Source organism: Halichoeres trimaculatus, unplaced genomic scaffold (genome assembly GCF_033239565.1).
Source record: "Halichoeres trimaculatus isolate MK-OKI-2021-1 unplaced genomic scaffold, fHalTri1.1 fHalTri1_scaffold_5, whole genome shotgun sequence".
Classification (NCBI taxonomy): domain Eukaryota; kingdom Metazoa; phylum Chordata; class Actinopteri; order Labriformes; family Labridae; genus Halichoeres; species Halichoeres trimaculatus.
Genome location: NW_027437183.1, coordinates 19374561 through 20527993, shown reverse-complemented (window position 1 = coordinate 20527993; position 1153433 = coordinate 19374561). Strand labels below are relative to the sequence as shown.

Below are 1153433 nucleotides of genomic sequence, written 5' to 3'. Positions count from 1 at the left end.
AGAAAAAGGGCACGAGAGGAGACCAGCATGTGTCTCACTGCTGCCAATAACGGGCTAACCTTGATTCTTAGACTGCAAAAACTGAAATCCAAGTAAATGTTCATTTCTTGCAATAAGACATCACTCTCATGTCAAGGAGCTTGACAAGCAGAGTTTTCTTACCATGTTGGCAGATTCTTTAAGAAATTAAGGCCTCATTTTTGTCTTTTAATATCTTAAAATAAGACATTTTCTGGGCTTTTCAGGTGAACATGGCTTTATCCCTAAAGAGACAATTTTAATAAAAATAAAACATGAACATTTTATTGCTTTAGATTCTAGTTTTTGCAGTGTAAAAGGTAAATCCAGCCTACGCTGACATTATGCTTTAGTTCCTCCTAAAGGTAAACGGTCTGAACGACCAGACCATGTCAACTTCTTTCAGAACTTTGTCCTTTGTGCTCTAAATTGTTTTGTGACTTTGTGCATTCACCCAGCCTACAAGCCATTTCTAAATGTCAGTGCTGCCACATTGAGTTCAGTGTTTTTTTTTTTCGGTGGATGGTTTCCCAAAAGTCTTCATACAGATCCCTAATAATGTTTCCAATCAGCTGAGAATGCTGTTCAGAGTACGCGTCACGGAGCCACTGATCCTTGACTTCAGACAAATGTTTCACCTTTAGGAGTCAGACAGTGCTGATGCAATGACTCCTCGCTGCCTTGTTGTTGTTGTGTAAGAGCGTATGCATGGATGGATACGGGCATTGTAAAGCACTTTGCACTGCTCTCAGGTAAAAGCTCTTTATATAAGAAGTGCTGTTTCTAGATGTACTTCAGGGAAAGTTTGCCTGAAATAAACTTCTCTTTCTTTCCGCAGCACATAGGTCATCACTTTAGTCAGTCTGCTGTTAAAGTAAGAAACGTTCTTTTCAGCTTTGCTCTATGCTGGCTGATGTATTCAGATAGTGGCCTTTTTGAAGTACTTTCTTTGAACTTTGTGTTTGTAGAAGCGCTGTATACAAATCACCATGTCTTGTCGTGCTGTTTTCACCCTCAAAGTTACCCATGCCTCAAATAGTTTTTCCACACAGCAGAAAAAAAGACTAACACACTGGAAATATGATTCAATACACACCCTGTTGTTGCTGTAATTGTTTTTTTATCCACAGGCTTTTCGCCCTCCATTTTTGTCTGAAGACTGTAAGGCTGAGAAGCAATTGATCTTTGAGGTTGAGCAAGTGCATTTTCCAAAGCAGATACAGAAGAGAATCAATTTGAAGCAAGAGCAACCAGCACCGCAATTGTTTGTGGGTATCAAAGGCTATCCTTTCCTGTCTCATACAACAAACAAACCATAAATCACCGCTGATTGGACAGAGTGGACGGCGCCGGGTTGACCACAGATACAGCTACAAACCAAATCTCCCATTAGTGAGGCAAATCTACAAGTAAATATGTAAATGTCAAGAGTGAAGCTGATTTATTAAAGCCAGACATTAAGTGAGTGTTTTGGATTATCCATAAAGGTCTCTGTTATAAGAAGGGATTACTCTGAATGAATGAACTTTGTCAAGTTAAAGCAAATTCAGCTGTTTGAGAATATTAGGTTGTAAGTTAAATCATTCTGTTTAGTACAGATCTTTTAATACCTTTGATCCTTTACCACTGGTTCCTTGAGTACAAGTGATAATGGGTAATTTCTGCTACATATTAAAAAAACCCCACAGGGTTTCACATGATGTGAAGTAGAGATGCTGGATGCTGATAAAGAAATACGCAGATTTTCAAAACTCAACCTGTTTAAGTGTAGAAATCCCTTAAACTGTCTGTACACTGCTTAAAAATATCTTTTTTCTTTTTTCTTTTCTTTTTCTTTTTCTTTGTTTTTTTTTCTTTTTTTAAAGAAAAAAAACAAGGTCTTCACAAGACTTCCTGAAATGATGAGCTCTGCCCCTGACAGGCCTCCAGAGGGCTGACCAATCAGAGTGAAGGGGGTTTGTGAAGCAGGAACCCTTAAAAAGACATTAGCTTAAATGAAGCATTTCAGAAAGGATGAAATAAGAGTTTACTAAAACACCAGTGTGAGGAAAAATAGAGATTTTTCATGTGATGTAAAGCTATGATGAATTAGCTATAATTCCTTCAAAAAAAAACAAAAACAAACAAACAAAAAAAAAAACATCTTATTTTTATGATTATGAAATGTTTTATATTACGGTAGATTATAAAATGCACCCAAAGTTGGTGTGGAGTGATGCTGGTGAGTCTGCCATGTTTTTTTTTTTTCTATCCTGCAAACTGTGTATTATTTGTGCGACTTGTGACCAGTTCCAGCTTTTAGAGTGATGCTAGTTTGTCCCAAAGCTTGCAGCTGTGCCTTATCACTCCAGCTTCAACCAGCTCTATATGATTAAAATATCTGTAAAAATGTCACTATTTGTGGAGCAAAGCGGTAAACTTGGACATAAATGTTTCATTAGGCAGCAGACTGCCCACCGTGGAGCCTTGTGATTGTCCAGGAACGATGTGTCCTTGAAATTATTTCCCCCCACAGAGTTCAGGTAATGAATTGGTGTGTCTCCGTCCTCAGCTCGGCTCAGATGGCGATACACTTCCCATTGATGATAATCATCTGAAGCAGAGCCCAGCAACAGCGATTAATTGGTGATTGTCTATCAGAGAGGTAGCAAGTGATGTGTTTTTACCCCGCCGTTCCAGATTACAGAGATTCACCGCCTGATTGCAAAGGTTATCAGAGAGGACGATCAAAGCTTCTCTTTCTCCTGGAAACAACCTTTCACAGACTCCCCCTCAATTTGCAATACTTCTTTCTTATGTGTCGTTTTCAAGACTCAAGCAGAGTTTGTTTTCGACTTTGGTCTGAATGTCCTCTACAGAGGTAGGGACTGCTGTTGTCACCTGTGTTTGTTGTGCAAATGTCCCCTTTAAGAACTACATCAAGGGCATCAGCAGCTGCCTGGGTTTTAGCTCACAGAGCTGATTATTTAGACAGATAAAAGGGTGCTCATTTGTATGCAGAGGTGAGTAAAGAAGGAGAAGTTAGTGCTTCACGACCGAGTTGACCGATACTCGAAAATGAGAGTAACCCCACAGGTCAAATCATTAAGATGTCAGCGGTAATACTGTAAGAGGCAAACTAAGCCCATTTGTGTCTTTAATAACATTTACCAGTTTAACAAGACGACGAACGACCACATCAAAGACACCACAAAGCACAAACAGCAACTCATCGATCTCCTGCTCATCTCTGGCATAAAAGGTAAAACAATCATAACGGGAGCCTGAAAGAATAAACACTCTAATAAATATTCTACCTTCATGTCTGTTTTGTGTCATGTCTGCTGAGAATTGCTCTCTAAGCTTTCATTTCCATTTCCTCCTCAGCCAATCTCTGAATGGCATTTAAACAAAGCTTCAAGGAGTCCAGGGAGGATTGACATTTGCGTTGCTATGTTTTTTTCTTTCCTTCCCTCCCTCCTCTGCAATTTGGAGTGACACACCAGCCCTGCTGTCAATGAACTCAACACCTCCACAGCTTGCCTTCTTTATAACATGAACAGACCTGTGAGGAAAGTCAAACCTTTTCAAATATCTGTTCAGTATATGAGACTGTTCTGTTGGCTCTGTGAATAACTCTGTACAGCCTTTAGAGACATACACTGAAACTAGCACCAGCATTCACTATCTAATGCTGGTTTGTACTGTTGGACAGTTTTGAAGGACGCTGTTAAATGTTGTCTTGTTGTGTACATGTGTGCTTGAACCTTGTTGTGTTACAGCTTGCATGCTTTCTGCATGTTTGTACTGTGACCCATTTAACGCTGTATAATGAGGTGATGCATGCTGCTCTTTATGAATCATATACTTTTGTACAGTCCTTTGTTGATGTTGTTTGAAGCTGCTTCTTCTTTGCCTTCCCTGCCGTGCACTATTTTGTTTGTGTCTTTTTATTTGCGTTCCCTGCATCACTCATGTTTTCCTTTCCTGCCATTGAATTTCATGGTATGATTTTATTTTATTTTTGTTGTATCAATCACTTTGTGTCTCTGGTGACTAAGCTACCTGCTAATGCTGTCACGCTAATTCTTTGTGCAGCTTTTTTTGGTTATTTTTAATTGCAATGTATCTGTATGAATGTTTTTTTTTTTTTTTTTTTTCGCCAAAACAAAAGTTCTTAAATAAACACAAAAGGCCAAGGCCAAAAGGGGCAAAAACACGTTGTTGCAACCAAAATACAGTCCAAACAGGCAAAAGTATAAAATCAGAAGGGAAACTCAATTCTGGTAACAGGTAGCATTCAAAAATCTAGAAATAAGTTCAAACTAGTCAGAAGTACCAAGACAGCAAGCACAAATCTGAAACAGGTTCCAACTCCAGTCTGAAGTTTAACAAAGAGTGGAACAAAGCACATGTAGATGATTAATATTAACAGATAATATTATCTAAAGTCCACGTATATATGTATATCTGTATATATACAGATATACATATACAAATGGACTTTGATGACCTTTATAGTAATGTATAGCTTTCTGTAAGATCATCTCCGTAACAACAGGAAGGGACATGATTCACTTGTGTTTCATACTCATTACTCTACTGTAAATGTAACAGACCATCCAACAGTACTGTCATAGAATTTGGACTGGTTACGCAGCCCAGTAGGTGGCAGTAATAGTCCTAAAACTGAGTGCCACCCACCAAAAATGAAGAAGAAGAACAACAATGGGGAAGTGTAATGTGGAGAACAGTATAGGTGATAAACTAGTCCACTGCATAGTGAGTATTTTTCCGACCCTTTGCAACTTTTGGGCACTTTTAAAAGAACTTGATCTTGTTCAAAGCTCTGTAAGGACTATCCAGAAAAGCTAGTGTTTTCTGGGTTAAAGACTTTGTTTTCCATGAACACTCACACTCACACTCACTGTGTGGATAGACATGACTCCGACCGGCGTGCATTTGCTTTGAAGAAAAAAAAAAATGGTGAGTAGACCTTCTTTTTAACACTGCTGTTCTTTGTTCAAGACAACTTTTCCCAGGATGCAAAGTGACAAGACTCCTCTTTTGAGAAAACAAAAGGGAAATAGAAGAAGTGACAGACTTTCTGTGAATTGTTAGGTCTGAGTGTAGGTCTTGGTTTGGCTCAACTGTTGTTGTTGCTATGAGGTTGAGAAGATCAGATGGTGATTCAAGAGCCACACATTGACATCGAAATTGCACATTGCTGAATGCAACAGAAGAGTTGACACAGGAATAGGGTTCAAACCTTTTCCCCTCTTGGCGCCTCCCAAACAGTCTGCATTGTCTATGATTTACATATCCTATATTCTACTTTTAATTCTGGTTGTGTGTCGTCACAGCCAGAATTAAATCCTCCCTGTGTCTGGCCTTTGAGCTGAGCTATACTGATTATTGTTCTGTACAAAGTTATACATGTCTCTTCTTTAGCATAGAGGTGAGTAAGCTGAGTGTTACCGACAGAAACTATGCTAATGAGGTACTAATGCACACAGTGAGGTCCAAGGTAAGACCAAAGATGAGGAGATGAAAGACGCCAAAAGTTCACCATGGAGCAAAATCAGTGATTGTTCTCAGTGGTTTCATCACTACAAGGACCCCTTTCATTTTGGAAAAGTCTGTTTTTCACTGAAGAGAAAAGAATCTGGAGTGTGAAGAACTTCAAACAAAGTGTGATGAAGGCGCTCTTTGGTGGGAAACACAAAAGTTCAAAAAGAGAAAAAAAGACGAAGGCACACCTCCGGCATGAAGTAAAAAGGCTTCTACGCCCAGACAGGGGCTGTGTGGGCTGCTTCTCAGCTTGTTTTTACCATGTTTTAGTATTTCACGATGAAAGACATTTTTTTTTTTGCCAGGAGATTGCCTTGGTTTTATTTTCTTTCAGCTTTTATCTGTGGTGAAGCTTTTGTAACATAGACAAAAAGATCGACAGAAGATAATGAGCCAAAAGCTAATTTGCAAAAGTAGTGACCCATATACAGTTAATCAGTGCATTAGGAGGAGATAGGACACATCATGTCTTTAATTTCAGAGGTACAACCAACGTCTAACTAAGTCTTTATCTCACTGCCTGGTCCTCTCACAGTGAGAATCATCAGAGAGCCTCTGGAGGAGGTTAGGTCAGGTAAGAAGCCATTCTTTGAGACCTCTGTGATAGAAAATGAAGCACAGCGATAATTCAGGTAGGCCATGAAGTCAAGCTCAGCTCATCTGATCCCTTCTATGCATCCAATTAGCAAATAACAAAACAGCTTTTCAACCCACCTCAGCTACTCCCTTTTTGCTGTGTCTGATTTTCACCAGTGTCACATTTGTTTCTGATGCTCACTTTGTTCTGTCCCCTGGGGTCTTTGCTGCTGCTCTCCCTGCCCTGGCTTTTTATGTATGCACATGAAAGTGTGCTTGCTCCATGTCAGTCTTTTCTTTCTAAGTAGACATGTGAAAGGGCAGGCAGGCAGGGAGCTCCCAGAACAGAGCCAAATATAGTGTATTGCATGCAAACATTAAAAGTGGTCCTGAGTCACTGGGTGCAATATTTTGGAAAGTGCAGGAGGAGTCAGGTAACCTTCTTTCACTCTTTCAAAGCCAGATGGATGCAAACCCTGTAGACAGGTGTAACTCTGTATGTGTTTGCATCATGCTTGTCTCTGCAGACTCACTCCTGTTACCAAGGATCTAGATGAAAAAGCAAGTGTATGCTGAAAATCTGAGGTTCAGGAAAGACAGAGTGTGTTTGGATGTGTGATAAAGGACAATGGCAGAGATCACCTGGTTGCTGCGTTCACTTTACTGGTTGGCTTTGACTCCTCTTGATCACTGCGCACATGAATGTCTGAATGTCCCATTACTACTTTACTGTACAGAGAGATGGATTTCATTCATCCGTGTTATTAGAGGCCTGGAGGGCCGCCAGAGAGGAGAGTACAGTATAGCACAGCAGAACTACGCTGACAATTCAATTAGCCACCTCCATCTTTGCACCACCTTCACGCGACCTGCATCAGTAGTTTTTGCTGACGATCAACCGAGGTAAAGTGAAGGCATCCTTTTGTTGAACTGCAACCAGCATGCTGATTGGCTGAGAGGACTGCGGGTTAATGTGATGCATGCAGGGGGCTCCTCTTTTCTATTTTCAGCTCAGAGATTGGCTTCAGCATGTTAAATGCAGAAAATCAGCCATGGCTCTTTGTCAGGATGCACAAAAGCTCATTGAAATTACAACTCTGACTTCCATTCTCTCAGAATCCAGTCAGTATGCTATCAGTGAACGTACTCATTTATCCAGCAGCTGCAGCGCTTCCATTTAACCTGCAATTTTATTCCTCCATTTGTGTGTTATGGGATTAGTTTGTGGCTCATTTCTGCTGACTGCTGTAAACCACCTCAGTGTGCCTCTGTAAGGTTGGATCACTGACCTCAGATCCACTGTGTATTCACACTAACTTATTTTACTCCCACTGTATTAACTTACAAACTTAGCCACAGCCAATATAATAATAGCACCCTTTAATAATGCTGCAATTAATTTGCATCATTCAATTCCCACCATGAAACAGGATTTGGTGCAACTCGATTGACAGACAATATGCCAGTTTATTCTGTGTCTTGAAGCAGGATTTGAGTAAAGGGTTCTGGCACAACTTCTCTGGCTTCCAAAGTGCACAGAGAGGAATGAGAAGTCAAAAAAGGTCAAAACTGCAGCAACACTTAGAGTAAAGAGAAAATAATATTTTTTCTATACCAACGCGTTTTGGCTACTGGCTTTCAATTGGGTCATAGCAGAGCATACAACTCAGAAATTATGAATAGCGCATGGTTTAGTACATTTATCATACAAATTCAAGGGACTACGAGGACTTTCTAAGTGATCTTGAAAAAGTCACACTTCTAGATATGCCTGATCTTAATCCATAATTTAAGATTAAATTATTAGCGCTAAAATAGGTTATTTCCAAATAATATCTCTCAGCTTCCCTCTCGGGCCCCACAGGACTGGACTGAGTTACAGTGAAGTCTCTATGACAACACCACATTGGTTGATGAAGTTTAGTAGTAAGAAGAGAGATCTGTGTTTTTCTCTGCTGAAAACAGTTTCTTGGATAAATTTTGTAGCGATGGTGGACATTGAAACTGGACAGTCTCATACAAAAATGACAGAAGAGCAGAAGAAAGCTAGACAGGAGTTTGAGCTAAAGGCTAAAACACGGGTTAAGCTGTTTGTGATAATGTTCCTTCCAACCCACGTGCAGCAGTTATTCTGCAATGGTCTATTTGAAACTGAAGAGCCAGGTTACACTAGCTCTGCTAGTGAGATAAGTACTGGCAGGTATCACTAAAATTACACATTATGAACAGTAACAAGTAATGAGTGACACTAAACAGATAGCAACATAGCCGGCTACAAACTTCCTAAGTTGGCTTATTCTCCCATTTCAAACTGCTGGGCTACCCAACTGTTGAGAAATACATTACCTTGTCATGCTGTGTCCAGTAAAAAGTTCCCTTGAACAAAGACAGAAGTGTTAAACAAACATGCCTTGCTAAAAGTTATGTCATCACTTCGGGCCAAAGATGTCTCTGCCATCCGTTTTAAACAGATACTCCTTACAGGTCTTTCAAATATGAAAAACAAACAACATGCCTGCCTGCCCTCTTGGGGGCCAAAACACATACACTAAAGTGCCTTCTGTGTATTAATCTATCTAAAGCAGGGTGGAGATCTACTGATGTTAAAAGCCCTTTATGCTCAACATTAAATACGGATACAGTACTGATATGAGCCTCTGCCCGAGCTCTGCGGTCAATTCATTCGCATTCCTGCACGTTTCCATAAATACGAGCCAAACAGAGCAGTACATCAGAAACCATGGGAGCAGTGTTGCTGTTACTACCTGATGTGTAGCTTTAGTGAGATACGAAGAAGAAATAACAATGGCAGAACTTTTGCAATGTACTTAACAGCCTCACCAACCACTGCCTCCTACAACGCTGCCCCTGCTTTTGTCTTGTTTTTCAAGCAGTGAATTAGCAATACCCCCTCCACAGTTGCCATATTTGTTTTTGATTTTTTGTTGTCATAAACTTTGGACTTTGGGCTGTCCCTCCTGGTGGATGTATTGGTTTACAGCAATTGCCAACGTAAAGGACACATGGAAGTATCTTCCTTCCCCAAAGTGTTCCCCTCAGGTACACATTAGAGCCCGTAGCTGTCAGAGTAACTGTTCACTACCATCTACACCTGACTCACACTTACCAGAATTAGACATATACTTTTCTTTTTCTTTTGCACATTTTTATCTCCTGCTTTTAAGCTTAACTGGATCTGTATTGGTAGTTTCCAGTGTGGTGTGTTTTGTTTGTTGTAAAGTTACATCTACTTGCACTGAGCTCTATGACTCAAAGTCTCCTCAGGGACATTTGAGTGTATCCTCAGGGCTCCAGGCACCACCAGCATGTGTGCTCACTCACTCAATTGCTCACATGCTGTCTTATTCAGCAACAATTCCTTCCAGGATGACAAAGAAAAAAGTGTGAGTTCCTCTTTACAAGATGTTACAGCAAATGCAAACAAGAGCAGTGCAAAATATTCAGTACGAAGAAACACCACAGAGGTGAAGAAAAGGACAAACTCAAACTTTACAGATGCCTGCAGTGCACCCAGCACTGCAAAATCTGGAATCAGAGCAAATGTTTGTCTCTTATTTATCGTAAAAAATCTAATTAGATACATTCACCTGACAGGTCCAGAAAAATGTCTCAATTCAAGATTTGAAACAGGTCACTTTTTCCTTTTTTCCTTTAGCAGATTCTTTCACTCTTTATAAGCAAACCCAGGTGTCATTTTTGCCTTTTACTATCTCAAATGACGACATATTTTGGACCCTTTCTGTTGAATGTGGCTCATATTAAGTCTAATAAGTTTTTTTCTTAAGTAAAAAAAGACACACTTAAATTCTTTTTTTTTTGTTGACACTAGCAGCTAGCTAACAGTGATGTTAGCCTCCAAGGTGACTCAACCACTGAGTCCAAAATGTCAAGGTTGGTTAAAAATCTGAGGAAAAGCAGGTGGGTTGAAGGTATTTTTAAGCGACCTGTATCAATCAATCAATTAGTCTTGGTTTGAATAGCACCAATTCATAACTGAGGTCATCTCAAGACACTTTCCAAAAACATTAACAGGTCTAGACCCATTCATGTTAATAAAATTTTATTAACAAAAACCCAACATCAAGACAACACAAGGAGTCCTCATAGTCTTAATCCACCATGAGTACAGGACTTTGCAGCATTTAGCAAGTTACAATGGCAAGGAAAAATTTCCCTTTAAAGGGCAGAAATCTCGCTGCTGCTGAATTGATGAGTTAGTCTCCACAAGAAGAGAGACTTAAGTTATATCGCTCGCTGTGCACAGTGCTATAACTTCACAGAGAATCAGAATCAGAATCAGAATCTGGTTTTATTGCCAAGTATGCAACACATACAAGGAATTTGACTCCAGCAGTTGTTTTCTCTAGTACAAGGAGGTAGACACAAACATGACATATAAACATGACACAATACAAAAAGATAAAATAGATGTAGGTGTAAAAAGGGCTGGGATAAAATGTAAATTAGGAATATTTACAACATACTGGGATATTTACATTTGAAGGTAGAAGCTATATCTTCAGAATAAAATAAAAAATTTTAGGAAGACAATGATTTGGAGAGAGAGGACTGTTGGTTTGATTTCTCAAGTCATGAGGCCTTGACCTGAACCTTAAACCTGTTGACTCCTGGCCTGGCTGAGCTTAGTAAAGTAAAATACAATTTGGTTATGAAATTCATGCGTCATAGCTCAAACATTTGGCAAGAAGAGATTAGACTTTCAAAAGATAAAATCAAAATTACTTTTGCCACCCAGCGCCACTCGGATTCTCTCAGAGTCTCTAATAGTTTCTTCTGCACAGACTCTGGCTTCACAATGGCGACACTTCTGACAGACCTAGGCTTCAAACCATACAATGGTAAAAGGCAGAGCCACAGTGTCCACTCTATTTACATACTATGGTCAAAACACTGACTTGAATTGAAACCTGTAAGATCTTGAGCCATGACCAGTCTCTAAGCAGTGACTGATTTGGTTGTGAATGCCTGGAACTCTGGACCTGATTCAGACCCAAGGTGTGATGGCTCGACTTTGGCGTCTCTAATTGGTATAGTATTCTCCACAGGGTGACCAAAAAACAACACATTAGTAAAGCTGCAGAAAAATTCTTTAAATAAAGCTGGAAGACCCATCTGTTACCATCGATACCAGCTGTTGGATCGGTCATTAAATACATAATGGTTTGCCTGTGTGGTTTTTCCCAACCAATGAAATAACCAGCTTCACAGATATTTAACAATGCTTCAGTTAAGATTAAATCTGGAGCAGATTTAAGCAGAGAAACTATGTCTAAGAAGAAAAAGAAACCCTGGAGGTGTAGAAATAACATAAATTAATATGGCAGCAGAAAATGAGCTCAGGAGTTGATGCTAATGTAGGATCCAGTTCATTTCAGTGATACAAGGCAAAGAGCCAAACAAGGTAACAGTGGGCCGCAGGAGGAGTCTGTTAGACTTCTAAAGAGGACGTCATCGCCTGCATGAGTTCTGCTTCTACTCTGGATCATTTTCACTTGATCACGACCTCTACCACTAGAGTCACACTGATTCCTGCTTGACAGAAATGATAGCCCAGCAAAATTGACCAATCTCCACAGAAAGTCTCATTTTTGGAAAAAGGATTTGTTTGTGGGCCAAGCACAGAGCACCACTCTGCCCCCTGCCATGTGTCTCTGAGAGGGTTTTAGGCAAGTGACATTAACACCAGTCCCAATAATCCCTGACACTGAAGTTTGACTCTGTTCTTTGATCATGGCTGGCTCCTGCTGTGCTTTTCCTCCCACATCACTGCAGAGTTCACAGCAAAAACCCCGCACTTGAGGAGAATGTATCATATTATACATGACTTCACACTATCCCAAGCTTGTCTAAACTTACAAACAGAATTTCAACTTTGATCATGCAGTGACTGAATGAACCCACAGTTTGGAAACTCACTTTGCGTAGTTAGAGCAGGCTTGCTGTAGCTTATCTCACTAGATATAACTTTAGGATGCTGCAATGTGAGAGCAATTTTTCTGTAGGAGGGCTGCTGTGAAAAGTATGTAGCGTATGAAACACACTGAGAGAGATCTCTGATGGTATTAAGCTGCAGAAAGAGTTCAGGGGCTGAGGGAACCTTGCTGTGGCAAATAACCCCAAATGTTGCTGTGGGTAATGCTTTCCCCCTCAAGTCATTGTGCTGCTCTGGGAAATAGTGCCATTAAAGTCATCACTGTCTGCCATGTGGAAAGAACACAGGGGTGTGGGTGCAGCAAAAAGACTGGGCTGACCTTGATGGAGCTCATTAGCATAAAGCAGTCTGATGGGCCTGGTGTGGTGGTGCTGGTTAAGTGTGTGTGTGTGTGTGTGTGTGTGTGTGTGTGTGTGTGTGTGTGTGTGTGTGTGTGTGTGTGTGTGTGTGTGTGTGTGTGTCAAGTCTAGTCAGCTCTGCTGACTGCTCTCATAACCTTGTGGGATACAAGTCTTTAAAAATACAGGGAAAGTGATACGACTTTCCTTTCACCGCTTTTCTAAAATGGAGTTAAATAATCGTATCTGACTGGTTTTATGTAATCTGAGGACAAGATTAATGAAAAGCCTGATAAAAGAGAATGAGCAGTCTTGTTAATACCTTTGGATCATCACTGATGTGAGTTGAACTTTGAAGCCAGTTGTGAAGCAGTGTGCATAAAGTGCAGAACCTTAACGACTTGTTTAAACATGTTTTACAGAGTCCTATCGTTGGTGTCATGGTTTGGTCAAACATCTTTGAAGGACGGACTTCTCTTCTCTATCCTAATATCGTTTGTCCAGTCAGCTGATTGGAGGGTCAGAGCCTTACGGCCTTTGCACACTGAGTGAGTTATTGTCAGATGCAATGTGAAATGCATGGGGCTCAACAGGAGGAAGAATCAGTACAACCCTCTAAAGGTAGTTTAATTTATTATTGACAAGCTGGAAGGGCACTGAGGGCTCTATAGATACAAGCTGTACTTGTCCAGTGGTGCAAAAAACTACACGTAATAACATTGCAACTCAGTGTCATAAAACAAATTCAGAATTCAGAATCACGATTTAAGGTGATATATCTGTATCATGAAATAATGTGATAGACTGGTATCTTGAAATAATGAAATGATTTTTTTCTCTTTCTTTTTTTCCCCCCACCTTATACATTTTTGCTTTTCATCTTAATTTTTTTTTTTTTTCATTGGCTCTATTTAATTAATGTATTTCTTATAATTATATTCTTCTCACTCATTTAATCTGTGATTGATGGATCCAGAGTGCTTTTTAAAACATGTTTTCGTGTCATAATAGTTTGTTGGCTCTTGACTTTTCTATGTGGTTTCATGTTTGTGCTGTTTTCTAATTGAGTTTCTATCATCTTGCTGCAAATTAAAGCTACCTACAGGTAATAAATAAAGTGCCCTGAACCTGAACGGAGTGTTAAATGTAAATGTTTGGTTATACTTGATGCTTTTAAAAGGAATGAGATGGAGATACTGTACTGATAGTCAATTTATAGAATGTCTGTAAGGTTAACCTAGAGCATTTCTACATAGCTTTGTGTCCAGAGTGATCCAGCAGTAATGAGTTCCCTGCTTGATTTGCTGCTCTGATTTTGGTACCTATAGCACTCTTATTGATTTTTGGGCCACTTGACAAACATTAACCAATTATTATTCACACCTCCAGCAGAATAAAATCTCATTTGCATTCATTCAGAGTCATATTTTTTCCATCTTACTAATTCAAGTAAAGAATGTACTCACCAGCATCTAATGAAGCCACTTAATCCTGAGCTTCGTGAAAAAGTTACCTGCTACCTTAGTTTCTTTGAGCCGGAGGATTAATGGAAAGAGGACAATCTTCCAATTTTTTGAATGAAGAAAACACTCTCTTTGTACAACTTAAGCTGTCGGCTACAAAATCCCAAACAATTAGCTGACAGATGCTAGAACAGTTATGTAACGCTGTTAATTTGCCTTCATTATCAACAGTCTTAAATGAACCCAACTTGCTTTTATTGTCATGAAACTGCATCGTTGTTTAATTTTTATGGAACGAGAAAAAAACTCCTCATAGGTAGAGCTGTAAAGACTCAAACTTTAATACCCTGAAAATATTTTAAAGTTACAAGTCTGAAATCTTCCAGCTCCAGGCCTTAACTATGGAAAACTTTCCTCTCAACTTTTTCTTTTTCTTTTTTTGGAGTGAGTTTTCTCGTATTTGTGTTTCTGCCTCACGCAGGGTGAAGCAGAAACCCGGATAAAGTTTGAGCTACCTGTGCTGAGAATGTGTTGCGCTGTGAGTTTGTTGGTGTTGATGTTTGCATCAGGGAAGAGTAACCGATCTTACAGGAGACTCATTAATAATTCTAGCAGATGCTTCAAACTTTCCAGCATGGAGTTACGGGGGAATAAAAAAACTCCCTCCACATCAGACTTGCATGCCAAGGTTCTGTGCAGGAGAAGCCAAGTTCTATTAATGTTGATGTAACTTCTCCTGGCCTTGTAAAGGTCAGAGAGTATTTCTGTGGTTGGTTGGCCCTGAACTTAACTTTAACTCTATTTATAGCCCTATTAAAACCTGGAGTTACTTCATGTTTGAATAACATCCATTTTATAAGCCACAGAGGCATCCTCCTGTTCGATTTTTTTTCTCTGCGGACGACTTTTTGTACGCTGTCTTGTTAAATGTTAAACTTGTTTTTTATTCATTTTCTAAATCACAGCCTCAAGGAAAATACAAACTTTATTGGTTTACAGCAGTTATTTTGAACCCTGGAGCTCTTTCTGCCCTTGGTTGGTTTACACAGCATTAGGGACAAACCAGAGACCTCTATGTGGGGGCTGGCTTTTCGTAAGGTTTTCAAACCAGCCTGGAGTTTCTCCTGCAGGGAGAATGTGATCAGACTAATGGATAGTAAACAGATAAAAAGCAAATTTGTTACAAAATCATACAAAAACTGAAAGCAAACATAAATGTGGTGCGAAATGAAACACAGGAAATAAGATGGACCCACTGTTTGGTCTATTCACAGGAGATAAGTCATCGTCACGTGCTAGAGGTATCCCACAAAACTGTCAATTATTTATTGAGTTGCATAACAAACATACTACTCTATGCACACACACACACACACACACACACACACACACACACACACACACACACACACACACACACACACACACACACACACACACACAAATCTCCTCTGTGCTGCCTATACGGCGCTGTCTTGGAGGCAGAGCAGCACTGGGCCTAATTGTGTCTTGGAGCTACAGTGCAGCTCTTCTCTGGAGATCTCATTATAAGATCCACAAGCTGTTCAGGCACGTACCCGAGCTCTTCACTCTCTCATCCTTCAGCTTGTTCATCATAACTGTCTGAAATCTCCACCGCCTCCTTTGTGGTATCGACAGGGTGGAACAATTATTGTTGATTAGGAAATTGAACTATGCACCTAAAGAGAAAGGCATAGAGAAAAACAGATAAACTGCTCTGCGAGGTTTTTGATCTTGCCGTTAGCCGTCCATAGCGAGAGCCTCGTTAAAAGCTGTGATCCGAGCGGAGAGCACAGCGTGGGTTTCAAAGTCTTCACAAAGTTTTGTCCATTTGACAGCAGATCTGGCTGATGAGGTGCCCAAAGCAGGACTATTTTCAGGAAGCTGATCTGGTGCCAAGTTGTCTGTCTGTTTTCATTCCTTCAGCCCTTACAGTTTTCTCTTTCCCAGGTACATCTCCTCAACACTTTCAACAAATAATTCATTATATGCAGAATTATCAAGTGAACATGCAGCGTGATGACAATCAAGCTAATCTGTCATAAGCAGTTTTTTTCCATGACCTCAGAGGAGCTAATGCTGTGAATCTTAAAGGTTAATGTCAGTAAATTTAGATAGCCTAGGTCAGCAGCTCATCAGTTATTCAGTACAGCTTTATAAAGATATATTTCATTAAAATAAGTTTTGTGAAATATCACTCTTAGCCAATAAACCTTTAAAATCATGATAATAGCTCTGAATGTTGGTAGAAAAAAAGGATCCTGTTTCCACAAAACAATGCAATTACAGATAAGGTCAGGAAAAAGTAGCGATTTAGGAACAAGGTGCATTTGACTTTTCAGGGCCCAAGTACCAAAACACAGTAAAGGCCCTTTTCTGGAATCCTTATTTTTTTATTAGTTTATATCACACCAAGTTTTGGCAAAACTCCAGGAAAACTGGTAATATAGCACCCCCTTGAGGTCAAAATTCAAACTTTCAGCTCTTCTGTATGCATGAAAGTCACCAAGCACATGTACCATACCAAGACCCACAAGAAACCTTCTTTGTTCATACCCCAAACCAGGGGTGGCCAACCAGTCAGAGACCAAGGGACACAAAAATGACCGTGGTACTACAGAGAGCCACGTCACACACAGGGTCTTACAAACACACTTCCTCTCACACAAAAACAAAATGACATAAAATGAAAATCGGTACATTTCCAATTTACAAAGCAAGATTTATTGTGTTTGTAAGTGTGTTTAAGTTCGTAGAGAAGATAAATTGAAACTTAAGTATCAATCTGTACACTCAAACATTGATCAGCACTGATCCCAACGTTGGCATCAGTATATCAATGTTTTAGATTGCCCCAAACTGACAGGAATGCTGATTTATAGGGTGCATATTTGAACATTTAACAGGTTGCCTCCATAACACAGGAAGTTGTTCTCACTCTTTCATACAGTGATCTATCAGCTCTAAATTTCATATACATAATAAAGGTCCCCTCCAGACATATTTTTATGGTTGCTTTTCAACTGCAGTGATAGTGCCTTGGGGTGGCGAGACAAAGTACTAACTTATATAAACAAATCACAACCTGCTCCAAATTTCCCAGGTTTGGGTCAAGACCGAACTCATTTTCATCATCAGTTTGGTCAGAGTGTTAATATCTCATATACACTAACAGCTGTAGAACAACCAGATTTCTGTTTGTTGGTGAAAGGAACCAAAAACTGGTGCAGCAAAATTAACAGATTTTCCATACCTTGCATGGACCCCATTTATCACCACATTTTGCTTTATAGCACAGTTTCAGAAGCTGGACCAAACCTTTACTTCTTTACTTAACACCTTAACTCTTTACACCTTACAGCCTGTTTTTTTTTTTTTTTCAATTCAATGGGTGTGTTTTAGGTTTCCCTGCATGACTTCTTGACACAGCTCAGGCAAATTTAGAAGAATGGGGACACAGGTGGACCACAACAGAGTGAATCCACTGTGAGGTGACACAGTGACTTGAAAAGAAACCTATCTGCTTGGTGCTGTGACGGAGCAGAGCTTGATAGGAGACACATCTGGTGTATTTTGGCTGTTATGATTTCAAACCAAACCTACCCCTCTCCTCCCCCTTTCATTTTGAATTCCTTTCATTCCGCACCCCTTCCTCCCTTTCTTCCTGTTCCTCTGTATTTCTATACGTAGGGCTGTGAAAAGGGATTTTGTCATGCATGGGAGCCACGGCTAATCCCCTAAGCTTCCCAAACAAGTGAAAGTAAGAAATTCAAAATCATATTCAGAGTCATTATTTCAATTAAATCAATAATTCTTTTTCAAATTACGTCTTGTTCATGGTGTGATCTTTGCCAATTATTTGCAGTCTAAAGTTATTGTTTTACTTGCTGTTGTCATTAAAGGCTCTTACTGAAGAAAAAAAAAAGAAAGTGAAATGAGACAAAAATTAGGCGTCATGGCCAAGCTGCCTTTTTACCATAATATATATATATATATATATATATATATATATATATATATATATATATATATATATATATATATATATATTTTTTTTTACAAAAGAAACAAAGTTTAAACTCAATCCCAAATCACAAATTTATACAACTATTACTTTACATTTATAAACAAAAATTCAGGACTTGTAGAAGTGCCTGTCACACCGACTTCTATTTTAACGTTTCTAAGTTGGCTCCTCAAAATATGAGATGAGATGAGCAAAGACAAAAAAAAGCCAAGCCAAGAAAAATATCAAAAAAATATTTCCTTGGTTCAAACACGTCTTAGTTAAATATTCATTTGGTGTTTTATTGGAGGCATCAGATGAGACAAGGACGCAGGAGGACATTCAGTCCTTTTTCAAGGACACAAGCATGTCTACGAATCACTGACCAGCATTTCTCTCCTTAACTTTATACCCAACACAGACAAAGCCACACTGGATGGCACTTTGATATTATAGTTTTATATGAGTGCTGTTTTATATTCCTGTTTTATGTGTGTGTAAACAGCCCACAATAAAACAGGGGAAAATATAACCAGAAGAAATGTTTCCTGTTAGGATGAGAACCAACATTGGTCGTGGACCAGAAGTATTAAAGTGGTGAAATATAGTAAATAGAAATGATCATTTTATCTGGAGAAAGGCTCATAAACAGTGGATGACATTAGTTTGTGCTGAAATGACCCCCTTACAGGCCTATAAACTTCACTGGTACCCAGACCACAGGAAAATGTGACTTTGTTCTCATAACCCTGGCTGATGGATTTGGTTTTGACTCTATTGTGTACGAAATCAGAGTGGATTTTCTTTTTTCCTTCCTGCTTTGATGGATTTATTTGTGTTTGTTCCACAAAAGATAATCTGCATTTCACACGGCTCCAAACACATTTTTAAATGAAGACTCTTCTTCCATGTCTAATATCAAATAATTAATGGCGCGTTTGTACTGGCTCCAACTTAGCTTGTTAAAACTTTGGTATTCGTTTTGCTCTTTTTTATCTTGCTATCCGTCCACATCTCTGCGCTTTCCTATGCAACAGTAATTGCCGACAGTTTCTCAGCAGATAAACAAACCTGCGTTTTCTCTCCTGGCTCCCTCCCAGTTATGAATATATGTGCAAACAGTATCCGTTCCTCTGGGTCCAGGGTATTAGCATCAGTTTGGCCTCACAATGGAAATGCTGCCTTTTGCAACACTTCAATCAGATACTGTTGAAAGCAAAGCCACAATCCCCAGCACCCCCCACCTCCTCATCCCACCCTCCTCTGGCTTGGCCCACAGCTGTCTGAATAATGAAGTCACCTCTTCCTCTTGGCTGCAGCCCAGGCGTAAAAACAGTACCACAATGAAAATGAATGAGGGTCCCCGGCTTGTTAGACGGATGTGGTGTCCTTGTCTATCCAACCCGCCTCCAGCTCCCTGTCACACGCATCTCACCCACACCCCTCCCAACCCCAACCAGCCCATCACTCACTGTCAGCATGTCATCCAATCAGAGGGAAAATGAAACCTTTGATGCAGACTAACCTTCCCTTTCACCTGCTGCAGTGAGCTGATGGCCTATTGTCTGCAGCACTTTCACACACACATGCACAGCTATACTATACGTGACGCACACACTAACCTTAATCTCTAATCCATAAACCAAACTTCAAATGATATCTCACCTAAAATGCACTCTTCTGGTATTAAACTGTCACTCATGCTTTGCTTCTTCACACAGAGCTCAGGCATGGATTCAACGACTTATTGGGACTTTTGTGTATCCAGGATGATCACAGCCTCAAGGCTCTGTAAACATGCAAAGTACTGAATTTAAATCCACAAAGGCTGAGCTTTTCCATTTTCACTCGTGAAATAGACTGACTCTAACCATATATTCAAATAATAATCGAAGGAGATTCAAACCTCTGCATCCAAGCCAAGATAAATTTGGGCTGCACACAAGATGGCTCATTCAAAGGAGCATGCAGAGTGAACACATGGCTGAGCTGAACATTATGATTTAAATGATGGCAATGACACAAGTTTTTCAATTTTTAGCAGATCCAGCAAAAGAAAATTTTGACAATAGGTTTTAGTTTCCTTTTTCTAAAAAAAAAAAAAAAAAATTACAAGTGCATCTCAAATTATTACTTTTTGCAGTAGTTTAATTTAAAAAGTGAAGCTCATGTATTATAGACCTGTTCAGAGTTTATAAACAGTTACGACTGCATGCACATTTTGACAATAGAAGTGCTGGAGTGTGCAACCTTTGGTCAAAAACGTGAGGGTGTTACCCACCAAAAAATATACATAAATAACACCAATTTAACGGATGGAAAACAACTCACAGGCTCATGAGAAGTCAGTGAGAGGATGGAGAACATCAACAAGTGGACAAGCACTAAGTGGACAGAGTTTTTTTTAGAGGAGAAGTTTAAACACGCGAGTCACTCAAAAATTGTGACTGCATTATGTGTTGAATCTTACTAGACTGTGAAATATCAAGACATGGACTTTTGACGATAAACCAGAAACCCTCCCTGAAATTGTAAAATGTTATGGTAATTATATCAGACTATTAATGGTTCTTATTTTAAGGTTACTTACAAGACTGGTCAATGGTTTGATAAAATATCCATTTTTACATTGAACTTAAAATCTGTTTCTTAATCTTAACCATAACTTTTTGGTACACTTATTCTTTCCTCTCCATGGTAAGCCTATATTTGGTCACAACCTTGGCCAAACTTTTTTTTTTCAATATATTCACAAAGTAAATTGGATGTAGAATATCAGCAGTTGGAGCGCAGATAGTCTAGCGCAATCATTACCAAAGTCTGGGTCCTGACCCAAAAGTGGGATGCCAGAGATTTTTAAGGGTCATAAAATTAGTTTTCAAAATGTTTACACAAAATTCATGCTTTCCTTAACCAGAAAAAGACTCCCCTCACCAGTTTGTTTACAGATTGGCTTCTCACACTGTCATAGCTGGTTATATTTTCATTGTAAAGGGTCATTGCCACAGTGTTTATTGTGACTGCTTTTCAAAAGTCTGAAGCTACTCAAACAACCACAGCCAAACCACCATATGTTTCCTGCTGTTTTACAACACTCAGAGGAAAACGCTGTCACTGTGTCACCACCACATATGAAAGAGCTGACCCATCAATTACTTTGATCACTAGTTCCCCCCCCAAAAAAAAAAGATTTGAAGTCAGATTCAAAACCCCTTTAAGTTTGAAAGTCCAATGTCACTGCTGGATCTTGGACAGGCACCAGCTGCAGAAACAGGGCTGTTACAGCTTGTTACAGCTGTGCAGTGATGTCACCCTGAAAAAGAAGCATGGACAGATGCTGTTACCTTTAATCTGGATGAACATCGCAACTTAATATCTTGTCCTGAATATCACATGACTGGGATACAATTCTGTAAAGCAAGCAGGCTAACCTGTCACAGTATAAAATGCAAGCATTTTTAGAGTGTAAGCCTGACAGAGCTGTAATGCATTTTTTAAATATGTTAGGCCAGTTAGCAGAAGATGATGCAGAAACACGATAAAAGAACCCTTTTTTATCCCGTCAATTGATTCACAGATGACTTATTTTGGGTGGGTCGCCATGGCTTGTTTCCCCAAAAATGTGTGTCACCTGAAAAAAAAAGTTTGGGAAACACTGGTCTAGCAGTCTAGGCCACGCTCCATGAGGTTTGCCCTTGCGCAGACCAGTTAGCACAGTCACTCTTTGCATCAGTCAGAACTGGATAGGACCTGACTCCTGCTATAGTATTGTTTCGGACAACTGACCACAGAGCAACGGGACATTTTTATGCTGCTTACAGTTTTAAACTGGTGTTTAAAGAACAATAACTTGTCTAAATGAGGGGAGCTAAATACTGCTTCTGTTGCCAAATTACTTATGCATCTTTATGATGACGACTGTGAATGGGTCCATACAGATTGAGTTCATTCAGAGTGAAATACTTCAGCTTTTACTTCTTTTGTTTTTGTTTATACTCACCCAATACTTGTACGAGGCTCTTATTGGGTCTGGGTTTTTCATCTTCTTTCTGATAATTCCCTTACAGATTCTCTCTGGGTGCAGGTCCAGAGAGGTGCTTACCAATAGAGCATAGTAATTTGGTCATTTAACCAGTTTTTGGTCCTTTTGGCACTGTGAGCAGGGACCCAGTCTTGCTGGAGAATAAAATCAGCATCTCCATAAAGCTTGTCAGCAGAAGGAAGCATGGAGTGCTCTGAAGTTTTCTTGTAAATGTCTGCATTGATTCTGGACTTCAGAAAACCCAGTGGACCAACAGCAGTAGATGACATGATGCCCCAAATCATCACTGACTGTGGAGACTTTACTCTGGACATCAAGCAGCTTGGATTCTGAGTCTCTCCACTCTTTCTACTGGATGCAGTCTGTACGACGCCAGCTGTCTGTTCCTGATACCATGAAATGAAACCAATTCACAGACGCTACCACATGACGCAGGCTTGGAGCTTCCTTTTGAACTGCTACAAGGTGCTTGTTGGTCACATGAGCTGAGCTGTGTCTCTGATTGATGAAAAGATCATAATATCTTCTAAATCAGCCTCCGTACAGTGTGAGCCAGTAGTGAAATCAAGGTTTCAGACCCAAGCTACTTTTTTTTTTTTAACCAGGCTGTAAAAGTCTGTTTTTTGGCTGAGTGTAAATGTGACTTCTGGTGTTTACAGCCAGCCTCAAACAGATCCTGGATGAACAGTAACTTACTTCCACATAGACTTCATCTTTCTAAACCAGATGTTGCCTGCTTGCCTTGGCTTTGGCACAAGGATTGAGAAAGTTGAAGTCAAGTTTTTACATCATTCTATGTTCCATCAGCTATGTTTTCTGTCAATTATCTTATCTATTTATATATCTATATTTATTTTTTATCAATTACATCAGGCCTTCAATTGTTTTACCTCATTCATACATGACTGTGTACTTTTCTGTATGTTTGGATCATCCATTTGTTTGTCTTTTATGTATCATTTTCTCTTGTCATCTTATCGCACCTAAAAAAAGGTATGCCATTTAAAAATACGACAACAAACCCAAACACAGTTAGGTCAGACACAATATGTGGTTTTTATGAGCTCTGCACTTTGTATTATCTGAAAATTGACCTGACAGGTGAGTCTGAGTGGCAGAGAGCTGTCCCAGCTGAATTCAGGCTTTCTTTCAGGTAAGCTAACATTTTCTGCAGAGGTTGAGATGAGGGAAACCCATATTGCTAGCATAATAATTTCCAGCTTCCTGACATTGAGGCCGTGAGACATTGCCCTAGCGGTGTGTTTGTAAACCTTGCCGGGAACCAGAATAAGATATTACCTTGTGGGGGCTGAGGCGGTCCTGGTTTAGAGGACACACAGATGATTCATTGCTTATGTGAAATGATTAGAGGCAAAGAGGCATGACATGAAGGCAAGTGCAGGCAATATCTCAGAGTAAACCAGCTGGAAACCAAATTAAAAAGAGCCTTTGGAACATGCAGGCTGGATAGCATGGCTAACCACAGGAGAAAGGACTTTCATATCCCGCTGCGTCCTAAAATACTCACTATATCTGGGCTTTAGGATAGTGGGGGAATATATTGGACACACGAGGAAGCCTCTTGTGAGAGCTACAAATCAGTGCTTTCAGGTTAGACAGCACTTTTAGCTCATTCTCTGCTGCTGATGTCTGTGTTAGAGGAGACTGTAACACAGACTCTAACACTCACTCAAACAGAAAAATATAATCAATCCTCTAAGTAGAGAATAGCAAAGAGGCACAAACATAATCAGTAAAGCCAGAGAGCCTGATTTTAGGAGCTGCATGCCTTTTTGATTTGTAGGACCTGCACAAGTGAGCAAAAACACAATGAATCTACAAGGGTAGCTGTGCTGCAGGGCAAATAGCATCAGTATGCAAGAGTGTTTTTACATATATTTAAATGTGCCATTATGCACCAATTTAGGGATAAGTAGGCTCATTTCTGTGCAATGAGCCTCTTATTCCAGGCACAGTTAGGGAGACATGATTACCATCTGCTGGGAGTATTAATACGATATGTTACGCTCAGACTTCCCAATGATCATGAAAACAGGATCAGCTCTGGATACCATAATGATCATTTACCTTCACGTTTCACCTGGTAATAATGATATGATAACGCTAAAAGGCACTGTGCGGACCTTACAGGTCATCTTGAAATAGTCTCACTTTTATTTGCCTGTTCAAAATCCACAGTTTTAAGAGAAGCTTATCAGCACCAAAATTGGTTATTTCTAAATGCTATTCTTCAGTATCTTGGGTCAGTCAGTGAACACAAAATCGTACCAAAAATCCCTGTGACAACACTATGCAGGCTGGCAAAGTTCAGCAATGAGAACAGAGTTCTGTGGTTTCTCTGCTGAAAGTATTTTTTCATGGTGGACACTGGGGCTCAACTGCCAAGAAGAATAAGGACAGAAGACCAGAAGAAAGCTGAACAGGAGAGTGATAGAGCAGGGACTAAAACATGGGTTAACCGGTTTGTGATAATGGTCATTCCAACCCACAGTCAGCACTTATTCTGCAGTGGTCTGTTCAAACTTGAGAGTCTATGAATAAAATGAAGAGTGAGGTTACGTTAGCTCTGCTTGGTGAGGTTGGAGCTGGTAGATGAGCACTGGTAGGACATAACCAGAATTCACTAACACTACACATGACAGACGTCTCAGAGCACCAGGCTGTGATAAGGCTGCCAGGAATACACCAGATGAATCTCATGTATGCCTCCACCCTGTTACGTGATGACTGCATTTGTCAACTCACATTTGTCAAAGAACTTTGCAGGACGGCCAGACAGCTTAAGTCATGAGACCAAGGAGTTCCTGAGCTTCCCAATCCATTGACACTCTACTTGTTCAAGCTTGGCTGTAGAATCTTAAACCTGCTGGCTCTGCTCATTATTTCAGTTTGTTGTTGTCCTCAAACTACAATCTGTGACAGGGCGTCCGATTAAAGTTCAGATTGGGTTCCGTCTTGTCCCCACAGAGTCTTGATGTCATTATAATTAAGGGATCATTCACGCTGTTTAACACACAAGAGCTCTTTTTACACATGAAAGAGAGTTTATTTTTCTTTGCACAAGCTGCTTTATGATAGCTCAGTCCAGGCAGTGAGCTGGACAAACTGAAATCTGTATTAGGTGTCATGAACAGACATAAATCCGCCACACACAGATGAGAAGTGTCCTTCCTCACAGTCCGCTCTTCATCTGTAAAAGTGAGCAGAATTGAGCTGTGTCAGGATGATTGTGCACCGCGCAGCTCCTCACAGCAGGGGTTGGAGAAACAGATATGGGGGACAAAGGTGCACACTTCAGGGTGCTGTTAGAGGTTTCAGTCCTTTCTCAGTGAATACTCCCAATCCATTTTTTACCTGTGATCAATTCACTTATCTATGTTGCTTCTGCTTTGATTTGTGGATATTGCTCTGGTCTTCACCACTGCAGCACACATTAAACCTTGTTTCATACTTCACATCCTCCAAGAGCTTTTGTGTTTCTTGTCAACACGAAACACACAAGCGTCAAACATTGCTTCTAAATCCAGAGCTTGTAAAGCAGGAGAACAGAGCAGAAAATGCCAGAGTTGTTATTAAATTTCATATAATGGCTGTCATTCAAAGAAATGTGTTACATAAAAGAAGAAGCGTGTGGGCGTCTTTCAAACAAGTTTGATATTTAAGTTTGAAAAGGTGTCAAAAGAAACTTTCGTGACTTTCTTTTCCAAACTGACACATTTTTGGCTGGACTTGAAGAGAAAGAGAGAGAGAGTGGATGAGGTTGTTTTTTCTTTTCTTTTGGGAGGAATAACTGGAGAGCTCTCAGGTTCTTTCTGCAGACCTGTTAGTGGGCGGGCTGGAACAGTCACAGCACACGGGGCCACGGACCTGACGGAGGCTCAGGGTGGTTGAGAGTGCAAGCAAAACAAAAGGCAGAGAAAGACTTGGGTCTTAATTCTTCATAAAGCAGCAGAGGTGACGAGAAAGAAAAGGCAGAAAAGTGGCTCATCATAAAAATGATTTTATTATCCTAATTGTTATCAGAGGACAGATATCAATTCTTCACTTTTTACAATATATTACTATCATTAGACTGATTTATACATTGTTTTATATATTAATAACTTTCAAATAATTTTGTACATGCTTCTGGGACATTCCCTGGTCAGAATGAGCAGAAAAAATGAGGAAAAAGGCACATGATTGCTCCCGTCCACAGTGAGCAATACAGTCCAAAGAAACAAAGAGCTGTAGGTCTGTGAGCACAGCTTGATCCTCTCAGGTGATGAGCAGCCCTCTCCCACGATGATCGCACATCCTGTCAGGGCAGCGCAATAAGTCCAAAGCCGTTTGAGCCCAAAATAATCGCTCTGATGTTGCAACTGACAGCAATCATTTTCTTTTGATTTGTTCAAATGCACTCTGGAAAAAAACCCACACACACTTGCTCACACGCACACTTTGTCATGTCTTGAAAGGTCTGAGTTTTACAGTAAAAAGAAAAGAATTACGAGGATCTCGAGCGGCCTTCGGGGGCTACAGTCGAGTTTCATGTTTCTCTGTTTTATACATGTAGCTGAATGTCAGGAATGTCCGTCGTTTCAGAGCTGCTCGTTTTAAGGTCTCTGTGAATGCACGGCTCAGTCGAACATGTGAGTTGATCTCATTCAGCATTAGAAATCTCTGCGGCCTGAGAGGGAGCTGTGTGTGTGTGTGTGTTTGTGTGTGTGTGTGTGTGTGTCGCAGTCTGATGTGTGAAATACCACACACTAACACCACTGCTCCACGCTCCTCTCTGAGCCGTCCACAGTTAGAGATCCAACTGCGACTTGAAGCTCTGCCCAAATTGTCTCAGTGGTTGTTTTCTGGCTTCAGTGCCTCGGATGCTTAATCCAGTTTCGTATCATCCACTTCTGACCCGAGCACCTTTGGACCACCAGGCGCAGGCCAAAGTTGGCATCTTTGGACATTTCAACCTCCAAGCATCGACCTGTGTCCCTGCTGATGATTGGACCATTCTGCATCAAAAGCACAAAGAAAACAAACAGTTGGCAATCATCCTCAGAATAACTCATATATTTGAATCGCATCACAGCGTTGTTTACCTGTGTGAAGTCCCACAGTCTCTGAGAAACCCTCGAAACTGCTTCACATTTTTTTAGCCTGGGAGTTCGTCCCCTGCCATCATCCACCAGGCATTTTGTGTCAGGCAGGAAGGTGGTTGACCCCAGAGGTCCCAGCTGAAGCAGACCCTCTGTGGAGTAGCGAGCAAGCTGCAAAACGGGAACACAAATGTACAACAGGTGTTAGCAGGCAGCAAGCGTAACATCAGAGACCACTTGACTTCTTAACAAGCAGCTCAGCATCAGCAAAACAAAAAATGTAAAACAGGATATGTTAATGTGCTTCAAGGGAGGAAACAAATGTTTCCAGAGAAACAGTTCAACAGTTTTGTCCTTCACACACAGCAGAATGCAAGAGGTGGAATTAAATATGCATTTCTGTGTTTCTTCAGCTTGATTGGTCCTTTAAAGGGTTTTCTGCTTCTTCATATTCTAAAAATGGATTTAAAGTATCAATGCTGTTTGTTCAAGCTAAATGTGCAAATTTAAAACCTCTACAAACATGCATTTGTACAACATATACATGTTGTGGAAATTCCTGAATCTATAAATTGATCAAAATGCTCCATTCTAAAAATACCATGAGATCTTCACCAGATCAAGACTTGCTGAAACAATGAGATCAACGCATAGGGATCTTCTGATTGGTTCATGACACATTGGAAGGGCAGGCAGCCAACGCCAAGGTCTGGCCATTGCCCCACCACCTACAGGCCCCCAGAAGGCTTGTCAATCAAGGAGAAAGGGGTTTGTGGAGTCAGGAGACTGAGGGTCCATTCACACAACAACGGTTTTAAGGTGAAACACAAAAGTTGTTGTGTTTCAGCCTCATGTTTACACGGAAACGGCATTTCGCTGACCTAAAACACAAACTTTTGAAAGCGGCCTCTAGAGTGAGATATTTCTGAAATGCTGCCGACACCATCGCCGTGTAAACAGTAAGCTGGCGTTTTCAGTGGAAACGCTGACGTCACACTCCGCTTCGCTCTGGCACATACAGCAGTGTAACAGTACCGTTGCAAACTACCATGTTGTGCTTGTGCTGCTCCATCTGCTGACTGCCTTCATACAAAATGTGCATCTGTTGCTTTACTTTTGCTCTTAGTATTCCCCAATACACCAGATGACTGGCCTAACTCTACTTTGGTGGAGATCTCCCAAAAGAGGCTTCCGTAAAAGACAGTTATAGCGCCGACCATAGGCCTGGCATGTTTACTACAGTGTTTTAAGTCCCTTGGTGTTTCTGTGTAAAAACAGATTTTTTTCTCTTTGTTTAAGTGTTTTAGCGTTGTCGTGTAAACAGGGCCTTAAAGAGACAGCAGCTAAGACGTATTGTTTCAGACAGAGGCTGAAATAAGGGTTTTCTAAAATAAACAGTGAGAAGCTGTAAGTAATGTATAAGTACCACAGGGATACCAGGGGGACAGTATGAAGCCTAAAAAAGATAATGCCTCTTTAATAGGGAGAGGAAGAATTAAATTTGTTTCTCATTTTCTTTCACGTTTCACTGTGTTTTTGTGGTTTAGATTTGTGTTTTGATTTGCTTGAGTGGAAAATACTGCTATTCTTTTACTGTTCAATTGAGGCTGACTGTTGCCCAACTTTTTAGGAAAACTGAAAATACTGACAGCCTGGTATGAAAGATGTCAGTCTTCATTGCTCATGTATTTCCAGATGACAACGAAATATACTATAAGAAAGGCAGTGGCAGCACACAGTGGAGCTGTGTACCAGGCAGCACAGTTATGCCTTCAACCCACAAATTGTAATGTGGTTAAAGTCTCTGTGACATCATCCATTTGTTTCTGATACACAGTTTTGATGCCTATCATCGGAGGCCACTTTGGAAATGCTGACCTTGACTAAACTTTGGATGATGAGGATGAGGATGAGGTAAAAAGTCGGCCTCTTGCCTCTATGTTGGTAGCTACAGGGTGCTTGTCTGTCAATTAAGTCAGACATGATTTTGAATTGGCCCAAAATGTCCTTTTTTTTACCTGCTGTATGTTTGTGGTTTCTGGTGTTTCTGAAACCAGCCTTACAAAGAACTTAAGTTTTTCAAACATTTACATAGGCTTCATTCTTTAGGTACAAAGATGAATTTTAGAAGAAGTTTTGCAAGATTTTGGTCTCAACTCATTTAAATGACTTGTCACTTCTTTCTGACTTCCTACATTTAAAGATGCCAGACTGTCTTTTCTTATTCCACGTCACTTTAAGAACTCTTCTCACAGCCTTCCATGGAAACCACAGTGAGCAGCTCATTAAGGCTACAACATTCCCCCAAACCAAAACCTGATCCCTCACTGTTTAATCCTGCACATGAAAGACTCCGTCAGATAAGTATCTATTACGCAAGGATACAGTAGAGATAGCATTTATTATTTATAGGAGTGATCCTCACTGAAAAATGAGATGCCAGAGATAGGGGGTCTTTAGTACGACAGCGGCCCTGCTTTGAGGGACACACTCACACACACACACACATGCACGCACACACAGTCTCCTGTTAAAGCAGAGAGGAGGCAGCTTTGTTATGTTACTCACAGATCTGGGAGAATCAATGTAACAGAAAGCCTCAGTTTCCAGACGGCTGAAAATGCTCTATTGATGCAAAAACATGCTACATCCTCTTCGGTTTGCTCCGTCAGAAAATCTTTAACAATAGATTTTTTTCAGGGAACGTGATCCTATCTGTCTCAAATGTTCAGGAGACCTTTAACAATGAATTCTCTGAGGGTTTGACTCCGAGCAGAAGATGAAGTAACGACTTTGAACTGCATTACATGAGAAGATCCTCCTGACAACAAAGATGTAGACACTTGCTAATAAAGCATGATGGGAAACATAGTTCCAGCTAAAGAAGTGTTCGTTATCCTTCCATCTGGATCAAACTTTGTCAGAAACCCCTTTTCCACCCAACTGGTGCTGATGTCAGTCCCAGGCCAGTGCCTGACTAAGCACTGGTTCTTTGTGTTTCCACAGACAAAGAACTATCTCCAGGTGCTCAGAACTGGTGCTTAGCAAGCACCAACTCTTTGCTGGGCCAGAGCTAAGCACTGACTACGTGGGGGCCAGGAAATACAGTGATCAACAATCAGCATGACAAACAGAAATTTTAAAAAGAAATGCTGCTGCTGCTGGGCGAGTCGTCCATTGTTTTGTTAGGGTTTACTCATTCATAATTTGGCTAAATTAAAGCATGAGTGTCTTGCCTAGATCAGGTCTATACCCTGTTAATTTATTTAACAGACTAAATTGCCTTATGTTATTTATCATTCTTAAAAAGAAAAGCTGCTGAGTGGGTCGTCTGTTTTGTTTGCATTCATAACTTGAACTGGAGGAGAAATTAAAGCAGCAATGCACAGTCTTTTATAGATCAGGTCTATACCTTATTTTGAATAAACAGACTAAACAGCCATGTGTTTTCTTATTTACATGACCGGGTGTTACATTTCCTTCATGTTCATGCGTTCATATTTCTCCCCTGCTCTGTGTTGCACACAGCAGAGATCTGCTTCGATTACAGACATACAAACACATTTGCGCACACACACACACACACACACACACACACACACACACACACACACACACACACACACACACACACACACACACACACACACACACACACACACACACACACACACACACACACACACACACACACACACAAAGAGAAAGAGAGGGATGAGCATACTCCGCGTAGCAGACAGTTGGAAACAAGTAATGTTACACAAATCTCTTCCTAGCTCACAACTAGGCCGCCAACACCGTCTTCCCCCAGTGGTTACCTATGCAGTGGCGTACTGATGTTTTACATTGGCTGAATGATGTGGGTCCGACTTGGCTCTTTGCCCATGAAAAACCAAACCAGTTCCTAAAAAGAACATGATTTGAACAAACTAAGCACTAGCACCAGCACTAGCACTGAATGGAGCACTGGTGGAAAAGGGGTAACAGAGAACTTCTGAGCCTGTGATGAGAAAGCAGAGCTGCAGGAGGCCTGCGTGGGTGTAGCTCCTGGGTAGAGAAGTGAAAGCAGGTGTTTTTTTAGTGCAATGTTCTGCCCCAAAGAGCCGCTCATAACTAATAGACAAAAAATGATGCACCACCTGCTGTGTCACTCAAAGTTCACAGGAGCTGGCTGATGATCATCTAGTGTCAGACAAAACTTCAGAAATTTCAAACTTTACTGTAAACAATGACTTCACACTTCTTCCTTGCTCTCAAGGTGGCAGCCTAAAGGTTGCTTCTACAAGCTGTCTAAGTGAGAATTAAATTCTGTTTCTCTGTTTTTGTTTCTGTGCAGGGTTGAAACACTCTAAGCAGATTTATCCACGGTGTAAACTATGACTGGGCAGAAGAAAGCGCTGAAATAATCCCCACTAATACCTGTTTACCGCTCAGTCTGGCAGCCTTTTATAGACTAATACTTTCAAAATGGGACCATAACAAATAATTAACGCAAGGAAATGATTCTGCCAAGCCAATTAACCTGCGCCTCATGAAGCAGCATGAGACGCTCCATTGCTTTCCTGGCGTGGAGAAAGTTTTGCAGTAACTGTCTGGAGGTCAAGCTAATCACAAGTTTTTTAACTGGCTCATTAGCCGTGCAGCGTTGTGACCATGTCAGTGTAAGATGGAGTGCTTGTAAATTGTCTTGGATTGTAATCTCTACATTTCTACCTTTGCTGTACCTCCCTCCACAAAGAACTTTAGAGAAATACTTAAAGAGGGCCTCAGCTCTGGAAGCAGCTCCATCAGCACCATCTCCTTATGGAACAGAGGACTCTGAGTAAACACAAAGGAGGGGACTTAGGAGGAGACTTTAGAGGCCCTCAAGAGGCGTGTGCTATGCTGAGGAGTCCATCGGCACCATGCACACTCCAGAGCAACACATAGCTGGGATTCCTTATAAGAGGTAAACAAGAATGTTCAGTTAATAGACCCAGACTGAAGTCATGCATTAGGATTTGAAGGAAATCTGCAGACAGACCACAGGAGCAAGAGCAGCACTTGGTCTGATGTTACTTTTTTAAACTATTTTAATACTTGAAATAGGGAAGAAAGAAGAAAAACTTCATATTTGGAGGCATTCTTAAAAATTTAAGCCGTCATATCGACAGTGAAATGATCCTCCACTGAGCAATGAGACTAAAGATGAGATCCATGGCTCTTTGAAGGAGCCAGATATTGAGGAGCCACTTCTTTCAGAGAGCCGTTCAAAAGACTGACTTCTTGTTATCAAGTGGCAACCTCCAGTCTAACAGTATGGAAACAATGCAGAAAAGCTGAATTTTTTTTTTTTTGGGGGGGGGGCTCTAACTAAGCAGTTTAGAAGATATTAAGAACGTGAGTTTGAGGTACAGCTCGGCTGATTGACAGGCATGCTTCTGCACTCACACTCACTATTTTTGAGTGCAAAAGTGCGTTCACACTGACAGTATGGAAAAACGCAGTGCACTTTGATTTCTCAGCTTCTCAGCTTCTCAGTTAGTGCACTCAAAATAATCGAAAAGTTGAGTGTTTCAAACAGCAAGCCTCTGAAAACTCAGGCTTGGTGTTTACATGGCAACAGTGGCGGCGGAGTTTCAGAAAAATTCCACTCTGGAGGCTGTTTTTTAAAGTTTCTGTTTTAGGTTAACTACAATGCCATTCCTGTGTAAATAAGAGGCTGAATTGCAACACTTCTTTTGCGTTCCATCCTAAAACTATTGTCGTGTAAACAGCCCCTCTAATGGATTTCATTAATTGCTCACATGAAGACAGCGTGGGCAATTTGCATATAAGGACGGCTCACGAAGGAACCTCTCACAACTCCTGTTCTCATTGCTCATTTAAAAGTCATTCAAATGACTTACACCTTCCTTGCATCACACCTCTCAAGCAGACTTCCCCTTTACAACAGGCAGCATTACAAAAACTGAAATCTAATAAAGTGTTTATGTCCTATTTCAAGTAAAAAAAATGTCTATGAGGCTTAATATGAGCCACATTCACTTGTTAAGTTCAGAAAATGTCTATTAATTGTTTAGTAAGCCTAGTACGACAACTTTTATCTTAAAAAAGACATACACATTTAAAGGCTCCCCTTACGATCAAAGCCAGCAAATGCCCGATTATCTGATGACATCATGTATGATTTTCCTGGTGTGTTCAGAGTGATTTCTGTTGGTATTGGTCTGGCCGCTTGGAAGGCCTCCAATTCAGTGATCGTAGATAATGAACATGTTTAATGTTTGTGACTAAAAATCCTGAAGTGTGTGGGGCCCTCTGAGAGGAGCCGAGCAGGTACAGCATGTAAGGTCACCACACACCGGTACCGGAGCAAAGCCAATCAAGACATGAGCTGACTCGGCTAACTGACTGAAGAGGAAGGAACTCTATCTGTAATACTTAAAACGACTTTACTCACCTCCAACTCGCATTGTTATTCATACAGCCCATAGCCCTGCCATCTCCACAACCTTTTCTATAAGCCCTTTTCTTTCGTGTGTGTTTTTTTTAAATTCTAGAGTCCGAAAACAAACATCTTTGCTTTTTCCCATATGTCTGTCATGTTTGTTTACACAGAAGTCACGTTTTACTACCTGTGATTTGGGATACTGAGCGTGAAGAAGCTGAAGCCCTGCTGAAGAATCTGTTAGTGTGTGATGTCCTCCAAGAGCAGAATACACACTGTAAGATCAGGAGAGAGAAATCTTGTGCGATCTGTCTTTTGTTATCATCAAGTGTGTGGTCTCTAAATGTGTAAAGTTTTGGAGAATCCTGTAATGTGTACCAGCCTTAAGTTGAGTAAAAAAGTCAAAATAAATTGAATGCACAGTAGCATAGCCTTGTACTTATATACTTATATTTAGCCAACAGATAAAAAAGGTAGACTACTTATGAGCACATATTGCTGCTTCCTAACTGTGCACCATCACAGGTACCTTTGTAACCCTGACTTAGCCATCTGGGAATCTAGCAACAACAACAACAACAACAAAAGTGGAAAACAGATCAAACATTTTCTATCTGCATGGTTTTATATTTAAATTTAACCACTTTTTGCATATTCTTTGACAATAATACATTAAATGGATAACCCCCACTTTGGGGACTTAGAAAAAAATCTTGAATGGACCAGATTTTGGGACAGTATTTGTTCATTTTTCAGGTTGCAGGTTGCAGGCTCCAGTCTCGTCAGTTTACAAGAGGTTAAAACCTCACTGTCGGTGATTTCAAGTTACTGTCTGTATCTCTTGGCAAATCCAAGTAAATATGACAGGAAACAATATTTTTCTGCATTTATTCTACCAACGCCTACACAAACATCAGACTGGGCAGTGCTCTGGACATATTTGATGGAAATTACAGATAGTGGTTGTGCATTCTTTATTAAATTGAGCTTAGATGATACCTCTCACTGCATGAGAGCATCAAGCAGAGGAGAAACATGCCAGAGATGCAGAGCCAGCAGAGATTTATCATTCATTTATCAAAAGCTCCACTCAGACTTATTCTGGCTAGTTAAATGTTGACATATGCAAAAGGAGCAACAGTTTAAATGCAAAAGTAAAATTGCACTATCCCTGCAAATTAAAACGTGTTTCTGCTTACATTAATGTGGGCCATCAAAATGAAGCAAAGCTTCAAACTCATCTTCGTTTGTTTGTTTCCCCCCTGGGGTCCAGGATTAAAAGAGGCAGTGGAGCTTTACATTACTGGACCCCTGTGAGGAGAATGAAGCTGAAATGCTGCAGAGCTGCCGGCCTCCCTCATGTCACAAATAATGAACGTGTCACTCACCAGCAAGAGGAGCCGCTATGAAAGCAGGGGTATGTAAGAGAAGTGATGCGGGAAGAGCATTTGCATGATTTGTTTTCAGGGTAACGTATTAGTTTCACAGCATGAGGAGGAATTAGAAACACAAAAACAGGACTGCGTCTCTTCCACCCACAGCACCATTTATTTCACTGTTCAAATAAATAAAGCAAATTGTTGTTTCGAGCATGCTTTTTATTTTTGTCTGTTTTTCAACAATCTTCCAACATTTAAATGTAACAACACGCTTTATCACCTGAGTGGCCCTGTGGCCCAGTGTTTCCATTTGAACAGCTTTAAATGTGGATGTGACAATGTCTACTAAGTGAAACAGGATTGTCCTCAGACTGACTGAGAGATTTGCTGGGTGATACTTAAAGAGGACAACTCTGCTGAAATTGGTGGATTTTTGTTATTTAGTTCAATGTTGGCAATTAAAGTGAGCATTTGGAACAAAATATCACCAATTATGAGCGCTTTGGTTAGGCTGTGAAGTCTGTTTTGCTTTTTGTTATTTGGCAGAAAGACAAACTTAAAAAGACCTTGTAGAGAATGCACTCACTTACACACGAATGAGTATCAGTAAAGACTGCTGTGATGATACATACTGGCTGGTGTTTCATTTTGTTTGACTGACTGATCTTTGTGATAATTAAATGAGACGGGAGGAGAGAAGCAGCTCCGTAATGTTCTCTCAGAGGGAAAAAATGACACATTTCCAGAACCTGCAGCGTCAAGCTTTATTACACGAGTGGACGTAGGTATATACAACATTTATTATTAAAATAACACTCTCACTAAACATTATCAAAATTATTATATTTTCACTTAAGGAGACTGTGCTTTTTGTAGGCTTCGTACTGTCTCTCTTGTGCCCCCGAAGTAGCTTAACATGATTTACATCTCAAATAATTCTCTAAATTTTCTCCCACTGTGGTTTTAGAAAACCCCAATTTCAGCCTCTGTCTAAAACATGTCGTTTTAGCTGCTGTCTCTTTAAGGCTCCGCTCCACAAACCCCATTCCTCTGATTGGCCAGCCCTCTGGAGGCTTGTTGGGGGCAGACTTAGGCAGACCTAGGTGTTTAAGGCCCTCCCCCTTCAAAGCATCATGAAAAAGGTACAACTTCCTCATGTCATGACATCATTATTGCACCATGTTGGTGAAGATCTCATACTACTTTAAAAAAGGACTGTTTGGAGCCATTTACAGATAGATTTGGGGACTTCCACACTGTGAACATGTAAAGGTGTAAAATTCTGCTTGCGATAAGTATGAACACACAGCATTGTTACTTTAGCATGTTAAAGTACAGTTAAGCACAAAACTCCCCCTTTAATGCTGGTTTAATGTACAATGGTTTTGTCCACCCAACCCTGCTTCAAGACTTACCTTTTTTAGCTGAACTCATGTTGTTCCCAAATGTAGATTTCACAGTTTTTTTATGACCATCTCATGCAGCTGCTGTTAGGTAACATATTGAAACCAGCCCTCAGTGTGTCTTACTTCTTTACTCTTCAGCTGGGATGTGTTTATTTTTATTAGCCATATAGTTTTATGAAATGAGATATATTCAGCTCTGTTTCTTCCACCACTTAATGTTTATAATTCAAGGATGGAGGAGAGAGAGAGAGGATTACTTTTAGCAAATTAAGTCGAGGAGAGTCCTCTGATGTTAAAATGCAATATGTGATGGTTTTCAAACTCAAGTATAAGGATTCATATCTACAAAAAACTAATTCAGAAACGGAACTTTGGCGTAAACATAATTTACTGGCTGACCCAAAGTTCAACCGACTCAACTGCATGACTGCAAGATGAAAATGATTACATCATGAACAAAGCTGAAACCTGAGTTAATAAGTCTGCTCTGACCTGAGAGGACATGCCGTGACAGGGGTACAGGATGGCTTTGTCGTCGTCCTCTGAGCCCTGGTCCAAGCAGTACCCACTGGCTTTACTGTTCCTCACCTGGAAAGAAACACACAAGATTAATAAAGATAATACAAAACCAAGCAGACAGGATAAAGGGTCCTTGCATCTAATGGAGGGGGTCTACCACTCTGCCAGGTTTATAGCTCGGTGGGGACTGAGGTCTTTGTTTGGGACATCAGCATCAAAAAGATCTACTAGTGAGTTTAGGAAGTTGGAGACCCCATGTTAAGGCCTTGTGCACATTTAGCCGGGTATTTTCAAAGACAAATTCACCGCCTCATTCGTTTTTGAAATACTTTCATTCGCACGCACCAGGAAAATCTGCCGATGAGTGCTGCTCCAAGCCCGCCAAACCCACATTTGTCGATATTTTGCAGATGTGAAACCTGTGCCAGCTGGTAAAAGGAACCCCCATCCAGTTGTGATGTTTGAGAACCAAAAACCCCAGTGTTTCCCAGTGTCTACACAAACCATGAAACCAGAGTTTTCCAAAATCTTCACTTTGGACGGGGTTTCCAGAAAAAAAGATTTTAGAGACGTAAAACTACGGTTTGGTGTGGATGACAGGCCTAAGCATACAAAAATACATGCAGTTTCCCAGATACTTGGCTATGTTTGAACATGGTCTAACATGGACTTAGGTGGGTGCATGGGAGTTGTGGCTCATGTGTGCCTGGAACAGTGACTGTACAAGAGCTTAACTACAAAAACTTATGATATAGAAGGCAGACGACCTAGTGATACAAGCCTTCAGGTTTTGTTGGCCCTACCTCGTCTAATGCACCAAATAATAAGGGGAAAATGTCATCACTGGTTATGGAAACAGAATCATAAATGAGGGAGAAGTACAGGGGCCAGTGGTCTGCGGGGCCACGATCAGACTGCAGAAGCCTCAGCGTTGGCAGGCGTCTTCAAGGTTGTCAAAGAACTTCCAAGTGGCAAGGAGAGGGTTGGAGTTTTTACAAAATGCCTCTCCAGCACCATATCAAGGCTGTGGAGAGACGGCGATGTGGCAGACCAGAGCAGTTTCCATGCCGAAAGAAAGTCTGTCTAACTCACATTTCTCAGCCTTAAAACAGCTCCAGTCAAACTCTTAGTATTTCAGGATTACTTGGGAACACAGGAGTTTCTCTCCCCTCTTCAGAGAGTCAAACATAGTTCCAGTTGGTTTCAACACCTTCAGGGCTGTGCGTTGCCACTGAGTCCATTTGTTGTATTCACAGGCAGGATCTCAAAAGAGGCCTTCCGTCTGGGAAATCTATCTCTGGTTATTGCAGATAATGGGATTCTGGCTACATCTAAACCTGACCCCCAGCTGCAGCTGAGTGTGGAGGGGTCTGGAATGAGTCATCAGAAAGGCCATGCTTATTTGCTGTGAACACGGTGGCTTGTCCCCACCTGGGACGCAGTGCGAACAGACAAACTGCCTCAGCATAGGCAATAGAGCGAAAATGTACCAGTGTGATATGATGAAGAGGGAGCCAGAAGGCAAAGCTTTTGATTTTGGTAAGAAGATCCCATCTGAGACTTAACATTTGCTGGGGGGATTTATTGATCTTCTCTGGCCTGGGAAAACCTCTGGATCTCTGGAGAGACTCGAAAACCCAGCAGGGTGGAGGAACGCCTCGCTTCAAACCTCCAAGAAAACTGGAAGAAAATGAATGGCAAGAGTTGCCTGTGCAATAACAAACGGAAGATGCTTAATTATTTATTTGGACACATATTTATCTGTTTAATAAGAAGATCTAGATGAATTTCCCATCTGTTCATTGAGGGTAGGTCCACTCCGAAGCCTATAAACATGCTGAATTTGGGCTTGAATAGTTTTTAGCATCAACCCTTAAAAATAAAGTTGTTACTGAAGAAGTTTCCATCAGTGAATACCTGAATACAAATCAGTCCCTGTCATCATGTCGCGTTGTCCCCTGTCTTGTAAATTCATGCAGTCTTGTTTCTCCATACAGAGACCGGTCCCTGTTCTACCCGTCCTCTGCCTCCAGGCCTCCAGACCGTGGTGTGCATAGAACTTTACTTCTATGTGATTTGAATGCATACAGCTTTATTTCCAGGTTGTGACATATCTATCATGTGCTGTTGTCAGGGAAGGTTCCACTCGGCTGGTCTGGTCAGCACGGCCGAGCGCGGCGCTGATGCTCGGTGACAGATGAGACTCACTCCTCCTGCGGCAGCTCTGTGGCAACACAAGGCTTGTCGACAGATCTGAAATAGTGCCACTTAAGCGGCTGCCGCTCCAAGGAATCCATTAGCTGGGTGCCGGAGCCAAAGCAGGCGGCAGGGGAAACAAAGGGCAGAGGAAATTCATGCAGCTTTGATGAATCTGGAGTTTAATTTTGATGTATTCTGACACGGCGTTTGCAGAGCATATTGATTCTCCTCTGTTTTCCTTTGTTGAAATTGATAAGACAAAAAGTGGTGTGTTTCAGCAAACCTCTGAATAGTGTCTGAGTCCTGAGTGTGTTCAATTCTTCAACCTGTCATAATCCTGTTTTCTTCCCCCACTGTGCCAAGAGCAGAGCCAGGCCCAGAACAATCAAGTCAGAATGGAAAACTAATAAGTGTTTAATTAAAACTCATTCTGAGGAAATTACAGCTAATCCTGTGTGGTGATGCTGCATCGCTATAGAGACGAGGTACCTTTACCTCAGATGGCTGTTGCTGCCAAGGTATTCTGATTTGTTTAGGTGGTAATGAGTGTGGCGCAGTAACACTCTGAAGTTTAGCTGCAGTTATCAGCTTTTTATTGGACCCCTACTTAGTTTCAAAATGTATTAATTTTTTTCCCAAAACTTGTAGCGCTCCCCAAGTATATTGCATCACAAATACATCATGACTGTGGACGCAGATGTTTTGAGCTATACTGCAGCCAGCCACCAGGGGGAACAGTTTTGTGTTGACCTCACTTCTGACGCGGCAAATTGATGTCCAATTTTTTTTTGTCTATGATCACCACTCATTGGATCAGCCAACTGTTGGCTCATTTCACTCACACTGACATTAAAGACACATCTCTAACAGTACCCAGAAATCCAGCCATTCATAGATCCTATAATGTGCCATACCAAGGGAGAGAAGAGAGGTGTCTTTACAGCAGCAGGAGGAGGAATCTTTGTCCCCAGAGTTTTGGTCAGTTGTTTTTTTGTTTGTTTGTTTTTTTTAAACCCATAAAGTCTGCGGTGTGTTTGCAACCATGGGGGGAATGATATTTCTGTTCCAGACTGACTTGAATGACTGAATGAGACAAAAAATTGTGAGCACTGACAGATTCTATGACTGTATTTCTTTCTTTCTGTCTTTTTTTTTTTCATATCTCTTTTAGTGTTGATTTATGATCGATGCTGAGTTATGTTGGACTAATAAATATGCATTTATCTAAGGAGTTTAAGTTATTTGTGGATTGTTGAATTGAAAACTCAGACTGGATTTGGGGAACTTCTGGAGTAAATACATTTGTTTGTGCTTCTGTTTCCCTATGTTTGAATAAATGAAGCATTTTGATTTAATTTAATGAGTTTGGTTTAATTGTTAAATACTTTCTGTGGTTAGTTATGTCTTGTTTGTGTTCTGAAAAATGTTTGGTCTTAAATCTAGAATCTTTGTATGATTGACTGACAACCCTGACCTCAGTGTTGTTAGATTTAACCCTTAGTGTCACCTAGGGGAATGGTCAACCATTGTCACGATGTAAACAAGCAGAGGAGAAATGTACCAGATTCCTTCACACAGGTTAATTTTATATGATGTTATATTCCATATTTGAAATTTGGATTGTCCTTTGCTTGATTTTTAGGATTTCCTTGACAACTTACATCATCATAAAGGTGCCCAAGAATTTTAGCAACAGAAGCAGAGTTTAGCTCCATTCATTTAGACAAGTTAGCATTCATTTAAACTCTGAATTAAAACACAAAGAAGCATTGAAATATCTGGTTTGTTTGTGGATCGTGGACAAAAACAATACTTTATAGTCAACTTTTACTGAGTTCTGACTGTAACAAATTGAGACCTTCAGCCAAACGTCACTGATTGTCTGCTCAGTCACCAGTTCACAGGGTCACACTTTACACTGGAATGCCAGAGTCGTCTGTGGCTGTGAGCTATGAAATGTTTTCAAGGTTATGATCAAAAACAACACTTGAGAATTAATATGGAGAATCAGTGTTAATTAAAACAAGTTATATGTTTAAAGTAAGACTATGGGCTAATTAGCGATCCCAAAATGTAAATCATAATCATCAGATCTGGTGCAGTTCTCTGTGCAGACATAGTTGTTTATCTCCTCTCAGAGTTTTCTTCTCTGCTGTTTGTGAGCTGGTCTTGGACTGTGGTGGGCTTTGGTTTTATAAACACAAGTTTAAATCTTGATATTTCACAGCTGGATTTCTCCACTAAATACTTCTGTCACTGAATTCCTGTCTACTTGCTGATGTCTTTCATCCACTTAGTTATTTCAGATGAAGCTGGGAGTTGTTCACCATTCTACAAAGTGAGTCTTTTTCAATTAAAACAAGTTTTGCTTTCCTTTTTTTTTTTTTTTTTTTTTTTTTTGTGAACCCTCTAACAGTACTTCCAATGCTGTAATGAATGTGCAGTCCTAGCTGTTTGTGAACATAGAGGGGATTAGTTGAGGATTAGTTACCATTATTATGGCATTTAGACCAATCAGAATGAAGTATTTAACAAAGGTGTGTAAAATGAAAATATAGGTGATCTGTCTTGAGGTAAATAATACTGAATGGCTCCTAAAATGTTTAAGACATTTTCTGAACTTTTCACCTAAGGAATCAAAAAAAGCTGTCATCCTGAAACGCAGCACTGTGATTAAATCAAAAGATGCTGATCCAAAAAGAGTCCAAACACTAATCCTGTTGGCAGGAATATCTCTCACCTCGCCGTATGTGATGGTGTTGTTGTAGATCCTCATCTCCGGGTAGACATGTTCAAGGTACCATCGGAAACTCCGACATTGCAGCCTCTTCCTCAAGGCCAAACGCTCCGAGACATCCCCGAAATCTACCCCCGGGTTCTGTCAACATTTAGCACAAAAACAAAGACGAGGAAAAAAAACTCTTAGCCAGCGGGCACTACACCAAAGAGGCAAGTGAAAGCATAAGTGCTGAAGAAAAGGGAGATGTAAGAGTGTTGATGGGCTGTGAGGACACAACAAGCATTTAGTTAAGAGATGGATTGATCTGCCTGTCATGTGGGACCCTCATTGTTCTTTCATTAGACATGATCTGTGCTGAGCAAATCCTAATCAGCTGCTTAATTATGAGCCCTCACGGCCCGCCTGCAGTACAGAGGTGGCTTCCTAGATTGATAGGGGGGATGCCTGATAGCTGCACTGCCTGGCACTGAGGCCTGATCCTGATACACACAAAACACACACAAGCATACACACGCATACATCCCAAATCAGTATGTGCATATAGAGGACACTGCTTTAGTGTGCATGAATATGCAAATAAACAGATTCTATGCAGCAATGGAAGATTTAAACTACATGCATACGTATGAATGGGCTTCTTGTGGAAATCAATACACACTCACACACACACACACACACAGGCACATTACACAGGCAGATGATATTTCACGGCATATTTCCTTATCGTTTCCCCTCACAGTTGGAGTTACAGCCAGCTGCTGACTTTAATTCAAACATCTGTTAAAAATAAATTCTAGTGGAAAGTTTTCATTCCTTTTGTTCCGTAAAGCAACAAAAACAAATGTTTTTAATAACAGAGCGGTGCTGTTTTGTATTTTTGACTTGGGGCTTGCCATTGTTGTGAGTCATGCGGCCCTCCCCCACTAAAGTAATTGTGCTCTCAGTGGGAACCTCACAACAAGGCTCTGTGATTCTGTGTATGGGTGGGTTCGGAGGGAGGGGGGTAAAGGAGAGGTAGATAGAATAATGGCGGCGTTCGGTTTTTGTACTGTACACAAAATAACTCTGCGCCACAGGACAGCCGGGGTAATAACGTGCCATACTGCTGTGTTTGTAATTACACTGGAGAGGTGATGTGGTCTGATTGGCTACTTTGTCAAAGTTACCCCCCTCCTCCTCCACATCACGCCCTCCACACTGCACGCACACAACAGTTAGAACATTTCCCCAGTCGGCACTTCCTACCTGTTCTCTCTGAGTTTTCATGTAATGATGTCTTCGCCAGGTTTCTAGGAGCCAGGCAGGCTTCAGCCACGTACCAGACCTTAGTGTGATGCTACAGAGGGTTATTATTTTGTTTTGAGCTGCAGTGGGAATGTGTGAGTTGATTTGGGCAGAGTTGAAAGGCCTTCGCTGATGTCCTTCACTGACAATCATCCCATTCTGCATGGCTGAAGAGGCAATTAGGATTGAATATTAAACTCTTTATTAATGAAAGGAGCTGTTTATTATTTTGCAGCCCATCTTGAAAGACCCCTGAAAGCAATTAAGCTAAAGTGATGTGTATGAAAATAGACTGATTAGATATGGAGCTCCTCTCTCATCTATTTGGAGCCAGACTCCTCTGCTCCCTTGCTCTGCCTTTCCTCCGCTGCCAGTGTGAAGGTCAACCGGGATGAAATCTGAATTTTGAATTTCTATTGACTCATGTCTCTTGAGAGCGAGGCTGCATGTCTGAATGAACAAGTGAGAGGGGAAGAGAGAGGCGGGCATGGGGAGCTGAGGGATCCAGGGCGGGGAGAGCGCTCCAAGACAGAGAAAAACTTACATTCATGGGAATGTTCCAGGCCATGTAGACGTGGGATTTGTATTCATCCATCCACACCTCAGCCGCCCGCAGGGCATTGCGCTTAGCGTAGTAATCTATGTCATTGTTGTAGGGCTTCTTGGTGCGCTCGATGTGGGCCACTCTGGCACACGGCAGGACTTCCATACTCCCTCCGCACTGCCAAACCTAGACAGCAGAAGGAGAGAGGAAGCATGTTTCAATCAAATGTGGATTTATACAAGAACGCCTTCTCTTAGCTCCTCTTTAGCAGCAGAGGGGAAAAAAGGATGTAGGTGCCACTGAAACAACCTCTTTTATTTGAGGCCTCATCTTGGTGTTGGTCTCTGGGGGGCTGTTTGCATGATAATGGTTCGAGGATAAAACCCCAAAGTATTGTGAGTGTTTCAGCCGACCTGAAATGGAAACTTTTGAAAGCGGCCTCCAGAGTAGAACTTCTGAAACGCCACAGCCACTGTTGCCGTAAAAACAGCAAGCCAGTGTTTTCAGAGGAAACCATAGACTGTAGTCATGTGAGCTGAGCTCAGTCACTGATTGAACAATCAGGTGATCCTAATATCTTCAAAACCGCTGAGTGAAATTCATCCCTCGTACAGTGTGTGCCGATAGTGAGCCACTTTTTGAACCAGGTTGTAAATATTCTTTTTAAAGCTGTAGAAGTAAATTTTTTTGCTGATAACCTGATGCCGCCACTTGGTAACAACGTGGCAACCAGATGGTAACAACAGTAACATTCCCGAAACACTGTTTTGTGCTTGTTCTGTTGCATCTGCTGCCTACCTTGTAACAAAATGTGCATCTGGTGCACAACTTCTGCAATAAGCAAAGACACATTCAATGTATAAGCCAGATGATCAGCCCACCTCTTTTTCAGCAGAGGGCAACCATAACACTATCCCCACCTACAGGCCTGGCATGCATACTGCAGCATTTTCAGTGCCTCAGCGTTTCAGACTTTTTTCACTGTGCATTTCCAGATGAAACCTTGTGTAAACAGGGCCTAAAGTATGGGAGCATGAAGCCTTATTTCACACTGCTCCTTCATGAATTTTTCCGCAGGAAAGGTTGAAGCGCTATGCTTAATTGCTGCTTTTAGATTACCACCACAGGTCTTAACTTTCACAGTTCTACATTCACAAGAATTTCTCCAGAGCTTCTGGACATAAATAAGTTTTGGAGAAGCCAAAAGTTTGACTTAATTCTGGAGTCAAACCAAAAGTTGATGTTAAATAAATAAGGGTGGTCCTTGCTGAAAAACACTGTGCTGCAAGTGCTGAAGGTCAGTGTTTACTCCAGCGCTGCTCAGTGAAATGTGAAGGATGTTGGTGATGGTTAATGTGTCCTGGGAGTCTGATTGCCTCACCGCTCGTGTTTCTTGCAACATCTGACTTCTTTTGGAGGAACAGAAAAAGAGTCCAGTGAAAGTCTTTGTAACCCTGCAGCACGACTCACGCCTCTGTTTGTTTTGTACAGTTTGTTCAGAGCTGTGATGTTTTTCCATATTTTCAAGGAGAAAAGAGCCTCCATTAACTCACTGTTCTGTTACCCAGTGAAACTCATATTTGACATGCACAGAGACTCATGCCTGAGCCTGAGGCAATTAAAATCTGAACACCTACATAGGTGCACATTATTTATCTTTTCACATTATAAAACCTAAGGAAGCTGAATGTTCTCCCTCGACTGAGAGAGAAGAACAGACTAAATGTACATTTTTTATCCCTTAGAGGCATCATTTCCATAACTGCCACCTGCTTTCTGCTTCACCTAGGGATGGAAACACAAATCTCAATACTGCAGCTCAGGAAAGAGACAAAATCACTCAAAACAGAGTGAATCCAATCTACGCAGCAGGACCACTACACAAAAATCTTTCATTCTGCAGATGTTCCTGTTGCTCATTTATCTGCAGAGGTAAATGAAAGAGTGTGCTTTAAGAGGCTCAGTGAGTCAACTGTCTGCTCATAAAAGAGAAGTCCTTAGAGATTTCATATGACATCTAGAAGCCTCCCATAGCATGCGTGCTGTGCGCGTGGCAGAGAGTGATGCACGCAGCCAGACGGTGAATACATATCTTCTTGAAGAAGCATCAGTCAAGCCTGAGGTATTGATTGATTGTATACTCGGAGATGTCTCAGGGAGAGTCTCTGGGTGAGTAAACGGTGGCAGGCCAGTCACATGTTGGTAAAAGTCATTTCTTACAGTGCAGAAAATATCATGAGTCATAAAAGTCTGTGTGAAAAACATCTTTCAGCGTGTAAATGTGCTAATCTGTGCCATGCTGTGGGGAAGTGGCCCAGGAGTTACACTGCCATCACAATGCCACAGCATATGGTAATGTCCTTCCAGCCGTACAAACTGCTGATCCTCCACCACCCACAGGCTCTTAATGATGATCGCCACAATGCGTAACAGATGCTCTGATCCATTAACTTCTCACTGAACCCACAACGACACCCCCTGCAAGGTGTTGGAGGAGGAGACGTCTGCACAAGTCTTTTCTCCTCAAGTCCGGAGCAGGAGAACTGTATTGAATGCCCCTTTTTATTTCTGTATGTTGTTTATAATTTCAAAGCTATCAGGATGTGTTGTTTCTATCAGTCTTCTATTTTTGTGAACTCTGCTCTAACCTGAAGGGGGCTACTTGTGAAAATAAGCCTTAAGGCTAACTGACGTACTTACAGGGATGCTGCAGTGGGATACTAAATAAATAAATAAATAAATAAAGCCTGTTTTCTTGTTAGACTGGAGCAAGGACACTGACAATAACAACACAACACAACCTCTAATGTTCAAACACTCTCCTCCTTCAGTGCAGTTCTTTCATAACAAGTATTTAAGCAGGAGAGAATGGAAACACGGAGGCTTTTGAAGCTTTTTTGAAGATATACACTCCGCTCTGTTGTGGAGGAATAAACGTGAGTCCCAGGGAAACACACCCAAGGTTGTTGGCAGTTTTGTGTAATGATGCTTGTTCCAGTAATTCTCAGTGTTCTTATTTGTGTTGCTACTGATTCAAGTTTCACTAGAAAAAATCTAGTTGATCAGAGCTTGGTTATTAAAATCTATACAGCTTTATCACAGTAAAAGAAAAATAAATCAATAAATTAAAAGAAATAATTTCAGTACTGAGTACTGATTCACGTAAAATCAAATGGTACTGTGTTTTGGTGCCTAAACACATCCTTGTGACTGTGAAGGAAAAGAAGTGTACGTGATTTTCCATGCTGAACATGAACACACCGTTGCAGGTTTATATAATGAGAAGTAAATATGCCAAATTAAAAATCTTTGAGATTTTATTATTTAAAAAAATTCATATTTATTACAACATAAAAATACACAAAAGTATGGAAAATTGGTACCACTGATTACTGATACTGATTGCCAGACACTGGGCATCGGCACGGTATTGTTTCAAATGTGAAAGGTACCCATCCCTAACTGGAGCTAAGTGTTTTTGTCATATTTTTTGTAATTATCATCTTATTAGATCTAATATTAGCCACATTCACCTGACAAGATCAGAAAAAAAATATTTCAACATGTTAACATGTTGTTAGACAATCTGCATGTCAAGATTCTTGCAGTGTACTCCAGTGTGAGGCAGAAGTGGTGAAAATGACTTCTTCTCAAGACTTACTTTTTCATGCCGGGTTTTTTAATCATCCTGTGTAAGAACCACCATGACACCCTGAGGTTGAGGTCTGAACTGTCTATTAGAAGTCCCATGGTGGCCACATATACTGCTGCAAATTATAGACAGCTAAATTAAAAACAAATGATTTCATAAGGGTTTAGGATAGTATGTTGCCCTGTGACATATAAAATGATAATCCGTAGCAGGGAAACTGTTTTCCAATGTAATGAGAGCAATTTCTTGACTTCTCTCACCAATTTATGATCAGAAATTTCCCTTTAATGAGCTTTGTGTCCCAAAAAACATAGTCTTACCTCAGGCACCAGAACGGCCTGAGCCCTTTGTAGGTAAATACAGCATTTTCTGGAGACTATCCCTCCGCCAAAGTTGGTGCTGTGGTGGACACTTTTGACAATTTCAGTAGAACTGTCTGAAAATAATCACTTTGTTTTTGAAGCACTTTAAATTTCCCTGTTGTGGGATGAATATCTCTTAAAAAAGTGATGGGAAAAGGGAAAGTCACGGAATGTGTCACTCATGAAACAATGGTAGGAATCAGCGAATCATGTTTTGGATAACTGAAAAGCTACAAGTTCTAGCTACAAATACAGTTCTCCCTGAAAGGATGGATTAATTGTTGGATTTTGTCACTTCAAAGACTTTCGAAGTCAAACGACTAAGTTTTATGGTTGTTGCTTTGGTGACTTTTTTTTTCATTTTTATACCTCAATTTGCTTTTTAGTCCCCTTTGGCAGTGATGGTATCAAAGTAAATTTACTTTAGTGCTGTATTTTAGCATATTATTAGAGTATCTGTTATTGAGTCCCATTTATTGTGGAAAAAAAAGACTTTTGACACCATTACATTTCTGTCAATGCTCTTATTTTTCACAATTGTGAATCTAAAGCCTGCTGATCAATTTTCTTCGCTATTCTGACATTTCATCCCCAAAACAGCAAACTGTATTTGTTTAATTCAGTATAAGACTTTTTTAAGTTGTCAAAATGAAGAATGAATTGCATTGTGTTCAATGTTCACTGTGTTTAGCACTCAAAAAACTTTATCACTGCTACAAAAATACACTGCCTATGTACAAAATATGGAAGTAGTCTCGGTATCGTCACCCATCTGTTTCTGGTAGGGCTCTCTGAGGGCCGGGTTTGAGCTGCCCCATTAACGGCTACCATTATGCCAGTCAGCTCAGCTGCGCCTCTTACTGGGTAAACTCATGATCATAACATCTTCTGAACTGCAGGGTAATAATAAAACCCGATGAAGCATGTGAAGGCATGATGCTTAACATTTGATTTATTGCAGACAAAAAATTCATGATAAGTTATTTGCTTCTAGATTATGCCTCTGACATGAAATAATATAGCAGATATTGTACCAATGTATTTATGACAGCACTTGTGTATTTTGAAAATACAGCACTCAGATTTAAAACAAAAAAAGTCATTTGAATACAGAAGCTTTGAAAAAAAAAAAAAAAAAAACAACCAAGCACTCCAGACTTCAATTAAATTAATAATTTGAGAAACTTTTACTTTTACTGAAGTAATATTTGAATAATCTATACTGTGACCTGAGTAATGAAGCTGTGTACTTTGTCTACCACTGCCTTTCAGTAACTACTCTTCATTTTGTGGTGTTGTTGCCAAGTCCTGTCCCTCAGCTTGATCTAAATAGGGAATAATAATAATAAGACAGCATTTAAATAGACCTAACATTTGTCAGCTAATCAGAGTGAGCTGCACACACAGCATTTTTACAGCAGGGAATGTTCGAGTACAAAAGCCTTTTATGAAAACGAGGGACATTCAAACAATCCCCAAAGTCCCATTTGCCCCCAATTTCCATGTTAGTGTGAGGCTTCAGAGCAGATGAAAGCTTGTGTTTAATTGTATGTTAATAAAAGCATCACTTCTCTTTCATTCTCTCTCATGTTGAGACACTTAATTGCCCCGGCTGTATCGTTGGTGGAGTAGTTCTCTGGGGCTGACCCCGGCTTAAACGCCTCCATTGACTGGCTGACCCTTCATCATCACTGCTGATGATCCACAGTGACCTGGGCCTAAAAAATCCATTACTGCTTTGGAGTGGGCTTTGCCTGCTTTGCTGCTGCCCATGACAAGTGCTGCTTTTCCACAATAGCCTTCATGGTTGGTGTGTTTCTGTGGCTAGAAGTGCAAAACCTATTTAAGGGTAAGTCTTTAGTCCTTGCTGAGTCCACCCATCACCTTTTGTGCCATGTTAAGCTCTGTGTAATGCCGCCTTTCTTTGGTTTCTTTATCCTGGTTTCCTGTTTTAAAATCGATAGTATGTGTGTGTATGTATGACTGGGAGAGGATGTCTGTGTTAAGTGCTTTTGCAGCACTCATGGATAATTGAAAATGTGTATATGTGTAATTGCAGTTAGCAGTCTGCCCAGCACTAAAAGCAAATTTAAGATCAATAGTTCCTCAACCACCATTTCTAGAAGGTCAGACACCTCACAGCTAACTACGCTTATGAAACAGCTTTTTGTTTCTTTGTATCACACCAGGATTCAAGTGTCATTAGTTAGAAGAAACTTTTTTTTTCCTTTTACATGCATGTTATGTTAAAAACTCACACTGAGGCTTTGAAGAAGGTTGCAAAGGAGTCAAATATCTATATTTAAGTCATTTTTATTCTTTAATATGCCAGAAGTTCACTGCACATTGCTTTCACTTCACACCCACAGAGCTGATAAAAGCACTGTGAGGCTGTAATCATCTCAAACTACATAATTTCTCATAATTATACTCACAGTATGGTGTTATATAAATCTTACACTAAGTAAACTGCATGAAACCACTAAATGCTATATCCAGGGAGTAAAACACCATATTAAGCCAGTTTTGGTGACTGTGGGTGTTAGGAAGTGAGAATAAAAGCTGCGTGACTGAATAAATTGAGCTGTCGTAGCTTCTTACATACACGTTGAGCTCTGGGAGCTACCTCTGGGAGTCCTGGAGAGACTGTCTTTGAGCCAACTGTAAGAGTTTTATCATCACTGTCATTATCCTGCAGTACGATGACTCTGATTATGTGTTTGTATAATAAGCATGTATGCATGATGGAGACCAAACAGTTTAATTTTACATTTTATAAAGTGAAGTGTACAACTTTCACGTACAACTTGCTGGATGTAACATAGAGCGCAGCGTCCTGGGCAGTTGTGGTGGAGTTGCAAACTTTTAAATGCTAAGAGCTGGTGGTTTTTTTTGGACCTCTCAGACTACTATTTTAATGTAGCCTAGTGTTCCTGTGGACACAATCACAAAGAAATCCTGAACCAGCCTGCATGTGCTGAACAAAACAAGCAGGTACACTTGGAGTTAGTAAGGTCAAAATATTACCAGCTGGCAAAAGCGACAACATGCCCACCATTTATGAACAACTCAGTGCCTTTACATCATGTTAAAAAACAACCTTCCTCCTCCCATGCAGTATGTCAAACTAAAATCACGCTGCAAGTTTATGCTGTAATGTCTGGCACTTTGACATGGGACCTGGTGAGGATTCTTAAGGATGGCTCAGTCCACTGGGACTTGGCTTGGCAAGTAGAAGGTTGCGAGTTCAAGTCTCAGCATGGAAAAAAAAAAAAAAAGAAAGAAATTGAGCTGGTAGCTGGAGAAGTGTCAGCATAGTTTCCTGGCACTGTCGAGGTGCCCTTGAACAAGGCACCGTACCCCCAACTACTCAGGGTGGGGGCTGATAGTACACCTCCTTCACACTGCACTCTTCATCAGTGCATGTTTCTGTGTGAAAAGTGCTGTGTAAGTGTGTGTGTGTATGGTATGATTCATTCAGTGAAACAATTTGGATTTCCCCTAGGGGGATCAGTAAATTATATCTTCTTCTTTTGTTGTTGTTTACACACTGCCTTAATTGGACGCTGAAGGAACTGCACTGTTTCCCCTCCTCTGTATCGGCTTCATTTTTTCAGGATGTTTCACTTAAGCGTCAACCTCTGGTCTAAAAATATGAAGTTCCTCGAGTGTCAACTTAAAGCTGGATGCAGAAAGACCAGAAACCACATACTTGCTCTTTCAAAAATCCTGCGGCAAAAATAAACATTTTATGGTCCAGTTCAAAAACTATCACTATCTGTACTGAGTGGAGGTTGAATTTTTCAGAACTTGTCATTTTGAAGTTATAAACTTAAGAGTTTTGCCCATATAAGGGCATGTCCACATTGACTAACAGGTGGGCACCCTGTACCTGTCTGCAAAGAGGATAAAGCCTCTTTACCTCACCCAAACTGGGACAAAGGTAGGCCGAGTTCAGCATCTCAATGGGCTATGGGCTGCAAAGATCTGCATCAGAAAGAAATGGGTGACATTACAAACATGTCCCTGTATTGTTCAGTCTAAGGTTTCACCATGACTTTTAGAGCTCCCCAAAGGCAAAACCATAGACAAAACTATAACATGAAAATGATGCTCTTTTGCAGATGACTCCATGGTTTCTCTCCCATTTCATGGTGGATCAAGATCTAACTAACACTTTGGACTTGATATGGAGGATAAGTAATTTGTAAATGTAGAAACATTGTTAACTTAAACCAAATCCTACCTGAGACCTTTTGGTCTTTAATTCCAGCTGCCCCTTATTCCAATAGATGAGAAGGGGCTAAGGCCAATTAACTGATATAGACCTCAGACCTGCTACTACAAAATTACCTCACCCCAGTAATTTATCCACAGCTTGTTTGAATTTTAGCAATCTCAAACAAAGTAGAAAGACATAACACAACAGAGAATATTTTATTCCTGCCTAACCGTTATTTATTTCATTTAAGAGTATGTGTTATGAAGAAGTACTAATTATACAAAAAGGGAAAGGAAGGAGAGGCTTCGCCAGCTACATTACTTTTTTTGATTTAACAACAAGAGACATCAGCGAGAAATCAACTCTGCCTTTGACGATCATCAGTGCTGATACAACATTCTTTGATGAGAGAGAATCCAAAAAAATCTGATGATATGGAGGAAAAACAGGACAGCAGGCTGCTAGCTAGAACAATCAAGTCAGGTCGAGTAAAAATCCTATTTGTGCAGTCCACCATCCCCAATCAAAGAGTTCCTCAAGGGGCTTCAGAGACCATGCACCATAAAATATCCTGTAACCAAAAAAGGGATTTTAACAGGGTCATCATGGAAAGGCATGGTGAGTCTGACATGCACACACCAGCCTAATGCATAAAGGTCACAACAACATAAGGGAGGCTGGGTTACAAAACACTGATGCATGTTAACAAAGCGTTGCATCTTATTAATAACGCTAGATTAAGTGAATAATTTAGCAAAACTGTGCACACTGTAACATTTTTCCTTTAAAGTAAAATACATAACACAGATAATTCAGTAAACAACAGCAATGCTGAGGAAGTCTTTTCTAATGACAAATCCCATTTTACGCTCTGGTTGTGAAATCATTGTACCAACATTGAATTTAAGGACACTGAAACTCTGCTCCATTAAAAGCTAAATGTGTTTCTGCCGCTTTATTTTTTTAGTTATCAAAATGTAAATGAGAGCCTTCTTAAGCCGAGCTGTGAGGCCTTCTACAGTTAGGGAATGTGCCTTTATGTATTCTCATATTATAGGAAGTCAATAAAATCTAAATACCAAATAAGATTGTTTTAATCTTTCTCTTCTTATTCACCCCCTCACATACACACAGGCCCTCAGGGCTGCGTTTTGTGAAGTCCATTTGTCCCTGACCTTTTATAAAGCTGCAGTCTGCATTATTAAGAGAGAGCACTTAACACAGCGCTCTTTGATGTAGTGGTAATGTAATTGCTAATTTAATTTAATTGTCTCTGTACACGCAGTTAGTTAATTGCAGCTGGACCATTTGTGTGATAAGCTTCACAGGGCTGCAGAAAACATGAACCATAAAAAGCATAAAAGCTATTAACAGCAGTAAACAGGTTTCCATCAGCGCCATTACACATTACAATCTATAAACTGTGAGGATGCTGCTGCAGCTGATGCTAATGACAGACAGGGGCTGGTTCGGGCTTTAAACCAACTGTACTTGGCAATTTTCCTGACAAAAACTGAAACCAAGAAAGAATGGGCTTTCTCAGATTATTACTGTGTGTGTGATTGAATCAATGTTTAGGAAACGTTACCAGTCAAGGCTCATCAAAGGCTAATTCTCCAAATGAAACCTGTGGAAATGCAGATAAATCCAGGACTTCCTGGACTCTGTGAGGACGTATTATCTGGTCCCTGGTGTATCAACCCTGAAGGCTAGCTATGCTGGTAGAAGCTAGTGGTAATGTCATGTAAGGTGTTGAAAAAAGTCAGGCTGGGTTGGCTGATATGTTTGAAGAAGAAGAAGAAGGAGGAGAAGAAGAAGAAGAAGAAGAAGAAGAAGAAGAAGGGGTGTGTTCATACTTCTGACGCTGATAACCAGGTCTTTTAGGGACAATTCCCCCCTTCAGACAAAAGTTTTCTAAAGATCATTTTGCCAGATTGTTCACAGTTAGAGGGTTAATAACCCTAAAACACTAACATCAGGTGATTTGCACCCACCAGATTGTGGCCATGTGATTTTCATGTGTTGCTGTGGTATGAGTTGCGTGGGTCCTTGGTTAGCTACAGGCTGCTCACTGTTGTTAACGAAGGTAGGTGTGTTTCCCTGCTCCTGTCTATGTTTTTTTTTTAGCAGGTCAGGAGAAAATTACCTGACATTAGTGATTAAGGAGGAAAATATTTTTTATCATTTTTTATTATTAACATTATTACCATTATCATTTTTATTGTTGTTGTTATTGTTATAGCCTTTACTGGACAAAACTCATGTATACAAGGAATGGATGGACTGGAGAAAAAGTTCCCATCTCCATTTTTTGTCTTTTTGGGATTTTTCATGCTGATTTTTGACTAATTTTAAAACCCTTTCAAAGGGTCTGCCAATAACACATTTTTGTCTTGTTTTATGAGACGTTGTATACAGAAGAATAAAAGAAGAGTGCTTCACTTTGCCTTGTGTTATTGTACTTCAGTAAATTGTGATGAGAAGTATTTTACTGGGTATGTGTGATAGTGTTACTAATTGTTACATTAGTGTAAGTGTTTTTAGTACCCCGATCAGATTAGGTGAGGGTCATCTGGACTGCCCTCATATAAATTCATGTATTTATGATCTGATGCCCTGCGATGTGGAAGGAACTCCAAGCAAAGCTAGAAATGTGCTCTGTAGATTATCATGTGACATGAATGACAGCCAATCAGGAAACAAGCTGACCAAGGGAGGAAGCCCAATAGCCATGGTGACAATTGTGAACACAACACAAAAAATTTTATGGAGGTCAGAATCACAGAAACAACTTGCCTTGGTAACAACACAAGTGTTGATGCAACATGTTCTGTAAAATAATTCACAAACACAGAGGAGTTGAACAGGAAATGCAACCAGAGGATGCACCAGGTAGCTAAGTAGTTGGCGACATCTAGCATCTACCATCCATAGGTCCTCCATGTTTGTGGACGCCAAAGTCGTGTTTGATGTTAAGGAATTTCAGGAGATATCCTGTTTTGTGAGTCAAGACTCCTGTTTAATGGATTTGTCAGTGATGTGATGGTTGAATCACTGCACTCCAACTACTACAAGAGCACAATTGTTACACAAGAGCTACAGCCAGACAACTGCAACACAGTCAACAAAACTTTGTCTGAACTGAAGTCTCACCTCTGATCAGACAAAAAGCCAATCATTTTTGAATCAGGACCAGTTTGGGATTTATGGGATAGCAAACCAAATTTAAGGGAAGGTCCAGACCACACAGGCCAACCCCTGAACACAACCCTGACAGGGAACCAGGCTGTGGCACATTGACCATTACAGAGATGCACAGACCCAATGCTACTTGTGACAGGAAAACGTAGGGGGTTCAAGGTCCTGTTTGTGCTTTGTGCAGCTTGTGTTGGGAGTTTACTCGACGCAGACTCAATCACACATCCCCTGATTTCATCCCACTGGAAGACCCTTGACATGAATTGAAGAACGGTTTTGTCATAAGGCAGAGGAGATGAAGCACTAGAGGAAAGAACCCCACACAGAAATGATGAAAGGTAGCACTGTGGTCACACAGATTCAATACCATGCTGCAAACTGTCAGACAGCTGACGTATCTGACAGACGGAGAAGAAAGTCATCCTGCAGCGACATATAGACACCCTAGATGAGAGCAGCAGTGGCAGTCTGAGGTCAAACAGAGTTCATCTCCACTGTTCTCAGCTTTTCACTGTGCATGATGAAAACAGCCTGGCCGCAAACAGATAGCAGTAGATGTGAAACTGTGCTGGGGTATAATTTTGAACATAACTGAAAGAGCTTTGCACCGTGTGCTGAAGGAACAGCTCATTCATGAGGTGTATTGATCTTTTGGAAAAGCTGGAGACACAGCAGTTTGCTGCATTCTAAAACACAAATGTACAAAATTGCGTCCTGATGTTTCTGCTCAGACTCTCACCTGAATAGATAACTCTCTCTGTTGCTTTCAGGCTCTTACATTTGCATAAAGTTTTGCAAGGGGTACAAAATGTGTTGTTTTACTTAAAGGAAGTGCATCATTCATTCATTTTCACCAGCATTCAATGTCTAAATTTATGCCCAGAGTGGTAAGTTTAATTTCTCCTTTTTTTTACTCTCCATGCTGTTTTTGTGTTATTCCATGAAACATTTCAGACACACTGCTAGCTATAATTTTTTTCTCTTCTAAAAAGCGGGCTGCATTCTTCACACCGTTGTGACCAGTATACCAATGTAAAAACACAAAGAGGGGTGGTACGTTGTGTCACACTGAACTGTGTCCATTCTGCCTGTGTTTCATTAAACTTTCACTGCCTGTGCTCTCATCCATCAGCTCACACTTTGTGTCTTCAGCCTGGTACGTAGCAGGACTGCCAGGAATCTGGAGTCGCGAGTCAGAGGAGTTCCCACACTTACCATACATCATTTATGCTGTGCTGTTAATACATGAGCACAGTCTCCATGACATCACCCACTGGTTTCTTAAGTCGTGATCAGAAGCCTACAACAGGAGTCACCATATTGGAAAAGGTGGCTCAGCCTATCAGGAGGAAAAGAGGTGGTGTAATGTGGGTTGTTAGCCACACCCCTGATTAGCTAAAATATCATAAACTGCAGTTTTTAGCTCCTTAGCAATGGTTTTGAATTCTAAGATCAGAGGTTAGCAGATGGTGCTGATGTAACCGGTGGATTAGCTGGTTATGCCCCAATCAACCCTCGCCTGTTGAGTACTTCTAGGTGGAGCCAGATGTGCTAACAGTACGTGGTTTGAGGGTGTCAACCTTAAAGTAATTCTGCTGTAGGGGTTTCTTTTTTCTGTTTTAGCATATCATATCATCTTATCATATTGTTTTTATTACAGCCTGCCATTGTTGCCTTGTCTTTTTCTTGTTCCTTTTGTAATTTTTCAATTCATTTATTTTTATGTCACCTTGGTTGAGCTTTACATTTGTTATCGTTTGGGTCTTCTATTACAACAGTGTTTCTTTTTGACCCTTAGTTTTGGTTAAAGCTACTTTTTTGTTCTCATTATGTGAGGGTTCGCTCAGTAACAATTTGTGTAGGGTGACGCTGCTATCGCTGCACAGGTTACAGGTCAGGTCTTTTCTTGTTTTCCTCGTGTGCATTTCTATTATCTTGTTTAAAGGTCTGACCAAATAAACCAATGTCAAGTTTGGGGCAGGGTCCTGCTTGCATTGTGCAACCCCTAGAGTGTTACTGTTTGCATATTTATATTCATTGATGAATTAAATTAAAAAGATGTTCCATTTTTAAGTTTTTGTTTGCCAATAAAAATAAAGATTGTATTTATATTTCTAACATGACTTGGTAGATGTATGGTGTTCTTCTTAACGGTGAAACCTTCTCTTAAGCAGCGAGGAACTAACAAGGATATTTAGCGCTATTTGGGTAAAAGTCCCAAGGTGGTGTTGTTGATCTGTGTTTTCTTATAACAGGAGTCCTTCATCAGTCTGGGCTTGGATACACTAAGATACACTTTTGATTGTATTGTGTTATACAAACATTACCTGCCCACATTGCAGAAGAAAATGTCAAAACTCAGCAGTTAAATGCTCCCTACCTGTGGTCTGGTGGTTTCTATTTCATTATAAACTAAGCTTTTTTATTGGGGTAACTTGCTAATGCCTTAATTGATGTATCTCACAACCTTTACAGAGGGTAGCTTTAGCCATGAGAGACTTTAGAGACTACTAAGTTGATCAAATATTAAGTTTTAACATGGTGTTCCTCTGGATTCTCTGACAGTGATAATGATTTGTCAGATCTGTTACATCTAATAGACCCAAATGCATTTTAGCACCCCACCCTGAACATGATTTCAAGGAAAAATTGTGAGAGCAACCTGTACTATTCATGACATGTGCCATGCAGCTCAAAAAATCAATGCCTAACTAATAGTTCTTTCTGTTGGACTATCACACACATTGGATTATTGACATTTTGGAGCCGTGCTGTTTGAGACACAGGAGAGATCAATCTTTGCTGTGGAAACATCTATGGAGGTTTATTTCTGTGCGAGTTCACTTACTTTACACCTGGTACCTCTAAGTGTTCTGAGTGTTGATTAGTTTAATACACTGACTGTAGTTACTGTGACTGAGGCTGCTTGTAACTCAAAAACTAATGTGAAACTTTCCTTTTTCAGTCTAAAACTTTGACAGCCATTTGCATCTCAACAAAAGAGAAAAGTTTAATTAATATATAAGTGAAGCTGTGCAGCCTCTCAGCTTCTCAGGGGGACGGTAATTGACTGCCAGTCTACCTGCCTGCTTGAAGTTTCTTCATAAAATGTCATAAAAATGCATTTATTCCTCCTGTCATTTGTTCTCCTCCATATGGAGCACACGATAATTACGACAGAGTCATTACTGCACTGCTGGCAGAACACTGGGAATAACTTTATATAACTCATCTCTACTTCATTTATTCAGCAGTTCTCTCAGAGCTCAGTGCTGACTGTGATTATGAAAACTTAAGGCAGCTCCGCGTGCTCTTTGTTTCTCTCTAATCAGAACACATTATGAATCATTCCTCATCAATCTTAATATCTGTTCCTTTTAGACTGAGACAAAGTTTGCAGGAAATCAACATCTTCAAACCACCACCATACTGATCAGAAACATGTAGCACTCCAAGTACTCAAGGCCACATCCAATCCTCTATCCAGTATTTTGTCAAGTCCCAGAGTTAGACTGAGCTTTAACAGAACCACTGAAGGGGTTGTTTTACTCGGGGATTAAGTTTGTGAGCAAATAAATAAGCATGGATGACCAAAAGTTTGCACAGTTTAGCGCCAGGGCTACAATTTACGAATTTATTTTTGATTAGCTTCAGATTTAAAACCAGAGAACACAGATGGATCATTCTCTTTTGAATTTAAGATCTGGGGAGTTACACCAGCATTTCACAGATTCACCATTTCTTAGAGTACTTTTTCATTGCAGTGAAGAGTTTGTAAAAAATACACAATAGAGCGTACAACAAAAATCTTTTTTTAAAGACTGCTGGTATTGGTAGCATTTCCATGATACACATCATCACATTGCCATTTGTGTTCCTCCATTTTGAAGTTCAAATTTTGCAAAAATGATTATTTTTTTATTTTTATCTACAATTTTTATGGACGACGATAGATTTGTTCACGAAAAAATGTATGTGTGTTCAGAAATCACACTAGAAATTTGATTGTACAATTATATATATATATATATATATATATATATATATATATATATATATATTGGCTGAAGATGCTGCCTTCTCTCTGAAAAACAGACAATAAGACTGAACCTAAACATCAAAGTAATGCCAAAAATAGGAGCTTTGGCAGGTTAAAACACTCAAGGAAGCTGAGACTGGAAGACCTTAGGGATTTGGGGACTGTGATTAGGAAGTAAGGCTGCTGGTGGTCTTACCCTGTCAATATTTTATAGTGTTTTTATTTATTTTTTCTTAAAGCTGAAATGGAGCGATGCTCCAGAGCTAGTTCAAGCAGACAACCCGAGATGCTCTACATTCACATTTGCCTCACTCTCACCATCACTTGAAAGGTATCCTTCAGTTAGACGTTCTGTCTATCTATGAGAATCAGGACGAATCTGGTTTCTGCCTTTCACTGCTGCCCTGCACCTGAGCTGCACTCAGACTTTCAGCCCCACCACCTCCCAAAATCCACCTGCAGGCTCTTACTTTCATTCCTTAAATCCCTAAACCTTCAATCAACACTGTATTGGGGTAAATGCCTTAATAAATATCTAGGGCAGCCCCTCATTTTAACACACACTGAACTGGCTGCTGTACATGCAGTGTCTGCTTCTGTGGGTCAGGACAGAGTGTCAAACAGTGTGTTCATGCTTGGAAGTGCTGTAAAAATCAGACGACTTAGTTTGTTTTATAAAGTAATGCATAACACCAACCTGCACTTTCTCCTCTTGCCTCACTTCTTTTTCATGTGGTTACAAAAGTTTCAAGGTTACCTTTCAGAGGGCTGAACTTAGCAGGTTGAAAGTAGGAGGTTGGCGGTTTGAATTTGAAAGCAGAAAAGCTACTCAAAGATCCAAAAATATTAAGTTATAAATGTTTTAATTGCTTACAATTTCTATATAAACACATTTTCTAGGTGGTATACATCCATGTTTCTTTCCATGTAGCAGTAAATTTTGAAGAAGGGAAAATTAATTCAGAGTTTGGCTTTTTGTTTTTCCAAATATTGCACAGCATGTTGGAAACGAGCAACAACTGATGTCCCTACACATGGAGTGGGTGTTTCAGTCGTCAGACTGCTGAACCTTATGTTTAGGCTCTTTACCTAAAACCTCTAATAAACTGATCTGAATTAAAGTCAAATTACCTCTTAGCTGTATGTTTCTCAACAAGAAGCCTCCTTAGATTAACAGTCTTTCAGGCAATCCTTGGTTCTTTATACGGTCAGTGGAACAAAACAATCAGATTTGGCTGATCACCACAGTGGCACAGAGAACAGAGGGACCTGAATGTTACCAAGCTGTCAGGTTTTAGCAAAAGAACTAACAACAGGACCCTTTTCTGCTAATTCTCGAGAATGAGAGGGAACTTAGCTGAACTTTGACTTTCAACAGAAAAAAAAATGATTAAAAGCCAACAGTAGAGCTGCGCGTGTTCATACAATTAAACTCAATCAGCAACCAGTTGATGTGGATGGAAGCTGAAGAAATGTAAGCACTGGTGAGTGACAGGGGAACTCTTGTCCTAGCTGGATTAACAGGAACCCCATCTTTGCTGGGTAAAGGTTGGAACTTCTCTCAAATCAAAGGGTGAGTTTGCAGAGGGACACAAATAAAATCCTGGGGTACCCATACAAGTTTTACTGTAAGAGACTCTTGGCAAGCTCCCCGCTGAAGAGGTGTTCAACAGCTGCTGACAAAGCTGTAGCAAGCATTTGATCTCATTTGTGTATTTGCTTCGGTTGCGATGTATCTGGCAAGTCTGCAGAAATGTGTTTTTAAAGAGGAGCGAAGCTGCTGTGATTTACAGAGGTGACAAACATCCTGAACTTTGTTTTTGGTTTGTTCGCCGTCTCCAGCTGAGACTAAAAATACATCTGCAAACTGCACCTGAGACGCTTCGGTGACACAATGATCCACTCAGGATGGCACTGTTTGCAAAGTATTCCATTTTTAAAGCAAACAGCCTAACAAAAGCTTACCGACGAGTCAAAAGGACAAGAGGTCAAGCTTATGTTGATGTTTTACAGCCTCACTCGCTGAATCACGCAGCGAACTACTTCAAACAGTCTGCAGCTTTTATACAACTCCTCAAACATGAACTCTTTCTCCCCTGTTTGAACCGTGATTGGAATTTCAAATGAAAAGCGACAGCCCAAGCTGTCGCCACGCTGCATCGCCACTAGCCTGTCTATTTTTAGTGGAGCTACGCGGACTCAAATACAGACCTGTGCTACAGGACTTCCTTCAAGTTCACTCAGAAATTTACTCAATTAGTTTTGGAAGACAGCCATCCAGAGACCTGCTGTACCCACTTGAGATAATGAGTGGTGCATGCTGGGTTCGGCCGTCTGGGGAATTTTGCACGTCCCTGCTTTTAATTGAAATGCTCTCCTATCTGCAATCTTTACACCCACAGGAAGTCTTTCTGCAGGGGGATATAAAAGCCTCACCCTTTCCAGAGGAATGCAAGGAAATGCATATTAATGATGCAGGCGAACCACACTGTGTGTTTACATCTCCTCTCATCTTTTTTGCAACATTATCACAAGCAATTAACACATCACCAAAAACATAAAGGTACTTCATGGGACATAGCAGACTTTATCTTCCCCTGATTCCTCGTAACGTGTTGAAGCACATCTTTGCTTATTGAACACAGAGGAAGCAGAATAAATTAAAACCTCTCTACTTATTTTAAATGAGCTCTGGCGCTACGATCTATGCAATGTTTATTCACACATATACTCATTTACAGATGAGAAAGCTGTGATATCACATAGTAACAAGTGCTTTTTTAAAGCTGCTGTGAGTGACAAGAATATCAACAGGGAAGCAGACACGACATTATAATGTGAGGAACAACAAACGACCTGATTTAATAACTGAATCTATTAGATCAGCATCCCAACACACACACACACACACACACACACACACACACACACACACACACACACACACACACACACACACACACACACACACACACACACACACACACACACACACACACATACAGGCACACAGGCACACAGGTTCTCACTCACACATACACACAGTGCTCTTCTAAGAGGGGTATACCTTTAATGTATTTTTAATCTAATGAATAAAAGCTCTCAGATATTCTCAGAGATGCTTTCATGTCACATTGGCATTTCCAGAGTTAAATGTGCACTCAGACATCCATGACTCATCGACCTCCTTCAGCAAAGCAGGCAACGCAGCATTGACAGCTTCCTGGCGTGGCTAAGAGTGACCTTTAATTACCATGAATAATAAATTCATGTTTTATAAAAGCACTAACAAGTTGCTAATTAAGACGCCGCTCCAAGAAAATAACATCAAGTTAAGAGGTGAGGTTAGACTGAAAAGAGCAGTGGGTGAAAGAGTGTTTCTAAAGGAGGAAAGAAAAGGTATAAATCTGAGCACAAGGCCAAGAGTAACCTGAAGTGTAACCTGAGTCACTGAGTGTTCAGAAACACAAGGTCTTATTTATTGCACTTAGCATTTGACTGATGTCTAGGAACTTACGCTGTCACTTATAAGAACATTTTTATCACAGTCAGAGGCTGGATGTTTAATGCTCATATTTACTGTTTTTTCTTTGAGGAAACTCACTTCATCACTGAACCAGCATGTAAGCTCAACTTTGTTCATCTTTAAACTTCCATCTTGAAGAGTTTTGACACAAAACTGACCATTCAGTTCACCAGGTCAGATTATAGGATCATTAGATCAGGTTATCAGAAGTTGACAAATACAATGTACTTACCTTTGAGAGCTTCATGCACCTCTCGTTCCTAAAATTAGTTTTTAAATAGCTTAATAATATGGTCCTTGGACCTCTATCCAAATTTGTTCAAAGGCAGAGCTGCAGCATGCACAGTAAATGGACAAAAACGTAAGTCAGCATTAGGTAAAAAGAAAGTCAGGCTTCTCTGTAAAAAGCTGTAAACTCAGGGAATTCATTACCAACTGAAATCAAATGTAACACAAATTTGCAATCATTCACTGCAAAGCTCAAGTGCTGGCTGAAAGCAAACCAGAGCTGTAACCATTCTTAGTCTGCCTTATTTTAATTTTCCTATTTGTACTGGTTTATGGAAAATGTTAGTTTTTACTTTACTGTAATTCTGTGAGCACTTTTGCCATTCTATTGTTTGTAAATGCACATTTTATGATCTCAAAGGCCTGACGAGGGACAAGAGTGGGAAACTGGCAATATGCAATCAACCCTTTGTGCAGCACATCAGATTCATGCCTTATGAAACTATGGCAAACTGCATTGCCTTGATCTAATAAACGAATTTCAATTCAAAACATGGCCATCAGTAAAACTAGGTCACTGTATGCACCAAAATACATTAATGAGTCATCTGTAGAGATGTCTATATCCTGGGGCAGGTTTTAACTCGTGGGGGGTATTGTGCTTTTTTTCCCTACTTTATTCTGTCCTACTGGCACCCTTATAGTATCTTAACATGTTTTAAAGATCATAAAAACCCCTCATATGTTTTAGAAAACTCTTATTTCAGCCTCTGTCTCGCTTTGTTTTCGCTGCTGTCTCTTTAAGGCTTCATGCTCTACAACCTCCCTTCCTTCTGATTGGTCAGCCCTCTAGAACTGTGCCAAAGGCGGAGCTATGAGTGGATCTTGGTGTTCAAGGCCTACCCTTCCAACATTTCACGAACCATGTAGATCATTATGCCATGACCTCATCATTTCGGAGTCTCATTAGAATCTCATAAAGATCTCGTGCTATTTTCAGAACTGACCATTGTGATCAGTTTACGAACATATTCAGGGATTTCCACAACATATGAAAATATAGAGGTTTAAAAATCTGCACAAGTTTCGGCTGAACATCCTGCATTGTTACTTTATATCTATGTTTAAAATATAAAAAGCAGACTACTCCTTCTTTAATCAGTTTTGAGGATAAACCTCGCAAACACAAAAACTGTCTCTGCTTAAAATCTGTCTCCAGGTTTCTTGTTTTAACACATTAACAGAAAGTAAAATGTTCCTGCATGCAGCCAGGCAAAAAACCAAGTGTGATATTTTCAAACTTAAATGTCAAACAAATGTCAAAATCTTTGAGAAGCTTTGTGATTTGTTTTTCTAACATCATCTTTTCCCTGTTTCTGCTCTTTACGCAAAGCTAAATGGGGAGGCATAAAGTGTTTTAATGTTCTTGTGCTAAAAAGAACAACACCTGTCCCTCTACGCATAAAGAGTGTGGATCTGAGCCTCCTCCTCCTCCTCACCATGTTGCTGCTGTTGGAGAGAGCGATAGACAGATGCAGAGGACCTTCTAACTGCGTCAGTCAGAGGCTAACTCAGTCCAGTTTCTGCTCTTTGTCTTTGATATTTCAGCTGATTTGCTGGCTCGGCCAATTCAGTGTGTTTGTATTCTTCGAAATACTCCGGCCTCGTCAGATGGTTTTCAAGTTTTCAGGCTGAGTCCGAGACACCTCTCGGAGACAATTACGTGAGCAGATTATCCAACACTTGGATAATGATGAGACGAGCCAGGCAGTGCCGTAAAGTGTTACTGTACTTCCTGGTGATGCCGCAGTCTAATAAGACAGCTTTGAATGAGAGCTGATCCATAATTCAGCCATCTTGGATGGCAAAAAGAAGCAAGACACACAATTTGTGTGAGCTCGTCTTAATTATCTTGTCAGGATGTGTTCAGACTGATGTGGGATGCTCTGCAGTCACTCTTAAAAAGATGTTTTTAATGAAGTTTATGATTCACACGAACCAGAGGCGAGCTAACAAGGTCTGTCTAATAACTCATCCCTCTGGCCCTGAAGCGGTGTCTCTCCAAGGTAATCTGATGCTCAGGAAGCTATGTCATGCTTCCAAAAGTGTTTCACGATGAGCAGAAAGCCACATGTCACTGCCAAACAGGAAATATGAAGTGTGCTTTTCAAACATGCCATCTCTTCGGGTACAAATCACAAGTATTGTCTGGATGAGCAGGACCTGAAGCAACAGCGAGACAGTGTCGCTCTTGAATTATGAATGCATAATGCAAATCAAGAATATGTTTCTAGCAACTCCATGCAAAGTAAGTTCCTCAACATAAAACACATGTAGAGGAGCTCCATATGCCAGCAGCGGCAGTGTTTTCTCTTACTGAACACCTGACTGAGTCTTGCACACAGCTGAATCTACTCTCTGTCCTCTCTGCAGACTGCTTCATACAGTAATGAACCATGCAGTAAGTAAACCTGAGTCCATTAGGCCCTATAGAATTGATTCAGCCACTGAATAATGCAGGCATTGAAAAAGACAAATGCATGATCAATAACTGATGCTATTGTTACGCTTACAGGGGGTGTATCGATGGGAGTGGATGGGTCCTCCCATGTTGTTTCCTCTCTGTGTTGTTAAAGAACATTGAACCCTCAAGGGAGAGGAGAAGCAGGGATGTAGTCAAGGTGAGACAAAGAGCACAGCAGAGACAACACCAGGTAAGCTCTGGACCAGGTAAAGACCAGCTGTTACCAGACTGCCAAGTCCTCAAAAACTCTGAGTGTGAACTCAGTTTCTTTTTAAAAAAGAAAACATGTCCTACAGAAATGAAATGAGACTTAAGTATCAGATCCTGGTTGAATCCCCTCAGACGGTACGTATGCAGGAGTCAACAAAGCGTGCTGTTCTGCACTGTGTAGATTTGCCATATTGTTTGCTTAATGCTGCTTTTTCCACAGACTCCTACAGCATTCCTCATCATGGCCCTCATCCAGTCACTCTCCTCCATTTGATGAAGTGTAATATCCCTCAGACGCCTCAGATTTGTCTCGTTTTGCGGTGACTCACTTTGCAGGACGGGCCTCACATATGGTCAGCGCCCACTGTCATTTGCTGCTTGATGGACACGAGCACGCTGGTGATTTTGAGGCTGCCAGAATGGCGGGTGTCCACAGATGGCCGGAGTTTAATGCGTCCTCGTAATGATGTTTCTGCCCTTTTCAAGGTGACTGCTGTCAAAGTGGAGAGGCTGCAGACAGGAGGAATCCACAGCGTGCTCTGCAGAGGTCTGCTGAGTTGGTCTGATTGTGTGTATGTAATAAATGCCAAAGTATAATCTGTATGACCTGAATACTGCTGTACATGAGACGACCCTGATGCAGTGAGAGAAAACACACATCTCTGCTGCTCCCTGAAGGAACCAGGCTCATAAGGAGGTAACTTGCCCGAGGCTTATCGCAGCCGCCCCTGATAACTTGTGGTAGCCTGCAGATAATGTTCATATTTACTCTGATAGTCCAGGAAAATATCAGTGCTGAGCCCTGCATTACCTTCATGTCAGACCACAAACACACACAAATCAGACCATCACTACTTAAATATCATGATTCGTGACTGAACTTCTGTCTTATTTGATTTCACACTGAACAGCTGAAGTTCTACTGAACGGTGACTAACAGCATAAACATCAGTTATTTATTCATTTATTTTGATTCTCACTGAAAAAAACTTGTGTGAATTCAGTGGTGCTTAATGCAAGATCACATCAATTTTCAATTAAATCTGTATTCGTAAACCATGCTATGCTTAATTAACCATCAAAGTTAGATACTTCAAAAACAACATGCATAGTAGATTGATGCCCAAAACAACATGCAGTTTCTTATTTTTGTCAAACTTTGTAAGGTTAGTGGTTCACAAGGACCTTATGTTGCAATAGGAATCAGGGTACATGGGGCGCAACACGATGCAAAAGTTACAGAAAAATTAATAATGAAATGGAAAAAAAGATTAAAAAAGGAAGGCCGATAAAACTTAATTTGATGCTGAGTCATAACTATATTATTCAAACTATCGATTCTGATATATTGATGGCGACATGTCAAACTTTTTTTCAATCATCTAACACATTCCTTGTGTCTAAATCTGGAGAGTCCCGAATGTTTTAGCAAGTGAACCCCCAAAATAGGGGTACTGGAGACTGGCGAGCTTCATTTCAACACACTCCTCTTGGGTCTTGTGGCAAACAAGAAATTTGGAAACAGAATCAAACCTTTCACAGTTTGCATGGTTTTATAACAAACTTGAACCTATATTTTTGTTCATATCTTTAAAATACTGGATGGAATCTGCAACTAGCTACCCCCTGAATCAGCATGGGTCACACTTGTCTAAAAGAAACATCCTCACCTTGTTTCAGCCAAAGCCAAAAAAGGTGATTTTTACAGCAGACGTTAACACGTTTACAACCTGGTTAAAAAAAGACTTCAGAGTGAAGAGCTAATTTTCCATCTACCTTTTCTAACTCCACAGTTTAAAGGAAATCAAGTTGAGGAGTTTGCCCAGTCAGAGGCAGAGCTCAGTTGAGTGACAGGGAGGTGTCCTACAGCTATTAGTGAGGAGGCTCAAAGCCCCATTTCCAGTATGGCTTCCATTGATGCTCTGTATCAGAAAGAGACGGGTGATGTCTCAGTGACTAAGACATTCTATTAAACAGTCCATGGTGCCAACATGAAAAGAGCTTCCTACTGGAAAAGCAAAAATGCTGTAAAGCACACCCAGCTGCAGTGTGTGTGTAAACTAGAGATCAATTAAAGCAAATCCATGACAGGTTTTTATCTATTTAGTTTTTTTTGTGTGTGCGTGAGTGTGTGTTTTCAAAAACACTAAAAAGTTGAAAAGTCCTCTTTTAAAGGGGACATATTATGCTTGTTTCTCCTTTTCACTATGCCAGACTAGGATGCCTGTAAAGCATTTCAGCCCTCAGTACAAGTCTTTACATACATTTAGTTACATTTAGTTCCTTCATTGCCCCACAATAGCGTTCTCAATATCCTCATTTTAGGCCATTCTGAAGATCTTGTTGAAACGCTCCATTTCGAGAATGACCTCCAGTAACCTCGCAACGTCACAGCCCTTTGTGCTCTGATTGGTCAGTTCTATCAGAGGGGCGGAGGGGGTAGAGCCAGGGGACTATTTTTGCAGCATGGCAGTATTTTACAAAATTGCCATATTGAATGAAACAGACCGAGCAAGTTTACTGTTTGCCAAAACTTCACCGCAAGGCATTGATAGCACTAATAAAATGGCAGAGTGTAGGATATGTCCTTTTGTATTGGACCCCGAGTCAGACCCGGACGGTTCTGCAGCTCAGGAGGAAGAAAATCCACCTCGACACAGATCATCTCAGGACGCTTCAGTGTGGTGAGTCAAACAGGTACCGTAACATGTATAGTTTATACGTTTATACTCGGCTCTTGGTGGGTGTATCCCTTGGTGGCGGTTGTGTGACTAACTGACATCACAGAGAAGGAGCTGCTTTATCAGATTACTCCAATAAAAAGAAAGGATCCTCGTGTCGTCATGACGGTCGAAATCTCGCGGCCAACTGGCAATGACCTATTTTCAGAGGCATCAAATCTCGTTCTAGGATATCAGAAAAAATGCAATATCTAATTTTTTGAAAATTCAGGGGGTGAAAGGTCTTGTTTTCAAATTTATTATATTATATGTAAGTATTAAATCAGGGATCAGCATTATATGTCCCCTTTAAACAGAGTTTTCACAATACCAGAATTTTAAGCTTCATGATACTACCACCTAACATTAACACCTGTTTCAATATCAAGGCACCTACATTATCAGTCCGAGTCACCCACCCCCGGATTCTTCCTTGTTATTTTATGTAAAATACTTTTAACAGCAACATGAGCAAAAGCAACATGAAAAGCATTTCCCCCAAACATAAAGCAAAGATTACGTAATGTTTTAAAATATAAAGCAAGGGGCACCGGTCTTTCTTCTTTTCTCTTTGTCAGTCTGTAGCAGACACAGATGTGACTTTTGTATCTTAATGAGGCCCCAAACTGACTCTGCTAAATGTTGTGTTTGAATGCTCTGTCTGCAGAGCAGGCACACAGCGGGCAGTATGAGGAGCAGCTGCATACAGATAAAATTTAGCTTCTTATTGCTCTTTGCTGTGGAGCTGTGGACATGTTTATTAGCTCTTTGCAACGGCTGTGAATTCCAAAAAACACCTCTATTATCTTTCTGTCAGCAGTTTATTTTTTGTGAGTGGTGCTCGATGTCCAGGTTACTCAACCACGACTGCTCTCTCCCTTTCTCTCCTTGCTGCAGGCAGCTTTGGGAAGGCAACATAGCACAGCCCTAAAAACAAACAAACAAAAAAACTGAACAGTGTTTTTTTTTTCTTACTTAACTATTAATCCTCTTGTATTGTGTTGATTATATTCCAGTAAATTTTTACTTGTGGTCAAATTATTTGGTAAAGGGTTGCAAAGGCCACTTATGCTACCATGGGAGCAAAAGGTATCAATCACCTCTGAGCAACCTTCAGTAAAATCAGTGAATCCCAAAACTTAGAGCTCAAAAGGAAGTATGGCAGTGTGAGTTGGAATAAACTGTGTCATCATCCAGAAATAAAGAGTTGGTACAGTGCACCATGTTGCCATCATACCTAATAAAGCGACACATCTGGAGTGCAGCGGCTCACTTTGAACGTATTTGTAACTACAAATCCAGATGGCTTGTGAGGTTAATTAAGCGTGTTAAAACGTCCAGGTTTCACGCTCATATCAGTGGGCAGATGTTCTCTGAATAAAGTAAAAGCGACATCTGACTGTATCCAACGACTGCTTTGAAGCAGCACCTGTTATTGTTCTGCCATGAATAATGCTTACCAGCACTTCTGGAGCTTATATTTATTTATTTCACTGAAGCAAAGTTACCATCTGGAGACAGAGATGGACTGTGATATGAGTGGTGGGTGGTGTAAGATGAGCTGCAGGGTTTTACTGTCCGGTTGACAGATTATTAATTCAGACTACTTAACACATAATTAATCTTTTGGCTCATTATGTCCAAATTAATTACCAACAATACCCAAAAAGAAAGTATGTGTATTTGTTAAATAAATAAGAACTGTATATCAAAAATGTTTATTAAAGTCCTAATGACTGAAAAAAAAATCTTAAGATAAATGCTGAGTAATAAATTTCAACATCAGTGTGATGAGCAATTTCTCATTGTCACAAGTTTAATATAATTTCAACAGCTGATCATTACTGTTGCTCACCACAGATCTGTAGTTCATCTGTAATTTGTTCCATAAGGAGACACTGTTCTCTTTTGTTTGGTTTATAAATGTTCATTCATCACACACCATCAAAACTAAAGAAAAAATGAAAAGTCAATACCCGCTGAGCAGAGCTGAGCTGAGACTACTTCTCTGAAGACCAGAGTGTCAGGGCTGGTTGCCGTGGTAATGTTGCTCCACTATTTGAAGTATACAGTCAACAGTTTTCAATGTGAGAGCCTTTCATTGTCTTAGCTACTTTTTATTGAACAAATGCACCAGTATCCAGTAAACTTGTACAGTTTGAAAAAAAAAAAAATAATGATTAAGTTTTTGCTTTTTGCTGTGTTGAATTAGACAGAAAGCTTGGGTTAGAGGGCAGGGCACACTCAAAGAGCTTTGGAGTCTGATGATAGTATGTTTCACCCTCTGATATAAGAATCATTAAAGCCTGTGTCAAGGTTTTTTTCCTCTTGTATTGATTTTTCTTCGCAATTAAATTTTTTAAAATGTTTTTACAGATTCATATTTCAAAACATCCCCAACAAGGAAAAATAATGATTGTGAGTCTTCATAGCTCTTTAAGGATACAGGACTGGTGTAACAATACTCACATTTTGATTATTTCATAAAGTTACAGACACGTCATCTCCACTGGACTACATATGCCTGGGTTGCTTAGATGGCGCCTAGGGTTCTTTTGGAATAAAAGTAATGGCAGAATATACCAGCAGGGGTCCATAAGTGTGGCTGTCTGGTGGTCATTTTGGAGTCAAAGAAAATTTACCTGCAGTTACACCAATTGACCACTGAATGAACCTCAAAGTAGTGGAGCACCAGAGAGCACTCTAGAGGGTGGTATGCAGATCCACCACAGAGGCTATTCAATTGCTGTCCACTGCAGTCACCACTATGCACCTGAGGATTAACTAAAGTGCAGTGGGTGAAAGTTATTAGTGTTAAAAAACAAACAGTTTTTTAATCCAAATCTGCTCTGACTGGGTTTGTTTACCGACAGCTGGTTCAGTTTCCAACAAATTCTAATTCTCCAATACTGGAGTGGAGTGGATTCAGTGAGACATATATATTTCAGCCATGCTTGTTGGTTTCAGGCAGTGACATACTAATTTTTTAAGGGTTACACCCCAGTGAGAATTCTGCAGTTCAGGTTGGGTTTTTCTTATCTACCAGGACTTGCTGTGTTACATTACAATGCGTCACATGTGGCGTAACATGCCAGCAAAGTCACAAAACAAGGGTTATTTGTACCGCAACAAAGAATCCATGATCAAGCTAAGCTTTAGAGACATTAGAGGAGGGGAAGCATGCCAGTTATGACACCAATTTCAACCGAAAATTGAGGTGAGAGCTCCTGCTGCAGCTGTGCCGTTACACTTAGGTACAAAACACACACACACACCGCATCACATTTTGAAATATTTCACATTTATTCTTTGTCAGATGAGAGTTCAGAGAGCTCTGGTTCCTATGAAGAATCCATGTGGTGATAAAAAATGTTCACTTAGGAGATGAGTGAGGAGAAAGTGCAGGAAAGTCTCTGTGCAGTGAATAGATTAGTGGTGATGGGATCACACTGATTTGCCAGTATTGGGTCACCAGCATTTAGGTGTGCCAAATGCAGTGTGTATGTTGGTTTTGTTTTATATTCTAGTGTGTTAAAGTTTTTTTTTTTTTTTTTTTACTATTTGAAAAATTCCTGTTTGCAGTTTACACAAATGGTACCCAACCCTAGCTTTGACTAATGTGCAGAATTGTGTTTCTGTAAACACCCTTAACATCCAAAGACATGTGCTGGTGATGCAGAGAGGACAAAGTAAAGTGTGATTATGTCCCACTCCTGCTAGCTGCTGCTTGTGTTAGACTTTAATTAGCTCCATTTTCCTCACTACAGAGAGATTACGACCAGATGCCTCAGGCCCAGCCCAGGTGGTTATGGAGACGAGACTTCAAAGAAGTAAAAAAATAGAATAATTTTGTGGCTCATTACTTGTGGAAAGAATTCCTGGTGAGTTTAATAAATGTCAGTGAGACATGCCGGCCACCCTGTGAGATCACACTTCAGTTTCCTGGATTGGGAAGTGACTGATTGATTGCACTGTTATGGAAATGAGACAGTTTCATAAAGCAGCTTGGATGGTTTCCTGGTGGCAAAGTGAGCCTGTTGGCATATTGTGTGTGCTAAGCCCAGCCAGACTAAGATTGGCCTTTTTTTGGCAGTGAAAAGGTTATCATCATGTTGACTGAACAAAGTATTCACCAGTAGTTCACATCACACAAAGGGAGAGAGGTTTTGCTGAATGGAAGCGGTGTAACTCAATGCTGTGATTTTAGTTTAGGTGACGTGTTGTTTAGTTTGTTCAGTTGTACAAGGTCGTGTTGTGTGCCTCAGTTTCTGTGTGAAACCCAACTCGCAGCAAACAGAATCAAAACCCAGCAGAGCTTGTTTCCTCCGCTCACTGCTTCCTTTTCAAAGCTGGCTCAGACCTCACTGCTAAGTACCCAGCTCTTCTTTTAATGCAGTGCTTATTATCCTCCAATATAATTGTGTTTCATGCTTTCCTAAGATGTAATTATCCAACCTTTTCAATAGAAGGTGTCTACTGAAACAGGCAGGTCAAAGATAATCTCTAAGTTTGAACCTCAACTCAGGGAGAAAACAATCCTTCTTTTCACTTTCTTTGTGTCCTAAACGGTTTTTAAACTCAATTCAGCATCCAAGAGAGTTCAAAGTGAAGGTCGTCTGCACTTTGGAGCATAATACACAGTTACTACAGCTTTGTAAGTATAATAAAAAGCATAAAAAATATAATTATACACAACTTTTCAAGTACACAAAGAAGTTTCCGGTTAAATACATATGAAGTAAAAGTGTGACCAAATTACTTCTGTGGAGAAATGAACTTTAATAATCTTTTCTGAATCTTTCATACTTATTATTCTTTACCTTAACCACCACAACTCAACAAACCTGAAGAGTAAGAGGAAGAAAAGAATGGAGGCAATGAATAAAAACTGTAAGTAGCATGCCCATGACCTTCTGTATTTACAGTACAGGATTTCAGAGGCATACTAGCAGACACGGGAGCAGAACAGTTGCCAAATGCTGAACAAAAACCTCTCACAGCAAAATCTAAAAGACTGAGAGGCTGAAGAAGCACTGGAAAAAAAGAGTAGGTAAAAGGCAACGATAACATCAACACACGCTGACTTGACAAAGTGATGTGATGTTGAAGCAGCAGCATGCCACCAGTTTTTAACTGAGGCGGCCTGCTGACTCTGATCCTCATCAGGTCTGCTCTGAGACCGAGCAGGAGTCCACAGATCTGAAAGTGTGTTACATCATGGCATCCTGCTAATATGCTAACAGCCACTGAGGCCTGGCACACACTCTGAGGATGTTGTGATGGACACTTACACTGTGGGTCTGGATCGTTTGCAATGCACAACCCAGGTTCATCTTTTTTTTAAGTTTGTCACACTGTACAAGTCAAATCTGGACATATACTGAGTGGTGTCCTTTAGAAACTAACACAGACAAGAGTTGAGAATAAAAACACAGCTTTAAGTTTGGAAGACAGTTACATCATAAAAACTGAAATCCAAGCAAGTATCTTTGTCTGTTAAAAAAAAAAAATCTTATTAGACTTAATGAACCACAGTCACCTGGCAAGTACAGACATATGTCCTCTTTAAAGGACAAAATAACACCTAAATTGCTTTGATTGAGTAAAAATCTTCTGCCAATTGGATAAAATAAAAAAAAAGTTTGACATAAAAAAGTCTTAATTCTCAACCTTTTTTATCATTATTTTTTACATCATTCGATTCAGGTGAAGTTTTTTTTGTTTCTCTTTATCTTGAAACAAGACATTTTCTGGATTTGTTAGGAGAATGTGGCTCATATTACGTCCGATAACATGCCTTTACATGAAATATGACATTAACAATGGTGTAGATTTCAGTTTTTGGAGTGTGTTCTCTTTCTAGCGTGTCAACCAAGCAGCAACCTCCGGTCTAAAAATATGAGACAATGCTGAAGTGCTGAAATCTGCTCTTTCTCCAGTGTCTGCTTGAGGCTTACACGCCATGGCATAAGAAGCTGTTTTCACAGCAGAAATAAACATATTTACAGCCTGGTACAAAACATGTCTCCCATGTAGATTGCTATTTCACTAGTTTCCCCAATCAGACACACAGCTTAGCTCACGTGACTGAGGGGCGCCCTACAGCTGTTAGTGTAGAGACTGGCAGCCTGTGTCACTTTAAATATGGCCGCGCCAGTGGATTTGCTTCGAAAATCCGATACTACGTCCATGGTGTCAACATTAGCTGAAAGTGCTGGATTCGGTTAGACAGCACAGGCAGACAGTGCATATCTATGTGTATGAAATCTATCTCTGAAACAAGACATGTGGACATGGAGCTTTTAGATGCTGTCACTCATTTTGCACAGTCACAGTCAGGAAGAAGTGACCTGGAGTTGAGGAATTAGCTTGTGTCCCACTTTTACTGCATGAGAAATGCAGGAGGATGGGCCCTTTGTATGGGGCCATTGCTGTAGAAAACTATTTGCAAATGTGTGTGGGGGGTTCGGCATAGGGATGGGTACTGAATTGCATAGTTTTAAAGGTACTGACCTAATACTGTCTGTAGTACCGAGTATCGATTCACATAAAATCAAACTGTAACATATACATGTACCCACCACATCCTTATCACAGTGAGGGAATGGAAGAGTAGGTGATTTTCAATCCTGGACATGAACACACCAGTGAAAGTTTATATACTGATAAATAAATATATTAAATTTAAAAAATTTAGATTTTATTGTTAAACAAACTAATGTTCATTAACATATTAACACATAAAACAAAAGAAATTGGCACTGGCATTGAGTACCATTACTGACTGCTTGGTACCAGGCATCGTTACTATATTGTTTCAAATGTGAAAGGTACCCATCCCTAGTTGCGCGACTGCATCTCAATCCTTTACTTTTGTGCATAATTTACAGATGTGTGAGATAATTGGTGAATACAGCTTTTAATTTATGATCAATAAGAAAAATATGGTGGCGCAACAGTTAGTGCTGCAGCCGCACAGCAAGAAGGTCACCGGTTCTATTCCCAGCTTGGCTGGTGGGCCTTTCTGTGAGGAGTTTGCGTGTTCTCCCCGTGCATGCATAGGTTCTTTCTGGGTACTCTGGCTTCATCCCACAGTCCCAAAAACATGCTCATCAGTTTAATTGAACACTCTAAATTGTCCGTAGGTGTGAATGTGTGAGTGAATGGTTGTCTGTCTCTGTCAGCCCTGTGATTGACTGGCGACCAGTCCAGGGTGTACCCCGCCTCTCGCCCAATGACAGCTGGGATAGGCTCCAGCCACCCGCGACCCTCAACATGATAAGCAGTCCAGAAAATGAATGAATGAATGAAGAAAAATCTGACCTGTGGAAATGCAGTAACTAACTGTTATCTTAATGTGCAGTATTTTATTGTTGATAAAATGTTTTTATGTCACCAGTGGAATTCAATCCAAACTACTGCAGTGTTCTGCTGGGGACCAGTGCCCACAGTATCCTGGCGGTTACATTCTGTATGGTACTAAATTCTTGTATTTTTGAACTGTCATACTGGTTTGTTTTTTTTTAACCATGAAGAGCACTGACTGTCTATGATGGGAAGCACACAAAGCCTGTACCACCTGCACAGCTTTCTAATGCACAGCAGGGCCTCATATCAATTGCTTTCCCTCCTTGCTTATGGTGACAATAAGTGTTAGGTTATGATTCACAGTGGTGTTCTGGGTATTTGTTCATACCCCAAAGGTATTTTGGGTATGGTATTCTTTGCAAGCTGTAGCTCTGGTAAACAGCTGTGAGGGGCTAAGGTGTGCGGAAAATACAATAATCTTCCATGAGTGCAGGTGAAGCAGGGCAGAAAACGTTGGAGGAGGCATTTGCTCCGAGTATGATAAGAAAAGTAAGCAAATGCCGCCGCAATCGTTTCCTGCTCCTTCCGCCCTGCTTACACTCACAGAAGAAGGCACCACTCCCCTCCTGGTCACACGTTCTTCTCATGCATCAGTGGTCACTCTTTTTTAACCTCCATCACTTTTTCCTCTTTCTCAGCACACCTTAACCCCTCACAGCTCAGAAAAACCTTTGTAGTTTTTGCACGAGTGAGGAGGGAGCGTGGCGAAGCAGCAGACCTCTGACAGTGATCCTCTGCTGTGAACTCTAAATTCCTCTAATTGGGATTATTTCCCTGTTGGTACCACAGGCAAGAGTAAATATTCCCAGAATGCATTGTTTACGGTAGTGTCATGTTGTTATACCAAAATGCATTACTAGGGCTGGGGCAACATGCTTTTCTCTGGATGCGGTTCTTTTACAATTTCTAGAGTGCTGATTCGATGTTAACTGGGATTCATTGATATTTCTGATTTTTGCAAATTTTTGTTTGATATTAGCACCGGAAAAAGTGAAAACATTGAGGGATGATGATCATGACGATGAGGATGTGTACAGACAATCAGGAGCCATATTTTCCCCAAAAATGCACATCACATGTGAGTAACTTTTTAGGATTTATTGAGATGAATGGACATATCAACTTTTCCCCAACCCAAGTTATGAAAAAAGACTAAAATGAAGGACTTAAATTTGAAAAGAAAAAAAAGGAATAAATGAAAAATGATTTTAAAAAAGTACATTTTTGAACAGAAAATCTTGATACTTTGATACATTATTTTTTTTCTCCCTCTACTATACATTAGCCATTGTAAAGCCACTGTAAATTTACATTAAAGTCTTATGGTGTACATTTTAAAAAGAAGTTTAGATAAATCTTACAATGAATCCAAATTTTCAAGTGTAGGGGAATGTTTAAATAAATATTAATGGCTGAAAAGTCTAAGTGTTTTGTTCTTACAGCTAGAGATACAGTCTTTACATTTTTTTTCAAACATACAAACTGTGGTTAGAATTCAGGCGGGCCTCTCTATTTGTTTTCCTTTTTTCAAGTGTGATTTTTTTTTTCTACACTTCTGCCGTGGCAAAGATTTACGAATGTGCCTGTGTTGGTGTCTCTGAAAAGCTTATTTAAATAATGAATTGTTCACTTTGAAAATGTTCCTTTTGTTCTTTCCGAAACCAGAAGTCAGAGGATATTAAATAAAGTACAGAAACAGCCCCCGGCAAACTCAGAAGAATATTAATGTTTTCTCTCTGTGTTTAAAAAACACATCAGTCAAACCCCAGTAGACAATAGTTACTCATCAACAAATTATTTCAAATTCTTCTCTTGCCTGAAAGTTTTTGAGCCGTGCACTGAGGTGATGAGGATAAAAATCGCTGTGGATCGTCAGGTTTCAGTAGAAGCAGCAGGAGCAGCGTCTTCAGGTGACCCCTGATAGATTTGATGTTGTATTATATTTGCTGACAGAGTTACCGCGGTATAATACGAGTGCCCACAAGAACCTTGAAATGAAAGCAATGTCCCAGTCTCCTGAGATGCTATATCAGCAAAGACTCAGCAATGCAGGAGGGGGATGGGAGACACATTACAAGATAAACTCATATTGACACTCCTGGCAGAATTCATCATTTCTGTCCCCGACCATTTTTCTCTGTTTGCGAGCGAAGCCTTGTGGCAGGCAGGATGTTCCGCCTCAGACACGCCTTTCACAATTATTTAAGGATGGAAGAAAGTCTCAGATTGCTCATGGCGAAAATGAAACTGTATTACAGCGTTAAGCAGCATTACTGTGGATTTAATAACAGCAGAAAGAAGTTCAGGTGATTCTGGTTGAATCTGCAATAAATTAAACTTTAAATCTTTTAAACTGAATGAGAATGTATTAGTTTTGCGGCTGTGAGCTGCATCTTTCCTTCAATAAATCATCCTCTGAGCATCATTTTTACATCCATTTCTCTGTCTCTGTAGTATTTCTCTCTGGTTTCTTGTATTTACAGCTCCTATAGCCTGTAAATTATTTCACTGCCAAACCAACAAACAGGAAACTTCACTGGAATCCATGATTTATTTTCTCACCTTCTTGTGCTTTTATTTTATTCTCCACCCCCCCCCCCCCCCCCCCCCCCCCGGAATCAACACCACATGCAGCGATTTGTGCCGTATAGTCAACCTCTGTTTCTGCTTGCAAAGAGGCCAGCCCTTTGAATCCAGGAAGCAGAGTGAGCTGCAGAATCTGGAACTCACAGTAAATTATAAATACGCCATAACCTTTCAGCGTGAACCCTGCCTTTCATCAGCCCCCTGCAGTCAGATGGTCTCGGGCAGGCCCTGCTATTGTGAGCTGGCCCGGCTAATTGTTAAACATGTTCTTGTCAATCACGCCGATCCCAAATGGCAACTCCTCAGCCGGCGCTACAATGAGCTGCCTGAGCTGCCGTAGCCTTCGAGGAGTAATTGCCGCCCACTCGCCAGAAGCCCATCTCCATTCCATTAGCGGTTGTACGATATGAATGGTTGAAGCCTGCTTGTTGACTGCAGACCTATTCAAGCCTGCACATGTGCTGAACGGCCTCCCTTTTCTTCCTGTGCCATGCGTTTCATTTCCACATAGACGGACCAAACAGGAGGAGAGGTAATTGCATTTGTGAGAGTATTGTTCCCGTAGACGGAGCTGCATATCCTCCGCTCAATGTCATAAATGTAAAAACACTCAGTAAAAACACACATTGTCCACACGAACCCTCAGTGTTACACCTAATGGCACACTTCAACAGAGATGTTGCAGCTTTATTCAGATGCTGCGGCCGGATTGATCCCCCCCTCCCTCCCCATGAACACCATCTAACTCAGCTGCATGGTTTGTTAGCTCCACATAAGCAGCCCGCTGAATGAGAAAACACAGCGTAACCTTGGGGAGGCCATTAGCTGTTGGCACATTATAAATATTTCTGAGCTATCACTTTGTAAAAATGCCAAAACAGCCATCAGATGAGAGCGTGCTTAAACAACACGCTACTGTTGTCGAGGAGAAGCAGCTGGATGTGGAGTGACCCGAGGCGCCGAAACAGTCTCTAACGTCTGCAGAGATGTACGGTTTTCTGAGATCTCTGTTCAAGAGCTTTTAAAAGGCACTTCAGAGGTGTTGACGGCAGCTGAAGATTTTAAAACGGGGTGTGGGTGTGTGACGTTAAATGAAGGAGTAGGATCTTTCGAGCATATCTCATTCCAATAAGCTTTAGGAGAGCGTTTAGATTCACAATGGTTCCACTCGGCTGGAGAGAAACATTTTCTGAATTTAAACGCTCACCAATTCTTCAGAAAGCCCTGCGCTCACATGAAGCGTTAAATTCAACTCAAAGCAGCAGCAAAGAGATTTACATTTCCCATATACAGGCTTTAGAGCCTTTGGTTTGGCTGAAGATTTGCATTAAGGGGATCTTTTTTTCTCTGCTTCACTCTCATTTAAGAAACTTTGCAAAGTTTAATCATGGCTTCTGTTGACGCCCCTGGGCGTTGTATCGTAAGCTGTATCCCCGCAGCTGGGAAACATGAAAACTTCATCATCATCTGCTCCAAACTCTGAATATAGATTTCTCATATCATTCCAGCCATGACTGTACATCTAAATATTACCCTCTCAAATATTGGATTTGTAATTACGTCTCTTTGTGTGGCCTTCCTCGTGTAAGACTGCACTCATAAACCCTCCAGCTTTGAAGGGAAGCCTCATTAAAAAACAACTTTTCCTTCAGCATTCCTCCAAGCAATTTCATCTTCTGCCGAACAAAATGCCTTTTCATTCTGGTTCAAAGAAAAAGCATCCACATTTCAAGCTCTTTATCAAAGTCTGTGGTCCTTACCCGCATGCCCAGCTCGATGTTCTCGCCCCCGTAGACCTCCATGCCTGGATCCAGCAGACCGATCTCACCAAAGTATTCCCGATCAACCACAAAGGAGCAGCCGATCATAGCCGGAGTTCTGCATGGGGAAAAAGAGACGTAACATTATTTTAAATACAGTTACCCAGCTACAACAGAGGATGCTGAAATTGTCAATGCAATTACAGCAGACAGGGTCTAAGACTCTGGAAGACGTTCTTTAATGAGCCTGGGAAATCCATGCAGGGTTTGGCATTTTTAGCTTCTCAGAGTAAAGATGCAGCACAGACGTAGCACAGATCAAAACGGCTGTATGTAAATGTCCAGCTACGAGGCAGCTTTGGTTCTGCGCCTGATTAAAAACATGTCAGAGTGTGTTTGTGCACAGGGCAAGCTTTAACCATCTTGAAGATGCTATGAGGAGGATCTGTTTTAATTGGACTGCCTGACCATTTTCTGGCCCGGACTCTCACAAACACCGTGGTAATGACTTTTAGCGAGGTACGTGTTTGTTTTGGAATTAAATGGAGCTCAGTTGGAAACAAATTTTCTTTGTTCAAGACAACTTTTTAACTGGATACAATGCGCCAAGGTAAGGGACTTATAAGTACAGTTACATAGCAATATGTTTTGGAACATGATATCAAGCAAATGTTGTCGTAGTCCACTATATGTAGCGCTATCATCAGCCCCTACGTATCTGTAGGCTTACCAGGCGCTCTAAAACAAGTCGGTAATGGGTAATGTTTGTAAATCCAGGTTAGATGTGTCCTGCCAGTCATCTACCAAGCAGAGCTAACATAACCTCACTCTTCATTTAATTCATAGACTCTCAAGTTTGAACAGACCATTGCAGAAGAACTGCTGCATGTGGGTTGGAATGAACATTATTATAAACAGCTTAGCCCCTGTTTTCGCCATTAGCTTGTGTCTTAGCAAAGTGCTTTATCACTTCCCTGTTTATCTTTCTTCTGCTCTTCTGTCTCTTTTCTGTCTGAAAGTTAGGCTCCTGTGTCCACCATTACTATCACCATTAAAACAATCGTTTTCAGCAGAGAAAATCACAGATCTTTCTTCTCACTACTAAACTTCATCAGCTGGTGTGGTGTCTTCACAGTGACCTAGGTGTGCCTTAGATCAATCCAGTCCTGGATGACCTGAACTGGAAGCTAAGAAGTAGCATTTTGAAATAACCTGTTACCTTTAACATTGGCACTGATAATCTCATTTAAAAGTGTGGATTACGATCAGGGATATACCTAGAAGGGAGATTTTTCAAGATCACTTTCAAATTCCTCACAGCCCCTTTTACCAAGAGACGTCTTCACTGGAGAACAAAAAAAAAAACTACAAATGACGAAAATTTAGATAATACATGTGTGAAACAGGATGAAGCTGTCTTCTCTAGACTGAGCTGCACAGTTTTACATAAAGCAAAGAAAGGATGAAGAAAAAAAAAAGGTAACCACCTGTTTCTGCAGAGATTTTCTTTGACTGTAGTTGCTGTGAATACCCTGAAATTGTGTAAATGCCAACAGGAATTCTAAATCTATTTAAATGTCATCTTTCCTGTCAAGCCTGATTTAAGTTTAAGTCAGCCACCAGGATTGAAACAGAAAAGCCTCCTTTAACGACATTATGTGAGAAAGGTTATCAGGTTTCACTTTCTTCAAGCCTGTCAAGCTTCTGTCATTTTTTTAGTGTAATATTGTGATATAGGCATCTTTAAAGCTACATCTATGGAACAAATATCTATAAAATTGTTTGGTTGAAGACAAGGGGACATTATACCTTAGTGACATAAACCAAACATTTACTCTGGGGTAAACTAACAAAGGAGGAATTGCGGCAGAAGCAGCACCATCCGTGTATCATACGCTGCTCCCTGTTTTGTCTCAGATCCAGTTCACAAAGGATGCTGCGGCGACAATATTCAATCACAAAGACACTTGTAATGTTTTGCAGCTCTGTGCAGTTTGGTCATATCTTCTCAGCCAATTTACCCAGTTATTCAGCTCTATATTTTAGGGCAGCTGTATGTCAGTGTCACCTCAAACAGAGGGTCAGGGGGTTTATCACAGCTCCTACAGTCAAGTGCTCTTTAGCAAGATATTGACCCCCAAGTTGCTCCCGCAACAGGTACACTGCTCCAAGAAGAGTTTCTACCCAGCCACTAGGGCAGGGGTCATCCACTACATTTTTCCAAGGGCCATTTTTTCAGCAGAAGGAATGAGGGCCAGACGCTCTTGCAAAATGAATAATTGCTAGGTGTCACCTTGTTGGCTACGGCTGCCTTTTGCAGCAGCTCTCTTTTCTTTGTCTGTTTCTTGTAACTTGTTTGTCTCTTTTTCGTAATCTTTGTATTTGGAGTGGATCATTACTTTGTATGTCCCATTTGTTGGTCATGGACACCAAACTTTTTTTTACTACTTTTTCTCCTGTGTTTGTCTGGAGATCCTACATGCAACCATGGCTGCATTGATTACATGTGAACTCAGCTGTTTGCAGCCTATAGCATGTCAATGCTGACTGGTGTCAGGCCTAATGTCTTCCCACAAGGTGAGTGGAAGGAGGTGAGGACAATATGCTGGTTCTCAGGTGTGAGCTAAGAAGTGACGACATGGACCTGTCCTTCCATCCATCGTTATTGGGAACGTAAGATCTATCTTCAACAAGATGGACCAGCTAGCTGTGCTAACCAGCAACAGAGGGAATACCAGAGGGCAGAGTTGCATCATGCTATTCACACATATGGCTAACAGAGCTAACATCATACACCAACGCCACACTGGAAGAGCTTCACCTGCTGTGAGCAGACAGGATCTAGGAGACAGAGATGGAGCATGACTGAAGAAGCTCAGTCCTGGACCCTGTGGAGGTGGAGGCTGGCTGAACTGGAGAATAATGGGCAAGCTGTCATCGTCTGTTTTCTTATGAACCTTTTCACACTTTCTATACACTTTCTTGCTTTTGTTTACTTGATTGCTGCTGTGACTTAAATTTTGTTGTACTTGTTACAATGACAAATTTCTATTCTATTCTATACAATCAATATTGTTTCCTCAGTAATATATTTTCATTTGATATATAAAGTGCCATTCCAAATTGATGTTTTTGTTTAGTAGTTGTCAGTGTTAACAGACTCCTTTGATCTGTTCTCTAGTGAGCCAACAGGGGGCGATTGAAATATTTTAGGTTTCATATATCTGAGGCTGTCAAGCTGTCCATCAGGTGTGGAGGTTGTGGAGCACAGCAGCGCGAGAAAGGACTTCTGAATATATTAAATGCTTGAAAAATGTCTCTCTCAAAGAGCCTGAAGAATAAAGCTGATGCATGAAAGCTCAAACTAAATGAAGAATGGACTAATGAGTATGTATTTGTCGTGCTAACTTTCAGAAATGCTGTACCTGTGTGCCTCATCTGAAACCAAACTGTCTCTGCTGCTAAAGAAAATAGTCTGAGGCGTCACCACAGCACATAGCAAGCAAGCTTCAAGGAGCCATATCCTGAAAAGTCAGAGGCCCTTCAGCCAGAGAAAAGTTTCTACTTTGAAACCTCAACACTCCACTGAAGAGGGGTTATTAACCTGACTTCAACTTAACACGAGAGGGCAACAAGTGCATCTCTGAATTCAGCCAGTTTGTGTTTTTTCTTTGACTGAACTCAGGCTACGGCACAAGCTACTTTCTAGAGGACTGACAGAAAAAATACAGTATTTTATTTTCCTAACCCTATTATTTTCCAATAATATTCTGGGGGCTGGGTGGAAAGCTCTGGTGGCTCAGTCAACATTAGGAGTTCCCAAACCAGTGTTCTCATTGGGGCTGGTCAGTCTTCAGCCCAAGTATACAGGGAGGTTTGTGTCAGGAAGGGCATGTGTTGTTAAAGCTGTGCCTAATTGTTGTTGTTGCTCTCCTGTTTTATTTTAAAAAAAGGCGATTCAAATCATTCAAAAGAAAAAAAAAAGCTTAAGATATGAAATATATCAAACATTACACCAGTCTGACTCGCCAAACTAATGTAATATACCAGAATTGCATGCTGACTATATTGTGAGTTTAAGCTTCCTATTGCTACAGGAAAAAAATACATTAATAACTTAAATAATCCAAATAAACTCAAAAACTAAAACCAAAGTATTTCCATATTCAGCTCATGGAGGGAGACATAGAGCACAAAGATCATCTGTACAGAGAAGAGGTTAATTTTTTCTCTTTCCTAAAAGAAATGGTCCCTCTCCAGCTCCTTCCCCTGGAGGCTGCTTTTCTCTGCTATTATCTGTCAGATCTTAAGTGCTTGGGGACAAAGCTCCACAGAAAGCATTACATTCATACAGAGAACCAAGTACAACACCGCCTCGTGTTTTACTCCAAAGTAACCAATGAGTGGCTTTATTCTTCTTCCTGGAATAGTGCCTTGGGTAAGTTCACCATACATTATCACACACTCACATACACACACTCACACACACACACACCACACACAAAAGAGGCAAATGTGAGTCTGCCAATTCAGTTTGAGAAGCATGACAGAGAAAGGGCCGGAAGGAGAAAGCTACATTATGATTCATTGAGTCTGTAAAAAGCGGAGCTAAAGAGTGTGTGAGGAAAAAAGAATGATGCTTTTAGGTTTAGGGTCTGTGAAAAAAAGTGGGTCCAGATCATCACTGTGGAGCTTTATTTTCCAAATCCATTACAGGTCCGTAAATCTCTGATGCTGGGATGGTTTTAACCCACCTGGACCCACACTTTTTTTGTGTTTTTAAGAAAAGGTTTTGGAGATTTTTGCTAGAGTAGCTTTATGACTTGACATTTATGATATGAGTTTATATGGGCCATGTCAAACCAATGTCAGGTGCTTGATATAATGTGCTCTTTAAGAAAGAAAGAGCAAAAGTTGAACAGATTTCATCCTTGGTGTGAACTTCTTAGTGAAAGAAAGTATTCCTTTGACACTCTGACAAAGAAAATCACAAGAATAGAATAAAATTGCAGCCAAAGCCAATTATTTTTAATGAAGCTTAACTCAAGTTAAAGCTGGACGGCTGTTTTTATGCCTCAGTTTTCTATTCATATGACGTTCTTTCTCCCTCCTTCCTCTGTCTGTGTATTTTTCTCTCCTTCCCCCCGCCAGCGTTTGGACCTTCATTCTCTTTAGTATTTACCAACCAGACACTGTCACAAGCTCCATCTCCTGATCAATTTCATGCTGTCAAACTTTTAATCCGTCATTTGTCAGCTGTCATTTCAGCCCAGATTTATGTGACCCCTCAGTCCTTTCTCTTTCATCACCACCAGAGTCAAACTCATCCAGGGGGGGACGTTAAGACTCAGAAACTGGGTTAATTGCCAGAGGTTTTTCTCATTTCTTGTCCTTATCAAGTACTTTAAATGAAACCTGCTCGCACATAATGAAGTCTCCACCTCGATGCCAACATTTCAACATTAAACATTCTTTCTAACGCACACAGTTCCTCTCATCTTGCCTGACGTTTCCTCTGCAGAGCCTTTGTTTGAATTACATGGCGGTGACAGTGAGGCTTTCAGGTTCCATTATTTGCTCTCACCGTGCAGATAAAAAGACAGACACAGCACACACTCAGCCCCCGTTCACCTCATCCTTCCTCCTCTCTTGACAAGTGACCTACCTCTCCTGTCTGCAGCGTGCAAACTCAGAGCAGCTCCCTTTGAGTGCTCTCTTTAGAATAAGCTTCCCGGTAGTGCAAACACTGCACACTCCAGTGTTCAAAGTGCTGACTCAGCACCTACAGACTGATGCTCGAGGTGATAGAGTGAAAACCCGGCTGACAAAATCCTTCTGTTTGTGATGCCTTTCATAACCAAATAAAGGGTTTTGTTGAGGAAACATTAATTGTTTAACCTTAAAATGTAAATAAATGAGGATTTGATGATGTTTGATAGTTGCCAGGAGAATAAACAAGTTTGGTGTCTCTTGTTTGACCAAACGTGCAGTGTTAAGGCCTGAAAGAAGTAATTCCTCCTCTCAGGTTCGTTAACTCGTGAGTGATTACAGACAGCTGATTCCCCCTGCAACAGAAAACTGAGAGGCACGATGCCATAAATGTGAGGAATGTCACAACCTTTGATAAAACATGAGCATCAGTTATTTTCATAAGTCTTTTTGCTTTGATGAATCCTCACTGACTGTTGCTGAAAAGTGTCACACCTCTGGCTTAAGTTAATTTTTCCTTCAGGCTTCATGTCTTGTGTCTCCTGTCTCACCTGTGTCTTCTGTTTCCTGGTGTATGACCTGTTTCCAGTGTGTCTGACTCACTCTGTTGCCATTTTTTTTTTAGATACCCCTGCCTGTGTTCATAGATCTCCTGTGTACCGACCTCCTCTTGGAATAAACAGACTGAATTTTAGATTGAGTGAGCCTCACATTTGGGTTCATTCCTGTGGTTTGTTCTGACTCAAAGTCTAAAAATGTACCCCCTATGTCTTTGTCCAACCACTTTACTTGACCTAAACAGACAGCATCACGGATCGAGGAAAGGTGGAGAAAGAGGAAGAGGAAATGACAACATTAAAAGATTTTTTTTTCCTGCAACAAATGTGGCTAATTTGACCTTTACTTTTGACCCCTGACCCTCAGCCTCCAGACAGACCGAACACAATAAATATGCCAACACTTTCCCTTTCTGCCTTAACATTTATTTTGTTCCTGGCACTGTTATATCAGCATGTGTGCTGATGTCATATTTCCCGCTGTGATCTTTGCTGAAGTCTGATTAACACACCTTTTAAAACGTAATACAGCTAGCAGCAAGACTGAGAAATGACTCACACCAAACACAGTTAAAGAGGGGGTGACCAGCTTTCTGTTAGGCTTCATACTGTCTCTCTGGTACCCCTGTTGTAGATTTACATATTTTAGTTCTCAAAAAATAAAAAGCCCTTCTTTTCTCTCGTCTAGTTCTATGAAAAACACAAAAATGGAGGACTGAAGTACACTTAAATTAAGTTGGTTATTGAAAAAAAAAATCAAACAAGGGCCCAAACTCTGTTTACTAAAAAAACACAAGAATCACACAAAAAATACACAGAATTACAAGGAAAGCATGGCTTGGTAATTAGACAAAACCAGGAGGTGAGACCAACTCACAAACAACTGAAGAACTGAAATAACACAGATGTGTGACGAGTCATTGGTAGAACTCATGAGAGCAATAAACAGGAAGGAAACACAAAGGCAGAAGGTTAAACTAAACAAGACGCAAAGGGAGCAAGAACTACAAAATTAAACAGGAAACACAAGGTAAAACACAAGACAATCCACAAGCTAGGAAGACTAAGAAAGGAACAAAAAGACCAACACATGACACCCTGCTTCATGAACCCCCTTTTTTCTGATTGGCCAGTCCAGGTAGCCCTTGGTGTTTGAAGACCTCACCTCATCATTTGGAAGAGCTCTTATTATGGCTGACTCTCCAACATGTCTTAGCAACAAAACCACAGAGGGGAAACTTGCCCTGGTCTCCATTAAGTATGATTCTTTCATGAAATCCAGTAAAGGCCCTGTGCTCCACCAGGTGCTGCTGATATGGGATGTAATGGTTTTAAATTTTGTAATATTGTTGTACACCAAAGAAAGTATGATCAAATCTGATTAAATACGTATTTTGTGCAGTAATTAAACATTTCATGGACCAAATATCTGAATATTCTGTCAAACATAAACATTGTTGGCATCACTGTGGTTTTATCCCAGTATTTAAAGCTGTGCTTTAATGCAGACAGTCTGTCAGCCCATTGGGGATGTTCCTTTATCAGTGAAATTTCTTTGTTTCAGTGTTTTTGGACGATTTCGATGATGAGCGAAAGCAAAAGTCTGAGCCAACTTCTCCAACTGCTCTGATTTTGTTTTCCATCCTCCAAATCTCCCAGATCTGCTGGATAATATCCTGCTTAACTGACTTTTCAAATCCATATCTGAGCAGTCCTCTGTTGGTTTTAAGAATCAGGCAGCCCACACTTTTCTCTGACGTGTGGTTTTTGCAGCTATCAAGCTCAACAAAAATCAATCATGAAAGAAGCCGAAGCAGAAAAAAATGTTCTGTAGTTATTGTTGCAACACCACTCTGTCACTCCTCTACGTGACCCTCTCATCACTTGTTTGTGAAGTACAGCACAGTCCCCAATGGCTTTTTGTCGTATTTTGTAAGTGGCTCTGACATACGGAGCCATTGTTCTCTCTGTCACTGCTTTCTTTCTACACCTGCTCTGTTGTTCTGACTCTCTGTACCTCCACCTTCACAGAGACTCCGCTCTCTGAAATTTACCCGACAGCTACTTGAGAGAAAGTTTGTTCATGGGGAAACTAGATGAAATTGTTCAAGTTTGCCACAAACTAAGTCGTGTCTGTGTTACATAATGGGCTGGATTTCTCCTTTAATGTCGTTAGGTGTGATTATATTTGGAGTACAGATGGTCAGCCTGCAGGGCTCATCCGCCCTTCACACCTCAGAAACTCACTCCCAAAAACCGCTTGCTTGCAGAAGGAGCATCAGATGCATGATCACGTCTGCAACATGTTGAAATGGAGATGATCATAGAGGACCGCCTGCCTCAGCCACTGCTGCTGAAGCTGCCTTTTGAACCCTGACAGCTTGCCTTTAAAATTATATAACAGCCCCTGTGCTGTAAGTGGAGTACGAGACAGAAACACAGACACATTTCAGACATGTCCAGGAATTATATAAGTCTGTTTCACTGTAATTGGATTAATTTAATATCTGAAGAGATTTAAATGAATATGGCCATCAAAGCACAACATAAATGCATAAAAATGTGTTATGTAATAAAACCCTCTTTGCTATAGAGCTGTGTCATTTGATTGAATTGGGTCAGATATGCTAAAGGTAAAATAAAGTGCATCTTTTTATTTTTTGTTCCTTCTGCTGCAGATAACAGTTTGATTCTCCTAAATTCAATTCTTGATCCAAAGCCTGAGAGCTCATTTTGATCTTTTGTGCATCATTTAACTGTAACACCTGCTTAAAACAGATCTGTGTCTGCAGTTTGTTATGTGTTTCCAACCACAAATTAAGCCTCCCTTCTCTTGGGAAAACTAAAATATTTCAAGTTGTTAGATTTTTTTGGAAACAGCCACATGAGTAAGATACCATTTTTAAAATCCCTGAAGCAATACCAAATAGCAGGACGTACCCACATGAAGTCTGAACACAGAGGAACTGGTCTTTCTATGTGGTTTCAGTTGAATTCCAAACCACTCTGCGATTTTTTCAGGGACCTTCCTGCGCTGCCCTGTCGATGATCCCTGCACTAGCCTCTCTTTCACCTTGATTTTCAGAGCTCAGCAATGGCAGCACTCCTCTGTGCTCTCACAATGTGGCAGCTTCTCGTCCTCCTTGTCCCTCTTTTTACTCTCTGTTGTTGAATGTGTCCAAACTGCCAGAAAAGGCTTTGAGTCTGAACCCTGAATGGCCATGAAGCGTCTGTTGTTGATGGGCACAAACCTTCGGGAAACAAGTGGGAGAATGATTTCCAATAGAAATCCTCACAGCCGACACACTTCAGCTGCGCCTCGAGGCGATCTGTCCATTTGCAGCAAAGTGTCGATAGAGAATCACGAAGCAGCGCTGCAGTCTGAGGCTTTTCTCCCATCTCCCTACTATCTCCACTCCAGCGCTCAAAGCTCAATAATACATGAGCTCTATACAGCAGCGATAAGACATCTAGTATTAAAGGTCCAGGCTGTACATTTTTATCATATTGTTTGTTTGTATGAGACCAGCTGTACCGTATGAAAGTGCTATTGCTTCACCTTCAGAGAGCTGCAGCAAGAGAGGTAATAAAAGTGCTCCTCAGCTCAGTGTGTGTTGCTCTTGGTCCAAATCTGACTATCTGTAAATGTTTGGCTTATAATGTTTGAGACACGAGAACACATCTCTGAAGTAAACCTTAGTGTGTGTTTGGAAAAAACTGCACAAACCTGACCTTAGAAATACTGTTATAGCTTTGTTTTATTTTTCATTATAGTGACTCCAGTAATTTGATAATAGGATTTTTAAAGCATGAACCCTTTTAGGCTCTGCAAAATCTGCACAAAGCTGTGATAAATAAGAATCATGATGACTTATTAATGAATTAACTACAATAATTCTAGTAATTGCGGCTTTCAGTGATATTAATGAGTCTTTCATTTCTCTTAATCATGTCTGTTGTTGTCTTGATGGATAATAACCCAACGGTGCTCTTGAATGTCATATCACACTTTAAATCATAAGTAATGTGTTCATTGTTCGTTTTCATTCATTTCCCTGAGCAGGGTCTACCCCAGCTGTCTAAGGACAGACCATGATCACCACCTGATCACCAGGTATTCACAAGGTAGACAACCTTTCTCTCACCTACTCACACTTACGGACAGTTTAGAGTGACCAATTAACCTGATGAGCATGTTTTTGGGCTGTGGGAGGAAGCTGGAGTATCTGTGGAGAACCATAGCCTGTAAAAAAAAAAAAAAAAGGACATCCACTTGCTCAGCTCGAAGTGAGGTCTCCACAAAAACTGCTCCCCCTGGTGGCTGGCTGCAATATAGGTTAAAAAATCTGGCTTTCCAGCCATTCCAGATGGGCTGTGGTCAAACTCAAAAAAATTGATACTCCTCATAGAAATGTTTCTCCATCCAATTGTTGTGGTGATTTGAAGCTATCATTTGGTTGTTTTGTATTCAAGTCCTTTTTTTTTTTTTGAAAAGTCTCGTTTTCATTAGTTATACGAGGTTAAAAACGAGGCTTCAGGTATCGTTTAACAATGATTGACAGCTGCCGTTCTTGTGTATTTTTCTGGGGATAGTAAAATGTGTTGGGAGGTAGAGTCAAGAAATGATTATTTTTGTCACCCACCTCCACTCAGTTTCTCCCAGAATCCTTCATCATCTCTACTGCGCTGACTCTGGGTGCAATTGCTGCCAATGGCTGCGCCTGTGTCGGGGGAATTTTGGCTTCAAAACCGTACAATGGTAAATGGCGGAGCCACGCTGTCCACTCTATATACGGTCTATGTGGAGAACCCACATGCACAGAGACAACATGCAAACTCCACGCAGGGAGATCAACAAATGGTGACCCACTTGCTGTGAGGCAGCAGCGCTAACCATTGGGCCACTATGCAATGTGTTCATTGTGCCAAAGCTAATTAAAGAATCATCAAAGTGCTTTAACTTTGGGATAGTAACTATCAGTAATGATGGACACTGCTGCAGATATTCGGACTGGGAACAAGGGAATTGCATCAGACCTGTGGATGAAACTACATTGAAGAACTAAACAGAGCTGTCCAAAAGAGTGGCAACTGCCCGCAGGCCAGTGGGAGACTCAGATCTGAGGGACTGCCTTGGTTGGCATGTTGAGACCAGTTATATAACTGGCTCTTTCCAGGAACTTTGTTTCATTCATATGGGATCTACATGTATGAATCAGAGACAGAAAAAAAAAACAGGAGCTCCTGAAAAGTGTAAATGCTGCATTAACCAAGAGGACAATGGTGAATGAATGTCATACATGCATTTTAAAAATAAAAAAAGCATATTTTAAAGAACAATTAAGGTCCCCTCCCTTTAAATCCCAGTTCACACAGGAGGGCCCTCATTGTGCACAGCTCACAGCTCAGTCTGCTGAATTTATGCGAAGAGACAGGGAGCTTCTGGAGCACATTAGGATTAACAGAGAAGAACAACCTGGACAGAAAGTCAGGGGCACAAATATGGTGCAAATTATTGGGTCAATAACAAAATTGGACATGCCCATGCTTAATGTTTTCCAAAACGCCTACTACACACTACATCAGACCTGGGCAAACTACGGCCCGCGGGCCACATCCGGCCCTTTGTACGTCCCTGTCCGGCCCGCGTGAGGCCAATCATAAACATAAACATAAAACTCGTGCGGGTGCATATGTCTTAAAACTCCATCTATCACAAGCACTGAACAAGACATTTTGGATTGAATTCTCCCTCTCTTTCACTGGCTCAGTCAGTCTCCTCCACCTGAACTCTGCTGTTCTGAAGAGAGTGCTGTCACGTACACGCGCAGCGCATGTACGCGACGGCACTCTCTTCAGTACAACGATGCGCGTTTCACTATTTTAGAGTCAGCCTTCTCACTATAAAATTCACGCTGCTCTTTCCTGATTGGAGAGGATGCTGCGTTAGAGCAGAGCTACGTTAGTCTAACTCACGACATGTCATGTCAAAGTTCTCCAAAAAAGAAAGGAAACAGCTAAGGCTCTGATAAAGTCTTCATCAACAAGTTCTGCACCGTTATCTGTCTCTGTCTCTGAGGTCTCCTGCAGCGTCTCTGGATCAAACCAACTAAGAGAGAGGGGGTGGATGGTTTCTGAGTTTTCGATATAACGCCCAAGTACGGGACTTGATTTGACTTAGCAAAATATTAGAGCTCACAGAAGCATACTTAAATTTTGGGGACTATCAGGAGAAATCACAAGCCAGGAGAACAGCAGGAGAAAGGGTTGGAAAAAATGGGAGATTCCCTCCATATTCAGGAGTGTTGGCAGTCTGCCAGCACTCTCGATCGGTAAAAGTGAGTTCATGTATGACAGATATTGACAAAGACGAAAACTTAAGACATTTTCTCTTTCATTTTAGGATTCAATAATTGTTTTTTTTTTTCTACTTGACCTATACACCACAATTTTACATCACCTAATATAAACATTTACAGAGTGCTTTATTCTTCTGATAATCAGTTCCGACTATTCAAAATATTTAATTTAGAGCATTTTACGATGGAAGAAAGTTGGTGGCCCTCTGACACAATTCAGGTTCCTCATGTGGCCCCTGGTAAAAAATAATTGCCCACCCCTGCACTACATGAATGTAGTCGTTAGTATGACTGTTCTGAGGTGTTTGTGTTATATGCTTTGCTGGTTTTCAATATCAGAAAGCTGAGGTACAGCCCGTTATTTCTTTTTTTTTCTTTATTATAAATATATATAACAATTATGGGCCCATCTTAATATTTCAGTCATTATTATGCAAAGAGACTGCCAGATAAAACATTTGACATAAATCAACCAGTGGTAAAGATACAAGAATGTTTTTTTTATTTTTTAAGTTTTTTTTTCCTTACATTATTATTGCAACAATTTAATTGATAATAACTCTGGAACAGACCTTTTATTTTTACAGCTGATGAAAAAACCACTTCCGTGTAACCCAAGCAATAAGTGGTTTGAATGAACTTCAATAAATCTTGTAGAAGCAAACACCTCTTTTATAACAAGACTGGTGATTATTTAATATAACTTTACTTCTATCTCAGGGACCATCTCACATTGTGGTTGAAATGCTGACTCATTGCAGTAGGTGGCATAAATTCACTTTAACCTGAGTGCCATCTGCAAAGACAAACAGTATCATCAGCGTGAATTCTGGGAAATAGTATGTGAAGTAGACTGGTCTGTTGCATGCTGAGAAATTTTCCCAGATCAGGTTATCCAAGAATTCTTTGCATATTGTAGTTAGTAGGCGCTGTTTGTATTGTATAGCATAGGCAGTTTGGAGAGTAGCCCAAGATTTTTAGCTGATAACAGCACAAGATCACAGAACAGATCCTTTGATATTAAAACCTGCTAAAACTAAACAGCTATGCAGCATACTCGTTAATGACAAGAGCAACACATTCACAGGACATCTAAAAGAGCAGCAATTAAACCACAGAGAGCCTGTGTAACCTGGTGTTTGTGTGCTATTCTCTCTATACAGATTCCTGCGACAGTGGGGACTGAAACAAAAGCTCACCCCCACACTACTGTGAAAATGTAAACACTGCTGGTGAAACCACCAAGTTAACGATTCTCAGCACATTCCCTCTGTGATTGGTCCACATATGTGCACAGCTTTAACCTGAGCAGGGACGAGACGCTGCTACTAACTGGAAGAATCAGACACTTGAAAGTCTTCCCACGTAACTGAAAACCTGCCTCAATCATCCAGCTGGCATTAAGTGTGACAGCAGCAGCTTCACACGCATGTTTACAGGCAGATGATACTCGGTCTCTGCGTGCACAGCAGACATTTCTCTCTGCTGATGGCTGCACCTCCGATGAACATGTAGATTAATCCCAGGAAAGCTCAGACTTTGGTTTTCCTTTGACATGAGTGACATGTTTCACTTCATTTGCCTGACATTTCTTGGGGGATGCTGAAACTTGCAGATCTGCACCTCAGTGTAGTCTCAGACTCTCAGCATGCTGCTTTAAATCTTTGCTACTTCTGATCTTCATACTAAAGTTGATCAGGATTTTGGCTTCAGAGCAGCCTGGCAGAGAAACTAACAGCTCACTTTCACTCCATCTCTTTATGATCTCTATGCATGCCCTTGATCTCGAGGTACCTTTTTGCTCTAATTAATGCACAGAGCTCACAGTGAACCAGGGAACTCCTGCTGGTTTTGGGCAGGAGTCCTTTTGGCACGTTTTACATCTCATTAGTTTCAAATCTCTGTGTTTCTTTCCTCAGGTTTAACTGCTTTTCAAAAGTCAGTGTTTGTTGTCTTTTCCAAAACACCCTGGTGCGTAGACACTCACTTTTCCCGTGTAAAAATAGCGCCTGAAGAGAGCGAATACCTGACTGAGAACAGCCAGGTGGCCGCAGACACGACTCCATTTAGCAGAAATTGAAAATTGAAATTCTTCAAAACACAACACAAAATGTTTCTGAACAGGTGATTTGTTTTTAAGCCTCACACTGAGGTTGTGTTTTGAAATACTTTCATTTTCAGTCGTGTGCTCTCAAGAAACTGGAGGTTCAGCTGCTCAAAGTGTTGAAATTCCGATCTATTATGTGTTTCCTTTCCACTACAAAAACATCCACAGTAAAGAAATTCATAGTATGTGTCGATTTTTGATGAAGCCGAAAGTTGAATCACTATAGGCACACAGAAGCATTTACGAGGAAGGAATTGAATCAATATGAAAAAGATTTTTTTTTAAAGAAAAAGGGTGAGATTCTTCAGTCCGACCTGGCCCTGAGCTCTCACTCTGAGCTTTTGTTCCCGAGATTCTAGTTACAGCTTTCTGAAACAAAGCAGAACGTTCAATGTTTCATTTAGGAGTAATAAAAGAAAATCCCAGCATGTTCATCTCAAGGTTAGTCTCTTATTTGATTCTTCTGAGTCCTACTGCAACATTTTCTCACTCTCCACTCATCAAATAAAACAGCTGGATCAGTAGACCTATGCTTCAAATCTTAAATTCGGCTCCCTTTACAGCCTCAGTTATGCACGACATGTTGAGTTAGACTTGAGAATGACGAGGTCAACTTGGTGATAATAAATAAGCCAAGCACCGTTGGACTTTGAAATAAATCTGCTGAAAACACTTCACTTCTTGTTTTGCTCAAAGGCCCTGTGAGGAGTATTCATAAGGTGTCGATTGCAGTAACACCTTCTTCTGCTCCTCTGTCCTTGTTCCTTTGTCAGTTCAGCTCCAGTGTCAGACATTTCTACGAAATAAATCCAAGAAATCGGTTTCACAGCACAGAAAAAGAAAACAGGGATGTACTGTTAATATACTCATGACATGACCATAGACTTTACAATTAATGGACTTAGTCTCCCCACTGTCACCCATTTGTTTCTGAAACGGACTTTAGAAGCAAAGGTTGCCACTTGGACATGAATCTTAACAAGGAGTGTGTTTGTCATTAAAAGTGAACAGAGATTGCATCTTCATTTTAATTCCACTCTTCTTTGTTCAAGACAACTTTTTACTGGCTACAACGCAACGAGTCAAGGTATTGATCAAAAGTTATGTAGCACTACGGTTTGAAATGTGACAACAAGCACATTTTGTATGTTTGTACCATGATCTAGTAGCTAGCTATATTTAGCCCTACTCACAGTGTGGTGCTCTGAGACATCTCTTTGTAATGCTCGTGAATCCTGTTTATGTTCTACCAGTGCTCATCTCCCAACTCCAACCTCACCAAGCAGAGCTAACGTAACCTCACTCTTCATTTTATTGATAGACTCTCAAGTTTGAACAGACCACTGCAGAATAACTGATGACTGAGGGTTGAAATGAACATTATCACTAAAAGCTTAGCCCATGTTTTAGCCTTAAGCCTTTAGCTTTTTTTAGCCTTTAGCTTGTGTTTTAGCCTTTAGCTCATATTTAAGTCTTTAGCTCATGTTTTAGCATTTAGCTCATGTTTAGCCCTTAGGCCATGTTTAAGCCTTTAGCTCGTGCTTTAGCTTTTAGCTCATGTTTTAACCTTTATCCCAATTTTTAGCATTTAAATCACATTTTAGCATTTAGCTCATGTTTTAGCCTTTAGCTTGTGTTTTACCCTTAAGACCAGGCTCTGTCGCTCTCCTGTATAACTTTCTTCTGCTCTGACATCCTTTTGACAGCCTGGTTAGTGTCCACCATCACTACAAAATCTAGTCAAGAATTTCTTTTCAGCAGAGAAAAACACAGATCTTTTTTCTCACTACCAAACTTCGTCAGCCGGTGTGGTGTTGTCATAGAGACCTACACGTGTCATAAAACAATACAGTCCTGTCCAACTCAATCAGGAAGCTAAGACGTAGCATTTAAGAATAACTAAATAAGTGTTGATTACGACCAGGCATATATCTGGAGGTGAGACTTTTTCAAGACTCCTCACAGCTCCTTTAACATCTAACGTGTAGTACAGAGTATCTCAGCTGGTGTATGAATCTTACTGGTTTACAAAAGCTGCATTAAAAAGTGAATGATATCCTCTCTCAGGGTGTCAGCCTGACCTCTGAACTTATCAGGCTTTAAAACCTGGTGTCGTGGTTGAGGATCATCAACATGTGAACTCTACATCAGTATCAAACTTTGACTCCAGTCCAAAGCATTTAGCACGTCTAACATTAGGTTAGAGGAGATATTTTAAAGATGGAGCCGAGCTCAGCTGCAGTATTTGATGAGTGAGGAGAGAGAGCGGGCTGCCCACTGCGAGACATGAATTTATGCATTTCATCAGAGAGATGAGAGGGGCGAGCAGGAGTGTTGACCCTGCACCTGAGCGGCCGCTTTGGAGCAGAACAGTAAAGTTTAATCACTTCGTAACAGGCATGAAGACATTTTCTATGTGCACACTTTTAGATCTCTGTGCAACCTATTCTCTTTCTCACACATTTTTATCTTGTTCTATCTGGACTGGAGCCTGAGCAGGTATCAATGAAAGACATCACACTCTGACATCACACACCGCTTTGAAAACTGTCCATTCACTGCTGACTTCTTCTCATTGCTCCTTTATGTTCATGCAGGAACATGAAGCTCCCATAGTCACAAAATCACACTAATTACTACTTTCAGATCATGTAAGATTTTCTTATTGTCACGGCACTGTTGGCTGCTCTAACCTCAGCATTCACTGAGAAAAGGTGTGTCAGCTACAGAGGTCGGGATACTGTTCCTGCAAGAAACCTGTCAGCCTGGATACAGATGAAACACATCGAAAAGACAAACAAAAAGACTTTTGCAGCTCACACATTGAAATTGAAAATCTTTGGACCTGTGGGGTCTCTTCTTATTGCTTGACTATCAAGGAGGGGTGCAACAGTTCCTCAGCAAGATGGTTTAAATGTGTAAATGAAGATTTCAGAGTTCAGGATGCACCACCTAACCCACATAATGCATTATAAGACCATCTTGTTTTTCATATTGTCTGCTATTATAAGACACAAGAAAACAACTGTTTACTCAGGCGCTCTTGCACATGCTCCCTCTCTCTCTTGCATGAGATCTTTATGAACATCACATTGACAGATGTGCTCCACCAGTCAGACACCGCACCAAGCGCAACACATTGAGCACTCACACATATCAGCACCTTTTTAATTAAATATTCAATATTCACTTCTCGACACAAGATTTGCTGTAACCACACTTCAAGTAACTGCTCCTTTACATTTTAAGGCAAGGATTTCAGCAAGTTAAATTTTAGTGTGACAGTGAGGAGGCAACGCAGTGGATATGCATCACTGTTTTTTCGTTCACTCATTCAACTGACAATCTGTGCACCGCAGCACAAACCTGTTGTCTGTGTTCTGCAGCATGGTTGTCAGAGCTTTATTAAATATGTTTAAAATGAAATCAGACTGGATCAATCTTTTTTCATTTGTGTGTTGGTTAATTTAACCAAGTGTTTGAGAGGATCACTGAACAAATAGAGTTGAAACAACCCTGAATTGTAATTAATTTGACCCAGAATTCAGGTAGAATATTAAACTCATCTGTCGGGTTAAAATGAACCAATTCATCCTGCTGGGTCAAATTAACTACTGCTGGGCTGGTGCTTTAACGACCCAGCAGTTGGGCTATAAAACAGCCCAAATTGGGTTATTTTTAACCCAACCGCTTTGAGTGTGTAAGGATCTCCTAACTGGTTCATGAAACATTGGAGGAGTGGGCCTCAAACACCAAGGTGTTTGCCCATAGCTTAGACCCTGACAGTCTTCCAGAGGGGAGCCTTAAAGAGACAGCAGCAAAAACAAAGGGTTTTAGTTTAACAAAACACCAGTGTGAGAAAATTACTTTTAGGGCTGTAAATCATGCAAAGGTACAACAAGGGTGCCAGAGAGACGGTTTAAAGCCTAAAGGGAGCACATAGCCCTCTTTGGGGGAGCACTGGAAAGGAGAAGCGTTGACTGTACTCTGCAATCTGTCCACAATTAGCTCAGGTTGTGGAGGACATTAGGTGTCATGTGGTAGGCTACATAATTTATCAGTGGAGACTATAGATATAAGGGAGACAGAATGAGTTTTTTTTTTTTCACTGGGCATTAATCCTTTCAACAAACCATAAATACTTTTTCTTCATTTCAATACATATAGAAACTATAAAACCTGACAAATAGATGTCACCTACATGAACGAATTGATGAAAAGCTGCAAAAAAGTGATAAAATATGTATATTACATAAAAGCATAAACAGTATATCCATGATGTATTTCCAATAATATATGTTTTATATTTCATATGCTTTGTGACCAAACTTGTTATAACTATATGTTTATTTTTTCTCATCCAGTGGCTTTGTTATGGACAGATTAATACACGTTAACAGTGACAGAAGCTGACAGAAGTCAGAAAGCTCAGACATATTTTCAGTTTGAGTCAGAGTCTGAAATCAGTTTTTCTCTCTGGAGCACTGTTAAAGGTGAGAGGATAAGCTAGTTATCAGTAAGCTAGTTTCTGCTCATGAATCAGTCAGTGTGACGCCGATGCCTGTGCTACTGTAGCTGCTCTTGATCCTAACAGATGATTATAAATATAACAGACCATATCTGTGCAACAAAATACTCCCATACACTTCCTCAGTGTATTAAAATTCAACGTGGCGTGACCTCAGACGCTCATAATCAATTCTAGGATTATACAGAAACATGATACAAGGCAGCACTGTGCTCCAATCAGCATCAGGATAATGGAATGACCTGCTCATATTCAACACACAATTACACTAATGACACTGCGACTCTCCGGCCTCGTGATCCTGCATCAGAATGAAGAAATTCATCATGGTAATTAGACAGCTTCCTGTGGGTGGGGGTTATTTGTGTGTTTAGGCGGCACATCCGACTCCAGAGCACCTGAGCTAGATGGTCCCACGTATGAATAAGTCATAACCTGAGGCCATCCATATTTCATCAAACACCCTCATCTATAATGGAGGCTGTTCCCTAGCTCTGGTCCTCACCTGATGGGTGCAGTCTCATCGCCCTTGTCCAGCCATTCCTGCGGGGGGATGATGTACATGCACCACAGCCCCCAGTTGTAGCCATGGGCAGCGTTGGCATACTGCTGCACCTCGAATGTGTTATACTTGATGTTGTCAATGGCAGGCAGGATGATGCGGGTGTGATCCTCCTTCATCCGGGTCAGGATGGGTTCAGACCTTTGGATCGGAAAGAGAGACAGAAGTTTAGAGAAGAGAGAAGTCTGCTACAGGGAGGATGATGAAGTGGTGCACATTCTTATTGTGCCCTGTGGGGGTTTAAAGTTTTAATACTGCAAAAATGTTGGAATAAATCTGGTCAGGATATGAGTGAATTTAAATCTGGAGGGAAAGCAGAGAAAATATGAGTTATCAACATGGAAATGTTTGTGAACATATGAAAATACAGAATGTGTTACTGTAGGACTTGATTTTATTCAAAATAAAAGATTGCAGGAGCTCCCATGGATGACTGCAGATGTCATCTCAACTTAGAGTCCAGCTCCACATTTACACGGTTTCTCAGTCTGTGAAATCAGCATTTATTCAACGTTCAGAAAGGATTGCCAGGATCCACTTTCTTCTGCGCTCTATGATGTGAAGGTCTCGCAAAATGAATTTCCCTTCAAACGACAAATAACATCATATCATATTCTCTATCTCCCTCTCATGAAAACGAAGTGTCAAAAAGTGACACTCATCCAACGAGAGACCTGATAAGAGGTAAAACCTGATAAAGCAAAACACATTAAGGGAAGAGAAAAGGCTTAGTCTGCTGCTGGGAAAACTATCAGCACGTCTGCTTTTTTTCTGTTCTGAGCGAAGGGATGCAAGTCAGTCCCAGAAAGAGGCCTCGCTCTGAGCGCGGCATCATGATCTCTATCACATGGCTGCTGCTGGGAGAGATCTCAGTCTGTCGCACATTCCTCGAGAGCACACAGAACAGGGAGCATATTCAGAAAAAAACGCTCACAGGCTGAGGTAACTATTAACAGCCAATTAGGTGAAACATCCCAAAAAGATGGGACTGTCAGTCTACATGGCAGTACCCTCAGAAAGGCTCATGTCATGGTTAATGGAGTATTTTAACGCAGGGTTTTGAGTCTATGCAAAGAGAAGTCACGAGGAGTCATAAGGAACAGCTCACAGAAATGAAACTGCCAAAGAAATAGTCAGTGTTAAAGGCATTCAAGTAAAGAGTTAAATATATTTTAAGAGTTGAAATGTTGGGAAAGGTGTTTAATGATTTTTTTCAGAGTTATGAGAAGACTTATCCCACTCCAGTGGTCTCATCTATCATTATAAGCTTTTTTATAGTTCAATATACCTTGGTTTTTAATCTGTAAACAAGAAGACGTGTCGTTAATCATCACAGCGCTCACACTTCTCCAAAGTGCATCTCAGTTCAAGATGAAATGAAAACATCCCCAGCAGGGAGCTAATGCTTCAAATGTTCACACAAGAAATGAAACATCTGTTACTGCAAAATAATAAACTTATAGAAGAGCCTGTTAAAAACAGTGTTTACTGAAGCACCAGTTTGGCCGAGCAGTTCAGGTGAGGGTCTAGAGATGATAATTCACTTCAAAGAGGTTGCTGGTTTGATTTTGACAACAACCCTCTTGCAAGATTTCCTCCTGTCTCTCCACAGATGTTACGACTGTGTGTTTCCTGTGTGTGTTCCCTGTACCTCTTCTTGTTTCCAGGTGAGACTGGTGATGATCAACAAGGCTCACCTGGGCCCTGTTCTACGAAGCAGGATTACTGCCTAGCCAGGTAGCTTTGAGGATAGGTTTCGGATTCCCTGTTCTACGACACGGGATCACTCCTCAGCGAGGCGAGTCTCCATGGCAACATACGCTGAACAGCTAACCTGCTCCGGGACAGGTTAGGTTCCAGATTGAACTCGTGGACTATAAAAACCCCGCCCAATGACCAATGAGCCCTCACGAAAAAATGGCTTGTCCGTTCCTAGAGGATCCCGTGGACATAGGAGCTCGCATTGTCTGTTTTCCAGGGAGGGGTTGGTAGTATATGACACTTTCTATAGGTAGTTAAAGGGAATGAAGAACTCTCATTGCCGTAATAAGATCTTCAATGCCAACACTTCTGTTCCATGACAATATTTTATTGCCCGTCTTACAATTGTGACAGGAATTCATGTAGGGCTCATGTGGGCTACATATCACACAAAAAATGCAAACACGATTGGAATGAACAAATGAATAGATTCATCTATGAAATGAATTAAGTATGTTGCATGTTACAGTAAAAGTGCATGGTGAACAGTGCAATTTCAGGATGATAATGGCACAAAAGATTTTTTTTTTGCACTACACTTGTGCATTTAGACTGTTAGCAATTTTCTGCCAGTACTCCTTCCGTGCTTTAGTAGCAGCGACGGTGTTGCTTTTAACGTTAATTACATGTTTCACCTCGTCAAACTTCCTCATGATCACCTCCTGCTCCTCCTGTATGAAGTATGCGGTCCTTCTCTCTCTGGCCTGCTCTGACACTCCAGACTGCTCCATGTTCGCGATTGGTCAGATGCAGCGGGCTCCGCCTTAAATGCGTGCACGCGCTCATTGCCTAGCTGGATCCTCTTATGAGGTTGATAACCAGCGTCGTCAAACCGTTTAGCGAGACTGCCTGCTACCGCGCTCAGTTCAGCGAGGTAGCTCCAAGGCTATCTCGCTAGGCTGAACTTGCTTCGTAGAACAGGGCCCAGGTCTCAGCCTTTAAAAAAAACTGACTGCTGCTTGCAGCAGAGGAGACGCATGTAAGCTGGGGATTGGTGCCCTGCTGCCTCTCCTCTGGGATTTTGGTGTCTTGTTTGTTTAGTGTTTTTCAATGTTTGATTCTCTGTTGTTTTTTTTATAATAAGACCCTTTTTTGCAACTAATTACGGTGCTTTTAAGTATTTTTATGTGGGTCATCTATGATTTGTTGTTAGCCCCATAGGGCCACTCTTTAGGGTTTACTCTAAAGATAAATTGCACAGATAGTAAGAGGATTATTTTATCATTACATGACATTCTTTGGTTTGAACCAAGTAGCAACCTCCTGCAGTGAGAAATAGAGATGATGCAGAAGTGCTAGAACCAATAGCGCAGGGATCTCCAACTCCTACCCTGGAGGGCCGAGAGGCTGCAGGTTTTCTTTCCAACCAGAAACTCCACCAACTGATTTCAGTGATTAGTCCATGCTCTCTACTTGAAGGTGGTAACCAGTGAAATCAGCTGGTGGTTTTTGGTTGGAAAGAAAACCTGCAGCTTCTCAGCCCTCCAGGGTAGGAGTTGGAGAACCCTGCTGTAGTGCCTGCTTGAGCCTTGCTCCGGAATAATCAAATAAATATATATAATAACTAAAATAATAAATGTGTTTACAGCATGGTACAAAATGACTTCAGTCTGAATAGCTCATTTCTTTAACGGAACACAACTTAGCAGTTTTAGATTATAAATTTGCCTAAATGGAGGCGCAGCTGACCTTACTGACAGGCCGACGCCCTGTCAAATATAGTAATAATAATAACAACAATAATAATAATAATAAAGTTGACAAAACTGGCCACAAAAGTCTTATAATCTAGATAAAATCCTTTTGTAATTGTGATCCCAGTCTGTATTGTTATTGGGTCTCCTCCTGTTCCTTGACAGATCACTGTTCCCATCTACCAAGTGTGTTTTTGACATTTTGAGTTTTGATTACTAGTTAGATGCAGTTTTTTTCTGTTATTACTCTACTCATTTATTTTCTTCCAGCAAACCTGCGATTTTCTGTTGTTGCTCAGTTTCTAGTTTCCAGCTTGGTTTGACACTTTGTTTATCCACTCTGGGAAAAAAAAAGATAATTTGGATTCTACATCCAGAAAGTTGTGTGTTTGGGTCTTTCTTACAAATCCTTGTCACGAGCGGGTGAAAATAACCTCAGTTTTTACTTCAAGACACAACCTACTTACCTGTCACTGTCATGACAGTCAATCTCAGAATAATTATAAAGAGTATGAGAGGAAGCGCGCAGTAGGGCGACGACAACGAAAGTGGAAAAAGGTGAAAAAAGGTCAAGGAAGGGGAAAAAACACAAAAAAGGAGAAGAAAGAAGAGGGAAAAGAAAAAGAACATGAAGAGATAAACATGGAGAAAGTAGAGCAAGATGAAAAGGAAATGAAAAGAAACACAAGGTCAACTAGAATGAAATTAAATAACAGGACTGGAAGTTATGAACCAGCCAGATCTGTACGTGCTGTTCAAACAATAAAGCACCATGGTTGAGAATTAAAGAAGCTTAATGATGATAATAAGGCTATTAGAATATTGTTAGGAGACAATGTCACATCAGAGGAAATGAAAGAGATGAAAGATTCATTACAGTAAGATGAAAATGAGATAAATAAAAGCAGTAAAGGATGGAAAGCAGAGAAAGGGGGCACAGGGACAGATGAGAAGATTAAAAGTAGCAATAAGCAGCAAATGAAAGGGAATTTTAAAATGTATTTAAAAGGAGAAACACTTCTTTAAAACAAATTCTGCATGTGTCATTTCCCCAGACCACAGAAGTTGAGTTTATTATTGTACGGAGAGTCAAATTAAGATGTAGGATTGGTGGCCAGGTCACCCAGTCACGTTTTCCTTCTCTCACTCATAGACTGTTAACAGAGTGGACAGTGTGGCTCTGCCATTTACCATTACACAGTTTAAAGCCAGAATACCCCCATCAGAGGTGCTGCTATTGGCAGCCATTGTGCAGCCAGAGCCTATGCAGTAGAAGCTATGAGGGACTCAGAGAGAATCTGAGTGGAGCCAGGTAACATTTTTTTTTTTCCTTTGGAGAGTCTGATCTCTTCTTGAGATTAGACTCTCTCCTGACATATTTCACAATCTCCCCAAAAAAATACACAGGAACGTCAGCTGTCAATCGTTGTTAAACGTGACATAAAGCCTCGTTTTTAACCTCTAATAAGTAATGAAAATAAAACTTTGCAGAAAAAAGAGGACTTGAATACAAGGCAGCCTAATAGCAAGTGAAATCCCATCAAATCACCACAACAATCAGACAGGAGAAACATTTATACGTATTCTATGGTGTATTAATGTTTTAGAGTTTAACTACAGCCCATCTGGAATGACAGGGGAGACCGATTTTTTTTAACCTATACTAAAGCCAGCCACCAGGGGGAGCAGTTTTTGTGGCGACCTCACTTCAAGCCAAGCAAGATGGCGCCCATTTTTTTACAGTCTATGGTCTCACTCTGCTCTTCAAAGCCTCACTGGAGAGGATCCATACGCTTCAGATGTATGCTGGAGTGCTACAGGCAGAGGGTTCATTTATATAATCCACTCATGGTGAGAGATGATCTCCGTGAAATCTTCAAAGCAACTCCTCTTACGCTCCATTCTACAAACTACACTTTGACATAAAAAAGAGCAGTTTTCAGATTGGTGAATGTGTCTCAAAAATACTCCCGCGACACCTTCTCTCTTTCTTTCTCCTCCTGCCCGTCTCTCCATCTGCTCCTCCTCAAAAGTGAAAGCCATTTATCATCCAATCACAAGATTACTGCTTATCAAATGAAGTGAAGGGGTAGAAAGTACAGAGCTGTATAGACTGAACCTTGTCAATAAAACATGGAGCAGTAGTTATGGAAACAGCCCTTCTCCATGTGAGAGTGTTTGGTGAAAGTCCAGTGGCCGCTTTCTCTGGGGCAGATGGCTTGTTTTGTCTCCACTCCAAAGCTCTTAAAGAAACACGTTTGAGGGTTTTTTCTTATTCCGGGCTGAACTGATGGCCAAAGCTGTGGGGTAAAAAACTGATAAGAATCTTCAACGTCCACTCAACAATCTTTTACTTTGAGCAACCGACAGAAATAACCTTCTCTAAACACAGAGGTTCCTTTATTTTGGGACAGATTTGTGATGTAAAGAGGTTGTTTAAAAAGTCATTGTTAGGACTTAAGAATTGGTCTGATTAACTATTTCTATTGACCACTTTCAGTTTTGTTTCTATGATATTACTTGGACAGAAGGGGTGTGAAAAAATATCAATACAGCAACATATCACAATACTTTGACCTCTAATACAATATTGATATTTCAACTCTTAATTTTTTATTTATTTATTTTTTTTAATAAAAAATCTTATTTTAGCTGAGTTGGAAGTGAAATCCAACTTCTGTGGTATATGGTGCCGAAGAGCTACTCTACTGTATGTTGCCCCTTGACTGTATGATAAATATAATCTCAAAGTGTATTCAAAGTATTTCATTTCTAAACCTGATGATATGGGTTCATGATTTACTGAGCAAGTCACTATGGTGTAGACATCAATGGTTTTCTTCATTATTTCAATTTTGAGTAATATTGTGTGATTTATATAAACATCATCTCTATTCTTTCTTAGTCAACTGTGTAGCAATATAAAGGGATTATCAGTCAACGTCATCATAAAGTTGTACATGCATCTAGACCGCAGAAGCAGTGTTTAGCTACATTCATTCAGATGAGTTAGCTCAAGTTAGTGTTTTTTAAACACTAAATTTAACCTGTTATCAGCATAGAAATGCACGGTTGTTCTGTGGTCAGTTTTTAGAAATGATGCTATAAAACAGAGGCAGCGTCTATCAAGATTTGACCGTCGCAGAGCAACCGGTGTTATGGAGTTAATAGCGACCATGGTAACTGGTGACTCTCGGTGGACAGTGTTAGTGATTGACGATACTGCGATCCAGTTCCCTGGACGTAGTTTTCTGGATCTTTTATTATGAACCGGGTCTCAGACTCAGCAGTCTGTGTTCCCCTTTGGGGTTTGGGAAAAATTCTGATTGATTGTCACATGTTTACATCCTGGTATGTCACAGTCCTATAAGTGTTCTCGGATAATGCAGTCATGAGCAATGAAAGACAGTTGTGTGTTTAAATTGCTCTGTGGGTACACGGCGGATTTCTCAGTTAAAAACATCTGTCCACCTAGTATCTGTCCACTTCCTGATCTCTTCTGTCCACTCACTGCTATTTCACAAACCTGGGAGCCGTTTACCATCCGTAAAAGTGATGATATGTAGTTTAAAAATCTGTTTTTTTGGTGGTTAGCCACATCAGTCGACAAACCATTATACCCTGCAGTGCTTCTGCACCCAAGTTGTGAGCGCATCCGGCGTTGTTAATAAACAAATAATCCCTCTATGGCACAACATTGGGATACTGTGATGCATCGTTATGCGAATTGTATCCTGAGGTTCTTGCCTATTCTCACTAGTGGACAACAGAAGAAACAGAGACATCAGGCTACCCTGCATTTTAGTGTTATGTATTTGAAATGATGTATGTATTAAAACAATGCTTTCAGGGTCTGCTCTAGATTTTTTTTCCCCTTTCCCTCCAATTTCCTGGGGCCCCCAGTTTGAAAAACCACTGACGTGGAAAAAAAAAAAAAAATTAAGTCAGATTTTCCCTTTTAAAACATGTACAGTGGCCACTTCACTGAATGACCTCTTCATTGGGATGTAATGATTCAGTCACACCTCTGCCAATATTTCCACTTTCAGAGGAAAATAATGAACAGTTTGAGCCAAGACAATCAGAAATGTAAAGGTTCAGGAAGCCCGAAGCATCCTTGCACAAGTAGGGGATAATGTATGGTGAACAGATGAGGATTTTTCTCTTCAGGGCAAGTCAAGATCCCCATGCTTCACTTCAACCAAGTAGCTCCTCAGGCTGCCCTCACATCTGTGCCTCGGTAACATCATGTCCTAACTCTCAAGATCATCCTGAGGTGGAAACATCTTTGCCTCACGTTTCTGAATGCTCATTAAAACCTAGTTTATCTGCCACGGTGTCACGGTGTGATAAAATATGCTGTGCCCCTTTCTGCAGATTGATTTCATGATGTTGCCCCCTGTATTACTTTGGCTGTTGTGAGGTTTTGACCAATCAAACATCACATTCATGGAAAAACACATTTTATAGTGCTTGTGTGTGAGGAAAACACTCTCATGGCGGCAGATTTTTAACAGCTGCACATCAACTGGTCAGTGGAAGCACATAATTTCCTCATCATATATAACTGATTACACTCACTGCCATATTCTTTTCTTCTAATCTCACACTCCTGGTTTCAAGCTGAACAGCGTCCACACAGACAGAAAACAGAAGATTCATACTGTAGAGCTCAAAACCCAGGCTGTTAGTGTGTATAAGAAGACGGATGAAGAGATGTATGTATGCAAATGTCAGTCAGAGTCAGTCTTTGCTGGTAGTAAAGTGGATCCAACAGGTGAACTTCAAAAGCAGCTTTCTGAGGATAAAAGGAGTGAATTATTCCTTTGTGTTTTCACTGCAGCGACTCTTTCTGAAATCTTTGATGTTTGGCAAACACTTTTTTTACTCAGTGACTCATCCATTGTTTGAAGAGACTGAAGGCCAACATATGTACCGTGTATGTGAGTTTGCGCTGGAATTAGGACTTCACTTTGAATCTTAAGCTGCTTTAAAGCGCGGGTGTCCCTGCTGTCAGTGCGAGGAGGTTTGATCTCTTTCTAAACTCTCCAACCTTGAGGAGCTCTTTCTGCCATCTCAGCCTCCTCCATTCATCCTTCTCCGTCCTTGAGAAACTCCCGTCCACTAACCATCCCCTCCCACTCAGCACGCCGGCAGCTCCTGTAGATAGAGACGCTGTGGAAACGAGGACACATCTGGGTTTGACAGCTGAGCCCGTGTCATTCCTCTTCCCGTTTCTGCCGTTTCATTTGCATAACACCGAGAGGGTTATTCACCCACATCGGCACAAATTATACTCAGTTTCATCTTACAATAGCATCTTTCTCCTTCCTACAATGACTCATCCTATGTGGAGAATACATGTTGACAACCTCTTATGCGGCCCGCTCGCTCCACCATGCCTTTTTTTTTTTTCCATCTCTAAATCAGGAGCTCTAAAGATTTACTTTCTATTCCAGTCAGACTGTTTTTCTCTGAACGTATCCAGCGCTTTTGTGCAGCTAGACAAACATTTTGCAGAGCTAATCATGGAGAGCTGGGTGTATTAAGCCAGGATGAATACCACCACACGCTCCCAGTTATTATCTGCATGACTCAGTCAAAGATTTCTCTGCCATCTGTCCTTCCTCTGTCCTGCACTGACGTAAAAACCCTGCGGCTCTCACCTTTGAGTTAAATGTTTTATGTGAAGCTTCCAGATTAACAGATCTCTAACTGTTAATGATTCAGAAGCGAGGAATTATCAGATAATGGAGTATAACTGCTCCCAGATTTATGCCCCCAGAGCAGCAGGGCCCTCAGTGCCTAAAATAAGATCTCCTTTTATTTTCTGCATTGGACTCAGCACGGCAGAACGTGCGAGCCACTCGAGCAGGAAGCCTGTAGCAGTTTCGTGCTGTGGTTTTTATGGAGGACACTGAGGAGTTATTTTGTGCAATAGAAGAGTGTCTTACTTTATAAAAAAGTTGATTTCATTCTGGTTTGAGAGATTTCTGTTTTGTTAGGCTTACTGTCAGCGTGTTCAAACTGTCAGAACTGAGCTGTGACAATGTAATGATGTTAACTCCACCAGCAGTGACATTTACAGGTTTTCTATGCCGTCAATCCTCTTTGTCTCTCTTCATGTGATTTGGAACAGGTTGAAAGATAAAAAAATCTAACTTTCCTCTGAATTTTATTTGAGTTCTGCTGGATCTTCCACATTTTGCACATCTCAGATTTCTCTTTTCAAAACACGGTGCATGTTTCTCTCCTTATGGCGACATGTACTTTTGTGTGATCATGCAATCAGAACACCAGCTGCCTCTCTCCGTACGGGGTGGACTCACTAAGAATGGATAACAGCCGCTTATTACACAAAGACTTGTGCATCATCTGCTCCCTCTATCTGCTTCATCTCAAGGACTGATTTACCAAGCACAAATTGCTCTGATGATATTCAAGCACAGTGCTCACAAAGTCCTGTACACGTGATGCACTGTCTCATTGTGGCAGTCCTAAATCAGTATATCAAGGTTGATGAAAAGAACAAGTCCTCACCAGCGTTTTTTAAATCATAAAAAATGTGACTCAAATTTTACAGTTTATGTCCAACTCACATCCAGGAGCAAGCAAGCAAAACAGTCTTAGGACAAAATGCTTTTTTCACCTGATCTTAGCAGAATTTTTTTTACTCTAACTGTGTAGGGCTGTTAGCACAAGTGCTTGTGAGTTAGCTGACATTTAACTAATAGCTGTTATTAAAAAGAGCATGTTGTGCTTAAAATAAATGACTTATTTAAATTAATGCAAAAAAAACACTGTTACACCAAGGTGTTGTTTGCCCTGCAGCCCAGTTTTTGAAGCATTTCACTTTTCATATCTTAATCCTTCCCAGTATGTTTTGGGTCACCTAGAAATCCCTAATTGTAAGTTTTTCTACCAAATTTTCAACTACAGACCAATTTAGAATGTTTAAATAGCTCATATCAGATTCATAAGTGTAAAATTAATCCATAAAAATGATTCAGAGTGCAGGGAGAGTGTATTTTTTAAGTTGTTCAACATTCAATTTTTGAGCAAAATGTCTTCTATTAAACGGTATCAAATCCTGTTTTTAGACAAAAACACCATAATTCTTTAAATATTTCTTACTGAATCTAAAAAAGGCATTGACATCTGAAATTATATGGAAATTATAATATTACCATGTGTAACCACAACAACCACTGACCACTGTCCTCACTGATACATCATAAGACATCATAATTATCAATTTCAATTTAACATTCACCACCCAATATTGGACTATCTAACAAATATTGGATAGTAGTGTTGATTATAAACTAGTCGCTGCATTCAAAGTTATAAAATGTTCTTGTGATCAGAGTTTTCCCCCAAGTTGTCTTCCTGCCCTGGCACATCCTCCTCCAAGACACTGTCCCACTCCTTATCTGTGTAGATCAGCTCAGGGGCCTGCTGTACACCATGTCTTTCTGCCATGATGTTGGTCACTTAAATGTCAGCTCAGGAACCTTTATAATCTTATGACCAACCATTTTCCTTGACTCAACCAACAAATGTAAATCTAAAATTCAAGTCCAATTTGACCCAAAACAGCCTCAGTGTACAAAAATTTGTAGCATCTGAACAAAAGTATAGAATACTAAAATATTTTTTGGATCATGTTGGAAAAAGTCATTGGATTTCTGGCTAAAAGAATGACATTTAGGGTATTTTCACTGCTGTCAAACTTTGAAACAGGTCAATTACCTGACCCTAATGGTATTTAATGGTTAAATCACCTGTCTTCTCCATTCTGATGTTTGGTTCAACCTTCAGCAGCTCATCTTCACCATGTCTTCATGCCAAAATACTCTGAGTTGCTGTCATGTGATTGAATGATTAGATATTAGCGTTCACAAGCTGTTGAACAGTTGTACCTCATTAAGTGGCTGAGTTTATATCAGTGGCTATGTTTAGATGCAGTCAACATTGGGGTTAAGGTCAATATTACAATTTCTGAGATGTTCATAATTATATTAATAACTGTTTACATGTGTCAGCAAACGGGGAAATCTCTGTTTACATGATATCCTGATCAAAACAGCGAAGCACAGGCATTGTGACGTAATGTGCATCATTTCCGCTTCTTCTTCCTGTATCCATAGCAACAGTAGCAGCATGGCCAACTTCCTGTACTCAAAAGACCAAGATTCTTTGTGAACAGAACATGGGCAGAACACAAATCAGTGTTCCTTTGGATGGCGATATCCCGATAGGCTTAAATATGACCAAATATTGGGGTTAGAAAAGGGGTAATTTTTTTTTTTTTTTTTTTTTTTTTTTTTAAAGGGTTATTGGTGTATACATGGCCGTGTGCAACCGGGTAATTGCTAATATTCCAAATATGAAAGGGTTAATGACTGCATGCAAATGTAGCCAGTGACTGATGATGATGAGTGATGTGCTCTCTATTAAATTCATTTCCAGATGTTTTCAGAGAGTAAACAGAGCTTTGCTATAAACCATGATTTAGTTAACTGTAGACTTTCACACCTTTACACCCTCAAAGGCAGCACCTGAAGCGTTAACAGACGGGCATCAAGACGTTTCTTTTCTGAATGCAGACACCTGCTGGGAGCAGCTCACACTGAATAACTCTTTAGATGTGTTAACCCTGAAAAATGACTGCTGCAACAAAAACAACACAAATAAGCTAACATAAAACCCAAATATGTATTTTTTAAATGCCAAATTAAACCCTAAGAGTGTTCATTTATGTTTCCTGTGTGTGTGAATCATGTGAGTCAGTGGCTGTGTGTGTGTGTGTGTGCGTGATGTGTCTTTGAGGAGAATCTAAGCCTGCAGAGCCTCCAGCCATTTTTAAGCGCATTAAATCCCTTAATGTGAGACCGTCCACAGTCCCCCTGCCTGGCGGCTTCACAGAGCGGCTCAGATGTGTGTATGTTCAGCTCATATTAATTGTGGCCGGTCCTCTTCCTGCTATAAAAAATGCAGGATCTAAAGAAAGTAAAGGTATCCGTTCAGAATTTTAATTCACTTTGGCGTTCGGGGCTTTTTGAAGTAGATAGCAGCATGCAGGCGCATGAGCGGGGAGAAAGGCTCCTATGATATTAGATTGCACACTACTTCCAAATGCATTAGCTCAGGACTGGGTTGATAAGATACAAATGTAAAGGGGTCTAAATATGCGTCTTTTCTGTGGTGTTGGAGTTGTGCCTGGCCTGTGCTCAGCATGGTTGCAGCCCTTTCTGTCGTCTCCAGACTGATATCTGGTCTGAGCCACCGCCAGACACAGGGAGCAAGTGTAAAAAAATGATTTACTTTTGCTAAAAAAAATATTTCCACAGCCTTCAAGAGCTCTGAAATCTGTCTACCATTGAATTTAATATAACACGGCTGCACCTGTGTGGAATAATAAGCAGATTGGGCCCCATGACATTAACAAAGGAGCTGATATCAAATATAAATGTGACAAATATTACATTTTTCATTAATACAGCCGGAGAAGCAGGTTTTTTTTTTTTTAATCTGTTCCCTGCTCTTATGAATTCCAGCAGTTTGTCTGATTCTTAGAAGAACTTACCAGGTCACACAGCAGCAGCGAAGCATTCAAAATTCATCAAAGTGTTGCTTTGCAAGGCATGTATTTCATTACAAGCTCCTCACTATGACAATCTTATCTCCAGCTCACACTCAGTGGGGAGCGGCTGCTCACACTCCTAATCATTAATGGTTAATAACCTGAGATTGCAACTGTGCAGGGGCTTCAAAAACCAAATAAATATCAATTTCCCCGTGCCGCCCCTCTGCAGCTGCCAGATTCATCCGAGGCATACAGTCGGTCCTAATTACAACATGCTCCCTTTCCTGCCGTTTATTCTCTTTATTAACAGCAGAGGCAGAGGAACTGGTCCTGTTTGCCGCAAAAAGGGCAGCTATTGTCTCAACTATGGAGATAAATTGCTCAAGAAGACAGATTGAGAACATTTAGCTGATGCAATACCACAATAATGATAGGCAACAATTTCATATCTTCATATTAAGCCCGAGAGAACCCGTGGAAATCAGATTCTATCGCCTCTCCTCCCTCTTAACTCCTCGTAAACCAACACTGTGAGGGAATGGGAAACAGATGTCAGCTGAACCGTGCAGTATGATACAATTATGCTTCCTTACAGTAATGTGAACCAGCAATAGATTTCAGCTGCGAATGTACAGCACCCCAGGGGGAACGCCATGCCAATGAATCACGCAAGTGCTGCTGAGGGCTGGCAGCATTGTCTGCAGCTCAGTATGCAGGCAGTGTGTGTACATCTGAGTGTGTGTGTGTGTGTGTGTGTGTGTGTGTGTGTGTGTGTGTGTGTGTGTGTGTGTGTGTGTGTGTGTGTGTGTGTGTGTGTGTGTGTGAGTGTGCAAGGTCATTGAGGGGGACTCACCACAGCATCCAGAGGAACCATCCATCTCACTTATCACTGTATGTGCCACGGTGAATAATCATATTATGATAAATAGGAGGGCTTCTTCCATTGGAACAAACAGATAGTGCAGATACCACCAGTGAATCTATCTGAATAAAAGAGCAGCACTGAATGTTTGCACGCATGCAGCAGATAAAAAATGCATGCACACATACACACACATACACACACACACAAGTACGCGAAAACAGGAGCTTCCAGAAGATGCCTCTCATCCCCTCCGCTGCTACATCCCTTTATCCAGCGAATGCTTGGAAAAATATCACAGGGATTCTGCTCTACTTTTTATTGACTTCAGTAAATAAAACCTTACGCAAAAAAAGCAAATCTCAAACAGCAGGAAAAAAAGGAAGCAGCTGGTTATCAAAGGGAGAAGCTGGTGGGTACATGGATGGGGGTGGGCGCTTGTGTGTGTGAGACAGACGAACAAGAGAAAGGTGTGTAAAATTCAAAGAATGGAGGCAGGTGAATTCAAAGGAAAATCTGCCGACACAGCTTCTGTATGTAGAGCAGAGGGGGGTGATGGGAAGTGACTAGGAGGGAAACAAACAGGCAGGTGAACAGGTTATACAGGGGCATGACAAAGACGTGTCTATTTTGGAGTGAGAACAGATGGGGGAACAGACGAGGGAGCCACCAGGGTATCAGTCGTCGTAGGTAAAGTACCCAGGAGCTAGGCCGTTTGCTGGCTGAGTGGCTCGTCTTTCGCAGCCTGCGGGCCTGATGCTTGGAAGCAAAAGAGTGTGCCAACAGGAAGCGATCAAGGTGAATTATATCACTGCTTTGCAAGGGGCATAAGGTCAGCGTTCAGGTTAAATCTCTGACTCATACATGGCAGCCGCTGAATGTGTGTTCTTTATACGTGATGCTCACCCTGACCTTTGGTGCTTTCACATCTTTTAAAGAAACCATAGGAGAGGCGCTGACCTTCAGGAGAACAACAGCAGTAAACAAAATGGAAATAAAAACCTGTCTCAGCTACTATATCCATGAGCTGAGAGATGTTATTAGGAGGTTTTAATCCAATATTTGTATCTCTGTCAGTTTATTCCATCAAAATTCCTGATTCTGTATTCTGTTTATTTGAGCGATCAAATCCAGCTCCAGACCTACTTAGAAATAATCCAGAGTGTGTCATTTATTATGTTCCTTTGCTTTCTACCACCATTTCTACTCCTCATGCATATATGTATTGAGCTGCTCACAAAAGATTCATAAAGAAGGAAATGAATAAGTAATCTTGGGTTTCTTTAAAATTTAACTTCGAAAAACACAAAATAAATCAAAACTGTTCTTGGATCCACTGGAAAAATAATCTTACTGTGTTAAGCAGAAGACAGGCTACAAGATAGTCTGGACAATTCTGGGCATGAAAGAAATCAGCGAAGTGTAATTTTTTATGCTTCTGAAGATTATTTTTCCTGATTTCTGTGGTGAAGCATGTCAGGAGTGATTTATTTTCTCCGATCTGCTCAGAGGACAATCAGGTTGCTCTGATTTGAGAGTCTGAATAATAAAAAAATCAATATCTATGGTCAAGTTTTTAAGAATTTTTATTTGTCAGATGCTAATGTGGACAGGGACTTAAACTGCTCAATATGGCTGTACAATTATACAACCAATCACATAGAAGGTGTAGAAATCTGGAAATGCAAGATGAATATAAGGGAATAAAAGCTACAAAGTGTGTGTGTGTGTGTGTGTGTGTGTGTGTGTGTGTGTGTGTGTGTGTGTGTGTGTGTGTGTGTGTGTGTGTGTGTGTGTGTGTGTGTGTGTGTGTGTGTGATGTCTTTGTTAACACTCACACTCAGTCATGTGGATGAGGTGCAAGAGTTTGACCTTCACAGTCCTGACAGCCAAGTGCAGAAACTCTTTTTCTGTGTCTCTGTGTCTCTGTGATTGTCAAGCTGTTACAAAGGCTTTAACAGAACACAGACCCTCAAAAAATCAGTTTCTGGGGTTATGGGGGTCATTGGTGATCCTGTAGTGTGGGGGTAACCCTGAAAACAGGGAAAAGAATGAGCATCACAGCTGTTCATCACCTGCCACCTTTGTTTCCTCTCATGGTTCGTTGACACCACAAGATTTTATTACCCTTTTTCTTTGTGTTTTGACAGTGGTTCTTAGTTCTTGGTTCTTGATGAAAGGTTTATTTTCAGTGTGTGGTGCTCTGCGTCAAACAAAAGCTGTTGAACTTGTCATCATGTTAGGAGTCACTCACATTCAAACTACATTTGCCCTACAAACATGCTATTTCAAAACGTATGATCCAAAGCAAAATATAAAGACTGAATTTTTGGTAATGTTTCGGTAAACTGTGTGATTTTTGTAGAAATGAGACCCAAAATCTTAATCCATGAAACTCCTCTGTATCCTGTACTAGAGATGGGTACCTTTAACATTTGAAATGATACCATACTACATGGTACTAATTTTTGGTACTTTTGTGTGTTTTTGTCACAATAAATGTTAATTTGTTTGACAATATAATCTTACAGTTTTTCAATTTAATATCTATTTCTCAACATATTAACTTGTAATGCTGTGTTCATGTCCAGGAGGAAAAACGCCTAATCTTCCACTCCCTCACAGTCACATGGATGCCTACAGGTACCAAAGTATGGTACCGTTTGATTTTGCATGAACTGTTACTTGATACTGCAGATGAAATTTACTTAGTACCTATAAAATACCTAATTCGGTACCCCTAGTACCACTAGTGCCCCTGTAGTAAATTTACATGATTGCAGGGCTTGAAGCAGGAAAAAATCCTGTGCCTGAAAGCGGGGGGGGGGTTACTGCGTTTAATATTGTTTTTATTAATAATAATAATAATAATAATAATAATAATAATAATAATAAAAACAACATTAAACACAGTAACACTAATTTTTTGTTCACACAAACGGTCAGTCAGCGATACAGCATAAGTACCTGTGGCCATCGCTTCTGGTAGGGTCCACAATTTTGTTGTTGGATAATTATGTTTGATATGATCAAGGCAAATGATGAAATGCTAAAGTTTACCTGAAATAGATTTAAAACCTTTTTAAATATAAATCACCCCTGTGCACACTCAAATAAAGACTACCTAAATCAGGTATTCAGCTCTGAAATGGTTGTGCTCCTTAAATATGAAAATATGCAGACTATTGAAACAAAGTAATTAAAGGAGGAGCATAATATTGCATTCAATGAAAGTTGTGAAGGTTGAAGATTAATTGAAAAAATAAAAACTAAACTGAAAAAGCTTTCTAGAAACACTGTCTACTTTAATATTTATTCACTACGGTAATTTTTCACTAATAAACTAGTACCATACTTTCTGTACTACAAGTCACTTCGTAGTACTACCATATATTTTTTGAGGTCGTATCAGTCAAAAAAATGCGTCATGAAGACGAAAATAACGTAGGCCTACATAAGTCACACTGGACCATAAGTTTCATTTATTTAGAATGATTTGGTTTGTTTACAGTATTTCCAGAGTGAACTTTTTACATATAACTTTTAAAATGTTTGTTTATTAGGAGGTTTAGATACTGTTCCTACGGCTTCTCATATCTATGATCAGTTTCACTTCTCTTCGTGTGCTCCTGTCTTCTCCTCCTCCCCTGCTCTAGGTGAGTGTTACTGGTGAGAACGGTGCACTGTGAGCTTAAATGAGCTCCATCTGATAAATGTCCTCACTTTTAACAAGTTACGGAATATTTGGCGCTAGATTGTGACTTAAATCCCGGAATCCGTTTACCATAGAGAGCAAATAAGACGCGAGTGAAGTTTTAAAACACGTTATCAGGCGCTAAACACCGGGAGCTGTAACAGTGTCCGAGACGAAGGCTGAAGACCAGCGCGTCTGGGGCGCCTCTCAGTAGAAGACTTTGCTAAGGGACCAATGAGCAAACACTGTGTGCAGGCAGTGCTCGTGGGAGTTGTGGTGTCATAGTCTCATACTGCAATGGGTTTAGTATTTCAGATGCCGTTTCAGAAAACTACAATTAAATAATTCAACCCGCCGAAGTCGCTAGTAGGAGGGACGGTTTTACTGAAATTCACATGGATGAAAAATACATCCATGCGCGCCCGATTGCGTGATTACAGACTCGCTGGCGGCGCAGTTTTCGAGCGGGTATCCCGATTACGTGGTAAACTTGCTCTCTGAAGCCAAGCTTCTTTGTTGTCCAAAAACATCTCTCAATATCACTGCTTCATTATAAGGGGTTGCTACTCCGCTTCTGCTCTCCGCCTCCGTCATTAATTACTCTCTTCACGAAGCACATTTATCTGACAAATTAGACGGACAGTGCCATATTGGACGATCGTTCTGCCAGTCACACTCATCATAGACCAATACGCATCAAGCCACGGTATGACGTAGCGGATTTGGGCCGCTGCTGCTTGTTTGTGAAAGAGAGGCGGGAGCTGCTCTCTGCAGCTCCCGCCTCTCTTTCCTGACTGGTGCAGTCGGAACTCGATCGAGTGAAATCAACGGAGGGCAGCCAGACCGACCTGCAGGATTTCACAATCTGGCAGGTTTGTCTACGCCGGATTTCCGGCACTATGCCGGAGGTCTTCAAGCCCTGTGATTGATGGCTAAAAAAAAAAAATCTATATTTTTCTTATATGTTGCTTCGTCTGTTTGGTAATTGTCAGTCTGATGAAGCATTCCACTTACCCAGAGCTTCCAGCTGTTTCCAGCTGTTTTCTGACTGGAGTGTGTCATGGTTTTGACACACTCCACATACTGTTGGTTGGAGTGGACTGAAACACTTCGATGGGCACAAAACTCCCAAATGTTTTCCCACTGGTGTTTTAGAAAATCCTATTCCAGCTTTTGTCTGAAACACTTCACTCAAGCTCCTGTCGCTTTAAGACCCCCTGTTCCCTAAACCCCCTTCTCTCTGATTGGCTTGCCCTTTGGAAGCATGTGTGGGCGGAGCTATGGGCAGGTCTTGGTGTTAGAACTCCACCAAGGCCTGCACATGCATCCTTATATTCAGGGGATCAATGTGATGACATCACCATTTAAGCAAGTCCCATGAAGCCCCCATGCTACTTTTAAAAGCCGTTTACAGACAGATTCAGGAGTTTATACAATAAATGAACACACAAAAGTTTGAAAATCTGCAGGTTTGGTTTGAACATCTAGCATTTGTACTTTGCATGCATGTTTGAAATATGGGTAAGCAGAATAGCCCCTCTTTAATGACTTAATTTGCTGCAAAGGTGCCTGTCTTCGGTGATTAAAGAGAATTTCAGACAGTCCAGTTTGGGCATGCCAGATCAGAAGCTGAATTGTATTTGCAAAAAAAAGGTGCACATTGTTAAATATTTTGATGTTTGCAGAAAGATTTGTGTATCCGGGTTTGAAGAGTACACAGCAACCAGCTGGATTTCTTGGATTCTGAGGGGACACTTTAAATCAGGTGATTGTGAGCTGTGATTTTAGGGCCTGGTGGCCACTTTATCAACATGTGTTTTCACTTGATTGACTCTAAGATGAAACAGTGTGACATTTGTGGCATATTAATTAAGAGGTGACATTACAGGAAGCAGTCTTCTGTTAAGCTTCTTTGTGTTTGTATGAAAGGTATTTTGTGTTTATAGCATTGAGTTAGCCAAACAAATTGGACAGCACCCAGAGAAATGAAAGGTTACCTCTGCTATTCCTCCTCCTCCTCCATCCTTTCCTTCATCCCTCCATGTCCCAGGAAACAAAAGCTACATTTCATCCTCCAACAGTGACAGTATGACAGGCTCAAATTAGGTGCCAATTACATCCATTGAGTGACTTGTTTTCTGGTAAACTTAAGCAGCACACAGACATTGGACTGAGACCCCCTGAAGTAATTTCATATTGCAAAATAAGCCCTGAGCCCGCTGGTAAAATAATGGGGATATGCTCAACATTCAAGGTCCCTCTGTAATTATACTGGCTGTCGTCTCTCACAGTGTTTGGCTCTCCAACTCATCATGAGACTGTATTTGTTGGTTTGGTGGTGTGGATGGAAAGAGTTTTTTAATTCAGCTCTGAACCCATTACTCCTGATTTCAAAGGTGATGCAAGAGAGAGAAGCTTATTGATGACAAACTCTTTTTTAATAATGAGGGTCATGCTGCTGAAAAGTGCTGTCTTAGTCAGAAATGATCTGGCCCTGTGTCAAAACGCTCAAGGCAAACTACGCTGCATATTTCATCGATAATAATCCAACACGACATCCCTCTGTACCCAGAACATAAAACACAAACCACAGAGGCAAAGGTGAGGGGAACGCAGGAACAGCTCAGTGATCTCATGTTAAACGTGACCTTTTCTTACCAGCCAGTGTTGAACTCCACGTGGGCATCAAAGAAGCCGACGACAGGAGCAGTGGCGGCGTTCCAGCCGTGTATCCTGGCTCGGATCAGGCCCTCCCGCTTGCTGTTTCGTACAATCTTCACCAGGCCGGGGTAACGTTTGTTCACATACTGGTCCAGGTTAAATTTCAGCTCCACTGAAAAAGAGAAGAGGAGGGGGACAGCTCCTTTAACGATGTCTGAATCAGCGTCAGAATATTAACCAAGCAGCTTAAGCGTACAATAATGTATCTAACATCTCTCAGGGTTGAATACTATTGGCCTGATTTGCCTGAAAGGTAAAGTCTGCAGAGAATGTAAGTGAGTGTTTTTATTTCTTAGTTTTTTTTACATGCCAAATCTAAAAGCAGATTTGTGACGGGTGCTTGTAAATTGTAAATTTATAAACAAAAGGCATCAATGAAATTGGTTGTAACTCCACTTTTGTTGCCTGGATCAACTTTGAAATCTCTGCACAATTTTTCCAGGGCCAATATGAATATTTGTAGTTTAAAAGACCATAACCAATAACTGATAAGCACTAACAGAAAAAAATAAATTTCTGTCAAAATTCAGACTTTGACTGTTAGTTTTTTAAAAATAAAAAGAGAATGTAATATTTGAATGTCTGTGTAACAGAAATAAAGTTAAGATTTCATTTCTGACAACTTTTCCTCTTTAACGGTTTATGTGACAATCAGTGACTGAAGTGCTTAGATGTTTACTCAAGTAATAGAAATAGTAGGTTTTGGCAGGACAGTGGAATTAAGTGCACACATGTATGCTCAGTTGTGTTTGGCTTGGCATGCTACCACAGTGTGTGCCATTAGTAAAACTCAAATAATGCAGAACGCATAGAGACTACAAAGTCCACATCTTGAGGTACAAAAATAACACTGATTGTTTCCGTGCACAAATCACTCACTGGTAAATATGTGATATGCTGCTTTTGTTTGTCACCTGTTCTCTGCTGCCATGCTCGGTTTCCACCTCCAAAATCAGGAACTGTCAAACAGATCTGCAGCCTCATTGGCTCATTAGGAGGTGTTCAAAGTGGAAGAAACCATGTTTGAATGAGAGGGAGGGGGGACTTACCAATGAATCAGGAAATACTCTTTTAATTCACTTTGAACAGGAACTTTATGAAAATGTATCTTGATAACAATTTTGTAACCTCCATAAGTGCAGATAAGGGTTGGAGGTGTATCCCTGGCAACAGATTATCAATCCCTTACTCTTGGTAGGAGCCAACATATAAGAAAATGCTGGGATTCTCTGGGTTTACTGGCATGTGTTGGCTCTGCTTGAGAATGTGGCTTTCAGTCTTTCCTGTTTTCACTCATCCATTTATAACCTCTGGTTATTTTGTTTTATTTTATTTTGTTTTAACTTTATTTTCTGTATCTGTATTTAATTGGCTGTTTCATTGTTTTAAATTTTTACTGTAAAATACTTTGGTCAGCATTTTGTGATTCTGGTCAAACCCTTTTTTTTTAACAATTTTAGATTTAATTTTTTTTCTTTTATTTTTTTCCAAGTGTTTTCTTTACAATTCTCTGACTGCTGGGTAGGCATTCTACATAAAGCTGCACATGGGTTTCTACCAAATTGGAAGTAAATATACTTGGTCTTCTGATGAAATTTTTGCCTCCTTTTTGAGCCACTGTTATGAGACCAGCCTTACAAGAACTATGGGGTAAGGACACATACACCTGCAGCAGGGTGAAATTTGCACACTTTTTTTACACACACTTCCCCCTGCCAAATAATTGGCCAGGCCAAGAACAGATGACCCGACTCTTACAGAGACAAAGTTGTTTAAGATTAAGCCAGTGGGTGAATGTGAAGAACTGCCAAGGTTGTGTCCAGAGCGTGGTGCAGGGCAGTGTGGGAAAAGATGTTTATGACAGTATTTTTCAACAATGTGGCAGTGTCACCCTATATCACAGTATTTCTCTTGTTTAGCACAGCACACTGAATGGGATTTATAACAGTGCGTCTCTTATTCATTATGCACACAGGTGATCTCTAGCATAGGCTGTCAGGGGTGTGTCGCTGTGTCACGTTCCCTTCTCAATCACAGCTGCAATGTTTGTAACACCACTCCTCTCCTTTCTTTATCCTCCGTCATTTATTTCTTGAGTCTCAGTGCACCTTAGTTCCTCCCAGCTGTTTAGCAGAGCTATAACTTTCGAGCTTTACCCAGAATACCTTTGTAAATTGTAGCCTAACAGTTATTGTAACCATGGATGAGGAGGGAACGCATTTGATATTAGGGTGGTGCAGCGCCACAGTCAACCTGTACCCTTCATGATTAAAGCATACAAGCAGACAGGACCAACACTAGTGTGAGGGAAACTTTATAGCAGTAGGGAAAATAACGGACAGTATACCAGCACAGCACTTCCATAGAGGTGGTACTTGCTCTTCTTGGCTTACAGGACTTATATTGAAAAAAACTGTTTCCATCTAAATCCCTCACACGGTACTTTGGACAAAAAATTGTTTGTTTCTTTTTCATATCCAAGAAAAATACCCCAGCTACCCCTGCTTGTGTCAGAGCCCCCTGCTGGGCCAACGCAGTAAAAAGAGTTTGAACACACCCTGGCACTGCCTCTTCTCAATGTAAACCTTTGGCATCACACTGCTATAGCAACATATAGACACTTCTTACCCTCTTCTGTCTGTTCGTGACACAATGTGTCTTAATGATCCCATAACACCACGTAAAACACACCACCCACTGTGACACTCTCTCAGTCCTGTTGCTGGTGTTATTCACTGCCTTCTACTCTTTCGCTGGAAAATAACGTTACATTCACACAAATCTACAAGTGTCTAGATTGGAAATTGGAAAAATTGGACAGAAGCATAGTGAAGCAGAGATGGAGAGGTTGGTATCTTTTGAACCATTATTAACTTTAGAAACTGAGAACATAATTCTATTGATTTACTGACACTGATGGCACAATACACTTGCCAACAAGTGAATAAGGGGAGAGCTGGCACATAAAGCACGGATCCATCCTTTATCCATCCTGCTTGTCTGAATCCAGATCACGTATATGATACATATCAAATATGCAAATGCTCTAAAGAGGGATCATGTGTTATATTGAATTGTTTTGTTTGTTAGTACTTTAGATTGTCTCAAAAAGCCCAGTCCTGCTGAATCCAGAGAAGCAGCATCCATCTTTTCTTCATCAGGGTGAGATAATCCTCAAGGTTATTTTCCAGGTTTCTGTGCAGGGAGGCTGTCTAATGCTGACATCTTTATTCCAGCTGGATTATAACATCTCTCCACCTGCTCCTGCTCACACAGATGATGTTGACTGTCATCACCAGAAACAAAGTTTGCTGGGTAAACAGCCACTTGCACAAATTGCTGTCTGTGTTTTGGGCTGAGGATGGATTGCTGTTTGAGCTTCTCCTCTGGGTTACTGCTGAGCGCTCCACTTTCTGAGGGAGAGATTAATAAGGACGCTTGTGGCACACTGGCTCTGAATTGCATCCACACCTAGCTCCTGACTTTGCCTCACATCATAAATCAGCTGGTGAAAGTTAGAGAAAAGGCAGGCTAATCCCCCGCCTGTGTGACGGAGGAGACATGGCGAGGAGAGAGGGATGTCAGGAAATTTTTTAAGCTGAAGGTCTGAACATAAAGTGGAGGCTGCAGAAGAGAGGGAGGCTGAATTCAGACGCAGTGACCCTTGAAGAAAACAGGCCTTGGCACTTGACACCAAATTAAAGTGAGCTCTGAGTCATGGGAACTTCTGTCTGTGGATGTGTGCTCCATTTCAATGCTGCTCTAATGTCTAACCTGATTCAGTGAGTTCCTTTACCATTGCTCACCTTTCCAAACTATCCATCCAAGTTTGAAAACTTTTTATTTCACCACTGCCTAAAGTAAGCTGATTTCCCAATCTCTGCAGACAGCATAGCCCCCACTGGAGACTTTTCAGGACTACCTTTTTTTTTTACAGACCGCAACAGGGTGCTTACATGTCAGTCAAGTCTACAGTCATGCCCTCATATAGGCAAACTCATGAGTAAACTGATGGAAATGGTAGTGACACACATTTTAACCTCAGTGAGAATTCTACAGCACATGCAAAGTTTTTTTTTCTTATTTGTCAGGACCTGAGCTGTTGTGTTAAATTACGTCATATTTAGGGCACAGATGGGCTTGTGGTCTAGGTCGCGCCCCATGAGGTTCACCCTCCAGCGGGTGGCCTGGGTGTGAATCTAGCCTGCGGCCTGTTTCCTGCATGTCACTCGGCACTATCACCCAATTTCCTGCTCCGTTCACTGCCCTCTCCTATCCCATTAAAGGCCCCAAAAATAACTGGAAAAAATACATGGCATATATGATGCAGCATGTCAACAAAAATGATCAAAACAATGCTTTAGTAGTGATTCCCAACCTGTGGACCGCAGGACAACCACCTGGTGTTGCAACATTTTAAAGATGCTGTGTTAGCTATACTTTGGAGCTTCCAACACATTTCTCCTGTGTTTATTTCAGTTCTTTATGTTCTATCTTTATTAAAACAAAAACACATTACATGGCCTCAATATTCATGAGGTTGGAGGTGGGCAGCAATTTTTTTTTTAAACTTATAAGTGGGCCCTGAGTTGGAAAAGGTTGAGAACCACAGCTCTGAAGTTTGGCTAAATTTTGTTCAAACTGACACTGACACTTCAAGAAAAGAAGCCCATCTGTTATGACATTTACTTCAACAAAGTCAGTATGTTTACATGCAGACAGCTGTTTGACTAAGGTCATAGCTAGATCATAAAGCTGCAGCTGTGGATCGAGTCTTGTCTTTGTATACATGCAGAAAGTAGAACCAGATTTCAGGCCGAGGATGTCTTGCTCCACTTCCACAGGTGATGCTGTGTCCTTTTTTGATAAGTGAAGCAGCATGTGTATAGAACTAATTCCGCTTCAACCAGAGAGTAAGCAACATTTTAATGGCTGTGGCAGAGATGGATGCAGCTTAACTCTTTATATTTCATACATAATGAAATACCAGGTCCTGCCAAATCCAGCCGCAGTCAGAATGAGCATATGCATCCACGTTTCAATCGGACAGCAATCACATTACCTGTGTGGTGACAGAGCCGGTCAGTCTGATCTCATGCTGACTAAACTCATATATCTGATTTCTTGGGCTGCACACACTGAGTGTGAGTTTTAGTGAGTACTCTGTCTTTTATGAGCTTTAGCAACGTCTCATCTCTAGCTGCACCTTCCTCTCTACCTGTTTCAAGTTTAGATATATTTGCCAAGAATGTTAAGCTAGCTTCCTTCCACCTCAGGAATCTCTGTGGTTCAGAAAGTCTTTACACTTTGAAGAAAAATTGTGAGATGAATGAGGTGAAAAAAGCGGAAAGATTTGTTGGGTCAACAGCATTTAGGTTGGCATAATGTAGTTTGTTGATATTGTTTTTTTTTTATTCTACTGTGTTTTTGTTATATGCCTCTTTCATATTTTTAAATGATTTAGGTTTGTTATTTCCCTTGATCACTCCAAGAAGAAAAAATGATGTAACTATTGAACCTTTACTTTAAAGGTCTTGATATCCAAACAAAAACAGCAGGCTAACTGTCCTCCCAGTAATATTGATTATCTTTTTCTTTTCTTTTTTTTACCTACCTTAAGTCATGGACTCAGAATCAGGACTTAATAAGAACCAGAACCAAGCAGAACCAGAAACTAAACCAAGACAGATAAATTTGAAACAGCGCCCAACCCTGACTGGGAGTTGTTAAGCGCTAGCCTGGTCAAGTAAGATTTTCTGAAGGAGAAGAAGCGACTGCCCCCAGAAGCAAATATCTGTCACACCATCCACAGATGATGATTAGGATTTGGTGAATAAGTCCTTTTTTTGGAGTCTGATTTTTAGAGTCTATGGTTAAAATCTAATTTAAAGATTTTTACAAAAACACTAAAAGATCAAAACAGAGAAAGTCTTCTGACTGAAAATAAGAAAAAAGCTGAATTAATTAGAGACAAACCTTTTCTCCTTGTTACGCGGTGAAAGTCTCCAGCAGTTTGCTTCTGTCTCTTCAAGGTTCTGAACTTGTGCTTCTAGTCTCCTTCATCATTATCCCACCCTGCAGCTACAATATGATAAAAGCTATTAGAGTGTAATAATTACTGGGCTTTGCAGGGAAGGAGAAAAGTTATGGGCCTCCCTCTGAACCTGGCAAATAAAACATTGGACTGCATCCACGGGAGCAGAGTTATGGAGCAGGGAATACATTTTAAAGGACTCGCAGTGCAACGTAGCCGAGGATAAACAACTATCCATCATACTATGAATATAAAATGAATGCAGAGTAGACTGCAGCAGAGCTCCTCTGCAGACGTGGAAGATTATGGGCACTGCTGTGTTAAGGGTAGATGTTAGAGGGGTTTCCAAGATGCTTTTGATTATTTAAACCGTGGAAAAGCCTCAGAATTAACTTACATGCTGCAAAGCTTGGATCTCATCCTACCACATGCTGTCTCCCATGTGCTCCCTAACTAGCAGCATACCTGTTATTAAAAATAAGCTGCAGGATTTTCTTTGTTCCCATCCAGTCGGAGCAGCTTAAGAACACCTGTCAGTGTTGTTTTGTTGTCTGGTGGAGAGAAATGATCTCCCTCGGATAACAGAGATTTACTTCTGCAGCACTAACCACAGGCCACATTCTTCTAAAGCAGGATTTATGGACTTGTCTCAGACAGTGATACAGAAACAGGTCTGAAATTGATCGCTTTGATCGATCCCCAGCAGACTAGTGAAGTTACCTAACGGGTGAACTGCCTCGCCACAAGTAATGTGTTCATTAAATATTCAGAAAAGTTCGATGGGAGAGTAAACTGATGCTGCCTGTCTGGGCAAGAAGGAATCTCAGGACTCATTTCAAACAAGGTGCTACAGTGGACCCACAGTTTTCAGAAATTCACCTCCAACGTGTGTTTAAACAGCACTTATCCACTTTTGATGTTTTAATCTTCATAAGAAATTTATTTGAAATGATGCTTGATCTTGATTTTTACAACCAATGTACAAAAACAGTATTTGGGCTGCACTCTTGACGCAGGACTTGAGTCTTTGATCTGCTCTCAATAGTTTTTATTGTATTTCTTTACATTTATCATTGAAACATAGTGGGAAAAAAAGAAATATTGTGTCTTTGAAGGCCTTGAAGGCAAACTTAAGAAAAACAGTAGTTATTTGAAGACAGGAGTGTTAACTTGCCACACAGAGAAAAAGGCTGGAATCAAAAAGGGGTCAAGCTGGAAGGACTGTGCTTTCCTTCATTGAACGCAAGTTTTTATTTTGTTGATAAAAATTATGACCATAAATATTTAATAACCCATTTTTCCATGAAGAAGACTGACCATGAAGAGTTGTAATAATTTTCTGATAATAAAAACTATTTCGAATTTGTGTTTTGTTTTCGATGGTGAGATGTTGACAAGATGAAAGTGTTAGTGATAATCTGTCAAATTTTCAAAATCAATGATATTTTGCCCTCTCTGTGTCTACTCTGTCAAAAAAAACAGTCAGCTAAGGGGTGCAGGATTAGCTTTGATATGAACCTGCATCAAGTGTGCTGTGGGTAGAAGTTCTCAACACCCCAATGCATTTTTCTCCCGTTCATGGATGTCTTCAACCCTCAGTGCATCAGTGACGAAACCACAACCAGCTACTGGGCTGACGTCTGTTTAGTTTTTAATGTTTGCTTCTTTTGTTGTTTGTTTGTTTTGCTGCTATTAACCTTAACAGCTTCAGCTCTTTGAGTTATCCTCATTTAGGAGCTTCACCCAGGACCTTTTGAGGAACTAGGTGTATCAAGCAACTTGCCTCAGAGAAGAGGATGCCCTTGGCTTGCATGGTCCCGGGGCTGCACCGCAAACTTTCAGGCATGTCCCATGATGGGGCATGGGACCCAAGCCCAGGTTTGATCAACCCGTAGCTGGCCATCTTTGATGAGGGTGTCTAGTGTTAAAAGACCAAAACACCCTGTGGCTCAAAGGTCAAAGGGTGATGATGTGTCCCCAAAATTTAATCCCCTTTATGTCTGAGATACAGCTCCTATCTCTCTCAAAATGAAGGCAAAATTCATGTTCATAGCATCAATCAGCATGATGGACAGGTGAGCATCATGTCCCCTGGTTCATGATGGGGTTTAGATTTAGTTCTGGGGTAATCCTTCTACACCTTTAAACACCAGTGCATGAGGGGTAGAAGTTTGCTAAAGTCCAGAAACATTGGGCAGCGAGGCCTGCAAGCTGAACATCTCTGATTGGTGGCGCATACGCCATGTTTTTATTTCCCCCTCTACCCAGGCCGGTGATTCACAAGGTTTAGTTTCTTAAATGATGGTCTTCTTTGAGCTGAGTGTAAATGAACAAATGATCCTCATCAGAAAAGTACTATCAAAAGCTGTTAGAGAAAGATCAATCAACAGTCACTCTATAAGTACTAACACCGGTTGATCTCTGTCATTTTTGCACTGAAGTGGACTTTCAAAGAGCTGCAGCTTTTAACATAAGGCTTCATACATCAAAACCAGGGGTTGTCACCAGGTATCAACACCAACTCAAACATTCGGTGCAGGATTTTCAGGTTGTACAGTAACTTTTGTCTGAGCTATTTTCCTTCCCTGGCTGAATTTCAGCTCAATGTGCTGAAACTGAGAGTCACTCACTGATTTGGAGGGGAAACAACATAAAGTAGAATAACTTTACTGACTTCACAAACCTCATTGAGCCATATAAACACGATATGAAGATCAGTGTTGTATAAATAGAGCTGACTTTCTCAAAAGGTCACGATGGATCGGACAAACTCCCCACAGTATGATAATGAGTCTATTGTCAGCTCACAGGCTTTAAAATGATACAATGTATGCTTGAAGACATTCAGAGCCACTTTAAATTAATATTACGAGCTGATCCTCAGTTTATATCCTGTTTTCATTCTATGGATCATTATGTAATCAATTTGGTTGGTGGTATTTACTGCAATTGAATCCTATAGGGCTCATTAAGCCTCCCCTTGCTGCTAATATAGCTAATAACAATGAATTCCTGCCTGGCCCGACACACACAGCCAAAGCTCATCGATGGAAATGTGAATTTAGTTTCACTGGAACCGGGCTGCTGATGAACCCCTCTGCCACCAATAAATGTCAGCGTCTCTCCCAGCAAAGGGAAATGTGTGGCAGCCACCAGACAAACATGCTTCCTGTGTGTGATTCATTACACCAGGAGCGAGTGTGTCTGTGGCTTCACTCATCTCTCTGAGCCCTGTTTAAACAGGCGGGGACAGACAGAGCCATCCAGAGAAGGTCAAGCAGCCCAGTCTGCATGTTAATCATCCAACGTCCCTGCAGAGCGGCGCCCGACAAACATCTGCACAAATTACCAACACTTTTGTGAAAACAACACCTTCAAATGTTTTTAATTTGGATGTATAGCCAACATGCACAGACTAGAAACATCGCCACCTTTCTGTGTGGTGGAGTGGAGAGCTCACATCATGTCAACGATGCTTTAAAGTGAAGAAGTGACAGAGTCAGAAGTTCAATTTGTGACATCCTCTGGGTGGAGATAGCCTTATTTAAACAGCTCTGATGAGTTTCTTTGCCTGAAGTGTTACAGATTGAATCTCATGGGTTCAATTATCTGGAATGGGATGCTTGTTTTGTGGTTTAAACATCAGGAAATCAGATGGCTGTGTAATTAGTTGATAAGGGTGATGACTAATCAGAAAAATAACTTCAAAAATATAAAATTTAACTCACTTTAATAATTATTAGTCAATGCATAGCCATGCTTTTTCCCACTTTGTCGATCCTGAGCTACCCCTCATTCACTCTCTGTCAGCGCGTAAAGTTCAGATGGTGGATGTGGCAGCAGATAGCAGCGAACAGATCCAGCACAGACGGAGCATTTATTTGGAGCCATGGTTCAGGCAGCTCCGTGAATTCCTCAGGGAAATATCTAGCTGCTAAATGCTCCTCTGTTTCTGTTTTTTTTTTCAGCTACTCGTAAACTTCATCTGTCTTCTCTTCTTTGGGTTTTTAAAGAGTCTTTGCAGTACACAGCTCCCTGCTACTTCTGGAAATGATACTCATAATGGGACCTGAGAGACTGAACTGAAAGAGGAAAGCTGCAGGCAAAGAAACAAGACAATGGATTTAATGATTGTAAAACAGTGTGAGGAGCAGCAGAGGGCAGCTGCACTCAGATGATAATTGTCTGCTGGTGTATCACCATGAGCAACACCTTTGCCATTTGAGAAGTCATTAAATCGTCCGTTTATATCAAAATATTCATTATGATACCTTTAAGTACTCCATATTTATGTAATGAACAAACACCTGTGGATAAGCACTGACTTTTTTTTATAAACAATCTCTATTTCTAGACTGTTTGTGGGGGTTTTTTTTTCACTAAACATTAAACGGCTGAGCAGCTTGATCATAAATCTCACCAGTAATGACCATACCATCTTCTGTTATTGGGAATCAGGGATAACGAAAGACACCAACTTTTTGTCTTCTTGTTCCCCAGATATTCCCCCTGTTATGATTGCGAATGGCAGAACAACATGCTTAGTCTAAATTGTTAAAACATGATTTCTTCCTGAGACACTCTAATTCAATGGAAGGTAACACCAGTTTCCCACAAGTCTACTTGTGGGTCGAAGATAAGACATCAGCCGGCTTATTCTTTATAATTCACTTTAAACTTAACATTTGCTTTAGAAATAACAACAGACAAATAAAACTGGAACATCTGCTATTTAAGATATTTCTGTAGTATTCTCCTACACTCAGAGCTTTACAGCTGACTCATTTTTAAATAGAAACAAGGCAAATGTCAAAACTTTCATGATATCATCGCTTTCGACTATAAACTTTGTAATATACAGACGTACTCTTTGTGATGTCACCAATTTATTTGTGATACAGAGTTTTTGAGCCCTGCTTTGTTCAAGTTTGGATTAGGTAAAAGCTTCAGCCTCTTTATAGAGAGCAACATGGTGCTCACTTGTCAGTCAAGACAGCCATGCCCTTATATGGACAAAACTCTTGAAGTCCTTGTAAGGAGTTCCCAGGTGATCTTGAGAAAGTCTCCTTTCTAGATATATGTCTGATCATAGTCCACGACTTTAAATGAGATTATCAGCGCTAAAATAGGTGATTTCTCAGAGATGTTTCTCAGTTTCCTCATCAGGTCAGACAGCACCGGATCAATTTATGACACGTCAAAGGACCTTAAAACAACACCACGCCAGCCAGCCAAGTTTAGCATTAACTGTCAGGTAAGGATGTTGCTCGATATCCATGATTTAGTAGCTGGTCAGGCTGGTCAGTATATCTATGGCTGCTGTTATTGTATTCACACACTGAAGATCATCCTGAGATGGGCTCTGACTGCTTTTGTTACAATGTTTACCTGTTAATTACTATTTGTGAAAATACTCTGGTTGTGTATGCAGCAGTTATTGTAGCTCCTGTTTTTTTTCCTCCTGTTATTTTATAAGATCTTATTTCAGTCTAAACTTTTTATATTTTCTCTGGTGGTTCCTTAAAGCTAATGGTAAGACAGACACCTTAATGCAGATTGATTTAGCATGTGTGATCAGGTCCTTTCTTGCCCTGGCTTTGCTGTGAAGAGTTACTCACTGCTGTCACAGGCATGTGATCGATCAAAATGAAGTATTTTACACAGCAAGGTTATAACTTATAATGAAGATGTCCAGAGTTGCTCCAAGTTTCGAAAGAACTTGATTTTTAGTGAGAGTTTTTGTCGAGATGAATTTTTTAAAATCTTTAAAACCTTTGAGACTATAAATCTCTATTTGATAGAGGAGAGGTAAAATCAAACTTAATAGAATGATGTCAGAAATGATGTCGGTCTCTTCAGTGAGACACAGACTCTGTCTTCAAAAATCCATGGAAGGAATAAACTTTTGAAAGTGAAACAATGTGAAGCAGACTGATGTGATGAGGGGAGGGTTCAGTCTCCGTCCCTTTAGCTGTGTTTTTAACAGCAGGCAGTTACAGACTCAGCAGGGAGCGGTGCTGAGCCAGTGGTGACTCCTGCTCGGCCTTCTCTCAGTATGTTATTCATGCGTCCTCCTCCTCTGCCAGCCTGCAGGAGGGAGGCCTGCGTCTGCGTGCCAAGTGAAGGAGGGCCAAGTGTCTCCTGAAATCTAGCTCATTGTCCCTCCCTCCCTCTCTAAAGAGGAAAGCTTTTAGGACGTGGAGCTGTGTGTCGTCAGCTGCTGTGGGCGTCGTGGTGTAAAGGAAACTGAAGCATCTCCTCACATTGCCATGGACACAGTTGTACACAGCAGTCTAAAAACAGACAAGACAAATCCCCTCCTCTCCTCTTTTTGAAAGCTATTTTTAAACCTGGTGTTTAAGAGTCCACCCTCAGGGGCTTCCTATATCCCTTCAACTGCAACTCACAAAAGCAAACACACACAGAAACATCAGAAAAGTGTGTCGAAGCACAAAAGCACACAGACACCAGGATATGGACATCATCCACTGCTTACAAAGACTGACTCCTATGGCAGCGGTCCAACAACATCCCACTTATTCATTTGCAGATGACTCCTTAGTTAACATCCCACCAGAGGAGACAAAGAATGATTAATAGGACAACTGTCTGAGATGAATAAGCAAACCTACAGCATCAGACAATGATTTACTCTAGCTCCTGCAGGTCTCATGATTCAAAGCCTGAGAAATGTACCATCATGTAGCAGGAAGGGAACACCCAGGAGAAAGAGTGATCAGCCTTCTACAGTGATCTCAGTCACGTCTGATGTCAAAGGGAGCCTCTACACTGACAGAAGTGATTTTGGGCCCTTATCATTATTAGGCATTCTTTTAGAGTAGACTATACCTACATTTAATTCAACGTAAAGTTTATTCATAATAGCCAGTAAACACAAAGTAAACAGTCTGTGTATAAACTTGTTAAAAATAGACTGAGTTAACTGCGTGATCGGACTGGATTTGCTGTAGCTTTCACTGAAAACAGGATATGCGCATGTGTCACTGAACGTCATCTAACATCTGAGGCAAGTTAGAATTGATGCTGCACCTCCACAGAGACAGAGGATAGATGTGACCTCACAGCCAGTGAAATGTTTTTGATAAATCTTTTACCGTTTAGTATAAACATCAGTTTTTATGCTGGTGCTAAGCTATTCCCAGAATGCATTTCAGTCATGTAATAACTAAGTGTATCTAAAGTTAAAAATAGTTCGTTTTGCAAATGTTTTGTCTCACGGTTGGTCTTGTGCCACTGACTCACTAATAAATAAAATTGGGTAAGAATATCAGTTATGTGTGTGAAGGACAGCAGTCCAATGTTTTACTGTGCACAGTATTATCCTGCCAAATACTTCTAGTGATTATTTACTCCAAGGGATCTAACAACTAATGAAACATTAATCTTAGTTTTATCAGTGGGCTTTATGTGAAAGATCTAGCAAAGATTACATGTATACAATACTTTGACCTTATGTGATAAAACCACATTATTTCATCACTTAAAGCTGAGTTTTAGCATGATTATTTGTGTCAGTGTACTGAATGACACAGTGGATAAAAACAGTCTAAAAACACCAAGAGAGTAACACTGTCATCCTGTTCAAGGTCTTACCACTGTCACTGTTGTCGTCCACCAGGATGATCTCCTTCAGCAGGTGCCCCGGTGTGTGGTTGACCACGCTGTGGACGGAGCGCAGGATCACAGACAGAGCCTCGTTCACAAAGATGAAGACCACGGAGATCTGAGGAAGGTCCTCTGGGTACGTCAGCTGCTTACACCTGTGAAGAGATTTTCAGCCTGTGTTAAAACTGACGTATTTGTTTGTATAAGTAGATGTCTTTTCATGCATACAAGCCAAATGGACTGACTAGATGTTTACACTTTTCATCCTGCTTGCCAAGAAATGGATTTAAAGACTGAAGCTACTTTTATACAGTCTGATAAAAATCTAAAACAAGGAAGCAGTGTTTGTCCGTGTTTCCTCGCTGCTGTTGCCAAATGTTGTTTGTTGTTTGTTCATGCTGGGTGACTATAAAAAGAATGAAGAGTACGGTCTGACCTGCTCTTTTTATTAGTGCCAAAGATATCTATTGATACACTTTGTTTCAGCAAGAAATAAAAACTGACCCACTAACATATTTCATTCTTTTCTTTGCGATGATGACTCTCACAGACAGCACATAACCTATTGGCTAACAAAGCCTACACAAGTTTGGCTTTTACTACTGCTCTGAGGGTTACAGCAACACCACCCAGATGCATTTCTCCTTCTCTCTTCAGTCACAGAGTTTATTTTGGACTGCCATATACTGAACAGACCTATGAATAATCCATATTTAAACATGGTGGTCGACAGCATTGAGAAAGTTACTTCATGGGTGTATCCGTTAAAAACATAAGCCTTTTTAATGCAATTCCCAGACATCAATACATCAAGCCATTTACTGATTGTCACCTACACTCCTGTTTTGAGCTCTCACCTTTTTGCCTCTCTGTCTGCCTCAAGCAATAATTATGAAATGAACATTAAAGGAATCATACTACACTCTGACAGTGCTGAAAAGGGAGAATGGGACAGACCAACAAAACAAAAGTGGATAAGGGTCTAGACTAAGTTAAGGAGGAAAATAAGACACTGGACAGTAGACCATGTTGATACTCTGTATAACTATGAGATCTACCAGTGTGTTGGATAAAGTGCAGTCTGAAGTCTGTTAGCAGAAAAAAAAAGTGACAGTTTGTCATTTTGGTTTGTTTTTTTTTTTTTGTTGCTGTTTGTTGTTTGTTTTTTCTTCTTTAGCTGTTTTTGACTTTGCCACTGAACTTAACTCCTTTTTGGTAAAATGTGGTCCCCGTCTTATTATGCAGCATCGTTTGGGTTAAAAATCCATGCAGTGGTCACTTTGTTTTGAAGTTTTTGACAAACAACACACAGGCCTTAAAAAACGGGTCGTAGTGCAGTTTTTTGAAACATGGTGAATAATAAAAGGGGTTAATCCTGACGTCCCTGTTGCTGGCAGATAGAAGCTATCATGGGTAACATCAATGCTTTTCCTAGCTACATGCTAATTACTCCTTATTACGGCAGGAAGCCTGAGGCAAGGGTATTTCCCAGACTTACGTTAGTGCGACATCAGTCCAAATATTAAGCTAACTCAGCTTAACACTTAAGTTAGCTTAGCATTTCACCTGAATGTAGGGGCTAACATCAGCTCTGGCTCTGAAAAAAGGAAACAAAGAGCAATGACAATCCACCTGGCTGTGAACAGCAGGAACTATTAGCACAGGTTCAAGATGTAGGAGGTGAAAGAGGGAGTTTTTAAACAACATGCAGGCCATCAGGTCATTAGAGCACTGGGTTACCTTCCAGGCTTACAAGCAGTGTGAGTAAGTTGGAGGTTCAGGCAGCGGGACCAAGAAGTGACTCTGACACCCATTAACCGTTGGCACATGGACCTGTTGGCCCTCAAGTGTAGAAGTAAATGAAAAGCTCATTGCTCTTTCTGCTTTAGCCTCAGGAAAGAGGACAAACTTCTTACTGAAAGCGCAGCAGGGTTGAAGACCCTTGACCATAAGAACTTCAAGTTAAAGGTAATCCCCATTCCCTTGTTGTAATATTTCCCCTTGGGTCGCCATGTTCATATAGTTGCCCTGATTTTCTGTCTTTATGCTAAACTAAACTAGGCTGCAGCCTCAATGTCTTCAGAAAAATCACTTGTTTTTGAGAGCAACTGGCCCCTTAAAGGTCACAATGTTAAACCCCAAAAGGTAAAGCGGTAACATGTTGTCCTAAACTTCCTTACACTGGAGTTTTGTCTTCTGTGAAATTTGAATAAAAACATTCAACATCACATTTCAACTGTGCATGCCTTATATCCCTTTCCAAAAAACAACTAGATGTACCCTGAATAACTTTTTCTTTACTTCAAAAATCCAAGACAAAAAAATCTCCCTTCTAAGAAATCATAGACAGGATCACATCTGTTTGAAGATGAAGATCCAGCTCCCAGACCTGGAATCCTGCTGCTGTATAGCCTCCATACTTAAACTGTATGTAGAGCTAAAAGTAGGCTCCATCTCTCAGAGGCACAGCTCTAAGTATTCATTCATGACTCAGTTTGACGGGTTCATGACCAGGTAACAGCTGCTCACACACACTGTACTCTTCGCTGTGAGGTTTAGTCTTTTATGAATGTTCATGACTCTCATGAGTACTCCAGTCATGTGTTTACAGATTTAAACCTGGAGGTAAAATCATATCCAGGTGGATCAGGTACCTGGATGTGCTAGCTAAAGTAGTGTTGTTTGTAGAAACTTGGATTTGGGCCATGAAGACGTCTTTTCTAAGTTTGTGATCTTTGCCTGCTGTGTTTTCAGCTGGGGATGGGTCGATGTCAGGCTCACAGCGTCTGTGATGCTGTACACCTGCTTCAGGCTGAATGCTAAGTGCTTGAGTATCACAATGCTTCTTTCATGTCATATCTTACATGTTCACATTCTAGGTACACAGTGTTAGATATTTACTGGTTACAGTACAGCTGAGACTGAGGAAGTTATGTATTTGACACTATCTGAGATTTTGAGGCAATACTAAAGCCAGGAGATTGTTCATATCATTTAAAGCAAGGAAAACCAACAAGAAGTGTTGTAATTCTCAGCTGGTAGGCAGGAACACGGACTGTATATGCATGCAAATTTGTTTCTGATACAGAGTTTTGAAGCCTATCAACTACATGGTGTCCACCTGTCAGTCAAATCAGACATTTCCTTACATGGGCAAAACTTGTAAGTTTAATTTCTTCAAAAATGACAAGTTAAAAAGAAGTCCACCCCCCCTACAGCATGAGTCTTTAGAGGAATGAGCTATTCAGACCCAAACCGTTTCTGAACCAGGCTGGAAATGTGTTTATTTTGCTGGAAAGATCAGCGTTGTGCTGCCAGCCTTAAGGGGACACTTCATGAACTGGTTTTTCACACTTCTACATTGCTTCATACTTTTTGACCAGAGGCTGCAGCTTGGTCAGAGCGTCAAAGTGTTTTCAATTTAACTCTCTAGCTACATACAAGGAGGGCAGGTATTATTATATTTGTGACAGCACAATAGCCCTCATATCTCAATCTTGCTTGGGAACCGGTGCAGATTTGGGTGTAGAAGAGAGCTTACCATAACGTTCACGTGAGATTTATAAAATTTGCATCCCTGGACCAATCATGGTGTAAGTCTGATAAGGTATTACTGAATCTACTTGCTAAAAACAACCCAAATTTAACACACTCCTAAATATTCATGGTTACGCTGGCCTAACCCATGGAATTCAGACAAAGCAGGACACATCAGGAAAGAAAAGAGACTTCTCTGTCCTTGAGATTGACACCATCATAGCAAAAGAGGTAGAGAGAAATGAAGCTATGATGTTTGCCAGTGTTACATTGGTCATGCCAGTTACACCAAGCAGTGTAGATCAGATCAGTACAGCTGGCTCAGAAGGGGTTGGCTTTATAAAGTTTGAGCCTGTTTAAATTTTTTGCATATTAGGACCTTTTTTTAAAAAAGGATAAAAATAAATAAAATCAAAACTTTGATTGTGTCCATTTCCAAAATTAGCCAAAAAACTTTTTTTTCTGTCTGATTTCTTGACACTCAGACCACCCTTATCTTCAACTGAGAGCACCCCACTATGTGTCGCTTGTGTGGAATCACGCATGGGTGGACTGGAGGGTTGTGGTCATTTATTCCATGAACAGATATAAGTGGAACAGAAATCTTGGTGGTAAATCCTGTGATCAATACAGCTTCCTTATACAGTGGTCGGTAGGTGCAAGATGATTTGCAAACGCCACAACACAGTGGAAGTTAAAACAGGTCAACTTTGGCGGATCCTCAACAGACCATTATCTAAACAGACACAGAAAAGTCGTAAAAGTAGTAAAACATTTTTTTGTTTGTTTGTTTGTTTTTACTTCAGCTATGATTATTATAGTTATAAAGCTAACGTTATGGCAAAACTGATTAATATAGACACATTTTACATAAATATTCTAGAAATATAAATACCACAAAGGAAAAATAATTTAGTATTATAATCTCATAATTCTCTGCCACAGATGGGTTTCCCTAGCAGCACTGTGCTCCCCTCTGACACGAAACTTGCATACATGAACTCAGATCTGACGTGGGATTTGAGTGCATCCTCCACCCACTATCAGATATATAAATGTCAATCTGTGAGTAGATATGAGCATACACCGATTTTAGGGTTGTATGCTTGTTGAGTAATGAGGACCAAAGTAAGCAGATTCTGAACAGAGCATCAGGCTGAGTGTTATCAGACAGAGGTGAATTACAAAGACTGGGTGGTCTTATTTCACATTGAGAAGATACAGGGATACTCTGGACAGTCAAGTATATGGACAAAAATACTACAAAAGTGTTTTTATATATATATGTGTATATATATATATGTCCCCTTTAAACAGATCTCTTCAGTCCCCTGAAGGTAGAGACAGCTAAAATACAGAAAACAAGAACACTAGTCCTCCTCTTTTATCTCCATCTCTCAGCATATTGCGCTTCCTCCAACCACCTCATCTCACAACTCTTCACTTCCTCTTGATCTCGTACAAATTCCCATGGTAATGGCAACAACGACTGTCTCCTGATGTTACCTCTGACACCCAGTTTTTCACTACCATGCCATTTAAAAATAAATAAATAAATAATAAAAATAACTGCAACATGCAAAGAAATAGGAAGAATAATAAGAACATTTCCTTGGTCTGTTTTCTCTCACACACTCTGCTTTAACGACTCCGTAATCAGAAGTCAGTCAAACTTTGGCTGTCATTTCCAGAAAAGTGCAGAGCTTCTCTCAGACATGCTGTTGCTTTCAAGTCAACAAAAACAGAGGGACTTAAGTAGAAAGTAGCACTTGCAGCTCTAACCACACACGCTCACACACTCTCACACACACATGGAGGGCTGAAATCATGTGCATCTTTCCACGCTGCTCCAATTATGCTCCGCAGGCAACAGCTGACAAACACTTTTCACTCTCCTCTGCTTTGTTTCTGCGTGTTTTCACATTTCTTATTCAGCAGTGCTGACTCATTATGTCGGGATAATGAGGAGGCTATTGTAATTGTTGTGGCTGAATTATTTACAACACATTTGGGCTGTTACGAAACACTTGTAGTGTTGTTCTGAGCGAGAATATCAAATTGACATGAATCAGCTGGAGTGTAAACAAATCTATGCGCTTCAGAAAGTGCTGCCGAGCCCCTGAAGTCTTTTACTCAACATCAAAGCAAATTAGTGATGAAGACGGCGAGGACACTGATTGAATTTGCAAGGTGAAATGCCCTTAATGCTACAAGTATTCATGAGACAATATATGGATTTGTCAGATCGTATCAGTCTCACTTGCTATCACAGATTATGCGATGTGAAGGAGGCAACAGAGAGGCTGAGACTCTTTCTAACACTTGGCGAGGGTGTTATTTAAAGATCCGTCTCATTATCCTGAATCACAAACCAAAGAGGATGAAAAGAGCAGCCTCATCCAGAGACAAAGTGTTACATTGGTCATGACACGGCTGCTAACTCCTACAATGAGTAGTTTTAATTTTAGATTTCAAAAGGTGTTTCATGCTGAAGTCAAAATCATGGTGTGTCAGAGCTCCAAAGTCTTGTTCAAAGGCAGCAGCTTCGCACCTCTTCCATCATGCTGTGACCCATCTGAACTCTGCAAGCGTCTGATGCCCCGGTGAACCAGGTGTCAGCTGGAGTCAGCGGCATCCACGAGGTCAGGCCGCAGGGAGACGGCCACACAGCAGATGGAGCCCAGCATGAAGCTACAGTTACATCCTCCGCTCACCATCCCATAGATCCCTCCTCTTCATCACAGACACCGCTCTGTGCGTGAGTGCTTGTGCGAGTGTGTGTGTGTGTGTGTGTGTGTGTGTGTGTGTGTGTGTGTGTGTGTGTGTGTGTGTGTGTGTGTGTGTGTGTGTGTGTGTGTGTGTGTGTGTGTGTGTGTTTGCAGGTTCTCTCCTCTCAACAATACGAATTGGCTGGAGAGAAACTGGCAATTATGTGGGATGGCACAGCAGATGGTATCTTATTTGCTTGGGAAATGATATAGTAAATGTTTTGCATATCATTACATTAAAAGTGAGTAAAATAACTTTTTTCACATCTGTTGAGGAACACTTCTTATACCAGCTTCTAAACTTTAACCAATTCTCTGCAAATTCAGCTGATTGTTTTTAATTATGGATAACCTCCCGCTCCCAGTGATAAGCAGGTCCAATTCCACTGTCCCAAATAATTAAAACAGTTTAGCTGAATGGTCAATTTTTGCTTCACCTCTTCATGATTCAGACCCTCTCAGTCCATCCCTTTAAAGTCTGGTTTATACTTCTGAACTGAATTGACAGTTCACCCTACTCCGAGCTCTGTGTAACCCTTTTTTCCACATACAGAAGCCTAGACATGTTGTCTGGTGTGCACCTCCTCCCATATGTAACTACCTTAAAATACCAAATAAACACCGGGTTCCAATTAAACGCCCGTTCCAAATAAACGCTGGGGGTATGGTAAGTTACTCGGCGCAGCCTACGAGCCGCAGTCAATTTCTTTTGGGGTTTTTTTCATTCCACGGTCGTAGTTACAGAACACACATGCAAACGCTGAGCTCACAATTGACAGTTGACTCTTGAAAACTGATTTTTGTGAAAGAAACATAATCAGACTGTACCTTATTAGTAGCGGTGCAACGGATCATGATTGATCTGTGATCCGTTAGGATCGACGTAATCGGTTTGGCACACACATGACCCTACAGCAGTGTTTTTTGTGCAGCAGAAGCCCAGAGTGCTCGCACCAAACACCCCCTCCCTGCTCGACTGCTCACCTGCTCGTCTGCCGTCTGCTCGTATGCCCCGTCTGAGTGCAGACTCAGATGGGCCCATATTTTACTTGACCCAACACACAAATAAACGGACTCCCACCAAAAAAAATCTGATATCGGTCTGCATTCACGCTTTATTCAGAGAATTTTCAGCGCCTTACTTTCACACAAAAACACAGCTAAATAAGGCTCTAGTTCTCATCGTGTCGTAAAACGGCACTACCTCTGCTGCAGAGCCACAGCTGGGTACGAGGCGCTCGCGGCTTAGTGTATCAGTCCATGCGCACGGCGTGCCAGACTGCGGGGTTTCTGGCTCCACCTTTCGAGGTCGGATTGGTATGACTGGCACCCCAACAGAGGGTACCAAAAAGTGGGACAGTACGGGTCAGTAATTTGGGGATCTGTCCAGGTTTTAGCCAAAGAAAACACCACAAAATGCGTGCCATACTGAGATGAACTTGGTAGAAACAGGGCTCAAGTGTCTGAACAGCTGGACATGCTGAGGATAACAGAGATGGCATAAACCTGTTTCCCACCTCCTTCTCATAGCTCTTTGGACGCTCTCTCTCTCTGTAGATATTTATCTGTTCTTTTAAAGCTCAGAAACCAAAGAGCAGCCTTTCCTCTGTTAGTGAACAACGATGCATGTTGTTCTAGGATATTTTGGTCGTATTGAACGCCTCATGAACAGGTGGTAGTGTATAAGTGTATTCACGTGTGGCTGTTAGACTGTTTTCACATTCTAGTTTTATATATTTCCACACTTCTGGAGCCACGTAGTTGCTAATTCTAAGCTTACAGACTGTCCCATGCTTGTTTGTTTTCGCCTTTTGAACCTTATGTCCCTGTAGAGTTACCGTAGAGTGCTGTAAAGCAGATGTCATTGCTGTAATGTGTCTGGTTGTGCTGATGTGTTCTGTAATAAAGCCAAGTGTGGCTGCTGTTCCACAACAATGTACTAAACTTTATTTTATTATTTTATCAACTTTTCAAGGTTGGATGAGCTTAGAGTGCTCAGTTATAGATGCATTCACATTCAGCAACAATTTGTGCACAATGGCAACTAACATGAATGATTGGAAGAGAAAATCAACTCCAATGCAGATCACTGGTAGATCAGAAATTGCCAAAATCAGCTCCGTTCCTTTACTAGGGATCAAGATTTGAACAGCCCTAGTTTGTACAATTATCATCTTCACAACTTTTGTATACAACTCTTAATTAAAGACAAAAGTTGACATTGCTTTGTAAGGGTCTAACTCTCTTTTCGCCCTAAAATCAAGAAACCTTCAATTTTTAGAGCTTTCTTTAGCGTTTTTACTTTAACTCTTTGGATTCTCGCACAGTGCTGGATTTAGGACTGCTGTAATGTGATACTGTCTTTATTACTGCCTGAGGAGCTCTCTTTATCCCTGACATGACACCTTTATTTATTATGGCATTGATTCCTGCACAGGAGTGACAACCCGCTCCTTAAAGTCCCCTTATAGCCCCACTGTCTAAGCAGGCTGGTACTTGCTGCTTGGGACTGTGAGAGCTTAATTTCAAGCACTGTTATCCATCACTTCCATTACTGCAGCCCACATGCATGTGACAGCAGAGGTAATAAAAGGAAAACCAAAGCACAGAGTGTTTATGATGGAGCACGCTGCGTTCGTCTATCTATACGTTAAGCCCTGCTCTCACACTCCACTCATGAGAGTAAAAGGCACAAGTGTTTTGATTGATAACCCTTCCACTGTATCATTTCAGTCCTTCCCCATGCATTTATGCTCTCCCTCAGTAACTCCTTTGTTCCCTCTCACAGCTCTCTCTATTGCCTCTCTCATTCAACCTTGCCAGGTCTATAAATACAATGACAAATCTGGCAGTGAGTTTGAGGGGGGGACTTTTTGCGGCGCTGCGCTCCATTTGCAGAAACATCGGCACAACATGGAAACTGTGCAAAACAGAGTAATGTATATTCCTCTCCCGCTCCGTGCTGCGGCCGGCAGAAAGGCCGAGCTTAATGAATGAAACCAGAGTAATATGTTGGAAATGTCAGAGGAGGCGAAGCAGCCTAGTTGAGATGTGGCGTGAGGCTGGATATCAGTGTCCAGATCCTAAAGTGATATTGTAGTTCCATTGCCCTAGTTACTGGATCCAATTTAGGGCATCGCTCAGCCTTAAATTTGTACCTGTCTGCAGCAGCAGGGAAGCCTGGTAAAGCCGTAACAAGATGAGCGATCGACTCATCTGTTTGTAATGGGCCTGAGCTTGCCGGACAGCGCTCATAATTTGACCCGGAACCAGCTCTGACAGAAACAGAGCGCCAGATTAAGATGTATTCCCATCACACCTCCCCCTCTTCCTCTTCTTCCTCCTCCTCCTTTGCCTGCAGCCTGCTCCCTCTGCCTTTCCCCTCACCAGACGCTCTTATTTGCTGTGAAATTTTACATTAACCTCCCGTAACCTGCCCACCAAAAGCAACTTTCCAATCCAAGCAAGCACTCCTCTCAGAAAGATAATCGTTTTCCTTGTCATTTCTTCGTCCAGCCCCCTTCCATCCAAGAGATAAACTCTACCACTGGAAAGAGCAACAATTTGCTGCAGGAGCTCCTGCACCGCAGAGACCTTATGATCCCATTCTGCAGTATCAGACATTTAGGAGATGAGGTAAGCCTGTTTCTTCTGGCTCGGTCTCTGGTTATCACCCCCAGACAGACACAAACATAAAGACCAAGACTCTTCGGTAACACACATCAGCTGTGCTTCGATGTAGTTTTTGGGGTCTAACAATGGTTTTAACAGGAAATAAATCACATCATCACAAAGTGAAAGCACAGATAGAGGAGCAATTAGGTGCAACTGAATAAGAATCCTCTCGAAGGACAAGAAAAGGAACTAAGAACGAAGCTTTTTTGTTTCCTCAAAGTGGCACAACTTTCATCATTTGTTCGCTTTAAGGACGTTGGTTAATTTAGCAGATTGCACGTCTGTCCTGTTCTTCACCCGCTGCTGTTGTCACACCTAAACTTTCCAAGGACAGTAAATGGCAAACTCCAAAGAGCCTGCAAAAGTCACTCAGTATCTCAGCTAGGAAGGTCACCGCAGAAATGAAGAGCACGGAGAGAGACAGATACAAGCCAGCAGGCAGTAAAAGGGGATTACAGGTTTTTGTGTGAGAGACAATCCCGTCTGTAATTATTATGAATCAGTTTTGCAGCAGACAGGCAGCTTTGCAAGGAGACAAAAAAAAGTGGTGAGACTGTGCAGATCGTTCAGTCATGGCGGACAGACTTTGCTCGCCCGTAGTCATCAAAGTCCTCGGCTCAATGACTTCTGTTCAATTAAAAGCCCATTAGAGAAGAGGTGCCTGGTTCCGATGTTTAACCTCACTTCTGCATTGCTGCAGTCACCTTTTGCCTGCAGGACATCATTACAGAGAGAGAATTAGAAATCAGAAGATTGAAACTTTCTTTTACGCTGTTTCAGGAAAAAGAACTGCAGCGGACCAAAGCAAAGGAATGAGACGCTTCAATGGTTCATTTGGTGAGGACAAATAGAAAAACATTTTTCTGTGACTCTGAGTTCATGGTCACGCTGAGGTTTTATTACGAATCTCTGGCTGACATTGAACTCAACAATTCAACATGTTTAGCAACTGAGTGTGTAATGAAACTGTAACGTGAAGATTGCGTGAGGTACTTTATGTCTCATTAACATCAAACAATCATGTAACTCGTGTGTACACAACCAAAGGTTTGAGAATGCCCAAAGACTTCAAACCTCGACCTGCAGCGGTGAGTATTGGCAACAACTCCAAGACACAATACACACGATAATTTGGTCGTATTATTATGCTAGGATCACAATGTATCACGATATCACAATATTGTGATATATTGGGATATTTTAGACGGTTAACTAAGAAAAAATAGAGATATTATATATGAAAATCGCAGTGTTACTTAAAATTGAAAGGACAAATTGATTTGATTGAAAACAACTTTTATATTTAATTGTTTTTTTGTTTTGTTTTTTAATACTGAAAGTCAAATACAATGTCACATACACACAAACATAAAGTGTATTAAGTCTGTCACTTAAATGACTGTGACATTAAACTAATGTTGCAAAGAAATCATTGGGTTAAAGGCGCGGTCAGTTAGTGTCATCAATGTTTCTCAAAACAAATCTGATATTGTGTAAAAAAGGTACTATGATTCTGATCTTAGCAGTCTGTTGCACTGTAAAAAAATGAAATTTAAATGATCTTAAACCAAATTATCCAAAAATAGAGAGAAAACATCAATACCATGGCATCAAAAAACCACATCATCAGGACTCAAATATTTTAAATATACTTTGAGATTTCATTTATAATACAGTCTATGGGTAACATACAGCGGAGTAGCTCTTCAGTGCTATCTGCTGCAGTGGAGGTGCGCAAGTCGTATTTTACTTGAAACTCCACTAAAATATTTTTTGTTTTGTTTTGTTTTTTACAAAACTATTGACATCAAGAGTTTATACCAGAGGTCAAATTATCGCAGTATATTGCTGTATCAATATTTTTTTTACTTTTCTAGTTCAGTCATAGGCCAACAGAGGATTTCCATGCTGACTGGTTATCGAGGCAAGTATAACATGGGGTAGTTCCAATTTTTCAGCTCTCATTCAAAATAATAATAACAAGAACAAGCATCTTATTTATCTTTGTGTTGATATTTCAAGTAATTTACTGGAAGGATTAATTCTATTCAAATTTGGTCTGAACCCCACATTCGTTTGGTTTCTTCTTCCTCTTTATCATTTTTTCATGTACGCCCACAACTAGCCTCTCACATCACATCCATCCCCAATCTGTCTCGTTATCAGATCTGATGGGTTTTAATTCAGGTATATGTGTGTCTTGTGTCATTATTAGTGTTTAGTTTGCATGTTTTAGTTCAGTCTGGCTATAAGTTTATCCTGTACCATTTTATTTTGTTGTTATGTCTCTCCTCTCATTTCAGAGACTTCACTTTCTGCCCTGATGTGTTTCCCGCCTTTGTGATTGTTGTCCCCACTGTCATTGTTTCCACCTGTGCCCCATTATCCCTGAATAAGTAGTTTGTGTTCTTTTGTTGTACTGTTTTTAAAATCCAGGTTACTGAGATTTTTGCTGCCTTTGAGTCTAAGGTTTTCCAGCTGAGGTTTTGTTTGTTGCTTTCTTGCCAAAACTTTTCTGTTTCTTAGTTTTTTTCCCCTTTTTGAATAAAGCCATTTTATGTTGCAACATAGAGGGTCCTTAAAGGTTCTTGTCATTCTGTCACTTCAGTTGCCACTCAATTTTTCCATTGTTCCCTATTAAAGACTTCTACTAGTACAAATTATTTGTGCATAACAGCCCTCTGGGTTTTCTCACTTCTTTGCACTTTGCACCACCTCAAAAACATGTCACTGGTTTGTCTGTTTGAAACTGGTGTTGCATGACAGCAGCTTTTGTTTGCTCTTACATATATATAAGTGTAATCTAAGTTACTCAAACGGGACAATTTTAAAATTGAGGTCATTATTCACTAGTCAAAAAAACATATAAACTTTCAATGAATAAATACTGCTTACTGCACCTTTGAGGTTTTGTGCCTGGTTTCAAGTGAGCTTCAGCACATTATGCATCCATACTTCAACTACTCAACCTGTCACACCAGTGCTGATGATCACAAAGAATTTAGACAAAAAAAAAGAGAAGGCTTTTACCGTGGTGCATTAAAAGGACGGTTTCTATGTTTTCATAACACTTCACTCCTTAAAATAGGAATACAAAAACCAAATAGAAGGGCGAACAAACATCACACTCTGTTTTAGCACCTCCTTACACTCTGATCAGGGAGTATCACCACGCTCACAATCTAAAGTTACCATGGTTACAGAGGGATTTTCATGGATCTATGTGTTGATTTCAGCACACAGACACACAGAGGTTCCTTCAATTCCTGCCGGTCTCTCCTCATAACAGCCATCCGACTCCAGCAGAGCTCCTTTAGAAGTAACGCACCTTTTCAGGGAGTCTCTGACCAGCTGTTGGGTCCACATCCGAGTACCCCTGACGGCTCCTATACCAGCTTTAATGAAGCAAACCTCCCACACAAACACAGCAGAGTTCATTAGACACAAAACAACCCTAAAAGTCCTCTATAGAGCCAAAACACTGCTGGCAGTGAAAGCGTTTGGAAACCACTTTTCTTTCAGGGAACACTTTCTAAACCACAGGGCTTTGATGTTTCTCCTGGTCTTCAAAGCGTTGGTGACGTAACACAGAGAAAGCAAAGGGCTCTGTGTTTAAAGGTGGTGGGGCTGTATTGATTTAAACAGAGCTACACAACAAATTTACAAACCCCGAACAGACAGCTTTACCACGGCTGGCTGTCAAAGGTCTTGTTTGACATGACAGGTGTTGTTTAGGTGTGGAGGAAGAGTGAGCACGAAAACATTCAGTATGGAGAAAATGTTGTGTAAAGGATTAAGATGAGGAAAAAAAAAGGAAAATCAGCAGACCCAACCCAGGAAACTCCTCCATCCGTACAGAAACACAGAAAAAAGCGAAAAACACTTCCTGATCCTGCAGCGCTCTCTCTCCTCTTGTGTCTTTTTGTTCCCATGTTTTGTTGAACCCGTTGATTAAAAAGAGGAAATTCCTGAAACCCTTCCCTTCCAGAGGCGCTCTGTGCTGACTTTATTAATTAGTGAGCTCCTATTCTCCCCCTCCTCCTCCTCCGTCTCCTCCTCCCTCGCTCCTCTCTTGTCTAATTTTTTGGGGTGTGAAAAAGAGCTCAGAACAAAGCAGGGCGGATGAAATGAATTGTTATCCCCGCTAAAGCCCTCAGAAACTTCTCTTGGCCGTCAGATTTGCTCTCGGTGCCTCCGCCTGTCGCCATTGTTCTTTGACATTGTGTGATATGAACGCCACTGGCGGCGCTGATTACCCCTCCTCCCCAATCCCTCTCTGACTGCCTCGCAGCTGTGGTTCAATTTCTAAATATAAAAGTTATTTGAAAAGGACCATCACGGCCGCTCGCTGCGTGTCCACTGGGGCTCTTTCATTGAAAATAAAGTAATTCAAGATTTCTTTTGTTGTAACATTATTACAAAGCTCTTCAGCTGTCAACGTGGTCTTATACGTGTCCTCTCAAGCCAAGGGATTAGGCGTGTCTAAAGTCATTTTCTTTTGTGTGACTCCCCACAGCAGAGGCCCTGAGATGCTCTGAGACTAGAGTGACTGTAATACGTTGACTAAAGTGTGAAGGAAAGATTAAGCAGAGTTTGGAGAGAAGACAGAAGAAGAAGATGACACATATTAAACAGGAAGAATGTGTGAGGAGAGGGAGACTCTGGGGTAACCGTTAATCAGAAAGCTGACAGTTTCCTGACAGCTGACGGTGTCAGGGCTGCCGGCTGCTTTCTGCCAGCCATATTGCCTGTCTTCTTGTGAGCCGACATTTAACAAAACTCATGTTGGAAAACCGATAAAACTCTGCAGGAAAAATCAGTACGATTGCCTCACACCAGTTACTTTCAGTCCAGTTACTATAGTTATAATTTTTTGTTGAATTGGGCTTTTGAGAATAGTCTTTAAATCCAGTACTTTCACTTCTACTTGAGTAGTTTCTGTGTGAGGTGTTTTACTTTTCATTTTTTTACATTTTATCAGTTACCCACTTTTTAATCTGATCTCCTGCTCTACTCCAGATTTTTTATTTCTCCTATCAAGTTAATTCTAATCAAAGGCTTGATCATAAGTACTGTGTAAGATATGTATTGTCAGGCCTGGCAACCACAACTTGGCAGTGACAATCATGGGCAAATCACTACCTGGCGCACACATGCATGTCCTCACTGAAGCGACTCTCTACTCAGCTTAACTCGATAACACTCTCTTACTGTCAAAGATGGACAAATCAGGTCCAAAACAGAAGAGATGTGCCCCCAAATTCAACTCAACTTGGTGCAAAACATTTCCTTTTCTTGCTCCGAGCCATGAAGATACTAAAACACACATTTTGTAGGTTTGTAGGTCAGATTTCAGCATAGAACACAGGGGTAACAGAGATCTCCTGCTTCGTCAAATTCTAATGTTGGCAGGTATGAACAAGCAGAAAGAATTTTATCTGTTTGTCAACCACGTGCCTGCAGCTGATTGGCTGACCTCTCTGGTCAGTCCAGTGATCAGGTGAACTAACGTAGAGGAGAAGAACATGCTCATCCTGACATCACAACAAATCATTTCACTGGTTCGTCCATCAGGTCAGTAACTACTCTGGTTTAGTTGGAGCTGTTTTAGCTCCAATGTTTCACAAAATAAAAGGATGAAGGACAAAGGGTGTCAAATCATTTTGACACGCAGGTGATCAAAAATCTGTAATGTTTATCACCTGTTACATTAAGACTGAGTCTTTTATTGTGAAGGCCTGTCTGATCTGATGAGAAATAGTCTCTGAGGTTAACGGTTATTTGTTGTCACTATGTTTCCGCTTTAAATAGAATTTGTCCTCAGGCCCAGCAGGTGGCAGAAATACTAAATATTATTATATCTAAGACTAAATAACTCAGAATAACTTACTATACACAAGTTATAACTAACTACAATCCAAGTCGTTTAAGACCACTGAAGCTTTGTCGGTTATCTTGCTCTTTGGAAAGATCAGCGTATGACCACAGGGATAAATTAAAATGTACTTTCGTAGCACCAGTTTTCAGCAAATAAAAAAGATTTAAGCAGCATTTTAACAGCACTTTATCAAATGCTTTTAATGTAAAAGAAAAAAAACAAGAAGACCAAGTATGGAGCCAGGGGGAACTCCGGCAGATGCTTTTTCATTCTTACATGGAAAAAATACTGCAAAGAAACAGAGATTGAATAAAGCTGACACCTCTTTCCAACCATAGTCAGCTCAATGTGAGCCTAAACCTGATCCTGATAAGAACAAGCCATCCTGCAATCTGGACACACTTCACAGTAAACTCTTTGAACTCACAGCAGGCTGCGTCTTGATGTAGGGAGTGTCTACAAATTACTAAAAGAAAATACACAAAGGAAAGTCAAATATTCAGGAGCTTCAATCTCAACGTGTTGTTCTCACATTAAAGCTCTCCTGTTGGTTGGACTTCTGACAGTGTTCTGACTGCATTTGGAGCTTTTATATCTGACTGGAATTTTAAAGATTTTAAAGAAAGCACTTCTACTTTAAGCTACTTTTACTTAATTGGATTTGCAGACTGCTATTTTTACCTCTATAAGGTTTAATCAATGCAGCTGTAGTTGTACTTGAATAGCATATTTCAGCACTCTCTCCACCCCTGGCATCGAGTGAAATAAACACAAAGAGAAGATGAAAGGCGTTTTCTCACCTGAATTATGATTTCACCATAATTTATTCACTCTTCTCAAAGTCACTGCTATATGACTCATGTCATGTTGGGTTGGTGTAAGTTTACAACGTGCCATGTGCCGCTGGGAGCCGGGCGCAGTGAGTGCAAAATTAGTGTCATAAACCACCAGGTGTAGAGAAACATCCCCCGCTGCATGCTGTTAAGTTTACAAGAGTGACATTTGCATTTTTCTGTTTAAAATGGAAATCAGTGAGAAGCAGATTCTTCTCATCAGCACCTCAACAACAGGTTCAGGGGCTTGTGTGTTAAACAGTAGCTCTTTATGAAAAGTGAAGACATTAAAAATACTGACTTAAAACTGAAGCAGGAACTATTTTGAGCGATCCATCCACTGACCTGCACCTGACCTGCTCCTTCTTTATTGAATCAAATCACTCTGCTGCTGCATGTATTAAAGTTATACATATCAGATTTTCTCACAGTCATCATAATGGGATTTAAATCCACACGGTGTTGTTGAACTGTTGAACTGAAGAGTGTCGGACTAAAAATAGCGTCATGTGTGCAGTGTGCACTTTTGACCCAGCATCAGCTAGCAGAGAAATCTAGTGAATCCCAATAATCCTCAGCACTGTGAATTAACTGCAAGGCTTTATCATTTCTGCCTCACCTTGTCCTACAACTCAACTATTTTGGCAGAGTAAATGTCCTGAAAAGCCACCTCAATAAAACAGAAAAGAGGGAGGAAAACACTGTGTTCCTGATGAAAACGCCTGGCAGAGAGCTGTCCGTACATTTTGTGCCGTCATAAAAATAGAGCCCATCAACTGCAGCAGGGACTGAACTGGGAAACCTTCCCGTTACAAGTCTCTCAAACATCATACAACCCCGCCAGAGGGGGAAACAGGTGTAGAGCTGTAGATGGAAGGAGCATGTACAAGACAGGAAATGAGGGGAAACAGGAGGTGGATTTACTTTTTAGGCCTGTAGTCTGGGATGCTTCTGTCCAAGGAGATTCGATCGCTAAGCTGAGCGTTGTAGCCGTACTCCTCGTATTTCCCCTCGGCATCTCGACTGTCCTCTCCCAGAGTGGCAGCAGCTCCCCCCTGGCCAAGGCCTCCGGGGCCCTCAACTAGCCCCATGGGCTTCGCCAAACCTGCAGAGGAAACGACACAGCAGAGAGAAAGTCAAACAGATGAGCAGGCTGCAGGAGCAGACACGCAGAAGGCGAACAGGGAGAGACGGGTGAGGAGAGAGGCCAAAGCAGAGATGCAGGTGATTGACATTTGTACAGAATCTGAGGAGATTGGTGTTTGGCAGATCCGAGACACAGCCGGGCTCATCCAGAGGGCATCATTACGCTGTCTCTCTGTCTGTGTGAGGAAAAAGCTGCAGAGCACCCACATGGACACAGATGTTACATCAGAGGAGAGCCGAGCAGAGGCTGAGACACAGCGATACAAGAGCAACAGAGAAATACAACAGAGTACAGTCTCAGCTGGATGGGCACATCAGTCAGGAAGCTGGAAACAACAGTATGTGAACACACAATGCACGCCACTTAGTGAAAACTACAGACAACACTCATTTACCAGGTGAAATGTGTTGCGTGGACATCATCCTGGTTAAGATGGTTATTTTGACTCCTGACAGGGTAGGAGCTGAGTGGACTTTGAATAAGACGTTACACAAACAGCTGGTTCCTGCTAAGTAATCTGATTGGCCAAATGGTGAACCATGAGTGCTGTATTACTCCACCTCAGCCAGGTGTTTTAAATGCTGTTAATTAACATCACAGCTGGAGGTCTTTATCCCAATCAATGAAGCCAGTACCTCCTGATTGTACAGGCTGCCAAAGCAGATGTCAGGAGTATTAATTCACTGGTTACATGATCAGTTAATACATTACACCAGGTTACTGGTCTGGAGACATACAGGGGACACAGGCCAGTTCAAGTCAAGTTCCTCATTACAAGCAACATGAGTAATGGATGAAACAGAACTGTAGCATGTTTTGTTCAACTTGTATCGTCTGTTCGATTGTTTTACAGTTTGGAAATCTGTTTGTTGTTCCTCAAATTAACAAGTGTGTTCTTTATTCTGCTGCCCTTGGAGTTTATTGTTCTCACCATGATGGTTGTTTGTTTGGAGAGTATATTTTCTTTGTAACACTACTTTTCCTTGTTCAATACAACTTTTTCCCAGGATGCAAAGGGACAAGGCCATATATTTGTTTGTAGTTGCGTTGTGCAAACCCAGATCATTGCAGAATAACTGCTGCATGTGGGTCAGAATGAACATTATCACAAACAGATTAACCCGTGTTTTGGCCCGTGCTCTATCATTTTCCTGTTTAGCTTTCTTCGGCTCTTTAACAAAAAGTCCAGCTCTTTCTTCCCACTGCTTAACAACCAGTTAATGTGGTGTCATCACAGGGACTTTGCGTCTGAATGGGGTAAATGGATTCATTTTCTCCTGGGAAAAATATGAGCCATGAATACAAAGAACTAGAATTTAGAAATAACAAATTTGGTTCTGATAATCTCATTTTAAATCCTGAATTATGAACAAGAAAATATATAAAAGTCTGACTAGTCCAAGACATCTTGAAAAGTCTTCACGGGGGTTTTAAATGTAAACACAGTTTCAAGCTGGGGCCGCCCCAATTTTCTTCTTGCAGATAGAGGAAGATAAATTTATTAGTAATACACCTCTTACCACCGGAAAATCTGTTCATCATCATGTACTGACCTAGGCCAGAAGAGGATAATCACACAGAGTGGGCTCAACTATCCCATGGACCCTGTTTTGGTGGTCCAGCTCATCTCTCCATTGAATGTTTATACTGGAGTGTCCTTGGGCAAGAAGCTGAACCCTAAACTGCTCCAGGTGGCATAGCCAGCGGTGTGTGAATAGCATAAATTAAAACTGAAGCATCCTCTACCATCAGTGTCTGAATATGATCAGGAAATGTTTCTAATTTTCATCAGGAAGCTTTATTTTTTCAAATGACCATGAAGATATTCAAAAGCACTTTTTAAGGTTATTTTACAAAAATTGACTTTCAGCATGAAGTAGAAAGAGTGAAGAAGATTTGGTTGAGGTGTCATAAAGAGATTAAACGGAGTGACAACAAACCATCTGAATCACCAATCATCTCAGAGATATTTTTTGACCTGACTGTTTTAGACTTAAGATAAGAGCTTAAGTGCATGTCGTATCAGTTGCTTAATTGTTTTGTTGCTTCTTAAAAAAGAGAACAGATTTGCACAGAGACCTTCAGTCCAACAAGGACTCTTCACCTGCGTTTACTGACCTTTAAAGGGTCTGTGCGCCCTCATTAGAAACATTAAAGAGGTTGTGGTTATTTCTCCACAGTGCTGTGAACACACAGGTCCTCTCATCTGAAGTAAAGAGGCCAGACTGCGTCTCTGAGAGCTCAGTGGTGACTCAGAGCCTGGTCCCGGCCTCCTCATGTTCAGCTGCTTTGGTCTAACACAACCTCATCCAGCACCAGATTTAATGTGTCCGGCTTTAAATACCCCTCTGCTCTCATTAAAATGACTCATTGCTGATTTAACAGACCGTCACTTTGGCGCTCTGATGGTGACATTTTCAAAAGAGGAGGAGAGAAACGGGGCACAGAGTCAGAAACGAGATGTCGGGTGGTGAAAGACATATGTCTGCTCTCTGAGTCAGACTCTAGAGGAAGTGTGTGTAGTTTTTTGGATTGAGAAGAGTCCTCGACAGAATGTTTGATGCCAATATATCCTGTCATTCAGCGGGTAATCAATATTTGGTTGGTTTCTTTTAAAACCTAAATATAATCTCAATCTTTGGCAAACATCCTCCTACACTTTGTTAATGAAAACAGCGACACACTGGCAGACATGATGCAATGTATGCTTTGTTTACCAAGTATCTGCTTCTCAAAGATACTAAATGAATAGTCAGCGTGGATGTATAAATACAGAAACACTGGCAGCAGCTCTTAAATATTTTCATCAGCATTCATAGGGAAAATAACTTTAGTTTGCTATATATTTATAAGAGACACTACAATGATGTATGGATGGGTCAAAAAAGGTATCAAGTTATAAAAGGACAATCTTCAATTTTTCAAAACTTCTGAACATCAAATTTTTCTGTCTAATGACTGATAAATCATCCTTCTGATGCCCTTGCTCCTATCAGTTTCAAGAGTCATCCTCAGGTTATTACTTTATATAAAACACTGCTACTGTGGTTGAAACTGTAACTACAGGTCTATGTATCCTCTGCTATTGATGTCTGTCTGTTCAGGATGCTTTCTGTAAGTGCTGTGGTTGAACCCAAACATGACCTCAGTCTGAAGGCGCTCGCCAGGCCGTGCTGGAACTCTGCCCAAAGCAGCTACAACTATGTGTATAGACCATAGACAAAGTAAGGAGTCAACAGTCCTGTTGTGATTGACGCTAATCAGATTTGTTGCTGTTGCTTAATTGTTTACTATATTCCTCACTGATTACTCTATCTCAAGAAACTAATACAACCCCTAACTGATGGTTCATTCTGAAAGAGATATGATGCTCCATGTCATTCTTGAATCTGTCCTTCCTCAAAGCAAGGGATCTGAGCATTTTCCCACAAGGGCCACATTTGATTTTGTAAAAATTACCAAGGATCAGCAGCTCCTACTGACATATTCATTAACCATGAAAGCAACATATTAACGCTTCATTTGTTAACTATTTCTTTTAGTGATTTCTGTAACTGAGTGTGGTCAAACATACTTGTGCCATCATTACAGACATCGCCTGTCCCTTAATTGTCTCTTGATACCTGATGTTAAGTGGTCAGTTTTCTGCAGTGTTACATGCTCGTAAACATAAGCAAACTCTGCTTATGACCAGGTAAATTTTCTCCATTAGAGGAAGATATTGGGTGGAAAAGTCAGGATGTTTTTATAGCATGATCAGGATCTGGATTTTATCAGGAACATTTTTCATATTCAGACTTTTTTGACCTGAAAACAACATTTCAGACCTGAATATTTCTTATCCTGCATTCTGTGCTATTTTAATCAAACAGTTTTTGTCTTTTTTGCCCCATTTCATAACTTTAATATAGTCTTGTGTCCTCCGATGTGGTTTTTGAGCTCTCTCATTTTTCACATCATGATAAATCTATTAATTTAAAGACATCAGCTGTAAGGGTTGTTTAGTTTCTGCCGAATGTACAAAGTTTAGCTTTACATAAGTAATATATGCAAGGTTCAGATGTAGTTTAGTGAGACGTAGTTCTATGGTTTGGTTTGGCTTGTGCACCTAAAAGAAAATGTACATAATTTGGAACATGATTAATGTCAGTGACATGATAAAGCTGGGGGCCGTGTGAAAATAAACCTCAGGCCTGATTTTGGTCATGCCTGACCTGGGGTGATAAGCAGGTGGCTGTTTCTTTCAGTTTGGCTCTACACAGCAGTTGTGAGCTAGGGTTTCGAACCCCAGGGATTATACATACTCCCTCATTGTAAAACTATAAACAAAAACAGGAATTGCTTTTCATATAGAACCATGCAAACAGAAAATTTTTGATCTGTTTTTTTTTTTTTTGTTCAAGACCCCTGAGGTGACTAGACAGTTGTCTGATTTTCAGAAGAACTAAATTCATTATCTGAGGCCTTTTTCTTTGTTTTTTTGTGTTTTTTTAATTAATTTTTATTTATTTATTTACTTATGTTTATGTTTATTTAATTTTATTTATTTATTTATTTTATTTTATTTTATTTATTTATTTATTTATTTATTTATTTATTTATTTATTTATTTATTTATTTATTTATTTATTTATTTATGTATTTATTTATTTATTTATTTTTTATTTTTTATTTTTTATTTTTTTTTTGGGGGGGGGGGGGGGGGGGGGCTGTTAGGGTTTCCCTATTGCAGGGGGGCATTGGTCTCTATCCTTAAGGGTTGTGGGCTGATCAGTCATGGATTCCCTGCATGGCTTTAAATGGAGTTTTGCCCTTTCCTCTTTCTAAACATTAGTATTAAGACTCCTCGTAATAAAGCACATAGAGGAGGGTTTATACCTGCTTTTCGTCAACTGTCCTATGATAACTTTTGCTACAGTTACACTGCATAGATACAGATTCAGAAATCAGGGATGCTGGTTTAGCTCATTTGGCAGAGCAGGTGTCACAGAGCAAAATCACAGCTGGTATCAGCCACTTGTGCATTATCACTTCTTTTTTTCCCTACTCTCTTTGCAGCTATCCAATGAAGGATCAGAAAGACAGAAAAAGATTGATTTCTTTCAAAAAGTAAACCAGATACTAATGCACACACAGGCTTTTGTCTGTATTCTGATTAATTGCTAAGCGTTTCTTTTACAGTAGAAATTGGAAGAGAGGACTAATGAAATACACAAATATGGGATATGGAGGAGGATAAAGGGCTTTCCCTTCAGAAAGATGTATAAATTTAAATGCACATTGCACATAAAAGGCCTTTAGTTGATTAAGCTTGTTATTAACAAAAGCATGCTGTCAGCTTTCTTCCTATCTGTCTCTGCTGACTTTGACTGGTTAAAATTCCATGAAACTGCAGGATAATATCAGATAATTGCTATGCCAGCCAAGCTTTCAGTGTGGCCTCCACAGAAACATCGAGCTGTGTCTCTGTTCTCCACATCAACAGATGGACACACAGACAGTAAGTAAACAGTGCATACCAATGAAGAGCTCAGCTCTCAGCCTCAGCCCTCCAGGAGCTGCCGAGTAATCACCATATTTGGATGGCCTCGAATCCTCGGGTGCTACTGAAGATTTGTAATTGGAGCTGAATGGCTGCAAACTGGCTTCTCCCACGAGAGGGATTTAGCATGCCCTGCACCAGCCAGTGTGGTGGCATTTTGACAAGCATGGGTGGGGTTCACGTCACGGACAAGCCATCTGGCATCGCAGCAAAGTGTCACACTATAACACAGATACCCTCCAGGGCCGGAGACTCGAGTCTGGAGGGCCTTGACGTCTCTGTGTGAGTCTTGGAAGCAGGACAATATAGCTGCCAGCTTTGTTTTCTGCCTTATTTTGCCTCCCCCAGCTTCCACTTCCTCCACTGATGGAAGAAAACTCCATTACGGGATGAGAGGCCTGAAAATCTGATACACTGCCTTCTGTCTGACTGAAGCATTTCAGCAGAAGTTTTCGAATGTGACAGAAACTATAACACTGCGGAGCATTTGTTTCTGTGGCATTCAGCACACATTTGAGGCCTTATCTGAAAACTTTTGTGAATCTTTCAGCTGCTTCAACGTGGCACCTTGTAGGTAGTACATATCAGGATCCCATGAGATAAAGGGGTAATCTGTTTTGTGGTAGTGCCCCTATGGGGCAAGCCTTTGAGCAAGCAAGCCAGGTTTATCTGTTTATCTACCTGCCTTTCCCCCAGAGGAACACCCAGTTTGGAAGACAAACTTTCATCCCATAAATGTTGAGGTAAGTCAGTAACAAACTCCAGTGTTCAATACGACAGTGGACTGTGGTTGGTGAATATCACAGACTGCAGCTGTTTGTGAAAGTCTGGTTTATTTTAATTACCCAAGGTTCAATGGTACTGATGCTACCCATTTTCACTCATGATGGAGGGTACTCCTCTCTGTTTGAGGGCTTGAGCTCGGTAGAGTGAACACTCAAACTGAGATGAATGTTTGGGTCAAAGTTTCTTACAATGTGCTAAATAACGTTGCAGTAGTGGCCCCATCTACAGGGAACTGTAGCCTAGCTGGTGTGCAGGTTCTTATTGAAGGGGTTGAGCATCTGTAATCACCACTGCAATTACTAAAAGTATGTTACTCATACAACCCTACTTCAAAAACTTAAATATCCCTTGATGAGTTGGCCATCTTATACAAGTTATTATCATTATTATTATTTTTTATTGGAGGGGGCGGCCCACCAGATTCATACATTTGAAAAAATTAAAACACTAGTTCATTCATGGGCCTTTCATGAAGTGCAGTCTGAGTAGTGGCATCACACTGTCATATCGGCATCTATATTGATCTAAATACATACAGTGGATAAAAAAACACAAGGTTTTTGTGATGTAAGAAAAGGAAGACTAAAAAGGATAGTTTCAGAACTTTTTCCACTTTTAATGTATTTGTAGGTTGGTGTCTACCAGCATGGCACATCTTGACTTGGCGATGTTTGACCACTCTTCTTTGTTAAAACACTCCAAATTTATCAGATGGCATAGGAGGCCACCTCCTGCCCACTAGCTTCTCTCTTCAGCTCAGCCCACAGAATTTCAATGGGGTTCAGGTTTGGGCTCTAGCTGGGCCATTCTGAAACTTGAATCTTCTTCTGGTGAAGCCGTTATTGTGTTTATCGGTATGTATGCTTTTGGTTGTTGTCATACTAAAACATGATCTTCACCTTCAGCTTTCAGAAGCAGAAGCCTGAAGTTTTTGTGCCAACACTGATTGGTACTTGGGACTGATCATAGTTCCCTTCACCTTGACTAAGGCCCAGTTCCAGCTGAAGAAAAACAGCCGCAGAGCATGATGCTGTACATTGCCACTATGCTTCACTGTGGGCATGCTGCTCGTTTTCCGATGGCCAAATAGTTCAACCTTGGTTTCACTTTTGGGAGACTTCGTTTTTTTTGTTGTTGTTGTTGTTGTTGTTGTTGTTGTTGTTGTTTTTGTTCATTTCTTCTTCTTTTTTTTTCTTTTTTTTGTAAAATTTACGGGGTTTAATTGTTTTCTTTGTAAGAAAAATCTTCCTTTCATCATGCCACCCTAGCAAATAGACAGACATGAGAAGAAAATGAAAGATTGTTGTCACATGGACTACACAGTCAGAAGTTCCTTCCAGACACTCCAGCAGCTCCTTTAATGTTGCTGTTGGCCTCTGGGTAGCCAACCTGACCAGTGCCCTTCTTGTCTTTTAACCAGTTTTGGAATGATGTCCACTTCTTGGTAATACAGTCACTATTGCCATGCCATACTGTCTGCACTTGATGATGACTGTCTACATAGTGTTCATGATATACTTCATGGTACATCCAATGCTTTGAAAATTCTTTGATAGCCTGAGTGATACCCGATGTTGAGGGAGCTCTCTGCAGACCACTGACTTTTGCTGTAAGACACGACTAAGACAATGTTAAGAGGAGCTAAACAGTTTTATTTGGGGTAAATGAGAGGTGCCCTAAATGATGGCAGGTGTGGACCGACTCCTATTCAACATGATTTTGAATGTGACTAGTTAATTCTGAACACTTGTTCAAGTTTCTTTAATTTATCTTACATCACAAAAATCTTGCAGTTAACAGAGCTGTGTAGACTTTTTATGTCTACTGTAGATGCTGCCACAGACTGCTGTTTATAGGAGCAATACATAAATACAGCTCCCTCAAAAACAACTTCTCTGCATGGACAGGTTTTAATAGCCTGCATCCTACTCTCAGCACTGAAATAAACAATTCAAGAAATTTAAAGACAAATCTATCGTAAAAAAAAAAAAAAACACTTCAATGTATTAAAAATTTGCAAATGCCTGATTTAAACCCCAAAGCTGCTCTTACACGGCATCATTATCCTAATCCACAAATAGGTTGTTTTCAAACACAAGCCTTCAGAGAAAGAATCGGACAGTGTGTACGTGGGCTGAGCATCGTGATAACTCAGTGAGGATTAAGAGCTATTCCCCTGACGACTACAGGAGTTAAAAATGTATGTGCACTGATCCTGTGAGGCACTTTGTATAAAAGCATCAAGCAAGTGGGCTGTTATGTTCTGGTCAAAAAAAATGATGACAAAGAATACAAGCCATACTCTTATGTGCTGCACCCCGCATAAGTATGAATGCAGAGATGCTGCACTGTAAGCTGCAACAAATGAGCTTCATGATAATGGATATGTTGACTGTCAAGTAGTTTACTTCTTCAACTCAGACAAGAACATCAGCTGAATATGTTTTCCTCAAAAACCTGACACCTGCTTAATATCACCATCATGTCTGAATATTCCTCTGTCTCTGTGCTTGCGCCTAAAATCCTTTGTCCAACCTGCTCTGCCTTACTACATTAAACCGATAACCGTCGTAAATTATACAGCAACCTTCAGGAAGTGTTTGATTTGGCCTTTATAAGATGGAGCCCCACACTCAGGGTTGACCCCACTTTTAATGAATGATTTAAAGGTAAGAGTGGATTTGTGCATGTCCAAAAGTAATGCAGTCGACTTCTAAATATTGATGGTGAGGGGATTGAGCAATTGCCTGAAGAAGAGGAAAATAACAGCTTGGAGAGAGGTTTAAAGCTTCAAAGGCCAAAACAAATCCATGAAACATTGAGAGCTGGAGGAAGAGCTGCATTAATTCTAGCGCTGCCAATCATGACAGCAGCTGGCACGTCAGGAGGATAAACACTCTGATTTAGAAATTGGTAGCACCGGACCCCCAAATTATCTCTAAACAATGGATTGTTTGGTGACTTACGTAACACTGACAGAACACAAAATACACAACATCTGTGCAACAACTGCAGAGGCAGGACACTCAACATCCATCTACGATCTTTAACTTCAGCTGACACACAGAGAGGTGAAGAGATATAAAAGTCACGGGGGGGGGGGGGCAGAGAGAGGAAAGAAAGAAAGAAAGAAAGAAAGAAAGAAAGAAAGAAAGAAAGAAAGAAAGAAAGAAAGAAAGAAAGAAAACATCGCACTAAGACAAGAGGTCAGCTGGAGGCAATCTTTGTTCTACTAAGTGAACTTAAAGGTAGGGTCTGCAGGTTTTTCCTGAAAAATTAAATGTCAACTTTTACAGGAATAATCCTGCTCAATCATCTTCTATGGGCCTCTTTACATGTGTGTGTCAGGGTCTGTGTCTGCCTCAACCCCCTTCTCTGCCTAAATGTTGATGTTTTGGCTGTGGCAGGATATTTCTGGGTAGAGAGTAAGCGTGGTTTCCTCAGCCAATCACAGAGTGCCCAGCAAGAAAGAAAAACGAAACACCAAACAGATAAAGCTTTTTACCAAACGAAAGTGAAGCATGGCTCAACTTTCACTCTTTTTTAGGAGCGTGGAAAGCACAACAGGACAAAGAGCAACACAAGTTGGCTTTCTGCTTACCAGGTAAGTTCTGGATACCTGTGATTAGCTTGTGCTAACATGTTAAGTCAGGTGCACGGCTCTTGAGTTTCTCCCACGTAGCATGGTGCTACAGGTGGTTGCTGGGGTAGTGAATGTACTCACATAGTCATGGTCGGAGGCAGTGGGTGTGTGTTGCCACTGGAAATGAGCCAAGGAGGAAAAGGCAAGTTTGAATGTTTTGTTTCTAACAAGTAACAAATTCCAGCAGACCCTACCTTTAAGTCTGTGGATTCATGTAATAACAGTCGTTTCAAAATAATGCAGGAAATGTATTCTTAAGTGCATCGCACCCAATGAAATGTGAACATGTTAGAAAACAAAAGTCCTGGCAGCTTTTCCTGTACCTGATAGACATGTGTCCAATCCAAGGTGGTGATGAAAAAAGTTATATAAGTATCAAGGTGTGTGTGTGTGTGTGTGTGTGTGTGTGTGTGGGGGGGGGGGGGGGGTCGTCTTAGAAATAACTAAACTAGTTGAGGTTTGTTTAAGTGGCAGGCACACATTTCCTGAGTTGTTAGGTAAGAAAAAAGATTGTGGTTTCAGTCAGCACTTTACTTATTTCCTGTTTAATTCAGAAAATGAAACTCGTGTATTAAACTGATTCAGTACACAGAGTGATATATTTCAAGCATTTATTCATTTTAATTGTGATGATTATGGCTTATAGTTAATGAAAACCCCAATTTCAGTATTTCATAAAAAATGAGAACATTACATAAAACTAATGAAAATGATTTTTCATACAGAAATGTTGTCCTTCTGAAGAGCACATTCATTTATATTCACTCCATACTTGGTTGGGGATCTTTTTTGCATGAATTACTGCATTAATGCAGTGTGTCATAGAGGAGATCAGCCTGAAGCTCTGCTGAGGTGTTGTGAATGTCCAGGTTGCTTTGATTGGCTTAAGCTCATCTGTGTTACTGAGCCTCATGTCTCACAGCTTCCTCTCCATGATGCCTCATGGATTCTCTATGTGGTTCAGGTCTGAAGAGTTTGCTGACCAATCATTGGACATTCTATAAATAATACTCTTAAACACATGTTACTGGATTTTAACTGTTTTGTTTGACTTCAATTGTTGACTAATCATGGTAGTTATTTTGGTTTGTAAATAATTTCAAGTTTATATATTTCATGCTAATTGTCTGTACTCATTTCATTTCTGTGATGGCCTTAACTCTTTTTTTTAACTCACGTTGTTTTTCAATGTTATATGTATTCTCAGCATCATTGTAAATGATGGTCATCTTCGATAATCCCTCTGAGATCTTTAAATAAGGATGATGATAAAATTAAGCACGGTAATACCATGGTCAGCTAACCAGCTGTTAGTCTGGTAGTTCTGGCGCTGTGGACAAGAGCCAAGTCTTGCTGGAAAAAGCTTGACAACAGAAGGAAGCTTGTACTGCTCTAAAATTTCCTGGGAAACGTCTCCATTGACTGTGTACTTCAGAAAACACAGTGGACCAACAGCAGATTAATGACTATGGAAACTTCACCCAGGACTTCAAAGTACTTGGATTCTGTGCCTCTCCTCTCTTCCTCCAGACTCAGAGTCCTTTATTCACAAATGTAGTAAAAAAGACTTTTGTCTGAAACATGGAATTTGGACCGCCTGTATGTTTGTGGGACATGCAAGACCGAAAGTCAAAGTTTGTCAATCCTTTCCGTTTCAGTCTCCTTTCATCAACACCCCTGCAGACTTTTTGCTCCAAAATGCTGCATTATTGAACGTTTTTCAGAATAAATCAGCAACATCCCCTCCAGCTACTTTCCCAGCAAATAACTGAGACCATCAGAAAGCCAAAGAACAAACAATGCAGCATTATTTAGTCATACACATTAAAGCACTGTCAAGGTCATCCTACATACCGACCTGGGCAGATCATAGCAACCCCAAACCCACAGGCATCAACGTCTTTCTCCTTTAGATATGAGTTATACATTTATATAGGCAGGAATCTAAACTGTAATGTGCTTTCGATGAAGACGGTCAAACAGTTGAGGCACACTTGAGAATAAGAAATTGAACAGATAAAAAGGAAACAGATAAATAAAAAGCATCTATCTTAGCTATGAATGCACTTTACAACATACAGTGTGAGTTCACTGTCAAGTTGCACAAAGTGTAGAATGAACTGCACCCCATAACTTCTACCAAAGAGCTTAAGAATCAACTTTTTGTCCTTTTCTTCCTGTAGAACTGCACCATGTCAAATCTAGTTGTTTATCTTCTAACTGGATAAACCAAACTATTGCTGAAGGACACAGGTCTGCAGTATTTGTTAAGTGTGTTATCTGGTCAGATGTAAGCATTTCTGACTTGGTTTGGATCCCCAGTATGGGCTGAGATATGAGCAAAGAGAAAGTAATTTTGGGTCATATTGAATCTAAAAAGCATGACCTGAAATTTAATGTTAAGTTTCAAAATTGAATGTATTTGCTTTGATTTTTTTTAACCCACACAGGAACCCAACTCTCTATATTCCTTAAATTAATAAGTAAAAAAAAAAAACAAATCTAATTTCAATTTGCACAAGTAGGGATGGGTTCCAAATTAGGTCCTTTTGTAGGCACTGACAGAATTCTGTCTGTAGAACTGGTTCTCATTAAATCAAACGGTACCATGTTTAGGTAGTTGAATGCATTCATGTGACTGTGAGGGAGGGGAAGAGTTGGAGATTTTCCTACTGAACACAGCATTGCAAGTTTATATATTGAGAAATAAATATGTTCAATAAAAAAACTTTTATTATTAAACAAATTAAAACTAATACCACATAAACACACAAAAAAGTACTTAAATTGATATTGAGTGCCAATACTGATTGCCAGGTACCAGGCATTGGTACTGTATCATTTCAAATGCTAAAGGTACCCATTCCAATACATTAGGAAGAGTAATGGAGCACAGGTTCACAAAAATCCTCTTCACATTTGCAAAAACGTCTTTATGGTCTTTGGCTGATGGCGCTATTTCAATGATGAACACCAGTGAATGAAGAACCAGGTTTGCTTGAAACTAAAAACTATATTTATAGGTTGCAGCAATAGCTACAGCAGTGCAAACGTTTAAATTGTGTTTTGAGGGGGGTTTTCTGATACATGACTCTAAATGTAAAAAATTATAAATTCTGAGCAAACTTGACAAGGGGTACAGCCAAAGACTGTTAAGACCTTTTCATGGATGTGAAGAGAATTTTGTGCTTCCGTGCTAAATGAAGCTTCCCAACAGATGTAGATAGCATTGTAGCTGTGACATGCTGAACTGAAATTGAATAGTGAAACTGAATCTGAATTGTAAAAACTGAAGGACTAAGGAGAGTTGAATTTTCAGGTAGGTAAAATACAATTTCAAATCAAACAAATCAGTTCCAAAACAGTAAATTCAATTTTAGATCATCCTTTTCTAACTCAATATAACACTTGAAATTCAGTTTCTAGTGGAATAAATCTCAGCCCACAGCCCAGGTATATAGTGAGAGCATTCAAAATCAATTCAGGGAAATTTCTTCCAAATTCTCAGAAACACACTGTCAACAATCTAATAGCAGGGAGCAAAAGAAAATCCATTTTAACATTTATTACCCTGCCAGAAATACTGGCCTCTATGTTCCTCCTTTATTAATATCATCATTGAAGTCTGGTAATAAAATTACTCATGACTCTGGGTATACAAAGTAAATACGCAGAAATCTGGCTCCATCTGAGAGAGCTGTTATTTTCTGCTGCTGGGAGCTGATTGTCAGGTTAGTTGCAGAATTCATTAACACGATTCCTCAAGGCTGGGCAGAATTGATTCTTATCTGTTTTTGAAGCTGTTTTGTCGACCAGACTAGAGCCTCATCTCCTCGTCATTATTGGAATATATTTTGTATCACGAGGATTCATATCACTGTGATGTGGTGTCCCTGCAGCTGCCATTACACCCTGCATGACAACATAGAGTCACACTGCGATGCCTATCATAAGGACACAGTCTGAGCATCAAGTGTGTGAGTGTGACATTTTTCACTTCCCATCATGTCTTTGGTCCCTCAGGTTTCGCACATAACCAGCACTGGTTTCTGTTCCATAATTGGGCATCACAGATAAGAGGCATATCTGGTGCTGCAGCTGGGCCTTCAAGGCTGCCATCCCATCAGCACCTACGCATCAGGAGGAGGCCAGGAGTGACACGCATGGCTGATGACAAAAGCTGCGATGCGAGCGAAGCTGGGCTAAAACAATGACACACAGAGCAGTGGTCAGAGGAGTGCAGTGAACAGTAGCTCATTTAATAAAAGCTAGACCAATACCTTGTTTTAGAAGAAGCTTATTGTTGGAAGACTGCCCTGAATGACAAAACAGTAGAGGGGAGGGAGGCATAAAAAAACATTAGATCCACCTGAAAATGTATAAAAATGAAATTGTTTATCTATTAAAGCCTTTAAATGCTTTTGTACACAATTTAGACTCACAGTAAAACATCTGCTATAGTACTGGCCTTTGTGAATTTTATTTTAATGGCACATTTTTCTCTCACTCTTTAAAATCAAAAATGAGTAAAACCTGCATGAATTCCCAGACTTCGAAAAAGGTTTTAAAAATGATTCATAACATAAATGAATTATCCAACCCCTGTTCTAATCTTTCCTAAAGCCTGAAACATGAGTCACAAATACAAGCATGCTTTTATAAAACCTTGTACACCTAAAAATGTCTGAAAATTACCATGTTGCTAGCTGGGTATCCCATTCACTACATAGCTACTTACCAGTGAATCTTTTTTCTTTTTTTTCTTTTTCAAATTAATACTAATTCGAGAATGGGTTTTAAAAATGGGTGCATGTCCGTCATTGGGCTGTGCACTTTGTGGCCCTATGACTCAACCTGTCTGTTATTAGTCAGATTGAATGGAACATTTTACTGTGAATTAAAACAAGGTTCACAAGTCCAACTTAAATGACCCAGCACTGAACCAAAGTGAGCTTTTCTACTTCTTCAATGACATTATCTTTTCATGATTTTCCACTGTTGTTGCCCAACTGTATTTTATTTATCATCACTCAATCTTCAAAGAAAGGGTGTTTTTCTTTTCAATTCTTTATACTAGTACCCCCAAAGTAACTTTATATGATGAACTTCTTCGATTAACTTCTCCTCCTCTTTGGAGGAGCAGAGCTATGGGCAGACCTTGGTGTTTGAGGCCTGCCCGTCCGACAGTCATGAACCAGTCATGGCCTCATCATTTTGGGGATAGCTTAAAAAAATCTGAACATGTTTAGTAAAAACATCAAACATTAATACTGTTTATCCATGTTTAAAATAAGGGAAAGCAGAATACCCCCTCTTTAATGTTGTAGATTTCCTTGCTGTTGCCTAACCTACCCTTGGTTTTACCACAGCGGATAAACAGCGCTTTCGTACTTAGGGTCTAAGATTCTGACTCAAGACCAACAAAGTTTCTGGTTTTCAGGATTTATAGCTCTTCTTGGACTTCAACACAGATGGCTCGGACTTTGACTCAAACTTACTGACTTAACTTTTAATTGCAATTTATTAAAAGATAAAAGATTTAGCATCACATGTTCCAGATCCCAGCTGACTCGGATTTGGACTCTCATGAAGACTAGGACACTTGGACTGAACTTGGTTTTCAGAATTATTAACTCAACTGGAACACTAAAACGAACTTCTTTTGTTGGAGTGATATGACTGCTGTTAATCTGCTGAGAGGCAGGCTAACAGTGTGCTACTGAGAAATTACAGGTAGCTGCTACAGCATGTTGACCAATCAGAATCAAGCGTTTCAAACAGCAGAGTAATTTGCAAAATATGAAAACACAGGGAAGAGAAATGTTCTTCAAAAACTGATGCAGTTTTGTTAAACAGACATCAAGAGTCATCTTCAAAATTCCCACATGAACACTGAACTTCAACTATGCGTCAGATAAACTTTACTGCTCTGCGTATCCCCGTCTGTCTCTTTCCTAATAACGGCGGCTAATCTTATTTGTGTCTGGTGTTCATTAAGTCAGACTACAGGGCTTCAGCAGGTAAGTACCACATGGAGGTATTTGTTGCTTCTAATGCAGTACTTAAGGTCAAACAGCTGCTTTATAAGCCTGTTAACAAGCTTAAAACCTCCTCATCTGATTACCCGACGACGGTGGCCTCCGCTGCAGAGCCGTGCTGCTGATAACCCTCATGTTGCTCGTTTGTGCGCTGAATGGACGGCTGATAAAGCTTGACCGCTGTTTTCTTGTTGGGAGTCTGGTGACCATCCATCAGACTACCATAAAAGAAGAATTCTGCGACTTGTTTATGTCCTTCAAATCTAATTGGGCCTCACTGCAGCTCCCACGATATGCCATTGGTAGGCAATAAACAACGGAGGGAATGGGCAATTACTTCATATCGCTGCTGGACATGGTAATAGTTATTGGCGCACTGAGTCCCCCTCTCACCATAGTTATTCCCAGTGGCCATAGAACACAATTTGTGGTCTGTGCAGGATTCAGGAAAAGAAGAGCAGTGACCTGGGATATGAGGATATGATTAAATGTGCCATTAAAGAGCTCAAGACAAATCATGGAGGGACTGTGACAGCAAGAGAATGATTGTGGACTGTGTGTAACCTTTGGGACACACTCGTACTGTCAAAGAAAAATACACAACTGGAACTGATTCCATTTTCTGTCTCAGACTTTGTTTGCACAGAAGTAGATTTAAGTGTGTGTAAGGAGGATTATCCTTACAATGAACATCTTGACCGTTAAGATTAATAAAATGAGCACCTTGACTTATGTGAAGCCCAATCTGGGCTCAGTGTAACAGTCTGACACTTTTCAAATCATTAGTGGATATGTCTTAAATGGCTTAAAATCTGCCAATACCGAGTCCTGATTTGATACTTGGGTTTGCTGAGATAAACTTAAACAGCCTCACTAAACTAAAGTGAGGCTGCACATTTTTTTGTTTTGTGTTTAACAACATTGACAAGTAAAAAATAATAGTTAAAATGAAGAGAGTCCTGAAAAAGATGCTTGAAACAGCAGTGGCTGTATGTATTCTAGATACCATAAGCTATGATTAGTTTTCTTTTCCTTAAGCAAGGGGTCACCAGCTGCTATTTTTCAGGTCATGGGCTGAAATGTTTGAGATCTCTGGGCTAAAGAAGTATACATGGAGGATTCTGTTTCTGTATTTAAATGATTTTATCCTGAACAACGTGTGTTTGTGTGTGTGTGTGTGTGTGTGTGTGTGTGTGTGTGTGTGTGTGTGTGTGTGTGTGTGTGTGTGTGTGTGTGTGTGTGTGTGTGTGTGTGTGTGTGTGTGTGTGTGTGTGTGTGTGTGTGTGAGAAACCCTGCTCCAGTTGGCAAGAGCGCATCCGTCTTCATCTCCTCCTCCAGCTACACATTACAAAAAGATTTTGTGGCAAGACAGAAAGTCAGGCCAGACCAGCTCCATAATAATGCTTTTATGCAAAAGGAAGTTCCTTCGTTAAAAATAAAGTCCTCTGAATTTCAATGAAGGAAAAATTGACTCAAAGTGCATCTTGCAAATTGTCTGATATTTCTCATTCAGCCTCTCACGGTGGCTCTGCAAAATTCTCTCAAAACACACAGTTTCACGCCAAGTAACGGCAACATGTGGAAGAAGGACAAATCTAAGACAGGTAGACACATCGAATCTGACACCTGAGGATGGCAGGATCAACGTGGCTACCAACTTAAACAACAGACAAACATGATTTTTATCCGATGCATGGGACTCTAGCTGGTGATGATCACCTGAATGAAGCTAAAAACACATTTTATCCATGAAAGATTTTATAAACAAAGACCCTTTTCTCCTGCCTCTGTATCCTGAGTCTGGAAGGGGATGGATGCCCAAATTCATGTTTTAAAAATACTCTGATTAAAGATTGCATGAGACAAATATGGGCATGGAAAGCCCCGTTGTGTGATCTCAGTGATAAAAAGAAGAAGTATTTCTTTGTCTGTCTGTCCTTACATAAGTCTGCAGACACAAAGAGTTTCTGTCCCTCTGCAGTGATACTGAGACTGAACGGCTCAGTTGCATTCTATCTATATAAAGTGAAGTGACTGAGAGGATGCATTGTATTTCTTTCTTTTTTTCTTTTTTTTGTGCTGCATGCTTGTTGGCTTAGCGCCACATGCCAAGCATAACTCAAAGTGACAGAATGACCCTCAAATAGTCACCACAGCTTGGGCATAGTAACAAGATCCTGCAGACACAGCCTGCAGTCGCTCTGTTTCTGCCGCGAGCTGTGAAACATCCTTAACTACTTGAGAAAACAGTTAAATGGACTGTCAAGACATTTTTTACTGCTCCCTTCCAACAGAGGAATCAGCTCAAATGAGATAAAAGAAAAGTGGAGATCTTATTTTCTTTCTTCTGTGCTCTTGAAGTCAGGGTTTATTTTTCCAGGCTTCCGGGAGGATGAAGTGAGGTTTCATAAATGGTGTTTAAATATCTGTGACCTCTGCTGGTGACCGGTGTGAAATACAACAACACAAACAGAGCCTGCCTCCTGCTTCACGATCTCCACTCTCCCCTGGAGCCCTTTCAGCCTGAGCTAAAGCATCCTGTAATTTACACACATGATGAAGTCACAGATCCCCATGAGAACAGGAGCTGGTGTGAACAGAAATAGACTTTACTGATGGATTAGAAACAATCAGGAGCACCTTACTGGGAAGAAACGCTCTGCTGTGATGCTGATTTCTCATTACTTGAGTATATAACAAGATGTAGTACTTGGTTTAGTAGCAGCAACACTCTCGACGTGTCAAATGCTCTCTATCAGCGCTGCTGGAATGTTTCAGATTACAGATACATTTGAGGGTGTGTTTTTCATAAGAGGAGAAATGTAGCAGTGCTTTTAATTTTCCTCTTCATATATCACAGTAATTATGGCGTTTTCTTGGTTTAGAAACACTGCTCAGAATATTTAGTCCATTAAAGGAATGAATTTAATATTCAAGAGAAAATGGCAGCCAATTTCTCTCCCGTTTGTTATTTGGCACTCTGAATTATGAACATTTTATTAGGAGCACCGTTTTATGTGCCTGGTATTCACTCAATAAAGCCCATTTACTCTGTCTTATTAATGTAATAATTGAGTACATTCACCTGACATGATGACTGAATATTAAAACGTAAAGTGGAGGAGGGTGTTGATTTTAAAATGCATCTTAAGACATAAAAAGATGTCTGCGCATCATAGATTTTATAAGCTTTTCAAAAACTTGCATCCTCAGATCAACTCCTTAACCATCCCTCTGAACAATGACGTATAAATCCTTATTTTCTCTGTTATCAGTTGTGATTGTGCAGATTTCCCACAGGAAAGCCTGACTTTAAGTAAGAGTCATGTGTAACCTAACCTGATTTTAAAGACCTCTGAGATCCAACCTGCTCCCTCAGACTAATGACCACGTGAGGACACCCCACTCTGTCATTCTGCTATAAAGCCACTACATCTGACTCTCCTTCAAAACTCAGACAGCTTGTTAAATCTGATCTGTTTCACCAGCTGAGCCTCCGGTGGAATGAACCGCCGCTGACACAGAGACGGACTCCCTCTGAGTGGGTTCCTATAGCGACCTGCATGCATCAGTACTCCAAGCATAAGTTTATGTGAAGTTTACAACAAGTCAATTATGGGTGAGGGGTGTCACAGTGTGAAGGGCTGTTAAAGTAACAGCCCAGTAAAGGCTGTCAATGCACATGCAGCAAGTGTTGCACTGTGATACATCAGCCCGCTTCATTAGCTCCCTAACAAGCTGCAGACCCTCACTCAGTGACACATGACATGGTTTCATGTGCAGATAAAACCAGACATGTGGCTATCAAATCAATATGTTTGTGTATGCACACCAGTTGGGAAAATGTGATCTGAAGTGTGCAAGAGAGCAGAATAACTTTCAGTGTGGGGTTTTGTTTGGAGTTGTTTGGACTTATTTTATTTTAATGATCATTCATTTTCAGCTCAGTAAGTTTCCTACCGTTCAGCTGGTTGTAGACCACATCCTCCAGCCTCTCCAGCCTCTGCAGAATAGACTGCCTGTCCACCAAGTTGGAAACTTTGCCATTCCTGGCTCGCAGCCTCTGGTCAGAAATACGCCCAATCTGGATGAGTTCCTCGGACCGGTCCTGGATCCTGCAGTACACCGAGAACAGAATAATCCCCACGAACACCAAAATGTTGACGGTCAGCAAAGTTTTGATTTTGCGTGCCACAGCCATGAAAGAGCAGATTGTCCGGCTGACTTCAGTCAAGCCCGGCAGCTGTCCGCATGTGTGGTGGTGGCCTGTGAACGCTTTGCTTTGCCACCTTACTGAGTGATGCAGGAGGCTTGGTTTTCCGCTCGGGAGGAGAAGGTCAACTCCGTTCAGCACCGCGGACAGCTCCGGAGGCTACGCTCACTTCAGCAGCCGGGCATCACGGCCGTCACGCGGACACTCAAGGTTGGAGAGGATGCTGTGGGCTCCGTGTTCGGCTTTGCGTCTCTATTCGGGCTTCGGGAGCCGAGAAACAGCTTGCACACGCTTTGCCGTCGCTTGTGCTACATATTACGAGCGAGACATGACGCCAGGGAAGGCATTCATCCTCTCTTACAGCCTACGGCAACTGCAAAAAACATCCCCCTCTCCGACGAATCTTTAGCCCCGAAACGTCTCGTCCATCTTACCGGAGATGCACTGCAATGGTCTCTCGCGTGGCAGCATCCTCATGCAATCCTTGCTCTGCTGTGACATCCCTCTCCTCAAAGGCGTTATGGTCACTCAATCCGTCCCGAAACCCGAGCAGCGTCTGTCCAGACTAATATGTGCATGCTTCAAAAACAAGGCGGCGTTTCTCTTTCTCTCCCCCCCTCTCGCTCCTTCTCTCTCTTTCTCCCGCGCGCGCTCTCGCTTCTCTTTGCTAACTCCCTCCGTGTCTCGCGCTGGGCTTGTGCTCCGTCAGTCCATTGTTGTTCCTCGTGAAGGTGGTGTGAGGGAGTCGGGTGAGTTGAGAGCAGATTTGCCCTCAAATGCGGTTGAGGATACACAGCCGGACTCTGGCATGCTGTCTCTCTCTGTGCTCCTCCTCCTCCTCCTCCTCCTCCTCTCTGTCAGGGAGGAAGAGCCTCTTTCGCTGCTACGTCCTGACGTTTAGCGGCATAATCATGAATATGCACGAGCAGTGTTTGTCTCGCAGGAACACACAAACAGCAGGAATATGAGAGCATCGAATAGTTCCACTTGGACGAACAGCCGTTTCCGAGTGTCACCCAATGAAGTGTGAAAGACGGGTTAACATTTTTCATATTGCTCCCTAATACGAAGGTTAGTTTCCATCTCACCTCTGCCATCGCCTGAAGCACAAGAAAAGCTCAAGTGCTCTCCATGTTTCATACATCCTATGTTTTAATTTGCATGTTATGTAACTGTCCCTGTCTATATGCATGATCAACCTCAGGAATGTAATCATCATATCATCAATCACATGCATGGACGGAGTTTGAGCTGTGTTAAATTAGAACTAACATGCCCTGCACACTGAACAAACAGCATCTTTCAAGTTGGGAAAACAATGGAGCTGTTAAGCATTTTTTTTTTTCAACCAACTATTGATTTCTCAGTATAACCCATAGTTAGACAGTTCGACCCTGAAGCAGAAGACCAGCTAAAGTCCTTGTGAGGACTTTATATGTGATCTTGAAGTAGTCTCACCCTTATATATTTGCCTGTTTACAATCTACCACACTAAACAGCAAAGTTAAGCAATGAGAAGTGAGATTTATTTTGTAATTATGATGGACACTAAATAGGCTGAAGAGCATAAGAAAGTTAAGCACAACGACAGAGAATGTACAATGGGTTAGACTGTTTTTAATAATGTTCATTTCAACCCACATGCAGCAGTTATTCTGCAGTGGTCTGTTCAAACTTGAGAATCCATCAATAAGATGAAGAGTGAGGTTACGTTAGCTCTGCTTGGTGAGGTTAGAGTTGGTAGATGAGCACTGGTAGGACATAACCAGGATTCACTCATGGTAAAAGCTACGTCTCAGAGCACCTGGCTGTAAATAACATCAAACAGCCTACAAACTGAGTTTACAAAGCTTGCTTGATGTCACGTTCAGAACTTCATTTTAGAAACAGCCTGCTGACATCATGCAGACTAAGGTCACCCCACATGGGCATGTCTTTGTGTTTGAGGCCCACCACCCAATGTGTCATGAGCCAGTTTTGTGATAGCTTTATCATTTCAACAAATCTCATTTAGAGTTGAATGTCTTGATCAATTTACAGACAGATTCAGGAATTTCTACATATGAATATGTTGGGGTCTGAAAATCTGCACACATTTAGTCTGAACATCCAGTGTTGTTACTTTATACCCATGTTCAAATATAAGTAAGCAGAATACTCTCTCTTTAGTATTACAGACATTGCAAGAATATCTAGTCCGATAAGATTTGTTGCTAGCTTACTCCTGGCACTAACATTTGAACTAACTATTTGAGCCAGCTTTGGATTGCTGTTAAATGTGGATCAAATATGGGTTTATGTATTTCTGATCAGGTTAGTGTCTGGCATACTTGCCCCTTTAAGTGCCTGATACAGAAAGTGGTTTTGGGGCAACTCTATGTGACTCTAACCATAACTTCCCCTTCACAGCTCAATATACTTCAACAACCATCCTGCCATTGCCAGCTCCTCATCTCCAATTCCAAATGAATTATAGCTCCAGTAAATCACACTCGAAAAACTGTCTCACTGTGTACTTTTCCTGATTAGTCAAACCCAGACATGGCACAGACTTCCCAAAGCACTTTGATCCAGTTTCGCACCCGGCAGAGAACCTCAGATTTATGCTCTTAAGTTTGTTTGCTGTCTCACTTCTGTAAAAGCTTTGCAGACTGCACGGCTCTTTGTCAGAGGACGTCTGCTACCAACAATCTCATTTCGCTTTAAATTTTTTGATGATATACATATCTTTAAGATGAAATCTGCTGTCACTTACTGAGAGGAGTATCAAGAGCATTTATCTTCATTCTTCCTCTGGAGTCGTTTTGAGTACATCGTCAATCTGTTTCTGTTATAACAAGCTGAAGGGCATCAAGACGGAAGTTTTTGTGCTTTGGTACATTTTTTTTTTTTTTTTTAGGATAGAAAGGTGACAAATATTCTGTTAAGGCAGACAAGGCAGCTGATTTGGATGCTCTGGTTTTCATGCTCTTTTTCTCCTGCATTCCTCATGTCTGTGTGACATACATTTAAAGAAACTGGCTTTGTATGCAGTGAGTCCTACATCAAAAGGCACTGTTATAACTCAAGCTATGCAGAAAAAAGACACTGTGGGGGAATCAGCATTACAGCCACCATGCAGGCCTCAGCACGGCTGCTTATACAGCAGCTGCAGTCTCACTGCTCCCCTGAGCTCCTCTGCAGGACTCTCTGAAGACTTCTGCTCTCTCTGCATTCAGCACTCTGCCTGCCGCTGTGACTGCAGACACGAGCACTCGAGTGGTTTAACCATATTAACCTGGGTCACTTCCAGCTGCACTGTAGTCGTCCTACTCGGTGTTTCTATACAGACTCTTAAACATATGCAGTGGGAGGACAGGGGCTGTATAGAAATATGTGTTTAGTGGGTCACAGGAAGAGAGCCATGGATTTGTCTCTGTTCACAAAAGTATAAAGGAGTTGCTTCTGCACAAATTTCTCCACCAAGAATTAATACGTTCCAGCTTCCCAATGAATTAACTTAGAGGGTAAGTGTTTACTTGGTCACATTTCCAATCTATGAATGAGGTTTAGTGCCACATTAAAGAAAAAAAGTAATTTTTAGAGATCAACTGCATACGTTTACGAGAATAAATTCATAAATTAATGGGAATAATCTTGTCACTTTAGTCTATAGCCAGGCTACTAGAAGGGCAGCAGCCGCCTGTACAAAAATGAGGAACGTGGAGCATCCTGTAATATTATACTTTGAATTAGGTTTTACAGATAAGGAAAATTTTCATCTTTTGGCACACCAGCATAAGGAACCTAAAAAGATAGAAAGGAAACTGGGGCTTTGTTAAGAACTTTGTTAGAGTTAGAAAAGGTATTCACAAATTTTGCTTTCCCTGATCAATAACTCATCAGTGGAACATTGTTTTTACTGAATCGACACCTCTCTGCAATCACAGCTAGGTAGTCTGCGAGCGACAAATGTATTTTCCTAGAAATGAGCCGTCCTCAGTGCTGGGGAAACTTGCATTGACCTCTATGCAAAGTCTGCTGTTGCTAGAATGAAACGTCTACAAATTGCAACTCCGTAACTCCGTGTACGTGGTACAGAAATATTGAAAAACTTCACCCGGGAGAGGTGTAGCATCATCAAAATCGTTTTACACATGCAATCTCACATTTTTTTAAACTGCATTTCTTAGATCCTCTGATAGCCTAACTATAGACAAACAAGTTTACTCTTGTAAATGTATGACTTCATTTTTGTAAATTCATGAGATTGTTCTCCCAAATGAACTTTTTTTAATGGGGCCTTAATCCTCCATACCAATTCACTGACAAGTGTCATTGATAAAAAAAGAAGAAAGAGGTATTAACTTCAACTGTCAGTGCTCATAATATACTTCATATAAGTCTTTAAGAGTTTCTCTTAATCCAGCCAAAGCTTGAAAAAACAATACCTCAGCAGCACTTAGCTGCTGAGTGCTCCCAGCAGCTAAGTGCTGCTTTATGTGCAGATATGAAAGAGGTGCAATCAATGGAAAAGGTGAGACTAATCAGAAAAGTTTCATCAGGACTGGAAACGAGCTGAAAAAGGCCGGAAAGATTCAGTGACAGCACATTTAGATGATTCTCTACGTCTTCTCCAGTAGAAGTGGTGATTTCACAGCACACGTCCTTGTTACTGGTTGTAAAAATAAACATGTTAAAGCTTTGGAGTGAAATGTATGACAGGCTCATGCAGTGAGTACAGGTATGGAGGGCTCAGGGGAAATCATGTCCCCAAAGACGAGAATAAAGTAAAAGTGAAGCTGGCAAGTGCTTTGTTTGGGACCATTTACTCCTCTACACTCTACTGGTTTTATCGCTCTGAACCTTCTCCTCAGCTCAAGCTGTTCTTCACTGTTTACTTCACGAAACATGACCGAGCAGGGTGAAAGTTTCCAGACAAGATGAAATTAAGGAAGGACAGCCGTGGACAGATCAAACACATCCGTGGTGTTACAGGACCGAGTCTGACAGCAGAGTGAGGGATCAAAATAACTTTTCATTAGCTCTTTGGTAGAAGTGTGTTTATTTAAAATTTCATCCAGGTTTCATCTCACCACTTGCCAACACTGTGTCCTTGCCTGTCTAACAGAATAAAAGATGGGCTCCTGGGCATGTTGGTAGAATTTAATGAAAGAAAGACCTTGTGGTTTCTTTGAGAGTAGAGTAGTTTGTACAAAGTCTAATAAAAACTGAGAATTATTAAAAATTTCAGTGAGTTCACAAGCACGAAGCAGGTAAAATATGCAACCTTGAAAAAAAAATTCCAAAAGTGGTCTTACATTTAGCAATTTCATCAAAACATACAAGGTTGTTATACCTTGGAGAGAAGTGTGTCCTCCATTTGTATTCACTGTGCTTAATATGCATGACATTCTGGCATAAACACAAATGATCTAATTCAACATCATCAAGGTCGTCATGACCATTGTTAACAGGAAAACAAGGAAGCTGAAGAATCTAATGCAGAAGGAACAGCCACGCACTCATGTAGCCGAGCAAACAGCTCATGTTTGGCCCTGATCAGCTGGCACGCAGACGCACTGTGTCACTTTCAGAATAAAGCAGCTACTCTGAGACACTCGTTGGTCACTAATGTAGCGCTGTCTGCTCGCCTGCCACAGCTAAGTTCATGCATTATCACTTTGACCCTCGGGCTAACAGCTAAGCCCCAGTTCTGTCTGCCTTAACTTAGCTCATTCACATTCCACCTCCAGCCACTTCTCCCCTCTGCTCTGCTGTTGCAGGAGCTGTTGATTTGCCTAATGCCTTAACTCAATTAGAATAATAACCCACAGGACTGGAATACGGCTGCTCTGCTCCAGGAAAATTTTTTACATGTTTTCCTTTTTTTTTCTTTTTACAACATTGATGACACAAAACTGACAGGCAGCAGCTGAATGTTTATCAGAGCTGCAGCCTCATTAAAGCACAACGTGCTTCTCGACCTTGGCACACAACTGTAGATGTACCCATAATGCATCACCCAGAGGCATCCAAATTAAAGTTGAATTTTAAAAAATGAATTTCTGATAAAATAAATAAATAAATAGATAAAAACACCTGAGATTGTTTCTTTGCCAATAAAAAGCAGTAACATGATTTCTGAGAAGAAAAAAAAAAGATGTGTATGTATCCTTCAAATGCCTTGGCCTGTAACTAAAGAAATACACTTTGTTGCAAGAGTGTTGCTTTAACTGAATCTGAAGCTCTATATAAATGAACATTGTTGTCTCTCATTTTGTTTTTGTTGCGTAAAATGTTGCAAGGTCACAGACATTCTCTGTAGAGAAAGCCTTGCTTCTTACTACAAAAGCTGACTGATAACCAATCTGGTTTTGTGCATATCCCTTCAAGAGGGCCCATTATGCTTTTTCCATATGTTAAACATGGATATGAAGTAACAATGCTGGATGTTCATACCACATGTGTGCAGATTTTCAAACTGCTATTTATTCATGAATTGTAGAAATCCCTAATCTGTCTGTAAACTTATTGAAACTGTCCATACTAAGAAATAAGAGAAGATCTTCACGAGATTTGCTAAAGCAATAAGGTCATCACACAAGGATCCCTAAACTGGTTCCATAACACGTAAAAAGGACGGGCCTCAAACACTAAGGGCCAGATCTACAAAGATCCCAAATAAGCAGCCCTAAATTTTGTGTGCAAACTAAAACATTGCATGTGCTGATAGTGGGCGTGTTGCTAGTGATTTACTATGATTACGTGCACAATAGATAACAGATGCAAAAGTGGTATGGACCACTCTATTTAAACAAGGATTTTGCATGTGCTAACCAGATGTAACCATGGAGATTCGGGGGAAGAAAGTGGCCGTAAACTAAAAACGACGACGTGAAGTTTAATAATCTGCATGCATCTGAAAATTCATAAAGGCAAACACACTAGATTGATGGCATGTGTTTCTCTAACAGATGCTCTCCTCAGTGCACCTGGTTAGAAAATCCCTTTTTGCGTGCGCTTTCAATGCAAACCTTTAGTAGATCAGGTCCCAAGTCTGCCCATAGCTCCGCCCCCAACAGGCCTCCAGGGTCCTGGCCAATCAGATGGAAGGGGGTTTATGGAGTGTGGAGCCTTAAAGAGAGCAGCCAAAGTAAAGTCTTTCAGACAGAGGCTAAAGTTAAGGTTTTCTAAAACACCAGTGTAAGAAAAATAGAGATTTTTTTTGAGCTTGCAAAAGTTTCTCACTCAACACTAACCACCAGTATGTGGTCCAGCAGGACCTGTGAGCCACATGAGTGTGTCAGAACATTTCAAGAAATATGAAAAGTGCCTGTCTGTGAAACCAGACATTCCCCCCGAGGTCACTCTGGAGAGAAAAAGCTGAAACCATGCAGGATGCCTACACCAGGTGGAAACTCTGCCAAACAGGAATGTTCAAACAGACCAGAAATAACCAAAAAGATTGAACAATATCTCCCTATCAGACTTTAGTCCAATTAATAAAAGTCCTACTAATACAGATCTTTATCTAAAGCATGGAGAAAACCAAAAGAGATGATTTTTTAAAAACATAAACTACATACTAAAACAATAAATGGATAAACAAACAAATGAATTAATCACAGTTCAGAAAAAAAGGAAAATCAGCTAGGTTAATGTTACCGCTGTAGTGTGACCCATTGGTTTTAGATACAGAGTTTTAAAGCCAACATTGCCAGGAACCTTATTGTAAAAGCTTGACTTAACCTAGCCTTTAGCCTCTTTAGGGGCACAGGGTGCTCGCTTGTCAGACACGTCAGTCATGACCTTATATAGGCAAAACTATTGGACCAAAACCAATTTTTTAACCGGGCTATAAAATGTTTTTAATTCCAAGATTGGCTTCCTTAGCTTGGTGTGTGTGTGGCTTCGTAGATGGACTTACAGCAGTATTTCAAGAGTCAAATCCAGAGAGGAGTCGGCATTGATTTTACACTCATTGTCAAACACAAGGAATTATTAGTGGAGGAACTTTGGCCACATTAATCAGCCGGGTGAGCTCATCAAATGTCCACACGTCAAAATGAATGATTGGATTTATCAATGTGAACATAAGTCTGCCCTCTCACTGTGTTTGTATTAATGGAGGAGAAGCTCCTGAGACGCCCCCAAATGTTTCCTGATTTATGGCAGAAGCAATTACGTCTTGCCAGTGTACCGATGCTTGATGGGCGAATCGGTGCAGGTAATTAGAAAGAATAATGAAACAGGGAGCCCAGGGAACAAATCCCTGCATCAAAAAATCTAATCAAAGATAAATGGACTATCCATATTACCCCGTCATTATGCTGGAAACATTATTGTTTTAAATCCCTCTGTGCACCGGCTATACACTCTTCTTCAAACAAAAGCCATTACTCTGCTGACATCTCCGACTTGTTTGCACACTGATTGATATTCCATGGCTTGTAAGCAGTCCTCCACTTTGTGTTTTCTATTTCAAGCTGAGAAAATTGGTGGGGGGGATTTCATACAGAGAAAATCAGCTACTGATGGATTTAGAAAGGAATACCGGAGTTTTATTAAAATGCAACCAGCAGCATATATTGAAGCTCAAACAAAAGGCAACACACACGGAGCACCGTGAGTCTCTTTGTCTGTGGCCACGTCATTTCTATTGACAATTGAAACAGCAGCAATGAGCTTGTTGATAGATTTTAGGCCTGCATGCTAAATTGTTGAAACATAGGTAATTTTCAAACAAACTTTTAAAAACTTTTTTTATATTTTTTTTAAATAAATGGACTAAAAAAAAATCTTACCATAACATTTTTTGCAGGAGTAATGAGGAGGGGTCTTTGTTCCTCTTGTCAAGGCAGTGAACAAGACCTCAGTTTCAAAGTGTTTTTCACTAACCCTAGGTACAGAAAGTTGCATTGGGATAATCCAACTTTCTTGAACCCAAAGTGTGTTCTGAAATGTCCTGTATGCCTGAAACCTACTTCAAGAAAATTTTCAAAGAGTAAAACATTGAGAAAGAACAACACTCTACCTTTTAAAATATTGATTAACTGATCTCCACGGTTGTTGTTGACTGATATTTGAAGCCCCTCTCTTCACAGGTGTTAAAAAGTTTGCCTGTTCTCCCCATGCACTTGTGGGTCCTCTCTTGGGTTCTGTGCTTCATCAGGTTGACCAGTCACTCTAAATTGCCCGAAGGTGTGAGAGAAAGAGTGTGTGTGAATGGTTTTCTGTCTATATGTGTCAGCCTTGTGATAGACTGTGGACCTGTCCAGAGTGTACCTTGCCTCTGGCTCCATGACAGCTGGGACAGGCTGTGGCCCCCCTATGACCCTGAAAGGACAACAGCAGTAAAGAATGGATGAAGGGTACAGCCTCAACATCTGTATTTAGACATGTGCTATAAAATGCATTTTAACAATATGTTGAAGAAAAATGGCTTTTTTGAGACTGCCTTGAAATGTTTTATTTTAAAGAGGGGGTATTTTGCTGCCTCGTATTTTAAACATGGATGTGTGCAGATTTTAAAACTGCACCGTATTCATGTGTTGTAGAAATCCCTGAATCTGTTTGTAGACTGATCAAAACAATCCATTCTACGGTCCATCAGCCAATCAGAGAGAAGGGGGGCCTGTGGCTTGGAGAGCCTTAAAGCAGGGGCTCTTAAACTTTTTCTGTTGGGCTCCCCTTTGGAGAAAGACATCCCCCACACACACAGACGCACACACACCCACTCCAACAAAATTTAAAAATGTCTCAAGAATAACATTTATTATTGAAGAAAAAGAAAAAACATTAATGTAAGAACTGATGTTTTACTTTTCTTTTAAAAGTTTACTTTTGCTTTTGCTTTAACAATACAAATAACCTCAACAGTATTGCTTCTTGAGAAAGCACTTTTTCAAATGAATACAGAAATATGCAATTATCTTGTTAGAGCAAACAGTAAAGTTATTTTTTAACAATAAATGAATTTTGATAAAGAATATCTTAACATATTCTTTAATGATTATTAAAAAAAAAAAAAATTGTCAAAGGTAACAGACACCATACATGAACTCCTTGGTGGTTGTGGGCTGTTTTCTTGACCCTTCCATTCTGTTTCAATCCTTGGAGGAAGCCAGCTGTGTTTTGTTATTTACACAGACCATTTTCCTGCTTTCAGAATTCAAAAAGTTTCCTCTTGTAAAAACTCTGGTGGCTTACCGGCATGACTCAGGTGAACGGTCTCCAAGTGTCTCTTCAATTTGTTATGTTCCATACTGTCCCATGCCAGAGTTTTGAGACACAACACACAGAGAGGTCTTTCTTCATCTCCTACCACATTCACTCTGAACCCAAGACAAACATGTGCATTGTCATATTTTCTCGTCTTGGGTTTTGGTAGTGAATCACTGATTGGCTTGTTGTTTGTAACCAAGACATCACACAGCTTTGCCTCAGTCAGAAACTTCTCCATTATCCAAACCAGTACTTGTCACCAGTGTGGTTTCTATGAGGCACAACGCTAAAATAAGTCCTCATTACTGTGAGACCAAAACTTTAGTTCCAACTTGAAGAAAAAACAGCAAGTCCCAAGGGGGGCGTACTCAGTTTGAGAAATGCTACCTTAAAGAGACAGAAGCTAAAACGACGACTGTTTCAGACAGAGGCTGAAATAAGACTTTTCTAAAAAGTCATGTTTTTGTCCAGTGACAGATTCAAGTTCAGACCCTGTCCATTTTGTGGATGAAATAGCAATAAAAAGCACAGATATTCACATATTCAGTATACCATGGAGAACTTTCACAGCTTCACTAGACTGAAAAAGTGTGATGTGTTTTGGAGTGATATCAGCAGGGTCCCATTTCCTGGAAAAGACTCCCATAATAGCTATAGATGACAAACAGGGTCTCAACATTCATTTTTGGTTGCTTTATTTACACAACAAAGTGTTTTCTGGAATAACTTCGGGGAATCAGGGACCGACTCACTCGCTACAAGGTAGCAGAGTCAGAGCTGCTGATTTAGTCCAGTTTCTTGTCTGTTTGTGGCCAAAAAGAAGCAGCAGCGGCCAACATCTCAGCCAACACTCTAATCACAGACTCACAGCAGCAATCAGGCTGAGACGCTAATCAGTCAACAGAAACACGCACACACAAACAAGACTGTATGCATGTGCATATAAAAAAGCGTCTGCACTCAAAAACACACGCACACACACACACACACACACACACACACACACACACACACACATAGAGGATGAATCTGTGCGGTGACTCATTTTACAGTCTGCTTTTCAGAAATGTTGTCTAACTGCTGTTTCATATGCTAACAGGAAGACATTCAAAGAAAAAACACGGAATATTTGTAAGTATGTTGCATGAAAGTGCTCGAATTTCAAGCTCCTGTAATGAGTTTAAAACAGATTATCTCAATTTCCTTAACATGACCTACAAAATTGTGTGTGTGTGTGTGTGTGTGTGTGTGTGTGTGTGTGTGTGTGTGTGTGTGTGTGTGTGTGTGTGTGTGTGTGTGTGTGTGTGTGTTGTGTGTGTGTGTGTGTGTGTGTGTGTGTGTGTGTGTGTGTGTGTGTGTGTGTGTGTATACATACTACATGTGCCTGAACATAAGACAGTATATCTTAATGTAAAAATAAATTGAACTCTTTGTTTTTGTTATTGTTATGAATTTCTATAAATAATTATTTCTTCTTGATGCTTTGAAAAACATTTTACCATTATTTCTCACATTTAAACTGTATATATTCCACAGTTGATAAGCTTTTAACGCTTAGATTTTTAACCCACTAAAAGAAAATTATATATTTGGGGGAAAAAATACTTTTTTTTTTCATGCTCTAAAAAGTAAAAAAAAACCTAAGGAAATATCTTGACATTGCAGTAATGCAGTTCCACCATTGCTTTCAGGAGAAAATTACTTTTGAGGTCACACTGGCTCTCTTAACTGTACTGTACTTAAACACGAATGCCCTCCTCCAGCACCTTGCTCTGCTGCAGCCCACTGTCACTCATGGTCCACTTCATTGACAAACATCTGTTTACAAGAAGCACATTCACATCCAGTCAGCTTATTGGGAAACACAGAAAACACTGCTACAACTTTAGTAGCTTTTTAACTTATGTTCAGTCATTTTCATCCAACATAACCCTTTAACGCTCTCGCTATTGTTTAAGACAACTGAGGAACGGTTGCAACAATCATAGGTCCTAGATTTCACATCATGTCTCTGTTGCGTATGAGTACTTGTGCTCGTGCATGAAGTGTACCGCACCAAAGCAGAGAAGTGTACTGGGCTTACACTTTTGGTACACCTGCAGTCCCACATGCCAAATGAACTGGACTTTATGGTTGAAGTGTGCTTGGGCATGGTACGAATGGCCAGTGTAGTGCCCTTGAATAGCTGTCCACTGCAGCCAGCACTGTGCACCAGAGGGTTAAAAGTTTCCAAACATCATTTTTTGCTTTGTGCACTTTGAATCATGCATATCGTCTAAATTCATCCATGAAATACCTGAAACTTAACACTGCAGCATCTGGCACCTATATGGGCTGAAAGTATGCATGGATTATATAAGTGTAAGCATATAGTGATGCTCACGCTCTCCTCACACACATACTGCTGCCTGTGTTTCCTCCAGAAGAACAAAGTGGTAGTTGGCAGAAGAGATCAAAGCTTGCAGATGGCCGGACTGGATTCTACTTACAAAGAAGAACAACACACTGACCATTGTGAAGCTATTGCACTGCCTGAGAAACAACCCACGGATGCAAGCTTTTATGCAATCTGCTTTGTACAAAGACACCATACATCGCATCCCTGCCAGGGGGTATATAATGCTGTGGTCAGATGGAGCTTTGACATGTATGCATCCTTTCTTTTACAGCAGGGAGGGCCGGGCACGGACATCAAAGCAGCACTGCTGGTCCCTCCTGTTACAGGCTGCGTTTGCTCATTGTAATTAAATATAGAGAAGCATACGAGCGCTGCGTCTCCCAGTGAAAATAATTATGTGGCTTTGGCAGTGAGGAGGGCATGTGGGTGGGTGGGTGGGTGTGAAGAGGAGGGGAGGGTGGTGGTGTCGTGGATGGATGTAACACTGTTGCAGAAGCTGAGGTATGCGTGTGTGTGTGTGTGTGTGTGTGTGTGTGTGTGTGTGTGTGTGTGTGTGTGTGTGTGTGTGTGTGTGTGTGTGGAGGCAAGGGAGGAGAAAGCCACTGGGGGATTGCAGCAGTTGAGGTCGAAGCTGGTGCAGAAGAGAGCAGGTCATTGCTTGTCTTTGCAGAGCTCTTCATTCAGAATCTCCCAACACACACACACACACACACACACACACACACACACACACACACACACACACACACACACACACACACACACACACTAATGCACAAGCACACACTCCCTGATGACTGATTAGAGGGCAGAAAAAGAGAAAAAGATAGGGAGAAATGGAGGTTGGGGGTTGGATGTGTGTCTCTTAAACAGCTCTCCCTAGAGGCCTGAAGGAGTGAGGTGTTGGAAAGAGGAGTTATGAGAATATTCCTCACCAGTTGAAGCTATATTTAATAGCACACACACTACAAATGTGAATCAGACCCAATTTCCCGTACGCGACGTCAGAAAGCAGGGAATCACACGTTTGGAATGGCACCAATGCTACATAAACATCACGCAAAAACACAACCCACGCTGCAGCTAATTTCATGTGTTTGTGGCTTTGAATTGTCATTGATGTGTTTGCTGCATAACGAGATAGTGGTCCATGACAGTACCCATAATGAGACTGCAGCCACATACTGATCCATGATGGGAACCAGTGAGGCAGCAAGGCAGGATGGTGATCCATCAAACAGACATCATCCAGGCAGCATCAGCAGAGATTAGAGCTTCTGCATCACATGTAGCATCCTGCAAATGAAAGTTAGACGAAGGAAACGCACATCAACGGAAAAAAAAAAATCTTCTACATCTGTTTTTAATCTGTTGTTATTATTCACAGAGGCATTAGGGAATTAGGCTCTGTAGTGTAAGATTATGTGTAATATTTTGATGTCAGTAAGATTACTGTCTTCCAATGGAGGTTTATTTATTTGACCGTAATACAGGCAGAATAAATAATCTGTGTGTGAGAATTGAAAAAACACATTTGTTTTTGTAGAAAAACTTACATGAGGAGATTATTTTCCCATTTCCTGTCTGGTTGATGAAAATGAAGCCACAGCTAGCATCCTTTTTAGCATAGCTTTGCAGAAAACAGGATCAAACAACCAGTACATTTAATCTTTTTAGTTTAATCGAAAAATAAATGAAGTGCAAGGTCCAAGTCATAGAAGCATTTACATACAAGTATCCAAATGTAATCACAAAAGCAATACATTGAAGTCAAACTTTAAAATTATAGGATTAGCTCTGTTGAGTGGAAAGCTTTAAAGTGGTGTGCACACACTTATACCTCTGTAAAGCTGAACATTTACTCCTTTGGATGTTTGTGAATCAGCTTGCTGTGGAAGCTTGTTTCCAAATTAAATAAATAACTAAAAAGAAACTTTTAGAGGGAAGGAAAATAAAAAAAGAAGCTGAAATTATGGGAAACAAAGTTGAAAGTTATAACTGTTTTGTACACATGCCTTTCAGTGACAGTGACTCCCTTTTTTAATTAAGTCAAGTTTGAATTTTTCTTTTTTGTTTTGCAGATACAGGCTTCCTTAGCTCACTCAACTTTCAGTCTGCAAAATCTCACAAACAGCCAATTAAACAGCATATTCATGAAAAAGTCAAAAAAAGTTTTAAATGTGGTGTTATATTCACCCTATTCAGTGTCCAGAGTAAAGCAGCTTCTTTTATTTATTTATTTTTTATTTATTTTTTGTAGAACAGACGTTTCACAGACTGTTTTGAGAAGTGACACAAATGCATCTCTTCAATTAACTGTTCTGTTTTCTTCCGTGTGAGCTAACAAGCATGCTAATTACCAGCCTTTTCTTTCTTACTCTGTAATTCAACTCTCTTGGTTTAATTAAATGATGTAAAACCACCAAAACAAACTGCCAGATTACAGAAAAATGAAGCTCAGTTCTGGACTCGCACTGGTTTATCCCTGTTGGGTTGAAACAGCTGTCTACTGTCAGAGCCTACCGACTGCAACATAGCTTCCTGCACATCCCTTAAAGAGAGGGTATTCTGCTTCTCTATAGTCTGAACACTGGTGTAAGAAAAGTATGTTAATGTGTGATTTATATTTTGTGGAAACTTGATGTTCTCAATAACTAAATAAGACTTATTTTGAGGAGTGGGTCTCAATGTTCACCTGCCACATGGTGAATCAATGTGTTGCTCCACATCACAGTAAATGTGTATATATATATATATATATATATATATATATATATATATATATATATATATATATATATATATATATATATATATATATATATGTGTGTGTGTGTGTGTGTGTGTGTACATGTGTGTGTACATGTGTGTGTGTGTGTGTGTACATGTGTGTGTACATGTGTGTGTGTGTGTGTGTCATAGATGAATAAAATGTATTATTATTATTATTATTATTATTATTATTATTATTATTATTATCATAGACTGATTTCAGGGTGATGGTCTCAGACCTTGTCTTTGAGTGTCTGACACAAATGAAGTAAAACGTCTGGTTGCCCCCTAGGTCTCTGAATCCACAAAATGCTCGACCAATCAGAGGGATAGGGGTTTGTTGCGTGGGGAGTCTTAAAGAGACAGCAGCTAATTCACAGAGGCTGAAACAAGGATTTCCCAAAACACCAGTAAGAGAAAAATAGGTTTTCTTTTGAGCTATAAACCCTTGTTAAGCTTCTACAGGGCACCAGCGGGACAGTATAAAGACTCAAAAAGAGCACAATACCCCATCTTTAAACTGTAAAGCTTGCAAAGCAGGTATAAAACTCTCTTTACCATTTTCTGCTGTGATTAAATCTTAGTTATGACAAGTCTTAGTCAAAGTTGGTCAGTATTCGGCACGGTTTCTTGCCCAAGAGGGGAGACTTCATGACTTTCTCTGGTTGCCTGATTATCTCAGAGAAGGAGCAGACCAATGATGAGCATGTTTAATGACAAAGAAGACAGGATAGTCAGTTCCCCTGTGAGCATCCCCATTCCCCTGTACCACCAAGCCCTGACCGTAACAACAAAGATATAAAGACACTTAATTATACACAACAACATACTCTTAGGGACATTCTTCTTACCAAATGCTCTATCTGTACTTCACAATTACTACTTTTACTCTGCTACACTTCAAAGGAGAAAAAACACAAAATAGTTAATGTATAAAGTACACACTCATGATTAGGAGGTGTTCATGGACTGAAACATGGGGAATTTAACTCGCTGTGAGAATGATAGAGGGATGATTTATCCTCCTCACCTCTTCACCTTCGGTGGGGATGTACAGTTTCCTTTTGTGCGTAATAACCATTAATTAAACTCATCTTTTTCCAATAGGCTCAGCTCAGACTGCGAGTGTATCATTTAACACACAAAAAAGGATCATTTATGATCAATAATTGCCATTCAATGCTTTGTGTCAGGGTTTCATTCAGTTGTAAAGACCCACTCACTGTACATAACCCCTCAGCCTGCCCTGTGCTAACTGGCTGCTGGCTGAAACCATGTATTTACTGAAGACTGATATTGATCTCTGTATTTAACTCTGAGCAGGAAAGCAATTGAGTGTATTTCCCCAAATGTCTGACCGTTGCTGTAATGCCTCCCTGGGCGGCAACAAGAATGAAATGACTGCTGAAGGCAGTAAGAGAGGGACAGAAGTGGAGCACATCTGCAGATGTGTTAATCTGACAGAATCAATAAGACCATCCTGATATGAACACCTGAGCTAAAAATGCTCTTTGTAAATCAATGCAGATTAAAGCCAGTCAAGGCTTTTGAGACACGATGATTTCTCTAATGCTTTAGAGATATTAAGTCTACATGGGCTTAAATAAAAGAAAAGAGCGTAATGGATCTTAAGTACAAAGAAAACCACAAATCATGTTCCCTGGTATCGAGTCGTTTTATGTGCTCTCCTTTGTTATAGAAAATCCGTACGAACCAAAGCTCTCCTGAGGCTTCAGATTGAGTCTCATTACTTTGAAATCCAAATGAAATCTAAAGCTCCACTGTTGTTACATTTTTCGACCAGCACGACAAACCATGTTTGAATCACAGATTGCTCGCTTACCCCATTTTTCAGCGGTGGCATCTTTTTCATTCAGAGGGGTGAGGGAGTCAATTGAAAGTTAATTCCGATGTGTTTGATTAATGGGCACCGGAGGATGCTCTCTAATCTGAGCGCTGGGGGACTCTTCCATTTCAAGTCACACACAGATAATTATTCCCCGCCTTTTACTGGAGTAAATGTTTTTGTTGCGCTCATCCAGTCCTGTGACTCTGGTCGTGTTGTTACCATGCGTCTTTAGGGAGTGATCTGCTTCTGGTTGTGTGGGCTGTTTGTTTAATCAACATTTTAAAGGCAGAGGAAGCTCATCAACACAGGTGCTGGTATTACTGAAGTCTTGCTCGAAGCATAGGCGATGAAACTGAATCCTCCAGTAAATTGTGATGAATTAAATTGTTTAGGCTCGATTCGTTTGAATACATTTGCATACACAATATGTGAGACGTGGAACAATGGAAAGAGGCTGCTTATGTAACACAGAGGTTAAAGGGATTGTTGTGTTTTTTTGAAGAGGGGTTATATGAGGTACTCATCAGCCGAGCGGGAATGCACAGTAGATAATGGTAAGCACAGCTCATGTTTGCTAACTGAGGTGATATCCTCAGTATCCCTCAGCATGCAGCACATGGTATCAGGAAAGCTGTTTTTACAGCAGTAAGTAGAAAACAAAACAACTGGTTTAGGAGATAAGATCTCTTAAAATATTTCATAGATTCTCACTCTCTGCCAAATGTAACGATTCCGACTATCTGTAGTGAAATACTGCAAGCTGGAAAACAAATGGGTTAAAGGTCCATATTATGCAAAAATCACTTTATTAAGTCTTTTAGTGAAATTTGTGGGTCTTTAGCTTTCCTCCCAGCTCACAAAATGGGACAAAACCTGTACTTAGTTGTGCTTGTGAATGTAAAATTCTGACCTATAACAAGCTGTTTGGATTTTGGGGATTTGCCGACATTAGCGATTCCCTTTTTTGACCAATCAGGCGCAAGTCTCACCTAATTGGTACACCAGGGCAGTTACCCCCGAACCTCTTCCCCGCCAACTCCCCTTCTCACTGCTGGAGAGAAATCCCTCCAGCAGTGAGGAGGAGAATGTCGAAGTTGAAGAGCCATCACTGCTCTGTTTTTGGCTGTAAACAGCAACATAGTTCCATCACGCCCAAGCTTCCCATCTTCCCACCTTCCCAGCGAAGCTTGGGTATATCACCTTTGGTTTGCAGCCAGCTTTGTTGACATGTGCGCACATGTGCGCCTGTCCGCTTTGCACCGAGGATAGACCAGGTTAGAGCTGGCAAGCTTTCAGCGCACTTTTTGGCATGAAATTGTCACTGCACCAACATGAATCTGCTAACACCTCCCCCCCCTGGTGCGCCGTCAACTCCTCCTGGCGCGCAGTCACACCCATCTCTGCGCAGACGGTCTACCAAATTGTCAGCGCACAGTGGTGCGCCGCACGAAATTGGCACTGCGCCAGGCTTGATGCTTGCGCCCCTGCGCTGCGCCACAAAATTAGAGTCCATTGTCTCTAAAAAATCAGGAGGGGAATAAACAGAATGTTGATTCCATAGATTTATATCAAATACATTTTGTCCAAGGATTCACTTTGAAGAGATGAGTAACTTCAAACACTTTGATTCAATGGTTTGATAAAGACCTTTGTCTTTTATCCAGAGATCAAACCACAAACACAGGATTAACCCACATATTAATCCTATGTTTGGTCTGTTGCACCCTCCGTCTGCCAAGATTCAGCTGATCAGAAGCAGCTGTTCTTTCAGAGACATAAAGGATGGTACTCTCTCAGTTTTTTACTCTGTTTTTTTTTGGACACCTATAGTTAGTTATAGTAGCTACTTCATCTGAAGCACAGACACTGCAGCTTTGACTTTTAATGTAATGAAAGATTCATGAAAGACCTCTGGTTTGAGTGATAACCTTTTGATCAGTAAATGCGGAAAGAATCTTGACTTAGATTACAGTTTAGCACCATCAAACAAGCTCAGTCATGGCCTCTGACCTCATGTTTAACATAAAAGTTAAATTTAAAAATGTCAGAAAAACACAGACTGTTGAAGTAGTTTTCTTTATTTTGTGTGTTCCCTGGTTTTATATTGTACACACTCAAGTCAAACAGAGACACATGAACTGTAAGTCTGAAGGGTGTTAAAACTGCAGAGGCGATGGATTTCAATCCGTGCCTGGTGTGTAAATGTGACTTTAATGTTGTCAAAGATGAGTTCAGTTCAGTTCACATCCTCCAGGGTGTCCTGTCTCAGCTCTCCATGTCTTCTCCACCAGTTCGCTAATCCTGTCTGCATCCCTGCCCTTGATGTTTCCACCCCAGCACTCCACTGCAAAGAGCAGACTGCTGGCCAACACCGATTTGTGCAGCACATCGAAACGTGTGTTCATGAGCCTCCTGAAGGAGGGTCTGAGAAGAGAGGAGGCCTGCACCAGCTGGGCGGTCATCACAGTCACTGACCTGAAATTTATCTGATTATTTACAGAGTTTCTTCAAATTTGCTCTGATACATCTCATCTCCTTCCTGCTTGGGCTTGCTTTTGTGTTTCGTGAAAAAAGAAAATCTCTGTATCTGAAAAACATTTGTTCCACTGCTTTTGTCTGATCCACTCTGCTTTGGTTCCTGGCTTTCCTCTTTGAGCCCACAGTCTGCTTTCACTGCTCACACTTAAGTGCCCAAACAAGGCTTTAATACAGAGTGTAAGAATGAATGACCTAATAAACCCAGTAAAACAAGGCTGTCATTTTCATTCGCCATTATGAGAGTTCATTAACCATTTGGCCAAAATCATACAGCGCTATCAACCCAGCTACAAGACATTTACAGCTCTCCACTAACTCCATTTCCCTGAGTTGTTACCCTTTAAAACAAGCTGCTCCACTGTGTGTTGATACAACTCCTACTGTGTTTGCACACCAGGACGTGTCGGCATCAAAAACACATTTATATTAAGCTTACTCTCTCATAATAAGTAACATAGATCACTGTGATGCATGCCTTGAACATGACATCAAGAGGATTCATTAGCAGCAGTGTGGTCTATATTTTATGCACACTCTTTCATGTTTTATTACACCATGCACATACTGAAAAGCTGTGGAAAACCTCAAATGACCTCCTGGCATGAAGGATGGATCACCGCCTCCGTGCTGCTACCTCTCTGTGCAGGAGAGCAGCATGTTGGGAGGGTAATTGTTTGCTGCCTTCAGCGTGTGCAAACAGAATATTTAAAAGCAGTGCCGTAAATAATGTAGATCCAAAAGGGCTGTTTTCTAATCTGTCTTACTTTTTCACCATTTGGAAAACATATTCCTGCATGAATGGCTTGGTTAGAATTAGATTACCTGAAAATGAGAGTTGAAGCCTGATTACTTTTAGTGTGTAGCAGTCTGGAGTAGAGTCCTGTGTATCATAGAGAGACAACAGCCTTTTGGGAAAAGAGTTGGATGTACTCTTGGAATGATTCCTCACATGAGTAAGCCGAGGCAGAGCCGGAGGTGAGACACAAAATGACTATCAACGATGCTGCCACGTCTCTCTTTCTCTGTCTGTCTGCATGTGGGAGGAGCAGGGAGCCTTTTACATGTCTGTGTGCAGAGGCTTACTGTCTGGCTTTGCACCAAAAGCTGAGATGACTAAAGGGAGCCTGTGATTGACTCATTACGATATTAAACATGTTTTTATTTTGCATTCATCTTTACTCTAAAAAATTATTCTCTTTAGTGAATCATCTGCAAGAACCCAACACTGGTCCTAAAACCTAGTCTTTAAACTGCCCCAATACTGATAGGAGCTTAGCAGAATGTTGAAGCAGAGGATAATTCCTGGAGATTGGATCTTTATGAAGGATTTGAGATAGCAAGATTCAAACGCTACAGATATCAAGTATGGTAGAAATAAGGTGAGGTGCAAAGTATAGTGAGTGGTTGGTTGAATCCTTAAAGAAGTTTGGCTTCAACCAAAGGGATTCTTACCTTGGAGTCCCAGGGGTCCCCAAGGGACTGCCACCTGTGATTCGAGTGACTTTGCAGAGATCGGCAGCTAAGAGTTTCTCTTTTCAGAGTGGGGTGTTGATCTACTTTTCTCAATCAGAGAAGTTTGGAGTCTGGTAGCTCCTCAGGTTGCTCTCACACCTGTGCCCACTAACGCTCATCTTCAATCCTGACTCTCATGTCTGGCCTGAAATGGAAAGGAAGTAGTGACCTGCTCCATGCTCTTTTATTGACACCAATACCTGATTTGACAACTCTGTGTTAAGGTTGGCTCTGTGTTGCTTTAGCTTTAAAGATTTTCCCAACAATGTAATTGGATTCTGACCAATCAGAATCAAGTACAGATTAGTAAGGTTTAGTGGCTAACCAGCTGTCAAAAGACAAGATTATCCCATCAATATCTCCTGAACAAATGACATAGGTTATGTGAGCTGTTCTATAGATGTAATGAAAAGATAAACAAATGGGCGACGTGGCAGTTCCCCCAAAAGAAAGTGAGGCCAAAATACCCCATACATCCACAGGTATTTGTCTGCAGTATGTTAACAAACATGGCATGAGCCACTCAAAAAAATGAAATTGATATGAATTTGAATTGTATGGTTTGAATTTGATATAATAATAATAATAATAATAATAATAATAATAATAATAATAATAATAATAATAATAATAATAATAATAATAATAATAATAATAATAATAATTAGAAGAAGAAGAAGAATATAGAGAACAAAACAGAAATGATAGTTTATGATGGTATGGTCCAGGTCTTGTAAGATGTCTTGACATGGCACTTTTTGAGTTGATTTTTGAAAGAGTAGAGGGAATAGTGAAGTTTTGGAGGGAGTGAGGCTAAAAGGGTTGAGGCACCAGAGGAAAAGGCTCCGTCACCAATACTGCACTTGGTCCTGGTGGTGGGGGTCAGGTGGTTGGTGTCAGAGGATCTGAGGTGGCTGGTGAGGGAAGTAATGTTAGAGGAGGTCTGTATGGTATAAGAGCTTTGTAGCTGATGTGCAGAATTTTTGAGGAAGATTTGGTTCTGGAGAAGGAGCCAGTAGAGGTGCTGAAGGATGGGTGTGATGTGTTCCTGGGGGGGGGGAAGTGGGGGAGTCAGGCAGCTAAATTTTGGACAAACTGTAGTTTTTGAGGATCGGTGATGGGAAGACCATAAAGAATGTCGATGAAAGTAATTAAAGCATGAATAAGTGTTTCAGCAGCGAAGAAGGTGAGGGTAGGATGAAGACGTGTTGGGATGTTATGGTTCCAGGTCGGACTCACTTTGGCATGAGGCCTGTAATAAATAATGCGAGGAGGAGACTGTCTGTGAGAATTTCATCCACTGTGTCAAAAACCGTTCGTCTTTTCCATCAGTGAAATCTCCACGGCTGTGGAAAGCACCATCAAGATTTGTTGTCTTCAAATAACAAATGACAACATGAAAAACATCCCTCTGTAGTTTACAGATGCTATAAAGAAAAAGGGGTTTTGCCCAACTGTCAACATCACACAAATGTGTCTTACTTGATCACTGAGTTGGTTCGATGTGACGTTTGTGATCTAGTCGTCCTTTACACACTCTAATCTGAAGTTAATTTACACCTTTTAGCCAATCAGAGTTTAGAATAAATTTGGGTCAAAGATGAAATAATAGGCGAGTCATTTATAAACCAGTGACTAAGTGTAGCTCAAATTAAAGTTGACAAAAACAAATGACTGAGGGTGTCGTGCTTTTGCCACTTCCTATTGAGAACAGGTCAAATGTGTACACTTTGGTGCTTCTGTACAGCTCTATTTTTGCCGCCTTGCCAACCCATGAAGCATGAACAATTCCACTTTCATAGAAACCCCTGGCGTGGAAGATCCACTGAGCCTGAAACATCATACATGCTTTATTTACGGATAGTTGTGACTGTGCATTGATTGAGAGGTCTGTAACTGTCAGAGATGGTGGGTGTTTCCTGTTCCTGTGGTCTGCAGCCAGCTGGCTCATCACTTTATATCATTAAATCTTTTCATCCTTTGGTCAGTGGTCACATAAAGAAGGTCACATTATGTGTTATCTCCCTCCGAGCTCAGATACGCTGCTGTGTGGTGACGCTGCACCTCCCACACAAGGACATCAGCTTCTTCATTTCGGGGAGCTTTTGTGACACATCGTCACTTCTCTGTAAAGAAATTGTCAGAACACTGTGATTCGGGGACATTTTGAAGGGTATTGTATTTTTCTTTACTATTCCTGTGCTCCCACTCTGTGCACAGCAGAGTTTTGCAGCAAACTGAGAGCTGCTGCTGCTGCTGCTGGCATTTACAGCCTGTTCCTGTTCGTGGATTCAGGATCATGTCATTTCAAATTGGCACTTAGTTTTTTTTTTTTTTTGCCAGATGTTAATAAGCTCATTCCTCTGCTCTCATACATCATACATAGAGAAGCCTAATCCTAATGTTTAAAATGTGCCTTTTCATGAATGTGTTTCGCACCGCAAACTGCAAGAGAAAAAAATAGCAGCGCATGTGGAGCTAAAACGAATTACCCCCCGAGCGGTTCTGTGTTACGAAATCAGAATAAGCAATACAGAATCAACAAGAGCTGAGCCAACTGCTTTTAAATCCTTTGTAAATGCATTTTTCTTTGGGTTACCAACAAAAATCAGTGTTAACATTTATATTTTAAGACTCTCTGCTAAAGTGCTTATCAAAAGCAGATTACTCATGATTCTGCCATCACTAAAGAAATGACGCAAAGGTCAAAGTGTTGCAGCTTGTGGTGGCTGTGACGAATAATCCTGAATGAGACAGGCCTGAAAAAAAGAACAGAAAGGGCTTACAGGATTGACCTTTATGGGTAATTTGCTAAAATCTAAAGCAGCAATGACTGCAAGAAAATTTTAAATATGTGACATAAGACTTGGTTTACATTCTCTGATTCATTCTGAATCAACAGCTGCTTCACCCTACCTGTTATTTCTCTGTAGGTACAAAAGTGAAGCCAAAATAGCTCCTACAATAGGTGCGAACATCTTGAACTGGGCCTGCCCCCTTTGAGAACCAGACCACACATTTAATTTAGCAATAAAGCAGCACGGATCCCTGAGGTCGGCACAGTTTACAGCAGAACAGACTCTTGAGTTGGTCTGAAGCAGACACTCACAGTTACTAAAAGTTCAGTGGCTCTTGTGAGTCACTTGTGAGTTACTGAAGCCTACCCTCCTCTGCTTTTCTATTCCTGTCCACACCGGGCCGCAGGAGGCTCATTTGTCAACAGAGCCGTCAGTCATGGTATGGTACACTATTTTCACAGAGTGAGGAGCTTTTTGAGACGGAACTTCTCAGAGAAATAAATATTTTGGCTAAAATATATCTGCAAAAGCAGCAACTGTAACGTAAAAAAAAACATGTTTGGGAAACATTTATTCAAGATGTGTGTCACCCTTAGTGCTCTGACAAGTCAGCTTTACTACTGAATGAAAGCCATCGAGGATGTTTCCTTCCAAGCTGTTGGAAGTTCTGTTTGAGGGAGCAGAAAAAGTAGATAATGTTTTAATTGTACCTTTTAACATGATAGCTTTTTTTTTTTTTTTCTTTGTAAAACAATGAATATTCCTCTCTGCTGTGTCAGGTTATAACTGTGGTCGGACTTGCCAAAAAGTTTTCTATATCAACTGAGATTTGCTTTGGTGATGAATTTTAAGTAACTACCCTTTGATATAAATAAATAAATAAATAAATAAATAAATAAATAAATAAATAAATAAATAAATAAATGGAGGCATTTTCTTCTTATTTCTTGTGAGTGACACTTGACTTGGGCATGGTGTCCTCACTTTTATTCTGCCTCCAAACACTTGCATTCTAAACTACGACGCTTACACTAACAAGCCGTTATAGCTTTATGTAAATCCTCAAAGAGAAAGACATTAATTAACCACACAGAATGTAATTCAATTGTTATTCATTTCCAATAAAAGACTTGACGAATAACCCCACTCACAAAACACAGAAACAACATTTACTTCCTGATTGAATCACCTGGTAAATTACAAATTATTTTTGCTGTAGCATTAGGGAATCAAATTCAACATAATGTCATTAACTCTAAATAGATTAGCATGTTGTAATGAATTTTATGCACCTAATGGTTATTATCACCACTAATATGATACATCACACAGGGATCTACACACAAAGCAGCCTTAAAATGTGTCATATAAAGTTCACATGCCTTTAGATCACTAATCCAACATTTACAGAACCTCTGGAGCAGCTTATTCACTGTTTGGATGGTGGAGATGAATATGACATTAAAGTAACAGGTGCTGACTACAGACACATAAATGTATGGCTTGTTGATTCCTTTGGCAACCAATCTTCCTTACAGGACGCTGTCTTAGAGTCACAGTAAAGAGCATGCCGACTGTATTAATGACACTGAAATTTAAGCATCATTTTTGCCATTGTTCTCCTTTTTTTAACTCAATCATTCTGCATTTTAAAACAGTTTTTGAGTCCATTTGAGCAATATGAAGCAGTTCTTACCACTGATTTGATTAGAACATCAAATGCCTGATGTAAAATCTACATTTAGATTTGACCTGACAAACTAATGCTGCTCTGTCATATTGGTATGGTCTGAAACCATGGCTCAGAGTTCAGAGCAGCTCTAGAGAACTGCTGCAGTATTTATCTTGAAGTTAGTTGCCACTAATTTACCAAGCGCTGTAGTGAACTCATTTAATGTACTCTCATCCACAGGTCTGTGGTGAATCTTGGACTTTGGAACAGTTCTCTGCTGGCTCTTCTAGATGTGGTCTCCCACTGAGATCACTCTGACTGGCCGCACCTGTATGCTTCGACGCTTATGGGTAACTGAAAAAAATAAGCATATGCCTTTTGATCAAACTAACTAGGATTTTTATTTCCCTCATGGTGCAGGACACTGCAGAAGCTGGACTACAGTGTCCTGAGGAGGACAAAACATGCTGCTATGAATGTACAGTCAGATTTAGCATATTGGCTCATTATAACTGTAGTAAAATATGTTTCACTAATAACAAACATACACTATAGGCAGTGACAGCGCTCTGCATGCCTGCAACATTATTCCCCTTCAGGCCCTGAAAACCCACGGCAGCAGCATTTAAACAGCAGTTGGATCCACTCTCAGGCTGATTAAGTAAAGCTCATTATCTTCAGCTGTCACAAAGAATCCATTTCATCAGCACACACACGCTTTCTCTATCAACTGTCCCAACTCATCTCATCCAATTGAATTTCACCCGGCCCTTTTTATCACTGACAACCTTGATATCGCGGGCGTCTCCTTTAAGCAGATTAACTTAACGTTCTCATGAAAACTGTGATGTGGTCCCAGCTGTGCCCAATCAGCATGAGCTCTGAGTGAGTGATACACAGGATTCATAGAACACATGAGTTAAAAACATAACAGTGGACAGCTACAACAGTGAGGACTTACTCCTAGCTGATGTCATATGTTACGCCCTCAGTGTGTTTTGGTCATCCCCCTGTTATCATGCCTGGTGTATGAAGTGCTGAAACTGGCTTTACATGTGGCAGCAGGAGGAAACTTTTAGAGTAAAACATTCATGAAGTCAGAACTTCTTTGTCTGAGTACAGCTAAAGCCTGCTACAAGGTGAGATGTTACTCACTCCCACCTTTTCACGCTCTGCTTCCCTCTTTCTCCTCTTTGAATCCAGATATATTCATAAAACCCATTTAAAAACAACTCACATCCACTGAAGAGTTGTGCAACCAAGGCCAGCAGAAAAAAAAAAAGAAATAAAACCACAATAATAAAAGACTCAAAGCACCAACAAAAGAAAGAAAAGAAGGAGATACATGGCAGGAGAGTTTAAAAATTTGAACAGAAGAATAATAAAACAAACGCCAGTGATTCAGTTAATCACTGAAGTTTGCTTCTGTTCTTCATACAAGAGGAGAAAAAATGTAAGGACTTCTCTTTTCTTGGTTTTAGAGGTTTGACATTGTTGTGATGGACCCCCCTAGCTGCACAACACAGCATACCTCTGTAATAAATGCAACAAAGAGGAAAATCACATCACAGTTAACAAGGCAACAATGAAAGACATCCAGCAATCTGTCTTCTTTGTGATTGGAATGTGACTCAAGCACAATCAATTAAGTACAATTTTTGTTGCAGTGTGAACTAGGAAGACATCGACCTGTCCTTCCATCTATTGTTATGGTGAAGGTAAGATCTATTTCCTATGAGATGGGCAAGTTAGCCATGCTAACCTAGCAACAGAGGGAATACCAGTGGGCAGGTTTTGCTGCTGTGACTCAGAATTTTCCTACATTCTATACTATTCTATTCTATTCGATTCTATTCTATTCTATTCTATTCTATTCTAAAAGCTGCAGTTCTCTCAGTGTTAACTTGAGACTGGCTTCAGAAGTACTTGAAACCTCACACCAATCCAAAAAAAGAAGGTTTTTTATCGCAAACATGTTTACATCCTAGTTCAAAAAATGTTATTGATCTGAATAGCTCATTTCTCTATAAGCGCACACTATATAAGACAGAAATTGTATAGAATCCAACAGTTTAGAATTTATTAAGATTAAGAGTTTGCCCAATCAGAGGCACAGCTCAGCTGAACAACTGGTCAGGAACCCTGGGGCTCAGTGAGGAGGCTTGTGCTCAAAGCCTGCCCCTTTACCTCACAATACTTCAACAGAAGCTAGGATGAGTTCATCATTTTCTGATTAAGACAGGCTTTAAACTCTGTACCAGAAACGAATGGGTGACATCATAGAGATTACGGCCATATATCAGTCTATGGTGGGAATACATACAAGGAAGACAACACAAACCAAGCATCACTAATAAACAAGAAAGACACGAAGAATAATTCTGTACACAAATAAACAAGCCAAGAAACATTTATGAAGAGAACCAGCTATTCAAAGACAGATCAAAGAAAGAACAAAACAAAAGCAACTCGTGACAGTTTCTCCCACATCTGATGCCTGTCTCTTGGCAATCTGCAGAAGAACAGGCCTCTTTTTCACTGTCAGGGACGAGTTAGTCAAAGTGGATGGTTTAACAGAGCTCAGAAACTTTAATAACCTTTTAGACTCCAGGGGTCTCCCTCCTCTGAAGACATCTGTGAAAATTTTCATCTCAAAAATTCACTAAACTTTGAGTCAACGTGATGGACGTGCCTGCGAGGGATTATTCCACTCATCACATCGATGCCACTGAACTAAATTGACTTTGCTGCAAAATTGTGACATTTAAAGAAGTGGAGTGACGGTCCTTCAGCTCTCTTTGAAGTGCTCTCACTGTGAACACAAACAGGTACCAGGAGGAACTCAGCCCTCTTTACCATCACAGTTATTGCACTGGTAAATCTGAGGAATGAGAGCTTTGAGGACGCTCTGACTTAAAACCTTTATCATTATTATTTAAAAAAACAAACAGTAATTGAACATCCAGGAGATGGCACACCTGTAATTTGATTTGTATTAGTGGATATAAGTGTTTAAAAGGATGAACTGTGTCCTTGGCCACAGGAACCACAAAGCTGAGATGTTATTTTCATAGCATCATAAACAGATAAATATCGATCTGCGGAGGAGAGTGCCCCCAAAATAATAACAGGGCAGTGTTGTCCTTCATTGATTTCCACAGCCTATCACTTTGCCTTCTCTCACTGTGACTTTGTCCTGAAAGGAATGTCTGGGTGCTGCTTTCAAAGACGTTTGTCAGCGTGAATCAAAGATTTGATCATGCTTTGATACAGATGAACCCCTGCAGGGCCCAGGATGGTACAGAGACAGCTCAGGTCTCTGTGAAATCTATGCAGGAGGTAAGAAGTAGGCGAATGCAATCCTTGTTTCAAGCAAAAGAAATCCCCAGAAATAGATCATTAGGGACTTAAAAGTCGTTGATCCATCATTTAAGCAGTGGCAGCCTGTGACCAAAATTACAGAGGAAGCCAGAATGACAAACAATGCATTTGATTCAGTGTTAAACTGTTATGTCAAATCACTGCTACTGACAGGAAAACACAAGACATCATACTAGTTACTGACTTCTAATCAATTTTAGTAAATGTGTTAAAAAAAGAGGGCAGTGTTTGTGAGAGGGAGTGGGCCTGAGAGTCACATCAGGCGTCAATATGAAGAGTGTATGCGTAATGACATCCCTGTGATTAGGTTAGGTGGCCTATCACCATGGCACACAGTAGTCTGTGTTGAGTTGGAGAAAGCCCTTGCTCAGCTGGTTAACATTTTGTAGCTTCATTACAGCAGAACACTAAACACATAATGGGGCTCATACGGCAAGTATTATTTAGATATTATTATTTACTATTTAGATATTAGAGAAATACTTTGATCATTACTTAAGTGCACATTCACCCAAGCTTTTCCCTTAGCCCTTCCAAATTAAACAGAGCCTTGGAGTCAGCTTCCTGCCCTGTTTGACTTTTAGTTGATCCTCAAAAGTAAGTTTTGTAAAGTCATTTTGTATTAGACACTCAAGGCCCCTGTCTCCATTCATTCTCTGACTTGCTAGCTACGCTATTATGTGGTTCAGCTTGTCACAGCGAGCCAGTTGTATAGAGCAGTTGTATAAAGAGGGGACCGCCAGGGAGCACAATGAGGGCCTCAGAAAACTGGAGAAAGGTAGAATCTAACTATTTATTTATTCATTTATTTTTCATTTATTTTCATATTGTGTTTTTTTGTAACCATTTGTCCTGAACTTACAAAACTTAAAGGACTGGATTCACATGTCCCCGATTGTACCTATCTGCACCTCGTGTGACAGCTGCAACTTCAGCATGACAATGTCATTATCTGTGTCGACCCGGCCGTTTGCACCTATTATTAAGCCATGCAAAAAACTAAACTGAACTGTGTGGCTCTTCCCCTGTAGAACTGCCTACATATATGGAAGGAGTATCCCACCTTGGCTAACAGAGCCCCAACATGCATTCTCCCTTTTGCAACGGCTTACTCGTGTGAGTCTGGATTTTGTTTGTTAATAGTTTCCTGTTCTGAACAAATGTAGTAATGACTGAAAAGTGAATAAAAGTTAGAAAATACATTCTTAAAGATGACATTTCTTTACATATTTTGAAGCATTGTCTGTTGGTTTTCAAAGGGGATCCTGAACCAGAAGCAAATGCTATTTGGGGGGCCTTGGCATAGAATAGAATAGAATAGAATAGAATAGAATAGAATAGAATAGAATAGAATAGATAGAAAATACTTTATTTATCCCCGAGGGGAAATTCAGGAGTCACAGCAGCATTTAAGAAAACAAAAGTAAGAAAATGTATAGAAAGTGCAAAAAGGTCCACAAGAAAATAGATGACGACATCCCGTCCACCACTCTCCAGCCCAGCCAGTCTCCACCTCCACAGGGTCCAGGACTGAGCCTCCCCAGCAGTCCGTTCAGTCTCTGTCTCCTGGATCCTGTCTGCTCACAGCAGGCGAAGCTCCTCCAATGTGGCGCCGGCGTCCGATGTCAGCTCCGTCAGCCACGTCTGTGAACACCACAATGCCGCTGGGCTAGCACAGTTAGCTAGTCCATCCCACCAGAGATATATCCCACGCTCCCAAAAACGATGGATGGAAGGACAGGTCCACGTCGTCACCTCCCAGCTCACACCCGAGAACCAGCACGTCGTCCTCATCCCTTTCTCCTCACCTTGAGGGAAATCATTAAGCCTTACACCAGTTAGCTTTGACATGCTACATGCTGCTAACAGCTAGTTTCACATGTAAACAATGCAGCCATGGTTACATGTAGGATCTCCAGACAAACACAGGAGAAAAGTAGTAAAAATATCGCTGAAGCCACAAAAAGTTTGGTGTCCATGACCAACAATGAGCCATACAAAGTGATGATCCACTCCAAATACAAAGATGACGAAAAAGAGACGAAAAAAATTACAAGAAACGGACAAAGAAGAGAGAGCTGCTGCAACAGGCAGCTACTTGGGCAGCACCTAGCAACGAAAAAGAAAAATAGTGGCATAGTGGTAGCAGTATGTGATTGGTTGGACGCCAGGTGTGATCTGGTCTCCCTCAAGTTTTTTTTAACCATTAAATGATGAGTGTTGCTTCAATCTGATTGGCTGATATGGGCTGTTTTTTTCCACTGGGGAGGCAGAAGGGCAGAAAGCACAAGATGGCGTCATACACAATGAGAGCTTGACAAGCAGGGCTCTGTTTTGCTCCTCACACTCCAACAAAGTTGTTTTAACGGGGAAATGACTAAAGTGAAAATGATATATTGTGGTGAAGCTTATAATCATTTTTTTCTGTTTTACGATATTTTACTGGGAAGCCATGCTTCCCTTGGCAGCCACTGTAATTAAGAATCAGTCATTTAATAACAGTGATATAACAGAGAGAGGAGAATAGATCGATGTGTACTGGATTTCAAAACAGTTCCTTTTTTAATAAAAACACATGTTGAGGACATAATTTGACAACAATAAAGAGCTGGTTTCCAGGTTTTTGGAGTGAAAACTGTTCTCAAACAGTCTTTAATTACCGAATACTCTTAATAGATGGGTCTTTACACAGACTTCCTCGTAGTCCAAACCCTTGCAGCGGGCAGCTCAGAGGCAGTGTTAGTAGTTAAACGCTTTGCATCCAACCAAACACACAGAGAGCATTAGAGGAGCATGTATAATGAATTGCAGCCGAGGACTCCTTGATAGCTGTGGAACAAATGCCCCTGCTGGGCTTGCTAATGAGTTTAACTTGAGTGCTCAGCCATTTTCCTCCCGTCCACATATTAATTTCATGCAAATGGGCGTTTGCTGTGGAGGACCCATGTGAATAAGAGCACAACGCGCTTTCTAGGATTTCCAATTTGCTGTTATCACATGGAAACATCCGGAGCGTGTTTATTGCCTGTCCGTATATGTCACTTAGCATGCGGCGCTGTAAACCCAGGAGGCATAAAGCTGAAGATGGACAGCCGGCTGATTTTCATACCCCTCTCTGCAGGCTGAATCTTCACCTGTGCCAGTGACATGTTCTGACTGACAGCCAGGTTTCATTTCCTCAGCGTTTAAGGTCTGAGGCTGTGCAATTCAGAGCTGCAGGCCTCGTCATGGGCTAATAATCACCAGGTAATTTATGCTTCTAAAGAGGGAAGCAGCTCCGTTCAAATCAATGTCATTTTTTACCAGCATGGACGCGCCTCTATCTCTCTCGTAAAGCCTCAGAGCGATAGAAAGGCCTTCACTCTAGAGGGTGAGATCAATAGCCCAGGAAAGCCATGGATTTCTCTAAGCCTCAGTGTTGTGCAGAGCTTTTGATTGGTTTGTTTATGGGTTTAGCTGGATGAAGGGTTGTAAACTAAAAGCTCCAAGCAGCTAAATATTACAGGGAAAGGCAGAGATAAAGAGGCGTCGAAGCTCCAGAGTGCAGATTCAGCTGTGGATGGCCGGTGTCCACTCAGCACACCAGGGGGTAAGCAGTGCCAGTCACAGATGGGAGAAATGGACGCCATCGGCAACAGACTCAAGAAAATTATATCCATGGAAACTCATGAAGCTGATTACCTAGGGTTGTTTCACCACGGACTCACAGACATTAGAGAGCTGCCTCGGATGTAAAAACACTAGTACAGCTGTGGAAAATAACAACTTTCAGACGACATTCAGGAGATTGTAACTAGAAACATTAGGAGATGGATCCAATTACAACACAGAAGATTGGAGATGAGAGTGTTTTTCATTTTGGTGACACTTTCCACTGGTTGAAATTCTCTGTCTTTTTTCTTTAAATGTAGTGTGAGAGTAGGATCTGTCATTGTAGGAAAGCTAACCCAGGAGAGATGTGCTCTCTTTTCCTCTCTCATTCTCCTCCAGCTGCAGTGTTTTGGACCGGCTAAAGACTCTGTGGAGACTTATTAAAACAGCCTGAAAAATGACAAGAGGCATGTCTTAAATAATTCCCTCCACACCAAAACATGTTGTGAGTTATTTCCCTTCTCTAAGTGACTGCAGCTGCACTTTCTGCTGGAAAAAAGACTAAAGAAGTCATTTGTTCAGCTTATCATAGGCAGCTATCACAGATCATCTATTTATCGTCGCAGCCGGTGGTGCAAGAGAATCAACAAAAAATAAAATGGTATTTCTGCTAACCACAATTTAGCATCCTCATTTAAAACTTTCAGCAAGGTGACAGTGATGGGTTAAAACAATTCCTCAAACTCAACTTCAACTGGATAACTTGACCATAAAAGACAAGTAAATGTTCTTTTTAAAGAAGAATGCTTAGAAAGAGAGTAAAAGAACAAGTTAGTCACATTTTCCCCTATCAGTTGAAAAGAGTGAAAGCTTAAAGAGGGGGTATCATGTTTTCACATATTTTCAACATAGATATAAAGTAATATTTCTGGGTGTTCTTACTAAATGTGCAGATTTTCTGACTGCTTCATATTCAATTATTGTAGAAATTCCCTGAATCTGTCTGTTAAAATGAAGAAAACAGTCTGCTCTTAAGTCATAGCAGGAGATCTTCACAATACTTGCTGACATGATAAGGTCATCACAGGTTCATGACCTCTGACATCAAGGGCTTTTTCCAAAAGCCCAAGTACCTTGCCTTGCCTTGGTCTGATGTGGGCGTGGGCAGGCATCCACATCATCAGTTGCTGCCCAAGTGCTGTTCCAATGTTCATGTCCTCCAGAAGCATATGTCCTCCGTTTGGTTAGCATGTGGCTAATTGACCAAGGATATACAGGTGTATCCTCTGCTGCCTTGCCATGGCTATAAACACCCAAAACGCAACGCATGAATCTATGAAAAAGGAAAAAAAGGAAGGAAAAGACGCACCAAAGAGAGACGCTCCAGCGGAGGCGCCCAGTAAATTCCAATTCAAATGTAAGTAACAAAATACACTTCTGAAAATAAAAACTTATACCATGTCCAACACTTAGCTCTTATGTGTGTCACTCATGTAACTATAATTTCTGAGAAGCCGCACCTGCAGAGTGTCTATGATGTGAAAATAAAAAAGCAAAAAGCATACAAAAGTGGCAAGCCATGACAATATTTGTAGCCGCTTGAGCATACGGTCTACTCCCACATTTGTATCAACTTTCCAAGCACAGTGCAACACATGCGATGTGAGACAATGTAACTCCAATTACATATGTATTTGTGACAGGAATCTGATGGTAAAAAAATATGCCTTTGTAGGCTGTTCCATTAGCATCTCCTTTTGAGCAGAGGCAGGACACTTGCCTTGGATTGGAAGGAAGTGGCTTAGGAGGCACTGCCTTCCAAGGCAAGGCAAGGAAAGGTACCCGGGCTTTGGGAAACAGCCAATGTCTGCCCCCGGCTCAGCTCATGAGGGTTTTCTAAAACACCAGGGAGAGAAAAATAGGGACTTTTTTTTTTTTTAACTGTAAATCATGTGATGATACTATTTAAATTTTAACTTGATGTATCTTTGTTTTTATCATGTTATTATTATTTTGATTTTTTTCTGTGTTGTCATTATTATTAATAATGCCTTTTATTTAGTAGCGCCTTTCGAGACACTCAAAGAAGCTGAATAAGATTAAAACTATTATTATTATTATTATTATTATTATTATTATTATTATTATTATTATCATTATTATTATTATTATTATCATCATTATTTTTATTATTATTATTATTATTATTATTATTATTATTATTATTATTATTATTATTATTATTATTATTATTATTATTCCTCATTTGTATTAAGGGGTTTTCATCAATCTCCCTCTCTTTTTTAAGCTATGTTATTGTTGGGGTGGAGAGGCAGAGGGTGGGATTAGGGAGGTGGATGTTACTGTGTTATGTTTGAAACCTAAAAAAAAAAATGAGATAGATAGAATATGAATAGAATATGTTTATTTAAAAAAAGATACAATGGGGGGCACCAGAGAGAATAAAACCTAAGAAAAAAGCACCATGCCTCCTCTTTAAGCTGTGGACTTAACATATCTGATTTGCAATATCAGGTCTTGATGCAGCTGAGATGACCTTTGTATCCCACTACTGCTTATTGATTCATATTACACATACCAAGGATCGTATTGAGTTTAGTGTCAAAGGGAAGTGTTTTATCCACAGGAAGTCTGTGCCAGCTCTGCTGCTTCTGACCCAGCTGATGATTGGGTCTGCTATCAGCTGCTGCAGATGGAGTCAACCCTTATATGTGAATTAGGTTTTTTTTTTAGAACTAAATCAAACTTCCGGCTAATTTGAGAGACTACCATGTCTCTGGGTTATTTCCTCCCTTATCGTGACTCGTGTTTCCTGTTTTATCAATTTCTCAGTTAGGTAAAGTGACTTCCTGCCCCTCTGTGTTTCCCTGATGTTCCTCACCTGTGTCTTCTTATTCCCTCTCTTTGTGTGTATTTAAGCCCAGTCTTCCTCCACTGTTGGGCCAGTTCATCTCATACTCTTCACCAGACGTTCAGCCTTGTCCTTTGTGTTTGCTCTTGTGTGTTTTTAACCTGAGCTAGTGTTTCTTTGACTGACCTCTTTGTCTTTTACCAACTTCTTTTGGATACTTTTTGCCTCTCTCCTAAGTTCTACCCTCTGGGTCTTTGAGTCTACCTTTAGAGTTTTTGGTACAGTATCACAGACAGACAGTTCCTTGGTGATCCAGGTGTGTAAGCTGTGAGTACATGCCCCGGTACCAAAACATTTGCTGCCGTCACAAGCCAGACTCAAAAAACCTTTCCTTACCATTATCACTCATCATCCAGAGTTCTCTGCCTCATTGAACACTGCTGTTTGATTTCATTTCATTTCATGCTTTTTTTTAATTTTCTGGAGTTAAATCAGAGAACCTCACTGATGTATGAAACTGTGTGCTGAGAAGAAGTATCATCCTCTTCTATTGCATAGTGTTCCTGCATGTGGTCTGCATATATTTACCTCATCAAGTACACTGCTTAAGCTGTTAAAGAGGTAAAGCTGAAATATCAAAGAAATTTAGTACCTTAAAGATGCAATGAGGAAGATCAGTTTTAATGGGCCACTTCACCACCTTCTGGCCCAGACTCTCATGCACACTGTTGTACAAATGTCAGCATGTTTTTGTTTTGGTACTAATTTTCTGTGTTCAAGTCTACTTTTTACCAGATACATTGCAATGAGTTAAGGCATTTATTAGTACAGTTATGTAGCTCCGTTGTTTGAAGCGTGACAATAAGCAAATGTAAGTTTGTACCATACGTCAGTAGCCAGCTCTATGCAGCGCTAATAGCAGCCCGTTGCTAAAACATATCCAAAGACTAACATGTCAACAAGCAAACTGTCAGTTCACACAGTAGTTTAGTAGCAGTCCATATGCAGAGCTGACAGCCTGATGCTGTAAGACGTGGCAGTAATGTGTAATGTTAGTAAATCCTAGTTATGTCCTGCCAGTTATTTAGCAAGCAGAGCTAACATAGCCTCACTCTTTATTTTATTGATAGACTTTCAAGTTTGAACAGACCACTGCAGAGTAACTGCTGCATGTGGGTTGGAATGGACATTATCACAAACAATTTAGCCCTTTTAGCCCTTTAAGCTCAGGCTGTATCACTTTCCCGTTTATCTTTCTTCTGCCCCTCTGTCCTTTTTCTGTCTGACAGTTAGACTCCAGTGTCCACCATCACTACAAAATTAATCACATTTTACGTGTGGATTACGATCAGGCATATATCTAGAAGGAACACTTTTTCAAGACCACTTTCAAACTCCTCACAGCCCCTTTAAAAAATGACAAATTATACCCTTAACCAATCAAACAGCACCTTTTGTGTTTGCAAGTTGCACATTTTAATGTCTCAAAGAAGTCTCAAGACTCCAGGCAGCTCATGCTTGGCTATAAACAGTGTTGGTGGGAGTACTTTCTAACGTGGACTCAACCAGACTGCTCATTAACTCTCCTTTTGCTAATCTTATACTTACTTTAAGCCCTGTCTCGATAATCCCAGTAAAAAAACGCTGTGCAAGCTTGCATACACCCACTGAATACAGCATGACTAAACTGACCTCAAAAACAAATGGAGCAAATAAAGTAATGATATCAGAGAAGCCTGTGAGTCAGCAGATGAGCAGAAGTACAGGCTGATCTACATTAAATATCCTGTTATTTGTCACTATGTCCTTGTTTGATCGCCTCAGTGCCTTTTAAAACTTGCTCTTTTATAACTTACATTTCTTTATCTTCATAATGATGTTTACTTTACATTTACAGCATGGAGAGTGATTTAAGCCTTTAAGAAATGTGATTAAAGAGAGTTTAGCTCTGAGTCCCTCCTCTGCAGCCCTGTAGATGACGGACAGATAGTAGACCATCCATATCCCTCTCCAAATAAACCCCTGCAGGATAAATGGGCAGCCTTGGAGCTGCTTGTGGACTTTGCTCAGTGGTGCGAGAATTCATTTTTGCAGCTTAGCATCAGGACGTGTTGATCGATTTCAGATGCCAATGTTGTCGAGGGCCGAGCTGTGGAGCAGCTTGACAAATACAAATACCTGGACATGTTTATTGATGACAGATTGAGCTTTGACCACAAGACAGCAGATCCGCAGGAAGGGACAGCGCATATTGTTTGTATTACATAAAGTCAGACTCTCTACGGTCGATGGGAGCTTTATGGCTTATCTTTTGCACATCTCTTATTGAGTGCAGCCCGTCCCTGTGAGGTGTGAATGTAAACACAAAGAGTGTAAACCAGATCATCCAAAGCCATGGTAAGATGTGTTTGACACACTTAATCCGGTCACTTTAATGTGTTTGTAATGCAGAGCCACTTCTTTGGACCCTCTGCATCAATAATGATAATAACAAGAGGACGCGACCATTGATTTGATTCTTACCTGAAGACAGATTCAAAGACCTCAAGTTTAAATTAGTGGTTTCCTAAAATGAGGGTCTTTCAAAAAAAAAAATTGGGGAAAAAATACACATTTCATCTACTTTTGTAAAATATCAACAAAAAAGAGGTCACATTTTTCAATAAAACCATCCATCCATCCATTTTCTATACCCCTCATCCTGTTCAGGGTCGTGGGTGGCTGGAGCCTATCCCAGCTGTCATTGGGCAGCCCCTAGACTGGTTGCCAGTCAATGGAAGGGCTGTCATATAGAGACAGACAACCATTCACTCACACCTTGGGACATATATAGATATATAAATAAAACACCTCTCACCTGTGTGTCTGCAATCTCTCACTCAATCCCTACTCCAGTGGTTCTCAAAGGGGGTACATGTACCCCTGGGGGCACGCGAGTGCACTCCAGGGGGTACGCGAGATTCAAAGATGTATATACAAGAAATAGCAACCTTGTGAAATAAAATTTAACAAATTTTATTTTGTCAGTGTTTGAATCAAATACAATTTTAAGTTTATAACCTGAGTAATGTATCCAATAGACACAGCGCTGTGTTTTACTTCTTCTTTTTTCCAAACAGAATGGCTTTGCGCTTGTTAGGGGGTACTTGGCAGAAAAAAAATAGGGGGTTCAACAATCTAGAATGCCAATCCAGGCAACCAGCTCTAAGCTTTTTTCTTATTGGTGCTCTTTGCTTTTTGATTTGAAATGTTGCCTCGGATGCACTTTCTTTGTTTTTTTGCTGCATCAATGGACAGGATTTAAATGTTTATAATTAAATAGAACTTGTGTACATCCAGAAGCATTGTTTTTCTTGTAAACATTTAAATATTTCATAATTCAAATAAATATTAATTACAGTAATTCCATATATCGGCATCAGTCAATTCCCAAAGCCCAGGTATTGGTATTGGTATTGGTATTGGTATTGGTATCAGAAAAGTTGGATCAACGCATCCCTATCATGGACATATTGCATATGCATATTGGGATACATTGAGTGGACTTGATACCTAGCACTAAAAATGGCAATGTAGTGCACTATATAATTGAATAGGGGGTGAGCTCTGATCCCTGTTCATTGAATTTCCATACCACAGTTTGAGGGACAACCACCTGTGGTGGCGAGATATAATGAGTGTGACAGCCAGCTTGTGTAACAACTTACCCCATTTTTCCCTATATTAGGTCTTGTTTGTTTGATTTTATCTGTTTCTGGATAAGCCCATCAATGTGTTCCCACAGTTGGATGCTGGTCTGTCTTCAGCGCTGCTATTTTGGGGATTAGGGTCTGACTATGCACAATGCATCACACAGAAAAAGTATTAGAAACTTTGTGTTTTTTGTTTTGCGGGGTTGTATAATTGTGATCACAGTAACATATTTTTAAATCATTTTGTTGTTTCATTCACAGGATTTATTCTAAAAATGCCACTGTGTCACCTCTTCTCTCACCGTTTTCTTACTCTATCAGCCATCCTGTCCTCTTTGAGTAAAGGCTTAAGAAGCCTGAAAATCAACTTTAAAAAATATCACAAATACCATGACCACAGACATAGTTCAACAGACATAGCTGCTCATACAAAGCAATATTTCATCACACACACATGAAATAATGTTTGCTCTCTGCGGGGAATAAATCACTTTTATATGAGCAAAATGAATCACTGCAACAGTTACTCTTCTTCATCCTGTGCACATCATGACTCGTGACCATCGTTCATCCCACCAGAAGACAGAGTGCTGTGAGAGTGTGTGAGCACAAGATGAATGAAGGAGGATGTGAAGAAAAAATCTGTGTTAGTTATAAATAAAACTTCTGATTAGTGGTAATGCAGAAGCCGGAAGAAGCACAGGATACAACATTTAAGTATTAAGCTCTGACCTGAGTCCACAATAAGTAAAAAACTTCACAATAAAACAGGAAACACTGAAACTTAACAAACTCAAGGAAAACAAATCAAGACTTATGAGCAATGAAGACAGTGTGATGCAAGAAAGAAAGCCATCAAACACAAGATAAATCTACAAAGACACACAGGAAACCAAAAGCAGACATTAAAACTCAGAGGGATATAAAATAGCTGCTCATGACATCCTCTTCCTCAGTTTTACATGTTTTTCTTCAGGCTGCTTTTTCAGGTTTGTGTAGGTTACATTTGAACACCATCAACTCCACTCATGAGTAATTTCCATCATATTTATAGCTTCATCCTCTAGTCCACACATTTCAACTCTGAGGAAAATTATACCACAGGGGATGGCAGGGGAAAACATCAGGGTAAATTCAGCTGTTTACATTCACACATGCAGACCATCTTTGAAATGTAGTATCTATAAGAAGAGGAGGATTAAGGTGGTCATGGGCCCGTAAGATATTCTTTTTGTGGGCTTTTTTTATAGCTCATACTGTCCCACAGGGACACACTCTGGGCAGTGTTGCCAGATTTTGCACAAGCGACCATCTCCGAGGAAACAAACCCAAAACAAGCCCAACAGGTGACTTATCACACTGAGTAAATTATAGACCTTTTCATAACAGTACAACAGTGGACACAGCGTTTATTTTTGTTTGCAGTACATTGATAGTAAACGCAGTCACCATAAAAACATTGAATAACTTTTTTTTTTAACTTTAAGAGAAAGTAGATATGCATTGTGCATAAATAAAAGAATATTCACAAGAAACGGAAAAAAAAACTTTAAGTGATATGATTTTTCTTTGATTAAAAATAATGATAAAATTGAGATAATTTAAACAAATGAATAAATAATGATAAATGTTTCTAGTTGTGTAGAACTGAGAGAGAATCAGGAAGGACACATAGGAAACAAATCAAGTCCAAATGAGCAACTACACTTCAGAAATCAAGCACAAGAGCCCACAGGCTACAACAGACAAAATTAGCAATTTACAGAAAACAAGCTCAAAGTCACTTATAATTAGCAGACTTGGCAACCATGATGACAGCACCAATGGCTGGCAGTGACACAAGTAAACAAACTGTGGAGTGTGACCATGTGGGCACCTGTTGATTGGATAGGTAGCATATTTAAATTTCCAAAAAATAGTCTGACCAACATTCTCAATTGTCTGTAGATGTGAGTATGTGTGTGGAAGGTTTTCTGTTTCTATGTGTAAGCCCTGCAATTGACTGGCAACCTGTCCAGGGTGTACACCACATCTCGCCCCAAGACAGCTGGGATCATTGACTGTATATGGAGTGGACAGCATAGCAGCCAGAGTCTGCGCAGTAAAGACTGTGAGGGACTCTGAGATAATCTGAGTGGAGCTGGGTGACAAAAAATAATAATTATTTTTTCTTTTTCAAGATTCTAATCTCTTCTTGACTCTCCCTCCCGACCTATTTTACAATATACACAACAATGGCAGCTATCATTCATTGTTAAACATGATGTAAGGCCTCGTTTTTAACCTCTTATAACTATTGAAAACAAAACTTTCCAGAAAAAAAGGACTTGAATACAAGGCAGCAGAATAATTACTTCAAATCACCATAAAAATCTGGTGTGAGAAACATTTCTATGAGGTGCATTAATTTTCTAAAGTTTGACCACAGCCCATCTGGAAAGACTGGGGAGCCAGATTTTTATGATCTATACTGCAGCCAGCCACCAGGGGGAGCAGTTTTTGTGGCAACCTCACTTCAAGCCAAGCAAGATAATGTCCATTTTTATTTTACAGTCTATCACTGGGTTAGGTTCCAGCCACTCAAAACCCTGAACAGGAGAAGTCTGGAAAATGGATGGATGGATGGACTGACCAATCAGAGGGCGCCCTCACACATGAGGCCCCTAGGCTGCAGGTGAGCTGGTCATTAATCCACACCTGCCTACAAGTCGTGGAAAGGCTGCTGTGTCCCTGAGCTTTCAGTGTTTTTAGTTTCATTGCTGATCAGTGCAGTCTGTACTGTTGACCAACACAGATGCTGTGGCTTTTTGCATAAAATTTGTAACTTTCAAATCAACAACAACAAAAAAAAAAATCCAGTTTGATCAGTTTTCTTCCTCTTGAAACAGGTTATCCTGTCCACTATGTCAAATTGTGATTCCACCCTCACCTTCCCCTTGTTTCTCTCTCCCTCTGTTGTGCAGACCAGTTTCCCCATTCCTCTTTCAAGGTGTTCCAGTCACTCAAACACCCTGACATGCTCTGACACCATAAATCACCAAGGTAATCACAGAAAGTGATGAAATGGGAAAATCCAGGCACATCTAATCGATACCAAGTCCAAAGCATGATTTTCTTGCTTTTGCTTTTGGGGGGAAACACATCATCATGGTTCATGAGATCTATTATATGTGTGACATGAAAAATAGACGTTGTTTACCCCCTGTGGCCTCTGCAGGCCTGTTATTAATGGCAGCGCGCAATTTGGTTTGTGCGGAGATGTGAATATGTGAAAGCATGCAGGGGCAAAAAAAGAGCAGTTGGACCATTATCATTTATCTCAATGTCAGGATTTAAACAGCGGAGCTTTATTATTCTGCTGAGCAATATAAAAATAAACTTACATTATATTTAAATGGGTGTTTGCATGCTGAGTGTGTGCATGTAAAGCTAACTTCTGTCCTGCTGTTTCCTCCCTTTTCATCTTGTTTTATTACATAAAGCTGCAAGTTTGCATTTAACAGTGACCAGAGCTCAAGTCTTCATTTAAGGGGAAATACTGAGAATTCACCACCCTTTATTTCCAGTAATCAAAGCTTTTTTTTTGGTCAAATAAGAATTATGAGATCTCTTCTCCCTGATTCGCATTCCTTTTTGGTTTCTGCTTTCTCCTTTTGATCAAAGTCTCATGATGTGAAACAATGTGTCGATGTGTTTTTCACACAAAGTTCTTAGTGTGTCTCAGTCTTGAGGAGATTCTTCAGCAGCTGTAGGTGTGAGATCTGGGGTGTGAATGGTCACCTCACTGGCTGTCGCTGTGTCACAGAAGACCGGGGAGTCTAAAAACAGGTTGCAATTTTCTCAAAATTTTTCAGTGAGGTGCACACACACACACACACACACACACACACACACACACACACACACACACACACACACACACACACACACACACACACACACACACACATAGAGTCCTGATGGGGTCTAAGACAACATGTCTGACAGGTGAAGACGGATGGTGACAAACAAAATGGACCTTTCGCAGCAGCCTGGCAGAAGCAGACAAGATGTTTGGCCACTGGGACGGAGCTTGGAAAAGAAACAGGAAGCAAAGTTGACATTTCAGCCTTATTTTTTCCCTGGAAACCCAAGGCTTCACTGAAAATTTGAAAATAAATGTCACACTATGTTTTTGCAGCCAACATTTTCTTACTCACCTCCAGCTTTTGCTGCAAAATGTATAAACTGTGCTGATTTGGACTGGGTCATTTTGTCAACGACTCTCTTTTTTTTTTTCTTTCTATGTTTTCAGGTGCAAACACAGCATTCAAATGTAAAACCTGCTGACAACAACTTTTTTCACGGTTCTGAAGTTGGAGAGTAAGCTGCAGCAGAACAAAACAAACGGTGTTAAAAAATAACTATTTTCTTCTCATACCCACAGTCTTGTTCTCTATATGCAAAACAGAATACGGCACTTTCTCTCAGTTGAACAACTGAGAGAAAGTGACGTAGATCCATTCCATAGATCAACCTCAGAAACCACACCTCTAATTCTGCATCACTTCATGATATGATAAGGTTGACTTTGAAAAAAAAAAAAAAAAACTCATTGCTAGTTGCCATGAATTGAGATGTCATAGAAAGCGAACTATTTCTTGTTCCTGGGTGTGAACATAGCTGCAACATCTATTGTTAGGAACTGAAGCCTCTGGTGAAATTCAAGATATTGCAGTACATACTAATGCTGGGGTCTTCAGGAATTTTTGTTACTTGTTCGTAAACTCAGCATTCAAACTGGGGTCCTCGTCCTTGGATCAGTGCCAGCGCACACCCACAGTATCCAACCATGACAACGTAACACACTCACTAGCCCAACAACCACCCGTAGCATCGCATTTCTATGTGGGGGAAACTATAGAGCCTGACTTGGCATGTTTGCACAAGCTAATCACTGGGTAAATTGACACATACCTGCTCAGTAGAAATTCTACTCGCATCGCTCTTACTTGCTCGATCCAAGCTTTACCCTCATCCTGGAAAAAACCTTTATCTGTTTGGTGTGTTGTTTTACTTTGGTTGTTTTTCTCGCTCCGTGCTACACCCACTATTGTAGCACCTCAGTAAAGCTTCTTCCACTTGGTGATCACCACACACTTGCGAACTGGGCGTGCTGTGATAAGCTGAGGCAACCAAACTTACTTAATACAACCATACAGGCAGAGGAGAGGGTTGAGGCAGACACAGACACTGACACACATGTGTACAGGCCCCAAAGAGATGACTGACAGTGACCAGTATTATTGCTGTAAAAAGTTGGTGTTTATTTTATTTTTTGAAAGCTCTGCAGACTCTACCTTTAAATACAGACCGAGTCTTAAAGATAAAAAGCTGCAAAAAGTATTTAATTTAGTCACTTAACATTTCAGTAGTAGGCCTACATTTTATGCTTTAAAGTAAAATAAATAAATAAATAAATAAATGATGAAAAGTTGCTATTTTCATAGCAGACTTATAGGTTTTGGGTCACTTTTTTTTATTTATTAAGCTTCTCAGAGTCTAAGATTTAACTAAATAAAACCATAAATAAACAAACATATAAACAGGTAATCAATATTAAAAAAGAAAGAAAGAAAGAAAGAAAGAAAGAAAGAAAGAAAGAAAGAAAGAAAGAAAAAACCAATAGGTCGATAATCCGAAAACCGGATGTCACTGAAGCTGCGTTATCGACTTCCTCTCAGTCACACTTTCTATGTACTTGACGGGAGGTGCGCACCTGCTGTAACGCGTGAAAGTTTCTCGTCCTGGAGCTACTTTTTACACCAGTTTCTCTGCACTTACAGCTGGTTCCACAGCCACTGAATATGTGTCCTTCCACGGACCAGGTAAGTTTGTGCTATTTCTGTTCACGTGTCCAAAGTTTTATTGTGTTGTTTGGTGTTCGCGTGCGTGCGCACATGCTCATGCGTGACTTAAGCTAGTTTGGAGATCTCCGCTGTCCTTTGGGGCGTTGCCTTTGCGCATGTCTTGGTATTCGTTGTCTTTTACTTTACTTCGACCTTTATTCATTTTACAGTATGTACTATATCCTGCTGTTACGTTTATATTTCTGTGAGGCTCCAGCCTCAAGCCATTCGTTGATATATTGATCTTTTAGTCTTCATGATGTAAATAGTCTGAGTCTGAGCTAATTATTGCTCACATGCAATATTTGAGTCTGGTGCTTTTCTGACACAAGAAACCAGCAAAGCTCTTTTTCAATCACTGTTTTAGAAATCAAACATACCGCAAGGTTGTGTAAAATTAATCTGCTGTAAAATTAATTTCTCATTCATAAAGCAAACAGCTGAATTAAATTGAATTTAATTAGTCACCATCTGTTTGACTGTTTTATGGGTGAGCTTTTGTTGATTCTGGCCTCAGTTACATGAATTGAATTATTAATAATTCAATATTTTCTTTGTGGAAACTGTCGTGTAATACATTTCCTAAACATCTAAACGTTTGTTCAAAATGTAGTTAATTCCAAGGCATAGACAAACTGTTATCAAAATATGCCAGACGCTCTGTTGAACAGCTGTTTGCACCTGTTTGCGGTTTAGCGGCTGTGTTGTGGGTATGTGATGCTTTCTATGGTTGTTAGGTCAGAGACTTTGCATTGATCATAACAAAAGCAGAGGTCAAGTTGAGGCTTTTGAGCAGTGAGTACCAGAACTTTTTTGTGAGACTTGAGGTATATTTCCTAACACCTGACCAGGCTTTTTGTGTTAATAATGCTTATCTATCATTGCAGTTTTATCAACAGTTCCTCAAGCTACAGTATGTTAAAGAGGGAATTGTTTCTTGAGTGTGGGGATAACTAGTGGCACCTGTTGGGAAGGTGTTAAAGAGGCTGGTGTGGCAGAAGGTGGGAAGACCTCTCCACAGCCTAGGTCTGGAGAGGTGAGTCAAGAAGGTGTCTCTGTGAGGGGCTCTTTATTAGGAAGATAACTGTGCCAACTGTGAAAGCCTGATTTCAGAACAACAGTGATATTTTTGCTCCAACATGGTCTGTCTTGATGCGCTCTGTGAGAGGAAGGTTTTCAAAGTGAACTGATATTGTTGCAGTATTTTCATTTCAGAGTTGAATCACTGTTTTCCCTTCCAACTTTGTTGCTTCAAATTTAGATATAACTTGCATCAGCGCAACAGGTTTGCTTTCTCTGAGGACGCATTGCTAAGCAACCAGAAGCAGATTGGTTTAGTATTGAGATAACATGCACAGCAGGTTATAGTGCCTTTCTATGGCAGGTATGTCTTCTTTGAATCTGTCAGAGAGTATTTCTCATCTAAACAGTTTGATTTTTGAACAGACAGAAGTCCTTATATTGTGTTTGATTTTTAAATTGACCAGACAACCTGTACCATTTGCACACCTGATTTCCTGTCAGGTAGATCTTCTCTGTTCAGATTGTTGAGTCCTGAGAGCGCACTCTGTCAACCAGAAAAGCACTCATAGAGCATAGACCTCCACCAAGCATATTGTGATTATCGTGCAACACTCTAGTCCTACTTTAGTGTTGTACTCGCTTTCAGCAGACTGTCTGCTACAATTTGGTGTTAGTTGCAGGTTTGTACAGTAATTTGTTACTTGACAGTGTTGAAAATTATGATGACCCAGTACATATTTCATATTCCAGATCTTAGTATCCAGAATATTGGCAAGACCTGGATCGTACTTTTACATTTGTCAGGAATTATCGTGACCTTGTCTTGTCTTTTGCAAAGCAAGCCGACCATTTATCATGGAGTTATACACACAAATGGTGAAAACGTCCCTATTTCACAATGATATAGAATCCTTTAAAAAAGTCCTGGATCCAGTCTGTGATCTGGATCACCCCAAAAATTTAATCACTTCTTCCGTATCCCATTTTGAGCATTTCCTAAAAATTTCATCTAGATCCATTCGTTACTTTTTGAGTTAAGTTGTTCACAAACAGACGGATAAACTCCCAAGAACATAACCTCCTCGGCGGAGGTAATAATAGATTCTGCGGTATCTTTAGAAACAGCCGGACCCAAAACTGGCACCTGTGTGAATTTCAACATTTCTTTGTGTGGAATGGATTGGCAACACAGTCAGCGGCGTTGGCCCTCTGCGGCAGAGCACTAGCTGTGTAAACATGGTCAATAATACGGGTTGGATTTGTGGGGTCTTTTGTTTCCTATAGTTCTTTAGATATTTATACTCTTTTACTGATTGACTCGATAAGGTTATTTCTTTTTTATGCTGTGATTTATGGCATAACAAACTTCAGCTTGTGCAGTATGTCACCTTCTGTTTATGGGGGATCCAGAAATGTGACAGGAAATCCTTCAAATTAAAAGTTCCCAAGCATACAACCCCCAAAGTTAACCTTTGCTTGAAAGACAGGATATTATTTATTTATGGCTTTACTTGGATAAATTTGAACAAGATATATCTTCTCTGCTGCAGTAATGATCTGTTGTCTCTCTTGCCCACACGGTGACGTCTATGGTCTGGTCTCGGATCGCCTCACTGTCCCTTCATTCTAATAATAAAGCTCAGTCATCAGCAGGCAGGCAGCCAGTCCACACAGACCACCATGCAGCTGAATAAACCCACTTATTGATGTGGTGGGGAAATTGCGTTTTTCTGGGCCTGTTGGGGGGGCTGACTGTGGAAAGCGCCACTGGATTAGAAGTGGCAGAGGGCTCTGCGAGTGAGAAATGAAATCCGATTTCCTGCTCTGTTTGAGGCTGACTATCAGGAATATTTTATGCTGGAAGAAACAATCTGTCTGCCCAGTGTGTGTGAGGAGCTCCACGCCGGATTCTCTTTTCTCAGGAAGAAAACGAGGTGTTCTCTCCTGATTTCCTGCCTATCAGTGGAATGATTCAAGGTTCAAGCCGGGCTGGCTCGGGGTTAAGAAATCAATTTGTGTAAGGGTTAAGATTATATTTGAGTTGAAATCTCAAGGGCATGCTACAGGGCTTGTTCCATCTCTTCTGTATATTACCCAGGGTGCCTCAGCGAGTCATCCCCCTGCTGATAGGAAAAGGAAAAGGGGAAAAAAAAACATCTGAATGAAATGAAGAGGGAGAAAACAGGCAGGAGAAAGATGGAAAAGGGTCTCATCATGAAAAAAGGATGGAGTTGTAAATCTGTTTGTGTAGACATTTGTTTCTCAGCAAGTCTAGACCTGTTTCTTTTCTCTAAAGCGGCTTTAGATGACATTTGTTGTTATTTGGTGCGATACAAACAAGGATTGATTGATTGAGAAATTCAATCACCTCAAAACTCTGTTCTCGCACAGGAGGAGAGAGATTCGTTTTCCATCTTCATCTCTGTGTCACTGGACCATTAAAATAACTCTGCAGGTTTTTCTCTGATCTCAGGCTCAGCCTCAGGTGTGCAGACTTGAAGGGCAGCTGGGGTCACAGAGGGAGGGAGTGGGAGGTTGGCGGGTGGTGGTGTGGGTGACCCAGGGCAGAGGTGAAGGCAGAGGTTTAGGGACGGCTGGTTGGGTCACAGAAAAATCCTGTTACACCTGACTGCTTCTCCCTCCCCCCACCTTGACCCCTTCCCTCCTCCCTGAGTCCTTCATGGCCCTATGCCTCGCTGAGTGGTGCACTATGGGAAGCAGAGGCATCCATCTCCTCTGTCTCCTCGTAGTCAGCAAAACCAGGAGGCACACAACACATAATGCAGCACACCAGGCTCACACGACCTCTGTACGATTCATCTGAGGACAGTCCAGTTTATAAAACAATAGGATTTTATTGATCCCCTTCGTTTTACTCTGAAGCTTAAAGAGTATTTATCACATCTCTGGATCTTGTTTCAGCAGGTTTCTGATAATCTTTTCAGTTTTGCTAAATTTCTGCTGCTGCTGCTGCTGTCCTGTGCATTTATGGACTTAAGCTGCTAACTATAGCAGATGCTGTCATCAGAATCCGTTAAAAAAATGGGTTTTTGAGTCAAGGTGAAGCATTTTTCTGTGAGGTGCAAACTGTTAATTTAGATAATCGGAAAAATATGTTTGAAAACATATTCATGGTAGTATTTCAAAGGGATATTTTACTTTTCATAAGTGGAGTATTATGAGTTGCACGCCACTATTTATTGTATCAGTTACTTTATTAACAGAGAGCCAGATGCTTTCACACTTTTTGCGGGCACAGCTTAGACAGGCTCTTGCCCCTGCAGCAAACTGATCAGCTAATCAGATTTATGATGTTTGTGACACTAAGATATTACGAATTTGACATTTTTGCGATGTGACCATGGTTAATCATAGGAACCCTGGACACGCAAACAAACAAAAAACAGTGAAAACAAAATGCAACAGTAAAAAATTTTTGTCCACGGCCAACAAATGAGTAATTAAAGTAATAACAAGTTCTAGATACACAAAAAAAAAAAAAGTAGGACAAAGAAGAAAGCTACTAGAAAAAAGCTGCTACTTAATTCATTTACTTAATTTAGACATAATTTGCTTTCCTCTAGAGCATACAAAACTAGAAGTTAAAAACCTGTGAACACAGTAATGTCTGTAGATTTCATTAATTAATTAATTAATTTATTTTCTAAATTTAAGTCCTTTATTTTAGTCTTTGGATTGGGAAAAGTTGAGATGTAAGATCCAACTCCGTAAATAAATCCCAAAAACTGACTCATATGTGATGTGCATGTTTTGGGGAAAATTAAGGCTCCTGGTATGGCCTGTAGACATACTTTTTATCATTCAACTTTTTCACATAGTCTGTTTCTTTTTTATTTATTTTTAAAAAAGGAAACCAAAAATTGCAAAAATCAAAAATATAAAAAAAATTGCATTTTATATCGAATTCCTTTTTTTAATCGAATTGACACCCCAAAAATCGTGTAAATAATCGAGTTAGGAGAAAAGCACATCATCCCAGCCTAAGAAAAAAAAGAGTATGTCGACCAGGCAAACTGTGGTCAATGTGTGAACAATGGATTCTGTCACTATTTATTAATCAACAAGGACCAAACATTGACTTTGAAGATGAACATCCATTCTGCTTTTCTGATTTCCAGATTTAACTCCTGAAAAGAAACATTTAACTGACTGTGGCGTACAGTACGCCAGTGAACTGCAGTCTGTAAACTGCTGGTTTGTTTTGATTCCTCAAGGCCCCAAAAATACTGATGTTACCAATCTTCACTTGTGGCAGTGAGTAGTCCTCTAAGTTCTAGGGCATTAGCTTCAAGTTTGCACACCTCCACCACCATGGTATCTGAGATCCCTCTGTTAGCAAAGATGCGTCTTGATTTTTTCCTCCGGTTCATTGAGTTGCCTTTGACTCTGACAAGTCTCACAGGTATCCCTGTGTGTCATCTCTGAGCGGCTCATCACCAGAGCTGTTCAAATCACTCATTGTTTAGTTTGGTTGTATTTTTGTCACTTTGAGGCCCACAAATCCAAACAACTGATCAATGTGCTGCATTCAGAACAGCACGTCTCTGTTGTGTCTACAAATTATGCATTAGTGCAATAGTGCAAACAGGCTTTCTAATGGCAACATGCTGAAAAAGACAATCGAAGTAGTGTTCAAGCTTCAACTGAGATGAGTGATGGAGTCAGTCAAAATTACTTTAACCTTGTGACTGAATTCATCCCATGTGCAGAAAACTGGAGCTTGAGTTAAATTTCTCTGGAAAGAGGCAGAGAAGACAGATAACTTGTTGCTGATACAATAATTAGTGACATATAAACATGCGACCCCACTTAGATAAAAAAGGAAATATCCCTTTAATTGGATGCAGGCCACCTTGATATTAACCTGACACGCCAGACAGACAGTTTCATATATCTGCCACGGAATTATTTCACAAGTCCATCTGGGTAGCAGCTCTTCTGATTTGTTTTCAGAGGCGGGACTTAAAAAAAAATCTGCAGCTGGTGATTGGACGACCGTTCTGATTAACACACTCACCACAAACCAATTCACATCAAGCCACGGTATGACGTAGCCTATGTGAGCCGATGCTTCTAAAAAACATCAGATGAACAACTACTGAATCATGAGAAACAGCTGTGAAAAAGGCGTTAGACGACAGCTTCCGTTTTTATAATTTTAACTTAAGAATCAAAGGAACGCTGACAAGTATGAAAGTCTGCTGACGTCATGTCTGCTCCCACAGCTCCCGCCTCTCTTCCCTGATTGGGCCGGTCAGAATTTAGTAGAGCCCAACCGATATGGGACTTTTGGGGCCGATGCTGGGGGCAAAAAAAAGCCGATATCCGATGTATCGGCCGATATCCAATATATCGGGCAATAACCGATATATCGACCAATATCCAATATATCGGCTGATATATATAATAAATTCATTGATATACACGGGATATATACTGAATATGAACACAAATCATTATAATACCCACATGATTCAAGACAGAGACAGAACACACTTAAATTAAAACAAGGAACTTTAATTATAAAACTGTCAACATAAGAACTGTAGTGTAACCCAATGATAAATAAGAACAAGCTGTTAACTCAATAATAAATAAAGAAGTCAAACTTTAAACCCACTAAGTATAAAAAAAAAATAAAAATGTAAACACACAATGAGCAACTTAAACGACGTTAAAACGCCAAATTATAGCCTTACATTAGATAATGGTGGACGTGTGAATTAACAGTAGCATTTTTCACTGTTTATCTCACAAAAAAGCAACTAACACAACGTTAAAATGTCCTTCTATAGTCTTACATTAGATAATGGTGGACAGAGGGGGTGGGCACTCAGGCAGTGTGCAGTCCAACACACAGACACACAGGAGCAGGAGCGACAGAATCTCCGCGAAGCAAAAATTTTTATAATCGGCTACATTTTGGCTGATGTCGATTAATCGGTGATAGGCATAATCGGCCCGATTAATCGGCCCGGCCGATCAATCGGTCGGGCTCTAGAATTTAGCCGAGTGAAATCGTTGGTCATTGGAGCCTGGCAAGATGGACCTGCAGGAGTTCAGAAACTGAATCAGGCAGGTTCGTCTGCTCTGCGAGGTTACCTTGATATGACAATGGGGTGAAAACCTAAGAACGAATGAAGAAAAGACAAAGAAAGGCTGTAATTTGTGATTTGATCATTCATTTTTTGACCCTATCATATGATCTGTAGGGGATCAAGTACAATGAGCAGGAGTGGATTAGAAACAAATAACAACAAACAAAAACAACGTGAAGTGAAAGGATCTTTTTCCCCCTAAAGGAGAAAGTCTGAGTAAAGTCTGTGCAGTTTGTGTTCACACCCCATCCAGACAAAAGCAGGAAGTTTTCAGGAGTGCAGGGCTTGAAAGGGCTAAGTAGAGTCTTGAGTAGACTGGTCAGAGGTGAAAGAACAGCTGAGTGGACTGGGTAAATTGGGCTTCAGTGGCTGAGTGGACTGGTTGTTGTGGGAGGAAGATGTTGAACAGACTTGTTGAAGTGGGACAAAGAGGCTGTGTTCACTGTTCATAGTTCAAAAGAGAGGCTAAGTGGACTGGTTATACTGGGAAACAGCTACAGGATGAATCAGTTACACGGATACACAGATGACTGTAAAATGTTACAGAGAAGGGTGCATCAGAAAGCTCACAGACAGGAGTAAACAACTCTGTGGTTGTTGTTGCTAACCCCAGATAAGAGTACGAGTGCAGTGAGCTACACTGCCGTGCCCTTTTTCTGTAATATGACTAAGAACAGTGTGTTTGAGTTTATATTCTTCTGTGTCATAGTATCAAATTCATGTGACTTAAAGCTTCTATGACCTGAACTTTACACTTGGTTTAGACCGTTTCTTAAGATTGTGTGGGTGTGGCAGTTACGGCCTTGATTCGCAGCAGTTTTAACACAATGCACAGAGAAAAATCTCAGCAAGAGGACAAAGAGGTTTGTTTGATCCAAAGACGCTGCATGAGACCTCTGACTGTGGTCACAGAGACACACACAGACAGGTAGCTGTGTTGTTAATGAGGAGTTTATCAGAGATGTTTTTTGAAATGTGATATGTCATGAGTTAAACTCTTGCATTGGTTAAAAATTTGATTCATCCTGTGGTCAGCCCTGATTTCGCTAACATAAGCTCAAACATGAGTGAAATGCTTGTTGTCGTGAAGTTCTGCCTTTCTTTGGTGTATGATTAGCATATGCCCTGCTGGTGTACGCAGCAGCGCTCTCTCCTTAGAACAGGAGCGAGTGCAGGTGGAGGAGACTGACTGAGCCAGTGGAAAAGAGAGCGGCTTTCAATCACATTGTCTAATACCGTGCCAGCAATAAAGGAAGCATTAAAACATATGCACAAACATGACCAGACGAAATTCTTAGTTGCACATGCTGAAAAAAAGGTTGCATATTCAACCATTCTGGTCAAGGTGAAGTACAGGAAGGCAGGGCACCAAACTGTCCAGCTAAAACTCTGAGCTTTCTGGATAAAGTTGGTGAACTGGTCCTGGAGGAAATAAACAAGACTACTTCAGCATGACCTCACCAGGACTCACCAGAAACTCAACCCACTGTTTTTCCAAACCCATCTGTCGTTTTTACTGGTGGGTGAGGAGCCAAAGGACAGAGCAGAGAGACTGCTTGCTAGCTGTACAGATAGATAGATAGATAGATAGATAGATAGATAGATAGATAGATAGATAGATAGATAGATAGATAGATAGATAGATAGATAGAAAGCAAGATGGGGGCTTTCATGATATGTTTTTTGCACTCTGACTGAAACTTTCCTTCTTTTTAAATAGTTTATCTTAACTTTTGTGAGATTTAGATTTGTCCTATTTGTTGAACTTCATTCAGTACCTCAGAAGAAAGCACATTTTGATAAAACATTGACACAAAACACATGAACCAGTTAAAACTGGAGAAGATGCAAAAGGAGGACGATCCGCATGGCCTACATTGTGTTTCTGTTATGTAGTTTAGTGCAGTGTAGTGTTTTCTTGTGATGGTTTCTTTGTCCGTCTGCTCTTTTCACTCAGTGTGCCATTGGAAAAATATCTCAGTTGCATTATCTTTCTTTTGAGTGCATTTAGTCATTTTCCTCCAATTTTCTGTTGAAGTCTCTTTGTAATGCAGTGTGCTTCAAGGTTCTGTCTTGGGGTCCTTACTTTTCTGCACTTATTCACTTTCCTTTGGAGAAATCATAGAATAAATATTCCTTATCACTTTTAGGTTTTCGACATGCAACTGTATTTGGCTTTTTAACCCACTAAGGACAGCAGGTCAAAGCTCCTGGACTGATTAAGCTTAGTTAAATTCTGATCCACAAACAATGATGTAATAAAGCCAAGGTGATGCAAGTGTGGAAGAAACCGAAGCAGAGTACCAAAAAGTTTTAAAAAGTCTGTTCGTCAAAAGTGTGTTTATTTTTACATCAAATTCTGATTTAGTCTTAGTCTTTTGAATAACACAATATTTAGTTTTGGTCATATTTTAGTCATCTGAAACCTTTTAGTCTTGGTCTAGTTTTAGTTGACTAAATATAAGAGTTTTAATATTAGTTTATTCTCAGGTCTTTCAGTGTTAGTCTAGTTTTAGTCTACCAAATATTAGCAGATTTCAGACAGGTACAATGAAAACAACCAAACTGTTGTGAAAATGTCCTGCAAGCTGTGCAAAGTTCTGCAAAGTCATATTAGTTCTCCTGTGCAACTGCTTACAAATCAGCGTCATCCCTGCAGTGTCAGAGCGGACGTTATGATACTATTGTAGATAATTTAGCGTTATGTTGTAACGATACATAAACTTGGACAATGGTTTGTGGGCAGTGTAGTATTTTCTCTTACATCTTGCCTTACCTGTTTCACCCCCTTCATCTGGAGTTTCTTTTTCATCCCACAGCTCGCCTTGATGAAAAAGTGACTAAGTTTGGCTCATGTGGTGGCGTCAGAAGCTTTTTTTCTGTTATGTCTCACCTTTTAAGCCACTGTTGCTCTTCTTATTGTCCATATTCTTGTGTTTGTACCAGAGACTGTGTAATGATAAAGGTTTGTACTTGATCTCATGATCCTCTGACAAGCACTGCCGCACATGTGCATGCTTGGACATGTTGTAGGTAACGGGCGGGTGTTCATGAGAAAAAAAAGAGCAGCCCATGTGGGCGGCCTAGGGACAGCGATATCAGCTTCTGTGATTCATTCAAACCCGGTGCCACTCCAGATATTTGTCCCACCCAAACATTTTAGTCTGGTCATTTTTTGTTGAGAAAAGTGTTGGTTATATTTTATCACAGCCTTGGTCATCATGCCTGACTTTTTGTGCGTCAACGAATATTTTTCTTCAGAGTCTTCGTTGACGAAATTAAAACTGATCCAAAGAAGGTAAAAAAATGATGTAGTTCTTGAGCTGCAGAAATGTAAATTTGATCAAATAAAACTTGGACGGTTTTCTTTTTACTTTTTTTTCAGGCTGTCAGAAATGTTAACAGCTTTGAGCGTAGCTGAACATTAATATTCAGCTTAATGTTTCCCCACGTTCATCTCATGACGTTGTTTTTTCTGTCTTTCTGTCACTCTTCAGATAATATTATTCACTAAAGGGTAAAAGGTAAACATGCTCAGGAGAAGCCATTCTAGTTTTTGAAATTTCTGACACTTTATTATTTCGAAGTCATAATGCCAACACCAAGTGTGGCACTTGAGTTAATATTACGCTTCTTATGTAACACAAGAGTGAAGGACTCACATTTACTACAGTATCAAGGCTCTGCAGAGATTAGCTTCGTCTTCCTGTCCTCTTGTTCATGGACACTCGTCTTTAATCTCAGCACTGGTTATTATCCCGTCACTGCTTATCTGCTCTGTAAATTATATCCTGCACACTCTCAGGACCCCTCATCTGTGCTACACAACACAACATTAAATGTCTCACATCTTTTAAAATTGTCAACCTTTGTTACAGAATCTTTTTTTTTCTTTGTGCAAATCAGGATGCAACTCCAAAAAAAATTGCTTGTCCTACTTGGGAGCTGGAGCCTTTAACACCTTGGACAGGTTGACAGCCTGTCACAGGGCTAACATGCAGACGGACAACCAGACACGAACACTCACACGCCTACGGATAATCAAAGCTGACAAACTGACCGACAGAGCACAAGTGAATGTATTTGTCTAACCTAACTGAGTGTTCACTATTAACCTTAAAGTTATTCACGTGTTTCTAATTTGTGGCAGATTGTGCTCAGAAACAGCTGATGCAAACACCCTGCGTGAGTCCATTGGCTTAAATTTCAGAGTGAAATGTCCAGATTGGCTCTGAGATCAGGATATCATCGTCTTTCCACCAAATGATGGAAAAGACTCTAACGATATCATTAGACTTAAAATGTTCAAAAGCCTCCACAATAGTAATAATGCTTGTAACTAGTGCTCCCCAGGTCACTGTGGTGCTGGCATGTTGTTGTGTTGTTGCTTTGGGCTTTGTCTACACATTGAGGCTTTCACGTGCACATAACTGTAACAGACTGATGGTTGCTGCAGTGTTGGTGAGGTGGGTGCTGCTGCATTTCAGACCTTCCCAGGAGTTACTGTTGCTAGCAGAAACAGTGAGCAACATTGTTCTATCAGCTCATGATGCTAAGACATTGCTTTGATAAAAATGTTTTACAACTCTTTCTTCTTTGTCTCTTAAAGTCTACTCATAAAGCACGCTGGGGGTTAAGATCAGGTGGTGATCAGCAGGGTACCTGTGTGGTCTTAACTTAAAAAAAAACAAAAGAAAACAGGTTAATTAGGACAAAACTTTGGCATGTTAAGTACCTCATTTTGCTCACAAAGTGATATACTTAATTTTCAAAGGTCCTTTTTCACTCGGTACCAGCAGAAACAAACTGCATAGTCTCTTAAACACAGCCCAAAGTGTTAAATGTTTGATATTGTTAAGTTTTGAGGTGTGTGACTTGTCTTTTCCATCAGTATAGGCGTAGATTATAGAGGGCGCTGCATTCATTTGTCCAGGCAAGTGAAACAGGCACAAACTTAAAAAAAAAAAAAAAGAAAACTCAATCCTCAATCTTTTTTAAACTTGGCTTTAAAAACTGCTTTAACTGACGCTGCCCACATGGACTTATCTAGCTCTGATCAGGGGCTGTGATCAGAGCTCTAAAAGGATCACATTTTCACCTTTTCAGACATGCTCTAAGTTCTCACTTCCTAAAACTTTCTCATTTCTGACTCACCACTTTCCTCTTGGTCTGCGTTTTCAGCCCTCAGGGGCAGCTCACTCCTCTTAAGCCTCCTACTCCACGGACATGAAATCCTCAAGCTTTCCAGCAGATGTCTTTGGACTTCTCCTTCTTTATGTTAAACCCATTTACACACCTGTTCCCTGTTCTGTTCAGGCCGACAGTCATCTGAATTACATCTTCTGAAATGTCATCCTCCAATTCTTTTCCCTTTTCCCTTCATTGTTTGACATAGTATTATCAAGGGTCTCTTGTTTAACTTTTCATAAAGACGATTATTAACCTTTTCTTTTGACTCATAGCTGCTGAGCCAACCCATAATCACCACCACCTCCATCCCCATGCAAACATAAACGAACAAAAACAAAGTCAGTTCTGTATTACTGCAGGCTTTCTTGTCTTTTTGCTTTATTACAAAACTGAACTGTAGCTGGGTTGAACCTTCTGAAAACAGTGATTTATTCAACACATGTGCCTCAGGCGTGGACACCAGCAGTGTACTCTCCAGAGGGTCTGTCCTGTTGACCGTCTGATAATGTGGCTGCGTCATAACCAGCACCAGGACAGGGTGCTGGAGGAGCATAATGAGCATCTGTCTCCAGCTTCATGCCAGTGTCTGTGGTGCAGCAGCACGGCGTGTGTGGTAACATTTTACAGTCATTTAAACTGCACATGCTCAGTTCACTGCTTTTAGAACTGTTTTTTTACCCCACAGCTTGACATTTATATTTCTAACAACTGTCACTAATATTTTCTTTCTCTTTAATTGCCATGTTCAATGTTGTTGGCCTTCTTGTTTTGTTTTTTTAATGGGGTCAGTAAATGTCTTTTAGCTGTGCCACAACCACCGCCTGGGGGGGGAGTACTGCAGGGCAAAGAGACCCTGGTAAAATATTGAAAAGGTTTATATTAAAATGAGATAATATCTGCATGATCTGTATGGATTTTTGGAATAAATGAACATCTAAAAGTAAAATATCCATTCATTCAGAGTTCAATCCAGACGTGTCATTTATTTGTGTTTTGTTAAACAAAATTAGACTCTAATTTTCTTCATGATTATAATCTAAAATGTCGCTAACACCCCTCCCCCCCCCACACACACACGGAATTGGTGTTTTTCACACCTGCTCCCCCTCCCCTCTCTTCCAGACCCACCGGCTCAGTGTAAGCCCCTCTCCAGCGTGGAGCCAAAGAGTTCAGTGGTGCCAAGCTGAGTCCCTTAATAACACCACAGCTCTCTTGCCTGTTCCCAGTGCCAGCCTTGCTGCGAATGACAACTCGTATGACAGTGGGCCCCACCGAGACATGTGATTCGCTTCCTATATGACCAGAGGTGGGGGAGACTAGTCAGATGTGAGCTATCGGTTGTACCTGTGGTGAGGAAAGTCACATGAAGACACATTGAAGGCTATGAAAGCAGGGGCAGTAGATCTCTGTACATGACTACTGTGAACTAAGAAATGCTTTACTCACATACTTCTGGAACATACTGGAACATACAGGGCTGCTGGCATTACAAACAAAAACATGGTTCCTGCAAGTCTGGTACTCATTACTCTGTAAAATTTGCTGGCAAAAGTTTATGGTAAAATAAGCAGTTGCTTAGTCCCAACATGTTAGGGCCTGTGGGATTGTAGTTGCTAGATGTTAAGTTTAGCGTGAAACAGAAAAGGGCTGAAATAGAGACATGTCCTTTTGTTTGTCATTGGACTGATCTTTAGTTAAAGCTTTTACCACTTTCTAAACACACTCCTGGGAAGGGTGCATTTGAAAAATTGTTCCCAGTCAACATCATTTTTGGAGAGCTCTAAATGAGGCTTTCACTAGATAAAATCATCAAACTCAATATTGCTGTATGTTTTGGGTAAAGTACTGAAAATATGTTACATACATAGACTGTATATAGAGTGGACAGTAATAATCACTTCTTGACTCTACATCCCGACATATTTTACAATCTCTAAAAAAAATACGAGGACGGCATCTGTCAATCGTCGTTAAATGTTAAGTAAAGTCTCGTCTTTAACCTCTTATAACTAATGAAAACGAAACTTTTCAGAAAAAAGAGGACTTGAATACAAGACAGCCAAATGATATCTCTGAATCACCACAACAAACGGAAAAACCTAGGAATAATATGATAAAATATTGGAATGTTGATTTGATTTTTTTTTTTATGTGGAGCAGTGTTTTCATTTCTGAACTTGACCCCTGACCCTTAATTCTGCTGCGAAGCGCTGGGTTTGTGCATGCGCCAGTTCATTCTGAATGCATCTCTGGAGCGCTGCACCATCCAGCGAAATATAGGGCAGCACCCATTGCAGCTGGATACCCAAGATCCCAAGATCACAGGAGAACCATAAGTTCCTCCAAGATCCCACCCATGACAATGAACTTGCATAGTAATTAGTATAAAAACTGACCTGGTCCTCCCAAAAACTTTAGGAATTTCAGTCCATGCCTTCTCTTTCCTGTTAGTTCCCCTATAGGTATGATGTGTTGTGATGAATAAAATTTGATTAAGATAAACTTTTTCCTGTCCAAAATGTCGGATCTCCTCTGGATCTGACCTACTGATGACTTCTGGCCATGTGTCAGTGATGTAGTTTTGATAAACAAAAATGAGATTTATGTTTTGGAGCCTGAACATGGTGCTTTATTTTTTCGGTGAGGTGATTGGTGATTGTTGTGTGAATTAGGGGTCATTTACACATAAAGCCTGTGAATGACGCACTGCGCCACGCACTGCGCCACGCACTGCGCCACGCACTGCGCCACGCACTGCGCCACGCACTGCGCCACGCACTGAGAAACCACTTCAGTCAATCATTGCATTTACACAGCACACACTGCGGTCCGCTGGTACTGCTGTTACACTGAGTCTATTTTTGCTGGAGGTGACCTTAAGCTTTCTCTGTGTCTCTGTCTTTCCTTGACCGGGCCATTGCATGAATGCTTTTAACTTGTCTTTGTGCAATCACAGGTGTTGACACCTGAGACAACTAGTGGTGTTAACACCCAATGTTGCACCTTCAGCTTTGTGCTTTGTGTTGAAAGCTGCAGTATCTGAATCCAAAATATTTCCATGTGGAAGTGCTCCACTTCAGCATCTACTTGCAAGGATGCTCATATTTGTTGGTGTTGATGTTGGTCACTCTGTGCTCTTGGTGCTGATAAGTCTTGTGGCAGTTGTTGACAAAGTGACAAAAGAAAACATGCTACATTGTCTTGTTGAAAAACAGAAATTACAAATGCCTTTTTTATGTGAAAAAAGTGTCGGAGTTTGTCCAAAATCATTAGTAAATCATGTTCAAGAGACCAAAAACTCATTTACAGCAAATAAACTGTTATCTTTCTGATGAAATAACAGAAAAAATGAAGAAAAAAAAAAAAGATAAAAAGGAACTTTTTGCTTCCAGTGACTAACCCAGAAACACCAGAGACACAGCACTGATCAATTGCACCAAAATAGAAATAGGTATAAAGTTAAAGTTCAACCCTTCAGAAATCACATCGACTCATCAGCACAGTACACCTCTGGTATGATAGCAGTTTCTCCTTCACCTCAGCCAGAAGATCTGCTTCTTATTTTTACCGCCTGCTCAGTGTGTGACTGTGGTGTGGGAGGATTTTACTCATCAGCTCCGGGGTCAGGTTCAGTCTGTAAAACCTGGAATATAACCTGCCTTCAGATGCCTCGGGGGCTTGAAGCACACCTGAAAGAGTGTTAGTTGTGTGTCTTCATGGAGAGACTTCCTGTCTCATTGGGGTCGACATGTGAAGTCTGATTGTCCTGACTAGAAAGAACCTCTGACTTATTTTTATGTTTTTGTTGTTTTGAGTATGTCTAATATTAAAATCATCATCCTAAGGCTGTAGATTGTAGGAGTGAGGCCATGCCTTTGTCCTCCATGCCCTCCGCCTCTCTCCTCCTCCCCTCTCTTCTCCCAGAACAGCAGCAGGGCTGTGTGGTGATGGATCTGCGGGGGCTGATGAATTCACCTCTCCTCCTCTGAGTGTGATCTGACCCCAGGCTCAGCGTGAACTCCTGCATCTCAACAGCAAAGAGAGCTACAGCCCTGCACACAGCAGCACCAGGCCCTGTGGCCTCCTGCAGCATGAGGAAACATGAGCCATGTTTTCAAACCTTCACTTAACCTTCACACAGTTTTCATGAAATAAAAACTTTAGTTTTCAACTCACGCAAAACGTCAAAAACAATGAACAGTTCTCTTCACATTTGATTTGAACTTTGGTGGTTGAGCAGTGAGATTTTGCTTTGAACTTTTCTCTTGCTTTTGATTCAGATCTCTGAGATAAATATAACTCCCAGATTCTGACAAAAACTATCAACACATACTTCAAAAAGCACAACTTAATTTACTTTTTTTTTTTTTCCAAAGCTGTCTGTATTGGCTCTCTTTAGAAGCTGTATATGATGTATAGCCTGAAATATTCCCTGCTGTTTCTTTAAGGCTCCACACTCTACAAACACTCATCACTCTGATTGGCCAGCCATTTCGAGACCTTGGTGTTTGAGGTCCACCCTTCCAACATGTCATGAACCAGTTTTTAGATCTCTATGCAATGGCCTCATCATTTCAGCAAGTCTCGTGAAAGTCTCTGTAAGATCTTTACTACTTTTTAGAACAGATTTGTTTACAGACAGATTCAGGAATTTCTATAACATAGGTTTATGTAGAGGTTTGAAAATCTACACAGACTATGAACATCCAGCATTGCTACTTTATATTCATGTTAAATACATAAGAAAGTTTGATTCCCCCTTTTCAAATGACTTTCAACATGAAAACAGACATCGAAAGGCAAAATAAGCTTGTAGCAAGCTGTTCATACACAATAAAAATAGTTCATTTTAATAATCCCCATCTAAACCCTGTAAAGCATAAATAGTAATAGTTGTCTCAAAGATGCTATGAGGCAGATCTGTTTTTACTGGACTGCAACGTTACCTTCCAGCCTGTACACTATCATAAAGATGTCACTTTCAACAAGGTGTGTGTTTGTTTTAGAATTAAAAGGAGATTGGATTGAAACAAATTTTCTTTGTCGAAGACAACTTTTTACTGGATCCAACGGGAAGAGGCAAGGCATTTATCAGTACAGTTACGTAGCACTGTTGTTTGAAACTTGACAACAAGCAAACGTAAGTTTGTACTGTAGTTTAGCAGCCATCTATATTTAGCCCTACTCACAGCCTCTAAGAGATGTCCATGATGTTAGAGAATTTTGGTTAGCCTGCCAGCATTTGTCTACGTCCCGTCCCGTTTAGCTTTCTTCTGCTCTTCTGTCCTTTTTCTGACAGTGTTTTATCTCTTCTCACTGCTAAACTTTGTCAGCTGGCGTGGTGTTGTTGAGACTTAAATGTGCTGTTAAGCAATCCAGTCCTGCTTGACCCAGATCACTTAGGAACTTCTCGAAGCCCCTTTGAAGGACTCTTTATTGTTGACATGCTGACGTTGTAAACTGTACTTTTAGCTTTGGAGCGTTTAATGAATTAATTCTTTAATTACACAGTTTCTACGTAACACCAAAATCCTTTAGCATCCCCTAAGGAGACTGTAAACTCCTCCTGTCTTTAGGGCCTCAGAGCAGTCTCGCTGGTTTTATAGGTGTCTTTTAATTAGCTGCTAATGAAGACAGAGCGGAAATGGTTTCACTGATCAGTTGTGCACATAATTAGATCAGGGATTTTATAGTGAGAAGTGGGAGGGAGGAAGGAGGAAAGAGAACCACATACATCAGTCATGTTAGGAGTTGATCAGTTGTCCCATGGTGCATTCAGGTGCTGTTCAGATCTTTGGGTGTCAAGGTTCAGAAATAAAAATTTTGGGGGGAATAAATATTTGTGTGATAAAAGCTTTTTAGCTGCTGGCCCGTTTCTTGAGCTCAGTACAACTTAAAAGTAATGTTTTAGTCAGGCACATATGATAAGAGCTGCAGGTTTTCATTCCTACCTACAGTTCTACAGTTTTATTTAGCAGACACTTGTCCAAAGCAACGTACAACACAAGCAAGAATTTAGACAGAAGGAAAACCTAGTTAGTGCGAAAACAGTGCTTCAAGTTATTCGGCTGCGGGTGCTGCCATTACGTGCAAGTTTTTTTTATATTTATATTTATATATTTTATATACCTGGTTGAGTAATTCAAAGTCACATCAACTTTTTATACCCATATTTCAGACTGAGCCTGAAAGCAGCAGAGCCGAGCAGTCTGCTCTTTACAGCAGATGGAGGCAGAGCTCAGACAACAGCAGAGAATAAATGGACACACAAGATGGATTAATACTGCCCCCTGCTGACCCTAGGTGATTTATCTTTCCTCACCATGAAAAGATTGACATGTATAGCATCAAAAACACCATTAGTTTTTATCAGTCCTGTCTGAGGCTGATGGGAAATAACCATCACAGTTTGATAAAATTAAATTGAGGCTATGTACCCATTGTTTTTGCTTTCTCTCTGTCACCACAGCTCTGCTTCCACCTGAGACCTGTAGAGAAATGTAAATGAATCAGTGTCTCTGCATTGCAAAACCACCGTTCAAGTGATCCAGACTTTGTATGTTGCTCTGTAAATTTACCAGTCATGTTTCTGAGCCAAAATGAGATCATATCGGAGGTGAAAATATAATTTAAAATCTGAAATGACCAAGGAAGGATCCCTAACTTTAAAGCTCACACTGAATTGTTTTTATACCCTTAGTGGCTAAAGGCCTTGAAAGACCTTGTTTTGTCTTTTCATATAATACAGTGCTGGTAAATTTTAACCAAGCAAATTTTGTTTAATAGCAAGCCACATTGTTTTCTCATATCTGAGCAATATTTCACATAACTGTAATAGTTTTGTCGTTTTTTTCATTCATTTGCTCGCGGTAATTTCTAACTGCAAATGTCCCAGCATTGTCAGTGATATCAGTGTTAATGCTTTGCTTTTTTCATTTGCTCCCTGTTTTTTATTTTTTTTTTATTTTTATTTTTTACATCATTAGTATCATCATTTTGTTTAATATAGAAGAAACTTAGCTAGGAGCATAAGTCAAAAGTTATAACCATAAATGTACATCAACCTATTTTTTTTCCATAGAAAAGATGAGCTAAAATAACTCCATGACAATCAAACCTCTGAACATGTTTTGTTCTCATTAAGAAGACGATGACAAGACATAGACAGGATGAAAATGCTCTTGGCAGGCAGTTGGACGTTCAAAATCCAAGATATTTCCCTCATTGTGTTTCTAATAAAGCAAATTACGTGTATTGCTTCCTGCAACAGGCTATCTTAGCTGAGAGGTACAGTGTTCGCTTGGTCTCCCATGCATTGTCAACTGATTGATTGAGAATATATTTAAGGACTTAAGGACTTAAAAGTGCAATACAGTCCTTGTACTGCTTCTGTATCACTTTTATTCGAAGCCAGAGATTAAAAACAGAGCCATAGTGACCAGAGAGAGAATACTCTAACTCTCGACTTTTATACATGTGTAATGACCTTTAGTTACTTGAGTAGACCAGCAGGGACGGCACAGCAGCTCTACATAAGGAGAAAGTTTTTATCTTATTTTCCTTGACTGGTTGTTTCCTCAGTGTTTTGGCTAAAAGAAGGGGAGGCTGTGCTTTGGATGTTCTCCTCTCTATGTTCCCAATTAAAAAAATTTCAAAACATCCCAATCAGATGTTTTTGTCAAAAAGAGCTCAAACTGTGAGAGTTTGTGTGTTACATGTTGTGTTTCAAAACTACCACTTGAGGTCAGCGTTTCCCAGGTAGTTACCTGACATGTTGAGAGATCAGCAGTGTATTTATCTCCTCTAGTATATTCACTAGTTGAATAAAGGAACATTTTTTGACTTTAGAAACTCAGCTGGAAGAAACCTTTAAGGTTGGCATATTTCATTGATATACATTGGTTAAAAACTAGTTCTGAATACTGTAAATTAGCTCAAATCATTACTACACTGCAAAAATGTTTTTACAAGACTTTAACCCATTTAGACTAGATCAAACATTTAAGGCCAGATGCAATGTGTTGGTTATTTCAGACAATCTCAACATTTTCAGGACATGTAACTCATGAAACACACATGGGGGGGGGGAGTATGTGTTAATTTTTATTTCTTTTTAAAAGCTAAGATGAAACCGTTACAAATGATCTACATGTTGCATTGGGCCTTGAAGTAAATACCTGTAAATGCTGCATCACGTCTAGGTAGGTTAAAAGACAAAAATAAGCCTGAATGGCTCACAGGAATCTTCCACTGAGGTAGGGTTAGGGTTTACTTGTTAAGTTTCTTCTTTTAGGACATTCTTCTCATTTCAAGAAAGTTGACAAATTTTCCAAGCCTTATTAGAAGATTTTTTTGAGCAATTCAGGCTCATTTTTATCCTTTAATATCCTAAACAAGACATTTTTATGAGCCTCTTGCATATGTGTCAATATTAATATTATGACGAGTGTGAGTGTTTGCAAGGTTCCTCCAACTGTTGTTGTCTTTTTTGGTCCAGGCAGGTCCAGACTAAGAAAAGAACTAAACCTGTCATGTAATTCTGGACTATGCCAGGGATATATAAGTTGTAACTGTGATCAAAGAGCTGAGCTGAGCTGAGCAGAATCACTAAATGTCACAAACCGTTTTTGTTTGTCTGCATGACAGACTACCCGATAGCAGACAGCAGGATGGAGGATAACGATGTTTATTTCTGACATCGAAATCAACCGGAATGTATCTACAGCACCCATCCACTACACCTCCACCTCCCAGCACAGTCTGCGGCAGCAGGGATGTTTTATTCAGTGTCATATACAGGGGCAGAAAATCTGTGATTTGAATACATTTGACACTTGGATGTAAATGATTCTGGTTGGAACAGAATTAGTTGGTAGCTTTGTGTGTCTCTGTTATATTGAACAGCTTTTTGTCTGAAAGCTTAAATAAAACAATGAGAGCATACATCTTTAATTGATTTCCCGTCAGGGTGTGAGAATTTTTTGAATAAAGAGGGCTCAGTCTGGTTCATGGTGCAAACAAGACTGCCCTCATCCTTGGCTTCAGCCGACGGGTTCATCTGCTTCTGTGGAGCTTTGTGCTGGATATGTTGTGTATGCACCAACACAAGCTTAGATGAATGTTTGGGGATGGTGGAGATTTCCTCTTGTGCATTTCATTTTCTGCTTTGGCTGAACATGCATGCCTGCAGAAAAGCACACTTGCACAGAATTAAAGTCCAAAAGCTGAAAATTCTTTGCAGCATATTGTAGCTGCAAAGGGACCATCTGGTGTGTAGAGGCCTCCTCTAGATGCTTCAAATTACAGGGCTGTAGCAACATCGCTGTGGCACCAAAGTGTAGTTTGTGACTTCAGTGTGTCCTCACATGCAGGCTTCATGTCTGGCTCATATCGGCCTCTCATAACACACATACGTAGGATTGGCAACTGCACAAACATGGGGACAGGCTCACTCAGCCACAGGATGTCGTCCTTTCCAGTAAGTGATGATTTCCTGGAAGCCTGAGTGGCTGTGCAGCATCTGTGCGCTGTGACAAAACTTTAAAGCACATCAAAGAGAGGAGGAGGAGGGGGGAGACATGCTCCACTTGTTCTTCCTGACGCCACTTTTGCTGCGGTTCAAATGCAATCACTAGCGTGGAGAGATGGCACGAAAACACAAACAAGCGGCCACTCATGATTTGCTGGCATGATGGGGTTTATCTCACAGAGCAGCCAGCAGCTGTGGTCCTTCTTGGGTGGTGAAATGGATGTGTGGAAGTGTTACAAGCAGACATAGTGGATTCAGTAGGTGGGGAACTAAAAGGAGAGACCAAGAGCTGTGCTCAAGTGTTTGTTTAACGCTCTGAAGAGGCAAAAGTTAACAAAAAGAAAAAAACATCAATCTGCAACATGATGACACAACCTGAAAGTTCCTCGAATAACTCATCCTTCCAGCATCACGCCTTGATCAACACTATATTTGCACATACCAATATCACAGTGGACTCTTCTGCACTCGATAGTTGTCTTTTTTCATGACCTCTTAACAGTTTCTCCACCAGCAGACACGTATTCACAGTGTCAGTGTCACACTGGAAACCACATTCATCACACAGTCAGGAAGTGGAAAGCAGCTCCCAGCATCCATCTCTGTCTCAGAGAGGAAGTGGGTCAGACATACGGTTCAATACCACCAAAGACTGTTTGTGGCTGCTGCCTTCGATTCTCTCTGCTCACAGCATTTCTCAGCCTCTGTGTTCTCTTCTGTTTGGACTGAAAAGGTTGTTGGGCCTTTTGCTTTGATCAAGTCAGACTGCCTGGTTTCATCTAAATGTTCCTTTACTGTAAAAACTGAAATCTGAGCAAATGTTTGTCTTATTTTTAGTAAAAAAAAAAAAAAAATCTCATTAGACTGAACATGAGCCACATACACATGGCAAGACTAAACATGTTTTTTTCAAGATATTCAAAGACAAAAATGATGTCTGAGTTGCTTGTAAAGAGTAAAAAAAACTACCAATGGGGTGTAAAAAAAATGTACTTGTTCCATTCTTCTTGCAAAAAACATGACAAGTTAATTTTTTTAACCCATTGACAGATTTGTTCTGAGAGTTTTTTTTTTTTTTTAACTATCCCTCTGAATATCAAAACATTTCTGCCCTTTTGTTTCTGTTAAAAGTATCTGAAACAAGTCTTAGCACAGCTTATCAGTGGGATTTTCTGATCTGGAGGGTAAGCTGTGGAGAAGAAACTTAACATGCTGGAAAAAAACTGACTTCAATTTTGGAATCAACAATTTTTGTTTAGATCAGCATAAAAATCAAACTCAGATTTTTCTCAAATGGTTCCCCAGTACTATGTATGTAAAAAAAAATCAAGTCAATATCTATAGGCAGCATATCCTTCTCATTCAAATTGCACTAAGCATGATTTTCTTCACACTTCGTGCATCTCAGTTTTTCCGTGCCCACACTGTTGATATAGTAGGTTAACAGGGCAGTTCAATAACCAAGAGGGTCTGGTTAACATTGTTCATGTTGTACATCATTGTAGTTGTTGTGTTGTACATTGCCGTGTTTACAATGAGCAAGGTCATTCTCTGAACTAATATAGTCCCAAACCACACTTCCCTGTGCTCTCTTCATTTTTCATTTGGAGCAAATTGAGATAATGCATCGAGCTGTTCAAGTATTCCTCCTGTTTGCCCTCTCCCTCGCTCCTTAAGTTAATATGCCCCCTGGTGGGTACCGTGTCTCATTGCTTTTGTAAAATCAGCTCACAATGTCGTGACCATGGACTCACCAGGCTCGAAGTGAGGTCGCTACAAAGCTGCTCCCCCAGGTGGCTGGCTGCAGTATAGGTCAAAAACTCTGTCTCCCTACTCATTCCAAATGGGCTGTGGTCAAACTTTGAAAAAATAATCACATCTGTTTGCTGAGGTGATTGGGCTGCTTTGTGTTCAGGTCCTCTTTTGTTCGAAAAATAAAAACAGGGTTTTACATCATGTTTCACAAGGATTGACAGCTGCCGTTCTTGCATATTTTATTTATTTTTTATTTTATTTTTTGGGGGGAGAATAGTAAGATATGTCGAGAAGGAGAGCTTTGAAGAGATTGTACACGGTTCCACTCAAAGTCTTACCACACGGACTCTGGCTGCACAATGGCGGCGCCTGTGATAGGATATTTTGGCTTCAAAACCGAGCAATGGTAAAATGTGGCGCCATGCTGTCCACTCTGTACACAGTCAGTGGTAATGAGGTTGGGGTACAGTGCAGAGTGAGATGTGTCTAGTCTTTTTATTAAACATAAATATCAGATTGATTAAAATTCCCTGTGACTGACCACATTCTTAACGGTTGATTATTTGATCATGGATTAATTGTTCCCACAGTGACTCCGTCTCAGCGTTGAAGATGTTCAGGGCATCAAAAACAAGAAATTGACTTCAGTTTTTGTTGTTGTTGTGGTTGTTAAATAAGCATTAGAATCATTTGTTTCTTAAATTCTGGTCTCTTGATGCTCCAAATTGTGCTCTGTTTTAGTATTTTATCCCATCATTTATTTCTTCTAGTTTTAAATTCATTGGATTCTGTTCTCTCAGTGTTTATTTGCCTGAGCAGAATGTTTCTCTTCTTTCCTTTCTGCGTCTTTGTCATTGGGCAAAGAGAAAGGAACAGCAGCCATGTGAGTTAAGAGCCTCCACAGCCAAGCAGACCGTATAGAGCCATCACCGTCCCAATGAATCTGTGCTCAGCTGGCCCCTGCTATCATGGAGTGGCAGAGTGGAAAGGACAGCTCTTTTTCTCAGCGGCTGGGACTTACCACTGCGCAGCCAGATGCATGGTCTCCCACAACCTGATACAGCTCCATTACTTAGCCCAGAGTTAGCCGGGACTCGACGTCTCCACACGGCATGTAGACACTCTCATTCCAGCCCTATAACCCTACAGAGAGGAGTCATCAGCACACAGAGAGATTTACAACAGCCTGGCCCCAGGCCCCAGACAGTTATAGATCCCTTTACCTTTCAAGAGCAATTTCACCACAAATAGGATTAAAACTAATGGCGTTTGACACCACCAGGTCCAGCACATTGAATCCATCGGGTTTTATCGCGCTGACATTTCAAAAGGTTGGCCTGTGTGTGCGGCAGGCAGGGTGGCTGAGAGCTGGGTGACATATAGAGGGCTCCTGGGACGGAGGCTTTTACAACCAGCCCCCCTCCCTCCTCGTCACCCCAACACTTCCATTACAGCAACTTTTACGGACATTAAAACCCAAAGACTGCAAATCATAACAGTCCAGTGCACATTTTCCACCAGTTTACAGATGTTGTTGTCCATCTTTGTTCCAAGGGCCGGGGCCCTACGGGGTAACCACCCGCTGAATATGTAAGAGGCCTGTCGGAGCAGTAACGCTCATTATTCCAGTTGTAGGCAGAGTAATATTCTCCCTGTGTGATCTGTTTACTTCATGACGGTAAATTAAGCCAGGGAATGATTTTCTTCCTCTTTGCCGTTTAATTTCAATTTGTATAAACAAGACTTTTCAAGGTCAGTAAATGAAGCCGCCGTGTTTAGAATGTGAATGGAGTTTGTAGCCTCGGGGATGCCGCGCTATTAAAATGTGCTCATTCAGTAGCATAGTACAGAACTTGACCTGAATAATAATTTTGAGCATCCTCGCGCCGTGCAAGGACTGAGTGTTCTCTCCTCTGAACTCGTCTGTCTGTACTTTTAGTTTGTTTGTTTTTTAAACCACAGGGCTGCAAACTAACAACTCTTACTGTGATGTTGCATCAGATATTTAAATGCAGTTTATATTCACATAATCCCTGTCTTTGCAAATACAAGCTCATTTAAATCATCCTCTTAGATTATAATACGATAAATCCATAGATAGGCAGAGGAAGTAGACATACACTGTATACGAGGTGTGGAGGACTTGCGAGCTACACTCATACAAATGGTTTCCCTAATCTGTGGCCTTGTTCTCTGCGAAACATGAATCACATTGCAGTCGTCTTTATTAGGATGTCCAGGCTGAAAAAGGGGGCCAAAATCACCAGCTGAGACTGAAAACCTAATTAAATTTGCATACCGCTTCAAGGCCTCCCTCACTCCGCTTCCCCTGCTCCTGTTCAAGCCTGTAAACACCACTTTTCAGAAATCATTACTTTGGCACACTAAACACTTTGCAGCCAGGGAACAAAGCGAGTCGGAGAAACGGGAATACATTAGCAACCGAAATGAGATCATAAGCAGCCTTTGCGAGGTGGCTGTGAAATCACAAAGCAAGGATGAAATATCTGTGCCTGTGGAGTGTTCAGAGCCGGTAGAGCTGGCAGTTAGCCGCTGTGAATGATTGAACTAATATTTGGAGTTATTAGTTCTGCTACATTTTCTCTGAGAATGAGCACTGTGCAGGACCAGGATGACATAGTTTATCCTGCTGCTGGGATCTCTCAACCAGCGACTGCTTCAAAAAATGTAAAAGTGATGAAAATCACTTCAAAACCACTCTTGTGTATTCAAGAGACGATTTTGCTTTAATGTCCCAGACAGGGCTCAGTGCAGGGCTGTGGAGCAAATGAATATAAAATGTTATCCTCCCTAAGTGTAGCTGCAGGTTTATTGCCGCCAGCATGTCTGCTCTCAGACGAACATTATCATTACAGGAGCCCGGCTCTCTGCTGTCATGTCATTATGTTTAGCTTAATTGTTGGTACAGCAAATTAGGAAAAAAACAATCTAACGTGATTTTTTTTTTTCCCTCTGATTTAGCACCCTGAGGGAAGCTCTCTGTTTGAATTGATTGTGATCAGGGATGCAACAAAAAACTTTCAAAGTCCAGTTACCAACAGCCTTTGTTTCCCTCTGTATATGCTGTGTTTACAGGCCCATTGTTATGACCACAAAACGGGGAGAGCAGAGCCTTCTCTATAGCCGCCTCCTCCCTCAGGAATTAATTTCTCACTCATATCCAAATCTGCTCTGTCCTGTCATCATTCTGCTCTGTTAAAAACTCACCTTCTTAAGTTAGCTAGTAATACCTCTTTTGTTCGATTAATGTGTAATGTGTCTATGCTCCTTGTTTGGTATTGATTTCAACAATGGTACAGTGTCTTTGATTTTTGAAAAATAATCTATAGATAAATGTATAATGATTATTATTAATGTTATGATCAAAAGTGTCTTAACAGAAGAAGTCTCATGTACAGTGACACCCTTAATATAGACAAACCCTCCTATTTCTTTTTGTCAATATTTGTTTTCATTAGCTGCCTTCGCTGTCTTCACTTCCTCTCAGTGTCAGTCCATACGAGGTCAGCGCCCACCTGATCTGGACTCTCAAACATCAAATATGTTTGATATTTATGACTTGGGCCGCTCAGTTCTAGATTCCTCCCAAGATCAGGGATTTGATTCCAGCTCCTGCAGTCACATCCTGAAGTGTCCTTGGGCAAGACACTGAACCCTGCATTGCTCCCACTGGTGCTTAGTGATTTGTGAATGAGTATGAATGGTTAGGTACAACTCATGGTTCTCAAGAACTCCCCCCCTCTACTATCAGTGTGTGAATTTGGTGGGATTGGGTGAATCAGACTAGCAGTGTAAAGTGCTTTGAATGGTCAAAAAGACTAGAAAAGCACTCTATAAGTAGTAAGAGTGCGCCAATCTAACTTTTACAGTCTGGATACTGATTCTGGTCTGAAAACAGCATTAATTCAACTCTCTTTTCCTTGATTTGAGAAAGAGACTGAGAATTATGTTTTGGTGCCTCTTCCAGCTTTGTAAACCAATTATTTTATGGGATTACAGGAAATACAGTTTAACTGTAAACCTCAGCAGTGGATAAATGAGGAATTAAACCTGCACATATTGTAAGTTGTTGTCAGAGCTGCTGGAGAAACAAATTGCTCAGTCGCTGTAGTTTTCTCCCTTTATGATATTTTCACTCTGCCTGGCAAGAATTCAAAGACCTATTAGTGTTGATGATGTAAAACAAACGCGTGGTTGATGTAAACACAGAGGAGCATAGAAGTGAGTCGAGTAGATCAGCCCAATGAATTTGCCCGTTGTTACTGATTTCCAGTCTAACTTTTGGGGTTTGCTTCTGATGGATACCAGAATTGGATCGGATTGTTGTTTCCTTGTTTCTGGTGTGTTCTGTGGGCAAAGCAATGCTACTTAGTTTCACTGAGTTTATCCCGTATATGTCTGAGTCATGTTTTATTGTGTGAAAGTGCAAAATAACCTACTTTATAGCATGCTGTTGATAAACTAAAACTTACCTCCCCCTGGTTTTAATCTTTATAAATAACTGAAATAGTCTTATAGTTTATTACCAAGTTCAGTCTGTTGTAAAAACTCCTCACAGTAGCTGTAACACAATTCTTGGAAATAGTTCTCATGTCAAGGTTTAGGATTATGTACCTCATGTAAAACTTATATCTGAACCTCAAAACTTTTACTGTAATTAATCACATCATAAAGTAATATCTCATCCAGACATTACTGTAAGTTAGTTCAATCATTTCTTCACGTTTTCCCCTTCCCTTTATCATCCCTTACAGCTCTGTAATCTATGAATTACCCTCAGGGATCAATGAACTCACCTTATCTAATCTTATCTTTCGGTAAATGTGATGGAATTTCACGGTGCCCAAAGCATCAAAGAATAAAATCTAAAAACAATCAACAGAACACCCTTCAGTCTGACCGCCACTCTGGATGATCTTCACACCTCAATGTCAGCAGTTTTCACAAGGACTGTTTCATCAGCATTCACTGCTGACCCTGGCGTTTGAGGAGGATGACTTCTGAGGGTTGAAAAAGTACTGAAAACAGATTTTTCCGTACAGTAGTATCTATCTGCATTATTCAAAACTACTTCTGTATTGTTTTGCGTGACCCTTTTAAGATAATGGCTCAAATACACAAGATGCGTCCTCAAACGTTCCCGCTCCAGTGCATGTTGTTTGTCAACTCACACTGGCAGTGTGATTAGTCCAGCACGTTGCAGGACTTCCAGACAGCTGGACTCATGAGACTGAGGAGTTCCCACTCTATCGATAAGCCTCTCCTGATTCATGTTGGGCTGTAAAACCTCAAACCTGTTGCCTCCTGGCCTGGCTCTGCTCATTATGTCCATTTGTTGTTGTAGTCAAGCTAAATACAGTCTGGTTTTGACAAGTTTGTTTCATTTTGAACGCTGCTGGGCGCTTTTAGGTAGTTTCCATTCACAACTTCCTGTCTGACTCGATCTGCCCTACGCTGAATTGATGCATCGTTGCTTCAGCATCTGGCAAAAATAGGATTGTTACATACATGCTTTGGAGCTGGAGCAGGGACACAGTTGGACCGCAATGGAGTGAATCCGGTGTTGTATGACACGTTGACTTGAATGGAAACCTACTTGAGCTGGACCGGAGACACATCTGGTGTAATTTGGTCGTTACTTTTCTGCGTGTTTTTGCCTTGATATTTCAGCAGCTGGTGCACTTGTTGATTCCTGGATGCTAACTTTCAAGCTGTATGGCGGAGCCAAAGAGACGAGTTAAAGCAGGGCTCAGGGAGAAGATCATGCCCAACAAAATATCAGTTTATCCTTAGTCTATGGTGATCAATAATGTATCGTCATTACTTTGTAAATTATGTTTAATGTTTAATGGACCCAGTAAGTCATGTTTTTATTCACAGTATGACATTGAAGTTTGAATCACCAGAAGAGCCATCTGATAAGTTTTTAAGAGAAGTAATCAGGTGTCGTGTTGTCGTGTTGGAGTGCCTCTTGCTGAGGTACCAGTGGAGGCTTTAAGCCTTTTGCTATTAGTTTGTAAGTGTCTTTAAGAGACTCTTGTGAGATTTGCTCTTGGCTGCAAACACGCACACACAAACACTCACTCACTTTGCTGAGAATATGTGAAAACATGTTTCCAACTCATCGCCTCACAAAGCCTGAAGGCTCCCTTGTGGCTGCACGCAGCAGGCTCCTGAGAGATGTGTTAAGAGTGGAGTCCTAAACCCACAGTAATGATGAGCACTAAACGCTGGCCTCTGTGTCATTATGCTGCAGCTCTGCAAACACCACACAGCTGTCTAATGGCATGTTGGCAGCAGCAACCGCTCAGCCAGAGCCAGGATGTATGGATGCAGGGCAAGCAGCGTTTAAAATGCTTTCAAATGGAAAAGTATGGCTGCTCCCCCCATCCCCCGTGTACGGACACTTTCCTGTCTCATGTAGCAGAGAGAAAGCTGCTGCTGCTAATTCATGCAGCACTTCTGGGAAAACAAATGCTCTCATTCGGCAGCACCCACAGGGAGCTATGTTTCAACACTGGTGGTTTCACATCAGAGGAGGAGGCAGTTTCTGACACCGACACCAGGTGGCAGTCCAAGTCTTCTCTCTCTGTCCCCCCACCTACATTTCAAACGATGATGTAATCCTTTTCAGACCATTATATCACATGGCACAAACAGGCTCTCTGCTGCTCTCCATGTGGAAACACTTGATTCCCAGCGATTGCTAATACCATTGTTGCGGTTATCAGCTGCTCCTACATGGTTATCTGCTATGCATAAGAGGCCTCACAGTGTCTCTTTAATGAAATCAAAGTCAGAGCTGATTCTGCAGCGCCGCACTGAGACGGGCTCTCCCATCTGGCTGCAGATCCACCGACGCTGCTCTCATGGATTTTAAATATGGCTGTGACCTTAACAGTAATAAAAAGCAATTCTCACAGCACTAATCCTCTCCTCCGGTCTCACTAGCTCTTAACCTTTTCTGCCACCGAATAAGTGAACTGAGCTGTGAAGATGTGAATATGCAGCCCCCCCATCCCTGCCTCCACCACCCCCTCCACCACCATGCCTGTAAAAAATCAGTGCTTAATAATATTGGCTCAGCGGCAGACAGATTACGGCAGGAGGAGAGCATCTGCTGGAGGGAGAAACAATATGACGGCTTCCACTCCAGGGAGCAGTGGCTGTAAAAGACAATCAGAGAGAGACAGACGGATGGAAACAACCAGGCTTTACTGAAGAAACATGTAAGCATCATAACCACAAGTCCCACGGGGGGAGAGGGGAGAGTGACGGGAGGGATATTTCTCCTCTGCAGGACTGTCAGTCTGTGTTCTCATTTCATATGCACACAGCTTATTTACCTCACACAGAAGAGGAACAATATTGTTTTAGTCTCTGCAAATTTGATATGAGAGAGATGAGACACGGGAGAAGTAAAAACAACAGGGGTTTGACAAAAGCAATGTGTAGTTCTGGAAAAATATCATTGATCAGGACCGCAGAAAACCTGAATATTGCATCATATTGTATGATCATTATCTTGAGACTGCAGTGGCTATTTTTTTTTACCAAACAGGACGAAGGAGTGTCCAGCTCCTCAATTATAGGTCAAAGGTCAGAATGAAACAAGTTTCTTTTTAATTGGCCCGTTGTTTGGATGTCGGGGCTCATTGGCAACTAGAGCAATGCACATCCTTCCACTACTATTGTTTGAGCTGAGAGATATGTTTAGTTTGAACTTATCTAAATTTGCATGTATTTGCATGAATTCATTTACATCACATAGACTAAAAGTCTGACACTTTGACACTCTGCCGGCTTGAAAAATTTAGCAGTGAAAAATATTATTTGGCATTTCTCTTCCCAATACCGCAGTGGTCTATTCAAGCTTGAGTCTATCAATAAAATGAAGAGTGAGGTTATGTTAGCTTTGATTGGTGAGGTTGGAGTTGGTAGATGAGCACTGGTAGGACATAACCAGGATTAACTAACATTACATGGACACGTCTCAAAACACTGGTCTGTGAGTGACACTACACAGGCTGCTTCCCTTCTGTACACTAAACAATAGCGCTGTGTTAAATAGGTTTGCTCTCCATTCATTTGCTTCAGAACAAATGCACACCTTGGCAAAAGTCAGGTCTTCACAACAGTGGGTTATAGTGCTCATGGGAAACTGAGTCTTTATCTCAGAAAAACATTACAGACTCCAGCCAGGGTGTTACTGCAATCTACACCAGATGGAGAGTTCTCATGGTGCCCTTTAAAACACCAAGAGAAGACACATTTTTGGGATTATTCCTGTAACATAATGTCTCAAGTAGTGGACTGAATTCAGAACAACCTGAAATTGTGGAGAAGCATGTACTTGACTTGTAATAAGAACGTCTCTGTCTTTTTGTGGGTTAGGGATTCAGAATGTTTTTTTTTTTTTCACAGTCTCTCTATTGATTAACAGATAATGTTCTCTAGAGGCAGACATACCCTATCTTCCCCTTTTTACTTAACCAACTATGCTGAGGTATTTTATCTTGTAATAGATACTGTTCTCAGCTCTCTTGGCAACACACAGGGACCGTAGATGGGGTTATCATGGCTGAAATTACACCAACCAAAATTGTGTTGCTAAAAACTACCTTAATTGAAAATCTAGGCAAACCAAAGTGTTTCTAGACATTTAGGCTTATCTAGCTGTCTAAAAATTTCATTCTAGGTTTTTTTTTTTATTCTTTGTAGTGCAGACCCTATTTTCACTTTTAGATCAGTATGCTTGTCCATGTTGGTTTACAAGTGTTTTCTGAAGCATTTGAGTTAAAAGAGACATATTCAGTGTTTTTTTTTTTGGTTTGTGGTCTTTGCCTGTTCAAAGGAAGCTTGTTCTTACTAAAGTTCAACCAACTCTGATCTATCATCAGGGTCACATGTGAGAAAAAGGGGTATATGAGAGCCACAGCTGGTAGATTGTTGAGCTGCCGAGTGTATTCCTTTTTTGGGTGCCAACATTATGTGGCTACATTATAGCAGGTGATCCTAAAAAACATCACAAATCTGTCCCTTTATTGGACCAAAACTTTGTTTGAGGAAAAGGTAAAACAGATCTGGTCTCAACCTCATAGAGCTTATTTTATATCATTTAGCTAGCTAGCCATGCAGATCTATAAATGAAAGTTTCAGTCTGCAAAGTTGACTCTCCTGGCTAGAAATAACCAACAGGTTTTTTTTTTTTTTTCTAAGTTATTTTTTTTTTTGGCTTTTATCACAGAGAACAGCACAGTGGATATATTTTTACTTCTGTCTGAACTCTAGGACCTGTTTTCAGAAACATGTCTTTTTGTTTATTTGTGCCTCCATATCACTGTAAAATCTGTGTGCTGTACTAAAATACCTGGTAAAGAACTGAAGGGGGAGGGGCTTAGTTAAAGGTCAGAGGTGGCAGTTTACAGTTTTCCATTAGCTGGTGTTTGTTTTATACTGTTAAACATTTTCAGTTAAACCCCGAGAGTCTTTGTTTAACACAAGCTGAAGTAATACAATAATTATACAGTGTTACGGTTTCATATTCATGTTTAATTAACACGTGCTGAAGCATTTCTAAACCTCTTCATGCTAAGAGGCATGAAATATTCAGACCCCTGTATTCTGAAACTGTCAGGTATTTTTAAGTTGAATTTGCAGAGTGCTAATAAGTTTAAACTAATGTGTTTGAAGTGTAAAAAACCTGCCTCTTTATATCTCTGTCTGTGTATCAATGGCTTTCCCTCTCTGTGGGACTCGCCACCCACAAAGGTTAATGAGCTTAAACACAGCTCAGAGTGAGCTCATTAAACAGACCACAGAGACTGGAGAGCCGCGAGGAGAGGGAGGACAGCTGAGCGGGGAATAGGAATAAGCAGGAAGGTGGATTGTTGCTGCCACAGTGGGTGACTGGGGAGGTGTCATTTTGTAGGAAGAAGTGATCTATAGTCCACTTTGTTCTTCACAAAGTATGTCTTGTTTTTTACACCTTTCAAACAATAAAGTGATTTTTCTTTGAGCATAAATCAAGATAAAATCTGAGGAGGAATAATTCATAAGAAGGCCAGTTGGAGCATCACAGGCATGGAGAGTGACTCAGACTAACTGGATAGCGTCCTTCCTTTCTCCTCCAGCTCTGCTGTCACTGGAACTAAGTTTGATGCAGGAAATCTCGGAGGAAGCTGACTTTGTCCTTTTGTATTTAGTTAACATGTGCGACAAACACATAGGATGTGAGTTAAGATTCAGTATGAAGCATGAGAGAGATAAATATGTGTAAACAGCCTGTTGTGATTACAGAAGTCTTGTTTATTATCTTTTCTTGTTCTTCGATGCTGATCTGCTGTTGAAGCGCTCAGCAGATGTGCTCTCACAGTGGATTCTTTGATTCAGGTCGTGGCACACATCCCACTAACAGACAGATTTCAAGCAATTAGCAGTGAAAGAGTCTGCAGCCTATTTTAAACAGACACACTATAAATCTCCTTCAACCACTTACTGAGCTGCAACCTGAAGAGACTTGGGATCTAATGATTGTTCCACTGTAGGGGAGGCTTTGTCAATAACTAAGGAGTGCTGCAAATCTACACAGAAGACTAGCTTGCTCATTCAATAGAAGCTTGCCACTTCTGTTCACACAGTCAACACCACTTTGTTATTTTAGATTAAATTGTTTAATCAGTCCATAGAAGCTGACAAAGATTTGACAGCTGTGCACTGCAGTGTTTGATATCACTGGGAACTTTTTAAAAACCAAATGTTGAACACACGTTTTACAACATCAATAAACGAAAAATCATCTGGATTCTGAGGAGTAGAAGCACGTCCAGAGGTGTGGTCAGGGATAGCATTGGCCACCCTTGAAATCCACCTCAGGTGCTTCCCTCAACTTAAACATTGATAAAGACCAAACGACTGTGCAGGGGTTTGCTCCAATTTTTGAGTACTTAACTGAAAATTTTGTCTTTAGGTTAAAAAAAGTAGTGCTTTTGTGCTATACTTTTAAAAAGAGGGTATTGTGCTCTTTTTAAAGATCCATAGCGTCACTCGGGTACCCCTATGGTAACTAGTCACGAGATACTTATGTGAATGCTTCATTAACCTGCAAGTCTAATATCCTATATTTTGTGCTATTTTTTAGAATGGACTGTTTTGATCAGTTTTCAGAAAAATCCAGAAATTTCTACAGCAAATGAATATGTAAAGGTTTGAAAACCTACACATTTAGTCTGAATATCCAGCATTGTTACTTGATATTCATGTTTAAACCATTAACCAGTGGAGTCTCACCTGTGGTTGTTTTCACATAGATGTGAACACAGAGCCCTGTAGATTCTGTGTTTCAGATATCAATACTATAGTGTCATCATTGTAGTGGAGACTCTTACATTTTGACTGACACCTCATTTGACCAACTAGAATCCACTATGTTCTCCAGATCAAATAATGTCCACCCAGCATGATGTGAATGTGGCTTTTTTTTTCTTCACAATTGTCATGATCAATGGATATTATCATAAAAAAAGGGGGGGGGGGGGGGGGGGGGGGGGGGGGGGGGGCTGCACTATCATGTTTTACACTGTAGTGTCAAACTACATCAAACTGTAAACAGGTTAAAATATGAGAAAGCATGATACCCCTCTTTAACCATATTTCACATTTTGTAAGCAGTTTAAAGTGATTGTGATTATGGATGATGGGCTAGTAGAAGAATAAACTGTATTGTCATTGGATAAGATACACAACAAAACTTAGTTGGTGCATTCCTATACAGCAATGAAAAATAAATACAAAGAAAAAATGACAGGATTTTTATCACTCTGTTGTGTTAACTGTTTGAAAAACATAGGACCCTGGAGTATTACATACCACAAGCCACCCCAGTGAAACTCAGTGGCCCCTTAGTCCAGTAATTTTTGTTCTTTGAGTTTACAATCATGACATTCAGTGATTTCTACTACTACAACATAGAGATGTGTTGTGTTTAAAGTATAGGACAGCATAACACCCTGTCTTTAATGTCAGTTTGAAGTAGACAGAAGGGTGGACTGACAGTAAATATGGCAACCCCAGTCTGAGGGGTCGCCATAGGAAGTCAGAACATACCTCTGATATGCAGGTGTAATAATCACTTGAATTTGCAACCTTTAATGCAGCTTTACAGTGAGATGAGGTATAATCTATCAGCTTTCTACAAGCATGACTCCAAATGCATAAAATTGTTCCACCTGGAGCTTCTTTAACTAACTCTTCCAGCACACAGCTTTACAAAACCAGCAGCATTTTGATGTCAACAAGTGTAAATTCTCTCATCTTAAATGTATTGAAAGACTACTTCTCTTGAGGTATTTCTCTTCCAACATGTTCTTTATGGTGAAATGTGAGATGAAGAGGCACAAGCAACGGAAAACTGAGAGGCAGGGAGGCAGCCTTTCAGTATCTCTCTGTGTTTTACCTGAGTTAGAATAAAAGTCCCTGAACTAAGATAAATGGAAGGTTTTCTTTTACATTTAGCTGTAAATCTCACCTCTTTACTCCTGCAGCATCAGCACTGTTGTATAGGTCTTACTAAAAAAGAAGGTAATTAAGGGATTTAGTCAAGAGTTCCTTTGTTCTAAAACAGCTATCTTTTCCATGAGCAAGGTAACTCCAGAGAGGTTTCTCAGGGCAGCAGTATACGGTGCCTCTCTCAGGTGTATCAATGAAAAGCTGTATGGATGGAAGCCAAGGTTTAGCTTGAAAACAACATGCAGCCTCAGCTTGTTCTGTCTCACTAAATGAAGGTCCCTGATGGCAATTAGCCTGATGACCCCTGTGAGGCATTACAGAGAAACACACACTAATCCTCCCTCTTGACTGACCCACATGATCAGCTGCTATGACCAGTCCTGTCCTCCAAATAAACACAGTTAATGAGTTTGAGATGAATCTGTTGAGCTATGGGGGGAGATAGAACATCCAGGGAAAGATCTTCCTCATTAAAAGATTTCTTTTCAGTGTCGTGCAGAGCTGTAAAGGAGATAAATTCTGCCTGATTCTTTGACAGGATGAATGTAATTAATTGGATCATTGCTGCCTTAATTTCAATTCTTTGATAGTGTGGTTTAAACTAAAGGAGTTTGTTGCTGTAGACCTAAATGTTCAGGAGGAAACGTAGAGTTTCTGTGCCCTGACCAGAGAAGTAGTTCTGGGTAAACAATAACCACACAAACATATGCACACACTGTGACAGGCAGTGACCTTCCAAGTGGGTGAAACACGCTGCAGCAGGTGAAGAAGAGCTCGCGGGCGGCCGTCTGCCAGGGGTCAAAGGGTCGCAGTGTTTACTAGTCACAGAGATAACCTGTGATGTGATGGCAGCTGGAGGGCCCCTCGCTGACACGACAGTAACAAAGAAAAACACTAATGGCATGTGTCAAGTACTTTCCACTTGTCTGAATGTTCACTGAGGTGTAGAGATTTGTTACTGGAGGCCTCCCAATGTCAAAACGCACAGTTTTTTGGCCTCTTGAAGGCAAAATGACATAATCACAACATATAAAAAATGTTTTCATTCTGTTTTAGCGTAAACATCAGGTCGGCTCAGAGACATATTTTTTTTCCACTGACAGCACATGCAGGGGAGTTCTGGATCTGTGCAGTTTGACTCACTCTGAGATATCATGTGGAGTTTCATAAACACAAAATGCTTTGGTTAGCTAAAATCAGCCTTTATTTTGAAGGTTGATGTGATGCAGGTTTTATTTTAAAGGTGTCAGACTTTTTTTAATAACAATTTGAATGCAAGCAGTTTTGGAGTGCAATTCAATCCTCATCCATCAGTGAATCCCAGTCCTAGATTTACTTTTTTTCTGGCCTCTTACTTTGCTCTGCTGTCACAGTAAAAGTCCTTCTTAGTCTTTGCACTGATGTCCGTTATCAACCAAACCCTGCACTTCTCCTCCAGTGAGATCATTCCTGGTAGGCCCAAGCTACGCTGTTCAAAAACAGACATCTGAGAGAATCAACAAAGCATTCAAATGTCGCTCCCAAATGCAAGTGATGAATGGTGCTGATGTTTGTGGATTGGGTGTTTTGTTTGTTTGTAAGTTTGTTTGCGATGAGGCTCACTTTGCATGCACAAGAGCTCTTGTATAAACTGTATGTCTTGTATCTAACATGAGTCTGGTTCTGCTCAAGGTTTCTGACCTTGCTGAAAATACCAATTATTATGTTATTTCAGGTGCACAGTTGCATATTGACAGGTACCTTTCATCTTTTGCATACCTATATGTCTCATTAACAGGTTAAGCAGGCACAAAACCTACACAATCCCCTGAATCAGGCTCACGGCTTCAAAATGATTTGGTTGGGTTTTTCTGCAAAATTCAACTTGATCAAAATCTAATTGGAACAAATTTTCAGTTTACTCAGCAGACCTAAATTATTTTAGTTTCTATACAGTCGATAAAAACTGACATAGACTGATTAATTCCTGTGATGAAGATTGCATAAGACGGCTTTGAGCCATTTGTACGGTTCTTCTTGACTGAATGAAAACATACGGGCAGCTATACTAACCCAGGAGAACGTGGCAGGTTGTGACTTTCATGTACTGCTCTCTTCTGCAGAATGTGAGACAGCAGCTGCCATTCATCAATCTGTGATGACAGTTTTACATTAATCAGTTTCCTGGGCAGTTATTACAGTGAGCTGATCTCAAACTTTCCTCAAATGGCTCTCCTTGTTTAAAAATCCTGGAGAAGTCCACCCTGTTGGTTTAACTGCAGAGTCCTTCAGTTAATCTAAATATGCATCTTTATCTGTTTCAGCTTTTTATGATCATCATCTGTGCTGACTGAGCAGCAGCCCCCAGTATAAAGATGTAAAGCCTTTATGGAAGTGCTAAAAACTGCAGTTCTTTAAAAGTTCACTCGAGGCTGCCTTAAGAAACACTGGAAATCACAAACGCACCAACCAGAAAAAGACAATATTTACGGCAAGAATAAACATGATTACAACCTGGTTCGACAAAGAGTACAAAACAAAATTTAAGGCATTTTTACTGTTAAAAGATTTTGTCGTCTGACTTTGCTCTTTGGGGTAAATGTGTGATTTTGTGAAATGTTCAGAGGAGAAACTCCTCCGAGATCAAACCCTTGATGCTGCTGGCCACGGCACAATGTTCTTAAGACAATCCATCGTGTTAAACTCTTGCTCCTCTTCCATCTTTTATGATCCTCCTGTCTGTGCAACAGCTCATGCAGGTACAACATCAAAGAGGGAGTAGAGATGACAAGCGGGAATATTCAGGTGAAAAAACCTTTAGTTGAACTGACGGGAAGTCTAAAAGAAAAAAGTAAAACCTTGCACATGTATTAGTGATCAGTCCAACAAGTCCAGCACAAAGAGCTTTTCATGACTTCATATTCCAGGCATGCTCCTGTGGGCGGAAAACAAGCAGGAATCCAACCAGGGTGCAATCAATACCGGAGCTTTTATATATGTTGCTGTGTTTTTGTAGGAGACTAATCTCTTTATGGATTCATCAGCTGTTGCCGCAAAAACGATCTCCTGTCGGTCTGCTGTCCACACTTCAGCCACAGCGCCTCAGAGACAAAGGGGAGCTGATGAGGAAGAGAGGACGAAAGAAGAAGAACAAAAGAGGATTCAATGATCGAACAAAAAGGTGCAGCAGTCCCCAGCTGCAGCACAAACATCAGCACTTACTCCGGGTTCAACTCGTAGGTGGTCCAAGGAGAGCCATATTTCACGTCTCCTCCGACAGACTTACGATGTCGACAGTGGAGGTATTTCACTCTCAGACTGAAGCGGGATGTTGACTTTGCAATAGAGGGAGCCGTTAACAACCATCGACATAAGGAGCACAGACTCCAGGAATCGCTCCCTGGAAAGCCACACTTAGCTCCACGCGCACATTTTTCAGCCGACTGAATTCTGTCATCTATAAATTTACCCATAAAGCAGCTGTTGTGTGTGTGTTCATGCGTGTGTTCTGGCATTTGCAGCAACTGCCCACAGCTTGCCTTTAACATACAGGATAATATATTCATAGGTCTGTTTTACTCTCATGCATAACACAGTACAGATCCTCAGGGCCTCCATTAATTAAGACCTGCTGAGCACACACGTTTATACACACACATGCTAGCATGTTGTGTAAACTGCCAGGAGAGCTTCACCAGCATTCATTCATGTACAGAGCAAAGAAACGTCGTGCTTTTGTTACTGTTAGCCTGTTAAATCTGCAGGGAGAAGGGGGTTCAAAGTTCCCCAGGCTCCGTGGGGATGAAAGAGGCTGTCATGAAAGCACAGAGAGGACCTCATCCATAATGAATGCAGGCGGGAGGTGAATCGTCAATGCTAGAAAGGTTCCATCTGTAAGCAGAACTTCAATACGTCTGCACCTTGACCTGATTTTACTTTCTTCTTCTACACTCAGTGATTGAGTCTTGGAGCCAGGCTGTGCAACTTTTCAATACAGCTAGACTGAAGCCAGCATCCACTCTATACCAATACTTACTCTGCTGTGTCTACTATACAATTATCACCTTTTGCATGATCATAGTGCTTATAATGTGCTCTGATGTTTACACAGGGGAGGCACGCTGGAAACTTAAACATACTCCAGGGAGTGGTGAGAGAATAAAGTGTCTCATTACAGAGCGAGTAAATGATTAGAGTTTATTAGAGATCTCACAAAGGAGTGGTTTGTGACTCCTTACAAGTCTATTCCTGTTGTCCTGATGACCTTAAAGGGCAGGACTAAACCTTGTTTACCCTTAATAATTTGTTATAGGGGCTGTGAGTAGTTTGAAAGTGATCTTGAAAAAGTCTCCCTTCTAGTTATCAACACTTTAAAATGAGATTATTAGTGCAAATATTGCTCGTTACAGGTTTTTTTTCAATTGCTACTTCTTAGCTCCCAGGTCAGGTCGAGCAGGACTGGATTGATTTACGGCATGTCTAGGTCTCTATGACAACACCACATAGGCTGATGAAACTACCAAAAATCACCTGGTCACTGCCAATGAGGCTGTCCCTGTTGCGCAAACACCAACCTGCAGCCCCCGTCCAATGCATCATTCCCCTCTCTCACCTCGTTTCCTGCTGAGCTGAAAAATATGCAAGAGGAATGTGTTACATGTTGGATGTCAAGAATGACAGAAAAAACTATAATCTACATTTCAATCATGATATCCTCCCAGCGTTTAGTTAATTGTACTGAAAGAAAAGTTAACACTTAACTTCAGAGGTCTGCAAATGTCATCGCACTCGGGTGATAATTAGGCAAGAGTTTTTTCTTATTTCTTTGAAATAACACCTGAAAATTCATGAGAATTTGGTAAAAATTAGCACATAACTTCTGGCCAGATTCTGTTTTGCAGTGTGACTGTACTTGCAGTGTCTATCGTAATCCGCTAAGGCCAATTTAAAAATCCCACTCTTGGTGAAAATCAAATCTGAAGCCTTCAGTTGTATCATGTAAAACATTGCAGGCCTAATCATAAAGGTATGTCCTTTGGCGTGTGATCTCAATTATGCAAATCAACAAACTCAGCACTAAATAACTTGGAGAAATTAGATAACAAATAGCTAACCATCAACTGATTATTGGGAAATTGAGTTATACACTGAACATTTCAGGTTTATTATCAGAGGAAACAATGAACCTAACTTCTGTATTCAAGAACTAAGCAGCTATTTATCACCTGCTTCTCTGGAAATGTCAGAAACGTTGGGATACTTCTAAAAACATTTTGTGGTGAGTTGTGATTTAATTTCAAATAAAATGTTTACTAATCATCACCCTTTTCCTTTGCAATTTCAAGTAAATTTCAAAGAAACTGGAAAAAAAACAGTAGCCTACCAATTGTGACTAGTGACAAACTTGGACATAATTTTAAAGAAGTTATGTGCTAATTTTAAAGACGTTATGTGCTTATTTCAAAGAAATAAGAAAAAACTTTGTCTAATTATTACCTAAGTGTGATGAAATTTGAGGACTTTTAAAGTAGAGTGTTACTAAAGAAAAAGCAAGGCTAATAATCCTTAATAGTATGCTAGAAGAAGAATGAAGCTAGGATCCCAGAGACAGATGACTAGCCTTGCTGTCAGCCACAAAAACCATTACGATATATAATCTGGTTAATGGAGAAACCAACAGGGCCGTATGAACAGGGCAACGATACAGGTCATTGCAGGCTTCTCTACAAACATTTGGTTTGTGGGCGCCCTCATCACCTGGTAACAAAGTTTCTTACTTCTGTTTTAGGTGGGCTCGCTCTGTTCTGCCACTTTTATGACTCCCAAATACACCTTTACTGTAACCTCTGATCTGACACCAGTGTAATTAATATTTCTTCTTGTGAAGATGAGATGTCTGAAACAACACCAGCGTTTTCTGACTCTGTTCAACAAAATGAATAAATGATTATGTATAAATAAAGTTTAGTGATTGTTACCACCATCTGTCCCACAGTCTGTCTTTAACTTGTTGCAGCATCACTCACATTCTGGGGTGACATTAATCCTCTGTGATTACAAACTGATGTGGAAAGCAGCTCAACATTCAAACTCCCCTCTCGACCATGGCTGCATGATGTTACAGTCATCTCTGGTGAAACAACACACGCTTTAGCCAGAGGGAAATCCCACTGATCAATCATTTCTCTGTTGACAGTAAAAATTAAGTCACTGTTGTTTCATCTGGAGAAGTATCAGCTCATATCACGTCACTGCGCAATGAGTCACGAATAACTAACAAGTGTTCTGTTAAATGTGACAACAGGAGGAGAGACATCTGCAGTGGAGCTCATCACTGTAACATCTCTACTGACTGTGTTCTCACGTCATGAAGAGTTTAATAAAAACAAAATACTTTATTGATCCCCAGGGTAGAATTGGTTGACATTCAATGATGGTAATCTTGGTATTCTGTTTCTTATGTTAACACAGGCAGCAGAATCACTTGTTTTCCACAGCTTGCAGGGAAGGTTGTTCAAAGCAATGATGTGTAATCTAAGAACATGGCATTTGAAAATATGACGTTTCTTAAAGTGTTTCCAGTCAACATTTGCACAATGTTATTACTACTCTAGCAACAGTTTTTGAGTTGTTTAGACTTTATTTTAAAGCTTATAGGGGAAAACATGTACAAATCAAAGATTGTAAGAAAGATGGACATCCGCTTGCTCGGCTCGAAGTGAGGTCTCCACAAAAACTGCTCCCCCTGGAGGCTGGCTGCAGTATAGGTTAAAAAATCCAGCTTTCCAGCCATTCCAGATGGGCTGTGGTCAAACTGGAAAAAAATAATTCTCCTCGTAGAAATGTTTCTTACGTCTGATTGCTGTGGTGATTTGAAGATATCATTTGGCTGCATTGTATTGAAGTCCTCTTTTTTTCTGAAAAGTCTCGTTTTCATTAGTTATACAAGGTTAAAATTGAGGCTTTACGTAACGTGTAACGATGATTGACAGATGCCGTTCACGTGTATTTTTTCAGGGACTGTAAACTGTGACGGGATGTAGAGTCAACAAGTGATTAGACTCTTGAAAGAAAAAAAATAATTATTACTTGTTTCACCCGGCTCCACTCAGATTCTCCCAGAATCCCTCACTGTCTCTACTGCACAGACTCTGGCTGCGCCTGTAACGGGGGAATTTTGGCTTCAAAACCGTATAATGGCAAATGGCGACGCCACACTGTCTACTCTATATACAGTCTATGGTACAAATATGCATTAGCGTTTTGAAACCATGTAGATAGTATAATGCATTATTGAGGAACAATATGTAGTTGGGTGTAAAATATTGATAATAACAAAAAAGTAAATACACAGCCACTTTACATCACGAAATTATGTATTTCTTGAAAAGACAAACTTTTTGATATACTTAAAAAGTTCATTTTAAACTGTTTTAATTGATCTTTAGAAATATATTTGACTCAACCCCGAAGGTCAAAATATTTGAAAATGCAACATTTATTTTGCACAGGAACCAAAACATGAACCTATCCTCAGTGTCTGACACAGCCGTCTCCCCTGAATTTTACGACAAGACCTTCAGGACTTCAATGCTATGACACCTGACTACAACGGCACCTCTGCAAGGTAAGCTACAGCTCACTGCCGGATAACAGCTCAAAAACACCAGATGCATCTCTGGTCCTGCTCCGCCCCATTGGGTGTTGACTGCAAACAGCAACAAACTGGCTTCTTGGTAGTGTCACGAGACTGAGGAGTTCCTGTCCTTCCCACTCCACTCTCTTTATGCATGTTGGGCTGTAAAACCTTAAATCTGTTGACTCTCTGTCTGGCTCTGCTCATTAAGTCCGTTTGTTGTTGTAGTCGAGTTAAATACGATCTGGTTTTCACAGTTTGGCCATTTTGAAAGGCAGTTGCTGTTTTTAGGTACTTTTTGTGCACAACTTCTTGTCTGGCTTAAACTGCCCTTCAGTGAATTGAAGCATCACTGCTCCAGCATCCAGCAAAAATTGGATGGTTGCATTCAAGCCGCAACCTGCCGCAGCATGTATGCAATGGAGTGGATCCAGTGTGGGTTGACTCATTAACTTTGAAATGAATGAAAACCTATTAGATGTGGTGCTGTGACAGAACAGAGCTGCACCAGAGATGCATCCGGTGTATTTTGGCTGTATGACTGCTGAGAGGTGACTTAAGCTGTGTTCACACTTAACGCGAACAATCACTCATCTCACATGTTAACATTTGTGCATGTTTTTTTATTTTTTCTCAACCCTTGCATAGGGACAACTAATGCAAGTAGAGAGTTAATTTCTTTCAGGCTTTGCACTAAACATGTAATAAGCGTCGATCAGTTCACCCCCAACAAGTCATGCTTTGCTGCAAATATTCTGTTCAGGTTTGTGTGAACGCAACACAAGTCTCCATCTTCTGACACACTTGGCCTTTGCTCGAGCCTCCATTGATGAAAAGGAGAGAGATGGGTTGTGTCAGTGATGACAGTAACCTCAGTTCTGTTCAGCTCAAACTCCCCAAACACAATTTTACTGCTTTTTCAAGTCAATATGTACCCTGAACTCAGTCTTCCTATCATCACTTCAATGAATAGTGGTGCCACAGTGTTTAGTGGCGAGCAGCCTCCCCGGAGGACAGCCTCTGCTAGCCTAATAAGAGTTATTATGTGAGATAATAAATTGTTCCTTTTTAGTGAGCTGGAAGAAAGTAAATTGCTACTTCACACAACAAATATAATCTCCAGACAAGATGTGTAGGGATAAGTCTGACAGTAAAAACCAGAGAACCTTGTAAAGCACTTCTCCCTCATGGAAACATTACATTTGTGGCTTCATCAAGCTGTTAACGTGACTTCAGAGGCTTCAGTGTTCCTGCCTTTTTCAGACATGGCAGGGAATAAATTCAAAGAGCCGCAGGAGTTGTGCAATATTTTGCTTCAATGGGAACAGTGAGAGACATTATTATTAAGAAACATAAAAATGTTATCACAGCTGGTAAAAGCACTGTTTGTTGTTCTCTTCCTGATGGAATGACAACTTATGTAGTTTAAAGTTAAGCAAATTATTAAATCTGGGTTTTTTTTATATAACATTTTCTTTCTTTCTTAAACTATCTAAAATGGCAGTGTCCAAACTTTTTCAAAGAGGGCAGCATTTAATTTGGTGAGAATGACCGAGGACCAGCAGCTCTTACTGTCATATTTGTTAATCCTGAAAGTAACATGAATGTTCTATGTGTTCATTCATTTTCTGTTAAAAAAAAAAACAGTCACTAAGTTTGCTCAAACATCCTTGTGACATCATTACAGACTGATGAAATTAAATCTCACCTGTCCCTCAATTGTCTCTTGATACCAGATGATAAGTGGTCAGTTTTCTACTGTGTTACCTGCTGTGTAAACATCAGCAAACTCTGCTTTTGAGCAAGGAAAGGGTTCTCCATTAGGGGGCACTATGAGGAAAATATGGCAGAACGTTTTATGTCAGGATCAGGATCTGTATTTCATAAGGATTGTTTTTCATATTCAGACTATTTCAGATTACACAACATTTTTAGCCCCAAATATTTCTTATTTATTCTTTCTGAACTATTTATGTGCTCCATTCTATTACTTGATCTATTCTTGAGTCCTCCCTTGTGTAGTTTTTTCTTTCATTTTTCTTTTTTTTTGTTTTAACTAGGGATGCTCATGAAGCACATTTTCAAATCTTGATAAATACATTTATTTGAAGACGTCAGCTGTAAAGAGTTGTTGAGTTTCTGCAGAATGTACAGAGCTTTAACTTTATACAAGCAGCCTATGAACACTGTCCAAATGTAGTTTTTAGTGAGACTTGGTTTTGTTTTGTTGTTTGTTTGGTTTGTGACCTTTACAGAAAATGTTAATGTACACATCATTTCGAACATGATTCATTTCAGTGCCATAACTAAAACAATGGAGCCATTTGAAAATGCACCTAAGCTCACATTGGCCCCCCACCCCTGACTTTGGATATTAAGCTCAAACTGTTCACTCCTATGTATAACATACATATTACATCCTGTATAAGAAGTTTTATGTTAGGAATCCATTCATTCAGTCATTTTTTAAGTCTTTCCAATACTTGACTCCAAGTTTCCCTCTGTGTATTTCCACCTGTTTGCATGATTAACCCTGAGCCTCTGCATTCTTTACGCTTGCTTCATGGCATTAAGTTTAGACACGACTGTGTAGAAAGTTGTTCAGAAATATTGATGTGTTCATCCCAGCCCTGACTCAAACAAAAAAAGATAAAATGCTGCTTGTTAGATCTGATCTAAAGCACAAGACAATATGTAAGGGGTTATTTGACTGGTTTTAGACTTTGTTTTGTGTTTCAACATGAGCAGGTCTATATTGGTTTGACTAAAAAATGGATCAGAAAGAAAAAGTCAGTGTCCACACTAGTGCTGCACGATTTGGGGAAAAGGTGCGATTTGGTGCACAATATTGCGATTGCGATCGTGCTTGCGATTTAATAAAAAAAGTTGTGTCATGATGAGTCTACAGACTTGCTTGGTTATCATAGAGAAAAATCTAAATTGCATGTGCTGACATTGCGATTGCGATTGCGATTGCGATTGCGATTGCGATTGCGATTGCGATAATCGTGCAGCTCTAGTCCACACTGTACGGCCACCTGGTCTCTAAAAGGAACATTTTGTTTTTCAGTCACCGAAGTTCAGCTCCCAGTGTGCCCTTCAGGTCCTGAGAGTATTGTTGAATACAAAAAAACACGTTGAGGATGATTTGTTAAACAGCTTGCAGCCTGTTTTTTCAATCCAATGTTTTCATGTTCAACTTGAAGGCCTCTTTCTGTTAGGCTCCCCCTGCAGAGGAGCTGAGGTGTATTTGCTCCCTCATTACTCCCCCCAAAAGGTTATTATTAGCCTGAAGACGGATGATTATGAAAATATGTTATTGTAGGGCAGGAACGCCCTTGGGTCCTGTCAGTCAGTAGCAGGAGTGATGCTGTGCTGTTTAGAGCGCAGCTCTGGGCTCACAGCTGTGGCTTGTCTGTTGGCAGGATGTGTGTGTATTTTCCTGTGTATGTGTGTGCTCATTGAGTGTGTGAGTGTGTTAACAGTTTCCCTTGATAACATCCTCAGTATTTTTGTGTGTGTTCATGTGTTGGTTTGTGTGTGTGTGGCTCCCAAACACTTTGCTTGTGAATGTGAAAACCAGGTTGTGGGAGTGTGTCCAAGCTCAGGAACGGGATAGAGTTATTACAGAGAGGAACCAGCTGATTGGCTGCATCTGCTGTGACATCATCAAGGCTCTAAGGAGCATCAGGCTTGCCAAGATTTATCAGTGACTCACGTTTAGACTACAATCTGTAATTTGCCCGTTTACACACACACACACAAACAACAGGCTTATGCTACATGGCACAATGAAGGAACTCAAGAAGGAGGCAGCGCAGAGCCTCTGCGTCCTTCTGCACACCTGATTCTATACTACAAATGTTTCTCATGTCTGGTTTTTAGATTGAGAGGGTGAAAAAGAAGAAGTCTGACTCTGGGTCCAAATAAAGAAAAACAACATGCTTTGACCATCTACCGATGCTACAGATGCTTCCCTGTTGCTGCCCTATTCCAGTAGTTTTCAATTATAGCCAGCAATATTTTTTTTTCTCTGCATCAGTCAAAAGATCAGAAAAACTTAGAAACCAGCCAAAATCAAGCACAAGTTATTTTACTTGGCCAGACTCAAGATCACTGGGTCTGTGGGTTGACCGTCCAAAATGGGATTGTTGAGTTTAGCTGACTCGCCTCCACTTCCAGGTTTTGTCCCATTGTCTGGACCGGTCAGCATCGCTCCAGATGAAGTGATTCTATGCTGGTTTAACCAGACCAGGGTTCCTGCAGATCCTTGAAAAGTCTTCAAAGGTTGTAAATCTAAAATTTTCAGGATTGAAGATTTTAAAGTATCTCAAAAGTAGTTGTAATTTTAGGAGGCACATTGATAAGATTATAAGACGTCTTCAATTTTTTTTTTTTTTTTTTTTTTGACTCCTTTCCTTTTCCCAGTTTCCCAGTATGACAGTATGGCCTTTCACTTGTTTTGTACCAAACTTTAATCCCGGAAGCAAACATCAGTATGGTTTGACCGCATCATGTCTGTAGTTGTCACAGTTGTATGGAACTTTATTTACTACAGCCAAAGTAAAGTATGGGTAACTGTTATCCATAATCTGAGGAAATTAAGCCTAGATGCAGACGGGTTGTGAGTGTGAGAAGGGTGAGTATGTATGTTACTGTTGGCGATGGGTTGTATGGTTGTGTGGGCAAAGGGTGGTAAGGTTAAAGGGCATGATAATTGTTTTTAATTTGACTATGGGGCACTTTGTGTTAAATCTTTTTGTATGAAAAGCACTTGATAAATAGAATTTGGTTTTATTAAGAACTGCCGTTCCTTGAGAGTCCACATGAGGCTGGCTGCAAAAAGACCAGAAACAACACACACACACACACACACACACACACACACACACACACACACACACACACACACACACACACACACACACACACACACACACACACACACACACACACACACCACATCAAAAAAGCAGGTTTTTATAGCAGAAATAGAGATTGATTTATAGCTTACTTCATGTCTGACTTGACTGACAGGTTCTCACATGTAGCTGAATGCAAAGAGGTCAAAGGCCCGCCTCTTTACCTCATCGTGACTTTAACCAAGCTGGGTGGAGTTCAGCATCTCCAAAAGTTCCCCATCAACAATGGGCTTTTAAACTCTGTATCAGAAGCAGATGGGTGATGTCATAGAGACATATCTTATGCAGTCTATTCTTTTAGAAAACGTAAAATAAAAAGCTTCCTGAATGTTTAATGCCATATCTTTAAGTATTCAATGATTGGATTTGTTTTTAAAGTTGTGTGTGGTTGTGTTGAAGACATACCGTAAAATACCAAATAGTAGCCGGGGCGTTTATTTGTTTCAATCACTGAGCAGACCAGGCGTTTATTTGGGACCGGGCGTTTATTTGGAACAGGCGTTTATTTCTTTCCCAGGAAATAACATTCAGCGGAAGTGGTAACGTCTTCTTTGACTCTTCAAAGCCTCCTCATCTTTACGTTGTTATTGCATAATTCATCCTGGCAGACTACCTGCGTTTGTTTATATCTGGCACGCTGCGCGTGGACTGATGCACTAAGCGGCAAGTGCCTTGTACCCAGCTGTGGCTCTGCAGCAGAGGTAGCGCTGTTTTATGACACGATGAGAACTAGAGCCTTATTTAGCGGTGTTTTTGTGTGAAAGCAACGCGCTGAAAATTCTCTAAATAAAGCGTGAATGCAGACCGATATCAGATTTTTTCGGTGGGAGTCCGTTTATTTGTGTTTTGGGTCAAGTAAAATATGGGCTCATCCGAGTCTGCACTCAGATGGGGCAGACGAGCAGACGAGCAGGGAGGGGGTGTTTGGTGCGAGCTCCGGGCTTCTGCTGCACAAAAACACTGCTGTAGGGTCATGTGTGTGCCGAACCGATTACGTCGATCCTAACGGATCACGGATCAATCATGATCCGTTACACCACTACTAATAAAGTACAGTCTGATTATGTTTCTTTTACAAAACTCACTTTTCAAGAGTCAACTGTCAGTTGTGAGCTCAGCGTTTGCATGTGTGTACTGTAACTACGACCTGCGGCTCGTAGGCTGCGCCGAGTAACTTACCATACCCCCGGCGTTTATTTGGAACGGGCGTCTATTTTGCTAGACGTGCTGCTACACCCGGCGTTTATTTGGAACCCGGCGTTTAACTGGAACCCGGCGTTTATTTGGTATTTCACGGTATTCTGACATTCCTTTTCTCCTAAAATTACACTTCAAGCCAACTAAGATGAATTTTCTTATTGCTCTTAGTAAAACATGGGCAGAGTATCAGAAATAATTCAGAAAAACATTTTTTTTCTCCAAATGATTTTCATGCTGTTCACTTTAGCTCAGAGAACATGTTTTATCATTAACACCTTGCTGGATGTATTGCACCATCTGTTTGTGTTATAGTCGACATGTTGTCACTTACACATCAGTCGTTGTATTTGTATAGAGACAGGTTCCCACACGTTTGTTTTTCAGGAGAGATTAAAGCAGAAATCTGAATGGATCCAAACAATGAGCAATAACTGTAAGAGTGTTTTTTTTTTTTTCTAGATGAGACTAATACGACTCTTGGTGTTAAACTGGTAGTGACAAGCTGTTAATTAAGATGTATCTTCCCTATTCCCCAAATGGAAAAAGAAAAACTGTGTTTCATGACTAGGACTCCAAAGCCTGAATCACTTCCATGCAGAAACTAGTTCTGATGATGTTTTGGCTGCAGAGGATGTAAACAGGGGGGGGAAAACATGATGAAATAAAACCTCAGATGCTCTAAAATAATTTGCACAGATGGTTTGAGAGCGTTTTAACTGAATGTCAAGGCTCATAGCTCGTTCTAATTTGCTCCATAAGTAATCTGCCTCTGTGCTTCAGTGCCAAGTCAGATGATTGAGCGGCTGTAATGATTTGTTCACATTCTGCTGGTGGAAATCAAAAGCTGCAAAGGCTTGTTGAGTAACAGCGGTAAAAACAGAGCCTGTGTGACGGAGAGCAGATTAAGCTGTTTGGCTTTTCAGAACAATAGCTTCATTTTCCACTTCTTGGGTTGTTTCTGCCGTCCCTCATCGCTGATTTCTGTTGAATGATGTCCAGTGTGTTTGTTAAATCCGTCAGTTAAAGTCTTGGTGTCAGTGTGCCTGATGGATAAGTGAATGTTGATGTTTTTTACTATTTATTTTAGGTTCCAAATCCTTTTCAAATGATCCTCCATATTTGTCCATGGTCCTGTTTTTTTGCCACATCCTGCCCCGCCAGACTACAGAAGAGGCTCTTGCTCATGGAGTGCTTACAGATGGGTTTGTGTTGTGTGTGGTCGGCTGCTCGCAGCTGTCTGGAGGCTCCATGACTGTTGTTGTTGCTGCCGCTGTTGCTGTGGCTTCTGCTTGATAATGAGCCTCTGGCGCTGAGCTGCCTGTCAGTCTGGCAGACAGACAGGCCTCTGCCCTGGTCACTGCTGCCTCATGCCATCTGGGTCCCTGCATTGAGAGGGGGGGACAGGGACTCACCAATGGGAGGACATGGGGTAAGGTCATGCACACACTGGCCTACTGACTGACTGACTTGGTTTCTGCTCTGACTCTGAATTGGTTTGGACAGCTCCAGTCATATCAAAGTGTTCAACCAAAACGTGTCAGTGTATATGAAGCCAGATATTTGTAGAGCAAATAAGATCAGAATGGGAAACAGTCTGTCTTTGCAGCTTTACATATGAACTCTGAAAGAAACACTTATTCATGGATTTAGCATGCTGCATTGCAAATACTGAAAATGAATTAAGTGTTAATGTCCAATTTAAAAAAAAATGTCCCAGACTTAATTAGTGCCATGTTTACCTGACAGACCCAGAACATTTTTGATTACAAGATATTGAAAGACAAAATAAAATAAGAATCGTGTCTCAGTAGAAGAATCTTAACAGGCAAAATCTTCCATCATTGGCAGATTAATTTTTTCTCTACAAGCAATTCAGGCTTCTTTTTGCCTTTTATTTTGAATTAAGATATTTTTCTGGTGAATGTGGCTCATTTTGAGTCTCACAGGACATTTTTTTACTGAAATAAGACATAAACACTTGCATAGACTTCACTTTTTGCAGTTTGATATTTGCTAATAAGCAAAAAACCAAACACACTGAGCCTGAGGCAACGCCATCTGTTTATCAATTTTTTTTATTAAACTGAGAAGACTGGACTTGGGATTAATTTGTTGGTAGCGGTCTTAACTTTACATCATGGTTATGCCTGGTGAATGGCTGATTCCATGTTCATCACTTTTTAGGACCAGAATTACCGACCAGTCCAACAATTTCAGCATATTAGCATTATTGTAGGCTCAAAATGCCAGTTGTTACTGGGGCTGTAATGTGGCTGTGCTCAGTGGTGACTGACTTAATGCTGTGAAGCTTTACTCTCAGATGTTGACAAGAATATGTAAAGGTTGGCATCTTTTTGCAATTTGTCAGTATTTTGATCTAGAAAATGGAGATGAAAAAATTTAACGTTTCTTGTTGAAAAGAACAAACAAATTTGACAGAAGCTGGATTTCCGTTACACCTAGAATTGCGCAGAACCTAAATATGGCAATAAAGAAACGGTAATGGAAACACCACATTTTCGAAAAACCTCTCAAATTTCCCTAAAAAGTTTTTACGCTTTCATGAGGTGTTTTTTCAGACATTTTGATGCTGAACTTTGTCGCAAAAGTGCAATGGAAACACCTTTTCCGCACATTGTCATAACGCTCCTCCCTCACCTCCTCCTACGTGTCCACTGCCACACAAACAGACTCCAGTGTTTGTCTTTCAGTGTTTTGTCCCTGCCTTTTATGAGTTAGCGTGATCACGGCTGGCAGTTTGAGCAGTGAATAAAAACACTAATGTTCAAGAATCGGCATCATCATGAGTGCAGCATCTGGAAGGACGTTACATTTTAATTCACTTAAGTTGTGCCCAGTTCTGGTTGTAATGGAAACACTGGCATGGCGAAATTGTTCTTTATTGAAACCTTAGAAATATCGCTTTTATTTTCCGAAAAAGTCTAATGGAAACCCAGCTAGAGATAACCTGCAGAAGCTGTGGTCTGAAGCCTGTATTGTTTTCATGAATGTTTTCTTTTCTCAACACCTATGAAACCAAACCAAACCACCAAACCACTGGAGAATCTTCTAGAAATCTGGATATTTAACCCCTTAATACCTATTGTTGTAAATTTGCAACATACCCTTTCAGGACTTAGTGCAGCTGAGATTACCTTTGTATCCCACAAATGCCTGTTGATTCATACTCTACACATACCTAAAATCCAATCAAATGCATCATGTCCCAATTTATTGGTCCAAGGGTGAACTTGTTGTATCTATATACATTCCATATAACTAATTTGCAGCTGTTGGTTGTGTTATACTTAAAATCGCCACTCAATTAAGTATGTATAAGAATTAAGGCTGTCACTTCAACACATTAATTAGATAAATTAATTACACCCCAAATTAAAGCAAGATTAACTCATTGGCTGCCAGCCATTTTCAGCGCATCTTAAACAATCTCTCAAGAGCCAAATAATGTTGTTTTCTATCAGTATAAACACCAAAACTAGAACTAGAAGAGTGGACTCTCTTCTTTTATGCCTCTCATCCTGTTCTTGATCCAAAATGAAAGAAAAAATGCTTTTTTAGATCAATCCATCCTTTGATCCTCTCCATGATCTCTGTCGTCTTTTCCCAAGATCGCGCTGCTCTTTCTCCCTGAACCACCACAACACATCCTCAGTTCGTGTATGAGCTACCTGAACTTTTCTGACTTGCAGCGTCACTGAAAAAGCATGCTTTACTTCCATAGATGCAGTAAATGGTTGACTATGACTTTTGATGTGACGTGGCGGTAGCATGTCAACAAAAACACGGTTCTTTGTAGCTTATGTAAAAAAGAATTTCTGTATCACCGAAGCCGCTGGCCTCATGTATCATTATAGAGTATAGACTTTTTTGGACAAGATGCCCTGACTTGGGTTTTATTCAGTCACCAATAAAATGTGGATTTACAGATCTTCTCTTCTCCATAGGGATGGTAATCAAAAACTGGTCCTGTTGAGAATCAATTAAAAAATGTTTCAATCCATGGATATTGTTAGCCTTTGTGCTTATCAATTCTTTACATTGTGCTGGAGCCACCGGGCCTTACGTCGACTAGTCTGCTGCAGCTATCTTAGCTTAGGAGTTAGATAATGTTTCCCAGGACAACTCTGATCTAGGACTTTCAGCTTGAAGTTTTACTAAAGAACTGACTTTCAAAGAAATGTTCATCACTCTCTCTCAGGAGATTCATATTCAGTACATTTGAAATGGTGAAAATCACCTTATTTACCAAAACAACAAAATAGCGCAAGCTTGATGCTAAGGTATATGGGAAACTGCATTGATATGCTAGCAGTTGGCATACATCAGTATAACTTCAGCTTCAGAATATAATTTCAACTTTCATCACAGAAACATATCACATCAACTCTTTGTAAAAAATACGGAGAATTTCAAATGTCAAAAGCTAACAGGCTAATGAAAGGCTCATGGCTGACTTTATAACTAAGGAAAGCTACCAAACAACTTAAACCATTGCTATAACCACTTTGAGACACTAGATGGCCTACTTGAATTATTAATATATTACAACGCAGTACATTAACGTCACATTGTGTGCATTTTTTATCTGTTTCTGTATAATTATGTCCAGAAATATCCAGACTCTGGAACAATTACATTTTATTCACTTACGGTATAAGCTCAATTAAATGTTATTGACACAGAAAACCTGTAAAGCTACTTTTGGTACAGAGAATTTCACAACAGGAATTGATAAGGGAATCGATAAAGAATCAGATCAATAAGCAGAATCGTTAAGGGCATGGGTATTGACAAAATGTTATCAATTCCCATCCCTACTTCTTTATGTATTCATTGGTTAGTCAAGCTCTGCATTTTTTAATGTCATAGAATTCAGATTCTTTATTTGGGGACCTTAAGCAGATATGAGATTAAAATGTGATTAATTAGATTAATTGATTACAAATTCTGTAATTAGTTACAATTTTCTTAATTGCCTGACATCACTAGTAAAGATACAAAAAAAAAAACGTAAAAAAAAAAAAAATATGATTGTGAATTAATTCAGGCAGTAAGGGGCTAAGATGCACATGGGGTGGAAGAGAAGGCACAAACTATGAAGGAAGAGAGCCGGTGGAAGATGACAGATGGTTTGGGACAGGAGATATAAGCCGTGTCTCCCCTCTGTCATTAAGGTCAACGTGAGAGCTCTTGTGAAGACGGCATATGAGCTAACAGGACAAGCCACGTGGAGGTTGGAGAATGTGGTCAGGTGTGTCATACAAAATGTGACTATATCAGGTGACCACACCATCACCACCCGTGGCTTCCAGACCATCCAGGCTGACTGGGATTGGACTGAGATTAACTATAATTGCCTATTACTTGAAGGTGTATAAGGTTAATTATAGTGACTCAACTCCCCTGGGGCTAAATAAAGTATTTCTGATTCTGATTGATAACTCAGTCAGAATTCAAACAACCGTTGAAATAAATGGTAAATTAGTCAGGACTTTAATTTGTAGCTCAACCTGTCTCGACTGTGACATTTCACTGCGTGAGGACATTAACAGCGGGACAATTTATTCTTTAGTGTAAAGCATTTAAATTTAAATTTCTGCGTTAACAAATGTTCCCGTCTTTGTTTGCTTTCTCAGACCCTCAGTGCCTTTGCTCCATAGTCCTGTAGCTATGAGAGTGTTTCTGCCACAGCTGTTCACTTTTCCTCCTCTTTACAGGGAACTCACACTGCTGCAGGAGTTCAAGAGTCAGAGCACGCTAACAGTATCACAAGGGAACCAGGATGTTTGTAGGCCTGCGCCAGCTCAGCCTCATCTGCATGGAACAGAGTGGGATGTGTGATGTGGATTCAGGCCTTGGGTGTATGGTTAATGTCTGACCTGGGGGTCATCTGCATGAAACTTTCATGGTGGGATTTCAACACGTCTGACAGAAGGTTTCAGGAAAGTTACGATTCTCCACCTGAGAATCTGTGCTGCTGAAAATGTAGCTGGTCTGTGTAGTCTACTGTGAGCGAGAGGAGCATTAAATTGCAAAAGGAAAGCAGAGGGACCAATACAGTAATCCATGTCCCATTGACTAATAAGGCTTTAAACAACTCCATCTGTGATAATCTACTAAATTTGCTCTAATGCGAACCATATGGAGCCATAAATCCTGCCTGAGATACTCAGACTTATTTTGGACCCTGTGTTTGCTGACAGCATACCGCAGCCGTGATAAGACACTCCACAGAGCAGACCCTCCACATCCACACTTCTCAGATCATTATGCAGCTGCTCATGTAAACAGACTCGTCCAAGTAGAAATACTGCGCAAGCACCAACAAGCTGACCTCAGATCTGTCATTAAACGAGCCTCCCTCCCAAAGCAGAACCCCCACCTCTGCTTAATTATGCATGTGGGCCGAGCAGCCGGTCTCCCTGTACGCTACTGTACACTCCATCGTGCTGCTTCCTTGAGCTCGCAAGCTGATTATGGAGCTTTGGCAGTCCAAGCACTTTGAATTATTTAAATCTCTGTTAAGCTTGCCGTACGTATATCAATGGAAGAAATGGATTAGGCGTTGACATGTTTTCCTCTGCTTTCGCCCCCCACTTGCCTCGTCCTTCGGATCTGACAAACACTCGACACAAATCACAGCACGGCGCCTTTCAAGGAAACGGCCATTTCTCTAACTCCCTAATGAAGCCGGTTTCACAGTCCATGTTGCATTTAGCCCCATTCGAGTTGAGATTACACTGCTGGATTAAGGATTGTTGTTTTTTTTTGTCTCAGTCCGGTGAGAGTCATGAAGAGGGTCTTTTGTGCTCCCAAAAGGGCCCACCCTGAGAGGACAAGTCTCGTCCAAGGGGGAGACTTCACGTGGGTGGGCTCCTGGAGAGGTGATGGATCCTTTTTTTACACAAACCCTTGGAGGAAAGCACACAATCAATATCCTGCTGTCTGCCTCCAGTGCCAATAAATGAAAACACGGCAGTGTGAAGAGATGAATAAATAAAGTGGGGCACTCTTTTTTACATTAGAGGCAGGATCGTACACAAAGCAGAGCAGATACCGCATTTAGACCGACTATAATAGACATTCTCCGTCTCTCAGCGGGACGTTTGCTGCAAATTTATGTTTGCAGCTAACCGATTTGTTCACAGGGCAGAAAACAAGCAGTATTTATTCAGTGAAGTGCACAGCGGCTCAGATTTGTGTAAATGTTTCAATTAAGTGTTGTGGAAACACACACACACACACACACACACACACACACACACACACACACACACACACCGCAAACATGCTCATCTTATTTAGTTTCTGTCGCCTCCATTATAAGTCCCAATTCCAGCATACGAAATGAAGTCATTTCTCCGCCGCCGTTTGGCAGACTGCCCAAAGCCGCTGACGCTTTTCTGTCCTTTTGTGCCACCAAGCTCTGACAAGTGACAGGTGATCTATGGCGGCTTGAAGGCTAGGATCTAAATCTGAAACGAGCTTATCCACCGCACGCGAAATGAGAATTGATAATCGAATGATGCTGAATGAGGGGGCCTGTCAGTACATTGTAAGGGAGCTGACGGGTTTAGTTAAGGGAGAAGGAAGGCATGGCGGATGAATTTTGGCAGGATAAAGGATTGCTCAGCGCAGAGAGAGGAGCTGATCCCCCTACAGCTATTTCTGATTTTCTTTCAGTATTTACATGTTGGTAGTGTTCAGACAGCAGCCCTGAAGGGGATACTGAGCATATTATGATCAGGTCTTTATTAGACACTACAGCGAAGGTTAATCCTGTGTTAACCTGACCTCCAGGCCTGTCTGGTGTATTATCTGAAAAAGTGTTGAGTGACAGTGAAGATGAGAGGAGGAGAGGCGGAGGGTGAGGAGATCTGATGGAACAGAGGTCATGATCTGGGCTCAGACTGATGTTCTTAAACATGAGTGGTTGGTGTGTTTCAGCCTTTGATGCCAGATACATGAGGCAGCTTTTCAGTGTGTGCGTTCATATTGTTGACTTTATTCTGTTGCTGGTCTGTGATGACATTTTTTTAAATTGCAGATGTTGCAGAAATTGTCTTTTTTTCTTTTGTGGTTACATCTAGAGTTTGTGTACGGTGTTCGTTGACATATTGGTGTTTCAATTCCAAAGGCTCTGTCTTTGTAGCTAAACATACACTTTTATCACTATTAAGAATACAGGCTAGACTCAGTCGTTTTACAGTCTCCTGAGATTACTTTTTTTTTTTTTTTTTGGAATATATGAAAAAATATATAAATTTGATAAGATATCTGCAAGAGCTGATTGTTTTGTTTTTCTCCTTGCAGTAGCAACACACAAGTTTATTTGCAAGTTAATGAAATGTGGCTCCACCTCCACAGGTGGCTTCACCTGTTGTCTTAAGAACCTTCTGATTAGGGATGAGTATTGGCAAAAACCTCACAATACGATACTCATCACAATACTTGGGCCACGATACGATTATATCACAATATATCACAATATCACAATATTGTGATATATATATATGTGTGTGTGTGTGTGTGTGTGTGTGTGTGTGTGTGTGTGTGTGTGTGTGTGTGTGTGTGTGTGTGTGTGTGTGTGTGTGTGTGTGTGTGTATAGGAAGCACGTCATAGCAATTTGCAGTAAAAAAGAAAGCCTGGAAGTCAAACCTTCTGTAGCCTGGAGTTCTTCCAGGTTACCACCAGCGTCAAATAATGTTTTTTTTTTTGCAGGAGAAACAACATAATTTGGAGTTCTACAGAGAGATGCCCCAGAAATAAAGAGAATACCTGCAATGCTTACAGGCACTAACCAGATTCAATAAGGTTACTCTCAGATTTCACCAGAGTAACACCATACTGTTTGAAATGTGCAAGAAAAGATTTTCCTCCTTTGTTAAAGATAGTGTTCATGCCGGAATTAATGAAAATACATTCCCTTAAAAAGGTGAAGATTGCTTTTTAAAAGAGTTTTTATTTGAAGAACAGTTAACCTTGCTTTTTTTTCAGGCAATTAGTGTCAACAGTCAGTGTATTCTCTTGCCACAGCAGAAGAGATTGAATTGAAACACAATTCAAGTGTACTGCTTCTTCATATGTCAGTATTTGATTACATCTGTCTGAAGTGTGAGCTGATCCTTAAGCAAGTAGGAGTCCAGCAAGTAAGCTTTGTGAGCCACAATGCGTCCAGGCGACCACATAGCAAACATCAACTTATTGTAGGATTTAGTTTAAAGAAGCTGGTCGCAGTAGGTAAGCTGGACGTGAACTCTACTTTGATCACATCTGTACACAGTGATAAATAGTTTCTCCTCTCCATTCAGCTCATCTTACAACTGTAAATTTAGAAATCAGAATGAGAGCCTGAATAGTAATTGTACCACACGAGGGAGGATCTTCAATGCCGTCTGCTCAAGACATATTTTTTTCTTCAAATAGAGCCTCCTCTCTGTCTCAGTCACTCTCCACTTTTATGAATGAAGTATAACATAAGGATTTGTGTGATCATGTGCAACATAAAGAATTAGAAATAGAATGTGTCACCAATTTGGGCCCTGAGCATTAGGGTTGGGTACCATCTCTCTGAACTCATACCCTGCAGAATTTTATCAAAAATGATTTACCTCAGTGTTAGCATAAATGTGAGCTCAGCTTTTTTGTGCTAGAGTGTGACAAGACATAGCTATAGCTGCGGCAATGGTGCTTTTCTTAACAGGAGTATACAGAACATAGAAGACTCAGATTCATGCCCTGTTGAAGTAAATGTCATAACAGAAGTTTTGTTTTTCTTGCTGTGTCATGTCCTGCACAGTTTAGCCAAACTTTGGAGAGCGGTTGTTGCAGTCCATCATGAACATTTTCTTGATGAAATGCTGCATCACATGTAATTAGACTGACACAGCAGATCTTGGCAGATGAGGACAACTTTCTGTGGATTGCAGAACTCTCACTGAGTTTTAATCCTGAAAGATTTATGTCACTGTCAGGAACAGATAAGCTGAAGCAAAATGCATGCTCCTTGTGGTATCCACAAATGTCAGAAATTTGGAACTAGTTCTTGGTACTAGAGCCTGCTCAGCAGGTCCTTTAGAAACAGACTGAGACACTCACCATACAAGAAGGAGCACTAATACAGGTCTCTCAAATCATTTGCAGACAGACTTTAAACACCTCACAGCATGGCTGCCACTCTGCATCCTATTCTTCACTTTACATCAATCAAAAGCTCAAAAATTATGTTTCACAAATTAGTTACAATCACCATCATTATAACCGTGGCTCTGCTAATCCACTGTGGCATATGAATTACTTTCTAGTGTAATCACATTTTCTTATTCTTAATTTTTCTTAAAGTGTAACTGACGAATCCTTTAATCTACACCATGCACTCCATATAGTGTCACCAAATTCAGGGGCTGCCCAGCTTCTCAGACCATGACCCCTAAAATTACATTCCCAAAGATTAGTCATGTCTTCACACTCACCTATCCCTGCTACTCCTATCCCTAACCACACTATGCTGCTGTTTTGAAGCATTGCCTCAACCACCACAGACTCCTTCTGTTAATTCTCTTTGTTTGTGTTTTTTAAGCCTGTATGTGTATATTTTATGTAACCCATGGGGGATTCTGTAATGCGCCCCTGAAGTATGACCGAGGTGTTCCTGACTGATATTTAAAGGCATTTTTGACCTCTCTCTCACAGATCATAACCCTGAAGGGTTCCTGACCCCACTTTGGGACCACTTACCAAAGGTACAGTGATACTGTCATTGTATCTGTTTCTGTATGTGAATCATTTATCCTGGAGTATTTCCCCCTATGCCTACAATCTATACACTAAGTGTGCTTAGACAAACAATCATGAGTAAAATAATCACCAACAACAACAAAAAAAAACTGTATTTGTTCATCAAAAAATGTAACTTAAAAAATAAATACTAATAGCAAGAAAAATCTTATCAATTAATGTGACTACAAGCCATTAGCACTTAGAAAGATTCCCCTGACAGCTTTTATTAAACCTTCACAGCCAGTTCAACCTTGTCTTTGAGCTCTGAGACAATGGCACAGTACTCAATACAGCATTGGGCTCTGAAGGGTCCTTCAGCAGAGTGCATAGGTAATAAATCTCCTGATGCATGTAAACAGCTTCACTGATAACTTTATCCAGTATATCACTGGGTGATACTACCCAGTAGAGGATCATTAAGGGTGATATAAATATATATAGATAGATAGATTTTTTTTTTTTTTTCATTTGACCGATTCTGAGTGATTAATCAATTTGTTTTTTAGGACCTACAACAGTTTCTGAAGTGTGATCTCAAATGACTAGCGATGAATCAAATAAGTAGAATATGACAGAGTGACACACAGATTCATCACAGTCTAAAAATAAATCAGTATCAGGTGTTAAATTTAACTTGGACTGCTAATCTGTCATTTGTCACAGCAATAAATGTTTGTCCTCCTTTTTGTTTCCTGCTGGTTGTAATGCTCGTGTTCCTGGTTGAAGACACCCATAACCGTCTCATGTTGCATTACAGCACTCAGAAGACACTCATGACTCACGACACACTGTGGATATTATGACTTGCAGGGTGATACAACATGACAGCTTGCACCGCTACAGATATTTTGCTTTCCTTGGCGCAAGTCTCACAGAGCCTTGCCTTTTAGTGTCATACGAGCTGCTCTGTAGAAAGTTTTGCAGCAGCCAGGGATTTGATTGGAAGTTGTGTGCGCAGCTTTTGTTGAAATCACATTTGAGCCTCGTAAAACCTCTCAAACTCGAGCTGAGTATGGAAACTCTGGTGAAATATTGTTCCTGATTGTTGTGGGGGGTTTTCTCCCAAATCTGTCATAGATCTGACTCCTCAGTGTCGGTTTACTGATTCCCAAACCTTTTTTTTTTTTCTTTTGGCAGGGAATCCTCGCTGAGGTCAGAAAATTCCCCATGAAAAGTGTGTTTATACTGTGTTTGGAAGTTTACGACGGTTTATAGGGTAATAATGCTGTGCCTCAATCTTTTCAGCAGAGAGGAAGTCATGGTTTGCTTTGAGTGTTTTTTAAGATATTTCATGTAGACACTAATAACATAGCACAGTAAATTGTGCTGTCCAAAAGCTGCTGGAAGCACTCAACCGTTTCACAATATCAGTCAGATAGAGTTACATGTATTTTGTTTTAATTGGCCTTTTCAGTGCTTTAGGTTTTGAAGGAGCTTTGTTTGTTTTCCTCCAGGCATCGCATGAATCAAGGTTTTGACAATGATTTTGTTTTCAATGCCGATGTTTCGTGGGAACATAAATTGTTCTGCTTGTCATTGTTCTTTTCTTAATTCAGTAAAACAGAAACCCTCGGTGACACAGGTCTTCTTAATTGGCATTTTAAACTTGCATTGCTTGGATGCACGTGGTTCACCCCTGCTGTACACTGCTGACTGTCTCCTCTGGGGGCTATCCTCAATGTCACATCACCATTTAGAATAAGTGCTGTTCAATTTTTAAAACTATGGGAATGCAACCAAACAAAATGCAATGTGATGCTGGCTTCACAATCTGATTATTCCACATTTTTGTTAATGAGTGTAAATAACCAAGCTTAGAGGACAGATAGCTTGGTAAAACTGCTTTTCTGATTACTTTGATTTCACTTTGTTGATGCCAAATGTACTTCTACTAGATGAAAAAGCTGCGGGAAAAGAAAAAAACAAAACAAAAGAATGTCCAGCACTCAGCTCTTTGATGTATTAGCACCATGGACTATGTAGTACATGGATGAACTCTCTGTGACATCACCCATTTGTTTCTGATACAGAGTTTTGAAGCCTGCCACCTGCAACACCATGTTGGTCACAGCCTCTTTGCAGATAGCTACAGAGTAACCATCTAACAGTCAAGACAGTTATGCCTTCATATGGTCAAGACTACAGACTGTACAATTTATGGAAGTAGTCTACCTGATGTCATCTGTTCCTAATAAGGAATAATGGAGCCAATCGTTGGAAGGGACCATATTGAGCTTGGCTGCACCCCTCAGTGTGTGTTAACAGAAATACTAGCAATTCAGACCAAAGCTGTTTTTTTTTAGCCAGGCCTAATATATGTTTGTTAGTAATGTAAAAGTAACATATTTTTCCTTCTTTTTTTTCTCGGTGTGTATGTGGTTTTGGGTGTTCCTGGTCTTTTTCTTCTGAAAATGTTTCATTTTTCAAACCACAAACTGCCCCTTGGTCAAAACCCATCCGCTTAATAACTTACAAAGTAAGCACCTCCATTAAAAAAAAATATCCTTTTATGGGACATATTCACCTGACAAGTTGATAAAATAACTTATTTTAAGATAACAAAAGAAGAACTAATGACTGAATTGTTTATAAGGAGTAAAAAAATCTTGTTTAGTTTCTTGAAATAAGAAAAATGTCTTTGTATAAGAAATTAAAAACAATCTGGATTTTACAGATAAATGTGAGTTATATTAGGTCTAATAAAAAAATTAGTATTGAAGATATGACAATCACTCAGATTTTATTTTTGAAGTGAAATAAACTGCTTGAGAGTTTACTCTAGAATGCACAATGAATCCTGATATGCTTGAAAAGATGCGTCTTTGGTGGCTCTAGAATAATATTACCCAGTTTCCAGTTTCACGTTAAGGCGCCTTCAGAGCGGGAAAGCGTACAACACACCACTGAGATGCGATCTGTCGGGAAAAGCTCTCTACAGAGGACACTACCTCTGCAATCTCCTCTTTGCTGAATGTACACGAGGAGTGGAGAGAGATATCATCCACTAGGACGCTGCTAGTGAACACTGGCTTATTCACACTTCATGTAAATGTTTGTGTCTATTTGAAACTCTGCACACAAAGACAGCACTTTCCTTGGAGTTGGAATTTTCTTTATTTTACCCTAAGATATTTTCAGCTCAAACTACAGAAATACCTGCCCAATGAAAACGGCTGCAGAGACCTTTCAAGCAGAGCTCAGGGCTCTCTTGTGTTATCTCTTGTTTTATTGCTGCACAAAGTCTTATGAGTGTGTGAGGCTGTTTCAAACAAAACAGAAATTACAGCTATTTGAATCTCTAGCTCCCAAGTGTGATGGTAGCGATTCAAAGCAGAGAAAACCGGCAGTGGTAGTGCCAAACCTCTTCCTGAGTAGATAAAGGTAGAATGATAAGAGAAGCTTTTATTAATGTCTGTAAAGTGAGGCCATGGATTCTTATTATAGATGTAATCTTCATATGAAGTGTTACCTAAGATAGTTCTAATGTTCACTGCAGTGATGTTCAGAGCCATTATCTCTGCCATCGTTCCCCTTCCCTGAAGTACCTGCCCTTATCAGGCGGCTGGATACGCTCCTGTCCTCCTCTGCAGTGTCGCTTAACAGCACCCCTGTGAACACCCGATCAATCCGGCAGGGCTGGAAGGCTATCCGTGCTAATGGCTAATGAAAGGTGTAATTACAGCAGGTCAGCGGAGGCATTCACACACAGAGGAGAGAGACAGTGACGAGTTCATTTAGATCATTAGAGCTGAAATGTGTCTGCCTCGTTAGACCGCAAGTCAGCAGCATTATCCCCGTGATCTACTTTTGTTTCTATTAGACTGAGTGGGAGGCATCTGATGGTGCAGCAGATTGTAGAATTATGAGTGGAGAAAGGTGAGTTGATTTAATTAAAGGGGCTTTAGAGTGAGACGGCCATGAAAAGAGGAGAGTTTGAATATAAAACATTTCAGTGTCATAACTTTAACCAAGACAGGTTTTACTTTGGTAGAATATACCTTTTCTTTTACAACAGCTTGAAAAAATCCAATTAACATTCCTCCACCACACATCTCTGACTCTATTTTTTACAAAAATACTCATTTTGTCTCTTCAGATTATCTCTTCAAGAGTTGTACTTTCTAGTTGCAGTTTTCGAACACGGCTAATAGCAGGAACACCTCGCCTCAGAGGGCCCCTGGAAATAGACCTGCAGCTGTATTTTTAGATGGCTATTAATACCTCCAGCTAATTCATTTCAACTCTCCAGGCACCTAGCATGGCCTCTCAATTATGGATGAGGGGAAAGTCATTGGATTCTCGGCGCTGAGAGGAAGCTGACGGTGGTGACAGGACGCTCTCTGCAGACACATGACAAACAGGCAGACAGCTGAAGGACGAGCAGGAGGAGGAGAGGAGATGTGTTGCAATTTAAAGAGCTGAAAAACTACTGAATAGGAAATTTACACTCATACTAAAGTAGGTAGGCTTTTTGAAATGGTGACAGCATGAAGAAGAGAGAGACAGAAAATTCACACCTGACATTTAAAACTAAACACATCAGATGTAAACTAATGTCAGCCAATGAGATGTGGTTTTAAAGTCAAACTACATAAACTCTTGTTAACATGAAAGAGTTCAGAATCAGAAATACTTTATTGATCCTGAGGGGAAATAACACTTCATTTCAATTTCATCCCTTCCTAGAGACATAAAAGACAGAGACATGGGGAGGAGTGGGAGAACTGTTCAACAGTCAGTGTCACATCTGAAGGATAATGTATGGTGAGTGGGTTGTTGGAGGAATTGAACCCCAACAGGGTGAGCAGAACACCAAGTGGAGGAATCTTGTCTCCCCCAAGCAGCAACCCTTGATCTGACAATATGAGGCAGGGCAGAAGTGTTAAAACTGCAGTTCATTGAGTGTCCGCTGGATGCAGAACGGCCAGAAACCACATACACACCACAACAAAAGTGGATTTCTACAGCATTAAAAAAAAAACATATTTACAGCCTGGTTCACACTGTACAGGGGTGACATTTGTCCAACTCGCCAGTTTAAAATATATTAAGATCACAAATTTGTCCAATCAGAGGCGCAGCTCATGTGACTGACAGGTGGGCACTCTGGAGTAAGCGAGGAGGCTTAAAGCCCACCTCTAGAGTAAGTACTTCCAATATGGCCTTGGCCAATCAGCTTCATTATTCTGTATCAGGAACAGAAGCGTAATACAGTATACAGTCTGCGTTCTTCACCCGAAGAGGTTTCTGATACAAAATCTCACTCATCATCCAAATGATTGCATTTTCAGACCGCATATTTATTGTACCAAGTACGTCAGCTCTGCCAGAGGTTTCCCTCCTTTCGTTGCCAGCTCCCCTCGTAGTTTTCCCTCTGTCATTAAATGTGTGCCATATTTTGTGGACTTCTGCACATCAGCATGATAACATTCTAGAGTTGAGTGGAGCTCATTCACCACTTTTAAGGGTGTTTGTCAAAGCAGACTAGCATTTCATCAAACAGACACAATCCTGAATCACTCATCATCATGGCTTCTTTTTGGACACTTCACCTGGGACAATTGGCCTAAATCCCAACAGTGGATGCAGATGTGGAGATGTCCTTTTACTTTATTTTTTTCAAACCCACTTTATTTAAATGTTGTCTTTTGTGAGCTTTACTCCAGCCTTGATGGTGACGAGTCCAAATGTGTTGATCTAAAAGTGTTGCTGGAGCTTTTATGTCTTACAAATGGGAAAGTGGGCAACAGTGACAACATTTCAAGCCTTTTTTTTTTTTTGACTTTGACTTCAAGTAATGTATAATAAAAATATGTTTTTATCTCTGCCAAACAGTTGAGCACCAAGTTAGGAAAAAAAAATCTTCAGTTTGTGCTAGAGGCCGACATCCCCTGGTCATGGGATTCCTGTGGGATTCCAGGAGTCAACTGTACTATTAATAATGTGATTGGGATGGTACAGGATAAAAACTTACTGGGAGCAGATGGGAGCAGGTACCGATCAGGAAGATAGAATTGAATATGTGACATGTGCTGCCATTTTGTAGTTTATTTCTAATATGCCTACACTATAACGCAAGTGAAAAGAACTACACTTCCCAGAAGCCAACAGTAATGTAAAGAACCATGGGAAGAAAATCAAATAAAATTCAATGCATTGCCTAAAAACTAGAAGAGGGGAAAAAAATGGGTGGAAGTCATTTTACCATGAGTGGGATGGCACAGGGGTTTTTTTTTTTTCACTCTGGCCTGGGTTTGGGACAGGAAAAGAGTTAAATTCCTCTCCTGTGCCACTCTGTAGTTTGTACATCTTGAAGATCTCAGTAGTAACACTGATGGATCACATCAGATTTATCATGAGTTAATACAGATGGACAAACCCTGTTAGTGGAACAAAAAAGTGTAGTGTGAGTGATTGAGTTGAAGCGCTCAGTTCAACACCTGACACTAAAAGGACCCTCTTTAAATGTTTGTAGACTGTTTTAAGCTGTTAGCAGTGATCTGCAGTCAGGCTGTAACTGTATACAAGCTTACTACCAGACTAAAGGGAATCTTACTCTTGTACCGAGACCAGCTGCTGGGTGTTTTTAAAACCTTAAATTATATGTACAGTTAGACGTCGGTGTCACTCACGCTTCTTTCTTTTCCTGATATCGTGTAACAACAAAGCGTGCAGCTTGTTGCATTCTGTCTGCTTTTGATGAATATTTAAGCCTCTAGACTTCACAGAGCAGTTTTATATTTCTGTAACTTCACACCAAATCAGTCAGGGGATTATGTTTACTCTTTATTCACTTTGATCTCCTCCGCTTTATGAGGAATACAAAGGCAAAGGAAAATCGTATGGAAAGCTAACCATAGAATTACACTGCCTCTCTTCCCGCGGGGATCTCGGGGCTGCAGATGAACCATGTTCCATTTTTCACAAAGACTAAATCCCTGTGAACAGCTCCTCAGCTGGCCTCATCCTGCTCCGCCACCAACATATTCATTACTCTTGTGAGCGACAAGGAGAGCATGCGGGTAAATTGGGTTTAGCTCCTGACCTTTGGGGTTTGATTAATGGGCCCTCTGTTCTGAAGCTCTATAGCAGCAGTCCGGGGAGCTGCTGGGTGCTGAACGGGTGAAGTGACAGGCCAAGAAACCCGCTGCAAACCAATACATCCTCCGTCCTGTTATTCATCTCGAACTGAAAGGGCCGGACCTAGTCAAGGGCTACCGACCAAATCTGAACGATTGCCTCTGCCTTTGGAATTCATCAAACCAGCCAACAAGGCATCAGTAGTGTTTTTATACACCTATCTCACCCTCTGATCTATGACAGCATGTTTCACAAGGACTATTTCCTCCACACTCGAGTTTCTCTGGAGACAAATGGAACATCAGACCTCAGTGGCAGCTCACACATTTTGACGGACACACTAATTACCCTTATTGTAAGTTTTCTTGCCTTGATCACCATCTAAAATGCAGTTTTCTGCTGATGTATTGTCCTCGTGTTGTTCAGGGACATGTACTCATCAGAGTTTGACTGGTGTAAAAATGTGATTAGCTCTGGTGCAATTTCCAAATTGAATTCACCTGACAGCATAAACCAGCAAAAGGCAGCAGTCCTCCTCAGATAACCCTCAGCTTTAAATCGTATCCAGCACACCCGGAATCAGACCGAGAGCCAGATAATCAGGTTTGCTTCCCCTGCCCTCCTGTTATGACAAATTAAAGAGGTCTGGAAGCCACATTTTTCCCGGGCAGCTGGTTCTTAGCTCGTCATTAGCTAACAGACTGACAAATTGATTAGTATTGATCGCAGCCAAAGTCTTGCAGCAGCCTGCCTGTTCTGTGGTATTCTACAAGGACCTACGGGAAAGGTCATTACATATCTGCAGCAGACTAAAGATTTCATGTTGCTCTGGGATCGAGGAGGAAATCTGAGTGAAGCTGTCATGGACTAATGCCTGAAGTAAGAGAAGAAGTTAAAGACAATTAAATGCACACACAAAAACAAATACTTTTCAAATTTTTATGCTGCCTACGCTGTCTCTTGAAAAGACTAAAAAATAAACAGACAGGGGAAGCTGTGGCTCAATGGCTGAGTTGGTAATCTCTTGTTTGAAAGGTTAGTAATTTAGTTTCAGCTCCCCTGGATCCAGACTAAATAGTCCTTGTACGAGACAATGTACAAAAATTGATCTGTGACACAAGGGACGGGCACCAAATCAGCTCCTTTTATAGGTACCAACCGATTTCTGTCTGTAGTACTGAGTACTGATTCATGTAAAATCAAACTGTATCTTGTTTAAGTACCTAAGCACATCCTCATAACAGTGAGGAAGTGAAGAAGGAGGCAGTTTTCCATACTGGAAAAGAAAGAATGATGGTGGAGGAACAACAAAAAGAAAATACAGATTGCAAGTTTTTATTAATTTATATTGAGAAATTAACATGTTAAATTGAATAACTTTGAGATTTTAATGATAAACAAATTAAAATTTATTAACACATTTAATCACACAAAATTACAAAAAGTGGTACCGTTGAGTACCAATACCAATTGCCAAGTACCGGGCATCAGTACTATATTGTATAAAATGTGAAGGGTACCCATCCCTAAGCATAACTAGTAATTTGTGAATAGGATAACTCGTTTTTTATTATTTTAGACAACTAATGTCAAAGTTGGTCTAACAGCAATCCAAATTCAAATGAGTTGGCCAATCTTACGATTTATTGAACAGTGCACCATATGGACTGAGAGAGATCTCAGTGTGTCAGGGTTTGATGTGGCTAACATTTGCAGAGCTAGCGCCCTCAGTCTCCCCAGGAGATTACTGTTCAAGGAGATTTTAGAGGCACAAGTTTAGGTTTACAGTTGAGTTGCTCACCCCATGTGCAAAGGCTGTAGTCCACTAAACAAGAGGGTGTGATTACAGCTTATGCCACACTCCACATTTTTTCTCCCAATATCCTTCTTAATCCCCAGTTATCCTCTGAATAAAGAAACAAAAGCCCAAAAATAAACCAACAAAATAAACCAATAAAAGCCACAAACACCTCACAGAAAACCAGTTTCTTAAGCCATCTGTGTGTGTAGTGGTGGCATTGACCTGCTTCAGAGCGAGGTATTGCTGATAGCAGAGGCAGACTCGACTGAGAATCAGTCTAAAACTTTATGCAGGCGTCTCTGTGCCACAGCTGTGGGGCATGCATACATGCCACAGTCGTGTAGACTGCACATGCAATGTCTCCAATGTTTTCTCCAGGTCTCACAGGTTCAAACCCACATTCCCAACAACCCTTTGTATTTTCTTTCTTTGCTTTTTATTGCAGTGTGCATTCTTCTTCTCTCTTGTGTAATGCATTTAAAAAAAAAAAATCTGGCACTTGATGGCAGCATCGGCAGCCAACTGACCTGAAGCACTTTGTTGCACCAGCCAAGGTTTTCCCTTCTGTGTAAACTCTCACTTGTATTGTACATCACTTTGGACAGTGTCTACTAAATGAAACAGTAGAATTATAGATTTGTAGAAAACAGCTTTCAGATGTATTTCATCTCCCAGGAGCACCACATTTCAATCAGACAAACTATGGAAAGATGTATTTACACAGGGCTGCCATCTCTTGGGTAAGGTTAGTATACTGGCTGTCCTAGGAGTCACTAAATGTCATCATTACCTAATTTAAATGATTGACCATATGCATTTAATTGCCAGTGATGGTGTAGGAGAAAGGAATGGCATGGGAGGGACAAAAACTGTGTAAAAAGAAAATGTAGATTTTGAGAACTGTTGATTTTTTTTTCTGTCTCTCTTTTTAATGTAAAAATATCAACCCTCCTTTAGTCAGGCTTGTCACTGGCAAAAGTGACCCAAAAAAGACCCACCTTCGTGCTTTTCATTTGTATGCAGTCGCCTGCTCTGGCAGCAGCTGGGAGGGACCTTTGCAAACAGGAAGGACTCGTCTGCCTGTGAGTAGTTTGGAACAAGAGAGGGCTCCACATCAGCATCCACTGCTCATTTGAGAAGACTGTTATCGATATGTGCAGAACATGCAGAAAGGCGCTAGTCACTTTTTTTAAAAGTCTTTAGAGGGTGTGAAAACATGCTTAATGGTTGTTGGTGCCAGATGAGCTGGAGATTAGATCTACTGGGATTTTCACGCACAACATCTCATGGGTTTACAGTGAATATTTGCAATGTACCCATCTTCTGATGGAGACTTCCAGGAGGATAACGCTCCATGTCACAAAGCTCAAATCAACTCAAACTGGTTTCTTGAACATGCCCGTGAGGTTACTGTACTCCAAAAGCCTCCACCGTCACCAGATCTCAGTCCAATAGAGCACCTTTAGGATGCGGTGCAGAGTCTCATCATGGATGTTCAGACGACAAATTTGCAGCAACTGTGTAATGCTTTAATATCGATATAGAGGAAAAGCTTCAAGGAAGGCTTCAAGCACCTTGTTGAGTCTAAGACACCAAGAATTAAGACAGTTCTGTAAGAAGAGTGGTTCCAACCTGGTACTAGCAAGTTATTTAACTGAGTGGCTGGTGAGCGTTTGCTTAATACAGTTTGACTAAATAATCGATCTCTGTCATCTAGATCAAATTACCACCAGACCATGCAAAAAGTGCTTCAATTCACTAAATCAAGTACTTAGAAATTCAAGTAATAATGGTGAAGAAATTGAGTTGTTTAACAAATTGCGGACAACTTGAGTTCATATTCATAGGAACTTTTATCAGTAACCCCCAGCACCAACATGTGTGAGTATGGTGAGTGGGTATGGATGGATGACATGTAATGTAAAAGCACTTTACGTGGTGAGAGGGCTAAAAAAAAAAAAAAGGAAAAGGAAAAGAAAGAGTTAGAACAGTCCATTTACCACACAGGGACAGTTTTTCAGTGAGTTATGTCATGTCTATTTCACTTATCCAAAAGAAAGCTGTGGTATTGAATCATTTCTGTGAACTCTGTCCTCAGTAGCAGTATCTCCTCATGAAATCATCTCTACTCTGGATTGCAGTTCCGGAGTGGATGGTCCAGTGAATAGTTTCACTTCATGCAGATGGGAGTTTTTGTTAACTGTTGGATTGTTTTACATGAAACACTTCTTGCAAGACAGAGGAACAAGAGTGCTTAATAAGAAGCGACTGTGTGGTCTGGTGTACGCATCTGATTTGCACATGAGCAAATGTCTTATCTTTTCAGCCAACACCCTCGACACTGACTGCACAGTTTCTACTGTTATGAATCCTAAAACTGTGCTTTACATGAATCATCTATATAATCTGTTTCCAAAGAGACGGATGCTTCGTTTCCTGTTTTGCTGCTTGCAGCGTTGTCAGCCATGCTCACTCTGGATGTGTTGCCATTTCAGAGCTGGCCTGTCACTTTGTCCCTGGAAATGCATCTTCCAGTGTTTTGAAGAGCTGCATCATGGCTGCCCACAGCGTTCTCTAGAGCTATTCATTCACAGAGATCCTTACTCTATCGCCAGATTGAGACGTTTGATCATATCATGTTCTCCAATCACAAATCCTAACAAACTAAACTGTCCTACAAATACATGCAGTTTAATTCTGAAACGTGTTGACATAGAAGGCACAAACATGCTCAGTGGGTGTTTAATGTTTTAGACAGTTGACAGATAATTCATGTAACAGCATTCCTCCTAGATTGAATTTGCATCATACCCATTTCATTTTTATACAGGACTTTATAAGTGGTCTTGAGATCTCATGATGCTTGCTGAAATGATGGAGTCGTCACATATGGATCTCATAACTGGTTCATGGCGCATTGGAAGGGAGGGCCTCAAACACCGAGGTCTGCCCGTAGCCCTGCCCCCCAACAGACCTTCAGAAGGATGGCCAATCAGAGGGAGTTTGTGCAATGGGGAGCATTAAACGAAGTGTCTGCAGGAATTCTTGTAGCGTGTTAGTAAACACAAATTCAAACTTGTCTCCTTCTCTTTGGCTCAGTGCCAGCTGCAGCACCCACACCCACAGCCCTCAACCTCAGTGAATACACTCACTAGCCTGGCAACTATCTGCGGCGTTGCAGAGACTCGAGAGCTGTCCACCAGGCTTAGCATGTTAGCACAAGCTAATCATGGGTATCCGACACATACCTGGTTAGCAGAAAGACAACTCGCATCACTCTTCATCCCATGCTGCATTCCAAGTGTTTGAAATCAGCTGGTTTAGTAAAAAGCTTTATCTGTTTGGCATTTTGTTTCACTTTGGTTGTATTTTTCCTCCTCTATGCTACATCCATTACCAAAGCCACTCAGTATAGCTTCTTCCACTCAATATTTTTTTTTCAAATGATCAAACTAGAGATTTCATGGTTTAGATAAGCCATATATCAAGCTAGGGCTGGGCGATTATGGTAAAAATAAGAATCCCGATTATTTTAAGTGATATTGAAATCACGATTAATATACACAATTATTCATTTATTCAAAAACTTCAGTACTGATTTAAACACAACTTTAAAGAACCAGCAAGTGGCACATACAGTATTATTGATCCACATAAGTCACACACACTCGCTGTGGCTGCACATGGAACACAAAAGAGCTATGAAGCACAGGAACTTGCATACATCTACACTGTGTGGCATATTAATTGTTTTTCTTCGATTATATTGTTTTTATGATTGCCAGATGGCAAAATTGAAATCACGATTCAAATCTGATCAATTGTCCAGCCCTATATCAAGCTCAAATCCATTACTAATATCAGGCTCTTGAAGGTGTACAGACTGAGTTTCTAAAAGAACCAGTTCTCCAAACCTGTTCCATAAGCACTTCTGTTCACATTAATGTGTTTTAATTCACAAAATATTAACTATCATTTAGGCACTGCCCTGATGTTCCTACATTTCTATTTTTTTCCTCAAAATCTGGTTTGGTTTATTTATTAGGGAAATAAAATCGAGGGTTTAGTATCTATAAGCTCTGCTTCTACTGAAACCTTTTCAATCAGCCTATGACCATGATGGTGACAGTTTACTGGCTTTGGGAAGTTAGAGCCAAATTGTTCGTGGGATACAAAAAAAAAGTCTCAGAAATGTGGGAACATCGGGCTGATGTGGTGCTATTGTTTGTATACTAATAGACACAGTGATTTAATAGTACATCTAAGAGGTTACAGTTTTTTTATTGAATTGACTTTTAAATTACCCATAAAATTAGTGAAATACAGATAAAGTCAACAAGATGCTCAATAAACACCATGGAATAGTGCCAAGACCTCTACACCAACAAGTAAACTAAGGGTGTATTTTAAAATAAACTGGACAGATCTGTTGAACATTCAAAGCCTTTGGCTTGTTTCAGAATGCATGGGAGAACATTAGTGTTGAAGTTCTCCTGAAATATATTGACACTATGCCAGAGCTACAGAAACTTCTGCAAAAGGCTAACAAAGAAAGTATTAAAGTTCAGAGTAGATAAAAACAGTAGGATCCACTTCATCTGATTCGTGTCGTGCTCGAAGCAACCATCTGCATGTTTTATGATTGTGCTTTGGCAGCAAAAGAAAGGTCAATATTTTTACCTGCACGTCTTTCTCTTCTCTTTGTACCTGTGTGGCCGTCAGGATTTCTTTAAACCTGTTGGTAGTACTGATTCAAGGACAGTTTCCCAGATTGACTGAAGTCGACTGAAAGTCACCCCTGAACTCTATTTAACCCTGTTAGAAAAATAAACAATTATCGAAATGTACACATCCTTTACTGGCAGGATTAGAGGAGAGAGGTGTTGTCTCCTTAAAGTCTTCCTCAGATTGAACACTTGACTTTGTTGTTTGCACTCTTCACATGTTTGTTACACATTCTCCAGCACGCACCAAAAATAGAAGTGTCTGCTTGTTGCAGGTGCAGCTTTCATTGAGGTGATGATGAGGTTCGCTGGGCAGGTTAGAAAAACAAGCGAGGCATTTTGGACCGGGTTGGGCTCTGTTCTTCCCATGTTGTCATGGTAACAGCAGCAGGGCATTTTAGGACGCCGTCTCTGGCCAGAAAAGCATCTCCAGGGCTCAGTGTAATATAAGAGCCCTGGATGAGAATTTTCAGACATAGAGATAGAAGAGGGGGGTCTCTGAGTGGAGTGAGGCTGAACTATGTGTGAGTGTCTATTTTCTGTCACCGTAACGTTTACAAGACACAAAGTGACTTTATGATCGGGCCATCACAGCGTGTGCTGCACTGTTTGTGCCTCTCTCTAACACACACACAAAGAGAGCAAGACAAGAGGAAATAACAAGACATTAGATCATTATGCTCCACATCAGATTGATATCTAATGCTATTAAACTGTAATTGCAGTAATGAAAACCTCAAAAATATGTTTACCAATGATGACCAGAAAATGATTTCATTTGTTGGATCAGTTCCTGTGTATTTATTCAATTAAATTTCAATTTATTTTGAGAAAACACATCCAGCCAAGTACTCCGAGTCCCTCAGAACTGGATACAGCCAGATGGCTCGTCTGCAGCGAGACAGTAGGAGAGGAAGTGAGAGAAGAAGAAACCGGCAGAGACGAGAGAGAGGAAACTCCTGGCTTATTTCTTAATTGAAGATTTGGATTCTGAAGTACAAAGTGGCAGCTGCATTCATTTCCCGTTTGCTCTTTGACTCAAATCAGTCAAAAGTTTCTGATGTTTTCCTGGATCACTCTGAGGGCTGCATTAAACCATAACTTTGCTTTGCATCATTACTCTTTTTAACACCCTGCTTCTTGTCTCACTGTATTTCCCTCATGAGTTGATTCAGTTAAAATAGAAAGCATGTCCTCAACAACATACCTGACATCAGTCTGTTTGGTCCCCCCTGGCTTACAGATCGTGGAGCTGGCGGTGATTTGAAATTCTTGGCTGTTTGGTTGGAGTGGCTCCTTCGTCTGCCAAGCTAACACGAGCTGCTCCTGGGTCAGCGGTGTTTACAGCCATTTGGCAACATGCAGTGTAGAAGTGTTGTTTTGTTGGGTGCTTTCTGAGATCAGAATTACTACAAAGTTGCTGTCTTATGGCCTAAATGCACCAGCTGTGTCAAGCTCCACTCTGTTGTGTGTCGACTGCGAGCGTCCATTGATGAGCCTCTTCTGGTCGATGCTGGTCTGTAAAACCTCAAACCTGTTGACCTCTGGCCTGGCCTCATTATGTCAGTTTGATGCTAATGTCAAGTTTAATTCAATCAGGGTTGGACACAGTTTTATTTTGAAAGTCACTGGCTGTTTTTTGGTACTTTCTGTGCATGACTTCCTGTCCTGCTCGATCTGCCTGATGGTGAATTGATGCATCACAGCTCCAGCATCAGGCAAAAATAAGATTATTACAAATCTGCTGTGATTTGCTGGGGTGGACAGAGTTGCTCTTCCTGTACATGGAGCTACAGCTTCCCACCATATTCTTGTTGTTAACCTCAAGGAGGAAAAAATTATGCTGGTATTTCCACAACAGAGAGCTCAGTCTTGAAGGCTCATCCAGTTTTCTGTATGTTTACATAAGGGTTAATGTATGGTGAGCCAGTGGTTGTGGAAATAGAGCCTGAACAAGGGGTGATAAGAGCCCAACGCTCAGGGTGGTATGTGCAATGACCCACTGACCTTATATTTTTCTCCTTTTTACCTAACTAATAACTTAGGATACAAACACATTGGTTAAAAAAAACATTAATTGTCATTAATCATTTTATTGATTTAAAATGATTTATGCATACAGAAACTCACCATTATCTTTACTGCTCCAACTGTTTGGGATCACAGGGCCCCAGTCACAGCAGTCACTGGGCACAAGGTGGGGCACAACCTAAACAGGTTTGTAGAAAAAGACAGTTACACATGCACATACTCACACCTACAGGTAATCTAGAATGATCAATTGACCTAATGAGCATTTTGAAGGAAGACGAAGTGCCCAGAGAGACCTCCGAAATCCACAGGGAGAACATGCACTCTCTACACAGAAAGCTCCTGCCCAGCCAGGGATTCAAACCAGGAACCTTTTTGCAACAGCTGTATAACCCCACTCCTTAATGACTATATGTGAAAAGGAATCCATTTACAATTTGGTTGAATTGATTGCTGTTTCATTTTTTATGTCTGTTTTGAACAGAAAACAAAGAATAAACTGTCACAACAAAAAGAAGCTTAACTGAGGAGACTTGGTGTTCTTGACAATGAAAAGAAAAGTGTATATAAATTTGTATCAGTATCAACTGATAACATCTGAAATCCACTGACATTCATCCGATAAAAAAAAGGAGAAAAAAAGTATCTAAAAAGCCTTTTTGTTGGTGCAGTTTTGGTGAGTTAGATTTAATGCAGTCCCCTGTAGCAAACACCTGATGAAGTACGAAGCTTTAAGCAGAAGGGTCTTCCTCGCTACTTTGATAACATAAATAAATTCATTTCCTAGAGCTTAAAGAAACTCTATAGAAACATGTTGATTCAGCTTTACTTTCTATTTACTTTTCCATTTTTTTCTGCCTGGAATATAAACAAGTTAGTTGTGCTTTCATTGATAGTCAGCCAAGTAGAAAGCTCACAGAGAAGTTCATATCCTCTTGAGGCGTCTGAAACTGGCTTCTCCTTATTATCTCAGGGATTTACTGCCAAATTGTGTTTGGCTCCCACTCAAGTATTACTGAACATTTCCTACATTTAGTAACTGTTCTCTTTGCATCAGAGTAGATCGGTTCAAAAAGAGTAATCGCTCTCTTTTAGAAATCAGGAGAAAATGATTTGGTTGGTCGTGACTGAGGTCAGGACTTCATCTCTCTGCTTTCATGTTTTAGCTCCTCTTCTGATTTCTGAACAGCACACAACCACACCAGAACAGAAATAAAATAGATTCCAACCTAAAAGGATAAAATGACCACTAATAGAGAAAGATTTCCCAAATGACTCCAAAAACAAGCATCAACACTTCTGTCAGAGTCCAAACACAATTGCAGTCTTGGCTGTGAAACATGTTTTTCCAAACCCTTTAAGTCAAGCATTTCATTATGACTCCAAAGTGGTCATCCAGTGATCATCTGCATCCGTGGTGTCTGAAGTTTGGGATTCCTTCTATAGGCTTTAATGAAGCGGGATAAAGAGATAAGTCACTCTACAAATTGTTGTTAAACCCTCAGAGGAGATTACCCTTGCAAATCTGTCTGCTGTAATACCATCAGTGTTTAAGGCGTGTTCTCAAACCACACCACAATAGCAAACACAAGTAATCCCAAATCAGAGAGGAAGAGTCAGTTAATCCTTGTAATCACAATATTTACTGAGAAATTATAGCATGCTTACGTTACAGATCTGAAGTATGCTACTTTCATCAAATAGATTTCACTGCCTGTTTAACTTATCATGTTGCTACTTCATTGCTTTATGTGGACAGGGGGGGATAAACGGCTGATTGTATTTCAAAGACAAATCCGTCTCCTGTTTTTTAGCATCATTTCACTGTCAAACACATAAGTATTGAAAAATTAAGAAACAGGATTGACATTTCTTTGTCAATCCCCGGCTGTTTTTCCCTCAGGCTCCAGATCAAAATATTTCATCTCACTTCATCATGAGTGCGTCTCTGTCAGATGACAGCGCTCTCTGAATAAGCAATATCACCCAATCTGTTTGTAGAATATATTTGATACCCAGGACTGAGGCGACTAAATATATCAAAATAAATGAGTCAGTGTACAGAGCTGGTATTAATTTTATTGACTTAGATTGTGTTTACATTTCTGTATTGGCTTCTCTCTTTAATCCTGTGAGACTTGTGTTTGTGCACACAGTGTCATGCCCATATGTGGGCGTTAAAGGGGGTGTTTACCCACAGTCCATGCTAATTAATGAAGAACATGGACTGTGAACTTTGGAGGACCTGATACACTGCAGATAAAAAAAAATCTAAGCGGTTGATATCTTATCTTATTTAAGTTAAAAAAAAATAGTCTTATTAGATTTTATATGATGTGCATTCACCTAAAATGTTCAGAAAAAAAAGTTTTGTTTCAAGATATCTATAGACTAAACTAGTATCTGAATTGCTTAATTAATTTAAAAAATATATCTGAATGTGGTATGATAAATATAGGCATTTAGTATCACTATCATCTGCTAACATGATGACGACACATTTTCTTACCCCAGTGACATTTTTTTTATTCTTAAAATCTTGAAAAAAGACATTTTTCCAGACTTGTCAGATGAATTTGGCTCTTATAAGTTGGTAAAACTAAACCTTAAAGCCAAAATATGTGCCTTTCCTCAAGATTAAACCTCACAGAAGGCTCAGACCCATCAGGGCCTTCTGTCTTCTCACAGGTTAAAGTGGTAACTGAGGCTAAAAGATTGATGTCTACTGTGATGAAACTAATAGAACAAGTGCAAATCCAAAAAAAGAAACAAAAAAGTCCAGATCAGCAGAAAAAACTCTGGGTGAAGGTTTAAGGAATGACTGGACAACAACAAAAACAAGACAAAAATGAATGAATTCAGTTTGAGCTGTCTACTATAATACAGACTTATCATGTGAGGCAAAGGTGAAAAAGGTGAAAAACTTTGAGCAGTAGTTCTGTCTTTGCTGAGTGGGATTTTCTGGTTTGATGCTAAATGTCTGATGTTTAAATGAAACCTTTAATACTCCAACAAAAATTTAATAAGTTCACTGAGTCGGTCCCTTATTCAGGGTCTGCAGACTGACCACAGGAGATGACATCTTGTGACATTATTAATCCCCCAGTCCATATCCAAAAACTAATTTGACTTTATAGCCTCACTGAAGCGGAGCAATGTGAGGTTCATGATGGTATCATAACATTTGATTTGCCTTTGTTGGTTCATTGGTTCTATCCCATGAACTGAGTGTGTTTGTTGCAGTCTGCCATGACCCTCTTTGCGAAGCTTTGTCAACATGCTGTGCCACATGTGATATAATGTTACAGCTGACACCGAATAAACTGGCAAAAAAAAGTCAAACTGTCTGTGGACTTCAAGTTTTTCAGTCAGGTTTTATCCTGAAAAATCCTGCCTTATCAGTTCATAAATCTCAGAAATGTGAAACTTGGAACCAGCTGTGTTTACCCAAGTCTAATTTAATGCAAAGGCAGGGCTAACAGTGTATAAAGGAGGATGGATGGGTCATAATTACATGAAATGTTGTGCTGGTGTCCTCCGGTGGATACCAGCAGAGGAAACAGATGTCCAGTTAAAGAAGAAGACCTTTTGCCCAGTGTCTCCTGAAGCTAAAATGACTAAAAGTTGAAAGTGTCAAAGTTTCCTGAAGATCTGGTACGCAACATTCATGGTCAGGGCTTCAAGGCAGAGTAGGGTCTGAAAGCCGTCTGTTGGTCTTTGGGAATCCAAAGTGACAGAAATTCAATCAGAACTTCTATCACCAACGGCTGCTGGTTATATGCATGCAGTAAGTTGTATTTGGTTTGGGAGCTCCTTGCCCTTTCACATTCAAAAGCCAAGGCAGGGAGAGCATCGGTAGCAAAGATGTTGTGTTAGCACAATGCTTATCTTGCTGGCTACTAGTTGCGTGTATATCTGTAATAAGCTGATTGTGGCTGGCCTCAAAAGAAGCTGATGTGTCATGGGTCGAGCTGACTTTGTAGCCTGTCTGAACTAATACTGTGCTCAGCACCACTAGCAGCTCTACACTTTGAAACTGTCTTTAAAAACTAGGTTAGCAAACTTCTCCTCTGGACAGTCATTTCCTGTTGACAGGGTTGATATCAAGAGGAACCGGCCGAGGACTCAAGCATCTGATTAGTATGACTTCTGGGTGCGTCTCTTAGAAGGCTTCACAGCTGTGTCTGAATGGTGGGAGTCCCTGGGGTAGACCTAGATCTTGATGGAGGGATTATATATCTCATCAGGCCTTGAGATCCCAAAAGACGGAGTCAGAGGTGTCGCTGCAAAGAGAGCTGTCTGGAACATTTTGCTTAGCTGCTGCAAACACAACCTGTTTTAAATTCTGCTGCTAAAGCCTTCTGAAGAAAACAAATCTAAAGGTATCAAGGCTAACAGAATAACAAATAAACACCTGTTTCCCCGTGTTTGAAGAGGTAAAAAGAAGCCAATGGAAAATAAAAAAAGACAAACTTCAGTTGAATCTATGACTGAAATGATGGAGGAAAAGGTCCCTGAACAGCTGCTTGATCATCCTGCAGATAAACAGCAATTACTCCTCACTCTTTATGTTTTGTAGCAAGTTGTTAAAAGGTGCTAACACAAGCAAACAGTTTACCTGCTGTTTTCAGTACATGAGATTTCACCACCATGACCTTTCCTGTCTTCAGGACAGAAAGCCAGCATGGACTTCATGGCAGTGTGAGCTGAGCACTGTGACACCTTGCTTCCTTTTCCTGGGGTTACAGAGCTGTCAGTCAAGTGGACGGATGTGGCGACATTGACTGTATGCACTTGACAGACAAGCTGGCATTCTGCAACAGTGTGAGTCAATCACACCTGCCTTCACTTCTCTATATACACTCAAACTGAAAGACAGGCAGAGCAAGCGGCGGCAGCCTGCCGAGAGGCAGGTAAAAGTTACATCAACACACTGACAAACACGCTGTCAGGTACAGATTAGAGCATTTTCCAGTGTTACCGTTGTCTGAACAGAACCACTGGTGTATGAATGGTGTAATGTATTTTCTGAATTACATAACTGATTATAATGTTATGTCTATAAAAAGCCCTTAATCTGGATTGAAGTAAGTAGTGTTTGCTTACCATTCGTCTTCAGTGAGCTTGCCTTCCTATAGGCTATTGTTTTATTCCATGACTCTATCTATCTATCTATCTATCTATCTATCTATCTATCTATCTATCTATCTATCTATCTATCTATCTATCTATCTATCTATCTATCTATCTATCTATCTATCTATCTATCTAATCCATCTATCTATCTGTCTGTCTAAGATTGATTGATCTACAATCAGTAACTTTAATGAGAAAGTAAGATTTAAAAGTTAGTGACAGACAGAAAGGAGAGAGGAAGACAGGAGCTTGGTTTGTCAGTCTATGTCTATAGCAGCATGACTAGGAACTGGTCCAGGCCAGATCCAGCTCTAACTATAAGCTTTTATCAAAAAGGAAAGTTTTAAGCCTGCTCTTAAAAGTAGAGAATGTCTGCCGCTTGTGACTGGTAGATGATTTCGAAGAGGGGAGTCTGATAACTGAAGTCTCCACCTCCCGTACTAGTTTGAGAGACTGTAAGTACCATGGTCTGGCCTTCATGCTGGGAGCTCAGTGATATAGAGGGGTAAGATAGAATTGGTCATTACCATTAGGAGTTTTGTGAGAAGAAAGATTTTGAATCAATCTTGATTTCATGGAGAGCGACTTTAGAGGAGCTAACACTGGTGGGATGTGCTCTCTACTCCTGGTCCTAGAAGTACTTGAGCTGCAGTGTTTTCCAGCATATTCTCTTGGCTGTCCCCCATACAGCTTGGTTTATCATTAAAAAAAGTGGAAGATGTTTATTAGTGGTGATGATAGAGCTATGCAAGATGCTTCTTAGGACCATTAGAAAATGGAGATTTGGCTTGATTTTGTTGAAAGGAACAATAAGCAGCTAGCTTTTTCTTGAAGTGTGTGCCCTGCTTTGGAGAAATGGAAATGGTTTTGCAGGTGCTTCTGCAGAGAGATGTATACATTTTCAAGCAACATGAGAAAACACAGGAAGAGTCTCTCACTTCCTCTCATGGTGAGATAATGAGTCAGCACAGAGCCCTGGGTACATATAAGCTGTCCACACCTTGTCTGGGATCAAGGAATATCACAAACAAACACCTGACCCTGTTCTGCTGTGATTGCCTTGGCAAACTCAGTGAGCAAAGAGTGAGTGACCCTTACACACCCTGACACATTTTTAGGCTGTTGTGAGTTCAAACATTGCAGACAGTTTTTGGAGGAGACAGTTTCTCTGTGCAACAATAAATGGAGTGTTTGTTCTGAGAAGAAATGAAAGGGCCACAGATTTGGGGGAGCAGGGAAACAATCATGAGAACATACGGTGCATCTCATCCATAAGTTAATATTTGGCGTTGGTGCCTTTGGTTTTCACACCAGGTTTTATTTATTTATAGCTAGTTTAAACTTAGGAGGGCACCAAGAACTTAAATGACAACAACTATTGAGTATAGAAATAGATAAAGATCATTACTTAAGACCAAAAAGTGATGACAGAGCTACATGAAAGGTCAGCTAGTCACTGAGAATTGTCGTATTAGTTATAAATGCTGTGATGTTATTACATTTTCATGATAATCTGAATAGACTTTTTGCAAGAATCTTGATTTTGATAAAATAAAAGGAAATAGCTGATTCTGGCAGTGTTCACTAGCAACCAATGATCATCAGTCTATCCATCCATCTGATAGTCAGTTGACATTGATTTGGGCAGGATAAGCAGTTCAACAAGAATGAATGATTTGGAGCTTGTGTTACCATTTTAAAGCCCTGAATAGACTCTCACATATCATATCTTCTCCCAGCCAAACCCAAGCTCATTCCTGCAGCAGTGTTTAGTGTGGTTTGTAGATTAGACTCCACTAGCTGGGATAAAGCCATGTCAGTATGGTGTAACCAAAGAAATAAAAAATAGCTGACTACCAACTAATTCATGCAGCAGTTTGAGGTGTTGCTTGAAACCAATAAGGTTCCTGGTTTGAATCCCAGTCCTTTGTGTGGATTCAGTTCCGACACTTGCCTCCCTCCCATAGGTGGTGACCTGCCTTGGGTGTACCCCACCTCTCATCCCCTTCTAGGTGGGATAGATTCCAGTCCTGAGTGGACGAAGCAGTTTTTACTTGATGATGAATGGATGGTTTAAATATGTTTACTGTTCAGCATGTACTTTGCACCCTACTCCAATAGGCATCTGTGCTTCCCCTGTGGAGGCTTGGACCAGCCCCCTCGACCACATCTGCCTCCTCTTTGGTTTTAACTCATACTACAAAACTAACTTTTATGTGTTAAAATTCGAGTCCTATTATCCTGCATCAGTCATTTGATCTTTGTATTCTTGGTATTCTATTATATTTTGGTTGTTCCGTCTCTTTTTCCATGCTGTTGCTTGTATTTTGTGGTAGGCAGTTTAGTTTTAAAAGTTTACATAGACAGCGTCTTAAATCACTTTTCTTCACTTGTCATGAACTGTATGATAACATGTCAAATTAGAAAAGCGCTCACAGAGCGCAGACCTCTGCCAAGAATTTTGTGATTGTCACTCAACACTTTAGTCCTACTTTGTTGTTATACTCCCTTTTAGCAGATTGTCTGCCACAATTTGGAGTTAGTTGCAGGTTTGTTCGATAATTTGTTACCTGACAGTGTTGAAAATTATGATGAGCCAGTACATATTGCATATTTCAGATCTTAGTATTCAGAATATTGCCAGAATCTGGATTGTACTTTTACATCTGTCAGAAATTATTGTGACCTTGTCTTGTATTGTTTCATAAAGCAATCCAAGCATTTATCGGGGAGTTATATACACAAATGGTGAAAACGGCCCTATCTCACAATGATAAAGAATCCTTTAAAAAAGTCCTGGATCCAGACGGTGATCTGGATCACCGCCAAAATTTAATCAGTTCTTCCTTATCCTGTTTTGAACATTTTCTGACAATTTAATCAAGATCTGTTGGTTACTTTTTGAGTTATGTTGTTCACAGACAAACAGACAAACTTTCCCAAAAACACAACTTCCTTGGCGGGGGTAATCCCCAAGTTGCAATTAAATAGATTTAATGACAGGTCACTAAAGAGCTCCACATTTTTTTTCTCTCAGTTGTTCAGTATAGTTACTGAATCCATCACTTATTTCTGACTTTTTTTTTTTTATCATTTCTCATCTCCCTTGGCCCATATATCACATTCATATGGATGTATTGCTAAATACAAATAAACAAACATTGGTCAGTCATGTGACAGTGTGCCACCAGGTACATGTTCACGTCCCAGCAGAGGAAATCGGCCTTTCTGTATAAAGATAAGATATAAATAAGTAAAAGTCCTCAGAGACTTCTCAAGGTGACCCGCAGAGCTCAGTTTGTGGCAGAGCTTTAAACCGAGACCAGCTGCTGCTTCTTGAGTCATATCTGGACCAAACATTGCCTACAAAACAAGCTGCCAACCAGGCAAAATGTGCCTGTGTGTGTGTGTGTGTGTGTGTGTGTGTGTGTGTGTGTGTGTGTGTGTGTGTGTGTGTGTGTGTGTGTGTGTGTGTGTGTGTGTGTGTGTGTGTGTGTGTGTGTGTGTGTGTGTGTGTGTGTATGTGTATGTGTATGTGTATTTGTGTGTGTGTGTGTGTGTGTTTCTCTTTTTTCCACAGCTAAATAAACAAATCTGTGGAGTCAGTTCCCGGACTCATTACCTCCAGTCCTCCTGGTCTCCATGGGTCAGCAGCTATAATCTGAGCGGCTCGTTGCTAACATATTTTTTATAGCACATGCTGTTTATGCCCAGTTTGAGAAATCAGGGCACAGAATGAGTCTCACGCATACTTGCAAATTATTAATAAACACTGAGGCAGCATTTTGCAAGTCATGTTCGAATGCCTGTAAATACTGAGTCAGCATGGCTCTTTGTGTTTTTACAGTAGCTGGATGTGTGTGAGTGAAAGATAAACCGGACACTGTACAGCTTGTTTTCTTTCACTCATTGTTATTACATCTGCTGGATTAATTTGTAAGGAAACAAATCATTGATGATTGACGGATTAATCAGCAGTGATTTAGACGCAGCTAATGTTTTCATACCTCACTTATCTTTTCCTCCGCAAACCTCTGCTTGTGAATTTCCGAATGCTTGGAAAAGTAAACACTGCATCATTTTTGCTCAGTTAACCTTTATTGTTCACTCCAATCAAATTAGCCCAACAGGCTTTTTTTTCCATAATTAGCCCTCATTTCCATACGAGCCAGAGGCTGATCTCATGCTAAACGAACGCTCCAGCAGACACTCAGGGAGGGGAAGTACAAAGAAAGGGAGGCTTTGCGGCCTCTGGCAATTAGCAAGGACCCTTCTGCTGCTCAGGATGGGAGTGTTGTGACAGCATTTGATGAGACTTTGCCACCACACAGAGCTATTCAGCAGTGTGATGTGTCCCCGTGGGCATGTACACCACCAAGACAATCAACTGGGGGCTAATTTTCCTTATTTATCATCAACACAAAAGTAGCAGGTCTGAGCTGGCTGTCGTCCTCAGGGGAATAATGGCTGCAACTGAAGTAATACAAAAGCATCAGCATCAATTAGTCCCAGTCTCCTCTCTGATCTGTGGCAGCAAAACGGAGCAGGTGATCCTCTCTGTGTGTATCTGTGAGTGTGGCTGTGTGTGTGTGTGTGATTGTATGCATGCTTAAGTGTCCACCTGCCTCCAAACGAGGCTCTCGCTCTGCAAGGCCACACTAAGGGGCACACACACTGTGTCTGCTTTAATCCAAAACGGCACATCGACCCAAATGGTCGTGTTTTTGTTTCCCCGCGGCCCTCTTTGATGTTAATGTCCCTGTAAATTATTTATCTGTGTGTTCTCTTCGCCTTCTCCTCGTGCTCTCTGAAGGAATAAATCAAGTGAGCGAAGCACACACGGAGCAGAGACAGGAGGATTTATCACGGGGAGTATTGTTTACCGCACTGACCTCCAGGCCCTGCTATATACACATATCTGTGCTCTGCAATCAAACAAGCTCCTCTTCTCACAGGGCTGAAACTGACACACACAGCACACACACATACACACTCTCACACATACTGAGCTGTTTCTGCATGATTTAAAAAGAAAAGGATTTCTTTTGTTTTCGCCTTTGGTTCTTATTTTTCCATACAAGATCATTCAGAGGACAAGAGTGTGGCTGCTGTGTAATGATTGTGGATTATTTATGGTGGGGCTACTTTACTTTGTCTTTTATCAATGCAATTTACTCTACAAATTATTTATGGTTGATACCCAGAGGGCAGAGATGGCCATTAAAAGCCCTTCTATTATTCATTTAACACAAGGTGATTTATACAAATACCTGATCATGGAAAAAAAAAAAAACACACCTTATCCTCATCTGACCTTTTACATTTATGATACTCAGGGACTTATATTGCAGAGAAGTGATGTTATGAAATAATCACTTTATTTAGAATTTGTCCTAATGTTCCTGTGGACTACTTAGTTAACAGTTTTGGGCTTTAAAGACAATCTCATATCTGGCTTTTTTAGGGCGAGGTTTGACATTGATGTACTGATCAAACATATCATCAGGATATCAGTAAAGCACAGGCATGGGTACACTATTTGTATGGTAATTGTAACAAATTTTGTAGGATAACAGGGCAAAAGAAACAGATTTAAAATATTTCTACTTTAATCAACATGTTATCCCAGCAGATCAAATCTAAATCCATCAAAATGTTTATGTTTTTGTTTATTTTGTTTTTGTTCCACGCACACCAAGCAGCAACCCCTGGACTTAAAAACTATGGAGCTAATGCAGAAGTCCTAAAACTCAAGCTCATCAAGTTTCCGCTGGAGGCTGGCTTTAGAAACACCAGAATCCACATATACATCAATATCAAATCCTAATTTCATTTTATTTATCTTTTTTTTTTTTTAAAGATAGATTATCTATGACTTTTACAGCTTGAACAAGATATATTGTAAAAAAAAAAAAAGAAAGAAAGAAAAACAAGAAAAAGAAAGAAAGAAAAAGGTTTGTTTTAATTTGTTGACATTGCTTCCAGGGGAATAAGTTCCACTGTGCTCTCTAACCAGTGTAAGACTATTTATTTGTTATTTATTTGATTATTTAATGCTTACAATCTGGAGCTCTTTGGTCACAGAGGCATTGTTTGTTTTTGAAGAAAGAAGGGGGAGGCCTATAACTCAAAGAGCTCCCTTCCCCTAAGAAAAGAAAATCCTCTTTACATTTTCCACAATATTCACAAATGCGAGAGTAAGGATAAGATCTGTGATAGTCCACTTTGTGACCTTTAAAAGGCACATTGAAAATATCATCATAAATCAAGTCAACACTCACTGAATCATTTCATTTAGGTATATTTTTAAAAGAAAGCATTAGAAAATAAATATTCTCTCCACAGATTTGACCCCAAAGTCCTCTGATCAGCATCCACTGAGGTGATGAAAGTGACGAAAGGCTGTAACAGTGTTTTCCTAACCAGCTCTTTTATTTAGTCCAGGAATTAAATGTTGCTGTCCAAACAATAAACATATTTTTAGACGTCTGAACATAAATCCACACTGACACTTCATGCTGCTTTCTTTTTGTAAAACACAAGCGAGTTGTTATTTCTCATTAAGTCCGCAGCCATCACTGACAGCTCAATTGCAGCAGCCAATTTTTTTTTTTCCTCTCCACATTTGGCAGATTGTGAGGTTGTAATTTCAAACTCTGGCAGCACTCGTGCTCTTTTGTTTTGTTCACAATGGAGATTGTTTGTTTGAGAGAAGATGAAGTAGCTCTGATGGGCAGAATTACGGTTTGGACTTTTCCGTTTTATACTCCGTGTTAAGAGTCTGCAGAGAAAACAGGCTGTAAAGGTTATACAACCTCTGTCACTCCTGACTGGCAGCTTGAGGAAATAGCAGTGACACTAATGGCATCAGTGTTCTCTTACCGTGCCCAGACCCACATTCATATCATTTAACTCTTTAAAGGCCTACAAACACATAGATGTAAAGCTTGTTAAGCTAATATTACCCTCACAGATGGTTGGGGAGCAGTTGACATTTTATATTGATCTGACTCATTTCAAATCCTGTAAATGGAACGTTAAAGGTGCACTATTGGTACAATATTGTGCTAACAGACTGACAGTAAAGCTCTACATGCCAGGGAAAAAAATCCTGCCTTGATGGTAATCTGTGTCGATGACTAATTCACCGAAATGCCAGTTTAGAATTGTTTCTTCTGGTGAATTAAGCGTGAGAGGGAAATTCGAGATGTGTTTGTAATTCATGACTAACTCTGAGGGAGCTGGTTATTTTCACATCCAGACTTCTTAGATGAAATATGAGCCACATTCACCTGACAAGTCCAGGAAAAAATGTCCTACTCATAGATATTAATAGAGCCCAGCGTAGGGGCAGTGCCACAATTTGCATATTCAGTTTCAATTCATAGTAGATTTAAAACCGGATGAGACAGATCGATCATTCTTTTTGTACATGAAAAGTGGAGAGTTGCACTTTCATGATGTGTTTTCAACATGTCCCAGAGCACAGTTTCCTTACAGTAATGTGTTTGCAGAAATCCAGTATAATCAACAAAAACATTTGGATTTGACAAGCAAATTTCTCTCACCCCATTGGCAGATTTATTTTGTCTTGAAAAGCAATTCAGGCTTCGTTTTTGTCTTTAAATTTCCTAAATTAAGACTTTTTTTTCTGGACTTGTAGGGTGAATGTGGTAACAGTAAGTCTGTCAATACAGTTTTAACAAAAAGTAAAAACCTTCTGCTGCAAAAGCGGTACATGGTTTTATTTTAATGTTTTTAAGGAAGTGTAACTTTATCAGTAATGTTTTAACACTGTACTGGCTTATGGCTAAAATACACCATCTGCAGTGCGTCTGCGTTCCATTACAGCAAATGTATCGAATAGGTTTCATTCAAATCAATCTGCCAACTTACACAGGATCCGTTTCGTTGCAGTTTGTCTGTGTGGCTGGTCCATCGTGTTGCATGTAATAAGCAACCATCCTACTTTCAACGGATGGGGAGCTGTGATGCATAAAATTAGCATAGAGAAGATCGAACCAGACAGGAAGTGGTGACTGGAAACTACCTAAAAACACCCAGGGACTTTCAAAATAAAACAAACCGCGTCAAAATCCGTTTGTACAACAAATGGACGTAGTGAGCGTAATGACCTCAAACCTGTTGACTCCTGGTCAACAGTTATGAGGTTTTACAGCTCAACATGAATGAAGATAGAATTATCAATGTAGTAGTAAACATGGGAACTTGTAGGTCTCGTGACATCAACTGTCTGTTGGTTGTGCAGCTTGTCGGACTGAAGTTGGCCGGTGTGAGTTGGCAAATGCAGTCAAGACAACGGGGTCGCACTGCAGGCGTATCCGGTGTGTTTCAGACATTATGATAACCAAGGTGTCTTCAGTTCAGTCAAGAGAGACTTATACACCAGAAAGAGTTCTGAACAGATTTAAAGAAGAAATGCAAAATAAATTTTGGCGGTTAGACCCCAGCAAGCATTAAGCATAATCAACAATGTGGAGGGCACAATGATGTAATGAATTATGAATATCCCCCAATGGAGTCTAGACACTGGTGGTGGCAGGAGTCTTGGGAAGGCTTGATCTTGAAGATTCAGTGAGGGCCAAAAAGCAGAGAACTGAAGGATGGAGACTGAAGGTACACGGGAAGGAGGAGGGTCGTGACGTGAGCCTGAAAGACAGCTGACAAGCAAAAGAGACAGCATTCAAAGTTTGACAGCTATGTAACGATTGGCTTACGGTTGAAGCGGAGCTGCTGTGATTGGATAGAGAGAAAAAGCTGACGCGCTTCTGGTCAGCTGATAATGAAAAGCAGGAAGAGTGAGTGAAAGAACAGAAGAGTGTGAGCACAGTCTTCCTGACTGAACATTCGCAAACCTTCATTTTTAACTTTCCAAAACTCCATCAAACAGAGCTGCTAATACAACATTGAACAGTGATAGCATCCAGGACCTGCTTCCTCACAGTGTGGTGAGGAAATACTCCACAGTGTACAGTCATGACATGAACTTTGGGACGAAAACTCTGATACTATTTTACTAGCATGTTGTTCAAAAGATAACCCTTCATCTTCAATACTCATTTTATATTTTGCACAGGGGGAAAAGGGGATGGAAAGAGTGAAAGGGGAGTTAACAAACCAGAGGTAACAAATAAAGGAGGTCAAAATGTAGCTGGAGAGTAGAGTAGAAATAAAGAAAAACAAAAAGTTTAAGGTTACTTAACTTAAGACACACTTGATATATTTTTCCCTATAGCCCATAAATACCTTCCTTTGTTTTCTTTTCCTTATTGCTGTTAGGAACATTAGCCTGACTAAGCTCTACCAGATTACTTTTACCTCACATATAGAATATTTTGTTAGATTTTGAGGAAGTAAACTGATGGCAAATTTAGGACAAATCCAAGAAAGAAGAAGTTGATGATGTGTAACTTGGCTGATAACTGGTAAATGGATAGCACTTTGTCTGCCGCTTTGTTGGCTTTTTTTCCATCCTTGCTGTCATATAAAGAGCTCACTTCTTCTCTTATCACTGAGCGGGGCTTGAATTGTGAAATGATACTCGACATAATTGAGGTCTGAGAGCTCCAAGTCTCAGCACAGAGGGAACACTGAAGTAAAATCGTTGCTATTGATCAGTGGCCCTTCCCTCTACAGATCTCTAACAGCCAGCCTGTGTCATACAGAGATAGGAAACAATAACTCTCCTTCAGGGGACCTCACAGGCTCTGCACATTATTAAATGATAGATCTAGATCAGCACTCGTGGGTTGGTTGAAACTTCCAGGTCTGTGCATGTGAAGATACGAATGTGCCAGGCAGGCTATGCTAGCTAGAGTGGAGTAGCTGCTCATCTCCTGTCCTGGCCTCCTTTTCCACAGCTCTCTGGCAGACCAGCCAATCCCCACAGTCTAATTGGCCTACTTTAACACTTACCTCACAGTGATGGTAGCCACGGTGCTGCTGTGTGTGCAGTTCAGCTCCTCAGGGCCAAAGCTCAATGATCCCAAAATGAGAAGTCTTGACTCTACTTTTAAGCAGCGCGCCTCACTTCTTTATCTCCAGGAGCTCTTTTCTGTTTACGAATGTATTTGGCTGCTTGATAGAGTAATCTGCTTCTCACAGTTACTCACTGCTGTGTGCATCTATCATGAGCTATTTCCAAAAAAATCTCTGGTTCATGGCTGCCTTTAGCATCCTTCCAAATTCTCATAAGAGCTGAACTCTGCATTTATGAATGAACTTTAGCTGTAGGAGAGACACAGAAAAACGATTCCTCCCCGAGGCGACGTGCAGTGTGTGCATGTGCGGATGTGTGTGTGTGCATATATGCCAGCCTGCCAGCTGCTGCTCAAGATCAGCTAGATCGCAGTAATTGGTTGGGTCCTGTTTGATTTGTGCTTGTAGTATTTTTAGTCATGTATCAGGCTCGTCTCCTGACATCACAGACTACATCTGCAGCTCTGCTTTGACATTCCTGCTGCTCCAAAACATCTCCGTCTGAAGACGGGAGAGAAATCATCCCTGCTACAGAGACCTTCTGTTAGATAAATGTAAAATTATTCAAAAGTAACTAAGTTTGAATCTGTATAACAGTAAATGTAGACTTCACATTTAATTAGGTACATCTTAGTAAATAAGGATCTACTGTTTTATTAGTGCAGTTGAAAAAAACAAAACTCATGTTACATGGATTCAGCACACACAGCACATTATTAGTTTATTTTAAATGTGATGATTATGGCAGTAACACTTGACTTTAGACGTCAGCATATTTCATCACACTTAGGTAATAATTAGACAAAATTTTTTCTTTTTCTTTTTCTTTTTTTTAAACTTCTCTGACGATTGGCAAATAATTTTTTGAAATTAAGTCGCAACCCACCACAAATTTCTTTTTTGAAGTATCCCGTTTCTGCTGTTTCTAGAGAAGCAGGTGATAAATAACTGTTTAGTTCGTGGACACAGAAGTTGGATTCATTGTTTCCTCTAAAAAAATGCAATTTCCCAATAAGCAGTTTGTAGTTAGCTATTTTTTATCGAAATTCACCAAGTTCTTTAGTACTGAGTTTGTTGATATGCATAATTGAGATCACATGCAAAATGATATACCTTTATCATTTGGCCTATAATGTTTTACATAATACAACTGAAGACTTCAGATGTGATATTCACCAAGAGTGGGGTTGTTAATTGGCCTTACCTGATTGTGATAGACACTTCGAGTACAGGCGCACTGCAAAACAGAATCGGGCCAGAAGCTATCTGCTAATTTTCACCAAATTCTCGTGAAATTTCGGGGGGTTATTTTAAAGAAATAAGAAAAAACTTTGTCTAATTATTACCTAACTGTGATGAAATATGCGGACCCCTAAAGTAAAGTGATACCATCATGGCCAACAGTTAATGAAAACCCAAAATTAAGGCCCCATTTACACGGAGACTACCGCAACGATTCTTCCTTTGCGTTTTCAAAAGCCACCCGCGTTTACATGAGGACGGTGAGAAAACGATCATACGACTCCAGGGCTGTTTCCCAAAGCCAAGGTACCTTGCCTTGCCTTGGTCTGATGTGGGCGTGGGCAGGCATCCACATCATCAGTCGCTGCCCAAGTGCTGTTCCAATGTTCATGTCCTCCGGAGGCATATGTCCTCCGTTTGGTTAGCATGTGGTTAATTGACCAAGGATACACAGGTGTATCCTTCGCTGCCTTGCCGTGGCTATAAATACCCAACATGCAACGGGTGAATCTACAAAAAAGGAAAAAAATGAGGAAAAGACGCACCAGAGAGAGACGCTCCAGCGGAGGTGTGCGGTAAATTCCAATGTAAATGTTAGTAACAAAATACACCTCTGAAAATAAAAACTTATACCATGTCCAACACTTGACTCTTTTGTGTGTCACTCATGTAACTATAATTACTGAGAAGCTGCACCTGCAGAGTTTCAATAATGTGACAATTAAAAAGCAAAAAGCGTACAAAAGTGGCAAGTCATGAAAACATTTTTAGCCGCTTCAGCTCCTCCTATGTTTGTATAAACTTTCCAAGCACTGTCCACAGTGCAACACGTTATGTGAGACAATGTAACTCCAATTACCTATACATTTGTGACAAGAATCTGATGGTAAAAAGTATGCCTTTGTAGGCTGTTCCATTAGCATCTCCTTTTGAGCAGAGGCAGGACACTTGCCTTGGATTGGAAGGAAGTGGCTTCGGAGGCACTGCCTTCCAAGGCAAGGCAAGGCAAGGTACCTGGGCTTTGGGAAACAGCCCAGGAGGACAAGTCTCCTCTTCTGTTCTTTCTTTTTCTGCCGTTTTGTTGTGTGAGACGGTCGGCAATCCAACCATAGCACGCATTACCGCCATCTACTGGCTCAACTGGAAATGTGGCTGAGCGCGGAGCCTTCACCTGAAACTGCGAGTGCGCATGCAGTGACGTCAGCGTTTCACCCCGAGACGCTCCGCTCTGTGTTTACACGAAGCTGGATGGAGGAGCGGATTCAGATCTTTCCACTCTGGGGGGCGTTTTCAAAAGTTTGCGTTTTCACTGAAAACGCAACGTGGTCTCGTCTAAACGGAAGGCCAAAACGCAAAGAAATGTTTGCGGAATCGACCGTTTTCGGCGTCATGTAAACGGGGCCTTAGTGTCCCAATTTTTAAAATCCTACATCAAACCAGTAAAAAATGATTATTAACACATAAATGTTTGTTTATACACCCTCAGTACTTGTTTGGTTTCTCTGTTTGTACAAATTACTGCATCAGTGTTGTGTTGAACAGAGGAGATGTAGTCTGTAGCTTTGCTGAAGTCCTGTGGAAGATCAGGTTGATGGGTCTGGTGTCTCTCATCTTCCTTCCAATAATGGTTCAGGTCAACAGAAACAGTATCATCATGGTTGTTTAACCTGCTTTACAGCATGTTGGTGCTGTGGGCAGGAGCCAAGTTGTGCCTGAAAATGAAGCAGAAGGAAGCATGGGGACCTCTAAAGTTTCCTGGTTAATGTCTGTGTTGAGACTAAATTTCTGGATCTTCTTTTTTTGTGTGCCGTTTTTGCACATTTTCCCCATACAACCTCTCCTAATGTTTTTTTTAATTCTTTTGACTTTCATTCAGGAACCCCACAAGGCTAAAATTTGCAGCTTTCAATAAAATTCATCAGCTTGAGTTTTATGGGTGAATAAATCAAGGTTTGTCACAGAATTTATTCTTGCCTCAGATACATTTTGAACATGTTGGTTATCCCTTGTCTTTTCATTTAGTGAAGTCATCAGGTGAACTATTTTAAATGCTCTAGTATGGATTAAATGTTTATCAACATCTTTACTAATTTGAAGTTCAAACAATGCCTTAAATACATAGAGTGACCTGGTCTGTTGAACAGCTGGCCTTGAGGCTTTGTTTTGATCCAAACGACCCATAGTCCCAGTTTTATAATACAGATGTCAGATGCATAGCCATAGAATGCAAATAATCAACATTTTTGAGCAATTGGACACAAAAAACAAGCAGCACAACCCAACAGATTGCATTAAAATGTTTTAATATTAGTTTTGTCATGCAATTTGTGAACACCCATCAATACAAGCCTGCTTCCTGTTCATATGATCACTTAGCGTACATGTCAGGGTTAAAGAGATATCAAAATATTTCAAAGCCCATTTTATTGGTTGTTAAAATACACTTAAACATCTTGTCATTTAAGTGAGGGAGAACAGAAGTTGGTGTTCACTGCTGTTTCAACATTCATTTATTCATTTTAATATCCAGTATTTATTGCCAGCAGAAGCAGCGGAGTCCTCTCTGTTCCTCCTGTCACTCAGTGTGCTGTAAATTTCTCCACGCCTCATCCTGCTGCAGCAAGTGGCTGTTAACCTTTGTCAGTGTGAGAAGACGTCTTTCTCAGAGAGATGCTGAAGTCAGCTGTGTTTCCTCTCAGTCTTTTAAAATCAATAAAAATTGGAAGGCTGTGGTTGTTGAGCAAGCTGACAGCTGGGGATCATTTAGGTTTTTCTGTGCTTTGTCAGTAAACACGAGATGTGGTGTTTTAGTAAAAGTAAAAAAGATTTTCTTCTCTTCATTTTTGTGAACACAGGTTATGCTGGCAAAAGTTTGGAAGAGATATTTCGAGACGAAAAACAACTTTTAGATCATTGTGGTAAATCTGGCATTTTGCAACCTGAAAGTTTAGCTCATAATATATTAAGGAGGAAGTATTGGGCTCTTCTTTAGTCTTCTTTGTCCTTCTGGTTACCCTGGGATAGTTTTACATGATTTTTAGATGTGTGGTATTTATGCATTTATCTCTGGGGGCTGTCAGGGTGGATCTATTGGCAGACCTCTGTGTTTGAGGTCCACCTTCATGAACCAGTTAGGGTACAACAATGCTATGAGATCCTTTAGTGAAGACCACATTATTTCAGCGAGTGTCATGAAGATCTTGTGAAGATCTCATGAAGATTCAATAAGTTTACAGACATTGAGGGATTTCTACAACAAATCAGTATGTAGAGGCCTAAAAATCTGTGCACGTTAAGTTTGAAAATTCATCATTGTTACTTTATACCTACAGTATGTTTACAAAATGAGAAAGCATGGGGCCCCCTCTTTAATCTAACAGACATTGTGAACTCTGTCTCTTACACACCCACTCTTACACAGACCCACACACAGTGTAAAATACACTAACCCATTATAGCAGGTTAACTTCTAATTGACAGTAGTGTGTAAGGTGAGAGTCACAAGTTTTTGCTTGTGTGTTAAGCTGTTTTGTATCAAATTATGAAGTAATTAAAAGGGGTGGATAGAGAAAAGAAACACAGCAGACAGACATGAAATGAAAATGAAGTGAGGTGTCACTCTCTGTAACTCTCAGCTAAGGTGTACATAACCCTTTAGTCTCTGTTGGCGGTGACAAAGTGATCTGTCCTTTTCAGGTTAAAAGTTGGTCTTCATGATATGTTCTAACCATCAGAGACAGAGGATGGTATGGATACCCTCACAGGTTGCTTGAGATGCAGGCAAAACCTTTTTCACACTACTGTGTAAAAACGGTGATGATAAGCATCCTGATGGTAGCATTTAGCTAACAGAACCACTAAGAGCAATATCACAGACACACTCTTTAAAATTGAGCTGAATTAATAAAACTCCATATTCCTCCCAGCAACCACTTTAACTGTAAGATCCAAACAAATTATTAAATTGCTTTTATTGATATGTTTTGTGACTTCCCCATATGGGTGAGCACTCTGGCTTTAGTGGCTTTAAGTACAAGTTAAATACCTAATGTTCAATAAAACATCAAGGGTTCTTTTTTTTTTTCCTTTTCAAACACTCATGAGGCCCTTTTCTCACCCTGCCTCACCCTTTGTCCCCATGGAGGAGCACACTGGAGTTGGGTCAAAGACCAGTCCTAGTGCCCGGGGCCAAATTGAATTACTATGATTGCTGAGTCTTTTATAATTAATTTGCAGAGGGCTTAAGGGCCTTAATAGCTGTGAGGAGCACAGGCTTGAAGGACAAACACTAATTAAAAAGTTGCCAAGGATCAGGAGTAGGCTACGGTGCGGGACGACTTTTCTATGAGAAAGAGCTGATTATAATTCTGCTCTGAGCCTGCGCTGGCTCTGCTATCATGAGAGCTCACACTCCTCTCCATAGAAAACAAGGATTGTATTAAAAGTCAGGCTTTAAAGACAGATCACAAATGAAAGCCGTGCAGGTTTCATCCAGTAACGCTGGTGGGGGAAGTGCTCCAGTTTGGGCCCTGATGTCCTTGTTGAAAGCACTGTTTAGCAACACGTTAGCTTAAAGAAGTGTTAGTCAATTCTCTTGTGCCGCTGCAATGATCCCAGCAGAAGAATTAGCATAAATTCCTGAATGCAATTGAAGCCAAAAGGGATGAGTGTTAAACCAGAGGTAGTCTCTCAGGATCCGTCATGTCCTGAACAATCGAGTATGATAGCTTGATGTTTGACTGCAAAACTTGCAAAGACAAATGAAACATGAACAGGTCAAACCAAGTGACAACCAACTGTGCTTATATATTCCCCAATCTGTTTCCCTGGGAGGCTTCAGTATTTCTCTTCAAAGGCAGGAGGCTGTTAAGGTTTAGGCGAGCTGTTGGTCCGCTGAAATGTTCCCATATTTATTCTCTGTGTGACTCAGACTCTCACGGCTCACAGTTATAAAATATAACTTAGCTTACATCTTCACCGCAGGAACAGATTGCCAAGCTAATGAAAAACTCCCACAGCAGTCTAGATTAACTTCTTCCAGGGTTTTGTGGAAGTCAAGTCCTCAATTGCTTTTCCGCCGCTGGCACTCTATCTCTTTTCTTCCTCTCTCCATTTCCTCCTCTCCCCGTTTTTCCCTGCTTTCACCTGTAGAGCAGCGGCTGCTGTCTCTGAGGGGGGAAAGAAAAAAAATGCTTATTGAGTCAATTGAAGCAAGGAGGAAATTAACAACTACTGGCTGGCTGGTTTTATTGTTTTGTTTGGAGACAAATGTGGCTATATCCCTGCTGCAGCAGAGGGGGGCTGCTCTCCCCGAGCTCTCTCTGAATTGCATTTTGTGTGTTTTTATGTGTGTGATGCTTCCCTTGTTCAGCTTTTTCTCTACACTTAGAGCAAATTTAGTAATGAGGTGCAAACCAGAGGTGAGAGCTTCTTCTACACACAGTAAACTGTAACATTTGGAGTTTATTTGACCCCACACTAAACCTGGCTGTAGCTCCAATCATTTAGTGGTTTGAGGTAAAGCTGGGCAATTCATCAAATTTTAATCACGAGCTTCCAGCAGTCGTAAAAACAAGATAATGGAGATCATACTATTACAGTGCCTCCTGCATTCTTCTTGTGCTAGTCATGTCCTATGAGGCGTTCATTGTCTGTCTCCCCCACAGCAGAGCGTGCTCTATCCCTGCCCCCCACTTCACTTCAACTTACACTGAAGGTAAGAAGCAGAGGACGCACTGTCATGGGCTGGAATGGCAATCTGTGTGTTTTCCTGACTGGTCAACACACCTAGGGGACGGCTGCTCAAGAGCTCAATCATTAGAGGCTCAGATCAATTTGAAGTAAAGTTTTGTAGCACAAAAAGCTGTGGATTCTGCAACATGTGTCAGATTAGTACTGCTGTATTTTCAAGCAGCATAAACTGTGGAAAGAGATGATGTTATAATGATAAATGTCCCCCAACGTCCCATTTTTCTGCCACAGAGACAAAACAGTGATGAGCTAAAAGAATTTGCTGATGGTACAAATTTTCAGATTTCTTTCATAAGACAATGACAAAACAAAACCATTTTCCCCTAGTGGTTGTCATATGTTACTGCATTCTTGTAACGCGCTCAATTAATTCAATGATTTAGCTATGTTAGCTTGGTCACTCAGCAGCAATAAGATTCACTTTTATTGATGATTGTAATCCTTTGTGTGTGTTACTATTTTTTGAAGTCAGAGCTGTAGTGTCCACAGAAATAGCACTTTCTTCTTATATGGCAGTGCAGCTTGTCCCTGTGGTTAAGGATAAAGCAGGAAAAGTGGGTTCCTCAGATAATTATAGACCTATTGCTCTATCTAATATATTGTCGAAAGTAGTTTAACAAATTCTCCTGGAGAGGATCAATGATCTAATTATCTCTACAGAAAATCAATTTGGTTTTAAATCAAAGTATGGTGGAGATATGTGCATATGTGTCAAAGGAATTGCTGAGTAATAATAAGAGAAAAAACTCATCTGTCTTTGTGTGCTTCTTAGATGCCTCTAAGTCATTTGATCGAGTGAATCATGGGAAATTATTCCAAACATTGGATGCCGCAGGTGTCCCTAAGTATATAGTTAGAATCCTGCATTATTGGTATGACCAACAGACCATGCAGGTTAGATGGGACAACTGCAAGTCTGCTCCATTTCATGTTGTCAATGGGGTAAGACAAGGGAGCACCCTATTTCCTATTTTGTTTAATTTCTACATGAATGATTTATCAAATAGGCTAAGTTTGTGTAAAACTGGCTGTATGGTTGGCAGTACAGTGATGAATCATCTTTTGTACACTGATGATCTGAATTCTGCTGGCCTGCAGCAGCTCCTTAATGCATGCTCCATGTATGGGGATCAACATGGTGTGAAATACAGTGACCTAAAAAGTGTGACTATGATTTGCAGAACAATAGAAGATAGACATATGACATTCCTGACTTTAAACGTCCTTAATATCAGCAGTGAACTGAAATATCTTGGTCATGTGATCTCCGACCAACTGACAAGGACATGTTTTGTCACTGTCGTATGTTGTATATGCGAGCTAATATATTGTCTTGTGTATTTGGTCATTGCACTGGTGATGTGAAGCTGACTTTGTTTAAAATGTATCGTTCACCTTTGTACTCCACACATCTGTGGCTGAACTATAAAAAAGCTAGCCTTCAGAAATTGCAAGTGGCATTTAATGATGCTTTGAGGATACTTTTCAAAGAGGCCCAGATGGACTAGTGCGAGTGTGCTGTTTGTGTGTGAGAGTGAGCGCACTGCAAGCAAATCTGGGAAACTTAATGCACAGGTTCATCTGTTGATTAAATGATTTGGATCTATCTATCTATCTATCTATCTATCTATCTATCTATCTATCTATCTATCTATCTATCTATCTATCTATCTATCTATCTATCTTATATGACATGTAGTAAGAGTCATTCTTCTTTTAACCCACTTTATCTGTGATTATCTTTCTTTACACCATAAATCAGCAGGGACAGCACAGCAACTTTACGATAGGAGGAAAGTCCAGGCTAAAGTGATGAACCAAGATATTCCATTTGAAGAAGTGTTTAGAGAGTGAAATGTTGAGATTCAAACACCTGGCACAAACTTGATACTGAATACTGAATGGTGATGTGAATTAATTGGAAGAGAAAACTTTTGGACTTAGAGGGCAAGATAAAGCATGGTCAAAATTTGGCTGAAAAGACCAACATGTAAAGAAAACTACCAGGTATTTTCACCAACAGATTACACCAAAAATAGGTGCCAGGGTGAGGAGCAGAGAGAGTTAGCACCAGGTGAGAGCGGCAGTAAGTGACATCTGCATGTTTATAATAAAACATCAGCTTATGTCTCATAAAATGTTACCTGCCGGCTGGACAAGGTCAGGTGTGTCACTTTTTAATAACAGTGTAGAAATATTTAACTACATGAAAAAAGTTATTTTATCATTTTAAGGTTATAATTAAAGTTAAAGTTCCCAAATTAAAGCCAGATAATGATGCAGCAAAATGTTCCTGTTCCTAATATAAATGTTTTCCTGCAGCTCATCTGACAGGTGAGTTAAAAATAAAAGATAAATTAATAAATTAATAAATACATGTTTTCACCTAGAAGGTTTTCTTTAAGTGTCTAAATAATCCTGGCAATGATCTGCAATAATCCAGGAGCCCTTGTTTGAGGAGGGAGGAGGTTTGGGAACCATTATATAAACCACTTATCACTGGTTGTATGCTTGACTTAACATTGTTGTTGTAGCAGCTGGAACAGGAGCTTCAAGTTGTGGTCGTCCATCCAGTTATATCTGGAAAGCGCCCAAAGTGTTGGCAGCAGTTTAGCACCTGTTCTCATGAGTCAAACTGATTAAGTTTCTGTCTTACATGCTTTCACGCCCTTCAAATGATACAGCAATGACACTTTGCACATCTGTAGCTGCATTTCCATTACACCTAGAATTGCGCAAAACGTAAATATCACATTAAAGAAATAATGATGGAGACACCACATTTTCAAAAAAAAATCTCTCATTTGTGATAAAAAGTTTTTACAGTCTCTCGTGTGGTGACTTTCAGAAGTTTGGATATTAAACTTTATCACGAAAGTGCAATGGAAACATCTTTTTCACAAAGACACGTCATGGTGTCGCTACAACACACCTCCTCATACATGTTCACTGTCACACATATGGGCTCCAGCGTTCATATTTTAACAGCTCTGCTGTTATTTATTTGTTGAGTGCAGATGTTTGTGTTTTTGACCAATATTTGTGAAGGCATCAGGACAGCTGTGAGTGGGTCAGAGTGCAGAATTGACTGCGGAAAGGCAGAGGTCTGTGTGCGCGCCGGAGATGATGATTTTTTATCCAGTGTTCAGTCCCTGCTTGTTTGGAGTTGGCGTAATCATGGCCAACAGTTTGACCAGCAAATAAAAGCACTAATGTTCATGAATCTGCATCATTATGGGTGCAGCTTCCAGAATTCCAGCATTACTTTTGTTTTGTATATAATAATATAATAATATCAGTTGATTTGTTTAATGAATCGTTGCTTCTTCCTGTGACAGCTCCTTCTCGATTAATTCTATCATCAATCTATGCTTGAAAAGTTAGTTGCTTTAGCTGTATGAAACTTTATCTGTACTAAGAAACACTATCACAAAGTTCAGATTTTAATCAAGGGCACAGAACTTTGATTTGTGACCATGAATCATTTCTACCCCAGAGCCCCTGTGAGGACTCTCAGGCTGCTTTTGAAACATATTAATGCTGATGGCTTTTTACGACCTGCAAAAGCAAACAAGACCATCAGCGACAAGACTGATAATGTCTTTATCATTTGTAGAGCTCCTGACCTCTACAAGGAGGGAGGTGTCAGAAGAGATGATTTACAGTGTTCTGAAGAAACAGCACAATGTTCTCAGTGAGTCATACAGTTACTTAGAAAAGAAAGCAGGCTGAGGATTTTTATCAGGTTTTTCAAACTTACTCCAGACCAAACAGGATCCTTGGAGAAGAGTTGTGTAAGGATATTTTCAGTTGTTGTACCCTATTATGTGGCTCTGTCTTTTTTGTGTCTCAACATCTCAAACTGTTGCATTAGCGCTTTTATCAGCAGGTGCTCATCAGCCTGCCCAGCAAAAAAAGAAAAAGAAATCTCCATGGAGAATATTGTCAGGTGTATTCAAAGTGAAGAGTTTACCAATAATTTACAAAAGAATTCAACGTCTGACTAACCAGCTAGTTGAAATTTTAAAATTAGAAACAAAGTTAGAAACAGCCAATAAAGCTTAACAAGAGGTCATAGAGAAATCAGAAATTAGCAAATTGGTTTTGCTTATGTCCCAACTTGCACAGGGAGAACTGCACAAAGGAAGTGTGTTTGGGGTGTAACACAGCTGAGAGCTGTGGTTGAATTTTTGCTCATTGGGATATTACTCTGAGACTTCTATCCTTAGCACTGCTGAGTACAGTGCATAACGATAAAGTTTATTATCATCAGGTTCAGATTTGTTTAGTATGTCATGTTTTTTTACCTTCCGACCAAGTTATTAGCTTAAAGTCTTGCTGTGCTCAACATGTATCACAGATATGTCTGTGTTGTTGCCATTAACAAATATGTCCACAAACAAAGAATATTTCTCATACAAAACAACGTTGAGGAGAGCCTGTATGTGGTTTTCTATTCTGAAATTGATTGGACGACAATGCCTTTCTCATGCCTGGTCCTCTGTTCGGGGATGTTCTTGGTTCAGGTTGATGCTTGCTGGTAGTATACCTGGCACATACCTTTAGTGGAGAGTAGGAGGGACACATTCTGCGGTTCGGTACCCCTGAGTGAATTAAGCATTAATTCACTCAGTGCTCTGCAGCACTGGCAGTGCTGCAGAGCTAGCACTGCCAGTTCTGTGGTTAATCTTTATTGGTATTATTCTACATAAAAGCAATAGCAGAACCTGATCAGCAGCAATTCAGCATCATCAGACAATGCTGAAAAGGCCTTAACAATGAACTCGAAAAACCTTGAAAAGTTAACTTCAGCTTCCAGTGACTGCTTGGTACAAAGTGAGCCAACAGGTTTTGTATCTGTTCAGACTGTGTTGAAACTACTTGGTTCTTAAAGTCTCTGTTATACTGTTTGTATTCAGTAAAAATAGTTGTCTTCAACAAAGCAGTTTAAAAAAAAAAAGATCTGCTCCCCATTCATTTGCTTCAAAACAAAGGCACGCCACCTTAAGCTAAGGTATTTGCTTGACACATCTGCAAATACCGCTTTTCAAGCGGAAAATTTCTGCGTCACACACCTCAGAAAGTTTCTAACTTCTGCCTGGAGATGCGGGGACAAACTAGAGCTCCTCTGGTCCGAAGTATGGCGAATACTGGCATTTATACGATTCATCACAGAGATCACCGTGATAACCATGTGATGAACAATTCCTGGCTTGTGCAACCACAAAAAAAAAAAAAAAATGTTGTAACCAATGTAAGCAAAGTTCTTCTACTTTTGTTTAGTGCAGTGGCTGATGTGCATTTGCCATACACTGCCCCCTGCAGTTTCGGAACGGACACTACATATGTTAAAGAGAATACCAGCCACACCCATTCTGTCATGCTGATTCTACGCATCTCTTTTAGTAAGAGTCATGTTTTCACAACAGTTGGTGCAAGTGCTTCTGTGAAATGGAGTCAATATTTTGGAAACACTAGCTTTTTTGGATAGTCCTCATAGCCCCTTTTAGATGCTAAGAACTACAGCATATTTGTTATTTGGAGGCCTGATTCCTATCTTATTTAAAGAGATGTGGTTAAACATTTTCACTTTTTTTTACCCAATCAGTCTCCCACCAGACCTGCTTTTAGACACATCCTTACTCCACTAATTGCACGTTATATTCTCATCATGTGCTGCAGTTTCAGCTGTGCAGGTAGAAAAATCTAATTGTGCTTCTGCTTTTCTCACAATAGACTCCTGCTGCAGAGAACCACCAACAAACAGAGACATTTATCATTTACCAGCCTGCTGCTGACATATTAATCAACATGTTTTTCATCAATATCCCTTATTCAGTGTCCCCTGTCATCACTGTCATCTTAACAAGAAGAGGCGTCAGCTGCAGGAAGGCTTATTCACCGCCTAATTGACTGAAGCCAGCTGAGATCATTTCAGGCTAACCACACTCTCACACAATGAGCTTTTGATGAGCTCAAATCAATGATGGGACAGGGGAGAGTGTTGCATGTAGAGCTCATTAATTCAATCTTCATACATCCAGATGCTTGAGTAAGAATAAGCGGAACAGGAAGGCTATTGATCTTTCTCTGGCGTTCAGCCAGACAGCCCAGCCAGTCTGCCTTTTCAGCATTAAAGACGCACAAAAACACATAATGACCCTCTCTAAATGCTCCATCTCCACAGGATAATACAGTTTTATTATCCGCAGGCTTATTGGCTCTAACTACCAGCTACAAACCACAAACTTCGCCTCGTGCATTGACATGATTTGTATAACTCGAGGGGAAAGAAGCATTCGCATCAGGAAATACGAGGTTTATACATTGGGAAAGGCCATAATTTAGATGTTGTTTTTGTTTTTAAAATAGCAGATGGTTTTGCAAACAAAGGGAGGCAGAGAGACGTCTCTGCAAACAGAGAACAATTAGACTGAACTAGACAGCACTACATTTTTGCTTTAGGAGAAAAAATACTTGAAGTTCATGATTTTTTTAAGTGTGTTAAGGAATTATCTCAGTCTTACATTGTATGTCTACAATAAAAGGGAATCTTCTGTCTGTCCTCACTCCTGTTGTACAATAATCAGGCTCCTGGAGGCTTTTCTTTCTGGCTCTTCGCACATCTGCACCAGGCTATGCCAGCGAGTGGAACTGTTTAATTTACCGAGGGCCTTATGATAATATTTACACAAGCAGTGTTGAAAAGAAACCTTGCAAGCCCTCAGGTTATTAACGGTAATTATGCTTCATAAACCAATGCCCTTCCCTTGCCAAACACACTTACGGGCCCTGCGGCTCTTATTTGAAGTTTGCGAGCTTGATCACAGAGAAGGGAACCATGTACATATCCAGATTGCGAGTCAGCAACATCCACCCACTTAACGGCTTAAAAGAGACAGCGTTACTGGGTGTATTCAGGCACATCAAAGCCTGGATGTGCTATGAATGGAGTGATACATTGTCTGAGCGATGGGATGTGACAGCCCAGATACAGACTGTCGCAGACATGCCTTCCATCTTGGATTAGCAGTGAGTCAGGCACTGAGGAGTTTGCTGCTTTGCTGTGCCTCTGGAACCAGGCCAAGCTAAAATAACTTAGCTCACCACGCACACTTACCGCCCCCTACAACATACTTCACTCCGTGTTTATTTACACTGGAAGTCATGGCTGGGAGAAGGCTCTTTTCCCCAAACAGTTGAGGTTTTGTAAATAAGATGGTTTCTTGGAAAGCTTAAATTTGAGAGCCAGGGCTCCTGAAATGGATGATGTCCTTCCTCCTCTCTTCTGTTATGAAGAAAAAAACCCTCTAATTCTGTGATATATTTAACCCCCTAAAAAGACTAAACAAGCTCAAGAGTAACATAGTGCTTGAGTGGCCCTCTGTGCATACTATGTGACCAGGAATGCTCACTTGAAACGCTAATATATCAGTATGTAGATGGTTATACTTACTTGTCTCACTAAATTCAGTCTGCCAGAATGTTGGCTTTTTAATTAGATCTGTAGTCCATGGATATGTCATTAAATATGGAGGAATGTGATCTGAGAACCTGAGTTCCCATGCACCCTCAAACAAAGACTGGTATTTAATTTGCAGCCAGTGCTCTTATCACAGCTTGGATTACATCCTACAACTCTGTGCCTGTTAGGTCAATTCAAAGTTAGGTTGGTGACGGATGCATCATAGAAGTTGTTTTTCTGGAGTAGTGATCAGCAAATGATATGATATACCCGTGGGATCACAACAGAGAAAAACCTCAGGGATCATCAAAGTCAACAGTGATCATCATCATGTGACCTCTATTGTTGTAAATTACTATCAATATTCAAGTTTTTGCTAATCAATAAGAAAAAAAATTGAATGTGCATCTAGCAGAGGAACTGCTAGCTTGTCGTCATTAAAAGAGGGGGTATTGTGTAGGGATGCACCAACCTGGATCTTAGGATCCTAGTATTTTGTATTGGTCCAATCCAGCTCCCCAAAGCTGGAGGGTTTTAGAAAACCCTTATTTCAGTCTCTGTCTGGAAAAACTTGTTTTGTCTCTTTGGACATGGTGATCCAAACCATGCCGTGCTCTCGCATGATTGCCCCCCCCAAGTTTCCCAAGCTGGAGAGTACGGCCAGCTGTCACACTACTCCAATATGAACCAGACTTTAGCGGGTATCACACACGTGCATGGCCCGTCCACGTCATCATGAAGCATCTGTTTACATGAAGCGCAATCTCATCAGAGTCAGCACAATGAGACACAGAGAGCACTGCTACAACTTTAGAGACTTTTTGACATATGGTAAGTTGGTTTGGCCTGACACAGCACTCTAAAACCCCCACTTTGTTTAAAATCATTGTTGAGAGATGCACTCGTGGCGATCATACATCATGGATCACACCCACTGTCCAAGTGCTTGTGCTCGTGCATGAAGTAAGTGTGCCAAAGCAGAGATGTGAATCGTGCTCAAGCACGTCATGGTTGCGGTCACACTGGCCAATTAAAACGCGTTTTAGGGCTGAAGCGTGCTCAAGCACGGCACAGTTTGCCAGTGTGACTGCATCCTTGAAAGCTCCCTGCTCCACGAACCCCTTTCCTCTGATTGGCTAGCCCTCTGCAGGCCTTCGGGCCCACCCCTACAATGTGTCATGAACCAGTTATGAGATCCTTATGTAACAACCTCATCCTTTCAGCAAGTCTTGTGAACATCTTGTATAGATCTTGGGCTATTTTTAGTACAGAGCATAATGATCAGTGAGTCTGAACATCCAGCATAGTTATTTTATATATATGTTTTAGATAGCATAACAGACCCTCTTTAAGGTCGAAAGGTGTAAAAGTTGAACGATTCTCAAAAGTAAAGCATCATTATCTTATCTTCTGGGGACACTGGGCATCTGCCCTGAATATTGTGTCCTACTTTTCACTGTAAACTAAAACTATCTTCCTGTCAATGTTTTAGTGAATTTAGAATTTAGAAGATGAGCAAGATTCAAATTCATGGGTGTGAACAACTTTTTTGTACCAAATGTCACAAAAATCCATCCAGTAGTTAAAGACATCAGATAACCACAGACGTGAACTTTCTGATTTATCCAATCATGGTTAAGGACATTGAGCCTCTTGGAGTTTTATTTATGATAGTGTGAGATACACAGTTAAAGATTTGTGATTTACTGCAACATTAAATAAAACACTGTAACCTTCATGAGATAATTGGCTGCTTTGAGTGTCCGGTGCATGGTTAGTTTCACATTATATTAAAAAATCCATAAAATAAAGTCATAAAATAGTCGTACACTGGTGTAAAATAATAATGCAGCCAGAGACAAATGTGTTCTTCCGTCTGTGAGTGTGTGTGTGTGTTCCTGCCAACATGTTGCTGGAACTGATCGACCCCCTGTCGGAGAACGGCGCTTGTAGTGGATGTGGTGGTTTCCTTTCTCTTGATAGCCCTCCATGACTCACCAACACTGCTACTGTAGATCTTTCTGTGCTGCTGCTGTAAAGCTTTGAATTGAGAGCTGATGAATAGGCAGGGAAGGCTCTTATCAGGGGCAGCTGTGAGAGTCATTTATCAGCGCAGAATAATGGAAGCAAAGGGAGGATGAGTGGAGCAGTCAGCCTATTGCTCCGTGGTATAATAGGCCTACATATTCTCAGTGTCCTGGAATAACTCCGTATCTCCGTCTTTGTCACTGTGAGCATTGTGCAGCCGATGCAGAACAGGTATCGAGAGCCAAGAATCTGACATGTGAAAAAATGCTTCACAACTCAAGGGAGTGTGTGAAAAGGGTAATTACACACTTCACGCTGCTATTGTTGACAGAACAATGAACATCATTGAAATTCTTCACAAGTCAGAGGCAGAGTCAGAATTACAATCAGGTCATTTCATTTAAAGGAATTTATCTTGATGGTACATTTATGATTTGGCAGAACAACCGCACAAGTAATGATTAGTGTTCAACAACATGAGGAACTGGAGCAGACGTTTCAGATGTCGTATTATGAAGAGAACCAGATGATGTCATTAGTTAAACTTGCAGAGGGAGACTTAAAAACGTTTCGATGTAAGAGCAGACCAGATTTCCTCAAACTTTGATGAACACCCACAAACATGATTTATAGCTGACTCAGCAGTGACTCAGAGCTTTCCTTGTGGTAAACTCAGAGCCTGACAAGGTCCTGGCCCTGCAGCTCAGTGAGTAAACTGCACTGAGGGAGATTTCTCTGAGTGCTCTCAGAGCAGAGCTGCAAACACATCTACAGCAGGATGCTCTGCAGAGGACTGATGGTATGCAGTACATGGCCAATGGTAATAACACAACATGATTCAATGATACTGTGAAATTAGATCAAGTGGAAAACAACCGTGTAACAAAACATCACAATGTTGTCTTTGAGATCAAATAATGAAGCATTTCTGGAGTGTTACCATGACTTACAGAAGTACAGAAAAGTATTTTTAAAGAACATTAGATTTCAGTTACATTTCTGCCCCCTGCAAAGAGTGGATAACAACACCTCAGCCATTTGTAGTTCAACTTCTGGCCTCGACCATTTGCTGCATTTCTCCCATCATTCTCTGCTCTTCACGTGTCCTGTCACTATATACGTATATATATATATATATATATATATATATATATATATATATATATATATATATATATATATATATATATATATATATATATATATATATATATATATATATATATATATATATATATATATATATATAGATGGATTGTGTGTGTGTGTGTGTGTGTGTGTGTGTGTGTGTGTGTGTGTGTGTGTGTGTGTGTGTGTGTGTGTGTGTGTCTACCTACATATGTGCATATGTAAATGGTTTTGAAGTAACTGACTCAAGAATAGAGACAAAACATTGAAGTGTACAGCATCAAAAACCACATCATCAAGTTCACCACCGGTTCAATTCCCAGCTTGGCTGTGGGCCTTTCTGCGTGGAGTTTGCACTTTCTCCCCGTGCATGCGTAGGTTCTCTCTGGGTCCTCCGACTTCCTCCCAGAGTCCAAAAACATGCCAATTAGGTTAATTGAACACTCTTAATTGTCCGTAGGTGTGAGCGTGTGCCTGAAAGGTTGTCTGTCTTTGTGTCAGCCTGTGATTGACGGGCGACCAGTCCAGGGTGTACCCCGCCTCTCACCCAATAACAGCTGGGAAAGGCTCCAGCCTCCTGCGACCCTGCTCAGGTTAAGCGGTTCAGAAATTGAATGAATGAATGAATGAACAGTCTATGGGCAAAATAAAGTGGACTAGCCCTTTGGTGATCTACCACAGTGACATAGAGAAGTTGTAACTTTCTTCCAATTCTGCTAAAACAGGAATTCTTATTTTGACAAAAATGTCTATATTAAGAGTTGTACCATATTGTTTCAGAGGTCAGCTTGTCAGATATACTGTTGTATCACAATTCTTTTATACCTCTATTATATTGACAGGAATAATTAACTGAAGAGCCAATGTCTAAACTCTCAAATAAGCAAATGTAGTGAGCAGAGCATTGGATAACTCATAGGTTTGCGTCATTCACGTATATGACTAGCCCCATTTACAGAGTTCATGCTGCGTCATTTACATCACCAGTCAGATTTTTCTTTTCTTTTTTTGGTGTTGAATGTGGTGGGAGCATCTCTAAACTTAATTTCTGTGCCGGGAGTAACCCACTTTTTGTCCTGCCGTGCTTCTGCTTCTGATCATTGTATCACACAAATCAGGACAAAATCTTGCCATGTAGATGTTTTGTTTCTTAAACGTTCCCTGTAGTACAGGATATTGTCTGCAGCTGCTCCCTCAATGGTACTTTATTAACCTGCTATATTTTATTACACCTCATAATGTTTGTTCAAGATGTTTAGGGTCCATTGGAAGCACTTAATATTCATGGATGACTGTAATCCAGAAACACTTTTTAAAACGTGAAAATCATGATTTTTATCCATAACCAAAGGATTATGGTGTCGAATGAAATACTCCGTTTTTAATGTGCAGATTTTATTTCAGGAGGAACTTTTTAAGTGATCTATTTCTGTCCTACTGAGAATTGTATTCCGAGCTTGGTGTTTTTGCTGCTCAGTTTGAACGGTTCAGCAGCGCACCATCACAGAATTGTCCTCTTATGAACTCCCTCTGAACTGTTTTATTCCTGCAGAGCAAACCAACGCTGCAGCCCAAAGCCTCTTATCACTGAACTCTGCCAGTCATGAGTTATTGCCTCAGTGAAGAGCACACACTTTTGCTGCAATATAATGGACGCAGCTCAATTCACATGAGATTGCTGGAGACTATAACTTCTAATGAAGTCTAACTGATAGTAAAATCATCTGCTCATACTCTTTCTTAGATACGACTTACAACTATTTCAAGCATTGACTTTAAGAGGTAAAGATGATCATACTTTTGGTTTGCCTCACTTCAAGAAGTTGTTAGATGACCATAGCATACAGATGTGAGAAACACTTCTGCGAGGTGTGTTTCTTTCAAGTTAGACCACAGCTGATCTGGATTGATTGGGGGGACAGAGATTTTAACCTATACTGCAGCCAGTCACTAGGGGGAGCCAAGCAAGATGAGATCCAATTTTTTTTTAAAGTCTGGTTTAATCTAATTTATTTCAGTCACATGTCGAAATGACCTTGGACTCTGAACCTGAAAATGGTCAGCAGTGTGTGATTGAGTATGAATGGGTTAGCTAACACTGGTTGTCTCTTACTTTAGCAGTCTTTCACATCAGGATGTGAATGTGACTAGCAGCATTGAAGCACTTTCAGTGGTTGAAAAGACCAGAAAAGGGCTATATATGTACAAGTCCATTTACCATCCATAATATTTACATCTGTGTAGATGTTAGTTGCTACCAAATAGAGCTACAGCTCATTGTAACTGAGTTAGACATAACATCTTCTCTCATAATACTGAAGTCTCCCTAACCCATCTCACGGACTAATGATTTTAGAGACACTGATTAGGGGGGATGCCCCCCCAAATCAAAACTTTTTCCAAATACGTATTTTGTCAATTATTTTGAAAATATAAACAAAAATAGGAGTTTAATAAAAAGCATGTAACTGAAAATACTCAATCTCTTTTCCACATTTCTTTGTTGAAGACCCTTGAGGTGACTAAACCAGGATGATGACTGTATCAGTAGCAGCAGATTAATTTAGGAAGCTGAGCAACATGTGAAAAAAAGTACCCAATTTTCCAACCATTAAGTGAATTAAGGCAATGTGAGGGCTTTTTGTGTGATCTAGAAATAGTCTCAATTTTACGTATTTGCCTGTGTACAATGAAGGATTTGCTGAAAGCTAAACAGGAGATTGATAGCGCACGGGCTGAAACATGGGCTAAACTGTTTGGGATTATGTTCATTCCAACCACATGCACCAGTTATTAGTAAGTGAAGTAAGTTAGTGAGTTTGCTTGATGTCATGTTTCAGATACTAGCTGAAAGAAAAAAAAAATCTCTGTCAGAACTAGAAGGAGATACACCACGAGATGTAACACACCAGTTCAGTTTGTAAAAGATTTTACTTCTTTCTTGCAAGAATGAAACACAAACATGCACCTCAGGGGAAACAGGAGTTTTCCTCTCAGGGGGAGACACTGAAGTGTTCCCCTGAAGGGAGACACAGAAGTATTTCCCCGACGTAGAGGAAGCCTTCTTGGCTTCTTCACTGGTTGCTAAACCTGTCTCTCCCCTTCATTGGTTTCCAGGACTGTGACAGGACTTGACCTATGCACTACTATGCTCTGCTTCTTTTTGAATAATAAACTCTGGGCCCATTCTGAGAAATATATCACACAGTTTTTCTCAAGAATGCAAGTGTGTCTACCCTTGCTCTTTTCTTTATAACCTTCTTTCAATTCCTCCCCAAGAATGCATCTTTCTGACTAATCTAATTTATATTTTTACAACAACAGCACTTCTTAAATACTTATAAAAAACATTACCTCATCAATTTGCATCCTGGGAATAGTTGTCTTAACCTCTTAAGACATGAACTTTTGTCTGAAGTGAATTTTTTTTTCAACTTGGTAATAGGGATAAGTAAGACCTAATAAGTATAACAGCTTAACTTGGTCATTGTACAGGAAGTTTGATGATTTGTGTTATGAGTTCCCTATAAGTTGTTTGTTAGTAGTGTTACTTTGCTTAAACATGTTTTTTTTTTTACTACAGTTGGTGTGATAATTTGATTGCATCAAAAGGTGGTGTGGACAGTGTCCCCAAATGTGGCTAATCGGTCAAAGTTTAAAGAAATGAAGTATTACTGGTCTGAGAGGCAGAAATGTAATGTCCACATAGGTGGACGCTGGTTCTTAAGAGGTTAAAGAAAAGTAGAGTTAGAAAGAAGAGCTGTTCTCTGTTCTCACAACAGTGAGTGAAAGTGCTCATGGGAAACAGAGTCTTCATCTTGGAAAAACTACTGATTTCAGCCAAAGGTGTCACTGGAATCAAACTGATATTCCTCACAGCGTCTTTAAGCAAGACAAAGGTTTTACATTAGCTTGACTGATATACAAAGTGACTGCACCAGTGATAGCTTTCCAACTTCCTTCTTGTCATGTGGGATGCTTATGCTGACAGGTTTCGAGAAGGTGTTGAGATCTTGCAGATTTCACAGTAAAACACATTGCTCCCTGTTTGCTGCCTGGCTTACAATGCTACAAGTGAATTGGTGTGCTGCTTCCTTTAGCTGTAACATCTTTTGAACAAACTTTGCTGCAGATTGAGTTCCCTCAAGGTCTGATGCTGTAAAACCAAATCAGTTCCAAACAAATGACAGCTTCTCTTGTAAGAAAAAAAAAAAAAAAAAAAATGCCCACAACTACAACTATTAGTCATTTTTTTCGCATTAAAATGACTAAAAGGAACAGAGTGAAGAAATTAAAACCTACTCTAGACAATCTGAATCAACATATTCCAATTAAACTTTGTGTTTTGGTGCAGCTTGATACTAGAAACCACATTGTTCCGGCCAATAACCTGTTTTCCACGAGTTTGCCGAATACACCCTCCTCTGCAGTATGATTTAGTGGAGCAAACCCACCTAGGCAGTCTATCTAAACACCATTTATCAAGCCCCTTTGCACTAGCATGGCAGCTATAAGTGCTCACTTAAGTTTTTTCTGTTAGGGGTGAAAAAGGCCAGGAGCTCTTCTTTTGTGTGGAGAACACACAATGATCAGCTGTAGACCGCAAATAGACACACAGTCACACAGGGACACAGCAACACGAACAAAGAGTTCTGCACATTAAACCTCTTTTCATTTCTTCTTTCAAAGACAGAAACCGGCACATGGAAAGATACACTCCCATACACACCCAACACATGGACCCTCTTTCTGGACACTCACAATACACCAAGTTAATGGCCATCGGGGGGGCTGCTGCTCCCTTGTTGCAGCCTCAGCAGCTTGAGCACTGGGCCCCTCAGAGGGACAGCCTGTCAGGAGGAGGCTGATCTGAGAGGAGCAGCAGCGACAGTCAGAGAGTGGCTTGCCCTCACAGCCAGGGAGACCATGTTCTTACTTTGTGCTCCAACAGGAGTCATTTGTAGTGAACAGTTGGCATCACAGGGAGATGAGGACCAGCTCTTAGGCTGCTGGGACTCCTCAAATAGATATCCAGAGGCCTCTGATTGGAGCCACGCTTTAAACTTAAAGAGAGGCTATTATGTGTTTTTCATGTTTCAAACATAGATATAGAGGAACAATGCTGGATGTTCGTACTTTACATGTGCAGATTTACAAACCTCTACATGATCAATCTGCCTGAGACTTGCTAAGATAAGGTTATCACATAAGGATCTCCTAACTAGTTGGTGACTTGTTAGAGGGATGGGCCTTAAACACCAAAGTCTGCTCATATCTCTGCTCCCTACAGGCCCTCAGAGGGCTGGCCAATCACAGAGAAGGGGTTTTGTGGAGTGCGGAGCCTTAAAGAGACAGCAGCAAAAAAAAAAAGTGATTCAGACAGAGACTGAAGTAAGGATTTTCTGAAACACCAGTGGGAGATAAAATAGGGATTTTCTTTGCTGTAAATCATGGAAAGCTACCAAAGGGCACCAAAGACAAAACTTCTAAAAAATGGAGCATGGTACCCCTCTTTGATATTTAGGAAGTATCCACAAGCTCATACATTAAAAATGCAAGAAACTGAGTTTTTGTAGGATCAGGAGCAAAAAACACATATACACACTATAACTTTAACCCCAAACACTTAAACTGTGCCCCGACATGGATCCATAATGAATGTAAATATATATATAGCTTCATGTATCTTCAAAACCCTCTTCTGATAAAAGATGTGCACTTCTTTAAAGGCTGCAGTGTCCTGATTATTAATCTCTGATAACACAGATCAGACTGCAGCCTCTTAATATCAAAACCTTTATCAAGGCAGAGCAAGGACATCCTCTCTTCAAACACATTTCAGAACAGCGGAAGCAGAACTGACTACAAACTAATTCAGCGGCTCCTGCTGTTTGTTATTCTCCACATGCACTGTCTGCAGATATCAGCTGTTTGCTGGCAGGCACAGACGAACTGAACAAAGTTTAATCTGTACTCTGTTCCCGTCAATTGCAATGGCTTCACCTCTTGTTTTTTTTTATGCAGGCCTCTTCTAAAAGCAGAGCTCAGAGTAATGTGTGAGGTCTTTTTCAGTCTCTCTCCTGTGACTTTGGTAGATTTGGAAGAGGAAAATCAGAGCAAACAGGTGACCTTGAGTCAGAGTGGTGTGTTGGAATGGTGGTACTCAAGGTGGTTTCTGTAGCAGTGATCGTTTATGTCACTTTTTAAGTCTAAGGCTGCCAGAAAACTTGGTTTTCAAACTCTTGCTGTTATACTTCCTGGGAATTTCTTCTTGTGCATAATAAGTGGTGACTCACTGATCGAGTCAAGGCTTTAAAATAATGCAGTGTATTTAAATTGTATAAGTAAAGCTCAAGAGGATGTTTTAAACCAGCTCCAAACAGTCTTTCTCTATACAAGTATTTTTTGTTGTGTCTTTCACAGGATGTGCCAACATGAATAAAGAGAGGCGTCTCCATGGGTGTGCCCAAAAACTCAGATCCAGGAGATGGCACAGTACAGTTATATGTCTGAGCTGGAGTCAGCCGTAGATGAAAGAGAACCTGTGGAAGAAGAAAATCAACTGAGTATGCAACAAGATGGTTCTGAAAGGTCAGTTATTCCATTTAAATCATTTTAACTCTGGTTTCAGATGACAACTTTTCATGCTTACAAAGTTGGAGATGGACCTTATTTTTTAAGGCCTATTTCATGTGTTTATATTTTGCTACCTTGGATTATATTCTAGGACAGACCTGGGCAAACTACGGCCCACGGGCCACATCCGGCCCTTTGTACGTCCCTGTCCGGCCCGCGTGACGCCAATCATAAACATAAACATAAAACTTGTGCGGGTGCATATGCCTTAATACTCCATCTATCACAGGCACTGAACAAGACATTGTGGATTGAATTCTCCCTCTCCTTCACTGGCACAGTCTGTCTCCTCCACCTGAACTCTCTACTGTTCTGAAGACAGAGTGCCGTCGCGTACACGCGCAGCGCGTATGCGCATCACATACCAGAGACGGACAGAACTTTACCATACGCGTTTCACTATTTTAGAGTCAGCCTCCTCACTATAAACTTCACGCTGCTCTAAACTTTCCTGATTGAAGAGGATGCTACGTTAGAGCAGAGCTACGTTAGTTTAACTCACGACATGTCATGTCAACTCCAAACAAGAAAGAAAGGAAACAGCTAAGGCTCTGATCAACTCTTCATCAATAAGTGCTGCACCGTTATCTGTCTCCGTCTCTGAGGTCTCCTGCAGCGTCTCTGGATCAAACCAACTAAGAGAGAGGGGGTGGATGGTTTTTGAGTTTTCGATATAACGCCCAAGTACGAGACTTGATTTGACTTAGTAAAATATTAGAGCTCACAGAAGCATACTTAAATTTTGGGGACTATCAGGAGAAATCACAAGCCAGGAGAACAACAGGAGAAAGAGTTTAAAAAAATGGGAGATTCCCTCCATGTTCAGGAGTGTTGGCAGTCTGCCAGCACTCTCGATCGGTAAAAGTGAGTTCATGTATGACACATATTGACAAAGACGAAAACTTAAGACATTTTCTCTTTCATTTTAGGATTCAAGAATTGTTTTTTTTTCTACTTGACCTATACACCACAATTTTACATAACCTAATATTAACATTTACAGAGTGCTTTATTATTCTGATAATCAGTTCCAGCTACTGAAAATATTTAATTTAGAGCATTTTACGATGGAAGAAAGTTGGTGGCCCTCTGACACAATTCAGGTTCCTCATGTGGCCCCTGGTAAAAATTAATTGCCCACCCCTGTTCTAGGAGGTTATACTCCAGCAACGGGAACTTTTTGTTTGCACATGAGACAAATGTAATTCCTCCCTAAAACTCGACAGAAATGATTATTCTCCCACCACTCCTGAAACACTGTGAGCTGAACAGCATTTCTTCCGGCCTTTGGCAGAGAAATTTTGCAATATAAGTAGGGTCTTCAGGTTTGTCCTGAAAAATAAAATGTCAACCTTTGCAGGAATGTTCATGCGAAATCGCTCCTATGAGCCTATTGCGTCAGAGTCTGTGTCTGTCTCAACCCCCTCCTATGTCTGCATGTTGATGTTTTGGCTGTTTCTAGGCATAGAGTAAGTGTGGTTACATCAGTGAATCACAGCACACCCAGTGCTCAAGTGACTTTGGATGTGGATGATCGTGAGCGGAAGCTAATCAGAGCAGCTATCATACTGGACGTAGCACAGAAATAACTTTTTTTTTCTAATCAAGGGTGAAGCTTGGCTTGACTTTAACTCTGGCACTTAGAAAACAGCATGGGATGAAGAGCAACACGAGTTGGATGTATCAAATACCTGTGATGAGCTTGTGCTGAAAAGCCGAGTCAGGTGCATGGCTCTTGAGTGTCTCCCACAAAGAAACGGGAAACTACAGGTGGTTGCTAGGTTAATGAATGTGTTCACGTAGATTTAGTTGGCAGCAGCAGTTGTGCGTTGCTGCTGCCACTGAGCCAAGGAGGAGGAGCCAAGTTTAAATGTTGTGTTTACTAACAAGTAACAAGAATTCCTGTGGACCCTACCTTTAAGAAGACTTTGAGAAGTTTGGCAGCTACCAAATGTTTACCCTTTTCCACTTGCTGTGTTCAGGCTCAACTCAGAAAATAGCACATTTCCTCCATGTACACTATCAATAAGTATCAAGAGTAGATCCTTGACTGGCTCATAGCTCTGAAGGTGAGGGTGGAAATACCAAGTGATGGGGCAGGTATCTCATCTTGTGACATCACAAGGTGAGCAGCTTCTGAACAAAGCGTCACACTTACGAAGGGGGATTACAGATAAAGGACTGGTTCAGCTTTTTTCACATTCAGTGAGAAAGTAAATACTCTGAATACCCAAGTGCATGAGTACAATAATGGAAAAAGCAGCATTTTTTATGCCATGTCCTTGAGACACTACTTAAACGGTGTAGCTTACTAGATACCCAGCATGCTTTGTATGGTTAAGTGGCCACTTAGTCCAATGAGCGACATCTACTGGGTAAAAGTCCCCTTCTTTGTATTTCATGTTGCAGTATGTGTTTCACTGGTGTATAGGGTACAGACAACCTTTAAAATGACAAAAAAGGGTGCAATGAGAGAGTCTTTTACATCACTATTTATAGTATTGATGGATAGATGTCACATCAAAATTGTAAACTTAAGATTTAGAAAAGTGTCCATGTCTGTCACTTGGATGTTATGTTAGGTATGGTGAGGGACAAGTGCTTGCCAAATGTGCACGTCAGTGTTCTTTTTACACACATACAAGATTTTTTTTCAGCTGAGCATTTCGTCTCTTTTAGAAATTAGGTTAGATTTTATTTTCTGCCGTATGGCACAGAGAGGAGCAGATTGAAGAAACTATGATCGCACATGTTTGCATTAACACCTCTCAGGTGTAATATAGCTCAGGGAAGTCAGTAAATATCTGTAAACACTGAGCTCTTGTTGAGAAACAGTGTGAGTCATTTTCTGTAAATCCAGAATGTGTGAGCTGTTACATGAGTTGTAATAAAATGACTTCTGATTGGTGAATTATTAATACAGTTTGTTATACATATTGGGTGGTTGATTGACAGCAACATGTATTTAGCAACTCATCCAACACTGTTAAATGTGTTCATTGGATGTCTGAACAGCTTCGGGGAGTCACAAACCAGCATGTGGTCTGCTTGAGCTAAAAACATGAAAGCCAAATTTGGGTCTGTGTTTTTGTAAAGCAGGAAAACAAGTTCTTTTTTTCTTTCTTTTTTTTTAATCACAGGCTGACAAGATGATTAATATGTGATCATGAGGAAAGTGCTTGTTATATGGAGATAACAAGATAATTAAGTTGTGATTGTGAGATAACAAGGTTCAGAAAATGTGTTTGACCGTGAAAGCTCTAAGGCTCTGCTGCTTGGAGAGCTTTCCTTTGATTGTGCTGCTCAAAAAAGGAGCAAACCTCTGGAGAAAAGCAGGTTTAGTTCAGGGTTTTTCAGTTTACAGAGACCATTACACCTTAGCCTATGTATAACCTTTACTATCTGAGTGTGTGAGCTAACATTTATTCACGACACCCCAGCAGAATGTATAAGTGGCTGCTTAAAAGCCAAAACACTTCAGCAGGTGTGTGTGTGTATGTGTGTGTGAACACCGCCTGCAGCACTCAGGTTAAGTATTCTTCTGTTGCGTGTTTAGTCTCTGAGGAGGTCAGGCAGATTTTTTTGTGTTTATTGTTTTGTTCTCTTCAGCCGTGCATTTCAACAAGGCAGGTCAGCCATCCTGCTGCGTCAATTATTTATCATTGAGGGAAATAAGTGTCTGGATGAAGGGCAGCTCTGCAGTTGTTGAGGCAGAAGCAACATTATTATTTTTGGTTGAAGCCTGAAGAATCAAAGTAATAACCCTCTTATCGGGATTTTCTATATTTAACAAGGTGTCAAGAAAAGAACAAGCAGGGATTGCTCAGCCTTTAAAAAGGAGATGAAATTGGTTCAAATCTGTGCCACTCAGCCACAATTCAATCTCATCTCAACAGCCTGAACCAAGTAGACAGTACAAACAAACAACAATGAAAAGTATCTTTATCAGTTCATCTTCTGAAAAGGAAACTAAGTGTGGAAAGTCTTTCACTATTTTTACTATTAGTCGATGATGACAGGACAATGCAGAAACTAGAGTCCAACATAACCCAGGAACTGATGACCCAGGGCCAGTCATGGTTGATCCATGGCATGTTGATTGGTGTATCTCTGTCCCACCCAGGCCAGTGACAGCCAATCAGAGTCCAAGTCCCATAAGCATTCTATAACATGTCTGCACAGTCGGGACATGTGATTAACAAACCGTACCATGATTAGTTGAAATGCACATGGGGAAGGCAGCTGAAATGTTGTGACTGTACTCGAGCTGTAGCTCTTCTACTTTAAGAGGGAAAAGGTGTCTTCAACCGATGACTCAGTGTGGGCCGGTATGAGTACTGTGGTTGGGAGACTTCATTAGTTTCAAAGACACTAAAAAGTTCTGTCAAACTGTTCTTGTAATACAAGCTGTCCCCCCATTAGACATTTAATATAAAAGACAAAACTTTGAACTAATGATTAAAGAAGGGCTATAATGTTTTTTTGTTTTTTTTTGTTAGTTGTTTTTTTTTATCTTGTCCATTTGGTACCACCATAATAGCTTTTCATGATTTTCAACTAAAAAGAAATCCCTATTTTCCCCAACTATGTGTATAACCATTGGTGTGCTTTGAAGACATAAGCAGTTATAAATGAAACAATAAGTTGATATGTCCTAATTGTTAAAGAGGGGGTATTTTTCCTTTTTTTTTAGGCTTTACACTGCCCCTCTGGTGCCAGTGTAGCAGCTTTACATGCTTTACAGCTGAAAAAAACCATTGTTCTCACACTGGTGTTTAAAAAAACCCTCATTTAAGCTTTGTCTGAAACACTTCTTTTTAGCTGCTTTCTCTTTAAGATTCCATGCTCCACAAACCCCCTTTCCTCTGATTGGCCAGTCCTCTGGAGGCCTGTCCGGGGGTGGAGCTATGGGCAGATCTTGGTGTTTGAGGCCTTTCCCTCACCAGTGTGTCATGAACCAGTTTGCAGATCCCGAAATGATGACCTCATCATTTCAGGAAGTCCCATGAAGATCTTGTGCTGTTTATAGAGCATTTTGATCAGTTTACAGACATTTGGGGATTTGTACAACATATAAATACATAGAGGTTAGAAAACACCTTAAGTAGGAATATCCAGCATTATTACTTTATATAAATGGTTATAAGAAAAAGAAATCAGCCTCTGTATCAGGGCAAAGCCAATGAGGCTGAATGAATTTAATGACAGCTGTAAGTTATCTTTTAAACTCATTTGCTTGGATACAGTTGTTTAACCATTCAAGCTGGAAAAATCCCAGCTCATATTTAGTCTTTAGAATTATAAGCGTCTTTATAAGCGTCAAGCATCTTTGAGATCTTGAAAAGCGCTCTATAAATAAAATGTATTATTATTATTATAAGTAATTCTCCAAATTGAGCATCAAACATGAGCTAAAATGACCCAGGCTGGCTTAAAACAATGATAGCTAAATGCTAAACATGGTACATTTCAGATTGCCAACACCTAGTCCTGATCTACACAACTGGTTTCTTAGGCTTATTTGACTACAGTTTGGCCCTCCTGACTATCAGCAGAGAAATCTGGTCTAGGTCTATGGTTGGCCCCAATGTTGTGTCATTATTTTTAAATCTTGTAGCATGCAGCTGTTACAGATTTAAGAGAAGATCATCTGTGAATATTCTTCTTATGTGTGTGATACAACCTTATTTCAGAATCTTTAAAGATTTCTAAAACCTTGTAGCTTAAGACAGGCTTTGGTGTAGCTTAAACAACAGCAAAAGAATTTAAGCAAATCTATGTATGCACTATAATTGAACCCAAGCTGATTGTTACATTGCTGGTAGCTATGAGAAAATATTTCGCTGAATGATGAATAAGGTGGAAGTTCACCTGATTACTGAGGGAGGAAGGTCTGCTCTCAACAGGTTAATAATACATTATTCCACAGACCAGATATCAGACGAATGATTCAGGCTTTTGTCAGAGCACCAGGTTTTAGTTCCTGTGTTTTGAGGCCTCTATGTTTTAACTTATTGCATTCTTCTGTTTTCTTTTTGGTATTTTCAAGTTGTTGCTGATTTCTTTCCAAATTAAAATAGTTTTCTGCTTCTATGAACTTGCTGTCTGATTTTGTCTCAGCAGTAGAAAGCTGATGCACACCAGCGTCTCTGACATCCCTCCCACATCACTGTGTCATAACAACAAGGTAGAGATACTTCTGTACCTTTCAAAGTGCATCACAGTAAAGTGCTTTACAAACAACACTTCGAGAGAAATTCAATAAGACGTCAAGTGCAGACAAAGGAGAATAAAAATAGAGGCGGAGAGGCCACAGAAGAAAATGTGATGGAAGAGAAATGGTATGGAAATGATGGTATTCAAACACATCACAAGGCATTAAGGGGACAAGAACTAATGCAATAAGCCACAGCGTGAGTCAGACCTAGAGGGGCTATTGTCTCGTGGAGCTGTCTGCTGAAAGTTGTCAAACTGCTGCTGTTTACAGAAAGCTTTTAGGGCAAACACAACATGTTCACCACGACTTCTACATGCCAACTAGTCCATTAGGCACACCGCTAGCTCCGCGCTCCTGAAGGACAGGCCGTGTGCTTTGGTTCCTCTGCCTTGTAATGTGGAGCTGTGACACCAGGGCTGATGTTTATGATGTTTGGTGCTGTCTGCTTATCTGCTTTGTGAAGTTGCTTTTGTTGCACTGCTTTAGTTTCCAGCTCCTTGAACTGACTTGCATTATTGATTGCGAATTAATGAAGTATATTTGACTCATCCTACTCTGACATTTTATTTCTCTGCGATTTTTCTGTTGTTTGCTGGATGAATCATAATGATCTGACGTTATTACAGGAGAAACTGAACTGCTTTTCATGGCAAATGATTCTCAACCTGCAGTTGTGTCGATTAATCAGCTGAAAGGATAATTTTCTCCTCATATCTCATGTTCTGCCAAACAGAAAAGATAAAGTAAGGTGCTTTCTTTTCCTCATTATTGATTTAAACAAAACATCATGTCAGACTGATGGGTTGTTTGCGTATTGAGTGGTGATTAAGCTGCTTGATAATACTTCACCACGCCATTTAAAGTGAAATCATGAATCACTTTGTCTTCCTTTAAAAACATGACTGCAAATAATACCATACAAGAATGAAACATTCATGAATTTTTATTAAACCCTCAGAAAAATTGTATCAAACAGTCGCCTGTTTAGTTTTCAGTTTTTAAAGAGCACATACAGAAACTGGATGAGAGGCAGAGGGAGGAAGAAACTCGCCACATTTTCAGCAGGAGGAGAAGAAGAGTCGTGATTCTGGTTTCCAGAAATAATAGATGTGCTTCTCCTCGCCGTCACTTTGGCTCTTGAAGCGCTCTGATTCATCATCTCAATCATCATAATTATCGCTATCATCACCGCTCTGCTCTGACTGAGCCCAGGAACATTCCTCATGCTTCTCTCCCTCTTTCTTTCTCTCTGCCAGGACTCAGTAGTCTTGATTTCTCCATCTGAAAACCAGGTTTGGACTCTGCATGAGCTGCTGTTTAGTGCCCAGGCTGTGGCACCACAAAGAGATTCAGAAATGAAGGCTTTCCTTTCTTCCCAACAGCAGAAAAAAGTCACATCCTGATTATTCTGACTGATATCGAGATCATGATGATTACTCTCTGATTTGACAGCAACCTTGTATCTTACATTTATTAGACTTCACAGTCTGAACGCTTTGAAAAGCACTTTATAAAAACCTTCATCCTACTTAACTCACTTGCTTGTCAAACTAACACAGCACCAATATTGATACAAAAACCTCATGTAACAGTTTTAACAGGGACCGTTCATTGCATCAATCTTCCACTTGAGATGTTAAAAGTAATTTCCTGCATAATAGTCACTACGTTGAATAAAACACTTTAACTTTTGGTGATTTTTTACTCTGTTTTTAAAAAGTAAAGATCTGAGCTCTTCCATCACTTACATTTTAGCACAGGCTTTCATTTTCACTCAGCCTTTTCAAGCCTTCATCATTATGACATTAACATTGCTGCCGATATGTTCTTATGATACAGATGCTGCTCACTATTTGTCTGTCGGTTCCAGTTTGTTACTTCTACAACCTCTCCTCATGCTCACACCATCCCTCTGCTTTACGTACACACACTTTCTCCTCTGCATTTGTTGTATTATACATTCCTCACCTACTTTATGAGGCACACCTTGCTGGTACTGGGTTCGGCCCCCTTTTTCCTTCAGAGCTGCCTTAAATCTTGGTGTCATAGATTCAACAAACATTTATCAGAGATGTCGCTCCATGTTGCCAAGAGCCTCTCGATATGTTTCATGATACTTGGGTCACAATAGTATCACAATGTATCACAGTATTTTGATATATTGCAATATTCTGCACGGTTAGCTGAGAAAAAATAGAGATGGCATATTTATAAATTACACAATATTGCTCAAAATTGAAAAAAAAAAGAAAACAGGTCTACGCCTCCCGACTTGCTCAGTGCAACAAAAACCCATGTTATCACGTCTAGGAATGAAATATCTTCATCAGGAGATGGGTACTCTGTGCTTATAAAGGGATGGACATGGTCAGCTTCAATAGAGGGCTGTGCACTTAAACCATGATCAGTTGGTCCTGAGGCCCCATTTCCAACAAGTGGTGTGTTATGGATCAGTACAGTTTGGTACGGGTTGTATCGGTGAAGCCTCATCCTGTTAGCATTTCCACAGCCAACCGTGCCCCCTCTTGGTAGGTGGCGTACAAGCCCTATACCACTAGCTGCATCAGCTAGGTAATAGCATGACGACATAGCAGAGCAACACATTGTACCCCGCAGATAAACCCAGTGAAAAAGAAAAATGTGACAACTTAAACAGAGAGCAACGATGTAAAACATCCATCAATTCTTTGTTCATTTGTTACAAAGTGCAGTCAAGCTTTGTTTCAGAGAAGTGTCTTGAAGAGAACTACAGCAACCAATGTCAGACAGGACGTGACGATTTTTTGACCATTTGAAACACTGCAGTGTTTCTGGCTCCACCCTCTGGGGTCAGATCAGTATGTCTGGTACCCAAACAGAAGGGTACCTAAAAGTGGAACAGTACAGGTCAATAATTTGGGGACTTGTCCTGGTTTTAGTCAAAGATAATGCCACAAAATGTGTGTCGTACCGAGACAATCCAAACTGAACCACTTGGTGGAAACAGGATTTACAATGTGCCACAAAAATCACCCCTACACCATCACACCAGCAGCAGCTTATGGTGCTGATCCAAGGCAGGATGGATCTGTGCTTTCATGTTGTTCACTCCAAATCCTGAGCCTACCATCTGAATGTGGAGCCGAAATCCAGACTCATCAGATCTGGCAACATTTTTTGATCTCCTATGGTTCAGTTGTGGTGAGCCCGTGTGAACTGTAGCTTCAGTTTCCTGTTCTTAGCTGACAGGAGTGGCACCCGGTGTGGTCTTCTGCTGCTGTAGCCCAGAAAATCCCAGTAGATCAGCAATTTGTCAAATAATTGGACCAACAACCATGCCATGTTTAAAGTCTCTTAAATCACCTTTCTTCTTCATTCTGACACTCGGTTTGGACTTCAGCTGCTTGTCTTCACCATTTCTTCATGACTAAATGCATTAAGTTGCTGCCGTGATTAACAGATGGATGTAACAAAGTGGCTGGTGAGGAGTATAAGAGGTCAAAATTATTGCAATGTGCATATTTCATCAATTGAGAAAGAGCTGGTTGTGTTTATTTTTACAACATGCATTAGTAATATTGGTTGCTAGAGCTGCTGAGCCATAAAGGTCAATGTATTGATAAGACAGGACTCAAAAGTTTAACAGACACGTTTGCAGAGGAAGAAAAATAACTCCTGACCTCCTCAGTTTCTCCTCTCAGTGTCTGACAAGTGGCGTTTCAAAGTCACCCATTTCCCTCTGCAGTCTCAGCTTGTCTGTGTGAGGAGCTGCGGGTACACAGCAGTGTATGAATAAAAGAGTGGAAGATAAGGGACAGGCCTTTCTCCGACACTCTGAGGGCTTATCTGCAAACTACAAAACTCCAGCCAACTCTCACTCAGTTCTGCTGCTTCTGAAACTCTCCATCCCACTAATATTCTCCAAATCTGTGAGCTGGAATGAAAGCTTTATTATCCATTAAACCCAATAAAGTACTCCAGAACACTTTATGTGTCAGAGTTTTAAAGTGAAACCCTTTTATCCGCTGCCTCCTGGAACGGACTTCATCACATAAATGTGTTTGTTGCTCTTTAAATACACAAGTTAAAGAGAGGAAAAGCCACACAGAGTAGGTATAATGAGCGCAGTGGGATGAGATGTGTGTGTGTGCAAGTTTGTGCATGTGTAGGAGGGTCTCTGCCTCATAATAATTTAAGACTACAATAGATAAATGCCTGCACACTCTATTCTGTGGGACATTTACAGACGTGCTCACAAAGATAAAAACAGTCATATTTACATCCTATTTCTTCATGTATGTGCAGACGTCCTGAATTAGCATACTGACAAACACACTGTCAGCTATTTCATTGTGATAAATATTCACGTCACTAAACGCTGACTTTATGGTCTGCTTTCCCGTGTGTATGCCACAGGATTCATTACATGTGCACTTAGCCCTCTGAAGTGGAACCGTTTGATTTGGAGTTGTAATAAATATGTATCCACATAACTAATAATTCAGTGGAAGAGCTGAAAAACTGCATCCCCTGGCTTAAATCCTCCGTCTCCATAATTTAACATCATAACCAGAGCAGCCACCGGTCTGGTAACCGGTGTGTGTTTTGCAAAAGTCATCATTTAGTGTGACTGGCACGGCTTTCAGCAGGAGCACCTCGTTGTGCTCAGCACTTAATAACTCCTCTCAGGTCTCATTTCAGTGGTTTCACGCTCTGAGGCCAGGACGACAGCACCGGGTGTTATTGTGGTTTTTAATTGAGATCACATGACCATGGAACGACAAGGACTTCATGTACCACCCGCCAAAGAAGTGATGACGGAGTGATCAGGGTCAGAAACTCCAGGACTGAGAGAGGTTAAAAGAGAAAATGGTGAAGGAGGTGTACTGGATGTTTAAGATGAAGATCATTTTTCACAGTAAATTAGGAGCTGCTTGGTCAGCCTGGGTTTATGGTTCTTGAACTGACGTTTTATACAGCTCACACACAATGGGCCCAGTGTGGCTGTAATACGCCCACAGTGAGCTATTTTTCAGCACCAGCGGTGTTCAGCACTGCGTACATTTGGGCACTGAGAAATGAAAATAAGGAGTATTCTGGTCTGTGGTCAGCCCTGCTGCAGTTCTATATGTTATGCCCTGTTCCCACTGTAACAGAAAAAAAGCCCACAGTGGGATGTTATTCGACCGCAGCAGCAAACTGCAGGATGTGAAGTTGCTGGGCTGCGGTAGCCCTTATTTAAGCAATCAAGTTTTCTGTAAATTATTGCTGATAAATCGACTAATTTAATTAGAAATTTTGCAGTTTTATTCCATTAAATGTATCTTTGCTAATTCTGTTTTTAAAAATTCTTTGCTGTAGTAATATAAAGATAAGACTGAGTGAACCTTTATTCATCCCACAGTGGGCAAATTTACAAAATATCCCCGTTGTGGGGTGGTGAAGTAAAAATGGAAGTGACTCAGCCCTTAATGACCTACCACATCAAGTCTTCCAGAGCATGTCTTTACATTTGTCATGCTGTAGTTTCATGTTTTTCAATAAACTTGTTTCTATACATCAACACAAGCCTTATATCTCACTCTTTAATAAAATGTGTAGACTTGTATCCCGACTAACTACATACATTGCTTTAAAAAAGAGAACATTTTATACATATTTTCTCAATACATAAATGTCATGGCTGTAACTTTCAACAAGCTCATGCAAAAAAATGTGATGACCTGGATCCACAACAACCATGGTCTGGATTGTAACATTTATGTTGTTTTCCGCAAACACAAGAGTGGAAGAAAACCGCTCTGGGACATGTTGAAAACATTAAAATGTTACACCCAAATGGGCTCTATAGAGTTAACTTAAGTAACTGTGTTTATATCCTGTGTTTTGAACATCCAAGTATAGCCATAGATCTGAATAAATCTACCAGTAAAAGGTCGAATGGAGCTGTGTTTCCTCTATAGTGTCTTTTCTTAGTTGTACCTAGATGTTGTACTATATTCATACACATTAAAACAATGTATATACATCTTTCACTCAGCAAGAGTTTTTGTCTTATTGCAAGTAAAACTGTCTTGACTGTCTCAAGCAAAATTCACCAAACAAGTACAGTAAAATATTTTAATTCATTATATCGCAAGTGAAAGGGGGGCCTGAATTGCTTTGATTAAGTAAAAAAAAAAAAAAACAGCCCTGTTGTAGTTTTTGAGTTTGGAATGTAGATTTTATTTCAGGAAACTAGACATGTCGGTTTTCTTAATCCATTAGCATATTTGTTTCAAATCTTTTCAATCAATCAGGCCTTATTTCTGACTTCTTATAGCATAAAATATGACATTTTTTCTGCACTTTTCATGTGAATGTAACATATATTATGTGTAGTAAGACCTTTTTTTTTAATTAGAAAAAAAAAAACATTTTCTAGGTTTTGAGTTTTTTTCCTTTGCACATCTCTGTGCAGCATTTCTGACACTTGATTTTCACATTTGTGGAGCTCTCAGCATCAGTTACATGACCCAAACAAACTGAGGCATTTTTATGTCAAACATATAAAATTAATGCCTTTTCCCAACAAACAGAAGTTGTGGAAGATTGCATAAGAGTAAAAGAAATTTGCCAGTGGTCTAAGAAACATTAGATGCGAGTACTTAAATACTATTCATGTTATGAGAAACCTAACAAAGAAACTTTCCAGAAATCATAGGTTGTTTTTTCTTATTTTTTAACTGTGCAAAATTTTCAGGCATCATTTTTGTCTTTTTAAAATGTGATATTAAGCTGTTTTTCCTAAAATTTTCAAATTTCCAAAAATCCAAATTTGACTTGTATTGAGTCTAATGTGACAATTTTAGTTAAAGTAAGACCTAAACACTTGCTTTGATGTTGTTGTTTTTTATCAGTTTTTTTTATTTTTATATAGAGCAGGGGTCAGCAACCTGTGGCTATAACCTGGACTGGACATTAATTATCATCAGAGACAAAATAGAAAAAAATGAATAAATAAAAATAAGAGCCAGAATTTGGAGGCTGAATATTTGTGCTATTCATGTATAAATGTGTGCTAGTATGACATTAAGCTCCCTTTTTTCTTGAATTTGACAAGTTAAAAATGTCTTTATTTAAGATGTTTACTGACAAAAGTGATGTCTGAAGTGCTTGCAAAACTCTGCCAATAGCGTACAAAAAGCTTTTCAGGTGTCTTAAAATTAAAATAATGCCTTGATACTAGAAAAAAACATTTGCCACATTAATCCTGACTTGCTAGGTGAATGTGGCTCATATTGGGTCTAATAAGACAATTTATACCTAATATAAGACACAAACACTTGCACAGCTTTTAGCTTTTGCTGTATATGTTGTTTTTCCTGGACACAAAGAGCTCCTTGCAAGCTGGTGACACTTTTCTTAGTATTTGTTTGTTGCAGACGTAAAGATGGATTAGCATAGAACTGAATTTAGGCGACTGGGTCATGGAAACTGATACCTGATCCAGCTTTTAGAGGCATTATCAGGCTGAAACACTATTTCAGGATCAAACTGTTGTATCCATTCAGATTATACAACAGTTTCGACAGAAACTTATGGTCTTCAATAGATAACGCACACTGCCTCTTCAGTTTCTGCCTTTACCAGCATGTGGCAACCTGTTGTCACTTCCTGAAAATTTTGAAAAAAAAAAACAAAAAAACATCAAAACTGCCTTTCCTTGTAATAATTTTTTTTAGTTTCCAGACTTACTTTTCATTTCTACAGACAAAATAGTTTTTGTGGTACCTAAAATCTAATGAAGTACTCTTTAGACTGAGCTTGAGCATATGTAGTTTGTAATGCCAAATACAATGGTCAACATAGGCATTGAGATGAAAGAAACATTACACCGTCTAAATGTCACCATGTTGGCATTGAGGCGTGTTAACATGTTGACATATAGACTGCAACACACAAGCGCCGCCTCACAGTCGTCTCACAGTTGTCTCACACACCTCCTGGACCCTCGTGTTAACTTTTAATGTGTTAAGCAGCAGAGCGGAGTAAAACTGCAGAAGGGAACACTTTTTGTCACAACTGGTTGGATTTTTCTGCCACTTAAAACAAAGCTCCACAGTGTGAACTCCACATTAGCCGCTGCTATGAACAGGAGTGCTTTTTGAACGCAGCTGCAGCCGTTTTTTCGCCAGCTTGGAGAGTTGGGTGCTCCATGTAATGACTTTACAGACTCTGATAATGTACCATAGAGTCTCATAAAAGAGTTATTAGATTTGTCAATGTGTTGATTCCAAAAGCGTTTACTGACAAATCCCTGCAGCAGCCCACTTCACATTCTGTGTGTGTGCCGTGGAGCTGCCCAGATGTCTGTGCACAGAGAATATCTCATCATTAGGCTGCACATTATGTCAGTATGCAGAGAGAGGGTGGCGATAAAGAATGAATGATGGCTAAAGAGGGCCTGTGTTTTCTTTAACATCCCTCAGAAATCATTATGTCTTTCCCTTTTACTTACTGCATATGTTTACACTTCTCTTTCTCAGGCTGAAATCTAATGAGGTCGTTTCACAGTAACAACACCTGTTATCTCTTTCCTCTCTCGTCTATGCTTCTACCAACAGCTGAACTTTGTACCAAAGCAGCTACAAAACAAAGCCTCTGATCTGATCACAGCAGAATCCACCCAGAGCAGTATTTGCGTGAATCCAGGCCGGGTGCAGGCTGGGATGTGATCTGTGCCCTGAGAATAGCCCAGGGGTGTCATGCTTGTTCCTGGCAGTCGGGATCGCAGAGCAGCTGCCAAGAGCTCTGCATTGGCCTCATTGTAAATATTAAGAGTTAATTCCCTGGGTAAAAGGCAGCTGTAAACCATCTGCACTGCTGTTAATCACAGAGAAGTCACCCCGCCAAGAATCCCTGCTCGGGTTATTCAAATTGCAGTGCGCAAGCTGCAAATATTCACAGGTTGAGAGCGCATATGGACACACACAAAGTTTAGATTCACTGCTCAATCTCTTTGGCAGGCAGCAATGAGAATCCCTACTGCTCCCAGATAAACATACCTACACACAAACACACAGAAGCACAGAAGTCAGGAGTGTTGTGTTTATGATGTGTGATTAAACTATCGGGCTGTAAAAGTGAGAAGAGATACAGAAGGTTGGACGGGGAGAGGGAGACACACAGGAGGAAAGACAGAGAGAAAAAGAGATCCTCTGGGGGTGTGGGAGTCTATTGTGTCAGCATTTTATCACAGCTGAGTAGCTGCAGGTTCAGAGGTCAATCCCATTCTGCTTTCAGCCACAGTCACCTTGCCGTACTGACAGAGCTATCTAAAGCTACATTGACTGAATCAGACATCAGCCAACACCGCAGAAGCTCTTAAATGGCTAATGGAGCTGCCAGAGCAGCTGGGAATACAAACCCATGGATTTATTGAACATTCAGCATACAGCTCTGCCAGAAGTACAAACTTTACACACCGCACACTGTGAGTTTTATCCAGCTGGTTAGCATTTTGAATACATTACATTTGTTCTGGTAGAAAACACTCCTTTAAGTCTGTTTTAAACTCAAGTAACAGGAGCCTGGAGAGCAGCATGTACAGATGTAAACATATAAATACAAGTAAGACCGTCAGTAAGTGATCAAACTATCTATTCTAATGTGTATAATGAAAAAAATTGAGCAGCAATTTCCAGCCCAAAAATAAAAGGCAATGCTGAAGTGCTAAAATCTGCTGTTCATCTAGTGTCCACTTGAGGCTGGCTCTGAAAGTATCACAATCCACATACACACCAAGCGCCCCCCCCCCCCCCCCCCCCCCCCCCCAAAAAAAAAAAAAAAAAAAATTCATAGCAGAAATAAATGTTTACAGTCTGGTACATAAAATGTCTCCATCTGAATCATTAATTTCTTTACTGGCATACACTGTACAGGGAGTGATTTTTTTCTCTTACTCAGCAGTTTCGAAGGTATTTTGATGGAAAGTTTGCCAATCAGAGGCAGAGCTCAGCTGATTGACAGGCAGTCACCCTATAGCTTTTAGTGTTGAGGCTTAGAGCCTGCCTCATTTACAATATGGCCCCTGTCATAGATTGCTTCAAAACTCTGTTTCATAAACAGATGGATGGCATCACAGAGACTACATCCATTTATCATACAGTCAGTGGATACAATTGACCTATGGCTAAGATACGCCCCCTTGGTGACAAGCGCTATGGCAGGCAACACAGTGGGAAACGTTTCATAAGATGCTATTGACGACTTTTGGAGTGTTGTAAAACGGTGCTACCTCCGCTGCAGAGCCACAGCTGGCTATGAGGCGCTCGCCGCTTAGTGTATCAGTCCGCGCGCAGCGTGCCATATATAAACAAACGCAGGTAGTCTGCCAGGACGAAGAGACACAATGAGAACTAGAGCCTTATTTAGCAGTGTTTTTGTGTAAAAGTAACCCGCTGAAAATTCTCTAAATAAAGCATGAATGCAGACCGATATCAGATTTTTTCAGTGGGAGTCTGTTTATTTGTGTTTTTGGTCAAGTAAAATATGGCCCCGTCTGAGTGCAGAGGAAACCGGCAGAGGAGCAGGGAGGGGGTGTTCGGTGCAAGCGCCCTGGGCTTCTGCTGCACAAAAACACTGCTGTAGGGGTAATTTCGGCCCTAAACCTTGTGATAGGACCCAATTTGTTCCATCCCGGAGTATCACTTTAAGTTACAGGCCAAAATTTGCAGATCCCAACAATATCAAACATGATAAACAGCATCTCGTTGCCATCACCATCTTAGACAACAAGGTAGAGGATAAGCATTGGTCAAGAGGAAACTATAACGGCTTATTTTACCATCTTTTCCTAGAGTGTGTCTCTCTTAATTTGGTGCTACAGTATTTACAGTGAACCATTCAGCATAACGTTTCCCAACTTTTGTTATCTCAGATATTACAGATTAATTAATGCAGCTCAGCTCCAGAGGCTAATGTTGGTTTAACTAGAGTCCTTTGAACAACAGCTAACAATAACGTACGATCGCCAAAGAACCAAAACTAGAACAAAACAGGCCAATGAACTCCCAACAAACAAAGAGACATGATGAACAACGCAGCTAGGAGCTAAGGTTAGGCTAACTTTAGCTAAAATTAGAGAGAATCCCAAACAGTCCATTGGACTGCAGTGGTGGTTATAATGTTAAAGATAACTATTTCTTTCTGGCAGAGTGACAATTTGTCAACTTACCTTAGAACAGATGTGGACATCCTTTTTAATTATACTCATGCTGAGTTGATGTTGTGGTCTACTGCACAACTTTATTCAAAGAAGACACTTTTCTCTGTTGAGATGTGGCTTATAGATAAATAGATAGAAGATATATAGAAAATACTTTATTTATCCCCAAGGGGAAATTCAGGAGTCACAGCAGCAATCAATAAAACAAAAGTAAGAAAGTGTATAGAAAGTGCAAAAAGGTCCATAAGAAAATAGATGACGACAGCCTGTCCACCACTCTCCAGCCCAGCCAGTCTCCACCTCCACAGGGTCCAGGACTGAGCCTCCACAGCAGTCTGTTCAGTCTCTGTCTCCTGGATGCTGCCTGAAAGGGTAAAAAAGTACATCCCAAAAGTACATCACCCAGTCTCTCAGGATACTTTGTGTCAGAATTGCATGTACCTCATGAATACAGTTCAACCATTTTTGATCTTAAAAATCTCAGAAAAACCTTATAAAACCGAATGAAAACTGACTTTCTGCAATGTTTTTTAATGGATGTAAGGGCGGAGAATGTCCTAGTGTATTGGAAGGCTATACCCACTGTGATTGGCTCATCACATTTGTGGGTGGGACTTAGCCATAGGTCAATTAGGGTTGCAAAGAGGTGGCAAATTACCAGTGAATTTCCAGAAATTTTCCTGAAACTTTCCATGGAAAGTCAAGCTTGAACATTTTTGAAATATTCTGACATGTTTTATTCAAACTTACTTGACTTCATGTCGTCCTCAAGTGGTGCTTTTAATGGTCTTGTGCTGTGGGTATCATGCACAATGCATGAAGGGAGTGTGGCCTCAATAGCCCTGCATTCACCAAAGCGCTGCTGTGTGGTCAAGGAACAGAACAGCTATTCAAATTGAACTTGAATTAAATGTGGTTGTTTTAGCTTAAATGATGCTACAGTGTATGTACCCTTGCGATATTTAAATTCCTCATTAAAAATTCCCATAAACTCCCATGGAAAGTTCCCGACTTGGAAAATTCCCAGGATTTTGCAACTCTCGATATAACCAGACATCATACAAAATAACAATACTGCAGATCTTCCTCTGTTCATAGCCTCTTTGCACTGACACTTCCACTCTGGGAGCATCTTATAGAGCATTACTCTGACACTGTGTACATTTTAAGCTTTATAGCACAGAAAATATCACTGCACTTGCTCCATAATGGCCTCTGAGCCTGATGTTTGAACAGCTTTCTTCTCAGGGTGTATAGGTGTCTGAGCTGTCTTTTGCAGGACGCTCCCTCTGATATCCCTACAGACCCACTATCCTGCACAAGGAGGAAGTTATCACAGCAGCTGAGCTGAGACAGAAGAGCGCACATTATTATACTGAAGAGAGACAGAGAGGGAGAGAAATGGAGTCAGTGACATTATGCTGCAACCAGAGCTGATCTGAGCTTTATCCCACAGCAAGAAGCAAATTCAGAATTTAAGTGTAAATGTGAGCAAAAAGAAATCAGGAAAAGCTGGAAACACAGCTGAATTAATTTGTAGGTTTTATTTATTTTCTGTTTTTGCTCATCATCCGGTAATGTTTCTCTGGTAGCAGGAGTTCCTGCTCAAATATGCGGCAGTGGAAGCATCCTTAAATAGTGCGTACATTAAATGAACTGAAGAGAACTGAGTGGAAAAGAGGGAGAGAGAGACGTGTGAGCACACTGAGGAGTCTGTTATACTGAGGGCTTGTGCAGGGGAGGGCCCAGGCTGTGAATGCAGAGGAATGACAGGCAGGGATTAGAGGGGAGGTGGTGCCATTGAAAAGCGAGCTGATCCAGGGAGCCGAGCTGACACTTGAACACAGCCAGCTGACAAGACCAGCCAGCCCTGCTGCAGCTCTGCAGAGGCTTCTCCACCTCGCCAGCCCCCTCCCCCTCTCCAGGGAACTGTGAAGGCTGAACCGGTTCATTAACCGACAGTGTGGAGACAAATGATGCAACGAAACATGAGTAACGGTCCGTGTACATATTTAAAGTTAAGGATTAAGACTAAGAACACAAATTAAAATACAGAGATTCTGATGCTTTCCTCTGGGATCTCAGTGGGAAAATTCACAGGAAGAGATAAGGTCAGGTTGGAGATTTTTAGGAATCTCAATCCTTTTATGTTTTCATGTTGGATAGCATTAAATGTGCAAAGATTTCATCGCTTTGTTAGTTCGTGCATTTGTTTGCATGCCTCATCCTGCATACTGTGATTATCTGCTACACCTCTCAGAAAGCTCAAACTCAACACAGACTGTTCTTATTTACACTCCAATAACATCACCAAACAAAATATTTAAACATTGTTAGTTGCTCATAATGTTCATGTCTGTGGCAGGAAAGCCGAGAATAGAGACAGGGATGACACCTGACCTACAGACTGGTGATAAGCTTTACAATTTATAAGACTGACATTATAAGGTTTAGGTCAAATTATTTTTTTTTTAATGAAAATCATATTATGCCTTTCTTTACTGTAACAATATTTTGGGTCCTTTCTCAATTAGAACTTTTCCTCTACTGCTGCTGTTCAATTTTTCATTTGAGTAGCTTTGTTGTGTAGTTGTCCACTCAAGTTAAATTTTATTAAAGTAACAGAGCTTGGTCTTCAGTAAAATAATTTAGCACTCTTTCCTCACCTATGTAGTTATCATATCAAAGTTGAAAGGTCATTGGACTCCAAAATGCTGGGTTGTGTCTTTTTACTAAAATAAAACTGACCTCTATTATATTGCACAGCTGTTCATCAGTTATAGTTATTAATATGTCTGTCTCAGCGTGTCTGGCTGATATCTCTTCATATATGAAGTTACACCACCTTCAGCTGAATCTGTCCAAAACTCAGCTCATTGTCCTGCAGCATGTCCCTCAGTTCAACCACAGATCAGTGTCCTTCTTGATTACAATCATATTTTGCCACAAACTCTGCCAGAAATCTGAGTGTCCTGACTGATGACCAGCTGATCTTTAAGGTTCCTGTGGCCTTGATTGCTCGATCTTGTGGATATGCCCTCTATAACATTAGGAGGCTCAGACCCTACCTTACACAACAGGCCACACAGCTTCTGGCACAGCCTCTTGTGATTTCACCCATCAAAGACTGCAATTCCCTCTCAGCAGGTCTCCCTGCGTGTGCATTTAAACCTCTGCAGATGATCCAGAATGCAGCAGCACATCTGGTCTTGAACCAGCCCAAAACAGCACATCACCCCACTGTTAATCTCTCACTGGCTTCCAGTGGCAGCCCCAATCAAATTTAGGGCTATTTTTCTGGCTTACTAAACATTGAAAAGAACGGCTCCTGCCTACCTGGGGTCCCTCATCCAGGCCTACAATCTTTGTGGCCCACTACGCTCTGCTTGTAACAAACACCTGATGCCCCCAGTCCAGCGCAGCTCTAAATCTCAAGCCAGACTCTTCTCCTCTGTTGTCCCCAAATGGTGGAATGAATTACCTAACTCTCGATGATCTGCAGAGTCCCTTTCTACTTTTAAGAGATGTCTGAAAAGTCATCTGTTGAAGGAACACAGGCACTAAATCTGACCCTTCTCCTCTTTGTCCTCAGGGGTAGAATGAGTCAGAAGGTCTCAGACCCAGCTCTTAGTGAATATTTAGCACTGTTTATTAAATGTTGTTGAAGGTTTAATTATATTGTTGCAGCGATTTATTGTGGTCAGTTCTGGAAACATTCTTGCATGAGGAAAAATCAATTAAAAAAAAAAAAAACACAGACGGAAAAAAAACTTCTTCCACTTAATGGCAGCACCTGCAGCCAAATAACTTGCAGGACTTTGTTGCACTAACTAAGGTTTTCCTTCTGTCAAAATTCTTCACTGTGGCCCAAGCGTCTGCTTAATTAAACTGTGCAACTGTAATATTTAGCTAATTGGATAAAGAACTGTGCAATTACTAAATAGCTCCCATGGAGCTTTCCACTCTAAATGTATTGTAACTTAAAGGGCCAATCAAAATCAATATTCCTGCCATGGCATTTAAACAGTGCTGTCAGGGTTTTTTGTGTTTTGATTTGTTTTGTTTTGACATCATTGATTGCTTGTTTTTATTGTTTTGCATTTTAAAACATTTATTAAATCAGTACTCAAAAGTGATGGTGTCATTCTCTAGCAAGGCAGCAGCAGAAAGACTCAGGCTGGGTGCTGACAGGATCAAAACAAAATGTGACTACAAAGAAGTTTTGCATTAATTCTTAACCTTAATTGTTGTTCAAGGAAGACATCTAACTGTATCGCCTTTTCAATGGAAACCTAAGTAAATAGATGTTGAAGAAAAGAGAGAAAAGATGTTCTGAATGAGAGAGGTTTTAATGTTAGGGACCATTAATACAATAGAAATCTCACTGAGTAGCTCTGACATTCGACTGTTATGTTGGGAGTCAAAACTGATCTTAAAAAGAGAGTTTTGGGGACAGTGGCATATGGGCCACCTCCGTTTTGCTGTTTTTTTTATTGCTGTTACTCTGTCTTCTTGATGACTGTTTGCATTCACAACTCTCAGCAGAGATAAAAGGATGCAAGATGACTCACCTCTCAGACGCTCTTCTCTGGAAAATGACGTTATGTCTGCACACGGCCTGGAAGGATGCAGGATGATGTACACCACAAGTTGTCATCAATTGAGTTTGTTAGCAGCTTGTTTAGTCATTGATTTTTGTTGACAAGGTCGACTGATCGATCGATCCCAGCTCTGTCTTTTATCTCAATACTGATTTGGTATTTTCCAATGAGCAACAGACTGCACTGGATTTATTTACACACATTAGAATGTGACTGGACAATTTGAAGTGCGTTTGGAATGAATTCATAAACATCAAAATTAAGGTTTTAAAAAATCCAGATTCATGGAAGATTTAAAATAGGCATACGACAGCCTCTGTTTCCTGACAGAGACACAGACACAAAGATAATATCTTGATGTGGTTTCTGAGTTTACTGCTCACACCGGATGTTGAGGTTTAACGTTATCAAGACAATGAAGACACAAACATAGATCTGAGTTTCTTTTTTGTCAGTATAACTTTTCATATATCCTTTTTTAATATGTTGTTTATGCGAGAATGTCTTGAGTCTTTTGACGTGACCTTTACAATCATCTCTGTATGTGCTCTGAACAAAGGCGGGGTAAATGTGTATCTAGAATCAAAAGGTGTTTTTAGAGTACAGCATCATGAGTACAAGTACTAAAATAACCCCATGTGAGGGGGCGAGTCATTCACTAAACAGGATGTTGAAAAAAAAAAAAAAAGCAACCTGGTGCCTGAGGCAAACACATCTCCATATCTGTACCTCCCTGCGTGAGCATCGCTCTATTTTCTGATTTATATGCAGAAGAATCACTCAACATGCATGTACTCTGTAAGGAATCTGGGAGGATGCAATGCAGCGTGCTTATTTTTCTAGCTGTGTTATTTATGACACCAAGAGCCGAGCAGTTTATGCAAATTAAATATATAAATAACTGTGGACTGAAGCCGTACCACAAAAGGGATTCCCAACTCTTGCAGCATATTTAACAGGTGCCCTTTGATTCATTTACCAAGCAGTAAACAATTTCCCAGAATTCATCAGGATAGATATTAAAGGTAATTTACACCACACTGAGTGGTGCCACTAAGGGGATAGTTACAGTATGATGTGAATTATAACTACGCTTAAAGCATACAGTGATTACACATCACTGTAAACACTGCTAAATGATTACATTAAGGTTTCTTATGCCCTCACCGTCCATGCAGTACATTGACACTCTCAGTTTTTTATCTTTTAAAGTAATTAATATTTTACTTCAGCGATTCAATTTTAATTTGTTGGCAAGTGATAAGTGTTTTTTCAACTCAAGATGCAGAGAAACTCATCCACGCCTTTGTCTCCTCCAGGCTGGATTACTGCAGCCCACTTCTCACCAGGATCCTAAAGCAAGAGCCTTCAAAGGCTCCAATATGTCAAAAACAGCACAGCCAGGAACCTGATGAGATAGTGGAAATATGAACACATCACACCAATTCTTCAACCCCTACACTGGCTTCCCATCCATTACAGAATTCAGCACAAAATCTCCTTCCTCACCCACTAGTGCATTTACAGTGGGGAACATAAGTATCGAACGCATCAACTTTTTTCTCATTACATTTATTTCCAAATCTGTAATTCAAACAAAATTTCTACCAGACATTGGTATTAACTCAAATAATCCACACATGAAAAGAAATCATGACATCCAGGTCCATAAACAATGATTAAGTGGAATTAAGTGTGATAACACAGAAAAAAAGTAATGAACACACCATGGAAAGGCTGTGTACTTTGGCAAGGAGGTGCACCATACCACCTGAAATCCATCAGTAATTATAACTTGAACTTCCAATTAGTGCAAACCAACATTAGCTGGGCTAGAGCAAATTGATGGTCCTATAAAAAAGGTTGTTTTTTCACCAAGCAGTTAAATATGACACACCTCATGATGGGTAAAGGCAAAGAGCTCTCTGAAGACATTCACGGCCTGATTGTTGCTCAGCATCAGAATGGAACTGGTTACAGACTTATATCAAAGCGCCTGAATATTACAGTCAGCACCATTGGGGCCATTATTCGCAAGTGGAAGAAGCACCACCTTACCATCAACAGGCCATGCACAGGAGCTCCTTGCAAGGTTTCTGATCAGAGAGTCAGAAAGATAGTCAGAAGCGTACTCAACGAGCCAAGGACCACCCTGAAAGTGCTCCAGAAAGACTTGGAGGCAGCTGGTACAATTGTTACAGAGAAAACAATAGGCAATGCACCACCATGGCCTCTTTGGACGCTCAGCCTGCAAGACTCTATTCCTCAAGAAAAGGCATGTTGGAAATTATTGATATGAATCTGCTGCCATCCACCAAGATGATGAAGATGAGACATGGCTGGGTTGCAGCAAAAATAACCATATTTACAGAACTGTGGGGGGGAGACACTTGTTAGAATTAAAGTTATTGAAATAACAAGTTTTAAGGGCATGGCTGACTTTACTGACAGGTGTACTTCCTGTGGCTGTCTGCAAATAGGTTAAAAGGCTGCCTCTTTACCTCATCTTCTGTGTATAAATATTATACAGCCTGTGGCATTTACCTATAGTTACAGGACAGCCTCTATTGTGCTTTGCTGTCATTTCGAAAAATACATGTGACGCATTTCAGCTAAATTCAGCACCACGAGATGATCTTCTCTTACCCCATTCATCTCTTTACAAAGCAAAGCTGCAGCAGGCGACATGAGAGGTTCGTAAATAGAGGGTAAGCAAGCTGTTCTGGATAAGTGAGGTCAATGGCTGACTGTGCTGACGTCCATCATGCTCAAAGAGTGAACAGCTGGAACATGCACCAGTCTCACCATCACTTCTCAGTGTTCATGCGGGCATAATTGCTAAACTATCTGATCTCAGGGGCCTGGCTCATAATGCCAGCAGTGTTTTAATCAAATGTGTGTCTCTTGAATGCGCGACTCCCCACATGTCTCGCAGAAGCCTCCGCTGCCCGGGTGTTCCTTTGATTAATAATCCTGACAAGTCAGCCTATTATTATGAATTAAAGCAGCACAACTGTATGTGTCATATTTATTATCTCCAGAAGCAGAGGGGACATGAGACAAAGCCGGGAGCTTTTTGTGCAGGAGGCTGATTAGGAAGCGTAAACACCTCTCGCCTCCTGCTGCGCTGCGCTGGGGTTTGACACTTTGAGCTTTTTTTTAGACACAGACACATTAATACACTCTGCACACACAGATGTAAACACGCGTCGACATGAGCACCTTTGTGGCTGGCGAGGTTTCACTGGAATCAAAGCGGTGTTGATTTAAAACACAAACACTAACCACAGACATGCAAGCATAACTGTGTTATTAGCAATTACAACGTATGGCTGTGCAGGAGTCACACTGCACACACACCCATACTACACACTAACCACAGCTTCACATCACATAAAAGAAGTGCAACACACGGGAAGAAAAGAGCACCTCCAATGATCCATCAATTCCCATTGGTTTGGTAAGAGGGGGATTTATTGACTGGCAGAGTAAATTCAAGGCTTACTCACTGTCAACACAGCCCAAGAGGCAGTCTGCTGGAAAATCTAGTGCTGTGGTGCCAGGTCGCTCCACATAATTCCCCTGTAGGGCTGCTGTCTGTGATGAGCCATGCTCAGTGTGGTTGTGTGGCTGCTGAAAGGCCTGTCATTACAGCTGCACCCTGTGGCCAGGCAGCCGCATCCAATCCAAATACCATCTCATCTGACAACTGGCCGCTCCACCTAGACTCACTTATCACTGCAGGATTTAGTTAATAACTCGGACTGGATGTGTCTGTTGTGTGTGAGGGAGCATCAGCCTGGATAACATATGTTTAAAGAGGTATCAGCTGTCTGAACAGCCTTTATGAAAACTACAGAGTAACCACTTTGGTAAAATTTCTTATCAGCTAGGAGATCTACAAATATTTACAAATATGTTTTAGATTTACCTTATCAGTTATACATGGTTTTGTGATGAAAAGTGTCATGAAGCATTTACATATTACCTAACTGAGTTAAAGACTTGATTGTGATTGGTCAAAACTCCATAACAACTTTAAATCTCAGTAACACCTGGCAAAAGCTAATCACACAAATCAGTCTATGGAAATAATTTTTAACACATTCTTCACCTCCCGTTGACAAAAGCATTATTAAGATACTGAATAGACAAACAGAAGCAAAAAATGTTAGTTCTGCATCTCAGGTCATATGTGTCACAGAATGATGAGAGTTACTGAGCAACCATGAGAGCTACTGGTCCCCAAACCGTCTTAGAGTGCAACATCCTGACCTTCAGTCTAGACAACGGGTGCAGAGCTGGTGAGAGCTCCTTTAACTTTAAAACTGGTGCAGAGTAAATTGAACTATAAGCGGTGGCAAACGAAGCAGCAATGTTTTTAAAAACATCACCAGGTCTAGACCCTTCATGAGCAGAGACCTTCACAGCATTTAGAAAGTTACAATTGTAAGGAAAAACTTTTTTTAACAGGCAGAAAGTTTGAGCAGATACTTGACTTGAATCTCTGCTGACTGAGGTTGTGACATTTTCCTTATTAATGTCTATACTATAACAACTGCGAAGCCCAGAGGAAGAAGTGCGAAATAAGGAAAGAAGTGTCAGCATAAATATTCCTTCAGAAGATCTGCCCCCTTAATCGCATTCGGTGACATTTTTAGCTTAATGTAAATTACAGTTGTTTATAGGTGTAACATGGTGCACTGGTTAGCTCTGCTGCTTCACAGCAAGAATGTTTCTAGTTCAATTCCTTGACTCAGGTGTCTGTGTGAAGTTTGCATGTTCTTCTCTGTGCATGCATGGAATCTAACAGACTGTTCCTGCTTCATCCCACAGTTCAAAACATGCTCCACAGGTTGATGGTCACTGTGAAGCTTGGTTTATGCATGACGCATTTGCGTCAGACATCTTTTCGCGTTCTGTTCATCACGTTTCCACGTTTCTTGTTTTAGTGTGTCACATTAGTGTGGAAAGCATAAATGTAGCCTTTAAATGCTTGTAGGTGTGAGTGTATGTGTGAATGGTTTTCTGTCACTGTATGGCTAGCCCTGTGATAGGCTGGCTATCTGTCCGTGTTGTAATTGTATTACACTGTTGTGTGTCTAGACATGTTTGAATTTCTGTGCATGCAGATTCGCCTGTTTGAGTCTGAAGGTCAACAGGTTCACTGTAACCATGTGATTGCCGTAGAGGGGGAGAAATGCCTGTTTAATGACTTGAGCCACGTCCCATCTGTTAGCATATTGTACAGTCAAACATGTTGTGTTTGCATGCTGCATTACATAACTTCGTTGGTCATGCAGCATTTCACGGGCTGCAGCTTGCCTTTTATCTCATTTTGTGGCGTTTACATGTGATCCTGTTCTTCCTCTTTAGAGTTTCAGCTTTTACAACCTGGAGCTGAGGTTTGTGAACAATAACACTAATGCATGATGGCACTGCTGGTAAACAAAGTGTGCAGAGCTGGACTGGGCTTTTAGGACTGCTGACTCAGACCACTGAGGAGATGTGACTCATGTAAATAATCCTGGACACTTTCTGTTGTCTCTCTTTCTCTTTGCCTCTTTCCGTTACTCTTTCTCTCTTTGAAATCAATCAGCGCTGGTCTCTCCACCCCCCACTGATGGATCTATTATTAATGAGGGCCCTTAGCACTAAACTAAATTTAGTGCATAAACTCCACTTGCAGAGCCAGAGAGAGGGATCAATAGGATGGCAGAGGCCACAGCGAGAGTCTCATTTAGCTCTGTGGAAATGCAGGATGTGGGGAGGCTGACCCTGAGTGCAAATGTGCCTCCTTCTAAAAGAGAGCTTGAGAGAGCCAGCAGTAAAAGGAGCAGAGAGGTTTTGAAAATACAAGGCAAATTGCAGTGGGTCATTACTCTCCAATTGTTACCTTGTAGCTAATCCATAAATGAGATGGGGAATCATTGATGGGGTGACGTTTGGTGTAATTAGGTTTATACAAGCTCAGGGTTATTGCCTATTCAGCAGGCCTCTTGTGCTGCATGAATCACATCTGATTTGTCAGTCCCCGTGACATTGATACCACTTGTCTCCTGTCAGGGCTGTGATTACTCCCTTTCAATATCACAGCACGGTTCAATATTTAATCACAGGCCCATTTGTATGGAAACAATCAATTACTCATGCATAATTTTCTCCCCGAGATGCTGGATGAGAATCCATGCATTTGATGTCTTTACATCGTCTAAGAAAGGTCAATATGCTGCTCTTAAAATAGATCTCCATTACAGAAATCAATGAGGATTAAAAGAGTAAAACTATATTACCCTCATTAAATGTTTAAGGAGCCATCTCAAGCGTCCTTGTTATATGCAAGTCAATGAATACAACCCTTACTGTGACCCAAATGAAAATCAGTGCTTTAGAATAAAAACACAAAATGAACCTTTTCTAAAAGGGAGGTCAGACAGGATCCTGTAATCCATCAGTTCTCAGCTGAGATCCATCTGAGACAGACCTGTAGTGGAGGCTTTACAAAAACTGATCTTAGTTTATTTGGGTGTATGATAATTCCAGGGAAAAGAGATGCAACATTAAACTCTCATGCTGGACTTTTGAGATCAACAGGACAATCATCTGACACAGGAGAGGCGGCTCATACATCAACTTAAATAAAGGAACAAGCTCCACACTGCTCCTATGACAGAACACATCTACCTGGTGTGAGACGCTGTCTTGAATGGCGTCTGCCATTCAAGGATGGAGAAATGAAATAACTGCAGTTCATGGTAATTACTGATTTTGATATTGATTAAATACTATTATTTTTATTTTTATTGTTGTTTTATTTTATTGTTATTTATAAACCATTTCCCTTAAAAATTTAAAGTTTCAGTGATCTGTTTTGATTGCACTCCCTTGCCACCTTCTGGCCCGTGGTCTTTGCACACTGTCGTAAATCATGTTTAGCGAGGCGTGTGTTTGTTTTTGCATTATATGCAGATCAGATCAAAACAAATTTTCTTTGTTTAGGATAACTTTTTACTAGATACAATGCACCGAGGTAAAGGACTAATCAGTACAGTTACGTAGCGCTATGGTTTGAAATGTGGCATCAAGCAAACATTTTAGTAGTCTGCTATGTGTTAGCTACAGCAGCAGACAGGTACTTGGATGTATCTGTAGGCTAATGCGACAACAAGTAAACACTGTCAGTTTGTAAGTAGTTTAGTAGCCGTTTACATTTAGTGCAGCTGGCAGCCCAGTCGTAATAGACGTATCGAAATGTATAACATTGATAAATCCTGGTTAGCTATGTCTTGTCGGTCATCTACCAAGCAGAGCTAACATAACCTCACTCTTCATTTTATTAATAGACTCTCAAGTTTGAACGGACCACTGCAGAATAACTGCTGCATGTGAGTTGGAATGAACATTATCACTAACAGTTTAACACATGTGTTATGGAGTAATGCAGCCTAAGCTAAAGGCTAATTAGCCTTTAGCTCAGGGTGTATCACTCTCCTGTTAAGCTTTCTTCTGCTCTTCTGTGCTTTTTCTGTCTGACAGTGTCCACCATCACTACAAAATTAGTCATAGAAATCTTTTTTAGCAGAAAAAACACAGATCTTTGTGTTTTATCTCTTCTCTCTAACAAACTTCATCAGCCAGTGTGGTGTTGTCATAAAGACCTAGACGTGCCTTAAATAAAGCCCAGTCTTTGTCGACTCAAACTGGAACTAGAAAGTAGCAATTAAAAATAACATGTAACCAGCAATGTTGACGCTGATAATTTCATTTAAAAGTGTGGATTACGATTCGGCATTTATCTAGAAGGGAGGGTCAGAGGTCATGACCTACCCCCATTAAGCTCATCTTCTCTTTGTGCTGGAAAGGTTTGCCAACCCACATGGTTGAAGAGTTATACGTTACCATGGTAACAGCATGTATCAATTATTGACTGTGATTGAAATGTTGCAAGGAAAGTCATATGCAGTAAAATAGTACCCCAAATATCACCTTATAGCTTGTCTTTCTTCTTTAAGAGCAGTTTAAATTTTCTTCATTTAGCTCAAATAATTAGGGATTCACAGTAACTTAAGGAAGGCTTACAAAATAGGAGCGCCGGCACTCAGATAAGTTTTAAAGTGTTAAGATATTTATCTTTTGTCCATCGCCACAAAATGCGTGCCAATCATAGATGATCCAGCTTATAACAGTACGGTAAGAGTTTCAGATTTATACAGTGTGTGATTGTCTCATTACAGATAAGTGAATAGACGTATCATGTGTGGAAATCAATGTATCCCAGCATGCATCTCTTTTTGTACCTACAGCTACAGTTGTTGTTGTCTTTATACAGTAACTTTTATATATTTTTGTCACCACTACTCATATTTCAGTAACTGAACTAATTGTGATTTTGCCTTGATGTGCAGATAGAGACATGTCTGCTTAGGGTGTGAGCAGTGTATAAAAAAGAGTTAATTAAGTTTGGACCAAATGCTTACTCGTAATCTTATTTGGCCGGAGAGCATGCAAAGGTTGTAAAAACATGAACACTTTTCCTTTTAATGAAAAATCACCCTCCAACTTAGGTACAAGCTCAGAGAAACTCAATCAAAGCTTGATTTCTCGCTGGCACTCTGGCCTGGCTCTGGCTCAGTCTGTTGGGACAGCAGGGAGTTAAAAGCTCATTGATGTAATCCAGCACCTGGCCGTGTAAAGCCTTGTATGTAGTAACTAAGAGGATGAAATAGATTCGACAAAAATTGGCAACTGGTCCCGAGAATCAGGGTGTTAAAGGAGAAGTGTTTGTTTTAAGTGGTCTGGCTTCAATTTCCGGCACAGTTTGAAGCTGAGCTGCAGCTCCAACATATGGTGAGCTGTTACATTAGATATGAACAATGGTGGCATTATTTTCTCCATATTGCTGAGAGACAACATTCATCTGTTCTCTTTAATGTTTGGAGTTTAAAAATACATTTGTGGATGATATCTTTATTTGTATCTTGACTTGTATAACACTCTGTTTATCTGCGCAGATGACAAGATTTGACATTGTACATTGGACTGTAGTATGAAGACAGATACTTTACACTAAATCCCACACCAAATATCTTCATTTCAACACTCTGCCGCCCTCAAAATCCAATGAAAATAAGAGCTCCCGACCAAAACAAGCATGAAACTTGGACCAGTGCCTGCGGTGGTTTCTCCTTTTTCTGTGGTGCTTTGCTCCAGTTGGCTCCTGCCACTCAGACTTATGTTCTGTTGATCTTCAGTTGGACTTTACATTTCCTTCAATATATAGTGTAAAATGAACAGATTTAAAAAAAAAAAAAAATGAAGGCATGTTTTTACCCTAGATTTGAATATATATTCAACTTAACATCTAAATCGTCACTCTTGCTTATCTGCACCAGAGCTACTTTGACCAATTTTCAATACGTGGATATTGTAGATTGACAGTCTTATGTCCTGTCTTTAGCTTGGTTTATTCTGACCTTCCTGACCTTTGTAGCGACCGACACCGGCATGATGACTGTCAGATCGCCTGTTTCTGGTCTGCTTGCTGTTTCACTGAGATTTCGAACATATTATATTAAATTAAAGCTGAAACATGTCGCCACTTATTAAACAGCTATTATAAAAGAGAAATATCGCAGGGAAAAGTCAGGGGAGATGCATTGTAAAGTCAAGATACTGCAATTCTGGGGATGTTGTAAATACAAGAAACACAAACCCACTCAGTGGACCAATCACAGGGCTTTTTATGAAGTAACATTTGAGAGGAGGGCACATCAGGCTGCATGTATGGGCTTCATTGGTGGAAAAGGGTCACCCACACCTACTTGTTTTCAGAATTGGGGGAAGTACGACAGTTGAGGACCAAGGAGGTCTCTAAAAGTAACCTCAATGGGATAATCAACAAGATCACAAATAGATGAAAAAAGGCAAAACAACACATAGCAGAGCCATTAGTGCTCCTTGAACAGAATTAAAGTTAAGAAAATGCTAAACAAAAACACGACAGCCAGCAGTTGAATTCACAGGAGACGTTCCTTAAACAAAACTGCGATGCCCAATACAAAGAGCTGGGGTGAAAAAGAGAGTCTACTTAGACTTTCGAGAAGATGCTTAGAAAAAGTGTTGTGCTTAGAAGGAAGCTGACCTTAGAGACACTTATTAATGAAATTATATATTTGTTTTTGTCTGCAATACAACAGTGAAGCCCACTCTACATCAGAATACTGTAAGTGGCAGTGACTGATTGATTCAAACCTCCATGATGTACAGTATCCAGAGCATGCAAGCTGGAGGCAGAGGCATGTTTAAGCATTTAGGGAAGAGACACTGGACTTAAACACAGTAACAACTTGTCACTTCCTCTAATGGTGAGATAATGAGTCAGGACTGGTAACTGGAGCTTAGGGGTTTATAGAAGCTTCCCCTTCCTACTCCAAATCACCTGACCCTGCTCTGTGATGGTCACTTCACCTGAGTAACCAAACTCAATCCCCCTGAAAACAGAATTGATTCAACACAAAATATCAAAACAAGGCTTAAGTTGTTGTGCTGCAACTCAGCACTTGCTGATGGCTTCTGCCATAATTCCATAACACTCTGCGACACATATGACACAAGCTCAAGTGGCCTGATGGTTTCATGGTACCTTGTGGTCAAAAATGGAGACAAAGTATATCCACTGTGTTTGGTTGAATTGGGTTATTATTAACCACTGGACACACTGAAAATGCTTAGGTTAATAATAACCCAATTTGGACTGTTTTATAACCCCAACTACTGGGCCATTATAGCACCAGCAGTAGTAAATTTGACCCAACAGGATGGGTTGGTCCATGTTAACCAAATAGATGAGTTTAATATTCTACCCAAATTCTGGGTCAAATCAAATACAATTCCAAGTTGTTTCAACCACATGTATTTGTTCTGTGATCTACCCAGATGTTTGGTTAAATTCGCAAATATACACATAAAATAAAGGTTGGTCTAATTTAAGTTTGTTTTAAACATATTTCAAGCCACGAAGCATAGACAGTCAGTCCATGCTGTGAAACATAGACAACCAGTATGCACCATGGTATACAGGTAGTCGGCTCATTGCAACATCATTGTGGTATTCAGCAAGGTCTTATATCCACTGTGGTCCCTCCTCACTCACGGTTACAAAGCGCAGTCACAACAAAACTACTTGGCTAAAACCCTTGTCTTAAAATGTTATTTGGGGTTTGGTTACAGAGAATATTGTATTGCGTATGGTATATTAAGCATTGAATATGCATGAGCAGTCAGTGTATAGAGCCTGGCTTGATGTCTGGTTGATGGAGCCCATCTGTCGATGTGATGACGTGATGTTCAAATCACAAACAAACCAGGTGCTGAGTCAACAGATGTATGTTGGGTTGAAGACAACTTGAAGAATTTTAACTCAGCACTTGAGTCCAACAAAAACAACCCAAATCTGAGCCAATAAAATAACATAGCTGTTTTTAGTGTGCAGGGTCGATGTGTGACCACCACAGGTACGTGCACTTTAACCTGGAAGAAAGACCAAAGGCTCGTGGTGCTAGCTCTGCTTGTGTCAGCCACATTGTTTATCCACAGATTCTATGATCACGTTTGGCCATGTTGGTTATGTTTTGTTCAGTCTTGACTGGTTGAGTGTTTCCTCATCTTTCTAGTTGCTGTAACTCAAATCCCATTTTACTGGCAGGAAACAGAAGACCCTAAAGTCTTGACGAGGATCAAAGTCCTGTACTGTATCTCTCACTTGGAGCGATGAAGTACGTGCTTGTCACAACAAGCTAGCCTCAGTGGGGAACAGAGTGGGAAGGAGTGAGTGGGATCAATGACGTCTCTTCTTCCTCACATTCTGACTGTCTTACATAAAATAACTACAAGCCAACGTCGTCATCTGCCCACAGAAATGACTGTGATTACCAAAGGTAAATGCATCATTCACCTTTTGCTAACGCCAGTGTGTGGTATGCAGCAAGTTTTCCTGTTAGTCAGCCCTGTGAGGGGAAAGGAAGAAACTGGATGCAAGGGACGGCTATGGAGGCAGATGAGGATGTGAGGGAGGAGGGAGCAGCATGATGGAGGAGGAATAAGTAGAGGAGAGAGGACCAAAGGAGAGATTCATTTACCCGGCAGTGTCTAAAACAGACAGAACGCAGGGACTGATAGTGACGGAAATATCAAAGCGTGGAGTCTGCTGGGTAGGCTGGGAAGTGGCTGCCGCTGCTGTTTGATCCATCGCGCAGCCGCTTGTTTTTTTACTAAAAGCTTTGGAGAAGCCTCTGGGTGCCAGAGAAAAGTGAAACAAGGTGGAGAATACATCCAATCTCTCTCTGTCAGTTTGTCTCCATTTTTCCCCTCTTCTGCTTCTCATCTTGTAAAAATTGTGAGAACTCCTTCAGGCACAGCGGGATGAGAAAGTATGCATTGCTGGGACAGCATGCGTGAAAGCATTTGCTCTCTCTATGAATGTCTCCACCTGTTTTTCGCGCTCGGGTAAAAGTTTGATCTTCATCTCAGTCGCTGTATCACAGACAAACAGGTGCTTCTTTTGAGAAGAGGAGAAAAAGCGGAAGAAAGTGGAGAAAACGATTCCTTCGTCTTCTCTGTGGCAGATCTCTCGTGCTCGGAGGTGAACTGCATCTCAGGAGAGAGGAGATCAGTGAGTGCAGCCTGCAGCAGAACAGCCCGGCACTGTCAGCCTGCTTGCCACCTGGAAGCTCACCAAATGGAGGCATCAGCAGAAACAAAGCTGTGTCCTCAATCTGCTGGGCTCCACTTGTTGACTGTCTTTGAGGATTTCTTCGTTTGACAGCCTCAACACTACGGAAGCTGTGTGTATTTTTTCAGTATGAGCAGCCTGAACCATCCTTCTATGAAACACTCACTAAAAGCTGACCTATCATTGATTTTTCTGTCTCAGTCAACTTTAATCATGAAGACACGACAGACAGAAAAAGAGTCTTGTAAGAGGCACTAAACTTTAAGCCCTGAGGAAACTGGAACATGGATTTGGCAACAGGCTAAAATTCCTCAAATTTTGTAGATTTCATTGCTAATGCTTTAATCGGTGCGATTTAATGAAACCCTGCAGCTCTGTGGGTACTATCAGTCTGCCAGATATCAGGCCTGACATATCTGGAGCTTGGAGTATATTTCAGTCTGTAAGTAAACATAGAACATGAGCCTGCACGCATAAACACACACTGTAACCATAATCACTTGAGTCTGAAGTTTTTCCAGGGTTTTGGACATATGAGCACTCCCTGGGGAGCCCTAGCTTAGGGAGGCTCATTGGGCTACAGCAGAGAGTAACTCCATTTCTCTGTCTCTCCTTTCCTCCCCTCATCATTTCCTCCCACCGGGGACCTCTTAGAGATTAACTACAGATCAGCTGGGACACAGTACTGCAGAGGCAGTGACTCACTAAACATTAACAGAGAGAGGCACGCTGTGTTACATGTATGCTTGTATGTTTTATGGGCTTGGTTCTACAGAACAAACAGCTTTAAGACTCACACTAAAACATCTTTGTTGGGTTTAGAGGAACATAAAATTGATGACTTGCTTTTAGGGACAGAGACAAAATGCTATTTTATATTTAGAGAGAAAATCATGTACAGCATATTTCAGGTCATTCTGACCACTCAAAGGGTTTTTCCACTCGTGGTCACATTCACCCATTCACACACTGATGGCAGAGTCTGCTCCAGTAAGGGACCACCAGCTAATCTCATTCACACACGTCGACACACTGCTAACCAACAGTGGATGCAATTTAGATTGATTGAAACATAGACTGTTAATATAAGGTTGTAGTCTCAGTGACATCGCCAATTGTTTCTTACACAGTTTTGAAGCCTATTGTCAGCAGAGACCATATTGAAAAAGTTTGAATGACCTTCGTTTTAGTCAAGTCAGGATGAGGTAAAGAGGCGGGTCTTTTGATGTGTTCCATTTTTACTGGCAAGAGGAGAGTAAGAATGACGTAATCTCAAAGCATTCCAGTTGACAAGTAAAAACTACAACATGTCTGGTGCCGATCTACAAGGCTATTGGCAGTTGTTGGCTCTTGTTAGCACCCCCGCTTTGTAGTTAGTGCATATGACATGAAGAGTGTATATAACACTGAAGCAAAATTCCCATATTTAAACATCAAACAGTTTTATGTAAATGGCTGATTCAGTGGCTAAGTTCAACAAACACTCATCAGAAATGCTAAAATAAATGGAATGTTACTGTTTACATACAGGGCAGCCATCTTTGGCTGTAAACTCAGGAGAGGTATGGATTCGCTGACCTCCGAGTCAGAAATTTCAACCTCAAAGGGCATTTCAGTAGGAATTTTGTCGTAAATCCCAGCTTCTGGGAAATGACAAATAGAACGCACCTTTAAGCCTCTTTGCAGATAGCTACAGGATGCCTGCCATTCAGCCAAGTCGGCCATGCCCTCACATGGCCAAAACTCACAGGTTTCATAACTCAATAATGAGTTTAGCATACAGTGTATACTGATAGAGAAACAAGCTAATCAGAACAGAACTGTTCTTGAATAAGGTTTATATTTGCTGTAAAATGTGTCTTTTTTGTCTTGGTGTCTTTGCGGTTTCTGGGTTTTTTTTCAGCTTTCTGCCTCAAGCAGACTTCATATTTACACCTGTAGACCAGAGGTTTTCTATTGGGACTGAACATCAACCTTATAGCCCCATGGCTGGTCAATTAGGCAACATGAAGCTTGTTGAATTAAGGGAGCACACTATACACCTGGTTAGATTTAGAGTCAGAACACGAAGACATTTTGTCATGTTTGTGGAAACACATAAGGAGAGGACTCAGTTGCAGAAAAAAGGAAAACCTAAAGTATTAATTGACCCATCAACCAAAATACCAAAACACTAGCAAAAAAACACTGGAATTATTTGGGAACATGGCATGATGTGAAAGAGGAGACAAACTGGCTGAGAAGTGACGAAACACAGAGACTGGCTGATTCTCCCCCTAAGCCCTGAGGCCATACGAACTGAATTGACATCTTCTGGAAAGTGGTTGAGTGCATGAGTCTGCAAAGACTCAAAATGGTACAAGTAGTTATGGGACAAGACTTACCACAATAGGACTTATTACAGAACAATGTTTAGTTGGGAAATAAGTAAAATTTGTACCAGTACACTCCTTTTAGTCAAAACAACCAACTACAAAACTGAAAGAAATATGCTCCATCAGTATAAAAATCTGACTGTGTGTATTAAACCGCACATACACGTGTGTAAAGGTATTTGGATTTAGGTGAATTGAGGCTGTTTTATACATTTATTCTCAAAGGCAGACAGAAACGTCAAGATTCAACCAATCAATCAATTAGTCTTTGTTAATATAGAGCCAAATCTTAAAAAAATGTTATCTCAGGACACTTTCAAAAAACATTAACAGGATTTTGGGGATTCTTATCCCTTGTTTGGAACACAGCGTGTGACCTCACAGACTTAGCGAGGACTCACCTCAAAAGCAGTGAGTCTGTGAGTGGACATTGAGATTGGGACAGAGATTGAATTAACACAGGGTAAATTAACACAAGTGTGAGAGAGAAGACGCGGGTTTAACTACTGCGTACAGTTGAAGAGGAAGAAAACATGAACCAGACACACAAAGAGCAAGAACAACAAAATAAAACAGGAAACGTAGAAGATATGGAAGCACTCACAAGGAATTGAAGAGGCATGAATTGTGACTAAAAGGAAATAGAAGACTGATCAGAACACAAGACAGAACAACCAAGGAAACACACGACACTTTTGTTTGTATACGGTGAAAAGTATGAATGGTTGCTTATGCAAACTAGACTCCTAACAAGGTTAGCAAGACCATGATGCCTAGTGGAAGAGTTTTGTCTCAGTCTGAGAAAAAGAATACACTGACATCTATGTACGCCAGGTTATATATATATATATATATATATATATATATATATATATATGGACATGCAGCATTAAACATTACTATATGCCTGCATTACAGAAAGGAGTAGCATAATAAGTCTCCTGGTCAGCTGGACTCAGAGGGAACATTTTCATAACACCCTGATGGATTCAAGATAGCATAGCTTCATGAGGCTGCAGTAGATTTAGGTAACAGACTTTTTGTATTCAGGAGACACAAGCACGATAGATGTGGAGAAAAATAAAACACTGAAATCCCATTTTCTTCTACAGAAAACACAAGTGTCACACCTGGTTAGCTTTTTATAGCACACTAAATGATCCCGAACAATAAATGAAATTGGCGAGAACAGTTTGTATTTCCAGGTTTCCTGCTGTAATTGATACTCGGCTTATTACGAGATAAAGCTTATCTGATCAACACAGAATTAACATGGAAATTGACTGCACAGGATGTTTGATTCAGTCAGACTCATAAGGATATTATCTGCTGTTGTAAATGTCTGTTTCAAAGGACACTTTTGTGATACAGAAATTAGATTCAGTATAATCATAAGTGCTGTCATAAGCAGTCTGTGTGTCGCGTCTGGATCACATCAGAGTGCTAATATAGGACATGTATTGTGCACACTGATTATTTTTCCCTCCACAATCCAATACACGTCTTCACCAGCCTTTTTTTTTCTGAAAGGCTGCAGCAGCTGAGGCTGTGATTCACTGCAGGATGTATCATTCATTCAGTCACTTTGTTCACCAGGAGATGAGGTACATTGCCACTTCAGCAGGTTGCCCACCGCTCAGCCAATACATATTTAACAAGCTGTCTGCACCAATCTGGAGCGCAGGCAGCTCAAAAAGTGTGGGGAAAATGGATTCAGGGTGGTGTGTAGGAAAAGTTAAACAAGCATGAAGAATGGATGAAAGCTCTGACCGTATCCTTTCTTGTATTAGGTGTTATTAGAGGATGACTCTACTTTGCTTCAGGCTTCAGTTTATTCATTAAAAAAAACAAGATCCAATCATTTTAGAAGAAGTGGCTTTTACTCTGAAAAATGAAGGTTGAATAAAATCAGCTTAGCTTCTATAGACTGGATCGTCTACATTTTCAAGGGATTAAATGATGGCCTAAAAGTAATGATTTCTAATGGATGCATGCAGAGGGAAATCCCTCAGTTATACAATCAAGCAGGGGGATAAACACTTTTCCACATTTGCTTTAATACTTATGTATCAATTTTCAAAAGAAAGCTGCTTAGCATAAAGCCGCTGTTAAAACCTCCCTCTATCTGTAACGATGAAAATCTGCTGTCACACATAATCAGAGATATTACATTTCAGGCCTACATTATTAATCAGTAAGTCAGTGAATAACTTATGATCCAAGTCATAAATTATATTTAGCCAAGTCATTACAAGAGCCGAGTTTAAGAAGCGTCTGCTTTTCTCACATGGAAATAATAGGCTGGATTGCATCTGCATGTCTTCATTTATGAACTGAATTATCCATATATTCCCTCACAGGGTCTTCACAGTTTATGCAAATCTTCCCGAGCTACTTCTTAATCATCTCATCTGTTATATTACAAACATCTTGTCTGGGTGCAGAAAGCAGTGGAGGCTTTGGAGAGGAGTTAATGCGTGCAGCTGCAGCACGGTGTTTGTTTGCCTTGTGCGCCATGTCCTGTTGTTCTGGTTTGCCTCACACCTGTGAGAGCGCTGAGCTTTGCATGTGGCTGTCAAGGAATTACATTGCATGTGAATGTGGCTCCCAGTCTGAGCAAATATTAATCTACAAGCTCGCTAATGCACTGCATATTGAACAAACTATAAGATGCACGGATCACTTGCGCGTTGAATTCATGTGTTATCAAATATGACCTGATTTTTAAGAAGAGAACAAGCTATTAGTAACTGTAACAAGCATGCGAATGAAACCACTTCTTCACAATGGAGTGCAAAGACAAGCTGAGATGTTGCTAAAAATAAAAGCAAAAAGGAGGGAAAACTTGACCCACAAGGAAACGAAATGAGAGAAGGAATCAAGAGGCCTTCTTGCAAGAAGGAGCAGCATCTAAAGCATCATGTTCTCTCATTTGCTTGGAGTAGATGCATGCATGAAAAGCTCCAAGTCTCTTTACATGCAAATCCAGTCCGTGTCTATGAGTGTGTTTTATCTCGGGGGCTGCTGTTTGCTAATCAAGAGGCTTGTGAAAGCCAGGGGAGCGTTATAAGAAGCCGAGTATAATGCGCCAGCTCACAGCCTCTCTCCCTCTATTTGAATACACGCTCATTTTACAGCCTTTTAACTTTCAATCTGCTCATCGCTGATTTTCTATTCTTCCCACCCATTTGTCATTCACTCAGCCTCTGTGGCAGTTTGAATGTATGGGTTGTATTAACACTTCAGATAATCCATGTCAGCGCTGCTCAAAAGGCCCCAAACATGGTTCTGTGTCTTGCAAAGATGCAGTACATTTGCTTTGGTTGTCTCAGCGTTGTATCAATGAGGCGCATTAAAGATTGATGATGCACAATTCATACTAAGATTAATATCCTGACCACAGTCCAGGAGAATATATATGGCTGACCATTATAAATAAGCAGCTTTTCCTTCCCTCAGCAAGAAGTGTTGATAAGCCATCGGTTCAGTGTACATTAGAACAAATGCCCTCCTAATTCTTCACAGATTTATCATGCTTGGCTCTTAATATTCACTGCAAAGGTCTGTTTTGTAAACAACATTTGGAGACGGTAGAAGGTGGTAAATGGATGGCACATTTTTAGTCCACCAACCAGTGAAAGTGCTGTCACATTCACACATCATCACACTGATCACAGAAGCTGCTTTGCAAAATGTCAATCTGCCCGTCAGAATTTCAGTATCCACACTCACACACTGAGGGCTGTTCCGTGAAGGACATGAGGGCACTTTGACATGAAGACTTACACATGGACGTGTGAACCACTAACCATGCCACCACACACTTGATATATTTAAATAGCAGCTTGAATTCTGTGTTTATTCTGGGAACCATAAAGTTTAAAACATCATTTCAAGCCAACATGTTATTGTATGTGCTTTCCTTCGGTGTTTAAATTTCAAGTTTGTTTAAAATCAAGTCTGGGCATCTTAGCTGGGCAAGCTAATATACAGTAGATATCCATCTATCCACCCATTAATTTTCTGCTGCCAATCCTGTACAGGGTTGCAGGTGGCTGGAGCCTATCCCAGCAGCTGTGAGAGGTACATTGTGGACAGGTTGCCAGTCAATCACAAACAACAACTGTGTCTCATTTAAAGTGTGTACACTTACATGAAGTGCACTGTGTACACTCTGTACTTACTACAACTGTGCACAAATTCTTGCAGAATAATGTCTCAAATCAAACACTGCAGCTTTACACTTACCGGAAATTACAATTGCATTTCACATCTCCTCACAGGTGTTCTTCTGCTATTTGTTCGTTACAACCATCAACCATTTGATCCGTTCCCACACCTTCTTCTACATGGCCTGTAGCGACCATTGGGGCGAGAAGAATCCAGTATTCAATACTCAGCTTTTTGACCCTTTTGAGTGCGCCAGCTGAGAAATCAAAGTGCACCATGTTTTTCCGTACTGTTAGCATAAAGGCGCTAATGCTCTCAAAAAAGTAACTGTAAGTGCAGAAGAACATGATTTGGGACACCAACAACCTGTCACGCGCACACTCACACCTAGGTGCAATTTGGAATCACCAAATTACATGATGAGAATGTCACTGATACCATGAATGAAGCCAGTCCGCGGACACAGCCACATTTATATGACACTGGATTTGAGCTTCCTTTCTAAAAGCTACAGGGTGCAGTCGGTCTCGAGAGCTGAGCTGTGTCTCTGATTGGACAATCAAAGACTGGGTGTGTACATGACTTCTGGTCTTGAGGCAGCCTGCCTCAAGCAGATCCTTGATGAACAGCACCTTTTAGCACTTTCGCATTGGCTTCATTTTTACTAACAGGATGTTGCCCCTTGGGTGTGAGTCAACAGCACTAACCACTGCACCACTGTGCAGCCCGCTGTGAATTCAATGTAGCAAAACAACAATGAATATAATTTGATTTGTATTTTTGTTCAAATAAGAAGTGATCATTTCTAACTTAAATACTATTCAGTAGACACTAGCATCTATTTGGTGATTAATTGACAACACCAACATTTTGCCATCATCCTCAATCTCTGCATTTTTCTGTTTCTGAATCTAACAGCTCTACACCTGTTTTTCAAGTGACTGCCACTGATGTATTCTTCCTCTTTTGCTCTTTGACACATTCAGACTTCTTCTTTTACCTGTTATGAAATGAGGTTAGCCATCAAGATTAGCCATAAAGCAAACAGCTTTAAGATACCTTACAGCTACCATGAGGTGTAAATACCATCACAACCAGGCGGTGGTAACAAGATCAAAAAACATACATTTTTCAATGAGATAATATTAGTAATAACCCTTCGCAGTAATCACTCATGCTTATTTATTCATTGTAAGAGTTAAAGCTTGACAGAAACATCTGTAACATTGACTGCCCCACTATTCAAATCCCATTTCAAAATGCATCTTTTTAAACTTGTATATTCACTTTGACTCCCATTCACCAAAGCTCTGCGCATATTGATTTTTAAAGCTGTATATTCGCCTGGTTAATCTGTTGATTTTATCATTGCACTGTACGTCGTAGTTTACTCTGCCTTGTAAGGTGACCTTGGGTTGAAAGGTGCCAGTATTATTTATTTAGACAGCTGGGCGACATTTCTCCAGAGTGCGTTTCAGCATTAAATTAAATTAAGTCTTTCGAACTTTACATGCAAAACGTATTGGTATGATGTTTGGTGTTTGTTTGTTCCTGTGTGATGTTTACAGGAAGGCTCGGAGACATTGGATAAAATTCCCCTCAGAAAATGTAAAATGAGAACTGTGCACATGCATTTACATTAGCTGTGCAGCTCCGATTGGGTGTAAGATCTGTGGATGCTGATGTAGTTTATGAAAGCTGACTCCTCTTATTTTGCAAGGTCTCAGTCAACAGAGGTGGATAATGGGTATTTTTTTACTTTGTGACTGTGATTCAGACATTTTAGCTGCAAGTATGAATGGTAACCATAGACTGTATATAGAGTGGACAGCATGGCTTCACCATTTACCATTGTACGGTTTTGAATCCAAATACCACTGTCACAAGCATTGTATTGTAGCAGTTGTGCAGTCAGAGTTTGCGCAGTAAAGACTGTGAGGGATTCTGAAAGAAGTTTAGCCGAGAGACAAAAAAAAAATATTTCAGTCTAATTTGTCTAATCAATTCTCGACTCTACCTCCCGACATATTTTACAATCTCTGAAAAAATACACAAGAATGGCAGCTGTCAATCATCTTTAAACACGATGTAAAACCTTGTTTTTAACCTTGTATAACTAATGAAAACAAAAACTTTTCAGAAAAAAGAGGAATTGAATACAAGGCAGCCAAATGATACCTTCAAATCTCCACAACAATGTGACGTGAGAAACATTTCTACGAGGAGTATTAATGTTATAAAGTTTGACCACAGCTCATCTGGAATGACTGGAAAGACAGATTGTTTGACCTGTACTGCAGCCAGTCACCAGGGGGAGCAGTTTTTGTGGCTGCCTCACTTCAAGCCGAGCAACATGACAGCCTTTTTTTTTTTTACAGTCTATGGTGGCAACCACAAGGTAACCTCAGGTCTTAAATTATGAAACCTTTGCTAGGTGCTAAAATCCTCAGTTCATCGAACGCCACAGCACAGTGGAACTAAAAAAGGTTAGTTATCCCGACACAGAAAAGTTGCAAAAGTAAGTAAATGATTATCTTTTTTACCTCTATGATAAATAAAGCTTCGTAGGGGTCTCACCTTGTAATACCTTTCAAAGTACTTATATTTTTTTTATTTACAGGAAAAATATGTCATCTTATATTTGGCTTTATGAATCAATAACGCTAGCATTAAAGCTATATCTGTAATAGCTAAAGGCAAAAAGAAAAAAAAAACAGTCATTTAATTACTCTTACAACTTTTCTGTGTCCATTAGGATAACTGTCCTCTTAACTTCCGTTGTGGCAGCAATTCTGTTGTGTTGCAGCTTCTGCATTCGTGTTATAGCTGTTCCATTTGTTGTAGCTTTTGTTAATTGGCTGACACCTACCGACCACCACTTGAGGTTGGCTACAGAAACACTGGAAACTAATTACAAACCAAACCTAAAAGGGACAATATTCAAATTACAAATAAACATGTTTTACCACCTGGTTCAAAATAACAGTTTATTTTATGAGTTTTGCCCATATAAGCTCATGGCTGACTTCACTGAAAGGAAGGGCACTCTGTCTACATAAAGGCTTAAGGCCTGCCACTTTACTCCAGCCTAGCTCAAACACAGCTAAGTTGAGTCAAGCTTTTCAATATGGCATCCTTCAACATCAGGCTTCACGTCTCTCCATCAGAAACCAGTAGGTGACATCACTGACACCACATCCATGTATCATACACTCTTTGGTGGCAACTTGAACACCTCCAGTTGTGTGAATGTGGTATGAATCTTCTATCAGGAGCAGACTTCCCAGTGGAATCTGCTCCACACATAAATGTTTAATCAATACCTGAAAATAGATGTGAGAAATATCCCTTCTGGGACAGTTTTCAAGGTCTTTTCAGCAGTGGTCACTTTGTGAACAACCAGTCATCTCAAAAATAGGATACAGCAGTGCTGCTGATAAAATTGCCTGCAAGCTAAGCTTGATCTTGCAAAACAAGCAAACCCTTCTTTGGTAAATAAAATGAAGTGAATAAAAGATGAACTCCCACAATCTGTCATAATGTCCTTTATTATGTGCCCACTGCTCTCCATTCACACATCATCAGGATGGATCCAGGCTCGTCTTGTTACACAGATGCAGTGCTCACTGCTGCCTGCCCTCAGCCTGTTTATGCTGCCTCCTATGTTTACCCTCTCTGTTAACATTGTGCTCATTATGCTGCGTAGCTCCAGATATGCATGGAAAACAAGCTGAGTCTCTCTCTGTTAGTATCTTACAGTGTCACTGTCTCACTTTTCACACGTTCTAACAAGCGAGGTCCTGGGTGGGGGAGCCCTCCCCTGTGACAGTTTGTCACATTGTGTCAGGTCGTCAAGTGCTGCTGAGGAAACATTACCTCTGCTAATGTGGCATTGTGTGACATGGCCTTGGAGGTGGAAAAATGTGCCACTCGTGAGCAGTAACAGGGTACATTACCACACAGCTGTATGTAGGAGAGCAAGGGAAAAGGAGTGAGACCTGAGCAAAGGGAAAGGGGGCGTGTGGCAGTTCTTTGTGTGGTGCTTTTTGGGCAACTTGGCACAGCCCTTCACACTGCGGCCTGTCGGGTTTGGCGGCTCAGGTGCTAATTACAGTGTGACGAGTGAGAATGCTACTCTGTCTCTCACGAAACACTGGAGGGAAGAGATGCAGAAAGAAACCACTCACACCCCGTCAATCTGTCCCTTATTTTATGCTGAATTACATGCCTCCAAAGAGAAGCTGTGACGGTTTCACCGTCTCCTTCTCTGCCTCTGCTCTGTGAGACTTTGATGCTAATCCCTGAGAAAGTAATTTAACCTCTTCTTTGGACTCCCCCCTCTCATTGAGCCACAGGTCAGCCTGTAGTCTAATCACAGTCGCACCCTGTCTTGCAAATCATGCAAAATATATTACGAGGTACTTTAGAAATGAATATTTTACATAATCCACTCCATTTCACTTCAAGGAATGCACTGACCTTTTCACAAATAAGCTTTTTAATTAATTTAACTTTGATTAAAAGACTCGCAGTTTCTCATCGAGGTGTTCAGTGCTTTTAATATGTGAATGTTTTCAGGACAGGGTGGCTGCAGAGTTAAAGAAGAGTCTGTCAACGAGAGATTTTTAGCTCTTTTCAAAAAATGGTTTTCTCTTGCTGCCTCTTTTGGTTGCTTTCCCCGCCTTGAAAGTGATATATAAGATTGTTAACTGTGAAATATAGGTGCTACAAGGCGCTTTATAAGAACAGGCATCACAGTAATAAACTCAAATGTCGCCTCACTTTCTCCTTCCACCACCTGACGGAAATCGAAGCACGTTTCTGGGGGGAAAGAAAAAAAATCGACCGCCTTTGTGGTCTTTTATGAAAAGCTCTGCTGTCATAACATCTGTTGATATGATGCGGCGCAGCGGAGAGCATTGTTACTTCAGCATCCGAGAGGGCATCAGACATCAAGGATCAATAAAAACCATTATGGCATTTCTCTCAAAATGTTGAGCAATGCCTGGAACCAAAACAGGTGGAGGGGGAACTCTTGACTGAAGGATCCTCAGAGGAGAGACAGAGACAGAAGAATGAGAACAGAAACATTCCCCCTCGTGGCGTACAATAACTCAGAGGAACATGCTTTTTTTTATAATGACATTTAACGTGACATTTATCCACATCAATCTCTTAGCTCAATTTATTTTCACTAAAATAGCAGGTCACATTGCTAATTTTGCCCTGAATGATGCCTGTAATAAAACCCTACTGCCTGTTCAAGGGCTGCCAATAAATCCAGCTCTCACCCACACGGCTCTGGGGCCAATCTTTCTGTTTGATTAAACTTTGCTCTCTCGTGGTATGAAATATCCAAAGGCGCTTAGATTTACAGCCTACTCTGTTAAATTATTGACACCTCACTGGCTTTTCTATCACTTTCCTCACTAATCTTCTGTTGTTACCTCCCTCAGTCAAGTTGGTGACTTCCATTTGACTTTCAGTGAGTAATGTCTCCAGAATGATTCATTACCACTCATCCCCAGCACTTATAAACACACACGTTTATTTTTCTAATGCGATATCTGATCGGCTGGTTCGAAGTGTGCCAGCCTATAAATAATTGTCTGTGTTCAACATGAAACAAACAGCTGTTGTCTTTGAAGCAAAGATATGCAGCGCTGGCTCTGCGATAGATCTGAACAACACAGGCTGTGCAGATAACATGTAGGGGGAGAGAAGAGAGACGAGGAGGGAAAGAAAGAGAAAGAGAGCAGGGTGCAGGAGATGAAAGCAGTGTATAAGGAGGCTCTCAGGCAGAGAGGATGTGTAAGCTCTGTCTGTGGAGCCAGCAGGTTAATTTTTCATGTGGCAGTTTGCAGGGGCCGGGTGCGGCTGATCCTATAGGTTTCCCGAGAGAGGCCTCGTTGCTGGAGGCCCCCAGGCGGGTTTCTTGTTGAGTCTGCCTGTAAATTGCACCAAACTAGTGAATTACTCCATGATGTGTCACAGAAGCAGCAGAAAGCCCCTAGGCATAAAGCTGTGGACTTATGTTTTCCCTCGCAGTAATTCCTCGGTGACAGCTGGGGCAGCAAATTGAGATGTCTCAGATAGAATCCAACGGCTCCGTATTCAAAACAGCTGGTTGCCATTTCTGCAGGAGTTTGTGATGGATTAGACGCATGAGTGTGCTGCCTGAACAAACAATGGCAAATCATTTTCAGGAGATATTGGGATAATTTGTCAGGAAAATGCAAATTAGAGATCATCCTCTGAAAAAAAAAGACAAATAGTCCTCAGCTGTGTGAGCAGCACTGTGCGGCTGTTCTTACTCACGGCGGTGTGAAGAGCTCGATGCCAGAGTGATAACCGTCACAGTCTAGTTTTTAGATTCCAACATATGCTAATTACAAACAACAACACTGTACAGTTAAGGCTGGTGGGAGGATCATTAGTTTGTAGTCAATTATTTATTTATATTTCACACATGAAGCCCTGAATTGAGATCAGAACACATTACTTTAAGACATAAAGTGTTAAATAATTAAGTCACAGTAATGTAAATAATTGGGTTTATAAGGCAATGGTTGGTTTTCACTTGACTTTAAAATGAGGTTACTGAGTCATAATTGAGGATGTTTACACAGAGAGCGTTCCACAGACTCAGGCCTGCGATGACAAAATCTCTGACCCCCAAAGGTTTAGCTTGGTCTTGGTAATGAAGGTCAGGAGGTTGGCTTCTCCTGAGTAGAGGGCCCGAGGTGGGGAGTTGCATTTGAGAAGGTCAGTCAGGTATGAGGGGGCAAGGTTATTAAGGGTTTGATCAATAAAGAGGAGGATCTTTAAGTGGTTTTGGTGCTGAATGGGGAGTCAGCAAAGAGGATAAAAGATGGATATGATGCAAGCACTTGAGCATGAGTGGTGAGAATTTACTGAGCTCCAACGTGATGCAATTACTCATGTCTGGCATCAGGAAAAAACTGATCTTATAACCCATTAACCATCATATCACTGTCCAACATGTAGAGGTGATACAGACCTCTGGAAATGGATACCAACTTTTCATTCATCTTGGTGACTTCCAACCAGGCTTCAGTTTCTGTGCTGTTTGTGCAGGTTTATCCGTGTTGCTTTTTTGTACGCACCCCATGCATCCCATAGGATAGAGCCTGAGAAACCCCTTTTTTATGATGTACTGATGCTTAAAAGGCTTATGTTTGCAGAATTAACAAAAAAAGGAAATGTTTTTAAAGAATGAATGAATAAATAAATAAATGCAGATTTTGTCAAATCTGTTTGAAGTAAAAGAATAGCGGATTAGGTAAACCCACTTACTTTTGCTCTCCATACAGGCTCTTATTTTGTATTAATTTTTTGTATTCACTATTGCCTGCTAAAACATGGCTGGGTAATACTACTAGGACTAAAAACAGACAGTAGACTGTGTGATAAATGGATGTAGTCTCCCTGACGTTCCTTGTCTGTTTCTGAAATGGATTTTTGAAGCAAATTGACTGGTGCAGCCATATTGGAAGTAGGGCGGGGTTTGAGTCCCCACACTAACAGCTATAGGGCACCTTTCAGTCTCTGATTGGGTGGGGGTGAACCCACGATCTTAATATCTTGTAAATCGCTGAGTTAATTTTTTTCCCCCCTGTACAGTGTGTGCCAGTAGAGAAATTAGCGATTCAGATGTGAAAAACATTGTGTACCAGGCTGTAAATGTACGTATTTCTGCAGTGAGAATGGCTGATTTTGGCTTGGTGTGTATGTGACATGCGGTACTTCCAGAGCCAGGCTCAAGCAGACACTCCAGAAACAGCAGATTTTAGCACTTCAGCATTGTCTCATATCTTTAGACCAGAGGTCATCGCTTGGAACAGACACAAGAACACTTCCCATGCTTAAATCAGACTCCTTTTTCAGATTTGACAGTTAAATGTAAAGTCAGTGATGAAAATATACTTGGACTGAGTTGGCCATTAAGTGGTTATAATGTAAAGCAATGAACCAATACACAATCTTGAATATTAGTTAGAGCTCAGTGAAAGGTGACAGGATCACCAAATTGAGATGAGATTGAGAAAGATTGAGATGTAAAATCTGCATGTTGGCAATGGGGCCCTTGTGAATGGGATTTGGGAACTGCAGAGACACTAAAACCCAGGGGAAACATCAAACAGGGGTATCATTATCATGTGTACATGGGTTCAGGACAGAATGGTGTCAGCAAGTGTAAGCTAAAAGGAAAATGTAATAAAACCCAAAACATGAGCACAAAAAGTCTGCTCTCTGAGGGAGAAGGAAAGAACAGACACATCCAGCCTTTTATAGTAGATTCAAAAGGAAAAAAATAAAATAGCAGGAATTTAAAGTGTTGATAAAAGCGGCTTGCATCAACAGCACTCCAACCACCACATGACTGGTACCAATCTGCAGCATGAAAGGCTTGTCAAATTGGGGTGCTGCCAATACAGCAAAAGACCACAGAGGGGCTTAGAGAACTTTAGAAACAGGCTGGACTTTAGCTGACCAAACAAACTTGACTTTGGACTTCAAAATGTCTGACTTCTTTCAAGAGTCCCTGAAGTACACCAGCATGCTGAGAAAATGTGTTCCATCTTTTTGTTAGAAGAGGCAGAAAATTTTTGATGACCGGCCTCAAAGGGGCAAACCTGGCTCTTCTCTGCCACCTGAGTGATAACTGTAGCTCTGAAAAACTCCTGACCGACAGGACTCTGAACAGTCGTCACTGAAGATTGTTCCTAAAGTGTGATCACAGATATCTGATCCAGACGACAGCACAACTTGTCACACCTGCAAAAGTACACTTCATCAGCTCCTGGAATATTGGAAACCAAACTCTATTACTGTGTATGAACTGAAGCTTTGAAAAGTCAGGAACGGGCTAATTCCTGGGCTGGTACACACAGTGAGACATGCTTAGTGCCTCTGTGTTGATTTTATAACACAATCTGCCCAAACTGCTTGGCAACAAAGTTTCCCTGCATGGAACAAAAAAAAAAAATCTGGTTTTGTATGATAGTCAACTTGCCTGACTTACCCTACAATCAGGAACACAAGGAGCAGTCTGATTTTCAGGTCCCTCAGACAGAGGAAAGAGAAGTCTTGGATCTGACACAATGCAACTGAGCAGAGGCAGTGTGAATTGACACACTGACTTGAATTAAAACCTATAAGATTTGCTGCTGTAACAGACCAGAGAGGGCCTGAGAAAGAATTTGGTGTAATTTTGCCATCACAAGCTTTGCCCTTTGAAATGGCTGCTTACAAAAGCACATCTCAGTGGGATGTATTTTAAATCATGTTTGGTCTTTTGCAGCGGGTGATGGTTGCAGCTGCACTTAGGGTCATAACTGCACACAACTGTGATGAAACTTAACACATATTATACTCCCATTTTCTGGGTACAGTACATAGACACAATGAATAACTCTATCTTCATTGTATAAGGGTTGCACTGGTAGGACACAGCTCACATTTCACACGAAAAACAGTGCTGAAAGTGCCTTTTGGATTCAAAATTTTACACCAAATGGACTGTAGTACAAAAGTATCATCACACAATTGCTGCAGATTTGTCAGCTGAATATCCATGATGAGAATCTCCTGTTCCTTCACAACCCAAAGGAGCTTTATTGAGTTGAGATCTGGAGACTGTGGAGGTCGATGGAGTACAGTGAACTCATTGGCCTAATCTCAGTGTCCACACTTGAGGCACATCCCTGTGAAGTCCGTGAGGGGTTTAGGGCTGTACCACAGTTGAATTGTTGAGTCCATGAGGGCTCTCACCTTTGCGCTCTTTCTGTAAGTGGGCATATACTGTATGTAGATTTACCGTGTGGGAGTTACCCACAGTTCATTGTAATGTGACATGAAACCATAAACGTGGGGTTCCAGGGGGGAAGCCCACAAACAAGGCAGGTTAAAGGAATGCTTAACAAGGAAATTGAAAAAGGACAAAAACAAGAACTTCAGATATTAAAAAATGCCACATACTGTGTGTGCAGTTTAATCAATACATTCAGATTTTGTATAATCAAATTTATCTGTTTGGTGGATAAATTGTGTTGACTGATAGGGGCGTATAGGTAAAATGTCAATTATTTCACACTAAAGCTTGTTCAGTTACAATTCATACTGATGCTCAGGTAAGCTACATGACGATGCGCAGGTTGTGTGAGAAGTGTCAAAGTGCTGTCTCAATTCCGAGGTTATACCATTTTGAGCTCTTGCAGACTCATGCATATAATCACTTTCCAGATGTTCGCAATTAAGTACATAAGGGCTCAAGGCTCAGGGTTTGGGAGGGACATTGAGATTCAGCCACAGTCATGTTAAAGAAACCAGTTTGAGATGGTTTGAGCTTTGTGACATGGCGCGTTATCCTGCTGGAAGTGGCCATCAGAAGATGGGTACACTGTGGTCATAAAGAGATGGACATGGTCAGCAACAATACTCAGGTAGGCTGTGGACTTTAAACCATGCTCATTTGGTACTAAGGGGCCCAAAGTGTACCAAGACAATATCCCCCACGCCATTACACCACCATCAGCAGCCAGAACCGTTGATACAAGGCAGGATGGATCAATGATTTCATGTTGTTGATGCCAAATTTTGACCCTACCATCATGATGTCGCAGCAGAAATCCAGACTAATCAGACCAGGCAAAGTTTTTCCAATCCTCTATTGTTTAATTTTAATGAGCCTGTGCAAATTGTAGCCTCACTTTCCTGTTCTTAGCTGACAAGGGTGGCACCCAGAGTGGTCTTCTGCTGCTGTAGCCCATCTGCCTCAAGGTTGGACGTGTTGTGTGTGTAGAGATGCTCTTTTGCATACCTCGGGAGTAATGAGTGGTTATTTGAGTTCCTGTTGTCTTTCTACCATCTCCAACCACTCTGTCCATTCTCCTCTGACCTTTGGCATCAATAAGGCATTTAGTCCCAGAGAACTGATGTTCTCTGGATGTTTGTCCTTTTCAAACCAAGGACATTAGGGAAGACTGGATTGCCTCAGACTTCTTCTGTGGTGCCTGCAACACACCCTCATAGTCAGCATTTTGTGCCTCTTATTAACTTTCCCTTGTGGAGGAGATACCTCCATATTCATACCAACTGATGCACTGGAGCTTGTTGTCACAGCCTGAGTTGTTAGCAGGAATCAGAGCAGACCCGAAAGCTGAGAGCCTGCAACAGATCAAGTAGTTTGGCTCCACAATCATATTGGAAACTCATTTTGTTCTGCTCTGTCACACTGAGTCAAAGCCTATAACATCCATGTCAGTCAAACTTGACTCAGACTGGTGGCAACCTCTACCAATGATCCAGACGCAACAGTGATCCATTCATGATGAACTTTAGTGATGAAGTGCTGCCGAAGACCATCCGTCAGTCAAACCATTATAACACCATAAGGAAGCTGAGGGACGGTGAATTCGCTCCTTACACACCAACTCTGCACAAATGATGTTGTAAACCAACAGAGTTTATTTTCTTTACAGCAGTGTAGGGATTTGTGTCTTACAGCTGTGTGCTGTTCTAGTGTGAAATCTAGGCTTATTGATTTCTGTGGGGCTATGTTCCTTACAAAGGATACGCTCTGTTCTTGAGGAGAGAGATTTCTTTTTTTATTGCTCGCTTCAGATCGTTCACCTCTAAATCCCATGTCTACAGCAGACAGCGCACTCTCAGAACTATCTCAATGGAAAATAGCCCTTTAAGCAAGAAGCACCTTGACCTCAGTGACATCAAATGAATCCTTATCGCGGTGGCAGAGGCAAAGAAAAACAATTCTGCCGCTTACACATCATAAAAGCGTGACAGGCTCCCTCCCTTTAGCTCCCAGCGCAGCCGGGGCTAAGCGTTTCAAAGGGACTAGTGTTTGAATGACTGCGATGTGGGAGCTCAGAGTCTGTAGCTATGGATTAAGCTCACAGCAAATAGTAGCATGGAAGAAACAGAGGTAATCTCTTCCCTCTCCTCTGCGGCCCTCTCACCATACCTGTTCCCCCCTTTTTTTAATCTCCTTACTGAATTAGTTCTTGCAAAGCCACTCAAACAGAGAAGGGTTTATTCACGGTGGTTACAGAGGTTAAAGTTACAAGAAAATGATAGCAACTCAAGTTCCCAAAAGGTCAGTTTGCTCATAGATTTATGCTCTGCTCACCTGGTTATTGTTCTCCAGAGCAGCATACAGGGAAATACACGAAAAATGCTGCTTGGGTGAAAAGTGCATTTTCAGCCACAGAGCCTTGAACTGCAGCCAGCTGCAAGCAGCGACTAAGTATAACATTTTGATATTTGCGTATAGATTACACAGTGTAACAAGGTGCAGCAGTGTTCCATAAAAACTTCATCACACTCACTCTGCGCAGTCTGCGGTTTAATCACCTACACCGCTCTGGATAATTTACCCTGCAGCCATACTGTATTTGCATAAAAGTACTTTCGTTTTGCATTTCCCTGCATTTACTTGCAGTTTCACAGAACACTCTAGCCATAAAAGAAGATTCCCACACCTGAGCCACTGCACGCTAACTGCCTAAATATTTCAGTCTGGCTCTCGCAGCTCTGCTTTCACTGCTTCCTGTGCTGCTGTGAAGATCAAATAATGAGCCAAGGGATTCGTATATGCAATACTTCACACTGGCTGGACGCTATAATTTTTCTCCAGCTCGCACACCTCTGCATGAGATCATTACCAGAGAGCCTCTGATATTAACAGTTTATTAACACTGTTTCCCCCATTACTTCCCATTTGACTGTTACTAATGAGAACTGCACATAGTCATGATGGAGATTATAGGGTTTCTTATAGGATGAGCAGCACACTCATGAGGCTCTAGTGCCATCATCCACTGGCTCTGTTTGCTAAAAACAGCAGGTGGATTCATTTTGCCTCCTGTCTTTAACACAACACGTCACTTTAATCATCTGCGTGTGACATGTTTTAAACCATGTTCCTGTACTTTCTGCCTGTTATAGTCAGCTTATGCTAGCTGGCCTCAAAACATACGACATCAAGTCACAGACAGTCGAGATAAAATCATAAGGGTTTCATTTGGCTTTGCGTTTGAGTTGAGGTATGATCCAAGGATCTTGTTTGTTCATTAAACATGGTCTTTAAACTCAATCCAAACATCACATCTTGGTATTTTTATATCGCTTCTTCACCCCCCTGGAAAAAAAGAAAAGAAATATAAGTGTTGATATCTTATTTTTTTACCAAGTATGTGCCAATGGGTTTGCATGAGCATCATTCCTGATGTGTTTATAAAAATGTCTTATTTAAAGATTGTAAGATAGTAAAAGATGAAATGACACCTGAATTGCTGAAAAAAAAAAAATCTCAGTCGACAGTTTAAAAAGAAAAAAAAAACTTCCTAAAGTTTCCTAAAATAATTAAAATGTCTTGCATTTTTTCAAACCCGTTGGCAGATTTTTTCCCCTGGATTGATTTTGAAATCTTAAAATAAGACATTTTATGGACTTTTCATGTCAACATATTTCATATCAAGTCTCATAACTCAATTTTATTGAAATAATAAGACAAAAAACTTGATTAGATTTCAGATTTTGCAGGGAATATGAATTATGTTCGTGTCGTGTGGTGTCATTTTATTCAGCATTAAGCTGTTTGAGAGGAAAGGTCACGGCAGGAGTTCCACATACTCACACAGACACAATTAGATACTGACACACATTGGTTCTGTGTCTTGTCTCTGTTACCACCTTTAACACCAGCACAGTTGGTGTGACCACTTGCTCTGCACTGTGAAAAATGAGAAGAAACTGGTGAAGTTGAGGAGAGAGCCTCTCTGACATATCCTCTAAAGTTGTCCAAAGTTATCTGGATAGAGTGGAGAAGTAGAAAAGTGGACAGAAATTGCTGCAGACCTCAAAATCCCCTGTGCACCAGCTATACACCGGCAAAGCTAACCACCCTCTCAAATAGAGCTATGAATCTAGCTGGTGTTGCAGTTAGTGCCCCTGGAAGATGCCCAGCTTTTGCAAAAACTTAAGTCTATGGCTCCAGAATTAGAGACTTAGCAACACACTGTCTTAAGATGAAACAAAGTGTGAGATACAAAACTTTTAATAGTTTTTTTTTTTAAGTTTTCTTTTCAGTGTCAGTGAATGGAAAGCATGCAGATTTTAAGTGGCCTGCTCAAGAATGGTGAAAAGTATAAACAAAAGATCACAGCATCAAGTTTAATACTTCCAAGGCAGAGGTTGAACAGAGACAAAGCTGGCTTATCTGTATTTTTTTTTATTTTTTTTTTTTGTGGTTGATTTTTCACATGGGACTGAAGTTAGGATAGATATATATGTTATGATTCTGTTCAACAAGAACTTGACTTAATTAAACTGAGCCGTAAAAAGTATCATCATAATCGAGTGTGATGGTTCCTGATCTGCTAAAGTAATGTATAACCTTAGTTAAAACCTTTTTATGCAGTTTAAATTAAATGTAACGTTGGGATCACTTCAGGTTTCCATATAAAGCCCTCTAAACCCTAGTCTAATGCCCTGCTATGAACTTTTCTGTGGTTGTGTTGTGGTTTGAATGCTTGAATGAGCGTCCAAAGAAGTGGAAGTAGAGTCCCAACAGAGCAGGAGCAGTGAATCCTATAATGGAAATATTTGTTACACAATACAGTGATTATGTAATGTCATTGCCCTAATTTCTGCTGATCGAAAGAAGATAAATTAACTGTGCTTCATTCTGCAGAGGACTCCCTGGAACTCTCTGTGGATCTGTCCATGGGTGTCCCCGTTCTGCAGCCTTTGGAAAACACACCATCCTGCTCCAGGGCGAGGTGAGTGCAACAACAGCTTCTCCAAACATTTCCTGCACACTTGTGGAATAGTTGGCATCAACCTGTCAAGGAAATGCATCTTTTAACTTGAGTGGTCTTCTGCTTGTGGATTCAGAGAGCTGGAGGGAGGTGATGGACGTGCCAACAGGGTCAGAAAGGAGAGGTTGTCAAACCTGATAAATGAGCATGTGTGTGTGTGTTTATGTGTGTCTGTGCGCGCTGCATTTTCAACTGGTGACAGCACAGTCAGTGGGACACGCATGATGTGGCATCAGCTTTGGCAGACAGACTAAAATAGTGCCTTGTGTGACAAACTGTGCCCAACACAGAGCGAGCGAGCGAGCGAGCGAGAGGAAGAGAGAAAATGTTTTTCCTTTTTTTTACACACACCAGCCTCCCTCCAATGCTAAATTGTAAGCCAGAGGTGGCGGAAATACGTCAGTTCTGTGGGTTCTCTGAAGCTTGACTGTGTCTCTTAATTTCGGATGAAGGGAATGAGAGAGGGGGGTGAGGAGATTTTAATCACTCCTGTCGCTTTAAGGACACTTATCAAAGCCTTCTTATGCGAATAGAAAATACCACGAGCCACTGGGCAACTGAGCAGCACAGGGACGGACTGGAGTGGATTAATAGGAAACTCACCATGATCTAAACTGGAATAGACCGCCTCATTGCCTTGTGGAGTTTGATTTCACATTGGATGGTTGTCTTATTCGGACGGTTCGGGATCATTTAGGGGAATATTGCGCAGAAGTCGCTCACAGACTTGGGATCCCTTTGCCCCTGAGAGGAATATGTCTTAAAAAAACTCGGGATTATTCAGTCATCCGACAGCCACAATCGATGCGTGCTCGCTCGCCAGGCGTTTCGTCTCGGACGGATAGTATCCCGAGCTCTTTATTTGACAGCCTTGGATCATGGATTGGGGAGGTGGAAAACAACAACGGGCAGCGACATGATTTCTCTGCGCTGTCTGCGGTATGCAGCGAGGTTCGGCTGTAACACTGCGCGTTATTATTCCGATGCAACAAAAGTTACAAAGCGAGTGTAATGCGTGGATTTTAACTATTTCGCCGTTTTGCACCTGCTTTAGCGGACACCGCGTCGACATAGTGCAGATTCGTGACAAATTAACGTGTGGATCCGCGTCGCTTTGCTCCCTCTCCCCCTCGGCTGAGTGGGATACTTGAACATTTGCTTATCGTAATGGAGATTGGGAAGGTTTATACTCAAGGTCATTGAGTGTTATACAGCTATATTTGCGTTGTTATTTACACACGCGCGCGCGCACACACACAGACACACACAGCGCTATCCTCACGTTATAGCGCAGCGTACATTTCTCAGTCCGGTGTGTGTTATTTGTTATTACGCGGTGCAGTGAGCGTTTCAGCGAGAACCTGCTGTGGAGTTGTATTCATCTCGCTTTTTGACACTACAAGCTCTCTCCAACAACATGGATGGCAAATTGAAGCCCGGCAGGAGATGCCGGTCCAAGCGGGAGAGGGTGCGGAGGTTGCGGGAGGCAGGAAGCAGAGACGCCCGCAGCCCCGACCCCAACTCCTCCTGCTCCGACAGGGAGGGACACAGTCCGGGGAGGGACACCGCCTCCCTGCCCGGTAAAAAGGCGCCGCACCCCGCAGCCGCCTCCAGAGCACCGCGTCCCCCCCGGCGGAAGAGGCGCGAGTCCAGCTCGCAGGAGGAGGATATCATTGATGGATTTGCTATCACCAGTTTCATCAGCCTGGACCGTCTGGAGGTAAGGAGGAGCTGGATCATTACCTGTGTATCTGTATGTGTATGTGTGTGTGTGTGCGCGCGCGCATGTGTGTGCGTGTGTGTATGTGGGTGTATGTGTGCTGCATTTCCCCAATTTTTCATCAGTGGAGTGCTTCACAAAGTGGGGGTCCTTGAGACTCACCAGCAACATGAGGACTTGTGATCAGCCTCTAATTGACTTGAGATGATGCCAATTAAGAACTGGATAATGACTCCTCTGATCATCTTACAGCAGATCAGGGATTCTGGGACACCTTGGCTTTGGTTTGATTCCCATCAAACACGGGTGTTGAGTTCACCAAGCTGAGGTGATTGTCCCTTTGGTGTTGGAAACCACTGCAGCAGCTAACTTGTCTTTGCAGAAGCTCCACGTTCAAAGCTCTGAGACTGAGATGTTAATCACTGCCAGCATCTGGTCTGAGGTGGCAGGTAAACAGGTGTCTGTGTTTTCCAGGCTCAGATTGTTTTTGTTATGAGTTGTCAGTGCCCTCTTGACGTTTTTGCACTTTGACAAATTGCAGCATCCATCTGTCACAGGCGTGATACAGCATGTGCTGATAACCCTGCCTGTTTCTGTCATTCCTACATCTGATGTCAGAGAATGACTCCAGGAAGAAAGCAACTCCTCCTGTGACATCCTCTTATGTCTTTTATCTCATTAGATGACAAATAAAACATTGCTCCCTGTGGGACGGCACCCTGATTGACAGCTCTGTGTTTGTTTTTCTTTTTTTTTTCCCCTTAGTTTTTTGGCTCATTCGAGGAATGTTAGCTCTTCTGTTGCAGCAGTATAAATCATAGCTTTCACAAACATAGCTAGCATATTATCAGTCCTCTGAGGGTTGTGTATTTTAAGATGATGACCTCATTTGTGAGCCCATGGATCATACCACAGGCCACCTCATTCCAGTGACAACCTCCCATGTAGGCTTAGCACTGGTATTAATCAGCCATGATTGACTCGTGCCTCCTACGTCCTGCTTACTCAGTGGAACGCTCAGATGCAGATGTGCGCCATCATAACTACATGAAATATAAACCAGTTGTCCGTCCCTATAATGAAAGATCACTTCACTACCTCCTCCCATCTGTTAACAAGCTCAACCTGTCTGGATCATTTGTGGTTATATTGCTATTCCACTTAGCTCAGCGCTTCATTGCCCTTAAAGTGGGTGTGAAAGCCGATAGGGGACGAATAATAGAAGAGTTGTTAGTGTGAAGTATGCGTGCATGAACCCTGACCACAAAAACTATTGTTATTCTGTAATTAATGGGAAAGGAACCTCCAGAGAAACTTTGTAGCTGCTATTGATTAAAAACATTACAGCCCATAAAATTCTATAATGATACAATACAGAGAGAGATTCAAGGATGAACTCCCCCACGGGGAGGCTGCAGCAGCATTTTCCAATAAGCTAAACATTATTTGCAGTAAAATGTGCATAAAATCAAAGCCTTCACACCTCTTCTTGTTGATTTGTATGAGAGCAGTGTGCTGTGATGTTGCATGTGTGAGTGTTTCTGCCCTTTGTGCTGCCTGGCTGCCACTTCTGACAGCTGCTGACTGTGAAAGACTTTGAGGATGTCACAGCAGCAAAGTGCTTCTCAATGGCATCTTCTGCGCTTCTATCATTGCACCGCCCTGACTTCTGTGAATATTGTCGTGCGTGTGTTTGCTTGATGCTGTTAGAGGTAATTTAAGTTCACAAGCTCCGCACGCTTTATCCCTATTAATGCCGTGTTTGTTGTTACAGAGGGGGTTGCATTTTCAAAAAGGTTTCTCCACGGGTGCTTTATCTTAATAAAATGCTGCCACTTTGTGTTTAAAAAGGAAATTAGGTTAAATAATTATCCAATTTTGGTTTTACACATTCCAGCGCAGTAATAGTTTTCTCACTCAAGTGCTAAATCCATGTTGAATAAACACAATGTGCTCCACATAGGAGCTTATGTTTCAAGGCTAGGCAAATGAGGCATGATAGGGTGCTATGTGAAATGATACTCACATGCCAGCTACTTGTTGGTAATTGGTCTGATTTGCATGCAAATGGATTGCACTTATTAAATGATGTTGGGGAATCTGGTGCAATTACACGAGGGGATGTGTAATGTTTCTTTTGTGGTTTGCTCCTAGATTTTCCTGCATGCAGAGAAAGAAATGAGCGTGTTGACACACTACATATTTCACACGTTTGCAGGAAATGGCAGCAATAATCCCGTTTACTTTCAGTGAACAGATTGCATCACCGTGAAAGGAAAGTGTACCCACTGCTTAACCCTCTCTGACTCATGCTTTCACCTACCTACTGTACGCTTGAGTGGAGCTCCTGACCTGCGCTCCCTGTGCTAATTGTTCATCAATTATGAGGAGGACACGGCGGCGTTTGGCCGGGGAATAACTCTGACCTATTACGTCACGCTCTGATAAGCTCCCACAGCCTCAGCAGGAGGAGTGTGTGGTCCTCCTGACCTCTTCAAAGTGACTGATGGGCTACAGTGTTGTGTTTATGTCTCCGTTTACAGCCAGGCCACTGTCTCATTAGCATTCTGCCAACATTCGTTCCCTGTCCTCCCTGAGCTCAACCAGCCCACATGGCCCACATAGAAATATTTACTCAGTCTTGTGTCTTTTAATCTCTATCTAAGCCCAAAGCACTTCAGGATGAGCATGTTTCATAAATTCCCTGTCACCTTCGGGTGACTGTTGCCGTCATCTGATTGTCCTATTTTGGTCTCTAACTTGTGCACAGCTGCTGCTGTCTGTCCCTTATAGCCTGAGGTTAAAGGTTCCTCCCATGGCTCTTTGACTTCAAACACAATCAGCTGCTTGGTGTTATTGTTGATGTTGCAGCTCTGTGCTGATAGGACCAGGTCCTCTTGATGAAGGCTTAGTCTGTGCGGTGGTTTCCCCATGCTTAGCAGCTCCACAACAGCCGAAAGCAATTTGTCGCAGTGGTCGCATTTGATTACGGCGCATTTATTTGCTTTGAATCCCCCTGATTCTCAAAGGAAAGCTGCTTACTTACCTGTGCAAATTGACAATACAAGCACAGGCGCCCTGCTTTGTCACGGGCACCTTATTGTGATTAGAGCAACGTTAGAGATGATTCAATAATGATTCAAAGAGTGTAAGCGCAGTCGATCTGCTATCAGGGGCTTTTCAAGGAGAAAAGAAAACCTTGTGAGGCCATTTGAGGAGGTTTATCTTTTTCTTCAATAAGAAAAACAGATGATCAGTTACTGCTCTGTGATATTTCCTGAGAGACTTGAAACACTTTCAAGTAAATGCCAGAGCAATCACGCTAAAGAATGTAACAAATAATGAACATTCGACCTCCTGAGATAGAGGGTTTCCACCTGATATCGGCGCTGTAAAACAATTACCCGCTGCGGCTTAAACCCTGCAGAAGTCTCCCTGTGGGTATCGAACAAGTGAGCAGATAATAAAATGACACAATTATCCATCTGTCACAGTATTAATAAGATGTTTGATTTGCTCCATTTGCTCTGTGAGTGACGTCGGAGTGGCAAATCCCCTCTCGTTAATCCACAATCCTTCTGTTCATCTGCTTTAACATGAATTTACAGATTTGTTTGGCTTTTTCGTTCCACAGCATGAGTTTCTATACTCACTCTAATGGGGATTTAGTTGATTTAGTGATATTACAACAGCGTTAAGGGCAGAAGGCAGAAACGCTATTTGGCATTTGGACAAAAATTGGTTTCTGATGATCTGGAGTCTGACTCATTTTTTCGCACAGGGAAGTTTTTCTGAAAATGTTTGCTCTTCATCTCCCTGTTATACACTCTAATCATCCTCTGCTGTTGGCCGATGAGCAGCTGCACCAAAGCAATATGAGAGAAATTAAGCCCCCTTGCCCTGAGGGACAGTAGTTGATAGAGAAGCTCTGAGTTGCAGCTTCACTTTCTCCACCCATATTTTCCCAGCTGGTGTGTGGACTGAAGCCAGAAACATTCCAGTTACAAGTATGAGTCTTTCTCCTCCATCCAGTGCTCTGAAAAAGGCCTCAAACTGAGCTCCTGTTTGAAGGAATTCCATTTATTTGGGAGGCCTTTTCTAAAACAACCACACACGCTCCTCTGCATTCATCAGCGGGTATTTCATTCTAAGCACTGAGAAAGCACCATGTGTTTCTTATTAACAGTCATTAGTAAAGCTGACACTCAGGTCTACCCTCTGAACAGTGACAGCACTTCACATGGGTACTTCACTCACAGAGGGCGATTAATGAACGCCCTGGTAGCGCCTACGCAGAGAGGTCCTGGCACCCTCTGACTTGACGGTGAAGCTTTCTTGAACCAAGATGATCAGAATTAGTCATACTACAATTAGCCGTGCATCCATACAGGAATCTGACTCATGTTATATAGCTCTTAAACTACACACACTGAAAGGATTGTGGGCTAAAAGTAAGGAAAATTAAAGCTCTATAAAGGCAATATAAAAACAACTGTAGACAGTAGAGGTGGGAATCTCACCCATGATATGAAGTGTGATAGCATTGTAGACCGTATATAATTTGGAAGGAGTCTATGCGACGTCACCAGTCTGCTCCGGACACAGTGAAATGAAGCCATTGTAAGATTTTGGCCATATTGGATGTGACATGGGCTTTGAACTTCCTTTCTAACAGCTCTCGGGCGCGTGTCAGTCACGTGAGCTGAGCTGTGTTTCTGATTGGACATTGGATGTCCTCTAAACCGCTGGCTTGGAAGTCTGTACTAATAGTGGAATAAGAGTTTCAGACCCACTTTTTGAACCAGGCTGTAAATGTGTTTTTTAACTCAGTAAAAGTCAGTAATTTGGGCTGGGTGTGTGGTTTCCAGTCTTTCTGCAGCCAGCCTCATGCAGATTCTCGATGAACAGCAACTTTAAGCCCTTCTGCATAGGCTTCATTCACAGTCGGCTAAAGATAACGTTAACATCAACATTTTGAGATAGTTGTCATAACGTCAAGAAGTCACCAACAATATGTCACAATATCTAATTGCATTAGCTGGTTTTGTTTTTTCTTTTTTTTTTTTTTCAAAAGTTTCACTACTGCATCTCTTTAGATTATTTACACCAATCACCCGATTCCCGCTGCTCTCTTCTTGTTGTCAATTGCTATTATAATGGAATGACAACTGACCAATGAACGTTTGACAGTGGGAAGAGAGATCTGTGTTAAAAAGAAGATCTGCATGAGCCTCTATCCTGGAAAAAAACCCTAGCTTTTCCAAATAGTCCTTACAGTGCTTTGTACTATTGACAGGAAAGTTGAGAGCGCCTAATTTTTTAATTACAGTGTCTATATTCAGCCCCCCTACTTGTATCTTACAGATCAGGACGGTGACTTACTGGCATGTTGCTATTTTGCCCCCGCCCAGAGCAGACCGTAAGGATAATAAAGCAATAGCAAGGTGTGCAAAGTACAGTTAAACAATAAGAATTAAGTTCCTCATTACAACTGTCTGTTATTTTCAGCATGCTGTCACTACTGCTGCAGCTTTGATCACAGACTCACTGTAATCATTCCAATCCACCATGTTCAGCTAATTAAACGTCTTTCAGTAGGGAAGAGGAAAGTGATGGAAACCGCAGAAGAAATGCAGATGAAACTGTAGGCTACAAAAGGGAAATCTACAAACTTGGTGAATATGAAACACAGTTCGAGATATAGCAGTGCTCAGGAGTTAACACATAGAAAAATACAATTCAGCTGAGAGTGATGAGGAAGAAAAACTTGCATCATCAACTTTAATGAGCGCAATAACCCCTAAACCAGCCTCACTGTGTACGCCAGATCACCTGAGTTAGCTACTTAACTGTGCACAATGCTTTAACTGTTGCCAATGAGAGTAATGTAATCATAATAGACTAAATGAGTCAAATTGAGATCGATATTTAATGCAAAATAGTTGATTGTCTTTAATACACGGTTGTTACAGCAGAGGAGCCCAAAGACCTCTGCATCATGTCCTTGTCCCTAGATTTTCACTGTGCTTTTGTGCACATGTCCATGAGCCTTTTACAGGACACAGCATGCATAGTTATGCCGATGACATGGTGACATTTTCCCAATGACACATGGTGTATTTAGATAGAGAACAAATAAAACATGGTCATCATGCTTTAAGTAAGTGTGCAGATTAGCATGGTGCTAAGCACTTTGTTAATCCCATGTTGTCTATTTAACCTTGTGGGGAGCTGTGCACTCCCTCTTTCTCAGGTAACACATTGCAAACTGATACTGACACAGGACGCCTCGGTGTGCAGTCACTGCTTTAGTAAGATGTCTTTCCTCCATGGTGAGGCAGCAGATTTGTTGCAGGGGTTGCAGCAATCTTGCTTTGTGTTTTCTCTTCCCCCCCTGATGGTGATAGCGCTGTGCATCATATGCCGGCGCTGACAAACAACTCCAGCTTTAATTAACAAGGCAGCCCCCCTCCTCCCCCGAGGACCTGCTGCTCATTGGCTTGCGCATCCCGTGGAGAGAGCTTTCTTAATGCCAGTGGGATGTCCTCAGGCCCACGGTTCTTCTCGAGCTGTCACACACTGTAGGCGACAGCGTGGCTGATAAATGCATGGTCACATTCACAAGCCTTCACTCTCTCACACACGCACACACACCAACACTCGATTGAAGCTTCACTGTGCTTCTGTCCGGGCTGTCAACCAGTGACCTAAATATATCCACCTGAGGAAGGTTCTTGTGTGTTGTTGAAGTGTGGTCACGTGGATTAGGAGGCAAAACAACCATTAATCAGCCTCCTCTAAAAACTACACGTGGATCCAGGTGTGGAGGATATACATGACTTTGTGTAGATGGCAGTAGAGAAAATGCCTTTCCTACAAGTTGGGGTGAAAGTGTGATCTTGTAGGGAAAATATTTCATCTAGAAGGTGGCACTCGACAAAGCAAACAACTGCTTTAATGGGCCAAAGCATGCTGCATACATAGCCAGGTGTACCAGTCAACCACTGTCACCTCATAATGCTACTGTCCCATGTTTGCCCATGTGATATTAACCTATTTAGAAAAAACAGTCATGTGCTATTTAGCAAACAAAACTTGTGGTGTACTGGTTTGGTTGAAAACACATCAATTTAAGAAAAGAAATGAACAGCAGATGGCACAGGTTCCAGGCCATGAATCTGTATTTACCAGAGACTGTATATAGACTATGTTTCCACTTCACCAATCTGTTTCTGGTACAGAGTTTTGAAGCTGATTGGTCATGCTGAACTCAACCTAGCTACATTCAAGTTTGGATGAGGCAAACAGCCATAGGGTGCCCTCCTGTCAGTTAAGTGTCCTGACCTCATACAGTCAAAACTCGAAGGAGAAATGAGCTATTTAGATCCAAGCTGTTTATTGAACCAGGCTGTGAAAATGTTTATTTTTGCCGTAGAAAATTGTCTTTTTTGGCTCTTGGTGTCTCTGCAGCCAGCCTGGAGCTGAATCTCCAAGAACTGATTTTGGAGCTTCCACTTAGACTTCATTTCTCACAGTGCTGCCTGGTCCAAACTCCACAACTACTGATACTACTGAAGGCTGAGCTCAACTTCTGTTCAGGTAGCTGATAAAGAGGTGATAACAAAAGCCTCTCAAAAAGAGCCACACATATGCATTGACATTGAGCATTGCTGAAATCAAAGGAAATCTGAACACAAAGGTAAACAGAGTTCATAACTATTTCTCTTCGCTAGTCCCCAAAAAAACAAACAGTGTCAGAAAGCTGTGCAACTTTTATGCCTTACTTTATGGTTTATGTTCACCATTTTTGACAACAATGAGCACTTTGTTATAGCAGATCAATCTGTAAAGCTTGAGATAAACTTACAAACATTCCCAGAGCCCAAGTAGATGTATTAGTTTGATCTGATCAGCAGTCCAAAACCAATATGCTTCAGACACTCTGATTTAAAAGTACCCGGAAATCAATATAATGAAAATACAGACACTTGCTCTTAAATATTGAAGAAATAGTTTCTGGAAATGCTTTATGAGGATGAACTAGTTTTTAAAATTCAGATTTCTTTCTTAGCCTTAAAGGATACAAGCGTTGCATTTAGATGAGCAGCCCTGAATTCAGACGCTGCTTTAGTTTGTTTACAAGAAAACTCAATGGTGCCTTTAAGTATCCTTCAGTGTAGACAGTCTCACGGAAACCTTTGCAAATTTATCAAGAAGTGTAGCAGAACTGATAACAACAGAATACTAAATAATGTCTCCGTGTTTGAACACAGAAGTTTATAGTTGCAGTGGAGTCTACATTTTGTGACAGAGTGATTTGAATCAGATACTATGCCTTCAGAGTGTCACAGCCTGACTCTGAGTTCACACTTGACGCCAGTTTTTGATGTGTGACAGTCTTAGAAGTGAGTGGTGCCAACATGCTTCAGTCACTAGATCAGCAACCACAAGTTTATATGCAGTTTTAACAGGCAGCAGGCATTTCCATCTGTATTTCTTAATTTTTGAGGCTGTCAGCCAGCAGCGCTGGCGTATCTTTTAGAGGGTAGTGAGATATATGCATGCTGGCCTGGAGGAGTCCTTTTTTAGAGCTGTCAGTTGTCTATTTATTTGAGGCACCGCTCTGCAGTCTGGATTTACCAGCTCTATAAAACATCAGAATAAGAAGCTCTTTGTTTCCAGGTACTGTGACTGGAGAGGAATTGCTAAAATGTGCGTTCAGAAAGTCAAAGCTGACACATATTAACTGGCACATAAAAGGATGTGGGTTGCTGGTTGTAGGCATATGTATCCATTTCCTGCTTGTCGTAGCGCTCCGTCTTCCATCTTCCTGTCTCAGTGTTTTCATTGCGGTGAATGACAGGATGTAATTATGCTGTGATTAAGATGCTGTCTGTGAGTCTGCGATGGATTAGGAGCCTCACTGTTCGAAGGTTCCCCGGTAATTATCCTCCACCGGTTTGTCCCCTCTCCTTTCCTTTCTGAACCCCTCGACTGTTTGATTAATTCTAGTTATAAAACAATGTTAGCAAAAGATATATATGGATTGATTTGGAGATAAATTCATTGTAATCATGTTTGTCATTCAGCTGAAGTATTTTTCAGCCTTGTGATTTTGGTCAATAAATAACCCCATACTTGGCAGCAGGGCTCTGTGTAACTGACTGGCAGTCGAGGCCTGTGAAGGATTTACAATAAAAATAATGAAAACTAAATAGAGAGGGCACTCTTTAAGTGGCTCATTAAGTAATGGCTGTTTTCTTTTCAGCCGTGTCCTTTGCTGACAGAGAGCGAAGAGAGAGCTCTGAAAGCCTGGTTTGCTTCAGCCTTCACATCACTTGAATCCCCTTTCAACATTTTGTTTGCATGAGAGGGTCGGTCATTTCTTCCAGCCTTGCAGAGTCTTTCAGTACAAAGGTCTGTGCACTGGTCTGACTGAGCTGTGCGCTTCAGGGGAGCATAATCTTGACAAAGCTCTCTTGCAAACAGAGATAGATAAATTTTACCTCTGCTTGGGCATTTTACAGTCTAGAAAATGTTTTTATAATCCTTGGATTTCATTATACTTCTGTCTGCTGTGCAGCTTAGGACAAGTACATTCAGGTTTAGAGAAGAAACATACGAACGTGCAAGCATCATTATAAGCTGTTTTTCTATTTGGGATGCAATGATCCCACTCTAGTGTAAGCTTAGCATTCCAAGTTGTATGGATGAGACTGAGAAAGATGTTTTAGCAACTTCAGGCTTTTCTCTTTGTAAACTAAAATTAAATGACCTCATATTTGAACCGTCTGTTTTCATATTTTTTGGGGATTATGAATGTATAAATGTGCAGTGAGTAGATCTCCAATTCTAAATTATAATTTAACTATAAATCTCAGTTGTGGATAAGTGAAGAATTAAAATTGCATATAATCTAAGTTTCTGTTAGAGTTGTCTGAGAAACATGTGAAATACCTCCAAACTGCTAAGTTGTTGTAGTTATCTTCCTTCATGATATTTTGCTTCTGCCTAGTTGGACTCAGTTTTGGTCTAAATATAGCTAATGTTATGGTGTGACTGATTCATAAAGCTACATTTAAGATGACACATTACTGGTCAATGCCATTGAAATATAAGTACCATGAAGGATATCACAAGGAGAGACCCCTACAAAGCTGTATCTATCATAGCTGAAGTTTAAAAAAAAAAGATTACGTCACATTTTTTCTGTGTCTGTAAGGATAGCCATCAGTTAATGAACTGTTGTTGACCTCTTCTGTTGTGGCTGTACTTCTGTCGTGTTGTTGCTTATGCATTCCTGTTGTTCCGTTTGCTTTCCTGTTGTGGCTTTTGCAAATCATCCAACACTTACCGGCTACCATAGTTGCTGATTTAACGCAGAAGAGCATAAAACTGAGATGAATTGATCAGTCTAATGGATCAGTCCTTTGTAACTGGTATCTGAACTAACTCTTTGCTTCCACCAAGCAGATCAGTTTGGTTCGTCTCAGTAAGGCTTGCATTTTGTGGTATTTCCACTGACTTATCCCAGGACAGATCCCCCAAAAACTGAACTGTACTGTCCCAATTTTTGGCACTCCTCTACTGGGGTGCCAGTCTTACCAAGCCAATCACAGAAGATGGAGCCACAATACTGCAGTCTGTTGACTGGTCGAAAGAATTGTCACTTAGCGTGCAACAACCGCTGCTGTATTTCTCCTCCCAGTCTTGTCTGAGAAAAGCTTGATTGAGCTTTGTAACAAAGGGCCACATGACAAACACAAAGAAGGAGAATTGCCAGATGTCACCCGTCGTTGCTCTTTGTTTACTGTGTCGTGGTTTTCTTTTTTGTTGGATTTATTTGCGGCTATTAGCATCCAGACATGCCGCCTACCAAGAGGGGGCACGGTTGGCAGTGGAAAAGCAAACAGGATCAGGCTTTACCGATCTAACCTGTACCAAACTATACTGATCCAAACGGGACTGCTTGGTAGAAACGGGGCTTGAGTCAGAATCAGACTGCTACTCAATTCCAGAATTTGATTGGAGCATACCTACTTTTTTGTGCATTTGTTTGTGCTTTTTGAGCATTTATCCACTTAAATAGCAACATGTCATATGTTGTAATGTTTCAAAGCAAACAGTAGTTTCATTGTTTATTTTACACAAGAACACAAGAGCCCAAGTCTGATGGTAAAATGACAAAATTGTTTTCCTGAATGTGGCTTATGTTCATAGAGTTAGCACCAACAGCCTCTAGTCCTTTTTTTCAGGTTTATGATCATATGCCTATGTTAGTTATTCATTGCTCTGGTTCAGCAGTGATTTGTCAGTTAATGTGAGTCAACAAAGCTGCAAACATTGTTACTGGCTCAATTTCATGGTGGGTGAAAGTCGAGCACTGACTCATAAATCCAGACATTTGAAAATATGAAGGCCTGTTTGTTTCTGTTTGATATCAGTCTTTGGTGTGGTCCTCAGAGGATCAACAGTTTCTGTTGGTAATGTATAGATTGTTGTTACACTCAGGGTTATTAATCAAAAACATTTAATACGTAGAAACATCTGGCACCGCGTTATTTAAGCATACTGAAGGATTGAGTTCAGATGAATCAATTAGAGACATTTTTCTCAGGGAGCATTAATCAACACGGTTCTGCTGGCAGTCATCAAAATACTGTGCTGATTACAAATCAGCCTCCAGTCCGTGTGGTCATGTTTTTAAGGAGGGCCTCATTTTCAAAGGCATGACTCATGCAGTCGTGACATTGCGCAGTATCTTGCTGCATGTTTTCTTAATAGATCGCTCTCGGTGTGAAAGCAATTAGCGTTAACAGTTGTTGACATGCTCTTTTGCTACTGAGCCGACACTCGCTAGCAACACCAGCTCTGAGGGGAATAGTCTTTGTAGGCCAAGTGATGCTGACAATAATTGCTCAGCACTCAGCTCTCCCGTCTGAGGAGACACAGTGATATGTTAGAGCGCCGTGTTTGTTGACTGTATTTGCAGCATTTAGCCTTTTTTATGTGTCTGTGTGTTTATGTGTGGGTGCAGGGAAAGCCAAATAAGGACTGTTCCAGTGTTTTGTGTGTGATCGCTTTGGCAGCCATATAACAAACTGGGGCCAAGATAATAGAGCTTAGATAAGAGGGCGGTTATGCAATGTGGAATTTCTCCATTCACTGTCTGGATGACATTCGCTTGACAACTCTGGGCCAAGCTGCCGCGCTCAGTTCCTGTGCTGAAATGAAATGGAGCACCTTGTCCGCACTTTGCTAATGTGATCTGAATGTTTGGCAGGTAGAGTAGAGAGTATGAAGAGGAGTTTGTCATTTCTGAAATGCTCTGGGTGAATCAGACTGGCTATTGCCCTGCCACTCAGATGTGTACATCAGTTGGTCTTTGTTATCCACTTGTGATATGATTGCTGTGGCGTGGATCAGTGTAGTCCTTTCTGCTGGATCAAGTTTTATATGGTATTTTATTTACTTTTTTATAAAAATGTGGAATTTGCAATATTTTCTACTTTTATTTTTGGTGGTTGATTTATTTAGGCTTATTTTTTGCATCTTTTATCCTTCTATGTAAAAGTAGCAGACTACAGCATACACCTAAAGTCTGTGTATTGATAGGAGCTTAAAGGTGGGGTTGCAGGACTTTCCTTAAATAAGTTAAATGTTAATTTTTTCAAGAATAATCCCGCTCAGTCGTCTCCTACAGGCCTCTACATGTGTGTATCAGTTTCTGTATCTGCCTGAACCCCCTCCTCTGTATGTTGATGTTTTGGTTGTAACAGGACATTTCTGGGCTGAGAGTAAGCGTGGTTACCTCAGCCAATCACAGCACTCCTAAGGTCCAAGCGACTTTGACTGTTAATAACAGTGTGTGGACGGAGCTATCCTGAGTGGCTATGGTAGCAGATGTAGCAAGGAGAAAGAACAACACAACCAAAGTGAAACGAAACACCAAACTGGGCTAGTGAGAGCGTTCACGTAGCTTTGGTCGAAGGCTGTTGGTGCGCTGCTGCTGGCACTGATCCAAGGAGGAGGAGCCCAGTTTGAATGCTGTGTTTCCAAACAAGTAGCAGAAATTCCAGCTGACCCTACCTTCAAGGTCAATTCCAGTTTTCCTCGAGGCATGAAATCCTCCAGTATTTCCGGTAAACACATCTATTTTCTCTTTGGAGAAGAGATCGCAGCAGTAGATATGTGAAGTGGTTGAATGGAGGTGGCATAAGAGGTATTTCTCTCTTGGATAATGTAAGGTGACTCACTGTTCTGCTTTTATGCTTTGGCTTGAATGGCTGAATCATTAGTGAAGGATTTACAATATGTGTGTTTATGCTTTAAAAGAAATATGTGTGTGAAAAAGGAGTGCGATAAAAAGAAAGCTTGCTGGTTGTTGGATTTCAGGGCAACTTTGGAAACTCAATTTTAGAATCACCTTTAATAATTCAGCCTATTTTACATCTCTGTGGCTTTTATTCAAATGTCATGTTTAAAACTTTAGAGTGAAGGTTTTCCCTCCACTGATGGTGAGAAGGAATGATAATTACAACCAATACACTGTATGTCATTGTCAAATTAAGAGAAGATATCAGCCCAAAACCACATTTTATTACAATAATAATAAAATAAGAAGCAGTTGGAACAGTGATTCCCCCTGGCTCTCAGTGTTTTGTGGTTTATATGTTGTTTTAGAGGCTTTTGACCCTGCCAAGAATAAATTACATGGGAAACACTGAACCTCTGTGGATGCTTTATCATGAACCGACTAGGCCTGCAGAATGTAATTTTCTACTTAGTATGAGTGCAGTATGTAAAAGAAGAAGTTAAAGTAAACACGGGCATGAGAAAAGGAGGCAGGTTTTACTCTGCTTTTATTTCTTGTTCGTCCCTTTAGTTTCTAACAGGCTTGACTCGTTGCCAGCTCTGACACTCCTCACTTCATGAATCCCCCGACTGTCTATGAAAGTCAATGTTGCGGCTGTGTGCTCAGCAGAGTGAGGAGGGAAAATATGTTTGAAATATAATGGGAGATATAATAAGGCATATGTAACATAGCCACTGCAGTAAAAACCCTCCAAGGGCAAGAGAGGCTCCGTCACCCACAGTGAGATCTGTCTGACAGATCTGCCAAAGGAAAGTGTCGTCAGAGTTAGTCTCCTCTGCTTTCCGTCCCTGTCGATCTCCTCGCTCTCACTGCTTTCTCCTTTACTGTACAGGGAGCCTCTTCATCCGCTGATGGATTCTTCCTTCTTTCTTTTTAGTCTGCTGGTTGTTTTCCCACAGATCAAAGGCAGTAAAGTGCATCTGCTCCTGTCTTGCTAACAGGCCACACACAGCTCTTTTCAGAGAGGCCACTTTGTCAGAGCGTCCAAAACGAGGACAGGCACCTTAGAGCCAAGAGGGCTTTACCCGAGGCGTGGAATGAGATCAAAATTGCACACACACAAACACACACTTTCTAGGCCTGAGCACAAGGCCAGTTGTTGAGTCAATAAAGAAAACAGGCGGTGTATGGGAGCAAGAGAACATAAACAGGACTGTGCCAGAGCTACTGTTTGCATTCCACACTTCTCTTCCTCGTAGCAAAGCAGATCCGCCAGCCGCGTGGAGTTCAGAAACCAAACTGTTCATAACCACAATGATATTATGAACGCAGGTATTGTGTGTGATTTACTTGCCAGTTATTGTCTCAGTGGAGTTTAAAAACAACATATTGTGTTGACTGTTGAAACCATAATGAAGGGAAACATGGTTAAAGTGATGCTATCAGTGATTGGTCAGTTTATCTGATATCTTTGAACTCATTTAATTGTTTCAGCAAAAAAAGAGAGATGATACCTAATTTCCATCCACTTTTTTCCATTTTGACATCCACCAGCTTCCCAAATATCTGAGGGACTTAACATTAAATCATCTTTGGCTTGTGAGCCAATTTTCTGTTATTGGGTCGTAACAGCAGCCAAATCCAGTATTTCATCTGCAAACAAGATGTCTGTCTCGATTATCTGCAGAAAACAGTCTCACAGCACACCAAAACTCAAACTGGCAGGCTAAATATTATTATTTCTTCGATTTGCTGATTTAAATTAGTTTCAAATCAGCTTTCCAAAACACTTGGCCTCTTGGAATTAACTTGTTGCGTTAAAAATCCTGAGAAGACTCACATGCTGAGTGCGCCGATCATCTATGAACCACTCAGCCTGAAAAAAAGCTGTGTCTGAGTTCATACGGTTGCTATAGAATGATCTTTCTCAACCTGTATGCACACATAGCAGACAAAGAGCTCCACATGCACAGCAGACAGTCAGAGAGGGGCTGAGAGGAGATGATTTGGTAACAAATTTCATTAGAAGGAAGATCCGATTTTCCAGCTATTTACTGCATTTGTTTCAGTTAGAAGGGACTCTGGCTGTGATACTGCATTTCAGTGTTACTTACTTTAATTTCAGCCACAGCCGAACTAATCCCACTCATGAAACCACTCTCTATATCGCGTATAAGAGTCTGTTTGGTTTGCATACTGCTTTGTAACACTAACTGTACTGCAAGACTCTTCAAAGAGGGGATATTATACTGGTTTAAACATGGATATAAAGTAACAACGCTGGATTTTCATACTGCACATGTGCGGTTTTCCAAACTTCTACATATTCATGTTTTAGAAATCCATGAATTTGTCTGTAAACTGATCAAATGGTAAAAGAAAGTACAAGCTCTTAATGACACGTGCTGAAATGATTGGGTCATTGCCTTGCTGGTTCTTAGAAGGGTGGGCCTTAAACACTAAGGTCTGCCCAAAGCTCAGACAGGCCTCCAAAGGGCTGGCCAATCAGAAGGAAGTGGGTTTGTGGAGCAGGGAAGGCTTAAAGAGACAGAAGCTGAAACGAAGTGGTTCATACGGAGGCTGAATAAGAGTTTTCTAGAACACCAGTGTGGAGATTTTTTTGTGCTGTAAATCATGTGAAGCTACTCTGAGGGTTACATAGGGACAATATAAAGCCTTAGAAAATTGCAATATCCCTCTTTAACCAATCAAACATGCAGGATAGCTGTTGTTTGTGTTAGCACTGACAGTTTATGGAATTATTTGTTAAAGACCTGCTACATTTTGCTGGTGAGTGGGTATCTAATAATATTTCTTCAGCCAAACCAAAGAATGCGGTCTGCAGCAAGTCTCTGGTTGTCATGCAGGAGATATTCGCCTGTTTTAATCTGGTATCTAACAACTATGAATGTTTGACTCATAAACTTGTACCATGAATTTTATCAAACAGAGTTTTTTGGAGGTTGAAAAGATAAATGATCGACAGTTCTGTTCAGCAGAATGGAGGAGAGACAGGGAGGGAAAGCTGAGCACAATAGTCACTGAACTTTCCATGGTCAGAGCATCTGCTTCACACCAACACCAGAACCTGTTCAATGTGGACTGTACCCTCTTCAACATTCTTTTCAAGCAAACACTGAAATTGTAGCCGCATTTTCCTGACATGTCCAAACAAATATATAAACAGGGTCATTTTTTTCTTTTAATACCTTGAAATCAAACATTATTCTGGTCTTGCTGGGTGAATGTGACTCATGTTAGGTGTAATAAGATTTTTATACATAAGTTAGACATAAAACTTACTGAGATTAAAGTTTTTGCAGTGCGTTTCTGCAAGTGCTTAAACAATAGCATCAGTTTGTGTTGATTTTATGTTGACCCAATTAACAAAGTGGTCACTTTAATCTCTTTGCTGATTTTGTCCTTGACATGCAGGTAGTGCTACTTCGAAACAAATGTCTTCCTATTTTCTTTAAATGGTCTGAAGTGTTCCTGTGCAGGATTTACTGCTTTGAAAAAGAAGTTTAAAAAGGAAATCTGCATGAAGTGTGTGGTGAGTTGATCATTTTGTCTGACAGCCGCCCCGCAGCAGCAATCTCTAATGTTAGTATCAATATGAAAATAACTCTTCCTGTCACTGATGGTGTCATTTAGGTCACAGAGAAACATTACTCATTTCACTCTGTTTCTTAACCAGTTGAAACCTCCTCAGAGGAGCATGAAATGAGTATGCAGATCATACAGAGCAATTCTCACTCACTTACTCATACAGTGCTTTTTAACACAGATAAGTAGGGTATATTATAGCTGACAAAGACTGGGCCACACATCACTTTGAGGACTGCATTTACCATTTCCACTCCGTAGAGGTCTCAGCATGTCAGCAGGACAAGCTGCGTTGCCTATCTGTAGCTACACAGGAGGTTAGCATCCGCTGCTCCCTCCCACACAGAGTTAAATGAGATCCCAACGTCTCACAGTCACTTTGTTATCAGCCGTTAATGGGACACTTTGTGGAAATGAATACCTTCCCCTACTTCCAGGCGGCCTTCCCCAAGGCTCACTATCAGTTCTCCAAATGTGCCACTAGTGTGAAGCGGGTATGAGTGGGGAGGGGGAGAAGGGGGGGTTAGTGTTCCTGCTTAATTGCTTCCTGGCAGCAGAGGTAAGCTTGTTCTCAGTACATAAATCCTCCTATTTTCATTTATCTGCTCCAGGTGTTGATGAAACAATTCCCCCAATGGATAATCATATTTCCCCTTCCCGCCTGCCAAGACTCTGAAAGAGAGATGGAGGCAACCCCACCCCTCAACCCGCTCCTACCTATCACACACACACACACACACACACACACACACACACACACACACACACACACACACACACACACAGTATAATACACACACTGCAAGGTTGGAGTCTTTGTGTGTGAATTGCTCTCCTCTGTGTTTCAATTTGCACAATAATAGAAGAGGTGGAAAACTGTTACACACACTGACAGGCTACACAAATGGGTGGTGGGTGTCAGTGTGTGTGTTTGTCCGTGGATGTGTGGCAGGGGCCACCCTAAACAACACAACAAGCTCAATTGTCAGTTGAAGATGTGTATCAGTCAGTCAAAAAGCAAGTAGGTCAGTATGCTAGTTAGTGAAACAGTCAGTTAGCAAGACAGGTATGACACCAAGCAGTTAGATTCCTCTGATTACTTGCATTGTGTCTAATTTTCAGAGAAAGTACTTAAAAGTGGAGCGTCAGTTAAAGTCATTTAAAGAGTCTTGTTGCCACTTTCACATTTGGTCATATGTGTTTTCTGTAAAAACTTGCTGCTTATCAATTTAGAATCTGCACACATGAGGAAAACTGTAACTTCTTCTCTGGTTTCTCTTTTTGGGGCTATTTGTGTTTCATGTAGTGTTGATCATGTTTGAATGGTTTCATGCAGGAAAGTAATTCTTATGAAGAGCTAAGAGGGTGGGTCTGAGAACCCATTGACTGAAAGAGATAAGCTTTGCTTCAGGGTCGTTTTCGCCTTGTCTGGGTTTATATCCTATAATTACCCACTAAACATACGTTTTCCCTCTCATTACCTGGATACTAACTTTTGATAAAAAACACATCAGCAAAAAAAAAACATGCATTAAAACATTTAATTGATTTAAAATTATTTATGTATGTATATGCTGCACAGATCGAGGATGAAACCTCCTTATTGTTTAGCTGAATTAGCATGCTAATGGAAACTAACCATTTAGCCACAGTGTTTACCAATATGATGCTATTGAGAGCTAACAGTTTTATCTCCTTAAATGGTTTGTGGTGTCAACAAGCAAAAGCTAATATTAAGAAAACTTAATTGGCATTGTTAAATAGGTGCCAAGGAGTTTTAACCAATCGGAATCAAGCATCTTATGCATGCAGACTATCAGTAATACATTTGAGTACTAACAGCAGATGTCTGCATAATAACACAGTGATAATATGGATAAAAATAAACATGTATTGAATCCAGTTATAATACTGAAAGGGTGAGCAGGCGCCAAATATCATTTATCTTACATGGCTGCATACTAAAAACATAAACGAGAAGCAGGCAGAGTATTGACTCAAAGATTGTTTTTTTTTTTTCTTTTAATGAAAAGATGAATTTCTCGGTTATAAAGGAAGTCACCCTCTTACTCAAGAGAAATGGATTCAGCAGCCTTCTTGCAGTACAAATTAATATAAAACTTAACATTTCAATTCATGGTTAAGATAAAACATGAGTCAGCACGTTTGTTGTTCTTCATTTTAAACTTAATATCACAGCTTTGAGGTAGCACAAGGTGAAGATACTGCAGCAGGGACCTGTACTTTGACATGTCTGTCCTCACTTAGCTCTCCTGCTTTTCGGGGCTTTGTAGTCGGGCACCTTTGAATATAAACAAGGCAAATGTCACAACTTTTAAATCTGTTGACGCTGTGTCTTAAGGTTGAAGTTAACTTTGTAGAGATCAGCAGCTTTGAGATGCGCTCTGAGATACCTCTGCTGCTATTGCTGGATTGGAGGACATTATGGTATTTGACCAATCAGAATATAGTATTTAATATGTAACACATGCAGGCTATAAAGTCAAAGATGGTGCTCTCACAGCTCTGTTCCTGCCTGAACTACAACTGTTACTGAAGACAAACTGTGAAAAACCACAGGTGCGAACAAAAGGCAACAATACAGCCCTTAAAGTAACAGCATTTGACATTGTTAGGCTTTAGTGCAGCCAGCTAATTGCCAATAAGCTCTGAGACTAAGACTTTTGTGAAGTTTTTGTCTTCTTTAAATGACATCAACATAATTTGATCACATTACTCCTCATTTGTGCTTCATGTGCGGCCTCACCCTATCATTTCCTTTTTTCCTGTTGACTGATGTGGCATTAAGCCTTGTTTTATGACTGGCAGAACAAGCCTTATTTCAAGTAGCTGCCAGTCACTTGGTAGCCCGTGGCATTGCCTTTATCAGTTCAGACGCCTATAAATGTAACTGTGGGTCACATACCTCTGGAGGCCTCTCTGAGCCTCTATAGCTGCAGGCAGGAATGTTAAAACTAAGGGCGGGCTCGGCGGGCTCGGCAGGCTCGGCTGTGTCTGCGTTGCATAGTCGAGTAGAGATCTGCTGCCGTAGATCAACATAAAGCTACAATATGCCTCCCTGCAGTGCTGTGATTTTGATTAAAGACATTCCTGTGCATTATATTGGTTCACTAGCTTATTGTGTGATGATTTAAGGGTAAGCAAGACCACGTTAATCTGCCGACCTGTCAGGGAGAAAGTCTGTCATTTTGACAGGAAGTCCAGGCTAACACCTCCAAAGCTTGAAGCTGAGACGCTCAAGAGCACTTGAACAGCCTGCTACCCTCTTGACATTGTGACATGCCCAGAGCTGTCATTAACCAGTCCAGTCCCACTTATTGGCCCTGCAGGCCGATCCATGACAGGAATCTCCTGCAAACAAAAGGGGATAAAGGAGCTAATGTGTGTTTTTTGGGCCCTTCGGCAAAACAGCGGGCATTGTTTGCAGCGGGAGACACAATGGTGCTTCTGTTCAAAAGCAGCACAAGTGAAAGCTTGTCAGAGCTGAGGAAAGTGAGGGTGAAGAGACAGAGGGGGAGAGGGAAGCATGTGCTCACAAAAGCAACCTGTTAGAGTCCTGGCTCTGGTTATTTAACCTGCAGGAGGAAAAAAGGATAGATTAAAGGTTTGTGAAGCTCTCTACATCCTTTATTTGTCTTTCTCCAGTTTCTCTCATTTTAATGACCTTTAAATCTTTACAGATAAAAATCACTAAATGTAATTTGTGCTAATGAGATTGTTAGACTGGTGTTGACCTGAAAGTAAGAACTGTGTCTGTTATGTGACTCAGAACAGAAGCTTGTTGTAGAAAGCTCTTAATTTAATTGGATCCTCGTGTGGCCGTTGAACAGATTCCAAACAGCCACGCATTAAGCATGCCTTCTTCCTCCCTGTCCACTGTGTCTACATTCAGAAGAGCGTTTGTTAAAGGTTTGTAGACAACAATGATCATCAGTTACTCGTATTCCTAAAGGTCTAGTATTTAAGTGGTCCAGTTTTATCCACATAGCTGGTCTATTATTCTGTGGTCAGACCAAGAAATAAATGCAGACTCAATTTTCTTTAAGGTACAGTCAAGATTTTTGTGTTGTGCTGATTTTGGTGGCCCCCATGAAATCTGTGGTAAAAACTTCATTTACAAAAAATACCATCCCCCAAAGTTGTAAAGATGGGACTCCTTACAAAGCATGCTTAAGTTGTGGAAGTAAATTTATGTTCTACAGATCATCTTCTCAACACTACTTTTCCTTGTCTAAGGTATCTCTTTTTCTGTTTTCAGAGCGGTGCGATGATGTTCTGATTTCTAACTATGTAAAGACATAACTGTAATGTGACTAACTTTGAAAAGTCTGAATTATCACTGTTCGCTTGGACCAGGGGGAAGGGTCACATTTGATTCAGTGAAAATGACCAAGGGCCAGCGGCTCATACTGACACATTTATTAACCCCGAAAGTATATGAACGCTCTATTCAGTGTTTCTAGAAAAACTGGTGGTGGTTGGTCTTGTATACACGTGTGCCCTCATCACAGGCGAACAAAATGAAACCTTACCTTTCCCATCAATAGGCTCTTGATGATGATAAAAGCTGTGCAAAAAAAACCCCAAAATGTTCTTCAATAGGAAGCGATATCAGGATCTGGATTTTATCAGGATTGTTTTTCATGATGTTTTAAGACCTTTTTGACCAGCAAACACTATTTGTTGAACCTAATATCTTTATCCTGCATTCTGAACAATTTTTGTGCACAGGCTCATGATTTTTTAGTCCAGTCTTGTTGTCCTTTTATGTGTTTTTTGAACTGTCACATTTTCACTTAACAATAAATCCATTCATTTAAAGACGTGAGCTGTAAGAGTTGTTAAGTTTCTGCAGAATGTACAGAGCTTTGGCTTTATACAAGGAGCCAATGCACAGTCCAGATGTAGTTTGGTGACGTTGCTAGATGTAATTTGATTTTATTTGTGCACTAAATAGAAAATTAAATTGGCACATAATATAGAACATGATCAATATCAGTGCTACACAGTGCTAATACAACAAAAGGATGAAAACTAAGGTCTGTATGAAAATGGAGCTCAGTCCAGAAGTGGCCCCTGGGCTTGGCTGTGGATATGTCTGGCTTAGACACAGTGATTAGACGTTCCAGTTTAATGTTACCCGCCCCAGTTTAGAGTAACATAAACATGGATAAAAACTCTAAATCCTCAGTCCACAAAGAGCAGTGAAGCATTTACATGCTGCATAAACATTAATATCCTGCTCAAAGCCATTTTGCTCTTTTACTTTTCTCAGTTTGAAACAAAGTTGCTACAGAAGTTGCTTTTTTTTTTTTTTTTTTGCTAATTTCGGTCTAGTGTCAAACAAAAAACTTCTTAGCTACTGTCACACTTTATGAGCAAACGCAGGTACTTCAATTCAGAAGAAAGAACCAATCATGCTGCTTGATCTCATTGAACTATGTAGGTCATTAAGAGGCATGAGACTTTTTGTATGACAGTTAGAAACTTCTTAAAGTGCCATTAATCAGCCTCTCTGTGCATTAACAGATCATCTTTGTTAATTCCATCATTCACTGTTGTTAGCTGTACTATCATGTTCTTCTCCAAATCACCGTGACAGAGCACAGGGCATTGTCTTTGGCAGCTCACCTGCTACTCCATCTGTTCCATCCAGCTTTAGGTGTCAGCCATTATTAGCGCTGGAGGCTGTAATTTATCAGCATGGAATAAAGAGCTTTTATAGATGAAGTGTAAAAGCTTATGCACTGAGCTGAAATGAAGTGAGAAGGAGAGAAATCCCAACTCAAGATGCTTGTTCCCAGTGGATGGATATGTTTCGTGTAATCTGTAATCTGTCACGGTAAATAGTTTAGAGGTGGTCCCATTTCTTCAGGTGTCATGTATTCCCCCTATTACCAAAATACAACTGCTATCAGGTACAAATTAAAGGTCTTTGAGTATTATTTTTTCCTTCCTCTTGCACAAGACACATGTATCAGCAGGGGTTGTCGACTGTTGGCAACTAAAACAAGATAAACAGCCTCTCAGAGCTCTGTCTCTGGAGATTTCTGAAAACACAGATGCTGGTGGAGCTTTTTTTAAGGGATACTGAAACACCACACAGACGCATCATGTGTGCTTGCTTTGCTTACAATCACAGCCTTCCGTCAATGGGGAAGTTTAACTGACATCTGGTTATAAGTCTGACAGCTTGATGATACAACAGGAACCATTTTATCCATTACTTAGTCAGAAAAAACTACATAAATGAAAAAAAAAAACTGGTCGAAAAGGTTTACGAGTAGCAACGTAATGTTCAGTTCAACCCAAAAATATCTTCTCTAAAACATCAGCCTCTGGTTGAACAAGTAGACTGAGCATTAAAGGCTTAAACTTGGTCTCACATGTTTTATGAGCCCTTGAGCCTCCCAGACGGGTTGTGTTGGCAAACATGGCATCACGTTGACTGATTCCTACTCTTACTGTTGCCAGTTTTGGCCACCCGTGAGCAAAGCTGCCTCATTCAGCTGGTAAGAGAAATACAAACAACTTATGAATCATTAGGCAGGAATTAAGCATAACACCACAATATCTTCTGTTTTTTTTCCTCTGGAAGCTAAATGAAATAAGGAATCCCGATTCAAGCAGTTTGTCTTCATCATTTTGGTAAAATTGTTTTAGTCTTAGTGGATTAATTTGTAGAATTTACCAAGATCTTGACAGGAACTAGCAGGCTGCCTCTCCTGCGGTGGAAACGCTGCCTGGATTCTTTACTGCTTGTGTTTTGTGGTGGGTCTGAGAGGCAGCCTGTCAAAGCTAATCAGCCTACAACGAGCGGCTAAAAACAGACATCCTGACTGTAGAGTGGTTCACACACGCAGAAAGACACACAGGCAGGCAGGCAAACATGCAGCCTCTCACGAACACGTTGGTTCTCATGTTCTGCATGTATAAAAGATAAAAACAGTTGTGAACACATTTTTCCTTCTGCCGGCAAGTCATTAAAGGCAGCTTGGTTAATGGTGACTCTAACTGAACCTGCATGGATACAATGCTGCGCTAAAGCCTTTGAGCTGGAGCTTCAATGGGATTGGATGCCTAAAGACATTTATTCAAACAAGATGAACTGTGATCCCTCTCTGCTTCCCCCTAGTTCCTCTCTGTACTTCTGTGTTTCTAGTGGTAGAGGGAAAAATCTTTTCCTGTCTTGCTTTTATTACCAACCCAGGATGCTCTTTTTGATTCTGGTGCAAACTGCTCGCCTGGATGATGGCAGGGGGAGCATGCCAATAGATAAATCATGCGTAACACATTGATCTATTTCAGCAGAGCCAAGCAGTGGAGTTTGAGGAAAATGTGGCCTTTTTTTAACACTCTGACGTGATTATCAGTGGGTCGTGATCCAGTCGCAGTCATGATGTGGAAATGTGCAATTGCATAACCGCACAAAAGGCTGTGATTTATATAAATGTCTGCCTGTGTGTCAGAAAATGGTACAACCTTTGATTGTTGGGAGTCTGTTTGGTTACGCCCATCAGCTGCTCTGTCTGTGTGTGCATGTGTGTCTGCACGCGCAGCATGCTTGTATGGCCTAATGACTGTTCAGTGTGCAGAGCGAGCAACGTGCATGCCAACAAGGAGCAAGGAGCACGAGGAGCGAGCCGGTGCTGAACCAGTGGCAAAATACAAACAATGCTGGGAGTGAAAAGACGCATACAAAGAAGCAGCTGAAGTCAGTCAAAGCTGAATAAAACCACAGCAGAGCACAACTACAAATACCTCTGTTAGTCTAACAGGGTACGACAAGACTTAACAGACAAAAGAAAACCCCTGAGCCGTTTCTTTCCAACATTTTCAATTTTTTTCACATTATCGGTGTTAATTTTGTGTTTGTATGTTTTGAATTGAGAATCAATCAGATAGTTTGAGATGATGACATGCTGCAGTAAAGGGCCTCAAGTTGAAATCAAACCTGTAGACTCACTGGTTTGACTTAAACTTGTCCAAGGTCAAAACAATTCTCTAAGTTGTTGAATTTATGTTCAAAGCTCTTAGGATGGACCTGTCTCAATCATAGACTGTGAAATATATGGACGTGGACACTGCAGCTTGTAACTCAGACTCTGTAATGTTACCCATGTGTTTCTGATATTGATTTATGAGGCCCATTATAAACTGGGACCATATTGGTAATCTTGAACTCAACCTAGCTTTGTAAAAGTTAGAATGAGGTTAAGAGCCTAGCCTCAGTAGACTTTAGCTACAGGATGCCGCAATGGCAGTCCAGTAAGCCTTGTCCTTATATGAACATCGTTCTCAAACTTTGTAAGTTGTTAATAAAATTCATCCCCCTATGGTGTGTCCTGATGGAGACATGACTTATTTAGACACAGACATTTTTTTTTTTGTTGTTTTTGTTTTTTAATTTCTTGAACCAGGCTGTAAAAATGTTTATTTTGCTGTAAAGATCATCTTTTTTGGTTGGTGTGTGTGTAGATCTTGGTGTTCCTGCAGCGAGCCTCAAGTGGACTCTGAAAGAAACTGCAGTTTTTAACCCTTCTGCAGTAGCTTTATAAGACCAGAGGATGTTGGGTAGTCTTCACCTGTGGTGTCATCATTAGAGGAATGTTTCTTGTTTTGCTGACAAGTTTCCACAGTGATTTAAGTAACATCTTAAGGCTTTTATGAGCAGGAAACCATGAGGCATAGCAGGGAAAGGGGGCCACGAGTTGAGATCGAACGTCAGCCAACCATATAAGGACTACAGCCTCTGCCTACATGGCATGTGCACCTTAACTATCTGGCCAGACCAGTATTTGAAGTCTTGATAGCGTCACGATAGGTTGTGTAGAAAAAATGTATTGTACCCTGGTGGCAGAATTTTTTTCTCCAAACAAGCAATTCAGACATCATATTTTTCTTTGATATTTTTAAATAAGATTAATTTCTGGACTGACTAGGTGAACGCGACTCATCTCAAGACAAAAAACTTGCTTTGATGCCATTTTTTTAATGTATGCTAATCTCATTTTCACATGTGAAAACCACAGTTGTGTCCGAAACCACCCCTTCTCCACTCTATAGAGCAGGTGTGGCCAACCAGTCAAAGACCAAGAGCCACAAAAATGACTGTGGTGGCCTATTATAAAGAGCCACATCACACACATGGTCTTACAAACACACTTCCTTGCACACATAAACAAAACAACATAAAATGAAAATTTCCAATTTTCAAAGTGAGATTAACTGTGTTTGTGTGTTTAAGTTTGTATTTGGAGCTGTGTCAAAGACAAATTTCTATTTTTACTGCTAGCTAGCTAGCTAGCTATCCAGATCGATAGATAGCTATCTAGCTAGCTAGCTATCCAGATAGATAGATAGATAGATAGATAGATAGATAGATAGATAGATAGATAGATAGATAGATAGATAGATAGATAGATAGATAGATAGATAGATAGATACGATGAGAGGAGCACATGTAGAGAAGAGAAACTGAAACCATCTGAAAGTTATTCATTTATTTCATTAATGGATCAAATAGCCGCACACCGAAAGGCAAAGAGTCACATGCAGCTCACGAGCCACAGGTTGGCCACCCTCGCTATAGAGGATACGCCATTTTGCAGTGCTGTCCAAAAGCAGAGTGAGCATGGTCATACCCTATATAGTTCACCCAATGTTTCTCACAATTCATTTTGAAAAGTAGTTTATGAACGATGCTCACTATGTGAGCAATATATACCATCATAATTACTGATTACTGATAGCATGAGACTTACATAGTGTCAAAGAATAACACTTTTCTCTCTGTTAATGTGTCTCATAACTCCAAGCAGAGAAACACACAACACAGACTTTAGCTGCCAAACTGCCAGTCATGGGTGATGTATTTACTGGACCTTGTAATTCTCAAAGACAGCAGAATTTGTGGTGCGGATTTATGGTTGGTATTTATTTGTTTGTTAAAAATAACGTAATAAATGTTTTTTATTATATTTGGTTATCATGGAAAAATATGCTAAGTATAATATTAGATATCACTGAAATTCATACTGTTTTCTAGTGTTTATAGTCAATATGTACAGTCAATTACATTTAATTTGCTATATACTGAGTAGGGAGTAGGTGAAAAACAGTGAAAACAAACAGTCATCTTTAGCATGTCATCTCTGTGAGTGTGTAGAAACTACTGCCATGCCAAACAACAGCTTCACAGAGTGGCTACTGTAGTTGGAGACCGACTGAAGAACGTGAAGGTTGAAGGGACACGTAGAGAAAGACTGACCAGCACTCAGCAGTGAGAAGATGACTGAGTGAACTCGACGTGAGAAACCATCAGACTCTCTGTGTCTCCTCTGAGAAGACAGGGAGTCTGCTGGAGCTGTAACAGTCACAGACTTTTCATGTGGCGGCTGTGGTTGTGGTGAGGCCAGCAGCTCTACAACAAGAGGCTCTCAGATGTGTTTGTCTGAGCGGGAATGCGTGTACGTAGCTATAGTCCTGCATTTTATTCCTGTGGATGTTAACTGTTTGTCAGCACGTTTGGAACAGCTTGTTAAGCATTGTTACTAAACCTCAGTGTTGCCTATTTTGTCACAGTTGGAGGACAAAAAGTAGCTGAATCAGACAAAGTGGCTCACAAACGCACCTGATCTGCTTTTTTTTTTGTCAGTAAAATCACATTTAAACCTCTCGCCTCTGCAGGAAAAAAAGATCATTTCTCAGTTTTTCAGGAAACAAAGTTACACTAAATGTGTTAGAGGTTAAGAGGCTGGGGCGGGCAGTGTACACATGTGCAACTCAGTGGCACCCATCGCTGCCATAAATCACACATTCACCTGGAATTGGCAAAGCGGCTGGCTTTAAATGGTTGTAAATCAGTTGTGACCTCAGAGCGGAGCAGCTACATAATGGTTCCCATCAGCTCCAGACTGAACTCTGCACAGCGTGGTGAACCAACACGGCACGCACACTGATAGCCCCCCTGCACGTACACATAGTGAGGGCGTGTTAACCATAAATAACTCTGACCTAAGTGCTGTAGTAAGTCAACATCTGCATATCTGTGCATGTTACTTAGCTTGAGACACACAACAATCCTGTAATGTATGAAATGTGTTCTCCTCCTGTTGCTGATAATCAGCCTCTAATTGTTATTCAGGCCGGCCAGGGGAACTCTTACAGAGAAGGTTAACTTGAATGTTAGCAGAGGAGATGTGGTGGGCACAGAAAGTAGAAGCATAAGAATAAGACAGAAACATCTTTGAATTCACACAGAGTTAATGTGTAGGCAGATAATACACAAACGTGGCTTTTGATTAAAACCATTATTGATCCATCCTGGTCCATGGGAATCCTCCTGATCCAACTGTTGGATATTACTTCAGTCATCATACTCATTACTTTAGTTGCTATCTTAGGTTTAATACTTCATTACATAGAGCTAAAATGAATCATCCCTATCTTTTGTGCTGATCAACTAACAGTCAATAAATTAGCAGACCATTAACCTCTGGTATCATACAAACCCACAGCATGCGTCAGCAGGGTGGCCTGTGGATGTACAGACCGTAGCTTATGTGTTACCAACCTTGATCCCTGGTGCCAGCAGGACGTGAGTCTCTGAGTGTGTAATGTATAATCTATGTGGTCTTGTCTGATTGATTTTATTAATGCTGTGTAATTGATCACCACTCGCTGTCAGTGCGATGCCTTTATCTGACTGTAATCATCATTGATTCCCAATAAACGATTTCACAAACAGTCAGGCGGCTCTTTTATTTTAGTCACTTCTCGTAATCACAACAATTACAATTTGTGAGAAAGCTATGATAGGGTGATTGAGACAGGAAGGAGGAAATGAACGCACCATTTGAGCTCTGATGACCTAGTTTACCCACAAGGAACACGAGGGTTTCATATCACAGACTTTGATTTCACTGAAGACTTGAGTGGTAGTTTAACAAATCAACAGTGTTGAAATTAGTGACACGAAATATTGATGTTATTAATGGTGCTGATAACAGGGAGGGCGTTATTAAATGAGACAAACACCTGCAGAAGAATCATGGAGGAAAAAAAGGGATTGTTGTGGTCTGGCAGCTATGATTCAGGATTTTCAATTATTTGAATAAGTGTGTAATAATAGTAGAAAATCAAGTAGTTCATGAGATGATTATCTCGTGCTTTTTTGCCAACCTGCCGTCACCATCAAGTACACATAACCCATTTTTAAGCCAGCTTTTGCTTCTGACTGTACTTTTTAATGTTGGCTACCGACCTATGAACATGTCCACTGCTGGGTCAGACAGGTACAGCTCTGATTTCTTTCGGGGGGGTTTTGTTGCCCCTCTTGAATATGAAAGTTTATCTTCTGAACTGATTTGGGTAACACTACAAGAAAACAGACTCTTATTTTATCTGCAAGAGTCAAAAACTATAATTTCATTCTTTCTGTAATCTGAATTTTAGCACATGAATGCCTAGGGACAGGACAAATACCATCAATGTAGGAGAAAAAATCATTTTCAAAGAAAGTGTTTGTGCGAAAATCTTTTTGTAAAATTATTGCCCATAAAAATGGGCCTTGGGATGTGTAACTGTATCAGAAGTAGTGGTTTAGTTCGTATGCTGTCTCTACTGTATTGTTTGCAGGAGTCTGAGTCATTCAAATGGTTTAAATCTGTTTTCAGATTTTTCAACATGTGTTTGTTAAAATCAAGCACCTAGAGGGTGTTAATGAATCTTGACACAAGTTTCCTTTAAAGGGGCTGTGAGGAGTTTCTAAGTGGTCTTGAAAAAGTCTTCTAATCCAGACTTTGAAATTAGATTATCAGCACCAATACACGTTATTTTAAATGTTACTTCTTAGCTTCCCGATTAGGTCGAGAAGGACTGGATTGATTTACGGCATGTCAAGGTCTCTAAGACAACACCCCACCAACTGATTAAATTTAGAAGTGAGACGAGAGATCTATATTTTTCTCTGCTAGAAATGATTTCAGTGATTAATTTTCAGGCAGAAAAAGGACAGACAAGTAGAAGAAAGCTGAAAAGTAGAGTGATACAGCCCAAGCAAAAGGCTAAAAAGGCTAAGCCGTTTGTAATAGTGTCCATTCCAACCCGCATGCAGCAGTTATTCTGCAGTGGACTGTTCAAACTTGAGAATATATCTGGCTACTGACGTACAGTACAAACTTAGGTTTGTTTGTTTCAAACAACAGTGCTTTGTAACTGTTGATAAATACCTTACCTTGTCACATGGTATCTGGGAAAAAGTTGACTTGAGCAAAGAAAATTTGTTCCAAAACACACACCTGGTTAAAAGTCGCATCTTTATGATAGTGTGCTTGAGACTCCACAGAAGGTGACATGGCAGTCCAATTAAAACAGATGGTCCTCATAGCATCTTTAACAAGACTTTTGGCGAGAGATCTTTTCTTGCTTCAACAGTTTCAAACAAGGTCATATATCTTGCATGGCTGAGTACTGGAATTTAAATCTTAGGAAGTGTTAAATAATTTGCAGGGTTATGTATATATGTTGATCATTTCCATATCTAATTAGTCTGCATCAACTTTGCACAGTCATTAAATGGGTCTGTAGTATTTTAGCTTGAAATGCCCACAAGCAGCCTCCTCATGTGCCCTGGTTTCTGTGATCACAAAGTGCTTACAGCACGCAACAGCCTTGTGTAAATCTTTATTATCCCTGAAGTGCAATTTGCTTTCAGCAACCTGTCACTGACACAGCTGAGAAGGAAGTGGTGCACGACACATAAAGGTAAACGCTGTTTGTAGGAGCTGTAAGAGCTCAATGTGATTACAAACCAAGCATTATAAACTCAATGCATTATCTGTATGTGCTTGATTGGGCAGTTTATTGAAGCTTTTAGATGTGTGAGCTGAGTGAAAACTCTGTAGTGTCATGCTCAGGGATGTCTTTGACTTCATTTTACAGAAATTCAGGCCCTTTGATGAGGATTCACTCGACTATCACCAACTCATTTGACTGAGATCTGTGGTGTTTGGTGTAATTTGATGCTTTGATTCTTCTCCGTAGTGTCTTTCCTTCTCTGTTTCATTGTGATGTCTTTCTGTATTTGTAGCATGTGGTTTATTTATTTCAGTGAAAGTGAGACTGTCCCCTCTGCAATGATGCTGTTGTTGTTGGTGTTGCTTTTGTTTCCCACGATCTGTAGCCCGGTTTGTAACGAGTGCTGCTATTTTTGAGGAAGAGCTCTACTGGCCTGGGATCAGTTTTCAGACTCATGCTGGTAATGTGGGTTTGTGGTTTTAGTGGTCAGACTGGTAACAGGCCTGTGTCTCTTTAGTTTGAGTGATTCTGTGTTAAAGCTCTGAGTGATCTTAACCTGCAGAAAATGGAAACTGTAGTTGTTTTACTTTCACTGTTGGGTTAATGTTTTTTTACTCGCTCTGCTGAGGGGCCAGGAAATAATGGGAAATGCTGATCAGGAATAACTTTGGAATACATCCAGCACAGAGTAGCACAGTTTTTAAACCATGTTGGTCACATTATTCTCAATGTGGTTTTGTATAATTATTTTCTAATTTGACCACATCTAGTGTGTCACATATTTCAAGTTGCGTTTAAGCTACTAAAACAGAACTAGGGATCGGTACCTAATTAGGGACATTTATAGGTATTCAATCTGTAACACCGAGTACCGATTCATGTAAACTCAAACGGTATCGTGTTTTGGTATCTAACCTAAACCTGACTGTGAGGAAGTGAAAGAGTTGGCGATTTTCCATGCTGGACATGAACACAGCATTGCAAGTTTATATATTGAGAAATACATGTCAAATTGACAAAAAAATGAGATTGTTTTACTAAACAAATACATTTTTATTACCACATAAATGCATGCTGAAGTACCAGAAATTGGTAACTTTGAGTACCGATACTGATTGCCAGGTACCGGGTATTGTTACCGTATCAATCTGAAAGGTACCAATCCCAGTACAGAACCAAGTGCTTTCATTCAACCTCAACATGAAGACCAAAAGTCCCTTTGATGACACTGCTCAAGCCAGAAAAACTGAGCATATAGAAACAAGATCTGTCCTTTGTTTCTTGAAGAAAACTATTTCTTGGATTAATTTTGTAATAATGTTGAATCCAACCCTCATGCAGCAGTTATTCTGCAGTGGTCTGTTCAATAAAATATAGAGTGAGGTTACGTTAGCTCTGCTTGGTGAGGTTGGAGTTGGTAGATGAGCACTTGTTGAACAGAACCTGGTTTTACTAACGCTACACGGACACTTCTCAGAGCATCTGGCTGTAACACTTAGCAGATAGTCTGCTAATCTTCTGGACACTAAACTACAAACTGAGTTTACGAAGTTTGATTGTTGTCACGTTTCAAACAACAGCTCGACACAACTTCAAGTAAATACATTGCTTCATCACTTTGCATCCTTGGAAAATTGTCTCAAACAACTGAGACAAGTGTTAAAAACAAGATCTACTCTCCAAAACAAACACACATCTTGACAATAGTCACGTCTTAATGACAGCAGATGATGGTGCTCATGGAAAACTGAGTCTTCATCCTGGAAAAAACACTACAGATTCAGGCTACATGGGTCACTGCAATCAACGTTAAATGGATAGTTCTCACAGCGCTTTAAAGTCACAGGATTGGACTAAATCCTGCCCCTAAGCTTGAACCAGAAAACTCTCCATTTGAAATTTACAAAGATGTTTTACGTTTCTGAATGAAGTGTGCTCTCAGGTCATTATGACCCATTTTTTTACTGTCCTGACAGAAGATTACTTCAAGTTTCTTCCAACATTTGACTTGATAAGTAGCAGATGATGTCCTAATCAAACTCTGCTGTGTTTCTGACCCACTTTCTGCGGCTCTGTTTCCATCTCTCATTCTGCATGTGTTAACCTAAAGGAGGAAGGTGAAGAGATTTGACCTCTCCAACCTCTCTAACTATTTGGCTGTGAGTGAAATGTTTCTGTTGAGCTGAGGAGTAGACGTTCCCTCTTCTGTTTTCCCCTCCTTTAATGAAATATTTACGGTTGAACTCACTGTAACTCTTGACATTTTTAGACTGTTTGGTTCAAAGCTTTGAACAGGCGCTGGTGTAAAGACAGCAATTAAATTTTTGATCTTTGCTTTAGAGAAATCAAAAAGCCGTCGATAAAAAAAAGATGTTTTCTCACGAGTTTTGGATCAGAGTGTCTTGGCATGAGGATAAAATGTATAAGCGTGTTATACGCATTGAACAAGCTGCAAAGAATGAGCGGATTAAACATGTAAGATGTAATCGTGCTTTGATTGGATCAGTGTCTCAAACTGGACATCCATGATGAATTACCCTGAGCATGATCAAACACTTTCCTCCGTCTTTGGACGAGGATCATCTTTGTGTTTCTGCTCTTGTTCAGGCAGCTCTCTTTAATATTCTTAGAAATGCTTAATTATCCCCAGAGAGAGCAGAAAGAAACAGCATCCAAGCCTCATCCAAAGTCATCCCCACTCTGCCTGTACGCCATAAATATTTCCACACAAATCCCTCGTCTGCTGAGCGGAGCCAGAAACTCTGGTTGAAATCTTAACAAGATGTTTCATTCCTCATCCCTGTCCTTTTCCTCCTCCTTCTCTCCTTCTCTTTCTCTCCTCTGCCACTTTCTCCCTCCCTCTCTCCTCTTACATACACACACACACACTCCCATCTTGCATTCTCCCCTCGAGCGTCCTTGTCAGTGTCGGAGTCAGCTGATGCTATGGAGAAAAGAGGCGAGGTCAATAGTTTGTCTCCCTGCCTTATAAATAATGTGACTCAGAGGCTGACAGAATGAGTTTGGATGGCAGCAGCAGGGATAAAATGGCTGGAATATTTTCTTCACCCCCTCCCCTCACGCAGCTTGACTTGTTTAATCTAGGTGACAAATTCTTGTCGGACCTTGCTGCTGTGTTTCTTTTCTGTTTGTTGATGTTCAAGCAAGTTTTTCTCCGTCTTTCTCTGCGTCACTGCTGGTGTTTTAGCTGAGCAAGGAAATGTTTTCTTGTCAAAGAGCCATGTAATCGCATTACCCTCTGCATGTGTTTTGGTTTAGAAAGTCACAGTGTGTATATGTGTGTGTATGTGTTCGTGTGGGGCTGCTGTGGGTATTTCAGTGCATTAAGCCAAACAGAAACGCATAGATGTGTTTTTCTTTGAAGTTGTCTTTAAGGCCGTTGAGGCCGGTGTAGGATCATGCTTGCGTGTCGACTTTTTTGTGCGTACACGCATGAACATGTCTGCAAGTGTTTGTGTTTACCAATGCCACAGGGGGCACATGCTCCACTGGGATTTGAACGTTACAGTCCACTGCGAGCTGCTGCAGCCAAGGCCCAGGAGAGTTGTGCTGCTCTGTAACTGAGCAGCTCAGGGGAGGAGGAGAGGAGGGGGGAGGAGGGCAGCGGGAGGCGGGGGAGGAGATTTCCTGTGTTGCCCATGCAGCTCGGGGTGAACACCAGTGTTAAGTGTTGGGTTACAGCTCAGTGCGGCAGTCGAGAATGCAGCCCTGCACGTTGACTTGGAGCTGTGATTCTGGGTTTGCACTCATCCTGAGAACTTTGACTTCAGCTCAGTCAGTAAAAAGACCTTTGCATGCATGTGGACATGTATGCATACAGTCACAAAGCAGCACATACACACATCGTTCATCCTGGAATGCAGCCAGTCATGCGTATTTCATGTGTCAAAATGACACATTGATCAACGGTTTAGTGACGTTGTGGATGCAACAAAAATTTGAGATGCCCTCTAGTCTAGGATTATTTTTGTATCATTTAGATCAGACAACTAAAACAAACTGTTTTTGTACTCTTGTTTTCACCTCAGCTCTCTTGTTGCCTTCTACTCCTTTCCTAAACCCCAGAGCAGCTTTTCACTACACCATCAAGTACAGATACATGTCCAGTACTGGATGTCTGCAGGATAACTTTTCAGCTCACCAACCTGGAATTTAAAAATCAATCGAGTCGCCCATCGTTGCCTTTTATATACACACATCATGTTGCTCCCAATTTGTTACATGATAACTCAACTTTTGACTCCAACTCAACATTGTTGATTTGACATCTTAATTTTTTGAAATCAGTTAGTTGTGTTTGATAAAGTATGACGAACTGACTGATTCACATCTGCTACATAATGTAATGTATTGACACCTTCTTAAATTAATCACCAAGTTAATCACGTTTTTTCCAAGTAATCTAAAAAGCACAAAAAAACTGAGCCATGTGTTGAATATATTTTAATTTGTTAGTCTTTTACTCAACAATATTATGTAATGCCTGATACTTTATTTAATCCATACTATGTCCGATCTTTAATTTGGCTTAACTGTTTGTCAAAGAGTGGTCTCTCTGTTGTTTTAACTTTTGAACCAGGCCATGACACTGACCAACAGGGGAAAAGCTTTGAATCATGAAAATAACTTCAGTAGCTTTTTTTTCTCCCTCTAGAAGCAGACGCCGTCTTGACAAACTTGCTGAATTGCCTCAGTCACATTTTCTTTTGACTTGGGCAAAATTAAACTGCCTACGTCACACTCTTGACAAAGGCCATTATACTAGAGGTGTAGAACCACATTATCTGTTAAACTGAGGTGATGGGTTTTTTTTGAGTGTTTTGAACAGAAGTATGGGATCGGGTGCGTAAAGAAGGTACCCAATATGATTTGTCTAACACCAGGGACTCTATCCTCTATTTTTTTCCCCTCTCTCCTGTTTTCCCTTCAAAATTTGGTTAGGGTTAGGTGAAGGCAGAGCATACAGCCTTACCTAGCCTGGGTGAGTCCGAGCCCAAAGAAGCCTCTCATCCTGACTCTTCCTTCCTTCTCCTCTGTCTTGCATCCCTCCTCCCCACAGAGGTGTTAAGCCTCTCTGACATGTTGTGTTCCTAACTTGACAAAGCACCATTAATGAGGGAGGTGTGCTGCTTGATAACCTTGTTGTTATTTCTGCTCCCACCGCCTATTTAGTTCTATGGTAGGGATTCAGGGGTTAAAAAGGACCAAGTGTTGATGCAGATAAATACTGCTAAAAACTGAAAGCTAAGTAAAAATGTTGTTTTGTTTTTTATATCTGAATTTCTTGTGAAGAGTTAAAATCTGCCAATGAGGTGAGATAAAGACCACATGTCCACTTTCTTGAAGAATAATGTTTTTACAAGGAACTAATCAAGTACATTCTTCTTACTTCATCGACTGTTTTTTTTTTACTTTTTACAAGCAATGTATGAGTGAATGTGGTTCATTGAGTCCAATAGATACTTATTATGAGAAGTAAGACATGAACTCGTCTAAGTCTTGATTTTCACAGTGAAGTGTTGTCGATATCTGCAGCCTGTGTAAATGGAGCTGGGACTGTTCAATGAATTGATGCTTTCTGAGGTTGCAGTAAAGCCACAGAGCAGGGCAAAGGCCTCTTCACTGAGCACTTCACCTCTTCATGAGTGCACAAGTATGTTTTATTTATAAGCTGACTTCTGGACATTCATTGCCTTCTGCAACATTCAAAGATAAAAGGTGCCATTATGTTGTCAAAGCTTGAAACTCGTGCTGAAATACAAACATAAAGTCAGGACATGCCATAAGTAGAGTATAAATAGAAGATAGTCTTGAACTGTTTAAGCATGTCAGGGTACATAAACAACAACATCTCTGTAAACACACCACTGCAGGCATATATATAAATGTGCAAACGTCTCTCCACATCTGCACACACCTGATTCAAATCCAATCACCGTCAGTCGTCTGAAGAAGGCGTCAGCGGCGGTCTCATTCAACATCCTCTCTGTGAGGCATATCATCATTTTCAGCCTCTGAACACCATCTCAGGAAAAAGCTGCTTCTGCTTTTCTGAGGAAAGAGCTCCCCGAGCCGAGTTTGGTGTCTGATTGAACATTTTTCCTCGCTCCCTCTCCCCTCCCCTCTCTCTGTAACGTTTTAGCAGCGGGGTTTGAAATGCCACTCCAGCTCCAAATTGACTCTTCAGGGCTCCTCCGCTTTTATTATCTGTCATTCAGCATTAGGGCTGAAGGGAGGAAGTCTGGAGCAGCGCCCGCCGCCTGGACCCTGCAAAATAGAAATTGCTTTAGTGGAGCAAATTATGTGTCTCATTTTTATTTATTCACATGTTGCTCAAAGAAAAGCTTTATTTCTACAGGAACTCGGTCATGATGTGATGCTGGAGGACACCGTGTACTTAGAGAGCTGGGCAGAGGGAGTGGATTGTGGTGTCATTGGCCTCTGCTGCTTATTGAGCTAACAGGAGCGCGCTCAGCACGGTATAGATTCCTCTCATGGTTATGGTAATACACTTTGTGCTTGTAACGGCAGGCTCCTGCTCTGGTTGCTCTGCGTGTATCCCGTTGCATGATTCACACGGTGCCTCATTTGATTACAGGCGCCAGAAAAAGAGGGTCAGAGGCAGAAGTGATGACCGTGCAGTTCTGGAGGCTCCGTAGCGGTTTCCAGGATGTCGGACAGTCTCTGTTTAAGGCTCACAGCATAATGAATGGGCCAAAGTGTGATTTAAATGGGCTAGCCCTGATCCATCTAATTGCTCCCATCTCTGTGTAATTATACTTTGTGTGCACTTTGCCTGGGACTTCATACTGGCTGCAGCTACCGAGCTGTTGTTTTAGCATTTCTCCTGTTTGTGTTTGATTTATCCCCGCTAGGAGAGCAGTCAGACAAACTTGTTTCTCTTCTTGGGTAATTAGACTGTTCTCTGTAAACAGTCCTTTTCTAGATCTGTGGGGCTGATCGTGTGCTGCCTGTTCATACATTTGTAAATGTGCTCAGTCTGCTGTTATCTTTGTACTTCCTTCCTATGGAGAACACAATGGGTAGCACACAACAACATTTTTGAAGTCTTATCCCAAACATCTCTCTCTGTCTCTCTCTGTCTAAAGCTGATTTGTTTTCAGGCTCTGTGAGGAGTGTTTAACTGATCCTAAAGTCGTCTCACTCTTATACAGTTGCCTTGTCTTGAACCCTATATGAAAACGAGCAGCTATGTTTGAGTTGGAGTTTCTATTTAAAAAGCTGAGTTAATTTTCAGGACTGACTTTGAAGTGACTACATTAAGAGCTCTGTTGGAAAAGTTTTGCTGTGAGGAGTTAATTATGAAGTAAGAGAAGTTTTTTGTCTTTACATGATTTTCTTTTCACATGATTTTTCATGCTAAGGGCTGATAGTGGGGCTGGATAAGCAAAAAGATGTTTGGTGTCACTTGAGCTACTGTTTTCAACAGAGACATGCAACAGCAAGGATTTTTCGTGCACTAGAAAAAATGAAATAGGAGTAAGTGTCCTTTATTTTCAGTAAAATTTTAGTATTTGACTCAATATGAGCAGCATCCACCTAAAGAATGTCTTATTTCAAGATATTAAAAGATAAAATGAAACCTAAATAGCCTGAGAAAATGTTTCACTGGGGTAAGTGAACTGATCTTGTTTAGTCTCTAGTATGAAACATTTTTTTTATTTCAAGAAACTTGACTTTTTTTTTTTTACCCAACTGGAAGATACTTTGAGCAGTTAAGGCAACATTTTCGTCTTTTAATATTTCAAATTAAGACATTTTTCTTGACTAGGCAAATGTGGCTCATATTAAGTCTCCTTCATCAACATCAAGTTGTTGAGGTGGTGCAACAGTATAATTATTTACAATGCACTGACTTATCATGCTAACACTGACTCTTCATGCACAAAAACCCACTAACATATGTTCTTTTACTGGAAACCGAAGAGTTCTAATGTCAGCAGCTGTTCTATAAGAAAGTTTTACTCTTGTTTCATCAAGTTTGTTTTAACATTTTCTTTTATTTGTTAGTTTGGATCTGTTTCTTTAAAAAAAATAAGAAAAGGTTGGAGAATATTGTGAAAGTGTGCATTAAAATTGCCAGCACAAGTTTTAATGACCTTTCATTTTTATACAGAGCCAGAGCCACTAGGAAGGCACAGGCTATCTCAGCTGATTACAAACATCCTTTCTTTGCTGCATACAAGCTGTTGCTGTCTGGGCGCAGGTATGCACAGCCAGGGTGTAGGACTAACTGTCTAAACAATCGTTTGTCCCTGACAACATCAGACACCTCAACGATATCATGTCGCATATTTTTACTTTGTGACTGCTTTTTTTATTTGCCCCTTGGGGATAATAAAGTTTACCTTAACCTTGATAAGTTATTTTTTTACTGAAAATAAGACAAAAATAATTACTTCAATTCCAGTTTTTGCAGTAAGGTGAAAAAAAAAACAAGATTTGATGTCAGCTTGTAAATGTTTCACTGCTCTTTGAGGACTTAAGTTAAACCGTTGGCATATTAACATTATTCAGAAGTTTATTGGGACACTCACATTATGCTCACATCATGACACGTGCTAACAAGACCATGATGGGTTAAATTAAACTGGTCATCATCAGCAAGCTTACCTATGGTCATAAATTAGAGTTTGAAGCAGTTTTGTTGTTGGTACATTCCTGCAAATAATAATGGTATTATACCAATAAAAGTCCACATAATAAACAAAGAAAAGTAGCGTTTAAAAGAAGAACTGTATGTCTGTAGTCTTTGAAGATGTACATCTTCAAACAGTGGAGGTGGTGCTCATGGGAAATGCAGTCTCTTCTCTAGGATAGTACAGATTCTGTCCAGAGGGGTCATCAGAATCAACACAACAGGAAAACTCTTCACAGAAATCTAACTAATCACTAAAAGGTTTCCCCAATCACCACACAAAGCTTTGTGTTGTGCTGGGCTAGTTGGGGTCAGTTTCATGATGAAGCTCAGTCCTGTGATCAGAAAATGCAAAAATATGATAATAAAACATGAATCCACAATAACTAATATTCTCTGTGGGTTTTCTGTGGAGTTTATTTTATTGATATGAACCTCTGGGATGTAGCTATTTTCCCAATTTACTTCCTTTACCTGCTAGCTGCAGTTTAATCAGTCCCTTCGTTACTCACAACATGGCAGTAAACAAAATATCTTTAGCATCTCATTTTATACTGTTTTATTTGCATGGCAAAGCATCCATCACATTTAGATCTTATAAATCCTACATTTATAACTGAGGAACAGCAGGAACTCCTCCTACTTTGACAGCTTTGAAACATGAACTGCTGTAAATCTTAGCTTGTCAAGCAACTTGGAGGATTGTCGTCAATAATTTACCTGCTGTTCAGATTGAATCAGCGCTGTTATTCCCTCTGTCAGATGCAGGAATGATCTGAGTACACAGACCTTTGTATTTCTGCTCCCTGCTGTATATTTACGAGCATATGTTGTTATGTGTAAAGCTCGCTGACTCTGTCACTGTGCTGCGTGTGTGTGTGAATGTATGTTTATCCAGCTATGGATGAACGCTCCAGCAGGCAGGCCGCATGTGTTGTCAGCAGCGTCCCAGGAGAGTCGCTCCAGGCAGGCTCTCTGATAGTAATAGACTGATTTACCTACATACTGCTGCCTAACTCCTTCTGCTCCTGGGAGCCACTACTACTACTGCACAGCTCACTGACTCACACACACACACACACACACACACACACACACACGCACATGCATGCATACACACACTCTTCGACAAAGCAGGTGTCAAATACTAGTGGCACCTTTGACAGTCTGTGTCACCCTCTGGAAACTGCAAGCAAGCATTTAGCAGAGTCAAAGCAGTGGAGGTGGTGTCATTTTGCAAATGATTGGGATTAATTTCATTACAGCAGCACCTGTTAACAGAGCAGTTAACAGCAGCTCAGCTGAACGCCAGCCTGTTGGGCCTTTCATTTGCACTAAAGATGCACTACATGCATTCAAACATCTCTTTCTCCTCCTGTTCCTCTTTCTCCCTGGCAGTTTCTTCGCTACATTTGAAGTTCCCTGCACTCGGAGTGATGTTTGTTCTCAGATTAATCTAAGCCCAGTGGCTTTTTGAGGCGCCGTCAGATCGTTAGCGACGACTGTGTCATGTATTCACAGCAGGGCGGATAAAACACGTGTCTCAATTTGTCATTGGAAGCCCGCAGCGGCTCAGTCAAAGCAGCCTTACAAAGCCTCTGAATCAATCAGTTCTTCTTATCTGATGGCCCTTCACTCAGAAAAGTAAGAAAGGAGTCGACTGATTTTAAAGCTAGATTAAACTGATCTGTCACTACTGAGGGCTTCAGCTGGATGTGCTCTCTGTGTGCAGAGCCGTTCTTATCCTAATGTGAGTTTATTATTCAAGAGATTGTCTGATAGAAACATTAACCCACATTTGGCTCAGTCCTGGGTCTAAGAATAAAACAGTACAGAAACAAGTGCAGCAGTTGCCTTCAGCCATTTATTCAATCTGGAAATAGAAAGCTGAACATAAGACAATCCCCAAAATAATGATGGGGAGACTAAAATCTTACACTTGGAGAAAATGTTACGAGATGAAACTGTCAGTGGTCAACGAGTCAAACCTGCCCGCTCAGAACGGATTAATAGTCCCTGAACTGTGCGGTAGGTGCGGCCTGTGCTGTTTATTCAAAGCTTATCTCCTGAATGACAAATGTTTTACCTCTGAACTTTAAAACTGGCAGCTGTCCTACATATCTGGAGGCATTTTCTTCCACCTGAAACTATTAAATTTCTAAATTTTTTGCCAAAGCACAGAGCACACAAACATACATGTGGAAGTCTTCATCTGCCAGCTGCGGTACGAGCAGCCGTCTTGGCAGTTGACCGGTTACAGATCATATGGGTGCACCTCGCAGGAGCTGCTGAGTTTCTAATGTTCGGAGGCGGCCCCATGGGGGGAACAATGCCTCAGTAAGCCAATGCGAGTCATTTTCCTACAGCCTGAATGGAAATTAAAGTCAGCTTTCAGGAGGAATATTAGAACTTGGCTGTGCTGGAAGATCATTACAAGCATTTCTGGATACTGTTGCTCGGGCTGAGGTCACAGCTTCTCGTCAAATTTGAGCGAATGCATGGAGGAGCTCAGTGTTTAACATAGCATATGTCAGTGCGTTTGCCATATTGGACTGCAGCTCCCTGAATGGAAAAAAAGATGCAATTCAACCTTTGGAAAAAGGCTGCTGGACTGAGTGTCTGCTGGACGTTTGTGTGTTTGATTTAGTGAAGGTAAAGCTTTGTGCTCAGGCTGGGATCAGACTGCAGCGGCTTTAAAACCCTGACCTATTTTAAAATGTGCACACAAGGAGAAACTTCACAAAGGGGCTCCTCTCTGTTCCCAGACATTCACACACAGAAGAAGATGTGAAGGTAACAGCACATCACACCACACAGGATATTATTAGGATCTTCGCCAGAGGTAGATATGTACCGCTTCATGTCGTCCTGTGTGATCTTGTGTGATCTCACAGCCCTGAATGTAAATAAAACAAAGATTGACGCGGTGTGACAACCTGCTGTAGAGAGGGAACATGAACACAGAGGGCTTAACAAGTCTGGATGAGAGGATGGTTTAGGAGAAACATTGTCTGCTCTTTGGTTAGAGCTGGGGATCAGAGTCCTCTCAGCTTTCTGTCAGCTACAGAAGACTAGCTAAGGTTAGCAGCACGCAGGAGCCAAGTCCCTAAACCTGGAGTCCAAGTCAAGAATGGAGCCCTCTGTGTTTAGATCGGAGTCAAATCACAGTAATCAAAGAAGAGTCCAAGTCTAGTCCCTGTTTTTTGGTAGAGTCTCTATTATTTATAGTGTCATTTATCATAAGAGTGGCTGCTGTGAGACCCTTTAGATGTGGGAAAAACCAGACAACTTTCTAAACACAGGGCTCTGGCTGATCCAGTCTGTGTGTTTGGAGATTAAATTTATCAATGAAGTTGCTGTGTGTTGTTTGTAAACATGCATCATGCCTCTTGTAACGTGGAAACCTAGTGGGATCAGTGCAGCAGGTCCATTGTAAATTGGGGGCTGGCAGTAGCTCAGTCCTTAGGGACTTGGGTTTGTAACTGGAGGGTCACTGGTTCAAGTCTCAGCATGGACCAAGATTGAAAATTAGGCTGATAGCTGGAGAGGTGCCAGCATAATTTCCTGAACACTACCAAGGTGCCTTTGAGGAAGGTGTCATACCCCCCAACTGCTCAATGTTGTACGTCGCTTTGGACAAAGGCGTCTGCTAAGTGAAATTGTAAAATTATTAAATTCTAAATTCAAAGACACCTGCAACCCACCTGACCGGGTTTCCACCAACCAGATATCTTGGACCCAAGAGTTGAGTCACTTTAGAGGCTAACATTACCATCAGCTCACCAACAATAAGATAGCTAGCTGTAGCGCCCCACTAACGTTTTTGGACATATTCTGGGCAGATATTGCTCTCCTCGCCTTCCTCTCGATGACTGTTTAACATGTCAAAAATGTTGCTCTGTTTTTGCTTTTAAAAGCTGAGCACGATTCAATTTTGATGCATCCTTTCAAGGCATGGTGCTAAACCAGCCTGCATGCAGACACGCACATGAACAGAGGTAAAAACAAAATTAATTTTTTGATCAAATCCCAAAATAACTCCGCAGTCTTCATAAGTGAATGAGTCTGAGTCCTGCTCTGGAGTACTAAAACTCTACTGTCAGTTGTGTTGTGTCTTTCCTGATACCCTATACTCACTATCATCAAGATATTGATTTTTAAAGATTTACTTGATGGTCCCAATGAGTTCGCAAGTCGCACAGGGGCGTTAAACCAAAAACTGTTTAATACATGGATGTAGTTTCATGATGTCACCCATGGAGTAAAACCTGTGAGCAGTTCAGGCAGAAAACTCGAGCTGCACTTATTACGTCCCACTCGTCATAACCATCTTCCAATCACATCCCCTGCCTCTCAATTTGACAATCTATTTAAACTGGAAGTCTCCCATCTGTCCCTCTGCCTTTCAATGCCTATGCTGTCCTGCTATTTCACTGCTGCATGTTCTTTCGTCCCCACCGCCATCCATACAACCACCTGCAGGCGCCCGGGTAGGGCGGAGGTTCACTATGTTTTGCTCATCACTCCTCAATCTCTCTATTTAATCTTTCTGCCAGGAATGATAAGGCCGGAGCCTGGGCGGCAAACATGTAAAAGTGTTTGCTGCTAAAATAAAAACATCAAACGTGAGTTGTCTGACTCAAATTTCTTTCTGATACTTTGTTGGAGATTGAATGAAGTAAATAGGTGGGTCTATAGCCTTTGAGGTGTATTTTTTTAGCTTGGTGTGTATTTGGTTTCCATTGTTCCTGCAGCCAGCCCACACAGCCTACACATTACCAGAAAACCTGGATTAAACATGAGCACCAATCAAGATCCCAGACCAGATTCCTCCAGAACAGGGCGGAGAGTGAAACGGTTACAAATCAGCCCTGACGTCCGGGCTTGTGAGCCCATCTCTGTGTTTTAAGTAAAATGTCCAGATTCTGGGCATCACTACAACTCCTGCTGAAGAGGTTTATTCATTACACTTCATGTCAAAGTGTTACAGCTCACCCTTGAGTCATCTGCTCTATATTTGTAATCTACTCTCCTCCTCGTCTCTCTCCCCACTCGTCATCTCCCCGCTGGATGCCACCGTCATAAGACACAAGGAGCTGATTAGCCATGAGGAGGTAGATTCGTGCTGAAGGCCAAGGGTGACTCACGGACTGTGAAGTGAGTCGAACAAAGAGAGGTGAGAGCTGCGTGTAGGAGGTGATGAGTAACAAGAGAACACAAAGAGGCCAAGAAAAGAGGACAAAGCCGCAATGAGCACGGGAAATTGTTCGTCTTTACAATTTGAAATAATGTGTTCAGGACTGAAAAGAGCTGACAACAGCAGAACAGTTTCCCTTTTTTACATCCTATTTGATGCTTAGTCCCCTATAGAGTTTTTATTGTCCTCCAATACGACTGCAATTTATGACATAATGGATTAAAAATAACGCAGCAAGCAATCAGCCTCCATAGATGACTTTAATATGGTAGCGTATTATGCAGATGCACATTGTTATACTTTAAACTACAGTATACCACCCAGCCCGAGGAGCAGGCGAGTCAGCAGCCAAGTCGTGATCTGTGTGTGCAGCGTTAGGGAGCCCTGCTGCTCGGCTGCCTGCCCCGCAGCCCAACATCTGCTGAGCGCAGGAAGCATTTGAAGGATAATTAAAAGGACTGGCTTCCAACTCATTTCCCGCCTCCCATGGCTAAGCAGCAACATGCTGCTCAACAACAAGAACTGCAATTATTTTGGGAATTAAGACGAGAACGCAGGAATACAAATATCAAACGTGTGCAACAAGCGGATGTCTTGGTTTTCTCGTTCCAGTAACAACAGATGTTTTTTTTTCCTTTCTACCTTTCATGCTGTTTGGTCATATTAGTCTCCAGCCTGCAGAGGTCAAAGTGAAGGCTGTGTTAGTTTATATGATGGCGGGAACGCTGCTCTCTTGTTTGGCTCAGTTCACACGCATGCAGTTGACTCGGGCTTGATTTGTGAACCCCAGGCTTAGCGGTGTGTGAAGCTGAGGAAAGGGCGCTAAAGACGTGCTTTATTTCTTCCCTTTCGCTTGGTCTTTTGGTGGAGATACTCTGAGAAACTGCAGCACTTTGAAGCTGTTGTTAGCACAAGCCTTGAGATGTGAGAGGAGTGAAATATTACTTCACCTGTAATGATCTTTGAGATGATAATAATGAGTGGGTGTAAGTATGAAATGTTGGCTCGCTCTGAAATGTTAATATAGTCTGGTTCATCAAAGGCTCAAGGCTATGCTTTGTCTTCTGAGCAAACAGTACGAGTGAAAGCATAAAGCTCTGATTTCATTACAGAGGGAGGTTATAAAGAGGGATACATATCACTTCCAGCAACACTTGAAAGCTGAAACCCTTTATTGGATGTCAGCCCTTTCTGCAGTCATTCTCGTATTAACATCCACAGGTTTTGTCATTTTAAAGATACATTTCTCATTTATTTCTCTTTATCTTTGAGCCACCAGAGGCTTGTTAACTGGTCTCGCTTCAAACTTCCCATCATCCACTGCTGCTCTAATCCACAGTCCAGCTCTGAGTGAAGTCTAGCCCAGGCTGCAGCTCCTACAGCCTCCCTCCTTTGTGGGACACCAGTCATGTGAATAGATCCCAGAACGGAGAGCCAGCTGTCCTTTTCCTGCCAAGTCATGTGCAAGTCACAAAGCGGCAGCGCCACTTGAAAGAGAAAGCAATAATCAATTTTGCAGAGTTAGCCTCTGAAAGCCTTGTTTTGTTCTCGCGGCCTCACGGTTTAGGACCCAGAGGCCGGCAGTGGCGTTTGTCGTTTTAGTGGAATACACTGCGCTCCTTTGTCCACTACCCCACGCTGCCTAGCATGAAAGTCCATTTTTGTATTTTGTATAATCAGAGTGCATTTGAGAACTCTAAATTTGCAGCCCCATTATGTCCTTAGCTTTTGTGGCATTTCAATGGAGTGGTTTGCTTCGCACCCACTCTTCCAGGTTAAGACACTGAAGAAGAAACTTGCCGGGGACTAAATGCACTCTGACACTCTCTGGGAGCATAGATTTTCAGAGAAACCAAAGCCCTTTTGTTCGGCTGGTATCTGTAAGTATTTATGGCTGCTACAATTGGCTTTTGTTGGCAAACATGGGAGGAGGGAGAAGGGAGGGGGGTCAGGGTGATTTGCACACTGGCTTTAAAGTCTTTTGTCTGAGCCAGGAGAGCATCACTCAGGCTGCAGTGATGAAGACGGGCTCGAGCACAGCTTTTCTATTTCCCTAAGACATGGTTTATAGGCTGAGGATGGTGTCTGGGAAATTAGAGATGGTGGCTCTTACCAAACCGAGGCATCTGCTTAGCCAGCTCTCTTGGTATCCGTCCGGTAGTCTTTGGGTAAAGTGCTCTGCAGAGAGCTTCTTACTCAGACACTGTTGATGTCTTTTCCAGAGAAGAACCACTCAGCCACAGTTCCTGTAGATTATCTAAAACCTCTCCCCTCCATGTATTCAATAATTCAATTAGATGCTGCTGAGGCTTATGAATGTTAAAAAATTACATCAGTGCCGTGCTTGACGTTACTCAAAATGCCATGTTACGTCTAAGCAACATATAATGTGATTTCAGAGCGACTCCTAATGCTCCTGCTGACAGATGTGCTCTGAAGATCTCTGCTTGATCTATTTTTAACTCTGGCCTCTTCACAGCTCTGACTCCAGGATGTCTCATTATTGAATGTGGTTTCCTGCCACAAAAACACTGCTGAAATGTCATTATTTTATCAATTAAACTGCAAATGATATATACATTTACCAAAATTAGATAAAAAGTTTCAATTTCTGTAAAAAAGTTGTGAAATCAGAAAAGTTTTCACTCTTAAACTGTCTGAAAACTTTAACCCAAATGTAACATTTTATCTTGTTTTTGTGCTTCAAATTTGTCAGGACACCAACTTTTTTGTCTTTTTTGATTTATTTGCATACAGATATTAAGTTTTTGATATTTTATTCAAAAGAGATTTTAAATCATCACATCTTTTAGTTCAGCTGGTGGAATAAGCAACATTTTTTTTATCTAATTAAATACTTGCAATAGGGGATTAGGGTCACATGGAATGCATCTTTACTGTTAATTATCAATTAGAATAATCCTCTGCACATAATTATAATTTATGTCATTATCTCAACTGACATGCACTCATGAATGCTGTTGGTTTTTATAACACTTTATCAAAGAAGAAAATACACAAATATCTAGAATAGAATACAATAAACCTTGTTTACAACGTGGACATTTTTCTGTGGCATAACAAACGAGACACAAGACTGACCCCAGTTTCAGACAAGACAACTTTCAAATGCAGGAACATTATTGAGCGCAAAGAACTGACAGTTGGAGATTTTAAGTTTCTGTTGAACTTTTAGATGTAGGAGTTTGGTCATTTAATTGCTCTCAGGATAAATGAGTTTTTATGAGCAGTTTCAGTGACTCAGCATCTGAAGCACAGACCTGATGGGAAAACTCAAATTTTCAATACAAAGTATGTGACGGCTCACCTGTGATGTTCAGAGCTCTCTCTCTAGTATTCAGCACATACCTGTCACCAAGTGCCACCTGTGGTTTCTGATGATCTCCCTGACTACATTCACCACTTTTATTAGTTTCTTATTACATTTGACTTAAGTGCCTGTCCATGCAACCAAGCACCAACAAAACACCCTCTATGACGTTCCTGTTCACCATTTTAAAAATCCTTTGACTGAGCTCGAAATCATGAAGCTTCCTGAGTAGATGTAGCCTCTGTGTTGTCTATGAATTTGCGGTAGCTTCCAATGCCAGTTCCTTAACAATTAAAACCAACCAGGGGTTAGGGTTAGGTTTAAACTTGGAGCAGTGTCAAAGACAGATTTCTGTTTTTACAGCAGAAGAGACAGAGTTTAATCTATCTATCTATCTATCTATCTATCTATCTATCTATCTATCTATCTATCTATCTATCTATCTATCTATCTATCTATCTATCTATCTATCTATCTATCTATCTAAATAGATAGCTATTGGCATATGAGCGATTGAGAGGAGCACATGTAGAGAAAAGAAACTGAAACTTAAGTATCAATCTCATCACTTAAGCATTGACCAATGCTGATCCAATTTTGGCATCAATTGACAATATTTTAGATTTATTGACACATCACTGTTCATAAAAATACATGTATAATTTATATATATAATTTTTTTTTATGGATGGATCGAAGAGCCACAGATTGGCCACCCCTAATTAAAACAGTGAACCTTTTCCACAGTTTGTCTATCAATTGATAATGTCATGAGTCAGAAATGTGTTCCACAAAAAACGTGCAAAGATCAAGGTCTTCTGAGACAAAAGGAACAAAGAGAAAAAGGAACATGTTATTATTTTCTCCATGAATGAGACAGTACCTGTATCAGCCATTCTCAGACAAAACACTCCTTGATAGCCATGTTGGTCAGAGGTTTTTAAATGCTAAGATTCTGCTGTACCAATCGCCAGCTAGAGACATCAACTATGCAAATTAACCATGATAGATCAAATGAACATAAAAACTTAAAGGAGATTAATGTATATCACACCATGTATACATCCAAATGATCTTTGACTAAACTATATTTATAATCAGATTATGCATACTTACTCAAATTGGTTTCCTCCCCTATCAACATACCTGAGTCGATCTACCCCCCCCCCCCCCCCCCCCCCCCCTTTTAAAGAACACTTCACCCCCAGCTCTGGTTGCACCAAGGGAACCTGTGGAGGAGCAGAGATGCAGGTGGGGTAAATTAAATAAATACAACCACTGAGGAAATAGGTCTGTGTGTGAGGGTATGTGAATGAGTGTGAATGTCAGCTTCACTCCTTTCACTCCTAAGAGAGAGACAACATCTTGTCAGAATGTCATGTTCACCGGATGTAACCGTTGCTTTAGTTTTGCTGTTGTTTACCTCATTTAGATCATCCCACCTGTTGCACACGTCTGAATGTAAATTTTTCACTCGACACGCTTTACACTCCTCACTGTTGCACTTTTGTCTTAAATAGTCTTGTATTTACTCTACATTAAGTGTTCTCTAATTTTTTATGTTGTCTCGTGCTGGCTTTTATAACATTTATGTTGAATGTTCAGATAGAGTTGGACTATAAAGAGAGCAAAGACACAAAGTTACAACACTGAGGTTGGAAAATAAAGATGCAGGAAAAAGGAGTAGTTCTTTCCAAGAACAGGGCCACAGATAGAGAAGTATATGTGTATGTATTAGTGTATAAGAGGAGAGTCTGTTGAGAAAAAATGTCACTTTGTGAGAAGAGAGCTATGATTACAGGCTGTGATTAGTCTAAGTGTCATCTTACATATAGGGAGGATGTCAGACAAGCAGCGAGCTGCCAGCGTTGAAATGAAGAAGGATTATCAGAGCTGACACCTCAGGTCAAACGATAGCAGAGGCGTGCACAGGCAGCCTGTTAGTCAGCCATCATTCAGTATAGACTCAGTGTTTGCCGTGATATATGTGGAATCCTGAACTGTATGACAGGATGGAGCTGATGTGCCAGAAGAATTAATTTGATTTAGATTTTTTTCATTTAATTTCATGTAAAGGGACAATGCATCCTCTTGCCAGTTAAATATAAACACTTTGTCATGAAATAGTTATGGATCTTTTTCATGGAAGTTTATTGTATACATTTTTATGTCAAGTCTTTTGTTTAACTAAGTCTCTCACAGATCTAACACTGTATGTTTTGTTGAAAAATTTGCTGTTGATTATCAGAGTTATGGTTTCTGTGTCTGTGCTACTCTGACCAGCTCCTAACCTTTTGAATGACCTTATCATGTCTGTGTGTTGCATGTTTGCTTCCCCTTTTTGTTTCCACACGTGGCTGTGAAGCGCTCACTGACCCGTGACCAATTGCTTCCATTTAATTACTGTGATCACACATGCAGCGTGTCTTTGGCTCGATGACACGGCGGTCCCCAGGGAGCATGAACAGGGCCGTATAGGTCAGTGTCTCGTGGAAGGTTGTCTCCCTTCTCCCTCTCATCCAGACGTATGTCCTGCCCCCAGGCCAGCTGGGTCCTGTGAAACAGCAATACATACACACACCCTCCAAATACCACCCTCCTTAGCTCTGTCTTGTTTGCCCTTCCCTCCTGTTTGACTCTTTTCCTCTGAAACATTTGCAAAAAGGGTTCAATTAACACGCGACTGAACCCCTGGCCCTGCTGCAGTCCCTCAGGAGATATCTGGGATTGCATTGAGCTACCTTGGCCCTGAAGATTTCCTCTTCGTGGGATGGAACGAGAATTCACTCAGCAGCCCACAATGGCTCCATTCCAGGATGTGCCATGTGCAATAAAGCTCTGCGCAGCTCAGTACGACGGGCTCCGAGGAAGCCTCTTCGGAATGTAGTAATTGAGCGAGGGGGTGTAGTGGAAAATGTTGTGATTGCGAAGCATGTTTTTTTTTCTGTAGTGCATGCTTCTTTTGAAAAATGGATCTGTTAGCCAAGAACAAATGCTGCCTTGCAGACCTCCACTTGTTTTCAGTTTTTTTTGTTTTTCTTTTTTTTGTTTTTTGAGAGTGAGGTATTTTCAAAAGCAATTTAGTGCAAGCCTGTGACCCCATCTTACCTTCTCTTCCTCTTTGCTATCTGTTATTGGCAGCAGTTCTTGTTTCATTGAGCACACTTTTCTGGAGTCTCTTTCAGCCTGTAGGCGGACATGTTTCCATTGAGTCACACAATGCAGTTCACTGCTCTGGCTTTTCATTTCCAGTTTACATATTCAGTCCATCCTGCACGGCCTGTGGATTGTCAAAAGCAGGACTGTAAATCTGCAAATATATTGCCCTTTCCTTTTGACTCTTCTCTCTGCCTGCTGATTTAGTGAAATGCATATTTAATGTGGTGTGTAGAATAGGTTAGCCATCCCTCATCAGGTTCAGAGGCTCAGCTGGTCCTGCTCACTGATTCTGCTAATCCCCTACCTGCTGAGTTGACCTTTTTTATAAACCAAAGGCAGCTTTGCTCAGCCTGGATTTCAGTGTTTTTTTTTTTTTTTTTACCCTGCTCTCTTTATTTCAGCAAAGCTTCATGTTGGGAGTTATGTCTTTGTGCTTAAAGTCAGAATGCTGGTCTTTTTATCTTAGTTCAAAGGATAAGGATGCAAGGCTTCTTATCGGATCTGTACGCGGGAAACATTTTGATGTAACATATTCTTTGAGCCAGGGAAGTCTTTTCCTCCTCTGAGGGGAACTTGTTCAGAGAGCGGGCCTGCTTTTGTTTAATGCGACTCTAGTTCATGTTAATGTAAAGCTAAAACTATACATGACATACTCCTCATCCTCTTCTAGAGCCACATTCCTTATACAGAATGAAGCTTTTAACATGTGTACAGTTTCGTACACCTTGTTCTTGCTGACTTGCTAAACTCATTGTTACTTGGTTTGAAGCTTGTAAAGGCTGCACAGACAATCCGTCCTCTCGATAGTAACCAGATTTGAGTTGACACTTGTCTGGAAGACTCCCAACAAAGCTTATGTGTAATCAACTCTGGAAATTTCGGGAGTTTTATATGAGGTGTAATGGTTCACAGAAGTCACAGTTCAGTGCGTACATCGGTTTTGGGGCCATAGTTTGGTAAAAGGTCAGTACAACAGGGGAAAAAGCAACAAAAAAGTCCCAAATGCACAATTTTCTTCTTTTCATTTATTTTAAACAGACAGTGAAAGTAACAGTTTGTTCAACATAATGTCACTTAGAACCACCTGCAATGACTGGATATATGCTTTAGAGTCACAATGCACAAACTTTATTCTATTTTCAAGTGGGGATGCACCGATACGGATCCTGGTTTCGGGTATTGGTTTTGAGGTGCCCTTCAAAGCTGGATCGGGGGGCGATCCATGGTGCAGATCCAGGCAAATAGCTCTATGCCTTTTTTTTTTATTACCACCTCCCTTGACTACTTGGTTTGAAATGTTATCTCTGATGTGCTTTCTTTGTTGCTGCATTACCAGTCTAACAGTGAAAAAGTTGATAAATTATTACAATTTCTGTACATTCTGAGGCATTGTTTTACTGATTAAAATTTAAATATCTTACAGTTTCAATGAATACTAACTCCAGCAATTCCATCTACTTGTTTTTTTGCCTTTTACCCAAGGCATTACCAGTGTTGTCCCACAGAAGGACATGCAGGTTATTATTTAACACTGGTATTGGTACGGGTCAATACCCATAGCCCATACCTGATACCGATACCGATACCTGCAGGTATCGGTATCGCAACCAGAAAAGCTGGATCGGTACATCTCTATTTTCAGGTTTTTCGATTAGAAAAAAAAAAAGTTTTACTGCACTGTCAGTAGTCAGGGCATATCTTTTTACAGTAAGTTAATCACCTGCCATGGAGAAAACCCTCTCACTGGTAACTGAGGTGGCAGGTACAGGTACTTTCAATAAATACTTGAAGCCTGGGTTGTCTACAGAAGCGTGTAGGTACATAGTGTTTTATCTGATCTGTGTACACCAATTTTGACTTACTTGACTATGTCTGGCAAAATGACAAGTCAGTTTGGATTAGGCTGAAAAATCAGCACAAAAGGAAAGGAGGAATCGCATTGTAACTAAGCAAACAGTGGGTAAGTAAAGAAAAGATCTGTTAAATTGTGAGAGATAGAAATAACCATGTTGAAATCATTATTCTGTAACTATACCCATAATGCAATACTTGCATTATTGGTCTATCACTTGGGGAAAAAAAAAATCACAAAACTTTCAGTTGATTTCAATATATTTTACAATGCCTGGATAGACAGTTCTAATTTTTATATCTCAAGCACCTCTCTGTATTTTCTTTATTCCCAGAATGCATTTAGTAATGCTTCAGGGTTTATTTAGATGTGCAGAAAGCTCATCAGCCCTTTTCTATTCAATAGATCCTCTCACAAATTGAACCTCTTCATCTGAAGGTTTGATTTCACAGCTGTGTACGAGTCGGGAACTAGCATTGATTTTTTCCACTGTTTTCTAATCTACAGACAACACTGCATTAAATTTTCAAAAACCTTACCTGGAGACCTTTTTTCCTGTTGTTCAGAAGAAAAGTACTTTCACTTTTCTGGCTTTCTGTTCTTTGATTTATGTATTTCTGCACTGGTTGTTAAAAACACACTGGAGTCTGTATACGTTTTGTCAGGCAGCTGAGGCTGCTGTGTAAAGCCTGGTTAAGATGAGCTAATCGCCATGTTTGATGCATTCACTCAGGGAGATTGCTTTGTCTGTACTTTTATGAGCATGAGTAACTGAGTCCTCTTGGTGGTGTAAAGTGATTAACACGTTGCAGCTCCTCCAGACTCAGTGTTTTGCAGCCTCACTGTGATAAACTTTGTGTCTCTGCTCTTTCTCTGGGCTCTGGGAGAACTCTGCAGCCCGTAGCGGTAAGCAGCAGCTGTTTATGTCTTTCCTCAGAGCTGCTGTAGGTGAGCATTAAGAGAAATTATGGTTCTCTGCCTTCTCGCTGAATGAGTCAGCATTAAGTGAAACAAAAGACAACTGCTCATGCAGAATCAGAGAACAGAACGTTTTGAGTCACTTAAATGGATAAATATGAATTTGTGTATTTCAAAGCGGAAGATTTGATACAACTAGATCTCTTTTATCACTTCAGCTTTGCTTTCATACTATCAACACAGCACACATTTGGGCATGATAAACATGTCAGGTAGATATAAAGCACATTGATTTAACTCCATGATTTTAATCTGTTGTAAAAACACAGTCCTGTTTTGTTTCTTTTTTTGTTTTTTTGTTTGTTTGATGCCATTCACAAGTCTGATCAGCTGGTTGACAGAACATGAATCTGCTGCCATATCAGATCATGCTGCTGTAGATCATTGAGAGTCTCAAAAAGTCTTGAATCCAGTTTACATTTATTTATCTATTTATTGATTGATTTAATTTGTTTTTTGTTTGTTTGTTAATTCCTTTATCCCCCAGTATTCACAGACTTTACATCCAGTGTCAGTTCATGTACCACTCCTGATGTATAGTGAGCTTCTATTTTGACTGGATACAAACCATGTTTTAATGTCTTCCTTAATGGTACTGAACTGTTGTGGTATAAAAGCTAAACAGACTGGTACCAGCTTACTGTCTTGTGCTATGGTAGAGTAAATACAACATTTACATCTATACTTTATACTACATTTACTGTAGTACTGCAAACATTTAACTGGTCCTCTTATTTTCTGCTTGAGTTTGTCTCTCTGCTCTCTGTTTTTCAACTACATGTAGGAAATATCAAAGTCCGTGCAAAACAAATATTAACTATTCATTCTTTGGGGCTTTTAAAAAGGTATCACTGACTCTTTAAATTGATTTTAAAAAAGTGTGTAGGAACCAAGTGGCAACCCTGAGTCTGAAAATATAAACCCAATGCAGAATAGTTAACGCACTTGTTCTTGAGTCAGAAGCACAACACTCTGAGCCAAATAAGAGACAAACAATACATGCTTACAGCTTGGTTACAAATGTTTTGGATCTGAATTTTTCCATAACTAACTAACTTACTAACTTGCTAACTTACTTACTTACTTACTTAGTTACTTACTTATTTACTTAGTCACTGACTTACTTACTGACTGACTTACTGACTTACTTACTTTCTTTACTGACTTAACTGACGTTAATGAACTTGTGAGTTTTCCCATACTGGTGCATGGCTAACTTGACTGACCCACTCTGTAGCTATCTGCAGAGAGGCTTAAGACCCACTTATATACCTCAACCTAAATCTAACTGTGCTAGGTAAAGTTCAGCATTCCCAGTATGGCTGCTGGCTATGGTAGGCTTCAAAACTCTGGTTCAGAAACAAATGGGTGATGTGACAAAGACTATACAGCCCATAGTAGGAACCCTTCATTTAACTGACTGATAAACTACTGGATTCAGTCTTTTTTATTTGTTTGTTTGGACTTTTTGTTACTACTTTGATGCCTTTTCGGTTAATTTAGTCAGTTGATAGAGAAGAAAACTGAGAACGGGGGAAGAGTTAGCGTGATGCAATTAGCTGCAGATTGGATTCAGACCTGGGTCACCCACTTTTAGGACTGTAGCCCCTGTGCAACCAAGTAAAAACAGCTTCCCTGGATCTCAAGTATTTATACTCATGCACTGATAAAAAAATGGCTCCATTTGTGTGCATGAAAATGGCATATTTGGCACTTTTAATACAATGTACAGAAACGTTCACTGTCCCTAAGATTTTATTTGATGTGTTTCAAAACTTTTAAAGTTGAATAAAAACAGCAGAAAATAGAAGATTCTGACATTTCTTCCTGTTTCACTGGGGTCAGCAGGTGTGGATGTTTTTAGAAACTCATCTGAGTCACTCTAGGAGGAAAAACAGAAAAAGAGAACAGGATCTCAGATTGTGATGTAAAAGAACAGGGCAGCACAGGGCGGCAGTGAGAGGAGAGCTCAGAAACATTTGAGCTGCTCAAGAGCTCTCTCCACGCTGACTGTGACATATGAGTGACTTCTGCCATTTCCTTGCTGACAACACCATTAACATCAATCAAATCGGGCATGAAGCATGTTTATGTGTAAACGGGGGCTCTGATGAGTCTAGATAAAAGAGGAAATATGGTGGAGTTCAGCCCGACTAAGTAGAAAGCCCTACTGAAGTTGTATATTAAATAATAGAAACGGGAAACTTTTACTTTTCCCTGTAATTTCGATAAATCTTGAAGTGAATCTCAGTGAAGTTTGAAAGAAAGAGTGAAACATCTAGCTGAAGAGATTTGGTTGAAATAGAGAGTCTGCACGCCAAAGTGCAAACGCCAAAGTCACAGATCTGAGTGTGAGACAGCAACCCACACAGCAGCTAAATCTGCTCAAATGAAGAGTTTAGTTGGACTGGGAACAAGGCTGAAATCTGTGTGATATAAAAACTCAGAGAACACAATGAAACAGCATTTTTCCTCCCCTTTTAGCCAAACACAGAGCCGCACAAATCTCAGTCTTTCCGAGGAAAATCTCAGCCGCAGTAAGCCTTACAGAGGAGAAATAGGAAGAAGACAGCTGTTGGCTGGAAAGTGTGAAACCATTTATCATGGTTGTGGGTGGTGGTGGGGAAGGTGTAGAGGAGGGGGTAAGGAGTCGTCCCCGGGGACTCCCCCTGTGGCGGCTCTGATCTTGTCTCAGGGCAGGCTGGGTTTGGATAATAAAACCTTTACAGCCATTAACTGGGTGAGTCACAGCGGGCTCTTCCTAATGCCTGGCTTGTCTGGGGCTCTGCGGACACAATGAGATGGACCGAGCTGCAGCATATAGTCTGAGTCCAGCTGAGCTCCTACAGCTGTCACTCAGAAAAATGACCGTGACCTCTTGACCCACCTATGGAGGATTGTTGTATTTGGCAGATTGCTGGCTTTGCCTTTTTAAAGCTGTGAAGAGCTGCGGGACTTTAAAGCACTTCAGAGTGGAGTGCACACATAGCTCTGACAGATTTTACTTGGTGGAAGGAAAAGAGTGTTTCAGGTAAAGTTAGGTCTATAAAATCTGCAGAAGTTCAAAATCTAAGTGTGAAATGCAGATGATTAAAAGTTATTCTTTTAATTGATGCATCACAGTAATCCTATCACTTTTTTGAAATGACTAACTTTTACTTGCTGTTGATCTTAATATAACAGGGAAATCTTTGAGTTTCAGAACCCACCAGACTTTTGCACGTTTGTTTGTGAGATGAAAAAAAAGTTGTTGTTTTTTTACCATTTGTCCTGCCTGATAAATGATAGTCTTATCTTTAAATCCTGAAACAAGCCATAATTTGCTCACACAGGAGAAGACACTGTACACTACTGCCTTTTGAATTATCGATGTTGAATATTTAGTTACCAAAACAGCCACTAATATTTGAGTAATGTTGATCACAACAGGACTAATTACATACATTAAGAAGCACCTTTAACCTTTCTGTTTACATTTAAGGTGCAGTCTTGATCTGAGCTAGAAGTAACTGATTAAATCTATTCAAGTTAAATACTTACGCACTTGCACTTTTTGGAGCAGTTTTTAACACCAGTACTTCTCCTTCTACCCATATATTTTTGGTGTGAAGTTTTGTACTTTTTGTACTTTTCACATTGCGTCAGTTACTGAATTAAAAAAAAAAAAAAAAGGCTTCAAGCTGTCCACCAACAGTGTGCCTGCAGCTGATTGTCTGACATCTCTGATCCAGTGATCAGGTGAACTAACGTAGAAGCGGAGAAGAACACGCTGCTTATACTGAAATCACAACAAATCATTTCACAGGTTGGTCCTTCAGGCCAATAACTGCTCAGAGAAACAGAGATTTGATAAAGCTGACACCTCTTTCCAACCAGAGTCCGCTCAATGTGAAGAAGCCGTACTGCAATCCGGACACTTCATAGTGAACTTGACCTCACAGTGGGCTGTGACTTGATGTAGGGAGAGTCTACAAAGTGAAAAATAAAAACAAAGAGAAACTCAAATATGCAGAAACTTCAACCTAAATGTGTCTCGTGGTAGTTTCAAAGTACATCTCAGCTCAGAGATTATTTTGCATCTTAAGGCTTAAATTTACTCTTGTCCTGCTTGCTCTGCAGCAGACCCACCTTCAGGACAGTGAATCATCTTTTCCTGCTCCTCATGCTGCAGCCACATGAAAACAGGCTGTTCTGGGGTTGAGTACAAGAAACCTCAGGTCTTTACTCTGTTGCCAGTCATACCACTTAGTGAGTTGTGATTTGGAAAACTGTTCAACAAGTTTCAATCCGTGGTTTCAAACAGAGACTTGAGAGCGTGAACACTGCTGCTGCAAAGGCACCAAGCTGTGACTGTTAAATGAATCAAAGAACAAAAATAAAATCTTTGCTTTTCTTTGTCTTATTTTTAGCAATCATTATCTTATTGGACTTTATATGAGCCACATTCACCCGACAAGTCCAGAAAAGAAAAGTCTTGGTTTAGAATATTTAAAGATGCAACTTGTTTGTTCGTTAAGAGTTTTTAAAAATGATACTGGGGTTAGACAATGTGAAGTATCAATAAATTTTAAAAAAGCCAAGAAACCTGATATATGAACTTTGCGTAAATTCATGCAGGACACAGTTCTACACCCAGCTGCTATCAGCTGACAGGCTGTTGATTGAATCACTCCTTCCTACCCCACTCAGCCAATCACAGCTTGTGTAAAGTGATAATGTGGTGTATTTAAACACAGCTCCACTCTCACCTATCTTTGCTACTCTTATGCTAACCACACCTTGCTACTGTCTTGAAATATCACCTCCTCCTATTGAGTCTTCATATTTGTATATTGTGTGTACAAACAAGCGCCCTTTGCACAGCCTAAGCAGGCTACTTGGCTAACCCAGGGAGTCCTCTAAAGAGCTTTAACGCCAGCTGTGTCCGCGATAAATGGTTAAAACCTATGACAAGAGTGTTTTGACTGAAATACATTTTTCTTTTATCCTATAGACCAAAGATTTTCTCTAGTATGCATTTTTTATTTATCCTTGTTGTATGGAATATGTAAGACCTTATTGTATAATAACTTAACCAGTTCTGTGCACAGGTTGTTAGTTTTATTATCAAGTTATTGGTGTTTTTGTGCATGAATATGCTGATTTCATCCAGAAAATTTTGATATAATTTTTTTTAACTTCCCCATTTAATTTCGGAAGCCATTGTTGAGGTCAGAATGTTTTCACAAAAATGGGTGTAATGTTTTGATATCAACATGAGTAAAGCTTTTAAATGTGGCTAATAGGTCAAGTTTTAAAAAATGAAGTATCACAGGACGAGAGGTAGAAGTATAATGTTCTCGTTTGAGTATGCAGGATCTCAGGAGGTTAAATCTTGAACTGAGACATTTTTCTGAAGTTGTCAGGTGAATGTGGGTCATTTCAAGTCTGACAAGTCATTTTTTTACTAAAAACAAGACATAAACAGTGCCAGTTATCAGTTTTTGCTGTGTAGTTTTCAACATAAGGTCTTTGATTCTAGTGTTTGCAGTGCTTGCATAGATATGACACGTATGTTATGCTCACCCAATGAAGACCATTGTTCTGATTTTATTCTGTAAAATGATAATGAATAACGGTCATATTGCAAGACACAGCGCCTCTTTTGTCCTTGATTTTGTTAAAGTTGTGTAAAATATGCAATATTCACATAAACTACTGACAGAGTAAAACGCTACATGTGTTAGAAATTTCTTTGGAAAGATTCATAAAAAAGAAGAATTGGAAACAATAAGTTTTGTACCAACATGAATGAGAGTTACAAAATGCTCTTTTTTGTGCAACAGTATATAAAAATGTAGCAGAAGCATGTTTTGAACAGCTCTCTGTGTTCAGCCCTGTTTTTATCGTATCTCTGCGCTCCGAGTGGTATTTGACAGTGAGACTAATGAGCTATGACTTTGCCCTCTCTGGCATGTTGCCTGAGGAAATGCATGTACAGTATGTTTTGATAGCATCTTATCTGGTTCATTTTTCTTATCACTCTCATTCAGCTGATAATCATCACATCTGCCAGCTGCTTTTCTGTCACTGTGCAGCTGTGCTAACAACTAAGGGGCTTAATGTTACAGACCCGAGAGTCAGAGACAATTAGAGCTCTAAATTAAGGGAAATAATGTCACAGTGTTGAGATTACTTAGATAGGAGAGATAGTTGAGGTGGTTTTTCCAGGTGGGATCCCATCAGCTGTCTGTATTTTGAGATTCCCATGAGAATCAGGACATTCAGTTTCTGTTTGACGAGACATTAAGTATCAGGTTACCACAAAAACTCCTGTATGATCACACAAAACTGTCTTGAACATTCTGGGAGAAAAGCCATGTGTTCAAGTCTGCTTAGCATGCTCTCTGAAATGGTTTCCTCCCAGGACTCTATATTTAACACCACCACATTAAACTTTAACCACCATCCTTGATTGCTTACATTGGGATGACTCTCATCTCCTTCAGCAAAGATGCATTGCCCAGGATATCAGGTCCCTTGGTGTGAATAAGTTATTACATTAGATTCTTGAAACTGAGACATGATAGGAAAAGAGGATGTTGGAAGCTGTAGGATTTTTAGGTTTAGGGTTTACTTTCTGAGTTCTCAAAAATGTCATGTGCAGCAATCATCTGCCAGTCAATTGCTAGTTTGGATTTGAAGAAGCATATCCATGCACTATGTATCTGAAAACATCCAATAAGTTATTTAACTAAAACACTTTGAAACATTTAAAAGGAAAGGAAAAAAAACTATGAAAATTTGGTTGAAAGAATCATTTAATAATTATTCATGACAACTAATGTTCTCTGCATGTGTCTCCTATTCACTGTGTATTTCAACAGTCTGCTTCCCTACACAAAGCATTCTGGGATACCAGGCTGCACTGGTCTGCTTGGCAGTGCCATATTTTCCAGAAGCATGCATTCAAAGCAAAGTCTGGTGGGTTGTAAAGGATATAAAGTTTGTGGAGTGTTGGATGGATTGAGAAGATGTAGACATGAAGTGAAGCAGTGCAGGTGGGCGGCACATTGTGGCTGTGTTTCAGCTGGGTGGACGGTATCATGAGTCCACACCATGGGTCCTGACCTGCAGCTCCTCACTGCTGCACAATGACAGACTCACAGAAATATCCCAGAAAGCAGCAAAATAATGTTAAAGTCAGAAATACAGAGGGAGGACAGATTTTCTGCAGATGCAGGTCCCACCATGCAGTGAAACTGCGATGTCTAAGAGGAGATATTACTACAGAAGTCAAAAACCTTTCAGGGAGATTACCTGTATTTTACTTTTCAAGGCAATGAACAATCAATACTTTCTAGATGCACAGTGGAAATAAATTACAGTTCTTGTAACTACACCAGTGTGGTGACAAAGAAAACATGTCAGTCTAGTAAGAAGAACTGTCTAGGTCCTGATTCTTGTTTGATGAATTGTCATAAAAGGCCCGTTTGAATTTTGAAGGTTAAAGTTGAAAATTGTCATCACAACCATGTATGTCTTTATTTTAGTAAAAAATTGTGTATTAGACTAAGTTTGAGCCCCATTCTTCTGACAAGTCCAGAAAAATGTCTCATTTTAAGATATTTAAAGAGAAAAAAAGAACGTAATTTTCATAAAGTGTTTTAGAAAAGCATTACTATGGTCAGACAAATTTGCATGTCAAGTTCCTTGAAATAGAAATAATTTTTTAATACAAAAAACTCAACCAGAAAATTGTTCTTACCAAATTGGCAGTTTTTTTTTTTTAAATCTCTTTCAAAGGAATTCTAACATTTTTTTCAAAATATTTCAAAATAAGATATTGTTTTTGGACTGGTCAGGTGAATGTGGCTCAAAATTAGTCAAATAGACTTTTTTTTACTAAAATTAAGACAAGCATTTGCTTTGGATTCAGTGTTTGTAGCATAGCTTGGATCTCTAGCTTTATTCTCCCTCACTAAAACCCATTTCTCAAATGTTTTGAGATGACTAGATATGATTATTTCCCACAGAAGAGGTTTGAATTTCATTCTCTTTGACTTTCCTACCCTGTGTCTGCTCACCATGACGTGGTTTTAACAGCCTGGCTTGTTGCCGAATTGGATCATGCCACGTCATGTGATATGTCCAGTTTGGCAACCTATCAATGCTGGAGGCCCAGGAATTCCCTCAAAGGGAGTAAATCAAATTTGTTAAGCAAATCTTTCAACATCTCCTTGAGACTAAGGCTGTGTTCAGACCAGAAAAGTCTTTTGGTCCACTTGTTTGGTCCGGACCAAAAGTGGACTTTATTTTTTTCGTTTGGTGCGGTCCGTATTCAGATTGTACTTTTTGCAAGTGGACTATATTCTGTTAACACAAAGGGCAGCACACAGAATACAGACCCGGAAATGGAGGTAAACATGTGTGTTTGTGCTCTTATTAGAGCTGCAAAATCATTTTCAGTTTCAGGAGCAGCTCCTTCAAAGAAGGCTTAACAACACCGTTTCCACTTTTGGTACAGCAAAGGCGAATGCGTGCAGCAAGGAGACGCTATGCTCTGCGTGTCCTGACCCACAGCATGCTAGCAGCAGCGTGGCTAAACAGAAGATGGAGGATCAGGTATGAACCAAAGACGGTTAGGTTACGGTGGCTTTATAGGCCCAAAAAGCGCATGTATCCTGTAGTTAGTTCGGATGGACCTTGGTTTGTATTCAGACCTGCACTGGAGAACCGCAAACCTCACCAGAGTTTGTTTGGAAGCGGACCGAGACCACCTCAAAAAGTGGGTCTCGGTCCGGTTGTTTGTTCCACATCAGGGTTCGTTAGTGTCTATTCACACCTGCATGAAAAGTCTGCACCAGCATTGGAAACAAACCCTGATCCATTTAAAGTGGACCAAACGGTCCAGGTCTGAATACACCTTTAAGATATTACAAAATCTGAGGATTCCTGTCAGATGTGTTATCAACTTCTCTGGGCTTGCAAGGCAATGACAGCGTTCAAACTGAAGATACAACCCTAACAGAAGCTGAAGAGCAATACATAGGACATTTAGATATGTATGTGCAAAGCATGATTTCTCTGCTGTCAAAAGCAACATTCTGAAGTGCTTTCAAGTGACCTACAGACTTCACATGGCTGTTAAAAAGAAGAGCAAGAGAAACTGCACATTCTGATACTACTGAATGCAAACACAAATCTGTACCCAGTAGTTTTTACCATCCAAGATGGAAGCAGATTAAAAAGGCGAAACCTCCCTGAGGATGTTTTTCTATGATCTGACAAAGTTGAATGTCACAGATTTGACTTTGTTCTCTAACACAGGGAATGTGTTCACAACAAACCCAGCTAATGAATTTCCTCTGCCCTGTTTGGCTGAACCTGAAGTGGATTTGGGCTGCTACCAAGGCTGTGGAACACAGGGGAGAAGCCCACAGACAGCTTTTACCGCCTCCCTCTCTGTCTCAGTGTCAGTGTGTTTGTCCTGTTCTCCCAGCGGCTGACAGAAAGCCACAGGAAGCCGCTGTCAGCTGCCTCGGGAGCAGCGTGAGCGATGCAGGAAGTGACCATCAATCCCTCCTCATTTCCTCTGCTCTGATCCCTGGCTGCTGCTTTTGGACGAAGCTCTCCCGGAGCTGCACGCCATCAATATGCGCTAATGATAGGAATTAGCAATGAACCACTGGACGCTGACATTAGGCAGATCAACAAGATGCTTGTTCCTCCATTTAATGGTACACGGCAAGCTGCTAGGGCATAGGAGCTGCACCCTGCACAGATTAGGACCAGATTGAATTAGCTGTGGCTGGATAAGTATGAGGGAAGCCTGTAGTGGTTTGTATGGAACCAGAGGACATGTGGTAAGGCTTAGAGATTTGACTGGCAGAGGAAACAGAGCAGAGTTTACAGCCAGTTGAAAAGCCCCGAGTGGTCTGCAAAGCACATTTTTCCATGATCACCTCTTTGTCCTGCGTGTAACAAAGACAGGAAACATCAGAAGATGTCTGATATTTCACAGCAGCAGTGACTAACACACATCTAGATGGTTTTATTAAACGGCAGCCACAGATTGGATGTGGACTTTAGATAAAATGTTCATTAACGGTGACATCGTTGAGTCATCAAAGAGGGGGTTTCCTGCTTTCCTATATTTTAAACATGGGCATAAAGTAACAATGCTAGATGATCAGACTAAATGTGTTTGAATTGTCAAACCTTTACATTTTAATATTGTATAAAAATCCATGAATATGTCTGTAAACTAATCAAAACAGACTGTTCTAAATATAGCACAAAATCTTCACAGACTAGCTGAACTGATGAGGTCATCACATGAGGATCTCCTAACTAGTTTGTTAGAGTGGTGGGCCTCATACACCAAAGTCTGTCCATAGCCTAGCCCCTCAACAGGCATCCAAAAGGCTGGCCAATCAGAGGAAAGGAGGTTTGCAGTGCAGGAAGCCTTAAAGAGACAGCAGCCAAAACAAAATGTTCAGACAGAGGCTAAAATGAGAGTTTTTTTTAAATGAGAGAAAATATGGAATTTTTGGAACTATAAATCATTTTAGTGAGATGCGGGGGTACCAGGGGGACAGTATGAAGCTTAAGAATAAGCACAATACCCCCTCTTTAAGTACAACCACTTTATGCCACACATTAATTGTGTCTTCTGAGTAGAAATGGAAATCAATATCATTTTTACACATATTGGTTCTATTATCATCTTTAGTTGACACCAGAAAGTCAGTTTAATACATTATAAATATTTTTGGATAATGTTAGACCCTAGGGTTACGAGGTTAGAAGTCTAGGGGGCCAGGGCTGCAGGTCTTTCCAAAATACACAGGTGTTCTAGTTTGATGCGTGACCCTGTTTTACTGGTGACTTTAAGCCAAATGGGTCATTTTTTAACACATTTTTACTACCTCAAAATGCAGTCATCAGCTGTGACCTTCATACAAAGACACTGTTTTCCTCTTTTAAATATTACCTGACCAGTATCAAGGTTAAAATGAGTTTATGGCTCAGTCCAAACTAGATTTTTGGCTATGTACGACTTTATTTGCTAGATCAGAATACTGCCAAAGCACACGGTGTGTCAAAATGCTCTGATCTGTTATCTGTCTCTATTGACTCTTGGGTCATAAAGCATTGGATTTTGGATTATTATGATAGTTGATCAGAACCACTGACCCATCAAGTGGCAGATGGCTCTGCCATAGTTAAGACTCAAAGCTTAGACCAGCATGATAAACCCACAGTAATGAGTTAAAAATTGCCATAGAAATTAGTAGTTCTGTTGATAATGAGTAAAGAGAACAGTGTAAGTTCATTAGTTGTCTAAAAACATATAAACAGAGTTATAACTGCTGTAACAAAAGTCACACTGACAGGAAGTCACTAGTTAATAGGGTAACTTGTTAAACTAAAACACCGGCTTGTACGACTCTGTTTGTCTGTGACATCTGTGCCGGCTGAGGAGGCTTTTCCAGCTGCTGTACGAACAGTCAGTATGCTGAGGTCTTGTATTTCATTAGAGCGTGTTGACATGTTGATTTCATGGAAGAAAAAATGTTTCATCAGCCGAGCAATGAGTGTGCTGTGCGGTTTAATAATGATTGGCAACAGCTTTAAGATGTTAGACCAAACTGTTGTTGCAGTAGTTTCTCTCCTTGTTGCTCTTTTTTGGTCTTCAACACATTTCTTCTGACTCATCAGGTGCTGATTTTTGCTGCTATGTTCACAAGAAAGTTAATTTTTTTTTTGTTTGTTTGTTTTTTGTTTAAGACTGGATTATAAAATGTCCTTTAATGACTGTATCCATGACAGCAAACAAGACCTGAAGAGAGCAAAATAAGTGAAATTGAACTCTTGAAACCAAAATCAGTGACTCAAGCTTCACAGAGCCCAGAGAAGATGTAGAATTGAGTTACTTTTTCTCTGGATATCTGGATTTCTTATTCTTTGAATTACTTTTGGTTTCTTCCTCCTAGCAGTTGTTAAGAAAAAGGAAACATCAGATACTTTGTGCTTTGGGAACATTTTGGTCCTCAGAGGTATCATTTTAAGGTTGGATATGGTGGAAAACAGGTAAACCTCATGTTAACAAAAATTAGGTAGAAATGTTGGATGTTAAAACAAATCTTTTTGGGTGTAAATGATGAATGAGTCATTGTAGTTGAGTCCACTCAGCTCATGTCTGTACCCAGAGAGCACTTCTCTTTTTTCAATACAGAGATGCTTGTGTTCCTGGTGATGGTGTCAGCTGTCTGTCAGTCAGTAGCATTGACCCTGTGCTGACCTGTAGCTGCTGAAGATGTTGTAGCCTAAAGCGAAAGACAACCACTGTGAACAAATTCTCTGGTATTTCTTTTTATTTAGTTTGCTGGGGAATTTCAGTGGGAGGGAAAGGCAGATGCCCTCCAGGCAAACAGTCGAGGAGGCTGAATGGGAGAGGCTGAAAACTCATGCACATTGCTCCAAAAAACCTTTCATTGCTATATCAATTTTGAGTATATTACATTTTTACTCATCTTCTCTTTTTGATGGCCTTATTTTGTTTTTCCTCTCTTACTTCGCTCCGTCCTCACAGCCCAGATTTTGACCCTCCAGGAGCAGCTTTAGCAGCTGGAATTGATTTCTCCAGACCGCAGCCTCGTGTTATCCTCACTCCCTCCTCCAAAGCGTTCTCATGCTGGGGAAGGTACTCTTCTCTCCCGCTTTCTGGCACTGAACCACTCCCTCCCTCTTTTCTGTGATAAATATTGCAGGATTTGCCAGTCGAGGCTACACATTGTCAGGATATCGTTCTGCTTTTAGCACCAGAAGGACTTCCGCTTCCCGGCTCTTTGAAGCAGGCGATGCAAGAGACAAGAAACGCGAGTGTAATTGCCAGGCTGGAATGTGCTGTACTCCAATTAATGGCAGCCTCCTTTGAAAGAGGAGTATTGTAGGGGTGGTGATGACTTTCGGCTGCCATTGTTGCCCCCTGATTTAGGCCTCTTTTACAGAGAGGAGGCAGGCTTGTTGAAACATCTTACAGCTGAGGCTCCACACCACGCTGGGAACACAGAGAGCTGCAGGCGTTGGAGGAGATGAACATTCAGTAGCTGGCGCATCATTTCTGCTTTCTTCATTCTGACTGTATTATGAGAATTTGACACAATATCATTACCCTCAGTTGCCTCAATTCACATCATCTGACAGCCTTTTACTGCCAGGAAACAGGGAGTGTTTTCAGCTCCTTCTCTCTGATTCCTGCACAGCCGTTACATCACACATCTTGTTGGGTTGAGTTTAGATCTCAGACCTTCAAAGGTGATGCGGTCCAATTTCCTGTTTCTCTCCTGTTGGAGAAAAAGCTTGTCAGTTCTCGGTGCTGCAGGAGCCTCATCAAAGCCTCATGACCCACATCAAACAGCAGGATTCCCACAGAGAACATGTAGATTGCTTTATAATTTTGCTTGTTGCAGCATGAGCAGACAGATAGCATTGTTTCTCATAATCGGGCCCGTATATAGCACACAAAGCAAGGAAGTGGTTTCATATTAAAAACCCTAACAGCATGAGGATATCTGGGGTAAACAGGATTTGTTTTCTTTGATATTGAAAGGATGATTGATCTGTGTCTCCCTCTCCGTCGCTGTGCTCAGCTCTGTTGTGGTTTTTGTAATTCAGCCTGGCTTTGATACTTCGATGAAATACATCAAACATTTCTCAGACACTGAGTCCTGTCTGTCATCTGCCGTTAAGCCCATATTCTATGAGTCAGTGGGTTATGAACCGAGCAGCAGCTCTCTGTGTATCAACACCACTGAATGTGAAAAAACTCATTTTCTCACCACAAGGGAAACAGCATTGCTTCCATTGTAGCGCCCGGCCTTTCACTTTGAAACCAAACATTCCTGTTGATGAATGCGGCTGCTGAGAGCGTGGAGCTTTTTTTTTTTTCCTCGCCTTTTTTTTTTCTCTTTCCTCTAAAGAGGATCAAGCTTGCCCTGCTTTTCAGCGTGTGGGAAGAGAGGGAAGAGGAATGCATGAACCCCGCAACTACCTCCAGCCTGCCTTGGCCTTTCATTACCCAGCATGCTGAGGGAAAGGGGAATTGAAAGGTCTGTTCAGGAAACTCAGCCGACAGAAGGCAGACTACATGTCAAGTGAGCCGCAGCTGTTTTGTGGGCCAGTTGATCTGTTCTTCACGGCTTCATGAATCACTCTGCCTTCCGGCTATGATTTCAGAGCAGAGTCGTATTTACAATTGAATGGAGATTGTAAAAAAAAAAAGATGAAAAAAAGCAATTGTTAAAAGATTAGTGCATATTGCTCTTAGTTACACTAATCCAGTTTATAGTGCTCCTCTCCATCACAGTCTTAAAGAGCTTATCGTTAAGTCAGCATGGACACCATGGAGAATAAGGAAGCTGCTAGTGTTAGCGCATCCAAATTCAATATAATGTCTTACAGTTGTGCTGAATTATCTTATAAAACAGTCGAATTTAAATGAATAGTAAAACATTTTGGCGATTAAACTCCACTTTCTCTCGCCAAAAAACAAATGACACCACAGTGGTTTTGTGATTTCTATTTCAGTGCAAAGACTTCTGAGAATAGATTGTGGCAACTAGGGATGTTAAGTACCACTGTTTTTCGGACCAATATGAGTACTCCCTGTTGAGTACGCACCGATACCAAATACCAACATCACTCATACTTTTGATTTATAAAATTTCAATTCACAGTGACGGATCATTTTGAACAGAGACAGCGCAGTCACTCTGCGTTTAAGTCCAAAATGAAACACTAACAACTCTCTGAGTTTCTGATTATTTTTTTTTCTCACAAATTAACAGAAGTGCAAAATAAAAACAGCAGTCAGAGTTTTATTTATTTTTTTTTCTGTTAACTGATTTGAGAAATAAAACAGTTTGACTGTTAACCCTCCCTGGTTCATTCATATTAGCCACGGTTACATGAGGTTTTTTTTGTCTTTCCGAATGGAATCTTTCTGAATGACTTTTCCGAAAACAATAGTATACATAGAAGGGAATATTCCAATCTCTGGTCTACATGCGCCGCTATAATCAAACAGAATAGCCAATGGGGCATGCACAGAAAAACGTAAACATCACGTGATTTATCAAAGTTGCATCTTATGCCATATCTGAGCATGCACTTTCCATTTGAGTGGATACATGATACCCCAATCGGTTTGGGGAAAGGAATATTGCACCCCTGTGAAACTGATTACATTTCCATTCGGATTGGTACTTTTGTTTCAGAATGAGGTGTATACAAAGGTTAAATTCTTTCCGTTTGAGCAAAAAAAACGAATGCAAGTGCAATATTTGGGTCCATGTATATGTGGCTAATGTCTGAAGAGGACCTGATGCCCATTTGCTGTGGTGTCAAACCAAGGCAATGCGCGCCAACTACTGGTGAGGAAGACTTACTCAGCATTAGCACCAAAATCTGCTCCCACTTCCTTCTCTGAGTCATAATTTATAGTGTTTTTATGATGATCCAACACAATTTGCTTGTAAAACTCTGTCGCTTTGTGCACTCTGCTCTTGTTTGGTGTCTGTTGACAGAGATGAGCTGTCAGCATCTCCAACCTCTGCTGTGCAGAGCTTCACTATATACTGTCATCCCAACAGAGTCCATTTCTGTCCATAAACAAGTCATGGGCTGGGAAGAGTGATGACATATTTACTGTGAAGATAACTTGTTTAAGTGACCTCCATTAAGTGTGCCAGAGCATAACAATCAATCAAACAAACTGTCATCCCACTGCACATCCTGGCTCTATAATCCTAACAATAACAAACCAATAAACAAGTCATACTTAATCACATTTAAAAACTACTTTCATCTATTTTTTTGGGAGTGAAATTGTTGTCACTGGAACTGGAAAGTTAAAACATGACATTTTGTACATACTCTGTGACACAGTTTCCACCAACTCCTAGCAGGCAATGAGAGTCATCCACATGAGGGGCTATTTTTTGCATAATGACTCATTTGAGTGGTGCACACTGATGCTATTTGCTGTGCAGCTTAGATTGGTAAACATATAAGAGGTAATACAATGGATTTTTCATTTTATTAAAAGAAAAACAAATAATTAAGTGAAAGTGCTTGATGTTCAGGGCAAAGTTTCAAACTGTGAGGTAAACACGATTTGGGATTAATCCCTGGATGAAACAAGAATTTGATAAAATGGACAAGATTTGCTCAATTTGTAACATCACTAGGTAGTGAATCTACATAATAGGGCAAATTTGTCATTTTCAGTGGCAACAGTGAAGTGGTTTCATAATGCAGTAATGCTCACTTCTGTCCCATAGTCTGGAATGAAGTGTTGCCAACAGAGGCTGAAATAAGAAGTTACAAAGACGTCAATCTAAGAAAGGCAAACATTGCAGTTACTACAGAACTATCAGAATACAATATTAAACCTAAAAGTGAGATTAACACCCCCCCTTGAAGCCTTCACACTCACATTCTGAGTTAGACAATGTCTTCTTGTAAAGTGGACCCAACCTTCCTGAGAATCATGCACTTCATGTTGTCTTACTACAGACACACTCCACCTGTTAAGTCTTTACACAACACTGTACTGTTTACCTTACATAACACATGAAGCTAGTCTTGACCTTACCTCTTTCATTAGAATAATGTATTGATAAGTATTTTTCTATTTTTTCCCCAACTGTTGTACATCATACTTCTTCTAAAACTTTTGAAAATATTTGTTCTAAAGACTGAAGCATTTAACTATATATTGTAAGGCAGTGTTTATAAATGTTTTCATAAGCAATTACATTTTTGCTTCAAATTGGAAACAAGGCAATGGCTAGACATCCTGTACGTGAAAACAGTCATTTGTAAAAAAGGAAATATATGACTGTACTGTAAAGTTGCTGGAGGGAGCGGGTCATCTGTTTCTATTTCAAATCAAATCTTTACTTTGAGCTAAGCTAACACCACTTAGCTTCAGGGTCAATTTTCTGGTGCACAGACCACCCCAAAGCTCAGCGAGACAGCAAGAGAGCATATTTCTCAAGTGGTCTCTATAAGATGCTGTTTACAGAGTTGACAGCTTTGGTGTTATATAAAGTATTAACAGATTTTTTACAAGGTGTTTTTACACAAAGTCATATGTAGCAGAATTCTGTTGAAGGGTCCAAACTAGCTATTTGGTGCATTCAACTGAGAGAAACTGTAAAAGTGATGTTAAAGCACAGTCAAAACAGCAGCAGCTGCAGCAGAGCAGCCACAGAGAGAAGCAGAGACAGACCCGACAGGGATCCAGCTAACTTTTTTAAAGCTGTCGTGTGGCTCTTCTCAGGCTACAGAGCTCAGGCAGGCACAGACAGACGGAAACACCAGGCTGTTTGGAGACAAGGGCATGTTCAGCAGCCGGTTACAGCAAAATCTTCAAAGGGAGGATTTGTATGAAGACACCCGTTACATATTTAGGATGTGGGGCGATTTGTTTGACTCTCGCTTTGCTGGGAGCAGTGCTGTGTAGATCCTCAGTGTGACTCCGAGCGTGCTGCAGAGCCTCTCTACAGCTTCATCAGTGGGAAGAGGCTCCATCCTGTTTGCTCTAACTTTGGAGAAAACATTGCACACATACATGTGGTGTGATTGAACAATGATGGAATCAAAAAGGCAGAAAAACATGTCAGTCCACAATAAACTGATCAAAAGGACAGATCAGAATCAGAAAGGAGCGTCTATGATTTCAGAATGTCTCTGTAGAGTTGTTTTGTTCTGCATGAAAACTGCTCGTGTTCTAGAAAACGTTATTCCATCTATTAGGGGCTGTTTCCTCAAACTCTCATCATGATTTCTCAATAAGAGCTTTGATATAGAAATACCAAATGCAAAATTAATCTCATTAAGCTGCTGTCGGTATATTTCTTGCAGAGACAGAGAGTTGTTATGCCAGCTCTGTGCTGGCGGCACTCTAATTAAATTGTATTAAAGCCAAAATACTTGCTTTTTAAGTCGTGTCAAAAAAGACTCTCGATGTTCCCGTGTGATTGGTACAATTTCTACGGGACGCTGATTAGAGCGCACTCAGAAAGAGAGCTGTGTGCTTTGTTGAGTCCTTTTGTTGTCATTAGAAGCTGCGTTATTGCCTTGCTGCAGGAGGATTTTCATTTCTCTTCTTCTTTTATGGACTAAAATGCCTCTGGCCTATTTTCAGTTAATGTACTCTCAAGTACTGGAAGCCCATTGTGTTTCCTGTAGACAATCTTTTTAGTAACGCAGCCTTTTAAAACGATTAGATTGTTTCCACTCTGACTGTGTGGTTTGCTCTCATGGCAATCCAGTCTGGTTGATATCAACACACATAATAAAAAAAGAAAAACAACAAAACAAAGACCCACAATGCACCTCAACCTGGAGAGAGAAAACTCTTCAGTTTTGTCTGCTGTGCCAAGCTTCCTGCGCCCTGCCAATGTCTGCACCCATCAGTTAACATACTGGCTGCACTTCCCCTATTATGTGCCTGATGCAAACTGCCAGCCGTGTGCTGTTAACTGTTGAAACACGTAAGAGGCTGGCTGATGGAGGAGATGAGCCTCCTAAACAGACTGCATTATTAGGTGCACAGCTGGAAGCTTGCAAGCCTCTCATTTGTAGGGCCTCGATGGGAGCATAAACAACGGCGTAATCTCCCGACTTCAATGATGTAATCAGCGGTAAAAACTGATGATAGTCTGTTGTGAATGAGTCGACCGCCGGGCTGATGCAGTACAGCTTTTGTCCATGATAGCACCACTGTTGTCAAGCTCGCTTTCAGTGCTGGGCTTTGTGTGCTTTCTGTGCTGTCAACATGAAGGAAAAATATGCTCATGTTCTGCAGCCACATGGGACCACTTAGTCTGAGATAAATGGCTCTATCTGGATTTGTATAGGTTTTGTGTTCAGATGAAGGTTATTGATCTCTACTTGAAAATGGATAATGGCTTCAATTGTATGTACACTTTGAAAAAGCCAATATATACTGTATCCTTGCTTATCGGCTACACTTTATCCACTTAGGCTGTTTACTCGCAGTGCATGGCGCAGTCAGACGTGTGCACTAGAATATTGCAGTTAATGGACAATCATCTATCATGTTCACACAGCTCTCATTTGCACTAATAACAGTCTACAGCTCGGAAACTTACACACTAATATGATATTGTGCTGATGTATTCCACACTTACCATTATATAAATTCAATTCACAGACTTACAGATACAAAGCTTTTCCATTCACTTTTAAAGCTCCAGGACTTTTTAGCACACTCCTCACAGATACTCTAACTGGAAAGAGTAGTTGGTGAAAGTGCGGAATAAGTTATTGATAATATAAAAATTCACTTTATTTGTATAAAAGCACACGTTTACAAAATGCTCTCCCAGCTGAAGTCCCAGAAAGACAAAGTAACGCAAGACAAGATTTGTAAAAAAAAAAAAAAAACAGCAAACAGTGAAATAACAAAACCAATCAAGGGCCAAACATGAACATGTTCGGTAAGCCAATGGCAGGAGAGGAGAACCCAGGCAGCACAAGAACCCAACCATACAGGCTGAAACAATGAGGACCAGAAATAAGACAAAGGAAGTAAAGAAGGAAATTGAATCAGCCATTGAAATAAAAACATGACTAATCAAGTAGACAAGTAAATAAGAGGATATCAATGTAATGATCTAGCAGTGGGAGCCACAAGTAAAACTAGCAATAATAATGTGACAGTTTAATATAGATACAACAATAAGATATGACAGTCAATTAACCTACAAAAGAGGGAACTTGATGTAAATAAAACAGTTTAAATGAACAAATAGTGCAATAGAAAAGCTGAAATGGAGAAGGGCAGTAAGAATGCAATAGAACAATAAAGACATGACATCACACAAAGGCAAGACAGAAAAGGTGTGTTTTAAAGGGAGATTTAAAAGATGAAAGTAGTAGGTAAAGCAGAACAACACATTTGATAACTATGAAGCTGAAGCTAGTATACAGCTGTATACTTGCAATCCAGTGTTTATTAACAGCAATTTCTCAGTGTAAACTGAAATAGTCTCACTGTCTTTATTTGCCTGTTCATAATCCACAATTTAAAATGAGATTATCATCACTTGAAGCTGTTGTTTCTAAAAGCTGTTTCTCAGTTTCCATAGGTAGACACGTCTCAGAGCCCCAGCCTGTGAGAAACACTAAACAAATAGTCTGCTCATCTTCTGTTCACCAAACTGCACCACAAACTGAGTTCACAGAGTTGTACTGATGTCACTTATCAAACAGTAACACTACATAACCACAAATAAATATATGATCTTGTTACTTTGCATCCTGGGAAAAAATTCTGTTGAACAAAGAAAATTAGGGTCCACTTCACAACAAATGCGCGCCTTTGTAAGAGTTATGTTTCTGTGTCAATGGGTGCTAATGCTCATGAGAAATTAGTTCTTTACCCATAATGAAAACACAACAGATTTTGCCCAAAGGCTTCACTGCAATCAACACCCAAATGGGTCAGCCTCACACAGTCTTTAACATTTGCAAACTTACAGGTGAACTTGACAGACACTCATTGTTCCTTATCAAAAACTTTTCAGTATTCAATCTAACAGGAAGCTTTCAGTCGATATCTTTTATCAGTTTCCCTCTGGGTATATATGCTTGTTTTTACCCCCTGAAGCTCTGATGAAAATGTCTATAATGTGTTGAATCTGACTGTCCTCCAATTCACAGTCCTCCCTCTAATCCCTGAGCTGTCAACATGTTGTTTGGAGAAGCTTTTGTTGGCCGCATGTCAGGACTCAGACTACCTGTGATTGGCTGTTAAAGGGCCCATTGAGCTGTGTGGACAAACAGGCAGTCTCTGCCTAATAAGCGTTGAACTACAGCCTGCAGACCTATTACTGAGCTCATTAACCTGCCAGCTGCCCCTGCTTGTGTGCACAACACCACAACACAATGCAACACAACACAATGCAACACAACACAACACAATGCAACACAACACAACGCACACAACACAACACAACACAACGCAACACAATGCAACACAACACAACACAACATAACACAACAACACACAACACAACACAACAGCACTGTGCTACTTAGAGCTGTACCTGTACTAAAATGTGTGTTTCAGTCTGAGCTCCTTTTATTCATTTCTTCGTGTCAATATGCTCTGAGCTGTCTCTAAAAACATCCTATTTCCAATTTTCAGGTAAGGTTTTTTATTGTTGCTATTGAAGATAAAATACAGGCATTCTTGGTATTTTTCATGCCAAAACTCCTTCTCAGTTGAAGAAGCATTTCTTACAGTAAGAGGCTTTTATTTGTTGTTCTTGACAGCAGGCGTTTATGTATCTGCTGAAAACAATCTTCTGGAGCACAGTGATTTCTTTTATTTGTTTTAGACTTATGATCACTTATTTTTCTATCTTTCTGGGGCCTATCCATCAACTGGAGGGTAGCTAGCTTATTTATTTATTACTGTAAAGGGAGGTGTGTATTAGTAAGCACTTCAGCACAGCCTTTGTAAATATGCCAGAGTGAGCCTTAAGACTAATTTTCATCTTTAGTGCCCATCAGGTCAGAGCAGAGTTCATAACAAAAGAAAGAGATTAATAAAGACAGATAGAAATAATACATGATGGCAACAAAAAAATGAATCTGAATGCGCCACAAAGCTGTCAAGTATTCCTTCATCATCAAGGCTCCGCTGCACTGAGTGCTTCTGTTGTTTCATTCTGCTCTCAGCTTCTGTTAGATTGTGTTTCCATGAGGAACTCTTTCATTGTTAAGTGCAATTACAGTGTTTAGCCAAAGCGGCAGCAGTGCTGTATCAAAAAATCAGTCCAGTGCAGACCACTTACCACTTCATCCAAAAAGAGGAAAAATGTAACAACTGCACCTTTGTGCAGCTGTGTCTAAACATTAAAATGTAACCAGCTGATTTCTGAATGCATGTTAATTAACTAGGCTGTTGACATTATGAACATTGTTGCGGTGATGTCACCCATTTGTTTCTGATACAGAGTTTTGAAGCCCTTTGTCAACAGAAAGAAAGCAGTACTGGTAACGTTGAACTGAACCCAGCTTTGTTTGAGTTAGGATGAGGTGAAGAGGCAGGCCCCTAGCCTCTTTGCTTACAGTTACAGGGTGCCAACCTGTCAGTCAAGTCAGCCATGCCCTTATATGGCTAAAACTCCGACAATTAAAAAAAAAATAATGAGGAAAAAAAACATTGACTTCTCATACGGTGTGTGTCAATGAGCTTTTCAGACCTGAACTGTTCTTTAACCAGACTGTAAACATGTTTCTTTCTAACTGTAATAATCAGCTATTTTCTCTTGGTGTGTTTGTGGTTTCCTGTGTTTCTGCAGCCAGCCTCAATTGGACACACAATACACTACCGTTTTTAAAACTTCTACACCGGCTTCATATTTTTAAATCAGGGGTTGCTGCTGGGTTGAACCTGTGGTGGCATCATTTGTACGAGACAACCACACTGTTTGTCTGTGCTTACAGAGACTCCAAACTACAGTTTATTTCAGGCACTGACATATATCACAATGAAACAGCGCATCAGAAGACTCCACAATCAAAAGACTGCACTTACAGTATGTCCACATTCACTTTTACTTTGTCTATCCGTCTGTTTCTCTCTGCTCTAGCACCGTAAGAGTTTGGATACATAAAATTGATTGATTGACAAGAGTCTTCATGTTTGTGCCAAAGTGCGTCATCAAAAAACTCCAGTAGGCAGAGACATAGAACAAAACATGTTGGTTCGGAAGTTGAAACAAAAGTCAATCCATGTTACTGTCAGAGACACAAAGGTGAGAGTTCATAATAGCTCAGTAGGTTAAAATGAAGCCATATTGACAGCTTGACATATTGATGATAACTGTACTCCAAACCTGTCAAGAGTGATGAAATAGGAGCATTTCTTTAAAAGACAAACTCTGGGAAGTCTTTCCGACTGCAGTAGACTCTTTGGTAAAAGTCTGACTCATAATCCTTTAAAATTACAGTAAGTCAGGGCTATTCAATTAAAAATTTGGTCAGGCCGGATTTTCAGACTAAGGACATGAGCTGGGCCACACATGTTTAGTAGCAAAGTTAAGCCGCTGTGGCTCTCTCCTAAGCTATGCAAGTCTGCTTTATTGTAGTACAGCTGCTGCTTGTAAGACACAGTCAAACTCCGAATTTTAGCCACCCCCCATGAGATCCCTCCAGAAAAGTTTGTCTGAAAATGGGACATATTTTTCAGAGTGGTGTCTTTGGACATTACAATCTTTCAGCGCTGCAACACACTCACTGCAGAGCAAACAGATTGATTTGGTTTTTGGACTTGGTGGAAAAAAAACCAAAACTTTTCAGTACATGCAGGATTAAACTGACAACCTTGCTGATTTTTTGTTTCAGGTTATACAATGTCATGCTATTTTCACCTGTGTAGGACTAATAATGTTTGCTTCAAATGCACCTGCTCAACAACACAATGCATGGAGTTAGTTACTAGGTTACGATAGGTGCTGCAGTCAGTGTTTATAAAAATGTTGGAATTTTTGTAAGAACTTGTGGGTGTTAGTAAAAGACGTTTTTCTCATTGGACCCAAATCCCAATCACTTGGCAGCTGCTTTCGGGTTAATTGAATAGCGCTGGAGTTAGTAATCTACTCTTCTAATCAGACTGACATGAATGATGGCGCTCCAAACCTATAATTTGACATTCATCCACCAAGTATCAGACATTTAGTGTTTAAATGAAAAACTCCCCTTTATACAAAAGACAGCTCATGACAAATCAGTGAATAATAACACACCACAGAGCAAATAATGTGATATTAAAGAAACACACTGATAATAAAGAAACCAGGATTATTACTGAGACTATAATTGTACTTCACTGTTCTGTCACCCTCTCATGTCTGGCTTGTTCAGGAGGAAAAGGAGAAACATAGATCAGAGCAGCCTTTCTCCGTGTTCTCTGAGCTCACCCACAGGTTCAGGTGTTAATGGACCTGCTTCATAAAATAAAGACAGATGTAACTTCTTAGCCAAGGGTTATTAAAGCACTGCACACACACATTTATAAGGAACAGTTGCCTATAAATGTTTTCATTATGTACCAGCTCTGACGTTCATTTGAATACAGATTAAGTTAACAAGCTGTTCCCTTAGTCCAAAACAGAAAGAAGAACTTGTGTTGTGTTGTACAGTTTCAGAACAGATGAATAATTACCAAACGCACAAACTAGAAAACTGCATAAATGAGAACAAACAGCTCAGGCAGCATATGTTTCCTAAACCCAAATGACAGCTGTGAGGACTCCGAAGTGCTACATTCACTTCATCATGTTGTGCAGTGTATCGGCTCTACGCCGAGGCACTCTGCTTTACCAAGCCGCCGCTGCCTTTTGAAGGGTAGAGTACATTTGTGATGCTTGAGTTGTCAAGATGAGGGTTTTTATTCACTCTGAACCCAAGGGAGCACAAATCTCACATACCACTCATGGCATATCATCGGATAGATCTGGAGATATTATATTACTGCTGAGTGCTTCTGTAAACCCCCTCAATTCATGACCCTGCATGTTTAAACATCACAAATCTTTGAGGTATTAATGCTGCGATAACACTGCTTTTATTTGCCTGTGAGGGGGAGGAAAATGTTGTTCTAGCTGCACCAGCTTTAAGGTGCACAGTGCAGTTTGTTTGGAGTCCAATATGATTCAATGAATCACTCCGATTCTTTCTCTCAGAAGTTACCTTTGAATATTCTCTACTGGTATAATTCAACAGACTCAGTACTTGTTATCTAACGTGATTGGGTAAATACTGGGCCATATGTCTGATTTTATCTTAAATTCACTCATTTTCTGCCCCAGAAACTGTCACCACTAGAAATACATCTGTGTCCTACTGAACTTTGCCAACTGCTGCAGCAGAGCAAATCTTGCCCCTTTTCTGACTCCTCTCTCTGCTCTCAGCACTCTCTCTGATAGTTTGCATTTTAAAGCGGGAGTGGGGCATGCTGTGGTAAAATTACATTATGCTGTTTTACAATGGATTAATGTCAAAGCCTCTGTGATGCTCTTTAGTGAGAACAGAACATATTGACTAAGGTGAGACAAAAACTGACGTGTTAAAAAATGAAATACTTAAACAGAACGATGTACAAACAAGTAGCATGCAGCTCTCTCCAACTGTGAGAAAACAAAGTGATGAGGACATGCTCATGCTCTCATTTCTCCAACAAATTGAGCTTTCTCCACATTTTTGAAGGGATATATCTTCAATTCCATGTGATAGGGAGGATATATTAATTTCCAAAGACATTAATAATGCGCTCTGTCCTCATCACATCTCACCTTGTCTGCTGTAAATATATATAAAAATAGTTTTTGTCACTTCATGGCTTGGCTCTTTCTCTCATTGATCAGACCTCTGGGTTCTATACAGTGTCTTCTAATTGTCCCTCTGACTCAGTGTAAATTCAAGAGTGGCAGTTATGGTTGTGCATGCATTTTGGCAACAGAGACGTTGAGAAGTACAATGGTTTGTCAAGTTATGCAAGAAGCTTAACCCATTTTGACCGGATGCAATATTTACATGAATAAACCTTTAAAGCCAGATACCACCTATGAATGTTTATTCCCTGAAGATCAGAAGCAATGTCTTAGTCATTTCAGACCAAGATGCAACATCTGTTTTGGAAAAAATGAAGCCTATGCAGAAGTGTTGAAAGTTGTTGTTCATCGAGAATCCACTTGAGGCTGGCTGCAGAGAGACCAGTAACCAAGTACATACCCAGCCAAAAACAGACTTTTACAGCATTAAAGCCTATTTACAGCCTGGCTTAAAAAAAAAAAAAAAAAAAAAAAAAAGCAGCATGGGTCTGGAACGCTAATTTCGCTTTTGGCCCACACTGTATGGGGAAATGATTTTTTTTTTTTTCTGACTCAGCGGTTTAGAAGATGATAGATGAGTTTGTATAATCAGAGGCGCAGCTCAGCTCACGTGACTGACAGGTGCCGAATAGCTGTTAGAAGGACTTGCATTATATCTAATATAAACCCTTTCAATTGTTGGCTTTATTACTCCGCATCAGGATGAGATGGGTGAGCGGAGACTACGTCCATATTTTATACAGTTTAAGTTTTAGAGATCGTCATCTTAGCTGTCAAAAATTTAGTCATAAAAATAAATACATTTACACAAAATTTTCACCCTCTCCATGTGTGTTTCAGAAAATCACAACACACGTCCAATCTAGCCCCAAAGGTAAATACACATAAATGTTGCATTTGTTCTGAATGGGTATTAAACTTGTGGCAGAACCCCTACAAAACCAAAGACAAGCACGCACTGCTGAGTCAGAACCCGAAATCATAATAAGGGGGCAGAAAACTACGTCCAGACAAAGAACTGCTCCAAATATATCTGAATGATAATGATTTCGTTTTTACTGGACTGATTATTATTTTAGTTAATAGTCTGATAATATACCATAGATTTAATTTGACATTTCTGTTCATCAGAATTCAAACTTCTCTTTATTTTTAACTCTGTATAATTGAGGCCTCTGTGGTTATAACCATGGCACTAAACCAACTCTTCATTAACTATTGTTGCACCTCTGTGTAATTACACCTTCAAAAATATTAGATTAAAAACAGGAGATAACATCACTCTAACAGACCAAAACTGTGTAATTTACTCAGTTTTGAAAACTGTTAAATTCTCGTACCTGAGACTAGTTTTTAAATGTTTGCAAAAGTTGCCGCTGGAAATTTCAAGCTAAACTCTTATGAGGAAAATAGTGCTAGGGAACACCAGAGGCACTGCTAGTGGCAGTTTTAAAACCTCACAGTGTGAGACCTCCTTGGGGCAAACAGCATTCCCATAAAAGACTCTCAAATGCGGAAAACACTGCGAACTAAAAATGAAATATCTAATACAAGGTATTAACATTTTTTAAATGAATGGGTTTGGATATAAAATAGTGCCATCATGTTCATGTAACATTAATGTAGCTGTATTTTATGAAAAAAAAACTAGTTTTTCGTGCACAGCTGTTATTGTATGTATTTTAAGTTATGTCACCTTGATATCACTCCTTTTTCTTAGAATGTGCTAAAAAGCATCAGGAGCTACAGCTGTTTGAAAAAGGCAGGAGTTGCTCTATGTAATTTTCATTGTCCCTATCATATAAACCATATAAAATGTATACTGACCATATACCGATGTATTTCTATTCTGCACATCCTCTGGCATGTATTTTCTGTGCAGATGAGGTGTCACCGGCTCTTTCATTTGTAGGTTTCTATGGTAGTGGAATGTGCAGGCAGAGAAGGCTGCAGGAGAGATAAGTACTACTTACCATATCCAGCGCTGTATGAACTAGGTAATTATATTCAGCCTAAGACATTTTCCTCTCCCTCTCCTCAACAGTTCCTCTCTCTCTGTTTCTTCACGGCTAGTTTAAGCACTGGTGTTGAGCTTTAACAAGGCCGCTTTTGTCCCAGATAGAGCTCGGAGACAGCACTCATCACTGCAGTGTAAGATCCCTGCCTGACAGAGCACAGAGCGCTGCCCCGGGGGCATCTTATCACTCCGCTGGCAATCACAAATACCCACTGAGATAGATGGGCTTCTCAGTTCTCTCTGTGGGGAGCCCTTCAGCTGAGAAAGATGGCTCTTCTCTTTCTGCAAACACTTCTGACTGGCAGTTTGGCAGACGGACAAACACAGAAATACAGAGAGAAAGCAAGAGCTATTGACAGACAGATGCCTACAGCCCACACACTCAAGTGTTGGACTCTCTCTACACATGCACTGATTGACAGATTGGTGGGCAAGATTGTGGTGAAGGCAGGCAGAAAGCTGACATATGTATGTAACACGTATGAAATTCAGTTTTTTTTCCCCATAATATACAGAATAAACTGTGTGATACACTCATGATAAATACACATGTATGCGTACCAACCGCCCACTCAGCAACACTGTGCTCCTGCATTTCTGCCATGGTTTTCTCCTGGAGCGCAGGAACGAAAAGCTCTTCAATTCTTACCCATCATGTCATTGAATTCAACACAGAAACATAGTGACACCCTAACCTTTCAGATTTCCAGCCTGACAAGCACTGCATGTACGAGGAGAGGATGGAGACAGAGAAAGCCACTGTAGAGACTGTGATTTCAAATCAAGTCTCAGCTTCTGGTTTCAAAATATGAAGCCTGTGCAGATGATTAAGTTCCTGTAGCATCTACACTTGAGGCATAAACATGCTTACAGCCTGGTTCAACATTTTTTTTACATAGTAATAGCTCATTTTTCACACACTGTAAAGAAAATGAGGGAGGGGTTACAATTATTTGTTATAATTTTAAGATACAGTAGGAAGGAGAGTTGATTCACACTCCAGCAGTTTGCAAGGATGCTAAAAGCCCGTCTTATCTCCATTTTTTCTTTTGCCTCTTCATGGGTTGACCAAAAGTTAAGGTGATTCATTGTTTCAATATGGCAACAGACAAAAATGGGCCTCAGAACGCCAAAAAAGAAGCAAGGGACATTGCGGAGACCATGTCAGTGTCTTGTATTGTTTTTTGTTTTTTTGTTTTTTTTTTAAATATTTTGGAAAGAAATTGTGTCTTTGTTATTTGTCTTTATTTTTTCGTTTTTTTTACTTAAAAAAAAAAAAACAAACAACATTTTTTTTTTCCAAACAACACTGTTAAATCAATTCACAGAGAGTATTGGAAACTTTAATATCAGCAACAATCAGAAAAAAACTTGTAATTATGTTATTTAGGTATTATCATTCTGTGTGGTTTGGATATCATTACAAGTTTAAAGAACTATATTTATGGTGACCAGGAAAGAAACAATGAAAACAAAAACAAATGAAGATTTGGAAAATTCTGTTGTGATTATTTCGAAGCTACTGTGTGAAACTCAGCTGTCTGTGGTGAGTTAGATGCACCGTGCTAGTTTAAGTCTCTGTATATCTTGTTCTCTTTATCGAGAGCTGCTAAGTGTGTTTGTAATTTGGCTGTTACTGGGGTTTAAAATCTGGCTCCAACTTTCTGAATGAACTGAAAAGATCTTTGTGGGTCTTCATATTAAGAGACATATGTTGAGATCTCATGATTTCCTCTGGAAATTGGCTCTGAATGCTTCCTTTAGAGCAGGGGTCTCAAACTCAAATTACCTGAGGGCCTTTGAAAATCCAGTCTTGTCACAAGCGGGACACTTCAGGTATTTGACAAAAAAATAAAAAAGTAGTAATGTTTATAATTTTTGGCCTTTCTTCCAAAATTCTCACTCAGAGACACCTGGGAGCTCTTCTCCTCAGACAGCTGGGCCACATTTGCTCTAAGGGAGTTGGCAGTTGAAATCCTCAGTAAGACCTGACGATGGACATCACTAAGTCTGAACTAACTCTTTGAATTGTCTCCTTTCTTGCTGTATGTAATACATTTTGTTGCGCTGACAGCTCTTCCTTTGGCAGTGCAGCTTGTTGTTCCCACTTGGGTACACCTGGTGATTATGCTGTGTTCATGGTCAACTAGAAAATCAGAAATTCCTACACCAACAGCAGTCTGGGCCATTGACAAGGCGGGCTGCATTTCGCAACCAATTGATATCGAGTGATGGGCTGTATGAAATGGTGTTTGAGCATTACTGAAAGTGTCCTGGCATGTTTTAAATCTTTGCGGGTTGTCGATTTGCCAGCTTGGCAGTGTCTAGTTGTTTTTTTGTCTGTCGTTCTTTTTATTTCTTTCTCTTTTTTTCGTGACCCAGAGAAGACAGAAGATTTACAAGCCACTGAACCATTCACAGTTTCAAACTTGCCCTTCTGTTCCTCATCACTAACTCTGGTGTACTCCATCTGTGGCAGCTAGCAGAGAGCACAGGATGATTGGCATGGATGGCTCACTTCTCCACCACTCTCCTCCACTACACCTGAAACAGAACACTTTTTTATCTGTTGTTTATGCCATCACCAGTCCACAGTGTTAATCAAGACACTTATATTCTCATAACATTGCTAAATTGACAACACTGTAGCATCCCTCAAAAAAATGAAGTCACTGATTTGGAGAAATGAATACTACTAACTCTCCATGGATGTGACACAAGTTCTTTCATGGCTGTATGACCCAGTTCAGTAATGTGAAGGAATCCTGACCTGAAACAGGCTGAGCTAACATTAGCCACAGGTCGTCTCTCCACAGGAAAGAGCAGGAAAAGGCCTGAGCTTTAGTCCGAAACAACCCTCTGCCATGGTAATGCGAATTGTATTATCTTCACTCAGTCCATCGTTCAGTCCAAAAGTTGATATTTTGGGGAAACATCATGTGGATTGGTGTTTTTTTGTTGTATTGGATTGCATTGTAACTGAAGAAGCTTCTTTAAAAGTTTCACACAATGCTCGAGCACACAGACATGTGGGAATTTCAGTATCAATACAGTAGCAGTTTCAGTTCAGCGCTGTTTTGGCTCTCTGTCAATGTGCTCTGAAAGGTCAACCTGCACCCTCCCTCAGTGTGTTTCCTTCCACCAATAGAGACATCATCTACTTTACCCTGAGTGTAATAACATGGAGCTGGTGTCATGCAATTACAAACTCTCACTCAGTGTTGTGTGATGAATGTACAGCGTTTAGCTGTGTGTGTGTGTGTGTGTGTGTGTGTGTGTGTGTGTGTGTATGTGTGTGTGTGTGCGCAGGGGGGCACATGGTTTATTATTAGGCCGTCAGTGAGTCAGGCAGAACAGATGAGCCATTTGTCTTCATATTGTAATGAATCAATGTTTCCAAACAGTAATTACCTTCTCCAACAGCTGACAAATGACAAGAGGATTAAGATACTCGTCAACATACATGTACACACATTTGTACACAGGTCTGTTAGCTCAAACACAAAAGTGTACACACACACACACACAAACACACACACACAAACGCTTCCCCTGGCACGGCTGGGGTCCTGTCCACCTTTAACCTCTACTGTCACATCACCATTGATTCTCTTCTTGGATCAGACCTCATTATACACCGAGCAGCCAGAGAAACCCTGTGGCTGCTCCAACTGCACCCCCCACCCGGCTGCCGTCGATATCTTCTACAGCTCAGAATGTTACGACTCATAGATTTTATACTTCAAACATACATGCAGTCACATCCAGTTTACTGTCTGACAGACGAAGCCAAGCAATCCATGTCCTCTTGCATTATGCATCCTGAACGGCTGATATCAGTTTTTCATATGGCTTATGTTAATAATTACTGAGCAGGTTGGCTGATGGACAGTTTTAGATACTTATCTCATGATGTTGTTCAGTACTACAATTTAATGAGAATGAGAATTAATGTTTTTAGACCCCGCAGTCTAAGTCCATGGTTATTTTGGTCATAACGTGATTGAGATGGATTTTGAGATGTATGTGGCTCATAAAACAGAAAAACTCATTGGATAATGCCATAGATTTTGGAATATGAGTGTTATTTATGTCAAGTGCCATAGTAAACTGCATGTACCTACATTGTGTATTAACCCTTTAATGTCTGTTGTCGTGACATACCCTGTCAGGTCTTGATGTAGCTGATATGACCTTTCTATCTCATTATTACTTATTGATTCATATTCTACACATACCACAGATCATATCAGATCCACAATGTCACAATATATTGGTCAGGGAATGAACTTCTCATGTCTTTATATATATAATATAACTTAGTTAGAACTATTGTTTGTACGACACTCAAATTTACAATCTGCACTTAATTTAACATCTGTAAAGATGCAAAAACATTTAAAAACAATCTATTTCTATAATTGTTAATTAATTCAGGCAGTAAGGGTTAAAACATCAGCAAGTAGGTGTTTTATCTTCTTTTGGAGGATGGTATAAAAGTATTATCCCACTCTTAAATCTTAGGTCTGCTTCCTTTTACCTTCTCACCTGTATTGTAAAGAAAAGTGCAGGAACTCATGGTTTTCGATCACAGGATCTCATTTACGGAGTGTTCCGAGGGCCAGGACTGAACTTGGCAAAAAATTGTTCAAGTTTGCTGCTCCTATCTTGAACTATCTATGGAAGGACTTGCAACTTTGCAAATTGTGTCCCCTCTGCTAAACATACCCTGAATGATTCAGAGGCAAATGCATACGACTGCAGACGTCTCGTCTGATGTATGATGTTTTGAATCCTGGAGGTATTTGTCATTGTATACATGTTGTGTTGGATGTGTTTGTGTCTGTTGTAATAATGTTACTGTGCTGCTGCTGCTGTCTTGGCCAAGACACTCTTCTTTTGTTTTTGTCTCTTTTTGAGTGACTTGTTCTTGCCCTCCCACAGTAGGGGGTTGCTGGTCTCTTGCGCTGTTGTTTTAAGGGGTTGAAGGCTGAAGTTTTGTCAAACCTTTATTTAAGGAGATGTTAACATGGTTTGGCAGAAGCCACACAGATGAGGCTGCCTGCAAAGTCTGCAGACATTATGTGTTTATCTTTTTAATCTGCCTCTTAAGCATCTGCACCGGCTGATGCCTGTTACTTAAAAATGCCATTAATAGGCTCAATTAACAGGCCTAGCCAGTAAATCAGTGTATCTCTAATTATCGATTTGAGGGGATGTACATGTTTAATTAATCTGAGAATTGAACAAATTTCACCCTGCTAGTTTGCACCAGAATCACTTTTTAATGAAAAAAAAAAAAGTTTATATTTTTTATCATTTAGGCCAAAATGCCGGTCATGTTGTGTCTGAGATGTTCTGCAGCCACCCTCACTAGCTTGGGTTGATATCAATGGCTACCACCATATTTATATAATGCTCTACTGACTTTGTGTAAACAAGAAGAGGTGACTGACAGCATGTCATGATGTTGCATGGTTAGGCGGTATTGTGGTCAAAAAGATGGAGGTATAGTTGTTTTTAGGTTGAAGAAATGCATAACCAGCATAGACTGATGTGTGTTAACCTGAACGGAGAACTGACCTTTTCCTTAGTGTTAATTTAACAGGTTGTTGTCTTAACAGTAACCTCTAAGTTTTTTATGAAGGGGGCAACTACAGCAAATCATTTTTGCATCTACAGCTGTATGTAAGTACAACACAGCCTCTTTTAAGCAGATTTAACAAGGCTCACAGACTTCCAGCTTTAAGCGATGCAGTCTGAGCCACACTCAGAGGAAATCATAAAAAGCTATTGTGTGTGTAACCTCCACCAGAAAAAGACGATAACATTTAAAGGGAGAGAGAGAGTCTGGAGGATAGAGGGGAGTTTGCTTAAAGGACAGTCGGTAAGCTGCCGTGTTTTGACTTGAGGTAAATGTCACAGTAATGCCAACTGCTTCCAATCCATAAAAAGAGAAGGGGGAGGTTGAGCTGTTTGTGTTTGCAGGTTGTGTCGCAGGGCGCCTGGATAGATAATCAGAATCAATGTGATTGTCATTATTTGCTCTCTGAAAAGTAAAGGAAATATGTTGTATCACTGGAGCTTTGTACGTGCTGTGGATTTAACACAGGATTTAGTTGTAGTGAATAGAGAATTTGTGTTTCGGGGGTTTACTGTTAAGAAGGTCAGCCATCCACACATCTCGGCTGTGATCAATAAAACCTGTTTGCTCTTTTCACTGTTGAGATTCTTCCATTCAGAGTGTCTGTTTATCTTGACACCTTCAGCAGTCCATGGTCTTTGTATACTCAGTACATTTTGTAAAAAGCTGCTGTAGCACATAACTTTATGTGCAGTACTTCACTATCTGTCATTTCTGTCAAAAGGAACCTTTGTGAAGTAATTCCTCACTCCTAGCCACTTCAGATCGGCTTCACTGCAGGTAAAGTTTGACAGCGCAGGCTCTGTGGCGGCTGAAGGGTTATTTGAGGTACTGGTCTGAATGGAGGCACCTGCATAATTATTTAGTGAATGCCGAGGACACAAAATGTTTACAACACACAACAATGGCGTGAATAATGGAGTTCACTGATGTGTATGCTGGATTTGATACAACAGGGACCAAGTGCACCACCTGAGCTTAAACTAAATGTGTCGTATCTCTGATGTCGGCCTTACCTATGATTGGTTCTTTAACTGTACTTACACTGTGTGCACCTGACCTGACTGGGTTCAGTCGAAGCTGATCCTGGTCCTACGATGTGTGGTCACGCAACTCAAAATAAAGAAAAAAAAACAGAAAGTGAAATGTGGAAACGCTTAGAATTGTGTGCAGAACATTAAAACGATAACCCTGTGAAATCAAATACCAACACAAACAAACAGAAGCTTCAAACAGAGGCAGGGCTTGAAGACCTCCGGCATAGTGCCGGAAATCCGGCGTAGACAAACCTGCCAGATTGTGAAATCCTGCAGGTCGGTCTGGCTGCCCTCCGTTGATTTCACTCGATCGAGTTCCGACTGAACCAGTCAGAAAAGAGAGGCGGGAGCTGCAGAGAGCAGCTCCCGCCTCTCTTTCACAACCAAGCAGCAGCGGCCCAAATCCGCTACGTCATACCGTGGCTTGATGCGTATTGGTCTATGATGAGTGTGACTGGCAGAACGATCGTCCAATATGGCACTGTCCGTCTAATTTGTCAGATAAATGTGCTTCGTGAAGAGAGTAATTAATGACGGAGGCGGAGAGCAGAAGCGGAGTAGCAACCCCTTATAACGAAGCAGTGATATTGAGAAATGTTTTTGGACAACAAAGAAGCTTGGCTTCAGAGAGCAAGTTTACCACGTAATCGGGATACCCGCTCGAAAACTGCGCCGCCAGCGAGTCTGTAATCACGCAATCGGGCGCGCATGGATGTATTTTTCATCCATGCGAATTTCAGTAAAACCGTCACTCCTACTAGCGACTTCGGCGGGTTGAATTATTTAATTGTAGTTTTCTGAAACGGCATCTGAAATACTAAACCCATTGCAGTATGAGACTACGACACCACAACTCCCACGAGCACTGCCTGCACACAGTGTTTGCTCATTGGTCCATTCGCAAAGTCTTCTACTGGGAGGCGCCCCAGACGCGCTGGTCTTCAGCCTTCGTCTCGGACACTGTGACAGCTCCCGGTGTTTAGCGCCTGATAACGTGTTTTAAAACTTCACTCGCGTCTTATTTGCTCTCTATGGTAAACGGATTCCGGGATTTAAGTCACAATCTAGCGCCAAATATTCCGTAACTTGTTAAAGGTGAGGACATTTATCAGATGGAGCTCATTTAAGCTCACAGTGCACCGTTCTCACCAGTAACACTCACCTAGAGCAGGGGAGGAGGAGAAGACAGGAGGACACGTAGAGAAGTGAAACTGATCATAGATATGAGAAGCCGTAGGAACAGTATTTAAACCTCCTAATAACAAACATTTTAAAAGTTATATGTAAAAAGTTCACTCTGGAAATACTGTAAACAAACCAAATCATTCTAAATAAATGAAACTTATGGTCCAGTGTGACTTATGTAGGCCTACGTTATTTTCGTCTTCATGACGCATTTTTTTGACTGATACGACCTCAAAAAATGTATGATAGTACTACGAAGTGACTTGTAGTCCAGAAAGTATGGTACTAGTTTATTAGTGAAAAATAACTGTTGTAAATAAATATTAAAGTAGACAGTGTTTCTAGAAAGCTTTTTCAGTTTAGTTTTTATTTTTTCAATTAATCTTCAACCTTCACAACTTTCATTGAATGCAATATGCTCCTCCTTTAATTACTTTGTTTCAATAGTCTGCATATTTTCATATTTAAGGAGCACAACCATTTCAGAGCTGAATACCTGATTTAGGTAGTCTTTATTTGAGTGTGCACAGCGGTCATTTATATTTAAAAAGGTTTTAAATCTATTTCAGGTAAACTTTAGCATTTCATCATCCGCCTTGATCATATCAAACATAATTATCCAACAACAAAATTGTGGACCCTACCAGAAGCGATGGCCACAGGTACTTATGCTGTATCGCTGACTGACCGTTTGTGTGAACAAAAAATTAGTGTTACTGTGTTTAATGTTGTTTTTATTATTATTATTAATAAAAACAATATTAAACGCAGTAACCCCCCCCCCCCCCCCCCCCCCCCCCCCCCCCCCCGCTTTCAGGCACAGGATTTTTTCCTGCTTCAAGCCCTGCAGAGGGGTAGGGGGGGTTTGCAACTACAACTGTGATCGCAGAGAAAAACAACTGATATACTTGAAGAGAGTCCTTCATGTAGTGAAATGAAAACTCACAAAATAATGGAAGAAATGGTGCTTAAAAAAAAAAAAAGCTTAAACTATATTGTGAGTTTACAAAACTAAAATAAACTTAAATTATAGAGAAAATATTTTAAGTTTCTTTGTCTTTCTTATCTTTCATATACATAAACTCATCATTTTTTTAACTTTCAACAGAGTTGCTAGACAGCATATCACTGAGTGACACATTTTTCTGATGTTTATTTGTCCTCGGTAAATAAATTTCTTTAATGTTATGATGGTTTAAGCTTTTATTACACAAAGATTTTCTGACGTTTTTTTAATCTTGCCTCTTACTACTTCCCCATAAAAGAAAAGGCAAAAACTAACACTAAATTACTGAATACTGAAATAAAAGCAAAACTATATTATTCCTTGGCTTTAAACCCAGTTTGTGACAATGCTCCTGTTTTAGTGTTTTGTGTTTTCATTGTCTTAAATTGTTTTTAGATCAATGAAACAATTATTTCAGTACCTGCACCTTTGTTTTATTGATTTTTTTAATGACTTATTTATGCCTGCACCATCTTTTATGTACAGCACTTTGTTTCAGTTGTCGGTTTTTTTAAGTGTGCTTTAAATAAAGTTGAGTTGAGTAAACTAACGCTGAGCATTTTAAAATAAATAAAAACTTCACTGCTTTGAAAAATTAAAACTAAACTGAAACTGAAAACCAAACTCAAAGCAGTGCCACTGTTGCTTTTTCTGTCTTTTTCTAACATCGAAGAGACAAACTAGTCTGACTTACAACAGCACCCAGCTGGGTGTAAAAGCACCTGAGTGTAACTGACCGACAGAGTCCAACTGTGGGACGTCACACCAAGTCACACCAAGCTGATGCTCTCTGCCCCTGAAGACAGAGTTAAATACAGCTACTGCCGAATTCAGAGAGTCAGCAGAGAGAAATAACTTTATCAGTCTCTATGTAGATGATATGTATTTTGAAGATGATCGCTTTTTGATCTATGGATTGAAAAAGTGTTCAAGGATTCAGAAGTTTAGAAGCTGAATCAGAAAGGGGTTCACATCATCTATCAGTGTTTGGTATAGGAACTACTCTTTGCTGACAGAAAAGTGCTGCAAGGAGTGATTAATCCTGCTTAAAAATAAACACCAGCAGCAGCTTCCCTTCTCTGGAGGACTTTTATGTCAGCAGGTGATGGACCCCTCTCACCTGACACACTTTAAAGCAATAACAGCGAGGCTAAAGGCTGGCTTCTTTTCAGAGGTAATGAACCCTCTAACCCAGTCTAACCTCTGCACTTCACTTTTTAAGCATGCAACTGCTTCTGCCCTATTCTTATAACATGCTGCTTTAGCTATGCTTTACAAAATATTAGCCAGAAATGTATGCAGATTTTTGCCTTTGATAACTGATAGTTTCACAGTTAACTAAAAGAAAGAACGTCTTCTTATACCAAGATAAGTTCCTCAACAGGACTGATGAAGTGTTTCTTCCTCAAAAAAGCTGCCCTCCTCTCGAAACCTTTTTTATATTCCGAGCTAAAAACAAACAATCGAATTCAATGACTCCTCAAAGCCTGTGACGAAAGCATTTATGGAAACCTAACTTCTCCAGCTCCAGTATATCCAACTGTGCATCAGAGCTCTGGTGTAATCTAGATCCAGCTGTGCAGCATTGATTTGCAGGCCAAATATCCAGCAATAGCTCTGGCAGGGGTCAACTATACAGGTATTTATGGTATGGGTTGAAGATTGCTCTGAATGGATGTATTCCTTGGCTGTGAGAGGGACTCGAGGGAAGAGAGGCGGGGTTACATCACTCCAGCAGAATGTAATAGGTATAAAATGAGGTGCTAGCGGGCTGAAAAATGGGGAAAGGATTGGCAGCAGCAGTTTTAGAAGGCAGTTTGAATATTAAGTTGCTGGACATGAGGGGAATAGACCTTTTAAAAGACTGTGCCCTGATGTCATTAAGCAGGCTGAGGGAGGCTAGGACACACTGAATGGATGAGGGTAAGAGCAGTTCCCCAGAGAGTCAGTGAAGATGTATGTTCCACTTCATTTAATGCTCTTTGAACTTCAGTGAGTGTGTGTGTGCGTGTCTGTGTGAGTGTGTGTATGCAATATTACTTTTTATAGAGGCTGTAAAAGTGTTTTGTTGTGAGAAGAGACACAAATCCGGGTCAGCTGAGGCCTGGGCTTGTATTGGCAGGCCCAGACACACTGCAGCTGCCAACTTTCCCTGTGAAAACGTAAACAGACAGTCACAACTAGCACAGAGTGCACTGATCCGCTGCTCTGTGCATAATGTCTCGTGGAAAGGCTGAAGCAAAAACCTGGCACAGGGAGCTATTTGGAGTCTAAGGATACTTTTTCCTTTGGTATTAAGTGTTTTCATGCAAAAGATCACAGCTTTGGCAGATGAAGCTGATGGATGGACTGTGTTTGGGGATGGAGGTAGGAGTTTTGTTGCAGTTTTCGGGTGAGGGGATTATGTCATGTGCAACCTGTTATATCTCAAAGAGGAGCCAGAACACCAGAACAGAGAGTGTGTGTGTGTGTGTGTGTGTGTGTGTGTGTGTGTGTGTGTGTGTGTGTGTGTGAAGACATTAGCTACAGGCCATGTAGTTTCTATACATTTTTGTTGAATCAAAAACCATCAAAAATGAGCAGAACCATTGTGAACCCCAGTTTTTGTTTTCTGATTTTTTTTTTCTTAACTACATGTGACTTCATTTTATGGTGGACAATCATTGTGCCAGCAACTTGTCATTGTCAGGTAAACAACCTCTAACGCATGCGTTGTGTCTGTCTATTAAAACACCACTAAACTATCCTGAGGCGACCCAAAAACTAGCTGTTCAGACGAGGGATGAGTACCAAATTAGGGACTTTTATAGTTCTGGCCAAATTCCATCCGTTGAACCAAGTACCAATGTACTGATGATCAAACAGTACCATGTTTAGGTACCTGACTGCATCCTTGTGACTGTGAGGGAGTGGAAGAGTTGGGGATTTTCCTACCGGACGTGAACACAGCAACCTGGAATAAGACTCAGTTCCTGTTCTAGTTTGGTCTGACTGGAATCAATGGCGTTTGTTCAGCAAATGTTTGTTATCAACCCTCTCACATACAGAAAAATGCAGAATGGGGCTGCACAGTTCCTTTTACCTTCAAGTATTGGGATTATACCAAGTAGCAACCTCTGGTCTGTGGATCTGCTGTTTCTTCAGTGTCCGCTTTAGTCTGGCTCCAGAAGTACCGGGACTCACATACACACCACACTGACAGGTGTACTGTATCTGTTAGTGTTGAAAGTCAAAGCCCGTCCCACTTCCAATATGGCCGCCCACACCAGATGATTTGCTTCAAAAATCTGTTTCAGAAACAGACAGGTGATGTCGGGGACACTACATCCATTGATCATACAGTCTATAGATACTGAATATAAAGTCAGTATCAGGGGCTCTGAGAAGTTTCTTCGTCATGTATATTAACAGGTAATTCAATCACAGTGAGTCTTGGTGATTTTGGTGTAGAAATCAGTTCTTTGTTAGCCAGCCCTATGATTGTTAGTCGGGTGTTTCCTGTAACACGGCAGCGTGGTGTTTACGTTTGCACTTGTTAGTGTGGTCAGTGAATCTATTAGCAATAATTTTTTTTTCTGACAAATATTGCAATTGTTTTCTTTATTAGCTGCCCAATGCCCAATATTTCCCCAACATTTCATAACTGAATTGATATCCAAGTATCCAAAAATCATGACCCATCCTTAATAGTATGTGGCTGATTTAAACTCTATGTCCAAAGACCCCTCAGCTTTTCTTTGAGCAAAGTTAATTTCCAATTCTAAAGGTTTGTGAAAGATTGTTAATATGGACCAAACATTGTAGTGGAGCAGTGAAGCCAACAGTTAGAGGAAATAACAGTGCTATTTGTGGACAGATTTTGCCAGGTGGCGAGAGGATTTTAACTTCCAGGCAAAGTTTTCTTTTTAAGCTCCCTTGAGCGGATTCATTGTTCAAATCCAACTTATCCCCAGGGAGTCCATTCTGATTTAAAGAATATGTGGGGGTACATGGGTTCTGATGGAAGTAGCATTTAAAATATGTGTGCCTATCTTCATAAGTAATGGAAGCAAAAAAAGCTCTGAACTCCACGTCTGATTTTTCTCTCAGTAAGCTTCATATTTGAAGCTATAAAAACGTCTCAGAGTTCGACTAAAGTTGAGGCTGTTCTCTCTTCTAGTAGATCTTTCAGCCTCTACCTGAGCTTAGGTCCTTGTGTTTGTGCACGCTGCACTCACTCAGAGCCGTCCAAATGAAAATTCATTTCTTTCAGTTAATTGACTCGCAGCATCTTTCCCTCAGCTCTCTCGGAGTTGCGAGGCACAGTCAGCTGTCAATTCCAGATTACGGTGTTCTGTTGTTGGAGAGAGGAGCCCATTGTGTTTATCTGCAGTGACAGCTGGCTGCAGGCAGCGGGGGGAATAGATCTGTCACTGTGCCTAGTTTGTCTGTGATCTGGCATCTGCCCAGACACTCCACCTTTAGCTGGGCCGGCTGGAGTACACCCCTGCTCTGTCTTCACTTAGTGTCCTTCCCCTCTTTCCTTTTCATCCTTCCCTCTGCTCTCAGCGCTCTGCAGGATCTCTTAAAGGAACTTTGTATCACTGCAGTATGTGTCTGCTCTTCTGACCTGCCTTAACTTAGGTCAACTATATCATTTGTGAGTTTCTCAGGCTGTGGAGTAACACATCTGGCTAATATCACACGGACTTACTGAGAGCCAGACAGCGTGTCTCACTCTGACCCAGGTTGTACAGCAGGTGGGCCAAATCTCTGTCTTCCTGCTTATGTTTGCCAATTACTGCTCCTTTCCTCCAGCACTCAGATTCCCTGATGTCCCGCTGTGCCAGAGTGCCCATTCATCGCGATTATTTCATCATGCTAGCTGTTGGACTGCAATAGAAAAAAAGGCAGGAAGATGAATCAGAGTGGGCCCTCTGCTCTGATTCCAATCTTAATTTTCACAGAGGGGGGCTCCTGTAATGAAAAGCTGCCCCTGCATCCACCCGCCGCGCTGTCACGAAGGCCCTTATGAAGACTGTATGATTACTTGGCAGCTGCTTCATTTCAACCCTTTGTAAGACTTGATTCGGCTCCCCATGTTTAAGTGCCACAGGGCAGGAAGCGTAGCTCCTCCACCGGGAATGAGCAAAGGTCAGCGCAGAGGAAATTCCTCTATTTGTAAACTCTCGGGTTTGTTTGTTTTTGGCTGATTCACTAAGCGCTAGCCGTCTGTTCACACTCTCGCTGCAGCGTTTGATGTGTGCCTCTTACTTCTGCAGCGTCGTGTTGACTTTTGACCACAGTGCCTCCGTAATCTGTTTTTCTCCCCTCGCTGTCTGTGAGCAGGAGCTGTATAAACATGTCCTTCCTCCACGGGAGGTGCATGGATCACTCCTCATTATGGGGGAGGCAGATAGACGAGAGGCGCGCAGCCACCGCTGCTGGAGGAGCAGGCCTAACCCAGGCACGCATGTGTTATTGTACATGTGCCTTTTACACTTTCACAGTCACAGCAGCGCACCTGACAGGTGCTGAGGAAGCAAGGAGCATCACATCTGAATCCTGAGGGAGGTAACAAACAGAAAGCTGGAGCAGCCAGGCTTTGGTCCCTCACCACTGTTTGTCACAAAACTTGGCTGCACTTTCACATCCTTGCAGGATTTCACCTCAGATGAATTAGGTTCACAGGCCTTTCTCTCTGCTGTCTTTATTTCACTGTCTCGACTTGGAGATATGTTGCCCACCTCAGTTCCGTCTCACCACACCTGAGAGCACAGCGACTGTAGCGACTGCAGTGCTTGAGTGGGCACATTGGTAACCCACCTAACACCTCTGGCTTGCATGGCTGCTCTGACAATACAGGAGCTGATTAGAGATCATTCAGACCCACTGGACTCTTCAGACTGGGCCACTGACACTGTGCTCTTACATGCCCCACTGCATGACTGACAGGCTGCCTCCTTCAGGGAGGGAGATGGTGGAGGAGCGAGGCTAAAAAGCAGGCTTTGGGTCTCTCCCAGAGGCTTCAAGGTACCACTTTAACCAATGTTAGCACAAACTTTCTCCACCATCTCAGTGAGTTTTATTGCTGCTCATGAATTCTTTAACTTTAATCCTCCTCTTCTTTGTCTCCTGTTATGGCCTCACTTATAGAGCTCACTCTCTGCTGGGTTGTACGTATGCATGGCTCTGCTGCATCCCACAGAGCAGAAAATTGCTCCATTAAATTCAACTCTTTGTGTTTTTGTGGATAAATGTTGCATCCTAAGGACAATTCTTTTTCTTCGTTCCTTAAATGCCAGCAATTAGTGAGAGATGTGTCAAGTCTGTGTTCCCAGTGAAGAGAAAACCCAAGGGAGTAAAATCACATAAAGAGAGCAAACCACTGTGTCTTTTTTCTCAGTGCTGAGTTTTCTGTAATTGGAACTTTTAAAGAAACTTTAAAACACTCTGTTTATACTCTACAAAGGGTCTTTCTCTTAGATTAAGATAAAACTTTAATGATCCCTGTTGGGAAAATGGGTCATTGGAGCAGAGAAATCATTTAAATAACTTTGGTAGCAGCAGATAGAATGAAATTGGAGTAAAACAAACGAGGGGGATTAATCATTACAAAGCTGTGATAAAACACATGAGGATTTATTAGGAGGAGAGGAATGAGAAGTAAATATATGATCAGACAGATTTAATCTGTGTTTAATGTAAAATCTCTGCTCTCTGCAATAAAGGAAAAATACAGAGATAATTTAGTATAACTTACTGTACTCTGGGCTCTTTAGCTGTGTAAATTCAAACTCTCACATGTTTCCACACACATTTAGAGGATCTGAACATTTGTACATATTATCAGAAGTTATGGTTGTGTGAACTCCAATTGTAAAAAGAAACAAGTGCGACATGTAGACGCTGTCTGCCACATGAGATTTCTCTCTATTTAAAGGGTCTGTGGGGGCTGTACGTTCAAACTGCAGTGACACCTTTGGCCATTATCTGTAGTGTATTAGGAAACGGTCACACTAGCCTCTCCCTCACTGGAGATTACGGCCCTTGGTCTCACTACTCCAATATGAACCAGACTTAAGGCCCACCTAAATTATTGTGAGGCATCTGTTTACATGAAGTGCGGTCTCATCAGAGTTTGCTCAATAACACAGAAAACACTGCTACAACCCTCTACCCTCTAACACTCCTAACGGGGGGCATCGGTGGCGCAGTTGGAGAATGCGCTTGGTCGGTAATCGGAAGGTTGCAGGTTCAAGCCCAGCATGGCGATGTGTCCTTGGGCAAGACACTTAACCCCTAGTTGCTCCCACTGCTGTGTCAGTGGTGTGTGAATGGGTATGAAAGGGCGTGACTGTGTTAGATGTACTGATGGATAGCTGTCATAGTAAAGATTGAATCCATCAGTGTGTGAATGTGAGAGCTGTGTGAATGGGTGTGGATGGGTAAGTGTGACCTGTGGTGTACAGCAGCTTTGAGTGGTCCATGACTAGAAAAGCGCTACATAAGCTCAAGTCCATTACTCCCGCTATTGTTTACAATGATTGTGGTGAGGAGCAGTCACAGCAACCATACGTAAGGGATCACACCTCATGTCTGCGTGCTTGTGCGCATGCATAAAGTGAACTGTGCTGAAGCCCACCTCTCTGAAGCGTGCCAGAGCAGAGAAGTGAATCATACTCAAACATGGCTCGCTTGTGGTCACACTGGCCAAATGGACTGAGCTTTAGAGACTTTAAAGACTTTAAAGACTCTGTTACCCATGAGCACCATCACCCACTGTCGTAAAGACGTGACCAAGGCATGTGTTTGTTTTGAAGCAAATGAATGGAGAGCAGATCTTTTTTCAAGACAACTTTTTACTGGATTCAAAGCAATGAGATAATGCATTTTCTTTGTAATTAAGCAGCACTATTGTTTGAAACATGACAACAAGCAAACTTTATAGACACAGTTTTTACTGTGGTTTAGCACCAGGCTATATTTAACACTACCCACAGCTTGATGCTCTGGGACGTGTCTGTAACATGTAACATTAGTGAATCCTGGTTATGTCCTACCAGTGCTCATCTACCAACTCTAACCTTAAGCAGAGCTAACGTAACCTCACTTTTTATCTTATTGATAGACTCTCAAGTTTGACAAGACCACTGCAGAATAACTGCTGCATGTGGGTTGAAACGAACATTACCACAAACAGTTTAGCTCGTGTTTTAGCCCGTGCTCTATCACTCTCCTGTTTAGCTTTCTTCAGCTCTGACGTCCGACAGTTCAGCTCCAGTGTCTTCCAGTACTACTAAATAAATTCAGAAAATCCCTTTCTTCAAAAAGAAAAAAAAAGAACAGATCTTGCTTCTCACTGCTAAACTTTGCCCACTGTCATTGCATTTAAAGGGACTTTTGGTCTTCCTGCTGTAAATGGATTAGTGTTCTCTTTGGGAAATTAGACCCAACCAGAGAAACTCAGAACGTTTGTTATGATTTGGCGCTTTATAAATAAAGATTGATTGATTGAATGTTGAATAGACTGTCTTAGTCACCATTTCACCCTAAACTCACACACTGATGGCAGAAACTGATACACACAAGTATGTAATTTTGTTTTCAGTGTCTTGCCCATGAACTGTTCATCATGGATTGATCTGCCAACCTTATAATTGAGCCTTGATTCCATTTTTTCAGCTGAGCCACTGCTGTTCACTGTATCAAGGAAATTTTAACTCATCGTTCAAAGTTTTTTAAAGCTCTTGCCCAGCCTGGCCTTCACTCTTGCAGCACTTATTCTGAGAACCACAGGTGAAAACTACAAGTGAAAATAGAGTGGGAAAAAAAAAATCAATAATGCAGAGCTCTTGTTGAAAATCCCATTACAGCCAGACCATCTGCAGCCCAAACATCCTGCAGTGTAACTCTTTATTGTTATTTTTATGACTTCAAAGAACAATTATGGATCTGCAACAAGAGTCTTCTGTTTATTACATGTGAAAGTATGAAGGCCTTGTTTCTTATACCTGCAAAGCCTCCTCCTGCAGAAAAGACATAACACAGCTCAGAAAATTGACCATAGCTGGATCCCCCCAGTATATTTGCATGCCACCTCATCAAATCTGCAGCCGACTCCTCAGTGAACGAAGAGCTTTCATGTTGGAGGAAGATGTTTCATAGTCATATCATATGATTAATAATTCACATGCAGCCTGCAGTAAATGCTCCTAACATGTAAAAGGTGTAAGTCTCCATGAACCATGCTCACATTCTGCCCTGTCGTGTCTCTCCCTGGTGCTCTCGTCCTATCATCTGCAGTAATTATTTACATCCCTCAGGAGTGAGCTGTCAGCAGCTGTACTGCCAGCCTTGACTGCAGGGAGATCGCTCCGTGTTCTCTTTTCTCCTGACACCGTTTTCATATCGCTCTCCATCTTCCTGCTGGCGAAGTTGCTGATGCCAAGGCCTTAGGTAACCCCTAATAGACACCCCCCACACACTCTTTTCTCTCTTCTTTCACTCTGTATCTCTCCCTTCCTCTTCCCTGCAGCACTGCTCTGTACCTGTTAAACACAGGATTAAAGTGCACTCGGCAGGGTGCAATTATACAGCAAGCACTGTTACATCCAGAGTTAAACACAGCCCTCTCCCTCTGCTCACTTGTCTGCTGCAGCCTGGAGGTAATTGTATTGCTGTCAGCCCTTGGTTGATGAGTTGCCAGCGTAATTGCTTTACGGTTTGACCTCTGGTTTTTCAAACAAGCACCCTGGTCAAGGATCTGCACTGGGCAGATGAGGGATAAGAGGGCGGCTGGTGTATGCACGTGTTCCTGCCTCTCTGTGTGTGTGTCTGTGTGTGTGTCTGTGTGTGTTTGTGGTTGCTGGAAGCAGGATAAATATGTTAGCCCTCTAATGTTCTGTGTTGCTGCTGTGTCCTCTGTTATTCTCTGCTGGGTCTTAAAGCACAGCTAGCTCTCAGTTTAAAAGCGGCTTTTTAGAGCTGATTGAATTGTGACTTTTATTGAAGGTGCAGGGATTCATCTGAAGTGACATTGGTTCAGTGATAGCAGAAAACACCAATACACATTTCAAGGACAATGGGACACAGCATGCAACGCAAACACAGTGACGTTACATCTCGTATTGCATCAGTACATAGTTGTTTTGCTTTTATTTCTCCTGCTGCTCTTCTGCCAAATTAAAAAAAAAATCTGTCTGCAAAAAACCCTTGAACACTCATTATGAGCTTGTGAGAGTTTTTCTCTTTAACATAGTAATAAATTATACTGTGTTTTCCACATTGCCAGAATCAAGGTTTTTCATCACACTAATTCTGTCTGAACAAGCCGTTAAATCCAATGGAATTATCAGAAGATTTTGATGTCTGTAATGACATCTGTTTTCAGCTGTTACTAATGGAAATTAATTCAGTGAGTACTCCAAATTACAGAATGAAAACTGGGTCTGTTGCTAGGTAAAATAATCACTACCATCATCCTAACACTGAAGTCACACCTTACAAGACTCAGACTCACTAGAAGTTGATCAAATATGAGCTGAGGATTAATAGAAGATGAAATTATTGACTGATGTTGAATTGTGCCAACACAAGCCCTGTAATTGAGATGCATTGAGATGCATTGAGATTTGTTGTGCCCTGAAATGCACCTTCAGAGTTATGGCTTTGCAAGGACTACAAGAGTTATATGAATGTCTTTGAACCACTTAAACATATGTCGACCCTAGATCTATGACGCATGCCGCCGTAGCATTTATTTGATAGTCACTTCAAAAAAACGATGTTGGGATTGAGAGAAAAATGTAGATTCAACCAAACCCTTGAATTTTTTCAGGGTCTTGTGATAATCTCCAGCCTGTCAAACTTTACTGCTAATTTGACCAGTTCCCCTGTGTCCCCTGAGGCTGTGGATGCGTTTGTATATCACTAAACGCTCATGTGAAATATTTATTCCCTGAAGGACTAAAATACTGTTCAAACATCAGAAGGTACAGGGTTATCCTGCCGACGTTATCCTTAAAATGAGAGCTGGTGCGATAGACAAACTGTCCTGACCTACCTAATGGGGCCTAACAGGTAAAGAAAAAGGTGATAACATTGTAATCCTTCCTAAATGTTTCATAAAGTTGCTTCCAAATTAGACACTGTGTGCTGCAACCCTCACTGAAGAGTGGGGACTATGCTTTCCTTTCAGAGGTGGATATAAAGTAATAAGGCTTCAGACCTAACATGCAGATTTTCACACCTCGCATATTTCTATGTCATTGAAATTCATCAATTTGTCTGAAAACCAATCAAAATGGTTTGTTCAAAAATTGCACAAGATCTTCATGTAATCTTCTGAGATCTTTACAGGATCTTTACAAAATTTTAATGAGATCTTTGTGAATCTTTACGAGACTTTGGGGAGATCTTCACAAGATCTTCATAAGATATTTGCAACAGCTTTATGAGACCTTAAGGAGATGTTACTGAGATTCTTGATTGATCTTTCTGAGATTAAAATCTTTGCAGAATCTAGGGGAGATTGTCACGAGATCTTTCCTTGATCTCAACAAGTTCTTTGCAAGATCTTTACAAGGTCTTCATGAGATCTTTATTTCTTCACACGATCTTGACAAGTTTTTAGAGAGTTCTTTGGAGACATAAATCTTCATGAGATCTTAATAAAACCCTAAAGAGATCTTGATTGAGATCTTAACGAGATCTTCACGAGACTTACAGAAATAATGAGGTCATTACATGAGGTTCTCCTAACTGGTTCATTACACAACAGAGAGGAGGTAAGGGTCTCAAAAACCAAGGACTGCCCAAAGGTCTTCCCAGAACTGTTCTCCAGAAAGGGGTAAGAAAAGTTTTTTTTGAGGTGTAAATCTTGTAAAGCTAAGCTACTACCAAGGTACCAGAGAGACAGTATAGGCTGAAAAGAATTACAACACCCGTCTTCAAGGAACTTTCGTGGACTGCCTGGAGTTGATATGCATGTTTCTAGTTGACTCAACTTTAAAATAGGTCACAATAATTGCAGTAATTTAAAGGAGTTAAATACTTACTGAATTGTTAAATAACTTTTGCAAACATTTAACTGTAATTTGAGTTGCTTTCACTTTTGGACTTATCTGTTAGTGCGAACTTCCCTTAAAATGACAGGGAAATGTGCCACATGAGTCTAATACATAGGGATTAGATTATTTTCAAACACCAGTACAACATTGATTTTAAACTGATCTTTGATAAAAAAGAAAAACAGCATGCTGTCAGTTCACCTTCTCAGCTATTATATGACACACTCACACACACTCACACTCCGAGGTGGCAAGGTTGACCACCTGCAGCAGGAGAAGGTGTGTGAGAAATGTCAGGCTGACAGCTGAGGAGGGGAGAGGCAGGTGTGAGAGTCCGGTGTCTGCTGAAAGTGTGGATGAGTACACTTCTGTTTGTGTGTGAGACGACACACAACAATGTGGGAAAGAGAGGAAGAGAAGTGTTTATTTCATGTGTGTGAGTACTTGTGTGCAGTTTTATGTTGTGTGGGAAAGACAAATGTGGCTGCAGTGTTTGTGTGCGTGTGTGTGTGTGTGTGCGTGTGTGTGAGAAGAGTATGTAAGTGGAAGTGAAACAAGTGCACAGAGCACACAGACAGAAAGAGAGTTTCACAGAAGAAATAGACTTTTAAATCAAACTGAGAGGAAGAGAAAAAAATCATCCATATAGGTGTGTGTGTGTGTGTGTGTGTGTGTGTGTGTGTGTGAGAGAGAGAGAGAGAGAGAGAGAGTGTGTGTGTGGGAGTAAGCAAAACACAGAAGAAAGTATCATGACACTGTGTAATAACTGTGACGTGTCGGTAAACATGGAGCTGGTAGTCCCTGACGGAAACTCACACACTGAATGACGTGCTTTAAATACCACGCATGCCTGTGTGTGTGTGTGTGTGTGTGTGTGTTTGTGTGTGTTTTATGTGTGTGTGTGTGTGTGTGTGTGTGTGTGTGTGTGTGTGTGTGTGTGTGTGTGTGTGTGTGTGTGTGTGTGTTTGTGTGTGTGTGTGTGTGTGTGTGTGTGTGTGTGTGTGTGTGTGTGTGTGTGTGACGGCATCAGCTCAGGCCTGACTCAGTGGTTTGGGAGCCCTCTGGGGGGGCTCTAAGCACCAACAGGAGCGCTTGTTTTCATTGCCTCTGACACAATGCTTCACTCTTCACTGTAGCAGCGTGTTTTCCCACCCGTCAAACAAAATCACTGTGATTTCTCTTCTGGTAATAGTTGAATATTTAAACATTTACCATTCATGCAGATGACAGGTTGTGTTTTTCTCACTGAAAAAAAGCTTTGACTAATCCGTCCTGGGCTGTCTTTGCTCAGAGTCATGGTGAATGAAACCAGTGTTACAGCACTAGTTTCCTCAGGAGTCAGATGTCATGTTTTTATTTCCTCTGGGTTTTCAGGTTATTTTCCCAGTTTCAAAGCAACATGTGGTTATCAGAAGCATCTTGTGATACTTTTTCTTTATGATGTTCACTTGTGCTTCAATCCTTGCTGTTCCCTCATTCATTGTGTCTTTTATCACCTTACAGTCGTCTTTAACAAGAACTGGCTTTTTGTTTGGATTAAATGAATCTTAAAGTAGGCTGATTTAATATTAATTAACACAAATGTTGTATTGATTTAGCCTCTTAAAGCTTTATTTCTTGGCTTCTCTAATTCTTAAAGGTCAGAGATAGAAGGCACCACACTGCAGTGCAGGAAGGTGTTAGCATTTTATTGCTGTGTGAAGTAAGACGCAGCAGAACATACCTGCTAGAAATCAGATATGTGTTATGTTGTTACTTGTACTCTCAATAGGCGACACTAGAATGAAACAGAACAGGGTTCATCTGTCTGTTTGTTCATTAAGCTGGATATTCATCTTAGTTTCTGTGCCCATATAATGTATGTGGTGCCTATCACCAAGTCAGGACATCAAACAAGCAGAGCAGCACATTCACACATTAAACGGTTTATGTCTCATTAGGGTTTAGATCATAGTCATTTTTAAGGGTTTAAGATGATTTTCACCCTCGGATAGGTGAGTCCTTGAACACAAAGTACTTCATAGTGACTAGTTTTACAGTATTTCAGACATGTGGACTGAAATAGGGACACAAGTTGTGTGTGAACTGTAGTGCAGCCAACTGATAGTGTCTGTTGTTGTGTATCAAAGAATTTGTACTGATCAACAGTTTTAGCAAACTGAGAATCAGACCCATCATACATCACAGGAAATTTCTTGTTTGAGGTGCCACAAAGTAACAAAAGACATACTGGGAGGAAGACAGCGACAATACTCAATATTTGTGTGTGCTCTTCCATGACGCAGTGTAAAATTACACACAGAGATATTAAAGCCCTGTTTACACAACGTTACATCCAAAAACGTAAAAGAAACTGTGAAAAAAATCAGTTTACAAGGAACGCTGAAGTATGAAAACACTGTTGGATGCATGCCAGGCCTGTAGTTGGCGCTCTAGCCCTCTGCTAAGTAGAAGTGGGCTTAGCGTTGACTGCGTCTTCGCTGACTACAGAAGCGGTGCAACAGATGCATATTTAGTGTAAAGGCAGTCAGCAGATTCAGCAGCACAGGCACAACACGGTAGGCCGCCTTTGTTGGTGTTGTTCCTGCTTGGCAGTTTAAGATGACACAATGAACTTGTAATGTGCATGAGTCTGGACGCAACAATACCTTTACGTTTCATCCTAAAATCATCCTCCAAAATTGGGTTGGTGCAGAGTTTGGTGTGAGGAAAAAAGTGTTGGAATGGCAGATCTTTGTTGTGTCAATATGATTCATCTTTTAAAGTCTTCTTGTCTGATTTAAAGCAAATATTTGTAAATCATCCAGACCATTTCTCAGTAATGAATTTTTATCAGAGAGATTGTGGAGACAAGTTTGATAGAACTCTTAAACATTTTGAGACATCAACTCAGTTTATGGTCCTGGTAGAGATTGTCAGTCCTGCTTGTGCACAAATTTCAGTTTAGAAATATTTTCTGAAAGTAGATCCAATGCTAAAAGTGAAATCTGAATATGATTTTGGTAAAAATGGTCTGTTAGACTTGATATGAACCTAAATGATTTCAGAGTTACTTGTATGGAGTTTAAAAAGTAGAGAGTAAAAAGTGTTGGATTGTCTTGTTGTTTTCCTACATGCAACCAGTGCTTCACAAAATGCTGAAATGATGCTGCTGCGGGGATCAGACTCTTTGTTTACTTGAGAGAGTTACACGATTTGATGCAACATTGATGTATTGATACACTGAACTTGGGAGCCAGAGGTTGAAGTCAAACGGAGCAAAGACTGTGAGCAAGCTCAGGCAGGCAAACTGGGGCTGCATTGATTTCACACCTAACATGCGTCATTCCCACAACATGACAGACATTTCCTCTCAGAATCACCACCTCCTCACCATCCACCTGCAGGCACTGAATAGAGGGTTTAGGATGCGGTCTCCACACTCTTGGTAAAACTGTGTGGAGTAAAGAAGTCAGAGGCCTCGAAACACAAATGATGTTCTGCTGCAAGAAACCTCTGAGCGTGTTCGACTGGATTCAAGTTTCTGCCCAGTTCACACGTATTAGCCTGATATTTACCCTCTTAAACTCTGTTTTTAGCCTTTACATCAACTAACTGGTGAATTTTTGGTGCTTCAATGTGATCTGCTCCCAGCTTTAATGATGTTCTTTATGTCATCTGTAATAAACATCTTTTCAGGTGTCTATAGTTCAGGTATCTTAATGTTTTATTGGGTTTTCTTAGGGATTAAAGCTGCAGGCCATGGTGGAGACACCTTACTCCAGTTACACACACTCGTACAGATTCAGGAATAAACATAATCTAGATAATAGTAATAATCTAGAGTTTGAATAACAAGTTGTTTGGTTGATTTGGATCAAGGTGTTTCTCTGGATCCAGTGACGCAAGGCTGCAGGCTGATCTGAGGCTTCTCCTCCCCTGTCAGTCGTCTCCAGCCAGAGTTTTTCTGCCCTGTCGACCTCCTGCTGTGTGAACAAAGTCGACTCCTCACACCGGTTCAGCTCACAGCAGGGCGCGCTCCGAAATGTAGCTGACGTCCTAAAAATTCTGACATCTCCTGCTTTCGTCTGAGGTGGAAAGGAAACCTGTTTTTGTAATTTCGGTTTTGATTTGACTTTGTAGTAAAAAAGCTGAAAGACTGACTGACTGTCAAACTGTGTGTTCAGCCATGCAGACAGAAAATATGTGTTAGTATTCAAAAGCCTGTCTTCCACTGTTCCCGAGGAGGCAGCATCCCGGTGTGATTTAACAGGTTTATCCATGAAAACAAACCCACAGTTGGGATGGAAATATGTTAAGCTGATTTGTTGACGGTGTGAGGACAATGTTACACATTTGGAGGAGTTTATTCGAAATTCTGCTCCACCAATGGGAATAACTGTTGCCCAGGCAACAATCTCTCTCCCTGGAGAGTGTGAGGGAAGGAGATTCCTGAGGAGTGACACCCAGCTGTAGCTTGGGCTGTAGTGTGTGTGGGCTGAGCAGCAGAGAACAGGGACCTTCATGTGAGAGGAGGGAGGTTCACAAGACCGTTTTAGACTCCTCTAAAAGCCTCATTCCTCTTAGAACATGTGGTTTTCAAAGAAGGGGTCAGGACCATCGACTGTAGAATATATGGACATAGTATCTTTGACGTCTGTTCCTGATAGAGAGCAAAGAAGCCAATCATCAACGGGGGCCACGTTGGAAATGCCGACTCAAGAGGCAGGCTTTTAGTCTCCTTAGGGTGCCAGATCTGTCAGTCTCGTGAGCTGTGCCTCATGCTGTTTCATCTTAAGTAATTTTTTATTTGTTTATTTATTTATTTGTGTGAGTATGTGGTTTCCAGTCTTTGTTCAGCCAGCCTCATGCAGATCGGCAACAAATTCAACACTCCTGCAAAGGCTTCATGTTCAAACCGGATGTTGCCCCTTGGTCAGGACTCCCTGGGCTGTCTCAAAGCAATGATGGGGATTATGAAATGCCTTCCAACATCAAGAACTATTCAAAATTGCAATTTTCATCCATTGTGTAAAAATGTTTTAACAAAAAAAGTGGTTCACTTTTAATGTTTGAGCAGTTTTCCACATCCCTCAGTTGAAAACCTTAAAGTGACCAAGCCAAGGTAATGATGGCAGCGGTGGCAGCAGATTAATTTAGAAACATGTGCTCATCGGCAGCCTAAGCTTCTACTTGTCAGCTAAGTTAAGTATCTTTGGCCTTTTTCTGTCGATTTTTGAGATTGACCAATTTTTATACTCCTGGAAGGAGGTTGCTATTTGTTGGCACTGATATTCTACACAACCGTGTTGGTGGTTTTCAGAAAAGTTTGTTGAATTTGAAGTTTTTGGCCCAAGCATCCTAGAACTGGAGCCAATAGTCTAACATATAGAACTTAACTATAGGAGCCACAGGTGCATGCTGGAATTTCTCTTGAATAAGACATGCATCAGCTGTGGCTGCAGTAAAGTGATCAGCCGAAGCGAGTGTGACAGCTGAAATAAACGGCTCAATTGGTGGCAGCCAGCTCAGCAGACAAATCAGCCGCAGCACAGCAACGCAAACAGCACTCCAGTCTTGTCTGATGTAATGTCAACAACACAGAAGTGGCTGCCAAGAATACATTTTCCTCCAAATTTAAGCAATCAACAAATGTTTCCTCGGAAAACACTTCGCTGCAAATGATCAACAAATAGTTTTTGACTCACCGCTACAAGTGGCCACCCAGACACACTGACAACTCCGACATATGGAGTGTGTTATTAACTCATGGACTAGTGCTCCCACCCCTGGAGACACAAATTGATGCACGACAAGTAGGCTTGCAGGAAATAAGAAAAAATAAGTTGAGTCAAATGTTTCATCTTTTCAGCTGAAAGTCGACAGTCTGTGATTTTTTTTTTTTTAAGTCCTGATTCTACTCCACCAGATTTCTTTGATCCTGTCTTTGGTGTTGTCTCTTGTAGTCAGTGTATGTCTCTCCTCCTTTGTTTTCCAGCTGTTTTTCAGAGCTGTTAACAGATTTAGAGCTACTGTTTATTGTTGTGCTTCACCACACGGCTATTGTTACATTCCCTTCATTCTTTCTTCTCTGGCAGCCGCTGGCCAGATGGTGTCAGTCAATGTGCTGATTCAGCCACCGCACGTGTCTAGACATTAACACTCATTATCTCACAAACAAACACACAGCAGTTTATACACGTGAAGATTTATGTCACTGTGCACACACTTGTTTACTTTTACCTTTGACAAAAACACAGTTTAAAGAGGGAGTACTCTGCTTTCTTATGGTTTAAACACGGATGTACAGTAACAATGTTTGATGCTCAAACTCAACGTGCAGATTTTCAAACCTCTTCATATTCATATGTTGTTGAAATCATTGAATCTGTCGGTAAACTGTTTAAAACAGGCTGTTCTGAAAATAGCACAAGATCTTCATGAGACTTGCAGAAATGGCTCAATGATCCCTTAACTGGTTAAAGACATGTTGGACACCAAGGTCTGCTCATAGCCCTGCCCCCAACAGGCCTCCAAAGGGCTGACCTGTCAGAGGGAAGGGGGTTTATGGAGTAGGGATCCTTAAAGAGACAGCAACTAGTATGAACTGTTTCAGTGAGAGGCTAAAATAAGGGTTTTCTAAAAAAGCAGAATGAGAAAATTAGAGAATTTTATTCTGCTGTAAATCATGTAAAGGTACAACAAGGGTAACAGAGAGACAGTATGAATGACCACAAAAGCAAAGTACCTCCTCTTTAAAGAGGCTGTGTGGAGTTTGAAAGGGATCTTTAAAAAGTCTCCCTTCTAGAATATCCCTGATTGTAACCCACACTTTAAAATTAGATAATTATTTCTTAGCTTCCAGATCTGGCTGACCAGGACCGGATCGATTTACGGCATGTCTAGTTTTCTACGACAGCGTCACGCCGGCTGACAAAGTCTTTTTGTAGACTTTAGAAATCTTTGTTTTTCTCTACTAAAAACAACTTTTATGAATAATTTTGTTGTGATGGTGGACACAGGAGCCTGACTGTCTGATAGAAAGAGGACAGAGGAGCAGAAGAAAGTTAACGGGAGAGTGATACAGCCTGAGCTAAAGGCTAACTGTTCATGATAATGTTCATTCCAACCCACATGCAGCAGTTATTCTGCAGTGTTCTGTTCAAACTTGAGTCTATCAATAAAATGAAGAGTGAGGTTATGTTAGCTCTGATTGGTAGATGACTGGCAGGACATAGCTAACCAGGATTTACTTATGTTACACACTACAGACATGCCTTACAGCCCCTGGCTGCTAGCTGCGCTAAATATAAACGGTTACTAAACTACTTACAAACTGACAGTGTTTAGTTGGTGTCACATTAGCTGATACAGATACGTCTGAGCACCGAGCTATCATATAGCTGGCTGCTACATTTGCTTGATGCCATGTTTAAAAGCTACATAACTATACTTACGGGTATAAATATCTTACCTTAGCGCGTTGTATCCAGTAAAAAGTTGTCTTGAACAAAAAAAATTTGTTTTGATCCAATCTCCAGTTAATTCCAAAACAAACATGCCTCACTAAAAGTAATTTATGACAGTGTACAGAGACTCCAGGCCAGAAGGTGGCAAGTGAGTGCAATCAAAACAGATCCTCCTCATAGCATCTTTGAGGGAACATACACAGCCACACAACTTGGAGCGTTTGCTACTCCTCATTATGCGTAAATTTGTCATCAGCTCATGCACAGTGTTCATACACAAAAAGTTGAAAATTATATGCTCATGGCTCATTTTTTTACACATATAACCAGCAGGATGTTACAAATTACACTGACAATATCACAAATCTTGCAGATTTGGATGCCACTTCACAAAATTCACCAGGAAAAACACCCTGCATGGTGAAGTCTGAGAAACAATCCTTCTTTCCCGTCTTTTGTCAGTCATAGAATCTACAATAATTGGACGTAGTTTTCCTGATGTCACCCGTCTGTTTCTGAAACAGAGTTTTGGAGCAAATTGACTGGCGTTGCCATACTGGAAGTGGGGCGGGCTCTGGGTTTCCACACTAACAGCTATAGGGTGCCTGTCAGTCCCTCGAGCTGAGCTGTGCCTTTGATTGGGCGAACTTGTGATCTTATTGTTCAAACAGCGGGAGACAGTTTTTATACCTGGCTGTAAATAGGTTTACTTCTGCTTGATTTTTTTTTCTCACACAAGTCCTCACACTATGACATAATCTTGCTATAATCAGGGTTAATACATCAAGTGAGGAAACCTAGATTTCCATCATTTTTTTAAGCATCAAAATGGCCTGAGTGCTGCTGACATTAGGCCTGACAGTTAAATCAGGTATTTCTTTTATTCCTTTTGTCTGTGAAACTGACGAGCAGGAGAGGAGGTGGAGGAGGAGGAAGAATAGACAGAGGAGTGTAAAACTCTGGGGAAATAAATGTAATACTCAGGCTGACTCATGCCTCGAACAAAGTATAATTTTCTCTTGACCGTAGTGGATCACTGCAGGACATTTCCACTCTGTTTCAAGGCTTTGGGCATCAGATGAAATGAGCTTCATCTAAGCAAGGATTTAAAAGCTTGAGCTGTGTTAGTTCACAGGTGAAGCAGCGGTGATCAGTTCATTACTGAAGAGTTTTTATATCTCAGTAAACCAAAGTCTACACATTATTTTATATCAAGGCTTCGGACAGGTTTCACTGTTATCAAGTTGATGCATCAACCTAAAACTCTCCTTGACATTTATCCCCACTGTGTAAAATGCACTGCTTCAAAACAGAGACAGGAAGCTCCAAAACAACGTTCACAGCAGTGTGTGAAGCAGACAGTCAGGTGTCAAAGTGAAAGAGGAGTTTGCGCACAGGTTTTACTCCTGATAGCTGGGTGAGCGTAACAGAAGACTGACCTGCCGGAGATTAACACCTGCACCATCTCCTGCTCATTCCCCAGCTCTGTCATAACACACTGCAACACCTCGCAGAAACTCGCTTGCACTTAAAAGGATTAAGTCCTGAACTGTGGAGTCAAATGAACAGGAAAAATACAGCGCGCTGATTAACAAAAGGTGAAAGGGATGCGGTTCATTTAATCCCCGTGCTTGCAAATTATGCATCATTGATCACTGCAGAAATGTGTGCTTTCACTTGTTCTCAGCCTGATAAGCCTCTTGGCTACACAATACTCTTTTATTCCCCCTCCTCCTCGAGGCAATAACCCCCTGATTACATGCTCAGAGAGAAACAGGGAGGTCGGGTAAATGAGTGTATGCGCAGAGTTAATCAAAGGTGTGTTTGATGTAGCCGACAGCGGCTTTAGATGGAAGGTGTGTGCTTGGCTCTCTATCTGCAAAGCTTCACATGTGCCGGACTTTAAAGGCTTGTGAGTGTTACATGATTAAATCAATGCAGCCTAAATCATGACAAGTTAGAGTGATTTATCCGACATGCCGAGAGCTGCTGCAATGTGTACAGAATCAGTCCAACAACTGGGTGATAAATCTACATGACCACACCTCACGATTGCTTTACAGGAGCGACAAATAACTGCTCTGCAGCTTGTGTTTCATTTTTACAGATGAAAGACTCTAAAGTACTAAAATATTTATCTTTGAACAACTTTCAGATCTAAACCAGTCTTTTTCTTCAGATTACACTGAGCGTGAAGGTGGGAGCTCAGATTTGAAGTACTCTCCTGTATTTACGGCAAATCAATCCTAAACACAAAGAGCATTTGACTTTGTACATGTCAAGTGAGCAATCTGAGAGGGAAATCATCCTTTCAAAATTGCAGTGGCAGCAACAGGAAGTAGGAAGACACTGCCACAGCCTAACTATGGTGTGTCGAAAAGGAAAAAAATCACACACATTTGAAAAAGAACCATGTATTTCAGATCTTAGTTGCTTTTTGTCAAATAGGTTCTGTCTAACAGCTTGACTTTTGACACATAAATGCAGCTAAAATAATGGAAACACTAACTTTTCCAAATGAATAAATTCACATTTCATGCTTTGTTCATGCATCTTGTGTGTTCTTATCCTGTCAGCATGAATCATAAAGCTGTGGCTGTTAGAAAATACACTGAATCATCCATATGCTGCGTGTCTTTGCTAGCTTGCAGTGCTCCTGTGTGAACTGACTTTGTTGGCTCTTTGCCATGTTTGTGGGCACACTGCCACATCCCTCTATCAGAGGAGCTGTGTGCAAGCAAAGACAGGATGTGAACCTTACCGGTGTGATAGCATGGGCTCCTGTAAGTGCTCAAAAGTGTGTGTTATACTCAAAATAAGACAAGGATCCTTCTTTTAAAATATTGCATTAGTTCATGTGTTTCAGGTGAGTGGCTTTGTGTTGCTGCTGCCAACAAAAATAAATGTCTTGGCTTATTGCCACATTTACTGAAGTCTACTGGAAATGTAAAATTTGCCTTTTCTGTGCTTATGTGGATATTGTCCAAAATCTTAGTATGCCAAGAAGCCCCTCACGCAAGAGCACTGAAGCCTACAGCAACTTGACTCGATGACTGAGGGCTTTTAACACATTAAGGAAAAATAAAGCAGGATTTTGATCTCATGACTTCCTGCAAATTAATGCTTTAAGTTTTGAGAATTTAAAAGTTGTGATTACAAGCCAAGGCTAAACTAAAAAGGTGAAGGAGCATGGGTCATCTTATGACAACGTGGTTCTCAGTGTTACCCCTTACCCCTAGGAAGGCAAGGTCCCAGCAGAAGTGTTTCATTCATCAGTACATCATCCAGTTCACATTTCTTCTCATGCTCTTTAGTGCTCGGCAAAGTTTCACCGTAATGTGATTACACACAGACACATGCACAATATATACACTAGGGCTGGGATGATATGGTATTCTCGCAATCTGATGTATTTCAATTTTGGGGGGCTGATTTGATTTAAATTGTGATTCTTCAATGTTTATGATTTTTTTTGATTTGTAGTTTACTTTTTTAACACCAAACCATATGAAAAAGTGAAACGATGATGATAATGTCTACAGACTACACCAGGAGTCATATATTCCAATCAAATGCTTATCACATGAGTCAGAGAGAAACATTTCACCCTCTGCTGGAGAAAAATGGTAACCTTCTTCCATCCAGTTTATAAACAAAGACTGAACTGAAGATTTTGAATTTGAAAACAAAAAACAAAACATTTTTTTGACAATGAATCCCAATTTTTATTTTGTCAAACAAAAAATCCAGAATATATCGATTTTATTTTTTTCTCCCACTCCATACTAAACACAAAGTACACAAAGACAAACAGAGAGCTGGGAAACCCCCCTTCAAAATAGCATACAGACTAAACATCAGAGCCTGTGAGCGGAGTGGATCGGAGTGGGCAAATTTGGAAAAGAGTAGAGAGCGGTATTTTTTTCAAAGATGGGAAGGTGGAGTGGCGCACCGTCCTGTTCCAGTTTTGCTTGGTTACCGCTTACATCACATGTGTGAAATACTGGCCCAGGAACAAGCGGCAATAGGCGGGATGGCTTTAAGCAGGGGTCAACAGAGGCGGGCACTTTTGGGAGCAAGGGAGTGGTAATTCCCCCCGCTCCACTCCACTTACATTCTCTGCGAAACATGATCAAAAAAGTGTTTTTTACTCAGAAGTGTTATATTTACCTTATAGAATTATGACTTAAATTAGGTTTTTAATCTATAAAACTCATGTGTGTTTTAGTTAGGTGGCTCTAACACCTTTCTGCAGATGGTGTAGCGGTATGTACCTATTCATGTTCAGTCTGCAGTCTGTCCCAAAGATGGCGCTGTGAATTCGAAACCAAAATTAAAACCATCAATGCAGCATAAGACTTTGACTATCATCAAATCATCGTTGACCCTGATATTAAGATTTAACTCAGTCTGGGCTCATGCCAAACCCAACACTTGTGATGTTTTGTTTTGTTTCTACCACATTGTGTCATATTTATTAAATAAGATGCGTCTGACAGGCAGTACCAGTGTTGCGAAAATGCTAAATGTCGGATTAAGCATTGATCATAAAGTCTGGCTGTTTTGTGAGACATAGCTGAGTGATTCCTCTTTAGAGATATCAGGGCTTTGCTCTTGTAGCAATTACTTCATCTGCAGTAAGACTCCAAATGAAGTTGTGCTGTATTAAATTGACAGTTTTGATACAGCTCCAGCTCTGAGAATCTCGTGCTTCAGTGGTACATTAATAAGAGGGCCCTGTAATCTCTCTGTAGCGCTGTTTTATGCAGAGGGATGTGTGCCCTGCAGAGCTCTTTGTTCCTAAATAATTACTGGCCTCAGAAAGAGGAGAGTGTAGGGGAGGGAGCGTGATGATGTGCATTAGACACCGCGCTCTCTCTACACACAGCCTGTGTATTTCCTTGCACCCCAGGTTGCATTTGTGAGACCTTTTTGCCTCCTGCTTTATGCATGCCTCATGAAGACCCTTTACCCTTTGCGAGCAGCTTCAGGGCTGCTGACATTCCTCTGAGCAGAATGCATAAAGATTCCTTGGGGAGCTCAGTGCGCTGCAGCTCAAGGCCCTGGTATAACCACGTAAAGCCACGCTTTTTATTGTTGCCGGCGAGGAAACCTGTGTTGGATTTTATGCACTCTTAACACACACACACATGCTCTAGTCCCCAACAGCAACAAAGCTCTCCCATGCTGTTGCCAGGGTAACACAGTCGGGTCAAACCAGTCGAGCCATCTCCCCCCTCCTCTCCTCTCCTCTTCTCTCCTCTCACTTACACTATCTCTGTTTCTCCGTCCATCCTCCTTATCCTCTCCTCTTTCCCTCCTCTCTGTCATCTCTCCCCAGCAGCTCATCGCATTTTAAGCCATTTCTCCACTTTTTGGTCACATTTCTTCTCTGCAGGCTCAGCCGGGGAAATGAGTTGTGGCAGCTCTCTCAATTTGGAGCGAAACATGAAGGAAGCCACCTCAGATTTAAAAAAGAAAGGTTGAAAGTTATGTTTTGTGACAAGGCAGATTTCAGTGGCATTTAGGGCACAGAGATAACATCACTATTACCATTTAGAAAGGTCTAATCCCTGACGAAATGTCGCCTGAATATGCAGTTCATCACAGCAGCTGGGCATTCATTTTGTAATTATTTGCATTGGTATTTTGCTCTTTTCATTTGTAAATGAGTTTTTAATAACACAGAGCGTGATAAGGCAGCTCCATTATGTGTTGTAATAATTTAGTAACCGTCTCATAAAAAGAAAAACCCACTTCAGGGGCATATGGAAATTCCATCACAACTAAGCTGCTGCTGGCAGGCACACAGTGATGGATTACCCTTCTTTTCCTGCAGCTATTATAGATCTCTTGTCAGACTGGAGGGCTGTGAATAAATGGAAATGACACAGAAAGACAACTGAAACCTGTTTATTACTGATAGAACACAGCAGACACGAGACGGCAATGAGAGCAGGTACAAAAACAAACTCCCTCCAGGGTGCTCACGCTGAAACATCACTATTCATGGCTGCCAGAATCCAGGTTTGAACATGAGGTCACAGAAAACAGCAGTGAAGTCCAGCTTAAACTGCAGGAAAGGTATCAAGTTATTTCACAAAATAAGATTTCTTTTAGGCTTTAGACTGTCTCTATGGCACCTTTGTTGTAGCTTTACATGATTTACAGCTGAAGAAAATTAAACAAATAATAAAAATGCTAACATTGGTGTTTTAGAAAACCCTTTATTCCACCCTTTGTCTGAAATGCTTTGTTTTAGCCGCTGTCTCTTTAAGGCTCCCCTTCCCACAACCCCTTCCCTCTGATTGGCCAGCCTTCTGAGGACCTGTCGGAGGCAGAGCTATGGGCAGACCTTGGTGTTTAAGGCCCCACCAACTTGTCATAAACCAGTTAGGAGATCCTTATGCAATGACTTCATAATTTCAGCAAGATCGTGAAGATCTTGTGATGATTTTGTGCGATTTCCTTTTTATTACTGAGTGTTTAAAGCATTTTACGAACAGATTTGGGAAATTCTACAGTAACAAAACAGTAACAGAGTAACAGGTGCTGCACTTTATCCATTGCTGCCTGAAAAGAGCATGAGAGGAAACAAACACTTTGATATCATTACACTTTATAGAGAGGAATTAAAAGTAATCAAGAAAGCCACTTGTCTTAGTTAGCTTATTTCAAAGCCTTTTAATTGTAGCACACATACACATTAAATAAATTCGTACTATAGCAGGAAATATCCTACAGATTAAGCAGAGAATTATTTATACTTATTTTATTAGAAGATGATAATTACACCTGTATTACTCGTAAAGAGCCAAAAATCAGCCAATGGGGTAAGAAAAAAATATTTTTTAGATATTTGACTCATTATAAATAATTCAGTCATAAAATTTGTCTTTGAATATCTTGAAATAAGACATTTTCAGGACTTCTCAGCTTCATTAGCCTCATATTAAGTCTAACACTTGCTTAGATTTCAAATGTTGTAGTTTAAGTGACAGTGCTCACCATAAAGTCAAGGGGTGGTGCACTGTAGCTCATTAGTGACTAATCCAATTTGTGATGAGAGTTTTGGCACCACAGCTTACTCTGATCCAAACAGGAGGCTATGTGCTGTCTTCATACCTAAAACTAAAGCACCTGCTGCTGATTTCCACAGCATAATTAGAAACAAATGGGCCGCCAGGATAAAAAGGAGTCCAGTGAGCATTAGCCGATAATTGGCTGATTTTATTTCACAGGATACAGGAAAACAAATCCAGACTGTGTCTCACTACAAATGTTATCTTGACTCCAGATAAGGCTAATCTCTTTTGATTGCTGTATGAAAAGGCATTAGCGTGCACACATTCTCTATACATGAGAATTCTCTTTGAGTGTGTTATCAAAGAAGAAGGTAGAAACTGTCAGATAACCAGCTCCTCCTCCAGACTGCTCAAGATAAACACGACTTTTAAAAAAACAATCCTGTCCCCTGCTCTGCTGGTAATTAATGGACATTTAAACTGTAGCTTCAGCTCTGCCTTATCGACAACCCCCCGTCTCACTCCCAGCATCCTTTGCTGTCAGACTGCAGCGTCTTTGTTCTCTAACAGCTCTTTAGAGATGCCTCTCCAGGTAATGAATTGCATGACAAGTCAAGTGGTTGGCTAATACCAGCTGGTGTCTGTGTTATTAATTAATGTGTTGTCTTGTAAGGTGAGAGGAGCTGCTTGACCTGATGTGTGACGTCGCTGTTGATGACATAAATCCTCCTGTTGAAGTGGTGTCAGGCCAGGAGTGAGGTCAGCTTAGAATTCTTTTGTTCTGAAAAAAAGGGTGTCATGGAGGAAAACTCTGGCTTTTAATGTTTCATTTTTTTAAGCTTTAAAACAAGAGCACTTGAAAACAAAACACTAGTGAGAGCCTTATTCATTTTATTATGAGAAAGAAAGGAAAACTTTTCAATTGTCTACTCAAACCCATCGATATGTCTATGTCATGGCACCTCCTTCCTTCCCATGGCCATTTCTTTTGTCACACAAGGTGTCATTCATTAGCAGTTATGGGGCTAATGTGCTAGCCATCTGCTAACCTCCCACCCTCAGAGCCAATAATTTGATTATTCACATGGAGTGCAGAGCTGACTGCAGTTCAGCCCAGTGCTGCAGGCTGTGAACAGATGTTGGAACGTGAACTAGCAGCCCTCAGCCTTGAACTGATCGCAGCTTTGAGCAGCGGTATGTCGTTCTCTGTGGTTCAGACACAGAGTGAATTACTGACAGGCTTAACTGAGCAGCAGCAAGTCACTGACTAATACTTGAAGAAATAAAGACACTAAGCAGAAGCAATTCAATTCAATCATTAGACTCACACACACACACACACGCACGCACGCACGCACGCATGCACACACACACGCACACAAACACAGGCTGCCTGAGCTTGAATGTGGATAAGTGTGTCTGTTGACCTGAATGCTGTAAACTGGCTCAGTAGTCCCCTATGCTTCAGACATAGACCTCTCCTAAACTACATTAATAATAAATTTCTGATGGAGTCATGGACGAGGATAAACTTTACAGGTCAAAAAAAATAACAACAAATCTGCAGCTTTGGGAACCAAGAAACTAGGAATCAGTATCGAATTAGGTACTTTTATTGGTACTAACCAAATTCTGTCTGTAGTACTGAGTACTGACTCACATAAAATCAAAAGGTACCATGTTTAGGTACTAAATTGCATCTTTGTATCTGTGAGGGAGCGGAAGAGTAGGCAATTTTCCATGCTGGACATGAACACAGAATTGCAAGGTTATATATTGAAGAATAAATATGTTAAATTGAAAAACTTTGAGATTCAACACTAAACAAATTCATATTTGATACCACATACATACACACTAAAGTACCAAAACTGGTACAGTTGAGTACGAATACCGATTGCCAGGTACCAGGCATCAGTACTGTATCATTTCAAATATGAAAGGTACCCATCCCATACCAGAAACACACCTATGGCTGTGAATTATTGATTGAATATTTGCCTAATTGATGTGACTTTACACCCAAACACTAAGAAAAAGTCTGTTTACTAAAAGAAGAATTCAGTTAGAGTTAGTTTTGGATTCCCCAAAATAAAATCTCTAAGGATGAAAAAACTCTGAACAAACACATATTACAGTTGATAATGTTCTGTTTTCTGAAACCATACACGTTGTTTTAAAAGAAACAATTTGATAACCACCTGCATATCCTGTTATCCTGTGTTTAGCCACTTTAGATACTTGGTGCTCAGTTCTGTCTTGTTTCTGGTTGTCTCTTTTCAGGCTCATAGGGTGAGTTGGATTTGAATTTGTTTCTCAACAACTCGAAAACAGATGCTTTATTACATTCATTCTGCTGAACCTCATCTTCAGTTTAATTTCTGTGTTTCATTGCGAAAGGAACTTTGGAAAGTGAAGGAACAATTAAGCAAAAATAGAACACACTGCATGATAGGTCATGATCATTTTATTAATATGTCGCAATGTCTGACCTGTCAGAGTCATCTCTCTACAGTAACTAACACTGAGACTTTGATACTACAACCTATTTGAAGCCGTGAAGCTTAAAGCTCAAAAACTTTTCCTCTGGTTCTGTTTTGGCTCTGACCTCTTCCTGTCAGAGTTTCCAGTCCCAGTTTATAAGTCTTTGGATGCTGAAAAAAAACCCTCACAGAGCTCACCTTGACTTTCTTTGACTTCATTTCTCTTTAGGAAAGGTTTATTTCTCTATACTCTGTCTCCCTTTCATTTTTAACTGTATTTTCCTGCTTAGTTTTATAACATAACACCACTTTTATACAGACAGTGGTGGCAAGAAGGGATATAGAAAACTTAGGATACCTTCAAGGCTTGATCTATCTTCACTTCAGCTGAACAGCTCTGAGTTATTTGAGTTTTTTTTTTTTTTTTAATATTTAATTATAATTATAAAATGTTCATCATTTTTCAGTTTTGGTAACCTTACCTTTTTTCTCAACCTCTGGCAGCTCAACACTTATATGAGTTCCATTTGAAGCTATTTATTGAACTTTAATTGCTTGAATGTTCCAAAAAATACTGAAAAAAAATTTCAAAACTTCTTATTTTGTGGAAACATAAATAATGGATTGTAATTGCTAATATTTCATGTTTGAGCTCAAGACACCTGAGCTGTAATGCAGTTGTACAATTTAAGATTATGGCTACTAGTTGAATAACTTAAGAGGGAGTCACATGTTTCCTGAATGATGCAGTCAGTGAGAACTCATCGCTGGATTAGTCTGTCTGATATTCAGCCAGGCTGCAGCCTCTTTGCCAAGAGTGTGTGAAAAACACAACATTGTTTTTTGTGGGTTAGTTTTTTTGGAACTGATAAGCAATCAAAGCACCATTAAGATCCAGTGCTCATCCTGTGACGCAAACCCTAAGTATTCAAGATCCACGGCACATAATAACACTCTGTGAATAATGGCCGTGAGGGTTTTACTAGTCCAATATTCAGTCTAAATACTGCTTTAAATGGCATATGGACTGCATTGATGGAGTGCTTTTTACCCATAACAGCTTTTCAAACTGCTCCTTATTCACTGACACGTTAGCCTTGAGTCGCTCTAAATGACACTTTATTGGACGGATCTTTTCTTAAACTATCACAGCCTTTTTGGATCATTTGTACCACTGGTTCACAGGCTTGAAATGTATCTCTAGTGTGGTGAGCACGCATGAAAAAGCCACATGGTGCGTCAAGGGCAGTGAGATATGAGCCTTTGAGTGTGCTCGTGTCGTGCCTGAAATGTGCGAGTCATTTGAAGCAGAGAGAAGACATAAAACTTCATCAAAGAGGGTGAAATAAAGACGGCACAGTCACGATTGTTAGAGCCAACGTCATGATGCTGATCCTGTGTGTGTGTGAAGCTCAGGTCAGGAGGTGAGCTGGGGTGATGAGGAGGATTGAGTTACAAATGGTGCTTAAAGTCCAATAAACAAACAGCGGCTCCTCACAGGCCGTAACTGAAGCATGAAGGGAAAGATTATTTAAAGGGGGAAATTGCTTGGTCATAGTATAAGTGTAGAGCGACTGTATTTTCTCCTGTGTGTTTTAAAGCAGCACTTCATATCATAAGCTCATTATATCTGAGCCATAAAGTGATTATGGGCTCCAGTAAGGCATTGTTCTGCTGTTGACAGGATTAAAGATGACTTTAGAGAGGGAGTGGGGGGGAGCGCCGCTGCTCTCTGCTCGAGTGTTTGCTCGCTTTGTGTAAGCCAGCAGTGAAAGGGGCCGCACGCTTGACTGTTTGCCAGCTGCGGCACACCCTCCCTCCATTCTTTCACACACTCATCTCCTGCCGCTCCGTCTATCCGTGGTGATATCTGTCTGCTTTGTTCCCGTTTGAAAGCAGCACGAAGTGTCTTTCTTTCTTTCTTTTTTTCTCAGACTTGTCATCACCTGGTGTACGATTGTTTCAAGGATTTTAAGGAAATCCTTCAGACACTAAAGGCAGCTAATCTGTGTTGTCAGTGAGGCGCTGAGTGGAATCTGTGTCACTGGATGTGAGCGCAGAAAGTTAAATGCATCCGCTTTAAAAGAGAAAAGCAGAAGCTTAGTGCAACAAGTGATTTAACCCACCTTAACCCTGCATAGGCCCGCTTTAACCATTTAGCGCCTGATGCTATTTAACTGCCACACAAAGACAGGCTTAATTTAGAAATGAGCCTTTATTTACGTCTGATTTCAAACCCTCTTCCTGACTCATTGTCTGGGTGTTTCCCTCCTGCGTGGACATGTTCTGTATTTGTTGTCTTCATTCTGTGATTTCTTCTTCTCCCCTGCAGAAGAAGTCCGGAGTCGTGAAGACGCAAGAGAAGAAGGAGCGGTGGAAGGAGAAGAAGATGGCGAAGCGGCAGAAGGAAGACGAGGAGGTGGGTGAGGAAGAGGAGAATGTGCAGCCAGTGATAGATCCTCTGGAGAACGGCTTCCTCCATCACGCCCAGCGGGAGCAGGAGAGAATGAATGAGAGGCTGCTGAAGAAGACGTACTCCAAGAAGAACAAAATGGTCAGTGCAGATTTTTATTCATTTATTCATTTGTTAATTTCATGGGGGAGCAGACGAAAGTGAAGTCTGCTTTGCTGGATTTTGACTCAAGTGCAGACGAGTCAACTTTGTCCTTCCCAAAACTTCTCTTTGACTGAGAAGCAGAAAAGTCTCTCTTTACTTTCCATCCGTCTGACAGCTGGTCCACATCCTCCGTACAACAGAAGAAGTTTCCTTTTTAGAAAGAGAAGCCTGACACGCCATGTCAGATGTGACTTTACTTGCTGCTTTGTCAGCAGTGACTTTGAGCCACTGCTGAGGTTGACATAACTTTAGTCTCCTCTATCAGGGCACCATCAAACCACATCTCAGAGTTCAGCTCTGAAGGAAACCATTTACTTCAAATCTTCTCTTCTTTTGAGAGCAGAGGGTACTGGAGGCTGTCATATGGAGTTTTAGCCCATTTAGAGTTGTCTAGTGATTGATTTTATGTCATTGAGGAAAAAAGAGCATGTCAGTCTTTTTCTTTACCACATTTACTTCTTTTAACTCGTCATTTTTAATGTTTTGGCTCAAACTTCTTCTTGGGAAGATGAGGTCACTGCCATCATGAAACATGTCATTTTAGAGAGGTTTTATTTGAGGTTTTGTCACTTCTATCTGGTATTATTTCTTATGTTGTGGTTTGTGCCACAAACTCAGTCAGTGCTTCTACAGTAACTTCTCTGTAGTTTCTGCCAACCTTGTGTTGGTCGGTGTAGTTCTGTAAGATAAGAATAATAGGGTAAATGGTGTTCAATGTCTCCCAGGATCAGATTTTTTGTTCTTTTATCTGATATTTCTGTTTACTGTGATAGTTTCTTCAGCAGAAACTTTTCCTTCTAGCTGTTTTAGGGCATGTCACACTGGCCATCTGTACCGTGCCATCCTCAAGCACGACTGGCCCCCCCTGCAGCATCATTTCCTCACTGGCCCGCGGTCACACAGCTCCAATATGAACCAGACTCAAGCACAATTGCCTCTTGTATGTACATCATCACGTCATAATAGGACAAAGGGGCAGCATCCGGTTTAGAAAAAATGAAGCCTATGCGGAAGTGCTTAAACTTGCTTTTCACTAAGAATCCGCTTGAGGCTGGTTGTAGAAAGAACAGAAGTGAAGTACACATCAAACCAAAAAAAAACAGACTTTTACTGCATTGAAAATTCTATTTACAGTCTGGTTCAAAAAGGTCTTGGGTCCAAAAAGCTGATTTCACTATTGGCACACACTGTACAGGGGATGAATCTTTTCTAACTCTGGGGTTTAGAAGATGTTAGGATTGTTTGTTTGTCACATCAGAGACACAGCTCAGGTCACGTGACTAACGGGCGCCCTGTAGCTGTTGGAAAAGAAGCTCAAAGCTGACGTCAAAGCAAATGTGGCACCGTCCGTGGATTGGCTTCATTTCACTGTATCACGAACAGACGGGTGACGTCACGGAGACTACGTCCATGTTTATACAGTCTATGAATACAACACATGGGTGGTCCACCTACATCATCATCAGGCGTCTGTTGACAAGAAGTGCAATCTCATCAGTCAGCCTAATGGAGTACGTAGAGAACATGGCAACTATTTGAGTTAATTTTTGGCCAAAGTTAAGTCATTTTGGTCTGACACAGCCCTCTAACACCCCAAACATTGCTTGAAATGATTGTCTAGAGGAACGCTTACACAGTTTAACATCATGAATTGTATGTCTGTCCTCGTTATGTACTTGTGCTTGAAGTGGACTGCACCACAGTGCACCTCTCCAAAGTGTGCCAAAGCCAAAGAGTGTACCGTGCCTTAGCATGGCACAGAACAGTCACTCTGGCCAAAAAAACTGAACTCAAGGGTTGAAACATGCTTTGGCATGATAGGGATGGCCAGTGTGACTGCACCCTCATATGAACAGGGTTTGGTACTGGTTCTGCATATCAATACCGGTTCTTATCGATTCCTGGTTTGGATTTCATAATATGTAAAGAGTAGAAAAAAGAAATGAATATTATAAGAAGGAAAGTTGGTCTGCTCTGACTGTTGGAAAATTTAGACTCTTAACTGTGAGAGTTGTTTCTATTTTATTTTAATCTAAAAATGATGAGGATAAATCAACAAGCTAAATTACAAACCTGAATCAATTAGGTGAAAGAAGAATGTCACAAAACACTTTGAAATATCAAAAGTATCAATAAACTACTGAAATCGTCTTATCTTAATCATCATCTTAAAGGATGTGCTTTCTCTCTTGCAAACTTTAGAGCTGTCTTGATTATTTTTGCGACTTTGTCGACATGATGGGTTACATGTGACATAGGGAAACACATCATAGGGGTCCAGAGGGATCAGAAAACCTTTATGTGCACTGCAGACTTTTCACTGAGGTTTAGTCCTTAAAAATGTTTGTTGCTGTCAGGAACTAGGTGCAACAGAAATACATCTGTCTTTTTAAATTCGGAGCCATCACTCATAGATTGAGATCATATCATCGCTTCTCGGCCAGCCCTGTTTGAAATACTTGACTATTTGCATGTGTCTGCGTTTGACCGTGACATCTCCTTCACTGTGCTGTCACATCACTGGACAGCCGCCTACGACAGATTGGCTCACAGGTTTGCTGTACTTCCCTGCAAGTGCACTGTGGGAGTTTTTTACTTGTTAAGACTTGTGTGTTTGGTTCAGTTTCCATCAGACAAATGAAGAAGTGTCATAAGAGAGACTTTGCAGAGGATCACTTTTATTCTGACATCTAAATGAAGCTCAGCATGATATGCGACCTGCATCCACCATGAGCTCTGGTGCTTCCCAGAGTGTTTCATAAACAAATCGATGGCGCTGCCTTCAGGTGGATTTGCCCTTCTATCCCAATCTTGTTTTCCTTCATGACTGCAGAAGTGCTTTTCTGTTTGTTTATGCAGATAGAGCGCTGCCAACATCCCCAGCTTAAAGCACACTGCTGAGCCCACAGACTCAGAGTCTGTCCCAGGGAGATAGCCCATCTATGTGTTAACAGTTTGTTTAAATGGGCGGATGTTTTTATGCTCCTGTCCGAGGCCAAGATCCACCATAGTGCTGTGGAGGATAAGAGGGGAAATGTAGTCAGGAAGCCAAACTAAATAATGAGGCCATGCTGCCCGAAGGCCTCCTCTGCAGACAAAAATATCTCTCCGAGATAAGATTTCCTGAGGAAGTTAACGCGGCTGAAAATGAGTTTGGCTGTGATATTTAGTTTGCTAAGAGACAGTTAGAAATTATGTATTTAGCTGATGCTCTTATCCGGAGTGCAAGTGCAATAGGGCTGCAATTACCAAGGCCGATCTACATCCCAGGCTAGATAATAACTCCTTATTATCAGCAAACTGCTGCGATCATGTGCAAACCTTTTAACTTCAGCCAGCCTGAATTTTATGTTAGCAATAACTTCATTGGAAGATTAGCTATGCATGCTCCCAAAGAGATCAAGATAGCAGAGGGATTATGGAAGCAGCTCGATTATAAATGAACATCTTGAAAGAGCAGTAAGGGATTCAGTTTGCTTTGAGACACATGAAACATAACGTTAATGTTCTCATTATTGTTCACTCTTACAGCTGAAATTACTGAGAATCACTCTTGAAACTATGATTTTGTTTTATTATTAAGGCTTTTTCTCTTCACTGAAGCATCTGTGAGTTTATCTTTCTAGTATCTGGCAGGAAATGTTTGTCTGTGGCTTCTTGTCGTGCAAAAGTCTCCTTGAAATATCTCCATCCTTTGATTCCGATCACTCCCTAAAGGGATATTCAAACCAATATCATCATGCTTCCATGTTACTTTTCTTCAGCCTCTAACTTTTTTCAATTCCTTCCATCTTCCTGATTCACTGCCTGTCTTAACTCTCTGTGTCTGGTTATCAGAGTTAAGGAACAAGATGCCAAAACTCCAACTATCTTAGCCCAACTTTACATCTCTCATCCTGCAGTTTGAACCCAACAAAAACTGTTCAGTCACACAGTTTATTGCTTTTAGAGCTGACGATTGTACGGGAGCTGTGTGCACACAGTAGGAAACACCCATCCCCATGTGTAATGACAGTGCAGATGAGACTCATGGTGAGGTTTTGTTGCGCTGAGAGTTAATCAGAGATCGCTTAATGAAAACAGAACAGTTGATCTCCACCTTTTAAGTAAATAATGACATAGCTGGTGGATCATCCCTGTTTGATTTACTCTGTTGTTAAAGCAAACCTGTTTCTTAAGAAGGCGCCTGTACACATTCATAATGTGATTTATGATTTGTAGTCGATATGATTTCTAAAGGTGAGACAGATATTTTACTTTACAATGCAACTAAAGAAACATCTGCTAAAGGTTTTAAAGCGCCTTTGGGTAAAGCTGCACCTTTTGTGAGTGTGTATGAGACAAATTCCAGCCTGTGTCCTGGAGTTATTGTGTTATTGGATGCTGGTGTTGATGGATTCACTGCTGGTGAGCCCACTCTCTCTTGGTTGAGTGCTTGCTCACTCACTGCTGTTTACAAACCATCTGTTTCAGTGTGTTTATGTCTCAGTCGCTGCCTCCCAGTGTACATATAAAGAAATTGTTGCTCTGTTTTCCAGAGCAGCTACAAGGATCAGCGCGGCAGTAAAAGTTAAACTTCAAAGATCATTTTATTTTTGTGACTCTGGAGTGACTTTGTGAGAGCAAGTGCTTGGACGGTAAAATTTTAGGAGGGAGCAACAGATGGGTATCTGCTCGTGCTTTATCCTCAACCTGTGTGGTGTCTGTAAGTCTCTTTTACACATGTATCCAAAATTTTAAAACAGTTTCCTACACATACCCATACATTGGGGATGAACAATTTTGGAAAATAGTCTAATGGCAATTTTTTGGACCAATATTGCAATTGGGATTTAGCATGCGATTTTTGGGGGGATGTTTATCTTCTATATTATTAATTTAGCACAAGCAATGAACTGTTCTATAGTATAAAAAACATGACAAAGGATACTGTCAACATATAAACAATTCTTTCCTGTAGGCCAGGCCTACATGTTATGATGAAATGAGATCAATTGATGCATGAATTGGTACGAATAACGTATCTTTGTTTAACTTTTATAATCACAGTAGAGTATTGACCGATTGATTTAACTTCCAGCCTTGTAGATGTGTAATAATATCTATCATTAATTTCTCTAAATAAAATCAGAGAAAGGAGCAAAGCACTTCAGAACAACAGGCCTGAAATGAATAATAATCTGAAAAATAAATATGAATCTTCTCTGAAACGTATCTCACACAAAAACAAGAGGAGAAATGTGAGTAAGACCGAATCTCTGGCTCAACCACTGAAATATGTCAACACGTGGGGTGCAAAAAACACCACTGTATGAACAAAACAAATGTTTAAAAATCTTACTGATCTCTTATCAGTAACAAAACACAAATTCAAGTGCAGATAGTAGATAAAAACAAAGTTTTGTCTCAACCACTGAAATATGTAAATGTATTCTAAATGCACTCTAAAACTTTTTTCTTGATTGCAGCCTTTGCGAACTGAAAATTGCATTTGGTTCCATTGCCATGTCGGTTTAAATTCAATTAATTGTCCAGCCCTACCCTACATGGAACAGGCTGCTTTGTTAGCAACTCTGTGGCTGATTTGTGCCACTCCAGCAGTGTTGAAATACTTCAAACTAGACAGCGACAACAGTCTAACAGCCACATGTGGGTAAATTTTGATTGTTTGGCGAGACGGGAGCAGTAAAGTTGAGTTCAGCACTATTAAAAGAGCTCAAGAAATATTTCAGTTACTTTTGAGTTTCCATCATTGTTAAAACACAAAATAAAATAAAAAATGTCCAGCTCCCCTCTCTTACACAACCCTTGTTCAAGATCAGGACTCAGTATCAGCAGGTTTTTTAATATGAATAAATTGGCATCTTATCATAACATCCCTACTTTTTAAAACCACAAATATACACTGTGACACCAGTTTCTTGCACAAAGTCAATATACCTATTTATTTGGAGATGTGCAGGGATTTCACTGGTTTTGTCTTGATTACCACTCTTTTTTTACAATTTCATTTTGTTATTCATCTTGTTGCATGTCATCCCCGTGGGTTGCACCAGTTGCATGCTATAAATGATGTGGTTAACCTACCTGCTCGTTTGTGGTGAATATTCCTCTATTTCCTGCTGCATTCTCTTGCAGCTCAACAGAACATCTTACAGAAACTTTTGACAAGAAAAAAGTGGAGGTGACAGTTTCATTTTGACTTGATAACAGTCATGTGGTTGAGCTGTGTTTCTCTAGATTTGCTTGTCTGCATTTCTCTAGATGTAATCTATGTTTCACATGATCTGCTGGTGTTTTTGTTTGATAAAATAAACAGACTTTGTCATAGCTATGGAGAAGAAGTGATAAAATACTTTGGGGGCTGATCTGCTAAAATCCCAAATACCAAGTGCTAAATTATGTGTGCAAACAAAAAAAATTGCATGTGCTATTAGTGAGAGTGTTGCAGGTGATCTACTATGATTGTATGCGCAATTGATAAGAAGGGTAAAACTAGTAAGGACCACCCTGTTTAAAAGAGGATTTTGTGTGTGCCACTGGCTGTGACCATGGAGAGTTTGAGAGCAGAGTGGCTGTAAATGAAAAATAAAGTTTGCGGCCCTGAAGTTGGAGGTCTTAGTGTAGGAGGCAAACAAACACACACACTGGTAAACCATGAAATTTAAAGAAGATGTCGTCAGATTTTAATTCTGACAGTCCAAATAAGTTGACAGGTGCACAGAAGATTCTCTTTCTCCATTAACTGTTATTGCACCTCTGCCTCGTGCTCTCCAGAATGACGGCAGCCATTTTGGTGAAACGCTGTGCCAGTTTGCACCTGCCTTTCAAATGTGCTAATGATAGAAACAAAAAGAAACAACCACAATCAGTTTCAGGCTTAATTAATCACTTTGCGGGTACTAAATAAGTCCATTTACATCTTCTCGCCCCAGTGTTAAACACATTCTGATGATTTGCATATATTCTGCATATTTATGAAGGCAAACACACTGATTGGATAGTTCATGCTATTTTGCTCATTTGACAGACGCAATCCTTGGTGCACCTGATTAGTACATCAGCTATTAGCAAGTTAGCACGTATTTCTATACATGCAAACTCAAAGCGTTTGCTGAGACAGAGTCTAAATTTGCTACTTACTTTGATACCTATTTTCTTTTCCAATTTAAAAAAGTTGCATTTTGCACAATGGACTCCATATGAATCTTTGTATATGCTTGAAAATAGAGGAAGTGCACAGAGCTTTTGAAAATAAATACTGTTTCAAGCTTCTCTTTTTTTTCTCTATTCATTGAAAAAGTAAACTGGATGAATTAATAAACTATTTCAGCCTTTTTGTTAACTCAAGATTGTGCCCTTTTCAAGTACATTTCAAGGAGTTTGTTGCTTTTTTTGTTGCTCTTTTCTACAAATTACATTCCAGAGTTACTTTCATTGGCTTTTGTTTGCTGGGTTTGTGTTGTACATGAAGCAGCCTGTCTGCTGTCATTGTAGTGAAACACCAAGAACAAAGGATCAGAGCAAAACACAAGTGACCGCAGGGAAAGTGAAACAAGTGAACACAAATGAGGCCACTAACAGAAATGACAGAGCTCTACTGTGTTACACTGTCATTCATGGAGCCTGGTTTTATGCACATGGTGCTCAGCAGAAGTGGAGCAGTGATGATGAGCTGAAACATTAGTCACTGTAAGCACTGATGTGATGCAGTAGACGTGCAGACTCCTGAAGCTTGAGTTGATCCCGATCTGTCATCGGTTCACTGAATGGACAGAAACCAGTCTGTAAGATCGAGATGGATCATCTCCATGAATCATATCAACTGTATACACCAGTAGCTGTTTGTTTTAAGGCTCCTTTCTCCCCAATGTTCAGCTCAAATTTGCTAAAGCATTTCCTGCTTCGTCCTTCAGGATACCCTCCTCGAACTCGTTCACCTTAGATCCCCTCCTCCTCCTCCCCTCTGAGTTACTCTCTCCGGTCAGCAGAAGTGTCCCCAGTACGTGTCACACACTATGATCCTCAGACAGGGTGATGGGTCCCCCTCCTTGAGGCTTCCTGGGGTGCCTGAGGCTCACTTGAGGACAGGAGCTGTGGTGTCAGAGCAGAGCGTGTCACAGGGGGTTGAGGCTGTGGATGGACGGCACTGAGGGTTCACAAAGACCTTTGAAATAATCCCCCATTGAGTGTGTGACAGTGTGTGTACACACCAAGGTCTAAGGTACTGTTTGGCTTTACTGTTCAAATTTTGTTTCAGCATTCAAATAGGATACAAAAAATTGATGCAAACTAACAAATATATATAAATAAATAAGACATTTTCTGGACTTTTCAGGCAAATGTGGCTCATATTAAGTCTTATGAGACATTTTTAGTAAAAATAAGAAGTAAACACCTGCTAAGGTTTCAGTTTTTGCAGTGCACAACATATCATAAACACAACAGTCCTAAGGGTTTTGTTGTGCTTGGTCACTTTTTTAATTGACCTGTTCTTCAAATTGGCGTTTCTCTGGACTTGTGTCTATCTCTTGCTACTGTTTTAACCCCTTGGTGCCTTTTACTGCGAATTTGTGACATTGGTGCAGCTGAGATGACCTTTGTATCCCACTAATGTCTATTGATTCATATTTTACACATACCAATGATCGTATCTAGGGGTGCACCAAATCACAATTTTCCGGCCGATCACCGATCTTTCAAAAGCCTGACCTGCTGATACCGATTTTAAGTTTTTAATTTTTATAACTGACAGCATATACCTTCATCTATACCCCATCTTATTCTATTGAAAATCATTGAACAATACCTGTAAAACAATAAAATCTCTATACTTCAACTTAAAAAAACAATAAAGTGTCCCAAGTTGTAGGTCTCAGAGCAAAAAGCAACAATGGCTGGCTGTCAGACCTTCCTGGAGGTATATAAGATCAGTTTCATATGTAAGGATGGGCCGATCACTGATCAGCAATCCTTGATCACCAATCACCCATCCCCCGAAATTAAGGAAATCGGCACCGATCGATCGGCCAGACGATGCTAAGGATTTGTTTTAAGTGCACTCCTTCGCCACCTTGTGGCCCGGAGTCCCCACACACTGCTCTAAATTACTTTTACTGAGGTGTGTGTTTGTTTTGGAGAATTAAATGGAGATCAGATCGAAACAGTTGTCTTTGTTCAAGACAACTTTTTACTGGATACAATGCGCCAAGGTAAAGGACTTATCAGTACAGTTATGTGGTGCTACAGCTTTAAACTGACATTGTAGCAGCCAGCTATATGTTAGAGACACCAGCAGCCTGGTGCCCCAACGTATCTGTAGGCTAACGTGACAATAAGTAAACACTGTCAGTTTGTAGTTTAGTAGCCGTTTATATTTAGTGCACCTGGTAGCCCAGTGCTCCAAGACATGACTGTAATGTGTAACATTAGTGAATCCTGGTCATGTCCTGCCAGTCATCTACCAAGCAGAGCTAATGTAACCTCACTCTTCATTTCATTGGTGGACTCTCAAGTTTGAACAGACCACTGCAGATTAACTGCTGCATGTGGGTTGGAATGAACATTATTACAAACCGCTCAGCCCCTTAAAATTTACAATCTCCACTCATTTTAGCATCTGTAAGATGCCAAAATTCCCTTTTTTTCTATAATTGTAGATTAATTCATGCAGTTGGTGGTTAAGTACATCTAATGAATATTACATCCTCCAGTTTTATTTTTCTGTGCAAGAGGACAAAAGAAATAGATTTTTTTTTTTTTTTTTTAGATTGGCTGTTTTTTTTTTTGTTTTTTTTTGGTTGAATCAGGAAATTTATCACCGATGTCCAATGTGTCACAAATTTGAATCAGTTCATGTACTTGTCCTCAGAGAAGCCCTCCCCCGGGCTCCAGTCCTGCTGATCCTCTGTGCATCTGGCCAGCTCATCTGTGCTTTCTGCACCAGCAGCTCTCTTGAGAACATCCAAGTATGATAATGCAGGACGTCCTTGTGGTCAGTGCCCATGTGTTGGCTCTCGCAGCAGCACTTCATGGCTGGGAGCTCCTGGTGTCTCTGTCAATGACTGGCCAGCCTCATCCTCCAGCACTCAGAATCCAGTCCACTAAAGTGCTTAGCAGCACAACCAAAAGCAGAACAGCTCCAGGACTCAGCCAGATTCTGAAACACCACGAGACAGGAAAGAAAACCTCTTCAGAACAAAGTTAAATGAGAAAACTTGATAAATATTCTACATTATAAACATGTTATTGATCATTTCTGTGTGAGTTAAAGTCTGTAAACCATTTAACTGCTCTGACCTGCTCTGTTTTATCCTGTTACACCCCCAGTGAGCAGGAACACAGCTTTGACCTTCAATATACTTTAAATGGGGGTCATGAATAACACATAATGCTGACTCGCTCAAGCAACACACTGTTAGCTCCACACACACACATCCCATCACCATCCCTATCCATTAGTGCTCTTCTCTTCGCTGCTCACACACACCATAACAATATTGTCATATAGGAAAACATCTCTGGACACCTCACTCAATTATTCCACCCCCCTCAGGGTGCCCCCTGACTATCAGGCCAGCCTGTGGACATGAAGCCAGCATCCAGCATGCCTCTGTCATACTGGAGCTGCTTCAGGATTACCCCCTGTGCTTCATATCTAGGTGTGTTTATAAGCAGTAAGCCAGCCGGAGACAGATCAGATTAGCTGGGGCATTAGCAGTGCACTGGAGCATAGTTCAGGGGCAGAGACACAGGAGCTCTGCTGCCCATGGACAGCGGTGCAGCGGTAAAAGGCTGGTGATCAGGATGACTGATAACAGCGTGCTGGTTGTTATCTGGGTAACAGGCACCCTGAGCGGGAGATGCTCGATTCTGGGGATGCTTCCAAGACGATATCACTCCTGGCCAGCTCGGCTTCATCTCATTTAAACCGGAGATGAAGGTGAATCCTTTTCACCCGAGTCACCTGAGGAAGGACCCAGCTGTTATTTCTTGCTGTTGATTCTCACCTCTTGTGAGATGTTTCCTGTAGATTTTGAAACAGACTGAATTATCATTAGTTGTTCTACACAGGATATATATTACATGGACACCTAGTCTCAACGACATCTCGGACAACAGTTTCTGCAGTGAAGTTATGATGTCTGTCACCAGCAGTTGCCATTTTTGAAAACTAACTCAACATAACTTTCTTAAATAGAATTAGGCAAAGAGGTGGAGTGAAGGTGGGCCTGTAGCCTCTTAGCTAACAGCCTGTCAGCTAAGTCAGCAATCGTGCATAAATTGTAGCTTTATCGTCTTCAAAAGATTCACTGTAAGGAAGTGTTTCTGCACAGTATGTGCAGATTAAGCTGCAACTTTAAATACAAAGTAAATACAAAGTTAAATTCAAAGTAATTGCTGAAGTGCTACAAACTGTAGTTCTTCAACAAGGGTCAGCTTGAGGCTAGAAGTCCTGTTCACACCAAGCCACAAATGCAGACTTTCAGAAAAAACACAAGTATGGTTAAAAAAATAGTAATACTAATTTGTTCATCAACCCACACTCTTCAGGGGGAATTTTCTTTTCATGACTTGTTACTTTTTAAGCTATTAGACACAAGAGTTTTCCACATTAAAGGACATGGGTGACTCGACTGACAGGTGTCTCTGTACCTCATCCTGACTCAAACAAAGCTTGGTTGAGTCCAAGTGGCAACCTTCAGTCTAAAAATATGAGACAATGCAGAGGTGCTAAAATCTGCTGTTTCTTGAGTGTTTGCTTGAGGCCGGAAGTACCAGAAGTCACATACACTCTGTGCCAAAAAAGCTGTTTCCACTGCAGAAATAAATATATTTACAGCCTGGTACAAAAAACATCCCCCATCTTGATTGCTAATTTCACTATAGGTGCACACTGTACAGGGGGTTAATTTTTTTCCAAACTCAGCAGTTTAGAAGATATTGTATTTCAATATGGCCTCACCTGCCAATGTGCTTCAAAAATCTGTTTCAGAAACAGACAGGTTTCTGATAAGGAGACTACGTCCATTGATTTTACAGTTCATGGGTGAGTCAGGTTTTTTCAATATGGCTCTCTGCTAACAATAGACTCCAAAACATTGTATCACAAATCAATGGGTGACATCATGGAGATTATGTCCAAATGGTGTACAGTCCAAAGATGCTGATAGAGAATTTTGCTGTTCAGAACCAATTTGATTTGTGAACAAGGCTGTTAATATGTTAATAATTGCTGTAAAGATCGTCTTAAGTATTGCTTTGGTGCATTTTTCATTCAATTACAAGAAGACACTTTATGAACTTTTTTTTTTTTTTTTTCATTTTTCCGCATTGGCTTCATAATTTCAAGCTTTCTATACATATAGTTCCGGCGGATTCTGCAGTAACCACAGGAAGACAGCTTGTATTTCCCCAGCTTATGTCTGAGGCAACTGATATTTATGCAATGTGCAGTAAAGGATCAGAAAAGTTCCTCACAACTCCTTGAAGTCACCCCATAACACCAGCACCAAAAATAAATAAATAAATAAAAACACACTGATTACTAATATGTTTGTCTTTGCCAGCAATTTTGATCATTTCCTCCACAAACTTCCTTCTTTGCTGCTCTACAACAATACTGCTGGTGGCAGTTGAAGTGTTGACTTTTGCATTGGAGGATGCTACTTTGGAAAGAAGAAACATTCATCACGTGCATTCATCAACAGCCCAAAGGAAGTGTGGATGTCATGATAATTGTGATATTTTGAAATTGCTGATTAGATTTGAAATTTGCCAATTCAGGCTGCTGGAATTGGGACATTAATTTAGGACATATTTTATGCTACAGATCACAGTTAAATTTATTCTGGATGTGCCCTTCTTCCACCAGATAAAGACAAAGTGTTCCCACTTCTACCCACTAGTACCCGTCATAGTGCTGTGCTCGATCATAAAACTGAATCACTCTCTGCTGTTGCACAAGTGCAGCTCTGAAATGTGAAATCCTTGATGTAATTATGAAGCTGAAAAGCTTGTAAGTGGTACAGTGACAGAAAAGGCCTTTACTCCTGTTTCCCAGGTTAACACTGTCATTTAACAAAGAGCATTATTAGATGAGTGGATAATGAGGTGCGCTGCAGAGGTGTCTGCAGGCACACGGCACACGCAAGAGTATGTGTGTGCCGTGTGTGTGTGTGCAGTGGAAAAAGACAGAGACGAGTGAAGGAGCGTGACTTGTAATAGACCTTGACAGATCAATTAGTCAGCTGCTTGTAACATGAGCATGTATGCATGATCACACAGCGGATAATTGTCCTCACCACATCAAAGAGGAGTCAGCGGATGAACACACACCACTGTGTTTGAAAGAGATAAGAGGTGATGGAAGAGATTTATTCACAAAATAAGATATCTCATCTTTTAAATAAGAACACACTCTAATAGATTGATCGCTGGTGTTAGAAATTCCCTGGAGGTCTTCTTTAACTTTCCTTTGATTTCCAGATATTGGAGGAAAATTTGTATTTTCTTTATTACCCTTTTACATTTTTTTTTTCTTACTGCAGGAGAGATTCTCTGAAATGAAACTGCTACAGCTGGAATGCTTTTATTCTGGTCTTGTCATTACTATAGGATGTTTTTTACAGCTTTAGTCAGCATTAAATATCACACAGATCCATATATAAAGATATGATTTTAGAATAAAAGTATCACTTCTGATGTTTCCAGCTAACCAAATTCAAAATTAAGTACTTTCGAGTAACACTTAAAGTAAAAATCCACTTAAAATTAATTAAATTTAGCTTCAAACCTTTAATGGCATTACTGTGTATTTGTGTTGTGTATGTGGTTCTTTGTACTGCAGTTCCCATGAGCACCATCATGCATACTTTGTATGTAGTTGTGGCTCTTGATAGTACATGCGTTATTATTTCAGGCTTGCATTTGTGTTATCAGGAAGGATAGGACAGAGTTGGAAACAGGGCGAGAATGGGGAGGGATGTGGAAAAGTTGCTACAGACTAGGTTCAAACCTGAGCATCCACTGGAGACCTTTGTCTCATAAGGATCAGATCTTCTTTGTTTACATAAAGACAAGCTTTAAATGTTGTGTTTAGTTGTGTTGCTTCTTCGTAAAGTTTCTTAAACAATACTTTAACAGAAATATCAGACAAGAGTCCAAGAAATTATGTAAAAATGAAACTACCTGAGGGAGAAAAACTCATCGTGCCTGCCAACTTACTTCTCACTTCCAAACTTCACCAGTGGAGCTCTAAACAAAGCTGTAGGTCATGAGAACCACACAGTGCCTTTAAATACACAGATACTGCTTTATATACAGGGATATTTGAATTATGTGTCTGTATCTACTCCAAAAGCATAAACAGAACATTTAATGTTTTGTTGAAACATTGTAAAAAAGATTTTTTCAAGGGATTATGCACTGTTTAATCTCACAATTCAAATGCACCCCATGAATAAAGGCTTAAGTTCTCGCTGCAGCATCCAGTGGTTCTACATCTGGCCTCTGATGATGGAAACCATGTCTGAAAAGAAATCTTTTCACACTGAAATTATAAACAGCTGCCTGTGGAACACTGGATAAAACTCCCACACTAAAGAATCAAAAATAACTTATATTTTTCTGATCAGATATGAGGGTTAATCTAGCACATGTAGGATTTTGAGTAAAATGTTCAGTAAACTCCTGAGATGACTTCCCTGTATGAGTAAGTGTCTGGGACTGTGTACCTTCCTCTCTGTGTGCTTTCCACTTTCCAAAGTGGCGTCTATTTTAGCACAGCAGACAGCCTGACCACAGTGGGTTCAGTGTCAGGAGCCAAACTCATCCCCGTGGGTTTCCACTGGGGCCGCTGCTGTTGACTTTGCCCCAGCGGCAGGGGAAGGCTGGGAAAGGACGAGGGAACTGTCCCTCTGGTGTTGAAATGGAGGTCAGGGAATTTGATGTCCAGTCCCAGAGGATGATTTGGAGTTGAACTTGGTCTTGATCTGAACTGACTCCAGATGTTTGTATTTAGAGAGTTTGTATACTACAAGGTAGTTGATGTCACTGTTGAGTGGTGATGCATTTGCTGAATTAGACACACATTTCTTTATCTGGATTAATCGAACACAAGATGAATGGAACAACAATTAATGTGACCTAGTGGAGCTGTCTCAAACCAGCATCCAAAAGAAGAGCCACTCAATTTACCTCCAGGAATGTTAGGTCCTCTCAGGACTCCTCCTCTGGATCCATCACCTCTCTGTTCCCCGCAGCTGTAACCTCCCAACCTCTGAGACAAGGAGAGGGAGAAAGAAAGAGACAGGGAGAGACAGAGAGGCTGGAATAGAAGTGGAAATAAAGGGTAGAGAATGACAAAGAACGGCGAACTCAGACAACCCCTGCGCCCACTGTGCTTAGCCAGGTGAATATTGCATGGGACAGTGCACAGTGATTAATGTCAGGCCATGTAAGGTGCTTGGCCGGGTTGCTGCAGCTCTGCAGGTCCATCCATACACCCCCACACACATACACATCCCATCACTTTTAACAAGCCACAGTCTTTGAGATACAGCAGGGCTACTTCTGAGCAACCACTCTGGGGACAATTAGGTCTGGGAACATTAAATTAGCAGGGATCTAAAGTCATGCTCTGCTGGAGCTGGAGCTATTGCATGCTAGGCTTGGACAAGGTAACAGAGGCAAAGAGAAACTCCTCCAGGATATACACTGTAAGCTATCCAACAGAGCTGTAAAAGGTAAGCGCATTATTGTTAATTTTGCGCTCTCATTGTGAGGCAGAATATTTGACTGAGCAGTCATTAGGTTTTGGACTCAGGGGGGAGAGGGTGAGCTGTAATGAATTTGTCAGGACATTATTTTTTCGCGCTTGGCAGCTGGCTAGTTGTGATTGCTTTCTTTTTATGTCATTTATTAAAGTGGGACCTCCCAGGCTCCATCATGCTCCGGTTTCGCATCTACCCGAGAATCTGTAACTATAGCAACAGATGTATTGCCCCTGGTAGATGTTTAACTAGAGCAGACAGCAGGGAGAGACACTTTATTACACCTCCTGCTTTATGAATTACACTATCACTGTGGTTTATATTATCGTAATGTTTAGGGAGCAGTTCGGAAATGTGTGTGCCAGGAAAGCTCGGCGCCTTGGGTCATATTCCTCCTGCATGAGTTTTCTGAAAAGTGCAAGTCATGAGCTGCAGGTCATGTGAGGATGGCGTTATTGTGAAATGTTTTTAGCAAACAGGACAATCACAAAGGTCGTAAACAGATGTAAACAAGGGAGAGTATCGGAAACGACAGCTTGTTGAGCTGTGGATGTGGTTGTGTGCAGTGCACATTAGTTTTACTTGCTGGGCTGCTTCTTTCTTGTGGTGGTGGAGGAAACCAACTGTTGCTTTTAACTTTTAACAACCTCTGCTGAAAAAGACCATTAAAAAAGAATTTTCAATGAATTCAGATGATTCAGTGATGTCACTCAGGCCAGTTTGTTAGATCTGTACAGAAAAGTCAGCCAGTGTTGTCCTCTGGGTGAATATCAATACAAGAAAAGGATGCAAGTATCATATTGATTCACAGTGGCATTGTGCATGGATTTGTCAGTATTGCTTTGCATTGAACATTCCTGCAGAAATAGCCTCATATTTAAAAAAAAAAAAAAAACTAAAACAATGAGCAATTGGCTGAACAGTGACTTACTTTTGGATTTTTTTTTCGTAGCTTATAACCCATTTTTCGCAGTGCTTTAACTCATCTGGGCTTGCTAGGAAAATCAATCAGCCCCTTGAATAAGAAAAAACTAGCTTCACAGTGATATAAGGGGTATTATGGTACATATGCTGCGATGTTCCAATCGCAGGCAATAAGTGAAGCAAGCTGTTCTCAGTACCGTAAATCTTCTACTATCTGGGCTAGAGAAAAAAAATCAAACAGCTCCTGAAAAAAGAAGAGTTTGTCCTCCTAGATGTCATCTTTAACTCTTTTAGGGCCAGAATAACCAAACAAAAGTCCAGGTGGCCTGTGTGATACTTGGGTGATTCATTGACTTAATATGGACCACATTCACCTGACAAGTCAAGAAGAAACGTCTAGTTTCAAAATATTAAAGATGAAACCTAAACTGCTTGTTTAGAGTGAAACAAATCTGCCATTGAGGTAAGAAAAATAAACGCACAGATTCTGGAAATAAGAAAAATAATCAGAAGGATCTGGAAGAAAACCTGAAGATCTTTGAGCAGAAGGATTGTCTGAGCAGGAACAGAAGAGCCAGAAGAGAGGAAGAGTGAACTGCAACGAGGAAGACAATTTTTCTGACAAATTAAAAAAAAACGATTTTTTGGATTTCAGATTTTCCAGCCTCCGCAGTTTTCTGCCTACTTGTTCTCTCTTGATAAATAAGTCCACCCAGCTAGGTGCTAGTTGGGGACACATTTAGTCCAGAAGCAGGAAACACTGCCCAGGAGGCATTTTTGTGGCTGGTATGAAGAGATGATGCGCAAACTTAACCAGTGAGAGAAATTTGTCGGCCTTCATGTTCTACCACTGTTTCTGCTTTGTATCTAAAGGTGGAGTAATACCATTTAAACGTTCTCAACCTCTTTGTGGGGGCTGTTGTGTGTTGCTACCTTAAAGAAGCACCATCGTGGAGACGTATAGATCAAAAGCCTTACAGATGTTGAAAATACCAGCAGCACATGTAAAACGTCCTCTTCCCAATAACTTTGTTGGTACGTTCTTTACACTCAAATGTCATAGCATGTGAGTCTCTTTATCAACCAGCTTCTTGTAGTTTTGACACTCACACTTATCTGCTGTCATGTCAACAAGAGGAGGTGAAATCAGGTGAAATTAAAGATACCGACCTGGACTCCTCTCTGTGGATGGATTTGATTTAGCGTCTCCTTTTGTAACCTTTAATCTCTTGTTATGAGGTTTTGACTCATCAGAATCAAACTTTCAACACAGCAAAATGAAAAGTAAGAAAACTGGGTAACAACTGCAGCCTCAACCTTTAAAAAAATCCTAAAATGCAGTGAGAGTAAACCTAACTATTTCCACAGTCAGGTGTCTTTGCTCCCTCTGTGTCCTCGGGCTCAGCCAGGCAGTGCTGTGTTACATGGGAGGCTTTAAGGAAGACAGGATCTGGTGTTTGTAAGGTAGAATGGAAGTGGGTGGCAGTGCTGAGCCTTTACGGAGAAGAAAAGCCTCCTGCAGTTGTGAGAGCTCTTTTGTATCGAGGCTGTGTGTTTTGACAGGCCTGAGAGGGGATAAGACAATAGAGAGGCCAGGCTGTATCCTGATGTGTTCTTGCAGTCGGGCTGCGCCGCTCCGCTCGCATTGTTCTCCTCCGTCATTTACAAATGCCTCATTCTCTCCCTGTCACACTTGTATCAATTTGTTTTAGTTAATTAGCACTTCAATTAGCAGCTATTTAATTAGATCTCATTATATTGTTGCTTGGCTGGAAGGATGTGTTTCTGCATGTGTGTTCAAACATGAAGTGCATCTCGTTCACATGCCTCTGTCATGCCTCCAGCTGAGTGTCTGTGTTGCCGTGCACACTGAACACACACATGTGCTACCTGTGTTTAAGTTGTGTTTTTTTGTGTGGAGATTATTGTTGGTCTGGCTCCATAAGTGTGTGCTCTTGCTGCATCTGAATATTTAAGTAGTTAGTGTCATCTTTGCCACATTAGCCCATTAGGGTCACTGCACTAATGGGATCTGCTGAGGCCCCTGCCCCTGTTTTTGTGACCCTGTAGCTAGTGAGGGTATAGGACTAGCAAAGCCGGACGTTAACTCAGATGGATTAAATGGGATTAGTGGTGTCACTGAGACAGATGTGATCTGTGCAGCTCCAGCTTTTCAGGTCTTTCTCATTGTGCTGAGATTTTCTGTGATACAACACTGACCCCTGCTGCATCAGAGTGTCATTGCACCCACATGCACAAGGAGGAGGTAGACGAGGCTGCGTTAACCCTTTGGCAGACTTCATCTCACCGTCCATTGGGGGTCACTGTTCCCATTTGAAAAGCGCAGAGTGAGTCTTTCTGCCATTTTGACTGCTGGATGTGAAGCATGTGAGGGTCTGCAGCACTGAACCCGGGCTGTAGATCTCCGGCAGGTTCCATCAACATGTTTCCTGCAGCGTCTTGTAATGGATGCTTAATGTGGCTTCAAAATATTGCCATGAAAACAACATCCTCAAGATAATGAAATGCCGCTGGACTACAGAAACCCATGTGTGGGTTGTGTATGCCAGCGCTGTCGCTCATACTAGCTCATTAAATCAGCACGTAGCGCTGCTGTACAAGGTCAAATGTATCCACACAGCATTAGTCAGACACCTTGCATCAAGCACATAGAATGATTATCATATCAGCAGCGGAAGGAGAGTTGCCTAAACAGGGTGTGTTTAAATTATTCACATGCAGAATAAGACCGTGTGTGTTTTAGTGGGTTGTGATTTAGGGGATATTGTTCAGACTTATATGCCTTAGAGCGGCCAGCATGTGTTTGGTTCCCTTTTTTCCCTCCTTTAAAGGCCATTCACACAGTAGCAATTGAACCAAGAGCTATAATTGTGTTTTCATGTACTATAGATCCTGTCATTAGGCCCTTGGGTCTGCAGGCAGTTATATGATGACAGCTGACAAGGGGGCGCGGCTCCTTTGAGGAAGAGGGGGGGGGTACATGCACAAAAGCCACAATTACTTCCTGGACGGTCCCTGGAGCTCAGTGGTTGGAGTGTGTATGTAAAATGATGTGGGAGAGGCCATTTGCAAAACAAAGAGAGGGGACGGAGGGGAGGGGGGGAAGAGTGATTGCTTTTGCACAATAGAGCATGTACACCCCGAGGCTGGTTGGGGGGGTTAAGTGGCAGACTGGGGGTTGACACGCCCACTAGCAGTCCCTGAAGAGTTGGATCTAGATGGGGGTGTGGTTCTTGTGGTTGACCCTCTGGAAAAGAGAGGGTCAAAGTTTGTCTCCTGGCCCCTGAGGGGCGGAGAAGGCCCAGTGGGAGGGATCCGAAGTCCCTATGAGTGTGCAGTGCCCAGTGTGGTCAGACTGTGGTGCCTGCTTTAGTCAGTCCAGAATCACAGTAATTATTTTGTTCAACAGCTTCAACAGTTGTTGCCTTTTATAACCAGGATTAGATATGTGCAGGAGTGCCCAGCATTTCAAAGGCTTAAGCATTTATTTTGAAATCAATCTAGTGTGTTGTTAGCCTCCTCTCAGAGTGTAAGACAAAAATGGGTCTTTCAATTGTATTTTCACTTAATTAGACAGCTCACAGCAGGAGAAATCAGGAGCTAATTGGAAGGCGTGATATGTGATTGATGTCAAAGGCCAAGCTCGAGCTGTGACTCTGCGCTGCAGACACGACAACATCACCAATTAGCAGAGTGTCGTAGCAATACTGATTGGATCATATCTGAGTGGTGCAGCGAGCTGTGAGCACGTTCTGCAGGGTCACAGGGCTGAATTAGCCTGGTCGCTCTCGGTTTAATTAATGAGCAAGTGATGGTCGTATAATTGCTCTTCAAAGCGGAGTCCCCTCTGACACTGATGTAGAGCAGCTCTGTACACACTATGTGTCACTTTGAATGCCCAGGTCAGCTACTGTAGGTCTCATCGCCGCCAGCAGTCCCAAACTGCCAATCCTGACCCCCGGCCTCCAGCGCTGCCGCAGCCACAGAGGGATATGCAGAGCTTGTGCCGGAGAGCGTGAAATATTCAGCAGCAATTTCCCCCAGCTTTGAAATAATTCCTTGAAATGTTAATGTGGTCCCACTGCATGTTTTAAGTTGAAGGTGCAGTTTTTGGACTGAACAGGTTCAAGGGTTCTGTTGGTGTGAAAGTCACACACTCAGCTGGAGAAATACCAAAGCCAGGCTCTCAAGTAAAGCTATTCTTAGTTTCCGTCCCCTCACCCTCAAAGACTTCTAGACACACATGAAATTAGACACACATGCACACAGTAAGTTTCATGTACACACAAACAGCTGTGACACACACACACACCCCTCACCTCTGACATTAATTTTCATTAGAGTCACAATGACTGGCATGTTGACAGTTTCCACGGCGTCTTTGGTCCTGAATGTGTCTATTATCAGAGGATTACACAAGCCCTGGTTTATACACTGACAGGCCATGATCTGATATCTGCTGCCATTAGCCCAGCCTCACCCACTAGGTGCCTCTTCAACTTTATCCTGCCAGAGACATTGCGATGCTATCAGGTCCAGTGTTGCCTCCATCACCTGATACAGCGCGTGGATTAGTGAGGGACTTGCCACAGGCTATTCTGTGGTAAGGAAGCATTGCAGTGTGACTGCAGAGGCTGACATGTCGCAAAGAAAATATGAATGCTCTGAGCAAAGTTGAGGCGCCATGTTTTTGTGTCAGGGAATCACTTTTTTTCATTATTGTTTTGTTTGTTCTGTTTGTCAGCCAGAAGAACCTGAAAACAGACAGAAACACACCCTTTTTCAGATTTCCTTTCCGCTCCCAGTCAGATTCAGTGAGCCCTGCAGAGGAAAACACACTTGACTGCACAGTTCCTCCATGTGCCTGTGCCCTTCAGACCTGACAGCAAGGCATTAAATATTAGTGGCGTTTTACGGCGGGTTTGTAACATGGTTATTCCAGTCAGTGGGCTTGCCCTCCCAATGTCTGTGCCCACTGTGAGGCTTTGGTTTGACAGCACTGTAGCAAAAAGCTATCCTGAGGGAGGCCAACCTGCCTGAGAGCCTTTGGCAGTGGATACACACACCTTCATGCACACGGCGTGGAAATGTTAGCATGAGTGGGCTCATAAAATTTCATTAGACATACTGCAGAAATGTGCCTATGCATGTGCACGGCCCATGTATATAAACACAGATGACACAGGAGACATTGGTTTAGAGCTGCTCTTTCACCACCATGCCTCATATATGCAGAAGAATCTGTTTGGATTATATGACATGGAATATATAAGAGATCAGCACCAAAACAAAAATTCCTCTCTGTGAACATGTAGGCTACAAAAGCTAACTCCTTCAAAGTTTAACTCCGCTCAGTTTGTGGCAGTGAAATGTTATTATAAGAGCTGTCCATGACTCCACTTCTACTTGCAATTAATCCTAGAATTTACAAAATAAAAGTGATTAAGCTTATTTCTAATTGCTTGTTAAGACTTTATTATTATTATTATTATTATTATTATTATTATTATTATTATTATTATTATTATTATTATTGCAGTGTCAGGCAATTCTTACTGGTGTTTTTTAACTGAAATCATATGATATTAGAGGCTGTACGGTGGTGCAATGTTAAGCGCTGTTCCTGGTTAATATGACCAGACAGACAGGTTCTCTCAGAGCAGTTAAAAAATAATTTCGCCAGGTCAACTGGTCACTCTAAAGCTTGGTTTATGCTTGACATGTTCGTCATTCTTACGGCTGTGTGCGTGAGACTGACGTCATTTTAGCAGCCTCATCCCCAGCCTTTTTCAAGTGGAAAATTTCCATGTCCCCATCTGAAGATGTCTAATTTCAGCACGGAGACATGCATATAATCAGGAGCTGCTAGTATCTGGAGTATAACAAATACTTTCATTAAATGAGTCATCACACAGCGATCACAGTGATAACCTTGTGATTAACAATTCTTCACATAAAATTCTTCAAAAAAAAGCAGTAGCATAAACAAATTCTTCTACTCTAGCTTAGTACTGTGGTAGACGTGCATTTGCAATGCACCACCCCCTGCAGTTTGGAAATGGATGCCGTGTGCTTTCTCTTAACCCGAACTTATATCAATAGTGCGTGTGAGGACTCGTTGACCATTTCTACATATTGGCCCAATGCTAGGCTTGCAACCTTTTCAGAGTGTACCCCAGCTAATGATAATGAAGAATATAGCCCAACATAGTCACCCTTCACAGCAGTCAATATGTGCAGTTGTTGGGGGAAATGGATATTATTACAAACCTTCCTTATCCCCCACAATGTTAAATGTGCTAGCCAACATTACTGAAAGCCTGTTCCTTACAGAATTGTCCAGTCAACTTCATCACTAGCAATCCAGGGTGTCCGGTTTTTGTGAGAGGCGGTTTCTCAGGTTACGTTTAAAATTAAAATAATTTTAATCATGTTAAGACTGAACATATAGTACAGCTTTGAACCTGAACTTTTTATTCAAAAATAAATAAATACATGTTTTTCCGCTCCTGCTTAATTACATTAGTTTCTATGGTGTTTGCCAATTTCCCAAACTAAAGGCTTTTATTTTATACTCATTAGTAATTACTTTTTTCCTCAGGATGACCTCAATGAAGGCCTCAAACCTGGTCTGGCAGGAGTTGGGTTTGCTGTGTGCTGCTGCTAGACCTTCTGTTGAGCTGATAGTTGTGACACTTTACCTGCTCTGTTGTTAAATCAAAGACAAACTCTGGCCATGCCCAGGCCTGTTTGTCCGAAGAGCTTTGAAAGTCAAGTGCTGCCACCTTTATATTTACAGTTATATATACTTCAAGATTTCCAATTACCTCAGAATTAAAATGCTCAGCAGCTCCATGAGAGGGGCAGCTTGGGTTTTACTTAACTATTCAGAGAGGGTCTCTTGCATGTCTTGCCACATGACAAACTCACTGACATGCCTGGCCTTTGGGTGGCGCAGAGGGGTTTGTCGCAGCAAATGACAGTGACCTCCCCAGTGCCCCTGCTCCCCCACTCCTCCCCTCCCCTGCCACCTCCTGGTGGAATTGATTAGGCATAATTGGAGGGAGTCAGAAGCTGAGGCAAGTGGCTCTAAATAAATTTGGGTAGTGTTAATTGCAGATTCCACTGTGTCTGTGTGTGGCAGTGCGAAGGGTAGAGAAACACTTAGCCACCGGCTGACAATGGAGGATTAATTGGACTCCTCCAATGAACATAATTAGACTGATTGTTAGAAGAGATAAAGCAAAGGTTTTATGAGTGCAGCAGCAGTGTCTGCACTGAGAATGTCATCTCTCTTTCTCCTCCTTTTTTCCTTATTCCTCCCTGTGGCAAAGTCCCCTGTACAAAGTTAATGCTCCTTATTCCTTTTTCAGCTGCAAGGGAGTTTCAATCCCGGCTCACAGGATAGGAGTAGATCACAGGTTCATGGTTACTGAGCCTTACAGTGATAACATCTCTTCAGGGGAACACTCCAATCTTCTGTTCTTCCTGCAGTACAGCCTCTGCATCCATGGTTCTTGATTACACCGGTTATTGGGCTTTTATTGGTCATAAATATAAGAAGCAAGAGAGACTCCCGCCGAATGGGGAAGCTCACATACATCCAGAGGATAGAAGAGATTCCTTTCAGCAATCTCGACCATACGAATACAATCGCAGCTGGGTTCATTCCTGCTCCAAGTGGAAATGATTTGGGAGCCGCAGAGCATTACTCAGGCTTGGCCAGGACCATCGGCATTAACAACAGCAGGGACTGGTGGGACTTCAGCATCACTCAGGAGCCTTTCACCACCCAGGAAACTCGCTGAGCTGGAGCTGGGCTATATAGAGCTCTGACAACGTCCTCTTGGATGGTGCCCAGGTCTGAAACAGAGAGGAGGCCTCCACGGACTGCTTCAAAGGCAGGGAGGAAAGAGAAGAACAGTACACTTGACAAGATTCATCAGCTGAGGTTAACCACAAACGGCTGCATGCTAGCTGCTACTATAAATACAACATGAGAGGATAAAATGAAGAACAGCAAATGGAGGAATCAAAGAACATGTCAGAGGCTTTTAGAGTCTACGCCTCACGCTCCATGGGATCAGAGTTTGACGGGGAAGGAGTTGGATTTCTTGGAACGGTAATAGATGATGAAAGGTGTCCTGAAACTGAGAGACAGTCTTAAATTCTTCAGAGGGTTTGATTAATTGGACAGTATTCAAAATAAATGTTCACTATTTGAAGTGAACTTTACACGGACAGGACTGTAGTCATCAGAAGCCGTGATGTATGATTGCTCCCATATGATACTTCTAAGTATTTATATCTGTATCGATCCCAGCCACAGCTGCTGTTAATGCAGCAGATGAAATGGAAGCATATTTCTTCCCTGTCCACTCTGTTTTTCGTAATTTATCTCAAGTAATGTTGTAAAATATGACTGAATCATCATTGATAAATAAATGGAAGCACTGCTTGAGATGTTCGCTCTGGCTTCCGTACAATTTATCCTCCGATTTCTTCTCATCTGCCCAAGAGGTGGGCAGGTTGCAAACTGACCCTGCTTGTTAAAAATCCTCTGAAATCTTCAAAGAACTGGAAACATCTGCACAAATGTTGTTTCCATGGACACCTGTCATGTTTCTGCCGAGCTCTTAAAGGAAAAAAAACAACAGTGTGTGGTTTCTGACCTGAACCAAAGACTAAAAAAGTCAGTAAGCTTTTCTGACTGACAAGCAGGCAGCCTGGGGGGTTGGCTGAGCCGAGCAGGGCTGCTGAGGGCTGAGGGTTGAAGACCTTGACTTCTGCACCCATGGTGTGATGGAGCGACTTGGCCTTCCAGCTAAAAAGAGACAGAAGCCTCTGCTCAAAGCCGAGGCACCTCGGGGAGACATTTTGATGCATGATGGGTGGAATAAAATAAAATAAAATGGGATCAACCCGAACAGCGGCAGTTATTGGTGGAGGGGAGGGGGTTTCTGTAGCCCTCTGGCAACACTCAACCTAAGGCTAGCTTTGCCTTCTATCTTTCAGGTTTTACAATATGAAACTCCCTCTGGTACCCTGAGAGAAAACAGCCTGTTTTAAGATGTTCTGAAGAAGTACTAGCACATCGACATATCCGTTTTAACTCAGCTGGGCATGAAATGGGGAAGTGGCTCCCCTTTGAGAAGAACTCACTGACCTTGGCAGGAAGTCTGAAAGAAAACAGACGGTTTCTGGACTTCAGGGTTTTTGTTTTTTCACTTATTTTAACATGCATGTTTGGGTTTTGCTCAATGACTTCCCAACAAGTCTGGTCAAGATATTATAACTGTGTGTTTGAATAATTTCAGTAACAAGGTTGGTTGAACAGCACTCTAATGCTATTGATGCATCTTCCTGTTACTAAATTTTACCTTTAGTCGCTATGTATGAACTCCAAATCCTGTACAGAATGATCTTGGCAGTACAGAGTGATGAACCCTTCTCTTCGAGGCACTTGTTGGCCATGATAGATGCTCACTCTCTCGGTGGCTCTCTCCACCAGGATGGACCACAGAGGGGTGAAGTGAATAGGGGCGGCGATCGAGTTCTATCTGCGTTGGAGGAGGCCATCTCACAGTTTCATCTCGAGCTGTTTTACCTTGGCCACCGGGTGGCTCCCAGCCGGTCCCTGTAGGATTGTGACTGTTGAGGGTTGGCTGAGAAGTCATGGCCACAGATTAACTCTGCTATTTATGGCCTGAGCCCGTCTAACTGCAGCCCCAGAGATGGGAAATATTGCTCACTTAGCAGGATTACTGGGTGCCGTAATGCCCCAAAGGCCTGCTTTATGGCAGGCCATAAATGTTCCCAGGGAGAGGCAGCGAGAGTCGGATTGATTAGCGCTCTGGAGGAAAGTCGATCCGTTACCCACGCCCCACTGGGGAACGAGGTGATGGATGCTTCCGGAAGGTAGAGAGAGGCACTGAAAGGGAGGAGAAGGCACTTTGGTCTGCACCACGCCAGTCCGAGACATCCCTATAGTGACACAAGATGGAGGGCCACTATTGCTAGCAGGGCCGCAGGAGGTTGTCAGGCAGTCACAGAGCTATAGCCCTGCTTTGCAGCGGTCCTTCACCATCCCCACTGGCAGATAAATGGAGAGGCGACCTTGCCACATGCTGCCATTTACCATAGTCCCCCTTGACATCTTGCGTCCTCCAGACATCAGTCATTTCACAAGATGGACCCCACCTACACCCTGCACCCCTCTGGGGCAATCATTTGCTGCTGTACAGTGGGCCCTCTCGAGTCTCATTGGATGTCACTGCTACCTTGGTCTGTGACATAGTGACAGCAATGAAAGCTTCATCAAACGATATTGTTATTCTTAACCACTGTTCAGCTACAGTTTGTTAAGGTCGAGATGCGTGACATCAAACCAGCCTTTTAAATGCTCAGTAATCTCTGCCCTGTGATCTCTCCATCAAACTAAATAAAGACATGGTTCACTGACTTCACAGCATGGGGTCACACCACCACTGTTGATTAAAGTCTTTCTGATACCACTCCGGCAGAAATCATGTTAACACACAAAGAAACACACCAACAGCCTTATTCTCATGAAATTCCTATTTTTAATTTAAGTCTAATGAAACAGACAAAATTAATGTCGGTTTATCCTAACTGTTTGCTTCATTCTTATACTCCTAAAACCAGGTAATCAGATAAGATAATGCCATATAACAGACTTAAATCATGTTTCAATATGATTGGTTGATGAAGGTAGATACACCACTTGGCAAGAAACAAAAACCAGGTCTTGTTCTTTGTGATGGATCAGTGGTGAAGTGACTTTGTGATTAAAACCAAACCTCTTTGCTGTGTAAATGATCAAGACTATTTTATTCATTAGTGGTTAACACTTCTCTGTCTGTTTATTTGTAAATATCAGGAGTGAGATTTTAGCATCATCTGTGAGATTAATTTTGTGTTAGACTTCAGCCATAACCACAACCATATAAAAGCTACGAGGAAGGACAAAATGTACCTGCTCTTTCTCTGCAGGTAGTACTGATTTCTTTCAACATGACATTACGCTCACTACACCTCTCACTTCATCCCTCTTGGCCCCCTGCTGTTCTTCAGCAGCCCTGACATGCCTACACAGTTGGACTGTAGCTGCCTTCGTACAGGCTTTTTTACGGGCTGATATTTGCAGATATTTTCCAGATGCCTGACTTAGCATATTGTCTGCATGTGTGTGTGTGTTTTTGATGTGTGTGATTTACAAGTAGGTTGCATCTTGTAATGCACGTCATGTGTCCATTTGTTCATGCCTGTGTTGTAGAGGATCACAGAAATAAATATGCATAGAGGAAATAAAAGATGCAAGTCATAGTGGCATGGACTCTGAAGCCATTTCCTGTTTTACTGGAAGAGCTGGTGCACAGGATGATGAAAGGGGTCATCAACATGACGGTAGCTATTGATGGAGCTGTGCACTTCGGATTTATGAAAGCCCTCATCTGCTGTTTCTACTGGAGCAAAAGTCTGTTATTTAGGAGCTTAGAAGCTCTTGGGATTTTGCTTTTTCTTCTGACAAAGCCTCTATGACTTATCACCACCAGAAACACGTCAGCAGGTGTTTTTGCTTTGTTTCATTCTGTGCCAGAATGCAGGTTTGGGTCCATTTTATTTCGTTCAAGTCTTCCCTTGCCCCATGCGAACTATGAACTTACTTTCTGGTATTTATCAGTTGAGGAAGTTCCCACTATTACTTTTAATACTTTTATGATTTAAGGGCTTCATTTGTTTCAAGTTTTAAAAATCATAGAATAATCATAAAATGTATGTTTTTTCTCTTTTTCCGGCAGAGGTCACTTTTCTTGTTTGACAAGTCAGATCACAAGAGAGGTAAAATGCCTGTCACTTAGATAAAGATGAGTATCAGATATATGAAGATAATTACAGCCATGATACAAATGGAACAGCTAAAAGATAAAATCACAGAGCGTTAGCACAATCAAAAAGCAAAGCAGGTGATGGAGAGATAGGGCATGATCGAGCATATGTCCAGGAAGTGTTTCGGTAAAACAAACCAAGCATGCCAAGAATTTGTGAAGCGTTCCTTGAACTAGACGTAGGTAGTCAGTAGGCACGGAAATCCCAGAGTGACTGCTGCTATATCAGGAAGGAACTAGACCCTCTACAGAGGAGGAACCAGTTTTGATTGTCTTAATCTTAGCAGTGTGGATGTGTTTACCTTTGCTCTGTTACAGGAACTCTTTATCTTGTTATTTTTCTGTTAACTGTTGTGACTGGTTGTAGTAACGTAAAAGAAAGCACTCTGCTGGCAGCTGTAAGCCCACTGAAGCCTCTGTAAGCTCTGAAAAGCCTCTTCTCCTCAGCTTACAGGTACCATGTATCCATCCCCATGCTCTTAACCGCTTTTATACTGCTTTTAGTGTCATCCCAGGGGACTAGACACAGTATAGCCCCATGCTGGTGGTATTCATCCCAAGCCACACAGGAGCGTCAATCCAGGCCAGATGAAAGTGAAGCATGCTGGGTATGAATTTACATAAATGTTACATTGAGAACTCAAAGCTCAGTAACCGTTTGATAACAAACACTGTCTGTTTAGGTTGATTTAAAACCTTTCTACCTCCTTCATGATACCATCCACACAAGATTACATAGAAACCAGTTCAGACCAGATCAGATACGGTCAGAGTCTACCTGACCAAGCTGTGTGGGATCGTGCCAGATCAGAGGGGGATCAAAGAATGAACAGAGCAGACTTTGTGTACTGATCACTGTCATCAGTAGACGGCTATCAGGTAGATAAAGATCAAGGCAAACACAGACTAGACAAAAACGATTACAATGGCATCCACGTGGTGTGTTTGGGAGCTTAAACATGTCTATTAAAAATCCTTCATGAAAACCAGTAAACTGTTTAAACATTTAACCTTTCAGATAATCCAACAAGAGAAGTGCTCATATAATTTAAATCATGTGACTATAACTGAAAGACCCAGTTATTAAAAAAATATGGATGGATTCCTAGGTTTCTTTTGTGTCATAGTGTAATAGTTTTTGTTATGAAGGCTGCTCTGGATGATTCAGAGGTCCTCTGAATAACTGTTTTATCCTTCATTCTTTTAACAGTCCTGACCTCACTCTTGTGAATCCTTGCTATAAAAAATGTAGAAAAAGACTTTTGTTGTAGGTTGCTGTTTATCCACTCAATTAAATGAACTCTATAGAAATACTCAATCTTCTTTCTGATGAACTCCTCAAGAGGACTTACATCAAAGAGAGGCTGTTTGACTTTTTTTTTTGTTAGGTTTTCTTTTTGTTGTTGTCCCTCTGCTACTCATGTAGTAGCTTTACATGGTTTATAGTTAAAAAAAATCCCTATTACTCTCTCTGGTGCTTTTAAGAACCCTTATTTTAGCTGCTGTCTCTTTAAGGCCTCCCACTGCACTAACCCCCTTCCCTCTAATTGGTCGGTCCAGTGGACTTTTGAGGCCCATGCCTCTAACGTGTCATGAACTAGTAAGGAGATCTTTATGTGATGACCTCATCATTTAGCAACTCTTGTAAAGATATTATGAAGACCTCATGCTAATTTTTAGAACAGACTATTCTGATCAGTTTACAGACAGATTCAGGGTTTTCTACAACCAGTGTAACACTTAAACAATAAGATTTGTTAGATGAAACTATAATGTAGGCTAGTCACCAGAATCTAGGTCGGTCTCATGGGAGAGAGCTAACCACACCCATTAAAATGAATGAAGCTGGCTAAGCTAAAGTATCAAGATAGACTCACCCATCGTATTTCGTTCTACTTATGACTTGGTCATTAGAATTTGTCGCGGTAAGAGGCTCCTACAAGTCCCATAGTAAGTATGGTTCAGCATTAAAGTTGTAAAAATAGGAAAAGGTATCAAAGTGGAGATAAAACAAACCTGTAGCTTTCAGTGAAGTGCGTCCCCTGCCCCAACAACTCCCGCACTGACTGATATGTTATCTGGTAGGCTGCTCAACCCCACGTGACCCCCCCCCTGACGTCAGTGAATCTCACGCTATCACTGGCCAACCGACCCACGTGACCTGTAGCCCGCGAAGCCACAAGAATATTGCGATACCACTACAGTCAGGTACAAAATTGGGGGCGAGAGAGAGCAGCAACACAGAATATTTCACCTGGGTTACATATGAATGTGTAGAGGTTTGAAAATCTGCACACGATTTGTATGAACATCCAGCATCGTTACTTTATCTCCATGTTTAAAATATGGGAAAGCAGAATAACCCCCTCTTTAAGGCTTGGTGTGTTTGCGTGTTAAACCCACTGGCTCACACTGTGATTCCACAGCTAGCATAAAAAAATAACTGCTTATTTTCTCCAATGACATACGTTGCACCAGGGAAGTAGCTTGCTTGTGGCCAGTTCTTTTAAATCTGTTTTGTGTCTTTGTTTAAGGACTTTTTTTCTGAAATAGTTTGGTATTCTATTCACTGCCATATATTGAACCACATGATTTATGTCCAAAAATGCATTCCACAACTTATTCTACAGTTTAAATTATCTCCTTAAGTTCTCAAACCATCAATAACCCACACTAACCATGAACAGCATCAAGTATTCCTGTCCCACAACCTGAAATGTACCAGACATCCACTCAAGTCTTCATGGAATAACATGTCAAAAACCAGAGAGAGGGATCTCTTGCCTCTCACTGCAGTGTTAATGCTCCACAGCAGGCCTCCATCGATCTGACCCAGACGACCAGGCGTTCACATCCCTGTAAAAACACACTGGGGATGGAGATGTAGAGCAATGCGCCATGTCATGTTTGCTTTGTTAGCTCCCTCAGGCCTGGTCTCCCTGTTCCATTTATCAGGAGTGTTTGCACAAGGGGGTAATTTGTAATATTCGCTCAGGGCTTTGGAGATAAAGCAATGGGACAAAGGGTAGGAAGGAGATCAGCAGTTTGCTTTCTTTGGCCCAGCTGCAGTGGAAGTTTTGTTTCACAGCATTTGGATTGTTTGGTTTCACAATGAATAGTTGGTTCAGTGAAAATAGCTTCAGCCATCATGCGCTGGTAACACTCAGAGGAATTGACTTCGTCTTTATTTTGACTAACTACATTTGTTGCCTGCAGCCTTGAGTGGTGGCTCGACATAGGCTGTCACTGAGCTGTGTCTTAAGCAGAGTATGTTAGCTTTAGTTTGACCAGATGCATCAGAATCAGAAACACTTCATTAATCCCATGGGGAAACTTGGTAAGCTTTGGTAAGCATAGCAGTTAGCTGTGCAACTACAGAAAGATAGAGGGTGAATTACCCACAAACCTTGTCAACTTAATGCAACAACATACCTGCATTATTCCTTCTTTGACCTTTTTGAACAAAAAACATTCTTTTTTCAGACCTGTCATAGGACATGCATTTGTTTAACCATCAACCATTTAAACCAGCCTCCCCAATTTGAGGATCTTGAGGTCAATCCACAACAAAAGGCATAAAAAATACTTGAGTTGTTGCTCTGAGCCAGTGACATAAATCCTGACATTGACACCTCTAAACAAATCTCACAAGTGTTCCCTTTATTATCACATGAGTAGGTAAGTAAGCCTTTTAAATGCAGATAGACCATATTGACCTGAATATAAGACGGCCCCATTTATAAGACGACCTCCGTCTTTATGAGACCATCTTCAAAAAAAGACTTTGATAACTAAAATTTACTTTGTTTTAAGAGACGGTCATTGAAATAAGAGACTGCTTTAATTTTTGGCTCTAAATACAGTCAGTAGGATCTGTGTTTCAAATGAAATTCTGATGACAGCTCTGGTAATAAACTCACACACCCTCCTACCAGTCTCTTGGAAACGGTCTCTTTGTGGACCACAATTACTTTTTCTTTAACAGTTTGTATTTTTCAGACAGTTTTTTAGAACATGCGATCTTCAGACATTAGTTTCCATAACTCCACATTTTTTGGCTGCCTTACAGTTGTTAAACATCTCTGCTGCATTAACTATCATATCTTAAAATTATCATTATAACTCTGCCCAACTTTTGGTCCTCTTTACTTCAGACAATCAATGCCCCTCTGCACTTCTCATCTCCAGTCACTGTGTCTCTGCTGTGATTGACAGATCTCTGCAGCCACCGTGAGGTCACTGGCTTTACAATAAGCTGGCGCTCCCTGCTATTGTGGTTGTGTAGACAACTATCAGCCTGTGTGAAAGGTTAGACCCTGATTATAAGAAGACTCCAACTTTTTCACACTATCTACAAAAAGGAAAAAAAAGAAGAAGAAAAAAACTCTTGTCTTATATTTAGGTCAATATTCCCCTCCCAAAAAAAAAAAAAAAAGAAAAAAAGAAAAGAAAAGAAAAAAACAAAAGCAAGGGTGTAGTAAAACTTCTTCGGGAAACTTTGGTTTCTTAAACGTTTTGCTTAAAAACAATGTCAATAAAAATAAATATTTCGCTGTTACTTAAAGGTTGATATTCCCATTAAAGGTTCAACATTTCACCTTGCTCCTGCAAAATCATTAAAAAAACAGATTTAATGCTTCCATCTGTAAAAAGTGTTAGAACTCACATTTAGAGGCCTACGATGAAGGCCACCTTCAGTTTAAGTTTCTGAATGCTTATTAATGTTTTATTAAAAAGAGTACCTTAAATAGATTTTCATAAATGTCTGTCTTAGTGGTGGTATTTTTCTTTAAAACCCTGCAGAAATCTATCGTGGTATTCTAAATATTGGGAAATAAGTCCCTCTGCTCTTATAACTCTAGCACAAGGTTTCCAGCACCTCAGGTAAAGATGTACTTAAAGCAATCATACAGATTTATCCATGGTAATAACTCTGGCTTTGTCTTTACTGGACTGAACACAACTGTAGACATTTATGTCCCCTGTGGTGTCCTGGAAACAGTGGTTTCTGTGTTTTTATTGCATTAAGATGTCCAAATCAAAGTAACTTCGCTCAACACTGAAATACAAGACAGACATGGTCTGTGGCCTTGCAGCTGCTACAATATAAAATGGTGCCGAAAGAATGAAAAAGGGGAGGATAAAAAGCCTTTCCATCCACGGAAGGTCAAGTAGACAGGCAATTTTATTGTATCTCCTATCTGTGTGACAATGGTTCTAGCAGAAATGCAGTGCACAGCAGTGTGATAGAAATCACAGAGGGTTAATGGTGGACATAGAGGCAGAGCGAGGTCAGTAGGGAGCTGTTTTGTTCACAGTGCGGCTGCTTTATAGCTTTGTGTAACTTAGCTCCACTTCCTTCTCTTTGATGAAATTTACTTGTGGTAAGTTTGTTTTAAACTTTAAGTCAGACAAGCTTCCACTTATTTGACATAAGAGTCATATGAGAAGCTTATTTTAGTCCTTCATTTGGCAAAATGTCAAACAGTTCACGTCATGGAATTCAGCATTCAGTCAGACGTATGTTGACTGAAAAAAGAACTGGACTTAAAAAAAAGAAATGCATCCAAAGTCGTTTGTTACAGGTCAGGAGACACTGGTTTTACACACAGGACCTTCCTGTTGCAGCAGAGTGTAAGCAACAATCTAGGGCTGGGGTTGTCTGACCCAGGTTTTGCTCTGTTGTAGACAGAGCACAGCCCAGGTAAATGTCAAGAAGAATCAGACCTCCTCTTCTATTGCTCTTTCTTTCTCTCTAACTCCCTCTGCTTCGCTATTGATTTAAGGCTGAGCGTGGTCTCTGTGGATTGAAGGCAGGCCGGCTGGCAGGTGATGTCTGCTGTGATTTGAATAAAAGATAATCCTAGTTCAACAGCACCAGACAAGCCGTGGGGCAGATCAATCACACACACATACACACACACACACACACACACACACACATCTAAGACTCCATTGTCCGAATGTAGTGTAGGAGCCAAATGTAAGTCACTGCGGATGTACTGAAATGCCTACATAAAAGATAGTTGTCTCCACAGGTTACGGTGTCGGACCAACAACGCTCTGAGGTATGGTGTGCTGTTCTGGATTAGGGTTAAACTGTGTGCCCATGTACTGTAGTCCTATAGGCTATAATCTCTTGTCTTGTCCTCTTCTATTAGCAATTTCATTAAAGTTCTCAAAACATTCTCAGTTACTTAACTAGATTTCTTTTGCCCTGCCTCGGTTACCAATTTCTCTTTGTTCATTCATGTTAGTAAACCAAATCATTTGATTATCACCAAAACTCTTTTTATAGCTCTATGTTTCATTTTCAGGCCAGGTGTGGAATTTACTTGCCAAATAATAATAAAAAAAAACTAAGTCTTCCAAGCATCAGTTTCCCTGCCGATAGAGTGGGTGGGATGTGCTGACAATGAGGCCCTGTGCTGATTGGCTACCTGAATGTGGTCCAAGATAGAACTTGTGGATCTGTTTCGACAGATGCAGAGGTGGAAAAACACCAAAACAAACATGGCAAGTTCTCCGGGAGCTGATTCAAAACACCTTGTGAAGCTATGCTACCAAGTTATTATTCAGTATTATACGATACTTTAATGTACTGCTTATCACAGTGCGTTTAAGTTCAAAAAGTGTCAGTTAATTTTGCAGTTACACATACGAACCAATGCATCATCAGCACACAGTGAGAATAAAACCGTACATTAGATGCCACACAATGTCTGCTTTTACTTTTTTACTGTCTAATTCATACAGTCCCCCCCCCCCCCCCCCCCCCCCCCCCCGGTCAACTTTAGACAAAACAAAGTTTTAATGTTTTTTCAAAGTTTTAATGTTAAATGGAGGTTAAGTATATCTGATGCATCTTGATAGTTACATTAAAAAAATAAATACATAAAAATTGCTTTATCTTACAGAAATTCAATCAGTTTATCAGAATAAAATAGAAGATTTTTATTTTGTCTAATTATTTTATCTTATTTTACCAAGAAAATGAGCCTCAGAGAAGCAAGCAAGGTGCACCAATTTAGCAGTGCCATTTTTAATACTTTCCCCCAGTATTCTTATGCTCCATATTTGAGTATTGAACAGTCATCTTTATCGTAAACTACTAAGTTGAAGTTAAACTGTATCAGCAGCATGGACGATCTCCCTCCTCTGTAAGATGTTAAAATCAGCTTGAACTGTCAAAAAGAGAGGTTACCGAAGGGTTTTAAGATTCTGACTCCTACATGTGTATTTTCAATATTTGATCTATACATCTGTAAAGGACTTCTTCAACTCCTTTTGCTTTTGACACTCCAAGAAGTTTTTACTGATCTTTAATTCACATCCTCTTATTTTATGTCTGCATGGTGAACTCGTCTTCACTCCCCCTAACCCTGAATGTTGTGTTTTGGCTGTTGGAAGTGCTTTGACAGTACCCAGACTCTACCCTGTCAGTATTTTTGTTTATGCCAGTTGTTTGGGTTGTGGTTGTGGAGTCTAGTGGACAAAACCTCCTCCACCATCCTTGAGGCTTCCCTCCAGCCCTGAAGCCAGGCTGAGACTTTGAAGGCTAGCTGTTGAGATTCAGCAGACAGATGCCACCTCTGGGGAGCTGACATCATTAGAGCGGAGAGCAGATCCCTGCCCCTCTTCAGCCTCAGCGAGGGAAAGAGACAGTTAAAGAAAGACAGAGGGGTAGACAGAGGAGGAATGGAGGGCGGGTTTAAGCAATGCGAGGTCAAGATCGTGGCACAATTACCCTGGCAGTGTTGTGCCCTGGGAAGCAAAAGCCCCTGACTTCTCACCCTGCCAAGGTCGCCCGGGCCGCTCCACAAGACAATTAGCTGCCCAATCTCCTCCTGTCATTTTAAAATTCACCTCTCAGCTCCTTCTCCTACTCTGCGCAGTATGCTGTAGCAGTCATTTTAATACTGTAGACATTGTGTTTTCTACCACTGTACATGTGTGTACACTTTTCCCTGCCAGGGCATGTTGCTGCCATCAAGTGGTGCTGCTACAGTGGCCCGTGTACACGATACACAAATACAAGCCCAAACAAAGCCCCTACACATGAAGGAGGCAGAAGTGACATATTGAGTTTTTTCTGGGGGGTGCTGGAAGTGGCGGAGTGTCAGCCTGGATACTGTAACATATGAGTGTTCGCTGCTGGAAGCGCGGCACGACAGGCACAAACACGGGCAGCCACAGCAGTGAGACGGCAAGTTGTGAATGTGGGTCAACTTTGGTTTTCTTCATGCCCTTAATATGAGATGCTATCTCCACGGCAGCATTAAAGGTAGCCTGTGTTGGAGTAGGAGCTGATGTAGCTATGTAGTTTTCTCTGTTTGGGGAAAATGACAAAAAGCAAGTGAAAAAAAATTACACCTTTTTTTGTAAATATGATGGAATTTTTTAAAGGACATAATTACCTCCGCCAAAGAGGTTATGTTTTTGGGAAAGTTTTGGGAGAGTTTCCCGTCCGTTTGTTTGTCTGTGAACAACATAACTCAAAAACTAATGAACAGATCTGGGTGAAATTTTCAGGAAATGTTCAAAATGGGACAAATAAGAAACGATTAAATTTTGGAGGTGATTGGGATCATTGTCTGGATCCAGGACTTTTTTAAAGGATTCTTTGTCATTTTAAGATAGGGGTGTTTTCACCATATGTGTATAGAACTCCACAATAAATGGTTGGAGTGCTTTGCAAAACAATACAAGACAAGGTCACCATAATTTCTAACAGATGTAAAAGTACGATCCACATCCTGGAAATATGCTGGACACTAAGATCTAGAATATGAAATATGTACTGGGTCATCACAATTTTCAACACTGTCAGGTAACAAATTATCGTACAAACCTACAACTAACACCAAATTGTATCAGACAGTCTGCTGAAAGGGAGTATAACATTAAAGTAGGACTAAAGTGTTGCATGACAATCACAATATGCTTGGCAGAGGTCAGCACTCCCTGAGTGCTTTTCTAGTTTGGTTTTTGTATCTCAAAATTATCTAGGTATGACTGCATATAGCATCACTTTCTCTCCTTACAATAATAAGCATCGTAATCTAAGATCAAACCACCATCTCCATGAGTCATGTTAGCTTCCTGAACTCTAAACAAGCAGATTTTCAGTTAAATGTAGTTGATCCCTTGAACCACTCCATGTGTTTCCAGTCATGGGGGGCGGGTTACAGGAAGCAGCTTCATCTGAAGGGGGCTGCCAATTAGAATGCACGTTGAATCTGCCTGTAAGCTTATTAAATCACTATTATCCCTATTAACACAATGGACATGATCCTCTTCTGCCAACTGCGTCCTCATTTTATGTAGCGTTCATCTCGACAAGCAGCGCCTGTCGGATCATCTAATGTTGGGACTGTGCTCAAATACACCGACTCACACGCGTGCTCACAGATAGCGAGGCTCAAATCCCTGCACATGACAGCATTTTGAGGGATCATATAGATGCAAATGCAGCCATGTAATTGCACAAGCGGTAGATCTGTGCTCTCTAGGCTCCATGCTGTCATGTCAGCCACTGATCCCATCTGCTTTTCATCATTCCCTTTTTTCTCCAAGACCTGATTTCCATACCAACGCAAAGCTTTGGAGTCATCTCATCCCTCCCTCTTTGCCTCCTCCTCGATCTTTTCCACAAACCGTTCTCTTCTTGTCCAAGAAGGTGTGATGGAAATGACAGCAAAGAGGCAGATATCACAACCGAACACCCAAATGACGGAGAGGAAGCCTCCCGTGTAGTAGCTCAGTCTCTCCACCGATCTCCACTCTGAAGGTCCCAGCGATCCTTGTCTCACACTAACAGTGTCAGTGTCTTATTGGTCTCTCTTTCTTCTCTTCTTTCCTTCTCTGTCTCCTCTTCCTTCTCCTGGCCTCCCATTATTCTTGGCTGTCTTCATATATTTGCCTGTCAGGTGCACGAGCTGCACGCTTTCTGCATCTGGGCTTATAGGGATTTAAAACATTCCTTATGCAGGCCTGCACATGGAGATAGATAAAAGCCTGTGTGACGGCAGTGTGATGCGCTACCAATCTACCAATTTGCTGCAAGTCAAAAGAGCAGTGATCCTTTCCCTGGAAAAAAGGACTTGGCCAAAAGGGATTGTGAGGAGGAGGACTGTGCCAAGACGCTTTATTTTTGAGCTCATTTAGCATGAGTTGACTCACTGTTACGTTACATTTACAAATGTAAACCACAAAATGTTCTATTTGTATTTCCTACATTCATATTTCTGTGCATTTTAAATATAACATCCAAGTTCAAGAAAAAGCTATCTTCCTGACAGGAGAAATGTACCATGAAATACATAAAAATAAACATAAAACTAATATCCATACAAAATTAACACAACATTTTGTGTTGATTGTAGTCACACCTGTGGCTGGACTTGATAGTGTTTTTCAGTTTCCCATGAGCACCATCACCCAATGTCATTGTGTTTTGAAGCAAATGATTGAAGAGCAGATCTTTTCTTTAACACTACTTGACTTTGTTCAATACAACTTTTCCAAGGATGCAAAGCGTCAAGGTAATGTATCTAGTTGTAGTTACGTAGCTCTTTTGTTTGAACGTGACAACAACAAAACTTGGTTAACTCAGATTTTAGTTTATTGATGAGCAGACTCTGTTTGGTGTTCCTCACAGCCTGGTGCTCTAAGATGTGTCCTTGATGTGCAATGTTAGTGAATCCTGGTTGTGTCCTATTAGTGCTCATCTACCGACTCCAACCTCACCAAGCAGAGCTAATGCAACCTCACTCATTATTTTATTGATAGACTCTCAAGTTTGAACAGACCATAGCTATCCGTGACAGTCTAGCTCAAGTGTCCACCACAAAATGAATCTGAGAAATCCGTTTTTATATTGTCTTTGAAAATGGACTGAACCTGCCTCTAACTTGGTCAATAAACTTTTCACTGCTTAACTTTTCCGGCTGGCAATATATTATCTAAGAGACATAAGGTCTGCTTGGAAAAAAATACAATTTATAGATATCCAGTTTTGGCACTGATAATTTCATTTTATATTGTGGAGTATGGGACCAACATATAAAAGTATGGACACATTTTATTTTTTTTTTCAAAATTATTTTTTCTGGCTTTTGATTCCTTTAATTAGAGAGGGAAGGAAAGTGAATAGAGTAGGGAACAGGGTGAGAGTGAGGAATAACAGGACAGAGACTAGATACAAACCTAGGCCACCCACTTCATGATGAACCTTATAGGGCCCGACGCAGAACCCTAGACCATCCACGCCCCAAGTTAGACTGTTTCAAGATCACCTTTAAAGGCTTCCCAGGGCCTTTAACTAGTGAAGTCATCTTGTTTTACTTGAACTTCTTGAAAATAACCCAACAGCGATTGAAAGTAGTTAACACTTAAAACTCTTCTGTGCCAGCTTGCTAACAAAACTATTCACCAAAACTGAAAATTTAACCCAAGGCAATGACACCCACGTCTTTTAAAGACTTTAAGACAAGACATTTAGACTTTTTATTTCTAGAAAAGCACAGTCTGAACTGAAACACCACGGTAAGCCAGCAAAATAAACCAGCCTGTGAGCTAACATCTTGAGCTAAAATAAAACCAATCACAAAATCAAAAAGGTCACAAAGATGTGCCCTTTGGAGACTAGTGCAGCCACAAAATCACGGTGAATGTAAACACCAAATGAAAGCCTACAATTATAAGCCAGCTGGTACCTTTAGTGTGGCTCAATCACACATTTTTTCAACTAACTTTAACAGACTAAGAAACTACTAAGGTTTATTGGACTTTTGCACAGCCTTACTAGATGTCAGAATCCCTAAAACAGTCAGTGTAGATGCAGTTGTTAATTCATACTTGTCCTGGAGGTCAGAACAAAGTGCTATGAAAGGTTTAACAGATCGAAGACATCTACATTTGGACTTTCCTCTGGTGCCCTCTCCATCAACTTTTTGCTCAGCTGGATGTGATGATTTTGTAAATTGATTTGTATTCTGCTCGTGCATGTGCTTTGCTGCACTTTACTGAGCTCTGCTGACTTTCAGGACCACTGTGGGGCCTCAGACTTCCTGGTTGGCGTGCTCAGAATAGAGCTGCTGAACTTGAGGTCACGTTTGCATGTTAAATTTTAATTTTTCCACCAACTCAACTGACAATATACTGCAAATATACAGTACGAGTTGTATATGTCTGATATTTATGTCGAAGCGCCTTTACAGCACATAGACACGAACGCAGATGCACGAGTATGAACACATACTTCAACTACCTCATACCCCCCTCCCTCACCCAGCACATAACACTTCCTCTGAAATTCATTGGCAGTGTGTGCTGTGCAGGCATGAGATAACGTCCCAGAAGTTTTTCAAGGGCAGGACGGGTGCTCAGACATCAGAGGAAAGCCGCGTCGAGCCGAAGCTGATTCATTACATGTGTTGCATCTGCCTCCTATTAAAAAGCCCAGAGCACTCTGGCTGTCTCTCCCGGTCTCTCCTTTTCGCTCTCCGACTGCAAACTACCTCCTGACTCCTCGCCTAGACCTCATTGCTCTCTCAGAAAAATAAATTTGCCCGTTTCTGTCTCTTTCTTCTAAACTTTCTCTCTCTTCTCTGATTTCATGCCTCAGCTCCTCACCAAGTCTTACAGATTAATTCAGCACACAGAAATGAACTACCAGGTTCCATCACCACGGGAGTCTCTTAGGCCAATACAAGTGATGTCAAGATTGAAGCGCCTTCGTACATGGAGCTGAGCCCTGGAGTGACACAGAGGGTTTTTGTTCATGTCTTATCTCTACAAAAGCAATGTGAACTATTTCATCATGAGACCATGTGGAAGTGTTTATTTTCATTGCTTCACTGTTTACAGTGTAACGCAGGACACAGTGTTCCAGGTCCTGATCTGATGCCAGGTTCATCCTGGTAGAGCCTGTTTTGTACTTGGTTGTTGGTGTTAAATATGATTAAGGCTGTGATACAGGTAAAAAAGAAAATCGGTTAAAAGCTCGTTTTTGATACAGATTCATACTAAATCACATCATTAACGGCATGTTCAAAATGTTCAAATAAATACTGCTCTGCCACATCAGTGTTGTTTGAAAACCCTTTCATTGAGGCAGCATGCAGCTTCACAGTGTTTTTTTTTTTTTTTTTTTTTTTTGAGAAATAAAGTCCTTGATTTTTTTTTTTTACTGTTTAAATTTAAAGTTATTACTGTCTCACTTCAAGAAATATGCAGATATGTAGTAACTTGTTGACTATACTTGTACTCTAAGCTAACGTGTTAGCTTGAAGTACTTCGTTTTAATCTAATATGCAATTACTTTTGACCTCTTAGCTTAGCAGTCTTGGCCTTTTTATTGCAAAATTCAACATTCAAAAAGCTGCAGTTGAGATATTTTCTAAACTCTTAAATCACATCCCATTTGTCTATTTGACCTTATTTTTTGTTTTAACACAGACAAATACACAAAACACAACTATATAAAATATGCAAAGTACATGCTGTTCATACAGGCATCTAGCCATCGTTAATTTACAACCCCTGTCCCTTGTTAGACCTTTAAAGATTAATACACAAAGTTGGGATAAAGATACTACAACTATCAAATTTACTAAAAAAGATTAAATTATATAATAAAATATGGAAGTTAAATCGACATGGAGATAAGCAACAAACCGTTGAACAATATCCAATTTTGTAGAATTCACATTTTCAAACATTACAGTCAGCATTCACAGCTTCAGATCAGACATTTTTACACGTTTGATCAAAACTTTAAATTCTGTCAGTGTTGTAGTTTCAGTAATGCACTGTATAGTTTTATTACCCTTAATGAGAAAGACGACTGAACGTTCAGCTTTTTGCTTACGGACAGTTCCTGTTGACTACTCTTCTCCTGCTGTGTTTACTGACAGAGTATTTCTAATTTAAGGTTTTTCAAACGTATAAAAAAATCCTCTTAAAAATGAAAAATTAACAAAACTTTCAAAATCCCAATAAATTATATTTCTGAGGAATGAGACTGTGGTGCCATTTCACAGATTTCTGACACGTTATGTGGAAAGCTTACAGCCCCACTCTAATGCTTTATTTGCAAGTGTGGTTCATGCTGAATTAAGCTGGTATGGATGTAGTCATTTTAAAAGTGCAGTTTTATTGGCATGTTTAGTATGATTATACAATGAAAATGTGCATTTAGAGTTGACATGCCTGATCTGCTGGTGGCGCCCAACGTGCACCCGTCCTCTGGACCAATGATAGCCTGGAAAAGCTCAATATCCCCTACGACTCAAAATTGGAAAAGTGGGAGATAATGGATGGATTGATGAATCACTATGCTAAGAATTAACTGAACAGAACATCTGTATTTGTTGAATGTCTTGTAAAAACAAAAGGTAAACAAGTATCTTTCCTATTTTTAGTGTTTGAAAAAAGAAACTCTTCCTAACAAAGGAGCAACAAATATTCTTTCTGTTTCAGTGTTTCTTCTGCAGTTGGTCACTGGTCAGTTGCTCATTCAGTCAGTAAGTACTCAGACTTCAGCATATTGATTAGGAAGCACAGCACGACTTTACTCAGACGCTCCATTAAAGAGCCATTTCCCTACCTGATTGAAGAACACAGTCTAAAGTTAGACTGAATGGAACTTTCAGCCTCTTCTTCATCTAACACTTTTTTTCATCACTTGCTCATTTCCTTTACTCCACAATCTCATCTTCGGTGTTTTAATTATGTCGCAGTGAATGATAGCTCGCTTTAAGGTGTGTGTGGGTGTTTTGTGGACTTGTTAAAAGGGGCCTTTTTGCGGGGTGTGCGTCAGCCTCATCTGATAATTATTTCAGATTACATTAGAGGAAATTAAACATTTCTTGAAGTACGTGTGAGGGTGACAAAGTTATCGAGTTCAGTCGCGGGATAGAGTGTGAATGTTACACTTCCAAGAATGTTATTTTTTTAACTGCTAATAGGATCAATTTTAAGTGTCAAGAAATAATTAATGGTGTTGCAGCAGTTTAGAATAAGCTAAGTCTTTGGGTTGGGGATCAGTAACTTAAACACACACACAAATACACACAAGCACACACAAGAGCAGTCAATGATGAACTTAACTGGCCGTGAAAAGTGTGTCAAAGCCAGAATAATGTTCCTCATCATGTGAGGAAACATGACTATATAGGCTCTGGAAGAAGTTATTCTTCTCTAAATGTAACCTAAAATGCTTCTTATGAAATAGCAGTCATTATTTTTTACTGCAAAAACTGATATCTAAGCAAGTTTTGCCTTATTTTTTTGTTAAAAAAAAAAAGTCTTTTAATACATAATATGAGCCACATTTACCTGAAAAGACCAAAAAAAACATCTGATTTCAAGATATCAAAAGACAAAAATGGTGACGGAGTGGCTTTCAAAGAATTTTAAAAAATAAAATGCAGACCGAGTACTAATATAATTCTGGTTAAGTGCCTTGTGTTTAGACATTACTCATATTTTGAAGAAAAAGAAAATTTGAAGATTTTACTTGCCAATTTAGGCACCTTTTGTGCTTTTTCATATCTTGCAGTGTTTTAAAATCCTTGCGCTTTTTCCTAAGTTGTGTTGTGTGACCTTCATCTGTTCATGTTCACCAAGAGTAGTGTTTTCTTCAGCATTAGCCAACCTGTGTTGTTAATGTTTCTGAGTGAAGTCAGACATTCTGTCATTCTCCAATCATTCTGCACCTCTGATCTGACCCAACGACAGACTCTTATCAGCTGATAAGGGTGTTTACGCCAGCGTTATCACCATCCATCTGAGGAGTTGAGAGTTATAACTGATAAACTGTTTCCATGAGACACAGTTGCAGGATCTGTGATTGATGACGCATACCTGGAGTTATTATTGTCACAGCGTTGAGTTGTACTAAAAAAAAAAAAAAATACACAATTTATCTCACACTTTCAGATGACTGAAGATACAATCAATCATTTGGTTTAAGTGTAGCATTAGGTTTGTAAAAGTTTGAAGATTTGGTGCGCCGGCTGAGCTCTGGGGTTTAATCTTGTAACACATGTACAGAAGCAAAAGAGCCAAAAGCAGCAGCCTGAGTTCAGAATCTGTAAGAACCACCTACTCTCCCCTGAAAATGTTTTTCCCTCTCTGGCAACTTGTGCTGTTCTCAATATTCAAATTCCTCATCTTTTAAGATATTTCACATTCAGCCAGGAATTAATTTGCTGCTCACCTAATTAAATTTAAGCTACAATCTCTCAACTTGAGCTTTTGAACAATTGGCATTCAATTATTTTCATTCTACAGCAGCTTTTCTCATTAATTTGAAAGTGTCTGTGGCACTTCCTGGTTAGAGAATCAGGGGTATGTGATGCCAATAAGATTGTGAGATGTGCAAACAGCATGAATAATAATAAAAAAAAATGTGTTATTTATTTATTTATCTTATGGAAAAGCTATCATGCTAATTTAAGGCAGACTGAGATTAGCATTTGTGCTGTGCATTCAAATGACTGAATCACATTTCTGTTTTTCTCTTTGATTTATATATTTGCCACATTTGTGCACTAGATCTGATATAATTCATATTTACTCCCATGCCTTCCTATTAGTCTGACGATGCTCTCTGTGACTGACAGTCTGCTGGGATCATTACAGAGTTAAGAGGTACAGCAGAGCACACTTGAAAAGGATGAATAAATCAGCTTCTCTCTCTGAATCCTTTCTGACCACTAAGGCAAATGTGGCATGTTCAGCAGCGTGTACCACAACCTGAAGTTTTTTTTGTTTTTTTTTCCACTGCACATTTGAATGCGCCCTCCTTTTTGAAAGCCAAAGCAAACTTTGACTTGCAAATAATCATGTCGAGATAGTAAAAAATTAGAGTGCAACCTCTAAAGTGAACGCCATTTGAATTTTGTGTGTTAGCGTGCATAAACCTTGTGCAAAATGCACTCACTGCTTTCAGGGCTAATAGTGTACGCAAAAAAAAAAAAAAAAAATCAAAGCTGTGTGTTACTTGCAGAGCAACAAGCGAGGAGGGAGATCTGCATAATGTTGGCACCAGCGATGAAGAGCAAAATGCAGATCCTCAGCATCGCTCTCTTTCTGCTCAGCTCTCCTTCCAATAACATCATTAGCATTTTGACATCATCGTCCTAATTGTTGTTGGTTGCTCTGAGAAATGCTTGCCTTGGAGTGGGTGTAGGGAGGGAGAGGAGGAGGCTGGGGTGCTCCTGCTGTAAGGCCTCGTGCTTATCAGTGCAAGGCAGATTCTGTTCCTATGGTCATGGCTGACAGGTGAGGTGTGTGTGCGTCTGTCTGTTGCAGTTGTCAGTGAACCCCCGGGACAGGTGCTGAGGGATAGGTTCGAATTTGGAAGCAGGTGCATTCCCCTCCCCCACCCCCCTCTTCCTCCTCTTTCGCCTTGTTCTTCACTCTCCCAGGAGGCGTGTGGTGAGAGTGATTGGAGAGACCCGGGGCCCAAAGGGAGTGCTCCTCTCCCCAGTTCATCTGTTCCAGACGGAGCCCTGCGGGACACTCAGGCATCTCCTGAGGTCCCTGTTGGCCTGGAATCAGGTCGAGTAAGCGGCTTCCCTTAAAGGTTGACTGCTTTGCTGCAGTGCGGGGCGGGCAATGTGGCCACCCCTGTTAGCTTTACACTCTGTAAAATCATACACTGCAGTTTCAGGCAGCAGTCACGTGCTGGACAGTTAATAGGTCATGCCCTCTAATTTGTTCCCTTACGATCTCATTTGTACGAGAGTGTTGCTTTTAATCTTGAGACTGTCATCAAGAGTCACTGCTCGGAATAGAAACACCATCTTGCTGTGATTTCACAGACCCATATTTGTGAACCATATTACAAATGTGATGCAGTTCTGAGTGCACTAGGGGAGAGAGTTATGGGGGCATTTTAGGCCGTGTATAATATGTGTACCTCTTTTATGTGGTCATTTATTATAAGGCGTGCTTTATGAATAATGTATGATTAAAAGGCGTAATGGATACACTGGGACTCGTCAAAATAAAAGCAAAAATCCATTTGCTCTCCCTGTAGTAAATCCACTGGCTTGTCCTTGGGCTAATTTCCAACTTGGGACTTGGTGGGGGAGTGAGTGCATGTCTTGATAGCAATTCCAGGGGAGGGAGGTGTCACCGGTGTTGTAAAGTGAGAGATGGAGAGAGGAGGGAGGAAAAGTGAAATGAGACATGGATGAGGAACAAAGCTGGAAGCACCTCCTTCTCCTTCTCTCGGTGGCTCTTCCCTTCATCTCAGTCTATCGTAGACCCTCTCTTTCTCTCCCTCAGTCTCTCCTGTCTGCGTCTCTCACAATCTTAAAGCTCCTTCCCCCTGCCTCCGAGCAGCTGCCACTTCTGAGTCTGAAGAAAATGAAGGCAGATGAATCAATTTGGCCTGTGGCCCTAAAGTGCACTTGTCTGCACCCCAGCCTGGGCGGGGGGGATAATGAGCCGATAGATTGAGCCGGTGCCGGAGCCCGGCACTGAGCACTGAGGTGCCTCCGCCTGCCGCACCACCGGGCCCCCTCACACACACACACACACACACACACACACACACACACACACACACACACACACACATACACACACACACACACACACACACACACACAAGCACATGTACACACAAACACATTGCTGATGCCTCCCTTAGCAGCGGTAGCAGCCTGTCGCTGGGTTAATGGGGGTGAGGGTCCTCTGCGTAGGACACTTTTCAGAGCAAATTAGAGGAAGGATCTGTATCCGTCCTTTCCAGCCCTCCCTTCCCTGTAATGCCCCTTGTTTCCTCCTCGCCTTGAGTCTGGGAAGCCTTGAGAGCAGATTTGAGCTTGGTAGTGTAGAGCAGAAGAGCATCAAGGCCGCCAGAAAAAAAAGTGGCAGGCAGGGGGCAAGGTCCACGATCGTAGGGTAATAAGGATTGACACTGGGACAAGGCTGAGGCACAGCCTCCCTGAGCGCTGTTGACAGGTGACGGCAGGCTACAAAGAGGAGAGGGGAAGAGCAAAGGGAAGAAAAGCGAGGTCAGGACCTGAGGCTTCTTTTATTCAAGGAGGAAAAGGGTTGGAGACTGTGCAGCCATCCGATGGCCCCCTAAAACCCCCTGCAAGGTAAAGAGAGGAGGATCAAAGGAGCAGGACAACAAAGCCTCACCCGCCATCCTGCAGCCAGCTCCCCGCTGACAGGCTACAGATTGATCGACGCTGCATGGAGGGCGAGGAAGTGAAAGTAAAGGGAAAGTTAACCAAGCCTAGCATGAGCTGATGTTAACCACTACTGTCTCTTTCGATGCTTCGGCTGGCCTTTTCCAAGCAGGCGGGCTCATGACTGCACCCAGGGTTATAGTGGTATAAATGAGCAGACCCAAGTCGGCTCTACTCAACTTGGGGGGAAATTAAGATGCTGGAGGGCCCTTTGAAGATAATTAAAGAGCACAGAGCGGCAGCCTCCAGAGACGGACTGCAGACATGTTCAATACCGAGACTAATGGAGCTAATTTCCAGTACATTATTCATGTAAAACACAGGCCCCACTCAGCTATGTTTTTTCTGTCTGTCCTCTTAAGTCAAACCGTCCTACAAACACACAGATTAACAACATTCTCGTGCTGCGTCAACCTGATTAACCTTGGCTGAATACTGCATCAGTCAAGGCTTCAAAGTAAACAAACCCAAGTCCACACGAAAACTAGAACTCTTCTGAACGCCAGGTGGGGAAGAACTGTCCCCACTGGGCTACCCAGAATGCATCACAAAGGCATTAGCTCAAGAATAGTGGAAAGGCATTATGACCTTGAACTGTGTCCACGTTTGCCACCAGACACAACTCAGTAGAGACCATTAGCTCCGCCCTCCAGCGCAGCAACTCGGCCTTTAACATTAATGAGTACACAAAAGGAAAAACAACACATGAGAGCTGTACAGTTGAGAGCTTAGGGCCAATTAAACACCTCCCCAGACAGGAAATTAGTCCCTGCCTTAATCACAGGCAGTCGGGGTTGCCAATCTTTTGTCAGAGTTGGTGAAACCCTGCCTGGATCAATTGCTCTCCTGTCCCGTCGAACAGCGGCTCAGGGAACGGTCTTAGCTCGTTGCATCATTAACCTAGGCGGCTAATTAGATGCTGCGCTCTGATCAATAGCCGAGTTGATTGCTGACTGGGTAATGTAGCCGCAGACCTCAGAGGAGACAGAAACACTTTTGGAGCCTACAGGAATTTGTCAGCAACGCTGATGCTGGGTAAACAAAGTAATCAACGGCTCCACTTGACAGCGACGTGACGCTGACTGTACTCTAACGCACCGTCTCTTCCGCCATGCTCGCCTGCCCGCCAAGGAGGGTTGCTCTCTTCGTGCTCTCCTTGAAAGGAGGAAATCAAAAAGGCCACCATCTATTTTGAGATTCAAGGAGTGATTAGGCTGACAGCTAGTCGAGAGAGCGTGAGGGAGGCAGTGGGAGAGGCGGGGAGAGGTGGAAGTCAAACCTGATTAGGCCCACCTGCAGCTTTCTCTTCCTTCCATCTCTACACCCTGATTGCTCAGCGGTGACTCCCCCCTCTTCTCCAACACTCTCGCCGCTCTTACACTCACCCTCGTCCTGTCACTGTTGACCTCAGCACACTGCTAATGCCCCTTGGCCAATCAGCATGCTAGCCCTGGCGGCAGCAGGGTAATTAAAAGGGAATTGTGTCTACTTGGCATGTGAGCTGGTGGGCACGGGGGTAGACAAACACTCTCTCTGCCGGCTTTCCCTCCCTCCCTCTCTCCCAGCCAGGTGGCAGCGTACAGGACCTGTCAGATTAGCTGATGACCCTTTTAATTCTAGCCCAGCCGGGGGCCATAATTGATATTTACCGGGAAAGGTTAATTGTAGCAGTGATCTGCTTAAATTACAGCGGAGATCAGGAGAACGAGGCCAGCAAACTACGCCTGCCTCCGGGGGAGCTGCAACACACAAACTGCTCGTCAAATGGATTACACCCTGCGGCCATCACCACTGTACTCCAAGGTGGGGAGGCAGCACGGGATACTGTGATTGGCTGGTGCTGGCCCAGCACAGTGTCTTCCTTGCTGTGCTCGCCAACCTCCCATCTGGCAGAGATTTTGGTCTCATTCCAAGTGCAGGTCTTGATGGCCTGCAATAAAACAAGCCATGCGTGTTTGTATTAGGGTTACTATGACATGGAAGGATGATGGATGATAATGGCATTTGCACACTTTAGCTGCTGATACGCTATTTGTTGTCGCCGCATTTGATTTTCTTCACTTGTTGTAACTTTTTCTTTGTGAAGTCAAATTGGAAAGGTGACAGTGTCTGTCTTCACAAAATTTTACCAAACATCTTTTTCCTTTTCATCACACTCCTGCTGAGACCTTTTTTGGTCTATCTACGAGAGCTCTGGTCCTGGGAACGGGCCTTGCCCAGTGGTTGAAGTCCTGTCCATGTCTTGGGCGGCATACGCTTGCTTCCAGCCTGAGGTCCCTCTTCTGCATGTCATTCTCTCACACTCTATTAGTTTCCTGCTCTATTTGCTGCCTCTATCCTCTACAAAGGAATAGGCCCAAAACTACTACTTATAAAAATAAGGGCGAGTTCTGGTTGTGATATTGTTTTGGTTTCCATTTTTAGCCCAAGTAGCATTATCAAAATGGATTTCTCAGGACACCATCACAATGGCCATCTGAACCGTGCCGTTATTAATCTCAATTGCCTTCCCCCCAGCACAATTCCCCAGATGGCTGGTACGGTCCCCAATCACATTCATCCAATATGAACCAGACTTAAGCGTAATTGCACCCATCACGTTGTAATACGACACACTCATGGCCCGCCTACGTCATTATGAAGCGTCTCTTCACAAAAAGCGCAGTCACATCAGAGTCAGCACAATGGAGAACACAGAGAAAATGGTTCCGACTTTAGTTACCTTTTGGCTTATGTCTTTTTGGTCTGACACAACCCTCTATGATTTTCATGTAACCTTTCTCCATGCATAAGCAGTTGCAGCGATGGTATGTTGTGGATTTTACGTCACGTCCTGTTGCGTACATCATCCTTGTGCTCGTGCATGAAGTGTACCATGCTGAAGCACACCTCTTCTAAGTGTGCCAAAGCTAAACAAGTGTACTGAGTCTGTGCATGGTACGGAGTGACCACACTGGCCAAACAAACTGGACTTAAAGTTTTGGGGGTGCTTGGGCATGGAACGGATGGCCAGTGTGACTGTGCCTTTAAGGCCTGAACTGTGAACCAAAAGAAGTAAACCACAGTATAAATAAGAAATTTCCAGAGTCCATAAGCTGATCTGGTGAAAACTTTGTTGACAAATGTCTGCAGGTTCACATATTTACCATGAATGTAAATTGCTTACTTCAATGCTATTGTTACGTTTTCTTGCAGTGGCTAAAAATAACAGTTGGTCGCCCAGATATCCTAAAACTGTATCAGAAGAACTCAACTGTATGCTATCATCACATGAAGCAACTGAGTTCAGAGGTTAAGCTAGTAAATGTGCCCAAGCACTGAGTGATTGGAGTTGTCTATGGCATCAGATGTAAATTATGTTTGTTCAGCAACATTAAATTATCCCCACTTTGTGCAGACCAAGTGAGCACAGAACACAAAGCACCTGTCACATATCCAAGCTTGAATGTAGGTTTGAATTACAGACATGGTATTGTTCACTCAGAGTGTGGCCAGGAATGAAAATGGACAACACTGACTGGTGCACTGATCAAAATTCAGTCCTCTGAATCAGTGGATTTCAAACAGAAACCCGAACCTGCATGGCTTCAGTTAAACACAGTCACAGTTGGATCTTTTACTGAACGGTTGCAGCTGTGATCATGTTGCTGACTGGTATGAGTGGTAACAGGTGGAGGTTTTGGTAGCAGGTGTTTTTGCTACAGCCAGTTCTAGTTTGCATTTAGCCAAAGCACGAACTGACACTGTGCTGCGGGACACCACATCAACTTTGCCTTTTCCTCAGGTTTAGAATAGAAGATGCATGGCCCACTGACTGTCAGTTGGAGCTAAGGCAGTTTTGTGTTGTCTGAACTTTTGACATAAAATGAACTGTCCAAGTGATATTTACTTTTTTGTTTTTTCTCTGTGTTCCCCTCTCAGCATCTTTTGCACACATAGAGCTCTTTGTGAATAATTTTGTAACAAATCAAGCTCAGTGGACATGTATGTTGGAAAAGGAGAAACTCGCAACACTCACGTGTATAACTCTCTCTGTTCCTACATTTTGTGGCTTTCTTCAGTGAAAAAAATGTTAAAAAAAGATTGTCAAATCTGGTCCGTGGTGTTCTGTTTATAATAAACTCCTGCTCAGCCACAGAAAACTATAAACAAACCATTATATACAACATGTGGAGAACATTTCTGTAGTTTTTACCTGAGTTCAGTCCATGTTATGTTCTTTCCCTATCCACTTCATTGTGATTTGAGAACACATCAACCACACAAGCAAAGTGGTGAGAAATATTATAAGGTACATTCAGCTCCATGCAAGATTGTTGTAGTACACTTAAACCTCTTAAGACCCGAGCTTTTGTCTGTTGTGCAAATTTTTATTCACCTTGCTATTTGGGATAAGTAAGACCAAATAAGTATAATTAAACTTAGTTATTGTACGTTCTCTATTAATCCATTGTTAGTAGTGTTACTGAACCTAAATATCGGGGGGGGGTTACTAAAATGGTTATAATGATGTGATTTCACCAAAAGATGATGTGGGCAGTGTCCCTGAATGTGGCCAATCGGTCAAAGTTTCAAAAAATGAAGTATCATGAGCCTGAGGGGCAGAAATGTAATGTCCACGCACGTCGACACAGGGTCTTAAGAGGTTAGAACAGTTTATAAATGTGCAGTCAGTGTAATGTCTACACCTTAAGAGTTATACCTCATGCTGTTTAAAGTCTTTAACATACCATCTCCCTGTATCTCTGGGTGTAGTGCTTGGTTGTGAACATGGTTTAAAGATGTTCCTCTCTTTCCTCCCTGCAGATCAAACCTCTGGCTCTACGTCCGGTCAAAGTCAGCGAGGAGGAGACGGTGCAGGAGCTCAGCCGACCGCACAGGAGCAACTCCAAGGAGCAGCTCAGTGAGGTGAGTTTCAGAACAAGACCTTTCCCCTTTTTAAAGACCCCCTGCCGAGAACCAAGCTATCCACTTTCACAGTGCAAAAGAGGGGACCCCTGAGGTAGGATAAATAGAACAGGCGGACGACGGCAACATTGAGGCTGAGATCAGAGGGCAGCCGGTTCAGTAGCTCCTGCTGTTTCCAGCTATCGCCTCATAAATCCCCTCTGCGTTAGGAAAGGCTGGCTGGCTGGCTGGCAGCACATGGACAGGAAATGATTAAACTGGTCACACAGCATCACCTAGCTGGCCTGGCATTATTTAAAGCGTGGCATGGTTAAATGTAGACATGACCTAACGTGTGCAGCCAGGTGTGGGTTGACCCTGCTGACCCCAGAATGGAATGAGTTAAAGAAAGTGCTCCAATTATCGCTGCGCCAGCGCCCATATGCCAGCCCATTTAGAGGATGAGTAGGTGGCAAAGGAAAATGGAGGCCAGGCATTGGTTCAGCATAAGGGATGAAATAATGCAATTTAGATACAGGGGAAGTAATGAGAATTTATGCAAAATCCCAAGCGGCTCATTTTAAATGAATGTAGAAATATGCTTCCTAACTAATGCCTGTCAAGCAGGCCTCCCAAACTAAACTAAATTCAATCAGACTGCTCATTTAGCTGACGAAAGCAAGAGCCGAGCCACGGAGAGAGAAAGAAGAGGAAGGGAAATATGCTGCTTCCTTTTCCAGCAGGGGTAAAATGATGGAACGAGAAAGATTTTAATGAACTTATTAAATACATTGTTTTAAGCTATTCAGCGTTTCAATTGAAAATAAAGCCTGATGAATAAAAAAAAGTCATCCAGCCTAATTTTTTCCATCTTCATCCTCTTTTCTCTAAGCTTTTCTGCTCCATGTCTCTTGTGCACTGCCCCCCTCCCCTTCTTCCCGTACCATTTCTCTTGAATTTGTGTAAAAGGCTGTCTTTTAATGAAAAAGTCAGGAGGAAGAGGCGGGCTTGTCAGATAAAAGAGCGAAGACGGTTGACAGCTCTGACAGGGATATACGACAAGTACGGAGAAGGAGGGGGGCACAGAAGAAGAGGGGGAGGGTGGAAGTGGCGGTGGTTGCGGTGTAGCGATGGGGATGAGGTGGGGGGCACTGTTGAAAATTGCACGCTGTAATCGCCGACGGTGTTAGATATGGCATGTCTCTCTAATCTGCTGCCAAATAAATGGTGCACAGACGCTGATCGTTGTAGCCACGGCATCCACATCTCTGCATCTCTCTCCTCCTGCCTGTCTTTGCTTCTGCCTTCTCCAAGTCTCTTCCTCTCTGTCTATGTGTCTTTGTGTGTCCTTCTCTCTGCTGGTTTCTATATTAAACATCACTTAGCAGAGGCCTGAACATGGCACACACAGATTCCTCCTCATCATGAGTCAGAGCCCCCCTCTTCTTATTTTTCAGCCCCATGTAATCTCCACCACCGCACTGAGAGCCCTGCTAATTTTCGTAAAACACGCTCCAACACATCAAAGTGGCTCCCCAGCTTTAAGAGCTCTTAACTAATGATGCCGCGTATGCAACGAGTAAAATGGATTTCTCTTGTCTTACCGCCAAAGGAAATGGAGACAAATGCGACATGTGGACGTGCCCGCCTGTGAAAACAGTCATGCATCAATTTGGGAGCAGGGGGTAAAAAAAAATTGCAGGGGATGCTGTTTGTTCATTGCCATGGTTGGGTCTTTATCTGTTTATTTTGACTAGGTAATTGTGCCTGCGGTGCAGCAGGGCCCCGGCACTAAGCCACACAGGGATTAGGGAAATGTGGGGTTGGAGAAGGAGGGGGGTGGTGGGTTGCTCTGCATCTGTGTCCTGCAGAGCAGAAGGTGGCAGTTATGGTACTCTCAGGGCTTCTAACACCCTCCTGTGCCCACCCACAACCACCCACTTGCAGCGGGACCCACCCACCTACCTGACATTCCTGCCCACCCTCCTCATCACGCTTCCATGTGTGCTGATTGGCCCACCCATTGCCATGACAAAAAACCAACAGTCTAGGGTGGTGGAAGATGGACTGGCCCCTCCTCTCCTGTCGCGATGTTTTTCTATTTTTCTGTCTTTTTTTCTGAGAGAGGAGTGGAGGAGGGGGCATGGAAATGGGGGGAGGATTAGGGGGTGGATTTAGCAACATTTCTCTTCTCCAGGGCTGTTTAGTTAACCCTTAAATGCCAACAGCATCCGCCCCATCCCTCTCACAGCCAACCACCATAACCACACACACACACACACACACACACTCACACTCACATACACTCATCCTCCTCCCTCCCCCACACTCCCTCTCTGGGGCGGGTTCTTAAATCCTTTTGAAGTCCTAAGCGCTGCAGAAATCCATTGAGAGCCATGTATAATGGCTTTTAAGAGAGAGTGTTTAGCTGGATGCCGACCCTATGGCTTATGAACCGCTGGCGTTTTAATGGATCCCCCTTTCCCTCCCCTCTTTTCCTCCCCTCACCGGCACTAAATCCAATGGATTGTCCCTCATTATCATTTAAATAAGCCTCTCTTTCTACTCAGAATGCTCCAAGTTGAATGAACTCTACATAGTAAGGCTAATTCTAAATGGCCTTGGCCTCCCACCACCTATGCACATATGCACCCACACACAAACACACACACACACACACACACACATTTGAGTGCACTCTCAACATGCATACACACAGACAACAGGCAGCATTCTCACTCAAACACACTTTTGGCCCTTTTGTACCCAAAGCTTTAGCCTTCTGTGCAGCTCTTCCTCTGCTCTGCTCTGCTCTCTGGCCTACTCTCTGGTCACCGTTGTGATGGAGCAGAGCGGGAATGGCCTTTTCGATTCCCGCAGAGCCTGCTTTCCGGTTCGCGGCGGGACTCCCCCCTAATCGTCACCGCGGGAGCCGTCCTGCGAATCAGAGGGGCACACAGGCGTTGATGAGGGCTGAGGCCTAGAGCAGGTGTGGGAGAATGGATGAGGGGTTTTGGGAGGGTGCAAAACAAGGGAGGCAGCGGTGGTGAAGGTGTGGGGGAGGTCGTTTGGATTGAAGGTGGACCTATGGATGAAATTGGTCTAGCAGAAAAGTCCCCTCCAGAGACCAGGGGGGGAGAAATTGCCAATCTAGACAGAGGAATAAAAGAAGTGAAAAGTGGAAGTGGAGGGAGGGATTTGGAGATTGGTATTCGTGCTGAGCGCTGACAGACAGAGCCAGAGAACAGAACAAAACCCAGCGTTTTCAGCCTCCATCCTGCTTTTGTTCAGCATTTAGAGGACCGCATTAGAAAACACAGGAGGTGTTTGATGGGCCAAAACATCTCCCTAAATGCATAAAGAGATATTTATCCCCAGCACAAAGGGCCTGATAGAACATAACAAAGAACATTTTGTTTTGTTCCTGGATGTGCCAGACTCTGGTTTGAAAAAAGCTCCAACAAAATAATGACAAAATACAATAAGTGCATCTTGGGGGACATGTATGGTGGAAGTACACAGTTTTACATGTTAGGTGGTTGAATTGTGATTTTTTTGACTTCTCGTTTGCAAAGGATACCAAACATTTAGTGTATCATCTTGATTTTTTCTCCATAATCACAAAAGTACAAAGGAAAGGAAATGTAATTAGCCAGCAGGATAGCTGAGCTGTTTCTGGAGGGATGAAGGTGATGGATTCACTTCAATGTGGTGATTAATGTTGAATTGAGAGCTGGAAATCTTTATATTTAGATACAAAGTAGCATAGTTCAGTCTTTCTGAAGAAGAAGTCAGAGCAAAGGTCTGTCATTTTTGAAATATCTTTGATATATTAATGTTTAAATAATGTCCAGGGTGTCCTTAAAGCCTTTTTATAATGTAAATAATATATTATAGAGGCAATTGAGATTTTTCAATCAGATCTTTTCTATGTACTCAGTAATCATTGACGTTTTTAATCACACTGCATTTGTATATTTCAGGTATCCTGTCAATTAAAAGGGGTACAATTAAGGCTATGTTGTGCTTTCCTTACGAACGTGACGCACAAGATCCGCGTGAGGCTTTTGTGCTTTTTAACATCCCACACGGCGTCTGTTGGTGTCCATTCTTAAACTGCAGGGGGCGGCGTATCACAAACGTACTTCTACCAGAGTACTAATCAAGAGACAAATAAGTTTAGCTTTGTTTACAACATGACATGTCTGTCCCGCAGATTTTTCCAGGTTTTTTAACCAATTTCTCGTCTCTGCTGAGGGTGGTCGCAGTTTCAGGCCATGAATTATTTATTTCTCTGTTGTCACAGTGATCTCTGTGTGAAGAGTCATACAGATGCCTGTATTTCTGCACTTCAACCACTTCTGCCATCTTGTCCCCGCATCTCTGCCCATTAGGTTAGAAATTTTCAAGTGTGCGAGGCGTTAAGATTTTCTGCATGAAAAGGACTGCGCAAGGGGGCATGGTGCAAGATGACGTCATTCTTCCGCACGAAGCTGCGCAGATGCATCAAGCAGAAATCAGCCTTTAGGGGCCATTAGCATAAAACAGTGTAAGGCTGAATGTTTGCATTTCGGCCTCTTGTTTCTCTGTAGACGGCATTTTAGCCAACCGAAAACTGAAACTTTAGAAAACCGCCTCCAGGGTAGAATTTTTCTGGAACGCTGTGGCCACCATTGCTGTGTAAACAGCAAGCTGGAGTTTTCAGTGGAAAGCATCACTCTCCACTTTGCACATAACGATTCCAGTGTGGCAACTTAATTTGCAACAATTGAAACAATGGTAGACTGCTGTTATATGCTTGTACTGCTGAATCTGCTGACTGCCTTTCAACAAAATATGCACAACTTCTGTGATCAGCAAACATTCACTATTAACCCCAGATGATCAGCCCACCTGTACTTTGGCAGAGGGCTTCAAAAAGACAGTTGTATCACAAACTACAGGCCTGGCATGCATATTACAGCGATTTTTTTAAGCGTTGAAATGTTGCATAAACTGGGCCTTAAATGAACCCACTAAAAAATGGCTACTCCTCAAGAAAAGAGACAATGTATAACGTGGTTTATTGAAACAAAATTGAATATGTAGACTCAGTGAAACTACAGAAGTTAGTATGAAAGAGATCCACCGTCATGTGCCTCAGTTTGTGCTTGCCAGAAGAAATTAACGGCGACAGGGACAACTGAGGACATCTGAGGAAAACACTGATCGTGTATGACAAACCTTTCAGTGTCCTCCTACATAACAAGTTCTCCCATTGAATTAGCGAAAAAATGACATTATCTAATCCTCATTTTGTAACAGTTTCCACATATTAAACTGTTAAAGTATCTATCTTTCTTTCTTTCTATCTATCTATCTATCTATCTATCTATCTATCTATCTATCTATCTATCTATCTATCTATCTATCTATCTATCTATCTATCTATCTATCTATCTATCTATCTATCTATCAACTCTGTTTAAATGTGAAGAGACTTTATGGACACCATGGCTTGAGACATACTCCATTCAATTGCAAAATGCATATTTACATTTATTAAAGTAGTTAAGGTTTTTCTGTAGAGTATTTCCAGTACAGCTGACAATCATTGGGTCTTCCAGTCTCACTTGATTGTTTCTAGAGCCAGTGCTGCTCAGATGTCTCCATGGTGGAGTCCAGGATGTATGGAAGTGATGTGTTCAGGCCTGGGTTACATGGCAGGGCGGGTAAAAGGTTAACGTGAATATTGATATTAAAGCGGCGCTGCTTCATCATGTCTGTGTCAGCGAGTGAAACGCTCCTTAAAGGTCATCCCTGTTCTCCTCTTTCTCCCTACAGAGTTCCACTCACTCGCTGTCAGGCCGCGGCTACTCGGTAAGTGGCATTTTCATGCTTCATAGCTTTACGGCAGAATTACAATCTCCAACGACCCGCTTTATGGCCCCGGCGCTCGACATTTTAATTATGTTAAATAGAGTAATGGAGAAATCATGATATTAGGAACATTAATTCTGGCTGACTGACTGATTAAATTGCAGGAAGGTGTCCTGCGCTACCTTGGAGAAAAGGGCCTTGTTTTATTGGCATCGATCAGCGCCGGTCACCGCTGCTGCTGCAGTTTTGCTGTCAGAGTTTTATGTCTTCTTCCAGTGACTGTCAGTGGAGGATCCCTCTCTCACATATGATAATATGCCTAAAAGCTTTTTAAAGGCGCCTGTATCCACGCAATAAATACATTTTCTTCCCATCACAGCAATGTATGTACATTTACACCCTCTGGAGCACCCACAGCTTATGATTTGTGGAAGCGGATGACTGTACATTAACGTAAGTCAGTGAGATGGTTTTTGTCGTATTGTTCCAGTAAAATGTGCCCAAGAGGTGTCTTCAGTTATGCCTCAGAAAATGTCAGCCCAATCCTTTTAAACATACAATAGCTCTCAGATTGTCAGAGCTGGACTATTTTTATCCCTTGAAAGCATCTGTTGCCTTGCCCCAGTGCGTTTTCAAACCGTAAATTTGTGCTCTTCCCCTCCCATTGTTTCAGTGATGTGTCTAGTCTCTGGGTAATAGAGACAGCGGTCGTCCTTTATGTCCTTTGCTTAAAGGGGAGCTCATAAGAGGAACATTCTTTAAAGTGTGCTACTTTTAGCTGATGAGTGGCATATGGCAGTTCTTATTGCAGCTTGGAAGCAATCATCCCGACAAACAAAACAACTATAAATGGTTTGTCATCCTTAATCTGCCTCAAAGGACTGCAGTTAAAGCGCCCAACAAAGCTGCGTTTCAAAAGACCTTGATCTGTGTGCGATTTTTTTTTTCTGTTTTTGATTTTGTTTTAATAGAACATGTCACATTCCTATTCCCCAGCGGCCGCATACTCACAGATGGATGAAAACAAACAAGACCTTCCAAAAAAGCTTGTGGAGCCCTTTGGCTCGAGCTGTCAGTTTGAGTCGGCAGGGAACAAGGCCCTCTCTTTATCTGAGAGGCGAAGGATTCAGAGAGAGGGAGAAAGGCCAGAGTTGGAGGTGGAGGGGGCTTGGTTGTGTGGGGGCGTGGGGGGTTTGTTGGAGCACAGGAAAGTCCAGTAACGAGGGCAGGAAGTTTTCTGTTGTCTGGCTCCCTCTCTGGCTATCCGGCGGTGCTATCTGCAGCATGTGTAGCCTCTGGGCACCTCCTGGGTGCTGAGCTCTGACTCTCAATCTGCTCTGCTGCCGGGCCCGCTTGATTTCTGGGGTCTCCTTATCTGTAAGTGCTTCAGGCTTTACAGTATGATGGTTTTGAAGGTGCGAGGAGCGGTGGGGGCACGGGGTGTGGGGTCGGGGTGAGGGCGGGCTCCAGGGACCCGCCAGGCAAAAGCTTAGTGGGTATGGGGAGGAGGAGGGGAGTGAGGAGAAGGCCACAGGCTAGATAGAGCGTTATGGCTGGAGGAGGAGGAAGGGAGAGGCGATGCATGTGGGTGGAGGGCTGTTTGTGAGGTGCAGAGGGGTCAAAAAGGCAGGCGCACAGGCGAGGAAAATGCCACCAGCCACCAATGGCATACACAGAGCTATCTGCTGGTTGGCCTCTGGTGCTGATCAGCATCTACTGCTCTGCCTCTCCACAAACACTCAGAAATCAGCTGCTGGATGGGGCTGGTTATCTGTCACAAGGCACTAAGAGGTAAAAAAGGCAATCTCTCCTGACAGTTTGTTTTCTACTTCTATGGGAGATAACGCCTCTTCTTGTTTATGCTTCCATATGTCTCCCTTCTTATGCTGCCTGCCAGGCTCAAACGGCCTCTTTTAGTGCTTTATAAAAGAATATAAAATAAGTTGCTGCTCTTTAGTGCCAGACTCATAAAAGTTAGAATTTGGAATGTTTTGCACTCTGTGAGCACCTTCATACTCTGTTAAAATGATTTGGCTGGATGCATAGTGTCTCATTTCAATTTATGAAAATCATTTTTATTTGTTTAGTCTTTGGTATTCATACACATTACATTGCATGCACATGACATATGCCTCCCATTTCCTGTTTTACTTTACTACAACTGATTTCTTTCACCTCATTGTGTTAAAACACAGCGCTAACATATAACCAAAGAAAAAAAACAGTGAACTAATCCTTTAGTGACAGTAAAGAGATACTGAGCACTCATTAAATGTAAATTTCTCCAACAGAAATTTGTCAGGGCACTAAAAACAGTGACTTTGACCTTTTGTTCTGTCTTCCGTGATCACAGTGAGTCTGTGTGGACTGTAACGGCTCATTTCTTCTTCCTTTAATGATTAAAAACTGAAGTGTTTGTTTTTTTACAAAATAACTGTCGCAGCCCTCACTCTGCCTCTCATCTTTTACCTTACGATGGCTGTTTAAACATCAAACATGATGACAGTGGAAGAAGTAATGATTACAAAGAAAAAGGGAAAATTATTGGCAGTGTTGTTGACTGAGCAGCTGCTAAATGTATCACAACATATACGGATGGAGAAATCTTCTGGTTTGCCAAATTTACACCCTGGATGAAGAAAGTATTTTCCAACTGTGATACTGATTCTGGACAATGAACATCACTTTCAATACAACAACTGCATCAGTTTATGTTACTAAGGTTTTGTTTGTTGTATTTGGATGGTTCGCTTTAAATTATCAGCTACTCTGCACCATGCTGCCCCTGTGATCCCCAGTGCTACTGCAGCGATGTGTCTCTTTCATCATCCAGAATGCCTCATTTCCACTATGTATGTCAAATGGAAATCTTTATGATATATTTTCTGCTTTTGTAATATTTCAGTCCAGATTCTGCCTCAAGAAAAACTGATCTGTTCCCGTGGATTTCAGAGACTGTATAGCAGTGAGCTAGCCAAGTTATCAAGCTGCTAACCTGTTAACAGGGTTTTTTCTTTAATTTAGTTACTTGTGTTGATTGTGAGTTGAGTTTGTATAAATTGCATCTTGTTTATCATGTGACGGCAGATTGTTTGTCAGCTTAAATATGATCAATCATTCTACACTGTTGTTTTTTTTTTCAATCTGTTTGATAAGAACTACATTGCGCTATATTGGTTATCAGACAGGATTATCCCCAATGTCTTCAAGATGTTTAGAACAGACCGTGTTTTGAATTGACATCGTCTGCATGATGCCACCCATCACTCTTAAAAGATGGTTACTTTTTTGTACCAGACTGTAAATATGTTTATTTTTGCAGTTAAAATCATCTTAATTGAATCAGAGTGTATGTGGTTCCCAGTATTTCTGGAGCTAGCCTCAAGTGGACATTCAACGAACTGCAGTTTGTAGCACTCCCAAAACATAACAACGACCCAAAATGCACCCACAATGTAAAAAAAAAGAAGTTTTCAGTCACGTGAGCTGAGCTGTGCCTCTTATTGGTAGAACTCACAAACTCAATATCCTCTAAACTGCACAGTGTGTGCCAATAGTGAAATTAGCGTTTTGGACAGGAGATGTTTTTTTGTACCAGGCTGCAATTATGTTTATTTCTGCTTTGAAAACAGCTTTTTTTCTGGCTTAGTGTGCATGTGACTTCCTGTACGTCCAGTGGATACCGGAGGAACATCAGATTTTAGCACGTTTACGTTCTCTCACAGTCTTAGACTGGAGGTTGCTGCTTGAGAAAGAGTCTCAACCTGAAGCACTTATTCAAACTAAAATGGAAGAAGTGTTTGAAAACAGCTAACTGTGCTCCCTAATTATCAACCAAATAACTGCAATGTCCAGCAAGGAGATTTTGGTGTGCTAGTTTAGAGAGATTGATCCTGTCTCCTTCCACTGTCTGTCAGACAGCCATAATCCCGTGACTGGGCTGTTGCAAATCATGGTTATTTCATGTAGCCATTCCCTGGTTTTAAAAAAGCAAATATTTTAATAGTGTATCAAAAACCTACTTGAAGTCACTTTTTCATCCATATATGATGTGTTTATTCAGGTGAAGACATGAAAGCACTGCCCCACCACCCTCAGGGCTGAGGGCTAATCTGTAGACCGTTGAGCTCAGCAGCGATATGTAGCAGCAGGACTGAGACTCGCTATCTCGCTCTCTGTGGAAGACTGGAAATGGAATTGTTTATCAGGCCGACTCTCTCCTGTCCGCTTTGTGCAGGCTTCATTATAGCCTGGGCTCTGTTTGGGAGACAATATCTGTGCCTTGTTTCCTGCGCTGCTACCTGCTTGTTGTGCCACTGGAGATGGGCCCGGGCTCTGGCGATTTATCATCCTCTCTGAGGAGCTCCTTGATAAAGAACCCAGCGTCCCCCCCTGTGCCTGGAAGATAGGGGCTGCAAGAGACGGAGGAAATGTCAACGAATCTCCCTGCAGCTATCTGCCCATCCTGTCACTACCCCCGGGCTGGATCCACTGTATAGAGGAGGAGACGTTTTGCTAAATGAAAAAGACAACACACCTCCCTTTCCTTTCAGATGGAGTGATTGAGCGTCAGTGTCCCACCCCCTGTCTTTTAAAACCACCCTAAGGCCAAGCTGCTGCTCATGTTTTCACGCACGATAAACGCACAGAGCTTTGTCTGTGACACTTTAATCTGACTCGTCTGTTTTAGGAGGGTTTATCTCGCCGATGTCAGGGAGTAAAACCTACGCCCCCCGTGTTTGGGTTGAGTGAGAGTGCTCGAAAGCTTACACACACACGCGCACACACACACACACACACACACACGCTTTCTTCTTTTTCCTGCTCGGGTTGTCATAATCATATTTAACGCTAAATGAGTCTACACTCTGAACAGAGCATCTCAGGCTCATTTGTGCATTCTTAAACAGCCTTGTTTTAATTGATTTGGCATTCAAGACCTCCACTTTGTGGCAAATACACTCCCATGTTGAAGTGACAAGGCTTTTTACAAGATCTTTATCGAAAACATGGATTATGTCACTTAATTATAATAGAAGCCATTAAAAGCTTCACGCTTTATTTAACAGAGCGACACAGATTCACTGGATTAAATTCTAAACACAGCAAATGAAGGAAATTGGGTGCAAATTGTTTCTTGCAGGAGTTTTTTCGAGTATATTTTTGAGCTTGAACAGACGGCCATGTTTCCTCTGATGTCTCCAAACCACCTTGGAGCATTTCTGTGACTCTCTTTCTGTCTCGGTTTATCACTCTCTCTGCCTCCGTCTGTCTCCCAGGCTCGGCTCACTCTTCAGTGGGGTGTGCAGGTGTTTCCACACCACTGGCACTGCACATGGTGAAAATTAGTGAAGGAAATCCAGAGCCCAGCAGGAGTGGGCTGGGGCCCTGACATTGTGATGGCCTTGAGGTGGGGTGCTGCCTGTCAGGGGCCTCTCCATGAGGGCTGTCCGCCTTGAAAAACCTATTTGTTTATCCCCGTGTGCGGTCCGGCTTCAGATCCCTGGCCCTGCTGCTCTCTGCGCACCAGGGACTAGGGCTGTTGCCGCTAGCAACAGATAAAAATTGCTGTTAACCACAGCAGGGCCCACAACACATCAATCAACGGGTCTGCAGATAAAGGCTGCAGGCTTCTGGGGCCCGGGCTGAATGGCATGGTTGAAAATCCTTTTCCAGTGGCTGAGCACACACAGATCTGCTGGTGGAGGCCGGCTATCATTCAGAGCTGAGGAGGGAAACTTCATTTTTAGAGATGCAGCTCAGGTTTTCTTCTAATGGAGATGCATTAGAACGGCAGCCACACAAAAGGGACTCTGGGAGAGGTCATTTGAATAAAAAGGCGACACTGTGAATTAGTGTTGACCGGGCCTCAGAAAAACCAGCCCCAGCATAGTTCAGTTGTTCTAAATGAACTCCTAATTGCTTTTGCCACTTGGCTTTGCTCTTAAGGCTGCTTAAAAGCTGGGACGTTCAGCTCCAGCGCGCTCCGCGTAGCCCTTCGTTAAGACTGAATTGAGATCAACGATTGGAAATGGCCAGAAGCTACACTCCAAAGGCCCAACCTGACATTAGTGGAAAATGTATTTTCACCAGAGGTGACTTCAATGATTCACGCTAACCTTTTTTTTAATCGAACTCCAGCACCGTAACAGCAAACGCGTGGTGATGACTTTGGTGCCTGCTAATGAAAAAGAACAATACTGATCTTTTCTTATATTAAATCCACTTAATGTATTCCCAGACGAAGCTCTGTGCTATCACCCATGTTGGAGTTAGTCCAAATGAAACGCAGGCTCTCATGGGTCCCGGCATTAGTTTTTATCCCCCTAAGCTCAGCCTTGATAATCATCACTCTCAGTTTGTCCTGGATGCGCTGTCCCCTAACTCACATTTGGCCCACTTTAAACAAATAGCCCTATAATGTAACAATCAAATAATGCTCTAAGGATTTGTTTACTGCAGCCTTTCTCCCCATTAAGTTTCACAGACACTGTAGACAAATAAAGTGGTAATTCCACTTTATCATATGTTACATATACCACAATCAAGCGGCAATTACATGCTCCTTCCATTTGTAAGAGCTCCCAGTGCCGACGTGGATGTTTTAATGAGGGCTGTAATGAACGCTCAGGGTGTTTGGCAAGTCTCCGAGATGTTGCCGGGGCTTTTATGGCTCCCCATTATAACGTACAATTTGCATCAGCAAATTACAATGCTCCATATCATTATCTCGCACCAAGGCCCGATCATAAATTAGAGCTCCAATTACAAACATCTATCTGGGAACAGGGAATGAAAATGATGGCAGCCCACCAGAAGCAGACAGGAGGGAGACAGAGCCTCCTGTGGATTGTGGGATGAGGCTTCCATAGAGGTGTGATATTCTCATAAAGCGTCCTTATGGGGAATTCAGCCTTCCAAAAGAAATCGAGCATTTTAGGGGGAAAGAGCGTCTGCTTGTTCTGTTTTGGCGGTTCCATATGTCATATTTCACGGCAGGCTGCACGTTGAACTTTTAGGTTTTTTAATCGCTTTCCTTCTGCTAAACACAACACCCACTGATGTCTGTGTCCGACTGTTTCACACTTCTCATTCAAAGCTATGTAAGCCTGAGCGTTCAGCTGTGCAGAGGAAGGGCCGGGTCTATTGTGTCTCACTTCAGACCCAGCCGTGTCTCTCTGTTCGACTTTCTTTCTCTGCCTCCCTCTTATTCAGCTTGATTATCCACTGGAGGGACATAATAAATCATAGAGATTTATCAAGCTGCTGCTTATTAATTCAGCACCACAAGTGTAATATTAGTCTGTGCCATTTAAAGAAGCAGGCATTGCAACCTCTCCTCAATGAGTCCAGAGGATTTCAGTTTGGCTGAACCAAAGGAAAAACAGAGCATAGAGCAGATTTTACAGACTTTTTATCTCCAAACACACTCTGGAGCTTCTTTATTCCTTCTTCACACACCTCACCTTCTCTGACTGATATGAAGATTAAGTGAAGGCCTCTCTCCTGAGCGATAATAGTTGTTGCAGGGGAAACAAACAGTGGTGTACCTGTGATGGCTGTGTTGTCTGTAATCTGCGACCTGTGACCAAACGTGGCATGGAGAGGTAGAACAAAAGACGTATGCCATCAGATCGCTTCAGGCACCAAGCAGAAACCACCTCTACTGATGAGACAAAAGGCCTGCGGGTCTCCCACAAACCCACAAGAGCTCCCCGTCGCTGCACAAACAAAGCCTGAAATTAAGAGGAGCCAGAGGCAGGCCCATTTCTACAGCAAAGCTAAAGTGTTCCTTTTCATGGCCTCGGTGGATTCTCGGCACGGTGTTCTAACGGGGCAGAGAAAGGAAAAACGCTTTGCCTTTTTCACACACAGATCCTGAAAAATCAGGTTTCCGACTCTCTCAGTATTCACACCTCCCACTACACACTCTGGGCTAATTTTAAAGGTACTAAAACCTCCTCTTGTATCTGTTAGAGGGTGTCAGGTGATGTTTAATTCATATTTTGTTTTGCATTTTAACCTTGCATATCTGGTGGATCAAACTCATCCATCTGTGCTTTTTGGCTGCAGAGTCAGAGCAGAGAGGATGACTGCGAGCCCTTGTTTGAGTTTGAGAGGTCATGAGATGAAGAGACTTTATTCCATATTCACAAACACCCCCTGGCAATTATTCCTGCTATCTGAAATGCTTCTATGAATCTATTAGGGTGAAAGCCCCCACCTGCCTCTCTAACTCTACCCGCATAAGTACCTTTTCCAAAACCTGTACAAAAAAGTTGTACTAAGTAGGTCATGTTCTGCCACTCGTCTTCTAATCACTCAACGAAAAAGAACACGATTTCCCTCCATCGGAGCCCCTGAGCCTTGCTCCTGGGATTTCAGTGAGCAACATTCACTCATTTGATTTTCTGGCATGTGTTTTTTTTTCCCCTTCCCTTTCTTTCTGTACGCCCCTCTTTTTACTTCTCTTACCTTGTACCTGACAGCACACAAGCAACTCCTACCCTCCCTCCAACTTGAGCAGACATATATGCACCACATCCCCTCCTCCCCCCTTCCTCCTCATCCCTTCATTTCACTCCCGCTCGCTGTCTCTCCGTCTCTCTCAGCGGAGAAGGTGTCTGACAGTAACAGCAGGTAAGGTATAAGATTACAGGAGAAGCAGGGGCAATTATACCTCCAGCTGATGCTGCTGTGTTTATGAGTGGAGTAACTGTTAATGACAGTGTTGTGGTTTCTCCAGAGGCCGGAGCACAGCTCAGGGAAACCTGCTGTTTTTGTCAGCCAAGCTTTCAGCTCTGTGTCTGTAGATGAGTTTTATTTTGCCTGCTCTTCTCCTTCTCATCCTCACGCTTTTCTGACACTATTAGGCTTTAAGCTGGAGCTGCTGTGCCTCTGTGTTGCCCTGCCTGTGCTGTGGTTTACCTGTAAGCAAACGGAGGCTCCCAGTTGGTTCGAGTACTAGTCCATTACGAAACATCGCTAATTAAAGTCGTAGCCACGCAGGTTTGTGTTTGCTACTGCAGATCTCTCACACTACGGTTTTCAGCTGTATTACCACTTCCCCCCTACGTGCCTTCACACACGGCAGGCAGATTGAAGCGATTTGAGGAGTTTGTGTTTAGATAAAGAAGCTTAATCATAATTGCATGGGCTTTCCAGTGTCTGGCAGTGGCTCTGTCCCAGAAGCTGTTCTCAGTGTTAGAAAAGGATCCAGCAGTCCTGGGCAGTACAATTGAAACACATCACAGCAGGTTTTTATTTCAGCTTTCAATGATATTTTTACAGCATTTATTTCATTTCACTCTAAGTGGAAACAAAACATTTCAGTAAAAAGCACACATTGATTCGAGTATGCAGTGCCGCCTTGACTCAGAATTGGTATTTTCCATGTTTGACCATATGTAAATCCTTATGTACCTCTGCCTGTGCCAGATGGTGCAGAGTCTATTTGTCTTTTGTCTCCTCTGAGGCTGCACCTGTGCAGGTTGAATCTGCCTGTTTGTCTGTCTCTATCCTCTGACATATGTTTGGCCAAATTGGGACTATGCTATAAGTTATTTTTCACATTCCCCTTACATTACAGAAATATAGCACTAAATGTGCATTCAGATGTTTATGATAAATACTGTATGTGAGTATATCTGATGGTTTCTTTGTCACATTACATGCAGTATTTTCCTCTTTCCCTCCACTGTGTCCTTCATGGCTGCTGAGTCAAACAATGCACAGCCTCCCTGACCCCACTACAGGCCCACTTGGAGTGAAATGAAGTTAATTTTACTGTTTCACTCACTGAAATTCTCCTTGGAAGGAAGTCACGACTTAATGCCAGGAGATGTAAATGAATGCCAGACTCACACGCCAGTCTTCTGCCCACGACCATCCTCTCCCCAGACCGCAGCCACCGTGCCCTCAGCGTGTGGTTGGCCTTAGCCCCGATCACACTGGGGCACATGGGAGATTAACTGGGCCGGCTTACTCACTCAGCAGGTTCCCCGACTCCCCTCCACTCATCCCGGCCCAATCTGCCAGCTAGCCTCCTGCTCCACCGAGCCGTGGCAGCAGGGCACCGCAAGCCCGGCCCGCCTTCATTACGCCTGCCAGATGGGCTGAGAATTAGATTCGAACTCCCACCATGGAGAGAGATTGAGGAGGGAAGGAAGGAGAGAGGTGGCGTCGGGGAAAGGGAGGAGGGGGGGAGGAATTTGTTGGGGGAAGAAAGTAATGGTTTTTGTTTTCATTTATGTTGCAAGTTATTACATTTTAATGTAACACCCCTGGGACCTGGCAGCATTAAATGCCTGTTCTTGAATAATCGACACTAACTGCAAGCAAATGCTAGGGAGAAATGAAATTAGTGAGCGCAGCAATTTGGCACAGTGATTATCGGCTCCTTGGAGGCACTTCCTGATGATTTAAGAATGCTAACATTTAAGCAAGTCAGATCTCATTACTCTTCAAGGTTAAATCGAGCTGTGTCGGAGGCAAGGCAGATGCTTGATTGGAAATAGTGCTTCCTTGTCTCGCTGTGTCTCTCTTCATCTCTCTTTGTTTATGCAGTTGTTCTTCACTCTCTTGGCAGCTTGCTTTAAGCAGAAATCACTCAGGACCTGAGTCTGTCAGACCCTGATGACACCTTTAGCCAGCTCTTAATTAGATCAGCAATACTCCATTTCCGAGGTGTAATTTCTCCTTTGCTAAGGATCATCACTCGTGCAATGAGCACCGCTAACTACCTCAGCCTTGTTCTGAATCGACATACACTCTGTTCACACATGCATAGCCGGGCCCTCGGCTGAACAAAAGAAAATGGGACCCTTCTGAATCCACACCAAAAGGGAAAGTGTTTATTACTTCCCACAGCAAGCCACAAATGTTCTTTTATACTGTATTTTTCTCTGCTATTCGTACTCGTTCTATGTCGGCAGAAACGATTTTCAAAGCAATTTCAGCCTTGGCATCTTCTGGTCCGGTGTTTACCTCGCCAGCCGAAGGCATCTGTTCTGCACACAAACTTGATCCAATTAGGTGACACCAGACAATGGCTTACTCCTGCATAAGCCCAGCACGGCGCCAGGGGTCCCCAACAATACAGGAGTGTTTTTTCTTCCATTACAGGGTGTCAGATCCTTTTAAAGGTGTTTACCCGCCGTCGATGTGTCAGCCCCTGTTTCCAAAAGGGGCTCAGCTGCGGAAGTGATAGGCAATGAGGATAATGATGCGATGGGGAGCAGTGTGGTGGATGCAGATGCACTTTACCGTGCCGTGTGTGATAAACCCTTCCCTCCCGCTGCACCGCACCCCACAAAGTTGAGGCACAGATGGGTTGGACTTTTATCTCTGCTCTCTAAATGCAGGAGAAATCAAAACATTTTTCACCACCGTGATGAGATTTATTTAAAGAAAGGCAGGAGCAACAAAGCTACTTTGGGGAATACGTCTATTAGTTTTTCCAAGCTGTTGTTTTCTCGTGCAGGAGGGGTGGGGGGGGGATCATTGCAAGTCAAATGTAATCATCCTGCCGCTGGGTTATGCTCCGTCTCGAATAATAATAATATTAGCTTGGTCCCTGGCATTGCCAACATCAGGCTCCTAATTTGAATTTCTGAGACACGAGTAAGATGTCTGATGTTAATCACAACCAATCACTGATGTTATCGGCACTGCTTTTTTTTTCTTGTTTATAACAGCTTTATCTTTTGGCACATCTTGAAATTTGGCAGCCTGAATTCATTATCTGCAGTGTTTCATGTAGTCAACAAACATGGTGTCTGTAATGTGGGATTCTGCTTCCTCCCACTTACATGCTGTGCACACTGTACCGCATCTGATGTCTCTACATAACATTTCCTCTTTGTTGTGGCCAAAAGGATTTCTGGATTTTAACAGGGTTACCCCAGGAATGCGCAGAAAGCCTCTAAATTGTAACCAGGCATTTCCACATGAAACATTCATGCTTAAGTATGATTAGCAGAGATTAAGGTGGGTTTGTTTTGCCTCTTAGAAGGCCCCGTGACAATTTGGAAATGGATTGAGAGCAGCTTTCCTCTCCTTAATCCAGTGCCACGAGTTCTCACCCACCTTTGCTGAATTATTTACGTTAAAGTTCTCACGTCAGCTTTGGAGCCAAAAGCCCCGAGGTACTCTGTGGTTTAACTGCCTAAACCTCAAATCGTTTGGAGCGGGGAAAATATTGTGTTAAGTATTTCCAAGACTTTTAATGGAACAAGTTCAGAACAGAGCTAGATTTGTCAGTGTTACTTTACGAGCTGGTATTGGAAAAAAAAAGATATAAAGTGTTGCTTCAAGTTTTGAGAGACAGTCGCTGGTACTTTTTCTGTTTCAAAGTCTGACAGAAAAGACGAAGTGCTCCGATCAAATAGCAGTCCATCCTCCCAGCCACTGATGTGAATCCATCTCTCCTACCGAGCTGTTCTGCTATCATGTATCCATTTCCATATCGTCCCCAGATCATGTATATGAGACGGAGCCCTCCCATGTGCTGGATGATGTGATCCCCTGATAGATTCATTCATATATAATGATAAAAGATGGGTTTGGACAGGGCTACTTATTTGACAATCATTGAAGTGCCACTGTGATGGATAGCGAGGAGGACCTCCACCCTTCTCCCCTCCCACCCCATAACCGCAGCTCCCTCTCCTGATCCCCCAGCATTCATTTCTCCCAGCCCTGGCTCAAGGTCTAGCCTCACTTTAAAAGAGAAATATCAAATTGAATTAAAATTGCTCGCTCACCCAAAACAGAGGCCCGTGCGCCCTAAAAATCACACATCTGTTCCCACAATTCATTGTTGCAAAGTCAACCCCCCCCCCCCTCTCTGTTTCACTCTGGGCGCGTGGTAATGTGAATTATTCATGCCAGCAGGGCCACGGCGTGCTTCATCATGTTAAAGTGCCCATGACATTACTGATGGAGCCACCGACGCCCCCGCACTGCAAGCTATGCTAATGCATTTGGAAGGAGGAAAGGAAAGAGATGGCAGCACCTCCAGGGATCAGGAGGACAAGAACAGATCACCTATTAGAAATTAGTACTTCAGAGTCTGAGTCTCCCTCTAATCACAAATGATCCCATACCTTCAGAGAAGAAATCCTTTGAATGAGGAAGACAAACATTGTTACTGTTCTAAGGCTTTGAGGTTTTAAAGGCAGCTGAACAGGGATTGAGTCTGGATGGATACCTTTAATCTCTCTCTTCTGGCTTTCTCTAATCCTGTAGAATAATTTAAACATAACTTCAATCAAATGAAAAAAATAGCACAACGTTTTCCTATAAGCTGTTTGAAGGCTGGTTATGAATTTATCTCTGCACAGTTCTGACCAGAACACAACACACATTTTTTTTCTTCATCTTAACCCCTTACTGCCTGAATGAATTAACAATGATAGAAAATAGATTGTTGTACACACAATAATTATAACTAAGTTATATTATAAATATAAACGGGAGAATTTCATCCCCTGACTAATATATTTTGACATAGTGAATCTGATACAATCTTTGGTATGTGTAAAATATGAATCAACAGGTAATAATGAGATACAAAGGTCATTTCAGCTGCATCATGACCTGGCAGGGTATCAAAGGGTTAAAAAATGTTGAAAAATGTGGAATCTCTCTATATTTTGGGTCTCTTGTTATGGTGCTACTTATCTTTAAAGTGAGATGAGGTCATCACGTAAGGCTCTCCTAACTGGTACATGACATGCTGGAGGGATGGGCCTTAAACACCGAGGTCTACCCATAGCTTCCCTCCTGAGGCCAGGCCAGACCTCTAGAAGGCTGGCCAATTATAGAGAAGAGGGTTGTAAAAGGAGGGGTCTTAAAGAGACAGCAGCTAAAACAAAGTGTTTCAGACAAAGGCTGAAATAAGGGTTTTGTCACATACCAATTTCAGAAAAAAAAGATATATTAGCTGTAGATCATCTAAAGCTACTTTGGGGGAACCAGAGGGACATAAAAAAAAGTCTTAAAAAGCATAATACCTCTTTTTTAAGTGGCTGCTTTAAAGGGACTGGCAGAAGAGTGTAGAGCATGTTTGCTAAAAGATTAAAAATAGGTAAAATGAATGCATTACTTAGACAATCTCTCAAATAAATAATGCTAGAGTACTGAAAAAAAGGCAGACTGTACACTTTTATTGGTAAATACATATACTGAAAGTGGTTCCTTTACTTATGTTATTACATTTTATTTTGATCAAAGTTTAAGACTTTCACATAAACAATGCAGAAAACAGTTTTATTCAAAAGTGGTATGCACATCATTACTGGCACCAAACAATATAGACCAATGTGTTCCTGCAATTTCTCATTGGACACAATGTAGAGTACACCCTGAACAAGTCACAGGCCTGACACAGGACTTACAGATATATGTTATATGTGTTGTTGCTCTTAATTATCTCTAGCCTCTTTGTATGCCCAGTGTGCTGAACTTCCCTAATGCAGTGTAATGGAAAATACGATGGTGTTTGTTTCTGAAAACTTCTCTCGCAATCTGCATGAGTAGCTTTGTGATAACTCCAAAGCACAGGAGTGGTTCATTCATCATTTTAGTTTGAAAATCTTTCAAACGCGTTCTCACTTTGTTTTTGTACTAGTTGAATAAGTTCCCCTTGTCTTTTGCCCCACACTCATTTCACAAACCCATGCTGAGATTTAAAGTTTCTGATCACATCCCCTCTTCTCAGCTGGATTACCTCTCTGCTCACCGGGAGAGTGAATCTCAGGAGCACCCAGGGGATTACTTTGTGCTGGAGTGCATCCATGCTGGGAGCTCCTGTTGTATTAATCAGAAGCTGAAACCCAATATGTCAGCTGAACTGCATGTGTAAAGAATTAATGTTGACGCTGATATTTATGTAGAGTATTGGTTTAGCTTGTGCAAGAATGACCTGGTGCTTTAGTGACATAATGTGGGCCCACAGGGAGAGGCCGTCATTCAGCTCAGTGTTTTGTCCTTCAGGTGTTTGTATTCATGGATAAGAATGGTCTTATTGATGAGGATTTCTAAGCCTGCAGACTATCACAGCTCACATTTCTTTTCCATATCTGCACAGCAGATTCATGCAAAAGGAGGCCTCTCCCCCCAAATGTTAGCTCACAATGCTGTAAATTGATCTTTCAGTGCACCAGAACACTCAGGCAGAGGTTTGAAAGAGAAAAACAAGCACAGGAAAGGGTGGAAACAGAGAAATGAGGTTGAACATTGTATGAAATATTTCCACTGTCAGTTTGTGTTTAAAACCGGCCTCGGATATGCTCTTTGTGAAGCTTTTCTCGCCTTTTCACAAGCCGCCCGCGCGTCTGTAAAGGTGCTGGGTGAGATGAGCACAACTGATACTGCGGTTCCCACACGCTCTGCCTTCTGAAATTTCACAACCGATAGCGGTTACTGACAGAGGGGGCCTGATAAAATCTCACCTGATTAGAAAAAAAAGAGGAGGGTTACAAAGGCAGTGAGAGAGTCGAGGCAAGGTGAGTAAAAAGTGGAGACGAAAGCAGGCCTCATCAGATCTCTGAGGTTGTGTCTAGGTTTCAGTTGACACACCTCTGGCTGGCCCCGTTTGCACCACGCTCTCCACAAATGAGTGGGTTGAGTCAAGACAGACGCTTTGCAAACCACACTGGCATTTCTTATCTTCTGATTGCAAATTGGAGACAGAGATTCTTCAAGTCTTTGAAACTTTCCTTCTCAAACTCTGTCAACACTTTTTGAATCTGACCTAAACGTTATCACTTAAAGCCCAAAAGGCAAGCACTCAACAGCAAAGACACAAAACTTTATATGTGCTGCATGTAACTTTATGTTTTTGGTGCAGCAATTGAAACAATCACAGCTCTCCATAAAAAAAAGTTTGTCAGAACGGTGGTGGATCTCTGGTCCTGGGCCCTTTGAGGTCAAAGACTGTCGAGGGGGATGTACACCCGGGACTGACAGATGAGCTCGCCCCCACGTAGGCAGGAGATCTGCCCCAAAAATAACCGAGTTCCCCGGCTCATGGGAGTCGCTCTGCTGATTCTCAGAGATGTTATCGCAGTCTGCCAGCCGTTGTCGTCGTTGAGAAGAGGAAGAAGGAAGGAAGATGGCATCATCCTGTTTGTTCTTTTTCTGACTCAGACTGCTGTGATTATTCTCTTTATCTCTGATCATCTCTGATTGAATGCGCTCCATTTCGTTGCTGTCATTCAAGCTGAGGTGATATGACGGAGTGTCTAAGTTATTAACTAACAAACACAGTGATTTGATTTGCTCAACAGCACATGTGAGATGTGACCCAGATGCTTTGAGTGAAAATTGTTCCCGAACACAACCCGGAAACATATTCACATTTCACAATCACTATAATTGGAACATTTTCTTTAGTTTAAGGCTTTCAAATTTCACTAAAGTGACACATGTCAGAAAAGAGCCCCCCTTCTCCCCCTCTTTCCTCCTCCTCCTGCTTGAGATGCTTGTTAGCTGAGCTGCCATAGGCCCCCTTCGCTGTGACGGCTCAGTCACAATCTATTACACTGACTGGGATCCTATCGTCTCATAACTGGCACCAAATATTGGTTTAGCTGATAAATTCTGAAAAAGTGCCACATTAATGATGAGAAAAGTAAACAAGAGGCTTGTCGGCGGGATGTGGGTGGCTGTCCCATGGGAGAGGAATCCAGGGGATATAGAAATAGTTACAGCATCACCCAACAGGGGCTCCTCCACCTCATTCCAAATCTTTCCTATATTTCAAGTGCCTCGCAGCTATCTGAGCTGTAGAAAGACAGCAGAGTTTTCATTTACCATCTACGCAGCCTCTCCTCCTAAAGCAAGCCTTTAGGGTAATGTTAGGTCTTTTCATAAGTTACAAAGATGTAATTAGACAAATTAGCTCCGCAGACACTCGGGGTTGCGTTTTTAATGGCTGTGTGTTGCCTAGGTTGGTAATTAGCAGGCAGCCACTGCTCTAAAATCACACATTGCACCCGAGGCCTCGCATCCGTAACCTGACAACTAGTAGCAGCGCGGTAATGAAGGCTTATGTATCCCACAGGCTCGGTGTGTCTCACTCCCTAGTAAGGTTTGATGTTTGAGTTCACACTGAGCCCCTGTGCAGATCTCCTGTTTGTGCGCGTGTATCATTTTCTTCCAGGTTGAACATGTCGTCCTTCTGCCACAGTGATGTATTCAAATCAAACGGATGTGTTTTTGCCTCACAGGGACAGAGTTTCATTTGAGCCAATCACCTTTATGGCTCAATTCATCAGGGCGCTGGGCTACGTGTCCAGGTCTCTTGTTGTGAGTAGCACCCGGGGAGCGGATGAGCCATTTCCACACACCCAGCTCCTCTCCCACTTTTAATGACTTGCCCATGGTGATTTTCACCAAGCGGCTGTTTTTTATTGGCTCGGAATAAATTCCCCCTCTCTCTGACACTAGACATTCTCTGTAAATTGGATCGAGGGGGCTGAATGCCAAATCGGAAATGACCTAGCAAATGCAGATTAACTTGTGAGAGAATTTATTTGTCTATTTACTGTATGTGTCCATATTAAATTTGTGACACTGTGTTTATCATGAATATGACTTAGCTGCAAGCTTTGTGTAGCGGCTACGATGATGTTCAGACTGCATATACTGCAGGAAATTGATTTTCTCTCAGTTTTCCATTTATTCATCCACAACCCAGAGCACAAAGCCGTGCCTTTGCACTTGTTTCATAACATTTGTCAACTGAAAAACATCACATTTAACTTTTATTAGCTGCATGAAATGTGTCATAGTTCAAGTCGTGTCGGATCACTTCAGCCCGTTTAAAATGGACGTTTGTTACTTGTGTTTCGAATCAGACTTGATTTATATCTAACATCTCAACCAGATATAGCAGGATCTTATAAGCAGATATAGAAATAGCATCATTATCAGTGCGATGTAACCCCTCACAGCCCCTGTCTTTCCGTCCTAATTGTGGGGGCAAGATGGCACAATGTTCTGCCTTCACTGGCGTAGAAAGGGGATGATTGGGAACAACGTGCTGTGAGTGGATAGCAGCACACACATCCAAAGGAGCTTTGTGGACCACATAGATAAGGCTGGAGCTCACAGCGTGACAGAGAGACAGGGACCGGGCAAGGGAGGACAAGAGACCGCAGCCGTAAGGCCAAAAGACTCAGCAGAGAGTAATGAGGGCCAGCTCTCACTGAGAATGCTGCCCAGACCACCATAGAACAAGGGCGAGAGGCTGACAAACAACCTTGGAGGGCAAATTAGCTGACTCGCCATAGTAGCAGAGGTTGTAGAATGTGGAAACAAAAATGCGCAAATGACAAGGAACATTTCTGAAGGTGGCTTTGATTCCAGCTGCAGGAATCTGACCCCTGTTGTAACAGGCACAAAACACAAACAGCAGATTGGAATGCACTAACTGTGTGCACTGTCGAGGCACAAAACAAGCACATGTAGTAAGCTATTTCATATTCCTGTCACAATAATTGGATAACATTTGTCATGGCAGGAAACCCTCAAAGGTAAGAGATGAAGGTGATACTATTTATCAAAAAGTAACAGAGGATAAAATCAGAAGAATGAATAGAGGGAAATGAATAGTCTGTGTGCATGTTTTCTGACAAAGATTAAAAGATATGAGATTTATTCTTTTATTAAATGATACATACATTAGAGGGAAGATGAAGTGCATAAACACTGTAAAGTCAGTTGAGTCCTTCTTCAGCCTGAGCAGACAGGTACACCATTACTAATTAAATTTTATTTTGGGTTGCAAATTTTAGCACTGTCAGTGGTTGATCTTTAGGTATGAGGGAGGGCTGAAAAGTTCATAGCCTGACAAGGAAGGAGTTATTCCATAGTGATGAAACTTGGTATGCATTAAATTCAACATTTTATCACACTTGCTGCCTGGTTTATTCTTAGATTAACTGATGCTGATGCAGTATTTGAGGACTTTAAAAAGTAGAACCAGAGATATTTTGTGATCATGGATCAAATTTAGCACTGTGATGTTATTAAATATCAACAGAAAAAAAGGATTAACTCCAAAGGACATTCACGTCAACATGGTTGCTACATTAGGGAATGATGCTCCAGCTTTATCATCTGCAAAAAAAGTGGGCAGCTAAACTCAAGAAGGGTAGGGAGAGCCTTGAAGATGACACAGGATCCAGATGCCCTGCCACAGCAACCAAAGAAAGCATTGATCATGTTGATAAATACACCATGCCATAAGTGTTAGAAAAAAAAACCCTAACCCTTCCTAGTCAGGCTATGAACTTTTCAGCTCTCCCTGGTATGTTAGCTACATCAGTATTGTATCCAGAGCTGGAGGAGTGTCCTCGGAAAAGAGCTCATGCAGATGTGGAGGAGAGCTGCAGCCCTTAGCTAGCTTGAGGATAACACCTTTAGCATGTTTATTTGCATTGAAACATACTTCAAACTAAAAACACCTCTCTGATCGGTAAAAGTAACACAAGACCACTTTATTTGTTCAATCTGATTGAAAAAAAAAGTTTGTTATTGTCAATGATTCGTTACTTGATTAATGGTCAGCATTTCTTGTGCTGATTTATCTCTTGTATGGTTATGAAACTGATATAACAGTGTCTATCTGAGCCATTCGAGAGTACACCATCACATCTGAATTGGTGAGCAAAGAATCATGGGACATATTGGGCAATGGGTACCATACTGTATGTTGCCTACAGTTTGAGGAGTCTTGAAAAGAGGACAGCCTTTGAGGCTTTAATCCCTTAATCTTGACACGCTCTGTGCTAATGCTAATGCTAGTTTTCTCACAAGTAGGCAAAGTGTGTACGTTAAATCTCGCAAACATTTCTGTTTGAGTTTGTTGTGATTGCCCCCTAGAATACACATCATCGAGGCACAATGTTCCTCCTCCATCTCATAGACCTGTCTAGAGACTCCTACCTTGTCAGTCTTCTTCAGTTTCGACCTTTTGTTTGCAATCATGACTTCTGACCCCCTTGAAAACAAGATGGTTCATCTCAAGGGGCGTTCCTGTTGAGAAATAAATGCTATTGTGCACAAATTCCATTCTGCGTGTGCAACATTTTCTGTGCTCTCATTGGTCAACATGCTAATTAATGAAACACATTTAGAAGTTGAAAGGAAAGAAAACACAGTCAATGATTGTTCAGTGTTACACTCAGAATAAAACTTAATCAGTTTTTTGGGGTCTGATGTGTCCTGAAACTCAGCACTTGCTGGATCAGACTTATTTTTGTAGTGTGTGTGTTCTGCATATGTGGATTTCACACAAACATAGAATAAGTTAATGCTATGATAAACACCACAAGTATTAGTCACAGGGTCTGTTGGAATCAATCAGCCACCATCTTAAAAGGAAATGACTCATCTCACAGGGGCCACATGAAGATCCCTGAGGGCACAGACCAAGTTGAAAAATACTTTTAATTTTGAGCATCACGGTTTCTCAGGCGTGGATCCTGGCCCATCCATTATGCCTGATGCCTTCAGATTCCTCTAATGGAATTCTGCCGCCTTCTCTCTCTGTCTTTCTTTGCGTTTTTTCGTTCTGCTTTTGGCTCTCTGTCTCTCTTTCTATCCCCCTCTCTCTGTTCCTCCCTCTCTTATGTTTGGCCTGCCTGTGGCACGAGATGTGTTGGATCATTTGATTCCAGCTAATAACCAGAGTTAGCCCAGAGAAAGGCATAAATGAGTTGTGTCCTCCCTGGGCTCCTCATGCTGCCTGTGTGAAGTGTGAGACGACTGAAGGCTCTCAGCCGGTTAGCTCTGTGGATGAAGGATGAACGTGTCATAAGGGTCCACACATAAGGGTGTTGTCCTGGAGGATGGAATAAGGGAACCCTAGATTCGTATTTTCCCAGAATTGTTAAACATTTCTTCAGTTTCACTTTAAAGACTCTATGAGTAGGATCTGTTTTGATTGCACTCCCTCGCCACCTTGTGGCCTGGAGTCTCTGCACTCTGCCATAAATTACTTTTAGAGTGGCGTGTGTTTGTTTTGGGATTGAATGGAGATCGGATCGAAACAAATTTTCTTTGTTCAAGACAACTTTTTCATGGATATAACGCGCCTAGGTATGGTATTTATCAGTACAGTAATGTAGCGCTACGGTTTGAAACGCAACATCAAGCAAACTTAGCAGCTGGCTATATGTTAGTGACACCAGCAGTCTGATGCTCTGTCATATCTGTAGGCTGTTAGTGCAGCTGGCAGCCCGGAGCTCTAAGACTTGTCTGTAATGTTTAACATTAGGGAATCCTAGTCATGTCCTGCCAGTCATCTACCAAGCAGAGCTAACGTAATCTCACTTTTCATTTTATTGATAGACTCTCAAGTTTGAACAGACCACTGCAGAATAACTGCTGCATGTGGGTTGGGATGAACATTATCTCAAACGGTTTTGCCCTGGTGTTTTTGAGTAATACAGCCCGAGCTAAAGGCTAATTTGCCTTTAGCCCGGACTGTATTACTCTCCAGTTTAGCTTTCTGCTCCTCTGTCCTTTTTTCTGTCTGACAATTAGGCTCCTGTGTCCACCATCACTACAAAATTAATCATAGAAACCGTTTTTAGCAGAGAAAAACACAGATCCCTGTGTTTTATCTCTTTTCTCTAATAAACTTCATCAGCCGGCGTGGTGTTGTCATAGAGACCTAGATGTGCCGTAAATCAATCCGGTCCTGGTTGACCTGACCTGAAAGCTAAGAAGTAGCAATTTAAAATGACCTGTAACCAGTAATATTGGCGCTGATAACCTCATTTTCAAGTGTGAATTACGATCAGGCATAAATCTAGAAGGAAACTTTTTCAGAAGATCACTTTCAAATTCTTCAAAGCCCCTTTAAGTTTTTTTTTTTTCCAAGTTATAATCATATGTCCTAAATACATTGTCTAATTAACTGCTTTAAGCTCCTGGGTTGACAAGCCTGTTCTCAATTGGCTGCCTTGGTGTCATTCAGTGTGAACAATCTGACAGTATAGAAATGTCTTGATGATATATGCATCCACATTACACATAACCACACACTGCTGCTCACACGCATGCAAACACAAACCACACACTGCACACACCTTCACACACAGAAACAGGTGTACATACACTAATAACACGGTCCAACCCACGCCTTTCTTTCACACTCACACACAAACACGCACACACTCAAACAGACACGCGTCTATATATTTCGAGTTAAAACGCAAACACTTCTCTGTTGACACGTTGTGGTGCTTTGCGTTGTGATTAGCGAGAGAAGGGAAGTGGTAATGAACTGTGAACTGCTTCCTTCCATTTGGAGAGCAGACATCAGCTCGTTCCTCCACTCTCCATGCCAAATGTTGTTTCCTTATTCTGTCCTTACACCGCTGCCAATTAACTCTGGCATCTTCAACATCCTCTTTTTGTTGATACTAAACATAAGAATGACTGTTTGCTTCATTTTTCCAGTACTGAGAGGACGACATTGTACCTGGTTATGGAAGAGCCCCGACATTATGATGCCCATTGCTGTTTGGCTGTTTGTTATAATCATGATGTTTGCTAATAGACAGACCATGATGCCAGGGTGCCTGTTGGCCCAGCAGTTCCAGTTCTCCAGATATAGATGCTGTAGTTCTTGTCACAAGAGTCACCGGTTGGACTTCTTGCTGCATGTGATCCTTCGCTCACTGCTCCAAACATCACCTGTCTCTCTTCACCTGTTCGGGAAAAAAAATACAACAAAAGACAGAACAATAGATAAATAGAAAGAGGCTGTCACTCTTTTTTTCTACATTTTTCTTCTCCAAGGAAGGCAGTAATTATTGTTTTTTTTTCTGTTTCGCAACATTGTTTGCACCCAAACATCTCTCAGCCAAACCTTTTTTTTTTTTTAGTTTTGTTCTATGCAACATCTCGTTGCAGCTCTGAAAAACAAAAAGTGTGAAATCACATTTCCCTTCTATCTCGCCTGTAGATTCTGCAATAACAGCCCCGCCCTCGCCTGCCTTACAGACGCTGTGAGATGCAGTGTGCAAAGTGTGGGGTGTGTGTGTGTGTGTGTGTGTGTGTGTGTGTGTGTGTGTGTGTGTGTGTGTGTGTGTGTGTGTGTGTGTGTGTGTGTGTGTGTGTGTGTGTGTGTGTGTGTGAGACAGAGAGAGTGTGTGTATCAATCTTTTGTCATTTTTAATACCGCAGTCTTATCGGAAGATATGACAAGCTCAAATGAGCCGGTGCAGCAATTACCACCACAGCTCGAATAAATGTGGGTCTGTGTGTGACAATGTGTGCATGTTTGTTTTTGTGTGTGTGTGTGAGTCTGTGGGTGGGAGTGTTGGCTGGGTGGGGGGCCAGAGGGGGCTGTTGATGGTGGGACCATTTACAGCTTGCTGATGAGAAACCCCGCTGTTCTCCTCATCGCCCTTTCCTCCTTGTATGTCTCCTTGTCACTCACATACAGACCCACACACACACACACACACATACTGAAGCACTTGTAATTAGACAGGTAAGCATCACACTAATGGTCACTATAATAACGGGCAGCTCTCAGGGATGTTTCTAGAAGCACTGCATCATCTTTGCTGTTAATTTGAGGGAATATTGAACTTGAAAGTCACTTTGGATGAATTCATCGTGTTGACATTTCAGTGCATCAAACACTCAAGACCAAACTTTTTCCAGAAATAAGGATTCAGAATTGCACAGTTGAACAACAAAAACCCCCCATAGCTGTATCATCCCACACACACACGCTCATATAGATGCATCGTCCTCTAAAACAGGCGAGGGACACATCAGCACAGCGAGAAAAGCCTGCAGAGGGCACGACATGCAGAGGGATGTGGAGGTGTCAAACATGGAAGTGTCAAACTTGGCCCACTCACCACCCCAAACCTCTCGTCATCCTCAGCATGTTTGTGTGTGTGTCTCTGTGGTGCTAGGGAGTGTGTACAGTGTGTGTGTGTGTGTGTGTCCGTGGGCGGCTGTCACCTCTAAACAGCAAAGTTTCCAAATGACAGGGCCAGACAATGACAGTTCAGCTACTGCCACCGGGCAGGTTAGAAACGAGGGTCTCCCTCCATCTAACAACCCCTCCTCCACCCACCCACCCTTTACCCCCCCCTCTCTGTGCTCAGTGTTGTGACTGCCTGTGACAGGACTTGTAGGTTTCTTGCTGTTAACTCCATGTGGTTTTCCTGCTACAACATGCCTGCCTTGTGCATTTTTTCCCAGCATGTTTGTAACGTTGACATTGAGCTGTAAGTGTGTGTACTGGCTCTTGTGTGTGTACAGTGTGCCCAATTTAAAACCTGTATCAGCCAGTTTCTTTTTTTTTTTTAATTTGGTTTATTTATCAATTTATTGCTTACCAAGTGGTCTCATCTGCTGCCACCCCTTGTTGTGCTTCTACATGACTCAAATTTAAGTATAAGAACAATGAGTTTTAACATACCAAGTTGCATAGTATTGCCTCGTATCATACGATGTTGCATCTTTTGTACTATATTGTGTCATATCATATTATATGGCGTTGTATTTGTATTATCACTGTTGTGGTATACTTGGTAAATCAATCTGCTACCATCCTTAGAGTTGCAGGGTTATCTTACTGTATTTTTTCTGTATTTTATTCCATATTTTATTGTTATGTACAGTATAGTACAGATCCATGTGATCTTGGTTAACGAATCTGCTGCCATATCTAACTTTTAATACCTTTGCTCCCTATGGGGAAATGATTGAAATAAAACTGGAACATAGGCTAATCATCAGCATAGGTGAGGTGGTGGGTGGAAATTGTATTGTGCAGGTGTTGGTGAAAACGAAGAGAAAATAATCAAGGGAGGTGTGTGAAGAGAGATCTCCTGAAATAGTCAAGGTGGCAGCTTTTGTGATGACTGGGAAGACAGAGCCCATGTGCTCCAAATCAGGCTGATTAAGCAGCCATGTCTATCAATTACATCTACCTGCAACACACAAGTAATGAGAGTGAACAGGCCAGAGGGCTGCCACAGAATTCTACTATTAGTACTAGGGGTGCCCCGATTCTGATCCTTAGTATCAGTTTTGACATTTTCTGTTTGGTTGGCAATCAGAATTTAACTAATCTTCTAAATCGGTCACTAACCTTAGCTGTCATTAAGCAAAAATTGCTGCGGAACGCTAATGCATCAGTATAACTGAGTTCACCCAGCCTTGTAAAGTTGATTAGAGAATAATAAGAGAAGGTATGGTACATTGATTTGGAAAGGCAGACACACTAAGGTTTATTACAGAGCATGTGCACAACCAGACAACAGCCACACTTGAATACATTTATACACTACAATCTGTTTCTGAGGCGACAAAACATCCTGAAACAATGCTCAACACAGTTCACAAACAGAGGAAAGGCTGCAGCGCTGGTTATGACCCTTTGGTTTCTTGGTTGATGTGATTACTTTTGCAACAGATGTTTGTCTTGTGTTTCTGCTGAGCCTCACAGCACACCGGATTGATTCCTCAACTTTTTCGTTTGGGATGATTCAGGTTGGTTTGTGTTGTATCTGTAATCTGTTTTTTGGTGAAATTGATTTTTGTAGCAGGCAAAAAAACATGACATCGTCACATGAGTGTCTAGTATATACAGGAGAGCAAGTAAAGTTGGCTAGATGACTTTAACGTGAAAACTAGCAGCATTAATATAAATGTAATGAATGAGCTCAGGACACATCTGAGCTGTTATTTTTTACTATGTTAAGTATGCAGTTTTACAGCCTTAACCTCTGTGGCAAAGATTATCTCTGCAAATTAGAGCACTGGATCAGTACTTGGTGTCGGCACATATTCAATACAAAAAAACTGGATCAGTTTTAGGGGCAAAAAATGCTGATCGGGACATCGCCAGTTAGTGTCATACCATATTGGCTTGTATTGCATTGCATTGCATCCTAGCATATCGTACCCTATCGTGTCTTATCACATATTGTATCATATCTTATTGCATCTTATTTTATCACTTTACATGGTATTGTTTCATCCTATCTCCATCATATTGCGTCCCAACATTTTTATTTGTATTGAATTGTATGCTAGCTCTGGTCTTAAGTGTACACAGTTTAAGCTGTGTTGTTTTTGTAAACTAAGAGTTCCTGACATGAGCACTGCTGTATGTACCATAACCTCAATATCAACTGTCTGTTACCAGCTCCCATCCTTAAACTTTGAAACATAAGTTTGGAAATATATTTTGAAATCAGTCTGTGTCGGTGTTTAATCCATAGATGTGACTTATTGAACCCATCCTGGGATGTGTCGTTTTGTGTTGGAAGAGCAATCCTTCTCCCGTGGATGGGGTTCAGTTTAATTTAACAGGCTGCAACAGCTCATCGATAGTTTGTCCCGAAGCACACGGAGATTAAATTGGCAATGACAGCGTATAGTAGCTATTGTAGGCTACATCTTTATAAACAGACCGCACACAGGAAGAAGATGGATTTCAACTGGAACACACTCCAGGGAAATACGTTTGGTGTTGTACACAGGCGGCATGTTGAGTGAATTTCAAAATGCCTGATGACCTCAAAGTTAATCCTTAGCAAGGGTGTCCTGCAGCTCAGGAGAGCAGTGGACACAATATGCATTTGTTAGTCAACAACACACATTTTAACGACAGACGTAATAACCTCTGACATGTGCCACCACTGTTCTTGTGTGTGTGTGTGCCTGTCATTTGTAGCGTCTAATAAAGCAGAAATGCATTACAAGAAAGTCTGTTTATGGCCTCTTTGTCTGGCACATATGGAGGGCTGAATTGTCGCCTTGTAAATGGATTTATCTCTTTATCTTCTGATCAAACAACAGCAGTTTTATTACCCGTGACAATCACAGGCTCTAGCGTGCATGTGTGATAGGCCCTGAATAGCCGTATTAGCATACATTTACATTTCTGTGTCTAACATATGGCTTTAAATGCTTGTCAGACATAATGTAATTACCACTTTTTGGGGGGTTTGTTTATCTGGAGAGAATTCTCTGGAGAGCTGCAGACTAAAACAAATCTTGATGCTGTTATCAGCCACTGACAGCACCCTTATTGTTTTATTGGGTGAAGCTGAAGTTTACAGCAATTACTTGTAAATTATTAAGTGAGCATATGGGTGATAAAACTGATTTGGATGTACTATATGACTAAAGGTTATCTGTACAGAACTTTGATTTACATAGAGTTATTTAATTCAGTTTTCTCTGAAAGAGCAGTGTCATAATCTTGTTTTTGTTTGTATTTCTTTTGAAGATTGTTTTGTTATGTCAAGAGCTGTCAGATTTGGTACCTACACTTCATTACACTTCTATTCCAGGCCAGCGTAGTGTCTAGAAGTACATGCTGCTTTGTCCTCCTCTGACTCTATTGTCTTGTTTACAAATGACCATGCATGCACATTAAGAAGGAAACCATTATTTAGTTCTTTCCAAAAGGAAATTATACCACATCTGGATAAAAAGCGAATTACCAGTCATCTAGATATTTGACATTTTCCTTGCAAGCTTCCCACACAAAACTCTAATTTTGGACTTCAACAAAGCTGAAAAGGGAAAATTAATGTGTGGTGAGGGAGATGACCCGGTCGTTGACCTTTGAGACATGACAGGTGAGACGATGTGGATGATTATAGAAGCGTTCTTTGATTTTAGAGTCAGTTGCCCTCTCTGCGCAGGATACCATGTGTAAAACAAGAACCAGGGACCTCTGAGAGGAGGAAGTGTCTCCTTTAAGGACACTTTGCTGTGTAACCACCAATGCAGTTTGCCACATGGTTTATGATGAATGAGGAAGCAATTCAGGACATATCATTTTGTGTTCTTTTCCAGTCCATTTAATTTACCCTCTGTAGGGTGAACTATGGCTAAGAGGAGTAGCATCAGTCAATCATTCAGTGAGTGAGTCTGCCTTTACAGTGTTTTTGTCTCATTTTAAGTAAAAAATGTTCCTATTATACTTAATATGAGCCACATTCAACTTGTCAGTTCTAAACAGTGTCTTGTTTCAAGTTATTTAAAGACAAAAATGAGGTCCAAATTGCCTTTAACAAGTTAAAAAAAATCTGCCAATAGAATAAGAAAAATTGCTTGAAACAAGAATAATGTCTTGATCTGAGTAACTTTTCTCGTGTTCCATTGGCAGATTTTTTCACTTGTTCCAAGAATTTCAGACCTCATTTCTGTTTCTAAATAACTCAAAACAAGGAATTTTTCCGGAGTCTAAAAAGACATTTTCTACTGAAAATAAGACAAAAAAACATGATAATATTACAGTTTTTCGCAGTGCATGGTTTCTTAAAATTCCACTAGTTTGTTGGTTAGAACTTGAGTTTCCCTCTAAAGGACTTGGAAAGTAACCGCTTTAAACCAACATGTGTTTCGGTGCATTTCTGCAACCAGCACTACGAGAGACTGGGCTTCAGGTAGTACCTGAATAGTTGTAGCTGTGGGGCTTCAATCTTTCCTGGCATCCGTCTTGATAGCAGTGTTCATTTTGACCTAGTTCCTTCTTCCTCTGTCTCCTTCATCTTTTGACCCGACCTGTCTCTGATTATCCCTGGGAAAAATGGCTTCTCTGACTCTCAAGAGCTCAAGAATGAAAAAAAAAAAAAAAGTGTCCTTGGGCTATTTTTCTTGATGCCTTTGTCTTACAACACATTCACACAAATAACTGTCAGCCACAGCTTTTATCCCATCCTACCCCCAGCTCTGTATCTCCTCCCTCTGCATAGCATCAACACAGCTGAAGGTCCGCTTCGGTCCGTTCGTAGCTGCGCCTGGTAATTAAGAGTTTTCTGCAAAATGATAGCTTTGTCAGGCTTCTCAGATGCTACCTAACAAGGCAACATACAGAGGTGTGAGTGTAGCACATTCATCATTGTCATCTGGGGCTAATTACCAGGCTATGAATCACAGGCCTCATCTGGACCAGCTTTGACTGAAGAGAACCCATTTTTTTTAAGGTGGATCAGAACCGTAATCCTCCTTTGAATGGCTGCTTTTGTTTGACGTATTTTTAAATCCAAGATCACAAAACAATTGAGCAAGTTATCATTAACTGCTTCCAGGTTCATAGTTTAGTTGAATGATTATCCATTAGCTCATCTAATTTACTGTATGCATTTGCTGGATCCCTCCTTTTTCTTCATTTTATTATCCCATGACCTCACTCTGAGCCCAAAGAAGCTGAACGAGATAACATTCTCTGCACCAGACAGGGCTTAAAGTGTCCTCGCCCTGACTTTTACAATGATAGGAAGGTTAAGTTAGCACTGTGTTAGATTTATGCTGCCTTTCAAGCATCCTTCATTTCCACTTACTTACCAGATCAAGCAATCCCCGGCCAGTCTATAAAATCCCACAGCTTACTTTTCTTTAATTAAATGCCACTCGTAATGCTCCCGGTGCACCCCGTATATCTGCGGCCGTAGCTGATGCTTTAAACAGCAAAGAGCCACCTTTAATGTGGTGTGCTGTCTGCAGCTCAGCTGCACCGAGGGGACGGCGCCACCAGGCATCCATCTTAACAAGGTCACACCGTTTGATTTTTAATATAACGGTCAACGCTCGGGCCCTGAATCCTCCTTTGAAATATTAGCGCTCATTAATGATGTGGTAGCTGCCCCGCCCCTCCTCTGCTCGCAAAAAACCCATCAGCAATCACTCTGCACATGAGGGTGTGCGGAGTCAGATCTCTGTGCTTAGACCTGCTCCCACTCACTGCCAGGGGCTGGCCAAAAGCCTGCTTTATAGGCCAGCTTTATTGCATTCATTATGCACACTTAACAGCCACTGTAATTCTCTGCGATGGGTTGGGGAAGTGAGGCGATTAGCTGTCGGGTGTAAACGTGGGTTGCCTTAGACGTTGACCTTTTTGTTTTGGAGATGAAAGATGATGTCTTTGCTTCATGCGGAGAGAATTCCTATCCGCAGTCCGGTCGGTACTTTATTGTGTTTTTCTCCTTCATTTGTGCTTTAGAGATAATGTGCGATCAGGAGAAAGTAGACAGAGGAAAGGTCTCTCCGCGCTGGAAAAGATGTTATGAAATGCATCCAGAAAGATCTAGCTAACCTTTTTCAAACGTGTTGTTGAACTCTGACAGTTTTCCTAAAGGCTTGTTAAAGTGTTATTGCATTCTTCTGTTCTGTTACGACTCGATTCCGCGGGGGCTTTCAACACAAACGCTAAACCAAAGTGACTAAAAGTTGTTTTCACTTCAGATCGCTGCATATGAGAGATGTAAAAAATGAGGCATAGAGGGTCAAGGTTGAAAACATCTCACACTCCTACGCAAACAGCCTATTAGAGGCGAGCTTTTGTAGAGGGGTTTAACTTAGCTGTGCTTCTTGTTTTCTGCCTCCCACTCGTCTAATGCTGTGCAGTAAAAGGGGTAACAGCAGAGCTCTGTGATAATCTACTACAGATTTCCTTTGTTGTTCTAATTCAGAGCTTTCAATCGCTCTTTAGAGAATGCATTGAATCATGACCAACAACTCAGATCAGTCTGCCGGATGATGTGTTTTTCTTCCTCAATCTCAGCTGGTTTACTGCCCAACTGCCGAGCTGAATCTTCCATGTGAAGCTTACGTAAGCAGTGCACCCATAACAAATTACACCAGCACCTCCTCTCCACATGACTTATCCTCCCGTGTAGATGGAGATGCAAGACATTCCATAAGTTATTGTGCTGCGTGCCCTTGGAGCCGACGGTGTGTTTACACAACCCGTATTCCTCTCTGCCTCCAGCTTGGCTCTATTCCCAAAGAGAGATTTCCAGGTCACAATCCAGCAGACCACAAGAACACTTTTCTCTATGCCGAGTGTTTGGATGCACTAACTAACAGCCGCTGTCGTGGGAAATTTAGGTTGTAAATCTGTGGACGGTGACCTCATAAAGTGTGCTTGACCTCAAGGATGAGGAGGCTGAATGAGCCACGCACCATTAAGTTCACAGACGGCATCAAGGCTGCTCAAATGGAAAGTAGTCAAAACCAGTGGCTCTTTGAAAAGTCACCAAATCAGTGACCTGAACCAGTGATTCAAAGATGTGTGAATTTAACAGTTGTGCACACATTTAGAGTCATAAAAAAGAAGCATTAGTAGCTTAGATATACAGGGGAAAAATGGGGAGTGTCAAATACAAGTGACTGACCTTTTTACTTGTTGGGTTCATTTCTCCTGTGACGACTGCTTTAACAGTTCAGATGTATTAAATGTGATGCACTTTTGAAACGGTTACTTTCTTTAAACAAAAGCAGAGCTGCACTCAGCGTTTCCTCTGAAGTTTCATCTGTCAGAGCTTCACGACTTCAGTTAAAGCCAGGCCTTAGTCTGCCTTGGCGGTTCTTTTTAAGAGCCCCCACTTAAGATCTCTTTTGTGGCTCCAGATGTTTTGTGTAGCTATTTATTTGGCTTGTGAACAGGCCAACAAAAAGCAGCAGGCATAATGATGGAGAGGCAGAGAACCACAGTGACATTGTTGCAGGGCCTTACAAAAGATAGCTGTATGCTTAATGTGATTTAGAGCCAGGGTTTGGTGCGGGGGGACTTTATCGCCTTTGAGAGGGAGGTTACCAAATTGAAATGCAAATCTTAACATTTTGGAATTCATTAGGGTTGACAGAGCCCTTTGGAACAACAACAACCAAAAATGAATGTGCATTGTTGAAAGGGGGGGAGTTGGGGGAGCGCTCGTTTCTTGCAAATTGTTTCTCTGAAAGGAATGAGAAGAAATGAGTCCGACCTTCTGACTCTGTCATTTTATTGCATTGCCCTCTTTTAAATGTTCCTGTGTATGTTAATGTGGAGACTTCTGTCATCCACAGGCTGCGAGCTGCTAGCATACATATGGAGCAGGTGGATTGTCCCTTGCTGCATTTAAGCTCCGCCATTCGAGAACATCTGCCAGCGAGTCGAGTAACATGCTAACCCCTATAGGTACAAGAAACAGACGTTGGTATTATGAAGACAGTATGATCCATCTTGTAATTATCTGGTATAAATGCAGTCTGCTGCTTCTGTGTCTGGCTCCCAACTAGAACTCTAAGTCACAGAAGAAAAAACTAGAGGCAACTTCAGCTTTTGAGGAATTAAAAAGTTAAGGAGTTTAGATTTCCTTTGAGATGAATGCTGTTAGGAAAAGCTTTTTGTACTTTCTCATTCTTTGACAGTTTTTATCACTCAGTTACTTGACATTCTCCAAAACAAGCCTGTGCACAAGCGACCGAAACACACACTCACACACACACATCTCTTTCTGTCGTATGGCAAGTCCCGATCTGTATCTCCCGCTCACACACTTCCCTGGAGAATTGATTAAAATCAGAGAGAGACAGGCCTTGAACATAGCTGCTTTTGTCTGAACAAACAAAGCCTGCCGGTAATTGGATTCACATTGAGAGAGGTATTTAAAACAGTCTGATAACTAACACAAGCTGCCGGCTTTTTTTTTTTTTTTTTTGCAGGGCATTTTGTGACCCAGTCACCTTTATTGGTCTAGTCCTGCTCTGGCACAGCACAGTTAGGTCATGCGGCTCCCTTATTAACCTAGAGGAACATTGTTACGAGAAATCTGTCCGTCAGAGTGGTCGTTACCTCCTCTTTCTGCTGTGGGTTCCTCCTTTTGGGGCCCTTAAATGCACCATTAACTCACTCCAATTTGACATCTACAATTAGAAGACAGCAGTGTGTTTTGGAAGAAGTACTGCTTCGATATTTTGTTAATGCATCTTAAAGATTAAAGGCCCTGCAGGAGGCAGACGTGACCCATGGGAGAGTAATCCAAGCAGGCCAAATACCACAAGTTACAGATAATTAAACCAGTGGAGGGCTGATTAGAGGCAGCTAGACAAGAAATCAATGAAACATGGCCAGACAAAGTGTGTCTGATTGTTTACATACCTGGGACTGAGAGGGAGAGAGGAAAAGGAAAGAGGGGGAGAAAAATGACTGCCATTTTATGTCTGGGTTTGAGGTGAACAAGATAGAGATCAACTCCAAATGGCTGCAGTCAGAGGGCGCCGGGCTCAGGGGACAACGCAGGCTCGCAATCCATTGCTCACCCAGACATATCCACTCCATTACACTGTCTCAGACCCTGGATTAAATCCCACTACAGCCCTGATTGTCTTTCCACCTCTTCTGCGTCCTGTTGACATTGGCCTCCCTGAGCTGAGGATCCAGCTTGAGCTGGTGGCCTGCAGGGTCCTCGTAGACTTGAGTCAAAAGGTTGCACATGGAGTAGATGTTTTACCAGACTCGGGGAGATCTCTGTCCTCTGTGTGTATTTTTCAAGTCATAAAAGCTGCAGAGGCTCATAATTATCACAGGTATGCTGAGTCACTTTTAGCTTATTTGAGTGTCTTATCTAGGTTTGGCTACACATTACATGTCTGTGTGTTTACATTTTCATGTTTGAGTGTGTGTCCTGGTGGTGTTTACCTTCTGTGTGGATTGAGGGGCAAAGTGAGTTCAGAGTTGTCCTCTTTTCTGCTTGATGGCCGGTATTGACCTGTTAGTGGAAGAGTGCCAAGTTGGTAGCTGATACAGAAACTCAGGCTGTATTCAGACCAGAAAAGTCCTTTGGTCCACTTGTTTGGTCCGGACCAAAAGCAGACTTTATTTTTTTCGTTTAGTGCGGTTCTTATTCAGATTGTACTTTGTGCAAGTGGACTATATTCTGTAAACACATCCACATGTGTGACGATCAGTGCTCTCATTTGACAGCACTGACAAAGGGGGCACACAGAATACAGACCCGGAAATGGAGGTAAACATGTGTGTTTGTGCTCTTATTAGAGCTGCAAAATCATTTTCAGTTTCAGGAGCAGCTCCTTCAAAGAAGGCTTAACAACACAGTTTCAAATTTTGGAACAGCAAAGACGAATGCACGCAGCAAGGAGACGCTATGCTCTGCGTGTCCTGACCCACAACATGCAAGCAACAGCGTGGCTAAACAGAAGACGGAGGATCAGGAATGAACCAAAGAGGGTTAAGTTACGGTGGCTTTACAGACCCAAAAGGTGCATGTATCCTGTAGTTAGTTCAGATGGACCTTGGTTTGTATTCAGACCTGCACCGGAGAACCGCGAACCGCATTAGAGTTCGTTTGGAAGCGGACCGAGACCACCTCAAAAAGTGGGTCTCGGTCCGGTTGTTTGGTCCGCACCAGGGTTTGTTTGTGTCTATTCACAACCCCATGAAAAGTCCGCACCAGCGTGGGAAACGAACCCTGGTCCTTTTAAAGTGGACCAAACAGTCCAGGTCTGAATACGCCCTCATATTCAAAGTAATTTTTTTGTCTGCAGGATAATAAGAGGTTCTTCAGGTACATGACTGTGGCTACAGTTCTACAGTTTCATTTAGCAGATGCTTTTTTCCAAAGCCACGTACAACCCAAGCAAGAATTTAGACAGAAGGGAAAACCTTAGTTATTGCGACAAAGTGATACAAGTAATTTGGCTGCAGGTGCTGCCATTAAGTGGAAGAGGAATTTTTTTTGGTGGATGTTGAATAATGTAGCCATAACTAAGCACAATTAATCGCTGTAACAATATAATTCAACCTTCACCAACATTCAATAACCAGCGCTAAATATTCACAAAGAGCGGCGTCTGAGACCTTCTGGCTCATTCTACCCCTGAGGACAAAGAGGAGAAGGGTCCGATTAAGTGCCGAAGTGTTCCCTGAATAGATGAGTTTTCAGGCATCTATTAAAGTAGAAAGGCACTCTGCAGATCGTATAGAGTAAGGTATTTTATTTCACCATTTGGGATCAACAGAGGAGAAGAGTCTGGCAAGAGATTTTGAGCAGTACTGGGCTGGGAGCACTAGACGTCTTCCACGAGCAGAGCGTAGTGGGTGAGAAGGAGTGTGTGAGAACATGATGGATGAGGGACCACAGGTAGGCTGGAGCCATTCTTATCAATGTTTTGTCAGCCGAAAGAAGAGCTTTAAATTTGATCCGAGCTGCTACTGGAAGCCAGTGAAGAGAGAATTGTTGTGTGTCGTCATCTTCTGCTTAGAGACAGGATGCTGAGACTACCCATCTCTGAGGTGCATGTTGCTTGTTTGTAGATGCACAAAGAGTTATGCTTCCTGGGGATTATAATAGATAACCCTAACAAGTGGATGGCATCAGTCAGAAATTTGCGTCAAAATCAATTCTTAAGCTCATTTGGGCTACCTAACTGTGAACACCATGCAGATAACAAGCAATATCAACATGTCGTCTGCCAGTTCTGCTAATGACCTGGTTCCAAAAATCCCCCAAACCCCCAAAATCAATAAGGTTTGAGCTCAGTGAGTCTGCTAATTAGTCTTCAGGGACCCCTCACATGATGCCATATTTGAATTCTGCAGTCACATCATTTAGACAAAAACCAACATATTTTCCAATAGAGTTTTTGGGTATGTTTAAATTATTATCAATCAGGTGTTCAACGACACAAAGAAGAATTTTGGTGGTCAGTTGAGAGGATGACTTATAATGCAAAGACAACTAGAGTTTGGCTTCGATTTTTCCAAAACAAAAGATGAAGTCATGAAACACAACTTTTGTTACAGTATGATTCATTGAAAGGGAAACAACACAACCTTCACAGCCATCAAACTGAACCAATGCAATGCAGCAACCTTTGGCAGTCAGAAAGCTCATCCCACTGCTACAGTCTCTTTTTTTCTCTACAAGAAGCTGTGGAAACACACCTAAACTTTGTGGCTAGCTGTAAATGATACGGTAATTTGCATTGGTAATCCTTGTTGAAACTGGCAGAGCTAGTGAGCTAACTTATTGGCTAAAGTCCACCAAATCCATGTCCAACACTGGTCCATTGTTTCAAAGAGCCAAAAGAGACAATATGAATGAGGAGAGAGTCGTCATTGGGTTGCAGAGCCTCAGCCAGGTAACACCAGTGATTTGTCTCTGTGCTGTGCAGCCTTTGGTTGTTGACTGACAAGGAAGCCCAGGATTAGAGAGGTGACTTGAGATTTTATATGTTCAAGGTCAGGTCAGAAGAATTACTTTCAGGCAAAGATAGATAAAACATCACAGTCTTTCTTATTTTAGGCTATGTTATGTGAGAGAGGTTTCTCATGCATCAGCAATTGGTTTAAGGGTCGTTTCTGTTCAGAAACATGTTAAAAAAATAACAGCAGTACCGGTTTTGTTAGAAACATCATCACATCTTTTGACCACATAGCAGGAAAGACTCAATAGCAGAATCAATGAGTCAGATCTTTGAGGAGGCTCAATAATGGTATCAACACCAAGAGAAATTGACTACACCCATTCTTTGAGCTAACATGCTAATAGGAACAAATGTTTCTTTACATGATGTGTGGGATCAGGTTGTCCAAGTTGTTGCTTTTCAGACCAATCGGGGCCAAGCTGAGTATGGTATTGTGACTAACAGTCACACAGCAGTGTAATCAAAAAATAAAAAACTTCATACTAAGTGTATGGAAATGTTGTTTCCAACTGTTTCTTTCTTTAATAAGAGAAATGCTGTAATTGTGATTCATTCTTATAGTTTCAGACACCAGAATTAAGTGTGAAAATTTGATCCAGATTTGCCTGTGTTATCAATACTGCTTTAGATATACAACCAAATAAATCCAAATGTGATTATTATGGCCTCAAAGTAAAAAACATCATCAGACACTTCTGTCACTGCAGTCAGGAGGTTTATATGCTCTCACTGCACCCTATACCAGACTGAAACACAACACGATTAATATTTATGCTTCTAATTATTCTATGTGCATTATTAATTGCACCAAAATACCCCTCCAAGAGGATCTCATTAGGGTTGGAAATTAGTCAAAGCAAATAACGTTGAGAGTTGAAAAAGCATTTTTAAACATCCTCCACGTTTCCCCTCTCATTTCGCCCGTGCTGGAGTTCATAAACTGAACTGTGAATGCGTTCGTTCGAATTAGTATTTCCTCAAACTGACTTGACTGGAGAAATTGTGTGTGATTAAATATTAGCTTGAATATAATTAGCATTTATTAGCAAGCTCTGCTATGGCAGATAATGAAAATCTTAATGAAATGCTATGTTGGATTTTCTGTCAGGGGCTGTTGGAGGATTTTACTTGGCTTTCTCATCAGCATGCTTGCACCAGAAATGCAGTATACACATGTACATTTATTTTACTGAGTTGTGATTTGGACAGCTGCTGTAATAGTAACATCTGACTAGGCTCTTTCATGGAGACAGTGTTTGAATCGTTCTGCTGCGCACAACAGCTTACAGTGAGTTTAATCGGCTCCTCAGTCTGGCGGAGCTATTACCAAATCCAACACAGACCATTAGGCCGCATGGGCTTAATTGCACATTAATTGGATAATTAGTCCTGCACTTTGTTTTTCTCCCATTTTCTCAAATCTTCTCCCTCATTTTGGCAAGCGGTCGCCATTCGCTAGTTTCCCTTTTCCCTCGCCATTATGTTCCTCTGCACAGCGAGAGAATACAGAAAGGTGGAGCAGTCATCCCGTGCGTGGCTGGAGGTTTTGCCGCGGGGAGGGGTTTGCTCCACGTGGGTGGGAAGCCAAGGCTGAGAGGATTGATGGAGCCCTGGGTTGTCCTCCTCCTGTGCTGTCATGTTGACCCACAATACATGCTGTGTTTGTGTCTCCGCCAGCATGGAAACCAGGAAGAGGCATGCATAGTTAAATAGGCAACAACTCTCTAGTGTGCAAGGTGCATTATTTATGAACTTTTTAAAGAGATTTTATTCATCCCTTCCTCGTATTTCTCCCCGCCATTATTGTCTGTGCTTTAGGCGTGTGCCGCAGCACTCTCAGATTGCTGCCATTAAACCCGGGGAGCCATCTGATGGAGTTATCAAAGTAAATGTTTGGCACATTTGATAGCGTTTGAAATATCCTCCTGTAATAAAGCTCTCCGGGGAGAAAGAGGGACAGGCTTTTCATGCAAATAGCCAGTTTTCTGATATCACACCGTGTCGAAATATCCACATTTATCTCAGGGCTGTCAACAAACACACAGAGCACCTACTGATATGGAGGTTGATGTTTGGCAAGATGGGAGACGGAGGAAAGTGTTCGCCATATGACACCGAGCCAGGCAGCACTTAATGAAATCATTACAAGCAATGAATCCAGCAAGCTGCACTTTGTGTTTAGTGTGGTTTTACGGTGCATATGGTACACACACGGACGGCAGATAATTAGAAAAGAAGATAGTGATGAAGATATATAATTTCATGTTTCAGTTTTGGGTGGTGTAGTGTAAAAAAATAAGTGTGTTGTGTTTTTAGTTGTTGTTTTGTGGTATGAGAGCAGACTTTGTGGAGCAGGGAGGAAAAGCGAGTGGAGGAATATTTAGTGATAGACTGTGAACTGCTCGCCGTAATGAGGAAAGCATTGTCGTCCTCCTCCAGACCCTGATAGGTCTCCTACTGATTAGACGAGTTAAAGCTCGGCCCTTTATTATTCCCAGAAGGCACGGCGCTTGCTTTTATCTCCCTGCTAATAATAACCATGAAGTATGATCATTCCAAAGTGTTAAAATGCTCCTTATAAACAACGGTCTGTTTTCGTTTTGTTTATTATTCATCTCGTCCAATTACCATTCTAAAGGGGGAGTGTTTCTCGCCAGGCGCTCAGGGAATAGGAGATTAAAAGGCAATGAGGAAACATCTGTGTCTCTGCTTTGCCACAAATCTGCATCTCATTCCTACCACTGGCATCCAAATAGACAGCGCCTACAATACAGGGAGAAAAGTAAAACACTGAGGCGCACTGGGCTAGCAAAGAGAGGGAAGGGTTACCATAGAAACACATACCTCACATGGGTTTATGGGCTGCATCCTATCACATGCTATCAATTACCATAAATCTTCTGGCAGTGAGGGCGGCGGTTAAGGTGCGCCTCAGCGGTGAATGACAATGTGTTGATCTGCACATATCTGGAGAGATGCATGCAGCCGCTTTAAATCAGGAGGAAAATGGCATCAGATTTAGCTGCTGACAATAGAAAGATGGAGAGCGCCTCTAATGCGCTTCCTTTCATAAGCCTGTGTGCAAACACATATTGAAAATCTGTCTGCCTTTCCTGTGAATTCACGTCATTGTGAAGATGAATGATTGCAGAATCAGAATTTAGTGAAAAGCGTAACGTGGCAGCGAGCTGTTCGTTTATGCCTGATAATCTTTGACTGGGTGTCATCATGCTTATTCCATTCACCCGCCGTACAGCTGTCTGCACATTAAAAGCCAGCAGTGAGAATAGTGTCAGAGCACAGCGGTACATCAGTGCAATTTCCACAAATGGCATCTTTTCCCGAGCTCCCATCCTCTCGACCTCTGGCGCGGAGCGACGACGCTGAGAGCTTTATCAGATGTGTTTGAGCAGCTCCCATCAGCGCGACCCCGGTGGGCGGTGCAGATATCGAGTGACCTTTTCTGCATGGCTCCCTGATATTAACGCAATCTCCCCGCCTTATTACCATGGGAACATTTCACAGAGTATTAGACTTAATAAATGACTTTTTCCTTGGCTTCCATCTCTCTTCTGCCTCTGCCATCTCTCTTTCCCCTGTTCTCCCCTGGCCTGCTCCCCTCGTCTTCGCTGCTCCTGAGCCGATAACCCGACCTCCCCAGGGGCTCGGCCTCCATAATCGCGTCAGTTCACGGCCCTCTTATTCCAGCAGAATTGCTTAATTGGTATGTGTTCTACATAACTGTTGGAGTATTAGACTCACAAATGAAGGTTAGAACCTCAGTGCTTGTAATCGACTGAAAGAAATTGATTTGTGCTCAGCTGCCCTTCTGGGACGAGACTTTATGGTTCTCTGAAGAAATGAAGCTTTTATAATTGTGTGTTCCCCTCACTCCCCCCTCGCGCTCTCCTCTCCTGTCCTCCCTCTCCTTTTCTCATTTCCTCCTGCTAACTGCTTTGTTGACATTCATCAAAAGCCAAGACGCTTGCAATTTATATGTGACGTGTCTGGTCTTCCATGTTACTTGGCGTTTGGCTTTCATGCCGTAAGTTTCCCTGGCAGGAGTAGGAGTAGAGTGCTGAGCAGTGAATGTATATAAACTGTATACATCTTCTTCCTCCACAGGGAAATCTAATCAGAGCCGAGGTTTTCCATCAATGGAAATCTGATTGCATTATGTGTGATCATGTTGAAGGCGTGAAGCGGCGTCGTATTAACTAAACCTGACCGACGAGCGTAAATTGTCTTATGATTGATCTTCCCGGATTGTGTGGCGCTTTAAGGCTTTGCATCAATAGCTGAATGTGTGTGATTAACAAGCAGCTTGCAACAGATTTGTGGCGGAGAAGCTAAAGTGGTCAGCAGGGGGAAACGCGATGATGAGGATCTGTTCTAGTTTAAAGGACGACATCAAGAAACATGTCGTCTGAAAATTTTTTCCAATAATTAGCATTTTATTCCTTTCAGTTGCACCATTACTCTAAAAGAAGCTGTATATAATTCTCTCTTCAGCATTTAATTTATGATTTAATAGCTCATGTTGCTCTTTTACTTATAAAATATGTCACCAGCATGTCAGGAGTTGAAAGTAAACTGAATTTAAAGGGAAAAACACCATTTGAAAAGAAAAAAAAAAAAACATCAGTAGTCTTACATCACTGCTGGATTTACCACGGCTTATCCTGCAGGACTGCGTCTCCACCACTGTGTCTTATGCATGACAACTCCCCCTGACTTAGGTGACCGGAGATATTTCACGCTTCTTTCCAGGTGGGCAGACTCAGATGTGCTCAGTGCAAAAGGTTTGCTCGACGCCAAATCACATTTCACGCTTGCACTAATGTCACCCAGCGAGTGAGGAGGAGTGAGAGCTGGCAGGTGGTGTTTACAAATGAGAACACCCCAAACCGCAAGCCGCCCTGACACCAGATGCTGATTTGATTATGGGGTGGCATGTAAGATAGTGTATGAATGTATGGAGCAGGGCGAGGTGACACATATTAAATGGGTTACGTCAAACAAAGTGCTGCAAGTAAGGTCCCTTGCAAAAACATGGAAGAGACAGGTGTGTTTGTGTACTATAGGTTTGTAATACCATGTGTTTTCATATACACTCACTCCTGAAGACTGGTTAAATTTCATATCATCTTTAAGCTCTGTTGGCCTGGAGCAATTTTTGCCTTTCCTTTAAGGATACTTTTTCTCTCTTACAGAGATTTCACAGAGGAAATGTTTTTAAAGCTGACAGCGACTCATAATTACAGCATATTAGTGTTCAAAGCTGCAGTAAAGTAAAACATAACCATCATCAGCTGATTTTTAGGCAAATCTATGATGTCTAATGTTTGATGTGATACGGTGCCTTAGATGTTAAACATGTAGTCAGTTTTCAAAGAGAGCCAGACCTGGATGACACCTCTCACTGCCGTCGTATTCTCTTCACATGAACATCCCTTCTTCTTCAATCCTTTGTAATTGCCAGCAGATGCAAATTGAGCTCTGACAGCCTGTAGCCGCCGTTCCTCTCAAACCCAACCTCCTAATCAACTCAGTGTGATTTAACGGTGCGTCCTCAGCATTAGTATTCCAGAGCCGGATCCCTCTTGGATCCAGGCTAGGATTATCCAAGCTCTTAACATCTTAGCTAAGCTGGTTAACACCTGTTTTTATTGACATCTGAACACCATCCGAGGCGCCTCGTCTTCTGTGGTTTTAAAGGATCTTCTTTTGCTCTCTCCAGCAGGATAGCTGATATGATTCAGCTGCAGCTCACATGAACGACTGCTTTTCCCACCACAATTGTTTCTGGTGGGTCAGCAGCTTCTCTGTGGAGACAGGGCTTAATTTTCATGCTCACAAACAATCTCGCTGCTGTGTAATTTGTAATATGGCTGCATTAGTAGTGAGTCAAGACACTTTGATTCAGATATATATCACTGTTTCAAAGCAGGCCAAATGAACAGTGATGTAATTATATTTCTGCCAGTTCCAAGTCTAGACATGAGCTACATTACACTGTACATGCTTCGCATTATGTGCCAAGGAAAAAGAAAACAGGCTTTCTTTATCCATTCACAAGCCTAATATTTCCATTGGGGCCGACATTTGTGCCAGCTGAACTGATGTAATACTCCATAAAAGAATCCAGCCTGCTGATACACCCTCTGGGGCTGTGGCTAGCTGTGACTGTGCAGACTGGTGGAAATCCTCAGACTTCTCTCTGAGTCTGTTTCATAAGTCTTGCAGGGGTCAGCGGGGGAAACTTTGAAGAATGTTCCAGGATTTGTTTGAATCATGAGGTATGGATCCTCTTAAGCGTGGCTGGCATTAAAGCTGAGCTCTATCAGTGATTCCATTAACCTAAATTCCAAACTAGGCTTCACAACATGACCATGTTAACCCCCCGGATTTCACCAAGCTCTTGATCCCTCACTATTTAGACAGGGAGGAATGAATGGTCATTCACATTTGTCCAGCTACTGGCTGTGTTTCCTGCCCCAGACAGGGAATTAACTGTAATGTGACCCCATGTTTATCTTTGGCCTCCATGTGTCCACATGTTTTCTGCTTATTTTCTGCTCTCCTAACTATAACTGAATCTGATCAGACAATAGAAAGGTTGATGTGAGATGATGAGGTATTTAGGGTGAGCAAGGACAGAATCCCAATCCGCTGATTTTTTTTTTGTACATTTCCTCGATGAACAATAATCATTTCAGGCTAACAGCGCTGGAACGAGCTGAGAAGAGAAAGAAACAAGTGTCTGCCTTCATTAGGACGAAGGGAGGGTGAGCAGGAGAGCATCTGACAAGCCAGTAACGCCTCATTGTCCCTGATCTCAAGTTTCATAAATTTCCACGGCTCTCGTTAAAGGACGTGTCGCTGCTGTCACCGGGCGCTAACTCGTTATCTTCTCGGCGCCGTAAAACGCTGTAATTAACATTCAACAACTGTAACCGATCCAGCATTCTTCCTCTCTAGCTGCTAATTGCCACACTATTGTGCTTGCTCATGAGTGGGCCTTTTGTGTGCACACTTGTGGGGACACATTTGTGGCTCGTCTTGATTGTAAACAGAGGTGAGAAAGCGGTTCACCCAAGCTTAAAGGTTACACATCTTCCTCTCAGTTTCCCCCGCTGGAGTCGTTGAGTTCGTGCCTCAGTCAAAGACACATCTAGAAACGTCCTTTGGAATATTTTTGCATACATCTGGGGATTCAAAACGCCCTCCATCCAAGTCCACAAATGCTTTTAGTGCACTCCTAATGGGTAACGCAACCTGTACTTTCGCCGTTGAGGAATGAATTGGAGGCCCATTTGTCGAGATCACAATTACTGTAATTACAAATTTCAAGTCATGCCTGCCTGTGGTTGTAAAGACTCAGAGGGGGCTATTATTTGGGGGACTGCACTATTCTGGTTATATCCAAGTGTGAGCCCCTGTCTCAAACCATATCCTCCATTGCATCAAACCCGAGCTCCAGTATGGCTGTCACACCGCTTTCCACTTAGAGGAACTGGAGCAAGCAAGGTTTTTTTCCCCTTTGAGGCATCAGATTTTCTTACACCGTTTCCTGTAGAAAGCCAGTGGTGTCAGCTCTGTTTTAGTAGGAGATGTTTTTGTTTTCCCCTCAGCTGCTCCAGCTTGACCTTACAGAAGCAGCAGCCATCACAACAAGACCTTATGAATAATTAGTCCGGGTCAACCGATACTCTCTGTCTGCCCAGCCAGCCTCAGCCAAAAGCCAGTGAACTGTGAGCAGTTTCACCCAGTTGAATCAGTTGCAGCTCTTGTTTTTTTTTAAGCTAAAAGTCCAGATGTAAGTTGATACAAGAGCTACCTTTGCAAAAAGTGCAGGGAAGGAGAGAGGCTGTCAAATTAGCTGCACTGCCAGGACTGTATCTGGAGGCTTCTACGGTGGTCTGTCACAGATATGCAATCACCTGGTGCTTATCTGTACGCTGCTGGCCCGGCATTCACTCTCCGGGGATTACGGAGAATGCCAGGGTTGGGTTTCTGAGAGCCAAGACAGCCCCAGGAGGACAAACAAAACCCAATGGATGCATAGTGTTTCTTGTCCCGGTTTCATGTTCGGGTCAGAGGAGATGGGTGCAGGTGTCTGGAGATTCAGATGTGTTTCAGTGCAATGTGTAAAGAGTTTTATCGTCAGTTAAGTGATCTGCATTGTGTCTCTGGTACTTTATTTTGCTCTTTTTTTGGTGTTTAAAGAGTGTTTTTCTCTGAAAAGAAAACACAAACAAGCCTCTATGACCCCGTAAGTCTAGGAAAATCATCAGAGCTCCTTGACACAGCGTGTTATTCTTAGAAAAAGGCTTATTGTTGTGAAATCCACAGCATGTGATTTGCTTGATTGTTTTGAAATCTTGAGGAATTTGGCATTTTGTTTCCAATTTCCTTCATGAATATTTTGGGTTAGAATTGGGGCAAAATTTGAAACAATAACAGGGAAAGAACATTTGGCTGGGTGCCCTTTTTCATTCATCTAAACTAGTTGAAAGACATACCAAGGAACTAATAGTTTACTAGTGCAACAGTTTTAAGTGATGGTTTTAAGTATTTATTAAAATGTTTAAAGAAATTGTATCTTGCTATTGTGTGTAAATCAAGTCATCAAATCAAAGTTAGAACACTAATTTTGTGTAGAGAACAAAAGCACTAAACAGCTGTGCTGACCTGGGATTACTGTTTGAATCTAAAAACTTCCATATGACACCCACCATTAACTGATCAAACATTTCATTTTGTTGGCGTTAGCAGTGTGCTAATAGTATCCAAATAACATTTGTGTTGTTTATTTGGATCCCCATTGGTCACTACCCAAGTAGCGACAACAAGTCTTGGGGTCCATTTATACTAACATGTATTTAAAATCCACACAAATTAAATCATAAAATGAACTTTCCAAAACGGAGCAGAGAAAAACAAAACAGGAAATAAGTGACAGCAAAGCAACAAGCAAAGTACAAATTCAACAGTGATAATATGAAACCTAATACAAGTCTTGTAATTATTATAATTATTTTCCTACTTAAAAAATTGACACAGCGGAATAACTGAACAAGACAAGCACACGCATAGACATACACTCACACACTTAACATAGAAATTCTACACTTATTATCAACATCGGTATAACAATTCATGAGAGTCCCAGCCACACTTCTGTAATCTTGCTTTAAGACTGGTTATTTCTGATAGGACATCATTCCACATCCTCAGTCTTTGATCCAAAACAGTGTGTTGTCTTGAGTTATTGTTTGAGGGTGGAGGAGTGAAACAACCTTGGGAAGCATGCCTAGTATTGATAACATGACCATTGCTGCTGCTGCTAAAAAATAAATAAATAAAATAAAAAATATTGAACAAGGTATTTGGAGTTTTGGGCATTGGACTATTTCTAACTAAACAAAGCAGAGAACCCACTACCCTCTCTTTCACCTCTGGCAAACCTAAAATGATGCACTTCACCACACAGTTGAACAGTAGTGGTAACTGTTGCAAATTATAAGAGCCTGATATATATGAAAATGTTCAGGTCCTCCTGTCAAACTTGTAAGTCTCAGTGATCAGTAGTGGAGTTCAATTCAAGTTGCGCAACACTGGCATGCTAGTCTAGGAACTGCCTGGATAACCGAGTAATCCTGCTTGGCTCAGTAACCAAGACTAGGGCGTCTGTGGCTCAGTGATAGAGTCTTCGTCTGGTGGTTTGATCTCAGCTCCTGCAGCCACATGCTTACATTTTAATGTCCTTGGTCAATATACTGAACCCCAATGAACAAGATGAGCTAATACTGATTGTCCCTGACTGCAGCAGCCTGTGCCATCAGTGTTTGAATTTGACAAGCAGTGCAAAGTTAAAGTGCTTCGAGTGGTCAAAAAGACCAGAAGAGTTAGATACAAGTGAAAGTCCATTGGGTTGGAGTCTAATGGACAAATCACAGCAGATCCATATCCAGCAGATCTCAGCACCAGATCTGATAAGTTTTAATTCAAGTCGATGTGTTAACTAGAAATGAGTCCACGCCTTGTTTACATACTGGCTGAGTGTCAGATCTGGCAGGTATGAGTTCACTGGGTCAAATTTGAAAGACTTCTATTTATGCTGGATGCCGGGGCAATGCAGAAAAGGAGTTGGGCACTGAAACCACATAAACACATTCAGTTGACTGTTACAATAAAATACCCTTTGATGACACTGAATTGTGTTTACATTTGCTACTACTTTAAACTACCATATCAAGCAGAGCCAGCCCAGAAGTCAACAGGTTTTAGGTTTTTGGAGCCGACTAAGGACAAAATGAATGAGGAAAGGCTCACATTGGGGTAGGAAGAACCAGAACTCCTTGGTCATGTGAACCCAGCTGTCTTGTGGTTTGACCATATGCTGCTTCCTTAGAAATACAGCCATTATTTTGACGCATAATGGAGAACAAGACAAACCGCAATGTAGCAGAGACACAACAAGCATGGATCTGGTTTAAGCCTCGTGTAACTGGTGAACGTTGTTCACAAAATGAGTGACACTTGTTGCACTTTTTCACACTTAACAGAGCAGTTTTTGGTTCTATGGTTTAATTGCTGAGAACTCAAAAGTCAGGCTTATCTTTATTTTTTGGCATGTGACTTTTGCTCATAAACAGCTATTTGTTGGATTAGATATTTAAGTTTGTCAGAAGCTTTAGCCACTCATAGATCTTTCGATATCTCTTTGGAATAAACCTCACCAAACAAAAAAACCTTCTGCCATCGTTACATTTGTCTGTTAGTGTTTGGGTGTTGCAGCTTTCTTACCCTCAAGAAAACTCAAACTGTATTTTCCTTTCACAAGACTAAGCTTCAGTTTGTGTGGGGTTGTGGCTTAACCCCATATATAGATAATCTGCCCTTTTAGCAACTCACAGCATCCTCTGTGGTCTTTCGTGTTTGCACAATAGGCGCATAGGTTGTGGTTTTTCTCACATATTTACAACGGCTCACCACCAACGAAACTGCTGTAGCTGCAGAGTCTGAACTCTCACTGCCCCCCCTCCTCTTCCTGTTTGAGAGCTGTGGAAATTAACGCTCAGAAATATCTCTGACTTCTCACGGAGCCTACACCAGAAAGTGAAACACAGTTAAGTCAAAAATGCGTCACTCATGTTTGTTTCATTGTCACGTCATGTATTCTGATCAAACACATGAAGCTTTTAACTCGGTAATAGCCCTTATTTAAACCAAACCCAGACTACTGAATAACTTTTTTATTTTTCAGGTTGTGATAACTTTTATATCCCCGGGCTTAATCTTGAATCAATATCAGCTGATGTGTGGTAAAGACAGAAAGATTTGTCTTTAACTGGAGTGCTAAATTTCGTGCTTAATTCATTTTCATGCTTATATTGCCTCTAATTCGACCTGCAACATCAACAAGACTATCTGTAGTCTTCACACTGTCCTGATTGGACATGGATCTGGAAAAAAATGATTTATAGCATGATAAATGCTCAGATTGGAAAGATGCTGGCACTTAAGCAAAAAGTCCTTTTAGAAGCACCATGCACAAAGGAGAACTTATTCTCCCCTTAGCTCTACAGAGGGAAAGAAAAACTGAGTGAAAGTGTCATCATACGTCTTTTTTAAATGGGATTGTTAAAGATAGAACTCATTTAATTTGGGCTAATGCGAGGAACACTATCAGCCATTGAGCCAGGGTGTCTTATGACTGACTTGACGTACTTTGCTTGACAGTCTTGTGCTTTTACTCTGCAGTTTAAGAGACGCGGCCAAGTGCAGACAGGGTAATTTGAAAGGCTTCTCCTTTCCCTTTTTTAGTTCATGAACTTCAGCAGCCCACCTCTTTCCCTCCTTCCCTGCATGGCTGTGTTAGTGTCTCCAGAGAGAGTCAAGTCAGGCTGCTGCTTGTGTTTACAGGCTGTTCAATCACTCTCAGAGCTAGTACCAAGCTGATTTCTTTGGAAAGCCTCAATCCCCCCCTCACCACTTACATGCAAGGTATTTATCATATGAAAAATTTAGCACCAGGCGAGTCGCCTGTTTTACTGGCTTAGTCCTGGTTCTGGGACTAGTAAAAGATTGTAATATATGTAGCGCAGTCAAACTGAACATAAAGCTATCCCAGAATACCCTGAGATTTACTCTATGTCACAGGGAAGTGTTTACTTTTAAAACACCACAGCACTGGAGATAACATCTTATAGCTTCAAACTAGTTCTGTGGTAAAAATGAGTCATTGGATTTTATTTGTTTGTTCAATTCACAGAGACACACAGAAAACATTTGTTTACTTAAAACGTTTCCAGATTGTTTGCTGAATTTAAAAAGTGGTTGCATTTTAGTCTGCTAAGCATATGTACCTGCTTGAAACACTGCGTGTGTGTATGTGTGTATGTGATATTGACCTCAAACCTGGCGACAGCCCCTGCTAACAGCTGGTTTCCTGCCAAATTTTCTGCAAGGCTATGAGAAAATTAGCTGAGCTGTGTGTGAGCTTGTAACACCTTAATATAGCATTAAGCAGGGTGACCGAGCTCACTTTAATGGATGACTATGTTGTCCATGTGAGTGCACTTTGCAGCTATAGCTCGAGGTCCTTGTACTAAAGGATAGAGTAGGCTGAAATTCTTGAGCTTGCAACATTTTTTAAACCTAAGTTTGTGCACACCTCTAGTTTAAACACAGGCTACAGGTTGTTATAAGTCAGTGCAGTGCAGGATTTCAAGATTCAAGTTTGCTTTACATCTACAATGCATGCCACTGTAAGCCTGAAAGACAGGTAAGACCCATGTGTGCTTCCTTTAAATTTAAACATTTATATTCATGTCCCAAACCAGGGGTTTATAAAACTTTTCAGCTCTGCAACCACCAACATCAAGGTGCTAGAGACCAGGGTTTCCCAAAAACAAACGAAAAAACCCATAAAATACTGAATTTAGCTGATTGGTATAATATAAACCCTACATCAGCCATACATTTCATTTCCTTCCTTACCTTCCTTGTAATGGCCACAAATAGTCTATGGGTTTTACAGCTCAACATGAATGAAGAGAGGCTTATTACTGGAGTGGGAAGCACCAGAACTCCTCATTCTCGAAACCAGCTGTCTGTCAGTCCTGTAAGGTGTCAAACTGAACAGGCAGTCAATGTGAGTTGATGTATGCAGTCAACACGCAACAAAGCAAAGCCTGACCAGAGATGTATTTGGTGCATTTGTGCCATAATAGTTTCTGTGTGATAAACAGCAGCATGTGATCTTCAATATAACATGATAAGCTTGAAACTGCTGTGAAAACTCAAGCAGAAATCAATCGATCATACAGACTACTCTATCCTTATGCATTTCAGAAGATTATTGCAGAGAAACACAGACACAGCAGTACAGAGCAGTGTAGTGCTCATGACAGCATCAGCCGTTGTAGCAACATAGAATTATAAACCAGGCGCAGTAGGACATGGGATCAAAGCCCCAGCCTTGCCAGTGTGAGAGGAAAAACTCTAACTGAGCCTCAGTGCCCCCAAAACTCAGGAAAGTTTGTGCGCCCAACTCTTATGTGTATTTCTTGTAGAGCATAAATCATTCCTTTAAGTCAACTTCAGATTCCAATAGAAAAAAAGCCGCCCTGACCCTCTGAGCATGGCTGTAAATAAACAACATGCAGGAATGGAGTGTCAGCATGTCTTTAATCACCTCTGCTCTTTCTTCATCTCTTTCAGACTTTGCTTTTTCCTCCCCTCGTCTGCCTCCCTCCGACCTGTCTATTTACCCAGCATCCCCCTCTGTAATGAGGGCCGTTCGTTCATCAGGCGTGTTTAAACTGCAGACAGGATTAACTGGGCTAAAGACTTAATGCACATGCACAGTCACCCCATGCTCTGTTTACCGTTTCCAGGCCGCACATCGACAAGCGGCTCTGTCAGGCTTCCCTCTCGCCTGCTTGTTCTCTGTCTCTCCAGGCTCCCCCCGACCTCCTCCTCCACCTCCTCCTCTTCCTCCTCCTTCTGCGCCCTCATTTCGACTGAATTAATTGAGTTCTCATTTTTGTGAGAAAGCTCACAGGAGGGCTGTGTGAGGAGGGAGAGTAGAGTGATAGAAAGACAGACAGAGACAGTGTGATCAGCACCAGAGGCCTAAGGGGGCACAGCTCTCCCAGAGGTAGGCCGTCACCAGTTTCCTGGGGGACGCTGAGGCCCCACTGCAGTGACTTATATCTTTATCCTCTCAACAGTCACCCCTCAGCACTTCAGGGAACACCCATGGGCTGGTGGTCAGGGTCAGGCAGATGTGATTCCTCACTCCCGAGCCCGAGGGAGGCTGCCACCTAATTTAAGCTCTTTGTGTCTGGAAAAGCAGGAAGTGGAAACACTGAAAGGATGTTTGATAAAATCATGAAAAATTAGCTTCAAAGAAAGGCACAAGACAGAAACTGATTAATACACGTACAGTGCTGATGCTAGCTGGGAAACAAGTCAGCTCAGCAACAACCGCAAATGTCAAAACAGAGACGTGGTTGGTTTGTGTTAAAGTGAAAGTAAGATATGGAAAGTATCACATGTAACCAGCAGTCATCATGTGTGATGAGAGCCCTGAAACGAGACGATCCACTGAACAAATGCAAAAAAAGAAAAAAAACAGGTAGTGAGAGCAGGTTTTATGAGAAACACAAAGTGAGTCTCTTGTGTTATCCTTCACTCTCTTTCAGATGTGTATTTTACTTTGATCTGTCCCTAATTTGTATTTTTGGCTGCTGAACTGTTTATTTAGCTGCACTCTTCTACCTCAGATATGACCAAACATTTATTTTGCCGTACAAAAACAGTTACGATTACAGAGTTATTACCAGTACAAAATCAACAGGCAGAGCTTATTAAATTTTGCCTTATTCTAACTTGTAATGAATCCATGCTGTGCACCTGCAGGTATCGTGTGCACCTGCAGACATGATGTGGACTGCACCTTAGCCTGAACCCTTTCAATTATGAACCATTACAACTTCTCCTCTTTCAATATTCATGCACGGGCAGATCACTCCTTCAGATGTCTTAGGTTGCTGTAAGTTGAGATAAACACTTGCTGAGTTGTAACAGCCAATCGCCCGCCTCCATTCCTCAATGTCACTGCCTTAGCACTCAATAATTCAAAGCTTGGCGGTAATGAGCTCCCCGTAGGCCCCGTCCCCGAGGAGCCTCCCCACTGTGCCTCCCCTGTAATGTAGTTATATCTCATGTCAGCTTTCAAATCAATTACATTTCTATCTGATGGCTATGTAATTGCGCCTGATTGAGTTTTTGGCACGCCAGCCAAGTGTGTGGTTCACAAACTCAAGCCAGTCAAAACAGGAAGCTTCATCAAATGAAACTGTATTTCATCCTGATTGAGGCTGCTCGCATGATAAGCACAAGTGTAATTATGATAATAATAACAATAGCAATCTGTGTTTTCTCAGCTTTGTTGTTTTTCTTTCCTTGCTCTCCAGATGAAGTTTTGCCCCAAGGACTCTGCACGTTTGCTTTCCTCAAGATGCAAAGGCTGATTTGATTGTTTGTAGCATGTGCAATTTAGCAGAATGAATGCAAACCATAATGCTTTTGTGTAAGTGCAAGCGTCTGGATTTTCACTTGGTTTGAGACTCCGTAGGACTAAACTTTGTGACCACAGCCTTTGTGATCTTTACATGTTGTGCTCAGATTCTGCTAGATGTCAGATATATACCACTGCCAACAAGAAGTCGTACAGCCTTTGGCATCATGCCCAGAAATAACAAGCTAACCTCTTACATACAGCAGCGAACTGACAGATAAGGTCAGAGCAGTACTGTTGTAAGTGTCAGATGTTTCAGAGCAGAATGAGACGATGTACAGATAGACAGATGAATGGATGGATGGATGGACCGGACAATGGATGGGTGAAAAGACGTATGAATGCCCGCATGGATGGATGGAGGGGTGGAAATACGGATGAATAGGTGGATCAACAGAAAGTATGCCTGGATGGACAGAGGGAATCCTCTAATGGAGTGGTATTGAGATAGATGAGGGGGAGGATGCTGTGGTTAGGTGCATCAGCAACTAAATAGAGATGAATTGTGGCCGCTGTCAGCAGCACTAAGTATAACAGACATAGTAAAGCAGCCTGGCTCATCCATAATCAGCAGACGCAGATTGTCTTCATGCCAAAGGAGAGCTTCTCTAGAAATGAAGCACTGAGAGCATCCACCAATCTGTCTTTCTATCCTCACTTCATCTCCCCTTTTCTTTTTATATCTCCTTACTCCTGGTGTTCTTGCCCTTTAAATCTCTTCACTTGTACTTTTCTCTGCTCATTTCTCTTCTTAAGGTCTCACGTCTCTCTGTCTGTCTCTCCTTCTCTCTCTGTCTCTCTCCGGCGCTGTCTTTTGTGTTAACCGTCTTCCTCTTTTTTTTTTTTTTTCATGCAGTTGGGGAGCCACTGGGTGCACATCTACAATCTTGCCTTTCATTTCATGGCTTCTGGAAATGGATGTTTTACTGCCTTCATTAAGGCATGCGGCAGTCAGCACCGTGTTTTCCCTCTGAAGTTTAGCTCCATGAACCTCGCCATTAGAGGACATTATGGCCCCAGATTTCAGGGCACAGTGGAACACTGTATAATTTGATTAGTGTTATTAATCAAGTGGAATACCGCTCCTTTCACCCCTGTTTCCCTCCCCTCCTCCCCCTGTCTGCCATTTCACTTCTGCTTTCAAACCCTTCAGACATTCCCTCCTCCTCCTTCTCCCTTTATCTGTCCTCCTCTCCATCGCCTCCACTACAACGCACACACTGAACGTGACAAAAAGCCTTCTGCCTTCCCTTTTAAAAACAATGATTTACCACTTGTTTTTTCTCCCCTTCTAACCCCTGCTCCCCCTCCTCTTCTCAGCCCAGGACATAAATCAATTGAGATGAAAGTTCCATAATTGTGCTTGCTGGGAGGGATTTGAGCAAAATTGCGCTATGAATTTTTTAAAGGGAATTTTTACTAGCTGTTCAGCGAGACTTTGGAGGCGAAGGAAGGTGAGGCCACAAGGATTTATGGGCCTGGATTCTTCATTACTGAAGTAATTTTCCTGCAAATGATAGTGCAGCACCCTGGAGGGGGGAGCGCTGCCCGCCTGGGAGAGTACAAACCTGCTTAATCTCTCGTGGAGAGAGAGCAGCTCAGAGCACTAATATCATCTGTAAGCGACTGAGGCTCCATTTGTTCACATCTTAACCGCAGCTAGTGTATTTGTGATTCATAGTAATTGATTGCTCAGATTCGTTCCAAGTGCAGCTATATGAGCTGATTTCATTACGCAGGAAGGTTTTTATAGAACTGCTAGAAAATATGCACCGGGGTCATTTTTATGATGCAATGTTTCTGAAAACTGTGTACGTTTTGGCAGACATTTTAAGCTTTTAGTGTGATTAATTTTACCACAAAGGTTTAAAGATACATTAGCTGTGCATGTGAGCTGCAGTAGCTGGGAAATGATCAGGCCAGACGTCACATGGTCTATTTTCTCTTTCTGTGGTTGACACCTTGTCATCTGTTTGCAGTGTGCATGTCCGCCCTTGTGACTAAGATCTGCTTTGCAAAGCTGTCATGTTGTTTCTCCAGTAAGGGTCTCCACCTGTCTCTCTGTCTTTGGTCTTTCCTCCTTCCTCATTTCAACCTTCCTCAGTCCAATATGGCTGACGTTCTGTCTCCATCTCTTTAGGTGCAGCCAGCAGCAGTGGCCCTCCTCAAGGTTAGTGCGTCCACGATGCCAGGTCTCATTCTTTATCCTGCCTGCCGTCCACTCAATTTTACAGCTCAGTAGCTTGAGAAGCAGAGGGGGTAAATCTGCTGCAAGAGGGAAAAAGACAGGGAGGGAGAAAGAGGGAGGTGTTGGGTGGGAGGAAGAGGGGAGAGGAAGGAGACACAAAATTATTGTGCACCCTGTCAGCAGTTGAAGTGGATCTCATTCCCCACACACTAACAACTCAGGACAATTAGTCACTTCTCACTAGGCCAGACCTGAGACTCACTTGAGGGCCCAAAAAGGCAGCGAGCGAAGGACCCACTAGCATGGCTGAGCAAAGCGATTCAATGAATAGAGAGGCAACTTGGAGATGAAATGGCTCTGAGCTCTGCTGAATGGCTCCTTGGGGCTTTTTATGCAACAATGAGATAGAAATAGGAGTAAGGAAATTTGGATTAATGAACTGTGAAGTCATAAAGATCCTCTCAGAATACTGCACCATGAAAAAATCACTGAATATGAGTTATAATTCGTTTTACGAGCATGTGTTAAACTGATGAAAATGGTCACACTTTTCCAAATATAATAAAACAAAGTTGATGTCTGTAATCATCCTAAATTTGATTCATCTGATAAATAATGTGTCACATTTTCTAACAATGATCCAGATAAACACAGACCACAGTGTCAGGAGTCCATTATGTTCCACCCAATAGGAGATCCATGGTAGTTTGCAGCTAAAGATGAGCACTGAAGCCTCTGCCAGCACATGCTCCTGAACAAAAGTGAAGCATGACTAAGGTGGGTGGTGCGTGGAGGATCAGGGAGTGGAAAGAGAGAAAAGTTTGTCCTCGGCCCTCTGCAGAGACGCAGCGTGACCAATTGAGGTGAAGGGGATGAATGAGGCCATTCAGTGGCTCTAATGAAAGAGTTCCTGCTGGGCCTTGAATGAGGGTGGGCCTATCTGCAGCACATAGGCGTGCACAAACCAGTGACCTCGAAAATTACCCAGGAAGCACTTTGGGACAGTCGCCCCAGCAACAGGCTGGGGTGCACATAGTAACCAGCCGCTTCAATCAGTGCCTGGCAGCTTCTTAAACAGAGCAAAGATTTTCCTTCTATTGAAAGGGCTCTGTGTGAAATCAACTTCGGGGGACACCCCTCAGTGTTCCTACAGGGTGAAGCTGCCAAGAGTTGTCCCATGTGAAAACGTCCAGGAGCTCTCAGCTGCTTTGAGAGGTGTGGGATGGTACCCTCAGGACTTTTCCCCTGAGAGCACAAAGACCCGTTTGTCTTACATATGTATGTGAATGTGCTGCCTGGGTGTATACACGGCGCTGTGTGTAGGTTAATTAGGTTCAGGGACGTATGTAGGCAGGTTTAGGAGGCTGTGAAACAGATCCAATTACAAAGATTCCAGATAAGAAGAGATTCCTTCAACAATCCCTCGGGACTGGACATTAAGTTTACAAGTACCTTCAAGGATCTGCTTCTCCGGATCTCATCTATGTTATTCTGTTTAATGTATTCAGTCTTGATGAGCCAGAGGTACGCAGGTCATTGAAGCTCCATTCCTGTCTCCGTTCCCTCACGGAACTTTTGACAGCGTGAAATGACAATCCGCCCCTGCACGCATCTCCCACGTCAAAAAGTAATGAGATTGTGCTGCTGGAAATATCACTACAAAGCATCAGACCTGCACTCGGGTCTGACTGCACCTTCAAACGGCGCTGCCTGCCAGCTCGCCTGCCTCGCCTGCCTGCTGAAAAAGAAACGAACAAAAACAATCAGAATCAGAGACAGAGAAACGGCAAGGGAAGCTCCCCACGCTGAGACAAACGAACACGCCGGGGTCTTTCATCCTGAGAGTGATTAGCCATCCGAAACGTTTTAAAACCTCGCTTTGAGTGCGTTCCTCAAACGGAAGAGTTCCATCGAGGAGTGGTGGTGAGATGTTTCTCAGTGGGAAGCGCCAGTGATCTAGTCTCTAATTGTGGCGCCGCTGACAAGGATGGTGTGGCTGGGAGCTTTTTAAGCGGGGCTTTTTGCTTCACTCTTGTTCCCTTCCTGTCAGATCCACCACCAAAGGCACCAGGAACAAAAAGGGCCCTCAGATTTCTCCTCTTACATCCATCTGCCGACTGCTTTGTGCATGAATATAGGCCTAATTTAACACACTAATAGGCCCTGATACTGCCCTAATGTGACCAGAACTATAGTAGGGGTTGTGTATATGTTTGGTTGCAATCGTGTGATATACTATAATGTATTTTCAGTTCATATAATTGCTACCTGCCTTGCTTCCTTGTTTTCCCATTGATGGCAGTGTCTCTGCGTCAGAGGGGATGCAAGGAGTCTGACACATTGGCAACAGTGTTAGCCGTCTTATGCGGTAAAGCAGGAACAAAGTCGTGTTCAGTGTCTTTGAGAGGCGTTCTGTAGCGTGGGTAGCTTTCAGTATTTGGCAAAGAAAACTTTCGGGATCATGTTCAGAAGCCAGGTTGTCGAAGGTTTGAGGAATCCAAGTGAGGCTGTTTGAAGAATCAAAGAATCAGCGACAGTGGTAAGGGGGGGAGAGAGGAGAAGGGGGGGGCGGAGTGAAACCCGAGCTCATAAAAATCAGTATTATAACAACATTAATTGATGCTGCTGAGTGCCATATGTGACGCCATATGGAAAAGCTGCCCCAGAGGCCTGCTATAATAGACAGCCCGCAGCGGTGCGCACAACTTGGCACATTTACAAACAAGGGACGTCCCATTAATATCAGCCACGCAGACAGAACAAGAGACAGCAGGAGAGGGAGTGGGAGGGTGTTGGTGGGAGTGGGCCAGAAAATAAAGAAGGAACAGTTACCTCACGTTTGTTTTGGTGCTATCCTCAGTCCATTTGATTCATTTACTGATTTTTGTATTATATCCATTGACAGCATACCATCATTTTTAACAGTTGTAGACATTTTCCCTATGTGCATATCATTATATGTTTACAATCCCAGCCCCGCCTGTACCGCCATCACTCCTTAATTACAGTAATAACTGGCCCCTCCCTTCTGGGTCGGTCAGACCGCCCTCTGTCCACCCAACTGTCACTCCTATCACAGATGCCCAGTAGTCCTGTAATCAGACACACACACACACACACACACACAGACACACACACACAGACACACACACACACACACACACACACACACACACACACACACACTAACACACACACACACACACACACACACACACACACACACACACACACACACACACACACACACTTCAGCAGGTGAGGTGATTCATGGCACCTCGACAAAGGCGGCGTGAATGAGCTCTGTTTAACCTCTTCCGTGCCTAATCACAGGGCAGCCGTTATTTACTGCTGCTGTCCTCTGCCTGCGCCGCTCAGCTGTTCACAGAGATGTGTCTCTTCATACAGACTGTGCTGATATCTACTAGACATAAAACCCCTCAAATGTGAGTTAAAATGCAGAAAAAATGTATTAATTTCACACTGATTTGATGTAGATTAATGTGAATCATTCATATCTTGTGAGTAGTTTTGGGCTGTGAGTGGATGAGATGTACTAATAATACTGTAGTTTTCTTTTAGTCCCAACATTTCTGTTTCTAAAGAATTGAACCTATGATGTTAATTAAAATCTTAAGACAGTCATTAGTAAACAGTCATTCTTTGGATCCTAATGCTCTTAAGGCTGATGCTAAAAGATTTTGAAATCCTGTAAAACTGGTATTGAAAATGTGAAACTACACACATGCACATGTTTAAACAAGCTCCCCACTTTCAGAAGCTCTAAACCTTGTTTCAGTGGTCACTGGTTCATCTCCCAGCCTCCAACAAGTCATGCATGTCTGCCCCCATTCACTTCTCCCAGCACTTCCTGACTGGCTTCAGCTGTCAAATCCAATAAAGGTCACCAGTTTAAATCCCGGTTTGAGCAAGGTGGGCCTTTCCATGTAGAGTTTGCATGTTGTCCTGCATGAGTGGTGTCCCCAGCTTCCTCCCACAGCCCAAAAACATGCTCATCAGGTTAATTGATGATTGTAAATTGCCTGTAGGTTTAAGTGTGTGTGTGAGAGGTTGTCTGTCTCTGTGTCAGCCTGACTGGCGACCAATCCAGAGTACACCCCACCTCCTACCCAGAGGCAGCTGGCCCCAGCCACCAGCCACCCTGAATAGAATAAGTGGTAGAAAATGACTGAATAACCAAAAACAGAAGAAGAAGCTTGAAGAGTTTGACTTTGTAGATAGTGGAATGAAATAAGATGGCCAACAAATCACACAACGCTCTAATAAACATGGTGGATGATGGGATGGTTGAAAAGCTCAATATAGCTTTCTTGCTGAATGGTTCATTCATCGTGGTAGCTCTTCAGCTTCTCTAGTCATAACTTAGTGTGTGGAAGTCTGTCTTTACATGTGTGAACAACAAAGCAACATATCAACATGTTGATGCTCCATTTCTGACCTCCATTGAACTTTAAAAGCTTTGCTTTTAGTGAAATCCCTGTTGCCATGTATGCTGTGATTCCTCCTTCAGGCATCTTTCTTCCTGATTGGCTACAGTTCCACATGACACTACTCCATAATCTTGGTGCCTCCTCCTCGGAGTTCCCCTCACACACATCAGGCTGTCTGATTGTAACTACTTAAAATGTTTAATGCTAAAAATTTCAAGTTAGGCTGGCCTGAGTCCTCTTCTGAGCAGATCAGGAAAGTAAAATGAGTCTTAACAGATCTCACAGGACAAGAAAAACTGGTGAAACAATCTTGAGAAAAGTCAGAAAAGATGTTGGCTTTTGCCAAACTGAAAATTAGTCCAATTATCTCACAAAGTGTGCGCAGCTTTAGATGATCTGCAAGTTGGGATTAAAGGGCAGCAAGAGAAAGAAAAACAAATTCTCTCACTTGGCAGTGAATTAAAGGTTGTGCTTTATAAAAGGATAAATGAAAACTGAAGCTGATTAATTGTTTCAACACTGCTGAGTTAAATGAGACAGTCACAGAAATCAAAGGAATGATCAGTCAGGGTATGAAAGGTAGAGCATTCAACCTTTGAAGAGGTTGTTTTATTTACATAGGATGTGATTGGAATTGACCGCCAGAGGATCCAAAAACAGGAATGAATCGCCTGATTCGACCTGGACGCTCACAAACACTGTTCTGTGTGAGGCTCGTCCCCCTCCTCTGAAGTGCCCAGAGCAAGCAGGCAGAAGCAGAGATCCTCATGAAACAGAGTTGTCAGGTTTTCTGTTGAGTTTCATAGAATGTGAGGCGAAACAAGAGAAGTGTACAGCTGTTTCCTCCTTGACACAGAGGGAGGCAGATGAAGAGCAGGAGAAAGAGGGAGGGAGAGAAAGAGAGAGCTCTCTTTCTCTGTGATGTGCACTGATGTAGCTGCAGCTCTAGGTCAAACGCTGCCAGTGTTTTGTGTTCATCTTCGTCTCGTCTCCCCAGTGCTCCTCTAAATTATTCACAGCCCGAAGATGTGCAATGTGGCTGCTTCCTCCCTTCCCCTCTCCTCCTTCATCCTACATCACTCTCTGTCTCTCTTCCTCTGTTTTCACGTCCCTTCTTTCTCCTCTCTTGTGACGGCTTGTTTCAGAGGCGATGAACAGAAGTTTCTCCTTGCAAGCGGGCTAATCCCCCACCCCCTACCCCATCCCACATCCACTCATCTACCATCAACCACCCACCTTTCATCACTGACTCCATCTCCCTCAGTCTTTTCATCCCTGTTCGTCCCCAGCTTGTCTTTCCTGGCTGCCAGACTCGAGCCATCCGCACTGTTTTTAAAGGGGAGGCTGCCAGCTGTTAGCATCAACTCTTAGCTAGCGCCTGACATGATGGAGGGTTTGGACTAGCACTGTGTTTTCCCTCCTGTGTGTCTTTTCTTCCTTTGTCTCTCATCTTTAATGATTTCCAGTGACTTTGTTCACGTTTTATTGAGCTGAGTTGAGGGTTAGGTCCCAAGTGTGCATCAGATCCTCAGGCCAGTCGATGGCGCTGATTAGAGATGTACCTGCCAGTCATTTCACCTTTAATAGACTGTTGGTCCGGTGAAGACACTGGGAGCTCCTGGAGACAAAGAACATGGAAGGGCTTGGGTTACGCCATTATTTACATGTTGGTTTTTAAAATTTCAGATGACAAAAAAAAAAGAAAAAAAAAAAAAAAGAGATCATATATAAACACCCATCAGTTCTATAATTGTGTTCGAATGAGAGAATCAAAATGACAGGATGAGTATGCACAGGCTAATTGATCAAAGTTTCCATTTGTCTTTCATGACAGGGAAAGTGACGAATAAGGGTTGGTATGATGTCCAAATATAAAATTTGCCTTAAACCTGTTCTAACAACATCTTAGATGTTTGTTTACATGGCATTTAAACAAATAAATAAATAATCAGTCCCATTAAATTATCAAATGGTGTAACTATAAAAGCATTACAAGTGTTAAATAATCCACCTTCCTAGAAGTTATGCAAGTCTACTGATGCAATGTTATTTGTTATATAAAAAAAAAAAACATCTAAAAGTATGTTTGAAATATTTAATATTAAACTTGATGGTTTTTTGTTGTACTTAGAAAGTCAGTAGGTTGTATACATCAATTTTTACTCTATTTTTAGGGTCAAATGGTTTGTTTACAGCATAGTAGCCTGATAAAATTATTTTCATAGAAACTTTTTTTTTTTTACAATATCAGATTTTTATGACAAACACTGGTTACACTAATTGACTTTTATGGGTTACACCAAATGACCATGTCTTTCACCCGTCAGCCATGTGACAACAGGAAGAGTCTGGTAATCTGTAAAGGCCGAGGCAAACTGCTTCAAAAGAGGACAATTCTGAGCTGGTTTTTGAGTTGCACATCAGATTTAATTTTTGCTGCCACGTACATGGGGCACAACAGCTGATTCAATCTGATTGGATGAATATCTTACTCTCCCTAAACCTTTTCACTCTGTCACATTAGGATAGCAGAGCTATGAGTTTAAGCCCAAACTTTAGGGCTTTAAATGATCACCAGGGTGATAATTATACCTAATGTTTATTATTGAAGAGTCTGAAGTAGTTTTTGACTTCAATTTCCATGTTTGGGAATGTTTCAGGGAAACTTAATTGACATTTGTCCAATATTCCTACTTATTCAACAAGTGAGCACCCAGGCCATGCTGGACTGGAGAGTGTGAGCACATCATTTGGAAGGCTAGGTCATTTGTCAGAAACTTTCTCCCATGACATATTTAAAACCTACTCAGTGTGCGTCTATCCTCAGTGGTAAACCACTGAAATAAGCACCCACCTGATTCACAAACTATAAAGAAGCAAGTAAATTGCGCAGGTTTTTTATTGACTGTCCTGATACAGAGCATGTATGGCTCGTAATGTTATGCTTCCTTTGGTACAACCAGCAAAAAAAGAGACAAAGAAAGACAGTGGCAGGAGAGACATCTTGATAATAAATCAGTAAGGATGAGCTAACTGAGCATTGCTCCAGTTAAAGCTTGAAAAAGTTTATTTAAAACTTGGTACAGTTTGTCCAAGGTCATCCCAGTTTAGCAGAATTTACTGTGTAAAGTAAAATAATGATAACTTCATATGGAGTTATATCATTAGTTGCTAGGTCTCTGCCGTCAGGTGCAGCCAGACAGACATGCAGTATGTCAGGACAGAAGCTCATAAGGGGAAAACTATTGTCATGTTAAATGGAAATATGTCAGCGTTGACCCCCGCGCAGACAGCAGGGGTTGCAGGATAAGGTGTGCCCTCGTGGCCACCTGAGAAGAGAGCAGAGCATAGAGAGCAGCTGAATCCGGTTCCAGCAGTTTCCACAGGACTCTCATTTGTAATTCTGTTCCCTTCCTACAAAAACGTTTGATCATTGCAGAGGGGGACAGGAGGCAGAGGGAGGGGGGAGGGAGCTCAAGCTTCCCCCTCCCTCCTCAGTCCCTCCTCCCCAAACCCCCCACCCGCCCTCTCGCAATTGCTGTCACCCTGTATGAATGCCCCCTCTGGCCCGATGACAAGTCGAGCGTGAAACGCTTGGCTGCCCCCTGAAATTAGCAGTAGAGCCCCCCGGCGGCACATGCTTCTCATGACCAGCACACAGTGGGCTGCCGCCAGATTCTTTTCATTACGGCTGTGGCCTGCCAGCCCCCTTACTCTACCTCCTTCTGCCTCTTCCTCCACCCCCTCCCTCCTCTCCTCCTCCTTCCCCCTGTGCATCGGCCAGAGCTCAGTAAACAGCATCTGTAGTGCTCATCACATTAGTGTTGAAGGGAAGAGAAGGAAGAGGATGGAGCCAAGCTCTCTGTGGGTGTTGCTGTTATTTCTGGGATTTCAAGTATCTTTATGTGTCTCTGCAGATCGTCGTCGTGCCTAAATGCAGCAGTATGTATGAAGAGTGCATGTTTCTGTGCGTTGCCCTGACAGGATTAGTGAGGAGAGAGTTGGTAGCAGCAGTTCAGAAAGTGAGCAGGAGAGAAAGAGAGGAGGGGAGTAGCAGTACAGAGCGATGCCTGGAGGCTCAATCTGTTCCTCACTGAGCTACATCAGTGTTAGAGACGGCGGCTCAGGCCGCGGGGAAGCCTCCACTCGCTCCATCAAACTGTCAGGCAGCCAGCGGAGCTGCACAGGGAGACTCTCAGCTGCCCCGGGGGCCAGTTCAAGTCAACATCCCATTTCCTTGCCTCCTCGCCTAATTTCTCCTCTGCCCCGACTTAAATTTCCAATGCCCAGTGTCTGCTGCTACAGCTCAGCAGCACCAGGCCTGGGGCCGCCTCAAAACACTGGGTGGTGCTGAGGGTTGTGTGTGTCTGAAAGTGTGTGTGTGCCTCTGAAGGCAAGATAGCAAGCTTGTTACAGTCACACGGTCAGCAGAGACAAGTAGAAGCCGAAGGGAGTTTTGTGAGAGACGAGGTGTGGAAAAAAATAATAAATCAGTGTTGTTTTTTCCCCTATTCTCTTTTACCTCTGTCCCCATTTTTCTTCCATGACTATATTCATAACACAGTTGTGTATTCCCCGTCCCTCCAGGTTTCTGGCAGTTTTTCTTCTTTCTCTCCGAGCAGAATAAATGCTCCCTGTTCCCTCGTACATCTGCCATTACTGTCTGTTTTTCCCTCGCCAAACTACTCTGAGGATCACACCGGCAGCCCGGCTGGCTCTGTCACTCCCCCAGCGAGTGCTGAAAGCAAAGGTTGAGGGATTTCGTGTTGGAAAGGACAAGGCGGCCCTTTAATTTAGTGAAGAAGGGGGACAGCTCTTCAGGTTTACCCCCACAAGTATCACCATCAATCTGTCCGTACTCCTCCTCCCCTTCTTCCTCCTCGGCCTCACCACATACTTTGCATGGAAGTAAAACAGAGCGCTGCCAGGTCCCAGCGCTGTTTACATGGACTCTGTGTAATGTAAAAGTCTGCTTAGTTTGGCCCCAGGTCAGGACTATATCTTTCCTCACCAGAGCTTGATTTACATGGCCCCCGCTGACTCTTCCCTTAAGTGTGTCGGCTCTGAACCAGAGGCCTCTGTGCGTCTGGCTAATGCGAAGAGCATTTCTCTGAGCTTGTCTTCCTCACTGCTCTTTTTACCAGGCCTCTGTGAAACAGAGCTTTTGCTGAAGCCATCTCTCTGTTTGCACAGCCCACTGCGAGGTCCCGGGCTCAAATATGGTTTAACGTGAGAGCCTGTCTAGGCCTGCTCTTCTGGTCGATATCATTTCTACCTGGCAGAGCTTTTTCTCTCAATCTCATTCCCTCTAGAGCCCACATCTTCACGGGGATCAATACTTTCCTAATCCAGAGCTCTGGGGCTGACCCGGGGTAATCAGCTGACTTCCCATGCTGCCTGCCGGGAAGGTCAGAGGTCAAATGGCTGTATGGATTTGATCCCATGATCAAATCTATTTTGCTAGCTGGCGTTTTCAGATACAGGTAGCAGGGTCAAGAGCAATCATCTGATTCTTTTCCCTTCTGTTTGAGATCGTTAAATATCTAAGTAAGCCATTAAAACTGCACCACTCATGTAAGCAGACAAGCAGTTCCAACTCTTCCAACATTGTGACTTTTCAAAGAGAATGAAAATACAAAAACAGAAACAAACTATTGTGATGGAAAGTTATGAAATCTGAGGCTTTATCTTCCCCACAAGTCCAAAGACACCTTCAGACATCCTGCTGATGTTTCAGACCCCAGCAGGAGGTCCCCCAGCAGACCTGAAGCTCTGCTTCCACGCCCCATCAGAGTGTCCACAGCGCTTACATCCCCACACCTCATCCCGGCATCCACAGGAGGGAAATTGCGGGTGGAAATTGGTGTTGTTTCACCAGTATTCGACACTGCTTTGGTCCTCTGTGATCTAAATGGACCATTACCCCCTCTGTGTGCTCCTCACCCTGGGAGATCAGCTTTTTTCAGCACTCTTTCCTTTACAATCAGGTGTATCTTAGGATGTATCAGCAGAGAAATATCAACTGGGATGAAGCTGTTTCCCTCATCAGTATGAAGATGTCTGAATGTATGCGCTGATGGCTTGTCACAACAAACAGAAGTCGAAGAGCTGCTGCTGTGTCAGTGTTTAATAAGCCTTTCAGATGCACTTCAGTCTTCTCCTTTTTACATTTAGTACAGAGTACTTTAGACGAGTTAAGATGCAGGAGCTTCAACCCAAACAGATGAGCTCAGAGCTGCAAGTAGTGTGAGCGCTGGAAACTTGCTGAAAGTGAGAATAGCTTAGAGTATTTATCTTTATTTCTACAATTACCTTCATGTCTGAAGTCATACTTAACATAATCTGATGGCACTTTATTAAATGACTCAGATAAAAGACCCTTTGTCTCAAACTCTTTTGTAAAAAAAACAAAAACTTTTACACATTCTTCCTCCTCTTTCCTTTTCATCCAGTTTATTTATTTTGTTTATTTTGAACAGAGACCAAAAGTGACACTGAAATGCCAGCAGCTTCTGTTTTGCCAATTTTTATACATTTCTTGCAGCGAGTACAGAGCTGCGATCAGTATTCAGGCAGACAGTTGTTGACGCCGTGCCAGCGTTTGCGTAGCCGGGCGAGTTCCTCCTGTGCTGCTCTGCCTGTCTCTGAGGCAGAATTCATGACAGACCGTCCTCCGAGTGTGACAAGTGGAACTGTGTGATTAATTTGGCCAGTCGTTTTAATTTGCTGCGGGACACGTGCCGCTTATTGTCTTCCCCTTGCACGTCCATCGGAATCTGCCAGAGAAAATGTCCAGGAGGATCAGGACATCCATCTCGCCCTGCCTCTCCTTCTTTCCCTCCTTCTCTGTCTAACCCTCGCGGCCGCCCGGCCTCATTTCAGGCCTGATCTGCGGGGTCGTCATGGGGGCCAGCCCAGGTCGAGGCCTGGCTGCTTCCAGGGCCACTGGCAGAATAAATCTCCTGTCTCTGAAGTGTTGAAAGCTGTGTAAATGTCAAATGCATCCGTCTGATGTACTGGCTGAGCAGAGGGAGGGGTGTAGAAGAGGGAGGGTTGTGGATGAGCCATCCGCTGAAGCTAGTCCCCCGTTACTCTTCATAGCTGGCGGTTGCCAGGTGCAGATGTTTCTGCTTGCTCCCTGCCTCTGAAGAGCCAGCCAGTGTTTTTTCCTTTTTTTACCGTCTTTTTTTCTTTTTGTTTGGTTTGTGAACATCTATGAGAGACACAAACCTCTGGGGGCTTGGCTCCTGTCAGGCAGCTTAGTGAGCTGCATATCTCTTCGATTTTAACAAAGTCCCCCCTGACCACCAGACGTGCTGTTCAGGGAGCTTTCTGTTTGTGGTTGTGCATTTGCATTTCACCATTTGGTTTGCTTTTATAGCCTAGTTGAGAAATCTTTTACCCAGCGTAGATATTCAAAGAAGCAGAGGGTGCTTAATGACGTGGTCGTCTTCTCACACCCACGCAGTCACAAACATGAGCCATTCCTGTTCTTTTATAGCTTCATTGTTTTCTTTTATTTGACCCAACCAAGTGTAGTAGCCTAACAGGGCAATCACATACTGTACTGACAAAAAGGAGTGCTCTAGCACTACCTCCATGCACACACACACACACACACACACACACACACACACACACACACACACACACACACACACACACACACACACACACACATGCTCTAACTGTTGTTTTGTTCCCCCTCTCCACCTGCTCCTCTCCACCCTGCTGTGCTGTGTCTCTCTCTGTCTCTGTCTGAGCCACAGTATTCCTCTTTACGCTCCGCTGCAGAGCATGCTTCTTGTAAAAGGATAAGCACCACGCTGTGCTCTTTTGATATTATTTTTCCTCCTCACCAGCTCCAGCCTTATGAGGCCTCATCTCTAGTGTCATGGCTACTGCTGCAACAACAAGGCTGAGCGTGCACCCGGGGAATACACCGAGCCGGTTGTTCATCTCCGTCACCCAGGGTGTAAACTCGCCCTCGGTAATGGAGAGCAACTCATAACCGCTGTGAGGTAGAAACGGTCGGCTCAGCTGCATCCTAAAGATACATTTACAACGGTTTCCTGCCGTCAGGCCGAGTTTGAGATGAGATCAATTTAGTTTTTCTGCGGATGCATCGAGATGGAGCTTTAAAAGTGACTCCTTTCAGATGAAATGCATGAGTGGTGAGTGAACAAATAGATGGAGATTACAGGTTGTGATGCTCTCCCAAACAGAAATGGCTGACAATTAATTTGTCCCAAATCCCTCGTCTGAATGGGGAATTGATTGACAAGAAGCCTAAGCCACTTTCTCTACTTAATGCCCTGCACTCTGTAATGAAGGTCTTTGACAAGAAAAGCTCAGAAATTAGGGTTTGCAAACATTCCCCAAGAAAAGAGACGGCATTTTGCATAAAAATGTGCCAGACATTTCTTTTTCTCATTATAATTCAGAGAATTTTCAGTAATATGAAAGCATTTGATTTAGTATTGTTGGTCAAGGACTTGTGGGTGCTGTTTTCCTTCATTTTAGGGCTGCAACTAACGATTACTTTAGTTGTTGATAACTCTGATGATTTTATTTACAATTAATCTATGAATCTAAAAAAAAGGATGAAAATGCGAAATAGTAAAATTTGCAAAACCAAACATGCGTTGTTATTTTAGTTGATGGCTGTTGTTTGCTTAATGATATATATACAAAGAAACAACGTATATGAACATAGTTTGAGCTGAACAGGTGCTACATTTATACACTTAAACAAATGAAATGATTGTATTGTCACTTAAAGAATCAACAGTTTGGGCAAAATAATAGAAAATATATTGTTATGTCATCAGATTCAGAACTTAGTGGGTCAAAAAGGCAAATAAATAAAAATGTGTCCTCAATCTTTTCACCTGCAGGTAAAACAGTACACCCCCTCTGCCCTATCACTATCTGTAGCAGCTAACGCTAATGCTAATGTTGGTTTAATGAACTCCTCGTGGTTTTCAAACGGGGTGATGATTTAATAAAAGCACTAAACGAGTCCTTAGAGACATACCATGCATTTCACAACATGTAAAAGGAGTGTATGTGGGGTTTTCTTATGGGGGTGTTTACTTGTTTCCTTCACCAGCTGGCTCGGCGTCTCCGCCGCCATGCTGATCTGTTCACATGTGACGCATACAGCCCCACAATCCAGGTAATTGACACTCCTGTCCAGTAGGTAGTGGTAATGCACCTTCAGCTAGTTGCCAACCACTAAATAATCCAACAAAAAGGGAGAAGACAAACAAACTGAGGACAACCTAATACAGTAATGGCGCAGCACACTGCATAGATTATGGAAAAACGTTGTTGACACTTTTACTAATCGATTCTTATCGATCTTATCGATTTGTAGTTGCAGCCCCACTTTATTTTAAATTAATTGAATACAATAGTTTTATTTTACTGATACATACAGGAGGTGATTACTGTACTGTGGGGCACACTATATATGCTTTCACGCTACTTTTCTTAATCTCAGCGCAAGCTCTGAAATGAAGAACAGCATCTCCTCATTGAGTCCTTTTGAATGCCTCCTTTTACTGCGTTTGTCCTCCATAAAGTGTCTGCTCTCGTATAATGTCTGTCAGTGCTGAACAATAAGAGCTCAGGCATTCCTCTTAGTTGTTATTCTGCAGATAGAGATGCAAACACAACAATAAAACCTCCGGAGGGGGTGGTGATGTTTTTCACTTAAAGCTCCCGCCAGCAAGGACTCCTGCTGTATCTCTTGTCTTTGCATAGTTGAATGAATCACTGAGCACTGACACACACACACACACACACCAGTCCACACACACACACACACACACACACACACACACACACACACACACACCAGTCCACACACACACACACACACACACACACTTTCCCCTCCTGAGAGATCTTGGTCACTGAGCCCTTGCACTGATTACTCTCGTTACTTAATTATACATTTGGACCCACCGCACTCCGAACAAAGGGCCGCTGTGCCTCCATTGACCCGGCTCCCTGCTCATTGTGCCCGGCTCTGAAAGGGAGTCAAACAAAATAAAGAGGCTCCACTTAAATATGTTGCCACAGGAACTTAATTGACAGATTGATGGCGGTTTTTCACTGGGGGCCCTCTCTTCGTCTCTATGTGGGCTCCTCGCTTGAATTGCTCCGCTCCTCATGCGTCCTGCTGTGAGGTCCAGTGGGACTCAACTGCAGCTCAACCACTCCTGTTTCCAAAACTTCACCGTCCATTGTCCAATGGGAGCCAGTTACCAACCAAGTGGGAACAAATGACTGTGTGAGAAACGGAAGCAGGGAGTAGTGGGGTTGCAACTGGTTAGAAAATGTGTTTAACATGACAATCAAAGTGACCACGTTTTAATTAGAGGGAGAAGATGCTTGTTGTTGCTGCTGAGCATGGGAAAAAGTAAAGAATCTAAATCAACGTGGAGTTTCTGACTTCACTGTGACTTCTCACATTATTTACAACGTCAGATGAATCAAACTTCCAGTATTAATGTGATCATTATTTTAATTATTTGCTGAAAAGACTTTTCTGTCTCTCAACGTGTCAGGAATGAAAAGCTGTGGCGGATACAAGGTCTGACTTTGTTCAGGTTTTTAAAGGTTGCACCTTTTCCGAAGACATTTAAACCGGAGCCGTGTTTTTATTTCATGGTAAAATAACGTGATGGAGGAAAAAACCCATTTCACTTTCTTACTGAACAGACTGCAATTTGGCCTTTGGCCGTGCAAGACAAGGCATTTCTCAGAAAACAGCCTCTTGTTATTTAGTTCCTTTATCCCTGCAAAAGTCTGACATACAAATTAAAGGCTGGTTTGTCACAGGGTGGATTTGAAATACCACACTTAATAGGCACTGTGTTTGAGTATTCACAGAGCCTAAGCGCTCGCTGTCCTTGAGATACTATCGTCCAATTTTAAAGCACTCTTAAAAGGCTAAATGACAAGCTGCAGCTGAATTCAAAGTCATTGAACAGGCTCTTTATGATAGAACTCAGTGTATAGTGCAATTCATTTTTGATCCTTTATAAATTTGCAGCATTCAGTCCTCAACAGAAACACCAGGATAGCGTTCAGTGCGGCTGTGCTGCTTTAGAAAAACTCTTAGACTACCACTCTCTCCTTCCTCTCTTCATACTCTGCCGTTTGCTCTGAAAGCTGTCAGTGAATGAGAAGTTTTACACAAAAATAACATCTGCACTGATTATGGGCTACTTGGGGGGAGGGAAGGGGGACGGATGAATAATTCCTTATATTCACCAAGTCTGTCTCTTTTCTGTTACAGTGTGACAGCGAGAGTGACATCGACGACAAGGTAAGACTGCATTTCCTGTGTTTATTCACCCACCGACATGAAGTGGATGAGAGTTGTGAATAACAAATTTGAGCTTGAAACTAGAGGAAAGACACATTCACACTGTGTTGTTAGCTAAAAAAAAAAAAAAGACGAGGTGTAAAAGACAATCTTCCGCTTCCACCACCGTTGATCATTTGCATCTTACAGAAAGTGACAAGAAAACTGCAAAAGAAGCTGTTTTTAGTGTTAGTCCTGGATTTCACAAAGTCAAAAAATGGGAACTCGATTGTTTGAAGCACTTAATGTCTGAATATGTCTTGAATATGTCTCCTGGCTTAGATCACAACCTATAATTCTCTAGACAAAGAGCTTCACTCAGGCTGTATTTGATGTAGTAATGAGGCACATATCTTCTTTATTCACTTGTTTCTCTTTTTTTTATTCTCAATATAGCAGTAACTTCTGTCTACATTTTGTGACTTATGTAATCATTTTAGTTTGAAATGTCAGTGAAACTTATGTTGCAGACAGAAATTCATCGTTAATGATAAGTTTCTGGTTCCCTGCGGTCAAAAAATTCATACTTACCTTTTTTTTTTAGCATATTTTGTTTTCACTGTAGCGGTATTCAGTTAAAGTAAGTTCATTTTTTGAAGAGTTTTTGTATTGTGTATTACCCTGAAAGGATCAGCCGGCCTTTTTGCTGGCAAGGCGTGGAGAACCTGGCTGGTTTCCTCTTATTCAGAAAGATCCTGAAGCATTAAAATTGTCAAGTTTCATTCATGAGAGCAGCAGTTATCTTGGTTTAGTTCTCTCCTGTTAGCACTAATGACATATGATACACTGCCTAGCGAAAAAAAAAAAAGTTGCCACCAAAAACAAGGTCACACACTCTAATATTTTGTTGGACCACCTTTAGCTTTTGCTGTGGCATTGTTTCAATAAGCTTCTGCAATGTCACAAGGTTTATTTCCATTGGATGTTGCATTAATTTTTCACCAAGATCTTTAATTGATGATGGTAGAGTCGGACCACTGTCAGTCAGCAATCAGTGAGCCTAACCAGAAAAACAGGCTTTAGCTTGCTAGGGAGCACAAAGATTGGACTCGGGAGCAATGGAAGAAGATCATGTAGTCCGTTAAGTCCCTATTTACCCTGTTCCAGAGTGATGGGCCATCAGGGTAAGAAGAGAGGCAAATAAAGTGATGTACCCATCATGCCTAGTGCCTACTGTTCAAGCCTGTGAGGGCAGTGCTATGATCTGGGGTTGCTGCAGTTGGTCAGGTCTAGGTTCAGCAACAGTCTGTGTTCAAAGAATGAGGTCAGCTGACTACCTGAATATACTGAATGACCACGTTATACCATCAATGGAGTTTTTCTTCCCATTTCCAAGATGACAATGCCAGGATTCATCTGGCTCAAATTGTGAAAGAGTGGTTCAGGGAGCATGAAACATCATTTTCACTCATGGATTGGCCCCCACAGAGTCCAGACCTTAACCCCATGGAGAATCTTTGGGATGTGCTGTTGAAGGCTTTGACCCTACCATCATCAATGCAAGATCTTGGTGAAAAATGAATGCAACACTGGATGGAAGTAAATCTTGTGACATTGCAGAAGCTTATCGAAACAATGCCACAGTGAATGCATGCTGTAATCAAAGCTAAAGGTGGCCAACAAAATATTACAGTGTGTAAACTTTTTTTTTGGTGGCAACTTTGTTTTTGGCCAGGCAGTGTATCATACATGGATGGCATCATATTTGTTTTCTGATAGAGAACTTTGAGGCTTTTAGCAACGGTAGCCACGTTGGGAGTGTTGAACTCAATCCTTGGCCACTGTCCCTACCAGTCAGCCAGGTTGCCTCTGATTGGACAAACTGTGACTTTAATATTCCTATAAAGTTCTGAGTTACAAAACAAAAGTTCGCCCCTCATACAGTGTGTGCTGTTCGAGATATGAGCCAGCCTCGAGCGCAGCCTTGGCAAACTGCAGTTTTAAGCTCGTCCTCATCAGCGTCATTACCGCTAACAGCTTGGTTAGCATGCAAGTTTTTCTTCTCCTTTTTTTTGTTCTGCCCTCCAATCCAAAAACATGTCCCTTTGTGCAGTAAACAGCACAAAACCATTGCTATCACTTTGACACTGTTTGTTATCATGTTGTGTATTTTGTCTCTTCCAAAAAGCCACAGACCCAAACAGCTGATCATGAGCTGCAGGTGGAGGAACAAGTACATGTTGCATCCTTGCTTATTGCAAAACCAAAGTATGGCACTGAAAAATATGTTGATAGACCAAACACTGACACAGTTATTGGCATTTGAGTCTGAGTTTATTAAAATCATCTTAAGTTTATCATAAAGCTGACCCTGTCTGCAGCTGAGCTTTTTTTTCCAGTTCTTCTATAAATGGTCGAAAATGACCAGCATCCTCTGTAGGTGATACACTTCAAGGTTTGTTAACAAGTCTTTAAAAGTGCTATGACCTCAACTCTTCATGGCCAAATGTGATTCTGCCTTAAAAGTTAAACGGTGGCTATCGCTAGTAGAACTTAGCAGAACTTAGCAGTGATGTCATCTCGTCAGCTTTTACCATTTTACACTTTGACAGATGTAGTCTATCAGTTTCACTTCTGTGTATTTGTTTATCCTCGGCTTGGAGGTGGTTGTCTGATGGCAGCCACCTGGTTACAAGATGAAACGCCTTAGGGGAACCTCATGCATTCTAATTCCTCCACAGTTTAGCAATTACTCCCTGGTAAATGAATGAGATAGCATGCCTAATCTCCTGTAAGCTTAGCTCCCAGTTCTGTGGAAATGTCTGCTGCTCTCCCCATAAATAATACATTGATAGCAGGCACAATTTGCATTAACTGTAGCCTGGCAAGTCAATAGGCTTTTATCTCTTCATTGAAGCGGGAAGGAACCGAGGGCGCTAGCTAGTTGACACAACAGAGAGACGTAGCAGGCCTGTCAGTCTCCATGCGGCACCCTGGCATCACAGTGGGGGGTAGAGAGGGGAGGAAGCTCTCACAGTGTTTCTTTTCAGGGTTTTGTTTTCCTTCCTGCTCTATCACTTACCTCAGACTTCTAACAGCACTATATAGTGTCACAGATTCTGACATTTAATGTATAAAAGTTTGATACCACGGTACTAAACAACACAGCTTAAAGAAAAACAGAAGAGAGAAAAACAAGCAGTGCTTCGGCGGTGTTGTGGAAACTCAGCGGTGGTGCCATGTTGTTGGTTAGGTGTCAGCCTCTGTCTGTTCAGTAGAAAGCTCCAAATTTGGCACCACTTACGTGAGCAGTTTGAGCTGGATTGGGATACAGTTCAAGAAACAGTGCTCTATTGGAGACTGCTGCCAAGTTTTCAGCTGTCTGATTGCTGAATTTTGTACCAATTATAACACAGTCCACTGTCGAGCAAGAGAGTGCCGCTTTGCCCGCTCCGACTTTACTCCAACTTGACAAACTGACGACAAGCGTTTAAGAGCAACGACCTGCCAGGTTACTTTGTGCTCTCACTGTAAAATAAACTCTCATAAAATACAAGTGAGGACAAGGTGAGGGACTACAAACTACTTTTTAGGAATCCCATGTTTAGCAAAGTGTAGCTGTGAAAAAGAAACCTCATTTGGGCTTCATCAATGTTGCATCAGCCAATGATCGGTCACCATGGCATGGTTTAGTCAGAGTTTTTCTACTTTTAATACAAAATGTGAAGATCACTACAGTAATACATGTAAATACTTTAAAAATGGTTTAAAGGTGAATTTTTTTTTACATCAGGTTCGTGAAATGTTGGTTCAACATTCATAATCAGACCAGACTTTGGATATGCTTCAGTCACAAGATTCAAACATGATCTACATACAGTGGTTTTCAAGTTGTCTCTAATTACAGTCACAGACAAAACAATTGAAGGATCCTACAACTTTCAACTAAGTCGGTTTCTGGAGGTTGTTCTTGCTTCATAGTCAGAGCTGCACGTGCAGCGTCTTTCTTTTACATCTTAGGGGACAACTTTGGGGAAATATTTGATTTCTTTTCAGCGTTTCTGAATCTTTTTAAGCATATTTCAATACAAGAAATAGCTGCCCTAAGAGTTTCTAAAACAAAGTTAATTTTCTGGCTTTTAATGCCTTTATTCAGAAAGATCTGGACAGTGAATAAAGCAGGAAAGAGGTTGAAAGTGGGGATTGACATCAAAATTTGGATTGACTACAAAGGGCCAGCCTCATAGGGTGTGCAACCTAAGTGCTAACACTTGGAGATTAAGTCCTTGTGTAGATGAGTAGCTGCAGAATGAACTTGTGAATTTAAAGTCATCAATATCATAGTTGTTCTGCTTTGAACCCCAAAATGAGCAAATCATCAAAATACTGTTTTCTGATATTTAGAATATAATAGAATAGAATGTGTCTATCTGTGATAGGAAATTCGGAGTCACAGCAGCAATACAAGAAAGTATAAAGTCAAAAAGTTACAAGAATATATAAATAGAATAAAATAACAAGTGTCAACTAGATTTTAAAAAAATCCATCCGAGACAAAAGCTTGGCTGTAATTCTTCAGTCAGCCAGCCTCCACCTCCATGGTGTCAAGGAGTGAGCTGGACTTCCTCACCAGGTTGTTCAGTCTCACTCTCCTGTATCCTGTCTGCTCACAGCAGGTGAAATCCTTCCAAAGCGGCGTTTGTCTGTGGTGTTAGCTCCACTTCTGGGATGCTATTCTACCAGTATACTCTCTGGTGCAGGGTTAGCTCTTCCCATTATTGCAGATGGATCTTACATTCCCCATAACAATGGGTGGGAGGACAGGTCAGTATTGTCTCCTCTTAGTTCTCACCGCAGTACCAACAGGCCTGGCACCTGTTAGCATCGACATGCTACAGGTTGCTAAGATTAACTAAGCAATGCAACCACTGGTGCATGTGGGATCTCTGGACACATACAGCAACAAAACAAAAATGTTAATACATGACTGCAAACACAGTTTGATGTCACTGGCCAACAAATGAGCGATAAAAAGCAATGAAAAGCTCCAAATCTAAAAATATAACACAATATAGTTGGAAAATGGTTGAAATCCTAGAGGTTCAGGACTGATTTCACCCTTATTCAAGCAAATTTCAATTTTGAGATTGCATATAATCAATGAAGGGCTCATACATGGAATAGCGAGAGAATTCTATGGAGCTATGTTAGCTTGTGAAGCAGCAGCATTTGGAAAACACTAAAAGAACTGTGACTGAAAAAAATCAATGTTAATATTCCAACTGAAGCCAAAATGACTTATATCCAACATTGAAACCTATCACAGCAGCCACACACATCATGGAAACTCACTTTGAAAGCTTATTTTCTTAAATCAGGAGCCAAAGGTAAGCCTCAAATTTTCGATTATTATAATGACCTTAATTTGTCAAATGAAGCAGGGGTAATGAGCAAAGATGTGCTTTTATTAGAAGCCAACACATGTGTAAGTAAACTGTTTCAGATCAAGATTGATTGTGACTTGAAAGTACACGGTTAATGTGGGCGTGTGATGAGAAAAGAACATCTGGAAAAAGGTTGAAACAGTGCTGACCTTCTCGTTTCCTCAGAAACACATTTCATCATAATCAAGTTGATGAGAGTTGTGGAGCGACCGTGGCAAATTGCTGAGGGAAGAAGACTGGGGAAAAATACTTTGACAGGCCATCACAAAAAGCAGAAAAAAACTGGATGGTGTAAAAATTGGGTTCCTTGAGGAAAAAGACAAACACTGTCATTTGTAATTGCCTGCTCTCAGGATAACTCGACAGCGATAATTTTCTGCAACGTTTTGCTGAAACAGGTGCCAGCTCCTCCTGTATCTTTCCAATGAAAACAAAGACTCCTTTCACATCAGATTACCAGCCACCTGAACACCCACATTGTCAGGATTTCACAGATTAACTTAATTAGAATATTGCTTCCAGGTGTGCCCCCAGGGTGCAATCAGTTACACTGTATTTGAATAAAACTGACGAGATGCTGCCACAGCCAAGTCACTTCAGATTGTTGCACCTTGTAAAGCTGGCTCGTATCAAAGCACTGCCTCAGATAGCATGCAGTCACGTATTTCCAGAACATGTCAGACTTGAATTCTTTGGAGATTGCTGGGTCACCCCGAGTTCAGTGCAGGGCTGCTGTGAGGGGGATCTTTATGTTTGATTGGCTGAGCCCTGAAGAAACAAGCAATCAGAGGCAGACTATTGTGTTCTCATCACTAGCATTTCTTCTTGGGACGCCTGTCGTCTGATGTCGGAGATTACATGATGTTTGACAATGACAAGTATTCAGTGTTCTTTTTAAAGAGAGATCAGCCCTGACCTTGAATTGCCTCGTTTCTGTCTGTGTCGCTGGGAAGAATCCAGAGAATGAACTCCTTATGGAGAATAAAGTTTCCTCTGTCTTTACGGTTAGTCAGGCAACACTTGGTGTGTTAGCTCATAGCCATGCTAAATTAGACAGAACTAACCACACATTGGCTGAACTGTGTCAATGCAGACACGTTATGTAGTGAAGTCTATTTGAGGCCATGCTGCAGAATAGGGAATGTAGTTTAGTCTGGATTCACTTTGGGCTAAATGAGGTCACACAGTTTGCTTTGTAATGTGTCAAATAATTATGGTGTGACTAAGAGTTAACATGTTTGGCTGTTGATTACAGCCTGGATGGACTTTTCTACTTTGGTCTTCCACTTTTGTGAAACGATAAAAAGATTTTATTGTTGATTTATGACTCGTTTATGGCAGAAACATACTTACAAGTTGATCTGAAAGTTGTTTTAGATTACTTCTAATGATGAGAATTTCAGCTCTTTTAGATGAGTCGGTTCTTTAGTTCGACTCAATAAAAGAGTTGATTCTTTTGGCTTTTCAGATTTAGAAGTAATTTAAAATTATGTGTACAATGAATTACTTATTTAAAAATATACATTTTAACAACCGTTTGATGACTTTTATTCTATTGTGCAAATCTTGACTAAACTCCTCTTCACACTAATACTCTGGAGATGTTGCATTGCTGTCCACAGGGTTATGAATGTTTCAGAAGTGTGAAACTACAAAACAAATATAATCAGTTGTACATTATCTCTGAACAATTATCTACCAAAAAATGACTATGAACGAAAATAATGTATCAATAAATCAACGCACTTATGAAGCTTCCAAGGGCACGGAACAATGAACTGACAGCACTAAACTGCCCTTACTTAAATATATACCAGCTAAGGCTAAGACCCTCCTAGGTGAAACAAGACACACCTCCCATGCTGCTACACTCCCAAGCATACAATATGAAAACATGCCAATAAACCCTACATAAGTCCAAACTTGATGCACTCACAAAACAAAACAGCACATGAATTGAAATGTGAATAAATAAAGAAAAACCCAGCACAGTGGACACACAGACGTCTCATCACATCTGGACCAATCACATGTAGCTGTAACAGAAAAAGACAGGAAAAAAAAAAATCAACTCCCAACCAAGTACCAGCTCCTGTCATTCACTTCAAAGAGCTGATTTTAAGAACCATAATGTTCATTACTAATCATTTTTCAATCTATGTCTCAACACTAGGCTATGTTGGAACGTGTTCCCACCCCTCCCTGATCCACCTGTAATCTATCAGAGAGTAAATCCTGTCAACCTTTGACATACCCAAGATACTTCAAGTCAAGACAGTCATTTTCTGTCATTGGAGAGGCAGAGAAAGAAATAGAGTGGGATTTATCCCATCTCAGTTTGTTCATGCACTCCCCTGAAGTGTCATCCTATCTCCGTCAGGCCCCACTTTGCCGTCCTCGATGGCTACTCCAATTTCCTTTCTTTCTCCTGTGCAAATAATACAGAGGCTGTCTGTCTGTGCGCGAAACATTAGCGCGAGCCGCTGATATTCTCGGCAGCCCTTTACACGACGGCCTTGTGTCAGGTGTTTTTACCACCACTTTCACCGCCACCACTGCATCCCCATAGCCACAGTGGAGGACACCCAGGTCGGCTAATTCTATTTGGTCCTATTTGCCGAGCAGTCACTCAGCAGAAAGTGTATCTGCCTCTGTGGGAGTCTCCAAGGACCATTACCACATCCTGTCTATGAGCTCTTTTATGGCTCCGGTGTACTCATCTGCCAGGGCAGCGCACAGGCTCTGATTGACACATTAATTCCTCCTCTACCCCCTTATCTTCCCGCTGTGTGCAGAATGAATGCCATATCACAGCGTAGGAGCGTCTCTACTGGCTTATCAGTAATGGCTCGTCAGCTAATGGTATCCTCCCAGCTCGTGTATTTGGGGGGTTCACCCCATGAAGCCAACAGTGCAACAAAAACAAGCACACCGTGGGGATTTCAGACATATCCGTTAACACCACAAACACACTCAGCTCTCTGCTTTCCCTCCAAACCTTATCCTTCTCTTGTATTTTCTTCTTCTCCTTTAATGCCAACACTTTATCTTTCATTACATTGCTAGGTTTTGCTTCGCTCGCCATCTTGTAAAAAGGAAAAAAGGGAACAGTAATTTTAATTCATGCAGGTACATCCCCCCTCCTAAACTCCCCGCTGCTTTGCAAGATCCAGATTGGTCTCCAAGAGTCATCATATTCAATAACAAACAGGCCACAGACAACCTTAATGTTTTTTTATGGGCGCGAAAAACGGACAGGCTTAATGTTTTCGACACAAGTGATCATCCGTCCTCATCTCTTTAATGAAATTAGATTAAGTGCACCTGGGAAAGAGCTGAGAAAGCAGAATGCCTCGCCACCTTCTTTAATCTAAAACCAATTTGCCAGTAATATTCCTCTTCCCCTCCCAGCTTGGGATTCGCCGGCCCTGATTCAAAATGGAGGAGGAACGAGATGAGACCAGAGCTGACTGGTTGCATTCAGCTCCCCACAGGCGCTGTGAAATTAGAACTGACACTGGCAACACAGGCCTTAATATGGAGATGTCATTTTACTCCTCTTGCCTTTGTCTTCCCCCCCTTATTTTCTCTCTGTTTTTTTCTCAGTTCATCCCACTTTTTACTTTCTAGCTAACCCTGGAAGTAAAATAAACAGAGAGGATAAAAAGAAACATCAGCCTGCATGACGGATTAGCCGTTCTTCCCCGATCCCTGTAATGTTTTGATTTAAGGGTTTACTTGAGCAGTTCAAATCAAGACAGAGTTTTGCAAGAAAAAAATGTCTTGTTCTTTTATAGATCAGCCAGCATTAAACATCTGATAATGTTCCTCAGATCCAAACATTACCAAGAACCTGGAAACATTTATCTCTTAAATTTTTATTGAGTTGTTTGCAGTACACATTCCAGTTGAGCTCCAAATCATGTGTGCACCGATGGCCCATTTTGTTTTTGTTGTTTTTTCTTTTTATTTCCGATTTGTCAAGCGTGACATCTGTTGTGCGTTTAGCGTGTAAGTCTGTGATCAGGGAGCACATTTGGACTTTTCTCTGACGTGAGGAGGGACAGCTTAAGTCCCAGCAGAATGGGATGTTTTGTGTCTTTGTGTACAAGCTTGGAGGAAGCGAGCGTAAGGGCAACCTCAGCGGTGAAACCAAGCCCCAGTGCATGTTGGGAAGAAGAGGCGTGATGACAGAGGAAAACTTGAGTGTTCTGCAGGGCCAGCCAGCAGATACAGCCAACTGACATCAGCAAAGACGGCCTGTCACTAGCAATGCTTGTCATACAGCAACGCAGGGACAGTCAACATGGCCGTGGCGTCATTGATGTGGCATCCAATAGCCTGGTTGGGATTCCTTCTCAAAGGTTAGCGCTGATGTTGGCTCTCAGGATGAAAATAGAAGGGTTGTGACAAGCCCAACCACGCCAGCCACTCAGAGCACGGGAGGTGTGAAAACATAACATGGCATCAAGACTGTAATCTTCCTTCACTTACTGCCTCCTCTCAGTGAAGCTGTTTGTGTTGGCAGAGTGTTAATAGAACAAATAGTCATCCCTTTGTTCTGTTCAGACCATCACACACACAGACACACACACGCACGCACACACCCTCTGTCTTTGAAACACCAGAGCTCTGCTAACTCTTTGAGAAAATCCTGTCACCACTCAGCCATGTTCTTGTGATCATTGTTATTGAGGGAGTTATTGTTGCCTGGATGAACACCTGGTTTTGGTATGTGTTTTTCCTCCACCTCAACCAGATCCACTTTTAGAGGTTGTTTTCCCCAAACACTGTTCTTTTCCCACCTGAGAGCCCGGGGTCTGTAATAGGACAGTTTTTCACCGACAGGCCAGGTGAAACGCTCGATTGCACAATTTTCCACTGGATGGCTTGTCTGCTCAATGATACAGTGATAGAGAAAGCATGGCATGTCATATCAAACAAGCCCAAGTTTAGAGTATTGTATCAGCTATGGTGACATATTAAACCCATGGAAGAGAAGCAAAAAGTGATTCTAAGTGCATCATTTGCTTTTATGCTAAATGGTTCTCTAATCAATGCTTCCCAATTAGACATGCATGCCACGCAACACAATGATGTCATTCATCATGAGAAGAAGTCAACATTTACGACAACCACGGAGTGCAGGCAGCATGGCATTACATATCAGGAGTATGATGTGTTTGATGGTTGGTACCACCAGATATTATGGTTAAAAAAATTATCCTCTTATACCTTGAGGTTACTACAGCTGTTGGTGGAAACATGAAAGGACCACCACCCTTAATGCATCCTAGTTTAAAGGAGCTGTGAGGAGTTTATAACTGATCTTGAAAAAGTCTCCCTTCTAGATAAAAGCCTGATTGTAATCCACACTTTAAAATGAGATTATCATTGCCAATATAACTGGTTACAGATTATTATGAAATGCTAATTCTTAGCTTCCCAATCAGGTCAAACAGGATAGATTGGTTTACGGCACATCTAAGTCTCTATGACAACACCACACCAGCTGACAAAGTTAGGCAGTGAGAAGCGAAATCTGTGGTTTCTCTGCTGAAAACAATTTCTGTGATTAATTTTGTCATGATGGTGGACACTGGAGCTTAATTGTCATACAGAAAAAGGACAGAAGAGCAGAAGAAAGATAAACAAGAGAGTGATACAGCCCGAGCTAAAGGCTAATTAGCCTTTAGGCTGGGGCTATATCACCAACCAGGATTTACTAATGTTACACAATACAGACATGTCTTAAGGCACCAGACAGACATACAAACTGACAGTGTTTACTTGTTGTCACGTTAGCCTACAGATAGGTTGGCGCACCAGGCTGCAGACAGCGTTACATATAGCCGACTGCTACATTTGCTTGATGTCAGTTTCAAACCGTAGTGCTACATACCTGTACTGATAAATACCTTACCTCAGGGCGTTATATCCCATAAAAAGTTGTCTTGAAAAAAGAAAATTTGTTCCCTCCTCATAGCATCCTTATTCTTACCTTTCATAACAATATACTCACAAAATACCATCATTGAAAACCTTCAGTTAGACTTGAGAGAGTGATGGGGTATTGAATATCAGTTTTAACTACTGGTGGTATCAGGTGGGGTTTTACCATGTTACCATGTTTTACAGTCATTGAGCTTTGATGTGTCTGGTGATTTTTTGTGGAATAGTGGAGCCCATTAGATTCTGTTTTACATAAATGTGTTTTGTTTTTATTAGACTGACAGGGTCTGCAGTAAGAGGAGCTTTGGTAGCTAACACAAGGGAGCCACAGCTTGTACATAGTAATTTCATAAACGTTAGCTATGTACCGTACCAAACTGAGCTGTGGCATTTGTTTATCCAGGCTGTTAACTTTGGTGTCTTTTCCTTTGTTCCTTCTGCATTTAATCACAAAGAAAGAATAATAATCTAAGCTTATGTATATATAAAGCAAGAAGCACAGCATTTAATCTTTTGGCATCCGTGCTGTCATTGCTCATTTGATGCCAAGCATTTCCTACAAATTGTAACATTAAGAATTGGAATCAATAAGCAGATTTCATAATGTGATTAGCATCAAAATAATCCTATCAGTATCCATCCCTAATGTCATATTACTGAGGCTGTTGCTGTAAAATAAGTGTTGTAGAAAGAAATACACAAGTGCTTGGCATTATGTTAGACAACATGTTTTTTTAGAGTCTTTGTGAGGACTTTTCAAGAAATCTCAAAAAAAAAAAAAAATCTCTTAGATCTGTGTCTGATCATAAACCTTAATTTAAAATGACATTATCAGCCCCAAAATAGGTACAAATAGTTCTAAGTGCTATTTCTCAGCTTCCCCTTTTAGTCAGACAGGACCAGATTGATTTATGGCGCATAGAAGTCTCAACAAAGGTAGACAAAGGTAGACAAAGGTAGACAAAGGTAGACAAAGTTAGGCAGAGAAGACCCTGCTGAAAAGGACTTCTTGGCTTGATTAGGTTGTAATGGTGGACACTGCAGCTGGACTGACAAAAAGAAAAAGGTCGACCGAAGAAAGCCACTCAGAAGAGTGAAGGAGCACAGGCTAAAAATCATTGGCTAATCTGTTTGTGATAATGTTCATTCCAACCCACATGCAGCAGTTATTCTGCTGTGGTCTGTTCAAACTTGAAGAGTGAGGTTACGTTTGCTTGGTGAGGTTGGAGATGATAAATGTACACTGGTTGGACATAACCAGGATTCACTAACATTACTCATCACGGACACGTCTCAGGGCACTGTGCTGTGAGTAGCTCTAAATATAGCCAACTACTAAAGTAAGATACAAACTGAGTTTACAAAGTTTGGTTGTTCTCATGTTCACACAACAGCGCTTCGTAACTATAAATAATTATATATTAGCTCATCTCTTTGCATCTAGTAAAAAGTTGTCTTGAACAAAGAAAAGTAGTGTTAAAAAGAAGATTTACTCTCTTCATTGCTTCAAAACAAACACACACTTTGGTAAGAGTCATATCCTCACAACAGTGGAGACAAATGCTCGTGGGAAAAAGAGTCTTTATCCTGGAAAACATTTCCAGTTAGTCCTCACAGCCCCTTTAAGTTCAGGTTAATAATAGCTCTAATATTGAAACAGAAACAAATGACTATGTATTGTTAAAATGGCGTCATATTTCACTGGTTGAATGACTCACCAGCTTGTGTAAAAAGTAAAAGGCAGTGTGACAACTTATTAAATGATTATTCAACAGTGTCACACTTGTACTGATGAGCCGCATGATGAAATGAAATTATCACAGAGATGGATTATTTCTTTACTGAATTTGATTTGAGTTTGAGTCAGGTGGGATTTAGATTTTGGTTGGTCTAAACTCAGTATTTGGCAACTGGTATAGTTTGGCAGTAAAAAGTAGAAGAGCAAGCTGTACATACTTTTTACTGTATACATTTTAGTCTTTTGGCTGATGTTGGAGCGGGATTAGCACAGAGGCGTACATTTTCTGTTCAAGTATTGTTTTAGACCTAAAAATGCTAAAACCAGACTTTGCTAGCAAAATGAGCCAAATGGCCATTAAGTTTGGATGCCTGTCTGCACTTTGAGGGCTAAAGAGTTATACTGTGTTCGTAGTTTTGTTACTGGACACATCATGGTGCTGCCGGGGGTTACAGTAAATTGGCATGTTTGGTTTTCATCTGTAAGCTAGTCAATAGAAAAATCAAAGTTTTCATGTTGTGGTGCTACAGTGAATGTTTACGTTTCTCAAACCAGATGCACACTTGCTACACAATTGTGTCCATCCAAGTGTGTCATAAGAATCAACACAACACAGAAACTCCTCACTGTGCCTTTAAAACATAATCTGATTTCAGTATGGTTTTAAAAAGATGAAGCTTTTACTGGTTGTGCAACTTACTCTATTTTACAGAGTAATTGGATTAGAAACATCAATAATAACATCTGCCTGATGTGCTCTTAGAGCAGTTTAAACACAAACACTTAATAGCAATTAAACGCTAACAGCCCAGGGAGTAATCTCATCGCAGTTTAAGGACAAGAAGTTAAACAGGCGGCTAAACTGAATAACCTTGTGTTCACTGGGCTCCGATGCCAATAGACTTCATTGTTTTTCAAGCCAGTCTGTGTTTGAATAACAATCCAAGCACTATATACATTTTTCCACATGAGTAATAAAAGTAAAATTGACTCCATATTGAGCGCAGATGTTCTGTGGAGAGGGAAAAAAAGACCCAAATGTTTCTTGTGTACGTGGATGTAAGATTTGAGTGTTTCTGATCGTGCATAAACATAATGTCTAAGTGGGGTTTTATTCAATAAACATGGTTGGGCTGTAATTACTTACACATTTCTCCTGGCTTGGAAATGCAAGACAGACTTTGTGTGCGTTTAGAGCTGGCGCACCAACACTCGTGTCTGTCCCAGTCTTGGCTTGTCTGAGGGAGACTTCCCTAATGCAAGGCGACTTGCTTTTCCTCACAACAAATGGCATATGCAATCAGGGATAAATATAGAATTCCCTGTTGTTATTAGGAATCAGTGCCATCGTGGATAATGTTTCCCCAAAGAAAGCAATGCCTCCTCTCGGGCCAGGAATAAATCAGTAAATGGAGCTTATGTCCGCCGTGGCTGCGAAAGAATGTTTGTAGAGACTCAATTCCCTCCTCACACAAAGAAGCCAGTCAGCGAAGAAACATGCCGCTCATGTTTTTTCAAAAGTTTTATAAGGAAAATCAACACACATTAATCCTAAAGTCACAGCCAGTTGTTGTTTTGTGTTTGCCACTGTATTCTGCCTGCTGGGCCAAGTTTCACCACATGTGGATCTTCATGGAGAGGATCATCTGCGGCCCTCATTGTGGGGATGATGGACAGTTAAGGAAGTCTGAGCCGCTCTCCCACCCACTGAGAGAAACATATTCCAGCTTTCTTTTGCTAACCACTTGAGCATCTCAAAGTCAATCTAAACTCTCAGATGCCTGTGGATGGGCCGGCGACTGCCAGACCTCAGGCCCCGCAGGCCCTCGCGTCACTCGGGCTCTGGGGGGAACTTTCCATGGGCGAGTGTGTATGTGAAGTGGAAAGCCGAGAACCCTGGGGGGCATGCTGAGATCACACATACACACACTCACACACACATGGAGAGGCCAGCTGCCTTCAATTAAGCCAGAAACCCCAGCTACTGCAGTCCCTTATGCACAGAACCAGGCTGCTTTGATCTGGGCCAGCCAGGGGAGAAGGTACAGGGCTTGAAAGATTACAGGGGAAAAAATAATTATCCTATCAAAGGGTGCCTCATAAAAGTTAGTGCAGGATTTTTTTTTAAGGCTTGGGGGGCAGCGGGAAGCAGGTATTAACGACGGCTGTCACTCATGTTCATTTGCCAGTCGTTTCCCCTTCGACTTTTCGGTGAGCTTTAATTAGTGGACACACCTGGCCCCTCTCTGGAGTTAACTGTCGAGCTCTCCCTGCCTCTTAAACTTTTATGTGCATTGAAGATCAATTCTCAGTCCTGCAGGGCGCGTTGGCACAACGGAGGTTGATGTGCTTGTCAGTCTCCGAAGAGAGGTAGAGCAGCTCCTGGATATGTATGAGCTTTAGAGCCACAGACAGAGACCAGCATTAAAACTGTCCCCCTGCCAAGCAGCACAGACGCAGGCAACACGGGCATCCATTAAATTAATTTGACTTCATTAGTGCAGACCTGCGAGGCCTGCGGTGCCCAAAGAGATGCCAGGGGGGTGGGGGGAGCGGTGGTTGAGTGGCATCAGCCGCTGCGCTCTGAGGAGAGCGAACACATGGCACTGACAGGCGGAATATGGCCCCAGTTTTTACACCGGGACGACTGCCAAACAAAGGCAACATGCGTCACTGGCTTTAGGGGAGCTCAATCAACACCCGGTCGGAGCATTAACGCCATGCCCGCTGCGCCACATCAGTGAGGAGGCCGCGGGTCGCCGGGCAGCCTGCAAGTCATGCGTGTGCACACAGTGAATGTGGCAGAGTGATATGATACAGAGACTCTGCCAACGGGTTGACCTACTGCCATCACCTTTGTGTTTGCTGCCAGAAACACTCATGTTATTAGATTACAAAGCTCACATTTATCTCTTGTTAGTGAGTTTCCCGACGTTATGACAGGGATGGCTCTTTAGAAAGTAATATGACATGCTGACAGCTTGAGACATTTTTCAATAAATAACATATTACTATGCTAGCAATTTGTTTTCTGACTGGGATACACTGGTGTTGAAAGGATAAATTATAGTAGTATAGTATAGTATGGTATAGTACAGGGGTCTGCAACCTGCATTTCTGGAGCCTTATGCGGCACCTTTGCAGTGGCTCCCAGTCGCTTTAAAATTATACAATTGAAATAAAGAATTTTTATTTTTTTCAAAGAAGGTGTGGATGATTAACGGCATTGAGACCAAATAAAATCACAATTTAACATTTCATTGAACTAAATATGCATCACATCTTGCAATAAAGCCTGTCACCTCCTACGACAACAACAGCCCAGCAAGTTTCCTTGCACCTGGGGCTAACCTCAAGTGTTACACTTCTAGTTCGAAAACTAAATCAGCAAACAGACAAATCTGAAGGAAAATAGAGATTTTAATTTTAATTTTTTTAATTTTCATTTAGCTGCCAACATACCAACTTGTCATACATGCTTGATATGTGGCAAAAAATTAGCCAACACCAAAAAAAAATGATGAGTTGAGCGTCATTATCAATACATGTTATCAAATGAAAGTTTTCTTTCTACAGTTATACAACTTCATAAATTAAAAAAAAAATGTTTAGATAATTATTCAATATATTTCAACTATGTATATATTTGTATACACCGTATTGTCTTTATTGTGAAGGTGAAGTAGATTTTGTGGCTTCGAAATGACTTTAATCTGGGTGAGATTGGGCAAAATGGCCCTTGTAATGATGAAGGTTACAGACCCTTGGTATAGTAGTATTTTCATCCAAATTGGTATATGGGAAGCACTTTTAGTACCTGTTCTATCATCCCAAAACCTCTAGAATTTTTATAATGGCACTGTGTTTTACCCACAAAATTAATTAAAAAATAAGCAACAACTGTGCAAAAAATCCTGTAAACATTACAAGAACTACTGGTGACGTTTTTTTTCTTGCATATTTTCTCCCTCATTAGGTCATAATCATGTATTTAAAAAAAGTAGTACTAAGAACCATGAGATCCAGTGTAGACTGCACTGGACACAGTCCATTTTTGCAAGTATCCAAAAGGGAAAAAGGCTTGGCTACCTTCCTGTGTCAGACTGTCTTTCTATTCAGTAATGTGTTGTTTTTATGCAGATGTGTAGCTCCTATCTGGCACCATCTCGTATGGCCCATGAGGGATCAAATCTTTTAAGAACTGGCTAAACTCATCCACCTTACTACGAATCAAGCAACAAAAACTTTGCATTTTATACACATTCAGGAAGGAGAGTGAAAGTCACTTTTTAGATAACCAAAAAAAGTTAAAGCTATAGAGATTTAAGTGATCAGAGGAGGCCAGTAATGCACATTTAAGCAAACTAGTGAATTTTCTATGTCTCCTATCAATCAGCATCAGCATTAGCAGAGCCCATCTACTGCTCTGTTAGCTAGCAGGTTTGCAAACTCCACACGGCGAAAACAGGTGGGATCAATCAGCTGCACTGAAACTGAACATTGTGGACTTGGCTGAATGCAAAGGAAGGCATCACACAGGGGACAGTCAAACCCCTTATCACTGTTGGAGAGTCCCAAAGACGGGCTGCATCTTCAGGACTCTCTTTTATGTCCAGTTAAAAAGAGCAGACATGGTTGAAATCCTGCAGACAGAAAACAGAGCTTGGTGTTTACAAAGTTTCAGTCTAATGAGCACATTTGCACAGAAAAAGCTTTCATTCCTCATAAATAGTTTGTTTTCATCAGATGCATTTTTGACTTATTTGTGTTTTGGAGGATAAATTATTTGCTCTTTGTCTAATGGGCTAAATGATAAAATCCTTGTTTGTGCCATTGTTTCTAGACCTTAAATATTTGAGCCCCCAAGCAGAAATCATACTCTTGCAATAGAGCAGCGTCAGAATGGAGGTTTGGCTTTTTCCACCATCTACTTTTAACTAACGTGAACTCTGCCAGTTGCTTCGGCACAGGTGTACGTGCTCATCTTTGCAGCATTTCTAACCTGGCTCTGTAACCTCTAGGCAACTGCTGCCAGCTTGTGGAGCTCACATGGGCCCTGGTGCACCTGATAAATGCAGAAGTGTGGAAATAAATAAATAATGGAGGCATTAAGCCCAGATAGGACTGGAAGGTAGCCTGAGGGTGGTAAGTGTTCTGTCTGACAGCAGCGAACACTTTGATCAGAGGGCCCCGTCTGAAGATCGCTTCCACATCTGCACAGGGGGAACGAGCTGTAAACTGCCAAGAAGCATTTTAATGACAGTTGGATTATAAAATGAAAGAGGGCTCCAGATGGCAGGCAGTGCAGCGGCTGCGGTTCGGGGGGAGGCTGTTTAAACTGCTTTTTTATTGATAAAATATGGGGTGAAAAATTGCACCGAGCTTATTAGGCGCCCCGCTGTGATGTTGCTCAGCTGGCCAAGCTGTTCACTGTGGCCCCTGTCCAAACATGCCTCCATAAATTTTTAGCAGTACCTTTAAATCTGTAAGATCCCTGCTTGTTAAGTTCACCCAGGCTCCCCAAAATCCCCCACACTGTATTTGTCCTTTGAAAGACTTGCTTGTGTCCTGTTTTTCTTTTTTTTTTCTCAAACCGGCTGGATGATGAAAGCAACGCTAGTAGCTCAGCACAGTCAGGGGAGGTTGTAAGTGTAGGGGGGGGCTACCCACATCGCATGTTCATTATCGGCCACCAAGAACCACAGTTTAGCCCTTAAACAACTTAATTCCTGTATGATTTCATTAGCTTTACTCTCCTAGTGGCAAGATGAGGCCAGTCTTGTGAATTCAAAGCGCAGTGGTTGTGCTTTCCACAGGGATCCACATGGTACCATTCATAGCAGGAACGCTCATCTGGGCATTGATATTTAGTAACTGGTTCTTGGAGAGGCTGGAAGGGAGATGCGTGAATGGACTTCCAGTGAAGCTCTGGATACAGGGATGGTTGCCCTTTAGGGATACAACAAAAGGGGTCCTGTGAGGCTGCGCAGAGTGTAGGTAAAAGACTTTCAAGGATCGAAGTCGTGATGGTTCGTGACGAGGAAAGCACAATAATCTCATCTTTAAAGATCACAGTCATGTTGCCTAAATCAGATTGTCAACTTTTCAATAAGTGTCTCCCAGTTAATAACACCCATTCTACACTAAATGTGTCTCATGCACATCTTTGATCTGGAGCTTAAATTGAATTTGTTTGAGATGTGAATAGTCGTAATTCAAAAGCTGGGTGAAAAAAACCATGGTCTCAATAAAAGCAATCTCAACTCAATCAAGTTCCATATGTGTCACATGTATGCTTTTTTCCCTGCAGAGCGGGCCCCACACAGCAGAGGAATGTTGTTAGCCATGCTCTTACTGCTAATTTAAAACCCATTTAAGCTGATAGGATGGTTGGCTAAAATGCTGTCATGATGGCCGTCTACAATTTTTTTTCCATCCCTTCAGAAAACAGGCAGCTCCAATTTATATTCCATAACCGCCACTTCAAGGCCAACCCGCCGCGCCCCCATTCCACCCTAACGCATCAAAGACAATTACTGTCGACATCACATCAACTTACAACTGTTGGTTTGCTTGTTTGTCTCATTATGTGACTTAAAACTGCCATCTCCCACCCAGGGAAGATCCCCTCCCATCTGCCCACCCCTACAGCTCCACACACACACACACACACACACACACACTCGGAGGAAGAGGAAGAAGTGGAGAGAAAGGACAGGCAGCGACAGCCTAATGGACTAATTTGTAATTGGGAATGAGAAAAGGCTGAGTCGTTGGACGTGTTGTAATTTGACAGAGAGTGGCAGCTCTGAGTCGGACAATACCGCCTCATCCAGAAATTTCCCTCCCTCCTCCTCCTCCTCCTCCCTCTGCCTCTCCTTCAAATGCTTTCTTTCTTCCCCTCCGTGGAGAATACACAGAAAGGAAGGTGATAGGAGAGATGCTTTCGGCACATTCTGCTGCTCAAAGCTCCTGGCTCTGTCATATTCCTTTTCTTTCTACCAGCCCCCCTCGCACCCCCCCTCCTTCTCTACCTTCACATGGATCCCATAGGATGGAATAGGGAAAGTATCTCAGAGCATTCAGATGCGTTTGAAGTGCAGGACAGATGGGAGGCTCCAGGGACTGTAAAAAATGAATCGAGGCTAGTAATAGGAGAGATGTTTTGAATCCTCTCCCCCATAAGTTATTTATCAGGGGCCCTTAGTGGTGCAGGAAGACTTCAGAGTGCTCCCTTAATGTAGCATCTGATGACTAGTAGGGGGGCTGTTCCAGGAAGTACTGTTGTAAAACAGGAGGGGAACATTAGCGGGGAAGTCTCTTAGGGCCCAGGCAAAGGAGAGGAACAACACGCAGGGGCGGCTCTTTCCCAGCATGCAACACAGGACAGAGATGAGAGGTGTACAAGAAGATGTCCCCGAGCCCCCTGCCAGCCACTGATATCACACCAGGTACAGAGCAAGACGTTCTGTACGACGAGTCCCAACGCATTAAGAGCATCTAAGCAGATGAGAGACTTCACAGAGTTGTGAAGGTAAATAATACAAAGCAGAACCGAAAGACAGGAAGACGACTGTGAGTGTTACTTTAGTGCTTGTTCATATTAAGTTCCTCATTTGGACCCAAACCTTTTTTAAATGTTCTGATTTATGTTTTAAAATAAAATCTGGGCAGGTCAGGCCAACAGTAAGAACAGTGAGCCAACATTTGAGCAAACAGTTTAAAGCGTGAGCATGAAATCTGTCTGAAAGTGTTTTTTATCATGAAGAAATCAGCCTTCCTTCTATGCAAACAAAGATGTACTCTTGAAATTTTACTCCGCAAAAACTGTTATTTTCAAAAGCTGCATTTTTGCGAGACATCTGTTGTGTCTGCCTGCAGAGTTGTTTTTATTTTGTTTCGGTAAATCGTAGTGATTCAAAAGTTTAAAACTTGAAATCATCTGCCTAATCTCAGGAAAGAAATGATTCAGTTAAAAGTGATGAAAATATGAAGCCACAGTGGTCTTTTTTATGCTTTATATGCAAAATGCACAAAAAAACCTTTTGAACTCAACTCTTTCTCTTCAGTTTCTTAAACACATTGTTTCACTCATCCAAATATAACACTGGAATCCAGAATATCAGAAAATTAGCATCCTTTTTTTATTTTCTACATGTAATGACACAAGGATCCCTCCACCTTGAAACAATGTGCAAGTCACAAATAGCAGTAATGGGCCCAACCAGCGGGGAAGCCTCTGATCACAGGAGACTAATGGCCTCTGAACTGATCACTGAGGCTAATAAAGACCAGCTAACGACATAGCTGCTTCGTTTGCGCTAATTGCTCTCCCTGGACCTCCGCCGTGGCCCTTGTCTCCCGAGCATCTGTCACTGGGCATATTCCCCGACACTGTTTAGACCCCGGCCTCAGCCTCAGAGCCGGGCACACTGCCAGGAACAATTGTCCTCTGGTGTCCTTTTACTACGCTGAGGTGTGAACAAAACACTGTCCAGGTACATTGTTTGTTTAGCCAGATTAGCTTGTTGGTTAAACTGGATGTGTGGATGAATGGCTCCAACCTTGATAGTCTAAACACCGTTCCAAAGCAGGATCCTGCTTATTGTTCTCAATCATTCATAAATTCAATATTGAACTCATTATTAACCAAAGGTGGCCGAGGCATAGTTTAATGATTTTCCTGTTGTTCACACCATATGCGCTGTTTTGAAGCATGACTTTATACTCTGTGTAAGCTTTAATCAATATGGCTGTCAATAAAACCATCAAAAGTCAAAGACACAAAGAGACATGCGCTTAAATGTGCAAATATTAAGATAGGGTTAGCGAGGCTGTCTATAGCCAGGAAAATCACTGAATGAGTTTCAACTGTTGGACTGCTTAAAGGACAAAATTACCCTTACCTTTATTATAGCTGAGGTGGTAGTAGCTCAGTTGGGACTAAGTCCTGGACTTCAGTGTGAACTTTGTGTTTCTTTGTTGCAGTAAGGCCCTAGAAGTGAAAAAGCCAGGATATCACTGGAATCAGTGGCAGATAAATGTTGGAAATATGAGCACAAACATCTTCTAATTTTTCACCAATCAGTTAAATTTAGTATCTCTTGTCTCTTTTGGGTGTTTCTGAAAAGCCTCTTAGTGATGTCTAACAGCAGGGGATCGCTGATCTCCAGCTACACTATTCTGGGGGTCACAGGCTGAAAGGTCAAGGAACCCCAGGTGTACAGAAACATTTCTATGCCCAATAAGGACGAGTAAGGAAAAATAATCTTGCATCTGAATATTTCTTATTCTTGTTGCAATGATTAGCTTTTCAGGCTTGTTCCCAGCAAACAAAGATGATTGTTAAATATTGCACAAGCACAAACATTTTCTAGTACTGAATATTGTTGTAGTTATTTTCATAAACTAAGCCAGATATTAATTATATCTCTTTTATCAATTTTGCTCTGGAAGATACAACTTTTAACAATTATACTAATACTGACAAAGTGTTGTTTTACGAAAAAAAAATAAAAATAAAAATAAAGAAACTACTACAGTTTTGCCACTGAAATCCCCCATCAGCTTAAGGCAAATGCAGCTTATATATGTAAAAAGTCATTTTAGCCACGGAATTCCCTAAATACTACAACACTGACCGATCAGTGTTGATGAGCTGCTACAGTATGCAATGACACTTGATGTTGGACCAACCCGATTCTGAAAAAACAAATCCCTTATTTCTGGGCAGTTTTGAAAGCAACCATGATATCACATATATGCAAGGTAGAGTACCTATATTTTATAACTGAGCAGCACTTGTGATGCAAATGCAGCAGCAGCCATTTTGAAGCATTGGCACATGGTGCAGCATTACAATGGGCAACAATTTGCATATCATTTCATGTTGAGGATATTAGATTAATGGCTTGTGACTGGTGTGATGAATACTAATTTAGCCTTAAATCATGTCACTGTTCAGGCATCAGCAGCCTGCCCAACAGGCAGCACAGTAGCCAGACATTTTATAAGGTCAGCGAGCTTCCCTAGCCGCGCCCCTTTCTGCTCCTTATTCGTCATAGCAGGTTATGGCACTTGTTGTAAATGTTTGCTATTCCAGGGACTGTTGGCTTCGCTGGTCGAGATATATGAGCCCACCACAGGGGTTAATGCTGTCTCCATTTACCCCAGCAGACAATAAAAATTGGCTGATAGAGTCAAGCCAGGAGTGATGGCAAAGCTCGATCTGATGAAGATCATAAATGTTGTAGTGTGCCTCCTCCTCCACCTCCCCCTCCTCCCACTGGCCCCAGTTTGACTCCCAGTGTGTTGGTCCATGTTGTAGGCAGCTCTTGTTGCTGCGAGGCGTATTGATGGTAATGTTGTGTGAAAAGGCTACAGAGGTAGGCAGAAAATCTGAGGGTCATGCAGCGTTTTAATGTCATCAGAGAATGTTTTGACTCAACCCAACAGGCTGTGCAATAAACAAGACCAAGGACGCGGTCCTAGAAATAAGGACTGAATGTAAAAATAGTAATCATGATCATGAGCAAGTCAAGCCACTCAAAAGCATAAAATTGGGCTATATTTTTTCTTAATTAATTCAGTAGGGTTTTTAACTAGAGTTAAACCACAAACGGTGGTTCATCTGTTCATCTTACAAGGTGTAATAGTTTATGAAAAAAAATCCATATGTTGCCCTTTATTTGAAATCAATTGCAAAGCCTGCTGAAAATATCAATAAATAGTTGTTCTGCTTAAATATTTTATAACAAATAAACATTTAATTTTGAAAAAAAAAACATGTAAAATCCTTCAACAATTGTCTTCCCTTAAGAAGTGTACCTTGTCATATAGGAAAAGTAGAAGTGATCGAAACACTGCAGTCATGTCAACTTCTGGTTTTAAAAAGGCTAATGAGTGATATAAAGGAAGTAAAAAAAAATGAGATTAGCTGTTACCGATGAGATGGGTATAGACTCTTTTTGGACAAGAAGTAAAGTACTGGTTTGTCACATCACTTTACTGTAAATATGACAAACTATTAAACGTTAGCATTGTAGTACTGTAGGTGTAATGGCAACTCATTATCATGGGCGACCTGAAACTGAGTGCCACCCAACATAAACAAGAAGTAGTAAAAGACGTAAGGTGAACACTCTGTGGTGTCTCACCTGGTGCTGTTGGTTATATGGTCAAGACAGCTCACATGTTGACTCCACTGGTAGTTATTTTTATGGCTCCCCAGCATGGAGAGTTAGAGAACGGTCACACTGGCTATCCATACTGTGCCGTACTCAAGCACGATTGCCCCCCACAGCACCATTCTCCCATTGGCCAGTACAGGTCATGGTCACACTACAATATGGACCAGACTTAAGGCACACACATGGCCCGCCAACGTCACCGTGAAGCATCTGTTTACAAGAAGCTGAGTCAACACAATGGAGAACCCAGAGAACAAGGCTACGACTTAAGCTACTTCTTGGCTTATGTAAAGTCGTTTTGATCTGACACAGCCCTCTAACACCCCCATATTGTTTAAAATGATTGTCGAGAGGCGCAGTCTCAGTAATTATATGGCACGCCCTTTCTGCCTATGCCTGCAGTGTGCCAAAGCAGAGAAATGTCCCGTACGCAGGCAAACTACCAAGCTCGGTATATCAACTTTGCAGAGATAATAAGTGCCTTTTTGTTCTAAACTGCAAAACTGCTAAGTTTGTGTTGAGATTTTTAAAAATCTGTGTCATATTAAAATATTTCAGCCCATTTGTTATGATTATGTTACAACAGAGTACTTATGCTCAGGCACAGTACACTTGTGGTCACTTTGGCCGAATGAACTAGGTTGAAGCATGCTTAGGCACAGCCCAGATGAGGATGATACAGGGTAGTCTTGGACATCTTGACTTCATTTTCATCAAATCATTGGTTAGTTTAATTCTAAAAATCCTTTCCTTGAGCAGAATGGGTTCTGGCAGGTCATCCAGAATGAACTTGACAACAAAGATGTTACCCAGAGTCTGAGTCTTTTAGTTCTTTGAAGGGAAGCTTGGGCATCACATGAGAAGTGATCAGTCACCACTAACACAGCCTCACATTCACTCACTGCTAGTGTGTGTAGGTCTGTTCAGGAGTAAATAAAAGAAACTTTGTATAACTGTTTTTACAAATATAACCCAATTATAGAAATAATAAATCAAATTAAGTATGTTCTTCATAGTTCTGAGGAGTTCTGCATCCCTGGTTTGTGTATAAATGTGAATATGTGGAAATCCGGTCTCAGATACAGCTGAATCCACAACTGCAACCTAACAACATACATCATTATAACTTTTTCCAGTTGCCTCCTTACAGAAAAGTTGCCCAGTATAGCCACCCCTAACATGCATCCTCAAACTTTTCAATTCAAAGGTTTTAAGACAGCTGAAGATTAAACAGAAATGCAAATAGACACATGCATGAACATGATGTTTTGCAGTCAAATGCACTGTACACTAAATTAAAAGTATTATAACAGGAGTGTGATTGGTGCAGCTCACTTCAAAGCACTGGATCTAAAAGGAACAGCAGCTCATCTGTACACCATCATTAAAAATGACAAAAGTGTTCCCCAATAATTAGGGGAAAGAATTAAGTCAGGTTTGTCCTCCTGAATGTCTTAATGAGCACTTAGACTGATGCATATCCTGCACTGGTTTGTCAATAAAAAAAAGCCATTATGAGCCAAGATGAGATGCTGCTGTACTCGTACTGTACTGCTTCTTATTGCACGGCCCTCTGTGGTGCAGTAAAGCCTGACTGTGGATTCAAATATATAGAGATAATATCATCATTTTATTTCACTGCATTAGCAATCATATTCATTTTGCATGAATGTCTTAATCTTAAAGTTCTTTAAACGTTTTGATGAGATTTTTTCTTCATATGCTGCATGTGCGTCTGTGTGTGTGTCACTTTGTGCATCCTCCTGAGAGTAGATGGCTAGCCACGAGTACGGAGGGAGTAGGTGGGAGGGTGTCCAGAGGGAGCAGTTTGATTGATGTGTTTTGGGGGTAGAGGAAGGTAGGGGGTGGTTTGGAGGATGAGGAGGGGATGGGAGCTTGATGGGACTCTGCAGCAGGAGGGAGGCAGGGCTCTTACGTGGGGGAGGAGGGGATGGGAGCTTTAACAAGCCCTAGATTGTTAGTGACAGGCAGATACTTCAACACTTAAAGGAGAAGGTTTGATTTAATCACAGAGCTGTCATTTGTTATTTGTCTGGCTCGCTCCACCGAGGCCACGGCTGATCAACTGCCTGGTCCCAAGAGAGCCCTTTTTCCCCCTGTAATGTCTAAATCCCCAGCACAAATTACAGGCCTGCACCACCTCCCATCCCCACCCTCCACTCCCTTCTCCACTTCTATCCTGCCATGTTATGAGACGAAACCCAGACCAGGGGGGCCAGTATGAAGAGGGAAGCATGAAGACATGAGCAGGTAAAGGGAAAGCGGCCAGGAGATGGAATGGCCTGAGGGCCACTAAAGATCATTAATAGGACTGTCAGGGAGGTTGCCAGTTGGTTAGCGTCTCATAAATAAGAAATGAGCCCCTCCCTCCTCGCCCATTCTGCTTCATTAATAATGCCTGCTGTGGCTATTTTGTTGCAGCGTACTTTCAAGCTGGAAGAGATGGAGCATGATGAAGGGGAATTCACGCTTACATGGCCTCACTTCTCTGCTCTGTTTACTAATCTAATAAGATGGCCTTCCAAACTTGCAATGAGTTCCCAATACAATCAGTTAAACCCACAATCTGCACCAAGATCCAATAAGGTGGACGGTAAGGAATCAAGGGGAAAGAAAAACTAAGAGAGGTGGGTGTATCCAAAAGCACAATCTATTCTGCCTCTAGCATTATTCACGTGTGTTGAAGACACAGGTTTCTTGGATCAGGTGAGGACGAAGAAATGGAAGCTAATATTCTCATGAGCCAAGAATGAAATCAGCAGCAGGACAGATTAAAAGTGGAAAAAAAGAGGAGGGGGCCGGTTGTTAGAGAGCAGTTCAGAGGGGTCACCCTCCAGGTAAAAGCTCTGCCTTTTAATTAGGGTGAAGGAATATGATTCTTTTATAAAGGCCAGGGGCCTGGGCACTGTTGAGGCTGATGGTAGTCAATGCCGCTCATTAACCCTCTCTCCTGCTCTCGGCTCTCAACATGACTCCTTGTTGAGAGCCGAGAGCGGGCATAGATAAAAGGCCAAGAGGGCACAGATAAAAGGCCCCAGTGGGTCACAAATGACAGAAGAGCGTCTTGGTTTCTGCTCCATATATTCACTATTATTCCTCTTCTTTCATTCCTCCAACTTCTCCTGTCCCCTTTTTTTGAACCCTGGTCACCAGCATCTAAAAGCCTCTCTGTTTGTCATAAATTATGCTCCATTTCTGCAAAGGAAAGTACCTACAGCTGCAGAAAAAAACAACTTGTGTTGCAGATTTTTTCCCTTTCATTTTGGTTTCATTATGAAGAGTTTTCGTCATCAGTCGCTTGTTTGTACCGAGCAGTATCTCTGGTTTCAACCACCTGACTAAATAATTGCTCAAATCTTTTCAACTATCCTTGAAAGTGCAGCCATCGCTCCTGAGATGGCACCATGAAGGGTCAAAAAAAGTCAAAGTATTTGACATAAAATGCTTTTGAATGGGAAACCAACATTAGTATGAACAGCGGCCTTTCATCTTTTCTGGTTGTTGTCATATGCCCTGGATTCCTTCTTTTTGGTGCTTCATATTGGATCTGAGTTTCTCTCTGTCAATGCAAAGAGTTGTTCTTTAAGCTTCTGGTTGTTTTTAGACATCAAACACAAGCATGAGAGTGACAGGGGAAAAGAGAAGGAAAAGCAGGACAGAGAAAATAGCAAGAGGCCAGCAGCCAGAGGAGCATGATGTATGATTTTATTCATCCTTCCTTCCTGTTCCTGATTAGGGGCCTTTAAACTGTGATCGATCGACCCTCAGACCGGCCTCAAATCAAAGACAGATACTGTATGTGCTGAGTGAAGGGGAAACACATGGAGGCATTAGGGGCCTGTGGCTCTGAGGCGCACAGCAAGAGGTTGATTCACTTTGTGCAGCCCAGCGAGGGGATAGACGATGAGGAGGGGGTCAGGGGGTGATGAAAGACTGTGGCACACACTTACATGCTGACTGGTAGAAATGACTGTACTCCTTATCAGCACGAACACTGTTACAGACACTGATAAGCCTGACCTCCCTCAGCTCCTCCTGTCTGTGGTGTGTGTGTGTGTGTGTGTGTGTGTGTGTGTGTGTGTGTGTGTGTGTGTGTGTGTGTGTGTGTGTGTGTGTGTGTGTGTGTGTGTGTGTGTGTGTGTGTGTGTGTGTGTGTGTGCGTGCGGAGTAGCTGTTGTAAAGGGGGAGTGATGACCCTGATAGAGCAAATCGTACTTCCAAACAAAAGGAGGATCCTTGTAATTGAGATGCTTTAAATCTCAGTCCCTCAGTTTTCCACGTTCTCCATTTCCCTGTCCAGAGTCTGCTTTTTCTCCAACACCTCCCCTCCTCACAGCCCTCATCCACTTGAGATCAGCCCCAGTGTTTAAGAGATGAACACACTGCAAACAATTTATGATGCCTTTCTAAGGAAGTCAGATCTTTTCCCCATACCGTAGGGACTTGAAATCTCCTCCTCTGTCTTTTGCGGCGCTGCCAAAAGAACATTCTGATATGTAATCTCTGGCTGGAGGAATGGCAGACAGACAGACACATGTGCAGAGTGCACATTTGTTTTCCTGCTCTTGACCTGCGATCGACTGCAGAGCTGCGGAGAGAGAGCAGGAGAAAGGCTGCCTTACAACAGATGGTTCTCCTTAAGGAGCCGAGATGAAACTCTTTGTGTTACAAGTGCTCTTTGGTCTTTTTTGAGACTCCAGTCGGTTCAGGCCCCCCTGCTGGGCTTCATTCCAATGTGCTGAGGCCAAATGAGTACATAAGCATGCATGCACAGCTATCTGATGAACGCTCTCACCTGACTTTGAGTTATTGAACAAACTGGGATCCAGGCAAGAATAATAAACTGTCAGGGGGATTGTTCAGGAATGAAACTATAATTACTGGTTGTGTCATTTGACATTTGAGATGACTCTATTGAGACTATGAATTTTCCTTCCTTGAAGACTCGTTTCCAGCTCGTTCTTTTTGGGGGGTCAGGAGTCACAACTAGAAAATCCTTTTGTGATTCAAAGCCAGATAAGAAACATTATTTTTCTAACCCCTGACCTCCTCTTTTATTACCCTCTTCATCCTGGACCTCTCTCTCTGAGTGTACTCAGATGTATTGTGTTAGCCATTCATATTTAAATAGCAGGTGTTCGACCTGTCAGTGGTTGGATTAGCACAAGTTGGTTATGTAGCTTACATAGCTATCAGTATGTGAGTCCTTGTTCAGGGAAAGGCACAGTGAAGACTATTTGTAAAATCTAGTTTTAGACTGGATAAAGACTCTGTTTCCCATGAGCACTGGCATCCACTGTTGTGAGGATGTGACTCTTGCTAAGGCGTGTTTGTTCTCCTCTTTTTAATGCTATGCAATGCTTTTTGAGAAAACTTTGTAAACTCAGTAGTTTAGTGTCCAGGAGATGAGCAGACTATCTGTTCAGTGTTCCTCACAGCCCAGTGCTCTTAGAAGTGTCCGTAATGTGTAACATTAGTGAATCCTGGTTATGTCCTACAAGAGCTTATCTACCAACTCCAACCTCACCAAGCAGCACTAACATAACCTCACTCTTCATATTATTGATAGACTCTTAAGTTTGAACAGACCACTCCAGAATAACTGCTGCATCAAGAAATAATTTTCAGCAAGGAAAAAAACAGATTATGTTTCTCACTGATAAGCATTGTCATCCAGCATGGTGTTGTCATAGGGTCCTCGACGTTCTATAAATAAATTTGGTCCTGAACAACCTGGATAGGGAATCAAAGACCTTGTAAACACATAGATTAGTTTTTTTCAAAAACAAATGTTCCTCCTTTGTTCATTTTTAAAAATACATTGTCCCCACACAATGGGGAAATCCACTGACAAGTGCGGCTCGAAGCATGTCAAACCCATATTTGTCAGTGTATTTCAGACGTAAAACCCTTGCCAGCCAATTAGAATTAACCCCTGTCATTCAGAAGTGACGTTTGAGAGCCAAAGCTCTTTTTCCTATGGTCGACTCGAAACCATGAAACCAGAGTTCTCTAAAATTTTCACTTTGGCCAGAGTTTTCAGAAACCATTGGTTTTAGTAACATAAACTTTAAGTTTTGTGTGGATGATAGGCCTAGATGTATAAAGATATATGGTTTCCCAGATACCTGTCCACCTACTAGTGGACTTGGCCTCAACAGAATTTAGAAATAACTATTTTGATGCTAGTCTTACTTTAGATTATGACCAGGCATATAGAAGTGAGACTTATTTAAAGATCACTTAGAAAGTCTACACAGGGCCTTGAGATAATGCTGATGTCTTCATGGTCACCAACTGTTAGGGAGACATGAGTTCATGTAAAGGATTAGATTGCGATGTCATAGATAAATCCATATTTCGACTGGTTTGTCCTCAAAAGTTGGATTTAAGACAGTAACAGAGCTCTCCACTGAGCTCCCTCTGTGTTGTGGGAAAATGTTGCTCATAAGGGCATTATAACACTGCGTGATCAATAAAACAGAATGGCTATTTGATTCAGGAAAAAGGCAACACGACCATCATGAAGTAATGTAGTTAAAGTGTTATGCTGCTATTTGTAGTGCTCTTACTGCCCAACTCTGGGCCTGTCCTCATAAAATATTGATATCTAACACTGCAGCATGATAAACTGACAGGAAATAAAAGGCACCAATACCCAAAACACACCGAGTCATTTGTATTGTCACATATAATGAAAATGTTGGTTCCAGTTAAAGGCACATATGATCTCTCAAGCTTTCAGGTTACTCAAGGTTATGTAAGTAACCTTCATTCATTTAAAGCAGATTTCCTCAAAGCCTCAGAGATGAGGAAGCGAGGAACATCATTGTTATTATGGTGTCTTTAATGAATGATCACTCCACACATCTCAGCCAGCAGCTTGTTAAGACTGATATCAGGAGCCTTCAACAGATTGATGTTGAATCTGAATAGGAAATGGAGTGCGTCTCACAGTGAGGCCTGTCTCAGAAGAGACGGGGGGAGGGAAGAGGAGCGGTTGCATCCCCGGCAGAGTGATGGCATCACTTCTAAAAAGCGCACACGCTCGTGACAAGTAAACTGAAATCATCATTGATGTTATTTATTTTCAAATGTTCCCCGCTTGACAGGCGACATCTTGTTCGGCACGCATCCCAAGGGAGGCCACGCTGCTCAGCGCTTCTCGGCTCCATCACGCGCAGACAGCCGTGCGGTGCTGACACCAAAGCAGTGGGACTCACGAGAGACTTGCTCTGGAATTTGTCACAATCCTGCACCGCACGAAGAAAACACAAATGCGCTCGGCTCCTTGTTTACACACATCCAGATCTGTCGCAGTGCTTGTCTTCCACCTCAGCATCTGCCACCACACGAGGAAGCAAGAGATTGTTTGCCCAAAAACGAGAGTCCATTAAAGATTTGATTTTCAGTGCTGGATAAATGTCAACAAAAGTTTAATCTTTAGAAAGGGAGTGAATTGTAAGTGCCAAACTAATTTCCTGTCTGTGCATTATTCAGTCATGACACGTGGAAATAAAGAGTCGTTACATTTGTCTTTAAAAACAAAAACTTGAATTATTTCCCAAACACAAAATCAGATCTTTGGTATTCCAAGTTATTTCGTGTAATCAAGCATTTGTTTAAGTATTGAGTAATGACCAGTTCTGATTACTGCTAATCATGCTAATCTCCATTCTTTTCAGAGATAGTGTGAGGGTTTCTTTGCCAGTTTTCCACTGTAATCCATCACAGCAGCAGCACCAACTACACAGCTCCATGCTGCTAACAACATTAGCCTGCTTGTCCTGCCTGTCTCTGCACAGAGGTGTCAGTGTGTATGCACGTGTGCTCCAACATGTGTGTGTCTTTGGTTGCCTGGTCCATCCATTCATGTGAACATGGCCTCATTATCAGTCAGTCGCTGTCTGTGCTCAGGGGAGGCAGTGCAGATGAAGAAGCGAGCATGGCGGTGGGCAGGTAAACCAGGCATGAGCCAACACCAGAGCTCAGATCCCCCCGGCACAGCTCTGCTAAAGGAGTCCATTTGTCAAATGTGCCTCCACCGAGGCCCGCCAGGGAGTACATTACTGGCCGGGGCCCCTGCAGGGATCGGTCCTCTGACTCCCAGCCACACTCACTCACCAGGCTGGCCGCCCAAGGTGCTTCCTACAGTCAGCGGTGACCAGCCCCAGCCTGCACTGGTTCGATTGGCTCATTAATAAAACAGCCCCCACCCGAGAGCAGGGGACATGCTCCAATGCTCTGGACATCGCTCTCTGCAGCTAATGGGCCAGCCGGGAGAAGCCTTTGTCTGCACCCGACTGCCTCACATCCTTCAACGTGTCAGACAAGACAATGCAAGGAAGGATGGAGGGCTTTGACTGTGTAAAGCCCAGATCATGTTGTATGTGAGCCCAGGCTGGAGCTCAGTATCCACTGTGGACCCCGATGTGTCTTCAGCCTTTCTCCATCAACCCTGCTGAGCCTCGATTGGCCAAAGACCTCCTATTGTGTTCCCCCTTGAAATGATCACGGACGAGCTTGCATGTGTCACCATCGTAGACTATCTACACATTTTCCAGAGATTTCAACCAGTGTTAACGCATCCTTGTTCCTCCTACTGTTTTGTTATGCTCAGACAGTGTGAATTTAGCAACCCAGACAGATAGTAGCTTCTCTGACCCAGAGCTGAGCTGCTGGGGAAGAGAGAAGTTTGTGTTCTACGTAAATCTGAAAAGAGAGGGGTGGAGATCCAGCACTGAGGCTTATGGATCCCACAGGAGTCCTACGGAGCCCCTCGCTAAATAAATCAAAATTGAAAATACATATGGAGCTGTAAACTGTTCACATAAAGGAGCACTTGTTCTCCTCCAAGAGAGTATCAGATTTACTGGCTCCACAGTCCGTCTACAGGATTCCACCCGTAGCACATTTACACAAGGAAGACGTGCGGGAAAAGACACATGAAGCATACATAAAACTCACCGACGGAAATGTTTCTGTTATGTATCAAGCCAAAGCCTTTGCTTTGACAGCCATCTTTAAAACCTCGGCATGAGATGGTGGTCTACATTTTCTTGAACTCTCAGGCTAGCTTTTCCCTCCAGCTCTAAAATGAAACCTCCAGGGGAGCTAAACCTGGGGCTGTTTATAGAGCAATTTACTCACCGCTGTTACCATAGATATCTACTTCCTGTTTGGCTGGGATAGAGAGACAGCATGTGGAAAGTGCAAGATTGGGGCCATAATATCTGCAGACACAACTCACGTGGAGAGGTGGCTCTCCTCAATTATTAGCTTAAGGAAACAGGCGAGAAAATCCCCATGCGACTTAAAGCGGCTGTAGTCACTTCCATATGTGACCCTGAGGGCGAGTGGTTGACAGGGCCCTTCCAGGCCGATTAGGCTTCCAGGCCCCGGTGAGAGGCCTGCCTTGTTGGCAGCTGGGGGCCAGGGGAGCGCAGCCTCTTGAGCTCAATTGGTAAAGATCACAGATGTTGAGGGCAGCCGGTTGCTGGGTCGCCGCAGCCCGTGAGGCCCTCGTCTTTGACACTGGGTTTACTGTTACCCTCAGTCCCTTGAAGAGGAAATAACACAGGCGCCAATTAAAGCTTTAAGACGTTAAATAAAAACCCTCTGTTGTTGCCTTTAAAACAGCCCAGTTAATGCTTGTTTGTCTTTACGATGGAACCCCAGTCAGCTGCCATCGCTCTGCTTTCTATTAAAGAGGGATCGAGTGGTTTTGCGTTGAGTTTTTTTCTTTTTCCTCTTACCCTTCTGCAATCTTTCCCTGCTCTCCAGCTTGTGGCTTGATTGCTGTATAAACAACCTTTTTATTGCTGAAATACATACTGTTTGAGGGGAGGAAGTCCAGATTTTGTAGACTTTTGAGGTAGTAAACAGCTTTCCTCTGCGAACGTCCACAGGCTATAATAAATGCACTGTCTGTGCTGTTAAAGTGATTTCACCAATCAGAACACATTTGGAGTCTCATGATGAGCCATGAGACATCCTGGTGTTTGAAGGTTTTATTTATTGGCTTTAGTAATTCCAGGAATTTATAATCCAGTCTGAAATTAAAGATAGTAAAGGGCTAAAGGGGAAGGTAGACCCCAGCTGGTTCTCCCACATACTTAGTGATTATCACTCTGTGGTAACTTTCATTATGGTGTTAGTGAAATATTGTTCATAGTGGCAAACATTTTTATCTTTGGCTCCATAGCGTGCTTCCCTTTCTGTTGTTTTTCCTTCTCTGTATATGCCACTTAATGCACTGCAGCGTGTGTGCACTTAGTTTGGGGATTTCTGTGTTATTGGATTAAGAATAACCTGTTTAGTGGTGTATCTTACAGGACAGAGCTGAATTATCATGTTTTGTCTACGTGTGAGGGAAACTAAGTAATGAGCCCAGATAAATTACATTTATGTCATGAACACCTAACACAGAGGAATTCTTTGAATTTTAAAGTGATGGACATCAGTCAGTTTTTAGTGGAGGTCCTGATAGGCACCTCTGCAGGGAGTCTGATGGAACAAAGGAACAAAAGAAAAACAAAATGAAACTGATGTCAGAGGTTCTTGGCTTTGGTCTCTGGAGCTCTATTGGTGTAATTAGAGAGGAAGGCCCTTGCCCTTGCGCCAGACTTCTATCAACCCCCCTCTTCTTCCTCGAGGGTCTGGCATGAGGAGGCCAGGGCAGCTCACTGGGGGGAATCGAGGGAGTGGTCATGTGGGGTACATCCCGGGGGGGGTGGACGGGGTTAGAAGTCATCGCGGGCCTGTGGCCAGATGAGCGTAGACGCTGTGATGCAAAGAGGCTTTTCTGGCATCATGACTGAGCTCCCTGAGGTAAAGTGCCTAATCCATATTACATGCTCAGAGGCCCTGCAGATTAGCAGACATCTTCATCAAAATGAATTAAAACTCAACAATTTATAAAGGGCATAAGAGTCTAGAGAGAAAATGGGCTTTTACCAAGAACTGCTGAGGCTGAGGTTTTCCTCTAAGGTTCTTTATAGGTTAAGATATTTGCGTTGAGAGCCTTAACCTCTGATGTGGAAGTCATTAGTTTGGAGGGCAAAGGTCTTCTGGCTGAGAATACGGAATTTAGGATACTGACACACACAATTATGGGCTAAAATGGAAACCATCTGACTGGTGTTAATGTCTTAACTGGTTTGTGGTGACTCTTTCCACTCTGCCTGAGGTTTGATAACGAGGCTCTCAGTGAAATGTGTTTCTTGTCTCACTGTTACTTCACAAAGTCCTCACATAAGAAGTTAATACTGAGTAACAACACAGCCGCCTGAGGCACGGCCTCTGTTGGACTGCACTTTATAGAATAATGAGAAGTGATTGAATAAAGACAATTTTCTGTTGATGTGCTGTAAATGGTTGAAATCTAATTTCAGTAATTTTCTTGGTCTCTTCATCATTAATTCGTCATTAGCTGGATGATTTTCCAGAGCAGTCCTCATGCTCACAGCATAAAGGAGGCTATTCTTCGGTGAAATGCCAAACAAGAGTACAACAGGGGCAGTGTGTGATGAGCGGGGTGATGAAAAGAGGGATTCACAGGTTTCATTCTGGGGTTGATTGAAGTGAGGAAAGTTCATGTGTGTGGTGTTATGAGCAGCTGCTTTACTCCAGCCTCGTCTATTTTACGTTTTCACAACCGTCCTGTCTTTGTTTGGTTGAGCTGTTTGGAGCCTGGGTTCACCTGACTGCAATTAGATGACTTGTGGTTTGTTTATCTTTATTTCCGAGCAGACTGAGGGTTTGCTTGACTCTGAAGTATATCATCAGTTCAGTGAAGAAAACAGTGTAAATAGAGTCCATAATTAAATTGAGATCTACTGTTGGAAATTTTATTTCGGATGATAATGTGATATCCCTAACTTGATTTAAGCTCAGTGACTTGCTGGTGATTTGTATTTTGTAAAGGGGGATTCCCTTTTTCAGTTGTTCTATTTAATGGAGGTCTGTATGCTGTTAATATTAGATTACCCAGCCTCTCTTGGTGTTGTTTATTCCACATTCAGCAAATAGAAAACTCGATGGATTGTATCATGAGAAATTCATTGAAACAGTGTCATTGCGCAACAATCCATGGGCGGCATAAGAAGCTGAAAACAGCATTTTGTAATCCCTTCATGTGACTTGTTAACTTTCTCCAGCATGCTTTTCTTTGAGCGTCTTTATTAGAAACACTCCTCTAGAAGGCTGAAAATGGGCCAAGGTTACAGCTATCCAGAGAAAGCTGCTGCACATCCTCTTTGTTGGAAGGAATAGGTTATTCACACAGAATGAAGAGCACAATGTTCCTGTTCCACATCCCCTCTGAGACAAAACTGTGAATCAATAAAACTGCACAGGGCATAGTTAATCTACCCACCACCATCTTAGCCTCTTTTTCCAATGTGAGGGAAGCCGGCAGCCATTTTGTTTTTCTGTTTTCCTGAATGGCTTCCGTGAAAAGCAGGCGTCTGTGCATGGAGTTAATTAAGCCATAGTTTTAGAGCCATAATTGATTAAATCATAGAGTCAAAATAGAAATTGCGGGGCCCCAGCAGCTGTGTCTTACTGAATTAAAACCAGTGGCATCCTCTGCTGGTGAAAGGATATGTTAATAAGGCCTTGAATGCAATCAGATTTTGTTGTTTTTGTCCTTTTTTAAGCCTTCATGCTTCTTTTTTTCCCTGGCACTTTTCCTCAAGGGGTCTTATTATACACTTCTGTAACACTAGAGAGTTAGTGTGCAGCGCAGTGGGAAGCCAGAGAGACCCTCCCCCAGCTCCCTTAAATCTGTCAAAGCATCTGCCTCATCCACCCCGGCAAATCCTTTGACGTGTGGGGCTAAAGAGCAGGCCTTGTATCATTCATGAATGCTGCTGGATTTCCATATCTGACACTACGCTCGCTTACTGCTGGGAGCACTTGTGCCCACATTCAATCCAACACCGAGAAATGTGGCGGCATATGGTGACCGTGGAGATGTTGCACGTGCACAACTGTGCTCCAGCATGCACAATCGTGCACAGGCACAAGCAGAAAATTCGCAACATTGTGCAGGTGAAGTAAAATCTGACATTGGAATATGAAGGCAGTATATAGAGGAGTTTGCACATTGTGTTGTGTCCTTTGTGTTTCTCACCATCTTTCTCATGCGTGCTCTTTCCGTCTCCCACTCTGCCGTGCTCTTTCCCAGGCTGACCCTCTCTCCGCAGTGCTATAGTGCAGGGAGGTAATGATGAGAAATGGAGTTATAATGCCAGTTGTTAAACCCCGGGCCGCACAACAAATGTGCTTCAGAGACCTTGCATTTGTCTCTGAATGGATTAGGTCTTTGCTCGGGTAACCTTATATTTAATCTCACTCCAGTCTCTGCCGGCAACTCTGTGTTTCTCATGGTAACAAATATTCTGTCATTTTCTCCCCCTTATATCTTTAACCATTGTTGCACCTGCTCCTCGGCAGAGTCTTTGTTTGCTCTGGATGATTTTTTGTTTTCCAAGATAAGAGAAAAAACAGTGTTAGCTCCTGCCTCTTAGCATGTCTGCTGTTTGACCTGGCCCTGACTGGCAGACATGCATTCGAAAACAGCACGTCTGATGGTGCAGGCTGTTCTGAGCATTAACTCAGTTAGGGGTGTGTCATATCATACCATCTACTATAATACCAGTTTAATTTTTTTGACAATATAAATTTGTCATTTTGCGATATTTACAGTGCCGAGACGCGATGACGTATGATGCCCCCTGCTGCATACAAAACAACAATGGCCGAGAGCAAAAGTAGCACGGCAGCATCAACTTCGTCCTCACATGAGGATTTAGTGCCCAAAAGAGGAGCTACCCCAGTGATGTGGAGGTGGTGTGGCTAACCAAAGATCAGACGTGGAGCAAAACATTAAATGCAAAATGCAGGAGAACAATAACACAACAAACGTGTTCCACCACCTAAAGCTGAATCACACGGCCGAAAACAACTAGGCTATGAAGACATGTTAGGAGGACGTGCAAGCTACGTTATCGTCGGTGGATTTTTTTGGCACCACATCCAATGTGTCCGAACCCTATATCAGCATTACCCCTAAGTCACACATAAACCGTAAGCGCCACGCAGCCCAGTTCCACAAATTTTGGGCATGGGCCAATTCATACCAGTTGCGTCTCTGGGGTGCCTCGCAGCACAGCGCAGGGCAGCGCCCATAGCAGCTGGATACCTGAGATCACATGTTTTTGCAGGAATCCCACCCATGACAACGTACTTTCATGGTAATTAATTAGTATGTTAAGCTTATCTGGTCCTCCCAAAACTTCAGCACCTTCAGTCCATGCCTCCTCCTTTCTGCTGGTGAAAGAGTGTGTTGTGTCGTATAGAATTATGCAGTTTTTCACTTGCAAGATCAACTTTTCCTCTTCCAAAACATCAGATTTCCTCTGGATCTGACCTACTTATCATGTTTACATTTGAAGCTTGTGTAGTAGTAGTAAATGACTGGAAAAGTGGCTTCCATGCTGTGTGTGCAATAAAAATGCTGTTATTCAGAAGCAGCAACCGCTGATGATAAGTTGTTTTTTCCCCATATCATTATAAATATCATCATAACAAATTTCCTTGAAATATCACAATGAAATTTTGAGGCTATATCGCCCACCCCTCAACTCGATCCCTCTGAAGAGGCCTCTGTTCACTCAGATATGATCCACTTTCATGCAAAAGCTCAGCGTCTACTTATTAGATGTTTCTGCACACTTCAATGTGGTCAAGAGACTTTGATATTTTGTACTAAAAGGGCAGCCATTGTGAGAATTTTGATAATTTGTGTTCTGTTTCCAGTCTTTTTTTTTTCTTCAGCTGTATGTTAATCAGATTCACTCACAGCCCCTCGTGTTGCTTTTAAACTTTTAGTTTCGTATTTGACGGCAGCAACCTTTGACCAGCTGATCAGCAGCAGTGGCAGAGCTCTCCAAAGTGCCACAGATTAAATGGTTATTATTCTCAGAGAGCAGGAGAAGTCACAGAATGTTAATAAAGTGCTACCAGTCTGTATTGAATTATCAATGCGCATGAAAAATTCATATCCAAACGTCTTTCACACTTACAGAGTCGGAGCACAATTCACTTTTATCTTGTTAAAGGGGTGGAAATTTTATTACAAGGGAAAATAACACGACTTGTTTCTCATTTTGCATTTCACAACCCAAGGAGTGGGTTACACATGAGGAAGCTTGGATTATTTTAAGCATAATATGGTGCCATTTTGTTGTCCTGTGTGGAGGGGTTGTGTAACTTGTAGAGCAAGTGACATGGCCGTCCTCTAAGAATGCAGCCCTGCAGTGAAGCGTATCACAGGCTGTTATTGCAGGCACGCTGCTAAGTGCCCATAAATTACTTGCTAATCTCACTTCTCCAATTTCCATCTTTTTTCCTAGTGTAAATTATACCCCGGTGGAGACAAATCAGCAACAAGACCACACAGGGCTTCGCCTTCTGTTTCCATGTTTTGTAGACAAGAGCAGCAAAGTGTAGTTTTTGCTTCTGTCAATCTTCCAAACAGCTCAAGAGGATGGAAAATGAAAGCTGTGGGTCTATAAACAATCCTGTATCAAATGCAGGATCTGGTTTGCACATTTTCCCCTGCCAGCACTGTGAAGACGATAAAGAATGTCAAGGTGACATGTGCATGCTTTTGGAGGGAGAATAAAGACAGCAATGTCCTTGCTGATTCTATCAGTGGGAGCCATTCTTTACCTTGTTCATTGAAAGAGAAGGGAGTGGGGAAGGAAGGCCATGAGAGGGGTGGGTGGGGGGTGTTGTAGAATAAAAGCCAGAGAAAGCACAACATCCCTCCTAGAAACACTAGTCTAACGTAATGCTCTTATCTGCCTCCAACTGCTTTTCCTCCCGGATCGATCTGTGGTGTTGGGCGATGCAAATGGCCGCAGCTAGCCCTGGGTATTTCACCATCAATGGAGAGTAATTATCTTCGGCAACAACCAATATTGGATTGTTAAGCCTGAGGATAAGGTAGCCGGCAGAGCCTTCAAACAGTCACTCACCTCTGTGGGCTTGAAGGCTGATGGATGGATCAGCTGGGACTCGCCGCTCGAGGGGCTCCTGAGGCAAACTAGCAGAGTTACCAGCTCTCATCTCTCTCTGCCCTCGCAGCGCAGCCCTTTGAATCCCAGAGAAAATTCATTTTTAATGTGCCTGGCGGAGGGCGCTTTTTGTTCTACATTGCCTCGATCAATCAGGACGACTTTTCATGTCGAACAGGAACCTCCAGAAACATTTGCCACGAGGGCTTGATGAGCAAAACTTTCAAGATGTCTAAAAACGAGCTGCCTGACGAGGCTTATACATGCAGCAGATTCAGAAATAGGTTTTCAAAGAGTTGCAGACTGCATTTCAGTACAAAGCTATTATCAGCTCCAGAATTTAGCCCTGCATTCCACTTTACAGCGTGCTTTGCTTCAGCCACAAGCGCGTCCGTAGACCTCCTTTATTACTGTAAAGTCCTTTACTTTTAGTTGGGTCTCCTGAGAGTCCTTCAAAGTGTCTGACATCCTCTGGCCTCTGTTCTCAGTAGCACTACTTGTATCCTGAAGTGCGTCAGTGCTCCAAATGGATGACCTAGAAATGTTGTCCGTATTGAAAGATGGGAGTCATTGAATAAGGTGCTCATTCTCACATAGTTGGTCTGTGCTACTCGAGCCCCCATAATGAATAAACCATGGATTCTGCAAGGCACTCTCCAGAAAGAAATTACAATGTACAGCTGCGGAAATAAAATGGAATAAAACATGACTGTGTTCCATTTTGGTGGTGACAGCCTGTGTTGTTCCTCTCCACCATCATTACTGGTAATGGTGAGGATTCAAAGTAAAGCTGGGATTCAGATTTGGATGGTAGTTTTCAAACTCTAGTTGAAGGAGCTGCTGCCTGCTGCTGCTGTTTAATTGAACAATCAATTAAAAAAATATTTTAGAACCCAAATTAGCGTGGCTCTTAAGTACTAAAACATATGCGGCATTTGTCAGTCTCAATTCCTTTGACACATAAAAATAGAAATTGTTAATAAAATATCTTAGTTTTGTAGCACATGCTAAATTCAGTCTACTTCTAAATTTAAAATCAGCCTCCGAGCTCATTTATATTTTGTCTGCCACTGCCTCCAGGCATTTATGTCTCTCACATTAAATGAGGGTATTTGCTTTGAATAACTCTCAATTCCAAAATGCAATCCACCCAGAAATCTTTGGCTAATAGCTGCACATTAATCTTTCTATTCGTGTTTAGTATCAACACTTCCTGTCAACATCAAATCCTGAATCAACATGTTTCTGTCTACACCTCGTCCCTCGCTGTCTTTACATTACAGCTATTACACTTCATGCTCCTATTTTAGGAAGCTGTTAGGGAGGGGGGGTGGGATATTGTATGCCAGATGCTATTTCCACCAGGCAGATATTTGGACCTGCCCTCTAGATCCACTCAGTCAGCGCTAGCATACCTGAGATTAACTGTTCTCATGGCTGAAGCTGGCAGCGGCGGCAGCCCACTGCTGAATGGACGAGAGGTTGAAAAGCTGACTGTTTGAGCACTGAAGGACAGAAAATAAGCCCGGCCTTCCTCCCAGAGATGATGTAGTGGTTAGATCCCTACCTTGGGAACTATATGTGGCTGTGCTAGCTTAAGACTGAATCCTCCAAGAGCTCCTCTCATGAGTCCATCTCAGCTGACTTGAAAATATTAGAGGAATGGTGTCTTCCAGTTTCTACAAAACAATGATGTCCAACCTGTCTTTTGTTATTTTGGGAATGGGGGAACTGTCTATGTGATTTAATAGCAGAATTATTTCCTCATTAGCTGGATAAAGCTTCTTCGCTGTTCTCTTTTTTCATGAAGGATATAACTTGAGATGTTAAGAAGTGGCTTCTCATTGTTTAAAGCAGGCGTTTGTATTTCAGCAAATGAAAAAAAGTAGTCTAATTTGAGAAAAAATTAGCCAAACTCAGCTAATTTTTTGTCATTGTGCACTCTGCAGGGTAAGTAATGTTAAAATTGGTTCACCTAGTGTGGCTAACATTAGCAGAGCTTGCACCACCAGCCTTCAGGCCTCTTTGTAAGCTAATATCCATGTGCCTTTGCTTGTTACTCGTCACTCCTATATGGGTGAAAGACATAGTTATTCAACCAATAAATGTCAATAGGTGTAACTAATGTTTTCATAAAAATGTGACTGTGCAAAAAAGTTATCATGAATATAATTTTAGCAGTCTACTACAGTGTAAAAATGAAATTTAAAGTTAATTTAAACCAACTGATCCGAAAATAGAGAGAAAACATTGATGTCTTTGGCATATTGACTTGCTCAGTACAACAAAACCCATATTATCAAGTTTAGAAAATGAAAAAAATAAATATAAATGTAAATTTATATGTATAAATGTAAATATACTCTGAGGTGGTATTTTATAACAAATAATTTATTTCATCAGTACACTTCCGTAACTCATATGAGCATGAATTATTTAATACTTGTAATGCTTTGTGATTAAAGCATTTGACATTTTAATGAGACTGATTCTTCAACAGTTAAAATGGTAGATATGTTGTATGAAAGTCAATGACACCAACAGAAATGCAAACACATTTATACATCTAACGTCGTTGTGACAAGTTGAAAGTATATTTTTGATACTAACCCTTATTGGTCACTGTCCCATAGACAACTTAATTCTCATTTTCTAAATCAGGATACTGCCAAACACTCAGTGGTACAAGTTGTCATCTGTCATCCAGATAGTTTTTGCATTTTGCCAGAAGCCATTAAATGTGGATACAGTCTTGGTTAGTAGTGGGTGGCTGTGCTACAGCTTTGAGACAATATTTGACTGACATTCAAAGATAAAAAAAAAATAATGTCTCTAACCCTTTAAACCTAAGGGTTCCCCAATTGGGGGACTCAAAGGTCACCAAAAAGGCATAAAACAAAACACTTATCATGTATAAATATAGGCATATGGCACATCAGATGAAACTGGAGAAATTTGGCTACAAATGCTTTCAAGTCTTACCTCAAATGAACTTGTTTGTTTGAGTAAGACTTGAGTTATTACTCTGAGCCAGTGACATAAATACCAGAACTGACGCTTCTGAACCAATTTCACCAGTGTTCCCTTGATTCTGACACCAGAATGAGTCAAATAGAGCTTGCGGATGCATTGATATAGGCTACCTAGCAGAGACACAAAAAGAGGCCAGGACTTCAAAGGTTCACTGACAGGCTTCTAGTTCTGAAGTACGAGGATGACGCGATCTTATAAGTGAAATTAACACACATTCTTGGTTGTAACTCTGAACTAAAGCCCTGCCAATCTAAGATGTAAAACTGATTGCCCAGTAAGTAACCACAGATCGATTAATAAATGGACGTGCTATCAGTGACATCCCCCATCTGTCCTATCATGATTCATCCTTCTTCAGAGTATGCTGATTTTTGGCTTGGTGTGTTTTTGGTTTCCAGTATTTTCTGGGTCAGCCTCAAATGGACACTCGTCTAGCTGTGATAGCACTCAAGCACTGGCTTCATTTCTTGTAGCCAGAAGTTGCTACTTGTGAGTAACAGGAACTATTCTTCGAGTTTTGTAATCATTAATGTGTAAGTTTTCTTTATTTGAGCTCTAAAAACATTTTGCTGAAGTTTACATTTGAATGAAATGTCTACCAGTGCATCAACCTAGAGCCAAATATCAATCCCTGTTTTTTTTTTTTTTGGTGTGGAAGAGAGATACATATAACCCTGTTGGGTGAAGATCCCCTGTGATGGAAACATGCATTGTTTCCTTTACTGATGTCTTTGAGCCCAGTTTCCCAGAATGCCCTGCTGGTCCAACATCTGCTTCTCTGCTCCATACTTTCTCCAGGAATGTTTCCCAGGTTTAGCGTCATTTATGTTTTCCATTTTTGGTCACTGGTTCTTTTAAGCTCCTTTGGGTAAGCTGTTATTTCCTAAGATAAACACAATCACAGCCAATTGTACCATCAAGCAAAGTCCAATTTGGTGGCGTTGAACTTTTTCCTGCTGAATTCTAAATGCTTATGCACCATCCTGTGTTTGTGTTTATGTGGGTTGGTGGGTGAGTGTGTTTTTGTGTGTTTGTGTGTAAACCTGTTTTTAAGGGAAGTCTGTATGCTTGGGGATGACCCTTAATCACAGTCAGCTGGGAAATAATTACAAGCCTTACATTCCTGACACAAAGCCGCAGAGCAGGCTGTAACTCTTATTGTTGTTGGATGGAGACAGTGCCTTACCTTGAGGCAACATGTGTTGATGCCCAGTTTGGGTTTGGTACCACAGAGTATTATTTATCCATCCACCATACTGCATTTATCATAAAACAGGCTTTGTTTCACATTACAGAGCTGCCATTCTCTCAGGGGTATCTGTGGAGTGTAACACAGCATGGCAGAAAGTAAACACCAATCTTCTGCTTGTCTCCAGAAAGCTCCACGGGGAGGTGGAGTTGTAAAGGAGCCCCTTCCTCAGCCCTGGCATTTTGCAAGCATAAGCCTCTTTCAACCTGACTTCAATCACGGCTAAGTTAAGCGGGTCATAGGAGTGAACAGGATAACCACAGGGCTAACTTTGTAGGAGACGTCAAAGCTCTATCCTCCTCCTCTTTGGCCTCCGAGAGTTCTCCTCTAAAGTACGTTTTAAGAATAACATCTTCACCGTGGAAAGGGAGCAGATGGATCGCCTCTCTTGGTCAGGACTGATGCCAATCCATACTCCCCGGGCTACTTCCAGTTCAAGGGAATCCTCACAGACTGTGGGGGTCAATGGAGGGATATCAATTTTACAGATTTTTGTTTACTTTATCTTTGTAGCAGTGTACATGTATCTTTACATTTGTTTATCATGAATAATGATCATCTCTGAAGTAGCAAATAAATGTTCTGTGACAGGCTGTGTTCTGATTTGCTCAGTTTGCCATTTACCATCAGTTCAACGGATGCAGGAAATCAATGAGTTAAAATTAATACTGCAAATATTTTTGGGACATGAAACCATGCTTCCTCATCCTGGCAGGATGTAACGCACTGAGCTCCAGAACTTACAGGTCACTGCACTAAACATGAAGCACAAATATAAGACAATTCAGAAAGTCTTAATTCGTATAAAATCCATACAACATGAGGATTCATCACATGCACCTCTTCAGAAAAGGTTCAGCCTTAAAAAAAGAAAGAATAATACAGTAAAACAGGAAACTGCTAAAGAGGACAAAGCGGGAAAAGCAGATCGCCTCAAAATCGCCCGGGGTCCATTATTCCGAAGAAGTATGAACAAATCAGATCAAACCCTCGTACATTGATTGCTCTGGTCTCGTCCTGTCCTCATTTTCAACAGCTGCTGCCACACACACACACACGCTCACTCTCACAGATACACACACACACACCCTGGCTGACGCGTAGAGTCTCTCTCAGTCTCTCTCTCTGTTGCGCACGGAGAGCAGGTCGGAGAGGAGCGGAGCGCACTGCGTTTTTCGGGACTTCTTGTCGTACCAAACGCACCGGGATCTTGTGGATAACCGTCCAATGATCCCTCTTAATTCCAAGGAAACACCTGCACCGCTTTTGGATGTGTATTTCGTCGCGTTTTCTTCCTGTGATCGGTATTTACTTTGTGGAATCTATTGTGGACGATCTGTCATCGGCGCTTTCACTATCCGACTTGGAATCGTATGAGCGGTGCTTCGGCTTGACAAGAGGTCCTCTGTTTTCTCCCAAGGAGCCTGAATAATTGCCTTCAGAACTTTAGTGCAGTAAAAGAAACTGAATTTTCATTCTATTCTCCCTGAAGGTCTCACCACCTTTTCTTCCGAGAGACGGAGCAAAACCTCCCCGGTGTAGATTTATTGTTCCGGCTGGTTATTCCGCGTAGAGAGTTTTCTTCCTATACAAACGCTAAACGGTTTGATTTCCGATTGGATTTGTCCCCTCTAAGGTTCGTCTACACACCTCCATGAATGCGTGTTCCAGTCGGGGTGATTTGGATATCCTCCGCGACTGAGCTCAGCGCGTTTGGACTCGGTAAGGTTTCGTGAAATTCCACCGATGCTTTTGTTGATTTCATGGGTTTCAGCTGAAACGTGTGTCGGGTATGATTTCCTTAATATATTTTTGAGCAATCTCCCTTTGAAATTAATGAAAAGAATGATGAATTGCGGTTCATTGTTCGGATTATCTTCTTATAGCTTGTCTCCGCCGGTGGCAGGCGCATTTTCCTTTCCGGCGAAGCGCCCCGGACGTGTTGTGAAGAAAGATGTAGATGTGCAGGCTTGAATTACAAACCAAAGTTAATTTCTTCTTTGTATTTAAGCAAAAGGAGGTTTTATTCTTATTCACAAGGGGTTCACAACCCTATGTGGAGTTTTTTACACGTTTATTGATAAACTAGTGAAATTACATAAAGACCGGAGTGCGGTGAAGATTTTAGGGAATTGTGTTTACTGAAAGTGTCAATATTAATTTATTCTGCACTCTGGGGTGTGCCGCACTGTTTTAGTAAAAAGAAATGATAAGTGTCTTAAATTGTAGATTATTTTATTAAAAACACGCAGTGGTTTAAGCCGTTTGTGTTTAAATCCTGAGCTGTTTTGTAGGTCGGCGTCTTGTCATTGCACTCTCACTGTTAATCCAGCACGCAGGACTTTAACACAATCTGAGAGGGTCCCGTGTCTGATTTACACAACCACGGGAGGAGCTCTTTAATGAGGTTTTCTTCCCCCATCGCGCCCAACGATCTCTGCCATCAAGGTCAGCCTGTATCACATGTCGCCTGTTAATATTAGTGCAACACTTCGGCCTCTTTTCACACCAGTCCGTCACTTTCTCAGCTCTCCCCCAGATATCAGACCAACCTATTATTGTTTGTGAGGCTTTTTGACAAGAGCTCTCTGGAACATCCCATAATAATCCTATAGGGACTCAGTGTGTGTCCCAATTGTGGGCTTATAGTGATTTGCCCTACTTTAACCATCTCCCTTGGTTTTATATTTATATTTTTACAGAGACGCTAAAATGTTGTTTTCAACAGTGACTCTTTCATCTCTTCATATTTCAGCCTCACTCCTGCACTCAGGAAAAAAAAACAGACCTGATATATTAGTGAAAATGCAAAAATCACTTGCACTTTCTGTTGGTATGTTTTTGTTGGAGCGTGTAAAATCTGTGCTTTAAATTCTGCATACACTGAAATGGCAGTGTAGTGATGTATCGGGGTTCATTTGAGTCCTCACTGATAAATTTGTGCATCAAAAGGTTTGTTATTGCTGTGACATCTTTGTCAGAAACGTAATATTTTATTTATAAATGGCTGAATTATGAATTGTCAGTGAAAGATGGATGTGTCGTGACTGAATGATATTCTAAATAATTCCTGTATCGATTTAAAAATGCCCTCTCCTTTCAGAGAAATGGGTCCTCACACACATTGTTTTGCTTGTAGATGTCTCGGTTTGCACTGTGCTGCGGCTCCACATAGTCAGAAATATTATTTTATTCTTCTCATGTCTGATGCAAAAGCAGCAGTGTAACTGATGTAGTCAATAGTGAAGTCTCAATGAAATAGTCCCACTCCATTATCCCCCCTCATTGCCTGTTAGTTCTGCATGTCTTTGGGTTGTAGACCATATGACATTGTAATAAGAATCACTCTTTAACCTGGTGTTTCCACCACCTATGTTTTAAAATATGTATCTCTCTCCGCTCCCCAGCACCTATCTGTAATCTACTGCAGATGGGGCTCTGGAATTAGCTTGCAAAAAAAACCCCTCTCTTATTCCTATCTTCAAAAGCCCATTTATCTCTAGCGGAAAGCTGATAAGAGACAGGCCTGCTTGGCAAATGTGATAAGAGGGTGAAAAATCCTCCAGCTATTTGTAATGTAAGAGTTCAGGCAGATCACAGCTGGGGAAGACATGACAAACCCAGCATCATGAGACTAATGCCTTGTGCCCCCTGAAGCCTGGATACGAGATAGAGGAAGAAATGGAGATTTATTCTGGGTCTGTGCATGAACTCTGTGAAAAATGAGCTAAAGAGACGTTCAAGAAAATAGCCAGGCATTTGGATGCAACACCATGTTCTCGGTTGTGACTAAAACCTCCCAATATTATCAGCCTGTATTATGAAGTAATGCTTCAGCCTGCTAAGCTATTTTGAACAGAGTGTTGGATAGCTTTGAATATGCAACAATCTGTGAATAACATGAGAGGAAGAAGAAAAAAAAGGTCTGTGGAATATTCTGTTGATGTGTTTAAGGTTAGAGCTGTGCTCGGGGAGGAACGTGTTCTGAAAGCATTGTAAATCTCAACTGGAACCTGTCTAAAAAGTGGAGCTAATCCAAATTGGCTTATACTCCGAGATGTAAGCTGCCCTCTGCGGAAAAAAACTCCAAGAAATGTGGAAGTGGATTTTGCTTGAGCATTGCAAAACAACCGAGTCCATCCCAGTCCTCCTGCAGACCAGTCAAGGCCTGCAGTCAGAGAAGAGTACTGTGTGTTTTTCCGTCTTTGCCTGGTGTTCCCTCCTGATTTACTGGACTTAGAGCAGGTTCATCTCTGGTCCTTGACTTAAGCCGCTCCACTGCATTAAAACTGATGGATGTCCCCCTGGTGTTAGATGATTTCTGTACACACTGACACAGCCTTACCCTTGGTGCATGTTACATCAAGCATTCATTTGTTGCTCCATATTAAAACTAGAAGGATACATGAACTGCTTTCATTATATATAGCTTTTCAAAAAATTCACTGTCAGGGAAGCAACCAGTTCTCTCATTCACAGACTTATGGGCCACAGGAGATGCGGATTGTTCCGAGGACATGTCATTACCGTATAACAGATGACACACAGCATGTGATGTTATTCATACTTCAAGGACGCTCCCTGAGCTCCACCACTTGTGGGTCCACAGTGGGAGATGCAGAATTTATGCTTGTCCCTGTGGCACTTGGATCTACATCTTAATCCTGACAAGGGACCCACCATAAAACACTCTCCCTACACCAAAAGCGGAGGCAGAACAGAAGAGGAAGCCGCTGTGGAGAGAGGCATTTGGCAGGCTTGTCTTTAATGCACACTGCAGAGATGTCTCTGTTTTTAACATTTAAGTTATAAATAACGCAAAGGGCCGCGCAAGGCCAGTGGCTGTAAAGGGACAGGGAGGTGTTGTCAAAACAAAATACATTTTTTTTCTCCCCCTTTTATTGCACAGCAGAGCTGGCTGTGTTATTAACTGTGCTGGACAGCGGGGGATTTATGTGAAGGTCCAAATGGAAGTGACCAGTGACCTTTCCTGTGGCGTTAGCCAGTTCTCAAACTGCCAGACAATGGACTGCTTTGACAATGAGCTGCGGCTCTTTGTCCCTCATCTCTTCTTATGTGATGTTATTTCCTAAATGTGGGCATCTGCTCACTCAGAGACCTGAGGCTTTTGTCTCTGTGCATGTTTTTTTGTTGTTTTTTTGTGAAACCTTTTTTTTCTCTCACTCAGCTCAAAATGTCAACTGTGTGCTGCACAGAGCAGCCATCCAAGGTCTTTTGAATAGCTCCAGGTTCTGCTGAAGTCATATGTCAGCCAGTCACTCAGTCAGTGGGTAATGTGTGTTTCATGCTCCTGGCTGAATGTCGTGAGCTCTTTGCAGGGGCTGCTGAGCAACACAGTGCCTGAGAGGCAGGGTGGAGGTGGAGGGGGTCACAGCACTATTACAGGCCTTCTGTTGTGATGTTATTATTGTTTTCTCTGTCTGCCTGACAGAGACGTCCATCTTCACTTCAAACAGCATTCATATTTCAAAAGAGCTTCACTTTAATCTCCCTGTCCTTCCAAAATTAGCCATTGTCAGCAGCTATAGTTCGGCTCGTGAAGAAGAAAGGGAGACAAACTAGAGGGCCTTTGATTCTCGGCTAGTGAGCATCTCCTGCTCTCAGCCTGCTCATTGGGACCCATCTCAAGGAGAGGTGGAGACACTCGAGTGAATTCCCCTCTTTTGAAGCCGCCGACCTAGGTCAACCTGTAATTCTGGCAGCCGGCCCGCTCCTCGCCTTCCCCTCATCTCTCTTCCTCCGTCTCCCCTCACTATTTCCAAATAGTGCTTCCCTGAGAGCAGGTCGTGTCTTTTGTTACCTTTATGAGGCGTAATTAAATGTGCACGGCGTGGCACAGTGTTTGAGCAGGAACCCCAGGCGTGCCATTAGCCAGATGTGGCTGCTCAATCCTTAATGATAGAGGAACAGAGGCGGAGAAGACGAGCCCAGGAGTCCTTCATCACGCCATCCCGAGGTGTCGTGTGGGCCTAATTGCCCCATCGTTTTGTGCACCATACGAGCCCCCATGACACTCAGCTTCATGCATTCATTATGTAGTCTCCCAGTGCTACTTCAGGCTGTGGTGTTCATGTATAACCAGAGGTGGGTGGTACACTGCAGCTAGGCTTTTAGCCAGCAAGTATGATTCATGAGGGGAGTTCTTAACACCTTTGTTTTGATCATTGCACGCAAGAAGTGGGGTGATGTGCTGTATAATGCAGTGTGTTAAGAGTCTGCAGTGTCTGACTGGAGAGGCCTTTGTTGTCATGTAATATCATCATGTACGGGCATGTGGGGGGGTTAAAGGACGTCACGCCATCAGCTGCTTTCATTTTATTGTGCAGTTTTTTCTTGATTCAGAAGAGGCTGCTCCCATCCGTCAGTCCGCTTTCAAACAGTTGAGAATTGTTGAACATGTCCTTGGAAGAGGGGCCAACCATGACAGTTAAGAAGCCACTTTTCCAGAAAACAACCTGCTTGTCTGTCTCCGCCTGGGGGCTTTGGGAGTGCTAAGGGATCAGACTGACAAACGCTGACTGATCGGCTCACATTCACACAGCGTTTCCTTCCAGCCTTGCCTGAGATCTTACCATTGAGAGTTCTCATATTTCTTCCTAAGCCCTTTCACTCGCAGTGTATTAAAGCCCCTCCACTCCTCTTCTCGTCTCTTAATCCAGCCCGCGTGTTTTTCCCCCTTAGTAAGCAGATTTGAGTCGGGAGCTTTAATTAGATGCATCTTCTTCGGGATGCGGATGTGTCGGGTGGTCCGTGCACAGCCTGGGGAGCATTGGGTGGAAATGGGCCTACATGCCAAACATACGGCACCCTCGCTGGAAAGCAGGCCCCTTCGTTAGTGAGGAACTGACGAGCTGCCGCTCACATTTGGGTAATTAACACCGCCACAGATTGTGGAACAGCTGTGCAATTTAGCACTGTGGCAACACCAGCGAGTCGAGAGAGTCTCTGCAAACAGAGGACGGCTATGAAGTAGATTCATAGTGCACCTCACTCAGACCGCATCCAATCTCTCTCCAGTGGCCAAACACAACCAATATCCCCAGCTTTGTGTAATGGCATGACAGATAATTAAAACCTTATCATTTTAAGCAACTTCAGATACACTCTAAACCACAAAAAATCTCAGGACAAGCTGAGTGTGTACCAGTTTTGTTTAGCATGGAAGATACAAAAACAGTGTGTCTATTCCAACACCTTCCAGTGCAGCAATGTAAAGATGGTTTCTCTTGTTTCTTTCCTACAATTTATATCAAGCTCTAGGGGTTTTCCATCAGCGTCTGTCTATAGATGTGGAGAATAGCTGGACCATGTTTAAAAAGCCTCTGCACTTTCTCTTCATGTAATTTAAGTTTCTTTTCATCTCTCTTTTCTTGGCAGTGCCGCGCTTGCCCCCACAAAACCAAATTATATGTAAGAAGTAATTAAAGCACCCTGGTCTCCTTTTTGTTTCTTTTTGATTATAGTTAATGCGTACCATTCCGTCTTCCACTTTTATTTGCCTTGTTTTTTATCCCCTCAGATCCGCAACATCTGGTTTTGGGTTTAACCATCGGGGAGTGGTGAGAGTGTGGGGGAAAAACGCTGGTACACATGCAGTTTAAGCTCAAGTTTTTCTCTGTTGGGTTTTACCTGATTATTACTGAGGAAACACAAACATCCTGAGCTTTTTGGCTAAAAGTCATAGTCATGCACATTTGACAGCGAGTGCCCAAAGATGGTCATTTGCACGACAATGAAGACAACTTTCACATGTCTTAAAGTCTGGGTTACATCTCTAACAGATAATGTGGCTTTAGCAGTAAAGCAACACAGAGCTCTGCAGTCTGAGCCCTGCTAACTCTCCTCTCTGCCTCCTCTCTCTGACCTATCAAGTGTCAGTGACAGTGACTTGCCCAGGGCTGTCAGCAGGCCATGTCCTGGCTCTGTGCTCCGTCAGAGAGCGAATGGAGAGGGAGCCCAGGGAACTTGTTAAATTTCTGCTAAGCTAGGCTATGCTGACTTTGACAAGAGACATTTCCTTCCAATCTCCTCAGGTCCTCTGCCGCCATCATCAACCACAACTCAGCGAGTGAACAGGGCTATGGAGACGATGCAGCGATAATAATGTGAAAAATGTCTATCTGCAGTAATGCCAGGTGAAGGCAAACGGACAGGCAGCCAGCCAGCCTCTGCAATGTATTCTGGGAGGCTGGGCCAAGCCCCAGTGGGGCTGTCATTTATTTATCTATCTGCAGCGTCTTGAGAGGTGAGGAGAGGAGAGATGACAGAGACTGCGCTCTACCGGAGGGGGGGCTACCCACCTCTTGAGGGATAGGAAATATAATTGGGCTGCTCTCACTCTCAGCTGTGGCACCAATCAGACATTTCTCCCTCCCTCTCCCTCTTTCTCCCTCTTTCTTCCCCATCCCTGCTGCTTGCAGACATAGCTGAGGAGATGAGGCAGAGCTGGCCTTTCAGGCCCCGAGCAGGGACGACCCCAAACAAGAGTTGTCACTTGTGCTTACAATGGCATTTATTTGATCGGAGGAGGTTTTTCTTCCTTCCATCCCCACAGCCTCTCCTCCACATTCTGCCGCCGCCTCTCTGTTTGGCCTGGGCTGTAATGCTGGAAACCTGAATGCAGCTTGGCTGGGGCTCCCCGTGACTGCTGCTGTGCAAAGCAAATGACTTTGCTGTGAGGGACAGGCCACCTGTTAGTGACAGGGTGTGGGCTGAGCTGACAGAACAAGTGTAACTGTCAGAGGAGAAATCCGAAGTCTCTCTCTCCAGGAGGATGACAGGAGAGCTGTTTCCACTGACCTATCACCACCGCTCTGGCCTGCACATGCCCCCTGCTTTCACCTGCTAAGATCCAATACTGTGGGGGCATTGCTGGACTAGCACAAAATAGTGAAACTAGACCTTGTCTGAATAGCCAGTGGGAGAACTGGAAGGTTCCCAACTTGCCTGTTTTTATGAGTGCTAAAGCGTATGTGCAAGGGTAGTATGGTGTTCGACAGTGGAGATAGAGCTCTGAAACCTGTAAGCACATCTGCCTCAGCTCCTCTCATTACGTATGGAGGTATTGATCTGTGGTGGGTGCAAGGGCAATGTACCAGAAGTTCTTGCCTCCCAACATTGGCATCAGGCCAGGTTCCTGTCAATCTCAGCTGTGGGTGAGGGCCTGGGCGGGGATCTCAGTGTTTGCAGGGCCATTACAGGGGTGCAGAAAAGCATGCTAGGTCTTCAATTACATGTTGGTGGGTGGCACAAGGAGGCATGCCAAACTGGCTCACAGGGCCAGATGGGCAGTCCTCTCTGCAATGCACCTGAATATGTATTTTTAAAACTGAACTCAAGAAACAGGAAGTAAAGCTGATCAACACTTTCAAGGCTGAGTGGTTTATAAATTTGGTCAGACAGAAAAACTGAGAGAAACATCCTCTGATCCTGTAATAGGTCATCTAGGTTCTTCTTCCTCTTCTTAACAATTTAGGACTGAGACTACGTTTGCCTCCACTTTCTAACCACACAGATCTTTACCTCTGACAGACATGAAATGCAAACACTCTCATCTCTGCTAGATGAATAGTATGCAGTATGAAGGCCCTGGAGTCTGGACGGACTAATCCAAGGATCCTCTCAAATGTGAGAAAAGGCTGCTTGAGCACACAAGCTGCTGCCTTGACTTCATTTGTTTGCATATCTCTTATTCAAATACAGACAGGAGCCACCTGAGCTGGGCTGAGTGTTTCTGCTGGTGCAGATGTTGGAATGAAGGAAATAGCGTTTGCCATAGAATTACCTCTGCAACACGAGAGCACCTTTTTAAATGACACGGCTAATTAAACCACTTAGCCAGAGAAGCTTAGACAATCTGTGACGAGAGCAGCTGCCCGTTTCATTGAAGAGCTGGTTTGAGATTGTAATAGTCAGGTTCATTTAATTGACAGGAAAACTGGTTTGTAAAGTGATCCAGTGCCTCAGTAATGAGCTGTTTAACCTTCCCACACCACGGAAAAATCAATCAATGCATTATGAACACACACTCCAGTGAGGTCACAGGAAGCAGCATACTGGAAGTGAAAGTAAGTGGCCTCTGCGTGCGACTGGATGGGTTCTTTTTCTCTCATTTAGTCTCATACCCAGAGACTCCTAAGAAAAACAAAGCTTTTAACAAGCGCTAAGATATTCATTGTTGCCATCATGAACAAGCCCAGAAAAGGGTATTAGTGCTCCGGGGAATGTTCTTTGCCTGTTGTTTTTTCTCTCTACTTGAATAATTTAAGGAGTTGCATGTAAGACAAAGTTGCATTCACTTGCTTCATTATATTTTAATCCAGAGCAAATGATGCTCTGCATATACTTGGCATGGCTAACAACTTTTTATAGTCCTCTGCTGTGATTGCTCATAAATCTGCTCCAGCACTGCAAACACATCATATTTATCCTCCTCACCCTGCCCTTCTCTTCTGTCCAGGGATTTGTGCTCAGATGGATGCCAGATCAAATTCCTCCACAGGTGTTATGTTATTAGCAGAGATAACAGCCGGTGGGTTTAGTCAGAGTTCACCAGGGCTCATAAAAGAAGCCAAGCTCACAGAGCAGACAATTACAAAGCAAAGGATGTTTTAATTGTGCAATTACCGGGGCTGTAAGCAGCTGTGATTGTTCAATAATGACGTGAACTCTCTTAAAGGTTAATAAAACTGACCTCCAGTCGAGAATCGACAGGCTGTCATCACTCTGAGCATCAAACTGAAAGCCACTGCTACCACGAGTCTTTGCGATTCATAACTATTTTTCCACACAGCTGCAGTTGTTGTGATGGCTGTAATTGCAAACCAGAAGTAACATGGCTGCTGTCAAGGTCAGGTCACAGTGTGGCAAGCTAGAATGATGTTACACAGTAAGTGTGAAGTCTGAAGCCATAAGCTCTCTCACAAGGTCTCTGCAGTTGTCGCGTTGGCATTAAACTAGCTTGCGCTGGACTCCCTGGAGGTACACGGTTAGCTCGCCACCCCCTCCACCGGCTACTGCAGTACACAACAAACGTTCAGCTGGTTTGTCATCGTGGTTATTTTTAACGCACCACATGGAGTTACACATCTGGACTGTGGGTTAGAGAGCATGTCAAGTGCTTTGCCTTTTCACATGAGGAGTATATGTGAGTCAGGAGGTGTCATGGCTTAGATTAGAGTCAAATCAGGAAGAAGAATAAAGATGTCAATGAGAACTTCAAAGTTTAAAAGATGCGTTGTTGTGACAGTAAGTAGTAGGTGTACTGCAGGCTGCTGGGGTCCATATTAAATTCCTCTCTTGACCCTTGGAGAACAACACACTCAACTCCAGCTGCAGCTATATCCAGCAAGGAACTAATACAGAAAAAAACATACCCTCTATTCTTGCAGTGGCAATCTCTCTTTCTGTGTTTGGAAATGAAATGAAAGTCTCTTCAATGTAAACAGTGTTAGAAACTGTGACCTCCAACAAGCAGCGCTGCCAGACCTTCTATTTTATAAGAGCAGCTGAGCAGTGGAGGTATTTCTAGAGGTGACTGCCTGGGCGTTGGGTGTCCTGCACACCCCTGCAGAGAGGCCTCAGGGAGAAGCTTGGATTACAGCTGCCAGAAACCTGAGGCCTGATGTCTGCATCAAAAGTAAATTCCACTTAACGTGCCACATCCCTTTCCAACATGACCCGGGGGCTTTGGAGGGTTGAGACACCTTTATATAGCACATACCGTGTTTGTTTGTGCTAGCAGGAGGGGATAGTGAGCTCTAAAGTGGCATGGGCATGGTGGTATGACACCATGGGGGATATTTGACGATGCATTGCAGACTTACTGCTCCCTTTCCATTTTCCATTCCCCTCATTTACCACCTCCTGTCCCCCAGAACGCCTTTCTCATTCCTCTACCGGACGAGCGGTTGCTCTGACCCTGAAGGGTTAATTATTATGTTGCCTTTGCCATGTTTTTGAAAATGTTACTCAACTATCATCAACAGTGTCATCCTAGATTCCTCAGATGTAACTTGTACTGGTCAGGGCAAAGCTCAGCTGAAAGGTCAGAGGTCACGGGCCTGTTGTGTGTGCATGGTTATGGGTTTAGAAAGCACACGGATTGATGCAGAGGCTTGTCTGTGCAGCCTGAAACCCCCATAGTTTTCTTAACCCAGAGTCAGCCTTCAACTCCCACTGGTATTAGAACAATATTTATTTGTGTTAGAGGGGAGGTGATTCATATTACTCAAAATCACTGGCATAGTACTGGTGAGATCTGCCTCTTGCTGCGCATTTTTTCCTCTCATTAAAGGTGTCCGTGCCCAGAGGAGCAAACCAATGCCGACCACACATTTCTATCCTGTGCCAGCTCTGCCTTTTCTTCTCTTTGTGTGCTGTCTTTCACGGACGAAGAAATTCTCTGTGTGTGTGGGTTGAGGCAAGAGAAAGGGTCACAGCTTTTTTATCGCTGCATTATTTAAGATCCTGTCGAGTTTGTTTTTTTCTCCCCTCTTAGCAAATTCATCCAAGTCAAAAGCGCAGTGCAATCTTAAGAGAGAGGAAGAAAGGAGGAATGTAAGTTGTGTAGCCTGAGGTGGGCTATGACTCACCTAGACATTGTTCAGATGGAGCGAAAAGAAAACAAGTTCAATAGGAGTTTCTATTGAGCTGTGCTTAAAGCCACCTTACTCTTAACAAGCTGCAGTGAGAGGTGGTTTGCCTACCAAGCTCGCCTGCAGCTCTCCGCAGGGCGATTATGTCACGGCGGGCCAGTCAAAATGATGTGTATCTCTCTGTTAGAAGGCAGCTCTACTGCAGCAAAGGCTCTGACTAGGAATATTATTATTATCTCCTCCAGGATCCTCTCCACAGCAACAATAGTGCCGCATTGTAAGAGCTCTGGAGGAAGCTGTTTTTGAAATAATCCGCCTGTCTGTTATCCCGCCTGTCAGACAATAACATCCAGAAAGGCTTTCTTACTTTCCACCTCCCACATCGACAATGGGGGAAAGGCTTTACAACAAAAGGATGATGTGGATATGAGGGACAGAGAGTCTCCGTGACCTGCCCTATCATACCTCCTCACAGCGCCCCCAAGGGAGCCAGGATTTGGTCGTGGCTGTTGACCAGCCAATCAGGAAGCAGCGAGCCATGTCTTAAAGGGCTATCTGCCATCTCTGCAGCCGAGCAGCCTGGAGAGCCACGAGGAGCCACCGGTGCTGTGATCTATATCAGGAGCAGAGAGTAATGACGAACAGTCCCCTGATTCCACGGGGAGATACCCATGGTTCTTATCACTGCTGGCACACATTTTGACATTAAAAAGGAAGGAGGCCACGCCCTGTCCACCGCCAGCTGTGCTGTGCAGAGATCTACTGCTATCTTCAGCTTTTTTTTGTTCCTGTAAACCTTTATCTCTTTCTCCCCCTTTCCTCATTTCTATGTTCTCAAGCAGAACTTAATCAAAGCACAATGGCTGCACCACGCCAGCCCTTATCTCACCCTAAAAGAAATACTTCTCTTTCTCCCCCTCACCTCTATTCTTCTAAACCTGACAGGGGAGGAGAGCGTGCATGCTTTTAAACCACTGAGCGGAGATCTGGTGTTGCATTAATTGAGTTAAATGGATTGCGATGGTCGAGATGATTTGTCTGTCGGCTTTTATTGCTGCAATTTAGGCTGTGCCTCATTGCATTATGCCACTTAATGAGAGCCCTTCGCAGCCGTTTTGTCTCTGCTGGTATTAACATGCACAGGTTCACTTCACAGGAGAAAGTGGGAATGTTGGAGCCTTAATTTGCAGCCAAATTTGGTTGATAATCAACTGAAAGCACTTTGTCTGACTCTATCATTTAAATTTTATAAATAGTATTTCTTCTTGTTTCACCTGCCAGCCTGTAATCTGCGGGGTTAGGATTGTGATTTGTGGACACCGTCATCCTCCTTCCCTTTGCAGCCCACCTCCATCCTTCATCTCAGACCTGTGCGGGGAGTTTGAGCAGGTCTGGATCCTCTCTGGTGAAATATGCCTTGTCCTTTTTCCTTCATTTCTCCTTATCTGGTTAGTGCTGGCTGTGGGCCTGCTGAGGCGTTGATTTGTGACCCTCTCTGTCTGCAGCAGCGGGAGACTTTAATGCAATGCGTGCCTCTGCCCTTCTCCCTACTGATGAAACAGGCCCCTGCATTCCCCTGATAGACCGCTAATTTGTATACTAAACTGACAGGCAGTCGTGATAAGGGCTAGCAACTGCTGCACGGCCGGGGGGAGGGAGGCAAGGGAGGAGCGGTGGCGGTGGTGTAGGGGAACGGTAAGCGAGACGAAGGGTAATATTTTACACAAAGCTCAAGCCCCCCTGCTCCTCTCTCGGCATTCATTTCCCTGCGTCTGTTGCTAGGGGGAAAGGGAGCAGGAGCTGTCAGCCCTGGTCTGCTGTCACACATGTACACACGTATGCGCTACATGCGGTTATGAAAATGGCACTCGGAGCCGGCGTGAAGAGGTTTGTGTGTGTTTTGTGCGCCTCTAATAAGGGACCACTCCATTCTGCATGGTCACTCTGGAATTCATTATCATCTTAATGATGCTCCAGTTGTGGCGAGGATCTGTCGGTTGACAGTTGCGTGGGAGGTTTCCTCTCTCTTTCCTGTAGGTGCTGTGTATCCCATCATGCTCGCTGGGGGTTTGCAGTCTTGCTGGCCCACACCTGTTCTGACAGGCAGGCGGCGGTGGTGTAGTGGTGGGTGGGCACTGGAGCTGAGGTAGATGGAGCCTGTTCCTCGCTCTGGGAACGCGTAGCACTGCTGCGGCTTATAATAAACGACCGCTCGGGAGGTCATTAAGTTTCTGGAACGTGTGAGGACAAATGCAGGGGAGATAATTAATTTGGTGTCTCCCGTTGCAGCCTGGGAGCTGTAGGCCCATTGCGCCTGGCTAATGTAGCATTTGTTGTTAAAGTAGCATTAGCGGACGTCGGGGTTCAAAGGGTGACTGTAGCTGAGAGCCCTGAGTGGGTGCTGATAGAAGTGTTTATCAAACACTGAGCGACTCCCACATGAGCAGAGAAAATCAAGCGCCTGCCAGAGTTTGACTGATAGCTGTTTTTACAATGTCAATACTGATAAGCCTCTTTGTGCCAGTGCTCAAGATCATTGTGTGACCCTTTTTATTCATAGAAAACAAACATCAACATCCATTCAAATCAAAGCAGCACATTAAACTCAAACAAGCCGGCTCTTATGATAACCAGGATAACATTGTTGGATTTAACAATAATTATGTACTAAAACAAATCATGTCTTTCTCTTCACTTTGAAGCTGGATTGATGAAATCCTGATTGTTGCTTGTAAGAACAGAGATGCCACACAGGACTCCAAGTGACAGTAAATGGAAAATGGATGAGGGCAGTGAAGGAGGAAGTTGACAGTGATGAAACACCAAGCAGGAAAGCAAATTACAAGTGTGTGTGTGTGTGTGTGTGTGTGTGTGTGTGTGTGTGTGTGTGTGTGTGTGTGTGTGTGTGTGTGTGTGTGTGTGTGTGTGTGTGTGTGTGTGTGTGTGTGTGTGTGTGTGTGTTGTGGGTTTCTGGTGGGTGTGGTGATGTGGAGCCACAGACAGGCAGGTTCGGCCAGGGTAATTGAGAACCTGATCGTCCGTGCCAGGACATGTGCCCTCTTGCTCGCTTCCCTTTTTTCTCCTTCTTACCCTCTGTCATTCTGTTGTGCTCCCTTGTAACACGCAGCCCTCTCACTCATCATCAGCCTGTATTACATGCTTGATTACAACTGGTTAAAACCTTTTCACAATGTGATGTAATCCTGAAAAGCAAAAGGCAACATCAGGGACAATTTGATCACACATGGTTCTTGATTTCACCTTTTTCTGTTGACACTGTGGCAAAAACATTAGTTCCGACCTAATGGATATTTTTAATGTTGATATTAATTTATCTGAGCATAAAACCATTGCTAGCATAGAAAGTATGAAAGTTTGGAAGGGATGTCAAACGAAAAGGTGAAAACATGAAAAAGACATCTAACAAATTGAAGAAAAATACAAAACAGCTGAAAACCACAGCACAGTTTGAGCTTTGTCAGTGCAGGGCTGATTAGTTAAAAAAAAATATGACCTCGTACAGGTACTGCTGTTATTTTCAGCCTCGGTTTAGAATTCTAACAAAAAATATATGATAATTTGACTGCAACATGAATCAAAAGAGAAGTTTTGTGTTAATCTGGCACAAAGCAGACTGATAATTTTACTGTTAGAATGGAAGCTGTGGTACTACTTTTTTATAGTTGCCTCAATAAATGACAGTCAAATGAATACATTCGTCTTCATATTATTACTTTGTGTCAAGTAGTTTGTGCTTTTGGTTTGTAGCCTGGTAAACAACAATATCTGACCCCGAAGAGATTCTGTTATAATCTATTTCAAGTTTGCTGGTATCATGTCATAACGGTTTATTATTAAACAAAAACAAAGTGAACTCTGGTGCAGCTTATTTTGCATGAAAAACAATTTCCTGCCTTGTTTTCTCTGCTCCATTACCCACACTTAAACAGCACGACCACATGTTTGTGGTTAAAGCTTCACTGATAGGTGCTAAGATGCTTCTCATGTTCCTTTCATATCATTTTGTGTAATTCCTCCTTTCCAAACTAGGTTTCATTGTGTAGTGTCAATTTGAAGTGTGAGAAATATGATTTTGAGAACTCATTGTCTGTTATTTGGTTTGTGTTGTCCAAGTGTTAAAAGTAGCCACCTCACCACTTGTCCGACAACAGTCTGTCAAGAGCGTGGCATGTGCCAAATGACTCAGAACTAAATGGTAATCACAGTCTCTGCAGCATGAGCCCACAACAAAGCCTACAGACGGGTTTCTTTGTTTTCCTGCCGCAGCTGTCGTAATAGCACTGCCAACCTGTGTAGAAATTATATCTCTACCAGCGAGGAGGCGGACGTTACCTGCTTTGCTCTGAAGGGGGGTTGGCCGTATTGGGTATAAGGTTTTATTTAGTCTGGGTTTACCTAACCTTTGGCAGCGCCATGTCTTCCTGTTTGGAGTTAATTTGCTCAGCTCTGAGGAATGCTGGGCATGCAATAGGAGCTCTTAGATCAAAGGTAGATGGATGGCCTGGGGATCGTTTGATATAAAGCAGGGGGGTGTTTGTTAGGTAGGGGGTTGAGGGAAGAGAAATTGGTCTCTCAGCAGTCTTTGCTAAATGAGGTTAATTGAATCTGGGTAATTGCTGACCTTCCTGTCTTGGTGAAATCACAGCCTTAACTGATCAATGCCTTTCATAAATTTATGCCTGAAGGTCATTCGGTTGATTATACCGCCCTCCCTTGTTGCTTGCATCGCCGCACTCAGTTTGCCCATTGTGCTTGAATTAAGCAGGGAGGCTTTTTAACACATTAAAAAAATGCAATTAAGCTTGTCTCATATTTCGTAAATTAATTAGGTTGCTGTGTTGTTTGGTGAAAGTGATGTGGACATGGAAAATTTGCAAGTGTTTTTTTTTTTTTTTTTTCTTGCCCGTGCTTCTTTTGCTGTGACAGCAATTGCGTTTTGCCTTGCAATAAATGTCTCACTAACTGCTAGCGAGGGTTTCTGTTTCCCTGCTCTCCCTCTGCGGCTCAGCTATTATCAAGAGATTTACGCAGCCAATAAGTCACTGGTGTTCAGGGAAGTCGGGACTTTTTAAAACAAACAGCAGTGTAATTTGTAATTTGGCATTCCCTAAATCTGGGAATTATGGTTCTGCATGTGGCTCTTGAGGGAGTTAGCACTCTGATGGTGGGTTTACTGGCCCAGCTCCCTCCCTGGCCTCCTTCTTCTTCTCCCCCCTTCTCATTCCTTTTACGCCTGCCGAGGAAACGGAAGGATTTCACAGCTGCTGAGAGCTGGGCCCCGGCTGGGCCCTATGACCTCCTTCTTGCTTTTCTCCCCCCTCCCTCGGTCTCACTCCCTTTTTTCTCCCTCTCTCCAGCAGTCTCTTTCCTCAGGGAGCTCTTGTGTGGCTCAGAGGAAGCTGAATCATAAAGCATGGCTAATGAATAGAATAGGGAAGGAAAGCTGAGGCCTGCTGACGGCCCTCCAGAGAGGAGGCCAGGCCCCTGAAGCCCCAGGCTCAGATAGCAGACGGCCCCCTCAAAGGTCAGGCTTCCTGCGGCCCGCTCCAAGGGCTTTGGCTTCCAGGCAATGTGGCTTGAATTTCCCCCATTATTTTTTTTAATGGTTAAATTTCCCTGTTTCCTTTGGAAAACCTGGCCTTTGCTCCTTTTTTTTCCTCTTTGTCTGTCTCTTTCTCTCTATATATATTTTCCCTCTGTCTCGTCTTTCCCCGTCTGTTTTTAATGGCAGCCAGGGTTGCCTCAACAAAGAGAGTGTGAAGAATTTGTTATACATGACCTCTGCACACCACAACCGCAGGCGGCTCAGACTGCCAGCAGCACAGCCCCGTGAAAAAATGTCAACTTGACCAGAGAAACCAGGAAAGTTCTAGAAAAACAACAGCTAGCCAAATCAGACCTCTGCTTTGACATGCCTTTTAAAGAAGTGCTTTTGTAAGCCGGCCTTGTAATTGTGGATTATACAACTGACTCATGCAGACTTGGCAGGTGCAAAACACAGCATTAAAGCCTAAATATTGGTTGTTGATGTTCCTTGGAAAACGTTTGGAATATAAAACAGCTCGCTGCACACTCAACAGCCAGAATAAGAATAAGGAGAAGTGGGTAATCTTGGCACTTGGTAAACACAGCATTTTCTGTTCCTTTTCTCAGGAACACAACGTCTGCTGCGCTCTCTGGATAAACCGCTCCGGTCATGAGGATTGTTTTAACTCTTAAACTGAGTTATGGCATCACCTACACCATCTCCTTTTGCTTCTGTGACCCTGTGCCACACTAAAGCGAGTCCCTGGGCTAGCTCTCGTGTCCATTTGACATGCTTCATTTCAACCTGAGCCTATATTTTTCTTCCAGGGCCTCCAGGGCCGTGATTCAAGGCTGAGGTTGTGCTTCTGTAGCTGAGGCTTGGTACTGAAGCGTTTAATGTTGTCCAAAGCTAACAAAGAGCCTGTGTTGTAGCCTGGCGCCCTGGTTATGGGAGAGTGAAAGAGGGCAATGCACAACACTCCGTCTTTCCTCTGTAGTCCACTGTAGGAGGAAACAGGAAACATCGCTCTCCAGCCGAGCGTCTGCTGTCTTTAAGATGTTCAGAGCTGAAGTGTTGATGTACTCGTGGGTGCAAAGGCTGAAGCAGACTGATTGAGTGATTAGCTTCATTTCTATGTTTAGTAAAGACGCTCTAGTTTGTGTTAGTTCTCGTCTTTTCTGATAGTTTTTCCCTGGAGAGAAGAAGCGCTCTCTCTGTGTTGTTGTGGCTAGCACTGGGCCGGGACGTAAAGCACAGACAGTGAAACAGTGTGGAGAACAGTAACACAGTGGCAGTGGAAGAGGAGGAGGAATAGTGAGGGCTTGGAAAGAAGAAGACGTCCTCAAAACACTTGTGAAGAACTTAGGCGCATGCCAAGGACAGCCATCTGTGTTTACAGAATCATTTGCTTTCTCTTTTTGTCTCTGTCTCTCTTGCACTCACTCTGATTCACTGCTCATTCTTTACATATGCTTCCTTTGTGCGGCATAAAATACAAGCATGGCAGTGGAGGACACTCTGGCCCTTTGGTGGGAACATATGTTCGGCTCTTGCAGCTTTTTATGAGTGTGCAGAACCCAGATGAGAGGATCTAAAGCGAGGGGAAATTGTGGCTTTAAACAAAAGCCCTATATGGGCTGATAAAAGAGGCTAAGGTGGATTTCCATTGTTAATATAATCATTCACGCACACAGACGCTTTGCCACGCTATCATGCAGTTTAACAGATTACGTGTGGATTTACTGCTTTTCTGTCAGACTGTTTAAAAACTTCACATCTGGTCAGTTAACATACTTTTTCTCTGGATGTATGGTTTGTTTTCATTTAGGTGGAGCTTGCCAAAATCTGCACACAATATCTGTCGAAAGCGGGGAGGAAAATACCTCCTGGTGTTTAGTCTAGAAGTCTCCATTATCACTTTATAGTGACATACTTCTCTCTTACATGGCCCAGTGTTGTTTGGCTGTGATCCAGCAGGTTCATACTGCTCACAGGGAATAACATCAACAAAGCAGCGGCATCAGTTTTAGACCAAACAAACGCTGTTGGCTGATGATGTGTTTACTTCCAGTTTGGGCTCCTTGATAGTGAGATTGTGATATAACAGTGTTGTTTTTAGAGTGAACCTTTAATTCATGAGCTTTGTTACATCACTAAAAACACTGCAGATCTAAGAACGTGCATGTCAGAGCCCTCATGCTCTGCACAGCCACCTCTGACTTCTTTCATCTTTGACGGTATTTCTTTGAGGCTTTTCAGGTGGCACAACAGTGCCACCTAATGTTACCTCAACAGGAAGAAGCCAGACAGGGACCATCAGGTGCAGGAGAGCCCTTCTCCTCTCCCGTCTTCTCATTGACTGTTGAGTGCAGCAGCTGGACCACATGTGGCTGAATAAGCCTTTTACAGTGGAGACAACTTGTGGCGTTGTCTGCACCAGATTTGATGAATAACCTTAAATTATAGGAGTTTTTCTACAAAAGGACCAGCTTTAGTTTGCTCTCCAGACCAACCCACTTAAAGTCTGTCTTCTTGTTTTTCCAGGTGTCTGATGTAGGATCAGAGAAGCTCTTTTCTCCCACCACACCCAAAGGTAAGAGCCCACTCTGTTTTCTGTCCTCCTCAGCCTCATTCATACTCACAACAACCGAGTCCAAATCTCCTCCACTCTAATCCTGTCGCTCCCATTCAGATTTAAATGTCAGCAGACATTAACAAGGTCTGGTGACTACATATGCATACATTTTTTGCCGTGGTGTTTCTTGGACGACCTGACCAAAGGCTTAGCCCTCCTACATATTGGTTCATTAGAGGGGATTTAGAGCCTCCCTGCCACATGCTCCCACAAATGGGAACTTCCCTCAGGCAATACAAGCTCTCTGACAGCAGGCCTGGACCATAATGGATGCCAAAGGAAAGAGAGAAAGAGCTTTGTCAGCCCCCTAGACAACCCAAACCCAGTGTGTGTGTGCATGTGTGTGTGTGTGTGTGTGTGTGTGTGTGTGTGTGTGTGTGTGTGTGTGTGTGTGTGTGTGTGTGTGTGTGTGTGTGTGTGTGTGTGTGTGTGTGTGTGTGTGTGTTCGCATTTGCACATATTTGGATTATCAGACTTGTGCTTTTGTATGTGTATGCGCCATCCCACGAGACTTTGTTCTTTCTTGTGTCCACATGAGTCCAAACACATCCACGTTCTGGCGTAAACCAGACGTTCATTAAGTGCCAGCTGCACCTGTACGTCCACACGTTACAGCGATGCTCGCAGGGTTGAGGAAAGTGAGACACTGGATGCAGTGAGGCAGGAAGGGGCCGAGAGGCACGATGGGTTTGGTAGTGACAGATAGCAGCATGCAGACCACAGCCCCTCAGGCTAGGAACCAGGAAGCTGGGCCATTAAAACAAGCAGAGGGACAGGGAGGCAGGAATCAGAACGATGACGGGTGTAGCCGTGTGAGGAGGGTTTAGGGAAACATGTCTGCAGGACAGACTGGACAAACACAGGATCTGGCCTCAGTGGGGCTGTTAGAAATGAAGCAATAACAGAAAACATGTTGGCGTAAATGTGGACACCATGTGGGCGTATTTTAAGATGTTCTCACAAACTTTCTTGGATAAAGTTTTGGTAAATGAAGGAATTACATGATTGATTAAAAATATTAAAACTTGCGCTCAGTAGATAAATGTTATGAACACTGTGAAAGAGTTTTTTTTTTTATTTGTTTCACATTGGGCCCCTTTTTGTTCAATTCAACCATCTCCAAGGTGAGCTCGACTCTTTCTCTGTGAAGGTGTTGCTCTCTTTAGATTTGTAGCTTTGACCGATAAGTGGAAAACCAGAGCCGACAAAGAAGAGGTAGAGAAACCGGGCCCTGCCGCCTGTGTGATGTAGATGACCTGTGACCAACGTCTGCCTCGTGAAACCATCGCTCGCAATGACAGTGACTTCCAGACTAGCGTGGTTTTAGAAAACAACTAGACCGCGTCTGACTCCATCTATCCTCCACCGGGCTGCTGGACCGCTGCTGTTGTCAGCTGTCAGAGTGTTGACTTATTTTCCCTGCATGCCTGTACAGAAACATGGCTGCACATAAACACACTCTGCCATGGAGAGCTGCTCACACAGGCGCACGGACAGACATGGCTTCTGTTAGACAGAAACCCAAACACACCCTCTCTCCGTGTCAGCCGGTGAATGAAGGCCTCTGTGGATGTTGCTAATGTGCTCACAGAGTTAAGGATTACGACTTTGGAATTAAATCCAGATAATCCAATCAGAGTCACTCCTGATTGTCACACAGATCAACCAGATCCTGTTTGGAAGAAGGGCACCCAATTAGAATCAGGGGTTAGATCGGGTGAGGCCGCAAACAAACAACACTTTGGGAATGATTTGGTGATGATGATGATGATGAGGAGGAGGAATAAGTTATCACGCTACATTTGCAGACCAGCCACCAGACGCTCTCTTCTCTCATTCCCATGTTGTTGTTTAGTGCTTTAATGGATTATAGGACAATGTTTGTTTTATACCCAGACTGGTTTCCACTGTGCGCATGTGTGTGTGTGTGTGTGTGTGTGTGATACAGAGCAGCCCACAGGCTGTTTTCCTTTGGTTTAGATGCAGCGTATGTGTTCCATTACCAGTCTCACTCACGGTCCTGTGGGACCGATGAAACGCCTGCTTTCCTCTGATCACCAGGCCTGTCGAGGCTGTTGGCTGGGAGACACTCCGATAGAAACAGACTCACACACTCATACGCACACACACACACAAACATTAAAATATAATACTGTGATGCTGCTTGGCTTGTGCATTTCTTTAGGTAATGAGTGTTGTATCTTTCAACTCTTGCTTTCCCACCATGTGCCCCCTTCTCTGAACTTTATTTTGGTGAGCAGTTACAGCGACAAACAGTCAAGGTTTAGACCAAATTGCACACAGGCCCGTGGTCTGTCATGTTGATGAAACGGTTCAGGATTAATAGAGGAGAGGAGAGACCAACATTGTAATCAGCACAGGGCGAGTACTGTAATTATGCACACAGAACATGGTTTTTGGGCAAAACCCAGACATGCTCGCCTTCTTTCGCTCATATTTACTTTTCGTCATCTCTATCACCAGTCTGTTGACAACCTGTTATAGATGCAAGATAACAGTGCAGATAATAGCTGGAGCTAATAGTTTCTGTAATAACACAGTGCACACTGCAATTCTCTTTGGATGTTTTTAGCCGAGAGCTGGCACAAGTTGTGCTGAACGTCTGTCTGTGTTGGTGGTTATGAGGTAGGAAGCAGCAGCAGAGGGCGAGTATTATCTAACAGCTATTGGTTTTTGTTTATTTCCTGTCTTAAACCTCCTGCAAATTATTGATTTCCTGGAGGATGGCATGTTTAAGTAAAAGCACTGTGAAGGCTTGTGCTCCTCTCAGGGCAACTCTTATTGAATTGCAGGTCAGAGTTTACCGTTGTCACTTGCTTGAAGGCAAATAAGAGGCTAAATGTAGCTGCTGAGCATGTACGGGGCACCTCCTCAGAGCTCGGGTAAACAGGGCCTTCTTATAACATCTCACAGTGCTGCGCCTATGGAAGCAGTGGAGTTATCACCTAGCTGTCACCAGCTAGAAATATCTGAGATGAACACTTTGGAATCTGCTGTGACTGTGTTGAATGTTGATGTGCGGGTTTAGCGTCGTACGGACAGTCGAGGAAGTCTTCAGCTGCTTTTTTCTTGTCCTCTCTGATGTCCTGGTGTGCTAGCTTGGTGCTACCTGTCATGGTGTGAGGAAAAACTGGAGCACTGCACACGCTGGTGTGGCCCACCAGACAAACCTGGGGCATCTTGGGATAGCAGGAGGAAGATTGGTAGAAAACCCATTTCTGAAGTGGATTTGTGCCCTTGTAATCCTGATTAATTTTGACCCGTTGTGCTCATTTTAAACAGAGCATTACAGTAAGCGTGAACACAGCAAGCTCCGGGGCGAAACCAGGAGCTTAGCGGCTTTGGGAGGCTTAGCTGCAGATGGCATTTTAAGCCGGACTTAATAAATTGTTTCCATTAAACTTACCGGCCCACACATACTGGATTAGACCAGTGGAACAAAGGAAGGAGAGAGCGTGCAGACGAAAGGGAGAAAAAAGCACACACACAGCTCCCATCATGCACATCTGACTCTGTTAACATCTCTCTGAGGCCACATGAAAGGTGAAGACAGGGTTACTGTGCTGCTCAGGGAGATAGAAGCTTTTCAACATGAATTTAAAACCCACTCACTTTAGTTCTCCTGCTCGTCAGGGATGTCGGACCAATTTGCTTAATTGACGCAGAAGTAAACAAACAAAAAAAGATGCATAAACCATTTAGCTTGGCAGTGGATTTAAGGCTTATCCTCTAACTGTTTACATATAAACACATTACGGATGCCGTAGCTTAAGGATTTAGGATCGGCCCATACCCTTGTTGTGTTTTTTTCCTATGGAGCCTTTTGACTCGTATATCAATCTGCTGTTGTGGGAAATCAATTCCTTATGGTAGAACCCCGCCTCTCCCTGCTTTCACCCTCCTCCTGCCTCCCCTTGTACCTCCTTCCCCCATCGGCTCACGGCTCCCTCCCTAAGCTCTCATTATGTGCTACACAGTCCAGGGTCCCCGTGTCGAATCGCTAATCAACCACCCGGTCTGTAGGTCTGCTCTCTCAATAGGTGCTGAGTGGCCTTTGTTCCGACACTGCTGTTTGCTGCATGTCAATAAAAGAACTCAGACCTCCTCCTCCTCCTCTTCCTCCTCCTCCTCTTCTGTTACCTGTGCCAAAGCTCCAGCTTCACTCCTGCTTCACTCCTGCACCGCAAGCCCCAGCAAACTAAAATTCAGTCTCACCAGCTGGTTTCTGAATGCCAGAGAAGGGAGGAAGGATGGAGATTGGAAAGGGAGCGGCAAGGTCAGGGGCAGAGGGGATTGAGGGCAGCTCCGGCATAGTGAAGTAGATGAGAGAGCATGTTTGTATTCGGCCAGGCAGCTCTCCTCTGGCCAGGTCACTGTAATGTATTACTAACCTCAGCGGCCGGCTCGACTGTTTGCAGCCTCTCACCCATTAAATAATGAATGGAGGTTGACCCTCTGACCAACAAATCAGCTTTTCGCTGCCGTCCAATCAGCATGGAGTGGAGGTAGATGGAGAGTGTGGCTTTCTGGCTGGCTGAGTGACTGAAGTGCGGACATGTTGTTGGAAAAACACAAGGGCAGCAGCGAAAGGCTTCACACAGCCAGATTAGCGAGCGCTGGAATTGAATGCAGCCCTCACCGCTGAGGAATCTACGCCTGGTGAAGCTCACCTCTCCTACTTACTGTGCTTAGTTTGACAAAGTCCAGACAGCTTACAGAATCTGTTTTCTTTACCCAGACCACCAATGTCCCTGTATCGACACATAGCGTGTCTTGAGGTCTTCACGCTCATATGAGACAGTCACACTGTTTGCAACGGCAAGCACAAGGTTTATTTTAAAATAGAAACAACTCTTTGCTTCCAACAACAGCTCATTTATTACTGAGAGGCTCATGTGTTCTCCTGATTGAATTAAAATATTAAAAAGGTACAACCTTGTAGTGGAAAACCGGAGGCAGATGGGTTAGCTAGCAGCTCAGCTGGGGAGAAAACACTTTGAAGAAATCTGAGAGAACTAAAAATATGTCTTGTTTCTTTATTAATCTTTGGGTTATTACAGTTCACACACACACACAGGACAGCTTATGAGCTGGTTGATTTGTTTTTGGAGGAAGGGGCTGATATTAATGCTGCTTTATTGATAGTGCTAATGCTGTTTGTGCAGGCGTCCCTGTCGGAGAGATGAAAATAAATAGGGGGAGCTCGGCGGAGATAAGACACGTGTTTAATTATTAATTGAGCCATTACTGACAGAGATTGCCTTTTTTGATTTAAAGCAGGAAGGCCTGCTTCAGGGACAGAAAAAGCAATTACAGAATTCCCAGCCTGCACCACTGCTGCTGCTGCTGCTGCCGCCGCCGCTGCCCATGGTTTCACCGTACGCTGCGAGGGAAGAGTGAAAGGAGACAAAACACTCCCACACACACACACTTACACACATCCTGTTTCACCGCACTGTTCCATAAATTATTTTAATTCTTCTTCAATATTTATTGCGTTTTAAATTACGATTACATTGTCATGCTTTATTTATGTGGAGTGGCAGGCAGTCAAAGGGACGAGGCCACATTACCCACAGACGCTCAGTGGCCCGGCACCTTGAAAGAGCCGGCTGAGGGGAATTGTTTGGTCTTGTATGATTCAGGAAGTGATGTCAGCCTGAGCGAGCTCTTACAAGCCGACTGTTTTTAAAGACACTCCTGGTTTTCTATGCGCGGCAATTAACTGGCTTGTAAAATCATCGCTTATATGCCACGCTGTCCCTGTGTGCACTCTGTGGCGCCTTTAGAGCACTATTATGTCCATTAGAAATGTGCAGGGAGCCCAGTGTGCATGAAATATTAAATGAGCTCCTGTTTAGAGTGTTGGGTCACCGCTAGTTCAGTCTCTGCTCCGTCGTCAGTTTGTATCTCTCGCTCGTCTGTGTTAGCCCTTACGTGTCAGGATGTTTGACACCTGTCACTCAGTCTCATCAGTAACTGTCATCTGTGTCGCTGAGCCTGTGGGTGGTGATCAGCTATTGTGACAGAAAATAAGAGTCATACTGAAGGCTGTGTGATTAGGCTCCATTGTGTGACTCTGTGTTCATTGACTGAGTATGGATTCAGCTTTAGCTGTAGACAGGGAGCAATTACACAATCACTAGAGGCCATGAGGGGCTTTCAGGATAAGTTGTCAGGGATGTGGACAGCACTTTGGCTGCAGAACTTTCAACTCACATCTTTAATTTATAACAACATGACAGTGTCATCTTTGAGTTTGAAAGCTGATGGAGTTCTAATATTCAGATTAGGGATGCAAAATATTATATTCGGCACATTATCAGTATTTGCCGATATTGGCTCAAAAATAAAATACAAGATATCAGCCAACATACCAAATTCTAGTTAAATTCCAAGTTAAACTTGAATGTAAGCAGCAGTCTGTAAGGTACATGTATCTGACTACTTTAGGCACATTTGCCATTTACCAAAGTTCACCATTTATTTATTTTGGGTTTAATTGCTGTACAGTTGCACTTTTCATATGTTCCCTGTGAACACAGGTTATGTTTACGGACCGAAATTGGCAAAATTTTCCCTGGTTGTAGGCATTGTTATGATTTTTTTAGGAAGATCATCATCCAGCTTTCCAGTAAGATTTATCTTTTTGATTTTCTTTCTTTTAAAGCAGTTGCCATACATTTTTCTTATTTTGCACAAGAGATGAATGTTACATAACTAATGTGACAAGAGTATGCACCATAATACAGTATGCTACTTACAATATAAAAGAGAGCTGATGATCTCTGCAATTATAGGCACAGAAAAGAAAATATCAGTTTCTGCAAAATGATTTGTTAAATATTGGTGTATTGGATATCCGCAAAAAATCCAGTATCATGCATCCCTAATTCAAATCCATGTATTAAGCTTTTTTACTTTTATTTCTTTCACCTGCTACTCCTCAGATACTTCCCCATGATCACCCTTAGAAAAAAAAAAATCATGTCTTTTTACCATGACCTTGTCCCAGTGATGACATTTCCACCTCAGCTGACATTTCTATCTGTGCAGCCATCATTTCCAATTGCAGCACAGAGAGAAGTCATGCCCAATTTTGGAAACAGGATTATGGTCATCAAGACAAAGGTTAGCATATTATTAAGTGTGATGATTCTCTTGGCAGGGCTCGGTGTGCAAAGAATTCCAGTCAAAAGATGATTCAATAAACGACTTACGCGAGCAAACACAAACCCAGCTCCTGTAGTGGTCTGGCTGTGCTCAGTGTAACCTGAGGTCTTTGTAGGGAGCTGATGCTTCACCAGCGACCGTCAAGTGAAAAGCTGTCTGCAGGATAAGCTGCAGCCCCTGCGGTTAGCTGACCAGCTCTTGAAACTCTGGCTGACACCCTTCTCAACGGGGGAGCGACACAGGCTAGATGTAGGCTGCTTGTTTTTGTCTTCCTCTTTTTTTTCAGAGCGGATAAAGGAAAGCATTTAGAGGGGATAACTCTGGGGAGTAGTGGCTCTCATCACATCTTCTGTCTAATCTTAATCCTCCTCCTCGTCCTCTTCTTCCTCCTCCTCCAATGGAGACGCAGCCAGCTGCAGCGTGGAACACATTTTCATTGTTTTCTTGGGAGAATACATGACCAGCCTCTTATCACTGCTGTCAGGCCTGAAATGTAAAGCGTGTCGCCTGTGATCACTTGCAGGTTTTCTTGTTTTTAATCCTGTATTCCAAGCTCCAGTCCTCCTGCCAACCCGAGCGGGTTTTTCCCCCCCGTCCTGCATTTGTTTGAAGATCCCAGTTCCCTGCTATGTGCATTTTAAGCTCATCTGCGCTGAACGCTTCAGAGCCAATGTTGTTTGCAGATGAGGCTGTAACGCTCATTGACAAAGCCAGATGGTAGGCGATTGAGGCCAAACACGATGCTTGGATAATGTAGAATGGCTGGCATGGGGACAGTCGTCAGCCTAGATGGATATCACAAACATGCTTGTAATGGATTGGACGTTTTGGGAAACAGTTCACAAAGACTTGTAAAGATGGATGAAACATAGCCAGGAACAGAATGGATATAAAATGCTTCGGATTCCATGATGGACAGGGATAGTGAAGCATTAGAGGAGTGAGCCAGAGAGGATTCTTGAGTGAAATAAGGTGGAGCCAGGAGAGAAAATCCCCAATCAAACAGAAATATCAGCTTTCCATATAAAGAATTTCTCAAATATTTCCAGATGGGTGGTCCGCCTCGGCTGTTTGTTCAGTATTTTGGTGCTCCATACCTCTCCAGTGGCAGCATACTAGCCATCCATGTTTCTGTCAGTGGCTTATCAGAGCCACTCTGTCTCGAAGCAATACCACAGGTTGGAACTGGTGCAGTATGTTTGAGTGAGGGTTGGATTTAAAGGGTCTGAACCCAACAGGCTGTGAAAGCAGAAACCTGACACACGGTGCTAAGAGATGTCTTGTGTCTGGTCCTGTTTCCCTCTGCATGAATGCCTTTAATTGTCCCACTGTTGGTAAACAGACACACGGTAATTCACTGGGACGTGGGGCCTGCGTTTTGGCCTTTCAGCAAATGTTGTTTCTTTTTTTTTTAAAGACAGAAATGCACAGTGTGGTCCTTCCTGATACTCAAGCGGTCATCTGTTTGTCTGTTGGGTTTGGCTACCAGTGAATTCCCTGCACTGGGCCCTGTTGGCGGGGCCCCTAATGGCCTCTGACTGACTGTAAAACCCCATTCAGCGGGGCCCGGGCTTCAGCCGCCCTGGCTGTTGGGTTAGTGCTGCTGTGTTTAGGGGCGAGCAGCAGGACTGGGATTTCACTGTTATTTGCTTTGGGAAGGGGCGAGAGGAACTGCTCCAATGCCACATGACCCGTGGAGAAGTGTGTACAGAGTACTATCAGCACTATCGACCAGGGTTAGACTAATACATGCTCCTGCTGATATTTGCCTTTTTCCACTTCCATACTGCACTTAGATTGATTACAGGGACATTCAAGCATTGATTGTTTTTTCTACTTTGCTTTTCTAAAGCCTGTAACCTGAATCAGGACATTTTGATTATTTATCTACTTATCTTTTATTATTATTATACATAATGCTTAAGGAAATAACTCAAAATGTTGGGTTAACTGTACCAGCATTGCAGCTGTGCCTAAATTGGTGGGTTTGTCAATCAGTGTCCTGATCTAATAACATCATTATCACGTGGAAACATACACTGCTTATTAATGAAGTATGTAGTAAGTAGGAAAAGACATTTCAAGCAAAAGTACCATTTGATAGTCACTGCTATTTGCTCATTATTTATATAGTCTCCCACCCCAATGAGGAGATAGAGATTCATTTGATGAATGTACAAAGCTGATTGGGCCAGTTCAATATGGAAACATACACTTAAAAGTTATACATTGCAAAATTTACACATAACCTCATTTTTTTGTAGAAGTTTCTTCCTTAAGTTTTTGTTACTGCAGATTGTTGCTCTACAGTTTTCAGGAATTGTTCATGGTTTTTTTTTGTTTTTTTTTTAATTTAATGGCTGTAAGCACAGTTTACAAACACGGGCTAGAAAAAAAAAGCAACCGAAAAATACATTCTTAGAATATGTTTTAAGTCACATTATCTTAAGTTTAAACCAACCTCTGAAAACCACGTCTCATTCCATGTAACAAGAATGAGCAGCATCACTGTAAGTCCAGCAGTGGGTGCAATATTAAGTTTGGTTTATGCTTGACGCATCCATGAGGCTTCCTGAGGACAAATGACGTCATTTTAGCAGCCTTGCCTCTACGCCGGTCCTTTTCAAGCGGAAAAATGCCCACAAATATTGTCTAACTCTCGTTAGGATGCATGGACGAACTGTGTCTCGAATTGTCTGAAGTACAATAATTTGCACTTATATGATTCAGCACATAGATACCACAGTGACAAGAGTGTAATGAACAATTCCTGGCTGAAAATGTGGCAAACTAAGCAAGGTTGAGGAATTGGCAAAATAAATGTTGTTAAACAGTGTAAATAACTACTTCTTTTCTAATTTTGTGTGTCTCATTTCTGTGCGTCACATTTGGAAAAAGCTTTATACAGCCTTTAGCCGGCGCTAGCAAAGCGAGCAGTCAGTTAGCGAGCCTTTACCCTTTTTGTGTGAAAGCTGTCCATCTAAAATAACTACTACTAGTAAACAAACTTTTTTTTTCCTTTTTTGGCAATTCAGTCATATTCAATAACATTTGAGAAATCGTCATGTTATGTGATAAAGGAGAAAATGTTAATAAATTTGTGACTTCAGAGGCGGGCTGCATCCCTGTGTGTGTGTGAACACAGAAGTCAGTGTGAACATCAGCCTGTAGGGACACAACACAGGACAGCAAAGCTGACCACATGTATCATCGCGGCACCGAGCCCCAAGCTCTCCTTTTTACCATCCTTTATCCTTTGATGAATTGGACAATGTTGTCGCCTGTTTTGTTAATGTTTGAAGAACAAAATGCTACTCAACATGCTCAGTCATGCTGCCACTCGTGGTTTCTTATCTACTGCCAGTTCTTTTATACAGCTTATTTTGTTGATTGCATCTGAACATCTTATTTTTAACCTCTGAGGTTGTTTTGTTTGTCCAGGAGAAACTTCAAATAAGTGTGTGTTGTTTTTATGTAAGCATTTCAAATTGAAGGGCACTGGCTAATATCACCAAATCCGTCATCACCAGACTTTGTCTCAGTCAATAAAAACTGATATTGATCACAAAAGACCTCTTATGTTGGAGCTATCAGGGACAGATTCCATCCAGACTCCGGCACCTTGTGTTTTAGAGCAGGGCTATACATGGCCATCATTATCACTTATGGTACAGGTATTGATTCATCAGTTGTTAGGTGCAGGGCATGTGCTGAAGTGCCCCGGGCATCTTATCAGCTGAGGCACACTGTGTCAGTTTGCTGGATTGGCGTAGCGCTGACCTAATCCTGGGAGCAGGTGCTTCTGCAGCCGACACAGAGTGGACATGTTTTTCAGGGAGGATGAGCCATCTGGGTCTTGATACTTTATGGTGCTTAAAACACACTCTCAAGTGTGACACTCCCAGCACTTACCTTTTAGCTGCACACAATAATCTAAGTGCCGGCTGCTAAAGGGAGAGGGGAGGCTTTCAGGAGAATTTACAGGGTTTGATGTGGTGTGGAGGCTTCGCTTCGACACGGATTCATGAAACAGTCAGACACACTTGGCAGTTTGATTTTGATTCCTCTAACTCTTTCACTGTTGTTTTGTCATCTGCAGTCTGAAATATGTCGAGCAGAAAGAAAAGTGTGTTTGTTTTCTTTTGCTTCTGTTTTCTTGCTTTTGTGCCAGCCTGCCTTGCTCGACACTTTTCTGAGGCCTTGTGTTGTTTTGTTTTGTGTGTGTTTTTTTTTTTCCTCCTGGTGTAGTCTGTTTCATCTCACAAGCGATTTGGCTCGTTTCAGAGTCCAATTTCGCTCCTGTTTTACCGTGCACCCCCTCCTCCTCCTCTCCTCACACACATACTCACATTCACACATTTCCCCAAACTGACACGCTGCCTTCACACTCCAAACAAATCAATTCTTCACTTGCTGCACTTGGAAAGCCACAGTGAAATGCAGCAGCTCATAACAGCCCTGAAAACGTGCAGGCTGTTGTTAATGTTCCTTGTCCACTTGGGTTTGAGGCGGCTAGACACAGACTTTCCTATTGTGTGCCTGTGTGTGTGTTGCTGCTTGTGTGTGTATCTGGAGGCTTTAGGGCCAGACAATGGTGGGTTTTCGTTAGCAGGTCGGGATCCGGTCCTTGTTTCCATTAGTCTACCTGACACAAGTCCCTGCCCTGTGCTCCCTGTCCACTCTCCTCTGCCTTATTAACTAACCTCTCCCCCTTTTGTCTCCCACAGTCGGGCTCACTTTATCACTCTTTCTGTGTCATGAGCCCTCTCTCTAATCAAGAATGATGGATGGGGTGCTAGGAAGGACGGCAAATGTTTGCAAACCTGATACACCCTCCAACCCTCACTCTTTCCTGCAGTTGTGGTGAACATAGCCGCAGTGAGAGAAAGGGGAGGGATTTCCAGAGCGGCTTTTGTGGGTGTTGATCTAACTAAGCTCTTCTCTGAAAGCTATTTTAAACATCTCCAGCTCTGTCCTACACGTGTTTCATTAACCTCATTCACCTACCCAGCAACCCCTTCACCCGACTCTCAAAAAACATGACCCCCTCCACAGACAAATTATTCTTTAACGCATACATTCAGGCTCTGATGAAAGACTTGTAGCTTGTGTGGACGTAGCTCTTTAGCATTAGGAGCTGGCAGCTCTGGTCTGGTCTTCAGCAGCTGCTGGGTCTCCATCTGTACGCCTAATTACCCAGCAGCACCCCAGGAGCAGATCAGCAGCAGGATCCTCCTATAGAAGAGGCATTGATTACATCAGTGAGTCTATACCGGTCAGTGTGCCTCCCTGGGGGAGCGTAGATACGTGAAACCTAAGCGTAAGCACTTTAATGCACACCAGGGTGCTATCTTTAGACAAATAGTTCACTAAGTTCTTATCCTGTTCATCCATCCGCCCTGTGGGGGATGTTTCCTCTGTTTTCTGAGTCGTCTGTAGATGTTCTTCTGTTTGCCAGAGAGTAAAACAGATGAACAAGATGAAATGATTCATAAAACGTATCTGTTTTTTAGTTAATAAGTAGAAAATCAATAAATGAGTTCAAGCAATAAGATTTTTTTATACTTACAAAACAGATCTAACAGCTCATCTTTGGTTCAGCATCAGTAACAGAACTAAGTGTTTCTATATTGTGCTTATTAATGCCTTAACTCTTGAGAGTCAGACAAGTGTCTGACCTGATAATATAGAACATGTTTAGAAAAAGTATTTCTTTATTTTTTTTAAAAAAAGGAAATTCTCAGTCAGTGAATTGTCTAACTGTTAAAAAAAGACAGGAAAACAGTTTTTGTCACGACTTACACGTGGACCAGGCAAGATGAGCAAAGAGAGAAGACGAATAGCTTTGTCCACAAGGGCGGCGCTAAAACAGAAAGGTCCTCACACTTGTTTGTGAATCGACATATTTTAGGAAAATGACAAATATTGACAATCGGTGTTGGGCGAATTACTCTAAAAAAGTAATGAGTTACTTGCTACCCTCCCAAAACAGAGTTATTAAATTATGAATTACTCTGGCAAAAATGTACTTAATTACCACGTTACGTAACAATTGCATCACGTTTTTGAAAAAACCTTAAAATATGTAAAAGGATTCAGATTTTTGAGCTGGTTTTGCTCTTGGACATAATGTACACTTCACAATGTTCTGTGTTCTTGCCTTTTACACCAATAAAATCCTGAAAACATCAGTTTTAACCCCAAAGACTGCTTCAGGCTCGCCATTGTTTCGTCAAACTCTCTTGTGTGGCTGTTTGTGGCCCCTTAAGGTTTGAAACAACAACACCCTCCTACTTGAACTCTGGCTCTGATTGGCTTTTCGTCAAATTGTACCATACCATTAGCCAGTTATCATTACTCATGTGTGCTTTACGTGCCTAAGATCTGCAGCTCCTGTGTTGTACCAGTCTTAGCGAGCCAGGTCGCATCGCAGCTGTTGGATATCTGTGCATTGTAAGCTTGCATACAAGCTTAGATATATAAAAATATAACCTTGTTCATTTCAAATGTTCTTTTCTGGCTTTAGTTCTGCACATTATCTGTATTAACTGCAAGGAAAAGTTAGTCAGCGTGTCGTGTGCAAGTCCACTCAGACCTGAAGAAAAATCTTCATCCTCCACACATAAACACATCCATTTAAACTCACTAACTGCCACTAAAACTCAATTATCCAGGCATCAACAGCATCAGAGTTTCTGAATTTGTCTTTTTTGGATCCTCAAAGTCTGAGTTGAAAAAAATGACTCCCTATCCAGCTTGTAACATAGGTGCTTCTGATTTGAGCCACTCTCTATTGATTGATTTTTTTATACTTGATGCCAAAAACGCCTGCAGCAGCTTGGAACCACTTGAGTTTTTGGAGCTTAATGTTACAACATAAACTCTGTTTGGGACGGTCCCAGAATGCATGGAAATGATTTGCCCTGTGATTGTTTTTTTTATTACTTCTAACTTGTTGGCTCTGTGTATTGAAATTCCTGTGGCATGTGGTGATGTAAGTTTGAATGTTTTAAATGTGTGAGGGCTTCGAGCTTTGATCAACATGGTGAAGCAGAGAAGCCTGTAATAACAGGATGCTTCAACATGACAAGAAGAAGACAAGAAATGTGGGGTTGATTGATGATGTGGCTCTCTGAAAGCTGTTGACAGAGACATATTTGTTTTTAAGCGTTGCTACCAATAGATATATCCAGCACTTTGAGAAGCTGTAGCTGCCTCAGCAGCCTCTGCTGTCAGAGGATATCATGGCTTCTTTATTTACATGAAGCAGGTGAGTAGGTCAGGAAACACTCAGTCTAAACCACAACTTGTGATACTCATAGCGACAAACCTCTGCATCTGCAAAACACTTGAGGAAATACGATACGTCCGCAAAGATGTTTGTCCTACCCCCTTTCACAGCACGAAATAACAAAAGCTGCACATGTCAAAACAATGAATGAGGTATGGAGAACGTTTAGGAGCTGTCAGCCTCCAATTGTTGCTTTGCTTTCTGAGTGGGGAGAGAAAATGGAGATGGAGGTGGAAGAAAAGAAAAGCATGCAGGCTCTTTCAGCCCACTGTCATGCCACTTAGGATTTGTTGAAGGATTTTCACCCAGCCATTTCCCTTCCATTGAGAAGTAATCAGTACGGCACTGAAAGATAATATTATATCCACTTAGAGGCATGTGGGCGTCATGCATGTTCATACATGAAATGAGGCTGGAAAGCTGGGCCTCTGTTTACATTGCTGAGCCTCCATTTCTGCTTGGACTTGAAGCTTCCTGATAAATAAGCTCTTTGTCTCTGTGTCTCTAACATCTCATTCTTTCTCTTTCTTTCCTCCGCTCATTCACCGTGGAGCCAGCTGGTGGGCTAATAGAGGATGCTTTCCTGTGGGGCACCAAAGTGCTGCTGTTCTGGCGTTATGCGAGCTTAAGTAAAGCTGACACGCTGCTCAAGAGCTACAGCCCACACTGAGCTCCACAGCTGCCCACAGAGAGACTCTGAAAAGGTCTTAAAGGTATGGGAGACACAGGGAGGCTGCCACAGTCCTCCCACTGCTGCGCCGTGATGTGGGAAGCAGGAGTTAAGTCCTTTATTAGAAGTGGCAGGCGTTGTCTCCAGTCACCTCAATAATTGCAGCACCACGTCCACCGCTGTAATCAATTGAGACAGCTGCTGCTGCGGCGTTCAAGTCCATCAGGCAGGCGTGTCATGCTAATTAATGAAATGATAAGGCTAGTGCTCACAGCGTTTCACAAATAACTCCTGAAGGCTGCTCTTCTTTCAACGCAAAATTCATTCTTAGAGTTCAGATGACCACCCTCCCCTCTGCCCGCCTGTTGGCTGTCTGTCCGCAGCGGCCTCGGGGTAAGAGCGGTCACCAGGGTCGGTCATGGGTCAGTGACAGTGAAATGGGTCAAATTCCAGACTGGCAGGGTGGGCCATGTCAGAGGAGCCATTAGACTCCAGCTGAAAGTTTCAAGAAGTCCAGCCTTTTATTTAGCCCAGTGGCACTGACCTCAGGTGACCCCGCTGTGTTCACGAGGCGCTGATGGCACATGAGCAACGCAGGGGGGGGGGGTACTGGTAGAGATTCAGGAAAGAACTTGGAAGCTGTTTGCAGCATGTAATACCCAGGGCCCATATGCACGTTCAGTCATTAAACAAACGGGACCATTAGTCCTAACATTCTGTTATGGAACGGCCCATTTGATTGCAGCGTCAGCCATATGTACATCTGCAAATAATCGGCCATGAAAGCAACACAGGTGCAGATTACGTCATAATTAAGGGGAACTTCCTTCAAAACCCAACCCACAAATTCAAACTGTGCATGTCTACCACTCATTAACAGCGATAAACCCTGCTATTGGTGACAGTGTGACTGAGCAAAGATCAAGAAAAATCATTTTTCACTCAGAAAAATTGAGATTTGATTACAAGAACACACATGGATGAACAGGTGTTATCAGAGAGTCAACCAGATAAACAAAGAGAAAGGGAAAGTTCGGCGATCTTGTACAGAATAAATGCGTGTGGTGTTTCACTGTAAAAACCTCAATAATATAACCAGTAATATGAAAGCTGTTATGCAAACAAGCGCTGCACAATGCCTTAGCACCTCGATGAATAACTCTTAAAGCAGTTTATGAATTCCAACATTTCTCCACACACATCTTGAAGGGACCCAGCTGTATGAAAGCAAAGAGAATCAAACTTTGAGCCTTGCCGGTTTGAGTTAGTACACTGTTAGTACAAATGGACCGTTTTCCCCTGCTAATGGCTTGTCATGCATATGGGCCCAGGTTTGTAATCTTGTTTGGAGCCTCACTGCACTGAGATGAGAAAATAAAACATAAAGAGTGAACATTGAAATCATCTTTTTCTCACTTTCAGATTTTAGGATGTGCCCCACGTCACTCGCCTCCTTTCCACAACACTGGCATATGTGCCATGAGAGGTGAATGGCATATGTGTCCTGCACCATATGGCCAATGTTTGAATTGGGATCCGATATGCGTAGGAAAAACTGATTCATCCCTCAGCTCGAGCTGCCAGCTCTCTGAAATGAACATTAGGTTCTCAATTTATGCCCAGGCTTTGACTGTAAACGTGTTACAGCTTAACACCCATCCCTATTCTACTGCCATCCTACCCTTTTGTCAGCTGCAGCAAAGAGACAGAGACAAATAATTGAAACGTGCCAGCTGTCCCCACTCTTATGCTATCTTGGCCAGGCTTATCCTGGTCCACTCCCACATTAACATCTCTGAGTGATTTGCAGAAACGTCGCCTTGGCTCCCCTCGTTACCAGCTTGGAGATGCTCGAGGCAGATTGAACAGTGCGAGGAAAAGCAAGTCATTGCAAATTTCTCCTATGATTTTATTATTAGCGCGATGATTCAACAGCGCTCAGCCCTTCTGTTCCTCTTGTGCTAATAATTTTGTTGAATTCCACCCCACCTTTTTTGATGACTGAATACCCCACAGCAATGAAGTGTTGATTGGCAAGACTCTGGTTTCCTGCCTTCTGCCAGTATCTGTTAAAGCCATCTTCCACAGTCACTCATTCGTGAGCTAAGCCTTGGCTCTGTGCAGATTGCTTGTCTGGAGAGGTACAAAAACCAAATCATTGTGAGCTCAAGCGTCAAGAGCAGCAGAATATTCTGTCAACCAGAGCCAGCAGGAGACGGATCAAGGCGGCATGCTTTCTCACATACCTTCTGCATCCTCCAACGTCTCTCCACTGATATGCCACTTTATTTAAATATATGTCTGCTCATGTCCCTTTTTTTATCTCTACCCTGACTGTTTTTGCTTTGGCAAAGTCATGAAGGGAGTGAACCGCAGGGTTTGCCTAGTAAATGAGCTCACCCAGTGGCCCTAAGCCTCTCTTAGCCCCAGACCCCCTTGTCACAGAGAGAATTTGCATACCCTCATATCTAATCTGAAAAAGGTTTTTTGCATACAGGCTGTATTTCCCTGGCTGTTGTATACACTGACTTCATGTCAGCAGTGAGCATGTAATTTATGTAACACACTTATTTGCATTCACTGCATAGTTGCAGAGGGTTTTAGCTGAAGGCTGGATACTTATATTCTCGAGGGCCCTTGTCTCATTCATGAGGTCACGGGGTGTATCCGCAGGTATCCAGGTGTTTTTAAGCTGAAGTGGTTAAAAAAGCTTCACAGGAAATGCTTTAAAATTCAAAGTATTTGAGAGCAGAAGTGCGCAGGGCTCTTCCTCTCTGCTTTTACACTGTTGTTCTTGACACGTCATGTATCAAAATGTCAAACATAACAGGGATCTCCTTGCCGTCGAGGAGCCCCGTTGTTCTATATTAACGTCTTTTGAATGATTACGACAGCACATCCTGGTCCAGCTCAGGGCCAAGCTATTCCAGATTGGCCCAAGCCATTTCAAGCTGAGCCATCTGGCTGTGTAAAGGCCACATAGGAGCAGATCGGTGCCAGCTCTCCAGATGTTCCACAGGGACAAACAGGGTCACAAGTGAAGGATATTGCAGGCAGGAACAGCTGTGTAGCAGCGCCGCGTTCACCCCAGACTCCCCACTGGACACATCAGTCATGACCAGCAAATCCAAGCTGCCTGTTGTCTGTCTGCTCCCTCAGCCACTCCCCTCCCCGCCCCTCAGCCACTGGCACGTGCACACAGGGCAAGGCCCAATTCCCCTGAGTAAGCAGGGCCACAGGAACAGCTATAAAAAGATCAATACAGGGATGAGATGTCATCTGGTGAGCAGACCTGCCAACACCCCCGGGGAATGTCCTCGTCCCCACGGTGCACTAACCCAGATATCTGGAGGGGTGTGTGTGTTTGGGGGGCTGCCACCCCCCACCAGCAGGCTGCCCTCCAACCTGCCTGACTCACTCCCACCATCTGCTCAGGTTTGCGGGACAAGGCTTCACAGCAGCACGTTTTTCTGTACAGACACTAGTTTTGCATTTGTTTCACACGGCTGCCTGTGGCTTGCCGACTGTTTCCTCAGTGTGTGATTCTGGGAGAGGAGAGGAAAACAAGGAGGAAACAATGTCGAGTTTGACAGTTTGTTGAAATGTTTGAAACTCTATGTGACATTTGTGCGGTTCTGCGGTGAGGGGACAGTGTTTGTCAGCGACAGTGATATCACTGCATCGAGCCCTGAGGTAACATGTCGAGGAGACGGCGCTGTCAGTCTCTTTACACTGAGACAACGTTTTCGCTGGATGGCTGCGTGTTGAATATCACATAATCCCATAGCCCACCCTTTTTTAACTTTCATTTGGTCACTTTTGATTTGGTTTAGCATTAATGAGTATTGATTGTTGGATTGATTGTTTTTAAAGTGCAAGCTGGCCAACAAAGGAAGTATTAGGCACAAGTAGAGGAATCAGGCGCAGAGACCACGAGGAGCTAACTCTAAAAAAGGCTGGATCAACTAGAATCAACTAGAATATCTGTGATAATCTTGCAGCAAAGTGAGAGAACACCAGAGTGTAAAAAAGAAGGGGAGTGAGTCAAACAAGACACAGGTGCAACGCATTAGGGAGGGGCCCAGTGATCAGCGTTGAGGGAGGTAACTTGACAGGAACTGAAAAAGACAAGAGCCATAGGTTAGCACAATGAAACAGGAAGTTCAAAAATAATACTTGAACTTTACAGCTACTGACAGGATGATCATCTAAAGAAGAAATGTGCAAATGCAGAATCAATAAAATCTAGAAAAGCACTCAGAGAGCGCAGACCTCCACCAAGCATATTGTGATTGTCATGCAACACTTAAGTCCTACTTTAATGTTATACTTCCTTTTAGCAGACTGTCTGCTACAATTTGGTGATAGTTGCAGGTTTGTACAATAATTTGTTACCTGACAGTGTTGAAAATTGTGATGACTCAGTACATATTTCATATTCCTGATCTTAGTATCCAGAATTTTGCCAGGATCTGGATCGTACTTTAACACCTGTCAGAAATTATGGTGACCTTGTCTTGTACTGTTTTACAAAGCATTTCGAGCATTTATTGTGGAGTTATATACACATATGGTGAAAACAGCACTATCTCACAATGATAAAGAATGCTTTAAAAAAGTCCAGGATCCAGACTTTGAGCAGGATCACTTCCAAAATTTAATCACTTCTTCTTTATCCCATTTTGATCTTTTCCTGAGAATTTCATCGAAATCTGTTTGTTACTTTTTGAGTTATGTTGTTCACAGACAAACAAACAGACAAACTCTCCCAAAACATAACCTCCTTGGCAGAGGTAATCATCATAAAGCCAAACATAGACAAAAGCAGCAGCATAATAATGCAATTGGAAAAAAAAACCTAAATCTTTGATGTGCAGCATTTTCTTTTGCATCTCTGTGTGGTTTGGTGTGCCTTTGGATTTGCATTGTTTGCGATGCATATCCAGTGTAAAGCAGAGAAAGGTAAATCCTCAGTGTCCCTGTCAGGCAGTTTGCTTTGCATAGCTTTCCACACAGATACAAACAATGCAACACAGACACACAACACCACACAAGATCCACAAACAGGTCACAGTCATCACTTGGCAGTAGTTTCGGCTTTTTGCAGCACATTCTCAACATTGCATTGCTTTTTGACTTTTGCATGTGTTGCTAATTTTTCATCATTTTTGTATTTCCACTGCATTCCTGAATATTTGAAGAATAAATTAAAGTCCTGGACACATTCAGGTCATCTATTCAGGTATTCTGGACAAACAGATGAGGCCCAGCTTACCTTCTGCTAACCTCAGTGTGTTTTATTTCACATGATTATCACTGCAAGGTCAGCTGGCACAGTGAATAGAGGAAAGAAAGAAGAGTGGGGGTGTAGTTTTTGATAAAGAGCTTGTGAAAAGATGACACATAGAACCACAATTACAGCACAGGAGCAGCAGAAAGAATCTTGAAATTTAAGTTAAACACAACGCAGTACTGCATTTAAGAAATGAACGTTGTTAGTTCTTATACCAAGGCAGAACTGGAACAAATAGCAGTGTTTTTTCAGCATTTTTAAGTAACAGAGGGTTTGGGATCATAAACCTCTTTTCTTTTGTCAGTGTGGTGTATTTTTTAAAGAAGTCTGTTTTTTCCTCATCCTTTCATCATGATGAAGACGCTGTGACGACAGTTCATAGGTGCTCAATATGCCCAAGTTTCTGTCACCATTTTTTTGTTGTTTTGTGTGTGTGTGTGTGTGTGTGTGTGTATGTGTGTGTGTGTGTGTGTGTGTGTGTGTGTGTGTGTGTGTGTGTGTGTGTGTGTGTGTGTGTGTGTGTGTGTGTGTGTGTGTGCCAGTGATTTTAATGAGGGATGGGTTGGTCTGAGCTGATACCTCCCTGCCTCCATTAGAGCCCATTAGAATCATCATTAAGATAACCCGCCGCTCGCTGTGGCCCTGGCTCGCCTGCATTAGTATTTGAAACCCCTCTGTATGTGCGAGTGGCCGTAGTGAGACTTCTTTCTGTATCACTCTTCTTGCATTGTGTCTGGGAGAACAGGTTGCCTAGGCAACATCACCCACCGGCGACATTTCGACTGTGGATATTTGCTTCTTCGCCTGTGTGTCTGTATCTGCCCGTCTCTCTGTCTCTGCCTTCAGCTTTCCTCTTTCTCTTTCGTTTGTAGGAGCGAGAGGCTGACAGTTTAATCCAAATCCCAGACCCCTGTAAATCTCAGCCGGGTCTATATTTATAAACGCCCGGACCCCAGAATTCATTAGAAAATCGTGACACCTTAGCCAGCCCCAGTTCTCCCATAAAACGCAAAGAGCACGGGAGGGGGAGCTCGACAAATAAAGAAATAAAAGCTCTGCCTTGCCTTTTTATTGGTCTTTTTACGGCTGTTAGGATCCTTGAAAGATTAAGCAGGCTGTTAATAGGGACTGGATATTCCATTAGTGGGCTGCATGTCGAGTTCTCACTAGCTTGACAGCGGCTCCCGGCTCTTCTCATTTTTTTTTGTTACCGTTGAGAGTGCCCATGGAGCTTTTTTTAATTGAGGTGCTGGTAAGCCTTGTGACTGAAGCACTGCTGCATCAGAGCTGTAGATTAGAGCCGCTTAGAGAGCTTCATCTCCAGCAGGCAGCCCCTCTCCTCCTCTGTCTCTATCTCTTTCTCTGTCCCTGCAAGAACACTTTCTTTTTCCCATTTTTCTACGCGTGTGATGTTTCTGTGCTTCGTAAGAATTCCTCCACGAGCAGCTCAAATGAGTTCAGTAGCTGTTGTCCTTGTAGCGCTTCCCTCTCCTCAAACTTAAACTCTTTGTGGCCCATTTATCCGTTCTCCTAACGCAGAGACGTGCAGGAGATTGAAAAACGTCTTTTCTCTTTCATTAAGATTCATAAGTGCTCTGCGATTCTCTGTGTGTGAAAGGTGTCGAGATGTTGCATTTACTGCCACTTTCATTCCCCCGCTACAGCAGCATATAATTACGGCCATTAAATCGCAACAGCCTAAGTATGAAAAGTCGTTGTTCGGTGGAATGCTGATTAGAAAAGCTTCTCGTCTGTTGAAAAGACCCCTGATAAATGAAAAGACAAAGTGGTGGAGTTCAGAGGGCTTTGCTGTGGTTTCCCAAATCCCCTGAAAGATCAGGACGGGAGGATAGGAAGGCGCGGTGGCAGAGAGGCCAAGATAAGGGGCCACGATCTCCCCTCACAGCACAATTGAAACATAATTATTTCATGCCAGATTGTGTGCTCAGCAAAGCCCTGAATAGGGGCCGACATTTAACTTTAATTAGCTGTGATTTATTCATACTGACTGGATTGCAGGGAGAAATTGGATCATCTGATTATAGTCAAGCATGAAAATGACCTGATTAAACACTTAATGAAACCTAGGGAGAGGGAAGCAGGAGGAACCTTGGGCAGAAGACATTTGGACGACATCATTCAGGAGGAGAGGGGGCTGTGTTTTCTTATCGCTGATCATGTAACTCTCAGAGGCAGACATCTCTCCTTTTATGGCCATAAAGGTTTCGACATGAAGTGTTTCTCAATCCAACAACGGAAGGGTTTGACATCTGAAACTGAACATGGCAGAGGCCTGTGGTTCATGGCGTTTTAGACCAAGATGTCTAACAAGAAAGGCACTCGGAGAGCACAGGCCTCCACCAAGCATATTGTAACTGTGCCGCAACACTTTAGTCCGACTTTAATGTTATACTCCCTTTCATCAGACTGTCTGCTAGTTGCAGGTTTGTGCGATAATTTGTTGTTTGACAGCTCTTAGTATCTAGAATATTGCCAGGATCTGGATCATACTTTTACATCTGTCAGAAATGATGGTGACCTTGTCCTGTATTGTTTTGCAAAGTACTCTGATCATTCATCGCGGAGCTATAAACGCATATGGTGAAAACAGCCCTATCTCACAATGATAAAGAATCCTTTAAAAAAATCGTTTGTTACTTTTTAAGTTATGTTGTTCATAGAAAAACATACAGACAAACTCTGCCAAAAGCATAACCTCCCTGGCGGAGGTAATAATCAGTAAATTTGTAGTGGAAGCCACATGAAAGAGTCTTTGGATTGCATGAGAAACCCAAAACTGATTAAAATGAACAGTGACCTTGATTTATAAGTTAGCATGGCCACTTGCAGGCAATGCTCCATCACCAACACATGACTATGGAGGACTTTAGTTGATTAAAAAATGATAAAGCAGTTGATTTATTATTCTATGGCCACATATTTAGATTTTAAACCGTCTCTTTTCCTGCAGTGATTGACTGGTTTTCTTTGTCTTCTACCCTCAGGTGTGCCCACGAATGAGATTCCCGAGTCCAAGACTTGCAGCTCAGCCAAAGTTTCCGGTCTCCAGCGCAGCCAGGAGCAGAGCAACAGTGAGGTGCTCTTCACGCCTCCCGTGCCCAGCCCCACCCCGGCTTCGGCACCCACGGGCTCTCCTGCCCCGGCTGCAGCGGCGGCCCCCCTTGAGCCCCCTAGATCCTGCCTCCCAAGCCCGCCTCCTCTCAGTGTCAAGAAGGAGCAGCAGCAACCTCCGCCCCCTATCCCCACCCCTCCCTTGTTGAGGACCCAACCTCACCCCCAGTCCCACCCCTCTCATCCACTCGCACACCAGGAGCCTCGAGTTTTTCCGCCCACACAGCACCACGTGCGGCCAGTAATCAGCCACCAGGTGCACCACCCGCTGTACAGCAGCCTCCACGACATCAGGTGGGTTTGTGAGATTTCAGGTGCTGGGAGGCAGCTGTGTTAAATGTATAATGACTTGCTTTTTACAACTAGCTGTTTGTAAGAAAAAAAAAACAAGCTCACGTCAATGCATGTGTCTTATGCTTTAACTGTAAAACACTTGAGCTGTGATAGAGCCATACACTGCAAAAAACTGAAATCTTAAGTGTTTTTGTCTTAATTTCAGTAGAAAATGTATTTTACACTTAACATGAGCCACATTCACCTGAGCACTCTAGAAAAATGTCTTGTTTCAAGTTATTTGAAGACAAAAATGAGGTCTGAGTGTTAAAAAATCTGCCAATGGAACAAGAGAAAAGTAACTTGTATTAAGAAATTATTCTAGTTTCAAGCAAATTTTTGTGCAAATTTCATTGGCAGATTTTTTAACTTGATTTAAGCAATTCAGACCTCAATTTTGTATTAAACAACTTGAAACAAGACATTTGCTGAACTGATACGTTGAATGCGGCTCACATCAAGTATAACAAGACAATTTTCACTTTAACTGAGACAAAAACACTATAAGATAGATTTTGCAGTGAAGGGTGTAGTGTTGTGGTTTGTGTGTGACGATATTTTATCACCACAAGGCATAAAAGTTCAATCATTTGTATAAATCTTACATTCTGTTCATAATTAATGAATGAATAAGTCTTCTAAAACACAGCAGCGCAAAGTTTTACTGTTCAATTGACTGCAACATGTTGTGGTGGCACAAAGAGAAGTGCTTCCAGTAGACCTCACGCTGGTGTATTGTAACTGGTATAACAAACACAGCAGCCTGTTTATTTCTGTCAGTATAAATCTTCTAATGGAGATCTTTGTTTTCTTCTCTCCCTCTGATTCTTCAGCCACAGCAGCAGTCCAGTGGGTCTCCCCAAACAGCACTTGCCCCCCTCCCCTCACCATCACCTCAGCGGGCTCCCCTCATCAGCGCCCGCCTTGCCTCTGTCCATAGCTAACCTCTCTACCTCGCACTATTCCTCCCTACGGAGCCCGGCCCATCGCCATCCGGCCATGTTTGCAACCCCAGCCACACTGCCGCCACCGCCAACCTTACCAACCAACAGTTTAGTGGTGCCCGGGCACCCCGCCGGCACCCCCTACCCAGGTACAGCCGCACACCTCACATGCTAGACGATAGCGTCAGTGCAGAACAAGCATCAAGGATAAACGTTACTGAAAGTTTACAGATCACTCATATCTGGGAGCTGCATCTCTGATCATTGTTGTCATGCTTTGATCAAGAGATACAGTTTGAACACAGGCCTCTCAGAGTGGCCAGATACAGCATTCAATGAGCAGGAGGACATGCTACAGTAATAATTAAAATCATCCATTTGTATTCACAATGTGGGAAAGTTAGTATATATGGTGTTGGGACTGATCAGTTCCTGTGTTTTGCAGATTTGGTAAGTAGAAATTTTTATGAATTTTAGAATTATTTTTTATTTCTCATACCGAAATAACATTTTTGCTCATTTGAGAATCTGATTTATTCTTGAATTCAGTACCTCATTGATTCAAAAATATTAAAGATGTTATTCAGTCTTTCTCAAAGGCACTGTGTGTCTTTAAAGCTAGGTACAAAACACTAAGTTAAAGTGCTCTACAGTTAGAAATATATTATATTCCTTTATTTTTGTGTCCTGAACATGAAGAATGTAGCTCTATTAGAAACCGTGAATAGTCCCACAGAAATACTAAAAATGTCATAGGACATCATGAGCTACTGGCTTTTGTGTTACCCTTATTTACTCTGTATTTATAGTAACTTATTGTTTAGAGGGTGATTATTTCAGTGTATTTCAGTAATGGAAAATGTAAGCAAAGAGCCGGACAGTCATCACAGCTGGAGACATCTTCAGCGTACTGCGAGCAGCACTCAGTCAGCAATCTGACGCAACCTCAACCGCCAGAATAACAATTCCTCTGGCAGCAGTATGTGATCTATATATAACAGTTTGATATGTTCCACAATCTCAAAAAAAAAAAAAAAAAAAATCTTGTGCTGCAACAGGAGGAAACAAATGTCTCCAGCAATGATGGCTGCCTACACATATGTGATAGCTATGCCAGCTGTGCATTGACTTTCTCATAGAGGGCACGAGTGTGTGTGTTTTCTGCTGGGATGACTCTTGGTTCTCTCTTGTCTTTAGATACCAGCCTGTTGATATCATTCAACCAACCAATCATGTATTGCCAGCCTCATTCGGGGATTCTGATTGGCACATTGTCACAGGCAACTCTCTTACCACCACCAATGAGTCCCCACGTAGAAAACCCTCACAGCATGAGCTGGAGAAACAGAGAATGCCAGGTGACTATTTTCTTCTTCTTCTACCCTTGTTGTGAAGACTGACTGGGCGCCCGTGCCTCTTTTTCTTGTGTCCCCCCCCTTCCCTCTCCCCGCCCCCTGTTTTTTCTTTTCTTTCTTTCCCTTTTTTTTTTTTTTTTTGGTTTTCCTCGCTCTCCTTTCTTACAGAGCATGACCTCCTGAGGCAGGAGCTGAACAACCGCTTCCTGGTTCAGAGTTCAGAGCGGGGCCGGGGGCCGTCCGCCTCTCCGCTGGCCCCCGTGTCGCTCCTGAGGGCCGAGTTTCACCAACACCAGCACATGCACCAGCACCAACACACCCACCAGCACACCTTCACGCCCTTCCCCGCCAGTCTGCCCCCGGCCGCCATCCTCACCCCGCCCACCGCACCCCCCATGGTGCGTACCCAAGCCAGAAATGTGAGGATAAGTAAAACTAAAAAGCTCCCAAACCCCACCTGTCACCCCTCCCAATCTACTCTTCAATGGACTCCTACCTTTTTTCTTTACCCCCCAAATTCACCAAACATGTCCAGTAGATGTAGGAACCCCTCCCTCCAAAGATTCAGTTTGACTTTTGCTCTCCGATTTGTGTTTGCTGCTGAAGCCTGATGAGAAGATGGAAGCAACACATCTGTTCCTCCGCAACAGGAACGAAAAGCTTGGCGTAGACGTCCCACTGGCTCTCGACCCCCTCTTCACACACAAATACACAAAGCACACACACACTGACTTTAGGTTGTTCCCTCTTAAGTTGTTTAAACCGAGCACATACTTTTCGCCTTCAAACACTTTCCTCCATGGAGGGACTGTTCATAAAACCATGCCTTCACATTCTGCATCACTTCTCCTAGAGACCATTTTCTGACCCTGCATGTTTCCCAAATACGCCAACGTCGACAAATCTTATTGAATTATTCACCTTGGTCTTAACTTTGACTGAGATTTGTTGTTCATTGTTTGCTGAGGGTCAAAAAAGGCCAGCTGCTGCAAGGCAAGCTCCACAACTGTTTGCATATGGATGTGTTTTAAGTGGTTTTGAATGTTTTCATTTGCCTGTTCTGAAAGAGCAACAAAGGCAGCGTAAGACAGATGCGCGTGTGTGTATGTGTGTCAATGCATTCCTTTAGCTCCTCACCACAAATGTGTACATGTGTGTACGTGTGTGCACCGACTGCATCTGCCAGCAGAAAATCAAAGCCGTGCAGCCGGTTAAATGACTTCACTGCAGATGAAGGCAGCAGATGACATCATGGTTTAACTGTTTTGATAATAGTTGTAATTGCTTCCGTGCTTTGACTTCCCTCAAGACTACAACACAGAGGAAGAAAGGTTATGACTAATTATCCATCATTTTAAAAGCTCAGCCGTTTGACAGTCAATGCGGACGTTTGTAGCTTTTTGGCATTAGTCAAATAGATGTAATCCATCACTTCATGACCTCTGATTAAAAGCCTGAGGTCCCATTAAGGCTCCACTCTAGATTATCCTCATCCTGTACATTAAAAGTCAAAGCTTTGGTATTTACAGCCCAGCCTGAGATAAGAATAGAGACTGTTTAGACCACTCTGCAGCAAACACACCAGCTGATATCTGCTCTGCTGTTCATTCCTGACATGCTAGGAATTATATACAGCACACAGCTCCCTCTTTGAAGATAAAAGAGGCCATTTTCCTCATCTCGCTAATGCTTGCATTATGTAGCCCATGATGTACTGACCCCATCTCCAGCGTGCTGTTATGATAGGATTCGAAACGACCATTAATGTCTTCTTTCTGTGTTTTTTTTTCTGTTTTAATTGAAACTGTGTTGTTACTTAACTTGTGCCTTTTCCTCTCCCTCCTCCCCTCAGACACAGAGTTGTTTTTTTTCTCTCTTTGCTCGAAGAGGCAGGAGTAATGTTGATGTTGTGCTCTCTTTCTCTCCTCTGCTCTCTAAACACCACATGTCATTTCAGCTATGTAACAGTCGTTGGCTAATGGCTGTAATTAATGAAATTATGAAGCCTTTATTTTTGTTGATTGTTTGACGCCCTCAAGCAGCTGGCTTGCCAAATGGCAGCACTGGGTCTCCTCTGCCCCGCCCCTCTGTCTTTGGACGAGGAGTATCCTTAATTGTTATAAGATGAAATGTTAAGCTTTAATTAGCTTAAGCTGTTGACTGTAAAACTGTGACAGGCTCCATAAATTATAAGAGCAAGCGCTTTTGTTTTTTCTGTTCCTGTTTTTTTTTGTTTTTGTTTTTTTACAAGGCCATAAAGTGGCCAAATTCCCTCTCTCGGTGTCAGACATTAAACAGACCGCGCCTTCAGAAATGCAGAGGAGCTGTTTAATGAGCTCGGAAGCTGGCTCAGTGTTTCCTCTCAGTAGGCCGTCTGTCTTTGATTTCTGCCCATTATCGCCCACAAACAAGGCCGCCAACACCATCGCTGACATCGCAGCCATTTTGTCTGCAGATGTGAACGGCTCTGCTTCACCAGAAGGCCTCTGATTCAAACCCAGCGTCTCCACCAGCAGCTTACTCCTCTTCCCCCTGCTTCAACCAGCCGTGTCACCGCACAGGCTCACACAGAAACACTGATTCATACCCACTCATTTCCCTGTTTTATGTAAACCAAAATCGTCTGCGCCTGCCAAGTGAGCTTTGGGAAAACACTCGCAAAGAGTACCTGCAAATGGTTTGTGTATTTGTGGAAAAGGAATAAGTTACTGTCGCTTGTAATTAGCCTGTCTCAAAATAGAGAGCTAGTATTGGCTGGAGAACAGATGTACAAAGTCCCCATTCATACTTATGGCAACGTTCTCCATCCTCTCCCTCCCTCTGCCTGCTTCTCAGCTTACTGACCAGATTCCCATGTGCTCAGGAGATGATTAGAAATATTCTCTCATACAACTGCGTCCTTTCTATACGGCATAACTTATCCACAGAGGAGATTTCAGCACATCATGACTACATGCTACATGCTGAGATGTCCTGAAATAGCTCCTATGATTGTAAATGTCATCGACTCGATTTAGTTTCTAGAGAAGCACTGTGTGTGCTAATGCACTGAAAATCTGCCTGATTTTGAAGTCTTTCTCCTCACAACTGAAACAAGCGAAACGTCCTCCCGTTCTGTACCATCCCCCCCAAAACAAGCCTTTACAGTCAAGAGCGATTAGATTCACATTTCTACAAATTTTCCAGCGAATAGAAACAACTGGTCTGGTTTTCAAACCTTCTGATTCCCAAGTAAAGCCTCCACGCCCCAAGTCTGTATGCTCAATTGGAAAATCATGCTGGCTGTCTTCATCTTGGCAGTCTGCTAAAGCAGTCGAATTGTCAGTAATTTAACCGCCTATCTGACCACGCAGTTTAAGTAAACCCATGACCAGTGCAAGCCAGCTGCTTTACTCTGGGGCTTATTATTCTGGATCAAAAGCCTGCATATTACCAGTTACAGATGCTGATCATGTGTTTTGTTTTAGTGATGTAAAAATAATGAGAGATTACTTTCTGAGAAGGTTTTTGCATGAGGGATTTCGTGTAAGTAAATCACTTTTCTGGCTCTTTTCCTAATTCCTCTGTCTCTAATCTCTTCCAGTTCGACAAATACACCCCCAAACTGGACAATCCATTCATAAGACATTCAAACGTGAGTTCTTCTCACTCCTTCTGATTTAAATGTGTTATTTGCATTTGGCAAATCAAATATTTGACATATTTGAATGTTGCCGTGAGAGCATTTATTGTTGCCGTGGTTCTGTGCGTGCTTATGCTTGAGTCCTGTTTGTTTCTCTGTATGATTTTGTTTTGTGCCTTTTTGTGTCTCCCATCCTCCTCTTTTCTCCCCAGTTCTTCCCCTCCTACCCCCCCACCATGCCAGGCATGCCCCCGCTGCTCCCACACTCAGGACCCTTCAGCTCGCTGCAAGGAGCCTTCCAGCCCAAGGTCAGCCCCGCATCCTGATCCTCAAACCACCAGATACAGACAGGCAGAGGATCTCAGGGAGCACTGGCACAAACTATTACGAGGAATTGAACTTAACTAAAACACATGGCATTAATAACACACAAAAGATTTTTATAATGTCGGCTTTATTGGTGAAAAAGAAAAGACACTTTGTCAAAACACAGTTATACGATTAGGAGGAAAGCAATAAAAGAAATACTGAACAGACTCTGCATGACAGAAGCAATAAAACATGTAATGCACCAGTTACTTTTAGTTTGCTGCCCAGTTTGTGTTGATGTCCTAAACACCAAGGCAACAAAGTGAAATTAGATTTCTACTCTCTGGGTTGAAAAATATGTGTCTGTGTCTTTAAAAATATCATTGGATGATAAATCTTATCTGTTTTTTGTGCTTATTGTTTTTATACTCTGAAATAACACAGCACATAACATTAGCCTGTCTTTCTCCTGTCTGTCTTTGGAGATACAAGTAGCAGAGTTCTGTACTGATGTGAAACAGGATTCTTCAAAAGTTCAAATCATCCCATTTTAATCCATAAATCCGTCTAAAATCCCCAGTCTGACTTTACTGGACTTGAACCAGAGACAGAGCTGCTTGCTGATCTGAGTCATGCTTGTCCGCTTTAGAGCAAGAGGTAACCTCTGAGGTTGAAATGAAGCTAATGCAAAAGTGAATTTGAACTGCAGTTCCTGAAATGTCCATTTGAAGCTGGCTCCACAGTGCACATAGTATCTGTGCAGTCCCATTTTAAAATGTTTAACAGGAGAATTGAACATTGAATTTATCTATACGCACAGCACAAGGCACAATAAGATACTATCAAAGTGAGGAGTAACTCAAACGTTAACATAGTTAAGAGCGTGGTTGATTTGACTTACACATAGGAGCATGATAGCTAAAAGCTCACCTCAGCTCCTCCTCTCTTCCTGTTTCTAAATTGATCAAGAGTTGGGCTGAGTCAGCATTTCCAGCCTGATAGTCGTCATCTTTGGGCTGGTTTCAAAAACCGAGAGGTTATGTCACAGGGACTAAGCTCAGGTTTTATGAAATCTCCTTACTTAGGAAAGGAAAGAAGTGAAGATGCACCAACAGTGCAGGGGAGGTGTGGGAGGAGGGTGAGTCTGTCTGGCAGATGCCCAGCGGCTGTGACCCGGTGTAAGCCACCAATCAAAGCTGGCCTAAATCCTCTGGCTTTATTCCCGGGGGGCTCCGTCATGGAGGGGCCCTTTTGTCGCAGGCCCCTCCAGATGGTTCAGGGAACAGCCTTTTGCGTCTAAAGCCCCAGCTAAGTATTCTTGGAGAGGAGCCTCGGGACTGGGGGGGGGGGGGGGGTGTCTGTGTTTGTTTGTGGGGGCTGGTGACCTGGGTCACCCTGCAGAATCTTCCTATCCCTGATGTGGGGATGGATTAATGAGGCTGATCCAGGCACTTGCGCTCCAAAGACTTAAAGAGGAGATCAGGGAGATCAGGGATGTGTTACTCTGGTGTGGCTCAGTGCCTACAGCATCAATACGGTGTTATCTAATGACGTCAGTCACACAGGGGCAGCCATGGAGGATTATAAAAGGAGGACATAAGGTCACCATGATGCTGGCATCGGTAGCTGGAGGGTCTTTGAGTGGTTTTCAGATATGCTAATTATGCTATATACTTTTGCACATCTGCAGTGTGTGTGAGCATTTAGAGAAACAAAGAGTTAAACCAAAGATTTTGATCATACTCTTTCTGACTTCTGACTTAAAATATGTAACAAGTTTTGCTTTATTTTTGACCCATTCATGCCTTAAAAAGTAAAGCTAATGACCTTGTATTTCTTCTTTTTCTCTCCCTCTTTGTCCTTTTCTCTCTGTCTGCCAGGCATCTAATCCCATCGACGTAGCGGCCCGTCCTGGAGCAGTACCTCACACACTCCTACAGAAGGATCCTCGGGTAAGCAATAGATGGAGAGCTTCTCAAACAGAGTCTGCTTTGGCTCTTTTCCTCTTGGTGAAAGCCACAAATGTACTGTATAGACAGAACGACTGGCAGGGAAATTTGTATGCATGAATTTACATTACATGCATCTGCACAGACACATGTACCGGAAGTTCCTCTGTGATTTACAAAAAAAAGAAAATATGAGCTAGGAGTAACTTTTGGAGCTCTATACGTTCTGACTCCTTGTCTTTGTTGTTGTCGACGATGATGATGATGATGATGATGGTGACTGTGTGTTTGTCCATACAGATAACAGATCCATTCAGGACATCTGTTAGGGTAAGTGCTTTCCTTGTCTGTCATGTGTTAAGTGTTTCTCTCTGGCCAGGCCACAAAGTCTAAACTGGAAATTCTTCAACATTTCCTGATCAAACATATGCAGGCTTTTGGCTGCATTTAAGGTTAGCTTTGAGGTCTATTTTTGGCTGAAGTCAGGAGTAGATTTTCTTAATCCGTTGCCTGGTTGAAATTCTGACGAGTTCCCACTTTGTAGTTTGGCCAGAAAATCTTAACGCCAGAATCCATTTTTAGCTCCCAATATCAAAGCCAGCAGGCTAACCTCAGTTTCTCTCTAAATTTTAGAAACCTGGCAAGTGGTGCGCAGTGCATGTCCAGATCGCATGGCAGATCTACCACCACCAGCAGAAAATGAAGGTGCGTGAGATGGATAATGATGTCTTGCAGGAGTCTTGCTCTCATGTAGAACCAGATACAGCATGTTTGTCAAATTATAACCACCTATATAGCGTACTCCTTTGAAACATAGATGGGCTGGGCAAACTGGATTGTGGATTTTGTCTCTAAAATAAGTCTAGCCAGTCAGGAATGAGGAAAAGCAGCAAAGTCATGCCTGTAAGAGCACAAATGTAACAAAAACAACCTCTTATTAAGTGTTCCCTAAGAATTAAAAACACAAGGTTACACTTGATAAGCATAAATCTAATCTCTGAGGATAGCTCACTCCATCCAAACAGAATGGGGCAGCAGATTATATCCTGTAATGTCTACAGTGCACAAACACACAAGAGTCAAAGTCACTTTTAAATCCTCTATTCCTGTTTTTGAACAGCAAACATGTTACAGAACATTCAGAGAAAAAAAAAAGAAAGCTTCATTTTTGCTGCAGTCCTCAGGGTTGTCTCAAGGTTTTCAGAACTAAATACAACTTGAGCGGGATAAAGTGTGCACACAGAAGTAATGAAAAACATGTCGGGGAGAGACCAGAGAGAAAAAATAAAACAAAAATTAATGAGGTTTGCTACGATAAGATGTAACCACGGGGCCTTTGGTTGTCCACCTGCATAAATATCTGTATAAAGGAGCCCTACACACTTAACCCACATAGATGCTGAATTGCAGAGGCAGATCCCAAAGGGGTTAGTTGTTTTAACCAAGAGGCTGAATAAGAGCCAACATAACCGAAAAGCACTCAGATTCTCCTCTAACTGAGGTGCATCAGCCTCATTGTGGAGATCCTCTGTTTAAACTGATTGGTGTAAGTCCGATTTGAGCCCTGAACCCTGTTACCAAAGATTTAGTGTCCCTAACCATGGACATGTATGTGTTGTAAAACAGTAGACCAGACAGTCAGCCTTTGTTGATTAATCTGTCACCAGGATAAACCACCTGACTGTCGTTTGAAGTGAGACGTACTCCTGTTCACAGCTCTGTCTTTCATCACTGTGTCTTCCTCTCCTCTCTCGGCTACAGCAAATGCAGCTGGATCCTCACAAACTTGACATGAACGGGAAGCTGGACCTGTTCAGTCGACCCCCGGCTCCAGGGGTCTTCCCCGGGTTCCCGTACCCTCATGACCTGGCGCGACCCCTCTTCTCCACCACAGGTCAGTAGGGGCCTCCTAACACCAAATGCATGGCCTGAAACAAAACCTTCAGAAACACTCAAATTATCCCATTTCAAGCCTTTCAGTGCCATTTTTGTCTTTATGCAAATGAGCATGTCAAAATTATTCCTCCACCGCTGCAGTGAAAAGGCATCCTTTTTTCCCTCTCCTCTCATGTAATGCTCTCTTAATTATAGTGCTTTTGAAGCAAATGTTTAGCCAGTAAAGGGAGTCAGATTTTGCTATGAATATGGATGATTCTTGGTTAGGTAATTGACTGATTTGCCCTGCGTTGGAGGGCAACAGAGAGGCGAGCGGCCTTTGACTGGTAATTATGCAGTGCTGTGTCAGAGCCACTCCTGTAATTGCTTCTTTCATTAACAATTCATGGAATATGGGTGATGGTTACAGCGTTTAGTCGGAGACTGACCCCAATAAGCAGCCATTCACACACAAACATGCAACAGCTGAAATGAGAGCAAAATATCAATCGCTAATTTGCTCAATGGCTTTGCTCAGACATCTCCACTCAAGCTTGAATCTGGATTCAACAAGTCTGAGAAGCTGTTGCGGGGAAATGTTTGAGATCACTGACTCAGATTTATAGTTTAAAGGCACAGTGAGGAGTTGTTGACTCTTATACTGATGCCTCTACACAACCTGTGAAGTAAAATGACATAATCAGTAACTAGATTGTTTAGTTCTGTATTCTGCCTGTGTTTGGGTCAGATTTATTCAGAAAAAACAGAGTCACTATTCAGCTTTCAACCAGAAGTATTTGTGTTCAGAACTCTGCTTGCAAAGTTTAGTCATGAGAAGTAATTAAGCAAGCAGAAGGAGGTTTTCTTGAACTCTTACTTTCACTCAGTGTTTTCTACTCATTGCCTTAACAGGATCAGCAAAAAAACGTATGTTTAAGAATTTATTTGGATGGAGAAACTCTTCAACCAGGACTTTGTTATGACAACAGCTATGAGTAGGGTTCAGTGTTTGTGCAAGCGTGTGCATGTTTCACTGCTCTTTGAGGACTTAAGAGTTAAACTGTGTGCATATAAATAAGTCAGGTGTTTATTGGGACAGTAGAGCATACATTATGACCATAGGCTGTATAAAAATTTATTTAGTCTCCACAACATCACCCGTCTGTTCCTAAGACAGCGAAATGAAGCCAATCAGTGGACGCAGCCATAATTGATATGACGTAGTCTTTGAGCTTCCTTTCTAACAGCTATGGGGCGCCCTCAGTCACATGAGCTGAGCTATGTCTCTGATTGGACAATCAAACCATGCTCTTATCTTCTAAACTGTTGAGTTAGAAAAAAAAAATCACCCCCCATATGGTGTGCCGATAGCAACATCAGCATTTCAGACTCAAGCTGTTTTTTTTGAGCCAGGCTGTAAATATGCTTTTTAATGCTGTAAAAGTGTATATTTGTTGTCTCTGTGTGTACATGGCTTCCCGTCTTTCTGCAGCCAGCCTCTCCATGAACAGCAACTTTTAGCACCCCTGCATAGGCTTTAATTTTTCTAACCTGGATGTTGCCCCTTGAGAGCTGCAGAAAGACTGGAAAGCACATTGACACCAAGCAAAAAAACAATAAACTTTTACGGCATTAAAAAGCATATTTACAGCCTGGTTAACATTAGCAATAAATCCAATACATGACCTCATCATTTTGTGTACATTTTATTTAACAAACTTAGTAAAGTTACAGCAAACAATGGTATATATGTCAATATATTTGCGATTACATACATCTGCCTGCAGCTCCTTCAGTCAGCTTTTAAAAACCTTTTAAGAGATTAACTCGCAAAAATTTTGTGACTGGGTCAAAGACTGCAGCCTTCAGGTTTTCACAAATTAATTTAGTTACACAAATAAAAATCAACATGTCAGTGGTTTAGTCTATTTTACATCCTGCAAATAGCTGCTTCAAAAAAAGGAGGTGTTAAACAAAGGATCTGTAATTTGGTTCTACAACAAGCTCCATTTCATAACCCCTTCATGGTGCTCATGGGAAATGTAGTCTTCATCTTCACCAAACTCAGGTTCTGTTAAGTTGTAGCTAATCCCATGGTTCAGAATCAAACTATCTTGACTGAAAATAACTTTTACGTGTGCCTTCTTGTCTAGTTTAGGTGTACATATTTAGCGAACTGAGTAATAATAACCTTTTGTTTCTTTTCTTTTTTTTCTTCCAGGCTCCGGCCACCCAGCTCCCTCTCCGTACGGCCCTGCTCCTCACCCCAGCGGCTTCCTGCCTCCTAGCCATTTGGCAGGTAAGTGTAAGTAACCCCCATGCTCATTTTTTTATACAATTATCTCCTCCTCCTCTTTTTTTCTCTCTTTCTCTCCCCCTCCTCCTCTCTCCCTCTTTTCTGACCCATGTTTTAAAGACATTACAAGCCACATGGGTTTAATCTGAAATCAAGATACTCATCAGGTTTGATCTCAGGTTCATGTGAAGGTTACTGTGGAGTCACAGTTCATGGTAATGGAGAGTCGTGTAATCAGACGGTATGATTCATAGCACAGCCTTAAATAACTCTGTCTGGGGTTATTAAATACGCAGCCAGTCTGGTATCCAGTCTCCCCTTGTATGTTTGGGCAACCAAATAACAGCACGCCAACACATGAGATACTGTTTTCTGTCAGCCTTTCTCTGTTTTATTACCGTAATAAAGGAAGGTTAATATTGTTCAATTCATTAGTGCTTTTAATATTTGTTAATGCATTGATTTATTCTCCTCCATTCAGTATGCACTGCTTGGGCTCTGAGTGGAAGTTGATTTCATGGAATAAGCCCTTGAGTCAATCCATTTTGTGGTTATGAATACATGGTGCAATGAGGAGGAAGATTTAGCAAGCCAAATGTTCCTGTCCGGGGAATTCATGTGTGAGGCAGAGGAGATTTCTCAATTGTTGTCTTTTGTGATATATTAACAAGCCCTCAAGCTGAAAATCCTTAAACCCTAATCTGTTGATAAGTTTGGCATTTCCTGATGGATTACTGCTGAATTAAAATGGGACCACAAATTATCAGTTGATGAATATAATTTGCTAAGTTCTCAAGTAAATATTTGGGTTCATATAAATTTAGAGGCTTGTGTCTTTGTCAGTGGAGCCAGCAGACGCTTCCATTGACTTGTTGTGGTCTATGTAGACTAATTTCTGCAGATTTTAATCCCCCTGCTGCACCACAGTCTATTTCAGCCCACCTCCAAATAACTCAGATCTAATTTTACCAAGCTGTGTAGTCTCAGTACCCTCAGCAGGGTCAGAAACACTCCACTCCAGTCGGTGGCAGTGAGTCCAGCGTTCAGTCCAGCGAAGGCGACCGAGCTACTGTAGGATTAGCAGGCAGAGAGCTCGGGTGGCAGCGCTGAAAAAAAACCACAGCTCGCTTGTAAGAAAAAAGCGGAGTGGAACGGGTTGGTGTTGGGGTGAGCACTGCTAGCCAGCCCCCCCTTTTGCTAATCCCTGTTTGGCATTTTGCAGATCCTTTCAGTCGCTCCAGTTCCTTTGGCGGCCTCGGCAACCTTTCAAGCAGTGCCTTCGGAGGATTAGGCAACCCCACGCTTGGTAAGCGCTGGCCCCCTCTCCTCCTACACCGGCCCCCCCTCCCGTCAGTCTGGCCCCTGTGGCCGCTAACAGAACAGAGCAGGGCAGCGTCAGACCACAGGGAGAGCCAGGAGGGGAGGAAAAAATCTAGACACTTAGCTAGTTTCTGTGTCAAAACAGTGGTAGCCAAGGGAGGCCCCGCTAGGCAGCAAACACACCTCCTCCCTGCCTCTACCTTATCCACTAACCATGTCCCCAACAGCCTGGCTCTAAGCTGGCTGTGCTGCTGCCAACAGGCACTCTCAGGTCCGCTGTTTGGAGGCAGTTCATCTATTAATTATTTGACAAGCCCCTTCTGCACCACCATGGAGGGCTTTCTCTTTCCCCCTGCATCCTTCTCTCTCTGCCTTTCTCTCTTTTCCTCCCCCCTCCTGTTTTTGTGTGCCAGCCGCTCACCCTGTTGTGGAAATGGATGTGATTGCAGCAGACATGCTGTGGAATGCTAAGGTCTCCCTTGGCTTTTTACAGCCCTCAACTCCAGAGGGCGAGTGAATCTCCCCTGTTCATCTGAAAAAAGGGAGGAGGGGGGGTTTGAATCCCTTTAGTGTGAAGTAAATGAGTAGATTTTTTTTTCTCTCTGGCGGGGGGAGCCATTAACCTCTAACTCTTTCAAACAGCTTCAGTGAGAGAACCTCCAGAGACAAAGACAAAGCAGCTTTTGTTGTTGAGTCTTTCTCATCTTATGTGTCCTCAAGAAGGTTTTGTGCCCAATTAACTTAGAGTGGCTCCCATGCCTGTCTTCCTCTACCCTCCAGGGTCCAACAATATGTTTGGCACCAAGGAGGGGCCAGGAGGACTGCCCACGTTTGGCAGCCCCCACCACGACACCTGGAACAGACTTCGACGCACCCCGCCGTCTTTCCCCACCCCACCGCAGTGGCCCAAAACCGCAGATGCCGAGAGAAGCAGCTCAGCCAACAGCCATGAGAGGGAGCGGGAGAGGGAACGGGAACGAGAGCGGGAGCGGGAGAGGGAAAGAGAGAAGAGGGACTCGTCCATCGGGAAGGAGGAGAAAGATAAAGATAGGTGAGTGTCAGACACATACCAGGAACTTTTTTCTCTTTGGGAAGCATTTTCAGGGACTGGAAAAAATGAAATCTAATCACGTGTTTTTGTTTTATTTTCAGTAGAAAATGTCTTGACTTAAACTGAGCCACATTCACAGTCCAGAAAAATTTCCAGTTTCAAGTTATTCAAAGACAAAAATGAGCCCTGAACTGCTTGTAACAAGAAAGACCCAGTGTCCACATGTGTGGACGTAACATTTCTGCCTCTCAGACCCATGATACTTTATTTTTTAAACTTTGACCAATAGGCCACGTTTAGGGACACTGCCAACTAGGGATGCATACCTTTTCCATTTGAAACAATACGGCACTGATGCTGGCAATCAGTACTGCTGAAAAACTGTACCAGTTTTTGGCTATTTTTTTGTGTTTATGTGGTAAAAATTATAAATTTGTTTAATACTGAAATATAAAAAACATTCAATTTAACATAATTATTTTTCAGTATATAAACTTGCAATGCTGTGTTCATGTCCAGCATGGAAAAATTGCCTGCTCTTCTACTCTCACAGTCACAAGGATGCATTTAGGTACCTTAACATGGTACCTATCGGTTTTACATGAATCGGTACCTGGTACTTTTGACAGAATTCTGTCAGTACCTAATTCAGTACCCATCCCTACTGCCCACATCATCTTTTGGTGAAATCACAACATTATGCCCATTTTAGTGATAAAACAACAGATTTAAATACAAAAACTCTACTAACAAACAACTAATAGAGAACTCATAACAAAAATAATTAAACTTCCTGTCCAAAAACTAAGTTTAGTTATTACACTTTTTAGGTCTTATCCCAAAAAGCAAGGTGAATTAAAAATGCACACCACATAGAAGCTCGGGTTTTGAGAGGTTGAAACATTATTCTAGTTTTTGTTCCATTGGCAGATTATTTTTATTTGTTACAAGCAACTCAGAGCTCATTTTTGTCTTTAAACCACTTAAAACAAGACATTTTTCTGGACTGATTAGTTGAACGTGGCTGATATCAAGTGTAACAAGACAATTATTACTCAAGATAAGACAAAACACTTAAAAGGATTTCAGTTTTTTGCCTTGAGGGACTGGAAATTTTTTAAATGGTTAAATGTGAGGCAACAACTTCAAAGACATATGCAAGTTTTCGTGTGCATTTCTCTCTCTGAAAAAAACAAAGACATTGAAAAAGCACATCACAGAGATAAAGAGACAAACGCTTTCTGTAAAATAGAAAAAGATTCTCCAGGATGTGATTGTCAGTGATTGACTAATAGATTTGTATTCATGTTTCCAGGAATAAAACAGTCCAAATCAGAAAGACAACAAGCAGTTAGAGAGAAGCCATCTGTCAAAAAATAATTGGAAGGATCAAAAAATGAAGCTCTGTCAGTTTTAAGATGGAGGAGGACTAGAGCAGAGAAGTGTTTATTTAAAATAATTGAGAAATTTTAAACTATTAGTGTGTACATCCTTTAAATTTGTTTCTTCTTTGACCTCATACCTAATAATTTTTTTTTACTTGTCTGTCATTACAGGGATTCTGTGGATCGCAACCGCCACTCCAACCGTTCATCTCCAGCCTCTGCACCCGTCAGCTACCAAATCAGCAACCTGATCCGCTCAAACAGCCAGAACTCCAGTGATTCGGGTCGGCATCACAGCGGCAGTGTGGATCGGGTCCGAGAGGCGGAGAAAGAGCTGCTGGAGCGCCACAGGGAGTCTACAACGCTGGCTGACGTAAAGGTGAAGGAGAGCCGCTCACCCAGCAAGGAGATGTTAGAGAGGAGGTCCTCTGAAGACTCCATCAAACCCATCCAGCGTTCTCCTTCTCCCTACTCCAAGGTTGTGATCAACGAGCAGGGGCTGAAGATGGCAGGTGGGCCCCCACCTACGCTAAAGGACAGCGAGAGGAAAGAGCCTCCGCCTGTGGAGCTCCTTCACAAGGTGAAAAACGACATGAAGATTAAGGAGGAGAGGAAAGAGGAGCAGGATGTCATGGTGGTGAGCTCCGAGCCGGCTCCACAGCCCCCGGCCCACGGTCTTCCTCTTCCCAGCAGCCAACCTGTGAATCCACATCACCACCACCCTCCTCTGTCCCAGCACCATCTTCCCTCGCCACGTGGCAGCGACATCCCAGGACCCGGCCTGCATGGAGTCCCCATGGCACACTCCCTCCCCCTCTCAATGAGCGCCATGCCTCAGATGGGCAGCCTCAACGTGCTGGACCGGGCTCGCATGGCTCCATTCATGGGAGTGAGTCCTCTGGCAGGAAGAGAGCGCCTGCCCCATCCAGCCTTCCCTTGGGACCCACTTAGAGAAGCGTACCGCAGTCTGGACCTGCAGCGGCGCATGGATTTCCAGCTCCGGGCGGAGCAAGGACACCGCTTCCCCAGCATGTACGACCAGGAGCGTGCCTACAGAGAGAGGGAGGCTCACGACTACTCGCACCACGAACACCTGCTGGAGGTGCGCAGGGAGCACGAGAGGATGAGACAGCAGGCGGAGGAGCGAGAGCGTCTCCACCTGAGAGAGGAGCTGGACAGAGCACGCCTTCATCAGCTGCACCAGTCCCCCATGGAAGGCCATCTACCACACATGCCGCCTTTTATGCCCCACCTAGGCGGCATGCCCTACCCCAGACTCAGCCCCTCCACGGGACACAACGGCCCCCTTAACAGAACGCCACCCACTGCTGCACTCAGTGCACCCCCACCCCTGGTGCCAGCTGGCAGTGCCAGGCCAGTCTCACCCAGGAGGACTACCCCCCTCACTAGCACCCAGGACCCAAGAGACTACTCCCCCTCTCGCAACCCCAAAGAGGTAGAAGCTCGGTAGCTTCATGAAAGTGCAGAGTCTCAGAGACGCACTCATGACCCCCCTCTTTTAACCTGAAATCTCTTTCTGAACAAATGCACTGCTCCTCTCTAGAGAGGAGCGTCACTCCCGAAGGGAAAGGGTATGATTGTACAAAGTAAAGGTGTGTACGGCTGATGAAGCACATGCCAAGTCTTTATTTTCAGTGGACTGGAGGTTGAATTATGTCGGGGGAGAGAACACAAATATGTGTATGTTTATATCCGACTTAAATATTTGATAATTATTAATATATTAATCCAAAACCTTTTTTCAGCTTTGTGCGAAAAAGGAGGTCCTGAAATGAGTTTGTACATTTCCTATCCTTGTTCCATGTATAGATATCATTTCTATAAATTGTATGTATTTTGTGCATTTGTCACGCCTTTTACAATATTTATCCCAGTTGATTGTGAGACATATCCATTATGACCCACTGTAAAGACTGGACTTTGGTTTCAAGCATCAGTAATTTAACCTCATGGTACCAGGATATCCTCAATGATGACAATGTACAACGTTACATTACCAATTTGTTTTTGTTTATTTGTTTCGCCTTTGAGATATGCAGATAAATATATATAATGAGGTCTTTGTTCGGTCTCTGTAATAAAACTGGTGTAAATAACTTGTTGATATTCCTTTGCTGCAAAATGACTGTGTAAATTTATTAGTCTTTTTAACCGTTTCTAGAAAAACAAAATGAAATGAAACACGGGGAGTCAGTCCCCTGTTGAATATCAAGGCAACAGACAAGCCTGGCCAATGGAAGGAAGGACATGAGAGGGTGTTGTAAGGGGGGCCTCGAAGGATCATCTGCAATCTATGCAAAGCAGCACACAGCACCCTGATGAAGAGATCACATGCAGGGAGCGGACGATACTGGCGGTACTGAGAGAAACTTGGATTAACACGTGTTTATATTATCGATGAAATGATGATGGGATTATTAACAGACTTCCAAGTCACAAACTGGACCAGCCCCAGACAGAACAGACGGACACTTTGAAGTGAGCGGCAAAAGGACTTTCTCTGTCAACCTTGTGGTGTTGTGCAGTTGTTTTTCTTAGACTCTTGTATACAAAACAAGTAGAGTTTTAGGCGTGCAAAAAAATGAAAATGAACATTCATGGTTTAAAATGTACGGAATAAAGTTTGGACCTAATGTCATCCATCTGTTGGTTTTCTTCTGTGCGTGTACCCGCAGTTTGTGAACAGCTAGCTGTGCTGTATGCAACTGTAAGTTGGACCTGCTGAGACGAATGTTGATGTGAGGTTTATGGGTTTGCCAATAATGCTTGTGCCTCAGTTTTCAGCATTTAAAGTATTTGCCCATCTGATATCAGGCTATTACTCTCAGATCATAAAGGCAACAGACCTGGCTGGCAGAGTAGCTGGAGCCATCAGATCATTTGACCGTAATCTGTCATACACGGGCTGCAGAGCTCTTCCCAGCCGATCAATGAGATTGGGCCAAGGCAATACAGGGAGGGACTAATAGGACATTGATTTTGTATGAAAGCAGGTTTTGAGTGTTTGTGTTGCAGGTAACCGGTATTGACTGGCAGCCCAGCGGCATATTGACCCGCGGTCTGGACTCATTAAAAGGAGCAATGCCTGGGAGGCAGGCTATCGGATGGTGGAGGAGAGGCTCCTCGCTCTTCTCATACGCCTCCTTTCCTCATGCGCACCACTCATCTGCCTTTGTAATGAGGCCGGAAGGCGCTCCGGAGTGGGACGCGTCGGGAGCCCTAAGGCGCCCCGTCTTGTTATTGACAAGGCCTGGGCTCTGCTCGCCGCCTGTCCAGTGATGGCCAATTCATCCTGATAATGCCCCGACTACTCATCTCGCTGCTGTGTGCCGTGAGACCCACCAATCCTGTCCCATGGTATCAGCCCATAATGACAGCGTGGATCAAACCGTGGCCAGGTCATTAGGGGATGTTATTGAAAATCAATGGCGCTCCTGTGTCTCACACACTCCAGCAGGGTTTTTTTAAAGGGCTCCTTGAAAAGGCTGTTTGCCAGAATGGGGGCTGGCGTATTGGGAAGGCTTAAATCACTATCACTTTCAATTTAGGCTCCCAGTAATTGAGCCACATATTCGTCGGACGGGTAGCATCTGTTAGTGTCCGGCTTCACTTTAGCGCTGTGTGCTTTTAGCCTTAATCATCTAGTCAACAACAGGTACTTAACCCCTGTGCTTGTGATCGCATAGTGATTTTTCCTGTAGCTATTATTTACCAAGCAAGCTTTGGTAGAAGAAAAACACACACCTTACATTTTCCCCCCCGACTCAATCACTCTGTCCTGTGCTCTATCCATTTTACGGCTGAGTGTGGAACGGCCCTCCGGAGATGAAAAGCTCCATCAATTTCACTCATCGTCTGGCAAGGTCAATTTATTTCAGCACACAGTCCATCATCAGATAGGAATCAATTGACACATTGCCTAGCATATCCAACCCAAGGTGGGTTATTACAGCTTCTGCGATTGTCAGCTCTTTTACACAGCCATTCTTCACGCGTCCAGGATTTCTCTTTTCATTTTGGCTGGGATTGTTTATGGTTTTTCTATATTTTCTTGTTCCTAATTTGGAACAGATTTTCTTTTTGATGGAACAGCGTTACAGTGACAGCTTTTGTAGCAGCTTGTCACGAAAAAAGCAACTGTGATACAAGATTGTGAGTCTTTTTATGCGTTTTCCCTCCATAATCCCAATTAATAGGATATGGTGGTATCTGAGGTAAGACGTTGTTTTATTGTTCCGCTAATCCTCTCCATTTATCTGTGAGAAACCTCGATTCTGAGGGTTTGGGATTAAATTTTCATGGTTTCAAATACCTCCAAAAAAGTACTTGGCACAGAGCTCACCCCAGATTCAGTGAACAGTGGGATGGGCCTAAGGGGCTTTTATAGAGCACAATGGCAGCTAATAACACAGTGCCAAGCTAATAAGATGGGCAACAAATGAATGGATTGGTCCAAGCTTCTTTTCTCTCTTGCTCACTCTTCTCCCGCTGATAAAACATGTATGAAAGCGTTTTGGAGCCGCTATGCAGTGGCTCCCCAGACTTTTCCCCCAGCGAGAGCTAATGCATTAGTTCCCATTTGAAGGCTGTTTTGAAATGGAGATTGGTAATGAGACGGGAGGCCCCTGCTATGATCACATTTGGACTGCTCGGGTCTCAGCTGGGCTGGGTGATTTGGGAGACTGTGGCTCTGCTCGGAGTTCAAGCCCATCTCTCCACAGGGGTTAGCAAAACCCTGACGCGAGCCATTCTAAACCACTAAACTATATCTGAACTGTGAGCTGAAGGAGAGAGCGCCGAGTCAAGGGCTTTGGCCGGGAATCTCTGTCTCAGAGCTCTTTGTAGCCTGCATGTTGGTCTGATCACCTAAAAAGGCGAGCGGCATACATCCTTCCATGTTGTCATCTTTTTTTAGCCCTCAATGTCAACAGAGCGGCAGCTGACAGAAACCAGGCCAGTCGGTGGTTAAGGAGCTGACTTGGAAACAGCCAAATGGTGTGAATTCCAAACCCTGGTGACAAAGTGCTGTCTAATGTCTTTGCACCTCTGGACCCATGACAAATATGCCGGCTGTCTCACACCGCCACCACTGTGCAAGGAGGCCAGCCAAAGCAGCCGAGGAGAAAGAATATACTGTAAATCACTCACAGAGGAACCTCAGAGAGCTCCATGTGAGACAGGGAGGAGAAGCACTGAATTAAGAGAGATGGAAAAGGAGGAGGTCCAGAGCGGCCACCAGCCAAAATAAGTTTTCCACTTTGATTCAATTTTGAGGATTTTCCAGCCTTTAGTGGAACCTCACAATCTCCCACACTGGCCATATTATGTACACAAGCCATAAAAAATGAATAACATTTATGCAGCTGGGTGCATCTGGCAGCGATAGTCCTCTCATTCAGGGACCCGCAGGATGGCAGCGTGCCGCCACACCACCCTCTCGGTTCTATGTACGGGCACCAGACAAGAGAAGACCAGGGGGAGGGGAGGGTGGAGGGAAAGAAGCCTCTCAAAAGCTTCCAATGAGTTTAAAAAATAAGAGATTTCAAGGCAAATGGAGGCCATACGTGGCTCGTCCAATTTGGCACAGCCAGCGCACATGATTAGCCGCAGAGACGTTAATCAAAAGTGGCTCAGTATTTGAAGGGGCGGTGAGAGGCACTGCCAGCTGGTGACAACATGGCTTGTGTGCATGGGCCAAGAGTGAAGTTTATTTGAATATGGATCTTGCCGTGACCGTATTTCTCCAGAGCTCAGTTAGCAGAGCGTTCCTTGGCTCATCGCTGGGATCGCCTCAGAGCCGCTTGGCATCCAGGAAGGCGGAAGTTTTTTCCAAGCCGCAGAATGAGAATTACGATTGAGTCCGTCCCCTCTGGTGGTGTGGGCATATTCATAAGCGTTTATTCAGTCTGAAGCTGGCAGAAATGCAACACCTAGTTCTTGGCGCTCGTGTGTGAGGATTTCCTTTCCAATGTGAAATTATGAAATTGACAAAAAGGTTGTTTTTACAGCCCATGAATTAATAACACATTTAAAAATAAAACATCCTATCTTTCCACATAAAACCGTTCTAAACCTCTGCTGAAAACGCAGAGCTTAAAGATTTAACTGTCAGCGTGCTCTCAGAGCCGGAGCGAATGTTGGAACAAGACAACCAGAAACAGCAGAGAGTCTGTTTTCAGGTTTGAAGAGTGGATGGGTTGTTTTTAGTCTGGTTTGATTCAATAATATACTACTTTAATGGGATCAGGCTGGGTTTAGCTTGGTGCTATTACTGAACAGGTACAGATATTTAAGGACTTTGTTTTCTTTAAATAAAAATACTTTGGGTATTCTCTTTAAATATTAAAGAAAGACACAAATGGGCCCCTTTAAGCTGTGTGTATGGCAATAACCCTATTATTGTGCATACACCTGAGTTTTCCATAAATTTTATGACCATTAATGATCAATGATTAAATCCCATTTACAATTTACCATAAATTAGAAACAGGGACCACTTTGGTTGCTAACCCTCTAGAAAATAAAATTTAAAAAAAAAAATAAAAAAAGCACAAAAGATCATGTTAAAGGAAGTGAAAAAAGGGTTAATGGAAAACTTCACCTGAGACTATTTTTAAAGTTATTTAAAGTTACGTTATTGCCAGGGGTTAAACAAAGGGAGGCAATGACAAAGTCTATACACTCTAAAAGGCCTAATCAGTATCTCTCAATTCAACCATTTTAAAAGCTGAATATTGTTAAATGTCAAAAACTATTAAGTGTATTGCTTATTTTAAAGTGAGTCATATCTGCCTTACAAGCATCAATTTATCTCTTGAAATTAAATAACTACACTGGCCTCAAGAGTTCTCTAAATGTAAGTTGAGTCATTGAGGATGAGTCATTATTATCATCTTCATCCAAGCTCTGGGATCATAACTGCCCAGAGAAAAATGTTAAATTACTTCATAACAAGTTAAAAATGCTTCTTAGTGCTGGTTGATACTTTGAACTTGTGAACAGCATTGTGAGCTTCAGGTGGTCCAAGGTTAATGGTGGATAAATTCAGGCTTTCTTCCCACTCTAACAATCACGTTTTTGCCAAGGGTCAGGCAGTTTGAGCTTGACTTCAGCAGTATTATAAGATAACAAAACAGTGGCTCAGGAGAAAGGTGCTGGTCATCTCCCTGTATAAATCTAGAGGCACTCAGCAGTAAGACACTGGATTTGGAATAGCTTTTATGTCATAGCCGGCATTGGATTAATAAATGTGAGGGGGATTAGTTTTTACTGATGGGCACTTTACAATGCAGCCTCTGCAATCACTTTGTTTGTATGGCATGAATTAGATGATGTAGTGTAAAAAAGTTATGAATGATCAGAGGACTGGAAAGCTGCAGATGAAGTAAAGTCCATTTAGGAGACTTTTAGGACAGAAAAACACGACACTGGCTATGTTTATATGCAGTCAATATTCAGATTAAGGTCAATATTCCAGTTTCTGGAACCTTCAGAATGACCAGTATACATGCGTGAGCAAACTCAGTTCTTCCTGTTTACATGATATCCCGATTCAAACAGCGACGCACAGGCAACATCTCGACACACGGAAAACGTCATGATGCAATGCACGTCATCTCTGCTTCATCTTCCTGTATCCATAGCAACAACAACAGCAGCAGCAGCACAGCGTGCTACAGCACTCAAAAGACCAAGATCCCTTGCGAACTGAACATGAGCAGAACACAAATTTATATTCCTTTCAATGGGAATATCCCAACAGGCGTATACATCACCAAATGGGGTACAAAAGGAGTACCCTAGGGGTGTTTTGGGGGGGGGGTTAAAAAAATGGAATAAGATCATATTCTAGATTTCAAAAGGGTTATTGGTGTTTACATGGCTCTTGCGCAATGAGGTTATTGCTAGTATTCCGAATATGAGAGGGTTAATGACTGTATGTAAATGCACTGATTGTCATCATCCACTAAAGGTACTTTTCAACTGCAGGACCTTTCCTTAAAAATAAAGCTTGTTTTTTTAAACCATGTTCTTTTCAACTGCAGGAACAAGGGTCTAAATGAATTTCTGTGGCACCCTTTGAAACAGCCCTCTTTGCTGGGTTGTACTTGAAGAGTTCCAGGAACTTTAGTGGGCAGGGCCTGCAGGCCAAACATTTCTGATTGGTGGAGCATATGCAGCATTTTTATTCCCCCTCCATCCACAGTAACATCACACAACTGTGACTGACATGGTTTAATAACTCCTACACAGTGGTCCTCTTAGAGCTTGATAGTGTGAATGTGTCTCTGTCACTTTCCTGTGCTACTGTTTAAACAGTGACTGTAACTGGAGACCTTCAGAAGAATGTGTTGGGGGGATATCCAGTTCACCAAATATGCTGAAAGTCCTCTGCAGTGCATCCTAGTTTAGTTTTTTAAATGTACATATCAAAATCTGCTCATCAAATAAGTATTTAATGATAATCTAAAGCTGTTTGAGAAGGATGTATCCCACTAAAAGCCACTGATCATCAGGTATTTTCTGAAGTTGTGTTGACTTGGTCTTTCTAGAAAACTGAAATCCAAGTCCGGTATGATGTAAAAATGTTATCTACTCCCAAACAAGCTGTGTTAACAGCAGAGCTGAGTCAGGATCCACTGCGAAAACAGGTGGATAATAATAATAATGTCCCAGTTTTCTCCTAGAACTTTGATTTTATTCTTTCTTAAATTTTTCACTGTTCTCCTTCACTCAGCCCGTCCTGTGTGGTCGTTCTCTCGATGCATGTTTGATTCTGATTTCATCTTTCAGCACAGGAAGGTCTAAACTACTGTGCACAGTACGGCCACTGGTTTCAGACTGCATTTATGTCATCAACGAGTTATAAGCCTCACTCACCAAATACCAAAGGTGGGTGTAATAAAGTGGAAAAGGGCAGGGGGATCATATTCTCCATGAGACCGGTTTCGACGAGGCTTCTCAGCATTCCTGGCTCGGCCCTGCCTGCCTCCCTCGCTTCTTTGGAAACTTGTCTGGCAGCACACACAGCTTTGAAAAGCTCTTATCTCCTATCTGGGCAGGAGTTCCATGCACTGAGATAACAACCGCTATCTTATCTTGCTGTGTTCGTTAATGTCACAGCTTAAGGGGCTTGTTCTTCCACTTGCAATGGGGCTTGCAGAGCGGATTGTTTGCAGATTAGTCAACACAGGCCTCTGGAGGTCTTGGAGCTTGTTCAAAATGCTTGTCTCGTCCTGCAGACGTTCTCATATGCGCACATTGGCGTGTTGGCTGCCTCCTGCTTCTGTTCTGTGTCAAATGGCGGGAGTTCCACACAATGGTTGGTAAGCATCATTACACACGCAGCGAGATCTGCAGCTCGACTTATCACATCAGACATGCCAAAACAAAAATGTGAGTGATAGCCACACAAAGCGAGCTGTGTTACTGGTTGTTTTGTTATTATTCTGTCACTGATTAGCCCTGAGTTTTAATCAGTGATACATTTTAAAAACATCGATTAGCCCTTATCAACCCAGGAGAAAAAGTCAGACTGTGATATTTCATGTGCTTTGTCCAGCCAGTGTGTCCAGATTCATGATGGTCCCTTTGTGACACAAGAGACCAGGCAAAGCTCCATTGACTTCAGCCATCTGGCTATCTGACACAACCCTTGGCTACACAGTGGCTCACTCAGCGATTGATTGGGGGTGCCGAAGGCCAGCTATTTAACACATCAGAACAACAAGTACCGCTATCAAGCTGGCCCTTCTCATGCCTGGTTTCTGCGCCGCCCAAGAATGTGTCTTATCTCCTCCCTTCTGCTTGTTGGTTTAAGCCAGACAGCATATGCCCACATTCCCCTCGTAATACACCGTTGTGCTCCTGAAGCAGCCTGCACGGACAGGAAAAACAGCTTGCAACTGAGATCTGATGAGGGATGCAGCTCTTGGTAAGAAGTGAACCTTAAAAAAGAAACTGTCCTCTCTATCCCAGCCTCCGGAGGAATGCATTGAAAGAGGGGGGAAAAAAGGTATTTTCTCCCATCGTGCTCTCTTGTTGCTGCACGAGGAGACTGACAGCTGAAAATAAAGCCCCATGTTCCATATCATTAAATCCTGCTCTCTCACCTGATTACATTCTTATTAGTGCCTCCATTCTTCTCCCATTATTGTTACTTCTAGTGAAACAGGCCTGATAATGTGCGCTCTCTCGCTGGATGCACAACCTGCTCATTCCCATCTCTGATTCTTTGTTGTCGCCAAATGGTTTTTAAATGAAAAGTGTGAGCGTGGTGTAATTATAATTCTGGAGGTATTATGAAATCAAATATCACAATGAATGTAATTTTATTTGCTTGTAATCTCCCTCACCCAGGCTAATAGGCGTTTTGAAAAGGGCACGCTCGGGGGGTTTAAAGAGCAGACCATCTCTAAAAAGAATGGCTGCTCTCTCTGTGTTTCTCTCCCCGGCTCTGTTCTTTTTGTCTTTGATATGCAGGCAAAGAGCTCGACAGTCTGGGAGACGTGGGAGATTTGTCGGCCTGTGATCTCCGAGCCTCTCTGACAAATGAGCGCCTTTGGCAGGGCTGCTGGAGGTACGGCTCCTCTGCCCTGCTGGAATCCTGATGAGACTCCTCTGGAGCTGCTGGTAATGAAGTCAGGGCACGGGACCAAACTGCTGCCAGGAGTGACCTTTAATCTGCTCACATGCAGGTCATTTGGCATGAGATGACTCAAAAATATACGTACACCTCTGTGCTGCTGCATCGAATACACTTCCCAGGGTGATGTCTTAAAAAAGAATGAGGCCATAAGCACAGAGTTTAAACCCTTACAGCTGGGCATCGGCCACATTTTCAAAGGCAGATTTAATTTAAAGATGCTAATTCAATAATCATGTTGCATGTCATGGCAGCTGAAATCACTTCTCCTTCATATTCCCCTGCCTCTGTGATGGCTGGTGTTTTATCTGTATTCATTTTGGACTTGCAGGATAATGTAGGATGCAATCACCATCCAGTCAATCTTCATTACACCGGACTCAACTGCTCCACCAAGCACACAATTGCTTGACATTGATTTTGCAGATTCTTTCAATCCGTGTAATTCCTCATACAGAGTGCGGTAAAGATTTCTCCTTATGTGTGTCTGTGAAATGCAAGCTGTTAACAAATTATGATGCAGAAAAAAATTTGAATTCCCCTGGGGAAAATGTTCTCCTTTTAGCCCCACAACGAGCAGGAAATAGCCGCTATTGATTCTGGACAGCAGAGAATCCTAAAAATCACAGTGCTCGCTCAGTGCGATCCAACATGGTCGCCTTTGATTTCAGCTCTCTGCTCACAGGGGCAGAGTAATGATTCACAGGAAGAACAAGCACTACCCCTTGTGGCCCAGCCGGCCCAGTGCAGCATGGGTAAATGGCACCTCCAGCTGCTTCTGGGCCCCTCCTGATAAGTTAACCTTGTGATAACATGCTAATGCCTGATTAATGTTGCCGTAATTAGACACAGCTTTTCACACTCAGTTAAGAGGACATCCTCCAGCAATTAGCCCGAGCCGGGGAGAGATAATTTCAGAGAGCACAGCAGAATCACGTTCCTCCGCTCGCTTCCATTCCCACTTGGCAACATTAAGGTTTATTTTCTCATTATTTCATTTAATTACTCGTTTGATGTTTTATACAGCTGCCACAAGTAATCTTTGATCCAATTAGGAAATGCTGATTGACAGCGTGGGTGTGGGATTCAATAAGCTGCGTTCAATTTGCTGCTGTGACCTTATCAGAGGATCTGCTGAGGATTCTGTTCGACACCGAAGGCCAACCTGAAATATGATAATTTCCCTTAAGAGTATATTCTGCAGGGATGGCACACCTTTGTAAAGGGGTGTGTGTTTGTGCATTAGAGTGTGTCTGTAAGAAGGCAGCATGTGTTTGCAGTCTCCTCACCAGACTTCTAACAATGAGGAATGAACACATTAGCGAGGAGAGGCCCCCGTGCTCACCAGCCTCCACACTGCCCATTAATAATGCACTGCCAGGGAGTAGATGGAGGTTTGAGGAGATTAGTCCTGTATTAAGGGCTGGTTTTCTATTTTCATTACAGAGACATGTTGGTCTTTCTTTAACAAGAAGGATCAGCCCACTTGTAATTGGACTACAAAATCTTATATCAAAAATGTCAGTTGTCAGAGAGCAAGCCTTGTAACCTTTCCAGTGTGACAAATGCCTGAATCACTGGGATCTGTTTTATTCATGGGAAGGGTAAAAACACAGACTATGAAACAAACAGCTTTTCTACCTCAAGACAAGCAGTTAAACTTGCAACAGCTGATAGTATAGGCTTCAGGTAAGAAGCTGATTTGTTGCACAGATCAGTAAGCTAACTTATCTAACCATCTGACAAGAAGAGAAGAAACATCATAATTATTCAAGTCGAGTTTAAGGTCACCCAGAAAATTTAAACCACTTATTCATTAAACCCTCTTTTAAGAGAAAAGGTTAGGGAAAGCCTGACTAACCCTAATTCCTAATCATACATTGAGTGTGTTTAAATGCAGTCATTAACCCTTTCATATTCAGAATACTAGCAATAATACTGTTGTGCATGGCCATGTAAACACCAATAACCCTTTTTACAAGACCAGAATGTGAGCATATTTTGGTCTTTAAAACCCCCCCAAAAAACCCAAGGGTACTCCTTTTCTAACCTGAATATGTGGTCATGTATATGCCAATCTGAACATTAATTTATGTTCTGCGCATGTTCTGTTTGCAAGGAATCTTGGTCTTTTGAGAACAGGAAGTCCGCCCTGCTGCTGCTGTTGTTGTTGCTATGGATACAGGAAGACTAAGTGGAAATGACGCATATTGCATCATGACGTTCTCCGGGCGTTGAGATGTTGTCCATGTGTCGCAGTTTTGATCAGGATACCATGTAAACAGAAAAAGTCATGTTTGCTCACACGTGTAAACGGGTTATTCTGAATGTTTTAGAAACCAGAATATCGACCTTAACCCGAATATAGACTGCATGTAAACGTGGCCACTGTTAAAAACTTGACTTCACCTGTGCTGGCTGAAAAATCAGCACAGGTGAAATCAATGGGCGCTGCATCCTGCACCTCTGCCACTGGCTTTGCCTGTAATACACTAGCATTGCAACAACAACACTATAGGAATAATCAACCCCACTGCCAATAACAACACCCCAGATCAGTAGGCCAGTGCAAAATAACATGAACCATGTTCTCTGACCCCAACCCTAATCTTAACCCTAAACCCCTTTCTCTTTTCTGATCCTTAGGCCCATCCACCTGTAGAAACAAAAAAATTAATCTCATTTCAAGCTCAGATCATTCATTAAACACCCAAGCCGCAAAGATCTCCTAGAACCTTCTCTAATTCTAGAGTAGCCCAAGTTTCACCACCCACCTGTTCACAGTCTGGGGAACAAAGTACTCAGAGCTCTGTGTTCAGTGGGCCAGTCAACAACATGCACCAGAGGAACTCTTTGCCAGGCTTAGGCTGTACTGGACTTTCTGTCTCACATGTTGCCAGTACTCACCAACCAACACTCCATGGCTGCCTGTCATGCTCAGACCTCTCTCCTCAAATGTCTCCTGTCCACGTGGCCTGGATGTTTCCCACCCGGCCTTATCTCCCACTTGGGACTTAGAGACACCTGCTTTAAAAGACAGTAAAGAGACAACCATACTTACTGTACAGCAGAGAGTGACACAAGCTTTAGAGAAGCAAGGAGGCCAAAAGGTCAAAGCCGACTTTTCCGCATGTTCTACCTTCTACAGTAATGTAGCGGCACCATCTGCTGGCAGCATCCACTCAGAGGTCTCACAGCCTGAGTTGCAGGGCAGTTGGATCAGTTGGATGTCTTCGATGTCTCACCTGTTCCTGAAAGAAGGTGAGCATGAGAAGACCACAGTTAACAAAAAGGTTATGTTGACAATGGCCCAAAGGTTACAAACAAATGTCACGGCTACCCAATCTGAAACCTACTTCAGCCCAGTGGGTATTGCTGAGGAGCGAATTGTGCTAGCCAGAAGGGAGCCCCAAGTACATCTGTGTACACAAAGAAAGTTGAAGGACTGTCACCTTACTGATTTAAAACCTATTTCAATAATAGGTGATTCAAACTTAGCTCGTATCCCGCCTTTTACAGATTCTCAGTTGCAAACTGACAGCTTTCCAGATGCACAGATTCACTATATCACTTAGCTAATTAGAAGAACTTACATCTCCTCTCAGGTCAGGGAACCAATTTAAGGTGAGGTCTCTTTGGTTACCTATGGCAGTGTTTCTATTCTCAGTCTGTGTCGAAGCCTGATATACTAACACTGACACTTAGGACTCCAGTCTGTTAGAAACATTTTCAAAGCCCACCGTGACCCATGCAGATGGTATGATGCCATAATTAAACTACTTGAAATTACACTCACTCATAACAACTTTGTTTGTAATGACCAACATTTCTTGCAGGTCAGTGGCTGCGCCATGGGCCGCAAATACCATACCATGCCATACCAATAAATTCACCGGCCTAAGTGGACATATGGCTGAAAGGAGAAAGAAGCACTCTCAAAGTGTCCCTTACAACCATTATTGTATCTCCGCACTCTAGATGACATATTTGGCCTATGGCACCATCTTTTACAAACAGAGTTTGAGAATTTCATATAAATCTTGAATATTCACCATCCTCTAATACAAATTAAAGTACAACTTACAAGCTCACTCAGTCGAGTTCCTGGACACTCAGGTCTCCTTCTCCACCTCCATGCACCCACAATCAGAACACAGATAGACACACTCTTCTCCATAAATCCAGATATCATCCAAAGCATACATTCCATGGATTAATATAATCACAGTTGATCCATTTCTATGGAATCTGTGCATACCTGGACTATGTAAAGATGGCCACACGCATGCTCTTCGAAGCGCTATGGCAACAAATATCCAAACAGGTCACTCAAACCAACATGCAAGATACGTATAACAGGTGACTCAAACATCTCACGCCTACCACACATACACCACCCAGACATACAGGTAGGCGCATGCCCGGGGGCAAACTTAAACCATGCCAAACAGTTGTTCACAATAACACCCCTGTCACCACAGGTCAAAAACAATACTTTCTTTCAGAATAAATTACAAACAACAAGGTAACCCAACTCTACTAAAAAAGCTACTAGTAGGCATGATCAATGTGTACAAAAAGGGTCCTCTCAAACTCAGAGATCTTTGTTCCAGTCATCCACATGGCAGATGACATAGCAGACACCACCAAATCAAACATCTGTACACTCAATCAACTAATCCTTGCAACAGGACACCATATACCACACCTACCACACAATCTCTTCAAAACAATAACAGACAAAATACACTAGGACCCCAAAACCGGAAAGAAGATGTGGACTTACAGGCAGTCTTTTTCAGCATCAGGCATGATACTCAGCATACTACCTTAACCCAAGACAAAGATATTACGAACTTTTCCACCTCCGCTTTTTTCTCACAAGATCAGTACACATTGTTAAAAAAGGCCTCACCTTTGTCCCGACTATGGGTGCAAATTATCAAGTAATTCATTAATTGATAATTGTTTCATCATATCTATCAATGATTGATTTATTGATAAGCGGCAATTTTTCTGAGAAGCTGTATTTTCCTCTGAATCAATAGGTTCCTTTCTACGAAAATGCCATCCTTCTTAAGAAAGAGAAAATGCAAATCATATTCCTAAATAAAAAATAAATAAAAAAATTCTAACAGCAGGGAGCAACACATTCACAAATGGAACAATGCAATGACAAGGCTTCTTTAAGTCTACTTGAAACATAAAAATAAATAAGTGCACTGTCTGTTAAAAGCAAAACAAACTTCTCCAATAGTATTTTCATAAACAAAGAAAAAAAAGGTGACTTTGACTTGAAAATAAATCAGTGCAGTGTCTCTAATATAGCAATGTAATAAGATTGTATAAAATAAATTCTGAAAAGAAATTAAGGTGTCACAATTGGACTATTAGAACCATTCATAATCCATATTTCCCTTAAAATACAGGCTGCCTGTAAACAACTAAAAACATCCCTTAGAATAAAGGATGTACCCATAAACAAAACAAAAAAACATCAATGTTGTGACATTGGGCAGAAGAGCGAGTGTTGCATCTTTACAGATAAGACGCTGGGAGATGTTTCTTGTATTGGTTTTACTATACGGAATGTGCTTGCCTGTCTGTGAAAAGGTGCGCACGTGTTTGTGTGTCTGTCAACATGTTGGGGGCGGGGCTCTGCAATGCGCGAAACAGCGCGAGAAGTGTGAACGTCACGACGTAAATATGACATCACGTTATGTAAATTAGATGGATTTGGCTATTTAGTTCGTATATATATAGACATGATTTATGTGAAAGGCAACTATGAATCAGCTCTGCTGTGGTTAGTTGCTATATGGCCGCTCCCTATACAATGGTAGGGGAAACGCCGGTCAGGAAGCCTTGTGCGCAGCCTTTTCGCAGAGGGGCCAACTGCTCAAAACACTCGCTCAGCAGGGACAGACGTGCCAGGTATTTCCGTGCACTGTTTGCCACTCTTGGAAACCTGCCTTCATTTACCTTCCACCATGCTGCAGGACTTGATTCAAGGAGTGGTGGATCTTTAAGAAAGTTGTACACTTCTTTTCGTTGGTCTTATTGTTGTTGTCAGAGGTCTGCTTCTCTTGTATTTCCGCGTGTGCGTCAAGGACGTCTGGCGCAAAGCGCGCCCTCATGTGGGCTGGCGGGGAATTACGAGTTAAACCGCGATTGATTTATAATAATCCATTATTGTTTGCATCCCTGGTCCCGACCATGACACAAAACACACACAAGACCCCTAAAAAGAAAATCTGATCTAGATTCATTCTTTCACAACAAACACTCGCCTTGGCAAAAATTACCAGTTCTGTGTCACTGCATTACATGACCCTTGGATTTGTGGGGAGCGGCTTGGCATTTAAACTCACCTCATATACAGAAGCTACAGTCCTCCATAATCCAGACAGGAAACTGAGGTTCAGTTCCAACCTGCTGCCCTTTGCTGCATATTATTGCGTCTCTCATTTTTGTACTCTATCCACTGTCCGTTCTTTAAATAAAAGTTCCACACGCCTAAAAAAAGAATTACATGAACCATTAGCTATGACTGTCCGATATCCATAGTGTTAAGACAGAACGCAATAGAAAAACTTGAAAATGTTTGACCTTTAGACCCTGACTGAAAAATAAACTTTTAAGCATGCATAACTTGCAAATCCTTTGCTGAACTGCTTCATACTCAGATAAGATATCGATGTTACTGCTTCCATAAACAGCATGAGCACAAGTACCCAGTGGATAGAGAGCTATCTGATAATAAACAGTGCACAAAAATGCATCCTACACTGAGACTTACCTTTCAAACTATGCAGTCCTGTCTCCCTGAACTGCAGTGCAGTTTATGTCCTTTGTTGGTTTTAAAACATATTGACAGAGGAGATGAACCTTCTTCTGCTTCTGTGATTTGTTGACAGACTATTTACCACATAAAAATCTGGATTTGGCCAAACTAAACACACTGATTGGTAAGAATTAAAGAAGATCTGATAGTCCAGTGATACTGGTATTCACAACTGACACACACACACACACACACACACACACACACACACACACACACACACACACACACACACACACACACACACACAAACATTTATTTATTTATTCATTTATTTATATATTTCAGAGGGTCTAGAACAGTAGATTTTTTTTTTTTTTTTACAAAACCATGCTACCAGATTTTTCCTTCCAGAGCAAAGTGAACAGCAAGAAACACCCACTGCTAATTACTTTGAACTGGACAACTCATAGTGAACTCTGTGCACAGCAGGATGTGACTTGATGCAGGAAGACCATCAAAAAAGTGCCACACCAAAAAAAAAGAATGCAATATAGATACTAAATAAATCCAACCTAGTTTGTACATACAAATCTCACACACATATACGGTCACCTGTATTGTGGGAAGATTTTGTTTGTTTTTTAATCTTATCAGTCTTTGGCTTAAAAGTTAATACTCACTTAAGACTACTCGGTACTTTTATACGTGTTTATACAAAGAGCTTTTTGCTTGGGTGATTTGCAGACTGGTCATTTTACTGTCAGCTGCAAAGCACTGAGATGAGAAGCTTGATGAGATCAGAAATGTTAACAAAAATATACCTGCAGAAGTCTTCTTCTCTTTTCCTCAGTGGAAATAAATACCTTAAATAGAATTACAACAAATTATGTTATGTGAAATGTCATAAGCTAGTGTTTAAGATTGACAGTGAATTGAAATATAAACAAAATCAAATCATTCATCAGGTTAATCCCATCATCATGATTAATCTGATTAAACATTTTAACACAATTGCCTTATCTGCTGCACAGAATGACTCAAAATCCATGAATGTTTCTGGCAACACATATAAGGGAGTTTGTCCAGATAGATTTAAGTTTAAAAAAAGGCAGAAGAGTGAACCAACATAAAATATGATGCACACTCTGCAGGAAGGAATTTTCTTTTCTTCCAGCATTTTAGCGTGGAACGTCAGAGCCTCAGTGAGTCTACCTCGGTCAAATTGACACAATTGCCAAGTGGATTGCAAAAAACTCAAGACCCATTAATATTATTGAGGATATGGTTTTTACAAAGGTTTTGCAAGTTGCCACTCAAGATGCATTGTACAATGCTCCATCAAGAAGCACAAAGTTCTTTGTTAACACAAACGGTTAACGGTGATCGATAAACATGTTAAATGCAAAAACATTCCATTCTTTCTTAAGTCTGTTTGCTCATGCAAAATAAAACATGATTAATATCTACAGCATCCCTGTGATTAACATTCATTAAAAATTTTGATCATTTGAAATTACAACCCAAATTAAAAGTCAACAGTAGTATTTGAATAGATAGATTATATCTATATATAGGCTTTATTAAGCCCAAGGGAAATGCGTGATTTATCATGATAAATCAAAGAGCAGACATGTGATTGATGTGATTAACTTGATTATTTTATAGCATTAAAATGACAAGTGCCTATAACTCCCAAGTGATATTTTAACACAAATATTTATATGTAAAAAAAAGTACTTTTAAAAGTTTTTTTCATTATTATTATATGTTGGCACTTTTGGCTGATTGAAAAAGAAAATACATCACATGAAATACCATCAAGACTTTTCCGTACCCTAGGCATTTTTAGACCCTAAATTTCACCCCAGCACCCCTGAAAAAAATATATTAGTGCTGATGCTGAAATAGAATTTTTAATTCAGCAAGTGTTTTTTAAACATGATAATCCTATTATATAATGATTTAAAGACAATAAATAACATCTTTAATTTTTTTTTAAACTATCTTTTGTTGTAAGTTGATTAGTATTATGGTTGTGATTAGGAACCCAGTGTGCAAGAAATAAATGTTGAACTGATGTTAAATTACAACTCAGCATTCCTTAAAGTCTGATCTTAAAACCGTCCCTGTAGCCTGATGATAACTTTATAATCAGGAGGAAGACACCACAGTGATGTTTTGGGGGTAATCAAGTCCAGACTTGCCCCTCCTCCATCAGCTGATGACGGTGTATATTGTCAACCCAGAGCCGAACAGGAAGTGCATGTTTTGTTTAGCTGGAACATGAGGACAACAAACTGTGGATCATGAGGAAATATTGGATCATCGAAAGAAGGATTTGACGAGAAAGTGAGTGTGACAGATATATTAAATGTTATGGGTGTTGTAGTGTGTGTCTTCTTTGTTTTCCATGGGAGACCCAGTGCAGTTTGTCTGCTAATGCTAGCAACAGCGTTAGCTTAGTGTTATTATTCCACGAAGTTGTTAGATCTTGTGATAATCACAGTAAGGGACTTTATGGATCATTTTTTCAAACTTATCATGTAATTACATAGGTAGAAATCTAATGTTTTCAAGTTTTTGTCGAAAAAGTCAGTTTGAATCGTAGAAAAGCGAAGCGTAGCTAAGTGTTGTTAGCAGATTCCACCCCAAGTGGGCTCCCGTACCAAAACTCATGAGAAAATGCGTTAACTTCATCAAACGTTGTGCTTTTTGGTCAGGAAGATATCCTTCTAACATTGGTCAGAAACTGTAATGGATCGTCAAAGTTCACCTGTAAATTCGGCGTGTATTAGAATATTAGTAACTGCAACACAACAGTTTAATCAGTGAATATTGTTGCGGTGTTTTTTGACTGAGGTTATTGAGTTCACTTGTTACTCGGTTAAGTGTATGCAGGTATTTTGGATGAACACAGAAATCGAGTCTGGGTGCTTGAATTTATTTTGGAACACGTCACACAATGATGCATTCAAGCAAATAAGCAATAGAAAGCTTAATTTGAAACTTGTGACAAAATTATCTTTTGTTTTCAAAGCCACCTTTCTCTAAAAACATCTACTGATCAGATAACATGTCTGAGTAGGTTTGGATTGTACTACATTACACAAAAAAATATTCTCTATTTAACTTTCTTCTTGCTATTTTGTGCCTTGTAGCCTATGCAAAATACATGAAACATAGATCATCATTTTATTTATTCTACATAGCAGTTGAAATGTCATTGCAAAAAATAGATGGTAGAAGAATGTCAACACAGCAAAAACAATGGAATAAAAGGCATGCACAGCATTCAAATTACTGCACAGTCCCTGATTTTTGCATCACTGTACTTCAAGTCAAGCACTATTTTGCATCATGTATATATTGCTTTTAGGTAAAAACTGTTTTTTTTTTTACCTGAAACTCTACTTGAATCACAGTGTTTTGTTTCATTATTTTAAAACTGTGTCATAATTCCCCAGAGAAACAACACTAGAAGATGGACAGCCATAAAAGAGGACAGGCTTGGGGAAAGCTGGTCAAAGTGAACTCCAGTGAGACTGTCCTGCTCTTCGATAGGGAGTGCACAGTTGGCAGAAAAAAAGGTAGGTTTATCTAGCACAAACGAAAGCTTAAGTCTAATATTATTAAACTTGGGTATTTTATGTGATGCTGTAATAAGTTCTCACTGTGGTTGATGCCTGGTAACAAAAGACAGTCCTGTCTGTAAGCATAGATATTTCTGTCAGTGTCTGCAGCTTTTAAAACCTCCCCCTTGAAAACACAAAGAATTCTTTAGCGCACCAAACTTAGACAGCCTCTTGTGATGATAACAAAAGGCTTCCATTGAGAACATGTGTGCGGAATATTAAGTAGATTTTTTCTTTGTATGGGTTTTGCTTGAGAAAAGGTTGGGCCTATATCCCCCCTCTTTTGTCTGTTTTGTTGCTGAGAGCTTTTGGAATTTACTTTACTGCAATGTAAAGCCGTTAGCCTTAAGTGGTAAGCTGGTGTCTGTGAATCTAATTGGTGTGTGGTTTAATTGTCAAGGTACTTTTTACATGATAATGTCGAGATATGCAGCTCTTTTACTATATTAGCCAATGGAGGAATGGAAAGGAAAAGTAGGTTAACATAAAAATGACTTATTAAACATCCTAACACTAACATTCCAAATGTATTTTCTCTTAAAAAACAAACAAACATAAAAGCTTAAAAGTAATCTATATTATTCCTGTTCTTTGTTCTTCTTCTTTTTCTGCAGGATGTTTTTTATCCTTCCCAGCTAACAAACTGGTATCAGGGGAGCACTGCAAGATCGTGCAAGATGAAAGCTCAGGGTCAGCATGGCTGGAGGACATGAGGTAGTGCATGCTTGATGTTCACCCATCAGTGAAATCTCTGCAGCACAAAATTAGACCATCATGCTGCTGAAATGGAGTCAGTTCTGAAGGAAAGGATTAGTTAGGAATAAATATAAAGTTGACTTAAACTTGTTTTACATGATTTGAACACAATGGCCCTCATTTATCAAACCTGTGTACGCCTGAAAAATAGGTGTATGCTCCTTTCAGCGCACAGATCTGCACAGATCGGCATTTATCAATCTGAACGTAGGCGTCAGGTACGCTTAATCCATGCCAGGTCTGAGTTTGTGTTCATGTCAGTGGTAAGCGTGGTGCAACGAGAGAAATATGTATGTGGAGGAGCATTATTAGTTCATATAAGGGTAAAACATTTTCAGAAATAAAAATTGATGTTCTTAAATATGACACCAAGAATGTTTCTAACATTTCGCTGTTCTTCCGCCAATCTATAAAATACTTAGCTATGAAAGAGCAGCAGCACATACTGTCAGCCAATTTCTTCTTAGAAAAAATGTGTTACCTTTATCAGTTTTTAATACACTCCCATGTCTATGATAAAGTATCCGCAGAGAACATTTAGGGGATGCTGGATCAAACTTTTAGCCTGGATCTTTTTAAGGAGGCTGTATTGATTACAGCTTTACTGTGAAGATTATTATTTCACAACCCACAAAATTATATGAACGTGAACTGTGTGTGAAAAAGTGACTATTTATTAAGATAAGACGTTCTTTTACATGAGATCACAGCCTATGTGCTCGTCTCATGGTACGAATAATCATAAAACTTCGGTCTACCCAAGCGTAATTGCGCACGATCGACACACTTCAGCTCCACTCCCTCCTCAGTCTGTCACAGGTTCAGGCTGGAGTCTTCAGCTTCTTTCAGAGGTTAAACACATTTTTAAAAGCCAACTTTCCACGTTTCTGGACCTGAAAGGAAACAATTGAAACATTGTGGCTTCTAATAGTCAGACATCATGGATGAATTAATCAAGCTATAAACGAAGGCTGTGTAAATTAAATGTTTAAAATTCTGCTGTACTTTACTTTGTCACATCCACGCTGCTGAATCACTGCAGTGATTTCCTTGCAGGTGAGTTTTTTCTGATCCACTCTACTTTTCCGACTGCCAAACAGTGCAGTGTCATTTCCTCTTTACCTCTGTTGCTATGGCGTTGTCAACCTCCAGCATGGAGAAGTTCCCTTTTTCCCTCCATGTCGTAAATTCCGTGGATTCGACCAGCTGAACATTTGCCGTGATTGGCCCTGTTACGCACTTTCATAAATCACACGTGAACATTGCTGTAGGATTGTTTTTACACCCAGATCTGCGCCAAATGCCACGCAAGATTGATAAATGAGGGCCAATAATCTTTCATTATATAGAGTTAAGCTGCATCCATGTGTATGATTTAATACCTTTTATATATCCATGACTTCTACATCCTTTTCTTTGTTTCCTTGTCTGCAGCACTAACGGCACAGTAATCAACATGTCCAAACTGGTCAAGAAGCAAACTTACATGCTGCAAAATGGTGACGTCATCTATTTTGTGTACAGGAAAAGTGAGCCAGAACAGAGTGAGTTTTTAAGCTGTGTGAATGATGCTTATGTAATTTATGAGGAAGTAAAGACTGAACATTTCTCTTGCTCCCTCTGTAGATGTGGCGTATGTATACCACTCAATGAATCCACAGCAGTCCACTTCACAACACAGTTACAGTAAGTAGTTCATTAATATCTGGAACAAACACTTCAGTTGCACCACATTATAGTACCCTGACCCTGTATCTACCCTCAGAGAGGTCAGCTCACAGTCCAGCTTCCGTCCCACTACCTGAGACAGAGATGTCCCTCTCTGTGGAGCCTGTAATGCTCTCAAAGGCTCCTCGGGATTCAACCCAGGAAGAACCTCAGCCCTCTACCTCTTCCTCGCACTTCTGTATCCCGGCTGCTGCTACTTCTGGTGCCATGGCAACCACAGCCTGTCCTGCTTCAGGTAGCTTCTCAGATGAGCCACTTTGGGGCTTGTTCGTGGACAGTCCTCTAAGAAGTAATAGGGCACCATACATCTTTACACAGTACACACACACGCACACACACACACACACACACACACACACACACACACACACACACACACACACACATATGTATACATACATAATTTTCTGATGATGTAAATAAACCCAAAAATTATTTTAAATTCTACAGAGCTCTTGTAAGTAACTCCTTGTTTCCTGTCTTGACTTGTGAGTTAATTTGTATAATTTATTCTGTGATGGAGCTTGTAACTCAAGTTACTCATATGTCAGATAAATTTTCCCCATTGAAATTAATTGAATTAATTGAATCTGTTAAGTCCCCAAAAAACACAGCTTCTTTTATGACGTTCTGTGTTTTAAATAAGAAAATGATTTTTTAAATTTGTACTATATAAAAACACAATATAATGTACTGCAATAGACTGTTTTTATTGAATATAATCATCAGCATTGACCTTGGAGATCAGACAACTTAAAGATGCTGACTTAGATGGAAGAGAAAGGCTGAACATAATAACTGGATCTTATTTGCTGATTTTTTTCCATTTTCACCAAGCTTTCCTCACTTGAACCTGCAGGTGTTTTGGATTAAAAAAAAAACTATCCAATGAGGTCTGCTTCATCCTCCCTTTCAAAATGTTTCTAAAATGAGTTTGACAATTGTCATTAAATAGTACTGTTGCATGCCCAGTTGCATTTTTTTATGGTTGTTTCTTTTATATAAACTTTTGCAAAATAACTGCAAGCACAAGTGCAAGCTCAACACTGATGCTTCCACTGCGAGCGAACTGCTTGAAATGATCGAGCCAGATATGGGATTCTGGACGGGTGTTGCTGCACTGTGGCAGTAGCTGCGCCAGCCAACAGTAGGGTATCTGAAACTGGCTTGTAACACAAACTTTGTTTTCCACTCAAAATGAAAAATTGACTGAGGGACAGCTCATATCTCAAGAAACTTGTTAGCCGGGACACTCCTAAGTCAAGGTACCACTGTATTCCTAAAGGCTCACACCTCGGCCATTTCCTTCCTCTAGTTTGACTCCAGCTCACTTGATGCAGCACATAAAATGTTTACAGTACCACCATGAACAGTCACATCAGTGTTTATTGAAACAAGCAGGCATCTGTCATTTCTTCAACCAGGTCTGTTGTTTTTCCACCTTGTTAGGGAAAGCCAGAGATGATGCCCAAGCACCGGGCAAAGATGTGGATGACATGGAACCAGAAAGCAAGAGGAGAAAAACCGGTGAGTGTAAGATTTGTTTTAACATGTTGTCTTCACATTGTTTTCAGAATTTTTCGAGCAGCATAGTAACCAGCAGAAGCCACACTGTTGGAGGTTTTCCTAGCTCTTAAATCTGGCTGTGTTGTGTTGTTTGCTCAGCACTTGTGTTCACAATGAGAGAGGAAGGAGAAACAGCCTGATGCCTTTCAATCTGCAATAAACAAGCCTTTCAGTGTGACTAAAGATGAAACTCCAACACACTCTACTGTGTCTATCTTGAAAAAGACAGAGCATATGTACTCCACACATGTTCCTTGATTCTCCCCTGTCCAATAAGAGGGACGTGGGCAGGAGATGGGTTTCAGGAGGCAGGCTGTGACCTCAGAAGAACACTACAAAAGCCTCATTATTGATTTTAAAACATGACTGACAACAGCAGAGGCTAACCCCATTAGGAAGATGTTTTAAATTGAATGTATGCTGCTGTGGCATGTCACTCTCAAGAAGCAACCCCAGTCTAAAATTTTGAAGCCCATATTATTGTTCACTCATGAGTAAATCATTGTTCAATTACTGTGTTTCCAGATCAGGATTACGATGCAGGTTTACAACACACTCCCAGTTCAGAGGTCGTGGCTTCGACAGAGAAATGTCCTCCAGCTAAACCACGGGTGGAGGGGGCAAAGACGGACAAGATGGAGGAGAGCCTGACGTGTGTTATCTGCCAGGACCTTTTGCACGACTGTGTCAGGTGAGATCTCGGAGCTCTCTGCTTTTGAAGGAACTTTTCGTAAACAGAGCATGTCCATCAAATGTTAGATCTGTGTTTCTCTAAGATGTAGTTTCCTCTCTTTTTGTTGTTGCAGCTTGCAGCCCTGCATGCACGTCTTCTGTGCTGCTTGCTACTCAGGCTGGATGGAGCGTTCATCACTTTGCCCCACCTGCCGCTGCCCCGTGGAGAGGATCAGAAAGAACCACATCCTGAACAACCTGGTGGAGGCTTACCTCCTTCAGCACCCAGGTTTGTTTAAACAATGCTTATTTTAGTGTCATCTTTCAATTGTTTTATATTTTTGTTCTTTATTCTTTTCAAAAGAGAACAGAAAACTAGCACATCTTATTCATTTTGGCTAAATTTGTATACGTTTGCATGTCCACAGAGAAGTGTCGCAGTGAGGAGGATCTGAAGAGTATGGACAGCAGGAACAAGATAACTCAGGACATGTTGCAGCCAAAAGTTGAGCGCTCATTCTCTGATGAGGAGGGCAGCTCAGACTTCCTGTTTGAGCTGTCTGATAATGACAGTGACTCCTCAGATACTGGGTAAAACCTCTGTTTATATTTGTTGAAGCACTTGTGTGAATTTTGCCATTTGATTTGGTTTTATCTCTAGTCTCAGTCATTATTTGCAAAGTTCAAGTAGGTCATTTGATATTTTTACATTTTTGGAGGCCATCAGAGCAGTAGCCAGCTGCTGAAAATCTACTTACCATACCATACCAAATTTATTTATAAAGCACTTTTAGTAACAACCACCTGTTTAAACAAAACGCTGTACAGGTAGATAAATAAAAAGATTAAGACAGACACATCAAAGAAAACATACTAAAAACAAATAAAAGAAAATAAAAGAGTATAAGATCAGGCAAAACCACCTTTGCAAAAATACATGGAAGAAAACATTACTAAAGCTCAAACTTAATTAAAAATGTTTGATACAAGTTTCTTCATGTTAAGTCTCCGTTTTCTGTCTCCAGCCAGCCTCTGGTGATATGCAGACAGTGTCCAGGCTACAGAAGGGAAATCGATCAGGTGCTGTTTGCTACAAGCTCATACTACTTGATTCCTGGTCTTCCTCCTCCGCTGCAGCTTCATCCTCCACCCAAACCCTCAAGTGCAGAGGGGTCAGAGGGGTCAGAAAAGCCTACAGGGGAGCAGCCCTCAACATCCTCTGACATCCCCTCAGGTGATCCCTGTTAAAGTAAAACACAGGAAGATGATAAGTCAGAGCAGTAGTAGTTTGTTGTAATTGTTGCAGGAATGGTTTCCTTTCCTTGAGATCTTTATTTCTGGTTCTTTTTTTGGTAAATTTTCCTGCTGCTGCTCCTTTTAGCTCCCCAGGAATACCGCTGCCCCCCTCAGGGCCTCCATCTCATCTGCAGCTGCTGCTTCCAGCCGATGCCCGACAGACAGGCTGAGCTGAGCACCCAGCAGGGTGTTGCTCAACACTGTGAGTGTCCTCTGAACTGCTTGGATAATTTGTTCTGCTCATTCTGTAATGCAGTGCATATCAATGTTGTTCTTTGTGTTTTAGGTGTTTTGTGCCTGCGACCTTTTTGTCACATGTACTGGGGCTGTCAGAGGATCGGCTGTCAGGGATGCCTGGCTCGATTCAGTGGTATGTGTTACTTTTCGTATTAAAACAGGAAAGTCCACACTGGGGGAGGGGGTGCATTTAAACTCAGACTAAAATAATATTTTAGTCTGAGTTTAAAACATGAAGTGTCAGTTTGTATATTATGTGTAAATCTTGTTAGAACAAATCTATACCTGAAACACATGTACGCATGAGATGACTATCTTGTGTGCACAAGATGAAAAGTACCACCTTTTATGGAATTTCAGAGCTCTATAGGAAATAATCCTAATCAATAATAACTCTTTTTATTCATTTTGATTTTAAAAACAAAAGATACGGTATAATATGCACCATGGTATCTCAGGGGATGTATTGGGTTCACTGTTTGCTACACAAGCAGCTTGTTGTCCAGAATAAATAAAAGTGATGCAGTTGAACATCAAATCTTGTGCCTTAATGTGACCATCCAATATTTTAAAAAACTGAGATGTTACCTGTGAAATAACCTGAGCATGATGAAGAGTTTTGGTTTAACCCCTTGTTGATCTTTCAGAACTCAATCTGACAGACAAATGCTTGGATGGTGTGCTGAACAACAACAACTACGAATCAGAGATCCTCCAGGTAAGAAGGGCTCCATAGCCATGTCAGAAATGATTTTAGTGGGCTACTCAAAAAGGTCTGTGGATTAAAGCATGTAAATCCAGACTGCTTGATTTTATTCAGTGAAAGTTTTAATGTTTTACCCTTATGTCCACTTGGCACCTTTTTGTCTAACAAGCAGCACTTGTTGCTCTCGGCTAAATAAAGCACCATCACAAAGTTCCTAAATGAAAGCTCCATCAACACTGAGTTCTGCATTCAGATTGTAAGCAAACATTAAGATTACTGTGTTTCCTATCAGAACTACTTGACCTCCAGAGGGAAGACGTGGAGAGATTTGCATCAGGAGTCTCTGCAGAGCTTACAGCAGGGACACTACCATCTGACAGGTGGGTTCACACATCTAAACTCACTGACACTCTTTCATCTCTGAGTTTTGAACTGTGATACAGATTTTGTACATTTAGTACAGAATGAGTTTTCACCCATGATGGACCCAGACTAAGTCCACGATGTCATTTAAAAGGATGATAATGATAATATCCTGTCCTCTGCACCTTCAGATGGTCGCATCTCTGCCGACACAATCCTCTGCTTCTGCTGCGGCCTTAGAGCCTTCAAAGAGCTGGCATACAAATACAGACAGAACATCCCTTCATCTGAACTGCCAGGTCAGACACACCACACTCTGTTACTTTTATTTTTACATTTTTTAATTTGAATAATACAATAAAAAACTAGAGTCTAAGCAACTGTTTTTTTCAGTGTTCATCCTGTGAGGACAACATGACCGTCCCTTATCCTAGATGCTATTCTTTTAACTTTTTGTTGTTCTCCCTTCAGCTGCTGTAACATCTCGTCCTGACTGTTACTGGGGACGCAACTGCCGCACTCAGGTGAAGGCACATCATGCAACGTAAGTATTCTTGTTTCAGGCTCATGAGTTCATCTGTTCTACCGAGTGTGTGTGTTGTGAAGAGCTACAGTTTTTATTTAAGGCTTATTTTTGCTTGAGGGCTTCCCTCATGTGGCGAACAACGTAGACAACTATTCTTTACCAGCACCCAGAGCTGTATCTTATCACACTTATCACACTTTCACATAAGTTTCATATTTTAGACCAGAAGCGGCTGCTTGGTCTTTTCTCAGAAAGAGATTATTTTTAATATTTTTTTTCTAAGTTTTTTTGGGGGGATATAGCAGTGGATAGAGCAGGAAACAGAACAAGAGAAGGGAGTGGGGAAGAGGCCACAGACAGGATTTGAACCATTCATGGGTAAGCCTTCTGTCTCCCCAGCTTGACGGCTAGATGTCAGAAAGCAAAGTTGCCCTCTAGGGGCTACATGGTAAAACAACAGATCCAAGAGCCAAAACTTCTCTGTTAACTTTGGTTCTCCTTTAAACAATATTGAGATGTTTGTTTTGTCTCCTGCTGGATGTTACTTATTGAATATCTTGATAAAGTAGAAGATTTCCTCTTTCTCTGAGGAAAACTGTGAGTCTGTGCAGCTTTGCATTGGTCTCTCAGTATCATTAAGTTACTGACTGATATGCAGTTTAGGCCCACTGTGTAATATATGAATGCCAATCACAAGCAACTGTTGTGATGAAATCTAATGTAATTATACTTTTCTATTGTAAATATTGTCAATATCTGGAGATCAATTTAAGTCATACCAATCAGTTGGTTCTTTGTGAATATGATACAATAATATTGTTAGCATGGCAGACATCTTTGAAGAATTAGAACAAATACAAAATGCTTGGTGATAATGTGCAAATAGTTGATGATACCTTCTCTTAAAAGACACATCATTCTTACATGTTCTCATCAAAGCATCACTGAGGCCTCTGTCGTTGGTTTTGGCTTTTCTCTGGATGAACATGGCTGATATTTATGAAAGTGGCTGTAGTTCACCCATTCCACCACTAGAGGGAGTAATTGTTCAAGTGTGGGCTAGTAGGATTTTAATTTGCTGTGGGAGACCTGTGGTGGATGCTTGATGCCATTTCTTTGATTGTGATTTTTTTCATTCATGTTTTGTTTTCTTTAATTTCAGGAAATTCAACCACATATGTGAGCAGACGCGCTTCAAGAGCTGAGGGAGCCGAGAGCTTTGTGTCCTCACTAAGTGTCAAGCTGAGTCTTCAGATACAATCTTAACCACTTTTTTATGTGTCAACTGTAGAGGACGGGCTTCCAGATGTCATGCAATAACTAATGCAGAATTTACAATCAGTATCCATTTACAGTTGTGTTTTGCTTGACACAGGGCTGTGTAATTATGCTATGCACATTGTCATCATATTATCGTGTTTACTAATGGTTGGGCTGCTATTCAGAGTTTAGACCTCATTGGAGTGTCGGCACCAGCCTCTCCTGAAATCAGTTTGATGTGGGCCCATGCACTGCTGAAGTTTACCTGGTGTTAGACCACTTAGTTGCTGTAAATGCTTCCTGGAGCTCCAGCTCGTTTATAAAGTAATGTCAGATCAAGAGCTAGTGCTGCAATCTGTGAATGCACTTGCAACATGGCGGTTTGTTTTCTGTTATTCCCTCTTTCAGTCATTGTAATTGAGGCGTCAAATCCCTGATGTATGTTTGCTTTGGTATTGAGATATGAAATTATGTATTCAGTTAGTAAATGATCCACAACTTCCTACAGCACACAGCTAATGATGGCATTAGAGTTGAACAGCTGTAGAGCCGTCTTATTTTATAAATTCAAACCCCCAAAAGTACAGTAAAGCAGAAATGTCTCACCGCTAAGGGACTTTCTTGTTTCACCAGGGTATTACTTACTCTCCAGACAGGGGGCAAAAAGCCACGTCAAAGCCTGTGCATACGTACCCTGCTAGATTAATAATCCCTTGTGATATTTGTGTAGGATTTGGAAGGGGATCAATGTGTTGTAACCCTGTCAGAGGGCATGAGAGGCTCGGGATAATCATCTCAAAAGGTGATTATAGCGCAGAAGGGACCCTTTCTTGGAGCTCTGTAGTGAGGGCTAAGCTGTGATAAAATGCAGTTACTCGTGTATGGTTGTGAGAGGAATAAAGCACTCCAGGAAACCTGTAGTGGTTGATTAAGTTGAAGGTGGTAGCCCGTAGCTGGAGTCTGATCGTGCACTTGGACCATGAACAGTTTAGAGAACTGTGCCAACACTAAAACTCATGTAGTTGTGTGCGTTTGTTGTAGAGCAGTGGGAATTTTATTCAGATGTTTTGAAGATATTAGTTCGATAGCTTGTTAAAGATTTTAGATTATTTGGGATCCTCAGGTACCTTCATCTGCTGCATTGCTTGAAATCACAGGTAAACCATATATGGTGGTTAAAAAGTTCAGTCGTGCTGAATCTGATGTCTTCTTGTTTTTGACTATCATCACCTAGTTGTCTCTACCATGCAAACAAGCACAGCTGGTATCGATGTCTACTGAAAAAAAAAGTGACAAATCAGACGTTTTTGTATCTATATTTTGCCGATTCAGCATACAGACATTGATTTAAAGAGGCCTTAAATGTATTGAAATGTACTGATTTAAAAGAGGCTGGACTAAAGGGATCACTGGTGTTAGTTTTCAACAGAAGCTGATGGACAAGATGGAAATAGAAATGTTCAACACTCAACTTGCATCTGCTGCATTTGCATGATTCCTGATGCAGAGGCTGGGCTTATTTAGCTTCTTATTTAGTTTTCTGCTTCTTTTTAAGAGAACTTGTTCTAAAGGTGACTTTGAAGATTTGCTAGATGTGTTTATACTGGACAGCTAGGAGGATATTTGCACATAACTTTGTCACACATTCATGGAGAGGCTTCTTTTCAGGTCTGCAAAGTTCTAATTTGAACCAAACAGGCTTGAAGAGGAGTCTTTATCCATAACGTGAGACGTCAGGTCTCTGGCTCATTGAAGTCCAAACTGGGACACTTCATCAAGAAGAAATATGCATCGAAGGGAAAAGACAACTTTTTGAAAAGTTAATCCTTGACAGTTTATGGGCTAAATCTTAGAAAAGTATGTACTTTTGAAAATATATATGTTATTAGAACCATGAGCCATAGTAATTGTGGACACAGGATGTTTTATTCTGGAGCTCCTCATATTTTCATTGGAGGTGTTTGTGAATGGGCACTTTCCTGGCCTCAGCCAGAGCTCCTGTGTTGATTTGTGGTGTTAGTAAGGAGGTTTAGGTGTGTTTTTTTTAATTATTTGTATCCCTTGAGTCACGGTGGGTCCACACTGGCATTCCTTAGCAGCTCAGGCCCTCAGCCACACCGTCGGGGGATCGACTTGGTTTGTGCTGAGTTTCAATTATTCTCCACCGGAGATCTGGGCAACATAAGCCAACAACAGTCCCGAGCCGCTCCAATCAGGAATTGGTATTAAAGAGGCTTTGGTTGAGTGCTTTGCATTCTCCCTGGTGTGTGCATGAGTGTGTGTGTATGTGTATGTGTGTGTGTGTGTGTATGTGTGTGTGGAGAGGGGGGGTATGTTGTATACTAAGGAAAATATTTACCCACTTTGTGCAAGAGTCTGGACCAGGCTGCTCTGCAGTATGGAAGAGGCAGGTTTGATTCTACCTCATCTCAGCTCCCAGGAAGACGGGAGACTGAACAGGCGTCAGAGTTACTTTCTAAATTCATCTCTCAGTTTGAGGAGGGAGTCCCACTGATGCCTGTGAACTCTGTCTGTAATGCACTGTTAGTCTAGACTATAATCAATACCAATTTAATCTATATTGTAGCATTAGGCACATGTTAAATTTTGAGAGGAAATGTTTGATAAACACCTCTTTATGCTAAGTGTGTTGACCTGTTTGTTAAATTAGAAATGCTACTATTGAAGATATAGAAATGGAATCACCTCTACGTCTGTTCGCTTGTTTCTCTTACTGAATAAAAAAAACTGACAAAGCTGTTTGAAGAAAATGACTCTTTTTGAATCACTTTTAAAGAATCCCACATATCTGATGTTGTTTTTTTGCTTTATTTGATGTTTTATCTGTAATTTGCAGAACAATACATGAGCTAACCTGGGAAGCTATATTCATAAAAAAGGGTCCCCAGAAAGATTACAGTGAATGAATTGCAAGGACTTGAGAAGTTGATATTGTTGTCACTCACTGAGACCATCAAAAACGGTCTATTTTATCAGCGTGCTGTAAATCTACTTTTCTAAAACCAGCAAAGGGTAAGCACAGTTTATAGCCATATCTAGGATTGGGTACCAAATTAGGTACTTTTATGGGTACTGACTGAATTCTGTCTGTAGTATTAAGTACAGATTCACTTAAAATCAAACAGTAGCATGTTTGGGTACATATGTGCATCCTTCTGACTGTAAGGGAGTGGAAGAGGAGGTAATTTTCCATGCTGGGCATGAACACAGATTTGCAAGTCTATATATTGACAAATAAATATGTTATTCATTGAAAACTCGAAAATTTTGATATTAAAGAAATTAATATGTATTACTACATAAACACACATAAAAAGTACCAAAAATTGGTCCTTTGAGTACCAATACTGATTGCCAGGTAATGGGCATCAGTATCATACCATTTAAAATGTGAAAGGTACCCATCTCTGACTGTATCAGAGGAAAATATCTCAAAAACTGAATTTGTGACAAAAAACAAAAACAAAACAACAACAAAAGTGCAGTCTCATGGCTGTCCTTCCCTTCGTTTCTGACTGCTTTGAAAAATGGCAGCTGTCAATCATTATGAAATTGAAACTATGCAGCCCAATAACATATTTATATCATCACAGCATATGGATGTGAAAAAACATTTCTGCAAGGTGTATCAATGTTTTAAAGTTTGACCACAGCCTCGTTCAAATGAATTGGAGAAATAGCGTTTTTGACCAAGACTGCAGCCAATCACTAGGGGGAGCAGCTTTCCTGGTGACCTCACTTTGAGCCGAGTGAGATGACATCCTGTCTCTTTACAGTCCATGACTGAAAGTGTCTTAGATTTGCGAGGCTGATTGTCTCACAAAAAACAACCAGGCACACCATCATTGATTGACATATCCTTTATTAAAACTTCACATAGATCTTAAACTCATCTTAAATACTATTGTGATTGCTAGTTCTCTCTGCTTACTACATAAAAGTGTAAAGTAGTACTCTATACGCTTTATTTTGATTTCCCTTTTATAATCCAGAATGAGCCTTAGGTGTACACACTGCGTCTATAAATTCATGTACAGTCTACGCTCTGCAGAACACTTTTGGGTTATAAGTCATTGTATAAGCATTTATTATCCAAAACTAAGAAATAAACATTAGAAAAAACAGGAATCTGGCACAAGCAGCACAAAATCCACAATGAATGAGCTATTGAAAGCAAAGTGCAATGGTTGGAGTATTATAACTCTGAATAGCATGGAGCCAGTTAATGAATCTGGTTACAGAACAAAGGAAAGTGCTCCTAAGAGTTGGGGGTTATGGATAACTGTTCAGATAATACTTTTCATAAACATTTCAATCTTTTGTAATCACATACCACCACAGCGGTCTCTGCCGTGGCTTGGTAAGCAGCATATTATGACATCTTTGTCCAAACACAAATATATAAAAATAGAAAACAGCTAGAGTGAGAAGAATATATTTTCCAGCAGCAGCTGAGGCTAAAGTATGTGTAGTAATCATTTTGTAACATTTGAATTCAAAAGAAAAACAATTCAAGGTTATATGTTTGACAAAGTGGCACTAAGAGAGTTCAGAAATGTATAAACTGGCCCACCAGAGTCCCTGCTCTTCTCAGCACCTTAAAGCCTGTGTGGTCACATGTGGTTGGTCACACTGCACAGCACTGTGGACTGACTGAGAGACGGATCGCTGTTACTGACTGTGTTTGATTCGTTTGATGGGAGCGGCCCCGCCCCTCCGGACACCTGGCTCCCCCACGACCTCCACTCTGCTCTGGCTCTCTGGCTCTGGGGGCTGAGGCTGCTGCCTCCATCAGAGGGCCTTTTCCTTTCATATATCCCCCGTACCCCTCCATTCAGAGCCACAGTGGAAGCAGAGGTCTGGTCCAGGTGCTCGGCTGAGACCAGAGGCTGCCGGTCCTCCTCCTCAGAGATGGCAAACACTGGCACGCTGATGTGATCAGCCTCACCTGGGAACCTCTTTCCGGCTGGACTACTCTCGATCTGACACTGAGGGGAGGATGAAGAGCCTGGGCTGGATTCAGACGGAGAGCCTGGGGCTTGAGGAACCCCAGAGGCCTTCGTTGGGTCAGCCATCCCTGAGAGCAGGCCGAAGCAGTGCCCTGTGAAACGGGAGCGCCGCAGGTTGCTGGTGGAGTTGAGGCGACGCTGCCTCTGGGCGGGCTGTGTGAGGGGGAAGGAGGCGTTGCTGATGGAGGAGTCAGAGAGGATGCTGTTGTCTGTGTTGGCCTCCAGATGAACATCAGAGAAGACATTCCTGTTGTTGCCCTCCCTGCAGTCAGCTACCAAACTGGATGGAGTCTGGAAAGATTAGAAACCAGCTGTGAGGGTTCTCGTCCAAAGAAGGATTCATCTAATTTAAGGGTCAAAAGCATAGTAACAGTACTCACAAAATCAGGACACACATCACCTCTAACAACCTAAATAAAAATATTATCAGATTTCTTTAACTTAAAACTGCACAGAATCTGAAAAAGGTGAGAATAGCACACTTTTAATTTCTAAAAGCTTCTTTGTGGTCATTTTAAGACGTTGGTTTGTAGTTTATTGCGATGGTTGTCCTTCTTTTTTCAGGGATGCACCCCCTGTGGAATGTCACGTCTGCCAAGTACCCCTGACAAGTGCAAAGCAGTTTTGGTTGCAAAAAAAAAAAAAAAGGATGTAAAACACAGCGCTGTAATTTTAGTGTCTGATTTATGAAATATTCTTTATTAACAATAAAATTGTTTTAAACCTGAAAATAATGACCAGACAGGCTCAAACATTAGGCTATAGGTTGCTATTTTTTGAATATGCTGTTTTGAATCTACTCCCTGGAGTGCCCTGGTGTACCTCCAGGTGTACATGTACCCCCATTTAAGAACCACTGGTTTATAGGATAATACACAAAAAAGAAGAGAGCGATCAACTTTTTAAAACATTTTTGGGGTCAATAAACCAAAATATTTTCATACTAACCTCTCCTGGTATCCAAAAATACCTTCAAAACAGTCTGGAGTTTAAGTTTTGAGATATCGATTGCTGAGGTTTGTGAATCTGCATCTTAATAATATAATACGCCCACAGACAAAGCCCTGACCACCCCAGATGTTGGTAACTTGTTTTAAGAGAAGTTTAAAAGAAGCACTTAAAGTCTTTTAACAATTTTTTTGTGGATGTACCCTTTAAATAATTTGGGATAGCCTTCTAAGCCAGGGGTCTCCACCCATTTTAAGCTGAGAGCTACTTTCAAACAATAAAACAAGTCGCAAGCTACTTCTAGTCTCCTTATCACACCATTATTCATTTATTCATTTTGCTGGGCACATATTCAGCACATTATCATATCCTTTCCATTAATATGATGTTTGATAGAGCCTTGTAATTTGCTTGTTAGTCTGTTTTTTCTTACTCATTGTTTATCTCCAAACGTTACACCAATTTTAGTAAGAGTAACTTAAACTCAAGTTTGTGACAATAACTCGTTCACATTTGGTTCAAAAACAGTATCCGTCGGCTACTGAGTCCACACACTAACTACTTGTCGTCAGGACTGGTAATGGAGTTATAAACAGGAAAGTAATTGGTTGATATACTTTGTGAGGTGGGGGGCACAGATATGGAGTTGTAGTATGCAGATGTGGTTCGCACCAACTGTTTGCATTTTCTTCTCTTTTCTTTTTATTATTCTTTCACATTTTCCATTTGCTGGGTGAGTTACTTATTGAGGGCCTGTGAGCTGCCTGTTGGAGACCCCTGCTATGAAGACTGTTGAAAAACTTTGAATTGGAAGAAAACTGAACCCAATCCCTCAAACACTCCATGGCTTGTACTTCATCACCTTCAAAGGCTACAAGTTGGTGTTTCCTAAGGTGGAATGACAAAACACTAATAGGGGGTCACAAAATGCTCTCCAAAATCAAAATTATTAATTATAACATATTTAAAAACCTATATAACACAGCTTTCAATTGTTTTTTTTGTTTTGTTTTTGGATTGGCCTGTTGATGTGTTTCCACATTCTGGGGTGACCGGTTGTGGGCTGAAAAGTTTAGGAACCTCTGCTATAAATGACTGGCAGAAAAAACATCAAATGTTTGCAGTACTGACGCTGTCCACCAGTTTGGTGAAGGGGCTGGTGGAGTTCCAGCTGCACCACTTCTTATGCAACTGCGGCAGTGGAGGGAGGAAGTCCTGGAAGGTGCGCACGCTCCAAGCTCTTGGTCTGGCGCAGCTGCTGCTTCCGTCCTTTGCAAGCCTGGAGCCATTCGGTTCAGCCGTGGAATCTGGGGAGGGCCAGTCACCTGTGGGGCTGGGACCAGTGTCGCTGTGCCGCAGAAACCTGTCCCGCTGCTGAGACACAGAACGCATAAATGAGTTAAAGAAACACTGCGTGTTCTCCGGCAGCTTCTCTCTGAGTTTGTTGGGCGTACATGAACCTAAACTGCTCGGTGTCTGGATGCAAAGACGGGTTGCAGACTTGACTACGCACAACAAGTAAAGAAGTGCAGACGAGTGACTCCCCTGGAAGACCAAAGGTTAAAAGTAAAGAGTGACTGAGAGAGGATAAACAAACTAATTAGGGAAGAAGACGACCACACAACATAAATAGCTTGCATATCAGAGGTTGCATTATACTCAAGCACTCAACTGCAGCTAGAATGGTCAATGACCTGCACTGAGAAGCGAGCTTGTTATTCAATCATGCACGCATCTTTGGTATTGAGCGTTGATGGAAAGACTGGACTTGGTAACAAACACATGCTTCAACAGAGGGGTAATGATATCAGGTAACAGGAAGAGGAATCAGATCTGTAGATTTCACTGTGTACGTCAGACTTCAGGGGTAGAGAGAAAAGGGAAGTGACACCACTGAGAAACTGATAGTTTTATCTCAAATGGTAAAAAAAAGTGTGGTTTATTGGCAAACAAGAACAAGCAGTTACTTCAGTGCATGAAAGAAGAACAAAGTCCTGAGGGCTAGGGGATTAAGAGCTGGCTGCACCTGCCATATTCCCTCCTCACACCTGAATTTCTCCCCGCAGATTCTGTTGTGTACGATGTTAATGGATTAAAAGACGGAAGTGTGCTGATTAGCTTGGCTTTTTGGGACACAAAGCCTGCCAGCTAAGCATGTGTTGCTCACGTTCTAATCTCAATCATTATTTATTAAGTGTATTAAAGCTGTCGAGAGACCAGCGGGAGCTTTGGAATGATTTGAGTCACATTTGTGGTGCTGCGTACGCGACAAGCTTCACCATCTGCACCGTGCGGCACAGGCCAAAACCAGTTTTAGAGGAAACTGTGATTGACAGGGTAGATGTGTAAAGCCATGTTATCCATGCTGATCGGTCAGCTGCTGTTGATCAGGGGAGGGGGGGGGGGGGGTTTAAGGGGTTGAACCATCAGCCATAGTGTGAGTCCAGATAATCCTTTGTACAGAGTCACTAACTGCTAGCTTTGTCTAGACAAGAATTAGCTAGGGGTTTAGATAAAATGTGCTTTTGGTCATTAAAGCCTCACGAACACAATGGCAACTTTTAGATGGGAGACATGGGGTGAGGAATCAGGCAGCAAACACACAAATGCTTACAAAACCTGGTTCCAAAGGTCAAGTCTAAGACTGCTGCAGGGTTTTGGGAGAAGCTAAACATACTTCATACTACAGTGGACTTGAGTTTTTTGATTCTGGACAGGGGGGATCAAACAAAGACTATTTTGATCTAGACTTGATCTTATCACGCAGCTTTCAGCCTGTTCTCACTGCTCCACAAAACCTAAAGTGAAGCTACTCTGTGAAAGGGACCTGCTGCAACAAACTGTTATATATTAGACATGCATGAGATACACCAGCATTATGATTACCTGTAACTTCCCCGTCAATCACATCAAGAGGCTGCTTTCTGTATTTTCTAAACAAAGTTAGCACAAGCAACATCTCTCAAACATTATTTACATGGACGTCTGCATCGAGGACACACACAGGCAGACCACACACTGCGGGCCAAAGCGTGCATGACACACACAGACACACAGACACATAAACACACACATAAATACACACACACACACACACACACACACACACACACACACACACACACACACACACACACACACACACACACACACACACACACACACACACACACACACAATTGGAGCTGGGAATCTGGCTCTGTAGATAATACTCCATTAGACTAGGCCGCACAAACGCTTGCCAGTCCTTCAAAAAGCTGCCAGAGCTGTTTTATGCCAACTCTTATTCCAAGAGAATACAAAAGAGAGAAGAGACAAAAAATGTTTGCTCAAACCGATGCTTCTTCCTCAACGCTCCTCCCAACTTTTAATTATCCTCATTTCCCATTTATGTCCTCATAGTTTTCATAGTTTTAGGTTGTACCATGTGTATGCCAGTGAATGGTGTCAGTCTTATTAGGGACACTGGGTCAACCTCCGTAATGAATGCGCTGTCACCTCTGATGTTCATTTGTTCAGGGATCATTTCCACAAAGTGAGGAGATCACCCACTGAGCTCATGGCCCTGGAGATTAAAAAGACATTTTCCCCGTCATTTTACGGAATTAAAGCTAGTTTAAGACTGAATTTTACTCTGCACCTCCCTGGAGAGGTTATGAAACATAAGACTTAGAACTACAGGGCTACATTCATGTCTTCTATGGAGTCAATGATCAGAGGTAAACACAGATTATAACAGGGGAGGGCCAGAAGGTTTTGTGGGTATTTGAAGAAAAATGTGGACACGATGAAGTTAGAAAAAAAAAAACAAAGCAAATCTGAAACCGTAGCAAGTGTTTATGTCTCTATTTTAGTAAAAAAAAAAAAAGAAAAAAAAAAAAGGTCAAAGTCCAGTAAATCCTAATGATGTCTGAGTTTCTTGTAGAAATTTCCTGATGGGATAAAAGAAAGATTTGCTTGACCAGTTTGTTGAAAAAGAATAATTCCCCAATACAGGAAATCAAAAAGCCAATTTTTTCTTCCCCATTGGCATATTTTTAGAATCCTTACAAACAATTCAGGCATCATTTTTGCCTTTTTTATATCTTGAAATAGACTTTAATATTTTTTCTGGAATTTCCAGGTGAATATGGCTCAAACTGGGTCAATAATGACAATCTGTGATAAAACAAATCTTTGCTTGGATAAGACCCTAGTGTACAGTAGAAAAATCTACAATATGATCTACAATCTAGGAATGTGTTTTTGTCTTAAAAGCTGCTAAAAGCTAGCTTCAACTGATAAGTGAAGAAAATAAACCTTGACTCAAGGTAGTAAAAATCAAAAAGTCTGAATTGTGTACACAAAACAAAACAAAAACCAAAACACTAAAATAAGAAAAAAAAATCTTGAATTGGTTCAATTTCCTTAAATCAAGAAACTAGACAATTTGATTGTTATAGTGGAGTTTTTTTGTATTACTAACACATAACAGAGGTCTTCTTTGTCTATTTATAACTCAGAATAAGACTGTCAGTAAATGATGCTAATATCAAGTTTAACTGGATATCATCTACTAGAAATAGCCAAAAACACTCAGTGTTAAGATTTTGTTGTGTGAAGGAAAACTGATGGGTTTTTTTTCTGCCATGTACCCCTTTAACATGAGCAAAGCAGAGTTTGGGTTGGAAAAAAAGGCGTAAAACACAGCGCTGTACTTGAGTGTCTGATGGATATAAAATTCAATTTATGAACTCTAACTTATATTGGATTCAAACATTGATTGAATAAATGATGTTAAAGAAACTTTTCTTGGTTGCTGTTTTTTAGATTTTCATTTTTAAAACTTGCAAACTCCCTCGAGGGGGTACACGTAGCTGCATTTGAGGACCACTGTTCTGGAGGACTTGACACATTTTATTTAAATCACTCTGTTTGTTGAGATAATTCAGTCCTGGTACAAACCCCGCCACCTGCAGAGTCAAGACACATGTATCAGTGTAATGTTGGGCCTTACTGTGTGAGGTGAAAAGGGGAGCCTGCTTGGGCTAGGAGCTGAAGACACAATGAAGACCTCATCTGCACCGAGGTCCAGTTCTGTCAGACCACTGCAGGAAAGGTCCACCTCTTCATTCTGGGAAATGTCAGCGCCACAGCTGACTACAGAGACACAGAAAAGAAAAATAAGACAAACAAGAAAAACTGATAAAAGCTACTTCAGACTAATCACTGCTCCATGTTGAATCCATGTTGTCGATATCTTCAGGTACAGCTGCCCAGAGTAAGCAGAGTAAGTAGATCCTCTGATGTTTATAAGCTGTGTGTTTATGTGTAAACTCCTTACACCGTGACTGGAGCACACACAGAGGAGGACTGTACTCCCCTGTTGTTCCAACTACTCCCAGGCTGCTTTGTGGGTTAAATGCCACAACCCACAAATCTCCCAGCCTGGGTTCAGTCCCACTGAGAGTGAGAAAGAGAAGAGCCACTGGATTGTCCCAGTATCCCTCCAAAGCTAATGTAATTTTCCTTTTGACTGAAAACTACAGACCCACCCAGGGTTCACAGAGGCTTCCTGGTACACAGTTTGTTTTGATTCACAGTAATATCTTGGGTTAGGTAAATCTTTCCCAGAAAAACTCCTGGTTGGCAAGAAAGATTTCCTGTTCACCCTCACCAGAGTGAGCTGTGGAAATTTGCTTGGAATAAACTGACTGTTCACATGAGCAGAAATAAGCACGGAGGGGGAAAAAGGAGCACCACAGAAATTCTGATCACAAGAAAATCCTTCCCCTATGTTTGAGTGACAGCTCATCTCTGGGAAAACATCACAGACACTGAGACACATTCCTCGAACCCCAGGCCTTCACTTTGAAATGACAGCCCCAAAACTTTATTGAGTCATTACTCTGCCAGGAAATGATATAATGGCAGACTTTTATTCCTGAAGGTGTTATTATCATTCCTTAAATGATTCTTGTCAAAAGTCTAAACATGTTGCAAATATAAATCATAACATTCACAGTAATGTGCAATTATGGACTCTGGGCTTGCTGCAGTAGTATGTATCTTTGAATTCTGCAGGATGAACTCAGGCTAATCAGAGAACAGATCTAAAAGTCATGGATAATGGGTCTTCTATGGTTTTTAAAGAGTTCACATCAGCGACCAACAGATCAGTCTATGCAATGTGTGTGTTCGTTCATGTGTGTGCAGGTATGTCCTCCAAACCTGTGTGTGGTGAGCTGTCGTTGTTGTTGTCCTGCTCTGTTGTTGCTTCCAGGTTGGCCTGATTTTCAGCCATCAGCTGAAGCTCACTGACCTCAGCTACTGTGTTCTGGACCCCCTCTGGTACCTATAACACAGTGCAAGTCATACAATAGAAACAGTCATTATATAATATAACCAGGTACGTATTTAGAGGATGTTTTTCACTATGTGTAATGGTAAATCTAATTTTCACCCTGTATATCTATGAGGTGAGGGTGGAATAAAGGAAGCTATAGAGATGATTTAAAGTCATGTTTACTTAAAAAAAGCAGTTTTTAAAAGAGTTTAAACAAATAACAGCGATGTCTGAATAGCTGCCTACCTGTTAAATCATGTTTGATCAGTAATAGAGAAGTCTTATAGTCACTTTGAAACGTTTATTAACTCTTTTCCCAAAAGACACTGACCAACCTTTAGTTAATATGAATATCGATCTAAAATCAGCAAATGCTAATGGATGAGTAAATATCATGTGGGTACCTGTGTAATGTTGTGAACAGGCATTAAGATTGTAAGCTTTTCCATTAATATCAATGTCATTAAATTCAATGGATGTCTATTAGTGTTTGTATTGAGTCTGTTGGAGGATTTTTTTGTTTGTTTTGTTTTCATAATTGTTATCTTTAAAGTTACATCTAAATGATTCTCAGGAAAGGTAGTGCTACCTTGCTACGGGATTTTGGCTATTGAACACTTCAGGGTTACTGAGTCCTACACACCTGATCAAGATGTTAAGACCAGTCAGAAAATTGACTGAATTTAAAAAAAAAGCTTCTAAGCAGATGTTCAAAGTGCAAAAAGAAGAAATGGGAGTGAGACAAAAATAAATTTAATTTAGCAATTTACTGAAAACAACAAATTAACTGAAATAGGCTGTTCATCAGCAGATCAAAAGTTAAATACCACAGCTAAAAAAAAGAACCAAAAACCCCCTAAAACAGAAATAAAAGTTAAAAAAGGACTCAGTAATAAATAGCCCTTCTGTTCTGGTTGAGCACTTCATAAATTTGATTCAACGTGCTTGATGTGAGTGTTTCCAGGAGGCCAGCGGTAATGCTGCTCCAAGTGGTGAAGAGGGGCTGAAGGGCATCCCTTGTCTGGACTGATGTCCATTTTGCTAAACTTCCCTCTCCGTCTATCCCCAAATGTGATTCAGATCAGGGGAACACGCAGGATGATCCAAAGAGTGAGGTTATCTCTCTGGAAGAAGTGCTTTGTCAGGGTGGCATCGTGATCTGCCGCGTTGTCCTTTTGAAAAACCCAGTCATTACCACACAGACCAGGGCCCTCAGTCATGGAGGCCCCCTGCAACATCTCCACATAGCCGCTGTTTGGCGCCCTTGCACAACCTGAAGCTCCATTGTTTCATTGAACACCCCAGATCATGATGGCGCCCCCTCCACTGTGCTGCATTGAAAGCATCTTCAGTGGGATCTCCTTGACATGCCAATAACATTGGAAGATATCAGGAGGTAAAGGTTCAGTTTTTTCTCATCAGAGAAAAGTTTCTTTCACCTTTCAGTGTTTGGTGTTTTCTTACAAAGTCCAACGGACAGCTCTGTGGACTTAATTTGGGCCAAGGATCACCCTGTGTCTTGACGCACGGCTCAATGCCATTGAAAATTTTTGGGTCTACCACTTCATATTTTTGTTCTTAACCCTCAGGATCTTTGAAAAAATTCAAAATGACTTGTCTTGCTGTGACCAGTCTCAGTAGCGATGGTGTGTTGTGTGATGAGTTGCTTATGCGGCTTAATAATCTGACTACATTCAAAGAGAGAAAGCTTTTTTGCCTTAGCTACAGGGTGCCCTGACAGTGTGGATACCTGACAGTGAATGATACTGAATTCACATTTTTGTGTAGATTTTGGCTTTTAAAGGCTGTGGTCTCAATCTTGGGATCTGCTGATGAACAGCTTGTTTCAGTTTCATTGTTGTTTTCATAAATTGCTGACTCAATTTTTTTTGCCTCACTCCCATTTCTTCTTTTTGCATTTTGAAACTCTACTTAAAACCTTTTTATGACTCAACAGAGCAAAATGCAAATTTGTGCAATTTTTTGACTGGTCTTGAAATTTTGCTCAGGTGTATATGTGCATAGGTCTTCTTGAAAAAGGAATCATCTGATTGGCAACTTGTGTTGCTCTAGAACCTGTATTGATTGTTTAATATACTGCCCTCTGAACTATGCACTGTTAACAAGCTGAATGGTCCTTCCCCTCTTAGAGCTGAGGACGTAGTGTCCATGATTTCCAAAACGAATGTCAAATCTAGATTTGTCTCAGTCCACTTTAAACGAGCGCCATTGTTTCTGGATTATGTTTATATCTTGTTTCCTCTTTGCATGGTACGGCTTGAACCTGTACTTGTGGATACATAACAAACTGTGTTTTATTGTCAAAGACAATACATTTTAAGAGGAATTTTGAGCCCATTTCCCTTGAGTACAGAGATTTCTCTGAATCTTTTGATAATATATATATATCGATAGATAGATAGATAGATAGATAGATAGATAGATAGATAGATAGATAGATAGATAGATAGATAGATAGATAGATAGATAGATAGATAGATAGATAGATAGATAGACACCCTATAAACTGAGCACATAAAACGCTCTATACCGTAAGCAGCAAGTGAAGAATTGTAAAAGATGTCACATTTGCCACATATTTTGTGAACTGTAAGTGTCAATCCTCAGCTGCAAACAGATCGGCAGTGTTGCAGCAGGGGAAAGTGTCGCATTTTGGTGAAGAGTAATAAAAAGAATGTGGAACCAAAGGAGACTTTTTATGCTAAAAACTATGTCTGACAGATTAATAGAGATGCATGCAAGATAGGACAGGGGGCATGTAGAGATGACACTAAAAGAAGTACTGGGGGATGAGAGCATGCAGCAAAGTAAGACAGTTTACCTCAGAGTTGCTGGATGCACAGGAGCTCGCTCTTTTTGGACACAGTTTGGGTCTGGAAAACATACAGAACCACAGCATTTCAGTTCATAATTACAGACATATCCAAAAACCAGCTTTTATAAATGTCCCATATTCTGTTCTGACTCTTCACAGAGTTTTCCAAAGAATAAAAACCCTTCTGGTGTTCACAGTGTGACCAGAAATGTAAAAACGAACACTATCCCATATAACTGTACTGCCTGTAACCACCTCACTTAATTTATAATCGCTCCAACATACCCGTGGCTGTTTCCAACTCAACAGTCCTCTATTGTGGCGTTGGATGATGGAGGAGGATGCACCACAGGCTTGCATTCACACATACCACAACTCTACCAGTTCACACAGTGGTCGTTACTGAGAAGTTCCTGCTATGTGACGCTTTTTTCTGGTAGAAATGCATCACTGTCACTCTGAAGCTGCAAACAGCCATGAAAGATATTCAATCCACAGACATATCGGTGTGTGGATACTTTAAAACTGGAACAATAAAGAGTAATAATGATATATATGTGCCATTCCCATGCATACTTCAACTAGTGAAGCATGCAGAACACTTGAGCAAGTTCCCGCTTATTAAAAATTTCTCTCACAGCTGAATGAGTCCATTACCAGCCACGGTCAACTGAGGGCAACCCCTGCTGTGACTTTCATCCACCTTTGGCTGTTTTCTGACCAGAGAGGACTTTGGGAATTAATCTCACTGCTGCACTAAACTTGAAGACCTTGCCTAGCTGGCCAAGCTCTTTTTCCTTTTTCCCGACAGTTTCTGTTGAACTCATTTAAATTAATAGGGAACTGAATGAAGAGAAATCAGGGCTACTGAGGCTGCTCCCGAGTTTAACATTTCATGGTTTTGCATTTCCTGGCTTCTGAATAACTTGCGTTGTTGTTCTTGCTAATTACACTTTGGGTTTATTGAGCACATGCTTCCAATTTCCTTGACATTAACAGTGAGAACCTGTGGAGTTATTGTGCCTAATGGATGGGTTGGAGACACTGATCTGCAATTGAAATGAACACATTTCCCGTTAAAGAGGGTTTTTCTCAGAGAAAGCTGGGGCTGACGCACATCTTGACCTTTCTGGATTTTGAATCAACTGGATGAGCACAGATAGTCTTACAAATGTCCAAACTTAACCCCCCAAGCTTAGTTTGACAGTCCCATGAGATGGACAAGAAAGAACAGCTTGTAAAGTACACCTTTTTATTGTCTGACAATAACATCAGCACCAAACTCACTGACTTTAAACTCTCCTTGTCCAGTTTTTCCAGATTTCCCCGCCCAATCACTTTCATGCAGCCTCTGTGTTTTGTGTGTGCTGGAATTGATGCCAGGTGCTGCACTCTGAATGTCCATTTCTTTGGTGAGAATGCGCCACACATCAAGGAGGCCGCACAGTTGCAGCCAAACCCACCTAATCTTCACAGGTCACCACATCAAGGACTGCGGCTTCCAGCTGAGTCAACATTACAAAGCGTTGACTGTGAAATAGACTGTATGTGCAACTGTTTGCGTCTGAGCGTCTGTGCACGTCTACTGTCAGAGCAGCCCACTTTCACTCCCTGTTGATCAAAACACGAGATGTGAAATCTTCTCTGGAACTTCAATTACTGACAAAAGATTTTTAGCTCTAATGGAAGAAAAACAGAAACATTTTTCACATAGCTAACCAGGCTCTGAGAGCAAACTGACACAATAACAGCTTTCTGGTCTGTTACCCAATGCACACTAGTTTTCCTACCTGCGCACCATTTTTGTGCCTTATATTATAACCATTGGACAAACACTTAAAAAGCTTTTAATTGAACCAAGATCCCTTAAAAGGTTACAGTTTGTGTTTTTTTTCAAAACCCCTAATATTTTGTCATGAAAACGTGAAAACTCATCCTGCTTTCTTTAACATTCCAATGCATCACTAATCAAGGACCTTTGTAGCAGATAATGCCAAAACAAGGCTGTTTTTGCAAAATGCAGTTATTCCTGTCCTTTGGCTGCAGGTGCTTTGAGATACAGCAGAGGTAGATGTCTGTCTAACACAAGTCTGGTTCTGCTCAAGGTTTCTGTCTGTTAAGGGAAGTTTGTTCTTACCACTGTAACTTGCTTAAAGCTGTTAAGTAGCAGTGGGGGAAAAAAATCAATATGTTGGGTTTTTTGTTTGACAATACCAAAATTGTGATTCTTTGTCAAAAAACTGGTGTTTTGTTTTTTTTTTAATTTAAATTCTTCATTTCAGTTTTTGTTTATAAACTGGGTTGGAAAAAAGTTACCACTTTTCTCAAGCAGAGGGTGAAATGTTTCTGTCTGATTCACATGATAAGCATTTTCTGGGAAACTATGGCTCCTGATATAGCCTGTAGAAAAAAAATCATCATTTCATTTTCTCACATGGTCTGGCGTTAAAAAAACAGACTAAAAAACGCAAAAATCGTAAATATCTAAGGATCGCAATGTAAATCGAATCAGCACCCCTAAAGCCGTGATAGAATCAAATCACAAGAAGAGCTTATTGTCCCAGCCCTACTTCAAAGGTCTCTACTTAATACTCATGGCAGGCTAAGATGTGACCTGACATCTTATATTGTCCTGAAGTCGGGTCTTTTTTTATAACCAAAAGTCTTGACTTGCTATTGTTGTTGAGACAGCACTTGTTGTCATTTGTTTCAAAAAAGATTCACTGATTGATTCATCATCAAAAATCACCATAAAGAGGCATCATGGTTATGGTATTTTAGCTAACACCCATGAACAGGGGCTATAGTCTATGGTGCAGCTATGACTATATGCTGCAAGTCTCCTCCTTCTCTGGTGTGATGGATCAGAGCTACAGAGTTTGGAAAGTGGTGGTTTAAGGAAACGTTCATTCGGTTCATTTTTCTTGGATGCTGAAAACATCTGGTGCACTTCTGATCAGCTATCATTTTCCTTCTGCATCCTTGCACCAGGTATCATAGTAACAAGTTTACAGCCAAGCATGTGGCGTTACCAGTGCAGCAAAAGTCATATGCGATATGGTTTATTTTTAAAGCCAACTGACAGTGACAAATCTCAACCTGATGATGGGCACTAGATAGGACCACCAACTAATGATTTGACAGAATCCTCTGGTTACTCTTTTCTTTTTGATGGTTTGATCAATAAGAAAGGGATGAACTTACTGGTGGCAGTGAACAAATATTTGGCTCATTAACAACTTGTTTGGGTATATCAGCTGAGGAGCATGAATGCTGCACCAATCCATTCAGTAGTTACTGAGATATAATCCTGACGAGTAGAGGAAGATACCTGTGGGGTTACCTTGGGTAACAAATAAAGTTCTTTGTCGCTTTGGGGCCAATGGGTACAATATAGTAACAAGTCAAACAGTTGAGGCTAGTACCACATCCAAACATAGCCCAAATCTAAGCCTTGAAATTTCAAGATTCAAACAACTATTTTGTAAAAGGATAATAAACAGAGAGTGGGTTGTTACAGCAAACTGGACCCCTGACAGGATGAGCTACAACCTAAACCTGAGGAAGAGAGGTCTAATTTGTCCTTTAAGAGGTCATTCAAACACAACCTTCTTACGATGCACTATTTAACTATGTAGAAATGTTACCATTGGTTTAAGAATTTTTATAATTATTTCATTTCTCACATTAAATTAAACATTTTCCACTGATGGTGAAGCAAAACAAGATAACATGCTCTGTTAAGTTTGAGCTTGTAGTCAACCATCAAACCAACCATCATATCTTTCTTTCAGCTCTCTTTCAACCATGAATAAGAACCTTCACAGCTTGATGTTTGCAACCAAAAGTGTCTCCCCTTCTGTTACCTGAAAATGATGCAGAGGGCACTTGTTAGTATCATAGCGAAGAAGGCAGCCCCACTCACAGCAGCCAGCAGAGTGTCTACTTTAGTGGCTGCGAGAGCAGTTGCCCGATGGTCCCCCCCTGGCTCTGTCAGGTTGTGGTAGTGGAAGAGAAGAGCGAAGCCCCGGCCCCAGTGGGTGGTGGTGATGAGCTCCATTATCACCTCCACCATCTCCTGGCTGGAGCCAAAGACCAGCTGGCTGCTTGGGGGCCGGTTGGAGCCACAGAACCTGGAGGAGAAGGTGATGAGGTCTGAGATGTAGAGGACATCGTGGGGGCAGGCGTCAAGAATGGAGTGTTGGGTTTCAGGGCTTACAGCTGGAGTTTCAGTGGAAGGTGGAGGGGCAAGGGTGGTCTCCTCCAGGACTAGGTCTGGGTTAGAAGTGGGGCTTAGGTCTCCCCTGAGGTGAGATAAGGAAGCAGAGTTGACAGCCTTATCTCCTGCAGGCACAGGTACGAGGTGAAGAGAGGGAGGTAGTGATGAGGACAGGCTGGAGGAAGCATCTGCTGATCTTTTTGCTGAATTAGAGATTTTAGCGATCTCCATCTTTGTGGACTGTTCCTGGACCACGACTTGCTTGACATCACCATCATCAGAGGACTGCTGAGTCTTTGTGACATCTCCTACACTTAGAGGAATCTGTGGTTTAGCTTCTGTTGAAGCTTCATCCGGCCCTAAGCTGCCAGGTAAAAAAGTCACCTCTTCATCTGCCAGCTCCTCATCAAAATTAGAAAAGGCGGAGTACTGTGCTGCTTGATCATGGTTCTCAAACACATCAAAGTCAAATATCTCCAGAATTAGCTGGTAGTCAACAGGCACAAAGAACTGCCAAACACAGTGTGTCCCAGAGGAGTAGTTGTAGGGGAAGCCAGGGGACAGAATGAGGCCTTGGACATCCACCACATCCACCTTGGCACCACAGTCAAAGTATACCTGCAATATGAACAAAGAGTTATAATTCAACACCTGCTTCAAGACACTGTTAATTTTACCCGTACCATCATTTTACAGATACACTCATCAAGAGAAATATCTCTGATACAGTCTAAGATGCAATATGGGAAGCGTGATCCTTGTCTTTATGCTACATGGCTACAACAATCCCCTGTAAAATCTGACAGAGCTGCAATATCTTATCAATGAAATTAGGGATGCTTGATTCCACTTTTATTCAGACCGATACCAGTTTGAGTACTCCCTCTTGAGTACTCACCGATACAGAGTACTGATACTACTGATACTTTTGAGTTTTTCAGTATGTTTTAGGACTGTGGGAGGAAGCTTGTGTACCCAGAGAAAATCTGCACATGCAAGTGGATAACATGCAGACTCCACATAGAGGGGCACCTGCCTAGACTTTAACCAGGAACCTTCATGCTGTGGGGCAACAGGAGTAATCACTGATCCACTGTGCAGCCTGTCTCTATCAGGATTAGTAAAAATAACTTCTTTAAACCACAATGTTCACTCTAGTTAATACTTAAAGTTATTCACTAAGTCAAACAGGATAACTAAAAGTTAATGAAGGAAGTCACACAGTAAAGCCTTTTCCTTTATTTTTGTTTTAAAGAAGAGAGGTGTGGCCAAAACTAAATCTGATTAATTCAACCGACAATGATGACTGTAATCATCTACACATTCGAAAAGTGTTTGACTAATAAATTAAAACTTCTTACTTTTATAAAATGAACTTGATTTTTTTTACCCTCGATTTAAAACCCAGGCTCGCAGTGTATCTGTAAGGATCTGTTTCTGAAGGAAAAAAATGATACCCCACCATCTCTCAGCTCTAAAGGTGGAGCTCTGCACAAATACTACCTAAGCAAGGGCTTTGGATTCCCACCTGTGCCACCCACACTTGCATTCCTCTTTCTTTGGCATTATGTGTAAGAGTACAAACCAATATTGAATTTCACTCTGTCTAAATTCTGAGTTGAGTCATGTATTCACATAATAGGCACCAAGTGATTAAGCTCTAAATGTCAAAGGCACCAACAACAAAGGGACCTATCAGCAAATAATACATCCGACTTGTGGTCTGATTACTCTCAGACATAAACTGAACTATTCAACCCTGCTGTTCTGCCTTTATATCAAAGCCTGTGCTTTGCTCGTATTGCCTGCCTCGGTAACCCTGGGGAGGGTATTTCTTCAAACATGCTTGCTATAATTCTTTCCAGGTGTGTGGGGATGTAAGGGGGACCTGGGTCTAAGCAGAGGCAGATGTGTGGTTGGGCCAGGGAGCTAAGGACCAGACCTTTGTAGGGGGGCTGTGTGTTTATGAGCTTTCCTGTTGGCCTAAGTTCTGGACTGTGGGAATGACCCTGCATGACGGACCCCCCTGCCAGACAGGTAGCAAACCAACCAACCAACACCCGCAGGCGACACTTGTGCTCTAGACTGGGCTGAAAGGAGATCATCTTAAGAATGTTTAGATGGGAGGAGGGACAGAGGGCAACGGGGGCAGGAGGAAAGCCAAAGTCTATAGAGCCAGACAGGCACTTTGATGGACCATCTATCCCCATTTGAACGCAGATATCAAAGGCATTCCTCAGCTGGGATATTTGGAGGAGCAAATCTACTTTTAGTTTTCAATCATGACTGGAAGAGGGGACTTGAGTCATCAGGATCAAAGTTAAAAGCCTTCTTCAGAGTTGATATGGCTGTCAGCCTCACAGCCGGGGCGCAGGGTATCACAGACATACAGAGGGATGAGGAGGGATGAAGAGCAGGATGAAGCTAAAGACAACATTTGTGTATAACTGATTTTGCTGATAGCAAAGCAGATCTAATAAGTGATACTCCACATTATGTACACTTCCCGTCCTGAAATGACACTGTTCAGCAGTTTATGCTTTTAACCTGAGTCACCTTGGCTTCCCTTTGCATAGAGGCAGTCAAACTTCATCCAGCAGCAGGTTGCTTCTCCTGGGTTATTTTTGATATCTCTCAGGTGTTTACTTTCTGCCACGAACTGCAAAATATTTGCCCAAGGCAAAACCAGCACTTACAGCTGATATTTCCACAAACTGTGCGGCTCCACTTTACTTTGTCTACACTCATACCGAAAGTCTGCTGCTCCAGGCATGCCAGTGGCTGGCACAGTCTGTCGAAATACTACATGAAAATGTTGGTCATGTCCCGGGGCAAACGTTTTATCTTTCTGGGTAGACGGTTATCTGTAGTACAGTCACAGCGCTTTTGAGAAGAATAATAAATTGTTTTTAAATAACACCCCCGAGTGCATTTTGAATCTACTGCAGACCTAACCCTAACCCAAATACAAGTGGTGAACAGAGTTTTTTAGATCATAAAAGGCTGCAAAGAACCAAAATAGACCACTAAACCAACCATTTGTAATTCTGCAAAGTGACACTGTCTCCTCCATATCAGATAAATTAACCAGCTGTCTCCAGAACAAGCCTTAGTTTCCTAATTATATTTCCCAACAGTATTTTGTTGTTTTCTCCCTAACTGGCATTTGGAAGCAATTACATTAGCACATGACTTGCTACACTCGCACTGCCTACACACTTACAAGAAATTAATGCGATACAGCAAAGAATTACACGGATGACATTTGAATGGGCCAAATGCCATTCCTGCTGAGGTTAGAGAGAGTAAGCCGATTTGGGGTTCGCAGTGTTTGCAGCTAGGTTGCGCAATGAGGGGGACCACTTCACAATATGGGGGCATAACAAGGGGGAGGGAAAAGCACAGCGTGTCCCCTTTTTAGGGCAATATTGACCAGAGGTGGAAAACCTCTTGGTCAGGTCACCCTTGCAAAAGAGATCAAGATCTCAATGGGTTTTATCTGGTTAAATAAAGGTTAAATTAAAAAAAAACATGTTTGTTTGTCTGCCCTGACCATAGTTTGTGTTTGCTAGACTTTCTGAAAACTCTTTTAAAGACTTCTCGCACAGTTCTTGTGAGACAGAAATAAACAATGGAATGAAGAATCACAGAAAAATGAACTTTTCATCAGCACACTTTGGAGCAATGAGAGATCGGACAAAACCAAACTATTTCATGGACAGAGACTGTGTCACCTCTCACCAGGAAAAGGAGGCTGGGAGGTCCCCACCACCCTGGGATGAGCATGCTACACTACACATGAAAGGGCCCCAAAGTGCCACAGTGTCGAATGGAAATGGGACATTCTTATAATGCCAAACATCTCAGTTCTGTTACATCACAGGCCGCTCCAATGGCAGGCCGCTAATTATTCATGGATGCCTTTTCTCATGGCCAAACAATAGGCTGCAGTGCTGTTTTAGTGAGCCACTCCACAAATGGGGAGGGGGGGGATAATATTTTAATGAAGTGATGCTAATAAGTACAAGGCAGGCCGAAAGTTTACATAAGTGCCTGCTGGTCATTGCGCCCCAGTTGTGCTGCTGACAGGGGATTTCCTGGACAGAAGTAGATCAACTATGCACATAATTGTCTGAAATGACTTGTTCAGTGAAACATCAGACCAGCTGCTGTCATTACTGAGAGGCCCCTCACATAAAGTATTGTTCTATCATTTTCACTTTGCGTCACTACTTCCTTTTACAAAAACGTTTCACATTCCAGGATGGGGTTCATAAGTGTGTCTAATTACAGCAGAGGCCATTGGAACCCATTGACTTCTGTGAGGTGCTGACATCATTGTAACATAAACACACAACAGCATTTCTATTACACACTTTTGCATAACAAGGAGGGATGTCAGACTATGTTTTAAAAGCAGTTAATTACAGAATTCCAAAAGTGAGCCTGGATTTAATGCCTTTTAATGCCATGTTAAAACTTCCATTGTTTTAAATCTCAGTAACACTTTTTAAGTCCATATTGACAATCTAAATAAATCCTTTACAATACATTAACTTGTAAATCAAATAAATATAATTAGGTCTTCCTCAATAACTGGCCTGCAGTCAACTGCCCCCTAGTTAGCCAGTACTGTGGTGAACTTCTCCACACTAGATTAATCCACAGGTGTGTGGAGACTGTCTGATTAGCTGAACCTGTATGTTTGGCTCATTGGTAGGAGCTCAAACTCCAACTCCACATATTTTAAAGATATTCTATTTCTGTTTGACACAAAATGCACATTACTTTAAATTGTCAAATGCACGAAATATGATGTTTTTAAAGTAAGACGTGCGATTCAAAGGCATTGTGTAATTGCAGATGCAACAGCAACCAAACTATGGTTTACCAAAAGGCACAAAATAGCGTAAGATAAAAAAAAAAAATCAGAATTCTGAGAAATAATTCAGAGTTCTGACTTTTTTTCTCAGAAAAAAAAATAAGACTTGGACTTATTTTTTAAGTCCTGACTTACACTCCAGAATTCTGAGAAGAAAGAATGAATTCTGACTTTTTTCTAGGACAAAGTTGATAATAAATAATTGGGAAAAAAATTCTGAGAAAAAAAGTTGGAATTCTAAAAAGTTATATATATATAAAATATATATATATATATATATATATATATATATATATATATATATATATATATATATATATATATATATATATATATATATATATATATATATATATATATATATATATATATATATATATATATATATATATATTACCCTTACCCTAACCCCCCTATATATTAGTGGCCCTAATCCTCCTCCGTACATACTCAGATTGTTGTAAATAAGTTGGCAGATGTAGTCATGAAAAGTAAAAACTGCCTGTTTTAAGTTCTGGGCCCAGAATAAAAATGACAACACCACTTTTGCCACCTTTATGGTTTGTGAAACTACAAAAACAAGCCAAACCACCATGATAATTGACAAGTTGAATAAATATGGATTAAAATCTTTTTACAGTATCACCTGTGTTTGGTTGGTATGTGCTGTGCAGCAAATAGTGTCTTTAGAGCTGATATGTTAGAAGCACAAAAATTAGGCAAGTATAGTTATGCCACAAACTTTGTTTTGGGACAAAATATGATAGCAAAAAGTGGTCCATGAAATGAAACCAGTAAACTGGAGACAAGCTTACGCCTGACCAAGGCTCACTTATGATGTAGGGGATGACAGCACAGCCTGACATGGCAGAAGAGCCAAGGTTGAATACTGCTGAAAAAGTAAATACAGCTTTGATAGAAAGGAGTCAAAACACAAAGAACATCACAATTTGTGTGTATGAGACTGTGTAACTGCAGACTTGTTAGTGTGACCATGCTGACCCCTATCATGCAAGCACCCAAACTTGACCATTCCACAGAATAAGAGGGCTTGGCAGAACACAGTGTTGTTAGCTCAGCCTCTGAATGCCCAGAGCTCAAACCAATGCTGCATCAGTGGGATGTGCTAGACAACCAATCAATGGAGGCTCCACCTAAACTCTGAGGACTTCAAAGACCTGCTGCCAACATCTTAGTGTCAGATACCACAGCCCAACTTCAGTGGTCTAGTGGAGCACACATCTCCTCAGGTAAAGGTTGTTATTGATAAGAAGGGAGCTTACATAATATTGGGTAGGTAGTTTAATGTCATGCCTGCTTATGAAAGTTAAGTTTATATATAGTGCCCAGCTCTCAAATGGCTCCTGTCTCAAATGTGAAATATTAAGTTCTGTAAAATGAACTTGGTGTCACTATCTTTATCCCAGCTCCGAGGAGTTCTGCAAAAATCACCCCTTAGTCCCATAATTTTCTCACTTTACATGTAATTTCTGTGCAAATGTTGCTAGGGTATTGAATTAATTGTGGATGTCAAGCATTTTTTTATGTAGAATGGAGCATGATTGCTGTCCTGTAACAAAAAATGTTCATGTTATAATTATCTCATCCTAAATATCAAATCTTTCAATTGTTTTTAACAACCCCACCATAGTGGGTGTAACTCATCTGTAAGCTGTTTGCTAACGGTCATAAAATAACAAAAGAAAAAGATACACAAGTGCCAGGTGCCCGTTTAGCAGTGTGAGATTCAGAACATGGAAAAAATGCTGAGACCTCTGCAGCCATCAAAGAGAGACGTTTGGAGATCTTTGGGAAAAAATGGAAATAAGGTCAAGTGCAAACTTGACCTTATTTCCAAACCTCACACGTCTGGATCAGATCTATAGATTCCCATACAGTTCCAAGAATGGCTCATCTCTATTCCTATCCATCCATTATCTTTTACACTTTTCCCTTCTGGAGTCCCAGGTGCTGGAGCCTATCCCAACTGATATTAGCACAAGGCAGGGTTATTCCAGGCCACCAGCCTATCACAGACACTTACACCTAAGGACAGTAAGAGTGACCAGTCAACCAGCTGAGCATGTTTTAGGACTGTGGGAGGAGCTCAGCCCCAGATGTTAAATCCACCTGAGGAGAAATCACAGACCTCTACCCACAGTTTTAGTCTGTGTTTTTTTGCCACACAAGAAATTAAATAAGTTAAAACAAGGCTATCGGCCATAAATCTAGAATTACTTACTCATACCTGAATTTTTGGACACCATGACAGCAGGGATGCTGTTATCCCAAGAGCAAGCTTGATGGTCCTGTCCTTACTGCAGCTTCTGCAAATGCTAATGAAAGTCCATCAACCAACACCACAATAAGATACCAAATCACACAAATCCTTTCATTCTTCAGTAGTTCTTTGTCATACAGAAGAGATTTCAATATACAACTCTTGCAGAAGGAATTCAGCGTTAACACTATATCTGTTTGTGACTCTCATCATCCACTTAAGCTTTGTTGTAAGTCCTTCTAACTAATAGTATTTCCATCAACACATCTCACCCTTTTGTTTTTAAATTTAACTTAAGTTGAGTGAATACCTTCCCTGTGCACTGGCTTATTTGTGCTTTTGTTCCTTACAGCATTTTACAATGCAAAAAACTGAATCTTATCAAGTTTTTTTGTCTTATTTGAAGTAAAAATTGTCTTTTTATACTTGATATGAGCCACATTCAACTGATCAGTCCAGAAAAAAGGTCTTGTTTCAAGTTATTTAAGACAAAAATTAGGTCTGAATTGTAAAAAGTGGAAAATTATCTGCCAGTGCAACAAGAAAAATTTGCTGAAAACTAGAATAATGTCTTAATACAAGTAACTTTTCTCTTGTTCCATTGGCAGATTTTTTTTTACCTTGTTAGAAGAAATTCAGACCTCACTTTTGTCTTAAAAACTTAAAACAAGACACTTTTCTAGACTGGTCAGGTGAGTGTGACACATATTGAGTCTGAAAACACTTTTTCTCCTGAAAACAAGACAAAAACACTTGATAAGATTTCTTTTTTATTGCAGTGTGTTGCCTTTTTTGAAACAGTGACATATTTCACTTTTTGACCTCATTTTCTTTCATGAAAATGCAAAAGCTTAGAAAACACCACGTCAGTCACATGTATTTGTGAAAACAGAGGTCTGCTGTCTAAGCTAACTGTATGCAACATGGATTTTTCAAAACCCACCCAGGCTGACGACACTCCTGTGAAAACTCTGTAACACGAGCTGGCTCTCGCTGAATTACCGTTAACACACATGCACACACACAAACTGCCTCTCATGCACAAACAGCCCAGGACTGGCTCATAAACAGGCAGGCGGGCCCCTCAAAAGGGGGCAGGAATCCTCACCAGTCCTGTTTACTGGAGGAGAAGAGTGACACTGCTTCACAGGCTAACGCTTCCGAAGCAGCGGTCCACTCAGGATGCTTTACAACCACACTGAATTTCTTAGGTCTGGAACAAAATCTGCTTCACCGAAAGTGTCTAGTTAGCACTGAATTTATTTCCTGTTTCCCTCAATTTGAAGTAGTTTGTCCAAATTTTACATCCTAGGGATTTTTTTAAAAAAAACAATGGTAGAGAAAACTGTCCTTAAAAAAAGTTAATTTAAAATAATGAAATATCCAGATTTAAGTAAGCCAGCAAAATTTAAGGGCCGCTATAAGAAAATATTGTAATTTCTCTAACATGCACAGGAGCAATAACAACCCAACTTCACATGCTGTGATGAGCTGACATAAGAGAGCAGTGATTGAAGTGTGCACAAAAAAACACATAATAGGAAGCATGATTTCTTACAGAGAAAAAAAATCATTTCATGTTTTTTTTCTGTGCAAAACATCACAGTATAAACAAAAAGGCACTGCACATGGTCTGCACACATCAGAAGCAAAGATGCTTTTTCAGTGAGAGAAATTATATCCTTCGAAGCTCAGAACAAGTCCAGTCATCTTATAGATTCAACGGTAAAGCATTGGTTTCATGCACTGTATCACTGTTGTACATGCATGCAGCTAAACGGAAGTCAGAGAGTTTTTATAGCTTTCACGCAGCAGCTGCATCTCCAAGATGCCTTGTCTCAGTTTGCACAATCGTTCAGAAGAAAACAGATCGAAAAGCTGCTCCTCAGAGTCATCCTTCGCAGCTGTGAAAAGCACTGATACTCGAGCCCAGGATTTATCACATATCTCCTGTGTGATGTCAATGCCTCTCCTGGTGGGCTCATGTCAGTGGCTTCAGTTCAAACCAGGGTGAGTTTACAAACAACTGGTGTGGCGGCCTGATTAGGCCCAGGCATTTTAGGATCGCCCTGGTTGGCCACTGCAGGGCTGGCTCAGCACATTTTCACCTCCGTGTGCATCATGGGTGACTTATGAAAGGCCTCTTTGAGCCCAAGCATGTCTGATCAACACGTTATTTACAGAGACGCACACACACTGTGGCAAACACAGAATAGCGACAGGCGAGAAATGATCGCGGCTGTGGTCCTCTGGCTCGCACTGATTTGTGATGAGCTGAGTGAGGTCTGGCCATCGCAGCCGCTCACTCTCATGTTTGTGGTGTGAAACTTATTAACATATTTCCTCTGAAAATAGCCGCTGATGCTGCTGCAGCTCTTTTGAACTTGTGGTGAATCCTGACCCTGTCTACACTTGGGTTTCAACCACTTGGGGGAAACCATTATCGACTTTACGGAATAGGATCCAGTGGAACTGCCCCTCATCATTTGTCATCCTGAAGCACATTAGTGAGAAGCCTGATAGCTTAGGCTGAATTGCACTAAATGCAGATGGAAACAATCAATCAAATTCTTAATAAGTACGATAATAATTTTCCAGTGCAACCACGGTGTTGAACTGCAAAAAAACCCTCAGGCTTTTGATTCTCTACAGCAGCACTGATACTGCTCCTGAATTAGAAGATAATGTTGTCCACATGATATCTGACCTCGTTAATTTTGACTCCCTAGATGAAAAATGTTCCTCCAGATTTAGGACAAAATTATTTTCTTGGATGTTGTTTCTTTTCAAACCACAAAATAGATATATCGTTTTTAGACAACAGTGTGTTCAGAAAGTAGGATTGAAACAAGAACAGTGACAGAATATGTGCTTAATTTCTGGTCCAACTGCACTGTTTGAGAACAAATTAATAAGTCACTTTCAGTTGCAATGTTTACTGGAGTAAGAGCATTGGTAAATGCCCCTGCAGATTCTGCACTGTTGGGTTATTTATCAGGTTACGGAAGATGATAGGGGCCACTGAAAAAAAAAAAAAAAAGGTGAAAAAAATGTATGCTATTTTTTCTGACTTTTTTCTCAGAATACTGGTTTATATCTCAGAATGCCAAAATTACAGTCAGAAATCTAACTTTAATCCCGGAATTATGACTTTTCTCAGAAAAAATAGTAATAAAAAAAAATTGCAAGGTGTTTTGTTTTTGTGGCCCTGATCCATTTCTGTGGACAGTGACCATTTTTATCTTATCAATTATTATGTGACGTGTCAGTGAAAGTCATCACTGACTATGAATGTCAAAAAGGATGTGGCTTTTGAAACTCTATGCTTCCTGCAAGCATTCCTTTGCAACAAGCAATTCTTTTTTCCTCCAACATTTGTATTGTTTATGTATGTGCAGTTTGATAATCCCTTGCAAAACTACAAAAGCCTCAAGCAGAAATGCACCCATTCATTTATTGCTTCTATTTTCCAACACTTTTATTTGCTTATTATTTTGCTTTATTAAGATCTTACTGTCAGAGTTGCAAAAGGCAAAAGCAGCATGGTACACTGACCAAACTCACCGACAAATAACAAGACAAAAAACTTTGTTTTCCTGAGACAAGCAAAAATAAGTGAAGGTCCTGTAAAAACAAATGAAATTAATTCTAGGTTGTATTACTTTAATCTAGGCTGGATTACTGTAATTCCCTTTTGTCAGGCTGCCCTAACAAGTCCATAAAGATTCCTCAGGTGGTCCAAAATGTTGAAGCTTGAATTGTAGTTTTTCTACACAGGCTACCAATAAAATCTGAAAGAAATTAAAACCCTTCTTCTGACCTACAAAGCCCTTATTGGTGATGAACCATCCTATCTTAAAAAACTCGTAGCCCCTGATTACCTCTCCATATCACTGCGCTCTCTGCATGCAGGCCTGCTTGTCGTGCCTACAGTTTTCAAGGTAGTATGGTGGAGCCTTCAGTTATCAGACTGCTCAGCTTTGGACTCATCTACTGAGATGAAGATGAGGCAGGCTTCAGCGTCTTTGCCGACAGCTACAGGGTGTAAGTCTGTAAGTCAAATCAGCCATCCCCCCATCTGAGCAAAACTGTTAAAGATGCTATGAGGAGGATCTGTTTAAATCAAAATGCCCCGCTACCTTCTGGCCTGGAGTCTCAGGTACACTGTCGTGAAGATGTGACTTGTAACCAGGCATTTCTTTGTTTTGGAACTAATTTTCTTTGTTGCAGACAGCTTTTACCAGATACAACGCAAGGAGGTAAAGTATTTATCGATACAGTTACATAGCACTGTTGTTTGAAACATGACAACAAGCAAACGTCATGAGTTAGTACAGTATGTCAGTAGCCAGCCATGTAGGGCTAACAGCAGCACGGTGCTATGACATGTATATAGGCTAATGTGTCAACAAGCAAACTAACAGTTCATAGAGAAGTTAGGGAGCCGTCCATACATAGCGCTGACAGCTGAATGCTGTGATACGTGTTGGTAATGTGTAACGTTAGTAAACCCTTTATATGTCCTACCAGTCATCTACCAAGCAGAGCTAATGTGACCTCACTCTTCATTTTATTGATAGACTGTCAAGTTTGAACAGACCACTGCAGAATAACTGCTGCATGTGGGTTGGAATGGACATTATCACGAACAGCTTAGCCCCTGTGTCATGTATCACTGTCCTGTTGAGCTTTCATCTGCTCTTTTGTCCTTTTTTCTGTCTGACAGTTAGGCTCCTGTGTCCACCATCACTACAAAAATAGTCACAGAAATCCTTTTTAGCAGAGAAAAACACAGACCTCTCTTCTGTCTTCTAAACTTCATCAGCCGGTGTGGTGTTGTTATAGAGACTAGATGTCCATAAATCAATCCAGTCTTGCTCAACCCAATCAGGAAGCTACAAAGAAGCTACGGAGTAACATTTCAAAATAACCGATATTGGGGCTGATAATCTCATTTTGAAGTGTGTATTATGATCTAGCATATATATCTAGAAGACAGACTTTTTCAAGATCACTTTCTAAGTCCTCACAAACCCTTTAAGTTTCATTTCTTGTACAATAAAGAGTTGTGAAAAAAATCACCTCCAGTACAGTGTGTGCTTATTTAGAAATCAGTTACGCAGATCAAACCCCTTTTATGAACCTGGATTTTTTAAACCAGGTTTTCTGAACCTGGGATCCTGCAGCCTCGAGCAAACTCTCAAAGGACCTGCAGTTTTTTGCACTTCTTCATAGGCTCCATATTTTTTTACTCCAGTCCAAAGTAACAGTAAACTGTGCAGCCCTTTTTATATGAGCTAACTTGACCCTTCCTGCTTAAAGGTAACCCACCTGACCAAGGTTGCCTGACTCATCACTGTCAGAGTCTGCGTCACCTTTTTTTAAACAACCCAATGTCAGATCGACCAGACTTCTTCTGTTCTTGCTCCATGTTATCAAGAAATAATAGATGCCACATCAAGTATCAACTATTCACAGTGAAGTCTTAAACACTGATGTGAAATAAAAATGTCCTTAATACCTGTGGCATCTTTACAGGGAGAAATTAAACTTGAATAACTTGCTCCCTGAACCCCACTGACTGCAACTGGCCAAAGATTTTTTCTGAGGTAAGCTGCATCCCTCTGTAACAATATTATAAGCTATCTAAGAAACTTAATTTTCGCAATGACAAAAAAGTAAAAGGTCAACTCCGGCAGACTGCAGCAGTTCCAGGAGTCACAACTTCCCAATTAAACTTCTATTTCTATTTGTTTATCTCCTTCCCAGCCACATAGAAATAAAAGTATCTCCAAAAATCTCAAAGGAGAACATTTCTTTTTTAAAGCGGAAATGCACATTTAGTCACACCAAACCAAGTTCATGTGATGGAGCACCTATAACACAAAAATGCAATGCATAGGAAGTAGCAAAAAAAGGAAGCATGCATACAGTACCAAAGATATCCAGATCACATTCCAACTCAAGTCTAGGATTATGCAAAACTGTAACATGTTTCCTTCAGGGCAGCTTTAGCAGACCTTCAAAGGTATTTAAAGGAGGGAGTGCTTCTGAGGTTACAGTATTTAAAGTACACTCCATGCTTCGGATACTTACTTTGTATCATTTTTGCTCTGATATGGTATTGTCCTCTAAAGGTATCCAGCATTGGCTAATCTGCCAGTCAGTGCACTGATCCAACATTACAACCAAATGATCTGAAATAAAACCGGCTTTTAGGTAATTTATAAGAAACCATAACAACAAAAACAACCAATATAAATCAAACAGGGCTTTCAGTATTTGGATGGAGAACCTTGAGAAAATGTGCCAGATATGTATTTCTTGTCAGATCTTTGAATAAGCAAACTTTTTATTTCATCAATATGATCTAGATCAAAGTTTTTAAAAAAATGTAATCAGCCGGTTAGAAACCTCTCAGACAAGAAAGAAACAAATGCAGCAGCCTAAACTTCGGTGAGTGTAAAGATTGAGGTTTGATAGCTCAGCTAAATGAAGAAAACTGCTGCATCTGCGACACAAACAGGACAGATTCCCCCACTGTCTCCATCTAACACTCAGTTCATCCCTCCTTCTCTGTCCCCTGCCCTCCTCATTCCTCCTTCTCTGCAGCAAGCTGCCACACGGTGACATGTTTATCTGTTGACAGACTGTGTGTATCTGTTGTCTGATAGTTCACTGGATGAATAAGAGAATTCACAGTTCACCGAGGTCTTACAACTCAATTCAATTAGAGATGAATGTCTCCTCTTTCCAGTGCAAATAAAAACTCCTAAAAGACGCAGCAGAGCAACAAAACAAGTGATCAAATTCACTCTTCCTCGTCCGCAGGGCTGCATTGTGAACCGATAGACTTGGACACCTCCCATGTTTTAAAGAGGGGGATAGAATAAATTCCAAGCTTGTTTATGCTGTTCCAAAAATCAACTTAATACAAAAGGGGAGCGGAGGACAAAGACATCATTTACCGTGCCCCCTCAGGCAGATAATTGCAAAGATAGTGAGCACCCTATGCACACAGGAACTAAGGCTGGAGACGCTGACAATTCAATATACCAAAGGCTTTTGTTGTTCAGTTCTAAGAATTGTGCTGCTGAGCCGCCATTGTCCATCAGCGGAAGAGGACGACTCTTGACAGGTGGAAGCTCCTCTTTGCTAAAAATGTGGTCCTGATGTGCTGGTGGAGATCTGTCAAGGGTAATCCTGCTGTGTTGTTACATCAGCCACCGTCACACATGGGGGCATTACTTTGCATCACATGTAGGCTGTTAATGCAGTTTTCAGTTTGGATACTTTGCTTCAAAAGAGTGAAAATAAGAATAGCCTTTGCGTTTGATTGAACTTCCTACTTTTAAACCAGTAACTTGACGCTGGAATCCTGCTTAGAATATGTAATTTATTTAAAATATGTCTGTACATTTAAATAAGCATAATAAGAAGAACTTTTGGGTGACACATTCCACTGCAAATACAGATTTTTCTCCATCTAAAATCATATATGAATTCTCCCAATTCTCTCTTGAAGTCTTTATTTTCTTAAATGCTTTGTTTTGCCTTTTTCTGAAGATTATTTCAATTTTACTTCTAAGTAGAGGCTTCCTTTTTTTTCATCAGTTACTTCATACATGGCCACGTTTGTTTTCTTAACCTGCACCTGGATGTCCTAACTGACTGAACTGGTTGATAAACTGATACTTTAATCTGAGCAGAAAATGAGCCTGAGAGGCAGGTTACCTCCCATAATGTATTAGTTGCAAACTCTGTCAGTTTAGTCCTCCTCCTACTCTGCTTGAACAGCTAAGCTGAGACAGCCACAGTGTTGACAACGTATGGATCAAACTTTCTTCTGAGTTCTGAGTTCTGAGATCCATCTGAACTGCTGTCAGTGTAAAAGTGATGTTTCCAGACAGCTGTCATCACACATAAAGAAGCCGTTGACAACATAACAGAGTGAACGCTCATTTTAAGGCATCAAAACAACTTTTTAATGAACTGACACAACCATAAACAACTAACCCAGACTAACCCGACAGGAGCCTAAAATCTACCACAGGAGAAGCTATAACATGTCCAACATGAATCACAGCCTGGTTGAATGAAAAACATGCCCCAGAAGCAACCTCTGACTGTGCGCATGTTCCTGTCTATCAGACAGAACCTTTAGATCATGGAGTCTTGGCATGTTGGGCTTGAGAATTCTGCTTCAATGAAAATGAAAGGTACAACATAAGGTTTGCATGCTTTCAATGTGGTTCCCATTTCAGCAGTTTGGACTCTGCATGCCATTCCCTAGCTCTGTGAAGTGCAGAAACATCAAAACATGCCTGTGCCATCAAAACATCCCTTTGAAAGCCCTAAAGGATATAATGTCTCACGAAGTATGCCAAAAACTTTCATAACTTTGGCGTGAATGGCAAAAGTGGACTCGTGTAAGTCAGCATGATGTAAGGTGATTAGAGGAGCCTGGCTATGGCTAACGCTGCAGGGTCCTATTTGGAATAAGTTGTCAAATAACATTCAGGATACATTTATGTATTAAGATACGGACACTCAAAATTCCCCTTGGAAATGCAAACCACGCGTTAAAAAAAGACACGCAGCAGTTGATTTACAGCAGTTTAGATACATGAGGCGGTTGTGTTGTTGGCTAAATGTTATGAACTCTGCAGACAACCTTGACTCAGATCCCAAGATGACGACAAGACCAGTCCGGTAACAGTTTTCTACATTACACTTTGTTTTTCTAGTTTTTTTTTTTCTCCCACACAGCTTTCGCAATTTCAGATGCAGCGTAAGAGGGCAACCTTGCCATCCAACGTCTCACGACCTAACAGAGAGTGCACCAAACTCAATGGGAAAAGTTGTCAATTCATAATTGCATGGCTGAGAGCCAAACTTCCCAAAATTACGATTTATTGGCTCGGACGTCTATCGAAGCAGTGTGCTCCTTGGATTAAATCGGCATGAAAGTTGGTTAAAAATCATTTGCATGGTTTAAATGTCAACTTTGACAAAACTGGTTTACACGTACCGCCTCATGCAACGAGGTAATATTATAGATAGTTCAAAATAATTGAAAAGACAGACGACAGATATTTGAAGTTCGAAATGCAGTGTCCACAATGCCTCTTTTGTACTGAAGATAAATGCCGAACCGTAAGTTTTCACATGCTGTTTCTTGAATTACCTCGGGTCAGGGTCCCTGATGATAGAGTCTTGCCCGTGAAGCAAACAATCATTTAATATCAGTGTTTTCAAACGGAGTTCGTTGCCTGAGTCTCCTCACAGAAGTGACTACTGCACCCAGCCTGTTCCAGATAAGCTTGTGGAATACTGTCAACTTGTTGTCAACAAATGTCAACTTACTTTCTGTGCTACGGATCCCATGACGAAAAGTAGATATGTTGTCACAAAAACATGCGCCCCAAGCGACGTTGCACAGCTCATTTTCCTTTAATTGTTCCTTTTTTAATGCGACGCACACTGAACCGTGTCCCGCTCCTCTGCTTCCCTCTCATTCACCTGAAGTGTCGGGAGCGCGCTTCCATCGTTCATGGGCGAACACAGGACCAGGCCCCCTCTGCATATAAAACTCATAGCCATGACTTTAATTAACTTGAAACATCAACAGGCCTATCGCTGAAAATAAAAGTAGGGCATATCTGCGTCATGTTGAGCCTATCTGTGGGAATAATCACGTGCCTATGTGTTTTCTTGTCAAAAACTTAAACCATTTTTTTTGTAATACGCCTACCTCAATTGTAAATGAACACAGTATTTTGGTTCGTGTTAGTCTTACAACTTCCGAGTCTAATCCTTTTGAAGAAGACGACTACAGCTACTACAACTGCTACTACTACTACTACTACTACTACTACTACTACTACTACTAATAATAATAATAATAATAATAATAATAATAATAACAATAATAATAGTAATAATAATAATAATAATAATAATAATAATAATAATAATAATAATAATAATAATATAATGCAGTGAGCTTTTCAGAGTAGATTTAAACTAAAAACAAGTTTACCTTTCATCAACTGCATGCAGTCATCTGATGGTTGATATCTTTACAAAAAACAAAAAACAAAAAACAAAAAAACTCAGATCTTGGCTTTAAATTAGTATTCCAACCAAATTCCTGCACTTAAGATAAGCAACACTGGTTAGAGGGGGCTACTGTAAAGGTTGTTTGGATAGAAGAAGATAGAAGATATTTCCAGACAAAATTCACTTGACAAGTCCCTTAATGTAGGTACTATCCCATGTTCAAGAAACAGATCAAGAAAATTTGCCAATCACGTTCAGCTTTTTTACTCACTATTATCAATTTCCTTAACAAATGCTGTTGCTTTGTCTTTCTTTTTCGTCTCCTTTTTTTTCTTTTCCTTCCTCCACTTGCTACAAAGATTAAAACAATCGCAAACAAAATCATAGCTAATAAGGTGAGAGATATTGAAGTTAGAGCAAGGCATTTTCTTCAGGGCTTTAAAGTCTCTCAGGTAGCAAACTAGCACATTTCTGAATGTTTTATGTTTTAGAAATATTAAAAAATAAAATACATTATTGATTGAAAAACAAATTAAAAATAAATGACACACAAAGTTTTCGTGTGTGTGTGTGTGTGTGTGTGTGTGTGTGTGTGTGTGTGTGTGTGTGTGTGTGTGTGTGTGTGTGTGTGTGTGTGTGTGTGTGTCTATTTATCATGGACATATCTAGGACACACATACCAACCCACAATCAGGCCTCATATGGCATGGACATATCTGGGCCAAAGTAACCAAACCAGAACCAGACCTGGCCCACATCCGGTTGACACCATGACCATTCCAGAAGTTTGCTGTCAGTGCCAGTTTGATGCTGGATACAGTTTCGACCTGTCTGCTATATGGGGTGGTGAGTTATTGAATAACAATGAGCAGAGACATATTTAATCAAGCATATTCAGAATAAAGAGGCACACAGAGGCAAATTGACAAACCCGAGATTTATTTGAGCCCTATGGTAAAGCCATTTCCAGGCAGCAGACAGTAAAGGTACCTATAATTGTCTAATAATAGAGTCTCAGTCACAAAATCTTTTTCCCCTCTCAAGATCTTAGAAAGGCATCGAAGGTATTGTACAGCCATGTAAATGTGAGCTCAGGCGGATAATTTTTTGATGCCAACGACCAGTCTCTAAATGTGGAAGGAGAACGAGAAAAAGAAAGACATAAACAATCATATGAAAATCACATTTCTCCTATTGCAGACCTTTTGGGTTGCATAAAAACAAAATAACTCTAAAAACTGGTGCGATCATATTTGGAACCTGCTGTACTCTTGTAATTTTTCAATGCTACCGCTAGATGGCATAATAGTATTAAAATAAGTATTCAAGTAAAGGTCCTGCGTTTTTGTTACCTGTTTTTTGGTTGTTGACAAACTGATATGCATGCACAAGCGACTTGTATTTATAATCAGGTCAAGGTTTGCCTGATTTTAACGATTTATTTAAAGAATAACTTCTAATAGTTTAGGGTATTGGGTTATAAGATTTAAAACTCTCTGGACTTGATGAAATCTATCAATTTTATGACTGTTGTTAGGTGTATGGGGTCATTATATACATTTAGTACCGCTGTGAAGTATTTGAGTGGTGGTTTAAAAAACCTTTAACAATAATAATGATAATAAACTAACACCTATAAAGAATACTTATTCACAAGGTGCTTACTAACACAGGTCCCACAACTCTTTAAATAAAATAAAATAATGGAATAAACAGCCATCAATTCAACAGTGCAATGGTGAAACCTAATTATGGGGGAACATGTTTGCGGGAGAAGCTCCTGGCACCGCAAGAACTCAACAACATAGAATGAGAGAGGATCAGAGGTAAGAACAAGTCAGTTAAGTTAAAATAAATTACTTTATAGAAAAATAGAAATGAGGCAAAAAGCAAAGGCAGTAAGTATGCAATATAAAATCAGTTAGTGAAAGCGTGTTTGAAGAAGTGATTTAAGATTATTCTGCGAGTCTCAGATCCTCGGACAGGTCGTTCCAGAGTCGATGGGCCATGACTGAATAGGATCACTCTCATACAGGCTTCAAAAACACTTTTTGTGACACTGGCATCCGTTGAACTGCAGGATGTCACCGCTGAATGCAGCTCTTTGAACACAAGGGTGTGAAGCATGTACCACATCCGACACACTTTCCACGAAAAAAATGGTATTTGCCGTTCTTTCATTACTTTTTTTAATGATAAATTTCTGAGAAAGCGTTCAAGTTAATGGTATCACACAATTATCAGCGACGCTCTCTGCGTAAAAAAAAATACATTTTGCGATTACAGACAGCAGCAGACAGACCCTGTCTGCGAGCTGTTTTTGTTCTTCCAGATGTGTTTGCGCACTGTTTCCAGTCGGACACAATAAGGGACGGAAACCAAACAGCCACGTAGTGAAAGGCGAAGCTCGCGAAGAGGTGAGCATTTATTAACCTTTAAAAGCTTTACCGAAATTGTCAGTGAATAAATGAAACACAGATGTTTTAACGCATTCAAACGACTGAAATTGATTTTGAATTGTATTCTTAATCTTATACAATTCAACTCTTTTGCACTGACGCTAGCGACTTAGCCCATTTAGCTTGACAGGTCCCGTCGTAAACACAGCTAACGTTGACTAGCTGTCTAATTAGCATGGTGAGCTAGTTGTAGCCATCAACCTTTAAGTCTCCTTTGTATTTAGTCTTTTGAGTTGTCGAAATCAAATCACCACAGAGAGGTAAAACGATAGCAATTTTTAAACCACGAATGATTATTTCATGTTTACTGATGAGGCGAATTTAACAAGTAAGGGTTAAATCGTGCTAAACAGAGGCTAACTTAGCACAGCAGCCCAGCTCCTGTCAAAGAGCTTACTTTGCAAATAACCTGGGAGTCGCCGGTTATCATTCAGTGCTGAACTGACTGACAGCAATCCATATTTAAATAATATTGACCGTGGAAGTCTCCTGAATGCTTGTTACTGCGATTGAAGCACATTGGAAGCGTACTTTTGGCTTCTGTGGCAATAGAACAAGCGAACAGGGCAATTTCTGCATACGTACACACAGTTAGTGTTCACGGTTTTTATGTTTTGAACTTTCCCCCCACTTTACACCCATGTAACAGAAACAGCAGCTGCTCCACTCACAGGAACATGGGTAATCTCCTTAATCTAATTTAAGTTAAAGTGTCTCAGTTAAAAAGGCTTACTTATACTGGCCTGTAGATGCACCGTGTTCGTGCCTGATCAACAGATGAGAGCTGGAACCAAAGAGACGATGGAGCTGTCACTTGCTGTCACTTGCTGTCCTCTGTTCCCCCTGTGTAGTAGTTGAGGCATACAGTGTTCAGTGCTGGTTAATCTATATTTAACGCCTCAAAATCCACTTATCTACAGACCTAGGTTGTTATCCCTTGACTTATATTTAAATTACCACCCGTGTTACGTAACATCGTTACTGTCTCAAACAGATCACTCTTGGGTTACAGTTTTTACTGTGAACTTATTTTATTTATCTAAAATGTATTGTTTTTATAACAAGCCCAACAGGTTGAAAGTCAACTGCTAAACTCTTTCTCTCCCCCTCCAGTGTTGTGCATATTGGCATGATCCCAACTGGCCTACCTCCAGCAAAGATGGCTTTGTAAGGACATTTTTCCTGTTGTGACTGTTCAGTTTTTTAAATGGAGATGGATATTAATGAATCACAAGAACCTCAAACGGAGGCTAATGCTTGTCAAGGAGACAACGTCATAAAATCCAAAGAGACTGTAACTCCTGCTGTTGAAGATGAAACACTGTTGAAGCAACAAAGGCTGGAGAACGCACAAAACACAAATGGAGATGTTCCAAACGGTAAGCAGCAGTGCTGTTCGAACACACTACTATGAACTATTACTTTACATTGCGTTTGTTGGGCAATAGGCATGAGAATGAATTTACCACCATGAGCCATGGATTGGAAGAGCCAGTAAATTGTTTAGTGGTTTACATACTGCTGTACACTTGTAACTATTACTCTAAAATGTTTTTTTGGTCAAAAAATTGTGTTCATAGTCTGACCCAAAGGAAAATAACTATTAAGCCTGCAGGCCTTTAGTGGTCTCAGTATGTTTAGCAACAGAAATTGTCAGCCTGATCTGAATCAATAGTTCTTACAAAGGTCTTCAGCAGGTTTGCATGGAATATTTAGAAGTCGATGTGTTCCTGAGTTAAGATAAGTATTTTCAGACACACCTTTCTTTCTATTTTGTTAATCACAGAGGTACTCTGGGTCAGTTTTTGATGCTAGATGCTGACTGTTGTCACTCTGGGGAAAGTGTAACCTCATTAGGTGCCATCACTTAAGCCATTGCCAATAAATATTTTTCTTGCTTGGGGAATTTGTAGAATACTCCATAATGACGATTAACTTACTGAAGCTAGCTTATTTTAAACTGTGCTCCCTGATTTGTAAAGTTATTTTTCCCGCAGGGATAAAACTGGTATATCTCTTATCACTACTTTTACCGTGGCATGCATGACCTGTTTTGGTGGTCACTAAAAGGCCTGGGGCATTTTTCTGCTGCGTGTTACACGGCTCTTTGAACTAATGTGTTAAATAGCTGAAGTGAATTCTAATTAGTGATTATCATGCAGGCACTGTGGACTATGGTAATTAAATGCAGATAAGAGAGGTGAAAATGGGCAGTGGGGAAAAAAACTGAGAATATGTTAAAAATATGAGAATGGGCTTTTGTGTGCTGTCAACAATTTACATAGCAAGGAGGGCAAAGACAAAAAAAATTACACAGGTCAAAATCCCAGTGCTCTCTGTGCTGATTTAAAGGACTTAAATTCAACATGAGTGAATTCAAGTAAGTTGAATTGAATGTATTTTTGAAGAATTTGTTGAATTTATATTTGAAGCCATTAGTATAAAAACTTGCATTTTTTGTTAAACCAGATTTATGCTGGTAAGGGTTAGTTTGAATAAACAAATGTAAGCAGCATAGATAAACCATCATACAACTTAACTAGACTGTAATTTGGTTATCACTGAAATTGTTTTCCCAGACTTGTGACTGCCATTTTCCAGCTAAGCTCTCTTCACATGAACCGGGTGTTAGGATCATGGATGATGCAGCACAGACACAAAGTTTCATTAAATGAGCATCACATTCAGAAAATTCAGAGAGTGCAGACCGTCTCCAAGCATATTAGTATTGTCACGCAATACTTAGTCCTACTTTAATGTTATACTCCCTTTCAGCAGACTATCTGCTACAATTTGGTGTTAGTTGCAGGTTTGTACAATAATTTGTTTCCTGACAGTGTTGAAAATTATGATGACCCAGTACATATTTCATATTCTGGATCTTAGTATCTAGGATCCAGGATCTAATTTTACATCTGTCAAAAATGATTGTGACCTTGTCTTGTATTATTTTGCAAAGCCATCCGACCATTAATCGTGGAGTCATATACACATATGGTGAAGATCGGTTTGTTAGTTTATGAGTTAAGTTCGCAGACAAACTCCCAAAAACATAACCTCCTTGGCGGAGGTAATTATTAAACTAGTTTTGAAGCCAACACAGAAAAAATAATTTGCATTGCCTTTGAGTCACAGGATGAGCCCTAGTTTATTGTAGTCTCGATGGGAGGAAGTGTAGCTACAGGAACACCTTTTAGTACCCACATCTTGCACTGTTTCCAGCAACCTTTGCCACAGAAGCGGCAGTATTGTAGCCTGACAAAGTTGCCAAGCAGGCATGACAAGTGGAATAACTCCCAGTGCAGTCTAGCTCACGAGAAGTTATCATGACTAATTGCCAACATTCCTCACTGCATCTCTTCCCCGTTCCCCTTCAGGTCCCATCAGTTCAGATGTGATGCCAAACGGAGATCGACTGGCAGAGGGCTTGGGTGCCATGGGAGAAACTCATATAAACGGGTCCTTGTCTCCGATAGCCCCTCCTCAAAGCACCAGCTCCCCAGTCAACACCCAAACCCAAGAGCCCTCCCCAGGTGTGGCTTCTTATCCACCCATGATGCTAGAGAGGTCTGAGGGGGCTAGTGCTGAGGTCACGGTTCACACGAGTGATTCATTGCAGTCACTCAGACTCAGTATGCCTATGCAGGAGACTGAATTGTGTAAGCATAAATGTGTGTGGAGTGAATTCCCCTCGATCCCCCGTTATTAACCTTATTTTCCTGTGAGTTGTTTTGCTGTTGTAGCGTGAAACTCATTTGTTAACTTCCTGTTTTTGTGACTTATGTGAGCAGAAGGTAGTTGTTTGAGATTTTCCCTCTTTACTGCTCATATGCATTCAATAGTTTGACTAGAGTTTGGTGTGGGTGCTTCTTTCGGGACAATGTTTATACTAATGGTTGGGTTTTGAAACTAACCCCTCTGGCATGATTTGTTTTTGGTATTGCTTCTTACCTCAGGCACATTTGTTTTTTTTAAATCATACAGTTTATTACTTAAATGCTTTGCACAATCTTCATTCTTGATTAATTTATTAAAATACTGGCTCAACTGCTGCTGCATTCTTGACTTTGTGCAGATTTTTTAATCTGCAGAAACTATACCAGATTGAAAGTCACAGCATGCAGCATTAGCCACCTTTTAAATATAATGTGCCACTGAGAAAAATCAAGCTTCCATATCTCAGATTGACACAAAGTCAAATAAGAATCGATTGATCTGACCTGAACCAACTAACATCAGGTCTTGTAGGCTCACAGCTCTTTTGAAAAGGTGTGAAGTGTCTGATGGGAGAATATTACCCCTGTTCCTTATAGCCAATCAGAAGCCATCATTAGAAATGGAGAATGAGGAGAAGATCCGCTTGGAGGCTCGACGCCGTCTGGAGGAGCAGCTCAAACAGTACAGAGTGCAGAGGCATAAGGAGAGGGTGAGTGGGTGGAGAATATGGTCCTTAGATATAACCTGAATATGAAATTTATACATCAGACTAATAGCTATTTTATGCTTGAAGCTGATTTTAAAAGTTGTGAGAATAGTAGTATCGTGTTTTTTGATTTGTTGTTTCTAGTCTCACCGAAGCACCCCCAAGAGCAGGCCATCCAGCACCCTGGATCCAGAGCTCATGCTGCATCCTGAGGCTCTGCCCAGGGCCAGCACTGTTGCCATGACCAAGGAGTACTCCTTCCTGAGGACCAGCGTCCCCCGTGGTCCAAAACTGGGAAGTTTGGGAATTCCCCCTCCAAAAGAAAGGAAGTCCAGGTCACCCCGCCCAAGCAAGATCCACTCCCTGGCTGACTACAAGTCTCCTGAGGGTGAGGGTGGCAGTGGAGGGGGTGGAGTAAGAACAGCAGAGCACTCTGTGAGCTCTCTCCAGTCCACCATGAGCTCAGTCTCCACCCTGTCTGAGGTCAGTGTTGTGTCCGAGGGAAGCACTTGTGAGACTGAGTCACAGCAAGGAGCTCAGGCTCAGGTTGGGGACAACGTGTCAGAGATTGACGGCAGTGAGTCAGGAACACGACCAGGCAATGATGGCAATGACAGTGACAGCTCGTCTTACAGCAGCGTGTCTACCAGAGGGACGTATGGTATTCTTTCTGCCGCAGTGGAAAGGCAGAGGGGCTCCTACACAGTGGAGGGAAGGGAGATCGCCCCTGATGCCATGGGACAGTTCCCCTCCCTGCAGGAAGTGCTGCAGGCGGCCAAAGAGGAGCAGCACCTGCTGGAGCTGGAGCAGGAAAGAGAAGGGACAGCGGAGCCTCGCAGCCGCAGGGACAGTTTCTCTAGCAGGTACAACACCAAGATCAGACTCTAGTCTTTGAAATAGTGTCCAGAGTTCTTTGAACTACCACTTAACTGACACCTTATGCTCTTTACATTTGTTTCAGTGTTTCTTTGGAGAGTTCAGTGATGGGCCACGATGAAATGCTGCAGGTGATGAAAGAGAAGATGAGACTTGAGGGTCAGCTGGAATCTTTGTCATCTGAAGCCAATCAGGTGAGGATGTTTGGCTATTACACCAATATTTAAGTTAACATAAAGTTGTGTCGTGATGTTTCCTGAAGTTTGCATGAAACAAGTTGTGAAAGTTTCTCTGTTAAGTGTATTTTATCATGAGTTATAACCAATATCATGCTCACTTGCCTAATAAGAGATCCTTAAATGATTTGATATCCTCAGATGTTTTCTTGATGCAGAGTGGATTCAGGAATTACATTTTTTTCCCCAGGAGTGTAAAGTTACTCATTTAATTTACTTACATCACTGTGAATGAGTAGTATTTTTGTGTACGTGTACTTGTACTTTGTACTTTTGTGTTTGACTTAAAAACTGCATTAGAACAAGTTTAGCTGTTTATCATCAATGTCAAAACAAAAAATCAGATCTTGCCATGTGAATTTGTTTGATTTCTAATCACTTTGTCTTCCTACACTTTAGATAAGCAACCCTGATCTGAAAGGGCTACTTTTTACAGACATTGTAGACACAATTTTCTTGACAGGTCCCTTGTACAATTACCTATAGTCTTAAGAAACGGATCAAGAAAAATTTGCTTGCAAAACAAAAACCCCTCCCTATCCCCACTTTCTACAAAGATTACAACAATAGCAAACAACAACAAAACAAGTAAGGCGCAAGATAGTAGAGTTACAGACAGGTTTTTTTCTTTAGAGTTTTTATAAATTATTTTAAAGGTTTACGAGCGGGCTTCACAGTCTCTCATTTGGTCAACCAACGCACATTCCTGCATGTTTTTCAAAATATTAAAAAAAATATATACAATAAGCACAATGATGAAAAAATTGAAAATAAATGTCTTATAGAGTCATTAAAATCAGTGAAGGAACTCTGGCTTTCTCCCCTTAGAAATTGCAAAATATCATCTCAAATGAAGAGTGTTTACTCTTGATCATAAAAGTAACTTTTCAAAGATATTGTAGGACATTTGATAGACCAGACTTGCAAACTTGGTTTGGGAACAGATCTCCAGGGTTTGATGTGGTTTGCTTTGCTTATAGAAAGCTATATACTGCCATAGGAGTTGAAAATTTTCTTTTTTGTCTGGCCTAGTTCGTTGTTTTCAGGAAAGGATGCATTCAATTTAAATTGCAATTCTGGGGTCGATTGCGACTTTTGGTTTGCTTTTTTTTTTTACACCAGACCATGTGAAAAAGTTGAATGATGATGAATTCTACAGACTATATCACAAGCCATGTTTTCCCAAAAACTGCACATCACATGTACACTGACACCTCAACTTTTATCCAACCCAACTTATAAACAAAGACTAAAATATAGAAATAAAAAAAACAACAACAAACAAACCCCCCCTGAATTTTAAACAAAAAAATATCATGATTTTAAATTGTTCAACAAAAATTCCCGATACTATGATACAGTTTTTTTCTCCCACCCCTAGGCCCTAGTGGGGATAAAAACTTGTACCTTCTGCTTCACATTGAGCACACATATCAGGGATGTTGAGAATGGATTTTTTAAACAGGACTGGTGTTACATATGTTCTCATTAGCTGCTTAGTAGCCACAATTGGATTAATTTAAAATGGATGTACCCTCTGCCATTCCCCATCAATTAGTTACGTACTTTTGGCTTATGATAACAATCCTCTCTGAACACCCAGCCAGGACTACAGAGTGCATTGACCATGTACAGTGTGCAATAATGACAAAATGTGATGCAAAACTACCCAATGAATAGAAGAATAATGTCATTTTTCGGTCTGGTAAATTTTATAAGCCGAAGTGCTCACATGCTGTCAAAGATGGCTGTAGTAATAAGGTTAAGACTGTGTAAGTACAGCTCAATATAATTAAGTTCAATTAGGAATAATCTGTGATCCATGTTGAACCTTTACCGTAAATGTCAGTCTTCATGCTTATAATAAGTTCTGCGTTGTGACTCACAGCATCCAAAAGATTACATTTGGCTTAATGACCAGTGACTAATCTGGCTGTTTAGATCACTGTATTGGAAACACCAAGAATAACTGGGCTCAAGTGCTGACAAAGCTGTTTTGCCCTCTAGGCCCTCAAGGAGAAGACAGAGCTTCAGGCTCAGCTGGCTGCAGTGAACGCTCAGCTGCAGGCCAAGCAGGCAGAAGCCCAGGTCAGCCAGGAGAAGCAGAGCGTCCTCAGTGCAGAGGTTGGCACGCTGCGACAGAACTGCACCCAGCTAGAGAAGGCCATGGTGGAGCTCCAGAGCAGCCTGGAGAGCAAAAATGCCAGCCTGGCCTCTGTAAGCAATGACCTGAAGGTGGCTGAAGATCAGTACAACAGGCTAATGGGGAAGGTGGAGGAGATGCAAAACACTGTAACGACCAGAGATAGCACAGGTGAGTGCTGAAGATCCAGATAAAAGAGTATAATGATAATAACTCCGATGATAGGTCTTCAAACCTTCACACTCTGTCAACTCTTTCAACTTTGCAGTTCAGGAGCTGCGTCTACAGATGGGAGGTCTTCAGAGTCAGCTCCAGCAGGTCCAGCTGGAGCGCAGCACCCTGCAGAGCCGGTTGAAGACCTCTCAGGCTGAAATCGACTCACTGCAGCAGGTCAGACAGTGGTACCAACAGCAGCTTGCGCTGGCTCAGGAGGCGAGGGTACGACTGCAAAGTGAGATGGCCAACATACAGGTAGGGTTCATGCCAGTGTAATACATCAAAGCTCCACGTAAATACAAGGTGACTTGACACTTTTATTGTTGTTTTTTCTCTCAGACTGGACAGATGACTCAGATTGGTGTCCTGGAACATTTGAAGCTTGAGAACGTGACTCTGACCCACCAACTCACTGAGACGCAACACCGCTCCATCAAAGATAAAGAGCGTATCGCTGTTCAGCTGCAGAGCATTGAGGTACATTGTCCAGGCTCTGTCTGTGAATGTGCCACAACACAAATATAATGCATGCAATGTAGTTTATTTTTCTCATTCGTTTTTTTTTTTTTTTCATCTGTATTTAGAGTCCTGTGTAAAACTGTTCCCCTGTCTGTCATTTAGGCTGACATGCTGACTCAGGAAGCTGCTTACAAGCAGATCCAGGACGCAAAGACCATGGTGGAAGATGATCTGCAGCACAAACTGGAGGAGTTTGAGGAAGAGCGAGAAAGCTTAATGAAACTGGCAAACACTGCAAGCACCCTCGAAAGAGAGCTTGAGCAGGTAGCCCTGTTTACCACCTTTCTGTCTTTAGCTGAAGAAATCAATTGACTTCTGCTCTAAACTTACTTTGTGCTCCATCCTCAGGTGAAAGTAAGCCTTTCTCAGAAGGACTTGCAGCTTCAGTCTCTTCAGAAAGAGCATCTCGAGTTGATGCGCCAGCTGACCACCACTCAGGAGAACCTGCAGACCAAAGAGCAGTCCATCAACCAGCTGGAGGCGCGGTACCTTGAGCTTGAGGCCCAGCTGACAGAGCTGCAGACAGAGGGCAGTGCCAAGGACGACAACATCCAGTTTCTGCAGAACGAGAAGATTGTGTTGGAGGTGGCTCTGCAGGCAGCCAGAGCCGATAAGAGCCAACTTGATGAAAGTGCTGAACGCCTTGGAGAGGACGTGCTGGTGGCTTCAGATGTCTTGGATCAGCTCAGACAGGAAGTCCAGGTCAAAGCCAATCAGGTACGAGAAAGGCAGGAGGTGAAAATTTTAAAACAAGAAAACAAAAACATGCAAACTTAATTAATACCTGTAACATTGCAAATGTTTAATGTTCAAATGTTTATTTTGGCTTTCATGAAAATATTTTCTTTGCATATTTTTTGATAAGTCCTTTGATTATTAAGCCTTTAATATTTGAGGAAGTTGTGAACAAAAGTCAAATCACAATATTTGGAATCCCAATATAACATCCTTAAATTTTTGCTTGATTCAAACCAGCTTGTCACAAACTAAGGACTTCTTATTTACAAAACCACATGGCAGCAAATGCTCATATTCAAGAAGTCAAGACCATCAAATAACTGAATTATTCCAGTCATTTTTAGGGAATATTTGGCTTTATCAGACAGGACAGCTGAAGACAGAAAGAAAATGGAGAGAGCAGAGAGTGAGGGATGAGCAAATAGATATTGCCAGGAGATGAAAACATGATTCTGCTGTAAAAATAACAATCAAAGCAGCCAGTGGAGTGAAAAAACATTTGAGAATTATTTCTACATCAATTTGTCATACCATAAACGGACTATTGAGTTTGATATGGAGCATTAAAAGACTTGATAGGCCTTGCTTTAAAGAAATTAAAGATCCATAAAGCTCCTTATTTGGCATGCTATGCATTTCTGAGAAGCTGTGCCTCATCATATTGTTGTACAGGTCTGCTTTTTCGGGTTAACTGAGCAATTTATAATATATATCATCAAAAATGTGAAATGATTCAAGTCCCATTGTCTGTAATAATGAAACTTCTTTTGTGTGTTGCAGATTGAAACGCTCCAACAGGAAAACACTTCCCTGAAAAAACAAGCTCAGAAACTGAAGGAACAGTTCCAACAACAAAAGGTAAAACCAGCTCCCTCGCTGTAACCTGAGACAACGACCAGGCCTCTCTTTGTGGTTATTATAATTAGAAAGCAGGGAGCATCATGATTGTTTAAACACCACACAGAGACATTTTCAGGATTCGGCCGACTGGCTCAGGCAGAAGCTTTAGTGGGAGGATGTATTGTGGAACCAGATGGTTGTTATCTCAGAAGAGGGCTTGTTGCCATGCCTCAGTGGATTTAGCACTGATGGCTGCAGCTCCTTTGACATTTACAGGCTGTCATAAAGAGGGTGGAGATTATTGACAGAGTGACAGACTCTTAATTGTTTTCAATTTCTTTCAAGACGAAGGTTTTTGTAGACGCTTCAGATTCAGTCAGAACATTCATCAACTAAAGCCCAGACTGCTCTGAGCAAGAAAAGCAAGTGTCTATTTGAGTGTGACTGAGAAAGCTTTTGTCTCCTTTGTGATTGAGAGTTCATAGATGCAGTGTCAGGTATGTGTGAGATACTGAAACATCACTGAAAAACTTGTTAAAAGTGCAATGGGGACGAGGTGTTCACTGACAGTTTTGAGTTGCAGAAAGTATTAGACTGATAGTTGTTGACAGCAATGTGTTGATGCTCTTTTCTTTCTTTTTATTGTCCTCACTTAACACAGCAGCATGTGGTCATGATGAAAGTTCACAAAGAAAATGGGGAATATCTGGAACATTTGAGCTCTGCCTTTACAAAAAAAACAAAGCTTTTATATGTCACCCTGTCAGAAACCAACTGAAGCCTTTTCAGTATAAAAGGCAAAAAACTAAAACCTTTACAACTCTAATGTATAGACAGGATTTTTCAGTTTCCCTACTTCAGTTGTAATGTGCCTTACTCATGCTTCGAGATGACACAGCTCCAGATATAAATACCCTCTCCCTCTTTGTTTTAGTATGTGGCTAAAAAACCTTTTCCCACTGTCTAAGTCAGAACTGAAAGGGCAAGACTGCTTACTCTGCTTAGTGAGGACAATTGACATGTAATCACTTAGACAAACATTTATTGACTCTGCAGGTGATGGTGGAAGCCTACCGCCGGGACGCTAGCTCCAAAGACCAGTTAATCAGTGAGCTGAAGTCCACCAAGAAGCGTCTGCTGGCAGAGGTGAAGGACCTGAAGCAGGAACTGCTTGGCACACAGGGGGAGAAGCAGAAGGCAGAGCTTGAACAGGCCCGGCTGCAGAAGGAGGTGGTGAGAGTGCAGGAGCAGATGAACAACATGGAGACTCACCTGCAAGCGATTCAGAGAGAGAGGGATCAGCTGGAAACCCAGATCCAGGTATATTTATGATTTTAATTTGCTCAGTGTTTGTGGTTAGATTCATGTCAACACATACTAAAAATCTTCCCCTGATTCAGTCTCTGCAGTTTGATCAGAGCCAGCTAGCTGCAGTGACAGAGGAGAATGAAGGCCTGAGGAAGCAGGTGGAGCAAATGGAGGGGGAGGCCAAAAAGTGAGTCATATGCTTCACAGAAATCAGGAGAGCTAAAACAATTCCCACATTACCAACTTGATTAGTCATTACATGTTTTCTGTACAGACAGCCAAACTATAACAACCTATATGTGTGTTTCTGCACCATTAAACGGTATTAAAGATGTGCTTCAGTATGTCTGCATCTACACTTGACATGTATTTATGATGTGCTCTCACTGCAACATTTCAATGTCAAATCTAACAGGGCAATCTCAGAGCAGAAGGTGCGCATGAAGCGACTGGGAACGGATCTAACGAGCGCTCAGAAAGAGATGAAAGCCAAACACAAGGCCTACGAAAATGCTGTGGGCATCCTGAGCAGGAGACTCCAGGAAGCTCTGACTGACAAGGAGACAGCCGAGGCGGAGCTGGTGAAGCTCAAGGCCCAGGTGTCTGATGGGGGGAACAGCCAGATCTTACAGGTACTGTAGAAAACCAGCAGGACTTCATCAGATGTAAAGAAATGCAGAAACTTCACATGAAGTTTGGCAGAAGTGGGAAGTGGGAACGACTCTTGTATGTTTAAAAATAAGGTGTCCTTGTCATTACTTTAAAGATGAATGGAAAATAAGGAACTTTAAGCTTTCTGGTTGGAAGTTAGGAAGCAAATGTTGGAGTTTTCTCCTTTTTAATTGAATGAGTCTGATTACAAATCATGGTTATAGTCTGAAACCCTTTGGTCACAGAACCAGCAACAGAAGTTACAACAAGCCGTCATTCTTTACCTGCTCTGGACTCATATTTCACCACGTGAAAGATACTTGTCATTGAATTTTGAATAACCTGCTGAGTTCTGCACCTGTACAGTGTTAGAGTCAGAATATCAAAAAATGTTGGTTTCATTTTCTTGCAGGAGAAGATTAATGTCTTGCAGACAGAGCTGCAGGTCGTGACCAAAAGTAAGATGATGCTTGAGAAGGAGCTGCAGGAGGTGATAACCCTGACGTCCACGGAGCTGGAAGAGTACCAGGAGAAGGTTATGGAGCTGGAGGATGAGGTAGAGATCTCATCTTGTCTCCCACTTCACTCAGGTTTAGTGGAAAAAGCTTTGCCCAATAAGGAAATAGTCCATTTATGTGAGCACCATGGAAATACTTCTTTCATCTCACCTTTCATGTGGTTATAACATCCATCATCTTCACAGCTGCAGGAGTCTCGGTGCTTCAAGAAACGGATCCGAAAGTTAGAGGAGGCCAACAAGAAGCTGGCACTCGAGCTGGAACATGAAAAGGGGAAATTGGCAGGATTGGCTCAGTCTCACAATACACTACGGGAGCACTCCAACATTTTGGAAACAGCCTTGGCTAAGAGAGAGGCAGATCTCGTCCAGCTCAACTTACAGGTGAGAGCGGAGTTGGCATCTCGAGGTGATGAACCAATTTTTTATGTGTCATTAACGGAGTTCCCAATATCAACTCATCAGTCAGGATGATTAAAGTTGGAAATTAACTTACTATTTGCACCCTAATGTAGAATGCATTAAAATAATTAATCTAAAAGTCAAGATATACAGTTAATTTCATGCTTTCATTTCCTCAAGCGATTTGAACCATTAACGACTAAAAAACGATTTATCAAGATTAAAAACATGAACAGTCTTACAAGCCCAGTCTTAAGCACAAGTAAAATGTTTGTTGAGAAATGATTTTTTTTTAAACATTTTATTCGATTTATCTGTCATTCAGGTTCAAGCTGTGCTGAAGCGTAAAGAGGAGGAGGACCAGCAAATGAAGCAGGTGGTACAAACACTGCAGCTTGCACTGGAAAAAGAGAAAACCAAAGTGAAGGATCTGAAAGAACAGGTACAACCACTCAATTGTATGTCAGCGTTGTATGCTTTCATTGTTTCTAATTTGCCTGTCAAATGATTCCAGTGTCATTACTTTCGATATAGATTTGAATATGCTTTGTCAGTTTGCTTAGTACAGACCACACAGCCTCTTAAAACACAAGGGATAAACTACAACGAATCTTGAGTGCTGTGAGCTCAGCGGCTCCGGCTCTCCTTGGGTCTCTTGGGTTGTAATCACACATTGTGTCCTCTAGGTGGCAGCAGCAAAGGCTGAAGCAGCCCACAATAGGCGGCACTACAGAGCAGCCATGCTGGAGCTGTCAGAGATCAAGAAGGACCTGCAGGCCAAAGAGGATCTGGTCAAAGCTCTGCACGCTGAATCCCACAAACTACAGTAAGTGTTTTGAAGGGACAGAAGAATGCACTGACTGGTGTAGTCCAGCCCTGTGACAATGAGTATGTCGTCCTCTGCAGGGCTCAGGATGAGCAGCACGCTAAGGAAGTGTCCAGGTTCCAGGAGGAGCTGGCTGAGGCACACTCACAACTTCAGATCCTCCAGAAACAACTGGACGAGGAGCTGGCTAAGCAGCCACTCACCAACCAGGAGGTAAACATTCTGAACTAGAGTTATTCTTAAATATTTACCATGGTGTAAATTTTTCAGCTAATTCTGACGCATTTAAACTGTGATCATCCTCCTCGGATTAAGCAGACTGTTTGCTTTGGATCTTTTTGTTTTTTGAAGGACAAATTTTTGATGCTGCATGTTTTTTATAGTCTTTAGTGGTGTTCATGGAGTTACAGGATTCTGGTTCTCTTTAATCAGTTTCTAAGATTTGACTTGTGGGGGGATTGTGATATCCATCATTGATTGCTTATTAAGGTGGAGGACCTGAAGTGGGAGGTGGAGCAGAAACAGAGGGAAATTGAGGCTCAGAAGCAGCAGCTGGAGATGATGGAGCAGTGTCAGCACAGGGAGCTGGACAACCTACACAGAGCTCTGCAGGCAAGTCTTCAAGAAATAATGCTTTGTGATACTTGAAATGGGATCAAATGTAGTCATTTTTTACAAGTGTGTAAACAGATGAACAGCTTGAGTTAACCTGACAGTTTCTATCTCACCACCTCTCCCTTCCACTTTTCACAAGACTTTTTAGCTAACCATGGTCGTTGTCTGTCTCAGAGTATAAAGGTGGAGCTGGAGTCGGTGCAGGAGGAGCTGAGCAGCACCAGAAAAGACAAGTTCATGCTGCAGGCAAAAGTGGGTGAGCTGAGGAACAGTATGAAAACAGTCCTGCTACAGAACCAGCAAGTTAAACAGGACCTGAAACACAGCCGCTTAAGGAAGGTAAAGACTTTTTTTTCTCTGTGACAACTTATTGTGGCCTTTAGTTATGTCACTGACTTTTGTTAACTTATAAATTTTAGCAAACGTATTTGTCTTCACTTAAAAAGTGATCTAATAAGCTCTTAATAATCTAAAACCTCAGACTTCTCATTCACCCTGTACTGATGAGTCACACTTCCATAGTTTCTGCATTAAACATTTAAAACACTAAATATTTATGAATCTAGATTAAAATAGGATGAATTTAAGTTAAAAAAAAAAAATCAAAATGTTATTTCAAAAGCAAGTTTAAACTGTTCAGATTTCATACTGTCTGCACTCGCTCTCACTACAAAATGTGATATTTAGAGCAAGTTTTCTTGTCTTGTTATTTGTAAAAGAGAGTTATCGTATGAGATTTAATATGAGACACATTCACCTGAAAAATCCAGACAAAATATTTAATTTCACAATATTAAAAGACAAAAATCACACTTGAATTGCTTTGAAAACATGGAACATCTGCCACTAGGGTAAGGAAATTTACTTGTGTAGTTTCTTCTATGAAGACATTCTTATTTTAAGAAAATTGTGAAGTTTTTTTTTTTTTTTTTTTAGTCCAATAGAGGTGTTTTTTTTTTATTTTAAGCATAGTTTTGTCTTTGAATATCTTGAGATAAGACCTTTTTCTGGAGTTGTGGGGTAATTTTTTAACAACTTGCTTTGATTTGAGTTTTTGCAGTGCTGTTTTACACAGCTGGGATATAAACACTCATTTCTATGACTCATGCCTACAAAGCTGAACCCTGTCTTCAGAAAGATTTAGGAGGCAAATATTTAAAGCTATGTGCAGAGTAAGAAGACTTAAGAAGAGCTTGCTGGTGATAAGAAATGACTAAATGGATCTCTTTTTCTCTCTTTTTTGATGTTTTGGAAGCAGCAGCGCATGGAGCTGAAGAGTGAGGGGAACCCATCGAACCCAGTGACTCCAGTTAAGATCCCAGACTGCCCAGTGCCTGCCTCTCTATTGGATGAGCTGCTTAAACCATCAACGTCTGTCAACAAGGAGCCCCTAAACAACCTACACAACTGCCTGCGGCAACTCAAGTAAGTCTTTGCTCCAACAGCGTTATTTAGGTAACATTTTGAGCATGTCAGCATGAAGCTCATTATTGTGTTGTGCGGAGCAGCTCTCTAAATGCCACCTTGTGTGTAATGTTTCTTTTTTCGCTCTCAGGGAGGAGATGGACAGCCTCCAAAGGCAGATGGAGGAACACACAGTAACAGTACATGAGTCAATGAGCTCATGGACAAACACAGAGGAGGAGCTAGCTCAACTGGAGATGGAAAACAACACCTCCAAATCATCAACGCCGCTAAACAACATGGTGGTGGAAAACAACAACGAAGCAGAGCAACAGCAATCATAACTTTTAAAGAAAACTTCTCAGGCCAATTGAGGGAGAGTGGAGTTTTATCCACGATGGCACTTTTAAGCCCCTTATTCCCTTTCTCTTTTCTTAACAATTGCTGCCAACATTTGGCATCCTCCCATCAGCACAGAGGTGCTTTTGCAGAATAATACTTTATATACCATAGCTTTATTCTTTCTTCATGTTTCATGGTTGTTTTATACTTTTGTTATGCATTTTCACATTTATTTATTTAGACCTAAGGGATTAAAATTGAACTGACAAGCTTCTCTAAGAGAATGCCCCCATCTTCAGTTTTGTCATCACACATAGAAATACAGTGTAGTTATTCAGCTTATCTGTTGGACCGCTTTCCCCTGTTAAGTCAACAGTTTTTCATATTTGAGTGTATTCATTCACCATCAACCTCCCAGTATGAAGTCAGTGGCTTTGATTATCCTTATTGAAGATGACTGAGATTATTTCAGACAGTGTTTTTGGTGACAGAAACCCCCAAATCTTTATGGAATGGCTATAAACTGTTCTTCCATGTTGTTGTGCCTGTGTTCGAGTGAGGCTCATCTTTGATTTAACTGACGTGGTTGCACATCTGCATGTTTTCTCAGCAGTCAGGATGAGCCCTCACTCCGTTTCATGAAGTTCAAAGTCACGCACAGTTGTCAGTTATTTGTACAGCCTCTTGTTAAAATGCAGTGTTTCTAATATTTCTTGAAACCATATCATATTGGGTTCTTTATCTCCGAAAAAAACATTACTCTCAGTTAAGTTTGGAGTTGTTCTGTCCAGCATGGACTGCAGTGAAGCAAAAAAAAGCCTTAAGTAAAATGTTAAGGACTCTGTTAGTTTGAATGAGTATAAATCTGCTTGGGTAAAGTGCAAGATGTTCTATGTTAGATTGTGTATGTGTGCAAATCTTTACTGAAGAGTGGTGTGTTGTAAAATAAGTTGGTCACATCAACTGACATTGCACACTAGATAAAAACTTTACTGACAGAGGAGAAAGATGTGAGATGGAGATAAAAAAAATATAACTTCCTCTGATGGCAGGTGCAATCAGATGTGTTCATTCTCTGTTACATTTGGTACATACTGTATTTGCAAAAAACGACTCCTCCTGAATCTGATGTTATATTTGTTTTATGGCATGGTTAGGGGATACATCAATTGTTTCCAGAGTTTAATATATGAATTTACTTTTTTTGTATAATTGTAAATTAATCATTATTGTTAAATAGTGTAACAAAGATGAAATACAAGTTATCAAATGCAAAGCATAAATCAAAGCAGACCGTCATTCTGGTACAGCTGCAGTGTAAAGGGGACATTGGATGGTACGTTGGTTTTCTGCATTCAGCTGTGCTGCTCTTGCTGTTTGGGTGCTCATTCCCACGTTGAAAACTTTTCTAACACCACTGTATGCTCATTAATTTCCAAAGGGACAAAACATATTTTGTGGAGAATGCTCATTGAGGAAAATAACAATAAATATATCGATATACTGTGTTCTGATAGAAGTATTTTGACTGTATCTTCCAATCTACCTGACTCTGTAACATTGGGTAGTATGTAATAACACTTGCTAGAGCACCTGCGCTCTATGCACCTTGCTGTATCTGCTTCTCTACAACTGGAATCGATTCATTCCTATGTTATAACATTTGTTTTGGGAGATGTGATTGTATTTATCATAAAATTGCACTATTCATCTGTCATAATAGTTTGTGATCATTAGGTGTCTCCATGTAAACACAACTTTCTCTTTATTTACACAGAACAAGACATTGCACGAAAAACAAGACTTCACATCCCAATAATAAGGGTGCCAAATCTGAAATAATGCCTGTACTATATAGTAACTTGAACAATAGTTACCAAGGAGTGATGTATCAAAGTGTAGTCCAAGATATTTTATACACAGCTTCTGGTAAGCAACAGCATATACATTCACTAAAAGCAGGGATGGGAGTCAGTAATTATAGCTACTTAAGTTACTGTATTTGAGTAGTTTTTTCTGTATTTGTACTTTTTAATTTTTCCCCAAAACCATTAGTTTTACTTTAAAGTATTTGTGTGGGGCGTATTGTTCCTTATCGCATCTCACATTTGATCTGTTACTGTTACTGGAAAAAGTGATGAGGTGAACGGAAGTAAAGGAGAGAACACTCTACTCTCGTGATATCATAACAAAAAGTTAAAACAAATACAACAAATAGATTCTGGTTGTGACTTGATGAAGGGAGTGTCTACAAAATGTAATATAAAAACAAAGATGAAAAAAAATAGGAACTTCAACTTAAATCAGTGAGGCGTCAAGAAAATCTCTTCTCACAACAGTACTCTCCTGCTGGTTAAATCTAACAAGTAGCATATAAGGATATTCCCTGAGTTCATTTGGAAGCAATATTTTATTTTCTTCTTTTAACCCCCTCACACCCCCTTGATTAAAATAAGAAGTCAGTGCTTAGACTAAATCAAAAAATGTACTTTAGTAAAAAAAAAGAAAAAAAAATTTAATACGTATTTTTTCTTAAAAAATTACTTTATTTATTTATTTATTTATTTTTTACTAAAGTACATTTTTATCAAGGTTACTATTTTTTGTTTATCAACATCTTCCCATGTTGTCTCCTGTGTTGCAGGAATTATTTTTATTCAGGCACAGTGTGGACGCACGCGGGTCTTCGAGGTCTGTATTTTGAAACCGTCGCGGTGAGAAGACACTTAGCAACTGTAGCCGGGAGAGAGGAGGAGGAGGTGAGTTTGACAACATTTCATCAAAATAATTTTACTTTTAACACCTAACAGTCCAAGGTGTCAAGTATTCATAGTGCTGGGTACATTAATACTGCATTAACTGTGTTTTTACCACACGTGTTGACGTCTGCTTCTGCTAACCGGCGGGTCGGTGCAGCTCCTTGTTATGCTCAGTGGCTAATGTCTGTTAGCATGCTTGTCAGTTTCAGCTTTCGGTACAGGTAGTTGTAGTTACGCTCTTCTGTATTAATAAACCTTTATTATGTCCGCACCGTGATATTAATGTGTTTTGAAGCGTCTTGCACAGTATGTTGGTTGTTGTTTCAGTGTCATAGGTTTCACCATGTCTTCCTGTGAGCATGCCACATACATGCCTGACCGAGATTGTCAGCATTAATATGACTGGACCAGCTTGATTTTTTTATTGGCGGAATGTTTATGCCAACAATTAACTGAATAATCTTCGTTTTTATTCCAAGTTAGTTATTATGGTGTTATAACTAGACACGAGTTTGCCTGGGTATCGTTTCCTTGAATTAGTCACGTCTTGTATGGGATCATGATGCTGCATTCAGGACTCCAGGACAGTGCAAGTATGTAAGACTCTCTGAAAGAGTGGTAATTAGCTGCTATCTGTTTGCTTACTATTTTTTTTCCCACATAAGATACATCCTGAATGTACACACACGACAGTGCGATTAAGTAAGCGTTAAAAAAACTGGAAATTATGTTTTCGAGATGTGGTGTGTGAATATAAAGTTGTTCTTGCCCAAAGAAAGTCGAATTTTCCATAACTGACGAGAAATATATACTAAGCGTATACTTTGTTATCCTTTCCGTACGGACCAGCAGGTTGATGTCAATTAAACATTAATCCAACTTTACAGAAAAAACAACCATATATCAACCGTTCTCGGTACAGGGGGAGTTGAGCTTTTTTTCTTCATAGTCTTCTCTTTATTTAATACGTAAGAAATCAAATTACCTGAAATTGCCTTTGAATTGATACCATTATACACAGGAAAATATAAAGACTCAGTCGATGTTCCTGACATCTAGGGCAGTACGCCTTTCAGTTTTCCCATATATCATGAATGCAACGTGAGCCTCCCTTGAAACTGCGCGTGCGCACAACATGTTGTAAACAATGAGACTCTTCCAGACCGTCTCCAGCTTTGTGTCTATCCAACAGTTTATCAGTGCAAAACTAACAACGTTTTCTCGTCCCTCTGCGTATATTAAATAAACATGTTCTTTGGTAAGTACAGGGAAACATTTGTTACAAGATGTCATCGCGTACTCTTCATTTTTGTCGGCATCATCACCACGAAGACGTATCAAATTTGTTACAGCCTGAAAACCCACCTCGAATGACATACTTGGGCGTGACAGCATGCGAATGAACCGACCAATTTGTTGTTTTTTAATCCATTTTTACTTTATTGATACCCCGTGATTATCCGACCGCAAGCTGTGTGTTTCCTCCCTCAGTCCAGATTTCATCCAAGCGGTTTCACTCATGCTAGCTTTGTCAGGCTCACTCCTCGGCTGCTAAAGCTGACTCCCAGATTAGCATGCTAGCTAGCAGATGCTAGTGTCAAATAAATGTGTGTGGTTCTTTTTTCATAAGTTAGATCAGTTATATGGGAAACTAATGTGGACCTAAATTAGCTTCTGCATTGGTGCATCTGCTATCATTTAACTTGTCGTGGTGACAGAGGTGGCAGATGTTCAGCACACACATGAGTTGGGAATACATTAGTTCATCCTGCCTGGAAATGTTTGATGTCGAATGGCACCAAGCTATTGTTAAACCTGTCTGTAAAAGTATTTTGAAACTTGCTTGTCTGTAACGAGGATTGATGGCCCTCCGCGTTAATTCCCCATGCATGCCTTTAATTTCCAGTATAGATTATTATTAATGGGGGTTTTAACCATAGGGTTACACAATACCTTGCAGCAACACAATCCTTGATCTAATGCTAACAATGACGTGTACAAAATGTCAGTTAAGTGTCATTCATGCCACTACTAGTGGTAATGAAGTTTTGATGCAGAGTTTTTTTGGAAGTGAGGTCTGTTCAAGTACAATATTTTAAACATAAGAAAATTTGCCAGCGATGGGATGGTACATCAGTGAGGAAAATGGTAAAGTGCCATGCATGTTTCATAGTTGGCTATGTAAGAGATGACCAATCAACTCTAAAACAGAGCATAAAAGGTTTAAGACTTTTTAAAAGCAAATGTTCTGATGTATGCCAACTCTCTTTTTAGTGTTTGGCTGGTATTTGAAGGAAATTGCAGTGAAACTGTATGAAAATGAAAAGAACTGACATTTTCATGTCATGTTGTCTGAAAGACATTTGTTCTAGTTTTCAAAAACTGAAATCTCTGTTGGACTACCATTTCGGAGAATCAGATGTTTTATTGTTTAAAGTAAAAAAATGGAAATTTAAATATGATGCTGAGGATCGTTTTGGTCATTTTGCCAAATCAGCTGATGTGTGTTGCAGGGAGCTGAAGCATGGAGGCAGTTCTGAGCAGGCTGCGGGGGCTAAGTCCAGATGAACTGCGCGAGGAGTTCGCCCGAGCAGATGTCAAGTGCGGCCCCATCACAGCGACCACCCGAGCAACCTTTGAAAGAAAATTAGCCCGTGTCTTAGCCGGGCCAGAGAGCAGTGCCACTGGATCAGAGAACCACTCCTCCACAGACGTGTCTGGCAGCGCTGCTTGCGTCGCTGAACAAGTCAGAGCTACGTCATGTGCCGCAGCAGTTGCAACCACCTCTGCTGCAACATGCAGCAAGCCCACTGAGACTGCCAGTGAGGAGTTAGACTTTGGTTATGGTGTGGGTCTCAATCCACCAGAGGAGGAAGAAATCGCTGTTAAAGCCTCAGACTGCGCTGCTGAAAGCAGTAACTCTCAGCCCAAATCAGAAACACCTTCAAAGCCGGCACAAGTGTCTCCAACTTTTTATTATGGAGTTTGTCCGCTGTGGGAAGATGTTCTGTCCAGAAACGGTAAGACCCTTTCATTTTTATATATCATAGTTAAATAAAAGTTTTCTCACAGCTCAAGATAACATGCTGGGTGGTTTTAAAGTAAGGTGTTAGTTGAATGAGTTAAATAGAATATGAGAAAATTGATTAAGTTGTAATTTAAGTCTTGTGAAGAAATGAGGTCTGTGAAAAGAAGTCCATGTACCTCTGAGCTGTTACATTCTTAACATTTAACACAAAGAAAACTTTTTTTATTATGTGTAAATAAATATTTGAAATTTGCATAGCGATTGCTGTAAGTAACAAGGGTCTGTACCAGAAAAGCTTCAGTTAATGGGGATGAAACTGAATATTTTGGTAACATGCAAATAATGATGCTGTAAGATTCAAGCAGCTCTAATTTTCCTTCATCAATCAACATTGAATGAAATCCATACCAACTTTGCTTCATTTTCAATTTTTACTTATTTATTTTAAAGTACTTTTGGGTGCTTTTTGTGCCTTTAATCAAACAGGTGAGACATCACAGTGAATAGAGTAGGAAACAGGGGGAGACTGGGGAATAACGTGCAGGAAATAGGCCATAGGCTGGATTCAAATGGGCAACCTGCTTGAGGGTGAACCTTGGTGCATGACCTAAATTTTATTTTTAACAAAAAAAATATTTATCAGAGATGGATACTGCTTCATTAAGTTCATTTTTTATATTTAAAAAAATTGTGGAGAACATTCTTGAGTTTCTGGTGAGCTTCTGAAGACAACTCCAGATGCAACACAAAACTAAGTGTTTTCTCCTGATAGATATAATTTTGGCTTGAGTTTGGGTTTGGCTGAGTTCATTAACAACTATGTTGCTTTTTTGTTCTTTTTTATTTTTTATGCAGTGTCTTTTGTATTTTGTTTAAGTACTTGTATCTGATTCCAGTCATTCACATGTTTGTTAAGAGGCTGATAATGTTACATGTTGTTTCTTTGGAAGTTAGAAGCACTTCACACAGTAAAGCTGCCTCTCTGATGAGGAGTATTGATATAAATATAATCTTTAACTACCTAAAGAATCAATGCTGGTTTTATCAATCAGACAGAGCAGGCTTTTATGTTAACTGAGCAAGCATCAGTTTGTTTGTAGACCCTCCTTAAGACAGAACTTCACAGACTGACTGGACAAAAAAAAAAAGAAAAAAATGAATAAATTCTGAAACTAACAGTCAAAAAGACATGTTGGTCTTAAGAAAGTGAAACAAGAAATAAAATCAAAGAACAAAGAATGAATCTCTGTTTTTTTAATATCTGCAGAAAGAGCACATGTGTACACTGATAAGAAAGATGCACTTCAAGCAGTGAAGATGATGAAGGGTGCCCGCTTCAAAGCTTTTCCGAACCGTGAGGATGCTGAGAAGTTTGCAAAGGGCATCTGTGACTATTTCCCCTCTCCAAACAAATCTGCACCCTGCGTGTCTCCGGTCAAACCTGGCCTGGTCATCAGTAAAGGTAAGGGGAGCGAAAAAGGCACTTATTGATTCTCTACATCATAAAACAGTCTATCTGCCTATGTGTTACTAAAGATCCAGACTGTGAAAACAAGAGCTTGTTGCCTAAGAATTATGCCAGAAGTACCCTCAATCAGTTTATCACAGTATAGGAAAATATAATCAAGCTGTGAGGTCACCACATCTCCTCATGTATCAGATCAACAGATTGATGTCTGTGGATCGAGCAGATAAAGTAACAGAAGCACAGGCCACCCCAGCCTTGGGTAATATTTTTCCTGCCCCTCTCCACCCCAGACAACATGGAGGTTGATACCATCAACCGGGAGAGAGCCAACAGCTTCAAGAGCCCGCGCACCCAGGACCTGACTGCCAAACTGAGGAAAGCCGTGGAGAAGGGAGACGAGGTGGCCTTCAGTGAGCTGGTGTGGAGCAACCCCCGCTATCTCATCGGCTCAGGGGATAATCCCACTATAGTGCAGGTGAGGACAGAGTAATAATCATTGTTACTCAGTTTCCCAAACACAGCAGAAATAAACCTGTAGCCAGATCAGGAGGTCATGTTTGAGCGTGTAGTACTTTCAGTGTTGTGGTTTCTCAAACTTTGCGGAAATGTTTTGCTATTAATAGCTACGCATTGCCCTACTTGAAACATTTCATTTGTTGATCCATAAACGTCTTTTCTCCATCTGCACCAGCTCTGTTCACACTTTGAGCTGCTTATACTCAGAGAAAGATGAGAGCATGTATCTGCTCTGAAAATAAGGATTTAAAACATGCAAATTGGCAGCTTCTATTATACCTTAGAGCCCTTTATTAACATATTAAAGAAGTTTTAGCTTAAGCAGGTAAAGTTAAGGTCAGATAGTGCTTTTGGACCCAGTTAAGGATCTTTAACAGAGGATTGTGTTCTAATATGTGCTGTTTCCCCTCATTAGGAGGGCTGCAGGTACAACGTCATGCATGTGGCAGCAAAAGAGAACCAGGCAGGGATCGCTCAGCTGCTGCTGGACATCTTGGAAAACCCAGAATTCATGCGCCTCATGTACCCAGATGACCAGGAACTCATGCTGCAGAAACGTATCCACTACATTGTAGATCTTTACCTCAACACCCCAGATAAGGCTGTAAGTTCCTCTTTAGACCCTGCCACAGCTGATTTGATTTATTTGAATAAAAGGACTGTGTTGGAATAGTATCTTCTTGTGTCTTTGTGCTTTAGGGCTTTGAAACACCGCTCCACTTTGCCTGTAAGTTTGGATGCCCAGAAGTGGTCAATGTCCTGTGCTCGCATCCTGACATCGATAAGAACTGCAAGAACAAGGATGGCCAGAGGCCCTGTGATGTAAGGAAGTTTTATTTTTAACACCTTTTATAAATTTTATCAACATGAATACACAAAGCAAGCCTTTAGAGCAGTGTAAGTTGACTCCTCTGAGGGTGATATTACACAAGTTGATGCACACACGCATCTATGGCCGCATGCAGCCCTGCTGACATCTTGCCAGCTGTTGCAGAGGGAGGTGCAGCTTGCTTACTCAGGTTTTGAAGCGGTGACCTTTAAGCTTGCTTTTTAAATCTTTGGCAACAATCTCTCGGTGCATATTGAAGGCTAAACATAGATGAGCATGAGCAGATTCTTTCCCCTGTTAATCCAGCAACACTTCTGTTTTGACCACTGTACAAATGTCCTCAATTGTTCTCTTTGTTTTTCCTTCCTGCAGCTCATTTGTAGCAGAAAAAACAAAACTCAAGAAGTGAGACAGAAGATCTGTGACTATTTGGAGGGTAAGAGTACATAAGTTCAACATTTTCATATTTTTTTAGTTTTACAGAGACATCTTTTCCATTTAGCTCTTCAGAAGTTGAGCAAGACAAGCTAAATGCTACATTTGACAGTTTTAATCAGACTGTTCAGCCCTACTCCATTTATTTATGATTGACAGCACCATGTGCTCACACACCTAGAAGGTCTTTGTTGTTATGCACATTACCAGCAGAAAGTGTGATGCCCACTGGTGTCACCCCAGTGAAAACATTTACAGTAGATGTTCCCTCTGAATAAAACTCACATCAATTCCTCATTTTAACTTAAAACTGTCTTTTGTGTCACAGACCGCTGCTACATCCCTTTACTGAGAGCAACAGACAACACGTCTCAGCCGGTGATCGGTGCTCTGTGGTCACCTGAGTCCTCAGAGAGTCTCTCACAGCTTCAGTGGCATTCAAGAAGCCCCAAGGACCCCCTGATGACAGTTACAGCCTTTGCCGGCCCACTAAGCCCGTCAAAAGCAAGTTCTTCAACTGATTACCTGTCTTTATTTGTTTCAGCTCATCACATCATCATTTCATCACATCATTTAGTCACTAAAATACTTTGACATCTGACTGCAGGCAGATGATTTCCGTCGGTCCTGGAAGACTCCTCCCAGAGAACGGGCAGATCTCTTCCACCACATCCTCAAGTCTGATCCCGACCGTGGGGCAGAGAGAGTGGGCAGGTGCGTCCAAAACTTAACTCTGCTTGAGTTATCGCCATGTTTCATGAATATATTTTGACTCTGCTGAGAGGCTTTACTTCTAATCTTACTGTTGTTTGCTTTGATTTATGAAGATAACACACCTCAGGAGAAGTTTTCACATTAGCAGGGAAAACATGTCTCTAGGGTTTACAGACATGTCAGGCCATGTTCCACACCTCAGCCTCACAAAAAGTGTTTCTTGTTTTATTAAGACTTGCCATAACTGGAAAAAAACACTATGGAAAAAGTGATAGAATTGAAGTAAGAGCTAAATCAAAAGCTGTTTTGAAAGCAGTTTGATCAAAAACTGAAAAACATTACATTATTGAAGCAGCTGCTGCTCACAAACATTGGATGTAGCGTTGCTGACTTTGTTCATTTGTAACATGATGAATACTGATATGTTCCTCTCCTGCAGAGACCTGGCTCATGGGATGGGCCACCCGTGGGCAGAGTACTGGGACTTTCTGGACAGTTTTGTGGATCTGTCATCAGCTGAGGGACTCCGCAAACTGGAAGAGTACCTGAGCAAACGGGATTTCAGCTCACGAGCTCAAGAAGAGACGGGCGAGAATGAGACCAGCAACAGGTTCAGAACTCCATCTCCAGGTACCTTCACCGACTCTTTCTCAGGGACTCTGCGAATTAAAAACAAGCATAAAATGTCATGGTGGTTGAACATATTCTCACATGTGTTAAAAAGAGCTCTGATAACATATTGTCTCCCCTCTGTGCTCCCAGGGAAGCCTAAAAAGTTTTGCAACTCCATCTCTGTGGGTGCCTTCCTGGACGAGGGTGATGACATCAGCCTCGAGGAGATGAAGAATCGGCAGAATGCAGCTCTCACCAGCATCACCTCCTCTGCTGCATCCAAGGACGGTCTGAAGGGAGCCGTGGGCGGCCGTGAGTTCCACATACTGCCCATTGCACTCCATCACCGTGGGGCTGATCTGATTGAGACGGCGGCTGAGCAGGACCTGCTGTGCTGCTGCGACGACGGCCTCCTGTCTCCAGGTGTTGTCTGCAAAAACGGGGTTTGCTCCTCCTCCAGAGATAGGACTCACAACGGGGACAAGGTGACTCCCCGCACCTCCCCTTCCTCCTCCTGCCTGCTGTCGCCCATCTCTAACCTCATGGTGGAGTTTGAGCGCATGTCCCTGCAGGAACCTCTGGATGGCCACACCAGTTGCAGAGAAAGGAGAAGCAGTGGCGGGAGCCGGCACCGGGAGGTCCAGGATCCATTCAGCTCCTCCTCTGCCACAGACCTGAGCACTGGGTTGAACCGCCTCTCTTTAGGCCACAGCAGTCAGGATGCAGAGGGGATGGAGCTGCCGGGCTGGAGAACAGACGGGGGAGAGGCAGAAGGAAGGCGCAGCAGTGGCAGCTCAGAGGAGTACTTTGAAGCTGAGGAGAACCTGGAGGTACTGGGCAGGACTAGGGGGTCAGTTTCAGGGGGGCGCAACTTCTGTGCCAGATCCAAGTCATGGGACCATGGAGGGAGGGACCTGAGCAGTTCAGGTTCCTCAGGATCGTCCTACAAGTCCTTGGATAACTCCAATGAGTTCCTCCCAAGGACTCCGCCGCACATGAGAAGAGGACTTTTTATTGACGGGTGAGTGAAGCTGCTCCCTCTGACTACAGGGAGATTATTTATCCGAGATAGATGAGAACTTAAAAGGCTGCCAGTTCTTTAAAGGAGTAATAACTACATTCAGAAACTGAAAAATCAAACTACAAAAAGAAAATAATACTTTAAAATGTAATATTGTATATAAGCAGAGAAAGAAATATCTGATTATTTCTAAAAGGATGGATACTGTTCCATTGCATACGATTTTGACTGCAAAGTGTTTTCGAGTGTGGTTTAACACACTCTCAGTGATGTAGAGTTGTTGCGTAAACGAACACTCATCATAATCTTGTGTTTTCAGGGATTCACCAACCAAGTTGGACCGGGAGGTCATGTTGGCCTTAGAAGATGTTGACATCGACTCCCAAAAGTATCCCAGCATTTCTAAGTGGAAGAGCACAATAAGGTCGTTCCCTGCATTGGACATGCAGAGGTGAGTGTGTTCAGCTCACATGTTTATACTCATCTCCTGATTTTGCTGTTGATTAACACAGATAATCAGGTATAATGTTGAATACAGTCACACTTTTAGTGACTACATCTAATGACAGATTCTTCTCTCTGATGGTTTTATGTAAATTAAATCCTGATGTGTAACCACTGACTGGTTCTGATGTTTGTCTTCTAGCTGGCCCAGCCCTGCGATGGTAAAACCACGACTCAGGATGCAGCATCAGACTCCCGGCTCCCCGGTTAGCGGCTTGATGTCTCCCACCGGTCGCTTCAGCCCTGCCCGGCATGCCGCCTCACCAGATTTCAGCCCCAGCCGTTACAGCCCTGCCAATGCTAGCTACATCCAGCGCATCCGCCTCAAGCACTTAAACGAGCCACCGGTCTAATTGCCCACTTCTGCCCTGCCCCCCAACAATATGGCCATACCCTCTCCTGACCCCACCTCCCCTCTCCTCCACAAACCCAGCTGCACCCAGGTGTCTACACCAGAGCTCAGAAACCACATACCTAACAGAAATATGCACAACTGTCTGGAAGATTTGTATTAATGTATGGTACTATTCCTCTGTAACACAGGAATCCTCATCACGTTGGGTTGTGATGTACACTCAAGACTTTAAAAAGGAAAAAAAAAGAAATCTTGGTAATTTATGTACTGTATGGGTGTGGACCATGTTGAATTGACGGTAATGTTATTTGTGGCCAGTGTGAAGCACCTGTATCATAGCCTGAGTCAACTTTTTGAATATTGTGAAAACAAGCCGCACTCCCCAAAGTTAGCTCATCACTCAAAGCTTAGTGTGGAAACCTCAAAAAGGATTCCGTCACTGAAGATGTTCTTAAAAAAAGTAAAATGTCAATATTTTAAAAGTTATTTTTTGTATGTTGGTCAGTAGCACAAAAAAGTTCAATGTTTTTATTAATGGTGTTAAAACCGACTGCCATTTCCTATGTTTTCCTCAGTTCAGGAATTGCCTTAATTTTCTGAAGTGATGGAGCAGTTCTCTGTCAGTGTGGACACACTCTCTCTAGCTCAAACACAAATATGTGGAAATGTCGACCTCACTGGCTGCGTTGCTCGCTGAGGATTATGGCAGACATGGTTCAAATGGATACGACTGAGAGCTTCCGTGATTTTATTTTGATCTCTAATAAATACATACGTACATTTTCCATTTTTCCAGTGGTTTCTGGAAATCTCTCGACTTTTCCTTTTTTTGCCTCCACTGGCGGCCTTAGACTGTACAATTTCTTTGAGTTTGAAATATTTTCCATTCACAAGCATCTACCAGAGTTTGTGTGAATTACAAATTGCCCATTCGTGTATTTACCTTCTCAGAGCTTAAAAACGCCCACTGAGCTCAATTTGTAGCTGTATGAAGACAAAACTACGCAGCAACAGAACATTAGTTGAATTATTTGACTATTACGGCCATCATGTTAACGAAACTGCCTTACACTTACTGAGAATTAGCTGAGATTTTCACAGTTGGGTGTTGATTCTTAGACAGTTCTCACAACTTTTTTCACTTTACGAGGAGTAGCTGACTGAGTGTTGATCTCAAACTAATGCTTCATAGAGCTTTAATGCCCTGTGTGTTAGGTCTTAAAAAGATGGATTCAGAAAACTTGTGATCACATGAAAAGGTCGCGCAGTTCTCCTGGACGTGTTTTATCTGACAGTGGACCGTGAATGTGTAAAAACCTTGTACCAGATAATTTGTACCTTTGGGAAGGATTCACTGCTGTATGAGGGCTTCTCAGCTGCGTGAAGGACAAACAAAGCCAATCATTTGAAATATTCAGATTGCCACTGTAGTTGGTATGAGAGAAACGTGTTCTGAATGTACATTTTTATGTGAACCTTTATCTGAGAGCACAAACTACTTCACTGAGAAGATTGTATTGTCATCTGTGTGCTCTCAGGTGACAACAGAACAGATCTAAATCTGCTCTCTGAATGTTTATGAATGTGGAACTTTGCAAAAATGCACCTAAAAACTTAAAACATGCTTCTTGTGCTTTTAGCATTCTGTGCTTTCTTAAAAAAATAACTTTCATGGTGAATTCTCTTTTAAGTATGTCTAGACCTCATTTCCTTTCAACTAATCAATAAAACATCACTCCTACTTTATTGCCGACGTGTCAGTGTGTTCTGTCAGTTCACAGAAGCAGAGGGATTTACAGATTTATTTACTACAGCCAAACAAAACAACACACATTTTTCACTTGACTGTTCAGAAGTGACACATGATTCTCATTTACAACAGTGATACAAATGCAATTTTTTTTGGTTTAAAAATCAGTCGTGTGTAAAAATCCTCAGTTACATTCAGGAGTTGCTATGCAGCTGTTGATTACTTCTGCTGGCGTTCTATGGCACGGAAGTAATTGCAGCCACAGAGTCTCTCGTTAATTAAATGATGGTAGTTTAATTACAAAATATCACCACAAATAATTTTCAAGACACTTAAGGAGAAGTCTGCGTTGACCCTGCGACCGACTGACTGGACGTTTGGACTGAGTCCCTGAAATCTGCAAAGCGTTTGGCCATCAGGTCCTTGTAAGTTTATCGGGGGGCATGAATCCTGCATCTCCAAGACTTCTGAGGGCCACCCGGCCACTGGGACGGATAGTTAGCCACGTGATGCTGCCGTTGTTCAAGCCCATACGTAACCAGCCCTCTGGAGGAAACTGCAGAGCCCTGAGAGGACAAAACAAATAAAAAAAGGTGGTAGGTAAACACACATAATTCACTGCACATGGGTTCATGGGAAATGCCATTGACAAAAAAGCAAAATGCATGCAGTCAACAAAACAAGCTCATAGCTGCCCGAAGAAAACTTTAATTCAGTCTCAGAACAAGTGTCTTAAAGGATAAGTTCTGTTTATACAGCTTTTACATTGTTTATAGAATGAAGTAGAACAAAATACTCACCCAGAAGGCTTTCCTGATCCAAGCAGTGCTTCGGGAGATATTTAGATCCAAAATCGTGCAGCGGACGTCCGTATAATGGGATCCACCGGGGCATAGACAGCGCCGCTCCTAAAACTCCATTAATCGTCCAAAAACTCGTGTTTTTCATCAATATTCCATCATGGCCCGCTCCAGGTAAGTCCTCTGTTGCAGTCTGTGTCACTCCAGACAGCGCTATGTAGCTGTAATGACCTCTAAACTGATGAAGACTTTGTTTACGTTGCCCCTGTGTGATAGAGGAGAGGAGTCAGCTCTTCAGAGAGTACTGCGCAGTACTCTCTGGAGAGCCAACTGCACATGCGCAGTACTTTCTGGAGAGCTGACTCATTTCTTTGAGGGGCAAACGTAAACAAAGTCTTCGTCAGTTCAGAGGTCATTACAGCTACATAGCGCTGTCTGAAGTGACAAAGACTACAACAGAGGACTTACCTGGAGCAGACCATGATGGAATATTGATGAAAATCACGAGTTTTTGGACGATTAATAGAGTTTTAGGAGCGGCGCTGTCTATGCCCCGATGGATCCCATTATACGGACGTCCGCTGCGTGATTTTGGAACTAAATATCTCCCGAAGCACTGCTTGGATCAGGAAAGCCTTCTGGGTGAGTATTTTGTTCTACTTCATTCTGTAATCAATGTAAAAGCTGTATAAACCGAACTTATCCTTTAAGTTTCTTATTTTTTAAATCTTCACTTTTATAGACCAATTCACTTTCAGCTGACTGTTAATTGTATAAACATGGGAAGCGAAAAAACAACTATGAGCAACAATTCATAGCACATTTCATAAAAAGCAAAGCAAGTAGGCCACAATCAGCTGTAGCTGAGTCATGACCAACCTCGCCAGTGCACGGGACAAACCTGCAGACAAAATAGCGGATGACATTGGCATGACACACGATGATCTCGTAGCTGTCCTCCTTCTGCTTGGGGTCAGCGCGGTGGATGTAGCGGCGAAAGGCTGCTTCAATGCGAGCTCCATCTTCATGGTACTGCTGGAGGATGGTAGAGAGGTTGAAAGCTGACTTGTCACATGAACAGGCTCTGTTTGAACCCTATCAGTCATACAGAGTCAATACATGATGCTGCTGTGCATTGTGGGTAATGTTTGAAGAGCTTAATTCCAAAATCAGGCCAACTGTATAGAAATCAGGGTCTGAACAGATGGCTTCAGTGCTCTCAATTTATTAAGCATCATTTTAAAATCAAATTAGTACCAGAGGAATTACTGAGTTATTAAAGGATTGTTCCACTAATAATCATGTTTTAGTAGCATAAAAACACTCCATCAGGTTCAGATTTCCCTCATTTAGGTTTTAAGCAAGTGGGAAACTCAAACCCTTTCAGTCCCTAACCATCTGAACTGTGAAGCCATTTTTTTTTAGCAAATTACTGAAGTACAAAATAAGAACAACACTTAGCTGGTCGACTTCTACCAGTCCTGGCCTTTTGGAATTTCACTTTTCCCATCACCCGTTCCTGAATCAATGCACTGATGTATCGACTGATTCTGAAGCTGTAGCTAAAGCACTTAACAGGACGCCTGCTGGGACACGTGGGAAGCACAACTTTCCTAAATAAGTGAATACAAGTGCACAAACATCAGAAACGGACAGAGGTGTTGTAGCTTCTCTCACCACAGCATCAGGCTTCCAGTGAGTGACAGGAGGAACCGGCTCAATAGGCGCGCCCTCTCTTAGTAAATCACAGCTCACCAGCTCCACTCCTAGACCCGTAGAAGAGAAATGACAAGATGAAAATGTTAATATCAATTTGTGATGGTCAGGATTTCTGCGAAAAGTTAACATGGGACATATGTCATTTAAGTATAATGTGTCTGGTTCTGCTCGAGGTTTCTGCCTGTTAGAAGTCTTTCTTTGCCTGTGACTTGCTCATAATTGGTTAGGATGTGGTCTAGACCTGCTTATGGTTCAAACATACAAGTGTTGTGATTTGGTCCTAATGAATATGACTGATTAATAGAAAGAGGAAAGTAGATACTGAAAAGATAAACAAGATACGATAGAGATGGACTTTTGGAGACCTGAGACCTGAGACTGTGCATGACTTCTGATATGCTACTTTTCTCTGGATAAGCTTGTACTTCACATAATTTCACAGTTTTATTTTTCAAAATATTTTTCTGTGACAGCTTGTTGATGTCACTGCACTTTCTCCATATTCTGAATCAAAGGCAGTAATGTTTTCTTCTTTTCTGTGATTAGCACACCAGCCAAAGGCAACAACAGGTGGTTGTGTCACATTCAAACCACGCACCAGTAAAAACACAGGAAAAAAAAAACATGTTTTTAAGGTGTCAAGATTCCCATTACAAGACCGATCTGGTTTCTCAAAATCACGCTTATTCTCTAAAATCACAACCAGAATATCAAAGCATCTCAACGATTTCATGTCTGAACCAACAGTTTGAACTAAGAGTCAAACACAAGTACAAGAATAAAACTAGATCAACAGTATGAACAGTTCTTAGTGAAAGGAGAGGCTGCTGTTGTTGATTTGGTCATTTATTTGGGCCCAACACACAAAGGCCTGACTGAGCAAAGAAAAGTGATTCCTAACCAGCTAGATGCGGTAAACGAAAGTCCACTTGCTTAATGCCAACGTCACCAGAAAATCCCACACTTGCTATCAGTACTTACAGGAGATCGTTTTCCTGGCTCTTAAAATGATAAGAAATGATTTAAACTGCAAATATTCAGGAGCTGCTTGTTACTGCTTCTCTGCAAAGTTTCTCTGTCTGTGATAACCACTCATGTGAAAACTAAAAATATTGGAAATGCATTACATGCCTACAGAAGGCAGCACGAACTCAATTGAGTTTTATTGCAATTACATTAAAACTTTGGAAAATGTTAATTTCTGGAGAAAACTTTAGCTAATTATTTTTTCAGGTTTTTATTTAACTTTATAAGACATGCCGCTGACCTTTCGAGCTGTTTAGAGCTGTTAAATAAACATATACTTAAAGGTATTTGAATGAAGTCAAGTGTTGGAGCTTTTATCATTCGAAATTTTGACGCAAATATTTTTACTTTTACTGCAAATAAATATCTGTTATCAGCTTCCTTGACTACCAATAATCGGTATCGGCCCTGCAAAAACCACATTGGTCCATCTCTAAAAAACAATTGACATGAAGCTTGGTGAGACAGTTTGGCCAAGGAAGCTCCTGGAGAATTTTGCCCAAGAGTATGTAAATTCTGATAAACATTTTGTTTGGGTTAGCACTTTTAAGTAGCACATATAATGTTCTTTATTTCTTACAGCAAATGATCTTTTAAACTCCAAGGTCAAATCAGAAATAAAGCACCACTGCTTGTTGAAAACATATGGATGGGAAAGCACAAAACTGTCAGAAAACAGGAAACCCAAGCTCCACTCCAAGAATGTCTTGTCTGTATTCACTTCTATCACAAAAAAGTAAAAAGTCTTAGAAATGGCTTTTAAAAATAGCCGGCATCATAAGACCAATAACTTTAAACTTTCATTTTGTTTGCTGTTCATGTTGTTAGAAACAACACTGACTCTTCAGTCCCCGTTATGTTATCTATCAACTACCTGAGAGGTGTTTGCTGATGATGTTTGCCGTCTCTGTGGCCCGGGCCATGCTCGAGTGGATCAGAACATCATACTTCAGTCCCAATGCTGCCAACCGCTTTCCCGTTAACTCGGCCTGCTCGCGACCTGACAGTGGAGACAGAACAGACATTTTAACAAAAGGCTGATCTGTAAGAACTGCTCGCTGTAAAAATTTGAGCAAGACAAAGCCTGGCATTGTTCCATCAACAATTGTTATCATTGTGGTTCACTCTGTGATGTGTGTGTAATCACACTTATAGAAGTGAGCTCAAAGCTCATATGTGTACATCTCAACTGAAACTACTCTTGAGACTAGTTTTCCAGGTTATACAAGCTGAAAAAAAATACCTAAAGGGGTGAGGATCCTCTCCTTGTCGCTGTTCCCGCTCAGGTTGTACTGGGAGTGTCTGATGAGGAGGATGTTTCGCGTAGCTTTTGGTTTGCCATTGTCCTGCTCGGAGCTGGGGTCTTCAGCTGAACTTTCCTTCTTCTTCCCATTAGACAAAGCAGATGGGTCTCTCCTGGACAGGGTTAAGACGGGGTGATTGTTAGATCAGAAGTGGCTGCATCACACATTGTTAACTTAAGTGATTATCTTTGGGCTAGGCTATGATTGTGGATACTGAAAAGACTTTGAACTCCCCTTTTGAACAATCCCTACGCCAAACTAGAATTTATAAAGTATAATAGGTGGATGACTTTCCTATGGTGGCGGATTGCAGTCACTTGGAAAAAAATATATATCCTTCTGTTTTTACAACATAACTATCTCATATAAACAGTAATTTATTTACATTTTCTTTTTTATTAGATACTTTCTTGTAAAAACAGAAAATGTTATTTCCGATTTCCCTGTTTTGATGAGATACTATCTTGCAAAAATAGGATTTCTCTTGACCATCTGCTGCAGGACTGCATGTTTTTGCTGCTAATCAGAGGTGTGGGTTTAATACAGGTAAGGCAGGTTTTTGAATGTGTTTTAGTGAACAGTTACATGTTTCTTCGTCAATATGACGATTAAAGATTTTCAGGAATTCCTTCACTGTTTAGATTCCTGTTTTTATGACATATTATCTCATAAAAACAGGCAAATCAAAAATAAATTCCTGTTGTTACGAGATAGTATCTCATAAAACAGAAAAATCAAAATAAATATTTTCTGTTTTTATGACACTATCGTAAAAACAGAAAATTCTAAAAATAAATAAATTCATGTTTTTACGAGGCACTATCTCATAAAAAAAGGAAAAATAAAAATAAATATTTTCTGTTTCAAGATACAATCGTAAAAACGTGAAATTCAAAAATAATTGGTTAAAAAATTCCTGTTTAATGAGATAGTTATGTCCTAAGAACAGGAGGATATTTATATATATCCGGGTGAATTCTGTACTTTCCGGATACATTATAGATTTTACCTCACTTTCATACCCCCATACAGTCCACTCTTGATTCTGACTGCCCAAATTATCATGAGTTTACAATTGAGTGCAGCAAACTTGGTTTCATTCAGCTCTGCTCGATCTCCTCACATAGTCGAAGTCACGCATACTTTCACTTTCATTTCATGCCGCCACTTTGGCATCAAACAGTCTTACCGTTTCTGTCCAAAAGGAATCCAAAATGCAGTAGGGTTTTAACAAGTCCGCCCAGAGTAGTCATCATAAAGCTAGTTTGACTCTAGTCTGGATATGTTTGGTTTACTGGGGTAAGGCATGGCGCACTTAGGCGGAGGAGCAACAGTAGCAAAGACCAAGCAAGCGTTCTTATGTTCTTACAATAAAATAGAAGGGAAACTGCTTTTTATCATCACGTACTTATCCCAGTTGAAGTCCCATGAGTGTCCAGTGGGAGCTGGCGTGTGGCTGGCAGGTGTCCACGCCGGCTGAGCAGCCTTAAGAACGGTGAACTTCGACCACCGACCGGTCGCCTCACCCTGCTTCTCGCCAAAGTATCCTCGGGAGTCAGCGGCGGCAACAGCAAACACAAGGGCGGCTGAGCCTCCAGCCAACCCGCATATAAGTTTCAAAGTTTTCCTGGAAGACATCCCGAGAGACGAAATCCAGCAGGGCTAGCTAATTAGCAGAGCTTATCTGAATCACCGTTAATACGGTGAAACACAATGTCCCCACACAAACTATGGCTTCCTTTAGTTAAATGACGAAAGATTTTTGATTAAATCCACAGCAGGGTGACGAAACAAACCTCATATAGCACAAATATCTATGGGTGGTGGCCCCTAGCTCGAAACTAAAGCCCTTGTCGGCACCATGCTCGGTACAAGAGACTGAAGCTAATCTGAGCTGTTCCCTACAAACATTACGGTGGCTCACTAGAGCCAAAACTGATTGTTTCGCTGTTTGAATACAACCTGTCATGTGCCACTTGAGGGCGCTGTGACCCATAAAGCCAAAATCAAGTCAGAATCATTTTAATGGCCAAATGTGAAAGCATAAGGGAATTATTATAAATTTAAAGAATCACTGATTAAGATAATACACTCTAAGCAAGGAGGATTTGTAAAGGTGGCAAAACACATAAAACCCAAAATCTCAAACCAGTATTCTCTCAAACTCATCTTTATTAATATAGTATCTCTCTTACATCAACTGACAAAAGTGCTTTGCATAAGAAAAGTATCTATTCAGCAATATTTGGGAAGAGTTGATTTGATTTATTTTGATTTGATATGATTAAATCAAATAAATACCATAAATCAGTAAAAATAAATGAAATAAAATTGAGCCAAAATGATTTTTTTTTTAAATGCAAAAGACTAAATATAACATTGAATGAATAAAAAATTTATTTAACTATTTATATAACTATTTATTTAGAGTTTTGCTTCTCTGTGAGATATTTCTGCAGAAATATTGACAGTGCAACTTTTAATCCTCAATAATCAAACAGAATACAAAAGTGGAATGTCACAATCCTTTTTAAACAGCTGAACTTGGCTTGATCATTTGTGTCATCTCTATTTGAAAATCGAACTAATGATCAATAGTAAACTAATACAATTGTGACTGGAGATTTGTGCTGATACTTTTCTGAATAAAATCTATATCATGCACACCAGAGCTACTGTAAGTAAGTTTTCAAAGACAGAAAATAAAACTGTCTAAAATTGATTCAATAGAAATTGAGGTGTTAACTGCGCGTGTATCAAAAATAGTCCTGGTCTTTGTGGTGCAAGTAACTGCAAACATTATTTCTCCGATCCGTGTCTCCAGGAGCCACTTGCAGGCTTTGCTCAGAGGCTCCACCTTTCTGAGCGGTTCAGTGACCTCACCAGTGGGCAGGATTGTAAGGGTGGGATTTCCAGGCTCTCGGAAGGCTCCGTGTGTTCCTGCCTCTCTATCCCAGGATCTATGCGGCTCCAGCGGTAGCAGAGACGGACTGGTTGTACCTTCATAGCCCCAGAAACGCCTGCTCTGCACACTGGATCTTTTTTCTACATGCGACTCCAACCTGGAATAAATAATTGAGGAATGTGGAAACTACAGAATGCCCAACAGCGCTGGAAAGAGATTTAAACCCACCAAATACATCCCAGTGTCCACTGCTGCCACACTCCTTGTGGGATCGACCACTTTATTTTTCGTTTTCACGTAAGTTTGCATCGCTTCTTTCTTCTCGCTCGCGGTCTTGCCGGTGTTTCCACTCACCGTGTGCGAACAGATTACACAGAGTGGATTTGCAGCTCGAAGTTTGCATGGGTGGATGCAGTCACTTGGGTGGAAGAAGTGGTTTTATAGTAACACATCCATCCTGACGGGAACCTTGCTGCGGTCGGCAGCTGAAATGGGTTTGCAGAGAGCAGCTTCATGTGTGCAGCCTCAGACGGAGCATTCAGCTGTTGTACCTGCAAGGCAAACTTCAATTAAACCGTGCAAGTTGACCAGCACTGTGATCCTGCAGGAGACCTCAGTTTAGGCCCAGGTACTCACTTTTCATTGAAGAAGTGCCGGAGGGAGTAGTTAATACGATTTCAGAGGTCGTGTTGGCTCAGCAGGCGGTTTGATTCATACACAGGGAAGGGATAGTTACAGTGTCACAACCTTTCAAAAAGGCTTATAATCCGTTTAGGCTTGGGGCTCCCAGGGTTACAAGAGTCACCAGTTTGGAGTCATAGCCTCTACCTTTATGTATCACCTCATGTGCTAACAGTTAAGTCCCCCTTTGGTGCAGATATGGATTATGGACTATATGGAACAGGGTTTTACCCCCCTCCAAGGCAGCTCTCATTTAGATATTGAGCTTCCAACAAGCAGCTGTCAGTGGTTCAATCAAGATGATTACACTGTCTATCAGCCAGCATCTCAATCACATCAAGGACCAATGTGTAAGACACCTTTCTTCCCCAGGCCACTTGATCTGATGGATGAAAGTTAGTGTTCTGATTTTAGAGGGGGGTAGCAGCAGGGAGAGTGGTGTCTGGTGTGAATCATCACATCCTCAGGTGGATGGATTATGAGTGAACTCATAACGGTATTCAATCTCACATCAGCATCTCAAGAAGATTTTTTGGGGGTCTGTGATCTCAAATTTTCATCAGCAGACTTGACAACTTTGGAAAATGCTGAAAGAGATACCCTGATCCAGGGTTGTCTCTGGCTAATAAGACATGTTGGATGTGTCCATGTCTTTGTGTGAAAGTAAATTTATAACATTTGATGGGCCAGTGTTTGCTGAAAGTGGATGCGCTGTTTTTCAAAACCCTTGTTGTTCTACACATTTTTGGGTAGGGATGGGTATTGATAACCTGTTCATGTTAAGAATCAAGAAATGGTTCGATCCATCAACATCATTAGCCGTGGTACTTATCAATTCCCTTATTGATTCTTTACATTACACCACATGTCAACTACACTCAACGTCTGTCAGCAGAAGAATTCCCAAGACAATGGTACAGATATCCAAGTGATCAAAAGCTTGACTTGACTGCACTTGACCAATAGACACTAACAACACAAAGAGCAATTTGTGTATTTCTGTAGTATCATGCAAGGGTGGCAACACCACCAACATCTTAAAACATTTGTTGACCAACAGCATTACATACAAAAAATGTCAAGTCATATTTATTTCCTTATAAACTTAGTAAAATATTGTTGACATAGAAAACCTTTAGCTTACTTTTTGTACACAGAAATTTAACATAAGGAATTGATAAGGGGATCCATAAATAATCGGATTGATAAGTAGAATCAATAAGGGCATTGGCATCAATCACTATTTTGAGGTATGCCTGACTCATTCAATCAAATAAAAAAGGTTTTAAACTGGTCCAGTGATTTCAGCAGGCAGCACTGATACAAGTTGGTATTACTGCAGTCTTATCCTTTGGAGCAAATGTGCCACTAAGAGTACGCACGCTGACAGTGCTAACTTACACCAATGAGAAAATTAAAGAAAAGATCCTCACAGAAACAGGCCTAAAAGAGCACATTTTTTTAAGCCAACAGACACATTGATACATCAGTTCAACCATGCAAGACCCAGGAGTTTCTGGGCCAACTTTTGTCAAGATGTCTCAGTGTGTTTGTGTTGTTGTGTGGTTTTGGTGTTGTAAATATTGGAGGCACTTTCACACCACCAGCTCCTGTGATCTGTGAGGTAAAATTCCAGTTTTTATCAATGGTGTCTTCTAAGAGAGCAGTGTAAGGTTAAGTGCTTGATTCTGTAAGGCCCCAAAAGTGTCAAAAGAAGAGGTAGCCCAGGTATAAAAGGGCCAAGTGCCCCTTTAATTTGTCTCCACGCCACATCTGCTGTGTATCTTAAGCCGTGTGTTTTATTGCTTGTTAACCTTGACCTGTATTTGATGCAGAGGTGCGGCACAGAATCTGTTCCTTGCTTGTATGAGCAGGACTTGTTCTCCCCCTGACAAATGCAGGAAGGCAGAGAAAATGCTTTAGCTGCCCCCTGAGCGGGCTTGCACTCTCCTTCTCAGGTCAACGACTGAGACTGAAGGAAACATATGGTGTTTGTGGGCTGTGTTGGTAAGTTGGATTGTGGCTTTAAAAATCCCGGCACTCCTTGGTGTTCTCTTTGGAGCTTTGCATAAACAAATGGCCTGATTTACAAGTCCTGATGGAGAGTGGATGTGTTATGATTTAATAAGAGATCTTCCTGTCAGACATTTGGTTTGCATATCGAGGAAGTGAGAGTGTTCGCTGCCCAGTGGGTTTTTGAAACACATTAGTTTTTCTTTTGTTGGGGTTCACTTCAATGTACACATTAAGTTTTTGCCCTCAGCAGATGGTTCATGGGTGAGGATTAAGACTTTACTACGTTGCTCCATCATTTCCCCGTAAAAGGCCCAGAGGATTGAGTAGCGTATAATGGAACCCCCCCGGGGAGCCATGCACGACCAAACTAGGCCACGCTGCTTCGTAATCACACACACACACACACACACACAGAGTCCATTATGTTGAACCCAGTGTAGCCTTGTCTGTGACTGCTGTGCATAGCTACACATTTACATTACAGCCACTGAACAACATTATGTGTTGTTTCTTAAATTTCTTGTCCACATTAGCATTCAAAATGTGCAAAAAGTGGGAGCATTATTTGTTTGGCAGCAACAAACTCAGTCATGCAGGTGTTAAAGCTTAAGAGCTGTACTTGCTCATCATGTATTCTCTAGTAGGGAGGATTGCCAGGGACACAAATCTTTTTTTATTCCTTGGCTGCAGTGTGTTAAAGGTCTCAGTGGTGCCAGCAGGCCACTTGGTGTCATATGGGCAATAGAGGATGAGTCCTGAGGCCAGCACTGACGCACATACACACACACACTGACACACACTCTGACCACGATGTGTTACTGTGTCTGGCTTACTGATGCCTGTCAGTTTGTGTTTCCCACAGAGATTGAATTAGAACACATTAGTACAGAATTATTTATATCTCCACAGCATGACCACGACTCATCATAAAAAATACAGATGATGAATTAATCTTCTAGTCTAGTTAAACCATCATAATAATATCCAGCCTTATCTGGCTCCATAATGAGATTCTGTTATACAGTAGCTTAGACTTCTCACATGTCTATATTAGTCCCAGCGCTGGAGAAGCTTTCCTTTACACTTTAATAGTTCTTCAGAATGGCTTCATCACTGCCCTTGACCATACGCCAAACAAATAACCTGTTTAGGAAACCGTTCAGCCGGCCTGGCCATTATCGTTTGTCCCCTAGCCTAATAGTTCATACTTTGGAGTGGGTATGGATAAATGTGTGCGAAATGTCAATTGATCATGTGGACAAGGCCTGCATTCAGCAGATTTTTGCTGCGTGGAGGTGAATAATGAGAGAGGCAGTCAGTGCTGGCAGTTGCAGCCGGTGTATCACCAGACCGAGAGCAGAGCTGCCCATGAAAACAGCCCTGACAGGAATCTAATCTTCAGCTTCCACATCTGTTTCCTCCTTTTCACTGTACATCCATTCAATCAGACTTCATTCACAGCCCACTGAATGAAGCTGAATGCATTGTTTTGCTCCGCTCAGAGGTCCTTTTAGAGATTTTAAAGGTATTTCCGAGAGAGAGTTTGCAGTCGTTTAAATATAGGAGGAAAAACAAACGCTTCAATGTTTGAAATGATTCAGTTTTGTATTTTCTAATCTGTAGTTACAGATTCTGTGTAAGAATACAGAATCTGCAGACAGACTACTCTAAGTGTCAGAGGCATTGTAGTTGTCATTTGTCATCCTCCAGCATTTCTGCAGGTACACAAGCATGAGGAAAACAGTCAGTGCAGAGAGAAAAAGAGGAGGGGCAGTTTAGCTTTAATGCAGGGACCAATCAGCAGACATCTGATGTACATTTAGCCTTTACCAATGTCTATAAACAGATGTCTGCTAACAGTCCACTTTGGACATTGTGTCTCAGCTCTATTCTTGTTTCTGAAGCTCCAGTTGGACTGTAAACAATGCAGCACACAGAAAAGAAAGTCTTTCTCAGTTGTCCTTTATAGCTTCCTGCTAGCTATGCTGAAAGCACCTGATGGTTGTTGAGCCCAGCGGTAATAGCATCATCTGACTATAGCTAATGTATTCTGAGACTGTATACATCACTGCAAACGCAGCATTTGTAAAGGGTCCTTGTAGACCCAAATCACAGGGTTGATTATGTTGAATCAGGTCTTTGTTGACAAACACTAGTAATACTCTTGTTTGCTCTTCCACCACTTCTAAATTGGATTCTTTGGTGTAGTGGTACCTATTTTCACCACAACAGGACCACTTATCAGCTACCAGCTAGCCTTCACCCTCCTTTTGTCACAATTTGTCACCTAAAATATTTTATTGGGGCCTTGTGTAGCTTTTTTTCTTGTATCAGGAGTTAAATGACACTAATTTGTCTGATTTATGCTGAAGAATAAATGTAATGTTAGCACGATGTGAAGTGATTCTTCTTAAAGTTTATGTTTTGTGTATGAACTGAAAAAATTTAGAAAGCAGCAAAACAGTTATGATCTACTGATACGCTACAGGCCACACAAAATGCATGCTAACAAAAAAACAAGAGGAGCATTTGTTTTACCTTTCGCTAATGTTAGCTAACATTACACTAGCAAAGCATCTCCCTTGATTTAAAACAACTTCTATAAGAGGCAAAAGTGAAAAAACTTTGCACCTCGTACTTTTTTGAGACCCACACATTTACTTAACGTTATTTATCACATGTGACAAGATGCCCCGAGACTTTGACGTTAAGCAGGTTAGAAGTCGAGCAGGTTAGCTAGCAAACATAGTGGAAGACCCGGGGTTAGCCAAATTAGGTTAAAGCATAACTGCCCAGAGGCAAGTCAAACAGAGCATGAAAGCTTTCTGTGAGGAGTTTTTGAAACCATGGAGGCTAACTGCTGAAATCAGTTACCAGAATTGTCTTCTGCTTATTATTATTTTCCTTACAGATGTAACTTCTTTTACAAAGGCTATGGCTCTTGCTAAATTGCTGTACAGTAACACTTAGTTCCCCTAGATTGTGCTTCCACTCTTTCACCTGTATCGCTTTACTCTGCCTAATATTACTTTGTGTTTTCCTTGATTAATAAAGCGAAAGTCTAAAAGCATAATCAGATATTGTCATTGAGTGTAATCCAGGCCTGTGATAGTACGCAGAGGTGCTGCTGCTGTTTGTTAAACAGTGTTGTAACCACTAAAACCTTGCTGTTTTGTATTAGTGTCCATTAGAGCCTGAGTGCCATCCTCCAGTGTGGTGTTAGTAGTTTAGAGGCGCTGCGTGTTTCACTGTAGTTAAATTAATTGTTTGTTAAGTGCCCTAGTTATTGCTCAGTGTTTGGAGCCAGACTGCCTCATTTAAATATTGCTCCTGTGACTCTGCTGATTTGCCTTGAGTTTGTTTATTTAAATTCAAAGTTTGAGATGTCAGAGAGCATTCCTCCAAAAGAGGAAATTGCCTGAAATTGCTCATTGACATGTTATTAATGTGCTTTAATAGCTCTTTCAGTGTCTCTTCTCATGACCAAGCATGTATCAAAGCCAGAAAAGAGAAAGCCTCCTTGGTGTGATACTCATCTGCAGCTTACAGAGAAATAAACAGAACTTTTATCCTCACACATCGATAACCTCCAAGTACGCTTACAGATATCTCCAGTAATTCTCAGGAAATCAGCAAATTGCAGCTCTTTAGTGAAACACATCAGTATTCATCTTGCTGTTCGAATCATTTGCTGAAATATCCCCAGTCTGTCCTGAAACACTCTCACATCATTACATTTCAGCCCCTCTGCTCAGGTGGAGGAGGAGCTATCTGCTTCTTTTGGTACCCTGAAGATAAAACTTTGATTATTTTCACCAAAAGTAGCCAAACAAGCTCACCAGAGCCTGAATATTCCCCTGGCTTTTTCATGAAATTTGTGTGGCGGGTCTCCTGGTTCGTGGAGATAGCTGCAGTATTTTGTACGACCAGCTGCAGGTTGTGCCGTGTTGCTAGCTTTGTCAGATAAGATAACAATGTAATTTCCTCTGTAGGTCCTCGTCCATCAGCACCTTGAGAGACAGAGAGGGACTCTGGAGGCAGACAATCGCAGGGCAGGGTTGTGTCACTCCTGCTCTTAGAGGGTGCTTAAGGTGACAGAAATACTGAATGGAGAGGATGGAGATGGTCTTTTCTCTACTTTCAGCTAATGCTCAGGAAAATGCTGCAGTAATAAATTGACATTAAATCATTTGTTGATTCATGGCTCCTGAGAGCACATTTACAGTCTCTGGTGGTTTATGGTTAATTTTCACTGGTCTATGGTTTACCACAAGGCATGCCTCCAACCTGTGGGATCATTACAGATTCCTGAACAATCCTCAGCTCCTGCTGCTTCACAGACTTAAGGGATCATCTCTGGTTATTTCAGCCTGGTGTGTTTCCAGTACATGACACCACTTTGGCCTAATGAAGAGCTTGCACTCTTCACCTCTGTTGTAGAAATTCAGAAAAAGGAAGACTTGAATGACCAGAAAGCATCATCTTCACAAGCCTCTTTCATTTAACAAAGATCAACATGAGTCATTCCTTTCTCTGGTCTCGGAGTTTAAAGGTGAACAGAGACAAGTTGCCTGCAACTGCTAATGCAAATCCATATGTGTCTATCACCCAAGGGAACAGCAGAAAAAAATATACCTGACCAACCTGACACTCAGAATTTATTTATTACAAAGGTTCTTTCCCTGGAGTTTTTTCTGCTTATAATCTGATTTCACTGGAAAAGGAAGAGGACTCATTTGAATTCTGTCTTTGATACCCTCCTGTAAATACAACCTGAGATAAATCCTTCCTATTGAACATTTAAGCATTTTGTTGTGTCTATTTATGTTGTGGAACATCACAATTAAGAAAGTAAAGAGCACTTTGTTTGCATTTTACTGTTAGGGGGTCCTGTGCTGTGTTTAAGGACTATAGAAGTCTTTAGTGGTCTATGTTTAAAGTTCACTCTCAATTACTATTGGCTGGCTTTTTCACTTTTTACTGAGCTTTCTCATTCTTGATTCTCAAGTTGCAACAATTGTTTTTAATTCTCAAGGAGAGCACTGCAGCAACTGAAATCCAAGCAAGTGTTTTTTAGACTTAATACAAGCCACCTTCACCACACATGTCCAGAAAAGTGTCTTATTTAAATATGTTAAAAGACAAAAATGACACCTGAGTTGCTGGTGAAGAATAAAATTGCCCATGCAGTGGAGTGAGAAAAATTTGGGGTTTTACATTTTTTTTTGTTAGAATGGAATTTGTCTTCCACTGGCAGAGTATTAGTTTACTTGTAATGAATATGTCAGGCATCAGTTTTGTTATTATTATTTTTATTTTAACTTTTGATATATTAAAATAAGACATTTTTCTGTACTTGTTGATGAATGGGGCTCATTTCAGGTCTAATGAGAGAATTCTAACTAAAAACAACCATGAACACTAGCATAGTTTCAGCTTTGCAGTGAGGGACAACCTGAACACATGTCATATTAGATCAAATCAGTGAAAGAAGCTCTGACATGTTTCACTCCTGCTTGTTGACAGGCTGACAAAAAACATGAGTTTTTCTCTTGGGCTGGTTCTGTAAGTCTGTAATTGACAGTTGGTCTAATCTCTGTTAGAGAAAGGTGTAGTAACCTCCTGTCCTGCAATACAGCTACAGCTTGTTAGAGCTGATTGCCAAATCATGGTGAATTTAACTATGTGCAGTAGTAGTGACCAAAGAAGCATCTGCCTCATTTATGTTTGAAGATGTTATGGTGGCAAAGAGGGAGAGCTGAATGGGGACAGAAACCTCATCATTTTGCTCATCCTGACATTTAATTTGCAAAGTCACCTATTCATGATACATTATCCCTGACTTTGGGCTTGCTTTGGATCTTGTTCTTGGTGTTTGGAACCAGTGTTACTGTAAAGTATTATGTAATGCATGGTTATGTAGAAATCTGAATGCCTTCAAGAGGTTTTTGTGGCTTCTCCTAGATATCATTGTTTGCCAGATGAGGGCTGTAGTATTAATTACATATGTACTCACTTTGTTCTTTGTGTCACTATTACACTTCATGATCAAGACACTGATTTAGATCTGTATAGATGTCTTAGAAATTTCTAATCATCATATCCAGCTGCAGGAGAACTCATGATTTACTGGAAGAACAAAAAATGACTAAATCTGGACTCCATTACTCACACAGGATGTATTTGATAATGGCCTATAGAGAGTGATGCACTCTAATGTAAGTTCCAGGCATTTGTTTTAAAACAGTCTGGTTTTTCAGGGACTTTTGAAAGAGACTCTTTTTGGCCTGCACATACCATCATCAAACTGCAAAACATCCAAGATACACCCACACTTACACACGCACAAAACAGTCCTGAGTGTGGTGACAGGGAGCCATCGTATATCTGCCTACAGAGGTATGTCCAGCTGTTGTGTCTCCTCAGAGACGAGCTGTGGAGTTGTGGTTTTCATGGGGGGTCAGGAGTCCAGTAAAGGTCCTTCAAAGACTCATATGGGGGCCAGAAGACAGATACTTCATCTCTCCCTCTCAAAGAGAAATGAAATATATAACCCTGACCCCTCATCTGGTCTCCTCTTATCATAGTTCAGGTAGCAGAAGGCTGTTGAGAGCTCTCCTGACTTTCCTGTCTCTGATAGGATTGATGAGTGAGAGACGACCATGGGAATAAAAAGCTCCTAATCTCATTGCATCACGGCCCTCTTGTCACTGCTTGACAACTAGGTTAAGATAATGCTGACAGATCCTCTTTCCAGGCTCTTGATGTGCATCACCAAGCAGGGAACTGTGTGTCTACATGCTACACAAACACAAACCTGGGCCAGCTTTAAATCACGTTCCAGTTTGTGATAGGGCAAGTTCTTCTGATCCAGTTTGTCTGTTAGTGCTGCCACTTTGTTTTATGAGATAAACAAAGGCTTTGATTTCTAAATTATACTGCTTAGGGTGACTATGCGTCCTCTTATGTTCTCCTGTTTGGTCTCAAAATAATGTCCAGGGGATTTAATAAAATTCCCTAAAATGTCCAGATTTTGCTCAGCTTGTTCTACAGACCATTAATATTTATGATGAAGCGCTGCACTGGGCCACTGGCATTAATCTCGTGTCCCTACCTGTCAAGATGTTGAGCATGCACCCTGCATGTGTCATAACGGGAAAGACAGAAAAGGAAGACGAGGAAAACTGAAGGAGAAAAATGAGGAATATGCTCCCTCTCATTTTGTTTTTCCTTCTTTAATTTTGAGCCATCATTTATATTTCTACATTGGCCCAAATAAAACAAGAATAGATGACTATTTTTTTTTCTTCTGTGCACAAAAACCTTGCTGAAGAATACCTCTACTTTTCTTTTTGTTAATCTAAGATTTTAAAGCGTTATTTATATTTTTGCACAAGAGAAATATATATTTTGGAGCAATGGGCTATCTCTCTTTTTCGTTCTTTTTAAGCATGTTTCAAGGCATTATTTATGTTTATGCTATAGATACGGAAAAGTTGTTTCAAATAAATGTATGGGATAGAAAGCTACTTTGTTGTCGTTGAGTATCTTTAGCTCCCTAGATGGGTAGGATGTCCTCTTTTTGGGTTTTCAGGATTTGGTCACCCTAGTACAGCTACTTTAAGTGTCACATTTAACAACAGAACAGCAGTGATACTGTTATGATGTTACCCTTATCACCACAATTTATCAAACTAAATGATGTGTCACTGTTTGTGGTTGTAGCTGAGTGTTAATGCACTCCTTGAACCTTTTTGGCAAAACACCATATGTTTCTAATGGGGAGATAATCGTCTGATTCATCATCAACAATTAAAAGCATAAACCTCCTAATCAGCAACATCAGGCCATTAAGAATCTAAATCATGTACTTGCATGATATTCAAGCACATGTTCAGATATGAAACCAGCTCTTTCTAAATTTAGCCCATCCTCTTTCTGCCAGGCTCAGAACTTTTTTCTTTTTTGTGCTCTGTCTTTAATACGCCTAAATCAGATAAATTTAATATGCCTTGAGAAGCAGGAAGATAAAGTCTTAAATTTGTCTGGATGTGTCATCTTTTCTCCTGATCAATACAGTTCATTTTGTTTCCTCTGCAGCGTGTGACTGTGTGCCTTTCTCTCTCTCTGTTTAAAGTTTCTTTGGTTTCTCTGAAGCACTGACCTTCTAAAACTCTGGTACTTGCCAAAAAAAAGTAAATTGTGCCTTGTGATGCCATAGCTGGGCTAAATGGATCCATGTGGATTCAGTACATAGCAGTGTGTGGGCGAAAAATGCGGGAAAGTGTAGTGAGGTGCTCGCTGGGTTTCTCTCCCTCCACCACACTCCTGCAAACTGAATGAGTGGAGGCCGCCTGGAAAGTCTCTCCTTTGGGTAACATGTGGGATTAATTTAGACCTCCAGCCTCTCCCACCATGGGTGTCTCCACCCTGTTTCCCCCTCATGTTGTTTTGCCAGAGGGAGACCATGACTGGTAATAAGTAGAAACAGAGCTTGTCTTAACACCCGCAGCTGGAGGGACTTTCTGAGAGATCTGTAGTGAGCAAAGGCTCACAGTGTTTACAGGAGTGAAGCAGCGTCCAGCTCTGGGACACTGAGGAAGACGCTGAGGAAGACACTCAGGCAGATAAAGTCTGTGTTTATGAGGGCAGGTCTTCCTCTTCTTTGACACATTTTGAAGTGAGTGGTTTTTCAGAAGGTTGAAGTTAACCGTACAAGTCAAAATCATAATTTATTTGTAGGAAAGTACAACAATTTTATGATACAAAGCTTGTGTCTTTTGTGTATGTCATCCCAAATATCATCCTGAGATGACCATTTGAAATATGAAACAAAAGTGAAGCACTAATTTTAAGTGCCTTTAGTGTGGTTAAAAGTGATTAAAAATCTAAAATCAACCTATCATATCTGGGTACAAACAACACAACACTCATGTTGGAGTGTTTGCTTGTAAAAATGGGATAAAGTATCACTAAAACTATAGCTCCCTTTGCTAACTTTGCCTGAACTTTGTTAACAGTTAAAGTCTTTGATCCCAATCCACTATGTTGTAATTGTATTATTTAACTACAGGCAGCTTTTATTAAGCCCAAAACTCTTGTAAAAACCCAACTAGACTCAATTTTAGAAGCTAAAAAGCAAGATAATGTGTGTCAGAGTCTCTGTTTTGGTTTTAAGGCCCACAGCTGTGCTGTTTTGGTCCCATCTCACTTATCTCATCAGCATCACTTTCAGACACAGCAGGAAGAAAGCTTTAAAACCCCTCTGAACACGGCCTGCTTAGTAACAGAAAACCATCAGCTTGCAGCGAGCTAATGTAAACAATGCAGCTTTTAGAGGCTAAAGAGCTGGGTGTGTAACCCAGAAGCTGGTGGAGACCAAAACAAGTTACATCTAAGGATAAATTCTTCTTTAGTTCTGTGTCCAAAGACAGGTGAAGAGAATATATACTAGCTTGATTTGAAGTTAAAGAGGGAGTTAAGTGCTATTTTTTTAGGATTTGATCTGTTCCTCTGGTACCCCATTGTAGCTTTGAATTGTTTACAGTATAATAAAACCCCTATTTTTCCTCACACTAGGGTTTTACAAAAACAATTTTCTGCCTTAAACTCTTCTTTTTAGCTGCTGTCTCTTTTATCCTCCCAGCTCCAACAACCCCCTTCCCTCTGATTGGCCAGTCCTCTAGAGGCCTGTCAGGGGGGGAGCTATGGGAAGACCTTGATGTTTTTGATGGAGTCGTCATTTTAACAAGTTTTGTAAATATCTTGTAAAGATTCTGTGCTATTTTTACAACAGATCCTTTTTAGCAGTTTACAGAAAGATCCAGCATTGTTACTTTATATCCTTGTTGAAATTGAAAGCATTACAACCCCCTCTTTAAATCCAACATGAATGCTGTGTTGTGTTGTTGACGCACATTGCTGTTAAGATATTAAATTGTCCACTTGCAAATGTAAAGTGATAGTATTAAAACATAAATATACAGCTATATTAAAGCATTACCCTTTGTGCTAATAATGTTCTGACTCATTGTGTCTGTTTGTGTAAGGTGAGGCTCTATAAATATGAGCAGTCACATTTATCTCTGAAGTCATAGATCTAAGGAGCTTTAGAGAGACTATATATAAAGTTTGAGGTGCTCATAGTTCATTTTAGAGATGATCTTAACCTATGTCTGTCACATGCTTTTATTCCCACCTCTGTGGACAGCGTATGGAAAGCCCTCTTTTATAACATTAGCTTTACTTTAGTTTGTGTTTGCTCATAAACCTGTAGAAGATAAATGTGTACGGTAGCACACAACAACACAGTTTAGTATCAAGCTATGACATTCAGGGAATTGTATCCTCAAAAGTTGTTTCATTTTAAAGAGAATACATAATCTGTTTAAACCATTGAGTGGTTTTAACCTTTGTGTGCATTAGCTGCTGTTTGCTCACATTTTCCATCCTCACATTTTAAGCGTCCTCTATCCACTTTCATCCATTTGTGATCCATCTCCTCTGGTACCTTGAAAAACACATTCAGAGGAAAAAAAAGATGATTTGTTGTTAAATTTCAGCCTAATTTCCAGCTATGTTTGATAAATGCAGAAACACAAAAAAACATGTGCAGCTTCATTATGAGTTTAAAGCTGAGATACTTTATTTAGATCCTGTTACTCTTTCATCTGAAGCATGTACAAAACAGTGACATCATCCCTAGCAGTCAGGATATTTTGAAATGAGGTTAAATTCACAATGGACCTCTTTATTCAGCCCTCAGGCCTTCACTATTCCCTGTGGATTACAGGGTCCATTTCCAGGTGTCGAATAGAGAGAAGGATCTGTCTCAGTTTGAATCCTGAAGCTTGCTCTGAAAAGTCTAACATTTAATCCTTGAAGTGGATTCCAATTCATCTCAGCAGATTGTTTCATTTGGATTTTATAGCTTTATGTGAAAAGTGTAAGACACCCACTTATTTTTATGTGATATTTTTATACCAAGTTTTGTCAGACAGTGTAAAAACGGTTGTGAGTTATTACTCATGGTGGTTGGGAAGGAAGTTGTTGACCACATCATTGTCAGAGACAGCACTCCTCTGCAGAAGAGCCTGCAGCCAGCTCCAGCCTGTGGGTTTCCTCTGATACTCTGTTTTCTTTGGCACAGCAGCGAGCGAAACTCTGCAGAGAAGCCTGACAATGTTGTTCCCTGTAAAAGTGTTATCATTACCCAGATGATGAAGTCATGGCTGCTCCGTCATTGACTGAAAAACAAAGACGGGAAGTGTGAGCTGAGATTTCTTCTCCTTTCACTCATATTCACTGGAGACATGACTGCACTGATACAGAAACTATAGCAACTCAGATAAATGAGCAATAACAAAGCTGTTCCGCGGCTCAATTTGTGTTTCTCATATTGTCCTTCATTTAAATGTACCTCAGACAATCTCATGGTGCTTTGTTTATGTTTACATGCATCATATTTCTGAAGTTTTATTCGCCTGTGGCTTTTTCCTACTAAATTGAAAAGTAAAACGGCTGAAAGTAAAAGTTAAGCATTCATGAAAAGGCTCTGAATAACATACATTTTCCAAACCAGATCCTATTTGTTAAAAGGGCACTATTCCCATTCTGTTTTGTAAACAATGCTGACTTAAAGCTAGGCTAATGTTATTTTTCCAGAAATGTGTAGATAGGGTACTTGGAAAAAAAAAAAAGCAGAAACCTAAGTAACACAGACACCCACAAGGTTCCCAACCAACTCATGCAGCCAACGCAAGCCTGCTAATAAGCTTGCTAACCACGACTTGTTTCAGCCATCAAAAAAAGAAAAAAGGGGAAAAAATCATCTGAAGAGCCTTATCTGGTTTGCGTTTCTCTTTTGTTGTGTGTAAGATGTGTCTGTTTCAATTGGCAAACTCAGAGTAATGAGGAATGAAGGCTGGCAGCGCTCGGTCGGCTAACATTAGCTACACTTGGCAAGCCAATTTGATAGTGTTAGCTCGCAGACACTGTGATTAACATTAGCCACACTGAATAAACTGCATTCAGCTCTGACTGTCAGCTAAAACTTTACCTTCCTTTTCAAGAAGAAGAACATTAGTCACTTTAAAACAGCCCCAGTTAAGATGCTAATATTATGGGGTTGTAAACAACTGATGAAAATGGCAGGTTAGCATTGAAGAGGGGGTATTGGCTTTTTAAAGCTCTATTTTGTAGATCTGGTACTCCACACTGCAAAAACTAAAATCCAGTCAAGTGTTTATATCTTACTTTCAGTTAAAAAGAAAAATCTTTTTAGCCTTAATATTAGCCACATCCACCTGACCCATCCAAGAAAGTGTCTTACTTCAAGTTGTTTAATGACAAAACTGAGGTGTGAATTGCTTGTAGCAAGTTAAAAAAAAATCTACCAGTGGGGTTTAAGAAAAGTTTCTTGTATCAATACATTATTCTAATTTCGAGAAATTTGACAAGCACTTTTTCATGTGCCACTGACAGTTTTTTACTCATTACAAGGAATTCACACCTAATTTTTGTGTTCAAATATCTTTAAATAAGACATGTTGCTGGACGTCTCCGTTGAATGTGGCCCATATCAAGTATAATAAGACAATTTTTACCAAAAATAAGAAAAAACACTTGTTTAGATTTAAACTTTTGCACTGTTGTATGATTTCCAGCTCCAAACAAACCCTGTTTTCTCCCACTGGTGTTTCAGAAAATCCTTATTTAAGTCTCTGTCTGAAGCCGCTGTCTCTTTAAGTCTCCCAGCTCCAAAATCCCCTCTTCTTTCTAATTGGCCAGACCTCTTGAGGTCTCTCAGGGGCAGGGCTGTGGGCAGACCGTGGCGTTAGAAGTCTGTCCGTCCAACATGTCGTGAACCAGTTTGGGGATTATTGAGTGTGTCCAAGTTTCCTTGAGATCTCATTCTGATGTAAGGGATTTTCACCACACATGAATATGTAGGGACTCATTTAGTATGAACATCCAGCATTTTCACATATTTAAAATGTAGGAAAGCATAAAACTTATTCTTTAGAAGCAGTGTGTGAGGCGGCTGTGCATTGTGTTTGAAGTCTTCATTTCTTTAAACTTGAGGATACACTCTGTGTCTCGTGCTCATGTCTCAAAGGAATTCACTGAAATGCGTCCTGAGAGGGAGAACATTCACATGCAAAATTATGCTCTGGCTAATGTTCAAAATTTCAGCAGACTTGATGTTAAATGACTAATGAACTAAAACACAGCCCTGGAGTGTTTGTGCCAAGAGCGCTGTGGGTCCCACTGCCACGCCACAGTGCCACTCTACTCCAAACTCCGATCTTAGTTCGAGCCTTAATCCGGTCAGCACATGCCAGCCATCTAATTCAGTGACCTGATCTGAAGTGACATGAACAGCAGACTCTGTGTTTCACAGCACCCTTCCCCCTTCACTATTTGACACCATGTGAATACTCCGCAGTGTGAATAATTGCTAAAGTCCTGATTAAACTTCTGTGAAACTATTACCAACTTGGCCAAATCCAGCTGATCCTTCAAAGTGTTTTAACAGTTTTCCCTTTGGCATCAGAGCCAGACTGCTCACAAATGTTAGGAGTCCATCACCAAGTGTTGATGGACACATTCTGCCAATTAATTTTAAGCCCGCAAAGATGTTTTGTCAGAGTCACTCAGACTAAGGGCTTTAAATCCAATGGGTGACTGAAAACTTGATTATCCGGTCCAATTAAGGCCAGAGTGAGACCAAAATGCCCATTTCCAACAGAAATTACTTGTTTTTACATCTGGTACGAGAAATGTTGGTCTCAATTTCCCATTTCTCGATTCATGACAACTGCAGGCAGCTTTCTAGGTAACAGTGACTCAATCATTTTTGTAACAGTGAGCCATAAAGTCATGGGGCAGGGTCACCGTGAGTGACAGGTGGATGCAGCTGGCTACCTGTCAGGCATCAACAGACAAATTGGACAAATGAATGACGTACTATTGTGTGGCTTAGGGCACTAACTGGCAATTGAAGAAGTCTGTCCTCAGAGGTTTGCTGTGAGTGAAACTCATGTTTTATTTTACTGACAGTCATACCTGGACTTTAGCTCATTTAGTGTTTATTTTGTAATTATTTATTAGCCACCCAGTGTGTTAGACTCAGGGTCGTTGTAAGCTTTTCCCCAGTGTGAGGAATTGATGAGAAAACTGTTACTTTAAGTTACGAGGTATGTTTTGGTCAAACACTGCAGAGATTGAGCAAGGGAAAACAGAGTCTTCCCAAACCACAATGTTGCTTAGCATCCTTTATTTGATCAACAAAATACTCAGTTCAAGCGACAACCCAAAAGAGTTCATCATTTTGTTGCAAACGCAACCAGCTCATTCACCAACTAATACTCGAGTTACAGGCACAGAAAGTTTAGTTCTGATGATTTTGCATGCCCCTCCTCTCAAGGCATGGTAACCACTCACTTAATAACACACATTTTGGCTGCCAGATGCCAAACTCAAGGCTTGACACCTACTTAAAAATGGGGAAATAGGACTATTTTAAGCTTTATTCTGACCCTCTGGTGTCCCAGTAGCTTTACATGATTTACAGCCCAAATAAACTTCCTTAAATCTCAGTGGTGTTTTAGGAAATCCTTATTTCAGTTTCTGTCCGAAACTCTTAATTTTAGCTGCTTTCTCTTTAAGGCTCCCAGCTCCACAAACCCCCATCCTTTTGATTGGCTGGCCCTTTGGAGGCCTGTCAGAGGCAAAGCTGTGGGCAGACCTTGGTGTTTTTGGGCCACACTTGTTCAAGTGTCATGAACATCCATGTTTAGTATGAACACCCAGGACTGTAACTTTATATCTATGTTTATAACATGATAATGCACAGTACCCCCTCTTTAATGACCCAATGAGGGACATCACAGTGGCCATAGCCACTGTTTATATGATCTATAGATTGGACAGTTGTCCCAATGAATCTATCTAGAAGGTATGTCGGTCTTGCTAACAGTGTTTTATGATTTACAGCATCTATGGCTGTGTAGTATCCACCAAACTGCTAGAAAAGCCCAATTGAACCTTGTTGGATATCCAGTCAAATATTTACCCAGCTCACTATCTCGAGACATCCCCTCTCCTCTCCTCTGCCTCTCTGACAGAAACTCCACTTCAGCTTTACTTTACACCCTGAAGTTCAATAATGCAGCAGTTATAATGTACCTCTTTGCAGTATTCCCACGAGCACGCCAGCTTTTAGCATAGCTGAATATCGGGCAGGGTAAACCGTGAATATCAATTAGTTTGCGTTATCGATCTTTATACAAGGCCATACCCAGCTCTGTACTCCCTGCCCGCCTTCTTTCACTTCACATTCTGGTCCTGTACGTCCTCCTTTACCGCATGTTTATGTAGATGTCAGCTGGTGTCAGTTCACATTTTGCTTAAGATGAGTTCCCCTCTGTGGAAGTTTTAATCTGACTGTAGTTTAAATGAGGAGCAGGAGGATACAGAAGCAGCTGTAATGAGGAACACCGTGTCTGTCTGTTTGTTTCTTGGCGTGAATCACTGATTTGGTCTCTGCGTTCAGTTGTGACAGGTAAAAATGTTTGAGGAGATAGTATATGCGTGTTTTATCTCCTCTCTGTGGCGGGTTAAAGCTCCCCTGATAACAGCCTGTGGGTTTAGCCTGCCTTGCGAAATATATCTCGCTCCGTCTTAATGAAATCATTCAGGGTTTTGGCGCTTATCTGCGAGGCGCTCCAGCATTCTCGGCTCCTTTAAGCATATTTCTGCCTCACTAATGTGCTGGGTGCAGCAAATTGAGAAGTCCCCCCCTGAGAATGTGTGCAGAATGTCATTAGTGAGTCTCAGGTCTTCCCTGGAGACTTTAGTCACATTTCACTTTCATAACAAAGTTTCTCCCCTGATATTGGAGAATTTCTTGGTGTCAGATGGTATTTATTGAACTCTTAGAAAGTTTCCTTCTAGCTGTTTCAAAAGAAACTTTTAGTCAAACTTTTCCATTTACTGGAAGTATTTACATTGAGGTATTTCCATGTGGACACATTTCTTTCATTTAATTGTTTTTCTGAACAAAACAGCTCAACAAAAAGTTATATATATTTATATATATATATATATATATATATATATATATATATATATATATATATATATATATATATATATATATATATATATATATATATATATATATATATATATATATCTCACAATTTTACGAAGAGAGTTTCGAAATTTAATGTGCAATTTTAGTTGTGCAGAAAACTAAAAGTTCGGCTCCTGTACACAGCAAATTTGAAAGATTTTTAGTGTTTGACTTGAAAATGAAAACAGCTAATTATTCACTCTTATTGTGTATTTCGATGGCATTAAAAATTTTGAAGAGAGTTAGTGTTCATTTTCTAAATTTAAAATTTAAATCTAAAATAAAACTCTAAATCAACTCCACTGTGTTGATTTCACATCATACCAGTGTCAGTTTTCATTTCTGTTTCTTCGATTAAAAAGTTGATGCACTTCAAACTTTTTTAAAGTAAAGCTTTCTTGTAACATGGATTATAAAATCAAAAGAAAAAAACAACAGAAACAAAAAAAATCTGTGATACAGTTCCCCAGCTGGGAAAGTAAGTCTCCGTGTGGAGTTTGCATGTTCTCCCTATGCATGTTTGAGTTATGTCCTGCTTGGTCCTATACAGTCCTAGAAAGACATGCTTCTTAGAGATCATAGGTCGCTCTAAAGCAGGAGTGTCAAACATGCGACCCGTGGGACCTAATCAGACCTGTGGAATGAAGTCAGAGATAAATGGGAAACCTGTATGCCTGGTGTGTGTGCAGTAGGTTTTCTGTATTCAAGGAATACAAAATTCAGTGCGGTGCCAATATGAGACTCAACATGACAAAGTATACAACAGCTTTAAAAAATAACTGAGAAGAGATAAAATAGATGAATTGCTGGGGTGTCTGTTTTCATTTGGAGCCCAGAGGTCAGTGATGCAGCGGTGGAGCCAGCTACCTAATTGCTAGCATTAGCATCAAAGCTGTACTATGAGGGGGAGTTTTTGAGGGTTCCTGCAGAAGTTGTGTGTCCTGAGAAGCGACAAACTTTTGCTAACATTAGCCTGATACTGTGGCAGAGAGGATTTCAGAACTATTTGTCATGTGTTATACATTTACAAGGCAGGGAATAACTTGACCTTTTTTTTCTTTTTCTTTCATATATTTGAATTGTTTCCACTCTAAATTGTAAGGTGTGAGAAGTTTTTCGTGCCAGGAATAAATACAAAGATGTGAAAAGAGTAAACGTTAATTTTAAATCTTAATGAGTTGATGCAATCTTTAAGGGCAATACTACATTTTTCAGTTCCAAATACCTCTGAACTAATGTTTTATGCCTATGAACAATCACTGTGATCAGTTATAAAGCATAAGTGTGACTAATAAACAGAGGCTAAATACTGTTGATAAGGCACTTATTTTAATTAAGAAATCTCAGGCTGTTCATCAAGAATAGTTCATTATATGTAAAGATTTTTATTATAAATTCATATTTCTTTGCACAAAAACAAAGTGAAAGGATTGTTGGAGTAATTGTGCTTTTTCAAGCAAAGATGTGTGTGTTAGGTGTACAACCTGAGAACTGTAATTTTACAATACAACTTTTCCAAACTTTTTCAATACAACTAAAACTCTGTGTTTTTGGACTCCTACAGGCCAGGAGGTTGATATTTTTGTATTGGAGGAAAATAGATGTGTACTCAATACATGTGTGGGTGAAGGGGATGGCATCATGTATTGTGTTGGAACGACCTACCTATACTGTCAGGGGAAAGCAGGGAGATTGTCAATAAATTTGGTCACCTTAAATTGAGTTTTATGGACACAACAAAATCAGTTGATTTGAAAATGGTACTGAGTTGTCATCGAGTTGTTAGTTGTCATTTTATTTATGTATTATTGTATTTCATTTGGGGGATTATGTTGTCCGTTTAAATGTATACTTAATGTCAATTCTATTATTGTTATTTGTCTTGGAATATAAAACAATACATATATTGGTTAAAAAAAGGAAAACTTGCACTTGTTATGCATAGGTAACTTTGCTGTGATTTTATTGGTCTGGTCCATTTGAGATAAAATTAGGACCCTGTATACGGCCCCCTATCTGAAATGAGTTTGACACCCCTTCTCAGGGTAAATCCTGCCTTGCACTCACTGACAGCTGGGACTGGCTCCAGAGCTGTAGAGGAAAGTGGTTTAAGATGATCCATGGATTCGCTTGTGTATATATGTTCATTCCAACTTAAAATGTTTAAATTAGGGATGCACCGATACTGATCTAGGTATCAGGTATCAGGTATCAGGTATCGGTGGGGAGGGGCCAATCCAGGCAACCAGCTTTCTCACTTTTCTTTTAACCGGCAGTCTTGGATACTTGATTTGGGATGTTACCTCTGATGCACTTTTATGTTTTTTGCTGAATTACCAGTCTGCAGGGTAAAAAATATTACAATTGAATATTAATCTCTGCACATTCTGAAGCATGGTTTTTACCAAACTGCTCACAAATATATTGTATAGTTTAAATCAATATTAACTTTAGTAACTCCATATACTTTTTTTGCTTTACCTAAAACATTACCAGTCTTATCCTTCAGTAGGGCATGCAGGTTATTGTTAAACACTGGTATCTGTATCAGTCGATACCTAAAGCCCAGGTAAAAGTTGGATCGCTGCATCCCTAGTTTAAATATAAAATCATCTGTATGAGAGATCAACTTGAGTTTAACCCATTGACCAATTTTAACTACTTAGACATTTGCTTAAACTTTGTGATATTGTAGAATACTTTATACTTTCAAAACTGTAGTTCTTACTTATAAGTGTCTATTTGTAGGTGTTGAAGTGACACTGCTGATTTTAATGTGCACAGTTATTATTAGAGAAATGAGTTATAGAGACAACTGTGTTTTATCCCAAGCTGTAAACACATTTATTTCTGCTTTATCAATTTTTAATGTGGACTCTAATCTGCCCTCCTTAGTTTTTGGAAACAGCCTCAAATAGAAGCTTAGGGAGCAGCAGTTTTTCTCCCATTTACTTTGTTTTATAACATCAGAAGTCACTTTGTTGTGACTGTTTTGATCGAAAGCCCAAAACTCACACTTTCCTGACTCCGGAGGAGGAAGAGGAAACAGAATCACAAGAAAACTGCTGAGTAATCACAAACTCCATCTGGCTCTTGGAAGCACAAACAACACAAACAATTGTTCAGGCTTGTGCAAAAGTAGCAGCAGAACAGCTGTCTCAAGCTATAAGTAAAGACCTGAAGGAGCCTGAACTCAAGTGTAGATCAAATGTCAAGTTTCGGGTACCCTGGAAAAACGCTGACTCAGCTCTGGCTGTAAGGGGTGGGGAGTTGCTGTTGTGTCTGGAGTTGGTCACAAAAGGGGACGATTGGGTTCAGGACAGCAGCTGCCCTTGCTGCCTGCTTTCATGTGGCAGGAGTTGAGGTGTGGAAGCAGCTGGACAGGAGAGTGTTGGTTTAGATATGCAGAGCTGACGCTTAAGAGGGGAAAAAAAAGAAGAAAAAACAACCTGTCTCTTTGCATCAGCTTCAAACTTCTTCTCTAGATTCCCACAATACGATATTTTTAGACCAGGACTGATTTAAATCAGAGCATCTGTCTCACAACTTCAGGAGTCTGTCCTGATGTTAGTCATGTTGGCTGAACAGATCTGTCTGTATGCAGTCTGTGAAATCTTAGTACTACATAATCTGTCATGGTAACAAACAGAAAAAGGCTTTCACATGGAAAAAATGCTGTTTTTACAGCAGATATCCACACCAAAGGGGGAACATTTGTACATGTACAGTAGATGAATGGATTGAAAAGCAGCCAAGTGTTCTGTTTAAGCTCTGTGAAATCTGGCAGAACAAAAAAATGGGGATGACTGTGTAGAATATTGTATACGTTAAATTACAGAGGATGTGGAAAAGATGAATAGTGTTTATTATGTGTCAATATTATGATTTATGTGTAAGAAATTGAAGCACTAAGCAGCCTAACTTAATTAGTTTCTTGGCAGGCAGGGACGCTTGTAAAAGGAGGTTCCACTGCTCTATTAACCCTCATCCTACCTAAATATTAAACCTACAAAGACTGTTTGTCCTTTGAATATGTCAGTCAAAAAAACAACCATTAAAGTTCTATGTAAAGTGACTTGTCCCTCAAATGTGTTTGAAAAAGAAACTTACATAAATATGTTGTTACATCTGTTGCCGTCCTCTCTAAGACTCTTCACAGGGTGCTTTTTATGTATCACATCTGTAACTAGAGTCCATCAATTAGTATTCAGATCCATAAAAACAAGTTACACAGATGGAGTTTGTTCCTTTTGTCTGGAGCTATTTATAAAGGATAATGAATTTGTGAATGAACAGTGTGTTTAGTAACAAAAAAAAAAAAAAAAAACACAATGTTGTGATGTTGGCAACAACATTTTTGTGAGGTAACTCCATGGGGCAGCATCATTTTAAAAAACTAAGCCTGTGCAGAAGTGTTAAAAGTTGTAGTTCATCTATAGTCCACTTAAGGCTGGATGCAGAAAGACCAGAAACCTCATACACACCAAGCCAAAAAAAAACAGACTTTTACACCATCAAAAACCGTGGTTACAGCCTGGTTCATAAAAAACAGCTTGGGTCTGAATCACTTATTTATGTATGGGCACACACATAGTGTTTGGGAGGTGAGTTCTTTTTTAACTCAGCGCTTTCGAAGATATTAAGATCCTGAGTTTGTCCAATCAGAAGCACAGCTCAAATGACTGACAGGTCTGACACTGTAACTCTTAGTAAGGATTTCCAATATGGCTTCTGCCTGTAAAAGGCTTCAATACTCTGTATCAGGAACAGATGAGTGATGTCACACAGACTACTTCTATATATTCAGTCTATGGGTAAAACATGTGGTTGTTGATCTCTGAGGTAGAATAACTTTAAATGTTATATATTTTACTAAATCTTATCATAACCTAGTCTTAAAGTGATTAATAATTACGCTCTGATCAGATTCCTCCTATAATTTTGCTCCTTGAGTCAAGACCCTTCAAAAACAGAAATCTATGTGTTAATGTTTTACTTAAGTATCTTAAATTAACAATTCTCTAGACTTGTCAGCAGAATGTGGCTCACGTTAAGTCTGAAAGGACAACTTTCACTTAAAATGGCATAAACAATTGCTTGATTTCACTTTTTCAGTGTAGTTCGTGCTGTCATTGAAGATACTTTACTACCTCTCAGGTGTATTTAGAATTTTACAGCTGATCAGATATTGAGCTGGATCAGGCTTGCTATCTTCACTTAATCCAAAACTGCTGTATCATGATATTATCATGATGTTATCATGATATAATCTGTTGTTGTTGGTATCTCATCAGTCACATCCATTGTGATTCTTACTCAAAGTGCTGATATGAGGACTGTTTGAACCCTGACGTCTTTGGGTCAGTCTGTAGCTCAGATTCAGCATCAGGTGTGTAGTTGCAGCAGAAAAGAGTCTCTTTATCGGCCTCCTCCCTTGGCTTGAAGACAACACAAGATGATGTGTTAAAGATAGCTTTGGCTTGAGTGCTTTAAAGTGCTAGGCATTAGCATTTAGCAAACACATTAAAGCACGGCTTCAGAAAAGCACTGTGCACTGTGACTCTGCCTGTGCATTTCATTAGTATAAACTCAAATTGCTCAGGGAGTCAAAATGCAGTGTGATGTAGCCTTCGGGTGAGGAGGAGCAGTCAGACATGTGATACCGTCTGCCTCTGAAGCAGAACTGTGTTCAGTGTTTGCAGACATGTGGCTCCATCCTAGGAGCTGCTGATGGAGGGGGGAGGCTGCTGGTGCTGCCAAGACATTTTTCAGCTCCTGTCGAGGTGATGGCTCATGGTGCTCTTAATGAAGTACAGGCAGAATGAGCCAGGGTATTGATCTTCCCTCTCATGGGTAATGCATGAAGTAGGAGCTAATTATTTTCTGAAATCATCTCAGGCCATCAAATGAAGAGAGTTTATGAAAGGTTGAATTGTACAGCTGAGTCTTTTTCACTCTGGGTTCATGTCCTCAGCCAACAAAGTTATAGAAAGTTACAGTTCATAATTGACACAGTCTCCATTTGGATTTAATGATCCTTCAGGCTAGACTAGAGGTGATTGTTTGTCAAAGAATCTCACTTTGATGCTGATTATGGTATATGAACTACAGCAGCAGAAAAACAATTGGATAAAAACACTGTCTTTTTATACAAAGTGATTTAAAAATGTCTGAAAAACAAAACGCTGACCTCTCAGTGTTTTAATTTTCCACAGTTTGGAGTATATTTTCCAGACTTTGAAAATGCATATTTAAGACAGGATCATCTAAGAGATAACAACAGCTGCTGTGCCCTGTGGAGACAAAAAAAGAAGAAATTAAAGCTCATTTCACTGTTTTAAATATAAAAATAAACATGAATCAAACAGCACTAATTCACATTATTATGGTAATTAAGGTTTTAACTGCTACCTCAAACCCAAACAAGAACAATTAACAGCTAGACTTACAGCTACATTCATTTAAAGCTCTCTGGTGTGTTTTAGCAGTTTTTACTTATTTTTTGTTGTTGCACCTTTCTGTTTCACTGAGTCTGTTCATTTATGCTACTCCCACATATTTGTCTAAAATGCAAAAGCAAACGAAGTACCTTTTTCCAACTGTTTTACACAATCCAACTGGGATGAAACTACAGAATACAAAGAAACTTCATGGGAATTTTGGTGGAGCATCTTGTATAACGGTGGAGACCAAAAACTGAGCCAAAAAGAGAGCGAACAGTGGACCACATGTCATCAGAGTGAGAGTCACAGGAATCCAGATCATGTTGAGTTGTAATAAAAAGAAGCAATCAACAGGTCTTAGTCTTTTCTAAGTTAACAGTAGGCCCTATAACATTCAGACAGTTGAAAATTCATCTCAAATAGACACTAAAAATGCATGTAACTTTTAATTTTCTGCAACAGCCACACCTGTGATGTGGGAGATGGCCTGATTAAGTGTCAGGACTGTAGATAAGGGCTGATCATAGGCTACAAGATCAGGCTGTGAAACTTAACATAAACCTCGGTTCAGATTTCACGTCATGTCAAAATAATTCAGCTAATTAGACCAAGTAAGGTTGGATTCCATGTAGCCTTTTCAGCTCTCCTGTTGCCACGTCAACGGCAGCGTTTCGTCCTCCTTTTGTTCACATCTCTGTGGTATTCTGAGCAGGGAACGACCGCACGTCTTCTTATTAACAGGGATGAAGAGAAGACTGTTCAGTTGACCCATTCAATCTATTGCGCTCATCAGTAAGGCTGTGATTCATTAAATCCATGCTTGCACTCTGTATGTAAAATTCTGTTAAGATTGCTGATACTTTGAAAACTGGTTGGCTGGTGACGGATCTGTCACGCCAATATCAAAATATTTAGCTGACTAATATTTATGTCAAAGGCAATGTAAATGACATTATTCTGTTGGGGTGGGAGAAAAAAAAATCCATGTATTGGGAATTTTTTGTTTGGCAGTATCAAATTTGGGATTCTTTGTCAAAAAATAAATTATTTTTTTCAAGTCCAAGTTCTTCATTTCAGTCTTTGTTTATAAACTGGATTGGGAAAAAAGTTACCACTTTTCTCCAGCGAATAGTGAAATGTTTCTCATTGACTCACGTGATGTGCATTTTATGGGAGAATATGGCTCCTGATGTAGTCTGTAGACATTATCATTACCATTTAACTTTTTCACATGCTCTGGTGTTAAAAGAGTAAACTAAAATCACAAAAATGGTAAATATTGCAGAATTGCAATTGAAATTGAGTGGGCATCCCCCCCAAAAATCATAATAGAATCAAATCACGAGAATAGCATATCATCCAAGCCCTAATATTCTGTCCATCATAACAGGGACAACAAAAATTCAAAAATTAGCTGCCGGCAATGGCTGCAGACATTATTTTTAACTGGAGATTAATTTTTATCAAAGCTAAAATGACTTATAAGAGAAGATAGTTTCCAAGCATATTTAACTTTGTGATTGACTTTGCAAACAAAGCTGATTCTGCAGTGGGTGGTCCCGTTTTTTTCATCACGTTCTATAACATTCAGTTTGCTCATAGACTAATTAGAGGACGGGATTAGCTGCATGCAGAGAGCTTCAACTGTCACTTGTCTGTCACGCTCCCTCCAGCCCCGAGGAAGCACTTCATCCCTTCGTGTGAGGGTATGCCTCACTCACAAGGCTGTCTGCCATAAGCTCGTCAATCTGTAACCAGTCTTTAGCCACTTTTGGGCACTCGTCATCTGTCAAACATTGTTACAGAGATTGACGTGTCCTGAACTGCTTCACGTCCCTCTAAGAGAAGAGCAGAAGGAAAGTTTAGTGTGAAAGTAAATCTCAGATAGAAGAATTAATATCCATGTGTTAGTAAACCTTTTAATGTGTCTGGCTGCATAGAAACATCATCATTTACACATTCACAAAGCAACAGGGCTGCCGCTGTCCTGATCTGCCCTGCATACACATCCGTAATGCATAATAAGTGTGTTTACTGCTCAGTCGTTAGCGGTGTGTGTTACTGCTTTACATTCAGTGTGTGCGTGTGTGCCCAGAGAGTCAGTGACAAGGGCTGCCATTCAACCACTTCACTGTGCTCATTTACAATCTGCTCTCCACATTGCCTGGCTAAGTGGTGACTGAGTGAGGCCTATTTTTAACTCTCCTCCTGTAACTGGAGCACAGAGCTCATTCATTTAAATGGCTAACAGAGCTAAAAGGAGGCAGGTGTCAATCAGCGACCACGGGCTCATCTGAAGGGTTGCTTAATTTCATTTCACATCTCCTTCTTCCTCCTTTACTTTTCTACTCAGACAAGTGGACTCAATATGATATTTAATTTGAAACATCACGAGGCAGCTTTGGGATCCTCACTTTACTATTAATGTTGCTGCTGGGAGCGTTTAGGAGTTTAACTTTGCTTTAACATTCATGAATCTTAGCCGTGTTTTGGGCCCCCTGAGCTGGCCGCCTGCCAACCTCTATCTTCAGCCCATATCCACGGGACATTTTTATCACCTTCCATGTGTACAAGCCCAAGAGCTTGGCCACTTAACTGAGCAAACTGCTCTGATAAATATTTATCTTCCTGCACTTGACTATATAATACATCATCAGGTGCAGGAGAGTGCAAACATGGATCCATCCTAGGACTATGTCACTCTTTCTTAACAGGACTTTCTCCAAATCCCAAACAGTTTTATTTCCTGAGATTTCCCTCCAAGCTCCTGGTGATGATCAGTTGGCTCGTACTGCCTGGCGATGGCTTTGACCTGTGTCCACTGGAGATGAATGGAACAGATGGGCCGAGGGCTTAAGTGGGGAAGTGATTCTGCTGATGACACCTGTGCATCATGCGTGCACTTTGTGCCCCTGCAGCTGCCTGTGCACAGATACACACTCTGATCCTGTTATGCTGGCTGAGATTGGATCAGTCTCAGCCAGATGGGCACAATTAGCTGATGTGACTGAATCAAAATGCACCAATTTATCAAAGTGTTTGGCTCCTAACGGCTATGGCTGAATTAAGGTGATGAGTGCCATCATTTTAGATTCATTCTGCTGAGTTAACATTTTCAAAGAGCCTGAACCCAGCCGTTTGATTTCTGTTTATGCCCATTCTGTTTGAGCTCAATTAAACAGGTACATTTGTGATATTTGTTTTGAAATGATACACAAATGAAGAAGGAAAGGATTAGACCAAGTTCGAATATGTGCAGAAGCACATTTTACTTTCTTCTATCAATAGGTCAGTAGTTTCTTCACCCAGCTGGGCTCAATAATTCAGCAAACTTTGCTTTAACATCTTTAAATGTTGCATTGCTGGTGATTTTTTTATGCCTAGATCAGAGACAAGTCCAGACGGGTGGCACTGCCCTCCTTGGAATATGATCAGTCACTTTAGGTGCCCTTTAAAAATCCCAAGCAACGATTGGCTGTTTGCTCTGTCAAACTAAGAATTTATGTCAGGATCAATTATTTGGGCTGACTAAGCAATTCTGTGTGGCACATTTTCCTTTGTTAGTGCCTTCAATAATGAGCGTGGACAAATATTTTCTTTGTTGTTGGGATTTAAGCTGAGAAAATTAATGTGGAGCCACTCCATTTGGTTCCCAAAGAATAAAAATGGTACAGTACTTAAAGAGGGGGTATTGTGCTTTTGTTTTTAGGATTTATACTGTCCCTCTGGTTCCCTTCTAGTAACATTTCATGATTCATTGCTCAAAAAGTCTCTGTCTTCTCATAGGGTGTTTCAGAAAACTCTTATTCCAGAGGTTCACCATCTGAAACACTTCTCTTCAGCTGCTGTCTCTTTAAGGCTCCCTGCTCCACAGACCCTCTCCCCTCTGATTGGCCAGCCCTCTGATTGACCAGCCTTCTGGAGACCTGTCATGGGCAAGAGCTATGGGCAGACCTTGGTGTTTGTGGCCCATGCCTTCAATGTGTCTTGAAACCGTTTGGAGCTTCTTGTGCAACAATCTCATCATTTAGCAAGTCTCATGATGATCTTGTGCTATTTCTAAGAACACACCTTTTTAGATCAGTTTACCGACAGATTCAGGGATTTCAACAACACATGGATATGTAGATGGTTGATAATTTACACACATTTAGCAAGAAAAGCCAGTTTTGTCATTTTTTTATCCATGTTATAATATTGGAAAACACAATACCTCCTCTTTAGTAATAGTTATAGTTACTTAGAGGTTAAGGCAGAGAAGTTAAAGTCGAGGTCAGATATTTGTTGCTTTTTTGAGCATGTAGGACACAAGGACAACGTATCTTTTATCTCAAATTGAGCTTGAGATCTCATGGGGAGTGTAAGCATGGTCCATGTGATCTGAGAAACAGTGGAGCTTATTAATGCGGTTTTTAAGGTTGTCATTACAACATTTCGAGAGATGAATTTGGGCATTTTATTCACGAATAAATAGTCACTTTTATGCTTAATAGATACTTGAACTGTAATGACCTGTTGACATCAATTTGGAAAATATAGTTTTAAAAACTCACTGAGCCATGTCAGACATCTTTCTTTGGACAGCCACAAACCATGTTTGTCAAACATCTAAAAAATAATTTAAAGGGCAGTGTCAAAGTATCTGGAGTGTGTTTTACATTAACATGGAGAAGTGTAAATTGTTTTTAAATCAGACATTTCATCGGTTTCTGTAGTTTTGACAGGAAAACAAATTATCATGAAACAATGTTTAAGAGAAAGACTCATCCTTTTAACTTTATTTGCTTTAAGACAAAATAAGTGAAAGAGAAAATGTATAAAACACTTAGTACCATGCAGACAGATCATAAATTATGTGAGAGGGCCAATGAAGATTTATTGTTTTATAAGGACGAATGTCTGGGTCAGAATTTTTTGGGGGCCTGGGAACATTTCTTGAACCCTCTTTAAACTTGGCTCAGTACCTTTCTCCAGTCAGCAATAAAAAGAAAACCTTCTATCTGCTGAGTCATGGTGGACTTAACAGAATACACCATTATATTATAGATTCTGTGTGAATTCAGTTGTTCTGAAGCTTTGACAGCACCGTTTGAATCCATCTGAATATTGAAAACTTCCTCATTACTGAAAGCTTGTGCGTTTCAGAGGAATTAATGTGACTTAGCTCTCTCCTGCTTGAGTGCTGCCAGTCTCTTTGATGCCAAGGCCTAATGAGGCTTACACTATACCACAGCTGGCAGAGGCCCCATCCCAACACTGGATACTGGCTCAGAGGGTCAGGATCAAGTCTCTGCTGGCAGACTGTTGTACGTCTTCATACCAGGACTGAAGAGCACATCTGAGTCTGTGCAAAGCAGAATATATGATTCAGAGGATTATATAGGTCCTATAAAAAGAAATTCAATCACTAGATGTCCATAGTAAATCATGAATCATCAAGAAAAACAAGTCATCTTTGTCTGAAGAAGCTTAGAAGTTAAATCCTTAAGACCAGACTTTTCATGAAAAAAATAATGTTCGCACTGACCATGACTGTCTATTTTACATTTGATCAAAGCTCTGTGAAAACTTTATAAGTGATCATGAAATAGTCTCCCTTTTATACATTTGCCTATTCCTAATCCACAGTTTAAACTGAGATTAGCAGCTCCAAATCTGTTAATGCTATTTCTTAGTTGAACAAAGAAAGGTAGCATCAAAAGACAATGTGCTCTCCATTCATTTGCTTTTAAAACGAATACATGACTTGGCAAACGGAGTCTTTATCCCTGAAAAGGATAACTTTTAGTAGATAGTCCTCTCAGCACCTTTAAAGAAAAAAAAATGTATCACGACATTTGAAAGGGGTTAGTGGATATTGACTCATGCAACCACTGTTGCTAGAACAAAGTATTCACATGTGCTACCTTTTACGCATAAGCTACTACCTACTTTAATAGCTAGTATAAAACTTGCATCTTGGTTTACACGACTAGACCCTTCTGTTTTCACTCTCCATATCCTCGACCAAAGCAAATATAAGTATTTTGAGGTCTCGAACAACTCTTGTCAACATTTCAACCATTTAAAAAATCAAAACATTCATTGCATGCAAGAAATTATGGCCAAACACTGAAATTTAAGGATCTTCTGGAGCAAGTGGCCATCACTAACGAGATCAAGAATGATCGATCTAGTGTACATGGTTTCAAATCGACACTGATCAAAAAATGAATATGCAAATAGTAGCGCCGACGCCACATCGGGCTCTGTAGGGTTAAGAGATCAAACTGATCTTTTTTTTTTTTTTTTTTTTTTTTTAAGAGATAATTCGATAAGTTCTGTTCTTCATCGTTTGCCCTTCTTAATGGGACTGTTGTTGTTTTGTCAGTCTTTACAGTAAGTGTGCCGTTGCAATTGATTGATTGATCAGCATATATGTTGTACCTTTATTTTTTTCTACATTGCTTTTTTGAATGTTTGAAATGAATTGATAAATAAATAAATATTAACAATCAGATAAAGCATCCTCCTTATGAACCAATAGGAAAATATCCCTGATAAATCTTAAGTCAACACCTAATTTGCTAAGCTAGCTCAGGTTTAACACTGACAGGAAGCATTGTGTAGTGTCAGGCTATCTGTCATGCCCAAAAGGACACCTCACAGTTGTATGTCGCTGTGAGATGTTAACTCACCATATGAGTGAATCATTTATGACGCACAACAAAAGCTCAGAAATTACCTGCTTTCACTCTAAATGCGAAGCACAACCTGAGTGCTCACACTGTCAGCCACGGACAAATGATGCAGTCACAAAAGGCCTCATTCTGCACAGTGTGTGGAGTATCAGGCGGCACTCACAGCTTTGGTAGGATAACACCCCGCTGATGCTCACACCCTTACAAGTCATGGCTTGACGTCTACATACACACACAAACACACACACACACACAACGGCTGTTTATCATGCATAAACTGAGTCTCCTGGAAAAACAGCAGCAGCTGGAGGAACAGGACCCTGCTTTGCTAAATGCAGCAGGTTGTTGTAACAGTCAGTCCTCTGAATACACAATAACGTTGCTCCAGAGCCCTCGCTTATTCTAGGGAGGCTCTAATCTCAAGGTAACACTTTGTGCTGTCTAATAAAACACCAAATGATTCACTCTACCAGTACAATTTTCCCCTGCATAGAAAAATGAAGCTTTGGAGCAGGTGTGTAGCTGGGATGATAACCTTTGTTGCAGCTACATAATAGATTTTATTTCTGAAGCTTTACGCTCAAACCATTTGGAATGACAATAATGGATGGGTTTTAAAGAGTTCATTTGGTCTTTAGTGAAGCTTGGTTATGCTGAATTGGACGAGTGTCATGGTTGGAAAAGTTCATTGAATGCTAACAAAGAATCATTCTTTGCAAATTGAAGACATTAAACTGCAGATATCATTAACCCTGTGCTGTTCCTGTAGAGTAGAGAGATGGATACCTGTTGTAATGGCTCTGTACTGAATGATTGCAGCATAATTTCATCACCAGTGTTAGGGTGTGTGTGTGTATATGTACTCCCACCCTTTGTAGGAGCCCAGGTCTTTTAGATGCCACGTTCTCTTGTATTTGTTGCACTCATTACGATAGTGTCAGCAGACTAGAATTACTGCCATCCTCCTCTGCTCTGGGTTGAGTCGGCTTTATTAGATTGACCCCACGCAGGCAGAGGTGAAGCTTGCAGGTAAAAAGAGGAGCTCAGTCAGCGTTGAGAAGCAATGCAACATGAAGTTGGCTTTGTGAACTTTAAATGTAGGTATTTAAAGAGAAACTTGCTGACACGTCTTCTAATGTGACACAGCTTGAATGGACAAACAAAAGTCTGTTTGCACACAATGCAGGGGGCAAGCTGAGAGGCATGTAGCTCAGCTTAGGCTTTAGTTTGTTATCTTTTGCTGTGAATCAGTTTGTATGAGTGTGAACTGTGACCTCTGACAGCTATAAAAAGGTGTGAAGTCCTGGAGAGGCGGTGGTGCATAAAAGCCTGAGTTTTCTCTGACTAATCCCCGCAGGAGGGTCGCCTGGCTCCACATTAACACAGCGCCCTTTGATGACGTCCCTTTTTTTGTATCAGCACATTCTGCTGCTTTGAATAATATTATCTGCTGTTTCATAGATGCTTTTATGCAAAGCACTAAACCAAATATGTACGCACTCCTGATGCAGCCACTGCCATCATTAGCTGTACATATTTAGTATCAGAGGCTTCAGGAATAATGGAAACAGTATCTGTGGCAGCACGAAAGCAGAGCAAGATAAACCCGCCTAAAGTTAGGCTGCAGTATTTCCACTGGAGTGACTTCAGTACAGATTTACCGTGTTGCCAGGCAATCAGAGGATATGGAGGGCATTGCTTACCAACCTTTAATTTAGCACTACATGACTGTTGCAACAGTGTGTGTGTGTGTGTGTGTGTGTGTGAGCGAGAGTGTGTGTGATACCAATATGCTGAAGAGACAAGGGAGAGAAATTTTTCAGAGTATACTTTTTTCCTCTAATTTAAACAATTCTCATCAGGCAAAGTAGTTCCTATGTGTGGTTTAATTTTGCATTCACAATCTGCTGGCCTCATTTGTGCTCAGCTTCACTTATTAACAGATAAAATGTTTCCACAAAGAGCAGGAAACAGGGTGAGAGTGACAAACCAGGCACTTGCTTGAGTGCACAATCTAAACTGAGGATCCCCAGTTCAGTTAATCCTCAATTTCTAAATTAATGTTGCAAATTAAAATGGCTGTAAAGCTGCCATTTAAAACTTTCCGCTTCTTTTGTTTTGGCGCCCCCTGCGGAAAAAGTCTACTTCTCAGCTCTTTGCTCATTTTATTCTGTACATGGATGTTTTTTCAGTTTTTAATATTAAGGCCAAGCAACCATCTACAGTGGATAACAAGAAGAAGAAAGGGGTGTTTCTTTATTGTGCTGTAAATCCCGTTGCTCCTCACAACATTAACAGACATTGTAAATCATAATACAGGCCATGTCTGTGTTTTTGCTGAAGGTTTAATTATTCAGAAATATTGCTGTAAATTTCATTACTTGTTAAAAACTCCTCACATAAGCTATTAACTGGCTTAAATACTAATAAACACAATAATGTCTGCTTGGGCAAGGATTACACTCACTTGCTGCATGTTTCTGTCTGTTCAGGGAGATTTTTATTTCTAAAATCACATTCCTCCAGACCTGAGTCCAAACTTTTTCAGGGGGACACATTTTATTTTGTGTAGACGACCAAAAACCAGCGATTCTTACTGACATATTTATCAACCATGAAAGTAACATATGAATACTACATTTGTTAACTATTTCTTTTTATGATTTCTCTAAAAAACATTCACTGAGTTGTCTCTTGGTACCAGATGGTAAGTCAGTTTTCTGCAGTGTTACGTGCTGCGTCAACATCAGCAGACTCTGCTTCTTTCCTTGACGAAGGAAAAATTTTCTCCATTAGGGGGCGATATGAGGGAAATATGTCAGAATATTTTTATGGCAGGATAAGGATCTGGATTTTTTCACAATTGTTTGTCATATTCAGACTTTTTTGACCTGCAAACAACAGCCCAAAATATTTTTTATCCGGCATTTAAAACTATTTCTCTGGAACATTTCCTAACCTCAGTCTATTCTTGTGTCCTTTGATGTGTTTTTTGACCTCTCACATTTTCATATCTTGAAAAATCCATTCATTTAAAGACCTCAGCTGTAAAGAGTTGTTGAGTTTCTGCAGAGTGTACAGAGCTTTAGCTTTATACAAGCAGCCTATGCACAGTCCAGATGTAGTTTGGACCTGACTCCGGACCTACCTGCTGGAGGTGATCTGATTAACAGATATGAGGAAATCATCACATTTTTATATCATTTCCTTCTAATTTTCAGACATTTTGAGATTAACTACTGAAAGCTCAGCTTTTTGACAAACACAAAGATTGTTTTTGTATGTGTATCCCAATCCCTTCATTCCTTACTCATTTGACTCCTTTAATGACCAATGATGATTTATCTTTTAAAGTCTGATCTTTGTATATAATAATGATGCATTGTCCTGGAATTACATTTTTAGTGTTTTTTTTTATTTTTTATGAATTTTGGCTGATATACATAAAGATACAACAAAATACAAAAGAACAAAGAAGAACCCCAACCCCTCCTGGAACCAAGTTCTCCCCTGCTCACTGTCACAGAAAGAAAAACAAAGTCTTTAAGACATGAATACACATCTGGAATTACATTTTTGTCTGCATCTAATTATCTTTAGGGTCAATGAACAGAGTAAAATGTTATTCATCAAGTAATGTCTCTTCTGAAGCTGCACTCAGAGGCTAATGTTATATAATAGAAAGCCCCCCCTTAAATGCTTAAATGCACTTTCAGTTTAACAAATTCAGAACACTTTGTCTGGTTTTAGAGGGCCTCACAGTCCAATGGCACCTGAATACAACTACATATTGTCAAGTGGCAGTTTAGCAGTCAGACTGAAATAGAACAACTTCCTCTTACATTTTGCTGCTATAAATATTTCACAGTCTTCAATGGAAAACTTTGTCTTTGTTCTGCACAATCGCAGCGAGACACAGCTCTCCGTGGAGACATCCGTGGCCGTGATGGAGGGAGTGTTGTGCATTTTGGCAGGCGTTTATTTTAAAGAAGGACGGTTTATAGTCCAGAGTTGACAGGTCACTGTGATGTTAGATTTGTCGCAGCCTGTCATGTTGTTTCCACTATCGCTGACAAGTCATTTGCTCTGCGCTGGGATGAGGACGGATGGTGACACTGTTGGGAGGAGATTGATAGTCAGAGAGGATGGTGTCCAATAAATTACAGATATCATGTATAAATATTGTTTTAGGAAGCTTGTTGAGGCAGTTAGAAAGATGAATAGTGTGTTTCAGTGTAGGGCTGCTGCCTCAAAAGGTCAGAGCAACACAGGCTCAAAATACCCCCGTCAGAGCTCAATTATTGTGTGTTGTAAAAACGAATACACCAATAATTTGGGATGGTGTACTTGTGATAACAAGCTAATGCTGATACATGTGAATGTTTTCAGCCTTGACATTGGTGTGGGAGACATTACAAATAATTAAAATGTAGATTTTTACAGCCAATCATTTTTCTCTCGCTGGTTATTGAAAGTGAGGTAGTGCTGCTGCTTTCTACAGAACCAGGCTTTCTGACTGTAGGATGTTGTTTTATGGAAAATATGTCCATTTCATGCCGCACTCCTCCCATCAAAATGTCACAGCACTCCCTGACCGGAGAGCTTTTCCACCACAGAGGACTCAGATCGAGGCAAAGTCCTTGTTTCAACACAAACGTTCAGCTACCCTCTGGCATTAAGCTTGAGTGTGTAGGCAGGTGGAAAGAGAGACGAGAGGGAGAGGTTGGAGGATGGAGAGATGACACAAGTGGCTCTGTATTTTCTCAGAGAATGCCACCGATCAGAGTAACAGCTGCTGGAGCTGTTCATTACTGTCCTGTTAAAGCCCCTCAGCGAGTCTGACATGAAGAATGAAAAACCCATTTCTTTACAGCCACCCCCCAAAAAAAACAGTCACTCCAATTATTAGTTGTGAAACCTTGAGTCAGCTTACATTTTCCAGCTGAATGAATAAATGCAGTTTTGTTTGTTGTTTATATTGTGCAGTGCAGGAGATACAGACTGGCAGGCTGTAGACCAAACAAACCAAGTCCTTAAACGACCTATAGTGTATTTCACTGGAGGCAAAAACCTCTGCAGAGGTACCCACCACTCAAAACACAAGTAACAGCAGAGTGAAGTAGACTAAAAAAATCTGCAGCTTGTTGGAGCTCCAGTTTGGCTCAGCTGTGAATCATACGCCTCAAAACAACCTTTAAAAAATTACCTATAAAGTTTCCATTGGTCTCTTATATTGGACACAGGAAGTAAAAAGGATGGTAAGGATTTTTTGTGTTACTCTGAGACAGTGACATCCTCTGAAACAGCTTCTTAAGGGCTAACTAGTGCTTATAAGTCTCAAGTTTACAGTGTTCATAACTGGTAAAAGGAGCTGTGAGGAATTTGAAAGGGATCTTGAACAAGTCTGCCTTCTTGATATATGCCTGATAATAATCCACACTTTAAAATGAGATCATAAGCATCAATACTGCTGGTTAAAGGTTATTTTAAATTGCTGCTTCTTAGCTCCCAGTTCGGGTCGTATGTGACCAGATTGGTTTATGCACGTCCAATTCTCTATGAAAACATCGCGCTGGTTGACAAAGTGTATTAGTGAAAAGCGATAAAATGCAGAGATCTGTGTTTTTCTCTGCTAAAAACGATTTCTGTGACTAATTTTGTAGTGATGGTGGAATAGGAGCCTAACTGTCGGACAGAGAAAGGACAGAAGAGCAGAAGAAAGCTTAACGGGAGAGTGATACAACCGAATGATACAGCCTGAGCTAAAGGCTAATGAGCCCTAAGCTCGGGCTGTATCACTCTATAACACAGGGGCTAAACTGTTAACGGTAATGTTCACTCCAACCCACATGCAGCAGTTATTCTCCAGTGGTCTGTTCAAACTTGAGAGTCTATCAATAAAATTAAGAGTGAGGTTACGTTAGCTGTGCTTGGTGGATGACTGGCAGGACACAGCTAACCAGGATTTATCAACGTCACACATTACAGACATGTCTATTACGACCGGGCTGCCAGCTGCACTAAATATAAATGGCTACTTAACTACTGACAAACTGACAGTGTTTACTTGTTGTCACGTTAGCCTACAGATAGCACCGGGCTGCAGATGCTGCTAACATATAGCCAGATGCTATGTTTGCTTGATGTCATGTTTCAAACCATAGTACTACCTAGCTGTACTGATAAATGTCTTACCTCAGTGCGTTATGTCCAATAAAAAGTTGGCTTGAACAAAGAAAATTTGTTTTGATCCGATCTCCATTTAATTCCAAAACAAACACACGCCTCGCTGACAGTAATTTACAACAGTGTGCGGAGACTCTGGGCCACAAGGTGGCAAGGGAGTGCACCTAAAACAGATCCTCCTCAAAGCATCTTTAATATTTCTAAATAGTTTAAACCGCAAAAGTACAGAACTACTTATCAATACACAACCCTCAGCTTCACTCAGCATTCTGCAAATATTTGTTTTAAACCCTTTAATTTGCTGCCCAAACATTTGATAGAGCACTTTTTGAGTCCCTACATCTCATTGAAAATATGTTGACCTGAGTAAAACCTGACTGGGTCATCTCTACAGCTGGAAATTGTTTTTGTGGTTTCTGAGCTTAGTGCTCCAACATCACAAGAAGCATAGTATTAAAATTTACTCTTTTTTTTCTTGGATGGAATGTTTAAGTGTTAAAAATTAAACAGGCTTAAAATACTTTGCATTTAAAAACTGAAAATTAAAGGGTTATTTAAACAGGATTTTTTACTCTATTAATACACCTTCACAACAAGCACTCACATTGTCAAGAGCCACAACTTTTACTCACCACTGATTTCATACAAAAGTGTCACCCTGAAAAACCTCCTTACGGTGCCTTTAAGAGGCTCTACGAGCAAGGCTACTGCTAGCTTTTTTGACACTGCTACTGTTGCAGGGTGTGAATACCTCTGCTGTTAATCGTTCTTAGTGTTTAATTCTGAAGCCTACTCATTAAAGAGCCTCTAATTTTTCAAAATGAAGAGCCCAGATAATGAAACCTGTGAAAACACTGAACTCTCCTGACTCTCTTGTGGGGCTAGATTAATAGTGTGTTGCAGAGACAGATGTGTCAAGTGTGTTTTCTAGCCATCAGCACATCCCTGATGAGGAAGAGTGTGGAGCAGGAGGAAGAGGAGGAGGAGGAGGAGGGTGTGCAGACCTTTTAACAGAGAAAGCTTTGACCTTGACTTGGATCATGTATGAACTGAAAGCTTCTCCGATCACTGTCAGAGTGCCTGACCTCGCTCTCAGAGTGTGTTTCCACTCTGAGGAGAAAGTAAAGGGCAAGGCTCGCTGTGTGCTGGAGGGACGAGATGTTAGAAAGTACATTAACACTTTGTTTTCTAAAGCAGTAAGGTTGGTGAACGCTGTGTGATGACACATAACGTTTACACACACTTGTTATCAGATGATTACTGTTGTCATTGGCATCAAATTAAGCTTTTGTGTTAATTAAATCAAAAGCTACCAAATAAAAGGTTTAATTAAACTCCTTTTCTTTTTTATTTTGAAAGTTTGTTATCTCCTGTTGTGTTTCTTCATTTCTTGGTTACACCTCTCTTTTCCCATTGTGTGTGTGACTTGGACACCCTCAGTCTTTTTTTTTTTTTTTTGAGTGTTGTTGGCTTGTTTCTTGACTAATGTTAGCTACCTTTATATATTAGCTACCTAATATCTGTCAGTATTAAAGCAGTTAATCATGGTGTTATACCCTTTTAATGATCTACTCAGACAAGCAGGCATTCATTAGGTTGATAAGAACTAACTATAAGTACAGTAAAAATAAAAATGCTAAAACCTCTAAAAAGAAATTAGGCAAATTTCACAGCTTTTGTCACTGATGCATTCATCACCACCACTCACGGTTTAAATTTCTTTGTAGCAACCAGCTACTGCCGCCATGGCTACGATTGCTGCACAGAAGCTGGTATAGAAACATATGTCAGCTGAATTAGCATGCTAACAGGAGCCAATGTTTTAGCCACATTTTCACCATTATGATGCTAACGGTAAATAAGGGTTATACCTCAACTACGGTCTGTGGTGTGAACAAGCAGTTCTTAACGTGACGTGAAGTGTGATCAGATTGTCTCTGGCGTGGCTCATGTGAGTCAAAGTTAATAACCATGGTCAAGAGGTTGTCAAGGGGTTTTAACCAATCAAAATCAGACATCACCCTGGAGATCAGTAAGGAATAAATTCTGATGTTGAAGTCTATCTGTTAACATGGACGAGGCAGGCTTTGCCCAGAATGCTTAATTTCACTTTTGGGAAGCTGTTATACCTTCCATCTTTTTATGAAGGTTTTTTTTCTATTAAAGTGAAAAAATTTGAAGCTGAGTTGGAACCATCCTAATTATTTGTTATATTTAAATACCATAATAGCATCATTGTTGAATGATTGCCAAAGGACTTTAAAATCGTCTCCTTTGGTAGGTCTTAACTGGAACACAACCCCAGTTTTCTGTGCTCACAGAGCTTTCTTTGGATTAACAGACAAAGGTGAACCCCTCACCTTGAGTCCTCATGTCTCTGCTTCAACCCCCAGTGGACAGCACACAAACAGAAGTGTGTAAAGTGGTGATACTCGCGGTGAGACCTCCCACCCCTGCAGTCCAAGAAGCATCTCTCTCTCCTACCTGCTGCTGGGCCGTCATATTTTCCACCGTGGGCTGAAGCAGCAGACCATCCCGGCTCAATAGAGCCTCCATTCATTCATTGAACTTTGAGGCAGGGAGGCGGAGGCTGCTCCCTGTGATGGCTGCTGTTCTCTTCTGCTCGTGAATAGGTGTGGATGTAAAAGGTTCTGACTCATGAACTGTTGGGTTTATTCATGGCTCACGAGAGACCAGTGCTGTTAATAATCCAGACTCCAGGGACGCTGCGTGGACTGACTGAAAGAGAGAGGCTGCATTGTTGCGTTGGGGGAGACAGGCTTTGCTCTGTCTGGGGTCGTTTTTAATGAGATCCTTCTTTCGCTGTGTTTACTGTAAAGCTTTCCTTCCTGTCCGTCTGAAACGCACCACTGAACAAGGTGTTAGTCTACTGAGGATCTTTAAGACGCAGAGAACGGATCTTACACAGCTTTCAGTAGCATGGGAGTCTAAATGAGTGTTTTCTGATCTGATTCCTGCTCTTACAAATTGCTTTCATGCATATGCGATTTTGGCCCTGCACGCCTTTTCCCGCCTCTCACTGTATGATTAATGGTTCCACGATGAGACGAGTGCCTCTGGCTGACAGAGGAACAATTAATACTCCACTCTGCTGCTGCCTCTCTCTGCAGACAGAACCAGACTGAACCCACCCCACCCCTGTCAGAAAACTGCTGAACACAACAAGACAGGGCCAGAAAACAAGGGAATAATCCTCTAATTAAATCTTTTTTGGCCGGAAAGCAGGAACATTAAGTTATTTCGACAGGGTTTGTTGCTAGTGCAGCCAGGTGGAGGAAACGGGATCAAGAAATTTCTGTTTCAAAGGTCTGGAGATGGCCAGCTACATCCCCACACTCACACACACTCACACACACCATCAGCTGCTCTCTTAAGCAGCCATAAGAGACACACTACTCCAGTTGGCAGCATGCCACTGTAACAAATTGAACGTAAATTGAATCTTCTCTTGATTTTTTCACACACTGAGAAACTCCAGCCGTTTGACAGACCTGACTTTTTCACATTTATCTACTTTTGCAATGCTGAAAACATTTCACCTCCTCCATTGATACTCCCCACTTCTGTAACTCCTGCTGTAAACCATCAACATCTGACATGAAGCCAAGAGCTTCCTCAGGGAAGCAATATATCACTTCAAGGAATCCTTTAGCTGATTCAGTCTCCTAAAGTCTGCTGGAAAATGATTCGATTTTTGCAAGTTCTGCCAGGAGGGATGGGGTACGAGTCAGCTTGGCTTCTTCTGCAACGTTTACAGTGTCAGATTGTACAAACCTACTCACAGTTCAGCTCCTAGTATGTGTCAGGAGAGAAGACTTTAACAACCAGAAGATGGAGAGGAGGAGTGTTATTTGAAGTGAAAGCTTGTGCCGTAAAGTGTTTGCTGACAAGATGAGGAGTTTATAAAAAATGATATCATCAAAACCCTCTTTACTTTCTATGAAGTAGGGAGAAGAAGCACAGTGAGATGGAGTCATGACCGGGTAACTGCTGTGAAAAAAAGCAGCAGAGAAACTCCTGAAAGTAGTGAAGTGCTGGAGAGAAAAAAAAGGAAAGGAAAATCCTCATTCGTTGCTGCTTCCTCCTGCCCAACTTTGTGCAGCCAGTTCCAGGGGAGTAAGAGAAAGTTTTTGCCTGGAGAATGATTTCTTTGGAAGGTGGATCAAAAAAAGTGCCCTCTGCACCCTGTTGCATCAAATTGGGTCATTTTGCAGAGCTCAGTGGGTTCAAAGAGTCCTTCGTTACTTATGTGTTCTTCATACAGTCGATGAGAAACCTTTCCCAGATGCTTAAAACAAGCTTTAGAGCCTGAACATAAAAAGAACACGTTCTTATGGTTGCTTTAGAGATAATCGCTTCACATCTGAGACTCCTCTTCTGACTGAGGATGTGACATCAGCATCATGCAACACCCAGGGCCCATATGCATGACAAGAGGGGAAAAGGGACTGTTTGTACTAACGGCAAAAATAAGTTGATTAGCAGTAAGCATGAGCCAGGTTAACGGGCCAAAGAACGTTTGCTTTAATGGAGGTATACCCACTATTACAGGTGCTAACGGCAGGTTTAAAGACGGACATCGCTCGATGCGTTACCATTTGAGAAAAAACATACAAAGACGGCGGACAATCCTTTGAAAGGTGGCGATGTCTAGCCATACAGCAAAATTAGATTTAGGAGGCACATTTTTTCTGTGAACAGATGAGATAAAGGAAACAATCAAAGTCTCAAACTGGAGAGGGATTCCCTGCCGTCAGTTTTACAAGTTTGATTCACTCTTAAGGGCGTCGGTGGTGCAGTTGGAGAATGCACTTGGTCGGTGATCGGAAGGTTGCAGGTTTAAGCCCAGCTCTGGGCGACACATGGCGATGTGTCCTTGGGCAAGACACTTAACCCCAAGTTGCTCCCACTGCTGCGTCAGTGGTGTGTAAATGTGTGTGCATGAAAGGTCGTGACTGTGTTAGACATACTGATGGATAGCTAACATAGTAAAAATTGGATCCATCAGTGAGTGAATGTGAGAGTAAATGGGTGTAAATGGGTAACTGTGACCTGTGGTGTAAAGCAGCTCTGAGTAGTCCATGAATAGAAAAGCACTATTTAAGCTCAAGTCCATTTTCTTTTATACATCTGGGTCCTTCCAGGAATTGTGTGGTGAAATATTGGAGTTCATACACTGCTTTAAGAGTTATTCATCAAGGTAGTAAGGCATTGCTGCAGCGCTTGTTTTTGCAAACAGCTTTCATATTACTGAGTGTTCTACTGTGCGCTTAGAAAAGCCACACGCATTTACTTTGTTCAAGATCGCCAAACTTGCTCTTTCTCTTTGTCTACCTGATTGACTCACTGATAACAGCTGTTCCTCCATGTGTATTATTGTAATAAAATCTCCATCTCTCCGGCTGAAAAATGTTTTTCTTGATCTTCTCTCAGTAACACCCTTACCACTCACCAGGTTTGTATTGCTTTTCGTGAAGTAGTTAGTTAACCGGACGATTATTAGCAGTTGTGCATGCAGCTAATGCTGCAGCCAAACATGTTCATGACAGAACATTAGGACTAATGGTCCCATTTGTTACATGACTGAACGTGCATATGGGCTCTGATCGTCACATTGAGTGTGCTGTTCAGCTTTTGACCTGGTAGTTCTGGTCTGCATGGATCTGGCTCCACGTCAGCCGAGTGTCGGACGTTACGGAGTGTTTGCATGATGAGCATCTCACATTCATATATAACACTAATGCATTTCTGATACTCTGCAGCTCATTGAGTCTGTTATTGCCTTGTTCTACTCTTATAAGACTTTCACACAATATTGACTTAACAATCTTACGTGCTTGGATTTACTTGTCAGTCGACACTCTGTTTAATTTCATAGATCATTTGTAGCTGCACTCTAAGACAAGCAAACACAGGAATTAAGCCAAAGTGGTTTACTTATTTTTTGAGTGCAGAGTATTTTTTGATAATACTGAGATACTATCGCCATTTTTTTTCCTCATCTCCTTTTTCGTCTCTGCCTGTTGAAACTCGTATTCTGTGTTTGTACGTCTGCTGTGTGCAGATGGGTGTGTTTGTAATCAACTGTTGAGATGGGATTTCTCAGCTTATCAGGCAAAAGTCTGTGGCCCGTCTGACGTAGTGATGAGCAGAGGTTTTTAACATCCCAATAATTGTCCTATAACAAAGTATCGAATTGTTCTTGTGACTACTATCTCATTCTAAATGCTGTTGGAGTAACAAAGATGTAATGTGTGAAAGATGGAGGCAATCTGGGTGTAAGTGCTGCGTGTCTGGGTTTATGTCTATATGCAGCACCCACTGTGCGTATAATGCCACTCAGGATTATGCAACACCAGAGCAAAATCTGAAATCACACACAAGGCCACAGGTAGTATACCGTTGTGGGGTTAAATATGGAGGTACAAAGATGTAATTAAGGCGGGGGTTTAACCAACTACTGCTTCACACTCTGAAAGAGTATGACGAATAAAAGTTGATGACACAAATTCAGCTTAACGCTGAAAACAGGTGGACATAAGTAGTGTCATCAAAACCAATATCATGGAAACGCCCTTGTGTAAAATGGGAAACACAAAATCCATGAGAATAAGTTGGATAATTTAAAACTTCCTTTCATGCACCTAATTTGAGACATAGTTGCTGCTTCAAGAAAGTGTATGTTTCCGTTTAGACAAATCAAATCTTTAAATTAATCTAATCTGTCAGTTAGTTCACAAAACTTTCACCAAAAGCAGCAGAAACCCAGCGACAGCCTGTCCGCTCTTTCATCTGTCACCTGGTTCATGACACCACTGAGGTCACAGCTCCGTCAGCTCCCACTCTGCCAGGTTATCTGTCTCCCTGCAGTCTCTGAGTGGAAAAACTCACAGCTTCTGTGTCAAAGAGATTCACCACCAGGAGAAACAGTGTGGACACAAAGTGCTGAGTGTTTCTCTGCCAAGTCATGAGGGTGCAGCGCCGCACTCCTCCTCCTCCTCGCTGATGAAATCCACTTTTTTGGACCATGGAGTGAATCTTTGGCCCCGGGGATGTTGGGATGAGTTTGACTTTAATAGGTTCCCAAGTTTTTCCTCCCAGATGGTTCTTAGGCGTTCGCTTTAAAGAAAGGGAGGTTTTATTTGACTGCTTTTCAAAGTACTAAGAGTGCAAACAGGGAGGCGATCAGGTGAACGTGTTGTTTCAATGTTTTTTGGTAAAATTTTAAACTATTCTAAGTTTTTTGTTTCTTGTGTTAAATATCAAATGTTAGCCAATAATTATCTCAAGGAAGAGCCGAGCTTCTTCTTTGCATGTCTTTCAGTCATCATTTAAGTTAATGGGATGTTTTTATCTTCATTTCAATTCTAAATGTTTTCTTTATAAAAATTATAGTTTGGTCTTTAGAAGTTTTTCTGAATTGGTCTAGCAAAGAAGGGTAAGTTTGTAATGACGTAAAATGTCAACTTTATTTGGTGTTATTTGAAAGTTCAAAGCTCCTGGGACTTTAGCGCCCCCTGTGGCTAGATTGGTACCTCTTGTCTCTTTGCTAACCTTCTTTTGTCCATGCACAGGTTCTTTTTTAAGGGAAACAACATGCCCTTTTTTTACTATGAGATACATTTCTCACCCTGAGTCTCCTTTGGGCATGATACAGGAAAGGTTTTCTCATTAGCGAGCTGTAAATCACCTCATTTAGCACCTACCCAGCAGTAGTGCTAAGAGACATTCAAGATAACAGTTTACAGATAGTCTATCCTTAGGCTGATGAGGAGTTTTCTTCTTGTTGGATTCATAAAAGTATTCAGATCAGTCTTTTTCTATACAGTTAAAAGCTCCTCTCAGTAATCTTTACTGAAGTGGCTTAAAAGTCCCACTGTGTCTTTTCAGGAGGTGTTTTTAGGTGTGATTGTGCAAATGTACAATCATCAACAGTCCCAGCACAAAACTGTTTTTGAAGTCCCGTATTAATAGATTTTATGTGACTCATCGGGTCAGACCACAGGACAGAAAACGAGAGCTTTTAAGAAAACCAGGACCACGTCCCACTCTCTGAAACCCCCGGCCTTTTCCTTCTCATTGTACGGTGCAGAGACGATGCAGCTCAAGCATGTCGCATTGTGTCCACAACAAAGCCAAGACTGCACAGGCCGAAAGAAATTCATATTTAGAAAGGTTGTGATTGTGTTCCTGTGAATAGCTGTCTCACAAGACTGGCCTCAGGGGTTTGTCAACCTTATTCCCCTTTAACAACACAGCACATTTGGACCGCTACAATAGAATTTATGTCTGCTCACTCCCATCTCCTCCTCCAGCCTTTACAGCGATAGGTGCAGAGGAGGGATTACTTTCTGTATTTTCAAGGCTGAATACAGACCCTACTGGTTCTTAGAAGAAATTGTTTTCATTACGGCTTTTCAAACAGCGCCTTGAGCCCTTCTGTCAGCGTGATAGAGGAAAAACTTGGTGGTATTGAAAATGAGACAAATTGGTTTTTGGCCCAGGGGGGAAATTATAATTAGCAGTGCTCAAACTCGGCTGCCTTCATGAGAGCTTTGCTTTGCAGTACTCTGCTTTTTCCCTGACAATCCTCGACTGAAAGGGTGCCATCAATCTGTGCTGTGGCTGCTGTCAAAGCCAGACTCGCACCATATTGTCCCGTCACTCAGTGTCCACCAGGTGTTGCACAGCCTGACGGGCCTCTCGGATTTTCAAGAGGCCTTGAGGTTAAAGAAAACAAAGGAGTCTCAAGTAAATCTTGTAACCCCCCTTTCACCCTTCCTCCTTCCTCCTTCTTCCTTCTCCTCTGATACCAATCCATTTCTGTCATCTGTTACCTTAGCACTCTGTGAACTTCACTAAGACATCTTCCGAGAACTAGATCAGCTCTAGTTCTTCGTTAGATCAATTGTTAATGACATTGTAGAACAGGCGAAGAAATGAAAACTGTGCAGAACAATACAAATGATTGAAAAAGTCACTCCAAATAAGATAGAAACACTGATTTTCTGACGTGCACAGTCAGACAGCCCAGTGCCCACAGCCTATTAACGAGGTCCCTAATGGAGAAATACAAGAATTTGTTCCTACATGCTCTGTACTCATTAGTACTGCCTTTACACTCAAAATCAGTATCATTTACAATATATGGTGTGTTCTTTTTTTTTTTTTCTTGAGGACGTAAGAATCTGGCTGTATTGAAATAATAAATATGTCCTGTTTCTAAATAACCAAGGTATTTCACTCCAATTATAACCTTTCTTTGAGCTCTGTTTTGGTCTCCACCAGTTCTGTAATAGAAAAGCTAATTACAAATAGAATAGCTCAGCCTTTATTGTCATTGCACTGTGAAGGTACAGTGAAATTTAGGATGCTCCTGTAGAGCCATCACACACCAAGTGTGAATACGAATTTACATTACACTTATGCAAAATGTAACTTTTCTGATTGTGTTTTGTCTTCAGTCAGTTAGTCCTAATCAGTTACACTGCAGAGCACAGACAGTGTTGAAGTTTGTGGCTGTTTTTCTCAGTGTGGTTGAAGAGTCTTTCACTCAGCTTCTTTTGTATTTTAAAACTACTCTGTTGAAACTTTGTGCTCTCTGAAAAACTTAGAGTAATTATGAAAAAAATACTCTCCATGTTGTTTACCAATGTCATCAGAAACTGAAATTTCTGCCAAACTGTCAACAGGAGGAACTGTGGGCCCTTTCTGCAGATTGACTTGACATGAGGAGGGTCATCAGGGTGTCCTGTCCTGTTTCTCTTGCTTGTCAGATATTAGCTGTTGTTATTGTCAGAATCAAGTTTAAAACACAGCTGATAGCGAGTAAGAAAAAGTGGAGTAATAAAAAAGTAAATGCAACCATAACCACTTATTATCCTCTGCGTGTGGTCCTGTGGGTTTGTAGTCTCTAAGCATATATGATGGCACTGGTTATTAATGGTAATCATCTTAAAGTTTTAGTGACCTAAAGCAAGAGAAAGTGTGATTCTGAATTGAGTGAGAAATGCCAATTCCCCGATCTCTATGGAAATAGTCTGCCCGGTCAAACACTTTTGCAGTCTCTCGGGGGGAAGGGTGGTGAAAGCTTTGGTTTCTTAAGTAGTTTTCCTCATGCAGATTTCCACAGCTCATTCGGGACTCAGTGCTTTTGTTTCCCTGTCTATAATCCTGGAGTAGCAGAAAAGAGGAAAAAATGAAGAAGAAAAAAACACATACAGTAGAGAATGGGCGAGGAGGGAGATTGTTGGGATTCCAATGGGTGGATTGGAGAGGATTTGGACCTTTAAATAGAAGCACCTGTTCATCTGGGATTAGTAGGAAGCAGAGCTCTATTTTGGTTCAGTGGAGATGTTTGCCCATCACGCCCTGGATCCTAATGGGTGCAGGGTGTGAAGCAGATTCCTGGAGCTTGTACTTGGGGTTGTAGTGGGAGAAAGTGATTTGTAGGTTCCCATAAGGATGTGACCAAGGACAGCTCTGTTAAGTTGCATCTCAAAACCCTCTCTGGTCGCTAGATATCAGTGTGACTACTGTCCCAGTCCTGGATAAAAAAACATTTCCCAAATCTGGTTGATGTTAGCTGTTACAGTGCTCCAGCAATGCGCAGTCTGGATGAATGGAGGTTAAATTACAGGCTGTGACAGGCTCTACATGGGCAGTGCCTCAGGCCGGTTGTTGTGCTAATGAGGCAGGTTAAAAGGCTGTGAAGGTGTGCGGAGTGCACATGACAAAACACACCAGGTGAAAACAAGATCAAATGTCTTGTCAACACCGCCATAAGCAAAACAGTGCTGCAGTCACAATTGTGCTTTTCTTAAGTAGGAACTAATTATATCCAGTTGTGACAGCTGCAGCTGACACTCAAGATTTCAAATGCTACTTAAAGTCAAAACACTCTACTTTTACTTTTTAAACCTGATTGTGTTAGCTGAGAAAAAAAAAAACTCACCAATGTCATGAATCATGTCTATGAAAGAGTTGTAATTAATTATGAAGCAATAAATTAGCTTAGCTTAGCATGGCATAAAGACTGAAAACAAAGACACAGCTAGTCTGAGTCTGTCCAGAAAGGAAACAGTCCACAAACAGACAAACTGAGTTGAAGTCCAGCCAGTTTCCACTTGTGGTCTAGTTGCCTCTTGGATGAATTCTTGAGTTATGATCTGCATGACTGACGACCCTTCCAGCATTCCTCCATCTCCGCCTATTGAGAGATGTGAAGCCAGAATATTACATCAATGGGTGCTGACCAAAGACTGCACTATACACACCATATAAATTCACCCATTTGTTTCTGATACAGAGTTTTTAAATGGAAACGATAAACCCAACCTGAGTGAAGATGAGTTAGGGTGACTGAAAGAGGTGGGCCTTTATCCTCTTTGTAGACAGCTACAGGGTGCCCCGATTGAGAACTAGACTGTAAACATGATCAGTTTTTGCTTGGTGTGTGTGTTTCTGCAGCCAGCCTCAAATGGACATCCATTGAATTGCAGATTGAACACTTCTACACAGGCTTCATTTTTTTCAGATCTGGTGTTGTCATATTCTGCTGTTTGGTAAGGTAATGGATAAATACGCCACTCAATCACTTTACTGGAGTTTGAGCTGGTTACTGGCAGCTGCTTTCGGGAAAAAGTCATGTACAAGCCATCAAAGAGTGTTTTTCAGACTCAAGTTTGTGTGCTGACAAAGTAATCCCCCTTTTGCCTCCTTTAATAATTTTTAGAAGTGCTGGTTTGTGCAGTTTGTCAGAAGCATAAATTGTATAAAACCACTGACAGCACAGCAGCAACCCTGAATAAAGCTCCCCCTGCTGACTGCTTGCAGTACAGAACGCACAAAACGGTGCCTCTAAAGCTCAAAAAAGCATGTGAAAGAGGATAGGCACAAAAATTCACATCTGAAAAACAGGTTAATACTGACGCTTGTGCTAAAATATTCTTTCTGTGAGCAGTTGCCACTAACCAGCTCAAGTTTTAGGAAAATACTACAGTAGCATAATTATCAATTACTAAACTGACTTTAGATTTTTTTTTTTTTTTTAGCAAATTTAAAAGAGTATACATTAAATGGAAAAGTGCCATACTTTGGCTTTTTTGGGTAGTTGATCATTCACTTTGTCCTCACTTTTTTCAGTTTGGTGGTCATTCGTGTGTACACTTTTTCCATGATGGCTTCCTCAGTGGAGATTAAGCTGGAGTAGCTCCTCTTTTATTCTGATTTTTGGGGATAAAGACAGAAAAGTAGACAATAATGTACACCAGGGCTGCAACTGTTAGTTGAAACGATCAATTACGTTGACTACAAAAATTTGTCAATGTAGGAATTGAAGCACCAGTGCATTATTTGGTTATTGGTAAAATCAAACACCAGCCAGTAAAAACTCATATGTACATGCAGTTCAATACAGTAAGTGGTGGGGGCAGTATTGCTTCCACCACAAGAAAAGGGGTCGCATGAAATATGGCAGAGAGCTTGTAGGATGGCCGAAAAGCTGACCCAGGGCTTTCAAAGTGTGGGAACATAGTGAAAACAAATTGGCGAAACCCATTAAGTGAATCAGTGTGAAGTTAAACTGTCCTTCTGTGGCAGGACTATGGCAACGCACAAACACCTCCAACAAGTGAGGTAAAACTGGGATCCAAAATAGTGTGCCAAATAAGTGTGATTAATCGACTTATCGCAAAAAAAAAAAAAAATCAATAGATCAGTCGATAAAAAATGTGTACCTATGCTTTATAAAGCGTCTCTCAGAGGCCTGGTTACAGGAAGCACTTGTGCACTCAGTTGCACAGTTTGATGCTTCTTCTATGTGTTCAGGATGTGATTTTGATTCAGCTCAGTGAATAAATCAGGGTGTCCATTAAACATGTTTCAAGAGCTTTTTTTTTTTTTTACTTCTGTTATTTGTGGACCTCTCACCTTGTTCACTATCTGTGCCAAGGTCTTGTTTTGAAGAAGCGTGTTTTGATCTGCAAACCAACAACACCATGCCCCCGATGCAAATGAGCCAAACTACATTTAAAATTGAGATTCCCACACAACAAAATCTACATCTTGTTTCTTGTCTTCTTCTTTAAATATCCGGCTCTAATTGTTTTCAGAGTATTGGCAAGCCCCACCCAGCCGACTCGAGGGGATTTTTTTTGGCTGCCTTCAAACAGACTAAATCACAGATGACTCCACTCCACCTATAATTGGGTCAGCATGTGTATTTATAGACAGTATCTGTCTTTCCAACACTTTCAACGCAAAACAGAGCTGGTTGCACTAAATGGCCTGAATTGCTCTCTAAGTAAACACCAGCTATTACCAGTTTCTCTCATTAACACCCCATGAAACAACCACTCAAAGCGTCACCCAGAATAAAACACTCTGTAGCTGGAGCTCATGTATGAGCTGTAATAAAGCAGCAAAAACAAGAAACAGCCAGTGTTGGTTTCTGTGTAAATTTGCATGGCAGTGACGTAGATAAATAAATCCCATCGTTCTCACTTTTTCCAGAGCTGAACCTTCAGTTACAGGATTTTACACTACAATAGAAACACACTTTTATCTGATAAAGCCATCCATCTTTGTTGTAGCGTGCAGAGCCTCTCAGCAGATGATATGCTCAGGAATCACTTAACAATCCAGTAATGAAATCCCACACCCTTAATGTGAATATGTTGTTATTGTAAAAGCCTGGCGGAGTAGCCCCAGAGCCCACCCTTATTGAATCAGCGGTGACCTGACATCAGCGTTTATCCTCGCATATGGCTCAAGCTCGCCTCCCGCTGCTCTGCCTCTGCCGTGGCTGCAGAGGGAGAGAGACCTCGACAGCTCCCTAAGAGGATCAGACCTTACATATTGCTCCACAATTTCATTAAGGGTCACAATTCGCAGGGCTGTCAGCACCATAATAATAAACTCCCCAAGTGCAGCCAGAGCAGATGGTGCGACCAGAGCACAGAGGGAGAGGCATGTAGAGGAATCCCCTTAATAAGGGAAGTAGGCCAGGAGCGTGGCTGCCATTTCATTTGATTCACAAGTAGATTCAGATGAAACTGTAAATCTTGGTTTATTGGCTTCCGTTATTACCATTTCTCAGTTCACTTCTGTTTAAATATTGCCTGACCACCTTGTGTCTGGTAGACACAAGATTGTTCACTTGATCATTGCTGAATATCCTGTTGAACCGAGTCTCGAGTTAGGGCAAAAAAAATGTTTCTGTAGAAATTTAGACTTAAAGCTAGTTAGCTTGATAGACTTGTAGCTTGCATTAGCAGATAAACACAGATTGAGCCGAGTGAGCACTAGCACCCACTGTGATGATGACATGACTAACTAAAGCATGTTTGTTTGAAGCAAATGAATAGAGAACTGATCTTCTTTTTAACACTACTTTCTTCAAGACAACTTTTCACAAGATGCAAAGTTACAATGTAATGTATTTATTAAAAGTAACTTAGCAATATTGCTTGAAACACGACAACAATGAAACAGTGTGAACTCAGTTTGCACCCATAGACTGTATAAAACATGCACATAGTCTCACCCGTCTGTTTCTGAAACGATAAATGAAGCACATCGGCTATAGCGGCCATATTGGTAGTGGCAAGGGCTTCGCGTACAGCTATGAGGCGCCTGTCAGTCACATGACCCTGAACTGTGCCTCTGATTGGACAAGCTCGCGATCTTAATATCCTATGAACGGCCAAGTTAGAAAAGAATTCACCCTCTGTACAGTGTTTGCTGATAGCAAAGTTAACGACTCAGACAGGAGACGTTTCTCTGAACCAGGCTGTAAAAAGGTTAATTTCTGCTTTGGAAACTGTTATCTTTTTTGGCTTGGTGCATATGTGACTTCCAGTACTTCTGGAGCCAGCCTCAAGCGGACACTCGAGAAACAGCAGATTTTAGCTCTTCCTCATTGTCTCATATTCTTAGACCAGAGGTTGCTGCTTGTTTGCACCATAGTTTAGTACCAGGCTATATTTCAGGCTACTCACATGTCCCCGTTCAGTGTTCTGAGACGTGTCAGTAGCATGTAACGTTAATGAAACCTGGTTATGTCCAACCAGAGCTCATCTACCAACTCCAACCTCACCAAGCAGAGCTAACGTAAACTCACCCTTCATTTTATTGATAGACTCAAGTTAGACCAGACAACTGCAGAATAACTGCTGCATGTGGGTTGGAATGAACATTAGCAGAAACAGATTAACCCATATTTTAATTTGTGCTCTGTCACTCTCCTGTTTAGCTTTCTCCTGCAAAGACCCCTTTGTTCTATCAAAATACATCCTAGAAATCAGGGACTTTAATTACTTTCACAGAATGAACAATATGCTATAAAGCACAGTATGCTGGTCCTTTACAATTAGATAATAAAAATTCATTCTGCCATTTTCTAGCAAAACACTGCTAAACGACAGCTAATGTTAGCATTGCACCCTGTCCTGGCTAACATCTCAGTCTAACAATGTTAAGAGACCTATTGAACAGACAAGCAAGCTAGCAGCTGTTTGTTTAATGCTTACATTAGCTGTTATCTAGTGACAGTGTTGCTAACTCTTTTTCTGTTTGTAGCCAAGTGCCGCAGCAGTTAACGTAATTCACCCTTTTTTCCAAAAAAGATACCAAAACACATGTTTTAATCATACAAAATGAATGAAAACGGCAATCAATCAATATAAACTGCTTACACATTTGCCTGCGTGGCATTCTCGTACATCATTGTAAAGCAGCATGCTATATGAGGTCATACTCACCTCCTTGTCCTGATGAAAAACTCCAAATGTATAAGGCTATTGTTGAGTCACTGCTGACCAAGTGAACCGGTGTCTTCTTTACTTGTTGAAGCAGTGGAGTCTTTTCTTCTTGGCTGTTAATCCATATTACTGTCCACACTTGTGCATCAGAATCTGACTGAACAAAAACAAAATATGAGAGAAACTTCTTTCTGCAGGATTTGATGCACTTGATCCTAAAGCAACATGTGATGCACCTGAGGCTGTGATTGGATGACAGGTGTCAAACAACGGATGTGATCAGTGCATGATGGACAGAAAAGTGTCATTTAGTGTTGAATCTGGCTAATAGAGTAGCATGTCTATCTTGTATATTTGAGTGCAGGTGGATGTGGAGATGACTGCTTTCTAAAAAATTTGTTTTTCAAACCTGGGATAATTCAGTGCATATTGTGTAAGTACAGAAAACTGATTGGTCTCGTCTGTAACCCTCAAAAACATATGATACCACTCACACATGAAATAAGTGGTTGTTACTTTCCTAACATGCTTCCTTTGTGTAACTGTTTGTGGGTCCCAGTTTTAGTGCAGGCTCTTCTATCTGCTATCCATCCCTCTTATGTTACACTCTGCTCTTTATGAACGGGGCCATGGAAAGAATGGGCTCTTAGTTGAGTCTGCACCTCTTTTTTTGGGTGTCGGAGCTGTAACCGTCCCTGTGAGGGTTTTACATCAGCAAACTATATTTACATCTGTCCACCAGCAACATTTTGCCATGTCAGCAGGACTCTCTGGACAGTTGCGTGTGAATTGCCACTTGACGTGAAGAACACATTGATGCTTCCCACAAATCACTTCCACTGCTGTAATATCAATTACCCAACAGTTCAGTGTTTGCTTCAATGTGCTTAGTCATGTATGTGCCGTCATGCCGCGCTGCTGTACGCCAGAGCTACAAGGCCTGCATTGAAGACGGGTCAACCCAGTTTATTGATGCTCCCACCCTCTGTCTGTCCCCCTCTTTGTTCCAAAGTTCCCAGAAAACACTGGTGGGACTCTGCCCAGTGCTGCCAGCCTCTGTTGCTAAAAGGAATCATTGTCTTGTCTCGATAAAAAATCAATGGGACTCTTTGTTCCCTCTGCTGCATGTAGGACGCAGAGACCCAGCCTGTATTGACGTGTCACGATTGCAGCAAGACTCACATCATATTTGTTTGTCATGCGTGCTTTTAGTAAGCTTGTGAGAGGAGCAGCAGCAACATTTCTCATCTCATACCAAGCCCTGCAGCTAACAGAGGAGGAAAAGGGAGCTATGATATCACAGAGCTGCCATACTCCATCCCCTCAGAGATTTACCATCCTGCTATTTCTCCCTGAGCCTAAGTGTGCCTGCTCCTCCACATGTACTATACCAACACACATATCTGGGATTTTCTAACGCATATGCTCACTTATTGAAAGTGTTCACAAATTTAGCTTTGTGTATGCATTGAAGAGTGTGTGCTCCGCCTCCCTGCAGTCCCCCAGCTGATCTAGATCACATCCTGTGCTGGATAGAAAATCCCTGCTTGACAATATACAATTAAGATTCCTGCAGATGTGAAGGGGCCACTGATGAGTTCCTTCAGGAGAGGAGAGGGTGGGAGGCTCTGAGACAGAGATGAAGGAGGAGCTGGTTGGTGGAGGAGCGGGGAGTGGAGGGGGGGCCAGGCTCTTCAGGGAGGTATAGCGAAAGCACCTGCGTCAGCTTCAGGGCTCATGATGGATGAAAAGGCACAACTGAGAAAGAAAAGAGGAAGGGAGGGAGGGATGGTTTGAGCTTAAAGTGAAGGACAATTTGGACTTCCTCACTTTAGCCTGTTCAGCACACATCAATCAGCACAGACACAAAGGCAGAGAGGATGGAGTTCATTCATGTTAAATCTCTGCAATTAGAGAAGGAGACTCTTTTGAAAGGTCCCAAAATGATTTTTTTCTCCCTGAACTGTTTCTGAAATCAAAAGATCCTTTAATTTAATTCAATGTTCCTGCTAAAATCTCTCAAGCTCAGTCATGACTCAGTTTGCATTTCCACTTGATTGGATTTTAAATTGCTGCTTAGGCTATTTTGCCATCAATAAATCATTACAGCATCTAATTTGTTTTCCAAGTCAGTGTTCTTACTGCAAAGAAATAAACAGATTGGCAGCTTCTGCTGAGTCCTGACTGGATTCTTTTGAGGCTTGCCAACAGATTGGCTGGTGGGAATTTTTCTTTATAGCATGAGGGTTTATTAATGGGTCAAGACAGCATAAATGGGCTGTGTATTTAGCTCCATGCCTCATGTACAGACTGCAGTCCTCATTAGTGGTCACTGGTTTCTGCTGGATGTCCATTAAACTGACTGTACATTAACATTGAGAGATGTGAAGGATGGCACTGCCTCAAAGGATGCAGACACATTGTGGATGTAATTAACTGTTGTATCTGGTTTGCAGTGAAGTCACTCAACCTGACCTTGAGATTATCCAGCCATATCCTTCAGGTGCAGTTTTAGTGTAACCCAAACAGCAACTTTCAGTGTTAAAAATTGATCTGGATACTGTGCAACAAAAAACTGCAGTACTTCAAGTGTCCACTTGCAGTAAAAAAACAATACAGTACCTCTTTTCCTTCAACAGAACCTTGAGCTCTTTATTTGCTAGTGCTAGAATCATGTTCTGATAAGAACTAGTTTGGTTTTAATAAAATGTCAGTACGTCAGTACATACTGTATCGGACTTGGTGGGTTGTTTGTGTTAGATAATGTTGATGTGTTATGCCCAAGCGAAATTAATTTGTCCTTTACGAAGCTCAAGTGAACCCATCATCAGCGATTGGCAGTTCAGCAGCCATCATCTGTGTGTTTTTCTGCTCTAAGTTGTGAAACACACAAGAGTCACTCAGAGGAGAGTTGTTGTTTTTGTGGCATGGTAACAGCCAACAGTAACCAGTACTGAGTGTTTCAATAAACCATTAACATCAAACCTGGAAGTTTTGGGTGAGAAACTCCAACAAAATAAGAGACTCGCTTGGCAGTAAGGCCCCTGACGTAGTTGGGTATCAGGAAACCCAAATGGGGCCAATGCCCATTTTACTCATCAGGTTTCTTCAAAAAAGTGTTATATCTTGAAAAATAAAAGAAAACTGATCATGTACATTTTTCTTACCCCACTGGCAGATTTTTTTTCTCTATGGAGTATGCTGGAATAAGATTTTTTTTGACTTGTCAGGTAAATGTGGCACAGATTCAGTCCAATAAGACAGTTATACCAGAAAATGAAACAAACACTTGCTTTGATTTCTTTTTTTTTTAAGTAGTTTTTTTTTTTTTTTGTATTGTGGGACTCTTATTTTGTTTTTGTAGATTAGAGCTTGCTGTTTCCACTGCTGCAGGTATAACCCTATTTCAGCTGTAAGCTTTGATAATCTCCAGGCTTTGGTGTCTGATAAAATCCTAATCACACTAAAAGAGTTAGTGGGTTATTTTTCATTTATTTATGTATTTATTTCATGAAAGCCAAGCAGTTCTATTTCAGAGGCTACAGCTTTTAAGAATATCAACATAGAGGCAAAAATGGGACTGCAAACTGTGTATATATGTGCACAAAGGCTCACGAACTTCCTTTATAAATACACACATATGCACTTTTACACCAGCTGCAGTTTTTTTAACCCATGAAGCACAATGGAAGGCTTAAAATCAAGTCCAAAGGGGAAGCACATCTGGACATCTGTGGTAAGAAAGCTGGTCTGGCCTCAGGTCTGTCAGTCTGTCATAATACATGTGGGCTGATGTGAGGGCTGGGCTCTTACCAAGCCCACTGACACAACACAGAAACCTCCCTTCATCAGAGCGTAAGGCCGTGCCCCTCACGAGGAACATATGGTCCATACTGTAAATGAAAGAAAAAAAAGAAAAGGTCTACTGAGCTTTGAAAGTCCTCCTAGGCAGCACAGTTTCACCCAGTATCCTGGACAAAGGCTTCTTGTACTTCAGGTAGTCCTTGTGTGGAAAAGTGTTTTGAATTCAACATAGAACTCCAAGATATTTTTAGAGCATTTTGACCCTTTGGAAAAAGTAAATCAATAAATAAATTTCCCCTGTTTTAATACAATAATCACCCCTGTAATGAAGAAATAGACCTACAGAAGTATAAGACACATGGACCATCCCTTAAAATCAAGATTCATGTTCTGACTTTGACCCTAACACTACTATGTAGCATATCAAATCTGTTAAAGGTGACTGAAAGGTCAAACCGCTGCAGATGTTATTTCTATAGACTGTGTTTGACTGAGCTTTTATTAAGGCTGAAAAAGGTCTCTTCAGTTTTGGTCAATGCAGGCTTGTGTCAGTCAGGGATGTAAAGTAAGCCAGTGTGTCTGGAGGAGTTTGATATCCTTTTGCAGAAAAAATTAAAGAACTCTAACCCTTAGTGTACTCTAAGGCTTGACAAAACTGATTTGAATATTTTTCCAACTATTTTTGACATTTCCTTCTCAGTATTAATTTATACTGTGTATTGGTACTGAGTGAGCAGAGTGGAAAAACATTCAGAACATATGCTGCTTGAATAATTCTGTTGGGAGCATAAAGTTTCACAGAAAACAGGAAGGAGTTTCTGTTTTATCATGCATCAAAGTGAATTTGTTGTTTTTGTTGAGCATGTTTCGTAATGATGCAGAAAGGGTCATCCTTGCAAAATTCCTGTTGTAAGGTTTAAATGTTTCTAATATAGGACTTGAACAGCAACACTACATAGTTAACTTTTCCTCAGATAAGGAGCTGAATTCACAAAGGCTTTTTTATGTTTTTACTCAATATTTGTCTCAAGTTTAACCTTTCTTTAAACAGATGCTTTCATCTAAAAGTTCATGTGATTTAAACAAATTAAAGGCTCATTCGTATTGGAGTGTAAATTCCAAGAAAAGGCACAATGAGGACTTTACAGGTGATTTCAAAACAGTCTCACTTTTATTTACATGCCTGTTCAAAATCCAAAATTTAGCAAAACAGGAGAGTGATAGAGCACCGGCTAAAACACGGGTTAAGTTGTTTGTGATCATGTTCTTTCCAACCCTCATGCAGCAATTATTCTGCAGTGGTCTGTTCAAACTTGAGAGTCTATCAATAAAATGAAGAGTGAGGTTATGTTAGCTCTGCTTGGTAGCTGAGGGCTGGTAGGACATAACCAGGATTCCCTAACGTGTAATGTTACGGACGCGTCACAGAGCACTTGACTGTGAAGAACACAAAACTGATAGCCTGCTATCTTCTGAACACTAAACTATGCTACTGAGTTCACAAAGTTTGATTGTTGTCCCATTTCAAACAATAGAGCTGCATAACTACAAATGAACTCATTACCTTGACTAGTTTTATCCAGTAAAAAGTTGTCTTGAACAAAGAAAAGTTAAAGGAAGATCTGCTCTCTATTCATTTGCTTCAAAACAAACTAGAAAAGCACTCAGAGAGCTCAGACCTCTGCCAAGCATATTGTGATTGTCACGCAACACTTTAGTGCTACTTTAATGTTATACTCCCTTTCAGCAGACTATCTGCTACAATTTGGAGTTAGTTGCAGGTTTGTACAATAATTTGTTACCTGACAGTGTTGACAATGATAATGACCCAGTACATGCTTCATATTACGGATCTTAGTATCCATAATATTGCCAGGATCTAGATGCTACTTTTACATCCGTCAGAATTTATTGTGTCCTTGTCTTGTATTGTTATGCAAAGCAATCCAACCACTTATTGTGGAGTTATATACATATATGGTGAAAAAGGCCCTATCTCACAATGATTAAGAATCGTTTAAAAAAAATCCTGGATCCAGACGGTGATCTGGATCACCTCCCAAATTCAATCAGTTCTTCCTTATCCCATTTTGAGCATTTCCTAAAAAACGTTTTGAGTTATGTTGTTCATAGACAAACAAACAGACCAACTCTCCTGAAAATATAACCCCCCTGGCGGAGGTATTTATGTTCATATAATTTATTCTATTCTTTTGAACACCACACTTGTCGTCTAGCTTCGTTTTTGCCTTTTCAATGGTGTTCTTAACATGGTGACATGAGTTGTGGGCACTCAGGCCTCTCCAGCTTGATACCCTCACTGTCTTTTGTTTCAGTTTTGAAGCTGCTGCTGTAAGATGGGTTGGATTGGATATGTGTAGACATTTCCTCTTATTTTATTGCCAGTGGAGTCTGGTGCCATCCATCTCTGCCAGCCCCTGTACCAGCTGAGGCCTGTGTGTGTGTACATTAAACTGATTGATGAACAGTTCATTAGGCTGATGGGCTCTGCAGGGGCAGACAGGCATCCAGCGACAAGAAGTGGATTTAAAATACTACCAGAATTTGTAGAGGCCTGACACCTGCTGTGTCTGCGGATTATCATAACTCTGCAGTCTTTGTTGGGCTACAAAGAGAATTTCTGAGTGTTAAAACACACAACCATTTCTCTGAGGTTTGTATATGTATGTTTGGCGTGATGCAGCTTCATATTTTATAGGTTAGATTTTAGGTTGAGTGGATCAGCAGGAAAGAGATTCTTTGTGTGCTTCAGAAGACGGTTTACTCCTGCCATTTAATCAGTGTATTTTGGAAAGGTGTGAGAGTGTTGTTCTGTAAATATCACCAGGAACAGAAGGCAGGCAAGCAGTTCATACACTAGCTAGTGCCAACGCTGCCCTGCAGTGAAGCCACATGACTGTAGGTGGTGTGAAAGTGTGTTTGTGTGTTTTTAACCTGAACTTATCCGCAAAAATGTCTCCTTCTGTTATCTGGCAGCTCTTCTTTGTACGATTATCATGCATACTGCAAATTATTAGCTCTATGTTAGTCAGAGCTGAATAACATGTTAGATCTTCAACACATATCGCTGCTGCCTCTGCGTAACAAACTGTGTGGCTGTGTATGTTTGCAGTGTATCACTTTGCTAAGTTTCCAAAGTTTACAGACTGAGAGGATTGCTGTGTCTGAAAGAGCAGCTCAAGCGTGTTTATGTGTTTTTGTGCCTGTCCAGTCCAGGCTCGACCTCGGCTTCCTGTAGGAAGTGAGAAGAGAATTGGACTGACCTCACTGGTGTGGATGGAGCAGCATGCAGATGGCGCTTGTAGATAAGCCATAACAGTCATAATTATGTGGAAGAGAGCACTGTTGGAGTGTGCTAAATGGTGAAGGGTCAGTGTGCATTAAAGCATGGACAGCTCAACGGCTTGTCCTCTTACTTGAAACCCTTTAACGGCAATTTACTCTCAGTCTCTGTGTGTGTGTGCGTTGTCTGTACACTATCTTCTGTACGTCTGAAGTACCTCCTCGGCTTCACCTCAGTTCCCCTTATCTCTCCTTTTCCGAGAACTGCTGAGTCTCTACCAGCCTTGCCCTGGCAGAGAGGTTCTGGCTTTGTCTGCTCTTTACTTTGGCTGAGAATAAATCTACACAGTGCCCCGAATGGCCTCTATCTGCAAGATGTGCTCGGAATGAAACAGGGACTTAGAATAAAATTTGAAATACGATGAGTATGTGAAAGCAAAAAAATAACAATAAACCATAAAATTAAAGCCCCTCTCAAACTTTTTCTAGACCTTTTTAATCTGCACATTTCATCCCTGGGTCCTTTTCCAGTGTAAAATATGATCAAACTTTAGTAATTTACAGCTCTAGAATTGCTAGCAGGCTAATTATCTTTGAGAGTTGTTGCTCAGACAAGTTCTCAACTCGAGTGTAATGGTAAGCTAGCCAACTGCAGTCCTTAGTTAGCATTACCAATGGGATTAAACTCCTTCTTACAGAGTTTCTCAAACATACATTACTGTGCCACAACATTATCAAATTAAAAGTATTTTTGTTTGGTACCTCAGTGATGACTTTTAGTCGTTTAGGATCTCAAGTGGCTAGCTTGTTAGCGTAAGCATCTGCAGTCCAACATCTAATCAGCTAGCGCCATGTTGAAAGCAACAGGGTATCCATTGAAACTATTCATTTAAACAGAAGGATTTTTTATGATGTGGGATCACAGCTAGTCTACTGTTATCTACTCAGGCTAACTACAGTGGCTAGGCTAACTGGCTAGCTCTTAGGTTACATTAGACTATGTGTTTTTCAGCTGTAACAGAGGTAGGCAAATAATAATCCTCTGGTAGACATGAAAGACATTTATTTACATCACTTCAAGCTCAGTTACTGTTTCTGGTGACCAAGCATCAACCTCCGGTCTAAAAATATGAAGAAATACAGAAGTGCTTAAGTCCAGTGATAAAACCAGTTTCTGTGTCAGCTTGAGGCTGGCTGCGGGGGTACCTGAAACCTTAAACGCACCAAGCCAAAAAAAGTCATTTCACAGCAGAAATAAACATGTTTAAAGCCTCACACAAAAAATGTTGCCCGTCTGGAAAGCAAATTTCTCTAACTCTGAACTTAAGAAGGTATTAAGAACACAAGTTCTTACCCACCCCGTTTCCAATATAGCCCCTATCGACCATCTGCTTCAAAACTCTGTTTCACAAACAGACAGGTGAGGTCACAGAGACAATGTCCAATTATTTTATGGTCTTTGCTGGTGAATAGTGACATGCAGAACCTCTGGCATTGGCTGCTGATGTACTAGCATAAGTCTACTTTTGTAGCCCAGTACTTCGATAAGAGCTTTTGGGAGTTTATTGCAAACTCCTCTTATTTATTTTACAACACTGAACTTGCAAATGAATCTATATCTCTGAAGTTTTACATTCAAGTTATCTGCAACTGTAGGACTGATGGTAAAAAAAACAACTTGTATATATATAGTGCACATTCAGTCTCAACGCATTTGCTGTTAGTAGTATGGTATTCTGTTGCATCCATTACTTTCTGTGTCTAGTTTTTTTTTAATATTTAAAAGTTTCTATGTTGTGTACACTTAAGTCTTTTGAAAAAGTTGGAGTAAGAAGATTGACTTTGTAGCTTGTTAACTGGGAGCGTGTGAGTACAGGGTTATTCCCAGGACCTGTTTACCTGAAAACATGCAGCTTAGGCAGACTGAGGGTCCCTGCCTGTCGCCTCTTACAGTCATAACTCTCTGAGCTCCTGACATCGGCCACACATGTGGCTCGCTGTGGTCAGGGTTTAGAATAAGAGTGGCTGGGAATGTGACGGAGGCAAAGCCAACTTCTTTCCCTCTATATGTATCAGCCTGGCAACTGCATTCAATCCCAACGGATGTCTGGAGCAGGCACCAACATCCAGATTGTGTTTCATGTGGATGCATTTATTTGATATGAGCAGAGCTTATCTTAAATAGAGGCAATCGTTGCATCGACCGAGCTGATTGGTCATGTAGCTGAGGTTTAAATACCAACAGTTATTTACGATACTTGTCTGTATAAGCCCCTGTGTCTTTATCCCTATAAGCCCCATTTATTCCAACTGACTCACAGCACTGTACTGGTTTCCAGTTTCCCATGGGGAGCCTGAGAGAGTGGCAGCACATGTGCCATCACAGCGTTAGTGACAGCAGTCATATGTGTTAGTTGTGCCAGTTTGTGGACACATGTCAATGCTAATGGTTTTTCATCAGGAAAAGTGATGGACATTTGTTTTATTAAGTTATGAGAGCAGATGATGTTGATTTGTTGGAGGTTTAGAGAAGGATAATTTGTCTGTGCATGCGTGTGAGATTTGGGCTTTTGTAGATTCCTCGTGGGCTACATAAACTGGATGATTAACAGCGTGTGTGAGCGTGTGTATCCCTCTTAATCTTCTTAATACCATGGAAAATATTTGATTTATCATTATGAAGTAGCTTCTGCACAGGAAATATGTTACATCTGCTCACCCAGAATGCGTTTCGATACCAAGAAAAAACTCTGCAGAGAGCACAAGTCATTGTTTGCCAGGTTGTGGTGCAGTCATTGCTGCAAAAAAACTTCCCAAATCTCTCTGTTTCTCAGCTGGTAACCATCCATCCTGCATATTTTTAACATTTCAATAATTTCCTGAAGGTCCAAGGTTAATGTTATAAATGGGCTGTTAATATATCTTTGGAATGAAACTGTCTATTTAAGCATTAGCCTCATAGATATGGAGCCTGAGGGCTGTTTGTAATAGTATCAGTGCTCACTGGGCTTATTTATAGTGTGATGTAATTTAGTGTGGTCGGCTGGTCAGACTATTTGTGGCTGTGGGAAACAGAAATGTTTCTCTACATTGGACAGCCGCCCTGCTTTCCCTCTTCCACAGACAATAAAATCAGCTTATGAATATGTAAATCAGGAGAGGGCAGCGTTAGGGGGGCAGTGCATTTTATTTCATTTCAATTGGACCTCTTATGCAATTATGAAAATGCAAATTATTCTGAGCTGAAATGCAGATGGTGCACAGTGTGGCCTGCAGCTGCACAGGTCCCTCTTCTTATCTGTTGTCTTAATGTGAAGTCAACCTTTCTCACACCAGTAACCAGAGCTGAAGAGAGACTTGAGTTTGTGTTTGTCTGAAATTTGTATTAATTAGCAAGTTTGTGCATGAATAATAAACACTTGGGAAAGAAAGATGAAAAGCTGAATCAAAAACGTGCTTTGCTTCACTTTGATGCTTTGCCTTCAAGCTGTTTTTAAATGTGACTGCTTAAGAAGAAAAAGTCTCTCCGTGTTCACCTTAAAACCTTCAAAAGTAAAGACATGCCTGCTCAAAGATAATTTTGTGGCACACTAATAAAGCAGAAGCTAGACTGGTTAAATAGATACCTTGCACACAAAAAAGTGTTTGTGAAAACTAAGAAAATACAGATCTTGATGTCGAGTTTCAGGATATCGCACACACTGTCCATTCATTTTTGTCATCTTGAAGTTAGTCTTTTAACTATATATATATATATATATATATATATATATATATATATATATATATATATATATATATATATATATATATATATATATATATATATATTTATTTATTTATTTATTTATTCATATATAAATACAGCTATATTGTTCCCCCTTGAGGATTATCATTCCACTACAGGTAGCTAAAGTTGTGTTTGAGCCCTTTTCAAAATGTCTGCTCTCATGAAATCATCCACACACTTTCATTTAGGAAAATCTTTACTCAATTTCAGGAAAAAAAGCAGTAAGAAAAACACCTATATTGTGAGTCAGTTTTTAAAACAATTATTTCCTGTATCGAAATAATACATATTTACTAAAAACTTTATGCAAAAGTTACTAAAACCATCCAATTGATCAAAATTGATACTGTTTCAAGTTATTTTATTGACAAAAAATTAGATCTGAATTGCTTGGAACAAGTTTAAAAAAAATCTGCCAATGGAACAAAAAAAGCTACTTGTATTAAGACACTTTTCTAGTTTTAAGCAAATTCATGAGCAAATTATTTTTTTTCCTTTGACAGATTTTGTAACTTGTTACAAGCAATTCAGACCTTATTTTTGTCTTTAAATATCTTAAAACAAGATATTTTTCCGGACTGATCATTTGAATGTGGCTCATATTGAGTATAATAAGACCATTTTTACTTAAAAAAAGATTAAAACACTTGATAAGATTTCATTTTTTTGCAGTGTAATGATGCTTGAAAGAAAACTGTGCAATACGATCAAGGGCATAACCTTTTAGAGGGCTACTTTGATTGAAAAGACTCCTCAAAACAAAGGACCAGCTGAGGGAAGTAATAAGAGCGCCACAGATCTGCATAGAAATCACACATTGCTTAGTGCTACAGAAATCTGACACAAGGACAGTTTAAACCTACTTCCCCAAACCGTTCCTTAAAACAGACAGCATCTCATTTATAAAATCACTGTTTGATATTTTTAAAACTAAAACTAAAAACTCTTCGCATAACATTCAGATTTTTAATTGTCCAGTGGTTATAAATATTTCAAGCTTTGAATTTGAAATAGGAGCTTCAGCTCCAGTCCTTTGCTTTATCTGTGATCCTGCTAATTGATGATTCATTGATTGTTCCTCTGGTTTATTAGGAATCAAAAAGTAATGAGAAAAACCTCCTCAAAGTTTCAAATAGCCAAAAGGGACTTCCAAAAAAAAAGTTCCGCCATGAAAGAAAATGAATGAGGGTAAAGTTTTAAACCCTCACATTAAAACTTGCAGATATCTGACATGCCTGCTTGTAACAAAGCAGAAATGGCTCATGTATTATTGAAAAAAGTGATGATTAATTTCCTTTTGATCTAGTAAATGATGAATGAATAATTAATTTTGTTGCAGTTCTGGTAGAAAGTGTGAAATCTGAATTGTGAAATCCAACTGGAAGCCCAGAGATTGTGTTGCTCTGCAGTTTGTTGAGAGAGAAATTACAGCTCTCTCATGAATAATGTATGGCTTAGAGGAAATACATTTCATGATACCCAGTCAATCTGCGCAGCTCAGCCTCTCCTCTGACCTGCCTGGAAGTGCTCAGCTCTGCACCTCCAGCAAACATCACTTGCTGTCTGCACCGACAACAGGCCTGCTGCGGTGTGCGTTTGTGTGCAGAATATTAAATGCCATGTGTGTAAATGCAGAACCTCAGGGATGTGTTTGCGTTACAGCTCAGCAGGTCCCCAGGGAGTCAGCAGTGAGTGATGCTGCTGTTCATGAATCCTGGGAGGAGTTAGATATATTTGACAGAATGTGAAGAGCGGGTTTGACTGGGATAAAACCAGGGCAGAGTTTCACATGGCGCAGGGACAACATGATGGGCTGGTTATCATAAGACTGGAGGAACAGATTTGAATAGGGCATAAAGACCGTTTTTACAGCAGTGAAAACTGGGCCTGCACATCCATCCTGAGGAGAGTTATTCCCATTTCTTAATCATGATGAAAACCCACTGTGGTGAAATGACACCAGCCCTGCAGCAGATTCTGGATCAGTGGTCTCAGCAGGCTCCTTCAGGAGAACACGCCTCCTGTTGACTCACTGTGTTCAGCATTAATGAGCTAATCAATGGGAAGAGGTTCACTGTCTGCTGAACACGTTACTGATACACATTTACAACAAGTGTTAAACAGCAGCCCGGCAGAATTATCTGGTGTTACAGGTTTCTGTTTCACTCACAATCTGACACTGAGCTGGACTACTGGTTACTTCACATTAAACAAAGCTTCACTGCTGTGAAAAGACCTTCCTGATCAGTGACGAGCCGTGAGGTTCATGGTTGGTGAGGCACTAATTGCAGCTAGATACGTCTCTGCATTGAATAAGAGCAGCAATGTGAACCAGTGTGCTCACATATGCCCAATAACTGTGGTTTTATCCAAGCAGCAAAACTAAATATGTGACACAAATATTGAATACATCGGCCTGACAAGGGAAAATCAGAGCATATTGCAAAAGTATCTGAAAACATTATATTGGAGATGTAATTACAAGCCTCAACCCAGTTTGTGAGGGGACTGCACAACCTGAGGTGAGGGAATGGCCATTATTGGGTTCAAGAAACTCAGTTTAAAGCACTGGCTGGAAAACTTTAATTTAAATTCCTTTTATTAAACCATCATTTGTTTATTATTTACTCTTCATGAAGACTTCACTGACCACACACCCCTGGTCCTTATGTTGAACAGGGACAGGGGTGTGTGCAACAGGGACAATGTTGAACAAGCAAAGTTACAGAAAACATTTATTTTTCACTGACCCAGTTACGGTTAAATTCTGTGCTAGTTTTGTTTGTTTATTAGCAACTAAATGAAAGTTAAACAACAAGTGTCATGACCTAAATGAACTCACTCAAATGAAATAATAATGTATCGATCAATCAATCTTTATTTCTATAGTGCCAAATCATAACAATTGTTATCTCATGGCACTTTCCAAAAACATTGACAGGTCTAGACCATAGACTGTACATAGAGTGGACAGTGTGGCTCCGCCATTTATCATTGTACAGTTTTGAATACAAAATACCGCCGTCACAGGCGCAGCCATTGGCAGCATTTCAGCAGCCAGAGTCTGCGCAGTAGAGACAATGAGGGATTCTGGGAGAATCTGAATGGAGCTGGGTGACAAAAATGATAACTTTTAATTTTTTTAATTACTAATACTTTTAATTTTAATTTTTTCCGAGAGTCTGATCACTTCTTGACTCTACGTCCAGACATATTTTACAATCCCCTCCAAAAATACACAAGAATGGCAGCTGTCAATCGTCGTTAAACGTTACATAAAACCTTGTTTTTAACCTCTTATAACTAATGAAAATGAAACTTTTTAGAAAACAGAGGACTTGAGTACAAGACAGCCAAATTATATCTTCAAATCACCACAACAATCAGACATGAGAAACATTTCTATGAGGAGTATTCATTTTTTAAAGTTTGAATACATCCCATCTGGAATGACTGGAAAGCCAGATTTTTTAACCCATACTGCAGCCAGGCACCAGTGGGAGCAGTTTTTGTAGAGACCTCACTTCAAGCCGAGCAAGCGGACGTCCATTTTTTTTACAGTCTATGATCTAGACCCGTTACAGTTAAGAAAATTTTATTAGCAAAAACCCGACATCAAAACACGATAAGGAGTCTTATCTAATCTTAAGCCACCATGAGTACAGCACTTTGTAATGTGTTTCTGTGACAGAATAATACATTTTTATGGGTAAAGAAATACTTTAAATCTTTTATGTGTATCTCTATCAAAGCCATATGCTTATGCTTTAACACTTCACCAGTCTGTTACACTGAGTTTTGAAGCAAAGCAAAGGCAGGGGCCATATTGAAAATGAGCCCCCCCCCTTACAGTGTGTGCCATTAGAGAAATGAGCGATTCAAACAGGAGACACTTTTGTACCAGGCTGTAAACACGTTTATTTCTGCTGTGAAAATGTCTTTTTAAAAAATTTGGTGTGTATATGACCTCCGGTATTTCTGGAGCCTCACCTCATGCAGACACTCACTGAACTTAAGATTCCAGCACTTGTGGAGGTTGCGGCTAGGCTGGAAATGTAGCTATGGTGGATTTCAATATGACGCTAACACCGTAGCTCAATTAGTAAGCTGCTGTTTATGGCGCCCATACAACCAAACACTCTCACCCTCTGGGAATAGGGTGCAACTTTTCAGTAGTTACAGTGTTGACTGAAGTCAATGACTTCCTGATCTGAGTGCGCTGATGAGATCTAGGACTTGATTGCTTCTTTAGCTTTCTTCACAGACCGTTTGCCTTGTCCTACAAAAGAAACCAACATTTCAACAACAATAAAAGCAAAACACAGTCCAGCCCACGCATATCCAGCATTTTAAAAGCAGTCTGTCAGTAGAGATTAGACAGGGCTTAATTTCTAATCCTGATAAAATTGGCATCACTCAGAAAACATCCCAGACTTGAAATACTTGAAAAGCAGATATGAAGTGTTTTCTGCAGAATACTCTCTTCTTCTGGCACAACTTTTGGAAACATGGGTAAATAAAGGCAGTAAAACTAATTTTTTAACAGAGCGAGCCTTGTAGGCAACTTTCTCTTGTTTTTTTTTATCTTAGCAGGAAGTGGTGTTTCTTTCATTCAGTGTCAGGTTGTATGCAGTTATTGCTGCCATCAGTAATGTGTATCTGTAACTTAATAGGAGACTGGAGGCTTTGTTCCACCATCCTCTGTAGATGAAAATATAAAATGTCACAGTGTCTCTAACAAGCTTGAGTACTCATCTGTGACACGATAAGAGGCACAAAGTCTGGAGTTCTGCAACAAGGATTTTTAACAAGTGTCAAGTTACGTTTTGGAGATTTTATGCATTAAGGTCGTGCAGCACCTCTCATCCTGTGAGGACAGCTGTATCGTGTCTGCTTTGGTGCTGCAGGAACAAAAGCAAACCTGATGATGTCATTTGGGTCATCTCGACCTGTGGATGATGTTATAAATTCATAACAGAGTGATTGCATTACAAGGAGGGAAGCTTTGGAGAGACGGCCAGTGAAATGATGTAATTGGCTTGAGTTTTGGGGAATATAGGATCCAGCTTTGTTGGAGCAGTACCAGGAGCAGAAAGTCGACATCTCAACCTCTGCTGAATGATCTTATTAAAACCTCAAGCATAGATTCAGATCAGGTTTTAGCACTTAAATTAATTAATTACACATATATTGATCCCATATTACCTCACTCAGAAATCCTGATGTCTGGTGAAAGTATCTACCTTCATGTCAGACTTCAGAAAGAGCTGCCCATCAGTGTCACTGCCTAAAGGATTGCCTCATTTTTCTCTTTGATGGTTGCCCTCCATGCACAACCCCGCTAACCTGCCGTCCTCTCAGAGCTACTGAAGAACAGATAAGAGCAACTTCAAAGGCAGGCTGCTTTTTTTTACTCTGTTTTAAAGCAGCCAAATGAAGGACAGGCACATTTGAGGAGCTGAAGAGCTTTGGGGTGTGTAGCCTGTCACATGTAGCATGCAGAAAGCTTTTCATGTTAATGTGACTGAAAACTGTAGCAGTCTCATTTAAAACTGTGCTGTAAAGATCTGTCCCACCACCTTTGAAAGCTCTTCATCAGCACCTAATTACTTACAAAAACCACAGAGCCTTTCCCTCCTTCTTTAAGCTTTTCACACCAGTGAGATCAGAGGATTCATCTCAAAGAGTTCCACCCAGATTCTGTTTAATCAACACTCACTGCCTGTGTTTTTAGGATGGCTGGAAATCAGCTGAGTTAACTAAAACAGGATTTGTGTCTATGCATTTTTTTCCAAGACAGCTGGGTTATCATGACCAGAGAGCCGGGTGTGTTCTGTAATCTTAAAACCCAACTAAAGACGCATTGTAATGCTGCCGTCACCGAGGAGGATATCAGATACCACGGGCCAAGATTCTGTCTTTCAGTCCCTGACAAATCCAGGAGTGTTATGTGTCTATCTGTGCGTATAACATGATTCCTCTTTGTCTCAGAGAGATATAAGATGCAGAGTCTTTGTTTTGCTGAAATAAGATGACATACCCATGAGTAAAAAAAAAACACAGATGGGGAAAATATGCTGTTCGAGAATGTTGGATTGGATTAAAGCTGCTTGATTTGGATAAGGTTTCAAAACAGATTTCACATTTTTTTCTTAACACGGCTTGCCAGGAAGAGAAAAGGCTGGAGATGCCTGATTAAAGCTGGATCAATCATTCTTGATTTAATTTTTAGCAAGTGTAACAAAAGTCGTCACATCATCGATATAACAGTCAGCTGAAAGATGTTAAAGGTACTGTTTAGACGAACATCTGTCAGATAAAGGCTCAGATGTTCTTTATTTTTCATATGAAGGTATGGTAATTGCCACATGCATCATCAATGCTCATATGAGCATAAAACAAAGCATCTGCAGATTAAACCTGTCTCCACTTCTCCCTCACTGAAACATCCAGCTGACATTCAGTTCCAGTCAGATCCCTGCCCAGTCGTTCTGTTGTAGTTTTCTGTTTCTGTGCCCTGGCAGCAAGGCAATTTCACTTGTATGTTCATCATTTTAAGCCAATATTTTAAAATTATTTTCTCAAAAGTAGCACCATTTTCTAAAAGATTCCTCTTGATCGTTTTATGCTAATTTGACTTGGACTGTTTGCTTGACTGCTTGATGCTGCCCTTGTTTTTGACCTCTTATAACTGAGGAAAATGAAACTTTTCAGGAAAAAAGTGGACTTGAATACAAGGCAGCTAAATTATATCTTCAAATCACCACAACAAAAGGATGTGAGGGACACTTCTATGAAGTGTATTAATTTTTTAAGTTTGACCACAGCTCATCTGGAATGACTGGGGAGATGGATTTTTTTTTTAACCTATACTGCTGCCTGCCACCAGGGGGAGCAGTGTTTGTGAGCACAGGCTGGTCAGAAAGGCTGCTAAGAAGTACCTAGGTTTTCATATTTTGTTATTGATGGGCACGGTTTGAAAAGCTCATACATTTGTCATTTATAATTACAAGATAAGCAGACTAACTAATTAGGATTGTCCAATAAAATGGAAGCACCAATTTCGAATCCTGCCAAACTGAAGAATCTCTGTTCTGTCAGCTTTTTTTTTCTTTTGAAAATTAGTCTAAAATAGCTCCAAAGTTACTTTCTTCATCATCATTTGTGTTTTGCAGCGAATGTGAAGGATTTGTTAAACAAACAAAATGCCATACCAGCTGCTCCTCCTTTGATCACTGTTTTTTTCACAGTTTCTTTGCATCATAAACTTTGATTAAAATATTAAATCATTAGCATGTTGTGGCAGCTAGAGGCCCTGGAGCTAAAATTATCCATCAAAACACACATGTCATGTGGAAATGAGGAAAGATGCTGAGTGTGGAAACTCATTTATGGAGTAATAATGCTAAAGAATGAAGATACAGTGAAGGCTGCTGTTTGGAAGAAGTGCTTTTTGTTTTCACTCTAACTCATATTGATTTAAATGAGGTCAGGAGGAGGCAGTCTGTTTCTTTGCAGGCCGGAGGAGCACAGTGTGGATTATTACTCGTTAAGTCCTCTTTTTTTCCCCAGGATGTTTCCCTCCTTTAGTCAGGAGATGATTTATAACTTTTATGTCTCTTATTGCTCTGAATAAATCCTATCTGTATACCATCAGTCAGTGACTGTGTATGGGCTGTGTTCAGGGTTGTAAATGCTGCTTACCTGCTCTGGTGTTGAAATTTCCACAAGGGATGTAGCCCTACTTTGAGAGGCCCCCAGACTTAAGGACAGCACCAAACTTATGTCTTTGCTGTACTCTTGGCAGCTCCATCCCCTCTAGCCTTTTGACCTGGTCCAAACTATTGGACAAGCTGCAGCCTTTTCTACCCAAGCCGAAGTATCATGGCTGCACAAGCTGCAAAAGTGTCCTGAAAACAGTGTTGATAAGCGGCCTGTGGTTATTCGTTACACCCACACACTTAACCAATGTCTGTGGCCTTAATCAGGCTTTTTCTCAGTCACATTTTCCTCCTACGCCGTCTGCTCACACACTCCTGAGATGGTTTGCTGTGAACTGCGCGTCACATTTTCCTCCCCTGTGGCTCGACTTTATCACACCACGGGCAAAAACACACGATCCTTTGACAGGCGAGTAAATTGGGATTTTGTGAAACGGTGAAGCTTCCTTGCTATTGCTTTTCTTTGATCAATTTTTTTTAGTGTTTGTACCAAGTCTAGTCACTGCCAGAGCTGTGATGACACAGTAAGCTACTACTCACCACTGTTCTGGGCTAAAGCTCAACCTAGTTGCAGTTTTAAGCGGTCTTGACAGCTTAGACAGAAAATACCCCAAATGGAAGAAGACACAAAGATTGCTGCAGAAAATCTAAGCTTTAATTTGTTTAACAGATGTTTTTTAATTATTTTAGAGGTTGTTTTAACATTGTTGCTCCTAATAAGTTACATACATAATATTAGACATTGGTGGACTTGGGTGGTACAAAAGTAGATTTTCCTCAAGCCTCAAGTAGAAAGCTTCTCCCACTTCTCCCACTCTTGGCTTATATCCAATCAGCTAAATACCATCCAATTTTAACCCACTTAGAAATATACCAGTAAGAGTATTAGCCATGCTAGCAGCTCTGCAGGGCTGTAGCTCAACTGGGGAAGTTGCTGTTGACTGATTATAAATATAGAAAATTAGCCCTTACCTCCTTTCCTTTTAAAAAATTGGGCTTTAGTTCTGTCTTGATAGGCACTGACATAATTCTGGTGACCTATGATAGAGGCAAAGCATGAACAAGGTCAAAGATCCCTCAGGCTGGTTCAGTTCACAGCAGAACAGGTTTGTGTCTCAGTTTGAAGCAGAAAATCGTAGTCACAGAAGGCTGAACAACTTAAGTTTATCAGTCCTATTTATGACATAAAATAACTAATAAAAATGAACTATATAAAAAATTTGAACACATTAAAAAAATAAAATGTAGTTCACGATAGTTTTCTAGTATGAGACTGATACTGCAGCCAGCCACTGGAGGGAGCTCTAAAAGTTTTGGCCTAACTGTTGGAGGAGTGATTGTGCCACCCTCCTCCTTTTACAGCCTGCTGACTCAGCATGTGAAAGCTAAGTTAAAATATTTAAAATGAAAATGCAATAATGTTAAAGGCTCTGTCAGCACTTTCTGTTTGGTGTTGATTGCAGTGACACCTCTGGACAAAATCTGTAGTGTCTTTCTGGTATAAAATCTCTGTTTCCCATGAGCACCATCACTCACTGTGAGTCTTACCAAAAGTTGAATTTGTTTTGAAGCAAGTGACACTTTACTTTGTTCAAGGCAACTTTTCACTTACAGTGCTTTGAGACATGTCCGTAACGTTTGTGAATCCTGGTTATGTCCTACCAGAGCTCATCTACCAACTCCAACCTCACCAATCAGAGCTAACGTAACCTCACTCTTCATCTTATTGATAGACTCTCAAGTTTGAACAGACCACTACAGAATAATTGCAGCATGTGGGTTGGAATGGACATTATCACAATCAGTTCAACACGTGTTCTAGCCCGTGCTCTATCACTCTCTGTTTAGCTTTCTTCTGCTCCTCTGTACTTTTTCTTCTTGTCAGTCCAGTTTTAGTGTCCATCATCACCACAAAATAAATCCATTAAGTTATTTTCTTCAAGAAAAGGACAGATCTTATTTTAAATTCTATATTGTGAGCAGACAAATGTATAAAAGTGAGACTATTTCACCATCACTTATAAAATTCTCACAGGGCCTTTGATGATAAGTAAGAAAAGTGTAACATGCTAACCATGCTAACAGATAAAATTTACATGTGAACACATTAAACTTCATCTTTAGAAACCTGACAGATGTGGAAACAGTGTTTCTGATATTTGGACAGAAACATAGTCGCAGTGTATCTAGAGAAAGAGGAATCAATATATCATCAGGGCATCTTCTGCTGATGGCACAGGATGAAATGGATTCATGCTCTATTGGATAAAATATCATAAGATCCAAAGTTATTCTTCCAGATGTACAAATATCTCAGTTCCTCCTGTAGTGATGGCTCAACATTTTTTAGGGTAACACAGCAAGTCTGCCATAGAAAGAAACCTCTGGCAGGAGACAGATAGGAAAATTATGGGCTCCACTGACAGCTTGCTTCATAATAACAATCTCATCACCAAATAACACATAATTTCCTAGTAGTTGTCTAATTATCAGAAAGTGTGTTTCTTCCTCTCATGAGTAATTGATATGCTTGTAATAAATCATTCAAATAATGATAGCACAGCTAGCCACATTTTTAAGTGATATGAATCACATTATCTCCAATATTGCCCGGATAGATTGCACTGATATCTTGGAGGGTTTTGTAAATCCCATGACGAAGCTGTGGACTAGTTCAAACTGGTTATTTGAGGCCATCTCATCCCTTTTAACACCTCTCCATTCTGAGCTAGTGGCTCTCTGCAGCCACCACTCTGAATAATTCAACAAAGCAAAAGAGGACTGGTGGAGTGGGCGAGGAGATGTGGATTGAAGATGATCTGGGGCAGAGGTACCAGGAAATTGACTTTTTTTGACGTCAGAATAAAGTGGAGAAGCTGGCTGCATTGTACAAGTGTGTGTTTCTATTATATGTGCAAGTGGATGTGGGTGTTTCAGCCAATTATAGGAATAAAACAACTTGAAACAAAGGTGAAAGTGAACCTGTCTCCGGTTTGAAGCACCCTCCTTGCTCTCTTGAAAGAAGCTTTATTAATTCATAAATTCTCTCTGAGCGTCTGACCTGCAGGATCTCTGCAGTATGCCCTGTAGGCATCGACACATCTTCATTCTTGTTGTGTTTCATCTCAAGATAGACCAGACAAACAGTTGGCCTGAAAGATGGCGCCCCAGTAAGCCCTCTGTGTGTTGACATTTGAGTCCAGGTGATTGAGCGGAGCAGTGAGTTTGTTTCAGGTGTCTCCTCAGTGGAATATTTCACAGAGCTGACTCAGTTATGACTTACAGGTAGTGAGGAAGGTCAGTCTTGGAGCCAAATGTTGGTGGAATTAGAGGAGATTTCTCATTGATAACCTGGGTGCCTGACCTGACAGGTTTTTGCTGGGGTTGTCAACCTAATTTACGGACACAGCAGAAAGCTGGGCCTGTGCCCACTAAGAGCAGCTTTTACCCTGGCAGCACCTGTTTTCTGTACAAAACGAATGCTGTTGAGCATTTTCAGCCCTCAGCATCCTGTAAAAGCAGAAACTCCTCCAGCTTTATGGCTGTGCTCACAGTGCTTACAGATGAAAATGTCTTTTAATACCAATATTAATACAGTAAGAAGTGCAGAGCTCTCTGGCATCATATTTGAACAACAGAGAAGAAACTGATCAGGAAGGAGCTGGAGCTGATGCTAGGAGATGATTGTTTTACACTGAGTCAATGTCTCCTTTGTAATTATTCCTCAAATAGAAGAAAAAATCATCCATTCCTCTCTTGGCATTACTGCTTTTTCCTTTCAGGGTCATGGTTGGGATGGAGTCAATCCTGACTATCATTGTTCACAAGCTGGGGTACAGTCTGGACAGGTCGCCATCACAGGACTAACATATAGGGACAGACAACCAATTACACAGATACTTACACTTACAGGCAATTTAGTTCAACCGGTCAACATCATGAGCATGTTTTTAGACTGAAGGAAGAAGCTGAAGTCGTCCCTGTCCGTCACCCCCTTACAGTTTGTGCTGATAGTGAAATAAGCATTTAAGACCCAAGCTGTTTTTTTTAACCAGGCTGTAAATAGACTGTATAATGCTGTAAAAGTCTGTTTCTTTTGGCTGCGGTCTTTCTGCAGCCAGCCTCAAGCACAGTCTTGTCTTGATGAACAGCAACTTTTAGCTCTTCTACATCAGCTTCATTTTTCTTAGTTATCTCTTGGCTATGTAACAACTTCTACAAGCTCTGTTGAGAAATGTTCTGTATTTGAGGTTTTGGGAACTTACCAACGCAAAAAAAAAGACTTTAAGTGGACACAGGCCCTAACCAGAATCAGAATAGCCTTTATAGATAGAAGCTTTAATGTCAGTGTATGAAAACACAATCAAACTTTTTTTTATCCCCCAAGTATCTTCGAAAGAATATGAGGAATTTGACTCTGGTTTTGAACTGTACTCTCTCTGTACAAATGTGTATACTGTGGCCGGTAGGTGTCAGACAATTTGCAAAGGCCACAACACAATGGAAGTACAGCCACAATGGAAGTTAAGAAACTAGTTATCCCAATGGGCACAAAAAAGTTGTGAAAATAGGTGAACCATTGTTTTCTTTTTTAACTTCATTTATAATAAATAAACCTTCGTAGCTTTCTCACCCTGTGATCTCCTTCATAGTACTTATATTTCTAAATGTACCGGTAATGTGTCACCTTTTATTTAGCTTAATGAATCAGTCATGCCATAACATTAGCATTGTAGCTTTATTTATCAAAGCTGAAGTTAAAAAAGAAAATGACTAATTTTCACAACATTTCTATGTTCATTGGGATAACTGAACTCTTTCCAACTTACATTGTGGCTCAACTTTCATTGCGTTGTGGTGTTTGCATTCATGTTGTCACTTTTGCATTCGTGTTGTGAAGTTAGCAAATCATCTGACACCTACCAGCTACCGTACATGATTAAATAAGCACTAAATATCACAACTCAAACAGAATTTATATAAATGAAAATAAACAATTGTTTAGGTTAAATAATGCAATGAACAAGGATATTGAGAGTACAAAAGAAAAAATGCGGAGAAACAGACAAACAGACTGCTGTTGTGCATGACTGTATGAAGTATATGAATCATAGTTTTTTGGCAGGTTAAGGGGTCTGCTGAGATGTGTGGTAACTTTATTTCTTAGGGCTGAGGGTGTTGGATTCTGCATGGTACAGCTCTAAGCAGCAGAAAGTGGAGATGTCAACCTCGACAATCAGATATAAGATACGAGAACTGACTGCACAGGTGTGTTTGCATTCACTTATCATTAGCAGAGTATGCAGAGCAGGAAGTGTAGTCCACTGATGTGCTATTTTTGGTGCTATTACATAGCAGTTTTTATCTCTTCTCAGTGAATTCCTCTCAGAGTGTTTTTGTGAGTGACTTTAGGAAGAGATAAGGATAAAATTTTTGGTTGGTGTGTCATCAGACACATCATTTACTGTCGACTGCAGAGGCTTTTTAACTAATTGAATGATTGTCTGTTTCTGGCTCACTCCTCCTGGTGTCAGCTGTGTCTGTTGTTTTGGTCTCAGTGCGATGTGGACTTTTTGGCACAAAATCAACCGTTAAATTCACAGTAGTATACAGTCATCCTGTCACTTTTCAACAGCACTGTAAGGGTTACTGATTGGAGTTTTGTGTTGTCGACTTTTAGTGGGTCATAAATTCTTGCATCCAGTGTTTTGTGCATCCCACTCTCTGTAACTTTTCTCTCAGTAATAACTATTGATCAGATTTAGAGCCAAGGGTCATAAACACCAGAGTGTGAGCCTCGATGTGTTGTTTTACTGCGCTGATTAAAAGAACAGAGCACTTGAGAGTAAAAATGATGGTTTTATATTGCCCAGAGCAACACGATAAACAAGATAATCCTAATCTGAACCTTCCTCCATCTGTTCCTCCAGGTGCCCCTGGTTGACAAAGGCGATCTCTCCCGCTGTGCCTCTCTACAATGGCCTCGTCTTCCTCTTCGTTTTGGCCAACTTCAGCATGGCAACCTTCATGGACCCAGGTGTTTACCCACGAGGTGAGTGTGCACGTGCAAGTACAGAAAAGTGAAGAAGCTTTGCCGACGTGTGTTACAGCCCCAGTGTTCAGTTCTGTCTGCGTTGATTAATAATGATTGAACTCGTCCTTGGGGAGATTTGTAATGCGCTTGTAAATGATAAGCACCTGTCGGCAGGAGAAGCTTTCCCTGCCTGTAAAGGTGGTAATAATCATTAGGTCGTATAAAGCACAGGTTATCTAAGCGTGGCCTTCTGTTGTCGCTGCCCCACTGCGTTTTATAGACTGCTGAGCTCTTGGTTTTATAGAACAAAGTGGCAGGCTCACCATGTAAAGCTTTAATAAACAATATTAACGGTTATGAAATAAACAACTGACATCTGCTTGGAAAATCTATCCCATTATTCAGATTGCAAACTAGAAAAGGAATGGCTTTGAGGTGCTAAAAAGTTTCATATTTGCAGCCCTGACACATAGCTTTATCATAGCTTTGACACACAGCCCAGACCAGCCCCCCACAGTCACTTCCAGGCTGCACAATTATTCCTTACTGTTATTACAAAGACACAGTTCAAATGACACATGGAAAGCATAAAATAACATTCCTAAATCCTACCAATCATCCAGCTGTGTTAAATTCTTGATTCTGATTGGTCAGAACCTTCTAACACTGCAAACAGCTTTGAATAGCTAGAGCCAAAAACAGACTGTATGAGCTTTGGCAGTGCTGCAGGAAAGGCTGACTGAGGAGAAAATCTCACCTGTAAAATTACAGGAAGATGTCATTTCACAGGTGCTGCTCGTATTTTCTACATCTGTTTGAAGCGGCAACAGAAAAACACTGATGTTTAGTCTTTTCCATGAATGGTAATTTTCTGTTTATGTAAATTAGACACAGGTGGAGAAAGACCCTTTGTTTCATCAAGATCTTATCTGTCCTTCAGGGACTCTGGTTGTGCACAACAACAAACTAGAATCCACACATTATCCCTTACATCATATTTACAAGACCATCCTCAAGAAGACAGACCAGAACTGACGTCTGTAACTGATGTGAGGGGTTAAGCCTGGTTTATACTTCTATGGCGAATAAGCATCACAGCCTACCCCGAAGGTTTGCACAACCCTATTCTGATGCAGATGCTTGAGCGTTAAGCCTGGTGTGCAACTCCTCCAAAATATAACAGTGTAGACTACAAGCCTTGTGATTGGTCCACTAAGCAGAATCAGTGGTTTAGCCGCGTCCCTGCTCCAGCAGGTCGCAGCAGATATCTAGCCCCCTAATTAGCTACATGCTAGAACTGTGATGTGTCAATTTACTAACAGCAAATCGAGCTGGACAGGAAGTTGTGCACGGAAACTACCTACAAACGCTTAGTGACTTTTAAAACAAAACGTGTCTAAAGCAGATTGTATTCATTTTGACTACAACAAGAAACTGACATAATGGGTGGAGCCAGACCAGAAGTCAACAGGTTTGAGGTTTTACAGCCCAAAGTGAACAAAGAGAGGGTCACACAATTGGTGTGAATTCACAGATGAGAGAGCGGAGCTGGACCAAAGATGCATCTGGTGCATTTCCAGCATAATTAATATGAGGGGTAAAGTGTCAGACCTACACCAAAGGATTAGGGTAGGGGTGGCCAACGAGTCAGGGACCCAGAGCCATAAAAGAAACGTGGTCTTATGTAAACGAATTTACATAAAATAAAACATTAATACATTTCCAGTTTTCAAAGCAAGATTTATTGTGTTTGTAAGCGTGTTTAAAATTTGTACTTGGAGCCGTACCAAAGACAAATTTCTGTTTTTACTGCAGAAGAGACAAAGTTCCATCTATCTATCTATCTATCTATCTATCTATCTATCTATCTATCTATCTATCTATCTATCTATCCATCGATCTATCTAGGGGCACATGAACGATTGAGTGGAGCACATGTAGAGAAAAGAAACTGAAACTTAAGTATCAATCTCATCACCCAAGTATTGATCAATACTGGTCCCAATGTTTGCAACAATACATCAGTTTAATGAGTGGATCGTAGAGCCGCACACCGAAAGGCAAAGGGCCATATGCGGCTCGCGAGCCACAGGCTGTCCACCCCTGGATTAGGGCCACTAGAAAAAAGAAAAAAAAAAACGACCATTATTTTTTCAATTACTATTAAAAGTCAGAATTCTGAGATAAAAGTTAGTATACAGATTTTTTCTTTGAATTCTCACTTTTATCTTCGAATTCTGAGATTAAAGTCATAATTCTGTCAGAAGTCTGACTGTTATCTCAGAATTATTATTTGTTTCTTAGGAAAAACAGTAACAAAATCCGATTTGGACTTTTTTTTGTCTTTTTTCAGTGGCCCCAATTCTCTTCCACACAGACCAGAAAATTGTTGGAAAAAAGTCAACGTTTTATTTTAAACTGCAGAGTTATAAGGACTATGTTGAAATATGTTAAAAGACAGCAGAAGGAGAACTAGTTGGCAAAAAATATGACTTACACATCTACAAAACAAGTTCAACAAAGAGATAAGATATATTCATTTTTATAGTTTTTAAAAAAACATTTCAAACAGAAAGTTACTAACTGCTGCATTAAAGACACAAATCCTAGAAGAAAAATAAAAATTATGATTCAAAAAGACAACAAAAGTCACTGTTTGCTCTCTTCAACATAGCTTCTCCATCATGAAGAGATGACTCAGAGTCTGTTCATGTAGAAATCTTTTTACCTTCACTGTTCACAGCAGAAGCTGTTGAGCTGGAAATCTGTCTAAAATCAAGACACAACGTTCTCCTGGATCAGAAAATGTAATCAATTAAAAAACCATAAGGAGTGTTTCAATTACTCATTTACTCACTTCAAAGGTCAGCGGTTTGATCTCAATTAATATCCGTTTATCTCTCTCAAGTGTCATGCTTGTGTCATGCGAGTATGCTTTGGAAACCTCACAGTTTACCTTTTTATCCGGAGTAACACTCATGATCAATGACACCTGAGCTGGCTTACACACACACACACACACATCAGCGTCATAGTGTGTAATATCTACAGCCCTCTCCCTGCCTCTAACAGCTCTGCCATTCAAACAGTTTTACTATAAATAAATTTGAAGTGATTATTTTTCACAGCAGGAAGCCCTGTTACTACTTCAGTTTGCGAATCAATGCCGACTGTAATCACCGACTGAGATGAACTGAAGAAAGATTTAGAAAGTATGCTTAGAGGAATAACAGGATATGAAGTGTTGGCAGGGATTAATGTGTAAACTAGCTGTAGATTCTCAGCAACAGTTTCAATCTAAGGTCTGAAATGAAAGTGATTGAAGTGGGGTGTGTGGTTTTGTTGCAGTGCAGATTTATGATAATTCATGAACCTTTCTTGTTCTTTCTGTGAATGTAATTTATTCCATTTATTGTCCTTCCTTTTAAAAAGGACCTTTTGTCTGTGAATAATACATAAAGTGTGAACTAGGCCACAGCTTTGTCTGCTGGATAGTTGTTGCATCAAGTGTTTGTAAAGAAGCCGTCAGAGGAGATTGAAGCGTAACTGCTGTGTTTGTGCGTGTGTTGGTTTGGCAGCGGTTTACCTTTAAAATCTATTTGAAGAGCTTTGACAGCCATAATAACAGAGCAATCTCCATCATATGGAGCTGTTTACGTCTGTGCTCTACCTTTGTTTCTCTCTGCTTTTCACTCTCTGCTTTGCTTTCTCTGTGTGCATTCAGCTACCCGGATCTCCCTGCAGTTATTGTTGTCCTGTGAAATTATTTTCTCAGGTTGTGTAGAAGGAATGAATGTGCCCTTTGATCATCTGAAAGACATTTTTTTTTGCTCCAAAGCGAAAGCTCTCAGTTGTAGGAAAATGGCTCCTCATACACAGTTTGAATGGGTGCTGCAGAATGTGTGGAGTTTGACGTTCTAGGTTTAGGTCTCATATGGAGTGAAGGCTCTGCCTCAGTTAGAGGCTTAGTTTTCCTAACACACGCCTTCATTGAGATGATGTATGAATTTGCAGGAAATTAAAGCAAACAGCATCTGTTAAACATGAGTCACAGTGTTTTTTGGTAATCAGTCTTAATGTTCACAGCAGAATAAAGCACTCTCGTCTATAAAACGTTCATTTCTCCCAGTGTTTACTCGCTCTGTAGACAGCTCACAGCAGGTTGAGAGCTTCATTTAAGGTGCTGTGCTGTTGTCCCTGTCAAAGGGAGTCATAAATCAAAACCATGTTTTTTCCTCCAGTGTCTGTTTCTGGCTGTTTTCTCCTCAAACTCTCACATCAAATGCATCTGTGCTCTGTTAATGTGCTTTTCTTTGTGCATGTGTGTGTGTGTGTGTGTGTTTTCTCCACAGCGGATGAGGACGAGGACAAGGACGATGATTTCCGGGCGCCGCTCTACAAGAACGTGGAGATCAAGGGCATTCAGGTCCGGATGAAGTGGTGCGCCACCTGTCACTTCTACAGGCCGCCTCGATGCTCACACTGCAGCGTGTGTGACAACTGTGTGGAGGTGCGTGGGTGTGTGAGCGCAGAAAGACTGTCATTATGCATGTATGCAGGTACTGATTATGCATCATCTTATATATCAGGGACATGTTAATCTAAGGCTGTCCTTTAAGCACTGGGCAGGTTTGTACATGATGCATGTTCGGTCTGAGCTTTCTGTTGAAACTTCATCATCGTTGATACACGTTGGCAGATGAGACATTAAAGAAGTCTGAACTTAATGCAATGGGTTAGAAATAAGCAGTGCTTCATCCCTATGAGGTGATCAATTTTACTTTGTGTGCACTAAATGAGATTTTGTGTGATGTGTGCTTTGATGTAGCTCAGAAAGATGTGTTAAGCAATCCACGTTCATACATTCTCTTAAAGATACTGCATTGATTGAAAGCACTTAGAGAAAGATATAAACTTAATTTAGCATATCTTAGAGGCGCTTGTTACAAATCAACACTTAATGGGCCACACCCCTTAAATTATTTCCAGCAGGGGGCACTTATGTAACACATAACATACCTATTTTTTGTTTTATTAATGCTCATACAATTATTGTGTAGTCAGTTTAAATAGCTACCAGCTCATCTCTGGTAAACAATAATACTGGTTTAGTGCCTGGAATTAAGGAAAAAAAAATCCTGAGGAATTTACCGTCACATCTGGAGGGGAATGTTTCAAACAATAAGTAGTGTGTAAAACAAAAAGGTGTAACTGATAAACAAAAAGTAAAACTGTCATTTAAAGCTTTTATTCACTTTAAAGCATTTGTATACAATTTGCCCTCCATTCCTACTGAAGAGTTCAACAATGCACACACATTACACATTGTTATTTTATCATATCATTAACTTTTTATCATCATGTGTCATTCTAAATTATGTCCTTGTAACTTCTAGTACCATATATCATATCACAACCTATGCATTATTATATTATATTCAACTGCTTGTGTTGTGCTGTATTGTATCAAATCCTGTCATAGTGTGGTGTTTTATCGTAAATATCCTCATGTATCACTGCATATAACATCCACGTAACATATTGTGTCATGCTGTAGCGTATCTTATAATTCCTATAATGCTGTATCGTACTTTATCATGTCATATTATGTTCTGTCATGCAGTGTCAGGTCGTGTTCTGGTGTATTGTTTTGTATCATATAATTTCATATCCTCATGTATCCTTATGTATCTTATAAGTGTACTCTGTCGTGTTATCTTGTGTCATGTCGTATCATATCCTCGAGTGTCATTTAATATCATACCTGTGTGTCGTATGAACATGTCTTACATGTCATATCATATAGTATTGTAGTACATCATATCATATCAAATCATAACCTCATGTATCATATTTTATCATATCATCATAAATAGCATCATATCATATGATGTGGGCCTACATGTGGGGTGTTTTGTGTCTCATTAGTTGGGATTGGAGTTCATGATTACTTCCTCAAGCAGCTTTCTGCTGCTTTAACTCAATGAAATACTTTGAAACTCTATATGTGCATATTTGAACCCTAGAGTATTATGAGAGGACATAACAAGAGCTTATTAACCCTGTAAAATTGTATGAAATTTTATGATTTTTTTGTAGTGTAAAGTTTTAGAAGTGACTTAAAATAGTTTCTTGCAGAGACCACAGGTGGCCTTGTGGTCTAGGTCGCGCTCCATGAGCCCCCCAAAATAACTAAAAAATAGTTCCTTGCCCCATTTAAGCACAGAACTAAGGTTGACAAATTCTCATTTAGTCTGATACCAACACAAGCAAATTAATAAACACCCCCACAGGATGTAGAGAAATACTGATACAATTATGTGTTCGGTTTAGTTTATTGGATGAGATATTGCTCATATTTTCAATATAAGTAATTGCCCAGGTCCATATTAATAAACCTTAAGATAAAACACAGACTCAGACCAGCTGTAGGCAGCATAATTAATATTCTCTATAAATAACCTGCACTGACACCTAATGTGTCACTTCTCCGTCTCTCCGCAGGACTTTGATCATCACTGTCCATGGGTGAACAACTGCATTGGACGGAGGAACTACCGCTACTTCTTCCTCTTTCTGCTATCTCTGAGCATCCACATGGTCGGAGTCTTCTCCTTCGGCCTCCTCTTCGTCCTCCACCACCGAGAGATGCTGGCTGCTCTGCACACCACTGTCACGTATCCTTTCACTCCCTGCAAAACCTGTGCCCCGTTTTTGAATCACGCCGCTTTGTGTTTTATTGATTTTTAACCCAGACAGATGCTTCCTGTGCAGATAAAAGTTGGTGTTTCAGCTTTAGCAGTCTGTCAGAGTCAGTTACTCTCACCACTCATCTTGTTCTTGTGTTCTGAGGTTGTTGATCTTGACCTTTGCGTCCAGTCTGGTGGTGATGTGTATAGCCGGGCTTTTCTTTATTCCAGTCATGGGACTCACAGGTTTCCACATGGTGCTGGTAGCTCGAGGGCGAACCACCAACGAGCAGGTGAGGAGAGCATGCTTGTTCTGAAGGTGCACACACAAACAACCCTTTTTCTGTTATTTATCCAGCATGTGTCAACAGAACACGAGCAAACATTCACACCTGGAGCTGCCCGACTGTTTGCAACTGGGCTTCAGAGGACTTTTTATTGAAAATGTTTTTAAAAAAGTGGAAGGACTCGTGCTGTGTTTATGGTTGAACATAAATAAAATGACCATTAAAAAGATAGTAAACCCACACAGAGAAAAAAATGACTAACAGCAGCAGCATGATTATTCCTGATACACACTAATTACATGATGCTGCAACAACATGACTCACCTGCTTTGTATTCAAGTACCGGACCTCTGTGTGTACATGAAAAGGGGATTATGTGCATGTATATGCGCTCTGGCCTTGAGCTCCTCTGCAGCCGACACTCAACAAGGCGTTGTGCTCCTCAGGTCACAGGCAAGTTTCGTGGAGGAGTAAATCCCTTCACCAGGGGTTGCTGTGGCAACGTGGAGTACGTCTTGTGTAGTCCCCTGGCCCCAAGGTAAGACGCTTTACGATGCTGCATGTGTGTGTGTGTACAGTATCCGCCTTCTCTGCCACTGTAGTGATGGTTTTCCACACGTAAGAGAACATGTGTTTGTGCAGATGTGTCCATGCAGCAGCACTAACATGCTACACACCAACACACACACACACACCTATACAAACACACACAGGGGTCTATATTATGTGTGCATCAGCAGCACCGTATGCACGTGCTCTAAGGTGGTTGAGGAGGTGTGTTTCCAGCATTGCTTCAAAGCAGCCAGCAACCCCGGAGGGAGGCAGATGGCTGAGGGAGTCGAAGAACAACGTCGAAGAACAGCAGTTAAAAGGAATCAGGATGCAGAGCGAGTAAACACGCTCTTTTACACACAGCATCCCTAAAAACACAGAGTGCCAGTTTTACAACCAGCAGAGACAAGCCCAGTTTCATAAAAATCAACAGTGTGACTGCAGAGAGACGACAGCAGGTGAGGGTGAAATGCTGCTTTACGAGCATCTGCTGCGAAGTTGTTGCAGAGTCCCTGGCGGAGGCTCGTTGATTTACTGAACCACTGACTCAAAAAATGTTGGACCTCACTGCTGAATGAGCTGCTAGTGGAGTCATTTTAGGCGGTAAAATCAGCAGCACTCATTCAGTCGGAAACAGATTTCTGTTTTGAAGGGGTTGATTACCAGGAGTTTGTGAAGACGGTTAAGCAAATTAACCTCACACATTACCCTGAGTTTTCATGCTCAGCATTAAACATTAAAGAAAATCACAGCAGCAGCTCTTTGAATTATGAAAACACCCTGTAAGACCCACTCAACACTGGTTTTCTGTCAGGAAGCTGTGTTTGATATGTCTCTCTCTTAAGCTCTCTAACTACCTAGTTGAGAACTAAATTAAAGATGCAATGTTTAGTAAACAGCCCCATTTAGCAGAACAGACACAGAGATATGTATAGTATTTACAACAACTGTCAGAAGATAAAAATGTTTTTTGTTCTTTTAAAGGGGCTGTGAGGAGTTTTAAAGTAATCTTTAAAAAAAATTTCTTCTAGATATATGCCTGATCGTAATCCACACTTTAAAAAGAGATTATCAGCACCAATAGTACTGGTTAGAGGTTATTTTAAATAGTTACTTCTTAACGCCAAGGTCGAGTCCACCGGAACTGGTTGATTTTTGGCACGTCTAGGTTTCTATGACAACACCACGCCGGCTGACAAAGTTTAGTTTTGCTTGGTAGATGGACATAGCAAACCAGGATTCATTAGTGTTACACTTAATGGACATGTCTTAGAGCAGTCATGCCCAAAGTCTGGGTCCTGACCCATAGGTGGGTCGCCAGTGATTTTTTTCGGGTCGCCAGATTAGTTTCCAGAATGTTTACATAAAATTCATGCTTTCCCTAACCAGAAGAAGTCTCCCCCTCAACGATTAGTTTACTGATGATTGGCTCCTCCCACTGTCATATCTGTATGTATTTTGCTTCTTATCTCTCACACAACTACATAAAAATAGAATAGAATAGAATAGAATAGAATAGAATAGAATAGAATAGAATAGAATAGAAGTTTATTTCTTGTCTGTCATGACTGACAGAAACTTGACTCTAACAGGCTCATTAAAAAAAATACAAATTGGAGTTCTCACATTATTGAAGACAAAATACAGAAACAGACTGGATGCTGCACTCAATACGTGTGTTTTTCTCTCATCTCGTACACATAGCTGAGATTCAATTCTGAAAAGCAAGCAGGCTAACCCGTCATAGTAAAAATGTATTTTCAATGCATTTGTCAAATTTGTCTCTTAGGACTTTTAGCTGGTACCATAGAAGTATGATGATGCAGAAACATGATTAAAGAACCTTTGTTTATTTTTGCACACTTATCCTATCAGTGGATTTACTGATTGGACATATTTTGGATTTTTTGGATTGGGTCGCCGTGGCTTATTCCTCCAAAAAAGTGGGTCACCTGAACAAAAGTTTGGGAAACACTGTCTTAGAGCACCGGGCTGTCAGCTGTGCTAAATATAGACGGCTAATAAACTACGGTACAAACTTCTAACGCTGGCATAGCCTACAGATACGTCGAAGCACTGGGATTATGATGTTGCTAACATATAGCCGGCTACTACAATGTTTGCTTGGTGTCACGTTTCAGACCATAGCGCTATGTAACTGTACTGATAAATATCTTTCCTTGGCATGTTGTATCCAGTTAAGAGTTGTCTTGAACAAAGAAAATTTGTTTTGATCCAATCTCTATTCATTTACAAAACAAACGTCTCACTAAAAGTAATTTACCACAGTGTGTGGAGACTCGGGGCCACAAGGTGGCAACAGAGAACAAATTAAAACAGATCCTCCTCACAGCATCTTTAACTCAAAATGAGCTTTCTAATCTGTTTAAGGAGCAGGGTCCCTTGCACACATCAAAAACGGAAATCTGAAGAGTTAGCATTCACCATACAAGTCTTATTTCAAGATATTAAAAGAAAAAATGATTCAACGATTATTTGTAAAGAGAAAAATAATCTGCCAATGGAGTTATTTTTTTGTATTAAAATATTACTCCCATTCAAGAAACTGGTCAAGCAAATGTCTTCATTGCCCCTTTTGCAGATTACATCAAACATTCAGACATCATTTTTGTCTTGTGATATCTTTGAATCAGACATTTTGTCTGGCCTTTCTGAGAGAATGTGGCTCATATTTAGTTTTCAAAGTGTTTGAATGCAGAAAAAAACTGTACTGGTACGACTACCAGTTTAGAAAGTTTGGAGTGACTTATCCCAGTCTACCTGACAACCACACTCACACAAAAAAGGTGTCATGACGAAATGCAACAGTCTTACAGTTTACAAAAAAACTGAAGAATAACGCAAAATGACGTGTGACTGCTCAAACAATTAGTCACAAATATTTGACAACAAACAGATCCAAAGAAAACAGGCTCTTAGTCCTAGAGGTGAGGCATGAATGACTAAAAATTGTGTAAATTTCTTCCTCTTTGCAATAAATGAAGGCAACAATGTTGAAGAAGCCTCATCCCCTGCAACACTGTTACATTTTTAATGTGAAGATAATATACACAACACACAGGGTATTTGTAGAAAAACGGATGACATCCTCATTTAGGAACTGGTGAGAAAGACCCTTGAAATAGAGGAAGATGGTTTGCAGCAGTGAGTATTATTCATTATCCGTCTATCTTTCTCAACCTCTTTTTTGGTGAGTTTTTGTTGGGATGTCTTCAAGTTTTAAAAAACATGCTCCTGAAATCAAGGATGAGCTGATTAGTTCTCAGCAGCCAAAGGTCAAAATCATAGCAATAATTTCCAAGCATAACTCAAGAATTTATAAACTAATATTTAACACAGTATAAAAAATGTCTGGTAAGATAAAATCATTAAGTGATGACATTTTATACCCAGAACTACTCAAACAGCTCAAAATGCCCAAATGGCATTTGTCAGCCATCTGAGTTCAATATGTCAGGAATGTCAAGAGGGAAAATCTTCAAATTTGACTCATGTATCAACGGGTGTGCAGATTTTTAAAACTGCCACATATTTACAGAAATCCCTGGATCCGTCTGTAAACAGCTAAAAGAAAAAAAGAAATAGCACAAGATCTTCACCAGACTTGCTGAAATGATAAGGTCATCACAGGCCTCCAGAGGGCTGGCCAATCAGAGGGAAGGGGGGTTGTGGAGCAGAGAACCTTAAAAAGACAGCAGCGAAAAAAAAGTGTTTCAGACCAAGGCTGAACTAAGGTTTATTCTAGGACACCAGTGACAGAAAAATATATTCAAAAATAACTGTAAAGCATGTAAAGCTACTACAGGAGTACTAGATGGACCATACCATACCATACCAGCTTTATTTATAGAGCACTTTTAAGAACAACCCCAGCTGCAGACAAAGTGCTGTACAGGTAGATCCAATGAAATGATAAAAACAGATTAGTAAAAACAGACAAATAAAAGAAAAACATTGTAAAAACAATAAAAAGCAAATAACAAGCAAGTAAAAGGGAATAAAAGAAAATAAAAGAGAATAAGACCAGGCCAAGAAACTAAGTCTTGCTGGAGTTAAAAGCCAAAGAATAAAAATGGGGGTTAAGACGTGTTTTAAAAGTGGACAGTGAAGGGGCCTCTCTAATGTGCAGGGGAAGACTGTTCCACAATCAGGGAGCAACATTAGAGAAGGCCCTGTCCCCTTACAGACTAAAGACTTTTGAAAAAAAAACACAATACCCCCTCTTTAAGTTATTAAATCTGCTAACTGTGTTGCATAAGTGATGTGACACTGTACAAAATGATTGTTCTCACCTGTTTCTAAATTTTCAGGTACACACTGGATCCCAGGAAAAAGCCCCATATTAAAATCCAGCCCCCATTCATCAGACCTGACCTATCAGACAGACAGATCACCATCAAGGTCAGCGACAACGGCATCCACAACACCATCATCAGCTCCAAGGTGATTTCTTTACTGTTACCACAGAAATAATCCCTGCTGTACTATCTGAGTTCATTATTTCACCAACCTCTTTCTGCTGCACTACCATCCTCGCTGACATTATCAGGTTGTCTCATGACACACAGGTGAATCATCCTGCTCCTAGATTACCATCTTAATGGAGGCTCACACCTAAGGCAGCACAGAGGAGAGGATCAGTGGCCTATACGAGCTGAACAGTGTGTATTTAAGAAGTTACTCAGTCCTCATTCAGGGTATTATTGGACATTCTGCGTCACAGCCAAGTGACTCACAGATATGCAGCACTTGGTTCCAATTAATGCCATTTATTCTGAAGAAATAATTGATGGTTCTTCAAGGCGTGATGGAGATTTTCTGGATCTGTAAAAATAGTCTCTTTTCATTAGTTGGGAGCAGAAAGTGAGGTTCCAGTGATGAAAAGTACCCCGTTCCCTAAAATAACCCCAGACATTCAATTATTTCCTCCTGTTGGGAATGGTCACTGACAACTCTGAGAACTGAGGAAATTAAATGATGTCCAGGAGAAGAATGGTGTTGTGCAGAGGGATGGGGCGTGTGGGGAAAGGCTGAAGGAAGCCTCATGTACGGGATGAGAATGTCAAAAAGAATTGAGCTTATCAGACGTGTAGCCCCCACTTCATGTCTCACTGCATCCAAATGTCTGGACTGTACTGGACCTTCAGACTCTCAAACTTTGCGGGTGAGTTCCCAGGAAGTCTGTGAGAGCTGAGGCCAGTCCAAACCCCTAATTTATCCAGACCTCAAGGGGCCCAAGCTGACTTTCTGAGCCTTTCAGAGAGACTGCTTGGTGTGCAAACTTCTCAAGACTTTACTGATTTAATTACCCATAATTAACTGCAAGATGGACGTGTCCTTGGACTTGTTCCAGAATCGTTTTTTTCCATTAATACATAAAACAATTACTTAAAGACTTTTTTTAGACTAATTGTGTTTACATCTGTCAGTATAAATAGCCAATCAGATTTGTAGATTTTGGGGCAGCACCAAGGGTGACCAATGAGATTTCGTGGTGAGAGCAGACCATCCCTCTGGACATGCCTGTGTTTAGGTTACGAATTCAGGCCCAAGGGTGGAGACTGGGGCTACAATAAACATGTCACACCCGACTCTGGTTGCAAAGTAGTGGTAGAATTGCGTTGTGGTGAAAAAATGAAGAAGTTTGGCCGGAATAGATGAGAGGTCAGCTCTGGTTCAGCTGCACTGACTTTGGTGCATTGTCGTCTTCTAAACTCTTAAGTCTTACAGAGTCAAAATCAGTCACAGTCTCATGGAAAAACAAAAGAACTGTTAGTTCAGCTCTGTACACTGCAAAAACTTGGTGTTTAAGTGTTATTTTTCACAGTAAGTAATGTAGACTTAATTTGACCAATTTGACCTCACAAGTCCAAAAAATGTCTTGTATAAACAAAAATTACACCTGAATTGCTTGTAAAGAGTAAAAACGTCTGTGATGGAGCAAGAAAAGATTCTTATTTTTTCTATCAAGACATTATTCTTATTAAATAAAACTTGACAAGCAAATGTTTCTCAAACCACATTGGTTGAAAAGTTTCTTTAGTCTTTACAAGGGAGTTTTTTAAGTGATCTGGAAAAAGTCTCCCTCTGAGATATATGCCTGATCATAATCCACACTTTTATGGCATTATCAACGCCAGTAGAGGTGATTCCAAAATTCTACTTCTTAGCTTCCCGATCGGGTCGAGCAGGGCCAGATTGATTTTTGGCACGTTTAGGTCTCTATGACAACACCATGCCAGCTGACAAAGTTTATTAGTGAGAAGAGATCTCTGTGATGTCTGTGATAATGTTGATTCCAACCCATATGCAGCAGTTATTCTGCAGTGGTCTGTTCAAACTTGAGAGTCTATCAATAAAATGAAGAGTGAGGTTACGTTTGCTCTGCTTGGTAGATGACTGGCAGGACATGACCTGGATTCACTAATATTACACATCACAGGACATATCTTAGAGCACCGAGCTGCAAGTAGCGCTAAATACAGTCTGCTACTAAACTACGGTACAAACTTATAACGTTTGGGTGTTGTCATGTTTCAAACAACATCGCTATGTAACTGTTTATAAATACCTTACCCTGTCATGCTGTATGCAGTACAAAGTTGTTTTCGACGAAGCAAAGCTGTTTTAGGAATAAGATCCGATCTTCATTCATTACCAAAACAAACACATGCGTTGTTAAAAGTTATGCCTTCAAGACAGTGTGCGTGAGACTCTGGGCCAAAAAGTGTCACTGCACTCTAATTAAAAATAAAACATCAACAGTTGCTCAGATTTCAGTTTTTTCGCTGTGTGAAAATTCCTTTTCCGCTCCATTAGCCCCTGAAAAGACTAAATTTCAGCACATGTAGAGCAGTTGCCTGGTGCAGCTTTACTATCCTGCAACCATCTGTGAGAGTTGTGTTGGTCCATCCCCAGCACTAACACATACTCTGCTCTATCTCCTCTGCTGTCCACCCACCTGTTCAGTTTGGGATGGGTTTAACACCTTGCTCTTCTCTTCCGTATATGTAGTCTAAAAGCAGCCTGGACGGACTGGATGAAAAAGAAACCCAACCGCCGCTCCCACCTAAAGCCGACAGGTACAACCAGCTGAAAAACCAGCTGACCTCCAGTGAAGGTAAGAAAACAAACGTCCCATCAGTCATCCAAAATCCCATTCCTCTCCTAGAGCAGTACACAAAAAAATATTTCCCCAAACTCCCTGTGTATGTCCTCATGTCCCAGGATGGGACTTGGTGGTAGTTAAGCGTGATAAATGTCTATCTCAGTGTCAGGTCAATGGCCTTTTATTTATGCCAGGCTGAGGGAAAGGCCTGATTTGTAGCAAGGAAGGCAAGCCCTGCTCACTGAATCAGCACCTGATTTGTGGTACAATAGAGAGATTTTAGAGTGAATCACTGCAACATGAATCACCACCTTTTTCTGATGGCATGTAGCAACAAAGCTCCCTGAAATAGAATCAAAGGAGAACAATATAGTCTGGAATCAGGATTAGATAAAAATGATGGACTACATTTGGAGGCTACCTTTGTATGTTCGGAAATGCTGCAGCAGCTACAGTGTTAGCATTTTTCAGTGTTTGTTTCTCATTCAATAGCACAAGGTGTTGGTGATATAAAATGTAGACCTTTAACAGCAGAGTCCCCCCAATGCCTCCTGGACCACTTGATCAGGGAGTGAACATTTTATGCTTTTCCAAGGAGCACTACTGCTGCTCGGTGGATCTTCGAGGTACTTCAGCCATTATTCAGTAGCCTCCCTTTTGCAAAGAAATTCATGAAGAATTTTGATGTTTTCTTCAGAAATACTAAGGATGAACATTCAAAACTACTCACTTTGAGGTTTCAGGTTTTACAGGGATAGCAAAGGACTGACAGCTGGATTTTGCAGGACACATTTTTGTCAGTTACCGGATAGATTTGTTCATTCTTATGCAGGGAGTGGTTTTGTTACAAGTTTCAAGAACCCAATCCCTACAGGCTCTTCACTCTGATAATACAATTCAGCCTGAGGTGTTGTCTTAAATCTTAGAGATAACTCTCAATCAGCACCAGGGAACCCTTTTCTTTTTTTATCTCTAAAGTGTTAAACTTGTTTCTTCTTTCTCTGTCTTTTTGCAGAGAGTTCTCTCTCTGGTAAGACCCATCCTTCTACTCCGGCCATGTACAAATACAGGCCGTCCTTTGGCACCATGCCCAAAGTCCACTACCACACTGCGGGAGAGAAGGTAAGATAGTTTGGATCTGGTAACGATAACATTTAAAGAATGTACTTTAGTACCTACAATATGGCAGGGACTAAGATTGGACTTGTTGTTCTGCTGTCTGCCCCTCAGATTATCATGGCAGATGACCTGAAGACCTCTGCCATCTTAGAGGAGGGAGTCCGTGGTCATGACTACCGCTCCGAGCCAAACCTGGACATGCCTGAATACACCAACGCTCCCCTCCACAGGACCTTCCAGTCCTCTCCTCTCCAGCTGGACTCTGACCCCGTCAGCTCTCGCTCCCTTAGCCTGAAGCAAGGTCACCACCGACCAGAGAAAGGCCAACTCACAGCCCTGCAGCCACAGACGGTGACCTCCACCCCGTACAAGAGTGTCTTCTCTCCCAACACACTCTCCAACAGGAATGGCAGCCTGTCCTATGACAGTCTGCTCAACCCCAGCATCTCCCCTGCCACTGCCAGCGAGTGCATGGCCCACCGCGCCATGCCCTCCATGGGCTTCCACTCGCCCTACCTGCCCACCAAAATGTGCCACATCCGGGAGCCTGAGGTGCAGAGGCAGCAGGTTGCCCCCACTTACAGTCCAGTGCTGCCACCTAGAGGGATGGGCAGGCATTCCCCTCACCTGAGGGAAAGGGACCCATCTCCTGTGCGCTATGACAACCTCTCCCAGACCATCATGGCCTCCATCCAGGAGCGTAAAGAGATGGAGGAGAGGGAGAAGCGGCAGATGCTGCGTGGGCGCTCCCAGACCCATATCTACGCCCAGGACTCTGGAGTTTTTGACGGGGGCTACGGTATATCCCACAATGCATGCTACCCCGATGGGCCTCGTTGCCCCGGTTCTAGAGGCCCAACACCTCCTGCCTATGGAGGCTCCAGAGACAATCTGATGGGGGTCGGGCTAACCTATGGCCAGCGAACACCCGTGTTGCGCCATGCTGGCTCCACACTGGGACGTGCCCCCAGGACTTCATCCACCTCCCTTCACACTGATCACAGTAGCTCCAACAGCAGCCACAGCAGGGCTACCTGCCCGGATGGCCCCTATCGCTCCCCTGCCCACCAGCCCCACTCCCCTGCCATGCCCCGATCCCCCTCCTACTCACACCAGAAATTCTCCTACATCAATGCCCATGAGAGGACAGACTCCCCTCGTCTGGGGGGCCCAAGGTATGAATCTTAATGTTACTCACCCTGAGGGACTGCATGCTTTGTACTGAACAGGGACTGATGGAAACCTGCACACTATCTGGACTCAATCAGCAGAGCATGGGCACCAGTGTGTTGTAGTCCTGAGGCACAGTGTAGTGTTGTGAATAATATTTGTAATTTGTTTAATTATCCATGAAGTACTGTGTGGTTTGAGTTGTTCTGTTTTACATGTTTGCCTTTCTAGTAAAACATCATTTTTTGTATTGTTGCATGAGTGTCGGATGAATAAAGTTGTGACTCCTCTCATCTCCATTTCCTTTGCATGCTTTTCTCTTCTTTCTAACTTTTCAAAGTCATTTCATTCACTAAATAATTAACTCAGAGAATCATGTCTTTTCCTGTTTTTAACAGTCACGCTTCACAAAACTAACCCACGTGTTGGCACAGCCCCTCTTGTTTGTCATGTGAAAGACTTTGGCTCTTTGTGTCAAGTAACTCTCTGCTCTCATCTCTCCACTTAGAGAGGCCATGAAAGTTAACGGGCAGATGGACTGCCACCCCAGTGCCCACGGGGCCGCCCTTAGCCCCAGTCGCCACAGTAACGTCAAAAAGGTGACAGGCGTGGGAGGCACCACGTATGAGATCTCAGTGTGAGATGGGACACCTCATCCGCATCCAACGACAGCCATCCTGCTACAATGAGATTCTCTGCGGGCTGTAATTTTAAAGTCCAGACTACAGCCAACCAGGTGCACAAAGCACTTCCTGTTTTGGAGTTATCATCCAATCAAAGGATCTGTCTGCTTTTCAAGCCAAATACCTGTGTGTGTTTGTACAGGAGGAGGTGGTTTTTGAGTTGATACGTGTGAGGAGTGTCTTGTTGTTAACATTTTGTGGCCGTCCAACAGATTGTCGATTAATTACTGTTGTTTATGAGCTGTGGTCATCGACTTGTTCCAAATGTAACAGAAACTTTGCTCCAGGAAGCGCTGGGAGCAGAGGATATCAAACACTGAGGTCCTCTGTTAAAAAAAAATATGAGTCCTTTCTGGATCATTCTCCTCAAGAAGTCAAGGTGCTTTACATTGCATTGTTTCAGCATAACTGGTGTAGATGTACAGATTTGAGAAGTTAGATCATCAACTGCAAACACTGGTGGAGTAAAGTGAGATAGGGACGATGAGAGGGAAAGTCATCTAATAATGTCTGATGGTTGCATTCATTAAATTTGTCATGGGTTAAAAAAAGAAAATAAATGTGAGGATAAACTGCAACCAGGAGCTGATTCCACATGAATGTTTCCCTCCGAGGACGGCGTAGCCCCTCTTTAATGGCTCATGACACAAGTGCTGGTCATTTCTACCGCTCTCAAAGATGATTTGACCTCAACCTCACAGGTTTCACCAAGTTTAGAAAGAGTCTGGCCTTACAACTTTATTGTCCTTTTTTTTTCAAAAAGAGTGAGATGTAAGTTATGTTTTTGCTGTATAATAAGAATTGGAAAGGTATGGAGAAAAAAAAGCTTTGGTCCCATGTTGAGGATTGATGGCAAAGCTTGCCCATTCTTTGTTTTATTTTGTAGGTTTTTTATTTGGTTTGTTTCCTTTTTATATACCCAACCCTTAAAACATATGTTTGATACATCTTTTTATACACATTATGAAGCCTTGAAACAGATGTTTTACTTAGAGTGAAGTATTTTTTGTTGTTGGTAAGATAAAAAGTCAGCACACAAGTTAGATTATGATAAGTTAGATCCATTAAGTAAATGTAGCTTGATCTTACCTTGCAGTGTGGAAAAAAATGGATGATAAAATGTTATTAAAAGACGTGTGATTTAAAGAAGTGGCATGTTAAAAACAAAGTAACCCATACTGAAATGTGTTTAGGTGAAGCTGTCTGGTGACACACTCCTTTATTCACTCCTCAGAGGCAGTGACTGGTGACATGATCATGTTACAGTGACGTGATGAAGATGCATCACTTCAGTTGCAGCAGCTGTCTGGTACAGCGTCAGTGTTATCTCCACTCAGAGGGTTAAAGTCGAGCTTGTTTTGCAGCTCATTTCATTCTTTATTTTGAATATAATGAAGTGAAAGTATTCTGGAGGAAGGCAAAGTGGGAAGCTTTTGTTTATATTTGACACCATCTGAATATGAGAAAAGAAGCCAGAAGTTGACATGTATGTAAAGAAGTAGATATGTACAGAAAGGATTAACCATTGTGGCCTTCTGAGAGGAGAGTTTGTGTTTTATGTAATGTAGCTAATTGAAACAGAAAAAGCTCCTGAAGTGGAAAGAGAAAAAAAGGTTGATGCGGAGAAACTTTTACTGAAGTTTCTAACGGCCAAATTTGTTTTCCCTTCAGTGGCTTTGCTATACATGAAGGTAAAACACGATACAGCTGATGTGTCGTATTGAACACAGGAGTGACACTTGAAGGTGAGTGGAACTGAATAAAAGCTCAAATGTTAAAAGAGGTTTTGGAAGAAGGCCAGAGTTAAAGAAAACTGGTTTGATCATTTATGTTACATTTTAAAGGTTTCCTTCCCTTTTCTGCTCCTGTCATAGATTCTGCCGAGAGCACAGTGACCAATGACTGTGGTCGATTTTGCTTTTCTGTAGAGTTTGGATGTTATTAAAGCAGGCTGTAGTTTCATCCCTTGGTCCCACTTCTAAGGTCTCACCCAGCTGCCTTAGCATGAAATCAGTAAGTTGAGGTTACAAAGGCTTCTCTGTAAAGTCGTGTTAGTGTGGATTGTTTAATAATGCCTCTGTGGTACACAGGGCTACTCAATGAACAACCTAATGGGTCAGAGTATAAATGGTGCAACCAACTGGAACATCTTGAAACACCTGAACAGACCATTAGCTGCTGAGTTGCCTGATAATTTCTCATGACTTTCAAGACCCCAGTTTGACCTCGCGTCAGAACAGTATCGATGTCATTCCTCTTTAAGATGACTGCCATTATAGTCCAACGTTCTTTTTTAGGGATGGACTTCACTGCAGGTCAGGGATCATTCCTGACAGTCAGCAATGAATCTGTTCCGTCAGCTTCAAGCTGACTCTGTTTCCTGACACTCAAATAAAAAATTCAATATGTATGGAAAATATAGAATATACTATAAATGTACATGCGTTCCTATTTTTGTGAAGAGGAATTATTTCCCAATGACCTGAGAAGAGTAAATAAAACTTTCGAACTCTTTGAGTGAATGTGAATTGTTTTATTCCCTAATGAAGTTTAATCTTTTCTTAGGTTATTAATTTAGGTCGGCAGGACGTTAACAATTTTTTAAAGACAATACATTGTTGTTGCATGAAGTTAAATACGATGGACTCTGAGGTTTGACTCATTCTCATTTACATACCCAGGCCTCTGCACCACAATTAAATTTCATCCATGTTAATTGAGAAAAAGTAATTCAAAGTGGTGAATCCAGACATCAGCAATGTGTTCATTTGAAATGACCATACTGGGATTATTTTTGAACATGTTTATTGTGCAGCTCCAATTTCCTGTCCATTTTCACTTTAAACTCCTCCATGGTCAACAGTTAATATTGTTAGCTTCCACAAACCTCAAACCAAAACTGAAATCAGATAAAGATATCTGTCTGCCAAACAAAGCAGTAGAACCCTGCTCATTTGTTAAACGGTCTCAATGGTACTGTATAAGTTTAGCTGCACATTTCTTAAGCTGCCCAAGGACACAAGTAATTTCTTTTACGAATGCAAACGTGGTCTTTGACAGCTTTTATTCCAAGGTGGAGGAAACATTTCAAATCATTTGGGTGCAAATGAAAAGTAACATTTCTCCCATATACATGTATTTACAGATGCACTGGCACTTAGATGCGCTTTAGAGGCAAGGTTAAGAACTCAATTAGTGGGAAGAAGAGGAGAGGGTGCGGAGCACACAGGTCAGATAGGGCACACTCTGTTACAAAAACTCTACATGCTTTAAGTCTGGGAATGTTATGGTGTAAAGAAACTTTATTTCCTGCTGAACCATTGACTTTGGACTTATGATTTCAGATATTTGAAATAAAATAGGAAGAAAAAGAAATGCTTAGCTAAGTGCATCTGATCTCCGGTCAGTCAGCGATCAGTGGAGGCTGCGATCTGCAGCGTGAATCTGACGTCCCTCAACTGTCTGGAGTGAATTCCTCTTGCGCTCAGTTCCAAACAGAACTGAATCAAAAAGGAACCAAGAATAAACTATTTCTACAAGGCATCCACTGAAAAGTCTTCACCTTACTTGGTGTGTCTACTGGTGGAAGCATGGACAGTGGACAGGATGCATAAAGGTATTTAAACTGACAATGCACCTCCATAATGCCTGGTCCCTGACCCTGTGCTGCTAACAAGCAGGCTACATTATCCTCTCCCCCTACAAACAAACTCTGCTTCAGAATAACAAAACAAAAAGTTAGCCCAATGTGGGAATTATCGCTATCACAAGCCTCTTTTCACAGTTTGTCAGAAGTAATGTCGAACTGTGGATGACTGATGCAAAGTGGGACGTTCCACGGTGCAGAGAGGAAGGGTGGGATGGAAAGGGCTTCTCAGTTTCATTTAATTCACTATCTTGGATTGTTTCCCCCCAGTGGCATCAAGGACTTGTGATCTTGAGGCAAAACATAATAAAAAAAAAACTAATAATATGCAAGTGTCCAAATTCAGTCATTTAGAGTCTATTGTAGAAAAAGAGGAAAAACTGATAATTTGAAGATCAGCAAAGCAAGTTCTCGGTTCTCAATTCTTCTCCTCGGCCTTCACCTCCTTTTTCTCATCTTCTTTCTTCTCAGTCTCCTTTTTGTCTTCTTTCTTTCCTTCTGAAGCCACGTCTTTTACCGAAAGCTCCTCCAGCTTCTCCACCACTTTGTCTGCGCTGTCAGTGAGACCTGCAGCAGGAGCGGAAAGGTGTGGTTAATAAAACGATGAGGGGGAGAGTGTTCTTGTATAGTTGCACATCTTCAACTGCCTTTTTATAAATCAATATTAACTTATTTAAAAGATTTAGTTCATTAAGACCTTAGCTTTTGTACACCAATACGAAAACTGTCACCCATGGAAAAAAATAGCTTGTAAGCAGAACGTAACGGCACCAGCTTTCCACAAAGCCAGTATAGTGTTAAATTCTGCATGGTCATGTAGCAGACAGAAAAAGTTCGAGGCTGGAGTGTGCAGCAAAGAACAGAGTGTGTCTGCATTCTCATGTGACTCCACACGTTACCCCTGGCTCCTTCATTTCATGCAGGAAATTTACACTAATTACTCTTCATCTGCCATGTGAAACACATGGTGCTGGGGCACAGTGTGTCCTCCTATGATCCTCCTTTGAAGATGGTAATAGAGCATTATGGAGGGAGGGGAGTCAGTGGTCATGTGTATGGTTGGAGCCAGCAGTGCAGAACAGAGTTGTGTGCATGTCAAAGTGTTTAAGTGTCTGTGTGTGTCTGTGTGTGTGTGTGTGTGTGTGTGTGTGTGTGTGTGTGTGTGTGTGTGTGTGTGTGTGTATGGGGGGGGTCATCATAGAGTCATACTGTGAGTGGCCTCTCATACTTGTGCCATGCAGGAATGTGATGTGGAATCACACATTGGGAGACAAACATCTGATGCATACATACTGAGGTGAAAGCTGGCAGAACTTTATCCTGATGGCTTTGCTCAGTTGTAATGCATAAATGACGCCTGGTTTAAACCGAAACCTCCATAGAAGGTTTTGAATCACATCATTCAAACCTCAAAAGCAGTTCTTAAGATGGCTTTTATGTCAATAGTTTTTTTTTTACATTACTCAGATCACTATTCCAAAAGGTAAAACCTCTGCAGTAGTAATGAACATTTCATTGGGAGAAAGTGATATTTGATTTGATTTGCATACCTGTTTCCTCCTGATATTTTCTGACCTCCTCCTTGCACTCATCAAACTTTGCCCTGAACTTCTGAGCATCTGCGGAAAGAACACAGAGAGAATAATCACATCATACTGTTATATGTTAGCCAATGAGGCTGCTTAATCATGCTGAGTTAAGAAATTGAGATAAACCGGATCAACCAGCAGGAAAACTGCAGCTGGATTGTGTCCAAAGTTCAGCTGCAGAAAATAGACTTCTTACAGCTGCTACTCACTTCAGTCTCATCACAACATGATCCAAATTATAACTGCCTGTGGCACCCTTCAAGCGTTTTACTGGATGAAATACATAAATACTCACTTTCTGCATTTAAAAAGCGTACTGCCAGGAGTTCAGGTTTGGGGCATTCGTCAGCATAATCTGCTAGTGTGTTCCACACCCACGCCCTGTCACTGCCAGCGTTGGGCTTCAGGTCCATTGCAGGACTTACTGTAGTTCACAAAATGAGGACAAAGTTTACATGAGGACAGAGATAAATGCACAATAAATATGCTTCAGGAATTCATGGCTTTTATTTGTTGCAAACTATTAGTTGAGCCGTTTTGTTTTTGAAAAATATATAAATTATTTCCCCTGAAACATTATCTGTTCATGTTCTTACCAAAATCTAAAGTCAATGTTTGGGAACTACAAATTCTAGTACTCTCAGTTTTCTGCCTCCCTCTCAGCTGTAACTACCAAGGGGAATGATTATTTACAATTTATGACTGTAAAGCTATCTGAGCAAATCTGGTGCTTACACAAGTGAAAATGTCTCAAATAGTTATCTGTCTTGTTCCACTGTGTCATCAGTAAATCACTGTGTAATAGATTTTTATGGACTATAGGAAACCAAAGTTTTATATGGTAGTCTACCATGGAGTTAAAACAACTCCTGGACTGAATGTTTGCGATCATGACTCACTATGATGATTGGCGCAAATCTTCAAGGTTCGGTCTCTCCGCATCAGTACACGAATTGTGCCTTTCTCTTTGTGTTTCAGCAGCTTGATGTCACCTGTCCCTCTCTCCTTCCACTCCGGTGGGTCATTCTCAGAGGCAAAACGGTAAAGTTTAGCCCGCCTGGGAAAATCAACGTCATACACCATTTAGAAAATGCAATTTGTATGAATATATTAATGTGAATGGCTAACCTGGTACTCATGTGTGCACCAACCCCTGCCATAACATGTGGATAAACATAACAGTATTTTATGTGAGCAACTCACATTTTAAAGAGCTCCTCCTCATCCTCTTCTAATGTTTTGACATCCTGCTCAGGAAGGGACACGATCGGCTCAAATTGGGGATCATGGTTGGAGTCTTCTGCAGTATCTGCTGTGGTGTCATGGTCTTCCTGTTCCTAGAGGAAAGCAATGGATTAACTAATTAAAACAAAAAGTACACTTAATAGGGGCTGATATCAGAGCTAGTTAGCTGACAAAAGCATTTAGTGCAGGTCTGGGCAACGCTTTAAACCTCCCTGTGACAAAGTGACTTCTAACTCTTGGACAACAGGCCATGGGTGATTGAATGGAGGGATTTAAGAGCTCATCAGTTAAGTCAACCTTTTGTCATGGTAAATGGTTGTTGCTGACCTTAGCATCTTTAATTATTTGGTGTTGAGGCTTTCATGCAGGTGTGTGTTTGACGTAATTCTTTGAAGCAAGTTAAGGACAAACATTGTGAGGGAAATAACATCGTATAAAAATAAAAGAACTGTACGCTGATTCATTTTGAGAAAAAGAATCCGAGTTAGCTCTATGATTTGATTTTCCTAACGCTGTATTACAGTTCACATTAGCAGGTTCGTTCGTTGGCAATTCCCCAAAGTAACAAAGGCGTCTTTGCGCCTCAAGTTAGCCACAGAAGAAGAGTAGCAGTAGCTACCAACGTGTGGTTCTACTGTTTCAGAGTTAACATAATTAAAAACGGCTATGATCAAAGTAATAAGGTTATAGATTAAGATTAGGAATATTAGTGTGTTTCTCAGTTAATTTTTATAAACAAAACGTTGATTAGCTTTACTTTAGTGGCAACAACTCATTGAGAAGTCACCAGTCTGCCAAACCAGGCCTTGCACTAGCATGCTAACCGCAAGCTGGCTCGTTTTCTTTAAGTCACCACGACGTGTCGCTTTGATCAACCATGGGATTTTTATATGAAGCCGAGTAATATGTAATTAAATGATGAACATCTTCACATCTTAACCGTGTACCTGATAATAAGAAAACACGAAGTCACTGGCTCCAGCCTCCTATCAGGAGGCTAACGTCAACGTTGGCTAACTTGTTAGCAACCGCTGAACTGCGGCTAACAAAGGCAAAGATAATGGTATCACCTGTTAAAGTAATCTAGCCGGCTAAAGATATGTCATAATATGCACTGTTTAATAACTAACGACAACGATAAGTTCAATCTAACATCACTGCGCTCATTAGCTCACCTAGTGATCCATATGACGCTACCGTTAACGTGCTGACTGCCTGCACACTTCAGAAAGCTTCACAGCTTGTCAGTGATAAGTGGAAGTATTGTGCAGTAAATCCTGAACATTTCTGTACTTCGATAAGAACGTGTTCCAGCTCTCACACACTCTGTACCATCTACAACGCGTATATGAGCTTTTGCTGCATCACTACAGCAACAACAAATCAAATCATTGTCGGCATTTCTGTCTCGCAGCTTCCTTTGCGAACTTAGACAAATTACAGCAAATACAACATATGTTTCAGACTTAATTCCGACTTTAGATCGTGTATCATAATCTAGATGTCTTAAATCAAGAAGTCTTACCTTTGGGTCTGCCATAGTAATGTAGATGTTTGTAGATTATGGGAGTAGATTGATAGATTCAAACCCAGTCTGGCCGCCGTTTCCCTTCAGCCACTCTCACTTCCTGCTCTACAGCTTTCGCGCGCCGAATTTCCTACGTATGCCCGTATGCCCGCGCACATTGTGACAGCGCGCGCACCGCCCCATTAGGGACGGCATAAGCAGCGCCATATAGCTGTTGTTAAAATCAAATAAAGTGAAGTAAACATAAAATTAAGCGCGAAAATATTTGTCCAGTCATATCAATCATCAACCCCTAAATTTCAGAAGCACTACAAAAGGTAAAACAATATATATATATATATATATATATATATATATATATATATATATATATATATATATATATATATATATATATATATATATATATATATATATATATATATATATATATATATATATAATTTCAAATCTTAACAATTGTTGTTATTATTATTATGATAATTTTTATTTTCTAATCTATACACAATTGTTTTATTTCTTTATTCTTCACAAAACTGAGTTTTTATTTCCATTTTGCTAACTTGTGGCAATGACTCTTCATTAACCAAGAAAAGAGTTTACTCTGTTTGATTTTTACCATTATCCGTGTTATTCATGTTCATATTATTATATTACTTCTGTAAGTACAGCACTTTGTGTCACTTTATCATGCATGAAAGCGATATTTCAACTGGAAATTCTGAATAAATGATTCATGGAAATTTAGTTACTGAAAGTTGAAAATTAACAAAATTTTCAAAGAGTTGAAGCAGAAAAAAAGAATAATTCACAATATTACTATATACTATAATGGGGGTTAAATGATAAAACAGCATGTAAATTATGGTTGCTCAAAAATTGACGCCTGTCGCTTTAAAAAGTTCAGAGAACGTCGCTGAACGCACGTGGTCAAATCAACATGGCGGCGCCCTGTACAGTTTAGAGAAGAGTGTTTAAGAGTAAATAGAAGAAGGTAAGCTTCATAACTAACACACCGTGAACTTACATTGAATTTGGCATTGATTAATAATATACACAACAGAAAACGGCCATATAGCTTAAAAGACACTCAGGTATCATTCTTGAATAATCATGAAGAGTGCCAGTCAATGCGCACAGTAATATCATCCACCCTGTAGACTGCAAGTGATCAAAGACTTTTTTTCAGCCTGGTGTAGCTGAAGTTTATTCCTCTGCATCTGCACAGAGAAATTTTTAAAACCGAAGCAAGCTGCGTTGTTTAAAAGTCACATCTCCGTAGCCACACTTGAAGATTGAGCTCATCTTTCAATTGTTGAAGAAAATCTGTTGAAATCAAAGTATATCTTAATATTTTCAATCGAGGAAAAACGTACATAGGTGCATGTTCATATGCTTATAAATACATTTTATCAACTTGTCCCTGCAGACTTTTTTAATAGGTCAATATACAGTCTTTTCTTCTTTTGAGTATTTTTTAACCTAGAATTCTCTTAAGCTCCATCCATCTTTCTAGACATTATCCAGACGTGATTTTTTATATGCTAAGTGGTTCGAATGTAACATTAACTACTTATCTTTGAATTTAACGCATACAGAAAAATGGCAGATGTTTGTGACAGCCCCGTGGTTGATCCTCCTCCATCAAAGGAGGAGAAGACTGATGAGCTCCCTCAAGACTCCAACAATGAATCTGACACGAAAGCTGAGGGGGAGAGCAGTGAGGACCCCAGCGTGTACCGCTACATTAAAACTGACCTCTTCACGTCTGAGATCTACAAAGTGGAAATAAGAAATCTCCCAAAGTTCATCGGCTTCAACGATCTGAAGAAGTTCCTGGCTAAACACAGCCTCAACCCTCACAAAATCAAGCTGTTTGGCAGGCAGACCTTTGCCTTTGTCACTTTCAAGAATGAGGAAGAGCGAGACAAGGCGATGAAGATGGTTCATGGCATGCAGTGGAAGCCAGGTTCTGAGTGTCAGGCTGGCCAAACCCAAAGCAGACCCCATCCTGAGGAAGAGGAAGCAGGAGGAAGGAGAGGCCACCGGAGGGCAGCCACCATCCAAACGTACAGAGGGGGAGGAGCCTGAGGAGCCGCTCAGTGTCCAGATTGCCAATGTGGTGACTCCTTTGTGGAGCGTGCCTTATGAGGAGCAGCTGAGGAGGAAGGAGCAGGAGGTGGTGGCGGTTCTGCAGAGGCTAGCCAAGTAAGTAGAGAGTCTTATTTTAAGTTTCTCTGAAAATGTACATATACAAACATTTTTCCATTTCAGATGTGCTGTAATGTTTTCAGAAGACAAACTGTATGCATACTTATATTTTCTGAAACATAAGCAAGACAAAGCCAATCAGCAGAGATGTGTTGGATGCACCTCTCCAAACCTAATATTAGGTGCATTGCACCTGATCTTAGTTGTGGTCGTACAGCAAAACAGTCAGATCTTTAGATGTTTGTTTTGCACATAACTTGGAATAGGTTGTAACATTTCTCCACACTTACACATGCATTTCAGATGATTGAATGTTTAAGTTGTATCACCAATATATATGTGTATTTTGTAGGGTGAGGTACAGAAGCCAGAATGTTTATTTATTCCTTTTTATTATATTCTATGCATTATGTATAATTTGGTGTAATTACAATCAGTGTATTAAGCCAAAGAGTTTTGTGTTTCTGTGGACTTAGCAAATGCACAAAAATGTTGTTTTTCAGAGAGATTGGCAGCACCAACAAAGCCCTGCTACCCTGGCTGTTTGCTCAAAAAGGGAAATATAACAAAATGTGTTGTCCCCTGGAAGCCATCCGACCTTCTCCTGAACAGGTATGTTTACAATGATTGTATTTGCACAAGTTCATCTTATATTTATATAAGAAAAAAAAGCTGAAAGAAAAAGCTACCACACTTCAGTATCACTGCATATTTAAAGACTACAGTGAGATAAGTTATGTAAGGACTGATCTTCTTGTGTTCAGAACCCTTAAAAATGTTGTTTTTTTTATTTTCCTGTGTTGTTACAGACGGAGTACAGAAACAAGTGTGAGTTCCTCATTTCAGTGGGTGCAGACGGTGAGGATAAGACCATCGGTTTTCGTCTGGGGAAATATAAAGGCGGCTCCTGTGCTGTGGTGGGACCAGCTGAGACATGTCATGTCTCAGCTGAGGCAAAAAGAGTGGTCAGCGAGTTTCAGAAGTTCATCAGGTGTTCTTATTATAAAGTCATGACTCATCTTTCATCTCCTGTGTCCTTGGGTTTTTATTTCCCTGTCTGAAGATTATGCTTTTCTGCTGTTACATGTAATGTTCTTCTGTTCACAGGACAACACCATACTCCGTGTACAGTCCTGAAACCTATGAAGGACATTGGAAGCAGCTGACTGTGCGGACTACAAGGACCAAACAGGCCATGGCTATGGCTTTCTTTAACCCACAGGTGAGGAAATTAATCAGTCATTCTGTGTCTTAAACAAACTCATGTGTTGATGCTTTTATTTCTGATCTTTTACTCGTTTTGTTTCTCAGAAACTTGAAGAAGAAGAAATCAATGCATTAAAAAGCTCCATGAAGAACTACTTTACTGAAGGAGAGGGGAAAGACAGTGGAGTGACCTCTCTTTACTTTGTCAGAGAGGGTCAGAGGTAAAAAAAAATATAAACTCTCTAAGCTCTCTCGGTGTTAGGAAAAGGCTGTGAAAATCCTCAGAGGATCACATTGATTTTTTTCTTTGTTCTTTGAAGGACTTCTCCGAACCTGGAGGACTTGCCCTGTGAGCTGGTGTCTGGAGAGAGCAGCATTCACGAGGAGCTCCTGGGTCTAAAGTTCAGAATATCTCCTCATTCCTTTTTCCAGGTCAGACACCTTTACCTCAAAGACTTCTGAAGCCTCATAGCTCTTTTTTTACCATCTCAGCAGCATGTAATTCAAGCGCTTTAGCTTGTATTGATTGATATACTGTATACAAAAGTGGTGTAAGTGTTCCAGGTGTTGTAAGAATTTTCTAAACAGAAGGCTAATACAAGTCTGAATCTATTAAAGATCAATTATGGAGCCATTCCAGTGTTTATTTTTTTTAAGGATGAGCTTTGCAGATACTGCTTTAGCTTATGTACAGCACAATTCATCATGCTCTTCTATCTGGAAGCAGTGAATGCTTCTCTTAAGCTGAAGTAATTCTTACTCTAAGCTCAATGTCAACCAGCTGTTCATTTAGCTACCATGAAGTTCCTCCTGTATGAAAACACAGATGCAAAGCTTCGCAAAGCAGCAGTACGATGAGTTGGTGTGTGTGTTTTCTTGTAGGTGAACACGGGAGCAGCAGAGGTTCTGTACTCAGCGGTGGGGGAGTGGGCTCAGCTGGATCAGGACAGCACTGTGCTGGATGTGTGCTGTGGAACCGGGACCATCGGCATCTCTCTGGCCAAGGTCACATCAGTAAATTTACTTCTGTGCGCAGAATATTACCAGGCTGTTTTCCACCTCTTTGCTATCACAGCAAATGTATTTTCCTCAAAATGAGCCGTCTTGGGTGCAGGGAAACTTCCGTTGACCTCTATGCAGAGCCAGCTCTTGTTCGAATGAAACATCTGCAAACTGCAGCACCAACAAGATATGATACAGAAATATTAAATAGCATTAAATAGCTTCACCCAGGAGAGGTGAGACGTCATCAAAATTATTTTTGATACTTTTTTTTTTCATACTACATTTCTTAGAGCTTTTGGTAGCCTATTGCGTTAGACTGCGATAATGAGTCTGAGTTTAATGAGTTTATTTTTGTAAATTTATGACCTTTGCTTGTAAATTTATAAATTTACTTTTCTACTTTTTTATGTAACATGGCCCTTATCCACCTTCATAATTCTCAGCTCAGTGATTTTTTCTTGTCACATAAAACTTTAAATCCAGAGTTCTTGGTTTATCATGAACATCAGCTCTTCAGTATTGGGGCTAGTGTTTTTTTTTACTCCCACAGCATCAATCAATGTGACGTTTTTAGGGATGCAGACTGAATCTAAGAATAGAATAGACTAGAATAGAACAGACTTTTATTTGTCATTGCACAAAAGCAACGCAGTACACATGAAATAGTGGTTGATTGACTTGTTGAACACTACCCTGCACAATTAACTTTCAAACAACTGTTTCATGTTGACAATGAAAGAGTCTTTTCAAATGTTTTGTTCATCTTACAATGAACACTAACTTTGATGTTTGTGTTGATTTTTGCTTCCAGAGGGTAAAGAAGGTGATTGGGATTGAACTCTGTCAGGAGGCGGTAGAAGATGCCAAAGTTAATGCAAAACTCAACGGTAAGATGTTAAATAGCATTAAATTAGACAGTGATCTTTGGAATCATATTTATTTGTTGGACATAGTTAGAAAAACATTTTTTAAGTGTTATGTGTACTTGATTACTTTTATAATTATGTTCAAGTTGAGCTCCAAGTTGATAATGAAGTAGAAATGTTCCCTGTTTGTGATCAGTCTCTTTGTTTAATCTGAAGGTCTAAGTAACGTTGAGTTCCACTGTGGAAAAGCAGAGGATGTGTTTCCAAACATCCTTAACGCTCTCGTGTCACCAAACCTCACAGCTATTGTGGATCCACCGAGGGCAGGCCTGCGTGAGTAAACACCAAGAATGTGTATTTTTAATTCACAAACCTTAAAATGAACTAAAAACAGTGAGTTTTTGTCTCATCAATCACAGACTCCAAGGTAGTGCTTGCCATCAGGAGAGCAGAGCATCTAAAAAGGCTGGTCTATGTGGCGTGCAACGCTAAAGCAGCCATGAACAACTTCATCGAGTGAGCTATTTTGCTGAAAGATTAAAGGAAGGACAAACTTTTTATAATTCAGAAAGTCAGATTCTTATGTTGGATTTTTTTCTTTCAGCTTGTGCAGAGCTCCATCAAACAGAGTTCATGGTACCCCATTTCGTCCAGTGCGAGCCATGGCTGTGGATCTATTTCCTCAGACGATGCATGTGGAGATGCTTCTGCTGCTGGAGAGAGTTGACTACGAATCCCAGCAGGAGAAGACCAGCTGCACTCGGGAAGAGACAACTTCATAGCCGTGAAAACATGAAAATTATTTCTTGCTTTATTTGCTGTCATTTGTTTAATTACCTGCAAGGCTCAAGTCTTAACTTTTAAAGGCCAGGTCATTCAAAATACAATTTTAGGCATTTTGTCCCTTTAAGTTCTCTTAATACAAAACAAATACATTTGCTTTATGGACTGAATCCTTCTGCCTGTTCTGCCTTCCATGTTTGAGAAACATGTTGGCTTCATTTGAGGGAACATTCCTGTCTCCTGAAGCCTCCTAAATTACTACATAAATAAACATTCACTGAATATAATCCCACTGCTTCACTGTCATTATATATACTGGATATAAAAGACCACTCTCATTATTAGTCAAGACATTTTATTTTGCATAACAAACATAATTGAAGTCATGAGCTCAGGTTGCAATACATACTTCATTTTCTCGGCAGCAACATCTCAAATGGTTCATTGGTACAACTCAACAGCAACACATGTAAAAGCAATTATTTTTTTTCTCCTCACACTGACACACAGTAGGCAAGACGTCAAACGCACAGAGGGGAAAGCACATTCTTAAAGCGCTCTACAATAACCACGACAGCCTTGTGTTTAAACTGTGATGTGTCCTTTATGAATCTTTATCTGGTAGAAAAAACCACAGGCTGATACTTCACAGAGATTGCACAGCAGTGTCTATTTGATCCAGCAACTAACGCGTCTATGTATTCTTCTTTTTAGCAAGATTATTCTAGAAAATGCATAAGACTGTATGTAAGCTTTGGTATACACAGTTTGTCAGCTTGTGTTGGACTAATTAACTATTGGATTTTGATCACGTCAGTCAACCAACTACATTTTGCAAGGCTGCCTTGGAAAAATGGGTTTGTGACGATGGCAAACGCAGACAACATAAAGAATTACAACAGCTTGTACAAATTTGCACATGCTGTAGGCATTTCCCTCCTAAATCTCTGCTCTTTTTACAATCTATGCTCGTTAAAATACTAACTGGCTAAAGAATAAATGCTCAAAGAAGTAGAAGGGGCTTGGTCTTTCCACTTCTGCTCAAAGAGTGCTTTAGGTCCAATATACTGCTATGCTCTGAGCCCTTCACGGCATAAACTAGCTAAGGCAACATGTAGCCAATGAGAATTCTGCTGGGAACCAAAAAGAAGAGCTACTGAAATGTTTAAGTTGTTAGTCTGTGTGAGCGATATTAGTACATTATCAAAAGCTAGCTTCAAGAAATGCTCGGTTTACCCTGAGCACATCTGGGCTCAGGTTTACTGCAGGCTTTTAGGAGGAGTACGTTGGTTTCTGGTTTTCCCAAAGCAAAATAAAAAGGCGAGAATTCCCTCCAAATACAAAAACTCCTAAATCTTTCATCAGCAGTTGATCCTGTACTACGAGCATCAGTCAACAGAACATGTGACAGGACACGAGTGCATAACAGATCTGAAAAGTCATCACTTCACAACGCCTGTTTTGAATCGTGCAATCCGGGACAGCGACTGTCCGTTCCAAAGAAAAGAAAACGGCATATTTTATTTCATCAACCATGACATCCATAACACCAACCATTAAAATATCCAATAAACAAGTAACATTGCTTTCCAATTCAACAAATGGTAGAAATACACAAGTTGTAGTAGTCCCTTTCAAATACTTTGAGCACACATAAAAGAACTCAGAGGTGCTGGTAGGCAAAAGATTCTGACTGTTTAAAACGACACTTCAAACGAAACCAAGTTGTGCAGTGTTTCTGTAGCGACGAAAAAGCATGCATTATTTCTTTTGTTTTGTGGTTCATAAGTTATCGACTCCTCTGCAGACTGGAGCGCTTCTTTTTTGTGCCATAGTGAGGACGCATCTAGAGAGGTAGACGATATTTGCTCTACTGTCTGTTAATCTATCAGCGGAAACCTTTAAAATGCAGGAGTGAGAGAAGCTGCTCTACTTGTCTTGTCGGTGTGGAACTATATTGCCATTTGATCTCAGTGATGCATAATCAGGTGACTGGTGGTGAGAGGTGTGTGATGTCTGACAGTGACCGGGTTTCAGTGCTGTGGTTCATCAGTGATTCAGAGACTTAGACGTCGACAGTGCAGAGGGGTTCACTCCCCGGCTGGGCAGACTCCATTATCGTCATCTTGGGTTTCTTCCTGGTTTCCTCCTGGTGACATCAAATTATGAGGTACAGAGAAAACGTGAAAAACTGAAAATCAATTCATGCATAGGCTGTGTAATTAGGTCATTATTTAAGTTATCTCTAAGATGTCACTTTAAAATGCTTTTATTGTGCCTGTGAGGTCAGAATATCTGCTTTGGCCAACACTTTGATTTACACGTGAAATACAAATAGAGCCAGTTTTACTCGGTGGTCAGCTTGTTGAAACTGTAGAAACCTTTAAATATCTTGGAACAGCTCCTGACAGTCACTTGAGCTTCTCTGAAAACAGATTTTATTCTAAAGAAAAGCTCACAGCAACTTGATCTTCTCAGGAAACTTAGCTGTCTTGGAGTCACCACAGATTTTAGAGCTTGTGTACTCAACTCACATTGAGAGCATCTTGACATTTTATTTTTGTGATTGGTTTGGTCACTTAAGCTACAAGTGACAGGGCAAGCTGAACAAAATAGTAAAAATAGCTGGTAAAATTGTGGGAAAACCCCAGAAGCCTATGGGGTAGCGCTGTCTGTCTTGTGCTGGTGGGCCAAAGTCAATTTTCCCACTTTGGTAGACAATTAAGAACTATTCTATTGTAAATGTATTTTCAGTAAAAATCTACACACTTAAATTAAAATAGTTTTGAGTCAGAATAAGCAGTTCAGAAATGATATTTTGATACACAAAAGAAGATACTGAAGTTTTGAATGCCTCATTTGAAATAAGATTCCTCACCCTGTGTGCAGCAAGTTTCTTCATTTCTTCTTGCAGTTTGTTCAAGATATGAAGGTTTGGCTTGTTCTTTTTGGCATACTGCTGCAGCTCAATCACACTCTTGTCAGAGCTCTCCTGTGAAGGATGAGATGTTAGACAAGTTAGAAGACTTTCCTGCATCGTCAAAGAATTTACATCACTGACGTTCAACGGGTTGATTTGGTAAGACAGGTTGTTTTATTCATAAGGCAAAATGTTTGACTGATACAGCAGAAAAGACAATATAACTGCTGGCTCCAACAAAATATGCAACTACATACAATAAGGGGCTCAGAAGCAGAAATACATTTTATTTAGTACAGGAATTGTTTGACTTTAAAGTCTCTTCTTGCCAGTGACTAAGGATCAGAGATAACACTTCTGTAAAGGTTGAAAGAGGGCGCTCACCTTCTTGACCATCTTATTGCTCTCTCTGCCATACATGCGTAGCAGTGAGCCCCAGTTTTTCACATGAGGATGAAGCATTTGTAAGATCTTCTGAGATGCCAGCTGTTTGCCTACCCTCTTGTTCTTGCCTGTTGTGAAGTGCAGAGACATGATCATTAAAAAACCCACAGCATCTGGTTCAGTGTCATCACTGGAGAAGGTGACGATTACGGTGTACTTACACCAGCCGCGCACAGTGTGCTTCCCACACGTCATCACATATTCACTCTTCTGGTTTTTCCCAGGGATGACCTCGAACTTGATGCTGGTATCTCCCATTCCATGGTTTCTACGGGGGGATCAAACAGTGCTTAAAATGAAGGGCAGCTGCCTTGTTGTTTTCAGTCACTGCGGCAGGCTAACCTGAAGCACCACCTGCTGCTTTAATTTTAACACAATACAACACTGCTCACCTTTTAAGGCACTCATGAAGAATCTGATATGGCGAAAGTAGTCCTGCTTTGTTGGTCAGCTCATACACTCTTGAGTCTTCTATACTGATATGATTAAAATACTGTGGACCAGAGAACATTAAATGTTAGGCAAAGAAGTTCTATATTTAGCCATTTTAACACTCACTCACTCACTACCTGCCTTCTTTGGCAAACTCTTTCATTCTTGATACAAACAATGAACAAGGAAACAGGAAACAACATACCTCTAGTTCATCCCCTTCCACAGGCTTCTCCTCAGACGTCTGCTTCACAAAGTCAGGGATGAGGATTTCCAGTGTGGCTCGAGCTGCAATTTATGCCAGATTATGAGTGAGAGAAGAAACAACTACTAAAACCAGCGAGCACGCTTAAAAGTACCATCCATCTATTGTAAAAGTAAAAACGTGATATGAGTTTTGAGGGAAACTGTTTCCAGCAGCGCTTTTTCCAGATCTTAATCTGACTTTTCGTATCATGCTGGTCCAGTCAGTGTCACTAACCTCTAACATGTTTTTTTTAAACTGAGTTAGTTTCAAATTAGTCAAAGCTAAATACTGTAAAGAGAAAAGTTACCAGCTTTATTTTTAGCAAGTTTTTTACTGCTTGCTGTTCCTGTGCCATAAGTCACTCCGTCTATAATGACCGACGCTCCAAAGGGTTCACTTGGGTTCTCTGTGGGAACACAAAATCAGTTTGATCCGTTGTAATTGGCTTTTAGGTAATCATCAATCCTTAATATTTAAAGAGACAGAGGCAGTTTTATTTGCACACACATACCCATGGACACACAATGTATTTATAATTCACAACAAACACAAGGGGTACCATGCTAACAAATAGCTTTGCTTTTGTTGTGAGGACTTTTTAAATTAATTTCCCAGAATACACACATAAGAAATTAGGACTTACCACATTCAAAAAAGTTGTAAACAGGTCGAACCTTCAGGACACGCTGCATATACTCATGCAAGATACAAACTTCAGACTTTCCGTTTGGATTGATGACAAATTCTGTGGAAAAATAATATACATTAAATACAGGTAAATGTACTTACAGGCTGATAGAGTTCTCTTTTCTGCATTTTGAAACGATGCTGAGCAAGTTCTTTTGGGGACACTGTAGATAAGTGATGCTAAATGACAGAATTAATCCAAAATTAGTTAACCTAACAGGCTTAAAGAACACAAATGACACAAGCTGTGCTCATGAAAATGCAAACATATGCTACGTTAATTGTGATGCAGCATTTTAACAGCTTTGAGATGAGAAGGGTGTTTGCAGCTTGATGCTTCATATGTCAAAGTCCACATCTGCTTTGCTGAATGTGTTGTTTCTTCATATTCCACTGTTTACTGGTAATAACTTCTGCTATCTCGGGAAGCTGAAGTCTACCATCTCTAACTTTTACCTTTCTTAGTGGGAGCATCCTGAACCGACAGTGTGATGAGTTTCTGGTTGGCAGGCAGGATGGGTCTCTCTGACTCGGCCTGCTTCCTCTTCATATCTCTGTTAAACTGCCTTCGCTCAGCCCAGGTACGGAACTTCTTCACAGTAACTTGTTCAAAATCAAAGCATTTCTCCAAGTACTGACGAAAGTCTTCAAGTTCTATAAGAAGGATTCAGGAGGTCAGATGACTTTTGGCAGTGATACATCTGAACTGTCTTTCATAAGTATGAATCCCTTACCTATAGACTCGTCCTTGCACACCTCCACCTTGGCCTTGACTTGACCCAAGGCTCCTTGTGCAGTGTCAAAGGACTGAGACTCTTTAGCCTGCAGGTTGTTATCAGTGGTTCCCTCTCCATCTGGGTCACCATCAGTCGTACTGGAGGGTTGGATGGCGTCCTGCTCCATCCCTGGGGCCTCTGACCTGCCTGCTCCATCTCCATTGTTGGCCTCCTCCCCGGGCTGTTTGACAGGTGACACTTCTGAAAGGGTCACCTCCCCGTTCAGTTCCCTTTCCTCCTGATCCTTCATTTTCTTGTAGTGAAGGCAAGGGATGCTGCTTGTGGGAGGGTCATGTTTCTGTGGCAAAACAGAAAACCAAGAATGTAAATAACTTTTTCTAGACCAACAATAAAAAGACAATACTAAAAGTGTAAACCACCTCTGAAAAACAAAAGAAGTAAAAAAAAATGGATGGCCTACAAGGAATTCAGACAAGGCTGTTTTCCAGACTGCCTACTTGCCGATGTAGTGTGCAGTGCAAACTGTAGAATGTTTACAGCTTTTGAATGTATGACTCTTCTGTTTTATCTGTTTTGCAGTTTTTGATTTTGGAAAAGATAAAGCAGTAGAATTCATGTGTTGCTGAATTCTACGTGTGCTGAGAAAACTTGCATACAATAATATTCAGTATCAGTCACAGCAGACCCATGCCCTATAGACTGTCCAGTTTTAACTTTGTGGCCAAAGTTTGGGGACAAATGTTTCTGTTGCAGCATGATGATACCAGAGCTGGTCCTGTCCATTGCAAGAAAAATCACAAGCTCAAATCTCCTGGAGCTATGACCGTTGTGTTGTGTCTTACCCTGATACTGCCAGTTCCAAGAAAGTAGGGTCTGGACCAGGTGACGACCCTGGTCTCTCTGTGCAAGTAGACTGGAATGCCAGAGTTATGGAATGTCATGATCCATCCATCAGGTAGAGGCTCAGTGGGTGGTCGTCCCCGACCTGCCAATGGGAGAATCATTAATGTAGTGACACATGACGTTCTGGGATCATGCTGTAGTTTCTTTGATCGTTTCAACGCAGAGAATTGTTCCTGAACAGACCATCGTAAGCATGTCTGCTCTGAGCTTCAAATGCTGTAAAAAAAGAGAGGATGGCTACTTGATTTTGTTTTTCTACCTTTTCGGAAAACCACAAATGGGTTAAATAGTTCACACAGCACAGCAATATTTTGTTGATAATTTAATAACTTTGTTAAATGTTGATAAAACAGATTTTGGTGGTTTGCAACTCGTTCAAACCAAACAACAAAGAGAAAAATGAAACTCCTACACAGAAGTTCCGACACAGGCTCAATTTCTTTTTATAAAAACCACAGACTGTGAACAGGTTATCAATTAATCTGTGGCAGAGTACAACTGTCTGATGTGAAGAGGAAACGTAATGATCAATCCGCATCCAAAAACTTCTGTGGGCCCATGCTCTTCACAGATGAAGAGAGGTAAACTAAAAAAACGTCATGTGGTCTGATGCGTCAAAATGAGACACTCTTTGAGAAAATCGTGGACACTGTAACCTCTGCTCTACAGAGAAGACACCACCTGACTCATTACCAGCACAACTTAAATATCAGCATTCGTAATGGGCATGGGTATCCCTGGCTCTGTAGCAGAAGAGTCCAGGTTTGAAACGAAGCCTGCCACCATGCAACACCATGAAACAAAACACAAACACAACAAAGACGACCCCACACTGTAGTGCGGATGCAGCTGAAATCCTAAGTCTGCCAAAATTAGGACAACAGTTCACTTTGATCCACAAACAGGTTCTCTCGGGTCTCAGAAATTTACAGTGATGTTATAAGGAATTCATGCAGCAGAAAAGTAACCCCCCCCCCCCCCCCCCCCCCCCCCCCAAAAAAAAAAAAAAATCTGAAACTTGACAAAATGTAAAAAAAGATTATATTGTTAACCAAACAGTTCAATTTTTCAGTTTCATCATTTAATGTTTCTATCCCACTATTTTCAATTACTGTAAATAAACCAGTATAGGTTTTAAACAATTTGCAAACCATCAAATCTTACTGTTATTAACATCTTAGGTTTTTATTAACATCCAATTTTTTTTGAACCTGCAGCTGTGAGTATCATACACTGTTGTCAGAACGAACACTAAAACCACATCCAATTGTGTGTTACTTCAAATATCCAACCCTGGCTGATCCACCACTCACTCTTCAGGACAGTCTTTATTTTGGTCATCATGGGCTGAACACCTCCTTCACCATCAGACTGATGATCACTGTCACCCCCATACGTGTCTTCTGATGGACGCATTTTTTTAGGGACCGGCATGCCCTCCTCCAGCAGGGCATCGACATCATTGTCAAACTCCTCCTGGAAGAATCAACGGTTAAGGCCAAAAGAGAGGGATGGGTCACCAGATTAAGGGAGCTGTGAATTCTTCATTTGAGAGTGTTATTGAAGTGAAACATTAGATGAAAAGGAATGAGCTATGAAAGAGAGAAAGTGGGGAGAAAGAGAAATACAAATCCATCTCCTTGCATCTCAGTTGTAAGGTCATTTATGACAAAAGAAAAAGGAGCATGATGTGAATCATGCAGCTCGATGGGACGTTTAATCCTAGCTAAGCCACTCATAATAGATCTCTGGGGTTGAAAGCTTATACAAGAAAGTCATAACAATACTTTTTTGTGACTCTTTGATTAACTGATGATATTAGTATCTCTACTAAAGGAAACTTTAACTTTATGCACATTTTCCTGGCCCCTGAAGACACAAGGTTACAAGTGAAATCTTTTCAGATACCATCCTGACAATGGGCTTTCTGCATTTTTAAAAATATCTATTTGCTTCCTTTAACCTAGTTAAGAAAGCACCTGCTGTGAAACTTTGCCATGAAAAATGTAAACAAAAACTAATTACCAAATCCACTTTGGGGATTTAACCTTTGGATATGATTGGTGGCAAATATTAATTCTAAATGTAAAGAGAGTATCACAGCTACATCTGCCGATCATCTCAGGATTTCTCCCAAAAAGAGTGGTCGTTAGGTTTTTCGCGATGTTGGTTCTTGTCCTTGAAACATAAAAATTTGCAATGTAACAGCTTTATTTGATGTGAATTATTTGTTATGTCAGAAAGAAATAACTGTTCTGTGTAGCTTTAATGACAAATAGACACTGAAAACATAGGAGCATACCCACCTCATATGAGTAAGTCACAGCCTCGTCATCTGCTTGCTCCTGCTGAATTATGACCTCAGACTTAAAGCCGCCATGATCTCCATCGTCATGATCCACGAAGTTCTCGTAAAAGTCATCCAGCTCATCAAGGACAGCAAACTCTACCTTGTTCTCCAGGTCTACCTCAGACTCCTCTGACCTTTTACCTGCTCTGCTTCCTGCTCCAGAGCTACTCTCAGCTGCCTCCAGCTCACTCGTCAAGTCATGCAACTCACCATTCAGGCTGTCTAAGCAGTCATCACTTCCTCCTTCCTGACCCTCACCTGTGTACAAAACCTTCCTGTCCTTACTATTGCTGCTTTCAGTGAAGCTTACACGGATCTTAACATCTCTGAGCAACTTGAGGTCTGGTAGAAACTTGGTGACCGGTGGAGCATGGCGAGCTGTTCTAGGGCACCGCAGATTGGGACTGGCCTCATTTGAGAGGTGGCTACAGAAAGTTAAAGAGCCCATGCTGAGGGGCTGCTGTGGCTTGGCTTCCCCGTCCCCTGGGGTGTATGTGTATCCATCACCACCAGAGCTAACGTCCATTACCTCTGCGTCACTGGACGTTTGCAGGGGAGGTGGTGGAGGTGCTCTGCCCTCATGCTGGCCAAAATCATCAGGTGGCTCCAAGGGGAGAGGGGGTATAACGTCATCTATCTCCATTCAATCGGTTTAATTACTACAATTACAGAAAAACTGGAAATTTATTCTCATCTAAAACCTGATCTGTTGAAAAACTATCTTTCATCTAAACCCAGAATGCATGCGGAAGCACATCCCTGTATAGACCACGTACCACAGGTGAAAATGCTAAGCTGACTACATTGTTCTTTTCATTAATGTAGACAGCTTTCAGAATCACTGTCTCAATTATTGGAAATCACAATGCATTCAGCTTAATATGGATTTTAGGCACTGATCATCCTCCACTGGTTTCTTCTGGGGGCTGGAGAGAAGGACCAGAAAGCAGATGTCAGAGGATGCAACATGGTTAGCTCACAATGACAAGGTATTTGTCGCTACTAGCTTACAAAAATCGAGTGATGGAAACAGACTGAAACTTGGAAAATATATGGTTTTGATAGGACTATATTATTTTAGCTGGAAGAAGATGCAAATGAATCGCAACACGCTTCAGGAGCAGCATGCAGGGCCCCATCAACGTTTCTATCAGAGCTACTAAGCTAACAACCAGCCGACAAGATGATTACATCCACGCAGCCGTTAAATATTCCAACTAACCTTAAAATATTGCAATAATAGAAATACTCACAAATCAAAGTAGCGTCGCTTTCTCCTGTTTATCACCTAACTACCTTTCCTACTCATTTAGTTCTCGACGCTTCGACATACTGCTTCGCTCGCTGCCCCGCCATCTTGAAGAAAACTACAGCGGCAGCCCGACTCTAGTCCCGCCCAAAGAACCGGCATTTTAATGATTGATCAATCTGACGACCAATCACAACACGTCCTGCGACGTCAACTGATATGATTGAGCCAATCAACATGACAGTATTCCTATATTTTAGTCTATGAGAATTACCACAGACTGTACATAGAATTACACATGCAACATGTAAAACACTCGTAACGTCAATGCGATATTGTATTTACGAAACAGTTTACCCTTTTACGACAAAGAAATAACAAGTGTATATCCAATAAGAGGAGGGGAAAAGAGAAAAGGATATTTCTATGCAATGGGGGAAACAATTAATAATATGTATTTATTTTTTCAAACACAGATACCAAGAGCAGAACTCACCTTGATCAGTGTCAGTTTTAGCTCAACAAACTTATGTTATTTACGGTTCAAGTAACACTTTTTGTAGACCTGCCAGTACAGGACAGCTGTCAGCCTATGTGATGAATAACAACTTAAACTTGATATAAGATGCTTTTATTTAAAAACTGTAGAGAACATAACTTATTTTTTGCCGAATACAGGCATATTTATGAATTTGGATGAAGACAATGTGATATGTAGGTAAACAAATGAAGATAAACGGAATTATAAAATCTTGTCACTAGGGGTCACTATTAACCAACAATAGGAAATACAACTATATAGAAGCTGGAGCTCAAAGAAAAAACGTATTTACAGCTTAAAAAAACGGTTTTCTTGTGTTGGGTCCTCAGAGCTGTCTTATGCATATTATATATTCAATATTATATGATAAACAGTGTATGAATAAGTGTTTTGACTTAAAAATGTTTCTTTTTCAGTGTTTGTGTATTTGCGTAAACAATAATTAAATGAAAAGCCAAATATATGTTTTTGAGTGAACTGTTTTTATTGCCTTACAACCAAAAAATGCATTGTCCAACCATGGATGCCAACACAGATCCAATGTCTGAACCCATTTACATTTAACACTGTCATATCTGCTTCAATCAATACTGAGACTACTGAAGTGCAAGGTCAGGGCAAAAAATAATGAATAACCAGTAAAAGGGTTACAGTGCTCTGAAAGTTTAAGCAGTCATTTTATAAGAGAAAAAAACCACTTAACGTTAAAGTACATAAGAACTTCCCCATTCTTACTGTCAAAGATATTTTAAGAAGGACTTTTACATTAGAAGATTTTGATCATTGTATTTATTGGAAAGGAAAAAGCCTTGCACAAAAATAAATTAGACTGCAATAAATTAATCTGCAAACTGTATTTGATTTAACTTTTCAAAGCTACCCTGCCCTGCTGTTTGGTGATATGTAGGTACAATGTTTTCAGTTACAAAATCATAAATATTCTTTGGCAATCTGTTAAATTTGCACACATTTTTAAAAGATGCATCTTAACTTAAATCAAAAATCCAGTAATACTTAAACTGATGTAGATGAAGCAGCCAGTGCCAACTAGTTGAAGAAAAGTGCAGGTGAGTTGTGTCCATGTAGCTGCTTCAGTGAAGTGCAGCAGGAGCAGAAACGGGGAGCAGAGGGAGGCTGGTTGAGGGGAAATGTGATGCAGAAAGGCACAGAGTGGATTTCCTTCATGGTGCCTTCAGGCCTGCAGTTTGAACTGGAAGGAACTGGTGCTCCAATTGCTTGTGTCACAGTTGAGCATGGTACGCTCTGTGAAGGTTACGTTACCTTCTGCGTCTATCAGAATAACGGTATTGGTCCTAAACAGACAGGTGAACAAAAAAAAAAATACTATTATGACAAAGTGATTTGAAATGAGAAATAAAAAAAAGAATGGCAGGTTAAACACAGTAAAATTATACTATTTGATAAACACCATTATTCCTTGGTTCATCACCCTGCCCAGTGTTTCTAGGGTCCCACTTCTACTGGAAATAGTTTGAGGCTTTGTCTGTCCTGTCCTCGTAACAAACTTTCAAACTGCTATTTTGTTGAGTGGAGGTCAGATTGATCATTTCTGATAAAATTCAAGGCAGTCTGGAGGTCTAAACTCTGTTCCCAGACACAGGGTCAAACAGATTTGTTATTTCAGTCATTTTTTCATTGAGCATGGATCCAAGACTGCACTTGCATGAAAATACCTGTTGGTTATCTGTTGTTTGAGAAAAATAGTAATCAGATGAACACCAAATAGCTGCTGGTACATATATCAAACTAAATTACCGGTATACTAAATCAGTACTACTCAGAGTGCAAGCACACTACAGAACTGTAGTGAACTATTCCACATTGTAATGCAGAGCCCATGAGTAAGGATTAGGCTGCAATAAACACCTGAATCAAGACTGAGCAAAGAACGTCGATGTGGCTCTGTCAAAGAATGACCCTCTGGTCGTTTGGCTACAGGACAGTCCCTTTATCCATTAATCCAATGCAGCGTTAAGTGTAGACAATGGCATTTAATTAACCTGCTGAGATGGACTGCTGACAATCTCTGTGAACCAACAGTTTCTCAGTTCTCTAAGATCCTGTCAGCCCCCTCAGTCTGACACAGGGGGGACAGGGGAGAAGGGCTCGGAGTGGGTGGTGGACACTGACCTTGTACCATAATGAGGGGAGCGAACACACACTGCTGACATCGCTTGGATCATAGTCTTGCCGTAAAAGTCACCCTGGCCCTCCTGATTTGGATCAGGTGTGTTCCTGTCAAGAAAACCCACAGGAGATCTGTCTGAGAAGCGTCTAGAAAGAAGGGATAGTCATTCGCTGCGTTTTGCCCACGCAGTGTATTTCAAACATTTCAAACAGGTGAACCATTAAATCCATAAATATCACATTGCACAAACAACACCTCTTTAAATGGCTCATCAACTTTTGTTCTCCCTGTCCTTCATTTCAGACCCAACAGATAACAGGCTTCACTGAGTTCTGTTTCTGTAAATAAGTCAGACACAAAACAGGCTGTGTAGCTGGGTCTTGGGGTAATTTTTTTATACATAAACAACAACTTGTTTAAAAGTTTCTACAAAAGTTTTGGAGTCATTTTGGGGACTCATTAAAGTTGGGTCATGTACTCTTTGTACTTGTTTCTTTTGCATCACTAGGCTTTTAGTTGCTCGCTGATTGAAAGTTTTGCAAAACGTCTATTATTTCCTTCAGGTGTTAAAAATAATTGAGATACATAGCTTCCAGGACAAAGCAACAGCTTTGAACAGCTTTGAACAGATTGCATGGATACACAACAACAGAACCTCTCATTAGACAGATCAACAACAAACCTCCACACATGACAGACTCAGGGACCTGTCTACATATTTGGCTATAGAAAACCATGCAACTCTGCAGCAGAAAAAATGACACGACAGTTGGCTTAGCTAACTTAGCATGAAACGTGAGAACAGATTGCCAGACTCAGTGCAGTAGCAACCATAACTGCTTCCTTTTAGAGCGGCGTGTTTTGATCAGTTTACAAACAGATTCAGGGATTTCTAAAACATATGAATATGTAGAGGTTTGGAAATCTGCACACAATTAGTTTGAACATCCAGCGTTTTCACTTCATATCCATGTTTGAAATATGAGAAAGAAGAATACTCCATCTTTAACAACATATCTCTGCAATATTAGTTGAAAGACATTCATTAAAAAAACCCATAGCTTTGTGGGTAATTAAATGCTCTACTATATTTTTGTTTGGCTTCCTGGTGCCAAGACTGGTCATCCTACAACCTCCCAGTGTTGTGAGACAAAGCCACTATGAGAGGTCTGTTTTTGTACAGCACAGCAGCTTCACAGCTGAGTAATAACACAACAGCAGTGTTGACATGAGGGTAAATAACTTAACAATACAACCTGAAATGTCACCAAGTCCTTAGAAAAAGTTTGTTGTGTCAGTCTTGCATAGCATTCAGTATCAGCACAGAAAAGTCACAGGTAACACTGATTAGTTGATTCCTTACAAAAGCACATCCTTAGTCATGGCACCAGTTAAGGTCTAAGAAGAAAATCAAATTAAGACTCGCACATCCCCCAGCAGGTGCTCGAAGCAAAACAAAGACTAATTTTTGAACAGATGTGTGTGTTAAAATGTATTGATATTTACAATCTCAGTGTAAATAGAGAGGCATGACACGTATGCTTTTGTGGTGTATGCAGTGTTTGTCTGTTTTCAGGATTTCAGCTGTGTTTGGCTGTGTGAATGTCTGTATGTATTTAGGATGGTGACTAACAAATGAAACTTCAGTGTGTCAAACCATCATAAGCACAAGATTTGTTGTTTATGTGAATGTAGATGCAAATATTGACTAAACCCTGTTTTCACTGTATGACACCACATGTGGTAGTTTTAGAATAGTTAAGCAATGAATCCATTCATTTGATGCAAACTTTCAAACCTTTGATTCATATAAAAAAGAATCGGGAGAAAAGATTTTTGTGAAGCAGGACACTGAAGAAATGTGTAAATGCTCTGTCATCACTCACAGTTCCTCGTTGTTCAAGACGTTGAGCAGCTCCTGCACCAGTCTGTCACAGGACAGGGTCTGGTCATGGACCACGCTGGTGAAGTGGCGCTTTCCCTGCAGCAGTTTCTTCCACGGAGTGTCCAGCAAAGAATTACTCAAGCCGTACACTCCTGCTGAGGGGCATATGAAAAATATATAAGCTAGTAATCTCTGCCATCGACCTTGTTGTACTTCCTCTTATAACAAAACAACAACATGGAAATGTCACATGAACATGGAAAGGCCAAAGGCCAAGGGGAGCGGTAAATGTGAAATGAGTGGTTTCTACAGCAACTACATTAAAAACACAGACCTGGTTTTAGATGGATGGGTTCAGGGCTGCCTCTGTTTCCATAGTAACACACAATGTCTTGTTTGGCTCTACATGGGACACAGAAAAATGAAAAATTAGACATCGCATTTGGTGGTGATTAAACTTGTTAATGTCTAATAACGAGGCTTTGTCAGGAGTATTAATGGTTCTGTGCTCTCGAAAACAACACAAGAAATTCAGCAAAGAGGATTTTTCTTCCTAAGGGAACCACAGGAAATGAGAGCTCAGGGAGAAAGAGAATATCAGTACTGCACCACACAGTATTCTTTTGTGACCGATTTTCTTTGCAGTCTTGGCAAAAAAGGAAATAAAAAGCATGTTTTATTTGTAGAGGCAACAACATTGGGAAAATAACCCAACAGCATGTTTGATTGCAGCTTTTAAATCTGTACTGAAGAAGCCACGGAGTGAAATTAAAGCTTTAAAATACAAACGAGTGCTGCAAACACCTTTGACGAGCATGAACCCTTAAGTTATAGTGTTAGATGTCTTTGCAAAGTCCTCAGTTAGAGGGAATTTATTCAGTCTGAAAAATCTGTCAGACATCAAGGGCATCTGTGACGGCTCCAGTACAGGCGAGTGAATAATAAATTATGACCAAATCCTTTGAAGCAGCAGGGGAATTAATTTTTTCATGTCAATTTTATGACAGCCATACTAGTGGCATCACTCAATCTGAGATGTGGTGCAACACTAGCTCAACATCTAACCTGGAAAGTTTCCCAGTTAAGAGTTGGCAAGAAAGACTAACTCTGCTGCTGGGCTTTCAGCCCTGCTACAGAGCTTTACTGGAAGGTTTTGAAAGCCAAACTACAAATCGACCTTTGCTCTTTACCTCGTGCTGCATCAGCATCTGCAGAAAAAAGTTGAGCCCATTAGAATTCCCCTCAACTAATATTAATATTACCCTAAGTGCATTTCTTCACTTTACACTTTATTTCACACTTATCGGTCTATATCAGCATAAAACATGGAGGTAAGTAATCAGACACACAGTGAATCATGTCTTTCACAATGGTCAAAAAAGACATTTGTTCATGTGTTTCAAAAAACAGGAAAGGACCTTGTGTCACTTAATGTGGGACAGGTCAAGTGCTTCATGGTTTTATTCTCAAATCAACTGATCGTCACATGAATTATCACATTCTTCAGCACAGTATGACGTCAGGTCTTATAAGACATAAAATAACCGCACCCCATGAGGTTCACTATTTAGAGGGGGTGGCCCGGGTTCGAGTCAGGCCTGCGGCCTGTTTTCCGCATGTCTTTCCCCACTCTTACCCTGTATCCGTCTCTATCCACTGTCCTATCCTCTCCAATTACAGGCATGAAAAGCCCCCAAAAAATAACTTAAAAAAAAAATAATAATACTACGAGTTTGTCCATCTTAGTAATTTGAAAAACATTCTGCATGCATCATTATATGTTTTTTTAGTCTAATTGCATCACATGTGAGCCCTGCAAAGTAGAGTACAATAGGCTCTCAAAAATTCTAATTTAACATTAAATGTTTAAAATAAAGCTACCTTCATTTTTGATAACTGACACATATACAGTTTAAATTATCAGCCCAAAAATAGTCAAATGTTTGTTTGTTGCTGCTTTCAAATGAGGATCCTTTCTGTAAAACATTGACAGGGTGGTTGCAAGTGCCTTCCAAAATCAAAAACTATTAAAAATTCATTATTTCTGATATTATAAGAGTGAAAAAAAATAGAGGTTAAATTTTTATATATAGACATGAAAACTGGAAATATTTGATATGATGTTCAAGTTTCTTTTTAGCCATAAGACCCCTGGAATGACTTAGCCAGGGTAACGACATCTGTGGTGGCAGATTAATTTAGGAAACACTGCAGTTTGTGCACACAGGTAGTATGATTTTCAACCAGTCAGCTAAATTAAGTATTTTAGGCCTTTTTTGTTTGTTTAGATTTGCCTTTTTGTTTTTCCACAGCAGGAGGTGTGTAGTCTCCAGCACTGCTATTTCAGGGGTCACAGGTTGAAAAGTCTGGGAACCCCAGGCTTAGACCAAAGAAAAATGCAAAGAATCCTCTCAGAGAAGCTTTACTGGGAATTTTCCATCATGTTCCTATCTTTTTGAAGCTGTAGAGAAAACACTTTGATGCACAAATACAGATTATCACAGTCAACTGAGTAGCACAGTTGCATAAATGAAAATAGTATAACGTTGTTTGCAGCCAAGAAGCAAGTTCTGTTTAGAAAACCAAGCACAAAAAGTATCTTCTGCTTTATACAGATGAAGAATGAAGTATTAATAACAAGCTTATTCTAAAGAGTCCTCACAAGATTGTCAATGATTAAATGCTTCTTCATTTTTCATTGCTAAATGTAACTGAAGCAATTAGAACCACCATCTATCATGTCAACTGTCAACACAGAGAACACTAGCTAAGAGATGTTGTGACATGACAGTCAATGTGCTTGTGTTGGGGGTTTCAACATGCAGGTGTTATCTGGACTAATTACAACAATCTAATCTCGTCTGATTAGCCATTGTACTGTCTTGTACTTCATAATTCAGTCTGTTTTGTCCTCTGGGAGATCCCTGTTCCTTTCCAACCTCTACAAAGGCTGAGGGGACAATTTAACAACTGATATGAGCAGTGCTAACATGCCCTAACACTTCTCTCCACGTAACTGGTGATGACATTACCTGTATCTAAACTGTCGTCTCTGTGCAGAGGTCATCCTTTACTGTTAGCACAGAATGCCATCTGTCTTGTGTAAATTTCCTGGAGCAGAGCCTTTTCTGAACCTGGGACAATATGTACGCAAGCGGCTGCAGCAGAGCTCTCAAAGCTGTAGGCTGGCTTTACACTATCTCTCTGACAACAGCAAATCAAAGACCTTAAAGCAGTTTCCAGCTTGTACCCAGATCCAGTCTTACTGTTTAAATATATAACTGCGTTTCCTGCGTGCCCCTGGTTACTATAAACATGGCAGCCAGGGCCTGTGTTGACTCTGGTGACAGCAGTCAATGTCACGCATGCATGTGCCCAGTAGCTGCTCAATAAGAAGCAGATGGCACTGTAGCACGAGGGGAAGCTGAAGAGGAATCCTTGGAGCTGCTTCCTGTTGTGAGGACTGTGATTGGCAAACACAATGTCTGAAATACAATTTTGAACTTCGCATTGTGACCTGAACTCACCAGTATGAGATAGGCCTGCTGACTGCATACACACACTGTGTCAGAGATATGCATCACATTTGCCACAGTGGAAGCAGATGGAGGACGTTCAGGGAGATAGCTCTATTTCTGCTATCTGAACCTGGCTAGCATATTGAAAGTCCCATCAGGTGTGCAGCGGGCTGATTTGGGCTGAGATGAGAGAACAGCAGGAGGTCAAGGCCACCGGGCAGAGAGAACGAGGAGGGAGAGGACTTCTTTCAGATCTCAGTCTGAGAGGTAATCAGTATGCTGGCTGGGAGGCGTCCTAATGAAGAGTCCTACATACTGAGGCTGCAGAGCAGTTTCCTCATCGCCAGCTGTGGAGTAGCTACCCGGAGATGCTTGGATGAGCTTTTAACCTGATCAGTTCAGAGTGTTGATATGTTCATAGAAGCTCGTGGGTATGGATAATAAATATGTTTCTACACCTAGCCAATAATAGCATGAAGCCGAAGAATGCCTTGTTGGTTTGGAGCTTTATATTAACCTTAATTAGCCATGCTAACTTCAGAGTTTTAAGACTGTATGGGTGAGGCAACATTTTGAGTCTGAATACCTCAAAAACTACCAGATTAATATTAAATTGTGTTCTGAAAACTATGACTTTGTGAGGATTAATGTAATGACTTTAGAGATTTCCTCCCTTCTCCTCTACTTTTCCATCAGAACAAAATTTCCCCTTGCTTAACAATTTAGATAAGCATGACTTAATTATTATGAAACTAAAAGACAACAAATTTGCTATAGTTTGCTTGGCATATAAATTATAACTTGTGGTTTTGTGCTTTTATCTAGAAGACAGCTGGAAATAAACCGGACAGGCCTGCACGTCCAGCCATTGGTCATGTAAATAGATCATTTGTGCTTATGCTTAAAAAAAAAAATCAATTAGTGGTATGCATGAGTCAGGTTAACGCCCCAACACTGCATTGGTGGTAGACCCCACCATCACAGACCTTTACAGTCGGATTACCACATCTTGTTCTGCAAATCTAATTTCATTTTGCGTACTTTAGTTTTAAGATCATCTACTGTGTGCTTGAAAACACCACACGCGCTCCGAGCTGATAACAGCTATTTGTTCAGTTTGTATTCTTCAAATAAAATGTCAGTTTCTCCTGTAGAAAAAAAAGTTTTTTTCTTGCTATTTTCTAGGAGCCACTATTACTGCTCAACATATTTATTGCCGTTTATGCAGACTACATCAGCATCTATGTGTAACACACAATAAAAGTCACATCCTTTGGCTAGTGGGAAGTTTAAGCATGCTAAAATCCTCAATTTCCGTCTTTCAGCTTTTCCTTTTTTGCTCCAGCAGACCACTCAAGATTAGCGTTCTGCATGTTGATTTGGCAAAGTTACACATTTGATCCCCTTCTCTTCCCGTACTATGCTAAATACAGTCAAAAGTAATTACATCTCACACCCAGTTTTAATTTAGCATGATACTTAACAGCAATTTATATTAATTTATTATTTAACTTGCTGTATAAACACTAGACACTCTGCATTCAGTTCACATTTAGAAAAACGTTCATGTCAACACATTAGATATGAAAAGCATCATCTTTATAAACATGTAATCATACTGACACTAGCAATTAGCTCGAACGTAGTGGTTAACGTTATATTAAAGCATTTCTGTTTAAAGGACTGCTGAGGAGAGACAGGGAAGTGTTGGAAGTAGAGAGTGAGGATTTTTATTTTATTTTTTTTTAAACCACCGATACATAGCAGTGTTATGTACCTCTACACCTGCTTACATTCAATCTTGTCTCACCTTGCTTTAAAGGGTTAGCCTTTCAAATGAGCCTGAGAAAGATCAGAAAGACCTTCATGAGAGATAGAAGCAGGAAAAACTCTGCGGGATTTTGATCTCATCTTGATTTAAAACATGACCCCATGCTAAAAACTGTAAAGCCAATATCAACATTATTTCAATTTTAAGGGAAAATTTGCAGACATCTGGACTGACTCAAAGCACAATGTGGGCTGTATTTGAGCTTTTTGGTGAAGAATCCACGACTAATTCTGCTCAGTTAAAAATGGTGTTCTCTTATACTGTAGGAGATTGAGGTTTCCCCAAAGGTAATCTTACTCTGGCTCAGAGAAAAAATACTCCTGGTGGGTTCTCTTTAAAATGTCCAGAGTTCATCCACCTCTGATACTGTGGAATGTGCACAACGGCAACATCGCTGTTTTTCTTGTTCAGCTCAAATAAGTTTCTGCCAAGAATTACAACACATGGTTTGAGGCCATCAGACTGAACTGTTTTCTGCAGTTGTTTTTGTAACACAGACTCTGCTCCTCTTAAAGTGAGTGTGCTATGAAAGGTATTCCTCCATAGGCAAACATCAGAGGAGATATTTACTAAAGCAAGTAAAGCTTGAGCATTGACATGAAAGTGAGAGTGACATAAAGTGTGGTAAAAAAAAAAACAAAGGGAAGAGGAGTCAATTTGATATGTGATGAGGAGCCTGGAGAGCATCAAGCTGAATACATCTGAATTCAAAATCATCAGAAAACACTCAGCAGCCTCTCAAAGCATCCAGTTAAGTCCCTTAAATCACCTGTCTTCTCCATTCTGATGCTTGGTTTGAACTACAGCTGCTCGTCTACAAGCCTGCATTCATTAAGATGCTGCAATGTGATTGGCTGATTAGATAGTTGCATTAACGAGCAGTTGAACAGGTGTTCCTAATAAAGCATCAGATGAGTGTACACCGCAGCAAAACTGATTATAATTCTTCTGGGTGCAAAGTTTACACCCACTCATATTTTCCTCAGTGAAGCCAATCATTAAGATTTACATCTATGTGAAGCCAAGCAGTGCCTAAATGTCACACGCCAGTATAAATCACGTATATGAAGAAACTGATCAATGAGAAATTGTAACACAGAGCTCCTCTCCATTCACCAGATGCAGGTATTGATTCAGAAGAAACTTGATATCTTATTTCCTCTGGGCTGCTGGAAATGGTGGAAAACAAATCAGCTGGTAATGACCGTATTTATTACAGACTCACTGTGTTGATCACTATCTGCGGTAAACACAGCTCCCCTCAGACTGGGATTCTGCAGCAAAAACATCTACAGTGTTTTAATGTTTTGCTGCTGCCTCCTGAGCGCGGGGTTGCACCTCTTCGTCACATTAAAGAGAAATGCATATGAGATAGCAAAGGCGCAGCTAAAGCTCGGGGATTTAATAAGGACATGTGCATATCTTTACGCTGTTTCATCTGTTGTGAACAGAGAAAAAGGGTTTCAAAGGCCTTAATAACACTGACATTCCTGGACTCAGGCTGCAATTAGCTGATGGTTTCTGCTGCTGTTATTAAATACCTCAGACCAAGGAAGACTAACGGATCTCCTTTGAATCTTGTTACACTGTAATTGGAGAAAATTACTGCATCTACTGAGTCTTTAATCGACTTAACCCTTTAAACGCTGCTTGTCCAATCAATAGGTGGCAGCCACAACTAGGTAGGCAGGTCTGTTCAGTCAGCTAGAAATGTTCAAAGAGTTTGTAATTATGCGGCATGACACCTAGATCACATCCACCATATCTAAAGATAGAAAGCAGTGGTATTAAGATGATTTTACACACAGAAAACCTCCATACTATCTACCCTTGAAGTAATGCTAAAACATGTGGAGGACGAGGCGTAAAAGCAGAAGAAAATCCCTCCTGAGAGGAGATCCTGCTTCAGGCCATGTAACCAGGATACACGGATCACGGCACCAAACTCCACAGTGGAAACCCTGATTTTCTTCCTCCCCCAGCAGGGACTATGATTGGTACGGGTGTGTGTTGGAGCTAAACCTCCAACCTCTTGCTGGCAGAAACTAAGACCTGTTTCCATGCCAATTGTCTACAGGGGCCTCTGCTATGACAGCTATCTTGGTGTGCACTGATCCCACTTTGATTTCCCTCTCTTAAACAGATCACCACTCTTCGTCCACTCAGACTGGTGGGTGAAATAAAAAGAATAAAACCCTCATTATTTTTAATGCTGTCGAGATTTTCTTTGTCTGAAACCCTGAACATGAACAGGTACTGCTTTGGAATTTTAATGCTGGCTCCTCCACAGCCCAGCGTTCGAGATTCTCAGGTGAAGCACTCCACAGCTGCAGATGGCACCTTTGTGGTTTCATTTTAAGGTAAGGCCAGAACTCAGAGGAACAAAGCTCCAGTCTGCTATCAACGCGTTTCCACAACAAGCTCAGATTTAAAAGCCTTTAGTGCACAAAAATTCGCCTTTTTCACTTCACGACACCCACACAGTGCAAAACAATGCAGAAAGAAAACATCTTCACATCTGACAGCTCTCCGTGGCCATGTACACAATTATCCCTTCTTCACAAAACTCTACGAGTAGTATCCATCATGTGGACAGAGCAGCTGTTTACTTGAGGTAGAAAAAAAAAGTAGCTCTTTTCTAAACACCTGTCAGCAGGATTCAATCACACCTTTAACTTACTTGAACTCTGCTGTGATGAGGTTAAAGCCGTTGTACAAGTGGCTTTCTGTCGACACCTTTTTCAGGTAGGAGTAGCTGTCCTGATCCTTGTCCGTAAGATAGTTTGACACGAGAAACCCTGCGTAGAATGAAAAGGAAAACGATGACATATAAATCAAAACTTTCACTAGAGAAAATTCTTTTGAGAAAAAAAATGTATCAGATAATTCAAAGCTGCACAAGAGGAAGCTATAAATGACTGATCTGACATGTTATCAGTGAGTCTCTGTAAATGTAAAAACATTATACCTCTTTCTACATCATGTCTTTGACAATGGGGTTTGCTTCCTGTTTCTTTTATGTTGAGTTTTATCAACTTTTTTTTCTTGAGCTGAGGAGCACATCTCACGGTTCATCACAGCATCCAATTGGAAAGTGGACCAGGTGATAATTGCATTCTTTGGGAGTTTGTAACGGTCCAAATACACCAGATGCATCTCCAGTCCTGCTTTGCTCCTGCTTTCCATTCGAGTCAATGTGTCAACTCAAACTGGATCTCCTCTACTCTGCAGTCTGCCTGCGTCCCTGCTCCAGCAGGTCACAGCAGATATGCAGTCATTGATTGTTGCTGGATACCGGAGCTGTGCCAATTCACTGTAAGGCAGACTCAGGGGGAATGAAATAGTGCATGGATACTGCCTAAAAACGGTCCATAACTTTCGAAATAAAAAAAAAAATAATGTCAAAAACATGATCGTAAATAGCCTGACTATAACAACAAAATGACTTCATGAGCGGAGCCAGGCCAGGTGTCAACAGATCTGAGGTTTGACAGCTCAACATGAGTGAAAAGAGGCTTATCAATGAAGTGGGATGCACAGAGACTCCTCAGTCTCGTGAATCCAGCTGTCTGACAGTTCTGCAATAAGCTAAACTGTGTGTGTTGCGTGTTAATGTACACAGTCAACACACAAGGGATCAGAGACGCATCTGGTGTATTTGGGCTGTTATGTGATGGAGCTTTGTGCAGAAATTCTTGTATGATTTGTGGTGTTTACATGTGGCCACATTGGGCTGGCCAAGCTGCTGTCTACCTTTTTTGTGTATTTTCACTCTTGTGTTATTAGAAAGCTGTTTCCATGTTTTTGAACAGTTATTGAACTCAATTAACTTAAGGGGTTTACAGTTTATACATGTTTTGAGCCTCAATTGTGTTTATGTTTTAAATATTGCCATTTGATTTTGGTTTATAGGTAGAGGGTTACATTTTTGCTTCTTTTCTTCCCGTCTCGTGCAGCTCTTGTGGAGTGTTTCTTGATTCAACACTGCTGCTTGAAAGAAAATCCTGACATTGTGAAATAAACCTGTCAAGAGTTCATCTGCTCATCCAGCTGTGGATGCTTTAGTATCTGTTAGTATGTTGTAGCTTGCTCACCTCTCCCGTGTGCATCAGGGTTTGGACGCCCCTCCATGTAATTGGTGATTGCAGCCAGCTTGCCGCGCTTGTTGATCCCCAGCCATGATCCTCCTTCTTTGCCGTACTCAAGGTCCAGGCCTGACGAGGACAATAATGGTGGAAACTTTTAAATTCAGCTTTAACTCATAGTGATTTGTCTGTAGGTCAAATAAAATACAATTAGTTTTTATCAGCAGCACAAAAAAACATTTTATACATGGAAAACACAGGAAGTAGAGACTCCATACTCCAAAGCTTTGGAGCATAATAGTTTTCAATACCTGGTCAATTTCTGAGTCCTTTTGTATGATTCTGCAAGGTTTGGGCGCTGATTCATCAACAAGATTTACAAATGTATCTCTAGCTAACAAATGATTTATGGTTTTACATCCAATGATAGTTTTGGGAAAGATCTTAATAATGTGGTATCGAGAGACCCTTCAACTGGTAGACCTGCAAACACACAGAAGCTCAACAGGAGTGGCAAAAACTTCCTAAAAATGTCTCAGATAATTAAAATAAATAGTTAATGATTTGGGTAGAAATTCTTTTTGTACATAAATCTCCACATTCTTCATTGTTTACAGCCAAATTTAATCTTTTAATTCTAATTCTTTGCAGGATATGTCGTCAAAAGTTATTAAAAACTGCAGGAGGACCTTGAGAATAAAAAGAACTCACCTAACAAATGATTCATCACTGAACACAGACCTCTCCTAACCTCTGTTTCTCCATGCACTACAAATTTTTACAAAAATTCATTTTTAAAATGTTCTTCTAATATTAAAATCTGTGGCAAAGGGGAAAAGCACAGAATGCTAACCTTTAACTAGCCTGCATTAAAACTTTGATGAAATTAGGATATGACTGGATTTGCTGTAATGAAATAAACTTGGCGGATTTCTCTTCTCCACAGGATTAAAACAAAGGTGGGTCAGTGCACGTCTGCTGCACTTCCTGGTGATCAATAAAGACAGGTCCACTTACACTGACACTGACCAACAGAGCAGAGTGGTCTCTGTCCCCCGGGGGTGGATGGAAAGCCATCCTGATCCCACTGGGAGCCATAGCTCACTTCCTCCCTCGTCATGCTATGTCTCCTCCCGGGCTCTACCTCCACACACCCCTCAGCCCCGCAGATAAGACAGAGCCATTTATTCTTGTCACATGGCATAAAAGCAGCCATCAATTAAAGGCCCACTACTGGAGCCCTGACCCCTCTATTACAGCAGGGAGAGGGAGACAGAAGAACAACGAGGCTATCGCTGCGTTTCCTCCTTCAGCAGAAAAAAAAAAGAGGATGATGGATTTCCTCCCCTGAGCTGTAATGTGTATTAGACATCAGTCAATCAAATATAGTTAACTGCAGCTAGGGATGCTTGGAAGCAGCGGGACTGGACCCCGGGCTAAAGGAGAATGAGTTTATTTGATTATTTAAAGTCATTTAGACCTTTAATACAGCCAAAAGTGTTGAAATTGTCTTATATGTGAAAACTTTTTATAGACTCTCAAACATGGAAAACAATTATTGGGAGATTTGTAGATGTTATATGCAGTTTTTCCAGTAGCCTCCTAAATTTGTAGCTGTAAAAAGTCTCTAACTGATTAAAAATTAATGTGATAGGGATGCCAGTATGGAGCTGTCACTGGTTGTGGACTTTATGAGGTTTGCCCTTGAGTGGGTGGCCTGGGTTCGAATCCAGCCTGCAGGCTTAACCTTTCCTCTCTAAAATTGAAACTAATGCAAAACAACCCACATTAGTTGAGTTCTGCTTTCTGTTTATATCATTCTAATCTTGCAGCCAGCCTGGTCCTCTTTGTAAAAGAGCAGGAAGTCTGAAGTTCTACAAACATAACGTAGAATCGAAATTCCCAGCAACAAAGAACAGAGCGTGACGTTTCTGTGTGTTAAGTATTATGGTTTCGATTCACTATCAAGGTGATTCAGTTATGTTGAGCAAATGGTGTGTCTCAATCCTCCAACCCTCTTACAACAAGCTGCTCAGAATAGGCTGCAGTCTCATCCAGGAACTGCTCCAATACACAGGTACATTGCCCACAAAAACATAACAAAACCTCTTTTCATGATTATAGTATTTAATAGTTATCCACCGTAAAGGGGACACACAAGAAGTGCTTAAGGGTTAGCTAGCCAGTTCAGGAGATGTAATCTGGACTCAAATGAAGACTCACCACTGAGGATCTCACTGCTGGTCCCCCAGAAGTCTGCAGCTTTGGATGGCCTGTTGTAGAACTCGTCTCTGTTTGCAGCCAAAATTAGCCTGAGGAGAGGGAGGAAAGGAGATCAGAGGTCTTTTTACTTTTCTTTCAGATCCAATCCTGGTACCAGATGCTTACTCAAAAAAGCTAGACTGGTATCAGAGACAAAAGGCAACTCAGCTCTGTGCTGTTTTGTGTTTAAAACAACTTTGTGCGCATACTGCACCATCAGCGCATCAGTACAGTATAGTGCCGCTGGTTTGGCCTTTCTTTTTGTTAAATTACAACCCAGTGTGCAGAAGCTGCAGCCCTCAAAGAGGCCCATGTTGGATTCAAACCTGTGGCCCCTTGTGGCGTATCATTCTCCACACTCTCTCCCAGTTTCCTACTCGTTGGACAATCCTAGCTTACATAGCACTGAGTAGGGCTGAACAATTAATTGATTTTAAATCGACATCGCATTGTAATAGAATGCAATTTTCAAATCGCAAGGTTGCAATTAGAAAAACACAGACCTGGAGGGAATATAGTAACCTGTACTTGTTCTCCCTTAAAACCAGCAAAAGTCAAAATGCTATTTTTTTTTCCAGCACAAAAAAAACCTGAGGGCTACAAAAATCCATCCAGTAGATCGTAGAGCCATACCCCTTGGTTACATTTTCTGTTTGGTTTGTTACTCTTACTGACAACTGGAGGTCAGTAAAATTTCACACTGTTCCTTTTTCTTTTTCAATTAAGAAATGCAAAAAAAGACTTGTTTTTTTGCTACCAGTGTCTCTTGTTGGTTAGTCATACTATAAAATGACTTAAACCTGTGTTAAGTGAACAATGCAGAAGATAAATGTCCCCCTCCAAAATATGTATGCTAAAGCGTAATCGCAATATTGGTCTAAAAAAATCGCAGTTAGATTATTTTCCAAAATCGTTCAACCCTAGCACTGAGGGAGCTGACGACAGTGGTTAGGAAACAACTCTAATGACAGCTTGGAAGAATTTTCAAAACTTATGTTTGTGAGGGTTGGTGCTAGCGTAGCGTAACATAACACAAGCAGTGTAATCAAGCATCTCAAGGATCATCAGGTCAAAGAAAATAGCTCAACTGAGCCAAAATGAAGTGTAAATGAAGCAGTTATCAGCTGTGTTGAACCTCAACTTTTGATTTCACCTTCAATGTCTTAAATTTCTCCTGTCCAAACTCTTGTTTTGTTGTACGTCACTTTGGACAAAAGCACCTGCCAAATTTAACTGTGGAATAATACAATGACAACCAGGGTTTTGAAGACACAGAGACAGACTGCTGGATACTGCAACGTGGACTCTCTGTTGTAGGCGTGCTGTAGAAACTTGAGATTCTCTGGTTGAGGCTCAATAAAGGCCTGAGATCTGTCCAAAGGTCTTTCAGCGCTGTAATATTACAGAGTGATTGAGCATAACACAGAGGACACAAAAAGGTTGAGGTTACAGGAGGAGGACATTCTTTGATGACACTCAAAGCAGAGAGGATCAAAAGAATTGTGACATCAAAAGGACGAGAAAATATAAAAGTAACAAAGCGTCAGGATTAACAGAGAAGAGGAGAAATGACACAAAATTTGCCAGTAATTACATGGACCATGTATTTTTTGTCAACCTAATACATAAAACATGTAGTTTGATGTTGAATCAATTAGTCAGGGCTGGATTGAAATGATGGCTGTAACAGGATTTAAAATGGTTATGAATAATGAAATGTTGTGTAACAATAATAATAATTCTATTACAATGCAAACAAATTCTGAAATGATCCCAAAACTGGTCCTAAACCACTTTGGTTCAGTTGAAAAGTTACTTAAAAAGCAGGTGGTACATAGGCAAGCAGCTCCTATCAGTGCACTCATCATGAGAAAAGAGACATTAAGGTTTAGGGACTCTAAAGACCCTAATGCTAGACTGTGTTCCTTTGTGTTTTAGACATAGACCATAAAATAATGTATGTCGTCTTGCTCGGCTCGTAGTGAGGTTGTCACAAAAACTGCTCCCCCTGGTGGCTGGCTGCAGTACAGGTAAAAAAAATCCATCTCCCCAGTCATTCAGGATGGGCTGTGGTCAAACTTTAAAAAATTAATACACCTCGTAGAAATGTTTCTCACATCTGATTGTCGTGGTGATTTGTAGATGTTATTAGGCTGCCTTGTATTCAAGTCCTCTTTTTTCTGAAAAGTTTTGTTTTCATTAGTTATAAGATGTTAAAAACAAGGCATTAGGGCAAGTTGAATGATGATTGACAGCTGCCGTTCTTGTGTATTTTTTTCAGGGATTGCAAAATATGTCAGGAGGGAGAGCAAAGAGTTTAGACTCTTGAAAGAAAAAAAAAGATTATTATGTTTGTTACTCAGCTCCACTCAGATTCCCCCAGGAATCCCTCACAGTCTTTACTGTGCAGACTCTGGCTGCACTGCTACCAATGGCTGCGCCTGTGACGGGGGTATTTCAGCTCTATTATCGTACAGTGGTAAATGGTGGAGCCACGTGGTCCAGTCTTTATACAGTCTATGGTTGTACAGCTCCCATGTGAGAGCTCTAAGTGTCTCTTTTCTTCATTCAACATATTGGTGTAAAATTAGACTGAACACTAATCTCACACAGATGATGATTCTCCAGCGAAAAAATGTGAAAGCATCATCTCAGTAGGATAATATCCAATTGCAGAAGATCCTTTTGTGCTCAGATAAATGGAAGTAAATCTGACATTCTGGTTTGGAGCCCAAGATACCTTACATTTGTAGCAGCACCAGCTTGGACTTAGCTTCATTCACATTAATTGGCTTTAATTGCAAGTATGTAGAAACGGGTGATCCTTTAAAGAAAAACAAAGTCATCCTGCTGTTCATATTTAACGAGGATTCATTTGGAAAAAAAAAACTACTTGACAGAATCAAGTAGAAAGAGGAACTTAGAGCTCACAGTTTCATATTTACCCATCCCACATCATGTTGGCATCGCTCTTTCAAACATTGCTATCGCACATCACATGTTTTCCACAAACCATTGCCAAGTATGCAGAAAATGATAGTGCAGGGCTGTCTGACTGAAAGTCACCTTTATGCCTGACAGCTACGCCTGAGTTAAAGTGGATGTTCAGGTATCACATGAGCTCCATGCCAGAAAAGAAAATCTAAAGATGTAAATAAACCATTTTCTCTTTGCAAAGCTACCTGCATGAGTGTGTGTGCGAACCATAAGTGACCTTTCCTGGTAATGTAACACAGTCTTTATTCGGTCATAAAGTTCACGTCATTTTGTTCCTCTTCTCTGAGTTGAGGTGAGAAACGATGCAGTTATATTTATGGCCATCAAACACCACTAACTGTATGCTTTGTAAGCTTAAGATTTTACATGTCTTTTGAGGTTATATCACAATTTTCATTTGGTATCACAACATCCCTTAATGTTAATATATACTTACTGAGGTCCTAGACTTTATTACTTCAAAGCAAAATGCACAACACAACACACAACACATCCAGCTCATCTTTCTTTTGGATAAAAGTCAACCTTTCACTTTTTACAGTGAGGCTTTTCTGAAAATTGATCAGCTCATTAGCAGAGAATCACGCTGCACATTTGTGTATTCAGTGATGTGTAAGCATGCAAAGAACAAACATATGCTTATCTCTGACTGGTTAACTTGTTTTATTCACATGCAGAGAATTTCAGATATGGAGTTAAACATTGCAGAGGGGCATTTAAAGAGCCTTTGGGCAAAGCACATAGTGACATTTATTGACCTGCATAATAGCTGCATATTACCTCCAAGCTATGTAATGGTCCCTCTATTACTCTTCCAGGATAGGGGAGCTTGGATCTTGTTAAGAGCAAACAGATAAACAGCGCTGCTTTAATAGGGGTTGACCTCTTTGAATCGGGGGCTAATGATAGTTTGTTCCCATGGAGCTGTGTGATCTGCCACTGCTGCAGAAAACAAAGCTAACACTAATAACGCGACACAGACAGAGCCTCTGCTATAGGATCCTTCAGAGAGAACGTTACATGCTAACAGCTCTGATCACATGGACTCAGCCTGCTGCTTCATGTAGGAGGGATGGAGAGAAGCTGAGAGGTATCATGCATCATGAATACTGGATTCACTTTTCTTTGTTTGATAACCACAGTGGTTGATGGCTAGGCAGTAGCAGCACAATACAGGTAAAAGTGTTAAAGGAGGTTCATTGTTCTTATAGTTTTATCCAAGATATATTCAAGACATTGTGTTTTGATCCAAAGTCAATGCAGTTTGCCACAGATATAAGCTGTTGCTTTCATCTAGGGTCATCTCCACAAACAGACACCTGGACATGAAAACAGACAATTTCTGGTGGAGAAAGCATTCAGCTTTTTTCTTTTTGTAGTCAATTGGTGACCCTGAAATACCATCACTGAGCCCATTTGTTTCCCCTTCACAACCATCAAGCCTCATAAGTCTTAAAAAACAGACATCCACATATGGCCACATAAACAATCTGGTTGAAAAAAATTGCCTTTCTCTCAAAGGTCATACTTGCACTTTGAGCTGCTTGTCAGGCTTTTAACAATGACCAACAGATTGGACCCTTCAAATTTGTTATCAACCATACAAATATCTATCTGCTGGCTGGCCATACATTTGATCCAGAAGAATCAGCCATCACCCACCAGGGGCTAATCCTTCATCGGACAACGGCTAATTGGCTCCTGACAGTAGAAAGCTTCCACAATTACATATTGAAAGCTTAAAAAAAAAAAAAAGCCGTGGAGTGAGAGGGGTCAAAGATATGAACTCCAAATAATGTCTCACCAAGAGGAGAACTTGAATGTGAGAACAACACATACTTAGGTTGAAGTTCCTGAATAATTGAGTTTTGTCTCCACCTGATCACTGGAGGACAGATGTCAGCCAATCAGCTGCATTTGCACGGGTGATGGACACCTTTCTGCTTTTTCAATTTTTTAAACAGATAAACACTGAATAAATGTAAATTGTAGCAAAGCACAAACCTCCCTCAAAAATACTTAAGTAATGCTTTCAAATATTATTCATATAATTAACATGTGGCGCAAAAGAAAAAAACTACTCAATTACAGTAACTATAGAAAAATATGACTGACAATCAGGTGCCTGATTGGTTGCACCTGTGAGCATGGGCACAGCTGCAGTGGTCAGTAGGAGTCTGCTCTAATATATCTAAATGACATATTTGACTAATATGGGTAAGGCAAATGCAGTAACGCAACTTCAAACTGGTGCCATGCAAAACATGAAATATTGGGAGTAAGCCCAAGAACAATCTCCAGGGTGAAAACCAACCTCCATACAACTGGGGATGTCTACAAATCCACAAAACAAGAGTCAGTGGCAGAGTGAACTGTCTGGCATTTGGTAATTTTCTTTAATGGGTGTAACCCACAAACTCAGCTCTGCTGCTCATCCTATAGACACATTTTCATTTCAACAAAGAAGTAGGATACCAAACACACATTTCTTTATGTTTTCTGCTACGTCTACTTATGCTCACATGAGGATCAACTTTTGAGACACCTCACTAGCTTTCCTTCTCAGCTGTCGTTGGGTCAAATGTCAACTTGCTTACCCCAAAATATACAACCATGAAACATCATAGCTGTCACGTTTCCACAACCCATGTCATACTCCTGAGGGGATAAACCATTTGAGCCTTTTTACGAAAACTGGTGGTTTGTTGACTCCACTTAACAAACACTGGCATATCTTTGGATGTGATGGGTTGAGCAGCCTGTGGGCACAGCTGTTAGAGTGGTTAATAATTAATTGACATTAATTGGCCTAAAAGAAACACAACATGCTCAGGTCAGAACTTATTACATCACTAAATGTGTGATTGCTGCACCACTGTAATTCTGTGCAGCTTATAACGTTGAAGGATTTCGGGCTAGAGAATGAGAGTCAACATACAGAAATCTCAGCATGTGGGTAATCACTAAGTCATTTGTGTAGAAAATGAACACATTCAGACCCCTGCAGGTATATTCCTGTTATTCTGAGCTGTGGGAGTGTGATAATCATACTTAATGAAACTTTCAGCGTGCTTTTAATCCAATTTAGTCTCAGTATTGTTGCACATACCATTTGATTTCAACATTACAGCAGTATATGAAAACTCCTTCTGTAATTACTGGTCTATATATAGCACCATTTTTACCACATTAGAGCATAGTACAGCTCACCTTTTCCCAAGGTCTATGTCTGAGTCAGTACTCACACCTCACCTCTGCTGTGATCTCCTCAGACGGGGTCAGACTCCCACAGGGAAGGACAGACATGGACTATGGCCAGTTAGAGAGCTCATTCTCCAGCTCAGGGGATTGTAATAAGCTGGATTCAACATCAGCCTGTAGCTCATCCTGACTGCCCATAGAGCACAGGGCTGAAGAAAATAAGCATTTATTCTTCAGAAGGGGAATATAGAAGAGGATAACCAAAGGTTGATATAGAGAAAATGATTGAATGTTTTTTAAAAGTTGCTACATTTGTAGATTATTATTTCATGCGCCAAAAAGAGGGCTTCTCATGATCCATTGAAAAACACAACCCCTGGTTTGTCCCAAAGTTAATCATAAAAATAAAAATCCACTTCCCTCCTCTGCCAAACTGTGTGTGTCTACACCTCACCTCAAAGCTTCAAGAAGCACACAAGTCAAACCTGGTATGAGTTGAAATAGAGAACATTGCAGCACTGTTAGAGCATGACGGCAGTGATGTCAAGACTTGAAGTGACTTGATTTCACAACTGGAAAGTTATTTCCTCCTCATATTTACTTTAACTTTCAAAGAAAAGCATCTTTATGCTCTGTAGCAGCATGTTTCAACACACCCCCGATGCTTTATGATGCAAACTGGGGGAAATATTCAAACTTAGTGCAGTAAGGTTATTTTTATAACAGTATCAAAAGGCATTTTGTGCATAACACCCAGATACATTAAAGAAAAAAAACAAAAGAGACATGTTGAGGTGTTTTGGAAAAAAGCTTCACTACATGTACTAATGTTATTAAGCTGGACTTAACGTATTGCTCCTTGGGATCTTAAAGGGTATTTTCAACTCTCTGCATGTCATATTTGATGCTTTTACACATCTCCGAGGTTTGCAGACTGACACTGTCTTTACAGAAACCACTGTGTGACTGTTGTCACAAGTTGCCCTTGAGCAGAAAATGCATTACCTTGAGCTTTTTCATCTCAAAAAGATTCAAGTGCAATAGCTCAGTTTTGTGTATGAATTTGCTCAGCATGAAGAGGCTCTGTCGACAGACCTGCTGACTTTTCCTCAGAAATTTGGAGCACAAAGCACTATCCGACAAGCAGTTCAAGCACACCCCCTGATCGCAGTTGCTGGTTTGAAGCCTCAGCCATCAGCTGCATGTGTTCTCTCCACTCTCAAAAATGCCCAAAGGTCAATCTTCAAACAAATCTGAAGCTGTACAAGTATTAATACGATTTTTCATCGCTACTTCAGCCTTTCTGAAATGGTTATTAAGATTCAGCTACAGCCAATAGGACATCAGTATGTTTTACCAACAGACTGAATGAGATATAGACATATAGTCTATGATGTCAACCATTTATTTTTGGTACAGAGTTTTAAAGCTCACTGTCAATGGGTGTCATGTTGAAAAAGTTGAACTCAACCTTGCTTTGTTTAAGTAAGGATAAGGTAAACAGGTGGGGTTTTAGCCTCTTTGCAGACAGCTACAGAGTACCCACCAGTCAGTCAATCAGATGTGTCAGTGTTTTGGCAAAATTCTGAAATTGAATAACTTCAAAAACTGAGTTATAAAAAAAATGAACCCCCTTCCAGTGTGTGCCAGTAAAGAACTTGGGTATTTGGTCCTAAACACTTTATTTTTGCTTTAAAAATCAGTTTTTTTTTGACATGGTGTGTATGTGGTTTCCAGTACTTTCTGAGGACAGCCTGAAGCAGAATCTTGAATATCGGCAGATTTTAGCCCTTCAGCATGGGGTTCATCATTCATTTGTTTTAGACCAGCGGTTGCAGCTTATTAAAGAGTATTTACAAAAAATCTCCTCGGTGTGTTATGCATGCAAACTACTGATACATTATAATAAAGTACCTTACATAAGAACTCAAAGACACCACACAATTCATAAAAGCACACATCCAAAGAGACAAAATGGGGACAAGATGGGGGTCTTCCCTGACAGTCCTTGACTTGAGAACTGCCCATCCTAAGCTGTTTGGCTAAAAAAGTTAACTCAACTTTATAAAGTTAAAAGCCTCTAACCTTGTATTCATTAAATGCTTTCCTTACCTGTAGGCATTTTTGGATGCAGGCCGGGGGTCAAACTTGAAGAAAATTATACACATGGATGTATTTGAGGATTGATGGCAGCCTTCACTAAATCCACATCAGGTTTAAATTCTGTCATACCTGACAAAGAGGAGAAAAAAGAGGAGAGGAAAGAAAGTAAAACACAAGAGTTGTTAACATTGAGGTGGATTAACTTGTAAAGCAGCTTAAGAATCTGTACATAGGGCTTTTACTTGTAAGAGGAATCATAATACTTGAACTTTGTACAAGGGAGGCTGTTTTGGCACCTACATGGAGTACTTGGCTGTAGGTCAGACAAAGAAACCTTGCAGAGTTCATCCTTTGTGTATCCTTATGACGACCCTATTCATAGAGAGAACTGTTAAACGGCATCATAAAGGTTTATTACATGAGTCATTCATTTAAACTACTGTAAGTGAATAGGTAGCAATTATGTAACAGATGCTCTTAACCCCTGCATGAGTCTCAGAGCCATCCTGTATTACACAATGGGAATACTCATGTGCTTCCAGGTTATGAAAATGGAAACATTACATATTCGTAAAACTAGTACCCGAGTTCAGCTATTAATAGTTGCTTGAGCCCTGTTTCGAGGTGAGCTGACTAATTTGCATATCATCTGTCTGTACTGTGTATGGTGCAGAAAACAGTAGCTTTTTAACATATTGTTAATACTACACCTCGTGCATTAGTTTAAGTATAACTAAGAAACCAAAATGGACTGACTAGCGTTAGCACTATTACAGTCTAGAGATGTAACGACGACAAAGAAACGATGACGCAAACTTTAAACAGCCTACCGAAAGTGTTACTCCCGACACATTAGACTACTCATAATATTCACTAAGCTAAACGTTTGCTCTTTGTCTTCTCGATTTGCCGGAGAGTTGAGTTAGCTAGTTGTACTCACTGTCCCCTTACACTTGTTGTTGACAACTGAAAGGAAGTGTTCACATCAAGTGCTCTCGATTTGTTTCTTTCATTTGTCCTGTTAGCCATTGTGGCGGGTGGTTAAGTTATTTTGTACGTTGTGCAGATCCCCGCCCGCCCTAGCACGACCGGTGCTTCAAACAAGCCCACTGAGAGCGAGCCGCTGTAGTTCCCTGTGATTGGTTGATTTACAAATGTGAAAATCAAACGCACAAAGTTGACGCTAGAAAGTAAGACTTACGTTTCCGGTGGATGGGGCGTTTTTTTTACATTCAAAATAAAAGCACGGATAATAAAACCTTCACAATTGGAGATGACTGAGACCATAAATTTAGTAGGATGCATATATATAAATATATATATATCAACCTAACAAACAAAAAACTACTTTATTGCAATTTAAAATTTACTCATTTTATCTTGAGCTTTTATTTTCTAAAAGTCCATGTTGGCTTGGTGTGGATGCAAGATACATTTATTTCTCTATGTTCCTTATCACTGCGCACATTTTTTTCTTATCTTTTATTTATTTATTTATTTATCTATTTATTTATCTCTTTAATTATTTATTTTTGTATGAATGGCACTGGATTTGTGCTCATGGATGTGATAGCAGCAAGTAAATGTCAGCAAGTTTCATTTTCTCTGAGCAATCTCCTGGAGCTTTTGCAATTCCTGACAAGCTATGATGTTGAGTTCATACCTCAAGAAAACGTGGGAATTAACTCCCCATCGCGAGAGGCTGGCTTTTATTTTGAAAAACAATTTTATCTGAAACTTTACTTGCTTTTGTGCTGTCTTGACAATCACTCAGTGTCAGTAAATTGTCAATATTTGTCAAGCCTGGAGAAATATTCGAATAAAATAAAATAAAAAGGCCTAAATATAAACGTACCAGATAAATATGAGTGTGCAGTCGTTACTTTGTGTTTTGTTTTCTTTAATGCTTATAAAAATATTAATGTAAACTAAAAAAAAAAAATTCTTAATCAAATTTATAAACCCCAGTAATATCATGGGTAATTCTTCAGCTGAGTAATGAGAGAATCGATCACAAATATCTTCCAGTATTGCGCGAGTGGTGTTGGGGCGGAGACACTCGCCGTGACCGACAGCAGCATCCAGCTCTGTTGTGGATGAGAGAGGAGAGAGAGAAAGGTTGCTCTTGTCTTTCATACAAAACAACGTCGCAGTAGTTAATTAGTAGGTTCAAACAATAGCCGCTCTAGAAATAACTTTTAATTTAGTTAGGGCTCCTTCTTTTTGCATACGACGTGTGATTGAAGGACACGCAAGCAGCAGCAGCAACCTTGCAACTCCAATATAAGATTTCAGAGGTTGTAACAGTAGTACCCTTGCTGCAGTAGCAGAGTTACACACAAAATATCGTTATTCATCTGAAGCTCGGAGTACCGCACACCACACAGGGGGAGTCTCTTCGCCTCTACAAACAAGGATGAGCAGGAGTAACTGAGGTAATGTCAAAACAGCTCTTTGCCTTCACGCGTAAAACCCATGTGGTGATGTGGTTGCTACGCCAAGTTTAAGCCAGTGACTATATAACTCTCGAAAAAAACAATAACCTCAATGCAATGCCTATGAATGATGTGGTTTGTGAGTATGATGGTGAAGCTTCAGCTTTCTTACAGATGAGTGAGCAGGTGCTTGTGAGGTGTATATTGATAAGCATGAGGGGAAATATTCATGGCGCCTTTAATAAATATCAGTATTGTGAATTGTGGATGCCAAAAATAGTGGAAATTACATTAAATGCAATACAATTTCTCGTAAATTGAAGTACTATGATGAAAACATATTCTGTGTGCGCTGTTGTAATCTCTATTTTCTAATGGATGCAGTGCAAGGCGGTGAGCGCGAGCCGCATCGACCTGTCAATCATCTCATCCTTACTCGTCTATTGTTTTGCCCCTCCTGCGTGTGAGTGAGTTACCATGGAGAGCCTTCCGGGGTTTCTCCTCTGAGTCCCTTATTTGGAGAAGGGTTGTCTGTCACAGGCTGGACTGATGGTGTTGTTGGGTTAATGGTGCTGCCTGCATTCACGTCCCGGATGAGAAGTCGTCAGAGTGACAGAAAGCTTCAAAACATCGACCTGAGCTCGGGTCATTAGGAAGGCTCACATGAAGTTCTCAGTGGACTGTGGTTGGTGTCGGTCAGCGTTTTTTAAACCCAGGCAGCAGTAATGGCTCCCAGGACATGACTGGACGCAATTATAGCAATTAGCTGTGAGCATTATGTATAATTAATTTTCATTGACTCGTTCTGGGGTCTGTATGTCCTCAATAATAAAGTCTTAGAATAAACTCACACCTGCTGTAAGATGATACAAGTTGCAGTCAGGTTCATATTCATCCCTGCTGATGTGATAGATGTGCTTAGACTGAAAGTAAGAGCATTCATACTTAGCTTGTCAAAAATAAAACAAAGTGCCATTTTAAGAGGAGTATTTTTGATGAATAAATCTTAGTTTGCCGAATACACAGTTGCTTATAATGTTGGAATAAAATATTTTCTTCTCAAGAGACTAATGTGACAATGTGATTTGTTCTTTATTGATAGTGTATATCTTCTCAAGTCTTTTTGATTAATCTCTTCCTAACATATCACAGTGAAAATTATACTACAAGTAACTGTTGCAGTTCACAATAATTTCAAAAGAAGAGGTAAAAAAATTTTTTATAATAAATTTATCATTTTCAGCTTTGTGAGTAACAGTGTACAAACAAGCAGTGGTTCTCAAAGTGGGATCCTGACCCCCTGGAAGGGTCGTCACATGCCTCCCAAAATCAAAACTATATTCATTTGCATATGTCATCATTTTTTTGTAAAGATATAAACAAAAATAGTGGTTAGATTTGATATGAAATCATGCAAACAGCAACTGTTTGATCTGTATTTTTTTGTTACCACAAGACCCCTGAAGGGACTAAGACAGAATAACAATGGTATCAGTGCAGGCAGATTCATTTAAGAAACACAAAATATGAACTTAGGTAGGTTTTTTTTTTTTTTCAGCTAATCTCAATTTAGCTAATCAGCTAAATTGAGTACCTTAAGTCTTTTTGTCTCCTTTTTTGTCTGTTTCTGAATTAGCCTATTAGTGTATTCATTAAAACAATCCACTTACTTGATCAGAAATCATCAGATTTTAGGTGATTTGTCATCTTACAATTGCAAACAACAACAGTACAAAAGTCATCAGATGTCAAACGGGTACAATATCAGGAAATAAGCATTATTTCATACTCTGAAACTCAGTCTGTGACATGATTTTAAGTGCTGTATGCAAGGCTTCCATGTCAAGGTTTTGCTGTACTGGGTTTGTATTGTCCTACAGTTGTTAAATAATACATGCACTTTTTTTACAGCACTGCATTTGCTGTTGGAGGCACAGGAGTTATAGCTGAATGTGTTGCAGGAAGGAATAAAATATCTTGTTATTTGTTTCAGTAACCGCAGCAGGTCTGCAGTGAGTGTTTTTAGAAAACAGGAAAACTTTGATAATAATTCCACAGCGGTTTGTTATATTCTACAAGCCATAACAAAGTAGAAAAATATCATGTACTGTCTCAGTTGTTTGAATATTAAACTTAAAGTAAAAGGTCAGTGCTATAACATACCTGTGTGTGCTGTGGGAAAAAATAAGAAAACAGTAGAATGGTTGCAGAAGCTGGAAAAGAGACATGTCCACGGGTGTTGCACCAACCAGCCCTGCAGAAGCTATTTTTGTTCAGTTCTGCCTGAAAGGTTTCAAGATTTCTGCCAAAATTGTGCCCCGACCCTGAGAAAACTGGAGGAATCAGACACACTGTGAAACACGTTACATGCACTTCAATTTTACGCTTTTCAGTAGTGAAGAAACTTCAGCAGCTAATGGTTAAGTGTGATATATTCTGAAGCATGAGTCTAAATTCAGTCATACTTCTCACAGATTGAATTTTTACCTGCAGCCATTGTTAAGTTGAAACAGTTGTCGTATCATGCTGCATAAAGGTTATGTTTTAAAAGGTCTCCTCAGCTGCTTTTATGTCAGCCCGTCCTCACTTCCTCAGAATATGTTTAAGGCTCATTTGCATCCAGGAAGTATAGCTCAGTTTGAACACAAAATATTTGCAACTCAAACACAGAGCAGTCTCTGGACAGGACGAGAATTTTCCACCTTTGAATGTGCTCAAAACTGGAAAAAAAGCTCCGTGACCAGGGATAAACAGGAAGACTTCTCTTGAATACTAATGTCTGAAATCCTATTTTATCTTTCCTTCTTAAGCTTTCACATGCTGGGAAAATACATAACTTTCTCCTGCCTTCTGTTACATATTCTGTTTTTCCTGAGGCATACAGCATAGTGGTTAAAATTCACTACCATAATCACTTGTTAACAGGCTAATTAATGCCAAACAAAACAGAGCTGAATATTCTGCCAAGCATGTAGCTGTTTTCTGTTCTCAGGCTGTATAACTAAAAAAAAGATGTCTCCTTTCCCCAGCTGATCTGACCCCAGCCTCTCTTCAATTCTGTTTTGTCCATTGAACTAATTCATGTATCACCTCGATGTTCTTAAAGGTTAAAGTATAATTTACTAATGGACCTGACAAGACATGAGGTCATCTGTAATATGACGAGCAGTCCATGCTCTGGTGCACTGATGTATGATGAAGTCTGCGGCCTGAAGGGGATGTAGGTTTTCTACCTATGAGCCCTGCAGCATGTTGGCGGTCTGAATATAAACATGGGTGCTGGTGTCTGTCAGATCATGTCTCTGTCACATGTCTGCAGGAGCTGACATGACATGGCACCATGTCATCTGAGTATGATTCACATGACTTTTACCCCATTTATGGGACTGTTTTACTTTTTTCAGTACAGATAAGGAATTTAAGGAGTCTATACCTTCACAAGCTGGTGTGAATGGGATTAATATTGCTGATGGCTCACAGATCACTGATCATTGATTATTAAGATAAAAAATATAGAATTATTATTGACTCAGGAGCTATTAAATGTAATCTAGAGTAAGGGGGACCTAATTCTAATGCAATCCCTTCTATTTGAGACACATTGATAGTAAAAGACCAAACATTTGTTTTATAAAAAGAAAAACCAACAGACAAAAAACACTACCTGTTTGTTTGAAAGATCTCCTAGCAGGTTGCAGAAGTATGAGGTATGATTTTTAGCAATGTGACATTATTAACTTTTACACAGACACAACAAACCTATGGAAACTCTGACTTGTTACCACAAGTTAGCTTTAAAAATGACCAAGGTGAACCAGTTTAAGGTCAGAGTCTTGATGTCATGATGTGTGCTCCAGAGTCCTAATAAAAGTCTGGATGTAGGCCATTCAGAAGTAATTGAAAAACTTCTCACTGTGCCTTTGAGTCATGTTTGCCATTTATAATATATATATAATGATTACTGTGACTCAACTTGTGATTTTGTTCTGGATAAATCAAATATGGTGAAAAAGTATTTTATAATAACTTATCGCAGTTTTGATAAACTTTTGTTGGTTATAAACTTTGGAAGCTCCTCCCTGACATTTTGATTTGAAAACTTATCTCTCAAAAACAGTCAGTCCTCTTCAGGGGTTTAACGTTAACAGGTGGAATATCCTTCCCCTGCTTTCTCTCTGCCTTCTCTTTCTCTTACACACACACACACACACACACACACACACACACACACACACACACACACACACACACACACACACACAAACACACACACACGCACGCACAAATTCACTTCCACTCCGTTGGTTTTGTCTATATTTTTGTCCTCTGCTGCTCCTAGAAATCAATCTCAGTGTGCCATCTTGAAGGATGTTTCGTCTCCTAAAAATGCATCTCTCACTGAAGAGGAGACTTACTGGTTAAGCCATGAGTAAGGATGCACCAGTGTATACTTTATACAGTGAAATATGACACAGGTGAGTTAGAAACAAAAAATTGTGAGTTATATGTTCAGTTTCTACGAACAGAATTTGTCATTAATTCTGTAAAGATTATAAAATGAAGCATTTACCTTTATTAAAATTGCAGGCCTGTCAGTGGCAGAGCAATGGGCGGACCTTGGTGTTTGAGGCCCACCCAACGTGTCATGAACTAGTTGGGAACTCTTTACGTAGTGACCTCATCATTTCAGCAAGTCTGGTCAAGAACTTATGCTATTTTTGGAAGAGATGATTCTGATCAGTTTACAGACATATTCATATTACTACAAAATATGAATGTATGTTTAAAATATAATGAGAAAACACAATACCCCCTCTTTAAAGTGAAAGATTTTTAAGTGAGTTCTTTTTGTTTACAGTGCAAGGTGAATGCTGGCATTGCTTAAATATAACTGGGATGTTTCTCCAGCAAGCAGCTGCAGCCTTGGCCCCGCTTTTTTTTTAGTCGTATACTCCATCTTTGTGTATATCCGACTCAGCAAAATGTTTCCCTTTGCGTATAAACAGAAACATCTCCTATGCTCATATTCTTGGACCCATTTTACTGTTGAATATGTTGGTAGTTTGAAACAAAAGAGAAGCTTTACTGACAAGAAATCCAATTTGAAGTAGCCTGAAAGTCTCCCAGGTCAACAACTCTATGGCAGATGTTTCTGCTAGTGACTGGAAGGGGATCAGAGACTATCTGTTCTGCACGGTGCCCCTGAGACACTAAGAGCATCTGCAACAACTACTGAAGTTTTACATACCAATTTCCTGATTTGTATAGTCAGAGATATGTTAAATTTCTATAAAACGGCTAGGGGAGATGTCTGCAGGCACAAACTGGGAGTCTTTGGAGCTTAATTCAGACATATGACAAATATCCACAGTGTTTCCTCTACGAGTGCAGATAGAGGACTTTAATTTATATTTAGGGGTCTTAATCACATGCTCCTAAAGGCTGGCACTAATGTTTCTGTGTTGAAACAGTCAGTGGTTGGTATTTTGTATTGTTATTTAATCCAGAAGTCTTTGTGGCACATGAAAGAGGAGAGAAATAAACAACAGAAAAAGTCGGCATGCATTAATTGGTTTTGCAACACACTGTAATAACAGTTGCAATAGGTTGCAATAGTCCATGAGTAGTTCCAGCAACACCATCATTAGGCTCAGTTTATCCAGACGATGAGTGTTCCTAACAGAGGTCCTGTCTGTTCAGGGTGGATTAAATGAGATCTTGAAGGGACTAGAACCTGCAGAGTCAAATAAATCAGGCAGTTACTGCTGTCTCCTTGTGAAAGATCGATAACTAAGAAGAGACAGTGCTGAAACTCTTTACCTTTTCTTGCAGATATTTCCCATTATTTCCTAACAAGGCTGACTTCTCAGGGTTCAATTCTCAGGAACTCCCTCAGCTATGTACTTAGTATTTCTCTATGGCAGTATCTCTAACTTCACCAAGCCTTTCAGTCAAACAGAATATCTCCTTGACAGTAGCAGGAAAGAGTTGATCTCATGGCTTCATTTGAACACTTTTAGGAACCTTTACTGCGCCTTTTTATACATTTTTCTGACCTTGAAGAGTTAGTTGTAAAGGAGTTGACTAAAATTTGGTGTTGATGCTTCAGATTTGTAAAATAGTAAGTCAATCAAAGTAATGATCTTAATGATCTTAATGATCTTTTAACAAACACCAGTTTAAAATACAGCAGGAGAAGCACATCATGGATGTAATCAAGGTAATTCCACTTAACGTGTAACAGTGGTCCATGTCAGTGACTACCATATGAAATTGTACAGTTTAGATTGAATCAGGTTGTGTTGCAGCAGGTTAATAAGGGCGACCCTCATTTGTGTGATAAGCCATTAGTCCTTTACTGTCCTTAAGTTTTAAAACATCTTGTAGGTATAATGGCCTCTGTGAGCTTCTCTGGATTCCCTGTTAACTTTTTATTCAAGAATCATACATATTGACTCTCCTGTAAATGTGAACAGGTAGTTTTAGTTACAGTTCCTGATTGGACACTTTGTGCTAATTATTGTAGAACAATATGGAGTCACCAAACATCTTCTTAGTTAGCAAGACTGAAGATAGGTGCCAACCAAGGTCAGTCTTTGTACTTGGTTTCAGTCTCTTGGAGCCACAAAGTTTGTTCTTGTGAGTTGGTGGACTGTTGGTGTTTGGAGACGATTAGACTGTAGAAAACATGGACGTAGTCTCAGTGAAATCACAAACCGGTTTGTGAAGCAAAGCCTGAAGCCTGAAGACGGATATTAATGCTGGCTAAACCTAAGAAATGGTTGACCTGCAATGATGCAAAGGTGGAGTTGTAGTGGACCTTCAGTCTTCTAGTGAAAAGCTACCATGTACTCGCCTGTCATTCATTCATTCATTCATTCATTCATTACTCGCCTGTCATTCATTCATTCATCCATTCATTCTTTCATTCATTTATCCATTTATTCATTCATCTTCTACCACTCATTCTGTTCAGGGTTGCTGGAGGGTTTGGTTGGTTAGTACCTATCCCACCTGTCTATGGGCAAGAGACGGGATACACCCTGGACTGGTCACCAGTCAATCGCAAGGCTGACACATAGAGACAGACAACCTTTCACTCACACACTCACTCCAATGGACAATCAAGGCCATTTCCATGCTGGGTGTCTGGGCACCTCATATATTTTTAAATGTAAGGCCTGTCATCCTGGTGAAACAGTAATGTTTCCTGAAAACTCTGGCTAAAGTGAAGATTTTGGAAAACTCCAGGCTCAAGGTTTTTTCTGAAAAACACTGACAAATATGGGTGTGGCACGCTTCGAGCCACACTTATCAATGGATTTTCCGGTGCATGTGGACGAAGAGTTTCAAAAACGAATGGGGGCGGTATTCATGTTTGAAAATATCTGGCTATGTGTGTGCAAGGCCTTAGAATTACCAATTAACCCTGAGCATGTTTTTGGGCTGTGGGAGGAAGCTGGATTACCCAGAAAAAATCAACACATGCTCAGGAAGAACATGCAAACTCCTCACAGAAAAGCCCAAACTGCCCAAACTTGGATTCAAACCGGTGTCCTTCCTGCTGTGAAGCGGCAGTGGTAACCAGTGTGTTATGGCACAGCCCAAAAACAAAAAACAGACAAAATGTAGCTGCTCAGAGCAGGCTAATAGCAGGCTGTGAACATGTTTACTACCGCTGTCAATATCTACTTTTTGGAATGGTTGGGTTTGACCTTGAGGTTTTTTAACCAGCCTCAAGCAAGTGGACACTTGAAAACCTGCAGTTTCTAGTACCTCTTCAGTGGCCTCATTTCTGAAGAAGGTTGCAGCTGCAGGGGTAATTAAAGCAACAGTATACCAAGGCTGTTTCTCAGAAATTGTGTCTTTATAAGTACTTTCAGCACTAAAAATAAAACTTCTATTGATTTGATAAAGGAAAAAAGCACATTTTTTAAGAAGGACTTTGCATATAGGTGTAAAATTTTTCTATTATTTTGCTTTACATTAAAAGTTTGGGGTTTGTACAAAGCCCACTGGGTTTCACGGTCAGTGTAGCATTTCATCACTGAGTGAACATGGGTTACACACAAAAGTTAATTGTTGTTTGTTAGTTCAGTTAGAGCAGATATTACAAGCTTCACATCCTTTACTTCTTAATGCGTGGAGTATTGGTTAAACAAAGCTCTTATTTTATATGATCCTTTCAGGTTTATTTGCCTGTATTCTTGGATTTAGGTGTTAAAGTGATTGCTGTGTTGTCTCATGCTGGAGCTGTGTCCTGTGCCTGTTCTGGGCTGACTGAAGCTGCCTGTGATAGCCGATGGTCATGGGACAGCCAGGCCGGACCCACAGTGAATGGTCTTTTGTGAGAGAGACACCTGCAGTGCTCTGCCTCCTGCTCCTGAAGTGATTAACATGCACCTCCAACCTCCCTGGCCTTCCCCCTGCCCCGTCCCTCGGACGCCCATCCTGGCAGCGCTCCACTGTCTTGGCACCTGTTCTGCATCGGCCATCCTGCACAGGCTATAACTCATGTCTTTGTCAGGGCCGGCCGAGCAGACACGGCGTGACTGCAGAGCATCGATTGCCTTTATCAGGGGTTTAAATATAGAAGTTTTGCAAAGAGGTGGACAGTGAAGTTGAGGTGTGCACAATACAGTATTTTTTTTAAATGTCAGCGCTAAAAAGTGTTACTTTCAACAAAACATTAACTCTCATTAACCTTTATGTCCAGTACAGGTGAGCTCAGGGCGATAAAGATAAGAGACGAGGATCCTTCAGGTAAAATATTACTAATTCAATCATAAAAATTCACACTGTGAATGAAACATTAACATTCTGATCAACGTTAATAATGTGGATGTAAGTGTAAGGTCACTGCCCAGGTGGGGTGAAGTCTGCTCTGGTGTCCCATGAAGTCAGAGACAACAGTTAGAACAACATAAATGTCAGATCCTGTTCTGCCCCGCATGCTTAATTATCCAGAAAAGCCCTGGATGTTGTCTCTCCATCTACAAAGAAAAAAACTGCAGAAGAAAATGATTTGTAGTAATCTTGGTTTGGTATTCTTCATGAGAACAAAACATCCCGTGGCACAAAATTTTACAGTGGATATTCTGACCCGAGCACAAGCACAAAAACTCAGAATATAGAAGACAAATATTGATGCTGATAATCTCAGATTAACTTGTAGGTCACAAAGAGTCATCAGTCTGAGAGTCCTCCCTTTAATTAACTAAAAGAGGGGGTATTAAATATCAATATTTTCAACATGGACAAAAAGTAACAATACTGGATATTCATACTAAATGTGTGCAAATTTTCAAACCTCTACATGTTCATATGTTGAAGAAATCCTTGAATCTGTCTATAAACGGATCAAAACAGCCTGTCCTAAAAAAAAGCACAAGTTCTTCCTAAAACTTGTTGAAATAATGAGGTTGTCACATAAGGGTCTCCTAACTAGTTCATGACAAATTGGAGGAGCAGACCTCAAAAACCAAGGTCTACCCATATTGCTGCCTTCAGACAGGTCTCCAGAGGGCTGGCCAATCAAAGAGAAGAGGTTTTTAGGAGCAGGGAGCCTCGGAAAGACAGCAGCTATAACAAAGCACAGCAAAAAGGCTGAAATAAAGTTTTCTAAAACAGTGGTGTGAGGAAAAACAGGGCTTATTTTGAGCTGTAAATTGTGGAACGGCACTACAGGGGCACCAGAGGAACAGTATAAAGCCAAAAAAGTACAAACCCCCCTCTTTAACTGCACAAACAACACCTCACAGAACCTTGCAAAGAGCTCACAGAGGTGTTACATATCACTCAGTGGACTTTAGGGACTGTATGCACTCCTCACAGAACTTGGGTTCAGTTAAGGCCTATACTTTGTAGATTAAACAGGACGCCTGTTCATTTTAGTTTTTATTTATTTATTTATTTATTTATTTTTACATTTCCATTAAAACTGTCATGTGTTCATTTCATCCACTGACTTGCAGTGCTTTGTTCTGTTCTTCTTGACACCTGAACTATTAAGATTTGAATTGACAGTGTAACTTTTCATTTCTCCTGCTGATTGAGTATAGTTATAGCAGAGATATTTATTGTTCCAGGACTTCGTGAATTTTCAGATGATGATTTGAATTGCATGTTAAATTTTATGTGATTTTGCCTGAATGCATCTGCAAGCTCTTGAAGATTACAGCACAGCTAAGAGACACATCTGTCAGCTGCAGCTAATAATGACTGAGTACACCTGCTTTGCCTGTGTGTTACTATGACCTGAAATGTATTTCATTGCTCATGGATTGTAGATAATATAAAAACAATCTATAAAATATCTTTGCAATATCACTGGTTTGATGGATTAAATTTTTAGTCCTTCATCGAGAATTCTTCATACACTCTCCGTAACTTTGTTTGTGCCCCCATAGATAATTTCGGCGTACACTCAGCTTGCTCGTACGATGACTCATATTCCCAGTAGCTTTCATTTTTTCTGAGTCTCATGCTGCTTTGTGTCCTTAAAAGCCAGGGTCAGTGCATGCGGCCTCTCTGCTGCCAGACATTCAATGACGCTTGTGTCAAAATTGGTTTTTGAATTAGATTTTGGTGGCATCCCCCCTCTGCCTTGTTGTTCAGACCTCAGGTGCCGTTGTTATTTGGAAATCTGCAGACGTGTGTTATGTTGCATGCTGACACATTGATAATCCACTTCTGTTCTTCATGTGCGTTGACACACAGCGCTGATTGAAATGCCCTCCTGAATATTTCTTAAACATCCCCCTCCTTGCTGCCACTCTCCTCGGTATACTTTCCAAGCAGAGCACACACAAACTTACTGAATGTTCTGTATTTTGTGTTTGCCTGATGGCTCCATTGAATTCAGACTGTGCCCAAACAGAAGCAAGGATGTCTGCTGAACTCTCTGTCAGAATGCTGCCGTGCCCCCACCCTCTGCCTCTCCTTCCACCCCTCAGACTTGGGTCTTGAGGATTAACCCGTGCCCTGTGCGCACTGGCCGGCCTTGATTATGTCCAGGGATAAGAGCTGCTTAATTGTAATCACTGGAGCTGTCCTGAGCAGTGTCAACACGGGAGCACGGATCATTCGAGGCCAAGCACAGAAAGACACATAGCAGGACAGGCAGACAATATGTCTATAATCACACAAGAAACACAATCAGAACTTCTAAACCCACATTTTTATTTGCATCATAGAAGGTTGTCCTTTAATACATAAGCAATGGTTATAAAAAAGAAAGAAAGGCTTATTTGAAAATTTAAAAAACACTTCAGCCAGAAGGTATTTCTTATGTTTTCTGCATGACTTCTTCTTGCTTTTTTCCTTTTTTGTATCTGGTGTTCGAATATGCAACATCCTTGCTGCTTCTGGAAAATCTCTCTTTAACATGTCTCAGAAACTTCCTGTCCCTTATCTTTCTCAGAGACACTCCAACACTTCTATTCTGCTGAAAATTTCCTTCACTTTTGAGCATGAAAACAAATCAAAGTTTGACTTGTCCTGCCAAATAAAAACCCTCTGCTCCAAATCATTAACAAGTCTGCCAGCATCAATTGATGCAACAAACGGATTAACATCAGCCTCTGATGCTGGTGTATGGCACATGAAGTGCTGATGAGGCAGTTTCAAACAACAGAGTAAACACTGACTCACAGGAGGCGCCAGGGAGGGGCGTGGGTGTGTTCCCACCATAGACTCCAATGTGAGATGAATAGCACCCTCACAACATCCCCCTAAAAATTCAAGGGTGTGATACATTTTGAATGAAGTTTTCTTCTACATATTGCACATCTATTCTTAAAATGAAAATGTAATTTCTTTACCGCATTTTCATTTGAATTATGTCCAGTAATTAGTGGACAATTTCTTGGAAATTAGAATGCTAACAACCTTTTCATTTTAATTTGAATAATGTCCCATAAAGTGCAGTCTTGAAGATGAAAATTAAAATGCTAATTCGATTTTTGACATTTAATTTTAATTGTGACTCAAGTATTGCACCTGTATTCTTGAAATAAAAATGTTTCTTCCATTTTTGCAGTTTTAATTTTCAAATTTGCATTTTTATATGCATTTTGTCCTAAATAGGCTTCCATACAATTTAATCCCAGACTTAACGTTTTTGTGGGAAATTAAAATAAAATTCGAATCATGTGATTGTTGTCAGCCAATAGTGCAGCACATACGAAACCTTTGATCTTATACGCCTTTTTGGGGTTTGCGCGCCAGTTTGAACTAGTTTTATATCAAAGTGGATTGTTTCATCTTTTATAAACGTATTCATATGTTTGGACCCACGGACTCTTCAGAAGAAGAAGATGGTGTTCCAGCAGATGCTGTTTGTGAGGCTGAGAGAGATTCAGGAGAGTCCGTCACTGCTCGGAACCAAACAATGTTTGCTAGCTGGGACGAGGAACTCGACCTGTCTCCTGAGGAGTCCGGCACGAGGCTACCTGAGACGTTAGCGGTCATTTCCGTGAGGGCCCGAGTTCCTCAAACACTCACTGACCTTCGCTGTCCACCACAACAGCAGATTGTTTCACCATGAAGACATCACATGGGGGTAAGTGCGAGTGTTCCCAGCCAGTGAGCAACTTTTATGCCATCAATCAATACGATTATTCGATCATTTTTATGTTGGGGAAGATTTGAAGGATTTGTTTGATCATACTCTATAAATGAGGCGCTGGGCTATAAATAGCTTGCTGTAGCTGTCACTGGCTCAGTTATGCAGCGCTTAATTTTGTACAAGTTGTTTGTAGGAGGCTCGTGTTTTTAGCTTCAGCCGAAAATTCAGTCTTTTGTTTCTGATAGAATATATAAAAAATCACGGGACATATGTTTATGCACCCGTCTATGTGTGACTGTGTGTTTGTCTCAGTAGGCACGTTTTTGCCTTTTATGCGCAAGTGCAATAGCTGTTGTTGGCATTAAATATCCTGAATTAGAGAGCATCTTTGGTGTCCTCAGTGTGGCTGACAATATTCACATCATACATCCATGCAACCTGTGTAGTAACTTCAGAAAGTTCGTGAATTGCTCACAGCATGCATTTAACTGGGTCTAACTACTCTTGGAAATCAACTCATTGAGTCCTAAACTCTGACATTCACTACACATGTCATGCAAAATGCAGAAGGCTGTATCAGGACACCTGATAATTTTAGCAATCCCACTGGTCCCAAAATTTTCTGTAGAAAACATTTCATCTTATCCTACTGAAGTGAAACAGACGCTCATATTTTTAATTATGAGTGAATATCTGTGACAGGTAGACAGAGACAACAAAGCAGCAAGTATCAATCAATGTCAAAATGACATTTGCAGTATTATGTGACAGGATTATTACAGTGATCAAGCACAGATGACACTCCTGAGTGTTTCTGAAATGTTGACGTGATAGACTGACATTTATGAAATCAGTGTTGATGAGAACAGCTCATCTCTGACTAAAAGCTATTAAAATCTCTGGGGAGTCATCTGTGTTAATGTTCTTTTGTAGCACTAGTGCCACTCAATGTTAATTGAAATTCTAATGATTGAAATCAAATTAACTGATTTGAATTCATTGAGATATTTTCGAGTCTCAGATCGTCAGAGCACTGATTCGCCTGCAGCCTTTTCTCGTTGATAATTTGTGACTTTTTTTCCTCTGTGACGTTTGCACTGGAGCTTGAAAATGTGTGAAATGATGTTGGCACATTATTAGATGGTTCACGAGGGGATAAGGTGCCTGAGCAGTCGCTGTGATTTGTTTGCTTTGGAGGGTAATTGCTTCAGACAGAAAGGGTTCGGAGAGCTAGATAAGATAGTGCAACACTTAGTTATTCCTCTGCCGTTACTGCAGTGAGGAGTCCATGAAAGGAGAGAGGACGGAAAACAGTCCAAGTTTTATACTTTGGCTTTAGAGTCAACATGAGAGGCGCCGTGTAAACAAATCTGCAGATGGCTGTGTCACTTCTGATGAAAGATGACCCCATCATGGCTCAGTTTGAACAGATTTTGCTCTTTTGAGCTTGTAATGTTTTTTAGATATCAGTGTGTCCAAAGCTGAGAAGAAAGTTGTAGATTTCAGAGAAAAAAAACACTCATTCAACTCTCCAGTAGAGATGAATGGACAGGCAGTAGAAAATATGCGCCATTACAAATGTCTTGGTCCCACTGAGGATCACAAGAGTTTGTAGCCCCTTGTTGATGTCTCAAGGATACATCTTTATCATAAGCTGAGTTGACTTGTTTGACAGATAAGTTTTTGGCTTGTTTGGTTAAATCTCTTCATACATCCCCCTTATTTTTTGTGGCCTCCTTGATTAAAAAAAGAATTTTTAAAAAAGTAGAGCTGCACAATATTCGACTTTTTGCTGATATCGGATATGCTGATATTTAACAAGTCATTAAGCCGATATCGATAGCGATATTTTTTCTGTGCACATAATTGCAGAGATTATCAACTCTCTTCTGTATTGGAAGTTGCATATTGTATTATGCTGCATACTCTTATCACATCCCTGATTTAATATTCATTTATTGTGCAAATTAAGAAAAATATATACTTGAAATGTATATTTATTTATGAAAATTGCTTTCAAAGAAGAAAGGTAAATCATACTTGAAAGCTGGATGATGCTCTTCCTGAAAAAGTGACAACAATACCCATAACCAGGGAAAATTTGGCCAGTTTTACAACGCAATGTGTTCACAGGCAACATGTGATAAGTGCAACTATACAGCAATGAAACCCAAATTGAATAAAATGGTTTACTTTGGTAAATGGTAAATGTGCCTTAATTGCCTAAAGTAGTCAGATACATGTACCTTACAGACTGTTGCTGAAGTTTAACTTAAAACAGGAGCCAAATTTGGGGGTACTCAATCTGAACTGTGCAAAAAAAATCACAGAAAGTGCAAAAATATATGCAGCTCCATCCCTTTATCTTATTGGTTTTTTTTGTATTGTCAGAATTTAGTGTGTTCGCTGATATCTAATATTTCATTTTCAAGCCAATATCAGCTGATACCAATAACATGCCGATAATACAGTGCATCCCTAAAAAAAGATCCAGTTTCTGATGACTGTCCATGTGCTGCAAAATCTAAATCACTTCTGTATATAATAAATTTGTTGCTCAGATATCTCCGCACTTCACACAGGACAAACAGAATGAAAACTTTACCAATTCATGACGTGGATCTATTAAGCTCAGCTTTGTGCTTTTCTGTATTTACAGCTGCTAGGAGGGGGCAAACCACAGAGGCCCAGTTTATATTTGACATTTGTTACACTAACAATTCTGACAGCAACTGGTATAATCTGCATAGTTAATGTTACAAGGGGTGGTGTCTGAAGTGATAGTTGCAAAATCCACTGCTAAATTCAAGTATTTTATTTACCCTCATACCAAAGAATACAAAAAGTTCAACCAAACAAAAGATAAAGCTGAAATAAACCAGTAAAATGTGTAAACATTGTGTTTCAGTATTGTTTCTACTGTATCCATGACAGTCCTGATATTGGGACTTGAAATGTTGGATCAGTGTGTTTATCCTTGTTATTCGTTGTCTTGTTGGTTATGTGGTTGTGTTGAGAGGCTGGCTGTAAAACAAATTCCCCTCTGGGATAATTAAGACATCCTGTATTCTTTTTAAAACTGTCTTATTTGATTGGGATGACTCTTTTTGTTTGTGGACAAAAGTTTGTCAGTCTTAGTCAAGCGTGCTCATGGCTATCAGCTTTGTTGTCTCTATGTCCCCGGGCTCAGACATGCAGTGGAAGTGCATCATGATTCATTGGTGGGAAAATCCTGTCTTCTTGAACCTCCTACTGAGAGCAGATCCAGCCCTGTGGAGAGTTCATCTTGATGTCTGTGTCACTGAAAGGGACATCCTCATACCAGAAATACAGCCCTCAGATGAAGATTTCAAAGGAGGACAAGTTAATCAAGACATCTCCTGTGTCGGAGGCGGTCGTGTGGAACAGGTTGGCCATCTGGCTTTTTAGCCGTGTCAAGTGCTGAGGTCAAGTCTCAGGTGACCTGTCCTCTGTTCACTTCACTGATGGATACAGTTACTGTCCAATCAGAATCCCCCTTTCACACACTGTTCTGTTTTCATGCAGTTTATCAAAACACAGAGATGGTTACAGTGAGTAGTTTTTAATGTGTGTTTTCATTCAGTCTGTATTACAAACATCAGCTCAATATTTTGGGTTGTAAGCGATTTCGATTTCTTGCCTGGAGCTACATAACAAGATTTATTCCTTCTCAAGCTACAGACAGAAAATGCTTAGCTTAGCATGAAGACAGGAAACAGAAGGATACAGCTAATCTGGCTCGTTCCAAAAAGAAAACAAAAGCATATCATCACCTCTAAAGCCCTCTGATACCATCTTGCTTCTTTTTATGAGAACTAAGAAAGTATAAACAACACAAAGGGTGTTTTTTTTAGGGTTATGTGCGGTAATACTGCAGTATATGAGCTCTAAACTGTGGAGTAAATGACCCTCAAGAATATTGTTTCTACTTTCAGAGTGATCTGACACACGTCATGTTGTCAGCTTCATGCCTGATCAAAAAGATAAAGCAGCCATCAGGAGCTGTGACATAAAATCCTAGCATGTGTTAATGTATGCTGCTAATGCATCTTAAAGTTCTTTCCACTTACTGCAGAAATGTTTGCTCCCTGCTGAGAGGAGCCAAAGTGTGCAGTGCCTCCATCACAGGAGGTGTAATTGAGGTTTGATGATAGGACAGAATGCACTTATCAATTCTGGGGGTTTATCTCATAAATCTTAGCATGAACACTCAGAGAAATTACAGCTTAAAGGCAATAATGAGCTCAACGGTAGAGACTTCTGTTATAAAATCAGCTGTGAGTGATGCCTCACTTTGTATAATTTCCAAACTCTGCTATTAGATGAAGACTCTCCAAAATGCTGTCTGACACAGATCATTCCTACGTGCATATTTTGAAAGCAGTACTTAAAAGAAACCGTAAAGGGGACATATCATGCTAATCCATGATTTAATACTTACATATAAAATAATAAAAATGAGATATTGTATTTTTTCTGATATCCTAGAATGAGATTTGATGCCTCTGAAAATAGGTCATTGCCAGTTGGCCACGAGATTTCGACCGTCATGACGACACGAGGTACCTTTCTTTTTATTGGAGTAATCTTATAAAGCAGCTCCTCCTCTGTGATGTCAGTCACACAACCGCCACCGAGGGATACACCCACCAAGAGCCAAGTATAAACCTATAAACTATACATGTTACAGTACCTGTTTGACTCACCACACTGAGGCGACCTGAGATGATCTGTGTCAAGGTGGATTTTCTTCCTCCTGAGCTGCAGAACCGTCCGGGTCTGACTCGGGGTCCAATACGAAAGTACGTATCCTACACTCTGCCATTTTATTAGTGCTATCAATGCCATACGGTGAAGTTTTGGCAAACAGTAAACTCGCTCGGTCTGCTCCATTCAATGTGGCGATTTGTAAATACTGCCATGCTGCAAAAACCGCCCCCCCTGGCTCTACCCCCTCCGTGCCTCTGATAAAACTGACCAATCAGAGCACAAAGGGCTGTGACGTTGCGAGGTTACTGGAGGTCATTCTCGAAATGGAGCGTTTCAACGAGATCTTCAGAATGGCCTAAACTGAGGATATTGAGAACGCTATTGTGGCGCAATGAAGGAACTAAATGACTTGTACTGAGGGCAGAAATGCTTTACAGGCATCCTAGTCTGGCATAGTGAAAAGGAGAAACAAGCATGATATGTCCCCTTTAAGTTTTGCAGTGTGTGAAATGCCAGGGCTTTGCCTAAATTTACTGTCTGTGTCTATGGTTTGACCTTCAAGGAGAACCTTTGTTTTCTTTCTAAATTTTACACATGCCTACAACCTTAGCTTATCTCACGCTCTGCAAAAATGTTTTCATCTTTTCAAAAATGTATTTTGGTATACTCTGTCTTTTTAATGAGATGACTGAACAGTGCAGTGGACAGAGAAGACACCTTAGGGCCAAAGGTTGGAAATGACTTGGTTGGAGGACTGTGGCCTCTGTATATGTGGGGCATGGTTTGACCTCTGAGTCAGTCTGGTGCCTTCAGCAGTTTAAAATTTATTCGTTAGAAAAAAAGAAGAAAAGAAAAATGAGATGTTTAAGAGAGGGTTGTGTGGTTAGTGATGTCTTGGTATGGTGTCCCCCCTGATGACCCCTTCCTCCTTCCATTATGCTCAGCCAACATACTGTATCTTCTTTCAAAAGTCAAATCTCTTCTTGACTCTCCTTCCTGATGTATCATAGTATTCCTTAAAGAACAATGCCATGACAGCAGCTGCCAGTCATTGTGAAACGTTTCGTAAAACTGTTTTTAACGTCTAATAACTAAAGAAAAAGAAACGTGAACACATTGCAGCCCAATAATATGCGAGAAACATTTCTATGAGGTATATTTGTTCTTTGAAGTTTGATCACAGCTCTGTTAGAATTAACAGGGCAGGTAGAGTTTTTGACCTATACTGCAGCCAGTCACCAGGGGGGGCATTTTTTGCAGTGACCTAATTTGGAGCAAAGTGAGATGACGTCCACTTCTTTTACAGTCTATGGTGGGATTTCTGATCTGCCTCTTTGTCTCAATCACTGTTCCTGTTCCTTATCTTTCTGTTTTGCTTTTTGACCTATGGATCAATGGCTGACAGCTGTCCACCAATGAATCTGGTGCTGCTTGAGTTGTAAAAGGAGTTTTCTCACCACCACTACTGCCAAAAATAAAGTGCTTCTTTTTGGATGATTAGTAAGAGTTTTATCGGACTTAATATGAGCTTCCTTCACCTGCCAAGACCAGAAAAATGTCTTATTTTTAAATGTATTAAAAAGAAAACCCAACACTCGAGGTGCTTGTAAGGAGTAAACAAACAGAAATTCTTATTTTAAGAAACTTGAAAAGCACATTCTTTTCCAATTAGCAGATTTTTTACTTTCAAAAAGGAAGTCAGGCGTCATTTTCTTTTTTAATATCTTGCCTTTTTTTAAAAAACAAAAATAGGACATAAAGACTTATGTCAAATTCACTTTTTGTACTTCGTGCTTGTAAATATGTGATGATATTGGAATGGATGATGCTAATCCTGGAACTCTGAGAAAGCTACCATCTGAATTTGGATTTTTATTCTTCTCTTCCTCGTCATCAGTGTTATCTGCTTGTAGATCAGCTGGCTTCTACTGCACATCACTTCCAACTTTAAACCTTACTATGCCGATTTCAGCAGCCACCATATTTTTTCCATTTAACACAGAAATTGTGTTCATCAACAAATAGATGGTTGTTTTGACTGTTACCTGGTTAGAGTGTTGATTGGCTGGATATTTTTTGTTCCAAAATGTTAAATGTTTATTTAAAGTAAAAAGTGAAAGGAAAGTATCTTTTATGTAGGGCTGCAGCTATCGAATATTTTAGCATTCGAGTATTCTACTGAAAATCCTATCGATTAATCGAGTAATCGGATAAAATTCATTATTGTTTAGTTAAAGAGCAGTTATTTTTTAAATGAAAATTCTTCTCTTCAAGAAATATAATTTTCTCAAAATTTGTAAACACACTTTGACACTTTTTTTGGGCCTTGTACATCTCATCAAATGCTGTGGGGCCAAATGGCACCCGTTTCTTAGAATGACCCATTAGTCTCCAAACTCCAGAAAAGAAACTAGATTTGTTGCTAGTTGCTATATTGTATAAGAGGTAGCTTGAGGGGTCTGAAAACTCTCTTGATATGGCCTCAGCTCTATTTGAAATAACACTCTTTGATCTTTTTTTAAAATTAAACGATTCCTCGAGGTGGAGAAAATTACTAGAGTAATTTTTGTAATCGAGTACCTCAAATCTTTCGAGGAATCGTTTCAGCTCTACTTTTATGAAACAAAATCACTGAAATGTTGTTTTTTTTTTCCCTCAATGCACTATTAAAATTTTCATTTTCAAGAGCTGAACCAATCCCTTTTTGCATTAACCTCAATCAAGTGATGAGTTTTTAATTCTTACATTAAAGGACATAATGTATAAGCTCTCCATGTTTGTGGCTCTGGCCAGGCATCAGTGTGGCGCTAATTTATGCGGAGGTCAGCGAGATGGCCTCATGAAGAGGCTGTCAAATAAAGACAGGAAAATGTTTTTCCCCCCTACTTAAGAGCTGGCAGCAAATATAAAGAGACACTGTCAGAACATGAATGTGGCGGAGGCGATGCCAGCGTATTCATCAATGCCGGGCTTTATGTGTGGGAGAGGTTTTGATGTGCAGAGCTCTCGCTGCAGCGGTCTTCTGTGGAGGGTGAAAGCCAGGAGCTTTGCCCAGCTGGGACTAGATGATGGTGGATTCAAGCTGTCTTTTTCTGCCTCCTACAGCAGAAATATCTTCTGGAGCTGGAGAAGAAATGATGAGAATGAAGGGAGAAACACTGTTCCCTCCTGTTACAAGGGATTTTGGCGATTAGGAGCGACTCATTCTGAGTTTGTGACAGTTCAATGGGTAATCTCTCCCCTGTGCTTTTTTGGGTGCAGGCTCATTAATTGAGCCTATTTTCCTTCCTACTGTCTCTCCCCACATTTGAAGCGTAGATCCTTTAGATGCAGGCCTGAAAATAAGGGTCTGTGTGCCATCCTGTGTTGTGGTTGTGATGAAATTGCGGCTGGTGCAGAGCTCTGCAGAGTAGAGGGCAGTGCTGCAGTGTGTATAAAGCTCCACAGATATAAAACAAGGTGAAATGCATGTATGCACATGCTACATATGCTAAGGAAGTCATAAAAACGTGCCGAACAGACAAATGATGAGAGACAATAGGACTAATAAAGCTGTCTCAGTGCTACAATCCATGAAACAGTAATTAGCCTCGATTCAATGGCTAATAATTCTCCAGCAGGAAACGCTTGGCTAAGCTTTTTTCTGCCCTACTTTGACAAGTGTGTTGAATAAAATCAACCACATCCCGTGTCCCTCGGTTGTTGCCATGGTGCCTGCACTAACTTGTCATCACTTTTGCGGGTAATCCTCTTATTTGGCAAACATCCCCACTCAAACTAGCATTCAGACAGGCTCTGTCCGAGCTCCTGCTGCTTGAGTCGTATTTGTGTCGGGTGCTTACATTACCTGTGCTCCTCAGCCAGACAGCCTGCAACAGCACTACTGCAGAGCATCATGGGAGCCCGCAGGCCCCTCTGTGCCATGAAGTGATCTGGATCGATCATGGCAAGTCAAATGTGCGTCTCTTCCATGCCTGTGTGGAAATCGGCGCCCCAGCGGTGGAGCCGCTCCTGCAGACTTCCTCTTCTTCCCTCTCTGCTGAGCTCTTTGATGGTGCTGCAGGCCTGCGGGTGGGTGCTGCTGAATGGGTGATGGGTGTTCGCTCTGCAGCTCCAAGCTAGACCCAGCGTGAGGCCTTAGCTAGTGGAGCTCTGCAGGGGAGGAGGGATTGAGAAAGAGAAGCAGAGAGTATGAGGAGAGGGAGCAGTACTGGAGCTGCGATTGATTTAATCATTCAGAGCATTCGTGGGGGGTTGTGTGTTTTTGACTGTGCATTTGAGTGTGTGTGGGGCTGAGCAGTGGAGGGGTGGGAGGGATGGCTCTGGCTCTTCACTAATAATGATAAGAGATGCAGTCAGCAGTCTCAGCTCCCTGGTTATCGAACCGCTAACCTTGGCAGAGTTGGAGCAGTGATCTCTCTGCTCCAATGCAACGCAGTGACTGTAAACTAGGAGGGAACTTCAGCGCTCATTGATCTATTAATTCGATAAGAAACACTGCTTTCTTGTTAGATCTGATCATGTTAGCCCTTCCACCTGTCCTGTAGCACCTGATTCTCTGGGCTCACGAGTATTGCACTTAGCTGTTTGATTTGCATGAACACCATTTTATCATTGTTGTTGTAGCATTTTGATACACCGCAATGTGAAATTTCCCTGTTTTGAGTAGACAGATATAAAGGCACCAATCTGGGGTCTGTCAAATATATTTCTTTGCAGTGTTGCTCTTTAAAACAAGTTCAGTTATTTCCCTGATAAGTGTTGTTATGGACTTCAAAGCAGTGTTTTTTTTTTTTTTTTTTTCCCCGGTTCAGCCCGTTCAATGTGACGGACATCAAAGTGCCTCAAATGTCCATTTTAGAGGGAAACCCAACCCGTTCTGTCTATATTTTTAGCTGGAGTCAAAACATTCATTGATTAGCAAAAGTAAAATTTTGTACCAAAATGACAATAAATAAATATAATAACTTGGAGAGCTTTATATGGGGGGTTTTAATGCTTTTTGGATCCAAAGTAACAATACTCGATGCCCAGACTAAACATTGCAGCAAGCTGTTTCATGCTCATAGTCTTCCCCTCCTTATGTTTTAATTAGCTGGTGTCTGTGCTGCTGAGAAAAGTTACGTATTATTATGGCGTCACTAGCGCCATCCAGGGGGCCCAGTGTGAAATCTGTGCTACTTGCAAAAAAGCAGCAGAAGAAGCATGTCCTGACAGTTCTGCATTTTGCGGGTAGTTACAAAAAAGTTCAGGGCAGTTTAGACCCTCACAGGCTTTAAATCTCTGCTCCTCTTCCATCGAGGCTGCCTACTGATGTCTTCTGTTCCTCTGGGATCTTTAAAAACAAGGAGGAAGTTCTTTCCTATTATTGTGAGGTTGTTCAGTTTAATATTTTGACCCTCTTTGTGTTGGTTTAAGTTGAAGTTGAAGTTGAATAAGACAACGACCCACCATTGACCATGGCCAGGATAAACCCTGGATAGCTCTCCAGGGATTAATATTAAACAATTCTGCAACTAAAATAATGTCCCAATATGTGACATGTAGAAATCCCCAAATCAGTCTGTAAACTGATCAAAACTTGTTGTTCTGGAAATAGCAGGAGATCTTCAAAAGATCTTTTACAAGATGAGTTTGCTGAAATCATGAGGACATTGTATGAGGATCTCCTAACTGGTCAAGGGACAGGCCTCAAACACCAAGGTTTCGTCCAGACAGCCAGCTAATCAGAGGGACGGGGGTTGTGGAGCAGGTAGCCTTAAAGCAGCTAAAACACAGTGCTTCTGACAGAGTCTAAAATAAGTGTTTTCTAAAACACCAGTGTGGGAAAATAGAGATGATTTTTTTTAACTGTAAATCATGTAAAGCTGCCGGGGGATCAATATCTTTCTAAGAAATGTAGTTAAGAAGAAGATAAAAAGTTATCTAGTGCTAAAAAGAGGGAATGTGTCTTCTTGATTGAAAGCTCAGATGGCTTGAGCACAAAAAAAAATATGCACACCCTTTTTTTAACGAAGTAACTTAAAGAGAAAAAACATATTCCAGTATTCTACATACTAAATCAGCTCTAGTTCTAAGGTCATCAGTGATATGATGCATATTTTCCAAACAGCGCCAGATCATAGCAAAAGTGATTTAGAGTTCCCTTTCTCAAAAATCAGGTCTATGCTTGTTTTTTTTTTAATTTAACAGACTAAAAAGTTGGGATGCACGATATTGGATTTTTGCCGATATCCAATATGCCGATATATCGAAACCCCTTTTGGCCGATACTGATACAGATAATCACAAGTTTGTTTTTTTCACTGTAAAGAAAGCTAAGTCTTTCCTGTACTGGAATTTATATGTTACTCTTATTGTGACAGTCTTATTTGTTTAAGAAACACACATAAAACAAGACAAAAAACATTTGATTTTACCATAAATAAGAAATGTATTATTTTTTCAAACTCAAGACATTCATTATTGAAATACAGAAAAATAATTTCTTTAGATCACATGAACTTTAAATGTACAATGCATTTTTAAACATAACCAAGTTGCATTTGATTATTTTAGAGCTACTGTAACAACCTGGTGACAGACACAGAGCTCTGCAGTGCAAATAAATGAAGTGCTACATTTTACTTAAGGAGCTTATTTTTCAGATGGAAAATAATAATAATCCTGCTGATACCAATAGTGTGCAGATAATATTGTGCATCCCTACTAAAAAGTGTTATGTTATATATCTAATTTTAATGATGGGATGTTGTTTGTACATCGTTAGGTTCACAATTCTCCCCGCTGAACTTCACCAGGCGGGAAAGAGCGTGTGATCTTTAGCGTTAAGTGAAGTTCTGCTCCAACGCTTCCACAAACACACAAACACGTGCCTGCATTTACACACACACAGACAAGCTTGCTCCGTATAGTGGACAGAGAGCTGGGTAAATCGCCACAAGAGTTATCTCCCTACGCTTTCTCCATGAAGATGCAATAACCCCCCCACAAGGCTGTAAACCTAGGGGAAACACTGTATTGTGTAAGATATTTGTCATCATTATAAAATTTTTCCATTTTATCAGATGTAAAACAACAACATTGTGACAACATCTTTTTAATATCAGCAAAAAATTGTTAAAGGTTGACGACCAGAGAGCAACATATGAGCAGATTTGGTGAACTGATGTATGCAAAAAGACTGTAAAACACACAGCAGAGCAGAGCAACAAAGTCAAGAGATCAACCTCTTCAGTTTGATTCTGTAGACTCATTAACGCTGTGCTAGTCCATCTGATCTTCTATGTTCAAAACATTCTTTCATTGGTGCTGCCTGAAGAGGGTGAACCACATCATGACTCGTGTAAGTTTGGGGTCTCATAATGAGAGTAACTCCTCAGGGAATCGCAGATGTCATCGTAAAACAAACATCCGGAGAAAATGGCGATGTTTTGGGAAACACTCCGCTGGATATATATTTTAGGCCTTGACAAAAAATTCAAGCACAAAAATCAGATTGATTTCACAGTGCTGACTTACTCATCCTCTGCATGCTGATACGAATAATACAGTATGTCACTCTGTCACAAACACCCTCAGCCCCCAGCCCCCCCCTTTCATCAGTGAATCACTTCAAACAGATGCTGGCACCCGGAATGACAGTGCAGTAAGTAAATGAAGGAGTGGTGGCTGGCTGTGCGGGAATGAGAGGGGGATGGATGCAGAGGCTGATTGGATTCTTTGGTAACTGATCCCTGGGTGTTGCTGGCACGGCATGGCGGAGGACAAAGCCACGTACTGCAGGGAGCCTGTTAGCCAGAAACATTTGTTATAGAGTGATGACGTGAAAGTTGGTAAAAGAGGTTTGTTGATTTATTGTTTTAGATTATGAACCAGGTTTACCCGCTGTGTTTTTTTTGTTCTTCACAAAGCTCGCTGCAGCAGGAACAGCATGGCAGGCTTTAATTTTCAACAAACAGAAGTTATTCCTTCAGACAAGGAAAATACTTTTTGGGGATCCTTTCCAAACAAAACCTGGGAATTTAAACGGCTAAAGCACCCATTCATACACTTTTGCACTTACACATTTTAAAAAGGGGACATTTTACTTCCCCATATTTTAAACATGGATCCTAAGTGACAATGCTGGAGACGAAACAAGCAGACTAGACCGTAACACATTAATATGTTGTAGAAATCTTTGAATCTGGCTGTAAGATGCTCAAATTGGTTGATTCTAAGATGGCACAAGATTTCTCAAGAATGAAATTGAAATGAATGAGGTTGAAATATATTGGGACATAGGCATCAGTTTTGTAAGGGGTCATTTTGTCCCCACCGCGCACACAAGTCCTTTATGTAAGCCGTTATAACCCTGGTTATTTTCAATAGCATAAAAAATTGAGACGCTCCTAAACACACCATCCAAATGCAATCAAGAGCCGCAAAGAGACACCGCAGAACTCTGCAAGGCTGGATGTGCTGTGCTGCTGTACATTTTCATCTGTGCTGAGCTTCAAGAGAGCTCTGACTTGGTGTCTTTTCCTCTGATAAAACATGAAATGAGTCTACACCTCAGACGCATTTTAAAGTGTCTTTACCTAAAGTAAAACCAGTTGTAGTCAATGTAACCAGCACTTCTCAAAAGTCACTCTTGCTAACTATGCTTTGCTAGTTATCGTCCCCCCACTTTTCACAACCAACTGACACCCTCCACATAAAGATCTCCTAGCTGGTTCATGAGAGGTTGGAGGGGTGGGCCTCAAACACCAAGGTCTGCTGTACTTACGTTGTGTTGTGGCGTTTGCATTTGCGTTGTCGCTTTTTCAAATCGTCTGACACCCACTGGCTACCCTAGTTTTCTTTCTCTTTAAGAAATGTAGTTACAAAACGTTATATCATGCTAAAAAGAAGGGATGTGGCAACTCATTGACAGCTTTGTTGACTTCTGCTGGTTTTCTTCTCTGGGGAGGAACAGAAAACAGATAAAATGTCAACGTATGTCTTTGAACTTAAGGTAATTGTGAATACACTCAGACTGTTACGGCCTGAAGGATCTTCATTAAAGTGTGCTTTGGTCAGCCGAAGGGTTGTGACTTCAGTCCAGCCAGATTGCCTCTGCACATGACGCAGCTCCACCAGCACATTGTAGCCCTGTTTCTACCAAGCGGTTCAGTTTGGTTCTTCTTTACGAATTTTGTGCCGTTTCCACTGACTAATCCCTAAAAAACCGCGACGAACTGCACCACTTTTTGGGACCCTTCCATTGGGGTGCCAGACTAAACCAATATGATCCCAGAAGGTGGAGCCTACAACACTTTAGACTAGGGCTGAACGATTTTGAAAAATAATCTAATCGTGATTTTTTTAGACCAATATTGCAATTGCGATTAAGCATACAATTTTTTTTTTTAGTGGGGCATTTATCTTCTGCATTGTTCACTTAACACAAGTTTTAAGTCATTTTAAAGTATGACTAACCAACAAAAGATACTGTTAGCATTTAAACAAGTCTTTTTTGCATTTCTTAAATGAAAAAGAAAAAGGAATACTGTGAATTTTTACTGACCTCCAGTTGTCAGTAAGAGTAACAAACCATACAGAAAAAAGTGACCAAGGGATAAGGCTAAATGATCTACTGGGTGGATCTTTGTAGCCCACAGTGTTTTGTTTTTTTTTGCCAGAAAAAAAATCAGCATTTTGACTTTTGCTGGTTTTAAGGGAGAATAAGTACAAGTTACTATATTTCCTCCAGGTCTGTGTACATGAAATCTTTTTTTTTTCTAATTGCAGCCTTTGCCATTTGAAAATTGCATTCTGTTACAATGCGATGTCGGTTTAAAATCGATTTATTGTTAAGCCCTACTTCAGACCGTTGATTGGTTGAAAGAATCGTTACTCACAGTGCGACGGCGTCTGTATTTTTCCTTGTGGCAAACAGCCCTCTCTGAACAAAGCTTGATTGCGCTTTGTAACAAAGAACCGCATATCAATCACAAAGAAGACAAATTGCTGTATCCCATCCTTGCACTTTGTTTAATGTGTCGCGTTTTCTTCTTTGTTGCATTTGTTAGCGGGGTACACTGGGTCATGCTGCTATGACTTCACGCTATCACCTCACGCACATAGCTGACACGGCTATCATCTCAGACTTACAAGCCGCCTACCACTAGGGGGGCATGGTTGGCTGTGGAAAATGCAAACAGGATCAGATCGTACCAAACATACTGATCTCAGTCGGACTGCTTGGTGGAAACAGGGCTCATTGTCGGCACCCGTTGATACTTCAACATAATTTTTTCGAGGTCAGAGTTGAAGGAGGCACTCTGTCCCTATGAACATCCGGTCATAGGCTCTGATTCCAACCCCAGCATTATTTCTTTTCCAAATCAAACTGAACAGATAAAAGTTGAAACACACAGAATAAACAGGATCATGTTACACACCAACGTCTCTGACGCTCCATGAAGACACTAGCTTAGCTGCAAGCCAAGCTGTCGCTAACAATAGCTCACCAGCTTAAGCTTTATCCCGTTAAATAATATATTCAAAGAGGATAGTGAAAGGATTAGAAACACTATAGATGTAGTCAGCTGGAAATGTTTTAATGTAAGGTCAACAGCCAGTTTGAGTGTTTAAACATTTGTACTAATGTAGGAGTTTGTTGTGGAGCAGAGCTGAAAAAAGAGGAATAATATTCCACGCTTCTCATTAAACAACCAAATCTGATTCGACAGACAAAATTCAGAGTGGAGCACAGCCCGAGTGTGCTCTGATTTTCAGTATGACATTATGCTCCCCTCCCTTTACAATTAGATCACATCGCTGTGTGCTGGCTGTGGCTGAATTCATTTAAATATAAAGCAGTGTTTCTACTTCCTCTGTCTCCTCGTGTCGCTTATCACATGAGCCAGATTTTTTATTTCCATAACTGGTTTAAATAATCTATGAGAAGTCAGCAGAATCTCAGCAGTCCTGTCACGTCACACACATTTTCATGGATTGGTTGATAAGAGTTGTGTGTAACCTTAGACTTTACTGTCTGTAAAGATTACACCACACACTCTGTAAATCCTTTTGTCATATTCTCGGGCTTTAATGGGATTTCTCTCACTCTGTGTTAGTGTGTCTCTAGATTTCACTGAAATAAAAATGATCTGAGTGTAACAAAAGACGAACCAAAACAAACTGATATATTCTGCATCAAAACAAAAATTACCTGCAGTTTTTTTTTTGTCTGATTGAACCTTTCCACTCAGATCAGTCTGAATAATTAAAGGGAACATCTGTGAAAATGAGTCTGACTGATGTTTAAGTGACAGTTTGCTAAAATAGTACTGTAGCGTTTTATAATCGACCTAGTTCAACATTTTTTGTTTAAACTTATTGATTCTGATAACAAGCCTCATAGGTTCAACAAGTTATTTCTCAATAAAACAAATAGACAGCCGACCATTAGTCTATTAAACAACACAAAGAGGAATGTGGTGGTCAGTAAATGCAAGGCTGGAAAATAGATGGTGATAAATATAGATAGCACTATGGAGACGCTTAATGTAGCTGATAAGTAGGAAATTAGACTACCTAGATTATGTGCACATAATGCTGTTTCCTGAATTAATCTACCTCCACTAATACCATTGTTTCTCCAGCTTAGGGTCTTGTGTCAACAAAGAAATGTGGGAAATAGATTAAACATTTTCTATTTGATGTTTTTTTTTTTTAATTCGTAGTTTCACAAAAGTGGATGAAATATCGAATTGTATGTAGTTCATGACATTGAAAAGCATTTTTCACCATACGTTGTAGACTGTAACACAACTGATTATTAGATGAAAAGCATTTATTTTATCTCCTTCATTTGAGTTCACATCATTTTAGTTTTATTTTGTACTCTAAATGCTACATCCGATACAATGAAGTGGTAGCAAGCGTGGGTGTGATTACTGTGGAAGATGAGGAGCAGCAGCTGCAGCAGTAGTTTCTTCAGCCCAAGTGCAGCAGAAAGTATCATCTTCAAGTAAATCAATACCTGTTAGCTGGGACTCCAATTTTAATCAACACATTTATCAGACACCTGATGTATGTCAGTGCACCACTGATTTGATTTGATTGTTGTGACTCATCTCAACATAGGATGTTGGGTCGTGGGAATCAGCAGCTATCAATAGGCTCCAACATTTGATTGCTTTCAGTACACCTCCATGGCCAAAAACAACAACATCAAATGAATCCCAAAAGTTTTTTTGGTGGGGATTTTTCAGTCTGTCTTTGTGTTGAATAATCTGTGTTCACCCCATCTGTTGTGCCATTAGGCATGACTGAGGGCTTTATTTTAAAATACTTTTTTGTGAGCTCAGCCCTAAAGTAAGCAGGATATAAACTCTGACATGTGAGTCACATCTGTCAAGAATCAACTTTAATGGACAGGACTTCCTCTCTCCATTCATCATATTATGTTTGTGAATTAGGGGCATTATGAGTAAAAATACTTTTCATTTGCTACGTCTAACAACCAGGGACTGAGAAAACAAATGAAAGAATACATTTTTAAGATGAGATAACAGTCACACAACCTATTTGATTTTTTTTAGTTGTTCAAAGATAATTTGAATTTTCTTATATCTCAACTTATATATCCCTCGTGTGGACAGAATCTAGTGCTGTCAAGTAGAGGTGAATATTGACAAGAACCTTACGATATGATAAATACACATCACGACACTTGGGTCAGGATTTGATAGTAGTTTCACAATATTGAGATACTATGTGATATTTTATGCAGGTAACTAAGAAAAAACAGAGATGATGTTTATGTTAATCAAACAATGTTAGCAAAAAAATGAAAAGACAATTAAGTCACAAATATATGATTGAAAGCTTTTAAAATATTGTTTTTGAAATACTGAAAGTGAAATATATTGTTACATATTCACTTAACTCAAAAACATGTCGTGCAACAAATTTGTTGCTTAAACTGGTGTGACACTAAAGTGATGTTGCAAAGAAATTATTGGATTAAAGATGGGGTCAGTTAGTGTAACCAGTGTTTCTCATAAAAAATCAGATATTGTGTAAAAAAAAGTTACAATGATTATGATTTTATCAGATTACTACACTGAAAAAATTAAACTTAAAATGATTTTAAACCAACTGACCAAAAACAAAGTGAGAAAATGTATGTCTATGGCATCAACTCCATATTGTCAAGTTTAGAAAAAAAATATTATATAGACTTTGAGATTCTGTTTATTATAAAGTCTACGGGCACTGTACAGTGGAGTAGCTCTTCAGCACCATCTACCCCAGTGAAGGTTTGGAAGTTGTATTTTACGTCTAACTAAGTATGAATTTTATCTACAAAAATGGATATTAAGAGTTGAAATTTCAATATTTTGATATATCACATTTTTGTTGCACCTCTTCTGTCAAGGAGAGTGCACACAGTGCAGTCCATAGACTGCTAAAAAGAATGGACGTCATCTTGCTCAGCTCAAAATGAAGTCTCCACTAAAACTGCTTCCCCTGATGGCTGGCTGCAGTATGGGTCAAAAAAAAAACAGCTCTCCAGCCATTCCAGATGAGCTGTGCTCAAACGCTAGAAAATGAATACACCTCGTAGAAATGTTTCTCACGTTCGATTGTTGTGGTGATTTGAAAGTATAATTTGGCTGCCTTGTATTCAGGTTCTCTTTGTTCTGAAAAGTTTTGTTTTCATTTGTTATAAGAGGTTAAAAATGAGGTTTTACATCACATTTAACGATGATTGACAGCTGCCATTCTTGTGTATTTTTGTAAAATATGTCGGGAGGTAGAGTCAAGAAGTGATGAGCAGTACGAAAGGAAAAAAAAAACCCATTATTATTATTTGTGTCACCTGGCTCCACTCAGATTCTCCCAGAATCCCTCACAGTCTCTACTGTGCAGACTCTGGCTGCAAATGCTGCCAATGGCTGCGCCTGTGTCGGGGGAATTTTGGCTTCAAAACTGTACAATGGTAAATGGCGGAGCCACACTGTCCACTCTATGTACAGTCTATGGTGCAGTCCTTTGCATCAGACTAGAGATGCTTTAGCTAACGCCACTCACAGTCAAGAGCAAAAACTGGAGCAAACTGCACGAAGATGCAGAAATTTGTGGGCTCTTACCAAACTAACCAGTCAACAGCAGGCATCAGTTTGAGTCACATGAAGTTAGAAAATGAAACAACACACAGAGGAGAAGCTGTTTTTGTTTGGCCTTGCCCTTCCTGTGCGCCCACAAGCTGTTGAATAAATCAAAGTATTTGTCCACTAACAATGCTGTTATTTCTCCCAGGAGTTAAATTAAAACAGACTTAAGAGGGGGACAGATCTTTGACCTGCTTTCTCCAGGTGGTCAGAAACCACTAAAACTGTAATGTCACACTGTGGTTTACAAATCTGCTCTTACAACCTTGCAGGGTGATACAATATCTGGTAAAAGCGACCTCATCAGGTGAGCTGATAATAAGGAAGGCTACACGTTTTCTTTCCTTTCATCAAGCTTCTTCAAATTATCAAACAACCTTTTCATTACACCAGAAAGCTGCTGCCTGATTTTCCATTTAAAAATACTCACAAGAAGCATTTTCCCCTCATAAATGAGATGGCATTTACTTTTCAAATAAGCTGTCAAAAAATTAATTACCACTCTTTGAAACTTGCAGAGTTCTCCGGCGTGAGCTGATGATTAATATCAAAGACGAGTATGCAAGTGTTATTTCTTCAGAGTGAGTGCTCTCTCTTTGGAAAGTCGATCCATCAAACTAAAGCGTTCTTTCAAACTCCCCCAGATTGCTCACATAGTTTTCTTTTTAAAATACAACTCATTATTTTCTTTTAATAGGTATGTATGACACCTTAAAATCAAGCTCCATCAAAGAATAACATGACAGGGGTTTGAGCGAGGCTTTCTAACTTTCGTCTGTGCTTCAATTCTTCTTTTTAATAGAAAGTAATCTTAACGGCCATCTTCATTCCTGACCTTTTCAAAACTTTTGCCAAGTGCGGCGATTAAAATAAAAAGCAGAAAACGTGATTTTCATGCAAATGCACCCCTGTGTGACCTTGGGGGAATGCATTAATTTAAGGTCCACAGTCCTGATGTAATAATCTTGCTGTGTGTGTGTGTGTGTGTGTGTGTGTGTGCTGGAATCACACCCTCTCTATCACAACCATTCTTAACCCCATCTCTATAAACCCGCAGATGCTCCTCAGCCAGCTCTGTTTAATATGCAGCCAGAATGTGGAAATAATTAAACTCTACGACAAGTGATATGACCCCAATTACCTTGTGCTAGCTCTGGTAGCAGCATGGACAAGAGCCCCGCCATGCACTGTAAGGTTTGTTCACTGCAAATGTCGGGATCTCTACACAACCGCGGCATGTTTTTACTAATCAGGATTAAGCGCTCGGGCACAAAACGTATAAACAAGTCATCCGAAACAAAGGAATAACTTTGTCCTTTCGATGCTCAGCTAGTTCACTTTTTGTTTGTTCATCTGTGCAGAGATTTTAGCCTGAGTACAAGATTGTGCAGATTAGGTTAATTCTCTGAAATTACAGTGCAGTCAACTGTTTAAACAAGTTTTCGAATACAGAATAATCCTTTAGACTGTGTCAGGCAAGCTTGAAATGGCCTTGAATAATCCCATGTCTCAATATAATGCTCTATGTTAATCTGTTGTTTCCTGTCTCTTTCTGTATACACTACACTGCCCACAAATAAGCAACATTGGTTTCACCAGGGGGATTTAAGATGTATTTTTCAGCATTGCAAATCAATTGGTTGTCTACAGGCAACACAGATATCTGGATGCAGTTTGACACCAATTCCAAATGCCATGCCATCCTCTCGCTCGTCTCCTCTCTTTTGTAGCAGCCCCCGCTGGGCCTGCAATCTGCATTCAGCTGTTCAGGACAGCATATGAATATTCTGAGCGTTTCTTTTTGCGTAAACAGAAAAGCAAAGCTCCAAAAAAGATTCTTGTGAACCGTGGCGTTGGCTTAAAAATGCAGGGAGCGAACCGGAGCGACCCACATTGCTCAACCTTGTCTCCACCCGGGGACTGTGCTCTCTGTGTGAGTGATTGACGGGAGCATCAGCGGCGTAACAGCTCAGGCCTTCACCATGCTCCATATTTGTGATGAAAAGAAATAGTCCCTGTCGCCCTCCCCTCGGAGCACTTCCACCTCCTCCTCCTCCTTGTCCCATCCTAATCTGCTCTTATGGGTCTCAGCCCGTGGCGTCTTAAAGCCCCGTCGTCTCCAACAGCTGCTGAGGACAGCGAGGTATAGAGAGATTAAATGAGTCTTCGCAGCCCCCCTGAAGGAATCCCACATGTCTCTCTGATTCCAGCCCGGAGCTCGTGTCTTTGATCCGCTGTGTTTTCTAACTCGTCTCAGTCCTACTGGGTGCAGGAGGGTTCCTACACATGCCAGCCTATATACAGTGGAGTCCTCCTCTGACTTCATGGTAGCTGTTGAGCTCATCAGTGTTGTTTAGTTGAAGGCAGATAAAAGGCTTGGCTGCTTTCAGCCCCATACTGCTGGAAGAAACCAGTGCGTGAGAGGTTTCTGCTCGGGCTCCAGATGTCAGTAGAGGTCTGTCACCCTGTTTGTTTGTCTGTAGTATTTGATGCTGCTGGCTGTGGACTGCCCCTTATAGATTACTGGCTACAGTCAGGATTTTAAGAAAACACCGAACCCCTGAGACTCTGGCTCCACTATTTTCTAGGATATTTCCCATCTGTATCTGTGTTTTTTCTAAAAAGCTGTGCTGAGGGGTGATGCCATTCCAAGGAAGACAAGATCAGAGAGTTGCAGAAAACTGTTGTCCGACCATTGAACGCAGTGAGGAACTGTTGACGAGCACATTTTGTCCAAAGGCAACTGTTCATACTAAACAGTGTTTGAGACAAACAGGATACTTGTTGCCTAATCAAGGGGATTGCCAAGGGATACTTGCCAAACTAAAAAGTCTCATAGCCTACCCTTTAGTAGGCACTTCAACGATACAGCACTTTCACCCCAAGAACACCCCATAATGGGTGTTATGAGCCCCAGACCTTTACCGTGTACCTAGAACAAAAGCCAACATATTAACATGGTTATCAAATTGGGTATCTGCCTTCAAAAGGAGCAAACAATAGATGCCTTATTGCAGCAAAAAACTATTTGTGCAAAAACGAATGTGTAAAATATCCACAAATATGTACTAAAACATTACTTCCAACTCCATTGACTTTTAAGCCATTAATGACTAAAAACACATTTGCAAACTCATTCCAACATTTTCACTTAGAGTACACTTGCAGATATGTAAATCAGTGAAGAAAACACCTCTTCAGTGACGCCACTGAACGTGAGCACTTGCCCACTCAAGTCAGTTACTATGGCGTACTGCATTTAGATCAAGACCCCAATAAGGACACTGAGCATGCAGATGATGAGCTTCTCCGAGATGGTTTCTGACATTTTGTACCAGAATTGTTTGGTTAAAAGGGCTGCGAAGAGTTTGAAGGTGATCTTGAAAAAGTCTCCCTTCTCTTATATGCCTGATCGTAATCCACATTTAAAAATGAGATTATCAACACCAGTGTAGGTCATTTCAAAATGGTGTAGCTTCTTCATAGCACCCCGATTGGGTCAAGCTAGACTGAATTGATTTAAGGCACGTCTGAGTCTCTATGACAACACCACGCTGGCTGATAAAGTTTAGAAGTGACAGGCGAGATCTGTTTTTTCTCAACTTGAAAACAATTTCTGTGATTAATTTTGTAGTGATGGTGGACACTGGACCCTAACTGTCAGACAGAAAAAGGACACAAGAGCAGCAGAAAGATAAATGGGAGAGAGATACAGCCCGAGCTAAAGGCTAACACAGCTGTTTGTGATAATGTTCATTCCAACCCACATGCAGCAGTTATTCTGCAGTGGTCTGTTGTGAGGTTATGTTAGCTCTGCTTGGTGGATGAGCGCTGGACACAACCAGGATTTACTGATGTTACACATCACCGACATGTCTCAGAGGATCATGGTGTCAGCGCTTCGTCTGGCCAGCTACTTAACTACTGTACAAACTGACAATTTGCTTTTTGACACGTTAGCCTACAGATACTTCATAGCACCGGGCTGCTATTAGCGCTACATTTAGCCTGCTACAGTCGTATGGTAAGAACATACTGCGTTTGCTTGTTGTCATGCTCCAAACAACAGCGCTCCGCAACTGTACTGATAAATACCTTACCTCGTCACGTTGTGTCAAGTAAAAAGTTGTCTTGAGCAAAGAAAATGAGTTCCAAAACAAACACACCTGGTTGAAAGTCACATTTTTACGATAGTGTGCATCAGACTCAGGGCCTGAAGGTGGTGAGGCAGTCTAATTAAAACAGGTTCTCCTCATAGCATTTTTAAGCAAACTGGTTGTTGCAGCGGCTGTCTGAATGGTTGGTCTTAGTTGATTCTAGAGGTAAAGATGTTGGATGTGGATGTCCTGGGCTGCTGTGGTTACACATGGTCTGCCTTTGTGAACCCGGTTGGATGTACTGGCAAATTCTCTGAAACCCCTTTGGAGGTGGCTTACGGTAGAGAAATGGAAACTCAATTCACAGGCAACAGCTCTGTTGGACCTTCCTGCAGTCAGCATGCCAATAGCACGCGCCTTCAAAACTAGCAATATCTGTGATATTGTGCCGTGTGATAAAACTGCACATTTTAATGTGTCCTTTAATTAAGGCCAGCCTAAGGCAAGGTGCAATTATCATGTTGTGCAATCAGCATTTTAACATGCCATGTGTGTGAGGTGCATGGATTATCTAGGCAAAGAAGAAGTGCTCATCGACACAGATATAGACTAATTTTGAACAATATTTGAGAGAATTCATTGAAAACACTCAGATCTTTGAGTGCAGCTCATGAAAAATAGAAGCAAAAACCTAATTGTCAGTTTGTATGTTTGGTCAGTGTAGCTCCATTCCTTCCCTGGTGTTTGTCAGGTTAGGCCTACAACTCCTTGGAGAAGCTAGCTTTGCTAGCTCGCTAAACTGTTAGCTTTGGGTCCCAGAACCACAACCCCAAGACCTCATTTTGCCAATCAAAATGCTAATTTTAAAACCAAATGGAACATGTTTAAAGTTGGCTGCTGTTACCAGTTTCATGATGGGCTCTCCTATCCTTTTTATGTATTCAACCTCATAAAGCTTCTTCAGAATAGAAGTGTATCTATTTTTTTAGTCTGTGCTTATCAGCAGATTCCTTCTAACTGTGATTTTAGCAGAGTCACAAAATTTCCCAACAGATCTTTTTAAACTCTCTCTTACAAAGTCTTGAGTGTAACTTTGGCCTCTGATGCAGGCATGAATAAAGCAGTCAAATCGTTGAGCTCTGCTGTAGTCCAAGATGGATCAGACATGATGACCAACCTCCAGGGAAGGCCTGCCGCCTCTTATTAGCAGCTTGAAATTAATGACATGTGACAGCCTGGATGATACACAGCTACATGATGTCATCCATCCTTCCTTGTCTTGCAGCACGAGGGAAACCCACGGACCTTTTCCTCAACAGAAATAGAGCCGCACGTTTCTCTTGCGTGCTCTCTGCAGTAAACCTTGAAAACAGCAAAGCAGCTTGTGTCCGCTGTCTGAAACTCATTTTGAGACTTCTGTGCACGTAAATGTCAATATGTGGAAAACCCAGATTTCCATGCGTTAGTGAGAAAATTAGTTTGTTTTTATGATGACAGGAGTCTGAATACGCTCCATATTACTGAGCTGTGTGTAATGTGTGTAAGAAGCAGACTCTTGAATGCAGACAGCAGGTGATGTACAGAACTGCAATAAATCAGAGCGTAGTTTTTAAGCAAACATGTCTCCTACATTGAAGCAGAGCAAAGCCTCTCTTTCTGGCACATAATGGAAATTGAAACAGTGCATGTGAAATCTCCAGGCTGCCGTAACCGTGGTAACGTTCAGAGGGAATTTGGAGGATGGGTGATAGATTATTCTCAGTGAGCATCCACTAAGCTAATACATGAGTCCCTCATGAGTGTGTAATTTTCACATTTGGTTTCTCATACGAGCCTGCTGTGCCTTTTAATTTCAGTTCACCAGCACTGAAGGGAGCCCAGACACCAGGGGAAAGATAACGTGCTACAACAGTATTTCTGCACGCTTGTTTTTTTTATTATAGTTTTGTTTTTTTGTCATCCCTATCACCTAAGCCTTTCTGCATCTTTACAATCAATAAAATAACTCTGTTTAACTTTCTGTATTCACAGTCCAAACCTGTAGCAGAAACCATGGCTCTAACACAGCTTTGTCAAACATAAAACTTTGAAGCCAATTCTGAAAAGTCAGGTTTTGTATGCTTCTTTGACCTTTACAAGCCTGAAAACTGATGGCCCTACCTCCCATACTACATGTTTAGAGATTCATTCAGTTCCTCAGGCAGGTAGGCCCTTTGATAGTGTGATGTTTCAATGTTGTAATTGGGCATGATGAGCTCTTTAGAACATGAGATTTCCATTATGGATTTTGTAGATTATACCGAGCTGGTTTGAAAAAAGCTATGATATACTGCAGCTTTTTGAACTGGCTGTGGGACTTAAAAGAGAAGCCTGATAAAAAGAAATTTCAAAAGAACAACTATGGTGCAACACTTTTTTTTCTGTATTATTTTGAGACAGAATATTTCCAAACTTTGCAATGAAGAGAAGCTGGAAAGAGAAGCTGTGTGGGTTCAATTTGTATGTTTCAATAGACACTACATTTGTTTTTACAGAGCTATTAGTAGATAAGCTGGCAGTGCTCCAGTGCCACTTATTGTCTCTTTAAAAAGGTCACCCACTAGAAAGTTTATAGTTCACCTCCATCCATCCATCCATCCATCCATCCATCCATCCATCCATCCATCCATCCATCCATCCATCCATCCATCCATCCATCCATTCATCCATCCATTAATCCATCCATCCATGCATCCATCCATCCATCCATCCATCCATCCATCCATCCATCCATCCATCCATCCATCCATCCATCCATCCATCTACCCATCCATCCATCCATCCAACTCCCTGGATTGTTTAAGGCAGTTAAAACAGCGATCTTCTTCCTCTTTGGCTCAGATAATTTGGACATATATAAACACATCATTAGCACTGATGTGGAGCAACACAGTGAGCCCAGTTCACCTAAAGTATGCAATAGGCTTCTTTCCCATCCACAGGAGGGCCACTCGACAAGTCCCTATGGGTTTTATTGGTCCCTCTCCACATTTCCTGATGTTACTGTTTGTTGCTTTGTTCAGTTTTATTTTGTTCTTTTACTACATCATTATGCATGTTTCATTTTTGTGTCATTTCTTATTTGTGCAGTAGATAAATAAAAGAAATGTCCATATAAACCAAACCAGCCCAAACCCTTTCCTCCATACTCATCCAGACTTCATAGATATTGCGGCAGCAGGTTGTTGCATCATGTCTGTCTGGGTATTGTTTACATCTGCTTTTCATGAGAACACATGAGATCACATTGTTCCCTCAGGGCCATGAGATAATCTTACTAATATCCTGCCGTGTGGCTGACCATTTTTAAATCTCTCTGTGCGTGAATGTTTGAGATTAGATGGTTAAACATTCAACAAGTTTTTACCCATATGCATAACCAGAGTTTTAGTTTGAATGTTAAAGCTTCTTTGCCATTATTTGATGCTGTAAATGAGCCTTGTGTCCAGTGAATAAAATGTAATGGGAAAAATTTATATTTGCATTGCAACTTAGTGAACCTTAAGAGGCAGCCAGAAATCACCATCAGTATGTAGCACATCCCATCAATGAACCCAAGTCTTTCTGATTAGCTTTGGAAAGGGAACTCATGAAAATTTGCAGTTCAGTTTGCTGAGCATTTTTCAGTCTGGAGAATAAAACCAGCCTCCAAAAGCTGCAAGATTGTTCGAGTAGTCCTGTATACACTTTTTGATAACACCTGAATAGGAATAAAATGGTTTTGAAAGTTGGAGTGCACTTTCGCCCCACTCGCTTTATAGGACACCATGCTTTGTAGTCCTGAGGATTCCCCCCTGTCTGGAGGATTACATGGAGGTAAAGCTTCCATTCATCGCTCTGCCCTCTCCTTGACACCATTTCCTGTGACTTAGCAGGTCACACAAACCCCCTGACCCAGAGGTGCTTTCCATTTTCTGGAGAGTCTCCCTTCGTGAGGCTGCAGAGCCTCATAAATCTGCACCATCATGACATCATTACACCAAGTACAAAAATATATTTGCTCTTACGAGGAAGCACTAAGCTCATGTCCATCTGCTGCCAGCAGGGGATTAATTAAATGTTTCTGCCTGGCCTATTACCTTATTTTACCTTTTTATAATCTGTTTGGTGAGTGTGCTGAAATTTCAGCATGGGAAGCACTTGCTTGTTTCTTTTGGTCCCATTTATCAAGGAGGAACCAGTTTATAGCCAACATTACTTTTCCTAGAGTAGACAAATAAATACAGGGTGCAAAGGAAACTACAAGTGAAGCATAGCAAATGCGGTTCTTAATGGGCAGCCATTTATTATAATTTGCTGCTATGACAGAGACCTCATGAAAGTCGGTAGCAATCTTGCTTTTATTTTTGAGTACATTACAGGCTCTGTGCTCTGCCTGTGTGCCCTGTGCTGTGTGCTGTGACACTGGGAGGAATGAAGTCTTTCATCATAACATGCACTGGCTTTATTCAGCAGAGGAGCAGTATGACTTTGGATTATCTCTCAACACTGATGTTATACAAGTGTTTAACACAGTCTATCCAACGCACATCACTCTTATGATAAAGCTAAACTGTGAGGCTGATGGTTTGTTCATCATTTTGTCAGAATGTTTGTGTAGTTTTGCATTGTTGCATTTCACACGACATACAAACAAGCAAAGGAGAGAAGAAAAATCCAACTACATTAAGTTACTTGGAGCAAGCTGTAAGTTTTTCAGTTCAGTTGGTTACAAATATCATTTTCTCAAAATTGTGAGATTTTGTTTGACATATTTGGAACTACAGTTGTATGCTACTTGCTGCAGGTCAGATGACAAAGTGGCACTACTACCATATATGTCCTACAGCCTAAAGCTGTAGGTTGAAGTCAGACAAATTAACATGAACACTCAAATCAGGGAAACAGCTAGCCCAGCTTCATCCAAAATTAGAAGTCAAGACTTTACAGTAGTTCTGTAACAATAAATGTAACATGTTTACTGTTTAATCTATACAAAAAACGAAGTATGTAAGAATCAGGCCTGGGAGCCAACCGTCACCCAGAGTCCATTTCATTTATCTAATCATAAAATCTACGAATATTGTCACTGAAATTAATCATGTTTAAATGTTTCAGTTTTCTGTCAAGTGCTCAAACTAAACCAAAGTATACCTAGTAACTTCTTACAAAACTACATTTGGACTGTGCATTGGCCACTTGTATAAAGTTAAAGCCCTGTGAAGTCTGCATAGAAGATAAGAAACACAAGAGCTCTAACAGCTGACGTGTTTTGAAAAATGTAATAACCATGATTTGAAACAGTGCTTTAGAAACATCAAGATCTGAAAAAATATATATAAAAAAGAAAACTAGAAAGCACTCAGAGTGCAGACCTCCGCCCAGCATATTAGAATTTTAAGCAACACTTTAATCCTACTTTAATGTTATACTCCCTTTCAGCCGACTGTCTGCTACAATTTGGTGTTAGTTGCAGGTTTGTATGATAATTTGTTACACGACAGTGTTGAAAATGTTGATAACCCAGTACATATTTCATATTCCTGATCTTAGTATCCAGAATATTGTCAGGATGTGGATTGTACTTTTACATCCGTCAGAAATTATTGTGACCTTGTCTTGTTTTGTTTTGCAAAGCAATCCAACCATTTATCGTGGAGCTATATACACATATGGTGAAAACGTCCCTATCTCACAATGATTAAGAATCGTTTAAAAAAAATCCTGGATCCAGATCACCCCCAAAATTTGATCACTTCTTCCTATCCCATTTTGAACATTTCCTGAAAATTTAATCAAGATCCGTTTGTTACTTTTTGAGTTATGTTCTACACAGACAAACAGACAAACTCTCCCAAAAAACAAAACTTATTTGGCGGAGGTTATAATCCAGATCCTGATCCTGACATAAAACATCCTAAAATATTTTTCTTATATCTATACATCTATACATATTCCTTAGTCAGAAGCAGAGTATGCTGATATTTATGCAGCATATAACACTGCAAATAACTGACCACTTATCATCTGGTATCAAGGGACACCTGAGGGACAGGTGAGGTTTGATTTGATCAGTCTGTAATGATGGCACAGGTATGTTTGACCACACTTTGTGACTGGTTTCAGTTAACGAATAGAGCATTCATATGCTACTTTCACTGTTAATAGATATATCAGTAGGTGCTGCTGGTGCTTGGTTGTTTTCACAAAATTAAATGTGACCCTCTTTTAAAAAAGTTTTGGCACTCCTGATAAAATCATAATTTGCAGTTTGGAGCAGAAAGCCTCTCTGCATCTTCTTGTTTCCACTTTTTGTTCACATTCAAAACATTGTTTATCTGCAAAAAAAACATTTACTGGCCTTTGTAATGTTAACAACATGGAGGGCTGCATTAATGAAGCAGAAACACTGACAGGTGTGTTTCAACCAAGGTGGATTCAGTCTGAGATGAGGTGACGCATGCTGCCCTCTCCATGTATCTGTGAATGTATTTACTCTGATTGGCACATGTACCACGACACATCACAGTTTTAATGGGAGCTCATAATTCCCTTTACATTCAAAGGGAGTTGGACCAATGGGGGGGATATACTCTTCTGGGGGATGCTGTTTGAGAAGTGCAGAAACATAATTTTACAGTGACAGAGCTCAGTGTTTAGATCTGCTGCATCTGAATGCCAGCGTGCAGTTCCAATTTGGGCTTAATTTGATTTGCATTCATTTGGAGGACCCGGAGCTCCCCTGTGACTGAGCTGCCATCTATGCAGAGGACGTTCCCAGCATGCTCCTGTGGACCTCACTGAGAAGCATGGGCCTTTTAGAGGTATCAAATGAATTATCGACTGATAGGTTGATTGATTAACTTTCTTTTATCAGATAGATTTAATCCAGGATGCATTATCATTTGTCTTGAGTTGTTGGTTTGTAACAACTGCAGCCCAGAGTCTGGACTGTGATGCATATTTGGATTCACTGATGTTTTGGGTTATATGCAGCATGGGCTGTGTCTTTATTTTAGGAGAGCTATCATACAGGTAACAGGAGACCTACCTTCAGTTTGTGCATTTATACCAACCACAACCAACTGTTTGTTAGAGGTGTGAAAAAATATTGATACACTAATACATCCCAATACATTGACCTATGATAAAAATTGATATGTTAACTCTTAATATCCAGATTTTTGTTAAAACAAAAATTCATATTTTAGGTGAGCTGGAAGCACAAAACGTCACGCACCCCCACTGCGGTGAATGGCGCCGAAGAGCTGCTCTGCTGTATGTCGCCCATAAACCGTATAATGGGTATAAACTCACATTCAAAATATTTTATTTCTGAACTTGATGATGTGGGTTTTGATGCCATTAACATCAATGTTTTCTCTCTATTATTGGGTTAGTTCGTTTAAAATCATTTGAAGTTAAAATTTTACAGAGGAGTAGACTGATCAAATAATAATCTTAGTCATGTTTTGTGCAATATTAGATTTTTCGTGAGTAGGGATGGGTACCAAATTAGGTACTGTTATAGGTACCGACCAAATTCTGTCAAAAGTACCAGGTACCGATTCACGTAAAATCAAAAGGTACCATGTTTAGGTACCTAAACACATCCTTGTGACTGTGAGGGAGTGGAACAGTAGGAGATTTTCCATAAACACAGCAAAGGTTATACATTGAAGTACAAATATGTGAAGTCAAAACAAACTTACATTTTATTATTAAACAAATTGATATTTTTTACTACATAAAGACACAAATGGAACAAAAATTGGTACCGTTGAGTATCGATACCAATTTCCAGGTACCAGGCATCGGTACCGTATCGTTTCAAATGTGGAAGGTTTGTTTGTGAGAAACATTGGTTATACCAAGTGACATTTATCAGTTTCACCAACTGACCACGTCTTTCACCCAATGATTTCTTTAGAGCATTAGTTTAATGTCACAGCAGTTTAAGTGACAAACTTGACACACTTCACAGTTGAGGCAGATGTCTAACATGAGTCTGGTTCTTTCCAGGGTTTCTGCCTGTCAAAGGGAAGTTTTTCCTTGCTCCTGTAACTTGCTAAATGCTGCAAAGTGCAGTTCTTATGGTGGGTTAAGATGAGATAAGACTCCTTATCATGTCTTGATGTTGGGTTTCTGTTAATACAATTTATTAACATTAACGACTCTAGACCTGTTAATGTTTTTAGAAAGTGATAAAGAAAGATAAGATTCGTTATGATTTGGCGCTATACAAATGTTATTTTAAACATTATAAAGTAGAAAAGCTGTTTTCATTCAAATAGCTAATTCTGTAAAATATCGCAATATATCACAATATTATGATAGCTTGATGTTTATTGTATATTGACCCATGAATTGTGATGCATAGCGTATTGTGATGTTCTTGACACTACTTACCCCTACTATTCATAGCCTTAAATTCCACTGTTTCCTTTTCAGATATGTTCAACCACTGTTTGAGTAAAATGGTGCAGAAATGATTTTCATCAATGTTTAAATATCATTGATTCATTTGTTGTTGTTCTTTTTTTTATGTGAAGGTGCTACTCTATTACTCACGTGCTCTTATGCAACAGTTTCTCTGTGTTTATATATGTCAGTGTGTGTAAGTGAGAGGAAGCGGTCCAAGTGTTACAGATTAATCGGTTTAGTGCAGAGAGAGCTAATTATAGCACACACACACACACACACACACACACACACACACACACACACACACACACACACACACACACACACACACACACACACACACGTGCGCACACACACACAGACCTGCACTCACTGACTGGATCATCGTCTCTTTCTCTCTTGCCTGCTTTCCAACACTTAAAGGGTAATTACGTAACAAAGTAGGACCTGATATCCTGCTCTCATGTACAGGTAGATGTCGACTCAGCAATACTAGCATCACAGTTTTGCTTTATTGCGTATAGATAATCATAAAACTCCTTCATTTAGAAGCATCATCCTGTGTTCAGTGGATTTTTATTGCGTGAGGATGCCTCAGTGGATACCCCAGATGAACTATTGTTTGCTTCATATCCCGTTCAGCATGTTGATGGCCTTTAAATAAAACCCTGTGACTCATTTTGAGCCGTGTTCTTGCCTGCGCAGTTGGACTGCATTGAACTCACTGCTGAAAAGATGTGCCTTTCCTCTTTTAAAACAGTGCTGGGTGTTTTGCATTACTTGTACCTTCTCTCTTTGGGGGGGAGTGAAGGTACTTTATAAAATATTCATGAAGCACAGAAGAAATCCTCTCGAATCAATGGAGGATAAATGTCTAAAAAATGTCTGCGAGGGAGGAAATTTGGAATACAAAGGAGTTGCACTAGGAGCCAGAGTCAGTGAGTGTAAATACTCCTTTTTCCAGTATTGGGTGAGGTCTTTCACTGTGACCTCTGTAATCCTAAAGCTGTTGACCAATGCCCGGCGAGGCTCAAAGCATCCTCTGCTGAGCCCCCCCGGGTGACAGGTCGTTTAACATTGCTGACTCGCGCTGCGCTCCCCTGTTTGCCCAGCAGCCATCGATGCTGCCTGTCTGGAAATATCCAGGTCAGGCTAAGCCACAGTGCAGTGGTTTCTAGGGCACGACACATATCAGAACAGCGCTAGAGTTGAAATCTAGTTCAAACAGCAGCTGGGGGAAGCAGGAGAGAGGTGCGTGACGTCGGCTTAGTCCCCCAAATACAAACCTCTACCTCCCCGCCCACATCATAACCAACATGACGCCACAAATAGCTGATGGGGTCATTCCTGCAGTGTGCCTGTCAGTCACTCCCTCGGGGGGCTGCACGCGGTTAATATGGATAAGTGTTTAATCTGACTGAACCTTTCACAGGGCTGTTTGACAGCACCTAGCAGCGTGTGGACATGAAAGCCTCTTCTGATCCACATATGGACGAGCGGTGCAGCCCCTCTGTGCATTAGCCTCTCAGATTGTTCACAGATTAAAGCTCCTTATGTCCCGGCCCACATTTAGATCCTACACTAAGACTGCTGCTCTTAAATAACACAGAATCTGCTTATTATTGCATGAGCTGGAGTTTTACGCCATCAGCTCTTTTTATGGTAACAAAAAGTGTTACATAAGGAACTTAACTACAAGGAAAAATGGTCTCCCTGCCTGTGCTGCTGCTGCTGCTGCTGCCCTCTTTATGAGATAATAAAACGGCTCGACGATGGTAAAGTGACTCTCTTTTGGTGTCCTCTGTTGTCTTTCTTCTTGCAGACCTGACAGGAGAGCTGGTTATCACTGACTGAAAGGTCACAAATCAATACCTGACATGACGACAAAGTCTTCTTTTTTCCAAGTACAGCTCTGCTGTGAAATGACAATCCCTAATCTCCTCCTCTTCCTCTTCTCCTCCTTCAAATCTTTAGACATTATAATCTGACAGAGAGCAAGTGATGTATACACTACTTTTTGGAGACGGCATGTGGATTTCTGGATTTATGATGTAACTACAGTCTGGATACATGAGCACAAAGCAGATCTGTCTAGATATCGGATGTTGTGATTATCTGACTGAGAGCCTGCCAGCTGTATGACACTGATCTTTAACTAAATGTATCAGATAGTTTGTAATCGGGGAGGACAGTCAGATAAACATTTCTACAGCGCTGGCAGTGAGGGATTTTCCACTCTAAATCCTCTGTCGATCAGCTCATCATTTTACTCTGACAGGACGTTAAAAAGGCTCATTTTCTTCAAATATTTATTTGAAGTGGTGCTTATTATTACAAATTATGCTTTTATTTCTGTTTTACTCCAGACAAGTGGCCATCAACATTTATTCTTTAACCATAACAACAAAGCCATCAGCACAAATTGGATTTCAGCAAAAAATCAAACATACATCACTCCAGATCTTTAGCTTAAGTAGAGGATGAAAGTGGCTGCACGGGGAGTATGAATCATCTTTAAAGCCACTAAACCATACCTTCCATTCCTTTGCAACCGTACTTACAAGTGAAGTATGGTTTAGTGTGAGTACGGTTGCAAAGGAATGGAAGATTTCCCCAAATTTTCCCTGAAACGCTCCATGGGAAGTTGAACTTGAGAGAGATTTGGAATTGTTTTATCAAAACTCACTTGACTTTTTGTTGTCCTCAGGTGGTGCAGCTGTTCAAGTGAACTTGCATCAGCTGTAGTTTTAGCCTAAATTACGCTACAAAAAGCTTTATTTAAGTTCAGCATTACAAATTCCCAGTTTATTCTCTTAAATTCCTGTTTCTGACTTGGAAAATTCCAACCCTACATGTAAGCTTTGCCTTACAGAAGTATGTTTATTTATTTTCTTTTTTGTGATCAACTTTTTATTGAAATTTAACAATTGGACAAAAACAGAAAAAAAGGAGGACAAGCAGCAAAAGTTACAAAAAATAAAAGTCACAGAGCTTGGGTGCATAAATGTCAGTGTATCAAAACACATATGTACAAGTCCATCATCAGATCCATTGGAACCAAGAATGAATAGGAAGGCACCCAGCGCCCATAACCCTATGCCCAACAGTGTCCATTACACAATACCCATATTTGAAAGGAACAAAATAAAAAAACAAAACAAACAAAAAACAAAAAATAGACAAAAATACAGGTCCAGGCTACACTGAACAACCTTTAAAAAATAATTATTTATTCAAACATTTTTGATAACTAAAGTCTGTGTTTCCATGACAGAATCTTTCGCTTTGTGAACACGGGCAATGGAATTCTCTATATAGGCAATGTCCAGATAAATAAGGAGCCAAGCCCTAACAGACAAACAATGAGGGGGTTTCCAACGGGTAGCCACCAGCTTTTTTGCCGCCATGAGTCCAGCCAACACTGCGCGTTTTTTGGAGAGCAGGGTATTCATTCGTTTTCTTAACCGCTTATCCTGTGCAGGGTTGAGGGTGCAGAAGTATATTGTACACAGAAAATGACCTTGTGAAATGTAGACAGGGCTGTTGTGACTGTTTCATTTTTAGAATACCAACTGTCTGCATTAGAGAGTAAACAAGTCCCGTTAATCCCGTCGCACAGTACCTGTCCTACAGCTGGTGAACAAGCTAAAGAGCCGGATGTTTCTGAGCCACAGACAGAAAAAAACCTGTCCCTACATTAATCTGGTGGACAAACGCATTAAGACCACTTTTTATGTAATATCTGCTCACAGATTTAAGGAAGAACTGTAGAATCTGTCCTGGAGCTAGGATTTTTAGCATGCTTCATGTCGACCAGAATAGACCTCACAAAATTTGTGTTTTGGACACGTTATTTCAGCAAACTTATAATGCGTTTATGGTAAATAAATTACATAAAAATGTATTTTATTTAAGTGCTCAGTGGAAATAGGCAACAGTGACACCTCAAATACACCAGCTACGTCTGCAATCTGGCTTCGCTCTGTTGCATATTGACTGTATGTTCAGTTCAGCAAGCTGCATGACTGACAGACAGCTGGAGTCACGGACCAAGGGGTTCCCACGCATCTTACTCCATTGATAAGTCTCTCTGCATGCATGTTGGGGTGTAAAACCTCAAACCTGTTGACTCCTGATCTGGCTCTGTTCATCATATTCATTTTAAGGTTGTGGTCAAGCTAAATACGATCTGGTTTGGACACAGTTTGTTTAATTTCAAAAGTCACTGGGTGTTTTTATGTAGTTTTGGTCACAGCTTCCTGTCCCACTCAATCTTCCCAACACTGAATTTATGTGCAACATAAATGACGGAGCGACACTGATACCAATATTTATTTTGAGTACACATGATTGCAGAGATTATCAACTCTCTTCTGTATTGGAAGTAGCACATTGTATTATGGTTTATACTCTTATCACATTTGTTATGCAATATTCATTTCTTGTGCAAAATAGGAAAATTGTATACTTGCAACTGTAAATTTATTTATGACAATTGCTTTCAAAAAAAAAAAATCCTACTTAAAGGTTGGATGATGTTGTTCATGAGAAAATCACAACAATACCCACAACCAAGGAAAATTTGGCCAATTTTAATAACTGACCTTCAGTAAACATAACCTGTGTTCACAGGGGAACATATGAGAAGTGCAATTAAACCCAAACTGAATGAAATGGTTTACTCAATCTGAACTGTGCAAACAGGGAGGAATTTGGAGTGTTGGCTGATATCCAATATTTTTTTTAAGCCAGTATCGACCGATATGGCTAACGTGCCGATACTATTGTGCATCCCTAATTTCAGCCATGAGGCATCTGCGTGTCTGCTGTTGAACTGAGACCAAACAGTTTAGACAACATAAGGATGTATTGGACCAAGAACTCTCAAGACTGACGTTGTAGATCTGTTTTTGTGACCACAGGCTTGGAATTAAAGAAGTTTGCATTTGTTCGCAGACACATATAGAAATCCTCTGTCATTGCCAGACGATAATGGTTGATAATTGGTGATAGGTTCTGATTTTCTCAGTCTGATGTTTATACCATCAGTATGTTACTCTCTTTTGATTCTGCTGTTGTGTCGACCTATTGCTTTGCTTCTTTCCTTCGCCTGTGTCTCACTCCTCTGCTATGATTCACATTATACTACGGCAGAATCAAAATGAAGTCAAACAAATCATCTGCTCCCTGACACCCCCCTCATTTTCAAATATGCTGAGATTTCCACAACACTGCTCCAAGACTGACAGCTTCACACCTTTCATATCTACCCTGTCTGTTCTATCTCCCTCATCTTCTGTGTCCATTACACCTTCCTCTCCTTCTTTCCTCTTTACTCAGCCTCGATTGTTGCCATAGCCACACTATCAGTATACAGGCTCCCAGCATACGGGAGGTGATCACATTTGAAATTACATATCTCACTGAGATGATATCTTGCAGCACAAGAATTTCCGTCTTAACACACTGCAAGGATTTACCCTCCTGCAGAGTAGATACTATTCCCCTGCTTTCACATTTCATACTCTGCGCTATCTATCTCTCTTACTGCAGGCTCTCTTAGATTCTTCTATCACGCTCCATTTTCTCCAGCGCGTTTTTTTTAAACTCTCTGTAAGAGATTTCACCACTTTGGAAGGTGTTCCATGTTCTGCAGGTATTTCATGAAGGTATTTGCCTCATTTAGGCTGGCTTTTGATGTAAGATTTAAATAGCAGGAAGCAGGATGACGTGTCCAACACATGGAGGAAACATTTCAAGGCTCTAAAATTTGCTCAAAGTGTTTCTAAATTTGAAGGCATTTATTTCTGCATTACTTTCTAGTGTCTCTGAATAATCTTCAGCGGTTTCTGAGTAAATTCCTCACCATGGAGGTCTGATGATTATAGCGTAGCTGCTCAGCTGAGAGCCGGGGCCAAACTGACAGGTGTAGGAGTGTTAGAGGAGCCTTGGCAGAGTTAATTTGGATTAACCACCTTGGCGTGTAAAGAGGAGGCGTTTTCACACTGGGCTTTGTCTTCAGCATACTTCTTCACACAGGATTCTCCTTACGTCTGACAGGATGCCAGATCTGATGGCTGGTATCCGATGGGTATTTCCCTCTGCTGCTCGTGTAGGAGCGTAGAAGCTTGACGTTTTACAGCTGACAGCAACAGAGGGGCTGATAAAAGGATGTCATCTCGCTTTGTAGGCTCTTACGTATTCAAAATAAACTTTCTCACCAGGAAATCTGCAAACCTCAGAAGTATAAAGGCGCAATTGAGGGTTTTTAATTGGTGCCTTTGCTTGCGTGGGACCAGGTAAAGCCTCGGCAGCTCTCTGGCCCTGAACCTTCATCCATCCATGGCTAATGAGGCAGCATGAGTGAGGCTTGTAGCCGCTGACTCACCTCGCTTGTATACGCTCCCACGAAATGCCCACAGTTACTTTCACCTGCGTTCCTGTTGGCTGTGTGCCTGTTTGAATTTGGTGATGCATGGGACTGTTTGCTAGATGCTATTTTAAGACGCGTCTCCCTGAATTCATCATAACTTGGATCAGTGCGACGCTTCACCTGCTAGACTGCTGCTGGTACATGCAGAGACAGCAGTGCATGGACTGAAATGCCCCTTAAGAGACAGTTAAACCTGCTGTGTTTCATGGCGTTAGCGTGCCGGGGACAATGGAACAAACTGAACACTTGGACAAAGCTGTCAGGATGTTTGTGTTAGAAAACAGGACAATAAAACCATCAGCAGAATCAGTATTTTTCTGGGATCAGGTTTCAGGGACCTGATTATGAAAAGATGCTAGATTTAGTCTGGATTATTTTCTAAAAAGATAAGAAAAAGGAAGGGGAGAAAAAAAGGCAAGAGGAAAATGGAGAAACTTAACCACAAGATTGAAGAAAAATCTGTTGTGACGTGGACTGCACCAGCCTCTAGGATCTTAGATTTTTTATCAGTAAGGTTAATGCTAGTTTTTGGTTGGCGTTGGTCTCATATTAGCTCTGCCTCCAAGCATGCCTTGATTGCACCACTTAATATGGAACACCCAGGGAGACAGTCTGTTGGCTGCAAAGCTCAATTCGGCCTAAAGTTAAGTGACTTAAGGGCCATTTACACCACAATGGTTTTAGGGTGAAGCGCAAAAAGTATTGATGCGTTTCTGCCTCATGTTTACACTGAAACATTATCGTCATGGACTACAGTGTTGTGCTTCTGCTCCTCATTCTGCTGAATCTGCTGACTGTCTTTCAGCAACACATGCATCTGTTGCTCCAGTTCTGCACTTAGCATTCACCAGTACACCAGATGATCCTCCCAGCTCTACTTTGGTGGACATCTGCCAAAGGCTGGACAAGACAGGTACAGCGCCAACTACAGGCCTGGCATGCTTACTACACATTTTCAGTCCCTCAACGTTTCTGTGTAAAATAACTTCTTACAGAGAAAACTGTCTCTGGTAACATCAACATGCTGTATCAAATGTACCATGAGTGCAGTTTGGGCAGAGCTAGACATTGAGGGCTATTGACTGAGACTAATTTTTGACTGAAAGAAATCCTACTTGCGATTTGTAAACACCCCAAAATTCCACATGTTTTGAAAGGTGGTTGTTAAGTTGTGCCACACCTGACATTTACATGAATTGGTTTTTCAACCATGTTTTTAATGTAAATAAGATGCATTTTGTCATATTGCTTTTAGTTTCAGAAGCTTGTCTTTTAAAGGTCCCACATGATGCTCCTTTTCTGCAGTTTAATATGGATCATTGATGTCTTCATAAAATGGTAGTAACATGTTTTGGTCCAAAAAGCCAATAAATCAAGCACAGCAGCATTGTTTCCAGGCTCTCATAGCCCCTCTGTTCAGAACGGTCGGATTTAGTGGGCGTGACCTTCATATGTAAATGAGCCACAGCTGATACCCCCCTGCTCTTCTGCGTCACTGAGAGCGGTGCCTTGAGCCCCGAGTGCACAATGTTTAAAAACAGCTTGTTCACCTGAACATTACAGGCTAAAACAATTGGCTAACCGCAGCTACAGTTTGCATCCTGAAGCTAACACAGAGACAGGGGGACACTGAGGAAAAGCTCTTACATCTGCTCCACAGCACACATCATTCACAATACTTTTCCAGGGTCCAAGGTTTGTTGGCGTTTGGTTGGTAATGCGCCTGGATTCAGGACCAGTCTATTCGCTAGCTCTCTGTTGTACTGTCCAAAGTTGGAAAAGCAGTCGGCCGTGAAATGACTAGCACACACATGCACAGTTTTACTGAGTGAAGCTGGCACATTTCCTTGATAAATAAACTCTAGCCACTTTGTCTTGTCTTCTTCCAAGATGGGGAGCTTGCGCATGGAACTATGTGGCTGTTTACAGCCAAAAACAGAGCAGTGGTGGCTCTTCAAATTCGGCATTCTCCTCCCCGCTGCTGGAGAGATTTCTCTCCAGCAGCGGTCAGACTTGCTCCTGATTGGTCCAAAAAGGGAATTGCTGACATCTGCAAATCCCCAAAATCCAAACAGCTCGTTTTAGGTCGGGATTTTAGATTCACAAGCACTACTAAGTACTGGTTTTGTCATTAAATATCACATTTTGTGGGCAGGGAGGAAAGACAAAGACCCACAAATTACACTAAAAGACTTAAAGTGATTTTTGCACAGTGGGACCTTTAATTTTACTTCTGTGATTAAAACATGAATAAAGTTCAATATGCTCAAAATTTCTTTAAATTTTTGGATTCAGCAATTGTTTTCCAGCTGACAATAAAAAACAAAACAAATATCTAAAATCTCAGACTATTTTTTGAACAACTCTTAGATCTGTGCTCTGAAAGGCAGCAGATACCAAACAGTGTGTTGAATCCTGACGTAGAGGCAGGTGAGCTCAGCCCACTGTTTACCAACGAGCTCTATAGTGAGGGGTTTCTTTTAACTTTAAAACTTTTAGGGTTGCAAACACTTTGTCAACTCTGCTGTCACGACAGTCATCCTCCAGTCAAAAAAAAATGTGTCCAAACTTTGTAGCAAGTCTCATTAGCTTTTAATAGTCATCTTCTGCTGATCAAATCCTTGTTGGTAAGACTTTAAAACAATACTTTGAGAAAAGTACAGACCTTCTTATCTGTAGATCATGTAAAGCTAATGCAGGGTACCAGAGAGACAGTATTAGACCCTCGCCCCCCCCAAAAAAAATAAAGAAAGAAATAAACAATAAATACGATATTGATTGATGTACTGTAGATTGATGACACTGATCAGTCTGAATATTCTAAAGGCCAGTAACAAAGCTATCCAAGAACGTCTCCTCCCATGACCTGTTTACTTTAACAATCACGTTTACCTTTAATTATGCGTTAAAGCAAAGAGCTGCCATTCACATCGCTCTGACTCACCCATCATTAAACCTGTATGAGTTCTTCCTCTCAGAGCCGCTCTGCACACCTGCTCCTGTGCTCCCTGATAAACAGCAGCTCCTCACTCTCCCACTTCACTCGCTCGGCACATCTGGCAGCTCAACAGGTTGAAACTCATATCCACTGCATACTAAAAATATGCTTTGTCACTAATGTATTCCCACACTGAATTTGCTTCGGTATAATGCCAGAGCGAGATCAACCAACAGGTTGCAAATCATTCAGCAGCAGTTATTGTTGGAAACCCTCTGACAATCTCTGCCATCTGGAGCACCTTAGTCAGAGTTCATCAGCTGCAAATAGAAGATAGAACGTTCTCAGTATTCCTCGTCAGGTGTTTTAACAGGTGTTCAATGGATTTCTGTCATGGAGCTTAAAGTAGAGAGCAGGGGAGGAAAGACATCGTCTCAATGAAGGTTGACAAGAAGTCTACATAGTGTGTAATTTTTAATCACCGCACAGGCTCTTTTCGATGTCACAACCTTGACAAAATTTGTGTTACCATTCAGTTGCAGCACCTTAAAGGGGTGGATTTTGTTTTAAAGTGGAGCTGTATGAGGCATTTGTGTCACACACACAGGAGGTATCAGACTATTTGCTCAGCTCTTAGAAAACCCTTTATTGTACTTTTTTCCCTGTTCATGGTGAGACATCAGAGTTTCAAGCAATGCCATCGACACGCCTTTTAGCTAAGGGTGGAAATAATGGCAAAGAGGAGTTCGGAGCGTGACACTGACCATGTGTTTGATCACGTGTTAGATCTGACATTGCTGAAAAAACATGAACTTTGACTTTGCATCGTCAGTGTATCTAGTATGCACATAAGAAATTTGAAGATGATCAGAAAATAAATCTCTAAGAAGAGTTTTTGAAAAAAAGAAATGTGCAAACATTGCAACCTCCAGAAAATTCAACGTTAATTCATCAGCTTTCTGTTGAGATTTCAGAATGCTTACAAGATGTCTTTTTAAAGAGTTCTTGGTATGATGTATGTATGCACAAAGAATTTAAGGCATATAGGTAAAAATGTGTTGTGGTATTGAATTTTCAGGTTTTTGGATGCTCTAGGTGGCGCTGTGGAGCACTTATTTTTCCGGAAATGTAAATTTTGTGTCATGACTGAATTTTGTGGTGAGCTGTATTTGTGTTTATTTTAAGCTGAAGGCACACAATCAGGGGTTAAAGTGGGAGAACAAATTAACTCAGAATAAAACTTATGGCCTCAAGAGGGACTTCACCGACGACCTTGGGGTTGAGCAAAGGCCCAAAAATGGATTGGAAGTACGTCTATGAAGTGAGATTCTAGTTTCACAGATCTTTTATAACATAATAACAGAACCTATTGTCTGCATGACATGTTCACATCATCAAACTAGAGTGCATGTTGAAGGGGCAGACTGAGTAGAAACAACAAATATAACGTAACTTTCTGCTTCTGCTACTTGAATTTTTGTTGAATTAGATCCACAAACCTCAAATTTCACTTAACATGGGTGTACAGGTCAAAAGTCCTGCTGATTTGTACAACATAAACCGACTTAAAGGTTTTCAGCCCCCTACATGTTGAAGAACTTGTATGAATTGCATTTTAACTCAGTGAGAAAAGTAATCTGCTTTCTAATAAAGTAGAGCCTAAAAATGTCTCTGTATAGAGTTTTACCACAGTTTTAATGTTAGAGTCAGATCTCACTGACATGGCAGTGTCAACATTATTAGTAGTGGCTGTTAGCCTAGCTTCCATGCTAATTTTCTGGTCCAAAAGGGTGCAGAGTCGACTCAGATTCTCTGTGGGTAAAACATGTATTACTGATAAGTGCCTCATACAAATACACTCCAGAGAAATTTACTGAACCCTTTAAAAAGTCTTTGATGGAAATGTGATTGTTCACTAAGCCTAGCTGTTCTCTAAAACGATTCAGCTGCTGGTGGTAGGTTTCCTATGAGGGTATATCTGCAGGTATGAAAAGGCAACAGTTTTAATTAATTCTTGAAAAATATTTTCTCTTTTCTGTGGTTGATTAAATCGGCACAGAATGTGATAGAACTTGCACAGATGGATGAGTTGAGGCAGACTTTATTTCAGAGTTCAGGGTTGATTAAAACATCTTCGTAGCTTTTCATTTTTACTCTCCCATATTAAAAAAGTGAAGTTCAAACAACCACACAAACAGAAGTGAAAATGTGAACTATGGAGATGCTGAAAGGTTTAAAAAGCTTCAGTGTTTCAGACGTGGTGAAATGTTTGCATGATGACCTCTTAAAAACCTGATATTTTCACTGTTGTTTTAGCCACCGGCTTCCCCTGAGGACACACTCTCTGTGTTGAACTTGGAGCAGGCCTCTGCATATTTCTGGAAGTAAAAATACAGTAAATTAGATGTATGTTTTTCTAAAAGTAATGTAGTGTAAGCCATCATGCTCTGCTGTAGAGCGTCGGGCTTTGTGGTTTGAACATTTAAGATGCAAGCTGTAACCTCAGACCTGTTTACATTCAGATGATTTCTCAGTACTTAAAAAGCAATGTTGATTTGGATTGTGGTTGCAGTCCCTCGCCACATGACTGAAATGTGCTTTTTCCCTCGATATATCATCTGAATGATAATAATAAAGACAAAGCAGCAGTAAACAAGTCATCAACTAGCAGTGGTATGTGTAACCCCGCAGCTGTGCGGTAGATTTGTTAGTATAGGAGCTCATAAATATGGGACACATGTAGCGTTCAGAGATCACCCTGCATATGTGGTAGAATTGAAATATAACCATAGGGGATATTTGACCTCTAATTACCCCCCCTCCCTTAAGTCCAGTGAAAAGCACAGTACTTGATGTGGCCGTCAGAATCACGCTTCTCCACAGCGATAAAACTCAGAGTGTAAAGCGAAATGACATATATGAGCCCATGCTGAATGGCGATACAAACATGGTTCCCTCCCGAATGTTAATACATTAATAGAAAACAGCTGCTTCTGCGTTCTCACAGCTCACTTTAGAGTGAAAGATAATATGAGAAAAATAAGAAAGCCTGATGGAAGATAATAAAACCCCAAACTTGGATTGTCTCAGGATGGAAAATTGGAGGCTCCAGCAGCAGCAGCGGCAGCAGCGGGAACATGATACACCAGAGACTGACTGTAGGTATGCTAAATGTGGGATACATTAAAAAGATCTTTCTTCTGTTGACCCACTTAAAAGGAAGTTTACAGTAAGTTACCTCTCTGACTCAAGGGGTCACAACTCTTCCAGGTACATGCCACTCGTAACGATGATCTTTGTGTTGAAACAGCCCAGGACTGATGCAAGCAAAGGCAGAACAAAACGACAATGAGCAAATAAGTCTATCTAATCATTTGTTTCCCTCAGCAGAGATTAACAACAATGTGTATATGTCTTGTTTTAGACGTATTTCATGATAACTAAGACCACATAGTAAAATTGCTCATTTCTCTGTCACTAAGCTTCGTTGTTTGGCAGAAGTCAAACACAGTCAGCTAGTATCTCAGTTAAACTTACAATGACAGATTGACTGTAGTTCCTGTTAGAACCACAGACTGTATAATAAATGGATGTTGCCTCCGTGACGTCACCACTCTGTTCCTGAACAGAGCAATGAAGCCAATCGCCGCCATATTGGAAATGCTGACTCAAGAGGCAGACTTGGAGCCTCCTCTCTAACAGCTATAGGAGGCCAGACCTGTCAGTCACGTAAGCTGTGCCTCTGACTGGATCAACTTGTGATCTTAATATCTTCTTAACTGCTGGGTTAGAAAAAAATCCATCCGCACAAAAAAATAAATAAATATCAATACACTGTGTGTGCTGATAGTGAAATTAGTGATTCAGACTGAAGTTTTTGCACCAGCTGTAAATAGTTTCTTTAAAGCTGTAAATTCTGTTTTAGGCTCGGTTTGTATGTAGTTTCAGGTCTTTTTGCAACCAGCCTCAAGTGGACCATCCATGAACTGCAACTTCTAGCACTACTGCATAGGCTACACTTTTCAAAACCAGATATTACCCCATGGTTGAAACACACCTTTTTAAGGCACAGTCTCACTGGCCATCCGTACCTAGCTCAACCACGCTTCTCTCACACGTTTCACAACACTGCTTGCTCAAATTTCTGTGCCAAGCTGTCAATGTATATGTTATATCTCTAGAAAAACTTAAAGGTGAGTTTCAGCTTGAAGAAGGTTCAGGGAACACTCCCAGGAACTTCATGGTTCACCAGGCCAATGAAAAAAAACACAATTACATAACACTTCCAGACCAGTAGAGGGCAGTAAGATAATGACAAAGACCATTCAACAAAAACTATTCCATAGAAAGAGAAGACAAGCCACCATCATTATGTTCAGTAGAGCACTTAGCCTGTTAGACTGTTAGCATGAAAGATATTCAGCCTGTGCTGGTTTTGATGCCTGAAACAGATTCCAGGGGAAAGTTCCTGCAGTCCAAAAAACACCCACTGAGACCTAAAAACACTGCACAAATGAGATTTTCTCTTGTTTTCTTTTCAATGGGTTTTCTTCTGTAGTATTTAATTTAACTGGATATTCCTCAAATCAAAACTCAAACCAGAGTACGGGTAGGCTTTACCACGTGTGCAGTACAAAGAGTAATATTCAGGTATAATCCTAAGGGTTTCAAGAGCGCCTTTGCTGCATCTGCGGTTGAGCTTTAGGCCCTGTGAAAAATGAAACCAATGCAGATCTTAAGCACTTGGCTCTGCTATTTACAGCTCTTTACTGTAATGAATATCTCTAACACTTATCTTTTTTTAAAAATATTTGAGGGTAGAGAGGTTTGGGCAGTTCTGCCTTATCAGGCCGAGCGTCTGATTTGAGTGACAGGTAGGCTGTTTGCCAGACACAAATTCATCTCTTTGGCAACTTTTTAGATTAGCTAGAAATCCGTTTGAGTTGACATTTCCAACATGTCTCCTGTTATCTCTAGACTTTGATAACACCTCTTCAGAAACCACTGTCTGAGGTCACTGTGATTGCTCCATGTTTTAAACAGACTGGGGTATAAACATTGCATCAGTATCTTCTCAGTGTTCATCACATCAGATGTATTATGAATGTCAAATGAAAAGAGCAGACTGTATTTTGTTGGCAGGGCCTCTCTGCAGAGCTTTAAATAAAGTGATAGTGATAAATACACTTTATAGCATCTTAAAGAGACTCAAGGACACTTTACAGGAGGAAATGTGTATTGATAACCTGAAGGTGGAAGTGGTGCCAGCAATGTTTACTGTGAATGTTAGAATGAAAGACTATTGGCCTTGGTGTGACTGAGCAGTGCAGATAAATTGTCGTCTTGTTTACAGAATAAATTACAGTAAACCCAGCTGCACTGCTCAGAGAGCGCTCAGGTTACAAACTGTGATTTAAGCTTTACTTAATGTGGCCTTCTCTGGAGTTTAAGTTACTGAACATATAGATGCTTTGGAGTGTGTATATATGAATCTGTGTGTTGGGATGAGTAATTGAGAGAACTGCTGAGCCAATGTCTGACTGAGCGGGCGAATGAATGAGCAAATGAGTGAGCGAACGTGTGGGTGAGCAGCGCCACAGAGCAAACAAGCAGCGAACGCACGAGTGTGTGAGCGAGTGATTCATTATTATTGACACAGTGTGTTTCCTCTCAGCGTTAGTGTAAGTGTTGCTGCAATGTGTTTAATGTTGTCTGACAGCCAAAAGGTCTGCAATCCCCCGTAATGGAGCATGTTGTGGCAGAGTGACTGCTGTAACAGTCTGAGTGGCTGAGCTGCCCACAGCTCTTAGCCCCGCTACACGCCGCTCTGATCTCTCTTCACATCCCTCCTCCGTCTCGACAGATACTCGGCTTTTCTCCGGTCCATGCTAGATGTCTTCTATGGATGAGGAGTCGGGGCAGTCAGGGCATGAGCCTTGCTCCTAACCCGGCCCCAGATCTCATGGGCGAGTTGATTTAGCCTTCCTGACACTGGCTGAGGGAATGTTCCTCGTTTCTGCTCTGTTTGGTATGCAAAGTTGGCGGTGAGCTGCCAAAGAGCCAAACTTCAGATAATTCAGAAGTGATGGATAACTTTGGCCTTTAACTTTTCTTTTCTCAATAAATGTATGACCACACCACCAACAACACAGCAAAAATCAAGTTTATTGAAACATTTCTGTAACCCTATTGGCAGGTTTTTTTAAACTGTACAGACAATTAAGGCATCATTGTGTGCTCAAATATCTTCAAATAAGACATTTCTCTGGATTTATCTAGTAAATGAGGTTCATATTAAGTCTAATAAGACATTTTTTCTTAAACTGAGACAGAAACAAGTTCTTAAAATTCAGTGTTTGCAGTGTACACGCCTTAAGGGTTGTTCCCTATAGTTGGCGATTTGTAGTGAGATAGTACTAAAGGTGAGAAAAGGAACATTGAAGGTGGGGTCTGCAGCAGTTTTCATTAGTTGCAAGTAAACACCATTCAAACTAGGCTCCTCCCCCTTGGATCAGTGCCAGCAGCAGCGCACACCCACAGCCTCCTACTGAACTCAAAAATCACTGGGTTATTTGACACATACCCGCTCAAGAGAAAGCCAACTCATGTCCCTCTTCATCCAGAGCTGCTCTCCAAGTGCCCAAAAGCAAGTGAAAGTGGAGCCTAGCCTCACTCTTGTTTAGTAAAAAGCTTTTTCTGTTTGGCGTTTCATTTCACTTTGGTTGTATTCTCTGTGCTATATTTATTCGCAGTTAGCGACATGGAAATTCACTTGCGCACTGGGTGTGCTGCAGTTGGTTGATGTAACCACACTTACTCTCCACCCAGAACCATCCTAAAACAACCCAAACATCAACATACAGGCAGAGGAGGGGGTTTGAGGCAGACACAAACACTGACACACATGTACAGAGACCAGTAGGAGAGTAGGAGACAGTTGAACAGGATTATTCCTGTAAAAGTCGACATTCTATTTTTTAGGAAAATCCTGCAGACCGTACCTTTAAAGGCTGAGTGTGGCAGAAGAAAAAACAATATAACTTATGTATCAATCAATCAAACTGAGTTTGGTTGGCAGGATTGAAAATCTAGTAACTCCCTTATTTTATCTTTTTATGCTGTAAATTTAATCCAGCAAAGAAAATGTTCTTTCCCGAGTCTTAGTATCCAGTGCTTTTAAGTCATACTCCACCTCTGAAACCCACAGATTGTTACATCAACAGTATTTTTTGCTTCTTCTATGAAAACACATGGTGTTTTCTCAGAAAAGCACAACTGGACCTGCTTTGACATGATAATGAATGTTTTCAAAGATGAGGATCTTATATATTCCTTTCATCCTCTCAGGATCACAGATCACAGCGTGTCGGGTGTGATCAGGGGGAAGACCTCTGAGTGGTTGGGAGGATTCATACACAGCCTCCCCTCAGAGCTACATGCTTCCTCCATCCCCAGGGGTCTCCGGGGTGCAGCGTTGAAGCCAGCCGACTTAGAAACATGAACTGTGGCCTCTTCTGGCTTTTTAAAGCTCAGTCAGTGTACTCATGGACCTGTTTGTTTGGGCTCACTCAACAAAATCTATAACTGGAACTGCTCTGTGTGTTTTCACCTTGTTTTTTATGGTTTGTGTCCTCAGCGCGGGGCATTCAGGACAAAGCAAAGACAAACACCTCTTTTTCCTCTGCTGTATTGAACTTGGCATGCAACAGCACAGAATCTGAAACTGGAGACATTTGAGTGTGTGTGTTGGAGGTGGGAGATATATCCCACAAGACTAAAAAAAATGATCCGAGCACATGTCAGAAGTCTTACATTCCTCAGGAGCTAAATATGTTGCTCCACTCCGAGAAATCCTCCTTATTTTCCACGCTGGCAGAGCTACGTTTGATGATTCTGCAACATTAGCAAGATAAGCTGCCTAATTAGTGCTAAACACCTGAGCGCTAACAATAGCAGCTCTCTGTGTCTTCCAGCTCTGATGCTGCAGCAGCAGATTTCAGAGCTGCTCCTCTGCCAGAGTGTCAGGATGTTTTCACACCCATAGAGGGCAGCTGTGCTCTCTGCAACCTCTCCTGCTTTTCTTACAACACAGAGAGAGAGAAAGAGAAAGCACAAGTTATCAGCAGAGGTGGTGTGTTTTCCTGTGTGACTGGCCTCACAGCTCTCACAGAGACTTCATTTTTCCTGCCTTGTTTGTGGCTCCAGCTTTTTGGATTCTGTGTGTAGAGCAGCATGTGAGTCTCTAATGAAGTCAGGCATGTGCCAGAGACAATGTGAGAGCCTCTTTTGATGCTGAGCTCTCGTATGCCGAGTTCGTATGTCCCTCTGCCCCCCTCTATCTGTATTTCTCTCTATCTTAAAAGCTTTTTAAAAACCATCAACCGAGCTGGGCTCACAGCACAGAAGAGCATCCATTGATTACCGCTCACTGCCTTAAACGAGCGGCTGTAATGAATCATAACAGTGACAGGCTGTTCCTGACATTCAGTGCAGGCTTAAAAAAGCTGCAGAGTGGCTGCAGCTGTGCCATTGTTTTTCTGGTGATACAGTTGTTTCAGGAAAAAGACTCTTGTAGATGTAATATGTTTTTGTCAGGCAGCAGAGAAACAGAGAGACGTAGCGAGTGCTGGCATGAAATCTCTGTAGTCAGGGTCCTTGCAGACACTGGACTTTAATAAACCAAACAATATCACATTAACACTCAAGGTCCGCCATTAATGGGCCCAGTGTTGGCCGGCAGATGATATTGAACACACACACACGCACACACACTGTAAGTGCCCACTGTCTCTCCAATGACTATTTAATTCCACGGCTGATAATTATAACTGTTATCTGTTGCCTCTGAAAAATCATTGAGCTTGTCAGCACCCATTAATGTGCTCTGTATCATAAATTAAGTGGCTCAAGCTGCGTTTTATCCCCTACTTGCAGGCAGTTTTTCCAGAGGCTAAGTCTGCTTTACTGTACTCCACGTCACACACGATAGACCTTTGTTCGGTTCCCTGTTGTTTAAAAGCCTGGAGAAAATGAGCCGCAGATAAATTAGCCACAGTTTAAAGTGTGCAGCTTCACACTAAAGTGAGGATGGCTCATCTAAGCTAAGTATTGGACCTGTGAGTTCACACAAAGAAGAGCTATCCACCTGTTACTCTATGATGACAGCGATTTCCCCTTTAAATATCTGGATGCAGACTCTGGATGCTATTCAAATATGTTTCAACAACTGCTTTTGCTAACCCTCTATAGATGTTTGATTATTTTTTTAAGGATGATTTGGCTTCTTAGGCCTGAGGGAATAAAAACGTCAACATCTCTACCCCAATTCAGGTGCTGCATCCTCTCAAGGATAGACACTGGAAGGGAGGCAGCTTTTGGTGGATGCACCTTTCATATTATTCTCAGATCATGAAGACAAAGCTGAAATGAGACCGTGCCAGCCTGCTCTTTGTGTTGATGTAGCACCTGTCCCCTCTCAGCCTTGCACCAAGCTGCTCTTGTCACTTATCAAAAGGTAGCTGGATGGTAACTAGCTAACATAACAAACATTATTTGTTTCAAGCTATTATTTACAGTGAGTCTAATGTTTCAGGGCCCTGGTCTAACCAGCTTGTCTCCTTATATTTAAGACTACTCGGTTATGGTGGATGCTGTAGTGCAGACTTTCCCAATGTGTGGGTGGGACACCCTGGGGATTGTGAAACACTGATAGAGGGGTTGCATATTTCATCCATTATTTTAAAATTAAATTGAAAAATGGGTAAAATTTGATATAGAGGCATACAAACAGAAAATGTTTGATCTGTTTTCAACATTTCTTTGTTGCCACAAAACCCCTGAGGTGACTAAGCCAGGATAACAGTGATATCAGTGGTGGCGGATTAATTTAGGAAACGCAGCAATATGTGCACATAGGTTGTCAAATTTTCTACTGATCAGCTAATTGAAGTACCTGAGGCCTCATATTTCATGAGTGTTTTCAGTGGCAGGGCATCACTCCCCGGTTCCACTATAGTCCAAATCTCAACCTCTTGTGTTGATGTTTGAGCTGATAAACATTGAGCGGCAGTTGATGATACTGAAATAATTACAAAGACGAGAGAGAGTGTGAGTATCTGATTCACTGATGAAGCTAACCAATCGCAGCAGGGTTTTTACTCTGCAATGTTTGGAGGTGTACTTTGATTTCTAAAGTAGGATGTTGTGAAATGTGTCCTGCAGGGCAAGCAGACCCTGAATTCTGCCATAATGAAGCTTTATTTGGACTTTCATGAACATAATTTACTTAGTATTAAAAAAAACCCACAATTGTCTTGGGGGGTGTTGGTTGCTAGTTTATAACTAGCTTTGACCTTTACCTTTTTGCTGCAGCTGTGTAGGTCTGATACCTGACACCTGAAATACACCAGAAAGTACATCTGCAGTGCAACCCTGTTGTGCTGCATTTTGACTGTGCTTGTCAACTCACACCAGCTGCATTTTCAGTCCCGACAAGTTGCATGACTGACAGACAGGAGTCACAGACCGAGAAGTTCCTGTGCTTCCCACTCCATTGATAAGTCTCTCTTAACTCAAGCTGGGCTGTAAAACCTCAAATCTGCTGACTCCTGGTCTGGCTCCGCTTATTATGTCTGTCTGTCATCTTAGTCAGGCCAAATATGAACTGATTTGGACACAGTTCATTTTATTTTGAAAGGTGTATTTGAGCCTTAACTCACTAACCTCGAAGTCACGTTATTGTTACTGACAAACCATCATATCTGTTGCTGTTTTGGAGCATAAGAAACAAGTACTTGGTCAGTGTAACGACCCTGTGCGCCTTGTTTCAGGCTGTACCGAGTCATTTCTGTCTCAGAAAATGTCAGTTCATGCTAACAATGGTAGCCTTACTTTGCCATGTGTTAGAGCAGAAATGTATAGGCTGTTCATCAGCAAACAATTACATGCCACCGCAGCCATATGTCCCTCCTGTTACTGCATCAGGATTGCTACCAGAGCTGCAACAAATTATACTCTTCAAATCAGCCAGTGAACGGTAGCAGGACCATGTGGCTACCAGTGGGGCATCAGACATGATTTATAGGCTTCTGTTGTGCTCAGGCACAATATCGCATTCACATCCATCTTTGAGAGAAACTGTCAGTCAAAGTACTAACACACAATTCCAGTTAATTGTGTTTGTTAAAGCTGGGCAGAAAAAGACAATAGGAATTTGTTTCAATATCAAAACTTCAAACATTATTCCACATTTACTCTGAGTGCATCAGGAAAACTAAGGTACCAGAAGAGATGCAGATTGTCAGAAATGTTGCAACCATCAGTTTGATTTTAGAAGGACAGAGACCCACTTTGAGTGTAAGAAGTGAAGTGGAAATGAAAGAGTAACACCAGACAGCCCTACAGATAAGATGCCTCCTCTTCATCTTTGATGCTTCAGGGTGTTACTTGCAGAATGACAGCGTTAGTAGTTCCATTTTGTGCAAAAATTATGTAAAAGGGGAAAGGGATATTAGAAATGTTAGGGTGGGATACAAAAATATTAATAGAGAAAAAAACATCTTACGCTGACATTAAACTTACCTTGTCAAAAACGGAGAACAAGATTAACATATTTTTTTGAAAGGGTCAAAAAAAAAAAAAAGCTGGTTATGCATCTGACACTAAAAAGTCTCATTTAAATACCAGTCCAATTTCCAGAGAAGTTTCGAAGCATCTTTCTGAAAATCAAAAGAAAAGAGTGCCTGTGAAGAGAAGTGAATCAGCTGTATCTAATGACTGGACTGTATTACCTCATTAAAAGCTGTGGTTTCACAAAGTGTACAGCCCTTCTGTTTAAACCTATGTCTAAATAAGAGACTTTAAATGATGCGTAGATCACTGCTTTTATCTATTTGATCATTTGTACAGGTTCATCGCAGAGCATTTCGTCAAAGAAGTGTTAAGTAGGTATCTTTTTCCCTCCCTCCAGCTCAGCAGGTCATAATTTTAAGTAAAAATGAACTCCAAATGAAACTAGTTGTCTTTTAAAAGTGTAAATTGTATAGAGGGATTATCAGTCTATTTATCATAAAGATGCCCATGCATCTTGACCACAGAAGCAGAGTTTCGCTCCATTCATTCAGACGAGCAAGTGTTTTTTAAACACTAAATTTAACCTGTTACCAACATAAAAATGTACGGTTGTTCTGTGGTCAGTTTTTAGAAACGATGCTATAAAACAGAGGCAACGTCTTTCAGGTTTGACCGTCACAGAGCAACTGGTGTTTTGGAGTTAATAGCGACCATGCTAACTGATGACTCTCAGCCCACAGTATCAGTGATTAACGGCTGGGAGTCACCAGTTAACAGGGTCACACTTTACACTGAAACACCAGCGACGTCTGCGGGTAAATAATTAAATGTGCCGTCTTTATCTGATTTGGTGAAGTTCTCTGGATGTAGTTCTCCGGTTCTTGTATTATGAACCGGGTCTCAGACTCAGCAGTCTGTGTGCTTTTTTTCGGTCTGGGAGGGTTTCTGATTTATTGACACACGTTTACATACTGGTATGTCACAATCTAGTAAGTGTCCACAGATAATGCAGTCATGAGCATCGAGTGACAGTTGTGTCCACCTAATATCTGCCCACTTGCTGATCTCTTCTGTCCACTCACTACTGTTTCACAAACCTGGGAGCCGTTGACCACCCACAAAAGTGATGACATTTAGTTTAAAAATGCGTTTTTTGGTGGTTAACTCCTGCACGTCGGTTGACAAACCATTATATGTATATTGCAAAACTCAATATACATCTCAGTATTCTGATTTCTCCTCGAATTCACTACACAAACTTTAAACTCAACCCTTTGATGCATAAAATGATGCCAGTATAACGTTTCAAGCAGACCCTTCAGCCAGATTTTAAAAACTTGCATTGACAAACCTCTGACCCATGACTTACGAAATATGCTAGCAGCTTTTCTCCCTCCTCTCCAAATACAAGAACACGCATGTGCAGGAGAGTTTCTTGGGTGCATGGGGGAGTGTGCTGTTCGCTTTGACAGGAGCATCAGCAGAAGTGAAGGAAGTGAAACTCGAAAGAGAATTACAAACCGAAGTCTTAAAAGATTTACGTGACTATTTGTACTCAATGGTTGGGATATAGTCATTTCATTTGTCCTGTGATACATCAAATATAATCAATCCTTTATCCACAATTATACACTGTGAATTCCATGTTCAGATGTAAGTGAAGGCTTCCAGAAACAATGGCACTCTCCTGTTAGTTAAAATGGTTGCATTCAGTGATTGATCTGGATACACTACAATGGAATGGATACCACTACTCAACAATAGCGATGATAGCATGTAAGCAGCTAAACAAATAACTCCCAAATATTCCCTCTGAATTAACAGAAATAAATAATCTGATTAAACCAACAGAGTTTAGGGTCAACTTGAATAGAAAATGGCCTCCCAGCTCTGACTGAAGGACTGTTGCTTTGTTGTCTCAGGATGTGTACAGCATCCGTCCGGTCTGACTAATACAGTCAAAGGAGTTGCTGGTTGTTGATTATAAAACAAACTGAGCACAGGCGCTGGCTTAATCCAGATGTTAAAATCAACTTTTCTTTTTTGTTGTTAAGGAAACTCAGAAAAGTTCCCCAGCTAATAACACTTCCCACCTGTCAACCAGGTGATTCACACATTTCCTTAAAAGTCAAGTTTTCCATCATTTTACCCTCCTAACCTTTCTGTGAACCATTAGTGGATGCTCCAACAGAGGAGTTAAAATAAAATGGATGTTACAACACAGGTAATACGCGCTGACATTTAGCTTTCTTTCCACATTCTGGCTCCTGCAGGTAAACATGTTGAAGCCAGCTAGCAAGCAAAAATTGGCACAAAACACAGGTCTGTTGGACAGACTTAATCCCCTTGATGTCATAACTTTGTGTGGATATGATTTATATTCACATAATTTATGGAAATCATGCTGAGTGAATATCCTTGCAAAATTCTGAGTGCAGTTTAGGATTCAGTGAGACACTTGAAATGAAACTCAATTTGAACTTGTGTTTCCTTCTTTAAACACATTTTCAACCCCAAGTCTTCAACACTTTTCCCACCAAAGTGTGCAGCAATGTGGCAATACAACTAGCAAACATTGACCAAGTCACATACAATTATTAATCTATGTTGGTGCCGTAAAATGTAAGATTTTTGCACCTTTTTGACATCCAGTGTCTGATTACTGCAGCCTCAAAAGATGTGCTTTAATGTATTTCTTCAAAAGTCGTGGTTAGTTTGGGCTGACATGAGTGAACAGTCCTGCAGGATTTGGCAGCATAAACAAACCACACCTCATGTATCCATACAGAAGGAGACGATGATGCTGTCTGACAGCAGCTCAGACAACCTGACATGGAACCCCCCCCCCCCCCCCCCCCATAAGGGATGACCCCAAGATGTTGGAAGCCCACTGCTGCTCCCAAAATCCCAACAAACACCTTCTTCATCCCACTCTAACAACTTGTGTGGTTTGTGTCTTGTCTTTTCGTCTCCATCGTCGTTTGTTTTTGTCATCCATTGTTCTGTCCTGTCTCCCTCCGCCTCCTCTCTTTCTCCTGGCGGCCTGCAGGCACCACTCAAAATAAGATGTTCAATGTGAGTGAGGCTGACAACACCGACAAAAAGTAACAGACGTGATGTATATTTCTTCACCTGCAACTAAGAGAACACAGTGTGACACCCAGTCAAAACATTCAGTCAAACATCATAAACAACGTGAACAGTCTTAAATGTTCTTTTATGTGTGAAAACGTGCTCCTGTCCTTTCTCCTGAGGCTCATTATCTACATAATCAAAATGTACTTTATGTTTGATCAGACCAGTGAACATTCCCTGGCGCTAAATGGTGTGGTTGTTTGTTTGACCTGCGTAAATTTTACAAATCAGGCCAGTGATGTATAGAGAAAAAATAAAAGTAAATGCAACACACAACCAAACCAGTAGAGGGCAGTGATGCAACAGCAAAGGTTATTCAGCTGTAATGACCCCAAAGAAGGAGAAAACAGATGGGCATATTTATGTGCGTCACAGAAGTTAGCTTGTTAGCAATGAGGATATTCAGCCTGTGCTGGTTTTGATGGTGCTTCATTTTGCTGCAGATTTATTGAATCAATGCTTGGGAGGAGACATGAGTTAGCGTGTTTGGCTTTGAAAAAAGAAGCCTGTTGGTTGATGACTTTCAGCGGGACGCATCCTTCTCAAATAGCTTCAGATCATCAGTGAATAATTATCTGATGAGGATATTTTGACAAATGTAAGTTTAAAACAGGGTACAATCCTCAGGAATTCTTCTTGGTTTGAACAGCTGCTGTAAACTGGATATCCACTGATACATTCAGCTGAAGGTCTCCAGTTTACAGGGTCACTCTTTAAACCGAAACACCGGGAGCAGACAGAGACACAGTCACACTATCAGGCTCATAGAGAACAATTGTTTAAGAGTTATTAAACCAAGTCAGTCACAGCTGCTGGTCATCTTATTGTGGATAGCGGTTGAAATAAAAACACTGCTGATTCTTCACCAATCAAAAAGATTCAGCTGGTCGGTTTCGCCCCCATATAGTTCCCCAACATCTTGAATCTCTGAACCTTGTTCCTAAAGCCAAAAAGCATCTTATGTTAGTCTTAACTTAGGTCTATTGGTTTGTTTTATGACTCAACATTTCTGCAACAACTTAAAACACCAGCTGTGATCTTTTTAATGAAATCATTTCAACCTTTGTTCAGATCCTGGGCATAGTTTTCATGTTTATCACAACCCAGAATTATATAGTCTAACTTCTTAAGCCTTTATGAGCTAAGACCATTCTGAGCAAAACACATAGTATGCTTTAAGAGGAGCACTTTGTTAAGAAACCCATCCCACAGCTGCCTGTCCCAATGAGTCACCCACTACCCAGTGCCTCAAGTCCCAAAAAACAATGTATGGAGACAGGTGGGCAGCAAGAGCCAGAGTATCACTGGGGTTATCAAGTGGGCTCTGGAGTCCCTTCTATGCAAGCTCTCACCATCCGTTTGTCCTCCAACCTAGTCTCTTAAATTTTGAACTTTTATATATATATATATATATATATATATATATATATATATATATATATATATATATATATATATATATATATATACACATTTTTTCTTTTTTTAGCTTTTATAGAAGTGTGCTTGAACTATTTTTGTACGGCCTCCTTGGGCCTTGAAATGCGCCTTGAAATAAATCGCATTATTATTATTATTATTATTATTATTATTATTATTATTATTATTATTATTATTATTATTATTATTATTATTATTAGTCAGTGTTTTTACTTTCAACAGACTCAAGCTCCATGTAGTGACAGCACTGACACCACCTGCCTTCACCACCTTGAGCTGCCCCCAACCCCCTGTAAACCCAGCAAAAGATGAAGAGTGTGTAGTAAGAAGTTGAAAAGAAGACAGGGAACGCAGAGCTAGGACTAGGGGCCATAACTCAACCTTGCTGGGCTTGCCTGTGCCACATCATCTTCATTGTATCTTGGTCTTGTTTGTGAACAGGAACTCCAAAGAGATCTGATGAAATGACATAATCAAACTTGACTCTTGTATATTCTACCTGGAGTTTTTTGTTGTACATACAAAGTCTCAGAAGTTCAATTCTCTCTATGCAAGCCCAATTTTTTAAAATCCAGGTTAGTGATGTATCTGTATATTTGCCTGTGAATGTAGCATACTGCATTGCTGAGCCCTGCATCTCTGTATGTAACAAACTGAGGCAGGATTTGTCCCTGGATCGTCATATTTTGGAGCTCACTTGTTACTCAGTAGTTTGGCCCACCTGGCAGAGCCAGTCATCGTTCACAGCTTACTTTGCTCACTCTCACAGCCATTTGGCCCGTTTTCTCTGTAACTCTGCCATCTCTGCGCTCTCATTTTCCTTCTCTTTGTGCTTCCATGTGGACAGCTCTTTGCCTTTTTTTCCCCTGCCTCTAAGATTACTAACACCAAAAAACACATGATTTAATCATTGGACGAGCCCAGCAGTTTGTCAGTTTATCCACCTGCTGCAGCACCAAGCAGCAATAATTCAACACTATGCGGTGTGTTTACCTTTATGGAAGCGTTTGAGTTATTTATTCAGCTTCAACTTTGGAGGCTGCCACTCTGAATACCAATGTCCTCTGTAGCGTTAAAGCAGCACTACCTCTGCATGGGTATTTACCGCTGCTGGATGGGTCCCAGACTCAGATATATGGCTGACGGCTTAAATAGATGTCAGAAAGGTCTGCTCTTGCACAATTTGTGTTGGGAGGATTCAATATGTGGTAACTTTGTTGGGTGTGACAGAAGAGGTGAGGCGAATGGGAGCAGAGGATAAATGCGGTGAATGTATAAAGTATTGGGGACAGGATGTCAAGCTGCAGCCTCTTTTGTGCAGATTTCAAGCCTGACTTGTCTGTCCCTTTATGGTGAAAAATGTAGATTTTGCTGTAAGTTTTGCCATAATTTACACAACTAATAAGTGCTGTGTCTGAGTGTTTAGACTTGAGACAAATTCCAATCAGCATGCTTGAAACAGGAAAGAAATGATGTTTAACAGAGGAATCCAGGCAGACAGACAGGGAGCAAGAGGCAGAGCGAGGGTGAATGAGTGTGTGTGAAAACTTGGGGACAATACAGTAGATATTTGTTTGCATTTTTGAGCTGCACAAATAGGGGGGGTTTGGGGCGGGGAAGAGATTCCACGCAGCATTAAGTCCGTCTGAATGGGTTTTCACTCAGCCGCTCCAGTTTTCATAACAGCATTGAATCACCATTTCCATTCCTCTAATTCTTTCCATCTTTTGTTGCAGGCAGCAGACTTGGCAACTATTGTTTGACACATTGCCTGTGCCAGAAAAAAACTGTGTGTGTGCGTGTGTGTCGAGTGTGCATGAGTGTGTGTGCGGGAGAGTTTAGACTGGCTAATCCATAAGCCATAATAGTCAACTGCTGCTTTAATGCCATATCAAGAGGAAGTGTCCACAATTTCTCTTTTCCTGTATCCAATTTCTAACCAATCAGAGGTGAGATTGGATGTTAAACCCTGACAGGATGTTTCATTTTGCTGCAGTTTGAGTGATTTCAGAAGCGATGGCACTATTTTCAGATTCACAGTCTTGCACTTGGAGTTTCTATCATCCGTCTGGATTCAGGAAACCCTGAAATGAGGAAATTTGCCTCAAATAAACGAGTCAGTTAAGAAGCAGACAAAAAAATGAACGATATAAGGATTCTTTAAACAGAAGGAAAATACTTATTTCAAACTGTGGCGAGGACAAATGAACATTTCATGTCTGAAAATGGAACAAGAAACAAAGGGTCATGAAGTCAAACACAAATGTATCTGTTTTAAGTCTGTTCCTTAGTTTGAAGATTGGATCTGGAGTCTACAGAAAATCATTTCAACACCAAAGGGAATCACGCCAGAAACTTTTTTTTTCCACTTCAAAACCTTTGAATTTAGCCTTTGAGGCACTTTTACTAGCTTCCATTATGTCGCAGCGTTTTTGGAGGAAAATCAATTCTATCAAGGTGTGCTTTGGAAGAGGTGCTTTAGTGTTAACATTCATAAGAATATCAATCAGCGTGCTACTCTGCATGAGTGAAAAGACGAGCGAACAAAAGCTCTGATGGTTTTTCATTCCTCCCCAGAGGGGCTTTAATGCTGGATGCTTCTGCTCAGTGAAATCCAGTAAGACCCCCTTCCACCCCCACACCATCCCCCACCTCCACCATCCCTTGATCCCATTAGCAGTGAACTCGTAAGACCTCAGATCAACTGTGCAAGGTCAACGAGTCATTGATGAAAGATATCGGATAATGTTTCCGTCTCTGGGCTGCACAGGTCCAGCAGTCTTTGGATAGAAGATGGTTTTAGGTTGTGGAGCCTCAGTTTGAAAGAGTGCACCAAACGGAGAATAAAGATTTCAACATTAAGTGAAATTCACTTGTTTGCCTCAAGCTTAGTTTTTGTTTGACGCGTCCACTAAGTGCACACAGATGAATTATGTTAGCATCCTCGCCCACACACTTGGCCCTTTCAAGGCAGTAAATATCTGTCTTGCACATCTGAAAATTTCTAACTGTGTGGACAAAATTGCAGGACAGGAGCTCCTAGTGTCTATAATACATATAAAAATACTTTATATGATTCATCACTCAGAGATCACCGTGATAACCATGTGAGTGACAATTACTGTTGTGAAATTGCGGCTACACTCAGGCAAAGGAGAGGAACTGGTGAACAAAAAGTTGTTAATGGTGTTAATGCAAACTTCCTCTACTCACAGTGGGAGAGATGAATTTGTGATACGACGCCCCCTGTATTTGGGAACGCATCATATACGCCATGCAGAGTGTAAATAATAAAAGCTACGCACATTCTGTCATGCTGATTCACACCTGTCTCATGTTGGTGCGTCACATATGTGTGGAAACAATAATCCAGCCTTTATTAATATTTTGATTAGGGATTGGTACCAGTTTAGGTACTTTAAAAGGTTTGGACCAAATTCTGTCTGTAGTACCAGGTACCAATTCACATAAAATCGAAAGGCATAATGTTAAGGTACCTGAATGCATCCTTGTGATTGTGAGGGAGTGGAAGAGAAGATCTTTTTCCATGCTGGACATGAACACAGCCATATATATATATATATATATATATATATATATATATATATATATATATATATATATATATATATATATATATATATATATATATATATATATATATATATATATATATATATATATATATATGAAGAGTTCATTTGCAAAATCAGATAACTCAGTTTTAATAAATTTTCAAAAAATCTGTTTTTTTTAATTGTTTATTCTAGATGATATCAGTCAAACCAAGGTCCAGTGTCTTTGACAAAGGAGATATGACATAAAATAGAGGTAACTCAAAAATTCAATACACAGAGTTAATCACAAGCATCAGCTCTTTTTTTTCCAAAATGGTGTTTATCTGTTTTTGCAAATCACTAAACAATTTCATATTGTTTATCAAATAAACATAAAAAAGTACCAAAAATTGGTACTGGTACCGCTTGCCAGGTACCGGGCATCCGTACCCTATCTTTTCAAATGTGTAAGGTACCTACCCCTAAGTTTGATACCACACCCCTGTACTTGTGCTACAAACATAATGAATTAGGGGGCGCTGTTTTACCAAGCAGTTATATTGGGCACCCTATCTACTGCCTGTTTGTCATAACCTTCTTGCATTCCCTGTGTCCTAATCTGTGTACTGTATGGCTCAGTTTTCTCTCAATACACATTCTGTATTAAAATTGGACGACATAAGGAGTATCAAAAAGTGATACTAAAAATCCTGAGCTCCCCCTACTGACTGGCTGCAGTCTGAACCATAAAGGCTGCCTTTTTTCTACATTGTAAACATACATACATACATAGACCACTAACACAAGACTTGTTAAACTTTCCAAAACTGTCTTTTTTGGAAAATACTCAAGACGCTGTTATGCTGCACTCTATGGACTTCAGGGATGTGTGAAACTCTAGGTTTAATATGTGTTTTGGTTACTACAGCTCCACCAGGCAGATCTTTATATCCCAGACTCTGGCTCCAAATATTCAATTTATTAGTGCCCACTGTGGGTATATTTTGGTTTCACTTAGGGGCAATGGTCAGTGGAGGCACATCATCCATCTTTATATATAGACTGTGATTTTGCCTCTAGTTACAGCTTCTTTTTTAGTGTAATATCATGAGAGTGATATTATTTCCTCACTTGTATCATGGCAACTATGCAAACAAGTGTATTTCCACACATTCTCTTGTGGTTTAAAGTAATAAAAAACATTAAAACAATCATAACAGCGAAGCTTGGCGAAGTTTGGTTTATCCTTACACTGAGCACAACTTCAAAACAAACACAGTTTATTCCCTTCTTTACAACTTTGGCTTGTGCTCAATTATTAGCCCTCAGAGACTGGGATCATGGAAACAAGATTCTGCTGGACAGAGTCCCATCTGTTACCCCTCTCTCCTCCTCTCCTCTCCCCTCCCCCACCCTCTCTCTGTGTGTCAGTGAGTAGTAGCGTCATTGATAAAGAAGCCAGATCCTTCCCTGCAAATGACTTCCGCATTATGTCATCTGTCAGTATCTATTAACCTCCAGCCTCTAAGTCTGTGGAGGTCTGAGGCCAAGCTCTGCTGCAGCCAGGAGCTGCAGACAGAGAGGATAATCACAGGAAGTGTCACTGAAAGGCTGGACACAAAGACCCTGCACGGTTGAGCCCCACGTCATGTGGGAAAATCGATGTGAGTGAATGCAGATGATGAAGATGTTTTTAAAGACTTTCTTTGGGATCTTTTATTTGCTGCTCTATTTCAGATCCATCTGAAATAGCATGAACTCCACCAGCATCACTCCTCACTGCGTGTTTCTGTGCTGACAGAGATAACACACCCTCACTCCTCACAATATGGTTTTTCATTTTGGCTCCGACAGAGATTTTGATTTTGTATGCAGAAAGATCTGTATCTCAGATTTATTTTAATGATGTGTCTGATAAACCACTTTGAAAGTAACACCTGAAACTCCTCTCAGAGAAGGCGCAGCGTAAGGAGAGCTTTTCAAGAGAATGATGGAAAACTATTTTACAAACTGCATCAAAACTTGGGAAGTGTTTAATTGAACTATGCAGACTCTTAGATATAAAGATCATTTTGTCAGTTTTTAATATCAGTCCGAAATGGGCTTTTCATGTTTCCAATATGTGCTTGTTTAAAAACTCATTGAAATACAGAAGCCACGTAGATACAAAGCCAGAAAATACCTCTTTTTAAGCATTAATAACAAATTTTACAGCCTGGTTTAAAAAATGGTTTGGTTGTGTAAAGCTTATTTCTCTATCACCATCTACTGTATGGCGAGGGTGATTTTTCACAACTTATTTATTTCAATTTAGTTGAACCGTCTGATGCATTTTATATGAAACTCTGTGTCAAGATTTTTTCCTTAAGTGTTCTTAGTGCATGAAAAATAGTTGAACATGTCTATTGCAGTGGACTATATGTGCCTGAGCTTCCAACATAAAACAGTAGGAACTTCAAGTAAAAAATAATTTAACTTGTGTTTTTTGATAATTCCATGAAAAAATACTTATTTTTATAATTTGCAAAACATTTCAATTTATTTTCACAGGTTTTAATTTTGTAAATTTTCAACCTTCTGATGCATGTCTGTAACCTTCTGAAAAAAAAAAAAATGTAAAAAAAAAAAAAAACTATCAAAAAACAAATTAATTAATTAATAAATAAAAATAAACCTCTAAACAAAAAACAAACAAACAAAAATATTTTTTTTTATGCCCTTAGAACAAAAAACAAGCTTCAGAAAAAATCTTGATATGCAGCTTCACCATGGAGACCATTACATTTGGGAAAAAAATACTTTTAAATCCTCTGCAGCGTCCACTAATTACCAGAGGGTTAAACCAATTATTTTCACCATGTAAGGTGAGGTGTGACTGGATCATGGATCCCATCAACACAAGGTGAGAAATATTAGAAAATTTCCTTTAGTAAACTATTGTTTTAAGGTATAAAGCTGTACGGTGTTTTTTCTTGCTCACTGTAGCTTCAAAATGCATAGTATTCATTGGTAAAGGTCTGTTCTGGCTGTAGTATCAGTGACTTTCGTGGCCTCTACGAGATGAGCTTTAGTCTGAAATATCTCATATTGTTCAGATTCCACTAAAGGTGAAACCTAAAGTCTTCCATACAGTAGAACAAACTGTCCATCCTGGGTCCATATGGTCTTGCCTCCCCTTTCTCACCCCTCCTCTGTTCCCAGCTGGTGATCAGACATGCAGCATGCTCAGGGCTTAGTGCTGCTTTCTAATGTTGTTAACTTACTGTTTGGGTATAGGAATCAGGGTTCAGCTGCCACTAGAGATGATTTTTCAGTGAGTTGATTCACTTTTTAGATCTATAAAACGGTAACATTTAACAGAAGGTGACACATGAAATCAGCTGTCAGTGAGAGAAAGGTAAAGATCCCTGAGTTTGAGTTTCATCTGAGTTATTAGAGTGAGCATCAACAGAAGAAAGCTGATCTTTTATTGATGACTTTTGGAGATAGAGGAGGATCTGCTGTCTTAAGTTTAACCATACTGGGGCAGAATGATCCAAACTCAAAGCAGACCAATGATCCTCTGTTGTTTTTTCTCTGAGTGATGTTTTTTATGGAAGTAGTGGTCATGATCAATATATCCCATCTCTTTTATCCTTGTCATAAACAATACACACATCACAAAGACTTCCTGACACACAATCAATACCACAGACCTTTCTCGACACACACAGGCCGAGCATTCACACCATTTGTCTGATCAGATAAGCCTCAGCTTGCTGTCCAGTACCCTTAGATTAGTTGGCGTCAATTTTATGGCTGACAAGAAAACTTTGAAAACTTGCAGATAACAGAGCGTCCACTTTTTTGAGGGCCAAAACAAAAACTGTTCTGCTAAAAGCTGTCATCTGCTGAGGCACCGATTACACTGTCCAAGACACGAAGCAGCATGTGAGGTGACTCTGTGTGTCGTCTTGGGTTACACGGTTAGCCGGAGGGATGGCTGAAAGAAAAGAGGAGAAGGGACAGAGTGTTTGATACATTTATTTTATTTCTTATTTGTTTATCCCGCTTCAATTTGTGTATGACCCAGTGAGACTGATATGCGCTTCACAAGTGCTCTGCAGCAAGACTAGCAGAACATTAAAATAACATCTAAACCCACATATGGTAATGGTACATTCATGCAAACTTTGTACTTTTGAGTTTGAAACATTTGCAATCATGCACCTTGAGTATTGTAGACATATGTTCATAAATGCAACATGAAAACCAAAGAAAGCAGCTTAGAATTGTCATTAAGAGTAATGGCTCTACTAAAACAGTCTTTACCACTCAGTCATAAAAACAGCTACAACCTCTGATGTGGAGAGGATGCTGGTACATTTTGGCTGCAGCTTCTCCCTCAAAAAAAAAAAAGTCAGGAACACTCCTCCACGCCTTTATGACCTCCAGACTGGATTACTGTAACAGCATCCTTCACAGCCTTCCCTCTTCTGACCTCCAAGAGCTTAAATATGTTCAAAACTCAGCTGCTCCAGAGCTCAGTGCACACTTGCTTCACAAACAGCACAGAATGCACCCCAGGATCTTCCTCATCACCTACGAAACCCTCAATAACCTCAGACTCTCATACCTGACTGACCTTGTAAAATGCCACTCTCCATCTCACCACCTTTGGTTATAAGAAGACACCAACCTCCTGACCCTCGTCACCAAGACCAAGTACCACACCATGGGGGGGGTCCTCTTCTTCAAAACATCCAAGCTCTTTTTTTTCCGGCCTACATCATAAATTTGTTTATTTATTTAAACGTAAATTCTACTCTCTGTTCCTTCTCAAGAAAACGATCTGTGACCCTGTCAGGTGTTTTTTTTTACCAGTGGTCTCTCAACACTCATCGTTTTTAAGTAAGGTAAACTTGCTGGGGATCAATAAAGCCTCTGGATCAGTCCAGGACAACTGAGAAGATGCTCCGGTGGAGGGTTTTACTTCAAGATTGCTGGCTAGCTCATTTCACCGTCAATCAAAAAAGGATCATTCAATCATCATGCAAAAGCCCAGTGTCCAGGCCAGCCCACTGCCTTACAGACCTCCAGAGACGCTGAGCGTCCGATGGGCGGGACAAAGCCCAGCGTTGTTCGTCTGGACCAAGGGGCAACATCCGGTTTAGAAAAATAAAGCCCAGGTGAAAGTGCTAAAAGTTGCTGTTCATCGAAAATCCGCTTGAAGCTGGCTGCAGAAAGACCAGAAGTCACGTACACACCCAGCCAAAAAAATGGACTCTATGGCATTATAAAGCATATTTACAGCCTGGTTCAGAAAAACCGCTTGGGTCTGAAATACAAATTTCGCTATTGGCACACTGTACGGTGGGTGAATATTTCCTAACTCAGTGGTCTAGAAGTTGATAGGATTGTTTGATTTTCCAATCACAGACACAGCTCAGGTCATGTGACTGATGAGCACCCTGTAGCTGTTTGAAAGGAAGCTCACAGGCAGCGAAATAACCAATGTTGCTGCGTCCAAGGGTTGGCCTCATTTCACAGTATCAGGAACAGACAGGTGACATCACAGAGACTTCTTCCATGTTTCATACAGGCTATGGTCTGGATAAAATGAGAATTTGAAATGTGAGGGTTGTATTGATGTTTAGCTAAAGTTTTATGCAAAAAAATGACACAGTAACATGTAAAAATATTAAAATGATTGAGTGATCTGGCAGACATGGTGTGTAAGGTCATAAAGGGTTAAAACTTAATATTTTATAGTTAACCATTTTTTGAGATTTTGTTGTTTAGCTTAAAAAAAATGTGAAGAAGGGTGGAATAAAACCAGAACTGTGTTGCTGTCTTCACTGACCCCTTGAAGGGTTGACCTACAGAGTGATTTGAACTACAGTGGTGAGTTTGGAAACTGAGACAAAGTGAGGAGATGTGGTTCATACAGTATGTTTTTGCACATCCTTGCTTCTGTATCCCACAGCAGGACTTATTCCTATAAAGAAATAGAACAAATAGTAAGAAGAGCAGCATCCCTTTTATCTGTCTATTTTTAATCAGTTTGCTTGTTTGCATTTCCTTTCTTCCACATCCTATCTTGTCTATTCCTGCTGGGCTGATGAGACCAGTCTGATTGTGTGCGTACAATGATGATAGAGTATCTTATTTTATGAAAAAAGGTGAAACCCAAGTGCTTAAAATGATGTCCAATGGCAAGTAACAAACTTATTTACCATCTCAACATGCTTCACTGGTTGTTTGTTGTATCCTCATCACAGGACTGATACCAGATCGCTCATATTTCTCTGGCTGTCTTTGTATCTTCAGGACAGTGTTGCAGTCTACATGAATATGCCAGTGTTCGTTCAGTACTCCCTGATGATCAGACATTAATTTGTCTAATCTTCTGTCAGTGTTTGCCTCAGCCCGCCCTCTCCCAGCTTCTCTAATTCCTCTGTATGATGGAACAAAGTGTAGCTCTTCTGTCAGAGCAGCAGGGGCTGCTGGAAGTTTCTGCTTGGTTGCTCTCCAGGTGCCCACCAGACTGTGACCGAGGCTCCAGCTAGAGAGAGAGGAGGTTGTGTGTGTGTGTGAGTGTGTGTTTGCGGGAGACTGGTTGCTGAGGATGGAAGGCGAGGCAGGGCAGGCCCTCTTCTCAGATACCACATAGCTCCATCTGGACCGTGGGGGGCTGTCATCTAGGAGTGCTGGGGCCTGAGCTGGGGAGCAAATTGCTTTTTAATCGATCATATTCCCAGGAAAAGCCACTCCCAGCAGCCCCTTACTCACTCTGCTTGCTATTTATGGGAGCTCTCTTCCTCTCTAAATGCTACATGTGTGCTTTGTGTGTGTGTGAGTGGGAGATAAATGAAAAAGAGGAAACTTGGGTCTTGTTGACTTCTCTGAGTCAGTTAAACTGAATCCTCTTCTCTTCTCTTCCTCCTCTGTCTTCCTCAGCGTGTGGATGTATTTGTGCTCATTAAAATCAGAAACTACAAGGACCTTGTAACACTGATGCAGTTTCAGATGATAAGTTGGCTGATAGTGAGCTGTTTTGATGGCTCGCTGCTCCTTTGTGTCTGCAGCAGGAAGTGACACATGAACACCAGACATGGCTTTATCAAGAAAAAGAAAACTTCTCTCAACCATTAACCCGCTCAGAGCTGCAGTAAACACGTCCTGTGCTTCAGAGAAGTCCAGTGATGATGTAATGTGATTGTTTTCCCGTCTTACTCCCAGTCAGACGCCTGGTGTTGAGTCTCACACCAGCAGGCGTTCGTGTGCAGCGTGTTTCGGGTGATAAATAATGACTCAGCCCGACGCCGAGCTGATTGTTGGATCCATTTTCTGCGATGCTGTTGTTTCTAACTAATCTGCCCCTTGGGGCTCTTGAAAAGGAAGTTGAATTCTGTGTTTGCTCGCTCTGTCGAACACATTTTTTTGTTCTTTTCATGCAGAGCTTTGAATCATTTCCTTTGTAGAAATAATAAAAAAGGATGTAATGGTGTCACATAAAAGAAACCCTGGAATGAGCAGCATCAGTGAGTGAGGCCACTATTTGCCATCCCATTTTTTTTCTTCACAGGCCTCCCAGGAATTGTAAATGCCGTCACGTTTTTAACAAGACAAGTTCTTGCTTTTTGCAGAAAATTAGTTTTTTTGAGGGTGTGCTGGTCCATCTCTGCTGTGCCCTGGAAAAAATACAACTGTTTAAAAAACAATTTGTCAGAGCTGCATGGATAGGACTTCAATTAGGGAAGCAGCAAAGTTTAAAACTCTCTGCCGTGATTATGCTCAGCCTTAATATAACGACAGGAAGAGATAATATGAATTTATATTTGCAACAATTTGCTGGTCCCAACTCTGCTGTTATGGCAGCTTGTTCTGCTGCTCTGAGCTTTAAAACATGATGATCCCAGTGCCAGATTATGGTCAGTACAGCACACGTGAGTCGCAACAGTTATAGACCATACACAGTGTGTGGTTTAACTTTTAAAAGGTTAAACCACACAGTTAGTGACATATAGAAGTGTTAGAAGTGCACAACACAGACACCTTGGTCATGTTGAGGCACCAAAACCTTTAAGTCAAACTTGGGAGGGTGGGAGGTTTCAGTCCCAGCTCCCAATAAAAAAAAGGTATGAGCGGGATCAATAAGAGAGGTAACTTTAAATTACTTGTGCTTTGATCTGGCACTGTATAAAATTAGAATTTACTTGACTTCTAGCCCCCCCCAAATACAAAGATAGGGGAAACACTGAACACTGTGGATAACCATTTGCATATTATTTAGGCTTTGTGTCCCTTTAATAACTGTTTTGTAGCTTTACATTATTCAAATATCTTACTAACCACTTATCACAGGATGTCATTGCAACCCCTCACTTCACACCCTTCCCTCAATGCTGAATTTCAGCCACTGTCTCTTTGAAATCAACCACCCTCCTTAATTACTAACAACCCTGCGTTGACAAAGCTGGTTTAGCTGTCTCCGGATTCAAATTCTACTTCTTAGAAGATCTCAGTACATCTTTAAAAATGCAAATCACAAAGCATCCCCATTACTAGGGGTGCACCTATCATCCATCTTTAAAAAACCCTGACCTGTTGATTTCGATTTGGGCCAATACTGATTTTTACTTTTTATTTTTTATAACTGACAGCATATACTTTCAATGTTCCAATCTTATTTTATTTAGAATTATTGAACAATACCTGTGAAACAATAAAATATTTATGTTTTAACTTTAATAACCAATAAAGTGTCCTGAGAGTGTGTCCTGAAAGTGTCCCAGAGCAAAAAGCAACAATGGCTGGCTGTCAGACTTTCCCGGAGGTATATAAGAACAGTATCATACGTACCATTCATTAATCAGCTCAACCGAGTGGGACCTAAAAGTGAGGAAAGCACTAGCATGGAAGGCGCTGAACGGCGTGACCTGTGTATGGAACTCCACCCTACCCGGCCAAATCAAACTGAGCTTCTTCTTCGCTACAGTGGAATCTGTTCTACTCTATGGCAGTGAATGCTGGACCCTAAAGCCGACCTTGCAGAAGTCTTTAAACGGGTGCTACACCAGGATGCTGTGTGTAGTACTGAAAATCAGCAAGGACGCACATGTATCCAAAAGTATCCTATACAAAGGAATTCCAAGGGTGAGCGACAAAGTAGCTGCCAGGAGGACGAGACTCGCAGGACAGAGCCAATGGCATAGAGAACTGCCAGCCTCCAAATTGGTTATATGGGGACCAACACATGGGCACCAGTCGCGAGGATGCCCCACATTAACCTATGTGGAGGTACTAAAAGAGGACGCAGGAGCTCAAAGCACCAACAAACTGGCCCGATGCATGGAAGATAGGGATGACTGGAATCAACGATGGAAGGCTCGTCTGAGGACGACCAAGAGAGAGAAACGTAAGGATGCACCGATTACCGATCACCGAGCCCCCAAAATTAAGGAAATCGACACAGATTGATCGATCATTACACATGGTGTCCCCCAAGAATCAGTGCTTGGTCCCCTAATGATTGTCCTCTATAGGCTCCCACCCAACCACATTATTAAAAAACACTCCTGCCATTCTGTCCACCTTCACAAACTGCCTCACTGACATCAAACACTGAATGACTCACAACTTTCACAAACTCAACTGCAACAAATCTGAACTCAGGCTCATCGACCCTGAACCCCTTCACTCCTCCACTCAGAGCACACACAGTCGCACCCTCTCCACGTAGTACGAAACCTTGACATCATTCTCAACCCCACTCTCTCCTTCAAACCACACATCAGAAATAAAACCAAAACATCCTTCTTCCATCCTCTCCTCCCTTGCAGCCGAAACAATCATCCACTCCTTCATAACCTCCTCTGGACAACTGCAAAGGCTTCTTTTACAGCCATCCCTCTACTGACCTCCAAGAACTACAACATGTGCAAAACTCTGCTGCCAGATAACTCTGGACATGAGACAAGCATTTAATGAAACAAGTGGTCAACACAGACGTTCTTGGGTGTTCAAGTGTTTATAAATCTAAAACAGGCAAAGCTAGCATTATGTATTCAGCATCACAAAAGGCCCTGCAAACACTTATAACACAAAGAAGACACATTGTGCAAACTGATCACAAGTAAATAAAGAAATCCTTCTGTTACTTTGCTTTAAATGTCTGCCAAAATGTTCCAGATAGCTGAAGACTCTTCTCCATGTGCTTATGATTTGTTTACTTGTACTGTGTTGAGCTCCTCCGGCTTCAGCAGAACAATATTTTATCAGTTGTCTATAGCATCTGGCATCTCTGGGTCCTCTGTGATTGTGACCTTTGGCATTTCAGCCGTACTGCTCAGCTAACAGGGTTAAAGGAGTGGTAGAGAGAGTGAATCACAAAGCTCAGGGAGGAGGGATGGAGGAATATGTCAGGTACTCAGCTGGAGGTCCTGTTCTCTCTCTGTCAGGATCTTGTCACGGTCTCGCCCCCTGACCAGACAGGACATGAACCTCACCGCCTCATGCTGCTGGCTGCTTATGTTGCATTCAGAGCATTTATTCACATCCCTCACCGTTGTTTTTGTATTCCTCCTCTCACCGCTGAAAGCCATTTTCACCTCAAGAATCCCAGCATCTTTTAGAACAAGTGATCCAGTCATTTCTGAGTTATAGCTGCCCGTCAACGCTGTCTTCGTTCACCTCAGTCAGTCGGTAAATGGAAGGCAGTATTAATGCAACATATCCAGCTATAGGAACTGTCTGAAAGGGTTTTACCTCAGGATGTGTCGTGAAGCATGCCTCAAGCAAAAAGAAAAAGAAATCTTTCCCTGTAGCAGTTATGGAAAGCTGGTGTGATAGAGTGATTCCAAATGTTCATGGAGATACTTTGGACCACACCTGGAGGATAATTTACTACAGGCCTGTCACGTGCTGCATGCAGTGTCAGCATTATGATTATTCAGCTCTCTACACAATACAGCTCACAATGGATGTGGAATAATTGCAATTGATGACCAATATTTGCACCTTGTTTAGACAACTTGGGTGTCAATAAAAGTAAGCCTCGAGTAGGTCCCTGGTGATACTTGTCAAAGTTAGCAAACATAATGCTTAAAGAGGGGGTATTGGGCTTTTTTTGGCTTTTGGGCTCTTGTGTTTTAGAAAACCTTTTTTTTTCTTTCAGCTTCTGTCTTCATTATAGCTGCTGTCTCTTTAAGGCTCCCCTCTCCACAAACCCCCTTCCCCTTATGGGCAGACCTTGGTGTTTGGGGCTTACCCCTTTAGTGAGTCATGAACTAGTTTGAAGATCCTTCTGTGATGACCTCATCATTTCAGGGAGTCTCATCAAGATCTCATTAAGGTCTTGTGAAAATCTTTTGCTATTTCCAGAATGGAGTGTTTTGATCACTTTGTAGAGAGATTCAGGAATTTCAACAACTCATGAATATGATAGGGTAAAAAAAATTGCACACATTTAGGCCATGGCCCCATGTACTTGGGTATTTGTTAAGTACTTGGGAAACTGCATTTATTTTTATATGTTTAGGCCCTGTTGTTTACATGAAACTGCGGTTTTATGTCACTGAAAACAATGTTTGCTAAAACTCCAGCCAAAGTGAAGATTTGGGAAAATTCTGGTTTCATGGTTTCTTGTAGAAGCCAGAAAACAGAGTTTTTGGTTCTCAAACGTCACAGTGAATTACAAGGGTTCACCCTGATTGGATGACACAGGTTCCTCGTCTGAAAAACACTTCCAAATATAGGTTTGGCATGCTTCAAGCCGCACTCACTGTGCGGACAAAAGTATTTTAAAAATGAATAAGGGGCTGTTTGTTTTTGAAAATGCCCAGTTACATGTGTACAAGGCTTCAGTGCAAACATCCAGCATTGTTGCTTTTTATCCATGCTTATAATATGGAAAGCAGAATAACCCTTTCTTTAAGTTTATTTTAATATTACATTCTCTTTCTAACACTCTTCTTGTTTTTGTATAATGCAAAATATCTTATATGATTACATGATGACACCTTAAACTGTTACATTTGGACAGAGTGAGTCCTATATTTTCAATATCATTCTGACATTTTTTATTTTATTTGACCTAAGAAAACTTCAACACTTCAACACATATTCACAATAATAGGGGTGGCTATGGCACAGAGGTAGATTTGTCATTTCTCTATTGAAGGGTGGGAGGTTTCAGTCCCAGCTCCCACTGGCTGCATACTGTGGTGTCTTTGGCAGGACACCAAGCCCCAAACTGTCCCTGGTGGCTGTGCCATCGGTGTTTGTATGGAATAAGTTAGAATACTGATGGTGAAGTGAATGGGTGACTGTGACATATAACGTAAAAGCTGTAGTTTAACATTTTGTATGGCACACTGCTGGGTGTGTGTAATGATGACGTACATGTGCTCTCTGGATGCTTGCTGAGCTTAATCTGTTGTAATTCATCTCCTCAGGTCCTCATCAAGGCCCCTGTCAGTAGATTTCATTTTTGATTGAGTTCACTTTTTACCTGTGAAGTCACTACTTTTCGAAATAAATATAACACTTTCACTGCAAAAAACTGCTATCTTATCAAGTGTTTTTGTCTTTTTTTTAAGTAAAAATTATCTTATTATACTTGATATGAGCCACTTTCAACTTATCAATCCAGAAAAAATGTCTTGTTTCAAGGTATCAGAGTACAAAAATAAGGTTTGAATCGCTTGTAACCAGTAAAAAAATCTGCCAATGGAACAAGAAAAAATTGCTTGAAAATTTCCTTGAGACTAGATCAATGTCTTAATACAAGTAACTTTTCTCTTGTTCCATTGGCAGATTTTTTTACTGGTTATGAGCAATTCAGACCTCATTTTTGTCCCTAAATAACTTTAAACAAGACATTTTTCTGGATTGCTCATGTGAATTTGGCACATATTGAGTCTAAAAAGGAATTTTCTACTGAAAATAAGACAAAAACACTTGATAAGATTTCAGTTTTTGCAGTGTTGTATTTTTCTCATGACATTTCAACTCTTGGTTTATCTGATTTTTCATTAAGTGCGAAATTAATGCCTGCTCTGTGTCATGTTTGGCAGATTAAGAGGAAATGTGAGACCTAGCTGTTCCTCCTCAGATTGCTCTGAAATCTAAAATGTTTGTCTCTCTGTTTTTCAGGAGTTGCATCTCACGCGTTGCGCCTCGAGAGTGATAAATGTCAGCCGGTCCTGATATTTGTATGGGTCTTTCTCCACAACCATTGGTGAGTCCATTCTACAGGGTGTTACAATTTGATCCAGCAGTAAGGTGCTCCTATCCAAAGGGACGCAACGTCTGAGGGGCGGTCCAACATTTGCGAGGATCTCTGCAATAGGGAACAGCAGGAGTCAGTCGATATAGGCACTGTGCCACCGTCATCAAGATCCTCTCCAGCAAAAAACTGCTAAGTGAGGAGTTGTTCAAAGCTTAAGTCGTGGGGAATGAGTAGAGTGGGGACTCTGCAGATTGAGTGCAGTTAGACAACTTGTTCCGCAACTGGGGACTACTACCTAAAAAGTTGTGTCTTTAGCTTTTTCTGTAAGGCAAAGTGGGACTGTAAATTGAATGGAGGTGGATAATTCATTTCACTTCTGGGGGGAAACAGAGAAAACTGTTGCTGGTAACTTAGAGCTCTGGTGATCTGGGAGTACCAGAAACTTTCCTTCTGCAGAGCCAAGCAAGAGAAAAGCAACCTGGACGAGTGATTCCAGGTAGAAGATGATTTTGTTGCTGTTTTGGAAAGAGTTGTGTTTTTCAGACAGATGTTGTGGTTAATTGTTTCCACTATATCTACTTCAAACAGTGGATTTCTAACAGATGCTACTCTAACAAGGCTGCAGACCTTCATCTTACATCCAGTACTTATCTGTGAAACAACAAATCTTTTGTACAAACACAACTGTAGCTTCAAAACAAAATCTAAAGCTGAGGACAGTATGACTTAGATATCATATTTTTAAGAGAGTGTCCAGCTGTTTGAGATGTTTTTCACTTATAGCTTTAATCATTTGAAAAGCTGTTTCGACTTTTAGAGGATGAACTCCAGCCTGCCGTTAATATTTAATGACCAAGGTCTGCCCGATCAACATTTACATCCATCAAAGGATAAAATGTATGTCCTCTGCAACTGATGAGTGTGGAAAAGATCTTTCAACAACTGTGCTGTCTAAAGGCTTTCAAAGCACTGATGTTTTAGTCTCAAAGAGGAAAAGTTTGGTTGCCACCTGACAAATACTCCAGGCCTTGACATTGGTTGCCCAGGAGCTGTGAACTGAAACTGTGGAAGCCCTGTTTCCAGAATAAAACCAAACAAAAAAACAACAAACCAGTCAGCCCCTTTCTTTGGTCCCTTTGACAAGAAGACTCTCTTTAGCCGCTGATTTACGACAACCCTGAGTCACTACTATGTTGTTCCTTTCTGCTGCGGAGGTTAATCTTGTTTCTGGCAGCTAAAATGGATCCCAACTCCAGGTCAGGTTTTGTTGCTGTCTTGGTCTTGTACTTTTTTTGTTTAATGGATCTGAGCTACTGCGCTGGCCGTTCTTGTGGGAGCAGTACATCACCGGAGCTGCATCTGTGAACCTCAACAGGGAGTTACAGCCCGGCCTGGGATGAGATATCAGCCCCTAGACTCAGGAGGCAGGAGGGGGGAGATTTAAAGACTCGCGGATAAAATTTGCAGAAAATGGTGAGGACAGCCAGAGTTTGACATGCAGTTATTGAAAGCACTGGGACGAGAGATTAACTCACCTCCACCACCGCCTCCCTGAGGCTGCGATTCTCCACCGATTTGTGCCTTTTCTACCTTCCCCCTGGGAGGCTGAGTTGCTGGGGGAGAACTGCTCAGCCATTCCTCACTATCACCCCCTGTTCCTGTGTCTGAAAGCTTACGGTGCACGGTTAAGAGCACAAATGCTGTTAGTGTGTTTTCAAAGCCCAAATCCTTTCTTAATGATTCATCAAGGTGGGAAGAATTGGCCATCTGTGGGCCGACTGTTTACAACAGATCAGCTTAAGGGGAGGTCAAATCACGGACACAGACTCAGTTTCTCCTTACGCACCCTGCAGCTCGACCAGGAGTCATTCAGTGGTTGATGTTTGAGAACTTTTTAAATCAAGGTCTTTGCAAAGTATTTATCAAAGCAGTTTTTATTCCTTTCTGGAGACCTTGAGAGAGTTTTCTTTTCTGATATAAAATTACAAAGAAAAATTTCACATGCAAAGTAAGGCTGGGATTGCAGAGCATGAATATTTGAGTACAACTTGGGTATCATTTATTCCCTGTTTCTGTTTAGCCTCACATTCCTTGTATAACGCTGTAATTACACGTCTTCTTCACCATCGCAAAGTGATCTTTAACCTCTTGTTCTCGCTGTTTTGAGGTACAAACACTTAGCCGCTAGTTTCCTCTCAAGAGTTGTACACTAGGGAGACTTTTCTCTTTAAAGAGCACATTTAACATGACCTCTCTGAACAAGACTTCTGCAGCTGACCTTCACTTATACATCATGTACACATCAGCCTCTGTTTCATCTGCACAACATTCCAGGGTTCAACAGCCTCCGTTTGTAGCCACAGCAGAGTAAATACCGGTCAGAGAAGGTTAAGTGAATCAACACAGGGACATTGTGGTTATCCATCCACCTCTCATATCATGGGTAGTTTTATTCCTGAATCCTCGGCCCCGTCAAAATGCCATTGCTTTAATTAACTCTCTGGAGCTTCGCTGAAAAAGGCCATTTTAATAGAGGGGGAATGCATATTAATCTGGCGGCGAGGGACCAATTATAGTTGACTGTCACTGTGCTGGCATGCCTTGTGTGAACTAATAAGACCTCTCAAACCTAAACATAGTGATTAAACTCTCATGTTCTCAGGCCATATCAGGCCCAACTTTGAAATATTAGTAATAACTTATTGAGAGCCTTGGATCGGAACATTAGACACAACTCACCTCACCTTTGTTGTAGATTCAGTATTGATTAAAAACTAACAGAGAAACATTGAGTCAGTTTTCATTCTAATTACACACTCTGTTGCTTTTAGCTCAGTGACATTTTATTTGGTAAGAATTCAAAAGTGTGCTGCACCTCCACAATGTGTTGTGGCTTATAAAACAGCATCTACAGCCTTAATGATGTTATGAAATCCAAGTGATCACTATGTTATCCTGACTTTCACCTCTACAGGATGATGCCGCAGATATTTAGATTGAGCTAATATTTGATTAGTGAGTCCAAATTGAAAAGTTTTCAAGAGTTTACTGATTGGGCTGCATGGGTCGATTAAAGAGAGGGTGTCTTTCCCATAATTTAAGCATGGATGTAGAGTAACAAAGCTTGATGTTTATACTAAATTATTGCTGATTTTCAAACTATCATTTGCAGAAATCCCTGAATCTGCTTGTAAGATTATCAAAATGGTTTGTCCTGGGGAGAGCACAAGATCTTAACCCGATTTTCATGAGACTCGCTGGAGGGAGAAGGTCATCACGTAAGGATCTCCCAACTGGTTCATGGCATGTTGGAAGGGTGGCAGGCTTTAAACACAGCCACCAGAGGGCTACCCAGTCAGAGAGAATGGGGTTTGTGTAGGTGGGAGCCTTAAACAAACAGCAGCTAAAACAAAGTGTTTCAGACAGAGACTGAAAGAGGGGTTTTCTAAGGCCCCGTTTACACAACAATGTTTCATCTGAAAATGCTAAAACGCAGTGAAAAAATCTGTGTTTACAGGGAAAGCCAAGGGACTGAAAATGCTGTACTAAGCATGCCAGGCCTAAAGGTGGTGCTATGACTGCCTTGTCCAGAAGCCGCTTTCGGGAGATCTCCACTGGAGTAGAGTTGAGCCGATCATCTGGTGTATTGGGGAATATTAAGTGCAGAAGTGGAGCAACAGATGCACGTTTTGTATGAAGACAGTCAGCAGATACAGCAGATTGAGCAGCAAAAACACAACACAGTAGTTCCCGATGATCTTAACAATGGTACTGTTGTTCTGTCGTTTGCGCTCATGCGAAGCGTATTGTTACGTAAAGCGTTTCCACTGAAAACGCCGGCTCACTGTTTACAAGGCATCGGTGTCAGCAGCGTTTCAGAAAAACCCCACTCTGGAGGCGGCTTTTAAAAGTTTGCGTTTTAGGTCGGCTGAAATGCTGTTTCCGTGTAAACACTAGGGTGAAACGCAACAAAACTCTTGCGTTCCACCCTAAAACCGTTGTGTTAACGGCTCCTAAAACAAGGATTCCCAAACTTTACATTGCCAAGGCCCCCATAACAGCATTTGCTTCAAGTTGGGGATCTCCTTTGGAAACCAATAGAATAGAATAGAAAATACTTTATTTATCCCCGAGGGGAAATTCAGGAGTCACCGCAGCATTTAAGAAAACAAAAGTAAGAAAGAGTATAGAAAGTGCAAAAATGTCCATAAGAAATTAGATGACGACATCCCGTCCACCACTCGTCCACAACTCTCCAGCCCAGCCAGTCTCCACCTCCACAGGGTCCAGGACTGAGCCTCCCCAGCAGTCTGTTCAGTTTCTGTCTCCTGGATCCTGTCTGCTCACAGCAGGCGAAGCTCCTCCGATGTGTCGCGGCGTCCGATGTCTGCTCCGTCAGCCACGTCCGTGAACAGCATGATGCCGCTGGATTAGCACAGCTAGCTCATCCAATCCCCCGGAGCCAGATCCCACATTCCCAACAACGATGGATGGAAGGACAGGTCCACGTCGTCACCTCCCAGCTCACATCCGAGAACCAGCACGTCGTCCTCACCTCCTCCTCCTCAGCTCGAGGGAAATCATCAAGCCCTACACTAGTTAGCATTGACATGCTACAGGCTGCTAACAGCTAATTTCGCATATAAACAATGCAGCCATGGTTACATGTAGGATCTCCAGACAAACACAGGAGAAAAGTAGTAAAAAATACCGCCGAAGCCACAAAAAGTTTGGTGTCCGTGACCGACAATGAACCATACAAAGTGATGATCCACTCCAAATACAAAGATGACGAAAAAGAGACGAAAAAATTACAAGAAACGGACAAAGAACAGAGAGCTGCTGCAACAGGCAGCTACTTGGGCAGCGCCTAGCAACCGTTAGTGTAGACAATGGACTAGGTTTCAAAACAAATAAATAAATGTAAACTTCAAGAATGATTTTTCTGACTTTCATTCACTTTTCAATAACTATTACATTTGTTAAGAATATGAAATTCTTAACAAACAGAAGCCAGACCCACACAAGTAGGTTGTGGCAAAAGGGAGAAGGCATTTCAGGGCTCTGTCAGCAAAGGTTGGATACTCTTTTCTAATAAGTAGCCAGTAGTTAGACAGAGGAAGAGTCTCAAGTTGAGTTAAGTTTTTAGAAAGCTTATTAACAGGCTCAAACCACCAGGTGGACATGGATCATGACATTTTCATGCCGATGTAGCAGCTGTCACATGAGGTGGGTGAGGTAGGTACAACCACAAACTCCAGAATTTAATGATTATGGCACTTTATGTGTTACATGTTCAGGACAAAAAGAAATCACTTACTGTTTTTCCCGTCCCTCCAATTTTCTGAGCCCCCCCTGGTGCCTCCTGGGCCATGGTCCCCACTTTGAAAACCACTGTTCTAAAACACCAGAGTGAATAATTTTTTGAGCTGACAGAATAAAGACTAAAAAAGTGCAATACCTCTTCTTTAAGTGTTAAAACTGATGCAAAAGGATCATCAGTCAGGTCATAATAAAGAAACTTACTTTGAGTTGATAGTATATAGTAGTATGTTGGAGTGTGTCTGCCTTTAGAGCTTTTTAATGTCGGCAAGTATTTAAATGCAGAGTAAAAAGAAAAACACATGCTATATCTGTGACAGTTAAAAAAAGAAAAAAAAATCACTGATACACACCAATAGTTCATCAACCAGGGTTTTGTTCAGTATTGGGGTGTTGTTGAATGTTTTCTTTGAAGCCTAAAGTTGCTATACTTAACAAGAAGTTAGCAGAACATAAAGTTTTCTCCTGGATGGCCGGGAGCAACTGGACAATCACAGACCCATCTATTTACTGTACTAAAGATACTTTGTGATTAAGTATTGTTCTATTATTACACACTAAAGATAAGGGTGTATTGAGTAAATGTAGAAACCTGATAATAAAAAAACCCCAACATGAGTAGTTTAGCTATGAGCCTGGAAACGAACGGTGGCTAACATCATCTACCTGCAGAAAAAATGATTAAATGTTTGTTTTGAAAGTATCCTGGAATTGCTTTCATTTTCTATTTTCCTGCCTGTGACATAAATAAATAAAGCGGGTACAAATCCAATACAATCCTTGTGTGACATGAGAGGCATGTGAGATGTGCGTCAGCAGTCAGAACAGTCGCATCTGTTAACACGCTCACCAAGATGAAAATCGAGCCATCACGCAGCCAGCATGTATCCTGCCTGAAATGCCCAGGGGTGCACTTGGCTTCCAGAATGCAAGCAACACCAGGGTTAACCGTACCAGATCATGCCAAATGTTACTGAACCAGATAGGCTTAGTGGAAATGCACCATTACATGGTCATTTCAACAGAAATATGCTCAACAAGCAGCAGGAGAAACAAGCCTTATTTGCATCATTTCTTCAGCCAGTAAAACAAAATGTGAAGTGAAAGTGATGAGCAGTTTCTTTAGGCTGTCCTGGCTGAGTACATTTAGTTTTAGAGCGTAAAGATGCTGAGGAAAAACTTTTGACACTAACTAGCCAGTGAATTGTTAGTTGGACTTCTGTCTCACCGGTGTCCTCTGGATGGTTTGGGATAAAGTCTTCTCTAAAATACATACATTATAAGTCGACTGTGCTCTGCTCCTTTGCTGTATGAAAACTTAAATTGTTCCAAGAAAGTTTTGAAGCAACTTTTCCTGACAGTGGTGTTGAATGTGCAAAGGAGGACTTTTAATAAGGCGGTGTTAGCCAGGAGTCACACAGACTGTCTCTGAGGGCCAACAGGACCATCGCCGTGAACTCCCAGCTTTCCCACTAATTCACTACTTAATTCTCTCTGTCTCTGTGTTTCTCTCTGTGGCTGACACCTCAGAGAAGCCAACGTTTTGTTTTCATCTAAAGGCAGAGAGAGTGCTGGCTCACAGCCCAGTGATCCACAATGTCCTGTTTTTAAAATAATTAAGATGGCAGATAATTTATCAAAGTTAATCACACACTTTTATCCCACAGAAACACACACTCTCTCAGTTTTATTTTGGTCCCCTTCCTGTCTCTTCATCTAAAGCGTGATTGATAAGCACATTTCTGCCAGAGAATTGCTACCCAAAGTGACATTTCAACCATGTCGCCTTTGGAATGATTTCTTGTCATCTTGTGCCTGAGCTGCAGGAAGTGTTCAGATATTGTTTATTACTCATTTTGATTCATCCAAAGTCAGAGTGCGTCTGAGGCCACTGTTTGTCATTTATGCACTGAGGGCATATTAATGGGCCAGAGAGGGAACGACTTTAATAAGTTAATGTACACTGGGTGAGAAGAGCTTTTTTATGACTGGATGTGGCACGGGGGGATTGGTGGAGACGGAGGGTGAAATGGGGTTTGCAGCCATGCAGGCAGCTCGGGTCCTCGGTGGAATTTGCAATCTTTTAAGGAAATTACAGGTTGTGACGATAACACCTTCATGTTCTTGCTGTCTACATTTACTGCAGTAATGAGTCTAACTGTGCTCCGAACGTGCCGTTTCAAACATTTCATGCACTGCAAAGGCGTCTGAGTGAAAAAGGTTTTCATCCTCCTCAGAAGATTACATGTTTGGCCCCAGAAGAAGGAAAGTGGAGCTGAAGGTGTGGCGGATGTAAAGCGGATATTTACAGATGCTCTGGAAATAGATGTAGTCGGGCTCATTTGTTGCTCTGAACCAAAGTTTCTGTGTGTTTACAGCACAGTAATCCTGGACTTAAAGTATATACCAGTGTTGTTTGTCTGTAGAAGTCACAGGACTAATCGTACCTTTCACTGGAGCTGTGCGTGTACCTCTGATGCGTATGTTTACTGCTGCTCTCAGTAATAATTACATCCTTCAGAGTGGCAGGGGAGACCATGCTCTGAGCTCTGGGGGTGCGTTATGTGTTTTATTGATTGGTCACAGTTGTGATGCCACATGAGGAGAGCTTCTTTTCTAGGGTTTGGACATGGCCTCACTTTTTTTACCTGGATTACATTGAACAGTGATTATGACAGGGTTTCCGCTGAGTTTGAGTTCTCTGTGGTATTACCTTAAAAATGGATTTGTAAACTGAATTGATTCTACAGATAAAAGGTTCAAGTCACTTTCATTGGATGATGGTGGTGGGCCATTGGTAGTCATGATGACACAATAAACAACAGCAACTTATACAACCCATTTTACACTGAGAATGAGTACATGCCAATAGGAATGGGTACCTTTCACATTTGAAACAATATGGTACCGATTCCCCGTATCTGGCATTCGGTACCGGAACTCAACGGTACCAGTTTTTGGTACTTTTTTGTGTTTATAAGGTAAAAAATATGAATTTGTTTAATAATAGAATATATATTTTTTTTCAATTTAACATGTTTATTCTTCAATAAATGACCTTGCAATGCTGTGTTCATGTCCAGCATGGAAAATTGTCTACTCTTCCACTCCCTCACAGTCACAAGGATACATTTAGGTACCTAAACAATGGTACCATTTGATTTTACATGAATCGGTGCTTTTGACAGAATTTGGTCGGTACACATAAAAGTACCTGATTCGGTACCCTTCATGCCAAACCCTCACCAACCAAATAATCACACAACCCTGCTCCTAGGACAGGGCAACTTCAGCACTCACTGTGACATCAAACATTACATGTTTCCTTAAACAATAAAACTTCATATCCTTAGGGGATATGGACAATACAATAATACAAGGTGGTTAAACAAAGAATGAAAATCCTTAATATGGTACGGCTCTACTCCACCAATCAGTGCTGTCACTCCATTTAATGGCTGCAGAAAACAAATGACATGGTAACATGGCCCAGTTTGGCAGAGTATTGATCCAGAAAATGGAGATAAAGTTGTTGCGTTCACTTAATCTGGTATAAAACCTCTAGACCTGGACAGTTTTTAATCAGCACAGAAATGTGGGTGTTAGTCTGCAGGGAAATTTAAACACTAGTGATGCTAGCTCTGCTAACATTAGCCACTCTCAGCAAACCAAACTGACAATCTTGTACCTGCACACACTTTTGGCCTATATGATGCACAGCATCATATAGGCCACCTGGACCATTTTGTGATGTATCCCTGGGAAGCTCATCTCCTCTTTTTTCAGGAACTGTTTGAATTTTTTTCCCAGATAGTTAAGATGTTACAGTAATGGAAGCATGTCGCAGGGGTCTCTGCACAGACACCTCCCAAAAATGTGGAAAAAACACATGGGTAGTCAACAAGAGAAAGTGTTTTGATAGTAAGTGGTTGATGGCCTTTCAATTTTATTGGAAAAATGATTAAAAATTGTTAAAAAAAATAATAATAAAATGCTTTTTACAGTGTCATTGCAGTCTGGGCCCCATATTAGCTCAGAAAAAACAGCCTGACAAAAAAAATCAACAAAACTATAGAGAGAAGTTAACTGAAACACAAAACTTGGCACAAAAATAAGTGTCTTTGAATGTGGATTCTTACCCAGTACCATAACACCTGGATATTGCCATAAAGCTTGTCTTTTCTTCTTGATGGAGTTGTTTGACTTTTCTTGTTTGCGCAAATGGCAGGGGAGTTACGGTAATTTTGAAAAGATTCTGTTTATTGATGTACCCCCTTTTAAAATGGGTGCTTTGGGTCTGAAAGAGTAACTTGATTCTGCTAAATTTTGACTGTTTTCTGAGTACCTGAGTTACTAAAGGATTGTGCAGCTCATGTGGGTTTGAAATGTGTGCAAAGGAACCAAAAGACATGAATCAGTTCACCAAGAGCCTGATTATAAATAACTAACACTGTTGTCAGTGTTGGTGATTTAAACATTTTCATCTCTTGATGACCAAAGAAAAACACATCTGTTAATACAAACTGGTAATATTACTTTGATATTACTGTTATAATGATCAGGAGTTAAATCAGCCTGGAGTCTGAGGGTCAACCCCTGCTCATATGGACTGTACCATTAGACACGACAAAGTGCTTTATTTATGTTTTCTCTGTATTTATGTTTTCTCATCTGAATGAGCTGCCTTTTGCAAGCTCGCTGTTGGAAGTTAGCTGGATAGAAGCTGTGAAACAATCAATCATGGATCCTCTCCTAAATGAAATACAGTCATAAAACTGGAGCAAACTACAGAAAGGTACAGAACTTTGTGGGTGTTTTTTCTCATACAAGAGCAGTTTGCTTTGTGACTTCCCTCCTGAGTGTTTCCTTTCCATTAGACCAGTTGGGTCACACATTCCCGTTCAAATGACCGGGAAATATGTTGCTCCAGAGCATCCCTACCCCGTGTACTGTTGGTAAGTGTTGACAAAAACTGAACACTGGATGATTCATGAAATCCTAAAGAAAGCCAACATCTTAGTGTAAATGCAGTGGAAAAAGGAAAAGTGCATTTTATTTTGGACCTCTTCCAGATCACACAGAGAATACCTTCATCCCCTCTGGGATTGAGAGTTTTCACAGAATAAAATAGAAAGATAGAGACAAAAGTCCATGAGCAGAGGTAAGGAAAACTTTGACTTTTTTTTTTTTGACTCAGGAGAGCTTACTTTGACATCTTTGTCTATGAAAGTTGAGCATGAAACAGTGAAGTTTTATTCAGATTTCTCTGAGCATAAGTGCAAAAAGTTTTCTAATGTTGCAGTTTGTCTTCCATCTGTCACTGTCGCAAGAAGCCCATCTAAGCAGTAAGCCCAGCCTTATAATCATACAAAGAATTCAAACATTGAACGTATCATCATCTGTTATTCAAAAGAAAAATATTTGCATTCAGCAGCGACACTTTCTGTAAGCTGCACACATGTAGGTTCTTACATTATTTGCAGTATTAATAAGCATCTACCTCACGCTGTGGCAAAAATTACTGTTTATCTCCGCTGCGCACACATATGATAGAGTGCTGCGCTGCTCGCGCTGTGCTGTTTTGAGACTCTATTTGGATGCGTGGTGGTGATGTAGCAGAGGGTGGCAGCAGCAAAGAGCCGGCAGGCGTGACTAATCTGGGGATCTCCTGTGTGGCGTGTGCAGCTAGCCGTCCTTCACGCCTCACGCCTCCTCTATGGGAGCAGCACACTGTAGGCCTCACACACTGACGGAGGGAGGAGGAGACGGTGTGACTTAGAGGTTGATGCTGATAGATGTCACACACCTTGTGTAGTTAAGGGAGGAGAAGTTTATAGTCAGGCCTCTTTGAGAAGTTTGATTCTTCTTTGACTCTGTTGAAGTAGCAAAAGCACAAAACAAAGAGGCAACAGTTTGCACTCATTAAAACAGACATCAACGCAGTTTGAGTACATCTTCCTTGACTCAGACTCAAATTGCAGGTGCAGAAGCTCCATAAACATCATTATGAGTGTTTATGATTGTTTTAGTGAGAAGTTTGAAGTCTTTTAAAGATTTTGAACTCATATTTTTAAACTCTGAAAGCTCTTCTCACTGCACACATTTCACTTTATTTGACTGCACTGTGTTAGCTCCAGGCCCTCAGAGACCTACTAATTCTGTGTCAATGATCATTTCTTCGTCATTACCAAAATGACTAAACTGAAGCATGGGAACGCTGAACAAAGCCTCGTCTTGGTACGTGCGACAGGAGGGAAATTTGGGGATGTACGTACAGTTCTGCTAATAGGATTGCTTTGTTCTTGTTCAGCTGTGATGAGATAAACTCAAGTGGCTTCATTTGACTGACTTCAGCTGCTTTGTGCTATACATCAGAATGAGACAACTAATATATTCAGCGACTTACTGTCAAAGTAGAGGGAAGTAGTGGATCACATCTCTGAGTTTAACTGTTTTTATTGTGAGAGACGCTTCAGAGAGAACGACAGAGAGATGGACAGGCGGATTATAAAAATCCACTTTTATTATTCTGGGCTTATTCCTGAAATCATGTTATCTGAGTTATGATATTATACTGTTTGTTGTGAGCACATTTTCTCAGGATGATTGATAACATTTACTCAATGACTGAGTGTAAACTCACAATATAAAGGTATAATATCAAAAAGACACCTGTGCACAAAAACAGTATTGATTTAAAGACCGCCTTTGCTCTTCAACTGACATAAATTAAATTGGCATTATAATCCATTAAGGTGGAAATGCAATTCATTTACATCTGTTGGAACATTTCTGTCGTTTTACTCAAAAAAAAACAAGTAATCACTCCTGCTGTTCCCCCTGATTTATGTTGGATCTTTGTTACAGGGCAGAGGTGGAATTCACTGAACATTCTTGACAGAAACGTTTGAGGAATCTCAGAAAAATCTGACAGTCTGTCATTTTGACGGATTAGAATACAAAGGACAATCCATTATCAATTAGTGATTCTCACTTAGTGATGTCAGTTTGCAGATTAATCACACACAAATTTGGAATCAACTTTAGACGTAGCCCTTCAGTTGGAAGGTTGGAGTTAGACTTTAGCTCCTGGAGTCACATGCTGGACCCTGTTGACCAAATTACTGCAGAACATGAATGAAAGTGAGTGCCATACTGTGGTAAGCCCTAGAAAAAAGTCAAATAAAAGGATAATAAAAAGAAGGGCCCTTGGGGACACAGCCCAAACTTAAACACTGTGGAGCGTGAGAGAGTAGCCCAATCAGCAGGTGTATCACCTGGGCAGCGTCAGCTTACTTTAGCCTCGTTTCCACCAGCAGTCTGATTTAGATCAGTAAAGTTTGGGTTGGCTGGGTTAAGTCTGGTCCTGTTTGCGTTTCCACAGCCAACCGTGCCCCCTCGTGGTCGGCAGCGTGTAAGCTGGATGCCGACAGCCGCATCAGTTAAATAACAACATGATACCAAAGCAGCGTGACTCAGTGTAGCCCGCTAATAAATCCAACAAAGAAGAAAAACATGACATGATAAACAAAAAGCAATGATGGAAGACATCCAGAAATTCACCTTCTTCATGATTGGAATGTGGCTCTTTGTTACAAAGCGTAATCAAGCTTTGTTTCAAAGAAGTCGAGCCACAAGGTGAAATACAGCCGCTGTCGCACAGTAAGTGATAATTCTTTCAACCAGTCCACGACTGTGTTGTAGCTCTGGTTTGGTCTTGCACCCCTACGGAAAGGTCCCAAAAAGTGGGATGGCTTGTCTCGTTTTTTTGAGGATCTGTCCTGGGATTAGTCAGTGGAAACACCATAAAATGTGTGCTTTACCGAGATGAACCGAACTGAAATGCTTAGTGGAAATGGGGCTTTTGTCCCACTTTCCAACTTTCTGGTACATTAGAGAGGCAGAGGAGCATCTGTTTGACAACAGACCACAGCACTTAACTTTAGTGCACATTGAACCTCCATGACAACTGTCAACTTTTGCTCAGGATAGTTGTGTTGGGTCAAAAAAACAGCGATGACAGGTATTTGTGTTTGACAGTGTTTTTTTGAAAACTCAGGCCAAAGTGAAGATTTCGGAAATTCTGGTTTCATGGTTTGGTGAATACCCTGGGAAACAGAGTTTCTGGTTCTGAGTCATCACAGTTGAACGATAAGGGTTAATTCTGATTGGCTGGCACAGGTTTTACGTCTGAATATCACTGACAAATATGCGTTTGGGATGTTTAGAGTCGCACTTCTTGGCAGATTTTCACCCGGTTACATGTTCAATCATAAGTAACAGTAATGCTAGCATATTGGTGCTAGCAGACAATTAACTCAGTATGCGATTAATATGATAAGCATGAGCTAAACTAATACAGAAGGAACAGCATGACAAACTTTCTTTATTCACTTCTGTGTGTGTGTGTGTGTGTGTGTGTGTGTGTGTGTGTGTGTGTGTGTGTGTGTGTGTGTGTGTGTGTGTGTGTGTGTGTGTGTGTGTGTGCGTGTGTGCGTGTGTCATGCAGTCAGAACCAGTAAATCACAAATACTACACTCAGAGTTTCCAAAGTTGATTTTGATTTTTGGTGAGTTTTTATTTTGCAACAGCGCAGTTTAATTCCAACTCAGAAGGGGCTGAATATAAAAAAACATTTTTCATTGTTTCATGGACTGATGTGCACTGATAGCCATGAAACATCGACTTCATTAGAAACTGAAAATTAAAATCAGGTAATAACTGTCTGCCAGAGAGAGTCTAAAGCTAACTCTGACTGTGAGAGAAACCATTTCCATCCGTGGTGAAAGCTTTTGATTCCATTAAAACAAAGCCCACTGTATCCACCACATGCGGGATGAATCAAACGGAGTTACTGATTAAATTATTTCATGAATTATTTGATAAACTGCCAATATTTCTAATGAGTCAGTCAGTCACCCACTCTGTTTAGCATGTGAGTAATTCAGTGTGGAGTGTTTTGGAGTAAACACAGAGATGTGTGTAGAAAAACAAAGTGTGAATGAGTTTTTTATGTGTTTGGGCTTCTTTTAAACTTCTACCAGTGGGTTTTTTCCCCATCTGCCTGCCTTTGTCACAGCGTCTTTGTAGACTGAACGACTCAGTGAAGCCAGGCCAGAATAAATCTCTGTGTACTGACGCTGTCCGTGCTGGCTCCAGATTCAGCCGCTACCTTTTAAGCTTCTGTTCATTGTAAATCTCAAACGCAAAGATCGCTTTCTTCTACAAGCTGGGCGCTGCCTGCTTTTAGTCCACACAGCCGCTCCATGGTAAACTTTAACGAACATGCTAAGGCACAGCGTCCAGAAATGACACCACAGGAGCTTTGGAAATGTCCTGTTTGTATGCATGGAGCCACTGACCCTGCTGCTGCTGCAGCTGACGGCTTTGGGTGGAGGAAGGGAGTTGAAGAAACACTTCACTGGAATGATAATTGGATGACTGGTCTTCCTAACAGATAACACACGAGGCCACTTTGATAAATGAAAGATCAGGAAGTCTCACCGTCTTGCTCCACGGACACGAGGGAGAGGGTCAAAGTGAGGAGGAAGAAGTAGCGGTGTTGGCTGAAATCTCTGTTTTTCTATCCCCTCCTCTCTCCCACACATCTCTGCCTCATCACAAATTAAAAAAAAAAAGAAATATCACAGGCTGTGAGGTGAATCACAGCAAGACTCAGAGCCCATGTATTATTAAGACTTGAGCGGAAAAGGTTTTGAAGTTATGCTAATGAAGAGTCTTTTCCGTGCTACAAATCTAATCGTCATTTAGATCATTCCTGTCTCTCCTCTTGTCTCCTCCTCTTTCTGCTCTTTCTCTCTTTTTTTTCTCTATCTTCTACCCATTCTACAAGAGTCACACATTCAAGGACGCAGCGTTGGCGTGGAGCTGTGCATTTGATGTTTCAGGGGGGGTGACGCTAGATTAGCCAGCCGCTCCAGAAAGATCAACACAGACCTCTGACCGGAGGCTTCTCCTCCCACGTTCAACCTGTAATAAAGAGCTCATTTTTCCTTCATTGCTTCCTACCCTATATATCTATACTATTCCCTGTGAGACAGGCAGAACATGTGAGGATCAGTGTGAATGAATGGTCATATTTGCAGATATATGTATCGCACAAATAGCCTTGCCCTTCCATCTGTTTGCACTCGCAGAGGAGAATCACAGTGTTGCTGTGTGTTGAAATGACATGAGTGTTAAGAGCATCACCAACACAGCTGACCTTTTTTTTTTTTTCATAACACGCCAGGATTCGATTGAATGTTACAACGGTCAGAACTTGAGTAGTTGAACCTCTGCAGAATGTTAACTTTTCCATTACTGAATCATTCAGTCTGGTGAGAAAATCTGCGAGGAGAAATTCAAGTTGACAGAGGAAACAATCTGTGTTATATACTGTTCATTATATCAGCAGGATGACGCTGAAGACGGATGCTACTTTGTGAAAACGTGAACCAAGCCAACAGGTAGCTACTGCATGATGCCATGGTTTGTAATATTATCAGGTTTTTGATCTTTTTCTTTGGCTTGAATGATTCCAGAGAGACTTTCAATGATACCACAATACTCCAGTTCACAGTTCAGTGGTATTTGGAGGTCAAGACGAAACACTAGCCTTACATTTTAGATCTTTGCAATGACGTAAAAACATTACCCTTTAAGTAGTTTGTTTTTTGAAAAAGGGCTTTATGAGATACTTTAAGAGCTCAAAGTTCTCTGTGTGTCTTTTGTTGGTTAGCAATCAGAAGTAGGGATGTCCCGATATTACATTTTCACTTCCGATACGATACAGATACTGCAGCATTGAGTATTGTCCGATACCAATATTAATCCGATACGATATCAGCATTAAACATGCATACTTTTATTACTTATTTTGTAGTATGTCTGTCATGTAAGAAAAGGCTTGATGAAGTGATATTATTCAAACAAAGAGCAGTAGTCAGCAACAGTAGGTATGAGGAAAAACTGACCCATTTATTATTAACCAATGGGTAACAGAAGTTTTAACATTAAACATAAGAATATACTAGTAATTGAATAAAATGAAGAATAAATTAGAAGACCCAGAAAATAACCTGAATAAATCAAATAAAAACAGCAGGAGCAGAGTCTGGAATGGAGTGCTTATATCAGAGATTTTAGATGCATTCCGATACGATACCGATATTTGTTTTTTGCTGATATCGGACCGATATCCGATATCAATATCAGACTGGGACACCTCTAATCAGAAGTAAATTTGTTTGGCTCTGTTTCAAGGAACACATTTGTGCTAACATACCATAGCAAGGTATACATCCGTTGATTTGTGAATCAGTAACTACTAACTCTAACCCTGACCTTCCTTATTTCAAATTAACTTTTAATGCTGATGTTAATTTGAAAGACGCTGATAAAAAAAACCAAACAAAAAAAAACCAGTGACTTCCATTCTTTCCAGTTTCTTCATTCGTTAATATCTGTGACAACATGTAAACATGTGGAGTGGTTTGGGAGCCAAAAAAGCTGTTTTTGCAGATCTTGATCTCAAGTGGGCTACACCTGTGAAATCATGGCATAATAACCTTCAACCTCAATTTCAAAATTTGTTTCAGATTTATTAAAGTATCTTTACATAAAAAAAAAAATACAACCTGAAACTTTTTTTAGAAAATAAAGTGAAATTTCAGATGTAGCTACAGGTTTCTGAGATTCAAAAATACTGTATTTTACTTTAAGGATATGATTCGTCCAGACCAGTAGACTATAAACAAGTCTTTTGATCTTTAGGAAGAATCAAGGCATTAACTGTTTTTGATGTTAAAGGTAGTGTCTGCAGGACTTTTTGTTACTTGTTGGTAAACACAACATTTAAACTGGGCTTCTCCTCCTTGGATCAGTGCCAGCGGCAGCACACACCCACTGCCTCTTACCATGTGAACACACTCACGAGCCCCAGCAACCACCTGCAGCTACATGGGAGAAACTCGAGAGCTGTGCACCTGACTTAGCATGTTAGCACAAGCCAATTATGGGTTGTTGACACATACCTGGTTAGCAAAAAGCCAACTTGCATCTCTCCTTGTCCTGTGCTGCTCTGCCTAAAATCAAGTGTGACAGTCAAGCCAAGCTTTACCCTCATTTAAGAATCACTTTATCTGTTTGGCGTTTCGTCTCTCTCTCTCTCTGCTATGTCTACGAACACAGCCACTTACTATACTCAACTCACTTGCGTCACTTGCGTTACTTGCGCACTGGGTGCGGTGTGATTGGCTGACGTAACCACTTCTAATCTCCACACAGAAACCTTCTGACACAACAAAAACATCAACATACAGGCAGAGGAGAGGGTTTGAGGCAGACACAGACACTGAAACACGTGTATAGAGGGAGACAGTTGAGGAGGATTATTCCTTTGAAAGTTAGCATTTTATTTTTTAGGAAAGTTCTTCAGACTCTACCTTTGACATCCCTTTCAACAGATAGTTATCTGTTTAAAATCTTGGATTAATTGTACACACCTGAATTTTTCTTCACCTGCAGAAAATTAATCAAAAGAGTAGGTCAGCTGTGTATGAGCCAACTTGAGTTTTTGTAAGTGCAAAGATATTTTCTCCACTTTGATATTGGTGTATTCCAGCTGACACAGTATTGTTTGTAGAGTTTGTAATTTCAAGACAGTTTCCACTGTCAACACCTAACACAGTCTATTTTTGTTAAGGGTAACACATCGTGCAGATCATGAGTGCAATAAAAAACAGCGAGGAGCAGAGAAAATAAAAAAGGTCAAATTTAACCCAAGGAAAAGTGAGACGCTGAGCTTCAATATGAAAGCTGCCTTCTGGTTGTGGGGGGTGTTATGTACTCAGTAACCATCTCTGCACCCAGGGCAGGAATGCACTGAGCTGGAACAATAAAAGAAACTGTTTCTTACTGCATAACCTCCCAGTGTTTCCAGTGTCAATAAGCCCATTCGTTGAACTTCACAGATTGTTTTGGAGCCCCGGCTCCTGTCTGGTGTTATTGATTTGGATCAGAGATAATACTCTGTAATACATGGGGTAAACCCTGGACATGAACCTTGCCTTCAAAGTTCATCATAGATTATAATCTCAGGAGCTTGTGTGCACATGTAGGGTAGTCTTAAGATATATGATATGGGTAATGTTATGGCCTTGGTTGTATTGTGCTTAGTATTATGTTCTTTTTCATGTGGTGTGTAAGAGTGAGACCTCCCTGTGTGGCTGTGACATGAGAATCTATAATGCTGCTGCAGAGAGGATTGGGGATTGGCTGGGAGAGCTGACTGGGTTGTCTGGGATCTGGATGCTGCTGTTGTCAGTCCGTGTCAGAACAGGCTGGAATCTATAGCGAGCATTGTTCATTGTTGTCATCAGCAGCATGTTTACTCTTAGCCTCCTAACTTTGATTAATTGTGTTCAAATCTTTTATTCATAAATCAATAAGTTTGGGAAATTGTGTTGTTTTTTTGTTGTTCTTGACTAAGTCCTTTGGTTTGAGTGGCAGTTTACTACTTTCACCTTTTGTGCTCACTTTTTTTCCCCTGTTTTTGTTTTGTTAACGGTTAGGTTCCAAGGTTTTTGTTCTTGATGGGTGTTTGAATTTGTTTGATTAGATAAGGGGTGGCCAAGCAGTAAAAGACCAAGAGCCACAAAATTACTGTGGTACTACAAAGAGCCACATCACACACATGGTCTTACAAACACACTTCCCCTCACACATAAACGAAATGTCATGAAATGAAAATCAATACATTTCAATCTATCTATCTAGATAGCTATGAGCACATGAGCGATTGAGAGGAACACGTGTAGAGAAGAGAAACTGAAACTTAAGTATCAACCTTATCACCCAAGTATTGATCAATACTGATCCCAACGTAGGCATCAATATATCAATATTTTAGATTGATCAGCACACCACTACTTACAACTATATATAGATCTATATATATACCTTTTTAGGAATGGATCGAAGAGCTGCACACTGAAAGACAAAGACCCACATGCGGCTCGCGAGCCACAGGTTGGCCACCCCTGGATTAGATAGATAATCGTTTAAAATCCCAAGATTAGTTTGTTGTTGATGGTTTGGGGACCACAGAGGTGGATTGTTTTGGGTATTTTACTGATTCTTTTTTATGTTACAAACCTGCTCCCCTAGATGGGTGCACAACAGTTTGTTCTTGCTTCTTTCTTTCCAGATATTTCTGTTATGTTGTAATTTCCAAGCCACTGTGTGTAAACATGATTTATCTTCATGACATGGATGTCTGGAGAATGTGATACTTAACTAAATGTACATGAACCTGACTGTAAAGACAGCAGTGTAATCTGGATGCAGTTTCAGATGCCATCACAAAAAGCTGATGATAAAATTAGCTGGAAAGCTGTTTTGAATATTGAGGGTGAAGTGTGTAATTTCAGTTCAGACTTCCAAATCCCTCATTAAGCTAATACAGCTTTCAAACTGCTACAGATGTCTGTCTGTAAAACATTAGATTTCATTAAAAAAGAGAGGTATGCAGAAGCATTTCATTTCCCTCTCCTGTTAGGCTAAAGAAAGATCTAGAAATATTATTTACCTGATGTGTCTCTTTATTGTTGAACGAGGAACTTCATCCCTATGTTCTGTCTATAGTAAATAACACATTTTATGCAACAACAAGCAAACTGTCAGCCTGTTATTCGGCTCTCTGACTCACCACCTGGCTTAAAGCAACAGCAAACCATGACAAAGTTTGAGCTCTGGCAGTGTTCAAGGTCTGGTTAAGTGAGAGGAAAATGCCAACAGAGCCACAGGAAAGGAGACCTTGCTGTTATTTCCTGCATCTGTGAAGAATGTCAGCATTAAATGCCAATGCTTAAACTCCAGTGTGAAGTGAAATGTCAATTTTAATGTTGATTAATAGGCTAAAGAAAAAAAATTACAAAGTTGTTATGAAAGCTCTTCCAAAGGTTGTTGGGACTACATTTCCAGATATAAACAAAATAAAATAAGATAATCTCAGTGTCTACTTGTTCTGGATTTAGTTGTTAGCTGGATGATAGGTTAGATGATTGAAGCGTACATTTTCCTCATGCCTTGAGAAGACTTTTGTCTCAGGAGCTCCATTTTTGTTTTGGGATTATTTTTTATGCTTGGCTAACAGCTAACCACGCATTATTCCTTACTTAGTGAACTTTAAAGAGGGGTATTATACCTTCCCATAGTTTTAAATTCTACTTATTCATATGTTGTAGATTTCTCTGGATCTGTCTGTAAACTGATTCAAATGAAAAGTAAATAATAAATAATCTTAAGATGACAATGTGACTTGCTTAAATGATGAGATCACTGCATAAGAAGCTCCTCTTTGGGTCGTTACACGTTGGGAGGGAGGACCTCAAACACCAAGGTCTGCACATAGCTCTTCCCCTGACAGATCTCTAGAGGTCTGGCCAATCAGAGGTAAGGGGGTTTGTGGTGTAGTGGGAAGCCTTAAAGAGACAGCAGCTTAAACAAAGTGTTTTGGACAGAGGCTGAAATGAGGGTTTTCAAAAACACCGGTGAGGGAAAGGTAGTTTTTCTTTTTGAGCTGTTGATCATTTCAAGCTACTTCAGAGGGATGCTATAAGGACAGTATATAAAAAAACCAGCCCCTCTTTTATGTTTCTCTGTCACAAAGGTGGTGTTTCATTTTCTGTTCAATGGGCGCAGCAAATTACAACACTGTTACCAAAGAGCCAATGAGCCATTCTACCATTGTCTGCACATCAGGTATTTGTAAAGCAGGTAGATAGCTTCTCACAATAGTTTTAAACCCCTGTTTAGACTTAAACTTTGGCATATGTTAAGGCTCAACTGCAAAGAATCATTATGCAACCATTGTGTGAATACACAGGTGTGAGTGTGTTTGTGTGTGCAGTCGCTCAATGTCAAATTGGCAGTTCTCTCCCACCCTCTTATAGCTGCAATTATGGGCAACAGAGTGGGAGCCCCACTCAGCATCATGAGCTCTAATTTCAACAGTGCCTCACTAAAGTGACCTGCAGACACATCCTCTATTACCACCTGCAGAAACAACTGAACAATGCAAATGAAGAGCTCTTCTTCTATGGAGAGCACACATATGGGTCGAGAAGGATTTTCACACTGTGGGGATGGAGTATCATGTGGCTTCACACATTACAGTGGCAGGTGTAGTGTTTATGTATTACTGTACCCACAGTTGCACAATACACTAATTTGTTAAATAGGAACCATTTCCAGATCAGGTGGATGTTTTCAGGCAGCTTTACCGTTTGAGGCGTGAATTCAGGGCTTTTTATTTCATGATACATACTTCAGTCATCATCTGCCCTCGTCTCTGACTTCATACTTGTTTTAGCAGAAAAAGGAAAGATCAAAAGTTACTCGGTGACATTTTCCCGATAGGGGCTGTTTAGTTTGACAGCTGAAGGGTGACGATTTCTTCCTCCACTGGTTCCCAGTTTGAGCCCACCGTGAGACCACCAGGATCCAAAGAGACCACACATGTAGGAGGAAAAGGGAGTTGAGGGTCAGTTGACTCACTACCTCTCAGTCGTTGATCTCTGATATCACCGACCAAAGACTCAGAGAGAACACTTTCCACTGTGTTGTTTTGGGGAAATTTCCTGACGGGGTGAAAAATGTGTTCAAAACTGATCCAAGTCTAGTCTTAAGATGCAACATGGGACAGCTTGTGTCAAAAAAATGTTGGAAATGTTGGCTCAAGTTCCACATTTCTAGCAGTGTCTGCCCAAAAAAGCATCCTAATGCAGCATAAACTGACAAAGAAGGTAGTCTGAGTTGGAACTAGTCAAGTCTTTTAAAGATGAAGTTAAGTATGAGACCTGACAGCTGTAAACAAGTTGACTGATTTTTACTTAGGTTAACATTTGAAGACACAAGTATACTCTCCTACAGAGACTTCTATTCACTCAGAGTCATACACACAGAGACATCTGATGATTTTCTGCTCTGCTGTTATCACGCAGTGTACTGTGTAGTTGCCATTTCTGAAGTGTACAGAGCTTTGGTTTGGTGATAAATGATTGAGGAAACACATGGTCAGATCTTTTATGTATGAGACAACTCTTGCTCTTCAGTTTGTTTTAAAAAAGTGTTGATGTTTGATAGTTTGAAAACATATTTCACCAAAGTTTAAAGACATGCGATGAGAGAAGTTTTGCTGCATCATATTCTGTCAGGTTCTAGAAAACTTCACATGGAGCATTTGATTTATTGCCTTTAACAACCAAAGTTCCATCTGAGCCACGGCTGTCAATTTTCTGCCCCAGCATGCAGACAAGCAGATAAGTGTCTGTTAAGTTTTCATTGGTCTGATCAAAGCAAGAAAACAAACAGGCAGCCACATGGTTAAGTTCAATAAGTGCATTTTAATAGGGCTTTGAGTTGACTTTCACACCGGACTCCAAAGGGTTCACAGACACAGAACAGAGATTCAAAGTCTCCATCCATCTATACCACTCATCTCATTCAGGGTTGCAGAGGAAAATGCCTTATTCCAGCTGTCTACTTACATCGGAGACACAGTTCACCCTGCCCACACCTACTCAGCCCGGCATAAAAAGTGACTAGCCAGTGAGAATCCACATAAGCAGGAGGAAAACATGAAAACTAGATGCAAAAAGTCCCAGATGAGTTTGGATACAGGAACCTTCTGGCCTGAGCACCATGCTAAATTGGTGACCTACTGAACTGAAAAAAAATGAAGTCCAACAAGTGTTTATGTCTCACTTTTAGTAAAAATGGTCTCGTTAGACTTGACATAAGCCACGTTCACCAAACAAGTCCAGAAAATGTGTTGATGTTAAAAGACTAACAATTATACCTAAATTGCTTCTAAAGCGTAACACAATCAGCCAATGGTGTCTGAAAAATGTATTTGTTAAGTTTCTTGTATTAGGAAAATCTTATTTCAACATCCCTATATCTCTCTTCTCTTTCTTTTCTGCCTAAATCTGGTGCCATATCACAGTGGTGTTCTCTATGCACTTAGAAATCCTGGGACACCTGCTTTCACACTTTCTCTTTTTAAGTAATCTACCAGCTGCTGTGCTACTCTGCTAAAGAAAATCTTACCTTATACCGTATCTTTGGGATATAATCCCTAACTGGCTTAAATTTGATGACTCTTTCTCCTTGGGAATAAGGGTCCCCCCTGTTCTATGCCAAGCTTTTGGATGACTTGTTTACCCCATACACAGAGGTGTCAAGATTATTCATTCATTTATTCCTCAAGTATTAGTATAGATACTAGGGTTTAAAAAGACTTTTGTAGAAGCTGAAGTATCAACTCAAGCTTTTTACTTACATAGGAGTCTAAGCGTACTGGTTTCAAAACTACTTAAAGAATAAAAGTAAAAGTAACTTAAAGGGGGGAAAAGTGCCATTAAGGTCAAGAGCTTAGACTGTGCCAAAGGGGCCTGTAGTTCATATAGTTCATCTCCACTCCTGAGTCTCTGCCATGGACATTTTCATACTAAGCTTCATATGTCTGTTATGTCCTTACTGAAGTGTGGCGTTATTTGTGTCATGTGCAGGTGTGATGGATTGCGTACAAACCAATAGGGTGTTGGAATGGTACTATGTTTATACATCTCATCTATTCACAATCAAATTAAGTCTTTCTAGATGATGCGATCTCAGCAATTTTAGGAGAGTTTTTTTGGAATGTGTCTTCTTGTACGATGACAAGCTGGAATGAAACAGGAGTAGTAAGGCTATTTTTAAAATGTGCGGATTCGAAAGTACAGTTATTTGCCTGAAAATGCAACAAGTAGAATTAAAAAAATTGGCTGAAACATAATTACTCAAACAAAGTATAGGTATCCAAAATTTTTACTTAAGTAAGGTAACAAAGTATTTTTACTTAGTTACTTGACACCTCTGCCCATACACTTGTAAAAACCTCCACAAGAATCTGAGTCCACCACATGCACTTTTATAAACCTGAGTGCTCCATTTAGGAAACAATTTGAATGTAAGTAATAATAATAATAATAATAATAATAAATTTTATTTGTATAGCGCTTTTCAGGAGCTCAAAGACACTTTACAACAGTTAAAATCAATACAAGCAATGAACAGAATGTTCAGTAATGTTTAAGGGGTGGGGATTTGTCAAAGCAGATGTTGGAGTTGTGATCTGAAATCATAAAATTTCATTAAATATCAAAGGTTGTTGACATCAGTTTTCATATCAGCACTGTTTCTGCAGTCATACCTGTAGTGATCTATATATACCACTGGTACCTTCCCCTGGGAAGTCCTGTGGGAAGTTTGTTGAAGTACCAGAAAGAAGATATTTAAATTCTTTCAGACAACTAGTACAATAATACATGTCATCCAATCCAATGGCACGACATCCAATTCAAAGCTACACTGAAATATGAGCAAGTGTTTTAGTTTTTTGAGTAAAAATACTTTGTTACTCTCAATAGGAGCCACATTAACCTGACGAGAAGAGGAATATCTTATTTTACAATATTTAAGGACAAAGAGGTGCCTGAATGAAAGTAAATGAATCTGATAATGGCACAAGAAAAATGTGCTTGTTAAGCTTTTTTGTATTAAGACATTACTCTTGTTTTAAGAAACCTGACAAACACATTTTTATTATCCCATTGGCAGATTTTTCTTCTCTCTACAAGCATTCCAGGCGTCATATTGTCTATCAATGTGTTGTTGGCAGAATCAATGAACAATGAAGAAGTTAGAGAGCAGAAAAAGCTGCTCTGAGTGAAACTGAGTAAAATGAGAGGTGCCCCTCACTCCTCTTTTTTCTCTGAGTCAGGACGGCAGGGTTGACTGCTCCTTCTCTTCCTCCCTCACCCTGATTGTCCTTCCTTTATTCTCTTGTTAAACGCCGCTGACAGCATCACTGCTCACATGGATCCCTGCTTCTGTTGTTCTCATATCCCAGGGCCCAGAGTGGCTGATAAATGACCAAAGCACCCAAAAGAAAAGGGAAAACCAGGTTTGGAAGTATTGGTGTTCCTCTACTCTTCTCCTGGGATACAGAGGTGGAATCAATAGTTTTTCATTAACCTGTCTTCCCCCCTGTAAAGCAGGTATGGCCTCAGGTGCCAGTAAGTTCAGTGATAGTGTGGGAGGACGAGCTCTTTTCACCCTCAACTCATACAGTCTCCTGTTGTTTCAAAAAATGTGCTTTCAGATGAAACACGCCGACAAATATTAGTTTTTAATGTTTCCAACCACAGATTAAACCATTTGAAACATAAAAAGTTATGAAAATAAACTGAAGAGTAATCAAAAAACAGATCACACTGCAGCTGCTCTCTGTAAACACAAAGATGAATTCTATAGTGTAAGCAGATTTATATCTGGTAATATATTATAATGAACTTCACATATTTCCTTTGATAATATAAGCAACAAAGAAACCTGTTGAAAGGTCACAGCTTAATATTGTTTCGCCCCGCAGGAACCAACTTTTGTGATGACTCAGTGCAGCTGAGACATAAATGTAGCTTCTGTTTGAGTGGTGTGATTTGTAGGGAAATTAGACCGCTCAAACTTTGGAGTGCACCGTATTAAGTGGGCAGAAGCAAAATAATTTGTTGCATTGGTGTTAAATGCTTGATTATGATTGGTCAAACCATAATCCAGGAACAGAGTTTAATTCTTAACAGCACAACAGGGTCAACTAGGACCCACTAGTTGTATCAAGCCAATCTATGCAAACGAGTGTGGCACATTTCACTCAACTACCTGTGGACACTGTGGCAAAAACATTTGTTACTGCTGATATAGATTGAGTTACTGGTTTAACTCCTGTTCATAGCTGAGTTTAAGAGGATCTGTGCGAGGATGAGAATCTCATCAGGGTGAGGGAAACCCAGATGTAAAATACTTATTTAACTCGTGCAGTTCATACACACTAATAACAGTTGGGTTGTATATAACCCAATTTAGGTCGTTTCATAGCCCAACTGCTGGGTCATTATAGCACCAGCCCAACAGTAACTAATTAGACTCAGCAGGATGGGTTGATCCATTTTAACCCAACAGATGAGTTATATATTTATTCAAACTCTGTGTCAAATTAATTACATTTCTGGGTTGTTTCAACTGTATTTCCTCAGTGATCTATCCAGATGCTTGGTTAAAGTAACCAACACACACACACACACACACACACACACACACACACACACACACACACACACACACACACACACACACACACACACACACACACACACACAAAAAATAAGGTTGGTCCGATCTAAGTTCATTTTAAACACATGTTTTTATAAAGCCTTGAAACACAGACAGCCAGTCTATGCTGCGCAACACAGAAAATTGTTTTGTGTCGTGGTTCACAGATATGCAAGTCATGGAATGAGTGGCACAGACACGCTACATCGCGCCATACAGTAGGGTCTCCTACCTACTGTGTTCCCTCATCACTCACAGTTACAAAACATTGCAACAAAAATTACTTTGCAAAAACCCTTCTCTTAAAATGTTAAAGAGCAGTTATTTGGAGTTTTTTTTACAGAGTATGTTGTATTCCGTATTGAATATTGAACATTGAATTAGAGGTACTGGTACGCATGAGTGGTCAGTACATAGAGCCTGATTTGTGGAGCACATCTGTTGACAGGACAACATTTGACGACCAAATCACAAACACTCCAGGTGCTGAGTCAACCAAAGTTTGTTGGGTTTAAGGAGTTTAATTCAGCACTTGGGTTGAACAAAAATAACGCAATCTAACACAAATAACCCATTATGGGCTAAACATTACATCAGGCAAACAAACCCTGTTTGCCTAATGAAGGTCTAGGACCGTAACATTGCAGAATTAAACAATATTTATTTTTTGCAAGTGGGACAGTGTGCAGGTGTTTTTTTTTAATTGTTTTACGGGATACCTGAACCTCCAACGCACCTGTCCAAAAACATAGATGTGCAAAGAATTTTTCCTTTAGCAGACTGTCTGCTACAATTTGGTGTTAGTTGCAGGTTTATGATAATTTGTTACCTAACAGTGTTGAAAATTATGATGGCCCAGTACATATTTCATATCCTGGATTTTAGTATCCACAATATTGCCAGGATCTGGATCATACTTTTACATCTGTCAGAAATTATGGTGACCTTGCCTTGTATTGTTTTGCAAAGCAATCCGACCATTTATCGTAGAGTTATATACACATATGGTGAAAACGGCCCTATCTCACAATGATAAAGAATCCTTTAAAAAAGTCCTGGATCCAGACGGTGATCCAGATCACCTCCAAAATGTAATCACTTCTTCCTTATCCCATTTTGAACATTTCCTGAAAATTTCATCAAGATCTGTTTGTTTCTTTTTTAATTATGTTGTTCACTGACAAACATACAAACTTCCAAAAGCATAACCTCCTTGGTGGAGGTAAAATCCACAAAAATTAACAAAGGTAGGAGTAATTTTGAGCATAAGTCCCATACAACCTTATGGATATGTTTCCAGCTCAGCTTCCTGCTGACTTTCTTTGTGTCTGTCTCACCTTGGATTGGTTTCCTGTGTTAGCACCTCTCACCTCGCCATGTTCACACACTCACATGCTCTCTACTGATTCTGCAGACTTGCTACACGCCTCATAACCATTGTTATCAGAGCTTCTTTATAATAAATCAGAAACTAACCATGAAACCAGGATTCCACCTTGTAACCTCTGTATAGAGCTCAGTCCTCTTTGATATATTCGTCCTCCACTGGCTGACACATCTATACTATCTCAGTGTCTCTTAAACACAAAGCAGCCTCTGTTTAGGAGTGACCTTGCTCCTTGTACAGTGCCAACCTCCTCGCTGTAACAGATTAATCTCCCATGAGAGCTCGCACACTGTGGTCCAATGTGTAACCAGCACAAGGTGATACTGTGCAGCTCTACATTCCCTGTTAATGTTGTTTGTTTCACTTGATGCTCTCTGAGGATGGGAGCTAGCGGCATGTGTTGGAGAACATCTGTCAGACCTGTGTGTGTTGATGTGTTCGGTTTTGTTCTTGAACACCTGCCACAGATGTTACAGCTGGCACCATCAACAAGTGAGGTGCAGCAGGATGGGTTTGAAACAAGTGTGTATGACCAACAGTGTTTTTCCTGTCGTCTGCCTGGTAGTTATGAGTCTACAGGAGCCGTGCACAGGTAGAAAGCTTAAGAAGGCGCAATTCCCTTTCCTGTTTGATAAAACAAAGAGGAAAATCACTGATTCCTACGATGATAAAAAGCCAAAAAAGAAAATGATGAAGAAGCTTTTTCCAGAGTACAACTGGTGAAATAATGAGTTCAAATTATCCAAGATGGAGGACTAGATTCAGGGGAGGTGATTATCACAGTCGATGAAGTCTGAAATCGAGCAAATAATTAGGAGTGAATGCATTATTAATGTTTATGCCAGTGTGAGAAATACATGGAGTAATGCAGCTTGTACAAATCGTCCGTCTCACTGCAGAATAACAACCACAACAACATCCATACTGATTTGTCCAGCTTTCAAAATCTACACAAAACTTTGAACATTTTGCCAAGTGACTGGATTTTTTAGGAGAGAGAAGAAGCCCTGAATGAGGCTGGTGACCTGCCAAAGTGGCTGGTAGAGCTGACAGATTTAGTGGCCGCATCCAAAATTTATCAGCATTTGGCGAGTGGAAATTTGCTGCCCTGTGGGGGGAGATGAAGGCAGGACGAGTGCCATGGCATCGCCTGGATCCAGATGGCCCAGGACAGAGGGGGATGTATACGAGCACTTTATCATCAGCCTATGTTTTATAATGCACTCAGAGGCTTAAGTACAAACAAAGGCAACTGTATGCAAATGTATGTATATGTGCCAAAGTACAGACACTTGTTTCATACTTTGCTGTGTCGCCTGTATGAGTACAATCCTGCTCATTCAAAGGCTGATGGTACATTTGTTTTACTTATTCTGTCTCACACATTAACACCTGACTTTCAGGACAACACATCAGAATATACAAGTCCTGATGTTTACTAGATTAATATGACTACTGTCATACAACCCACTAAGTGTTATATCAAAGGATACATACATACCTTTAAAAACTGTAATCAACTTATCTATCAACATGCATGCATTCAGTCCTGGTTACAGGTATTGGCCAGATACAGATTCACTAAGTTAGTCTGGTTATTATGACAAAACGCTGATATGATTTGTTTGACTGAGTCCAATGATCTTCATTGTTTATCCCTTCATTTAGACACGCATAATGAATAAAATATAGCAAAACACCTTGGCTGATGTTATGTTCCTTTTTGCTCCAATGAATGACACACTTCACTTTTATCGTTCTGCTTTGAACAGAGGATGTGTGTAGAAAGGAGTTAAGGACTTCCTTCACATCCTCTGTTTTGTTATCTGCCTCTTATCTACAGCACTGGTCAATTTTTAATGTCTCATGATGATTGTTTGTGTTTGGCTTCATTATCTACTGCTAGCTGTACACTGCCAGGATCTCTACTCGCCTTGGGCTGTGATTTCTGATCAAACACTGTTTCACTTCAAAACTACTTGAAAGAATTAAACAGTCACGGACTTCAACAGCTGACCCACAGCGGCCCAAAGGGGTCAACAGTCAGCCTTGTTTTTGCATATTTGACATCTCAACGAGAACATCAAGGCCAAGCTGCTGCATAAAAGAGCCTGATTAGCCGTGCGTAGTGTGTTTTGTCTGTGTAGTCAGGGCAGGGCTGTGTTATTGATGTGGAACATTTCATATAAAGACTGTTCAAAGGGTTTCCCATAAAATGTGAAAGGGCTTTTAAGGTGCAAAAAGACTGGAGTGAAGATGTTGAATAGAACAGAAGAAACACAAGCTAAAGTGCATCTTGAAGTTTGCAGGGATTAACACTCATTGAAAAGTTTTCACCGTGCATTTAAAAGGAGTCAGATTCAGAGCAAGTGTCAGATGAGTTCAAAGTTTGCTCCAGTTATTTGAAGCACAGAGGAAATTCAGCGAGAAAAATGAGATGTTCCATGTGAAAATAATTAAATTTTACCCACTTCAGTGTCTCTTCAAAATAAGCAGAAAAGCCAAAGGAGCAACGTGACACGAAACGCTCTATTCTTCTTAATACCAAACACCAAGTCTGACTCCTTGAATGGTTTCATACTGAGAACTAGCAGACACATTTCACTCAAATCTTTTACCCTGACAGCCTCTTCATGTCTTCATTATGTTGCTATGAAAAGAAGATGGTGCTGGTGATGAGTTGAGAAGTGTCTGGATAAGAACTAAATTAAAAGAAAGAATATCACACTTTAAAAATACTACAGCACAAGTTTAATGTAATGTGTTGACATTTGAAATACTTTATTCATGAACTAACGTCTATTTTTTTTGCTTTTATTTCTGTTTCTGAGGGCGCAGTCACACTGGCTATCCTTATTGCGCAGTACTTAAGCAAGTTTGCCTCCCCTGCAGCGCCATTCCTCACACTACTCCAACAAGAACCAGACTTAAACTCAGTTGCCTCTTGTACTACATCATCACATCATCACATCATCATAAAATGACACACGCATGGCTCGCTTAGGTCATCATGAAGCATCTGTTTAAAAGAAGCGCGGTCTCATCAGAGTCAGAATTAGAGAGACCGCAGAGAACATAACTATGACTTAAGTTACTTTATGACTTTAGCCGTTTCGGTCCAACACAGCCCTCTGACACACCTCTATTGATTGACCATGCAAGGTGGTGATCTACAAATGAGTGTCGCAGCAATTATACGTCACAGATTATTCATCATGTCCTCGCTGCAGATGCATGCTTCTGATGGTGCATGAAGTGTACGGCGCTAAAGTACACCTCTCCGAAGTGTGTCAAAGAAGTGTACTGTGCCAAACCATCGGGCACTGTGCAGATGGCGAGTGTGTTAGTGCCTTTGAGGGTCATCAGTCTGCCAGTGAGTCTCATGGGGGTGTATGTAGAGTGGTTACCCTAGTTAAGATAAGCTAAGATATTCCTGGATTAGACTTACCATGTGAAAATTTACAGAGCTACTGTAGCAAACAAGAAAATATAAAGTGAAAACATACCAATAAGAATATATCAAATAGAATAATATTGTAAGTGTAATCTAGACACAAATATTATGTACATATCAAGCCTAACGTAAAGGTAAAAAAAAACTACCGAAAGGGGTGATGTTTACAGTTATTAAAATTTTCATTTGAAAGTCTGACCAAAGCTGGAAGAAAAGACTTGTGATATCTCCCTGCAATATTGCGAGTTCCTGTGAGTGGTTGGTGTCAAATGATTCCCAGTGTAAATGTGGAGATACCTGCTTGGATAGAGAATTCAAAACTGCATTACATAATTCTCTATCCGGGAAAGTAAGACCACGTTCACAGCGAGGATCATGTGACCCCAACAAATTACAGGAACTAAGTGAACTAACTGCAGACGCTTCATGTGACTCACTGGCAGACAGACGACCTTTAGAGGCCTTTATGAAATCAAGAAGCTCTTTCAGAAGGACTGATATCTCAACAGCCTCAATAACTCCACCAAGTCTAGCTCCTCTTTGGGCTTGATGAGTGAGGACCTTTATGTATATCTGGCAGTAATTAAAGTTATACTAATCGCTCATAGTTCAGCCACAGCTAATTCAGTGTTGAATAAAGAGGATCCATGAATACAGCTGGCTCAGCTTGGTGCACAAACCGAAAACTGAAGAGAGGCTACAGCACAACTGCTGAATTAGTTATGCTAACTTGTAGGGATGTCCTGATCCCAGTCCTCAGTGTTTGATCAGCCCTGATGTTGGCATTTTTTTTTTAATGTTTTTTAAGTTAAGGGGAAAAAACATGAAGTAGCCCCCGTGGTGTCTAACATTTACGTTGGAAAGTCTTTCACCAGGGCAGTCTCTGATTTTAGCATGTTGTATTGCACTCATACAATTTGTCCATCATTCAGGGCTTGCTGAAAGCCATAAGTAGGGTAGATTTTTTTTATTGAACTTAACAAGCAAAAGGGTTAGGTCCTGCAAATGTTCTAAGATGACATGAAATTCAAAGCAATGTTTTTTTTTCTTTGTTGTTGAAATTCTCCCGGCTTCTGCGTCATGTTAAGACATGTTTCTGGCTTTGTATGTGATACATCCAGATACCCTTGGAAAGTTGTGAATCTGACGATTACGCCAGTGTGTTCAGTTTTTGGATTGGATGCCGTATTTTCCGCACCATAAGGCGCACCTAAAAGCCTTCAGTTTTCTCAAAAGCCGACAGTGCGCCTTATAATCTGATGTGCCTTATATGGATTTATATTGACTTATCATGGATACTGTAGTCAGGGGGCGACGTCGGAGTAACAGCAGTAAGTGGTAAGAACCTGTAAAGAGGAATTCTGCTAAGTGCTAACATTAGCTCACAGGCTGGCCCGGGCTTCTTCTCTTGTTTATTGTTAGAGCAATACAGCGCCCCCCAAAGGTCTGGCATTTGAACTGATCTCTGGAAACGACTTTTGTGGATGGCAGAAACGGCTTCGTCTTTGCAGCGCACTTTTTTTTGAAAACGGCACAGAAAATAGTTGGATATGAAAATGTGCGGCTCTGTGTGGATGAGTTTGACTGACTTATTGACTGTTTTGTTGACATTCCCTTTAGCGCAGCTCCATCTAGTGGATGCATAACACAACCCGAGCCACTACTATAGCTTCTATTCTATGCACCTTATGCGGTGCGCCCTATGTATGAAAACAGTTTTCAAATAGGCCAGTCATTGAAGGTGCGCCCTATAGTCCGAAGCGCCTTGTAGTGCGGAAAATACGGTAAATGGCTTGTAAATGCAAGTCATTTAAATATAAGTGGTATTTTCACCTGGCTGAGGGGTTTGGGGTCCAGAGGGTTTTGACTTCAATAGCAAAACTCATATCAAACAATCAGGGTCGAAAAATGTTGATCGGGACATTCTTACTAACTTGAGTTAGATACTTCTTTGGTGACAGTTGTCTTAGATTAACTGTCTGTACCTAAACTACCAGTGCTCTGGCTGTAGCCCAGGTAAAAAAGTAGTCATCTCACTTACTGTGTGTATCACTTGGCTTTCGGCACACAAAGCCAGGATTTACTCAGCTGGTAGAGTTAGCCTAGCTCACAAACAGAACACTGAGGGAATTTATAGCTTGGGTAATTCCACTGTAGGTGTATTTCTTCCTCATATTAAGCACTAATTGTGTCTTGGCTTCAGTACTCTGTTGCAGAACTTTTTGTCCAACAGCTAACGTAAACAACATCTCCTCTTGGCAGTTCCTGAGCTCCTCAGTGTATCCTAACCCACTGTGTTCTTTGTGCCAATGCTAAATTAAGCTAACTTTCTTTTGGCTACAGAGCAGTACTGATACTGTTGTTCATGTTCCAATGAGAAGCAAAGCTGAATGTATTTTTTTGGTTTATTTGGCTCCTGAGTGTGTAAGCTAACTGTTTGGGATGTAATTCAGTTATGAGAGTAGTTTCAATATTTACAATGAACTTGGCTAGACAGTTCATAACCTCAGTCCCAACTCTTATCTCTGAAGCTTTGAAGTTGATTAAAGGAAAAAAGACTGATTCAATTGATCTTAAATTCTAAGTGAGGGTGAGCAGTATCAGAAATGAGGCAGATAAATTTATTGCATTAGTTATTATTATTTTCTTAAGTTACATTGTCATTGCACATCAGCAGCTGTAGCTGTGCTGTCCCTGTGGTTATGTTTGTGTCTGTTTACTGTGTGTGTCTCTTAAAAATGACTCATGCTCCTGCTTTAAATTTGTGATTTACTGCATGACTGTGGGAGTCCCCTGTGTTTCTGTGTCAGTGTGAGGGGTGGAGCAGGTGACTCATTGTGTCATCTTTGGGGACAGCATGCAGCATGCACTCACCTCTCGGCTCCCCGAGAGATGTAGCCTGTGTGAACCTGACTGCACATCAGTACGGGTATTGAAACCAGCTGAAATCATGCACCACAGTGGCTCTGTGCACCGCTGTGCCCTGGAGGACGCCCCAAAATAAGACACCCGAGTGTGGAAAACAAGCAAGGGCGTCTGCATAACTGTGACTTTTGACTGCCTTACACAACACAGCGTGACTGATGTAGAGGAGCTGCTGGATGCTGGAGAGCGTTAAACCTCTGTCACTTTACATACCCTCTGTGATCTTAATGCTAATTAGGAGTTCTTTGTTTGTATCAATTTACATTTGGGATTTGCACAGTTGGGGAAGTCTGGTGCAGATTTAACTGTCAGTGCTTTGATCAAAGTGATTAGAATGAGGCCTCCTGTCTTCGCAAACAGGCTCAGGCTTCTTCCCAGCTAAGATATAAGCCTAATTTATGTTTTGTTTGTGTGAAACTCTGCAGCTGCTGCCTCTCCACCAGCTGAAGAGCCTTGCTGTGACGAGCCAGTCTGGCTGTGGGCTCCAGCTCTCACACGGATGCTGCAGATGCATCGTTTTTAAAGTACACGTCCATGTCCTTAGTTTGCCTTTATGTCTAGAGACACTCTGTAATTGCCGTCCCCAAAATGCTCTTTGATTTCTGTCACTGCTCTGAGCAGCTTTGTGCTATTGACTCCATGTCAGGAATCATTTGGCTCATTAACTCTGCAACAGTACAGTCCCATTCTGCAGACTCTGATGCCTGCATTGTTGGAGAAAGAGTGAAGCACATTTATCTCTATTCTGATTTGATTGTAAAAGTGTGATGAGATGATGAAAGCTGATGCCGTGTATTTGATCTTTATCCTCTTCATCAGAGGTATAATTCAATCCCTGCTTCTGGATTTGTCTCTTCATTGAAGCTTGAATGACATGTTATCTCTGCTCTGTTGGACCTGTTTCACTTCCATTTGCACCACAAGGACTCACCTTTATTCCTAATCAATACTGTATATTGTGTGTGTAATTTCGTTTCTTGTAAAACAACGCCGCGGTGCTAAAAAAGACCTTTCCAGAACCAAATGTGGCAAAAGGTCTCCTTAGGAACCAGTCGATACACATCACGTACCTGTTAGGTGTGTTTATCTGATTTTTAACTGTTTTCTGCCTCTTTGTGGTCCCTTTCTGTCTCCAGACCCTCAGTGGAGACTCTTTAACGTGTGCTGCTTGGATTCTGGCCAGCTTTGCTTACAAATCGTCCACAAGCGTGTGGCAGTTTATCCTTGTTTATGAATGAGGGCAGACACGCACCAGTTCAATCAATGCCACTTATGTCTCGGCTCATTTCCCTCCTCTCCTCCCTCTCCTGCTGCAGGTTTTCTCCTCTCCTCCTCTTGCAGGTGCAGGATAACAGTAGCTCGTCTGTTGCACACAGAGTAAGCCAGCTATTGGCCGTGCTTTGATGAAGGGCTTACTTGGATTATGCTGTTTACAGGTATCTGAAATTGTCTGATGGGCCTCACTGTCGCCATTTATAAACCAATTATTGGGGTATTACCATCCAGTCCGTCCATTTACCGTGTAGTTCAGGGTAATATGTAGGAATAAGTCTTCATCTCCTTCCTCTTTGATACGTCTGCTTTAATCTGTAAACTGTCTGACGATTCTCTTCTTTACTTCGTCTTTAAAAAGAAGTCGGGAGTCATTTTTTGATATTAAGTAACTTAAGCAATGTTGTATCCAACCACTGAGGCGGGTAAGAGAGCAACATAGAGAACAGATAGGATTTTCTCTCATCTATTCTGTGTCCAAACCAAAGACTGGACTTCATTTCCAGCTGATGAAAACAGATCAGCACCATTAAAGCGTTTAATAACTAGAACCACAGCAACAACGACTCAGGGTGAAAAAAAGACCAGAAAAAACAAGAAACAGTAAGTAACTTGGTTTAACCTCAACCTAAAGCTGATCTAACTGAAACACATGAACTAATCCTAACTCGAGTGTTGGGACGGTTGATCAGGGGATGTTCAGATCAGATCATGTAATAAGAAATTGGGCCGATATATATATTCTTATTATTTTTTTATCAACTCTATAATAGTTCAAAACAAATGGGAAAAATAACATAGCATTTCCTGTTGTGTGGTGGTACAGTCAGACCGTCTCAACCCCACGCAGAAACGACGCAGGGCATGACATCACATCAGTGACACTATTGGTTGAATGCTATAAAGTAGAGCAGAACATGGCAGGAGCTCTAAGCTGGGAGCGCAATGTATCATAATAGAAGTATCGGCTTGGTACTCGGTATTAGCGGATACTTAAAATCAAATAACTCAGACTTGGACTTGGGGGCAAAAAATACCTGATCAGGACATCCCTACCGAATATGTACCACCAGAGGTTCCCACACTTCTCAGCTGGTGACCTCCTACAATTTGTAGGCCAAATGGAAAATAAACAACCAGAAATGCCCATAATACTTAAATGATTAGTAGAAAATACTCTACCTGTGTGCACATACTTCAGTAATTCCTTAGTTAACCTGCCGCAACTCATACCATTATCATACTGGCTTGGTAATCCCAGGGGTCATCAACAAAAGATGTGGAAAACAGGTCAAACTTTTTCTGTTTGCACGGTTTGATGCTAAAATTCACCCCCTTTTTATCTATATTTTCTACCATAAAGTTGTTGATTTTGGGATTTCACAATCTCTCTTATCAGTGTTTTATAGCCTCCAATTTGGTAAATACAGCGTTATATGATATAAGAAAAAGCAATATGTGCAGAGTTTAGTCAACAGGCAGCAGAAGTAGTGCGATATATTTCCATGAGGATCCCCAGAAAAAAACAAAACAAAAAAAACAAGGTTCTAATTTATAAGAAATTTAAACTCTGGAGCATTGGCATGGCGTAACAGTAGGGTTGGGAAAAAAAAAGAAAACCGACGTATCAGGATCTTTTGTTTGACAATATCAAAATTAGGGCTGCACGATTATCGCAATCGCAATCGCTATGTCAGCACATGCAATTACGTAATCGCAAAAGAGGATATCGCAATCGCAATCGCAATGTCAGCACATGCAATTCAGATTTTTCTCCATGATAACCAAGCAAGTCTGTAGACTCATCATGACATAACTTTTTTTTATTAAATCGCAAGCACAATTGCAATCGCAATCGCAATATTGTCCACCTAATCCCAAATCGCACCTTTTCCCCAAATCGTGCAGCACTAATCAAAATTGGGATTCTTCGTCAAAAAATCTTCTTTTTTTTTCTAATTTTAATTCTTATTACAGTCTTTGTTTGTTTTCTCTCTGACTCACGAGATGTGCCTTTTATGGGAAAATATGACTCCTGATATAGTCTGTAGACATTATCATCATCTTTTACCTTTTCCCGTGGTCTGGTGTTAAAAAGCAAACTAAAAATCACAAAAATCCTAAATATCAAAGAATTGCAATTCAAATCAAATCATCACCCCAGAAATCGTAATAGAATCGAATTGCGAGAATAGCATATTGTCCGAGCCCTACGTAACAGATTATGTTCTGTGCCCCTTAAGACTGACCTCTGAGCGAACGGCCTTGGTCCAAATCCGGCAGCCTTCACCTACATGTCACTCCCCACTCTAACCTGTTTATTGCTCTATCTGCTACCTTGTCCTCTCTCATAAAAGCATAAAACCCCCCAAAACAACTATTGAAGAAGGAGATCAAATTCTAACTAGGTAAGTAAACGGTCCAAATTGAGCAGTTTTACACGGCTCAACACAGGATGACTGAGTCTACAGGTTAGCACTGCCAGATGAAATGTGTGGCAACAGTGGCTAGTGTTAGCACAGCTAGCACCAAACTAGTGACCTTCATATTTTTGTGTTTAGTGAGTGGCTCTGCAAAATGCTTTGGACGAAGGACATGGAAAAGAAGAGAAAGTTTGTTGTATGAAAAAGTAACCTTTTTACTGAAGTTTGTGATGGTGAGACATTGACAAATGGGGGATCAAACCCCACACTTATCATGCATCACAAAAACTTCTTGTCCTTAAAGGCCTCCATCACCTCACTGCTGAGGTGAACAAGAGAGAGTTTCAGTCTGGTCTCTGACTGACTGCTAAATATCTCTAGATATTCACATTTTTAAACAAAGAACCTCTAAATTTTCATTAGATGAGAGTAAAGCAAAACATCCCAACTTTGTTTTAATTGGCCTAAAGGAATGCAAAGCCTTGGTTTTGGTTATTTTGAAGACTTTTGTTCAATTTTTCAACACAAAGTACAAAAACTTCATTTTAATTTGTAATTAGCCGTCCTGTCTCCCTGATGTGATGTTTATACTGCTAATTTGCGACTGAAAATGTGTCTCAATGCCCTTGGATTAATTTTTTGTTCAGGGAAAACATTTTAATGAACAAATCCTCAGAGATTCAAAAAGAAACAGGCGGACAGCCTTCAAGGAAAATGTTTTTCTTGTTTACTTCCCCTCCGATACGCTTTAACGAAAAAACAAAATCAGCAAGCAAAAGGTAAAACATGTTTTTGTTTTTAAGCTCTTGGTGTTGGTAACTCAGAGTTTGTCAGCATAATTGTTGCAAAACCCCTCAAATTTATGCAAAACTTGAATTTGTTGTTTCTAGTTCATGTGCTTGGAAGGCAATCTGTGACATCAAAATGCTCCTGCTGACACTTGGTTTCAATCAGATCACCAATCAGACCCTCAGATCCTGGAAACCCTTGCTGTGATGTGTCTAGGTTAAAGTGACATGAAGGTTTTTCAAGTGGGGCTGTGACTGTGTTGTACAGTACAGCGTAAAAGAGCAGGGGTATTACATTCCAGGAGGGGCCGATGCTCTGACCTCAGGGGGGATTTGGGCCAGTGAGAGGTCAAATGAGATGCACCACCACCTCCACACTATCTGACAGAGCTAATGAAGCTGTTTGTAAAGGGATTCTCTCTCGTCGAGCATCGGCTCTGTTATCAGCTGCAACAAGGTGGCCCCGGCCAGTTTATCAGCACGCTGTCCCCCAGTGTCCTCTGAGTGCTGAACAAACGAGCTGAGGAGCTCAGAGGATTGTATCAGGAGAAAATGAGACCTTTGCTGCTAAAGATGATTCATTATTTCTGAGGGACAGAATGTAATTGCTGTAACTGCTGCTCCAGTTTGGAACAAAAGAATCTAGACATCTCATAGGTCAAAATTTATGGAAATCCTTCTTACTTTAGTCTTATTTCTTGTCCTTTTGCAATAAATATTAAGAAAGAGCAACAGCTGGCTCACTTCATCCCTCTGGGCCAGCTCTGGGTCTGGATTTTCACTGTGAGTAGATTGATAACTTAATTAAAACTTGGGGCGAAATCAGATAAAGTCCAATTTTCCGTGCTTACCCAAAATGCAGTCTTTGATGAGTTATTTGACCCGTCTTCTGCACCAAACAGAGGAATCATGAGCCGCCTACTTCAGGCAGAGGACGAAGAAGATGAAGAAAACAAAAAGAAGGTTGTTTCATTCAAGGAAATACTGAGCTCAAGAGAAGGAAATGGCTAATGTTCAACATTCAAATCAGTCAAAATGGTCAGATTCAAATGGAAATGGAGTCATTGCTTGTTTTTTTTTTTGTACATTTTCGGACAATTTCCAAGCCTGTTTTGTAAGAAAAAATAAGCAGCAGCACAAAACTGATTCCACAAAATGTCTGATCAAAGCATTAGAGTATTATTCAAAGGAGTCTGTAGCAGCTGTGCATTCATCCATCCTCAGGTGTATGAATAATCTGAGGTGACAAATTCAAAGTATTTATTAATCTTAAAGCGAGCAGGGAGAAAAAGAGACAGACAACTAGAGGGGGGCTCAGGTTTCCTGCTTCAGCAATTATTCACATGTCAGTTTGAACCAAATGAAAGTATGTGTGAACAGACTTTATCATGTGACTTTAAAATCAAACCCCAAAGATTCAAAAAGTTTTGTTGATATCATGTATCCAGAGGGTTTCCATTGCTCCTGTGTCAGTTTCCAGAGCTGGGTTTGTAAATGCAGTTACACCCTGGTATCTGTGTCTGCTCAGTATGAGAGGCTGGTTTTTTCCGGAGATTTTTCATGTCTGGAGATCATGAAGAGGGCAGACAGCAGTGCCTCTTATCTCGTGAACTTATCTCCATCATAAATCTTCTGCTAACACTGCAGTCACCACTCTCTGTCACTGTAAATAAAAGCAATAATAAGGGGGACAGACACTGGCCAGATGCAGGTTTATCTTCGGCAGTGACAGTCGTAAGCACTCCCGCTGTCTCTTAAAAAATGAATAAAAAGTAAAGTTATGCTATTTTCAAATATCAGCTGAGCTCCTAACAATTTATGGACTTTTCTAAAAGAGCAGGAAAAACAAGCAGGTAGAGATCAAGAAATTCATAATTATTCGACTGACCCCAAGATCATTCAGCCTCCTGAGTTGGTGGAGCCTCTGCATCTTTGTTTTTTAAATAGGCAAGCATCACTAAATCCTCCTAAATATTTGAAACAATGAAACTTTTCCTCAAGTTATATCGAGATTGATAAAGGTTAACATGAGTCAGACATGCCACGTTTATTGGATGTAGCCAATACTTCAGTTTTACTGATGTTTATCTCCAGAGCACACAACAGACACCAGTCTTGGAGGTAAGTTATCAAAGTTATTAAAATAAGCACTGTGTCCACCAACAGGTGCCAAATCATCAGTAGATTTAACCTTAAAATAAAGCCTGAACTGCAAGAAAGTAGCCAGAAAAATCTATTTTTTTGGAAATGAGATGTTCTTTTTTTCAGTTAAGTTTTTAGTAAATATTCCTTCTTTCAATGCAGAAAATACTTGTCTTAAAAAATAAGTAACAATTCAGGTGTGATTTTTGATGCTACTTCTTGATAATTAGCAATGATTTTCTTGAAAACAAAGTGTCTGGATTTCATGAGAGCAGCTATTTTGAAAAGGGATGGAAAAAAAAAAAAAACTTTAGCTGCCTGTAGCGGAATGATAATCCTCAAGGGGGGAAAAAACTTTTTTAAACAGGTTTTAAGGAAACTATTTATCATGATGATGAGGTCTTTGAAACTTACGGATCAAATATGACACATCTGGCAGTATAGGGTTACAAAGAATAATATCTGAATCTTTGAACTTATTTGTCTTTGCAGAAAAAAGATGCAAGTGAAAAAAAATCTGCCTTGAGGCTTGCCTTAGTTTAAAAAGATCAGTGTCGTGCAGTATGAGCAACTGGTGCTCTTTACTTTTCTGTTAATTCTGCAAACAGGTCAGTTTACAGGAAATATTCATATAAATGCTCAACATCTCACAATAACTATCTTTATGTCCCTTTTATTTGGAAAATTTCAGAAAGAGGCTGAAAACATCTTAAATTTTTTCCAGAGTTTTGATGCCATAAACATCAATGTTTTCTCTCTAAAATTGGATCAGTTAGTTAAAAATCAGTTTAAGTTTAAATTTACAGTGGAGTAGACTGATTAAATAACAATCATAGTCATGTTTTACGTAATATCAGATTTTTTTATGAGTCACATTAGTTGCACCAAGTGACATTTATCAGTTTCACCGTCTTTCATCCAATAATTTCTTTGTAACATTAGTTAAATGTCACAGTAGTTTAAGTAACAAACTTGACACTCTTTGTGTTTTTAAGTGTATGAAATACGGCATCTCACTTTCATTATATCAAACATAATATATATTAAAAAAATGGTTTTCAATCAAATAGTTAACTGTGTGGGATATCACAATATATCACAATATTGTGATATTGTGACATATTCTTATTGTGACCCAAGTATCGTGAGGCTCTTGCCAATACTCACCCCTGAAGTTCATATGTTATGGAGTCCATAGAAGATGTACTTTAGTCCGCAAACTTGTGAAGTATACAGACAATATGGCCGAAATATATACTCCAGCACACCTTTTATCAACTTGAGACAGACATTTCAACAAAAATGCTACTGCCTCATCACTGCTAACTATTCGCTAAACATTAAAATAGTTCCCTGTCCCCCTTATGCTGGCATAAGGATAACGACCAGATCTAGTTTCATAATGCAGAGTGTACACATAGCCACATTTATGGCACTGCAGAAGTCTGTGTTTTTCTCCAGTTTTGACTCTCACAGCGCTGCACCTGGTTTACCAACATCTGATATTCATATTTTCTCCTGTGTTTTGTAATGTTTTAGTCTTATTATGAAATTCTTTTGTTATTTAATGGTGACAAGAAAACAGCTTCCAGGTGCCCTACAACCCACAGGCAGTTAGCAGTTAACTGACACATCAACCAGGGGCTGATAAAAACACTTAAAGAAATACATTTTTAAGACGCTATAAAAGTCAAATGAACTATTCAGTACTTTATTTTTAAATGATTGATTTTTTTTCTCTAGACATCACGACTCAAATAGGATCTAGAATAAACCTAGCTGTGTGAAATGATTTCAGAGACCTGTCCCAATGTTTCATTTTCTCTCCTCTGGCTGTGAGAGGTCATTCAGTCTACTTCTAAGATTAAAAAGTTTAATTGCCCTCTGGCTTTAAAAAGACATCTTACCCTGGAGGAATAAACCTCAATATTTAATCACTTTGAGTTCCCAGAGATGCTTAAAAGAGTATTGATTGACATCAGCATATCAACACCCGGCCCACCTCTGACAGGTATTTGTGAGCGTTGACTCAGAACCTCTTCCTGGTATTCACTCCTTCTCTCTGGGAGGTCTATGCCCACCTTCATGAGACTCTGCTCGTTTCTGAGTTATTAACCACAGCTTTTAATCGTGTGCCGGCTCGGCGCCATTGTAGCAGAGGAAGCTCTGTTTAATCACCCAGATAGTGCTGAGAGATTCTTCCGGGCTTTGCACAGATTAAGAGAACATTACCTCGAAACGAGGGAGAGAAAATGGTCTATGGGTTTTTAAATACTCACTGGAGAGCTTTAGCCTCATATTCTCTGCTTGCTCTCTGTTTGGCAATTTTCCTATTGCCTATATTTGTGCGCTGCCAGGCTTTGTAAACACTTTTTGAGCACGCTACTCTATATTCATGCTCTCACACGCGCTGACACCTGTGAGCAGCTGCAGAAGGTGCCGTGTGCTTTTGAGGTTTGTTGCCTTGCTCAGAGGAGTTGTTGAGACGGGAGAGTGCAGCAGCCAAAGCTTGCACCCTTTAGGCCCCCATCTCAGCCAGGATGTTTCAGAGCTCCAGCAAAGTGAAACACAAAGTGAAAAATTCCCCCCTCCAATACAATATCTAGTTTTCTGACGTTTAGCTCTGTGTCGATCTGTTTTGTTGACAACTGTTAAATTTAGGATGAATTTCCGTCACGCCGTGATCCTGATGTGTTTTTTTTCCCCGCAGTACTCAAGGTAACTTCAGGTCTTTCCCATCAATGTCAGCGAGAGCTGGCAGCAGAATTTATGCCTGCCTGACGCTCTTTTTCACTCTTATTGACTTCTCCTTTCCTCTGGATCTCTCCTCTCTTTAACGGTCAGCTGTTTGTCAGTGCTGGTGCACGTCTGTCAAATGGTGCCTGTTTTCATCCGGCCTGATAAAGCTGCAAACGCCATCCAGAGAGCTCAAAACAAAGGAGGGATGCAGATCTGTACAAAGGGCATTTTTTGGATTCATTCCCCTGACGCTGGTAAACACTGTCAGTGACCGGCAGTAGCCCCTCATCGGTGAAGAGTCTGTTTTTTTCCAGAATAGCTAATGATTCATTTGAGTAAACAAGGTTTTAATTGTCTCTCAGAGTGCAAAGCCCTGACATTACAAGTTAAATTACAGCTGTAAAACCCTGGGCAGCATTGAGGTGCTTTTCAGTGCCAGCTTGGCAGAGACTGTGGGATTTAAATCTGAGTGAATGGAGGTAAAGCTCAACGGTCAGATTTACCTTAGAAGACAGAGGAATGTCATTATTTTTTATTATACTTAATCAGATTTAGGTTTATGGTGCTATTAAATATACTTCAGTTTGAAGCTCTGTGCCAAGAAGGAGTCAGAACCCACATGGTGTATTCAAAGGAGTGACTCTCAGATTCAGCTGCATCTAGGTCAGATAGATTGAGGTATGACTTTGAAACACTCAAAGGTAAAAGGAGAGTAGATGCAAGGTTTGGGTCTGAGGGTTTTTTTCATTAAAAGTGAATGAGCAGAGCAGAGAGAGCAGGCAGGGCTGTGCTGAAGAGAGAGGAGTGATGGATTGAGGCTCCCTGTCTGTTAGAGTGATGGCTCAGAGACGGTATACGTTACCCCTCCATCAGCTCAGCTCCTTCTCATCCTTCCTGTCTCGCTGCTTTCTGCCACCACCCCAGCCTGCACACCAGGAGGAATATCAATACAAAATAAACAGGGAGGTGTTTATCTTTACTTAATGTTTTCAGCTTCTTCCATCACTCCACCCGCTGACGTCTCCCCCACTAGAGTCTCATAGCAGTGTGTGGAAAGGTGAAACTGGTGACAATTGGAGAAGCTGAAGTGTAGAGGGTCCGTTAATACTTCATGAAGCATTTCTCAGAAAGCTCTCAGCCTGAAGGGCTCCATTTGTTACCCAATACCTTTAGGATAATTTATTTAACTGACAGAATTGTGTGGCATAGAATCATACATGTATGATGCCTTAATAAAGTCATACCCTAAATTATGAATGTGTAATTTAGCTCTGTTGCATTGACCTGACAGCTAATAGTTAATACTTTTGTTGATAATAGAAGATTGGTTAGCTTGGTTTAGCAATAAGCCTGGAAAAGTAGCACGCTCTGACCAAACATACAGTTTCATTGCAACACATTAAATTATGGTGGATTTCAGTCTTTTAATTCAAAAAGTAAATTATGTAGACTGAGTCCACAGAGTGAAATTTCAAGCATTTATTTCTGTTCCTTGTGATGATCATGGCTTACAGTTAATGAAAACCCAATGTCAGTATTTCATAAAATAAGAATTTTACACAAAACCAACAAAAAGTGTTTTTAATTAAACATTTGCCTTCTTAAAAGTATGTTGATTAATTTTCACCAAATATTTGTTTGGATCTCCTTTTGCATGGATTACAGCATCAGTGCTGGGTGTCATGGAGGCCATCGGCCTGCGTTATGAAAGTACATGTTGTTGGTTCTGGTGTCTCTCAACTGCCTTTTGTGAAAACCTTACATATTCTCTCTGGGGTTCAAGTCCAGGGAGTTTGCGGGCCAATCAGGCACAGTGGCATCATGGTCATTAAACCAGCTTTTGGTTCTTTTGGCGCTGTCGCCAGGAGCCAAATCCTGCTGGAAAAGAAAATCAGCATCCCAATAAAGCTAGTCAGCAGAAGGAAGCATGGAGTTCATTTTTATACGGACATATTTGTGGAAAAATATTTTTTAAGCATTAAGTTAGCTACTGGGTAGCTTAGCTAAATCTTCACTCTGCTTCTAGCTCCACACCATATAACATATAAAATACTTTTTATCATAAATATTTTCTTAACTGTAGTCCAAGTATCACTGTAACGATGACTCAATTCAGTTAAGACATTTATGAGGTTTCTTCAAACACATTTAGCGCATTCAGTCCAATGTATAGTCAGCCAATTATCTTTACAGAGAGGGTACTGTGCTTTTATACATTTTTACCATGCATATAAAGTAATGCTGGACACTAAATGTCAGACTAAATGTGTGCAGATTTTCAGACCACTTCATATTCATATGTTGTAGAAAACCCTGAATCTGAAAAGACGACTACAAAACGGTATAAGGTCCTCATTGGATTTGCTGAAATGGTGCGGTCATCACACAAGGCTTAACGCACTGGTTCATAACAGATTGAAGGGGTGGGCCTCAAACACCAAGGTCTGCCCATAGCTCTGCCCTCGACAGGCCTCAAGAGGGTTAACCAATCAGAGAGAAAGGGGTTTGTAGAGCCGGGTGCCTTAAAGAGACAGCAACAAAAGTGAAGCGTTGCAAACAGAGGCTGAAATAAGGGTTCCACCATTGCAAGAAATATAAGGATTATTTTGTGCTTTAAATCATGTAAAGCTACTACCAGAAGGATGGTATGCTCTAAAAAAGCTCAATACCCCCTCTTTAAGGGATGTGGACCTCCTGCGATACAAATACTGTCACATGCTCTCAGAGTGAATTGAGGACAAGCCAAGAATAAAAAACAGACTGTGAGGTTTGTGAACTCTTGGTCTTGATGTTTGGGTGAACCTCAAATAAAATATTTCACTTAAGGAAAGCAGGAGGATTTTTATTCCTGAACGACTTTTGAGCAGACATGATGAAATTTCACTCTGCTCAAATAAGTCTGTTAGCGTAGCAAGTCTTTTTCCAGGTCAACGCACAGCATGTGGCTATTGTGCTCCCAGCCACAGGAACATTATTAAAAACAGTAAAGGTTTCCTTTCGTTTGAACTCTTTTTTTTTCTTTTAACTCAAGTTTTTTTTTTCTACTTTTGACATGATTTACTCGCCAGAAATGATAATATACAGGGATTGAATAACAGCGAACATGGATCTACAGGAAGTCTCATAAATGTTTCTTTTTCTTTCTGCGTGAGAGGAAAGGTAGCTAAGGGTTAGCAGTTTAATCAAACGTGACTAAAAAAAGAGACTATGGCCCCTGGCGAGAAGTTTCAGCCATTAGTTTGGTATTTTCCTCTTCTCTCCAGTGGCCAGTTTCACTCCAGTTGAGCCGCCTTGCTGTGCCCAGTTCAGGAAATTGGGCCTCATACTTGTGTTTCTAAAATTAGCTGCTTTATTTTACCAGAAATGTGGTGCTGGCCAATTACATTTGGCTGAACTCCCATCCTGCCTCGGGGAAAGTGGAGCCGTTTCAAGAGCCAAACCGTCACTCAGTCAATGTTCGGGGCTTCAGCTGATTAGTAATTGCGTTTTCAGTCCAGAGGTTTTTGAAGTTTGTTGGATGTGGGTTTTATATTTTGAGATGCAATTACCACTTCCTTTTTTTGGTGGGACAGAAGTTAATTATCATGGCCGACTTGGTGATGAGCGATGTCACTGCTGGCGTGGTGACCTTCATGCTACAAGTCCATGTCACTCACTCGCACACACACACACACAGATACACACTCACACTTGCGGTTCCAAGCCTGACTTCGCATGAATGGCTGTGTTGTTGTGTTTTTTTCCACAGTTAACTGCAATTAGATTTAGGATTGTCCACAATTAATCCCTTGTTCTCCCCTGGAGTTTCTATCCGCTTGCTATGCTAACAATATGTCCTTCTTAATTACACGGTAATCGGCATAAACAAAGTGTTTATTGTTGTGTAATGAACTGTGGCTCATAGCGGGAAAAACCAGAGAACGGGGGCAGAGTGGGAAGCATCACGGTCACCTTTGATTCAGCAATGCTTAAAAGGAAGTGATGCACTCAACATTCAGGCTTTCTTTTTTCCCAAACATCTAAAGTCGAACACTTCAGTCTGACTTAAATGCTAATAGCTTGAAACGCTGTATATATGATTTTCAGCTCCGTCAGTCAGCGTCCATTAAGGGAAATGTCTGTAAATGAATGCGTCTCTGACAGCCTAACCCTCTCTGTTGATATCAGTGTTTGCATTATGATGATTTTAGGTCGTATAACCTCTTTTTTTTTTTTTATCAAATCAGTTACAAGGCTGTTATTTGCTTGGTGTGACGGTGCTTCTCCTCAATTCTGCTGCAAACAGAAACTGCTGATAACACCCCAGAGCACTGTTTGATCTCTTCACGGCCCTGACAGCCCCAACACACTCACACGCCCACACACCTGCCTCTTCACAACCCGTCTAACCACCCCTCTCTTCCACTCCTCATCCTCCGATACCCCAGATAGAGTCTTCTGCTGTCTGTGGCTGGAGATGAGAGAGGCGAGTGTTGCGCCAGACTGCAGCGATGCATATTACATAATTGACGAGTGCAGGTTTGGGGCTTCCCGTCATGCGCAAATCCCAGCCCGAATCTTTTATTCAAAGCAGCAGTGCGTTAAAAAGAACTCCTCCTCTACCTGGTTTGGTTGTTTCGACAGGGAGACTGATCCTTTGTGTGTTTCATACAACACTCAGGGTGATAGGACTGAATCCACAGCCTCCGTCTCAGGGGTGTGTGGATGCAAACACACCCAAAGAGGAGCAACAGTCCAAACTCTGTGCGTCATCGATCCATCAGTTGAATCTTGTCTTTCAATCCTGCAAAGATTATCACGTACGACAACGTGCTATCACTCAAGGACTTAACCATTCATCAAATTGTGACAGGTTGACTTTTTGGGTTCTGCTATTAATCACGTTGAAGGAAATGTTGGCTTTTTTAAACTTTCCTGCTAGATCAAGGTTAGATTACCTCATTTGCACTTCACTTTCACGAGCACAACATTATTTAATGTGATGACTGAAATTTTGCAATGAACTGCAGACCAAAAACTTAAGAGAAGTGAAGTTGTAAAGAAGTATATTATTTCTGTCACCTCTTTTTTTTGCTCCCACCGCTTCCCGTGATATTATATCAGTGTAAACTCACAGTGGGGAAAATGTTACATGGTTTGGCTAGCTCCAGCCAGCATGTCAAATTCTGAGTTTTTGTCCCTGAGCTGACAGAGTTATAACTCTGTGTCAGAGTAGAGATGAGTGGACTCAAGCAGCAAACTGAGCTGGTTCAGGTGCTAACAGATTTCTCACTGTGCTCGAGGTCTTATTAACCTCGCCGCCCTGACCAGGGACTTTGTTTCTGCCCTATGAGCTCACCAGCGTAATGGGATTGACTGACTGACTGACTGACTGACTCCGACTCAGGCATCAGCACCTGCTGAGACAAGAGGCAGAGAGGCTGAAAGGTAGCGCTTTATGTGTCCGATTATTGCTTTATTCTGGAGCTTTCTCCAAGCAAGAGTGCATGGGTTAGACACACTTGGCTCAAAGATGAAACTTTTTCTTCTTTGTTTATTTTTTGGGTGGGCGTAATATGTAGATATGTTACAGTAGATTTGCTGTCTTCTAGCCAGTGATAGTTTTTCAACCAGATGTTTTAATACATCACATAGCAATATTTGAAAAATGATCAAATGTGTTTCTTTCAGCCATTTTTGTGTTCAGATTTTTTCAAGTTCTAGGGATCTTGTTTTCTTTCATATACAGGACCATAAATATATGTTCAGACAAACTTTAGGACTGTAGGAAACTCTCAAATCAATTCCAGAAAATAATTTTTAACACCTGCAGTTAATTAACCACCAAACAAGCTCACTGCACTGTATATTTCACAGCAGGACTTAAAAGTTTTTGCTTTTTTCGAATTGTTTTTTATTTTTATCACTTTTTGTACAGTGTATTATTAATTGTCTCAATAGTACTCCTTAAACTTAATGACACCATTTCTTAAATAGAGAACACTTTTAAGATTAATGACTCTTAAAAGGAGTATCTTATCAGAAGTTTTATCACGTTAAGTCAAACTTCATGCAGGTAATGGATTTTTATACATTTAAGCAAAAGGAAATCTCTATTTCAGTAATGAAGAGGGATTATTTGTTTATCAACAATGGCGGATGCGCGCACAACTTGGGTGCAGAAGCTCCACGGAGTGTAATAGTTTGTCAATAGACGTGGAGGAGTTAACCACCAAAAAACGCATTTTGATGGACAGTAGATGGACAGAGAAAGAGACAGAACACATAAATTCAAAATGTGAGTAATAACAAAATTTTGCATTTGTGTCCCTTGTTGTACCAAAAATGTACCAAACTGAAGCTTTAAAACTGAGAACCATACCGAACCGAAGTTTTTGTGTACCCCTTCACCCCTACTACTAGCTCATCATCATTCTCTACTGCAAATTAAGTATGTTTAAAGAAAAATCATGTTCATGTCCACCCATTATTAAGAGACCAAGTCTGTTCTCAGTGAATCAGATTACTGATCTCTGTCTGTCTTTAATGAACTGGTAACAAACTCAACTTCCAAAGTACCCTGCTGACATAAACAAGAAAACCAAAAAATGTGCAAAGTCCAAAGAACAAACAAGCCAATCAATTCCTCCTCCTCACCCTCACACCCCTCAAACTTCTTTGCTGCCTTGTTTTGGCAGGAAATCTTTCCTCTCAGCTTTTTTTTTATCCTTTATACTTTATTTACATTTTGAGAGGCGTGAAGCTCTGAGGGGTTGGATTCTTTTCTTCCTGCTCTAAATAGGAGAAGCCAGCCAAGGTCAGCCCTCTAGGTTGAGTGTAAAACCTTGAAACCACTCTTCTTTTTCACATGGTGCAAGTCTGCCCATTTGTCTGGCTAATGGTTATGGACTGTAATTTTCTTTTGCAATATACACAATTATCTGCTGTGCTCTGCAAGCACAGCGGGAAATACACAGGAGGAGCATTTGCAGTACAATGTGCCTTAGCCCTGCTTTCAGACGAACAATTACCTGGAAATACAGAGTTGTCAGGGGATTCTGTCAGGGCATTGAGCGCTCCAAACCAGCTGAAGGGAAGGGTTGAAGGGTTTTCTGTTTTATAAGACTGTACTCAGAGGAGAAATGAAAGAGGAGAACAAAGGAGAATAGGCGAGAGACAGTGACATGCAGAATGAGTGAGAGGTAAATCTAAGACAGGACCATTCTTTGTACTAAAGCTGGTAAGATGTGACTAAATATTGAGATTCAGATGTTGGTGATGCCAGTTGGACTTCTTGAAGGCTCAGGTGGCTGATGTGCATTTTATTGTATTCAGAAAGATGCTTTCATCTTCCATTAGATGAGCTGCTTTAGAGTGAAACTGCATCGCTGCCAAACCTTGGTATTAGTAGCTGAATTTAAAGTTCTAGATCAACAACTGAGGAAACTTCTTTTCACTTTGTCTTGGTTATGTGGTCTGTCGTTCTGAAATGCAGTTGGTTGAGAAATTTGTAATAGTCTGAAACACTGAGGCCCAGGTGCCAGTGTGGCTTGGTCGGTGAAGCAGGTGACCAATCTAAACAGAGAAAAAAAAAGCTACAAACTAAACTGATCTTTAAAATGTGTATAGTGATTATTAAGGATTTACACATTTATTCAACTAAACCATTGATTGTTATCACCCTGGCTAGTCTGCACTAAAATTACTGGATACAATTATTAGTATTTATATAATGTAGGCCTGAGATACCAGTCAAATATTGTGTTGAAGCTCCAGTATAGCTATTTGCACTAGCTCCAGCTATGAATTGATAAACAAGCACCAAAGAGAGATATTGACGTGCCAGATTAATCTTCAACCAGAAATAGAGATCAAGTTGCAGACAAGCTCTGTCAAATGACACTAATGTATAATTGACCAGCGCAAAAAGTAACTACCTTAGTCATGTGGACGTCACATAGAGCTACGTGTCACATTTAGTACATTTACATGCAGCTTATGAAATTGGATTATGAGCTTAGTCAGCACAAGATCGGACTATGGATGCATGTAAACACAACTTAGTCAGACTGAGGACGGACTATGCATCACCCGATTGACACACGTAGATAATGTGATTGCAAATGGACAGTAGTTGGATACGGCAGAACTTGACATATCTTGGTATGTCTTAGTGTTCAGCTTGAGCAAATTTTACCCAGAAGAAGAAGTGGCTGACCATGATAAATAGAGTTGTTGTGTAATTAACATGCATGGTATATGAGAAATATACAGAGTACCAGCTGCATCCATCTTGGCCATCATCGTTAGATGTTGCTTACTCTTCAGGTGAACCAAAACTAGTTTGATAATCATGCAGTCTCGCTTACCAAAAAAGGAAACAGTGCCCCCTTTTGAAACATAGTGAAATGTTCTTGGCTAGAAGACTGATCCTCTTTTCTAAATACTCAGACAAGACTAGACCCCCGCTGTTACTTTGAGAACGAGCTACGACCTTCGTCTGACCACTGTGTGCATGTAAACTGGGTAATTTCTGCAGACTTTGACTCTGTGTGAAGAACTCTGTGCTCAATTTTGGCTGTTTTCTAAGAGTTTTCATACTTGTAGACCTTGCCAGTAGGCAAGGGTTTAAATTTCTGTAGCTGAAAGAGATTTGCATTTTCTCTCAGACATCACTTAAAACTTTTGGCCAATGAGAATTTGGTACCAAAGTGTCCCCTCTTGTAGTTGCTGTCTGTATGTTTTAATACTCAGATTTTCCTTGTAGATATTATTTATTGGTTGGATTATTAACTTCAGCATATTTTTGTTGTTTAAATTCCGTCAAGAAATTGAGACTCCTTGTGGTGTGTGAATATTTTTAAACTTTGAAAATGAACAGGCTGACTGTTTCCAGTCCTCATGCTAAACTAGGCTTGTTTACTACTGGATTGATTTTAGCTCTGAAAAAGATGCTGGTAAAGTAGATCCTCTAGTCTAATTCTTGCTTTCGAACTTGAACTAAAGTTATTCACCAAAATGTAAAACTTTCGCTATGACCCAAGTCATCCCCAAGCAGTGAAATGTCATTTAAAGTATCTAACCAAACCAAAACTTTTAGATGTTGCAGATGATGAATTATACATTATTCAAGTTAAGTTTTAAGTGTTTTTGTGTTTTCTACAGCAGTGACAAGGAGTAACTGCCTCACTGAAGGGAAATTGGATTGGAAAAAACAGAACCTTCCCCATTTGAAAATTTATGTCAGCTGTTGTCAGGTTGGTCGGAGCTCGTGTTGGGGATCAAGCCACCTGCGCTGTAGACCTTCATAATTCATGCTTTCTCTTTTTAATTACTGCATTATCATTTCATTTGCATAGATTCCCGAACCAGTAACCTGGACACATGGTGAACATATGAAATGACAGATGCACAAAGCATGGTCTGCTTACCCTCTCGGGCCATTTAAATGTGACTGCGGTTCTTTGTGAGTGTGCAGGATCACTGACAGCTGAGGAAAGACCTTCATCTGTGCAGCATTTCCCCAGACACTCAGCCTTTCAGTCAGTCAGTCAGTCAGTCAGCTAGCTAACCCTGGCTCTGCATTCATTATTAATCACCGAATTAGACTGGGGCGCTCTCCAAACGATGTGGGTTGGCGGAGGACAAGTCGTGATAGAATATGCAATTGTCTGCATAACAGAGCAGGTGAGGTATCGGGCGCTAAAATGAAGCAGTAATATTTCATGAGGGCTCTGCAAGTTATTACTCTCAAATGATGGCAGGGGCTCTGGGGGCAGCGGTGAAGATTGTCAACACTCTCAAATGAAAAGAGGAGAAAATGTAACTGACGGGGGCGGTGTAAATAGATCTGATTGAATGTGAGTTTATTATGTAGAAATGAATCTGAATGCTTGAGGCATGGATGCATTTTTTTAATGTTGTCTATATTCATCCAAGCTATCCACAAAATTCTTGACATTTTTGTCATCTTCTATCTGCATTTACTTCTTTTAGCTTGCCAAGCATTTTGACCCTAATACAAAGCAATATTGTTTTATAATGACGACTTTTTTACATGAAATGTGACACCAGCAACCAGAGGCCATCAGTTATCTTTGGTTTTCAATGCAGCCTACAGGTTAGAAAGTGCTTTAACGTGTCTCTGTGGACCAGAGATAGAACAGGATCTATGAATCCTCAAATATTCATTACTTCATTAAATATTAAAGATTTATTCCAAATATTATCTCATTAAAACATTTAAATTTTTCAGTATTTTCCCAATACCTGATTGTAACACGGGTTTCCTGTCAGACGGTGCCTGCAGCAGATCCTGCATCTGTTTGCTTGCTGATTACATAAGAGGAGAAGATGAATGGTGACTGCATTAAACAACAAAAGAAGAAGAAAACATCAGTGATGGTTGCTGAAAGTATGGGTTTGGGGCCATTCGCACATTAGCTTGAAGTGCCTATACCTTCTGTCGACAAAGATTATTTTGAGTCATTAAGGGGGGTACACACTAAAGGATGATCAGGTTTATTTTTTTTCCCGATCTCCCCTTTACGATCAAAGCCAGCAAAGGTGAGATTGTCTGATATTTGCAAACGACATGTGAGGTGTGTTAAGAGTGATTTTTGAGCTGCTCGTAATCATTTTTCTTTTTTGTGTAGGTTTTTTTGCCCAAATTTTTAGAAGCCAAAAACAACCATCATTGCTTTTTCCTATTCATTTGTCATGTCTGTCTACACCAGTCACGTTGTACTATGTGAAATTTGGAATATTGAGCGTGGGGAAGCTGGTACTCTGCTGAAGAATCGGTCAGTGTGTGGTGTCCTCCGGAGTGCACACCACAAACTATACGATCAAAAGAGAAAAACCTTATGTGATCGGTCTTTCGCTATCATCAAGTGTGTGGTTTCTAAATGTGTAAAGGTTTGAAGAATCCTGTAATGTGTGCCAGCCTTTGGATGCAAAGTGTATTATGTTTTTTTACTCATTTTACTCATAAAGTCATCACCACACTCTTCATACAAAGGTTAGACTCACCAGCGTGGAGGAGGTTCAATCAAAGGGCAGAATAAAACAGATGTCTTTTGTTATCACCCATGATGCAGGATTGTTGCCACTGCATAGATTTTAAGGGGCCATTTAAACGACAACTGTTTTAGGGTGAAACGCAAAAGTTTTGTTGCGTTTCAGCCTCACGTTTACGCAGAAACAGCGTTTCGGCCGACCTAAAACGCAAATTTTTGAAAACGGCCTCCAGAGTGGGATTTTTCTGAAACGCTCCCGACACCGCTGTAAACAGTAAGCCGACATTTTCAGTGGAAACGCTGACGTCACACTTCACTTCGTGTGCGCATTCAACAGGACAACAGTACCGTTGTTATGATTGTCGCGAACTACCGTGTTGTGCTTCTGCTGCTCAATCTGCTGTATCTGCTGACTGTCAACAAAATGTGCATCGTTTGCTCCACTTTTTAACTTAGTATCCCCCAATACATCAGATGACCGGCTCAACTCTACTTGGGTGGAGATCTCCCAAAAGTGGCTTCTGGACAAGACAGTTACAACACCACCTATAGGCCTGGCATGCTTACTACAGCGTTTTCCATCCATCAGCGTTTCCATGTAAATGCAGATTTTTTTCACTGCGTTTTCACAGCGTACTGTAGGAGTAGGATTGTGTGTCTCATATTTAACTGCACATAAATAATGTCATCCATGGGAGCTATGTATTTAAATTTTATGTATGAAATTAGGTTTGTTTACTGTGTGTATTTCTGTGTTGTTTATAATGCTCATGGGTCTTCTTTTGCAACCAAATGGCCCCTTGGAGACCAAAAGTATTTTTGTGATGAACTGAAGTCTGAATAGTACAGTAGTAATGGAGATGGAAAGGATTATACAATGCTATTCACATCTGTGCGTGTGTTCTCGTTTTATACCATCGTGGGGTAAACCCATTAAGGAAAGTCTGAATCTGCACCTGACTTTCCCACTCCCAAACCTGCCAAACCAAAGGGAACACTCACTCAGGAGAGTTTTGCTTTATGTTACAGGACTAAAAGAATAAAGATAATCACTGAAATGTGAATTCTTAAAAGCACTGCTGAGAGCTGAGAGCCGAGGCTGAGCGTCGAGGTAATTCCCATTCAGGAGCGCTGTAACGACTCTGCGGAGTGAAACGACCAAACCCAGAAAAGAGAGCGAAAGAAACGAGGTGATAACTAATGCAGCCGGGCTTAGCCCCAACCTTTGATGTTTGTACCAGAAATCCAAGGTGTTCAGAGCCTCTCTGTCCTTGAAGTGAACACACCCAGGAATCCCTGGAGAAGCAGAGATATTCTAATCCCAGAGCCAGCTCAAACCTGGAGAGGAAAGTTGACTTCGCATCGATTTTTTTTTTCCCCCTCCTCCAACTCACCGTGGGTGTCTTCTGATCATGCTTAATGAAACATTGCATGGCTTCACTGCTCACTGATGCATATTTGGCCCCCAGTCAGAGCTGCATCTGGAGATACTTATCATGTGGAGAGCAGGCTATACATTAAAGCTTAAGCAGGAGTTCATCTTTCTGATTTTCAGCATGAATTCATGCAGTTTTAAGTCATAAAAGGTCAGCTAGTAATATTTGAGGCTGGAGGTTTACAGGGATGTTGTCTTAGTTTTACTTCAGGTAAAAACCAGTAAAAAAGAAGCCTGGAAAGCTGGGTAGTACTTTATTTATTAACACCAAGAATATATGTGAACTCCAATTGCAACTTACGGCTAATAATCTGTACTGAACTGCACATGAACTCATTTTGGGAATTATGTTTTTTAAGAAATACATTTTTGTTCCAGAGCAGAGTGCTGCTTGAATTATGAGGCAATTCTCAAGGAACAATTACCATCTCTCAAACACATGTCTCCAAATGAAAATTGGTTTGCGAGGACACGTGTGTAAGGGCGCGTTTGATTTCATCATCAGTGACATCTTCAAGGGTGAAGTCGATCCAGTGGTTTTGCTTCCAGGCTTTGTTTTTTTTGTTCAGCCATCAAAGGCAGCAGAAAATCCAGACAGGTTGATGCGTATGGCGGTATGATTCATCCCATGGTATGAAGCATCAAAACCAATTTGCACTGCAGTATTGGACATTGGTCTTCAGCTCTCTGTGTGCCTGTGATGTCTCTATTGCTGAGGTGCTGCAGAGTGAATACTAAGGTCAGGCTGACATATTGGTTTGTTGGAAGTATTGAGTAAGTGTTGCCTCATTATTAAAAATCAGATACTGGCCAGACAACCTCCCGCTCACATATTTAGAGAAGAATTGATCAGAGGAGGAGCTCTTTATGTGAAGTTACCAGCCTGAAATCATTCTGCTTACAGTAGCAGCAGCAAACAGCAGAATGCATATATATGTACATTTGCGTATTTGGCAACTGATCCCAGGTACAATCATTTGTATCAAGGTGTGATGTATAGAGAAAAGCTAGCACAATCTTAAGGGCGCATTACGGATTAAATGTATAAAATAATGAAACATTTGCGAAAGTGAAGTGGTGTGACCCAGTGTAAATTTGGTCATAAAGCACTTAAGACTGGATTGAGATCTGGTGACTGTGGTGGCCATTGGAGTACAGTGAACCCATCATCATGTTCAAGAAAGGAGAAAAAAAGAAGTTAATTTGAGCTTTATGACATGGCGTGTTATCCTGCTGGAAGTAGCCATCAGAGGATGGGTACACTGTGCTCATAAAGAGACGGACATGGTCAGCAACAATACTCAGGTAGGCTGTGGACTTTAAACGGTGCTCACTTGGTACTAAGGGGCCCAAAGTGAGCAAAAAAAATATCCCCCACACCATAACATGCCTGAACTGTCGATACAAGGCAGGGTGGCTCCATGCTTTCATGTTGTTGATGCCAAATTCTGACCCTACCATCCAAATGTCCAGACTCATCAGACCAGGAGACATTTTACCAGTCTTCTATTGTCCAATTTTGGTGAACCTGTGTGAGTTGAAGCCTCAGCTTCCTGTTCTTAGCTGACAGGAGGGTCACAGGTGAGTTCTTCTGCTGCTGTTGCTCATCTGCCTCAAGGTTGGACGTGTTGTGCTTTCAGAGATGCTCTTCTGCAGACCTCGGTTGTAACGAGTGGTTTTTTGAGTTCCTCTTGTCTTTCTATCATTTCCAACCAGACTGTCCATTCCCCTCTGACCTCTGGCATCAACAAGACATTGGCTAAATGTCAATGTCCCTCCTAAACCCCTGAGCCCTGAGCCAACTCAGACTTAATTAAGATCACCTGGAAAGTGATTGTGTGCATGAGTCTGCAAGAGCTCAAAATGGTTTAACCTTGGATTGGGACAGCACTTTGACACTTGTCACATATCATGCCATCATGTATCTCACCTGAGCATCAGTTGTTATTGAACAATCTCAAGTTTGAAATAATTGACATTTTACCTGTACGCTCTTTTAAGTCAAAACAATTTATCCACAAAACTGAGAGAAATATTGAAAAAAACAATGTAATACTTAAACTGCACATACAGTATGTATTAAGAAATACATATTTGGGAAGATTGAGGCTGTTTTATACATTTTTTTCCTAAAGACAAGCAGATTTATTTCTGAAGAATCAACACTTGTTTTAATTTCTGCAGTTGCTGTTTGTCGTCTTGTCATCTCTGTGCCTCAATGTTTCACGTCACATTACAATGAACTGTGGCTGATTCCCTTCTGGTAAGTCTACAAATATACCCACTTATGTAAAAGGTACATTTAGGGCTGAAAAGGTTAGTGCAAGAGCTCTCACAGACTTTACAATTTGACTGTGGGACAGCCCCTAAACCCTCATGGACTCATGGGGAAGCACCTCAAAGCCATTGAGTGTGTGACTGTGGACATTGAAATCAGGCAATTTAGTCCTAGAGAACTGCTGCTTTGTAAACCCTAAAGATGGTGGGGGTTAAAATCCCAGTAGATCAACAGTTTGTCAAATAGTCAGACCAATGACCATGCCATGTTTAAAGTCACCTAAATCTCCTCTCTTCTCCATTCTGTTAATGTATTGAGTTGCTGCCATGTGATTGGTTGGTATTCATGTTAACGAGCAGTTGAACAAGTGTCCCTAATGAATTGGCTGGTTTGTATATTTGCAACAGATTTTGCTAAGTATTTAGACCAAAAAATTGGTAACTTCTCAAAACAGAGGATCAAAACTAACCTTGTTTGGAGTGTCATTTAGCTTAGCTTGTAAATGTGTAAACATCCTTTCATTTTTGATACAGCAGCCAATGGTTTGACACCATGTTACAGCCCTTTGCTGCACCTCTTCCTGTTCTCCTCACTCCTCCTTACTCCTTAAATCTACTGGCTCTCTCCAGGTGTCCCACCAAAGAGAGGCCAAAATAACTTCAAAAAAGAAAATAACTCATTCTGAATTTGCTTTTAGAGAGCAGAAAGAAAGACTTAACAACCTTCTGGACTTAAAAATTGAAAACAATGTCAAACTTGCAGAGAGCTCTCAGATGTTTCACCACAGGTCTTAAATTTATTGATGGATGCTCGAGTGTTTTATGGATCAGCTGGATGCTGCTGGGATGAAAGAAAGTAGTGCGGATAATGAAAGTTATATCACCATGTGGTTTTGGCACATAGAAAAATATCTGAATAGAAAAGAACATGAATCAAATTTCTGAATTGTGTCTTCTGGTAAAATGGGACAAACAGTGGTTAACCTGAAACTGAGCCATGAGGAACACCACAGTTGATAAGCACCATCAGATCTCCTTTTTGACAGCTGTAATAGTAGTTCACATGTTGGCATTACGTAACAGTCCGATAATTAAAATGCACTGTCAGCAGGATGGCTTGATGCTCATTTCCCATGTCCTTGTTTTTTCATCCATAGGTTTCCCCGGGCGGACTGAACAAACGAGTCGACTCTAATAGACCCACGCCTGTCCTCTGTCTACTTGCAGTCTGACGGCGCTCACCAACATCAAAGGTACACCCGCCTCCCTCTCTACACCTCCAGCCTCTTTTAATCACTCTGTTCAGCTCATCATGGCAGTAATTACATTTACTGACAGCCTTTTTTTAGGGGGGGTTGTATATGCAAGACTTGACTTTCTCTGTTATCTCTCTTCGAGGGAGCTCCACTCCACTTCACTTTGTCGTTGTCGAGGTGCCTTGTATGATTTGTATTTCAATACATTCAGGAGCTTTTTTCCTCGAGGAAATGTGCTCTGATTTCAATAATTTACACCCTTGAATTATCTCAGGTAAATGTCAGCAGTGAAGCTGTTTTAGTTCTTTTCACAGAGTCAGGAGTATGTGAGAGTAGAACAGGAGAGGACGGCTCTATCGGTCAATTTTCTAACGACGGACTCAAGCGTGTAATGGAGTTTTTGAAGTCTGTCGCTCGTTGAGATAAAACCTGAGACACCTTATTGCAATTTGGACATTTTATGTGCTCCAAAGGACTTGCTGTGTTTGAATTACTGTGCTTTTAAAACTAAGAGATGTTTTTGTGTCTTATCATTTATTAGAAGAATGACACAGTCTTCACATGTAAGAGCTAATTGAAAACTGACTGATGGCATTGTTTTTCAAAGCTTTGCTCGATGCTGTAGCACATTCAAAGTAATGTTTTTCATCACTTAATTTGACCTCTCGATCAAACCCTGAACTGTAAGCTCACAGCTTATCAGCTCTGAAGCTTGATCTTCTCATTGTCGGCTTCTTATGATATAATAACATCAGCTAATTCAGCTGCTCTTAAAGAATTGAGATAAAACCCAGGAGTGTTATGCAATGTAAGCACTGAAAATGAAAGAGAGAAACGTTTTCTGTGACAGAGTACACACTAAAAAAACAAGTGGGTTATTTTTTTGGAATTATTTCCTATCTTAAATGAAGAGCATTTTTAACTGATTTAAGGGCAGTCTTTTATTGATTTCATGCTCAGATTTCGTGATATTGTCCTTTAACCTGGTTTATCACCCCTTGACTTCCAGGGCTGTAATAAATGGGATTTCTTTAATTGTTTTGTCCACTGTTGAAATCAAATATCATTCTATAAATATATGAACGTCCACTGAAATAGCTATATTGTATAATCATAGCGGCATGACACAGTGCTTTTTGCGGTGTGCTGGTAAAGAAAACAATGTCACCATCATGAAGCTAGCAAGACAACAGATCCTCTGCAAAAATGGACTGACAAAGTCAAGGAAAATAGGCAAGTTGTTCTAAATTCATTTTAATGAAAACTATATTGGACTGTGTACTGGATATTTGATCATATATATTTGAGTGAAAAACACGGCCGCTTGTGTATTAATTGAATATTTGATTTCAACAGTGGACAAAACAATTAAAGAAATCCCATTTCTTACAGCCACGGAGGTCAGGGGGTGATAAACCAGGTTGAAAGAGTAGGATAATCTGATTGGTGAATACTAGTCGGCCCTCTACTGGTTGATCCACGAAAAATTTGAGAGCAGACAGAAATCTGTGAGCAGAAATTCTCTCAGTGCAAGAGGAAGAACCTAAATGTGAGTGCAGAAAATCTGTGCAAGAGCACAAGGACAGTTTGAGCATGCACAGAGCAAATTTGAGCCCAAGAGCAGTGTTGTGCTGAAAGACAATATCATGAAATCTGAGCATGAAATCAATAAAATACTGCTCTCCAATCAATTAAAAACGCTCTTGATTTAAGATAGGAAATTCATTCCATATATTCTATTAACTCAGCACTGGGTTATGAAATGTTTAACCCATAATGGGTTATTTATATCAGGGTTTTGGGTTATTTTTTGCAACTCAGGTGCTGAGTTAAAAACCCATCAAGCCAACAAACAATGGTTGACCCAGCACCTGGGTTGTTTGTGATTCAAGCATCATCATGTTGACAATTATACTCAACCAATCAGACTCTGCGTCAGGCTCCATAAACCGAGCAGTCACAGATATCAGCACCTTTCCAATTAAGTATTACATATTATTCTATAACCAAACTTCAAATAACTGCCTTTAGATTAAAACAACTGCTCCTTTGCATTTTAAGACTTTGGTTTCAGCAAAGTCATTTTTGTTGTGACTGCATTTTGTAACCATGAGTGAGAAGGGAACACAGTGGATATGAGACCCTGCTGTACATCACGTCGGTGGGCATGCGGGAAGCTCAGGCCATATCTGCAACTAATGGTATGGGTTAACTGTCCGAGCACCTTGCCACGGATTGGTTGTTTGCGATACACAGCATGGACTAGCTGTCTGCGTTTTGTAGTGCGAACACGTTTTCTATGTTTCACAGCATGGACTGGCTGTCAGTGCTTTATGGCTTTCTGAAATATGTATAAAATGAGGCTGAATTAAACCACCTTTTTATGCTAGTATAGATTTAAATATATCTGGTTGAAATGACCAAGAATTGAAATTGATTTGGCCCAGAATTTGGGTAGAATATTTAACTCATCTGCTGGGTTAAAATGGACCAACCCATCCTGCTGGGTCAAATTGACCCCTGCTGGTGTTATAATGACCCAGCGGCTGGGTTATAAAACATCCCAGTTGGGTTATATTTAACACAGCTGTTTTTAGTGTGTACATCAGTATCTTTAGGATTTAATGAACTCTTCAAAGAGAAAGACAATTGTCGTTATTTGATATCATTAATTTGCATGTATGAGTGTTTTTATACAGTGCTGGGTACATGCGTGTGTGTTCTTTGTCAGCATTTTCAGGCATTAAATCCTCTCACACACACGCACAGGGAAGTAGATCAAAGTGAGGGTGAAATAAAATATGGATGGTAAACAACAGCTGCATATCTGTTCCCCTAGCAGTGAGAGTGATCAGCTATGGAGTCCACGAACCTCACTAAGCTTTGCTTATCCTGCCATCACTCAACTTCACCCCTGTGGGCATTAAAAATCGCTTTTATGTTTCTCAAACTTACACATGGTGGAATCTTAAATTGAAGAGTGGCTCATTCCTGGTGACAGTGCATTATTTTGATGCTCTGTTTAATCTTTTCAAAATGTTAGTCTCTTACTCAATCAGCAAAGAATATTAGATATATCGGTATGACCAGAAACATCTTGTCACATGGGATGCTATGTGGAGCATCTTCAGCCAATGGATTGTGCTGTATATATTTGAAGAGGAGGTTAATTACTGTAGATCTTGGCACAGGACACACATTTAGTAACACTTGTCATCAAGAAAAGTGACCTGTGTCCTAAATACTGAAGCAGCCAGTACAAAGCAGCGAGGAGTATTTTTCTGTGATGCAGTATTTACCTTCACAAAGAGGTAAGAAGCTGACTCAATGCATGCTGGATACACACAGTACATCTGACTGGACAGACCAATCCAGCCATTAAATTTCAACGCTTTTCTCCCTCATCGGGTCACACTCATGCATTTACAGAAGGGAGACTACTAAGTAAATGAACCATGTGGAGTGATAATTGGAAAGAAAAGACCCCTCGATTTAACACAATACGGAGAGAGGTGGCTCAAGTCTTGGGCTGTCGGTATATTTTTATTTTATGATGTATGAAAGTAGTGTTTAGGAAGTAACCCATTACTTCCGGACAGAGTTTTGGACCCAGTGTTGACAGGGGTCAGTACTAGAAATGCCTAAATCCACATAGCCCCATTTGAAGTAAAGAGGTGGGCCTTTAGCCTCTTTGCAGACAAATCAGGCATGTTTTATATGGGTAAAACTCATACATGTAACATCTTCAAAAATAATGAGTTATGAAATACATATATTGGCTGAAATTTGTGCCACAAGAAGCTGAATTTGAATCTTAATATTGAAATTGAAAAGCATAATCTGAATCTAATTTTAATTAAAAGTAAATGTTATGAAACTGATTTTATTTGCTTTAAAACTGTATTTAACCAACTTGAAAATTCAATTACATTCCCTATAAACTTATAAATTATACATTTAAATATGCACAATTCAGTTTCAGTTCAGTGTGGCATTATGTCAACCACGTCCCTGAGGAAGAGTAATCGGGCACAGATTCATAGAAATAATCTTCATGTCTGTGAAAACTCTTTTACAGTCTATGGCAGTACTTCTCACCTGAACAGAGCAAGTTGAGATAAGGCAAACTGAAACTTTTTTTTTTATTTTTGAATGTAAGGAATATGGGGTTGACATTTAGAGTGGGTTCAATACAGTTTCAATGCAGATACATTCAGTTTCAAAACAGTCAATTCAATTTCAGATCATGGTTTTTAAATTCAGTATAATAAATCAATTTCAGTGTGTAAGGTTGGAGGAATGAAGTACTCAGACCAAAACTGTTTTTGAACCAGGCTGTAAATATGTTAATTTTTGGTATGAGGATCTCCTTTTTTGGGGCTTGGTGTGTGTGTGGTTTCTGATGTTTCTGCTGCCAGTCTTGCATGGACTTTTGAAGAACTGAAGTTTTTAGAAACTCTGCATTAACCTCATATATTTTTGGACCACAGCTTGCTGTTTAGTTTTCATATTTTGACTTATCTATGCAGCTGGAGCCTGTGCTCAATTATAACTGGTAGGGTAACAATAAGCCTAATAAACAAGCTATATAGCTGCATAAAAACTGCACATTGCTGAATGCAATGGAAGACTTCATCTAGAAGGGCAGGTCAAACCATTTTACCCTGAGAGACCACCAAAACACTGTCTACACAATTGCAACTTACTTGTTATTGTCCTAAAGTTATAGTGATCAGATGTCAAATCCACAACAATATTTAGATCCAAATGTAAGAAAGATTAAATCTGTTATGTCTGTTTTATTCAACTTTATAACTGTACACTGAAGATGGCTTGAAGATGAGCATCAAAATACAAACTGTGTATCTATTGTCAAGGGATGAGAAATGTTTTCGCTTTTCCTCACAAGACTGATTCAAGCAGGGTTTCTTTTTGTCTGCTTTTCAATGTACACAATCCACCCCCTTGGTGAGCCCAAACTCCCAACACAGCAGATTGTGACTGATGAGTCACTTTACTCTCTGTCACTCTCTGTAAGAGCTTTGACATATCGGACAGCTCATCCAAGTAGAAAATTCTCTTTAACAGCCTAAAATTAGTGGCTCTGAAATGACAGTTAAAGGCAGAGTGATACTCTCTAATATCACCAGATTCCTTTTTAAACTACACCAGTGTATTATCATCAACATCAGATGGTGAATTAAAGCTTGCCTACTACAAACACAGTTGGAGGAGGATCAGGTGCCTTCACTTGAGCCTGTGAGAGCTGCGTCCTCAGATGGGCATCAGATGTGTTTAGACAAGGAATTAATTTTAGCACCAATTACAGCCTCTGGGAAGGGGCAAATTAGTCTTCAGGGGGAGGAAGGACCCCACCACCCACATAGTCCCTAATCAGGTGAGTGTTTCTAACTCAATATGGGGCACCGATGGTCACACTCAATTATCCTCATCCTTTACCTCACAATCTGTTCCCCTCACCCCATAATAACCCTCACTGAAATCTCAAAAGACCAGTGCCACATGGTGATCCCACTCAGGGTGACCTCCATATGAGCTGGAGACAGTATTTTTTCATTTTTTTATTTTTTATGTTTTTATTTTTAATCCTGATACATGACAGAGATCAAATCGTAGTATGCATTTTGAAAAATATTGGAAATCCTTTTTTTTGTGTTCAAAGTAAAAGTGGAGTAAAGCTACCCACCTACTTATATATGAAGCTACATTCAGCTCCTAGCTAGCAAAGCTAATCAAACTGCTGCCAGAAAACAAACCTACCCTTGTCCAAGTTCTGGTTTTATATGCATAAACGAGTTAGGTATAAGCTGAGCATTAAAACATTTTGTTCAACATTCCTTTGTTACTTCTGAACAGACCTACAGTAGCTTGATTAGCTTAGTTAAGTTAGCTAACACCACTAACCTAAAATTTAGCATACATCTTCTTGTTTCTTCTTCTACTTGTTTTATCATATTCCAAAATGTAAAACACCTGCTGTAAAATAAAGACATATCTCGTATTCACTCATTAGACTCTCACATGCACAGCGGGGCATGGATTGTTTACCACACCTCTTCCTGTCTGTACTGGAGCGGGGTTGCCTTGAGGTTAGAGTTGCGTTTGGCATCTTTCCACATTGGTGATATCAAATAGCAACAAGAGATAACAGCTGTAAATCTGGCTGTGTGATGTCCGTGAACTACAAACACCAACTGGCTCAGTTTGTGATGCTTTTCACCAGAGGGAAAGCTTCACAAACAGAGGGGATACCAAAGATAAAAGACAGAAAAGAGATCAAGTGATGGTTATTTGAGTTTTCTCTGGTCAGAGTGTTTGACTGCTCCTCAAGGCTGAGTGTCTTCAAATACACATGATGTGTCTTCCTGTAAAAAAGGGACTCACCAAGGCTTTGTTTTATGCAGATGGTTTTCAGTATCAATCATAGTAAGATAAAAAGAGATCAAACTACTTGCTCATTTAAGGGTGTTCTTGAAAATAACATCACTTAAAAGCTTTCCAGTTAACCACTGAAAGTGGCGTGATGGCAGAGGGACTTGTCACTGGAAGATTTGTTTCAGGGGAGGACCTGATAAATGGGGAGCCAAGGATTTATTACCGCATTTTTCAGCAAGCCTTTGAAGTGAGCGTAGCTGCATCTCATCTGCCGATCCACACTCAAAACTGAAGCCACGTGTTTGTGTGTGGATATATTTATTACTGAGCTATTTTTGGAGCTGAGAATTTTGTGCTGAAGTGCGTTTAGACTTGAGGAAAAGCCTTGCAACAGCACAAGTGAAGCTGGAGGTGCTGCATCAAACTCCACTCACGGAATCTAAGAGTCTGTTTTTCCCTTTAATTAAAGATGTTTACGCCTTAAGAGAAGTTAAATCTAACACACTTTGTGGAATTAATTAAACAACTCCTCTTTTTTCTGTCTGCTTTTGGAGTTGTAATTTATGTTTTCAACTTTTGAAGATAGGACTCGCCAGTGAATGGGTTTCAAGGTGCATTCCACTGCTGTGTTTTCAACCCGTCTGACTCAGGCCATTAGCAAACATCTGCTGAACCCAAAGCCTTGAAAACCCT

At 41.0% G+C, this 1153433-nt stretch overlaps 13 protein-coding genes and 1 non-coding gene across 45 annotated transcripts in view; 7 read left to right on the top strand and 7 right to left on the bottom strand.

Annotated features, from left to right (window-relative positions):
* Positions 1-26000: 26000 nt before the first annotated feature.
* galnt9 (polypeptide N-acetylgalactosaminyltransferase 9) lies at positions 26001-172705 on the bottom strand. The gene is made up of 11 exons (XM_074670057.1): positions 171598-172705; positions 151405-151585; positions 133778-133944; positions 120067-120241; positions 99752-99949; positions 79987-80104; positions 43592-43777; positions 41764-41901; positions 36798-36893; positions 27094-27261; positions 26001-27006 (listed from the first exon to the last, which is right to left on the bottom strand). The coding sequence occupies exons 1-11, from the start codon at positions 171836-171838 to the stop codon at positions 26860-26862; spliced, it is 1815 nt and encodes a 604-aa protein (XP_074526158.1). The 5' UTR covers positions 171839-172705; the 3' UTR covers positions 26001-26859.
* Positions 172706-216863: 44158 nt separating this feature from the next.
* fbrsl1 (fibrosin-like 1) lies at positions 216864-748780 on the top strand. 15 transcript variants are annotated; one of them, XM_074669463.1, is made up of 22 exons: positions 216864-216998; positions 260654-260769; positions 388738-388825; positions 512175-512396; positions 565110-565211; positions 571014-571049; positions 624788-624817; positions 640598-640627; positions 706027-706075; positions 729571-729991; positions 730864-731123; positions 732498-732748; positions 735913-735963; positions 736164-736259; positions 738141-738212; positions 738510-738539; positions 738843-738914; positions 739971-740103; positions 742306-742389; positions 743603-743686; positions 744481-744751; positions 746308-748780. In XM_074669463.1, exons 2-22 carry the CDS (start codon positions 260738-260740, stop codon positions 747605-747607), a joined length of 3714 nt encoding a protein of 1237 aa, XP_074525564.1. In that variant the 5' UTR covers positions 216864-216998; positions 260654-260737; the 3' UTR covers positions 747608-748780. The 15 variants fall into 15 exon arrangements, with proteins under 15 accessions (XP_074525564.1, XP_074525561.1, XP_074525553.1 ...); XM_074669460.1 differs by lacking the exons at positions 216864-216998; positions 260654-260769 and adding an exon at positions 332559-332677; XM_074669452.1 differs by lacking the exons at positions 216864-216998; positions 260654-260769; positions 388738-388825 and adding an exon at positions 389243-390584 and having other exon boundaries at positions 732498-732727.
* Positions 748781-765784: 17004 nt separating this feature from the next.
* chfr (checkpoint with forkhead and ring finger domains, E3 ubiquitin protein ligase) lies at positions 765785-779078 on the top strand. The gene is made up of 18 exons (XM_074671040.1): positions 765785-765938; positions 767054-767176; positions 767836-767935; positions 769412-769521; positions 769604-769663; positions 769743-769940; positions 771155-771232; positions 771797-771962; positions 772078-772232; positions 772372-772534; positions 772969-773177; positions 773325-773441; positions 773526-773609; positions 774124-774194; positions 774475-774562; positions 774737-774844; positions 775017-775089; positions 776234-779078. Exons 2-18 carry the CDS (start codon positions 767071-767073, stop codon positions 776274-776276), a joined length of 1929 nt encoding a protein of 642 aa, XP_074527141.1. The 5' UTR covers positions 765785-765938; positions 767054-767070; the 3' UTR covers positions 776277-779078.
* A 1131-nt stretch (positions 779079-780209) lies between these two features.
* LOC141791132 (uncharacterized) lies at positions 780210-812399 on the bottom strand. The gene is made up of 7 exons (XM_074671377.1): positions 812219-812399; positions 795337-796307; positions 791477-791528; positions 788520-788643; positions 787306-787448; positions 783441-783683; positions 780210-781652 (listed from the first exon to the last, which is right to left on the bottom strand). The coding sequence occupies exons 1-7, from the start codon at positions 812297-812299 to the stop codon at positions 780966-780968; spliced, it is 2301 nt and encodes a 766-aa protein (XP_074527478.1). The 5' UTR covers positions 812300-812399; the 3' UTR covers positions 780210-780965.
* A 2834-nt stretch (positions 812400-815233) lies between these two features.
* golga3 (golgin A3) lies at positions 815234-833125 on the top strand. 2 transcript variants are annotated; one of them, XM_074670254.1, is made up of 24 exons: positions 815234-815331; positions 816487-816752; positions 818751-819032; positions 819687-819799; positions 819941-820659; positions 820758-820866; positions 822916-823222; positions 823320-823522; positions 823607-823744; positions 823889-824050; positions 824135-824503; positions 825305-825382; positions 826421-826684; positions 826765-826859; positions 827088-827304; positions 827736-827879; positions 828027-828224; positions 828568-828684; positions 828929-829068; positions 829149-829281; positions 829558-829680; positions 829858-830022; positions 830942-831108; positions 831239-833125. In XM_074670254.1, exons 2-24 carry the CDS (start codon positions 816581-816583, stop codon positions 831429-831431), a joined length of 4608 nt encoding a protein of 1535 aa, XP_074526355.1. In that variant the 5' UTR covers positions 815234-815331; positions 816487-816580; the 3' UTR covers positions 831432-833125. The 2 variants fall into 2 exon arrangements, with proteins under 2 accessions (XP_074526355.1, XP_074526356.1); XM_074670255.1 differs by having other exon boundaries at positions 815235-815331; positions 818751-818906; positions 831239-833124.
* Positions 833126-834103: 978 nt separating this feature from the next.
* ankle2 (ankyrin repeat and LEM domain containing 2) lies at positions 834104-845397 on the top strand. Of its 2 annotated transcripts, none has more exons than XM_074669985.1 (13): positions 834104-834188; positions 836702-837208; positions 838484-838678; positions 838975-839159; positions 839616-839804; positions 839900-840022; positions 840402-840465; positions 840793-840972; positions 841076-841178; positions 841618-841808; positions 841941-842811; positions 843131-843262; positions 843458-845397. In XM_074669985.1, exons 2-13 carry the CDS (start codon positions 836713-836715, stop codon positions 843666-843668), a joined length of 2940 nt encoding a protein of 979 aa, XP_074526086.1. In that variant the 5' UTR covers positions 834104-834188; positions 836702-836712; the 3' UTR covers positions 843669-845397. The 2 variants fall into 2 exon arrangements, with proteins under 2 accessions (XP_074526086.1, XP_074526087.1); XM_074669986.1 differs by lacking the exon at positions 834104-834188 and adding an exon at positions 835300-835446.
* A 55-nt stretch (positions 845398-845452) lies between these two features.
* On the bottom strand, positions 845453-852225 carry pgam5 (PGAM family member 5, serine/threonine protein phosphatase, mitochondrial). Of its 4 annotated transcripts, none has more exons than XM_074669990.1 (6): positions 851678-852225; positions 850209-850381; positions 849840-849965; positions 847898-847986; positions 847122-847255; positions 845453-845986 (listed from the first exon to the last, which is right to left on the bottom strand). In XM_074669990.1, exons 1-6 carry the CDS (start codon positions 851905-851907, stop codon positions 845836-845838), a joined length of 903 nt encoding a protein of 300 aa, XP_074526091.1. In that variant the 5' UTR covers positions 851908-852225; the 3' UTR covers positions 845453-845835. The 4 variants fall into 4 exon arrangements, with proteins under 4 accessions (XP_074526091.1, XP_074526092.1, XP_074526089.1 ...); XM_074669991.1 differs by having other exon boundaries at positions 847122-847252; XM_074669988.1 differs by having other exon boundaries at positions 847898-847993; positions 849841-849965.
* A 797-nt stretch (positions 852226-853022) lies between these two features.
* zdhhc8b (zDHHC palmitoyltransferase 8b) lies at positions 853023-951863 on the top strand. Its single transcript, XM_074670595.1, has 11 exons — positions 853023-853471; positions 931649-931770; positions 936105-936262; positions 938257-938429; positions 938632-938734; positions 939175-939266; positions 943612-943744; positions 946316-946421; positions 947425-947531; positions 947640-948703; positions 949207-951863. The coding sequence occupies exons 1-11, from the start codon at positions 853368-853370 to the stop codon at positions 949337-949339; spliced, it is 2295 nt and encodes a 764-aa protein (XP_074526696.1). The 5' UTR covers positions 853023-853367; the 3' UTR covers positions 949340-951863.
* Positions 951864-952172: 309 nt separating this feature from the next.
* Positions 952173-957568, bottom strand: ranbp1 (RAN binding protein 1). The gene is made up of 6 exons (XM_074671302.1): positions 957387-957568; positions 955820-955953; positions 955516-955673; positions 954912-955040; positions 954578-954646; positions 952173-953594 (listed from the first exon to the last, which is right to left on the bottom strand). Exons 1-6 carry the CDS (start codon positions 957399-957401, stop codon positions 953446-953448), a joined length of 654 nt encoding a protein of 217 aa, XP_074527403.1. The 5' UTR covers positions 957402-957568; the 3' UTR covers positions 952173-953445.
* LOC141791154 (small nucleolar RNA SNORA77) lies at positions 953772-953901 on the bottom strand. The gene has a single exon (XR_012598300.1). It is a non-coding gene; the product is annotated as a small nucleolar RNA SNORA77 (small nucleolar RNA).
* A 722-nt stretch (positions 957569-958290) lies between the features above and the next one.
* On the top strand, positions 958291-963751 carry trmt2a (tRNA methyltransferase 2 homolog A). The gene is given in 13 exon segments (XM_074669912.1): positions 958291-958383; positions 958988-959353; positions 959355-959597; positions 960104-960212; positions 960410-960591; positions 960708-960822; positions 960912-961027; positions 961127-961238; positions 961689-961811; positions 962623-962698; positions 962894-963010; positions 963097-963193; positions 963282-963751. Coding segments are annotated over 12 exon segments (1830 nt in total). The 5' UTR covers positions 958291-958383; positions 958988-958991; the 3' UTR covers positions 963460-963751.
* Positions 963752-964527: 776 nt separating this feature from the next.
* dgcr8 (DGCR8 microprocessor complex subunit) lies at positions 964528-973570 on the bottom strand. Its single transcript, XM_074669911.1, has 14 exons — positions 973434-973570; positions 972137-973106; positions 971144-971306; positions 969770-969912; positions 968925-969264; positions 968647-968844; positions 968147-968248; positions 967811-967909; positions 967462-967544; positions 967217-967317; positions 966986-967092; positions 966765-966892; positions 966339-966452; positions 964528-965609 (listed from the first exon to the last, which is right to left on the bottom strand). Exons 2-14 carry the CDS (start codon positions 972821-972823, stop codon positions 965526-965528), a joined length of 2349 nt encoding a protein of 782 aa, XP_074526012.1. The 5' UTR covers positions 972824-973106; positions 973434-973570; the 3' UTR covers positions 964528-965525.
* Positions 973571-974427: 857 nt separating this feature from the next.
* On the bottom strand, positions 974428-999011 carry tango2 (transport and golgi organization 2 homolog (Drosophila)). 4 transcript variants are annotated; one of them, XM_074671406.1, is made up of 10 exons: positions 998942-999011; positions 998302-998373; positions 998011-998130; positions 989662-989750; positions 987448-987567; positions 986034-986151; positions 978339-978406; positions 978006-978159; positions 976122-976226; positions 974428-975283 (listed from the first exon to the last, which is right to left on the bottom strand). In XM_074671406.1, exons 3-10 carry the CDS (start codon positions 998064-998066, stop codon positions 975163-975165), a joined length of 831 nt encoding a protein of 276 aa, XP_074527507.1. In that variant the 5' UTR covers positions 998067-998130; positions 998302-998373; positions 998942-999011; the 3' UTR covers positions 974428-975162. The 4 variants fall into 4 exon arrangements, with proteins under 4 accessions (XP_074527507.1, XP_074527508.1, XP_074527506.1 ...); XM_074671407.1 differs by having other exon boundaries at positions 998953-999011; XM_074671405.1 differs by having other exon boundaries at positions 998832-998978.
* A 1068-nt stretch (positions 999012-1000079) lies between these two features.
* arvcfb (ARVCF delta catenin family member b) overlaps positions 1000080-1153433 on the top strand; it is a 339618-nt gene continuing 186264 nt past the window's right edge. For 8 of the 10 annotated variants that reach the window (XM_074669436.1, XM_074669427.1, XM_074669430.1 and 5 more), the window contains exons 1-3: positions 1000081-1000436; positions 1086636-1086720; positions 1146246-1146341. The gene's annotated coding sequence lies outside the window, so the exon portion shown is untranslated. Of the gene's footprint in view, positions 1000437-1086635; positions 1086721-1146245; positions 1146342-1153433 lie in introns of all 10 variants that reach the window. The other 2 variants (XM_074669433.1, XM_074669431.1) reach the window with 2 other exon arrangements.

Excerpts from the sequence above, each read along its gene's own strand:
- ankle2 (XM_074669985.1), top strand. The coding sequence starts at position 836,713 with ATGGAGGCAGTTCTGAGCAGGCTGCGGGGGCTAAGTCCAGATGAACTG. Across the intron at positions 839,160-839,615 it reads ATAATCCCACTATAGTGCAG|GAGGGCTGCAGGTACAACGT; the intron begins GTGAGGACAGAG and ends TCCCCTCATTAG. Across the intron at positions 840,466-840,792 it reads GATCTGTGACTATTTGGAGG|ACCGCTGCTACATCCCTTTA; the intron begins GTAAGAGTACAT and ends TTTGTGTCACAG.
- ranbp1 (XM_074671302.1), bottom strand. Across the intron at positions 955,674-955,819 it reads GAGGAGGAGCTCTTTAAAAT|GCGGGCTAAACTTTACCGTT; the intron begins GTGAGTTGCTCA and ends TGATTTTCCCAG. Across the intron at positions 955,041-955,515 it reads GATTTGCGCCAATCATCATA|TAAGTCCTGCAATGGACCTG; the intron begins GTGAGTCATGAT and ends TGTGAACTACAG.
- galnt9 (XM_074670057.1), bottom strand. The coding sequence starts at position 171,838 with ATGGCTGTGGCACGCAAAATCAAAACTTTGCTGACCGTCAACATTTTG. Across the intron at positions 151,586-171,597 it reads GGTCTACAACCAGCTGAACG|GTTTGGCGAAGCCCATGGGG; the intron begins GTAGGAAACTTA and ends TTTCCTCTGCAG. Across the intron at positions 43,778-79,986 it reads ACATCGAGCTGGGCATGCGG|GTTTGGCAGTGCGGAGGGAG; the intron begins GTAAGGACCACA and ends TCTGCTGTCTAG.
- chfr (XM_074671040.1), top strand. The coding sequence starts at position 767,071 with ATGGACAGCCATAAAAGAGGACAGGCTTGGGGAAAGCTGGTCAAAGTG. Across the intron at positions 773,178-773,324 it reads ATCCTCTGACATCCCCTCAG|CTCCCCAGGAATACCGCTGC; the intron begins GTGATCCCTGTT and ends TGCTCCTTTTAG. Across the intron at positions 773,442-773,525 it reads GCAGGGTGTTGCTCAACACT|GTGTTTTGTGCCTGCGACCT; the intron begins GTGAGTGTCCTC and ends TTTGTGTTTTAG.
- fbrsl1 (XM_074669449.1), top strand. The coding sequence starts at position 390,282 with ATGGATGGCAAATTGAAGCCCGGCAGGAGATGCCGGTCCAAGCGGGAG. Across the intron at positions 732,749-735,912 it reads TGCGTACCCAAGCCAGAAAT|TTCGACAAATACACCCCCAA; the intron begins GTGAGGATAAGT and ends AATCTCTTCCAG. Across the intron at positions 743,687-744,480 it reads ATTAGGCAACCCCACGCTTG|GGTCCAACAATATGTTTGGC; the intron begins GTAAGCGCTGGC and ends TCTACCCTCCAG.
- LOC141791132 (XM_074671377.1), bottom strand. The coding sequence starts at position 812,299 with ATGAGCTGTGCAACGTCGCTTGGGGCGCATGTTTTTGTGACAACATAT. Across the intron at positions 796,308-812,218 it reads TGGGATCCGTAGCACAGAAA|GTATACTTTGACTGTGGTGC; the intron begins GTAAGTTGACAT and ends TTCATATTGCAG. Across the intron at positions 783,684-787,305 it reads TCCCCTTTTCACCTCACACA|CAGCGGGACAGGTTTCTGCG; the intron begins GTAAGGCCCAAC and ends TCTGTGTCTCAG.
- tango2 (XM_074671406.1), bottom strand. The coding sequence starts at position 998,066 with ATGTGTATAATTTTCTTCAAGTTTGACCCCCGGCCTGCATCCAAAAAT. Across the intron at positions 989,751-998,010 it reads GCATCCAAAAATGCCTACAG|GCTAATTTTGGCTGCAAACA; the intron begins GTAAGGAAAGCA and ends CCCTCTCCTCAG. Across the intron at positions 987,568-989,661 it reads CAGCAGTGAGATCCTCAGTG|GCCTGGACCTTGAGTACGGC; the intron begins GTGAGTCTTCAT and ends TGTCCTCGTCAG.
- zdhhc8b (XM_074670595.1), top strand. The coding sequence starts at position 853,368 with ATGCCCAACAGCGCTGGAAAGAGATTTAAACCCACCAAATACATCCCA. Across the intron at positions 938,430-938,631 it reads GCTCTGCACACCACTGTCAC|TCTGGTGGTGATGTGTATAG; the intron begins GTATCCTTTCAC and ends CTTTGCGTCCAG. Across the intron at positions 946,422-947,424 it reads CCAGCTGACCTCCAGTGAAG|AGAGTTCTCTCTCTGGTAAG; the intron begins GTAAGAAAACAA and ends GTCTTTTTGCAG.
- dgcr8 (XM_074669911.1), bottom strand. The coding sequence starts at position 972,823 with ATGGAGATAGATGACGTTATACCCCCTCTCCCCTTGGAGCCACCTGAT. Across the intron at positions 967,318-967,461 it reads TGGAAGGGGATGAACTAGAG|TATTTTAATCATATCAGTAT; the intron begins GTATGTTGTTTC and ends TCTGGTCCACAG. Across the intron at positions 965,610-966,338 it reads AGAAACTTGCTGCACACAGG|GAGGAAACCAGGAAGAAACC; the intron begins GTGAGGAATCTT and ends TGATGTCACCAG.
- pgam5 (XM_074669988.1), bottom strand. The coding sequence starts at position 851,907 with ATGTCTTCCAGGAAAACTTTGAAACTTATATGCGGGTTGGCTGGAGGC. Across the intron at positions 850,382-851,677 it reads TGGGACTTCAACTGGGATAA|GAGAGACCCATCTGCTTTGT; the intron begins GTACGTGATGAT and ends AACCCTGTCCAG. Across the intron at positions 849,966-850,208 it reads GAGGATCCTCACCCCTTTAG|GTCGCGAGCAGGCCGAGTTA; the intron begins GTATTTTTTTTC and ends CTCCACTGTCAG.
- golga3 (XM_074670254.1), top strand. The coding sequence starts at position 816,581 with ATGGAGATGGATATTAATGAATCACAAGAACCTCAAACGGAGGCTAAT. Across the intron at positions 823,223-823,319 it reads AACGACCAGAGATAGCACAG|TTCAGGAGCTGCGTCTACAG; the intron begins GTGAGTGCTGAA and ends TCAACTTTGCAG. Across the intron at positions 830,023-830,941 it reads AACACAGCCGCTTAAGGAAG|CAGCGCATGGAGCTGAAGAG; the intron begins GTAAAGACTTTT and ends TTTTGGAAGCAG.